We start from the raw sequence: 1,153,433 nt of genomic DNA, 5'->3' as shown, positions 1-1,153,433 counted from the left end.
GACACCAGAAGGAGAGCTGCCCTATCAGTAGAAAATAACGTGACAATCTCTGTGTGGAAGCTGGTGACTCCAGACTGCTAACAGTTGGTCACGAATCAATTTGGAGTGGGGAAATCGACTGTTGGTGCTGCATTAATTCAAGTGTGCAGGGCAATTAATCGCATCCTGTTACAGAGGACCGTGACTCTGAGAAATGTATGTGAAATAGTGGACAGCTTTGCAGAAATAGGTTTCCTTAACTGTGGAGGGGCGATAGATAGCACACACATTTCAATTTTGGCACCAGACCACCTTGCGATGGAGTACATCAGTAGGAAAGGTTATTTCTCCATGGTGTTGCAGGCTATTGTGGATCACCGTGGGGGGCATTTCACTGACATCAACGCGGTTGGTTCAGGAAGGTGTATGATGCATGCACCTTCAGGAACACCAGCCTGTATAGAAAGATACAAGTGGGGACTTTCTTTCCAGACCAGAAGATTACAGTGGGGGATTTTGAAATGCTGATAGTGATATTGGGAGACCCAGCGTACCCCTTACAGCCGTGGCTCATGAAAACTTACATGGGAAACCTGGATAGCAGTAAGGAGCAGTCAACAACAGGCTGAGTAGGTGCCGGACGACAGTGGAGTGTGCCTTTGGCAGATTAAAGGCACGCTGGCAATGCCTTTATGGCAGGTTAGACCTCAATAATATTCCCATGCTCATAGCTGCGTGTTGTGCATTGCATAATCTTTGTGAAGCTAAGGGGGAAAGGTTTGCTCAGGGGTAGAGTGTTCAGGCAGACCTCTTGGCTGCTGATTTTGAGCAGCCAGATACCAGGGATATTGGAGGGGCCCAGAGGGGGGCAATTCAAATCAGGGAGGCTTTGAGGCAACACTTTTGAAAATGAGAGCCAGTAATGTCTATCTCTGTGATTGGTGCTGCAATGTTACATTACATGTAGTTTTCCTAGGAAGCAATGGAGAAATTTGGGGCCTTACGTTCCAGTAAGTAAATGATTAAACTGCCTGTGTATGTCTTTGGTGGTGCCTGCTATCTCAATTTGTAGGAAACAAATAAAGATGAGTTACCATTCAAAAACTTTGCTTTTATTGCACAAGAAACACACACACACACACACACACACGAAAAGGAGGTCCCAGGGAAGGGCAGACTTTCAGAGCTGTGTGTAGGTCCAGCTATCATTATGAAAGTTGTCCAAGAGGGTGGAGTGAAGGGGAAACCGAGAAGTCCTGGAAGGGGGAAAGGAATATGTGGGTGGAGTTTGGGGGAAGGGGGCACAGAAAAGAGTTCTGAATGTGCTGACTTTCTTTTTTGTCCTGCCTTTCGACTTCCCTCCGTTCCTTGTGTTTCCTTTTCTCTGCATTGAAGAAGTGCAGTGTCTCCCGAAACATGTTGTCTTTGCTCCATCTTGGGCGCTTTCTTATCTGGCAGAGATGCTTGGCTGGTGTGTGTGGGTGTTCCTCAAAGGCCACAGCACAAGGAACAATGCACAGAAGCATAATTGTTAAGTTCACACACAGCATTGAAACATTTCAGTAAAATATACTCTGGTAACATAGCAATCACTTTCTCACTGACCCTTGGCAAGCACACATCTTGGCGAACACCCAAAGCATGGTGAATGTTGGCTGGGTGTGGGGGTAGGGCACTCTACATGGGGAAAAGAGAACTCTGAAAGGGTTGCAGTGCAGCTGACTAGGGAAAAAATTATAAAATTTTCCCACACTTTTCCACAGGCAGGGGTTATTGTAGCAGATATGTTTCAGAGTAACAGCCGTGTTAGTCTGTATTCGCAAAAAGAAAAGGAGTACTTGTGGCACCTTAGAGACTAACCAGTTTATTTGAGCATAAGCTTTCGTGAGCTACAGCTCACTTCATCGGTAGCAGATATCTCACTGTTGAGTGTAAGCAGGGAAGCGAGGGTACATCTACTACACATTTGTGGCTTCCTCCCTGGTCCCTATGCTGCTCGCCTATGTGCTGCTTTGGTCCCTGCACAAGTGATTGCCGAATGGCGCAGGAAAGTTTCGTACCATGGGGGAAAGAACAAAGGATCTCTGCCAAGGAACCTTCAGCAGAGGATTGCTGAAAACCTCCAGGAAACTTCCTAGAGATCTCTCTGGAGGATTCGCATGAGATCTCAGCATGCATCAACACCCTGTTCTGCCATACCGATTAGCGGCACAGGGAACTGTTCAGCTCACAGAAACACAGCCATCCTTGTACATTTCTATACCCTGAACCCACCTCTGCACTACACAAACCACAGCCACCTACCAGGCATCTCCTCTCTTGCTTCTTGCTTGCCGGAGAGTGACTGCTGAGACTGGCTAGACACCTCTGGAGTGGTGAACAGTTCCTGGCTGCTTGCCCCACCGGGCAAGCCCGCTGGGAGCACCACATCGTCATCTAACTCCACCTCTTCGTCAATAACTTTGTCCTTCAGGTTAAGTCCTCTTTCTGCCGCTTCCAGGCCTGCTGACGTATCCATGGGGCCCTTGGCGGTGGAGGTGGGGTCGCCACCGAGGATAGTGTCCAGCTCCTTATAGAAGTGGCAGGTCTTAGGTGCAGCACCAGAACGATGGTTTGCCTCCCTCGCTTTATGGTACGCCTGCCTCAGCTCCTTGTATCTTCGCTCTGCACTGCAGCGTGTCCCAATCATAGCCTTTTTCGCACAAGCCTCCAGAAATCTGTCTGTAGCCTTTCTATGGCTCAAGCGCAACTGAGACTCCACAGCCTCCTCTCCCAGTATACTGAGCAGATCCAGCAGCTCCGCACTGGTTCAAGTGGGAAAGCGTTTGCTGCAATAAGCCACCACGGTCACCTTGAAAGATGCAATGAGACCTCTCCACGCCGAGTCAACAGGAAATGGAATTTCAAAAATTCCTGGGGCTCTAAGGGGGAGGTGCGGATGGTTGTTTACCTGGCTGCAGGGCAGTGGTGTTCAAACCGCTGACTAGAGCGGTCAGGATGGGCATTGCGGAACACCTCCTGGAGGACAACTAAAGGGATAAAATCAATCGTGGTGTCTACATTGGCACTTTGTTGACAAATCTTTTGCACAAAAAGTCTTCTGTCTCTTGTTGGGGTGGTTTTATTTTGTTGCCAAAACAGGGCATTTTTGCTGCCAAAAGTTGCATTGCAGTGTGTAGGCGTTCACTGTTTTGTCGACAAAATCTGCCTTTTGTCGACAAAATCTTGTAGTGTAGACAAGGCCTTACTTTGTCCTCCTTCCCCCATTTCCCCAGATCGTTTGTTACACCTACTTTTTTCCTCTTGTCTTTAGGTCCTGTCCTTAAAAGAATTATGCACGTATGCAATTTTATATTCCATGGAACTATTTGCAGCGTGTAAAGTTAAAAGTGCATAAAACTTTGCAGGATTGGGGCATCAGACTGTAAATATTTTGGGGTGGAGACAATCCTTTAGTACATATTTGTGTAGCATCTAGCACAATGGTAACCCAATCCTGACTTGGGCCTATAGATGCTACCATAATTCTGACCTTTTGTGTCTTTATTCCACCAAATTCAATTTAAAAGACGTGCTTGTCTCCCCAGCCAATGCAAAACTTAATTCATCTCCTTTTTCTTTGATGTATAACAAAGTTCAGAGAGAGTGTGTATTCTACTTGGTTTCTACTCTAGAAATTCAGATTTTGTTTATCCTGGAATGCACTATGGATAGCTAGCACATTGGAAGGATAACATCAGATACCAAAGAAGTGAAGCCTGATTAACTGAAAAGGGTATAAATTTTTTCATTGAGAATGTTAAAAACCTATTTTTGTTAACACTTTGTTAACTTCACCCTTTGGCAGAAAATGCCCTTTCACCATCCGCACCCTTTTATCTGAGGTATGACAGAGTTTCCAGTGCACTTTTCTAGTCATCCAAGAAGTCTTCTAGCCAAAAAGATGAGGACCAGATTTACTATACCTATGTCAATGGAAAAATAAGCATGGGGAAATAAACCCTAAATCACGTGAAGTAAAAACAATAACCTCTTAAGCAGTCTTCATATCTCATAAAGAAGCAAAAAAAGGACAAACATCAATTATTTCTTCATTTTTCAGGTCACCTTTTAAAAACAAGTTTGTGGTTGTATGTCTCCTGGTTCCATTCCTTCATTTACTAATTTACAAATCTCTACAGTGTTACCCATCTTGACAACTAAACACTTTACTCCTTTCAGAGATTGAGCTAAGTGTTGTTTTGCAATAAGCCTTGTCTCTAAACAAGAGTTGTACTGATTTAATTAATTGATTCGGAAACTGATGTAGTTAAATTGGTACCACCCCCTCCACGGACACCCTTAAATCAGTTTGAGTAGCTTTTTATTAATTTAATTTAAATTGGGTTAGAATTAGAAATTGATATCAGATTAGAATTCCACTTTTTTTTTTCTTTGCTTGTGATTAATTTTCAGATTTTTGGTAAAATGGAGTGACTGCTCCTTGGCTGTACTAGATCAGAAATCATTCATTACTATCAGAAGACACCTTACTTTACAGCTATCATAGGAATTACCTAATGAGAACAAATCTGTGGTCTGTCTAGTCCTGTTTTCCACAGATGCCTAGCCTGGATCCAGAAGAACCATATAGAATGGAGATGGAAAAGAACTATTACATCATCTAATCTAGTTTCTTGCAAGTGCAGATTTTCTAACTCTTGATTCAGTCTGTTTCAGAAAAACACAAAACCAACCTCACCTGGCCAATTGAGCCACTAGGGCAGGGGTCAGCAACCTTTGGGAAGTGGCGTGCCGAGTCTTCATTTATTCACTCTAATTTAAGGTTTTGCGTGCCAGTAATACATTTTAATGTTTTTAGGAGGTCTCTTTCTATAAGTCTTTAATATATATAACTAAACTATTGTTGTATGTAAAGTAAATAAGGTTTTTAAAATGTTTAAGAAGCTTCATTTAAAATTAAATGAAAATGCAGAGCTCACCGGACCGGTAGCCAGGACCTGTGCAGTGTGAGTGCCACTGAAAATCAGCTCGTGTGCCGCCTTTGGTATGCTTGCCATAGGTTGCCTGCACTGCACTAGGGTGTGGAGTAAAGATTTATTCTTGATCGCTGCTGGTAATCATTTTATACTGTGATACATATTCTGTGTTCTTTTTAGCTTCACTAGTGTAAATATAGATGTGATTCTTATTCCTGTCAGTGTTTAATCTTACTAGATCTTCATTTCCATAATATTGTACAACTGTGTATGTATTTCCATGTCTGCATTTTAGCTCCCTAGATTGTTAAAATATCAGTAGAAAATTGTGGAGTGAGATCCACAAAGGGGATTTGTAAAATCCAGCTCTCGGAATTTTCTAGATAATTGGCATTGTGGCCCCAGACTTACTGTTCAGCCAGTGAAAGTTTATTTAGAATAATAATAATTATTATTCACACAGCAACTGCAACTTGCTTGGCCCATTATAAAACAAACAAACACACACTGTCCCAGCCCAAATTGCTTACAGTGCCATTGGATTTATCTACATTAGAAAAGTTAGTATCTGTACTACAGCAATGGACATCAGTAATACAGCTGAACTCGTGGTAACAATTGTCTAAGCACTATTATGGACAGGACTCAGGTATTTTTACCATTGTGTCATGAAACTGAATTCAGAACAGGCATTTCTGACATGTTAAAAATGCCTGAACCCTGTTTATCTGATCAGCCTAACACCAGTGCAGCTTTACTGGCTGATATTGTAATATGGCTTCTGGTTTTTCCAGTATAGATGCATCCGCTCCTCTACAAGCAAAGCAAAACAGAGCAGACGCATAGCATGCGGGCTGGTATGAGCTGGCAGTGGTCACTTCTGAAAGGTTTGCAGAAGAGTTGAGTTTGAAGGAGGAGAAAGCTGGCTTGGTATTCAAGAGGGTGGAGGATGTTTCCACACATGAATGTGGTAGAAGGAAACATAAGGGAAGATAGGAAGGAAAGACATTGATACCGTTTTATGACTATTTGTGTGGTTCGAGCTTGTAGTGCTTGACATGCAGAAAATACAACAGAAAATTGACTCTTGTGCCACAGCTCAAAAGAGCTGAATTAAACAGTAATTACTGTAATTACTGTATGGTGACTACCTCATCCAGGCCTATTCCGCGTTTTCCTGTATATTTGATGTTCTTCGTTTATCAGTTCTGAGCTCGTCAATTCTGGTGCATAAATACTAGGAACTCTCTTCTCTCTCATGTATTCCATTTCTAACCCCTAGTGTCATGGATGCAATGGTGAAATAAATTACACTGAGTAAATAAAGCCAAATTACAAGAAATTAACACCAAGGATAGGCTCACTGAATGTAAGAATGCAATGGGACATTATTATAATTCTCTAAACAGATACAATTCCTTTCTGCCTCTTTAATGCATTCTGACACTTACTACAGCACAATGTGATCTGGTTATTTTAAAGGTAAAATGTTAAATTTTCTGCCAGATGGCTTAGTGAATACATCAGTGTCATAGATTATATTTACCATTCATCCATTTTTTTGTGTCTCTTGCTTTGGACATGTATTTCATTAATGCTTTACTCTCCCATTTGTATTGTTTCACATGTCTTCATTATGCTTCAGTTAAGAAGCTATGAAATATGAGTGTCATTAATAAATGGCTGTATAGAAATTTGCTACGATGTTGACATAGGTCTTTGCAAAAGGTTTTTTGTTTTGTTTTGTTTTTAAACAAGTAACCTGAAATTAAATGCCAAGACATTTCATTTGTATTGTTGCGTTTCAGAATAAATGGGAGCAAAGAAATGTGGTGTTTGTGTAGTGCCAACCATGGGGTCTGGGTCAGGGATCTTTGTGTTCATATTTGCCATAAAGAGGGTAAATTCTAACTGAACAACAAAGAAGGGAAGACAATAAAGAAACAATAAAAGCAATGTGACTAAAGGTTTGTGGGGGGAGCACGTACATGCTCTTTTTGGCTTCATAAGCTTTGCTGAAGTGTGTTTACAGGATATACTGGAAGGAGAAGGTAGATGTTTGTTGAACCAGGTCAGGGAGTGAATTCCAGGGTCCTGCATGAATATAAACATGGGAGAAAGTCACAAAGGGAGATGTTAGTCCTGCAGCTTCAGCAGGCAAGTGAGAGGCACTGTAGAGAGTGCTGAAGCCAAGGACAAGGAGCTTAAATTTGAAGGACTAGCCATGGAGAAGCCAGTTAAGGGATTTGAAGAGGGTCCCAACAGCCTGAACAGACTGGAGGGGGACAACACAGAATAAAATGCAAAAACTTGGGTCTGATGATCAGTATACATCATTAACACGCAAAGAAGGGAACCAATGTGATTGTCAAACTTGCTTGGAATCAGAACAAGCAAGCCTCTTTGAGCATATCAGTCAAGAGAACTTCAGATTTAAAATTGGCAATTTTAAATATATTGTTGTTCGCCATGCAAGTTATTAATAGTCATTGTTGAATTTTTATTTTAAAAAAGCTATCGGGCCAGATTTTCAACCGGGAAGATCATGTATTGATTAGAGTTTCATTCTTGGAATGATCATTGAAAGGTGACAAACACTGATTTTATGAAAGCATGTCATGATTCATTTTGGAACATCTTTAGTGTTATGGTATGCCAACAAAAATATTTAACATAATCAAGTCTTTATATCAACGTGCTGTTTGCCTACATAAAGTAAACACAGATTTGAGTGGATGGTTTAATGTAGGCACTGGTGTCAAATAAAGTGTAGTCTCTCTCCTCTCCTTTGGCCTGGCCACTGATTTTATGATGAGAAGAAAGTGTAAATGGATATAATGCAGGCATCACATGGTTTATCAACTGTGAACTAGAAGACTTAGATTTTGCTGACAACATAGCTCTTCTAAAGCGACAGCTCACCCAACATGCAAGCAACGACTGAAAGACTGTTCACCACAGCAAAAAAAGACTGAGTTAATAATCAATTATTAAAAAATATATATATATATATATATATATATATATATATATATATATATATAATGAGAACCCCCCAAATCCCAAATCAAGTGTTACATTAGAAGACAAACGAATACAAGAAGTGAGTCAAGTCACATACCTTACAGCAACAAGCAGACAAATGGGGACATCCAGAAGGAAATTTATGTCACAAATTGGCAAGGTGGCAGCTGCATTTGCCAGATTAAACTCTGAAAATCTACAACCTAAAGACCAAACTACAAACCTTCAACTCTTATGTTTTATTTCCGCTTTAACACTGTGATGCTGGCAGGCCAGGTGCCAGCTCATGCCTAGGCCTAATTGAACACTGACAAATGCATAGCTGGAAACCAGTCTGGCTCACTCATGTGTTAGTACTGTTAAAATAGATATTAGAGTTATTAGACTGTTTAGACTTTATGAAATGCTTGTAGGATGCTGCATGTGTTAATCTTACATGTAATATCTCTATGCCATGTTATTAGATAATATTTAAGTGTTTGCTCTGTAACTATAAACATATTTTCTAAGACTGTAAACCCCACAGTCAGGAGAGAGGCATTACCAATTGTGAAATACTAGTTTACCACAAGAGATGTCATCTTCTGCCCAACAAAAGGTCTGTAGACGTCAGACAAGCCATTGTGGAACATCAGTGGACAAAAGAAAGACTTTGTTGATTGCTCCCCAGATGCCCATGAAGTGGAGACATGCACAGACCCTCGTCCCATCGGTTGAGCTCTGGAGGGAAGGAGATAAAAATCCTTGTCAAGAAAAATTATCACTATGCTGCTTGGAATTCTGCGAGGGCAATATTCTAAGCATAAGCAGGGGATCCCCAACCTTTTCATTTTGGGTTAGCCCTAAAGGACATCTAGAACTTGCACGTATAGCAGTTACTGTCACCCTTTGGAACCCAAGACTGTAACTCATTTATGTAGGTACGTGTACCTGCTTTAACCTTGTAAATAACTTTCATTTCTTAGTTAATCTTTAGTTAATTATAGGATTGGCTACAAGCATCTTTGGTGAGAGATCTGGGGTGCAATTTACCTGGCATAAGTGAGTGGCCCTTTGGGACTGGGAGTAACCTAAGTATTGTTGTGATTTTTTTGGTGAAAGGGATCATCTATCACAAAGGCAAGCTTGCCTGGGTGGCAAGATAGACTGGAGTACCCAAGGGAACTGTCTATGACTCCATGTTAAGGCTGTTTATAGTGTTCTAAGAGTTCACACTTGTTTGGTGAAATCTAATTATAGAACATAGAGTCAGTTTGGAGTTTGTGCCCTGTTCCTTGACAGTCTGCCCTGAGGTTGGCATTCATGGCTGTGAACCACTCCAGACAGCTTGACAAACATATAGCTGTGAAAGCTGACAATTCACTAAAGGTATAGATAGATGTCTAAATGTCTTTGAAAGCAAATGCCTCAGGAAAATACTAGGTATTAAATGGAATGAATTTATAACAAATATTGAAATTCATCAGAGTTCAAAAACTTATAGATATTATCCAAAAAGAAAGATGGAAATATCTGACATGCGTTAAGAACAAAGCCAAAGTGTCTGCCATGACAGGTATGCTACTGGGAAGCTGAAAGAATGCACAAAAAGGACTAACCAAAAGAATACATGCCCTAATAGCAACTATGTGGGAGAAACCAGACAGTAACTGCACTCTTGAATGTATTTACACAGGAAATTAATAAGATGGAGAACACCCTATCACCCGTAGATGAGCACTTTTCGCAAAGTGATCACTCTATACCTGACCTATCAGTCCTCATCCTCAAAGGAAACCTGCACAACACTTTCAAAAGATAAACCTAAGAGCTTAAATTCTTTGCAAGACACTAAAAATCATGGACTGAATAGAGACACTGGATTTATGGCTTATTACAACAATCTATAACCCACTAACATCTTCTCCCTCCCCGACCCCAGCTGTTCCCCAGACCTTCCTTTACTCCTTGTGACTTGAGGGGCTACTTCATCTTGAATGGTACCCAAAAATACATGTTAACTACTTATGCTAACAATCAGTTCCACCTTGTGCTCTGTGCTCCACAGCTAAATACATTTCCTAGACCTGAAGAAAAGCTCTGTGTAAGCTGGAAAGCTTCTCTCTCTCACACACACACACGCACATCAACAGAAGTTGGTCCTCACCTACCTTGTCTCGCTAATATCCTGGGACTGATATGGCTACAATAACACTACATATTTCTATTTCAGCAGACTGGGAGATAGTTTAGTCCCTCAGTGTGTCCATTACTACATTTATATGTAAAGTGTGTTCCAGATTTGAGTATCATGTTTATATAAAAAAATATTGGCATCCTCTGGATTTCAGTATGCTTTGAATATGTTACCTGTGTGGCTTTTGGCAATATTTGGGATGACAAGAGGTCACTACTGTGCAGTGGAAACTTTACACCCATGATGTTGCTGTTCAGAAGTAGACAGTGGATACAGTGTGTAAATTATTTTGAGGATATTGTAGAGGGTTACAAAAACAGTCTATGAGATTATGTGGCCATTTCAGATGGTCTGAATTATGGTAGGCTATGTGGTGTCCAATGCTTGAGAGATCTTGGACAAGGTCTGGTTCCAACTGCTGTGCATAACAACAAGAACTTTATAGTGCTCTGGCCAGAATCTGTCTGGGCATCTCAGCCCTTAAAGGTACAGTCCCCAATACCACAGGCTTTACATTAGAAGCACTGCAGCACCATAGCTTCAGTGCTGCAGCATGATAGTATGGACATGTAAGCAGAGTCTGAACGAGCTCTCCCCTGACATCTAGTGGTGAGCTATGGAAAAGGACTTCAGGAACTGATCTCGTTTGCATGGACCCACCCACCCTGCCTAGGTGCTCAGCATGTGAGATTGCTTGCCCAAATGATCACTTGTGGCTGGTGTTGGATCCCCAGTCTCTTTGTTATTGGGGCAGGAGTAATAAAGGATTGTTATCCTTGTTGTGTGAACCAAGGGCAACAGAACTGTACCTGGCATACCCCAATGGAGGGATTCACCCGCAACTGAACAGCACTCACTAGGCAGGGGACATGGGTTCCAAAGCCCAATGAGTTGAGAGAGGGTGGGGACAGGTACTTGTACTTGGTTGTGTGGGTCCTAGACACCACTTGACCCTTCCTCTCTCCACGATATAATAAAAGAGCTAATTTTTAGTAACAAGACTTTTGAGTGAATTGAGAGTCTTGTTACATGCTGCCGAGCTAAAATCACTGATATCTAGGTCTAAGTGTATTGATTGCAAGAGACTGCCCAGTGTGCACCAGCAGTGAGGCTCCCCCACTAACAATCACTGAGACCTGTGTTAAGTGGGGGGCCCTGAAGACATCTTGGCGAGTGGTCAGCTGGGCGGAGAGGTGCAGCTAGCGGGGCAGCTGGTGGAGAGGCACAGCAAGCAGCTGTCAGGGCAGTGGGGTGTGTAAGGTGCCTCCTCACCCTCTCTTCCACCCAGGGTGGGAGGTGAGCTCTGCAGATGAAATTCTAAATTCTGGGGCTGCACGTGCCAAGGACAGCAACTGTGAGTGGAGTGCAGAGAAGGGCTGGCCATGTTAAAGGGAGTCTTGAGTTGCTGGACTTAAGAACCTGAGGGGAAAAGGACACTGCCCAACTTACTTAGGGGTGGGTCTTTTGCTTCTGGTTTATGTTTATGAACCCGAGTTGGCATGTTTTCCCAAATTAATGCTGAGTTACTTCCCTCCTTTTATTAAAAGTTTTTGCTACACTCAAACTCTGTGCTTGAGAGAGGTGAAGTTTTGCCTCTTGGAGGTGCCCAGGATGTTGTGTGTAATTGTCCCAGGTCACGGTGGGGGAATCAAGCTGGTTTTGTGTTGTATTGTTGAAAAGGAACCCCTAGATACTGAACCCAGCCCTTGGTGCTGCTGGCTCCACCTCGCAGAAGGGTTACAGACACTTACTGCAGCGATGGAAGGGTTTTTTCTATCGCTGTAATAAATCCACTTCCTTGACAGGGAGTTGCAGGATTGACAGGAAAATTCTTCCATCGACTAAGGCCATGTCTACACTATTACTTATGTCAGCAAAATTAATGTCGCTCAGGGATGTGAAAAAACTTCCCCCTCAGTGACATACGTTTCGCCAGCATAAGTGGTAGTGTGCAGAACACTATGTTGGCGGGAGAGCTTCTCTCGCCAACATAGCTACCGCCGCTTGTTGAGATGGTTTAATTACGTTAATGGGAGAGCTCTCTCCCGTCAGCATAGAGTGACTTCACGAGCAATCTTACAGTGGCGCAGCTGCATCGGTACAGCTGTGCCGCTGTAAGGTCACTAGTGTAGCCATGGCCTTAGTGGTGTCCAGGTTGGACATTGATTAGCGTTCATGTTGCGCTCCCCGACAATACCCAGCCGAACCCGGGGAACTTAATGATCCAACCAGTGGACCAAATTCGGTGATGAATCCTGGTCACGTACCACCTGAGGCATGTTGTGCATATACTAAGTCAGGGGTCTCAAACACGTGGCCCGCAGGGGTATTTCCTGCGGCCCGCCAAGCTCCCCGTGCCCCTCCCCACCTACCTCCAGGCCAGGGGTGGGCAAACTACAGCCCACGGGCCGGATCCGGCCCATGGGATTACCCCCCGTGGTGCCATGAGCCCTGCACCACTCCCCGAAGCAGCCGGCAGCACATCCCTGCGGCTGGGGGAGAGGGCTCCGTGCATTGCTTTTGCCTCCAGGCACTGCCCCCCACAGCTCCCATTGGCCAGGAATGGGGAAGTGTGGCCAATGGGAGCTTCAGGGGAGGTACCTGGAGGAGCAGCAAGAGCAGCGCACGGAGCTCTCTGCCCCCCCACCCCCCACCCACCAGGGGCCGCAGGGACATGGTTCCGGCCGCTTCCTGGAGTGGAGCGGGGCCAGGGCAGGCAGGCAGGGAGCCTGCCCTGGCCCCGGTGCGTGCCACTGCCACCCCGGAGCCGCTTTAGGTAAGTGGCGCCGGGCTGGAGCCCGCATCCCGAACCCCTCCTGCACCCCGCACCCCAACCCCCTGCCCTGAGCCCCCTGCCGCACCCTGAACCCCAACCCCCCTGCCACACCCTGCACCCCTCCTGCACCTCAACTCCCTGCCCTGAGCCCCTGCTGCACCCCTCCTGCACCCCCTGGGGGCAGGGAGGGGGGAGAGTTGGGGTGGGGACTTCAGGGAAGGGGTTGGAATGGGGGCAGGGAAGGGGTGGGAAGAGGCAGGGCAGGGGCCGGGCCTCATGGAAGGGGTGGAGTGGGGGCGGGGCCAGGGGCAGCGGGGGTGTGTGTCAGTTATGTGGCGCTCAGGCCAATGCACTAGGCCTCATGTGGCCTTCATGGTCATTTGAGTTTGAGACCCCTGTACTAAGTGGTGCCTATACTAGAGCTTAGGTTGGCTTAACTATGTCTCCCATGGGTGTGCTTGAATAATTAACTGCAAATAATATTTATTGCTAATGTAGGCCTCTTTTTTTGACTAATTTTTCACAATCAAATGTTTCCATATTTTATCAGGTCAATGCAAGGATTTTGTAGCTTTTGTAGCTTTTTATACGTGGAATGTATAAAGTTTTTTATTTATAGATTGCTTCTATCATATTATAGACACAAATTTGTGTACCATGTATAGTTGTATTCCAGGATCACTTTTATTATAAGACATGTAAGAACACCCTTTTCTTAAAATTCGAAAAGAACAAGAGTCTGCAAAATAACTGGCAAATACTGACTGCAAATTATTGGCTAATTTGCTCCCTGGATGTACCCATCCCAGGTAACAATACTTTTGGTGAAAACAGTTCCTGACAACAATGGCCTGTGAAGAATTTGCTTTTTGAATGCCAAATAGTTCTCTTAGTCATGTAAAAAGAGCTGGATGGCAGCAGAAAGGCCTGAGGCTGATCCATATCTCCCCGTGACAAGGTATCTATAAAAGATTAATCCTTAAGGAAAAGTATGTTCTTTCATCTTAGAAGGGCTTCTCTTTCATCTTAAAAGCTGCCTACTCCTCCAACAGATAGATTCTGATCTTGACCCTCTGTTTGGTCACTTTTATCACCCTGCTTTCAAAACCTGACAGCTTCTAAAGTGTTTTATTTCAGAAGGAGGGACAAATCAACAACCTTTCTGCTGAGTTCATGCAGATAAACAGCAGTTTCCATCAGATCTTGCTCATGTAAAACCCTTGAGATGTGGAGCCCTTCACCCAGGGAACCCACTATCATTATTGTCTGCATGAAAAATGAGACTCGTTTTCCAGACCTCTTGTGCATCAAACTATGCAGTATGTAGCCTTACCTGTGGAATCCTGGATAGGTTCTAGATAAAACATTTCTCTTGGATAAGCCATTGTTAGATGAATTCATGAACATAGCAGATACAGGTTTCAGAGTAGCAGCCGTGTTAGTCTGTATCCGCAAAAAGAAAAGGAGGACTTGTGGCACCTTAGAGACTAACAAATTTATTTGAGCATAAGCTTTCGTGAGCTACAAAGTGAGCTGTAGCTCATGAAAGCTTATGCTCAAATAAATTTTAGTCTCTAAGGTGCCACAAGTCCTCCTTTTCTTATAGCAGATAGTCTTTCATTCCTAGTACTTTTCCATGGCATCCATATTGTTATTGGTTATACCAATATTTAGGGCCAGATTCTGCCACCCTTACTCATGATGAGTAGCACCTTCTTTTGAGTTATAAGGCACTAATTAATGTGGAATAAGACTAGCAGAATCTGACTCTTGTGAATTATGTTTTAAATAGCTTTCACTTTCTTTATTACTTAATCCTCCACGGTAGATTTTTATTCAAGTCAGTGGGAGTTTTGTCTTCATAGAGACAACGGTGTCAAGACTTCAGATTCTGACTGCTTTTGTGCAGTTCTTAATCTTTAACTATTTTGACAGGTTTCAGAGTAACAGCCGTGTTAGTCTGTATTCGCAAAAAGAAAAGGAGTACTTGTGGCACCTTAGAGACTAACCAATTTATTTGAGCATAAGCTCACGAAAGCTTATGCTCATATAAATTGGTGAGTCTCTAAGGTGCCACAAGTACTCCTTTTCTTTTAACTATTTTGAATGCACCAGGAAAAAAATGTACACAAAATGCACGGACTATAAATTTTTTGCCTTACAGTGCTTTTCCTAAATTCATATTGTAGGCCAACAGGGTGTCAAAGATACAGCCCTTAGGCCTGTTATGGGTCCCAAGATGTGTTTATGGGCCTGCATGACCTATTGAGATTCTCTAGAATCTTAACTTCATTTTTAAATGAGGAAGTTTCTAGCCCTCATGATTGTAGAGATTATTAGTTTTAGTTTAGTTTTGTGATAGCTCCTAGGAACCCCAGTCATGGACCAGGATCCATCACTGTAAAAACACAGAACAGAACATGGTCCCAGCTCCAAAAACCTTACAGTCAAATGTGAAGTGAGTGTAACTGTTTGAGTCTGCAGACTGCCTGAAACAGTGACTCACAGGCATACACTCCCCTGTTCGCTATTAATCTGACTGGAGTATCAACTTTATAACCCAATGATGTCAAATGTTTCAGTGTCAAAACCAACTGTTTTAATCACTAATCATTATAGTGAATGGAAGGAGGAAGGAGGTTGGAGAGGAAGTCAATGGGTGGGGAATTGCTACATCGAAGGAAGCGCAGATTAAAGAACAGAAGATACTCTCAAAGACAGGGAAGGGGACAGAAGAGAAAGAAGGGTGGGGAAAGGTTAGAAACAAAGGGCAGAAATAGCAGTGGGCCCAAAGGGGAGCAGGTTTTCTCCTGGATGATAAATACAACAATAAGACTGAACAAATAATAACGAAGTGTTTAGTTACTACATCACAGCCACATTCTTCTCTTGATTTTTATGCAAACCTCCTACTAACAGCTGTGGACATTCCCCTGTGCATTGCGGAGAGAAGATAGCCTAGAATTTATATGTCAGCCCACAGGTCATGATTGTACATAGAATTTGACCCTCTCCTCTGAATGAATTTGACATCCCTGTTATGTTGTAGGCCCTTTGATGCATGCGCCTAATAGAGGTGAGGGGATGGGGTAGAAAGAAACGAGCAACAGTTAACTTACATTTAATTTCTGTAGCAATGAAGAAAATAAATTTTCTGCACACTGTCAACTCTTCAGCTCTCAGACTCTCATATAAGGGCAATGCCTCGTAAACGGAGAGATTTATAGCACTATGCTTCTTAAAGTTACATCAGCTCTACAGGATAGTGAAAAGAACTATTCAGGAGACAGAGGAAACAACAGTGAGGGCCAGTAATTTATCAACACAGAGGGAGACAAAACCAGTCCAAGGTGTTCTTTCTCAGATGACCCGAACAAACCCATTAAATTGGATATTAAAAACAGCACTAATCTGATGTCTCTAATCATCTGGTCACGAAACATGAATGTTCAGCATGGTCAGGAAATCATACACTTTTGGAGAGCCCATACTTTCTGTAGGCATTGCAAAACTTGGCTCATTTATTAGGCAAATTTAGTCATTGCAAGAAAGAGACAAAGGATTTGTGTAACACTTTTGCCACAAAACGAATGAAAACGCCCATTAAATTACATCTGAGTCACCATTTATTGTAACTATTATATGAGTTTTTACCACCTCAGGATCTTGAATTTAGAACCCAATGGGAGAAGGTGAAAATGTAAGCAGTAATAAGGGCTGGTTATTTGAGGATTTAACTTAATTCTGCTGTCATCATTCATGATCATACGGTTCAAATCTATCCAATTTCTAATTGGACTGTATGTATTTTCTTCTTTGCAAAAGTAAGTCTATGTGACTAAAAGTGCTAATGGTCCCGGTAGGGTTGCCAACTCTGACTGAAGCTATTCTGGGATATTCCCCCTCCCCCAACATGACATAATGTGATTTTTCTTAAAATAGCCTATTAACGTCTCCTGGATGGCTTTCAATAGTCACTGGGAGAGTGATGCCAATTCCAGGAGACTCCAGGCCAATCCTGGAGGGTTGGCAACCCACCCAGTGTTAATGTAAAAAACTACAGAGATTGCTGCAGCAGTACACGTACCATAGAGTCCCCTCTTCAGGAAGATACTTACAGAATGGGACTACTCACCTGTTTAAAGCTATGCACAGGCTTACGTACCTTCCTGAGCTAAAGCCAGTTTGCTAGCACTTAGGGGTATAGCAAGCTGTAGATATGTGCAGTATTATTAAGTCTATTCGCCAGGCAGCAGCTTCATATCCTTGGCATCCTACTTGTTTTCCCCCACCACAGGAGCTCCCAGGCCTCATAGCCTCTCATGGTTTCACCCTACCAGTTGCTACAGCATCATGTGATCCCTTCAGCACTACCACAAAATGTCTCACCATTCTCCAGCACTGCCTTCCTAACACCCAGCCCCAATGGCCAGGCAGTTGTGATACATCTATTTATTAAAATGCTTGGATTCTTTTGTTGTTTACTTTGTCCTCCCTCACTTCTTTGTTTTATCCTCTTCTTGACTTGTTACATGTATAGAATGTAATGACTTTGGGGGAGGGATTTTCTTTATCTGTATCTCTACAGTATCTAGTACAGTTGGTGCCTCTAAGAACTATTGCGATAGAAATACATACTTAGAAGAATGAGAATGTAAATCCTATTGACAACTAGCAAGACTCCTGTTTCCTAATTATGGGTCCCATCCTGTAATCTGACCTAAAAAATCCTTACCGAGGGCTCTTTTTCACAGTGCTGACAATATAGTCTGGATTTATTAAAATTGGTGAAAAAAATGCTAAACAACTGAAGAACTTGAAAGCTTGTCATTTCACGAACAATAGTAGTATCAAATCAATTTGTCAAAAATACCCTGCTCAGTACAGTCCTCTTTGATGTCATAACTCTAATCATCCAGTTGGATAGCTGTCCTATCACTTGCCTGAAAATCAAATGTAAGGGTAAAGTATCTTTGGTTCCTCTTATAACTGCAAATCTACATCAACAGTGTCTCAGACAACAAAATTTTAAACATTAAAATTGTACATGAAGTTCCTTGTTAAATAATTAAGTGCTGCCAGTTGGCTTGGCATTGTGGAAACATAAAGATGCAATCCAGGCCCCACAGAGCTTCACTCTACATTGGATACATAAATACAATTCTCACACAGACCATGAAAATGTAAAAACACATTCTCAATAAGACTGTTCTGTGATACCATCAGAACCCTAAGCTGCCTATGGCCTTATGGGGGATGGTGACCTGTGTTGTTTTCCCATCTCTGGAACTCTCAGGAGGATCATTTTAACTCCCTCCTCTATGACTTCAAAATCTGATTTCTCCAGAATCCTGCTCATCTCCAGGTTGCCTCCCCTCTCCTCTGTGTCTGCTGTAAAGTCCTTGGTTTGTGGCGCTCTCTCTCACCGTCCCTTCCCTGCCCCAGCAGGGACTTCTGCCATCCTCCTTCACTGACTTTCAGTGTATTTTAAGTTCCTGTTCTAATTTGACCTCTATTATAAAAGCTCTCCCATGACTTGTTCATGGATCTTTGCTCTCTCACATGCACTCTCTCTCCTCCCAACTCCACTCACCTTTCCTTTGTGTCTCTGTATAATCTGGCCCCTGTATCCCAAAATGATTTACAGTGTTAAATATTAAATAAGAGAGGGCAAGCCTTCTCCTCTGTGTCTCCTGTCATCTGGAACAGCCTTCATGCCCTTGCCATATCTCTGCTGAAGACGATACTTTTTCCTTGCCTTTTTCTTTCCCTCTTCCTCTATTGCTTATATCTGACTTTGATTTATTTAATGCTGTAAATCCATTTTGGATAAAACTCCACTTTGTTTTGTGTCGTTATCTACATTATGCAAAAAACAAACCAAAAATCCTGTTAATAATGCTGGTGGAAATTAAAAGTTTGTCATTAGCTCAAATATTTACTGTATTGAAAACCTATCTTTACAAGTGAAAATGGAGCTCCGTTTCCACACATGAATCACCCCACCCAGTAAGCACTGTTCTGCTTTCTTGCCATAGAGAAGAGCCAGGACTCTCTTGTAATGTGTGTAAATGGAACTTTTCACTGTGGCTGCTGGACACACACTTTACAGTTCTTTATGGCTTTCTTGCTCCAAGGCTATGGTACCTAGAGTCACTGCATAGGGTTGTCTTACATTCTTGCCTGGATGGTGCAGTTCTTATATAGAAACATTAAATAAGACTAGGGCTAGTAGACCTCATAAGCCTGAACCCGGCAAAACTATTAAAACACCTTTGGGGGCTTGGTATTGCCTCCTGGGCTCTATATAGCCATTTTAGAGACTCTTGTTTTCCTGGGTGGGCTACCTGTGGTAGGTGATAGCTGGTTGAATTACTACTTCTGCTATTCATCATATTTAAAGAAGATCTGTCTGTCTCTCTCTCTCTGTCCCTCACACGTCAAAAAATTATTTTGGTGGGGTTACTGTGAGAAGGCTAGGCTGAAGCGTTGTTTGCAAAGGAGGTCTATGAATTCCCTTGAGCGGTATTGTCTTGCTTTCAAGCTCAATGGTGAGCTGGGGATTTGAAGATACACAATTTTGCTAAGTAGTAGATTCTCTTTTCCTCCCCCAGGAGGTATGGGGCTCCATGTGGTGGCCCTAGAGGGCCAGTGGGCTGCTGGAATCATTTGCTTGACTCATCCCTGGAAGCACTCCTGCCCCATATGGTGCCATTGGAAAATGCGGGATGGGAGGCTGGGTCCCATGTGCTAGGTCTGGGGCCAGGGAGGGGAAACGTGGAGGGCAGGCAATGTCAGAAGAACTCTTTCTCCCCCACCAAATCCCTGCTTCATTTGCTCTGGCAAATCCCAGTCACTCCCAGCACAGTAGCTGTTGCTTTGGTGGCTGCAGGGCTGGGTTTGGGCTCCTTAGAATAGCCAGTGATTTTTAGTGACAGAAAGAAAATGCTTTGTGTGTATATAATAAGATCTTCTAAACTTTCCACAGTATGCATCCGATAAAGTGAGCTGTAGCTCACAAAAGCTTATGCTCAAATAAATTGGTTAGTCTCTAAGGTGCCACAAGTACTCCTTTTCTTTTTGTGAATACAGACTAACACGGCTGTTACTCTGAAACCAGAAAGAAAATGGTGACTTTACTACTGTACAGCTCAGCTAAATCTGAATGGAATTTCACAGGACCAAAATAGAGGCACTTCTATATAGACTAAGGGTTCTCCTTGCTGAATATCAAAGGCCTGATGCAAACAATGGAGTTGTTTAAGGCTTTTCTGAGAACAGGTGATAAGAATCTTTTATAATGGAAAGAGTTAGGCAACCTGCTACCAGCTTACCCTATCATTTCATAACAAACACTGTGTTTTTGTTGTAAAGTCATTGCTGGTGTCATAAAAATAAAGGGAAGGGTAACCACCTTTCTGTATACAGTGCTATAAAATCCCTCCTGGCCAGAGGCAGACCCTTTCACCTGTAAAAGGTTAAGAAGCTAAAGATAACCTCGCTGGCACCTGATCCAAAATGACCAATGAGGAGACAAGATACTTTCAAAGCTGGAGGACGGGGGGGAGACAAAGGGTCTGTCTGTGTGATGCTTTTGCTGGGAACAGATCAGGAATGCAGACTCAGAACTTCTGTAAAGTTAGTAAGTAATCTAGCTAGAAATGCATTCGATTTCCTTTTGTTTAATGGCTGGTAAAATACGCTGTGCTGAATGGAATGTATATTCCTGTTTTTGTGTCTTTTTGTAACTTAAGGTTTTGCCTAGAGGGATTCTCTATGCTTTGAATCTGATTACCCTGTAAGGTATTTACCATCCTGATTTTACAGAGGTGATTCTTTGACCTTTTCTTTAATTAAAATTCTTCTTTTAGGAACCTGATTGGTTTTTCATTGTTCTTAAGATCCAAGGGTTTGGGTCTGTGGGCGCCTGTACCAATTGGTGAGGATTTTTATCAAGCCTTTCCCAGGAAAGGGGGTGTAGGACTTGGAGGGATATTTTGGGGGAAGACTTCTCCAAGTGGGCTCTCTCCCTGTTCTTTGTTTAACATGCTTGGTGGTGGCAGCATAGGGTTCAAGGACAAGGCAAAGTTTGTACCTTGGGGAAGTTTTTAACCTAAGCTGGTAAGAATAAGCTTAGGGGGTCTTTCATGCAGGTCCCCACATCTGTACCCTAGAGTTCAGAGTTGGGAAGGAATCTTGACAGCTGGTGAGTAAATATATGCTTATAGAATTGAAGAAATCATATGATTGGCTACCTACTTCCCTTCTTCTGCACAGCTGAACTGTGTGAGCATAAGGGTCTGAATACAGGGATGAGTTTGCAGGATCAGGGCCAAGTTTCTAACTTGTGCCATGTTGAGATGGTTACTATGCAGGTAAGAACAAGTTAGTCACGTTGTCCTTTCTGAGATCAATAAAGACAAATAAAGCAAAACTTTTTTAAAGAATTATTTTTTTCTCCCTGATTTTTAACTTGTTTCACAGGAGACCCTAAGATTCTAAGACTCCTTAGTCTCTCTGTTATTTTATTTAATAATTTACATTGAGTCTGACACCCTTTGCATCTGGGAGTTGATATTTTAAAAATAATCAAGGTTAGATTTATCAGAGTCAGGGCTGGCCCTAGACCAAATGGTGGCCCAGGTGAGGAGTGTCTTCAGCACCCCCTCCTTCCATTTGTTAAACTTTTGAATACCTTATTTTTTATTGCATTTGTAGCCCATTTCATGACTTTGATGCATGATTTGCATGCATAATTTATCCCTGTCATATAAGATGATAAATGTGCACCCTAGGATCTGTACAACAAAAACAGCACCCCAGACCCAAGCCTTGCACCCCAGGCAGTGGTCACCTTTCCCCCTAAATCCAGCCCTGATCAGGCTGAAGCCACTTTGAACTGGATGGTTGTCATTGGAGATATTTAAAAACAAACAACCTTTTATTCTACTTACAGCCACTGCAAATCAGAACTTAGCTCAAGATAGAACAGATTGTTGAACATGCTGCATGTGTTCAATTACTTAAGCAAAATGATGCAAAAAACCCCTTCTTTTCACTGCAGGCAGTTTGATGGCATTAATTTTTGTAAGCTGTTATATCACTGCAGCTTTTTATACATTTACATTTTTTCTCTTATGTAACTCAGTGAAGTGTCGTTTCTTCAGCCTCAATCCAGGCTACTAGTCTGGAACAAAGGACAGTTGCAGTTGAAGGATGTTTTTTTTTTAAAGGGGTTGGAGGTGCAGAGAGAAAGTCAACAAAGAAAGAAAAGGAGTACTTGTGGCACCTTAGAGACTAACCAATTTATTTGAGCATAAGCTTTCGTGAGCTACAGCTCACTTCATCGGATGCTCACGAAAGCTTATGCTCAAATAAATTGGTTAGTCTCTAAGGTGTCACAAGTACTCCTTTTCTTTTTGTGAATACAGACTAACACGGCTGTTACTCTGAAACCTGTCAACAAAGAAAGTAAATGGGTCCTAATCTGAAACTGTAGAATGTTACCCAAATGTCAAGGAGAGAAATGCAATATTATTACTACATCCTTCCTTGCTGCCATTGTCACTGAGGAACTGTGAAGTAAAAGAACAGTTGTGACTGACTGACAATATTCTGAATAAACTTGAGTTTAATTAAACCTAACTGAATTAGGGTTAACACCTTTGTGGGACAGTGTAAAAATGCAGTTGTGTGTGTGTGTGTATTGTTGTCATTTTATGTACCTTCTCTTGTAGAAAGGGGGGGATGCTATCTCGGTAGATATGCATGTACTAGTTCAAATTGGATTCTCCAGAGACCAACAGATAAAGAAAAGACTTTTGGATAAATGTCTTAAATGTTTTAAACTGACTCAGGGCCATCTTCCATATCCAGCAAATGGACCAGATCCTCAATCCTTAGGGGAGGAGTGGAAGAACTTGGTCTACTGAGGCCTTATAAGACTGGGTGCTGGTTCTGAGCTGAAGCTGTGAACTTATAAACACAAAGAAACTTGTAGTGTGGGGTGATGACTGGTAAACTTACTAGCATGTGTGTAGGTTCTTTTATTGTTTTTAATATGTTTTCTCTATCATACTTCTTACCTTAAGAACAAAGGAGTCTTGCATTGGAAGTGCTGCATGGTAACTTACATCTGTAGCGATTAGCAATCACTCTGTTATCAGTCTCTGAAGAGAAGGCAAGCAGGCCTGGTTAGACAGACGGTCTTTGTTGGGAAATACACAGTGAAGGCAGGAAACTGTTCAGCATGGACATACCCTGGAAGGGAGTGAGATGTGGGTCTTCACCAAAGAGAGGCAACAGCAAGGGAGCTGGAAGCCAGGGAATGGGGGACTTTGCTGGGTCATTAAGGGGAAATGCAGGTGCAGTTGCCCTGAACTGTGGCACCTAGGCCCCAGTTCTGCAGTCCATCCCTATTCAGCAAAGCACTTAAGCATGTGCCTAAATTCCATTTACTTCAATGGAACTTATATATAAGCTCAAAATGAAGCACGTGCTGAAGTTCTTTGTTGAATAGGAACCAACTGAAACATGCTTAAATGCTTTGCTGAATTGGGGCCTTATGGTCTGAGCCTGTGAGGCTGATTGAACTTCTCATGAAAGTTGCTGAGTGCTCTTAACTTCCATTGGTGACAGGTTTGGTCCCTTTCACTCAGGGAGACAAAGGGGTGGTACATAACTTCTTGGAATGTGCTAACAGGTTGTCAGGGAAGACCTGTTTGAAGTCCATCTTCTTCCTGGTGATTGAGTTGCTGGCCAGTAATATTATGAGGAGAAGGAGTGGGATTAATCGTAGGAAGCCTAAAATGAAGGCATGGGTGTATTTTTACTGGTCAGCTCTTCCTCTTTTCTTAACTGCTTCTTGAGGTTGGGGAGGTCAGTTCCATATACAAGCTTCTCCAGGCTAACAAAGCAAATGCATACCCACACTTAGATATCCAGGGCCATCTGTGACCACAACTTCAAAAACTATCTTAATAAAATGATAATGCTGCTTATAATCCCATAGTATCTGGACATATTCATTTAAGCTGCCTACAATAGCCTGCACAAACAGGATATCAACAGAAATACAAGATAAGAAAACAGTGCAACTGAATAATGCCATAAACTCATTGGGGCTTTCCCTTTCCCATCCACTAAACAAATAGGGGAGAACACAAGAGATGTCATGGAGGTAAAAACTAAAGACATTGCAGCGGTGGTTACATGGGGAAACAATGGGCATTATGATGCTCCTCTACACATGTATACCTAAAGCTTTAGCCCAAACAATCTTCTTTACAAAAGGTAGAGAATCTAATAAGGACCAAAGGTTGAAGGGAGAATAGTATACTTGGCTCAAGCACTAAGCCCACTGTGGAGGTGGATGAGTGGAAGTGGCACCCTTCTTTCTCTGCCGCATCTACAGATCATACCTTCCTCAGGCATGCAGAATGCCACATGCAATTTGCTTTACTTGGGATGACTTGAGGGGCTTCATTAGAAATTAAATCCACCGTACCAGTGACCCCTTCTCTCTGCTCAACTTTTTCTTTCTCCTTTCTGTTTTTTTTCCTCTTCTCTAGTTTCTTATCGTCAGTGTTTCTGTTGATTTTAATGATGCTCTGCTTAGGCACATGACTATGCTGAACTTGTTTTTATTAACTTTAAAAAAGGAAAGCAAGTTTGCTTTCCAGTTGTTTTTCCTCAGTGCTGACAGCTCCCGATAACATGGCACCAACTGTCAGGGAAGTGTTATGCCTGGCTGGAATTAGTGAAAAGCCGAGCATGTTGCATTTGTTTAGTGAGCAGAGAAGCCCTTGCTTTAGAAATCCAAGAAACGGGGGAGGAAAGCATAAGAATTGAGACAAATTGGAAAAAAAAAACGGAGTAAATTTGGGAGATTAATTAAATGATACAATGCAGCACTAATTCTTGTTTAAAATAGTTGAGAAACTCCTCCTCTCCCCCTCCCATCACCAACTCTTTCTGCGGAGACCACAGTTAACTAGAAAGCAGCCTGGGCCCAAATTCTCTCCTCTTTTCTATCTGGCCTTTTTCTTTGCCCATTTTTCCATCTCTCCATATCCCCCACTCTCTTTATTCTCTCCATTCCCTCCATCCATCATTCCCTTTCTATCTTTATTTCCTCTTCCTAGTTTTCTCCTTCCCCTCATTCTCCCACATTTCACCTCTCTTACTATTCTTCTACATTATTTCTATTCCTTCCCTTCATTCCCTATCACCAGGGCTCTGTGTGTTTGGTTGGGCCAGGAGCAACAGCAGGAAAGGGAGGCTACTCAGGACCTAGCGCTGGCTCCATTAGCTGGAGCATCAAGATGGCGAAGGAAGAAGTAGGAAGCCAATCCAGGCCATATGCCCATTTTAGCTGTGCTGGAAGCAGCATTTGGTCATGGTATCTACTCACTGGACACTAACCCCAGGGTCTGACTCAGGTTTGAGCCCAAGTCCCCCATTCATTCACACACAAATCAGTCTGGTTCTTGTCAGCAAGCACTTAGGACCCAGGTCCTAGGAGGATGGGTCATTGTAAGGGACCAGTCAAGGTAGAGTAGCCCATTAACACCTCTGCTCTCATAGGACAAAGAGAAGGGTTAGTGGGTTACAGATGGTTGTAATGAACCATAAATCCAGTTTTCAGAGTAGCAGCCATGTTAGTCTGTATCCGCAAAAAGAAAAGGAGTACTTGTGGCACCTTGGAGACTAACACATTTATTTGAGCATAAGCTTTCGTGAGCTACAGCTCACTTCATCAGATGTATTCCGTGGAAAATACAGTGGGGAGATTTATATACACAGAGAACATGAAACAATGGGTCTTCTGACAGAGCCAGAAGAGTACCCAGAAGTTACCTACTACAGGACAGGACCAACAAAGAAAATAACAGAACACCACTAGCCATAACCTTCAGCCCCCAACTAAAACCTCTCCAACCCATCATCAAGGATCTACAACCTATCCTGAAGGACGACCCATCACTCTTTCAGATCCTGGGAGACAGGCCAGTCCTTGTTTACAAAAAGAAAAGGAGTACTTGTGGCACCTTAGAGACTAACCAGTTTATTTGAGCATAAGCTTCTTCAAAAGCTTATGCTCAAATAAATTGGTTAGTCTCTAAGGTGCCACAAGTACTCCTTTTCTTTTTGCGAATACAGACTAACACGGCTGCTACTCTGATCCTGGCTTACAGACAGCCCCCCAACCTGAAGCAAATACTCACCAGCAACCACACAACAGAACCACTAACCCAGGAACCTATCCTTGCAAGAAAGCCCATTGCCAACTGTGTCTACATATCTATTCAGGGGACACCATCATAGGGCCTAATTTCATCAGCCACACTATCAGAGGCTTGTTCACTTGTACATCTACCAATGTGATATATGCCATCATGTGCCAGCAATGCCCCTCTGCCATGTACATTGGCCAAACTGGGCAGTCTCTATGTAAAAGAATAAATGGACACAAATCAGATGTCAAGAATTATAATATTCAAAAACCAGTTGGAGAACACTTCTATCTCTTTGGTCACTCGATTACAGACCTAAAAGTGGCAATTCCTCAACAAAAAACTTCAAAAACAGACTCCAATGAGAGACTGCTGAATTGGAATTAATTTGCAAACTGGATACAATTAACTTAGGCTTGAATAAAGACTGGGAGTGGATGGGTCATTACACAAAGTAAAACTATTTCCCCAGTTTATTCCCCCTCCCCCCAGCTGTTCCTCAGACGTTCTTGTCAACTGCTGGAAATGGCCCACCTTGATTATCACTACAAAAGGTCCCGTGTCCCTCCCCCCCCCCCCCCCCCGCTCTCCTGCTGGTAATAGCTCACCTTACCTGATCACTCTCGTTACAGTGTGTATGGTAACACCCATTGTTTCATGTTCTCTGTGTATATAAATCTCCCCACTGTATTTTCCACTGAATGCATCCGATGAAGTGAGCTGTAGCTCACAAAAGCTTCTGCTCAAATAAATTTGTTAACTCTAAGGTGCCACAAGTACTCCTTTTCTTTTTTCATAAATCCAGTGTCTCTGTTCAGTCCATGATTTTTAGTGTCAAGGAGAGTAATGAATTTAAGCTCTCAGACTCGTCTTCTGAAAGTGTTTGTGCAGATTTCCTTTGAAGACGAGGATTGATAGGTCAGTTATAAAGAGATCACTTTGTGAAAAGTGTTCACCCATAGGTGATAGGGGTTTTGTCTTTTGTCATTTTCATCTGTGAGCTCCTCTGAGAGTGTAGTGACTGTCAATGATTGCCCCTTGCAATGTGTGCTAACTACTTATCCCAAACAATCTGTTCCACTTTGCATTTTGCTGTGACACTGGGAATAACTTTCCCAGACCTGAAGAAGAGCTGGTGTAGCTCGAAAGCTTGTCTCTCACCAATAGAAGTTGGTCCAATAATAGATATTACCTCACACACCTTGTCTCTCTTTTTACTTTTATGTCTGTAAGCCAGAAAGTGACATGTTTATTGGATAAGCTCTATGGCACAGACTATAACAATTCCCAAATAACTAACACTCAATGAATATATAACAAGCTGAAGCCTTTAATAAACAAACAATTTATGAGGTATGTAAAAACTACACTGCCACAGGATTTGAACTCCTAAGGTGTAGGACAAACAATGTATATTACATTCTTTTATTATCAGGTTGTTAGGTGCTAGTGTCCTGCAGAGAGATGAAGATCTACTTTGCTGATTCATCTTAGTATCCAGACTGCGTAGATACTGTTGGCTCCAACTCAGAGATACAAAAGGGTTTGAGTGTTTCACTGAGGCATAGGGAACTAGGGGCAGGGACATAGAACTTCAAGTAAATTTAGGAAATATTTTCTTTAGTATATAGGCAACCTGTGGAATTCATTGCTGCAGGAGGTTAATGAATCACAGATATTGTGACTAGGTTGAAAAGATCTTTAGATTAGATTACTTTTATAGATTTAGTTTGCATAACTAATCATAATGCAGAGTGCAGGTCAATCATCCACAGGTTCAGAAAGGAATTTCTCCCATACTTGCATGCATAATTGTCTCAGTGCATTATGAGGTTAATTGCCTCCTTCAAGTTATTGTCTCTGCGGGTGCGCCATTTCAGGTACATGCATGTGCTCATGCGCTGTTAAGTGGAGATTTTTGTCATCCGTGTCCCTGAGTCTGTGCCTCAGCCCTACATCTCCTTGTGCTCAGTCTAGACAGAAAGTGTACATAGGAAGGGGTGGCCCAACCACCACTCCAGTTCCTTTTCAGCCACCTGCGGCTAGAGCCAGAACACCACGGTTTCCACTAATTAGCTTTTGTAGCTCACCTGTTTTTATCCTTTTTATTTTATTAGCTTTATCCTTTGTTTTCCAGCGCACTTATCTTAACCCTCAGGAAAAGTCTTTTGGCTTCAATTTCTTCTTGCCATAAGTAAGGAAAGAAATTTACTCTTTTCCTATCCACCCTTTTAAAGTTCAGACTTCTCAGATGATGCACTTCTAGCTAAAGAGGTCATAGTGAAATCGGTGTCCTAATTAAAATTCATGTAACAAATATGCAGAGCATGATGTGTGAGTCACAACAGGCTGGAAGATTAGGGTCAGATAAGCATCCAAACATCAGAGTCTTCAGTAATGGCCTGGAAGTATCATGCGAACAGCCCTTTTGGTACTTCAGCATATCTGCTTCTAGCTGAAATCACCTAGTGTAAAGTTGTGGAAATAGAATGAAATATCCATTAAAACATTATCATATTTTTTTTTCAAACCTCAAAAAAGGTTCATGTAGAATTTGGTTTGACTTCTGGGAAAAGTCTTGGGCCAGTTCTTATTTCATACCCATATGGTACATTATGGGATTGTTTCTGAAAATCCTTATTCTTTTGAGCAGTTCCACTGAATTTAGATGAGTGTAAGTAGCATTTTGGTACTACACAAACAAACAAACAAAAAGCCCATTAAAGAAAACAAAGGGAAATGAATCGTCATTCATCTCCACCTCCAATATCAACTAGTTACACGTAAACGTAGCGCAAACAAGAAGATCGTAGTCATTTGGTTGACTTTTTTATACTTTGGGGTTCAATCCTGCAAAGTGCTGAGAACTATGAGCCCAGTTCAGCACAGAACTTGAGCATATGCTTAACTTTAAGGATATACGTGGTACCGTGGAAGTTAATGTGACTACATACATGCTTAAAGTTAAGCATGTGCATAAGCGCTTTGAGGCCAGAGTGCTCAGCACCTTGCAAGATCATGTCCTATTCAAGTCTAAGAATGATTGATTGCCAAATGGAGTCATAGTCATCCATTGTATCCTTTCCCACAAACAAAGCCTCCTAGTAATTGCCCCTATTCAATAATGCACTAATCTGCAATTCTGGGGTTGATTGGCTTTCTCCGGTCACGAGGGTGTCTTTTTTCCTGTCGTAGTTCTCAGGAACTCTCTCTTTTTAATTATGTATCCAAGAATACAGCTGGCTACATTCCTTTATGGAAGGTTAACTCTCAGGGAAATTTAGAAAATGACAAAATACATCCTCACAATAGAAGGAGACAAAGTCCAGCGGAGGTGACTTTTTTCTTTATCAAATATAAGTATCCACGTGTTTATATATCCTAAGGGGAGATGTGGATGGGCAGGTAGTGCCCTCAGAATCTGAGGATCTGAGGTGTTTGGAATGTGGATAACTTTTGTAGAAGCTGATCTGGAAAGCTCTTGGTACAGACTGTATTGAATCTATCAAGCGCCAACTGGGAAAGCTCTGTGTAGTGCTTGAAATTTTTAAAGATAGTCTGGTACTGGTTAAGGTTCAGCTGGTGTAAAATGTCATAGTTCTATTGACTTTAATGGAGCTATGTAATTTACACAAGCTGGGGATCTGCCCCATTGCATTTAAACACCTTCTGGATGCTCCAACTTATCAAAATACTCAGCTTGCAAACACACACTATTCATTTGTTCACTCTTTAGCACAAGGCCATATGAGACTAGCTGGAGTAATGAAAACACTCAGGCTTTGCCTGAACACTAACCAGTTGAACTAAAGCTGTATATTTAAACTCATTTATGTAAACCAAGTAAATTTATGTATAGATAGGTTTATTTTACTTCTTTTTCTTAAGAGGCAGGATGGACCAGGGGTTAGGGCACTAGTTTAGGCGTTGGAAGACCTGGGTGCTAATCTCTGCTCTGCTACAGACCTTGTGTGACTTCAGGCAAGTTGCTTAGTTTCTCTGGGTCTCTCTTCCCCCATCTATAATATTGGGTTAATACTATTTCCCTTCCTCACAGGAGTGTTGTGAAGATAGATATATTATTTATTAATTAAACCAGTGTAAATTTGTGTATAGACAAGACTTCAGTGTGGGTTTGATCCTAAATTGCTGAAAGCCAGGGGATTTATAACATTGGATTCTTCAGGAGAAGACCCAGATATTCAAAGGTATTGAGCTGTTTGATTTCAATGGGAGTTAGATGTCTAGATGCCTTTGAGGGTGTGGGCGTAAATCCTTTTCTTATGGAGACAGTGTGGACTTTTTAAATAGCACTTTTCTTTGGCTGGTTGAAATAGATATTCCCATGAATTTACCTGAGTCAGTTACATCTTAATAAATAAGTTAAAAGTTACATCTTCATAAATAAGTTAAAATAAGGCAAAAGTTAAATTACGGAGCAGACAAAAATATAAATGAAGGTTTTAAATGGACACATTATATATAAAATAGTCTCGAGAACATAGACTAAAAACTTCCTGGAATGGAACCATTGCAAGGAATATTATAAATAAAAGAAACAGGTAGCATATTCAGGATATACAGAGAGAGTCTACTTAGAAAGCATCAGTCAAAACTGTCTCTACATTTCATTTGGCACCTCTTTCTGGTGAGCATGAACTCCAGCTCAGGCTCTGTGTTACATTGTAAAATCACCTTTGAAGATGCTATTGATGGAATTTAATCAATTCTCTATATACCAGTACTTTGACATCCTGAATTTGTTACATCAAAGGGTCTCACTTGAGAAGACAAATAATTAAATGACCTGTAATACACATAAATGGTACTTGTGGGGTCAAAGGAGTTCCCTATGAATACTCTGGGTGTTCTGTTTACCAGACATAAAGATGGTCTGTTATCTGCAATAGGTATAGTATAGCACTTGTCAGTTAATCAAGGAAAGGTTCCCCAAACAGGATCTCCCTGTTTGTGTTCCTAGTCTGAGACAATATAAATCTATTACTAACTATATAGGCAAAAGAAAAGGAGTACTAGTGGCACCTTAGAGACTAACAAATTTATCTGAGCATGAGCTTTCGTGAGCTACAGCTCTAAGGTGCCACAAGTACTTATTTTCTTTTGTGAATACAGACTAACACGGCTGCTACTCTGAAACCTAACTATATAGGGAAAGTATGAAGATAGGTACAGTACTCTGTCATGTCCATTCATTTTGCTTGGTCACATTGGCAGTTTCATGCTAGGGTTATGAACCACTTTGGAATTAAGTGGGAACCAACCACCAGTAGACTATTTTCAGTACTGGCAGAAGTGGATTATGGAAGGGTGCTACTATAACCATGTTTGTAAGCAATGGATGTGTCTGTCATTGCATAACATCAGACTTCTGCTGTATTCATTCCACTTTAATTCACTGTCACTGTGAACACTTTCCTTTTGGAAAGTAAGGGGTACTTAATTCAGTTGTACACAATAATACCCCAAATACCAAAAGCAAATGAACTTTGTGTGATGCATTTTATTGATGCATCAAATTAGTTGGGATCTAGGAAGCCAAGAGAGAAAGAGCAAACTAGGAACCGTATCAGTGTTATGAAGTAGTTCTGCCTCGTGATTATTGGCTTTATTGAGACTGACAGCTATGAGAGTCATTCTCCTAATTTGTTTCAGAGTGGTAGCCGTGTTAGTCTGTATCAGCAAAAAAGAACGAGGAGTACTTGTGGCACCTTAGAGACTAACAAATTTATTTGGGCATAAGTTTTCGTGGGCTAAAACCCACTTCATCAGATGCATGGAGTGGAAAATACATTAGGAAGATATATATATATTCAGAGAACATGAAAAGATGGGGGTTGCCAACCAACTCTAACGAGACAAATCAATTAAGGTGGGCTATTATCAGCAAGAGAAAAAAAACTGTTGTAGTGATAATCTGGATGGCCCATTTCAAACAGTTGACAAGAAGGTGTGAGTAACAGTAGGGGGGAAAATTAGCATGGGGAAATAGTTTTTAGTTTGTGTAATGACCCATCCACTCCCATCTTTATGCAAGACTAATTTAATGGTGTCCAATTTCAAATTAATTCCAGTTCTGCAATTTCTTGTTGGACTCTGTTTTTGAAGTTTTTTTGTTGAGTAATTGCGTCTTTTAAGTCTGTAACTGAGTGTCCAGGGAGGTTGAAGTGTTCTCCGACTGGTTTTTGAATCTTATAATTCTTGACGTCAGATTTGTGTCCATTTATTCTTTTGCATAGAGACTGTCCGGTTTGGCCAATGTACATGGCAGAGGGGCATGGCATATATCACATTGGTAGATGTGCAGGTGAATGAGCCCCTGATGGTGTGGCTGATGTGATTAGGTCCTATGATCGTGTCCCCTGAATAGATATGTGGACACAGTTGGCAACGGGCTAGTGTTTTTGTTGTATGGTGCGTGGTTGCTGGTGAATATTTGCCTTAGGTTGGGGGGCTGTCTGTAAGCAAGGACTGGCCTGTCTCCCAAGGTCTGTGAGAGTGATGGGTCATCCTTCAGGATAGGTTGTAGATCCTTGATGATGCAGCTGGAGAGGTTTTAGTTGGTTTTAGTTGGGGGCTCAAGGTGATGGCTAGTGGCATGTAGGAAAGATATCAGGAGGGCCAAATCGCACCTGGAGCTGCAGCTAGCAAGAGATGTCAAGAGTAACAAAAAGGGTTTCTTCAGGTATGTTGGCAACAAGAAGAAAGCCAAGGAAAGTGTGGGCCCCTTACTGAATGAGGGAGGCAACCTAGTGACAGAGGATGTGGAAAAAGCTAATGTACTCAATGTTTTTTTTGCCTCTGTTTTCACTAACAAGGTCAGCTCCCAGACTGCTGCGCTGGGCATCACAAAATGGGGAAGAGATGGCCAGCCCTCTGTGGAGATAGAGGTGGTTAGGGACTATTTAGAAAAGCTGGACGTGCACAAGTCCATGGGGCTGGACGAGTTGCATCCGAGAGTGCTGAAGGAATTGGCGGCTGTGATTGCAGAGCCCTTGGCCATTATCTTTGAAAACTCGTGGCGAACGGGGGAAGTCCCGGATGACTGGAAAAAGGCTAATGTAGTGCCAATCTTTAAAAAAGGGAAGAAGGAGGATCCTGGGAACTACAGGCCAGTCAGCCTCACCTCAGTCCCTGGAAAAATCATGGAGCAGGTCCTCAAAGAATCAATCCTGAAGCACTTACATGAGAGGAAAGTGATCAGGAACAGTCAGCATGGATTCACCAAGGGAAGGTCATGCCTGACTAATCTAATCGCCTTTTATGATGAGATTACTGGTTCTGTGGATGAAGGGAAAGCAGTGGATGTATTGTTTCTTGACTTTAGCAAAGCTTTTGACACGGTCTCCCACAGTATTCTTGTCAGCAAGTTAAGGAAGTATGGGCTGGATGAATGCACTATAAGGTGGGTAGAAAGCTGGCTAGATTGTCGGGCTCAACGGGTAGTGATCAATGTCTCCATGTCTAGTTGGCAGCCGGTGTCAAGTGGAGTGCCCCAGGGGTCGGTCCTGGGGCCGGTTTTGTTCAATATCTTCATAAATGATCTGGAGGATGGTGTGGATTGCACTCTCAGCAAATTTGCGGATGATACTAAACTGGGAGGAGTGGTAGATACGCTGGAGGGGAGGGATAGGATACAGAAGGACCTAGACAGATTGGAGGATTGGGCCAAAATAAATCTGATGAGGTTCAATAAGGATAAGTGCAGGGTCCTGCACTTAGGATGGAAGAATCCAATGCACCGCTACAGACTAGGGACCGAATGGCTAGGCAGCAGTTCTGCAGAAAAGGACCTAGGGGTGACAGTGGACGAGAAGCTGGATATGAGTCAACAGTGTGCCCTTGTTGCCAAGAAGGCCAATGGCATTTTGGGATGTATAAGTAGGGGCATAGCGAGCAGATCGAGGGACGTGATCGTTCCCCTCTATTCGACACTGGTGAGGCCTCATCTGGAGTACTGTGTCCAGTTTTGGGCCCCACACTACAAGAAGGATGTGGATAAATTGGAGAGAGTCCAGCGAAGGGCAACAAAAATGATTAGGGGTCTAGAGCACATGACTTATGAGGAGAGGCTGAGGGAGCTGGGATTGTTTAGTCTGCAGAAGAGAAGAATGAGGGGGGATTTGATAGCTGCTTTCAACTACCTGAAAGGGGGTTCCAAAGAGGATGGCTCTAGACTGTTCTCAATGGTAGCAGATGACAGAACGAGGAGTAATGGTCTCAAGTTGCAGTGGGGGAGGTTTAGATTGGATATTAGGAAAAACTTTTTCACTAAGAGGGTGGTGAAACACTGGAATGCGTTACCTAGGGAGGTGGTAGAATCTCCTTCCTTAGAGGTTTTTAAGGTCAGGCTTGACAAAGCCCTGGCTGGGATGATTTAACTGGGAATTGGTCCTGCTTCGAGCAGGGGGTTGGACTAGATGACCTTCTGGGGTCCCTTCCAACCCTGAGATTCTATGATTCTGTTACTTTCTTTGTTGGGCCTGTCCTGTAGTAGGTGACTTCTGGGTACTCTTCTGGCTCTGTCAATCTGTTTCTTCACTTCAGCAGGTGGGTATTGTAGTGTTAAGAATGCTTGATAGAGGTCCTGTAGGTGTTTGTCTCTGTCTGAGGGATTGGAGCAAATGTGGTTGTATCTTAGAGCTTGGCTGTAGACAATGGATCATGTGATATGGTCTGGATGAAAGCTGGAGGCATGTAGGTAAGTATAGCGGTCAGTAGGTTTCCGGTGTAGGATGGTGTTTATGTGACCATCACTTATTAGCACTGTAGTATATTTACCCATGCTAATTTTCCCCCTACTGTTATTCACACCTTCTTGTCAACTGTTTGAAATGGGCCATCCAGATTATCACTGCAAAAGTTTTTTTCCTCCTGCTGATAATAGCCCACCTTAATTGATTTGTCTCGTTAGAGTTAGTATGGCAACCCCCATCTTTTCATGTTCTCTGTGTGTGTGTGTGTGTGTGTGTGTGTGTATATATATATATATATATATATATATATATATATCTTCCTACTGTATTTTCCACTCCATGCATCTGATGAAGTGGGTTTTAGCCCACAGAAGCTTATGCCCAAATAAATTTGTTAGTCTCTAAGGTGTGACAAGTACTCCTCGTTCTTTCTCCTAATTTGAAATCTTTCAGAGGCACCAGAAAAGGATCAAAAGGGCAGCTACCTAGTCAATTGTTCTGGTTGAGAGAAATAATATTACTACCCCTTTTGAAAGTTGGGGTCTAGTAGGTTGTTCCAGTTAGGAAAAGAAATTGGTGATAGGTATTTTCTTTGATGCAGTTTTATTTTATTTACACAGAATGTACATACAGAGGGAATCCAATAGAAGGAAAGAGCTTCTTTTTCTAACATTACAAAGAACACTCTTTTCAGTTTGCACTCCTGACCCAAAAACCTCTCCCCAGGATTCTGGCAGGGTCAGACACTGGGCTTTGGCTGCTCCTTCAGGCTGTCACCCTGTCTCTCAGTCTTTCCCATTTCTTTGTCTGTTCAGCCCTCTCTCTCTCTCTCTCTCTCTCTCTCTCACACTCATACACACCCACTACCCAAAACAATACTCGCTCAAAGCTCCTGAGTGGGTTCACATACTCCTTTTGCCTTGGGAGGGGGATTAGCCTTACAGTTATGTTAATTCAAGAGTGAGTTCACACCTATCAATCCCATTAAGGTTTTGACTCAACTCATAACAAGGTTTCATTTAGCTCATGACAACATAAAGGATTATCAGAGATGAGCAAACTCTCTTGCTGCAAGATCATAAATGCCTGATGTAGAAAAAGGCAACTAGGCAGATTGAAAGAAAATCAGTATCAATGTAAAAAGAAAGCACAAAGGTGAAAGATAAGAAAGAAACTGTAAAGTATAATAGTGTAAAATAAATGATAAGGATGTTACTTAGAAATTCAGAGCTAAATCCCCAGTGGGGCAAATTAATGTACTGCTATTGAAAATCATGGTTCTACATCAATTTACATCAGCTAAGAAACAAATGCTGAATATATATATTATATGTTGTTATCATATATTAAAAAAATCCACAATCTGGAGGAAATTTTGGACAATTTATTAAATACCTTCTGTAGTATTCAAACACATATTCAGTTATACGAATGGATAATAATACAGAGTATGCCATACACACATTCCATATTGCTGCGAAATAAACCTGTTATGTTTTGTTCTTAAGTAGTTTATATTTATTGTGCATATACATTATTTAATTTCTTGCCAGTTTGTTTAATATTGTTATCACAGTTGGTGGTTTAATTCCATATTTTCTTTGTCAGACTGTCCTCACTACAATTTATAGTCTCAGTTAATTAATGATATTCATTCTTTCCTCTCATTTTCAATTAATAAACTATTTAAACTTAAGAAAGGGATCAGCAAGAGCTGCAAAATTAATGTATGCAGAAACTGTGTATTTTATTAGTATACTAGGTGGTACTGAAAAGCAACAGTCACTGAATTTTGGAAAAACAGTATTTATTTTACCTGGACAACATTTGTGTTTTGAATGCATTAATCCTTCTCTGTAGCCACTTTTATGGGAATTTTAATTTTAAAACAGGTGTAATTCACCCCAGAGTAGAACACTCATACAAGTGCCTTACAAGCCACTCCCAAAAGTAGAGTTCTCCTCCCCTATCATGAGCAACAGGACTGCAGATATGGGCCCATAGGTGCAAGTCTTATTTTGACTGAACTCAGTGGGAGAGCTCCTCCTGACTTCAGTAGGATTAAGAGGGATTTGAGGGCTGTGGAGGTCTTTGTTTGGGCTCTCTGCATCAGGAAGAACTTGGACATGTGTGATATACAATAACCATAGTGTTAATGGCAAGAGGAAAATAAATATGGAGCAACAGCACAAGATAGATTCAGAACCCTTCAGGGTTAAAAATGACTATATTGTCTCATTACGGAACACTGGCATCATAATTTAAACCTGTGGTTAATAATAGAACAGAGCATAGAATTTTAATCTTGTAAGGTAATATTCCATGTCATTAATAAAATATGCTTCCTCTATGCTATAATATATGGTTGGTTGCTTCCCGTGTCTCTTAATGGTTAGGTGATTAATTACTTGATGATTGCATGGCTCTTTTAATCTTCGAGGTACTTTATAATGGCAAAGCACTAAAATGCATATATGTGGGAGCAGGCTAATAATATGGGTCACAGTTGTGCCCCTCTGCAGTAATACCTGGCAGTATTTGCCTGAAACACTCAGGCCTTGACTGCACAGGATAGTCAGACCGATTGAACTTAAGTCAGGTTTTAAACCAATGCAAAGCCCTGTGTGGACACTCTTATATGAGTGTAAGAGTGGATGTTTCCATTTTTGCTTAATTCTGGTCTCAACCAATTTAGGGTAGAACAAAAAAGCCACTTTTGTACCAAAATAAGAGTGTACATAACAGGGGTTTTGCACTGGTTTAGCGTTAGTGGTTTAAATTCACACCTTCGAACAGAGGTTCCCAAACTTGGTTCACAACTTGTTCAGGTTAAGCCCCTGGCCGCAAGACACTTTGTTTACCTGAGCGTCCGCAGGTACAGCTGCTCGCAGCTCCCAGTGGCTGCGGTTCGCCATTCCCAGCCAATGGGAGCTGCGGGAAGTGGTGGTCCAGAACGGGGTGGGATAACTTATTTTGCTTAAATTTAGAATCCGTGCAGAAACTTTGGGCTGCAAATTTAGAACAAAATTTGAAGCTTTTGAGATACAGTTTCCACTTGGGATCTGACCAAATGTGGGCTGCTGCATGTTCTCTTGTCTTTATGCCCCTGCTGTGTGCTTTTCTCTTGTTTATCCCTAGCTAGAAGCATTGCAAGAACTGATTTCAAACAAGAATGTTTGTGGTTTCATAACACTGTTTTCCCTTTTGTTTAAAATAAGTGCTTTGTAGATTACATTTTCTCAAAGCATCATTTAAAAATTTTTTAATAAAAGATCAAGCCCTAATAACATTTTTAAAAAGTGCTAGAGGGTTTGTGACTCCCCAAGTCCCATCAGGTTTACCCACTCCAGGGCTCCTTGGTCTCTGAAAACACAAACATTTAGTAGAACACTTTTCTCAAGAATACCTCTACTATTCTGGAGACTTCAGATGTTCTTGGAGGAACTGTCAGAGGCGCTAGCTAGACTCTGTCTCCAATTTAAATCTCTGCAGAGTGATTTTAAGTGCAGCCATTTATTTCTTGGCTCTAGCCCCTCCCCACCACACCCTCCAATAGTTAAGGAATAATGCTAACAGACTTTGAATGGAGGTCTGTTCAGTACCCCTTTAGCTAGAAAGAGATGGTGAAGAGGGAGTATGGATATAAGATGGGGAATTTGGGACAGCCTCAGCTGCCTCATGGGAGTAGGCCACTCATAGACTTTAAGGTCAGAAGGAACCATTGTGATCATCTAGTCTGACCTCCTGCACAACGCAGGCCACAGAGTCTCACCCACCCACTCCTGTAATAAACCCCTAACCTATGCCTGAGTTACTGAAGTCCTCAAATCATGGTTTAAAGACTTCAATTTCAGAGAATTTACACTAGTTTAAACCTGCAATTGACCCGTGCCCCATACTGCAGACGAAGGCAAAAAAAATCCAGGGTCTCTGCCAATCTGACCCGGGGGGAAATTCCTTCCCAACCCCGATCAGTTATACCCTAAGCATTTGAGCATTCCCCCTATTCCCCTGAAATACACTGACAGTTTCAAGGTTTGGATGCTGTTTAGGCCAATTTATTATTTTAAACTCTGGGGTGTAACTAGGCCAGTTCATTTGTATCTGTGTTGGATGCCATGTTAATGCTATGGTATCTGAAAGATGGTCCATGGGGTGAAATGTTCTGATTTCATCTTGGTATATTTAAGTAAAGATTATATTAGAACTGCCTTTCATTGAATCTGAATTCAGTGTAAAATATAAACTTTAGTGCTGTGTGGTTCAGGGAACTGCTAATATAATACGGAACCTTTTACCTGTAAGTGCTGATCTCATCCAGGTTGGTACTGAGAAAAAGTTTTTAACATCTATAAACTCTTTAGTGGCCTGTGTGCACGTTGCTATGATCAGTCCAGTTTCCACCATTACAGTTGACATTATCTGGCAACCAAATTGGCACTCTCAGCAAAAGGACTCAGACTGAATTGCCCTACCAGAACTGTTCCTCCCACGTCAGGGTTGAGGTACAGTCATGTGTCACGCCCAGTTTGGGGAAGGTTGTATTGTTGCATTAGCTATACCTGTTCTATGGATAAACAGAAGACATCGCTCTCCAGGCTTGTTAGTCAGGCATCTTTCACAAGCAAAAATCAGCTTCATATTTTTTTCAATGTAAGATGTAAACTTACAAGTTATCTGAAATCAAAAGCAGTACCTTCTGTTAAGACCAGACATTTCACTGAAGAGATGGGTTTTTTTGTTGTTTTTTTTTTAAAAAAATGATTTGTTTATTACTCTTCAGTCAGGTTCAGCTGCTACTTAAAATAAATATAAATTAAATATTTAATTTCTGCAATAATGCTATACAAAATCCATTAGAGATATGGAATCCTGCTCTTTTACGTGCATATTAGAGATATAAAAGTGAACACATTACAACGAAATATACTCTAAACATAATAGGCACAAAGAGTGAAAAACTGGGAAAGAATCAAATGTACCTCCTGCAGTTAAAGTTTTCTCCCTTCAGAAGCTGGAGCAGATGTGGTCTGTAAAAAGCCCTGATGGTTTTATTATTATTAAGGCCATGAAGTGGGGTTATAAAAAGGTGCTGAAGCCGCTTCGCAGGTCACGGTTCATTAACTATTATTATTGTCATGTCTGGATTCCATTTGATCAATGAACAGCTCCTTCCTCTCTCACTCACATCCTTCATTTCACTGTGTCCAGGTACCCAGCTTCCACATCTCCCTTTATCAGGAGTATTTCCAGCAATGGGTCTGAGAAGTACTTATCCTAAATCACTTCAACCACACTTGCACGTGTTGTCTTTTTCTTGTTGGACTTTCTCCTTTTCCTTTTCTCTTCCTGTTGGCAGCATTCCATGTCTGGAAAGCATGGGAACAACATTAACAGGAAAAGCATTCATCTGTATATTTTTAGAGGTTAGATTACATCAAAGGTTTTCCTGTAAAGAAGCTTGTTTGTTTGTTTATTTTGGCTAATTAAATTATCACACGTGAGGGGAAAAAAGGTGTAAAAGTCTGATCAAGCGCTTGATATGTTGTGGGTTCAGGCTTGACATGAGGGACTGAAGAATTACTGTGTTAAAGGCCACCCTCATAATTTATAATACATTGGCCATCTCTGAATTTTCCAAATTCTGGCTTATTTAGTTAACGGTGTGTCAGAAGCAGAGTGTTTTCTTGTACAGAGATAGACGATAATGGTAGAGGACTAGATGGGGAAATGAGATAAAGAGCTGGCTGGACTTTAATGCAGGTTGTCTGGGACTGAAAGTTGTCTCATGGCAGTTTGGTGTCCTATGAAAATGAGTTAGTGCTCTCAAACCAATGTCTGGGGATACCATTGCTTGAGTGATAAACGACTGAATTGGCATGAATACTGAATTACTTTCCTATTAGTGGTCCCCAACCCTCACACTCAAATTCTAAAGATTTTCAGAGTCACCCTTAACCTTCTCTTTGTTAAGTTAAATAGATTGAGCTCTTTATATCATTATATAATGTCATTATAATTAGTGATATAATCACTATTAGATCTTTTCTAATCTTTTCTAATCCTTTAATCATTCTCGTGTCTCTTCTATGAAACCTGTCTAGTTTATCAGCATCCTTGAATTGTGGGCACCAGAACTGGATAGAGTATTCTAGCAGCAGTCATGCCAGTGCCAAATATACAGGTAATATTATGTCTGTGCTCTGCCTCAAGATTCCCCTGTTTCTGCTTCCCAGGATCACATTAGCTCTTTTGGCCACAGTGGCTCACTGGAAGCTCATGTTCACCTGATTATCCACCATGGCTCCCAAATTCTTTCCAGAGTCCCTGCTTCCCAAGATAAAGCCTCCCATCCTGTAAGTGTGGCCTACATTCTTTTTTCCTAGATGTGTACATTTGCATTCAGCCATATAAAAACGTATTTTTTGCTTGTGCCCAGTTTACCAAGAGATCCAGATTGTTCTGAATCAGTGACCTGCCCTCTTCATTATTTACCACTCCCCTAATTTTTGTATCATCTGCAAACTTTATTTTGCAAAACCCAGAACTCTTTTGGAGTCTCTGATCCATAATTTTAACCAATAAACCGTATCAACATAATTTAAGGAATAATCATTCATTACCTGCAATTATGTATGCGTGTTTTCTGGTGTGAATAAAGTGCCATAACATCTGACAGCATGGAGCAGGTGGTAGTGGTTTGCTAGTTGGGTGGCAAAAATCTACTACACAGCTAATTGGGTCTATGTTTCAAGTCTTCCATATTATATGATGGACCATATTTCCTGCTGACAAGAATTTCTACCCTCTTCCTCTTCCCCAGAAATGTTACTAAAAAGTTTCTCTCTTTTTTTGAAATAATAATAAAAATACTATGTTTAAACATTAATTTGATTAGCTCAGTGAGTGGCTGGAAGATGGAATCAACTACTGAAGTCAGCAATAGCAGTAAGAAGCATAAATCACTGCAAGAAGAAGCTGGACACATTTATGGAATTAGGATGATGAAATACAGGTTTAATGGTATTTGAGTTTATAAGGGCAAGCCTTTATATACCATATGGTCACCTTCCATTGACTCTTAATGTTGTTATGAGAGTTGTCAAGAATCTTTCATTTTAACTCCCAGATGTCTGATAGATTAAATTATACCAGAGTAAAAAAAATAAGTTAATAACAAATTGAAAAGTAAAACAATCAAAATAGCCTATCATTACAAGTTTTAAAACCTACTCAATTTTTTAGTTTTTAGATCCAAAAGTTTTGTATTAAACCCTTTATTTTTTTAATTTATTTTGTCATTATTAAAATACGTGAAGTTTCCTTCAAATATTAATCTTATTCATAACCTGCATTTGCTAACTTCAACAGACCCATTTGTGTTTGGTAATGCCATATCATTGTCAGTGTATTTATTTTGTTCAGATTCCAAAAAAGGTATCCTTTCAGACCTTAATCAGATCATAATTACTCCAGGTCTTCTTCACTACCACTGTGTCCAGCAGACCACAACCTGTAATATTATTTACGTATAGAAACAGGTCACAGCCAGCTTCCCACTTGCTTCTAGAGCAGGGAACAGTAATAGCAGCATCTAGTCCTGCCAACTTCAGCCTTCTTTCAAGCTCCCAACTCTTCTCCACCATTCCCTTCCTGTCTTTTTATATAATCCCAGTTGCTGAGGTTACTCCCATCAATTAGCCCTTCAGTTGTAGTGCTACTCAGTTAGTAGACATCCTCTGTCAACTACCTGTCTTCCAAACATATCCCAATTAATATATACCGGTGGGTAATAGAGCGACAGGTTCTAAGTTAGCTCCAGACTCAGCACACCTAGTTCCACATACAATATAAAATATACTTGATGTTGAGATATATGCTATATAAACCCCTTCGTTTTCAGTTTAAACTGATTTTTACCAAAAAATTCTTGGGTTTTACAAAAAGTATTATTTATTTTTTTCTGATTTTCACCCTACTTTTGTATCATTCAAATATATAAAAAATAACTTGTTTTATTAGGAAAATACATTGCATGAGATATATGTTTTATGATAATACATTGGTTTGTGTATATATGCAAAGCTGCCTGTTGAGGTAAGGCTATGTATTAGTCTAGAAGATGCACACAAGAAACAAACAGGGTACGCATGCAAGCTCTGAAGTGCGTATGCATCTGAATGTACTGATGAATCTTACCGCCCACCATGTCCACATTTCAAGCTGTTAGCAGATAATGGTTTAAAGATTTGACACAGTAAAATGGGAAGAAAACAAAAATCTGTATCAGAATACATTTCAGAACACAAGGAAGTATTTGAAAATTAAAAAAAAAAAAAAGAAAAACGGGAGAAAAGGATGAAGTTGAGCATATGTGCTGCAAGTGGTGTGGCCCACTTATTAAATGTAAATATAGGTTAATAGTTCTAGGTCTACAACAGTAAACTGTTTATTCAAATGAAAGTTTTATTTGGGGATTAGAGATATATTGTTTCCTTAAATTCCAAAACCCTCCTCCAAAAGCAGTGTTTTTAGGAAGGGCCACTTTACTTTAGCAAAGACCTTCTCGGAGTCTAAAGATAATGGTAGATCTCTATTTCTTTTTATTCTGAATATTACGAATTAGTACTATGATTCATCCAATGTTATCACTGAGTTATTTGTTATGTAGGAAACTTGTTTGATCAAATGTGTATTAACTGAAAAATAACAGTTTCTGATCTTCTGGAAAGAGTCTCTGAAAGTATTTTCATGTCTACATTAAGTGAGAGTGGCCCACATGAGCCAGATAGCACCTTGTCTTTTTGTAACTTTGGTATTTCTACTGTATCTGCTTCTTTAATTGTATTGGGAATCTCATTGCTCTTTTAAAAAACAAACAATTCAATAGAGTAATTAGTTTACCAGCAATTATATCTGATGTCCTCTTATAAAATTCTGAGAATCCATCTGGTCCTGGAGATTGTTGTGCCGGTGCAGATTTATTCACCTTTATGAACACCTCTTCCACTCTTGGTCTTTCTAAGTATTCCTGTTTGTGTGTTAACATTGGCATGAATATATTCTATAATTTTATCCCATTGGTTCTTTTGAGGCATAAAGATTTGTTTGAAGCTTCCTGAATTCTTCAACAATCTCCCTGGTCTTAAATTTTACTTCTGATTTTGAATTTTTATTACCTGAATTTGACTCTTTTCATTCCTTTTTTCTTAATCTGCAGGCAAGGAGTTTACTAGCCTTATTGCCCTCTCCTAAAATATCTGTGTCAGCTAGCTGAGGGCCTTTTTAGAGTTCTCTAGAAATATGGCATTTAGTTGCCTACTGAGGAAGGCATCTCATTATTTTATGCAAAGCTTGCAGTTTTTAATCTCCATTAGTAATTTGCTTCTGCTTCCCTTTCTTTTTTTCCTTTGGGAAATTTTTTTCCTGCTATTACTGCTTTCATATGCATTCTAGGCAATGGTTATAGAGGTTTGACCTTTATCATTAGTATAAAACCCCCTTAGTTTCAGTTTTGATAGCATCAACCAAAACCCAAACCCAACAAAACAAAAAATACCCCAAATGCTTTATTAGGGAATCATTCAATTTCCAAGTCTTTTCTATAGGATCACCACTATTAATGTTAAATTGGGTCACAGCCATTGTGTCCACACTTGGGATATGATATCTGAGGTATGATATTTCAGTCTGTTATCTTCTACCAATTTATGATGAGGACCAGATGCAGCAGATCCCGGTGTATAAATTTGCATGATTAGAAAAAAAGCTATACTCTTACTGTGGAGGTGTTGATGCCTCTATGTGTCATGAAGCCCAGTTTTATTTATATTTTTCCTTCACTTCTGGCTTTCTCTTCCCATTCCCACTTCTCTCTTTCTTCCCCTATTATTGGCTGGTCCTCACTGTCCATGGGAACCTGAGCTCTCTTCTCTTCCTATAGGAGTGTGCTGGATCCCTGCTGAAGGGATCTATATACTTAACAAAAACCATGCCTTGTCAAATGTTCTTTTAACGCACACCATTATAAGATTGTGGTATAACTTGAGTTCATGTATTCTTAAAATTTTCACGGTAAATGACCCTTTTTCAATGAATATCACAAACATTCTCATGTTGATAACTCAAACATCAAATATACTTCATTAGGGGAAGAGAGCTAGGTCCCCAGCTAAATCACTGTTTACGTTGTCTATTAAATCCTATGAACCACAGCATTAATTTAGCGATAAATTTGTATCTATTAAGTACACTGCTTCCTGGGTGCTGGACAGCCCATTATCCACATTGCTATAAAAATATAATATCTATTACTTAGAATAATGACTTAACCCATATTCTAATCTTGTTCTTCTATGTCTGGGCTACTACTGATCTCAGGTCTGTCCTGTTGTCTTGTTGCATCTTTTTATATTGTTTTCTTTCTCTTTGGTCTCACTGATTCCCAGTTGTTTCGTGGTGACATGTAGGTCCAACTGCTTTTTTCCCATTGTGTCTGTTGTTCCCTACTTGAGTTGCCTCTTCCCATTTCCATTAGTATCTCTTTCCCTTCCTTTGGCTCTGAAAAAAGACACACATCTCTTCATTTAAAGGACAATTTAATGCAGTGAGGGGCAACCTGCGTCCAGCAAGACGTTTTGCTGATGTTGGCTGTCCACAGGTGCGACCGTCCACAGCTCCCAGTGGCTGCGGTTCACCATTCCCGGCCAATGGGAGCTGCGGGGGGCCGTGCCTGTGGACAGTCAACATCAGCAAAATGTCTCGCAGCCCGCAATCAGATCAGCACAATCAGATTACAGTACGGGTAGTGATCAATGGCTCAATGTCTAGTTGGCAGCCGGTATCAAGCAGAGTGCCCCAAGGGTTGGTCCTGTCTCTGGTTTTGTTCAATATCTTCATTAATGATCTGGAGGATGGTGTGGATTGCACCCTCAGCAAGTTTGCAAATGACACTAAACTGGGAGGAGTTGACAAGGACAAGTGCAGAGTCCTGCACTTAGGACGGAAGAATCCCATGGACTGCTACAGACTAGGGACCAAGTGGCTAGGCAGCAGTTTTGCAGAAAAGGACCTAGGGGTTACAGTGGACGAGAAGCTGGATGTGAGTCAACGGTGTGCCCTTGTTGCCAAGAAGGTGTTAGCCGATGGCCAAGGATGTTTGGTGAGGTGCCAGCTATGCCCGTTTTATACCATCCGTGACTTTAACCGCTAGGACGCACTGTCCCTTCGCGGCGGGCAGCCCGGGCTAGGCTGACGGATGCCCCAAGGTCCTAAACACCCGTGACTTTAACTGCTAGAGCTCAGAGCTCCTTCGCAGTGGGCAGCCAACACTGACTGACAGGTGCCCCAATGGCAGCACTAAGAGCCTCTCCACACCCGTGACTTTAACTGCTAGAGCTCAGAGCTCCTTCGCAGTGGGCAGTCAGGATTGACTGACAGGCGCCCCAAGAGTTTGCCCTGTGGAGGCGGCACAACTCAATGCTAGGCTCTTAGTACTCTCACCTAATGGCCAGGCTTTATAGCCAAAATGGCTGAGGTTCTTTAATTGTGTTGTCTGCTTTACAGTAAACCAGAGAAACAAGTCAGGCTTATGCACAAATGGTTACCAAAATTTATTAAACTAGATTCTAATCATGTGGTTACAAAATTGCTAGTGCCTACTTATTTAAATGTAGAGATGTTACACACACAAACAAGTTACAAAACTGAAGCCACAATCCCAAAGAAAGAAAACAAAGTATAGAGCTCTATTTCAAAATATGTGTACACTAAAGATAGGAGATCAGGTCTGGGTGCTTCTTACCCTCCTTGCATCTCTCGATTCCAGCGGTGCCAAGCCAGGATCGGTCACTCAATTCCGCGGAAAGACAAATAAGGAACAAGGCTTAGGGACCCTCTTAGCTGCAGAAGCCTTGGGAGGCTGTCACTTATCTGACCAGCAGATAGATAGTGAAAAGCACTCAAAAATCATGGTGCTGTAGGTCCCATACTTATACCTCTGTACTCCTTTATTCTCTTTCTCCTTTCTTATGCCAAATTGGGGCTGGTCTGTCTGGGTGACGCCAGCTCTCGCAAGAGTAGTTTACACTTGCAAGGGAGAGAAACAATAAGTTTCGACTACTGGACATTCCTTTTATTAGGGTAAATATTTTCCCACCTAGGATGTTGGGGTGTGTGCATCACGCTATTTAGTAGGGGCTAAGAACCATGTCTGTCACAGCTTCTCTGTCTGCTGTGAGCCTAATCGTTGTATATGTTCCCAGAGGCACATTGTAGCAGCACACCTGTGCTTCTCACAGCTTCAAAGGCTGTGCTGGAATTTATGTTAAGTGCCCTGTTGTTTTGACTCCCTTGTGTTCCCAGCAATGCTGGTCTGAGAGGGGGGGGCTGGCTGTCTGGCTACAGAAGGCTAATGGCATTTGGGGCTGTATAAGTAGGAGCATTGCCAGCAGATCGAGGGATGTGATCGTTCCCCTCTATTTGGCATTGGTGAGGCCTCATCTGGAGTACTGTGTCCAGTTTTGGGACCCACACTACAAGATGGATGTGGAAAAATTGGAAAGAGTCCAGCGGAGGGTAACAAAAATGATTAGGGGGCTGGAGCACATGATTTATGAGGAGAGGCTGAGGGAACTGGGATTATTTAGTCTGCAGAAGAGAAGAATGAGTGGAGATTTGATAGCTGCTTTCAACTACCTGAAAGGGGGTTCCAAAGAGGATGGATCTAGACTGTTCTCAGTGGTAGCAGTTGACAGAACAAGGAGTAATGGTCTCAAGTTGCAGTGGGTGAGGTTTAGGTTGGATATTAGGAAAATCTTTTTCACTAGGAGGGTAGTGAAGCAGTGGAATGAGTTACCTAGGGAGGTGGTGGAATCTCCTTCCTTAGAGGTTTTTAAGGTCAGGCTTGACAAAGCCCTGGCTGGGATGATTTAGTTGGGGATTGGTCCTGCTTTGAGCAGGAGGTTGGACTAGATGACCTCCTGAGGTCCCTTCCAACCCTGATATTCTATGATTCTACCCTGATGGGCTGCATGCAGCCCGTGGGCTACAGGTTGCCCACCACTGGTCTAATGGGAACCCCCATTTTCTAAGGATTGTGGTTACCTGGTGCAGTTCCTTTTATTTTCTAAAGGCTGAGGTTACCAGATCTGGAAAGATTTTTATGAGTTGGTGAAAGTATGATTTGTGTTTCACATCTCTCCCTCATAGCTCTTAGTATGTTTTCCCTACCTTAGCAGTAATGTAAACAGACAATCACACATCTGTCTTGATCCTACTGGAGACTTGGGAAAAGGGACCTGTGTACCCCTTCACTATAAATGCATACCTGGCTGCCCAATTTTAATATACCTTGAAAAATCTCATTTGGCATTTCCAGAGGATTTCTTCCTCAAGAATACTTTTAATCCTCACATTGTTTCTGTGATCCCTATTCTACATGTCCTGTAATTTTAATTCTCTCTTTAAAAAAAATATTATTTACAGTCTTTGACCTAGATTGGTGGTAGTTTTCAACTACTGTTTTATCCTATTTCAATCTCTTTTTTTTTTTAAATTAACCTCACTGATTTCACTTTTGATGTCCATAATATTGGCCTGCAGTTCTTCTTTCATCTCCTTATTCAGCTTCTTATTTTCTGCTCCAGGTCCTTCAGGCTAGCCTTAGTGTCTGGTGCTTCTCTTTCTACCTCTAAGATTAAACCATTGAGCAACCACCTTGTTTGCTGGTTTAGCCACCAAATCCTTTATTTTAACTCCTAGATATATGATTTAAACTATGCCACATGACTGACTGTGCTAATTGTGATAAACTATGTGGTGCTGACTGAGCTAAGAATGCATGGAAGGTGACAAATCTGCTAAGGGTATTTAGGCTGGGGACTTGATCCCTTATAGGTGGAGTAATATTTACAGATTAATAGCATTAGAAAGCACTTGACTCAGACTCAGGAGACCTGGGTTCTTTTTCTGGCTCTCCCACTGGCCAAGTTATTTCACCTCTCTGAGGAAAATATCTTACAGTGAGAGGCTGTTTGAGAAAAGTTTGAGGTGACTTGATAACTTGATAAGGTAGAAGTGCCTTCATGGGGAGAAATTACTAAAAGACTATTTCACCTGTTGTAGAAAGGCATAACAAGAATCAGTGTCTGGAAGCTGAAACTAGGCAATTTCAAACCGGAAGTGAGCACAAGTTTTTAACTGTAGAGCTGATTAAACATTGAAACAAATAACCAAGGGAAGAGGTGGATTCTCTATCTCGTGATGCCTTCATATTAACACTGGATGCCTTTCTGGAAGATATGTTTTCATCAAAAACAAGTTATTGGGCTCAATACAGGTTAAATTTAATAGCTTGTGATATACAGGAAGTCAGATCTAATATTCCCTTCTGGCTTTAAAATCTGCTACTCTAAGATTTCCAGCTGAGTAAAGCTTAGCATAGTTCTGACTGGTTTTGACTGCTGAAGTCTTCCTTTGTTTAGCTCGTCTAGTAAACTTGCTGTTGTAGCTGATGGTCTTGTTTGAGTGTCAGCTGCATCGGTAAATATGTGGCATATTCCATACACAGGCAGATATCCATGGGCTTTACCAATTGGCTTCAAATTCTCCAATGTGCCTATGGATGTAACTCTTATTTCTCCATCCCATTTCACGTGTGGCTGCTTTTTTGCATATGAAGTATTTATTTCTGCATTTGAGTATTTGTGTGAGCAACTGCCTTTCTCAATCTGCTCTAAAACCAAGGCTCACATGCTGTGCAGAGTTTAATACTATCTCCAGTCTCCCGCCCTCATTTCCCTTCCCCCAGTTTGGTATTTAAAGAGAAACTCTCTACAGGGTTGGCTGCTTCCTTCCTCAGAACTGCTCAGCCATCACCCTAAGTTCTTTCTCTGTAGACAGTCTCTGCCACCTCTTTATATCTGGGTGGGGGTAGTGAACCATCTGCCTCAGTGGGTCAGCAGAAACCATTTAACTCTTTCCAAGCCGGGTCACCACCTGAGGACAGTGACACGTTAAGACAAACCTTGCCAGTCCATTATAGTTTGTAATACTAATTTCTATACCTAGACTCTCAGACGACTGAGAGATCCCTTAATCTTGGAATGTGAAAATGGTCTAAAAATAAAGATATAACTGGTGACATGTTGAATAAAAAAGTCCTTTTAAGTCTGGGCTAACGTGCTAGCTCCTTTCATGAAAAATAATAGTTTCTGAGCAGGATAAATAATAAAACTGTATGAAATTCAAGACTTAATTTCCAAGGGAATCCTGGTGTTTTTAAAATTATGTTTAAAGTGTACTGGATGGCCACAAAAATGTTTCTTTACCGATTATTGTTCAGACAGTATTGCAATTTCCTTGTCATTATTCATTTCCCATTCCAAGCCCTCATGAGCATGTAGGACATTACCAGTGTCTCTTGGAGAAGACAAAGCCATTTATACACCTTTTATGTTGATCCCATTTGAAATATTCTTTGTACGTACTTACCTGATAATGGTGTTTTAAGGCCTGCTTAATTAGTGTTTCAGAGCACACTGAGAAGCTCTGATGAAGGGAGCTGTGTAAGTGCAGCAAATTATTATTTTATTTCCTGAGAGACTTAGGTAAACTAGGTCACTGGTAAAGAAATAAGAATAACAGGCAAAGCTGTAAACTTGCTTTGAGCAGAGGTAATCAGTCATCTATATGAAGAACGCAGCATAAGAGCCAGGCTTGCTTTGTACTCAGCATATCCTGAAAGGAGAGATGAGAGCTCTTATTTTTTTTTATAAAACCAACAGTTTTTTCCAAATCTCAACCTTGCAGATCAGGTACTAATGTAGTTGGTACAGAAATCTGGGGCATAATTTGTAATGCCCTTACAGCTCCCCATCCAACCAACCAAAAGCAAACCAAAGTATACAGGGAAGTAAAAAGAAACACTTTATTCTGAGCCATATTTCTACAGTTCCAGCCAGGTCACAAAAGGAATGTTGCTGATGTGCCATTTTAATAGTCACCAGCCAAGCACTTCAAGGCAGAGGCAGACAGTTGGAACAGTGACAGTAGTGATATTACTGGAAATCTAAATAAGTGTTTTTTAAAAACCCCGAACAAACCTTGTATTAGCATATGTTCTGTGGTAGTTTCACTGAAATTTTTTGAAGTGCGCTACCACAGAATGTCTTGACTGTATCTAAGAAGAGCAAGCATATAGCTCTGTTACAGTTCGTACTCACTTCTTTAAAAGACAAACTACTTAACAACCAGCACAGTTCCACAGTAGAAATAGGCTGCGAAAGCTAATACAAGGGATGACTCACAACAGAGTTGCTGCCTTTCATAGCAGGCTATACGTGCCTATAATTTGGCTGTGGAATATTTTATTAAACATGATCACATGTAGTAGTAGCAATACCAGATCAGAACTGATATCATGCTCGGCACATGTGATTTCTAACAAATGATTCTAGATATTATTGTCAAAGAGAAAATAGTATATAGAATCTTAAAAAGTATAAAGTGATCTGACCTCATCCATCAATTGCAGTGGGAACAAAACCACGGAGCTGATTTTATTCTTATAGACACAAAAGGGAGCTCAGCTACAGGGTAGTAAAATATTCATGCTGTTCTCTAAAATGCATGTCACTATTTGATAGGATTTTTAGGAGCAGAGGAAACTGTGACATAGCATACACACAGCATCTAACAAACTGGTATATATCCAGGCAAAGGGGGGAAAAACTGGTTTTCATTAATGTTAATTTACCATTATTGATTTGCAAATATCTATTCTAAAATTTGTTGCTACTGCTTTTGTGTCATAATGATTACCAGTCAAATTATCTCAGATTATACATTTACTGTTTTCAGTTTCTAGTGGTTCACCTTATCTAAACATGCAAAATATCTGTGCTAGGATATTTATTTATACTCATTATCATTACAGTCAGTAACAGTAGAAATGTAGGAACTGGTTTGTAATAAGGATATGAGATAGTAGGGCTGGTAAAATACTCCTCTTCACTTCTAGGCTGTAGATTAATGTAAGGCTTATGCTACTATTAACATTTATTACTGTTAATTTTTGATTTATTAACACTGCATTGAGGGTACTAATGTTGAATTGAAAGTGAGCACGAGAGAAGAAATTAGATGCTAATGGGCTAACACTTGGAGCTTGATGTGTGTTGCCTGAATTTATTTCATTAATTTTTAGTGTTGGGGTGGAATTCCTAAAAAATCGCATTCACTTTAATTCTAAATTAACCTCAGTGAGGGATCTTGTTTCTTTCTACAGTAATACATTCTAGCTCAGTACAGACCACAAAAGCTAAGTACTGCTCTCTTCCTTTAGTTTTAATTCTTCTTTGGCCTCTTCTGTGTTCACAGTTGCACCAGTTTCACTTTGTTGGTTAACAATCTGATTTAGTTAAATGGATGCGGAACCTTGTCTGAATACTCTTAGTTTGATTTAAATCTGGTTTATATTAATTTCACTTCACAAGAAATCAAGTTAGACTGCACAGATATAAGGCAGGTTTAAATCAAATTAAAAGTATCCATCAAAGGTTTTTCACAGGTTCAATTAAATCAGTTTAAAATCACATTGTTAGTTAAACTAATGCCTTTTTGAATATAAATAAGGCATCAGATGCTGATTAAAGAGTTTTGTCTAATTCTGAATCTAAATAGATTCTTCCTTTTCATAAATACAATTATTTAGTAACATTTATACTCAATGTTAATTTCATTTTATAAAACATAATGCCTTTTAACAGTCTGTGTATATTTATAATATACATTCACATAGCATAGAAAGGCAGTCACTAGAATTTTGAGCTGACCTATATATTTTGGGATACATAGATCATAATAAAATCTTTCATTTTTCCCCTTTCAAAAATGCAATTTCCAATTGTGCATAATTGAATTCCAGTTGAATTTGGGTTTAACCTAACTGTTATTCCCTCACGATTAGTAAAAATGAAAACTATTTCTCAGTTGTACTGTATTGTTTTCTAAGACTTTTGATTTATTGTTCACACGTATACATTCCACTAATATGGGATCTGTTCCACATGGGAGAATAAATGATGGAGAGTCATATCAACATAAAGCGATTAGGCTCCCAAACATTAAAAAACCCAAACCTTAAGATCAAATGCAAGATTACAGAATTAATGCAGTTTTATAATCTAACCCACGATAATGGAACTAGGGTTGCCATCTTTCCACTCGCACAAAACCAAACACCCTTGCCCCTCCCCTGCCCCTTCTCTGAGGCCCCGCTCTTCTCCGAGGCCCTGCCCCGGTCACTCCATTCCCACCCCACTCTGTCGCTCACTTTCCCCACCCTCACTCACTCACTCACTCATTTTCACCTGGCTGGCTCAGGGGTGGAGTGCGGGAGGGGGTGCAGGCTCCAGCTGCGGGTGCAGGCTCCGGGATGGAGCCAGAAATGAGGAGTTCAGTGTGCCAGAGGCGGCTCCAGGCTGAGGCAGTGGGTTGGGATGCAGGAGGGGGTGAGGGCTCCAGCTGGGGATGTGGGCTCTGGGGTGGAGCTGAGGAAGAAGGGTTTGGGGTGCAGGAAGTGGCTCTGGACTGGGGGGTTGAAATGAGGGGTTTGGCGTATGGGAGCTAGCTCTGGGCTGATGCAGGGGGTTGGGATGTGAGATGGGGTATGGGCTCTGGGATGGAGGTGCGGGTTCTGGGGTGAGGCCAGAAATGAGGGGTTCAGAGTGCAGGAGGGAGCTCTGGGCTGGGGCAGGGGGTTGGGCAGTGAGGGCTCCAGCTGCAGGGTGCAGGCTCTGGGGTGGGGCTGGGGATGAGGGGTTTGGGGTGTAGGAGGGTGCTCCGGGCTGGGACTGAGGGGTTTGGAGGGTGGGAGGGGGATCACGGCTGGGGGAGGGGGTTGGGCCGCGGAGGGTGGGAGTGAGGGCTCCAGCTGAGGGTGTAGGCTCTGGGATGGGGCTGGGGATGAGGGATTTGGAGTGTAGGAGAGTGCTCTGGGCTGGGATTGAGGGGTTCGGAGTGTGGGAGGGGGCTCCAGGCTGGCTCAAGGGGTTGGAGTGCGGTGCGGGGGGTGAGGGCTCCGGCCACGGGTGCAGGCTCTGGGGTGGGGCTGGGAATAAGGGGTTTGGGGTGTAGGAGGGTGCTTCGGGCTGGGATCAAGGGGTTTGGAGGGCAGGAGGAGGATCAGGGCGGGGTGGGGGGTTGTGGGAGAGAGTCCGGGTGGCACTTACCTCAGGCAGCTCCTGGAAGCAACAGCATGTCCCCACTCTGGCTCCTAAGCAGAGACGTGGCCAGGCGGTTCTGTGCCCTGCCCTGTGCACAGGCCCCCTCCGCAGTTCCCATTGGCTGCGGTTCATGGCCAATGGGAGCTGTGGAGCTGGTGCTTGGGGTGGGGGCAGCGTGCAGACCCCTGGCTGCCCCTGAGCTTAGGAGCCGGGAGAGGGGACATGCTGTTGCTTCCGGGAGCCACACGGAGCCATGGCATGCAGGGAGCCTGCCTTAGTCCCACTGCGCCGCCAACCAGACTTTTAACGGCCCGGTCAGCAGTGCTGACCGGAGCTGCCAGGATCCCTTTTCAACCAGGCGTTCTGGCTGAAAACTGGACACCTGGCAACCTTAAATGGAACTTTCTACCATAAGGGGTAAAAGAGACAGAGCTTTCTCAAAGGCCAAATTGAGATGGTGGAACAAATTCCCACAGGAACTAAGGACCATAACAAACCTCACCACCTTCTGCTCCAAAAAAGGAGGTGCTTTTCTTCAAGTTTGCCTTCTCTAATATAAATACATAGCAGCATGTACCACTAAAAAAACGAACACGCCACTGTACACACAATTGCATAGATGAAAGAATGAACCATACATGACAGATGTTAGTCATGTCTCTTAATGCACTACTGGAAGGTGCTCACATACTATTTGGTGATCAGGGTGGAGTGAGATCCTATATAGATTTATAGACTTTAAGGTCAGAAGAGGCCATCATGATAATCTAGTCTGACCTCCTGCACATTGCAAGCCACAGAACCTTACTCTCCCACTCCTGTAATAGGCTCCCATAGTAGTTACCAAAGTCCTCAAATCATGGTTTAAAGACTTCAAGTTACACAGAACCCACCATTTGCATTAGTGTAGCTTATCCTTCCATACCCTCCATAAATTTATCAAGTTCAATCTTGAAGACAGTCAGGTTTTTTGCCCCCACTACTCCCCTTGAAAGGCTGTTCCAGAACTTTGAATAGAATAGAATGACATGACAAAGTGAGTGCAGTGGACTGGTTCTGGGCACCTAACTTTCAAAGGTTCCAAATGCTCCCCTCAAGGATGATCAGTGTGAATCTAAGCATACATTCAGACAGGTGGGCATGCAAAGTTTTAATCTTGCTGCTAGAATTAGGATGCAAAAAATAGAATTAGGAGACAGAGGGAGAAGGAGCTAATTGATCATTGTCCTTATTTGCTGCCTCCTCCCAAGCCTAAGATGTTAGCTTTTTAATTCATTCCCGAATTTCTCTGTCACCTATTGTAATATGTATTTAACTTACAGCAGTTACCTCTCAGAGAGAGCAAAGCAGCAGAATACTTCTGAGTTCAATGAGGGAGTCATCCACTCTAGGGTTATTATCCTATAATTCAGAAGCACTCCTATGAGTCCAATATGGAATGACTTTAGTCCTATAATCATATTTTACACCTCTCTGGGGGTTCCTGGGAAAGACTTGATGTTCAGCTCCAGCTCCCACGTTGTTAGTCTGACAACCTATGGCTGTTAGTCTCTCTCTCCCCTGCTCTTGTAGTCATTTTCAAAGGCCACTTATCTTCCCTGTTTCTGACACAAAAGGGAGGTAGCAGACTTTAAAAATTACCTGTTGAGGAGGAGAAGGAGAGATATGAGAGTTTCTTAGTGACTTTCAGTTCTCTTCTCTTAGGAAAAAAGCTCTGATTGATCAGATCTCCCCAGAAGGTTTCTCAGAAAAGTGACAAGATTTATCTTGCTACTAGTGACTAAGGTCTGGATGCATAAAAGACGTTAGGCACCTAAGTTCCTGTTTTAGGCCTCCAAGTCCCAGTTTAGGGACCACTGCAATGCACAAAACTCCTGCTGATCCCTGTGGGCACCCAAACTCACTTGGTGCCTAAGGTTTTGGAGTAAAAGTTCCCTAAGGACAATGTTTCTGCCTCTTGGCATGTGCACTGCTGCCGCACTCTAGAAGTCCAGACACCTGTCTCCTGCCTAAGCCCCAAAGTGATTCACAAACCAGGGGAAAATAGGTGTTTGCCTGCTTCAGTCGCATGCAGATCCCGATCCTGTAGATGCCCTCTGAGCATGGCTACTGGATTGGGCACCCAGGTGAGTTCACACAAAACATACGGGAGGGGGAAGAGGCTCCCTCATAACTTTAGGGTGGCTATGGTTACTCACCTGGAATGTGAGAGACGCCCCAGATCAAGTCCCCCCACTCCACATGAGGAGACAAAGGTTTTGAAGAGGGATTTGTTTCCTGTTAGCTCAGTGGCTAGAGCACTTTTCTATGGGATGTTTGGATATGGGGCTCCCTCAGTCTCTCCTGTTGAAGTTATTCCACCATGGATAAATAATGAAAGAATGGTTGGAGCAGGGGGACTGGATCCTGGGTTTTCAGCTTCCTGGGTGCGTACTCTAACCACCAGGCAATAGAGTCTTTCCCATGCTTAAATAAATTTGTTAGTTTCTAAGGTGCCACAAGTACTCCTTTGCTTTTTGCGGATACAGACTAACATGGCTGCTACTCTGAAACCTGAAATTTCTCATGCTTGTGCTCTTGCTCAAAGGATTTTCCAGCATCAACAGCAGAGACTAAGAAAGCCCACATCAGAATATCCCATAGACCAGTGGTTAGGGCCCTCACCTAAGAAGTGGCAGTGCCCTGTTCAAATTCCATTTTCCCCTCAATCAGAGGGGGGACTTGAACTGGGTGTCTCTTGCTCCCAGGTGAGCACTTTAATGGGTTGAAAGTTCTGAGGGAGCTGCTGCTTTGCACACCCACCCCAGCTTCTTGTTAAAATGGCATAGGGGCCTAACTCCAGGAGAAGATTCACAGCTGAGAGTTGCTACCAGAGATAGGCACCTCTCTGCAGCCTGGACTTAGATGCCTATCTCTGTGAGAGGGGTGAGGTTTGCCAAGCACCTCTCTGCTCAGTGTCCTCATCCGGTATCCTTATTTTGAACCTTTGACCCTCACTCCCGTCCCTGTTTTTCATTAGTTGTCCCCCGTAATCAGTTGGTCCCTGGGTCCAGTGGTCCCTCCCGCTAGGCTGGGGGAGGGGCCTTTAGCAGTGGGTGGGCTTGCGCCCACCCATTTCCCGGGATTTTCCAATACGACCTTTCTGGTCAGCATCTCCCATTGCCTAATTTAGGCAGCTCCCTAGAATATGGCTTTTGTGAATATGGCATCTATCTGTCCCCATTCATTATGCAGGAGCCAAGGCACGTCACTCAGGCTTTGTGAATCATAGTGATTTTTCTAAGTGCCGTGACATTCAGTGTCACAAAGTCTAACTGCTTTTGTGCCTCTATGCCTAAGCTTTTTATGAAGCTTGTAATTTGACATTATGACTTTATTTTAATAAAATCATTTGCAGTGCATTCCTTTTAATGGTCTAATGATTATGCAACATTACAGCTGAAATCCAAGCCTTCAGTGATGTAGTTATTCCTGGCAGAACAGTGTTGGCAGCATGTTTGACAATAGAACCATCGTGCTGGTGCAGGGAAGCATAGGTCAGAGTGAGTTGGAGGGTGAGGCAAAAAGCGCTGATGAATGCTGTTTGGTGCTGTGCCAAAGTGAAATAGCATGCTGGCTGGGTTCCACATGGCCTGCCAGAAGTGTGCTAGCCAGCTTGAGGCTTGGCCGCACCTCCAGCAATGATCTTATTAAAGCCCAGGCGTGCAACAGACAGGCCTCCATCCTGCTGCTCTTGAATGCTATTTTAGGAATCCTGTCTTGATGCCTCATTACTGCATTAGGGCATGGGTATGTGTCTCTATCCCTACCATCCCCCCCAAAGCCCTGTAGCACTTCTGTGCAACAGAGGGCAGAATATGGCTCTATGTAAATAGATTACATTATATCCATTCTATATTTCTGCCTGGAAGAGTTGATGGATAATCCAAATCTGGATGCTAATTTTGGCAAGTAATAGGCAAATACAAAGACTCAAATGATTTATAACCTTCCTTCCTTATCCTCTGTCATCTTCTCTCTCTTGCTCTCTCTTCCTGTTTACCTCCATTTCTTTCACTAATTCAGACAGCAGCGGCATCAGAGTCTGTAAAGTCAAGACTAAATTGCATATATATTCGAACCAAGCAGTGGCATTATTGAAACAGTTTCAGGTAGAATAAATTGCCTTCGGTCATTTACCTATTCTTGCAGCTACTGCATGTATGTGCATCTGTGTCACTGTTCCCATTATGCAGCCTGATTTTTTCAGGGATTTCTATTTCACCTGCGAAATCCACTGCAAACTGTAATATCCCAAATAAGCTGACCAGGAAGGAGGAATTTCTTACAAACAAATTTGAAAGGCCATTCTGTTTGGTCATTTATATAAGTACTACAAATCCCCCCAACTTGGAAGTGTTAGTCATGTACAATTATTAAAATGCTTCATTTTTAAATATGAATTTAGGGAAGTGATTGGATTACAATATGGACTAGTTCCTTTAGATGCCTGTTAGAATGCAAATGCTCGAGATATTTACATTTTAACAGTGGCTACTGCAAATGTTGGAGATGGACTTTCAGTTTTACTATGTGTAATTTTAATCTTAAATATGTCTTTGCCTGAGCTAGTCATAATGGCCTTTGCAGTAAAAGTGGTCCTTCTAAACAAGTATCACACAACCCTTGATATTTATACTGGAGTCAATGGAATTTTGATGCTTGTATACAATGGTGATGGTTGCCATAGCAATGCCTAAAAATAAATATATTACGTTTACTATTGCCATTCACTTTAATAGGGCTAGGGTTTAGTCCATGAGCAGAAAGAGAAAATCATGAAATGATTCTGTGGAATATTGCAGTCTGACAGAGTGACTTATGCCCTTCAAGAAGGCAAACAAGTACTATTTTAACCTGAATAAAACTGGCTGTAATGTTGCTTTAAAATTTGAAATGCAGTTGTTTTCTAAACCTATATAGAACATTGCATTATTCATAGAAATTCTGATATTGTCCCTCCTGAGGGAGACAGAGAGATATTAAACTTTCAGATGAAACTAGGTCACTCTAAATGTTATTACAAAGGCAGTGAAAGGGGGTCTCTTGTGGGTTAAGGAAGGTTAAGCATTCATTCCCTCGGGGTTTCCTTTTGCAGATCTCTCCTAGCTATATGCTTTGATTTTCTACAGTACGTGTATGGCCAAGTCTTTGTTCCTAAAAACATACTGAGGTTGTTTGTAGGTAACACAGGATTTAGCATAAAACAGTGTGGTTGTAGGTATGCTTTCAGCTGGGAAGGTTCATATTACGATAGTTAACTCTTTCTTTCATTTTCCTCCGTGTGATTGGATTTAATCAGTGATGAAAAACAGATTAAATCCCTCTAAATGCTGTTTCATTTTTCTTTCATGCTAGGTTCAGGACCTTGTCCTTATCACATTCTTCCTATAAAGCAGTAATTGCTATGCTGCCTTTCTTGTCTCTTTTGGGTTGGATTTTGGAGGAGTTGCTTTATACCACTTTTCTAGATATAAGGCATGCTCTGTAAGTCTAGGGCCATTTAACTAGTGTGAACATTTCCTTATAATAAACATAAATTGGTCAGGGACTTGCCTGCTTGCCAGGATATTTAATACCCAGATATTTTGTGACCTCTCAAGGTTTTGTAGAAGCTCTAATTGATGATCTATATGACCCTAGCAATAATTTTGCAACTCTTCAGACACTGTGTTAGCTTTCAGAAGTTACACTTTGGATTCATTTAAGTGCAAATGATTCTCAGCTTTATGCACCCCTTTCACCAAGGTTAAACCACAACACCTATGGTTTCCAGTTTGCCCTCTGCAGCAAACTGTGCTGCTAACATGTCTTTTTTTATTGTGTAGAGATTATGGGACTGATTTACCACTGTATTATTCTAGCTGTATTCCAGTGTAACTCCACTGATTTCATGCAGCTTCAGATCATTGATCAGAGCTTCTACAAAACCTTGTAAGGTCACAGAATATTTGAATATTGGGCATCCCAAAGGGCAAATGAGACTCTGATCCATTTTGCTTTAGTGCATAAAATGATCATTCTGACACTTATTCTGTGGCTAAAATTGGGGCTCCTTGCGCTGTTCATTTAGCCCCTTTAACTCTCAATTGGGAAAAATGAGGGACCTGATTTATCACAGTGTTACTTCAGGAATTTCTATGATGTCACATTGTGACGCAGAGGCTTGTTCGTATTTCACTATTCTGTGTCAGCAACTCTTGTCAGGCCTCACATACTCACTACTGCTAATACGCTGTTGCCATGCTATGTACCTGAAAGGTGGCATGTAATATATCATTGGAATACTTAATAACTCGCTCATCATTACTATTCTTGCATGGCAAGCAATGCATAAGCACATTCTACTCTGGACAAAGGAATGTGGATTTGCTTGTCTGACCCACCTGGTTATCAGGAGGGGACAATGAAGGTACATTTACATATAAGGTAAATAAAGCACTCAAGCTAACAAGCAGTTGAGAAGACAGCATGTCATCTATACCCCAGCAGGAGAGAGAAACACTTTAGAAGAACACATTTCAAAGGTTTACAGGACTATAAAGACAGGGATTCTGGACTTCAAATGATCAGCAATTGAATCAACTAATTGTGTACAATAGTACTGTATTATAAAAGTGTATTGAGTAAGGTCCCTTATGAAAGCCTGTGACTCAATGGTGATTAAGATCACTGTGAAATGTTTGCTATATAAGGAATTGTGGATACTGATATTATGATTTAAAGGCTGTGACCAAACACAGGGAGAGACAGGTTTTATCCCCTAGAGGAGGAAAGGCAGCTATTTATCTGTCTCCAATGTAAATTAAGCATTATGGAATCAAAACAATGGAAGCCCCATTTACATACGAATCAGCTGGGGGATGGGAAGTCCAATAGGAAGCCATCCTGACTCTTGTAACTGGATCAAAGAACTTTGGGAGATATAAGCAGAAACAGGAAACCATTTTGGTATCCATCATTTTGGGAATTAAAGAGGCTACAACTCTTGAAATCACAGAACTTTGGATCCTTCAGCCAAGGAGGTGAAAGTCTCTGGGAACTGAATATAGGTAAGAAATCTGCTTAGGCAAAGATTGTAACTTGCTGAAGTTAAGTTTTAGGCTATGTCTACACTACAGATCTTACAGCTGCACAGATGTACCACTACTGTACGTGTAGCCTTTTTTTTTTTTTTTTTTTTTTGCTGGTGAGAGAGAGATCTCCTGCTGGCATAATTAAACCACCCCCAACAAGCAGTGTTAGCTATGTCAGCGGGAGAGCATCTCCTGCTGACACAGCACTGTCCACACCAGCACTTTTGTTGGTGAAACTTATGTCTGTCAGGGGGGTGTTAGCCCACATGGTCTTCCCTGCAGCTCCCATTGGCCGCAGTTCCACCTGCTGTGCCTCCACCTAGGAAGAACCAGGACAGGCCGCTGCTTGCCAGGAGCCGCCCGAGGTGAGTAGCCCCCAGCCCTGGCACCCCGAGCCCCCCCCGCACACAGACTCCCTCCCTTTTAGTTAACTGGCATTTTTCACTTACCAGCACCCCCCATTTCCCCAATATGACGGATAAAACAGTTTTTACTGTACTTGATGTCCGTTAAACCTATGCCCTTTTATTTAATAAGCTTGTTTTACTTTTACTTATAAACTAGTTCAGTGCTGTGAGTGAAATAAGAGTGTTTGTCAAGCCCCAGTTAAACTAATGAGCTTCAAGTGTTTTCTCTCTTAAAAAGAGCAATGAACTTAATAAGTTCTGTAAGTGTTCAATAAGGGAGCTAGACACCACACCACAGGGCAGATGGTTTTTGGGAAATTCAGGACTGTGCGGGGTGTTGAGGCTGGAAAAAGGATGTGACCTGCATGCTTGATGCTGGCAATTGGTGTCAGGACTGTGAGCCACAGTAGCATAGCATTTAAGGCACCAAGAGTTGCAGGGCAGGTGGTGATATGCACCCTTACCTATGTGAGTGGAACCCCAAAGCATCACACACACTGATAGAAAAATGGAATAACAGAATGGTAAATCAGACTCTATTTATTTTTGAATTTGGCGTTTGAACAAAGGCTAACAGCAGCCTGGAGCTCCTTTGTTAGCCTCAGAAAATGCAACATGGATAGGGCAAGCCTTCCACACGCTGCCCCCAGGGCCGGATTAACCTTTTGTGGGCTCGATGCCAAACATATTTGGGGCAATGGAGCATGGTGCAGGGGGGTCGGTCCCCAGAGTGAGGGGCCGGCCAGGGGCATCGTATGGCAGGGGTGGCCCATCTCCGCCCAGCCCATTGCAAGGACACTATTTACAAACTGGCAGTTGCCAGATGCACAGTGGCCCACCCGGCCCTGTGCTGCCAGCATGGCCCTTCCCCTCGGGGGCAGGCCATGCTGAGCCACACATCCCCCTCTGCCCAACACCGGAACACTCCCCCTGATTCCCTATAGCTAGAGCCCCCTCAGACCTGCTTTGCCCAGGGCTCCCCTCAAGACCCTGCCACAAATGCACAGCGCCCTGCACAACACCACCCCTGCCCAGTGCACCCCTGGCCACAGCCCCACCACAACTGCCCAGCACTCCAAACAGAACCCCCACTCCCTAGTGCCCCAACACACACAGTTCTTCCCTGCCCCCTCACAGCCAGCACACCCCCACTCCCCACAGGCAGGGCTGGCTCCAGGCACCAGCTTTCCAATCAGGTGCTTGGGGCGGCATTCAGAACGGGGCGGCAGTCCATGTTCTGCAGTGGCAATTTGGCAGCAGCTCTGCTGCTCTTCCTGCCATGGCGGCTTTTGGGTGGCAGCTCTGCCGCTCTTCCGGGCGTGGCTGCAATTTGGCAGCAGCTCCGCCGCTGTTGCGGCGGTGGCAATTCGGTGGCGACTGCTTGGGTCAGCAAAATTGGTAGAGCCGCCCTTGCCCCCAGGTTCCCCAGAGACCCACTCCCCTGAGTCCTGCCTCTCAGCCGCACTCACCAGCCCTACTGGGAGGCGACTATGTCTGCCAGTCTGAGCTGCCAGTGCAGCCAGGGCTGGTACTGGGGCGGGGAATCGCTCCGGCCCCTCGGGAGTGGTGCTATCAGCCAGGCCAGGGCCTGTCCCGGCTGGGCTCCCTCAGGACCCACTTGCCTGGAGGGGCCCAGTCAAGCCCTTCACTCCCCCTCACCCCACTCTTCCACCCCTCCCACAACCGGCCAAGACTGGCCAGGCTTCTGCACCAGTTCCAGGCGGCTCAGCTCCAGGGAGACAGGCAGGGCCTCACAGGCAGTGGGAAGCAGAGACTGCCCGGAGCCGGAGGTGCACTGGCATCTGGCCAGAGGGCAGAGAGGAGCCAGCACCTGAGGCCAGGGAGTGGAGAGGAGCCGTTGATCGGTTGGCAGGCCGAGAGGAACAAGTGGTGGGCAGGGGGTCTCAAGGCACAGTGCAAGCAGAGCAGGCCGGGGCCCCTTCTGAGCATGAGCCCAGCTTCATGGCGCCACTGGCGCCATTGTAAACCCGGCACTGGTTGCCCCACTAATGTCTTCTAGAGTTCTGGAGGGAGTATCTCTACTCTGAGAAGATGGTACAGTCTACATTCTTATTGAATAAGAACAAGGATGCCAATTAACGCCCATGATGGCAATGTTTTTTGTGATGCAGAAAACTGTCCATTTTCCATGTATGAAAAAAGAAGAAAAACATACTTTGAAAACCTCTGTAGGGTTCTGCAATCAGCAAATATTTCTCCTCTGTAGCCTTCTTGAGGAGGCATTAGGTAAGGTAGGAGGTGTGAGGTTGCCAACCACAGGGAGCCCAAGGATCATGGAGGGAACGCTAACAACATGAATCATAGAACATCTACTGGTAGCAGTTGTCCCTGAAATCATCCTCCAGTCCCTGGCGGTATGTCTGATTTAAGTGCCATGCTAATATTGACTTCCCAGCTGCTCCTGTGCACTGCCTTTCCCACCAGCAGGAACTGAAACATGGAAAGGGAGTGAATGCTGAATGACAGAACATTTCCTAATGTGGCAATTTGCCACATCAAGTATGTTTAATTTGGAAAGGGAGCATGGCGCACAAAGCGGCTACTCCCTAATTATCTTCTGGTCTGTCATAGCCCACCAAAGTCAGGTATTCCTAATCAAGAAGAGAGGCTTCAGGTAGCTGGAGTGTGGGGAAGTTTTCCTTTTTTTTTGAAGTCTAATGTCTGAGTTTCATACAATCAATACATGTTTGTTCCCTTCCATGCTTTCAGCAGAAGGTGACTTCTGGCCCCAGAAGAACACAGATGTAAAGTGGCAATGCCCTTAAAAACTGAACAGGGGAAACAACAAATTAGTTTTATGCAAAACTTTTTACACTCCAGGCAGCCTCTTTAAAAGGGAGTCTGCCTTTGTCTGAAAGCAGGTTTTCCAGAGTCCTTCCAGTTTGGCAATTTATTAGTGTTTTATCTGTGACCCAGAATTCTACAATCATAGGAAAGTGCCATTAGTTTTGGCTCACTTTTTAATAACAATAATTAATTCATATTTTATTATTCGACATGTACAAGAATACTTGCCACTTGAACCTCTTAAACTGGCTCGAGAATGGTGATAAATTTAGAACAGGTGTGTGTATCTTGGAATTAGCAGAATGTTAAGCTCTTCCATTGCTTTTGGTTAAAACAAAAGAATAGAAGATTGTGTGACATCTATGTGGTCTTTAAAGAAAATTTGATGAAAAGCTTAAGTCAAGATGCCAAATGAATCAGTCTACAATCTAGTCTTTAAACACTTTGGCCTTAATTCTCCCTTTTGTTCAAGCTCAGTCCAGGTGGAGTAGGGAAGGGGGCAAGAGTGGAATGCCACAAGGAGCTGGCTGTGGTTCCCTGATTCAGAACTACTGGGCCCCGTCTCAGGTTGTGGGTGCTCTTTCCATTAATGCCTGAAGCTTTCAAAGTTATAGTCCAGGGTCCACAAGAGCATGACCCTTAGCGGATTAAATTGAAAATACTAGTGCCCTTACAAACTTGTATTTACCTCATTTAATGGTTTAAATACTTACTGTGATATTTGCTACAATTCCTCATTCTAAGTATAGAGAATATCTCAAATACTGTAAGTATCCTAAAGAATGCAGCAAATAGCAAGTTGTAAGGGAGCTAGTGTTTATTCTTAGATCACTTGTATCACATTGTGCCAGTGTTTGGGATTTATAGGGGCATCTTTTTAAAGAGGCATATATGAAAATCTGAATTTTTAATGACAGGTTTCAGAGTAACAGCCATGTTAGTCTGTATTCGCAAAAAGAAAAGGAGTACTTGTGGCACCTTAGAGACTAACCAATTTATTTGAGCATGAGCTTTCGTGAGCTACAGCTCATGCTCAAATAAATTGGTTAGTCTCTAAGATGCCACAAGGACTCCTTTTCTTTTTGTGAATTTTTAATGCCATTTTTAGTTTTTGTTAAATGTCAAGTATCGAAGATGTATTAGAAGTAAATGTTATATTCTCTTGTTTTCAAACAATGGTTTATATAAGCAGTTCTTTCTTTCCTTGTCCCAATGTATCTAGTTGTTTTTTTCTCTCTGAAGATAAAGAAAAACACGTTTGTAGATGGAGGGGAATGGAGGTCACAGAACAAACTGAGTTTCATGTTGCTTGTTTCTTTACTATCTTGCCTCTTGGATTTTGCTGTGGAAGTGGAGCAAGATGGTAACCTTATTCCACTGAAATTCAACCCATGCATGAGAAATCAAGTTTCCCTGAAGCAAAAATCTACAACTGAATAAAAGTGCACCCTTGCCTTTGTCTGAATTCAGTGCGGCTTGTCACGCATATGGAGATGTGGGTTGCAAGAAAGACATTTTAATTTTCAAACTTATCATTTCAATTCAGAGTGAGACTGCTGGAAACAAGCCTGCCAGTGAAATCACAGATTGCTTCTGGAGTCTGCAAAAGAATTTTTCTATAAATAGAGCAGATAATGGGGTCATGATGACTGGAGAACTCCCTCCAGTGGGAGATTTATTGCATGAACTCTACTTGAAACTCTGCTCTTCTCACAAGTGTGTCTCCTTGGCAGCAAATGAAGTCATAAGCTATGAATGTGTTCTGCTCCCTAGCAGACACCTTTTGCCCTTTTACAATAAATTCACAAGCATTTTTCACTTAAAATAAAACTCTCTAAAGCACACTGTGTTTTGCCTCTAGGAGCTGACCTCTGTAAAAGGAGGTAGAAGAGACATTAACTAGGAACAAAGGGCTGGATTCAGGAAAGGGATAAAGGGCAAATATTTAGAACTGGGCTGTGTCTGGCCCTATCTAGTGTGTATGAGGGAAGAGTGATAAAAAGAGCACAGGACGCCTCTCTCTCACAGGACAGCTGTGATGTGGCTAGCAAGTGGAGACACTGTTCCATGTTAGTTTTGACAGTGGTACTACTAGCCTCCCCAAAAAGAGTGTCTGGGTGGCTAGGGAGGGGAGAGCATGCTTCACCCTCTCCCAGAGTGGCAGAGCTACCATCGCAGTACATACTCCCTGGGAGCAGTCTGTATTTTTGGCAACTCTAGCTATAATGGGCCCCCCACACCTCCTGCAGTGTAGGTAATGCTGTCTGCTAGCATGCTAGATTTGTGATCCAACATGATCGGAGTGTCAGGACATACCTAGAACAGTGTATTTGACAGTAAAGAAGGGTGTATCCTGTAAAATGTGTTAGGTATATTCTAGCTTTTATAGCTCTTCTTTCATCTGCAACACTCAAGTAGCTACCATACAACACAGTTCCAGTGATAATTTCCTTTTTATTTTAAATGTATGTTGTTCATTCAATGTTGTGCCCATTAAGAGTGATGGCTTGACAGCTCTGAGGACTGAAATTCTCTCTTTAGGTGCAGAACAGCTATATCACAGGCAGCGGCAGTAGCAGTTTACCCACAATGCTCCAACTGTGGGTTGGACTGACACCATCAACCCATTCTGTGGTTTGAGCATTGGCCTGCTAAACCCAGGGTTGTGAGTTCAATCCTTAAGGGGGCCATTTGGGATCTGGGGCAAAAATTGGGGATTGGTCCTGCTTTGAGCAGGGGGTTGGACTAGATGACCTTCTGAGGTCCCTGCCAACCCTGATATTCTATGATTTCCCCCATCTCATTTCACTCTACTCAGGCTGTGCTAAACAGTTTTCTCAGGGTCAATTTGCATCACAAGTGATGAGGCCTGTATTTTGAGTAGTGACATATCTCATTCCTCTTTGCCATCTGTGGTGTATTTAGGTACATAATTGAATGGAAATTTAATTCTGTTTTCTGTTCATTGCACCTTTAAATACAGATGATCCTTGCTTCTTGTTGCAAGACAGCAGCCATTTTGTTTCAGTTCAGAGGTAATTATTAAAAGGGGTTGTTGTGTTTTGTGCTCTCATGGAGAATTATACTTCTATTTGTTGTCTTTTCTTAATCTGAAATAAATCACCTAGCCTGAAAAATGTGTTTTGCTATATGTGTATGGGAAAAACATAGCCACATCCAGACCATCTTGTCCAGTGTCCTTTGTGCAAAAACCAGACTCCTTCCCCCGAATGACTACCTGCTGAATTGGAATATACATGATGATTCCATCTATACCTGTCATATATGTATGAAAAATAACTTAACCTGGAGATGAAAGGAGATTCTGATGCTTTTTAGTGTTTAGTGGAGGATACCTCCTTACAGCGGTATAAGATAGAAGAGAGACTAAAATGCCCCACGGGGACTGTAGAGTTCTTGAACCCACATTTTATGGTATGTGTCAGCAAGCTGGCTCTGAAGCAAAACATTTATTTCTCTTCTTCCTTGCATTAATCCCATAAAATGGAGTCCATGCTACGAGTACTCTCACTCCAAATTACTTTGTTCAATGCCCTATCCTTTATCTATTTATTTATTTCCAATGTTATAACAATAATAAAATTAGTAGAGGGAAGGCACGAGGCTCACATTCTTTGATTGAGTGTCACTGTCGCTTAGATAGCTGGCCTTTCTTTTAAGTCCCTGGCGTCTGAAGGGTTGTGTGTGTATGTGTGAGAATTCAATCAAAGTATTGTGCTTCTGTATAGATTGAGCACATTATAAATTACTCAACACTCAGCTAATGGAAAGATAATTGCCTGACTCTGTTGGCAGTTCCTGGCCTTCCTTTGAATTTAGAGTTATGCAGGGAAACAAGAGTTAGTGGCTGAATGAGGCAGGAGACATTGCTGGAATATTCAGTGAATATTACATTGGCATAGTAAATTGGATTTACTTCCATGGGGGTTAAGTCAAGATAAAGTGAGATATGAGCTCTAGTCCTGTGGTGTATGCCAGGAGTAACAGTACTTTTGGCACCTGGGAAACCCTATGGAAGTGAGATTGTTCTAATTCAGAATTTTATTAACAAAAAAGTCAGTTTCTCATTCCAGGCTGATGATATTGTTTTGAGGTTGATGAATTCCTGGCAAACAAACAATTTGCATGCAGTTTCTAAACTGACAACACAGTGGCAGCAAATCAGCACTGATAAATGCTACATCATAGTAAACAGATTCTTTGGGGAGCAGTGGAGCTCATCTTTTCATCTTACCACTGCAGAGCCCACATACTCACCACCTCAGAATCCGAAAGGTTCAACAACCTTCTCTTTTTAAGCTTTTAAGGCACACGCAAGACTTAAAAGCATTAGCACATGTCCATGCATGCACTTCTGCACGTACAACAGAGATGCTAAATTTCCTATACCTGTAGCCCTCTCAAACTTTCCTCTTGTACCTTCATCTGTGGGAGGGACAATGTCTTTGTCCATGGAGTGTTGCTGTACTCTTAGATCATTACATGCTCCTCCCAGGAAACGTTGTTTATGTCCATGCTCTCTAATTGAAGTCATTTCTCATGGCAACGACATTTTCCCTACAGAAATGTCTATTGTTTTTCCACACTTTCCACAATTATATAAAACCCAATGGAGCAGAATGGATTTTTTAAAAAAAAACAGTTGGAATGCAAATAGCAAATCCGTGAACACTTATTTACTTTTCATGCTGATTAATATTGTTACACAAACACCGTGAGACCTGTGCAAGAGATCACTCTTATTAAGCTGCTTGCTGTAATATGAGACCACCCTACACCAAATCCTTGTTGCTAAACAACACATTAAAATGATAAAAGATTATTTTTTACACAATTCAAAGTTAACCTGTAGAACTCATTGCCATAAGATATTGTAGAGACCAAGGATTAGATCACCTGGTGCATCAGAGCACTATGGGTAACTTTGTAATATCTTTGAAATCATCTCTCGATCACAAGAGGCTGTCGAGGGCCAAACTGGCTCCTAGCACAATTTAAAGTATTTAAAGGAGCTGCTTTGGTGATCAGGATTGCTAGAACTGTGCTCTCAGTACAACCCACAATACTTCTTATAGTAGTGAGTGGGGAAATGAATGACAGAGGGCTAACTATGCCTGCTCTGCACTATAAAAAGGGTGTCATCAGCTGCTTTCATCCCTTCATAGAGCTGGGAGAAATCTTTGCATTTAAAATTTTTCAGCCAAAAAAAAGGACAACATTTTCATAAACATTTTCACAACATTTGCACACCATCCTACAATTTTCAATCAGATCCACCTCTTTGGGCTGCTACAGCAGTACAATCGAGATCTGGCTTGAAGAGCTTGGCAGGTTCAAAAGGGGAATTTTACACTTACGTGTGTAATAACATCATTTCTGTCAGGCTAAACATTTATAAGTGATATAAACCCTCCTACTTGAGCATGAGCCAGCTGCCTGGACCTAGGAAGAATCTTCCCCTGTGGCTCAATTATTCATTATGGGATTACTTGCATTTTGCTCTGAACCGTTCGGTATTGCTCATTCTTAGAATCAGGAGATGAGACTAGAAGGGCTTTTGATCCGATCCAGTAAGACAGTTTCTGTGCTCCTGATTTTTGTTTGTCCCTTGACTGGTTGCTGTAATCTCTATTTTGTAGGAAATTTAACAATGTTGCAGGCCCATTTGCTACAATGGTCTAATGACAAGATTCAGAAAATAACATATAGCAAGAACATCAGGCACTAGATTTCTAAGAATTGTAGAACACTATGTCTACATTGGATTATTTTATTTACCTGCATTATCTTCATCAGGGTCACTGTAGATGGAAGCCAGGATAAACAAGGAGAAAATGACAAAAGCCAACAAGATGAAAGCTGTTTCAAGGTTTGTGAATGGTAACTCCATGAACTGTTAATGCCTCTTCACCTACAATAAAATGGAAACGTTTACTTGACATACTTTAGAAAAAGCATGGTCTGATCAGTATAGTAGCCTAGTTTTTAGTCAAGAGGATATAGATCCTGGTCAAACTGGTTGAGTGACTTTAGCTGGCAAGGAAATAATACTGTTTACTCTCAAGAAGGCAGCAAATCCTATCCCGCTCCACATAATATGCAGTAAATTGTGTCATTCTTCCTCTTGCTATGGCACATCTAAAGCCTGGCTCATGCTATTCTGAGAGCAGCACTTAAAACTCCCCATAACTGAGAATAAATATAATGTAGACTCCAGCGAGAAACTGCTGAATTGGAATTCATTTGCAAATTGGATACTATTAATTTGGGCTTGAATAGAGACTGGGAGTGGCTAAGTCATTATGCAAGGTAGCCTATCTCCCCTTGTTTTTTTCCTACAAACCCCCCCCCCCCCCAAGACGTTCTGGTTAAACTTGGATTATTGCTGTGCACATTGTAAGATGAGCTATTGCCAGCAGGAGAGTGAGTTTGTGTGTGTGGTTTTTGGAGGGGGTGTGTGTGTGGGGGGGGGGGTGAGAAAACCTGGATTAGTGCTGGAAATGACCCACCTTGATTATCATGCGCATTATAAAGAGAGGTTTCAAAGAGGGATGGGCTATTACCAGCAGGAGAGTGAGTTTGTATGTGTGTCTGTGTGTGTGTGTGTGGGGGGGAAGAGTGAGAAAACCTTGATTTGTGCTGGAAATGGCCTTCCTTGATGATCACTTGATGATCACTTTAGATAAGCTGTTAGCAGCAGGACAGTGGGGTGGGAGGAAGTTTTGTTTCATGGTCTCTGTGTGTATATAATGTCTTCTGCAGTTTCCACGATATGCTATGCATCCGATGAAGTGAGCTGTAGCTCACGAAAGCTCATGCTCAAATAAACTGGTTAGTCTCTAAGGTGCCACAAGTACTCCTTTTCTTTTTTCTTATTACAGGAAGGTAATTCAGGGTCCCATACACTAATAAGTAAAACCCAGCTAAGAGAGAAAAATATCTTGGTAGAGATCTACAGAAAAGCATTTCCTAATAGTAGGGCAGAAAGTTTAATATGTAAGAGGAAAAACCTCTAGCCCCGTGAACAGAGGAATCAAATCCAAACCAATGGCCCACTCCTGAAGTCAATGGGAATTTAGGATGCTTAGCACCTCACTGGATTTAGTCTTAAAAGGCAATCCCGCCATCAAAAGCCAAAGACTCCAATTAATTGGTATTATACATGCTCAAAAACTCTGAGGCATATTTTTAAGAAAGCCAAGGGAGAAGCAGAATAAAGAAAAGGAAACACTTACTGACTCTGGGGATTTGGTGTGTATATTCCAGTGGGATCTCTTTTTCTGTGGTTTCAAAATCACCACATTTTTATAAATGACTCCACAGCATTGTCTTGAGCCAATCACTCAGATTTGGGAGTGTTTAGTGTAATGTGGTTTCCTGGTGCCTTTCAGTTGCTGCCTTCCTCATGCAAGGTACAATATACACATCATAATAAAGGCTCCTGGAATCAAGCAGTGAAAATGCTAGAAAGTTTTCACATCTCAAGTGTTTTTTGTTTACCTACTTACAGGATGTCAGTAATGCTAATGAAAATAGCAGCAACAGACGGTGCAAAAATGCAGTCTGGGCAGTCAAGACTGAGTACTGTACATTGTAAAATACTTTGAATGGTAACCTTTAGTGAAATATTAACATGGTAAGAAAACAGGATGCAGTTTTATTGCTAAGCAATAAAAGGATGAGAGAGAACATTAAAGCTGTACTCTAAATACAAAATAGAGTATTAAAACACAGACCTATGCTGATACAAATAACAATGATGCTTTGTATGGATATAGTTCTTTGATGGTCTTCAACATTAACGGAATTTAAAAAACCTGGGGGTTGGGGCGGCGGCGGCTGGGGGGCAGCTGGAGCGAGTGAGCTGGGGCTCCTGTGGGCAGGAGGGGAGGGCTCGGTTCTCTGGCGGGTGAGTGGGGTCTCAAGTCGAGGGGCAGGGCCGGAGGCTAGCCTCCGCAAAGGGGGAGGGTTTACGTGGCGCCCATGTGCAAACATTTATTTTCCTTTGTAGTTCATCTTAATAAGACTGATCATATTTTATTTAATTACGTTTCCCTCTTAATTCTTCATTAATCAAGTCCCATTGATTTATACCAGCTGAGGCTCTGGCCCAATATTTTTAGGTTAAAACTGATAAAATAATTCAAATGCTGAATTTGAACATTTTACCTAAGTAAAATGTATCATGTTTTTAATGAGATTTCAAGTTTGGTTGATAAAGATAATAGTGTTGGTGTAATATACTCATACTTCTGTAAGGTGTTTGACTTTGTACCACAAAACATTTTGATTAAGAAACTAGAACAATACATAATCAGTATGGTACATATTAAATGGATTAAAAACTGACTAACTGACAGGTCTCAAAATGTAATTGTAATAATGGAATCCTCATCAAGCTGGTGTGTTTCTAGTAGGATACTACAGGAATTTGGTCCTGGCCCTACACTACTTAACATTTTCATCAAGGACCTTGGAGAAAACATGAAATCATTACTAATAAAGTTTGCAGATGACACAAAGATTGGGGAGAGGGTGGCAAATAAAAAAGGAGAGGTACCTGATACGGCGTGATCTGGAATGCTTGGTAATCTGGGCTCAAGCAAACACTGCACGCTAAGGCAACTAAATTCATTATGAACATGTTGATTGGCATTCTTAGGCTAATAGTTTGCCTACAGTATATTCATCCATGATTATGTAATCAGAGCTGAGAATATTGCATAATTAATGTTTGGTTATTGAGAAAGATGTTTGTTCTGTGATGCTATCAGTCCCTGAACTTTGATTGGCTGTGTGATATTTTAGCCTATAGGAGTACAGGGAATTGCTTATCGTAAGGTTATTGAGGGGGTGGGGAATAGTCACTGTGCATTTCAGACCCTCTTTACTAAGCAGGGGCCAGGGAATTATATAATTGAAAAATATGTATTATTAACTGTGAAGCATGTCTATGCTGCTGATTGTTTAAGACAACCCTATCATTGCAAAAGAAACAATATAGAGATAAGGGGTATCATGTGATTGAGAATATGGGTCATTTTCTCCTGTATAGGTTCCCAATGTTGGGGATCCCCAACATGAGGCAACCCCAAAACATATATTTATAATCTTGATTTGAATAAGAGCATCAGTAACATAGTTTAGAATCACACGGCAAGCATGTACATTTTAGATGGAGTACAGAATATTCTACATAATATCTGGTTTGTTGAAAATAGAGGTATATTACCCATACAGATGAAGGAAAAGCATGGAGGAGTCATCCTCTCATGCAGACTTCTACCCTTCAGTGGATACCCTGAAATTTGTGGGTGTGACAGAGTATACCAGACCTTCTGAGGCCCCCCTGCAGGCCCTGCCACACCCCACCCCAAAAAAGGGCAGTGGTGAGGGTCCTCCAAGCTGCCTAGAGTGGCTGTGTGGAATGAAGCCAATCGGGGCCCAGCAGCCTAGTATAAGAAGACCTGCAGGGACAGAGGGGGAGTTCAGTTCCTTGCTGGAAATATAGGAGTGTGGATGGCTGGCTGGTGGAGCTAGAGCTCTAGACAGAGCAGTGCTGCCGGAAGCCAGGGAGAGTGAGAAGGAGCCCTGAACTGCTTTCTGGGTCTCCATTAGTACAAGGCCCTGAGGTAAGGATGAAGATGGCATGGGGAAATGGGCCAGGGAATTAGAGAAGCCATGTGACATAGTTAAAGGGACACAGCAGATGGCTGCTATCTACAGGGTCCCTGGGCTGGGACCCAGAGTAGTGGGTGGGCCTGCCCTTCCCCCTCTCCTGCCACCTCCATTAGCCACTGGGGGGAAGTGGCCTGGACAGTAAAGAACACCAGAGGGGGAACTGAACTATAGTGGCCCCACTAGAGAGCTGCAGCCAGAAAGCCAAAGAGGGCGAAGACATTGTCTCCAGGGAGGAAGCCCTGGGGCACTGCTCTATCCTGGACCAGGGACAAACTGAGAGAGAGAGAGTGTGCAGGCACATGTACTTGGCCAAGAGAGCGCTCATGAGAGGTGAGTGTGCCCCGTTACAGTAGGCTTTTCAGGTGATCTTGAAATATTCCTGGGATTGATGGAACATTTCTCCTATCACTCCATGGGGAAGCAAATCTGAGTCTTTGAATAGAAATCAGGGGGTCTCAAACTTCATTGTTCTGTGACCCCCTTCTGACAACAGAAATTACTACACAACCCCATGAGGGGGATCGAAGCCCAAGCCAGCCTGAGCCCTGCCATCCCTGGTGGGGCCAAAGCCCAAGCCCCACTGCCCTGGGCGGGGGGGTTGGGGGGGTGAAGCCTGAGCCCAGCTGCCCCAGGCTGAAGCCCTTGGGCTTTGGTCCTAGGTGGTGGGACTCAGGCTTTGGCTTCAGGCCCGGGCGGTAGGGTTCGAATCTTCAGCTTCAGCCCCGGGCCCCCGCAAATCCAACACCAGCCCTGGTGACCCCATTAAAACAGGGTCATAACCCACTTTTGGGTCCCAACCCAAAGTCTGAGAACTGTTGGATTAGATGATTCCTTGGAAATTCTGGTAGGAGATCATGACCTGCTGCTGAAGTCCAAAAAGCTCCAAGACAGTCTCTTACCTGTAATCATCTTCAAAATTTAGTCCTATCTAAACTTGCAGTTACCCATACCAAAAGTTAAGAAGTGTGCCTAAGCAAACAAGTTGAGTCTGATCCTTTTGTTCACTGCGAATGATTCCAAATTTGCAGCAAGATCCCTGTGTATTTGTTTAACTCGAGAATTTAACAATCTGAAACAAGTTCAAATTCTTCTTGATTTTGTTTTAAAGATGGAATTCATTCATTTTGGCATATTTGTCTGAAATAAATAAATATCTGCTTTTTAGATGGGTATATTTAAGCTCACCTATCAATCCTCTTTGATTTTGATATCTGAATTGGATTTATCAATTTTTTATGACTCTATAAAGTAAATGGGGGGGCTGAAGGGGAGGAGGGCAGATGGAGATGATGCCACTTTCAAAATTATCTTGGGTTTAGTACAATACAACACTTCAAGTTTTTTTTATTCTAATCACTGATTATTATCTCATTGCTCAAAGTGAATCATAACTCATTCCTCACCATCACCTAAACATATTTAATAACGTTTGTTTACAAGGTAAGAGACAGCTAATAGGTATCGGAGTAGCAGCCATGTTAGTCTGTATCCGCAAAAAGAAAAGGAGAACTTGTGGCACCTTAGAGATGAAGTGAGCTGTAGCTCACGAAAGCTTATGCTCAAATAAATTTGTTAGTCTCTAAGGTGCCACAATTCTTCCTTTTCTTTTAGGTAATAGGTAGTTTATGAAAGACTTTGGAGGAGACTGAATAAGAAACTGGATTATTTAAAAAAATTCCATAAAACAGTTTATTTCTAATAAATGGTGATTCCACCAGTAGCATTCCATTCATTATTAAATATCTCATCATTTGAAATATGAGTGGTACCCATAGTTTGTACAGGTTTCAGCCCAGACAAGAAACCCCACACAAGAAAAATACAAAGAAAATATGTTTTAGGTAAAGCTGATCAAAATTTTCCAATTTTTAATATTTCAACAAATTTCCATAAGTTTTGATTTTTTATGAAGAAATATTTTAAAATCCCCTAATTTTTTTATAATTTTGGAGGGTGTTTTTGGCCTGCTGTAATGTTGGGAATAATTCCCTTATATTCCCACACCTTTCAGAAAGCCAAAGAAAATTATTGGTGTGTGTCCAGCCCTTGCAGATCACAGGTACCAAACCAGATTCCTCTCCCTAAAACCAGACTAAATTTGCAGGTGTCTGCTCATATGTTGAAATCAGATGAACATTATAATAGGGTTTGACTGACATTTTTATTAGAACTCATGGGCCATTGCAACACATTTTAATTTTAAAATAGTTCAACAGGAACACATTTCTCAGAGGGAAGAGTGAGTTTAAAATACAGACATTCATGATGAGACTGTAATCTCATCCACAATTTAAGAAAATGACTGAGCTAAAAGCAATTGCAGCGACTGCACTTAAAAGGCCTAGGATGGGAGTTTACAGCTCTAGGAGAAAGTGATTTGCAGAATAGCTTCCTGACAATGAATGACATTCCAAGAAAAGAGGAGAGAATAATGCAAAGTGCAGAAGTGAAATAGATTCAGAGTGTTTTGTTGTGATCTGACTTCCATTGGTTTAAATCAAGAGTAATTTAATTGAAGTCAAAGGAGTTATACTGGTGAAACCAATGTGAGTGAAGTCTGAATCAGGCCCTTACTTTTTTCAAAGCTGTGTGCGCACAGGTAGAATCAGCAGTTTGACATTGGGTCCTAGACACCTTTTTGTGGGTCATTTTTGCAATGTACAAGTGCAAAAATACTCATTGCCCATATCTTTGACAGCTCAAAAAGATAGTACTTCTGTTTATTGGAGACTCTCTTGACTCGGATTAATAAAGAAAGAGAATAAATAATGAAATATGGTGTCTGTATTGTTTCAAATTGTATTTGAATTTAGATTGTAAGGTGACAAGTACAATAGAAGTTATGTCAGCTTAAGTGGATTTGACTTCTCATCGCAGATATCAATGAGTTATCCTTAATATAGTCAACCTGCCAAAACCTCTGATTGCTGCTCATAGATGCTCTGTACATATTTAATGCATGTGGTGCAGGACAAAGGAAAGGTTGAATGTTAATTAGTCCAAAACCTGAACAGAGTGAGAGAGAGAGAATGGAAGGTTAGTGTGTTTAGATTCTTTAGAAGAACATTAGTGGTAGACGTTAAGTGTTTTGCCAGATGTTGGTAGTAGATGCCAATCTATTTCCTAGAGCCTGGAAAGCTATGAAGTTTAATATCTGTGTCACATTCACACAACATAAGCTGCAAGCCCACAATCCGATGCGGTATGATAAATCACGCTGGCACGAATAGCATGGGATGGTTGGTTTTTAAATATCACTAATATCTTGAGCTGGCTGGCATATAAAATCACCATGACACTCATAGCCTGAATTTAGCACATTTTTCAAATGTATGTGAACTCTGATACACGCAGAAAAATCCATCAACATTTTTTTTCTTCTATGTCAATCTGACCCTATTGTTCAAATGACTTCGTATATTTACACTTTTTAAAAAGTGTATTTTGTAGTGACTGGCCTTCAGCATCTCATATCACTTTTGCAACTTGTTATATGTTGTTTCTTTTGGGGAAGGATTCAACAACCTGTGCCTGCCTGTTAACTGTCTTTTTAACCTGTCTTCCTTCCTGTCTTTCTAATCACAAATTCAAGACTTCTACTCTGCCAGATCCCTTCCTTAGTAGTAAGGCCAAATCAATATTTTATTAATGATGATAGCTCTTAATTTGCATGGTTTGTACAAAACAAAACAAAACCCAAACAAAACCCAAACAAACCTGGGAAAACTAAATTTTGTTTTTCTAAAATGGTAAAAAGATCATTGGATGAAATTAAACAAAGGAAAATTTAGGCTGTGTTGGAGTCCTGTCAGATGGTGGAATAGCTCCCAAGACTAGTGGTGGAACTCCTATTGCTCACGTCATTTAAAATTGAACTAGACAAAGCATTGGAAAACAGCAACATTGATTGGTATCAATCCTTTTTTTGGTAGCGGGATGGACAATGGAATCTAATAAGTGGAGTGAATCTTGGAAGTAGATAACCACCCATCTGGGGAGTCAGGAAGGATTTTTTCCACTGATCATGCCTTTTCCCACATCCCCGAGTATTGTTTTACTTTTGTTTACATTGTTAAGACTGTGTTTGGCCTCCCATAGCACAACAAGTTTATAAAAGTTACCTTACTGCTACCACTTAAGTCTATGGTAAATCTGTCCTAATAGGGTAAAGATGGCAAAATGTTGTCAAAGAACTCTAGGCACAAAGTCCCCATGATTTGCTTTTAAACACCAGTATTGTTTAAACCTCATGTCCAACCTTTCCCTTTGTTTTCTTCTCCCTCTCTTCTCATTTTGTGCCATTTTTTGGTGCCATTCTGCATGTATGGAATAGTATCTGTGATCGGATGTGTGAAATGACCATCCCTTTCTATTCAAATTCCTCCTCAAAACACACTTCTTCTGGCCTATCAGCTCTAGTCCTCTGTTATAAAACTCAGTGCCTCACAAGTTGGATGTTTTGTTTTGTTTTTGTTTTAAAGAGCATCTAATGTTAAATTGCAGCCAACTTCTTTCTGTTGGTTGCTGCAGGTAATTACGGCCTGAATGCACAAAAGGAGCTAAGCGTTGTGAATATTTGTTAATGCTCTGTGGAGGCTTTTTAGATGACAATAGGCACAGATTTTGGTCTGAGGCCTACATTGTTGTCAAAGCAGATAGGTGGCTAATGAAGTACAGTAACTCCTCACTTAAAGTCATCCCAGTTAACATTGTTTTGTTATTAGGTTGCTGATCTATTAGAGAACATATTTGTTTAAAGTCATGCAACGTTCTGGTACAAGGTGTTTGGCTCACCCCGTTCCGCCCACCCAGTGCTCCTGCTAGGGAGTGGGGTTGGGGCACGGGGCCTTGCCCCATTCTGCCCGCCCAAATCCCCTCCATTGCTAAATGGAAACTGTGAGCAGCACCTCCAGGAATTTCCAAGGCTCTCTTCCCCCTTACCCCAGTATGATGTGCATATAGAATCATAGAACTGGAAGGGACCTCGCAAAGTCATCTAGTTCAGTCCCCTGCACTCAAGGCAGGACTAAGTATTACCTAGAGCATTCCTGACAGGTGTTTGTCCAACCTGCTCTTAAAAATCCACAATGATGGAGATTCCACAACCTCCCTAGGCAATTTATTCCAGTGCTTAACCATTCTGACAGTTAGGAAGTTTTTCCTAATGTCCAACCTAAACTGCCCTTGCTGCAATTTAAGCCCTATTGCTTCTTGTCCTATTCTCAGAGGTTAAGAAGAACAATTTTTCTCCCTCCTTATAACAACTTTTTATGTACTTGAAAACTGTTATCAAGTCCCCTCTCAATCTTCTCTTTTCCAGACTAAACAAACCCAGTTTTTTCAATCTTCCCTCATAGGTCATGTTTTCTAGACCTTTAATCATTTTTGTTGATCTTCTCTGGACTTTCTCCGATTTGTCCACATCCTTCCTGAAATGTGGCACCCAGAACTGGACACAATACTCCAGTTGAGGCCTAATAGTGCAGAGTGGAGTGGAGGAATTACTTCTCGTGTCTTGCTTACAATACTCCTGCTAATACATCCCATGTTTGCTTTTTTTTGCAACAGCATTACACTGTTTACTCATATTTAGCTTGTGATCCACGATGACCCCCAGATCCCTTTCCGCAGTACTCCTTCCTAGGCAGTCATTTCTCATTTTATATGTGTGCAACTGATTGTTCCTTCCTAAGTGGAGTCCTTTGCATTTGTCCTTACTGAATTTCATCCTATTTACTTCAGACCAAATGATCTGGACCAGTTTGTCCAGGTCATTTTGAATTTTAATCGTATCCTCCAAAGCACTTGCAACCCCTCCCAGCTTGGTATTGTCCGCAAACTTTATAAGTGTACTATATGCCATTATCTAAATCATTGATGAAGATATTGAACAGAACCGGACCCAGAACCAATCCCTATGGCACCCCACTCGTTATGCTACTTTCTGGGTAGTCTCTCAACGATAACTACTCTCCCATATGTCACTGTGGCTGGGGAAGAAATGTAAATCAGGTTTCAATTATTGAAAAATCACTTCTGAGCAAGCTCAGTGTTTGTCTGCTAACGTTTTATCAGATCCCACTGAAGCCCCACTCTTTCTTATAACAGCATACAGGTAGCCTCTCTCTGACAGGCACAGGGAAGTGCAGAGGTAATTGCAGAAGGTTAATTTATAACCGTCTTATTGAAGCACACTCTGCAAAACCCTCCAAAAAACAGCCTAAACATTATGGACAGGAAGAAATCATAGCTGAGAACAAATTGTGGATCTCATGATTCCAGGGTCTCAGCAGTCTTTTCTTCTGTATTCGTCATATTTGCAAATTCTAAGCTTTCACTTTCACTTTTTTCCCTCTCTGCTGTAAATATGTAGTCATAACAATGTTTGACTTTAGTATGGCATAGATTTCACCCTCAGAATATGATTACTCTACCATTTCCAGTAACTTACATGGGACTACTCACAAAGTAAAGTATTATTTAACATGAGTAGAGGTGTTGGAATCTGGCCAGGAGGAAGGAAAGAAGAGAGAAAAGAGGAGAGAAAGAGAAGAAAAAGAATGAAATATGTATTTCTCCAAGTTGGACATACAACTCAAAAAGTTAGAAAAATCTGAACTTGATTTAGAAAGAGAACTCCTCCTTCTTGGGAGTTGGACAGGACTACATCTATTATTTCATCGTTATGATTTTTTTTTTCAGTTTGATATACTTTCTTTCCAAAAGTCTAGCTCATTACTTGGCTAAAGAAAAAAAAAAAAAGAGTTCAGTGTTTTTTATCAGCGTGACATGAGAATGATAACAATACAGAGTTAAAAATTAAAAAACCTAAACACTAATATGGAACAGACAGAAAAAAAGCACAAATTACTATACTAAAATGTATATTTCTACATACCAACATACGGTATTCCTGTCATTGGAAAGAAATGCTGGTAATTAGTGGAAATCTCATCCATGATAGCATCTTCTGTACTTGATGTGAAGTTCTGAAGTAATTAGCATACAGACATTTCCCAACACACAAAATCGTGTGTCATTGGTCTTTTCCCAAATTGAAACTGTATCATGTAGATAATGCCCCCAGTTCAATAGAAACACTAGAAAAGTAATGGTACCGGTGGCACCAAAACTTCTTTTATATCCTACTTAAATCATGCACCTCTGGATAACTTCCAGTGACCGCTAGATATCATGCAGCCCATTCTGACCAAATCGAGTGAAGTACAAGGTTCAATAGGTAACGTATGAAAGCATGACGTACGCAGCTTCAACCCAATTATTGCTAGTTAAAACTGATAACATACAGTAACTACTCTACGCAATCCTGGCTGAATAAATATGATCTTTGTAAGCAATTAACTTGTTAAGCTGCTGTTTATCTTAAATGCCATGGGAATATAGAGCATTTGGTTGAATTCTACTTTGCATTGCTCTCTAGTCTTTTAATCTATCACATTGTCAGAAGGTGACTGGTCCTGGAAAAAAGGAAGCAGGGTCTAGTGTACCCAGACTTATTACTTGCTGTCCAATTGGGTTTAAAGGAAGGCACCTGGGTCTTATAAAGCAGCTGGGTTAGTTAGATGCCTTGCAACATTACAGGATCTAAGAAGACTCCTGCGGGGTCCTCAGTCAGTAGGGGGAAGATACCAGTGGGGGAGGCTTGTGGAGAAGGTCGAACTCCAGGCAAGAGGTGCTAGAGAGCAGGAAGGGATGTGCCTAGCTTGGGTTTAGGGCAAAAGAAAAGAACATCCTTCCAGAGGGTAAACCCTCAGGAAGGAGAGATTGGGCCCAGCTGAAACTGGGAAGAAGACTTGTAGGTTTGAATTCTAGTTTAAAAGACAATGTAGGATTTAATAAATTGGACCCCAGAGGGGAAATGATTTGAATATTTGGACTATGTGACTTTTTAAAGGGCCCATGAGTGAAGGGGAAACTGAGGCAGGCCTCAGCAGAGCCGTGCTTGGCTAGCAGGGGTGCTACAGGATGGGTGTACCCTTTCACATTCTCCCTTATTTTTTCTGTCTTTTCAGGAGTGAGATGACTAAAAATTCAACTCTTAGACATTTTATAGCTAGTAACCAACAACAGCAAAAAAATAGCATGAACCAGACCAAAGCAGGGCTCTGTAGCTCTTCATTTTCAAGTGTAAAATATAGGAATAGAGATAGTAACATGGCTGTAAAGATTCTTATTAGAGCTGTCAAGTGATTAAAAATATTAGTCGCCATTAATCGCACTGTTAAACAATAGAATACGGTTTATTTAAATATTTTTGGATGTTTTCTACATTTTCAAATATATTGATTTCAATTACAACACAGAATACAAAATGTACAGTGCTCACCTTATATTTATTTTTGATTACAAATATTTGCACTGTAAAAAACAAAAGAAATAGTATTTTTCAGTTAACCTAACACAAGTACTGTAGTGCAATCTCTTTATCATGAAAGTTGACCTTACAAATGTAGAATTATGTACAAAAAAATAACTGCATTCAAAAAGAAAACGTTGCAAAACTTTAGAGCCTACAAGTCCACTCAGTCCTACTTCAGCCAATCACTCAGACAAACAAGTTTGGTTACAATTTGCAGGAGATAATGCTGCCTGCTTCTTGTTTACAATGTCACCTGAAAGGGAGATCAGGCGTTCTCACAGCACTGTTGTAGCCATCGTTGCAAGATATTTATGTGCCAGATGTGCTAAAGATTCATATGCCCCTTCATGCTTCAACCACCATTCCAGAGGACATGCGTCCATGCTGATGACAGGTTCTGCTCGATAACGATCCAAAGCAGAGTGGACCGACGCATGTTCATTTTCATCATCTGAGTCAGATGCCATCAGCGGAAGGTTGGTTTTCTTTTATGGTGGTTTGGGTTCTGTAGTTTCCGCATCGAAGTGTTGCTTTTTTAAGACTTCTGAAAGCATGCTTCACACCTCTTCCCTCTCAGATTTTGGAAGGCACTTCAGATTCTTAAACCTTGGGTTGAGTGCCGTAGCTATTTTTAGAAATCTCACATTGGTACCTTCTTTGCGTTTCGTGAAATCTGCAGTGAAAATGTTCTTAAAATGAATGTGTTGGGTCGTCATCTGATACTGCTATAACATGAAATATATGGCAGAATGAGGGTAAAACAGATCAGGGGACATACAATTCTCCCCCAAGGAGTTCAGTCACAAATTTAATTAACAAGTTATTTTTTTTAACAATTGTCATCAGCATGGAATCATGTCCTATAGAATGGTGGCTGAAGAATGAAGGGGCATATGAATGTTTAGCATATCTGGCATGTAAATACCTTTTTGCTTGCATTCTTTTATACCTTTTGCTAACATGCTTTTAATCACAATTAATTTTTTGAGTTAATCGCGTGAGTTAACGGCGATTAATTGACAGTCTTAATAATTAGGTCTTAAAAGCCTTTTTGAAGAGCATATAAAGTATACCTTTGTAAGCAGATGCCTTTCCCAGAGTGATGTAAAAACAGTCTATACTACATGTAATCAAAAATTCTCCACCTTCCTAGGGGTTTGGCTTTATTAACAAATAAATCAACACTAAGGTATCTCAAAAATCAACTCAAGCCTTCTTCCCAGGTTTGGCTGCTCCAAGAGTTCCTGCCTAAAGACTTTCTCAGCCTATACCCTGTGTTCAACTTTGTTATCTCAGCAGAGAAATGAGACATTTTGCTATAGTGAGTCAGCAGCACGCACACAACATTTCCTGCAGGATCATCACCTACTTGTAGTTGGGGTTTTCAGACAAACACTGCTGGCCTGTTACAGCATTATTATGGGGCTTTTCTATGCTAGCAGTTGCTGAACATGACATCCTTACTTCTATTTGCAGCTAAACCTAATTCAGCTGTACCTTTTGTTGACAGTAGTCGTCGATGACAAGTAGTTTTTCTAGCCCATTGTGTCCAGCTGAACCTGCTTCTTTGCATTCTAGATGTTACTATATTTTTTGGTTGCATGCCAGGTATATAGCTTATATCAAGCATCTTTAGCTTTGCCATCCAGTTTTTGTTTTGTGGGTTTTCTTACCTGCTGTTGTGTATGGTTTCTTAAGTTAACTAACAAATGAGCAATGTGGGTGTACTTTATGTCTGAGTTATCAATGACCTTATAACGCATCAGCAGTGGAGCAGAAAGTTGTCAATTATGAAAGGTCATGAGTAACAGCAAAAATAAATATTGTATTCACAGTCACTGAATATTTTTTATCTTGCCGGCCAGCAGCTTCTGCTCTTAAATCAGTGCTTATTATATTTGAATGGCATAGGTCTGGAATGCTGATACGTGTGTTCTGGGACGTTGGATGAGCATTGACTGAGCAGAAAGCAAATGCAGAAATGCTGCAAGTGTCTGAATAACACATTGATGAAGTATATGTATTTATTTGTATTTATCTATTTATTTGATAGATAAATGTATCCAAATTTGTTGTCATGATAGCATTTTATTGGTGAGTGATGGAAGATGGTAAAAATAAGGGAATATTTTCAAGACACATGTCTGCACTCAGTGTTTTGTGTGTGTGATTATATTAAATATAGAGAAAAGGTTTGGTATACAGGTTTCATCAGCATGTGTTGGGATGGATACAATAACTGCTGAAGCCACAAATGAGTTTTGTAAGTCATCCTTAAATGAGTGTTGACAAATCCCTTTTACCACACCAAAGTCATCATTTGTTCTGTGTATGGGCGCACATGTTAGAGAAAAACTATTTTTATGAATGGTTTAAAGAGTGCAGTATTTATTTTATTGGAACTCATTTTTGTATCCCTTGGCCTATGAAGGCAAGAGCTCTAGTGGTCATAGGCCTAATTTTCCTATAAATTATACCAGTGTAAGTGAGAAGAGACTCTGGATCCATGAGTTTAGCTGTACTCAGAGGACAATAAAAAAAACTCTAAATAAGATCCAAAGATGTTGGTGTTCTATAATCTTGGATCCCTTGAGCACTAGAATTTAATACTAGATCCCATTGTATAACACTCCTGTTTCTCGTCCTGCATGATGTGAGGTATGGATTTTAAAGCTGTGACATGTTTATATACAGAAAAGCTACCACTGACCCAGAACTAAATATTGTCTATACTGAGCTTCAGACAGGTGTAATTTTAGGTAGAGGGGGGAAGAGGAAACACTTTAATGACAAGTTGACTTTTTAAAAAAACAATGGCACTCTTTTAAGCTGCTCCAGGGTTTGGAGTGTTAGAATGGAACCTAAGGAGATGGATCAGTGTGTTGTGGGGAGTGTCATGATTAATGTAGCTGGAGTCAGAGGGCCAATATTCCCAGGAGGAACTGTTATCGAGGGGACACCAAGGAAACAGGGAATGTCAGAAATTGGGCTGGAAGCAACACAGCCACATGCACAGAGAAGTGCACAGGGTTTAATAAAGTTCAGCTTAACCTGCATTCAGCTTCACTCAGTGCTAATGAAAAAGGGAGGGGAGACAATCAAAGCTGCATGATAAATTCATTTAACATGGAGTCGTGCATTTTATCACACTAACTCTGAACTTGTACGTTAAGCCATGCAGTCAGCTCCCTGTGTCCATGCAGAACCCCAGTGAGAGCACCTCTACACATACAGGATATTTCATATATTATATACGATTATTGGAAGTAAAAGAGTTGATTGAAAGGCTGACCATATTAACAAGAACAATCTATCTGGGGTTATCGTAGGCTGAATACATCTGCTTGCATAAACAAAACCAGGAACAACGAGTGTTTGAGAATGTATGTATATAATGTATTCACAATAAGAGATTAAGGACCTTACACCTGTTTTAAGGCCGAGCAGTATAAAATGGCCTTAGTGTAAATGAGAATCAGGCCCTACTTTCAGCAAGCTGTTCCTGAGGAAATAACATGGGATATTTTTGTGAATGTAAGGTGCAGGCATATATTTTATGTGCTAATAAGACTTCAGATCTTCTAATTTTTACTTGTTTAATTGTACCTAACTGAAAATACTATTTTAATAAGTATATAGTTGTCACTGTGAATAAGAGGGGTTGAATAAAATATAAAGAAAATTGCTCTATGTAATGTTGGGATAAATTCTGTGTTTAAAGTCTCCACAGCCCCCTTTCACTCATCTTGTCCATTGCATTGTAAATCTGCTTTTAAAGGAACTGCTCTTTATTTGTGACTCAGATGCTCTACTGTATTGGTGGGTCTTTGATAGATTTCTTTCAATGAGTTAGAGCAGGGGTGATCCTCTGAGCCGTATACGATTAATCTTTAGAAGTTCGAGAGCCAGGCAGGCCTGCCAGGGCTCAGGGCTTCAGCTCTGTGGGGCAACCTTCTGGGGCTCAGGGTTTCTGCCCTGTGGCGGGGCTATGGACTTCTGCCCTGCAGGAAGGGGAGCCTCAAGGCTTCAGCTCCGCAGGAGGCACCTGCTGGGGCTCGGGGCTTCTGCCCCACTCCGGCTGAAGGAAAAACCCCAAGTGCCCCCCCCATCTGGTAGGCAGAGAATGGGGAGATGGGGCGGGGAGTGGGGGCTCCATGAGCCGCACTTTAAGTGTAAAAGAGCCGCTCGCAGTTTGGCCACCCCTGAGTTAGAGGATATTGACTTATTATTTGCTCCTCTGAGTGAGGAGAAAGTAATTAGGTGGTGCTGTTTCCAGATTTCTAGGCATGGCTGCATGTCACCTTGTTTTTCCTTTTCATCTGTACCTGGTAAAAGGTCCTGCCCCTTTGTCTTTTCATTTATTCTGTGTGAATTCTGTCTTCCTGGGCTAATTGGCCCTTTAAGGCAAGCTGGGCTCAGTCTGGCTCATGGTCTAGCAGCTACCTTGTCCTTGTCTTTGCTCTGCCCTTGATCTAGCAACTCAGGGGGCAATTAGTGATCTCAGCTGTATATAATCGAGTTACAGAGTAACAGCCGTGTTAGTCTGTATTCGCAAAAAGAAAAGGAGGACTTGTGGCACCTTAGAGACTAACCAATTTATTTGAGCATGAGCTTTCGTGAGCTACAGCTCACTTCATCGGATGAAGTGAGCTGTAGCTCACGAAAGCTCATGCTCAAATAAATTGGTTAGTTTCTAAGGTGCCACAAGTCCTCCTTATAATCGAGTTAGTGACTGACCCCAGCTGCAGAGCTCTACTTAAGTAGAGCTGGGAACTTAGTCTAGGGGCGAGACTGTAGAGAAGACAGGACTCTGAAGGAGGAAGCAGGGTAGGCTCTTAAGTGGGGAGCCCTGAGACAGGGTCTACAAAGATCAAGGAGACCCCTATGGGAAGCTGCCAGAGTCCCTGGGGAAGGAAGACAATAAGGGAATCCTGCTGGGGAAGAAGCAAAATAAGAGAAGCTCTGCAGGGGCCAGGAGAAGGGGCCAAGAAGCAGAGGACTTTAGCGGAGCCCAAGAAGAGCAAAAGAACTATTAGTTTAGGTGTTTGATCTGGACTTTCAGTTCGACCTTTTGTTACCGCAGAATTGCACGGAACTTTGTGTCTTGGCTGGAGGTCCGAGCCACAGAAGACCTGGTGAGAGGCAGATGACCCGTACAAGGCACTGGAGATGAGGGCCCCTTGCAGCATCACATCCTGACACAAAGGGGCACTATAAATGGTGAGTTCCCTACCTTATGCCATCACTGTGTAAATTTTCTTGAATGTTTTAAAAACTCAAGTCAAACTCTTGACTAAACAGAGGTTTTCCCCATAGGCCATAGAATCATTTCACAATCTGCCAAGCCTAGAGCCAAATAAAACAAGAAATTGGAAAGACAAATAAAAGAAGCCCTACATATGACAAATAAAGTCTCCACTGAACAACCCCCCCGCCATCACAAACTAAACTCTTCCACTTGCAACCACAAAGTGGCTGACCACAATGAGAATTTTTTAAAAATAAAGTCTATAAAGATGAAAAGGAACTCAAAATAGTGCCAAAAACCAGCTTGCTCATCTACCTGATAACAATGCCTATTTACAAGTAGAAATACATTATACTATACTACATAGCGTCTCAAACTGCCCTTATCAAAATAGTACCTGAATGCCTTCCGGTAGTGCATTAGGCCATGTGCCTAACAACTTTCATGTGTGGTTCATTCTCAATCTCTTCGTCTTCCTTGGAAAAAATTGTGCGTGCAGTAGAGTGTTTTGTTTTTAAAATATAGCACGCTGCTATGTGTTTATATTAGAGAAGTGTAGCGAGTGGGTGTGGCCTCCCTCCATGACAGACTGGGAGAGACCCGTGACTGCCCTGCCGGAAGCAGAGGGGCAGGACAGGAACCAGAAATATAAAAAGCAGGCCTTCCAGCTCCGTTGGAGGAGAGCTGCCAGAGGAACAGGACATCTTCCACCCGCTGCTGGAGCTCAGACCCAATGGAAGCTGCTACAGCACCAGAGACTGCAGGGCTTCCAGGCATCGAGAACACCGAGGAGCTGTTGGGGCTACCACTAGTGGTTTACCTCGGTGTGACGAACACGACCCTGGAACCCCAGGTACCCCCTGAATGGGAGAGTAGGAAGGAGCCCAGGGAAGTCGAACAGGGTTTGGCTGCATTGACTGCAAGACGGCCAGCATGTTGCAGTCAGATTCCTTGCTGACCCAGTGGCAGACCCTGGCCTGGGACACAGTGGAGTCAGGTGGGCCTGCGTCCCCCTTGCCCTGCCACCACGCCCCACGGGGTAGCAGCCTCCCCACCTTTAGACCAAGAAGCTACATTGGTCAGTCATCCATACGAGCTGGGATGCCAGACGGGTTTGCTGTCTTCCCTGCCAGAGAACTGATTCCCCTAGACTGCTGTGTTGCTCTGCCCTGACTAAAGGCCAGAGCCCCTTATCTGTTGGTGTCCCACCCTGCTCAAGGGCCTGGGTCCCCCTAGACTCACTGCTGCTCTCCCTGACTGCTGGCCAGAGCCATTAACTGTTTGCTGCACTGCCCTGACTGAGGGCCTTGGGCGCTTAGACCCATTATTGCTCTGCCTGACTGCAGACCAGAGCCATTAACTGTTTGCTGCTCCACCCTGGCTGAGGGCTAGGGCTCACAGACTCAATTGCTGCCCGGCCTGGACTGCAGGCGTGGCCTACTGATTGTCGGCTAATTCCCCTCCAGAACTGAGTCCCTCCAGAGGCATTGTAGCAAGGGGATGTGGCCTCCCTCCCTGACGGACAGGAAGAGAGCCGCGGCCGCCTTACAGATAAGACGAAAAAAGTGTGCCTAGGTCTTGGAATAGAAGGTGGTGAGGTTTGTGGTGGTCCTTCGATCCTGTTGGACTGCATTCACTGAAGAGAGGTCTAAACCAGAACTTTGGAATTGCTCAAAAGAAACATCACGCTGACCTTTCCCAAAGTCCTCGTGCTGGTTTTGTATATCATGGTAGGGTCACAGAACATGCCTCGCAACATCCTTGTGAGTAGGTCAGCCCCCAAATGCTAAGGCTGGATCTAATCAGAGAGATATTGCAAGGCTTAATGAGAGCAGACCCATTCATAGAATCATAGAAGATTAGGCTTGGAAGAGACCCTAGGAGGTCGTCTAGTCCAACCCCCTGCTCAAAGCAGGACTAATCCCAACTAAATCATCCCAACCAGGCCTTAAAAACCTCTAAGGAAGGAGATTCCACCACCTCCCTAGGTAACCCATTCCAGTGCTTCACCACCCTCCTAGTGAAAAAGTTTTTCCTAATATCCAACCTAAACCTCCCCCACTGCAACTTGAGACCATTACTCCTTGTTCTGTCATCTGGTACCACTGAGAACAGCCTAGATCCATCCTTTTTGGAGCCCCCTTTCAGGTAGTTGAAAGCAGCAATCAAATCCCCCCTCATTCATCTCTTCTGCAGACTAAATAACCCCAGTTCCCTCAGCCTCTCCTCATAAGTCATGTGCCCCAGCCCCCTAACCATTTCATTGCCCTCCGCTGGACTCTCTTCAAGCTGGACTCTCTCCAATTTGTCCACATCCTTTCTGTAGTGGGGGGCCCCAAAACTGGATGCAATACTCCAGATGTGGCCTCACCAGTGCTGAATAGAGGGGAATAATCACTTCCCTCAATCTGCTGGCAATGCTCCTACTAATGCAGCCCAATTGCCATTAGCCTTGGCAACAAGGGCACACTGTCACATTCCTGTCAATCAATGACAAGTGTTGTTTGACTTAAATATGAACAGGCCAGAGCCCAAGATTATGGCTGAAACCAACAATGTACTAAGCACTCTCCACTTTAATTACTTCAATGGAAGATGAAAGCACTCAGCACCTCAGAGAAGGCTTTCATCACTTTGCTGGATTGAGCGTAAAGTATCTGTGCAGTGCTTGGAACAAAAAAGGGGCCATATAAATGCAAAGCTGAAATTCTTATCAGCCTGGCTATTTATTGAAGAGCTTTTTAAAAAAAATTGAACTGCTCTGGACATGCCAATCAAATGTTCATAGATCTGTAGATAATAGAATGGATTCTAACTTTTCCAGTTCAGCTTACTAGTTTCTAACTGGCATCGTTGGTAGGCCATTTGTATTTCTTCATGGTAAAACAATGTGTTTACTTTGAGCAACTTGCCTGAGCACAAGTTTCCTCTACAAAGCTACAGCTGGGATGACAAGTGGGATTTAGCAAATGAAGTTTTCTGTTGGGTCCTTGTTCTATTTCTGTGGTTTTTGTACAGATGTTTGGAATTTGATTTTCTCACAAATGCTGTGAACTGAGAACAACACTTTTCATCTAGGAAAAATCCACAAATACTCTACTAGTCTGAACACTGAAGTGTATAAATATAATCTAACGTGCAGAGAAAACACAATTGGCAAATGATGCGTCCTTAGAAAGCAGGCAAATAAAATAAGTAAATGCATAGAATATTAAAGTTAGGAATATTCATATATAAAACATTTTATTATGTTTATTGTATTACAACAATGCTTTGGCAGTAAAAAGGGAGCTGAAGGACAAATTTGGTTTTGAACTGGTGGTTAGTGGAAAATAGATTTTACTTCAGCTCACATTCAGGGCTGGATACTCTGGCCTGCTAAGCAGGGTGGGACAAGGCAAATCAGAATTCCTCAGACAGACCTTTTCTCAATGGTGTGAGCTAGAGCTCCTCGTCCACAGTTCTACCTTTATGCTGGGACTGGGCAGTATGTCATCCACTATCTGCCTACCAGTCCCCTCCACTGTGTCCGATCTTGCCTGTCCGATATCCTCGTGCACTCTTATTGATGCTGATGCATAAAGGAATAGAATTCAGTTCTCAGTCTGTTAACTGAATTATAATTCAACAGCAAATGAAGTTTGGTATATGTAATTTGACTGTGACAGTATCTGCTGTAGACATTATCTGACCTGAATTTTTGCTGGAGAGTTTGGAATCTGATAACAGCAATAAATGGAAGATGCTGAACAATATGCAAAATTATTTGGTCCTTCAATACCACACTTATTTCCTCATCTAAACACCTCTCTTTATAAACACTGTCCTATCTGTCAACACTTACGTATCTTATTTACAACCAACCTAAGTCCTGTCAAGGCTTAAGGAGATATTTTAGGAGCTTACTTTGCATCGAGCACCATCAGTACTGCGTAGATGCAATTCTTTTGGACATTTTAATGGGAAATAAAACTGATAAAGAACAGAAACCCCCTTCTTAGCTTCATTTATCTAAGCAAAGTGCAGTTTCTCTGATGCTCTGGGGCCCTAAAGGCACTTAAGAAATAAATGTACTGTATCATTTGAGAAGCAGGATTATCCACCATCCTGCATTTCATACAATTATCCTAAGAGTATTATGTGGAATAGCAGTCCTGTCATAAACACATACTTTACAATTCTCCTCAGCACTCCAGGAAATCTGTAACTTACCAGTATAACTCAATCCCATGCTTTGTTAGGCTGATATCCCAAGTAAAAGTAGCTCTCTTTCCCAGCTCCCTTAATTAGGGGTTTTAAAAGTTTCTTCTTGCATGTAAAATGCTATCTATTGATTTTTATATTCGTAACATCTAGTCTGAGTTGTTTGTAGTAGCCCTATTAACTTTGGCTTACTCCCCACTTAAATTACTGAAAATAATGTGTACATCAGAAACCAACCAAACAAAAAAACCCATATAAAAGTCTTGGAAGCAATGCAATGTGTGTTCAGCTTCACCATCCAATTGCTTTGCTTTTTTGTTGTTTCCTTTTTTTACCCTCCTTCATTTTGTGGGTTGTCTATTTTTGGCACTGATCCTGGTCTGAGGATCACATGGGTAGAACCCTATACCCATACAGAGCCTCACTGGAATCCTTGGTGCTCTGGATGGGCTGAGGGTTTCACCAACATAGTTGTCAGTCCAGGATTGGGGCCTTAGATCAGAGATGGGCAAACTACAGCCTGCAGGCCACATCTGGCCCGCGGGACCCTCCTGCCCGACCCCTGAACTCCTGGCCCAGGAGGCTCGCCCCGGCCCCTCCCCCACTATCCCCCTTCCCCGCAGCCTCAGCTCACTGCGCTGCCGGCGCAATGCTCTGGGTGGTGGGGCTGTGAGCTCCTGGGGCAGCGCAGCTGTAGAGCCTGGCCTGACCCGGTGCACTGAGCTGTGCAGTGCCGTGGCTGGCTCCAGCTGGGCGGTGTGGCTGCCTGTCCTAGTGCAACAGCGCTGCCAGCCACCGGTGCTCCAGGCAGCGCGGTAAAGGAGTGTGTGGGGGGGTGTGGATAGAGGGCAGGGGAGTTCAGAGGGTGGTCAGGGGCTGGGGGTGTGGATGGGGGGGCAGTCAGGAAGGAGAGGAGGGGTGGCAGGGAGCAGTCGGGTGGGGATTCTGGGGTGGTCAGGGGACAGGGAGAAGGGGTGGTTGAATGGGGGCAGGGGTGCCAGGGGGGCAGTCAGGAAGGAGAAGGGTTGGATGGGGCGGCGGGGGGTAGTTGGGGTGGGAGGTCCGGGGGAAGGGGTTGGATGGGGTAGGGGTCCCAGATGGGCAATCAGGAATGAGAGGAGGGGTTGAATGGGGCAACGGGGGGCAGTCAGGGGACAGAGAGCAGGGGGAGTGTGTGGATGGAGCAGGGCCCTGGGGGGCTGTCGGGGAACGGGGGGGAGGTTGGATGGGGCAGGAGTCCTGGGGGGGTCATTAGGGGGCGAGAAACAGGGGGGGTCGGATCGGGGGCGAGGGCTGTGCTACGCCTGGCTGTTTGGGGAGACATCACCTGGTCTTTTAGATGAACTAGCTGCATGCTGCCTTTTTTATATTAGCTTTTGTTTTCCTAAGGTTCTGCACTGTAGTTTTAGAGAGGCCAGCACCATATACTTCCTCATCCAGAATCTCCATCTTCAGAGTCAGATTCAGGTTCAAGAAGGTATTTGGGGCTGAATTGTCACCAAGTTTTTTGTTGTTGTACTGGTAACCCCAGTGCTCCGCGACCTACATCACAACATCAGAGATTTCTTGGCCTTTTAAAAGAATCATGCCATTTTAAGTCATGCATAAAAATGAAAATCCAGTTAAAGAACCTGCTGATTTAATACGGCCAACTCTCGGTCTACTCTGACTTGTAGCGTGCTTTGGGATATCTGCCTAAGGTACACTAACATTACACAAATGATTACTTCATTCAAGGTCAGTCAGTTTAAATTTCATATAACGGATGACATTGGCTTGGAAGTAACATTTGGATGAGACCTTTAACTAGAATGAGACCTTTTGGGAAGAGAGGATAAGGAACGCAGGAAAATGTTTAGACTGTTGTTTAGATCTGGTACGCAGGTAGGGTGACCAGATGTCCTGATTTTATAGGGACAGTCGTGATTTTTGGGTCTTTTTCTTATATATGCTCCAATTACCCCCCCCACCTCCTGTCCCGAGTTTTCACATTTGTCTGGTCACCCTATATGCAGGTTGCTGAGATAAGCAAGTGATGCCCACTGCCTGCACCCTTTGTTGCACCTATTTTCCCAGACCACACATATGGGGATATGAAAATGAAAGTATTGATGCACCCACTGATCTTTACATGGACAAAAGTGTTTTCTTCTGCCTTACTGACACAGATAGATGAAAACCAATAAAGTCTCTCCCCCCCTCACTTTTTTTTTTTAAAGGAATTACTTGAGAGCGTAATTATCAAAGAATCACCAGCTGTCTTTCTGTTTGGATGCTAAATGACCTACTGGGCTGGAGCAGCAGTGATGGTTGAAGTGGTTAGTGTGTGTGTGTGTGTATGAATATGTGTTTTAAAATTAAAGTGCTTTGAAATTTTTCTGGACAAAAGTCATTATTGTGAGTAAATCCTAATTTTTTTTTCTGAAGCTTTAGTCTCCATGTTTTCAAAACCCATATCTCACCTGATATTTTTATATTCGATTCTTTCAGTTTTATGACTCCTTGATTTTTGTGAATGTCCCTGGTGTCCCTAGAACATTTGTAAAAATTGAGGTAAACATGGAATTTCCATCTTAGTTTTTCAGGCCCAAAAGTTTTGAATAGTTAAGACAAACATACAGATTTTAAAGTTATCTGAACAGAACCAAGACACTAATGCTTGATAGATGGCCAGTCACTTATTGAAGTAGGTATAAAGTCAACTCATATACTGTAGGTTTCAGAGTAACAGCCGTGTTAGTCTGTATTCGCAAAAAAAAAGGAGTACTTATGGCACCTTAGAGACTAACCCATTTATTTGAGCATAAGCTTTCGTGAGCTACAGCTCACTTCATCGGATGCATACTGTGGAAAATACAGAAGATGTTTTTATACACACAGACCATGAAAAAAATGCTGGTAAGGAGAGTGGGGTGGGGGGAGAGAAAACCTTTTGTAATGATAAACACCCATTTTTTTTCATGGTCTGTGTGTATAAAAACATCTTCTGTATTTTCCACAGTATGCATCCGATGAAGTGAGCTGTAGCTCACGAAAGCTTATGCTCAAATAAATTGGTTAGTCTCTAAGGTGCCACAAGTACTCCTTTTCTTTTTTCATATACTGTAGTTTCCAGTCTCCAAATCAATGCGATTTCAATATAGTGTCACAAGGGGGAGCCATTGTCAATGCTATTACTCTAAGTTCATTAAATGTAATTCTGTTTACAGAGTGACACTATTCACTTTGTGAGAAGAGCGCAAGCTCTTATCTACCTGTGCTGATAGAGATTAGGGAGAGGTTTTTCTAGAAAATTTTACAAGACTAGCTAGTGCTGGAGTCAGGACTTAGCCTCTGTAGAGTGAAATAAAAGAGAATTCAGCAAAGGTTGGAGAATGTGCCCAGTAGCACCAGAAATTTGTATCTAAAGCAGAGAGTAAAGATTCAGTGACAAAAGACTTTAACCCTTAAATTCCTCTAACTCACTTTCCCCCCATTGCCTAATGCTGATGAAGAGCCTTACTTAACTCCCCTTTGACACAGAATGTAGCTGTGGAAGTGAGGTTTTTGGTTGTCAAATCTAGACCGGGAGTTGCATTGCCAGTTAGTGTGCCTGACTGCTCCTTTACACAGTTCCACCAAATCCTGTAGTATTGAATGCTCCTTCTCAGCACTCAAGTAGTGAGAGACTTTTGAAGCGATAGTCAATCTTCATAGGAAATTATCTGCTCTTTGTAATGTGTCTAAATGTATGCAGAGAGGTCACAAACACACTGTGTTAACACACAGACAGAGACAAACTCTCCCCTGGTTAAATCTATTGCCTTCAGTAGTATTGCATCAGCATTCGATTTGGCCCAATGTCTCTATCTTGATTGAATTTCATGAACATTTATTATAACTGACCAGGCATGAATGATACATAGTACAGAAATTCATCCTTCTCTATAAGGCTGTTTAATCTGTATCCTCAGGCAATATGTCTTCCCCTTTCTCAGTAAGAATGCTAAAATGAGAACAAATATCCCATCATATGGGCACCATCTCTCCATCAGTCAGAGAAAAGAGTTCCTACTTCCTTGCCTAGTGCAAACAGCCTGATTCTTTAAATATCCAGGATCCAGAATGATGTGGCTAGAGTTAGACCAATGTCACTCCAAGGAAGCAAAACCATCTTTTGTAATCTGCACTGGCTTTCAGTCCCAGTCAGAACTGGCTTTACTATTTTCAAAACTTTCTATTAGCTTCTTCTGCCCAGCTTCTGTCTGTCTCAGGTCCATCTGCTCCCCACCCCATTCACTTTGCTTTTCTGTGCCCCTTTCTCATGACTCCTCAGAGATACAGGTGGCTGGGCTGGGGGTCATACTTTCACTTCTGTTTCTGTATTCTTTGGAACTGTTTCACTTTCTTCTAGCATCCCAGTGAGTCACTTCCTCCTTCTAAAACTCTCCTTAGAAGCCTCTTCTTTCGTTTTATTTGGTTTGAGACTAAATCTTATAGTAAACCACTTTGTGTTTTATGAAGGAAATTCAAAATCAATGGCATTGTATCATGCTCTTACAGAGCACAGTGTTCAAGTTCTCTGTCTAGCACTTCTGATACTGTAATGATGTAGAGAACAATCTAATTGTTGTCTCTCCTTCTGCATATTAATTTTTTGTTTGACATAATTCTTGGCCACCGTTATATAACACTTTTCTGTCTGCCTCTCTTCCTTCTTACAATGGGATGGTGTTTTGGATTTGGCCCTGGAAGTGAACCTGAATTAGGAAATGAATCAACAGGCTATATGAGCTATTGCAGTATACATCGTGTTGTGCTGCTAAGTAAGATGGTTGTGGTCCAGCATATGCACGCCCTTAAAAAGGCCACAGTTTAAGGAAAACTCCCCGTCAGTCTTTCAGAGTATGGGTGTGAGCAGGTACCTTTCCCAACTTTCTCTGAAACAAAGTCAGCGTTAGCCTTTTTTTCTTGAAAAATTCCCATTGTTGGTAGCCAATGGTGGGAACACTTATTAGGAGAGCCAGAAGCATCTGAAGCTCTGTGTTGTCCTATCCTGCAAGCCTAGACCACATAGGAATTTGAGTGCTGGGGCTGCTAGCATGTTGTCTACAGTAGCACTTCCCCCATTGGTACCAAAATGGAGCTGCACCAACGGTAGCATCAGGTAAATGGTAAGGGGGAAAGGGTCATGTAGACAAAGCCAGCATGTAAGGTCAAACCTCATCCCCTTCCTGAGATTTGCCTTTATTAGCAAAGTGATTGATAACAACAAAATTCAGTTCAAGTCTTCTCCTCAGGCTTTGCTCCTCTTAGCGTTCCTACTTCAGGTCTACTCAGCCCACACCCTACATCCTTTATCTCTAGAAAACCACTTCCACCTCCATTTGTCTGGGTGAGGTATTACCCACAGCCTCTGGTACAAAACTCTGTGATGACTGTGTGTTGCCTTCCTGCTTATTGCTTCCTGTTCCTGCTTGTTTCCTGGCTCCTGCTGCCTGAACTCGGTGTTCCTGTGTGTGTGTGCGTGTGTGTGTGCATGTGTAGTGTTGGGTACGTGCAGTTACTCAGGGCCTGCTGCTACATCCCTGCCATTTGGACTGTTATATTTTGTTCAGACTGTTGCTGACTTAACTGGTTCATGGTTATTACATGTGTTGATTGACCATCCACTTACATGCCCTGCTTTGATTTCCTTGTGTTTTGGAATTGCTGTTCTGGAGTGCATCAGAGCATAACACATGCACATTCCAGCATGAGTGTCTTTTTTCTGGTTAAGCTTAAATTTCTTCCCAAGTGAGATAAGATAAACCAAAAAAAGGCCCTCTTTCCCTGGAATTAGGATATCCACATGGGGGATTATAGCAGTATAGGTATCTCTGTTAAACGGAAAGAACTTTCTGTTATAGACAGGCCAAAGGATTAAGGAAGACAATTTGATTGGGGATAGACAGTGATTTCAAATTCCTCTTCATTTATTCTGGTTGCTGTAATACTCTAGTTGTTGTGATTAGGTTGATGAGATTTTAGAAATGCATACAATTATAAAAACATATTGATTGGAGCCTGAGTGTTGGAACTTGTTACTAATTGTATTTTTTTTTTTAAATTAAATAGGCTCAGAGGCTTGTATATTATGCCCATATCTTCTAAATGAAGATAGAATAATAATAATAATAGTAATGTAGGGCCTGATTCTCAGCTGGTGTAGATTAGTATCACTTCATTCACAAGAACTGTACTGATTTACACCCAATGAGATTTATAAAATGCAAACATAATTTTTAAAATAACTTCTGGCTTCCATTTAGGAACCCAGATGAAGACAGAGAATGTTGGAATGGTGTGGGAGTAGCAATGAGACACCATATGGCCCCTCATTAGCATGGTGTCCTGGATTTTGAATGACTTTCTTACATTTTTGTCATGTGCTACTTGATATAGCTGTTGAGAGGTGTGAGCCCTAGACGCTTTCAAATTACATCAGCAAGCCATTTCCATAATTCCACAACTTCTTTTCATCTCTTTCTGCTCTGGAAGGAATTGCATTTGTGTATAATATATTCTGGGTTTAGCACCAAACTGAGACCTCAGATTGTGATTCATCATAATGACTTTTAGCTTTATAAAAGAGGGCTGTCCACCAGGGTCCATGATACATAAATAGCACTGGAAGCTTACTGGGTTTCTAGTAATGATACATCAAAGAGAGGAGGTGAATGATGCTTTACATATTAAGTTAGTTCCAAGCAGCATGTACTTCACCCAAGTCCCAATCAAAATTCTTTAGAATCAATTGTTGTAGAATGACTACCAGGAAGTAATAGATCTCTGACACTTGGGAACTGTTCATAAATCAGATGCTCCCCAAGTTGGTGACTCTTTCAAGTAGATGATTAACCCTTTATGAGATGATAAATCTGAGGGCTGAGAACACAGTCTTGAGTGATTTTTAATTTTGATTGGTTAGCAATCGAATTAAATGAGGTATAATCTGCTACTAAGAAGTAGAATCTATATCCGGCTTATTATTCTAACCTGACTGAACTCCAAATCAAATGTATACTCTTCTTGAATTTTGCTAACACAACTGGTAGGGAATTATTGTTGTTTAAGGGCATAAAAAGGAAATAAGTTTAGTGGCCGGGGGGGGGGGGGGGGAAGAACCCCTCCACACTAATACAGCATTCAAGCTAAGATCTTGCATTCACACATATCAGGGAATTCATTATCACAGTTGCTACAGCAACTGTAACTTGGGCACATAGCATATATAGTAAGGTATGTACAATAGCACAGAGTACTGCAATGTGGGCTAGAAATTTGGAGTTAGGAGCTCCTGAAGACATTCATTTTCTATGTATTAATTACTATGGACTTAATCCTTCACCATTGAAGGCAATGGGATTTTTGCCATTGGATTGTATGGGAGCAGGATCAGACCCTTTATGACTTTGAGCAAATCACTTATGACCTAATTCTGCAAAGATTTATGCCTATGTTTATCTTTAAGCATATGAGTTGTCCCATTGGCTCCAATGGGACTGGTCAGGTGTTTAAAGCTAAGCACATGCAGAAGTCTTTGTAGGTTCAAGACCATAACCTGTATGTAGCTCAGTTTTCTTATCTGTATAATGGAAACAATTATACTTGCTTACCTCAGGAAAATTGTGAGGCTTAAAGGGTTTAGAGGAGGCAAAGTGCTAAGTATTCTTACTCTTACATATGTAAATGGGAGCTGAACTATGGTTGTATGAGATCGATAACGTTGAATTTCTTCACATTTTGTGCATATAAAATTTTAGCCATAATATGACTTTTTCCATGTAAATATAGATAAATATTCCTTGAGGCTGAACCTGTCTGACAAAAGGAGTTACAAAGTCCGTTAAAATAACTAGACAGAGCATTAAGTGACAGTGTTTTACAGCTAATTCTAGGAAGAACTCTTAGGGATGTAAAATATCCAGGCTGGTTTTGCTTTAAACAGAAATACCTCAAAACTCAGGTGCTACATTTGATTTCTTATCAATTTAGCCCTTATTTTACTTACTAGTTTGCATTTTGGTTTAAAATTAAAAATCACAAGCTGTCTATGGAAACCTAAATGATACCAGTGTGAATATTTAAATTGTACATGCTAAGAGGTTTAGTTCTGGACTGATAAAGTGACAGAACCTAGGAACTGGCGTGGAGGGTGGACTGGGGTTGGGGGGGAAGGTTCGCTTAGGCCTTAGTCTGGTTTCATTTCTCTGACAATGTGAACGGTTAAACACTCCAGTAATCCAGCTGGGCAGCTATGAAATACTTTACTGTGTTGATTGGACAATATCCCAGATAGAACAGACAGTTTGTAGTGAGTCTGCAGATTCACCACTTACTGCATTCCTTAATCTAACCACTTTCTTGAGTGGGCATAGGCGCCGACTTCTGCTGGCCCTGGTGGGTGCTCGACTCCCCCTCTGCCCCCGGCCCCACCCCCTCCTACCCCTGCCCCACACCCATTTCAACTCCTTCCCCAAAGTCTCCGCCCCCTCCCTGCCCCTATTCCAACCCCTTCCCGAAATCTCCGCCTCCTCCCCTGAGCGCAAGCTCCTCACTCCCTCCCGGAGCCTCTTACACCGCAAAATAGCTGTTTTGCGACGGCAAGTGCTGGGAGGAGAAGCGGGAATGTGGCACGCTCGGGGGAGGAGGTGGAGGTGAGGCGGGGGGGGGTGGGGAAGGGAGCTTGGCTGCTAGTGGATGCAGAGCACCCACCAATTTTTCCCCTTGGGTGCTCCAGTCCAGGAGCACCCATGGAATCGGTGCCAATGTAAGCGAGGTCCCATCCCTTAGAGTATCAGAGATTCTGGTAGGTTTCAAGTTTTATAGCACATACAGGGGTCTCTCCTGTGTGTGTGTGTTTGTGCATGCAGTTCTTGCTTCTTCCCTATCTGGTGGTTTTACAGGAGAAGCCCAACTTTCTCTTTCAAAGAGGGTATGCTACGTCCTGCAAGCATTTTCTACATCTGCAGAAAAGGACCTAGGAGTTACAGTGGACGAGAAGCTGGATATGAGTCAACAGTGTGCCCTTGTTGCCAAGAAGGCCAATGGCATTTTGGGATGCACACGTAGGGGCATTGCCAGCAGATCGAGGGACGTAATCGTTCCCCTCTATTCGACATTGGTGAGGCCTCATCTTCAGTACTGTGTCCAGTTTTGGGCCCCACACTACAAGAAGGATGTGGAAAAACTGGAAAACGTCCAGTGGAGGACAACAAAAATGATTAGGGGACTGGAACACATGAGTTATGAGGAGAGGCTGAGCGAACTGGGATTGTTTAGTCTGCGGAAGAGAAGAATGAGGGGGGGATTTGATAGCTGCTTTCAGGTACGTGAAAGGTGGTTCCAAAGAGGATGGCTCTAGACTGTTCTCAGTGGTAGATGATGACAGAACAAGGAGTAATGGTCTCAAGTTGCAGTGGGGGAGGTTTAGGTTGGATATTAGGAAAAACTTTTTCACTAGGAGGGTGGTGAAACACTGGAATGCGTTACCTAGGGAGGTGGTGGAATCTCCTTCCTTAGAAGTTTTTAAGGTCAGGCTTGACAAAGGCCTGGCTGGGATGATTTAGTTGGGGATTGGTCCTGCTTTGAGCAGGGGGTTGGACTAGATGACGTCCTGAGGTCCCTTCCAACCCTGATATTCTATGATAATACCATGGATGGTGGGGGAGGGTTTCTCCCTACCTCTCTTATGCTCTGACCTATGAGAACCACTAGTTTACTCCTAATTTATAGTCATCATCTGTCTAGGTCCTCCAGTGACTTGTTGACAGAGCTGACTCCAAAATTGATTTTTTTTTGATTGGGAGAAATTAAGCTCAATATGAGCCTTTTTTAGATAACCAGGATGTCGTAGTTTGAGGACATTCAAAGGATACAATTTTTTTTCTGACTTCACAAGAGATAGCATGAAAGCAGTAGCCACACATAGCACTTACATGGGGAATTCTTCATACTGATATTCATAACAGATTTTATCACTAATAGGGGATAATAGAACATCTCTTAAAATGTGAGATTATCTGTTTCATTGATTCCATTGCTCTCTGTTACTGTTTAATTCACAGGCTGAAAATCAGTTGTCCATGACCAGTAACCTTGGACACTCTGCAGTGGCTTTAATGGTTCATGCTAAATCACAGAAATGTAAATACCCTGAACTTTATGCTCAAAACACTGTAGACATATGTGAAATGTTTGCAGTGAAATCCTAAACCACAAGAAAATCCCCTGGTTCCAGGTTTGGTTCCAAACTCTAATCTTGGTCCAGGTCTGTCAAAAGGTTTGCTCATGAACTTTTTGAGAAAACCAGAGCCCAGTTTCAAATGAATTATCCCCATCTTACAGATAGGAACAGTGAGTGACTTGAAGTCATGCAGGAAATCTGCAACAAAGCAAGGAATTGAATCCAAATTTCCTGAGTCCTAGTCCTGTGCCTTAACCACAACCACCTAGTGGTTGCAATATACTAGTGCCTGGAGACCTCAGACAAACTTGAGAATCCTTTGTGCTAGGCACTGTAAGGATCCATGGGTCTAGAACCAAGCATTCCAGAACCTCAGGTGACTGACATCTTCACATTGCCACTGGGGAGCCAGGTGAAGCAGCATCCAACAATTACTGGAGGGTTAGCCACCACAGGAAGCACCATCCAAAGAGCCCAGAGCGACAGAATACTGCAGCCGCTTGACTGGTCCACACCAACTATTTAAACCAGGCAGTTGCACCAGGGCGCTGTCTGTAGTAGCAAGCCAGTGTCTGCAGGGATGCTGAAACAATTTGTGTAGTTGGGGTGCTCAGAGCCTTTGAACCATACTATGAACCCTGTATATGATGGAAACAACTTCAAGCCAGGGGGTGCTGCAACACCCCTAGTTCCAACACCTATGGCTGTCTGAGTAATAAGGCAGACACTGGCTTGCTACAGCTACAGATTCCGTCTTGCTCTTAACTCCTGCCTTTGACCATGGCCCAGCTTGACCTTGTTTGCTGACTCAGCCTGGTAACTAGGGGCCTTTGACCCTAGACCAATAGACATTACTGGCCCAGCCACCTAAACCCTAGCCATTACAGGCACTGTACAAACATCTAGTAAGAGATGATTCACTTATCCAAAGAGATTGCAAAATAACTTTAGATAAGATGTAACAAATGGGTGTGACACACGAAAAAATGAAGGAATGGGTGAGGGGGAGAAGAAGTGATAAGAAACATGGCTATATAGGTGTTAGACTCATAGACTTTAAGGCCAGAAGTGACCATCAAAATCATCTAGTCTCATCTTTTGCACATTGCAGGCCATAGAATCTCACCCACGCACTCCTGAAATAGACCCATAAGCTCTGGCTGAGTTACTGAAGTCCTCAAATCATGATTTAAAGATGTCAAATTATAGAGAATCCACCATTTACTCTAGTTCAAACCAGCAAGTGACGTGTGCCCACTCTGCAGAGGAAGGTGGAAAACCCTAGGGTCTCTGTCAATCTGACATGGAAGAAAATTACTTTCTAGTCCTATATATGGCGATCAGTTAAACCTTGAACATGTGGGCAAGACCCACCAGCCAGACATCTGGGAAAGAATTCACTGTAGTAACTCAGCCTTCCCCATCTAGTGTCCGATCTCCAGCTGTTGGAGGTATTTGCTACTAGCAGTTGCAGATGGGCCACATGCCATTGTAGGCAACCTCATCATACTATCGCCTCCATAAACTTATCAAGTTCAGTCTTGAAACCAGTTAGTTTTTTTTGCCTCCATTACTCCCTTTGGAAGGCTGTTCCAGAATTTCACTCCTCTGATGGTTAGAAACCTTTGCCTAATTTCAATGTTGCATTAATAGCGGGCTTTCAGTCCAAATTATTTTTAAAAAGATATTAATATTTATTTATTTATGATATAAGTAATCACTATTAGCCATCTGCCTAGCCTTTATCATATGGCCGTTTTCCATAGGTGTCATGGTAGAAGTTGATCTTGAAGGGATTTGAATGTCAGGAGAATGATTATATGGAGAAGGGCATTCCTTGCATCAGGGGTGGCATGAAAAAAGGCATGTGTAAGGGAAGTGGCGAAACAGGTGACAGAGACTGGTATTATTGGCAAAGCAGAGGAGACTGGAAGGGCAAAGATATGATAAGATACAAAAGTGAATAGGAAGGGAGCAATGATGAGCGGCCTTAAAGCTGCAACAATTTTCTGTAGCATCAGATGTTCCTTGCATATGTTAACACATCCGAGTGTTGCTGAAACTAAGAAAGTTGTTGATTAATATCCAAAACGACAAGGGATGTGACAGGCTCCTAGGAAAACAAATTAATATACATGAAAGGCAGAAAGAAAGAACCAGTTACTTACACTTGATTAGTCAAAAAGCAGATATTTTTACATCCTATTGGATTTTTAATTCGTGCCCTCCCACTCCTTTAACTCAGACAAGAATGCCATAAAATGAATATAAAAATTGCACATAGTCAAGATAAATGAACGTCTGCTCAATTAGAGGGAGGAAGAGAAATAGGGTTGCATAGGGGAACCAGTTGAAGACTGAACCATCTTTTTAAAGCACCTTATTTTTTACCTACTTTTTTATGGAAACATCTTAACATTTCAGAACTTCCCCCATAAAATACAAAACTACAACACCTGTACAATTTTCTTCAGTACTCCTCCCACCCCCTCAAGAAATGGGCCAACTGACACAATAAGCAGAGGAAGTAATGATGAAGTGGTGAGGTTGCTGAATTTTCCACACTATTTCTTTATAATATGTATGCACAAACATGCGTAGACCAAGTCCGGAGCCACTTCCTGTGGTTGTCTGTTGGGCTGACTGCTTTTCTTTCTTTCTTTTTTTTTAAATGCATGTCCGGGAAATGAGACTGTAGTTCTGGAAAATAAACCACACACATGGCAAGAAAAAATAGTGGTGAAGTTTACACTCAGCTGCATATACTTTTAGTTGGCTTTCATGAAAGCCACAAATGTATGCCTGAGGGCAGAATTTAATAGTGTTTGTCAGTGGCTGTTGCCACAACTGATTTGGCCAAAGATATCACAGAGATAGAGTATGCGTCCGATGAAGTGAGCTGTAGCTCCCGAAAGCTTATGCTCAAATAAATTGGTTAGTCTCTAAGGTGCCACGAGTACTCCTTTTCTTTTTGCGAATATAGACTAACACGGCTGCTACGCTGAAACCTGTCACAGAGATATGAAAATTCTACACATTGTCTTTATTTCTGTAGGCCAGATTCTGCCACCCCTACTGATGTTGAAATGTATGTTATTCCAAGGATGACACAATCTAACTGTATGTTTCTTCACCTCTTCATGATAGAGAGGAATGATTTAGGTCAAGCAGCTGCAGAACTTAACTAAGCACTGAAATTGTCCAGCAATTTTGTTTGCCAGAACCCCTTATTATTCTGGGATATTTAACTTGATTAGCACTACAGTATTTAATTCAGCTCTAATTAAAACTGCAACTTGTTCACCCTGTCACAGTTTACAAGGCAAATTGCTATATGCATCCTAGTCATTTAGATAATGTCTTTCTGCATTTCTTGTAATCGTTTTATGTTTACTGTAAAATCTCTGTCATGGTGCAAGCAATGAAGATTTTTAGGTGGTTTAATATTTCTTCTGTACAATGTTATCTTTTCATAAAGGAATCAATTAGTTATGGTCAATCAATGGCAAATCTATTTCTTTTGAAACTAAAACCAGCATATAAACCTTATCTAGGAGAATTCAGAAACGAAATCATCCCATGCTATGAAACCCATGCTAAGAATATCAACATATTCTTGATATGTTATTTGCAGGAGCCATTCCACTGTAACTCATAGTTTTCACCCCTTCTAACTTTTACAGCAACAAAACCACCAATTTGGTCAGAAATGGTGCTTAAATGCTACTATGATAGATGCGTTAGAAATATCTTACATAGAAATGACTCATGCTTAACCTTAGCCTAAAGGTGATACTTGTTTAAGGGAAAGTGTGAACTAAATCAAGCAGATTATGTTTTTTGGTTTTTGGGGGGGGTGGGTTTAAGTGTTTTGTGGTGGGATCGGCTGGTTTGGGGATTGGCAAGGGCCTATAGTTTTTTACAGCTACACTGGCTTTTTTGCCTCCGTATTCACAGACAAGGTCAGCTCCCAGACTGCTGCACTGGGCAACACAGTATGGGGAGGAGGTGAACAGCCCTCAGTGGTGAAAGAACTCTTTAGAAAAGCTGGCCCTGCACAAGCCCATGGGTCCAGATCTAATGCATCTAAGGGTGCTGAGGGAGTTGGTTGATGCGATTGCAGAGCCATTGGCCATTATCTTTGAAAATTGGTGGCGATCAGGGTCGGTCCTGGACAATTGAAAAAAGACGAATATAGTGCCCATATTTTAAAAAGGGAAGAAAGAGAACCCGGGGAACAACAGACCGGTCATCCTCAATTCAGTCCCTGGCAAAATCATGGAGCAGGTCCTCAAGGAATACATTTTGAAGCACTTGGAGGAGAGGAAGGTGATCAGGAACAGTCAACATGGATTCACCAAGGGCAAGTCATGCCTGACCAACTTGATTGCCTTCTATGATGAGATAACTGGCTTTGTGGATATGGGGAAAGCGGTGGATGTGATATATCTTGACTTTAGCAAAGTTTTTGATACGGTCTCCCACAATATTCTTGCCAGCAAGTTAAAGAAGTATGGATTAGATAAATGGACTGTAAGGTGGATAGAAAGCTGGTTAGATTGTCGGGCTAACCGGGTAGTGATCAATGGCTTGATGTCGAGTTGGCAACCGGTATCAAGTGGAGTGCCCCCGAGGCAGCCCTTTAATGTGGCTGTGTAGTCGTGGCACCAGTGCTGGGAGAGAGGTTTCCCAGCACTGTAAAAAACCCATCCCCACGAGGGGAGTAGCTCCCAGCGCTGGTGCACTGTCTACACTGCCACTTCACAGCACTGAAACTTGCTGCGCTCAGGGGAGGTGTTTTTTTCACACCCCTGAGCCAGAAAGTTGAAGCGCTGTAAATTGCCAGTGTAGACAAGCCCTCAGAAGGCAATAGGCTGGTAGTGCAGATCATGAAGTACTGGTGTTATGTGCTTGTGGAGAAAGATACCCTCCTCAGTAAGTGGGCAGTTTGTTGAATAGAATTGAGGTGTAGTCCTTGTACACTACAAAAATTACTCATTTGCTCAGGGGGGTGTTTTTTCACACCCCTGAGCAAGAAAGTTTCAGCTCTGTAAAGTGGCAGTGTAGAGCTGGCCTCAGAGTGTCACAGCTAAATACAGAATGGAACAGAATCTTTAGCACAAACAGTTTACACATTTCAAGGGAACAATGCACTTTGACTGGTCCCTAGAAATATGTGTTAACTACTTATGCTAAACGAGACCATCCAAGGTGCAGTGTTCATTTGAAATATATGTTAACTACTTGTGCTAAACATTCTATTCCATCTTGTATTTCTCTGTTACACTCTGAGGCCAGGTCTACACTACAGATCTATATTGCTATAACTGTGTCGATCAGTGGTGTGAAAAATCCACACCCTGGAGCGACGTAGTTATACCAGCCTAACCACCCATGTAGACAGAACTTATGTGAGGCAAGGGGATTTAGCTAAATGATTTGTATTTCTATTAATGGGAATTGATGTGGTTAACCGCCATTCAGGCATCATGCCTATTTACTCATGTGCTTTTGTAAAATGTCTCTACTTTTTATGTATTAAAGAGCTAAGGAGTAAAGCTGGTTGAGAGGGAAATAATCATCCCAAAATATCTTTACTTAGAAAGGAAAATTTTTGCAGATTGTTTTTTTTAAATGAGAAACTGAAATGGGATTTTTTTTTTCATTTTTCCATAGAAAAGCTAGAAATTTAATTTGTTTTGACAATTTTCACAGAAAATACCATGTGTTTGCCCAGCTCTACTAATGACCACACCAAAGTATTTACATCTAGCATCTGATCTGTTTTAGGCTAGTGTTCAAGGTTGAATGAGGGCTAAGGGTCACATTCAATAACTTCACATTTTTTTAAGCTGTTGTTATACAATTTTGACCCCAACATAGCAGAAATCTTGCAAGATCAGTGATGATCTAGGGGACAGCAAGTTATTGCACCTGTTTGTAACATGCATTTTACTTCCCCTTCAGGCCTGCTCAGCTCTGCTGGCCAGTGTGATGCTGACAGGCTTCAGGCTTTGCCCTCTCCCAACCCAGATGCTAGGCAGACCCTGCTCTGTTTCCCTCTCCCCACAACCAGGCAAATCCTGGGAAGCTGCACATGAGGGTGGCGATTGCCTTGAGTCCCCTTATTTCCCTGTGCAGCCATGTGAGACTACATGTGAGTTACAGTCTGGCTCACTGGGGTAGGCAATGTTACAAAAGTAAATAATTTCAGTAGTGGAACTTGGTGTTAATACTTTTGTCACATAGCTTCATCCTAATTATACATTTGATTAAGTTGCTATTTGTTAACTGTTGTGATATAGACTTCAAAATTATGATAACTTGGGTAATTAATGCAGCCCCGAGGTAGCATAACTTAAATAAAGATGATGGTTTTATGACAATGTGAGTGGTTTGTAGTAAAATCCTGGGAACTTTGTGGGCGGATGTGAATGAGTGAATCTTTCCATTTCCTTTGTAGTGGTGATCTCCATTGTTTTTCACCCTACAGCAGTGGTTCCCAAACTGGGGTTCATGAAATATTACAGGGGGTTCTCAGGAAAAAATTCCCTAATGGTGGACAGAACTGTCCCTAAGTACCCCAGGCAGCACGGGCCAGCAGCCCGAAGCCCCTGGACTTCCAAGAGCTATTCAGATCAAAGCAAGCATATCTATCACACTGAGGAAGTTTAAACTTCAAGACTCCTTATAAGAAGTGGAAAGGAAGGTGGATATTTTCTGCTGTTTTTAAAATTAAATAGGCAGCTAGTATTGTTTTTAAAATTATTATGAAGAACAAGTTTAAGCTTTGTTGTAACGTGCGTTGTTTGCCTGGACTGCTCAAGACCTGAATGCTTGTGTAGGAGGAACTCTTTGAGTTGGCTTCTTAAATACCTTCATGCTGTTTTACATCTGATACTCCTTGATGAACCGTAGGAGTCTTGTCTTATAACAGGCTTATTCAAAGTGATACAAGCTACAAAAGTGAGATCTTGGAAGAGTGTTGCCATTTTCATAATGTAATAAAAATACTGTAATGATAAATAATAATTAATAATAGTGTGTAATAAGCACATAATAAAAACAAATTTTATATTTCCAAGATCACTGCATTTATAATTTATACTCAGGTAAAGGAGAAAATCCCGGGAAATGTTCATTTTTATGAGGAGGTTTGCGAGACGTGACATTTTAGTGAAAGGGGTTCACGGGTTATTAAATTTTGGGAACCACTGCCCTCCAGAATGCAGTGACATTCTCATGATCCCATGGAAGGTGTTTATTATTTGTATTGCAGTAACACCTACTGGCTACTGTTGCTTCTGATGGACTTTGATTTCTGCACAAGTTTTCAAGCCAGCCTTCCCCTGCACATGCAGTTGAACATCATCTTTTCATCTTCAGGTAATCTAATAATAGCATTATTGGAAGAAAAAATATGGTTTGCTCTTTCTCCTTTAATCTTCTATACAAGTCAACATTTTTAATCTGTGACCTGATGGGTGGCCCTCAAAAATATTTGTGAACTAATAAAGGACTGGATTTTGATCTCGATTATGCTGTTGTAAATGTGGAGTAATTTCTTTTAAATCAATGGATTAGTGTATGAGATCAGAATCCAGCCCCTAAACATACAAATGCAGGAAGCTTATCAGTGTCACATATGTTGTCATAAATATAAAGGGAAGGGTAAACACCTTTAAAATCCCTCCTGGCCAGAGGAAAAACTTTCACCTGTAAAGGGTTAAGAAGCTAGGATAACCTCCCTGGCACCTGACCACAATGACCAATGAGGAGACAAGATACTTTCAAAGCTGGAGGGGGGAGCAACAAAGGGTCTGGGTCTGTCTGTGTGATGCTTTTGCTGGGGACAGAACAGGAATGGAGTCTTAGAATTTAGTAAGTAATCTAGCTAGATATGCATTAGATTATGATTTCTTTAAATGGCTGAGGAAATAAGCTGTGCTGAATGGAATGGATATTCCTGTTTTTGTGTCTTTTTGTAACTTAAGGTTTTGCCTAGAGGGATTCTCTATGTTTTGAATCTAATTACCCTGTAAGGTATTTACCATCCTGATTTTACAGAGGTGATTCTTTTTACTTTTTCTTCAATTAAAATTCTTCTTTTAGGAACCTGATTGCTTTTTCATTGTTCTTAAGATCCACGAGTTTGGGTCTGTGGTCACCTATGCAAATTGGTGAGGATTTTTATTAAACCTTCCCCAGGAAGGGGGGTGCAAGGTTTTGGTGAGGATTTTGGGGGGAAAGACGTTTCCAAACAACTCTTTCCCAGTAACTGGTTAAACGTTTGGTGGTGGCAGCGAAAGTCCAAGGGCAAAGGGTAAAATAGTTAATACCTTGGGGAAGTTTTAACCTAAGCTGGTAAAAGTAAGCTTCAGAGGTTTTCATGCAGGTCCCCACATCTGTACCCTAGAGTTCAGAGTGGGGAAGGAACCTTGACATGGTGGCAGAGTGGTGGGATTAACTTGAAATCATTTTGAGATCAATTTGAGATTTTTTGAACCAGAAACACAGATTTTAAAAGGGATTTTATTTTTCCTTTGGGTTGCTGGAAAGCAAGTTTTAAGCTGAAAGCAGTTAGAGTTTTTTTGTCTCTGCGTGGGGGCCAGAGCAGAGACAGAAAGGAATTATCTTTTGTGAGCTGGAGTTTTCTCTACCTAAAGGCAGGGTAGTTAACCTCCTGCAGAGAAATTCACAAGTCTTCACAGACCTGAAGTTTTTTGTTTTTTGTTTTTTTCTTCACCTAAGAGCAAGTAGAGGGGTTTTCTGCCTATTTGCCTGGAGACAAAGGTGTTAGGTTTTTTTGGTTTTTTTAGGATTTCTCTGTAGGCTGACAATCACTATCAGAGAACATAGGTATCCGGACAGCACAGCAAAATTTTACAAGCCAAATTTTTTTTGTTTTGGTTTTCTTTCTAACTCTCAGGTGTAAAGTTAGTTAAAAACAGAGAGGTTAGGATGACAGACTGCACGGTTCAATAAAAGCTGGAATTAGCCAGATTTGAGGCTGAGGAAAAACAAAAGGAATATGAAAGACAGACAGAACTCATACGGAAAGAAATGGAGGCAAGGGAGAAAGAAAGGGAGGCTGCCCACAGGAGGGAAATGGAGGCAAGGGACAAAGAAATGGAGGCAAGGGACAAAGAGCTGGAGGAGAAAGAAAAAGAGAGGAAGCATGTGGAGGAGGAGAAGAAAAAAGAGAGGAAGCATGCACTGGAGATGGAGAAGGCAAAGGCTCAGCAGAATATATCAACAAACCCTAGCAATCCTTCTCCAGGTACCACTTCCCATTCTAGAAAGTTCCCTACCTACAAGGCAGGCGATGATACCGAGGCCTTCTTAGAAAACTTTGAAAGGGCCTGCCTTGGGTACAGCATCTTTACAGACCAATACATGGTAGAGCTGAGGCTGCAGCTCAGTGGACCCTTAGCTGAGGTGGCGGCTGAAATGCCTAAGGAACACATGAACCAGTATGAACTGTTTAAAACCAAGGCGAGAGTCAGAATGGGGCTAACCCCCGAGCATTCCCGTCGGCGATTCAGAGCCCTAAGGTGGAAACCAGAGGTGTCATTTACCCGACATGCCTACCACATTGTGAAACATTGGGATGCCTGGATATCAGGAGCAAGTGTTAAATCTCCAGACGATTTGCCCTTCCTAATGCAAATGGAGAAGTTCTTAGAGGGTGTTCCTGAGGAAATAGAAAGATATATCCTAGATGGGAAGCCCAAAACGGTAATCGAGGCGGGGGAGATTGGAGCCAAATGGGTGGAGGTGGCAGAAAAGAAAAAAACTGGTCACAGTTGGAGCGGATACCAGAAGGGACAACCTCAGATCACCCCCTACTACTGGGGGCAGCCCAAGGCCCCAACTAACCCCCAAGGACCCCTCCAGACACCTTATCGTCCCGCCACACCGTTCTCCAGCAACCCACCTCGCCCCAGTGACCCGTCAGCTGGACAATGTTTTAAATGCAATGAGCCGGGGCATGTAAAGGCCAACTGCCCCAGGAACCCCAACAGATTACAGTTCATTGCACCAGAATCACCCCAGAGGTCCGCAGGCCCAGATGCCTCCCAGATACCCTTGGAGTGGAGGGAAACTGTGAGTGTGGGCGGGAAGAAGGTCACCGCTTGGAGGGACACTGGAGCACAAGTGTCGGCTATCCATGCTTCCTTAGTGGACCCCAATTTAATCGACCCAGAGATCCAAGTCACGATTCAACCCTTCAAGTCCTACTCTTTCAATTTGCCTACAGCCAAGTTGCCTGTCCAGTACAAGGGCTGGTCAGGAACGTGGACTTTTTCAGTCTGTGATGATTATCCCATCCCCATGCTGTTGGGGGAAGACTTGGCCAATCACGTGAAGCGAGCCAAGAGGGAGGGAATGGTCACCCGCAGCCAGGCTAAACAAGCCATGATGCCTAGCTCTGTTCCAGAAACTTCTACCAGGACCCGGTCAGAGGTGATGGACCTGGATCCCAGGCCAAGGTCTGCAACAGCAGTAGTGGATCCAGTCCCAGAGACCCAGACAGAACCAATCCCAGAACCGGAACCAGTGGAACAACCAGCACCAGACCCATTGCCAGCACTGAACCCAGTACTTGCAACCCCAACACCAGAGGGCCCCACCGAACCTGAACTGGCAGCAGCCGATAACCCTACACAAGAGGCTCAGCCGGAGCCCGAACCCCACCATAGTGCACCAGTGGAGAGCCATTCACAGTCAACGGAAACAGCCCCATCCCCTACATCACTTCCAGAGGGACCAAGCATAGGTCCACAATCCAATGAGCAACTGATGTCTCCAGCATCTAGGGAACAGTTCCAGACCGAACAGGAAGCAGATGAAAGCCTCCAGAGAGCTTGGACGGCGGCACGGAGCAACCCACCGCCTCTCAGCTCTTCTAATCAATCCAAGTTTGTTGTAGAAAGAGGACTTTTATACAAGGAAACTCTTTCTGGTGGACACCAGGAAGACTGGCATCCTCAGAGACAGTTGCTAGTTCCAGCTAAGTACCGGGTCAAGCTCTTGAGCTTAGCCCACGATCATCCTAGTGGCCATGCTGGGGTGAACAGGACCAAAGACCGTTTGGGGAGGTCATGCCACTGGGAGGGAATGGGCAAGGATGTTTCTACCTATGTCCAGTCTTGTGAGGTATGCCAAAGAGTGGGAAAACCCCAAGACCAGGTCAAAGCCCCTCTCCAGCCACTCCCCATCATTGAAGTTCCATTTCAGCGAGTAGCTGTGGATATTCTGGGTCCTTTTCCGAAGAAGACACCCAGAGGAAAGCAGTACATACTGACTTTCATGGATTTTGCTACCCGATGGCCGGAAGCAGTATCTCTAAGCAACACCAGGGCTAAAAGTGTGTGCCAGGCACTAGCAGACATTTTTGCCAGGGTAGGTTGGCCCTCCGACATCCTTACGGATGCAGGAACTAATTTCCTGGCAGGAACTATGGAAAGCCTTTGGGAAGCTCAGGGGGTAAATCATTTGGTTGCCACTCCTTACCACCATCAAACAAATGGCCTGGTGGAGAAGTTTAATGGAACTTTGGGGGCCATGATACGTAAATTCGTAAATGAACACTCCAATGATTGGGACCTAGTGTTGCAGCAGTTGCTCTTTGCCTACAGAGCTGTACCACATCCCAGTTTAGGGTTTTCACCATTTGAACTTGTATATGGCCACGAGGTTAAGGGGCCATTACAGTTGGTGAAGCAGCAATGGGAGGGATTTACACCCTCTCCAGGAACTAACATTCTGGACTTTGTAACCAACCTACAAAACACCCTCCAAACCTCTCTAGCCCTTGCTAAAGAAAACCTACAGGATGCTCAAAAAGAGCAAAAAGCCTGGTATGATAAACATGCCAGAGAGTGTTCCTTCAAAGCAGGGGACCAGGTCATGGTCTTAAAGGCGCTCCAGGCCCATAAAATGGAAGCGTCATGGGACGGGTCATTCACGGTCCAGGAGCGCCTGGAAGTTGTTAATTATCTCATAGCATTCCCCACCTCCAACCGAAAGCTTAAGGTGTACCATATTAATTCTCTAAAGCCCTTTTATTCCAGAGAATTAAGAGTTTGTCAGTTTACAGCCCAGGGAGGAGATGATGCTGAGTGGCCTGAAGGTGTCTACTACGAAGGGAAAAGTGCTGGTGGCGTGGAAGAGGTGAACCTCTCCATGACCCTTGGGCGTATGCAGCGACAGCAGATCAAGGAGCTGTGCACTAGCTACGCGCCGACGTTCTCAGCCACCCCAGGACTTACTGAACGGACATACCACTCCATTGACACAGGTAATGCTCACCCAATTAAAGTCCAACCTTACCGGGTGTCTCCTCAAGCTAAAACTGCTATAGAATGGGAGGTCCAGGATATGTTACAGATGGGTGTAATCTGCCCCTCTGGAAGTGCATGGGCATCTCCAGTGGTTCTAGTTCCCAAACCAGATGGAGAGATACGTTTTTGTGTGGACTACCGTAAGCTAAATGCTGTAACTTGCCCAGACAACTATCCAATGCCACGCACAGATGAACTATTAAAGAAACTGGGATGGGCCCAGTTCATATCTACCTTGGACTTAACCAAGGGGTACTGGCAGGTACCACTAGATGAATCCGCCAAGGAAAGGTCAGCCTTCACCACACATGTCGGGCTGTATGAATTTAATGTACTCCTTTTCAGGCTGTGGAATGCACCCGCCACCTTCCAAAGACTTGTAGATGGTCTCCTAGCGGGATTAGGAGAATATGCAGTTGCCTACCTTGACGACGTGGCCATATTTTTGGATTCCTGGGCAGAACACCTGGAACATCTACAAAAAGTCTTCGAGCGCATAAGGGAGGCAGAACTAACTGTTAAGGCTAAGAAGTGTCAAGGTTCCTTCCCCACTCTGAACTCTAGGGTACAGATGTGGGGACCTGCATGAAAAACCCCTAAGCTTATTTTTACCAGTTTAGGTTAAAACTTCCCCAAGGTACAAACTATTTTACCTTTTGCCCTTGGACTTTATTGCTGCCATCACCAAGCGTCTAACAAATATATAACAGGGAAAGAGCCCGCTTGGAAATGTCTTTCCCCCCACAAAAATCCTCCCAAACCCTACATCCCCTTTCCTGGGGAAGGCTTGATAAAAATCCTCACTAATTTGCATAGGTGAACACAGACCCAAACCCTTGGATCTTAAGAACAATGAAAAAGCAATCAGGTTCTTAGAAGAAGAATTTTAATAGAAGAAAAAGTAAAAGAATCACCTCTGTAAAATAAGGATGGTAAATACCTTACAGGGTAATCAGATTCAAAACATAGAGAATCCCTGTAGGCAAAACCTGAAGTTACAAAAAAGACAAAACAGGAATATACATTCCATTCAGCACAACTTATTTTATCAGCCATTTAAACAAAACAGAATCTAACGCATATCTCACTAGATTGCTTATTAGCCCTTTACAGGAGTTCTGACCCGCATTCCTGCTCTGGTCCCGGCAAAAGCAACACACAGACAGAGAGAACGTTTGTTTCTCCCCCCTCCAGCTTTGAAAGTATTTTGTCTCCTCATTGGTCATTTTGGTCAGGTGCCAGGGAGGTTATCCTAGCTTCTTAACCCTTTACAGGTGAAAGGGTTTTTCCTCTGGCCAGGAGGGATTTTAAAGGTGTTTACCCTTCCCTTTATATTTATGACAATGGTTTATTGGGAAATTGCACCTCCAAAGATTACATCATTTAATAGAGGGAAAGGGAAGGAAGGAGGATACTTTTATCTATAGCACCCATGTAATAAAACACTAAATGTTGCTGAAGTTTAATTTTTCTTTAAAAATGTTTCAGATACATTTTACAATCAAAACGCTAATGCAAAATTATAATGGTAAAGGGCTGAAGATTTCTGGCCATGTTGCAGTAAGTGCCCAGTCTTGCAAAGTGCTAAACAATGGAAGTGGAGGGAACTCAGATGTGCTCAAGAGTGTGCATTCTTCTTACAACAAGAATATTTCAGAAATGCTAAAACTCTCGTATTTCAGCCTAATGTTAAAATTAAAATAGCCACAGATCAAAATGTTATGAAAGCTGCTCCTGTCAGTTTCTGGAAATCGTAATTTGATTTTGCAATAGTGTTTTAGCAAGTCAAGAGAAATTTAATCCACAAAAAATTAAAGGATGTATTTTCAACTGTGCTTCAGCTTGGCTTCACTAATATGCACCTTCAAAATTTTTGGGTTTGTTCGAAAGCTGTTGACTGAAGGCCTTTGTGTAGCTGTGGAACAGGTATGACATGGGCAACGGCTGCACGTGCGCACCTGTGCCTCTGCCCTGACTCTTCTCAGCTGAGAGGATAGTTCCTTCTCCATGCCCATTCAGTCCCTAGCTTTTCTGTTGAGACTAATGCTGTAGGGTGCCCATTAGTGCCGTAATAAACTTGTAAAGGCTTTCTTCTTTTTGGTGTCCGTGATCTGACATGAAGGTTGTTGGTGAATGTCAGTGTGGTTATTTTCTGTTTTGTTGCAATGCCAGGAATAATGGAGTAGAGCTATATTACAGAGGAAAATAAGGCAACATACAAAAAAAGTGAGTGATTTTTTCCAGTCATAGATGGGGAAAAATCAGGATTTTTAATGAAGAAACTCACTTTATATCTATAACCATATTGAGGAAGATTTTTTGGGTGTGGTATAACTAAAGAATATAATATAGATGTGTGACGGGATCCCTGGGGTACAACCTGGAACTGGGGTACCACGGTGCCCCCTTAACTCTCCAGCCTGGGCTGTCTCTCATGATGCTTTGCTAGTGACAAGCAGCAAACCCCTCCAGATGCTGTTATCATTGAGTACAACAATATGTGCAGCCCCACACCCAGTTAGATTACATGAATGCTCCCAGAGCCACTCTTGAATCTCACAGAGAAAGGCACCAGCAAATCTCCGAAGCCCCCAGCCTTGCACCCCAGAGCTGTACCATCTTGTCCTGATCAGAAGCCTGACCAGTGTAAGTTCATTACCAGACTGCCCCTCCCTCGATGTGGAGAGGACACACGCTAGCCTTTGTAAGCTGAGCTGAGATTTCCCAAGCACTTCAACCAAAACACACTGTTTTAGGTAAAATACAAAATAGATTTATTAACTACAGAAAGATAGATTTTAAGTGATTATAAGTGGTAGGCATAAAAGGTCAGAGATAGTTACCACAGAATAAAAAGTAAGCATGCAGTCTAAATCCTGAACCTTATTAGACTGAGCACTATTTGGATCAAGTAGTTTTTTTCTCACCCCTCTGGATGTTACAGGTAGATTATGGTCCTTAATAAACAGGCTTTCCCTTTCAGCCTGGGACCAGTCTCCTCAGTTCTAGTCTTTGTCTTCCCAGCATTCTTGTTGCTTCCAGAGCAGGTGTGGGGAGGAGAAAGATGCCCTCATGATGCCACTGTCCCTTTTTTTTAGTCTGTTTGTCCCTGGAAAGGAACTATCCCAGGCATGCAATCCCTATTGTGTGGTACTTCTCTTACAGAATTGTAAATCCCTTGCTTACAACTCCTCTGCTGATTGATGGTTATTTAATGCCCACCTTGGTGTGGATCACCTCCTTTGTTATCACTGGAGAACTAGCAATGGATGACTCCCAAACTTATTTCAATAACAGCCATACAGCAAAATCTCATAACTTCATACACCATGACAATATATGGAATTTGACAGAATGGTGGGTTTCAGCAGATCATGACCTTTCCTATGATATCTTACATGACATGCTTCATATGAAATATCACAACCACATATAAATGATGAATATGGGGGTTACAGGGTGCTACTTTAAGGTATGGTGTGTCACAAGATGTTAAAGTAGAAGTCCAGAACCAGAGGAATCGAGAGCAGAGGAAATGAAAAGCAGAGATGAGGTTGGCTGAACACACAATTTAAAAAAAAAAAAAAAAAGCAGAAGAGCTGAAATGAGCTAACTATTATGAAATTTGGTTGCATGTTTAATAGTTAAATTTCCTGTTTTCCAAAAGCAGGGGCAAGCCAATCATTCCTTAGCCTCTGCCACACATGATGCAAAGTCTGCTTTGTAATCTTTACATCCAACGGATCTGCCTTTTTGGCAATCTTAGTTCTTGTTTGTACAGTGAGCAGATGCTGAACAAGTGAGTAAGAATATCCTGAGACTAGTGACCAATTGGAAGATACCATCTGTTCAGTTAGTTTCTCATACTCTGTATTCTTTTGCTAGTATATATTTCCCAGTAGTGAAAGAAAATGCAGATCATATTATAACCGATTCTTCTGTGGAGAAACTTAACTTTTGTCCAGTATCTGTAATGAAGAGAGAATTTTGGTTATCAGTCTTGAACCAGGCTATGTCACCAGGTAAATTTTTAACATGCAAAAACATTTGGCATGAAGAGTATAGAGTTAAAGAGACTATGGGCCAAAACCTTAGCTTGACTTCAGTGGAGCTACATAAATTTACATCAGCTAAGGATCTGGCTCAATCTTTTGAGGTTAAAACTGACAAAAATAATCCAAATGCTGAATTTGAACATTTTAGCCAGGAAACTGTCAGGTTTTTCGTCAACCAAACTTGTAGAGTTGATGAAATGTATTTAGACTTCTGTGAGAGAGACAAGGTGGGTGCGGTAATATCTTTTATTGGACCAACTTCTGTTGATGAAAGAGACAAGGTTTCGAAGACACAGAGCTGTCTCTCTCTCACCAACAGGAGTTGGTCCAATAAAAGATATTACCTCACCCACCTTATTGCTCTGATATCCTGTTATTGACATGGCTACAACAAAACTGCATTAGACTTTTGTAATGCATTTGACTTGGTACCACACAACATTTTTTATTAAGAAGCTAGAACAATACAAAATCAATGTGATACCTGTTAAATAGAATAAAAACTGCCTAATAGGTGTAGTAATGTAATTTTAAATGGGAAATTACCATTAAGTGGATGTGTTCTAGTGGTTCAGAGAGAGGTCATTGGTCCTATGCTATTTAACAAGTTTATGAATGACTGGTCAATGGCAAATGGTAAATGACTGGACATTTGACTGGTAAAAAATGACTAGTAAATAATGTTGAGGACAGGACACTGATACAGCATAATTTAGATCACTCTGAAAGCTGGGCACAGTCAAACAATGCACATTTCAATACAGAGAAATGTCAGGTCATGCACCTAGGAACAAAAAATTTAGGCCATACTTACAGGATGGGGAGACTCTATCCTGGAAAGTAATGACTCTGAAAAAGATCTGGGGAGTCATGGTGGATAATCAGCTGAACATGAGCTCCCGGTATGATGATGTGGCTAAAAGGGTAATATGATCCTTGGATGTATGAACAGGGGAATCTCAAGTAGAAACAATGAGAGGTTATATTACCTCTGTTTTTGGCATCGGTTTGACTGCTACTGGAATACTGTGTCCAGTTCTAGCACCCACAATTCAATAAGAATGTTGAAAGACTGGAGGGGGTAACTAAAGGACTGGAAAATATGCCTTGTAGTGAGAGACTCATGGAAATCAAACTATTTCGCTTAACAAAGAGAAGATTAAAGGGTGACTTGATTACAGTCTATGAGTATCTACACGGGGAACAGAAATTTGGTAAGAGGGATCTTCAGACTAGCAGACAAAAGGATTACATGATCCAGTGGCTGGAAGCTGAAGCTAGACAAATTCAGATTAGAAATAAGGCATAGATTTTTAACAATGAGGGTAATTAATCATAACCCAGGCTTACTCTGATATAACTCCATTGATTTCAGAGTTACACCACTGGAAGATAAACAGAAGTGAACTAGGCCACAAATCATTTTTAAAAAGAAAACTAAATTTTCTGCTTACCATGGTGGTGACCTGTATTTTCACTGTAGATTCCAAACACAGCAAAGAGGACAAATACTAGCATGGAAAAGAGAATGACTGCCATTTCCAGCCCAGCATATGTATAGCCCATAGGATAGGCTTCCCAATGCTCTGTGTTGAAAAAGGAAAGGGGAAAAATGTTCTTTGTAGTATTGTACTTTTATTATATTATATTTTTATATATACCGAACTCCCTATTTAAAAATGAGGTTATCAGGCAATGGTATCCAAATTCCCTTACTTATTTCCTATTCTAAATGAAAGAAATATTGCCATATCTTAGATACAATTCTGCACACCAGCTGGGTGGATGCTATAGCCTATGTTTTGCAGGAGGTCAGACCAGATGATCATAATAGTCCCTTCTGGTCTCAGACTCTATAACTCTCTAATTTACAATCTCACTCACAAAAAGATTAGCAGCTAACTGGCTAAGAGTATTAATACACCAGCAGAGTTTGAGGCTAACCTGATGTGATGATGATGAATTTCACCCAAAAATAAATCCCAGTCCCCTCCTCTCTCACCCCATTGGTTCTACTGTGACAAATTTCTGTTACCAATCTGCCTGAGGTGTCAGGTGATCAGGCTGAGGCCACAGGATCGTTAGGGAGGAGATGGTGGAGCACACCACGTAACTGAGTTTTAAAGCTTTATTGATAAAATAATAAAATAACAGTGGAGAGTGATGGTGCTCCCCACGTCACTCAGAGGAAGGAAGAAAGCATTAGTGCCCCAAGCCCTAACCCACTTTCACACTCACACCTGCACTACCCGAGGCTGGCCAGTAAGAAGTAACATAAGAAGAGGGGAAGGGGTGGACAGGAGTTCTGTCCTGTGCACACAGGCCATCCAGGGTCCGCTGCCAATCTCCAATTTGCTTCAGCTCTCAGGAAGGTTTAAAATCTTAGGGTCCTTTTGGGGGAGTCTCAGTCCGGGACTTCTGCCCCCCTTCTCTTGCCCCCCGTGCTCTTTGTACCGGTCTGAGCCGGCCTTTCGTGGCTTTTTCAGTTTTCCCAAAACATCCTGGCTTTAGGGATGCTACATCAGTTGTTTTCCCCCCTCATCGGCCTTCACTGTCTCGCTTGGTTTTGCAGCTGGAATCCAGGCCCCCCCGTCTTTCTTGGCAGGCTGCCGAGTGTCGGTTGTGTGCTGTGGCCTTGAGCTGGAGCCAGTATCTTATCGTCGGACTGAGCTTGCTAGCTGCAGTGTTGAGTTAATCCATTCTCTTTCTCCTTCCCCCTTTGGCCTCTTGCAGCCTGTAAAAGACTCTTCCACTCACAACTTTGACCCTTCCCAAATTGTCCTGCGATGCTTGCAACAGCGTTAGCAATATACAATGCAATATACAATGCTGATCTGCCTCCCCCGGGGACCCCCTGAGGAGAGGGGGCCCTTGGGGTGTGACACTACTACAGCCATGGTTGGTAGCAAACCATATGGAGTAGTGGAAGCAGTAGGACAGGTAGCTGAGTTTTGCCATTTCCCTGCGCCTCTTCCAAGCAGTATTCTTCAGTGTTAGTTGTAAGAAAGTGTCAGTGGAGAAAGGGCAAGGAAAAAAACCCTGGACTTTAGCTTCAGATGGCAAGTTCGCACAGGCGCCAACGTTTTTCTGCGCCGGTGGGTGCTCGCGCCCCCCCCCCCACCGCCGCCAGCCCTGCCCCTACTCCACCTCTGCCCCAAAGTCCCCGCCCTAACTCTGCCTCTCCCTGCCCCTATTGGACCCCTCCCCAAATCCCCACCCCAGCCCTGCCTCCTCCCTCAAGTGTGCCGTGTTCCCCCTCCTCGGCTTGCTGTGCAAAACAGCTGAGGGGGGAGAAGCAGGATGCGGTGGCGTGTTCAGGGGCGGAGGCGGAGCGGAGGTGGGCTGGGGCAGGGGGGCGGGGAGCGGCCAGTGGGTGCAGAGCACCCACCAATTTTTCCCCGTGGGTGCTCCAGCCCCGGAGCATCCGCGGAGTCGGCGCCTATGCAAGTTCGTACCAGTTTTAAACTCTAAGTCTTTCATATCTGTCTGTCTTCTTATATGGTTCCCACAATATATATAAGCAGTGCACTCCATACTGGATCAAAACTATAAACAGATTTTCTTGTTGCCAAGAACCTCTGTCCTGATAAATGGAGCACCACACAGAAGTAAACAGGTTTACTGGCTGACTAGGATTTGTCACGGAGATTGTGTTGAGAATTAAGGCATTTAGAATACCCTATGTCACTTTAATTACCCTATGTGATGGAGTGTGTGTACTGCATCCTCAGCTGACCCATGAAAAGTCCATCCGCTCTCTTAAGCATCTAGTCTTGAGAGAGGCTAACAGCTGTGGCCCATTAGGCAGCTGAAAGGTGGATCAGACAACTATGCCTTGTTAACAGGGAAGCCATAGAAAGCTACATTTTTTCAATGGGTTAATAAAGTGGTTCTGTCACAACCTCAGGGATTCCCTTGGGAAGGCAGATCAGCACTGAATGCGGCTAACACTGCTGCAAGCATCGCAAAGCAGTTTGGGGAGAGTCAAAGGTGCATGTGTATTGCAGAATACAAGAGGCCACGGGGGAAAGAAAGAAGAAGAGCAGGGAACAGGTTAACTCAACACTTCAGCTAGCTCGGTGTGAAGATAAGACGCTGGCCCAGGCCCAAGGTCATGGTCTCGATGAGAAATCAGCAGCTGCCCAGCCATAAGAAGAGAAGAACTAAGTTGAGCAAAGCTGCAGAAATAACAGCAAAAACAGTGAGAGCAAATAAGACGGCGACAGCAAAGGCCAATAGAAGGGAAAACAAAGTCTCCAGTGCCGGGATGTTTTGGGAAACCGAGGAGGCCACAGCAAGCTGGTTTGGACTGGCACAAAGAGCACCAGAAGCAGAGTGGAATACCCCCCAAGGAGCCCAGGACTTAAAACCCTCCTGAGAGCTGGAGCAATTTGGAGATCAATAGCAAATCCTTGGACAACCAAGTGGGTTAGGGCTTGGGGCGTTAACACTTTCTTTCTTCCCCTGAGTGATGTGAGAGCGTTCCCAGCACTCTCTGCTGTTATTTTATTATTTTATCAATAAAGCTTTAAAATGTAGGCACTTGGTGTGTTTCGTCATTTCCCTCCACCCCTGCCCTCTCCCTCAATGATCCTGCGGTGGCAGCCTGATTGCCTAACATGGCGGCAGATTGGTAACTGAAATCCGTCACAGTTCTAGGAAAGAGGAGCAGAACTTAGCTTCCTTCCATCCATACAGGACAGCATGAAAGCCTGGGAAAGGGACCAATACTCACTACTTTATTCACCATCTACCTGACATAGGGAGGACTGGAACTATATGGTCATCCTACTGAAAGGATGTTTCCTATCATTTTAGTTAAGCCTCCCCAGTAAAATGGGAACAGTGAGAGAATAAATGTCTCCCAACCCAAAAAGGCTCTTAAAGTGTGTTTATTTCCCCTTGATTTACTTTCCTAACCTGGCATAAAAGAGTGATCCCATTAGAACTAGTGTCAAGCAGTGGGATGCATCTAACCCTACTGAATGTGGGATGCCCATTGTTACCAAGCTGAGGCTTGTATTGTATTGTGTTTCTCAGTAACCCATAAAAGCAAATCCCAGGAAGGTGGTGCATTTGGACAGTAACTCAGGGCCTGCATGCTCTTGTAAAGATGGTAGAGACTCCTGTTCATTCCTTTCAGTGCACTATTCCACAGCAGATTATGGTTAATTCTCAGGCATATCATGGTCTATAGGGATGCCGTCGTAGATTCAGGTGACATATCTACATCCTCTTGAAATTTGATCAGCAGTCTAGTGGTCAGCTTCTGAGACCTGATGTTCAGAACTCAAGCAGAGTGCTTGTGTGTGATTAAGTGGAAAGGAGATAGTTGATTCAGAAGTTCCAATTATTCATAAGAAAATAAGTTTTTAAAAGCCTCTCGAGGCTGGTGGGGAGAAAAAGGGAATGAAGAAGAAAAAAGAGAGTTAAGGGAGAACAACATCAGGTCATTGCTCATGCTACCCTTTTCCCTCCCACTCCAGTATCATTGTTTCCTTGCTTGTACGAAAAAGGATCAGAACTCCTTCTCAGAGCCCACTCAACATCATGTTTGTTTTTCCTACAAGACTTAAACATAGCAAGAAAAAGAAGGTAAAAGTAGCAGAAACCATGAAGCACAACAGGGGAGGGAGTTCAAGGTGCTCAGCTCTTCAGAGGATTGGGCCTTTACTATATATCAGAATTCTATTGACAAATATACTTCAAACTACATACACTGTTAGAAATTCTCTGTATCTGTCAATAGCCATTCTTAATATAATATGTGGTGCAGTTGCTCCAACCTGTTGTATTGTGCCTGGTTTTCTCTATGTTGACCCATCTGAAGATAGGAGTTCCTAAACATTTATATTTTTACAATATTAACAAAAATACAACCCAGGAACACTGAGGACTGAGACCTATTTGGTATCAGTGGTATTTTAGTATATTTGGAACAATTATTCCTCTGCATCCTAGGGTCTGATAATCATTTAGCAATTCTTTAATTGCTACTTTTCACCATCCCTTCAAATAAAATGATGGTATACCTCAACTCTTTCTCAACAAGGTTTTCTTATATGCAGCTTTTACCAACTGGCAGCATTTAAAGTGGGGGGTTAGTATAACTATCTTTGTCCCCACCCTCAATTTGAGAACTGTTATGTACCAAATCACTATGAGAGACTGAAATGTCTTTTCCCTTTCAGACTGTAGCATACGTATGTTAGACACAGTGATATAGTACCAATTTATAGATAGAACCATTAATCCCTTAGAAATAAATACCATTGAACTATCCAGTTTGTACACCTTGATGTTTTAACCTTTCTGTCACATCTATTTCTTTTATAATTTCACATTACGTGTGTGGGGGGTGCAGGAAAGGGTCTTCTTTTCAATGATCACATTTAATTCCCATTTAATTACAGTATGTATGTTATACAAGCAAAGCATCAGTGACATCCAGTGGCAGCATGTATTAATGTCAGGCATATCATCTTCTATAGAAGTGGTTTTTAACCTTTACTGCAGCCTGCACCCCTTTGGTTCTCAAAATATGTTCTTGCACCCCTTATCAAAAATCGTTGAAGTAGGTCAGTGTTTTAAACCTAGATATATTTTTTGTTTGTATATTACAGTAATCATTTAAAAATGTATAATGTTAATAAATACATAGGTTTGATGAAACAAAGTAGTTGTACTTGTGTGCCTGTGCTTAATTTGTGTTTTCGATGATTTACCTTCTAAAAAAATCTGGCATGTCTCGCACCCCAAGAAAAGGCATCTCGCACCCCCAGGGGGTGCGTGCACCCCAGGTTAAGAACCACTGTTCTATAGGGATAGCTTCATAGATTCAGCTCACAAATATATCTACATCCTCTTGCAATTTGATCAGCAGTCTAGCGGTCAGCTTCTAAGAGCTGATGTTCAGCACTCAAGATGACTGCTTGCATGTGATTAAGTAGAAAGGAGATTCTCATGTTGCTCAGTAAGCAAACTCTGGTGGAAGCAGCAGCAGTCCTTAATCTGGACAGTCTCCATACAGTGAGCCTGAGAGTTCAGGAGGAATAATGTCAATGGATGCAGATTGAATGACATTTTAAAACATGGAGATTGTAGCTTTTTAGGGCAGAGACTGTGTTTATCTGTGTCATGAACACTGCTAAGCACATTGTCCATGCCCAGTAAATAGCCTTTAGTAGTATCTGGGTAACGTCAATCTGTTGCTCAAAACAATGTACTGTGCCATCGAAACCCCTTGCCAAAAGTTAAAAATACACTCAAATGAACATTAAAGCTAGGAGCTTTAGTCTCAAGGAGATCAATCTGTTCATCTTAACAAAGAGAAGGTTAAGGAGTGAGTTGATCATAGTCTAAAAACATCTACATAGGAAACAAAAACTTGATATTTGACTCTTTAGTCTAGCAGACAAAGGTATAACAAGATCCAACGGTTGGAAGTTGAAGCTAAACAAATTCAGACCAGAAATAAGGTTCATATTTTTTACAGTGAGGGCAATTAACCATTGGAACGGGTTTATGGTAGATTCTCTGTCACTGGCCATTTTAAAATCAAGATTGGATTTTTTTTTTGAGATATGCTCTAGTTCAAATAGGAATTAATTCAAAGAAGTTTTATGACTGCTTTGTATAGGAGGTCAGGCAAGATGATCACAGTGGTCACTTCTGGCCTTAAACCAAAATATGACTAATCATCACAAAGTTAAATACAAACAGTTCCCACTTCCCCACCAATATAAGTCTTTTTTATGTTCCTCCAACCCCAAAGCCTTATTAAAGAGGTAAATATAGTCATGTACCCCAAAGCTCAGCCAGTTCAGGCTATTTTAGAGAATGTGGGGAGCAGGTTCCAAAAATGAGGTCCTCTCATCTCCTTTCCTTTTTATAAAAAAGGGGCTCCAGCTCAACAGTCTCTTTTTGATCATAGCTGCAGTTGTATGATATGGGAAAACTCTGACAGGGTAAGCGTAGAGCTGAAAATTCCATTCCATGAAAGATTTTGGATCTTTTTTTTTTTGTTTTGACTCAACATGAAACCTGAAAACATTGAGGTTCTTCATGAAAGAAATTTAAAAATAAATTTCAGATTGATCAAAGCATTTTGTTTTGACTTTTTTATTTTTTATTATAAAATAAAGATTGAAATATCATTTAAAGTGTTTTGTTCTGAAAATGTTAAAACAGGATATTTCGACAATGTTGGAATCTTCCTCTTTTTAACTCCAAAACAAAATTTTGGTGAAATTGATATGTTTTCTTGCAGCATTTTGATTTAGACGGAACTGTGTTTCCTCACAGAATATGGTTCTGTTGGCTTTTCTGATCAGCTCTGTTAAGGAGGACTAAATAAAAAACCCTTCTATATCTGGCCTTATGTTTCTTATTCTGAAAAATTAAAGTTCAGCAAATTATGACAAACTGTAAGTGAGATATTAAATGAGATATCTTCAGCCATGCTGAGGTCCATCCTTCCTGCTTGTGATGAAAATCTGAGTGGTTGCACCTCTAAATTCCTGATTAACATTTACAATCAGGTAGTTAAATGTGCATCTTCTCAGATTTATACATACAAATAAACTACAGTCACAAATGCAGGTCAAAAGTTTGCAGTTGGAAATGCCACCTTCAAACAGAGGCTATATGTATATGTATATATATATATATATATGCCCCTAATTTGATTTTAAAATGATACTTTAGTTAGACTTTGGGAACACTTATTTTTGAAAAACTGTAGACCTCTAATATGAAAGATACACACCATTGGTTTGTTGATGTATGAATCTGTTGTACTCAACCCTTTTTCTCTTGTATCCCTTGTACTTACTCCTAATGTATTTGCATAGCACAATCGTCTGTCAAAGGACTGTCAAAAGACACTCATTCATTTATTAAATAATAACTAAATACAAAAGGCTACAGAAAAACCATGAGAAATATAATAGTAAAGTATTTAAGATATTATCCTTTATGTACCTCTTCAGAGGTTCAGAACCACCACAGCAGTCAATAAGTGTTGTAGGTTTTCAACCTCTTTTTGGACCAAGACCTACCAGCAGTGGCTCAAAGTAACTTAAACTTTAGTCCTGCCTTAGGATCAAGTTGTATGAACCTTTTGTGGAGTTCCAGGGGCCTCCATAACAGCACCTCTGCTAGTAGATCCTAATCCAGCATTAGAGCATCAAACATTACTCAACCCTCATTGGAAATTTCTTTAGAATTTAACAGAAAAAGTTTCTGTAGAAAATGTAAACCTGCATAAAGATTTCTATAGCAGGTATTTTCTATTACATTCACTTAACTCCTATTATGTTCAATAGGCTGGCCTAAAAAATTTATAGAGCTCAATAGAAATTTTATCCCTTCTACTAGCTTTCAGTGTAATTTCTTGAGAATCTTGTTGGTTTCATCTCTGTTAGAAAGGCTGTCAAATAATAAATATTTTATACTCATGATTTTATGAATATATATATATGAATATATATATTTATTTATTTCTGAGCAGACAAAAATGTGTTTGTTGAGTCTCGCAGAAGATTTTAGTTTTTTTACAACTTTGTATTGTGTATCACTTTACCGCTATTGTATTGGCAGAAAGGGACATTAATGTCCGTAACTCCTTTAACATATTTTATTTAAAAGACTGACAATTTACTCAAAAGAAATTTTAAAATCCTATACTTCAACCTCTTATATCAAATTCTATATAAACTACACTGTATCGTCCTTGGTCAATAAAACAGATGGGATTTTAAAGTAGCTTCCAGCGGCAGCAGGTCTTAGCAATATTTTTCAAAGCTGTTGAAAGGTACTGGAATAAATGAAAATCTTAAATGGTATATAACGACTCTAGAGTTCAAACAGAGAAGGTTCCCTCGTGCAGGCGCCTTGGCATATATGCCTATTGAATCAAATTTGCAATATATTTTGTTTCAACAAGGAGAACAAGAAAAAAAAGGTTTCAGAGTAACAGCCGTGTTAGTCTGTATTCGCAAAAAGAAAAGGAGTCCTTGTGGCACCTTAGAGACTAACCAATTTATTTGAGCATGAGCTTTCGTGAGCTACAGCTCACTTCATCGGATGCATTCTGTGGAAATTGCAGAAGACATTATATACACAGACACCATGAAACAATAGAAAAAAAAAGATTCTGCCATATTTGACAGATTTTTTCCAACTATTAAAATATTTTTTCCAGGTGATGCTACCAAAACATGTAAAGATTAAGGTTGGAGATGGGGAGTTCCCTAACTGGTACTAGCATGAGAGTCCCTTTGCTATTAAGAACAGGAAATTTTGCAGTTGATTTTAATGCCTGAGTAGCTACAGCAAGTCAAGCTCACATTCTTCCCAACTGTTCCTGCAGTATGTACACACTAACCTTATAAATGAACCTTTCTTGAAACAGCAGAGGTTGGATTAAATGCTCTTAATAGCAGTCACCAACAAAGTGTCTCCAATAAAAATCGGTGTGCTCTTTTGACTGTTAGTGGCAAAAGCTGGAAAAGACTTGGTCTCTGACGTGATCAGTTATCTCTACTTGCATCTGTTGATTTAAAGAACTAGTTACCAAATTGCATACTAGAATTCTGAGTCATCCTGTGTTGTTTTGTGGTGACAAATGCATAGGCATAGGAAGAAATGAAACTTTGCCAGAGCTAGTATGTGAGAGTGCAACATAAATTGTATGGTTGTTTGCAAAATAAGCCCAAAATGTCAAGGCTAATGAACCATTTAACTACACCTGTGAAAGAATGAAATATGTTGCTAGGTCCAAATATGATATTTCCAGAATTTTTGTTCCATTGGAAACTTTGAAATTTTATCCTTTCATTCTAATTCAGAAAGAAAACTGAATTTTAAAATGTTAAAATTTCCAGCAGAAAGGAAATTCCATTTTCTGACCAACTCTACTGGAAAGGCTTAGTTTCCATAAACAAGTCACAAGTTTGTAACCCATTTACAAGGGAGATACTACAACTTTTAACTGTGTTGTAACTAGGTTCCCTGACTCCTTGTTAGTCAGTTTTCCTGGTCTCTTAAAATAAAAAACACTCCTCAGCATTATAGTACCTATGCAGACATTTTGTCTCTGCTGGCCTTCTTTAGGGAATAATTAATTATCCCACCATGTGGCCTACAATCTAGATGTGTTGCCTCATTTCCTTTAGCAGTGTGTTCTAAGAAATTGTAGTTGTAATGCCCCCAGCCTATGTCCAAGTGCCTCTGCTCTTGGCAGTAAAAAGAAAAGTGTTTATTCCATAGTCTTTCTGCCTAATACCAGTCCTTAATCTTTTAGAAACCAGGAATTGTTGCCTATTGTTCCTGTCCCGGTGTTGAGGATGACCATCCCTGGCACTGACACAGAGATGTTACATCTCTTCTGTACTTCCTCAGCATAACTTTGTCTGAGGAAGACTGAATTTCTCAGGTTAGGGAAAACTGAATGCATGTGTGGCTAATTCAGCTACTTAGGGAACCTGTATATCGTGTTAGGTATTGAATAAGCAGTGATATGGAAGAGTCAGTATTAGCTTGTCCAACACCTCTTACTCCTTCAGTGTTCTGGTCACCTATCCCATTTTTTACACTTTTGAAAACTGTGTCTCCATTATCTACACAAGGAGGAAAAAGATTTCAATATTTAAAAAAACAAAAAACGAACAAAACTAGAAATATCCATCTTGTCCTCTGCTGCTGCTTCTTGACCAAAAATAATCAGTAGTTCTTACAATTATCAACCACAAATCTCCTTCTTTGCAAAAGAAATTTGGGTATTTCCTACAGAGTATGGTAACATTTTCTTATACAATGGGTAAAGAGGTGATCTTGAGTATCTAATTAACTCCCAGTTAATATGGGGTAGAGACATTCTTAGCAATTTTTTATTCCCTACTAGCAAAACACCATCTGGCATATTTTTCTAAGAACTTGAGACACTGCCTTTAGAATTCTCACACACACACACAAAACCACTTTTAGTAATAGAATTTGAATGTCAATCATCATGGAAAAAGAACTCCTTTGGTTTATCCAAGTTCCCCCATTTGAAAGAATGTCTGTCAATCAGCATTGTTGGATATGGTTAGTATTGTAGTGTGACAGCATTGGCTGGTGGGACTAGGTAACCTTTCGGTGGGACTAGGTAACCTTTCAGTGGTCCTTTTTTGTAGTCCTTTTCCTTTTCCACAGGGGTTTTAAAAGAGACAAACTATTTGTATTCTGAGGATAATTTAAAAGTTCATATTCACATAGAATGTCACTGTTTGTTCAATGTATAAACACTTAGGTAAATCAGATTCCCAAAGGGTTTGGGAATCCAAACAACCCTTCTGCTAATAACACAAATACTGAGTAATTCATCATACCTCTCAAGGTTTGTTATAGGCATTTTAGCCACAAAGGGGCATTGTTAGTTGGAATGGCGGCCTTGCCAGAGGCCGTGCATATTTGCTAACATCTGACAGAAGATGCTGGCAGAAGTATTTCCCTCACCTTTCGCTAGCAGGTATGAACAGTATGAGTATGTGTAATGACAGTCCCCTGGGTCTTTGCTGGGGATTAAACAAGAACCTCCAGAGCCAAATCCTCATATTATATGAGAATATTGATACAATAGACATCATAGAAACTTGGTGGAAAGAGGATAATCGATGGGATACAGTAATACCAGGGTACAAAATATATCAGAAGGACAGAATAAGTCATACTGGTGGGGAAGTGGCACTATATGTGAAAGAAAGCATAGAGTCAAATGAAGTAAAAATCTTAAATGAACCAAACTGTACCATAGAATCTCTATGGATGGAAATTCCATGCTCTAATAATAAGAATATAGCAGTAGGGATATATTACTGACCACTTGACCAGGAAGGGGATAGTGATTATGAAATGCTCAGGGAGATTAGAGAGGCTACAAAAATAAAAAAACTCATCAATAATGGGAGATTTCAACTATCCCCATATTGACTGGGTACATGCCACCATAGGATGGAATGCCAAGGTAAAGTTTCTTGATTCCTTTAATGACTGCTTCTTGGAGCAGCTAGTCCTGGAACCCACAAGAGGAGAGGCAATTCTTGATTTAGTCCTAAGTGGAGCACAGGATCTGGTCCAAGAGGTGAAGATAGTTGAACCACTTGGTAATAGTGACCATAACATAATAAAATTTAACATCCCTGTGGGGGGAAAACACCAGAGCAGGCCACCGTGGTAGCATTTAATTTCAGAAAGGGGAACTACACAAAAAATGAGGATGTTTGTTAAACAGAAATTAAAAGGTAAAGTTCAAAAGTGAAATTGCTGCAAGCTGCATGGAAACTTCTTAAAGACAATATAATAGAGGCTCAATTTAAATGTATACCCCACATTAAAAAACATAGTAAGAGAACCAAAAAAGTGTCACCATGGCTAAACAACTATGTAAAAAAAAGCAATTGGAGGCTGTCAAGGTTCCTTCCCCACTCTGAACTCTAGGGTACAGATGTGGGGACCTGCATGAAAACCTCCTAAGCTTACTTTTACCAGCTTAGGTTAAAACTTCCCCAAGGTACAAACTATTTTACCCTTTGCCCTTGGACTTCCACTGCCACCACCAAACTTTATCTGGGTTCCTGAGAAAACATAGTTTGGAAACGTCTTTCCCCCCAAAATCCTCCCAACCCTTGCACCCCACTTCCTGGGGAAGGTTTGGTAAAAATCCTCACCAATTTGCATAGGTGACCACAGACCCAAACCCTTGGATCTTAGAACAATGAAAAAGCATTCAGTTTCCTTACAAGAAGACTTTTAATAGAAGTAAAAAAAAGAATCACCTCTGTAAAATCAGGATGGTGAATACCTTACAGGGTAATTAGATTCAAAACATAGAGAAGCCCTCTAGGCAAAACCTTAAGTTACAAAAAAGACACATAGACAGGAATATTCATTCTATTCAGCACAGCTATTTTCTCAGCCATTTAAAGAAATCATAATCTAACATATACCTAGCTAGATTACTTACTAAGTTCTAAGACTCCATTCCTGTTCTGTCCCCGGCAAAAGCATCACGCAGACAGACCCAGACCCTTTGTTTTTTTCCCTCCTCCCAGCTTTTGAAAGTATCTTGTCTCCTCATTGGTCATTTTGGTCAGGTGCCAGCGAGGTTACCTTTAGCTTCTTAACCCTTTACAGGTGAGAGGATTTTTCCTCTGGCCAGGAGGGATTTTAAAGGGGTTTACCCTTCCCTTTATATTTATGACAGAGGCAAAAAGGCATTCTTTAAAAAGTTAAATCCTATTGACGAAAATAGAAAGGAGCATAAAATCTGGTAAGTGAAGTGTTAAAATGTAATTAGGAAGGCCTAAAAAGAATTTGAAGAACAGTTAGCCAAAGACTCAAAAAGTAACAGCAACATTTTTTAAGTACATCAGAAGCAGGAAGCCTGCTAAAAAACCAGTGGGGCCACTGGACGATCGAGATGCTAAAGGAGCACTCAAGATAAGGCCATTGCAGAGAAACTAAATGAATTATTTGCATCAGTCTTCATGGCTGAGGATGTGAGGGAGATTCCGAAATCTGAGCCATTCTTTTTAGGTGACAAATGTGAGGAACTGTCCCAGAGGGCTGGACAGTGCAGAATACACATTTCGGGGGAAAATTTGGGATTGGGGTCACCCTGCAAGTGGTAACCAAGAATGGTGGAAGCCAGAGTGTGACTGGAGTGTGCTGGCAGGCTGCAACTATAAACAGACACTCAGGGTCTGACCTACATGCTGTTTGTGAGGAGCCCTGGTTGGGAGCTACAGCAGCAAAGCATTTTGAGGCAGTTCAGGTGTGTGTGTGTGTGTGTGTGTGTGTGGTTCAACTCCTCACTGGTCTGGATTGCACCCCAGAATGTCATGGAGGGTATAAGTGACCATTTGAAAGTCACATAAGTGCTCTGGAGAAGAACTAGGAACCTAGATTTCTTTACTCCCAGGTCTGTTCTTTAAACAAATGATTGTCCTCCTTCCTCTAATTTATCTTACATTTTGAAGGATAGTCTTACCAAAGACATTAGTTTTGAGAGTTCAGCATGCTAGCCCTTCATTTGCTGAATTTATGGAGACTTGATTAAAATGTTGGGGTTTTTTGCTACAAGATCTCAGAGTTTGAATTTAAAGTAACTTTTCAACCTCTGATAGCATAATCTACTTGCTATGGGCATCATTCCAGTCCCACTGAAGTCTGGCAAAAATCCCATTGACTTCAGTGAGATCAGAAGTAAGCCCTGCATGTGGTTTTAAAAAATATTAATAATATCTTCCCTTGTATCATGTCTTCTATCCCCAAAAGTCCCACAGTGCTTTTTTCAATAAAACTGCACTTTAAAGAAGCACAGACAGAGCAATGTGATGATACACAACCAGCAGAGCTGAAAAGGATTAAATTGTTACATGGTCATTCCAGTGTAATAGCGTTCACAGCTCGTAATTTGCAATGGCTTCTGCTATCACTGCCCCTAATAAAAAAAATGATTATCTTCTCTTTTGAGCACACAATAACAGTGTAGATCAGGATGTAGTGTTGCAGTCCTTCTGTGAAATGGTGGGAAACCCCCTCTTGTTCCCATTGAATTAAATGAGCAGCCCAGGGTGTCTTGCTGTTCATGCTGTGGATAGTGGTATGGTCTCTCAGTCAGTATTATGTATCTCTGTGAGTCTGACTTCCATAAGCTGCTTAGAAACTGTAGTGTATTTGAAAGCTTATGTTTATAGGAGATCAATGCATTCTCCTAATGCATTACAAAACCTGAAGGTAGATTTAGTTGGTGCAATGACTTTTATTGAGGAATCAGTGTAAAAATCTAAGGAAGAGTAAAAGAGACATGAAAGTTAATGAAATAAGAATCTTTAAAGGTTTGGCTTAAAGAATAAGATCCCCAAGTTTTGGTCATTTATCCCGAAAATCTGAACTTCTTGAGGTTGCAGAACTGAGCTGTGAATCTTGTGAGTCTTTCTCATGGCATTTGTGGCATTTCCAATTCTGGTTCTATACAAAACCAGAAAGTGCAGAGGTGGAGTGCAATATGGAAAAATGGTCACATTTTATTCAGGGTACATTTGAAATCCTTATAAAGGATCAATAAATGATGAATAGATTTCTTAAATGGTTAAAATAGAAATTATAGAAATATAGGACTGGAAGGGGCCTTGATAGGTCATCTAATCCAGTCCCCTGCACTGAGGCAGGACTAGTATTATCTATAATCATAATCCAACTGGTCACGAGGTTGTTTATAACAATGGCTTATAACATCTATAATCTCTTCCACTGATATGCTTATAATCATCTCTAACATATATTCCTCAGGCCTGTAACGTAACACTGATTAGTCATTTATTATCCCTTTATAAACTATTTATCAGTGTACCCTTAGAATATAGTGTGACTGGAAGCATAATTATCATGGAAGCATTTTTGAAGCACAGGCTTCAATCATTTGTCAAATCAATTTGCCTGTCCCCAGAAATAATGTGCACTGAAAATACTCAGCTAATAAGGATTAGAGCCAGTCAAAATATGGGATTTTTTTTTGAGGAAAACATTTGTGAGAAAACAATTTCCCTGTTTTTGTCAAAGAATTTCAAAATTAATATTTTTTTTAACCTGGTCTAGCAAGACCAGGTAAAAAAACTGTCTCTTGTGCATAGCAACAAAGGGTCGAATTTAACCTTGACTTAAATGGATGTGCACTAGAGATGAATTTGGCCCAACATTTTTAGAAATCATGACAATTATTCCATTAGAATAGTTACAAGGAAGTGGTTACAGTCATAGCCAAGTTCCCCATTTGGTTAAGTGCTATGTGGTGAGATTGTCTCACACTGCAAACCATTTCACAATATTTTCCATTTTAAGTAACAGCAGAAATTGCAAGATGCATTTGTAGTGGATCTCCTCCCAGAGATGTGGCTCACCTCCTTACATTGTCCTTATTCAATCTTGAATATTTCTGTGCAACCTCCAGTGTAAATGTGATTTCCACCTGGCCACACTCCAAGACTGACTGTCCGTACTCACCAAGACAAATCTTTTCCCACTGTGATCGCTATTGGACAACATAATATCAGAGTACAATCTTCTGTTATTCTTGAACATTACAAGCTGGCAATCATAGCCATTATCCTATTCTAGACTACCTGTTGTGAGGAATATAGATGACTACCAGTACATTGGAAACACTAACTGTGAACTACTTTCCAAGCATGTAATCAATTTTAAAGGAGGATTTAGCAGTGATTGAATTTTCATTTTTTTCATATTAAAACTTCTGCAGCTTTAAAGTTGAACGATACCTAGATCTGTCACTCCCAGGAAGGGACATCCTAGTGTTACTGTAGTTGTGGATACGTTGGAGTCTTCTGATATCAGCCATCCTGTTTTCTATGGCAGCTATCCCATTTAATTATAGCCAGCAATTTATGTCTTGCCTCATTTAGTGCTCCCTTTCCTGTGGTAAGCTGGTGACAATGTATTTGTGTCTGCAAAAGAAAGACGGAGATTTATCAGCCCTAAACTAAATAATATTCTAGACACATACAGTGTAAGGACATTTATTGCTCCTCATATTTTACTTTTGTTAGAATTTTAAATCTGAATGATGGAATAATAAAAAAAAATTACGACACATAGATTATTTACTTTCTAATGGCAGCCTCAGGACAAAGTGATTTTTTCCCCTCTTGTTCCTTGCCAGATAACTTGCACAGTCCAGAAGCACACACTAAGACTGCTGTAATGAAGCATCTGTCAAAGTTTTCCTTACAAACAGCTTTCAGAGGTTTATAACTTGGCAATTAAATATTGGCCCTGTCTCAAACCTGGCATAGAGGTGCTCACTTCAAAATCAGGATTTTAAATATCATTCTAAACATTGATTTCACTTATACCCACCCTCATACCCTGAGTTTTGTGAATGAATATCTTGATGATCTTCCCACCATGATAAAGTTGAATTCTAAGACATCAGTTTTTAGTTGCATATACATTTTCAGTCTTTTAGCTTTCTCGATGGAATTTGACAAGTTTTGTCCTCAGTCTGAATTTTCTTTTAAGTTTGAACCAAAACAGTTCAATCATTTTAAAGAATGAAAACAGTGGGGAAAAATAACACAAATAAAACCCTTTTCCTCTTGTGTAAACATATTGAACAGCTCTGGCATATCAGTGGTAAACAATAGGAGCTTAGTATGTGGTAGAGATATGATCCATAAATTGAGAAGATAGGCTTCAGAAATATTTATAGGTTAACATGATCATTGTTTCTCTTTTCACTCTCTTTGGATTATTTAAAACTTGAACCCAAAATAGGGTTCAGCATAACAACTCTAAGAGGCCAGGCTGAGTTTCCAGGATGCCAGTTCAGGAAAAAAAATGTTTTACTTAAAGGTGATAAACATGGAAATGCATGCTTCAAGTCACTTTTCAGACTAGGCTCATGTTCACTGACCAAAGCTGAATTTTGTATGTCTTTAACATCTATTGTAACCATGGTATGATTAAGCATGTTGCCTCGTGTGGTGTAGATAAGAGGAAAGGAAAAGAAAGCTTTTTACTCCAGACCACAAATGTCACACATTTCATTTACGATACAAATTCTCTTTCTCTCTCATATGTCTTTTCTGTTTTGAGAGAGAACACCTTTGTTCTAAGGAAATGTTCAGCAGGAAGAAAACAAAACTGCACACCCTTCACCTAGGATTTCTCACAGTTCTCAGAGTTGCATTTATGACACCCTGGGAAGGGAAAAATGTGAGGAAGTGTGATCTAAAGGCTAGTGAATGGGGACCATAAATTGCAAACTCCTGGGTTATAATAACCTCAGCTCTTTCACTGACTCACAGTTTAGCCATAGGCATATTCTTCAGCTCTTCCTGCCTCAGTTTACCAAATTGAAAGTGAATGTGGTAGCATTTACCTGCCATATCATACAGGTTTGTCATAAGACTTAAATAAGTTCTTTCCTGTTTGCTTCCGTCCATTGTACTGATCGAAGGAGAGCAAAACCTCAGAAAACACTTCAGCAGTGCAATGCAATGTGGAAAAGAAAGTACATGAAAGGCTTCCTCACAAAATATTATTTATTATTTATAATTTAATTTGTTGGTAGCTGAATGGGTATGGTAATCGGGCCAAGTCTCTGTGCAGTCTCCCTCAGTGAAATTGTTGTATGCAAATAAGCTGTGGAGTAAGGATAGTGACTGGTTGTGTTACCTTTGAAATTACAATGATTTAGGATTCTTGGCATGGCGTACATATCTTACCACAGCTGAAAGGCCATGCTGTCATATGGGTGTAATTCATGATGTCAAAATGTCTGAGAACTCAAAAAAAAAAAAAAAAAAAAAAAAAAAAGAAAAGGGATAGTAACAGATCACAAATGCCAGTGATGATTGAAACTGGTGATATTCAAAATACAATAAGCTTCCAGCCATGCTTGTAGCTGTTTCTATTTTTTTACACCAACCCAGCAGACACTGTAGGCTTCAGAGTGGCACACAGACAATAACAACCCTGGAATGTTCTTATACAGATTACTTATTTGTAAAATCAGTGCATCAAAATTGGGATGATTCAGGGAGGCTGAGTGGCTGATTGGGATGCAACATTTGTATGATATAGTTGAAGTATGACATAGGGAACTCCCTTGTTTTTTAAGCTTCAGCATGGAAAAACCTTTCTTTTCAAGTATTTGCCATCTGTATTCAGAGACTATTTCTGTGGAATTGGCTTTAATATTATGCCAAACAAGTTGTTGTGAATTTTGCATTATTGTGATGATTCTTGAGCATTTTCACATACCTTTCTGCTACAAGACAGAATTATTTACATATTTATGCCATCTATCATAACAAAATAAACACACTGCTGTACCACAGCTCATTTATGGTAGTCTTCATAGGAAAACACAACACAGTATATGAGATGTAGTTTGCATATTGATGCACATATTCTTTGAACATGGAAAGAGCTATATAATACTAAATATTTTGAAAAACCCTATATAATACTATGTACTCTGAAAACTCTGGTCTCAGGTGTCTCAAATTAGGCACCCAAAATTAGTGGATTCTTCTGACATTAATTTCTCTGTGCCTCAATTCCCTGACTGTAAAATGTGGATAACAACATCCCCATACCTAATAAAGATGTTGCAAAAATAAATTCAGTGTTTGTGAAGCACTCAGATACTATAGTGATGAATGCCATAGAAAATCCCATGTGGAAACAAATAATTCTGCCTTGAGAACAGGGTTTGAATAGCATGCAGTAAATAAGACCTGGGACTAACTTTGAATGGCAAAGTGAAAACAAAATATTGAATAGCTGCTCACTTAATTGAACACCATTCATCCTTTTTACTGAATGAGGCAGAGAACCTTTGGAAGAATAAAGAAAAGGAGTACTTGTGGCACCTTAGAGACTAACAAATTTATTTGAGCATAAGCTTTCGTGAGCTACAGCTCACTTCATCGGATGCATTCTGATGAAGTGAGCTGTAGCTCACGAAAGCTTATGCTCAAATAAATTTGTTAGTCTAAGGTGCCACAAGTACTCCTTTTCTTTGTGCGAATACAGACTAACATGGCTGCTACTCTGAAACCTTGGAAGAATAGTATGTGATCATGGAAATAAAGACTTTGTCATAATGCATGTACATAAGGGGGCAGGGGGTGAATTAAGGTTGCACAGGTGATCTTAATTCTGGCATTTCCTAACTTTTGAGTGCTTGACTTTGCAACCATAACATTGTGTGTGCGTAATAAATATACGAACTAAAGCAGCTGAAGTGTGACTCTCCAGTGTTTTTATTGCAGTCCACAAAAGTATGCAGTAGTACAATCAAAATAGCCACGTGCACATCCTTCAGCATATTAATAACTATAAGAAAGTGTAGGAGCTCTGAAATCCATTAGTACTCATGTGCTTCTTACAATGAAGCAGTTAATTTGTGATATGTGAACCAACAGACATGCAAAGTTGTTTCATGTATTAGGTGTGCCACACAGGATGATGCCATGATAGTATAAAAATGTGCACTTCAAATAGGAGAGAGGCTCTCATTCAGCAAAATACTTATCTTTAAGTACATGTTTAAATCCATTCTTATATAGCAAAGCTTTTTAGTATGTGCTTAAGGCTCATTGAAACAGTGGGACATAAGTACATACTTAAAATTAAGCACACATGTCAGTACTCTGCAAGTCAGAAACAAGTGAGTGTTTCATCCAATAAAGAGATTTGCAGAAGTAAATTTACCGACAAGCGGGCAAGTAAAGTGTCAGTGTCTGAGGCTAAGCAATGTGTTGGCAAGAGGCAGGAATATTCAAAGGGCAGCTAGAGTCCTGAGAGTCTGACTCTATAATCAGTGTGCTGTTCCTGTGTAAAAAGGTTTAACTACTCTTGGTATCGTCTCTTTCACACCAAGCTTCTGAATGAATGGAAAATGAGATCATTTTTAAAATTGTCTATCCAGTTATGCCATGCTGAAGAGCATAACATCTTTTAGTCACACATTTTTGGGGCTCTGAATGCTCACAGTGAATGGGAAAATCACAGAGAACAAATTAGGTAATGTGAATACATTAGATACCTTTTAAGGCCCAAATTGCCTATTTCATGTAATTGTTCAGCATAAAAGGTGAATTATTACATGGTCTCTCAATAATGCCACTCTGATTAAATGTTTTCGAATGAGGCAAATTTTAATTAATAGGGAAAGGAACACATTTCACATACTGAGAAATGAATAAACATGTGGTTTGACCTACCTATCCTTAACTAAGTAAATAGTTTTACAATCAATTAATGCTACAGTAGAGCATGTCTAATGTTTAAATAAAATATTTCCTTCTCATGTTTGGTGAAAGAACAAGTGGGCATTAATGTAGAGATTTAGAGTCCAATTTCCCAAAGTAACCTCTAAACTTGATACCTTCAGTTTTAAGCATACATGTTTTGGGTACACAGCTTTGTCATTGCAAATTCCAGGTACCCAAAATTCCCAAACTATGACTTTTGGTACAATTCTCAGATCACGGATACTGAGGCCCAGATCCACAAAGGGACTTAGATGCTGTGACTGTGAGCATTGCAATGAATAACTTCTACAAGCCTGGAAAATCACAGAAACAACGCTGTGATCCACAAAACCTGTATTAGGTGCCTGAGCTCCCTCTACAATGAATGGGAAGAGATAGGCACCTTAGAATGAGACCCACAAAAGCCAGCATGCCAGGTGGACAGCCACCTAAGGTAGCCAGAGGGAAATGCTGATGAGGCGTGTGTTCTAAGCCCTTTCCCTCTGATGAAGCTAGATGCCTATCTCTGCTAGTGATCCACAAACAGGTACCCCTCTCCTGGAGTCAGACAGCTGAGGCACCTAACCTAAGTTGTTTCTTGTGAGAAGGAGTGATATAACTGCCTCACTCTACACAGGAGGAGGTAGTGGTGCTGCCAGTGCTTCCTACATTATAACTTTTAGCCCAGTGGTTAGAACACTCACCTGGGGTATGGAAGACCCAGGTTCAATTCCCCGCAGCGCCTAAAGGGGAGAAATGGTTTGAACAGAGGTCTCCCGTCTTTGTACACACACACACACAGAGAACCATACTGTAGCCTGGTGATGGGAGACCCAGGGTTCGCTCGCCCTGCTCCATCACTCTTTAATTATTTATCCTAAGTGCAGCAGCTTCAACAGGAGAGACTGAATACTGGAATATCCCATCGCTCAGTAGTTAGAGCATGCTCATTAGAAGTGGGAGACCCCTGTTCAAATCCTTTCTCCCTCTCAGGCAGAGGGGGTGGGGGGCTTGAACCAGAGTCTCTTATAGCCCAGGTGAGTGCTCTATCCACTGAACTGAAAGTTATGAAGTCGGTGCTGCCGACTGGAACTGTATTCAGTAAATGGTTTCTGAGCACACCTGCTGTCGTGGGCCCTGCACATAAGACAGGCAGATGAACACCCAACTACCCTGGTTCATGGGTTGCTCCTGGGCTTAGGTGGGAGATAGGTGCCTGGACACCTAGACTGAGGTGGAAGTGTACATGTCCAGAGACAGAAACTTAGGCACCAAGAAAGTTTCGGTGCTTACAAGGTTTGACGGGAGCTTTGTGGATTGCAGTGGAACCTAAAACTGGTATGTAGGCACCTAAACCCCCGATTTAGGGGCCGAAGTACCTTTGTGGGGTGGGACCTGATGTTACAGACATTTGACCCTGCAGTGGGTATTAACAAAGCAGCTGGAGGGGATTGGCCAGTAAGTATGAGGGATTTTGGCTTGAGGCTGCTGCTGCTGCTTCTTTTTTTTTTTTTTGCAAGCATGTTCCTGCTAGATCTGAAGTCAGGAAGATTGCACAGATGAATGCTTCTGAATGAATAAGCTTGTTAGAAAGCCAATGGATTGGTGTTGCCTGGTACTCTACTCATTCTGGATTATGGGGTCTTTAATTGGTATTTTCTTATGAATCCCATCATCATGGACTTCACAGTCAACAGAATTAACCAAGTAATTCTGTTTGAAGGCTGTGACACTGGGTTACTACGGTGCTATAATAACTTTGGGGCAATAATATTTGTGTTCTTATTTTTTCTATCACAGATTGTAAGTGTGCGTTTTGTTCAACTCAATCTCTTAAAGTGATTCAGACTAAAATTATCCAAATAGTGTAAGATGAATAGCTTATATGGGAATACAGCCACTATATATAATTTCAAATGTTACATTTCAAGAGGGTTTCATTTTAATAGGTTTTATAGTAAGGTCTTCTTATCAAGATGAAGATTTCAGAAGATAATTTTTTGACCTATAGTCTAGTTCTAAAATAGGAAGATAGAAGAAAGAAGGAAGAAGAAAGTGGAGAGATGAAACTCATAATAAGTTTGAATTGATTTTTAATTGTGCTGATGATAGAAGATTGAGTGACTGGGTTTTTTGCTAGAGGTTTTTACCAATTAGCTATTTTATAGGATTTTTATATTAACTTTGCATTTACAGAAAGTTATAGAACTTCCACTAAGATAAGACAGTGCCAGTTTCATCAAATGTGGTCTTATGTATCCAGACTTTTTATGGGGGGGGGGAAGTTGTCACAGATTTACAGCCTCTGTGGTAAACAAAACATAAAATATCTTTAAATTTGCTAATTTAATTCCAAACTGATGCTAGCCATGATGACTTAATTCGAACCTGATTGAACCAAGTTGAATGGCTCCAATTTAGGACATGAACGTGATTTGTCAAAAGACTTTGGAGGAAAGGTCTGTAAGGTTAAATAAGCAAAGGTCACAAAGTATAAAAATCAAGGATAAGACTGAGAAGCCTTTCCCTTCATCAGGCTACCTGTGGCAAGACTCACATTCCAGAATCTCCAAGAATGATCACATTGGGGAGAGGAAATTATGACATCAACAACCAGGTAACTCCAGCCTGTGACCGGTCATTCCCTGAACACAAAGAAGACCCACTAACAAGAAGCACTATGCCAGCAGAACATCACCCTTTTGCTCCTTGTCGACAGTTCCAGCTCCTACAGTATGAGAGTCCAGAATACTGTGAGAGCTGAAGATTTTTCAGACCTCTGTTATCTTAAGTATCTTAATTTTCCATTTTTCTATTTTTGTCTTTGTTTTTTATTGACTGGGAGACATCCCAGACATCTGAAGTGAAAATGTGGTTGTGTGCATGAATGTGTGTGAGTGCTCATCAAGAGCACATGGAGAGGGTGGCTGAAAAAAATGTTCCTTAGGTTTAAACAGCCCTAAATATCGTCTCATAAAGATGCTCAACAAGGTGTGCTCTGTGTTTAAAAGTCCTACGAAGCCTGGGATTGTCATTTGCAATTTCTGGTAACTAAGAATTGTCAAACTTCTGCTAATCCAGAGTGATCTGTTAAGGTCCATATTACAATATTTCTGCTGGAGAGATGAGGGGAGGAAGATGAAGGTTAGCAATCACATAAAAACTGAATTCTAAGACGGAAGCTTTATATTTAGGTTGTGGTCCAGATAGTTGGTGTTAGTCTAGTTTCAGTATTAAGCTATTTAACAATTCAAATTATAGAGTTTAATGTCATGAACCTGAGGGTGCAGAGTTCCTGGTGTGTCATCATGCTCCAACCCCCCGCCTGATAACTTGCTGGCATCAGCTGGAACTGGGACTCTCTGAAGCCCAACTCAAATAAGAGACTCCACCCCTAGTCCCCACTTGGTGGCATACCGGAACTCTTGATTGACCCATTCTCCCTACTTAAGCCTCAAGGACGAACAGAAAGTCGTCTGTACAACTGGGCTCCACCCTGCTTTGGACTGCTCACCCAGTGCTACCTGCTCTTGTCTCCTGGTCCTGATGATCCAGTTTCCTGAACTGACCTGGTTCCTGGTATTTGACTCACAGTTCCTGACCTCTGGCTCATCATCTAATACCAACCTCCTGGTCTGTTGACTCGGCCTGATTCCTGGTATCTGACTCTTGTCTTCTGATTTTCTGGTTCTGAACCCTCCCTGGCAGGGGGACCTGGATCTCTACCCTGTACTAACCACTAGGCCGGCTGCCTATGTCCTGGCCCTGACATTTGATTCACTTTTTGTTCTTTGTTGGGATTTATAATCAAGAAGACAGCCACCTTCTTAGAATTTGTGTAAAGATTGGTTATTTTCATTATTAATTTGATGATTTAACTCCAATATGATTGGATCTCAGTTTGATTTTTTTGATTGTTGTCATGATTTATTGTTCAATTTAATATTATTAATAGTAGCTTAGCTTTGGTGATATACTGATTTTTGTTTAAACGCTTGAATAAAATTTATAGAATGTTCTGAGTCACATTTCTTTAAATCAGTAACATGGCAATCTTTCCCAGCATTGTATACTTCTTTAATCTCCCTTCCTCTATTATGATTCTCTCTATCCTTCTCCATATAGCTTGTCTCTCCATTCTGCAGCAGAAAATGTCATGAAATATCGGCATGCTGATGTTGCAGATTTGATACAGCCATTTGAATAGTCATTTCTATTTCAGTGTTTGCAGATTTTTGGCTGCTAATTCCTTTGAAGTGTGAAATCCATTGTTCTGCTAGTATACCTAGAACAATGCAGGGGGGAAAATATAATTGTAATGGAATTTTAGCTTGCTGATTCAAAATTGTAGCAATGGACAGATATGTAAATAATGGAGTTATTTATACCCTCTGTCACTCCACCTTATCCAAGAAATAATTCAGTAGTTCTTACACACAGTTGTGCCTGGTACCTATTTTGATGGGTGATAACTGTAAAACATTGCCAGTGTCAAGAACTGTACATATTGATGTCATTTCTTATTTTAATGGATCGGAAAGTGCTGAGAACAAAGGTTCATACATGATGCAAATCTTGGACTTGATTAGCATCCATTCTGGAAGTATGTAGCACAAGAGAGGAACTGCACAGCTTTGTTTCTAAGAGTCCATAATCATATGCACAAGCAATTTGTAACTGAAGATGAAAAGGAAAAAATATCTTTAATGTTTTGGAACTGATCAGGCCTGCATCCAACTGGTTGCAGGCATTCTTTGTGAGCATTAAAACTGAACATTCAGAGAATTTTAAATAAGTATGCGGCAGATTTGCCAAGTATCTGTTTTAACAACATTTTATTTTTCCTCACATTTAAAAATAAATCATCTTTTGTAAACAATGTGATTCATTCCAAAAGGTGTTTTTTAAGTAAAATGTTTCCAGAGAGCTAAAGGTTGCTGTATTTTTGGAACATGTGCTCCCACTGCTTTATCATCCGCTTCTTGTTTTGTTTTCCTAGGGCCATTTACAAGAGTCTGTTTTTATTTCCTTTCTTCTGTTAAACTGGGGAGAGCCTGCGTCTGTCAGACACTATAGAAAATTATTAGTTTTCGAATTGTGATCACTGTCATATACATACCTTGGACTAAACCCTTAAATCTGGCTGTGCCAAGGGTCAGGAGTACTCCCATATATAGCAGCTCCACACCAACACTGTTGATCCTGAGAACAGTCTGCTGGTGGGATGTGGGATTGTATGGACTCCATATGCGCTCCTCTGGAGTAGAGGGCAGAGATTGGAGACGAGTGAGAATGAGAACTTCATGTGAATTTGATCTCAATCATCCCAAGCAGCTCTCTCACAGATACAAACAGCCTGTGGTCATTATTGCCTGTCTGATCTCCGTAGAAAATTGGACAAAATTGACATGTTCCTGATGGAAACTCACTGGTCAAGTTTTGTCCAGTTCTACTTTTAAACTCTTTTATTTAACCATACTCACATTTTATAATCCAGACCATGTCTACACCACCAAACTCCTGTCAATTTACTTTTGGTATTCCAGGCCTCCCTATGGCTTTCAGTACCTTGGAGAGTTCACATTTATTCAGATTCCCTTTGCAATGTCTTGTTTCTTAGGCCAAAGTCCAACAAAGCACTTAAGTGTGGGCAAAACTTTTACCATGTGAATAGTCCCATTGATTAAGTTTGTAACTGTATCCTTGATTGGGTTTATACAGATGGAGGAGTTTTATGAAAACAGGTCTGAACTGGCTCTTTCCATCTTAGAGTGTTTGCCAGCACTCCTGCTCATGTGATAGAAATGAACTATCATAAAAAACCAGTTAACTTTATTTTCCTTGTTTTATCAGCTGCCATTTTTTGGTCTGGATTGGAAATTTTTGTCTCCTTACCCCTATGGAGCACCCTACTGCAAAGACCCAAATCTTCAGGCTTTTATTGAGGCTTTGCATAGGCATGAGGATTTGGGCCTGTAAGCAAAGTTTCATCTGAGTTCACTCAAAAACTGTAAGTGTGTGTGTGTATTCTGTAATTGTCAATCAACTTAAAATAGATTTGATGTTAATGTGAAGAAAGGCAAAATTGATTCTGTTAATATATTATATCTATGTTATTCACACACACTGAACAATGTGATGCACAATTTCTTGTTTTCCTGTGCATTTTACACAGGTAATATGGTTGCAAGCTTTCCTTTGGACTCCTAAAAAGTAAGGTTATGATTTCAATTTCTTCCTTTTTTCATTAAGGCCTCAGTACCTCATGGGCTTGATTTCACCTTTCTACCCTCTTCTAAAATCCTATCCCTTTGGTATTTTTAAAGTGCCCCCTGTGATGGGTTCGGTCACAGAGACTCCCTTGGGACTGTTACCTGATGTGCCGAAACTACCTCTGAGCCTGTTTTCCCTGCCACCTTGGGACTCCAGAACCCTGCCTTGTTGAGCCAGACATGCTAGCCTGCTGCAACACAGACCCAGGTCTGGTCCATGCCCCCAGAGCTGCAGACTTTAACCAAAAACTGCTCAGCAAGTCACCTATCTCCAGCACCCAGACACCCAGATCCCAATGGGACCCAAACAAATCCATTTTACTCTGTATAAAGCTTATACAGGGTAAACTCATAAATTGTCTGCCCTCTATAACACTGATAGAGAGAGATGCAGAGCTGTTTGCTCCCCCAGGTATTAATCACTTACTCTGGGTTAATTAATAAACAAAAGTGATTTTATTAAGTATAAAAAGTAGAATTTAAGTGGTTTCAAGTAATAACAGACAGAACAAAGTAAGTTAGCAAGCAAAATAAAACAAAACACACAAGTCTAAGCCTAATACATTTAGAAAACTGAATACAGGTAAATCTCACCCTCAGAGATGTTCCAATAAGCTTCTTTTACAGACTAGACTCCTTCTTAGTCTGAGCCCAATCCTTTCCTCTGGTACAGTTCTTGTTAGTTTCAGCTCAGGTGGTAACTAGGGGATTTCTATGACTGCAGCGCCCTTTGTTTTGTTCCACCCCCTTTTATATCTTTGGCGCAAGGCGGGAATCCTTTGTCTCTCTCTGAGTTTCCACCCTTCCTTCTAAATGAAAAAGCACCAGGTTTAAGATGGATTCCAATATCATGTGACATATTCACATGTCCTGTGAGACTTCATTACTCACTGGCTGGCACCCACGTATACAGGAAGGCTTACAAGTAAACAGCCATTTACAACCAATTGTCCTGGTTAATGGGAACCATCGAGATTCCAAGCCACCATTAATGGCCCACACTTTGCATAATCACAGTAGGACTTCAGAGTAATACTTCATATTTCTAGCTTCAGATACAAGAATGATACATTCATACAAATAGGATGAACACACTCAGTAGATTATAAGATTTGTAGTAATACCTTACAAGAGACCTTTTGCATAAAGCATATTCCAGTGACATTATATTCACATTCCAAGCATATTTTCATAAAGCATATGGAGTGCAACGTCACACCCCCTCCTATGTCAGATAATACAAACATTTAAAGGTGATCATTGTGGACTTAACAACTTTCTCCTACCCATTGGCTTTAAGTGGGGAAGGACTACCAGTACTGTTTTCAACTTTTACTTTTGATGTATTGTCTGCTGAACATATCAGGAGAGTCCCTGGTTATCTGTAAAAATGTCAGTATCATCCTCTCAATGAATTAATCAAGTTCCAAATGCAAGCTCTCCTGAGACCATTATTCTAGATCGCTTGTTTGTTTAATTTTAGGGGGGAGGAGGAGTGGACTGTTTTAAGATATCATTATAGGAAGATTTCAGTGTGTGCGTGATACAATAGTTGAAAGCCAAGGAGACTTCAATTAGGTTTTTTCATACATACAGAATGAACTCTACTGCTTTCAATAATGAATCATTACACTGCTATGCAGGTTTCCCCATATCCTCATAAAGATGCTATACATAGCTTTCCATTAATAAATCTTTGACAAAGTCACTGGGAGGGAAAATGTATTTAAATAATGGGCCTCTGTCCTACTGCTCTATCTGTTATGAGTCCCAGCAAGGCATTTTGCCTTCTATATTTTATGCTAAATAACTTCTAAACAAGAGAAGCCAAAGCCTGGAAGGACTGAGAACCAGCAACTCCCAGAAGGAAATGAGCTGCAGGTGCTCAGCCTTTCCCAGATTTGGCAGAACTAGCCTTTTGGAACCTCCCAACAGGCTTTTCTTAAACTACTAGGCAGCAGGTCATCAAGTAAGGAATGCATAGTTTTTCAGTTATCACCCCATTTTTATGTCTTGCTGAATAACTCTATCCATTATGTCTGATTGCTAACTGGCAAGATTTATTAAAGTGAGGAACACTACATCTTTATTAAAAGAGAAGCAGAGTGTGCTTGCTTTATATCAGGTCTATCTTTTAGCAGTTTATGTTTGTGCAGGTGTATATAGGGTTTTTTTTTTCTGACTTGAGTGATACATTTTTTTTAAATCCTCAAGAGTAATGGACTGAAGAATACAAACCACTGTAGGAGTCGCATGCTAGAGACAGCCCATTTGGGGACAGCTGGAAGCAGTCTGGAAGCAGACTACGATAATACCCTGGAAGTGGAGAGGACTTTAATGTGACTTGGCCAGAGGGTGAAGCCATGAAGAGGAAAGGTCTGCAGCTCTGGCAGTGTGAGAGGCCATGGAGTGAGCGAGTGAGATGATGGTCTGAGTAATTGCAGGATGAGGCATCAGACCAGGCGGTGAGCTAATTCCCCAGATGAGCCATGAGGAGGCTCTGCTGAATGGTAGGTAGAACAGACTTTGTGACACCCTCTAAATACACAACTCTTGCAGGTTTAGAGCATTTCTGGTACTTTTTCTATTTGACTGACTGCTAATGGGAAGGTAGCCCATGATTAAACTGAGAGACAAAAGTCCCATCTGGTTTTCTGAGCTCTCAAGGCTAGATTGTGATGTTTTGTTGTAAGGCCTGAATAGGGAGCAGAGCAGAGCTTCAATGCTGCAGGAAAGGCACTGGGGAGATGGTGCATCAGGTAGCCACAATCTCCATAGTGCTGTTCTCCACAAATAAAGGTCAGCCTTTAGGTAGGCATAAATTATTCTTTCTGGTGCACTGGCTGTACTGGGATGGTGCAGAATGAATGTGGTGCCAGAATCTTACACTTCCGGGTCCCCTTTCAGTATTGCTATTTTGTCCTGCTTTTGAGTCATGCCATGTAAATGCAGGGGGAAGGACAGCTGGGGTTTCCCTTGGAGTTGTTCAAAGCGTACAATAATCTATAGCTTACACTAGTGTTAATACCTGGGATGGCTGGGAAATCATAACAAATCCTGAATGTTTTCATGATTTTTTATTTTTGCTTTCAGTCAGCACTTCAGAGAGTTTTTGAAAATTTCACATTAGCTAGAAAGCTGGTTAGTAACTAGAAAAAAGAATGAATGAAACATTTTATGGAACACTTTTTGGCCACTTTTATCCAAATTTGGTTTCACATATTTAGGAGTTGGCTCCCCCTTGTTTAGAGGTTATTTACCATAAACTAAAGAAAACAAAATGCACGTAAAAATCTTGTTTGGGGCATTTAACAAAATTTGATTAGCTGTAACTAATGCAGTATTTTGAGCTACTAATGTAGAATATGGTAGTGTTTATTTCATGAAGGAAATTTTCTGTCTTCTGAACCCATAAACATCACTCACTTGTTGTGAAGTGTTTCCATTTTTGTGCCTACTTCAGTGCCTGCTTGTTCTCATTATTATAGTACATACTATGTCATATCAAGCACAACTGTACTGAAAACTCCAACAAGGAAAAACCAAAAGGACTTCAAGGAGAGATTTCTTTGCTTCAAGACAAATTTACTTTCTGTATTTTTCCCTTACATCTCAGTTATGAATAATAAGAATGTTAAAGCAGCAGCCACAAAAAAGGCCTTATGGGCTAGCTGTCTCCAGAATGTTGTCTGAATAGTTTTGCACCGGTGAAGTTTTGCTATAATATATCATCAAAATGCAGTTTCTCTGATGTAGCTGCTCACCAAATACTCTCATCCTAGGAAATGATCTCTGGTTGTTTTCATCTGAGTGCGTATTTGGGAGTGAATGTTAGCAACTGGACCATAAGCCTCTCAGAAAGTTTGAACTCTGTAATAGAGCGGGGTGAATAGTATGTAATAATCAAAAACAAACAATCCATTCAGTTTTTCTCGTTTTCTTGAATTGCTCAGAGTGCACTTTTCTTGAATTTAGTTGTTGTTTGAAATGGCTTACCATCAGTGAAATTGATCTCAGTGCAGGGGGCCAGCTCAGTGCCTATGTACTACGTAAAGCTCATTTAAGTATGGGGTTAGTGTTTGGTGTGGCTGTTTTGCTTTGAAACCTAGGTCACATTATGCATCTGTTTCTCTAACTGGGTGAGTGCAACTCTTAGCATCAGATTTCCATGATGAATTTGCAAATAAGAGATTGCAGAATTTTTGAATATTCATCTAAAACTCACTATTCTGGTGAACTTTTCTGCTTTTAAAATTATTTTGTAACATTTTTGTAGAAAGGGAACACAAAAGGGGTCACCAACACAATCCAAGTCAATGCACACAGAAATTTGAATGAGCATCTGTGAACACCTTTTTTTAGTCTTCAACCAGCTTCCCTCTATGCACATTTCCCCAGCATATGCTGTGGTGAAAGCAAAGTCAAAGGAAGATCTCTCCAATTCCTGCTTATGGGCTGCTCTGGTGTAAGGGTGACTCCTGCAGGAAATGATCATATGTGATCGTTTTAATATGACATCATTTTAAATTTAAGACATGTCTTGTTTTCTCATACTGCATCTGTGTATAATTCAGGCTGTGTTTCAAACCCAGGGTTGCAAGTGCTTTGGAGGACAGGATTAAAATTCAGAATGATCTGGCCAAACTGGAGAAATGGTCTGAAGTAAATAGGATGAAATTCAATCAGGACAAATGCAAAGTATTCCATTTAGAAAGGAACAATCAGTTGCACACATACAAAATGGGAAATGACTACCTAGGAAGGAGTATTGCGGATCTGCGGGTCATAGTGAACCATATGCTAAATATGAGTCAACCGTGTAATGCTGTTGCAAAAAAAGTGAACATCATTTTGGGATGTATTAGTAGGAGTGTTGTAAGTGAGACACGAGAAGTAATTCTTTCGCTCTACTTGGCGCTGATTAGGCCTCAACTGGAGTATTGTGTCCAGTTCTGGGCGCCACATTTCAGGAAGGATGTGGACAAATTGGAGAAAGTCCAGAGAAGATGAACAAAAATGATTAAAGGTCTAGAAAACATGACCTATGATGGAAGATTGAAAAAATTGGGTTTGTTTAGTCTGGCAAAGAGAAGACTGAAGGGGACGTGATAACAGTTTTCAAGTACATAAAAGGTTGTTACAAGGAGGAGGGAGAAAAATTGTTCATAACCTTTGAGGATAGAACAAGAAGCAATGGGCTTAAATTGCAGCAAGGGAGATTTTTGTTGGATGTTAGGAAAAACTTCCTATCAGGGTGGTTAAGCACTGGAATAAATTGCCAGGGAGGTTGTGGAATCTCCATCATTGGAGAATTTTAAGAGCAGGTTAGACAAAGACCTGTGAGGAATGGTCTAGATAATACTTAGTCCTGCCATGAGTACAGAAAACTGGACTAGATGACCTCTCGAGGTCCCTTCCCTTCCCTTCCTATGATTCTATGATTCTCCTAGTAGTCTATTCTGCAGACTCAACCAGAGAGAGCCCAAGATCAATTCAGCTGGTTCCAGTCAAGGCCCCACTTCCAAATCCTTTGTTTTATCAGCAAAATGCTCACTCAATCATTTTCATATCTCTTAGGCTATTCCTTCTGTATTTGCATAAGGAATAAAATTGGCATTAACTTGAAATTTTCATGCTTTTCACAGAGGTTTTTTTTTTCATGACTGATGGTCAATTTAATGTTTCAACTGAACAGTGGAAAATATTTCACCCTTGCCAATATTAAACAGTTTGGTGCTCTGATTTCAGTTTTTTGTGTACAGTTGAACACAGCACATCACCTACCATCTCAAGGATTAGTACCTGAATACAGGGACTTTCACTGCTAAGTCATCAGAAATTCAGAGTCTACCAGTATCTGTAATGACCAAAATTCACCTATGAAATGTAGCTATCCCAGATAATCATGGCATGATCTTTTATGGAACATGAATATATTAATTATTATTTGGGGGCTGCTAGAGGCTTTGGACCATAGTCCAAATAACATGACCCTGGAAAGATAGAATAAACTGAACAATAACTAATTAAACTCTTATAACGGGTTTTTGGTGACTATATATACACCAAGAGCAAAACTTAATTTACTAGAACTCTGAGATAAAAGTACAATTCTAAATTGTATGTACAATTTGTGTTGTTTTTTTTAATAGTATTTATATACCAGCTTCTTTTCTGCCTTCTCCAGAAATGCTGTATTTAAAGTTCAATATTTGGATCAACAAATTCTATCTTTTGTTTTCTCTAATGTATCTGTTTGATCTCCTATATATCTTTTTTTTCTGTCATAAAATATTAACGGTGGGTACCTTTTGAAGATGTTTTGATGCAGCATAAAAACAAAAGCACGTCTCAAATATTTAGTGTTTTAAATTTAACGTTATTCCTGTAACATTATGGTTCATGTCATCATCTTTTGTGATACATTGAATTTGGGTGAGTATTATGTCAGCTTCTGTTGTTGTAGACTCGGGTGTAGAGGTCTAGTAAAAGAAAATCTACTGGTGTGTTTTCTCAAACTTTCTCTGTCAGAAGTCAGTGAATCACACAAAATCAGAATTGCTGACTAGGGAGGGGCATGGCCAAGACAGTTAGAGGATGCACTGACTTCTATATGCTCTTATTCAACATTATGTCCCACTGATGAAGAGCTCTGCGTAAACTCAAAAGCTTGTGTCTCTCACCAACAGAAGTTGGTCAGTAAAAGACATTACCTCACCCACCTTGTAGCACTTACTACTCACATGCTTATATATGTGCTCAAATACCTTATGAAATTGGGCAGAGAGCTCAGGCCATAATTTAATGCTCTTTCTCTTTGGTAGACACCCAGTGGAGAGCGGCCAGACTTGCCTTTCCTCAGGCTCAAACCCTGCTGGGGTATGGGAAGAAAGGGCGCCAGCTAGTGTAAGGAAGGGTAATTTAACCCATCTTCTCTTCCCCCCTGGCACCACCTTAGCTGAATTCAACCTTTTATATCATTACAATATGTTACCAAACAGTCTGTCTGTTCTCTCATATACTGTATATCTGTTAATTTGAACAGTTAAACATAAATCCATGAATTTGCCCAGGATTTGTTCTCTCCTCCTGGGAAGCCCAGGAAGACTCGGTGAGAAAGGAGGGCATATAAGAGGAGGGGAATGAGAATCTTGGCCTCGAACCGGAAGTCTACACTTGTAGGGGAAAGGGTTGGCCCAACTGACAAGGGGACTATGCAGGCGGTCGACGAACCCGCAGCCGGATCCAGTTCCCTGGGGACTCCCCCCGAGAGGGAGACAGAAATAGATCCCCCTGAGTTTGGGCAAATTGGACCTTCACTGGAGAATTTTGGGCAGGATCAGGCCAATGATCTGATATATAACAATATTCTCAAGAAAGTAGTTGAGGTGAATGGGGTCCCTGTGGAAGGGAGAGCCACGGGCCTAGGGCCATGTTATATGATAAAGAGGGATCTGCTACACAGACTTGTCCGGGTCCAAGAGCAAGTCGTGGAACAGCTCTTAGTACTGCAGAAGCATCAGAGGGGCATGGTGGATCTAGCTCACAGCCATCTGTTGGGGGTGCATCTGGGGTAGATAAAACCCTTGATCTAATTCTGCAGAGGTTTTTTGGCCCGGAATTTATGCAGCGGTCCAATGATATTGTGCCTCCTGTCCTGAATGCCAATTATATGGCCCCTGACCACACTTAAGGGCCCCTTTGGTACCTCTGCCGATTATTGAAGTCCCATTAGAGCGAATAGCTATGGACCTAGTAAGGCCACTGGCGAAATCAGCTTGGGGCCATCAGCACATACTGGTTGTGCTAGATTATGCCACCTGATACCCCAAGGCTGTACTGCTACGGAACACTATGTCCAAGGCCATAGCTAAGGAATTAATCCAAATTTTTTCTAGAGTAGGGGTACCCATAGAGATCCTGATGGATCAAGGAACCCCCTTTGTGTCTGAACGAATGAAGGATTTATGTGCAATGCTCCACATATGGACCATAAGGACGTCAGTCTATCATCTGCAGACTGATGAACACTTTAATAGAACATTAAAGAACATGATACAAAAGGTGATGAGCCAGTACAGGAAGAACTGGGACGCCCTTCTGCCATACCTAATGTTTGCTATAAGGGAGGTTCCTCAGACTTCAACTTGGTTTTCCCCATTCGAGCTGTTATATGGTCGCCACCCCTTGGCATACTGGACATTGCCAAAGAGGGTTGGGAAGAACAGCCAAACCCAAGAAGAAACATCATTGAGCATGTGTTGCAGATGAAAGACAGAAGAGCCCAAGTCGCCCCCATAGTGTGGGAACACATGGAGAGGGCCCAAGGGGCCCAACAGACATGCTATAATCGCCAGCGATGATCCGAAAATTCCAGGTGGGAGGTTGGGTAATGGTGCTCATACCCACAGCAGAGAGCAAGCTCCTGGCCAGGTGGCAGGGGCCATATGAGATAATAGAAGCCATTGGAGAGGTTGACTATAGGGCAGCTGACAGCCTGGTCGCCGGAAGCTGGAACAGATCTATCATATAAACCTGTTGAAACCTTGGCAAGACAGAGAACTCATGTGGTCACTCTAGGGTTGCCACACCCTGAAAGCAACCAGCCCGGCCAAGTGGGAATATCCCTGGAATTGACCTCTGACCAACGAACTGAAGTGATCAACATGATCAAACACAACCAGGACGTATTCTCAGAAAAGCCATGCAGGACTACTGAGGTTCACCATCACATCGTCACAGAGCCTGGAGTAAGGTGAATGTCAAGCCATACCGGATCTCAGAGGCGAAAAGAGAAGAGATCACGACAGAAGTCAGGAAAATGCTGAAGTTAGGAGTCATTGAAGAGTCTCATAGTCAATGGTCAAGTCCAGTTGTCCTAGTACCTAAGCCTGATGGCAGTATGAGGTTCTGCAACGACTTCCAGAAACTGAATTAAGTGTCCCAATTTGATGCATACCCTATACCCCGGATAGATGAGTTAATTGACCGATTTGGAAAAGCATGATTTTTGTCCACCCTTGACCTGACCAAGGGTTATTGGCAAATCCCCCTGCCAAGGCTGACAAAGAGAAGATGGCCTTTTCAATACCAGAGGGACTGTATCAGTACACTGTCCTTCCTTTTGGTTTACATGGGGCTCCCGCAACCTTCCAACGACTCATGGACAAACTGTTGCATACACATGGGAAGTATGCGGCCACCTATCTTGATGACGTAATTATACATAGCCCAGACTGGGAGACGCACTTGGAGAAGGGGGAAGCAGTCCTGGACACCCTGAGGAAGGCAGGGCTTACTGCAAATCCGTCCAAATGCGCGATTGGGCTAGCAGAAGCCAAATACCTCGGGTAGATAGTGGGGAGAGATGTGGTGAAGCCCCAACTCAACAAGTTAGAGGCAATACAGAATTGGCCCTGCCCAGTCCGGAAGAAACAGGTCAGAGCATTCCTGGGACGAGCTGGATACTATAGGCATACTACCAGGGCATGCCCATTAACAGACGTAACAAAAGCCCGTAGCCCAGACATAGTAAGATGGACCAGCATGGCCGAGGAGGCTTTTGTAGATCTGCAGACTGCTCTCTGCACCGACCCAGTGCTGGTAGCTCCAGACTGGGAGAAAGAGTTTATCTTGCAAACCGATGCCTCTGAGGTTGGGTTGGGAGCGGTTCTTTCGCAAATGGTGGGAGAAGAAGAGCACCCAGTCCTGTTCCTCAGTAGGAAACTCCTGCCCAGGGAACGTAAATATGCTGTAGTAGAGAAGGAATGCCTGGCGGTAAAGTGGGCTGTAGAAAGCCTATGCTACTACCTACTTGGACGGAGGTTTACCCTTGTCATGGACCATGCACCTCTGAAGTGGATGCACCAAAACAAAGAAAGAAATGCAAGAGTAACAAGGTGGTTCCTGTTGCTACAACCCTTCCACTTCAGAGTGCAACATAGGTCTGGAATCAAACATGGCAACGCTGATGGCCTGTCAAAGGTGCACTGTTTATCAACCCAAGTAGCCCAACCCCATAGTATTGAGCAGGGGGTGGGAGGGTTGCGATAAACTCAGGACAGACAACTGCAAGGGTGGGGTAGAAAACAGCCCCAGAAGGGTAAAAGGCCATCCTCCCTATCAACTGAGGAGGGGTGACTACAGGTCAATCAGGTTCAGCTAAGAAGGGGTTACCAGAGATCAATTAGGATCAGCTGAGAGGGAGTTACCTGAGGGCAATTAGGATCAGCTGATTCCAACCAAGGGCTGCATGAGACCTTTTTAAACCCTCCCCTGTGGGGGAGGGAGGGGGAGTCAAGCTGCCAGTAGGCGAGGAGCATCAAGACAGCAAACCTCACCAGGAAGGGAGTCTGCGTTCCCTCCCATAAGGGAGAAAAACCAACCTAAAAGACTGGCTGAGAGAAGGAGCGGACTGCCTCTGTGCAGCCAAGAGGGACTGTTTTACCCTAAGCCCATCTCACCATGGCTAAAAACAGCTCAGGCTGGTGAGACCGAGAAGGTGCCTTGCCACAGATGCTAAAAGTAAAATAGGACCTATCCTGCTTTAGCTCAAGTTAATGCCAAAATTTCCACTGAATACAATGGGATCAGGATATTCAGTCCATTCTAATAGTATTAATAAAACCTGCAGCTGTACTTCAGTCTCCTGTGTTCTGCAGCAGTACATGCGTCATACTTCACTGGCTGAAGTTTCTGGTGTCAGCACAGAACAGTGTGAATGAATTAATCTCTTTGTACTGATGGAGAAAATGGGAGAGGCCTTGGGTTTTGTATATTTTTCATCAACAGTAGCAACTTGAAAAAAAACCACCCTCTACTCATGAACCTGCATTTCTCAGGTGCAAAAATAGCTCAGCATCATAAGAAAAATAACAAAAGACCAGATTTTAAAAAACAGATTTCATCCATATGGGTTAGATCAAATAATTATTACTAAACTTCTTATGGAAATGGTAGATGGATGGCATTGGACAGAGCAGAAAAAATTCAGGCTTCTTTGATAGTCCCGCAAGTCTATGAAATCCATTATATTCAACAGGCAGATGCACTGGACAACAATAATATTCTTCCATATATGCACTCCATCAGACAGTATATGCACACCTGGGGTATTTTATTCCATTTAGAACATGGTCACTTAGGCTGGGATTTTGAAAGGCGCCTGAGGGAATTAGGCACTAACCTCCCATTGAAATTCAAGGTGCACCTTTGGCGCCTTTCAAAATCCCAGTCTTAATTTTTGCCCTGAAATATGAGGAAGAAAGCATGTTATGAAATGATGTATCCTGTTACGAAAAGTTGATCTTTTTTAAGACCCCATTTGGAACAGTGTACATCCAGAATTGCTTATGAACCAGGATCCTAATTTCTGTGATAAAAAAAAAATTCTCTGATAAAACATAAAAATCTGCATTTTTTCCCATGATAAAAATGAAACACTGAACTTTAGTTTCCCTAGCCACAATATATTTAGGTATCAGTTGAACACAATATTTTGTTGATATATTTACAGTTGTAAAACATCACAGTATATTGTTGTTGATGGCCCCACTGTTCCAGTCTCTTGTTTTTGTTTCTTTTCATTCAGTTTATGTTTATTGCTTTCCATGTGTTCTTCAATTGTCTGTCTATGGCCTTGCTGTGTATAAGGTACAGAGCACCACACTACCATCCACATGAAATTTGTCCTGGCCAAACTCAGTGACACGTTTTTTAGGGGTGATTTTTAAAGTTTTCAGCATCTTTTCATAACTCTAATTACTCACATCTGGAGGCTGAAGTGAAATTTGAGATGCATTAAAACACAAACCCCTATATGCCCTTGAGTAACCTATGTATGCTGGAAGCAGTTTATTGGAATATGATTAGCTATGTAAATTTAAAGCGCATTCAAAAATCAACCACAAGAGGGAGAGGTTGTGCACATTGAATAAGTCACATTGGTACTTTCAGTAAAATGTAGTTAATAGTTAATATGTTTTTATTTTTTCCACAAAAACTAAAGATTCTCTGTAAAAATGAAAATTCTGCATTTTTTCTGTGGCAAATGGATTTCCAGCATCCCTGCTAATGAAGCTGGCAGAATGCAGGATTGAGTCCTAAACAATACAGGAGGAGTTTTGCCATTCATTTCAGTGGGGTCAGGATTTCACTCTACATTTTTAAAATAAAAATGCTGCTTTCTCAGCATAAGCAGGAGATAAAATAAGGTAAGTGGGAGTTTGAGAAGGGAAGCTCTGGAGAGGAAACAGGAGAACAGCAGAGGGGTATTTTGGGGTTAAGGCAAGACCCTGATTCTAATTAACTGGATTTGTCAAACCATTGTGATGGGTTAACAATGGCAGCATCACAGGGACCTGTGAAAAGAAAGGCAGCTGTGAGTCAGACATTATACACTTGATGAAACTATTACAATTTTAATAGAAGTTTTTCACACCTTTTTTAGTTTACTAATATTACTTTCTCCAAGAGTGGTGAGTGGGGCAATGAACTGGCTGCTCAGATTTTCATAGCACTGGTGTTTGCATTAGCTGGGAGATAATTAAACCAGTAATTTTTGGGACTGTCTTCATCCTGTCAGAATTCATCATCTATTCAAACCATTTTAGAAGCAGATCATACCATCTGATATCCATGAGTGGAGAGGTGCTTTCAGCCCCTCTCAGTGGAAGGGGAACTCATGTGCCTTTCTGAGAGTGTTCACCCTCCTTCACCACCCAGACCCCGTGAAGGTCTGGGATCTATATGGGAAGAGGAGTAGGCTGACCAAGGGCAGGACTAGGGTGGGAGCACAGTATTCTCCCCTGTAGCCTGGCAGAAGTTATTCAAAATTTAGTACAGTCCCAGGGTCCATGGGAGCCTCCTCTCCCTTGGAATGGGAGGAATTGGGACGGAAGGGAAGAAATTGCCACTTCTGGGGAGTGTGTGATGGTACTGTGTGAGTACAGGGCCTCCCACACACAAATGTCTCTGGCCTCTCAAAAGTCCACTGGGATCTGATGGGTTTGCGGGAGGCTTTTCTGGAGGTGGGGGCAAAACTCACTCCTGTGATGGGAAAGGGAGAGGGAATCTCTGCAGGGAAGTCCTTAAGGAGATTTCCCACTAAAATGTTGCATCCCCGTGTCCCTCCCCACCCCTAACTCCCCTGCAATGGATTTTGCTGTGAGAAGGGATGATCTGACCCAAGGACTATTTTGATGAATTCCAATGACGCCTAACTGGGAGATGCTTATAAAATGTAGATAAATGTCTGCTATACATCTTGAGACCAAGACATTCATTTCACTTGTGATTTAAGTCAAACCTGAATCCAGGGGTGAAATCAATGGGAGTTCTGAAGTGGACTCCAGGATTTCATCCCAGGTCTCCTGAACTGAAAAGCGACTGCATTAGCCACCTTGCTTCCCCTGCTCTTTCTTTAACTTACATGAAATACAAGCTCACACCTGCATTATTTATAACTTTAGTATTTAAATCACCTACAGAGTTCATTTAGTCTGAATGTATTTTTAAAAGCCCTCAGCTGGGCTTTCTTGGGTAACCATCATACCCAGTGAAAGTACCCATCCATCATTGCCCTATTTACACCACTTGTCATTATTGCTCATTGAAACCATTTCTTTAAACCACAAAACCAGATGTTCTCTTTTATAGATGTATTTTAATTGGGTGAAAGAATGAGGTGTAGGTTCCCCTGGAGAGTCATGATTAATACAGCTAATTTGTTATGTGCCCAAAGCAACAAAAATGTCAAAGCGCTAGGGAATAGCATGTATGCTTTTCAGTCTTAGAAAAATAGGCTGCACTTTTAAATATTCTACCTGCAAATTACATTTTTTATTTTTATACTTTCTGCATTATTGGAAACAAAGAAAAAATGTTGAGTTTTGCATTCCTATATAAAGAACCGGAATGCCTTCTAATCAGCTATCCTCTGCCTTTGGGTGTAAATTTTGAATAAACAAAACCCAGACAAGATGGGTGAGGTAATGTTTTATTGGACCAATTTCCATTCGTGATTGAGACAAGCTTTTGAGCTTAAACAGAGCTCTTCTTTAAGTCTGGGGAACTTAATCAAAGTGTCTGTTCCCCAGACCTGAAGAAGAACTCTGTGTAAGTTTGAAAGTTTCTCTCTAACACCAATGGAAGTTGGTCAAATAAAAGATGATATATTACCTTGTCCACTATCACTCTAATATTCTGTGACTAACACAGCTACACCAACATTGCATACAAAGCCCAATTACTTTTACAGAGCCAGATCATGGACCAGCTCTTGTGGTGGTGCAAGAATGTAAAGACACTTAAGGTGTAGGGTTCTCTCTCCTACCGTTTTCCCACCCCACATCAGGGAGAATTCAGAGGCTTATTGTAACCCCAGAGTCTGCCTCATGGTCTTCTCCAGCACACTATCTCATGCTTAGGGCTTATGACAAAGTCATGATCAAGCCAACAATGGCCGTGTCCCATTTATTTCCTTTAATTTTTACAGAATATCAGTTGAAATATGCCCAGGGCTCGGGCAGCAGGGCTCAAGCGGGGATTTAAAGGGCTCGGGGCTCCAGCAGCTGCTACCACAGCAGAACCCCAGGCCCTTTAAAGCTCTGCCAGAGCCCCGGGGTAGCGGTGGCAGCCGGGAGTCCCCAGGGCTCCTGAGTGATTTAAAGGGCACAGGGCTCCACTGCGGTAGCGGCAGAGGGAGCCCTGGGCCCTTTAAATCGCCCCCGGGGCTCCCAGCCGCCTCTGCAGCTGGTAGCTCGGGGGTGATTTAAAGGGCCCCGGGCTCCCAGCCACCACTACCGCAGCTGGAGCCCTGGCCCTTTAAATCAAGATTTAAAGGGCCCGGGGATTTAAGGCAATGCCTCTTCTGGTTGAGGCCACGCCCACTGCTCAGGACTCCGGCGTACCAGTAAGTCCTCTAACTTACTTTCATCCCTGGTGGTCACCATCTTTCATGATCAACTCTCACCCTGGTTTATATTCATATTTCTGCACATCTGTAAATGACAGTGTTTTGTTATGCAATCTCAGTTGTTCAAGGAGACATGTTAAAGTTGGTGTGTCTGTCATTTGTGGTTTGCTCTCGTCAAAATGCTAGATCCTGTTGAAAAACCATCCAAGGGAAGCCAGACAACCTGATGCCATTTATCATTGAAGCAGGAACTAGAGGATAGAAGGAACAAAAAAAGTCTCCAAACTTATTTCTCAGCTGCAATTCCCCTGGCAAGTTTTTATTTTTTATTTTTAGATACTGAACATGTGAACCAAAATTTGTGAACATAAGACTCTCTTTGTTTAATGGCTGGGGATGTGAAGAACCCTATATATTGCAAAGAAGTAAAAAATGCTGTGAAACTCCTCAGGATTGAGGTGATCCGCCCTGCCAAGTTGCATTAGCTTCATTTGTCATCTGCTGTCATGTCACAATGAGCCATAACATGATGTGACTAAAGCAATCCAATGTGGCACCTCAACTTCACCTCTCAATGTGACACATTAGGTGAAAAGTGTGAAATCTGACTGGTTTTCTGAAAAGTGAGAGGCCTTTATTTAAAAAAAATACATGTATCCCAAAGCCTTTTAAAATGTATTTATTGCTAACACAAAGAAAGCGACCACCCGTCCAAGCCTTTGTGTTTTCAACTGAACTAATGTTGCAAAAATAACAAGCTAACAGGTTTTCTCTCCAGGTTCAGATACTGGGGATCTTCTGTCATTAAAATTTCTGCTAAGCTGTTAAGAAGGTTTTTTGTTTGAACAGTTTGTTCTGGCAGGAAGAATGAAATGCTTTGCACAAAATAAGATTTCCTTAACTCCTTGAGCAAAGTGTTGAATAGGTTTTAGCATTTGGACTGTTGTAGAGCAAAGTATAACCAGTTTAATTGGTTTCACAGAAATATAGATTGCCCTTAGTGCTGCTTCTGCTAACTCAGCATTGCTCCATTGCCAGCAAAGGTGCAACCCAGCACAGTTTCTGAAAATGAACCATAAAAGTACAGTGTAGAATCATGTTTTATACACTTCATGGAAATGCCCAGGAAGCCAGAGTTAAAGATCCCGCAGCAACCTCAAATCTGCCCTTTTTCTAGAAGGTATTCTGGGCCAAATCCTGAGCAACACAAAAGACGGTGTAAAATTGTTTAGCTTTCGGTGAATAGGTTGTGGGGCAGAGGGATGGAATCCTGATCTCCAGCTGGCTCAGGTATTTCTCATAAGAAAGATAGGGTGTGACCGCGGTGGCTATACTGAGAATGCTCAAATCGGGGCAAACTGAAAAGAACAGGGCTGACAATCCCGAAAACAGGTGGTTTATTTTATAATTAGATTTCATCAAGCCAATAACAAAACAGCTTCTCTAATGCCTTACTGGTTACCAAGAAGCCAAAATACAGTTCCCTTTAAGCAATCCAGCCTTTGGCTCCCATCCAGACAGCCAACTCTAATATAGTGAGTCTAATATTATTCACCATATATAAAATTCTATCAGTACCAAGAGATTGGACGTTACCCACCAGGTCAATGAATATTTTAGATCTTACCCACATACACACTTACAGCCAATCCTTATTAACTGAAATCTAAAATGTATTAAAAAAGAAAAGAAAGTGAGTTATTGTGGTTAAAAGACCATTATACATACAGATAGGAATAACGTTCTTAGGTCAGTTTCATAGCAGAGATGGTGAGGTTGCTGATTTGTAAAAATCCTCTTGAAATCAGTTTAAAAGGTTGTTGTCCAATAGGCGGTCCATACACAGAGTTTGTGCAAATTCTTCCATGAGAAACTGCAGGGATAATCCAGAGTAGACATGGATCCCTCAGTCTTGTGACTTAGACTTTCCCTGACAAAGTTTAAGCAGATCTGAAATAGCAGGATCAGTCTTTTATGGCCGATTTTCAGTGGATAAGCCTCCTGTCAGCAAATGATCACAGCAGGCATTTGTTGGATGAAGAAAAGGTAATGTACATTGTTGCTTTGAAGTTAATCTCTGTTTCCTAGGCATACACCAGTAACTAGTTGCATTTATTAGCATAAGGCAATTAACTATTCAGACAGTTCACAGGTAGTTTTTACAATGTGGAGTCACAAATTTCAAAGAGAAATGAAGACAATAATATTTTTATACCACCAGTTCCACCTAAATGTTAATATCCCCTTTTGATCTCTGAATCAATAGAATATGTAATGAAACATTACAGACAGGAACAAACGTTTAACAATGTGATCTAATTAGCTTGTAGATGCTAAGCTTTTAACAACATATAGGTAAACACAGACAAATACAGTTAGTATGTACTCCTTGATTCTCTGATAATATAGGCCTACATTTCAAGGACTGTACTCTATTTAACGTGGCTTTGCTAATATCTATAAGGAATGGCCCTATTTACCATTTCAGTACTCTTCTAATGTGTCTTTAAGGGTTGTTTTCAGGTCACACAGCCTGCTGGTTACTTAACCTTCACTGGCTCAGTGTCACATAGGGTATAAAATAAGCCTTTGTTAAGCAACTGCTTAATTGATTACCCATACCACCTTTCTTAGTGTTCTTTTAATTTTATTTGCTTAACTAAAGAAAAAGGACTCAAGAGTTGAAATTAGTTTTACACAGTTTCAAACAAACTTATAAAAACAAAAAATTAAAGGATGGGACAGGCTGGTGGATGCATCAGGGTTATGACTAGCAACTAATAGTATAGGATATAACAAGGTAAAAATGATATTGGACTCTGATTTGGCAACAAATTAGAAAATTGACAGATATAATTATTTAGGTTTTCAGAATAACATTACACAACCACAATAGAAAATAACTGTCGTAATAGAAAAACACAAGACAAGTACTGTCTTGTTTATACTTTGTTTAGATTTTTGACTCAGAACTGAGACCTTCACAGTAGGGCCTCACTTATGCAAATTAGTTATCAACTCCAGTTTTGCTAACCCAACAGAAGAAAAACAATCCAAAGCTGGGTCACAGAAAAATTTGGTTAATTACTTACATGCCAGTTCACCAAGGTCTCCTTCCCAATTGACCTATAGTTACCAACTCTTTTAATCTATTTCCCAATGAATGATATTAGTCCCAGGATCTGACTAAAACTCCTAAAAACCTAAAATAAATTCCTGCATTTGTGATAGACTGAGTGCAATACAAGAAACTTGCACACTTGATCTCAATTTATGTCTGTATACATCTAGAACTTGAAAGACAGCATGATACCATTAACTATGGTAAATATATGTACAGTTCCACCGCTGTAGTCAACAGTAACTTGTTCAGTTTTAAAGATGCTTTACAACAATCTTGATTGTCACAGAGTTGCTGTATGTCTTCATTTTGGTACAGGTTCCAATCTTTAGAGCACATCCACAAGTGTGTACATTTCCTTACTAAGTAGGTACTCCATTTCAGGAAAGGGGACCCAAGAGAAAGTCTGTGTTCCTTATCACCAGATCTTTGCCTAGCCATCAGCTTTCATCTCAGTTATTGTTCACAGCAGCAGTTGACCCTGGAAATACAGGTGGAATGAAGGATGTACACAATTATAGTCTTTTCCCAGTGTGCTAGCGATGTCATGTCCGACTTGTACATGGTAGGTTGCAAAGCTGCTACTGCTAGGTCAGGCTTCTGTACCAGGTATGGACTGGCTCCACAGCTTCCTTCCCAGAGAAATGCACAAGAGCTGTGATCACCTTAAGACACTTTAAGGTACTGCCAGGAATGGCTGGTGTGAGCTTAAGTTAAGGCATGGTGCACCTGATACCACCTAGTCGCTAAATAACATAATACAGTTGAGCATTCTATTATGTCCCCCTTTAAGTTTTACATTCATAGAATCATAGAATCATAGAATATCAGGGTTGGAAGGGACCCCAGAAGGTCATCTAGTCCAACCCCCTGCTCGAAGCAGGACCAATTCCCAGTTAAATCATCCCAGCCAGGGCTTTGTCAAGCCTGACCTTAAAAACCTCTAAGGAAGGAGATTCTACCACCTCCCTAGGTAACGCATTCCAGTGTTTCACCACCCTCTTAGTGAAAAAGTTTTTCCTAATATCCAATCTAAACCTCCCCCATTGCAACTTGAGACCATTACTCCTTGTTCTGTCATCTGCTACCATTGAGAACAGTCTAGAGCCATCCTCTTTGGAACCCCCTTTCAGGTAGTTGAAAGCAGCTATCAAATCCCCCCTCATTCTTCTCTTCTGCAGACTAAACAATCCCAGCTCCCTCAGCCTCTCCTCATAAGTCATGTGCTCTAGACCCCTAATCATTTTTGTTGCCCTTCGCTGGACTCTCTCCAATTTATCCACATCCTTCTTGTAGTGTGGGGCCCAAAACTGGACACAGTACTCCAGATGAGGCCTCACCAGTGTCGAATAGAGGGGAACGATCACATCCCTCGATCTGCTCGCTATGCCCCTACTTATACATCCCAAAATGCCATTGGCCTTCTTGGCAACAAGGGCACACTGTTGACTCATATCCAGCTTCTCGTCCACTGTCACCCCTAGGTCCTTTTCCGCAGAACTGCTGCCTAGCCATTCGGTCCCTAGTCTGTAGCGGTGCATTGGATTCTTCCATCCTAAGTGCAGGACCCTGCACTTATCCTTATTGAACCTCATCAGATTTCTTTTGGCCCAATCCTCCAATTTGTCTAGGTCCTTCTCTATCCTATCCCTCCCCTCCAGCGTATCTACCACTCCTCCCAGTTTAGTATCATCTGCAAATTTGCTGAGAGTGCAATCCACACCATCCTCCAGATCATTTATGAAGATATTGAACAAAACCGGCCCCAGGACCGACCCCTGGGGCACTCCACTTGACACCGGCTGCCAACTAGACATGGAGCCATTCCTACCACTTAAAAATATTACGGTATTATGCTATCTTTAAAGTTCAGTATGGATCAGTCTGTTAAGTTTGAATCATAGTGGTTTTCTAATTACATTAGAACATGTAAAAATTTGGTTATCTGGCTTTCCATTAGTTGCAGCAACTGTCTATGGTTGCTGTGGAATCTGAGTCATCTTCTTCTGCATCCACCATCTGCAGAGTTTTCTCTGTTGATTGTTCTTTCTGAGGAACAACCTGTAGATATTGATGGTTTCTGCTGAACTCTGCACTGTTGATCACGTATGATCTGGGCAATTAATTTTTTTCCCTTACAACAGCTGCAGGTCTCCACCCCTTTTCTCCACCTATTTTGACACAAACATAGTCATCAGGTCCTAGACCCGGCAGTTCTCAGAGTACCATCTGTTATAAAAGTGTTTGTGAGCCCTTTTTTGCCTTTTTATCTGATTTGGCTACTCTCCATGTCTGGCCACTTTGGACACAGGTTTTTTCCCAAAATCAGAACAGTAGTTCTGAGCTGTCTTTCCATGAGAAGTAGTGCTGGACTATATACAGGAGCTGCTATTGGTATTGATCTGTAGCTCAGAAAAACAAGGAATGAAACTTCCTGCTGTAGGATTTACTTGGCTGTCTGTACAGCTCTCAGCCTTTCCATTTGCTTGTGGGTAATGCAGGCTACTTGTAATATGATCAAAATCAGATTTTGTTTGGAATGAATGACATCACTCTCCTGAGGATAACACAGAGATATAAAGAACGGATGTTGTTTGAATGCCAGCAAACATACACTGCAATGCTTTGTTCTACAGTGATTCCCGAGTACGTGCTACTTGCCTGGAGTGGTAAAGTGTCCTACCATGGTGGACGGAATAAGGCTGCCCTCCCCAGAAACCTTTTGCAAAGGCTTTGGGAGTACATCCAGGAGAGCCGCAAATGCCAGGGCAAATTAATCATTAAACGTGCTTGCTTTTAAACCATGTATAGTATTTTAAAAGGTACACTCACCAGAGGTCCCTTCTCCACCTGGTGGGTCCGGGAGGCAGCCTTGGGTGGGTTTGGGGGGTACTGGCTCCAGGTCCAGGGTGAGAAACAGTTCCTGGCTGTTGGGAAAACCGGTTTCTCCGCTTGCTTGCTGTGAGCTATCTACAACCTCATCATCATCATCTTCCTCGTCCCCAAAACCTGCTTCCGTGTTGCCTCCATCTCCATTGAAGGAGTCAAACAACACGGCTGGGGTAGTGGTGGCTGAACCCCCTAAAATGGCATGCAGCTCATCATAGAAGTGGCATGTTTGGGGCTCTGACCCAGAGCGGCCATTTGCCTCTCTGGTATTCTGGTAGGCTTGCCTCAGCTCCTTAAGTTTCACACGGCACTGCTTCAGGTCCCTGTTATGGCCTCTATCCTTCATGCCCTGGGAGATTTTGACAAATGTTTTGGTATTTCGAAAACTGGAACGGAGTTCTGATAGCACGGATTCCTCTCCCCATACAGAGATCAGATCCCGTACCTCCCATTCGGTCCATGCTGGAGCTCTTTTGCGATTCTGGGACGCCATCATGGTCAGCTCTGCTGATGAGCTCTGCACTCACCTGCAGCTTGCCACGCTGGCCAAACAGGAAATTGAAATGCAAAAGTTCGCGGGCCTTTTCCTGTCTACCTGGCCAGTGCATCTGAGTTGACAGTGCTGTCCAGAGCGGTCACAATGGAGCACTCTGGGATAGCTCCCGGAGGCCAATACCGTCAAATTGCGTCCACAGTACCCCAAATTCAACCCAACAAGGCTGATTCCAGTGCTAATCCCCTTGTCGGGGGTGGAGTAAGGAAATCAATTTTAAGAGCCCTTTAAGTCGGAAAATAGGGCTTCGTTGTGTGGACGGGTGCAGGGTTAAATCGATTTAACGCTGCTAAATTCGACCTCAACTCCTAGTGTAGACCAGGGCTTAGTTATACCAGTCTGCTCCATTCTCTTTAATTCCATTTCTACTTCATGAAGTAATGGGATAAGAATCCTGTGAGGTGAATATACATTATGTAGTTCAGCATTGTCTCTTAAGGTTATTTGTACTAGACGTCCTTGCAAAAGTCCAATATCATCAAATAGTTCACTGAGTTTTTTCACCTTTCTCACTAGGCCAGTGGTCCCCAAACTGTGGGACACCCCTCGTGGGGGGTACAAAACAAGATTAGTAATTTGTTATTCAGTGTTTCTGCCAGAAACACCAAAGGCTAGGCTTTTTTCTAGAAGATTCTAATATACTGAGCTTGAAGTGGAGTGGGGTCTGGCCATTATTAACATGTCTTGACTGATTAAGCTGAGTGAAGCATTAATAAAATAAGGTGACTAATGGCTCTGCTTATATGTTTCTTATTCTCTAGGACATCCATTCATTTTCAAAATAAGAGCAGTTAAGGATAAATGCTGTTAAAAATCAATAACACACCCCTTTTATTTTTCATACCCATGTGTTTGAAGTGACAGGTTCACTTTATAATATTAAGAGAAATAGAGCCTCAGACATTTGTTTTACATAAAATTGAATTCATAAGTCAGTTACAGAACTACTTAAATCTTTTCCCTAGTCCCTACAGCGACTTAAAATAGCTAGGAACAGATGGTTCTCCTAGGCAGGTGATTCCAACAGAGGCAGGAAACCACTAGGAGTTTTGATTTGCATTTTTCCCCTGGAATAATGCTGAGTTGGCTCCTGACCCCATGGAACTGACCAGTTATTCCCTCTCCTAAAATCATGGATCATCTGTGCTCCATGCTGACATCATGGGTGAACTGCAAAAACACCTCATTCATGTGGAAAAAAGTCCTGTGTCTGTTCACTGGAGCCATGCCCCTTTCAGCTCATTCTGTCTGCTGTCAATATGACTCCTGAAGTATTTCTGTTGCCTGGAAGCTACAGAGGCCACGAAAGCTTATGCAATCTGATGAAGTGGGTTCTAGCCCACGAAAGCTAATGCCCAAATAAATTTTTTAATCTCTAAGGTGCCACAAGGACTCCTCATTGTTTTTGCTGACACAGACTAACACGGCTACCACTCTGAAACAAGAATAAGTGGAGAGGCAAGAATAAGAGCAGGACAGACAGATGGGCAGGAAAGGGTCCCTTTGGTTTAAAGCTGGCTGGTCAGGTCAGTCCAAGTGTGATGGTGTGTTCCTATTTGTTCCTGATCATCAGATCTGGTCATCCCCTGTCATTGATTCATGTGGTCCTGGAAAACTCAAACCTGAGAAGAAAATGTCTTTCTGATCCAGAGTGTCTGGTCTAAGGTGCACCCCTGCAAGCATCACTGGAGTTGAGTCGATCTCTTCAGAACGTCACAATAGGCTCAAACTGACTTGGGCATTAGATAGCACTCAGTGAGATATTTGAGGAAAGAGGAATCTTGAACTAAAAATAATAACCTTTAAAATAATAGCCTGTACATACAGAGATTTTTTTTATCTAGAGAGTGCTATTTAGTTAAGTACACTTAGTAATCAGTTACTGTGTGTGTATTCAAATTGAAGAATATATACAATAAGAACATATATTTAATGTTGTAGGTGGAATCCAGTTCCTTTGTTCTAGTTTACATCCCATTTTTTGACAACCAGTTGTATTATTTTGTGTACCATTAAATAACCTATTATCACAGTGTAACACAGCCACCCTCTTCCCTGGGATCTCATCGCTAAATAAATTATATCACCTCTGCTATAGACCATTACTAAATCTCGGTCAGTGGTATAGGGACAGGGTGACTCTCAGATGTATTTCAAATTATAACACAATAGCCCTACTCTGAGGGGTCAGTTTACATTGGCTCCACAGCTTGCTTCCCAGAGAGATACACCAGACGTGTTCACCTTAAAACTCTTTCTTGTACTGCCAGGAATGGCGGGTGTGAACTTAAGGTCTGTTACACATGGGCTACCTATTGGCTGAACAGCATAATACAGTTTAACATTCTATTACATCTCCTCTTTTAAGCTTACATTCCTACCATTTAAAAATTAGCATGATTTTTGTGTAAGATAATGTATCTACAAAGTTCAGTATGGATCAGCCAGTGAAGTGTCTCTGAATCATATAGGTTTTCTAATTACATGACCTGAATGTGTAACAACTTGGTCATCTGGCTGTCCATTAGTTGCAACAACTGGCTGTGATCAGTCCAGAATCCTTGTGTTGTTGTCTTGTTCTGCATCTGCCATCTGTAGAGTTTCCTCTGCTTTTTTCTGAGGAACAAACTGTAGATGTGGATGGTTTCTGTTGAACTCTCCACTGTTGGTCTCAATCATCAGGCAGTTCTTTGAGTGATGTCTGTTATGAAAGTGATTGTAAGTTCTTTTTGCCTTTTTATCTGATTTGGCTACTCTCTTCATGTCTGGCTACTTTGAAGATAGATTCTTTTCCAAAGTTGGAACAGTAATTCTGAGTTGTCTTCCCATCAGAAGTTGTGCTGGACTATATCCAGTAACTGCTATTGGTGTTGCTATGTGAGTCAGAACAGCAAAGAATCATCTGTACTCCTCTCTCAGACTCTCCATGCACTTGTAGGTAATGTGTTTTTTGTTTGACAGACAATTTTGTTTGGAATTACTTAAATTATGCTTGATGAATTGTGGTGCATTGTCTATCACTAGTTGTTCTGGAATACCAAAATGAGCAATAATGCACTTTAGTTTCTCAATGCGGTGACACGCTGTCTTTCAAGTACATGACTATATATCTGGAAAAATAGTCCACTATGACCAGGTTATGATATACTTTGAATTAACTTAAATTGGAAGCTAGTCTCTTCCAAGGCCTGTCTGGCAGAGATGTGCTAGGTCCTTGGGCCAGGACAAGATTCTGTTCTGGGTACTGGCCTTCTTTTATTGGCACAGCTTCCACCCAAAAGTTCATAATTACTGTGTCTCAGTCCCAGAGTAGCAGTTGGTTGCCCCACATGGGGTCCCAAAAGCACCCCTGAGTCCTTTTCCATAGATAGAAACTCTCTTTGACTGGACAAGGATTGATAAACCCCCTGGAGAGGAGTTCTTCAGGGCACCAGTACATTCTTGTGATCACAGATTGTGCTACACAATATTTGAAGGCAGTATTTCTGCATTCCCCAGCAGCAGCAACGGTTGCCTCTTGGCTCATGAAACTTTTTGCCCAGATAGGGAACATTTTCAGACCAAGGGACCAATTTTTTCACATCTGGTTAATGCAAGAACTATGCATCCTCCTGAAAATTAAGTCCTTCAAGATGTCTGTGTACCGCACACAAACGCCATGACTGAGAGAGTCAGCCAAACACTTAAGAGAGTGTTGAAGTGTCATGGGCAAGTTCCCTTTGGGGCAGTGGAAGAGGTGTTGCAGCTTCGTGGCTGAGTCTACCTGATTCCCCTTAGCCTCAGGGTGGTATGCCTTAGGAGCCAGAGTAAATACAGCTACCCTACCTTGCAGGGCTGTGGGGCCTAATGGCCAGAGTCAATATGGCTGCCCTCTCCCATTGGGCTGCATCGCCTAACAGCCAGTGCGGGGTGGGCCACCACCAAAGGGGGACATGACCAGGTAGGGGACCCGGACCCTCCCTACTGCACCAGGTCCCAACTCAGGGCCGTGTCAGAGGTGGGTGTACTCACCACTGTGTCAGCAGGGATCCGACTGAAACACGCTGGCTTAATTCCTGGTCCTACAACCTGATGAATGGCTAGTCCCCCAGGGTTACTTTCTACCCTGTCTTCCAATGGTGTGGTCCACGTGTCTCTGAGATTTCTGGCCTGTGGAGCTTCCGACGGTTATGACACCTGCTGGGTGTCCGCGGGTAGCTGGGTATCCGCCCGGGTCTTGGCAGGCTTCACCTCTGTGGTATGGGGCTCCGGCAGCTCCTGGGTGGGAGCCTGCAACATGTGTCCTCTGTCCTCAGCACTCTGGCCATGATTTTGAGAGCTACTGAGCACATTCAAATTATTGGCTTTTGTGGCTGCTTAGGAAGTGTTCAGTACTTTTCAGAATCAGTGCAGTGAAAACAAATCATCATACGTTGCAGTTAAACAGCACCACTTTTTTCATAATGGCAAAATTGTATCTCTTCTGCTGGTTTGTGTAGCAAAAATGGCAGTGTTATGCTTGCAGTCCTGTTCTGTTTACTAAAAAGACGATCTTAATGTAAAGACTTGACTGGACAGATTTTTAGGCCTCCAAATCTGATTTCCCTCTAATAATGGATGGTGCCATTCTGCTACACTCAGGTCCCATGTTTTGCTTCTGGAGGCCCTGAATCCTTGAATTACCTTGCAGAATCTCCCAGACTATCATAACTCCCAATGTAATTCACTGAGTAAAGGACAGTGACTATTCAAAGAAGAACATTATGTGATCATTCAGAAGTCCAGCTATATCACAGTGCTAATGTGATGGGTATATATCCCACACTGGCACTAAAAGGGTTAACTGGAGCTAGAGAGTTCAGTTAAGGCACTTGGTTGCACCAGGAAGCTGGGGGGGGACAAGGTGGGGACGGCAGACTCAGCTAAAATTAAGCCCAGTTGGGGAAGGAGCTGGATGGTGACAATAAATGGAGGAAGCCTTGATGCAAAGGGGGTTGTTGGAGAGAGAACTCTGTAGTCCCTTTCTGGCTGCTAGAGAGTGAAGAAAGGGCTGAGAGAGGTGTAGATATACAGTAAGCCCAGGGAGGAGCTGTGGAAAAGGACCTGCAGGAAGGCCAAAGCAGGAAGAAGTCTAGAGATGCAGCAAGGAGTCTGAGGGAGCAGACCCTAGCTGCATTCCATGGGCTCATTCGACTGGAACCCAGCGGAGACAGAGGGCCTGCATTCCCCTATCAGCCACCAGGAAAGGTAGTGCAGAAATGCTATGACACAAGTGGGAGAAGGACTCTTGAATTTGGAGCCAAGCCTCTAAGGAGAAAACCCCTGTGAGGTATCACACTGAATATGAGGGGGAGGACAACTCTGTAGAGCCTGGCAAGTGATGAAGAGTCTAAGTGGATCTGGATGAAGAGTTATGTATGTTTGAGTTTAGTTTATTGGACTCTTTGTTTACTCCAGAAGGGGTGGGACTAAACAGGACATGGCTCGGGGCTAAGTTACAAGAAGAGGCAGACAACCCCGGAGCCAGAGCAGCTGTCAGCAGGGGTACTAAGTGAGGAGGGCCTGCTATGTTACACCCAACCACAAGGAAGTGAGCTAGCAGTGAGTCTATTCTTCTATAGGTAACATCAAAGAAGTTGTTTTATTTTTCTCATGAGGAGTTTTATGGACACCTTCTGCGTCTGTTTGATTCCAAAGGGGGTTAAATTGGGCCTTTAAAGATAGAGGTTCCTGTCTTTTTGATGGTGTATGATAGATAATCTTAATCAGTGATACCCAGACCTCAGTGGCTTAGAAGCTAAATCCATAATCAACATTACCCAAAAGACCCTCAGCAGTGTGAATTCATTGTTTGATTTACTTTGTGTGTGTGTGTGTGTGTGTATATATATATAATATTCTTGTTATTCTAAGCATTATTATTTTATCAGCTACAACTGGTTAATAACTAGAATATGCATCCTGATTGGTTAATAACTTAGATTAGTTAATAATTAAATCACGCAATGTTTTAATATTGTGTGCTGCAAAGAGCTGCAGGAGACACATTAAAGAACCACTTGTGTCTCCCAAGCCTCAGGCCTTGTCTGCACTGCCACTTTACAGGGCGGCAACTTGCTTGCTCAGAGGTGTGAAAAAACACCCCCCCCCCCCCGAGTGCTGCAAGTTTCAGCGTTGTAAAGTGGCAGTGTAGACAGTGCACCAGCGCTGGGAGCTACTCCCCTCATAGGGGTGGTTTTTTTTACAGCGCTGGGAGAGCTCTCTCCCAGGCTGGTGCTGGGACTACACAGCCATGTTAAAGCGCTGCCGCAGCAGCGCTTTAACGTTGCTAGTGAAGACATGCCCACAGTCTGAGTATCACTGATCTTAATCTTTCTTCAGTGTGGCCTACATCTTAATGGAGAAATTGCCCTATAGGCCACCACCCTTTCCTTTCATGATTGTGACGATCATCTCATTACATTTTTGATTGCATAACATTCCGGTGGCAACGACAATAACTGCTAACGTGGATAAATAACTTTAGGGAAAAAAGTAGTGTTTCGCCTTGAATATTTTGAGTGTAAATTGTGCTGCTTCACTAAATAAAGGTTCTTTTATTTAGACAGCTACTTAAGAAATTTTACTGATTTTTGAGATTGGTGAAGCACATGCAGACTGAGCTTTAGTTAGTTCAGATACATAAAACTGAAATCATAGGAAAATAAGAGTATGAAAAACATAGCAAAACGATCACCTAGATTGGGCATACTTACAGCCTTAGTTTAGTACAAAACAAAGCAAATCCCCAATATTGACATTCTCAGAACCTAGTGCATACTTACAACCTTATGGAGGTCCTTAGAAAGAAAGATAGAAGCAACTGTCTGTGGAGCACACTACAAGGAGATGACTTTTTGGGCTGAAACCCACTTGTGATCATTCATGCATTGGGTTTTATATTCCCTCTTTCATACATTTATTTATCATGACTATATTTACTTAGGTCTCAGCTTATCCATATGTGGCTTTCCACGTATCCATAACTGGGGTTCCAATTGCTGATATAAGCTTTTTGTGTCAATACTGCATGAATACATTTCCCAATGTTTTGTTAGCCAAAGGGGTACATTTTACTCAACAACTCCCCTCCCTCCCCCATGCCATTAGGATTTCATTACTTCGTTCTCTTGTGGTTAACTTGTTATAAGAACCGTGATTGCTAAACCTTATAACCCTAGGTCACTTAGTTATGCTAAGACCTGTTGTTTATTATGTTAACAAACCTATGACTACTAGGCCTCATGTAGGCTTCACCCTATTGCCAAGCCTACCTTAATGTTAATACTGGGTTGTATGTCTCAGCTAAATGTGCTTCACTCTTAAATATTAAAAAGCAATCACATGTACACTATATGGATTAAACTCAAGCAATCAAATTAAATTTAAGCAATCCAGAATCAGGTCATGGATCAACAAGTAGAACTTTCAGAAGTGCATAAGTGACTTAAAAAGAAAAAAGAAAAGGAGTACTTGTGGCACCTTAGAGACTAACCAGTTTATTTGAGCATGAGCTTTCGTGAGCTACAGCTCACTTCATCGGATGCATAGCCCGATGAAGTGAGCTGTAGCTCACGAAAGCTCATGCTCAAATAAACTGGTTAGTCTCTAAGGTGCCACAAGTACTCCTTTTCTTTTTTCTTTTTACGAATACAGACTAACACGGCTGTTACTCTGAAATAAGTGACTTAGGAGCACAAGTCCTATTGAAAGTCAAAGAGTCTTCTGCTCCTAAGTAGCGTAGGCTCTTTTGAATATCCGACCCATAATATATTTTTTGCTGTTTTAAAATGAGATTTTGGCAACTGGAAACAAACCAACCAGCTCTATATAGACACCAGAAGAGCTTCCGGAATCACAGTTTGAGAGTCTATAACGCAGGAGTTTTCTTTTATGATATCATTGCTCGTAATTCTATTTATGAAGAAATCTAACATGGAAACATAGGCAAATTTATGCTTAATCTTTTTTCATTTTAATATTAAAGATGAAAAGCACAGAAACTAAATTTGATTTTTCATGAAACTGTGCACTATGAACTAGGGACCAGGAATTATTTGAACTCTGTACATCTAATATTCAGTTTCTTTTATTAATGTTTTCTTTGTAATTCCCAATATGTTTTTGTTGTATGCAGGGAGCAATAGGGGAGCCCTCCTGTAGTTAATTTAACACACGTAAATTCCCATAGATGGTAATAAAAGATTGCAATCTGCTGAACAGTGTCCACTTTTCACTGCAAAGATAGTGAGTTAGATCCTTGCAGGAGGACTGCATTTTTATGAGGCATTCTTCATCTGTTTTATTCTCTTAAGGTCAAAATATCATTAAAGCTTTAACACTTAATTATCTTTATCATCCAAAAGTAATCTCCATTAACAAAAACATTTAATCAGTTCATTTCTTGAAGAAGCAAACAGAATGCACGGTAATATACCTACTCTTCATGAAATTGTGTATGCAGTTAGGTCCTCTTATGAACTAGAGTACAGGCACTGTTTGAACTCTAGAGCTCTCTTTTTATTAATATTTTCTTTGTAATTTTCAATATAGTCTGTTCAGGGAACAATAGAGACAATTTCAACATCTGAAAGGTCTGATAAGTTATTGCGAAAATATAAACTTTTCAAAGGGCCATCACCTCAAGTCTAATATGAATGCAATGCAAGATTTTTGGCTCAACGTCCACACAGCTATACCTTCACTTCAGTGGAAGTTTTGCCTAAGTAAAGATTGGATCCTCAAGCCTTTAAGTAGGAGCTGTGTGGAGTTGTTGCTATTGTTATGTAAGGATGTGAGTGTGGTTCCAGAGACCAAAGGGTATCCTCCAGTTTGGAAGGTGGGTCCTCAGGACAGCAGTGAGCTGCAGCCAACACTAGGCTCTGCTGCTGTTGTTAGTCATGTAATGTTTCAATAAAAATAAATACAGGCTCTCCATACCTTAAGAACACCACAGTGGCATACTCTCAGCAGTGGTGCCAATTCAAATATTTCTTTGGAGGGAGTTGCAAACCCTGCTCTCCTCCCTCTCTACCCCACAGCCAGCCTTGCTGCCCCATCCTCCGTGGGAGGGAGTTGCCATCACAGCTCAGAATGGGCAGGAGGATCATGAGGATCAGGCATCCCGGCCCCAGCAGTGCTAGCAGCACAGGTTACCCCTTTATCCCTGCCTCAGCTCTCTGCTGGACTGGGCTGCTAAGGGCTCATTTCAACACCACCAGCTCTTGGGTGCTGCTGCTGGGGGAAGGGACGAAGCTTGTTGTGCGCACTGGGATGGGACCACAAACAGCTTCTCTGTGCCCTAGTAAATGCCTCCCCCTTCCCTCTCCTTACCCCTCCCTGCTGGTTCGAGGCTTCCTGTGGCACTGAGAGGAGCTGCCATGGATTGCAGCAGGAGGGCCCAGCAGACAGAGTGGGACTCAATTGCTGGTTGTGCTCCCTCCTAGGAGCCCCTGCCTCCCCCACCTTGCTCCCTACCCCTCCTCCCTAAGGGCTCGAGGCTTCTTGTCAGGCCCTGGTGCCCAGAGGAACTGCAGTGAGTTCCGGCAGATTGAGGGCCTAGGTGCCAGCCATGCAAGATGTACAATAAATATCCTGTTTATCAAATGCAAAAACCGGGGGGGGGGGTCCCCAGCCCTCCTCTAATTGGCACCTATGCAAATGCTGTCTGTGCGTAATCAAATTGATGTTAAAAATCCAGCCAGCCTATGTTGGAGGGAATATGGACAGAGGCATGCAAGAGCGCCTCCTGATTATACCTCCTCATAGCTAGCATCTGTTAAAACTATCCCAACCAACTAAAGAGGAAAGTCTATCCAAATTATAATGGAGGGAATTCCATTTGACAGTTCCATTGGATAATATACACTGATCCTGCAGAACGGGTTTGAAAGGGTAAAAGTCCCCTTAGCCTTTCAATTGAAGAAAGTCGGACACAAATTTGGTGCATGGTGGAAATTGACGAATAATGTATAACTAATATTTAAAGTACAGTAACACCCAGAAACCCCAATCATAGAGCCTCATTGTGCTAGTGTATTCAAACACATGTGAAGACACACCCCTATCCCAAATATTTTACAACCTAAGTCCCTAATTGTGCAGTTGGAGCCATTCTGTCAGACCCGCAGTAGAACTCAGTGTAGGGGCAAAGATCTGCCTACACAGATCCAGTTGTGGGGACTGGAGTTTAAGAATGTACTCTAAAATGTGCTAAGAGACAAATCCACTCTTCCTGTGTGAAGCCTAAGTGTGCATGGCTTAACGTGAGGATGACATAAGGGTTTTACTTTGGGGCTGAAAGGGGAAAGGAATACACCACTCAGACTGAGAGGTACCTCTCCAGTCTTACCACAATCCTGAGACTGCAGTACTGCCACATGATCTTCTAGTGAGTTGTAATTATGGGTTGATATCATGATCATTTTAATCAGTAACCCTATTCTAAATTAGCCTGTGTTCATACAAATCACATCTTCATATATTTGAAATATTCTTTTTTTAACCAGGCTTGGGTTTTTTTGTTCTATTTTATTTATTTATTTATTTTATTTTTGTGAAATGCTTTGGATCAGGCATTAAACACTGCAACACATTGAGACTACTGTGCACGTAACCTTTTATATCAAGTTAAATCCCAGTAGGTTCAGAACTTTTGTCACTCCAGTTTGATAAGAGCTAACTACATACATCTTCCTTGATCTTTCTATCATAGTGAAGAACTTAGATCCGAAATTTGCCAGCCGGACCTCTCTCCTCTTTCACTCAGACTCGCTCTCTTCACTCCCCTCTCCTCCTTCACTCAGACTGTCAAGGACTTTATTTACCACTGTGATTGAAAGCACCTTCTTTTCTGCTGTAGGGCTTCTATGCATAATTTTGACAAGTTGCTCTTCATCATAGAAATTGTGTCAGTCTTTAAACCTGCAGTCTTCCTTATTTGGTTACAGCATCTGAATACCAAACGGCCCAGGGAGCAAGAAAAGCCACAAAATCTAAACAGAATGTAAAAACGAAAGAAGGGAGGAGGTATGTGCTTTGACATAGGTGTGCTCTATGTTGCTGCTTTGCCTTTCAATTATAGCTTCCATTGGGCACCACCTCTGTACTGTTCTCACAGCTCTTCTTGCTGCTCTAGTTGCCTTGCTGCCATCAAAGCAAATGAGTAATTTTTGTAATGTACAAGGACTACACCTGAATTCTATTCAACGAACAGCCCACTTATTGAGTAGGGTATCTCTCTTCACAAGCACATGACACCAGTACTCCATGATCTGCACTACCTGCCTATTGCCTTCTGAGGGCTTGTCCACACTGGCAATTTACAGCGCTGCAACTTTCTGGCTCAGGGGTGTAAAAACACCCAAACCCCTGAGTGCAGCAAGTTTCAGCTCTGTAAAACACCAGTTTAGACAGTGCACCAGCACTGGGAGTTGCGCCCCTGGTGGAGGTGGGTTTTTTTTTTTAAAGGGCTCTGTGACCACACAAGGCCTGTTAAAGCACTGCTGCGGCAGTGATTTAGCATTGCCAGCGTAGACTAGCCCTAAGACAAGGTGGGTGAGGTAATGTCTTTTATTGGGCAACTTCTGTTGGTGAGAGAGACAAGCTTTCGAGCCACACAGAGCTCTTCTTCAAGTCTAGGGGTTTGGCTACACTGGCAGATGTAGAGTGCTGGGAGTTAAACCAGCCTTCGGAGACCGCAGCAGGGAAAACGCTGCCGTGTGTTTACACTGTCAGCTGCAAGCGCACTGGCGTGGCCACATTAGCAGTTCTTGCAACGCCACAGAGAGCAGTGCATTGTGGTAGCTATCCCAGCGTGCAGGTGGCTGCAACATGCTTTTCAAATGTGTGGGGCGGGGTGGAGTGTGAGAGGGAGTGTGTTGTGTGTATGTGGGGGAGAGACAGTGTGTTTTGGGAGAGTGTGTCAGCATGCTGTCTTGTAAGTTCAAACAGCAGCAGACCCCTCTCCCTCCCACCTCTCTCTCTCACACGCACACTCACAGCAGCAGCATTCCACAGTAATGGTTGCTTTGTCCTGGAGCAGATAAGCATGCCAGCTGTCAGAAACAGAGCTTTGAAAGGGGATATTCACATGTCTGCAGCCAATTTCAAAACAATGACGAGAGTGGCCAATTGACTTCAGGGGATTATGGGACATTTCCGGAGGCCAATCAGAGCGCAGTAATGCAACACATTGTCCACACTGACGCCGTGGCGTTTCAGCCGGGGCGCAGCAAGCTTTATGCTTCTCGTGGAGGTGATTACCAGGAGTGCTCCAGCTGCAGAGTCCAGGCGCTCTACGTGCCTTGCCAGTGTGGACACCTCAGGAGTTAGGGCACCCGGGGCTGATTTAATGCGCTCTAACTTGCAAGTGTAGCCAAGCCCTGGGAAAAGTACTCAAGCATCACAGCTAAATGCAAGGAGGAACAGATTGTAGTTAGCACATATTTTAAGGGACCATTCCCTTTATATCTGACCTATCAGTCCTCATCCTCAAAGGAAGCCTGCACAACACTTTCAAAAGATGAGCCTGGAAGCTTAAATTCATTAGTCTGGTAGGCACTAAAATCATGGACTGAACAGACACACTGGATTTATGGCTTATGCATCCGATGAAGTGAGCTGTAGCTCACGAAAGCTTATGCTCAAATCAATTGGTTAGTCTCTAAGGTGCCACAAGTACTCCTTTTCTTTTTGCAGATACAGACTAACAGGCTGCTACTCTACAACCGTCTGTAACCCACTAACTCCCTCTTTTTGTCCTATGACTGCAGAGGTGTTAATGGGCCACTCTACTTTAATGGGCCCTTACAATATGTGTTAATGACTTATGATAAGCTGTTCCACCTTACATTTAGCTGTGACACTGGGAGTACCTTTCCCAGAACTGAAGAAGAACAGTGTGGCTCAAAACCTTGTCTCTCTCACCAGCAGAAGTTGGTCCAATAAAAGATATCACCTCACCTGCCTGGTCTCGCTATTATCCTGGGACTGACCCAGCTACAACTACATTGCATATTGCCTTCTGGTGGAGTTTAAGGTGGTGTTTTTGGCCTATAAATCCCTATGTGGTCTGAGACCTGTTCTGCCTCTTTCTTCTGACGTTTTACAGCCACAGGTGAGTTCAGTGGAGATGCTCAGAGTGAACCCCTTAATATACAAGGGAAGGAGCTGATGGAAGGATATTCTGTGGCTCCATTTTCAAGAAAACATATAAGTACTGAAGGAGGTGCTATTCAGGAAAGCACTTGAACACTTAGCATGGGCTGAATTTCCATCGATTTAAGCATGTACTCTAGTGTTCTCTGAATGAGGGATGCTTTCCTGAATCAGGGCCTCTGAGGGGTGTTCTCCTTTGCCCTGAAATAGCCTGAGTCTGACCTCTGCAAAGCCTGTTTAATGGAGTGGGCATTTGGAGACGGCTGAGATGGGTGTGGAGTGGTATTGTTTGGGAAAATGGGGATGTTTTGTTATATTTTCCTACTTAGCTGTCTTGTGATGGATGGGAACTAACATTGCTCTGTTATTTTTATAGATATGAATTGTGTTTTTAACAGTTGTCAGATCACCTCAGGCCTTGAATAAGTATATTTATTAAGGTTAAATTAAAATAAGTAAGTAAAATTGAAATCTGTCAATTTCAAGGGCAGACAGCTACACAGTAGTAGCAAGTTTCTTTTTTTGATTTTAGTGTGGCAACTCCAAAAGCTAAACTGTGACTTTGATCCACATAGAACTCCTGTTGACGTCAGGAGATATTATGAGCATGACTCAGGAGCATAATATAGCTCTTGGAGTGAAAAAAATTGAACAAGGTGAGCAGGACAGCTGATGGAGTGGTGCTGTCATTCTGCCCATTGCTAACTGAACAAGGACATATAAAAAGTTAAAAGAAAAATATTGCCACAAAAATCACTGAAAACAGAGGTTGCAAAATATTCTAGAAGTATAAAGTTCCCTTTTAAACTCACCTCCCTCCTTCTCTCCACCCCGCCCCCGAAATCCCCAACCTTCTTGGCAAATATTATATTCAGTTGCAGATCATTTTGATTGTTTGCTTCTACGCGGGTTTTTGCTGAGGGAGGGTGGGAGGGAGAGGGTGGCAGTCCTATCACATATACGTATTTTCTACCTTTAAAGTAATTTGTATATTTTTTACATGTTAAGTGTCATTTCTTAATATTTTCAGTTATCTCTCAGATACACATTACACTTAGTTTTGTGGGAAACGCTGATTAACATTACTCCTGTCAAATTTCATTTCGCAATGACACCAATACAGCGCCATTAAAACCAGCTTGTAGATATAGAAGTGTGTGCAAAGTGTGCAGTGTGTGTGCTCTCTCTCGTTTTGTAAGCTCTTCCAGTAAAATAAAGTCAGAGCAACATTAAAAGCCATTTTGAAACTTTTTTTAAAAAAATTATAATTTCAGTATATTATTGTTGTCCTGGATTGGTAACCCTCTGCATTTCCATCCCCAGGGCACTGAAACCTCTCTCTTTGGTGCTATATATTATTTATTTGTTTGTGTCTTCAAAAGCAATTCAGGCTCAGTCACAAGGAAATTCTAGCAGTTCCTTTTGCTGATATGAAATTTACCTTTTAGTATTGGGAGGGAAATCCCTTGATGAGATTTTCTGATCTTCAGCATTGTAGGGCAGGAAGGGCAAGAGGGAGAGAGAACTTCTTTGCACAAATGAAGTAAATCTTCTCTGGCAGCTTCCAAGGCAGTTGCAGAGACCATACCACATCGAAGTCGGGGATGTTCTCCTGAGTCAGCATCACTCTCTCTGATTCTGGGATGTCTGGTCACTCCTACAGAAAATAGGAAAAATACTTGAGCTGTCCTTTTCCCTTTTAAGATTCACAACTTGTGCTAACTTTGGCATACACGACTGGTAGCTCTGTCTGTCTGCAGCCTTAGCTCCCATACTTAAGTGGGTGATGTAGTAAAATGACAGTGCTAACTAATGTTATAGATCATCTCAAGGTTGGCAAGTAAACAACAGGTCCAGGATGTAAACTTTAGTAATGGGAAACATTTTAAACTGACCGTTGGACTCACCAAAAATCTACATCAAGCCTACTGGAGTGTTATCACCAAATCCAGTACAGTGCTTCAGTTGTGGTCCCAGACATGTGTGTACATGTGAGGATATCCTTGTGTTCTTCACATCTTCTCCATTCTAGTCAATAGCGAAGGTAAAATAATAATAATAATAAAAAGGTTATTTATCAGTAACTTTGAGCGTATTGCCTAGTCAGGGTCATACTTGTGGGATTAAGGCATCTGTGCTATGAACCTCCATTATCTCCTGGTGTGCATTGTCCATTAGGGCCTCTCCACCCCAGCCTTCTCCTCCCCTTGAGGAGGGTCCTGGGGTATAAAAGAAGAAGTGAGCAATTTTCCATTGGAACTGCTGAAAATGTAGCAAGCTCATGCCACCTGCACTATGAATACCTGCAGTATGAACACCTGCACAATTTTCAGGGCCTTCTACTTGGTCCTTGGAAGGAAGCAGAAATGAGTCTGGAAGAAACAGCTCGGCATGTACACTGCTTTAATGTCCAGGAGTGTGTCCATCATAACAAACCCAGTTCTTTGACTGCTGCTTTGTGTATACTTTGCGTAGATGAACTCAAAGAAATTCAGAGTTTGGCTGCATCCCAGCCACCTGTGTGGTCAAGCATGACCCTCAAGTGTCAGGATATAATTCATAAAAGCAATATTTCAGTATTACAATGCAGTTGTGAGTGGACCTTACAAAGGCAAGCAAAGTAGGCAGAAACAGGGATTAAGAGAGGAGAAATGAGGGGACGCTTCTGACTCAGAATCTGGGGCCATAGTTCAGATTTCTAAAATGCTTAACTCTGATCATATTTAGGTCAGGAGGCAGACACCTTATTTCAGTTCATAACAATATCTGGGAAAAGCACATGTGCTTATCTTATCTTATCAGTACGATATATAATTAACAAAATGATGTTTTAGCACCCCCCCCCCCACCCACCAGTGCAACATGAAGTAGATGTAAAACTACACAATATGGGCATCCTTTTGTTGCAGATACATACTGTACTGACTATCAGATATCATCAGTATCACCCCTTCTTGTCCACTGTTAGGAATAGGCCACTTCTACCTTCATTGAATTGGCCTCGTTAGCACTGACCCCCCACTTGGTAAGGCAACTCCCATCTTTTCATGTGCGGTAATATATATACCTGCCTACTGTATTTTTCACTCCATGCATCCGATTAAATGGATTTTAGCCCATGAAAGTTTATGCCCAAATAAATGTGTTAGTCGAAGGCAAGGATTCCTCGTTGTTTTTGCTGATACAGACTAACATGGCTACCCTTCTCAGACTTATTTAGCATCTTTGTTCCTTCCCTTGCTCCTTCAGTGATCACTAGAGCTGAAATCAGAGATGGGTTGGTCTGCGGGCTGAGTTTTAGTTCTGGTGTGGGGACAGTGATGTGGTGAAAGGCAATGCAGAGGATGCATCCGCAATGAGGTTCTACGCTAGTTAATTAAATCACTAAGAGCTGAAATCATTAAGAACTGGGCTAAGTGGTGAAATATCAGACCATAGGGCTGCAGCTTAAGGCAGCAATAGAGGTAGAGGTGACAGCAATGGTGACAGTGGAAAGCAGCAACAGAGGGAGCAGCGGCAGCAGCAAAGGCATTGTTCAACAACCCCTCATGAAGGGTGGGAGAGGAATGCACCTGAATGCACCCTGGATCTTGGGCTTTGCTAGCCTACGACAACCAATTGTGGGTGCAGGTCAGCAGAGGGAAAAGGGAAGTGGTATAGTGAAGGGAAATTCATCTATCACAAGGCAAAGGCCTACTGCCTAAGATACTGTGGAGCAGGTTTTTACTGATTGTTTGCATACTTTTTGTTGGACCCAGTAGTAAAGGAGATCACTGTGTTTAAATTAGTACCTCTTTTATCTATCTGCTATTGTTACCCAGGGTTCTTTCAACCCAAAGCTCTTGGTAACTTTTACTCTGTGCGAGGTGGTGTCAGGAAATAAATCAGGGGAGACACGGCTGTCTGACCAATAGATGGCTGGCACAAACAGGACAACACACGAGTGCTTTCACTTAAAGCTAAACTTTACTTAGTCTCAAGCACTTATACACATGTCTGCAAAAGGTTAGTAAAACATCCCCAACCCTTGATAATTACCAAAGCTGAGTGTGGCTCTTGAGTGGCACAGCGGCCGCTGGGAAACACAAGATGCATCCAGAGAGAGAGAGAGAGTCAAGTCCTGAAGAGTCCCCCCTACCTCAAACTTTCCCCCCTTATTTATACATTAGTAATAGAATGACATGTCCCTTAAAGAAAACTTGTTAAGCAAGCAGTTCCAATGGGCAAGTAAGAGGTTCCTTCTGATTATCGATTAACCAGGTGTGGGTTTTTCCAGAGTTTGCAGCCTTGAGGCCCCAATAGACATTCCTGGGGCACATCCTGCTCTTCTATGATGCATGTATCAGCAACTTCAACACAATTCTTATCAGGAAGGATGCGGGGGTCAAGCTGCCCTCTCTGTGGCACCCAAAAAACCCCCTCCCCTCCTGCCTTGGTTAAGCTAAGCCTGCTGAATTGGTTAATTTACAGCCTGCTGACTTGGCTGCTTTTAGCAATAAGCCATAGTGGTTTCAGGCACTTTACTCGTTTGTCAAAGTCTCCCCATACACAATGGTGACTTTATTTTTCTGGCAACAAACAGGAACCAATGGAAGTGAGGCTCTACTTTGAGGTAGGACCATTTAAAGGGGCAGGATATCACATTCCTCCACCCTTCTTTAAAAGACTTCCCAAAATACACACATTATCGTTTATGTGGTGAACATAAAACATAACTAAATGCTGCTGGTGGCAGGCCCACTCAAAGGGCCAGAGAGGCCCAGGCCACTTCCAGGTTTTGAGGCCCCTAACCATAATAAAAATAAAAAATGACAACACATGAAAACAAAATAAGGCACCAAAAAAAGTGAGACATATAATTTGAATATTTTTTTATTTAACAAATGCTTTTCTAGCCTTTCTGTGCAAATGCACTAATTATTGAGTAAAAATCTAGCTTTTGTGCAATGTCACAGCTGCTATTAAGCATGGCGAGCCCATTCAAATGTTCTTGTCCCATAGGTGAACAGTGATAGTTCTTCACCTGCTTCAACCCTTTGAAGGTGAGTTCACCTGAAGCCACTGGTGCGAGCAAACTGACAAAAATACGCAATGCAATTGTGATATTAGGAAACACCCCAGAGAGTCCAAGTTTGAGTATTTCTTGAAGCAATTCCTTTGGCTTGCAATCCAGTTTAAAGTTCTTGGAATATATTCGTTTGAGAATCTTTTGAGATTTCTTTGTTGTACTGTTGCTGAAATTGTTCAGCTGCAGAAAGTAGATCTTCATTACTCAGTCTGTTGAACTGCTAAAGAAACCCAAAAAGGGTACAAATTAGTTGCAGTGACTCAAATCGATGTGTAAGACCTGATTGACCCTATAATGCTGCCCAGCATCGGATTCAGTAGGGAAGTTGCGAGTGATGGAGAACTCAGATGAAATGCCAATATTCTGTGTTACTAATTTGGACTCAGTCAGGATTGCATCCCATTGTTCATGAATCTGTTGAATGTCATTGATAAGACTTTCAGTGTTATCCCTCTCAACATCAAGTGTAGTATTGCATGCTTCCATTACCAGATTAGTTTGGTGGATCATTGTAAGTAGCTTCATCCATAAAGATGACATCAGAATGCATTCAAATTTGGACATATGTTTCTGAATAGACTGAAGTTCAGTTTGAGTCTGTGCAGTGAGATTGAGAGATTCAAGCTCATTTAAAGCCTCTCACTGAATTCAAATGCTGTACAACTGGTTGAACACCATCAATCCGTGCAGACCATTTAGATTTGGACGTCCCATGCAGTGAAACAGGAAGATATTGCTTCAGAATTTCCCACCTTTGTGGACTGCTACTGAAGAGATTGTACATTTGCTGAACAGTTCCAAAGTAAATCTTTGCCTCCTTGCATGATTCAGCACAGTCAACATCTCCAAGGTTTAGTGTGTGGTTTCCACAGCTGGAGAAAATACAGTTTGAATGATGCTCAAGCAGAACTGTTTACACACCTTTGTACTTCCCAGCCATATTAGATCCATTGTCATAGGCTTGACCAATGCAGACTTGAAAATCTAACTTAAAACCTTCTAGAATTGCTAGTACTCGAGCAGCAATTTCTTTTCCAGCTTTTCTCTTGAAATTATCAATCAAAATAAACCTTTCTTCAATTGAAAATTTTGAGCTGTCTGCAATCTTAACATATTGAATAACCATAGTAGTCTGTTCCTTGTGAGAACAATCTGGAGTGGTATCAACAATGATTGAAAAATACTTGGCATTTCGAATCTCATCAAGAATTGTTGTTTGTACGAATGACCCACATAGCTCAATAAACTCATTTTGTGTGCATGTGGAGAGATAATGGACTTGCCTGCGCTTTTGACTCTCTTGCAATTATCATACATGCTTAACATGCTTTGACAAAAGTGGGTCATATTTGCTGAGGAGCTCAACTATGCCTAGAAAGTTTCCATTTCCATGATCACCAATATTTGACTGGAACCAAAGAAAGCCAATCCCCGCTCAGATGGAAAAAGTATGACATTCAGGATGTGCTCAAGAAGTTTTTTCCAGTATTAGTTATTAGTTTTTTTTATTAGTTATTAGTTTCTGTAGAGAGTTCAGTCAAGAGTAAATTCTCAACTCAACTTTCAGCTGATACTTCCCTTCTGGCTGATTTCCATGCAATATAGTTTTCTTTGTGTGACATTGAACTCTCATGTGATGGTATTTGGTCTTTCAACTTCCTCCAAACTCTGTTGATGCTCCATCCTGATTGATCAGAGAGAACTGATGCATTTGCATCACTTTTGTTCAAAATGAGGGAGGGTGCACAGTACAGAGATTGGTTAGGCTGGAGTACAGAAGAATAGTCTTTTGTGCAGGTCTCACCATTTGGAAGAGTTTTTGTCAGGAGACGAGTAAGGAAAGCATGATTATCAGCATTTTGTGGAATCTTACTTGGCATTTCAAAACAACTAATTTGAAGAAAAGATTGCATTTGGGCAACATTGCTCTTGTCAATAATTCCAACGTCAGTCACAGTGAAACCTGTAGTACTCATGAATTGCTCTTGCTGCATAAGATCTACATCGTGATATTCCTGTTGCTGTTAACTTTCTTGATCGTACACAGGATCTTCTGCTGCATCTGTTACTGTTGGCACATCTCCTTCTTGACTACTGACCTCATGTTCAGGTATTGGTATTGAAATATCACAGACATGGATACAGGGAGGGATAATGTTCAAAAATTTCAAACTTGTGTCCTCTTGAAACTCACTGTACAAGGTTGTCCTCACAAATTTTCACCTTGAATCTGGGCCTATAGACTATGATGAGGGCCAAGCTACCAAGTTAGGGCTCAACCAACCAGTCACCTCTTATAGCTACCATATGAAGATAATAATGAGGAATTCTCACACATAAATAATTCCTTAGTCAACTAGACGTAAAGACACTAAAATGTAACAATTCTCTACCTTTCAACACGCACTTGATCCAGCACCAGCCACTAGAAGTGGTTTGTTTATATAATCAGCTGATCTGAAAGGACACTTTCATCACGGTCTAATCTTGTGCCATCAGAACAGATATATTTTTGTTATTATTTATGAACATTTTTAACACTTTAATATGACAATCAGTTAAAAAAATTATGTCTTTTACCAAATCACATCTCTAATTTGCAGCTGTAAACTGAGAATGTGTGTCACATTTTGCTCCAATAGGGTTGTGCATAAAAAGAAGTTGTGAAACTTATCAAATGCCAAAAAATTAACAAGTGTCTAAATTTGAGGCCCCCTTTGAGCTTGAGGCCCAGGCCAAATGGCCCTCCTGCCCCCCCACCTTCTCCGATCGGCACTGGCTGGTGGATTACCACAGACTTTCAAGTTGCCCAGGATTATTCTGCCCTGGAATAGCAACTTGCTAGCTAAACATCATAAGGTTCAGAAGCACCTCTAGTTTTCGCACTCTCTTGGGATAACGTGATGATGGTGATGCAGCATTGTTCTGTACAACAGGAACAGTCGGTGTCAAGGAATCAGCTGGAACTGGTTCCAAAGTCTCTTCCAACAAATAATTGAAATTAGGATTTGTAGTGGAAAAGGATGTTGGAACAGACAAACAGAAAGTCCTGCTGGAACATCCATGGACTAGTCCATAGATCACTTCCATAAAGTATTGTCAGATACTTTTACCCCAAACACAGGTCTGATGCATTTAATAGGTTCTCCAAATAGCCATTTCCCTCCACAACCATAGTTGCAAGTCTACATTGTCTCCTACTAGAAAAGAACTGCACCCATGTCATATGGTGAAGAATCACAAGCCAATTACAGTGGCAGCAAGGCAAGAAAGTGTGTAAGAACTTGGGCTGATGTCAGTAGTTTTTGCTTCCTTAAATGAACACACACATTTAGTCCATTTCCATTTTTTCCCCCTGAAGCTGCTCCTGGAGCTGTTGCCAGATTAACCTGAAATTTACCATAGTAGTTAAGCAGCCCTAAGAATGAACATAACCATTACACATTCTCTGGTGATTTCCTTAAGCTTGTGGCATCAATTACACATCCAAGGTATTCAGCTGAAGGTTCGAAAAATTCAAATTTGTCTCAATGTATTCTCAGTCCACAGTCTTCCAAATGTTACAAGACAGCGATCCTCTTGATCCTTTCCTGTAACAAGGTCATCCAGCTAGTGCTGAACTCTGTTCAGTTCCTTCAGGATTCCATCCTTGTGGCCAATGTTATATTTGGACATAGCAGTGAAAGAGAGAGACATGGGGGAGCTGATTTAAACATAGCAATCTGCTGTGGTGACTTCAGTGTTCTAGCAAGAAACAAGAACAAGTGGAAGTTAAGCTCTGCTCTGAGTACAGCATACCGAACCATTTAAAGCGGTAGGAGACATCACACTTTTGAATCCTTATTCAGGTGTTTCCCCAAATTAATGCTGTCAAGGCTGATTCCCCACTCTGGCACTTTGAATGCAGAAGGTGGGGGCCTGCAACAATTCTGAAAATTAATACTGGCCACTCCAGGCTTGTATTAAACTTCCAAGGTTACATCTTTTCCTCTGACCTTGGATGGGTAGATGCTGCCACCACCCAAGTGCAAAATCCCCTTTGAGAACCCAGGAAGGTGCACATGTGAATTCCTTCCTATGGGGTACCCTCAAGCCCTTTCACCCCCACCTCCGGGGAAGAGCTGAGAAAGAAAACAAAGGAAATCTGCTGTTTCCACCAGCTAATTAAACATGTGCATAAACCTCTTAAGACACAAAACTCCAATCCTGTTCTTAAAAAAGGTCAACTTTATTTTAAAAAAAGGAAAAAAATACATCTAAAAACTCATGCTATTGCTAGATTTAAAAAGAGCAAATACAAAATTAAGAAGCAAGAATAGCTTTCTTAATGTCCAGCTTAAAGGTTACAAGCAAAACAAAAGCATCTGGGGTTAGCATAGAGGAGTCCACAAGCCATAAAGAAATAAAAGAGATAAACCTAATCGCGTCTTCCTAGACATTTCCTGATCTACTTATGTATCTGGGGTTCCAAATGAGTAGTTTCTAGGTATGATCTGATGATTTTTCATACCTGGCCCAAGCTCTTACAGCATAGTTCCAGCCCTGTCTCTGCTCTCCGGGAGAACAACACAGACAGACAAATAGGGTGACCAGACAGCAAATATGAAAAATCAGGATGGGGATGGGGGGTAATAGGAACCTATATAAGAAAAAGACCCCAAAATTGGGACTGTCTCTATAAAATCGGGACATCTGGTCAACCTACAGACAAAGGAGAAGTTTTCCTCCCAATTTTAAAAAGTTCTAGCCTTCCCATTGGCTCTTTTGGTCAGGTGCCCACTCCGTTCCTTTTACCTATGGACTTTTTAACCCTTCACATGTAAAGCAAGTAGAGAACAGCTACTCAGAGGGAGTTTATAACTAACTGGCTGGCTAGGTATCCGTAAAAGAGAGCTACCCACCACTTAATTTATCACAAATGCTGTGTGCCCTTTCCTTTTATTATTATTTTTTTGGTTGTACACAGACTCAGAGCTTGTGAGCGGGAAAGCATTGCCTCTTAAAAGCACCCTGGGTAGTGGTTAGTTAACTCAGATTTCTGGGTGGGTGCTCAAGCCAATTCTGTTTTGTAATGTTGAAAGGAACCCTTACATATTGAACTTGGCTCTTGTTGCTGCTGATAACACCTGGCAGAAGGGTAACACATACATGACATGTAATGTAGTAGTATTTAATCATCTGTTCAAACATTAATTAAATAGTGAAGTGTAGGTATTTCCAGTATTTACCCCACTTTATTAAACCCAAAATTTTAGGAGTGCATTTAGTACTGTAGATTAATAATTGGCAGTAAAAGTCATTGCCCTTTTCTAACTTCCTGGCCTTGTTATGGTATATCGTATAGTTGCTCTTGCTGTCTTTTCGCCAATCAGCATTGTTCAACTGAGCAAGAAAGCTGCTCTGAGAAATAATTCACTAGGGAGAATTTTCAGGTACAAAAATAAGGCTCTTGATGATCTAAAGTGTATACTAAAGCAAAGTGAAGAAAAATAAAAGTCACTATTGGAAAATTGCTGAAAAATAAAGTTACTGAACCAGTATTAATGTAGTATTCAGAAGCAGTTTTGTTGAAATCTTTCTTCGGTGATTACTTTCCCATGGGTCAATGACCCAGTGTCTTCATGATATACTGCACTAGAATTTTTCCCACTGCTGCTTGATAAAGATATGTATTTCACAACAGAGGGATAAGCAAAGACATAATTATGGTCAGGTTAATTTGATTGTTACTTAAGACAATTGAGGTTCTACAGTAATTTCTGAATTGGTTTATCTAATTGCACAAGATTGGGTTAGTGAAAGCAGTGAAACTGATAAACAAAGATGCTGAAACCTGCCTAACTTGCATATACAAAATTTACTATTAATAGTTATAACTAATACAGATGTATGTGTAGTGTGCCTATTCCATGTGCTGTGTATGTGTCCAACAATTTGGAGAAAATTCCACAGGAGAGTCTTAGGAATTTTCCTCTCCTAAGATCTCAACGTAGGGTAAGGCAGGCCTAAGAAGACAATTTTTACCTGGATCCTGAAATGAATGGGGACCAGACAGGTTTTCAGGAGTGAGATGGCTAAAAATCCATCTCTTAGACATTTTATAGCTAGTAAAAAAAAAAAATAATAGCACGAACCTGACCAAAGCAGGGCTCTGGAGCTCTTTATTTTCAAGTGTAAAATATAGGAATAGAGATAGTAACATGGCTGTAAAGATTCTTATTAGAGCTGTCAAGTGATTAAAAATATTAATCGCCATTAATCACACAATTAATCGCACTGTTAAACAATAGAATATGGTTTATTTAAATATTTTTGGATGTTTTCTACATTTTCAAATATATTGATTTCAATTACAACACAGAATACAAAATGTACTGTGCTCACCTTATATTTATTTTTGATTACAAATATTTGCACTGTAAAAAACAAAAGAAATAGTATTTTTCAATTAACCTAACACAAATACTGCAGTGCAATCTCTTTATCATGAAAGTTGACCTTACAAATGTAGAATTATGTTTAAAAAAATAACTGCATTCAAAAAGAAAACATTGTAAAACTTTAGAGCCTACAAGTCCACTCAGTCCTACTTCAGCCAATCGCGCAGACAAACAAGTTTGGTTACAATTTGCAGGAGATAATGCTGCCTGCTTCTTGTTTACAATGTCACCTGAAAGTGAGAACAGGCGTTCTCACAGCACTGTTGTAGCCATCGTTGCAAGATATTTACGTGCCAGATGTGCTAAAGATTCATATGCCCCTTTATGCTTCAATCACCATTCCAGAGGACATGCGTCCATGCTGATGACAGGTTCTGCTCGATAACGATTCAAAGCAGAGTGGACCAACGCATGTTCATTTTCATCATCTGAATGAGATGCCACCAGCAGAAGGTTGATTTTATTTTTTGGCGATTCGGGTTCTGTCGTTTCCGCATCTGAGTGTTGCTCTTTTAAGACTTCTGAAAGCTTGCTCCACACCTCATCCCTCTCAGATTTTGGACAGCACTTCAGAGTCTTAAACCTTGGGTCGAGTGCTGTAGCTATTTTTGGGTCTAGTGCTGTAGCTCACGTTGGTACCTTCTTTGCATTTTGTCAAATCTGCTGTGAAAGTGTTCTTAAAACGAACATGTGCTGGGTCATCATCTGAGACTGCTATAAGATTAAATATATGCAGAATGTGGGTAAAACAGAACAGGAGACATACAATTCTCTCCCAAGGAGATCAGACACAAATTTAATTATCGCATTATTTTTTTAACAAGTGTCATCAGCATGGAAGCATGTCCTCTGGAATGGTGGCCGAAACAGGAAGGAGCATACGAATGTTCAGCATATCTGGCGGGTAAATACCTTGCAACACTGGGTACAACAGTGCTGTGAGAACGCCTGTTCTCACTTTCAGGTGACATTGTAAGTAAGTAAGTAGGCAGCATTATCTCCCATAAATATAAACAAACTTGTTTGTCTTTGCAATTGGCTGAACAAGAAGTAGAACTGAGTGGACTTGTAGGCTCTAAAGTTTTACATTGTTTTGTTTTTTGATGCAGTTATGTAACAAAAAAAATCTACATTTGTAAGTTATACTTTCAGTAAAGAGATTGCACTACAGTACTTGTATGACGTGAATTGAAAAATGCATAGACTATCGGTTCTTCATCAGTTGAGACTGAGCCAATCAGAACACGTCTTCCAATCTTCTCTCGCTCTGGCCATCCTTCGCAATGCTTGTCCATATCTCTTTGTTAGGAAATCATCCCACCTCTTTGGAGGCCGACCACGTGGCCATTTCTGTTCTTGCAGATACCACTTGGATATAGCTGCAGTCCATCTGTTGTCGCTGAGTCGGGCCACATGTCCTGCCCACCGCATTTTGCTGAGTCTGCTTTCAACAACAGCATCTCGCACTCCAGACTGCTGCCTAATTATTTCGTTGGGGATGAGATCGCTAAGCGAAATGCCCAAAAATGTTCGTTCCATCACCCTCTGTGTGTCAGACAGGTGATGTTCTTCAATCTTTGTCAGCGACCATGTTTCGCTGCCATATAACATCCCTGGAAGCACGGTCGAGTTAAAAAGATTCGCATGAGTTGTTTTGCTGATCTTTCCTTGGAGGATCTCTTTGATGTCATTGATGTCTCCTTGATGCGCACCATCCAGCTTTTTTTCTGCGTGACAGTTTGTCTTTCTGATTGTGGCACATGTTGACTTCCTGGCCCAAATAAATGTATTTATCAACCTCTTGGATCTGCTCTCCTTCAAGAGTTATTTGGGTTCTTGGCAGAATATCTGATCTCATATATTTTGTTTTCGACCAGTTCATTTTTAATCCGACTTAACTACTTTTCGCGTTCAGTACTTTAAGCATTCTCTCAAGCTGGGCTGTATTTTTGGCTATCAGTACTATATCATCTGTGAACCTGAGATGGTTTAGCCGCTCGCCGTTGATATTAATCCCGCCTTTCAAGTCTGCTCATCAAAAAACCAATTCAAGACAGGCAGTGAATAATTTTGGTGAAACTGTATCTCCTTGTTTCACACCTTTCTCGATGGATATTCGGAGGGGAGTATCGAACAGCGATATGTCTATTCTGCATCCAGAGTTCACTTCCTTTAGTAATGTGATATATTTCGCGCTGATGCCCTGTTTTGAAAGAGCTTCAAGAATGGCGTTAGTCTCTATGCTGTTGAATGCCCTCTCGTAGTCCATGAAGGTAATGCACAAAGGGAACTTGTATTCCCTTGAACGCTCTAGTAGTTGGTTTAGAGTGAAGATGTGATCTATCGTGGTGTAATTCCTTTGAAAGTCGGCCTGCTCTCTAGGTTGCTGTTCATTCAGGTTTTGCAACAGTCAATTTGTTATTATTTTAGTGAACAACTCAGATATGCGAAAGCAGGCAGATGGGGCGATAGTTCTTTAGATTTCTCGATCACCTTTCTTGTGCAGCAAGATGGTATTGGACTCTTTCCAACTGGACGGTATCTTCTGGATTTCCAGGTCGTGGCTGAACCTTTGGGTGAGAGCTTTCCAAATTTCCTGACCTCCCGCCTTAAGCACTTCTTCTGTCAGACCGTCCTTGCCTGGAGCCTTCCCCTCTTTCATTTGATGGACTGCGTGATGGACTTTGCTGATGAGAACTGGGAGTATGTGTTCATCAGTTTGTTGAAGTGATGGCACTGGGACGTCTATACGGGATGCAAACAGCTGGATGTAAAAATCCCTGCAGATTGCCTCCATCTCTGTTTGATCAGTTACTGATTCTCCGTCCCTGTTCTTCAAAGCTGATAATGATGACCTGTACAACGCCAGTTCCCGTTTGCATTTTTTGAGACTTTTATGATCTTCAGCAGCCTTTAGGAGCTTTTCAGTTCGAAATTTCTCAAAATCTTCCTTCAACTTCATTCGTATGAGCTTGCAGAGAAGGGAGTACTCAAGCCTGTCGCTGCCATTTCTTTTCATTTTCCTCCTCTTCTCCAATAAAGTCTTTGTATTCTCAGAGATTCTTCCACTAGCTCTTCTTGGTCTTTCACGCTCAGCTGATTTCACACACCGTTTCAGTCTCTTACTGAGGTTCTCATAATCATCGTCGCAATTGTCCAGGAGGCTCCAATCTTCCCTAGAAATGTTTTCCTTCAGGATTGTCTCATTGAAAGCTACCAGTTGGTGCCTTCTGTTCACCATACTATTTCTTTATCATTTTTACAGTGCAAATATTTGTAATAAAAAATAATATAGAATGAGCACTGTACACTTTGTATTCTGTGTTGTAATAGAAATCAATATATTTGAAAATGTAAAAAAATCTAAAAATATTTAATAAATTTCAACTGGTATTCTATTGTTTAACAGTGTGATTAATCATGATTTAATTTTTTAATCACGTTATTATTTTTTGAGTTAATCGCGTGAGTTAACTGCGATTAATCGACAGCCCTAATTCCTATAAAACAAAAGCTAAACAGGTGTCAAGAATACAGATGAGGATGTAACCTTGTGTATTCATGAATGACTTTTTAAAATCAGGTCAAAATCAGGAACCACAGTTCTTTCATAACTTTGCAGGTTATGACTAACTTCTCCATTTGGACTAAGCATGAATAATGTAACACTGTTCCTAAACAGCTAAGAGATAATTCCTTACTGACATGTCAGCGTTTGGGTCCAAAAAGAGAATTTTCTGCACTGAAATGATATTGTAAAAACACTATGAGAGATAACATGACAGAGTCCAGGTTCTAATGAAGTGCCCGTCAAATGATCATGTGCTATGTGTTTATATGGACAATTAGATTTCAGTATATTAGTGTAATAGGTTAACTGCAACCTAATCTGTTCCAAAGAGATCGCAGCAGAATCAAGAGAATACCCATAAAAACACAAATAAGCCAATACAGCTGGCAAGACAGAATGTATAATATATTCAACATTTTACCCCAAGAGTACCAAAATATGGAACTTTACTCTGTTTGTTAGTTGCACAGAGATCTAATTGTTCTCAGTCAGATTGTTCCAGGGGATTAATAGATGGAAGCCTGCTTTAGCCGCACTGTTCTCAGGTCACACAGAAAAGCTTCCTTATTGTCAGGAGTCCATTAGAGTTACATTCCCAGGGAGCCGAAGGGAGTGGGGGATGACCGGTGTAAAGACAAGGGTTTTGTGCTAATGGCTTGGCCTTCCAAGGCAGGTGGTGATCCCTGAGTTCTGGAAATAGCACCTTCTTGCTCCATAGGGGCAAAACTTTCCCTGAATATCTGAGAATCTAGCAGTTCCACCTCCCATAGGTTTTTCCTATGGTGCTGTGATCTGGCCATAGAGTGACTATACAAAATAAATAAATACCATATTTTTAGGAAGAGAGCAGAAAATGATGAGAAACCTACAGTAAGCAGGGAATGAAAGAATAAAAAAAATAGAAGAAATGGGGAAAGACTATAGAACAGTGAGAAGTCAATAATGTTTGAAGTATACATTTGGTTAGAAACAGCAGTTTGAAATATATTGTGTTGAAAATTGAATAGAACCATAAGATGCAATTGATATTGTTCACATTAGAGAGAAAAGAGGAGCTGAAAAAGTACCTACAGTGCAAGTGCTGGGCCACTGCTTAAAGTGAAACATCTTTGTCTTTGTAAAAAGCATAAATCGATATCCATGCGATATGTGAGTGTCAGAGTGGCTGACACCTTTAAATGAAGTAGGTCCAGCTCCCCTGTGCCAGGACAAGTACTCCTATTTGGCCAGTTAAGAGGACAGAGCAGCACCTGGGAGTTATAAAGGATCAAGGAGAGACTTAGTGAGAGGGAGCCCCAGTGAGTCAGAGTAGACTGGTTCAGTCAAGAAGGGAAGATAAGAGCTTCCAGAGACCAGAGAACTGGATGAGTCACAGAAGGAAGCAGAAAGTGGTTCCTGGAAGAAGGCTGAAGGCAGGAAAGAAAGCAGCAAGAAGGGTTTGCTGCTTGGTGTTCCCAAGCCAGAGAACCTGGGTTGGAGGGCTGAAGAGGGCACAGGGATTTGTATGATAACTCTAAACTGGACAGCTGGAGCCAAGAGCTGGAGAGGATTGAAGGCAGGGGAGCAGTAGAGGAGCTTACTTACTGGTATCTCCAGGGCCAAAGAGCTGAACCCAGAGGAACCATGAGAGGACCAGGGAGATTGGGGGATAACCCTAGCAGAGAGGCTGTGGGGGTTCCTGCTGGGAAGAGTGGGGTTGCACTCCAGTTGGAAGGGCTGGGGTGGCTGAGGACTGACTGAGATTATTGGTATGTTGGAGAGCATCAGTGTGTGGTACATGGGGCATCAAGGGATGAGATGTCTTGAGTTTTAATGACTGCTTGTGCTGGGGTGATAAATGGACTATATAGCTGGGACTTTGGTATGGACTGTTTGGACTAACAAGTTGTAATACACCAGCCCTAAGGAGAGATAGTATTGTACCAAAGGCCGTTTTGTAGTTGGTCTGTTAAAGAAAGCCCTTTTAAAATGTATTCCAGATGTTTTGTCTTTGTTTATATCCACAGACCAGCACCATAGTCTGGGTTATGACATCCCAATCATTTTCACAGAATCCAGCTGTAATATTGCAATACTGTCTACTGAGTTCATCATAAGCAGTGTCGAGAAAGAATGCAGTACACTTACATACATGCTCAACTTCACGCACATTGGCCATCCCACTGAAGTCACTTACGGACTCTTGGAACATTCCATTGGTGTCACTGGGACTACTGATGTTGTTATTAAGCACATGTGTACATATATGCAGAAGCAGGGCCATTATGGTAACATTTCCAGAGTAGACAGCCAAGCCACAGAAAGGACTCAAAGTTTCAAACGAAAGCAAAATGTTGTATGATAATGTAATAATCCAGCAAGCATAGTTCAGTAGTTTAAGCATAGCCTTAGAATACAAAAGTTGCATTGAAACCCATGATAAAAATCTGAACAGGTCAACTCAATCCTTAAGCCTGCCAAAAGGTAAGTTTAGTCATCAAGAGGGTCTTTCAAAGGAGATTTTCAAAACCATGGTCTTACCTTTTACAACGGACACTGCATATCCTAGGCTTTTATATTGTGCACAAATTTGCATAGGTGGTTGCATTTCAGTGGTGGCAGTATATATATAGAATTTGTGGAGTGCTCTAAAAGAGTATTTCATCTGGAAACATAAAGTATCTATTATCATTCTAATAAATTTTACCTTTCATTGGCTCTTGTGTAGTATTATCCCTTGGAACAACCACTGTTAGAGGATCGTTGGCACCTTTGTTAGAGGAACCCATGCAGCACAGATTCACAATTTCCCGTTGTTGATCCAGTAATGATTTTTTACATGCTAAGTAGTGCCACATCGCTCTTAGTTAGCATTTGGCAGACAAGGATGGTGGATTCAGCTTTCAAACTTCCCACTGTCCCTTCTGCCAATAACAGAAAACTCTTTGGTGCTTTGATACCAGTGATTCCTATAGATTAGCAATTACTGGATGGCAGCTGTCCTACAGGATGTTCCAGGAGCCCACAAATGAGAATAAATCCAAATAGCTCACTGTCTTGGCCAAGAGTACGGAGGAGGATGCTTACTGTGTTTGAACTGGCAGATGTGTACTAGATAGCAGCACAAAGCTTGCCAAACAGTTCAGAGCTCTCTGAAATGTAGAGAAGTAGTGTTTTCATTTTTTGTCAGTGAGATCAGAAGCTAGGGAGTTCATGGCCACCATTGCCAATAATGTATGTGATAAATGTTTTGATTCAAGTTGTCCTCTTCTTCTCGCCCCAGACAGCTGTATTGCATTTGGAACATTTTTTTACATTAGTATGCAGAGTGAACCACTGTTAGAGAGCTTATTCCTTCACTCTCCCACCTTCCCTGGTCCTTCTCGCATGAACAGAGAGCAACAATACCCGAAGTCCAAAGGTGCAAACAATTTGATGTTTATTGGGGTGAACTTCCAGCAAGCTTAAATCCAAGTTCCTTTTTCCTTATTTTCGAATCCCAACTTACTTCCTGTTTGCCCCAATTTATATAGTAATATTCTTAGCTATACCTTAACCAATCATTCTACTGAAATTTACCTAACCAATCCTAACATATTGTAACATGATTAGCTAACCAATTATATCCCACCACCTTAATTAGTTTACACCCAGCAAAATTAATTATACAGCAGACAGAAACAATCACAGAACCAGACAGAGACCATGCAAATAAACAATAGCAGAGTGGGAACTATAATGACAAAACAATACAGAAGTGAGGATTTCACAACTACATCTATAAAGACATAAGGGTTTCCCAGCTGTGTCTATTAATAAGTGAGTTCTTACCAGACAGAAAATTATCAAACTAAATTTCTTTTTACATCTTCTAGGCTCTTCCCTTTCTCTGGAGGTGATAGATCGGATCACCTTCAAAACAGCCCCATATTGACTAGTTTGGAATGTGAGGATGTGACCGTACGCTTCCCAGCTTATGGCTGCCTCTGCGGCTTAACCAAAGGCATTGGCCTAAGAACAGGGTCTCAGACTGTCACAGTGAGAGAAGGCCCTTACAGAGATTCTTTCTTGTATACCTCTATTACCAGCTAAATGATAAACATATACCTACATTCTTAAAGTATAGGCCTTTTTACAGGCAGGCCTGAATATCTATATCCTAACAACCCCCAGTTACATTCCTTGTATAAGAGTACTCTAGCAATCAAATAGTCAGAATTTGTCTGTGCGGCAAAAATTGAAGATGGACTTACTATAAATGTGTAAGAGAAAGAGGAATTTTCCACCTCAAATGTGGTAAAAAAGAATTCAAGGTCTTTAAGAAAATGTAAAACATTAGTTTCCATGTTATCCATTATTGTAGAAACTGTCTAGACTCCTCAGCAAATTCACACTAAATCCAGGTCACTGGTATACTGGGGCTTGATCCTATCAGCTGCTGAGCACATTGACCTAATCCAGAAAAGCACTTACAGGCATTTTAAAGTTAAGCACATGCTTAAATTGCTTTGCTGGAAGTGGGGCAGAGTGCTTAGCATCTTGCAGGGTCAAGCCCCTGCTGAGAAGGGAATCTAGAGAGCCTCTTCCCTTTGTGCAAACAGGCTCTCCAGAATGCTCAAGAGAGTGTCAGAGAGATCTGGCTAACAAGAACCACATCCCCAAAGGCATGTTCTCTGGGTTATGGTGCATGTCTAGCCTTCCACACTGGCTGGCACCCATGCCACTATCAAATGGAGGGTAGTTGTGCACACTGCTCCTGCTTAGAAGATCAGCAAAATGCACCCCTAGTGCTGTGTCTTGGATCACTAGGCAGCGTCTCTGCTCCCACTCACTGGAATGAGCAGGGTAGTACTTAGCCTTTGGTCCTGGATAGGTGATAAGAGATATTTTATAGGTTGGTTAGAGTAAGTACAGTGATCCAAATGATATGAAAGTTGAAAATCCTTACGAGGCACTGGCCCAGAGGCTTAGCAACAATATAACATGCTGCCATATGGGGTTTCAAATTCAAGTCCTTAGCTCCATCCTATTCCTTGTGCCAAAGAGGTCTGGAAAGGTCCTGAATTGCTCTGTACACTCGTCTCCAGCAGACACCGACTGAGGGGACTTCATCCAGCTTTTCTTGGCCTGAGTGCAGGTGGCAACAACAGAGACTTTGAAGGCAGAGGAAGCAGAGATGGGGAGCTATGAGACTCCTACAGCCACAGTAGCACCTGTGAACATTTTTTGGGCAGAGGGGGGGTTCTTTGCATATGGACTAAACACTTCTTTAATCACAGATGAGTAAAAGCTGTGAAATTCATTTCCAAATCCAGATTTGAGCTTCCCCAAGGTTCAGGAGTGCTTGGGTCAGAAATTTTTGGCTTAGGCATCTTTCTTTATAACTTGAATGTATTGCCAGATTTGAATTTCCTTTTGTTTTTCAAAATACCAAAACCCTTGGGCCATTTACATGTGCTAATAAATTGCCAACTGTCATTTCTATAAACTGAAATTTGGCCTTTGTATATTTTTTGTGTGGCTCGCAGCTAAATCAACATTGTCAGGGATGATTAAGCAGTGAACAGAGATGAGCTGAACACCATCTTCATTCTCCTTTCAATTTAGAGACAGAATTTTAACAAAATGTGTTCTATAGCTCCTACCATTACATGATTTAAGTTGGTCTCAATGTTTCCAACAAGAAGTAAATGCTTTTGAGTGCTACACAGGGTCATGCAAAGGAAGTCTATCATACTAATTTATTTTCTAGCACATTTTTGAAAGTGAGCATATTCTACCAACGTTGTCTGGCTTGTGGAAGTTTCTGTAGTACTGGCAGAGTAAAAACAAAACAACTCCCCGTCACAGGGTTGATATACCCCATCACCCCACGGGGGCAGGAGAGAGGTGCGCCACAGCCCTGCGATCGAGTTTGAAAGGGTGGCATGGCTCAGGGGCCTCCGTCCTTAGTGCGGCCCTTGATAGCAGGGCAGTGCGGCCTATTGGCCCAATGGCCAGAGTCAATACTATAGCCCCCACTGTTAGGGCAGTGTGGCCCAATGGCCAGAGTCAGTACTACTGGTGAGCTGGGCCACCACCCTGGTGTGGGTGGTGGCCAGGATAGGGGGACCCAGGCCCGCCCTCTCCACCAGGTCCCGACCCAGGGCCCTGTAGGTGGCAGGTTTACCCCCTATCAGCTCAGTGAGGGTCCGACCAAAAGACACCAAACTTTGGTCAGGTTCTGTCACTGTTTCCCTACAAAACCTCCCTGGGTCACTTCCTACCTGAGTCTCTGGAGTCCTCCATCTCTGGGATTCTCCAGGCTCTCCTCTCTCCACGACATCCTGTGCCAGTGTGTTGGGGTCCATCTCTGACAGGCTGGCCTCCGTGTCTTGGGGTAAAGGCAGACTGAGCCACTCTGCTGGCTTTTAAATCCTGCTTCCAGCTGGAGCATGCCCAGCAGAGCAGAGGGAGGGGGCTTGTGGCCTCCTCGGCTAAGAGAGAAGGTTAACCTCTGCTATGCCAGTGTGGGGTTGATACACCCTGTCACACTCCCCCCAAACCTCTGAGCTTTTATGTAACAAATGGCTGGCAGAAACAAACAGGAGTAAGTGGTATCAGCTTGCTAATGTAAGTACTTAAACTTAGATAAAACTCAGGTTGATGTCTTAAAATTAGCCAATGAATTAATTGATCACTATTAAATTTACTGTTAAATTCAGAGACATACAGATTCAATGATCCCCAGTCTGAAGCAAAAGCATGCCAATAAAAATCAACAATCTTTTCAAGATCAGATACAAAATCCACTTCAAAGACTGAAGTTGCTTTTGAGCAGAAAATTGGCTGGTTTGCAGAACTTGAAGGTAGTTTTTAAAGTTCTTGGAAATCAGTCATCACTGAGCCAGCTGCCAACAGACTGGTGTCAAAGCAATGTATTTCCATTTGAAGATACTTTGCCATGTTTGGGGATTAAGCTAAAGAGCTGGGTTTACTGTCTAGCCCAAAGTGGCTCACAAGGCATACAATAAAGCACATGGGGCAAATCCTCTTCTCTGTACACGTACTGAGTAAGCAGATTATGTGTTGGGGAGGTCTGCAGGTGTTAGAGCAAGGAGGTAATCTTCCTCCTCACACCGCAAAGTCATAGTGGTGCTGCCCCTCCTGAAAATGGATAATTTTGGATCCCACTCAGTGTTTTGCCAAGGGTGTTCAAGTCTTGGTTCAAAGACTCAAATCCAGCTCTCTTGGCTGTATAAAACCCTGCACTCACCACTAAGTACTTTTAAAAAGGGACTTTCCTAGGCTTCATTAATTAGCGCATCTTAGTCTATCAGCACGGCTTCTGAGTTCTCTATAGAAATAACTGCCAGATTGCTTAACACTTCTTGTCCCCTGGTTGTTCTTAGGTAGGTCTTGATTAATTTTAGCTTGCTGAAATGCCGTTTGTTAGCAGTCATAGTTACTGGAAGACATCAAAAATACACAGTCCCATTTTTGTGTTAGAGAATCTCTCATCTAAAAACCTTGTGTGGATGTAGCTAAGGAGATCAATGGGTCCCTTTGTTTCTAAGTCATCCTTAAAGACTTGTTTGCAAAAATTGGTGAAGAGCTCAGTCTTGTACTCGGTTCCAGAGTAACAGCCGTGTTAGTCTGTATTCGCAAAAAGAAAAGGAGTACTTGTGGCACCTTAGAGACTAACCAATTTATTTGAGCATAAGCTTTCGTGAGCTACAGCTCACTTCATCGGATGCATACTCAATACTCTGAGTTAAAAACCTCAGAGTAGCTGCACGGTAAATTTTGAGCACGCCTCTAGGTTTTTGCTGCTTTTCAGTTTTGCCTGTCAAAACCCCCAAACTTTTCTATGAGTTCATTGTACTTATGCATCCTATTGCCCAGTTATCTTAGTGTTGTCTAAAATGGGGCTGGAAATCTCACATTCAAAAACTTAGAGGATCTGATGACCTTTGACCTTTGCAAGTTCACCGGCATTGCTTCTCTCCTGTGGGATGGAAATATCGATGAAGTTCAAAGGGACACTAATGTTTCGGCCTGTGAAACAGTAGCTTTCTTACATGGAATAAACCCAGAAGATTGTAATTCCAAGAAAGTGTCTCAAAGGCCAAGTAAATCGCGAGCTGTTTGAATGTCAAGATCTGGACTCTGCAGACTTTTGCTCATGACATCAATTTTTGATAAGATAGTATGCCACATCTGGGTTAAAACAAGAAATGAAAATTCTCAAACGTTATTTTGCAAGGTATCAGCTTCTGACTTACATTTTGGTGTAAGATTGTGTGAAGCTTTGATCTCATCTTAAAACATCTAAAAACACCTTCAACCTGATTTCATAGTAAATGGATGGCCTCTATCCTTGCTGACCATCTTGTTGTTCTTTTTCAACACACTCAACAACTAGTAGAAGTGGAAAACAGGCAATACAATCTTTGAACAATTCCAAAAAATGGGAACAACTTGAGGGACAGACATTGCAGCAGCTTTTCAAACAAGATTCAGTGAATGGGCAGCAGTTGGGATGAAAGTAACATACTGATTTACTTGCTGAATTCAATTTTGAATGCTTTTGTTTGCCATGTTAGCTCCATAGTCATAGCTTTGTCCTCTGAAGTCAGCCATATCTAAACCATCTTTTTTCAGCTTCTCTAAAATAACTGCCATAATATTATTCTCTGGTTTGGTGTAGGGATCAGTGAAATGTATAAAGCTGTCAACTACCTTCACTCCTGTTATGCTATACAAAGCACACGGGATCCTTTATAAGAGAAGGCAAATACGCTGTTGTCAAGGTTCCTTCCCCACTCTGAACTGCAGGGTACAGATGTGGGGACCTGCATGAAAACCTCCTAAGTTTACTTTTTCCAGCTTAGGTTAAAACTTCCCCAAGGTACAAACTATTTTACCCTTTTGCCCTTGGACTTCCACTGCCACCACCAAACGTTTATCTGGGTTTAGTTTATTAGGAAAGCGTTGTTTGGAAACATCTTTCCCCACAAAATCTTCCCAACCATTGCACCCCACTTCCTGGGGAAGGTTTGGTAAAAATCCTCACCAATTTTCATAGGTGACCGCAGACCCAAACCCTTGGATCTTAAGAACAATGAAAAAAAACATTCAGGTCTTACAAGCAGAATTTTAATCGAAGAAACAGTAAAAAAGAAGTAACAATAAAAAGAATCACCTCTGTAAAATCAGGATGGTAAATACCTTACAGGGTAATTAGATTCAAAACATAGAGAATCCCTCTAGGCAAAACCTTAAGTTACAAAAAGACACACAGACGGGAATATCCATTCTATTCAGCACAGCTTAATTTCTCAGCCATTTAAAGAAATCATAATCTAACGCATATCTAGCTAGATTACTTACTAAATTCTAAGACTCCATTCCTGTTCTGTACCCGGCAAAAGCATCACACAGACAGACCCTTTGTCTCTCCCTCCCTCCAGCTTTTTAAAGTATCTTGTCTCCTCATTGGTCATTTTGGTCAGGTGCCAGTGAGGTTATCCTAGCTTCTTAACCTTTTACAGGTGAAAGGATTTTTCCTCTGGCCAGGAGGGATTTTAAAGGTGTTCACCCTTCCCTTTATATTTATGATAGCTGTATTTATTGAAAATACAACAGTTACCATATGCTTTTCAGTCATACACATCATATGCACAGTCCTGCCAGTTGGTGTTTTTATAGTTACCCGTCTGGAGTCTGGATGAATCTAGTGGCCAGTCAGATTGGTCGTAGAGGGGAGCTGGGCTTTGTTGGTCATGATCAGATGCTCCTGGAGTAGTGGCAAGATGAACCCAAAATCCCATGGCAAAGCACCCTAGTCTTATAGTTCCTTTTCTCTGTTGAAGTCTATGGATTTTGCTGTGTCAGTTTGTGACAGGTTACTTCTTAATTGGTGTTATCTTCTGATGTAAACATTCCAATACACCTCCGAGAGGGTTATCCTGTCCTGGTTCCAATTTAATCAATTGTCCTGTCTTTAGGAGTGCCAGCCTTCACCTCATGGTCGTCAGTTTGCCCTTCCTTCATTATGGATCCGCGTTGATGATTTTCTGGTGTCGTCAAGTCTCTTTACTCCTTTTTTCTTGACCATCTGGCTATAACAATGGCCTTCACACGTTATCTTTTCCTGATGCATACATTCCTCATTCACATAAACAGTCTTTTTTACAGAGACCTTTGAGAATACAAACAGTGTCAGTTTATTTTGAATCTCTTTCACATAGACACAATACAAGATCCTGTCTTTTACTTACTAAACCTTAAAAACAATGTAATGTATATTTAACTAGAGTGCCTAATTTGTACTACATATAGGAAACCATAGTAGACATTATAACTTATCCTAAAACAAAAGGGTGATCATAATCAGTCATAAGGATTGTTCTGCTCTGTCCCTGCCTTAACATCAGTACAGACACTGGCAGTCTGTCAGATGCATTCCTACCAATGTCCCAGAGCGTCATTCCTTTCTGCTATTCAAAAAGGGTGGCTGGTAAAATGAAATCAAGACATACATTAGTACCTCTATTCTTATAGTACAATTATAAAATCCTGCTCATACACTCCATCTTTCAAAACCTCAACATAGTTTAATACCCGAGACAATTGTTCCATTCAAGAGAGGCCTGCAGTGCAATCAAACATAATACAGAAGTATTTAGCTTTCCTAACCTTGTCGAAAATAGTCTACGATATTTTTCTTGTGATTCTACTGATAAATTCATTTTGTATTTGGTTTGATAAGTATGTCACCTTTGCAGTACTGGCCTTAAGAGCTTTCTCATGCTCTCCCAACATACTATATACCTTGCCAGAGACTTAAGTAAACCCAAAAACTAATCATGATGAAAACTGTCTGATGTTTAGTTTGAACCTCTCAAATCTGCAGGGGGAACAGACCCTCCCCTGCTGGCTGCCCAGCACCTTGTAAAGATAGGCTCTGAGTTGGGCCAGTGTGGGTGATAGGAGAACAGAGGCAACAGCCCTGGCAAAGGACTCAGACCCACCACCCCCACTGTCACTGCACCTCCCCAGCCACAGAGAGACTCCAAGATCACTGAATCTCACTGGACCCCCAGGCTTGTATCCCCAGAGAGATCTCCAAACCCAGTGAATCACAGTGCATCCCCTAGCAGCCCCAGGGAAACCTTACAGTCCACTGAATGTCACTGCACCAAAAACCCCTTATCCACAGAGAACCCCAAATTTGAGAGCTCCCCAATACCAGTGACATTCACTGCACCCTTGTCCCCAGAAAGGGCCTACCCTGCTTTAGTGTTGATATCAATGGCATCTACAAAGCACTAAGAGGGGGCCCCCCGAACACACCATTCAAAACCCTAAATGGAGGATGCTAGGCCTCATGATGGAAGAAAAGAGTGAGATGTAAAAGAGTAAAAACACCAAAAAAACAAAGAACGGGGCCTTTTATGGTTCCACTGGAACCATTTGAACCCCTTTGCATGACCCTGATCCAATTTGCTTCATACTAAATAAGCTCCTGTGTGCAGCAGCTACAGGGCCCCATGGACTACAGCTCTCTGATGCACAGGAGGTAGACAACTTCTGTCTTACACAAGCAGTCATGGGTAGTAGAATCTGGCTTTATTGCGCAATGATTTGGTGCAATTGAATCTATGAAATGGAAAGGGAGTGATTTGGTCTATTCACACGTAGTTAATGCTTGTGCCATCACAGTTCAGTTAGTTGCTGCTCTTTGTGTTTGACTTTGTAATGGAAGCCTAGCTTCCAACAGCTGTGTTTTCTACTAACAGTAGCTCTGTGTAGCTTCATCATGTGGAGAGGGCAAGAGCTGTCTAGCATCATTAAATAGCATCAAATCACAACTTTGTTTGCCTTGTAACAGTTGGTCTGACAAAATGGCAAAAGGATGATATGCACTTAGAGAAAAAGTATACTTCTCCAAAGCCCCGCCCATCCCAGATATTTGCTGGGAGGTGCTGATGTTAACGTATCTGGGATCCACGAAGGGGCGAAGGTATTGTGACTCTGAGGGTCACAATGCTGAACACGGCAATCCACAAAGCTCAGTTAGGCATCTGGGTTCCCTAATCCAATGAATGGGGAGAGATAGGTGCCTACGGATGCAGTCCACAAAAGTCAGTGTGCTAGGTGGGGAGCCACCCACGCAAGCCAAAGGGAGATGCAGAGGAGAGGTGGATGTGTTAAGTCCCATCCCCTCTTGGAGACTAGCACCTATCTCTGCTTAGCAAATAATAGAGCTGCACTAAAGGGATGCCTGCAGTCAGACAGCTTAGGCATCTAAAGCATTTTTTGAAGGACTGAGTTGGGTGTTGTGCACAAAACAGCTGGAGGAGGTGGTGCTGCCCACCTTATAACTTTTAACATGGTAGCTAGAGCTAGATGCAGCTTCAGTTCCCACCTCCTCTCTGCCAAAGGGGAAGAAAGAATTTGCAGTGGGTCTCCCACCTCTCAGGAGAGTGCTCTAACTACTGAGTCATGGGATAGTCTGATGTGGAGCTCCCTCCGTCTCTCCTGATGAAGTTGTTGCACATTGGATAAATAACGAAAGCGTGATTGGAGCAGGGGGACTGGACCCAGGGTCTTTCACCTCCCAGGTAGTGCCATAACCACTGGACTTGTCTCTCTCTCTCTCCCCCACTCCCTCCCCCCCACCCCACCCCATCCCACTCCTTCCTTCCTTCCTCCCTGCCCAGTCACTGTTCCACTGTGGATAAATACTTACCCAGTTGTTCTAAATGGGACATGATCCACTAGGAGCTTAGGAGCAGTATACCACAGTGGGCACAAATGTGACATAGGCCTTTGAACGCCTGTCTTTCTCTGCATCATAAATCACCCTGGGGCTTGGGTGGGAAACAGGCAACCAAATACCTAGAAGGAGGCAGCAGTGTGCATGCCCAGAGGCAGGAACATAGGCACCTAGGAAACTTTTACTTTGAAAATGTAGGTGCTGAGTGAGTTTAGGTGCCAACCGGCTTTGGTGAGTTTTGTGGATCGCAGTGGAGCCAAAATTAGGACATATGCACCTAAACCTAAGACTTAGGTGCCTAAGTCTGGGATTTAAGTGCCTAACTACCTTTGTGGATCCCACTCTAAGTATTTCCAATAAACATTGTCTTACACTTATTACAGAGGAGTCTAATGTAAGTGGTACAAAGGTTACAAAACAAATCTAACTTATTTAGCAATGCCAGAGGCCCTGGTTTGCTCTACAGTAGCAAATTTTTATTTTATTTTATTTTTTTTTAAATAAAAGATAGTGGAAGCTTGCTGCATAGTGATACGTATGGTGTGCCAAGGGTTGGTGCTGGCATGGAAGAAGGCACACATATATGAGTTGGAAAGAAGGGGGTGGGAGGGGCAATCATGATATGTTGGCAGACCAGAGCACTTCAATTTCAATCCACAGGTAAATAATGAATGAGTTGATTTTCAATTTTCTAGCCACCATGACAACCATAGGCCTATCTCTGGCGGTTATTGGCTCAACTCATACACTTGGCCATGCTTTGGACCTGCTTTTTGAATTCAGGTTGAAGGTTAAGCAACTGGACCTTAAACCTGTGTTATGGACTGGCCATTTTCTCCTGTATTTAGGGATTGAGGCTCATCTCTCCTGTGGCAAGGAACCCATTTTGAAAGGTTCCAACGAGAGACTGCTGAATTGGAATTAATTTGCAAACTGGATACAATTAACTTAGGCTTGAACAAAGACTGGGAGTGGATGTGTCATTACACAAAGTAAAACTATTTCCCCATGTTTATTTCCCCCCACCCCCCACTGCTCCTCACACGTTCTTGTCAACTGCTGGAAATGGCCCACCTTGATTATCACTACAAAAGGTTTCCCCCGCCCCCTGCTGGAAATAGCTCACCTTACCTGATCACTCTTGTTACAGTCTGTATGATAACACCCATTGTTTTATGTTCTCTGTATATATAAAATCTCCCCACTGTATTTTCCACTACATGCATCCGATGAAGTGAGCTGTAGCTCACGAAAGCTTATACTCAAATAAATTTGTTAGTGTCTAAGGTGCCACAAGTACTCCTTTTCTTTTTAAAGAGATCTAAGAGAGTCTCATTCCCCTAACAGAACATTAACTGCCTTGATTGTTTGGTAAGACTTTGTAATTCCCATAGAACAACCCTGGTTTACAAATATTGAGAGAGGGAATGTGGCATTGGAGCATTGGAGGCAGAAGTCTCATGCCAAGGCTGATCGGTTGCAGCATAAAGATTTTTTAAAACTCTCATACTGTGGCTGAGCAAGAGGCAAATAAACATTCCTCCTGCTGTGAGGAAATTTCTTGTTATTTTTGCAGATGCAATTGATTAGATTAGGAATGAGCTGTCTGCTCCCATGATGGCAGTGTGTTCTTGGGGGGAAAAAAAGCCATTGAGGTATTGAGATAATTTTGTCCAAGAACCCATTCTTTGGATCTGTGTGCTTGGCTGCTGAAGGCCAGTGGGGAGGTATTGGGTCTTTTTCTTGTGGACACTATCCACACCTCTTTCAGGGTATGTTTACACTGCAGGTTGGAATGTGACTCCAAGCCCAGGTAGAAATACACATGCTAACTCTGTTCAAACTAGCATGCTAAAAATAGCAGTGTGGCTGTGGTAGCATGGGCTAACCACCCAACCCGACCCGACCACCTGTGCCTGTGATGCAATGTTCACACTGCTATTTCAGTGTGCTAACTCAAGCAGAACCAGCAAGTGTCTGTCTATCTGGGCTTGGAGTCACACTCCCAGCTGCATTGTAGACATATCCTTAAGAGGATGGTGGTCTATTGCTTTAGCGTGGCCTTTGTTCAAGAAGTCATGGCTTGACACTGACAGTGTAGCTAATTCTCAACCAGTACCACATCTTCCCTTCTTGGGTAAGATTGTGGAGTAGGTTGTGGTGTGGCAACTTTCAGTGTCTAGATGCTTCTGATATCCCTGATGCTCGTCAGTCTGGGTCCATAGGCCTGGCTTTGGCACTGAGATTGCATTTATGAGGTTGGTCAACGATCTCTTCCTGGTGATAAAGATCAAATGTCCAAGCTGATGTTCATAGATTAATCAGCTGCCTTCAATACAGTCGATCATGAGGTGGTGTTGGCTTACCTGTGAGCAGTGGGATAGGACAAGCCTGGTCTTAAGTGGCTTTGTTCTTTTCTGTTGGAGGGATCTTAACAGGTAGTTGTGGACAATCACACCTCTTCCCAAAGAGCTCTCAAGTGTGGGGTGCCTCTGGGAGCCATTTTGTTACCCCTTCTGTTCAAAGTGTATATGAAGCCATTGGGAGGGTTGGTAAGGAGGCACGGGTGTGGCGCTTCCCATAGGTGGATGACAGCCGACTGTATGTCTCTATCTTGTCTGACTTGGACAATACAGTTTTGTACCTCAGCCAGCGTCTAGCTGAAACTAGAGAATAGTTGAGAACAAGCTGGTTGAAACTCAACACAGACAAGACCGGTAGGTGAATGGTGATGGAAGGTTGTGGGGAAGCAGCTGGAGGTGATGGTAGAGATAATATGAGTCTTATTATTTAAAAGACTGAAGTGTGTTCTACTTGGGGCCACACTTTAAAACCATTCAGAGACTGAAGCTGATGCAGAATATAGTGGCTCACTTACTGAGTGAGTCATCTTGCTTGGAACATGTGACACCAGCACTCCAGGATCTCCACTGGCTGCCGATTGGTCTCTGGATGAGTTTAAAGTGTTGGTCATTATCCATAAAGTCCTAACTGCCCTGGGAACAGCCTACCTGAGGAATTGCCTCTCTCCCACTGCCACAGGTATGGTCAGCAGGGGCACTTGACTTGGATCCCTGTCATTATAAAAGAGGGGGCAGATGGTAGGGCATGAGGGCTCAGGGTTTCTGGAACTTGCTCCTCCACTGGTATGGAATAGCATGAATTTGGTGACCTTCCAGGCATGCTGCCAAAAACATCTGTTTCACAGGGTTTTGGAGAGGGCTGAGTGTATGCCCCTGGAATGATGGAGTGGGAAAGAGCTATTTTGTAGGTGGCTGACTAGCCAAATTTCTGTCTAATTGATTGTTTAAAGCTGCTGGTGGTATGTTGTAATATTAAGTGAGTGCTAGGGTGCCCAGAGTCTTTTACAGGCTTTTTAAAAACTATTTAAATCATAATAAATGAATAAAGGCAGGAGTGGTAAGAAATGCGATCATAAATGCAGCTTGAGGTCAAATTGTGCAGAGCTTAGAATGTGATGGCAAGGAGATTAAATTTTATACAGAAGGTGAGGGTACACCAGTGAAAGGATTTAAGAGGTGAGTGACATGATCAGTGTATTGGGCAGGTGTGATTATTCTTATAGTGGCATTTAGGACAGATCATTGATAACAGGAGCAGCTCTGGGGAAATCATTGTTACTGTCTGCTGATAGCAAATTTTTGTTGTTGTTTTTTGCGAGTACTACATATGCAGTCAGTATCTTTAAAAAGATCTCAGGCTAATTTAAAGTAATATTGAGTTTCTTGAAGAACATCTCATTCAGGTAATAATAACAATTTAAAATAAATAAAATTTAGTCCTGTGTTACTTGATAGTGTCATTTTTAATTTAATCATCCTTTGGTGAGCTGAGGTCTCATGCTGTGGTTTTTGTTTTTTTGTTTTTTAGTTTTGGTCAGGATATATGTCTATCTCAGATTCCCTGTTCTCTTGTAGTAAAAGGGAATGATTTACTCTTTAACTAAGCACTGTTTAGCTGAAAAATAAAACATAAGAACACATAAGAACATAAGAACGGCAATAGTGGGTCAGACCAAATGTCCATCTAGCCCAGTATTCTGTCTTTCGACAGTGGCCAATGCCAGGTGCCCCAGAGGGAATGAACAGAACAGGTAACCATCAAGTGATCCATCCCTTGTTGCCCATTCCCAGCTTCTGGCAAATGGGCTAGGGACACCATCCCTGCCCATCCTGGCTAATAGCCATTGATGGACCTATCCTCCATGAACTTACTGAGTTCTTTTTTGAACCCTGTTCTAGTCTTGGCCTTCACAACATCCTCTGGCAAGGAGAGCCACAGGTTGTGCATTGTGTAAAGAAATACTTCTTTTGGTTTGTTTTAAACCTGCTGCCTATTCATTTAATTTGGTGACCCTAGTTTTTGTGTTATAAGAAGGAGTAAATAACACTTCCTTATTTACTTTCTCCACAGCAGTCATGATTTTATAGACCTCTATCATATTCCCCCTTAGTTGTCTCTTTTCCAAGCTGAAAAGTCCCAGTCTTATTAATCTCTCCTCATATGGCAGTTGTTCCATACCCCTACTTATGTTTGTTGCCCTTTTCTGAACCTTTTCCAATTCCAATATATCTTTTTTGAGATGGGGCGACCACATCTGCATTCAGTATTCAAGATGTGGGCATACCATGGATTTATATAGTGGCAATATGATAGTTTCTCTCTTATTATCTATCCCTTTCTTAATGATTCCCAACATTCTGTTCGCTTTTTAGACTGCTGCTGCACATTGATTGGATGTTTTCAGAGAACAATCCACAATGACTCCAAGATCTCTTTCTTGAGTGGTAACACGTAATTTAGATTCCATCATTTTATATGTATAGGTGGGATTATGTTTTCCAATGTGCACTACTTCGCATTTATCAACACTGAATTTCATCTGCCATTTTGTTGTCCAGTCACCCAGGCACATGATGGTATACCCTAATATGCAGCTCTAAAAAATCCAACACAGTATAGTGCATGTGTTCTTGGCATCTTGAAATTGTTTTAAAATACTGTCTGCTATTGCTTTGGGTGAACTCCTTGGATAAAACCTGACAGAGATATACATTTTCCATATATTCCACCAGATTATATATTTTTGTTAGTAGGGTTGTCCTGAGGAAATAAACTTTAAAGAGACACTCACATGAAAAAACACAGGCTTTTTTCCTGTCCTTGGTCCTGAAGGGTCTAGGAGACATACAGAAAAAAGAGTATTGTGGTAGAGAAGAATTGAAATGCCAAAGTTGAATCTAGACTTCAACCCTTTCAAAGTTTGGGAAGTATGGATCTATTTTTATCAATATAAACACATAGGTTTAATCAGCACAGTATCTAGGTGCCACTGAGGTTCTAGATCAGCCCATTATAAAATTAAGGAGCAGTCACAAATTTTGCATCAAGATATTGCTTCTGATTCCTAACTCTACGAAGTTGGAGGATGTTTTGATCCAAAGTATGGGTTCAGGGTTATATGTAATTATAATTAAGGATAGGTAAACTATCAAGTTGTGCACTCTGGCCGTGGAAATCTGACATGAAAGAAAAAAATAATAGTTCAAATAAATAAGTAAAATACTCTGGAGCATGTGTGAAATATTGTACATATTATGGGATTTATTTTATGACCGAGAGAGTTACAAATTTCATGGCAATTGATAAACTGTTTTGCATATGAACAGGAGGGATCTCATTCATTGGGGTCTCTGAAATGTAGACCTTATGAATATGAGAAACCTTACAACCACATTCCATGTCTAGAAAACTTAAAAAATAGCTAAGATATTTTTATTAGAATAAGCATCTTAACTAAGAATGTGGTAATTACCAAACGCGTGCTGCGTAAAAAAAGATAAAAGTGACTTTTTGCCTAGAAAGATAACACTAGTTGTAGTTTCAGGTAAGCACCTGCAGAGTACTTAGTGAATTTAACAGCTGGAGATCTAGCGCACATTTCTCTTCTTTGAGTCTTTAATCCTTTCTTCCTGATCACCGACTATGGCATAATGTAGTATAGTCTTGCTCCAACAACTTATTCTCAGGCCTTCAGATTCAATTTAAACTTTAGGGTCAACATTTATAAAAAGAAACAAGAGAACCACTCAGTTCAACATGTCTGAGCTGGGGCAACTGATCTTCTTTTCTCCCCTTCTCCCTTCCACAAAAGCTGTAAGTATAATACCAGTTCCTTTAACTTCCTAAGTAAGTCCATCTTTTTGCAGCATATCACTACAGACCATTAACAATGGGATAGTCTCAAGTAATTAGCTAATATGAAATAATTCCATGTCCTTGAAGATTAACTCCTATGAGATCATCCTAGACAACTAAACTATCACCTATACAAGATCCCAGATATTCCATGGTATGCCAGACCTACATTCTGGCCAAAGTTCCTTAAAACCTTAGCAGTCACTTCAGCAGTGTAAAGGTAGAATATCTTCCCAAATGCATGGAATGTGTGAAAGTCATATATGCTGATTTGTTGATCTAATTGATATAAAAGTACATGATGTTACTATTATAGTTTTGCAAATGTATATAATTAACAATGTTAGACACACTGTGTTCAAGTAATAAACATGAAAATATTAGCCTATATAATAAATCTACAGAACACTTTTAACTAAAATATTAAATTACAGTCAGGCTACTGAGTGCAATTCAAGAGAAAATATATAATTGAAAACATCTTTTAAAAATAAAACAGAACACCCATCTAGAAAAACTTCAAGCTGTGGAAAATAAGACAAGGTCACATAAACAGTTTTGACACCAACATTACCACTCAGCTTATACTTATGCTCATGCATGTGAATAGTTTTAATCATTAGTAAGTGAAAACTATGTATCCTAGAGTTAGGAAAAAATTTACAAAAACCTTCTAACTTACTTTACTGGCATTTCCAAACAAATCCATTACTCAGAAAAAGAATTATGGGTGAAGGAGAAGGACCTAAAAAGAAGTTTCAATGGAACTCTTACTGCCACCTTAGCTGCGGTAGAGTCACCCCTTGGGTGCAATATAGGAGTGTATGTATTTATTCGTCAAAATGGCTGTAAATTCTCCAGGCTCCTGTCACACAATTTCAGTATGCAGTGGGCTCCCATCAGAGTGAAAAAACAACATGGTGTTATACACTAAACACATAGAGAGAAGAACCTGAAGAACACATAAATATATTGCTAGCACAATTTTTCACCCCTGTTCAGAAAGTGACTTGCCAGATTGACAGGCAACATGGTTACAGCAGATGGCTGAATACTTCCTCGAAAGAAGCCAAGGAGAAGGCCTGAAAGATAATCCTAAAAAAACCCCAAACAAACAAATAAAAAAGCCTCGTAGTGCATCTCTCTACAGTCGCCCAAGAACAGATCTCTGTATTTAGCAAAAACTTATTATACCTCACAGCCCAACATCCTGATCTGCAATGAATGAGGAAGTTATTTCACGTACAATGCCAATATACAAGGAAGATGGATGTGTCACTTAAAAATCCTATCAAATAAACTACCAAGAACAACATTATCTGACCCTGAGGGTGCTGTTGATTCTGCTACACAGAACAGCAAGTATGATCTCAACTCCAAATCAATCAGTGAGATTTATGATAGGCATAAGAGGTAGTCATCAAAAAAATGCGCTAAGCACCTGTGGCATCAACAATGAAGACCTTATATAAAAAGAACCCCAGAAATGAGAGAGATTTATTTTAGTTCAGTGCTATAATAGAGGAAAGTATCTGAAAATGAGTAATGCTAAAGCTTCCTGACAATCTAGAATAGCAACGAAAACTGGCAAGAATGTATCATCATGCTGTTCCCACCCGTTATGTTCGCCATAATGATCATGAACAGCTCTTTTAACATTCCTTAGTCCAGAAGAAGGCCTGAGTAGGCTGGATTTCTACATTATCATTTTACGGATGACTAGATTTTTATGTGCTGTAACAGCCAATGGAGAAGCACTGGGAACTCTTCCAGGAACTATTCCCATGCTTCATTAGTTTTAATGCTACCTTCAACTACATAGACAGACAATGCTTGCTTGTGAAAAATTCTTATTCTCTATGCTCAAATGAAGAAACTCTTAGATCTTTGAGCATTTGTATTCTGTTCCAACAGTACATCCTGTTTCTCAGTTGAAACATAGACATTTGTGACGGCCTCTGGAGTCCAACAAGGCTGGTTGTAGCATTCAAATGTTTAATATATGTCATTTATATAATTGGAAAGTGGCAATGAAACTACCAGATGTAAAGACAGATTTACAGCCAGTAATATCAGTGATTAAATAGACAGCATTATCATTGTCACTTTAATTGGAAGCACAGTTGTGATAACAAAATTAGTCAGACTTTCATGAAGAAACATCCAAGTTTGGGTTTTGATTGTCTAGTGGGAGTATAAGCACATTAGGAGGATAACCAAAGAAGCCTCAACAACAACAAAATACCCACCTAGGATTTTTGCATTTTAGTAGAGCTGTTAATTAATAAAAACAGTCTTGAAACTAAGGTGGACAACAAAACGTAAAAGCCATCTGTAGTGGCTGATCATCAAATTTCCCACATGACCTGTAAGGACCAATTTAAAACTGAGAATGCAATTCAATCCAATGTGCATTCAAACACTGGCCTCTCTGCTAAACTTGTCAACAAAGACATCAGTTACTTTAAGTTGTCATGATATTTTTGTGTTGTGGACATTGATCTGCTAGCAGCTAGAGTGAGACCACAAATTCATTTCACATAGGCCATCAGAAGGTCACCAGTATTCCTGGACTGTATCTGAATCTGTTATCTGGCAGTGAAGAGCTCTATAATCTCAATACCAATCCTTTGGAGTCTTCTAGTCTCCCCTAAACAATTTTCTGAGGAATTTTATTTTTTAAGCTAACCTATGACATATTGCTTTAATGACACCAAAAGACACAGCTCTTATTTTACCACAATCTGTTTTATTTATTTTGGTTTTCACTACTATATACCAAGAGCCTACCCACCTACACAATATTCACAGTGAAAAGCTGAGTTCTGCAAGCCTTTTATCCTGATGAAAATGCCTGGCGCCATCATTTACCTTAGTTACCAATGTGTTCGTGATGATTTGTTTAACCACTATGGTTGCTATTTTAGGCTTGGGGAACTGTAGGAGGAATGGATAGCAAAACCTATATTTAGGTTATAGGAGTTTCTTTGAGAAGATCGTGCCCTTCTGCTCTTTGCAGCAGGCCTTTGATATATGGCAAGGGGAATCCTCTTAGGAGACAGAATTGACTTTTCTTTATCCAATGATTTGTCCAAGATATAAAGTGTTAAAAATTGCCACTTGGCTTCTTTTGTATGGGTTAGTTAGGGAGATGTTGGCAGGATGCCAAAATCACGGACCATTCTCAGGTTTGTGCCGCCCCCCAGAGCAGCAGCAGAAGCAGCCTACACTGGCCTGGGAACACCAGCAAGTGGCCAGAGCATAGGTGAGGGGGAAGGAAGGGGTCAAAGAGTCAGAACGGGCTGCCCACCACTGTAAAACTCTGGACCCTACATGTGGCCTAGGGGTCCATTTATCACCCCCTTACACAGGGTCCCCAGAAGAGGCAGGAGCTCCCAACTCTTGTGTGGGAGGGTCAGAGAGAGAGAGAGATGGGGGCTGGGTTTTCCCAGCCACATCCTGGACTCAGCAATCCATCCCCTCTCCGGGAAAACAAGACTTTTCCCGCAACTGTCCAATGTTGATATTTCTTACAGGGGGCTATTACATTTGCATATGATAAAAAAAAAATAAAAACAATCTTCAAAGGAGTTGCACATACAGAGAGAGAAAGTTAGGTTAAAAGAATGATATTCAGGTTGCCATGAGTATTTGTCATGGGTTGCCATAATGTGGCATTTCCTAACTTTCAAGGTCTTGACTTTGCAAATGAAATAACATTCTTTTAACGGTGTGTGTTAGGATTGCCAACTTTGTGATATTTAAAACCAGACACTCCAGCAGGAGTGCCGGAACCTCCCCTGCCCTCCTCTTCCCCACAAGGCCCCGTATGTTCTCCCCAAGGCCCCATCCCTTGCTCTCTCCCCTTCTGCCCCTTCCCCCATTGCTGGTTTTCCTCCCTCCTCCACCGGGTGCCTGGGTCGGGAGGGACTCGCCTCCGGAACTGGGGCTGGGAGCGGCAGCTACCAGATGCAGGTAGAAGGCGGCCCTGGCTGAGTAGGGGCTGGTGCAGGTCCTCCTCCACCCACAGTAACCAGATGTTGGGTGTCCGGTAGTAGCACTGTCAAGTCCCCTTTTGACCAGACTTTCCAGTTGAAAACTGGACACCTGGTCACCCGTGTGTCTGTGTGTGTGCATGCGTGCAAGTATGTGTGTGCAGGGCTGGATTAATCTTTTGTGGGCCCTGGTGCCCGGACTGTGGCTTCGCTCCCTGCTCCACCCACGCTCTGCCCCAAGGCCCTCTCCGCTCGGTCTCTTCTCCTATGTCTCTTTTAACTCCATGATTTTTAGTGTCTAGCAGAGTAAAGAACTTAAGCTCCCAGGTTCATCTTTTGAAAGTGTTGAGAGGGTTTCCTTTGAGGATGAGGAATGGTAGGTCAGATGTGGAGTCATCACTTTGTGAAAGGTGTTCACCCACAGATGTTGGGGTATTTTTGTCTTTTATCATTTTCCTAGGTGCATTCATTTGAGAGCATAGTGATTCATTACGCTTCTAGACACTAGAATCATGGACTGACCAGAGACACTGGATTTATGGTTTATTATAACAACCTGTAGCCCACTAACCCCCTCTTTTTGTTCTGTGACTGCAGAGATGTTAACCGGCCACTCTACTGGCCACTCTACACTTCCACCTTGCATTGTGCTGTGATGCTGGGAGTATCTTTCCCAGACTTGAAGAAGAGCTCTGGGTAAGCTTGTCTCTCTCACCAGCAGATGGTCCAATAAAAGATATTACCTCACCCACTTGTCTCTCTAAGGCCTTGTCTACACTGCCACTTTACAGCGCTGAAATGTTCTTGCTCAGGGGTGTGAAAAAACACCCCCCTGAGTGATGCAAGTTTCAGTGCTGTAAAGTGGCAGTGTAGACAGTGCACCAGTGCTGGGAGCTACTTCCCTTGTGGGGGTGTTTGTTTTACAGCTCGCTCTCTCCAAGCGCTGGTGCCGCGACTACACAGCCGCGGCAGTGATTTAACATTGTTAATGAAGACATGCCCTAATGATCGAATATGAAGTAACTGATATGAAGGGCTAGATTCTTTTATTTTTGATGGGGTTTTTTTACACGATTTCTTTAGGAAGTGTTAACAGGTTTACAAATCCTTGCCATGTAAATGCCAGAAATAAAACAGTAATAAAAACAATAGTTTTTGAGCTTTTGTTTAAAAAGACATTATACAGTAATCTAGTCTTCTAGCTGTTTGTTTTAAGCACATCTCCTTAAAAGGGCATCACCCATGAGTAGGCTTAGGAGGCATTGGGCCTCAGAGACTTCTCTCTGAATCACATTTTCCTCTCTTGTTTCCTCTGTGCTCCCAGGGGTTAGTAATTTCTTGCTAGCATATGCCAGCTATAATATGTCAATATATATAATATAGCCAATGAATGTCTAATCCCCGCACTGACTCAGCTCCTTTAGGGCAGGTCTACACTACAATCTTAAATTGACCTATTTTAAGTTGACTTACAGCTACTGCAGTAATTACTGTAGTGGCTGATGCCCACACTACCCTCCTTTTTGTTGGTGGTGTGCATCCTCATGAGCAGCGCTTTCACTGACTGAAGAGGGGCAGTGAGGGGTGGGTTGGGGTGGGGGTGGGGGTGGGAAATGGGGGAAAGCACTGGCTCTCAGCTCTGTGTAGCTTGCCACTGGGAGCCCAGCTGCTCCCGGAGCTTTTTGCCTCCCCACTCTCAGGTGGGAGCGGGGGGGAAGCTGACCAGGTCTTCTCGCCCCCGGTGGGAAGATCTGCACCCCGAGTCCAGTCAGCTGCTGTGCTCCTGGCAGAAAGTGGGGAGCCAGGATGCTGGGGGCCAGTCTAGCTTGGAGAAGAGATTCAGCAGCAGCCCAGCTGGGGAGCTGGAGCTGGCTTTCTTGTCAATTTTGCAGCTTCACCAGAGCCATGAAATTGACAACACAGTCAACAGCCGATGTAAGGAACACAGTGTCTACACAAACGCTACATCACCCCAAACACACCGATATAAGTCCTACGCCTCTTGTGGAGCTGCCTTATGTTGACCTAACTCTGCAGTATAGACCAAGCCTTAGTCAACGAATGGAGGAATACAGCAATGCTTGGCCCATTCCCTGCCTCTTACCATGCATTCCCTGCCCAGTCATTCCTTGGAGAAAGTGGGTGAGTAGCCCCACTTACTTCTATGCAAAGAGATATCCGTGCTTCCAGTTCCCCCCTGTGCATGTGTGTAGACTGATTCATAGTCTGGCATTAAGTTAGCAGTGTTTCTATTTTATTCATCATTATTCAGTGGGAAAATTTAGGACCAGTGCTAATTTTTCCCCATTTCAATGTGGCCATTTTTGTGTACACATTCCATTGTAATTGTACAAACTGGGTACATAATTAAGCACCTAGCCTGTTTGAACGTCTTCCTCTTGAAGTGCCATCATTAGGCTTAAGAGTAATAGCCCCTTAAGAATAGGACAGCATGAACTTCTCAAAGCTGTGCTTTCAGGCTGCCTGCAGACTCTAGAAGACAGCTACCTCAGTTTGGCATTAACTACACTTGATTCATATCTGGAAGATTTCTTCAGAACTAAAAGGGCTAAAAACTTTTTAAAATTATGATGATGTTGATACCTACCTCTGCATCTGTAGCTCTCAGGAAGACAGATTGCATTCTGAAGGATCTAAATCTGTCACGGGGTTGAATAAGTACCACAGATTTACAGCCTGCAAGGCAAGAGTTTCACACCACTCTGTTAAAATCTATTAACAACAAGCATGAGAGTAGGAAAATGATAATCTTTAAGGCTATCTTTCCCTACTCTCTTTTGTGTACCCAGTACAAGCAAGAAGTAGCATAATGTGGCCTACCATTTCAGTTGATCTTAGAGAAAGTTTAAAAAACCCAGACAGCATGTTTCATGAATATGAAGGCACTTACAGTCGAGTGCTCCATTATAATTCTGGGTGTCACAGTATAAAGAGAAAAGTATAGCAATTATATCAGCTGCATGTCTAGCATTCTGTTGACTCTAAGGTTTAGCCTTCTTATTTTTGCATGTTTAATTGTTTTAAGTGGTTCTACCTCTATGAAAAAGCCTCTGTTTTTATTTTTGCTGATGCTTCCTAGAGTTAAAATGGCACGATATGCTGAAATATTTTAACCAGGGGAATAAATGCTTTGACACCTGCCTCACCGAACATTCTGCCAAATCATAAACCATAATCACAATGATTAGACTGAATTTTTCCTGTCTGGGTTGTACAGATTTCCTTTTGCTAATTGTGTCAGAAGTATTATCTGATGACACTAAGCATAACTGAAACTGCTATTTCCATTTTGTTTAATGTATCAGGCTATAAAACAAGATTTTAGAAATCCCAATATACTCTAGCCCAGAAATCTAATTACATTTACACATAGGATCCCTTATGGATAGCAAGAGGTTTTAAATCACCAATTACTATAATTTGATCTTTGCATCCACACACTACTAAGGAACTCTGACAGATCAGAGTGAGAGTGACTTCATTCTGATATGTTTTGGTTCCCAAAGTCCCTGTCAGTACATCTTTGGCTGCACTGAATTTGTTCACTTGACTGAAATGGAGTGTGGCTCCGATAGCAAAAAAGTATCAAGTATGAAATGCTAGTGACCATGTCAACACAATGGATACCAGTTGCTTTTGATTCAACTTTGGTCTCTTTCTGCCAGTATGTACCGTGATGTAGTCTGCCTCATCGTTGTTGGGTATTTTAGCCATTCCAGTATGGATTTCTTCCCCCACCCCAATACTATTTTACTTATCAGGTGGGGCCCCATTCCATTCCTATTGATGCTGGTGACAAAAATCCCACTGGCTCCACTAATGCAGTATCAAGTTTCTACTGGTCTGTACATTCATATCGGTGTATAGCAGGGGTGGCCAAACCTACTGGACCTCCAAGCCACATATGACATCCTACAGAAGTTTGAGAGTCGGGGCAAGCCTGCCGGGACTCAGGGCTCCAGCCCGCAGGAAATGCCTCTGGGGCTTGGGGCTTCAGCTCCGCTACTACTGAAGCCCTGAGCTCCGCCAGGCACGCCCTGCAGGGCTGAAGCCCCAAGACACACACCCCTCTAGGTAGAAGTCAGAGGTTACACATGGGGAAGGGCATGGAGGGGTCATGTGCCCCCTCAATTTTTGCCAGGATTTGCTGGCCCTGCTAGTCACATAGTGCCACCAAGCCCCCTCCATGCATGGTAGATGCTGGAGTCAGCAAGCTAGGAGCTGCAGTCCTGAGGAGGGGCAGTGGCAAACAGCAGGGTGAGACACTGCTTTTGCTGCTGTCTCTCCCTGTGGAGCTAAAGCAGCGGTCCCTCCCTGCAGTTCCCTGCAGTTTCTTGCTGCCTCTCCACACGGAGCTAACACCTGGGAGATGCAGGGAGGGCCCGCTGAGGGTAAGAGGTGGGGTATGACTCAAGCTGTTGCTAGGGAAGGGGGGGTAGGGTGGCGGGCAAACCTTTAAATTGTGCCCCCCACTGTCAGCAGGCACCAGTCGTCTCTGGCAAAAGCCCCTACCCCCACCACCCCGCTGCAGGGCAGAAGCACCAAGCTTCCCCCTCCCAGTTTGTGTGCTGCACTTTAACTGACCACCTCTGGTGTATAGTCTGATTCTCCACTTGCTTGCACTGTGTAGTCATTCCCACCTGTGCAAATCGAGTGTACTACTGTTCTGATCAGTCTCACACTGGACCACAAGCTAAATATGAGTCAACAGTGTAACACTGTTGCAAAAAAAATGAACATAATTCTGGGATATACTAGCAGAAGTGTTGTAAGCAAGACACAACAAGTAATTCTTCTGCTCTACTCCGTGCTGATTAGGCCTCAGCAGGAGTATTGGGTCCAGTTCTGGGTGCCACATTTCAGGAAAGATGTGGACAAATTAGAGAAAGTCTAGAGAAGAGCAACAAAAATGATGAAAGGTCTAGAAAACATGACCTATGAGGGAAGATTGAAAACCTTGGGTTTGTTTAGTCTGGAAAAGAGAAGACGGAGAGGGGACATGATAACCATTTTCAAGAACAAGCTTTCGTGAGCTACAGCTCACTTCATCGGATGCATACAGTATGCATGAAAGCTTATGCTCAAATAAATTGGTTAGACTCTAAGGTGCCACAAGTACTCCTTTTCTTTTTGCGAATACAGACTAACACGGCTGTTACTCTGAAACATTTTCAAGTACATGAAAGGTTGTTAAAAGGAGGAGGGAGAAAAACTGTTCTTAACATCTGGGGATAGGACAAGAAGCAACGGGCTTAAATTGCAGCAATGGAGGTTTAGGTTGAACTTTAGGAAAAACGTCCTAACTGTCAGGGTGTTTAAGCACTGGTATAAATTGCCTAAGGAGGTTGTGGAATCTCCATCACTGGAGATTTTAAAGAGCAGATTAGACAAACACCTGTCAGGAATGGTCTCGGTAATACTGAGTCCTACCATGAGTGCAGGGGACTGGACTAGACGACCTCTCGAGGTCCTTTCCAGTTCTATGATTCTACTTCAAGCAATTAAACATCCACATAATGTCCACGGCAGTTGATAATGCCTTCAGCCAGTAGTAGTCCTGCATCTCAGACAGCAGATCATGGATTTCCAAGTTAGGATTTGGGTTTGTGTCCAGTGATGGCACTGCAGTGTTCCAGAAAGCTATTGCATCATGACAAGTGTCAGCCTTCAAATGAGTCCTTAAACTGAGGACCTCTCTGCCCATCTGTTTTGGCTCTTGATGTGGAAGATAAACATTCCATGGCATTGTTTGAAAGAGTAGATGTTCTGGTCAATATTCCCTTTCTCAATAAAACAGGTTCTATTTTTCCTATGGCTGTGTGCTCCATTGAGTGCATAATGATATGAATGCTCCTGCCTACATAATCTTTACTTTGCCAACAGCCAAGTATTTTATAAAGTGCTTTAAGAAGCTATCATAATTATGAAAGGTGCTATATAAAACAAAATCTGTTCTGATGTATACTACACTCCTAGATTCAGTCCCATACAGTTTAAAAGTCCCCATTAACATCATGCAAAATGGCTTTATAGTAAACCAAAATCCAACTAAATTGGGGACTAGTCACACAACCTAGCTTCTTTCCTGACCCAGCACACACCTTCTTCCATTCCTCAATCTCCAAGATTCCATCCTTATCATTAAACTTCTTAAGTGGGACCCCAGCCTGCCTTTGGGTCCTCCTAGCAATTGTACACTAGAAACTGTGGGCCTGTAATGGGTTAAACATGGTCCGGTTTCAGACCCAACTGCTGCCTCAGTTTCCCATGTCAGCAAGGAGCCATCAGCTCCCATGCTGGTTAAGTCACTCTCTAGCTATATCACAAAAGTTCACTCCTTCCCAAGTTAATCAAAGCCCCAAAAGTAAACACAACCCAGTCTTCCACCCCAGGTTCTTGCCAGGAAGAGCCCTTTGTCTGAGGGTGTGTCCTCTTCCACCACAGCCTTTAGCCCTTCTTTTAGGTTCATGTCACAGCCTTTTTGGGCTCCAGTCAATCCCTTCATCTTCTCCCTTATTGGCAGGATTAGCTCGACCACCTCACAAGGTGGCAGCATAGGGGGAACCTATCTCCACCGTTGGTTATCGTCCCTTGGATCCTCAATTATTGGGTTAGCTGCTCAATAACTCAAACTGACCTGCTTTTCCTTCCCAAAGCTTCTTCTCTTCTTTTTTACTCAGCAGAGGCTGTCCTGATATCTCCCAACAGGCCTGGCACATGCTCCCCCTTGTCACGTGACTCCTACACTTCTTCCCCTCATGTAAGGAGGATGCTAAACCTGGCACAGATGGAGCTATGTCTAACGTTCTTCACTGGCCAGCTCACTGTGTGACAGGGCTCCTTCTCCAAAAATGTTCTGCACATACTACCTAGCTGTATTTAAATGAGACGGTATCTATATTTTAACAAATACACAGCTTTTCCCCCTACTTTGGCCATCCAGAAACCCCACTTAGTCCAATGCATTTTAATGTTGATACAAGGCATGTCTCTATTTGTTTCCATAAATGCTCCCACTTTATGGGTTTTCAGTGATGATGGTTATGCTTTTTATATTTAAACAAAGAAATTAGTGCTGTAAATTGCAGCACGTGCCTTGTGTAGAGTAGCACAGAGGTACGGTGGCTAATTTCACACCCTTCATGAAATCTTGTATAATTTGTCACCAGCTCTCATGCAGCAAGTCATCATTTGCATTGGAAATAAAGGGTTGAAGCCACAGTAACCAATGGTAACTCACAATATAAGCAGTGCAAAATCTCATGGCAGGAGTGAAATTAATAAGCTCCTGTCACTGCTGTGTGCTATCAAGACATAGCAGACAGCATCAGCTTTACAGGGGGGAAAAACCTTTCACAGCAATACCATCATGTCCATTTAATCAAACAAAAATGCAATAACAAGGGGTATGGGAACAAAGATGATGCTTTTTACATCCAGAATATTTAATTCAGATCTTTAGGATGTTAAGAGTTGATTTTTAATTAAATATGGGACAGTTTAAATCCCTTCTCAGAAAACAGACATGCTATGGTGATTATTAAGATGAGCAAGAAGGAGGTCTGTTTCTTCTATAATGGAATAAATATAACTTTTATTAATTATCATACTTCTTATCTGTCCTCTTTTAAAAAGTTTTCAAGTAATTAAAAACCAAGGGGCAGATTTTCAAAACATTACCTCTATTTATGCATATTCTAATTTGTGTGTGCTCTCAGTTAAGTAAGCCATTTTATGCGCTGTCAGTTGTCTGTGCAAAAGATGGTTTCCGTATACATACAAAGCAATATGAGGTTTGCACATACACATTTTATCATACATGCTCACTAGATAGTTTGCAAAAAAAAAAAAAGTATGTGCAAACAATTGAAGGAAGAAAGGCGCGCACACGCACACGCACACACACACACACACACACACACACACACACACACACACACACACACACACACTTTGAAAAGTTGCCCCTAATAAGGTGAACTGATCAATTGTTATTATGCAGTCAGTGTTCAGCACTCGTAGATTTTCAGCTCATATAACTGATGGCATTGGTGATGTTTACGAAGTATAGGAATGTGGCTGATACAAAGATATGATTTTATTTCTGAGGATTCTCAAATGTTCTTATTTGGAAAGTTTTTCACAAGGAGAGAAATATATTTCTACATATACTGAATTTATATTAAAGAGAAATTAACTTGTTTAGCATCATACCTTTTTAATATGCATATATGTATTATGTTTTTCTCATTGCAGAAAATTCATTAGTATATTTATTAAATAATACAAAGCTTCCCTGAATATCTGTTACAGCATAAGGAACTACTATTTGGAATCCCAATTCATTAGTCTCTAGACTCATTCCTCAGCTGGGAGTGCCCATGGAGAGGAAGAGTGAGCTTTATGTCCGGAGCCAGTGACATTTGTAGCTGATCCAGAGGTAGTGTTGATGGGACCCAGAGGGTGTTTTCTTCCAGTCTTCATTGATGAGGAGTCTCCACCATGTAGGACCATAAGGAGGGGTTCTTGGGATTCTTTAAAAGGATCCCTTCTTGTAAACGAATCAAACTGGTCCATAAATATTGAATAGATCTCAAAACAGTTCAGAAGTTCAATCTGGTTAACGTTCAGATGACTAGCTCAACAATCTGAGCATCAGCTTTAGCATGACCAGATGTCCCGATATTATTGGGACTGTCTCGATATTAGGGGCTTCTTCTTTTATAGGAAACTATACCTGCCACTCCCTGGAAAAAAAAAGTGTCCCAAATTTTCACACTTGCTATCTGGTCACCCTAATCAGCCTTCAAAAGAGGGCTGGAAATATGATAAGGTAAGGTTTACTCATGAGATATCTGGCACTTCCTGATTTTGCTGGAAATACCATGAGAACAACCTTTGTTATGGTCTCTTGGCAGCTCTGTTCTGGTTTTGGAAGGAACTAGGCATTGCAGACATACATGAAAATGAACAATAATTATAATAGTGGTAGCACCAACAATAGCATTAACCATTCTTGTTTAAACTTAAATAATATGCAGGTAAGGTTCGGTATTAGTTTTGGGTGGAGACTGGAGTACTTATGTTTTCTGAACAACTTTTCCCATCCCCTCTATTGCCCCCCTCTGTCCTCTCTTCATGGGCAACTACAACCCCCACCTTACCATTAATGGAGTTTGGAACACATTAAGGGGCGAATACTCCAGTAAAAATCATCCACTCATTTTCAAACCAACATTCAGAATGATGGCATAAATGGATAGTAATAAACAGAGAGAGTGTCTCATCTTACCCACTGAAGTATTAATTCATCTCAGTTGTTAGGCATATCAAGGGCAGCGGTAGTTTGTATATTTAAGACAGATTTAATTAAATATAAAAATACTTTTATCTTCCTCTAACTAATTTATTTTAACTGATTTTTCTCCCTCCCTACTGTTTATCTCCTTCACGCATCCTTCAATAAGTACAGTGAATATAGGCATAGCTTTATTTATTTTGGTGAGCAGAGTTGGGAGATAGTATATGGATGTGACTGCAAAATGCCCAACTACCCAGGTGCAATATCCAAAGCCATACTCTAGTTCAGGATAAAAAGAGACACAAAGCATTCACAATCTCTGAGAAACCAGGAGAATGTTCACAGGATTTACATCAGGTGAGGATCTGGCCCTAGATGTGTTGCTCAGAACTTTTTTGGAGAGATCTTATCAGCAAGATTATGATTAAAACTCAGATCCATGGTGATCTAGTTGGCTAGATTGTCGGGCTCAACGAGTAGTGATCAATGGCTCCATGTCTAGTTGGCAGCCGGTGTCAAGTGGAGTGCCCCAGGGGTCGGTCCTGGGGCCGGTTTTGTTCAATATCTTCATAAATGATCTGGAGGATGGTGTGGATTGCACTCTCAGCAAATTTGCGGATGATACTAAACTGGGAGGAGTGGTAGATACGCTGGAGGGCAGGGATAGGATACAGAGGGACCTAGACAAATTGGAGGATTGGGCCAAAAGAAACCTGATGAGGTTCAACAAGGATAAGTGCAGGGTCCTGCACTTAGGACGGAAGAACCCAATGCACAGCTACAGACTAGGGACCGAATGGCTAGGCAGCAGTTCTGCGGAAAAGGACTTAGGGGTTACAGTGGACGAGAAGCTGGATATGAGTCAGCAGTGTGCCCTTGTTGCCAAGAAGGCCAATGGCAATTTGGGATGTATAAGTAGGGGCATAGCGAGCAGATCGAGGGACGTGATCGTTCCCCTCTATTCGACATTGGTGAGGCCTCATCTGGAGTACTGTGTCCAGTTTTGGGCCCCACACTACAAGAAGGACGTGGATAAATTGGAGAGAGTCCAGCGAAGGGCAACAAAAATGATTAGGGGTCTGGAACACATGACTTATTGGGAGAGGCTGAGGGAACTGGGATTGTTTAGTCTGCAGAAGAGAAGAATGAGGGGGGATTTGATAGCTGCTTTCAACTACCTAGAGGTGGTTCCAGAGAGGATGGTTCTAGACTATTCTCAGTGGTAGAAGAGGACAGGACAAGGAGTAATGGTCTCAAGTTGCAGTGGGGGAGGTTTAGGTTGGATATTAGGAAAAACTTTTTCACTAGGAGGGTGGTGAAACACTGGAATGCGTTACCTAGGGAGGTGGTAGAATCTCCTTCCTTGGAAGTTTTTAAGGTCAGGCTTGACAAAGCCCTGGCTGGGATGATTTGATTGGGGATTGGTCCTGCTTTGAGCAGGGGGTTGGACTAGATGACCTCCTGAGGTCCCTTCCAACCCTGATATTCTATGATTCTATGATCAACTTGTGGAACTCACAGCCACGAGATATCATTGAGATCCAGGGCTAGAGCCAGAAAGGGATTTAGGCACCTACCTGCCACTTTAAGAGCCTAAGTTCAAAATTTAGATCCACAAACCCTCCTGCTCAGCTGACACATAGATTAGAAGGACCATTGGTTTGATTCAATAAGGCAGTTGCTATGTTCTGAAATTTAGTTAAAAGCTAGTGCCCACAAACATTTCTTAATGTTTAGACTTAAATAAATGCAAAAGTCAATAGGAAATGTATTCCACAAACAAGAGGTCAAGAGAAAAATGCTCAGATGTATTCTGGTGCTGAGTATGCAAGGAAACTTTGAAGGGGGAGCTAATATAAAGGACTGTATAACGCTACTCCAAAAAGTCAAGTCCTAGGCTTCTCAGAGTGAGCACCCAAAATTAGAAGGATACTTTTGGCAGTTCGACTCTAATCTCTGTGCCTCACTTTCCCATGTGTAAAATGGGATAACATCCCCTCATCTCAGAAGGATGTACTGAATATTAATTTATTAATGTTTGTAAAGAACTAAGGTACTGTGATGAGAGCACCACAGCAAACTCCAGGAGGAAATTAATAATTCTGTATTCAGTGCAGGGTCTGGATGGTATGCAGTAAATAATGCATCCAACCACTCTGATTGAGGATGGAAAGAAAGATTTAATAGGTACCCATTCAGAGGACACCATCCGTTCAGTGGGCTGAATGAAGCAGTGGCCTTTTGGCAAAAGTTAATATGTGATCATGTAACTAAAAATTGTATCAAAATGCATACACACAGGAGGGGAAAACTAAGGTTTCATGATTAAACTTAATTTTGGTATTCCTTAATGTTGAGTACTTGACCTTTAATAGTTTTCTAACACAGCTTTTTAGGATGTAATATACATTAAACTAAACTTGTGGTGACTGAAGAAAAGGAGAGAGTTAACAGCTGCAGTGTAGTGGGCTAAAGACACTACAAGTGTGTTGGCTTAAGTGGCAAACAAGTGTGCATAACTAAAGCAGAGAGGGAGCAGAGCAGGATCTCATAAAGGAACAAAGGATTCAGGCACAGAACTTAAAGTGAATAGAGAGGTAAATAAAATAATTTACCCTTTTTACAGCTAGTGTTGTAGTTGGTGGGAGTGGATGGTTGTGGCTTATACTACTTGAAGAAATCTCAGGGAAAATCCAGTAAATTGTAAGACTATTTTTAGCAGTTTATTTAACAGCAAATGGTTTTTCTTGTAGTGCTGTATTGATAAATAGTTAGAACTGCAACTGGTTGTCTTTAGTGTGGAGAAAAATCTGAGGAGACTGTGGGGTAGTTGCTATGTCAAGTTTGGGGGGCTTTTGGATTCAAGTAAAGGGGAGTAGATAGGGATGCAAGTTAGTGCTGGTTTAGCAGAACTGTATTACAATGATGTTAGCAGTGGAAAACAAGGGTTTCTGTGAGAAGCTTTTCCATGGCACCACTCTGCACAGAAAACAATGATGGCAATTCAACCACTATTCTCAGTTTGTGCTAGAATAAGGGCTTTTAAACATTGAACTGATTCCTGCTGTTCATGAGGCTGTGTATCTGTTATTGTGGTAAGCAGAAGCTGTTTGAAGAAGTGGAATATTTCTTGGCTGTATTCTGTCCTGTGCTGAAGCTGGGATTAAAGTGCCTTGCTCTGCGCTGCCATTTCTGGGAAGAGAGACTGTGTTTTAGCTAATAATGATGACACTTATCTAGGGCTTTTTCTCCACACTAGCAAGAGGGACATACTATGAGAAACTAGTGGCAAAAAATACAGAAAACTTCTTATGTTACAAAGCAAGGCAGAGCCTTTCTGGACACAAGAACAGTCCATTCAGGCACTTCTGCCTAATATTACCTTTTAATCAGATATTGATTTTGGGTGGATGGCATCACATCAGTGATTTAGCACTTTTATTTTTTAAGATAACTCTTTAGCCCTTCTAGTTAGTATCAATCAGTTTTCTCCCTTAATATAATGGCGGCTGCTGCTCCTCCCTCTGTTAGAGGCTGTTTGCAGACTGACAGATGTGACCATGCTGAAAGGTGACCTGGGTATAATCAAACTGTTTTCCTTTGTAACCATGATGGGTAGAAACATGTGTATAGCTATATAACTCTTTTTAAATGAAAACTTTGATTCTGGGACCTCACGTACTTTGCATATCTGGACAATGTTGTGAGTAGCATCTTAGCCCTGTCTACACTATGGGTTTAGGTTGAATTTAGCAGCGTTAGATCGATTTAACCCTGCACCTGTCCACATGACTAAGCCATTTTTGTCAACTTAAAGGGCTCTTAAAATCGATTTCTGTACTCCTCCCCGATGAGGGGATTAGTGCTGAAATGGACATCACCGGATCGAATTTGGGGTAGTGTGGACGCAATTCAACATTATTGGCCTCTGGGAGCTATCCCAGGGTGCTCCATTGTGACTGCTCTGGATAGCACTTTCAACTCAGATGCACTAGCCAGGTACACAGAAAAGCACTGGGAACTTTTGCATTTCGTTTCCTGTTTGGCCAGCATGGCGAGCTCATCAGCACAGGTGACCATGCGGTCCCAGAATTGCAAAAGAGCTCCAGCATGGACCGAACAAGAGGTACTGGATCTGATCGCTGTATGGGAAGACGAATCCGTGCTATCAGACCTCCGTTCCAAAAGATGAAATGCCAATATATTTGAAAAAATCTCCAAGGGCATGATGGACAGAGGCTATAACAGGGACCCGCAGCAGTGCCACATGAAAATTAAGGAGCTCAGGCAAGCCTACCCAAAAACCAAAGAGGCAAACAGCTGCTCTGGGTCAGAGCCCCAGACATGCAGCTTCTATGATGAGCTGCATGCCATTCTAGGGGGTGCCCCTACCACTACCCCACCCCTGTCCGTGGACACCTGCAAGGGGGGGGAGCCTCACGCAACAGGGATGAGGATTTTGGGGATGAGGAAGATGATGATGAGGATAGCGCACAACTGGCAAGTGGAGAAACTGTTCTCCCCGACAGCCAGGAACTGTTTATCACCCTGAAGCCAATACCCTCCCAAGGCAGGCTCCCGGACTACGAAGCCAGAGAAGGCACCTCTGGTGAGTGTACCTTTGTAAATATAATACATGGTTTAAAAGCAAGTGTGTTTAATGATTGATTTGCCCGGAAGACTTGGGATGCATTCGCGGCCAGTACAGCTACTGGAAAAGTCTGTTAATGTGTCTGGGGATGGAGCAGAAATCCTCCAGGGACGTTATTAAGGGGACATTCAGAGTTGGCCGTTCCTGCTGGGCTGTTCGCCTGTGTCTGAAAAGAAATCATCCCCACTTTTAGCCACACGGTGGGGCCGGGGGGGCGGGCATTCACGCTGAGCTGTTTGCATTTGGCTGGCAGGGATCTTCCCTGATACTAGTCGCATGGTGGGAGGAGGGGTGAAGCAATCATCCCAGAGAATATATATGTGTGTGTGTGTGTGTGTGTGTGTGTGCTGCATGTTAACCCAAAACCGCAGCCCCTCCTTTTAAATGGCCAACCCAATTGGTGCATGGTATGGGAAAGGAAGGCACTGCTGTTTGAAACTATTCCCACATGTTATGAAGGTTGAAAAAGCCAAAAGACTGTGGCTAACCATGGCTGCCTGCAAGCAGAATCCTCTTGGCCGGCCCTGCGTGTGTGATCTCTCACACCAAACCAGCAGGCCCTCAATATAAGAGGCAAAATGTGACCTTGTACCAAAAGCACATGAGCTATGTAATGTTAACAGCTTGGTTCACTGTGAAAGAGTCTACCCATTGTTCTCTAAAATGTATCTTTTAAATACTACTCTCCCTTTTTTTTCCTCCCACAGCTGCAAATGTTTCAATGCTCCCCCTATCATCTCTGTCCCAGAGGCTAGCGCAGATAAGAAGGGGGAAAAAAAAACACTCGCGATGAAATGTTCTCTGAGCTCATGCAGTCTTCCTGCACTGAAAGAGCTTAGCAGAATGCATGGAGGCAAACAATGGCAGAGTCCAGGAAAGCAGAAAATGAACGTGAGGACAGGAGGGACGAGCAAGAGGAGAGGTGGTGGCAGCGTGATGAGAGGAGGCAGGATGCAATGATGAGGCTACTGGGGGATCAAACTGATATGCTCCGGTGTCTGGTGGAGCTGCAGGAAAGGCAGCAGGAGCACAGACCTCCTCTGCAGCCCCTGTGTAACCACCCGCCCTCCTCCCCAAGTTCCATAGCCACCTCACCCAGATGCCCAAGAACGTGGCGGGGAGGGCGGCTCCAAGCACCCAACCACTCCACCCCAGAGGACTGCCCAAGCAATAGAAGGCTGGCATTCAATAAATTTTGAAGTGCAGTGTGGCCTTGTGCTTTCCTCATCCACCACCCCACCTGGTGCTTCCCCCCGCAGGCTACCTTGGCAGTTAACCCCCTATTTGTGTGATTTAAAATCACGCATTCTTTATTAATTCAAACAACAATGACTTTATTGCCTCTGCAAGTGGTGATCAAAGGGGGGAAGGCAGTTGGCTTATAGGGGAGTAGAATGAACCAAGGGGTGGGTTTTCATCAAGGAGAAACAAACAGAACTGTCACACCGTAGCCTGGCCAGTCATGAAACTGGCTTTCAAAGCTTCTCTGATGTGCAGCATGCCCTGCTGTGCTCTTCTAGTCACCCTGGTGTCTGGCTGCATGTAATCAGCAGCCAGATAATGTGTCTCAACCTCCCACCCCACCATAAATGTCTCCCCCTTACTCTCACAGATATTGTGGCGCACACAGCAAGCAGTAATAACAATGGGAATATTGGTTTTGCTGAGGTCTAACTGAGTCAGTAAACTGCACCAGCGTGCTTTTTAAATGTCCAAATGCACATTCTACCTCCATTCTGCACTTGCTCAGTCTATAGTTGAACAGCTCCTTACTAGTGTCCAGGGTGCCTGTGTTTGGCTTCATGAGCCATGGCATTAAGGGGTAGGCTGGGTACCCAAGGATAACTATAGGCATTTCAAAATCCCCAACAGTTATTTTCAGGTCAGGGACGTAAGTCCCTTCCTGCAGCTGTTCAAACAGACCAGAGTTCTTGAAGATGCGAGCGTCATGTACCTTTCCTGGCCATCCCACGTTGATGTCAGTGAAACATCCCTTGTGATCCACCGATGCTTGCAGCACCATTGAAAAGTACCCCTTGCGGTTTACATACTGGCTGCCAAGGTGGTCCGGTCCCAAGATAGGGATCTGTGTTCTGTCTATTGCCCCACCACAGTTAAGGAATCCCATTGCAGCAAAGCCATCCACTGTGACCTGCACATTTCCCAGAGTCACTATCCTTGATAGCAGCAGCTCGGTGATTGCATTGGCTCCAAATTGATTCCTGACTGACTGGTAGCTGTCTGGCTTTGCAAGCTTCCAGAGGGCTATCGCCACTCGCTTGTGAGCTGTGAGGGCTGCTCTCATCTTGGTTTTCTTGCGCTTCAGGGCAGGGGAAAGCAAGTCACAAAGTTCCATGAAAGTGCCCTTACACATGTGAAAGTTTTGCAGGCACTGGGAATCATCTCAGACCCACAACACTATGCAGTCCCACCAGTCTGTGCTTTTTTTCCCGGGCCCAGAGTCGGCGTTCCACAGCATTAGCATGCCCTGATGCCACCAGGATGTCCAAATGGCCGGGGCCCATACTTTGAGAGAAGTCTGTGTCCATGTCCTCATCACTCTCGTCACCACGCTGCCATCTCCTCCTCACTTGCTTTTGCATGTTCTGGTTCTGCACATACCGCAGGATAATGCATGAGGTGTTTACAATGCTCATAACTACCGCAGTGATCTGAGTGGGCTCCATGCTTGCCCCAGTATGGTGTCTGCAGGAAGTGGTGGCTGATGACAGATGCCATGAGAATAGATATTTATAGAGAACGACGAGAGGACCTGCGAGGTGGATTCAAGAGAGCAGAGTTGCAGTGGAGGATGATGGTTAGCACTACGCACATTTCCCAAGGAAGAACACATGTACCCAGGAGCCCATGACAGACAACATGGAGAAATTAGCTATTGAGACAATAGCAGCAGAGCAGAGTTGCAGCGGAAGCGGTGGATGATGACAGTTAGCAGTCCTACTGCACCGTCTGCTGAAAGCAGTATGGCGTCTGCACAGAAAAAAGGTGCAAAACGATTGTTTGCCATTGGGGCAACTGACAACATGTACCCAAAACCACCCGCGACAATGTTTTTGCCCCATCAGGCATTGGGAGCTTAACCCAGAATTCCAATGGGTAGCGAAGACTGCAGGAACTGTGGGATAGCTACCCACAGTGCACTGCTCTGTAAGTCGATGCTAGCCACAGGAGTGAGGATACACTCCGCTGACTTAATGTACTTAGTGTGGACATATGCAATCGACTGTATAAAATCGATTTCTAAAAATCTATTTCTATAATATCGACCTAATTTCATAGTAGACATAGCCTTATTTAGCATCACAACTGGGAGCTTGGCTTTGTGGGAGGGGCTGGGAGAGAATACCACTCTATTGTGTGGCCTACCTACATACTAGTTTGAGACGTGCTTTCCATTGTACTGATCACACTTCTGACTCCTGAATCTCTGATACTTCAATAGATGACCTGAGAAGCTTTGTTTAGTGTTACAAATACAAACCAACTTGGTTTTGGTGACTGCACTGTTTCCACTATGAAGTGAACTAAGTCAGTAAATGTATCTAAAGGAGGAAAACTTGCTGATGGCCCTTTTTAAGAGTCACAAAAATAGTGACTGGGCAATAAAACAATGGCTTCTTTCTGTTAAAACTGAGCACTTGTCATGTAGCACTTTGAAAAACATGGCACTACTAGCAACAGGCAAAAGTGAGTGTCTGAGCAAAGCTGTCCAATTGTGCAGCAATGAACCAGGGTGAATTATTATGAGGTGTGAGTCATTCAATGTAGCAAATGCTGCAGTAGAATGCCAAAATTCTCCTTGAGCAAGTAGAAAAGATAGGAAAATATTTGTTTTTATAAAACACTATTTTAGTCTTAATACATAGTCTATAAAATACATAGTCTATAAAATATAATGTGGGTACTCTACCCCAGCATAAGCACCTTAGTTAAATATACACTTTTCTACTGACCTGCCTGTGGGTTGCCTCTCAGTGCCCCATAAATAATACTTGTGAAATCTGACCTATTAGTTTCCTTTTTTCTGTGTGTGTGCACAGAATGAGTTAAACACTTATGTAGACTTTGTATTTAGTTTAAAAAAAAAAAACTGATCTGGTCACTCTGTTTCACAAATAATATTTGTGCAAAGATGGGGGTCACAGGGATGAGTTCCAGTACAATAAGGAAAAGGGATGGAGAAAATCTATTAGTTCCTCTCCCTGACTTTTTTTAGTCACTTTACATTTCCTAGTGTTTTGTCTCTTTCAAATGAGACAATGGAAGGAGTACTCTTCATTTCTCCTGAGAGACTCTTACCCCTGCCTCCCGCTAAGTCACTTTTTTTAATACAATAACAAGACTGTTTTTTGATACTATGCAACTACCTACCTTTCTGGTGGGACTCTAAACTCCTACTTTGAGTTTATTCTGGTCTTTTTGTTTTTTGATATCCTTTTGATAATGCCACCAGTCGGAAACCCAATGTCAGGTCCTGCTGTGTCACTATTCTAGATTTGTCTATTGCTAACCTCTGAGCTGGCTGGAGCAGTCATGCATCAGTCATGGCTAGGTAAGCGTAGATTATTTCACCGATATCCACTTTATTTCTAAGTCTCTGTTCCTCTAATCATAGAAAACAATAGTACTGGAAATGTGACCTTTTTTAAAACCAGCTGTCCAAGACCTAAAGTTCAGCTATAAACTAATGAAATTATTGTTGGGCATGATTGGCCCAGGATTTCCTTCAGCAGGGCTTGTGTAAATGGCCAAAGTCAGCGCTCTACAATAATCTGTATTGCTGGGTAGCTGTAGTCAGTGTAGCTCTGTCTCTGTGGTTTCTGAACAGAACAGCAATCATACTCTCCAAATGGTATGTGTTTAAAATAAAGATCAAGGGCCAAATTTATCCTGGTGTAAATCATGTCACTAATAGAGTTATATGGGAGACTAATTTATTTCCATGTGTGTACCTTAGACCTTGTCAGAGAATGTATATATGCTGAAGTTTCCCAGTTGGCTCCTCTATACAGTTCTATCTGTCTCAGACTGCATTGTCACCTTAGTTCTCAGTAATAATTACTCTGCTTCAGTCTACACAGTGCAAAAGGAAAAAACAAACGTCCCATGGCAGCAAGTCTCAGTGTCTGGGTCAACTGACTCAGGCTCACGCCATGTGGCTGAAAATAGCAGTGTAGAATGTTCCTGGCATGAGCTGAAGCCTGGGCTCTGAAACCCCATCAGGGTCTCGTAGACCAGGTGCTAGTCTGTGAAAGAACGTCTATGCTGCCATGTTTAGCTCTGTAGCCCAAGTTAGTTGACCCAGGCTTTGAGCCTGCGAGCAACAATAAGTTCATCTTGCACTGTGCTAATATGAACACCATCTTGGATGAGAGAAGAATGCAAAGTGCCTAATTGCTAGGTTGAATAGAATGTTGATTATTAAAATAACTGGTAATATGTCATCTCTAGTGACAACAGTAGATTGTCACACACTAACATTAGCCTGGAGTCCTTAGAGAATATCCGCTATAGTGTAAGTAAAAAATGTTAATTGTAAAGTTTAACTTTTTTCTTCGGGACTTTTCTATCACAGGCAAAAGGAAAAGACTGCACTGTGGGCCAAACGGGCTTGCTTATTCCCTACTGTGGGTTGCTCCCTCAAACAATATGAAATGAATTGCATTTATGCTTGTTGAGGATTTTTTTAAGAATGGCAAGGTTATGAATCATGGTGATAGACTTCAAAAATGATTTTTTTGATCTTAAGACATCTTGAAGAAACTCGGCAACAGCCTTCTGAAAATCAGTCCCTTTTATTTCATCTCAAGACTTGGGCGCACACAAACTCGTACTCAAAATCACTTGTCACTTCTGAAATACAGGATAGTAAGATTCTATCCTAGATTAGTTGCTAACCCCCCTGAAAACTGCAGAAAAGCAAGGCTAAGAGTTTGAGATGTCTAAATATGGAATTAAAAGCTTAACTTTAGGTGGCAATTTTTGAAAATATTGCCATATGTGTGCAGTGTGTGCTATTTAGGTGTTGCTGCATCATGTGGGATGCAGTGTTGGGGTTGGGATGTTTCTAAGGGGTTGGGTTGACCCGTGTTTTTGTTTAGCATGATGCTCACTCCCTGGTGACCAACCCTTACTAGTGGAAGACTCTCCTCTCTCACTGGGTTTTAGTTAACAATCAAGGGTCTTGTTCTCCCTTGTCTTGCATCTTGTGTAGTCATTTACCCATGCAAAGAAGGTGAAACCGCACTAACATTCTGATTCCCTCCCCTCCCCGCAGCACTGAAGTCAGTTCTTCAGGTTAACAAAATGTTAGACCACCTGATGCCTAAAAACATTCTATTTAGAGAAAAGTCTGTTTTCGTAGCATATTTTATTCATTTGTTTTTATGTGATTTTTATTCAGGACGTTTTCAAGAAAACAATGTCTTTATTTCAAAGGCAGTTATCTGTTCCTCCTACTTATTTCTGACAGAGAATTATGGCTTCAGATGATGAATAAGCAGCAGAAACAGATGAACTCCTCAGAGAAAATGCTTCTGTTTTTATGCAAATATTTTCTGTATTTCTCTTGTGCATTTTTAAAAATATTGTGAGGATATCTGCTATTATAAAGAGCATTGTTTTTCAGTAGACTTTGTTTCAAAGTTTCTCATGAGGTATCAGTGGATCGTTTAAGTTTTTGCTCCTTCATCTTTAGAACCGGAATCTTAGATGTGACGTCAAACCTGTCTTTCAAAACTACCCCCCAAAAATAAAATAGCATGTGGAGTTTTACCATGTTCCCGAGACTGTTTTGGGTGGGTGCCTATTTTGATTGAAAACTCATGAAAATAGTACTCGTGAATTGGGTGTGTCTGTCTTGGTCTCTGTTTTTTAAAGGAAATCTGAAGACTGAACTAGTGATCACTGAAATAGTTGATGGCCCAATGGCCTGAGTATTTCACAGATGTAAACACCCAAGAAGAGAAGTATAGTTCAATGAATTGCTTATATCCAGCTATGCAACTGAAAACCTTGCCCTTGTTGATGCAGCAGAAAGTCTTCACCAATGATATTGCACAAATGAGAGCGCTTAGTACATGCCAGGAAAATACAATAGTGCCCCACTCCCAAGTCCCAAAATCTATTTTGGGTAAAGTGGTATGGTATAGGCAAACAAACATAGCGAGTGCATCATGACCCTGGGACTAAAATTCTATACAGTCTCTGAAGATGATTTGCCTCTGAGACTGAATCGGTTATACTTGCTGGTCTACCTCTTTGCTATGTATGGCTGATAAGCTATTATTATCCCCTTCTGACCTGAGCAGCTAGCCAAAAATTTGGTGGTTCCAGTTAAGAGGAGAAATTGGTGACAGTTGGGTATTTCTTTGTGCATCTCTTGTAAATAAACAAGATTACACCAAAGTCCTGTGTCTCAACATAGAAGGAACCAAATAGCAGAAAACCACTTATTCTGCTCATAGCACCAAGAAGGTGTGATGTGTGGGTTTGGTTTGTTTTTAAAGCCTGCATCCCTGACCCAAAAACCTCTCTCCAGGGTTATGCACCATGCTTTCAGCTGCTCTTTCAGGCTGTCTTTGTTTTTTCTGGTCCTCCAGTTCTGCCTTTCTTCATACACACCGTACCCAAAACAATGCTCAGCAAAGTTGGTAAGTAGGTTCACATATTCCTGTTATCTTAGGTGGGGTGCTTATGCTTAAAGTTGTTAGGTGAAAACATACCCTTCAATTATCAGCCTCAATGAGGGTCAACTCCTTTTGATAACAAGGTTTCATCCACCTCATAACACTATCTGTGGAGCTACGCTTCTTACCAGCTTTTATGAGACACACAGGACCAAATTCTACTCTTACAACCCTGCAGCCCCTGCTAAAATCCCATAGAAGTTAGGGAGATTGCTTGTGTGCAACTGAGAGTACAATATAATAGTACATGTATGGTTCTAAGCTTCACTAACAGCCCCTGTTCATACTCTGCACCTTCTTTTTGAACATACATTTTCACAATGGGAAGCCAGAATTTGTCTTAACTCCATCTCTAGAATTTTCCACAGATGAAGTCCACTATATATCAGATGCTTCTGAAAGTTTTTGGTGATTACTACCTAGCTTAGCATGAGAGAGTATTTGTTTGTTAATAGCAAGTAACTAGATGGGAAAGTTGGGATATAAAAGCTATAGATGGAACCTATAGATTGAGGGCAGAATTTGGCCAGCTCTTGCTATGCATGCTCGACTCCTATTGAACTCAAGTCCTGCAAATGGGTACATCTCTGCACCCATATTTGTGCACCCCTTACTGAATACCTGGTGCTTAAATAAAGTGTGATTGTTTTATGTGTGCCCATTCTTCTTTCCTCCAAGATGTGGGTATACACAAAGCATGATCGGGCCAGATCTTCAGCTGGTGTAAACTGGTGTAGCTCTATTGACTTGTGCCTGCTGTTGGATAAAGGTTTCATTGGTATGCGCCATGTGGCTATGTATTGTGCCATATTTCTAAAATTTGTTTTTAACAAAACTTCAGAGTGAAAATGTTCTGTACTGTTTTTGGTATTTGTCCTCACATGAAGTCTGTCTGTGTTGGTTTACTAGAAAACTGGTTTATTTTGGGTTCTGAGATTTTGGGATCCCTACAAGTGTGTGGTGGTGGTGGGGAGTGTACTTCTGGGTGAAGGAAGTGACTTTGAGCAAGGAAGTAGTGCATACAAGAAGCCAAAGTTAAATATCTGCTTTGTTTTAAGGGCCCAAAACTGTAGCTTCTGCCCACCTTCTAGTAGAGGTTTCCTGTAACTGAGTAGCTTGCCTCTAAACTGCCAGCCTGCCCTATTTCATTATCAGGCTTTCTGCTGGGAAGAGGTCAGGTGGTTCATATGAAGGGCTGAGAGTGCTCACCTGAAGAGGAAACTGTTGGAAAGTAGGTGGCCTCTGGGGCCTGCAATCTGCTTTGGTCAGGGGAATAGTTTTGTGTGTTCATGCTTAAAGAATAAGCTCTGCCCTGAAGGAAGAGCCTGACCAGACTTTGGGGGGAAAGGGTGGTGTTTAGTCCTTCCTGGGCAGGGAAGAGAGGGCAGTGGCCTACAACTCCCTTTCCTTCATGGCAGCAGGATGAGAGCTAATTGTACACCTCATTTGGAGAGTCTTTGATCTGTATAGTTGAAGACTGGACCAGGTATTTATTTGGAGACTCTCTTGAACTCATATTGTGCTTGGAGAAGGTGGAAGGGTTTTTTCAGCTTAACTGGAAAATTAAACTAAATTACCAGGAGAAAACTGAGGCAGGGCAAAGCCTAGCACTTGGGAGGCAAGCAAACCATTACAGTCCAACATCTGGTAACTTACCTGGATTAAAAATTCTGCTGTACCATTTGGAGAAAGATATTCTGAGCTTCCTAATGGTATATAGCGGGGTAGAAACAGGAGCTGGGCTGTGTCTGTCTTTAAACCTGTCACTGGTTGAGGACTTAATAGTGTTGCTTGTTATGGGCCTGTAGCCAGTGTAACTTTAGGGAGAAACTTTGCCTTTTGGAAGGGTTAAGGAGGGCAAGGAAGGAAACCTTTTATCTGAAGCAATTTACCCCCCCCCCCCCCCCAAAAAAAAAAAAAAAAAAGCCAGTGTGAATCTAAGAAGCTTTGAATGTTAAGAGCAATCCCTGGAAGATGAATTGGTGGACAAGTCAACCCTTAGTATTTTGGTAATGAGAGACAGGTGGGAATATTTGCTGCTTATCAGAGATCTTAGGACTTAGAGTAAGCAGCATCTTTAATAAAACCTGCTACTTCTCTCACTATCATGTGAGCAACAGCTGGGGACAACTGACTGACTTCTCCTATAAAATCATCAGCTTTTCTGTTTGTCTTACTCTGCCCTGGCCAGATCTGCTCCTCTAGTTGCTTTTCCTAACTGTTGGGTAATCCATGCATTATGTGAAAGATGGGTGCTTGTTAGCTACTGAAGCACTTGATTTTTATATAACCATCACCCCAGCTGTATGTCTATATAAACAATACACATCCTTACAGGTAAGGCTACTGTTTCTTTTACATACTTCTATATGATCAGGATGTCCCCAGTAAAAGTTCCAGTTTACATGTGCTACAACAGATGTGCTTTAAGGATGTGTTCTTAATTCTGCACTGTAATTACAGTAATTTCACATAATAGATGGTACATTGAGTACAAAACAGAATAAGACTTCTTGGTGGCATGAAGATCTGGAGTTACCTGCTGCTTCACAAATGCCTGGGATGGAGCTCCCATTTTACTAAACAAGGCTTTAAATGCGATGATCTAGTCAGACGGCTCCTCCACTTAAAAACAAATACAGCATTTTCGAAGTGTCTAAAACACTACAGCTTACAATACTGTTCCAATCGCTGTCTGGACTGTTACTATAGTTACCCTCTGCTTTCCTTAGGACTTCACAAGATTAGTAGGTCTTATTCATTCTGTGGCCATGAGCACTTCCTATGGAGGGCAGCATGGGGGAACAAAGTCCTCAAAGAAAACCTTTTCTTTCTTCTTTGGGGTTTGTTTTTGGGGTGGGGAGCAAAACATCTGCTACCTGTTTATAAGGTTGAAAACAATTTTCTTTACACTTAAATCAAGATGATGCAGTTTTTGGTTTATCCATTCAAATGTCCTGGGATGTGTGGCATAGTCCAGTGGCTTTCAGCCTGTGATTTGTGGACTTCTGGGGGTCTGCAGCCTAAGATTTCCATAGGGGTCTGCACCTCCATTTGAAATGTTTTAAAGGTTTGAAAATAAAAAAAAGATTGAAAACCCCCGGCACAGTGTGATGTTCCCCTCTGGTGCAATCTGCTAGGCCTCTCCAATCCTTGGCTCCGGGAGCCAGCCTTACCCTGCTCTGCTGTGAGGACCCCGACTCCTGGGCTGTTCACGCACAGCTTCTGGCATGTAAGTTGCTCGCAAGTGAATGACACTAGCCAATATCTCCAGTCCCAGACACAACCCTAGGAACCTCCGTCTTGCAGTGTCCAGTTATGCACACTGCAAGCTTATATGAGTTAGTCAATTTAACAAAGAAATCGATATGTACCAGGCTTGTTCTCCCAAGGAGAGCCTCTGACACACTTCAAACGAAACGCACTGCTTCAGGTAGAACAAACAGATTTATTAACCATAAAGATTATAAGTCAAAGCACAAGAATTCAGCGTGGTTACCAAAAGAAAAGAAAATATAAGCACACAGTCTAAACTCTCAACCCTATTAGACTGGACAGCAACTGATCAAGCAGTTTTTCTCACCCTACTGGATACTACAGTCCTTTGGCCCAGGTTTAAGGAATAAACCTGAATAATCTCCTGTGTTGGAGTCTTGTTGTCTTCTCAGTGTCTTGGTTGCTTGCAGCATAGGTCAAGGCAGGAGAAGGGCATAGTATGTGTCCACTCTGTCTATTTTATACTCTCAGTCCATGTGCTTGCAGAACACAAGTCCAGGCATGTCTGTGAGGCATTGCTGAGTCTCTCCCAGCAAGGTTGAGCAATTTCCCTGGTGTGGCATCATGCAGGTGAGTCATAGCATTGTAGCTCCCTTGCTGGACAATTGCTGTTGATGGGTTGATTGACACCCTGACTGGGCGTTGGTTACTTTCCTTGCTGTTGCCTCTGGGGAGCCAATATCTGGCTGATTGCCCAACTTACAGCATGCTTCAGTGACTACCATACAACACAATTCTCATAACTTCATATGCATTAATGAAGCGCACATATGGATAGAGAAATGACTTTCAGCAGATCATAACCGTTTCCCTGATACCTTACAAGGCATGGTTTATATGTGAGATCACATTTATATGAAAATGAAGAATATGGGGGTTACAATATGCTCCCCCAAAGTATAGAATGTCACACATAGTCTGTCAGCAAAATCATGCATCAGCCCCAGGAATTGTAAATGCAAGCTGTTTCCTCTAAACACAGTGGTTTTCAGCAGTTGTGGAAAAGATTTACTTCTCTAGAAGTAAAAATTGTAGCTTAACTATGTAGTTCAATCACTATCCAATGCTCCCTGTGGTTTGTTAGAATAATAAGGGTTGTCTTAGGGACAAACTGAAAGAGAAAACAAGATCTGTACACTCTGTGAAATTTGATCCATCACTTGATCCAACTGATTCAGTTGCCTTTTTCAGGTAAAATCTATAAATACATAAAATGAAAGCTTTTACAACAAGGTATGGGCCTTCCTCTGTAACACGCTTACTCCTAATGAGTATGCAATAGGACTTCCCCCAAAAGGACTGTCGTGGCATAAAGTATTACTCAAGGAGTATGGGTGGCATAAACAAGCCCTTAATCACTTCTATCTGTTCTTCCTCTGCTATATCCCAGAAGTCTTTGCACTGGTGACTTCAGTGTTTCAAAGGATGTAGAAATCCCCCACTGTTGCCAAATATTTGGTGCAGTAGTTATGGGGAACGTGTGCTGGTGATGGTCTGCCCCTTCCTCCCTGGAAACTGCTGGGAATCACTTTAGGATACAGAGGCCATAATGGCCAGTAGCTGAGAACTGATGTAGATAAACTTGGCTTATATTGTGAGGGAGCACACAGAGACCAATTAAGAGGGGTTTGTTTGCTTGCCTTTTTTAAGTAGACCGTAAAGCTCACTTTTTGGAGGCATATATACCCAATAATATCTATGATTCAGAAGGAAGTACAAAGCCTTTATGTTGCAATAGAAACTAGAGACAGTCATCAAATCAGTTATTGAAAGTATTGCATTAAGTTTTTAACAAATAATGAGAACTGCTTTTAAGGAATATGACAATTTCCAGAGTCAGTGTCTAAGTACATCGGGTACTATCTGAAGTAGTAAAACACTACTTGCAAAAAGTGATGTTAGCTTTCTATCACATGTATGAAAACTACCACTAAGCCAGACTCTGTACATAATGACAGAGTTTGTCTCAGATGTGGGAGTGGGGAGGAGTTGTACTGAATTATCATGTAAATATCAAGAGAACTCCCTGTGTATGCCGACAGCCGCAGTGTCATTCTCTCAGTAGATTTGAGGAAAGAGGTGATATTTGACATTGTTTCCTTTAGCTGCACTGTTTAAATCTAGCAAAATGGGTTTAATAATATTTAAAATAAATATTGTTGCACATGGCTCACAGAAGCTTTGATTTCTACACTGGTATGCTATAAGCCGGAGGAATGCTAACAGCTCTGTGACAGAGTGCAGAGAGGGAGCATTGGATCCTGTATTCTGATTACTGAGAAGCTAATTAGTGCCCCAGCAGAAGCTGATTGGGGGCAATGATCTAATCAGATTGGTGAGCTGAGTGGGGTAAGAACTTAATTGGCCCCAATAGCCCAATGCTGATAAGAAGCATAGGAAGGAAGTGCAAGGGGGGGGGGGGGAGAGAGGGAGGGGAATGGGCTAGCGTCACAGAGGGGTCAGAGTGGGGAGACTTCTTTTCCCTTTTGGATCCTGGTAAGAGAGCCAAAAGCTTGGCTAACATTGTTAATAGGCTGTTGCATGGAGACTGTAATGATGCTAGTGGAGGGAACTAGAAATAAAAGGTCAGTGAGTGCACATCTGGTGGAGCTTGTGTAGTTTCTGCAGGGAGGAAGATGGGGGCGTTACTTGCTCCAAGGTAGTGACTTAAAGACCCTGAAAATTTAACCTGATTCAAAAACTTGAAACTAATTATGGCTCTTTCACCCATTCCTTTATTTGGAGCTATTGTTGCCCCTTCTGAAGTGGTAGCAAACTTGGGGCCTTGCAAGTCAGTTTTCCATTTGGAGGAGAAATTAGTGATGTAGAGTTGAGCATCACAGTGTAATTTATTTAAATAGAACACACACATCCTTTTTCCTTGAATACATAACTCTTTCAAAAAAGATCTCTGGCATTGCTGCATTGTCCCATGAAGCAGCTGCTTGGCGGGAGGTACGTGCAAAAAACCTCAAAACAAATCCAACTGTTTGTTTAAACTGTCATATGCCCCTCTTTGTCCCTAACTTTAGACCTGTGAAAACCAAGTCCAGGGCTATTTTCAGACTGCAAGACCTGGAAAAGGTGATCTACCCATTAACCCTCCTTTTTGCAGATACTCCTTTGTGTCACAGAGTATCTCACAGGTCTAATGGCCCAGTGAAGAATTGTGCTGTAACCCACTCAATACCCTTAACAATAGTGATTACTGGGAGTCTGACAAAACACTCTTGTCAGACAATGTGTATTAATCAAAACCAAAACTTTTCAGGGAAGCAGATGCCTCATCTGAGGGAAACCCCATTGTGTATTAGGACACTTTGTGAGATATGAAATCCCCAGATTCAAGTCCCAGCTTTGCTGATTTATAACAGTGACTTCAACCTGACTCTCCCACATCCCAAGTGCCTGTACCATTGGGGTATACAGTCAGTCTCTTTGGCTGAATGAATATTTAGTTATTTAGGCTATGTGTACATTACCACTTACGTCAGTTAAACTTATCTCCCAGGGGTGTGAATAAGCCACCCCCCGAGCGACATAAGTTACAGTTGTGGACAGTGCTGTTGGGAGAGTTTCTCCTGCTGACATAGCTACTGCCACTCATTGCGGGGGGATTAATTAAGCTGACAGAAGAGCTCTCTCCCGTTGGCTTAGAGTCAGGAGTGATGGAAGCTCTCAAAGTGGGAGCGAGGGGCCAATGGCACCAAACTGTGGCCACTTCTCCCTAAGCCCCCTGCCCTCATGCCACCCCTGACTCACTCCACTCTGCCCCTCCCCCTGTTGCTTGCCCTTATGGTCAGTAAAAAGTGATGGGGCCATGCCCCCCCGCCCCATTCTGGTGCTCCTGATTAGAGTGGCTACACTAGAGAGCTTGCAGCGGCACAGCTGCATTGGTACAGCAGCACCACTGTAAGGTTTCTGGTGTAGCCATAGCCGTATACAAAGTGGAGCAACCTCAACATGGGAGAGACCCACCCCAGAGTACCCCATAGCATGGCAGTCAGGTTTCTAAAAATGTGGGAGACCCAGGTTCAGGTTGTTGCTCCAAATTAGGCAGTGTAGGGACTTAAACTTAAGTCTCCCAGTGAATGCCCCAGGCACTCTGTTGACATGAGACAGTCACCCCAGAATAGCCATGTCAAGAAAAACTTCAAGAGGTCATTTTGTTCCAATGCAGAACAAACACAAATTTTGACACCAATTTTTTTTCACAAAATAGTAATCTTGTTTTCCTGGCAGCCCTACTTAGCAGCTCTTTAAAAGCAATTTATTGCATGGCCTCTAATTCCTTTTTTTTTTCTTTTCTTTTGAGGAGAGTATCCTCTGTGGTGCTTGTATGTCAATTGCTCCTAATATGCAAACAGTTAGCAGCTTTCTCTGTAACACTGTTGATGAGTTCTGCCCTGTCTCCACCATAGAGTTGTTTGCAGTGTTGTAGCCATGTTTGGCTCAGGATGTTAAAGACACAAGGTGGGTGAAGTAATATCTTTTCGTGGATCAACTTGTGTTGGTGAGAGAGAGACAAGCTTTCAAACTACACCAACCTCTTCTTCAGAAGAAGCTTGAAAGTTTCTTTCTCACCAACAGAAGTTGGTCCAAGAAAAGATATTACTTCACCCCCTGGTTTCTCCACCACACAGTTCATTTCACTCTCCACTTTTAAACTGCCAAGAGGAAACTTTGCTTTGGTCAGGAAGCCATCTGACTAAAGTTCAGAAGAAGTGGCTTCGAGTCAAATGGTATCCTGAGAGAATCCGATTACTTTACTTTATTTCCTCCATGTGTAATTACAAGGTAATTCTGGAGTCTTCCGGTTCCACCTGTTCTTCAGGAAAACAGTGGTGCTCATAGGACAGAGGCCCCGGCAGGACAATTGACTTCTAAGGCTCTAGGACTGTGGTGGTAACAAGCCTCATGCAACTAAGCAGCATGGTTGCTGTTAGCCCACTGAGCTGAAATTTTGAAATGAATGGGGTTATTAACTATACAGCTTTATGGATTTATACATGCTAAACTCACTTTATGGAAACTGAAACAACAGTTTATCATAGATCCCTAACAGTAAGAGGGTACTGTAGACTGCCTCCACTTTACCTAGTAGATAAACCTCTCAGGTAGTTAAATATTCTCTAAAACTGATACAAAGACCACTGCTACCATTTTTGTACATGTGGGAGGAAGTTCTCTTGAAGGTTGGATGTTGCCTTCAGAGCAGGAACTCGCAAAAACTTGCACCATTTTATTTCACCAGCTGAGCCAGAGGGCAGGAAAATCAATCACTGGCATTACTTAAAAAAACAATAGCTATATTACAATATGAAACTGATCCTTCTGCAGACATTGTTTTTTGTAGTGAAAAGTAGAGTATATATGCCAAATATAAGACTTGCATACACCACTTTGAATCAAGGGAAATGAGTCCAGATTTATATTTCAGTAACTGCATTCATAATTTGGCTCCATTTCAGTGCAATCCCTGCCTGGAACACATACAGGTGGCCACAATGGAGATCTGACTAACTGAAATTGAGGCCTGGTCTACACTACGTAGTTAAGTCGGCAGAAGGCAGCTTACGTCGACCTAACTATGTAAGTGTCTATACAAAAATTTCGCCCCTGCTGATGTAAGAGCCTGCTGCACTGACTTAATTATTCCACCTCGGCAAGAGGCGTAAATTTAATGTCAATGCAGTGTCATTGTAGATGCCGCATTGCTTACATCAACTGTTAACTGGCTTTCAGAAGCCATCTCCAGGGGCGCCATTTCAGATTTTGGTGTGTGTGTGTGGTGGGGGGGGCTTTAACCACAGACGCTACTTGGGCACCTGAAAATTCTTGGTTTTTTGCAGATAATTTAGATACAGTGCTCATGTCAGATGATACTGTCTGATTTCTAATTCCTATATAAAGAAAGAAAATTAGTATTAGAGCTGAGTGGATCTAATAGTTAACGTTCTGACGTCTTGTGTCAATTCACTTAAGGGACACTGGTTAGGTTTAAAAATTTAATGTATATTCTTACTTTGTTACTAACTCTTGAATACTACAAGTGTTTCAATTGTAGAAAAATCTAGATTACTTTCTATCACTTTTTCGCAGTTCATTTAACTTTTGGCAAGGCTCCATGAGTTTATACTGCACCTGCCTGGGGCTCTAGGGGTGTTACCTCACTATAAATAACAGACTAGAAACTGACTTTAAACAGGAGTGAAGCTGACACTTTCAAGTCACTTTCATAGTATTGCCACCCCCCAAATGTTCAAAAATCATTAATCAGGCTCACCAAAAATCATGAGATGGGTTTTGAAATAATGATCAAGTAAAAAATAATAGATTTAGTGTTCATTTTATTTACATTCTGCTTTTTTGATCCTTTAGGGTGCACTGGGTTCACATTTTGAAGCTTTCTCCACCACCACAAGGGATAGAAACTTCATTTTTCTTTAAGAATTAAGATTGAAATAATCACACTTCACTTGACTCCAGGAACTGGGGCTTTAAAGAAAACAATAATTAGCATGAGACTCATGACAAAATCATGAGAGTTGGCAACACTGCTTTCACTTCTGTTGAAAGGCTAGTTACTTTCCAGAAAGGTCTTAAATGCAACACTACAGTGATTGAGTTGCAGTTTTCACAGGAGAATATTTTAAACCAAACCCCAACAAAATTTCACATTTTCAAGGTGAGAAAAAAATCCAGATTTCTGAGCAATATCGGGGCCACTGCAGGCAGGAAAGAAAAAAAACAAACTGGCAAAGGAGCTCTGGGCAGCTCTTCCTCTTGAAAGAAAGTTGGAGAGTCAAATCTTCTAGTCCTTAATCAAGTAAAGCTTCTATTGCCACAGTGCCTCACTCATAGATATTCACATCACAGTGAACATGTGATAACATATGTGGTCAATAACTATACACTTCATACTTAAATATCTGAGCCATTGTCTCCAGAATTACACATCTTGTGTCCATTGGCTCAGGGACTACATTTTCTGGCATATTCTGAACAGTGCTGAGCTCACAGCTAGTGCCCAGTGAATAATACAAATCATAACAATAATCATTGACTTTATGGACTGTGCAGATGCAATTTCTGTTCTTTGTTCTGGAATTGGCCTGAATACAGCTGAAACCCTAAGAATGTGAGGTATAATAACTTCTGATACTCGTACGACACTGTTTCATTCCTTCCTTTCTCAAACTCAGAACAAAAAATGATGACAAGATTAAATGATTTTCACTTAAAATCTAAAATTTCACAGTAGGCATTGCTGTACAACCTTGCCTGGGGCAGAACCTGCCACCCATTGACAGTTTAAGTGCTCTTCTCTCATCTGACTTTTTCTTGTTTCCCCCCTCCCCCCCCCGCCCACCCTTCTTTTTGTCTTCCTCCTTCCCTTCCTTTCTCCCCCCATTTCCTTCCCAGTCACCTGGGACCAATTGCTGGAGTCTCAGAGAAGGGCCTTCTTGGCTGAGAGAGAGAGAGAGACAGATACATGTGCGCGCACTCACACACCTGGGTTCTAATCTCCCCACCACCCATGGACTTCCTTTGACACCTTCCTGTATGACCTCCCGTTTTGTCCCCTTTTTTTCACCGTTACCCCAATAGGCGCCAGCTTCCTCCAGGCCCAGGGGATTTCTCAACCTCCTGGTTCCACCCCAAGCCTCTGCCCAGTTCTGCCCCTGAGCATGCCGCCACCTCCTCCCTCCCTGAGCCTCCTCCATGCTGCAAAACAGCTGATTGCAGTGGGTGGGAGGCACTGGAAGGGAGGGGGAGGAGTTGATCAGTAAGGTGCGGGGGGCAGGCGGAAGCAGGGGGAGCTGGCTACCAGTGGGTGCTACGTACCCACAGAGTCGATGCCTATGACTACCGCCCACCCCACATCTCCCTCTTTTCTGAATGTAACCTTGGCTCAGAGGGCTAAACTGTATTTCTTCTGAGTCCCCTGCATTCTCTCTTCAACACTCCCCCTTCCCCCACAGAGGGATTCCTGTTTTACAGGTTTCAGAGGGGTAGCCGTGTTAGTCTGTATCAACAAAAACAACGAGGAGTCCTTGTGGCACCTTAGAGACTAACAAATTTATTTGGGCATAAGCTATAACCCACTTTTTTTTCCACTTTTTTCCACTGAATGCATCCGATGAAGAGAGCTGTAGTTCACGAAAGCTTAGAGACTAACAAATTTATTTGAGCATAAGGTGCCACAAGTACTCCTGTTCTTTTTGCAAATACAGACTAACATGGCTTCTACTTTGAAACCACTTCATCAGATGAGTGGAGTGGAAAATACGGTAAGCAGGTATAAATATACAGCCCATGAAAAGATGGGAGTTGCCTATATTCACCCCTTCCTGACAACTGTTGGGAATGGTCCACATCCACCCAAATTGAATTGGCCTCGTTAGCACTGACCCCCCCGCCCCCCGACTTGATTAGGCAACTCCCATCTTTTCATGTGCTGTATAGTTATACCTTCTTACTGTATTTTTCACTTCATGCATCTGATGAAGTGGGTTCCAGCCCACAAAAGCTTATGCCCAAATAAACTTGTTAGTCTCTAAGGTGCCACAAGGACTCCTTGTTGCTGTTTTACAGGTTCAGGCCCTCCCTAATTGGCGCCCTTGGTCATTCCACAATGCCCTGCACTGACAGTACAGTTGGTACAAGCACTCCTGGTGAGGATGCACACCACTGACACAAGAAGCGTAGTGTGAACACGCGCACGTGACTTAATTACTATAGTGGCTGTGTGCTGACTTAACTCGAAGTCAACATAATTTTGTAGTGTAGACATGCCCCGAGAGAGTTACTGAAAGTCTGTTTACAAGTAATATTCTTAGGGAAAAAAGATTGGATACACTAGAGACTTGAAATGTTTTAAGTGCTCTACCTTCTCCAAAGGACTTATCTGGATGGGTAAAAGGCTTCACTCAAAAGCCTTTACAATTAACGTTGTCTACAAAATCAATTCTACATTGAAGTTAGGTATAGGGCATTGTTTGCAGGATCAGGGCAAGTAACTGTAAACTCTCTTGTACAGAGGCTAGTACACTAGGACCCCAATCTTGAATGGATCCTTCAGGTGCTGTCACAATACAGTAGTAAAATACTTACAGCCAAGCTTAGTTGTGGTGACTCTTCTTCCAGATGGGAGAGCTGAATGCTGCTGCTGCTGCTACTTTTTAAATTTTTTTTTTTGAGTTTGTCCTTTATCAAAGAGACCCAATTTTGGAAAAAAAAAACAGACAAAACCTCAGGAAACCCTTCCTTGTTTTTCCCACTTCATGCAATACCATATGGCGTTAGCAATGTTCCTAGTCACCACTAGCTTTGGGGCTTGACTTTGATCCCTCCCAGTCCCCTAGCTTATATCCCATGCATGAAATCCTGTTGTGGTATCATAAAATCAAATCTGGGTATTGCTTTAAATATTTACAATTGGGAAACTTTTAGAAGGCATTAAAAATGTAACACATCTTCCTGGCTAGGCTTGAAGTTCTAGAAAACGTAAGGGGCTAGCAGGGTTCTTTTGTGTGAACTTGCACGATGTGAAATAGATTGATTTGCACAGACTTGCTGTTAAATCACCCATTCGACCACCTACTGTGCATCAGACCTTGCCACGTCATTAATCTCAACTACTGTACGGAAACTGGAGTCTGTAAAAAGACTGCTTACCAAAGGAGCTGTCCCTAGGCAAATGCATAGGAGAAAAGCTCTCATGTATTCAACCAGCCTATTTACAAGGGGAATTTTTTTTCTCCAAAGCAGCAAAAATATATATTATGGGGGGAACACCCAGTGGCCATGGGTATATAAATGAAAAAACCCAGTACCACTGGGTATATGCCATCAAAGTCGTGACAGATAACTGCATACACCAAGCTCGGGCTAGGTGCTTGGTATTACAGAAACCATTACTGCCTGTGCTTAAACCTCTTCACCTTGAATAGTCCCTTAGAATATGTTGTCACTATTTATGCTCTTATCTGTTTGAGCTTGTATTTAGCTGTGACATAGAGTACCCTTCCCAGACCTGGAAAGAGCTCTGTGCTGCTTGAAAGCTTGTCTCCCTTACCAACAGAAGTTGGTCCGATAAAAGTTATACCTCATCTCTGGACTGAAACCAGGCATTCAGTACCACTGCACTAGCATGAGTTAGAACAGTTTAGTATCTGCAAATTAAGACCAATGAGAAGTTCAAAACCTGCCTTATTCAAGGCTAGTGCAATCTTTCTTGCAGTCTGTTGCAACACGTTAGTCTTTCCTAAGTGAGACACTTGATATGTGGCAAATTCTGCAGATGGATAAGCACTGGTGCACGTGTGACATGCAGTGTCCTGATCAGAGAGATTTCCAGATGGTATTTCTTTGCTGGTGAGTAGAGTTTTTTTTTTTTTTTCGTTTGGAATACAATATCTTGTCTAATCTATTTTAGTTTTTATACACTCCCTATTGTTATCATATCTCTAGGGCTAGCTCAGTCAGCTATTATGCCTAATGTAAAGAATGGGGCACCAGTACTAATAGTTCTGATCAGCAAACATGAGCCCAAACAGTGTCATAACTTGATAAAGTTTTCATTGCAACACTTCATACTGTGATACCAGCCTTTAAGTTCTGTGTTTTGCAAAGCCCATTTCCCTAGCTCAGATGTTAATAAGGGACTATATGAGGGAGAGAATGGCCACCCTTTCCTGCCCATCCTGCTTTGGGGTTGAACTCTACAAGCAAAAATCTTAGGATTTTACCAGAATCTTGAGCTTGTCTTTCAGACTTGTAGTGGATCAATTTGGATAGTTCCAGAGTTGTTTTTTCTTAGAGTTAATCTACAATTTCACAGGCAATTTAATTATAGCAATCATCTATCACAGTTCAGTACTCTAGCCAAGCTTGTCACTTAACTTGAATACCATGCTGATGAGTTGTATAAATGCTTAGATAGCTAGAATGACTATTTGCTCTCATAGCAACTGGGCAAAGGTAGAAGATTTTCTACCTTGCTCTATAGCTTGGTGATTTGGAGTATTTTGGAGGAAGCACAGTCTGGGAAAGTACATCTTTAAGATGATGTGCTGGGTAAGAAGGCAGCTGGGTAAAAGAGAGGAAGAAGGGTCATAAAGCAGTTGATGATTGGGTCATGGAAGTAATGGAAAGGACAGCTGGGAGAAGCAAGAAAGTGGGGCCCTGCTGGGACCCAGTTGTTGAGAAGGTGCGTGTGAGGATACATAAGACATGATGGGATAGGATTGTTCCTTGAGTATTGTTGTTGAGAGGTGTTTGGGGCGGGGGGGGGGAGGTTAAGGAGCAGGATGTGGCTTGGATAGGTGCCTATTCAATCCTTCCTGAGCTATCGCCAGTTTAGGCGGAGATTGGAAGTTATGTATGTGTGGTGTTACAATGAAAGCGGTATCTGAAAATGGTGTTGCTGCTGTCCCTCTGGTTTCAATATGGGGAGCTGTAAATGACGTATGTACAGGGAATGAACCCCTGTCCAGTTGGTGCATGCTCACGCCAGTGCAGAGGCCCTTTATAAGGTGGCCTGAAGCATCAATGAAACCCTTAATATGGGACTTAAAAGGGGTAAAGTGGTGTGTGTGCCCTTGTGAAGATTCTCTGCACTGGAGTAAATTTTGTGGGTAGCAAGTACAGCATTTTATTTCAATAAAAAAGTACAAAACTGACCTGTTCCTACTACATGTTAAACAATGTGGTTTGTGGCTGTCATATTGCCATAAGTGAAGAGGGAGGGAAGCTTCAATTAGACTGAGAGACTCCGAAGTCTGTAATAACTGCTTTGGAATAAAGACCTGTGAAGAGTTAATCCTTTGCTAATGGTAGCTTTTTTGTGAAATCACTTGGTTGGACACCACCGTATACTTGTCTTTGATACTCACTAGTACTATTTCCCCTGTTGGGCTGCCTTCCCCTCCTCCTGCTGGGTAAACTGTAGAATTTGGGGGCAGGCTCCTTCATCCTCTGTGCAATCCCCTCACTCAAACTTACCTGGGGGAAAAACTTTCCTCCCTCCAAATCCCAAGACAAAACTTGCTTAAAGTAGCCAACGCAGAGACATGAAGTCAAGTAGTCTTGCCCTTTTGGGGAAGTGAGGAGTTAAAAAAAAAATCTTAAAGCTTTCTGTTTCCTACCACAATACACAATGGCTTTCCCACCTCAAAATGAGAGACAAACTGAAATTGCTGCCCAGAGAGCTATACACTAGTTTTGAAAACAAAACAAAAGATCTACAACCTAGGACTTCCCTATAACATTACTGACTTTTTTGTGGAACTATGAGATTTTTTTTGAGCAAAGGGCACAGTGAGTACAAAGTATTACTATCTTTTATATAATATGTGGCTTATGTAAGACTCCCTCCACGGCAAATTCCTCCTAGCCCAAACAAGTATTAGCAAAAATCACCTAATGTTGCATGGAGGGCAAGATACTTACTTTGCCTACAGGTGGGGAAAGGCTGGTAACTTCATTATTTCAAAGTGGTAGAAACTTGTGGATTTGAGAGCATGAGACTAGCTGTGCCTCAGAATAGAAACTTCATCTAGGAGCAGGCTGCTATAGAACCTACAACAAAAGGAATTCCATGAGTATACACACTGAATATACTTAATTGACTTATAGAGGAAGGAAGGAAGTTAGTATCTTGCATACACTGACTAATATATCTCCTGTGTATTACTGCATTGTCTGCTTTGACTATTACATCTTTCGTGTGCAAACATAAGTCTTCATAACTTGAGAACGATGCCATGTACTGAACTTAGCATTGACTTGCAGAAGGGGAGACCTTTTGTCCCAGGCCGGAAGGTGCATTGAGAGAAAACCAGGATGGGAGCTGTGCACCTCTTTAAATAGCCCTTCCACTTCTGTGCATTGGTGTATTACCAGAATTAAGCTAAATATGCAATACTGGGGTTTAAAATTTGAAGAAAGAACAAAACACTTAGTACAGCAGTCTGAAGGTGGATTACACTGAGTGCAGACAGTAAATAAAGAGAAAAATGAGAGATACATAGGTAATATATGCAGAGTATAATCAGTTGAGTGGGCAGGTGTATTCCATGAATTGCCTCTAATGTGAATAATACCTTAAAACACTTATTACTGGAAGCCCGTGTCATGTCCTCGGAACAGGTGCTGAACAGGAAGCCGTGTAAGTCTGAGTTAAAATCCTAGCAGACATGTAATATGAAGTACCTAAAACTGAATTAAGATTCCCTGTTGTAAAACTTGGAGAGAGAGAGTCATTCTATGGCTTTATGGGTTTTTAATAGTGCGTTCATCCCCAAGCTATTTTTATGCATTTATTTCTGATTTAGGAGCTCTTTGAAGCACCATTAGGGACACTTCCAGAAGAGGATCTCTTCACCTAAGCAACTAAATATGAAAAAGAGAGACTCTGTTTTAATGCGACAAAGGCGACTTGGTCTTCTTCAAAACAAAACTTATAGCAAATATTTCCTTAAAGCCAGATACTTGCAGTCCCTTAGGCTTTTGTAGCTTTATTTCATATCAGATCAAAGTTCCAATGTTTTGGTCCTGGGTCTTTTAATGAGGTAGTTTACAGAAACAGAAAAATGACCCTTGGCCCGCGCCACTTCCCGCAGCCCCCATTGGCCTGGAGCGGCAAACTGCGGCCAGTGGGAGCCGCTATCGGCCGAACCTGCGGACGCGGCAGGTAAACAAACCGGTCTGGCCTGCCAGGGGCTTTCCCTGAACAAGCGGCGGACTGGTTTTGAGAACCACTGTTCTAGACCAGTCCCCTACACTCAGGGCTGGACTAAGTATTATCTAGAGCAGGGATGGGCAAACATTTTGGTCTGAGGGCTGCCTCAGGTTTTGGAAATTGTATGGAGGGCCGGTTAGGGGAGACTTTGCCTCCCCAAACAGCCAGGCGTGGCCTGGCCCCCACCCCCTATCCCCCGCTTCTTGCCGCCTTACGGCCCCCACGGGATTCCTGCCCCATCCAACCCTGATTGTTCCTTGATGGCCCCCTGGAGCCCCTGCCCCCTGCTGCCCTATCCAACCCCTCCTTTCATTTCTGACTTCCCCTCCAGGACCCCGTCCTATCCAACCACCCCTTCTCCCTGTCCCCTGACTGCCCCCATTCAACCTCCCTGTTCCCCACCCTTTGACCGCCCCGACCCTATCCACACCCCTGACCACCACCCTGAACTCCCCTGCCCTCTATTCAACACCCCCTGCTCCCTACCCCCTTACCGCGCTGCTTGAAGCACTGGTGGCTGACAGCACTGCTGCACCAGGACAGGCAGCTGTGCCACCCAGCTGGAGCCAGCCACGCACTGTGCAGCTCAGCGCACCGGGTCAGGCCGGGCTCGCAGCTGTGCTGCCCCAGGAGCTCATTGCGCTGGCAGCGCAGTGAGCTGAGGCTGCGGGGCAGGGGGAGACACCAGGGACTAGCCTCCCGGGCCAGGAGCTCAGAGGCCGGGCAGGAGGGTCCCACTGGCCAGATGTGGCCCGCGGGCCATAGTTTGCCCACCTCTGATCTAAACCATCCCTGACAGATATTTGTCTAACCTGCACTTAAACCTCCAATGATAGATTCAACAACCCCCCTAGGCAATTTATTCTAGTGTTTAACTACTGGAATTAGGAAGTTTTTCCTAATGTCCAGCCTAAATATCCCTTGCTGCAATTTAAGCCCATTGCTTCTTGTCCTATCCTTAGAGGTTAATGAGAACAATTTTTCTCCCTCCTCCTTGTAACAACCTTTTATGTTCATGAAACACTTTCAGTTTTTCAATAAAAATGAAACTGAAACCTTCCAAAAAGTGTTTTTTCCAAAACCGTTTTCAGTTAAAGTATTTTTGGATTTTGAGAATCCATGTAGTTTTTACCAAAAAGAGAACTGAAAACTTAGTTGGAAAAAATGGTTGTAAAAGGAAAATTTTAATGGAAAAATTCTCTCCTCTTGGCCAAGAGGCCATTTTTCATTCAAAAATTGTTCTGAAGAAAACAATTTTTTTTTGAGCAACGTGGGTTGCGTCACAAAAGTGCCCAGAGGAAGGGAGAGGGTGTAGGTAATACACAATGGCTGAGATTCTACTATGATTAAGTCGGGAGGAAAGGCTCAGTATGTAGGATGGCTTGATCTGTCCTGCTGTGGAAAAATGACCTCTATGTGCAATAATGCTCCATTTTTATTCTCTCCTGTTCTCCATGCCAGTTCTGTTTGTTTCAATGAGCATTTTTCCAAACTCAGTTTCAACCTGTAAGTATTGAAAACTTTGCTACTGGTAATAGTGTGGGGTTATGAAGCTATTTTTTTGTTTGTTTACAACATCTTTCTGGGATGTGCCAGGCACCAGCTCAGTGACTGCAGCCCCCTTGCAGGAGTGCTGTCTTGTGGCTTACAGAAAGGTGATTTAAGTCCTAGGGTTTTTTTGCAGCCCACATCTACCCCCTGCTGCTGTCTCGGCAACCTTGGTTGCCTCCAGGTGTACTGCCTGTGTGTGACATTTACAGCAGGAGGCTACCGCTCTCTCTGCTTCTGCTCTGGATTATTCCAGCCTTTGAGCATGGCAGATTGCTACTGGATGACATCATGGGAGCAGTGTGAGAGCCGGCACAGAGAGGGGGACGCGACGAGGGGAGGGAGAGAGGCAGAGCCGGGCTGCCTGGCACTCGGCTGCTCATCGGCGAGGTCTGGAAGAGTGCCTGGCAAGCAGCTGGCAAAAAGATGGGGAGAAGATGCCAGCGCCCCGGTATACAGTGAGCAGCGCCGCTTAAGCAGGCTGCTCACTGAGAAACTTAACCCTGCGCTGGTGAGTGATTTCCACACGCGTGCAATTAACACAGGAGGCGAAAGCGAATACACATACCCCTGCACGATGCAAGTAACCAGCGCTCAGGTGCAGTGTCAGGGAAAGATCTCGGATGCTTAGTGCTGGATCCCGAATGCCCGATCCGATCCCCCTTGTGCGTGGGGAATCCCCAGGAAGCGTGCGAGTGAGAGATGACAAACCCAGCTATGCCCCAGCGTGGAGGGAGGTGTGTCCTGTGCGGGCTAGCTCTGGATAGCTGGTCTTTCATTGTGCGACGTGGACTCTCCACTGCTTGTTGGTTGGTTTTAGTTACTGATCGCTTATCTTGGGTCCATGCTGGTCAGTTAATGTGACTGGTAGAGACTCGGGGCACCTGGCTAACCACGGGTACAGCACCTGGCTCAGCTGCCTGGTTGTCCCTGGGAAGCTTCCAAGCTGATAGGACGTGGGGTGGCTTAAACAGTCCCAGCCCCTGCGAACTCCGCAGCTGCACCGAAAGTCGCAGCCGCCGGTGGGGAGATCAGATTTAACCAGCCTCTCGCCTCCCCTCTAATTCTTACTGCTCATTTTCTTGATCTTGCAGAGCCCCTCAAAGCGCGCGCACACAGACCCAAGCTTCTAGGTGCTTTAGTGAATGGTAAGGGAGGGTGGGGTGCAAATAATTCCCTGACTGTAACATTTGACTATTACAGGTTTGCACTGTACTTAGTTAATTGCCACCACACATGTGACTGGTTTGTTTTGACTAGTCTTGTCTCCTTACTCCTGAAGTTTGTTGGGGTTTGCACTTTTGATAAAAATTCTTGTTTCTGATTTTTGTTTTACAAGCCCATTGACTTCCCATTTGAAAATGTGTATTTTGCTCCCACACGAATTCGGTTTCCAAAAATTGAAGAAACCGGTTACGAGGGAAGAGATTCTATTTGGCTAAGTTGTATGTAGGTATTCAGATATGCTTTTTTGGTAAGGCTTTTCCCCACTGTCATTTTAAACACTTTTTATATAACTATATTAAGGGGCAATTTCACATGCCTCTGTTTACAATGTGATAGATGGTTTTTGAATGTTATGGAGTTTCTGAATAAGTGTAGTATTCTGGCAACAAAAATGAGCCTGGTAATTTGGGAGAAACAACAATCATAAGTCTCCAGTATTCATACTAACTTGTGTGTGTGTGTGAGTGAGAGAGAGAGTTTGATTAGTTGGTGCTTACAAAAGTGAGAGACTGAAAGCTATAGCAGCTGTCGGTAGTGAAGACAGGTATTCATATTTGCCCACTCAGATCTGCCAATGCACCTTTCCAAAATCATCATCATTTGGACTATTTTAGTTCTGGATCTCTCTTGAGCAAGATGGTAGATTCCTCATCGTATATGAATTGAAACCTGTGTTATCCCAATGAATTTTCTCCTTCTCCCTTATTGTATGCCCCCTTATTCTTATATTGACATTTGTGCTTTCAGAGAACACAAGCTATACATTTGGTCACTTTTTCCCATTTGTTCTCTGTTACCTTACAACCATTGGTGAGCTGAAAAGAGGAGAAACAACTGAATAATAAATCCAAACAATCTTAAGAGCAATTTAGAGCATCAAAGAGGAAGGTGAAGTTTCTCCTACAAATGGGAGAGAGGGCAATAAGCTACTGTGAAGACCAACTTTTAGGTCTAAAGACTGTTCTCTGGAAACCTGATAATTATTTCAGCTTTCTTTCTTAATTCCTGTGATAATTACATGAATCTAAGTGCAGCATCTCCAGTGTAGTTGAACAAGATAATGAGCTTATCTTGCAGAAAACTTCACTTTTAGTACTGAACAGCTAAAGTTAACCATGGAATAGTACTCATTAAATAGTGGAGAACTAATTAGCTGTTGCTTAGAGTTCAGGTTATAATTAGGGTTTCCAGATTAAAGCTGCACCAAAACTATGTCTCATTTCAGATAACTAAAATAAGAGAGGAAAATTTTCTTCTAAAATTCTGACTGGCCTATGTACCTAGATCTATGGCTGCGAAGCTTCTTGTTTTTTATCTACAAATAGGAGGGAGCTGAATAGTGTTGAAGCTTATAGCTCTTCCTGTGTTAAGCTATTCTGGCTTTCTGTAGCATGACAATTACAGGTCACTCCTAACTGGTATGTTCTGCAAGATTAGTTCGCAGGATGCTATGAAAGTACCAAATATACTTGAGACAAAAGGAGCCTGACATAAGGATATGAGGAAGTTTGAATCATGAGGTCATGCTGTGTATTTTATCTTACAATGTGTGTCCAAAGCTAGCAATCTCAGCCATGCTCAACCGTGGAAGAGGAGGAAAGACCAGATGATGTCCATTCAGGGGGGAAAAAATGCCCCTTGATTTCTTCTTCAATAAAGGCCATAAATACACTGTAGGTTGATCCTTGAACATTCACTGTTTAAGTAGGTTGTTTTAGGAACTGGGTGTACTCCAAGAATGGGAGGAAGCTTCTGGTAGTTGGCATGTGGGCAGGTTGGAATTCTTTCTGGATCTTGTCCTGTTGATATCTCCCCAATTCATGGGCATGCATTCCACATACAACCCATCTTTCTGCTGATGCTACTTGACTGTTGTGAGGTTTATTGTTTGCATGTATGTACATGGACAAGAAAGGCGGTGGCAGAGAGATGGAGTGGACAGTAGTGAAAAGGCAGATGGGGAAGGGAGAACATTGGTTGGGAGAAGTGCCTGGTTGTGATGATTTTTGAGGGATGGGATTACGGGACAGTGGTGAAGATCTGTGGGGATCTGGTCTCCTAAGGAATGAGATGGAGAGATCAATAACTACAGGGAGGGTTAGAAGTGGAACAGGTCAACAATTTTTTTTTTTAAGTTTCTTCATTTAAAAACTGGGGGTTGGTTGAAAATGAAACTTTTCACCAAAAAAGCTCACATTTCATTAACTATAGTTGGGGCTTCATTTAAAAAAACAACTTTTTTTTTTTGCAACCCAGAAATGAAAACAAAAATTAAGCTAAAAACATACCTCCCCCCAGTTTTCACAGGAAAAATTCCCACTTCAAATTTTCATTGGAGGGAGCAGGATTCTTGACTAGCTTTAGGTGGAATGGTGGGGGAGAGTGGTGAACTGCCAGAGTGAATCTTCCCTTCACTTTACAGTAATTTACAGAGGATCTGTGGAGCTCTTAGGGCTCATGCTCTGATATGGAGGAGGGTGGTGACTGCCCCAGCAAGTCTTTGATTTGTGGGCAATTGCAGACCTCGCTGAAGCTGATCAGTATGCTACCCACCTTTAATTCAGGCTAAATGAGAGCAATTAAATGCCCTTTGTTTCCACTACCATTAAACAATAGAAGCTACCATCCCGCGCATGGACCAGCATGGCATGGCCTGAGTAGCTGACCCATGCGGCCTGAGTGGATTTCCTGGAGGCTGATAGCAAATGCAGGGACTGGGGCATTGATTTAGTTGCATCTGAGTGATTGTGGAAGGAACCAGGGAGCCAGGAGAAAGCTGGAGAGGTACTGGTAGAATGATTGTGGGAGGGAGCAGAGACAGAGCTCCTTTGGGCACAGGACTGGTTGGAAAGCGGGCTTCAATTTCTGAACAAGGAAACTGCGTCGTGTTTGATCCTCCTGTTTTCAGGGAAGCAGAACTTTGTGTACACCTGTGTAAATCAACAGTGTTGCATCAGAAATGTCTGACTCATATAATTTTTTTTTCGACTCATGGAAACAATCTGGAAGAGTCACAAATATTGTCTAACTGGTCAGGCCAACGAACAACAGCTCATTGTGAATCCGTGAAGATATTCATAAAGGGTGTGTGCACATGCATCCAGGTGCATGTGTGCAATGGAAATAAGGAGCATAAAGAGAGGCTTCATTGATCCAAAGGTCTCTTCCTATGTACATGATTATGTCCTTAGAACACAAGAAATCACCTGGTAGTCCCAGTTGTTTCTAGAGGTAGTTAAATCTGAGGTGAAAGGGCTTTTTGTTCAATGTTACTCTTTGAAATGGAGTAGCTAGCATACACAACCGAAGTGAAACTTTTTAATTCATTCTTTTAGTTGTTGTTTCCTAGTGTGGGAGGAAACCTCGAACATTACTGCATATTCGCTCCATGGAATCAGATGTAGCTTGAAATTTCTATCTGATTTGTAGCATCCCATGTTAAAGAATGGCTGTAGTCAATTTAACTAAACAATAGTGTCTCAAGAAAGAATTGAGTTATAATTCATATTAGGGGTAATCAACCTAATTATTGCTTGGCTCTGCAGAAAACATGCACACACTTCCCTAAATCCCAGCCATACCACTGTAGCTCTGTTACTAAAATGCAATTTTGGAGCTACAAATTTACTGCAAGTATAAAGAAGATGGCTAAAGCAGTGGTGCCAATTGCATGAAGCAAACAGGTTTCCCTCCCCCTCCCCCTCCCCCTCAAAGTTTTTTTGCATTTGCTCAAAGTTCCACAGGCCTCAGAGCTGAGGGAAGGGTGTGATTAGACTGCTTTACCCAGTGGTCTTATGCTAAATCTGTCGGAGTGCTGCTGGAGCAGTTTGGAGCGTTGCCCTAGCTGCGTGGTCTCAATGCCATTGAAATTTGCCAGAAGAAGGGGCTGCCAGGCCAAATTTTAAGTGAGTGGCTTGTGATCTGGTGCATAGGGTTGCAATGTCACTCAAATTTGGCCCGGTCGTGCCTCTGTCCTGATTGAGGGATGTTTGAGCCCAATGGTGGTGTGACCTGGAGTATGGGGGAGTCTGTTCCCGTACAGCGAAGTGAGGGGGAGTCCATCAGAAACATGACTCTACAGTGCACTGCCACCTGTGGTAAGAGAGGGGAGACTACTCAGCTGAGGGAGACCCGGCATCCTGGCAGGGAGGGGCAGGAGCTGAAAGTTGCCCCCTCCTCTTACTTCCTCCACCCCAGAAATATGTGAATTGATGCCATTGGCTGGCTGCGTGTGGAGGTCAGAGTGGGAATATTTTAGATTCTCTGCTGAAGTTAGGTTAAAAGGCTGTTGTCACACTGTCCGTGCCCTCAAGTTGACTTCATTTAACCACAAATGCCAAGGAGGATTCCTGTAAATTGATGTGTAATATTTATTTGCAAAAAGAAAAGGAGTACTTGTGGCACCTTAGAGACTAACCAATTTATTTGAGCATGAGCTTTCGTGAGCTACAGCTCACTTCATCGGATGCATGAACGAAAGCTTATGCTCAGATAAATTGGTTAGTCTCTAAGGTGCCACAAGTACTCCTTTTCTTTTTGCGAATACAGACTAACACAGCTGTTACTCTGAAACCATTTATTTGCAGTAACATGCTGTATTCCTGGGGACCCAAACAATGAGAATTGTGGGTGCTCAGCACCTCTGAAAAACAAAAGCTTTTATTTAGGGCCCTAAAGATGAATTTACAAGTCTAACTGTAGGTGCTGGAGTTTGGAAATCTTGGCCTTTTACTGTTTAATACTTTGAGTATACCTATCAATCAAGGAGCATATATGGATAATATCCTAGCAACTGGATGTATTTCTTTAAATCAGAAAAGGACTAATGTCCTCAAACTGCAGCTACATGACATTTAACTTCCATATTAAGGAAGGTATATTTTGAAGCCCAAGCATATTCATTGTCTCTGTGCAAATTAAATACTCCCTTTGCCTGGGTGGTGTAATGGGGCACAAAGCAGTACTGAATGAGTGGAAAAGACAAAGTCAGAGGAAGAATGCTGGCAGGGAGCAGTGGCTCTACAGCACACACCTTCCTTCCTCCAGTATATTGTGGGAGACATCTGTGTTGATGCCATGTGACGGGGGAACATATCGGGGAAGTAGTTGCTGCATGTGACATAATCCCTTTTGGGATATGTTGGATTCCTGATAGGAAATCGGTGTTGAAATTATTGGGGCATTAACTCCTGTTTCTGGTTTGTGTTCTTCATGGGGTGTGGAGAATGGAAGAGAAAACAGGGGCAAAAGGTCAGGGATTCAGGGCAAGAGAGTAATGAAAGGAAAGCAGGCTATTTCTAGGTAGAGATGATCTATAACCCGTGGTGGTGGTGGGGGGCACAATTTAAAGGTGGGGGGGGGCATGTGACCACCCCATGTCTGATAAGGCTGCACATGTAACTGAAAGTAGACCAAAAAAGCTGACATTCTAATAGTAACATGAACTGTGTGAAATCAGATTTTCTGCAACAGCACTCATGAAAGTCTCCTGCAGTTGAATACTGAAATTTTTAGTAGCATTCCTCTCTAGTGGTTCTCTATTACTCAGCCACTTCTGAACACAGTTTATTGGGAAAAGTAGTCGTCTGAGCTCATACTCTTCCCCTTTGCCTCTCCCCCAAACACTCCCTTCTGAATTGCTGGTATAGTGGTGGTCTGCAGTTTTTTTTTCTGTCACTTCACCAGGAGAAGGTAACAAGCTGTTTCTCTCCATGAAAGTTGAAAACAGGATAATCTAAAACTGGTGTTTATTTTAGAATGGGGAGGGGAAATTAACTTTTTAAAAGAAGCAAAGAGTGAATGGAGTTGAGCACAGGAAGAAAGATGAAGAGAAATAGCAGTGAAGAATAAGGGGATCAAGACTGTTCAAATGAGAGAGTGGGTGAAGAATTTTGAGAGAAAACATAAAGGAATCTCTTGAAGAGGAGGAAGCATGAAAGATTTAGAAAATGGAAAAAGGCCTCAGGAGATTAAAGGGAACAAGAACCAATAGACTAGAGGGAGAAAAGTCTCAGTGAAAGCTGTTGAGATGAAAATTGGAACAAAGAGTAGATTTAAGGGTGAAAAGGAGCAGTAGAAATGGAGCATATATCAAAATCAAGACCCAAGATACGTAACAGAGACAACTGCGTGGATGTAGGATGAAAGAAAGGTACAGAAAACTCAGTGTAAGTTGTTGAGTGAGTACCTGAACAATTATTCGTGAGAATTTGTTCAACTTTTAAAGGAATTTGCAACCCCTTTATGTTCATTTTCCAAGACCAGTCTAAAGAACAAATTTACTGGCAGGAACATTTTGCTGAAACACAAATTTTAAGTACACAATATACAGGAACTGTGAATTTCAGTTTAGTAACTTCAAATATTTATACAGAACCTTATTTTATGGCCATCCTACCATGGAACACAAAATGTTGACTTCTGTGTCCAAACAAGAGTCTGAATTTTGATTACAACGTTGGAAGAGAGAATTCCAATAAAAAGAGTAGTAAATAATGTTCAAACACTTGTTAAATATTTTTGAAAAAGGATAATTAGTGGTAATTTTAACTCTGGGGGGGGGAATTGGGATAAATTTGATTCATTGATTATTCCTCCGCTCATAGAACCGAGTTCCAGAATTTGTTTGAGGAAAAAGACTAAGTTTGTTTTTTGTAATTTCTTTTTGCTTCTTTAATAGTCATGTTTCATAATTCTTACAATCTATGTACTCTGACAAGCCCTCATACAGGCAAGCTTGAATCAAAGGGAAAGGATGTGATCTTATCCATCAGCACAAAAATACTGTCTTTCCGATGTTGTGAGGGCAGCAAAGATAGAGACCAGTGGCAACAAAATATGGCTTCTAGGGCTCCACTGGTTCCTGAGCTGATTGATGTAGTGTTGGACCAGAAGCAACCTTTAAAATAACGTTTTATTTATTTTATTTTTAGACAGGACCACACACAGAAAAACCTGAATAAGTCAAGCAAATGTGAAGCTACCAAAAAATGAATCTTGAGAGAAATCTGGTGTGGTACAGAGCCAAAAGTAAAATAAGCTTCATGTGACACTGAGTCAATAGTGCAATGCTCTGAGGAAAAGGCGGCAGCAGCACCACCCAAGTTAATTTTCCCCCACAAGATAAAAGTGCTATGATAGGGTGCACTTACAACTTTCTGCATAAGATATGGGGAACGGATTTAAAAAGTTTTAAAATAGTGGTAACGGTGTGAGGAGTTGAAAACAAAACAGTCAATTTTAAGGAGACTGAAACTTGAAGAAAACATGAAAAGTCTAGATTTAAAAAAGAAATTATGGGCGGGGGAGAGAGGGAGAAGAGGCTTTGTTGGTATGATTATATAAAGGACTAAAATGAAAAGATTGAGATACCTTGGAGAAACAAGTGCAATCAAGAAGATGGAATAATTAAAAAAAAAAAAATCTAGTAGTAAGCTGAAATAAGAAAGTGAGTGAAATTTGTCCCTGGGCAGAGGACTAATGCAAGGCCTTTATGCCGCTTAAGCCATACTTCAGCCTTGTTTTGATGGCCTAAATATGTTTGGTCCTCTGCTCATGAGTGAATTGCACCAAAAATGAATGAGCTGCCTAGCATTGTATTATAATAATCAAGCAGAAGATTTCCAATTCCAGATCGGATGAGGAGCTCAGGGAAGATTGGGAAGAGGAGTCTCTGCCCAGTACAAGTCACTGTCTACCATAGGTTGGAATGGGAACCCAAGCACCTTGGGTCTCGCCATTGCTCTCCTGGCAGTAAATATCTGTGTCCCACCCCACTCAGTGCTGGTCCAAATATGTCCCACCCCACCCAGTGCTGGTCCAAAATAGATGGCCACCTACTGCTGTTATCTATTACGCTGTTAGCTCAAGTGGCAGAAATCATCTGTGTGATGGATCTAAAGGCCATGTTGTGTGTATGAATTATGATAGTCTTTAATTATGTGATCACACACACTTTTTCCTCCTCCCTACAGGAACTCTGCCTAATTCAGTGGAAATAGATTTTGTTTGTGAAGCACTTGGTTAGTATAGTGATGAGTGCCACAGAAAAAGCCATGAGGAAATTAATAATTCTGTTTTCAGAACAGAATTTGAATATTGTGCAGTAGATAGTGCCTGGCATCTCACACTGACGAACCAGAAGAAAACAAAATATTGAACTGAGAACCATCCAATGAGAATGCTGAATGATGCAGGGATTCTGGGGAGAAAATAGGTAGGTGATCATATGCATATAGGGCTGAAAAAGGTTGCACAGACATTAATTATAGCACTTTATATAATTTTTGTGTTTATGCAACCTTAATATTTTAAACAATTTTTTTGCGTGTAATATCACTAATATGATGTAGCTCCTGCCCCCAAATAATACACAGTGTATGGCTTTTGCAGTACTGATATATATCAATATGTATTTCTGCACCTGTGCTCCTCCACACTTGATACTTGTATGTCATCTAGAGGACCCATCCAAAAAAATGCAGATTGTCTAAGAACAGAATACCAAGAAATCTCAGAATGGGGTGAAAGATCTTGAAAACAGTTCTTACTCAGATCTGTTGGTAAGGTGCTGGAACTGGAGTGACACAGGGAATCAGTTTTGTTTTCTTAACTCGTTTTCTTTTTGTTCTAAAGACAGCTAAGCAAATTCATTCTGTGACTGACTATTATGGTGAGCATCTTTTGGTGAAATCCTGCCCTGTTTGTGCAGTTGCACCTCTTCCCCATATAAAGCCTGTTGCTTCCTTCTTTGAAATTAGTGACATCATCCCATTGACTTCAGTGGTATAGAATCAAGCCCATAGTGAACCTAAAACAGGTTAGGAATATTCTTCAGATGTATATAGTTGGATCCTTTAGTGGTACATCTTGTTCTTTCAGTGTTTTCTGTTGTGAAAATATGGATTTTAGAGCTCTTATCTCTTGATTCCACTCACTACATGTCACCTCGTGTATTAAACTAGCAGCTTCTGGTATAGAATACATTCCATACTGCACAGAATAAATTCCTACAATTAAACCTAGCTTGAGATGGATAAACACCTCTATTTGTGTTCAAGGATGTTTTCATTTCCTCAGTCATTTTTAACATTTTTCAATTTAAAATACTCTGCCCCAGAATGGGTCCTACATGTTTCTAATGGCTTCCTAGCATAAAGAAACTAAATGTGTTCTCCAGCTTAATGAGTTCAGTAATGAAATCACCTTGTTTGATTTTACAGAAATCAGATTCTTTCCTAGTGAGGTGAAATGTTATTTCTTTTTTTAATTTTTTTTTTTTTTGCGGGGTGGGGGGTGTAATTAGGGAAACAAATCTAACAAGTAACTGGTTGCAGGTAGGTTATATCTTAAATATGCCTGACAGAAGGAATTTTGGGAAAAGAAGCGTTTTATGCTTCAGCCCAGAAGCACTAACTTTCATGGGAGTCTTGCCTTAGTAATGTCTTCATAGGAACTACAGGATTGCATCATATATGCATGTCTTCTGGAATTCTTAATTTTGACTTTCCCATTTACCCTTACATACCATTGCTGAAAGATGGGGTGCTTCAACTGCAGAGCACAGAATACTCAAATTCCAGTTTGCCACTTTTTTGTAGCATTAAATAGCCATTGCTGTGTGCACGAGTCACATACATTGAGACTCTTTCTTGGTTTGTTTAGAGAGGTTCTTCCATATCTTGTGGGAAGACACTTCCGTCACACAAGCTAAGTATTCTGGTAATTAATTATTTTTCCCTGGTGCTGGTGATTTGGACCAGCTGATAATTAACTAGTGTTAAATTATTCCCAGTATCCTTAAATAAGAAAAGGAGAATATAGACCATGACCTGCTCTCCCCACTAATATAGTCAAAAGCTTATGGAAAATCTTTAATAAGAGGGGCTTTCGTAATAAGAATACTGTAATATAAAAATGTACTGTAACCACAATATAGCTGCAAATTATGGGGGAGTAGGCTGTTTTTAGCTCAAGCTGCAAAGATTCATGCTTTCACCAAGGGAAGTGTAGCTTCTCCATCACTTGAAGTCCTTGTCAAATAAAGACCGCTTTTAGAAAGTTATCCAGTGTTCCAGCTCTACCAGATGCTATGGGATCATGCATCAATTCTTGGGTAAAATTCTGTGATTTCATTTTATGCAGGAAGTCAGACTAGATAAGAATGGTTCCTCCTGGCCTTAAAAATTGATGAATATGTAAAAGTCAAGAATGATACTGAGAATTCTACTCATTCTAACTTTTCATTTAGTCCCAAACTCTGTTCTCGTTTATATCCTTGTCACACCGTTCAAGGTCATATGGATGTTACTCAAGGTACTTTGACTTTTAGGTTGAAACCCCATCCCATTGCAAAGGACCTGTAGAAGTGCCCTTGCACCACTTCAGTCCTCAGTGCCGTGCAAGTCCTGTGTGGGACATCTGCAGTGGGGTAAATTTCACCCTTACTGCTTTGAAATAGGGATGGTATGGTTTGGAAAGTGCAATATACATGAATGCCATGCCTCACTGTTTTAAGTTAAAGGTGATTTGGGCGGGATGTTCTGGTTTGGCAAAAAAAAACCCCACCCGTTTTTGTAATTTCACAGAGCATCTTTTGGCTTTCTGAATTATTCTAATGCCTCTCACCCTCTCTGTGGTAATGTTTGTGAAGTGTAGAAAACTCTTCCTTGTGACTGCAGGACCAATAAATTATATTCTTCCCTTGTACTATAGTTGGCTAACAAGCTATTAAGGATTTCAGCAGAAAGTTTTGCCTTTGGGGCTAATAATTGGAAAGTTTGGTGGAAACAAGAAAGAGCAAATGGGAACACAGCAGAAATCTAAGAATAAAATAATTAGACTCTTCTGAAAATAGAAAAACTCTCTGCTCAGTGGTAAACAAAAAGAAAATTAGTAATAAAAAGGATCAGTGCTGTTAAAATGAAATGCACTTGCTATCATGTATTTACCCGGGGGGAAAAATGACTTGCATCACTCAACTCCTATGTGGGGAAGTGTGTATGTGACAAGAAGTAAAAGCATATAATGATTTGCATAGAGGTTGAGGGAGTAACTGGCTAATTTCTGGCAATTGTAACTGAAATTGAAGAACAGCCAATTGGAATGACCCCCTCAACTCTCCAGAAATGGCAAATGTACAACTGTTAACCATGACCAGTCTTTAGAATGTCGAGCCATTTTAAATTCTATCACTTTCAGCAGAACAGATAAAACAGGCCTCTTTTTGACAACAGAATCCTATGTACTGCTGAGAGTAAACTTATTTAAGGAAGGATGGCATGGAAGAGCTTGGTTGCATTCTTCTTCAAACTCCTCAAAAAAAAAAAAAAAGCTTCGAGAAACCTCTCATTCTCTTCTAAGCCTTGTGTATTTTACGCTGTAATCTTATTCAGCTTGCCTGAAGATGGTGCTCAAATGTGTACACTTATGTGATTGGCGCGTGGGGAAGTGAGATTAAATAGCATGCAATTAAAAGAAACAGTGCCAAATTCTGCCTCTGAAATCAAGGCATTTGTATTAGATGAAAGTCTCCATGAAACAGTTTTCCATTTTGGAGAAACAAGTTGTGGCCCATGGAAAATAAATGCTGTAGCCACTCCTCTGAATAAGCTAAAAAGTTTAAAAGCTAACCACAGCAATAAGTGTCTTACTGAGCAAATGCCTTTGTGTAATTATTTAAATTGTACACTTCGAAATTTGTCATCTTTGCCATATGTAACCTTAAAGTGAACAGACAGCCAATTAGCAACTAAAACAGAGTAGTGTTTTCAAAATCAGAGCAGTTATTTGAAAGAGTATCCCAAGACACAGTTTGGTACAGGTACTGCGATCTTCAGAGACAAAATTCCAATTTAAATCCATTGGCATTTTTCCTGAGTGTAAGACTGGACCATTACTTCGTCATAGACCTGAGTAAGTATGGACAGTACATAATTTAAAGGTGAATTGTAAAAAGGGGAAAATCTTGGTGTTGCAACCCTTAATTTTTCTGTACAATGTACAAAGATTCAGTTCATTTTTTCTTTTCAAAATATTTTTTATATTTTTGTTGGGAAACTAGCATGTGGTGATGAGATAATCAAACTGAAACCTGAGATACAGCTTTCCTTGCCCTTAATAAATAGGTTAAATAATTATTGCAAAAGTAAGGCATGTTATTACTCTGTTCTAGTAAGTATTCAGTATTGTCAACCCCAGATGTTCAAAAATCATGAGTCAAACTCACCAAAAATCATGGGATTATGTAAAAATAATATATGGTGTTCTTCCTATTTGCTTTCTGAGTCTTTAGGGTGCACTGGGCTCATATTTTGAAGCCTTCTGCACAGCCCCAAGGGCTGGAAACTTCTTATTCTTTAAGCATGAAGGCTGAAATCATTGCATATTCACTTGACTCCAAGAGCTGGGACTTTAAGGAAAACAATAATTCTCATGAGACTCATGACACAATCATGAGAGTTGGCAACACTCAGTATTTGATGTGAAGGTTTTCATAGAAACAGTTAAACAGACAGTATCCTCCACAAACTTTGCTTCAGTAAGTGTACATGGATTGTTGTCATGTGAGTTTTGCAGAATGAGCATTCTTTATTTCACTGGAGGTTTGCAGATAAGCTAGCTTTGAAGGACAACAGGTGTGGTCAGATCTTGCAGAGAGTTTGTGTTGCAAAGCAACTCAGCAAAAGTGGGGGCTTTTTCTGTTTTTCTGCCCTGGCCCATCCGACCTAGCCCAAGTTTTTCACAGAGAACAATGAGGGCAATATGACTTTTGGCTGAGGATTTCCATGTGAGAGTCTACAAGACTGCCATGTGGTTATAGATGTTAGGATATAGATATTCAGGCCTGTCTGTAAAGGCCTATACTCTAAGAATTTAGGTGTATTCTTATCACTTAGCTAGTTATAGAGGTACAAAAGAGAGAATCAAAATCACTGTCTGCCAGTGTAAGGGCCTTCCCTGACTGTGACAGTCTGAGGCCCTGTTCTTAGGCTAAGGCCTTTGCCTAAGCAGCAGAGGCAGCCATAAGCTGGGAAGCGACCGGTCACCTCCTCACATTCCAAACTAGTCACATTGAAAGATGATGCTATTGGGCTGCTAGGAATACAATCCTGTCCTGATAATGCCCATCACCTCCAGAGAAAGGGAAGTGCCAAGAAAATGTAAAAGGAAACTTAGTTTGATAGCATCCTGTCTGGCAAGAACTCACTTATCAATAGCTGGGATGTGAAATCTTCATTTCTGTGTTGTTCTATCATTGTAGTCCCCATTTCCCTATTGTTTGTCTGTATAATCTCTGTCTATGATTCTGTCTGCTGTATAATTAATTTTGCTGGGTGTAAACTAATTAAGGTGGTGGGATATAATTAGTTAAATCATGTTACAATATGTTAGGCTTGGTTAGTTAAATTTCAGTAAAATGATTGGTTAAGGTATAGCTAAGCAGAACTTAAGTTTTACTATATAGTCTGCAGTCAATCAGGAAGTGAGGGAGGGGAATGGGAACAGGGAATGGAGGTGGGGAAATTGGAATCATGTTTTGCTAAGGGGGGGGAATGGGAACCAGGACACAGAGAAGGCTCTGTGGTGTCAGAGCTGGGAAGGGGGACACTAAGGAAGGAAACTGGAATCATGCTTGCTGGAAGTTCACCCCAGTAAACATCGAATTGTTTGCACCATTGGACTTCGGGTATTGTTGCTGTCTGTTCATGCGAGAAGGACCAGGGAAGTAAGCAGGTGAAGGAATAAGCCCCTAACATCTGGCTTGCTGCTTTTTGGACTAAGGGGCTGGACCCAACTGGTAGCTTCGCTGGGGCTACATATGTATAGCCTTGCTCATTTTGCCATTAAAGGTTAACAAGACACATCTTGTGAACATTCATCTGTTGAGATGAATGGGGCACTTCAAACCTCTCAGAGCTATTGTTCCAGGCTCTCTGGCATCTCTGTACACTTCTCTGCTCTATTAGTCTCAAAATTTTGAAGTTACCTGTGCAACTGTAATGGCTAGAAACTTTTTTTAAACATAAGATTTTGGAGAACAAGGCAGCAGCTTGAGAGAGGTGCCAATACACAGTACCAGATAACTTGGAGCCATGATGAATGTAGTGTTGCAAAGATATGAAAGTTTGGGATGCAGACCCAAACTACTTCCTTGAATTCCAAGACAAGAACTTCAAAGTGAGTTAGTTTCCCTTTATTGCCTCATTACAAAGAAACTTTAGGGAGGCTACCACTTGATTACCCCTTCATTTGAAGACTGGAAATGCACCAGCTTAGGTTTTTATAAAGTCACTATCCTGTTCCAGTCCACCGGGTGTGTGGGTGAGGATAAAGGGACAGACAGGGTTGGACTCTATTCTAAAAGTGTGTTGTATTACGTATTGTAAAGGAGCAATAAAGGGTACAAACTACAGTCGGTCAAAAATTTTCCAACGAGACAGTTTTCCATTGGAAAGTGCTGGTTTGTCAGAATCTCAACATTCCATGGGAATTGTTGATTCTGTCAAAGCTTTATTTGGAAATCTGGAAAGTAGGCTGGCTGGTCAGTCAGCCTGCTTGCTTGCTTTCTTATCAGCTAGCTAAGCCAGCCTGGCTCCCCCTCTGCCTGCCTAATGGGCTGGCTGGCAGGCTGCTGTGCTCTCCTCTGTCTGCCGGGTGGGAAGCAAGGCAGCTCACCTGGTGAACAGAGCCTCAGGCAGGGAACCTGAGGAGTAGGCTAGTGTGGCAACCCAGGCAATTGGGGAGTGCATCAGCCTGCTAAGTGGGCAAAAGGGGAGGTGTAGGGAGCTGGATGGCAGGGGCTGCCAAGGAATATATTTCATTTAGGTTGCATTGAAATATTTGGTGTCTGATTTGAAATATTTTGGCATTTCTGTCACATGAAAAATTGTGGAAACTCCATCTTTCATGGGACAGAAATTAGTTTCCTGCCCAGTTTTAGTACAAACATGGCTGTTTCACTTTGTAACTTGTCTTCTAGACAAAAGCAGTTTTGAAAACTGGCTTTTTTCCAAGTAGTCTTGATAGCAAAACAAATGTGATGAGACAACTGATTTGCATGATAAACGTTGGTGGGGAGCAGTGCATCCTTCGAGGCTTTGCTGTTTTCTTAGAGTAGCTACTGAAATTTTCCCTCCAAATCAATATAATGTACTGGCATCAATTCACTCACTACTTGTTTTGATCCACAGGCACTAAAAAATGACCTTTCTGCACGTGTATCACCAAAAGAGTGAGACACAATTTAATGTTTTAGCCTTTGTCCACACACCTCTGGTACTTCTTATTTTTGGACGTGGTTAGTGTATTCTGCTTCCTTTTTCTATCTTAGATTTGGAAGCGTTAGTCTTCTGGTTACATGACTGATTTCAATTACAGTTCTGGACCATAACTCTGATAACTGATATTATTGCTGCATGTAATGAACTACGATCCTTTAGTTCCAGTTAATTCTGTAGTAGCTAATTTTCTTTTTACAGCCCATTCTGTACTGGAGGAAAAAGGGGGAGACTGGCATTAATTGTCAGTAATTTCACTGGCTTCACTGCTCGTTGAAACATATACCCGTATTAAATGTTACCTGGGTATTAATATGCCAGTAGGGCTTCTGTGGCATGCCACAATAGTTTCACATTTGTATATACTTGACAGACATACGATATCCAACAGTGTTAAAGGTAACACATTACCTTGTAAGTTCTGGGGGCTTTTCTCGCTGTCTTTTAGGATGTCTACTCAGGAAAACCTGTACATGGGCTAGCTTACCTGAGCTAGTTTGAATGTAAGAGTAGCGAAACCAGTGTAGTGCGGGCTGGTGAGCAAGTAGGTACCCAGGGACCATACCAGGTTTTAGCTTAGTAAAGAAATGGTTGCAATTACAATTACAGCATCCTTGCTAGGTCACCACAGAACTAGGAGCCAGGCTTTCTTGAATTCTAATCCTGACGAATATTACTGGCTACTCCCTCTATGGCCATAGATAAGTCATCTGGCCTGTTTGTCTCAATTACCCCATTTGTAAAAGGGATGCTGAAAGGTTCGCTTAGGGTGACCAGACAACAATTGTGAAAAATTGGGACGGGGGACAGGGGGGTAATAGGCACCTATATAAGACAAAGCCCCAAATATCGGGACTGTCCCTATAAAATTGGGACATCTGGCCACCCTAGGTTAGGGTAATGGTTTTTAAGGCCCTCTGCAGATGAGAAATGTTAACTTATCTTCCCCATTAGATCAATCAAAACAGCAAAGCAGGCATTTTCACCCACTATTTCTTATGTTGTGCTTATCCTAGTTGGCCATTGTTGTGAATAGATTTAACCCACTTCGGTATGAATATGCCTGCCTTTGTTTTTAAGCTGCAACTTCCCCTTAGGTTTCAGAGTAGCAGCCGTGTTAGTCTGTATTCGCAAAAAGAAAAGGAGGACTTGTGGCACCTTAGAGACTAACCAATTTATTTGAGCATAAGCTTTCGTGAGCTACAGCTCACTTCATCGGATGCAGTCTCTAAGGTGCCACAAGTACTCCTTTTCTTTTTCCCTTAGGGCAATTACAGCATCCATGCTAGGTCACCCCACAATGTCTTATTTAAGCATGAGAAGAGAGACACACAGGCTATAAAAACACACACAGTTTAGGAGCCATGTTGTGTCAAGAGCTCACTGCCCTATAACTTTTCAAGGGCTTTTGCAAGTAAAGTGATTTCCTTGCCGCAGCTCTTGTTACTTCAATGTCAATCACTATCCTTGTTTGATGCACTGAAATCAGAAAACTTCTTACTACTGCAACTCTTAACTCAGAATGCTAGGAATCGTACCACAGTTTGTCTCAAATTTTTAAGCTCTGGTTTCATGTTTTTTCCTGTAATACTATGAAGACTTCAGAAATGGCAGGCACTGTGTGCTGTGAAATCCATGCCACCTTAGCTCGTGAAACAGTTGACAACCATTAGAGGTTCTGCCAGGAGGAATCCTTCATTGGAAGTTGTTCTGTGTCACGAAACCTGTGAATAGTGTTTTGTACCAGTGAGGGAAATGATTGTGATTCTGATACCAAACTTCACAAATAATGTGAAAGTGAACAAATTATGGTAACTTACATTAATGAAAAGGGTCCAGCTGGAATCACAGGGCTGGTTGCTGCTCTGGACACCAGTGTTGCTGTGTATTCAAGTTGAGTTGAGGAACAGATTGGTGGTCAGTATGAGATAGCTCAGGCCTTCCTGGTCTGAAGAGGTGGTGTGGTTTTTTTTGTTTTAAAAATAGATCACCTCTAACAACTGTATCAGAATGCTGAAATACAGGTTAGTGGAAGAGAGAACAGAAAAGAATCTGCAAAAAGAAAAGGAGTACTTGTGGCACCTTAGAGACTAACAAATTTATTTGAGCATAAGCTTTCGTGAGCTACAGCTCACTTCATCGGATGCATGCAGTGGAAAATACAGTGGGGAGATTTTATATACACGGAGAATATGAAACAATGTTGTTCTCCGTGTATATAAAATCTCCCCACTGTATTTTCCACTGAATGCATCCGATGAAGTGAGCTGTAGCTCACGAAAGCTTATGCTCAAATAAATTTGTTAGTCTCTAAGGTGCCACAAGTCCTCCTGTTCTTTTTGCAGATACAGATTAACACGGCTGCTACTCTGAAAAAAGCATCTGTTTTTTTGAGCAGCATTAATGCAGGTTGGAGGACTGGGCCTTATTACTCTCAGACTCTTCTCTTGAGGTGAGGGTTACATGTGAGTAAAGTTTGTATGGTTACGTCCTCGGACTACCCCTTTGTGGGGGTTGGTAACATAGGACCAACTCTGTGAGTGTTCCAGGGCTGGAGCACCCAGGGGGAAAAATAGTGGGTGCTCGGTGCCTGCCAGCTGCCCCACCAATCAGCTCCTTCCCCTCCCTCATTACGCTTCTCGCGCACTGTGGATGAGGAGTTCAGCGGCATGTAGGAGGCACTGGGGGTGGAATAGGGAGGGAGGAGGCGGGGGTGGGGTGGGGTGGAGTTTGGGGCAAGTCGGGGTTTAAGCACCCCCAGGGAAATGAGGAAACTCAATATAAAACAAACTGGATTTAGCTACCCATTGCTCCCACTGTTTGGCAGTAATACTTAATAGAGCAACCATAGTACCAGAGCCCAGTTAGCTGCGAAATACCCACAATTCTGCTTAAAACCATCTGACCCATCTTTGCTATCTGTCCTGGACAGTAATGGAGAGCACAGTAGTCTGCATTTATGATACCTGTATGTTTACTGAAACATAGCGTACTTGTACTGTTTGAATTTTCATAATGTTGAAGTAAAAAAATGAGCAAATGTTCCATTCATATGAAGATGAGTCAGCTAGAAGTCAACAGGTACGCTAAGCTTGTCTATTTTGCTCAGATAAACATGCACCTTACCTTACTTCCTCACTCTATGCCTCCCTCTAACAAATTCTTTACAGTACATGTGCATGGTAACACTTGTACTTGTATAATCTGTGCATTGGCTATAATGCTTTTAGGAAGTTCTTAAAAACATAGATGCATAGAAAGGTAATTGCACCTCATCTGTATGTATTAGGGTTGTGCCTAGAGGCACCAACCAGTTCTTGGGGCCTGGCCATTTGTAGGCATACATAAATGAGCAACAGTCACCCTCCTGAGGAGCTTACAGTCTCACTCCTTGTTCCTGTAAAACAGCTGCCTAGCCAGATACCCACACCTCTGAGCAGTGCTATTTACTTCAGTGGGGCTGTGCAGGGATGCTCTAATGCAGTTGCCTTTGCAGGATCAGGGCCTAAATAAAGACAGAAGAAACATGTAAGCATCAGGATGGGGTGGGGGGAGAGGGGAGAAACCCTCATTCTGACATAAGTGGCGGTTGTCTGTCCAAAAAAATCAGCCATTATCATGACCAGTACTGTGCTTTGGCATTTAGTTAGTTGGTGGAAGCATGTCTTATGATCATCTCAAGCTATTTTGACGAATCGTTGATCATTTGTTGAATATCCAAGAACTATATCTGCTGCCTGACCGCATGAGAGCTGCTATTGGAGTACAAAGGGGCAAAATACAGCAGAATAAACCCCCCAGGATATAGTAAGAGAAATCCAGGTCTCCATTCTACAGGGTGGCTATAGATCAATGTTTGTTGAATCTTGATTATCAGGCACTGATGCGGGGGTGGTGGGGGGTGGGGATGGATTTCAGGGGCTGCAGATCCACTTTATAGATAGCCCCCATCTTCCTGCTCATTTGGGAAACCAGCTCTCTCCTCCTACTTGATAAGTGCTCCCCCTACGATTTCAATCCACTCTAAATTGATTACTGATTACCACGTGAAAAGAATGTTTTACAAAGCCCTGTATGCTTTGTCATTCTGTCACAAACTGGTGTACTGTGTCAGTGAAGTCCTTCTCCTTATTAAGTCAAAATGTGCTAGAGAGGCTCTTCTGTGCTACTTGTACATTTTCCACAAGATGGCATTGTTATTGAAAGGTAGAGACACATGGAAATACTACTTATTTTTGTTCAATGACTCCAATCCAGTGAAAAGCTGTCGTTTTGGCTTCAGATACTTATTGGCATTGTTTGCCCTGTTTTAATGAGATTTGAAGTGTTTTTATGGAGCTGTTACAAGCCTAGAGCTCAGTGCGTAAAAGTCCTTTGGCCAATTTTCAGAGGAACCTGGTGTGCTTAAGTAAATTGTAGAATAATTTTTTTCCCTTTGTTTGCTTTATCTTCATTTAATATTTTTAAACTGAATTTCAGTCTTTGTGAAAGGGACCAGATTGGCAGAACTAGACAGCTCAGATTTTCTATATATCCATAGAAAAAGTACAGTATGGGCAGTATCTGTGCGAACTGCCCCCACCAGGGACCTCAGTCATGAAGAACCATCTGTAGAGGTGAAAGGCTAACTTGCTCTCTCTGGCCATCAGTCCTTGACTTTTCTGCTGAGACTCTTAGGAGTGCCAGTGGACTGGAGTGAGGTCACTGAATAGCCTGCAGATAGGGACTGATCAACTTGTTTCATATTCATACAAAGCATTTCACCTCATTGTTTCTGGTATGTGGATTATTTCTTTAAAATGCCGTAATTGGAGCCCATCCATGCTTTGCCCAAACAAAATGACACCCTCTCCCATATATGTAGAGTGCCCGTCTTTACAAATGAGAGAGAAGGGATTCAGATGAAAAAAATGTGCCCCCTGACTATCTGATGTAGATTGTGTATTAAAACAAGCCTAGAATGTTACCAGAATAAACACTATGTGGGAGATGGTGTTACGTTTGGAGGGCAATTATTCCTACAATGGGGACTGTCTTAACTCATATGGTCTGAAGCTTTGAATTTTTTCCCCTGATACTTGAAACACTGTCACATTGCATGGAAGCTTTACATAAGTAATGAACTAGTACAAACCTCTTACATGTGCTACCATATATTGGCAATAAAATGTATAGAGCTCTGTCATGGTGACACAGCAAGCTGCACTTTACACCCATTTCAGTCCCTCTCAAGTGCATCCCTAAGGTGATAAGCCTGGGTTCCTGCACCTCTCTAGGATGGAACCATGTGGTCCTACCACTTTTACACTGGATATCTGGATGACAGGGCCCACATGGAAGGCTCAGCTGGTTTGAAACCTAGAAATCTGTTCCCCCCCCCCCCCCCCCGAGGAGCAGCAGATTAAAGTCACTCAAATAGCTGTTTTAAAAACAAAATATTGTTTGTTCATTTCCCAAAAGCACACCACACATATGATATAGGCCTTTCTTTATTTCACCCTTTGTTCTATTTCCCTGACCCCTTACCTAAACATTTAGTCTTTCCTTGAAAGCTTTAGTAAGTTTCATTTAGCTCAGTTACCTCCATCTCTGCGTTCAGGGAGAGAGCCTGCTTGCTGTAGTTTCTTTCTCTTCAGATCCTATCCAGTGGCTGCTTGCTATCCACTCAACCCTCCTTCTCTAGGCCAGTATCTTTAAGATATTAGTATCCCCTTTTTATCCTAGGCTCAGGCCAGGGATGAAAAGACCATGCCAGTTTAGTTAAGCGAGGCAGGGGTATTCCCCAATTCATACTTCCCCCATTGTTTCCTCAAGGACCCCAGTATTTTCCAGATTATACCTTATTTTTACCATTATTTCATTTCCTGCTTGTTTTTTCCCCTGAAACAACATCCTTTGATTTAACACCTAGCAGTCGGGCAGGATAATATCAAATAGGTGAATGGTGGTGCATGTCATTTTATGTGGGGAGTTTTTATAACTCCCTAATTTCTCCATAAACTCTTTCCCTTTGGTGATTGTAAGCACAGTACAAAGAAAAATATCTACATTTTCAGAGGGGCGAAGTGAGGCACAAAACTTAAGTCACTTATCAAAATCTCACAACAGGTCAGTGATGGACCTCATGGTAGAATCCAGGTATTTTGATTTCCTGTCCCACATATTAGCTTCAACGCAGCTTTACTTTTTTGTCAGAATGCCTTCTTGAAAAATATAGTATACAGTAATCTGATCTATTTTCAGGTTTTGAGACTAGCCCTAGAATTGTGTTCTAATTATTCTTGTATTATGGTGGTATTTATTCAACTTCATTGAAAAATAAGGAGAGAGAGAAGCCATCTTTTAGCATTATTTAATGAGGTCTTTCATGCCTTATTAGGGGACTCCTTGTATATAGGATGGAATGGCCAAAGGTACAATTTCTGTGTGCGTGCGTGCGTGCTACACCTACAAATCTAAAAAAACCCCAACCTTCCAGTATTCATTTAAAGATAGGGGCAGAAGAATATTTTAACTGGCATGGGGTGGAGTAAAATAAATTAGGACTGTAATGAAGTTGACAGTCACTCCATATTTAAGAGATTCATAGAATTTAAGGCCAGATCACCTAGTCTGACCTCCTGTAATATGACAGATCACTTAATATCACCCAAATATCCTTATGTTGAGCCCAATAACTTGTAATTGGCTAAAACATATGTTCCAGAAGACATCAAGATATGTTGGATCATCCTCTAGCTAGGTAGAGGGGCAGAAGGAAGGGGTCTGCTGAGTGCATCTCCCCATATTTGGACTGAGTTTAATTTGTGTTCCATCTAAGTTCCCCAGCTCCACTCTGAAGAAGTTGAGGAGGTATGCATTAATAAGGCTCTCTTCTTCACACCTTCGGAGGAAAGAGTGGGAAAGGAGTTGGGGGAATCCGCCCCCCCCCAACTCCTTGAATCTCACTTGGCCCCATTCTGATTGCAGGGCTTTCTTTAAAATTCCCAGACAGAGATTTGTTAAGGTGAATCTTGGGTTGCAAACACTGTGATTTGAGTATAGTACTGTCAAGAACTAAATTGTCTTAACTGAGGCACTCACTGTAGAATATTTTGCTCAGACTTTGGCTCTAAATTTAATTTGAAAACTTAAAAGAAATAAGTTCAGAATGGTGCTTTTCTCAGAAAAAAGCATAACTTCCTTTTATCTATCCTGTTATCTAGAAGGTTTCTGTAAATAAAATGAATGGAAGAAGGTTGTAAAATGTATGCAATCCACTCCATGATTTAGGGAAAAATAAGTGCTTGCGTGGCAGGCTCTTGGCATGTTCTGGGACTATGCACTCTTAGATGAAGGCCCATAAACTTGGAGTGCAACACCACAGTTCCACTGTATTAGTGCTCCTTTGCTGAATTTTTACTGTTTAATGTGTAGAGGCACTCCAGATTTTGCTCAGTGCTCATCAGCATGCTGAAAGACAGTGAAATGTGAACCAGTTATGCTGGAAATAACAAGAAAATTAATGCCATCTTTCATGTCTGTGAAAGTGATGCCCCCTGAGAAACTGTCTTTTTAACTCGCTTGCTGAGCAAAGTGATGTGATACACATGCCAACCTTAGAATTAAACTTGAGATCAAAGGTTAGTGGATGGACAATACTTCAGAAATGAAGGGTGGTAGGATAGTGACCAGTGGTTCAAAATGTTAACAAGAGTCTGTTAACCCATTTGGGAAGAGGTTCCCTATGCTTGATTTCCTGTTGACGTGTCTAATCAGGGCATCCAAGATTCTCATCTTTTTCCTCACTCTGTGCTGTACGTATGATTAGGCTGTTCCGAATATCCTTGCAATACCATGAGCCTAAGGTAGAGCACATAAAATAAGCAAACAAAACTTGTACAAATGGGATTTTGGATTCCTTATGACATATGTCTAATCAGGTAAAAAATTATAATCTCCCTGAATCAATTCAGTTCCATTTGATCTTAGATTATTATTAGCAACCGGAAACTTTTCTGCAAGATCAGTGTTTAATGGCATTTATTCCATCTAGAAGCTCCAATACTTAATGACGAACAGGTGGTCAGAGGAAATGTTTCTGTAGTGATATATAAGGAATGTCTAAATTTTTCCATTCTGTACTGTAATGCTCTGTGGCAGCAGTCGACAATATGCATAAAGAATAGAACTTGTAATCATCTTCTCCCAAAACACTGGCTTCTGTACTTTTTGGGCTACAGGTAAATTTAGAAAGGCTATGTCTACGCTACAGTTTGTCGCTCAGGGGTGTGACAAAACCATGCCCCTGAGTGACATAAATTATGCTGACATAAGCACTAGTGTGGATAGTGCAGTGTTGGTGGGAGAACTTCTCCTGCTGACATAGCTACTGGTGCTTGTGGCTGTGATTTTATTATACATCTTCTGCTGCAGGACATCTGATGCACAGCTGCAGCACTATATATGTAGACAAACCCTAAGATATGCATCTTCTTTCTAGACTAGAGTCTAAATGGCAAGATCATCATGACCTAGCATATGGTAGAAACTTTCTAAGCCCTGGTCTACACTAGGACTTTAGGTCGAATTTAGCAGCATTAAATCGATGTAAACCTGCACCTGTCCACACGATGAAGCCCTTTATTTCGACTTAAAGGGCTCTTAAAATCGATTTCCTTACTCCACCCCTGACAAGTGGATTAGCGCTTAAATCGGCCTTGCCAGCTCGAATTTGGGGTACTGTGGACACAATTCGACGGTATTGGCCTCCGGGAGCTATCCCAGAGTGCTCCATTGTGACCGCTCTGGACAGCACTCTCAACTCAGATGCACTGGCCAGGTAGACAGGAAAAGAACCGCGAACTTTTGAATCTCATTTCCTGTTTGGCCAGCGTGGCAAGCTGCAGGTGACCATGCAGAGCTCATCAGCAGAGGTGACCATGATGGAGTCCCAGAATCGCAAAAGAGCTCCAGCATGGACCGAATGGGAGGCACGGGATCTGATCGCTGTATGGGGAGAGGAATCCGTGCTATCAGAACTCCGTTCCAGTTTTCGAAATGCCAAAACCTTTGTCAAAATCTCCCAGGGCATGAAGGACAGAGGCCATAACAGGGACCTGAAGCAGTGCCGCGTGAAACTGAAGGAGCTGAGGCAAGCCTACTAGAAAACCAGAGAGGCGAACAGCCGCTCCGGGTCAGAGCCCCAAACATGCCGCTTCTATGATGAGCTGCATGCCATTTTAGGGGGTTCAGCCACCACTACCCCAGCTGTGTTGTTTGACTCCTTCAATGGAGATGGAGGCAATACGGAAGCAGGTTTTGGGGACGAAGAAGATGATAGCTCACAGCAAGCAAGCGGAGAAACCGGTTTTCCCGACAGCCAGGAACTGTTTCTCACCCTGGACCTGGAGCCAGTACCCCCCGAACCCACCCAAGGCTGCCTCCTGGACCCAGCAGGCGGAGAAGGGACCTCTGGTGAGTGTACCTTTTAAAATACTATACATGGTTTAAAAGCAAGCATGTAAAAGGATTACTTTGCCCTGGCATTCGCGGCTCTCCTGGATATACTCCCAAAGCCTTTGCAAAAGGTTTCTGGGGAGGGCAGCCTTATTGCGTCCTTCATGGTAGGACACTTTACCACTCCAGGCCAGTAACACGTACTTGGGAATCATTGTACAACAAAGCATTGCAGCGTATGTTTGCTGGCGTTCAAACAACATCCGTTCTTTATCTCTCTGTGTTATCCTCAGGAGAGTGAGATATAATTCATGGTCACCTGGTTGAAATAGAGTGCTTTTCTTCAGGGGACACTCAGAGGAGCCCATTCCTGCTGGGCTGTTTGCCCGTGGCTAAACAGAAATGTTCCCTGCTGTTAGCCACAGGAGGGGGGGAGGGTTGAGGGGGTAGCCACGCGGTGGGGGGAGGCAAAATGCGACCTTGTAACGAAAGCACATGTGCTATGTATGTAATGTTAACAGCAAGGTTTACCCTGAAAGAGTGTAGCCACTGTTTTATAAAATGTGTCTTTTTAAATAGCGCTGTCCCTTTTTTTTTTTTTTTTTCTCCACCAGCTGCATGTGTTTCAATGATCACAGGATCTTCTCCTTCCCAGAGGCTAGTGAAGATTAGAAAGAAAAAAAAACGCACTCGAGATGAAATGTTCTCCGAGCTCATGCTGTCCTCCCACACTGACAGAGCACAGACGAATGCGTGGAGGCAAATAATGTCAGAGTGCAGGAAAGCACAAAATGACCGGGAGGAGAGGTGGCGGGCTGAAGAGAGTAAGTGGCGGGCTGAAGACAGGGCTGAAGCTCGAATGTGGCGGCAGCGTGATGAGAGGAGGCAGGATTCAATGCTGAGGCTGCTGGAGGACCAAACCAGTATGCTCCAGTGTATGGTTGAGCTGCAGCAAAGGCAGCTGGAGCACAGACTGCCACTACAGCCCCTGTGTAACCAACCGCCCTCCTCCCCAAGTTCCATAGCCTCCACACCCAGACGCCCAAGAACGCGGTGGGGGGGCCACCGGCCAACCAGCCACTCCGCCACAGAGGATTGCCCAAAAAAAAAGAAGGCTGTCATTCAATAAATTTTGAAGTTGTAAACTTTTAAAGCGCTGTGTGGCATCTTCCTTCCCTCTTCCACCACCCTTCCTGGGCTACCTTGGTAGTCATCCCCCTATTTGTGTGATGAATGAACAAAGAATGCATGAATGTAAAGCAACAATGACTTTATTGCCTCTGCAAGCAGTGATCGAAGGGAGGAGGGGAGGGTGGTTAGCTTACAGGGAAGTAGAGTGAACCAAGGGGCGGGGGGTTTCATCAAGGAGAAACAAACAGAACTTTCACACCGTAGCCTGGCCAGTCATGAAACTGGTTTTCAAAGCTTCTCTGATGCGTACCGCGTCCTCCTGTGCTCTTCTAACCACCCTGGTGTCTGGCTGTGCGTAACCAGCAGCCAGGCGATTTGCCTCAACCGCCCACCCCGCCATAAACGTCTCCCCCTTACTCTCATAGATATTGTGGAGCACACAGCAAGCAGTAATAATAGTGGGAATATTGGTTTCGCTGAGGTCTAAGCGAGTCAGTAAACTGCGCCAGCGCGCCTTTAAACGTCCAAATGCACATTCTACCACCATTCTGCACTTGCTCAGCCTATAGTTGAACAGCTCCTGACTACTGTCCAGCCTGCCTGTGTACGGCTTCATGAGCCATGGCATTAAGGGGTAGGCTGGGTCCCCAAGGATAACTAGAGGCATTTCAACATCCCCAACAGTTATTTTCTGGTCTGGGAATAAAGTCCCTTCCTGCAGCTTTTGAAACAGACCAGAGTTCCTGAAGATGCGAGCGTCATGTACCTTTCCCGGCCATCCCACGTTGATGTTGGTGAAACGTCCCTTGTGATCCACCAGAGCTTGCAGCACTATTGAAAAGTACCCCTTGCGGTTTATGTACTCGCAGGCTTGGTGCTCCGGTGCCAAGATAGGGATATGGGTTCCGTCTATGGCCCCACCACAGTTAGGGAATCCCATTGCAGCAAAGCCATCCACTATGACCTGCACATTTCCCAGGGTCACTACCCTTGATATCAGCAGATCTTTGATTGCGTGGGCTACTTGAATCACAGCAGCCCCCCCAGTAGATTTGCCCACTCCAAATTGATTCCCAACTGACCGGTAGCTGTCTGGCGTTGCAAGCTTCCACAGGGCTATCGCCACTCGCTTCTCAACTGTGAGGGCTGCTCTCATCTTGGTATTCATGCGCTTCAGGGCAGGGGAAAGCAAGTCACAAAGTTCCATGAAAGTGCCCTTATGCATGTGAAAGTTTCGCAGCCACTGGGAATCGTCCCAGACCCGCAACACTATGCGGTCCCACCAGTCTGTGCTTGTTTCCCGAGCCCAGAATCGGCGTTCCACAGCATGAACCTGCCCCATTAGCACCATGATGCATGCATTGGCAGGGCCCATGCTTTCAGAGAAATCTGTGTCCATGTCCTGATCACTCACGTGACCGCGCTGACGTCGCCTCCTCGCCCGGTATCGCTTTGCCAGGTTCTGGTGCTGCATATACTGCTGGATAATGCGTGTGGTGTTTAATGTGCTCCTAATTGCCAAAGTGAGCTGAGCGGCCTCCATGCTTGCCTTGGTATGGCGTCCGCACAGAAAAAAGGCGCGGAACGATTGTCTGCCATTGCTCTGATAGAGGGAGGGGTGACTGACGACACGGCTTACAGGGTTGGCTTCAGGGAGCTAAAATCAACAAAGGGGGTGGCTTTACATCAAGGAGTATTTCAGGCAGGACTTCACGGAGGGTTCCAATAAGAAATGGTGCACCTAAGTTATTGTTCTTATTGGAACAAGGAGGTTAGCCTGGCCTCTGATTGATACATGGCTAGATTTACCTCGCTGCACCTTCTCTGTGAGTGACTGCAGTGTGACCTAGAGGAATGAGTCCCCTAAACAGGGGAGGGGGGGAAGCAAATGAGTACAAAACAAATCTGGTCTATTTCTTGTTTTGATCCACTCCATCTATCTTTTACATCTTTGGCTGGCAGCAGATGGTGCAGAAGGACTGCATGCCATCCACATCTCTTGCCTGCCTGGCAGAAGATGGTACAGTATGACTGCTAGCAATCTGTATTGCCTGCCTGCTCACCATAAGACGGTTCAATAGGACTGACTGCAGGACTAAAGAGAATGACCTGGTCAAGTCACTCCAAATTTAGTCCCTGCGCCCATGTCTGCCCAGGCGCTCCCGGCCGACGTGGCCAGGAGCACCTCGGACATGACGATGACGGCTAACAGTCGTATTGTACCGTCTGCTGCCAGAAGGCAATGGGTTGCTGCTACTGTGTAGCAATGCCGTACCGCGTCTGCCAGCACCCAGGAGACACACGGTGACGGTTACCTGAGCGGGCTCCATGCTTGCTGTGGTATGGCGTCTGCACAAGTAACTCAGGAAAAAAGGTGTGAAACGATTGTCTGCCCTTGCTTTCACGGAGGGAGGGAGGGAAGGGGGGCCTGACGATATGTACCCAGAACCACCCGCGACAATGTTTTAGCCCCATCAGGCATTGGGATCTCAACCCAGAATTCCAATGGGCAGCGGAGACTGCGGGAACTGTGGGATAGCTATCCACAGTGCAACGCTCCGGAAGTCGACTCGGTACTGTGGAAGCACTCCGCCGAGTTAATGCACTTAATGCACTTAGAGCATTTTCTGTGGGGACACACACACTCGAATATATAAAACCGATTTCTAAAAAACCGACTTCTATAAATTCGACCTTATTCCGTAGTGTAGACATACCCTAATTCTCACCTTCCCAATAAGAAAAGCATTCCCCCTCTCTCCAAAATATCATCTGACTGCTCAGGAAAGATATCTAGTGAGAGAAAATATTCAAATATGGACTCCTAGTACTCATTACTTTTTACACAGTATTCCAGAATACATTTACTAGTATGCTATGACGTATTAAACTACACTTATCAAAATAAATGAAGAAAATATATTCTCCGATATAGTACAGGATTATTTAGTTGATCAGGTGCTTGCTTGGATTTTTTGTTTACTGACTAATTCCCAGTCTACACTGGATCATCTGATATGAATGTTGGGCCTGCTGAAGTATAGAGAAACCTAATCTTTTAATGTAAATTTAGTGCTTGTGAAAAGTGCTGGATGCAGAGCTGAGGATACTGAGATCTATTAAACGTTTGTCATAGGTGATGGCAGTTCAAGTCTCTCCTCTAGTCTGCTCCCAAGACTGGGGCTGATTTAGCTGCCTGGATGGAAAGACCTGCAGGATGAAGTAGCAGGATTTATACATGATCCTGGATTTGAGCATCTGGAGAGAATACAGAGTCAAAGATGCCACCCAGGGTGTGGGCCTGAGTGACCAGAAAGATGGTTATCTGCAGTGACTGAGGAAGAAGGAGGGGGAGAACTGAACGGGAAAAATTAAAAGCTGTGTCTTGGCCACATTAAGCTTAAGCTCATTGCTGGACAGCCCCAAGGAGCTGTTAGACGGAGATCTCAGTTTGGACAAAAGAAGGTGATGGTACCCAGGATTATCTGAACCCATAGCTATGGTAACTAATCTGTTTTCCAGTCGGTCAGGAAATAAATCAGCTGGGAACACAGCACTTCCATCTAATAAATGATTGACACACACAAGAGTCGTCATCATCATCATCATGTTCCTAATTCGCCTCTGGCGTTTAGGGCAGTGACAAAGCTGCTCCACTCCTTTCTGTTTCTGGCAAGTCTTTCAATGGTTCCCCAGCTGTGCCCCAGGTTTTTCAGCTTGGCTTCCACAGCTCTTCGCCATGTTGGTTTTTGGGCGGCCTTGTTTTCGCTTGCCTTCAGGTGTTCATCTTATTTCTACTCTGGTGATGGAATCAGTTTCCATCCGAAGCACATTACCGTTCCGTCCCCAACGCCTCCTGGCAATGATGGTGCTCAGATCCTCTTGGCTGCACTGTTAATAGATCTTGGTTTGAGATTGTTCTGGGCCAAAAGATACAGAGGATTTTTCTGAGGCAGGTTGTATGGAATGAAGACCATTTGGACATGTCATGCTTTCTCATTCCCCAGCATTCTTCACTATAAAATAGTGTTGAAAGTACACAGCTCTGATAAATCTTGAGTTTGGTTTTGGTGTTGTATTTTGATGATTTCCAGACTGTATTTAAGCTCCTGAAAGTGTTCCTGGCTTTATTGATTTTGTTCTGGATGTCCTGGCTTGTTCCACCATCCTGGCTGATTGTGCTACCCAAGTATGTGAATGTTTCTACATTGGTGAGAACGTAATCCTCTATCTGTACTGGTGATGATGAGGCAATATTAAAGGTCATGATATCATCTGTCTTATTGCAGTTGATTTTTCAGTACAATTTGCTGGCTGAATGTGTTGAATCAAGCTGTTTTTTCTTGTATATGGTGTTGGGTATGTGATAGGAGAGCGACCTCATCTGTGAAGTCCAGGTCTTCAAGGGATGAGAAAAGTGTCCATTTAATGCCTGTTGGCATGTCTTCTGTTGTACGCCACATTACCCAGTTGATGGCAATGTTGAAGAGGATTGCAGACATGACACACCTCTGACGTACTCCTGTTTTGAAGTCAAAACTGAGCTCACTGTGATCAACACTGCATGTAAAGTTGAAATAGTAGCTTCTGATGATGTTTATTATATGGAAAGGAATTCCATATGCCCGCAGAATGCGCCATAGGCTGGTCCTGTGAATGCTATCAAAAGCCTTCTCAAAGTCTATGAAATTTATGTAGAGTTGCTGTTGCTATTATAAGCACTGTTCTATATGTTTCATAGAGTGAAGATCTGGTCTGTGCATCCACGTCGTTTCCGAAAACCCAGCTTGCTCTTTTCTGAGAACGCTATCAACTGCCTCTGATATTCGCTGCACTATGATCTTACACAATACTTTGTTTGGCACAGATAAAAGTGTGATACTATGCCAGTTATTACAATTACTGAGAGTTCCTTTCTTTGGTGTCTTCACCATAACCCCATTGGTCCACTCATCTGGCACTTTTTTTCCCTTTCCCAGACTGATGTAAATAGAGGGGCCAGGATAGATGCTGCTGATTTAGGATTTACCTTGAACAATTCTGCATTCAAGTTATCCTTGCCAGGAGCTTTACCATTTTTTAAGGATTTAATGGCTTGGATGATCTCTTCCTTAGTTGGGATGTCTGCGTTGGTATCAAGATCTTCTTCTGCCTCCTGGATGTTTGCTTCCTCTTTAGGTGGCTCCCTGTTCAGCAATTCTTTGAAATGCTCTGTCCAGCACATTTCTTGTTCTTTTTCGGTTGTTAGTAGGTGTCCTTGTTTGTTCCTGATGAGTGTGTGTTGGTGTCTGCTGTTTACCAATGATAAGCTGTGTCATTTTGTAGACCAGTTCCTTGTTCACCACGAGCAGCTGCATCCTCTGCTTGTGTTGCCAGATTATCAATATAATGCCATTTGTCCGCTCTCACAAGGTGTTTGACCTCCTGGTGTGCCTTGCTGTACTGCTCGTGGTATTTGTCATTTAGCTTCTAGGATTTTGTGTCTAAAACTTTTTTCTTCAGGGCTCATCTCATTTCTATGGCATTCCGTGTGCTGGGTGTAATCCACTTCTTCCTTCCTTTTCTGCCTGTAGCCTAGACAGGCTTCACTGCTCTGTCTATAAATTGCTGTTGTTCTCCTCATCTGCATTCCCCTCCTCTTCATCAAGGTCTGCAGTGAAACCTGTTCTTTAGCTGCAGAATGAAGGCTTTTTGTATTTCAAGGGACTTTAGCTTGTTAATATCATAACATCTGTTCCTTTTTTGGTGGACCCACACATCTCAGTTTTAGCTTGATGGAAGCTGTCACAAGGTGGTGGTTGCTGCCAACATCTGCAGCCCTTCTCACTTTCACATCTGTCAGTGAGCGTCACCCTTTGCCATTGATCATGATATGGTCAATCTGGTTCTTATTTCTGCTATTTGGAGAACACCATGTCAGCTTGTGAATTTAACTGTGTTCAAATAGGGTTCCACCAATGACTAGGTCGTTCATATTACAGAAAGTAATATTACAAGAGTGCTTCCCCCCTGCCGCCCCAAATCCTTGTTTTTATTGAATAAAAAGTACACATCTAAAATAGCAGTAGTCTAGAGCAGTGCTACTCAAAGTGGTGGTCTGCGGACCGGTGCCGATCCGTGAGCCATTGGCTGCCGGTCTGCGCACACATTGGAAAAAAAATTGCCGGTCCCTCATATCAGATAGCTTGAGAAGCACTGGTCTAGAGCACCCTAGAATATAGTTTCCCAAAGTCTGAGGTGGTGTTGAGTGGCAGCAGCAGATTTCAGGTGGCCAGCCTTCTTCCTAGCTGGGGAGATTAATATCCATGTCATCTTGCTCATATACTTTGGAGAAGTTTGGATTTTCTACACTCACTAAACTCTCATAAAAAGAATTTTTCCAAATCAAGCACACAACTCAAGATAACATCTAATAAGCTGACCATTTCCCTAGCAACAGCAAATAACTCATAATTTCTACTTATCAGTAAAGCAAATCCTAGCAAGAAACTTACAGGCACCCAGACCAAGGTCAGCTATCCATCCTCCCTTTTTCATTCTCATGAATCTATAACACAGCAGCTGTGCAGTTGTTTTTATCTGCCTTAGCAAGGCCAAATTCTTCCTCGCTATGTGGTGTCCTTGCTTCCAGCTTATGGTGGTGAAGTGCGCAAGATAGCTGCGGGTTCTGTCAAATCCAGTTTTCTTGTAACAGTGGCTCCAGGGTGGAGGAGTCTTCCCAGAGAAATTCAAGATTCCTGAAAAGAACTTAGATAACTGAGTAAAAATACTTATACATGCTCCTGGCATACATAAGTTCCCTGAGAAGTGACATCACTAGAAATGTGGAAGCCAGTTGTTTTGTTGTGGTCAAAGCAAAATGACAAATCTCTTATGTGACTATCCTATCATAAAAGAATAAATACATTTTTTTAGTATGTGACACTTACTTCCACGTAATGGCATTTGGGTGCATTTAAATCCTATTTCTCATCTATGTCTCATTATGAAGTAAATGACTCATTTCAGACAGCTTTGTCTAACAAAACCAGTAAAATAGCATCATGTTGAATACAGGAATAGTGGGCCAAATTCTCTGTGTGTAACTTAACTAAGTTACATCCAGAATGACTTTAGTCAGTTGAATCTTAGAGGAAGGAGTTCAGAGCTTTTATTTTTAACTCCTTCAGTTAGGACTTTGTACAATTTTAAATGTTAACTTCACCCGTTTTGGGTTTCTGTAACTTGAGAGCGTGGGTTATGCATGTTTCAACTTAGCATCATAGTTTACACCATTCTACAATAGCGGTGCACATAATTTTGTAAAGAGTTCTTTCATGAAGAATCATTTGAAGCAGTGATGATTATACTGTGCAAACAACGTCCATAACCTTAACTCAGTTCATAGATCCTAATAATTAAAACTGCTTTATTCAGTACATCTTCACTGGGCTGAGTCCAGAACAGTCCCCATAACTGACTGTTTTTCCAACAGGATAGTAAATTTTTTAGAGGTTGTGTGCAAATGGATGAATAAACCTCCAATAATTGAGATCTGAAGTTGTCAGCCAGGAAAGTATTAGTACATATGCTACCCTATTGTGGAATTACTTGAGAATTAATTCACAGGTTGAAATAAGATAAGGAAACCTGTGGATAAATTAAATTAAATTTTTTTGTCCCTAATAAAATGCAGGTCCTTTTGGAGAGTATTTGTGCAGTATGCAAGAAAGAAAGGAGGAGGGTTGGAACACTAGCTTGATTTTTTTATCTATTGTACTGTGCACCCAATGACAACTTGTAATGTATTGGCTTATTGTTATGGTCATGTGAAATCACCAGTTTTTGTTTGAATGGGTGTTGAAACCAGGACATACACCCCCGAGAATCACTTGGAGTTGCCCTATCAGGTTTGTGATTAAGGACCAAACCAGTGCATTTTAGCATCCCTTCTCACTTTGCCAACAGCACTGGTCCCACCCAGAAACCTGTGGAAAAACTAAATACCCTTTCCTGGGTGTTCTTAACAGGCAATATTTTCCTTGTTCACTAATGCTGAGTCAGCATATAAAACAAGGAAAGACTTTATTGGGGATAAGAAGACACAGTGTCAACTTGGCAAAAACACAACAACTAACTAACTCTATAATCAATCTCTCTCTCTCTAGATATATAGAATTGATATTAAAATGCCCACTCCCTGGGTATCTTTAGCAGTAGTCTTTTAGCTCAGTTCTCCACCCACTGGTGTGAAATGTCTGATTAACAAATGTTTCTTTAACACATTTCTTCCTCCTGCCCTATATGCCACTCATATTTTGGTGTCAATGGGTTGTGTAGTCTCAAAGTCTGGGAGTGCACTTGAACAATCCCATCTTCAGCCCCTGGGGGAAGTGCTGCCGTGCCCACCTGAGGCTCCTCCACTTCATCCAGATATAGGAGTTCAGCTTTATTGGTGCTGGGTAGGGGTGCCCTGACCTGAGTTTACTTAACTCCATTGCTACCCTCTGGGGCTTCAGAGGGTGCTTCCTCTTGCGGAGTTGCCTTTGATGGGCTGTCATTAGTTGCTTCTGCATAGCCTTTTTGTAAAGTGGAATGGATGGAAAACAATCGCATGTAGGGCTGTCAAAAGGTGGGGGGAAGTTTGTCCGAGGCCTCCTATTCGAGAGAGCTCCCCAAACAGAGTGGTGTTGCAACCTAGAACATGGGGTTGAAGCACCAATCATGTTTGGCCTGTCCACACCTAGGGATGGATGGGCCAAATTTTGAATGGCGTTGAGACTCCATGCAGTAGTCACAATGTCTGAATAGGAGCCACAGGGCTGCGCTCTCCCTCCAACCTGCCTCCCTGGGACTCCTCAGTGTTTTTGCCCCTGTGGTTTTTAGGTGTGGTGGGGCCTCAGTTTCAGATTTTGCCCCAGGCTCCCAAAAACCTCTGTGCAGCCCTGCCATTGAGCAGTCTTTGCTGAAAGGTACGAATCTCCTTCCCGCTCCCCAGTCTCTCAGTTCATTCCCGCTCCCCAGTCTCTCAGTTCATTCCCGCTCCCCAATCAATTCTGAGCTCATGTAGAATTCCGGTGAGTCCCAAAGTGTCACTTGGAGGATTTCTGGCTACAAAGCTTGTGAAAATAAACTCTGTAGTTGTACTTTCCTCTCACCACCAGTGAATGGTTGTTGAGAGCTCCTTCCTTACAGAGCTTCTGTCCATCTGGAGTTCTGGGTGAATAGTAAAGCTGAGCAAAATTCAGAATTTCCTGCAGGACAGTCCCTGGCCAGACTACATCTCCCATGATGCACCACACATAACTTGGTCAGAGGGAAATCCACATTGTATTATGGGAGATGTTGTCTTCCAGGGAGCTCAGCTCATAGCAGAGAAATGGGCCCAAACTACAACTACCATAAGACAACACACTAATAGGGAAATGATGTTTAGTATATTTTTGAAGTGATTCAAAACAAAAAATGTTTCAGGTCAGTTCCACAAAAGGATATTTTCTGTTTTCGGTTGAACACAAAATGCTAAAGAAATTTGGGAAAATCGAAATGAAATTTCAAACAGATTTTTCACATAGAACACCTTGACTTTGCAGAAACTGCATTTTTTTTTCTTTTTGGTTGGAAAATCATTCCAGTAAAAATTCCAAAGCTGTAGTTAGGAACTTTTTTGAAGAAATTGTTGGCAACTCCCTCCCCTGTTCACCAGTGGATGGGGCAGAGAACTCTGTTCCTGCCCCTCTGTCTCTTCTCTCTCTTCCCCCGCCCAGTAAACAACAGATGGTGATAGTGAGCTTCCTATCTTCTGTAACTTCAGGCCACAGGACTTACACTTAGATTGTGAGCTCCTTGGTCAGGGACCTTTGTTACATCTTTTTTACTGTGCTAACACAATGCAGCCTTGATCTATGGCTGGGGACACAGTAGGAGCTACTGCAACACAATAGGTAAACCTTGGGCCCATGTCTGACTGTTGCATATGGCTCTTCTTGTGGCCAGCTTTGGTTCAGACAGTCCAGGTTCTCTTGAACATCCAAAATGTTTCAGACCTTTAAAGTTTCTCATAGAGAAACTCCTCATGCCTGCCAGTGATTATTAGGGAACCTCTGAGTGACGCCAGGTTTGAACATACTGTACTGTATATAGAAACGTAATGGTACCTATACTGCAGGTATACCTCTTCTAAAACTGTATGATTGCTCTTGAGAGGCCTCTCCTTGGTTGGCACTGAGAACAGATTACAGCCATCCACGTCTTCCTATCCTATCCTAATATGGTACTTTTTGGTGTTGGTATCACATCTTCCCTTTCCCCGCCACGCTCCCGAGAATGTTATTAGGTATAGTAATGAACGTACTAATTTAAGTGCTGTCTATCAGATACTGTTTTCTAATATAGACCCCATCCAAATTACTACTAATATAGACACTATCCAAATCAGGAGTTGCATCTAGTGAGGTCAGTGGAGTTTAATCTGTTTTTAAAATCAGTCTAAGGGCTGGTCTACATGAGAAAATTAAATGGACCCAACTATGTGACTCCACAATGTGAAAAATCCACACCCCTGAGTGAAGTAGTTAAGTCGACCTAAGTTTTCCTTCAACCTAGCTTACCACCTCTCAGGGAAGAGGATTATGTACACTGATGGAAGAATCCATCCCATCAGCATAGGTAGCATCTGCACTGAAGCTCTACAGAGGTGCAGCTGCAGCCATGTCGCAGTAGCATTTCAAGTGTGGACAAGCCTAAGTAATCCATCGCACTGTTTTTGTGAAGAACAAATGGTCAGATGTTGCTATGTAGGGAGGAAATCTTGTTCTTGGTACTGAATGTTACATTTTTGTGAATTGAGAGATTCTCAGCCTCCTGTTATGCTCTACACAAGAACATGCTGCTTAAGACTGTTTTTTTCACTCTGGCAGACAGACAGTGCACTTAATTAGCAGTGTTTTGACCTAGTAAAGAAGCAAATGGAAAACGCACACAGAGGTAGTCGGCCTCCCATTTAATGATGGCAGAAAAATGAGTCAACTTGGCAGAAGCTACTCTGGGGTTGGACAACACTGAATTTTTGCAAAATTAATATTTTTAATATAGTACCTAAAGCATTGAAAAATAAAGCATGGTTCCTTCCTCAAGCAGTTTATAATCAGGGTATAGATATAACATAACAGATGAAGATAACAAAAATAGGTAACACTAAAGAAAAGGAAACAGTGGTGCAAGTGGAATCCATTTCTTACTGGTACATGTGTCCCCCCCCCTATTTTATTCTATTGCCTGCAGGTATTTTATGAGATTTATAATTTGACTATTTTTGTATAGGCAGAAAGGCCATGATAATCCAGCCTTAGGCACGTGTGTTTGGTATTATTCAGTTTTAAAAATCGGGTCACAGTATGTAGACTGTTTTAGTCAGAAACTACAATCAGCACAATATCTCTATATTGCATCCTCAGACCAGTTCAGTTACATATTTCAGCAGACTGTCACTGTGATCCACACACTTTTACTGGAACATCTAAATATTTTGGTTTGATTATCTCAAAACATGCCCAATGGAGCATGAATCTCCATTATAAACTTAGAACATTCCCTACAGTTCTCATAAATAAGACTATGATACATTTGAGATAGTGAGAAAAGTACATATGGGATGGGATTTTCAAAAGCATTCAGCATTGACCTCACCCAGCTACCACTGAGGTCAGTGGAATTGACTCCAGTAGAAAGAGAGTTAAAACAATGCTGAATGCTTTTGAAAATACTGCCCCTTGTGTCATCCAGTTTCTCTTCTGGAGCTGATTCAAAAATTGGCCATTTTCTGGATTGCATGATTGGGGCCTGTCTACACAAGAAAGGTAATCCAGAATAAAGTGGGGGCAAGGATTTAACATGGATTAACTATTCATGATTGATTAACTCCATGAGCGGATACTCTTGTTCCAGAACGAGAGAGCCAGTGAATTAAGCTAATTCAGAATACAGCACTCTAACTCCATGAGTGGATGCTCTTACTGCAGAATGAGTGTTTTATTCTGAATTAGCTTAATTCACTAGCGTGCTCATTCTGGAACAAGAGTATCCGCTCAGGGAGTTAATCAGGAACAGCTATTCTGCAGTAACTCTCTATGTTGACAAGTCCTTAGACAGTCAAAGTTGTTCTCTCAGTCATGCAGATCATAAGCTTATCTGTACTGAAAGAGACACTTTCATTTAGTTAGAGGCCTTTTTATGGTACTCATGATAGTAATATTTAGCTCAATTTCTGACTGATGATTTGGAGTTAGTTCTATAATATTTGAACACCTCACAATCATTAATGAATAAAGAAATCTCAGAAGAAAAATAGAGAACTGGAATGGTTATTATCCATTTTACACATAGGAAACGGGAAACTGAGTGAGAAATTAAGTTACTTTTCCAAGGACACCCAGAAAGATGGTGACAGAGCTGGGAATAGAACCCAGATATCCTGATTTATAGTCCTATGCATTAACAAGGGTATCCTTGGCCTGGTAAGCGTTTCTTGTGAAGTTGCTTGACTGAGTTTTGCTCTTAGATGGTCGGCTGACGTTACCTCAATACAGACACTAGTGAATTGCAATTGATTGATAGCAGACACTGGAGAATCACCGCCCTGATCTTCAAGCATTTAACTTTCTGGCTTGGGGGAGGAGGGGAGATGTAAAACTGCTGGAAGAGCAGTCAGCATGGTGGATGACTCACCACCTAAGAATGAGGGTTTAAAAAGGTCAGCCTGGGCCTGGCCACTCCCTTCATTTACTCAGAACAGGCTTGTCAGCACCCACCCTCCCTGCCTGTGTAGGTCACAAATATGGCGGGTGTTTAGCTATATCTGCTGTGGGCATTACGCTAGCCGCCCTGCTAAGGGGGGCTGGGAAGGAATTTTTCCCTTACCACCATGTTGACCAGGTGCGGGGGAGGGGTGTGTGCGTTACCTTCCTCGCAGCAGGTTCAGGTGGGCTCTGTTCATGATAGCATGACAGGTGGTAGGCCATACCTGGCAACTCTTTATTTAAGTGTATAGCAGATGTTCAGTGCAGGTACTCCATAAATTAAGGCACAAAAGAACTGAAAAATGGCTTGGAAAAGAATTAAGGAGAGGTGTTTGGTAATTGAGCAAGCCTGGGGCAGCTGGGGACTCCTCTGATTGGTACAGCAGAGAGCCAACCTCCCCATCATTATAGTCCACCTTAACCCCTCCTATAAGTGGGGGTGGTCAGTAAAGTCCTGGCAAGGGAATGGCTGGAGGGACCTGATAAATAGTGGGGGAGCTGTGGAAGCCCCCTCCCACAAAAAATTGGCTGGAATTGGAGGGTCCCAGCAGTGGATCTGCTGGAGGGACATAAAATGTGCAGTGCAGGTGCAAAATGTATCTGCCAGGTTAGTCCCAGACATCTAATAATAAAGTTGCAACCTGATTAATCTCATATCTAATGCCTCCTATCATTCTTTCGACATAGCCGGACAATAAAGCTGAGCTTCCTTAGCTTGTACTTTAAGATAGATCTAGCTGCTGATTTTGTTAACAGCCTTGGGTCATTTGGAATTACAGACTTGTTATCTGAACATATGACTACCCTCTTAAACTCAGTTGTCTCCATTTGAAAAAAATACAGTGAGGATAACTCGTACACATTCTGTGCTGACAGTGTTCAAGATTTTATTCTATGTAGATTTGATTAGTGCACTTCTTTCTGCTGTTATACAGACATTCTCTGTTTCTGTTATACATCAGCAAAGCTTTCCACATAAGTTGAATTTTCTGATCATATTACTCCTGTGTTTGGGTCACTTTAGGTCTTTTCATGTCAGCACATTAATCTTTAAATTTCATCTGTCAAGTACTGAATATTGTTCTACATGGTCTAGCACCATCCTTGCTGAACTGTGTACCCTGTTCAAATCTTTACATTCTTCTGGTTGGGACTTTCCTTTAGCGACCAAACTTTTCTCTTTGAGTGAGCTTTATTCACACAATGTTCCTGCACTAATCTGGTAGTGCCTTTCATGGAAGGACCCACTCTAAGTGATTTTAAGAGTAAGGGCAAAGGTTCCCCTTTCAATTTAGCTTACAGCTGAGCCGTGTCAGCAACTCCTCCAGTGCGGTTGCTGTACCACCCGCAGCCCTGTCCTCTGGCGCATCTGCTGCTGGGAGCCGGAGGAGGCACAGCTCCATGGAAGGGAAGGGGGTGGGGCTGGGGCTGGGGTTCTGCTACTTTCCCCACTGCAGTTCCTGGGAGATCCCTGTGGTTCAGGGCTGTTCCGGGAACAGCAGCAGGAAAAGGAGCAGAACATGGGGCCACCAGATGGCCCCAGGCCCACAGCTTCTCCGGGGCCACTGTACCACTCCAGTGGGGCTGGCTGCTGTGCAGAACAGAGGCGACCCTGTGTGGAAGGGCTGGGGGAGGTACAGTGGTGCCGGAGGAGCTGCGGGCATGGGGCCTCCCAGTGGCCCCATCTTCTGCTGCTCCTCTTTCCGGTACGCCATATCATCTATAAATATCTTGCTGATATGGCATACCATACCACCCTACTTGGACTGCTGAAAAGAATTGACAATGGCTTCAGTTATGGACACTTTCTTTTTGATATGTAGTTTGTAAACTAAAGTGATCTGATAAAATAACCCTTTTTTAAAATGACATCTGTATGAAATTTGCTCAGTTTATATGTTTAAAGATGACTTCTGTCACTGAACCTGGGATCTGAGAGTCAAGCTGGTATCTTTCCTTCTAAATGCAACCTCACCAGCTAGTGGAGGCTCAACATTCCAAATTGTGACCCTTGTTACATCTGTGTGACCCCATTGCCTTCAGGAGACTGTTTGCCTGACAAAGATTATTGGAGTATTTTTTGAGAAAGCAGCGGGATGGTTAAACCAAGCATGTCACTGCAGTAGGAACTGGGAGATGCTCTTAACAATTGTGCAGGTGGCTTGCAATGGGCTGAGGGAAGATAAGTGGGCTAGAGCTGATCAGGTTTTTTTTTTTTTAATCTCCAAATGTTTTTGCGGGATAGGAAATGTGTTTCCCACCTCTCTCTAAATGGAACTGATGTAGAAAGAGGAATGGATGGCAAGTGTCACACAGCATCTCTCTCGCTACCAAATGTACTCCACTACCTGGCCAGTGTGGTCTAGCAGTCAAACATACACCAGGTTGTTTTCACCAAGGTGTGTTTAAATATTGTTAACTAAACTATTCACAATACTGGATTAGTTTTGAACAAGGAATGAAACAAGTTTATTTAACCGTAAAGAGAGGTTTTGAATACAAGTATAAGGCATTAAAGTCAGAAATGGTTACAAGAGAAATAAAGATAAAACACTGCCTAGTACTAGAACTTAGCAAACTAGATTTGGTTCAAGGTGAAATCCCTTACCATATGTTCTCAGTAACATTGCTGACTGAATTCTCAGACCAGGATTTGCTCCCAAAGGCTGTTTCTTTTGTTTTCTGAGCTGAAAGCGAGGTGGATAGGGAGGGATCCTTTGGGTGTTTTTGTCCCTCACTTTATAGACCAGTCCCCCTTCAAAATGCATTTTTTCCTGAGGGTTACCCCTAGATAAAGCTAATTCCTGCTGTGAGGATGGAGATGAGTCCCATGGTGAAAGAGGATCCATGATGTTTGCTAAAATGTAGATACATTTTGTTCCTGCTCTCCCCCTCTGCCTTTTTTGCCAAAGAATTGTCACTTGACAGGTGATTGCCTGTCAACTTTGATACCTAGTTAGAGGTATCAGCTTGCTGGTTTACCTAAAGTTGTCTGGTTAAATCAAATTCAGACCTAATTTCAGCTTGTTTATTACTTTACATATAAAATTGCTACATATATTTCACCATGATATTACTGGCCAGTTTTTGTTTTTGAGTTTTCAAATGCTACCTACAAGGCATATTTTGTACAAAGATGATTACAATTGTGTGTAGGGTGTGAATTCGGTTAGTAATGCAATGCTCAGCTTTGCAATTCTTAACTTTTAGGTGCCTAGAAAATCATTGGGATTCACAGACCAAGTAAGTTTCTAGGGTACTTATACAGCACAATGCCTGGGGGGAGAGAGGCACCCGAGAATGTAATCCACAAAGTCAGCATGCTAGGCAGGGAGCTGCTCAAATTAGCCAATGGGAGATGTTGATGAGAGAGGCACCTGTCTCTGCTTGTTATAAATATCTGGGAGCCCCTCTCCTGGAGTGAGGTGGCTTAGGCACGTGTGGTGTTTCTTGGGAGAATGAGTCAGGTGCTAGCTTAACTCCATACAAGTGGGGAGGGGCGGGAGGGGGATGATGGTGGTGCTTGTGCTTCTGTTGCCCACCTTCAACTTTTAGCCCACTGGTTAGAGCACTCATGTAGGAGACTGGGGTTCTCTTTATCCTCTGCTTAAAGAGGAGAAGGAATTTGAAACTGAGTGCCCTAACCACCAGTCTACAGGATATTTGGATGGGGGGCTCCATCAGTCTTTATACACAGTGGAAGAACTGTGGAGGAAAGACCTATGCAGTTATTGGGCCAGAGGGGGTGAGGTGAGAATGACTTTCTAACCCAGTGGGTTTGGGTACTTGCCTGAAAGGTGGGAGACCCAGAGTCCAGTCCCCCTGCTCTAGTGATTTCATTTATCCAAAGTGGGACAGCTTCAACATAGCTCAGTAGTAGAGAGCACTTTTCTGAGATGCCTGTTCAAATACTTTCTTCCCATCAGGCAGAGGGGGGAATTGAACTTGGGCTTCCCACATCCAGGGTGAGCGTTCTAACCACTGGCTAAAAGTTATAAGGTGGGCACTGCCACCCTCCCGATTTCAAAGGGGGCCTCATCTGAGCACCCTACTGGATGTGGCCCTGCAGGTAAGATAGGCTCTCCTCTAATTATCTTCCCCCAGGTTGTGGATTGTGCTGGGTCTTAGATGGGAGATAAACATCTAGATGCCTAGAACGAAGCAGCAGTGCATATGCTCAGAAGCAGAAACTGAAGTGCCCAGAGAAGTTTTACCCTGAAAATTTAGCTATTGAGTGAATTTTGCTGCCTACAGGTTTAGCAGCAGTCAAGCAGGGATTCTGTGAAAGGTAATGGAGTCTAAAATTGAGATTTAGTTACCTATATCTAGGTTTTAAGAACCTACATACTTCTGTGGATCTGAACCTCAGTTATTAGCAGGTAGTGGTGGTCACTTATTGACAGATAACAGAACATTATCACTTGTTGAGAATCATGTGTGAGGTTATTAATATGCAGGTATTGTCTAGACCATCCCTGACAAGTGTTTGTCTAACCTGCTCTTAAAAATATCCAATGATGGAGATTCCACAACCTTCCTAGGCAATTTATTCCAGTGCTTAATCATCCTGACAGTTAGGAAGCTTTTCCTCATGTCCAGCCTAAACTTCCCTTGCTGCAATTTTAAGCCCATTGCTTCTGGTCCTGTCTTCAGCGATTAAGAAGAACAATTTTTCTCCCTCCTTCTTGTAACAACCTTTTACGTTCTTGAAAACTGTTATGTCCCCTCTCAGTCTTCTCTTTTCCAGACTAAACAAACCTAATTTTTTCCAGTCTTCCCTCATAGGTCATTTTCGTTGCTCTACTCTGGACTTTCTCCAATTTGTCCAAATCTTCCCTGAAATGTGGTGCCCAGAACTAGACACAATACTCCAGTTGAGACTTAATCAGCGCAGAGTAGAGTGGAAGAATTACTTCTCATGTCTTGTTTACAACACTCCTGTTAATACATCCCAGAATGATGGTTGCTTTTTTTGCAACAGTGATACACTGTTGATTCATATTTAGTTTGTGCTTCACAATGACCCCCAGATCCTTCTCTGCAGTACTCTTTCCTATGCAGTCATTTCCCATTTTGTCAGTGTGCAACTGATTTGTTCCTTCCTAATTGGAGTACTTTTCATTTGTCCTTATTGAATTTCATCCTATTTACTTTTAGACCATTTCTCCAGTTTGTCTGGGTCATTCTGAATGTTAATCCTATCCTCCAAAAGCACTCGCAAGCGCTCGCAGCTTGATATTGTCCACAAACTTTAAGTATACTCTCTCTGCTATTATCTAAATCATTGATGAAGCTATTGAACAGAATCAGACCCAGAATTGATCCCTGAAGGATTCCACTTCCCGCTTGAGTGTGAGTGACATTCCCCTGGTGTTATCTGGACCAGTGATCTGCTAGATCACTCCAGTCCTTGACTTTGGGAGCCAGCCTTACCCTGCTTTGCTGTAAGAACCCGCACTCCTGGGCTGTTCGCGCACAGCTTCTGGCATGTAAGCTGCTCCTTGGATTGTGCAACCGAATGACGCTTGCCAATATCTCCAGTCCCAGACACAACCCTAGGAACCTCCATCTTCCAGTGTCCAGTTATGCTCACTGGATGCTGCAAGCTTATATGAGTTTGTCAATTTAACAAAGAAATTGGTATGTATCAGGCTTCTTATCCCAAGGGGAGTTTCTGACATGCTTCAAACCAAACATACTGCTTCAGGTAGAATAAACAAACAAATTTATTAACTTCAAAGATAGATTTTTAAGTGATTATAAGTCAAAGCACAAGTCAGATTTGGTCAAATGAAATAAAAGCAAAACGCATTCTAAGCTGATCTTAACACTTTCATTGCCTTTACAAACTTAGATGCTTCTCACCACAGGCTGGCTTCTCTCTTGACTTTGCCCCCGCCTTCATTATCACATCGCAGTCCCAAACTAACCAAAGGAAGGTGGGTGATTCACTCGAAAGTCCAGCAGATCCTTTGTTGCTCCCTAGGCCAGTGTCCTTTGTTTCTGTGAGGCTGGGCTGGGTTTGTTCAATACATGCCCTGATGAGGTGTGAACTGTCCCTCTGCCCTTGGAGAGTTTCGCCTGGGCTTGTTTTAAGCCACGAGGACACATTTTTTAGCCTCATAACTATATACATGAAATTACCTTTCACAGAATCCCTGCTTGGCTGCTGCTAAACCTGTAGGCAGCAAAATAATGTTACTATAACAACAATGCTCAGTGCATCATGAAACTCTCTGGCTTCAAGATTAAACTCAATAAGTTTATGGAGGAGATGGTATGATGGGATAACATGATTCTGGCAATTAATTGATCTTTAAATATTCCTGGTAAATAGGCCCAATGGCCTCTGATGGGATGTTAGATGGGGTGGGATCTGAGTTACTACAGAGAATTCTTTCCTGGGTATCTGACTGGTGAATCTTGCTCATATGCTCAGAGTTCAGCTGATCGCCATATCTGGGGTCGGGAAGGAATCTTCCTCCAGGGCAGATTGGAAGAGGCCCTGGGGGTTTTTCACCTTCCTCTGTAGCATGGGGCACGGGTCACTTGCTGGAGGAGTCTCTGCACCTTGAAGTCTTTAAACCATGATTTGAGGATTTCAGTAAGTCAGGCATAGATTAGGGGTCTATTACAGGAGTGAGTGGGTGAGATAGCCTGCAATGTGCAGGCTGTCAGACTAGATGATCATAATGGTCCCTCCTGGCCCTAGTCTCTATGAATCTATGAACCTTCCAAAGACACCCGACATGGCAAACTTTGGATTGGATACCATTTTATACGGATGAACATGGGGGCGTAGGGTGTTCCCCTGAGGTACAGAGCATCACGGTGTGAACCACTGATAACTACACTTTGGGAATAGTTTTCCAACCACTTATGCACCCACCTTTATAGTAGCTCCATCTAGGTTGTATTTCCTTAGTTTTATGTATGAGAAGGTCATGAGAGACAGTATTAAAAGCCTTACTAAAGTCAAGATAAACCACATCTACCGCTTATCTCCCCTCTCCTCGCCCATCCACAAGGCTTGTTACTCTGTCAAAGAATGCTGTTAGGTTGGTTTGATGCTATTTGACAAATCCATGCTGACTGTTACTTATCACCTTATTATCTTCTAGGTGTTTGCAAATTGATTGCTTAATTATTTGCTCCATTATCTTTCTGGATACTGAAGTTACGCTGACTGGTCTGTAGTTCACTGGGTTGTCTTTATTTCCCTTTTTATAGTTTGGCACTATATTTGCCCTTTTCCAGTCCTCTGGAATCTCTCCTGTATTCTAATGGCTCAAATATCTCCTCAGTCAGCTCCTTGAGTATTCTAGGATCCATTTCATCAGGCCGTGGTGACTAGAAGACATGTAACTTGTCTAAGTAATTTTAACTTGTTCTTTCCCTGTTTTAGCTTCTGATCCTACTTACATTTTCACTGACATGTTAGATATCTGATCGCTAATAAGCTTTTTGGTGAAAACTGAAATAGTCATTTAGCACTTCTGCCATTTTCACATTTTCTGTTATTGGTTTCCCCCCCCGAGTAATGGGCCTACTCTGTCCTTGGTTGTCCTTTTGCTTCTAAAGAAATTGTAGAATGTTTTCTTGTTACACTTTTATGTCTCTAGCTAGTTTAATCTCATTTTGTGCCTTGGCCTTTCTAATTTTATCCCAACATAATTCTGAATGAGTTTAAATACATGGCTTTATAATGTTATTTAAACTCCTTCTGTCACCTATGCATTGTGCTAGAGCTGTATTATAAGTTGGTTTAGGTTGAATTATTTCAAAGATTAGTCTTTTAGAAAGAGAAACTGCACTGATAGCAATATAGCATCTCTTACTTTAGTAGCTTTTCTTTTTTTCCTGATGTTTCTTTTCATGAAGAAGCTGCATAAATTAAGATGACGCCTTTTATTTTAACAAAGCTTTGCTTTGGTGTTAATTTTTTTTTTACATGTCTTAATTGGTCTTAATTAACTTTAGGTTAACTGAACTATTTTATATGGTGGTTCAACCTATCTCTTGTGTTAGAAAACCAAATAGTTTATAATTCTGCTACATGTGTTTTTTGTTGAGTATATTAGCAAAAGTGAACCTGGATTCCATTTATTTGGATGTTGTGATACTTTTACTCTCTGAACTCAACTTTAAATTATGTGCAAGTTCATGAAATGTTACTAACATATAATGTTGATTGGAAGAGGTATGAAAAAGACAGAAAAACTGAATTAGTCTAAATACAAGGACCTCCTGATATAACATGAGGACTCAGTTAAACTCATGCTTGATGGACAAGAAAATAGATGCAAAAATTAGGAAACCAAAACAGGTGTGTTTTAAAAATAGGCCTCGCTGGTGAACAAAATAAGCAGATGGGTTATTCCCTCCATCACTCATTTTTTAGGTCCTTTTAAAAAAAACAAAAAAAACCCCACAAAACTTCTGAGGGAAAGTATGGAAGAACAGATGGAGGCTACTGGAGCAAGCTTCCCTGTCAGGGGTGCCACCATCGAAGACAGTGATCTCAAACTGAGAGGTGTGCCCCCAAAGGGGGACATGGAGGAACATTTGGGGGGGGCACATGGTGGGTCTCAGGCCAGCTTCCGTGGGGAGGGAGTCAACTGTGCTGTAATGGAGCATGGGCAGTACAGATCGATTTCATTACTGTTAAGTGGGGGGCATGTCAGGAAAAGTTTTGGCACCACTGATGTAAGAGACTGTCACGCAGGGGACTTTTCCTTCTGAAATTCTTCAGCTAAAGGGAACAAGGGATGCTTTTAAAATAAAGACCTTATCTAATATTATATTTCAAATGCTTCAACTGTTTTTCCTTCTTTTCTTTATCTTTTAATAAAAAGTTAAAAGGATTTTTAGTGGCACGTTTATTATGGTACTAAGCAGGCTGAGATCTCTGTGTACCAAACCCTGGACCTTGTTAACCCTGTTTACGTTGGGCAATGACTGGGTTAACACCTTTTGTCCCATTTATTCCATCTAAATTAATTCAACAGTATCAATAGATGAGGGGTACCCACCGATGCTACAGAATCAGAAATTGTGGGAATTCTGTAAAATGTAGTCCAGCCTTTTGAATCAAGCAGGAAAGATTTCACTTTCCACTTTCTACATGCAGTACTTATAGGGTTACCATATTTGAACATTCAAAAAAGAGGACACTCCACTGGGGAGTATTTGCTCATGCTCCCCCGGCCCTGCCCCTTCCCCAAATTCCCGCCCCAACTCCACCTCCTCCCCTGAGTGCGCCACATTCCCCTTCTTCCTCCTCCCTCCCTCCCAGCTGCGCAAAACAGCTGTTTCGCGGTGCAAGCGCTGGGAGCTAGGGGAAGAAGCAGGCACTCTCTCAAATGATCAACATTCACTCTCTTTCTTGAATGATTAACTCTTCTTTGGGGAAAAATAATAATGGCAAAATCCCGGACGTTTTTAGATATTTAAAAATTCCTCCCAGACGGCAGTTTAAGAACCAAAAAGCTGGGCGTGTCTGGGGAAAATACGGACGTATCATAACCCTAGTACTTAACAAGGCAAAATTTTCAAATGCATGTGCCAACCCATTGCACAGGTTTGCATTCTGGCAGAGGATAACTTGGTGCCTGTATTTGAATATGTGGTACATGCTATCTGATTTCAATTGAGTAATTCTACTGTCTGCCAAAACTGTTATGCAAGTTGTTCTGCCATCTTACACCAAATGTCCTCAGAAAACATTCCCCAATTTTTTCTACATTAGATATTTGTAGAAAAACAAGACAGTAACGTTAGCTAGCCTTTTTCCTTCTGAACGTGATGATCCTTATTATTCAGACCAAAATTTGGCAAACTATGAACTTTGGATATCACTCCTATTTGCACTTGGGTCATTTGATTTTGTGTAGTGTAGCAGGTAATGTAGCAATTAAAAAAGAGACCCTCCATGGAAAAACAAGGATGTTTGCACTATGTATAAAGGGCCATTTATGTAGTAACCTATGCAGATATAGTTAACAGGCATAGGATGCCACAGTGGTTAAATAACTAAAACCTATAGCATACAAGTGCACATACACATAATTGTACAGTCCATACTTGCTGGCAGGATCTTAATGTATGTGCATGTATCTGCAAATATGTAATCAGATATGAGAAAGCAGATGATCCATTTTTTTCTGCCATGAAATTATGTCACAGTGTTCATGCCAGAATTTGTCTGTCCTTCCAGGAATAGAAATACACATTCCTAGTCCTGTAGCACAGAGATAAGTGTTGAAGAATAGAACTGCCTCATCTGAGATGCTCTCCAATTTGTCTATTGTACCCTGTACTTTCCAACTCCCCCAAGTGGTAATTCTGCAGCATGTGTATCAATTTTATAAAGTATATGTGGTGCTCCCCAGGGATATCCAGAGTTGGAAGGCTCCTCACCACCACTTCTCCTTAGCATGAGGAGGTCTCATCTGTGCCTGCTGTGGATAAGCTCCCTGAAACCAACAGCCTCTGGCAGCACAAGCAATTTCTTCTAGACCTCACTCTTTCTGTACAGATAGTAATAGGCACACTCTAAACCCCAACCACTCAGCCTTCCCTGCAGTGTCCACACTAACTTGTAAGATTCAACTCAGGGCCAGCACTTTGCTTAACACCACAGTACTCAGTTATAGTTATGGTGAAAATGAGTCCCCATTCTTTGATAAACTTATTCTTAAGTGATTGTTTCCCATATTCTTACTCACTAAGGGTTACATATAAAACAAAACTATAACATGCTTTCTAGAGACTAAACGTAACTAACAGATTACTCTCTTGTCTAAAGAAGCTTATTTCATCCAAAATTCTCTCCAGTGTTTTCAATCAAGCCTGGGTGAGACTCCTTTTTATTTCCTCAGTAAATGGTACATGGGTTTCCCCTTTGTCGTTCTCCCTTCCTCACCTCCCCCCCCAAGTATACTCAAACCTTTGATATGCACCTCAATATAAGGTTCTTCCGCCACTGTTCTTCTCTTCTTGTTAGCTTCTTTCTGAAGTTTCTACAATTTTTCATTTGCCTCCAGTTCAGATTGGTGATAGGGGATTGTCGTAAACATACAGCTAAGGGTAGCATAAAATCCCTCCTTTACCTGTAAAGGGTTAAGAAGCTCAGATAACCTGGTTGGCACCTGACCAAAAGGACCAATAAGGGGAGAAGATACTTTCAAATCTGTGGGGGAAGGTTTTTGTTTTGTGTTTCTTTGTGTTCTCTCGGGAGGCAGAGAGGCACCAGATCAGGGAAATCAATCTCCTCCAAACAATCCTGAAACGAGTCTCTGATATTACAAAAAGTGTAAGTAAACAAGGCAAGGTGCGTTAGGTTAATAATCTGATTGGTTTTTAGTGTCCTAAAAACCCAAGGGTCTGGTCTGTGCTCACCGGGTTTACCTATTTGGTTTGTAGATTATTCTCAAGCCTCCCCAGGAAAGGGGGTGAAGGGGCTTGGGGGGTTATTTTAGGGAAACAGGAACTCCAAGTGGTCCTTTTCCTGAATCTTTGTCTAACTCACTTGGTGGTGACAGCAGTACCCATCCAAGGACAAGGAAGGATTTCTGCCTTGGAAGTTTTTAATCTAAGCTGGTAGAAATAAGTTTAGGGGGTCTTTCATGCGGGTCCCCACATCTGTACCCCAGAGTGCAGATGAGGAGGGAACCCTGACAGGGATCCATTGTGAACAAGCCAATACTCAATTTACATGTAGAAGAACAGACATCTCCTCTTTGACAGAGAACCGGATTTTTAATCTATTGCTGGTGACTAATACCTTGGTATAGAATTTAAGAACATAATTTCAGTATATATACACAACTCCTTCAATAATATCTGTACATATATTTCACCATGATATTGATGATCAGTGTGTGACTGGCTTTTGAAACCTCCGATGTCATTAGCTGGTGAACTAAAATGTACATATCAGACTCCGAAGATAGACTACTGTAACCCCTTTTCACTACCTTGCTGACTTCCCTGTTGGCATTTAGGGGTCCTTGGGTCACAACACATTTACCTTTTCACTACTTATCCCTATTTTTCTCATATTCCACTACTGACTTGGCTGTGCAGTTCTGTGTACTTGTGGCAGTTCACTCTGCTTCTTAGCTCAAACCTCAAACTTTCTGGTCTTTGTTTGAATAAAAAAACTGTCACCTCAACATAAGGTTGGTTGGTTGGTTGGTTTTTACCTTGTCATTTTTCTTTTTGACCCAATTATTTGGTGCTGGTTTTTTTTTTTTTTTTTTTTAGTTCAAATGTGGTGCTGCAGATAATTGACTTGTTTGGCTGCTGTCATACCATGGCCATTTCTTGGCTCACCTTCTGCGAACACCCACAATCATCAACTTGTGCTTGATTTTTCCCCCCCTCTCCCCCAAGAATGGAAAAGGTTTGAGTTAGATTGTAATTTTTGGACATGACAGAATTCCCACATGCTCTCACACAGACTTAAAAATATGTGGTGTCCACTAATCCGTATGCTCAGGTTTTACTTCCATCTACTTCAGGCTTTCAGTTGTTTTTCTGTTTCTCACTCTAATATTCTAGTGAATATTGATAGAAGGGGACTTAAGATGAATTTATTGCATCCAGCCTACTTCTCTTATAACAGACACTGGGACTCCTGAGTCCTTGGTCTGCAACTAACTTTTGTGGGGTCTTTAGATAAGTCTCTGCTATAATCTCTCTCTGGTTTTAGTTTTATCCATTTTCAAAATAGGCATTTGCAAGAAAGATATTCCTATTTCTATGTCAAACGTAAGTATTATTTAATGATCTCTGAGGTGCCCGGATGAAAAGTGCCAACAGAGACAAGTTGACAAAACCTGAATGTGCGACTCAAAATAATATAGCTACTAAATGTTTCCAAAGGAAGAATGGAGGTTCAGAATTGCCTGGTCAGAGTGTAGAGAATCCCAGGATAGATCCTAAATTCTAGCTTTTCATGACAGCATTCATTTCTCAATATTTGGCCACTTTTAACGGGGGAGGGGGAGGGAGAGAAGGGGCAGGAGGTTGGCAGGGAAATCAAGCGCCTTTTAAAGTGTTTCTGGTTGAGCATCAAAAATCACTAGTCACTTTTTTGAAACTGTTCAATTAAGCACCTAGTCACTTATTGCTTCTATTTCAGACAGTAACCATGTAAATAATCAGTGACTTGCTGCCTTTTACAAGCACTACATAAAAATACTGAAATTCACATGCACAAGTGAATTAGGTATAATCTTTCTAAAAAGGCACTGGTTATATTAAAGGTGCAATACTCTATGCCTCCTGACTGCAGCATTGTAAATACTGAGAATTCGTGCACAGCCCACCTAGTGGGCCGTAGGTTAGTGATCTCTGTTAGGGTTATGGGAGTAGGAAGAAGTGGGAAGTGGTCGCAGAGTTGCTCCAAGGTTGCTCTTGGAGTTTTGAGGCTGCAGTAACTTTGATGCCTGCAGCCCTGGTTGGCTGGAGGACTGAATTAACCTTGTCATGCCCTAAAGCAATGGATCTCAAACTTATTTGATTGTGCCTCCTTTTTCGTGTCTGTTTACACTGCCATCCCCACCAGACAAGTATATATACCAATTAAAACCAAAAATCAACACACAACTCTCACTAAATATTAAAAACAGTAAGGCATTGATTAAACAGAGCCAACGATCCATTTTAACGAGCAAAAACAAAACTGCAATTGTGGTCGATGCTTACAATTAAATGTGCACCTAGTGTTGTAGCAAACTGATTAAGGTACAGATGGCAACTTTGTAAATCCATCAAAATGCACAGCACCATCTGAGGAGCTGGTATGTCTGTCTGGAGGAATTCGCTTTGCTAGTTATTCATTGCTGTGGGTAAAATGTGCACAATGTGGTTTTTTTTTTTTTTTCCCTCTAAAGCTTCTCACACTCCCCTAGGGAGCTCTCCCTCCTCCCACCCCATTTGAAAACCTCTACTCCAAAGTTCACTTGCTCATGGCCATGCAGGTGTGTCTAAAGAGTTGAGATTGATTGTGTAGTGGGGTACCTGGACTGTGAAACCAAGCTGCACCTGTTGCTTACTGGGATTGCTGTAGTACTAAGGGGGGAGTCAGATTTGCTCTTTATTGATTTAATACATTTGGACGAGTATGCTGACAAGATGAGTAATGGGCATGGCACTTGATTTTTGCTTACTATGTTATATTGCACATGTTATATTTTCTATCCTACCATGTGCCGTGGTCTCTTTTTTTTTTGGTGGGCCCCCAAACCTATGCGTGCATTTATTTATATAATACATACAATTTAAATTTCTTGTTGTAGTGACAATTGCTTCTAAACCCATTTTTGTAAATTATGTCTGCTGTAATCTGGTATGAGTCCTCTGATCTAACCCCCGTCAAAATAAATTAGGCCAAACAATCTTTGACAAGGCCCTTCTAGTCGATGCATTAAACGGTTGCATTTTTATGCATTTTATGCACCACAACTTCCTGGTTTTTGCATATACTAATTAAAATGTTGATGCAGTAGGTACTCTTTAGTATTAAGTGAAATGAATATGTATCATTTATGCAATCACACTTTCTATAATGAACCAATATTTGGCCTTGTGGCAGATTTGAACTCTATACCAACTTAACATTTTCCCTGAGCTATAAATATTTTTCATCATTACCTGTCAATCTCTGTAAGTTGTAGTAATGTGGGTTTGATAAGTCTCTCCTCTTACCAGATCTCTACTTTAAAAATGGAATTTAAAATGAGAATAATTGACTATAGCTTGAGACATTTTTTTACAGAGACTCTAGTACTCTATCTTCTGATATATATCCTATCATTATTGTGTTCTCAGTAGTGCTTCCTAATGTGGAATTCTCTTTGAACTACTAAATATATAATATTTCCATGTCTCTGCTTTGCCTTCAGGTACTCAGAGCTACTTAAATCAAGGCACCAAGGGTGGGATTTTCCAAAGCACCCAATTACTTAAAAGCATGCATCCCTTTGAAAGTATCCTGGGATTTCTCTTCCTAAATAAGTCGTATTGATTTTCCATTTGACTTAGGTACGTAAGTCACTTAAGTATTTTTGAAAATCCTACACTGAAACTCAGTAGGTATGTAATTACAGTATAAGCTATATATATTTTTAAAAAAAATCACATGTGAACTGTGTCAATGTCTATAGAGTATCCATTAAACTCAGTCCTGTCCCACGATAGAGTAGGCTAAGTTTTAAAGCCTTGGAAGGATTTCCTGGGGACTTTCCATTCGTTGTTTCAAAATCCTGGTAAGGAATCTGCTGGGGATGTTCTTAAAACATTGGTTACCATTACTGAGGCACTCTAATAAGAATCTGAAAATTGTTAATTTTTTGGGGGCTAATTGTAATATCAATTTGCTGAAAGACCAATAGGAAGATTTCAATTTTGGACATGGTAATACCATACACTGTTTGTGTTCTCAGATAATAGAATGGTATCCAATCTTGTTTTTCCTCAAATCTGTTTTATTTCATTACAAATGGCTTCTGCTCCTAAACAGTGTTCAGCCCTAAAGATGGGGCACCCAAGCCAGTGGCTGTGGCATTCTCACGGTGAGAGGAACAGCAGATGCCAAATCTTAGCCTCTCTCTAGTGACATCTGCTGGTTTGAAAGCTGATGGGATACTGTGGAGCATTCACTTAGAATGTCATCTGGGGACAGGGCTGGAAAACAATGGTGGTAGTAGTAGTTTCTTGTAGGCTAACTGGTTTTTTTTTTAATAGTTGGTCCCACTCCAGTTGAAGTGATGCCAATATGGGGGACCAGACTAGATGCAAGCAAGCTACATTTGTATCACTTTATGGAATGATGGTGAGGGTCAGGAAACTTTTTTTCTTTTTGCAGCTGCATTTGAAACTGCACAATAAATATCTTCTCACTGGTCCATCTACCTGCTGAGAGAGTGCTGAATCCGGGTGTCTGGATTAGTAATTTAATTAGCAGAAACCCAGTTAACAGATAAGGATATAGTATCATTTTTGTGTTCATCTGTCTCCTGGACTTAGACTCAAAATACTGGCAACTTTTCTAAAATCTCTAGCTGTCTTTTCTTAACATATTGATTTCTAGAAACCTGTCACATGCATTTTAATGAGCAGTTTCCCTGCATGTGTCTTTTTGTATACCAGCATCCAAAAAAATAGATATTTTGTCAAGTCCGCTTTGACAGTTTTGTGTTGATTTTCCTTTCCTCCTTTCCTGTGCTTATTTTTCATTCTAGGCTTTCAAGAGTTTTCGCTATCACACTTCCTTGCCCCCCACTACTTTTTCTTCTTGGCAGTCTGCACAATGACATGGTACAAACTCCATCTTTATTTCCCCACCCTCTCTTCTCTGCAGTCTGCATAATTAACACAACCTAAGTCTGTTTTCCCAGATTGCTAAAGTCCTTTCCCTGTTGTTTTTTTTATATGGCTGTTACTAATATTATTGGACAGATTTCTACTTTCTTCTGTTTTCATTCCTCAGAATTAATTCCTTGAGTGGTTATTTTTGAGATGTTAGCTTCTGAAATGGAGTCTAAACATGTTTAGACACATGGTGGTGGTGGTGTATGAGGGGTATTTTTGTTTTTTTTTAACAAAAATGTTTTTATCTGTGGAGATGCGTACTAATCTGATTTCTTTGCTAAGAAATTGTTCCCTGTTTGTTTTCCCCATGTCTTTTGTGCAGCAATATAGCTATTCCTACTGTACCTATAGCTTTCCAGACCCTTGGGCAAAAACCTACAGTCCCTTATTGCAAGTACTGCAATTTGGCTGTGAAGGGTTGTCGAACATACGGCGCATGGATTTAATCTTTCTTTGTGACATTTTCTGTTCTGTTCCTCCACCCACGTAGCACTCCTTTTTTTAGACACTCTTAAACCTTCTATAATGCAGCTAACTTAAGTTGCAACTTTGTTTCTGGACCAGTTTGAATTTGTCAATTATATAATTCATGTCACATTTCTCTAATTTTCTGATTATGGATAGGCAGGGTATTACTGCTGTACTAGCTAACTTAATTATATTAAATCCCAGGCTTCTATTAAATTGTATCGGATAATCCACAGAGATAGGCTTTAATTCTGTGTGTTTTCAAATGGCTTCAAAATCAGTCACAGGAACAATGGTATGAATCATGACTGCTCACAGAGTATCTGCTATAATGATTTCAGTGGAAAGAGGTTGTATAGGGAGTTGTTTGTCTCTTGAGATGCCAAATGTAAGGACATATGCAAGTCCAAAGTTCAGACAAAGGATGTAATGTATTTTCAAATGAAAATTTTTGGCTTTTACTGTTCTTCAGTATATTCACAGTCTGTCGGAAAATGCATATTAATGCAATACCAGAAGGAATCATACATGTTCTGCTGGCCTTCTGACCTGATAGCAAATGGAAGAGATTTCTCTTCTTGTCTTTTGGCTACTTCTTAATTCAGTACCCATCACCCCCTATGCAATTAATCCTTGATCATCGTTCCTTTTGTATCTGTACTCTTCCTCCAGCTGGAAGCCACTTCCTTGGAGGACTTCAAAGGTTCAGCTTCTTGGATTATCTGCAGGACAAGACATTCTATTAACAGGGGAATCAGGTCCTTTTAGTGTAATTCCTACTAAAATTACACCTAGGACAATTTTATGCCTTTGGTGCATGTGTGTTTCCTCTTGAGCTCAATGGGAGTCATATGCATCCAAGCTAAATTTAGCTCCTGCTTGTTACCAGGCACAAGAATCCTGAATATGGCTCACAGCCCAGTTCTCTCGTGCTCATTTCTTAGGCTGTTAGTTTAGTTTGCTGCGCTTTCCTATCCCTGCTTTGGTGTGCTTCTTATTTCATAATAATGAGAAATTAAACCCAATTCACTTTCTGGCTTATGATCCTAGACGTAGTGAGATTTATTTGAAAGATTTTAATATCTTAAGGACAGATTATTTTAAAGAAGCAATTTGTTATTCATTAAAATAAAATGCTGACAGAACTGTAGGCAACGATGCATCCATCCTCACCACAATTGACTGCTGGAATTCAATCACTTGTTTACAAATGTAATAAATCATCTATAGCATCAACAATAATCATAACCTAGAGTGACACTTTTTGACATTTAAGGTTAAACTTGAAGGATAAAGGAGGTTTCTTCACTTAGTGTGTGCACCTTTGAACAGCATTCTACATACCATTTCCAAATATATATATTTTTTAACCTTCTAGTGTTACATGAGCAGCATCTCCACTGAACAGATTCTGTGGCGTTACCATTTTAACCCGTGTTAAAAATGCTAAGTAGTCACTTCCTTGTAATTTTCATTTTAAATAATATTGTGGTTAGCTGATATGACTTGGGTATTAGAATCTATGTGGCAGACAATTAGCTTACCATTAGGGCAAGATGGTAACTTGTCCTGTGTGCCTGCATGGGGAAGAAAGGAGGTTGTGTACAATACCACCTACTGCCTGTCTGTGGGCTATCTAGACTTCCTGTGTATGGATAGTCAGTTCCATGGGGCTGCTATTTTATTTCTAACCATGTCAGGGGGTAAGAAGTGGGAGGAGTCTTAGTTTTGCACCCCCTTCTCCCCCAAGTGTTCTGGCCAATGCAGATGAGCTGGCACAGGTAGGAGAAATATTCTGTGTTTGATAAAAGGATGGTATAGATGACTTCTCACTTGGAACAAGGGGGTTGGGATGTATAACCAGGGAAAACTTGTTGTGATCTATGGGTCTCCAACCCGTCCAGATCCACAGGTTCCTAGGTCATCATGGTCCAGTCCTCCACCCCATCGCTTATTGGGATCAGCTAGAACCGGGACTTTTTGAAGTCCAGCTCAGATGGAAAGCTCCATCCCTGGGCTCCAATTGGTGGAACACCAGAGGTCCTGACTGGCCTGCTTCCCCTACTTAAACCAGAAGAGGAACAGGAAAGTCATCCATTCAACTGGACTCCGCACTGTTTCAGACTACTCACCCAGTGCTACTTGCTCCTGTCTCCTGATCCTGACGTCCTAGTTCCTTGACTCAGCCTGATTTCTGGTATTTGACTCTTGGTTGCTTACCTCCTGGTTCTGAACCCTGGCTGATGTGGGGACCCAGACCACTACCCTATGCTAACTACTAGGCCTGGCCTCCTATGTCCCAGCCCTGACAGAACTGAGATTCTCTTATAGACTTTAAGGCTGGAAGAGACAGTTATGATAATCTAGCCTGACCTCCTGTACATCAGAGGCCACAGTGGACCTCACCCACTCTCTCCTGTAATGGACCCATAACCTCTGGCTGAGTTATTGAAGTCCTCTAATCTTGATTTAAAGGCTTCAAGTTACAGAGAATTCACATTTACTCTAGTTCTCACCAGCAAGTGACCAGTGCCTCCATCACTGCAGAGGAAGGCCGAAAACCCCAGGCTCTCTGCCAAATTGACCTGGGGAGTAATTCCTTCCTGACCCTAAATATGGCAATAGGATCCTGAGCATGTGGGAGAGACCCACCAGCCAGACACCTGGGAAAGAATTCTCTGTAGTAAAATCAGTGCTCTCCCCATCTAGTGTTCCATCTCTGTCTATTGGAGATATTTGCTAAAAGCAATCATGGATGGGCCATATGCCATTGGAAGCTCTTTGATCAAACCATCCCCTCCATAAACTTATCAAGCTCAGTTTTGAAACAAGTTAGGTTCTCCTCCCCCCACCCCCCGCACCCTCACCACACACACACACTGCTCCCTTTGGGAGGCTGTTCCAGAACTTTACTCCTCTGATGGTTAGAAATCTTTGTCTAATTTCTAGCCTAAACTTGTTGATGGGCCAGTTTATATCCATTTTTCTTGTGCCAGCACTGGGCCTTAACTTAAATAACTCCTCTCTTTCCCTGCTGTTTTATCCCTCTGATGTATTTATAGTGAGCAAGACCAGTCCTTAAGGAATTCTACCAGTGACCTCCCTCCAGCCTGACAGTTCACCTTTGAGTATGACCTGTTGTTGTCTCCCCTTTTATCAATTCATTACCCACCTTTTGATTGCTGTATTAAACCCCATCCTCTCCAATTTAACTAGTGTCAGCCCCAATGCTCCCCCCCCCCGCGTAGCTAAAGCCTTGAGCCCTGGTGAATGTGCCCCCCCGCTGAAGCTGGGAGACGAGCCATGGGGAGTCTTGAGCCCCGGCACCCCCTGTGAGGCTGAAACTGGGAGCACAGCTGAAGCCCTGAGCCCCAGTGCTCCCTCCAGGTCTAAAGCTCTGAGCTCTGGTACTCCCGCAGGGCAGAAGTCCTGAGCCCCCAGCCCGGAGCCCTAGCACCCTGAGGGTCAGAAGCCCCAACTCTCTCCCCCACCTGGAGCCCAGATGTCTTTCCCCCTCTCCCCCCCTCTCCCATGCAGTCCTAACTGCCCGGTGTGGCTGAAGTCCATAACCTCTTCTTCAGAGTTACGGAACACTTCAGAGTTAGTTAGACAACCTTCATTCCTGAGGTGTCAGTAACTCTGAGGTTCTACTGTACTTTCTCTTTCAGAATTGCTCTTCCTGTACGAATGTCCAAAGACAGTCTCTCTTTCTACCCCATACTTAAGAGAACAAAACCAAACAAATTTTCTATTATGACCCTTTCAGTTGGTTAAGGTAGTCTCTGACATCACATGCTAAACCTGTAATGTAGGCATTGTGGTACAGCCAGTAGATTTTAGGATTTGATGTTTTGTCCTCGATAGACATTCCACTCTGTACTCAGACATGCCAGACTTGGTCCCATGGTTCAATTTCCAGGACATATAATAAAGGTTCAACATCATAGCCACTCACAACTTGGAATGTATGAAATGCTAAATTGATACCCTAAACTGGTGTATTTGTGTCATAGGCCTTATAGAAGTAGGAGTAACTGATCATTGTAATAGAAAATTTTAAATCCTAGTTCTAGAGTTGTTGTTTTGTTGAAAATTAGATAATACTGACGTTTTTGAAGTATAAGGTACTGGATTAGCTTTCAAGTGTTGCAAGTATAGACTTCAGTTGGCTGTTCAAGTACCCTAAGCCTTCAATTTTTGCTTAAAAGGAATTTTAGGATGGGGGGGGGAGGCGTTTAGAATATGCACTTACAAATGTTTCTGGATGAAGAAGTTGTACCATAAAGAGAGGAGATTTGGGTTTGGCCACAGTCTGCAAGTTTATTTGAATAAATTCATCCATAGTTGGTGATCTAGTGACCATGTCTAGGAAGTGCTTAACTTTTAGATTCATTTTGAAAAAAAAGCCAACAGTTAAAGTGGCTTAAATGTTAATCTAAGCTGCTCAAAATTTGTAAGTGGTTATACTTTGGAGATTTACCAATGGTAGACAGTCCTTTCAGCATCCCATCTTTGAAAGCTGCCATCCTCCTGTGCTGCAGAGGAACTGAGTAGCTCACTTATTCAAAAACTCCATTTGAATTTTGGCACTATACCAAGCTACCTGATTGCCTTTTCCCATTTTTGTACACTTTTCCCTAAGATAGGATGTTGTCTGATCTCCTTTGGGAGCTGTAATGATGCTGGTTCTGGTGGGACCCAACTGAGAGTGCCAATTCAGGACAAATTGCTTAAAGCAGGGCAGTTACAGCCCAAGGCTGGGGTTTCTATGCACACCAAGGCAAACCAAACCAGCCAAACAGAGAAGACTTTGGTTTCACCCCACTGGCTAACCACAAGTCACACAAGCAATTCCCTTAGACACTCCAGTTTCCCAGTATCACCACCAGTGCCACTCGTTATGGGGACAAATGGTTATGGAAACCAGTACCCCAGTAAAAGAAAAAAAGGTTCTCTCCATCCCAAAGGACCAAGTCCGAGACCCAGGTCAACATACAAATCAGATCTTGCCCACAAATCACGCCAATCCTTTAGAATCTAAAGTTTTATTCATAAAAGGAAAGAAATATATATGAGAGCTAGAACTGGTTAAATGGAATCAATTACATACAATAATAGCAAAGTTCTTGGTTCAGGCTTGCAGCAGTGATAGAATAAACTGCAGGTTCAAATCAAGTCTCTGGAGTACATCCACAGCTGGGATGGGTCATCAGTCCTTTGTTCAAAGCTTCAGTGAGGCAAAGTTCCTCCAGAGGTAGGAAGCAGGAATGAAGACAAGATGGAGGAGCTGCAGCAGCTTTTTATAGTCTCTTGCCATGTGGTCTTTCTTTCTTTGTTCCAAAGATAAGCTGTCCATCACATGGCCTGGAAAAACCTCAGAGTTCTGTCCATAGGCAGGTCCCTGCATGCCTTGCTGAGTCGCAAGGCGTGTCTGCCTTCTCTCAATGGGTCAATTGTATAGCTGATGGTCCTTTAATGGGCCATCAAGCAGGCTAGGCAGGGCTGACACCAACTTGTCTGGGGTGTTACCCAGAAGCATAGCATAAGTTTGAAATACAGACAGTATAGAGTGAATACTTATATCTTTAAATACAAAAATGATACATGCAAACAGATAGCATAATCATAACCAGCAAACCATAACCTCATTTTAGACACCTTATTTGACCCCTTTATACAAGATTTGGTGCCACTACAGGACCTTGGTTGCAACAATGTTGTATACTGTCCCAGTTCAAGTCAATAACTTCACAGGAGCGAAGTGTCTTTGCTATAAATCAGGTTAGAATGGACAAAAAGAGCAATAAGATGCTTCAGTGCTCTGCCATGTGGGGGTGTTTTGGCGCTTCTGTAAAATGTAACCAGTTCCAAAAATGTCAAATTACAGCTGTTCATTTATAAAACTTCCAGGAAGAGAGGTGAACACCTTAACAAGCGGATCATTGGTTTCTTTCCATGCCATGTAAAACTCAAGCATTTTCTATCTAGGTCCCTTGCCCTCCACCTTTAATGCTAAATAGGTATAAATAGTAGAAGTTGAAGAAAGTACAGTGTTTGGGGAAGGATTATTAATGTTTTTCAAATAAACTCAGTTAAGTGTTGACAATGGTAAGTTGTCGCCTTTTGAAAGTCATGATCTAAAGTGTGCAGATGAGGTTGCATATTTAGTGTTGGTTTAGCTCAATTGAGTGAGAATTGTACCCCTATATTCTCAAATCCTCCGGGCCATTGGCATGGAAAATCTAATTAGAGATTCTCACTGGAACCATGCTTAAGAGCATTACCTCTGACTTGGTCATATTTACAGAAAAAACAGACATAGTGCTTTGAGCCCCCAAGAGTTCTTTAAGATATTGAAAGAAGGCTTCTATTTCACTGAGATAAAGCAACTGTCATCTGCAAAAAGAGCAGGGTTTGTTTGTTTTTTTGTCATAGACTGTGATTCTCCAGTCTCTGCTCCATCTCTGATTGCTGTTGCAAGCAGTTCAGTGGATTCATAGAGCAAATAGAAAAGGTGATAAAAGAATACTTTTACCCCATGCCTCAATTTAGGAAGAAATTCTGATCACAAACCATTTTAAAAGAAGTAATGGATATGTGGAGTAGTTGGATGGAGTTTGTGACTGAAGGTCTGAAATTTTAATTTCCTCAGCACCCTCTCTGCAGCTAATGCTAGAAGAAAGCCTCTTGTATTCGTTTATTTAATGTGAAACTGATGATGATCACTGAATATCATAATTTTGGCTTTCCCTTGAATACAACCAGACTGGTCAGTGTTGGAAAGAACTTATCAGGCTGAAGAGGAGCCAGTTTGCCAAGGTTTTTTAGGCAGTATTTTATTGTGCAGACTGATGATACTGGTCAGCAGATCTACATTCTCTAGGACTTTTATCTTTTTGTTGGAGTATGGCTATGCTGGTGTCCAAACAGGAATTCAGCAGTTAGCCCCATTCAAAGGAGTGACAAAATTATAGCAAGTATTTGATGGGCTAGAAGCTGCTGGGAGGAAAAAAAAAACTTACAGAACTTGCTGCCAAATCCACATAACCCTGAAGATTTGCCATTTGGAAAGTTCTTTGTAGCATTTTGTATTTTCAGTTCATTTCTGTTTCAAATTACTCTTTCTTTAGTAAGATGGGGGGTTTAGGCTTCAAAAAACTATTGTGGTTACGGGCGCTCCTGAGGCCAGGTCTACACCACACATTTATATCCGTATATCTATATTGCTCAAGGGTGTGAAATATCCACACCCTTGAGCGATGTGGTTCCACCAGCCTAACCCCTGCCGTAGACAGGCTATGTCAGTGGGGGAGCTTTGCCCATCGGCACAGCTACTGCCTCTCGCAGAGGTGGATTAAGTGTGCCAACGGGAAAGGCTGCACCGATACAGCATTTTAAGTGTAGACCTGCCCTGAGTCTGCAAGTTTTGGTTTTGGCCGATCTTTTGTCAGAGCTTAAAACAAAGAAGTGTTGGTTTGTTTTACTTTCTATGGTTTCTTTTTAATGATTTTTTTTTAAATTTCTTCCATAACAGTTAAGGATGTATTGAGTGGGGCATTGGTTTGAAAGCATTCAGCTTCCTTTATTTCCAAATTAAAGTGGGGGAGGAAAGTGTGTAGGGTGCATATGAGAGCACTGTTTGTGGCATAGAAGCAATGCTGGCAAATTGCCCCATAATTTCTTATAAATCAGCTTTTGTTTCTCAGGCAGCACCAGTACGTAGTTGTTTGAAGACATTTTAGGGGTTCCCCCCCTGAACAACAATTGCTCTTGGTATTTATCATATATTTAGATAATGGTCTCCATTTTATGTATGTCTAAGAGGCCTGACCAGTACTTAATGAAGTTGAAATTTAATGAGTGCTGGCTCAGGCAAAGCCTGTGCAAATACTGCTCTATTGCTATTTATTTCAGGTACGCTATGTTCACTGATTGAACAAAATATTTCTTTAGTGTATTATAGAAGAATCTTCTTCTGCGTTTCTGGTCTCTGATTCTAAGCAGATATACACTGATGTGTGATTTTGAAATAGATATCACCTGATACCTGTCAAAGACGTGAAGACACTACGGCAAAGATCTTTAGCCAAAATCCAATTAATCTAATGGAGGGATCATGAAGTTTGGAATGGGAAGTGAGGAGTGATGATTTTTAAAATAAATCTTTCATCAAAAGCACTTCAAGCTTGTTGATCTTTTTTGCTAGATCTACTTTGATTGGAAGTTTTAAGCACACTTGAAAAAAAAACCCAAAGAAGCTTTAAATTAAAGATATGCCTACCTACAGACATCTTTCAGCAGTAAAAGCCAAATTCTGACTTTTTTTTTGGTGCCAAAAGTCTATGCTTCTCAAATAATAGTGGAATTCAGTGCACATTTATGTCTTTTCTCTGAGTTGTAGGTACTATAAACTATAACATATGTGGAACCCACTGAATATGGGGCCTACCAATATAGTTTCTTCCTCCAGGAATGATTGTTATAACCCTCTGAATCTTTGAGACCTGTTGACTGACAGCTTCTTTTCCAGTTCATGACCTCTTTCCCAAGACTCCTGCTTTTCATCTCTGCTTTGATTTATTCGCTTATGCCAGCTCTAAGCTCAAAAAAATATTCTCATATAATGTCAAACTCTCTGGCTCAAGTAATACCAGAACAAGTTCTGGACACTGAACTTGGGATAGGTTTGCTTTGTGGGGAGGAGTAGGTTGTGGGGTGTGTTAGATACCATAGTGATGAATGTGGTGTAAGTGCCAAGACAGAAAAGTAGGTAGAGTTTTTTCTTTTGGAGGGGGCCCTCTAAACCGAAGTCCATTTTGTCCTCCCCAACAGGCCCATATAGGGGTGAGGAACAGAAGCATGACTGCAAATACATGGATCAACAAAACAAAACTGTTCTCTGAGTGGGAACGGCACTGGCTGCAATAAGACTGCTGTTGTCATGGGCTGTCTGGCAGGGAGTACTTTGTCCCATTGAACCTACAGAATATCTTTTTACATCTATTTGGGTTTTGTGCAGGAAGCAGGATTTGGCCTATGGTGAGTCTGTACATATTTTGTTGCCACCCAATATGGCTAGGGGTATTACGCTCTTTTTATCCTGCCTCATCAGATGTAAAAGGAGTTGGCATTTTGCTTGTTTTACTGCTTACTAAGATTCAGGAATAACTGCATGTCGAAGACTGTACCCAAGTATAATCATAATAGGTCACAGTGTGGGTTTTGGTCATCTGCTTTGTCATAAGGTAACTTGAAATTGGGCCTTATATATTCAATTGAATTCAAAATGAAAATTTGATTTGATACAAACTGAGGACCTATGGTACCCAAACAAAAAAAATTGACTTTCAGATGCTAGGTATCAATATATGAATGCACAAATATCACCTTCCCCTTTTTATGCTGTGATTGTATATACAAAACATGACTTAGTCCCATAGACTCAGAATGTACTGTGAGGCTGTGAGACTGAGCACTAAGCTTTGTGATGTTAATTTATACCACTAATTAATAATGTTCATGTATAACTAATATATACCAACTGCATGTCTCTTTTGATTATTTATTCTTCAAGCTATTTGATTCCTAGCCAGGGATCAGATCCCATGGGTACCATTAAGCATATGTTAAAACAAAATGCTATCATGGTGGGGTTGGGGGGTGAGAGAAATTTCCCAGACATGGTAGGGTAGACTTTAAAAAATGTTTTAATTTCATGCACAAAACCTGAATTTGCTTGTTGGCATGGATTAATTCTGCATGAGTGTTCATTTGAGGTAAAGTTCTACTCTTAAAACATGCACATTTTTGATGCCCCTTCCACAAAAGAAGGAAGATGGGAACAGTGTATCTGCGGGCAATCTTAACTGCATTTCCATGTCTTCAGAGATTAGGATTTCTTATAAGTTTAACCATAATTGTGAATTTCCTGGATTGCCAACTTTTTTTAATACTTCCACTCTTTTTGAAAGAGTCTCCTATGGCACAAAACCTTAACTCACCTTCACAGAGACTTTGTCTGGAAATTACAATAGAGCTGGCCAAAATTTTTTGTCTGTACAATTTTTTTCACTGAAAAATGTTAATTCAGGTCAACCAAAACTTTTCATGAATTTGTGTCGATTGTGGAAAATTGTTTTGATGGGGAACAAAAAAATCAGAAATGACTGATTTGTTTTGGCACTGAGAACAAAACATTTCTGATTTTTGGTCAGGATATATTCACAGTGGGATTTAGCTGACATTAACAAAATCGAAGAAGAGGCGCTGATAGTGGTTACAGTACCACCAACCCCCCCCCCCCCCCCTTGAACCATTAGCCCAGTGTTTGGAGCACTCACCAGGGATGTGAGGAAACCAAAGACCAAATCTTGAAGACCAAATCTTGATCTTCCCACTCCCAGGCAAGTATACCCAAAACCACCAAGCTACAGGCTATTCTGAAGTGGGGGTCTCTGTCATGTTGATGCTGTTCTACTCTGTATAAATACTTAAATATTCATTGGAGTAGGAGCTTGGGTCTCCCACATCCTAGCTGAGTACTCTAACCACCAGAGTCTGTAGTAATTCTCTCTTTTTCTGGTCCAGTGACTATTCAAGTATTTTATACGAGGTAGATCAGTTTCAACAACCTTTAACGTCCTTAGCTTTGATTTAAAAGGTTGAAAATGCCTCCAGGAAATGTGTAGTTCAACCTCCAAAATTGTCTTTTGGGAATTTTTTTCAATTTCACCAAAATATTGTTTTAGTTTGACCTGAACAGAATTATTTTCCTACTTTGAACTGCCAGCAAAATAAGGTATCCAATGTAGTTGTAACCTTGTTGGTCCCAGGACATTAGAGAGACAAAGTGGGTGAGGTAATATCTTTTATTGGCCCAACTTCTCTTTGCTGAGAGTCTTGTCTCAAAAACTTCTCTCTCACCAACAGAAGCTGGCCCAATAAAAGTTATTACCTCACCAATCTTGTCACAGCAAACCAAAATTCACACAGCTCTATAGAGGATCAATATATGATAACATTAACTGTGCAAAATGTAATACATGAAGGCTGAAGACAATCTCAATCTCCCTGCCCCACCCACCATTGCCTTCAAGTTATTTGCCTGCACATTTAGGAGTCAAGAATAATGCAGCATGGAAAGCGAGGAGCTCATTTGCACGTGCTAGTTATGCTGCGAATATTTTCCAGCCTTGCAGAGTTCTACTTGTCCACTTTGCTGGGGTGAGTTATGTTTATATTAAAAAGTATGTTGTGTCTATAAATTGTTGAGATGACTAAAACTGTTTTTTTTTTCCACATGTTAAATGATGGGCTGACATTCTCAGGACAATTTTGCAAGGGTGACTTTACTTATGTGTGTATATACCAGGGGTGGGCAAACTTTTTGGCCCAAGGGCCACATCGGGGTTACGCAACTGTATGGAGGGCCGCGTAGAGAAGGCTGTGCCTCCCCAAACTGCCTGGCCCCACCCCCTACACACCCCCTCCCACTTCCTGCCCCCCTCGGAACTCCTGACCCATCCAACCCCCCCTGCTCTTTGACCCCTGACCGCCCCCTCCCAGGACCCCGCACCCCTAACCGTCCCCTGGGATCCCACCCCCTAGCCAACCCCCCTCCCTCCCAGCTCCCTGTCCCCTGACTGCCACGACCCCTATCCACACAACCACCCCCCGGGACCCTACCACCTATCCAACTCCCCCGGCTCCCAGTTCCCTGACTGCCTCCACCCCATCCAACCGCCCCCTGCTCCCTGACTGCCCCTCGGGACCCCCTGCCCCTTATCCAACCTCCCGACCCCTTACCATGCTGGAGCCAGCCATGCCGCCACACTGCCTGACAAGAGCAGTGGGCCAGAGCGCTGCCCACACGGCAGCGTGACTGCGTGGGAAGGGGGGACAGCGGGGGAGGGGCCGGGGGCTAGCCTCCACAGCCGGGAGCTCAGGGGCCGGGCAGGATGGTCCCGCAGGCCATAGTTTGTCCACCTCTGGTATATACACATACTCTTTTTTCCCCCCTTTATCACACCTGTTTTTTACTGTTGCAAATCCATTCATTTCTATTATTTTATATATTATTTGGATTACATTATTACTTAGTCCTCAGCTGCCACTGGAGTGCCATTGTGTTATGCTCTGTATAAACAAATACAGTACAAAAATGGATCAGTTGTGTTCTGATCATATGTCAAGGTTCCTCCCCCACTCTGAACTCTAGGGTACAGATGTGGGGACCTGCATGAAAAACCTCCTAAGCTTATCTTTACCAGCTTAGGTCAAAACTTCCCCAAGGTACAAAATATTCCACCCTTTGTCCTTGGATTGGCCGCTACCACCACCAAACAAATACTGGTTACTGGGGAAGAGCTGTTTCGACACGTCTTTCCCCCCAAAATACTTCCCAAAACCTTGCACCCCACTTTCTGGACAAGGTTTGGTAAAAAGCCTCACCAATTTGCCTAGGTGACTACAGACCCAGACCCTTGGATCCTATGAACAATCCTCCCAACACTTGCACCCCCCCTTTCCTGGGAAATGTTGGATAAAAAGCCTCACCAATTTGCATAGGTGACCACAGACCCAAACCCTTGGATCTGAGAACAATGAAAAAGCATTCAGTTTTCTTACAAGAAGACTTTTAATAAAAATAGAAGTAATTAGAAATAAGAAATCCCCCCTGTAAAATCAGGATGGTAGATACCTTACAGGGTAATTAGATTCAAAACATAGAGAACCCCTCTAGGCAAAACCTTAAGTTACAAAAAAGATACACAGACAGAAATAGTTATTCTATTCAGCACAATTCTTTTCTCAGCCATTTAAAGAAATCATAATCTAACACGTACCTAGCTAGATTACTTACTAAAAGTTCTAAGACTCCATTCCTGGTCTATCCCCGGCAAAGACAGAATATAGACAGATACACAGACCCTTTGTTTCTCTCCCTCCTCCCAACTTTTGAAAGTGTCTTGTCTCCTCATTGGTCATTTTGGTCAGGTGCCAGCGAGGTTACCTTTAGCTTCTTAACCCTTTACAGGTGAGAGGAGATTTCCTCTGGCCAGGAGGGATTTTAAAGGGGTTTACCCTTCCCTTTATATTTATGACGACATATTTATCCAGATAGCCTGGGGGACATCTGAAAGTTTCAGAGAGCTGGGCACTGGCTAAATGGAAGTGCTATTAACTAACATAGGGGAGAGACTAGGGGTGGCAGAATGAAAGTAGTCCTATTCCCATTTTATAGATAGAGGACTCAAGAAGCAAGAGATGACATACATTTCCTGCATGACCTTGGGAAAGTTATGGCAGTCAAGATTTTAACCCAGATCTCCTCAATCCCAGTTCAGTGCCTTAATCCTAATACCATGCTTAGTCTCTGACCACAGATTTACATCAGTGTAAGCAGAAAGGAAATCAGGTCCAAAATGTCTTACATTCTGATATTGGATAACTAAATATGTTGCCCCGACTTTAAAAGATAAGGGCATCTGGGGCACCCTGAATGTTAGGAGGGGAAATATGAAATGCAGGGAATTGAGTGCTTGTAATATACTCATCCCATCAATTAAATATATTTTTAAAGGAATTGTTGCACAAAATGTGGGAGAAACCATTAATAACAGCTAGTCTAATTTAAAACAATGTTTTATTTTCAGCCTTGAGTGGTTTTTCAGAAGGAGTTGCTCTTTGCTTCACTGCATTCCTTTACATATCATGTAAATGCCCAAATTCAGATTCTCTGCCAGGGTTTGTTCTGAGAAAATAAGAATGAGGACATGTAGGTAGTGCTGGAAACACTGAACTAGGTGCTTCAGTTTGCTGTATGTTTTCCTGTTCAGGAACAGAATGAACGTTTTGCACCCCAAGGGTATGCTTACACTGTAGTTGGAGAATAACAGTGAACACTGGGCAGCACAGACTATGGTATGGGTTGAGTACACAAGTTCATGCCTTGAGTTCCAGGCAGCCTGATAGAGCCTGCACTGAAACTCATGCCGTATGTGTCTTCACTGCTATTTTTAGCCATGCTAGTTAGATTAAAACGAGCAGTAGAGTGCAACTAAATCTCATTACCTTGTAGTCTTACCCAAAGTTGATGACTGGTTGTCTATTCCTAATTATTTAGAATAGTGAAAATGCTGACTGGAAGGATTCCTGTCTCCATACAGCTGCCTTATGCTGCCCTAATCATACACTTAATATTCTTAAGCATGTGTAGTATTGGCTAGATGGCTGATGACTCTTAATTTCTTGTTTATGGTAAATGCAACTGTACAGAAGTTGCTGGGAGGAAGCTTTTTTGTGTGACTAGTTATGTGAATTTAAATGCTCAGTAACTGTATTTAACAGCTGTGGGTGTGGAAGTTTGGGGGGGGGGTGTGTGTGCGCGTGCGCCAGGTGTTTGTGGAGATAAAACTTCATTTAACAACCTGTCAGCTGACGATGGAACACTTCAAATGCTCTGCAGCTCTAAATTGATTACTCTTCTAATAAACAGGGGTGATATTTATTTCAATTCAGGTATATTCCCCTTTTATTAACTCTAGTTTACATAGAAAACTTAGCATTTCTATCCATTTACTAAGACATCCATGTCATTTTCTGTGAAGCTCTGTTCAAAAAGTGATAACTTTTCAAGGCAGTATGTGCTCTCCAGCAAATTGCTTGCAAGTGTATATTTAAAATCTAAATGTATTTTTAAGCCACCATATAACAGTGACCGTTGAGGAAAAACGGGCTCTTTTCTGTTTACAGCTCTCCATGAATAATATTCATTGATTCATTTTTGCTTTGTAAAAGCTATTATTTCCCATTTCTCTGATATTTAATAATACTCATAGTTGTGTAAGGCTGAAGGTCTGGCTTGTCTATATACAAACCGTTGACTCTTTGGAAGCTCTTTGAAAGAAGCGCTGCCGGGAAACTTCATTAAATTTTAATTGCCAGGAGTACTGAAATATTACCTTGATTACTGAGAAGTTTGTTTTTTACCACTCAATGAGAAACTCTGGACCAATTTTCCAGATCAATGTGGTACTTCATGTGGTTGGAGTTATTCAGTTATTTGCAGGTCCACATCTCATTTAAATCTTAGGATGTTTCTAAATTTGGTGTACCAGAGGGTTGTATAATCTACTTACAGGTGCAACTGCAAAACAAATTGCTAAAGCATTCTCATTAGAATGATTTACCATTACTTTTACACTCTTTCATAGGAAAGACATTTTCATTAATGTTGTTTTGTTGGTGTTGTCAAATTGAAAATCCAATTATTTAAAAGAAATGGCCAAACTAAAAAATCATAGTTCTGTTTATGTCCAGCTGGTTCTAGTGCCAGTGCACAGAGAAGGCAGAGCCATGTTTCCTTTTCTTTCTTGCTTCTCTGTTTATCAGAATAACAATAAGGTCTGAAACTTGATCTTGGAGGGGAAAACCTGCTGTGATGATTTTATTCAGCCACCCAGGTGGGCTAAAGGGGCCTTATTCTCTTCTAACCTTACCAATGGCATGAAAATGCCCAATTAAAAAGATGAATACGTTATTGTATCTGAAAGCATGCTTGTACCATAAAGGTTTCAATACTAACTAAGCTATCTTAAACAGTGAATCTTAGATGAGGGGAAAGCAAGTAAACTATGCTCTTATTCTTTGAATAAGCATCTTTTTTTTTTTTTTTTTTTTTTTTTGGATAAACGACGCTTCACTTCCTTTCAACTAGAAAATGAAGCATCAATACTGTATTTTTTTTACATTTGAGTAGTTTAAATTTTGAAAAGGTAGATGAAAAGCTTTTTCTCCCTCTTTCAAGAGGCCCTATGAGGTCTGTAAGTGTGTAATTATTCACTTTTGCCATCTATAAAAAGAGGCCTGAGAGTCTCTCTCACTTGTTCACAAGCCATATAAGTAGTCAATAATAACACCGACCTTAGAGTTTGAAAGTTCTGGCTCCCACTGTTCGGTGGTCTTGTGATAAGGCTATTGGATCATAGCCTGTCTTTCCTGTGGAAACCAAGGGCTACCTTGAATGCAATATTGAATATGGAAAATGCCATTAGTAAAGTGATATTTCTCTATATGACGCCTTGAGAAGGTATAGCTGGCTGTAGGTAATAGTTGATGCAGCTTAGAAAGGTTACTTAAATATGGTGAGATACAGTCTTGCCACTTTTTGGTTAAGTTCAATTAAGCAAACCTTAAATTGCCTAAATATATTGTATCGGAATGTCATTCTGTTTGGCTTGGCAAAAGGCAGTTATGCCATGTTGGTCCTCTCGCTCCTAGTATCTACAGAGAGAATACTAGGGGGACTGATCCAAAGCCCATTGTAGAGTCTTTCCACAGACTTCAATGAGCTTTGGAATAGTCCCCAAATGAAACTGTGAAAATAAACCAAAAAATACCTACTGCAAAATCTTTTCAGCATATGTCTAAGCCATGAATGAATTGTCCTTTTTGAAATAATCCAAACATTCTGCAAATAACTTTTTGATAAAAAGTTTAAAATATAATTGGCATTTATGGTTTGAAATAAAACTGGATCCAAATCAAACGTTTTACTGGATTTCTCACTCCTAAAGTATTGTCTGGCTATGCCGAAAGAATGACAGTAGACATTAGATATGGATTTAAACAGGTTGCAACTTTATTATTAGATGTCTGGGATAAAATGTGCAGTGCAGCTGAAAACCCCTACAATCTACCATGGGGGAGGAGTGAGTACTTTTTTTAACCTTCCCCCCAACTTTTCGTTCATGTCCCTCCAGCAGATCCACTTCCGGGACCCTCCAATTCCAGCCATTTCTGGGTGTGGGGGGGGGAGAGAAAGGGCTTCCACCAGCTCCCCGCCCCCCCTTTTCATCCAGGTCCCTCCAGCAATTCTCTTGCTGGGACCTTAATGACCACCCCCGCTCATAGGAGGGTTTAAGGTGGACTATAATGATGGGGGATTGGCTCCCTGCTGTACCAATCAGAGGAGTCCCCATCTGCTCCCAGCTTCCTCTGCTACCAAGCACCTCTCCTTAAGTCCTTTTCCAAGCCTTTTATCTGTTGTTTCATGCCTTAATTTATGGAGTACCTGCACTGAACATCCGTCACAAGGAGGCACCAGCCATTAGCTTGGCTACCACCTCCTCCCCACCCACAGCCGGGTTCCCAGACATCTTGCAAGGCCTTTTTTGAGAGCCAAAAATATGGCAGCACCTGAGTCTGACAGGTTCACCCCATCCTCCTGAAATAACTGTGGTGCCCCATGGAATATGCCAGGATGTGAAATTACTGTGTCCCCCCGCCCCCCAAGGGCAACAAGAATTTGGCCACTTCCCTGTTCACATACTTCCTGGTTCTGTCCACCCTGGCAGGGTTCATGGCTCCCCGCTAGACCCTGCACTGAAGCATATTCGACCAGACAATGATAATGTCCGGAAAAATTGCCAGGAGCTGGATCAGGTCCCTCCTAGTTCAAAGCATTAACTCCACCCCTTTAAGTGTTTTCAGATCATTTTCTCCGAGGTGTATCACCAATATATCCGGTGGCTGCTGACGTGCCCGCACAGCATACAACAGCAGTATCAGCTGATTCCATAACATGCCCCTCTGTGCGTGCCAACCGAGTAATGCTTCGCCACCAAATACCAGCTAGGAGCCCTCAGGCAATGTGGATGGGTGCCTATGCACCCACAACACAATACTGTGCCCACAGATCCACACCCTCACATGCATAGCCAGCTGTCCCATAACTGAAATGAGAACACAACCGATTAATGTTGATTTTCCACCTGTGATCTTACATAAGTTCGGTATGTATTAGACCGCCAGTGCCCGATTGCCTGAATAGCCTCTGCTTGCATACCTATCTGTGCTGCTGCCATAGCCACCCCTATTCTGAATGAGTGGTAACCAAATTCATGGGCGAGCAGCCCCAACCTTGTTAGCCCCCATCTCAATGTGGTAATCAACTGATTTGCCGTAAGGGGACTCCCATCTCCGTGTGCAAAAGGAGGGCTTTCTGCCTTCCACCATATTGCCATGAAGGTCCTCAATGCCCGAATGGTGCAGACCCCGGGCTCGCCACCCTCCCATAGGGTGACGAATGCACCCCGGCCAACTTGATCAGTCTTTGACCTTCGCAGGTGTAATATCACTGCATGCTTGTGCCAGCTTATGTCACAAAATTCCAAAGCCTTTGCCATAGAATCCCTCATGGACCCAGGCACTAGATCACTGATCCTGAAAGCACCAAAAAATGCTGTCCAGAATGCTGCCTTGAATAGGGACACCTCCTGTGCATGATTACAGATGACACCGAGGATGTGAAAGAGGTCCCTGAGCATGGAAACCCTGATGGGACGACGGGAATCCTCCCTGAGTCCACTGGTACGTGACCATCCCACCAAAAACCTTCGTACTGAGAAACCCCCGCAAGAATCTGGGTAGCCATTTAGCCAGGGCTGGCTCCAGCTTTTTTGCCACCCCAAGCCACGAAAAAAACCCCAAAAACGAAAAAAACCAAAATGGTTGAGCTGCTGCCGAAGTGCCGCCGAAGTGGAACGGAGGGAATGAAGGACCCGCCGCCGAATTGCCACCGAAGACCCGGATGTGCCGCTTCAATAACTGACGGAGTGCCGCCCCTTTCTATTGGCTGCCCCAATCACCTGCTTCCTTCGCTGCATTTAGCTTACTGACAAATGTAATAGCTGAAAGGTGATTAGAAATTGTGGAGGACTCCAGTTGACGAATTGGCAATGACAGCATGTACTGCAGCACCTGTTCCTCTGTAATGGGCCACATTGCTGACTGGCCTTCCTGCTCCTGAAATTGTATGAATTCATTAAAACTTTTCTCATAGCTGTGCCATGTACGTGGTGCCACTGATGTCTGGACCACACTGACAACTGTCCTATTCCAAGGTTCCCTACTGTGAACAGCATTTGTCTGGGCTCGTGGATGGCGCTTCCTGCCCTGTGCGTCTAACGTTGCTCCTGAAATCACCTGAGCAGGATGTCCTGGATTTTTGTTCTGCTTTGTACAGCCTGTAGTGCTGTGGAAACAACCTCATACACAATACATTTAATTAATCGTATCAGCTCCAGGCTAACTGGCCCCAGCATCAGACGCTGCTAGCTCAGCTGGGTGAGCGAGAGCTGCACCTGGAGCCTCCACTTCTCCAAGCCTGATAGGCCGTCTGTGACAATCCAATGCACTCGGGTGAGCAAATGCTGCGCCTGGTGCCCCCATTTCCCCAAGCCTGATAGGCTGACTTTGATACTCAGGTGCACTACCCCAAGGTCCCCCAGCCACTTGCCCTTGCTGTATGGACTCTGCCTCTGGCTTGCCCTGGGGCCAACCAACTGCACTGGGTCCACCCTGTGTGTGACTTGATTGCTTTCTGGGTTCCTGTGGTAACAAAACTAACTGGCGGGGTGGGGTGATGCAAATTCCCCCCCATCCTGTTGTGTTCTGGCTACAGCAGGGAAAAACTGCACCATGATTCCCTAAACATTCATATATACTGCAACCACTATGGGAGCGGCCCACTGCCCCCCTCCTTTTCCTTCTTGTACCTATACCCCCTCTAATGAACTCTACCTCCCTTTGTGAATCTGTTCTCCTATTGCTTCCCTGTTCCACTGGTGCCACAGGAAAAGGAGAATTAAGCCTTCCCTTTTGTGCACCCCTTGCTCTCCCCTTTTGTGTCCCCCTGGAGCCATGCTGAGACTGTTTACCAGCTCCTGCCCCTTATGCCTCCTTGACTGACACTGGGAATGGCTTTTAGCCCCCTATCCACTTCCTATTCCCCAGTCCAGCCCAACCACTGCTTTCCGAGAGAGTGGGAGGTTCCTTCCCCCCCCACCAACCCCTGCACTGTATGGGCTATATGCAAAATTGCGTTGGTTTTAGTGCCCTCTTTCCCCTCCTGTAGCGATTTGTGGGGGGAGGGTTCCTGCCTTTCCCTACCTGACACAGTCTGGCTCTATGTGAGAATGGATTGAGCAATTTTCCCCCCATCCCTGCTGCCTTGCAGTTGTGGCTAGGGAACACAAGGGGTTTCTGCTGCCCCTAGCCACTATGTCCCAACTCCACCCTGTTTTTATGGCCTGAATTGGGGAAGGGGCTGTTCCTGTTCGTCCTCCGGACTGATTCCACATGGGGAGTTCTATGCAGCAGGGAACAAGTGCCTGCTCCCCCCTGCTGCTGTGTCCCAAACTGCTGCCTGATTTTATGCCTTGCAATAAGGGAAGGTGGTGGTCTCCTCCCTCCCGATCCCCCGCTGATCATCCAGACTGCTTCCACATGGGGGTTCTGTGGAGCAGGGAACCTGTGCCCACTCCCTGCTGTCACTGTGTGCAATTCCTGCCTGTTTTTTATGTCCTGAAATGGGGAAGGAGTTCCCCCCTTACAATGCCTGCTCACTGTTTGACTGCACATGGTCCGGCAGCAAGTCATGCATCGGAGCCAACCTGTTCCGAGAGAATGAGGGGAGGGGCCAGGCCCAGGCTGACCTTTTTAAACCCCTCATTCCTAGGTGGTGAGTTATGCACCATGCTGACTGCTCTTCCAGCAGTTTTACATCTCCCCTCCTCCCCCAAGCCAGAAAGCATTGCCCTCTTCTTCCAGCCAGCCAAACAACACCCCTCTTTATCCCCCCGCTTAAAGTGCAGGACGGTGACTCTTGGGCTTGGCTACACTTGCGAGTTACAGCGCAATAAAGGTGCCCCGAGTGCACTAGCTCACTACCCGTCCACACTGGCAAGGCATGTGGAGTGCTCTGACTCTGTGGCCGCGGCGCCAGCGTGGACGAGGTGTTGCATTACTACACTCTGATCAGCCTCCAGAAACGTCCCATAATCCCCTTAAGTCAAGTGGCCACTCTTCTCATTGTTTTTGAATCACTGAAGGAATGCGGATATGCCCTTTGAAAGCTCCATTTCTGACAGCCGGCTGCTTATCTGCTCCGAGACAAAGCAACCATTAGTGTGGAATGCTCTGTGTGTGTGTGTGTGTGAGTGAGAGAGAGAGAGGGGCGGGGGGGGTCTGCTGCTGTCTGAACTTACAAGACAGCATGCTGACATGCTCTCAGCCTCCCAAAAACCCATTCTCTCTCCCCCCACGTACACACAACACACTCCCTGTCGCACTCCACCCCAGCCCCCATTTGAAAAGCACGTTGCAGTCATTTGCATGCTGGGATAGCTGCCTATAATGCACCGCTCCCAATGCCGCTGCAAGTGCCACAAATGTGGCCACGCCAGTGCACTTGAAGCTGTCAGTGTGGACACACGGCAGCGCTTTCCCTACTGCGCTCTATGAAGGCTGGTTTAACTCAAAGCGCTCTATATCTGCAAGTTTAGTCATGCCCTTAGGGTATGTCTACACTGGAAACTTCAAAGAGCTGCCGTGGGAACGCTCCCACAGCAGTGCTTTGAAGTACGAGTGTGGTCATGCGTGAGCGCTGGGAGAGAGCTCTCCCAGCGCTCCTGGTAATCCGCCTCCACGAGGGGATTAGTTCCGAGCACTGGGAGCGCAGCTCCGAGAGCTCGGATCCTCTCTACACTAGCGCTTTAAAGCAGGCTTGCTGCATTCAGGGGGGTGATTTTTCACACCCCTGAGCCAGCAAGTTAGAGTGCTATAAAATGTAAGTGTATACAAGCCCTTATTGCACACACCCATACTTTTAGAAAGTCTCTCTAAATGTTAAATCATACCCATCTTACACAAGTGGTTATAATAGTAGTAGTAATTTACCCGTTGTACAGGGCTGTGTACATCTGTCATTGTGTACATAATTAAAGACCCTAAGTAAATAAGGATCCTTGACCTGAAAAGGCACAATAGAACAAGCACATAGCTCCAAGTTTTATTTTTAGCAAGAATCCACCATGAAAGAGAAGACGGAAGGAAATTAGTGAACAGTCTGTTTTTTCAAATGTAAGTGGCAGAATGAGAGAGGCATGAAGTTAGGCATGGTGAAGGAGATAAAGGAAGCAATTGAGAGAAGCTTGGAAAGCGCAAAGAGAACAGGAGATGATATGGAGGAAATGACTTAGAATACTTACATACAGAGCCTTGACAGAGAGGAATACCAGCTTGAATTTGATATGGAAAGTTAATGAAAACCAGGGAAAGAACATGTAAAGGTGTGAGATATGGACACACCAGTGGTGAGTGGAGAGAGAGAATCTTTTTGAGGCAGTGTTTTGGATAGACTGGAGGAGAAAGAAGAGCAGAAAGATGTTAGTGGTTATGACAGCAGGTGGCAAAAGGATAGATGGACCAGAATTTTAGCAGCAGGAATGGAGTGAGAGGATGAGAAAAGAAGTGACAGGAGTGGGACTTAATGGAAGCATTCATCTAGGGATAAAAAGAGAAGCATAATCAAAGATGACCCACAGATTGTGAGTTTGGGTGACACTGACAGGAAGGATGGTGAAGTTGTCCACAGTGATAGAGGGGAAGGAAGAACTTTGATGGAAATATTTAAGATCCCAAATGAATATTTCATGGTTACACAGTGAAGATAATTCTCTGGATTTTATTTTTGGCATTATTGCCTGTGAGGAAAACTGTGCTGAAAAAGTTCATACTACTCTGTTGTCTATCTTTCTGCACCACAATTTGTCTAGACAAGTAACCATTGTGAAGGCTTGTGATTCACTACAGTATAATTGAATGGATTTGCTCTTCTAAACTTATTTTCAGACCACTCTGTGACGGGTTACACCCCCCACTCCAAGGTGCCACCTCGTACTGGGGTACGACTGGACCCACCCGTTCCACCAACCTGGGCTCTCTTACACTGTCTTGCTGAGCCAGGCCCTCATGCCTCCTCCAGCACACGCACACAGGTAGAGACACACCCAACTGCAGAAAGACACTGAAATCAGTACTGCATGAGAAGGCTAAGAAAGTTGGCATTCAAGTGCACACCCCCTCTGGAGTGTAAATCCCAAATTATATCATCTTGCGCTGGACAGAGAACTATACAGCGTAAGCTCATGAAATCCACCCTCTCCCTCAGTGTAGAGGAAGATATGCACAGCTTAACACACTTGATAAGTAGGATATAAATTAGCAAATTCTCACCCCGAGTGATAAACAGGCTGACAGACTCATAAGGCACAAGTTGCCTTGGGTTTCCCAGGTTTTCATATGCAGTCCTTCTAGTCTGGGACCATCAATTCCCACAGTTCAGTCCTTGCCCCTCAGGTGTCGCAGGTGTTGTTGCAGGGACAGCGAGGTCCTTTCATGATGTCATTGTCTCCCTTTTAACCCTTCTTCCCACTTGCTGGAAAGTTCTTTTGCTGTGACCTGGGTCAAACAGTTCCCATTGTGTAGAGCTATCTTGGAGAGGTTTCTATTGTACACAATTCCTGGGATAATCCTTGTGCTTGTGTGCATTTCGTCAGTAATCCATTAACATTGTTTGGCCTTTTTACAGTTGTACCTGACAGGCTGCTTGGGGGTGTTTTCAACCTCACAACAGGTTTCAGTAACACATACATAGCCTAACTTCACATATGACAATAACACATACAATCCAATGAGATATTAATGTCTAGCAGATCAAGACTTTTAGAATGATACCTCACAAGACCTACTTTGTACAAAACACATCCTAATTGCATGTTAGTGGTGAATATTGGGGTGCCAGGGTATCACACACTCAATAACTGGGCATCCTGGGTTGACTATCAATTTAAGTTTTGTTTCTCTTGAAATAACTATATTGGCCTATTAGAGGTAAATGTATGTGTCTACATAATAATGAGCTCAGACCTAAATCTGAGAGAATAGTGGTTTATGTACAATACAGTGAGAACTATGTACAGCTGGCCCATTAGTGCTCTGCAGATCACTTTTCTGTGCAGCCAGAAATGGTTTTCATTCTATCAGTGACTCTTCTCTGTACCAGGTTTCATTTGGCTCCTGCACACTAGCCCTCAAGCTGTATGCAAATGTATATAGAAATCATTGCAGGTTCACATTGTGGAGGTGCTTCTTTCATATTTGTTTTAGTTACATCACTGTCAACACTGGCACATCAATCACACATAGATATGTCACAAACTATTGTTAATGTAAGGGACAGGGTTATCAATCAGAATGCAGTCTTGGATCAAAACTTTTTAAATACAGCTCCCTCCAGTGGCTGAAGCTTGGACACTTTGAAGAGAGCCAGGTCATGACCAAAAAGAGCATGAGAAGAATAATTGTTTTTAATTAAGTGAAAAGTGTCCTGAAAAGTGTCCTGTAATGCATCCAACCGTAATGCATCCAACCATCAGCCTGGTTGGATGCATTATATTTTTCTACATTAATCACTTAAATCAAAGCATGAGGATACTGTATCTTGTGTTTTGAAGCCAAAGAGTGCAATGTCATGTCTTACTCCCCAAGGTTGGGATTGTTACTTTATGTAAACTATGTGCTTCGTTTGTTTTATGCCCAATTAAGAAGTGGCAACCCTGCTAGTATTGAATTAAAATATCTGGATTACAAATTTTAAAACATATGAAGATAAGCTTGGTGCCCTCTGTGAGATGAATGCTGGAAGCTGCAAGGTCTATAAATATCTGCCAGAATATGCTGGAAACTGTAAAACAAGACAATGAAACCTTAACAATGAAAATGGAAAACATCTGAGAAGGTTTAGAGGTTACAACTAGAGAAAATCTCAGCTTTGAGAGAAAGCTTTACATGGTAGAATATAACATCAGAGCTAAGAACTTGAAGGTATAGGGTTTGCAGTCCTCATCTTGGCGTATGCACAATTTGCCTCAGGTGGTATATGACCGGGATTCATCACTGAATTTGGTCCGCTGGTTGGATCATTAGCTTCCCCGGCCTGGGTCGGGTACTGATGGGAAGTGCAACGTGAATGTTGATCCGTCCCCCCTGGGTTTGCAGTGAAGAAATGGACCGCTCAGATGCAATTAATTAGGGTTAAATTCTGTAACCCTTACTCATGCTAAATAACACCACACTCACATGCTAGTTGACTGGGGGGGGGGAGGGGGTAGTATTGTGGTGTCAGTTTTCTAATGTTCTGCTCTGCTTTAGGCTATGAGAACTTTTTAGCAATATAAATGGCATAATAGGGATAGTCCTACATTTTCCTTTCAGAAGTCCCTAGTAATAGCTTACGAATGTTTATAAGATGGACAATTTATAATACCTATAAGCAACAATTTAAACTAAAAACAAGGGAAGGAGACAAGTGTTAAAAGGCTTCAAGCCAGAGTTGGGGACAATAAGCTTGATATTACCTCACCCACTTTGTCTCTGTCAGTTAACACACCGAAGGAATAAAAAACAAAAGAAAGCATAAGCAAAGTCATGCAATCCAGCAATTCCAAAGCTAAAGGAGTGTTTGTGAAACCCCCTACTATACTACTGGCTTCTGAAATATAGTGTATGCATAGCAATAGGAAACTGTATTTATTGGGATTAAGCAACTGAAGTGACAGCTGGAGTAAGGCAAAAGTGTATTATGTCCCCACTATAGTCATTGGTCCAAGACTATAACAGGTTTCAAAAAAGAACTAAAGTTCATGGGTGACAGGGGATGGATCACTTGATGGTTATCTGTTCTGTTCGTTCCCTCTGAAGCACCTGGCATTGGTCACTGTCAGAAGACAGGATACTGGGCTAGATGAACCTTTGGTCTCACCCAGTATGGCTGTTCTTACTCATGACATGGTCATAAAGTAATCTCAGCAGACAACCTAGGTATTGTGTGGACAAATGATAAAGCAGAATTGAATGACCTTGTTTTTGCTTATGAGCTGTTCCTGCTTAGTTCAACACCTCACTTAATGGAAGAAAAGACCCAGCTTTTGGCAGACACAGCAAAACCAATTCAGTTGTTCATCAACAAGAGGAAGACAAATATGGTTATCAGTGCCCCAAAAGCAACCATTAGAATAGAGGAAGAAACACTAAAGGAAGTAAGTTATTTTTCCTATCTAGGGAGTGAGATGTGCAATGACAGCAAAACCATGTTAGATGTCAAGCAAACAACTTTCATAAGCTTGAAAAGATTTGGAAAAGTAACATGATTGGCATGGACACAATTTTGATTTTTTTTTTTTTAACATTGGTATCATGTCTATCCTCTTTTGTTGAACAGAGCTATGGAAATCTGGAACAGAAATTGATAGATAGCCAACTCATTCCAAAGCAAATGCCTCTGAAAGATATTCAGAGTGGAAAGAGTTTTCTTGCAACATCAGAAATTCAAAGTAGACCAAACCAACCTAAAGCATCAAATGTGGTAAGGCTTTAAGGATGCCACCCACAAGATTTCCACATCAGGTGATGATAAGGATACTAGCTGGGTGACCTAGAGAAGCATTATACAGAATAATAGAAGAAGCAGCCAGATTCATTGTGACACACAAAAATGTGAACAGACCTTCACAGGACTGAAATAAATCACAGAAACTGGTGGATGCTTTACTCACCCGCAGGTGCAAGAGGATAAAGGAAGAATAAGCAACTAGAACCAAGGTATCTGATCAATAAAAGTGAGTTTTATGATGGAGTACCTCTCAGCAAATTATGAATTAATCATCCTTGTGTAACCTAGACCAACTAATTAGTTTTCAAGCAACTCCTAATTCAAAATGTCATATCATTATTGTAATGAATGTTGTGTTAGTTATTAATTAGGAAATATTTGAAATGAAAAACTAGAAGTGCATACGTTTTTTTTTATCCACATTATGCAGTTAAATAAAAAAAGACATTGAAGATGATATATCATACCTGGAAAGCAAGTTTACAGACCAAGTCAAACAAAAAGCAGCATTTATTGTAAAGTCATCTTAGATTTGACTGTAGTATAACTTTTTTCAAAAGACACCATCAATATGATTAGATTTTAATTACATTTTTTTGTTTCTTCTTGAAGGCCAACGTTATTGCTTCTGAAAATATGTTAAGAAAATACTTTTTTGGTTTCTCCTAACAAATGAAACTCTTGAATGAAAAAATATTGAATGAACTGGAGTATCACTTGGACAGTTACTGGCCATTTACAGAACATTTTTTTTTTTTTTTGGCAAAAATGATTTGGTCAGTGTTGGTGTTTGAAATAAATGTCTTGTTTTAGCAACAAATAATGCCAAAATCAGCAAACCTAAGCAAATCTTAAGAGCCAAAACAGTTCCATCCAAAATGCCTACATTATTTCTTCTAGCCTATCAGTAAAAGGGTACAACACATAAAATGGCCATACTGGGTCAGAAAAAAGGTCCATCTATCCCAGTATCTTGTCTTCCAAAAGTGGCCAATGCCAGGTGCTCCAGATGGAGTGAACAGAACAGGTAAACACCAAGTGATCCATCCCCTGTTGCCCATTCCCAGCTTCTGGCAAACAGAGGCTAGGGACACTATCCCTGCCAATCCTGGCTAATAGCCATTGATGGACCTATCCCCCATGAACTTATCTAGTTCTTTTTTGTACCCTGTTATAGTCTTGGCCTTCACAACATCCTCTGGCAAGGAGTTCCACAGGTTGACTGTGTGTTGTGTGAAGAAACACTTTTGTTTGTTTTAAACCTGCTGCCTATGAATTTCATTTGTTTTTTGTGTTATGAGAAGGAGTAAACAACACTTCCTTATTTACTTTCTCCACACCAGTCATGATTTTATAGACCTCTATCGTATCCCCACTTAGTCGTCTTTCTTCCAAGCTGAAAAGTCCCAGTTTTATTAATCGCTCCTCATAAGGAGAAAGTTCCATGCCCCTAATAATTTTTGTTGCCCTTTTCTGAACCTTTTCCAATTCCAACATATCTTTTTTTTTTTTTGAGATGGGCCAACCACTTCTGCACACAGTATTCAAGATGTGGGTGTACCATGGATTTATGTAAAGGCAATATGATATTTTCTGTCTTTTATTATCTATCCCTTTCTTAATGATTCCCAACATTCTGTTTGCTATTCTTACTGTTGCTGCACTCTGAGTGAATGTTTTCAGAGACCTATCTACAATCACTCCAAAATCTCTCTTGAGTGACAACAGCCAATTTAGACCCCATCATTTTATATGTACAGTTCGGATTATGTTTTCCAATATGCATTACTTTGCATTTATCAGCATTGAATTTCATCTGCCATTTTGTTGTCCAGTCACCAGTTTTGAGAGATCCAGTCTGCCTGGGACTTAACCATCTTGAGTAGTTTTGTATCATGTGCAAATTTTGCCACCTCACTGTTTACCCCTTTTTTCAGATCATATTAACACAAATTGCGTAATTCATATTGTACACTTGTATAGTCTCACTTCCTGATGTCTGTCTCTTATTATCACTGTTAGGCTTATGCTTCAGTTTCACCTTTTAAGTAAAGCTCATGTAGGTAATCTTTCCACTGACTGACTAAAATGTCTCTTCAGAACTCACCAAGTTGATAGTTAAATGGAAGATTTGATTTAGTTTAATGCTGGTACAGTAGATATTTCATTCCTGAAAGCAGAGTATGTCCCTGTGTTAAGTAAGTTCCAGAAAGGGTATAAAATATTGTGCTAAGGACTTCTCTCTCTCTCTCTCTGCTTATTTAGTCTAGCCTGCACTTGTTTGAGCACCCTAAATGTAATACAAGAAAGAATTATTTTTGACTGAACCTCTATTTCAAATCTGCATTAAATACTGGTCACCTTGAAACCTGGTCCTTCCTTCCCCATTCAAATTGTTTTACCCTGTGTGACATGGTGCAAATCGCTTAATCTCTCTGGATCAGCTTTTCACTTGTAAAATAGTGCCACACAAGGGTGGCATGAGGATAAATTAATATTTGTGATGTCCTCTGACACTGCAGTGATGGGGTCCATGTAATGATTTGGATGACACAGTTCAAACTTAACAACACAGGGAAAAATACTGGAAAAAATAATTTCACTGTTTCTACCAATCTGGATACATATTATTAGGTACTTTTTTTTTTTTTTAAAGGATATTTTTTGGTGGTCTGGTGGAAGAGAAGGATGTGGGTAGTGGGCTAGGAACCCTCCTTTTGAAAGCAGGAACCCTTGAGTATATGAGTTTTTTAGTTCAGTGTTAACTTCTACAGTCAATCTCACAGATGTCAGAGTAGCAGCCATGTTAGTCTGTATTCGCAAAAAGAAAAGGAGGACTTGTGGCACCTTAGAGACTAACCAATTTATTTGAGCATAAGCTTTCGTGAGCTACAGCTCACTTCATCAGATGCATGCAGTGGAAAATACAGTTTTTCCACTGCATGCATCTGATGAAGTGAGCTGTAGCTCAGAAAGCTTATGCTCAAATAAATTGGTTAGTCTCTAAGGTGCCACGAGTACTCCTTTTCTTCTCACAGTGTTTTTCTGAGTATATGGACAGATGGTGATATAATATCCAAGCAAAAATTCCAGATATAGACTGTAAACTCTCTAGAATCCATGAAACAGGCATACCACCACACTAACAGTTTGACTGCTCAGGATCATACATTGCTCTTAAATAAAGGATAAATACAAGTGAAGATAAATGGCTAGCAGTGCAACAAGATCCTTTTCCCCCCCAATAATATTCAATACTGAAAAGATTTATTTTAACATACCTGAAGATGTATGAAATAAACTCTACTAGCTTTTTCTTTAATAATATTACATAATTTGAGTATGGCCTGTTGAGAAACTTTCATGAAAGTCTTTTGAATGATGGAAATGTATTCTTACTGGTAGGGATATTGCTCATGAAGGATCAAGTCTGGTCCTCCTGAAATCAACGGGAATCTTGATGTTGGTGTGTCAAGGTTCCTCCCCCACTCTGAACTCTAGGGTACAGATGTGGGGACCTGCATGAAAAACCTCCTAAGCTTATCTTTACCAGCTTAGGTCAAAACTTCCCCAAGGTACAAAATATTCCACCCTTTTGTCCTTGGATTGGCCGCTACCACCACCAAACAAATACTGGTTACTGGGGAAGAGCTGTTTGGACACGTCTTTCCCCCCAAAATACTTCCCAAAAACCTTGCACCCTACTTCCTGGACAAGGTTTGGTAAAAAGCCCCACCAATTTGCCTAGGTGACTACAGACCCAGACCCTTGGATCTTAAGAACAATGAACAATCCTCCCAACACTTGCACCCTCCCTTTCCTGGGAAATGTTGGATAAAAAGCCTCACCAATTTGCATAGGTGACCACAGACCCAAACCCTTGGATCTGAGAACAATGAAAAAGCATTCAGTTTTCTTACAAGAAGACTTTTAATAAAAATAGAATTAGAAATAAGAAATCCCCCCTGTAAAATCAGGATGGTAGATACCTTACAGGGTAATTAGATTCAAAACATAGAGAACCCCTCTAGGCAAAAACCTTAAGTTACAAAAAAGATACACAGACAGAAATAGTTATTCTATTCAGCACAATTCTTTTCTCAGCCATTTAAAGAAATCATAATCTAACACATACCTAGCTAGATTACTTACTAAAAGTTCTAAGGCTTCATTCCTGGTCTATCCCCGGCAAAGACAAAATGTAGACAGACACACAAACCCTTTGTTTCTCTCCCTCCTACCAGCTTTTGAAAGTATCTTGTCTCCTCATTGGTCATTTTGGTCAGGTGCCAGCGAGGTTACCTTTAGCTTCTTAACCCTTTACAGGTGAGAGGAGATTTCCTCTGGCCAGGAGGGATTTTAAAGGGGTTTACCCTTCCCTTTCTATTTATGACATGGTGTCTGTAGGTTAATGATTTCACTCTAGGTAGACACATTCATCATTCTCCATTCGTGTTACTGCTTTTTGATTTTGTTTTGTTTTGAACATGCTTCTTTTCTTTTTCTTTAAGTAACTGCTACTTGCAATTGAATTAAAACAATAAACATTCAAAGCACCTGTAGAGCCCGGGTCAGCTGTCACTTACACAGGTGTTTGAAGCTAAATAAGTTGCTCTAGATTTACACCACTGTAACTGAAAGCACATGTAATTTAAGAAAATTACTATAAAAAGAAGCTATATAGAATTGTTTAGGTTTTTTTTTTAAAAAAACTTGACTAATTACATGACGTTTGTATAAATTGCTCTGTAACTGTTTTCACATTCTGGGCAAGATCTTCAGCTGAGTAATCTGGCATTTTTCCATTCAAGTAAATGGAGCTATGCTATTTGACATGAGTTGAGAATCTGACCCTATATCTTTGGTATTTAATATTATAGGTCATATAGGGTTACTAGAATTTCACCTTGGAGTTTGAGGCCACATTTTAATAGTACTAAGTGTCATAACGTAGTGTAATCAGTTTTAAACAGTTTTTGAGGGAAAAGCTGTGTTATATGAAATGAAACACGTTGTGCTCTGATCGATGGTTTCATGAGAATAATTTTACCCTTTTTAGGAATCATTTCGGAGCAAGTTGGCTCCATTTTGTGCGTAACTTTCTTCACTCAAAGTCCCTGTGCAGCACTTGAATTGTCAACTACCCTCAACACAGGGTCTTGTGCTCATCTTTTGCACAGGGGTGAATGTCTCCCAATGGGAATAGTGGAGAGATCTCAGATTGGACATATCTTACACCATATTGTCCAAATAGAAACTGCTTCTCTTCTACAAAATAACCAAGAAAAATTTGTTTAGCATTGTGAAAGCTTAGAAGAATAAGTACCTACTTCTGCTGTAATAGTAATATTTTCTCCTTTCTGGTGCTTATACAATATTTGTTGTTAAGGTCAAAAGACTGTGAAGAGCATCCTATCCTGAAAAATGAGAGCTTAACATTCAATGCACCAGAGGCAACAGTAGTGACTCAATAAGGGCCTGACCCAAAGCCTATTAAAGCAAACAGGTGGCAGGCCCTAGGTTAGCCATGGTTGCTTTGTGGCACAAAGTCTTGGAAGACAAATCCTAAAACATCAATAGAACGTAGGAGGGCCTGTATTGTGACAGTAGCTGGGATGCCATAAGTGAGTCACTGAGGAACTCAAATACAAGTAGGGAGTGAAATATTGTTGTTCATGAATATACTTCTTTTGGGAAACTAAGGAAAAAACACGGTATTTTTCCTGATGTTAGAGGAATGCCTATAAGTGCACTGTAAGACATTCTATAAAGTACATAAGATGATAGCTGGGGAAAGGAACACCAAATGCATACCACTTTAAGAATCTTAATTTTTCCCTGTTTTTTGTGTCTTACAAGTAGAACCTGTATTTCAGTGTGGCTTAACTGTACATTGGATAAGTTTGCTGTTATACCGTAAATCAGTACAAACATATTGGCTAATATCAGTTTTATGTAACTTAAGCTGGAAAGGTGTTTTAAAAACCATAAATGAACTATTTTTTTTACTCGGCTCCTGAAAACATGAGGTGATGGCTCTGAAATTAATATTCCACAACCCTGATACTTTAGGATCATCTCTCATTTCAAGGGACATGTCTCAGTTTAGTTTCAAATTTAGTCATGATACCACACATCTATTGTAAATTATTTTACCTCAGAAGTCCTGAACGTGGAAAGAGTGATTGGTAGGAAGTATTTAAGAAAGATTTGAATCCCGTATGACTTGACATTTTTTTTTTACTTTCTTTTATTCTTGTGCTTCCAGTTCCATTTTACTCCCATGTAGCAGTCCACATTCGTTCCCAGATATATTGAGAATTTCCATGCAATTAGGAACACTAATACCTTAATAAAATAGAATATCCACGTCAGTAAATTGATCTGTATTTTGAACATCCTGGCTGTTAAAAGCCTGATAAAATTCATTGTCGCTGCTTTCAAATAGCACCCTAATGCCATTTGTCTTCAGAGTCATGTTAGTGCCAGAAAAATGAACCAAGAGAGCAGCCCCCTTTATTATTGGAAAACTGTATTAAGTGGCTTTTGAGATAAATTGGAACAGATTTAAAAAACAAATGATACACTGTATTGAAAGGGCATCTAAATATAAAGCGTTGATCAAATTAAGATTTCTACCATTACTTTAGAACATTTTGCTAATGCATCATCATTTAAATGCCACTAAGATTTTTTTAAAAAAATATGTATCTTTAGCGCTCTCAAGTTCTGACACCGCAGACAGTAGGATAAATTAAAAAGGAGACAGAAAGAACAGAAAGCTAATTCTTCACAATCTAGTAATATATTTTTAAATGCCAAGTGTTTTATCTAGTTGTCAAAAAGACTTTCGTCAGTGTAAAGTCAATATTAGATCATGACAAATTGTTAGAGATTGGAGAATTGGAAAGAAGACAAAGCATGGATCACAAAAATTTTAAACCGTTAAGTTTAAGAGACTTTCTCTCTTAGCATCAGCGATGGCCTACTTAAGATGTCACTGACTCGCCCCCCACCCCCAAATCTTAGAGTGTATGAAATCAGTGGGTTTAAGTCAATGGCCTATATATAATATATATATAGGCCATTGACTTAAATATATATATATATAATATATCCTATACTTTGAAACTTTGTCAAAACACATATTTTAATTCTGCAAAGGAGCATAGTATGATCAAAGCGTGCATAGCATATTGCTGTGTAACGAAGAATTGTTACTCATGAATAGAAAGATGCAGAAATGTCAGGAAGAGCACTACTATGGTAACACACTTCTCCGTAATTATTAAGATCTTTACTGCAGTATGTTTTTTTTCCTGACCGGTATAGTTACTGAATTTGGCTTTAAATATATTCAGTCTCCTAATAACTACTGGTGTTGAACATAGCCCAGTAAGCATTTGCCTCATTTACCTAATGGATATAGACATTTTTGTTACAAAAACACCTCCTTACAACATGTAGAATGTTTTTTTTCCTCAAAGGATAGTGTTGCAAAGAAGAAGGATAAGATTTAAAGTGACTGACAAATTTGAAAATAAAGCCCCTTTTGAGGTGTTTCATATTTGAAATACAAAGGTTGAGTACTCAGCCTGTTGTGAAAATCAAGCTCCAGAAAAAGGCATGTCCTGTTTAGCATCCAGTTATCAGTAGTCTTTGTAGGCATATTTATGATTATTGAAAGGGGGGAGGAGTGGGTAGCGTAATCTAAGCACAGGATTAGGAAATAAATTCCTGAGTTGTCATTTTGCTGTGAGTCTTGGACAGCTAATTTGGGGCTTGATTTGGCACTCACATAAGTCTGACATCAGATTAACAGTTTTATTCACAAAGAGTAAAACTGAATGCAGGTTAAGTTGAGCAAATGAGTGTATCCATGTTCAGTGTTACATGGCACTGCTGGCATAAGCGACCAGCCCCTCCTGCAAAAGTGCTACACCCAATTCTTTCCCCAATGCATTACACTGGAGTGTCAGTGGCTCTCCTGTCTTGTAGTACTTCAGGACAGAGGCATCCATTATCATTTGTTTCAGCATGTCAGATGCTTGCTGTTGGGAACCTGCCCAGTCCCACTATTCCTTGTGAGCTGATGTATGGGTTCTGCTTCCCCAGCCAGCTCCAGACGAATTTTCTGTTGAAGGTCTCTCATTCCCATGAAGTGCTATACCCCTTTCACATCAACTGGCATGTCTGTGACTGCCTTGATCCTGTTGTGATCTACTTTCAGTCCCTCTGCTGGGAGCTGTTGTCCAATGTAGGTCACCTCATGCTGTCTGAGTTGCATTTTTTTCTGGGCTGAGTTGTTCTTGTCCCTGCATTGCTGTAGAAAAGCTTGGAGCTTTCTTTCATGGTCTCCTTCAGATTTTACATCATTGCTCCTTTCACTTACAATGAGGATAATACTTGCAATTATTTTCACCCCATGCAGTCCTTCCAGCACTTTGGTGAGTCTCCTCTGGAACACCTCTGTGTTATACCCATCAGCCTGCACATCTATCTATAGCAACCAAATGGAGTTGCGAAGATTGTCAACATGCCATACTCTTTATCCAGGCTTATGTGCCAAAGCCCATTCCTTACCTAGCAGACTGTAAAGATTCTAGCTTGGTAAAGTTCTGGCAAGATGTCATCAATTGTGAGCATCTTTTCAATGCTTGCTTCAGAAACTTTGAGTCTATGTAGATGCATCACACGTCTAATGGCTTTTTTTACCAACCACCATGCTGCTTACCCAGGCTGTACTGGTCTCTGTAGCTGGCATGATACCCCTACTCTGCAGACTTTTGAGCTTCTTGTGTACTGGGTTACACAGTGAAACTGGAATTTTACTTTGTAGCAAGCACACAGGTTCCACTGTGGGGTCTACTTCAAGTCACAGCTTTCCTTTGAGGCACCTGTTGTCCATGAAAACAACATCCCCATATGCTTTTAAAATGGTCTCCGTTGTCCATGGGACTCCCTCTTTTTTTGCACTGTACCCTAATCAGATCCCTGGCTTGTATGGCTGTATTCCCCAAGAGGGGTCTGTGGTGCTTATCCACCACCACAAACTTCAGTTGGTAAAGTCTGTTATTTTTTCAGTTTAGTTACTATGACGTCACATTTTACTCTGGGCTGGATTATGCTCTCATTGTACAATATTGGCACGTGCCTGCTTTTTGTCATGTGGCTGAGTCCAATTCAGCCCAAGCAATCTCACTGCAGGAGGCCTAGCTAGCCAGCTGAAATTGCACATTTCCCTATTAACTTTATTGCATGCATGGAAGTTGGTATTGTCCTGGGTTGCTTTCCTGTCCCAACAATCTGAAACTGATATGCTCTAGGACTGAAGGAGCATCATGAAGTCATTACTGCTCTCTAACAGGCCATTCCCCTCTTGTACATGACTGACAGGTCCCAGAAAGATTCATTCTCTGCTCTTGCACACTCTGCTAAAGTGGTTTAACTTGCCACATTCCTTGCAGTGCTGTCCTAGTGTGGGGCACTTCTCCTTTACCTGGTCATTCTGTCTCCCACTGTAAATACATCTCGCTGTGGGTGTGGAAGCCCAGGGTTCCTAGGATTGCTGTGAGGCTTGAGGCAGTGGTGAGCTTGAGTGCTGCGGCCCTTTCTGCTTTGTTCCCCAGTAACGCAAAGTAACAGTTACACTTTCTTGCTGCTCTTGTCCTACTGCATAGCCAGCTCTGTGTGCTGGAGCTCCTCTTTCCCACTGGGTCTGTTGCTTGGCTACATTTGTATCCACAAAATCCAGGGCAGCTTCAGATGGTTCCATGTCTCACGCTGCCAGCTGCTGTAGTGCAGAGAATTTACAGCTTAGACCGCCACCATTCACAGAGTGAAGCAGAATGCAGTTTAAGTTGAACAAGTGAAACTTTAACTAATCTTTGGCACTGCTCTGTCCATGTGGCTGGGTTGCTTCCAGCTTTTCTCCCAGCATTCCCTGTTTCACTGGTGTGCTGTCAAATGTAATCCTTTCGGGGTTGGAACCTTTACATACACTGAACACACCTCTATCACTTCAGCTAATGGAGTAACTGGTAGCAGTGGTACGTTATCCTCTTTCTGTGGACCAGTGTTAGAGGGGGGTGCAGTGGTGCTGGAACATTTTTAATTGTGGGGGTGCTGAAAGCCAGTCCCCTTACCCCTGTCCACCCCCCACAGCTGAGGCTGGCAGCCAGGTGTGTGGGGGGCTGGTGGACAGGACCCCGCACCCCTAGTTCCCGCCCCTATGGGGGGTGGAAGTCTTTGCCAGTGGTGTTCATTTGCTGACAGCAGAGGAATGGGAAGATGCAAGAAACTTGGGTTCCATTCTAAGCTCTAGAGGGGAGGCTGCTCTAGTGGGCATAGATTCTTCTGACTGCTCCTCTCCCAAACTGGATTCCCTCCAACCTGTGCTAGTCCTGTCTCTCTTCCCAGCCCTAGCTCCTTATCCTGTCCCGGTCTCCAGGTTTCAAATCCCAGTCTTTCTCCTTGCTGTGTAAGTGCTCGTTTCACCCCTGCCCCAGACTCCTTATACCAGTCCCAGTCTTCCTCCCCATCAACCCCCATTCCTTGTCTGCCCTCATGTGCTTGCAATCTGTCTCCCACCCCCTGCAATATTCCCTGTCCCAGTCTTCCTCCATGAACTCCTTGTCCAACGTGTGTCACGCTTAACCCCCTGCTTCCTTGTCCTGGTCTCTTTGATCAGCCAGTCTCAGTTCTCCCTCCTATATCACAGCCCCATGTCAGATCACTCTCCTTTCCCTCCTACTCCACGGATTCAGTCTCTCACTCTCCATTGCTCCTTACCAAATCTCAGTCTCCTAACTACCACTAGCCCCTACTTCCTCTCTTACCTTGCAGTTCCAGTTCTCTCCCTAGGCTTCTTGCCCCAGTCTAGTCCTCTTGCTCTTCCCTGAGGTCCAGGTCTTGTCCCTTCTGCATCTGAATCAGGCAGTTTCTTTCTCTGTGCTATCTGGGCCAAGCAAAAGACAGTGACTTGAGAGCACAGGAGAGACAGTCTCTTTGGTCATGCATTGGCATGATCATGGTCTCAACCCAGACCTTAATAGCCTAGAGCAGCAATTTCAAGGAAAATTCTCATCAACCCACAGCTGGAGAATGCCCAGTGTACATGGAATCTTCATAGAATTTAACTTTGATGCTGTAGCAGGTCTCTGAGTATGAGTCATATGTGATCTTTAAAAAAAAGACTTGGATAAATGTCACTGGATTTTCACAGGGATGGCAAAAGGCACATCACTGACAAATGCCAGTGCCCTGCCAAATTACAAGTCTCTGCTCCAAAGCATTAGGGTGCTTGAAAAGGTTACTGGAATGTTTTCACATGGGCAAAACAATGTGTTTTCCCCTAACCATTTTGTCTAAATTCACAGAATCATTTTGGCTGAAATTTAAAAAAAAAAAAAATCCTTTTGGAGTCTGACATCCAGCTCACACAATTTCAGCCCAGCCAGTTTAATTTGGCAAAGTTGTAACCAACTGAAAACAGGGTCTTATAGGAAGTGTCAGGCAACCTTAATAATAGCAGTGCTACCAACCTGCCTAGAATATCTTGTTACTTTCTCCCTCCTTCTTTGACAGGGAGCCAGCATTGAAGTTGGACCATAGGGATACATTTTGATACTGATGAAACACACATATGCGTCTAAATTCTCACAGCTCACTGAAAAAGTATTGTGAAGTATAGCATATTAACTGGACCAAACTCTGAATAAGTCAGGACACAGTTTGGCCGCTAGAGGTGAGTTGAATGTTTATGTATTATACTACATTGAAAACATTACAAAGTATACATTTTGTGGGATTTTAAAACATCTTTTATTACATAGTCTTATTAGGAGTTGTATTTTGACTATGAGAAGCTTTTTAATTTGTGCAGTACTGACAATAGTGACGTATATAATCCAATTGAGAAATAATGATATTTATAATCTATTTTAAGGTTAGTTAATGTTTTGTTGGCAAAACTAGATAGTGTTCCAGAATGGAACACAAAGTGACATGGATTCCTTTGAGTGAAAGCATGACTTAATTGTGTAAATACTTAATTGTGCAAAATTTGTAAGAAAGGAAGACAATGTTAAACTTATGCGGTACATAAGTAAATACTTGCCTGTAGTGGTGGTCAGCTCAATATCCATAAAACCCAAGCCTGGATCCACAAAGGGGGACATAGGTGTTTGACATTCTCGGGTACAATTCAGACCAGTGAAGGGTTGTCACCCTTGTCCTGCAACCTGGGGTGCTTCGCTATCCTTTGCTGCTGTAGCTCCCAACCTGGGCCCCTCACAAACAGCCAAACCGCATGCACATCACACCCTGAGTGTCTGTGCATAGCTGCAGCCGGCCAGCACACTCAAGTCTCACTCTGGCTTCCAACAGCCTTGGTTACCACTTGCAGGGTGATCCCAACGCAATCCCAGTTCCGAATTTTCCCCCAAATGTGTATTCTGCACTGTCCAGCCCTCTCCTGGGCATTTCAGATATTTTTAGGTCCATTGGCCCTGTGAGGGAACAATATCCAACGGTTTGTGACTTTAAATGTTGTTAACCAAATAATTCATAATACTGGATTAGTTTTGATTAAAGAATAAAACAAGTTTATTTAACTGTAAAGAGAGGTTTTGAGTACAAGTATAATGCATTAAAGTCAGAGCTGATTAGAAGAGAAATAAAGATAAAACATTGCCTAGTACTAGAACTTGGTTCAAAGTGAAATTCCTTACCATATGTTCCCAGTAACATTGCTGACCAAATTCTCAGGCCAAGATTTGCTTCCAGCTTCCAAAGCTATTTCTTTTGTCATCTGAGCTGAAAGAGAGGTGGATAGGGAGAGGTACCTTGGGGTGCTTTTGCCCCCCACTTTATAGAGTGCTGGGGTTGCTGCAGCACCCCCTGGCTTGAAGTGGTTTCCATTATAGACCGTCTTTACAGTTTGATTCAATAGCTCTCAGCACCCCCACTGTAAAAATTGTTCCAGCACCCCTGGTGCACTTTATGAACTAATAATTACATACATAGACAGGAATTCTCTTCCAGCCCGAGACCATTACCTCCTTGGGGTTTGTACAGCATCTAGTATATTGTAGACACTGTTGGCAGCATTTCATAATCTGTCCCTGAAATACAACAGCCTTTGCAATGTCGATTAACTGTGCAGCCAGGTAACAGATACATGATAAGGGAGAGAAGGATTGTGTAGCTTCCTATATGTTACTTCTGAAATTTTACATCAAACCCTGGGCCTGCTCTGTCCAACTATGGCAGCTACCAAACTCTGCCCTCCTTGCCCATAGGACAGACTCTGTGACTCCATTTTCTGGGTCTTCAGGGATGAAATTAATGGACAATTCCTAGCTAACTCTTCATCAGCAGGATTCAGGAAGCTGTGCTTTATGGCTAATGATCAGTAAAGCATTAACTGCATCCTCAGTAACCTTCATTCTTGGTTGATCATTCTGAAGTCGACCTGGCAGCTGAGCAAGGGATGGGGGCCATTGAGTCAGCATTCCTGCTTCTAGGAGAAATGCCTTATTGGTGGGGGTGGAAAACTGATTTCATCTCACTCCAATCCAGCAGCTGCCCTAGCCTAGATCTTTTTTGCTGGGAAAAGAAGCATTGCTACAGCCTCTTTTCCTGTCTCTTCCCCCTCCCCTGTCCTCTGAACCTAGAATCATAGGATTGGAAGGGATCTCGAGAGATCATCTAGTCCAGTCCTCTGCACTCATTGCAGGACTAGGTATTGTCTAGACCATCCCTGGCAAGTGTTTTGTCTTACTTGCTTTTAAAAATATCCAATGATGGAGATTCCACAACCTCCCTAGGCAATTTATTCCAGTGCTTAACCAGTCTGACAGTTAGGAGCTTTTCCCTCCATGTCTAACCCTCCCTTTCTGCAATTTAAGCCCATTGCTTCTTTTTCTATCCTCAGAAGTTAGACATTTTTTCTCCCTCCTTCTTGTAACAATCTTTTATGTACTCAAAAGCAGTTATCATGTGCCTTCTCAGTCTTTTATTTTCCAGAGTAAACAAATGCAATTTTTTCAATCTTCCCTCGTAGGTCATGTTTTCTAGACCTTTAATTATTTTTGTTGATCTTTTCTGGACTTTCTTCAATTCGTCCACATCTTTCCTGAAATGTGGCACCTAGAACTGGACACGATACTCCAGTTGAGGCCTAATCAGCAAGGAGTAGAGCAGAAGAATTACTTCTTGTGTCTTGCTTACAACACTCCTGCTAATACATCCCAGAATGATGTTAGCTTTTTTTGCTGAAGTGTTATACTGTTGATTCCTATTTAGCTTATGGTCCACTATAACTCCCGGATCTCTTTCCTCAGTCCTCCTTCCTAGCCAGTCATTTCCCATTTTGTATGTACTGTATCAACATATTTTATTGTGCTGGAGATGGTTTTCTTTGTACTGTTGCTGATGAAACAGTGGGCTCCCTTTTCTATGCTACCAGCAGGTGGCGGAACTGTCTTCTTGTAGTTGGGAAGTAGAAGGTCCCAAAATACATTGAGCATTTTTAGAGGTAATTAAAGAAAAGGAAGTCCAAACATATCTAATACTTCCCTTGACCTTCATTAATATCAGCCATATTGCATTCAAGTACAGTCATGCTTTCAAACACTTAAAAGAAATGCTCAGTTAATCAGGGACATATATAGACAATGAGTGTTAAAATGGGTGATACAGTAGATATTTTGTATCTGTTTAGGAGTGGGAAGACTTGGGCTGAAATGTGTTTGACGTAAAAGAAATATACTAAAAGATCAAGAAATTACTCAGATTGCACTTCAGAGCATCCAAAGCCCTGAATTTGTGGAGGTCTAGGCAGTGCTAATGCTTCTAATGCTTTCTGTGGAAGCTAATGATTTTGTATTATATATTCAGAAAGGTGGCAACCCTACCTAGCAGCACATTCTTATCTGTTTTCTTCACAAGAATAGAGAGCATGATTAATGTAGCTTGATTCAGATGCACAAGCTGTTTATTATGTTTCAAACATGCAAACTATTTGTGGGTGGCATACTTTCTCTTATTGTGCTTTTGTATCTGGAATCATTTGCCATTTGATTTGAACTTCAATTTAGTCAGCGCAGCATTTCAATTTAGAGGAAAATTGGACACTCTTATAAAATAACTTTGCAGCAGGATTATAGATATATGGAAATGTATATAATTTATATTCTTCTTGTTATGCAACAAATTGTAGAGTAACGTTTTGACTTTGTCCCTCAGAATTGTTCAGCATCACTTTAAAAAAAAAAGACTCAATTTTTTTCAAAAATATTAAGGAAGGTATTCCGTGGATAATGTGTGGCTTACAGGGATGGCATTTTGAAAGAGGCTTTTGTATATTTGCTCTCATGAAAGCAAATATACAAGTGACATGAAATTCTAAGTAAAGAGAGAAATTTCCCCTTAACTAGTAGATGGAAAGTGACCTCAGGTGAGTTAAAAATGGAGTGTCAGCTGTAATTTTGAATTTCTTGGCTTTGAATTTTATCGTAACACCTTTCCTGAATTCAGGTATAAGGTATGGAGACAGCTGCATGAGGTGCTACACGCATGTGGTACCAAAACCACCTTGGGACTGCTGTGATTCCTCTCCTGAGCCTTTTTTCTCCTTCTGTGGACAATATATCCACCAGGCTAATTGACTTCAGAAGCATTTATTTGTCCCTTTTGTGTAACTGTTAATTTCTTCTCAAACATGCTCCACGTGAATCTTCTGTGTAGTGCCCTTTACGTGATAAGGGTGTGTGTGAGATGAGTGCAGTGGTTTGCCTGCTAAGCTGAGGGTGTAAAAATGTGAGGGGGGAGGGCAGAATGATGATGATTTATAATCTCTTTTAGATGCTACTACAAATATTCAAATCAAAGCAGAAAGGAAAAATCACTCACCTGAAACAATGCTTATGTAAGGTGTGGTTCTACTTCTATCAGGATGCAGCTTTTGTAGCAGAGGGGCTTATATTTAAACCTTGAATCCAAATTCACCTAACTGTGCTTGGTGGTTTGGAATCCAAACCAACTTTTGGATCTACAATTCACTTTTGGGACCCCTACATCTACAAAGGGCCAAACCATCCCATCTTCTAGTAGGACACCCTGAACTTTTTAATTGGTGGGGAGGGGGCCAGACACTCATTTGAAGGGCATATGTACACTTCAAACTTAAGTCCACATCCAGCCGCCATAGTAATCAAGTCGATAGTGCATGTCCACACCACACTCCTTGTATCAGTGGATTGTGTTCTCACTAGCAACACTTGGTTTTTGCTAGGTTTTGGGAAGGGCTTGCAATGCCTCATGGGACCAAAACATTTTCTCAGGGGAGGCTTAGAATGTGGCTTCAACGTCCCATGATGCAGTTTTCACCCCCCTCCCTTGATCTCAACTGCAAACCATAATATTTCGTGCCTTTTTTTCCAAAAGGCTGGCATAGCCACATGTACGCCATCTCCTGAGAAGCATGGATCCCACTCTTGTTGTGAGCTTTACAAACACCATTTGCCTTATCTGCAGTATTTCCAGAGGCAGCAGAGGAGCCGCCACATGGCAATGTCCTTCAAGCAGCCCTGCTGGAATTCATAGAATGAAACAATTCCCGGTTGCTGCTGGCAGTCATGCAGCAACTGGACATGGTGGAGCTCCATTTCTGGTCCGCAGAAACAAATACTGACTGGTGAGATTGCACTGTTCTGAAGTTATGGGATGACTATCAGTGGTTGCAGAACTTCTGCATTCACAAGGCCACTTTCCAGGAACTATGTGCAGAGTTTTCCCCAGCCCTGCAGTGCAGTGACCATAAAATGAGACCTGTTCTGACCGTGGAGAAGCGAATGGCGATTGCTGTGTGGATGCTGGCAACGCCAGACTGCTACCAGTCAGTGGGGAATCAATTTGGGGTTGGTAAGCCCACTGTGGAGCTGTTGTGATCCAAGTCCACAGGGCCATTAATTGTCTTTTGGTAAGAAGGGTAGTGACTCTTGGCAATGTGCAGGATATATTGGATGGTTTTTCTCTAACTGCAGGGGGGTGATAGATGACATGTATATCCCTATCTTGGCACCAGACCACCTTGGCAAAGCATACATAAGCAGAAAGGGATACTTTTTTTACTGGTGTTGCAAGCATGGCGGATTACCGGTGGGGCGTTTTACTGACATGAATGTGGGATGATCAAGGAAGGTGCGTGATGCCTGCATCTTTAAGAACACAGGTCTGTTCAGAAAGCTGCAAGCGGGGAATTTTTTCTGGAACACAAAAAAATCATTGGTGATGTTGAAATGCCAGTAGTAATCCTGGGAGACCCAGCATACGCCTTGCTCCCATGGCTCATGAAGCCGGAAACCTGGACAGCAGCAAGGAACGGTTCAACAATAGGCTGAGAATGGTGATTGAATGTGCCTTTGGCTGTTTAAAGGGTCGCTGGTGCAGTGTACGGTTAGACCGCAGTGAAAGCAATATCCCCATGTCTGCTGTGCTCCATGTGTGCTCCATAATATCTCAGAGACAAAGGGTGAGAAGTTTCCATAGGGGTGGGGTGTAGAGGCAGATAAGCTGGCTGCTAATTTAGAACAGCCAGGTATCCGGACAATGAGAAGAGCACAGCATGGAGCATCGTATGCGCACCTTTCATTGCTAGTACCCTCCCCTGACATGGAGTGGAAGGGATATAGCTCTCCCCCGCCCCCCACCTCCTGGAACATTTGGGAGAGGGGGAATACAATGATGCAGGAATGCTGTTCTGCAGGAACTGCTGAGGAAGTCTAGCTTCAAGGTGTTTCTCCTGAATGTCTACCAGTTGCCCCAACGTGTCTGTCTCTTCTTTTAGAATCCCCAACATCTCCTGCTGCGTGCCACACTCATGCTCCTGGTCTTCTCTCTTGCTTGCAATGTCCATGTCCAATTTTTCAGAGAGAGAAATCCTCCACGCCCTCTGCTTGGTGTCCACTGTCCCAGAGGCATTCATAAACATGTTATCAAATGTTCTTTTTTGCATTCTTCTAATGTGGGACAGACTTTCCTCTGGTGTGGAGGATGAGCTGAAGGCCATACTTTCAGTTGTAAGATATGGAAAACACAAAGCAATCATTGTCCGTGCATAACCAGGGTCTAGTGCACAGCTGATGTATAAAAATCACTCCCCTTATTCCACTGAAGTAAAAGGTAGAACATTTTCATTTACACAAGGCAGTCATTGACCTGGCTTGCTCTACCAGGCATGGTGAATGTGGTCTGGGGACAGAGGTGCTGGATTTTCTCTGCAGCTTTAGGTGGGCAACCCGTGATAGGAGCACAAGTTTAATGGCCCCCGGCCCTTTGTTACATGGATGTTGTGTGGCAATCAGGAACCACTGTTGACTCTCCCAAACTGCAAGCCTTGGCAGAGGCAGTGCAGGAGGTCGGTTTATGGTGGCGAGAGTGCACAAGCAAATTTCCCTTCCGCCAGAACCCCTTCCCCCATTTCTCTGTTGCTAGCTTTGGGCCAAGGCTTGCAGCTTCTAAGCTCGATGACGATCCCTGCCACCCCCATTACCGACATGTCTGGGAAACCCGTGAAGGAGCAGAAAAGCACAGTGGAGGTGGAATCACATGCACTACTGTTTGCAGTCCAAGAAATTGAAATGAAAATGGCTGCCGTATCCCCTGGGTTGACCCTATGTGATATCAGCCTTCTGAGGGTAACAGAGGTGGGAAGAGAACTGATGCTGCAAACATCCAGGTAAGAACTCGATCCTTATGCTATGTATTGCAGTGATGCCAGCAGAACTAGAGTCATAGAGTGGCTGGCTCCCTTTATAGGAGATGATATGATGGGATAGCCTAATTTTGGCAATTAATTGATCTTCAACTACTAGCAGTAGATATGCCCAATGGCTTGTGATGGGATGTTAGATGGGGTGGGATGTGAGTTACTATAGAGAATTCTTTCCTGGGTGTCTGGCTGGTGAGTCTTGCCCACATGCTTAGGGTTTAGCTGATCGCCATATTTGGGGTTGGGAAGGAATTTTCCGCCAGGGCAGATTGGCAGAGGCCCTGGCGGGGGAGGGGGGGTTCGCCTTCCTCTGCAGCGTGGGGCCATGGGTCACTTGCTGGAGGAGTCTCTGCACCTTGAAGTCTTTAAACCACGATTTGAGGACTTCAGTAGCTCAGACATAAGTTAGGGATTTGTTACAGGATTTGGTGGGTGAGATTCCTTGGCCTGTGTTGTGCAGGAGGTCAGGCTAGACAATCATAATGGTCCCTTCTGACTTTAAAGTCGATTCTGTGACCCCTAATCAGAGAAGCCCCATCCCCTAATCAGGGCTAAGCTTCTCTCAGCACACTGCCCCTACCAGCCTCTACAAATGCCTTCTCCTCCAACAGAACTCCCACTCAAACTCCCCTGTTTAAAGCTCTGTTTGCTGGCTCCTGTGCAACTGCAGCAATCTGTCTAATACTGGAGTGGCAAGGGAAAATGTCCTGCTGTGGAAGAAATAAGGCAGTCCTCCCTGGAAACCTTCTGCACTGGATTGTGAAACTTTCCTGGAGATATCCCCCACAATATTTTGGAATTGAATACTCACCAGAGGTGCCTTCCCTGGTATCATGCTCAGCCATATGCTGTTCTGTGACTGGCTAGACTTGGACTGCTCCGGGGCTTCAGACAGCTCCTGGCTCTCCAGGAGAATGGATCCCCTACACACCTGTATCCCATTCTCCTCTTCCTCATTCAAGACCACCACATCAGTGTTGCCTGCAGTGGGTCAGGACTCTGACTTCTCAGAGGTATCTATGCTGGTCTTGGGGGTCATTGTGGTGTCTCCGCTGAGAACTGTATGCAGCTCATTGTACAAGTGGCATGTCAGTGGTGCAGAACCAGAGTGACTGTTCGCATTTCTTGTCTTCTGGTACACCTGCCGAAGCTCTTTCATTTTCATGTGGCACTGCTGTGTGTGTCCCTGGTGTAGCCCTTGTCACCCGTGCCCTGTGCAATCTTTTAGTAGATGTCTACATTTCTATGGCTGTACTGGAGCTGTGCCTGCACAGACTTTCCTTCCCACAGACCAATAAGATCTAGCACTCCCTGTGTACTCTAGACTGGAGCGTGTTTGGGATGTTGGTTGCCATGATCAGCTGTGCTGGCAAGCTCTCCACGCTGATGAAACAGAAAATTGGGAATTCAAAAGTTCCTGGTGCTTTAACAGGGGAGGGTTTGTTTCCTGTGTACCTGGCCACTGAGCAGAGACGATGAAAACATTCACCCAGAGTGGTCACAGTGGAGTATTGTGGGATACCACCTGGAGGCCATTAAAGTTGACCTAAGCAATGCACTGTCTTCGCTGCTTTGTCGTTGACCTAATAATGTGGATTTAAGTGCTATGGCTCTCATGCAGGTGGAGTAATTAAGCCAAAGTGGCAGGAAAGTTACGTCTGTAGAATGGTCCTGGTAATGGAGACACAGACATTTATAAGGCAGCCTATGTCAACCTAACTCTGCAGTGTAGACCAGGCTTAAGTGACTCAAGCCCATTTTGAACTTGCATGCTGGTATATATGGATTATAGCATTCTATGCCTTGAGCTTTGTAAGTATTGCTGGTTTGTGAAACATCTAGGTGAAGACATTGATTAGAACCAAAGGATGTTGAACTGAAATGCTAATGATGCTGAATGATTAAAATTAGGTTATATTAAAATTTGTTTTGACTTTGCTCTTTCTGAATTAATCAAGCTTGTCATGCTGCTGGTTGTGTACTTTTTCATTAGCAGGATGTCTGTATGAATCTGATAGGAATGAATATATTTTCCAGAGTTTACTACTGGTCAATCCATGATATTCTCACTATAATAACTAAATTATTGTCACAGTACATAAAGAAGGAAGTGAGTGATGAAAAATGTCACTTTCTTTATGCCATGCAAAACTTGTATTTAATTTATATACATGAAAACTAATTACAATTAGCAAATTTAAAGTAATATAGGTTTGCTTCCTAATTAGCCAAAAGGATTGTGAAATGTATTCTGCCACATAGCAACTTAGAAGCCTGCGAAATATATTGCAGGAATCTGTGGAAGGCAGCAAGATATACTGGACTGATGACTAATAGACTCCAGGCTGTCATATATCCCTGAAGAATATTTTAAATCATTTCCCCACATCCCTTCAACAAGGAGAATGTTGACAGCCTCTCTGTAAACCTGGGCTCATGAGCTCCCTGCACATGAAAGGCTAAAAGGGCAGTGTCGTAAATGAGCTGCATCAACACAGTGTGTGTGTTGAAGTGTTTAAGTGTGCAGTTAGAACGAAGATCTGGCTGTGGTTTCACTACCTAGATAATTCATGTCTATGAAAAACAAATCCTTTCATTAGTGGTGTTAGTTGTACAGATGTGGCTTCTATGATCCTTTTTAGATGAGCTTTAAATAAGTCAACGGGATCACTTAGAAGGCCTAAAAAGAGAGATTCAAGGCTTCTAAATAAGTGTCTTTAGGAGAACTTCTTACTAGTCTGTAGCAGGGCATTTATGCATAGTTAATATAGTAAGACTTTATATAATACATTAGGGCTTGCTTCAGCTCTTGGAAGTGGAGTGCTCAGAGTCTGGATCCAGATGAAGAGTTGAATGTTCTTAATGTTCAGGGGATGATTGGATTAAAGATTTTCATTTAGGGCCATTAAATAGTACAAGTAGTAACTAGCATTCCTATTTTACAGCTGCAAAAACTGACCTGCAGGGCCAAATTCTGCTCTGTTGCTCTGGAATTATACGGGTGTAATTGTGCAAAATCTGTCTTATAGAATTACTGATGCAAGGCCACGTAGCAAGGCAGTGCCAGATCTAAAAGTGAAATATTTGGAGTACCTGAATTCTAATCCCATGCTATTTCTCTAGTACAATATATTGAGTCCTAACCTTGCAAATACTTGCAGCTGAACATAGTGCTTATGCAACTCACACCCCTTTTGTGTATGGTGTTCTGACCCATCTAGTGGCACCGAGACCACTTCAAGTTAAAATGAGTCTGCTCTATAGCCTTAGCTAAGACAAAGTTGGCTTTTAGCTCATGCTGTAGAGGCTCATGGACTAAGCTCCAGAGGTCCCGTTGTTTGATCCCGCCCACTGACGACCGCGGTCTGTCAGTGTTACATGGGGGTGAAAGTAAATGGAGCGACTTACCGGTACGCTGGGGCCGGGTCTGGCCCCCGGAAGGGGCGGGGCCTAGGGCAGAAGGGGCGGGGCTGTGGGGGATTAGAGCCAGCCCACCCTGTAAGGTAAGTGCCCCACCCCTCCTTCTCCTCCGCCTCCTGCCCCCCTCCCCCACCGGGGTAGCAGCAGCAGCCCGGGGCTCCGGGGCCTATTTAAAGGGCCCGGGACTCCCTTGCTTCTACTGCCCCGGTCCTTTAATTAGCTGCCAGAGCCCTGGGAAAGCAGCGGGGCTCCAGCAGCTATTTAAAGGACCGGGGCGGTAGAAGCAGGGAAGCCGCAGATCCTTTAAATTGCCCCCTGGGGAAGCCGGGCTGCCCCAGTACAGTGCACCGGCTCTTGCTGGTACGCTGTACCGGCTTATTTTCACCTCTGGTGTTACAGTTAGTGCTGAAAGTAATCTCACTAAAATGAAATCCCAGATGTGGCTGCAAGGTAAAGTACTTGACAAGATGGGTGGAAGCTGGATTTTAGTGTCTGGAGGGAAGAGGGACTAGGCTGGGTCAATTTTGATATGAAGAGGAATGACTGTAAATTAGAAAAAAGGTTAAGATACATTTTCTTGGGCTTACATTAGTTACTACTATCCAACATGCGTGATACCTGTTTATTGCTCTTCCTATCCAAATAGTAGATTCAGAGCAAATGAAGACCCATGCAACTGGAAAAAGTAGCATTGTATTCCTGTACATTGCAGGTCTTTTCCCTTGTATACAGTATCCTTTTTCAAAATGTATTATAAACAGTAACACATCATATGAACACACTTGCTTTTCATTCCCTCTTCTCCATCACGCAATATGCAGAGATCTAACCATCCTGCTGAGAGTTATTTCCTCCCCAAAAGCATATGATTGATTTAAAAATAAAAGGGGGAAAAAACTTTGTGTGGTGGTTTAACCTCAATGCCTATGAAAAATGGAAACCTCCTAGTTAGAACTTTTGGGTGGATACATTTCCATCACAGTGGGATAAAGCACTGTACTGGGACTCAGGAGAACTATTTTGTATTCTCAGCTGTGCCAGTGGCCTGCTGGTGAACTTGAGCAAATCACTTCACCTTGCTGTGTCTCCTTTATCCCCATTTTACAGAAGGGAGAAAAGATACTGACCTCCTTTATAAAGTACATGTTTTTGTAATAATTATTATTACATTATATAATGACTGCTTCATATAAGGTGAATTGAGGTTTTTGTTGCACCTAAGAGTTTGTTTCTTCAAATACAAGGGTCAGGGGAATTCTCTTCTAGTAACCGAGGGCAGAATTTGGCTGTAAAAGCTAAAAGGATCTTCCATATGCAAATACCCAACTACCTCCAATTGCAGATTTCTTGTAGTGAGGTTTTTTTTATATGCAGATCTTGTGTAAGTATTAAATGTTCATTATGAGTCAGCTGTTTTTTGTAGTGGCCATATGTCAAGGTTCCTTCCCCACTCTGAACTCTAGGGTACAGATGTGGGGACCTGCATGAAAATGCCCCTAAGCTTATTTTTACCAGCTTAGGTTAAAACTTCCCCAAGGTACAAACTATTTTTTTCTTTTGTCCCTGGACTTTATTGCTGCCACCACCAAGTGTCTAACAAATATAACCAGGAAAGAGCCCACTTGGAAATGTCTTTCCCTCCAAAATCTTCCCAAGCCCTACACCCCCTTTCCTGGGGAAGGCTTGATAAAAATCCTCACCAATTTGCATAGGTGAACACAGACCCAAACCCTTGGATCTTAAGAACAATGAAAAAGCAATCAGGTTCTTAAAAGAAGAATTTTAATTGAAGAAAAAGTAAAAAAAAATTACCTCTGTAAAATCAGGATGGTAAATACCTTACAGGGTAATCGGATTCAAAACATAGAGAATCCCTCTAGGCAAAACCTTAAGTTACAAAAAGACACAAAAACAGGAATATACATTCCATCCAGCACACTTATTTTATCAGCCATTTAAACAAAACAGAATCTAACGCATATCTCACTAGATTGCTTATTAACCCTTTACAGGAGTTCTGACCTGCATTCCTGCTCTGGTCCCGGCAAAAGCAACATACACACACACGCACCCCTTTGTTTTTTCCCCTGCTCCAGCTTTGAAAGTATCTTGTCTCCTCATTGGTCATTTTGGTCAGGTGCCAGCGAGGTTATCTTTAGCTTCTTAACCATTTACAGGTGAAAGGGTTTTTCCTCTGGCCAGGAGGGATTTAAAGGTGGTTAGCCTTCCCTTTATATTTGACACCATATAATAGCACAGGTAACCATATTGCATTACAGTAACTGTGAATACTCATCTCCTTGAAGTTACACACTGCTTTAGGGTTTTACTAGATCAGGACTCTAAACATGTTTACATGTTGGACCTACTAGTTTACATACATAAGCACCTGCCTGAATGGGTGTGCAAGTGCAGTGAATGGCTGATCTTATGAGATCTTTGTTCCCTCCCAGTGGAGGATGGTTAACACTTTCTAGGAGGCATTCTGCACTTTTGCAGTAATGGAACCTAATTGCACACATGATACATAGGTGCTATGATGGTAGGGGCCATCGAAGAATGGCAGAAGTTAGTTAATATTGTGATCTCTGAAAACTTTTGCCTCTGCCCTATGTAAAATCGGGGGGGAAGGGAGGATGGACCTTTTTACTGGACAACTAATAGCAGGTAAAGGGAATTTAGAATATTTTAAAAAAGATTTAACTCTAGTTTCACCTTTTTAAACACCTCAGTCCATGTGAGGAGTTGCCATTGATACTTGCGGAGTTCTGCACATTTGGTCAAAAGTAGTACGTGACCCTTAATGAATAAATTATAACAAATGCATCTTTAATCAAAATACAGGTGGTGACAAAGTATCAATTTGTTTGAGAGGAAGAGTAATTTCAATCTTACAAAATAGTGCTAGCAAGACTTCCACAGACAAGTCTTGTTTGTCAGAAAAGTGACCTCTGGCATGGCAGTTTTCTTGTGAAGGATGGGGAGCTCAGACAGCAGGTTACTTACTTGAGGGAATTGTAGCTTGATGGTAACATTGTAGATTAGGACAGTAACGTCCAAAGAGAATTGGTTGTCAAGGCATTTTGTATGCTGACATATTGCGTAACACTTGACAGTGAAAAGAGAAGGCTTTTGCTAAATTGATTCTTAGAAAGGCTTTTATTTTCTTCATCTGGAAGATTAAACTTTGAATTCAGGCTTAATCTATTTCTTGACTCTTCTTACCGTTCATATTTCAGAAGGCAAATTCCTCTATAACACTTGTATTTTGGACATGAGATACATATTTTAAAGATTTCCACCCCCACCCCTAATACTTATGACCCTCAAATGCTCCTGTTTACATTGCAGCTTATCTTTCAGTTAATCATGCCAATCCCATCCTGATTTAAGAATATTATCCTCTGTAATGCTTCACATTAAATTATGTTCTCATACAAAATGCTGCTTCTGCCTGGCTGTAAAATAAATGGACATCAGGACTAAGATGCTTGGCCAGATAGCTACAGTTAATTTTCTAATGGCAGAAGAGAACCACAGAATGCATGTTTATGTACAATCATGAAACATTTGGGTAATGAAAGTTACAGCCATTTCTTGATCAGTAATTAACCTAATCCCAGACTCTGTTTCCTCAAATGAAAGGCTGACAGAGAATTTCAGTCTTCTTTTGTTTGGTTTCGCTTTCCAATCAACTAAATTTGTACGGTTTGTTTTGTTCAGATCTTTTTTTTGTGTGTGATGCAAATAATTGTCCCCTCGCTGCTTTGCATATTTCTTTTTTCCCCTTTTTTCTGTGGTAGATACTCTTTTCATTCCAAACCAGAGGATCTAACCAAAGTGCTAATAGCATCTTTACATGTAATGGATTTTTTAAAAATAGTATTCTGCGGAAATGGGTATAAGCAAGGTTATAATTCTATGTGTCATTTTTCTTTGCTTATCTAATGACTGCTTCTTCTGCAGAATAGACAAGTCAATCTTTTATGTGTCTCTGCAGCTGTATCATGTGACTGTTTTGATACTTTGAGCCTATTTCTTAATACAAACTCTATACTAGGCACAAATACCAAATGACTTATGGAAAATTTGCCTCAATTTAAATAAATGACCCTCTTGTCTGACTTAAGATGTTCTCTATATATCATCAACATCCACCCCCTCTCCACTTGAGCTTATTGCTTACCATATTCTTGGTGTGATTTCACCAGGTCTGACAGTCTGTTCAGTACTGTCTGTAATCTTAAAATCATGCATGATACATAGGTCTTCCAAAGCTGGAAGCACATAATTCAGTCTGTGCCACTAACATGGAGAAGTGAAGCCACAAACTGGGGGGAAAGGTGCCAGCCTAAAAGAGGGCTCTTGAACTGTGGTAACTCAGGTGGGCCATAAACAAGAATTCCATTTTGTGAAATATTTTGAGGTTTTGAAATTTTGTTTTCCTTCAGCTTTAGAACAAAAGGACTCCTCTTTTTAATACTTTCACCAAAAATATGGTCCCACCACAGAATAATCAATGACCTGATGATTAGGACACTCACCTGGTATCTAGGAGCTACTTGATTTAGAGCAGGGGCTTGAACCTGGGTCTCCCATGTAGCTGGTGAGTGCCTGAATCACTGGGCTATTGGGTATTCTGGCACAGGGATCTTTCACTCTGACCAGAAATTCCATTTTGCACCTGAGAAACCTTACCAACAGAATTTAAATGAAACCAATATATTTCCAGTAAAAGTTTCAGCTTTGACAAATCAGCATTTTCCAATAAATGTTTTGTCAAAAATTTCCACTCAGCTCTACTGGTGACTAGAATGGTTTCTGCATATCTGCAAAAGGAAGGAAATCTAGGAGTGGAATTAGATATAGGGAGCAGTCTCAGGGGAAAGAGAATGATGGGGAGCTAAGAAATGAGAAGTGGAGTCGCTCAGAGCTGATCTCACTCAATAGCGGAATGAAGAGAATGAGGCTGGAGAAAGGGATAGAAAGGAAGGGCAGAAATGGAAGGAAAGAGGGAGAAGATTAAAATACCCCTCAGTTATACTTTCTGGCCAGTTCTGCCCTTTGTATGTGGGTAACTCAGACGGAAAAGAAAGGGAGCTGTGAGCACGTATGAGAGCAGAACTTGGCACCTGACATAAAGGAGACTTATCCAGTCTGAGACTTGAAACATTTTGAGACTTGCTGATCACTAATTATTCTGAAGGGTTTTTTAAATAAATTGAGACACCAACAAATGATTGTTCACTTGCCTTCTTAATTTTGTGAAGTCCAGTCAATTAATGGTAAACAGCCAAATTCTACTGTTTACCCTGCACTAAATTTAAATAACACCAGTGGAGCCAAGATTTCATCCAATGAATTCAATGGCAAAATAACTAACTAAATACAATGGAATCAGGATTTCACCTACTGACTCTGTTACACCAATGTAAATCTGGAGTGGCTTAATTGAAGCCAATGGACTTAATCCAGTTTTACACCAATGTAATGGAGAGAATTTATCACTGAAATTGGTGATGATGTATCCAAATTCTTCACTGATTTTCTTGAGTCAGTTACCTTAATTATACCAAAGTTTCATCATTTCCAGCAAAAGTTGTGAATTCCAGTCATTACCGTTTCAACGTATCTAGCAATAAATTCAATCATTTGGAATAGTGTACTATCATGGGGTCAAAGAAGTACCTAGATAGGACCAAATAGTTTTAAAACTGTTTATGTAATGTTGTGGATAGAATTCAATTTACTCCTGGGGGAATTTGGTGCAAGAAAATTAAATTCTACATACAAGCACAAATTCTGCGCACAATATTTTAAAATTCTGCAAAAGTCTGCAAATTTTATTTGTCAAAAATAACACTACATAATCCTGCCAGTTTCAATTATTTTGGTAATTTATTTCAAAATACTTGTCAGCAAGTATGTCTGTAACAGTACAGACACACACACACATTCCCTTAGGACTAGACTTAAAGAAACCCTTATGACAACCCAGTTCCTGTTTTTCCGCCGCCATCCTGCCCTCCAGAGCCCAGTTGAGGAGCCAGACACCCACAACTCCTCCCCGCCTAGAGCCCAGACACCGAGCCCACCCAGCCAATACACCCAAATCTCCTACCCCCGAGAGCTTAGCTGTGAGACTCCCCAGCCCAGACACCAGCTCCTCTCCCCCCTGAGCCCTGCTGTGGTGTGCCCCCCACACTTGCCCAGATACCAGTCCCCCTACCCTCCCAGAGCCCAGGGATCTGGAGGAAGAAACAGCCTGATGCTCAGTCCCAGGTCTTTGTGGAATTTCCTGCATGCTGCCGCCTCCTTACCTCAGGGCGTGCTGGGGGGGGGGGGAAGGGCCAGAAGCTGCCACAACAGAATAAACTGAAAAATTGAATTGTGAAGTGAATTACACTGTTACACAACCTTACCAAAAAATCTGTTTGGTCAGCATTTTTCAAGGTACATTCTCCCCGCCACATCTCACATCAAAACTATATTTTCCACTCATCCGTCTCATGAGACGGATCAGTAGCAAGGTATTGGTTCTGGTGTCAGTTGCCTTGCACTGGAATTTAAAAAATGGTGGCTTCAAGCTTGCTTTTTAAAGAAAAAACCTATGATTTTTTTTTTTAACTTCATAGGTATTGATGCTGAATGAATTGATGCTACTTTGTGTGGTTGAAGGGGAGAGGTAGTCACATCGAAGTGTATCTTAGGTATTGTAGCACATATTTCAGAAATGTGGCAACTTTAGTCAGTCTCCCAATATCTGTTTAACTATGAGACCATGCTTACCCTTCCTGAAGTTCCCAGCTTCATTCACTACACACCTTCCAGCGTCTGCCACAAATGAGGATGGGATCCTACAGACAAAAACTTCCTTTGATTCATTCCTAGAGCAAAGCCCATCCTGGGCACTGAATGAGGCAGGAGTCGTGTGGGGAAAAAATAGCATGTGATCATTTAACTGAAGACTGTTATCACGGCATGGGCAACCTTAATTGAGGCATTTTCTAATATGAGTTCTTGACTTTGCATCCTTTGTTCTTTAACAGTTTTTAATGTAATTTTCTACTTTTAAAAAATGTAATAATTGTAAATGCAAATTCCATCATGTGGAACCACATCAACTTCCCACACAGTTTAGCAGCAGAGTTTGGATCTTCAGATCTAGAGCATAGTCTTCTCCCACTTGAGCTAAGGGAGTAACAGGTAGCAAAGAAGGCAATTCTCCTCTATGTGGATATGCCATTAGATGAGGATGAAGGCACATGCTTTGCTGGTGGATTTCACAGCTATTTGCTAGACAGCAAAAGAATGCTAAAACTCAGGAATAATGGGCTCAATTCCAGGTTCTTGAGGGCAGTGTGTTCTGGTGGGTACAGACCTTTCTGCCCTATTCTCCCCACACTTTTTTCACCTCTCTTATTCTGCTCCCATGGTCCCACCAGGCAGGTTTCAAATAAGGCATCTCTAGATTAGGGGAATGGAGGGAAATGGTCAGAGCAGTTGATAAAGTAGCATATCCCCATTGTAAAAAGCTTATTCAAATATTGAAGGCCTTTCTTTTTTGATAGAAATGCAGCAAAATGTTAAGTCTGCAAATCATGACTTCCGCCACATAACCCTGAAACACGTGTAGTATTTAAATACAATGAATACTAGTCTGTGGGTGTATATATGTGTGTATATATTCAATATTTTGGTATTTGAATTAAGAACTTTCAGCTAGAATGAGACCATGTGAAACTGGTACCTTATCTACCATTCATAAACACAGCAGTTAGAGGTAATAGTGTTGATTTCAATTATGTGAATCAGACTGGTGTCTTGTAGTAGAGATGATTCCAAGATGTGGAATTAGAATCCAGATTCATTTCTAAATCTGAACTTTCCAAAGCTAGGATGAGTTTCAGTATGATTTCATTCTCATCTTTATATAGCCTAAACATAATCTTTGACTAGTTAGTAGTAATGGTACAGAATCTGACCTGTTAATGACCCACTTATCACATTTCAGGTTTTCAACTTTTATTTAAAAAGTAAAGATCTTAAAAGTAAAACAACCCGTTTACTGCTTTTCCTGGATTTTAAAAAAGGTATTTTAGAGAAAAATAACATTAAAGTTCAGGTGTGCCTTGCCCAGCCCCAGTGCTGGGAGGATGCCTGAGGCAAGGGGGGCTCTCATGGGGTATACAGCTGCTATGCTGTCCCAGCTGCTAAAGGGGCCACAGAGAAATGAGTTGTCTCCTGAACTGAGGCTGATTGGTGGTCCAGCAACAGTGAGGAAGTTTTAAAAGGTTGCAGGTCAGAAGAGATGGGTGGCTGCCAGAGATTCTAAGGAACCAATGGGAGTGGCAGATTTCAATAACAGACTGATGGGAAGCTTCCCAGGAAGCATGGACCCCCAGAGGAGGAGGATCATAGAGCATGAGTCTGGGAAATAGTGTACAAGAGAGGTGGAGTAGGGAGCAGTCATGGAAAGCAGTAAGGGATTGGGAGAAACTGATCCTAACTGCTTGATACAGGGTCCCTGGATGGGAACCTTGAGCTGTGGGCAGGCCTGGGTTTCTCTACCAACCCCAGAAGAGGGCTGGAAACTGTTGACCCTTCACTGAGGTTACTGGCCCTCTGACTCAAGAAACTCTGAACCACCCTGAGAAAAGAGAGACTACTAACAGCTTTACCAGCAGGCTAGAATCATAGCAAGAAACTACCAAACAAGAGACTGAACAGTGATTGATTGGCCAAAACAAAGGAAAAATTAAGGCAAATTTTCCCTAACTGTGCCTACTCAACTCTAGGGCGGCACCGTTAGCTGAAAGCAGCTCCAGACAGAGGCCTATCTGAACTTGCAAGGAACAGCTAATCTTTAGTTAAGACAATGTGCATAGATCTCCTTGCAATAACACTAAATGAACGATCCTACAGCTTTGATTTAACTGCTTTGTTGAGCAAAATGTCTTTACTTAAAACAAACAAACCAAAAACATACAACCAAAGAACTCCTTGTAGGGCCCTTGAGAGCATTTCCTCTTGTGACAGACAGAGACTGTAGTGTAAACTACTTTGCAGATAGGTGAGGTAGTTAATCATTTTATTACCCCTCAGAAGTTTGAAATCACATAATTCATTTTCTGTTTTCTTTGGACTTATTAACTGGTCAGAAATTATTTAGGAACCATTTACATTTTATCTCCCATTATAATATATTGAAAATGTCATATGGAACACGTGAATTATTTGATAGGCTGGTGATTCAATTGCATTCTAGTAGAATTTATTGTAGGGTGACAGCAAATAATTAAAAGGTGAAGGCCATGGGTGTGTGTAGTTAATTCAATGAAATATAGTTTGACAGACACTACGTATTAAAATTTTTAAAATGAATCTTTTTTTGCATTTTAATTATGTTTTATTTAATTGTCTTTGCTATCAGCTAATAAAGAGCTTCTTGGCATATAGGAATCTTAGTTCCTGAATTCTATTCAGAGATGTACATTGAAACTCACTATGTACCTCCAACTGTGGTGCCCTTAATATGTTTCTAACGTGATCTCAGAGATTAGGATGCTACTGCTGTATTAAAATATAATAAGTCTTTGCATGAGTCAGTATAGACAACAAAGGAAAAGAAGCCCAGATTACAGATACAGTTATCATACTGCTCTATTCTTGTTGCTTCTTGTGTGGGTTGCGAATGTGCATGGTGTATAAAATAGTGAAATGTAGCTATTGTAGCTCTGGCTTCTTTATCTGTGCCTTCAGGTAGGTCCACCTCTCTGGACTGAAGGGTAATATTCATCTCCAGTGCCTTTATTTGGATGGATAGCAATAACAGTAAGGGGAAGAAAAACAGAGCACCTGTCTCCCTTAATCTTTTATTTTTCCTTTCCCCTACTACATGCCCATTGTAACTATCTGTTGTGCTTGAAGCTTTTCTGTTACGTCAATTACATATTTTCATCGATATTATCAACGTGCAGAAATATTTAACTTAAAAGAAAATGAACATCCTGTTTGGGACTCAGCTGCTCTGTCTGTAGCCCTACAAATGTATGAGCATCAGACTTACAGTGCTGAAGGAGTTGGTGGATTGGAAGGCTAATAAATGAGGTTATCTTTCTTAAAGAGATTGTTGCAAGGTGAGTAACACTGAGAAATAATTGTATCTGAAGACATTATAGAGGGGATTAAAGATCCTCATTCAGTGGTCTTCCCCCCCCCCCCCCCACTGTCTGATTCACTTCTGTGTAGAAGTTGCCGTTGGCGATGGCTGGCAAAATTGGTTACATGAGAATAGTAAAACTATAAGGGATGGAGGGGAATGATATAGTAAGAGGAGGTGGGTGGGCAAAGGGGTCTGTTAAAGATCAGGAGGATGAATGGGTGGCATGCTGAGATGGGGAAATAGTTTTTATTAATACTGTCACTATGTTCAATGAAGCAGGTGGCAGTCAAGTCAATTGATGATGGACTCTGGAATCCTGCCATTGCTAGAAGGAGACTGGGCTGGAGCAGGGGGCTTCTGAGACCACCTTGCAGGTCAGATGGTGTTTTTTGTGGTGAGGAAGAGCTGGACAGTTGACTAAATGTCTTGGGAGTGCTGGTATAAGGGAGGCTTGAGATGTGAGCCATTGTTTAGGGGTGTGTGGGGAAGGGAAGGCATCTCAGCTCTCTGAGCAGCACTTGAAAAAATGGATCTGGAAACTTGTAGCCTTTGCACTGGGCACGTGCTGTGACTGAGGGTGATGAGAGGGGGAGCAAAACTAGAAGAGGAGACTATCCTGGAGGCTCTGAAAGTACATTTCCCTTTTCCTTGCAGGGCTGGTGCCACAGGAAGATATTCTCCAGGGAAACAGGCTTTACAAAAAACTGCTGTTGGAAAAGCCAGCCCTATCGGTGCTAGAGGGACCCCAGGTGGAGTTTGTAGGGGGAACAGGTTTCCTGAACCTTGTGTTCCTGGAGGACTCCTCTGATAGATAACAGGGAAAAATTAGCACACTCCTGACTTTTCCTGGTGTCTCGATTAGTGGTTCCACATACCTAGTACTCCTCTTGTAGCAAAGAAAAAGGTTTCTGATGGGACTCAAAACAACCTCAGTGCTCATCTTTGTATTCCTGTCTGAATTGTGAAGTTGTTTGGAGTTACAACTACCCTCTATCTATCCCAGCACAAAAGCAACATAGTACTGAGATATCGTGATCTGTGATTTAGGAATGCATAGCTTCAACCTAAAGTATTGATCCATCATCTTTCTCCAGTATAGATGAATTGCTAGAAAAAAATTAACTGCTTCCTTATGTCCAGCATAGACTTATCTGATCATGTGCTCAGAAATCCATGGCACCTTACTGCTGTTGAAAACTATAGGGTTTGCAGAAAACAACAAAATACAGACTACCAAAGGTAGTGTACCTCAAAGAAAATCTATGTATAGGGCAGTGGTTCCCAAACTTGTTCCGCCACTTGTACAGGGAAAGCCCCTGGTGGCTGCGGTTCGCTTCCAGCAGCTCCCATTGGCCTGGAGCAGCAAACTGCAGCCACTGGGAGCCGCGATTGGCCAAACCTGCGGACATGGCAGGTAAACAAATCAGCCCGGCCCACCAGGGGCTTTCCCCGCACAAGCGGAGGAACAAGTTTGGGAACCACTGGTATAGGGGAATGAAAGTGATTAGCGTCCAAACAGAAAATTCTTCTACACAGAACGTTGCAATTACTGTCAGCAATGAGGGGATTCGTTTCTCTTATGTATGTATGTTTGTGGTGAAGCAAACTCTATGGCCCAAAAGAGTGTGGGTGTGTGTGTGTCTGCTGGCTAAGGGGAAAATGTGATACTACTGTTTGCTTGCTTGCTTTATTTGCTCTGAGGTTTCTAACGGAGCGATCTCTCTGCAAGTAGGTAGAAGAAGCTCTGACGTACAGAATATAACTTTAAAAAGAAATTCAAACAAACAAAAACAGGGCCTTACAAGGAAGTGTTCCCCTATTTATTTTTACAATATATACCAGGGGTGGCCAACCTGAGCCTGAGAAGGAGCCAGAATTTACCAGTGTACATTGCCGAAGAGCCACAGTAATATGTCAGCAGCCCCCCAGCAGCTCGCCCCCCCCTCCTGTCCCCCACGCCTCCTCCTCCCCTGCCATGCATCCCGCCTGCCGTGATCAGCTGTTTTGCATGCGCAGGAAGCTCGGAGGGTTAGAGGGGAGGAGGGAGCGCACAGCACATTTGGGGGAAGGGGCGGGAGCTTTGCTGGAAGGGGTGGAGTGGGGGAAGAGCATGGGGCAGAGCAGGGGGTTGAGCAGTGAGCACTTCCCGGCACATTGGGAAGTTGGTGTCTGTAGCTCCAGCCCCTGAGTCAGCACCTATACGAGGAACCGCATATTAACCTCTGAAGAGCCACAGGTTGGCCGCCCTGATATATACTTTTCTAGTAGTTGAGCTGCTTTTGCCAACTTAGTAGTAACAGGTCAACTGTGACCTGAATAGAGATGCATACAGACCTACAGTCTCCATTCTCAGCACCTTCTATAGTTATTAAAATCTAATAGGCTGAATTCTGCCATGACTTCATATTGTACTATTGACATTTATGGGGTCAAGGTAAGTTTGATGGAGCTACATTGAATGTAAGGTTATGGCAAAACAGTTTAGTGACACAGCAACTTGGGTGAGAAAATGTGGTCACGTGGCTACAGAGATAGAAATACAGCTGCAATTAAGAACTTCTCCAAAACAATGTTTTAATCTCCAAACAGAGGGATTGAACAGTTTAATGTAGGGAGGCTTTTGTTTATAATATTCAGGACCTGAAATTCTGTATGCTATATCAGGCTGTAATGTACAGACTTCGTGTGTATGAGTGAATATGACATTGCCTTAAAAGTTGGTCCACAGAGAGGTTATGAGAACTATTCTTAGGTAATGGCTTTCTTCTTAAGCTCAAGAAGTAGAAGACTATATGGCTGAAGTGAAAGGATGATGGTTCTAATCTCAGATCTCTTTGTGTATATGAGAGAGAGATTTATTTAGTAATTCAGTTATTTGACCTGTATTTGATACAGGGACATTATATTCTTATTGAAATATATCACCTAGTATTAGTAACAGAAACAATGATTACAATGGAGCTGCTAAAAGCAAAGAGATTGTTGCTCATGAGACCTCCAGTACATCTTCCGATTGTGATTCAGAGAATGTTAGCGTAGATGAACACTGGCATTTGGGAACTGTGAAAATGAAGATTTCAATATAGCTGGCTTTTAGAGGAGGACACTAAATCCAACACCTGGGCATATATAGTTACTAGAATACTTGTGTTTTTCCCCTTATCCTAAAAGTACAATTAAGAAAAATGTAGTGTATGTTAGAATGTCAACTAGGATCTCATCTGTAGGGGAAATGGTAAGTTCTACCAGAAAATAACTGTTTTGCATGTGGATGGATGGATGGGATACTAACTTAATTTTTGCCTCCATATCTTATCGTTTTGCATTTTTCATGCAACTGACTTCTGTATTTAGAATGACACAGTTCTAGAGATCAGAGCTGCTGTCACCCATCTGCTTTCCAGAATTTACCTATATGAAACTACTTGCGTAAAACAATATTTCACTCAATATTTGATACATAAATTTACCTTTTTAACACTCAAGCTTTGTAAGGCTATGCAGTTCCAATAAGGGTATCAGTGATGGGAGTGCTAGCTTAGTTCAGTCTAACCACAGTGTCATTGCATCCTGCTTTGAGCAGGAACATGGTGAGATGACAAGGTGGCTACAATGCTGGCAACCACTGGTGACCTATCTACATTAGCATTGCCACTAGCACTTGTGGAGGTGCAACTGTGGGAAATTTAAAGGAAAATGCTGGTGCAGGCAATATTACATCACTTCTTTCCTTAAAACAAGCTTATTTTTGCACAGCAATCTGGGCAATTTCTCACTTTAATACTCCTAAACCCAGCCATGCTTTTTCATTAAATGTTAAAACCCAGATCTTTGCCAGCTATTCTTTCCTCAGTTGACAGGTTTCAGAGTAACAGCCGTGTTAGTCTGCATTCGCAAAAAAAAAAGGAGTACTTGTGGCACCTTAGAGACTAACCAATTTATTTGAGCATGAGCTTTCGTGAGCTACAGCTCACTTCATCGGATGCATACTGTGGAAAGTACAGAAGATGTTCTTATACATACAAACCATGAAAAAATGGGTGTTTACCACTACAAAAGGTTTTCTTTCCCCCCACCCCACTCTCCTGCTGGTAATAGCTTATCTAAAGTGATCACTCTCCTTACAATGTGTATGATAATCAAGGTGGGCCATTTCCAGCACAAATCCAGGGTTTAACAAGAACCTCTGAGGGGTGGGGGGGGTAGGAAAAAACAAGGGGAAATAGGTTACCTTGCATAATGACTTAGCCACTCCCAGTCTCTATTCAAGCCTAAGTTAATTGTATCCAATTTGCAAATGAATTCCAATTCAACAGTCTCTCGCTGGAATCTGGTTTTGAAGTTTTTCTGTTGTAAGATAGCGACCTTCATGTCTGTAATCGCGTGACCAGATTACAGAGATTGAAGTGTTCTCCGACTGGTTTATGAATGTTATAATTCTTGACATCTGATTTGTGTCCATTTATTCTTTTACGTAGAGACTGTCCAGTTTGACCAATGTACATGGCAGAGGGGCATTGCTGGCACATGATGGCGTATATCACATTGGTGGATGTGCAGGTGAACGAGCCTCTGATAGTGTGGCTGATGTTATTAGGCCCTGTGATGGTGTCCCCTGAATAGATATGTGGGCACAGTTGGCAACGGGCTTTGTTGCAAGGATAGGTTCCTGGGTTAGTGGTTCTGTTGTGTGGTATGTGGTTGCTGGTGAAATTAGCCTTAGTGCCTAGCATCTGCATGGCAAGAAAAACCTTAGGATCAGCGGAGTGGCAGATTTATTTCGCTCTGCCCTACCCCTTTCCACTTCACCTGTCTTGGCTCCGGAATGAGTCTGAGCACAGAATTTCTAGGATTACTCTTGGAGTTGTATGCTGCAATGCAGATTCCCTGCACAGAATTCTGTTATCCTGCCCTCTTCTCCACCCCCTGCCGTACATCCACCTGCCCCCCAGCAGCCTGCTACGTCTGAGTCTTCCACATGTGTGGAATTGGGGTGGGATAAAATCCATAATGTGATAATGAGTTATTTGTACAGTCTGCATGGAAAGGGTTAGTCAAGGGCATTTTTCATTTGAAATACAGCATACATGGAAATAAAACACGAATATTGGGTAATCTAGTACTGACCATAACCAGAAGTGTTGTACACAATCTTTGGACAAAGACTGAATCATCCTCTTAGCTGTGAAGGTAGATCTCAAATCAGCACTGCCAATAGACACCCACACCCCTTAGAAGTATCTCCAAGAATTTCTGCCTCAAACTCAAGTTGTAAATCCTGATGTAATATTAAACTGATTCTAGTAAAAAAGCCCCCCTCCAGAAGATGAACATTCTTGTGTACTTCCTTTTTATGTGAATACTGTTTATTTTTTGTTCTTGGCATCTCCAGCAAGAGGCAGATGTTCTGGGATGCATCTTTGTGAGTATGGGTGGAACGGGACTTGCAGCTGTCAAGCTTCTCCTCCTAGTACGGTTGAAAAAGATGCTATCTCAATCCCTAACACTAATCTCACTGTATCTCCCTATTTTATCTGGCCCAATAGCTATTCCTGAATTTTTGAAACACTGTGCATGATTTCATCCTAGCTTAATCAATATAGGGATGAATGGAAAAAACTACTGGACCAAATTTATCCATGCTGTACTGCCGTTTCTATCATTGGAGGTACAGTCTGGATTTATTTGGCTCTATCTAATACTTACAGGCTTCTCAATCAAAATCAGAACCTTATGGGATGTTCATACAAGAAAGAGTTTTACAACATTGTGGTATAATTAGTCCTGACAATTTTTTTTAAAATTGATGGATAATATCAATGTTTATTTTTAACCATTTTAAATTTTCATAGTTGGGGGAATGAGTCCAGACAATTATTTAATGACAGTAGCTGTTGAGATTCAAAAAGTTAAAGCTTGATAAACTACTAAAACACAAGCTGTCAACATCACCTGTCAAAATATATGAAGTAAATATGCTTAAATTAATGAAGTATACCTGTTGTTACTGTTCATTTGCTAGTCCATTTGTAACCAGCCTAATTCAAAAGTTTAAATCACTGGGTTTTGACTCTTAAGTTCTCAAGCAGCGTTTTTTTTCCTTTTGCCTATCTGTAAATTTGAACTATATCTACAATATTTACTGACACGTACTGATCTAATCCTTCCAAGCCTAGGTGTAATCTTAAACAATAACAACAGAATCAAGTCTACCGGCATACAAACAAAATTCAACCTGATGTACTATACCTGCTGACAGTAGGTTTGCACTTGTCCTTAAAATTTTACCATGTGTATTTGACTTTACAACCAAAGAGAATTTGAATAGGGAGCAATGTACTAAACCAACAATAAGTTCTGGTATAATACAATCTCTTTGCATGTTTATATTCATGTTTAAGTTACTGAAAGGTTGAGAAATGCCAATGAAATTTTTAAAATAATTTCAAGTTGGGACTGAGTTTATTTGAAGTTGATGAACCTTTGAGTTGGCTAAGGGAGAAAACCTGAGCAGGGTGAACTTGAACTTCCAACAGAATGATGAGTGACTAGTTTTGCTTGTTATAATTGCTTGGGGTGGTGTGTGAGTGTGTCTGTCTCTCTCTCTCTCTCTCTCTCTCTCTCTCTCTCTCTCTCTCTCTCCCATTGGTTATCTGAGTGAAGTACCAATTCCAGGTGCAAATTCCAAGACAAGTTTATATTCCATGTAGAAGGGACTTTTCTCATTCAATTTTTAATTGTCGCAACAAATGTCATTGGAAGTTGTTGCACACAGCCTTTGTTGTAGGAGTCAGAGTGAATGCATCCGATGAAGTGAGCTGTAGCTCATGAAAGCTTATGCTCAAATAAATTGGTTAGTCTCTAAGGTGCCAAGAGTGAAAGCAAAATGCCACATAACTTACGAACATACATACAAGCCTCTTTCCCCAGCTATATGTACAAACATCCAAGGAATTCTTTTCCCCCTGTGGCACAAAGATAGTAACCTACTATCCTTCTCCTATATGTTTAAAAAAACAACCACCACCAAATAGGAATAATATTTAACAATATACTTCACATGCATGAACACACAAAGCCTGATATTGTCCACTTATCCACAGAGAATAGTACCTTACTGCATTAGTAGCTCCACTGACCTGGGATTTCTTGCAGAAAATGCGTAGCTGAATTGGGTTCACTGAGAACAATTACAAAGTAAACACTTATCCCGAGTTACCATACAATAGTATTGGAGATGATTTTATCATCAGAAATATATTTATGGTGTCTTGAATAGAACTGTGTGAGTAAATTTTAACTGTATAATGGCAACCACTGTGTAAGGCCTGTTTTTTATGACTTTGTTAATTTATATTAACAAAGCAGGCTTTTTAGTCACAATCTTAAACAATGAAGCAATCTCCTATGGTGTAAATAAATGACCATACTTTCTGAAAATATTACCTCTCATTTAATCAAAACGTATTTTCTGCACAAAATCATTAGTTTGATAATGTGAATAATTTGAACCTTGTGCAGATTTAAAATTCTATGTGTATATATAATATCATGCATGCTTTTATCCTTGGGTATGTGCACAGGCCTCAACTTAAAGTCACTGGTAATCATGCGTGTTCATCTAAGGGAGAATTTGGCAGTTCCGAGAATTTGAAGTCCAGGGATGTGCAGACTAAAGTTAAGAGGGGTTGGACACTTTCTGGAGACGGTTTTATAGTAAAATTCATCTTATTGTCAGGGAGCTCTTTCTAATATTGAACCTACATTTCCCTCCCTCACCCTTAATTTTCCCCTGTCACTCCTGGTTATACTTGTACATATCTATATTGTTTGTCTTTCTCTTTCAGGTGAAATCCTGACCTGGCTGAAGTCAACGGTAAAAGCCCATTGACTTCATTGAAACCAGGATTCACCGTAGCTGTCATCCCCTTCAAATATCTGTAAATTAGCATGTCCTCCCTTAGTTGTCACTTAGCCTAGTCATGCACATTCAGTGCTTTCATTACTCACCCTGCACTATTTTAAAATGTATATAACATATTCAAGAACAGCCTATTTTACAGTAACCCCATGTTTTTTTTTTCCCTTTTCTGTGCTTATTCATAATGCATCACATGAACCATATATCAAAAGATCCAGCCTTTAAAAAGAAACGCTGTGGCTTCCATTTTTTTAAATGTTTAAAATCTTGTCTTTGCAAATTGCAGTTGCTTATATTTTAAGTAAGTTAGCAGCAAAGAATTTGAAAGCTTAGGAGTAAAGAATGAGAATCATTATATCATGGGGTGAGGAAAATTAAATCTTGTTGTTTGTTTCTCTATGAGACTATTCATTATAACAGAAAATGTTGGGTGAATCATGGGAAATTAGAGCTGGAAAAACCCTCTATTAAAAGATATATTCCAATTTCCCTCACAGGATACAATTATTTTGTGTGCTTTCTTTGCTCTTACATTTAATGTCTCCGCTATTTCAGTTTACACCACTTTCCTTGAGACTGTTGTACAGTCTCATCTCACTATTAGAAAGTTTTCACTGACATTTAGACTATTTGTTTCTTAATTTCAGCCCATTATTCCTAGTTATGCAATCTTGAAACATCCTAAATAATGACTCTCCCTGCTTGCTGTGTACTCTTGAAGCACATGTAGAAGGCTATCATATCCTTTAATCATTCTATTTCCTGAGAGTCTCCTGGTATGTCACTCCTTCAGGCTTCCTCCTCATTTTTTGTTGCTCTCCTAACTGAACAGAGTACTGAGCTATCATTGAAGTATTTTACCAAGATGCAACATTTCTTAGTTTCATGTACTAAGTTAAAGTATAGGCAATAGTTCTGTTCAGCAGCCACGATGTTGCTAACAACAGAGGGTTGTCCTTTTGAAACAAGAAATGATCATTTTGAGTGTGATAGTATTGCACCTTTGGAATGTAGGTGACAGTGTTTAGAGCTTGGAGGATGCATATTGAAACTGTGATGCCTGCAGAAAATGGTATATTTTCTTGAAAGCCCAGAATTTCGATTAAAGCAGTTTTTGGATGATTGGATTATAGAACTGAAAAATAAAGCTTTTAGCTGAGCTTTACGCTTGATTTGGGCTTTGGCAAAAATTTTGTTAGACTGAGAGAGCTCCCTCAACATGGGAATACATTGTTATAATTTTCTGTATGAAATAAAGATACCAATAGAAAAAATATGAAAGACAAACACAAAAAACACTTCAAAGGGTAGAACTGTGACTGTTATGACAGAGGTCTTTCTGTTTAGTGATTTTTTTTACAAAAAATTATGCATAATGTAGAATTTCTTTATTCTAAACCACTGATGATTTTATATGTGAGGGTAATTAACAATTGGAACAATTTATTAAGGGTTGCAGTAATTCTTAAATTAAGATTGGATGTTTTCCTAAAAGATGTGCTCCAGGAATATATCTTGGAGGAGTGCTATAGCTTGTGTTATAAAGGATGTTGGACTAGGCACTAGGGGATCACAATGGTCCCTCCTGGTCTTGAAATCTATGATTTACTCAACAGTGACCTAGTCAACTAAGCTGTGTTTCTTTGTAGAATTCAGATTGCTTAATACTATGCAGAACAGATGATGTATGATCCAGCAAATATATTCTGTTTAAAGTGTTCATGTTTGGAAAATATATGTTAGGGGAAATAGAATAATTTTATGCCATTCAGTATGATTCTGATAAGTTGGACATGGTTCCATATAGACAGTAACTATCATGAATGTATATTTCATTCTGGTTAGGCACTAGGAGCCTGAATCCAGAGTCCACTGAAGTCAATTAAAAGACTCCTATTATTTTCAGTGGGCTTTGGATCTGGCCCACATTAGCTTGGAAAGAGTTATGATGGGCAAGATCTTAAAAAATGAGTGATTTTTTTTTTTGGTTGCCTTTTTCTTTGGGTGCTCAGCACTTTCTGAAAATCAGGCCCCTTGCAATGTATCTCAAAAATTGGGACCCAATAATTGCGGTACCCAAAGTCACTATTCTTTTCTGAAAATCTTGTCAATGGACTATTGACAAAAAACAAAGCTGTCAATCATTTAGAGGATCCTGAAGAAATGAAATGACCTGAAAATGTCTGACCTAACCATTAAGGTGAGGCTTGCTATGGAAAACAGCCTAAACCTGTTTAATATATGCCCAACCAAAATAAAATATCTTCTTAATAACTGCATCTCTCTTGGCCTCTTGAAGAAGTTGGTTCCTCTGTGTATTCACTACCAAGCATAGCTTGGCATATGAGGTTTGTGTGTAGTTTGGTCAATTATTTTTTGCAGTTTTGGTTTGCAAGCCTCCTTGAATTTTGCTTTATACTTTTAAGAAACCCCAAAATAAAACTGATATGAAAACATATTTTTCATTTTCTTCACCATAAAAGAAACCAAAAAGGATATTAAAACAGAAGAAATATTGCAACAAAATACCAAATAATCATTCCACTGCAAGTGGTAGAAAGTGTTAAATTTCAAAGAGCTGGTGCAGGGCAACCTGCTGAGGTAACAGCTATACCATGTACAAAAAGGGTTGCATATCTTCACCACCTATGAAGATCAAACCTACAGGCAGGAGAGAAGACATTCGAATGAAACCAAGGATGATACTGAATCTGTTTCCTGAGAACACGTGTGATGCTCCTGGTACAGTGCTCCTGTGTTGAAGGAGTCATATGCCCACCCATTCATGAGGAGAAGTAAACCTACCCTCCAGATAGTGGGTCCACCTGAACAGCTGAACAGAACACTGCAGAAGAAACTGTTTTGAGAATAAGAAGACATTATGATCAGAAAATCATTGAGATTTTGAGAGAGGTTATTGACAAATGATCAAAAAAAGGGAGAATAATCCCCTTGTATTTGAAGTGGGATCGGGTCATCTTATGCCAACTAGCCAGTGGAGTTGGTGTGTGTGTATATATACAATGTGTATATATATATATATGTATACAATCTTCAGTGTGGTGGGAGTATTAAGCTTTTGTAAACTTGACCCATGTTATGTGCTCAGGGCCAGAAAATAAAAATCAGTCACTTATTGACACTCTTATGTGTCACACCTTCATTTAATGCACCTCTGCATAAAATGCACTGCTATTGCAGGCAGCAAAAATATGATAAAAGAAGAGCTTTTTACTCTGCTTAATGCCAACTAGCATTAGTTCTCTGATCCATGCTTGGCTTCCTGCTCTGGCCTTGGTTTTTCAGGCAATGTAAAGAGCTGATGATTACAAGAGTGACTGAGACCGAAGAGCATGCATGCTGCTGACACAGTTGAGATAAGGGCAATCAAGAGAGAATTGGAACAAAAGACAAAAACACAGGATGAAGTAATGGGGGAGTGTGACCTAGTGCTGGAAGCTAACAGGTGAGCTAGCATCTCATGACTTAGGAACAATGAGTTCCCATAGAGAAGGCTGACGGGTAAGATACAGCTAATTAGCTCATCAGGCTGGGGTGTAGGGGAGCTGATGAACCAATTAACCATCAGCTAAGGGGTATAAAAGACACAGGAAAGAAGTGAGGAGGGAGGACCTGGGCTAGCTGAGCACAGTATGTGCTGAGATCTCAAGGAAGGGAGAGCTCTGTTCCTCCCTGTTCCTGTATGAAAGGGCTAAAGGGCAAGAAACACTGTAAATACTTGGCTGCATGAGACTGTAATGAGGACAATGAGGTGCCACTTGCTGGAGTCTGAGAGATTTCTGGAGCATCAAAGGATAGGGATGGAGCCTGCCCTCTTACAGGGAGAAATAGGGATAAAGGAAGTGGAAAATTCTAATCTCCATCTTGCCTTTGGGTTCAGCTTTGCAGCTAGCGCTGGTTGGAACTTGGGATTGTTGTTCCTTGGGAAATTCCCAACTTCCATTATTTTTTTTCCTGTTCTGAACTGGGACCAAAAATAGAAATTTCTCAGGGAATGAAATACCAGCTTTTCATTTTGAAAAACTTGATGACCTTTTCTTTTGATAAGGTCAAAATTGTTTCACTTTGAATTTATAGCCTTGGCTAAATTTATAGTATTAAGTTGAAATGTTTTTTGGCTATTGTATGGTCATGCCATTTACCAATTAGAATACCAGTTGAACAAACCATGTACCAATTGCCAATTTCCTCCCAGTATTATAATGAGGTGTTTGATTTAGTGTACTATGATGCTTTGGGGTTCAACTCAGACAAGTAACAGGTTTTGTCACCCTCTGCCTGTTAACCCTGGTTGCCTCTGTGCTGTACAACTTGAGTTCAGAGTACTGACACCAACAGCATTATCGGAGCAAACTAGCCTCATCCTGGCTTTCACCAGCCTGGTTACTCCTTGCAGGATGACACCAACAGCCCTTTGAGTCCCGAGGTCTCCCCAAAAAGTCTTTCTCTGCAGTGCTTATCCCCTCTGACTATAGCACTCGCAAAACTTTATCAAGTTTGTTGCTCCTTTAAGATACTGTATACAGCACCAGCCTGTTAAGCTGAGGTTTTTGCACTTCAGTTTGAAATACTGCACTGAAACATGTAATAAAAGAATATAAGTTTATTAACAAAAACTGATATTTAAGGGATACCAAGTACAAGGGATAGGGCTAGAAATGATTACAAACAATCAAAAGTAAAAATATGTTTCTAAGACTAAAGTCTAACTTAACAAAGTAGAGTCTTTTGTTCAAGCAGGTTTCTCACCTATATTCAGTTTCCAACAACGTTCAACCCCCTTGGTTGAAAGGTTCCACTTTTCTCAGATATGCAAGAGCTCTGGCCTCTTGTATCTGCCCAGTAATGGATGCCAGAATGGCTTTGTGTTCTTGCTTAAGTCTTCCAAAGTTCAATGACCTCACTGCTGGAGGCAGGAAGATTTCCTGGAGCTGCAGCTTCCATCCCTTGCTTAGAGTGTTAATGGCCGTCCTCTGTTCTTGTTTGGCTGATGGCTTTGTCTACCTTGCATGTAAATGTAATTTCATTATCTTTCTCCTTGATCGATTTACATTGGAGACACATTCAAGCAAGCAGAACCACATTCCTTTGTCTAGATGGGGGTGACTTTTTAGCCCCATCTGCAAAACATCTTTTAGGAATATATTTCGGGCACCTATTTAAAATTCTTCATTGAACACCCATATGCATGCTGCACAATAATATTGACGAGTGTGTTACCAGTTTGCATATGATATCTTACATAATACCTTTTTTGATACAGATTATGACAACAGTTGAGTTTGGTGTACAACTGAGCTGGTCAGTCCAGCTGCGACTCATTGTTAAATACAAGGGAGTCTCTTCCCCTCTGGTGCTGGGGTGCTCTTATGGATACACATGCCTGCTGAATTTCCAACAACTGCAGCACCTAGTTTTTCCTAATGGAGTCTTATCTAAAGAATGAGTTGGCCTGATTCTGCTAGGCTTGTGAGATCTGATGGGATCAAGCATGAGGTGGTATGGCTGCAGGTCTCAAATTGACCAAACCAGGGAAATCAAATACAAGCCTCCAAAACTGTCCTTAACTCACTGATATGATACAAACAGCACAGAACACAATGATGTGAATTAAGTTTGAAAAGTTCTCCTTTGTTTTATTATGCTCTGACATTTTAGAAGTTCTCTGTTCGTTCTTGCCAAAATAAGCCTGTTTTTCTAATTTGGTCAAGCTTTGGTTTGTGAAAGGAAAGCCATTTGAAATAAATTGGGGGGGGTTCTTTTGGATGGTTTGGGGTTTTTTCAGTTTACAACGTTAGTGAGATTGCACAGACAATCCAGGAAGTTTTTGGAAAGGGTAGGGGACAATTTCCTGGTGCAAGTGCTGGAGGAACCAACTAGGGGCAGAGCTCTTCTTGACCCGCTGCTCACAAACCGCGAAGAATTAGTAGGGGAAGCAAAAGTGGATGGGAACCCGGGCGGCAGTGACCATGAGATGGTCGAGTTCAGGATCCTGACACAGGGAAGAAAGGAGAGCAACAGAATATGGACCCTGGACTTCAGAAAAGCAGACTTTGACAACCTCAGGGAACTGATGGTCAGGATCCCCTGGGAGAATAACATGAGCAGGAAAGGAGTCCAGGAGAGCTGGCTGTATTTTAAAGAATCCTTATTGAGGTTACAGGGACAAACCATCCTGATGTGTAGAAAGAATAGTAAATATGTCAGGCGACCAGCTTGGCTTAACAGTGAAATCCTTGCTGATCTTAAACACAAAAAAGAAGCTTACAAGATGTGGAAGATTGGACAAATGACCAGGGAAGAGTATAAAAATATTGCTCGGGCATGCAGGAGTGAAATCAGGAAGGCCAAATCACACCTGGAGTTGCAGCTAGCAAGAGATGTTAAGAGTAACAAGAAGGGTTTCTTCAGGTATGTTAGCAACAAGAAGAAAGTCAAGGAAAGTGTTGGCCCCTTACTGAATGAGGGAGGCAACCTAGTGACAGAGGATGTGGAAAAAGCTAATGTACTCAATGCTTTTTTTGCCTCTGTCTTCACGAACAAGGTCAGCTCCCAGACTACTGCACTGGGCAGCACAGCATGGGTCAGAGGTGACCAGCCCTCTGTGGAGAAAGAAGTGGTTCGGGACTGTTTAGAAAAGCTGGACGAGCACAAGTCCATGGGGCCGGATGCGCTGCATCCGAGAGTGCTAAAGGAGTTGGCGGATGTGATTGCAGAGCCATTGTCCCTTATCTTTGAAAACTCATGGCGATCGGGGGAGGTCCCGGACGACTGGAAAAAGGCTAATGTAGTGCCCATCTTTAAAAAAGGGAAGAAAGACAATCCTGGGAACTACAGGCCAGTCAGCCTCACCTCAGTTCCTGGAAAAATCATGAAGCAGGTCCTCAAGGAATCAATTCTGAAGCACTTAGATGAGAGGAAAGTGAACAGGAACAGTCAGCATGGATTTACCAAGGGCAAGTCATGTCTGACTAATCTAATTGCCTTCTATGACGAGATAACTGGCTCTGTGGATGAGGGGAAAGCGGTGGACGTGTTGTTCCTTGACTTTAGCAAAGTTTTTGACATGGTCTCCCACAGTATTCTTGCCAGCAAGTTAAAGAAGTATGGGCTGGATGAATGGACGATAAGGTGGATAGAAAGCTGGCTAGATTGTCAGGCTCATCAGGTAGTGATCAATGGCTCCATGTCTAGCTGGCAGCCGGTATCAAGTGGAGTGCCCCAAGGGTCGGTCCTGGGGCCGGTTTTGTTCAATATCTTCATAAATGATCTGGAGGATGGTGTGGATTGCACCCTCAGCAAGTCTGCAGATGACACTAAACTGGGAGGAGAGGTAGATACGCTGGAGGGTAGGGATAGGATACAGAGGGCCCTAGACAAGTTAGAGGATTGGGCCAAAAGAAATCTGATGAGGTTCAACAGGGACAAGTGCAGAGTCCTGCACTTAGGACTGAAGAATCCCATGCACTGCTACAGATTAGGGACCGAATGGCTAGGAAGCAGTTCTGCAGAAAAGGACTTAGGAGTTACACTGGACGAGAAGCTGGATATGAGTCAACAGTGTGCCCTTGTTGCCAAGAAGGCCAATGGCATTTTGGGCTATATAAGTAGGGGCATTGCCAGCAGATCGAGGGACGTGATCGTTCCCCTCTATTCGACATTGGTGAGGCCTCACCTGGAGTACTGTGTCCAGTTTTGGGCCCCATGCTACAAGAAGGACGTGAAAAAAATTGGAAAGAGTCCAGCGGAGGGCAACAAAAATGATTGGGGGACTGGAACACATGACATATGAGGAGAGGCTGAGGGAACTGGGATTGTTTAGTCTGCGGAAGAGAAGAATGAGGAGGGGATTTGATAGCTGCTTTCAACTACCTGAAAGGGGGTTCCAAAGAGGATGGATCTAGACTGTTCTCCGTGGTAGCAGATGACCGAATGAGGAGTAATGGTCTCAAGTTGCAGTGGGGAAGATTTAGGTTGGATATTAGGAAAAAAATTTTCACTAGAAGGGTGGTGAAACACTGGAATGTGTTACCTAGGGAGGTGGTGGAATCTCCTTCCTTAGAAGTTTTTAAGGTCAGGCTTGACAAACCCCTGGCTGGGATGATTTAGTTGAGGATTGGTCCTGCTTTGAGCAGGGGGTTGGACTAAATGACCTCCTGAGGTCCCTTCCAACCCTGATATTCTATGATTCTAAGTGGACTGTAGAGTTCTGTGAAATGTTTTGTATCTGAATGTGAAGTTGTTGATAAAGGGTTGCATCCAACCCCAGCTTCCACTGATGTGTAAGCCAAAGCTCTGGTTCCTCTGAAGTGGAAAGCCCCGGTAACATGATGAGCTGCAGTGTCAAAGATTCCTGTAACCCCTAAGCCCAAAAGCAAGCATAATGGGTTTGGGCGGGGGTGTGACCCAGGTTCCAGGAAGATGTGCTAATTCACCATTGTCCTGAATTTAAAGCTATCTTTTCCAAAGTGGGACCCTTTGGGAGAGTCAACCCCTGTTGGAATCTATGAGCAGCTTACACCCATCTGTGCACTGCAGGAAGGCCAAATTCATCTGTCATTCTATTGCAGTTCTCAAAACTGAAATAAATGGAGTGACAACAGGGATGAACTTGGTCCTGAATCATTGTGCTTAATCAGCTGCCTGCAGTGGTTTGGATTATTAACACAATAGCGTGTACTAAAGAGTTAGAATTAAAGGTGACAGGTTTTCTTTACCTTATGTGGAAATACTTCAAAAATAAGCTAGGGACTTTCTGTATTTGACATGCTCCTTTTCACAGATGTTTTCTGAAAAAGGTTTAGAGGTTCGGGAGAGGGCAAGCGAACAAAAAGAAACATGTATTTCCAAATTGCTGAAACAAGAAACTTAACATGGCACCTTTTGTGGCACTGCTTTCTGTGCCCATTTTGGAAGCAACAGTTGGATTGAATCAAGCTACTATTTTACTCTACATAAGTGGTTCTCAACCGTCTGCCCAATTAGCACACAGCTGCAGCCCAGCTCTGTGCTTAAAAAAATTCAAAATTTGCTGCTCTGTCCTGGCAGGAGGCAGGGCTGGCTGAGGAGGGGAGAGAGAGTGTAAGGCAGCCTGCAGGAGTGCTCCTGCCAGCAGGGTGCTAGTGAGTGCTGCAGGGGACAGGACATGGGAGAGTGGGTCTCTGGGCTGGTTTGGGGGGAAGGGGAGACTCTGGGCAGTGACAGGATGGGGCACTGGGAACTAGGGGTTTGTGGGGGGTGCTGCAGCACCCCCAGGTTTTAGATAGGGCTCTGCTCCAAGCCCAGTGCTGGGGGCCCTAGCTGCGCAGTGGGCCTCGGGTCCCAGCTGCTGGGCCCCGTGCCCAGGGCTACCTCCTGGCCCCACTCTGTGGAAGGATCATAGAATCATAGATTCATAGAATCATAGAATATCAGAGTTGGAAGGGACCTCAGGAGGTCATCTAGTCCAACCCCTGCTCAGAGCAAGACCAGTCCCCAATGTTTGCCCCAGATCCCTAAATGGGCCCCCTCAAGGGTTGAACTCACAACCCTGGGTTTAGCAGGCCAATGCTCAAACCACTGAGCTATCCCTCCCCCCAGAAGTGAAAAGTGATCTCAGGGCAGAGGGCGGGGGGTATAGGGAACTGTGGAGGGTTTTTGGGGAGTGCTGTGGTTCTCAACCTGCGTCCCATGTAACACATTGTGGGCCACATAGGCAACCCACAATGATGAGCAGTGGTTCTCAACCTGTTTTACGTAATACTATGACAATACTGTGAACAATGTGAGCTTAAAAATAAACATTGGGTCACCTTGGGCCAGCTCTCAGCAAGGAAGCAGGATTTTTCTATACATTAGGCCCTCAATTGTTTTATTTTCAATCCTTTTAGTGATGATCCTCCAATGACTTGCCTAAGCAGATCATTCCATTGTCTTTTCTGTTAAGAAGTTTTCCGTAACTCTAACTTCATTTCTTTTTTTAAACTTCAAGTCAGAACCTATGTTACCAAATTTTAAGAACTTTTCACTGTGTAGACCTGTAGCCAGACAGCCAGCCCCCCCCTCTCAGACCAGCATTGCTGGAAACACACGGGAGCCAAAAACCACAGGGCACTTAACATGAATTCCAGCACAGCCTTTGAAGCTGAGAGAAGCACAGGTGTGCTGCTACAATGTGCCACTGGGAACATATACAACAATTGGGCTCACAGCAGGCAGAGGCGCTGTGACAGACATGGCTCTTAGCCCCTACTAAAACAGCATGATGCACACACACCAACATCCTAGGTGGGAAAATATTTACCCTAATAAAAGGAATGTCCGGTAGTCGACACTTATTGTTTCTCTCCCTTGCAAGCGTGAACTACTCTTGCGAGAGCTGGCGTCACCCCGACAGACCAGCCCCAATTTGGCATAGAAAGGAGAAAGAGAATAAAGGAGTACAGAGGTATAAGTAGGGGACCTACAGCACCATGATTCTTGAGTGCTTTTCACTATCTATCTGCTGGTCAGATAAGTGACAGCCTCCCAAGGCTTCTGCAGCTAAGAGGGTCCCTAAGCCTTGTCCCTTATTCGTCTTTCCGCGGAATTGAGTGACCGATCCTGGCTTGGCACCGCTGGAATCGAGAGATGCAAGGAGGGTAAGAAGCACCCACACCTGATCTCCTATCTTTAGTGTACACATATTTTGAAATAGAGCTCTATACTTTGTTTTCTTTCTTTGGGATTGTAGCTTCAGTTTTGTAACTTGTTTGTGTGTGTAACATCTCTACATTTAAATAAGTAGGCACTAGCAATTTTGTAACCACATGATTAGAATCTAGTTTAATAAATTTTGGTAACCATTTATGCATAAGCCTGACTTGTTTCTCTGGTTTACTGTAAAGCAGCCAACACAATTAAAGAACCTCAGCCGTTTTGGCTATAAAGCCTGGCCATTAGGTGAGAGTACTAAGAGCCTAGCGTTGAGTTGTGCCGCCTCCACGGGGCAAACTCTTGGGGCACCTGTCAGTCAATCCTGACTGCCCACTGCGAAGGAGCTCTGAGCTCTAGCAGTTAAAGTCACGGGTGGTTAGGACCTTGGGGCATCCGTCAGCCTAGCCCGGGCTGCCCGCCGCGAAGGGACAGTGCGTCCTAGCGGTTAAAGTCACGGATGGTATAAACGGGCATAGCTGGCACCTCACCAAACATCCCTGGCCATCGGCTAACAAGACCCCAAGATTTTTATTTTTATAGCTACTAAATGAGATTTTCCTTTATGACATTTTAAAGCATCAAAATGAGTGCAAGGGTGTGTGTTTGTGGGTTGTTTGTGGGGTTTTTTTGTTGTGTTTGCTGTGCTGAAAAATTAAGGAATTATTAGTATAATTTTAATGCCAAAGAAAACTTAAAGATGTTTCTATTTAAATACTGTACAAAAGAAAAGCATAATTATTTTCATAAAACCACATAAGATTTCAGATTATTCTGGGTATTATTGATTCTAAGGTTCATGAGAATGTTTTTTAATCAGCGTAGTAATTTGACTTCTTAATGAGACTAGTCCTGTGAGAATTTGGCTCATATATAGTATGTTTATGAATCTAATCAACCAGATGTTATCAAAAACAATTAAAGATACTATTTTTTTTAAACCCACATGAGAGCAAGAACTGAAATATTGGAGTTTTGCTTATCTGATAATTAAAACTTGGATTTGACTGAACTGAAATAAAGATGTATAATGACAAAATTCAAAACCCACAAAATGAGCTGCTTAAACAAATATCTGAGCAAAAATTATTGGTATGGCAAAAGCTCTGGAGCTGTGCTTAAAGCCAAGTGACAGTCATACTCCATATGTGTTTTTTAATAGGGATTTATTAAGCCACAACAGGATTTTCATTAATTGCATCAGTTGCATTATGAGAGATGACAATGAAGGTGGAGTACCTTCAAAACCCAAGAAGTATCTCGGTACTCTACTAATGTACTCCCTTTCATGGCTTATTACCATTGTGGTGTGGCTCACTAACTTTAATTTTTTATAAAATCATTAGTTTTCCACCATGAATAATAGTTTCTGGTGAAAATGTATGAGGAAATTGGTATGGAAAAAATTACCCTGTTTTTGAACGTTAAGAAAATATAAATAAATACATTTTTGGAAAAAAAAAATCCTGGACCAAATAGAGCCATCCTTACTCCTCCTAGTCTTCAATAGCCCAGTTGCTCCTTTTTAGCAGGAGTTTGTGGCCTGGAGGCCATTAACAGCTCACTTTATACTATTAAAAACCAAGGCCCCAGTCTTGCAATAGTTCTATTCTAGGAGTTCTCATATAACCCTCCTTACCATAGTATCCAAGGGATTTCAAGTAGTGTGTTAAGCAATGTGGCCAACATCTGTCTTGTCATTCGTTCTTCCTCTCATCCTCTCTGCAGGGGGAGAATTGTGTGTACAGTGGAATGTTTTGCTTTGATAGGATGTCTTTTGTTTGCTTGTTTTTTAAATGCTGCTGTATGTTTATTTTAGAGAAGGCAGGTCAAAGAAGTGTGCCTTATACTAGGGGTTGGAACTGGTGAGGTTTGTGATGGTCTTTAAATCCTGAGAGTTCATTCCAGGGTTTTGGACTAGCCCATGAGAAAGCTCTGCCTCCTGCACAGATGAGCTGCATGCGCCCTTGTGGTAGAAAATTCTATTGTGCCTGTGGAGTAGGATTGCTGACCCCATCCCTTATTCTGGAGTTTTAGGCAGTCTTTTAGACATGCTAGGCCCAGATTTTGTGCCTTGATGATATGGGCTGAAAACTTGAACTTGATTTGATATTCTATGGGAGGTCATTGTGGGGAGTGAAGGACAGGTTTGATGTACTTGCAGTAGTCAGTGACTTCCGTGGAGCTGTCAAGGCTGATTCCCCACTCTGGCACTTTGAGTGCAGAAGGTGGGGGTCCGCAAGGTTTCCAAAAGTTAATACTGGCTACTCCAGTCTTGTATTAAACTCCCAAGGTTACAGCTTCTCTCTGATCTTGGATGGGTAGATGCTGCCACCACCCAAGTGCAAAAAAACCCTTTGGACCCAGGAAGGCGCACTTCGGTATTCCTCCCTGTGGGGTACCTCAAGCCCTTTCACCCTCCCTCCGGGGAAGAGCAGAGGAAGAAAACAAAGGAAATCAGCTGTTGCCACCAGCTAATTAAATATGTGCACAAACCTCTTAGGACACACAAATCCAATCCTGTTCTTTAAAAAGGTAAATTTTATTAAAAACAAAAGAAAGAAAATACATTTGGAATGTAGGCTTTTTGCTAGACTTAAAAAAAAAACAATTACAAGAATTAAGCATCAAGATAGCTGCCTTGAGGTCCAGCTTAAAGGTTACAAGCATAACAAAAGCACCTGGGGTTAGCACAGAGGAGTCCACAAGCCATAAAGAAATAAGAGATAAACCTAATCACATCTTCCTAGACATTTCCTGATTTACTTACATACCTGGGGTTTCAAATAAGTAGTTTTTAGGTGTGATCTGGTGATTTTCATACCTGGCTTAAAGCTTTTTACAGCATAGTTCCAGCCCTGTCTTTGCTCTCTCCTCTCTCTCCAGAGAACAACAGACAGATAAACGGAAAGTTTTTTCCCAATTTTAAGAAGTTCTAGCCCTCCCATTGGCTCGTTTGGTCAGGTGCCCACTCCCTTCCTTTTACCTATGGGCTTTTTTAACCCTTTACAGGTAAAGCAAGTAGAGAACAACTACTACCTGGGATTTTACAGCTAACTGGCTGGCTGGGTGTCCATAGAAGGGAGCTATCGCCCCCGCCCTTTTTTTTATCAACTTACACCAGCCCATGAACATTTCCCAACTTATGCTGGAAGTTGGTTGAGAATGGCTAGATCTCCATGTGCTCTGCTGCTAAAAGGGCAGTGTGGTACACTGAAAGGAGAGAAGACTTTAAAACTGTCACTCTTTCCTTCCAGCTCCTCCCTAACCTTTTATGCCCTCAGGCTGTCTCTGTTATCTTTGTTCCCCCCATTAACTCCTCCTTCCTATTTAATATAATGTGTATGGCAGGGACCTCACAAAATACATGTGCTCAACTGTGCCCCATCAAAAAAAATAAAACAAAACCCAACTCGCCAGTCATACTATGCCTTTTTGGATAAGGTGTGTCCTCTGCTGTGTCTAAGCAGTTTCATTGCACAGTGTACCATTAAATCAGCCATGAGAGTCATGAAAGTTATGAAAATTTGCCAGCCAAAGCAAAACCCCCAAAACTCTTGTCCTGCCCCTTACTATCATGATACTGATGGTGCTGAAAAAACGAATAATATTTGATATGCGGGGGTGGGGGAATGAAGTTACTTGCATTGGGCATATAGATAGATAAAATTTTGCAAGTCTGCATTGAACAACAAATTCTACTTCATGTAAACAGGATACTTTTTAAAAACTCTACAGTCCTTTTATTTAAAACAGACATTTACTGCTCATGACAGGTGCCAGGCCGACAGCACTAGAGACTGAAATCTTCTATTCTATTAATATTATAGAACTGAAGGAATGCACTGATTTAGAGGGAGGAGATGTTCAGTCCTTATGCCCATTTAGCCCTTGGCCTCTCTACTAAGAGAGCTGATAGGTTGCCTGTCAGTGGCAATTACAGTGGTGGTTTTTGTGATGTGTCAAATAGGAACTGGAATGAAATAATCAGCTCCCTTTTAAAATAGTTCAGATTTAATTCATGTGAGCCAAAATAGGAAGACAACTTGCAGCCTTTATAAATGGCATAGAAAGAGTTTATTCAAACATTTCCACGCCACATGATCAAAGTGCTACACAGTGTTTGAGTTGTTATGTGCAGGGATTGATGCTGAAATAATTACTAATGTAGTAATCTCAAACCTGTCAAGACTCAGCATGACATTCTTAAGAACGTAGCTAGATAGCATGCAGTGCTGCAATTCTGGAAAGAGAATACCAGAACCTATTTGGAGGATATAAGCAGGGAGTGGAGAGCAGGCCCTATTAGAGGGTTATGAGTCGGGTGCTAGGATGGAAGCTCAAAACATTTATATAAGCTTCTCGCAAAATCCAAACCTTAGGACCTTTTAAAAGTTACCTATCTGTAGTGATGACATCCTCCTTGTGTTAGTGTGCAATAATGCATTTATACAGGTGCCAAATCACTATTTTAGTTCAACTGAGGAGCTCATTTGCATTGATCTTGGTTAACACAGTAAAGTTACTTCAGCTGAAATCCTTGATTGCTTTAACAAATCAGTTCCAGAAAACTTTGAAAAAAGAAACCAGATGATAGCATCATATGTCTTCTGTAGCTGAACAATAACTTTAGTTTAGAAACTTCTGAATATATATATAGCACTGGCTTGTAATGATAGTTTGAGGTGTTTGCTTCACTAGCAAAATCTGTGTTCTTTGAAAGGATGAACAGTATCTCTAGATGAGTAATGTACATCTGTGCTGTACTATATCAATATGCCCTTTATATAAGTACAGTGTTGCAAGAACTTGTGTGAAATAGAAGCAGGTGCTAAATACTGTCTTTTGGATGGTGATGTTCTTCAATTTTTTTTCTGAATTCTCTGTGGATGACATTTCATGTTTAAGATAGGCACATTAGTTAGCTAATTTACTACAGAAACTGATACATTAAATCTCTGCTATGTTGATTATATTAGTTAGAGGTGAGCTTGTAAGAGGCTGGCAGAGTTTACCTGAAACACCCTGTGCTGATAACCCTTTCCCAACAGGATCAATACTTGTTAAGTTGGTTCTACTGACTAAGGGAGGCAGGTGCCTTAGGATCTCACCTCGGTTTATCGGAAGCGTGAGTGGCTTTATGGAGGAGAGAGGATGAGGATGGGCTAAGCAGTTAAGAGAGCAAACCCTAGGTGCAGCCAAGCCTGGAGAGAAGGTTTGAGTGGATCCTTATATTCTTACTGTTGCTTTAAAAAAAATAAAATAAACCCAAACCCCAGGAAAGGGCTGAATTTAGACTTTTTCAACTGTGTGGTCTAGGTGTGTAGAATACATTGGAAAAGACGTCTGGTGAACCAAACCTTCAGTTTACCAGGCATCTATGGCAATTTAGATTCTGATCTGAATTCTGCAGCTTGGGCCCATCTGTACTATAATTGAATCCCTTTTCCTTTATCATTAAAACAAGACACTGATTAACTGAGCTGGGCTATCAATCAGTGGTTTATGTCCATATTATTTAAAAAATTGTCACAACTGATCCACACCACAGCAATAGCAGAAACTTGAGGCAAGTTCACTTCAGCACTGAAACATATTACAGTACGTACTGGGGGATCAAATGAAACACATGTTGAGTAAAACATGATTCTCAGAATATGCAGTAAAAAGACAGCGAACATTTAACACAACATGTTTGTAAAATATATAAGCTTCGTTCCTATTTTGTATATTTTTTTAAAAGAGAAGATGGTCATCAAAGACCTGAACTCTCGTGAAAACCTATTACGTATTTGATGTAAATGTGAGCGTATGAGGTGTTCTCTTACACTAACATTTAATTTAATCTTAAAATAAAACCTTAAAGATATGAACAAGACAGCTGAGCTGCTGTTCAATACATCCTCATTTTGAAATACAGGTAAGTGTAGCTTAAATATGGTGAAATCCTAGTCCCATTGAAATCAATAATAAACTCCCCTTGACTTCCTTTGGAGACAGGACTACATCCAAAGCTTCTAAATATCCAGAGATGACTTTGGGGAGAGAAGTTCACTGATTTGGGTTTAAAGATGTAGTTCTTCCTCATTCTGTTCTCTGTCATCTGCTGTGGTTTGGAAAGTTTTCTGAGTCAGGAGAGCGCAGTTCATTTCCATTCTTGAAGGTCACTGACTTGCTGTGTGACCTTGAAAATCAGTTACTTAACATCTCTGTACCCATCTGCAAAGCTATGTTGCTTTCACAGTAACAGATTTCATGCATCACAATTGACCATTTGTGATAAAACAAACCATAAAATCTAAGGGCTAGATTCTGAATTTAGGCATGTTCTGAGCAAGGCTTTGTAAAAAGCATAGCTCCCAATCATAATTCCTTACCTATGTCATCCTTGCTCTTGTCAGTGGTGGTAATTTACTGCTTGTCTACACGAACCTTTTGTTACTATTCAGCAAACACTGGCTCAGCTAGTCTGGCCACTTAGTGGGGGAAGAGGCTGTGGAACTAAGACTTTGTCCCTCTTCATCCACAGCATGCCCACCTGCTCTGAGGAGGGAGTACCTGGATTAGTAACCCCACTGACTTTAGGTAGTTCATTTACGAGTGAAAGAGGTTCTTCCTCTCTTTTCTTTCATGTGGTGGTACAGAGTCCAAACCACACTCGAGCTCTAAGTGGGGGAAGGTAAAACTGAAACCTTGTGCTAGTATTCTTATTTGATTAGTCTAGGTAGAAGTATAAAAGACATGGATGTTGTCAAGTGAACAACCTCACTGATGGTAAGGTTGAGAATGCTTGAGGTGGTGAGGCAGGCTCTGGAACCAGCTAGCCTGGTCATGAAAATCAAGGAGTTTAAAATAAAGGGAACCCAGATTTTTCCTCAAGAAACCATCACTATGCTCAAGCTGCATAGAGCAACTGAGAGGGAAACATATCTTTTTGTTCCATGATTTTATGCTGTTTAATTTTGTTCAGTGCTTAGATATTGCATTCATAGGGGCTCAAAACAAAAAGCTAAGGTAAGAGAAAGGGAGCTCAGCCCTGTCTAAATTCTTGTGTGTCTTTTTTTTTCCCTCCTCCCTCTGATGATCTCACTGACCATGACTTCAGGGGAAATTAAATCATTGGGAAGTGGGAGAGAGGAACAAACGTTGAGAATTTAAGAGAACAGTGACCCTCCTCTCTCAATCAACTTGAGAAAATGTTTGTTAGCAATGAAAGCTCCTCAAACTAGAAGGCATGGCAATGCATCCATACTGCGAGAGAAGTTGTAGGTAGATAAAGGTTAGTTAACGTACTTAGATGTACATACTTTTTGCCTTGAGTAGGACCTTATCCTCAAATAGCCCCACTGTGTTCAGTGTGGGTAAGGGTATCAGAATCTGGGTCTATGTGACTAGACCAAGATCACACAGCCAGTCCACTGAAGAGAGAGAAACAGAACCCAGATCTCAGCCTACTCCTATATCTTAGCCACTGAACCATGGGCTGGCTATGTTAAATAATACTTTGTACCAGTTTCTTACAATGTTACATGTTTAAGTTAGTAGGAGATAGTCTCTGTTGCACCTCTTTTGACCTCTAGATATTTCTTGTCATGTCTCAAATTCAAGAACTGTACAGCTCTGACTTTCTTTCGGTTGATTATTTATTTAAATGCTAGTCAAATGTATTCAGAGTTCATGGAACTAAAACATCAAAGGAGGTTAATGATGAGTAATTTATCACCTAAATTGCAAAATAATCTTCATGTAACTGTGAAATACAAAAACAAGAGGTACAGCTTGCTTAACAGAGAATTGCAAATACTGACAAAACTGTTTTCAGATAGAGGAGTAAAATGCTAGGTTTTTGAGTTTAGTCTGGAGTATCAAGTGTGACTGGGATTTAGTGATTTCTTTTGTCCAATTACGTTTTGCTAGATCAGTGGTTCCCAAACTTGTTCAGCCGCTTGTGCAGGGAAAGCCCCTGGCGGGCCGGGCTGGTTTGTTTACCTGCCGCGTCCGCAGGTTCGGCTGATCGTGGCTCCCAGTGGCTGCGGTTCAGTGCTCCAGGCCACTGGGGGTTGCGGGAAGCCGCGATTGGCCGAACCTGTGGACGTGGCAGGTAAGCAAACCGGCCAAGCCAGCCGGGGCTTTCTCTGCACAAACGGTGGAACAAGTTTGGGAGCCACTGTGCTAGATAATGAGGGGCAAATATTGTTGCTTTCACCAAGACTGAATAAACAGATACAACTAGTCCAGTCTGCCCATTGAAACCTGAGTAAATTTGAAATCACTTTACTGAGGACCTAAATGAAGGCCAAATAAAACACAAAAACAGTGTGACTATTCCAATAACTAAAGCACAGCATGATTGGCCCCAAGGGGCCTAAATTGTCCTTTATATATATGCCAACCTAATGGACTTTTATTGGCTATTGCAAACGTAGCATGTATTGGAGGTCAATACTTAACCTGAAGAAGTGGTTGAAGGCCAATAGTATCAATCACATGAGAATCCAAAAAGATGACACAGATGTCAACCATCACACAGTAAGTAATATAACATGAACAAAAATGTTGAGCCTTTAGCGTATTCCTTTCACCAATGTGCAACTTCAAACCAAATAACAGCAAAACACCTGGCATTTCATTTTGCTATGTATGAGAGAAGCCCCACAATTTTTGTTTTGTTTTAATTTTGAAGGCACTTAATATAACTCATCTTAAGTGAGTCAAAGATGGGTTCCCCTGAAATAGGGCTGATAATGGCCCCTACACACAAACCAACAGCGATGGAAGCATATATCTCTGCCAGAATAAAGCTTTCTAATGATTAGTAAGATGCTGGAAAGATAGGACAAGGCATGTGTCCAGGAGGGAGCAAATTTCATACTGTGGGGAATACAAGAGCAAAAGCTCTCACCCATCATCTTAAAATGAGTTCTGCCAAGAAGGTAGGTGAGGTCAGAGTGCAGACACCCACCTCAATAAGATATATGAAGAAAGTTTTCAAATACTGCCATCCTAAAATCATCCTCTACATTACAGGCGGGCTGTGCAATGGTTGCAAGGTGAGCGTAATATTGTCACTGCTGCTCAAGCCAGTAAATGTGCAGGCTGCTATATTCTCTAGAAGTTACAAGCAGCAGAGGAACCCTGCTGAGGCCTTGCGAAGATTAAATTACAGTAGTCAAACTTGTGGTTATAAGTGTGTTGTGAGAGAAGTGCACAAAGTGTGCAAACTGCTCAGCTGCAAGAAACCTTTTCATAGTATTTCTGACACAAGACTGGCATTGGAATTGCATGGTCAAAAACCCACAAAGGTGCTTAACTAAAGAGTAAAAACCAAACAGTTTCCCACTGCTCATGAAATTCCTTTTCCTACCATCTGCAAATTCAGTTTGGTTAATACAAGCCTGATCCTGCAAACCTTAAACCCTGAAGCATTCTCATTGATTTTAGTAGGAGTACTTGCTTGATTAATGGCTGCCAGCATGAATAATGGTTTCAGGAGTGAACCCTGAATTTGTAATGGCCTTAGTATCCTAGAGAGTAGCAATATACTCCATATGGCCAGACTAAGAGGCAGAATTGCTGAACCCATACACAATGTTATTTGTACATACAAGCCTGAGTTTACATCAGTCTCCTGCAGTGATGCACATTCTCCATCCTCATTTGTGCGTTCTTAATACAATACAGTGAAAAGTTTTGGGTTTTTTTAGTTCAGAACAGTATAGTGTTTTCATCTGCCTCTGGGTACCCATTGGTCTTCTACCGATACACTCTCTTGTTTCTGTTTCCACTTGAAATAAAGAACAGTTTTTCTTGTGTGACAAATATTGTTTTTCTGGGGTATTTCATTTAATCATTCTTTTTTTCATGTGATGATCAGACACAACTGAGAGGATTCAGAGTAACAGCTGTGTTTAGTCTCTATCCGCAAAAAAACCCAACAACAGGTGTCCTTGTGGCACCTTAGAGACTAACAAATTTGCTTTTAGCCTCTATTCCAGAGTTTAGGAGCCTTTTATATTAATTAAAAATACAGCCACGTAAGAGAAAATTGGAAGCTTTTCTCTACAGAACCAGATAATTGTCAACCAAGGATGAAATCGTACTCAAATTATATCTCAACTAGCCCATAAATATCAGCCCTTAGTGCACCCACCCTTCAGAGGATTTCAACTCAAGACCTGTGCTGACCATACCTGTCACAGTATCACATAAGGAGAAGGTTGCTATCTAAACTAAATCATTCCCAATGCAAATCACAAAGGACTGGTGTCTTGTGCTGCCTGTGAGATATGCCATTTCATGGGCTGCCACACTCTACTCCAGATTGTTTCCAGGTTGATTAAAAGTGTAGCTTTATGCGCAATACACTGTAGTAATCCAGTCTTGAAGTGATTAAGCAATGGATTATGGTAACAAGATCTGAACAGGAAAGAAATTGTCATAATCTGCTGTTCAGGCAAAGGTGAAAAAGTCTTCCTAAACTCTGTTCTGTGATCATGCATCTGGAGACCTAGCAATACCCTCGGATTGTGAAGTTGAGTTGAAAATGGCATGCACAAACCCACAACAAATGGGCCGGATATAATCCACTCACTAACTTCTAGTTGCTTCCCCTAACCTGCCAGTATCACTTCAGTCTTATCTAGATTAGATGAATTTTTTGCCAGCTAGATCTCATCTATGTCTACGTCTCCAATTCCCTTTTCTAATCTATTGTGATGTACAGACTGGGTGGTGTAAAATAGAGATACAAAGCTGGCTCGGTGTCCCAGGCTCAGTTTGTCCTCAGTCAAACACACTAGTTTCTCAGATTGCATATATTTTCCCGTTTAAGATTCTACAGTACTTTATTGGAAGATTTCTCTCTGAAGGATTCACTGTTTGTTTGTCTAGTGTCTATGACCATCAGATGCCTTGAGAGTGGGGCAGTTTCTATAACCAGAAGCATATGTTCATTTGGCAGAGAATGTGCTTGGAAAAAAAAGCGTTCCTCTGCATATATAAATGGGCCTGTCTTGGTCCTGAGGAATCCCTGCTTCATGCTAAGAAAACAATTTGATTTCAGTAGAAACGCTGTTCCTTGGGAAAAGATGTTGGGCCTTATTTGCATACCAGTAACTGGAAATAAATCTTTTATTTTACAAACTAAGCATGATTAATAAATATTGGCCATAGCAATGGTTGATAGACTAGGTGGTGATAGAAAGGGTAGGGAATAGAGAATGCAGATACAAGTCTGATGCTTTACGAGTAGCAACATGAAATAAATACTCTCGCCTAGATATAGGCCTCATCCTTCAGACTGGTGAATGCCCTAAACTTCCATTGACTTTGAGAGTTGAGGGTAGTCGACGCTTTGCAAGACTGGGCCCTAGTCTGGCAGTAGATTACGTAAGTGTTGTAGTTTAAATTTGTCATAGTTCTGCTTTCTATTTATTACTAAATGGCACGCTTCATGCTTTTCATTACTCTTGTTCCTGTGTGTCTGCAGGCTCAGGAGAACAACACTGTGTGTAGTTCATAATCTGGTTCTATTAGAGGCTTTCTTCATAAGCTTAGGGTCTAGGGATATTTTTTAACTAACCATTTCAATTTAAGAATAAATTGATAGGGTTGTGGTGAGGTTCGGAAGAGGAGGATGGTATTTCATAAAAAGTCTCACCAAGCAGCCAGAAATTCTGAGCCTTTTTACATAGGCATTACTGAGGAACACTTTGTTTTCTTATATTTTTGTTTGAGAGGTGAAAAAAGACATGGTTACAAATGCACCATTCTTATGTAATCTATCATTAAAGGTCACTTGACCAAAACTAATGGTCCATGACTGGTTATTAATCATAACTTTGAAAAGTCAGAGTGTTTTCAGTGTTCACCTATATTCGCTGTGGCCAAAATACAATATGCATTGTTACAGAGACAAGAGTACATTTTCCAAATGTTCCTGGATTTGCCACTTACATTGATTTTAATGAAGTAGGTGGCTATGTTCTTGCACAACTTTTCAAACGTTTTGGGAAGACAGGGGAACCTTTTGGGATTGATTGACTGACACTAGGCTGTGGCTATGAGATGATACTCATGATTGACTATGACCCTCCAAGGCAGTAGTAACAAAACATGGGAAACTGGTGTTGCAAAAAAATCCAATTTTATTGGAGCCTATTGGAAATGCTGATCTCAATCATAGATAAATTTCAATGAAGTTCAAATGAGACCTATCCACAAATTCCCATTAATGTCTCTACATCTCACCCTGTCTCATCCTGGCAGAGATCAAGGTTCCATTGTATATTCTCTACTCCCTCAGCTGGTGAGTGCAGAGAATCAGAATTTTTTAAAGGAAAAAATGAACCAGATAGAGAAATCCTTATGTTAAATACCAGCTGGGGGTAATGGAGGGGCCTCATTCAGGTTCTAACTGACTCAATGTAATAGGTACCAAAAGAGAGAGGAGAACCCCATTCACCAGCTTGACCACAGTGATTCACTGAGGTCTTGGGTAAATGTTCCTTCCATGGATAAGGGATGAGTTCCAGTCATGACAGTCAATGTGTCTGTTAAAAGAAAAGGAGTACTTGTGGCACCTTAGAGACTAACCAATTTATTTGAGCATGAGCTTTCGTGAGCTACAGCTCACTTCATCGGATGCATACTGTGGAAACTGTATGCATCCGATGAAGTGAGCTGTAGCTCACGAAAGCTCATGCTCAAATAAATTGGTTAGTCACTAAGGTGCCACAAGTACTCCTTTTCTTTTTGCGAATACAGACTAACACGGCTGTTACTCTGAAATGTGTCTGTTGTTGTTTTCATAAATAAACTAGGAAGAACATGATTAGCCTTGCCCCAGTGTGAAAATCAACTTCTGTTCTGGGTGAAGCAAAGTTTCCTATCGCTGATTTGCACTGCCCATCAAGGGGGAGGTGAACACCAAGATTTACGTGGCAAAGTTGGGTTAGACAGAGAGGAGCCTACACCCAGAAATACCCTTACTGAGAAGTCAGTTTGGTGGGCTGGTGATTGACCTCTTTGCACTTGTAAACAGCAAAAAGTGCACCGTGGGCTCTTCTTATGTCAGGACCCAAGATGGGAGATAGTGAATGACATCTTGCTCGTCTGGGCAATGTCCTCCTACATGCTGGCCACATTTTCCACTGCTCCCCAGAGCCATACAAAAGATAGGAAGAAGAGAACAGCAGTGATACTGTTTGCATTTCTGGCTGAAGAGCCTCTCAGGCTTCATTAACCTAGCACTGGATCTTCAGATGTATCTATTTCATAGAGGACCCTGGTGTTGCTTTTTAACTCTTCTAGTTTGTTTTAAAATGAAATAACGTAGCTGTCTCTTCCTTTTTATCCTCTGAAAAGCTGTTCTTGAAAGTCAGGATTTTGTTTGTTTTTAAAAGGACTTAGTAGAGTAAGGAGCCAGAATGAAGTAGTTGGATATCAGGATTAGTGTTTCACAACCTCATATTTTACAAAAAAATCTATCTTGGTGGCTGTGGAGATATTATATTGAACATCTTTTATGAATCGCCTTTCATGTTTTTTTCCCTAGAATGACAGCTTTAAAATTGAAACTATCTCTAAGTTTAAAAAAAGACATGCAAATGTCTCAAAAGAATGTGTACATTTGACACCTGAAAATATTTGTTTATATAAATTTTTTACATATTTTCTTTCATATTAAACATACATCTAATTTATCAAGTTGTTTTGTAGGGGCACCATATGTGGACTTAGTCACATATGACTTAACATCATAATGCTGCCTGAGGGTTACAAGCCTTTTGTTGCTGTTTCATGTTCTAGAATCATGCTCTCAGTGGAACAAATTTAATGGAAGATATAATTGCAAAAAATGCAATCTTACGATGATGGATCGCTTTTTTCCCCCGTCTAAAATCATGATTTACATTACTTGAGAAGGGAAAAAATTCAAGTGTTAAATCAAATTAGCAGGAGCCAGGCTAATGTGAAAATGACTTTGACTGCTCGGAAGTCAGTGAAAGTTTTTTACCTGACTGAGGAATATGGCATTAGACCAAAGGAGCGTAAGTATTTCTGTATTTTTGTGTTGATGGTAGCTCAAAATCCTATTCCCTGATTATAGACTCATCTGGAAATCACTGGGTGTTCAGAGTTGGAAATAACAATCAACCCAACTGACCTATTATCTATATCAAGACACTTGGTCCAATCTTGCATTAAAGTCAATGAGAGTTGAAGGTGCTCAGCAAACGAAGGAGACACTCAGAACCTCCTAGTATTGTCCTGGATTCTTTCAACGACAAGTCTTCCACAGTGAATTTCAACTTTGTGGGCACTGTGGGAAAGACACAGGCCAATATAGTTGTCCTGTATCAAATTTTCTCAGCAGTCTCTGTGGAATATATATATTTTCACCTAAGATCAATATAATGACTTGATATTGTAATGCCAAAATAAAGGTCACTGTAGTCAGCATCTGCAGGGATGTACAAAAGAGACTATATAGCCCAAGGAGTTTTCCTCTGCCTTTTGTTACCCCTGTGCAGAGGCTGGTCAAAATCCCACAGTCTTGACTCCTTTCTCTCTACTCACATCTTTACTAGCTGTCTGAAAGGGAATGGGATCAGTTGGGGTCAGGGTCTGGGTATAGTCCCATTCCCATCCACAGCAGCTAGTGGACCTGGCCTGGCTCAGAGAGGAGAGCATGCTGCGTCTCTCCAAGGTTGTTGAAGATACCGCTCTGGCATAGGCACCACAGGAGGAATTTTGGCTAAAATTCCTTCTGGGTGGGGTGGGGGTTCCAGCCACAATTCATGTCCTTTGCACCATCCTTTAGCACAGGTTCAGCTTCCAGGGCAGAATATTACGATAACTAAATTAAAAAATAAAGTAATGCATGTAGGTTACTGGAGATTTTCTCCCCCCTTCTCCCCCTCCCCTCCATTTTCAATATACTATACTCTGTATACTTAAGGTGATTTGCGTGTGCACATGTACAAATTATATATGACAGTGAGGATTTTTTTCACATTTCTGGAGGTGATTAGTTTTTTTAAAAAAATCAGTTCCATTTTGTTTCCAATACATAGTCAATAAAGAGTCATTCTTACTGCAAAGCTACAGACCTGGCTATGCATACAGTAAAGAACTGTTCAAAATGAATATTCATATTATTTAGTATAGTAAACTAGAATAAGAACACCCTTAAATTAGTGTTTAGAGTGTGGAAATAACATCATAATCCCATCTCCACAAACAAAGATGATGATAATAAGCTTTGTCATCCTTCCCCTCAACATTATATAAAACGTCGACATTTTTAGTATTAATCTTAAAAATTGCAAACCAAACAAAAATATGGCAGAAACTGTTTAAAATTTGTCAATATGAAACTCTATTATACTGAACTAAAGATTTCTGAAACTTAAATTATTTTTTCATTGTACAGGTTACATTTTCAAAAATTTGTACCTACAGTGTTTTAGTCCCAATTTTTGCACTGATAGAATGCAGAATTTGGGTGAGCAGATGGCATTTGTGCATGTAAATGTGGCAGTTAGATGCTCTGATTCTGTCTAATGTAAGTGTAAATGATTTTGCATGCAAAATTGTGGCAGAAGCTTTGGGAGGCAGTTGGAACCTTCTTTTAGTTTGTCCTGATATGTGCAGTTGGTATGGCAAAGAAATATCTTGTGATGAATAGGTAACTGTAAATTACTCTATGGGAACTGAGAGAATGATATCCTTTTTCTAAAACAAGTTTGAAGGCAGCATGGAATTTCAACCCTGCTCTGAACACCACAAATACACAGTATATAAGGTCCAAACTTATCCCTGCCCTGGGATCTGGCTTTATTGGCAATTGAAATAACACAATATAAACTTCAGTCTAAACTTTCTCCCCAAGCTTGGCTATTGCAGAGGTCATCTCCATCTCAGACCCAGTTACCTGTTCTCCAGACAGATGTTCAACTTCTCTATTACCTTATTGGAGAACTATATGTTTGCCAGTTAGTATAATTCAGAAATAATTGCAGCACGCATTCATGTAGGGCTCATGTATTTGACAACACAAACACTCAAATAAGTCCCTTGCATAAGGATGCAGGATACTAGTGCCTCCCTTCTTGCTTTCTTCTAATAAGACTCAAACCAGCAGTCCTTCCATATGTAGAATTCCTGTCAATTAACGTTGGAATTACACACTGATCAGGGCTGAGCTCAGATCTGTACCATATTCAAGTACAGGATAGCTTTATGAAAAGTGCTACCCACTGGTTTGTATTACCTTGATTTGTAGTATAGACTAGATTTTCAAAACTGTGTTCTACCTTGCCTAGTGAAAACCATGTTTTTAAATTTAGTCTTGATTTGCCTTTTTGTGCCCTTTTGGTTGCTGTTGCTTACAGAAGAAGCAGTAAGAAGATAGATAAAGAGAGATTCTCCAGGAATCTTTACCATTTTAAAAAACTTTTTTTAATCTCTGGCTTTGATTTTTATGGTAGTATTGAAACCAGCTAATGGATTTCAGAGCGAAAAGACTGAGTTACTATGGCTACACAGCAGCCTGAAAGCTTAAAAGGACAAAAGGATAAATGAATACGGTACTGGCTGCTTAGCCATTCCCTGAATGGCTTATAATAACTTGAGAATTTTAGACTTTGACTGAGACAAAGTAAGAAAAAAAGGTTTTAGTTCTTTAAGAACTTATTTTCCATTTTCAGTTCAAACCCTAAGCTTTTGGAATTTTATTCAGTGCAATATTTCAATTTGAATATATTTCAGCATTAAAGTGAAGTCACGCGTTACTGTTAAAATAAGCACAATGCTAAAATTAAAACTTGACGATATCTAGAAAATGGGTAATAATGTAATGAATTTGCAATTGAAAATGGAATACCCCTCCTCAAGTTATTTAGGGCAGTGATTTCAAAATTTTTGTATTGGTGACCACTTTCACACAGCAAGCCTCTGAGTGTGATCCCCCTGCCCTCATACATTAAAAATGGGGGGGGGTTAAGAGGGGGCAGTGTTAATTTAATTTAATGGGGCTCAGGGCTGTCAGCCCCATGGAGCTGACAGCTTGTGACCCCCATGTAACCACATTGTGACCCTCTGAGGGGTCACAACCCCCAGTTTGAGAACCTCTGACTTAGGGAGTAGTTACAGATTATTAGAGATACTTAATTACAGGTTTCAATACATTTTCATAACCCTTTGTATATTTTTTGGTTGAAACATTTGACTAAAATACGCATGTAAATATGTGGTTATTAAACCATTTTACAAATCAAGTACTAAAATTTATAGTACCTATTCTAAAGGTAACAGACAAATATCCTTATCAACTCAAGAGCATATTTTGAAAGTATGTATATAGAAACTAGGTCAATTCTAAAATATTAAGGATATGGAATACTATGAATATAAATCTTTATCGCATATGTATTTTATACCTTATATTTACTCTGAGTTTCAGGATCAGATTTCTTACTTTAATCCAGCACCCCTTTGCCACTCTGGTGGCACAAAGGTGCCAGGAAGCCTGTGGATCTCTTCCACTGGTGATTGCCATACATGGGGGTGGGGGGAAGAGGAAGAGGTTAAGTTGGAGAATGGTCTGGGGAGGAGAAGGACTGGGTAGAGTACTATTATGTTCCAGCTATTCTCAGCTCGTGTATCAGCCATGAAAAACCATAACAGCTGTTGTATTTTAAAGTAGCCCTCAGGCTGCTCCAAACTGTTTTGGGGCTGGTATAGAACGGGGCTCAAAGTAGAGGAACTTACAACCAGCTCCTTCTCAATCACTCACGTCACCTGTTCCCAACAGATATTGGGTGCATCTGAGAATCTTGCCCATATTCTCATTATTCATTAGTTTGAGTTTATCAGGGCAGTTCTTCTCTGACTCATAGTGTGTGCAACACCTTGAAGGTGGTCTGATATCATGGTGATGAATGTCATATTAAACACTTAGGTCAATATGTTCAAAACTAATCAGTGATGTTCAGGTGTTTCAATTTTGGGTGCTCACCTTAAGACACCTTTTGAATGATTTTTTTTTCTTGAAGTACTCAGCACTTTCCATTGACTTAAGAAGACATTGAACATGGCCAGTGCTTCTGAAAGTCAGGCCAAGGTTTCTAAAGTTAGGCTCCCAAAAATTCGGGGCATCAGAATTGCTGGCTGGTGCTGGAAATTTTGGCTGACAAAAACAGAACAAAGTCAGTGGGGTTGTATGGAGTATACATCCGTGCACAACTTTGGCTCAGTATTTTCAAAAATAAAATCTTGCCAATATATTGTGTATGTATATTGTGAATTTCCCTCTAGAACAATAATGGGCAGGAATGTGAATATGAAGGCAGAGAACTGGGACGGTCTGTACGCAGTTTAAATAGTGCTATATTAGGAAGTAATTAAAGGTTTTAATTCTGGACCTTGTAATTTACAGCTTAATGGACTTTTTATTCTATATAACTCTTTGTTTTGCCAAATGTATGTTACTACATGTATAGTTAATATTTTGAATGGTTTAATGAACTGAAATTTGCCAACAGAACTGCAGCTGTTTATAAAATAACCCAGCTAATCCTGCTTTACAGGATTTACATATGATTCTCTCATAATGCTCTTCTAAAATGAAACCATTTAATTAAAAAGAAATAACAGCTAAATCTTAACAACTAGGACTTCCATTTTCCATACTGTTATTGAGGCTTTATGGAATGCAATGTCGCACACTAGACTTTGTTTAAAACAACAACAACAAAAAACTACTATAGAAACGAGACTACTTGAAATTCTGAAGTGGATCAGTCAGGAGGAAAGTGCTTCAACAGAAGACAGGGAACTGCATGATATTTAGTGTTGCCATGGGAGACAGCTTTACAAGAACATTTGCAGAGCAGATGGACCGAGGCTAAATAAAACAGATAGATACAGGTATTGAACAAGAGTTATGTAATTTTCTATGGAAGAACAGGAAAACATGATTGCTAAGCAATGCAACAAAATTCAATGGATAGTACTGTGCACATTTTGGATGGAGATGTCAGTAGATTAATTTTGAATGGTGACACTTAGCTATAAAGTTCTTTATCTGCTTTTCATTTCAGTAATTTTCATAATTTTAATTTAATAATTTGAGGTAAAACTACTGTATGTTGATGGCCAGGAAGAGGAAATAGCCAACTAATTCTTTTGATTCTCAAAAAGTCAGTGATCTTCAGGGTTCATCCTATTTGTTTTTTCAATTTACATCGGAAAATAAGTGTCCCTGATTACTCTATCTGTAAACTACCTTTCCTGTAGCTCTGAAGGCTGCAGATTTATACATCTATTGAAAGGAATGGAAAATCCTTTTAATTTCAGGTTTTCTGGTCCTGTTAGTTTAACTCCTTCTCTGTTGCCAAAAGCTCTTTTGTGGCATTACAAATAGATTTTATTGAGCAAAAAACCCAATCGTTTTGAAAATTAATTATCCCCTAAGACTACTTCAGTGGAAACTTAACCAACACATTTTCTGCATAAAGTCTAGCAATATGAAAGTGAAGATAATACATATGCAACCCACACTTCAGTAGTGAGTATTTCTAGGTAAAATACACACAGAATATCTATCTAATGGTATATCTATAATGAGATATAATTGTGTGTGTATTTCTTTGTTGAATACACTATGTTCAGTGGTTGGGATCTCTGGTGGTAGTGGCTGCAGAAGCTTTTAATGTTCTACTTTCTCCTTTGGGAAATAAATAGTTGGCACATTTACATTGTGTTTTTGTAGTCATGTGTTTGTGAAAAATTTGAATACTTAAGTGTAAACTTGTCTATTCTTTTCAGAAATTCTGCTCCCTTTTTGAAGATGTGTAAATTCTACTGGTGAAAGAATATTTTTTAATCTAAAAGATTTCTTTATATTGTGTCTTTTGTTGGGTCTGTCTCCATGCCTCTCTTCTCATTAAGATATTCAAAAATTACTATATAAACATTTTCCATGGGCCTATTCCAAGGAATGTCTTCTGTACGGTAGCCCAGTTCTTCAGTTAATTTAAACTGACATATCTCCACTGATGTCCATGGAGCGATGCCAATTTACACCAGCTGGGGATCTGGCCTGATTCTTTCTAATAACAGCATACTGAAGATTGATTGATTGATATATGGGACCTTGAGCAACATGTTTATTACCAGAGTGAAGGATAGTTTTCAAGAAAATTTAACATATTTAAGCAAACGCAAACATTTGAAATTTTATAAATTTCTACAATGAAGGAATATGTATTTATAGAAACATTATTTATGGGCCTAAAAAAAGGGCCAAAAATTTATAGAACTCTTTTTTCTACCTTTTTAATGTAAGTACCAAGAATAGGATCATCTAAAGGTAAGCTTGATGTAAGAATTACTGGGTGATAGTCCGGTTAGATAGTCAAAATGGTCTCTTCTGGCCTTTAAACCTACAGGTGAAGCTGTGGCCTCATTGAAGTTCTTGGCAAAACCTATTTGACATGATTGGGATTTCATCCTGTGAATCTATAAATTTATCTTTCATACCTGAACTCCTATATGTCTTATATAGTACTTAGACTATCCAAAGCACAATGAGATGGATTGATATAATTTTCTAAACGCACACAAAAAGGGTGGTTAATTTAACCTCCTTTCACTTTTATCTTCTCTTGAGCATGGACTAATTTCACAGAACACTTAGAAAATTCACAGATTTTCCTCAATTTAAAAATGGACTTTTCTACATTATCACATTATATATATAGGGTGTGGGTGTGTGTTTAGTCATTAATTGATTTCTGTTGTTTTCAGGAAATGTACCCAGGAAGAATCTTGAAGGGACACACACAGTTCTGCCATAGCAGCAATTTGCTAAGAGATTGCTTTATTCACAAGTTCCTCTTTGTCATAATTTAATGGGAAAATGTATTATCACAAGTAGAGGATTTATTTACCTTAGGAACATCTGCATTTTTACTGTATGTAAAGGAAATACCAATAAGTCATTTTCTCCACACTTTTTTACTATTCCTATATTGCTGAATTATAGTGGGTGGTGACCAGTTTCGTTCTTCTCTATTAAGGCTCTATGCTGACAGTGCATTTTATCCACCAGTTTTGTATATTTCATGATGTGCTAAACTGTAGTTACTCATTATACAGTGAAATACTCCTATTTTTAAAAAATGAATTTAGTGCTTGCAAAAGGTGATAAACACCAGACTTCACTTTCTAAAGTTATTAATGCACCAAAAGGTTTTGTAATAGAGACTAGCAATGCCGCTTCCAGTGTGCCTTAGTTCTCTTTTGGAGTGACTGCCTCTCTCCTGTGGCAGCCTATAAAAATATTGTCAGTGGTACAACTGGCTGAATCTGGCCTGCAGGATGATTCAATCTGGCCCTTGAGTCCTCCGCTCCCCCAGCAGCAGTTGCCTGGAACAGAGCATTGCAGTGCGTGAAATGCTGCCCAATCCACATGTGGAGACAAAATGATGTCCTGCGCCTAACATGACCTCGTCCGTATGGTGTGTGTGTGAGGACACCATTTGTAGAGTCCTCCATGCATGCACCATGGAAGATGCCATGTTGTAGAGATGGTCTTCCTCCGGCATATACGGCACAACATTTTGCTACAGCAACAGAGAGCGAGGGTAGCATTGTCAATCTGTAGAACCATCTCTCAGCTATCAGGGTAGGGCAATCCTTATTAACAGGGAACAGCCCTAACCAGCCCTGCACTCCGTTCTTCCTTCAATCCCCACACGCAGATCCCAGTCTCCTGTAGCACTCAGTCTGAGAGAGAGGACGGAGTAGTTTCTCTCAAGTGCAAGGGAGCAAGTAACTATAATAGCTTATAGTAAGAAGAGAGGTTGATGCAGAGAAGAATTGAGCATTTCAAAGTAAGTTGGAAGATGATGACTTGTTCACTGAAAGTAGTGGACAAGCATAATGCCTTGTGTACTTTTAATGTTGTTTTTTTTTTAATATGGCTGAATCCTAACTTTAATAAAAATCTGATCCTAGAATTTGGAAGTGTACTTTTGTATGTGACCCTGAGGTGCTCCAAAACTAGCATCCAGCCCACAGAACTGAAGAGGTTGGACTACCAGTAATGATTGTGGTGACTTTCTTTGAACTGGAGTGAAACCAATTGATTTCATATAGACCACAAAACAAACATTGGTAGGAAATTTATTTGGACTTCAATATTCAGCCAAAATCTTTCTGTGTATGTATTTGTTTCCCCCATAACTGAAGTATGTAAGGCGATGCAAATTTTGTCCTGATAACACTTCCGTGAAGGAAGGATTCGTAGCCCTATTTTATAGATAGATTGGTTTGCCCATGGTCACATGGTCTGTGGCACAGCTGGCAATTGAACCCCGATTGTCTTAGCCTCAGTTCAGTGCTTTAACTACAAAGCAAACCTGAAGTGTAGAGATGAAAGGCTTTATATCCTGTTACCAATCTCTTGATTTGCCCAGATCTTATATAATCAAATATGCATAAAATCATATCTTTGGGGAAAATAATAAACTCTCTCTATTATTTATACATTCTCAAAAGCTAGTTGTCCAGTAAACATTATCTACTTAATAGCCTACAACAATCATGTAAATCTTTAATATATTGAGACTTTTCTGGTATCTCCATTTATATCGTACTTCCCCTTCAATGTAGCATTAAGTTGTAAATTGCTGACTTACTCGCTAGACAAATTTGATTTCTTTACAGTGGTTTCCATGACAATGTTAGCATTTAACATTTTAAAATTAGGGTTACTGCAGGATCTGAGGTATTCCCAATACTAAATACTTTCAAATGGAAAGTACCACTGTACCTGGTATCTGTAATTTATTGGACAAACTGATGACTTAGATAAAAATAAAACCTCTATCCTAAACTTGCAAAGGCTGGTCAGTCCCCCAAATCAAACCTTTATGGAGGTTCAAAGAAATTTATTTATGCTTTGTTGTGTTTTTATATTTGTTCTGGTAGCACTTCTTGGTTTTATCTAGGCAGTGCTGAAATGATCCCAGAGACAGTTTTCATGGTATTTCCAAACTCCTGGCACAGAAACACAAATTGATAGAAATTTCATTATCAACTTTTTTAATATTTTGAAACCTCAGTTCTGTATGCAGTGTTGTCCCAAGGCAGTGAAACTTCATAGTAAGCCACACAACCTGTTTGTCATGTCTGCACTGTATTAATAGTCACATAGCACTGACTAACTGCCCAAAGACTTGTTCCTTGTCACCCAAGATTAAGTGTAAATCTTTGCCTCCATCTAATGCCATCTCCTTTTCAGTTGTGCCAAAATTGTGGTTAGGAACTTGCAGGATGTTCCAGGACACTTCATGCAGGCTTTCACATCTAGCTGGGAAAAGGAGAAGGGGAGGGCATTTCCTTTATGAGCACTGCTTGATATTTAAATATGTCAAGTTTTTAATATTGCTTGGTGAGTTTGTTTACTTAATGCAAATGGGATAGGTAGAGCTCCAACAACATACTACTAGGCTAAAAAAGAAATGGGGTTGAAGTTAGAATCAGCTTGCCTATTCCAACTCACTTACCATCTGTTATAATTGCAGTTTTCTGAGGGCAACAAATTAAGGAAAAATATTGTTGGAAATAATAAAAATGCAAAGTTGACTAGAACAGACCAAGGGATGTCATCAGAAAAATCTATATGACATGAGGCAAAACATGTGGAACCCATATTGTGCAAAATGGCATATTTATGGCATATTAGACAATAAATACCCAGCAGTTGCAATGTCTGGAGTACTGGAAATTGGTCTCTGTCTAATATTTAAATAGTGTGACCATGTTTGAGGGTGAGCAGAAAGAGTTGGAAGAAAAAGTCAGATATTGTCAAGTCCTTTATTGCTAGATAGGGTTTTAGTTAGGGCTGTCAAGCAACTAAAAATTAATTGTGATTAATTGTGCGATTAATTGCGGTTAAACAATAGTATATGATTTATTTAAATATTTTTGGGTGTTTTCTACATTTTCAAGTATATTGATCTCAATTACAGCGGAGAATACAAAGTGTACATTGTTTTGGTTCTGAGTGCAGTTATGTAACAAAAGAATCTACATTTGTAAGTTGCACTTTCACAACAAAGAGGTTGCACTACAGTACTTGTATAAGGTGAATTGAAAATACTATTTCTCATTTTTCATTTTTACAGTGCAAATATTTGTAATAAAAAAATAATATACATTTTGATTTCAATTACAACACAGAATACAATATATATGAAAATATAGAAAAACATCCAAATATTTAATAAATTAAAATTGGTATTCTATTGTTTAACAGTGCAATTAAAACTGTGATTAATAGCAATTAATTTTTTAATCGCAATTAAATTTTTTAAATTAATCGCGTGAGTTAACTGCTATTAATCGACAGCCCTAGTTTTAGTTTTAAGGGTTTGTTTTTTTCCTTAGGCCATGTCTACACGAGTGATCTTACAGCAGCACAGCTGTACCACTGTAAGATCACTCGTGTAGCCACTCTGTGACGACAGGAGAGAGCTCTCCCATCAACATAATAAAATTACTACCAGGAATGATGGTAGTTATGTCAGTGGAGAAGCTCTCCCGCCAACATAGGGCTATCCATACCAGCACTTCAGCCGGTGTACCTTATGTTGTTTGGGTGTGTTTTTTTTCACACCCCTGAGTGATGTAAGTTTTACTGATAAAAGTGGGAGTGTACACAAGCCCTTAGAAGTATTAGGTATGTCACTTGTGGTCTTCATTGGTTTGGAGCATGTGTACTGTGAGATTTCTTTCCTTGTTTGAAGACTCAGAAGATGTTTAAATGTCATGATGGAGAAAGAATATAGTTAAATAGATGTTCACAACTCTGATTTTCCTTTGCGTCTGTTAACAGTTTGATTAAAAGCCCTTCCCTTGTTAGTTACTCAGTTTTTGTTCTCTTGATTGGATGTCATAGTTTCACTAATTCTCCATTCACCGTTGTCTTATAGCATACGTTCCTGATTCCATAATTATTCAGGAGCATTCAACTGCCAGATCCTCGTCCATATGGACGGTGCCACCTGGAGTGATTGCAGATGTGTTCCAGTTGTTAGCACTGTCTTTAGCACTGCCTAAATCAGAGTGGACATTTGAGGTCTGCCTTCTGATTGGTACCATCAGCAGAGCTGCTATCTTCAGTACTGACCAGGACTGCAGTACAGACCACAACTTGTATTGCAGCAGGTGATTCCAGTGGTTTCACTTCAGTGGTCGTTTGCCTCACTAGATGACTCCATGATACTGGAGTCTTCCTCCTCAAGTGCCTCAAGATTTTAAGGAGCATCAGGAGCTTCTAAGATAAATGGCTTCAGCCTTGGGTCTTCATGTTGAACAAGAAAATATGCACGAACTGGTAGATATTCTTCAGTCCTCAGCCCTGGGGAGGGTGGCTCTCCCTATCCATAAAGCACTGTTAGAACCTGCTAAGTCTTTGTGGAGTACCTCAGTTTCACTGATGCCTACAGCAAAAAAAAAAAAAAAAGACAAGCATTACTCCGTTCCTATTCAGGGGTTTGAGTGCCTTTACTCACATCCTGCCCCAACTCTGTTGTAAAAGCAGCTAATGAGAGGTCATGACAAGGGAGATACAAATCCATGCACCAGGACAAAGAGTCTGGATCTCATGGGGAGAAAAGTCAACCTCCTCCTTGCAAATATTGCAACTCAGGAGGCGCTGCTGTTCAAATATGATTTTGTGAATTGGGAGTGGATAGCAAAATTCATAGACAATCTACCTGGATCCTCTAGGGAGGAGTTCAAAGTATTCATTGCAGAAGGTAGTGTGCTTGCCAAGGCAGCTTTGCAATCTGCATTAGACATAGTGGATGCAGCTACTAGAGTTATGGCATCTGCCTGTACAATGAGAGGCTTTGTGGTGGCAGAACTCTGGCATAGCTCCAGAGATCCAGTATAAGAAGACTTACCCAGTGATGATCAGTGTTTGTTCTCTGACAAAGAGATGGCTTAATTTGTTTAAGGCAAGGGTTCTCAAACTGGGGGTTGTGACCCCTCAGGGGTTTGTGAGGTTATTACTTGGGGGTCACGAGCTGCCAGCCTCCACCCCCAACATTCACAGAATCATAGAATATCAGGGTTGGAAGGGACCTCAGGAGGTCATCTAGTCCAACCCCCTGCTCAAAGCAGGACCAATCCCCAACTAAATCATCCCAGCCAGGGCTTTGTCAAGCCTGACCTTAAAAACCTCTAAGGAAGGAGATTCCACCACCTCCCTAGGTAACGCATTCCAGTGTTTCACCACACTCCTAGTGAAAAAGTTTTTCCTAATATCCAACCTAAACCTCCTGCACTGCAACTTGAGACCATTACTCCTCATTCTGTCATCTGCTACCACTGAGAACAGTCTAGATCCATCCTCTTTGGAACCCCCTTTCAGGTAGTTGAAAGCAGCTATCAAATCCCCCTTCATTCTTCTCTTCCGCAGACTAAACAATCCCAGTTCCCTCAGCCTCTCCTCATAAGTCTTGTGTTCCAGTCCCCTAATCATTTTTGTTGCCCTCCGCTGGACATTTTCCAATTTTTTCACATCCTTCTTGTAGTGTGGGGCCCAAAACTGGACATAGTACTCCACATGAGGCCTCACCAATGTCGAATACAGGGGAACGATCACATCCCTCAATCAGCAGGCAATGCTCCTACTTATACATCCCAAAATGCCATTGGCCTTCTTGGCAACAAGGGCACACTGTTGACTCACATCCAGCTTCTCGTCCACTGTAACCCCTAAGTCCTTTTCTGCAGAACTGCTGCCTAGCCATTCAGTCCCTAGTCTGTAGCGGTGCATGGAATTCTTCCATCCTAAGTGCAGGACTCTGCACTTGTCCTTGTTGAACCTCATCAGATTTCTTTTGGCCCAATCCTCTAACTTGTCTAGGGCCCTCTGTATCCTATCCCTACCCTCCAGCATATCTACCTCTCCTCCCAGTTTAGTGTCATCTGCAAACTCGCTGAGGGTGCAATCCACACCATCCTCCAGATCATTTATGAAAATATTGAATAAAACTGGCTCCAGGACCGACCCTTGGGGCACTCCGCTTGATACCGGCTGCCAACTAGACATGGAGCCATTGATCACTAGCCTGACAATCTAGCCAGCTTTCTATCCACCTTATCGTCCATTCATCCAGCTCAGACTTCTTTAACTTGCTGGCAAGAATACTGTGGGAGACCACGTCAAAAGTTTTGCTAAAGTCAAGAAACAACACGTCCACTACTTTCCCCTCATCCACAGAGCCAGTTCTCGTCATAGAAGGCAATTAGATTGGCCAGACATGACTTGCCCTTGGTGAATCCATGCTGATTGTTCTGATCACTTTCCTCTCCTCTAAGTGCTTCAGAATTGATTCCTTGAGGACCTGCTCCTTGATTTTTCCAGGGACTGAGGTGAGGCTGACTGGCTTGTAGTTCCCAGGATCATCCTCCTTCTCTTTTTTAAAGATGGGCACTACATTAGCCTTTTTCCAGTCGTCCGGGACTTCCCCCGATCGCCATGAGTTTTCAAAGATAATGGCCAATGGCTCTGCAATCATATCTGCCAACTCCTTTAGCACTCTCGGATGCAGCGCATCCGGCCCCATGGACTTGTGCTTGTCCAGCTTTTCCAAAATGGTCCCGAACCACTTCTTTCTCCACAGAGGGCTGGTCACCTCCTCCCCATGCTGTGCTGCCCTGTGCAGTAGTCTGGGAGCTGACCTTGTTCGTGAAGACAGAGGCAAAAAAAGCATTGAGTACATTAGCTTTTTCCACATCCTCTGTCACTAGGTTGCCTCCCTCATTCAGTAAGGGGCCCACACTTTCCTTGACTTTCTTCTTGTTGCTAAACATACCTGAAGAAACCCTTCTTGTTACTCTTAACATCTCTTGCTAGCTGCAACTCCAGGTGTGATTTGGCCTTCCTGATTTCCTGCATGCCTGAGCAATATTTTTATCCTCTTCCCTGGTCATTTGTCCAATCTTCCACTTCTTGTAAGCTTCTTTTTTGTGTTTAAGATCAGCAAGGATTTCACTGTTAAGCCAAGCTGGTCACCTGCCATATTTACTATTCTTTCTACACATTGGGGTGGTTTGTCCCTGTAACCTCAATAAGGATTCTTTAAAATACAGCCAGCTCTCCTGGACTCCTTTCCCGCTCATGTTATTCTCCCAGGGGATCCTGACCATCAGTTTCCTGAGGTTGTCAAAGTCTGCTTTTCTGAAGTCCAGGGTCCGTATTCTGCTGCTCTCCTTTCTTCCTTGTGATCCTGAACTCGACCATCTCATGGTCACTGCCTCCCAGTTTCCCATCCAACATTTATAATAGTGTTAACATTTTTTAAAGTTTTTTTTGTTTATAATGGGGGGTCGCACTTAGAGGCTTGCTGTGTGAAAGGGGTCACCAATACAAAATTTTGAGAACCACTGGTTTAAGGGCTCATGGACAACTCTGTGTTCTTTGGGGATTTATAACCCTGCCACAAAGAGGTTTTTTTTCAGATCAGCAGCAGCAACAGTGCCCTCAGTGGTATTTCACACAGGCACATTACCAGTCAAGGCACCAAGGCTACTCTGGAAAGGGGAAAGGAGTTGAACAAAAGACCATATCAATCTGCCTTTACCCAAAGTGAAATGTCATCAATTTTGTTCCCAAGTGGGACTCAGCCCTGGGTGCCTTCCATCTGAACTGGGGAGAAGACCTAATGTGTGCCTTTGCCTCCCCCTCATTCCCAAGGTATCCTCAAACTCAAGTTAGACCATGCGAGACTGACACTTATTGTGCTGGCCTGGCTGAGGCAATGTTGGTTCGCCAATTTCTCAGTCTGTCAGACTGATTTACCAGATCTTTTCCTCTTCTTCCCAACCTGCTGATTCAGGTTCATCCAGTGTTGTTCATCCAGCGTTGAGCAGTCTACGTCTCATGGCGTGAATGGTACTTGGCTAGATGAGAACAATGGGCAGTGCTTGGAAGCAGTTGAGAACATCCTGCTTAATAGTAGAAAACCATCTCCTAGGTGTATTTATTTGGCTAAGTTGAAGTGGTTTTAGATTTGGTCAACATAGAAGGGAATGCAACCCATGTCTGCTTGTGTTTCAGTACATTTTGGGTTACCTGCTACATTTCAAGTCTAGCTTTTATCTCACTGGAGCGTTTACTTAACTGCAATTTTCGCATTCCATTTTCCCATCCAAGGAAAGTCAGTTTCCTTAAACTCAATGGTAGTTAAAATTTTGAAGGGTATTGTTTGCCTGTTTCCTCCTGTAAAGGAAGTGGTTCTACTGTGAGACTTTAATAATGTCCTGGCCACACTCATCATATGCCCTTAGTTTGAACTGAAAGCAACCTTGTTGTGGTCTTTCCTTTCCCAGAAGATAGCCTTACTTGTGGCTATAACATTCAGAGAAAGAGTCAGCAAATTACAAATCTTAATGACTTGTAGCAAATTACAAGCCTCCATATATCCAGGTCTTCAAAGATGAAGTGTCCTTAAGATCACATCCAAAGTTTTTGTCCAAATTTTTTGCCTATATTCTTCCCTAAGACACACCCAGATGTGCATGAGCAGCATCTTCATACTTTAGATGTCAGGTCCTATCTGGCATTTTATTTATTTAGCATTCATCTCTTCAACTTTTTGTCTCCTATGTGGATTGGATGAAAGGTCAGACAGTCTCCGCATAGATGATTTCCAGGTGGATAATTTCTTGTATTACCATGCTTATGGAGTAACTCACGCTACACCCCCACCAACATTATGGACTCATTCGACAAGAGCACAGATGAGATTAATCATGGTTCTCAGCCTTGGCATCTAGATCAGATGCAAACTTTGGGCAGACTATTCTGCTATCATTATTTAAGTAAACTCCATGCCGCACCACCTATCAGAACTGCTTGTGCGTCACATGAATGGAATACACACTTACAACCTCTTGAAGAAGAAAAGGTAGTTAATTATCTGTTCTGAAAAGTGTTGTTCTTCAAGATGTGGGTGCTGAAGATGCCATTCCCACTGCATCAGTCTCCAGCCTTGCATTTTGATGTGAAGGAACAGAGGGGAGTCAGGGAGGTGCTGCCTTTATATTGCCATAGGAGGGCCTATGAGGGCCAGAGGGCACGAGCGCCTCCCTGATGGCTACTGCTAAACCAAGTTCTCCAGTTTCAGTGAGCTGGGCATGTGCACACCTGAATGGAATACACGAAGAACCCACATCTCAAAGAACAATAGTTACAATACAGGGAAGTAACCCTCTTATACACACAATAATGACAACTCTCTGGGTTTTCATGAGACCAGTGATAAATATTGTGAAGCTGTGATTTTACTCAGAATACAATCTGGACTGCTGAAGGGCTCTATCTCCTCAACTCTTCAACCTGAAGTGTACTGTACTGCTGTTTCTTTCTTCAGGTTTTAATTTTGTGAACAGCGCGAAGGAAGGAGAGTGATGTGTGTTTTCTGTTCTCATTTCTTATAGCCATTTTCCTCTTTGAAGATCATCTTCAGCTGAGGTTCAGAAGACAGGAGGTCTGGGGAATGGGAACCTCCAACTGTTTCTTTGCCGATATGTACATTTCTTGTTCACTCCCTTCTTCCTGCCAAAGGATGGATGCTTAACCAGGTGATAGTCCTTTTGATTCTGTTGACACTTGGCTGAGACATCAGTTTGCCTTTTGTTTCTGAGGAACTGGTTTGTGTGTGCTTTTCTAACCTTATGAATGCCGTCCAGTATAATCTTATAACTTCACATACGATGTTGCCACACACAGTTTACAAGGACAATAGTGTTCAGCAGATTGAGTTTTCAAATGATACTTTACAAGGCATACCTTATATAAAATTTATCATAGTCTTGTAAAATGGTACAGACTATCACAGAAGCCCAGTCACCACATCTTTATTCTGTATTCATTTCACAGAATAAAGCCAAAAGGTTCTTACAGATTATAGGAGTGACATTTGCTTCTGCTTCTCTTGTCATAATTCCTGTCATTTTGTCCACAAGTTTAAAACTACCCTAAAGCATGTGAATTAGTGATTTTTGTAAACCGCCTACATTTTAAGCTTTTTACTTGATAAGGTGCATTTCATTCTCATGTACTCTAAATCTAAAATTAAATGTGGATTTTCAATAATGTAGGAGATGTTTTTACTCCTTTTTCTGATACAAAGTAACCTGGAGTTTTTGAAAACCTCAAAGTACAAAAACTTTTAATTTGCTATCTCAGCAGTAACCTTCACTTCCTGTACATTTGTTTTAAGACTGTCAGATTCTGCTAACCTTGCACTGAGTAGCAGCTTACTTCAGTCTCTGAATTCAGTGGGACTGTGTACTACAGTATGAGCAAGGGTGGCAGAATTTGGGCCATAATCATTTACGATATGTACAGTGAGAGGGAAGTGTGGGGTTGTATTGAGCCAGGAGTAATGCTGGTAAGGAATAGTTTCTCCCCACCCCGATTCTTCAAAGAGGTAATAATCTGTCACTGTATTTTACCAATAGCAGATTACTATTCTCTTCTCATCAATATACACACTACACCTACTCAGTTGTACTCTCTCATGCTTTGTTGGGGTTGAGCCTTCTCTGAGAAGGATACAAGAAGTTCTTTGATTTTATTTTGAGACATTTGGGATTTTGGATATATTTCTGAATTTGCTCAACTGCTTGTCTATTGGAATTTCATCCACTTCTGACAACTACCTTTTGTAAAGTATTTTGCATAGCTGTTTTTACTTCAGGTATATTTTGTGAAAAGTCACTCAGTGCTTCTTGGGAACTATCCAACTGCTGCAATAATATATCCCAATAGAATGCTCATCCTAACATTCTTATGCTCTGTAGAGTACCAACCAGTAACCTGAACCCCATTCCTGAGAGAGAGAAAATGGATATCTATGCTACTGCCACTGTCCTTTTCAACTATCCTGAGATTTGTAGGATTTCCCCTTGTATCTCAGGCTATGGAAGTCGTCTGATATGCCGTTCTGGTAGCAGAAAACAGCTGGGGAATCCTCCGAGGAGAGTCACAGTATTGACTCCTACACCATCATCCTCCTTGCCCTTAGGTTGGGAATGAGAAGACATGGCCAGGAAGTCACACCAACCAACCTCACCAGGTAGAGGAATGGCTCTTGGGGGACATTGCCACAAGCTGTAAGAAAGATAAGCCTTGAGGCTTCTTTCTTTTAGACCAGGAAATGGCCTCACAAACACCTGGCTAAAGGATAGGTTGGGGAATGCAAAGGGGTTTCTTAAATCCACCTTTGCCTCTTTCCCCACACACACTTCACAGAGCACAGGTCAGATGTGGTCTAAAATCTGGACCATTATTTTTTTTTTATAACAACGGCCCCCCACCCCCCATATTTAATCATCACACCTGAACAGTAATATTGCAAGGAAAATGGTAAGATTCTATAGATGCATCCCTGACCCAACAAGTGTCCAACACACAGAGAAGAAACAGTTCAGCCTCCTTTAGGACTAGGTTCTGGTTAGGACTGTGTGCCTGCATAAAGGAGTAAAAACCCTTCCAAGTATTATGGCCCTGTGTGAGCCACCTAGTTCTTGCATCATGGCACTTAAGTGAGTAACTTTGCTTATATGCAGTTTGATCTTTCCCTGGAGTAGATGGGCAATGAATGAACAGAGGTTTGTCTCCACCCCATGTTCTTATGGGCTAGAGTATCTGAGCCACATCAGGATGGTAATAATTTACTGCTGGACTATATTAGATCCTCCCAGCTTTCTCTTCACTCTTGCTGGTAGCCTATACTACCAGTAACTTAGTATCTGCTAAGGAGGGAAGCAGGGGACATATTGTGAATTGGAGGTACTTCTCTGCCTCTTGATGCTCCTGGAAGGCAGGTTCAGTGTGTGCACCATCTCTTGCTGAGGACTGTGCCTAACTTCACAATCTAGAACTTTGAAAGATAGCAAAATGATTTGTCAGGTGAAATGGCGGAAGTAAACTCCTCTGTGTTCAAAAAGTTGCATGGAGATAATTTGTTTAATCTTCGTTTAAGATGAGGTTAGATTTCCACTTTGTGTGTGAACTTTTTTTTTAGACTGGAATAGTTCAGTGATAGTATTCATGAAGCAGTGCATATATTTTCTGAGGTTCAGCACTTAGTTGTGTTGTTACAGCACATATCTTATTTGATAGTTTCCTAAATGCTCTAATCAATATTAACCAAACTGCTTGTCATTGGCTTTATTATCCAAACTGAATAATTTTACCAAGCAGTTGTGAATTTTAGAGCAAGCTGATGACTGGTTCATTATGCTATTTTGGGGTTTATTATACTTTTCATGCATGGGGGATTTATGCACATAACTTCCATTAGCGTTAATGGGAGAATTAACAAGAGAACAGAATTCTTTGCTGGATTTTTCATACAGTTGGATTGTCCCGCTTTTAGCTAATGTCTGTTGTCTTCAATTTCTGTCATGTGCCTTTTACTAGTTACCTTTTAACAGCTTCGCTTAAGGACTATTAACAAATAATATGCAGTATGTTGGGAACATGCATACAAAACTATTTTGTCATGCAACACATGTTTAACAGAGAATGAACTCTCTCCTTTAAAAAATAAAGGAAAAGGTCTGATTCATTTAAAAGTCTTTCAGAGGTAAAGTTTTACCTATCATTACACCGGTCCAGGTGTCCAGTTAGATTTTCCAGGGTCCCTTTGATATTTTTGGTACAGATATTTTAGAATTTAACAAAAGAGTTGTGGTTCAAGGGTGTTTGCTTTGTATAGACCACAGATATATTGTCAAGTTCCATATTCAGGGTATGGAATTCTTAGAAGACACATCGAGCTATTGTTTGATGGGAATGGCAGTACAGCCTATTATTAAGATCCTGAATTCAGTTGGTTAAAGTTAGGCAAAGTTAAAAGCATTTGGGTTCAAATTTTACATGCTGGGTGTTTCCCTCAGGCTGAAGTTTCTTGAAATCTTCACCCAAAACAGTTAAGCTGTTTGAGAATAAGGTTAAGGAAAAATCTTTTTTGTCATTTAAAAAAAACCAACCAAACAAAAAAAACCCCCCAAAACCTGGAGACCTTTTCTTTTGAGAAGCTCCAGCTTCAAGCAGGGAGTTAAATTTTTTCATAAATGTGCCTTTTGCTGTTCCTATGAAAACCTGTCCAATAGGGCTGCCAAGCAATTAAAAAAATCAATCACAATTAATCGTGCAATTAAAAATATTAATCGTGATTCATCGTGCAATTAAAAAAATTAGTCACGCAATTAAATAATAATAGAATATCATTTATATAAATATTTTTGGATGTTTCCCACATTTTCAAATATATTGATTTCAATTACAACACAGAATACAAGTGCACAGCGCTCACTTTATATTTATTTTTATTATAAATATTTGCACTGTAAAAATAAAAGAAATAGTATTTTTCAATTCGCTTAATACAAGTACTGTAATGCAATCTCTTTATCATGAAAGTTGAACTTACAAATGTAGAGTTATGTAAAAAAAACTGCATTCAAAAATAAAACAATGTAAAACTTTAGAGCCTAAAAGTCCACTCAGTCCTATTTCTTGTTCAGCCAATCGCTCAGACAAGCAAATTTGTTTTCATTTGCAAGAGATAATGCTGCCTGCTTCTTGTTCGCAATGTCACCTGAAAGTGAGAACAGGTGTTCTCATGGCACTGTTGTAGCTGGCGTCGCAAGATATTTACGTGCCAGATGCGCTAAAGATTCGTATGTCCATTTATGCTTCAACCACCATTTCAGAGGACATGCATCCATGCTGATGATAGGTTCTGCTCAATAACTGTCCAAAACAGTGCAGACCAATGCATGTTTATTTTCATCATCTGAGTCAGATGCCACCAGCAGAAGGTTGGTTTTCTTTTTTTGGTGGTTCAGATTCTGTAGTTTCCGCATCAGTGTTGCTCTTTTAAGACTTCTGAAAGCATGCTCCACACCCCATCTCTCTGATTTTGGAAGGCACTTTAGATTCTTAAATCTTGCGTTGAGTGCGATAGCTATCTTTAGAAATCTCACATTGGTACCTTCTTTGCGTTTTGTCAAATCTGCAGTGAAAGTGTTCTTAAAACGAAGAATGTGCTGGGTCATCATCCGAGACTGTTTATAACATGAAATATATGGCAGAATCTGGGTAAAACACAGAGCAGGAGACATACAATTCTCCCCCAAGGAATTCAGTCACAAATTTAATTAACGCATGATTTTTTTTAACTAGCGTCATCAGCCTGTAATTATGTCCTCTGGAATGGTGGCCAAAGCATGAAGGGGTATATGAATGTTTAGCATATCTGGCATGTAAATATCTTGTAATGCCAGCTACAAAAGTGCCATGTGAACGTCTGTTCTCACTTTCAGGTGACATTGTAAATAAGAAGTGGGCAGCATTATCTCCCGTAAATGTAAACAAGCTTGTTTCTCTTAGCGTTTGGCAGCACAAGAAGTAGGACTGAGTGGCCTTGTAGGCTCTAAAGTTTTACATTATTTTGTTTTTGAGCGCAGTTATGTAACAAAAAAAAAAGTACATTTGTAAGTTGCGCTTTCATGATCAAGAGATTGCCCAACAGTACTTGGAAAAAATACTATTTCTTTGATCATTTTTACATTTGTAATGAAAATAATATAAAATGAGCACTGTACGTGTTGTATTCTGTGTTGTAATTGAAATCAATATATTTGAAAATGTAGAAAAACATCCAAAATATGTAATAAATTTCAATTGGTATTCTATTGTTTAACAGTGCGATTAATCGTGATTAATGTTTTTAATCACGATTAAGTTTTTTGAGTTCGTCGTATGAGATAACTGTGATTAATCGACAGCCCTGCTGTCCAAAAGTGTCCAAGTTTTAAGCCTTTGCAAAATTGTAGTTCGCAGAAAGTCAGTAGAGACTTCCTGGTATTCAGCAGGTAAAATCTGAGGATTCCTTCCTCACTAAGCATGCTCCAGCCCGTCATGTGTGACCAAATGGCATAGGTGCAATCCCTACAGAGCCCCTGGTAACAAGAATGAACCAGGACTTTCCATTCAGTTGCATCTCCTGGCTGCTTTCGGTTGGGGTGGCGGTGAGACCCAGAACTGCAAGCAGAAACCTGTCTTTCCCGTGCTTTCATTAATCCCCTGCTGGTGCCCAGACTTGAATCCAGAGTGGATAAGAGCCAGATTGCAGTGGGAGGGGGAGAAGAATAAAGGAGTAGATTGGAATTGGTAGCTGAGGGAGGGAGGGGAGGCTATGACTCCTTTATAAAGGAGATTGGGGCTGGGACTTGGGAGTGAGTGAGAAGAGATAGGGAGCTGGTGGAAATGGCTGAACAAGGAAACTGGCACTGGGAACTAGTAGCTGTGTAGAGAAGGGAGTGAGAAGGTGGAAGGAGATCTAGGGTTGGCTGGATAAAGGGACTAGGACAAGGAGCTAGGGATAGGGTGGAGATGGAGATTGAGGTTGGATGAGGAACCCAAAGAGTGAGAGGTTTGGAAGACTTGGGGGTGGAGTGTGGGGAGAAAACAGGAATGAGAAGGGGACAACTGGATGATGGGGAGAGTGACTGGACAAGGAGACAAGAGTGGGGAGCTGGGACTGGCAGTTAAGGAGACCAGGGTCAAGGAGTCAGGGCAGGGGGACTGGGAAACTAAGTGGCCAGGGTGGGGGAGGGGGAAGAGCCTGGAAGTGTGGGGGGGCTGATCTTGAAATTTGGAGAGGGAGCCAGCAGGGGAGACCAAGACTGGGATGAGAAGATTGAGGATTGGAGACTGGGAGTGGAGAGAGACAGGTGGAGAAGAGACAGAACTGGGACAGATTGGAAGAGGTGGGGCAGAAGGAGTTAATGGGGGCTGGGGAACAGACATGGGATCTGTGATTACTAGGAACATTCCCCTCCAGGTCATGAAAATGGAACCCAAGATTCCTGAGCCTCACTCTTCCTCTCCTGTCAGTAAATATCTGTTAAACCCACTGGGAAAGGGTGTTTCATACTTCTCTGTTGGCTGGTCCAATGAAAGAAATATAAGAATGGCAACATACTATTGTTCTCAGTTATTCCATTTCTCAAAAGACAGAGATCTGTACAGTGGATTTAAAGGTTCCAACCCTGCTGATGTCCTGTGTCTGTGTCAATATGATGTAAAGGTGATGAAATGTTTGTTTGCTTTTTTAAAAAAATTAGGAAATTATGGAGACAGAAAACTACATTAAAATAACATTATTAAGGTTGCACTTTCAAGTACTCAAAACTTAAAATATGACCAAATTGAGGTTCCCTGTGCATTCTTCCCCCTTGTATGTATACAATCTTTAAGTACATGAGCTCACAGTGGTTCTTTTTTTTTTTTTTGGTCAGCTCCGTCTCATTCAGTGCAAAGAATGGATTTGTTCCAGGGAATGAGCAGGATTGTGTCACAAAGGAGGCTGTTGTTGTCTGTAGGACCCTTGCTTCATTTGTTGCAGGAGCTAGAAGGTGTGTAGTGAATGAGGCACTAGGCTGTGGGATAATCTGGTGTGGGTCATGCTCAATCTGAAGCTGTTTCACTCTTATAGTGAATAAATAGTAATTGGAGAAGGGATTTGAATTTAGGTCTCCCACCTACTGGGTGAAAGCCCAAACCACCAGGCTATAGAGTCATTCTTGCTCTTTCTGTGGCCCAGTGATTATTCATTGCCATTCAGAGTCCGTCATAAACCACTCACCAAAAATTTGAATTCAGCATTGAATGAAAACTAATCAACCCAGCCAAAAATTCACAAATGTACTCTAAGAAACAGAACTGAAATTTTAACTGATAGAGAGAGATTGGGGGAAAATGATTGTTTTTGCATTTATGCAGATGTTCTGCAAACTCAAAAAGCACAGATTTATACTGTTTAAAATTATGACAAATATTTTGCACAGCTCTAGATGGAAGGTTTTGTTGGTTCAGTAGAGATGAGGTTGGCATCTTGCATCCAATTTCTATGTCTTCATGTCTTGTTAAAATTAGATATAGAATTAAACTTTAAGATGACACAATATTTAGCCCAGGGATCTTATGTTAGATTTTGTAAATGTATTCAAGGGGAGACTAGTTTTAATTTTTCCCTTTTTTGCATACGGTAAGCATCTTCCAGATCATAAGCTAGTACAAAGCTGTCTTGCAAACCAAGAAAAAAATGAATGATTGCAAAGGTCTTTCATCTATTGCTTCATTACTTATTATGTAGATTTTTTTTAAATAAAGGATATAATGGGGAATATAAATTGATATATCTAAACTGATGACACTAAGAAATGCAACATCTGTCGCTGGTGTTCCTGAGGATAATTTACTTCTCAGGCATAATTTCATGCCTTGTTAAAATGAGAGAACGCTATGACTCGCTGAAGGTGAAATAAGGGGACAAGCTCCACTAAAGAAAGATAAACTTCTGTGGTGTTTAGAGGATTTGATTATAACAAAATGTCTCCATAAGTGGTGGGGGGAGAGGAAATAGCTCTTGCATGTTAAAGCTTGTTTAGTTATTTTTTTGGAAGGGGGGAAAGTATTGACATCTCATTCCCTTGTCAATATGCTGACCTACTTTGCTGTTAACCTAATACTAATGAACTCATGTGCACTGATAAACCACCTTCTGTGTCTCCATTAGCCTTATACATATGGGAATTTCAGAGACTGCCCCAGGAATTAGTGCTGAGGCATCCGCAATCTCTTACACATGTTCAACTGCAGAAAGTGTGAAGAGGTACCAGTGGAAAGGTAGCAGCAGTAGGTGGGAAAGGATGGTTACAAATAAACTGTACAGCAAGTGGTGAGTGGGCAGTTGTTTTGATGAATCAGCTAATGTTTTGAGCTCCTCTAAGGAGAGAGGAAGGATATGGTGTAAGTGATGAGTATTAATGGTGTTTACTCCTAATTTATAGATTTTACAGTTTCTTAGCCTCAGTAAAATGGAAGAGGATTTCTTGATTTGTATTTTCAATATTTTATCATTTGTTTTTAAAAGGTCAGTAGTAGATTGCTGGATGCCCCCTCTGCACATGTCCTTGCTGGGCTTGGTGAATAACACTTGGCAGTTGATCTGGATGGCAGGGAAGGCCAGTTAGGAATAAGAGCCAGCAACAAGATGTGATCCACTGTTCGTGGAAGTGAAAAGCTTGGCTGATGTTGCATACTCTTAATTGTAGTCTGGCCTGCAAAGCTTTGGGAGCTGGGCACACTTTAATAACATTAGCCGTAATGGAGCTAGAGAATATTAAAGAGGGAATTTGTTTAAACTAGACCATATAACTTTAAGGTGTAATGCTTTTGTTCAGTACTTAGTTCTAAATGTATGCATCATTTGAAGATTTGAGAGATAGGAGAACATAGAAATGGGGATGATGCTGTATAACGTTGTAACAGACACACAAATATTGCTCAGGTCTTTGTAGAGCAAGGATTCAAATATTCCACGCAGGAGAAAGGGAAAGAAAAGTTCCTTAAACCAGATTTATCTCTTCTGCCAAGAATGCAGCTAAATTCTTCCAGACAAGGAGATAAATGGGCTGAGCCCAGTGTTGAGTGAAGCAGCAGAGAGAAATTAAAAACACTTGACTCATTAAGATGAGCAAGGAGAGAATAATGTTTCCACAGATTGCCTTTTAAGAAGTCGGCAACACTCTGCTTTACTTCAAAGAAACAAAAGCCTCAACTGCCCTGTAAAGATTAATGTAGATCTTCTTTGGATCAACTTCTGCCTGCATCAGGTAGTAGTTGTATACAGTAAAACTCTGAAAAGTCATTAGGAGATGAAATAATGCAATTTGTTATGGAGATGATATTAACTTACACTATGTAAATATTAGATGGGATGATGCAATACAGTCCATCAATGGAAAGTTCTTGCAGCTTTGGCCTAGATCTTGGCCCACACTTCATCTCCTTTTAAGCTGCTTCGGAGGAGCAGTTGGGACAGAATGATGGCAGCAGGGAGGTCAAAGAGTAAAAGCTGGCCTTTTCTGTGTCAGGTGCAATGAATGTAACTCAGGCACTCTGGAAAATCTGGCCTTTTGAGTTGAAATATGGCTACTTTTGCCACATTAATATGCACCTATTTTGGGGCCATTTCCAGAATATTTCAGGATTTGGTTCTTAGTTTGATTACACCACATTTGTTTGTGTTTCTAAACATCAAGTTATTTATTGATAGAGCCAGAAATGAAACGACTGTCTGTCTGTAAGAGAACTTTGAAGTCCTCACTCAGTTTTAGTCAAGCAAAACTCCTACAGAATCGTCAATAATGACCTCTGGATGTGGCCCTATTATTTTACAGCAAAAAGTTTGCTGGGATTTAGTCCTTTATTTTTGTGAAGTGCTTCTCCTTTTTAACTTAAGATAGGCTGGAGTATTTTACACTGTATTTCAATTACTTTATTACAGACAAGTTCAGACTCATGTCTCCGCTCCTATTGGAGTTGCAGATTCCATGAATCTAATGGTTTTACAAAAATATATTTGACTTTTGACATTTCTCGCACTATTCTGTGTGAGCAGATGTGATAGGAAACAATTGATGAAGCAACACTGAAAACTTGGAGAACAGCAAAGTTAAGTCCTGGCTGCCTGTTAAGCTAGTAAAGAAAAGGAGCTTAACAAAACTAAGGATACATTTTTCAAAGCACCTAAATCCCATTTTCAAAAGTGATTGAGGCTTTTAAGAGTCTAAGGTCTGGTCTGCACTAGGAACTTACATTAGTCTAGCTACGTCTGTCCAGGGTATGAAAAATCCACATCCCTGAGAGACGTAGTTATACAGACCTAATGCCCGGTGTAGACAGCATAGGTTGATGGAAGAATTCTTCCATCAACCTAGCTACTGCCTCTCAGGGAAATGGATTATCTACACCGATGGGGGAACCCCTCCAATCAGCATATCTAGTGACTACACTGAAGTGCTGCAGTGGCACCACTGTAGCATTTTAAGTGTAGACATACCCTAAATCCCATTGACTCTCAGTTAGACTTAAGCTTTTAAATGTCTGTCTCTTTTGAAAATGGCCCTTGAGCTCCAGTCCTAAATCACTTAGTCACTTTTGAAAATTTTACTCCACGGACCCAGAAAATGGATTCTCAAGCAGAGTTTGAAATCCCCAAGGATTAAAGAGAATTTTTCCTTCCTTCAAATATTTTGGGATAAAAAAATGATACTTTGTAGTGCTTGGTTGGGTTAACAAAATTTTGACTCCAGTATGGCAACTCCTTTATTACTTGTTCTCACGACATATGTACTGTTTTTATTTGCATTACAGGTTTTGTTTACCTAGATATTTCTTTGTTAAAAAAATAGTAGATTAAGAAATGTTGTTAGAGTGTTAGTGGCATGTTGTGTGACATGCTAAAATAATTTTTTTTATTTCAGTAACCATCAGAGTAAATGGCTTCACACAACTCCTACATAGAACAATTTCTCTGACACATTGTTTCTCTTTCTGGATGTGAATTGTCTACAAACAGACTTCAATCTTCTTGAATGTTTTTATTATTTAGAAGTACTCACTAAAATGTTTTCTGCTATGAATTCTTGGATTGTAGTTTGTTCACTAGTAATTTGCTGCGAAGTTTTGATATTCAAAAATTGAGCTGTTTTGATTGGCACACAGGTTTTTGTCCCCAATTGGATGAACATACTCCTAAAATCAGGTATATGATGCAAAAATTCATAATTATGAATTTGAAATGTGTTCCTCCTAGAATATTCTAAATATTCACTTAAAATTGCAGTTTAAATGAAAATCTCCACTGGTAAAATCACTCCCTGTAAAATTCACACAAACTGAATACAAAGTGTATACATTTGAAACAGATTATTTTTTAAAGTGAACAAATATTTGTGGCTTAAAAAATGCCAAACAAAACCCCCAGTATTCACCCAGCTTTATCTTTGCTGAGATCAAGCTGGCTTCCTTTTGCCAATGGTCCACATTTCCCTGGAAAAGGTGTAGTTAGTGTGCATACTGGAGGAGTTTGATCTTCATTTCCTGATCCTTTCCTGTTTTCTGCCTGCAGATCAAATATAACAGAGAATGTGACACTTGCTTACTAGACAAAAATAAATTAATTAATTACAATAGCTCATATTGTGTTACATGTTCATTACACTGTAAACTATTTTTTAAAACAACAACAATGATGTTTTGAACCAAACATAACTGACATTTGCTGCTGGAATAGTTTTGGCTTATTTCTCCTGTTATATTACAGTCTCTTTCACTTTTTTTTCTTTATGTAAGATCATTTCATGTTGACTGTTTTCTCTTTAAGTAGGATTGCTTCATGTTGAAGAATAGCTGAATTCTTAAAATAGAGAAAGGAAAGACTTGTAAAGAAGTACCAATTGAGGGGTAGAAGATGGGTGGGAGGAGGAGAGATCTGCCGTCCTTTCTGGTGCTATCCCTGCCTATTCTGCACACCTGGGGGTTTCACAGACTGGAGGGGAAAATGATCAGATTTCTCAGCTCCACTGTAGCCTAGGGAGTAAATACTAATTTATTCCTCTCTGCATGAGTTATTGTGCAGACAAGAAACATGTGGGCCTTACTCAATAATTCACAATGGGCCCTCCAATCAGGGGATGAATTCCTAGGATTGTCTGTAAGTCATGTTTTGGTCTAACCTTTAGACCTGTTTAGGGATATGGGGGAAGGAAAGAGGGGGCGCTTGTGCTGAGGAGCCAGAGAAAGGTGCAACATTGGTTTAAAGTAGCTGATGGGCTATTTTAACCTATGCATTTGTGCACTCTACTATTAGCTGCATTTCTTGCTAGACATCTCTCTTCTGGCTCCTTTACATACGAGTTACATTAACTTAGACTGCTTTAGACTAAATGGATCAAATATAGAATTGCTCTTCAGGGGGATGATGGTAGTTTCAGATTGGCAAGTGGGTGTAGTCTAATACAGTCTAAGGGAGAGTTGTTGGAGTTTAAGCTTGTGGCTCTACAGAGCCTAGTACAATGAGGCACAGGTTCTGAACTGAGTGTCTGAATGCTACCACAATAGAAATAATAATAAATACTAGTAGCAAATGCATATGACAGATGGAGAAGTCTGGGATTAGAAGAAATTTTTAACACCAATTTAGATTCATCTGTGAAATTTACCTACTCAAGAAGAATGGATCTTAATACCAGCTATAATTTTTTGACAACATAGTAATTTAGGAATTGCCATATGGATCTGACCCATGGTCCATCTAATCCAGTATCCTGTTTCTGAAAGTGACCAGCACCAGATGCTTCAGAGGAAAATACCTTGGAAGATGTGGGATAATCTAAGGAAGTCTCTTAGACCGTGGCTACTCTGTAGACACTGCAGTCAGCTCACGTAGGTATGACTAACAGTATAGATGGGGAAACTTGGCTTAGGCAAGTAGTGTGTCTGACATGACTAAACAGAGCCGTCCCGTCCATAGGATGGACTAGTGCAACCGCCCCAGGCACTGTGCTTTGGGGTGGCCCTGCGCTTGGGGACGCAGGGCCAAGGATGCCCTGGCAGGGGGGTTGCAGGGGGGCCTGGTGCCAGCAGCAGTGAGCGACCCAGACCCAGCCTGCTCTGCTCCACCCCACCAGCTCCCAGTGTTGCTTGGGGGAGGGGGCAGAAGCCGGGTGGGGGCTTGGGGGAATGGGAGTGGGGAGGGGGCGGAGCAGGGGCAGGAAGAGGCAGGCTGGAGCAGGGGCGGGAAGAGGTGGGGCAGGGGCTTGGGAGAAGGGGTGGAGTGGGGGCAAGGCTTGACCCGGGCCCCACACCCCTCTAGGAATGGCCCTGTGCCTGAATTCCCAGGTTACGTACCCTGCGTGTCTCTGTACATCCCCAAGCAGTGCTTCCCACAACAACACAGCTATTTTTAGCAATGTAGTGTCGCGCTGTCTCCTGCTGCAAGGAAAGGCTCTGGCAGCAGGGAGGCAATGGGAAAAGCTCCGGCAGTCTGCCGGAGGTGAGCCTTTCCTGCTGTCTTCCCACTGCCAGAGACTTTCCTCACTGCAGTGAAAGGCTCCACCAACAGGGAACTGCCAGAATCTTTCCCCACTGCCTTGCTGCTTATAACCCAAGAACCCCGCTATGCTATCTGGCAAGGGCATTACAGGAAGTTCCTGATTCTGGTATGTATGTGGTGGGTCACCAAGAACATTATGTGAGTTCTTCAGTGAAAGCTGGGGTCACGCTGCTCATTAATATCATTGTGAAAAGTATGTACAGATACTATGTAAGGAGTTTGTTTATATAACTCAATTATATAATTATATAAACAAACTCCTTACATAGTATCTGTACATACTTTTCACAATGATATTAATGAGCAGCGTGACCCCAGCTTTAAATATATATATATTTTCTTAGAGGCTGTATCAAGGTACAAGTCACCATCAGAAGTGGAAAAAACAGGTTTTCTGTAACACAAGAGATGTCTATTCACCTGTCTCTGTCGGATGTAATTTAAGGAGTGCAAGCTAACAGAATGGATAGCCATTTCACTGTGAAGTTTATTGAAGAGATGAGTACAGCCTTCCTTTCACTGTGACATGTAGCTACACGTGTAGTGCCTGTACTCTACATGGCGCTATAAGTGTAGATATAGTCTTCCTAACTATTAATAGTGAGACATAAACTTAAGCCCTGAAGAATCCCATCGAAGTGCACTCCAAACTCTATTTTTAGACATTGCATCTATAACATAGATATGCTTGTTATCAATGTAAAAGTCCAATTCCTCTCTGAATCTTGCTAAATTCTTGGTCTCAGGCACATCCTGTGCAATGCGTCACACAGTCTACTTGTATGTTATGGGGGAAAGAACTTCGTTTTATCAGTTTTGAATTTGCCACCTTTGAGTTATACTGGATGTCCCCTTGTTCTTCTATTCTCCCTCAACGTAAGTCCCCTGTCTACCTTCTGCATACCATCAATTATTATATATCCTTTTATTCTTATTCATCTCCTCTCTAAGGTAAACAATCCTGATCTTTTAAATCTCTCTTGGTATAAAAGACTGTCATAAATATAAAGGGAAGGGTAACCACCTTTCTGTCCACAGTGATATAAAATCCCTCCTGGCCAGAGGCAAAACTCTTTCACGTGTAAAGGGTTAAGAAGCTAAGATAACCTCGCTGGCACCTGACCAAAATGACCAATGAGGAGACAAGATACTTTCAAAGCTGGAGCGGGGGGAACAAAGGGTTGGTCTGTCTGTGTGATGCTTTTGCCAGGAACAGATCAAGAACGCAGCTCAGAACTCCTGTAAAAAGTTAGTAGGTAATCTAGCTAGAAATGCATTAGATTTCTTTTGTTTAATGGCTGGTAAAATAGCTGTGGTGAATGGAATGTATATTCCTGTTTTTGTGTCTTTTTGTAACTTAAGGTTTTGCCTAGAGGGATTCTCTATGTTTTGAATCTGATTACCCTGTAAGGTATTTACCATCCTGATTTTTATAGAGGTGATTCTTTTATTTTTTCTTTAATTAAAAGTCTTCTTTTAAGAACCTGATCGCTTTTTCATTGTTCTTAAGATCCAAGGGTTTGCGTCTGTGTTCACCTGTACAAATTGGTGAGGATTTTTATCAAGCCTTCCTCAGGAAAGGGGATAGGGCTTGGGGGGATATTTTGGGGGGAAGAAGTCTCCAAATGGGCTCTTTCCCTGTTCTTTGTTTAACACGCTTGGTGGTGGCAGCATAGGGTTTAAGGACAAGGCAAAGTTTGTACCTTGAGGAAGTTTTTAACCTAAGCTGGTAAGAATAAGCTTAGGGGGTTTTCCATGCAGGTCCACACATCTGTACCCTAGAGTTCAGAGTGGGGAAGGAACCTTGACAAAGACATTGTAAAGATTTCAAACTGGTCTATGAGAGAAAAAGGGTTGGAGCATTCCCCATGAGAATCACAATCCCATGTCAACCATCTGTACTATAATTCATTGTGCAAGATTCAAAAAAAAAAAAAAAAAGAGAAATTATGACTCCCCCCCCCCAAAAATTTTTCAATTTTTGTAATCAAAATTTTGGGTTTTCCAGGACTTTCTAATGAGCTCATCATATTTAGCCTGCTAGATTGTGCATGTAATATGCTTCCTTGATTTGTGTTTAAATGATCCATGGGAACAGTCTGATAGGATTGTTATAATAAATATACCCCAAGACCTGCCTGTTTAATGTAGTTTCATACTTAGTTGTGTTCTCATTGGAAAAAAGAACATAACTGTACTTTCAGATTGTGTTTTCAACATTATTCTTATGCAGAGAGTGGGAAGTAGGAATGGCATGAGGCACTGATTTTCTAGTTCTATCCTTTGAAATCAGTGTATTTACTTTCCTACTTTGTAACACTTAGAGTGTGGTTTTATTGTATTATGGTACTACCTAAAGGTTCCAATCGAGAATGGGATCCCACTGTGCTAGTTGTAGCACATATGCCTCACAGTCTACAAGACACACAACGGGTGGGAACAAACAGAATGCCATGCATGTAAAACCCTAAATTTGAATAGGTCACTTTCAAACGGATTTCTTTTCACTTTTGTGCCCAGGCCAGGTTAAATTGGTGTAAGTATGAGTCAGGGTCTGGTATAATCTGGTATAATCTTTATAATATCTGCAGACTCCAGCTTGTTTTGGGAAAGCAGCTATGTTGTATCTTGATGTCTTTTCCTGCAGGCACTTATTACAGCAAAATAAGTAACCTAATACAATAGTAAGTACAGTTCATTTTGTAAAAGCATGACAAGTCTGGCCACTTGATACAAGAGAAAGGAAGCAGAAAGGAAACTGGAGACCAGGGTAACAGATGTTGCCAACAGTTTGTGCTACATGCATCTAGATCAGTGCTTCTCAAACTATCTGTTGTGGTGGACCGGCAGTTTATTTTCCCCAATGTGCCAGGGACCGGTACCATATTTGCCAGGAATCGGTACCATATTTGTGCCATATCATTATCGTTTTCGCATAGGCACATAGCACATCAGATCAGAAAAACTAACATTCTTCACTGTATTAATTGGAACGGGAGTGTGGCGTACATGCGGAGATGTTCCCATTTAAATACATTGAAGACTGACTGAAAGGCTGTGCATCTGTGCGGATAGTATAAAATTACTATTATTTGTTTACGATCCAAGAAAATATTATTTGAACATTCGTAGTAATATTAATTTATATCAGAAACAATATAATGAATACAATAAAAGTTGGCAGACATTTTTATTTTGTTTATTTTGTAAACAAATAATACAATATTACAATACAAATAAAAATATTAAAAAATCAAACTAGCAAAGTCTCCTCACAAAGATATTATAAAAAAATTTATTAACACAATAATAGGCATGTTAAAACCTTAACATTTACTAATGTGAAAGGTGAGCCTGCTTCTTTGTCAGTTTATCCAGTCATGGTTCAATTGAGGACAGTGCCACATGCAATGGAGAATGACTATCCATACTGTTCCTGTACTTTGTCTTAATGACACTCATGGTTGAGAAGCCAGTCTCGCAGAGGTATGTTGAAGGAAATGGGAGAAGAGTTTTCAGAGCAATTTCAGTAAGCTCAGGATATTCTGCTTTCACTTTTATCCAAAAGGAAGCAAGTGATGTTGTAGTTTCGAAACTCATCTTCAATCTTTCGTCAGCAGCCAGCTCCAACAATTTATCCTCCATAGTGACAGTTAAGTCATCTTTCAGTGGAATAAACGGATTTCGGATCCATCCAGTCCCTTTCCATGGATCATCTTCTGCTGGAAAGTAAAACTCAAAATGTTCTGCCAAATTCATCAAGTGTTCACTGATGACATTTCATAGAGATGTAACATCAAGGTCACCTGCATCGGCGATGATTGTTGCTAAGTTGTGAAACATGTCATAACGATCTCTTGACACTCGACTCTTCCATGCTTTTAGCTTTTGTTTCTGTCCATCGATCTTGTCTGCCATTGTAAGACACGAAGCCATCCTTCCCTGCATGGAGGTATTGAGATCATTAAAGATGGCAAAGATATCAGCCAAATAAGCCAGCTTGACTATCCAATCCACATCTCGGAACAATTGTGACCAATTTGGTTTTTTATCATGAAGAAACTCTGCAAGCTCATTTCGGAGCTCAAATACTTTTGACAGGACTTTTCCCCTTGCTAACGAACGTACATCGGCATGCAATAGGAGCTGTTTATGATCAGCTCCCATATCATCATATAATGCAGCGAATAGTCTCAAATTTAAAGCATTCGCCTTTACCTGGTTCACAATTTTTATGACATCGCTGAGCACACTGTTTAGTTCTGTTGACATTTTTTTTGTTGCAAGACAACTTAAGAAGAAGTTACGCTTCACTTCAGCTACGTGAATAGACTAGACACGATAAATTGACCCCCGCTGGATTGATCAGTGCCCGCCAATACAGCGGGTAGTACAGACATAACCTTAGTGTTGAGCCAGACTCGGGAAGTTCAGGAATTTAGTTCATGTAAGCATCCAAAGTCCAAAAAAGTGGACTTAAAATGTCATGGGAACAGACTTTTTGTTTGTGATATTTTGGTACTTCCTGCTTCTGGTCAGGACGGAAATGCAATGTATCTATCCTTTCTCTGCATTTCCACTTTTCAGTTCTTTCAAGAACCAGAAAGTGAAGAGGTATGCATGGATATGAAAGTGAGTGGGGGGGTGAGAGGCGGTGCTAACTAAGATTTTGAAAATCTCAGAAAAGGTTTAATTTGAGTTTTGAAAAAGATTTTGCTCACTTATTTTATTTGAACTGGTTCTTACCATCACTAACATGAAAGAAATTTTCAAACCAGGTAAGCTGTATCTAGTCTGTGTTTCAGTATTGTTACCTACCTTTAGAGAAAACAAGCTGGCAAAGGAGCTATTAAGGATAGCACTTTAACCATATGCAATCTATATGTAATCCTGCAGTAAGTAAATGTAAGGGTCAACACTTTCCAATTTTGGTGCAATTAGGCATAGTGGATTTTCAAAGGGGCTTAAAGTAGGCACCTGTGACACTCATCAAAGGTAGCCAGCTTTGGGGAGTTTAGAGTGAGCCAGCCTTGTCTGTGCCTGCTGTGGATCAGCTCCCTGAAACCACCAGTCTCTGGCCACACAGCTACTACCTTCCCAGTCTCTGCAGACTTCAACCTCTCTGTGCAGACTCGCACTAGTCACACATCAACCCTGAATCCTCTAAGCACTCCCTGCGGTATCCAGCTCTGTCAAAGGACGCTCACAGAAATTACTAGGTAAGATATCCCCAAAGGAACAGTGTTCACATCAGTTTGTTTGATATAACTGAGGATCAGCTCCAGTGTAATATCACAGCACTGATATATATTTATAGTGCAGACATTCATACAATCAAAGGCTCAGATTTAAGAGATAGGGAATAAGGATAATAATGTAACCATTTCTGTTTCCATATAAAATAAAAAGTATAACACACTTAGAATCTAAACTCAACTTAAACAGGCTAAAAACCTTTGTCTAACGGAGCTTATCTCACCTAAAGCAACCTCTGAGCGATTCCAACCCTCATGGCTGAAATCCCCTTTTCATGAATGCAAAAAGCATTGTTCTTTTTGCTTCCTCAGTGAAGCATGAAGAGGATTTTGCCATCCTCTTATTCCCCCAAAATTCATTGTTTTGCCCCAGAGTCAGGATGATACCCCCACCTTAGGTTTATTCTCCATTGTCTTCCCGTTCCCCTGTTGACTCACATGTAAATTGGGCTTCTATTGTTATTGGCCTACAATGTTTAATCTCTATGGCCAACAAAGAGACAGGTGAATCAGCAGCCTTTGTCTGACCCAAAACTGTTTGTCAGCTCTGCCTTGGGTGCAGATTTTATATGTACAGAAAATGTGATTTACACACAACTTAAATGTCATCCGTGCATGTCTCTCTCAACAGTTATGGGAATCAGTATGACATGTGCTTTTATTAGATACCTCATTTGACCCTCTCTGGATAATTACTGTGAAAGCAATGTGTTTGGTGCAGTGAGTTTGTCAGGCCTGCCAGGAGTTACTGGTATGGAACAGTAAAACCTTTACCAATTAGCTTTAAGGGGTTCTTAGGGTCACTACTATTTAGTGAGACATGGGCATCTAACTCCCTTAGTTCCATTTTGAAAATCCAATATCTAATTCCAGACCCAGGCACTTAATAAGTGACCTGATTTTCCGAGGTATTGAGCAACCCCAACTACTGAATTGAAAGGGACTACTCACATGAACAAGGGCTACAGAATCAGACCTTGATAAGTTAGACCCACATGGACATTTTTTTGATATTGCAAAGAGCTCTTTATTTGGCAGTTTCTGTTTAGTTACTAAACTTATTTTTCCCGCTTTTACATAATGTGTTAGCATTGGTGGTGGTGTCCTAAGGCATTATTTTCCCTTTGAACCATTTTCATTTCAGTTCGTGTTCAACTTTCCTTGTCTGGAAAAATAGCTGTCATTTTGTTTAGTAAGTTGGTTTGCCCTTTTATTTTAAAGCAGATTATGCCATAGATAGGTTTTTAGAAGTCTGCACATCAAAGTGCCTGCTAGTTTCTCCAGGCAGTTTGAAATGATTTTCAGCTGGTATATTTCACATTGCTTAAGAGTGTGTTGAGAAAAAATATAAACAAACCTCCTCTTCTACAGATGAGCTCCGTCAGTACAGAGTTCTTGAAATTTGGTCTCTTAGATGATCTATTTAAGGTAAATGTCACTGGTATTCTGTTTCATGTTGTACATCTTGGTGATTACTAAGGGCCCCTGGATGAAATGTTTATTACTGCTACTAGGAATTCTCTTAAATTGAAGGCAGGATATGGTCCTGAAGTGGTTAGGATGCGTGTCCAAATTAGGTAATTGCAGTTTTCACTTGACCCCACATTAACCATGTAGCTTGTACAAAACCAACGGCACATTTTTAGCCCTGAATGAAGGAAACTCACTATCTGTATGCTGCGGTGACATGATTTTGACATGACATTTTTTTTCTTTAGTTGTACCTTTTAAAAAATAACTGAGAACTAAATAGATTGTAATTACTTGGAATCTGAGAAAGAAAGTGAGAGTCCTAACTTCCTAAGAGAGGAATTAGTTTGGCATAGCTCATGTGGACAAAGGAGGAGGTTAAAACTAAAAACTCAATGCCTTTCACTCAGAATGTAAAATCAAAGTCTTCCTTTGCAAACAAACAAAAATGCTCTGATTGGAAGGTGAAGGTACAAAATGCATTAACGTTGTCCAGTTACCATGTTACTTAGCTACTTACCAGCTATTTAGCCCAGATACCATGGTGATACATACGGTCTAAATGACTAGATGGAAAAGAAAATATTTTATCCTTTTTTTGGTAAAGTTGAGTTGAAAGCTTCATGTCAAAGACAGAATGTGAACTTGTGTGTGTAAATAAAGTCATTCTGATACCGTATATGTAAACCAGTCTTGAAATTCAGCCCTATGGGAAAAGGCCAGTACAAGGCCTACTCACCACTTAAGTCCCACTCAAACTGTGTATTGAGGAATCAGGGGTTCATAGGCTTTGTGCAGGCTTTTGCACAGAGGTAATATTTTTCTCTCTTCATTTTAGTATGACTAGTATGAAGTAAATAACTCCAAGATCTACAAGTAAGTCTAGGACCTACTTCTCTTCTGGTGATCTGCTGTAGTCATTTATTGTTGATAATTTTTAATGTTATTAAGTGATATCCCATATATGCTGGCCATAAATACACGGCAGTAAAATTTTTCATGATAGCTAAACACTTGGTGAGATATTCAGCAATAAAAATGAACCTTAACTAGTACACATCATGGAGCGAGAGACTGGTTTCATGGGATAGTATGAGGTAACAGTCTTAACGTATTCTGCTTCTACTAGTGATCCTGGTTTATCACTTCTAACTATCTAAAAGACCAGGCTTTCATTTTGTGTGTTGTGCTGATTTTGTCCATGAATACTCTCAGGAAAAATGGAATGAGACATATTAATGATAGAATGTCCTTTAAAGGTCAACTTTGATCTTTTCTAGATCATTTTGGATTGACCTGAAAAATTGATTGAAAGTTCTACTCAACAAAGGTGATGCTTCTATTCTGAGAGTCAGCAGAAGCCTCTTTAGATGGGTTTTAAGTGAGACTTAAGGGATACTTAGAACTTGGTGTGGATGCTCTGCTTAAGAATACGGAGTAAAATCCACCCTAAGTTTTTATGTTGGCCATATACCAAGATGTCTTATATTGTCTTTTAAGCAAAAAAAAATTCCAATAGACAAAAATTGTTTTGAGTAGCATTTGAAATCCTAAGAGAGCAAATTAATGTCATGGGACACTGAGATTCATCTTGTATCCCTGAAGAGTTAAGAGAGAGAGAGACAAGATGAGCGTAAACACCCTCTGGCCCTCATACTTACTCTAGTAACTTTTTGGAACCTGGCAATGGATGACATACAGAAAACTAGGACTTAAGAACTTTGGGCCAAATTGTACTTTGTAGAGATTGTACAGAAATATATGAGGTATACACGCCACATATAGATCTACAAAGATTTGTCAGATTTGAACACACATAATTCATTCAGCCAAATAAAGCAATGTTCTTGTACATCATTTCTAAAAAGGTATTGCTCCAGTTTATTGTGTTTAGATAGGTTCCAATATTCCAGGCACTCTTTATTTTTTGAGCACAAAGAGTGGCTGGTGGGAGCCATAATTTTATGCAAAATCAGATTTGAGAGTCACTTACTTGTCAGCCCAGTGTCTGTTGTAAGATTGGGTTTATCCTGGTCTTAAATACAGACATTTTTGAGAGCATCTTGGGGCATTATGACAGGAGATATGCTGGAAATATCATTCCTAGCATATGTAACTGAACTGGAGTCCAGTATGCTTGATGTACATATTTGAACTATATAGGTCTAGATTTCAGAATCAGAGGTCCCTTTTGGATAGCTTTGAGGTTTATATTCTAACATAGCTCAAAAAATCCCATGTGACATAATGCTCCCAGTTCTCAGTTCAAAATTTAGGAAGGGACAGAGGAGGTTTCTGTAAACAACCTTTTTATATATGCTAGAAACTGGCTGACTATTAACATGAATCATTGTCCTTGACAAATACATAGTACACTAGATTCTAATTGGTTAGGGATGTTTAGGTAAATATGTCATTAAACTGGGGATGTAAAATCCTATAAGTAACTGAGTAAATTCAGATTCTTACACTTTGTTCTCAAACAAAAATTGTAGATATGAAACTGGTTTTCAAAGTCTTATTCTGAAAAGTTTGAAAGGTTTGTTTCCTAATCCAAACTGTTTCCACTACATTTTTAAATTATATGATTCTGTGATAGAACTACTGAAATGTAACTTGGCAACATCCTGTAGAGGCAGTGTTTGCATAAGAATGTGGAGCATTAACAATAGGAGGTGTGGTGGTGATGGGAAGAAACTCAACAAATACAACAGTGTTGGGGCTGGTAGCCCAGGAGCTGGGGAAAAAATGGAGGGAAATAAGGAAGAGATCTGAGATAGTGGGATGAGATAATTGAAGTAGGGAGATAATGAGAGAGAGATCATGTGGGAAAAAGAGAGACCAGAAGCAGATTAGATTAATTACCTCCTTCCTTTCCTCTATCTGAGTGTCTTATAAATATTTGTCACCTGGAAATTCTGCTATACAGGCTTTTGTTCAGGTGATATCAGAAGTCAAGCATGGGTTTAAACCTATTTCTTACTGTTCAATTTAGCCTTAGCTCAGCAAAGTAATCGATCATGTGCTTAACTTTAAGCATGTGAGTAGTCTCCTAATGTCAATAGGGCTATTCACATGCTTAAAGTTAAGCATGTGCTTATGTGCTTGCTGGATCGGGGCCTTTGATAGCCATGTAAAACAAGACATCACAATACTGTAGTGAAGAGTTATAAAATGCAATAAGAATCATAGCTATGAGACAGTAAGCTAGATAAGAATATTTATTTTTCCTAGTGGCTACGTAGGCTTGAATGTGATGGGAAGTAACACAGCAGTCATTGAAGTGGTGTTACCATTATTGGATTAAATATCAAACCAAAAAAGATTTGCTAGTTCTTCTAGTCATGGAGAAGTATGTAGCCAAAAGTAGGAACATTCCCCTCCCCAACGTTGTTTTTTCTTTTCAATTTGGTTATCAGACAAACAAAAGATGCAGTGCAAATCTTAATTTGGAATATAGATATAACCAGGTTTTATCCTCTAATTCTTGAACAGAATTTTAAAATGGGGGTGGGGAGAGCTTGTTTTTGTATTTATCAACATGCTTCTATCAAATTCATGGTTTTTTGGTGAGCTTCTAGTGGTAGCTTATTAAAAAACCTATTCACTTTTATTGGAGAGACAAGGTGGATGAGGTAGTATCTTTTAATGGACCAACTTCTGTTGGTGAGAGAGACAAGCTTTAGAGACAGAGCTTGTCTTCAGGTTTGGGAAAGGTACTCCCTGCATCCCAGCAAAATGTAAGGTGCAATAAGTAGTTTAGAATAGTTAGCACATATTCTAAGGGACCATTCAAGGTAGAGGTGGTCTGTTATCAACTCTACAGTCATAGGACAAAAAGAAGAGTTAGGGAGTTACAGACGGTTGTAATAAGCCATAAATCCAGTGTCTCTGTTCAGTCCATGATTTTTGGTGTCGAGCAGAGTTACAAATTTTAGCTCCCAGGCTTGTCTTTTGAAAGTGTTGTCCAGGTTTCCTTTGAGGATGAAGCCTGATAGATCAGATACAGTGTGATCGCTTTGTGAAGTGTTCACCCACAGGTGATAGGGTGTTTTTGTCTGATCATTTCCTTGTGTGAGCTCATTTGAGAGTGTAGTGGTTGTCTGACTTCACCCACATAAAATTGTTGTTGGGGAATTTAGTGCCCTGGATAGGGTACACCACATGTGTGGGGTCCATGGCTCTCGAAAGGTGTGTTGTAGGAGGTGTTGATCATTGTAGCAGTGGAGATAAGTCTGCAGGTTTCGCATCCATTGTTCTGGCAGGGCTGGGCACTGCTTTAATTGGTGTGTCCTGATCTGTGGGGAGCTTGCTTCTGATCAGGAGCCTGGGGAGGTGGGGAGTTGTTTGAAGGCCAGAAGTGGGGGTATCGTGGGAACAGCATGGCTACAACTACACTGCATTGAAACTTCTATAGCTGTTAGGCAAAACTATATAAACTTCAAAAATATTTAGATATTTAGTAATTCGGAATTTTTTAGGAACTACAAAAAGAAAAGGAGTACTAGCTGTAGCTCACGAAAACTTATGCTCAAATAAATTGGTTAGTCTCTAAGGTGCCACAAGTACTCCTTTTCTTTTTGCGAATACAGACTAACATGGCTGCTACTCTGAAACCTTTAGGAACTACGTTTATTTTAAAAAAGTATGTGTCATGTTTTTCTGTGTGGTATGGATCACACACTTCCCAACTCAATTATTACCCCCAAAATATGTTTCATTTGACAAAACCAATTTTCAACGGTTCCTTTGGTTAAAGAAACAAAACATAATCAATTGAATCTGTATGTAGAGTTTGCTATGGGCTAGGCAATGTGCTTTGTTTGAATTCAGTCAGTAGCCCTTACAAAAAAAATGTTGAAACAACTTTTTGCTAGTCTCAGTGTTTCTACTACACTCATATGGCTATATGAGCTCCCTCTGGTGGCTCATTTACGTTAAAGTGCTTAGTTTTCCTTTATAAGTATCTGCATAACAGTGTGAATTAAGTTGCTGACCCTCATGTAGAAGACCATGGTCAATTTCTTGTGAACTTGTGTTTTTCATTGAAAAACATCATTAGTTCTCTTGAATGAGATAGATGCATTTAAATTTTCAGCTCCTTATTTTCTTAGAGGAAAAAAGATAAGGGAATTGACAAAAATCTGACCAACTTCTGATTTTTTACAAACAGACCCTGATCTGTTGCAATCACTGGAGAGCATTCATTTCCTCTATGTCATAATTTGGCCTGGCACAATGGTGTCCTAGTCAGTAATGCGCAATAATAGTATGTGGGGAGTTTGAATAACTTAACTGCATATTTGCTTGCTTGCTTGTGGCTTGAGTTGGTATGACATGTTTACCAACCTTCACTCAAAGTTTTTGGGGGTTTTTTGTGAGGATATATGTGTATATACCTCTGGGTCACAAACTGCAATGCCTCTTATAAAATATTATGAGTAGAAAAAATACAATTTCCACCAAATAGTTCTCATTTATGAATAGCATTAGAACGCTCAACCTTCATTCGCTCACCCATTTTGGGGGACTATGGTACAATAGATGATAAAGACATGCTTGTTGTTTAGTTGGTATTTACGTCAACAACCTAAAAAATGTGTGAGTTAGGAGTGAATTTCAAATGAGAGCAAATTTGGTGCTATTACTGGATTGTATGTGTCCATCATCATTTACATTATCATCATCTACAAAAGTGAACTCCCAACAGTGGATTTGAAAGGTACTGTTAACATAAGCAATTTTGCTAAATGTTTTGATCTTGGTGCTTTTAAACTCTGGTGGGCAGACAACAGATTTAATACCCACTGCTTACATTTTATACAATTTTAGCACTGTTTTGTCATTAACATAACTATCACATAAAGTCCAAGCTGCAGGTAGGTAAACGTTTGTTAGATTTTTTTATTATTATTATTATTATTGTTCTTTCATTGTTTTTACAGAGAGTTAAACTTTTGTGTAGATTAACTTATAATGCATACAGTTGCTGGGCACAAATGTCTTTCAAGGAGTCTAATTTTACATTTTTAATTATGTGATATATTTTAATTATCTATTGGTGTTAACTGCAAATATTTCTGGCTTGGTTCCTTTGGAAAGATAACAGTGATTTCCCAGGAGGCCCCTGGATTTACAGGTGTTCCAAGATCCCTCCAATCAATTTCAGGTTAAACACAGATTTGATTTGTGGATCTACTTCCTGGTGGATGGGGGCTCAGTGGAACTTAGATCCATTTGCGGTGAGGCCCCCCACTGTGGCATTACACCCCATATTCCTCCTGGTTATGATGATGGTTTTGATATAAATATGGTTATGATATAAATATGACCTAACAAAGATATATTTTATGCAAGATGGGTCTTGTAAGGTATCATTGGAAAAGTTATGATTTACTGAATGTGATTATCCAATTTGTATCCATGTATAATTTCTGTATCTAAAGTTAGGGATATTGACTATATAACAGTTACAACTGGGTGTGTATTTGGGAGACATCCACCAGAGAACAGGCCATCACAGCCTTGATGGGCCATTAGGAAGAAACCATAAGACTGTGAAGATACTAATCTCTCTCCTTCCTGAGAAGCATCCTGAGACATAGCTGTGACACTACCAGGTCAGGTGGTCCTGTCACCTGATACAAAATACCACCTTGGACACTGCTGGTACTTTTCCTATGTAGGGGGATGGGGATCAAACAAAAGTTTTCCTGCTTTAAGTAAATCCTTTTTAAGGCTGAGGAGGGGGTTAATTTGCATGCTCCTCCATTGCCTACCCAAGAAGAAAGACTGCTGAAAGTACCTGGAGGGACCTGTGGGGAAAGGCAGGGGTGAGTCCAGACTGAGACAGGGGTCCAGTCTGTAAGAAGAAATAACTGGAACTCTAAGCTGCAGAAACTCTGCAACTTGCATAAAATAACATTTGCAGTGAGAAATTACTTCTTGAAACCAGTCTCTTTAAGAACTTAAGTTTAGTATGTGTGTTTTGTTTTATTTGCTCAGTAATCTGCTTTTTTCTACTTGCTATCCCTTATAATTACTTAAAATCTGTCTTTTGTAGTTAATAAACTTTTCTTGTTTATAACATAACCCAGTTTGTTCAATCCATATCTGGGAGAGCAAGAAGCTGTACATATCTCTTCACATTGAGGGAGAGGGAGAATTTTCATAAGCTTGCACTGTGCAGATCTTTCTATACCACACAAGACAATATACCTTTGGGTCTGCACTCCAAGGGAGGTGGGCACCTGAGTGCTGGGGTAAGTCCCATAAGCTGGGTCTTCACAGAGCTGATCTCAGTCCCTGTGTCTTTCTGTAGCTGGGTGTGGCCCTGCCTGTGTGTGTGCTAGAGGAGGCTTAAGAGCCTGGCTCAGCAAGACAGGGTAAAGGGGACCCAGGCTGGCAGAAAAGATGGGGCCCAGTGGTATCCCAGTACGTCAGGTGGCACATTAAAGGGGGGAACCCGTCAGATCCACCACTAGAAAAGGCACAGGAGTTGAGGCAATCTCAGGATGTCCTCTATTGGCTCTGGTGTTTGAATTTAGACTCCTGTGATATTCATTATGACCTGAAAGAGAGCATTTGGGAGGAGGGCAGTGCATGTGGCAGGCCAAAGCACTGAGGCAGCTGGGTCTGCCAGAACATAACAAGTTTAAATGCAGCAGTGCCATTTCCAACCCCACCCTTTCTGAAGCATGCAAGGAAAATCCGCATCCACCCAGGACACAGCAAATGATGGTGGAGAAACACAACCACTACTGCCTGACTTGGAGGCCCTTCTTTGCTCCTTTCTGTACCACTCTTTGCCACTCCAGTCTGCCATTGTTTAGAATAAACTATGGCTGCCAGTTTCACTTTTCTTTGTATATAAAACACCAGACAAGTGTATAGTTTGTTCAAAATACTTCTTTTCACAATGGCTGAAATACAGAAAAAGGGAGTCAGCCTAGACATTGTGAGGTACAGTTTAAACCATCATCCTGCACTTGCAGAGCTGCATTAAACTATATATAGTATAGGGAAGTTCTAATGTACGTTGTGCCAGTGACTTCATAGTGTGATACCCAAGCTGACTGAAGGACATGATGTGCCATGGAAGTTTTATTGTTTCATTGCTGAAAATTACACGAGGGAACTTTTTGTCCTGCATCAATCCACTCTTTTTCTTGCTGTGACACTTCCTGTTGAGATACAGCTTTGCACTGTATGGTACTTAATGTAATGTCATGGGCCATCATATCATGCAACACGTCTTTGGGTTTTACTTGCACACCTTGTGTTTCCATATTTTCAGACTTGCTTTTTTGACTTACCACTTCCATGTCACAGTGGAGATGGAGAGATGTTGCAGGTATGCAATATGTAGGCACAGACCTCACAAGTGGCAAGTGCATTATTCTTCTCTGTAACTGCATTGATTTCCTTTTTAGTCTCTGTTGAGGAAGAAGAATTGTAAATAAACTAGTAATGCTGATGCTGAGTTGGTGTGTAGTAATGTACAATACATTATGCACAACAGAGGGGAAAAAACTTTCCAAAGACATTCATCTCAGTTGATTCCCGCATTTGTGTCCACACTTTCAGCAAAAGACCAGGCAGCAAATCCACATACCTTCCAAGAGCTGAGTCTCTGTGCCACAGGTGGCACTTCAGTTGACTTACTCGGCACTTCACCACCTTTTGGAGTTTAAGGCAGCAGGTTTAAAAGGAAGTATTTCTTCACACAATGCACAATCATTGCCAGGGACGGTGTGAAGGCCAGAAGTATAACTGGGTCAAAAAAAGAATTAGATCAGTTCATATAGGATAGGCCCATCAATGACTCTTAGCCAAGATGGTCAGGGATGCAACCGCATGCTCTAGAGTCCCTAAGCCTCTGATTGCCAGAAGCTGGGACTGGACAAGAGGGGATGGATCACTCAATAATTGTCCCGTTCTGTTCATTCCCTCTGAAGTGGCCAGTGCCAGATGCTGTCGGAAGACTGGGCTAGATGGACTATTGGTCTGATACACTATGGCCATTTTTATGTTCTTAAGGAGGGGGAAAGCTGCAAAAAAAAGCAGGAGCTGGTGATGTCATTGAATTCCATCCTGCCCATAATGTGAACAATAATATATAGTAACACAACATTTTTACATGCACTGCACTCAGACCCAGTGAGATCAGCCTGCCTGGAGCCTATGATATAGCATGTACATGTCATCCTAAAGCCCTTTGATGTTGTAAAGCTGATGAACAATAATGTTGTGAAGTGATATTGGTCATTTCTCTGCTGGAGAAAGATCTTTCCTCCATTAATGTCTAGTACAAGAAGGCTGATGATGAGGGGGCACTGTCATCTGCACACAGCAAGCACTGGACATTTCAGAGTAACCTGTGCATCAGTGACATCAGGCAGGAACATCACTATCCTGTCCTTGTTCCCGGATTTACAATTTTAAAACCTCCAACACTGTTCTCATGCTTGGTGGAAGTGAATAACCTTATTCAACACAATTAAAGTGTGGTATGGTCCAAGCATATCATGAATGTTCCCAACATCAGGTCAACCGATCTCTGATGGCATTTGGTGGCAGCAGTGACAGTGTGTAAGAGAATTATGTGGATAGTAGCCGTGAAGATGTTCAAAAAACCCAAACTGAACACAAAAAGAAAAGGAGTACTTTTGGCACCTTAGAGACTAACAAATTTATTATAAACACAATGTATCCTGGACACACAATTCTCCCCCTAAGGAGAATATGAGAGAGAGAATAAACCACCTATGACAGATGATAGTCATGATGCTTAATGCCTTACTGGATGGCACTAAAATACCATGTTGATGAGAGTGGTACAAGAACCTGTACAGCATAGTCTCTTCGGGCCAGTTTAGAAGAGTGGGACTTGTGTATATTGTCAGGGGCTTGAGAATTCCACAAAGGAGAGGGCCGCAAAGACTGTTGACCAGACCCTTCAGACCCTTCCGTTGTCTGCCAATAAATAACTGCTAATGGTATGTTCAGCTTGAGGGATTTGAAGCCTCAGCTACTTTAAGTAGCTATGTTTTATGAAGTTGACCATAATCTAGTACAAGTGTTCAGTTCAACAGCTCCTGCAGTGACCAACACGCAGACTTGCTTCTCCACCCAAGCTGTGCAAATGTGAGAGAAGCTACAGTTCACAGCAGATAACTTGTGCTCTGGAGTATAAACCCACTAAGATGCCAAGCCCCCTGTATGTTTCTCACTTGTTCTCCCTCTTTCTCCTTTTTGTTTTATGTAGCTGAATAAGAGTTATCTTTTGATACAAAAATCATCTGTTGGTGGGAATAATTCTATTTTTGCTTTGATTCTCATTACTTTAACTTCTATATCTGACATAATAAGTTGTGGTCTCCATCAGGCAAGTTTTATTATTTAGAACCAAGCAATATTAACTGTGGATAGCATCCTTTTTTTGAGAACCTGTCTGGGAATTCTTTCTAAATCTGCTGCCACTTCTATTGACCGAGCTTATTTTCTTATACAGTACTATTATTGGTTTATATGTGATCCTGGGAGCAGTGTCCTAGCCTTACTTACAAGTGGTTTAGTGCACACATTATTTTTTATTAAAATGGATATGTAGCAAGCTGGGAAACCTGTAACTCTTCTGCTGTAGCTGGCATTATTTCTAGTTATACTATGATTTACTCCTATGTAATTTTGTAACTGCTGTTTGTGCAGATCAGTATTGCCTTGATACACTCACGAATAACAGGGGAGAGGTACAGTGATTGCCTTTACACAAATTGCTATTTTACATACCGTCACCATGCCTCAGGGGTCACAGCTGAGAATACCAGGACAAACTGGTGGCAGACCCACCCCAAACTGGTGGTTATTCTTCCATAAGAAATACCAAGCCAGTAACAAAAGTAAACACACTGGTTAATAAGTCAGAAATGAAGTCTCCTTAGGTATCCCAGCCCTTGTTTCACCACGCAGACACTAGACTTTATGATGAATGGTTATTTAAAACAAATTTCATCAAACAAAGGGCTCTTTTAATCTCAAGAGATCATCCACATAGCCAGGTTAATATAGAACTCAGACCTTACCCAATAATCCTGCTGTTGCCAATCTTTTGGTATCTAATATCTAGAAGTTTATTTATAAGACAAAAGAAGGAGGAGAAAGTTAAAATGAACAAGGAAAACAAATAACTCAGTGCAAAGTTCTTGTATCAGGTTTGAGGCAGTGATGGAATAAATTGCTGGCTTGTAAAGGCTCTGGTAACTTCCAAAAGGTTGGAAAGTCCTCAGTCCTTTGGTTGGAATGCTCCTTTTAGTGTAAATCCATAGTCCAGCAATTAGAGCAGGAAAAAGGTAAAATGGAGATACTTCCAGGATTTTTTATGCCTTTTTCCATGTGCAGGGGATGCTCTCAGTCTTAGTTTGTGGAAAATTACAGGCACAAGATGGAGTCCAGGGTCACATGAGCAGGTCACATGTCTTTGCGTGCTTTGATGAGTCATAGGAGCAGCCATTACCCATATTCTGGCTAAAACATTCCCCAGAGAGGGTTACCGGGTGGGCGGGGGGAGACCAGCTTCTTCTATATCCATTGTGAGAGCTAAGTGTCCTTTAATGGGCCATTAACTTGAATAGTCTGTTCACAATGTGCTGGCTAGACTGGATGCAACTACCTTGAGGGTGTTACCCCAGGAGCAAATGTAACCCACACACCTTCTGGGTGTGGTGGTGTGTCCCATCTAGTAGCACCAAGACCACTTAGAGAGAAAGAAAATGAGTCTGCTCTACAGCCTAAGCTAACAGCCAGTTGGCATTTAGCTTATGTGGTAGAGGCTCATGCATTAAGCTCCAGAGGTCCCTGGTTCAATCCTTCCCACCGACGACTGGGGTCTGTCAGCGTTACAAGGCAGGGCTCTTCTGGGATTTCAGCTGGGAATATTCTGAAGCTCAGGACCCGCTTTCTCAGCTAGGGAAGTATGTAACCCACACACACATCCTGGGTGCAGTGTTTTGTTGTGTCCTATCTAGTGGCACCAAGACCACTTAGAGAGAGAGAGATAAAATGAGTCTGCTTTACAGCCTTAGCTAACAGCCAGTTGGCTTTTAGCTCATGTACTAAGCTCCAGTGGTCCCTGGTTCTATGCTGCCCACCGATGACCGGGGTCTGTCGGCGTTACACAGACACATTTGAAATAAAGGTATATAGTCTTTGTTCATAACTTCAGATAAAAAATTATACTTGCATATAAACAGGATAATCATACTTAGCAAATCATAACTTTTCCAATGACACCTTATATGACCTAATTTATACAAGATTTGTTGCTATTGTATAACAGTGGTGCCAACAATGATATACATGGTAATATTTTAATTATACAACATCACACATACTTATTACCTTAAATATAGTAGTTCTTTAAAAAATTTCAATTGCCTTTGATAACCAAATATTACCTGGGGATTTGTATCATCACCTGGATATTCCTTATACTATTGGGGAAGCAAGCTTTGAGGTCTGTAGAAATAGACTGCTGCTGTTTGATAGATGTGACAGTTTGTGCAAGACACCCAGAACTGTGAGCCACTGTGTTGCCACTTCGCCTCAACAGGAGTGAACTTTGCTACTTCTTGTCCGGTTTGCCAGGACACTGCCAGTCCAAAACCTTGCTTTGCAGGGAACAATTAGATATCTTTGTGGAGCAGAGGTCATCAGTGGCTATTAGGCAAGATGGTCAGGGAACCCCAAATCCCAAGTTTCCCAGACAGGTTTTCCTGCAGTGTGTAGTCCCTCTCACTGCACATTCACAGAAGTTAAGTTTGCTACTTCCAAAGAGACCATGTATACACCAACCTGTTAGGTTACCTGAGAACTCACTCTCCACTGTTAATACATAGTACTGAGATGGTTGTGTAATAAAAAAGAATGAGTTGATTAATAAAGAACAGATATGTAAGTGATAGGAAGCAAGAATCAATTAGACAGATAAGTTTACAAACAAAACAAATCAAAACATGCTTTCTAGTGACTAAAACTTAATTTCAACTAGTTTTGTCTTAACAGATTTCTCATTTACATCATGTTTCCAGAAACTCTTGCCTTCGGGTCAAGAGATCCAGCTTTCATAGGCTCAAAGGATGTTGTCCATTTATGTCCCCCTAAGTGATGGGTAACTAAAACGCTATTTTGCTAACCCCATTTTACTCAAAGTCCATTGTCTCTGCCTCAAGAGCCAGGAAGGCTTCCTGTGGAGCAGATTCTGTCCCCCAGTGTGATTGTTAAATGGTCTCTCCCACTTGTTTAGCTTGATGGCTTTGTTTACCTTATATGTAAATGTCTTTTCACTGTCCTCTGCTTGTTACCGAGCCAGTGAGACAGGTAAATACAAGTTCCTTTGTCTAGGACAGACCTCTCAAACACATTTTATGAACATATTAACAGCACACATCTATAACTCACTATGCACAACTACTACATACCTCACACCATGATTTTTAAGACGAGTGTGTCATCAGTTTAGATATGATCACTTACGTGATGCCTTTGGATATATATCTTATGACAACAGTGTGCTGGGGAAGTGAATGTGTCAGGCCTGATGTGAGTTACAGTAGGCAGGGGGCCCTCTGCCATTTGTCATTGAGGGTCTCCCAGGGTCACAGCAGAATTTACTAATTTCCTGTACTATAATTTGCTTGTATGGAATCCTGTCAGTTTATATGTGAAGTATTCAAATTTGCATCAGGGGAAAAATGGCAAAATAAAACTCTTATTTTTGGAACTTCTACTGTTGAAAAGAAGAAGTTTTAATAATAAGATCACTAGTAAATTAAATAACTCAAGTTTTCACAGTTCTTATAATTAAGCAAGCAAACAAAAACCCTTTAGAGATGGACTCTCCAAAATTCTTGGGGAAAAAATTCCATGCATTTGCCTTCCCTTCTTCCCCACCAGAGAGAGGTGAAAGTTATATTGTATTATATTTTATATTAAAGGAAAAATTAGTCAGTTCCTTCACCTTCTAAAAATATGGCTTTAAAATTTAATAAGTGTTCCCTCACCCTTCAAAGAGAATGTTCTGATTTGGAAAATAAAACATTCCACCGACAAAATTCTGAGGATACTGCTTTTCTCCTGCTGTCCAGTCACAGTAATGACCTATTTTCTCTGCCCAGGGCTGCACTCTGCCTCTGTTGATAGGATAGGTTAGCCCTCTGGTGAAACTAAATCCTCTCCTTCAGATTAAATGAATGCCCAAATGTGGGGGTGGGGGAAGGAAATCTTTCTCATGGCAGGGATTCTGTAAGAACCTTTACCCTGCTTGAGCCACAATCCTTTCCCTGGAGTTGGTATGTCCTAGTCCTTGCAGGGAAGCAGTCATTTCTTCCAGCCTCTGCATTCCATTTCACAATTTCCCTGGGCTGTTTCCAACCCTGGCTTACCGGCCTTTCTTTTAGGTCACTCTCCCTCACATCTACTATACATCAGACACGCTCCTAGCTCCTCTCCCCAGATCCCTTACAGACTGGAACCATGCTGATCTGTAGCCCAGATCACTAAGCAAACTGCTGCTCTTTCCAGGTTCCTTTACTGAGGAATAGGGTCTACCTTTGATTTTCTGTTTTCCTCATCCCAGCAGGCCTTGTTGTAGCCCATAATCTTCTGATTTGGGATACAACCAGACAGAGGTGAGCTCTTCTTGAAGGCCCAGCTCATTCTTAGCTAAAACATTATTTTTCTTGTTGATATTATTCAATAATGTTATGAAGATAAAAGTTACAGTCACGAGAGATCTTGAGTTATGCTGTTTTTTCATACATTTCTTGTTAAATACATGTTAATTTGTTTGCTTTAAATGATTTTTTTTTAGGTCAGTGTTCAAGGCTCGGTGGAAGAAGTGTCTCTTGAGAAAACTTGAGGGTAAAGAGTAGAAGTCAAGAAGGATAGGGGGAGCTCAGCGTAATAAAAGATCTGGAGTCACTTATGAGATGACAAGATCAGGGGAGCACCAGTTCACAGTAAGCTGGCAGAATGAAGAGTACGAGCAGCAAAGAAGAAATTATTGAGATTTAGGGAAGGGCAGATTGCTGTGCATAGCCTGGAAGATGAGGATAAAGAGTTTGAATCTGATGCTTATAGAAAATGGAAACCAGTTCAGAAATTCAAGTATGGAGAGAAGGGGGAATTAAGGGGTCCTAGACAGTCAGAGCAGTGAGAAAAGAAGATTACTTTAGCTGCAGCACACTGAATAGATTTGAAGGAAACAATGTCTGAATCCAGTAGGCCAGCGAAGGAGATACTGCAGTAGCTGAAGGAAGCGGTGACTAGGGCATGGATCCAGGGTTTTAGTGGCAGAGATGAAGAGGAAGGAATGGATTTGGAGATGTTATAAAAGAAATACTGCTGTGATTTAATCAATACCTTAGTTGCAGGGAGTAGGGAAAAAGGAAGAAGGAGCAATGTTTTTAATAAAATTTCAAAGTCTCTCTCTACTTAACTAACTAACCTCCTTCCCCCTCTCTATGCACAAAAAGCCCAAACTAGTCGGTATAGCACTTTCATGTGAAATTTTGGACTTCACTACTTTTTTCCATGTGAAAAAAGGCTATGTTGCCAAATTCTCATAGAAAAACAGCATTTAAGGGAGATAAAATAGTAGAGAGTAAAATGAGAGAGTTTTGCTACTTGTGCATAGCTCTTCTATTTTGCAAGTAGACCCTGGATATTTATGGAGCAACCACAGATTCCCTGGAACAAAATGCATAAAATTTTGGCAGCAGGTTTTCCCGTCAAACCCTGGAAACATCATCTGGGCTGCATTTATCTAATTCTTGTAGAGATGTGTTACTAAGTTTATTGCAGAAGTTTTAGGTAGTTAATAAAGAGAAGTGCTGACACAGAGTCTAAACCGACTTCTTCAGCATCTGTGAAGTTTGCCTTTTTTAAAAAAAAAATCCAGAATTTTTTCAGCCCTGCTGTGCAGTTTTTGGGGAGATGAAACTCATTCCTCCCAACTTAGGAATTCAGGCCATAAGGCTACATACACTACAACCTTTTCATGTCACACTCTTGCCTCCTCAGCAGTGTTCTCTTCCTGCAAAAATTTTCAGATACAGTGCAGAGTCCATGTCCTTGGGACACAGTAATTGTCTAGGTCCCCATATGTGGCAGCTTTACCTGTATGCTACTTTCAGCACAAATACTATATGGTTTCTGTGTTAGGTAAGCCATTCTGATGGGGTTCAACAAGGACAAGTGCAGAGTCCTGCACTTAGGACGGAAGAATCCCATGCACCGCTACAGACTAGGGACCGAATGGCTCGGCAGCAGTTCTGCAGAAAAGGACCTAGGGGTTACAATGGACGAGACGCTGGATATGAGTCAACAGTGTGCCCTTGTTGCCAAGAAGGCCAATGGCATTTTGGGATGTATAAGTAGGGGCATTGCCAGCAGATCGAGGGACGTGATCGTTCCCCTCTATCTGACATTTGTGAGGCCTCATCTGGAGTACTGTGTCCAGTTTTGGGCCCCACGCTACAAGAAGGATGTGAAAAAATTGGAAAGCGTCCAGTGGAGGGCAACAAAAATGATTAGGGGACTGGAACACATGAGTTATGAGGAGAGGCTGAGGGACTGGGATTGTTTAGTCTGCGGAAGAGAAGAATGAGGGGGGATTTGATAGCTGCTTTCAACTACCTGAAAGGGGGTTCCAAAGAGGATGGATCTAGACTGTTCTCAGTGGTAGCAGATGACAGAAGGAGGAGTAATGGTCTCAAGTTGCAGTGCAGGAGGTTTAGGTTGGATATTAGGAAAAACTTTTTCACTAGGAGGGCAGTGAAGCACTGGAATGTGTTACCTAGAGAGGTGGTGGAATCTGCTTCCTTAGAAGTTTTTAAGGTCAGGCTTGACAAAGCCCTGGCTGGAATGATTTAGTTGGGGATTGGTCCTGCTTTGAGCAGGGGGTTGGACTAGATGGCCTCCTGAGGTCCCTTCCAACCCTGATATTCTATGATTCTGCAGTCCCCTCTGCCCAAAGATAATTTCACTGAGTATAATTTAATTTAACTACTGTTAAAAGAAAGGGCCAGATCCTTATGTGATGTAAATCAGTGTAGCAACAGTGACTTCAACAGAGCTGTGCAGATTTTCACCACCTGAGCATCTAGCCCCAAATCTGTAAATCTACTACATCATCCCTAGCTTTTACTGCCCAAAAATGAAAGGAAGCCAAGAAAAATCAAATTGTTTTACTTACCACTACTATAATTTGCTTTGTTCTGAAATCTTTCTATCACATGCAAACGCATGTAATTTTTATAAATAATAGCAATAAGATAGAACATGCAAATAACCTTCCAGGAAAGCAATAGTTGTAAGGTTTCCTTGCAAATTGTGTTTTTAACTAATTTTAAAAGGGTATTAGTTTCAATTTTCTAACTTCTCATTGATATTATTTAGTATCATGATGTCACCCTGCAAGATAATAGGCCTAATTCTCCTCTTATTTCACCAAAGTTATTCTTGATGTAAAGGGGTATGAGAGGAAAATCATGTTTTTACAGTATAACGTAGAAACAGCGAGAGAACATAATTAGAATTCCAGCTCCCTCTTTTGTGCTCTCCAACCAGGTGTAAATTAGCATTGAAAAACATTCAGGCCACGCAAGTGTTCCTGTAAATCTGATTACTTGTACTAAGAGTGTGGTTGATCCAAGCCTGGGAGTGTAAGTAGTGGCCAAAGGAGCATTCATCACATCCAACCTCAATCATATGAATCACACTCCTTCTCCATAAGCCCTGACTTGGCATTCACCATCCAAGGCTCAGTATGTGGAAGAACGAAGCAGACCCTCTGAACAGTGAACAGTTCTGGTTTCTGTGGAGCCAGGATTGAGGCCTGACTTCTTGTGATTTATGGTTTCCTTTGTGTTCAAGGTTTTGGTCCCATGATGACTGGTCAGTTTAACAAGCACATACCCCAGCATACTGTTGAGAGCACTGGACAACTGGAAGTTCTAAAGCAGATACTTTGGTCCATCTGAACTGGGCAAAGAACAAGTTGAGGGAGGGATTGCAAAAAGTGGCTTAAACTTCCCCTTTCTATTTATCTTCTCCTGGAACTATTGAGTGCAAGGCTGGTCAAAGCAGCTACTAAAGATTTCAAGAAGCTGCAACCACAGCAGGAGGCTGAGGCAGTGTAAGAGCATCCTAGTCAGGCCCCTCTCCTATAACCACACCTTGTTTGGAAGCTACATTCCTCTTGCACTAGCATGGCCCTTTGAGCCTGGTTATGGTGACTACACAGCCAGAATCTGCTGGACATATGGCACAAAGCGGTGTTTTGATTTTTTTTTTTTTTTTTTTTTTTTTGTAAAAGCAGTGTTGTTAATTCCAATCTTCTAGCCTAGTTCAATGTGGGAAACTCAAGAACAGGTGCTGATGATCCTACTAACAACATCTTTTTCTATAAGTAGTCTCCATAAGGTTGCCAACTTTGTAATATTTAAGAACCGGACACTCCAGCAGGAGTGCTGGAAGCTCCCCTTCCCCTGAGGACCCGCCCCTACGCCGCCCCTTTCCCCAGGCCTCACCCCTGCTCCACCTCTTCCCCGAAGGCCCCGCTCCTGCCTTGCCGCTTCCCACCGTGAGGCCCCACCTCCTGTTTGCTCCTCTTTTACCCCTTCCCTCTGTCGCTCACTGCTTTTCCCCCTTTCCCTGCGTGGGTCAGGAGGGACTTGCCTGCAGAGCTGGGGCTGGAAGTTGCAGCTGCCTGATGCAAGTGGGAGGTGGCCCTGCCTGAGTAGGGGCTGGCCCGGTTGATGACCGTGTGCCTCCCCCACCCACAGTAACCAGACTTGGGGTGTCAGGTCAGTAGATCTGACGAGACACCCTCAAATCCCCTTTCAACCGGACTTTCCGGTAGAAAACCGGACATCTGGCCACCTTAAGTCTCAATGATTTCAGTGGGCCTGTTCATGGCATAAGGGTCTATTCAGGTTGGGGAAGGGTTTCCAAATCTCGCACACAGTTTACATGCCATCTACCTAATATTTCCCTTGTAGTTGCATTTCCTATCCTGCACTTCTCTTGTGCAGTGTTTAACCCCAGATGAAATTACATTTCAGTGAGATGTGAAGTGATTCTTGGGTGTATCTGTAAGTCTGTAAATCACTTCAGAAAGCCAAGAGTCACTCTGGCTAAAATACACTATAAATTCAAATCAATATTATCATTCCAAGAAGTTTTTACATAGGATATTGCTGTTCAGAGATCATGGGGTGTTCTTAGAAATAAATATTTAATATATTTTAAAATATTACATTTTCAAATTTGTGAACAAATACTTTACATAGTGCGAACATCAGCTCTAGACCCCACAACAGTACACATGGCAAAGAAGTCACAATAGGCTTCCTCTTATTAATGGGACAGCCACTGAAAGGGTAACATATTCCATCCTAAAATCTGTCATTGGCATTTCAGGAAAAAGAGGAGGATGGGGTGTATTTTAGTTGCAGTACAGCAACTAACCTGTGCCTATAAAAGGCATCTGCCTCAATTTTAGATCTGACTTTCTGTTTTAGAATAAACTGGGGGTTCATAAACTAAATAGGTTGCGGGGAGGGGAAAAAGTCAAGCTTACCAAGAACTGCTTGTCATACCCTATAAGCTCTTTTTCTGGCTAACTAAGAGAGATCTGCATGGGCTTTAATGGATTACTGGTTAACCTAGACATGTCTGATTTGAATCTCGATACAGATTCTTTAAAATGAAGAATTAGAGTGGTACTGCATCCAAAGCGAAGTTAGCATTTCTTTTTTTTACTTAAAGAAGCATATCTGGACTCTGCTCTTTACTAGAAAATTCACTTTCAAGTCCCTCACACAAATAATACAGTTCTGCTGTTGCTTTAAGAAGGAGGTGGATGACTTTCATGATAAAGCAGACCTAGATTCACGGCTTCTCTTAATCCTATAGATTTTAAGAGCAGGAAGATAGTTTGTCTAGAGGCTTAAAACTTTTGACAGGCTAATAAGGATTTGTTAACCTTAGACAACAGTATTACTTAATATGAATACACTAAGCTCAACAATATGGTATACACAGTATTACTTAAAGAAAAGGAGTACTTGTGGCACCTTAGAGACTAACCAATTTATTTGAGCATAAGCTTTCGTGAGCTACAGCTCACTTCATCCGATGCATTCAGTTTTTTTCCACTGAATGCATCCGATGAAGTGAGCTGTAGCTCACGAAAGCTTATGCTCAAATAAATTGGTTAGTCTCTAAGGTGCCACAAGTACTCCTTTTCTTTTTGCAAATACAGACTAACATGGCTGCTACTCTGAAAACAGTATTACTTGTCTCGAAATGCCATTAAAGTACTTGATCCATGTATAGAACTGTTTTCGTAAACTGTTTCTAGTTGTGCTTTGCTTAAAAGCCAATATTTTTCTAGTTTATATTCCAAGTTCAGGAAAGATCCCCCTCTGATGCTGTATGTGTTTCGAGGTCTGAGTTTTTCAAACTAATTTTAAAATGTAAAATATGTGGATTGAATGTAAATAGGTGGAAATCCAATAAAGGAATCAAAAGTTTAAAGGAAATTTGGGAGTGCAAATAGATTTCATTTGTATTTAGTGTAAATATGTCTCCACTGCATATTGGTATATTTTGTGCAGCTCCCACAGAAAGGGTGTAACACATATGTATGCCTTCCAAAAGGACTGCTAAGAGACTCATTCACCTTCACGTTATTCCAGTTTTATGCAAGTGTAACTCCACTGGAATCATTGGTGCACAACTGGAGTAATGCAATGGTAAACCAGGCCTTAACTTTTATTTTTGGGTTCTTTCAAGTAGGCTATTTTAATCCAGTAAAGTGAGAGATAGTAGTTGACACAGTAAAGAAAAAGGTGTTAAGAGAATCTCTTCAGAAAATAATAAATAATGTGATCCAATATATGTACATAAGCTGCCTTATTGATATAAGTAAAAACTCAACTACCTGTTTGAGGATATCTTGAAACACGTGTGGTACAGCCTGTTCACATATTACTTAATGTGTAAGTTGCCCATAAAAGATCGTGGTGCTTGCTCTGTCTAGATTTTTCTTTATTGCATCCATAACTATGTTATCAAAACACTGCTTAGAATATGATTTGCTCTGTTCTGGGCTAGTTGTTTCTTATACCTTCAGAAGTTTAAAAAATGTTTTTAGAAATAGATATATCAAACAAAGCACTCTTAGGAGGGAGAAATTTCTAAAACAGCTTTAATTTCCATACCCTTTTGTGCAATATGACACTTGGGGACTGCTTCTATTGTTTTGTAGTTTAAAGTGGGGAGAAGAAACCGTTCCCTTGGTTTTGTTTCTGGAACCTGAGAGGAGCAGCAGCTATTGGGTGTAATACATTCATGCAAATGATCTTTCAGAATGCATGTGTAAGTGTAAAACTGCCATGTGTGCTCTGCTCTGTGCCTGTGACTTATCCTGCTGAGCTTGCTTCTGGTGCTGTCTCAGAGAAAGAAAGGTATGGGAAAGGGTTAACTTCTTACTACCAACCACTGAAAGGCACATTTGCAAATGCTCCCGGTCTGGTCTTCCTTTGGCACCTCATTCGCTCACTGCTGCGCTTCACTTCGAGGCAGATCCTTTGACCTAAACAGATTATTGTGGATGCACGAAGGACACAGCAAGCTGTCCGTGCTTTTCAAGGAGGAGATTTGGCTCCAAAATAGGACACTAAGCCTTTCAGACTTATGCCTATTTACCTAGTCAGCTCGATGCAGTGTCTCTGGGTGCTTAGTGGACTCCTGTGGAATCAGCCAGGAAACAAAAGCAGAAGTGGCAGCCGCTGCAAATGTGGGAGTCTGTGCCATTAAAGGGAAGCAGTTGCTAATAAGGGCCTGTGAGACCTAGGTTTCCTTGGTTTCCATGACAGTTATTAGGAAGCATAGAAATTGAATGGTCTCCTACAATGCTCTAGGGGGGAGAAAGGGGTGCTCCAGTGGCAAGGCAGAGTAGTTATTACTCGCAGTAACTCGTCTGTCTGAGAATGCAAAACTCTCTGGATTATTATGTTGTGCAGTTTTTTTTTCTTTCCCAAATGTGGTTTGCTTTACTTTTTTGATGGAAGACTGGCTTGTGCTACAGTGTCTCAAATACTGTTTTCCCCTTTTTATTTAGAGACTGAGCTTGGCAAAACCAGGATATGAACAATTATACAGGTGGGCTACTCAGGGGGAGTGAAGATATAAGGCATCCAATCAGGTATTGGCAACCTGCAGCACTGTCAAAATGCCCCTCCAACAGATTTCTGTAGTCCCAGCGCGGGAGACCGCCAGCAATGGGAGAAGTTCAATGGGCAGAAACAAAGAGAAGAGCAAGGAAGTCGAGGTAAGAGGAAGGTTTTGATTTGATACAATAGGAAAAGCCAATCCACTGTAGCTCGCATTTCTGTCTGCTCAACAGGATGTACTGTGCTGTAGCTTTGGACCAGCACTACACATGATCACAGCATGCTTTAGTAGACCGAAATTGAATTCCTATAAAACTAATAACAATATACTAAAATGCATCTCTGAATTGGGGGGGGAGGGCGGATTATAAATATTTAGGGATTATTGCTGAAAGAGGAGGTTGCAAATTGCAGTGCCAGTAGCATGGTTTTTATTACGTTTCATTTAAATATTTAAATGTTTAACTCTTTTGTGAGGTATGTAGCCCACTAGCATTGAAAGACAATGGATATTATTCCGTATACATGTGCAGATTTTCAGATGTCAAGGCAGTTTGAACATTTTAGTTTCTTGTTCCTAGTTCTTGGGGGGGGGGGGGGGGAGGAATAGCCTAGAAAGAGTCCTCTTTAAGGGAAAACATATTTATTATGTTAACGTTAACGTCTGTTTCACTAATATGCATGTACTCCTTGTGTTAAATATAGGCACAAATTCTATAGCCTACAAATTAGTCTACATTTTCATTTAAAATGCATCCGTTTGTTTTGTTTTTCATCCATTGTCCCCTGCCTTTCATGAAAAAGATGATTAAAAAGCAACAAATATTATTCCACCAGTATTAATAATCAGGTTTCGCCTATTTAAGAGAATATTCTTGGATCATAATATAATGAAAAAGTAAAAATGTAAATGTAAATAAAATGTAAAAATCTCCACAATTGTTTCTAAGTTTTGAAAAGTGTTTTGTGCGTGGGCGGCAGAGATTCTAGCTTAAAATACCTATCAGGAGTAGGTGACACCTTACAAAACAGCGAGGCTGAGACGATATGAAAAATAAATACTGTAGCAGCTAAAGCTGCCCTGCCCCCTTAAACAATTTTTGCTTGGTATATATTCCCAATTAATCTTTAACAAACATTTTTTCTGTTCTGGATGTTAATCTTTCTATCTGGAAAACAAGTGTGGGTGTGGAGAAAACAAATGAGAATATTTTAATGATGAACTGGGAGAAAGGTAATAAAGTTCACTGAATTTCCAAAGAGAAGTGGTATTTACAACCTCCCTTTTTTAATCATTTATATGACTTTGTTCTCAATAAATAATTTTAGAGACTAACAGATGACTGATGTTTCCAGTGTTGTGTGTGATGGTGGAAAATACTGGTTAATTTATTGACTGATTTTAGACTGAGAAACTCTTTTGGTCTGGTAATTGGCTTAAGACAAATGTAGCAGTCGTTGTTTTCTGATTTTAAATTTCAGTGAAGAATATCCTTGACAATGTCTTTCCCCTAGAAGTGAAAAAAGTATCTTTTTCCAAATGCACTGTGCTAATCAGTGTTTATCAAACTTCATAATGCCTAGAGTTTTGTGTGCTTGGAACACATTTTAATTTTTTCCATAATAGTGATAAAGATTGAAGTGGAAGGTGTTCAAAATAAGATTTCATATATGAAAATCTAACATGTAAAATGATATGTAGAATAAATTGGCTTTCTTTAATTTTTGATTTAAATTATGATTTTGACAGAGTAACACATTTGTTTAACGTCCACACAGAGTTAATTAGAATCAGTAGAATTGTCTTGTGCTCCACTGTGGGTGATTTTTGTCCGGTGAAGGGCTGAATCAAATCATTTTGGAAAGAATCAGATACCTCTGAGTACAAATGTTTGCAGGTTTTTCATACAGATGTGTAGTTGGGAAGAGCACACTAGTTTGCAGAATTTATTAGGTTCATGAAAGTTTAATTAGTTTTTACTTTTTTTTTTTTACAAAAAATTGTGCCTGTTGCAGAGTATTGGTTAAAATGCATATTCAAAACTGCCCTCTGCTGGACAGCATGTCTGATCTGCTCAACTATATCGTCCTCCCTCTGTCCCGTGGCCACAATTTATGCAGGATAAAAGACCTAACACTACTAACTGCTAGTGGAGATTCTCCTTTAGATCATGTGGTAGGGATGTCTTTCCAGAGCTGAAGGCTGTTGAACAGGGCAATTGAAACTGTTCAGATAAAACCCTAAGCATATCTGAAATGTATGCTTGGTTTTGATTCTTCTGTGTTTGTGGGTATCTGATGAGGTTCACCAGCATTGTGCTAAAGTGGGCTAATATTTGGGTTCACAGAAAAGGTCCTTTGTCCTGCCAGCTGTTCTCTCTCTCTATCCTCTGTTCTCTCCCACTCTCACCTAGAAACCTTCCTCAATCCCATCCCAATCCACATCTTATTTTTGTCTCCAGTAGCAGCCTTCCCCTCCTGCTAGGCTCAAGAGGTATATTGATACCCTCTATCCTTCCTCTGGGTTTTTAGGAGCCTCTGAGTAGCTGCTTCCCCTCCTTTTCCACCAGCAGGTTGTGTTTTTTATTTGATGGGAAAGTGTCTTTGAAAGCCACTGTCCTCTAGCCATTAGAAAGATCTTCTTGGGTGGTAGAACCAGAAGGCTAGTTTAGTAGAACAGGGAAACGCGCCCTCTTATTCCCTGAGTAGAGTCCGAAAGATGCTCTATAATCCCTGGCTACTATGTGTGCATAAAAGGTGTATGTCCTCTAACAAGTGGTTGGTAGGGAATTCCCTTGGGTTCCCCAATTGCTGCATTAGAGATGATGCAGGAACCTTTCAGTTCCTGTCTATTCACGTGGCTGGCTGCAGTGAGAGAAGCCTCACAGTGTGTAGTAGTGTGAAGGGCAGCTGTATACTGGTTAAGCCAACAGAGGGACCTCAGAACTATACAAAGTTCAAGACTCACTGCTGCATGTTTCTAGTCTCTCCTGGGAGCACTTCCCCCAAATGTTTTATTTCAGTAAAGGATTTTTCACTTTTAAGACAGGTGATTGGCTGATACTGAGACATTCTCAATAATATCATTAAGTGCAGGGTTACTTAGAGCCCTCAACCACATGAATATTCTCGCAATATTGGGAGCACCAACACAGCATGCACATATGAGGACATGTTTGCAAAGTGGCCTGCCTCTTGAGAGCATGATGTGCAATTTCTTTGTGGTAAAAGTGTGGGTGCAATTCAAAGATGCTCAACTTTTTTTTAGCAACATAACACATTTTCTGGTCAGCTTGTCTCACTGTGTATTGTTGAAGTCATGGTTAGCAGTAGGGTTCTACGTAAAATGTAAATAATAAAGAGCCAGGTCCATTCTTTGTGCACACTGTGCAGTTCAGGAGAAAAGTGGAGGACAAAAGTGGCTTTGGGTCACTTTTGCACTATCATCCCAATCCTGAGGCCACGGGGCACTGATATTGTTCCGAGAAGCAATTTATCGTAGCCTGAAGGCTCCCCAAGGGCGGACAGCCAGGGATTTTCAGGGAATAGGGGGGACACAATCACACCCTCTTTTCCACAGCCAATCCCATGCACTTGTGGCATGGAGAGGTGGGTTTTACCGGAGCTACTACAATAGCTGTGTACTACATCTCCTCAAGGCAAGGAGAATCTTCCACTAGCTTTAGGGAGCTTTGCATTCAGGAATGCAGGACAGGCTCTGGCCCAAAAGGTTTAGTTGAGCAAGTTTTACATGTCCTCCTTCTCAATCTATTCCTCCACCAACACTGTGTAAAAAAGGGTACTTGCAAATAATGAGGAACGAATTGGTGGTTGTAGACAGCCATTGTAAAACTTGTAAGTGTGTTTTTTATATTCCGTGGTTACACTGATTTTTTGCAATGTACATTTTTCTGAAAAGCTGGAGTGCAAATAAATACTTTGCCTTTACGCCTGTGTGTGAGAACAAGCCAAATTCTTTCTGGATGTAATTCCATTGGCTTCAGGGAAATTGCAAGACAGATGAATTTGCTACTATATATTTTAGGCCCTGAGAGACCTATAGTTATATTAGAATTCTGATTTATATACAGAATATAAAATTTCTGTGCACCCATTTCAACCCCCCCCCCCAAACTCTAAGTAAACAAAAACCCCTAGGTATGCCTAACTTGTATGTGCAGCATCCCACATGTGAATGGGAAAACACTAAAGCCTACGTTTTCAGAGGAGTCCAGTTATGTTTTAGGCGTCAGTGTGTGTTTGTCCCAACTGAACTGTTAAAATCAATTGAAGCTGTGACTCCACAACACTCCTAAAAATCAGGGCCCCGCTATCTGATGTTGAGCACCGTAAACTTGTCAAAACTTTTGAAAATCTAGGCATCAATGAGTTGAGATGGGCAGAATAGACCTCCTAATGATAGTACTTGTGTAGCTGTGCTGGAGAGCTGTTGGGCTTCCTTTTCTGTGATGATAGGTTAAAGAAGTGCTATGGATGTGTCTCCAAAAACCCAGGGTAGATGAGCAAGAGATGCTTACATTCCCTTATGATAAATTCTTTTGACTAACCGGGGGCCGACGCTTAGGGTTACCCATAAGGAGTCTCCATCTGTGCCTGACTTTGCACAGGCATGGATTGCCCCCAGGGAGGAAAAAAGAGCTTGAAAATGTAATTTGTATGTGTTAGAGTAGTTTAGCCAAAGCAAGTAAATGAAGCTTATCTGACACAATATGTAACACCAATATAGAGCTTACAGAGAATAGCAAGCTACTGCTGCTACTGTGGGAAACAGACTCTCCCTCTTTTTGTTTACTGGGTGAATGTATGAATTGTGATTATAAAGGATAACGATAAGTAACATGATATGACCAGAAAAAATGGTAAACACAACCAAACCAAATTTTTTCCCTGGCATTGATACATTTTGTACCTATCTACTACATTTGTGACTCAGCTAATATTTTCTGGAAATAGAATATTGCAGAACATATAACATTAAAATGATTAACATAATGACTGCCCATCAGCATACATCAAAAATAACATGAGCTTATTTCTGAGTAACCGCATATGAAAAGATAACTTGATACATACAGTAAGAAAATGATAGACATCAGTCAGTCAATCTTGTGATCTACCGCAAAGTAACTTGCAAGTTAAATTATGCCATTGCTGTAAAATGTTTGCAATAAATTACTTTAAAAGTGAAGCATTGTTTTAAAATATATTGTTTAGCATGATGGATTAATAAACAAAAGATCCTGAAGAATGGTATAGTAGCTATCATTAAACAGTTAACATTTACAAGCAATTGCTATACCACATCATTAGAGCTTCCATGGTTATTTTCCATTCTTTGCAAAGAAGAAATACCATTGGTAGCTTACTGGTAAATGTTAACTTTATACTTAAGACTGCTACAAATTAATATTCCTGTAGACTATGCTACCCAGGCAGAGCTACAGGACAAAAACTAGTCCCCTGGACAAAGCTTTTCATGGAATTCCTGTAGAGCAGGGGTTCTCAAACTGGGGGTCAGGACCCGTCAGGGGGTCGCAAGGTCATTACATGAGGGGTCGTGAGCTGTCAGCCTCCACCCCAAACCCCGCTTGCCTCCAGCATTTATAATGGTGTTAAATATATCTAAAAGTGTGTTTAATTTATTAGGGGGATCGCCCTTGGAGGCTTGCTATGTGAAAGGGGTCACCAGTAAAAAAAGTTTGAGACCCACTGCTATAAAGAGGTTAGTGGTGGGGGAAGAAGAAACTTCCCTTCCTTTGCACCAATTTGACAACAGGGTATGGAACACCAGTATAGCTGCTCTGCATCTGTGATGACAACCCATGGTCTGTAGGAACATGTGCATCCATCTGTATAAGTGCCATCTCTCTTCCATGATTTATCATGGAATATACCAGCACGTTATTCTGTGGTGCAAAGGGGATGCTGAGTCCCCATTTGTGTCCCATCCATGCTTCTCTCCCTCTCTCATGCCATATAATCTCATATACATCAGAATGGTGACAGATCTGCAGCTTTTTAGCTCTGGCATGTTAGCAGGGGCAGAATTTGGCCAACAGGGAGCCTGAGACAGTATGATATTTGAATTTGAACATGTTATGTTTTTTATAAAGTCTGTATCTGTATTTTAAAAGAGAATTGCATTCTAATAAGTCTGTCACTGAAATGTTTTGCATCAATTTAGTGTAAAGAGCATATACTATTTTTCTAAACAGATCTCTTCTGTTCAAGTGAGAAATCAAGCTGACATCGAATGGTGATTGCAAATGCCAACCTAGAGTAATTGCTAACACTTATTTGAAATGCCAGGCTAAAGTAACTGCTAACATTTACCTTAAAGCTCACAAATAGCTTAGAAGTTATTGACAAGCTTTGTGAAGAGGATGCTGGTAGCTGAATGTTCTTTCTGCACATAAAGTGGATTCCCTTTACATAAGCTACAATTACTTAAATAAAAAGGAAGATTCCTTTTAAAAAATACAATGATAATATTTGGTAAGTAGCATATATTTAGCTACATTCTGAAGAAAATGATGTGTTCATGTGCATCAGTACCGTATTCTCACTGTTAATTGGGAACTACATACAGAACTATTTGGTACTCGAATCCTGTCACATTTTCAGCATTAATGAAAACAAGTACAGTAGTAAAAATCACAAATATATATGTTGTTTGTCAGTTGCAAAATTAGAATAAATTATATTTAAATGTAATTTTTAAGATGAAGAGGTACATGGTTTTACTTATGTAATTAAGTGTAACAACTATTTTAATGATTACTAAAGGGGAAAAATCAGAGCAGCTTCTGATATGCCTAAATTAGGTTATTGAAAATTGCGGATGCAATTAATCAGGTACTAATAAAAATGAGGTAATATCAGAGTACCATGGTCGTCCTCTCTGCTGGATGGAATCAGGCCTGCTAAATTGTTGATGCTTGTCACCTTTTAGCATGTGGGCAAGGATACCAAAGCCCTAAATACTACTGACAATTAATGAAATTATTCTTCAGCTTAGGTGGCAGATACTTGTGTTGCTGAAGTTCTTAAATTCTGTTCCCAGTGTTGGCATCTGTGTAATTTAACAGGCAGCCTTGTTGCCTTCCTACATTTATTGCCTGCTAACTCATACAAATTAGTTACCAGAAGTGTTGGAGTTTTTATTATCCTTGTAGACCAGCTGGTCGAGGGTTACAAAATCACAAACGCTCGAAGATGATTATTTTTATCTGAGAGGATAGAGCAAAGTACTCAGACATACTAACTAGGGTTGCAGAAAATGGTGTTGGCAACTCTAGGCAACACTATTTCTTTTTAGTCTATGGTGAGCAAATGCTCCAGCCTGGTATAGAGCATACTGTACTGCTGGAGGTGCCATCTTTTGGATAAGACATAAAACCAAATCTCTGACGTCTATTGTTGTCCTATGGCACTTCTCACAAGAGTTGGGAAGTTAGCCCAATTTTCTTGGACACATTCCAATTTCAACAATTACCTTGTTACATTGAATTCCATCTGTAGCTGCAATTATAAGCTATTCTCCATTTTCTGACCAAATTTGTATGTAGTTTTATGTAGCTAAGTTACAGTCACTTCTTGTAATTAAGGTGTAATTAAAGTAAGTATATTTTGTAAATTAGTTTGTGAAGTACTTAGGATTCTTCTAGATGTAAGGTGCTTTGTAAAGGTAAATCCTTCTTTAAACCTTCTGATTCGTGTCCTGCAGTTTTGGTATTAATATTGTATTGGTCAGTTATGGTGGGCCTGGATGTCAGCAAATTTCATGAAACTGAAAAAAGAAAACTTAGTTCTTTTGTTCTAACCATTTTTGACTCCTTGTTGCTGCTCGATACTCCTTTGAATGGCAAATAGTTCTTTGGTTAGCAGTAAGGAAATAGGAGATTGCTTGCTGTGCCTTTATTAGCTTCCTGTAGAACTATCACCATTCCTCACTTTGCCTGATAAGACTACATAAGTGCCAGTGGCTACCGAGTATGACAGTCAGGCTCCTTAGGAAAAGGAGGGGATAGCAGCACTTTTCACCTATTCGAGTCATCTTGTATTGGGGGTGTGCCAAATAAGAGTATCGATTTTTAAACTTGCGTTTCTCACTGATAAACAGTTGAAACTTTAGAGCCCATATCTCACTAGCTGCCTTCTTTCTCTACATTCATAGTCAGTGCTTAAAATCTGATGAGGCGTATTTCTTGCTGCTTCTAAAGTTTGCCTGCAAGCCTTGTGGAGAAAGTCTGTAGTTACAATTCCTGATGGCTCTGGAACTCCCAGTAGCATTCACTTGAAGTGGGTTGTTCAGTCTAAGTTTAAAAATGTATGAAGAACGCCTTACTTTGGATTTACTTTCATTTAGATTTCACTTCAACATTTGTCTGAGATTTTAAATAGTTTTAAGATCAAATGGTATTTTCCTGCTTAGTTTGAGATATAGTGTATTTTGGTGCTTTGCTGGAATAACAGTATAAATTGGTCAATGGTAAGAAGAACAATAAAAGGAAAAGTTTGCTTGTCCAAATATGCACAACAAATATTTGCTTTGCTGATAAATGGTGGAAGCTTTTCCCCCTCATTAGCTAATACATTTGTTTTTGTTTATATTGGATGGTGCTCTTTCATTCACTTGCGTTTCAGAGAGGTGCCTGATTATGGCCTGAAGTTCTAGGCAAGGGCATAGTTGAGGTCTACCCCAAACACTGTTCTGGTGCGTAAATCTGGCTCTTCAGTGGAGCTGTTTTGATTGTTTTGATCTGGAAATTGGAAGGCTGGTAATGTGCTCTCCATACTACCCACAATTCTTTCCCCATTATAAACAGCTTTGTTATGGAAACAATAACTCCAGCTTTGGGAACAAACTGGGAGGTTTGAATCCATGTGTTTGTGCTTTGCACCTTTGCTACAGAAATGGTGAGGTGTTTTTCATGACTTTAGCAAGATTATTACTTTTAAGGCTTTTCTATTATTTAATTGCACACATTGAAACTTCCCCACTAGAAGTGGGAAATTATATATAGCAATTACGTATATGTTTTTAAAAATCTCTTCAGTGTTGAATGATGTACCAACTATATAGGGGATTCCTGAAGTGCAGTTTCAAACCTAGTACACCTCATATTTTTGGAGGGTGGAAAAGTGCAGCTAGAACGCAAGAATATTCCAGAGAAACGAGAGTAAAAGGGGCCCTTTAAGGTTTCCCAGGTAAGGTTATTTCTGGGGGCTTCTACTCTGGTCAATCCGTCCTTCCTTTTCCTCTATCCCCATTCCCTGTGCTTGTGTTTTGTTTTGTTTCTAGAACAAGTTAGGCATAGCCTTCTCTTTGTTGCATTGGCCACTGAGCACAGCATTTAGTCAGCATCAGACCCTGCATTCTAAGATTCACTTTGAGATTGGTCTCTGATCTGGAGCTCTTACCAGGAAGCAACTGCCTCCGTCAGCTGAAAGTTTAGTAAGTCCAAAAATCCAGTTATGGTTAAAGGCAACTGTTTCAGCACTGACCAAGTGGCTAATTTCAACCATACAATTAATTAAATATCCGCTTCTGAGAGTCCCCAGAGGTTTACATTTATAAATATTTATTAAATACCCACAACCCCATAAAACATACTATGCGATCCTCACTTGTGCATCTTCCACAGTGTCCCTTCTTCTTCCTGTGTGTCTATCTCCTAGACTGTAAGATATTTCAGGCAAGCGCTGACTTTATTTTGTGTATTATATAGCAATGAGCACATTGTCAGCACTAAAAAAATTAATAATTATAATGTAATAAAAAAGTAGGGCTGTCAAGCGCTTTAAAAAAATTAATTGCGATTAATCGCACTGTTAAACAATCGGAGAATACCATTTATTTAAATATTTTTGGATGTTTTCCACATTTTCAAAGATATTGATTTCAATTACAACACAGAATACAAAGAGCACAGTGCTCACTTTATATTTATTTTTTATTATAAATATTTGCACTGTAAAAAAACAAAAGAAATAGTATTTTTCTATTCACCTAATACAAGTACTGTAGTGCAATCTCTTTATCATGAAAGTTGAACTTACAAACTTAGAATTATGTACCAAAAAACTGCATTCAGAAACAAAACAATGTAAAACTTCAGAGCCTACAAGTCACTCAGTCCTCCTACCTGTTCAGCCAATCGTTTAGACAAACAAGTTTGTTTACATTTGCAGGAGATAATGCTGCCCTCTTCTTGTTTACAATGTCACCTGAAAGTGAAAACAGGTGTTTGCATGGCACTGTTGTAGCTGGCGTCGCAAGATATTTATGTGCCAGATGCACTAAAGATTCGTATGTCCCTTCATGCTTCAACCACCATTCCAGAGGACATGCATCCATGCTGACGATGGGTTCTGGTTGATAACTATCCAAAGCAGTGCAGACAGCGGTATGTTCATTTTCATCATCTGAGTCAGATGCCACCAGCAGAAGGTTGATTCTCTTTTTTGGTAGTTCGGGTTCTGTAGTTTCTGCATCAGAGTGTTGCTCTTTTAAGACTTTTGAAAGCACCTTGTCCCTCTCAGATTTTGGAAGGCACTTCAGATTCATAAAGCTTGGGTCAGGGGCTGTTGCCATCTTTAGAAATCTCACATTGGTATCTTCTTTGTGTTTTGTCAAATTTGCAGTGAAAGCGTTCTTAAAATGAACAATATGTGCTGGGTCATCATCCGAGACTACTATAACATGAAATATACGGCAGAACGTGGATCAAACAGAGTAGGAGACATATAATTCTCCCCCAAGTAATTAATGAATTATTTTTTTAACAAGCGTCATCCGCATGAAAGCATGTCCTCTGGAATGGTGTCCAAAGCATGAAGGGGCATACAAATATTCAGCATATCTGGCATGTAAATACCTTGCAGTGCCAGCTACAAAAGTGCCATACGAATGCCCCACTTTCAGGTAAACATTGTAAATAAGAAGTGGGAAGCATTATTTCCTACAAATGTAAACAAATTTGTTTCTCTTAGCGATTGACTGAACAAGAAGTAGGACCAAGTGGACTTGTAGGCTCTCAACTTTTACGTTGTTTTTGTGTCTGAGTTCAGTTATGTAACAAAAAAATCTACATTTGTAAGTTGCACTCTCACGATAGAGATCACACTACAGTATTTGCAGTTGTGAATTGAAAAAAAACCTGTTTTTTGTTTACTTGTGGCACCTTAGAGACTAACCAATTTATTTGAGCATAAGCTTTCGATGCATCCGATGAAGTGAGCTGTAGCTCACGAAAGCTTATGCTCAAATAAATTGGTTAGTCTCTAAGGTGCCACAAGTACTCCTTTTTCTTTTTGCAAATACAGACTAACACGGCTGTTACTCTGAAACCTATTTTTTGTTTATCATTTTTATAGTGCAAATATTTGTAATAAAAGATAATAAAGTCAGCAATGTGCACTTTGTATTCTGTGTTGTAACTGAAATCAATATATTTTAAAATATAGAAAAATATCCAAAAATATTAAATAAATTTGAATTGATATTCTACTGTTTAACAGGTTGATTAAAACTGTGATTAATTGGAATTAATTTTGAGTTATCACATGAGTTAACTGCGATTAATTGAAAGTCCTAAAGAGTAACATTTTACGAATTATAGAAAAATATATGTAACCAAAAAATTTGAAAGGCAAACTATTAATTGATTGCATTTCATTACTCACCTTACTGTATGTAAATGGAAGGAAAAGTTTTTTTTTTTGTTTTGTTGTTTTGGGTTTTACCCTCTCCACTGTAGAAATCAGGTCTGAATCAGTGCTGAATCAGGCTCTAAACCTTTTGCCTAAGGGCAGTTTAGTGTTTTTTACAGGTAATTTACAATTCCTCCTTGAGTGGAGTTCATCTGGGATACTTATTCTTAGAGCAGAAGAAATCTCTGGAGTAAACTTTCACTTCCGTATACTGCAGCTTAGAACTGCAACATCTGTTAGTAATAATGGGTGGGAATAATCCACTGAGCCTGGCACTGAAAAATTTGTCTCTATATCTAATGCATTATCTTTTTCCGATGCAATGGTTTAAGCACAGAAGTGTGGTATATTCACCTTTTTCTCAGTGGAAGCTACCAATATGACATACAGCTTCCTATCACTTAGAGGTGGTTTGGGGTTTTTTCCTGCTCTTTTATGAGGCTCCATTTATTGTAAACCTGACAAATTCTACACACAAACATTTACTACTGTATGAATAATTTCAGCACGTTGGACAGCAATCAAGGTTTATCAGTCAGCCTCTGCTTCCCCTATCCCTAGTCTATTCTTATCTGTACAATTTGAAAAATGGTATTTGAAAAATATCTGTTGGCACATTTCATACTTTCTACTTAACATTTCAAGTATTTTTGCAATTTTTGTCAAAAGCTAAATATTTTGTGCTTTCATCTCAAAGATATCATAGTTTCTTTGTTTCTCATGGAAGACAGTGTAAGGAGCTAGAGGGGCAGTGGGGGATGAGGTGGGGAGGAAAAGGAAAGAGAGCGAGAGAGACAAACTGCTATTTTTCAATGATAATAGCAACGTTTTGCCTGAGACTACTGCATGAAAACCTGACTCCCTGCCAGAACAGAATTTTGTCCCTTTTGCTATTGTGACAAAGTTCCTCCTCTGCCTTGGTGGGTCCTGCGCTTATTGGCGGATTTGCTTGCCTCAGAGGTTCACGGCAGTCCTCAGTTTGGCCACTTTCGTGGCTCAAATCTGCCATTCACTCAGTTAGCTTCATCACTGGCCAACCTGGGGAAAAGGAAGAACAATAATATCCACAGTCTCTGCTGATCCACCTAGCGGATCGGGGAACAGGTCAGAGACCTTCCCCTCTGGTGGAACCCACAGTCCAGTTCAACTCCTCCAGTATCAAGTAGGGAGTTGGGGGGATGGGGGGAACCTGGGCCCGCCCTCTACTCCGGGTTCCAGCCCAGGGCCCTGTGGATTGCAGCTGTCTACAGTGGCTCCTGTAACAGCTGCATGACAGCTACAACTCCCTGGGCTACTTCCCCATGGCCTCTGCCCAACACCTTCTTTATTCTCACCACAGGACCTTTCTCCTGATGTCTGATAATGCTTGTACTTCTCAGTCTTCCAGTAGTACGCCTTCTCACTCTCAGCTTCTTGCACCTCTTGCTCCCAGCTCCTTGCACGCACGCCACAAACTGCAGTGAGCTCCTTTTTAAACCCAGGTGCCCTGATTAGCCTGTCTTAATTGATTCTAGCAGCTTCTTGATTGGCTGCAGGTGTTCCAATCATCCTGTCTGCCTTAATTGTTTCCAGAAAGTTCCTGATTGTTCTGGAACCTTCCCTGTTACCTTATCCATGGAAAAGGGACCTGCTTAACCTGGGGCTAATATATCTGCCTTCTATCACTCTCCTGTAGCCATCTGGCCCAACCCTATCACACTATGAATACAATATACTAGAGGAAATGGTGACCTTTCACCCTTGACCAAATTAGTGAATTCTCACAAACTGGCAGAAACTTTCATTTTTACATTAACAAAGTGGAAAATTGGTAGTTTTGCGCAGTATTCTCTGATATTTTTCCTTTTAAAAATCATTTATTTTCCCATTGTAATAGTGGGAATGTTCCTTGAACTGACTGGGTCATTTGTTCTGATGAGCGGGCCAAGTTTTTCCTACTAAATTTGTGTACATACTCATTTTGCACACAAACATGCTTGTGCTTACAAAGTAAGCAGTGTGGGCCTCAGTTTCTATTTTCTTACAGAAAAGTTGTATTTATGTCTAAATACAGTGGTCACACTTAAAAAAATTCTGTTTTGAAAGACAGTACGGGTTCCAATGTTACTTCTCATTTAAGGAATAGGGAATATCTCTTAAACCATTAGAAATTTTTAAAATGGAAGAAACATTTGAGGGAGCCCACTGTACCTGGGCATTCAAAATCTGTTGTAACAGAGTAAGTGACCACATTTGAAAACATGGCCTAAAAGGTTTAGACTTCAGTTTTTATTGCAGATGCTCATAGAACAGTAATGCAAACCGGTTGGAGTCGTTAGAATAGTAGTAAGTAAAAGCCTACTCCACTCACTAAGATGGTGCTTTTGACCTGAGCTGGCAGGACACCTTCTTGAAGCTTTGAAGGGGGTGAGGAGACCTTCATCCTCTTTTTTTGGTGTTAGGTGCTCCACATGGAGTTGGGTTAGAGGATGGGACGAACACTTGACCATCACACCCATGTTGAGTTGTGGTTGGCCATTTGCAATAGCAAGGGAGTTCATTATTTTGTGACTACCCAGAGGCTTATTTTAAATCCTTCTCCTGGGTATATCCAGTCATTGTTTGGTGCCTCTTGATCTATTGTGCTCACTGTGATTGGGTTGGTAGTTGCATGTTGATTATGTTTGTTTTGTCAATTTTTTTTAGTGTGCTTTGTGCTCAGTTATTTGCTGTTTGAGATCAGGCAGGATTCCCAACACCATCCCAAAGTGAATTTCACATTGTGCTTTGGTTGGTTTTTGCTCTTCAATCAGACTAGCTTGTTATGCTTTAATTGTTGCTGCTTTTGCATATGTCCAGTAGGGATTGTCATGTTAACAAAGCCAATTTTGGAGTTCGTAAACTTGTGCAGAGATTGCAAAGCATTTGGCCTGGGCAGATTGGGAGTCTAGAATCCATTTTAGCCCAAGATATTAAATTCCTCCACAACTTTTCATTCTTAGCATTCACACAATGAAAGAGTTGTGGGGGATTTTAGCAGTTGGGGCCATGTCTCTACATTTTGAATGAGGGAACCAGAGTTTGTCTCTCCTTACATATTTAAGTTCTGTCCGTTTAGCCAGTTTGAGAACTGAACTGAGCTAATGTTTGACAACTATGTTAGGAAGGTACCATTTAAACTCCTGTTTTGTTTATTTTGTTAAAAGTAGGACTGTTGATTAATCACAGTTAACTCACATGATTAACTCAAAAAAATTAATTGCGATTAATTCCACTGTTAAACAATACAATACCAATTGGAAATTTATTAAATATTTTGGATGTTTTTCTACGTATCTATTTCAATTACAACACAGAATACAAAGTGTACAGTGCTCACTTTATATTATTTTTTATTATAAATGTGTGTCCCACATTCTGCCATATATTTCATGTTATAGCAGTCTCAGACGATGACCAAGCACATGTTGTTCGTTTTAAGAACACTTTCACTGCAAATTTGACTAAAATGCAAAGAAGATACCAATGTGAAATTTCTAAAGATAGCTACAGCACTCATCCCAAGATTTAAGAATCTGAAGTGCCTTCCAAAATCTGAGAGGGATGAGGTATGGAGCATTCTTTTAAGAAGTCTTAAAAGAGCAGCACTTTGATGCAGAAACTACAGAGCCCAAACCACCAAAAAAGAAAATCAGCCTTCTGCTGGTGGCATCTGACTCAGATGATGAAAATGAACATGTGTAGGTCCGCACTGCTTTGGATTGTTATCGAGCAGAGCCTATCATCAACATGGAACGGTGGTTGAAGCATTAAGGGACATATGAATCTTTTCCACATTTGGCACATAAATATCTTTATGTAAACACCGGTTACAATAGTGCCATGCGAATGCTTATTCTCACTTTCAGGTGACATTATAAACAACAAGCAGACAGCATTATCTTCTGCAAATGTAAACAAATTTTTTTTGTCTGGATTGTCTGGACAAGAAGTAGGAACTGGAATGCAGTTGGTCTGGTCTAAGGGTTGGAGCAGTGTCTGTCAGGTCTAGTGATCAGGGCAGCACTGAAGGCCAGAGGCCGGGTCAGGAGTTGAACTTCAGGTGAGAGCTGGAGCCAAGAGTCAGAGCCAAAATTGGAGCTGACGTTTAGGATCAAGGTGTAGAGTATGAACCAGAGTTAAGGCAAGGCTCAGGCTCTGAGCCAGCAGCAAGGCAGGAACTGGATGGGAGTGGAGCAGGAACCAGAAATAGGGTTGGATGTGATCACAGCAGATAAGCGAAGAATGGGATCTGAAGCAGCAGAAACAGGGAGTCTGCACAGTTGCTCAAACCAGCCAACTGGGTCACATACTGGCTCAAATGGTGGGTGTGAGACAAACCAGCAACCCCAACTGAGAGCACTTCCTGTGGGGCCTCACCTTCCAGGAGTAGTAAGGTGCTGCTTCATTTGTCTCCCTTGCTGGCGGCGTGGGAGTGTCGGAGACCAGCATCTTCCAGAGCACTGGGTTCTGGACCTGCACCCTCAGATCCTTATATTGACACAGGGATTTAAGGAATGTCCAGGTTGCCTCTTACATTACAACTATGTCATGTATTGGACAAAGGAACTATATTTGATACTCCAACCAAGGCAGGATATCTTTAGGATATCTGTAACATCAGTGTAATTTAGAGGTTTCATTGCTTAGTGTGTTATGTGAAGAAAGATTTTGCCTCTAGCATAGCCCCAACCAACAGGTAATGCATAATCTGCACTCCCCCTGCCCCAGCAGTACCTCCAGGAAGCGTTCTGGCTTAGATACACCTCTCAGAGATCCAAATCTCCTTGCTCTGGGAGTAGTAATTTGCTGCTGGCCCATACCATATCCATTGTGCTAGCTCACCTGTGTTGGCCAGTGCATTGTGTGTCTGTAGAAGTGCTCTGGGGGTTGAGGAGTTTGCAAAACATTTTTTTTCTGGTTACTTCAGTTTGCTAAATCAATGGTGCAGAGAGTGGATTTTTGTAAGACTGATTGCCATATATTGTACATATTCAGGTACAGTAACCTAATGTGCAGATAAATCAAATACGAATGAATCAGGACTGATTATAACATAATTGATACTTATATCCTCTGTAGGACACTCTACATTTCCATGGACAGCATTATATGGAACCTAATCCTACAAGGTGCTGAACACATGCAAATCTCATTTGGCATTCTCCATCTGGCACAGGAGCACTCAGCCCCTTACAGGATCAGAGTAGCAGAGTGTGCAAGAAAAAAAACTTCATGCGCAGTAATATTGCATAATAATGTATTCTGAAAAAATAATTCTGCTAAATGCTTCAGTTTTTCCAAGTACAGCTAATCAGATGTATAATATTTAAACTAAAATTTGTAATATTTCTACAAAAGGCAATCATATATCTTAATATAGTAGGAGGGAATTTTTTTTAGATAAAATTACTGAAAAGTTGGTGATATAATCTTCTGGGAGAACAAAAGGTATTATGCAGGCATTACAGGCAGCTCAAATCCCTGCAGTTAAACACTTCCTAGTCCACCGAGCTGAGTTGACCTGGAAGCAAAGTTCTAGATTTACAGTCACGGAGAGGTGGAATTACTGACCTCTAGCGCTTTTACTCGTTTAACCCCCTGCCCCTCAAAACAGGCTGCCTTACAGTGAAAGACTGTTGGACCCTACAGCATCACTTTAAAGATTACAATTGTCATAATTTATAATTGCCATATTTCACGATTTTATATAGAGTTGATATATTTTGTGCTTTTCTTAAAGCTTCAGTTCCTGGAGTCAGTTGATCACATAACAATCTCGATTTCATTATTTTATTTAAATAAGTAACTTTCTAGCCCTAGCACTTATGGAGAAAAAATTAGAAAACATGAACCCTAATAGCTCAAAAAACAGCAAATAAAAAGAATCCAAAATGGCTTAAAATATTTTTTTTTAAAATACAATCTCATGATTTTTGGAATATGACTCATGGTTTTTGAACACTTTGGGTTCAACACTGCAGTTAAGGAAGAATTTGGCACTTTGGAAAAAACAGGAAAAGAAAAATGACAATTTTTTACATTTTTTTTTAAACAGACGGGTAAATATTTTTGGCATAAACTAGAGAACTGAGTTGTTGGTATTTAGATGTTGCAGAAATCTCCCACTGATTAATTATAGTTTTCCAAGGATAACAGGCAGCACATGACTATGCCTTGCTCACTAAGGCCTCAATCCTACAGTGGTATCTCCACAAGCGACTCACTGCATGGAGCTCACCCACATATGTGTTGCAGAAATTTGTGAACAGTGACCAAATGCCAGCTGTGAACTCTCAGTGAAGCTGAAGAGGGATAGACCGAAGGATTCAGAGGTTGGGCCAAGAATCCAAAAGTGAGGTGCAGAGCACCCTCAATGCCCACTGAATTCAACAGGAGTTTAGGGGACCAAATATGTTAATAATGTAAATGATGGTTTATCTTTCACTTGGTAAGGCCCCTCATCAGTCCACCCTTCTTCCAGTTGAGGGGTGCTCAATTTGGATTCCCCCTTGAGGCTGTCAGTGCTACTGTTTAACAATCAGGTTTTTAAAAGTACAGTTTTGTGCCTGTGTAAATGGTGCGTGTGTACCCTGTTATATATGTGCATACATCAGATGCTGCGTGGGCATAAATATGTTCATTTGAAAATCTGGCTCCAAGATTTTGAGATTGTAAGCACTTCGAGCAGGGGCTGTCATTTACTATATATTTATACAATGCCTAATATAATGGGACCCTGCTAGTTGGTCTTTCGTCGGCTATACAAGTATGATGTCTGCTAGGGGGAAAGTCATTAATGAGACTTAAGATGGCTGAGGAGTCCAATTTGTGCTTTACAGGTTTTTCCACATATGTGACAGGTGGTTGCTTGGAGAAAGCACAACTGCTGGCCGGGATGCTGTACCCTTTCCTTCTTCCTCTGCCATTTCTCAGCCTCTTGAGCAAGGCGATTATCTTCAAAACGGACTGAGGCTTGATGCGACACCATTGCAGTCTATTGCCAGCCAACTCTTCCCAATTCCTGGGGGAATTGCCTCCCTTCTTAAGACAGACTTTCAGGTTGTCCTTGTAGTGTTCCCTCTGTTCCCCGTGGGTTCTCTTACCATGACTAAGTTGAGAAAAGAGGACTTGCTATGGAAGATGAGTATCAGTCATCCGCACCCAATGACCAGCCCAGCAAAGTTGATGTTTCATAATCTTTGCCTCAACACTGGTGATGTTAGCTGCAGAGAGAACACTGGCATTGCTGTGACAGTCTTCCCATCTGATACAATATTCCTATGGCAGTGCTGCTGGTACCACTCCAGATGCTTAAGGTGGTTTCAGAATGTCACACATGTCTTGCACCCATAAAGAAGAGTGGGGATGACTACTGCATAGTTGACCAGGATCTTAGTTTCCATCCGCAGATCTCTATCAATAAAGATACAATGGAGCAACTTTCTGAAGGATACACTGGCGCAACGGATCCTATGTTCAATCTCCATATCAAGATTGGCTGTCTGGGAGAGGTGGATACCAAGGTAAGGGAAATGTTCAACGTTTTACAGGGGTTCACCGCTGATGACAATTTGTGGGAGAATAGGGACAATGTCTGCTGGGGCAGGCTGGTGGAGCACCTTAGTCTTCTCTACGTTGAGGGAAAGTCCCAGGCTATGATATGCACCTGAGAAGAGATCTAGGGTGGATTACAAATCAGCCTCAGTGTGTGCAAGGATAGCACAGTCATCAGCATACTGAAGGTCGGTAAGAACAGCCTTGGTGACTTTAGTTTTAGAATGAAGATGTTGCAGATTGAAGAGCTGGTCATCCATACAATACTCAATCCCAATTCCAGAAGAAGGGCAGTCATGAATAAGAATCAAGATTATGGCAAGATAGATGGAAAAAAGGGTTGGAGGAATAACACAGCTCGGCTTCATACCAGTACGGATGGTGAATGGTTCCATCTTCAACCCATCACTGAGGATGGTGACGGTCATCCCATCATGAAGTAACCATGAATGAACTTCAATGGACAACTGAACCTAGACAGCACCTTCCATAATGCTTCACGATTGATGGAATCAAAGGCCTTGTTAGGTCAGTAAATGCCATAAGCAATGGCTGGTTTAATTGTGAATCTGAAGTCTCAGCTGCCGCCATTGAGTCCATTCCTCGGCATTCAGTAATAGAACCTGGTGAGCCATCATTCAGACTAGAAACAACAAGGCGCCAGGCCCAGATGGCATCCCCAAGGAGGTCTTCAAAACTGGTGGGATAGTACTCGTGCAAAAATGTCATCAACTTCTTGTTAGAATTTGGGTTAATGAGGAAATTCCACCTGACCTAAAGAATGCCAATATTGTGACAATTTTTAAGAAAGGGGACGAGTCAATGTGCGGGAATTATTGAGGTATTGCTGCCCCTCCACTGCCGGGAAGATCCTTGCTCGTATCCTTTTGAACAGTCTCCTCCCTCTTGCTGAAGATGTCCTTCCAGAATCCCAATGTGGTTTCAGATCATCTTGGGGCACCAACATGATTTTTGTTGCATGGCAGATCCAAGAGAAGAGTAGTTGGTCTTTAAGCGGTATAGCAATATAAATGTTAAATAATAAACATCTAGAAGTGCTGCTGCTCCTTAAATAGCCAAAGGGCTAGCCCACATTGTTTTCACCTCTATTAAGTCATGGGATGGGAGCTACTACTGGGCCAAGAGCTAAACACATTAAGTACCATTTTGTGTACTGTGCGTTAGGACAACTTTACCAGTTGGCCACTTAGTGCACTATTAAGAACACAAAGGGCATACAGATTAAGCACAGGCCCTCACTTTTGCACCTCAAAATCAGGTATATAGAAACTTAAAATTCAGTCACATCTATAAATTACAAACAAAGGCAAAAGTGTGGGTGCAAAAACAGAAGCCTGATTAAAGTCAGGCTGAAATTCCAAAATCTTTATTGAGCCTTTTAGTTAAGCAGTTAACTCTGTCAAGCATGAAAACTATTCTATAAAGCTGTGCAGAAACTGGAACTTACATTCCATGGAAAATGTTGCATTTCTGAAATTTTTTACATTCTGAATTGGAATGAAAGTTCAGAAATGCAACTTTTTCCGTGGAATGGAAACTTTTGAAAAATTCCATTTCAGGAGAACTGGGGAGCCAGGCAGAAAATAATGCTCTTGGGACCCATTCCTCCTTGACATCAATGGACATTCTGGCAATGCTCTGAGTCATAGTATTACTTTTTATTAGTATTTTTCTAATAAATAGTATTTTTCTCGTCTGATCATTGGAGGGTGGAAGTAGGTGTGACTTCAAGATGCACGGTGAGCACAAAGAGGAGTGAATGCAACTAGACCCTGGTGTCGGGGTGCTACTCAGCCAGCATGTTGGACATGCACGTTTCAGAATCATTATTAGCTTCTATAAGTGCCAAAGGAATGATGTCTATAGTGTTGTTTTGACTGGCACTTTAAGGGGACCATTTCTGGAGGATGGATTCTTTCCATTATCTATTGTCATGAAAAGTTTGAGCATGTGAAGCTAATCTCTGAAACCGAATTCAGTTGTTCAGATTTTCATCTTTTAATGTGTAGCTTGTAAGCATGGACTCAAACTCTGAAAACAATTAAAAATAGAACAATGTCAAATAAAATAAAGCTGATAAAATTCTATGGAACAGGAAAGAATGAAGCTCATTATCAAGTATTTAAAAGGTTCACTTTTATTTTCATCTAGGTACATGGAATAAATAAATGGGAAACTTGTTGATAAGCATTTCTAAATGTCACCTCATTAGATTTCACTCATTCTGATTATGTATTTTTAATGATTTGCATAGAATCTGTATTCTACTTCCCATTAGTCCTTTTAGAAGTGGAACTTCAAAATACTGACTAAATTCTAGATATAGGTTGCAGACTTCGAATCAAGTGATTCAGGAAAAATAAGTAATGTATATTTATTTCACATTACTACTATCATAATACCTGCTATTATATCACAATATGGTAATTGTAAATATGTCCATCATATTAATTAGCTGCTGACCTTGAGTTTTGGATGCTGTGGTAATTTGATTTATGTATTTCACTGTACAATTTACAGTGCAAAATCTTTAGAGGATATAATGTATAGGGAGACAAATAAGGTTAAAGAACAAGATTGGGGGTTGAGATCTGGGTTCAGTTATTCTCAAGTTTGCCATGGGATTTCAGTGTAGACTTGGGCAAGTCTCTTAACATCCCTGCCTCAGTTTTATCATCTATAGAAGGGGAACAATAACCTCTTTCTATCTCAGAGGACCTTTAAAAACTAAATTCACTGGTGTTTTTGAAGTATACTGATGTCCTCAGATGAAAGGGCAAAGTTTTATTATTGCGTGTAAAAGATTATTGCTGTTATAGTAAGGTCAGAATGTTTCTTCACATAAGTGAATAGTGCCTCTAAAAGAGAAAATGCTATTTTTTAAAGAAGCCAGAAAATATACACACAGGTGCAGTTAGCAATGTCTATTGTTAAGGCTACCTAACATGTTCCATTAATAAAGACCTAGTTTTTAGTTGATGATAATGTTGCTAACTTTGTCTGGTCTGAAATTTTCCATGCTAGGTGTCTGCCGCAGGCTGAGCTTTTTTTTTTTTTCCTTTGCGTGGGGGTGGTGGTGGGGGGGGGAAGTCAGCTAAAATGGTTTGTCTGTTTCTCAAATTAAGGGTAAGCAGAAATATGTTTTGTCCACGTGTAAAAAACAAAATAAAACAGAAACGTACAACTGGTTTTTTTTTTGAGAAGCTCTAGTGGCATAGCTCTATGCTTTTGAGTAGGGACTTGAAATTTGGCAGCAGGTTGCCTTTAGGTCAGGGGCTTTTGCCATCCTCATGAAAATATATCCAAATTTGGGCAACTTGGAAGCCTGTGGAAAAATGGCAATTTATACATGCTCATTAGAGACTTGTTAGTTTGGCAGCTAAATTCTCTAACTGTCCTGTCTGCACTGGGCATGCTCTCGACTCCTATGTGTTGACTGGACTGCGTGTAAACCATCCCCCTGGACCGACTAAGATGTTTTAACTAAGAGGAGCAGGGTGTAAGCAGGCTTTTCCATGCAATTGTTGCTCCTGCTGCTATGGCACTAAACTGTGGAACTGAGAGCAGAGAGACTGTCTTTCTTGTGCTCTCACTCCCCCGTCTGCTGGTGCTCAGGTAGCAAGATGGAGGAAGCAAATTTACCTGAATGCGGAAGGGTGAGAAATGAAGTGCAGGGTGACAGGGACAGAAGCTTGAGGGGAGGGGAAGTAGGATTCTGGAGGTGATGGGAATTAGGAACTGGAGCTGGGAGAGAAGGCAGAAGATGAGGGACTAGGAAGAGAGGAGGGAGAAGGACAAGCTGTGGATGAGGGAGTGTGAGCAGGGTGAAAGGGGCAGAGCTGTTATGGGGAAGGGCAGAGATCGGTGGGTGGGGAAACATGGGCAGGAGCAAATGTGGAGGGAGGAGCAGAAGTCGAGCAGAATGGTGGATGGTCAGAAGCTTGGGAAGGGGATAGCGGTGGTGTTGACTCATTTTTAATTTTTAAAAAATCTTAGAAAATTACATTAAAAAATACTTGAAGGACATTAAGGTTGCCAGAGTCAAGCATTCAAATGTCTGAATAAGGATTACCTGTGCAACCTTAATTTGGTCCCTTTGTGAGTGTGCATTATGATAGTCTTAATTACATGATCACATGCAATTTTTTTTCACAGGACCCCTGACTCATTGAGTGCAAAAAATGGACTGGCCTCTGGGTGATTCAGATTAGTGTAGTGAAGGAGGCTGTTTTCTATAGGACCCAATCTCATCTGTTGCAGAGGTTGGAAGGTGTGTAGTGAATGAATCTGGGAACTACAGGAAGAGGAAAGATGGTCTCATGGTTAAGGCAGTTGAATGCTGCCCTGGAGAATTGGATTCTCGCCAAGCCTCTGCTACAGAGTTCCTATGTGATGCTGGGGAAGTCACTTAAGCCAAAATTTTCACAGGTGACCATGGTATGTTCCTCCTTTTCTGGGCACCCTGTTTGAGACACCTGGGGTTTGATTTGCAGAAGTGTTGAGCTCTCGCAACTGCAAGTGAGATCAGTGGGAGCTCAGCTCTGATAAAATGCTAAGTATTCAGAAAAGTGAGGCCCTAGATGTCTCAAAGTGGGCACCGAAAATTAGTTGACACTTTTGGCATTAATCTGAGCCTCAGTTTCCCACATGTAAAATGGGGGTAACACCACTTTGCCTCAAACAGATGTTGTGAAGTTAAATTAGTTGTTTGTAAAGAACTCAGATATGAGTAATATGGAAAAATTCATGAGGAAATTAATAATTCTGTATGCAGTACAGTGTTTGGGTGGCATGCAGTAAATAATGCAGGGGGCCATACATTGATTGAGGTTAGAAAGATCTATTGAATAGGAACCCATTCAATGAGTGCTGTCCATCCTGTGCACTGAATGAGGCTGAGATCCTGTGGAAAAATGATTATTATATAATTAGACAGTCTCATAATACATATGCACAAAGGAGCCAAATTAAAGTTGCATAGACCACCTTAATTCTGGCATTTTGTGACTTTTGAGTGCTGCACTTTGCAACCATGATGATGATGATGATAGTGTGTGTGTGTGTGTGTGTATAATATGCTATAGAATAGACTAGCTATCAGAGACTTACAGCTGAGTTGACATAGACTGTGACTCTTTTTCATCCTAGCCTTTTCTGAGTTTGTGAATGTATCATATATAAGTTAAGCATGGCTGTTCAGCATTCCATTGTAATATTAGTTGGATAACACAGCAGCTGAACAGCAAGAGGCAAAAGCCCTGCAAGATTTGTTAGATTTCCATATATAAGAAGCTTTCCTAAAATTTCGTATAGAAGAAAAACTGGTGGACTGCTGCATCCCTGGGGCAAAATTTGGCTTTGTTCCTAACTTTTTGCTCCCAAAACGAAATGCTCATTCTTCCGCAGATTTGCATTCTGACTTTTCACATGTTGATATTTTTAAAGTGGATTTTCTTAACCTTAACAACGGATGGGAGTTGCATGCTGATTGTAGGCAGTTTTGACTCATTTAAACAAAGTATTGCTTCCACCATTTTGAATAATGGGCGTATTTAGGAGCATAATCTTTACCAGATATGGTTTAAACCATATGAAACAAAATGCCTTAAATTATGGATTGTAAACCTTCAGTAACTTGTAATGTTTTATGTGGTTCTCAGGAGGAAAAAAACCAAAACACATCCTACAGTTAATCTGTTGTGAAGTGCGGAGTTATTTGTCTAATGTTAATTATATGGACACTTCTAGAGCATATGGTCTGGTACCGAACAAGCTCTGGACTGCTTGAACTGGCTTCAGATGTCCTGGAAGTGTATACTGCTGTCTCATCCATCAGTGCTAGAAAAAGATATTAATTGGGCTTTAACTTATTCCTGCAGCAGACCCTCATTCTGTATATTTTGTAATGTGATTTCTGCAGCTTGAGCTGATGCTTCTCCAGTATCATGTATAATTACTAAGTCTGAAGCCTAAGGGCATTTATTTGGTTGAGGGAAAAAAAAAGAATTATCTAATGGGACCAGTCTTAATGGATTTGGAATTCTGTGCTTTGTGTGAACGTAAAAGATAAACACAGGATCTGTTGCTGCACAATGTTTTTTCCTCCTAGATTATCAGGCATGTTGCTGATGTGTTTTGTTTTGTTTTTTTTACTTTGGCATTAAAACATAGAGACACTGTGCTGCCTCAAAACTAGGAATAGGCATAATGGACACTGAAAGTATAAACTGAAGGGAAAAATAATCAGGCTCAGCTCCATCAGCCAGATGCATAACAATAACTTCTTACACATCCAGCTGCAAAACCTAATTTTGAGATGGACTCTTGGATGAGGATATTGTTATGTCACAACTTCTAGGCCCTAGGGAAAGGATCCTTTGCATAGAATAACATGTGTGATTCGTATATTATTTTACTTCATTCCTCAAGTTTAAGGAAGTCAACTGAGACTTTTCATCATTGCAGCATAAAAGAGTGTTTTGTGTTGTCAGCATTTTTAATCCAATCTGTTTCTTGCTTTTGAATAACCTTCTGATTCCTTTTGGATCACAATGCTTTGAAGTCATTTGGGCAGAGGGGGAGCTGAGGATGGATGGTGTTGACTGGTAACCTTCTCTTCAACCCAGGATAGGCCCAAGGGGAAGGTGGGACAGATTTTATGCACCCTCAGGTGTAGCTGAGGCATGGCCTGACATGAGTGACTAACACATAGACTGAGGCCCCATTTCCTGAAAGATAGAATTTGAGAGGTAAACAGATCATCTGTTTAAAAAGACAGAATGTCTGGACCAGCTAAAATAAGAGGGAGGATACCCAGAGAACCATTTACTGCAAACAAGATAACAATGAACAAGATAAGATAGGAATGTAGAGAGGTGGTAAAGAGGAGGTCAAGTATGGACAGCACGTTGTTTTTTGTAAAGTAACTAAACCATCCAAAAATGTCTTTTGCAATTTATAGTAAATGCAATGAGATACGTAATCTATGTAACGGGGTAGAGTTTCTTTGTAATTTTGGAGCTGTGATGTACCCTGCATCCACCTCCCTGGTGTTTGAGCCTGATGAACTCAGCGAAGCGTTGCTATATGCCAAATAAAAATACCTGAGTGACAAAGTCTGGAGTCAAACTGAGTTTTTGGGAAATAAAGTGGGAAAAGGTCCCGGAGGGAATCCTGACATGAGGAAATCAATGGGAACTGGAGTATGGTAGCATGAGCTGGGAATACAGAGGTTGGAGAGAGGTTGGTTGCATGGGTTTGGGATACTTGATCGCTTGTGGTGGTAGGAGGAAACAGGTCTGGAACACATTATTGATGGGGTGGAGACCAGCTTATGGCATTTCCAACTTGTCCCTTCGTTTCTGGTTCTTAGGGTGTGGATCAATAGAGAGTCACCCCTTCTATGCTTATTATGTTATGCAAGTTTGCTGACCAAAAAATATTACTTGACTTGTTCATGGATCATGCCTTAGGTTTTGGTTATATAATCAAAATCATTCTGAATGATACTACAGAACTGTAATAGGCTGTCACTTTTTGCTTGAAATACCTAGCCCGTTTGCAGGTGTTGATACATTAAAATATTCAGCCAAACAAGATGTTTGGTAATTATAGCTATAGAATTACAGTATATAACATTTATCTACAGTCTAGAGCATATAACTAAAAGAAGTGTACAGTTTTACAACTCATCTTTTATAATAGTTGGAAGGAGAATATTTTCTAAATTAATACACATGTGACTTTCTCCATCCACACAAAATAATTTTGTTTTTTCAGTTTCAGATAAAACTTTTAAATAACCTATGCAACATTAATAACTTTTCAGTATACTGCTGTTTTTACTTAACCTTTTTTTTTCTGTGATCTAGATTCTATGGAGGTATTTATTTTCCCTAAACATCCTCGAAGTCCTAGGATTCACTTACTATTTATCCTTGGGATTCACCAATGCATCCTACTGTAAAAAAAAAATTGTTTAGTCTTAGCTGTTAATTGCTTTTCACTCTTATAGTATGTATATAAACAAGCATTGCAATGGATAATGTACACTGACTAGGGGATAATGGTCCTTTGGCTTCACCGTATAGTGGCAAATGTTAATTCCATAATGGATTATACTCTTGTGATTTGCTCCAGTGGTTTTTAGTTTGTTAAATGCCTAAATCCTCAAGGAGATTAATTTAGATAGTAAACATAGTTTAAGAAAAGTAGAGAGAATACCAAGGGAGTCATCTCCATTACTACTGAGAATAGTTGGCTTTCTGTTTCTCCTAATAAACATTTAAACTTTGTTGTCCCTCAATAACTAAAAACTAATTTAACACTGAAATAATCTTAAATCATGTTTGATGCCTCCATGACTGACTGCTGTTGAGACTAAACAGTTCTTTTAAAAAAAATTCAGTAATTTTTATAATTCTCATCAATTTAAAGATTAAAAAAATCCAGAGACAGTGTAGTATTCATTAAAATCCAGATAGTCTCCTGAATTTCTGGCTTTATTCAGCAAAATTCCACAGTGTGAAATGTACATTCTTTGCTGAATAGGGCAGTGTTGATATATCTATATTCAACAGAATGCTAGTTATACTTTGCATATTTTTCTAGTGAGTAGTAGCAATTAGTTTAATTTTGTTCTCACTCCCAAATTTGAAATGCCATTTTCTAAGTCTAAGCAAATTTCCATAATCTTCCAGTCTTGGTTACTTCCACAGTGGTGTCTCGCATCACGTGTCGAATGCTATCTTTTAAAGATAAATTATTGAATGGTGGCAAGAGTTAGAGATTATCCTGAATGAAGTTACAAACTAACCCCCCTTGGACTCAGGGAAAATTGGGAGATCCAGATCTGGATCTGAACTTTATATCTTAGACCTATTTGTAATGCAAATACATTTTAAATGACTAAATTGTAGGGCTTCCATTCTTGAGAAACTATTGCAATTCAAAGAATTCACGTTTAAGTTTAATAGCTACTTAATGTTCATAGAATTTCACATTTCCATTATGAACAGCTTCCTTGAAGGACAGCCTGTGATTCTAACAGCAGTTGGCCGCCTTGAACTATGGACTGTGGGATGAAAAAAGTTGGAAGCAGTTTCCAACTGATGTTCTGCTGCTGTTGTCTCTCTTGGCTGTTGATCTGGTGCAGCAGGAGTTTCCAGATGGCGAACTGTTTTCTGTGAGTGACTGTGCCAGTTTAAGCTGGCATTCCCTTTAGGAAGTAGAAGCCATTCTTAACAACCAGTGAGCTCCTTGTGGATTCTGCTGGTGATAGATTTTAGATGGCTATGATCCTTCTAGGTTCTTTTTTCTTTTTAAAAAGCTAATATTCCTGACAGAGGAGCTAGTTGGACAAGTATTTTGTATCTGGCTATCCTACAAGGGTGGGGGTGGATGGTAAGGTCCTAGCAATGGATTTGCCAGAGGGACATGGATGGAAAAAGAGGGGGAGCTGGTAAAAGCCCCCTGGGTAATTATGGAACAAACATGGGGTTACCTGCACTGTACACTGTTATCTGCCGGGTAGTCCCAGACCTCTAATAAAGTTGCGGCCTGATTAAACCCATGTCACATGTCTCCTGACTTCTTTCGGCATAACCAGACAATGGTCAGACAAGTTCCGCATGTGGAAATGTAAAGACAAACTCTCTCCAACGCCTACAGCCAGATACAATATACTTGTCCAACTAGCTGTAGGCGTTGGAGAGAGTTTGTCTTTACATTTCCACATGCGGAACTTGTCTGACTATTGTCTGGTTATGCCGAAAGAAGTCAGGAGACATGTGACATGGGTTTAATCTGGCCGCAACTTTATTAGATGTCTGGGACTACCCGGCAGATAACAGTGTACAGTGCAGGTAACCCCATGTTTGTTCCATAATTACCCAGGGGCCTTTTACCAGCTCCCCCTCTTTTTCCATCCATATCCCTCTGGCAAATCCATTGTTAGGACCTTACCATCCACTCCCACCCTCGTAGGAGGGTTAAGAATGTGGGGTTGGCTCCCTGCCATATCAATCATAGGAGTCCCAACCACCCCGCGTTCGTTCCTTTAATGCACACGTCTTTTTAAGTCCTTTTCCAAGCCATGATAGGAGTTTTCACATCCCATTCAGTAAACTTAACTGCTTCTGCCGTTATTTTATGAAGATTGATATTCTCTCTGTTCGTTTAAAATTTAAATGCTCTCAAGCATCAAGACCCAAGTCATGAATACAGTTTCTACTGTCATATTATTTCAAGACATCTAAAACATGAAATCTCACTGACAGTGGAGACTGGCACTGTTTAAGCTGAGAAAACTAATGGTGTCAAGTTTAAGAATGCCAGCTTACTTCACAAAAGATTGAAGCATTGTCAAAAAATCTGCTTAAAAAGGTGAACCGTATTTTGTTTATTTAGAAGAAAATTAATGCTAATGATTACTTCCTTGAACTGTTATTCAAATGCCTCCTTTCCTTTCCACCACCATTTAAAGGTGTACACAGGTGCCAATCAACGTTTCCAGGAGAAAACAATAGCAGTATAACTTTCTCAGCCCACTTATGAACATCAATATGAATTTACTGAGGATGTCTTCCTCTAAGTGAGAGAAACCACTGAAGCAAAAGAGCAGGGAATATACAGTATTTGGAATAGATAATTTAACAAAAAGTCATATTCATGTTGTGGCAGAGCTGAAACGCTGGAAATCATTCCCTTTATTTTGTATTAGCAATTGTACTCTGCAATATTTTCCCCTCCAAATCACCCTCTGGCTTCTCTAAAATATAACTTACATTATTTATTCCCATTGTCATCATCTTTGGCAAATACTATAGACTACAAATAGTGGTTACATTTGCTTTACTATTAACAGCTTATATACTATGCCATGGGCTTGCATAGCACATACAAAATACAGTCTGAGGCAAGATCCATGCTTTGTGGTAAGGTACCCCAAACTTCCCTGCAAGGGTTAGTTATATTACAGTGTACCACAAGGAGAAGCAGCCACTATTGCACATTATCTGCAGATGGGTCAGGAAGGGTTGGAGAGTGTCTGTCTGAAGCCTTGACTCTGCACATGTGCACATAGATGTAAGGTACTAGCCAGTGTAGTTGAACTGGCATGGAATAGAGAAAGGGGGTATAAGACAGAAACAGATTACTACCCCTGACCTTCCCTTGGGGCAGGGGTAGTACCAATGTCCAGATTGTGAACCAGATGCTTGGAGTCTACAGTCTGGGCCTTGGGCTCTTCCTGAAGCAGCACAACTATACACTGCCCCTTACTCTGTGTGGGTGTGGTGGAGCCGCAATCTATCCCTAAATTGGATGGGTACAATACAAACCAGTTAAAGGAAGAGATGTAAGGGTGAGTGTATGCAGAGTCTTAATCACCAAGTAAGAAAGGTGAGTTTTCATGAGTGGGGTTCCATTGTGTTAGGCACTGTACAGAACAAGAAACGATTCCTGACTCAAAGAGTTTACAGGGTAAATTTTTTTAATGTTCCTAAATCCCATTAACTTTCAGTGAGATTTAGGCTCCTAAGGGCCATATTTTTAAAAGTTATTAGGTACCTGAAGATGCAGATAGGTGCCTAAATGCTTTTGAAAATCACAGTAGGCAGCTTTCTGCATCTTTAGGTGTGTAGATACCCTTAGGCACTTAAGGCCAGGTTTTTAAAGATATATCTAGAATGCAGCTGGGAAGTGTGATTCCCAGTGGAGGGAGACAGATTCACACTAGCTCTGCTCAAGCTAGCACACTAAAAATAGCAGTGTGGATGTTGGTGCTTGGGTAGAGGCTCAGGCTAGCCACCCAAGCTGGGACCCAGAAGGTCATGGGGACTTAGACTTGGGTGGCTAGTCTGAGCCACTGCTAATGTAAAAGCATCTACACTTCTATTTTTAGAGCACTGGCTTGAGCAGAGCTAGCATGAGTCTGTCTACCTGGACTGGGAATCACACCTCCCAGCTTCAGTGTAGCTATATCCCAAGTCACTTTTACATCATAGTTGTGTGGTAGAGCCATAAAGATTTGGGGGAGAGTCAATACTCCGGGGTAGTGAATGTTTAGATTTCAGTTCTGCTTTGATAGTACCAGAGAAACAAAGAATTTTAATAAAGAACAGTCCTACTGAATGAATTTATTCATGAACAGTACACTAGATGTTATTATTGTTCCTATTTTCAAAAGTTTTTAAACAAATAAAAATGTATAGCACAGTAATCACGGTAAAGGAGGGGCTAACTATGGGCAAGACTTTTATGTCTTAGCTTGCTCCCTTGAAATGATATGTTGGAATGCATTCTGCAGGATCGCAAGATAGTTAAGTCCCAGGCAGACTGTGAAGAGCTACAAAGGGATCTCTCAAAACTGGGTGACTGGGCAACAAAATGGCAGATGAAATTCATTGTTGATAAATGCAAAGTAATGCACATTGGAAAACATAATCCCAAATATACATATAAAATGATGGGGTCTAAATTAGCTGTTACCACTCAAGAAAGAGTTCTTGGAGTCATTATGGATAGTTCTATATTGCCTCTATATAAATCCATGGTACGCCCACATCTGATGAGGTTCAACAAGGACAAGTGCAGAGTCCTGCACTTAGGACGGAAGAATCCCATGCACCGCTACAGACTAGGGACCGAATGGCTCGGCAGCAGTTCAGCAGAAAAGGACCTAGGGGTTACAGTGGACGAGAAGCTGGATATGAGTCAACAGTATGCCCTTGTTGCCAAGAAGGCCAATGGCATTTTGGGATGTATAAGTAGGAGCATTGCCCACTGATCGAGGGACGTGATCGTTCCCCTGTATTTGACATTGGTGAGGCCTCATCTGGAGTACTGTGTCCAGTTTTGGGCCCCATACTACAAGAAGGATGTGGAAAAATTGGAAAGAGTCCAGCGGAGGGCAAGAAAAATGATTAGGGGACTGGAACAGATGACTTATGAGGAGAGGCTGAGGGAACTGTGATTGTTTAGTCTGCGGAAGAGAAGAATGAGGGGGGATTTGATAGCTGCTTTCAACTACCTGAAAGGGGGGTCCCAAAGAGGATGGATCTAGACTGTTCTCAGTGGTAGCAGATGACAGAACGAGGAGTAATGGTCTCAAGTTGCAGTGGGGGAGATTTAGGTTGGATATTAGGAAAAAAATTTTCACTAGGAATGTGGTGAAACACTGGAATGCGTTACCTAGGGAGGTGGTGGAATCTCCTTCCTTAGATATTTTTAAGGTCAGGCTTGACAAAGGCCTGGCTGGGATGATTTAGTTGGGGATTGGTCCTGCTTTGAGCAGGGGGTTGGACTAGATGACCTCCTGAGGTCCCTTCCAACCCTGATATTCTATGATTCTATGATCTTGAATACTGTGTGCAGATGTGGTCACCCCATCTCAAAAAAGATATATTGGAATTGGACAAGGTTCAGAAAAGGGCAACAAAATGAGTAGGGGTATGGAATGGCTTCCATCTGAGGAGAGATTAATAAAACTGGGACTTTTCTGCTTGGAAAAGAGACGACTAAGGGGGGATATGATAGAGGTCTATAAAAACATTTCTGGTGTGGAGAAAGTAAATAAGAAAGTGTTGTTTACTCCTTCTCATAACACAAGAACTAGGGGTCACCAAATGAAATTCATAGGCAGTGGGTTTAAAACAAATAAAAGGAAGTATTTCTTCACACAACGCACAGTCAACCTGTGCAACTACTTGCCAGAGAATGTTGTAAAGGCCAAGACTGTAACAGGGTTCAAACAAGAACTAGATACGTTCATGGAGGATAGGTCCATCAATGGCTATTAACCAGAATGGGTAGGGATGGTATCCCTAGCCTCTGTTTGCCAGAAGCTGGGAAAGGGAGGCAGGGAATGGATCACTTGATGATTACTTATTCTGTTCGTTCCCTCTGGGGCACCTGGCATTGGCCACAGTCAGAAGACAGGATACTGGGCTCGATGGACCTTGGTCTGACCCAGTATGGCTGTTCTTATGTTATGTTTTATGTTGGGGAAGAAATTAAAATGAACAAGAGTGAGACTCTATGATCTGAAAAAACAAAATGAAACGAACAATAATAAAACACCCAACCAAATTATAGTCTATTCTCATTGGTCCACAATAGCATATTTCCAAAAGATTAGAGTAGGTGTAATTATTCTGAGAGGTTAAGCAACTCTATATCCCCATGAGTATACTCATATAACACACATTTTAATACCATCTCACACTAGGACTAACTTTAAGGCCCTTGAGATATGCAGACACCAGACATCACCTTTGCCTACATAATACCCTGAGGAGATATTACTTGCCGTAGCAGCAAGTATAGTTATCCTTCCATTTCCTCTTTTTTTCTGCATAGCTTTTTATGAGCAGTTATATTTTCCCATTGGTTTAGTTTTATTTTGCATCTGATCTACAGATGAGTTGTTGGTCTAAAACAATCCTGAAGGAAGGAGAGAGACAGGTTCTTATTTCGGGGGGGAGTGGGATGAGGAGGAAGGTGCAGTTTGGTGGTAGCTAGAAAATGTACTAATGTATCCTGAGCAGTGAAGGAAGGCTGCTGGAGATTTCAGTGGGCTAAAGGCTGTATGAACAAGTGACTATTGTGGGTGCATTCCCTTGCTGGTTCTCAAGAATCTTTGTATGACGTCGTCATGTAAATATTAGTAGTGAAATGCATACACTGGAATTCACGCTGATGTTAAACAACCTCCTGTAATTCCACAGCTCAGCTATCAGTCATTCACTGAAGTATAGATTTTAATAGCTGCATATGTAAAGAATGAAAGAAGGCTGATTAGTATTCTCTCAGCACAGTACTCAGTAGACTATACTCAGTGGCATGTTGTCAAAAACATGTGAGTGATGTGAAACACACTTTACAAAAGCTTAGTGGAAATATTTTCCTTTTCTTTCAACTGAATAAAAACCCCAAGGTTTAGTTCAGGCAGTTTGCTCTAATCTGACACACCCAGGATGTTTCAGGCATCTTATTTTTCATAGCACTTTGTCAGTCACGGACCCGAGCTGTCTGAGTTGTGGGGTATTTTTCTTTCCATTTATTTCTCATCCTAATGATAAAAAGGGATGGGTGATCCCTTTTGGATAAAATAAGAGTTGACCATAACCACTGTCCAAAACTCAGATGTTTTGTTGAGATTTGGAAAGGTTTGGTTAACTTTTTGTTGTTATTATTTTCCATTGCTATGCTGCCTTGTGGTTCCTGGTTATGGCTGAGGGCCAAAATACGCAAAAGAAGGCTATTCAGATGGTATTTGCAGCCTAACCAGGAAGTACTGAAAATTTTGAAGAAAAGCCTGTTCTCATGAGATTTCCAGCTCCATCTTATTGACTCTCAAGTAGGCACAGATAGGTGGATAACTTACAGAAAACTTCTAAAAAATCTTTGGCTGCTTGTCCAAACCTAGGACAGAAAAGCAGCTGTTCAGCATGTGGACCTCCAAGATAGATGTTTCCCATGTGAATTCAAATTTTGAGAACACTCTCATGTCCTGCTCTATTTCTTAGGGTCCTATTGTGTGGCAGAAGGTAAATAGTTAAGTGTCCAAGCAGTTGTTCTGATTCAACTTTCACCATTCTAAGATTCCAAAACACCTTCAACTTCACAAATACTCAATAAGGAGGTACTATGATTATGCATAGATAACACATGAGTGGATGACTGATAAATATCTAGAATGATGAAGACTATGACCTTTGCAACCACCTCTGAAATATTATGCTTATTTAGGGTCCAGTCCAGCTCCCATTAACTTCACTGGTCCCTTAGAACACAGTTCTTTCTCAACACCTATGATGTATTGTACATAGTGTAGAAACTCTCTTTTAATAATATCTCAGCTGCCTGCTACTGGAGAATTATTTCATGGTTCCTACTTTGCTAATACATCCATCAAGTTGTTTTGCACAGATAAATACAAGTCTATGTCATTTAACCTGGAGATAATGTGATTTTCATCACAAATACATTAGTTTGAATGACACTGGTAGAGATTGCTTGTTTTTTTTCAATCTGTCTCTCTGTCTAATTTTATCATAAAGTGCCTGGGACTATCTGTATGACAAAACATCATATTTCATATTGAATTGTAACTAGTGAGGCATGAGGGAAAATAATATTCTATTGTTTGCCACTGGGGAGGATATTAGTTGGTCTTTGGGTACCCTCACTCTTCGAGCTATAAAGCTTCACAGAGGAATACTTTTGCCATCACTAATTTTAGTGTACACTCTTCCACTGATGAATGAGTGTAACTCTCATTAAAATTTGAGAGTTAAGCATCATGCACTCGCAGTTACTCTAAGTATTATCTTACTCTAGTTTATGAATCTATAGTTCTGATGTGTCATGCCCCACACCCTGCAAATTCTTTCAGCTGTTTTGGTCCCGAAAAGTAAGTGACACATACTTTTGGTGTATTTTATCTGCTCAATTTCTTATTTTGAATTCAGCAGATTCCCACAGTGCTGCTGATAATGAACAACAGAGCTTTGATACAGAAGCTGCTGCAGATAAACACCTTGCAACACTCATATAGCAATTTTATATGAAACATTATGTTGCTGCGTTTTTCTCCTTTGATAAATTGGGTTTGCACATATTATGCAAGTTTCTTAAAAAAAAACCCCATAATGCTCTAAACCAAAATGTATGTTGTTTTAGTGAATAATCCCCCTGCTTCTTAAAGGGAGAAAATGTTCACTGTGATTATATTTATAGGGAGAAAATAGTATTCTCAAAATCATGTCTTGCTAACATATTTACTAATTTTTCTTTGAAAAGATGAAAAATAGTTGCTTTGAGAAATCAACAATTTAGGTTATGTTTGAGGTGCCTTTAACAGTCATTTTAAAATAAATTCTTTAAGTTTTAAGATCAACATTTTTTAAAGGGAAAAATATCCAAAAAGCTGCCACAGCAGGTCTAACTTACAAGAGACCTTTAGAATAATGACTCCAGGGAGGAAAAAAAATAATTTATTTCTAGCAATACATTTTTACAAATAAGAGTGTGGCAATCATCACTATGGTGACATTTTACTTTACTATGGTGACATCACTAAACTTTTTCTCCTTTTATAATAGTCATGACTAATAATGACAGGCTATCTCAAAATGACATTCTCACAGCTCTGAAATAGAAAACTATGTTGGATGATGCACAGAAATATTTGAGGCTGACATCTTGTGTTGTTAAATGTTTACCATAGGAGTCCCTGCTTAGCATTTCATTTTATCATTTACCCATCACCATCATATCTGGGTGCTGTCTGATACTACCTTCCGTGTACATATGCAGATGTGTGCATATACACAATAGAAGTACAAACTCAATGATTACCTAAAGTTGTTCATTATGCATATATAAAGATGCAATAATTTACAGTTCATACTGAAAGCTGAAAATGTTAATGTTACGCAAGTAAGCACTGAAGAAAAATGAAATGCCAAAATCAAGTTTACAAATTCAACCTTAACTCTACCCCCATGAACATATAAAGTTTAGAAATTTATTAACATAGTGTATTAGCCATAGGTCATTGAGTATAATACAATAAATCTTTTAAATTGACACAACTCCAAAAAAAAAATCCAAATTTTAACAACACAGATTAAAAACAAGATTAACACTTCCCTAAAATCAATTATTCCAGTAAAATCATCCCATCTACACCAATATGTGAAAATAAGATTTACAAAAATATTAGGAGTACACTATTCCAGTCAGGTCAAAAGTAGCCTCTCTTTTATGGCAAACCAGGTAAATAAGGTGACAGCCTGCACATCTGAAACATTTTTCAGTGTGTAGCAAATATTCTGATTTCTGAAGTGATATGGTTAAAGGTATCTGGGCCAGGAAGGGAGATAACCATTTATTTCTTGGGTGGCAGTACAGGTTACAAGGAAATAAATAGTGTGTTAAGTCTTCAAACTGACCAGACACACAGGGGCAAAGACAATTGCATTTCTCCATACCAGTACATCTCCCTTTCCACATAGGCTGTCTGCAGAGTTTGGAAATGGAGATCTGTAAAGGCCCTCCTTAACATACTGCTGTTCAAAATATTCAAATATTTCTCATAACATTCTTTAACTGAGAAAGCCAAAGAGATATTTGTTATCTGAACAGTTGTCATATCCAGTTTTTTTGCACACATCTTCTGCAACGAGCTTAATTCAGGTTTTCATACTTTTGTCTACTGTCCTAAGTCAAATTCCAAAAAGCGCAAAAGAATGGAGGGAATACTGAACTTGCAAAAGCCAAGGGAACTTTAGGGTATGGATATCGTTGAGCTCTTCTTCCAGACATAACCTTGGAATGTGCTGTTGATTCATATGTGGAATATGGAGCCAATGATTAATATAAAGGCATCGGGCTTTGGTCAAAATAGCGCATTCCCCTACCTCTGCCCCGATCTGGGATGTAATTTGGGAGGCCAAGTATTTTCTTCCAAAATTTGTTTGTCACAATCTTTACTTACTAAGATTCTTCCAGCCCCAGATTTCCACACCATAAAGTATTTGGGTACAGACATTAGCTTTGAAAACTCTAGGAGTTGGAGTGATTAAATTGCGCTCATCGACCCAAATAAAATGCAGAACTGCTTGCATAGAATGTAAAGCTTTTTCTTTGCTACCTCAATATGTTTATTGGCCGTTGGCCATTATATGCAAAACAAATACCTGAATAGTGGAAAATCTAACCTGCTCAATATAATGGCCATCAATCATCCATTTTAGGAAGCCTTGGCGTGCGACCAAGAACAATTACTTTAGTTTTCTGATAGTTTATGCTCAGGCACTCCTTCTGGCAATAAGAGATAAAGTCCTTTAACATTTGCTTCAAGCCTAGGGTAATTTGGGATAGCAAAGCCATGTTGTCTGCAAAAAGTAGGACTGATACAAATTGGTTCAGAATTTTGGGAGGGAAATATTACATCCCTTCTGAAGCCCTCACCTCATTAATATAAAAATTGAAAAGGAAAGGGGCCAATAACCAATACTGATGGACATCTTTTTGCAATGGATATAGGGTTAGCTAATCTTGCTGTCCTGACCTTGGCCACTATTTGGCTATAAAGAGCACTCAGGAGATAAAGTAGCCTAGAGTTGCTAGCCCCCCTCAAGTTTCTCTCAGAGATGACCTCTGTCAACAGAATCAAAGCTGATTTCAGATCGACAAAGTTTGCATAACATTTTTCCCATGGGGGGAACAGCATTTATTAAGCAAGTGAGTGGACAAAGCAGTTATCAATGGTAAAGCAGTCATTCTGGAAACTGGCTTGTTCCTTGGAAAATACATTACAATCTTCTGCCTGATCATCCCCAAGAGATATCCGGTGTAAATTTTAAAATCTACACCGGATAACAGGCTCCTTTGAGCATATGAAGTATGACACAGACTTTTGTCATATGATCATTGAATAGTATTACCTCACTTAGGTCCTGATTCTTCAAAGTGCATAACTTTAAGCACGTGTAGTACTTCAATGGAGTTACTTTGAATTTACATTTATGTAATTACACAGAACATTTTGCAGAATCATCAGGACCCTTTATCTGTTGCCTTATGTACTTTCAAATCTGTTAATTGAATGATGCATGTTTCTTTCACTCTAATAGTATGTGATCATGTAATTAAAAATTGTATCATAATTGGCATGTACAAGAGAGAAGAGTGATTCTACTCTGAAAAGGGAGTTAAAATGGGATCTTTTCACTCCACAGATGTGCTCTCTGCATGCATTCAGAATTGCATCCATTGTCTTTAGCGACAAAAATACATTTTACTCCCGTTTAAAATTGGCAGGAGCTAAAAACACAAGAGGGAGGGAGCTGGATTCTATTCCTTATTGTACATCATTAACTTTTTTTAACTAGCTCCAAATAGTAACACCTGTCAAAAACCATCAAAGACCTTAGAGTTGCAAGGATTTAACAGAGAGCATAATTTGGCTTACAATCTTTATTGCTGGTGTTGATGCATGAAAAAAAAGGACTTCTCTTCAGAGCTGAGGTTGAATTTGCGGGGTTGGCAGTTAGAAAAACCATCTTTTCACATACAAACTGAACACATTTCATGGCAAGTCATTCTGAAACAATCGGCATAGAATCCCACAATGGAACTTCAGAGTCACAGTTCAGAAGAAAACCACAGGCTAACTTTTTAGCATTTTTTAACTTTTGGTCACTTAATCTTTCAGCTTTCATGGTCATTTAATATATTTTCAGTATGGAATATCATAGGCTTTTTCTTTTAAGGAAAGAGAAAATCAAAAAGATGACAGATTGTGCTTTTTGTCTACACATTTTGACTTGACACACCCCCATGCCAGAAATGAAACCAGGATGGCATGTCACAGTGACAGATGTGTGCCTTGCACCATTTTCAGTAGTGCTAGGCACCCGTGTGAAATAGCTCAGTGAAAGTCTGACCCTGCGCCTTTGAAATCAATGGACCATTGACTTCAAGGGGTGCAGGATTAGATCCTGAATGAAAGAGTGCGTGCTAAACTGTGTATTAAATTAGCCTATTTTTCTGTCTCTTTCAAAGAAGGCCATGTAACTGTACCTTGAATGAAACAGAACTTACCACAATTTTTACTATGATTTAAAAGTATCTGTGCTTGAATGCCGTGAAAGCTCTTCTATTTATAATGTTGAGTAGCTATTGATCAAGTGTACTATTGTTAGAACTGGCTGGAAAACAAACAAATATAGTGAAATTACATTTTAATTCTGCTCAAAATTTAATTATTGTCAACATTTTCCTCTCCCCTTTGCTCTAGCTGTCATAGTAAAAATTAACGAAGTAAACCCTCCTGTGAAATCACCGTGTAACAATAAATCAGCCATTTCAAGACTAATACCTCCTCAAGAAAGGAGCATTCTCCTGACAAACTTCAGCATTCTATCTCAATTTGTTTTGTTACTGTTCAAAAATACATCATAAGCAAGTATAATTCTTTGTGTTCTAAAAAATGCCATTTTCCCCAGATTAAAAAAAAAAATCTGTCAGAAACTCTGAATATCACCTCAGAAGGTGAATATTTCAGATAGTTATGCGCAACTGAAAACAGGTGGTTATAATTACTTAGGGAATCACAATTAGAGCGTTAGCTAAAAAATCAGCTAAAAGAATATGAATGTAAAGAGCAGGTGTGTGTGAGAGTGTGAGAGAGAGAGAGAGAGAATGAGTGTGAGTGTGAGAGAGAGAGAGAGAGAATGTAAATGCCTGTTTAAATCAGGAGGACTATGGGGTGTGTTGAGCATTGACCTCTGAGCTTTTATGCTTCTCAGAGGCTATCACAGAAACAATGTTTTTAAACTTACATTACCAGAGCTACATCAGCGTATCTTCTCTTAGTGTATATTTTATTTTATTTTATTTTTTAAGGACTGGGAGTGTGAAAGTAATTTTATAAGCAGACTCTTATCATGCTCTATGTAAAAATAGAGGCTGGCTTTATCCTGTAGCTGTAGCAGAGAGATTCAGAAGATGATGCCCAGAAATATATTCATGCCACCGGTTTAATCTTGTTCACTGTGGCACAAGCTCCTTTGAAGTGATTTAATCTGAATTACACAAACACAACTTTATACTTTGTTAGAAGTCCTTAATTCTTCAAATGCTGTTCAGTGAGTTAATGATCTAATGAATTACATTACAGGAGAGAGTCCAGCATAACTCTTTTTATCTATGGAATCTGATTTCAACATCTGATGAAATATATAAACGTGGAAAAGCTGAGACTGGGGAGGTGTGCTAAATTAGACTCGGGCCCAATTCACTTCTAGTTAATACAAGAAAAAATGCTGATTTATATCAGAACTATTATATCAGAACTAAATGTAACTGTTTTCCCCTTAGAAAACATTTTATTGTTTGAAGATACGCTTTCTTAGTCATGTACAAAGTCCAATAGCAAAGGAAGTGTCGTTTGTATTGATCACAGTGGGACGAAGCTCATGGGTGTGTCATAACAAAAATACTTATTGTCCACATGAAATATGTATTAAAGTTAAAACTCTAACCATGATTGTGTGGAGATAAAGGTTGTATTATTTCCTCAAGGTTAAATACTTACAGTGGAGTCGCATCTTACGCGGGGGTTAGGTTCTAAAGGTAGCGCGTAAGATGAAAATCACGTATAGTCAAAATTACCCTTGAAAATCCCTTAAATCGCCCATAAAGTAAGTATACTTTACATGGTTTTGTGTATACAACCCTGTACACTATTGTGTATAAATGTATAATGTATACAGTAATGTACAGTATATAATAAAGTACATATGCAGAATATAATTTTACAGTACTGTATTTTTAATTACAGGGGGTTGTCAGGGCTTGATGTCGATCCAGGAGATGGAGGTGACGGAGAGCTTGGGTGATGGAGAGCGAGTCATAGATGAAGTGGTTGGCTCTGGTTCAGCTTGAGAAGTAGACTCATCTGCTGCTGGTTGTTTTTCCTTGAAAAACATGGTGATCGGCAACTGTCGCTGTTGTCTCTTGAGCTGCTCAAACATTTCTTGATACGGTCTCAAATCGTCCGTAATACTACATGTGATTTTGAGGCTTTGTTCCATAGAGGGATCGTATTCAGAAATTAAATCATTAAAGTGTTTCGCTGCTTGGAACACTTCAGCAAATTTATGAAGATTCCAACTTGCTGGCTCTTCCTGTTTGTCGTCATCATCTTCGTCTTCTGTAGACAATTTTATCAGTTCCTCTAACTCTTCATTAGTCAGTGTTTCTCTATGGCTCTCAATTCTTCAATTTCTTCCTCAAGGATGTCGACGAAGCCATCACCACCCACTTGCCTGGCCACCTGAACAATGCGTTTCACTTTTTTGTCAATAGTCGGGAAACCTTTGAAATCATTCACCCATTCTTTCCATAGATTTTGCCAACATGCATTGACTGTTTCAGGCTTGATTGCATCCATTGCCTGTTTAATGTAAGTGATGCAATCGGCAATGTTGAAGGACTTCCAACACTCCATCACATTAAGATTGGGATCAGTATCCATAGCGCTACGTATCCGTGAGAATGTAAGCCTCGTGTACGTGGCCTTGAAACAGCGTATCACACCTTGGTTGAGAGGTTGGAGGACAGAGGTGGTATTGCGGGGAGAAAGAAGACTTCAACGTCGTTATATGCAAACCGGAGTGCCACACGGTGGCCAGGAGCATTGTCTACAATCAGCAACACTTTAAAGTCAAGTCCTTTCTCTTCGAGGTACCGCTTGACCTCTGGAATGAAACACTTGTGGAACCAATCCAGAAATAATGCTGCCATCATCCAAGTCTTTTTATTTGATTGCCAGAACACAGGCAGGAGATTTTTGTTCTTGCCTTTTAGGGCACGGGGATTTGCCGTCCTGTAGAGCAAGCCCAGCTTTAATAAATGCCCAGCCGCATTGCCACAAAATAACACAGTCACACAGTCTTTAGCTGCTTTGAAGCCAGGGGCTTGTCTTTCTGATTTCAAAAATGTAAGTGCAGTTGGGCATATTTTTTCCAGAAGAGCCCAGTCTCGTCAGCATTAAAAACTTGTTTCAGAAGATAAGGAGTACTTGTGGCACCTTAAAGACTAACCAATTAGTCCTTTTCTTCTATGATTTTCTTTAATTGTTCGGGGTAGGCTTTTGCTGCCTCTTCATTGGCAGATGCAGCTTCACCAGTAGTCTGTACGTTTTTGCGGTTGAAGTGGTTCCTAAAGCTGTTAAGCCAACCTTGACTGGCTTTGAATTTCTTCTCATCAGAAGGCTGTCCCTCTTCTGTGGGAGGTTTGAACAGCGCGTAGAGGCTAAGAGCCTTTTCTTGCAACGTGTTGCCATAGATAGGCACACGTTTACAGTTCATGTCTTCCAGCCATAAGTTTAATGCCTTTTCAGTCTTCACTAAAGTCTTATCACGCACCTGGCTCGTCACCTTAGCGGTTATTGGAGCACTTGATGCCATGGCTTGACGAATTTCTCTCTCTCTAATCTTGATGGCACGGATGCTAGATTCGTTGTGGCCATATTTACACGCCACTTTGGAGACTGACATACCATCTCTCAACAAGTCCAACACAGCCAGTTTTTCCTCCAGCTTTGGAACAGATCGCTGTTTCTTCGGTTGAGCACCAGATGAAGTAGTTGGCTTGCGTTTAGGGGCCATGTTATACGAAATATATGTATCTTTAAATACTAGAATCACACTCAGCGTGGCCAGATGCTCACACAATGAGAGGCATGCGGGAACTGAGACCGACTGAGGGAACAGCAGATTCATGTCTCCCATCTCATGCTCACTCCGGGGCATACGCTTATTGAGTGGAGTGGTGGGCGGAATCGCCCGCACTATTTACAGGTATCTTTTGTTGTTCTTTTTTTTGCTGAGCGCGTATATTTGAATTTGCATAAGTTAAATGCGCGTATGATGCGACTCACCTGTACATTGTTCTTAGGACCACAGTGTCTTTAAATGTAGCAATTACCAAAAAAGATACAATACAGTGCAGTAAATTAAATAAATCCATGTTGTGTTTTTTAGAGACAGGTTATGTGGTCAATTAGGGTTTTTCCCCTTGCATTACAGAACTTGAAGCTCTATCTGAAATTATCCATGATGCTTTTATCCTTAACAGAAAGTTGTTGAAGTTAGAGAGAAAATAATGAAATGGCTTATAGACTTTATTGTCCCCCCCATATATACTGAGAACGTTCTTGATAAACTCCATTGGACCATTTCTTAATTCTAGAAGTTGATGATCTTGTCTTCTGGGGGGGGGGGGGAGTTTGGCATAATTTATAGGATGTGCTGGAAGTGGTGAAGTCTACATTTTGTTAAAGCTTGTAAAAACTGTCATAAAATCACCAGCTGTATTCCCAATAGTGTACAAGTGAAATGTCCTGCTCGCTGTGTTGGAATGACCAATTTCATCAAGTCATTTCTTAGGTTAGATAACAGAGTCTCGTAATTAGGCCTAACGTGATAGTGAAATCTGACATTAAATAACTTTTTGCTGTTCAAACTCTTAGAAACTTTTATTTGTTCTCTCCTCTTCTGCGCAAAAATGCAGGGAGGGGAACAAGCTAATTAAAAATCCAGAGATGGGTTGGAGCCACAGAAATACTGCTTCCTTCCCCGGTGTCTCTGTGACTAGTGAGAATGCAGAATAGTCAGGGGCAGGACCAGGGACTTCTGTACAGGGCCAAGGATCCAGGGGTATTCAAGCTACACATTTGTAGTTTCTAGACAGCCTTAAGAAAGGGTACACACATTACTGAGCATGACAGCACCGGCAGAAGAGCAGTCATTCTTAATGAGAGCTGCTGGTCCATAATCTATCATTGTGGTTTATAAGCATTGCTAGTCCTCTTGGAGTCTAGAGATATTTATATTTGAAAATACCTTTAATACCATATGGGGATTCACTCCATTCTGGCCTTAGACTGCTGCAGCAGCAAAAAGGGACCAGGAAAGCCCTTTTGCTGTCCTGGGGTATAATTCCCCAAACCAGGCATTGGCAGCCTTACAAAGGTCATCCCATAGTGTATGTCTACACTGGAGCTGGAAATTCCAGTTTGGGGAGGCGTATCTGTGCTAGTTTTGATGGAGCTAGTACACTAAAAATAGAACTGTAGAACTCTTTAGAGCATCACAGCTACCATCTCTGAAGAGTCCATCCATACTGAGCATGCTCCAGCTGAGGGTTGAAATAGACTTTCCCTGCAATTTCAGTTCCCTGCTGTTGTGTGCTGGGCTGTGCAACTGAGACCAGGGAGCTTGTCTCTCTTGTGCTCTCAGTGTGCTCCCTTCTGGGCCCAGGCAGTGTAAAGGAGGAACCTGCCTGATTTAAATGCAGAGGGGACAAGAGCTGGACCAGTGGGGTGAGGAAAAAGGGGATGACTGGAACTAGAGGCTAGTGGCAAGGAGAGAAGAGGGGAACTGGGAGTTGGAGTAAAAGGGGAGACTGGAACTGATTGGGCAAGGTTACTGGGACTAGAAGCCAGTAAAGTAGGTGGAAGGAGGTTGAAGGGAGACAAATCTGACATGGAGCAAAGGTGCAGAGGGAGAACAGAAATAGCTGGGAATAGAGATTGCATGTGGGGAACAGTTAGGTTGAATGAGGAATCTGGGAAGGGAGCACATCGGAACTGGGAACCAGTGGAGAGGGGAATGTGGGCCAGCGAGTGACTGGAGGATGGGTATCTGTGTAGAGAGTCAGCTCATATGCAGAGCCAGGGGGAGGAAAGGGGCTGCCTGAGTAATGAGACGAGGAGCTGGAGGTGGAAAATGAGTATCAGGGTAAGAAAAGTGAGATTGTAAAGTCAAGCACTCAAAAGTTAGGAATTGATAGAATTAGGATTACTTGTATGTATGCATTATGATACATGTTCACATACTGTTTTTTTCAATGGCATCCCTGCTTCTTTCAGTGCACATAATGGACCTGCTCAGGGGATCAGTCGGGATTCTGTAGTAATAGAGACTGGTCTGTAGGACCCTACTTCATTTGTTGCCAAAATTGGAAGATGTGTAATGAAAGAGACGGGTTGAATGAAGAAAAAGGATGATCTCATGGCTAAGGCAGTTGAATGCTGCATTAGGGAATTGGATTCTATCCCTGCTTCTGCCACAGAGCTCCTGTAGAATGCTGGGCAGGTCACTTAAACTTAACTTTTCACAAGTGGTAACTAATTCTATGTTTCTTATTTTCTCGGTGACTGACGTGAAACCCTGGGATCTGATTTACAGAAGTGCTGAGAATTCACAACTACAACTGAAGTCAATGGGAGTTGTATTTTGGGCACATTAAGTACTGTGTAATGCTACATGCTCTGAAAAATCAGATCCTAGGCATCTCAAATTGGGCACACAAAATTAGTGGACATTTGTTGCCTTCATCTCTCTGTGCCTCAGATCTCTATCTGTAAAATGGGGATAATCTCTCTCTCTCCTTCTCCAAGAGTATTGTGAAGATAAACAAATTCGTGTTTGTGAAACATTCAGTTACTTTATGATGAATGCCATGGAAAAGCCTATGAGAAAATCAATAATTCTGTCTTCAGAGCAGGGTTTCTCTTCAGAGCAGTAAATAAGGTGTGGGGCCACACATCAAACAACACAGAGAAAACAAAATATTGAGACTCTGCTCATTCAGTGGGTCTTGTGGAAAAAATGTGTATGATTATGTAATTAAAGATTGTATTATAATGCAATACAACAAGGAAGTTGAATTAAGATTGCACGTTAATGTTCTGTTAACGTAGCTCCCTCCCCTCCCCCGTGTAACATACTAAATAACAAATATACAAATAAAGGTGTCCTAGTATAAATTCTTTATGCATCTGTGAGTTAATCCTATTTCATACTGAAAATTGACCATCTATTCCTACTTACTGTTGCCTGTCTCTTAAAATTTCCTGTCCATTACAGAACAACTTCTATCACCCATTACTTGTTGCTTCAAAAGTCTTTTGAGAAGGATTTAATCAAAGGCTTTATGAAAGCACAAATATAGCCCCTTCTTTATCCATTATTTTCTTGATTTCCTCCAAGAATGCTAATATGTATAGCTTTCTTTAATTATTTTTTTTAGATAATTTACCTCCTAGTGAAGAAGGTTCGTTGATTTGTAATTCCAAAGATCACCATTAGCGTCTTTTCTTAAGGATAGGTACAAAAATAGCTGTCCTCTAAGATATAGTAGATTGTTTTAATGATAGATTACTATTTCTGTGTAATGAAATTCCTACCTGTGTGAAAATTTTCAAACACTGAAGTGAAAGTTAACCATGGGCTTAAATTCTTTGCTGGACTGAGGCCTAAGGCACCTAAATAAGTGGCTTGATTTTCAGGGGCCAACTACACTACTCACTGGCAACATGTAGGTGCTTGGCACTTCTGAAAAATGGGCCATTAGCTCTCTAACTTTCATCTTCCGAGAGTTGGACACAGTACCTGTAACCTCAGCTGCCTCTTATGAAGCAGGCTGATTTTTGTTTGTTTAACTAAATACTGTTCTTGAAATCAGAACGTAAAATCTTTCTCATCGTGCAGTGTAATAGAAATAACCAGCATCTGCTTTTGTGGCAACACCACTTCTTTATTTAATCTCTATTTAACCAACAATACAAAGGAAAATATCACATACAATTAGACATGTGGAGAAAATATGCCCCATAAGACCTACACAATGTACTCAGACAGGCATCCAAAGGTGGAGGAATAAGCAACAGTCTATATAAAATCTACACTTAAAAAATTATAAAAAAGGAGGCAAGACAGCTTAGTAGGGTATAAAAATCAACACTGAACACCATGTTCATTCTTATGCACAGTGAGCAGAAAAGTGGATAAAAGAATGAAGAGTATGTTTTGCTCACTTAGCTTGCTCTGTAGCAGAGCAATTGTTCTGTTGGTCCCACATCTGCTGAGTCCACAGCATCTCGGTTTTTGATGAAAAATTTATGGCAAAATCTATAGTATTAACTTTATATGATGATTATTTCTATAGCAGGCACATACATGTAATTAATTCTGAACCATGCTTACTTAGAGTTATGTCTCGGAGGCATTTGGCCAGTTACCTCAGCAAAACTGAAAAATTTAATGGCTTGTACCATATTTTCTTTTTAAATCTTTAAATGAATTTAGTTCTTATTAAAGAGGCTAGATTGGCAGCCTTTGGAAAATAAAGTTCTCTCTCAATCTACAGAACAGATACAGCAGAGGCGCTGGTACAGCAATCTTCCTCCACAGCTGGAGAGCCTCAGCCCTACCTGCAAAGACACCACCTAGTGTCATTCTCCAGTAACTGAGCTTTTTACTGAAACTAGTTCCCTTTGTGGGGCTGATTTTTATTAGCTGCTCCTGACAAGAGACACCATAACTGTTCCTTGGTGCTTGGATACCAGGATGATGGACATAGTATAGAAAACCAGGTAGATGGAGACTATTATGTATCTCCAAAGTCACTGAAAGCCTTTAAAAACAGCAAGAAGTCCGGTGGCAACTTAAAGACTAACAGATTTATTTGAGCATAAGCTTTCGTGGGCAAAAATCCCACTTCAGATGCATGGAGTGAAAATTACAGATGCAGACATAAATATACTGGCACATGAAGAGAAGGGAGTTACCTCACAAGGGGAGAACTAGTGTTGACAGGGCCAATTCGATCAGGGTGGATGTAGTCCACTCCCAATAATAGATGAGGAGTTGTCAATTCCAGGAGAGGCAAAGCTGCTTTTGTAATGAGCCAGCCACTCTCTGTCCCTATTCAAGCCCAAATTAACAGTGTTAAATTTGCAAATGAATTTTAGTTCTTCTTCAGCTCTCGCCCCCTAGTGCCCCTCCTCTACTTATGCTACACTGATGACATCATCATCATATGGACCCACAGGAAGGAGGCCCTTGAAGAATTCCACCTGGATTTCAACAATTTCCACCCCACCATCAGTAATGAGCTGCCAAAATCTGAAGAACTGGTCCTTTCGCTCGCTCCGGGTCTTCGGCGGCACTGAAGGGCATGCCACCGAAGACCCGGAGCGAGTGAAGGGCCCGCTGCCAAAGTGCTGCCGAAGACCCGGAGCGCCGCCGGGTGAGTAAAAATTAAAAAGGGGAGCTTCCCCATCCGGGAGTTCAGGCGGGCCGGACAAGATCATCCTGCGGGCCATGTGTGGGCCGCGGGCTGGAGTTTGCCCACCCCTTTAACAACCAGTTGTAAACCAGCTTCAAAATTTAACAACCAGTTCGCGTGAACCGGTGCGAACCGGCTCCAGCTCACCACTGCCCACCATCAACCTCAGCCTGGCCAGTCCACACAAGAGATCTACTGCCTGGACACTACAGTGCAAATAAGCGATGGTCACATAAACACCACCCTATACCAGAAACCTGGTTTTTGTGGATACAGACTAACACTGCTACCCCCTGATAATTGAAAGCCTTTAAGTAATAATGACTTTTAGTTACTACAATCCTGGGACAGAGTTTAACTTAGAAGTAAAAAGCTCTGAATACTATTACCAGGTTTTTGAGCTATTCCATTTCCCTCTTAAGAGGCATTAAGCCATATACTTCAGTTAATTTGCAGTTATTAAATCAAATATAGATTATTCAAATTAGCTTTGTACTGAGAACTGGAATTTGTCTCTATCCCCTTGTATCTAGGATCTCTTGCACAGAATGATGAGGAAACAGTAGACTAGCAGTGATGCCTTGTGATCAGTTAGAACGGCTGTTGGGGAATCAACCTACCCAAAGCTATCAAATCCCATGTTGTTTCTATCTGGTTAGTTAAGACCAATCAGAAACTAGACAGACTGCTTCATTTTCAGAAGTCTATTTCAGAAGCACAACCTGGTGTTTCACTGATGACTGAGGAAACAAGTTAATTAATCCTTACAAATAAAAAGACTCAGTAGTCAGTCTGAACCATCAGCAGGGGGTTTAAAGCCAGCTGCAAGTTGTGAGAATGGCGCTGTGGGTCTGTTACCTGCTAGTTGTTTATCTCGTAAGAAAGAGATTAGTAATTCAAGAGGTGCTTTTACAAATGCATGCAAATTGCTTTATGATGGAAATTGTTTTTCAGAGATTTTCTTATTGAGGAGGGCCAACAATTAGTAAATATAAATCACTTTAAGTCCTGGCTGATAAATTTACCACTGCTAATGCCATGTTCAGTATTTTGAGAGCCCATGATATCATTTTGATAGCTTGTTAAGTGGACTTCCTCAATAATGGTTGTCAATAAAGTGGCTATACGCTACTGTCTTAATATTTAATTTTATTTATATAATTAGCATCCTCTGGCTTTAATGTAGTCACTGGTATAGTATAGCTGTGGAGTATAGTATAGTATAGCTGTGGAGCCTAAGTGTTGAACCTCCACAGTGACTGAAGGTGTGCTTGACCTTAATCTCACCTACATGTTTTGATGTTTGTTTCACTAATCTCTGAACATTTCAAGCACACACGGTAATACTTCTGAGAACGTCTCCATTCATTTGAATGGACTCTGTTGTCTCCTTTTTTTTAAGCTGACGGTTGTTATTGGTAATAGCAATGAGAATTGCATGTTATTTTATCGCTTGTGATACCGTGCCTCTTTGTGCTTGCATTCTCTTTACAGAACAAGTTTCCACTCTGCTTAAGTGAAGCAGAACATATTCCATTATGCAGCGTGGCTAGTACTTGAAGCACTTATTTTTAATAATTTTAAAGTCCTTTTTTACTGTAAAGAACATCTGCTGCCTCATGGAAAATTCTGAAAAAGCATCCTTCTTTTAACAGAGCAGTAGCTTCATTGTAGTTAAGGTTGAGGTGGCACGTCGGTCTAAGACACTTCCATTCTAAGCCCCTTTTTTCTCGGGCTTATAACTTAGTGAGAGAAACTTCCTCTGCTGAAGTTTGGCATATGTATGTGGCTTCAATTTAGAGCTAGTTCTCTGCCTCCTCTGTAGTCACACAAATTTAACGGGATGAAAAGGTTGGTTGTTGAGTTATAAGAACTGTGAATTATGATGAAACAACCTGTTGATGAAACAGGGAACATCTGTGTAAGCTTAACTATATTCTGACAACTTACTCAAAACCTATTAATCACTACAAAATATCAATATAAGAAATGTTCTATAATTTTTAATCTTAGTTAATCATATATTTAAGGTTACATATTTTCCCATTAATCTGACTTATTGCCCAATGTAGTCAAGTAATTACATCCCCAATCATAATATGCATGTGCAAAGAAGGTAGAAGAAAGGTGCAAAGATATGGTTGATTTGACATGAGAGGTGGAAATGGGACATAAAATGAGGGATGTAAACATGTTGCTCACATGTTACCGAATTGCTGCTTGGATAAAGAAGAAACTAAGAAAAAGCAGCTATTCAAGAAGGCAGTGTTGTTTACTTTCTACAGTTTATAATTTGGATGGATAATCTAAAGCAGAAAATTTAGAGCCTCTGCTATTACAGGTCCCAATCAAATCCCCCTCAAGGCAGTATTTCCATTGGTTAAATTTGGAAATGTATTTACCTATTTCCATATGACTATCAGGATCTTGATCTGGATTTGTTGTCCTTTAGGCAATGAGACACACAGAAAAGGGAATAGAGGCTAAAAATCTTTTTTTCCATCTCTAAGATTTTTTAAAAGTAAATACTTTAGCAGCCAAGAACTATATACATTTTTTTAACCCATGCATCCCCTCTCCCCCTCGCTCCTCCTGAAATGTTGTGTTTTCTAGTTGGCTGGGCTGCAGTTAAATTTAGCTTTTAAAATAGATGTTAAAATTGAATACAGTCCAGCCACCTACAGATATGGTGTTTTTAAATCCAGGATTTTGCTTCAGGCTCATTTTGCAGTTGTTCATGTTCCCAAATGTAAATTTGATTTCAGTGGGACTACTCACCGAGTAAGGGCCTTTTTCTGCAAGTTATAACTGTTGATTTTTTTTACCTTTCAGACAAATATTTAACAAATTTGTTTTGAGCCCATTTGTTCAGCCATTTAAAAAAAAATGAAAGCAGTGAGGAAAAATATTATTTTGATTTTCTCATTTTGTGTGTGTGTGAGGTTTTTCCCCCCTTGAATAGCTCCAGTGCCTAAATGGTAGCAACTTGAAATGTGTCAGATATTCCTAGGTTGCTGATCTGACTTTTGGTGGTCTGGTAAAAGTTGGTTGAGATTTGTCCTAATTATAAGGGTTTAAAAATGTTCTTTGTGTGTGCTTACTTGGATATTGCAGTGTGGACACAACAGTCTGATAGTACGTTCACATGTATCTGTCTTAGGAAAGTTTGTTGGAAGTACTGGGTATTTCTCTGCATACACTGAAAGAAGCAGGGCTTGAAAGGAAATGTCCGTTCTTACCTTAGATGAGAGAAGTTTTCAGATAAAATACTACTTTAAGATTGAGTCAGTGTATTGTTAACCTTAATGGTAAATGACTGATTTAAAAAAATAGAAAAATCAAAGCACAGCAAACCTAGAGAATTTAGAGTTAAGATTAAACATTAAAGAGATTGAAAATGATCATTATATAAATTAAAAAACAATCTTCACTAGCTACATGTAGGTGGCCCAGTAGATTTGGGTTTTCAGGAAGGCTTTGAATGAGGAAAGGATAATGGTCCTGTGGACCATCTCAGAGAGAGTATCCGATATAGGAGTAACATTGAAGAACGTCTGATGTATTTGTCAGAGCAGCACTAGAGGGAATTGAAAGGACAAAACAAAAAGTGTCAGAGTGGTAAGTAGAAGGATGGAATTATGCAGGGTCTTGAAGGCAATGGCAAAATACTTGAAGTTGCTGCAGTGGAGAAGGTGCAGCTAATTAGGCCTTGATTCAGCAAGGTACTTAAGCACAGGGCTAATTTCAAGCATGTGAGTAATCCTACTTCAGTCTCTTTGCTGAATTGTAGCTTTAAACAGGGAGGTGACTTGTTCAGAATGACAGGCAAGGAAGCTGAGCTTAGTACAGACCAATGAATGGCATGGAGGCCAGAAAACAGAAGATTGTAATGGTAATGCAACATCTCTGGGTGGATTCTGAGCAGTAGGGTTGGAAACCAGGGTCTCTGGATCTAAAAGCATGAGCTTCCACTGCCTGATGTATTAGATCAAGGCTGTAGTATACTCATAAACCTTTCTGTGTAGCCAGCCACTAATGGGAAACATAGTTCCACACTGTGTAAGTGTGTCTTACATAATAATCAAGCCTTAAAGTTGTTCCTTCAGTGTTAAACCAGGGTCTAAACGTTATGGTTTCTGTTATTGCTAGTATGACTAATATTGTTGCTTTCACTGAAATGGTCATTGTGAGCTGTTGCAGGTTTAGAATTAGTAGTTGTAATTTAAAACTTCATGATCAAATGTGTTGATATCAGACATACGGGAAATGCTTAGAAGTTCATCTTACTAGTGCATAATTTAGATTTCAGGTAAACTGTCAAATATTAATGGATAAAAGACCATTTTATACCCTATTTAGGGGCTTCAGTTGGCAATAGCAAGTTGTCATCTTTCTGTGTGTTTTTTTTCCAAAGAGTGTAAATATTTTACAAAAATATTGCTTTTTTGGTTGATATCGTAAAATGGTTTATGCTAGGAATGGCACATGCTAGGGTATTCCGGTAAATGTGAGACCCACCCACGTGCCTCAATAGTTTATGACTAAGGAGTATGCTGCTTTTACAACAACTGTGTGCCCTGGCTTGTTTTTATCTGTCAAAACAAAAATGTAAAATTGACATTTAAAGTGGAAAATATTTAGTAAAGAATAATAGGTTGGAGCTATGCTGTTTTTGTTGCTTAATTGCATGGGTTGGAACATTAGATATTCAGACTGCTCCCTCATTCCTTCAGTCTATTTTATAAACCATTACAACAGCAATAAACTCTGGCTGCTTAATGATTATTTTATCCATAATAAATAGTACCTGCAATGAACTTGCCCCTAATAGTGCGCAGTACTACCATATGTTGTGCCTGAGGTGAAGTTCAAGGCATTTGGTGGGGCATATATGCTAGTGAAATACTTTATTTGAACGTTCATAGACAAAAAATTCAAAGAGATGGGTGTAGGACTCAGGAGATAGACACCTTTGAAGTGAGTGAGAAGAAAGCAATGCTGTTTGCAATCCTACTGAGCCCTGAGGTCTGGTATTATCACATTTACCGTCTTTACACAACATATTAAATATCCAGAAACAGCTGCTAAGGAATTTTAGAAAAAGGTCCTGTCTTATGGTATCATCAAGGATTAATTGGATATGTCAATCAGCTGCTAATAAATAAACTGAGTGTTGAGCCAAGTTGAGCTGGTGTAAGTTGACACAGATCCACTGAAGTCATCAGAGACTTTGGCTCTACATGTCTAAACTTATGTATTAATTCAGACCAAATAACAGAGATGTTAAATAATGTTACCATTTACAGTAAGATGGCAAGATGATTTCCAGTTAATGCAGCAGGGGTCGATTTAGCGGGTCTTGTGAAGACCCGCTGAATCGATGGCAGAGCACTCTCTGGTCGACCCCGCTGTTTCACCTCTCTGAGAAGAGTAAGGGAAGTTGCCCAGAGAGCGTTTCCCACTGATGCAGCTCAGTGAAGACACCAGGGTAAGTCGACCTAAGCTATGTCGACTCCAGCTATGTTATTCATGTAGCTAGAGTCGTGTAACTTAGGTCGACTTACCCTGGTAGTGAAGACAAGCCCTGGTCTCACAAACTTACTGAACCACTGGCAGTTATTTCTGAATAGTCTTGGAGAACCAAGGAGTTACTGGAGGATTAGGAAAATGCAAATATGAAACTAAGATTTAGTCTCATCCAAAATCCACTGAGACAATAGGAGTCTTTTGAATGACTTCAGAAAACTATGGCTCAGTCTTTAAACCTTTCATTATGGTACTGATCTTCTAAAAACAAGCAAAACGTTCAAAAACAAAGCCCATGCCAGCCAGCCAACCAACCAATGAAAAAAACCCGTAAAAGAATTGGCCTGAGGGGTACATAGATACCTATATATTGTAAATAATTTCAGGTGAAATAATGGAACAAATATTGGGAACCTATAAGCACCTAACAGAAAGTAGAACTATCTACAGTAAACAGCATAGTCATTTTTCTCTTAGAACAAATGACTAGAGAAATGCAAAGACGGAATATGGTGGATTTAAAGTAATCTACAGTGTCCTGGTTAAAGGAAAAAGTGAGTGTCATTTAAAAAAGACTGTCATTCTAGAATCCTAGCCCTTTGAAAATAAATCTTTTTTTTTTATTTCAGTTATCCTAGACAGAAAAAAAAAAGTGAATACAGGAATGATGGACCTTCCATCTCCTTGGGTGTTGGCATCTCAGCTTCATAACTTACTCCAGCTACCAGCTGAAATTAGCCAATGTAGCAGCAGAGCTAGTGTGACAGCCTCCAACCTTTGCACATCTTGGCTTGCCGGGATGGGAAATGGCATGTGAAGAGATCCTTCACCAGATTTAGCCAGGGAGCTAGAGAGCGGCCCTTAAAGGAGGAGAATAATGAGATTGAGAAATGGTACGTTCTGGTGCACAGTTTATAGACCCACCATTGTATGTTTTCTTCATCCACAGCTTCACTAAATCCCAATATCTCTTGTCAATGATCCATAATATGGACTCTTTTGCATGCTCTTTGTTTTGGAGAATTCCATCTCTACTAAATCTAATTTTACAAGCACCTTGAAATTTGGCCCATACTATTAATGCATTTCACACTGTGCTTCACAAAATCTTAATTCCAATTATTGACACTGTCAAATGAATTGAAACTGGCTGAAGGACACTAAAGAAAGAGTAGTGATAAATGACAATGTACCAAATTGTAGCAGGTGTCTAGTACCACATCTTTATTAATGATCTGCAAAAAAGATAATCACTCAATCTGTGAAAATAAGAATTTGAGTAAATCCCTTTCTACTTTCTTCTCCAAAATGCAATCAAAATTGCATTTAACAACATAAATTTTTTGATACTTCAGGGTTATTTGCAACTGTGTATGTCTCGGAGGGTGGGAGGGGCGGGGAGGGTGGAACAAAAGAGAGAGGCAGTTACTAAGCAATTCTTTACTGTGAGATGTTTGACTTATTACATGCAGTTCCCAAACAGATAATCTGGTCTAAACTAAAAAGTTCATATTCTCAACAGTTTAGTATCTTCAGCTTTCAAAATTCACACTATACAATTCAAAATAACAGATTGTGTCATTTAGAAACAACTTGAGGAGGGGACACTGGTTTACTCCCTGTCCTTTTTTCAGACAGGATGTGGGAAAACATGACTGGCTGTTGACATGATTGTGTCGGTGTTGATAGGTAATTCTCATCTGGTGTGAAATTGTTTGGCAGTAGCCAAGCCTCTCCAAAGGAGCTTAGTGCTTCTGCGGCTTGGCCTCAAACTCAAAATAAACACCTTCTGAGTGTGCGGGAGCACAAAGGTCATTGACAGGTCTTTCTTCTGAGTCATAACTAGGGCTATACCGCTAATGAGGTTAGGTATTGAGTCAGAAGTATGATGAGAGCTAGTAGGAAAACCGTCAAACACTCATCTCCACGTGAGGGAAATACTTAGAAAACAGTAATGCCAAAAAAGACAGAATTGGCAGTGGACATCAAAGCAGATATGAGGTTACAAGGCAGTATCACAACTGGGAATAGCAGTACTGTTTTTGGCTACATGCATGTGGTGTTTAGATGCTGCTTGTAATTATTTGAACTGGGAGCACTGGCTGTTGGGAGTCTGAAAGGACGGGAAACAGGAAGGAGGCGGGGGAAGTTGAGGAGGCGGAGTAAGAGCTACCGAGGATGCAGCAGCAGCTTGGTAAAGAGGTTTCTACTTTAAAAATAAAGCCCTGTTGAAGTTTGTTAGTACCTTGCCTGGTTGTTACAACAATGCACAAATGTATCATGTCACAGGCCCCATTAGTGTCCTTCCCAGTACATCACTGGTGAAACCAAACCTAGACTATTGCATGTAGTTCTAGGTATTTCAGTGTACCAGAAAAATGTTGGTAAACTAGAAACAATTTAGAGGAGAGGAAAAACAATGAATATAGGGCAAGGATAATTGATTTATGCAGTGAGAGTAAAAGAAATAAATATTTACATTAGTAATTATTTGTTTAGTTTTTGACATTGTACAAAGAAAAATAGACTAACTTTGTCTAAAATCCCATCTAGTTAACTTGCCTGAGTGTATATTAAGGTGGGTAGGATAAGTCTGTAAGTATTTTTAATTTCCATGGTCTTTCAGAATTCAGTGGTTTACAGTGATTGACCAAGATTCATGTCCTGAGAAAATCCACATATGGACTTTGTACAGTCAGTGAGTTTCTTCACAGGCTGAGCCCTGCACCTGCATTGTGCCCCAGTGATTTCAAGGAGTCCATCCACGCAGAACTATCTGCAGAAGCAGGGCCTAAGTATTGATTTTTGAACAATGCACCACTTCCCCACCTCTTCTGTGGGGAAAAATACTAGAATATGTAACAGCAAGATCTCATCCAGTATAACCAAGTTTTGATCTCACCTGAAATGTCTGAAAATGCAATGCTCTCAGAAGGAAAATTTAAGTTCATTCTCTATGGGTTTTTCAGGATGACAAATACATTTTCTTAACATCCATTCATTGGACCTGAGAGGTGCAGAGCAGCTACGTCTTCCCATTAGCTTCAGGAGAATGGGCTCAACATCTACTAGGTCAGGCACATTATGAATAAACATAATATTACTTCCAAAGAATGGGCATTAAGGCGAAAAGTTCTGTCTGAGGGCTTATTCCGGAATAGTTATTCCTGATTAATTCCATGTCTGGACAGTTGTATTCTGGAATAAGTGTGTCCTCAAATGGAGTTAATCAGGAATAGTTATCAATTTTAAATGTACACCTACCTTATATTGGATTAATTTTCATGTGTAGACAAGCCCTGAGAAATTTAATCTTCTGTATTTAGTTTGAGTTTTAATTAGGTAAACAGAAAAGAAAAATTGAATCTGTTAATGTTAGATAACTTCAGGGAAGTAGAAACAGTGGCTGTGAGAATGTTTTGTAACATTCTTAATTTTATTTTACTTTTTTAAGCCATTTGCTAAGTGTTTCGCCCACATCATTTCCCAAGTTCATCCACATTTGGGTTGCAGCTGTCACAGTTGTTTGTACTAATTGGATAAATGTGCACCCATACAGCTAATAGGAGCCCAACTAAAAATGCATGACAATTGTGATAATTTTATGCATAATTACAGGTGAACTTTGCATACATATTTGTACGCATAGGCGCCGACTCTGTGGGTGCTCTGGGTCTGGAGCACTCATGGGGAAAAATTATTGGCAGCCAAGCTCCCCTCACCCCCCGCCCCCTCCTCCCCTGAGCGCGCCACCACTGTCCACTATATAGGTTTCTATTTAGCCTATAAAAAAGGCACATCAGTTGAAGAAGTTTGAGTAGTTTATTGCATATAACATAATGGGCTAAAATCAGCTCTGCCATAATCAGATACATCTCTCATTGATATCAGAAGGTGCAGCATCCACATATATTAGGGAAGAATTTGGTCTGAAATATGTAGCCATTAGGTTGTTAATATCGATATTATCTCCCTTTAGCTAGGCGTTGTTTCCTTCTGGGGATTGCACTAAAGTTAAGAGTGCAATAATGATGCTAGAGGTTTTACTGGGAAAGGGAAAAGACCTGAATAGTTTCTATTAAGTGTCACATGAGATGAGACCAAACCTAGACTATTGCATGTAGTTCTAGGTACTTCAGCGTACCAGACACTGCATTCTAATTTATAATTGATTTGTTATACAAAAAAATATGTGCTCAAGAAATGTGAGGACAGATCTGCCCACATTTTAATGTTCTCATGCCTTCATTGTAACTGGGTTACATAAACTCTGAGGTAAAGGCTATTCCTCTCTGAGTAAGATTGTAAGAAAACCTGTAAGAATCTCTTCTCTTTTCTGATAGACTGGCTTTAAAGTATTTTAGAATGTAGGTAGGTAAAGAAAAAAATGAGAATTAGCTCTGTATGTTAAAAAAAATTCTGACTTACACTAGACCGTCTGTGCATATCACTGCTGTTTCTGCTATGTGTGTTTTTTCATGCAGTATTCCTCCTATAAAGACCACTTTTAACTATCTACTTTAGTATGTGTTTCAATGTGTGTACACACTTTTTGGCATGTTTGATATGAATCAGAGTGTCACTGATTGTGTCCTTAGCATGAGGGAACCACTCATCTTCACTTCAAGGTGAAACTTGTGAACAGGGAGAAAGACACTGAAACAGAGCAGATAGAGTCAAAGAAAATCAGAAGAATACTGAGACCATTTTTAACCACAAGAAATAAAATGATTGTTTCCCCAAACTTCTTATTTTGATTTTTGATTTCACCAACTGAACTGTGTCAAGTAATTAGTAGATTTGATCCAGTCCTTAGCCAGATCTCCCAACAATTTTTTCTTTCTTCCGACCTTCTTTTGAAGAAACTTCTTTTAAGTTAATCATACTTTTCAAAGTATGGTTTTGTTTGTTTAAATTGATTAATGGCAAGTTCCAGTATCAAAAGTTCTACTAGTGATCAAATATTACTAATGAATCCCAATTATTTTGGACTCCTACAAATGAGGGAATTAGGTGTTTTATCAGCTATCCAAAATAAAAGCTGAACTGGTATTTAATTCCATATAACTCATTTCTTAATTCTCTGAACTCATAAGTCAATGAATACAGATGTGCTATTTAGTATTAGTTGAACAGCTATAGAAAGCAGGGATCAAAAGAGTGACTTTCACTGAAAGTAAACACAGGAATTAAAAAGAAAATCTAGAAACAGCAGCATTGTGGGGTGTCAGCTTAGAATATCTTGAAATGAAGTTTGATTTCTGTATTAATTACATGATTGGTGCTGGTACACTTTGGACCATGTTCCATTGCTTTTTGTTTCCCTCACATTATCACATATTTTCCATGAGTAAGGTTTGCCATTTTGTTCTATTGTGTAAATTAAAGGGGGTGGAAATGTTAGGCTGCTATTTAATAAAGTGGCAGCAGGAATTAGAAATAAAAAAGCAATATATAACAAAAGTGGGGAAAAAAGGAAATATATAGTAGTCCGTATAAATTGGATGTTTTTAAATGCAGGACATTGATAAGGAAAGCTAAAGATGTCAGGGGAAATAATCATGGCTGGCAGGGCTACAGACAATAAGAGGGAGGTTTTTTTAAAGTATATTAGGAGCAAAAGAAATCCTAGCAAATGGTATAGGCCCTGGAGATGGACAAAATCGTAATGGTGATGCTGAAAATAGAGTGTTCACTAAATATTTGTGTTCTATATTTGGAAAGAAGCAGGATGTAGTGTGTGTATCACATGAGGATGATGAACTACTTTATAGTCCATTAGCAACTAAGGAGGATGTTAAACAATATCTACAAGGCATAAATGTTTTTAAATCATCCAGCCCAGATAACTTGAATTGGCTGAAAAGATGTCTGGCTCGCTGATGTTAATTTTTAATAAATCTTGGAATACCAAGGAGATTCCAGAAGAATGGAAGAGTGATCGTATGACTGCACTGCAATGTAAGACCAGGGTTAATAGAACTTGAGTTAGCAGACTCTGGATTTGTTAATTAAGGCCTGAGCATCTACATTCATTTGTAACCCCTGGTTAGGAATTGTTGACCCCTGGGTTCCAACCCTGGGCTCCAGCAAATACACTGCATTATGCAGGTCTGAGACTAATGACCCATATCCCAGACTTCCTAGTGCCCCTCCCTCAAAATTTGGCCACTCTAGCCCTTTGTTTGTGGAGTAGTGTGGGAAAACTTGACTGTCCACCAAACTTTGACTGTCCAGAGGACAAAGAAAGTTGGCTCGTAGGATTGTGGGATACTTCTGGTGGACTCCAGAGCACGAGTCCAGTGGGGCTACTTCTACACCTCAAAGCACTAGGGCTTGAACCTGGGGTCCCAGCTCGACTCAGGCTCAGACCCTCCATGTCTGTGGGATCCTGGATCCAAGCCCTGGGTTAGCATGATTTGCGTGTAGAGAGAGGGTGGGGTGTAGGCTTAAGCTTGAGTTTGAATTGTGGGCTTACATTGCAGTGTAGAGAGATTCTTAGCATCGTACCAATATTCAAAAAATTCAGTGGAATTTTTCAGGTAACCATAGGCCCATTAGACTGGGCAAAATAATGGAAATGCTGATATGGGATTCAATTGAAAAAGAATTAAAGGATAGGAATATAATTAATGCCAGTCAACATGATTTATGGAAAATAGGTCTTGTCAAACAAACCTAATTTTACTCTGTGATGAGATTACAAATTTGGTTGAAAAAGGCAATTGTGTCAATGTAATATACTTAGACTTTTGTAAGTCATTTGACTTCGTGCAACTTGAAATTCTGATTAAAAACTTAGCAGTACACAATATCAGTAGAGCACATGCTAAATGGCTTAAGAACTGGATAACTGACAGATCTTAATGGGGAATCGTCATTGAATGGGTTTGTTTCTAATGTAGTTCTGCAGGGGAGAGTACTAAGCCAACATGTCAACATTTTCATCAGTGATCTGGAAGTAAATATAAAATCACTGCTGATTTTTAATAAATTGTGGATGACACAAAGATTGGCAGAGTAGTAAATAATTGTGGGGATAGGGCAGTCATACAGAGCCACCTGGATTGCTTGGTAAGATAGGTCAATTCAGGTAAAATGTGTTTTTAATAAAGAAAAATTCAAACTTATACAGTGAGAAACAAGGAATGCAGGCCATACCTATAGGATATGTGTGAGTGCGGGGGCGGGGGACCTAGCCTAGAAAGCAGTGACTCTGAGAAGGGTTATGGGATTATAGTGGATAAATTCAAAATGAGTTCCCAGTGCAATGCTGTGGTAAAAGGGGCTAATGAAATCCTTGGATGTATAAACAGGGAAGTACTGAGGAGGAGTAGGGAGGTGATTTTTGTCTCTGTATTTGGCATAGGTGAGACTATACTGGAATACTGCCTACAGTTCTGGTGTCTACATTTTAAAATAGATGTTGCAAAATTGGAGAGGGTGCAGTAAAGAGCCACAAAAATTATTCCAGAACTGAAGAAAATGCCTTGCAGTGAGGAACACAAAGAGCTTGATCTGTTTAGCTTATGAAAAAGAAGACTGAGGGGTGACTTGATTACAGTGTACAAGTACCTTCACTGGGATAAAATACCAGATAGTAGAGGGCTCTTTAATCTATCAGAAAAAGGCGTAAAAAGAATCTCTGGTTGGAAGATGAACCCAGAGAAAATCAAATTGGGAATAAGCACACATTTTTGACAGGGAGGGTGATTAACCACTGAAACAAACTAGTAGGGGAAGTGGTAGATTCTCTGTCTTTAAATCAAGACTGGATGCCTTTCTGGAAGATATGCTTTAGCCAAACATATGTTGTTGGGCTCAATACAGAGGTCACTGAGTAAAATTTAATGACCTGTGACTTACAGGAGGTCACTAGATGATCTAATGATCGCTTCTTAAACTTTGGTTTCAGAGTAACAGCCGTGTTAGTCTGTATTCGCAAAAAGAAAAGGAGTACTTGTGGCACCTTAGAGACTAACCAATTTATTTGAGCATAAGCTTTCGTGAGCTACAGCTCAAACTCTGTGAATCTATTAAATATTCAAGCATGCATCTTTTGGAGGCATTTTTGATTACAAAAGGAGATGGCTTACCTTATGTTTTCAATGAGACTGATCACATGCTTAAAGTTAGACACGTGCTAAAGTAGCTTGCAGAATTGGGGTCTAAGGTGGTATCACTACTGACTAAGTAAAGGGATTGGAATCTGGCCTACGTAGTTTTTTGTTTTTGTTTTTTGTTTTATGTAGGATACAATTCCTATTAAGATGCAACATAACGGAAAAGGGGATATCTAGAAATCTGTTGATGTAAAGCCAGGTTTTTATTTGCAAGAATGTCTCATCAGTATGTACTACCTGCTTCATATTTAAAGTGATGTTATGGAGCAAATGAGGAAGAAGAGGGTATACATAGGTTTCAAGCTCATTGCACAAAGTAAGTCTGCTCTTTATGCAATTGGAAATGTCCCCAAAGACCCATGCTACAGTATTTTTTTTTAAATAACATACCATTTCCATCCATTATAAATTACATGACAGAGCCAATGGGTTAAGTAGATGTTTGAAGTTAGGTATGTGCTTAAGTACCTTGCTGAATCAGGGCTTTACTCCCCAAGTAGCCCCAATGGTATTCGCCCAGAGCCAGGTACTAATGATTGTGATTGAATGTATCACAATCAGATCCTTAGTTCTTAAAGAAATCAATTCATACTTAACAGTGCAAAGCAGTTTGACATACAGTATTCTGTGTAAGGAAAACTAGTTTGGCTTGACCAAACTATTTTGATAGATCATATCTCTGTGGGTATTTGATATTTTATAGCTGTTCTGACCATTCTCAGTGTGATTTATTTTTGTTGCTGGCAACCTGTGGTAATTTATTTGCTTATTCTTTATCTAAACATAGAAAGTAGCCATGAAGAAGGTAACCAAGGGTAATTCAAATTTTCTGGGGCAGTCATCCATTGAGGCCACTAAAAACCATATTAAGGAAGAAAGGAAGGAATTCTGATCTTATCTACATCTCAAAAAAGTATCCTTCATTTGGAGGATCAGTTGTTGTACTGGGGCTGTCATTAGGAGCTTAATGTTTATCAACGGTTACCACTGAGGGTATCTGGGTTTACTACAACTAATTCTTCTAATTATAAGAAAATTCACTACAAAACTGTACTATGGGATTTAAGGTATTACAAAACTATTGCTGCGTGTTGCATGAATTCACAATAGTGACTGTTGTCACTGACACACTGCATTAGTGAGATTAAAACTAGAAATGATCTTCAAACCTGAAAAATATGATTTCTTTTCAGAAATACAGGGCTGGGATTCACTGTTATGCTCTGGCTGCTTTGCACTAACTCCAGCAATGCAAGGCAGTCTAAACCAAGATTAGCTAGCTAGTTAAGTAAAATGTATGGCTGCTGTATGTCACCAGAAAGGCGCAATGCAGCTGGAGCATTTTAGTGAATCTGGCGAATTTTATTTGAGTCAATTAGAATAATGTGTGCATGAAAGTCAAGGAATGGTAAGGTGCAGGCTATAGACAGGCATAACCAACAGGTACTGTATTGTTCGCATATGGTAGCACAGCCAGTTCATCTCAGTATAGATTTAAGACACAATGTTGCAGCCCTGGGTCTCTCTGGCAGTCTTTTTTAAGTGTGCCAAGTCATGCAGTATGTTTGTGTGCTGGGCAAATGCCTTCACACTGATTGCCAGAGGGAACGTTACAATGCAAAGAAGGGAGCCATTTAGCTTATGCATGGAATAACACTGTGTGTGTGTTTCATTTCCTAATGTTTTAAGCCATTCATAACATCTCACCAAGGACTGAAATAGCAGCAGCCTCTGATATATTTTGTCTTAATTCAGCCTTTGTTAAAATGCCTACATCTAATTGTAATCCTGAAAGAGGTGTGTAGTTTTTTTTCCAGATTAGACAAACATTGATTTTGGCATGTTAGGCCTTGTTTCATATACATGCTAATTAGTCTGAAATACTACTTTCTCCTTAAGATATTTAAATCACACTCGTAGTATACTCCTGGGGGAATTCTGAGCCAAAAAGTTAAAAATTCTGTCAAAAAAATAAAAATTCTATGCACAATATTTTAAAATTCTGCAAAATTCTGCATATTTTATTTGTCAGAATAACAATATAATCATGCCAGTTTCAATTATTTTGGTAACTTATTTCAAAATACCTGCCAGCAAGTATGTCTGGAAGAATACAGACAAAAATAGTCAAGAATTTTTTTTTGACACATAAATTCCTTACGAGGCATATTAATACAGAACTGTGAGTTATAATTTATTGAAACTATAGTACAGAAACTTATTTCTCTTTAGCCGCAGTGCAGAGACTTGGGGGAGTCAGAGGTAACAGAGGAGCTGAGGGGGAGGGAAGTAATTGCTGAGAAGAAGCCTGGGAGTGAACCTGGAGGATTGTTGGGTGTGGCTGGGAGAAGTATGGAACAGGTTTTTTGCGGGCGGGGGGATTGTTAGGGATTTGGGGAGCCTCCCCAATCAGACCACAAGCCTCGCCCATTCACTCAGGCACATCTGACCTTGTCCCCGTGTGGCGGCCCTGCAGCCCCCTCTCATTCAGCTCCTGGCTCAATTCTGTCAACCCACTAGCTCCTGAGCCCATGCCCCAGTCTGTCCCCCCCACTAGCCCTTCTGAGCCCTAGTCTGTGACCTCCCCCAGCAGTCCCAGTTGCTCCGCTCTGTCCGTTCCATGTCTCCTCAGCTTGCCCTGCTGTGAGGAACGCAGCCTCTCCGCCAGCTGGCTGCGTAGAAGCCCCCAGTGGGTGAAAGGTATAAATGCAGCCCCGTCTCCAGCAGAATCTATATTCTGCCAAGAAAAAAAATCTGTGAGGGATATAAAATCTGTGCATATGCAGTGGTGCAGAATTCCCTCAGGAGTCACAGTGTAGTGATTTTAAGAGAGATACATTGTACACTGAACCACATCTGTGGCCTGTGTTTTATGGTCTTCTGTCAGTTCCGTCAAGGTCCAAATTCCAAGAGTATATAGTTGTGCACTGTAACTTTGTTTCAGTATTTCCCAGACTATATTATCTTTGAAGTTTATCTGTGATCATATACAAACTGTGTATTGTGATAGATAGCTTGTGTGTACCTGTGTTGTGTAGATTTGTATTTTCAGGCTGAATTGGCATCCTAAGCATGATGAGTACATGACTCCCTAGAGCTGTTGGATTTTTCCTTAATCCCATACACTTAGGAATCCCTGGAAAAATTCACTCTGGTAGCACTTCCACTAGGTATTCTTACAGAGTTGGCAGATGATATCAGTATAAAATGACCCTATGAAGTGTAATGTGGGCAGGGAATTAATGCCAAGGTAACTATCTTAAAACCAAGCAATATAAAAGCTTGATGAGATATTATTGTAACCTTAGCCAAAGTCAGACTAAAATAATTGTTTATTAACAAAAATAACTGAATTTTAGCCAGTTACATTTCACAGAATACAGAAGTTCATTAGTCAAGTGCTGCTTGATTTGAAATGAGCTTTCTTACCTAAATAAATGACCCTCCTTGATGTTGTTTACAACATAAGGTGTTTAAAAAGGCTTTGATCTCATACATAATTGTCATCCTTTTTGAGTATGCAGAGACAGATAAACTAGCATAATTTTTGTTTTTTAATAAATATTTTATTTTTCATTCTTGTGTGAATTCGGCACTGACAAAAGTGATTAACTCCTTCAGTCAAATTCCTTCTTAAGGCCCATGTTTCCATAGAACCTCACTAGATTTGTCTACTAATCACTGATGTCTTTGTATATCACCACATGTGAACTTTGCTCTCGTATTATTGTAAGATCTATAGAGTAAGGGCCATGTCTTAGTCTTGTAAAACTGTGTGTACATTGACAGTGCTTTATAAATAAGGATATGGTATAGTCTGGGTTCTTATACCTCTAGCAAAACAACTATGTCCAAGGCCAAGTCCTCTCAAGAAAATTTGAGAGGACAATTGAACAAATTTGACAGTTAATTGATACAAATAATTGTTCACTATTAAATAAAGTCCATCAAAAACACTTACTGTGACATAAGTATTCATGGTGAAATCCTGGCCCCACTGAAGTTAATGGGAGTTTTGCCATTAACGTCAATGGAACTAGGATTTCATCCCAGATCTCCAGGGTTGAAAAGACTGCATTAAACCACTGAGCCACGACACACATGCAATTTTCTTATGAGCTATCTGTATTTTGTATTTGATAAAGCCATACTTAAAGTGCATTTGTTTGCCAAAGCACTAACATTAGACTGTTAAAATGATGGATTAAAACTATTTTGACTAGGCTATTATTTTTCCCAGTATGGCACTGTATAGTGTGCATATGCTTTGTGTGAAAAGACAAATATAGGGCACGATTATGTCTCATTTACACCTATTTTGAAGCTACAGTAATTCCGTAGATTTCAGTGTAATGTAACTGGAATCAAAATGTATCTAATAGTTTGATTAATCAGGCACAATCTTTATTATTTTAAGATGTGAGATAATGCTGACATAGAGTCTTGTGAATTTGAGCCTTTAGATAATGAAACTTCCAACCTAGTTCTGTGATCTGACCCTAAGAGAACCCCTGCCGATTTTCATCTTGTCTTAGTAATAAAGAAATGTATTATATGCATTTGTACTTTTGCTCTCTTTGGTTTGAAAAATAGTATCAGACTGACATCCTGAAACAGGACAGGATAAGTTTAACATTAAGTTTCTTAGGGCATGGCTACACTTGCAGATGTAGAGCGCCTTGAGTTAAGCTAGCCTTCGTAGAGTGCAGTAGGGAAAGCTCTGCCATGTGTCCACACTGACAGCTTCCAGCGCACTGGCGTGGCCACATTTGTGGCATTTGCAGTGGCATTGGGCGTGGTGCATTTTGGGCAGCTATCCCAGCATTCAAGTGACTGCAACGTGCTTTTCAAATGGGGGTAGGGGTGGGGTGAAGTGTGACAGGGAGTGTGTTGTGTGTATGTGGGGGGAGAGAGTGGGTTTGTGAGGAGCTGAGAGCATGTCAACATGCTGTCTTGTAAGTTCAGACAGCAGCAGACCCCTCCTCCCCCTCCCCCTCTCTCTCTCACACAGCATTCCACACTAATGGTTGCTTTGTCTCAGAGCAGATAAGCAGCTGGCTGTCAGAAACGGAGCTTTCAAAGGGCATATCCGGATTCCTACAGTGATTTAAAAACAATGAGAAGAGTGACCACTTGACTTAAGGGGATTATGGGACGTTTCCGGAGGCTGATCAGAGCATAGTAATGCAACACCTCGTCCACACTGGCGCTGCGGCGCTCCAGCGGGGGCACAGCAAACATTATTCCACTCGCCGAGGTGGAGTACCAGCAGCTCTGTAGCTGCGGAGTCAGAGTGCTCTACGCGTGCCTTGCCAGTGTGGATGGGTAGTGAGCTAGTGTGCCCGGGGCTCCTTTATTGCGCTGAAACTCACAAGTGTAGCCAAGCCCTTAGTGTAGTAAGTAAATAAATAAATAGTGTAATAAGCTTAGTGTAGCTTATTAAAAACAAGTTAAAACTTAGTTTCTGTGATCACTAGTTGTGTCTCAGTGCTGCTTTCTTAACACACGTTTATTGACATTGTGGCTAGACTGTAATTAACGTCAATGTTTAAATACTAGCCTTGTAATCTACCTTTGAGATGGTGACTAATGTATTTAAACTGCCTGCTTTCCTGGCTTTTGTAAGTTTTTGTAGCCAAGGCTGCAACCGTGTAATGTGTCAAGCACATAGGGTAAGATTGTGAACCCTGTCAAGCATCTACTCATATAGGTAGTTCCATTAGTTTCAGTAGGACTACTCATATGAGTCACTGTTCTCCACTGGGAATTAGGGGTTCATGATCTGGCCTAGAGTGAGGGAAGGCTAGTGCCTCAGGGACCCAGCCACCAGTCATTTTATTGCTCTTAAGTTTTTTCAACTTATTCAAGCTGATCAGATAAGATCTACGTGCTTAGCTCTCTCTCACCACTATATAAATATGTTCATGCTCAAGGGCTCACTTTTTTGTTTCAGCTTTTTATATCACTCAGTACGCTTGGCCATTTATTCAGTGTTTAATTTGTAATGAAAGAAGTGCTGGGGCTCAAGCAATTAGGTACCAGGGCTCAAGCAATTTTTTTTAAACTTTAATAACTGACATGGCAAGTCCAGAGAGGCTGGGGCTATGAATTGCCAAGCCTAGAGGTGCCGGGGCTCAGGCCTGGTAAGCCCTGGCACAAGTTAAGCACTGCATTTATTAGTTGAAATCATGATAACTTTAAAATAAGATCTTGATGGAATGGCTGTGGGAATGAACAGCTTTGCCATTTACTTTTCTCCTAATCTGATCATTGAATTGCTCAAGTTGTATATGAATAGCCAGTGGAGTAAAGCTTTTTTTCTTTTTAAGTGACCATTTAAACTTCAGCAAAGGGTCAAATGTTATTTAGACACTTGGTAAACAGGGCTTCATGGATACAAATCTTGCTTCATGTTTACAATGACACACAATAAGTGGAACAGTGAACATTTTGGAACTGTTGAAAAGATTAAAAAAGTTGGCCTAGCTGGGACTTAAAAATGTCTGTGTACAAGCATTTAGGAGACCATAGATCTTGGGTCTAATGGACAATGAAGATTTCTGCCTCTACATCACTCTCTCAAATCCAATACAAGTCCACAGTGACTAGTTCTGATTAAAGAGGAATATCAGCTGAATCAAAAAAATTCAGAATTTTGAAATTTTTGTCATGAAATGAAATGTTAAAATTTAAACATCTTATATAAAAGGAAAAATTTCACCAATTTCAAATTGAAAACTGTCAAAAGGAAAAACATGAAACAATGAAGCAATTTGGTGATCGATTCCTACATTTCAGCCCAGAGGATAAATTGTAAGATAGGCCATTTGAGTTTATTTATTCAGTGCATCTGTGGGTAGGGGATGGAGAAAAGCCGGGTTGTTCCGAGGCTCCAAGGATGCATGTACGTATGTGGACACAGACACAAAATGGTTAATCAGCCAAAGAAACAAAATCCATATTCGTGGTTAGAGGGGCATGGCCGAGAAGTCCTAGATGGGAACCCCACTAGCAAATGATTCAACCCACATTGTGTAAGGCTTGCCCAGAATCCCCGAGAGACTAGCCAAGGGACAACCAATTTTAATGATCAGAGGAATTAAAAACAGCCCTGAATCCATTCCCTCTCTCCAGAGATTGGTGTAGAAGGGAATTACAGCTAAGCATCCTTATTGGAAACCGCACAGGCAAATGATCAGTCACACAGTGCACCCCAGACCAACCTCAAGTACCATTAAAAGGAGAGCAACAGTTCACCCTCTGGCACATGTAGGTCAACAGAACTAATTGCATTGTCACCCAGTAATTATAGGTACCCACGTCCAATCACAAAACAACACATGGCGCCATGTGACAAAACTCGGTCATTAATCGGGGTACGGCGTGGCAAAACATTTTTAATTGTTTTTTAAAAACAATCTTAAAAACTATACTGAAAATACAAGAAATTTCAAAGCAATCAAGATGTTTTCACAAAACAATTTTACTTTCCCTCAAAACAGCATTTTTTGACTAAATTATTGTTCTTTTTGTCAAAATTTTTGACCAGCTGTAGTAGGAATCAAGATTTGCTGCCGTTCCAAAATTGCTTGGTGAGCAGTGTGACCGGTATCTAGAACACCAGAAAATGGCATCATACATAACAACAATTATTAGCCTTACTGCATTGTCGATGAAGGCTTTAGAATGAACATGAACACTATGGATGGTCTTTTCATACCAAGAGGTAGTTTTCCCAGACTAGAGTTTGGGGAATGTTGACAGGATAGTATGGGGATGATTGCATTATTGCTGCTCATCCTGAACCTATTCTGTGTATGAATCCTTCAATCTGGTGTTTGGATAGGCACTAAAAATAATTTTTGGAAACTTGGAACTCAAATTGTCATTTTTAATTATCTAATATTTTAAGGACAGCAGCTGTTTATGCACCTGTAGACTGTTTTGATTGTTACATATTTTACCCTTTGGATTTAATAATAATTTGTGCACAGGACTGTATGGTTGCATGTTACTTTAAAGACACAAAACTGTGCCAATTTCATGTTACTTTTGACATTATTCAAGAAACATGATTTAAAATGGATAGCTTGTTATAAGACTTAATCCTGCAAGATGCTGAGCACTCTGATCCAACACAGCTCTTAAATAATACATATCTGTAAGCATGTAAGATTAACCAGTGCTTAAATGTAAGCAAATGGGTAAATCCTTTGCTGGATCAGACTGCTCATACTTTGAAGGACTGATCGCTAAAAGAGTTTACAAGAAAGATTTTTCTCTCACTAAAGTGAAAATGGATTCGACTAAATACATGTTACATTGATTAGATGAATATTTTATATTAATACTTTGCATTTCATGTGATGATCTCAACACACTTAACAAAGATTGGTAAGTATTATCATGCTCAAAGAGATTGTGATTTACCCCATCACAAGTAGGACAGAACTACAGCTATTACCCAAGTGTCTTGACTTAATTCCATGCTCTAACCAATAGAAAAATGCTGCCTCATTCATTTAATTCTTTTAATTAAGCATTAAATAAGGCAGAAGGTTTGGGAATGGTAATACCAGGATATGTGAATGCCAGCAAAATATTATGTCTTGAGATCTATTCTTGGACAACTGGTAGGTCAATAATTAGAACCCGAGAAGTGTGAAGATATAATCGTCGGCAGGTAAATCTGATTTACCTATTCATCACTTAGATACTACAGTGATTAACATTATAGGGAAATCTAAAATGGATAGAATTACACCCACACAGAGTTTTCTTTGTTGTTAAGAATGCAATTCTTTTAAACATTTTGGTCTTTATTTTCATGAAAGGTCTTTATCATTTCCCCATTTACATTGTTCAGATCCATTTAATTCAAATCATTTCTCATTAAGGGTAGTAATAACTCATCAATCTGTTAGCAAAAGCTTTTTTTGTTACTTTTCATAATGCTATAGAATGGCCTATTTTAAATCCTGAAATGTTATAAACCACCAGATTGTTAATTGCTTCAGATGCTGTGAAAAATAATTACTCCAAATTATTTTTGATATTTAATTGGCAGTGTAGTGATTTAACTAAAGACCTAACTATACCATTTCAAATTGGGCAATGTGGTGGAAAAGTAGATTGTAAAATTTTACAAGTGAAAATATTACATTTCCTGTAGACTTTTCACATTTAATAGAAAACTACCACTGATGGATCTCCAGTTATCTCCAAGATAAAAATACAATGTTCAGTCAAACAGCGCCAATATAGCTAAAAAAATGTGAGGTACAATTTCTGCTCCATACAGGTTATGTATTATATATAGCTAATGTATCTAAAAGAGCATGTGTGTTGATATTTTTGCTATTTGTAGTGAAAATTTCCCTTCCTGTCTGATGCAAGTTGTTCAGGCTGAGAAAGTGTGTGTGTGTATGTTCACCCAGTTGATTTATACTCACTTTGCTGCACACCTTTAAGGCTCCTGGATGAAATTTGATATCTGTTGATTGTTTCAGGCAATGTGGGAGCCATACGGGTAATACCATTCTCACAGCTTGGCTATAATATAATTCCTGAAAACAACCTCCCCTAGAAGGTGGCATGTTTCAGCAAGAGATATTTTTAATTTTAGATAAGGGAATTTTCTGGTACTGAAATAGTATTAGTGCATGTAATACATATCATAAGTATAAAGTTCTCTTTCGTCTGCATGGTTTATTTCAACTACACTTTTTTCTGTAAAAAATGTTTATTACCTTGTTTAGACACAGTCTAAAGCGCTGTGTAAAGGCATGCACGCAACAAACTTAAAGTGTCAATGTTTCAGGGAATGTAAATTATTTTCAGAATTTCAGAAATTGAGAAGGGATAAGTGGAAGGAGAAAATGTTGGGCTGGTGTCAAGCGATAGCTCGTAACCCTCACAGACTCCCAAACATCACAAGAACACCCGAGGTCTCAGGTGATGCTTCACATACCTCTACCTTGGTGAGTGAAAAGTTATGTTTCATGATGGTATGCAGATGAACCTCAAAACTGCTAAAATAAATTTTAAGAAAAGTAGTGTTTGTCATTCATCTTTTTATATTTGAATCAGTTTGGCATCATTTGCTATTTTTGGTTTTTCACTTGCCAGTTTTCCCTCTTTTCTGTCATGCATCGTCCATTCCATTTTTCATGCCACAATCTTCATCTTGTCTTAGTAATAAGAAAATGTCTGAGATAAACCTGTACTTTTACTCTCTTTGGTTTGAAAAATGGTATCAGACTGACAAATCTGCCCCACTGTGACTTGATTAAGGTCTGCACCTGCAGGTATTACTCATACAAGTAGACCCATTTAGGTCAGTGGACTATTCATACAGTAAAGACAATATAGGTTGCAGAGTCTGGCCCCTAGCCAAATGGCTCTAGCACCAATAAAAATAGTTTGGGTATTCAGTTCTTTTAAAACTGTACTGAACACTACCTGTCTATTAGAAGAGTATTGAGTTGAATATTTGATACACTGTGGATGAAATTTTAGAAATGCTTACAATTTCTCTTTGCTAAAATGGAAAGAGGACACTAGCTGGAAGCCCAGTTCCTGATGCAAAACAAGACCTGGCTCCTGCTGGATATGAATAGTGTTCTTTGCTGGCAATGAATCCTCTTAAATCAACTTATTTTTTCCCCCTTTTTATTTAATGCACTGTGGTTGTAGGTTTATTATTCAAAAACTTTGTAACAGTTAATTAAGTTTAAAATGAACATGTTAAGACTTACATTTGTGACACTCTCTCTCCAAGATGTTACAGTATGGTATATGCATTAGTTACGTGAAATTGAGTGTTAAATTGGCCTCCTTTGAAGTTTCATTCAGTCTTTGTCACTTGTTTTGACTTGGGCATTTATTCTATGAAGACACTTCTCTTTTTATTGAAATTCCTATTGTAACTTTTGCGTTAATGTGATGGAGAATTGCTCCTTAAGGGAAAACAAATGATTTGTTAGTTTTCCCACTTCAGGAATATTTAACATTTTCAGTGTTTTACATGAGGCAGGCATTTCAAGTCAAGCATTACTAAAGAGTTGTCAAGAAGAAACATTAGAACAGGGAACCAGAAAGAAGAGAACAGTTGTCGAAACATGGAGCTGACATCAAAACAGAAAAGCAAATAATTGTTTAAAACCAAAGGAGTACTTGTGGCACCTTAGAGACTAACCAATTTATTTGAGCATAAGCTTTCGTGAAGTGAGCTGTAGCTCACGAAAGCTTATGCTCAAATAAATTGGTTAGTCTCTAAGGTGCCACAAGTACTCCTTTTCTTTTTGCGAATACAGACTAACACGGCTGTTGCTCTGAAACATGTTTAAAACCAGGTTTCTTTACAGAGGCATGTGGGAGGTGCTGGAGGAGGAGAGGGAACATACAGAGCTGCAGCAAGCTACATAGCAGAGGTTCAAATTCTGGTGAAAAAGCCCCTTTAGGGTTATTTAACCTGGCAAAGTTCACTAGTTTCTTGGCATTCATGTACTATATTATGTTGGGATGAAAAGCAAGCCAGATAATTCCAGATTGTTATACTTAATGTTTATATAATTCCAAAGAATTTAAGATAGTTATATTTGGAGATGAAAGGAGAGAGGAAGAGAGAGTGAGAGAAAAACAAAACTTGTGAGCCCTGAATCCTATTCAAGTGTGTTTCCCCTTCACTTTGATGGCGGTAATATTTGGTGAACTCCAGGTGCTAAAGAGAATTTACCCCACCACATAACTTAAATGCATGAAAATCTGTATTTAGAGCCCAATTGTGTCCTTAATTCCTGTTACAGTTGTTATCAATTTGAATATCTCAGAGCAAAGCACTACGGTCAAGCAGGCAGCAGTTGGAACTTGTAATTGGGAGGTCTGGATTATATTTCCAGCTCAACTGATTAATGATAGCTTGAGGGGCCAATGAGGTTAGCTGGCACTTATTTATTGTATGTATCTATTTATAATTATTAAAAAATTACAGTGGTATATATCTATATGAGAAATGTATATGTCTGTAGATCTAATTGTATCGTACCCTCCCCCAATCCTTTTGTGGCCCTAAGCACCCGGTATTCACACCTACTGCAATGATTTTTGTACAAAAGATGCCTTGTGCAGTGTCATTTGAAAACCAATAACACACTTGTAAATAATATAATTGTAAAGTATGTGTAAGAATACTCTGTGTGAAATTATGGATGACTCACTAATAGGTAACTAAAAGGTGTTTAGACGAGACATGTCAGGTGGAGTTGGTAAACAGGTTTCTCTTAATAATTAAAAAAAAAAAAAAAAGGAAAGAGGCAGATGCCTGAAATCAAGCGGGGCCCAAATTCAGTGGGTTATTCACTTGTGTGGGGGATTGCAGCAGGCAGAGATAATTTGCATAGTAGTAACTACCAGCGAGGAAGGAACCAGCATGGAGACTTATCTTCCAGATCTCATGGCTCTTCTACTCACTATGAACTAATCAACTTTATCTGCAAGTACCTTTTAGAAGAACACATTTTAAAGATTCACTGAACTAAAAAGAGGGGGGGAGCAAACCCCTAAGTTATCCTTCTTTCACTTTAAAAAGATAAAGAAACCCAGCAATTTGATCTCTGTGATGGATCCTGGCTACGCCAGCCAATAAAAAGCTGGAGGGAAGACTGTGGGTGAGAGAAAACATTTTGAACAAAGATTGTATCTTGCTAGATTAATTGTTGGACTTTTAGATGCATGTTTTCTCTTTTATTTGCTTGTAACTATTCCTACCTTTATTTCTTTTCTTGGTATAGACTCATAGATTTTAAGGCCAGAGGGGACCATCATAATCTAGTCTGACCTCCTGCACATTGCAGGCCACAGACCCTCACTCAACTGACCCTGTAATAGACCCCTAACCTCTGGCTGAGTTACTGAAGTCCTCAAATCATGGTTTAAAGACTTCAAGTTACAGAGAATCTATCATTTAAACCTGCAAATGACAAATGTCCCATGCTTCAGTGTCTCTGCCAATCTGACCCAAAGGAAAATTCCTTCCTGACACCACATATGGTGATCAGTTAGATCCTGAACATTAGGACAAGGCCCACCAGCCAGACAGCTAGGAAAGAATTCTCTGTAATAACTTGGAGTCCTCCCTGTCTAGTTTCCCATCACTGGCTGTTGGAGATATTTGCTGCCACTAGTCGCAGATCAGCTGAGAGTCAGGGAAGGGAGAAGGAAGCAGCTGCACATCAACAAGCCTTGGAGCAGAAAGAAAACCCAAGAAAAAGAGAAGGAAAGGCTGTCTGCCCAGAGCATAATGGATAAATAGGGTCAGATCCCACTATCCCCAGGTACTCCCACCATCCAAGGAATGCTCAGCTGGGATAAGCTGTGCTGTCATAAATAAAAAGGGAAGGGTAACCACCTTTCCGTATACAGTGCTATAAAATCCCTCCTGGCCAGAGGCAACGTCCTGTTACCTGTAAAGGGTTAAGAAGCTCAGCTAACCTGGCTGGGACCTGACCCAAAGGACCAATAAGGGGACAAGATACTTTCAAATCTTGGGGGCAGGGGGTGGGGAGGGAGGCTTTTATTTGTGCTCTTTGTTTATGTGGTTGTTCTCTCTTGGGACTGAGAGAGGCCAGGCAGAAATCCGTCTTCTCCAACCCATCCTAATCCAAGTCTCCAATATTGCAACCAGTATAGGTAAGCCTGGCAAGGCGGATTAGTTTATCTTTTGTTTTATGTGAATTTTCCCTGTGTAAAGAGGGAGGTTTATTCCTGTTTTCTGTAACTTTAAGGTTTTTCCCAGAGGGGGATCCTCTGTGTTTTGAATCTGCATACCCTGTAAAGTATTTTCCATCCTGATTTTACAGAGATGATTTTTACCTTTTTTTTTTTTTTCAAATAAAATCCTTCTTTTAAGAACCTGACTGATTTTTCCATTGTTCCAAGATCCAGGGGTTTGGGTCTTTGATGATTTTGTAACCAATTAGTTAAGATATTATTCTCAAGCCTCCCCAGGAAAGGGGGTGTGTAGGACTTGGGGGGATATTTTGGGGGGAAGACGTCTCCAAGTGGGCTCTTTCCCTGTTCTTTGTTTAAAACGGTTGGTGGTGGCAGCATACTGTTCAAGGACAAGGCAAAGTTTGTACCTTGGGGAAGTTTTTAACCTAAGCTGGTAAGAATAAGCGTAGGGGGCCTTTCATGCAGGTCCCCACATCTGTACCCTAGAGTTCAGAGTGGGGAAGGAACCCTGACATGGTGGCAGAGTGGTGGGATCATTTTGAACCAGAGATCATTTTGAATCAAAAGCACAGACCTGAAGAGGTCTTTTTTTAAGCTGAGAGCAGCTAGAGGGTTTTCTGTCTATTTGGAGACAGAAGTGTTAGTTTTTTTTACAAAGGGATTTTTCTTTTTTGAGCTGGAGTTTTCTCTACCTAAAGGCAGGGTAGCTAACCTCCTGCAGAGAAATTCACAAGTTTTTTTTTTCCCCCTAACTCTCGGGTATAGCTAGAGTTAAGCACAAGAAAGCAGGAAAATGACTACCAGTGAAGCAGCTAATAAACTAGAGCTAGCCAGATTCGAAGCTGAAGAGAAACAAAAAGAGCATGATAGACAGAGGGCCTTAAGGTGCTTGGAGATGGAGGCAGAGGAAGCTGCCCACAAAAGAGCTATGGAGGAGAAAGAAAAAGAGAGGAAGCATGCAGTGGAGATGGAGCAGGCAAGGGCTCAGCAGAATGTAGCAACCAACCCTAGCAATCCTTCTCCAGGTACCGCTTCCCATCCCAGAAAGTTCCCCACCTACAAGGCAGGCGATGATACTGAGGCCTTCTTAGAAACCTTCGAAAAGGCCTGCCTTGGGTACAGCATCTCCACAGACCAGTACATGGTAGAGCTGAGGCCGCAGCTCAGTGGACCGTTAGCAGAGGTGGCGGCTGAAATGCTAAGGAACACATGAACAGTTATGAACTTTTTAAAACCCAGGCGAGAGTCAGAATGGGGCTAACACCTGAGCATTTCGTCGGCGGTTCAGAGCCCTAAGGTGGAAACCAGACGTTTCATTTACCCGACATGCCTACCACATTGTGAAAAATTGGGATGCCTGGATATTGGGAGCAAGTGTTAAATCTCCAGAAGCTATGCCCTTCCTAATGCAAATGGAGCAGTTCTTAGAGGGTGTTCCTGAGGAAATAGAAAGGTACATCCTAGATGGGAAGCCCAAAACTGTAATCGAGGTGGGGGAGATTGGAGCCAAATGGGGGGAGGTGGCAGAAAAGAAAAAAAACTAGTAGCAGTTGGAGCGGCTATCAGAAGGGGCAACCCAAAACAAAACTCTATCACCGGGGGCAACCCAAGGCCCCACCTACATCCCAAGGAAAACCCCAGGCACCTTATCGTCCCACCACACCACTCTCCAGCAACCCACCTTGCCCCAGTGACCAGTCAACTGGGCGATGTTTTAAATGTAATGAGCCGGGGCATGTGAAGGCCAACTGCCCCAAGAACCCCAATAGATTACAGTTCATTGCACCGGGGTCACACCAAAGGTCCTCAGGCCCAGATGCCTCCCAGATACCCTTAGAGCGAAGGGAAACTGTGAGTGTGGGCGGCAAGAAGGTTACAGTGTGGAGGGACACTGAAGCGCAGGTGTCAGCTATCCATCAATCCTTAGTGGACCCCAACTTAATCAACCCAGAGGCCCAAGTGATGATTCAACCCTTCAAGTCCAACTCTTTTGATTTGCCTACAGCCAAGTTGCCTGTCCAGTACAAGGGCTGGTCAGGAATGTGGACTTTTGCAGTCTGTGATGATTATCCCATTCTCATGCTGCTAGGGAAGACTTGGCCAACAAGGTAAAGCTGTCCAAGAGCGTGGGAATGGTCACCCGCAACCAGACTAAGCAAGCTTCCACACCTATCCCTGTTCCTGAGCCTTCCACCAGGGCCCTGTCTGTGTTACCAGAGACCCAGATGGAGGTGGTGGAATCGGATCCCCTGCCAACGACTGTAACGGCCGTAGTGGATCCAGTCCCAGAGACCCAGCCAAAGCCAGTCCCCGAACCAAAACTGGTGAAGCAACCAGCACCAGAACCATTGCCAGCACTGAGTCCAGTGCTTGCAACCCCATCTACAGCTCCAAAACCAGAGGGCACTACTGAGCCTGCACTGGCAGCAGCAGCAGATGACCCTACAAAAGAGGCTCAGCCAGAGCCTGAAATACCCGTAGTGCACCAGCAGAGAGCGGTTCATCATCAATGGAAACAGCCCCATCACCTGCATCGCTTCCAGAGGGACCAAGCCCAGGTCCACAATCCAGTGAGGAACTGATGTCTCCAGCATCAAGGGAACAGTTCCAGGCTGAACAGGAAGCAGATGAAAGCCTCCAGAGAGCTTGGACGGAGGCACAGAACAGCCCACCGCCTCTCAACTCTTCTAATAGATCCCAGTTTGTTGTAGAAAGAAGACTTTTATACAAGGAAACTCTTTCTGGTGGGCACCAGGAAGACTGGCATTCTCAGAGACAGTCGGTAGTTCCAACTAAGTACCGGGAAAAGCTCTTGAGCTTAGCCCACGATCATCCTAGTGGCTATGCTGGGGTGAACAGCACCAAAGACCGTTTGGGGAGGTCATTCCACTGGGAGGGAATGGGCAAGGATGTTTCTGCCTATGTCCGATCTTGTGAGGTATGCCAAAGAGTGGGAAAACCCCAAGACCAGGTCAAAGCCCCTCTCCAGCCACTCCCCATCATTGAAGTTCCATTTCAGCGAGTAGCTGTAGATATTCTGGGTCCTTTTCCGAAAAAGACACCCAGAGGAAAGCAGCACATACTGACTTTCATGGATTTTGCCACCTGATGGCCGGAAGCAGTAGCTTTAAGCAACACCAAGGCTAAAAGTTTGTGCCAGGCACTAACAGACATTTTTGCCAGGGTAGGTTGGCCCTCCGACATCCTTACAGATGCAGGAACTAATTTCCTGGCAGGAACTACAGAAAGCCTTTGGGAAGCTCATGGGGTAAATCACTTGGTTGCCATCCCTTACCACCATCAAACAAATGGCCTGGTGGTGAAGTTTAATGGAACTTTGGGTGCCATGATACGTAAATTCGTAAATGAACACTCCAATGATTGGGACCTAGTGTTGCAGCAGTTGCTCTTTGCCTACAGAGCTGTACCATGTCCCAGTTTAGGGTTTTCACCATTTGAACTTGTATATGGCTGTGAGGTTAAGGGGCCATTGCAGTTGGTGAAGCAGCAATGGGAGGGGTTTACACCTTCTCCAGGAACTAACATTCTGGACTTTGTAACCAACCTACAAAACACGCTCCGAACCTCTTTAGCCATTGCTAAAGAAACCCTACAGGATGCTCAAAAAGAGCAAAAAGCCTGGTATGATAAACATGCCAGAAAGTGTTCCTTCAAGGTAGGAGAGCAGGTCGTGGTCTTAAAGGCGCTCCAGGCTCATAAAATGGAAGCGTCGTGGGAAGGGCCATTCATTTTCCAGGAGCGCCTGGGAGCTGTTAATTATCTCATAGCATTCCCCACCTCCAACCGAAAGCCTAAGGTGTACCATATTAATTCTCTAAAGCCCTTTTATTCCAGAGAATTAAAGGTTTGTCAGTTTACAGCCCAGGGAGGAGATGATGCTGAGTGGCCTGAAGGTGTCTACTACGAAGGGAAAAGTGCTAGTGGAGTGGACAAGGTGAACCTCTCCATGACCCTTGGGCGTATGCAGCGACAGCAGATCCTGGAGCTGTGCACTAGCTACGTGCCGACGTTCTCAGCCACCCCAGGACTGACTGAACGGGCATACCACTCCATTGACACAGGTAATGCTCACCCAATTAGAGCCCAACCTTATCGGGTGTCTCCTCAAGCTAAAACTGCTATAGAACGGGAAATCCAGGATGTGGTACAGATGGGTGTTATCTGCCCCTCTGGCAGTGCATGGCCATCTTCAGTGGTTCTAGCTCCCAAACCAGATGGGGAGATATGTTTTTGCGTGGACTACCGTAAGCTAAATGCTGTAACTCTCCCAGACAACTATCCAAAGCCATTCACAGATGAACTATTGGAGAAACTGGGACAGGCCCAGTTCATCTCTACCTTGGACTTAACCAAGGGGTACTGGCAGGTACCGCTAGATGAATCCGCCAAGGAAAGTTCAGCCTTCATCACACATGTCGGGCTGTATGAATTTAATGTGCTCCCTTTCAGGCTGCGGAATGCACCCGCCACCTTCCAAAAACTTGTAGATGGTCTCCTAGCGGGATTGGGAGAATATGCAGTTGCCTACCTTGATGATGTGGCCGTATTTTCGGATTCCTGGGCAGAACACCTGGAACATCTACAAAAAGTCCTTGAGCGCATAGGGAAGGCAGGACTAACTGTTAAGGCTAAGAAGTGTCAAATAGGCCTAAACAGAGTGACTTACCTTGGACACCAGGTGGGTCAAGGAACTATCAACCCCCTACAGGCCAAAGTCAATGCTATCCAAAAGTGGCCTGTCCCAAACTCAAAGAAACAGGTCCAATCCTTCTTAGGCTTGGCTGGATATTATAGGCGATTTGTACCGCAATACAGCCAAATCGCCACCCCACTGACAGACCTAACCAGAAAGAAACAGCCAAATGCAGTTCAGTGGACCGAAGAGTGTCAGAAGGCCTTTAACCAGCTTAAAGCGACACTTATGTCTGACCCTGTGCTAAGGGCCCCAGACTTTGACAAACTGTTCCTAATAACCACAGATGCGTCCGAGCGTCGTGTGGGAGCAGTTTTAATGCAGGAAGGACCAGATCAAGAGTTCCATCCTGTAGTGCTTCTCAGCAAGAAGCTATCTGAGAGGGAAAGTTACTGGTCAATCAGAGAAAAGGAATGTTACACCATTGTCTACGCTCTGGAAAAGCTACACCCATACGTTTGGCGACGGTGTTTCCACCTGCAAATCGACCATGCTGCACTACAGTGGCTTCATACCGCCAAGGGAAATAACAAAAAACTTATTTGGTGGAGTTTAGCTCTCCAAGATTTTGATTTTGACGTACAACACATTTCAGGAGCTTCTAACGAAGTGGCTGATGCACTCTCCCTTGAAAGTTTCCCAGAATCAACTGGTCCAAATCGTCCTTAAGAAGTGGGAAATATTGTTAGTCTTTATACAGTTAGTATATGTATAGTACATTTAGACATGCATGTGTCTTATTAACTCTGTTTTCTCCTAGAGCTCCAGGAAGAAATCACAACCAGTGTTTCACCCTATCTGTGATTTGAGGGGCATGTCATAAATATAAAGGGAAGGGTAACCACCTTTCTGTATACAGTGCTATAAAATTCCTCCTGGCCAGAGGCAACACCCTGTTACCTGTAAAGGGTTAAGAAGCTCAGCTAACCTGGCTGGCATCTGACCCAAAGGACTAATAAGGGGACAAGATACTTTCAAATCTTGGGGGCGGGAGGGTGGGGAGGGAGGCTTTTGTGTGTGCTCTTTGTTTACGTGGTTGTTCTCTCTTGGGACTGAGAGAGGCCAGGCAGAAATCCGTCTTCTCCAACCCATCCTAATCCAAGTCTCCAATATTGCAACCAGTATAGGTAAGCCTGGCAAGGCGGATTAGTTTCTTTTGTTTTATGTGAATCTTCCCTGTGTAAAGAGGGAGGTTTATTCCTGTTTTCTGTAACTTTAAGGTTTTTCCCAGAGGGGGATCCTCTGTGTTTTGAATCTGCATACCCTGTAAAGTATTTTCCATCCTGATTTTACAGAGATGATTTTTACCTTTTTTTTTTTTTTCAAATAAAATCCTTCTTTTAAGAACCTGACTGATTTTTCCATTGTTCCAAGATCCAGGGGTTTGGGTCTTTTGATGATTTTGTAACCAATTGGTTAGGATAATATTCTCGAGCCTCCCCAGGAAAGGGGGGATATTTTGGGGGAAGACGTCTCCAAGTGGTCTCTTTCCCTGTTCTTTGTTTAAAACGGTTGGTGGTGGCAGCATACTGTTCAAGGACAAGGCAAAGTTTGTACCTTGGGGAAGTTTTTAACCTAAGCTGGTAAGAATAAGCAGAGGGGGCCTTTCATGCAGGTCCCCACATCTGTACCCTAGAGTTCAGAGTGGGGAAGGAACCCTGACATGTGCCCTGCGTACAAAGAAGCAGACTGTATTGAAGAATACCTTGCCATTTTTTATGTGACGTTCATAAAGTTCCAGAGGACAAGAAAGTTCCAACATTGATTAGTAAGCTCTTGGGTAAAGCATTACATGTGTTTAATGAAAAGCCAGTTGGTAAGGCTTTGCAATAAGATGACTTTTAAAAGACTGCATTCAAAGGTCTCAAATTACTCCTGAAGTGTATAGATTGAAATTTAGAGCCCTCAAAATGCAAGACAAGAGGAGTCAGAGAGAATAAGCATGTAAATTGTGTGATTTGGACAAAAAGTGAGCCAAGGGGAAGGAAGCAGGGAATTATGGACAGTTGCTTGATCGTTTTGCAGAGGAGCAGTTCCTGAGCATATGTTCTGAAGAAGTCAGATACACTGTTTGGGATAAATCCCTGGACTCTGTCCAAAACACAGTACATCTGGCTAATTCCTCTGAACAAGCCAAAATGTCAGACCTTTGTAAATTACTTGTTTTGTTAGACTGTAGAATTCTCGGGTTAGAGACTGTGTATTTTCTTGTATATAGCAGTTAGCATGCTGGGGTTTCACTCTGGATTGGGGCCCTGGAGTGTTATTGCAAAATAACTATTAAATAATTATAATCAGTCTTGGATTTCCCTTAACCTCTCTGCACCTCTGTTTCCCAGTCTGTAAAATGAGGCTATGGATCTTAAATACTTTTTAAAGCATAAAAAGTGATGAGAAGTGCTAGTTATTGTTATTACTTATTTAATTCTACTAGTAGGGTACAATTTGAGTCTTGGGGTGATATCCTACCTCCCCTGAAGTCAATGTAAGCTTTGCTATCAACTTCAGTGGTGCCATAATTTTATCCTTGTTTGGTTTAAGTATACTCATGGTATAACTGTTCCTTTGTGAGCTCTTTCTCTACCTTTTGTTAGAGAATGTTTAATTTTTCTACTTTTGTGGCAAAACTGTATAATGCAGAGGAGGTAGTGGACTCTGGGTAAGGGATGGGTTCCTCCCTAGCATATTGACAACTATAGAGACTGCCTGGGCCATATTGCTCAGATACAACAGCAAAATGGATCAGGAACCTGGGAATGGATAACCCATCAGGAAGAGGATAATTCTCAGTAGCCAGGGGAGGTAGATGGGTCTTTGGGACTAACCCTTTGGGACCCAACTCCAGTTACACTCCTCAGCTGCCTTTGCAAGGTATTTTGCAGGTGTTCATGGAACTCTAAGGCTGCAATGTCCTTGGGATCCCAGTGGAATAGATAGAACAAGGACTATTGGACAGTTCTTGATGAGTCATGAGCCTCATATCTGAATGAGCTCTACCTACTCAGCAGGGTTAAATCACGTGCATGGGCTCAATCCCTGCTCTATTGCTATTTTTAGGGTGGGGGGGGAGCTGGTGTGGGGGCAGGTTTTGTGGCAGTAAGAGCCATTGTTCCCCTGCATGTACTGTAGGGAATGACTTTGTTTTTGAAGAGGGAGTGGATTGGGTGATCCAGTAGGTCTTTTCTATCTTTTTATATGATTTTGTAATTCTGATGTGCATTTATGGTCCTTTATATTTAAATCCAATGCACCTAAAACCTCCTCACATTTTCTCTTTTAGAATTTCCTAGCATTGTGACCATGCTGAGAACCAGTACTCTGGTCACTGTAAATCCAATTAGCTCCCCCAGAGAGGGCCTGATTGAGGGAAGGAGTAGTTAATTACTAGATCAGCCAGGGCTGGGGAATGCTAAGGAGATAATTAGTCCATTAACTGCAAAAGTAGAAAAGGAGCACAGGAATGAAGTGCATAGGAAAGAGAGAAAAAGAAAGGCCAGCAGCATCCAGGTAAGGGAGATCTCTGCATGGAAAGATCTCTTCCTTCTCCTGTTTCTGGCAAGAAAGGGATGATGAATGTATGTCACTGTAAATAGAATTGCTGCATGGAAATGTAAAGGGTTAGTAGTTGATATAATATAAATAAATTACATGGCAGCAGTTACAAACCGGAGGTGTTAGAGCCATTTGTGCAGGAACTCAGGAGCAGAGGACACACCCTGTCACAATGATCATGATAAACGTTCATTCATATGCCTTGTTTGAGTAGTTATTATAGAGTGGGAAGGTCTGATTAAGAGTGTTACATCTTTACAAAAATGAATTGTTCCAGTCTAACTTTTCTTCTCCACTGTTTCACTTCCAACATTACCCAGCTAAGTGCTTCTTCGGTCAGGAGCCGAACTGCTGGTGGTTTACTGAATTTCCATCCAGTTTAACAAATCCTGTAAATCCATTCATCTCTCTGTACTCACTTCTATGAGTGTTGTGGATTTTCTTGCAGAAGATCGAGTATGCTTTAAATTGCTGATAGCAGCTGTAAGTATTCTCCCCAAAGACAACTATGGTACCATGCTTTGTGTGTGTGTGTATGTGTATGTGTATGTATATATGTGTGTGTGTGTGTGTGTGTTTGTATCCACATATGTATGTGTGTTACGGAGTGGCAGTGGCAGTTTCATTAGAAACTGCATTTAGCTTCCATTTTTAGCCCTATTTTAAATTCCCAGAAGATTAATGTTTCCACTGAAATTCTGCAGGCTGCATTTCATCACTGGAACTTGCTAGAATTCACAAAATTACTGTATTTTGAAATAATATACTAGCCCTTCCCTTTTTAAAAAATATTGCATTTTTTTGTCTATTTTCGCAAAAAGGATTGGCTTAGAAATTCCAAATATGTTCTGTTGGCTTTTCTAGGTAGAAATAGCTTTTAGTGTTTTGGAGGAAAGAGAAACAGGTTTATGTGGAAATTACAAATATATAATAAACATAAAAGCACATATGATACTTCTGTGACAGTCCAGTCAGGTTCAAGGTGCAACCTATATCAGTGAGGAGTTGTATCATCACTTGTCCTGCAACCCCAGGCACCTTACAATGCCTTGTTACTCGAGCTCCCAACCTGGGACTTTCACAAGCAGGTCACACCCTGAGTGTCTGTGTGCTTACACAGCTCTGGTTCAGCTGCTTTGATCCTAGCAGCCTCTTTTCAGCCCCATTCTGGCTTCCATCAGCCTTATTACAACAAACAAGATGACCCCAATGCACCTTCAGTCCCAAATTTTCATTGTTTCTGATTCTACCATGTTTATTTACAAAGAAAACAGGTAAATAGTCACCCTCCTGCCCCCGCCCCCCCACCCCGGTCTGCGTGGGAACTGTTCCTTCCTTTATTTGGCCACACACTTGAAAACATATCAATGAGTATCCATAATTCCTCCTGTAGTATTAATACATACATTTTATAATGATATTCATCACCAGTGTGTTATAGGCATTTGTAAAGGACCTTACTGTGACTGGGTGTCTGGAATGGACCACATTGAGAATGCCACACTCAGGGCAGATTGCAAGAAACAGGGCAGACAATCTCTCAAAACTGGTGGTGTATTCTGTAATTAGATTCACTAAACCAGTAACAAAAGAGCTTCTATAGCACCACACTGGTTAACAAGAAGCCAAACACAGTCCCCTTCAGGCATTCCAGCGCTTGGCTCCCATCCAAACAAATAGGTCTAATATAGTGAGAGATTACTGAAAACCCAAGTCACCATATATAAGGTTCTACCCAAGGGATCAGACATTTACCCCAAGGTCAACATATATTTCAGATCTTACCCAAATATCACACAGTCAGCCAATCCTTAGTAAACTAACTAAAGATTTTATTAGTAAAAGAAAAGAAGAGAGTTATTGAATGGTTAAAGGATCATATACATATAACATGCAACTGACGAAGAGGGTATTCACCCACGAAAGCTTATGCTCCAGTACGTTTGTTAGTCTATAAGGTGCCATAGGACTCTCTGCCGCATATACATACAAGTGATTTTTGGTGTTCATAGATCAGGATCATAGCAGTGATGGAATAGACTGCTGGTTTGCAAACGTCTGGTAACTTCCAAAAGACTGGAAGGTCCTCAGTCCATAGTTCAAAATACTTCTTTTAGTTATAAATCCGCAGTTTAGAGAATTGGAGGAGGAAAGAGGCAAAATGGAGATGTCTCAGGTGTCTTTTATCCTCTGCCATATGCATGGAAATTTACAGTCCCAAACAAAGCCCACAGCCCCTGTGTATGGAAAGTTACTGACAAAGATGGAGTCTGAGGTCACATGTCCATATCACATGCCCTTACATGTTTTGCTGAATCACAGGGGTCGCCATTGGTTTCACGCTGTCTGACTTATCCTCAGGAACAGCTATTTGGAGAGTTGATTTTTCTTAATGACCCACCAAGCTTGAATAGTCTATTCACAAAGGGCTGGAGAGACTGTATGTAAATTACCTTGTGGGTGTCACCCTAAGAACAGCCACATTTGAGATACAAACACATAGCTAATATTCATAACTTTAAATACAAAGATGATACATGGATTTAACCAGGATAATCATACTTGACAGACTAACTTTTCCATTGATACATTACATGATACACTTTGTACAAGATTTCTTGCAATTATAATGGTATCAATAATAATAATTTAAATGATCACCCATCTTTTATACAGTGTCACACTTACATGATGCATTAATATTGTATTCAATCAGTTGATTCAGTTGGTTATTATTTGAGGTTTAGATTCTCCTGTCTTTGTAGCTCAGATAAAGTTTCTCTTCCCTGCTGGGATGTAACCAGCCTGTCTCTTCCCCCTTCTTGATAGCTTTGTTTATCTGATACATAAATGTATTCTCATTGTCTTTCAACGTACTTTGGAAGTAACTGTCCAGTGGCAAAACTGCATTCCTTTGTCTGTGGCGGGGTAGCTCCTGTGTGAGTGGCAAACATCTTAAGAATTATAATTTATGTCCATAACTTTGAATCAGTTGCAACTACATCACACAATGATATAAATAAGTGGTGAGTTATAAGCTTTCCAGTGACATATTACAGGATACCTCTTAGATGCAAATGATAACAGTAGTGAGTTGGGGTACAGTGGGCTGGTCAGGCCAGTTGAAACACACTGCTAGACATCAGAGTGCCCCTTGCCTTCTACCCTTGGGCTGTTCTTAATGTCACAACTTCACACTAAATTAGTCAGGAAAGAGAATTACTAGCTCATTCAAACATGTCTAGGAAAGGAGGAGCTTAGAGGGGAAAAGGCAGAGGAAGGGCTTACCCAGCCTACGGGTCAGGAAGTATGGGGGAAGTATGAAACTCAAGGACTGCATTACTGCTTAGAAAAGATTTTTCATTAAATGAAGTTGAAGTAAGGTTAAGCTCTGTTTTGGTTGCTTGGTTTGTTTGGCTGAAGAAAGCTCTAATTCCATGTAGATTTTACCAAAGTAGACAAGTGCTACTTAAGAGACTTCAGTCAAAGAGATTGTTCTTATTATTTAAAGGAAGACTGTGTAGCTATATAGCAGCATCTGTTTAAAAAAAATTAAAACTACATATTTTAAAAGAATTCAGCAACATTTCGTCTTTGCAAGGGACCCTGGGTTCTCCTCCCTGCTCCTGTATATGATCTTCCCAGGCAGGATTAGCAGAACAGTTAGTAAAGAACAGTGAGATCCTTACACAATGAAGCATGCCATGATTATCATGTGTTGTGAGAATTACACTAGAATGGGGAAGAAGCTGAGAGAGAACCAGAGTGGGGATGGGGTACTATGAGGAAGAAAACCTTTCAGATTAAATATTTGCACAGCAGTTCAATTGGCTTTTTGCCAAACCTGTAAATAGGGCTATCTGTGAGGAGGATATTAATGTAGAGATAACTCTTCAGCAAATGTGGCATGCAGGTTGTGCACTGCATTGTGACATGGGAGACTGATGAAGGACAGGTGCAATGTTCAACTACTCCAAAAACCCGACAAAGACAAGGGATAGATGATATGGAATAAGATGCTGAGTTATTCCAAACGCGCTAAAGAGCGTTGTTCAGAGTAAATGGATGATATAAAATCTTACGGTTGGTGTAAAAACTAAAACTAAGTCTAAACAACATAGCGAGAAATAGAGATCATTAAGTATAAATCACTGGAGTTAGTAGTAGCTGCCCAAAGTAATCCATCAGCTGTCCATTTGGCAGTTCCTAGTTGGTCACAGAAAGCATCACCGTAGTTGTAACTCTTAAGGGAGTCACTTGGCAGAGATTGCAAGAGCTCAGTGACTCTGGACCCCAGTGAGGACCCTTTATGTTGGGATAGAGGCAGCCTGAGGGGGCCGTTTGTGCAAAAATTCACAAAGTAGCTGCCTACCCTGGAATTATTATGAAAGTATGGGGAGGAGCTTAGAGAGAGTTAATATTTCAAATAATGAAAAAGTAGTATTAAGGTAGTGACAAAAAAGAACTGATGGGAAATTCAAATGAAGGTTGAAATTTCTTTTAACTAGTACTCTTATAAAAATACTAGGTAGAATAGTGAACATTAAAAATAATGCCTCAGCCTTATCATCAAATTCACTAAATTGTGTTACAATTGTAATGTTATTTTAAAAACCACTTTGAGAACATTGTTTACATGGCCAAGCACTCAAATGCCAGGAAATCCTTATTCACATACATTATGATGCATTTTATAATTATAGGATTGCATACAGTTTCTCAAAAATACATTTATAATAGCTTGTAATTAATTTGTATATACTTGAGAAACATACAGTCTTAAAGTGGGGGAGAGGATGGTGCAAATGATTGCAGAAGGTCAGAATTTAAGCACTCTTTTGCCAACCAGCTGCTCTCAGATTATGAGAAATTGTAGTTTTTCACACCACTTTAAGCACTGGATACATATCTGGTATATCTTTTACTTACATTAATTTCATTGTTAGAATGATCCATTAATTGTGTTGATTTAGCATAAAATTTTCTGAAATGCCCAAATGACTTAGAACCTTAAGCCCATTTCAGAAGGGGCTTAGGCCATCGGTGCTCGAAAAAGGGGTACTGGGCGTGCTGCTGCACCCCCTGGCTTGAAGTGGTTTCTATCATATACAGGGTTTACAGTTTGGTTCAATGACTCTTAGCACCCACACTATAAAAATGGTTCCCGCACCCCTGAGTTAGGCCATCGGGAGTCTAACTCTCTTTGAAAGCCTGTGGGACCTAAGCTCCTAAGTTACCTAAGTGCTTTTGAATATTTTACCCTTACACAGCAAGTAGTGCGGAGTGGCAAAGGAAGCCATGAGGCTTTCAGATTCTTTCAGTAGCTTTAATAGAAACAGTATTTGATTAGCCACTTCACTATCCATTCTTCACCCCTCACCCCTTCACGTGCTGAGCCTGAGTCTATTTTTGTGAGGTGGGAAGGTGGAAGAAAAGCAGATTGTGTCTGCATTGATGGAGCATGTTGTCTGAGACACCTGAACAGAAATGTAGGGTGTGGAGTAGAAATGGTCAGAAAAAAATTGACCAAAAAAAAATGTTGCTTTAATTTGCCAATTAATCAAAATCAAAATGTTCTATGGGACCAAGTCAGTTTTAACAAAACTCCTTCAGAAATGAGCCCAACTGCCTAGCTTCATGGCAACCTGCCTGGCAGGCTGTTGGGAAGTTGGATCCTTGTGAGTCCTGGTTCCCAGGCTTGCATCTCATTTGCAGCTCAGCTCCCAGGGATTAAGGCCTCTCCCAGGCGCCCAAGGTTTCCAGCATCCCTGGTTCCAGTGCTTCTTCCCGGAGCAGGGTCTCCCAGCAAAGCTATGTGAAGAACAATAATTCTGTTCTGCAGATTATTTTGAAATCTCAAAAACCTGCTTGAAATAAATGCTCTCTGCTAATGTCTTGTCTGGAGGATGGTTTGGGAATAAACTTTAAAAATATAACTGACAAGATATAAACCATTGAAATTTTGCTTATATGCAACTGTATTGTCTATTTAGGCCCTGATTCTGCAAACACTCGTGTGTGTGAGTGGTCCAATTGATTTAAATGGGAATGTTCAGATTTGTAAAGGTTTCAGAGTAGCAGCCGTGTTAGTCTGTATTCGCAAAAAGAAAAGGAGTACTTGTGGCTCAAATAAATTTGTTAGTCTCTAAGGTGCCACAAGTAGTCCTTTTCTTTTTGCAGATTTGTAAAGTTACTTGTGTGTGTGTGTTTGCAGTAAGTGCTAGGGGGCAAAAGAGCTGGCACCATGTCTTCATGTGAATTTGCAATGCACCTAGCACACTTGGGAGCCTGATCCCAACTCAGGCCTTTGAGCATTTTCACAATAAAAACACTAAATAGTAATATATGATAAGTTCTCTTCTCTCTAAGGTATGTGTTCTAATAGTTCGGGCCTTGATTCATTAAAGCAATTATACATGTGCTTCCATCCCATTGACTTCAATGGGACATAAACCTTAATTGCTTTGATGAGCTGAGGCCTTGGATCCGTGTCCTGAACATTTTGTTTTCTTTCAACCAGCAGCACAGTCTTTCACATACATAAGTCAGAGGATGAGCCAGTTGATATCTAACTTATCTGTGCAGGCCAGCCTTCCTCTGATGCAACTGGGGATATGCTGTACTATCCACCTCTATCAGGCTGCTTAGCGTACAAGCAACAACACCAACAAAAAGATGCATATGTGTGAACTGAAAGGTCAGATGAGGGTAGTTTAATGCAGAAATGCAGGTCACAGATCAACATGGAAGCTGCAGAGCTTTTTCAGTTTATTAGGTATGATATAATAAATAGTAATGCAAAAAATACTGAGGGAAACAACATAGAACAGTTTCTTTCAGAAGGATTAGACTAGCAAGCATGCTGTAAACATATTATTTTAATATGTTAATTTGCTCAGCCTAGTTATTTGAAAGTACTGAATACTGTAACAGTGATTTAGTTTTAGATAAAGTATAAAATTTAATTTCAAAATAAAAATAAAATCTCTTGATCTGAACATGAAATAATTGGCTTACTGATTTCCATCAGGGATATTGTAATTACTTACCGACTTTCTTGTAGAATGGGCTCAAGTTAAGAGAATATAGCAGTCCAAGACTTTAGGTTTGTTTTTACTCTTTTTAGCATAACACCATCAATACTGAGTGTGCTTTGCCATAAGGAAATTCATAGAATCATAGAATCATAGAATATCAGGGTTGGAAGGGACCCCAGAAGGTCATCTAGTCCAACCCCCTGCTCGAAGCAGGACCAATTCCCAGTTAAATCATCCCAGCCAGGGCTTTGTCAAGCCTGACCTTAAAAACCTCTAAGGAAGGAGATTCTACCACCTCCCTAGGTAACGCATTCCAGTGTTTCACCACCCTCTTAGTGAAAAAGTTTTTCCTAATATCCAATCTAAACCTCCCCCATTGCAACTTGAGACCATTACTCCTCGTTCTGTCATCTGCTACCATTGAGAACAGTCTAGAGCCATCCTCTTTGGAACCCCCTTTCAGGTAGTTGAAAGCAGCTATCAAATCCCCCCTCATTCTTCTCTTCTGCAGACTAAACAATCCCAGCTCCCTCAGCCTCTCCTCATAAGTCATGTGCTCTAGACCCCTAATCATTTTTGTTGCCCTTCGCTGGACTCTCTCCAATTTATCCACATCCTTCTTGTAGTGTGGGGCCCAAAACTGGACACAGTACTCCAGATGAGGCCTCACCAGTGTCGAATAGAGGGGAACGATCACATCCCTCGATCTGCTGGCTATGCCCCTACTTATACATCCCAAAATGCCATTGGCCTTCTTGGCAACAAGGGCACACTGTTGACTCATATCCAGCTTCTCGTCCACTGTCACCCCTAGGTCCTTTTCCGCAGAACTGCTGCCTAGCCATTCGGTCCCTAAATTGTAAATTCTGTAGTTAAAGCCAAAAGCTAGTGCTTAGATGCTACTGTGATTAAGGCCAGATAGATAGGTGTTGTGTTAATTATTTTCTCATTTACATAATTAATTGGTGAAAGTAATTAGGTTAACAAGGCTGCAAAACAAGCTGCTGATTTTGCTGTATTAGGAGATCCACAAAAATTCCATGCAGAGACTGCTGTTTGAAATCCACTACAGGTAGTGCACTGATGGTGTGTAGGAACTTTCTTGCATATACAGTACATGCTGAATTCATCCTCGGGAAATAACATCATATTTAACAATTCAGTAATTCTCTAAGGATAAGAAAACAAATACCTTTCATACCCCATACTTCCCAGCTTGTCAGTTTCCACATACAGCTTGCCATTCACTCTGATTTACATTTCCCTATTGCAGTGTACAAAGAAATAAGACATCTTATTTCCAAGGTCAGAATGATTCCACCTATGGAAATCAAACAAAACGGCATTATTCAACAGACATAATAAATTGGACACTGTTTATCACCTTTCACCATCCGTATGTCTGAAAAATGCAAAATTCAGTTGAGTATGTCATGCTGTATTCATAATTGTGTAGTTTGGAAACCTAGGAGCCACCCTATTTAATATAGTTACTGCATGTTCCTATAGTTCAGCACCATTACTGCTGACTTATGTTAGGTAGCTTTTAGAATAATATGTGGAGCATACATAAATTCATAGGAATAAGAAAGGAGATAGTTTAACTTACTCTGAATCCCTCATGGTCCTTGGAACTACAGGTTCACACCCCAGCAGGGTTGATTCACCCTTCATTTTTCTGAGGCTGGTAAACTGGGTTTCATGCAGTTTACTGTATATGAGTTTTTCAGAGAGGACCTTAAAATTGAGGTTCTCTCTGCTTACAGGGACATTAGATCAGGCAACAATTTTTATCAGTTAGGTATTAGTTAAAGTTTCCAATTAACATGGTGTGGTTTGGCAGGGCTCAGCTGCCTTTAGATCAGCCACAATATTAGTTAGGTTGGAAGTGAGGACCCTGGTGTATGCAGGAGAGACACTCACACTTAGGGAAGACCTTCTGCATTTGTAACAGTTTTAAACACAATCAGCGATATCACAAACACTACAATGTAGCAAAGTAGACAGAGTGACTAGAGGAGTCAGAACTTGCATACTCATGCCATCCTTTGCAGGGAGCCTCATACTAGAGAAGATGACCTAGCAGTGGTCCTTGGCTTGACAGTTTCCGGGAAATCTCTTGGGAATTCATGGGTCAAGTGCCATCTTTTTAGCAGAGGTTATGCTAATACTTATGCCTAATGCAGATTCAGTAGCAGTTTCAGCCCCTTTCCTTATGTGTATTTTCTCACCCTATTAATGTTGGTCTGCTATGCTGCAGTTGGTGACTAGGACTTTTACTTCAGGCTTATTAGCATGTATGTCAGTCATTACCATGGGATTCTTGTGGTCAACATATGCTGATATTCTTAACTTAAAATATCTAAAGCTGGTGTAAACTGACATCTTGTAGTTATCTGTCAGCAGTTTAGCAACACTTGCTTATAACACCACTCTGTCTTGTTACACCTTGTCATATAAGGTCACTTACTGGGTAGCTGCTTATGTCAAGTCTTTAGGCTGTAAGTTATGGTTGATTTGGCTAAGCTATTATTTTATAGGCTTGAGACCTGTAGGCTTTTGCATTATTACCTTAATCAAGACCTGTACCCCATTTAGCATAACAACTGAGTATAAAATCCACACCATGTCTCAGTGAAAGTAAGAGTTTGTCCTGGTGTCCTTGCCCCAAAATTTCCCTTTTTCACTGTTATACACTTTGATTCCCATTGCTGCCATGTCCATCCCTAGGTGATTTTTGTCAGAATATAGGACCCAGTTTTGCAAACCTTACTCAAATGAATCATCCCATTGAAATGCATGGAATTGCTAACCAAGTAAAGATTTACAGGCTTCAGCTTGCGAAGAGCTTGGGATATTTTGGGATGAAAAGCTATGTAAATTAAGATAATTATTTACTAATTTATAACTGTTTATAAAAGTTTCAGTTCCTCACGTCTTTATTTGTAAGTCCTTTACCGCATCTCAGTGATATATGACAGAAACTTTGGGTTTGGGGAATGTGGGTAGAGTCAAATAAGAATCCAGCCCTATGGTGCAGTGTAGCTCTCTTCAGAAGATGCATTTTTATGTGACCATGTACAGGAGCTTTGTATTAAGTAATATCTAAATTTATATACAATAAAATCCATAAGGCTTCAGCCAGTTTTACTTCACTCATGAAAAGGAACACATCTCTGCTGTCTGAAAACAATTGTATGGTGCAGAAAAGAATGCTGTTACTTTATCTTAATGCAGGTAACCAAAAGGATGTTACAGGTGTTGACTTTGCTAGACGGTTGAAGAAGTAAGACAGGGCATTCCCAAGTGGTTATTCCACGTGGTCCAGCTTACAAAGAACTGATGGTTACTATGGGGCATTGTGAACTTTTGCTAATCCATTCATATTACTGCAGTGAGCTCACATTAAACAAAGATTTCTCTTCCATGTTAGATACTATGTTTTACTCAAGAGGCAATGAAGTTTTGTTCAGCTCCACAGCCTTCCATGGTACTTGTGTGCATTTGACTTAATTACTTATATATTTCCTTAAACAGGCTTTTACAGACTGCAGAATTCTTCAGGGAATATATTTAATACAGCGGCTGAATGCAGTTAGTTACAGTTACAGGAAAAGTGTCGACAAATGTTTTTTTAAGTGCTATAGGGCTGTCTGGTTAGACCATGTCTGACTTCTTTTCATTTCCTGTTCACAAATGTTGACATGAATATTTTGCACAGAATGTTTGGGTCATGGCTGTTCCTCACATGAGTGCTTGTAGTCACATGCAAACAAGGGTATTTGAGTGCAAACCAAAATATTTCTTATGTATTCTTTTCTATTTATCTCCTTTTCATTTGTTTCCCTTATTCCCTTGTGTAGCAGGGGCTATTCCACTGAAAAAGAGACAACTGGCATCTTTGTGTGTAAATGGTTTTAAATGTGTTGTTACACTTTTTGTCAAAGAGAAAAAGGCTGGACCATCTCAGCAGAGTTTAAACATTCTCACATTGAACCTTCAGGGCTTAGATTAATTTTTAACATATCCATAAAAATCCTGGATTCCTTTGAAAGCTGGGTAATTGAAAGCACACATAGCTCTAGGCTATACATGATAGGTTTATAGATGATAAAACAAAGAGGGGGTTACCAGGTCGCAATCTACCTGCTATCTGTGAAAATGAATTCGAGAAAATTAGTAAATCAGGCAGCGGCAAGCAATTAACTTGCCTGTTTGAAACGGTGAACCAGGTTATTCTCATTTTAGCTCCGTGAAGTCTTTTGTCCCATTGTACACAATTAATTTGAACACATGCATTGTCTTCCAAGCTTCCTCCTTACAAAGAGCAATAAAGAAGCAATTTGCATTCACATTTTACATTTACACTGCCAGAAGTAATACTAGCAAGAAAATCTGCTAAGCTACAGCATTCAAGCAGAGTGCAGGGTGCTAAATCTGTGAAATCTTGTAAAAAAATCTCAGATTATCCTGAATGCTTCCAAGTCACTCTCTTCTTAACTCATTCTATTGTGCCTAGGTGTGACAGAACATTATTACTGTTGTATTATATTTTGTGATTCAGCACTATTTCTACTGCAGTCGCATCTAGAGGCTGCAATCAGGATCAGATCCCCATCATGGTAGGTGCTGTAGAAAAACACACAAGATATGGTCCTCATCACAATCCATGACCCCAACAGTCCCAAAAGCAGTTGACTACTGTGATACATAAAGGTCTTTATTGATACGGTCGCCTACCCTTCAGAATAACGTCTGCTCCCGCCTTGTCCCAGAGGGCTATGGACCAGATCTTGTGTGGCTTGCCAGGAGTCCAGTGCTATCTGGACGACTTCCTGGTCACTGGAAGGAATGAGGAGGATCACCTAAAGAATTTAGAGGCTACCCTACAAAGACTGGAAGAGTAGAGGCTACCCTACAAAGACTGGAAGAGTATGGCCTATGAGTCCGTAAAGACAAGTGTGAATTCTTCCAGCCCTCTGTTGACATGTAGATCAGCTGTTGCCAGGTCATACCAGTCCTCAGGACACATCTGCAGTTGAGTTGCCTGACTTCACCACTTCCAGCAAAACGTCGAATCAAGAGTTACCTGTTCCCGACTTCCCCCTCCATTCCTGCCGGCAGGAGAGAGACCCCCCTGCCCAGAATGGGCTGATACGACATCCTCACCCATTAGCCCTATGAACCCTGAGTCCATTGTCAGGCTGGTGCCCAAGACACTTTTGGGTGCAACAACACCAGAAGTCCGCCGTAATACATCTAGAGACAGAAGGTCTCCATGGCTGGATCTTTAGCTCGGGCGAACCCACGGTTATGGGGCAAAATTATCCCCGGGGTTTAGCCGGGAACAGCAGCAGTCTACCCTCCTTCTTTAGTTTAGTGTTTGTTTTATTTAGGGGATGTTCTTATTAACCGGGGAGGAATATGTTGTGTATTTGGTTGTCGTGGTAATAGAATCTTGTTGCTATGGCAACTGAGTTAGATTATTAGGGATAACCCAGCCACTTTTGGCTGGTTTGGTTAGTTCAGTGTGTGGCAATAAATGGCTGTTTTTAAGGTTTACAGCTCTCTGTGTCTCAAGTGATTTCTTCCTAAAACTGCTGCCCCCAAGGCTACAGCAGACTGCACTTTGAGATGCATAGCCAGTCTGCATAAATAAGAACAGCACCAAGGATGCTTTAAACTAGGCCACAGTTACTGTAGAAACAGCCTCTGGATCATGGAACTGCAATCAGCTTCTTTGTAGCCCCTCCCTGTGTGCAGCAGAGACTGGAAGAAGCAGAGAATATAGCCTAATGTTTGCAGATGTTGGCAGTTTGGCTGGACCACATTCTATGGAAGAGTCTGGTGGAATCCACAGCAAAAATGGTGGGAGTTTAGGGGCAATAGAAGGTTTTGGAGCAAAGGGGAGAGAACAGGCCACCACAGTCCTTCCTTTTTCAGAACTACTGCCACAAGAAACCTTGAAAGGCAGTCAAAAGCTAATGGTTAGCGGCTGACTCTTCTGAAATCACTGGTTGCTATCAGTAGGGGATTCTACAACCTGGCTAGTAATCCTGTTTTCACATCTACAGAATCACACAGTCCTATAACCCCCTATAGTTGGGGCCCTGGTCCTGACTGAGCTTTTAAATAGTACCACAATAGAAATAATTTTTTTAATTAGACATGAGTTTACAATGTAAAGTGGCTGCAAAAAAAGCCCAGTATAACTTTGGATTGTATGTGCAAAATTACTCTGCCCCAGTGAGGAAGGTGATAGCCTTAGATGTATGTAGCTGTGGTGCAAATGCAGTTCTGGATACTCATTTCCAGAAAGACTGAGTAAAAACTGCAGGCAGTTGAGAGAAGAGCAACAGAAGGTATAAAACATGAGAGATTACCCTAAGAGGAAGAAGGATGATCTTGTATTTAAGGCCCTGGACTGGGATTTGGTAGAACTCTGTCCAATTCCCAGCTTTGCCATAGGCTTCTGTCCTGTGCAACCTTGGACAGCTTCTTGATCTACCTTGTGCCTCAGTTTCCCATCTATAACATAGAGAGCACCCAGTTGTGAGCATAAAATCCATTCATGACTGTGGCGTGCTCAAATACTACACAGGTGAGGACCATAACATTACCTGGATAGATGGTGGACAGGTTAAAAGAACTAATATATAGCTTGAGTAAGTGACTAAGGAGATAAGAAAAGAAACAGTTAAAAGTCTAATGCTTCAAAGATATAGACAGTAGAGATGGAATAGAATTCTGTAGTGTTTTGCATGAAGTGAGGAAGCAGTAATGGGGTAAAAGAAAAATCAGGCTGACTATCAAGAAAATGTATTTGGCTGTGGCAAATGTGGAGGCTCCATTACTTGGGAGTCTGAAAACTAAACTGGACAAAATACCAGGAAAGCAGTGAAGGGAATGGTGATGCAATAGGTTTTCTAATAGGTCTCTAACTTGTATGTTTCTGTTTTTCCTCATTTGTTCTTCCCTTAGAAAGGAATAAAATGGGTATATGGCATTGTATAATACTTGAATGGACTTATTAGGATTTAGCCAAGTGCTTAATTATTGGTTGATAGGATGATGGGTGACCAGATAGCAAGTGTGAAAAATTGGGATGAGGGCGGGTGGTGATGGTAATAGGTTCCTATATAAGACAAAGCCCGGAATAGCTGGACTAACCCTATACAATTGGGACATCTGGTCAGCCTAATAGGGTGTTTCCTTCTTTAAATCTAACTTCATTGTTCTTCTGTGAAGGGGTTTGTGTGTGCGCATGTGTGTGTGTGCATCTTCCATCCTTGCTCCATTTTTGAAATTCCTCCCCCATGGTCGCCCAAACTCTCCTCAGCAATATGCAATTCAATGTGGTTTTGAATGTGGAATAGAATCTGAAGGATGTAATGCAAATTTTTCATGGGATACTTTAAACGAGAGTTGTGTTTTGAGCTCTATTACTTCAAGTAGGGATAAACCCAACCATAATCGTTACTTCACATTTGTACATCTAAAAATTAACTGCGGAAGCTTTCCCATTATGCTGTCTGAGAGAATAGTTGGGATGTATGTTTAGCAAGGCTCTGCTGAATGTGAACAGTTGTTTTTTAAAATGTATTTTTGATTTAATAAACAATAACTAACATGAATTTTTAGAAATTAAGAAAATATTTTACCTATTAATTTATTCTTTCCTTTAGATGGTGTCATGAACATAGAGTAGGACTGTATTTGTAATCACAGTAAGACATCCTAAGATGTATGTGATGTGCATATTGCTAGCACAGTAGATTGCCACTTGTCAGTTGTGCCTTGTTCTAACAATACGTAAGGGTATTGTGAGATCCCAGACTGATGCAGAACCTCTGTTAAGGATTATTGCTAAATTAGAATATCTAACCTATTTCTTCTTTATCTCATTGTTGCCTTTTGTTAGGAGACCATAGAAGGTCCCCACCACAAACATAGTGCAACTTTGTTCTAGTCTCATTATTTATGTTTGTCTAGCAGTAGTGTGTCATGCCCCTCTTGTGCTGGATGCTGTACAAACAAGCAAGACAGTCTCTACCCCTTAGAGCTCATAGTCAGGTTTGATAAGGTGCAGGCTGGGAACATACAAATAGGAAAGGGGATTGGTGAGAGAAGAGGTAACAGTGGACTAAGCACATTTTACATATTAGGTGTTAGTCTCAGCTTGCCACCTACATAGACAATAAGGACTGAAGTGGTTGCAGATTCCGTGCCCTGAGTAGGTAGTAAAGCTGGGCTGACCATCACCTTTGCATACATCTCTGTAACAGAGGTTTGCATATAAGCTGGGGAGGGGAGCTGAGTAGAGACGCAGTGATGTGGCCAGTGAGTCTGTGGTCACACAGACCCAATGGCTCTCAAAACCACTGTGCATAAAGGCCACAGTCTCTAGTAGAGGCAACAGAGCAGTCTAGAGATGCCTTTTCCGTAAGCTGAGGCTGCATAAACTCAACCCAATGTAGTTCCAACAGACCAAGAGCATATACACAAATTGTGCGTTGGGTGGGAGGCAAGATTCAATCCACTAACATTTAAGAGTATACTCGTCTTGGCAAACTTCTCTAATTTAGAGCATAATATTTTGCTAAACTGAAATAATAGGGTTTATTTTTTATTATGAAAAGCTGAGTTTACTTAATCATGTTTGACATTTTGTTTGGGTAATATTTCAAAATGTGATAATTGCTCCTAGTAATTTCTATAATCTATAAATATTAATGATTATGCTGTTTTAATAGCAGCTGATAAAACAAAATGCAGAAGAACAAGCAATTCAATTAATCAATTTAAATTGATTTCATGACTGTATAGATAATTACCAAATTGTCAAAACACCAGTAATGGTTCCTGTTGAAATTAGTAGAGTAGATTGAATATTTTGTGTAATATAAATAAGATCTTCATGTGGGTTTTTTTTATGAAATAGTTTAAGGCCATTTGATTTCTCAGAGATAATAAAAGTAAAGAGACATATTAATTAAAAGCAAAATTAAAGGGCCAAGATGATTGGTAGATCACAAATATAACTTTTTACTGGTCTTTCTTTATAAATCACGTGCAATTATTCATATACATTTGCTTTTTTTTTTAAACAAATGCTTATTTGTTTTTATGATAAACATTAAAAATCAATGCCTGCATCCCAGTACTTTTGAGTAACCCTATAATCATGGAAATGTAGGGCTGGAAGGGACCTTAAGAAGTTATCTAGTCCAGCCCCAGGTAACCCTAGGCCATCCCTGACAGGTGTTTGTCTAATTTGGTGTTAAAAACCTTCAGTGATAGGGATTCCACAACTTCCCTTGGAAGCCTATTCAAGAATTTAACTACCATTATAGTTAGAAAGTTTTTCTTAATATCTACCCTATATCTCCCTGGCTGCAAATTAAGTCCATTACTTCTTGTCCTGTCTCCATGTGCATGGAGAACAATTGATCACAACCCTCTTCATACCAGACCTTCACATATTTGAAGACTGTTATCAGGTCCCCTGCTCAATCTTTTTTTTTTTTCATCAAGATTAAACATGCCCAATGTTTTCAGTCTTTCCGTATAGCTCAGGTTTCCTAAATCATGTTTGTCGCTCTTCCCAGACTCTCCCTAATTTGTCCACATCTTTCCTAAAGTATGACACCCAGAACTGGACACAATACCCTAGCTGAGGCCTCACCAGTAACAAGTAGAGTGGGAAAATTTCCTCCTGTCTCTTACATATAACCTTCCTGATAGTGCACCGCAGAATATTAGCTTTTTTTTTTTTTTTTTTTTTGCAGCTGCATCACATTGTGGACTCATTCAATTTGTGATCCACTATAACCTGCATAGCCTTTTGAGCAGTACTACCATCCAGCCACTTATTTCCTATTTTGTAGTTAAGGATTTGATTTTTCCTTCCTACGTGTAATACTTTCTACTTATCTATATTGAATTTCATCCTCTTGATTTCAGAGCAATTCTCTAATTTGTCCAGGTTCTGAGTACTAGTCCTGTCCTTGCAACTCCTCCAATGTTGGTGTCACCTGTAAATTTTATAAGCATACTCTCCACTCCATTATCCAAGTCATTAATGAGAATATGGAATAATAGCAGATGCAAGACTTACCACCTCCCAGTTTGAAAGCAAACCATTGAGTACGGTCTTTAAACCAGTTTTGCACCCACTTTATAGTAATTTAATCTAGACCATATGAGAATGTCATGTGTGACTGCATTAAAAGCCTTACTGAAATGAAGATAGATCACGTCAACTGCATTTCCTCTATCCACTGAGCCAGTAACCTTGGCAAAGAGGGAAATTAGGTTTGTTTGGCATGATTTGTTCTTGAGAAATCCATGCTGGTTATTCTTTATAACCCTATTACCCTCTGGGTGCTTACAAATTGATTGTTAAATAATTTGTTCCAGTATCTTTCCAGGTATCAAAATTAGGCAGACTGATCTATAATTCCCCGGGTTCTGTTTGTTCCTCTTTCTAAAGATAGGTACTATGTTTGCCCTTCTCTAGTCCTCTGGAATCTCAGCTGAACTCCATGAGTTCTCAAAGATAATTGCTATCAGTTTTGAGGCTGCTTCACCTAGTTCCTTAAGTACTCTAGGATGTATTTTGTCAGGTCCTTCAACCTGATCTAATTTTATCTATAAATATTCTTTAACCTGGTCTTTCCCTATTTTGGCTTGTGTTCCTTCCTTGTGAAGATTGAAGCAAAGTAGCATTAAACACCTCAGCTTTTGTGATGTCATCAGTTATTAGCTCTCCTTCCTCTCTAAGTAGAGGACCTACACTTTTCTTCATCTTTCTCTTGCTCCTAATGTATTAAAATAACCTCTTCTTATTGCCTTTTATGTCTCTCACTAGGTGTAACTCATACCTTGCTTTATCCTTTCCAAGTTTGTCCCTATGTGCTTGTAATATAACTATGTACATACACATTTAAAAAATGAGTCAATTTCATTTTCAAGCTTCCAAGAGTTACATTATAATCTAAAGGATATCTGAAAATTGTTGAAAATATCTCAGCAATGTCTTTTTAAGAACAAAGAACATTGTATTTAATTTATCAGCTGGACATTATATAGTATGCAGGTCCTCCTTCTTGCAGATCAATATAATTTATAATCATGATCCCACAGAACTTCACTGGTGACCACAGGGAAGTAATCTTGTGCCTATTGATCACCTTCAGATTTTATTCTCTCCTCTAAGGTGATTTTTTTTAGTGCCTTTCTAACAGTTTAGATGTAACTATGAACATCTGGTCCCACTGATTTTTACATCTCTTTTCCTTGTTTTTACTGTGGTATCATTGAAGTTCCAGGCATTCTTTTTAAAACTTGACTTTTATTGCTCACTTAGCAGAAATGAGACGAACCTGAATGCAATCTGGCTACCTGACAACAAAAGGAATCTGCCAGCTGCCTAAAGATAGAATGGGCATGGTGATGATATCCACACAATTTTATACTTGTAATGGGGGTCAGGTGGGGAACAACTTGCAGATAGACTTTTGGGGTGCAGAGGAAGTGGAAGGAAGCTTTCAGGTTTACAGGGTTATTGCTAAGTACAGATGTTCTTTTTTTTAATATTCTTGTGTCTAAGTTTGTCCCTGGATTAATTATTAAGAAACAGAATTCCGAGTGCTTTTCTGTGAGTCATGTCCCCTCATAGTTGAGTTAATGAAGTTGTAATGTGCAGGTGCTTTTCTAGTATACCATATACAGATATCACCATTGTGATTCTAGTTAATAGTATGTGTTACAAATCATGGAGAAAAGAACTCTCTGGACAAACTAGCACAACTAACCCTTTCCATATCTCCTTAGAGATGCCCCAGATGCTGTGAATTAGTAGACAGCTGGAAGAGCATTCTGGGTATTTAAATGTAAATTGGTATGCAAAGCATCCAACTGCTTCTTCAGAGTAGCTCCTAAGATTCAGTAGCATGATGCATTCTGAAAAGCAGTTAGACCTGTTAAAATAGTGCCTTCAGATCTCAAATACTTCACAAAATATGAATGCATTGAGCCTTTCAATACCTTGTGAGGTAGGTGAGTTTTATGCTCCCCATGTTACAGACGAACATTGTCATAGAAAGATTAAGGCCCACATTCTCCAATATGACCACCTACTTTGGGTGCTCAATTTTACATATCTTTACAGACCTGATTTTTCAGAGATGCTGAGCGCCTCCACCTCCCTATGACTTCAAATGACTGTTGATGCTCAATATCTGAACATCAGGCTCTGGGGGCCTACATTTTCAAACTAGGATGCCTAAAGATAGGCACCTAAGTTCACACTTAGTCTGTTTTTATGTAGGTGCTAGATTTTCTAAGGAATCTGGAAACGAGCATCTCCAAAAATCATATGTCTTTGATGTAGGTGCCCATATCTGGTTCAGAAAAGGACACCAAATCCATGGCTGCTGGAAACCTGTAGGTCATTAGCATTCAACCCCACCAGGGACAGGCTGACATAACAGTGGGATATTTGATCATTCATGATCTAGTGTTGCCCAATCTGGGTTAAAAACTATTTTGTGCTCACTGAGATTGCTGTGGAGTGCTTGAGCCTCTGGGGAAAAAGAATACACACAAGCTTAGGCGCATTCTTTATGGAATTATTTGTTAGTCTCTAAGGTGCCACAAGTACTCCTTTTCTTTTGTGAATACAGACTAACACGGCTGCTACTCTAAAACCTTCTACCTAGAGCTCATTACAAAAAATTTCAGCAACATTTTTCACAAAAAAATTATCATTAGAAATTTTTTACTTTTTTTTCATTATGGTGAAAATTTTCTTATAATTCAAATGAAAAAAAATTGTTCCAATTCAATTTGGTTCAAATTGAAACAATTTTTTGTTTTTCTTTTTCCCACCTAGAGGAGAAAAAGGAAGGCAGGAAAGGAAGAGAAGAGAAGGAGGAAAAAAACAAATAAGTGAAATTAATTTTTAATCTAATCAAACCAAATGTTTTTGATGACAATTCAAAAAATTGTTTAATTTTATTCAAAGTTTTTCCACATAAAATAATAGCCTATTTTTTTTCACTTCCACCATCTAGCTTGGCATAATTGTGTAAGGAATTCTGTGTGGGAGAAGACAATACAGTGAACCTCTTAGGCCATGCAAATGGCGGTGCTCACCTGACTGGATTTTTTTGAAATGGCCCTTGTGGGGGCATAACTCTAGGCATGCAAACTTTAGAATTTTGGTCTGTGTGACTAAAGCTGAGCATTGAAAATTACTGGCCCGTTTTGAAAATATGTGCCGAAGTTTCCACAGGAAGTCTATAGCAGAGCCAAAATTAGCACTGGGGTCTTCTGATTCCTGGGTTCTGTGTTTTAATGAAAATCATCCCTTTTCTCAGCTTGACCTGCACTCTGATCTACTTTATTTCTGAACATGAATATTTATCTGTTTGTTAGAAATCTGTCTTTCTCATGGATTGTAATAAATTATTTAACCCCAATGGATTCTATGAAATGCGATAGCAAAGCTTTCCTTTAGCAATGGATGTTGTCAACAGGAAGTTTTGTGCATATCTACAAAAAGCCGTCATATAACACTTGACTCTGGGCAGGAATAGAACAGGAGGTGCAAATTAAAACAACCCAACCTCTATTTTTAAATAATAATCTGTTATATCACAAGTAGTCTGGTTATCAGGGGATGTGACCTAATGCAGTGTTTGAAAGAGTCCCTGGCAAAGTTGTAAAAAGTAAAGGAAGATTACTTTAACATCCATGTCTTCCCCTGTCCCTCTGCATTCTTCTGACAGCTTCCCTCCCTCCCCCATACACTATGCTCCAAAGATGTATGAACACATACTAGATAATTCTTCCCTCAGATACACATGTTTCACTGTCCTAGCTTTCAGTGGGATTTGGGAGATTGCATCCCTCATCCAGGACAGAGTTAGGACCAAAACTCCTATTTTCAAATAATCGTATAAAATACTGTTGTCAGTATTTCCTGTAAAAATACTCATCTCTGGGGCAAAAGTAGTATTTTGAGGGTGTGGCAGAAACGCACACAGTGGGACATTACACTTGTCCTTCATACTCCAGAGCCCAACTCTGTGTTGACTCTGCATAGGAATGATGAACAGGGACGTGGTAGGGTTGGACTGTGGCCATTCTGTCACTGAATAGTGCAGAGGTTATGGTCCAAAACTGTATATTGAAGTAAGGGGAGAGATAGATATTGGGCTGCTGCTATTCTGTGTGAGCTGTAATTGCAGCCACTGTATAGTATCCGGAGTGCTTTGTGCCCCAGTTTTGGATTGGTGGCAAAGACTCTGATCACTTCAACACCTGCGCATCTGCCCATCCTCCCACCCTGCCGTTCCTATGGATGTTGCTCATAAGATGAGGATTTTGCTTCTTTGAATGCAATGACTTTTAAATAGTGTCATTCTATAAATGCTTGATACTGAACCCAAATTAATCTTTTGCAAAGAGATACTTTTTAAAATAATGCAGCAGGCAGTGATATCTGAGCTAGCGCTGTGTTCAGCCTCTGGCTGTCACTGGAAATATGTTACGTATTGGCTCCTATGATGTAGGAGGTTTGCAATGAGTTTAGTCATTTTGCGTGTTTATTTTCAATTCAAACTGTGTAGTAGATTAAAGAAATTAGGTGACTGGAAGCAACTTATGATTTTGTATATGAGAAAATTCAAGACAATTTGGTTTTCTGTTCTCAGTTTATTTTGGGACTGTAAGTGACTGCATCAGGGCCAGTGAGAGATGTACACATATTGGTTCATCAGCATTCAGAGGCGATTAATAAGTGTGGCTATATTTAAACGTGATGTTTGGTGTCTAGAATGTATTGTGAATTTTTAAAAAAAGCGTGTTGCTATTCAAAAACTCTACACTCTTTTATAACATCCCTGAGGTTTTTCAAAAAGAAAAGGAGTACTTGTGGCACCTTAGAGACTAACCAATTTATTTGAGCATAAGCTTTCGTGAGCTACAGCTCACTTCATCGGATGCATACTGTGGAAAGTACAGAAGATCTTTTTATACACACAAACCATGAAAAAATGGGTGTTTACCACTACAAAAGGTTTTCTCTCCCCCCACCCCACTCTCCTGCTGGTAATAGCTTATCTAAAGTGATCACTCTCCTTACAATGTGTATGATAATCACGGTGGGCCATTTCTAGCACAAATCCAGGGTTTAACAAGAACGTCTGGGGGGTGGGGGGGGAGAAAACCTGGATTTGTGCTGGAAATGGCCCAAGTTGATTATCATACACATTGTAAGGAGAGTGATCACTTTAGCTAAGCTATTGCCAGCAGGAGAGTGGGGTGGGGGGAGCGAAAACCTTTTGTAGTGGTAAACACCCATTTTTTCATGGTTTGTGTGTATAAAAAGATCTTCTGTACTTTCCACAGTATGCATCCGGTGAAGTGAGCTGTAGCTCACGAAAGCTTATGCTCAAATAAATTGGTTAGTCTCTAAGGTGCCACAAGTACTCCTTTTCTTTTTGCGAATACAGACTAACACGGCTGTTACTCTGAAACCTTAGGTTTTTGTTTGTTTTAGGGTCCAACTGTCCAACATTTTTTTATGATGTATGATATGTTACTATTCCACAAATTCAGATGAACTGCTCCCAGAGCAAAATCAGTGTAACGATGGAATAACAAAGTTCCAAATTCTACTCTCTCTTACACCAATTGTAGACCTGTTTGTTTAATACCACTAACTTCAGTGCAAAAAGAAAAGGAGTTCTTGTGGCACCTTAGAGACTAACCAATTTATTTGAGCATAAGCTTTCGTGAGCTACAGCTCACTTCATCAGATGCATACTGTATGTCTCTAAGGTGCCACAAGTAGTCGTTTTCTTTTTGTGAATACAGACTAACACGGCTGTTATTCTGAAACATAACTTCAGTGCAGTTACTTTGTATTCGCAGCAGTGTAATGGGAAGAAGAATACAGCCCCCTGTGCAGGTTTTTTTTATTCTGCAGTGAAGAATCATGAACTTACCACTTGCATTTTCTTAGCAATTTACTTACATTTTATTAGAATACAGATTTTTTTTCTCCCAGAATAAGAGCACTCAAACCATCTTGCAGACAGTTCTATCCCTATCAGCTCTCAGCACAGCTTTCTCTTTGTGTAAATTAGAAATAATTTCCAACTTGAACTCTATTTTAGAGCTGCTTGAAAAAAGGAGAAAACAGGTGAAAAAATCACTAACTTGTCCTCATTTGATTAAAATTTCAATTTTTTGAAAATTTTCAGTCTGCTCTAATTTTTGTAAGAATGTTGTAATTGGTATTACTAATTGATTAGAACATCAGACACATGAAACAAACTCAGTTAATTAGTCTGTTGTTGGTTTAAAGTAATATATGAAGAATAGAATTTTATTGCTCCTCTTTCCACATAATGGCATTTTTTTTTAATATGTGAAGACCGTCAAATCTAAAAGCTACTTGTATTTTCCGTATTTTTTCCCTAAAACAATTCCGTGCTAAGTTTGAGTGTACAGTATTTCATTTTCTTCTAAATACCTACAACTCACTTGCAAAATAACAACTTAGTTAAACATAATGGCATTGAGAGCACATACAACTAAGGTCATTGAGACCCCTCTTCGTTCCTCCAAATGTCTTTGCTAGTCTTTCGGTGTTGCAGCTCCAGAAGTCAACATCTTCACCATCACAGTATATATTTGAGTGCTTTAAATTTCTTCTCCTTTAAAACTGTCTACATTAGAACTGTGCCAGACTTTTGTAATGAGAGCTGAAAATTGGTGAAACTCCCCATGTCATTCTGCAGTATGAGTTTGGCAGACACTTCACTAATAATCAGCTCTGTGGGTCACTTGGAACTGCTCCAGAGACCACAGTTTGCTTGACATGAACACAAGGGATTACACAGTTCCCATTTTTATCTGCTTGTTTGTAGAAGTAATCTAAAAAAGAACAATATCTGTGTGTCACATATAAAAGTTCAGCTGTTTTTGAGGTGCTTGTGTTGCAATAAAAATATGGTATGTGGAGAGAAGATGGGGGGAGGGCTGTTTGTTTTTTACCAATAGGGAAAATATATTATTTTTCAGCTTCACATAACTGAAAAATAGAATAGATTTTTCTTCACAAGCTGTACTCCCCTTTCACTGCCAAAATTAAGGCCATGATTGGAACATTTCAGATCCCCAAAGGAATTAAGAACATTGTGTGTGTGGAAACATGGAGGTATAATTAAAACTTCTTTGCAGCCCTTCATTAAAACTTTTGTTGCCCAGAGATTGCTATAATTAGAGCATCAGACTCATGAAGCTGCATTTAAGGTTGATATAACTTTTCTATTGGAAACGGTTGATTTCTCTCACAGGATCACTTTTGTTGATGAAATCTCTCATGCACTGTTTTGGAAGAGATTTTATTATTTTTAATTAAAAGAAAATCATTTAATATTGTCTGTGTTCTTTAAGCTTGGAAAATATATTTTTACATATACTTAAGAATGTTTCAGGTGGTCTTTTAACACATGGATACACAAACTGGCTTTATTTTAAGAAAAGAACTGACATATTTGAATACATTTGTTACTTGAAAACCATGAACATCACAGTATCTTTACTGGGTTTTTTTCCATGTACCAAAGTGGAATTATTCACATGTTCATAGATGTAGATATCCCCAGTCACCACTAATTCTAAAAGGCTTTTCACTGGGGTCAGATGTAGTATGGATCTCTCTCTCTCTCTCTCTCTCTCTCTCTCTCTCTCTCTCTCTCAAATCTAGAGGTCTTAGTTGGTAACATTTAGCAAAATATCTCTGTGCTTGTACCACTTTATTCAGTGTTAGCACTGCTCAACATCACTTTCTGCTACATTCTGAACATGTCACCTACATGTTAATTTGCAATGTAACTGTAGCACCAACTCAAATAATGGTATTGTGGGTATATAGTTGTTGTCTGGAGTGAATACATTATTGGAATCAGGATCAATTGCAATTGAAAGCACAGCAGCTACAGATTTGAAAAATATGTGCTTTCTGGTCTGAATAGTCCTAATCTTGACTAATTCCTGAAGCACAGTAGGTTTGGGTGTAATGAATACTCATGTTAGTAAACTCTGTGCTTAGTGTTCTAGATTTGTGGTGAATCTTTATTATGGACCAGATTCTACCACCCTCCTTCACCTTCACTAATCTTATTCCTTTCAGGGGTATTTAATATATATAATATAATGTGCATACATTAAGGTATAGGAAAGGTTTAATATCTTTGTCTTGTTCATATTCTTTATCATTTGTTGATGTGTTTTCCTTTTATCTCATTCCTTGAAGTGTCAATGAACACAGCAGCAACAGCAACAACAAAATCTATTCTCTACAGCTATACTGCCGTGAGCTGTGATCTTGTCAGATCTCATAAGCTAAGCAAGGCTGGGTCTGGTCAGTACATGAAGATTGCCAAAGGAAAAAATAAATCTGCAGAACAGATAGATATTTTGTGCTAAGACTGCATTTATTTTATCTGCAGAAGCTATTCCTGGAGTTTTGGCTTCACTTTACCTACCATATTTTCAGTTATTTTTTTTCAGGTATGTTTCTTTAAAAATACAAATCAAAGGAAGTTGTGTTCATCTTCTATACCCCTGCATCTTTAGGGCTCATCTTTAGGGTTCAGAAAAATCAAGAAATTCTAAGATAATGCCAACACAGTAACTTCAACATTAGCTCATTTCTCTAAGGGTATGTCTACACTACGAAATTAGGTCGAACTTATAGAAGTCGATTTTTTAGAAATTGGTTTTATATATTCGAGTGTGTGTGTCCCCACAGAAAATGCTCTAAGTGCATTAGGTGTATTAACTCGGCGGAGTGCTTCCACAGTACCGAGGCTAGAGTCGACTTCTGGAGCGTTGCACTGAGCGTAGCTATCCCACAGTTCCCTCAGTCTCCGCTGTCCATTGGAATTCTGGGTTGAGATCCCAATGCCTGATGGGGCTAAAACATTGTCGTGGGTGGTTCTGGGTACATATAGTCAGGCCCCCGTTCCCTCCCTCCCTCCGTGAAAGCAAGGGCAGACAATCATTTCGCGCCTTTTTTCCTGAGTTACCTGTGCAGACGCCATACCACGGCAAGCATGGAGCCCGCTCAGGTAACCGTCACCGTATGTCTCCTGGGTGCTGGCAGACGCGGTACTGCATTGCTACACAATAGCAGCAACCCACTGCCTTGTGGCAGCAGACGGTACAATACGACTGGTAGCCGTCATCGTCATGTCCGAGGTGCTCCTGGCCACGTCGGCTGGGAGCGCCTGGGCAGACATGGGCGCAGGGACTAAATTTGGAGTGACTTGACCAGGTCATTCTCTTTAGTCCTGCAGTCAGTCCTATTGAACCATCTTATGGTGAGCAGGCAGGCGATACGGATTGGTAGCAGTCCTATTGCATCATCTTCTGCCGGGCAGCCATGAGATGTGGATGGCATGCAGTCCTTCTGTACCGTCTGCTGCCAGCCAAAGATGTAAAAGATAGATGGAGTGGATCAAAACAAGAAATAGACCAGATTTGTTTTGTACTCATTTGCTTCCCCCCTCCCCCGTCTAGGGGACTCATTCCTCTAGGTCACACTGCAGTCACTCACAGAGAAGGTGCAGCGAGGTAAATCTAGCCATGTATCAATCAGAGGCCAGACTAACCTCCTTGTTCCAATAAGAACAATAACTTAGGTGCACCATTTCTTATTGGAACCCTCCGTGAAGTCCTGCCTGAAATAGTCCTTGATGTAAAGCCACCCCCTTGGTTGATTTTAGCTCCCTGAAGCCAACCCTGTAAGCCGTGTCGTCAGTCGCCCCTCCCTCCGTCAGAGCAATGGCAGACAATCGTTCCGCGCCTTTTTTCTGTGCGGACGCCATACCAAGGCAAGCATGGAGGCTGCTCAGCTCACTTTGGCAATTAGGAGCACGTTAAACACCACATGCATTATCCAGCAGTATATGCAGCACCAAAACCTGGCAGAGCGATACCGGGCGAGTAGGCGATGTCAGCACAGTCACGTGAGTGATCAGGACATGGACACAGATTTCTCTGAAAGCATGGGCCCTGGCAATGCATGCATCACGGTGCTAATGGGGCAGGTTCATGCTGTGGAATGCCGATTCTGGGCTCGGGAAACAAGCACAGACTGGTGGGACCGCATAGTGTTGCAGGTCTGGGACGATTCCCAGTGGCTGCGAAACTTTCGCATGCGTAAGGGCACTTTCATGGAACTTTGTGACTTGCTTTCCCCTGCCCTGAAGCGCATGAATACCAAGATGAGAGCAACCCTCACAGTTGAGAAGCGAGTGGCGATAGCCCTGTGGAAGCTTGCAACGCCAGACAGCTACCAGTCAGTTGGGAATCAATTTGGAGTGGGCAAATCTACTGTTGGGGCTGCTGTGATGCAAGTAGCCCACGCAATCAAAGATCTGCTGATATCAAGGGTAGTGACCCTGGGAAATGTGCAGGTCATAGTGGATGGCTTTGCTGCAATGGGATTCTCTAACTGTGGTGGGGCCATAGACGGAACCCATATCCCTATCTTGGCACCGGAGCACCAAGCCGCCGAGTACATAAACCGCAAGGGGTACTTTTCAATAGTGCTGCAAGCTCTGGTGGATCACAAGGGACGTTTCACCAACATCAACGTGGGATGGCCGGGAAAGGTACATGACGCTCGCATCTTCAGGAACTCTGGTCTGTTTCAAAAGCTGCAGGAAGGGACTTTATTCCCAGACCAGAAAATAACTGTTGGGGATGTTGAAATGCCTATATGTATCCTTGGGGACCCAGCCTACCCCTTAATGCCATGGCTCATGAAGCCGTACACAGGCAGCCTGGACAGTAGTCAGGATCTGTTCAACTACAGGCTGAGCAAGTGCAGAATGGTGGTAGAATGTGCATTTGGACGTTTAAAGGCGCGCTGGCGCAGTTTACTGACTCGCTTAGACCTCAGCGAAACCAATATTCCCACTGTTATTACTGCTTGCTGTGTGCTCCACAATATCTGTGAGAGTAAGGGGGAGAGGTTTATGGCGGGGTGGAAGGTTGAGGCAAATCGCCTGGCTGCTGGTTACGCGCAGCCAGACACCAGGGCGGTTAGAAGAGCACAAGAGGGCGTGGTACGCATCAGAGAAGCTTTGAAAACCAGTTTCATGACTGGCCAGGCTACGGTGTGAAAGTTCTGTTTGTTTCTCCTTGATGAAACCCCCCGCCCCTTGGTTCACTCTACTTCCCTGTAAGCTAACCACCCTCCCCTCCTCCGTTCGATCACCGCTTGCAGAGGCAATAAAGTCATTGTTGCTTCACATTCATGCATTCTTTATTCATTCATCACACAAATAGGGGGATGACTACCAAGGTAGCCCAGGAAGGGTGGTGGAGGAGGGAAGGAAGATGCCACACAGCACTTTAAAAGTTTACAACTTTAAAATTTATTGAATGCCAGCCTTCTTTTTTTTGGGCAATCCTCAGTGGCGGAGTGGCTGGTTGGCCGGAGGCCCCCCCACCACATCCTTGGGCGTCTGGGTGTGGAGGCTATGGAACCTGGGGAGGAGGGCGGTTGGTTACACAGGGGCTGTAGTGGCAGTCTGTGCTCCAGCTGCCTTTGCTGCAGCTCAACCATACACTGGACCATACTGGTTTGATCCTCCAGCAGCCTCAGCATTGAATCCTGCCTCCTCTCATCACGCTGCCACCACATTTGAGCTTCAGCCTGTCTTCAGCCCGCCACTTACTCTCTTCAGCCCACCACCTCTCCTCCCGGTCATTTTGTGCTTTCCTGCACTCTGACATTATTTGCCTCCACGCATTCGTCTGTGCTCTGTCAGTGTGGGAGGACAGCATGAGCTCAGAGAACATTTCATCACGAGTGCGTTTTTTTTTCTTTCTAATCTTCGCTAGCCTCTGGGAAGGAGAAGATCCTGTGATCATTGAAACACATGCAGCTGGTGGAGAAAAAAAAAGGGACAGCGCTATTTAAAAAGACACATTTTATAAAACAGTAGCTACACTCTTTCAGGGTAAACCTTGCTGTTAACATTACATACGTAGCACATGTGCTTTCATTACAAGGTCGCATTTTGCCTCCCCCCACCGCGTGGCTACCCCCTCAACCCTCCCGCCTCTCCGGGGCTAACAGCGGGGAACATTTCTGTTCAGCCACAGGCAAACAGCCCAGCAGGAATGGGCTCCTCTGAGTGTCCCCTGAAGAAAAGCAACCTATTTCAACCAGGTGACCATGAATGATATCTCACTCTCCTGAGGATAACACAGAGAGATAAAGAACTGATGTTGTTTGAACGCCAGCAAACATACACTGCAATGCTTTAGTGTACAGTGATTCCCGAGTACGTGTTACTGGCCTGGAGTGGTAAAGTGTCCTACCATGAAGGACGCAATAAGGCTGCCCTCCCCAGAAACCTTTTGCAAAGGCTTTGGGAGTACATCCAGGAGAGCCGCGAATGCCAGGGCAAAGTAATCCTTTCACATGCTTGCTTTTAAACCATGTATAGTATTTTAAAAGGTACACTCACCGGAGGTCCCTTCTCCACGTGCCGGGTCCAGGAGGCAGCCTTGGGTGGGTTCGGGGGGTACTGGCTCCAGGTCCAGGGTGAGAAACAGTTCCTGGCTGTCGGGAAAACCGGTTTCTCCACTTGCTTGCTGTGAGCTATCTACAACCTCATCATCATCTTCTTCGTCCCCAAAACCTGCTTCCGTGTTGCCTCCATCTCCATTGAAGGAGTCAAACAACACGGCTGGGGTAGTGGTGGCTGAACCCCCTAAAATGGCATGCAGCTCATCATAGAAGCGGCATGTTTGGGGCTGTGACCCGGAGCGGCCGTTCGCCTCTCTGGTTTTCTGGTAGGCTTGCCTCAGCTCCTTAAGTTTCACGCGGCACTGCTTCGGGTCCCTGTTATAGCCTCTGTCCTTCATGCCCTGGGAGATTTTGGCAAAGGTTTTGGCATTTCGAAAACTGGAACGGAGTTCTGATAGCACGGATTCCTCTCCCCATACAGCGATCAGATCCCGTACCTCCCGTTCGGTCCATGCTGGAGCTCTTTTGCGATTCTGGGACTCCATCATGGTCACCTCTGCTGATGAGCTCTGCCTGGTCACCTGCAGCTTGCCACGCTGGCCAAACAGGAAATGAGATTCAAAAGTTCGCGGTTCTTTTCCTGTCTACCTGGCCAGTGCATCTGAGTTGAGAGTGCTGTCCAGAGCGGTCACAATGGAGCACTGTGGGATAGCTCCCGGAGGCCAATACAGTCTAATTTTGTCCACAGTACCCCAAATTCGAGCCGGCAAGGCCGATTTAAGCGCTAATCCACTTGTCAGGGGTGGAGTAAGGGAATCGATTTTAAGAGCCCTTTAAGTCGAAATAAAGGGCTTCATCGTGTGGATGGTGCCGGTTTACATTGATTTAACGCTGCTAAATTCGACCTAAAGTCCTAGTGTACACCAGGGCTCAGTCTTATGCTTTACCATAGAGCCGTGCTTTACATAACCATGTAAAGCAATATGGTACATGGTACTATCTGACATACAGAAATGGCCAAGCAATACAAAGGAATTTTTTACTTTTTCCTGTAATTATAGCAGGTACCAGTACCATGTAGTGTAGAGCACAAACTGATTTTATTTTTGTTCTTGCAGATAAAAGATGCCAGAATATGGACAGTGATAGTACTAATCCTGGTTAATTAGGTGTGGGAGGAACACCCAACTGTTACGCTATCCCAGGTCACTGGGAAGCTCCTTAAATCAAGAAAAAGAGAACTGATATGGAGGCACATAATTGAGCTTTACATGTCTGCATGCTCTGAGTATTAAGGCAGCACAGACTAACTCCCCAAAGTCCTGTTTGAACATGCACTGAAGGCACCTTCAGAGGTTCTGTAGATACCAACAACTATATCAAAGAATAGGAGGTAGAATTAACTGTCCCATTTTGGCAAATACGGTTTTCTAGAACCTATGTACAGTGCCTAGAAACTACTGTGGTAGGCAAATGAGAAATGCTGATAAAACTTTAACTGCAGAATGCTAATCTACTCTGCTGGAATTTAGCCATTCAAGAGTGTAATAGAAGGATACAATATTATAGAAGTACATAGTGTGCCAGTAGTGATAGATTGCCAGTAATTCTAGGGATGTGACAACAAATAGTCATAGAGACTGATAAGATAGTCCAGCTTCTTTAGTAATAGACTGTGGGAAGTTTAGAATATGTTGATAGCAAAATATGTTATTTGCTGAGGACATCAGGAAGCTGTGTTGTGAAAGAATGGAAGTTTGTTTTTAACTGTCAGAGTGCTTGCTGAATGTAACACAGTGTCTCAAGGCTGAAGACTAAAGTTCTATCTATGAATTTACTCCTGAGGGCATTCTGCGCCAAAAAATTAAAAATTCTGTACCAAAAAATTAAAAATCTGCTTGCAATATTTTAACATTCTGCAAATTTTATTTGTCAAATAAATGTGGAGGCTCCAGCATGGCATTGGGAGGCACAGGCCACTGCCTGCACAGAAGTGAGAGATCACTGTGCAGCTCCCTGCCAGGACACGGATTCAGTGGTGAGGCTGCACCCAACCCTGACACAGCGCAAGGGCCCTGCCCCTCTGAGTTAGGTGCACCAGGTGTGGGCAGACAGGCTCAGCAAGGCAGGATCCAAATGTGGAGGGGCCTAGTATAGGGGGATCTAGGTGTGGGTTGAGAGGGTTCTGTGTCAGGTAGTCTGGGTGCAGGCAGCTTAATAGGGGATCCAGGTGCGGGGGGATCTGGATGCACAGGGCTTGTTGGGGGGTCTGGGTGCAACGGTAATGGGACTCCACAGGAGGGTCCAGGTGAAGGTGTTTGGGGCTCAGCAGGGAGAGGTCAGGGTGTGGGGGGATAGAGCTCTGCAGAGGGGTCTGGGTGTGGGGAGCTCAGTGGGTGGTCCAGATGCTGGGGGAGTGGGGCTCAGAGGGGTGGGGATACAAGTGCAGCTGGTTGGGGCTCAGAGTGTGGATGGCTTGTTGGGGTGGTCCAGGTGTAGGGGGAGTGGGGCTCGTCAGGAGGGGTTCTGGGTGTGGGGGCAGGTGAGGCTCCATGGGAGGGTCTGGGTGTGAGGAGGTCTGGATGCATGGGGTTGGGTGGATGGGGGAGCAGCTCCCCATACAGTGATCCCTCCCCCTGAAGCTGAGGAGCGATGGGCGCAGGAAGCGGAGTGTGGGGGAGTTTTCAGAGTTTCTTACAGCCAGGGAGAAATCTGGCAGTGGGTCTGATACAGCCCCAGATGCCGTGCAGCAGAAGAGTAAGTCCTGTCCTCCCCAACCCAGCTGGGACTAGCAGGTGAGCCTGGTGCGGGGTAGGAGTTACAATCCCCATCCGGGTCTTTCCCAGTCCTGCCCCATTCCCCACATTGATTTATCTCTCTGCTGGCTGCCCTGGGCATCCAAAACTGCCAGAGAAGGTTGCATGACTGCTGTTGTGGCTTCCCTTTGCTTCCCCATCAGAAAGTCATTTTTCTGTGGGGAGGCAAAGAAATCTGCGGGGGACATAAATTCTGTGTATGCGCAGTAGTGCAGAATTTCCCCCCAGGAGTAATTAATGTATGACTAATATCTCTCATATGCACAGATGCTAAAATATTAAGTCTAAAAGCAACTCAAAGTCCATCCTAAGCCAATCTGTTTTGTCGAAGTGTTAGTGTCCATAGTGTACTGTAAAATTACCTAGAATAAAATTCAGCTTTCATTTACACTAGTGAAATCTCTGACTCAGCAGGACTTCACAGGTGTAACTGAGAATCAAATTTGGCCCATAATGCATGCAGACCTGGTTGCAGTATCTAAAGACCTTATGCTAAGGGCTGATTTGGGGAAGATGAGAGGGAAGGGGAGACACTTGTACCAGGGTCTCAAACTCACCCTCCACCCCCCCAAAAAACTCTGTGGCTGAGATAAAATGGGCGGTAGTGGGGTCCCAGGGAATATGATGTAGTGGGCCCCCAAATTTCTCTAACTATTGCTAAGTAAGGACCAGTTTTAAGTTTTAGCTTTGAATTTTTTTGTTGGTTGGTTAAATCGGACCCTCGATATTACTTCAAAGTAGTTATTTGTCTGTGTGGTATATTTACAGGGGAAGCAGACGTTCATCTGCTTTCATGAATTATTCAGACACTTGCTGAGTTACCATACAAAGATGGAAAAGGCTTTATGTTCAAAGGCTTAACTAGAGTCACTTAACATCGTTAGAAGCAGTCTCATTGGAAAATAATTAAAATTTCCGATGTGATTTTAATGTGATGAAAGGCCAAGAGGGAAAAGAGCGAGACATGCAGCTGTAAAGGAGGACAGGACTGGATGCAGGCTAAAAGTGAAGGCAGCAGAGAAGTACTGTCAGGTGGAAATGAAGCCCTGGAGCTAGGTCTGCAGGTGACCTATTTATTTTTACACTTTAGTTTCTTTATCAATCAACTTGTAGGCATGGTATTCCTTATTTCTTGACTAAAAGTATGTGAGCACCATGATTGTCTTCACCTGGCATATTACTTTGTAATTAATAATATGACCACTTCTTAATTTTGGTTCTATGCTCTTTTAACTATACAGTACAATATATTAGTTCCTGCATTATGTTTTCATTAGTATAGTTGAGATAATGGTTTTGCACAGTGATGTAAATATTTAACTGTTTCTTTTTATCTTCTTGTGCTATTGACCTTGGTGTACTTTCGAAGACAGATTTCGCTAGAGGATTTTTGTACTTCAGAAGATGCACATATATGTGTTTCTTCCAAGAAACATGTATTGAGAGGACAGTATTAAATTTGCTTTTCTTGGTTAGTGCTTTGTTCTCCTACCACTAAAAAGCACTCGGGTATACAAATGCAGCACATAACTGGTTAATAATAATTACATGTAGTTATTTGTCTGGATTATTCTGCTATACATTTTAATTTTTATTAGACAAATAGGTAGTATGAATTAGGATTTGTCAGAGTTTTCTTTTCCTGTAACCATAATTTGATTAGGTGGTACAACTCAACAAAATATGGAATTACATTTTTTTAAAAAAGGTTGACAGATGAAGCATAATTTAATTAATTATGATGATCATTTCCAATTAAGAGCAATAATGGACATCAGGCAGGAAATTAGTAGTTGTATATCATAATTTGATTAGTTGTATCTTGATACGAGTTAAATATGATTATTCACATGAGTAAAGTTAGCTGTCTGTTTACAGGATCAAACTGCTCATGTTTAAGGTCAAGAAAAACGATAACCCTTGTCAATAATTCAACCACCCCTCAAAAAAAGAATAAACCAACTAGCCACCTTTTAAGATTGCAAAGTAACAACTGTTTACTACCTACTGCATGATTTATAAAACTCCAGAATTTGAAAATCAAGAAATGAATAGTTAGAGTAATCATTCATTTTACATTGCCCACATAATAAATAAAAGCACAATGTCTCTCTCAAATAAAGTGGCATATGTATAAGGAGTGGTTAACAACGCTCAGTAATAAACCACACAACTCCAAAGGCAGGACAGTATATTAGCTCCAAGCCCACAGTTGAGCTTACTTTCTTTCTGCAAGCCAACAAAGAGCATCATGCTTGCACAAATATATTGGCACCTCATCTTGCTCTCATGATAATCCATGAATAATGCTCCTATTGACATCAGTGAGAGCCATAACACGATCCACGACAAAAGCCGTAACTTTGCATGATTGAATGCAGTTTTCTCAGACAGCCAATGCAGGAGTTTGCAAAGAGATTCAAGGATATGAAAAGTTTGGCAGGGTAGTAACAAGCCATTTTTGAACAACTATGAGACAAATTTTAACCAAAGGTTAAAATTTTAAATCGAGATACATTTTTAATTACCTGTTTATTTCAAATTCTGCCTACACAGTAAAACTGGCAATTTTCAGCCCAAATTGGTTTTCCAAGCTCAAGTTACTGTGGGCTTAACACTTAATACTTAAGTTATTAACGCTTATAATAAAAACTGGTTGCAACCTTGACAGTGAAGGCTGTCGTCTCTCCATAATGTGAGTGTATTTTCTTGATGAAAACAGACACTTGCTGTTAACTCATATGTTTCCACTAGTATTATGCTGTAGTTTCAAATGCTTAAATCAAGTCTAGATTGTTGCCCTTTACTTACAAATGGAAGAAATGGAACACAAATAATAAACCATTCAGATGGTTCAAGCTGAGCCTTTGCATTCCAAGCATAGACTTATCAACATGCAAACTGTTCTTCACAGCTTTTCTTTGTGTTGCTACAAAATGGGCTGAGATTTCTAACTTTATTTTCTAATCCGCACATCAGAAGTGAATGATGTGGCCAACAGCACCACACGACTGATGTTAACATCAAGTAAATAATGCAGCTATACGAGGGGGGCAAGATACAAAAAATAATGTAGTCCTGTAATCAAGCAGGATAAGTCAGTAATAAAACATGGAAGTGGGTACATTTATAATGTTACATGTATGTGAACAAGTCTCGCAGAAAAGAAGGAATTACCCACTAAACTTCTTTCCCTTTTCCCTCCTCCAAAGGAAAATTATTACTGTCGGTGTATGGATGACCTAAAGAAGAAACGTGGTCAAAATAAAATAGGACACTGTTTGTTTAAGGGACTGGCTGGCCTTTAATCTAACAACTTTCCTGCTTTGGCCGGTTTATAGAAGCATAAATCATTGTCTTCAGCTCTGTTCTTCAGAGTCTAATGCAAAACCCTAGAAAGTTCACTTCAGCTGTGGGAAGTCAAATAAAGGAAAAATAACAACACTTAAATGAGAGTTTCTGACAGATAGCCCTATAGCAGCTTAAATCAGGCTGTGTCCCAGGTTTTACAGGTCACTTGTCTGGAGCTTTGTTTTGAAATTTCTTTTGATTTAGAATTCTGCTCTTCTGTTTCAGTTGGAGCCAGGGACAAGAGGTGGATTTAGTCACACTGGCAGGGGATAGAAAACCCCTTGGGTCCTGCTGGGAGAATGGGGAGAGAGATACTTGTGTTTTTGTCTCTAGCCAACCAGAAGTGGATGGGAGTAGCTCATCCCACCTAATGAGACTGCCTGAGTACGTGCAAGGGAGAGCGGATTGGCTATTCCTCTTTGAGAAGTGTTCTGATTAGTTAATTTGAGGGGAGTCACTAAAGCTAATTGGCTTGTCTCCAGCATTATCCTCCTCTGGGCATACAGTATCTCTCCCAGGAGTGGGTGGCCATTCGGACCGCACATAGTTGCACCTACCCTTTCCACTCCTACTGTGTGTAGTGCCCTGGCTGGATCTCCAGGGATGCTATGGGCCTTGTTACATCACCTTGTCAGAGGTTAGGAAGAGATTTTTCCACTGGAGGAGAATGTCTCTTGTTGGATTGGGTTTTTTTACCTTCCTCACAGCATCCCAGAGGTCTAACCAGTTAGTTAAGGTAGCTAAAAGAAATTTAAAAAAAACAAAACAAAACAAAAAAAACCCTTTGTTGCAACCTGCAGCTAATGTCCAGTATCATAGATGAAGTTAAGTGCGTGACAGATCTGGGGGTAAACCTGAACATGGCACCAGCCTGGATTGTTTGGGGATGGAGAGTGGTTTTAAGTCTCATGCAGATTGTATCATTCTTGTGGGCACCCTCATCCCTTTGAGAGGACTGTGTAATGGATCCCAGCATGAGCTGAATCCCAGATATTGGGGGTAAGGCTGAGTTTTGTCACTCGTCTCTCTTGGTTAGATTGGATTGTCTAGCCATTATGGACCCACATAATACCTTAAGAGTTAAAGGGATGGTGGGGAATGGGGAGTTTGCACACATTCCCTCTGCCCTCCCCCGTTAGTTTGGGATTAGTTTAATAACATTGCAGCATGCTGCATGTGACCCATACCTGTTCTGTATAGTATTTCCTTCATATAAAGATCAATGAATCAAACCGCAATACAACTTTCTGTGCCGATTACCATGTTCCCGAAAATTGAGTTCTCTACCCAACGTCAAATGCAATATTTCCTGATAATCACCTATTTTGCTTCTTCACTTAAAATTAAATAAATAAATAGTCAAGTATAATAAGTCCTCTTCTCAAATTGTTTTAGAATACTGAGTTCAAATGGAACTCTCTGGCTAGCTACACGTGCAACTGAATATTCATTTCTTTTACTGAAGTAAGCAATTGAGTCTGAGAAATGCTAAAATATAGTGGGGTCCCATCAGTGCCTGACTTTAACTTTTGAAGTGAATGCTTATTGTATTTTAAAATTTCTCCTGGCATTTTGGACTACATTTAACAACTTGTAGATTTCATTTTGGGTGAAATGCTTATTTATGGATTACATAATGACAGGATAATTCTTCTAAAAATAAGTGCAGTAGAAAACATACTCAAAGCTTATTCTTGCATGTTCTGCAGTGTTAATTAGTACATAGAAGATGTTTACAGGGACAGAAATAACTTCTTGGGTTCCTATACAAATTTTGCTAACAGAATTTTTAAACTGATGACTGTTGTGCATAGCATAACTCTCAATTTAGCACCACTCTGCCTTCCATATTGCCTTTTGAAATATGTGTTGAAGACTAAATTGAAGGGTCACAGAAACTGCAAATAGCAGAAGGTAACATTTAAATTAATATGGAACTCTTTTATTTGATACATACAAAATGTTTTATATTCTCAATTATCACGTTAGGCATTTCTGATGTCGGTTACAAAAAGGCGGGTATCCGTTTTTTCTCCTCACCATGCAAATCATGAGCATTACAGGTGTAAAAGTTCTAATTGTATTAGGCTATTTAATATCTACCCTATCCCCATGACAGGGCAAGATGGCTTTTTACAGCACATTTTCTAATGCTTGGTCCAGTCTATTTTTAAAAGTCCCAAGCTTTTGCCACTCCTTTTGGGAAACTACTCTATCATCTAATGAATCTCATTTATTGAGTGTCTCCTGATATTTAACCTAATACTTTTCCTTTCTTAATTTTTAACACATGCTATGGTCCTTCATACTATCTTAAATAATCCTTTGCCCTCCTTGGAGTTTATGCCTTTGATTGTAATCTGAAAAATGACTCAGTAGAAATGGCTTCCTGGGGTTCCGTTCGTATTGTGTCTACATGACTCCAGATAAAATGTGCTCAGTTTTACTCATTGCAAGTAAAAATATGTTTCAGTAACTGCCAGCCCTGCAAACTCAAAGTGTGATTTGAAAGTCAAAATGGATTCTTTGTAGCTTGTGTTATCACCCTCAGTTACAGATGTGCAGCCTCATTATCTTCAAATTATCCAAGGTGGTTGCACAAGTGTAACTGAAGAAAAAATTTAACTGTAATTGAAACTTAACTAACAATTCTGTTGATAATACAGGAAAAGAAATAAAATCCAGTTAATTCCCTTTTAGTTTTATGTTGACAACACGTGGGCTTACTGGAGCAAACTTACTCCCCACATCCCCAAAAAACAAATTGTTGATGAAGTTAATGGATCTGATTCTTAATACAAACAGATAGCGGGCATCCTCCATAAATAATAAACTGCAGTTTAAAGTATCTGCAGAGTAGGTCAAAGAACGTTATTTCGCTCTTCTCGTTTGGAAAGTCATTAGCAGATGTGCACTGTAATTAATTTTACAACATTCTTTTTATGCATCTTATTAATTATACAGTGTTGTTATTCAGAGCGAGGGGGTTATTTCCTGACTCAAGTGACAATCCCATAATGCCCTGATATGATATTTCATTCACAATAACTGAATAAGTTGTTATTGACCATAAATTTATTTCTTAAAAAAAAAAAGTCCTGTCAAGATTAACCTGCCCCTGAAAAATCAAGTTGAATTTAAAATTAACAAAATATTTTGTAATAAAGGACAGGTTCATAGATAGATAAAATCCAAGGCCAAAAAGGACCATTGTGATCATCTAGTCTGACCACCTGTATATCAGAGGCCACAGATCTTACCCAAAATAATTCCATGACACTAACTTTTAGAAAACATCCAGTCTTGATTTAAAAATTGCCAATGATGGAGAATCTACCACAACCCTTGGTAAATTGTTCCAATGGTTAATTACCCTCACTGTTCAAAATTTATGCCTCTTTTCTAGTCTGAATTCATATAGCTTTAACTTCCAACTATTTGACTGTTATGATCTTTCTGTGCTAGATTGAAGAACCCATTATCAAATATTTGTTCCCCATGTAAGTACTTATGGACTGTATTCAAGTCACCTCTTAACCTACTCTTTAAGATAATAGATTGCACTCCCTGAGTCTACGAGGCATGTTTTCTAATCCTTCAATCATTCTCTGCACCCTCTTCAATTTATCAAAATTCTTCTTGAATTGCGGACACCAGAACTGGATACAATATCCCAGCAACCCTATACGGGGTAACATTACCTCTACTATTTAGAAAAGATGGATGAGCACAAGTCCATGGGGCTGGATGTACTGCATCCGAGGGTGCTAAAGGAGTTGGCTGATGTGATTGCAGAGCCATTGGCCATTATCTTTGAAAACTCATGGCAATAAAGGGAGATCCTGGATGACTGGCAAAAGGCTAATGTAGTGCCCATCTTTAAAAAAAGGGAAGAAAGACGATCTGGGAAACTACAGGCCAGTCAGCCTCACCTCATTCCCTGGAAAAATCATGGAGCAGATCCTCAGGGAAACAATTTTGAAACACTTAGAGGAGAGGAAAGTGATCAGGAACAGTCACTATGGATGCATCAAGAGCAAGTCATGCCTGACTAACCTAATTGCCTTCTATGACGAGATAACGGGCTCTGTGGATGAGGGGAAAGCAGTGGACGTGTTATTCCTTGACTTTAGCAAAGCTTTTGATACCATCTCCCACAGTATTCTTGCCAGCAAGTTAAAGAAGTCTGGGCTGGATGAATGGACGATAAGGTGGATAGAAAGCTGGCTAGATCATCCGGCTCAATGGGTGGTGATCAATGGCTCCATCTCTAGTTGGCAGCTAGTATCAAGTGGAGTGCCCCAAGGGTTAGTCCTGTGGCTGGTTTTGTTCAATATCTTCATTAATGATCTGGAGGATGGTGTGGATTGCACCCTCAGCAAGTTTGCAAATGACACTAAACTGGGAGGAGTGATAGTTACGCAAGGACAAGTGCAGAGTCCTGCACTTAGGATGGAAGAATCCCATGCACCGCTACAGACTAGGGACCGAGTGGTTAGGCAGCAGTTCTGCAGAAAAGGACCTAGGGGTTACAGTGGACAAGAAGCTGGATATAAGTCAACAGTATGCCCTTGTTGCCAATAAGGCTAATGGTATTTTGGGGCATATTTTGGGTAAGTGGGGGCATTGCCAGCAGATCGAGGGACATGATCGTTCCCCTCTATTCGGCATTGGTGAGGCCTCATCTGGAGTACTGTGTCCAATTTTGGGACCCACGCTACAGGAAGGATGTGGAAAAGTTGGAAAGAGTCCTGCAGAGGGCAACAAAAATTATTAGGGGACTGGAACACATGATTTATGAGGAGAGGCTGAGGGGACTGGGATTATTTAGTCTGCGGAAGAGAAGAATGAGGGGGGATTTGATAGCTGCTTTCAACTACCTGAAAGGGGTTTCCAGAAAGGAAGGATCTAGACTGTTCTCAGGGGTAGCAGATGACAGAACAAGGAGTAATGGTCTCAAGTTGCAGTGGGGGAGATTTAGGTTGGACATTAGGAAAAACTTTTTCACTAGGAGGGTGGTGAAGCACTGGAATGGGTTACCTAGGTGGGTGGTGAAATCTCTTCTTCCTCAGAGGTTTTTAAAGTCACGCTTGACAAAGCCCTGGCTGGGATGATTTAGTTGGGGATTGGTCCTGTTTTGAGCAGGTGGTTGGACTAGATGACGACCTGAGGTCCCTTCCAACTTGGATATTCTATGATTCTATGATACTCCTACTCAAGATTCCCCTGATTATGCATCCTAATGATATTAGCCCTTTTCCCCATAGTGTCATAATGGCAGCTTGGGTTCAGCTGATTATCCGTCTTGACCCCCAAATCTTTTTGCAGAGTCACTGCTTCCCAGAATAGAGTTCCCCATCCTGCAAGCATTGCCTATATTCTTTGTTCCTAGATGTATTTAGCCATATTAAAACACACATTGTTTGCTTGTGCCCAGCTAACCAAGCGATCCAGATAACTCTGAATCAGTGAGCTGTCCTCTTTGTTATTTACCACTCCCCCAATTTTTGTGTCTTCTGGAAACTTTCAGTGATGATTTTCTGTTTTCTTCCAGATCATTGATTAAAATGTTAAATAGCTTAGGGCCAAGAACAAGTCCCTGCAGGACCCCACTAGAAACACACCTGTTTGGTGATACCATGTTTACAATTATGTTTTGAGACATATCAGTTAGCCGGCTTTTAATCCATTTAATGTTGGCCTTAATTTTATATTGTTTGTTTTTTAATCAAAATGTCACATTTTACCAATTCAAATGCCTTACAAAAGTCTACGTATATTATGTCAACACTAGAACCTTTATCAACCAAACTTGAAATCTCATTAAAAACATATCAAGCTAGTTTAACAGGATTTATTTTCCCTAAACCTATGCTGATTGGTATTAATTGCATTGCCCTCCTTTTAATTCTTTATTAATAAAGTCCAGTGTCAGCCACTCCATTATCTTGCCCAGGATTGATGTCAGACTCAAAGGCCTATAATTAATTGGGTCATCCTGTTTACCTTTTACAATATTGGCACAGCATTAGCTTTCTTCCAGCCTTCTGGAACTTCCCCGGTATTCCAAGACTTTGAAAATAAAACATGAATAGTACAGTGAACTCTTCAACCAGTTTTTTGAAAACTCTTATATAAGCTATCCAGACCTGCTAATTTTAAAATGTTTATCTGCTGTTTAACATCTTCCTGAGATACTAGTGGAATGAAAAGTGTGTTGTTATACAATGAGACTATGTCATCTGTTTTTCTCCATATGCAGAACAGAAATGATTATTGAACACTTTACCTTTTTTGCATTATGATTGCTAATTCTACCATTTCCATGTAGCAATGGACCAATATCATTGTTGGGATTCTTTTGTTCTTAATGTACTGTTAAAAAAATCCTTATTATCCTTAACTTTACTGGCATAGGTTTCTTCTTGTGTCCCCTTGCTTCCCTCATCAATTTTGTACAGTTCTTAGCTTCTGATTTATATTCATTACTAGATGAGATGTATGGTGTCACAGGAGCAAAGCAAAAGAGTAATTGATAATACTTTTGTGTCTGTGTTGCATTACCTTTAAGTATTTGAATATAAACTTCTCTTGGACTATTAGAAGGTGGATGTTGTGCAGTATATTGTTGGAAACTTGTCTTCTCAGTAGTTCCACAGCAATTTAATTGCCGTCTGGTTGTTGAATCCTCAATGCACTTTTAAAAGAAGGTGTGTGTGTGTGTGTGTGTCTGGTCAAAATAAATCTTCTGTTTTCTTACAAAGTAAAACCATCATTTTCCATATCGGATGGACAGTCTCTAGTCAAGTCCACTGTCAAAACCTTATTACTAATTTGTGCCTTACAAGGAGGCATTGATGAAACAGGGCACAATAGTGCCCCTTTAAGAGTTTTTCAGAGTTATTTTTTTCCCTTTATACAATAATCCACTATACAATATGGTATCAGTTATCACCTAGTCAGATCGGCTGGAAGAATGATCTTTAAAGTTATTTAAATAAACAAGCTCTGGCCAATCATAAAAAAATCCAATTCATAAAAAGTCATGAATATTAACATTGTACAATACAATTTGGATGGCAAAATAAGCTGAGAAAGAGACACGTGTTATTGATTTTTGTTTATATTTTTAATTACTTACAAGACAGTTAGGTATTAGAATGATGGGGGCCATAGATATAACCAGATAAGTGTTAGAGGAAATTTTGCGGTACATTGATGTCATGTCATAATTAGGAATAACACACTTTCCTGACACTGAATATATTTTGCATGGATATGATGTCGCTTTCTTGCATGAAAACAGTTACACTGACAGATTATCCAGAAAGAAAACTTGTATATGCAAATGAATCAAGAATTTGAAGAACAAATAAAAATCCATTTACAAATAAATGAATTAATCTCATTTATTATTTTGAACAACAGATATGCCCAAAATACAATACAAACAGGTTACATTTTAGATTAGTAATAAGCCACCTGCACTACACTCCAGTGACATGATTTTTGCCAAAACCAATAAAAGCAACATGTAAGTAGAAGTACTGTAATAAATTATTAGATTTCTGTGTGCAGCGGGTGTGCTCAAAGTAGAGTGTAGCTGCAGCAGTGTCTTCGGTGGGAGGAGCTATCTGCCCTGAGTACGTATCTGTCCGAGCCCATGGGCATATACTTGAGGCAGCTAACCACTCCCGCCACTCGCTCAGCTGTGGCTATGCTCTATTTTTAGCATGCTAATTGGGTCTGAGTTAGTGTGGGTATGTCTCCTAGGGCGAGGAATCACCCCCACCCTGCTCAAAATATAGACATACCCTATGTAATAGTCACTATATTGCTAAAAGCCAGTGGAGATACTGTAGCTCAATTAGTAGGAGCCAACATTACTTAGCAGTGAGTATTGACATGTTGGGCCAGATGGACAGAGGTGTACATTTCTATAGCTCCACTGACTTAAAGAAATTTATACCCTCAAAGCATCTGACCCATAAGGATACTAATATGCCTTGGATGTGTTGTAAGGGTGCATTTTATGAGAAATGCAGGCTGTTCCATTTTAACTGAGTTACTGATATGTGTTCCTGTTTTTACAGTATAACACATGGCTTTGTTTTGTAATATTTGGGCCAAATGCCTCTTTCAATCAGTTGATGCATTAATATAAGTCACTGTATTAGTTTGCTTCAGATTCAACATCTCCCAATTTGAAATAACCTCAGTCCCAGGTTCACGCTGGCTTTTTCCCCACAGAAGGAGACCATTATTCTGTGACAAAGTATGTGTCATTTTTTTAGGTTTTCTTTAGTCAGTGTAACCAGCATGAATGATATATGGGGATCCTCTGATGGATTCTGTAATGTTGCTTCCAATGCACTGAACGCTGGTGCATAAGGCTATTGGGAGAGAATTCATTTTCCAGGTCCAGTCCTGGTTGTATATACCTGTTGGCATGCTTTTAACTACAACAGCATGCTGCAGGATCAAACATCCAGAATCTGTGAACTTGCCATTTCTAGCAATAATTTGCACTCTATTATTTACCCACATTTAAATGCATTTAATGGGTTAATAACTTCAGCTCAGAGTCCTAACCCAGCCACAGAATTCAAGAAAACAGCATATTCCTGAATGTTGTTGACCTCCAGAGCTATTAGAAGAGAAATATTGATTAAGAACAGGAAATTATTTCACAGATAAGACCATGATCTCAGGTTTAAGATTGAAGTCTGATCACTAAGGACTTGAATTACTAGATAACTGTAATAAACATATACAGGAGCACTCTGAGATGCTGGTAAGAACTTTTTTTTCTGGCCCCAGTCGCTTAACTGAGGTCAGAGTTACAAAGGTTAATTCCCCTGTCATCAGACAAGGGTCAGTACCCAGTGACTCCAGCGATTGCAGTTACAATAATGAAAGAGGCGGAAACTGAGATGGCCAATATTTTGTGAGGGAGCAGTGAAGGATTTTGTTTCTAATCATTTGGAGCCTAATCCTGGTCCCACTGAATTTAATGGGAATCTTGCCATTCACTTCAAAGAGAGTAGAATTGACCTTTAGTTAAGATATATGTAGAAAAGTTGAGTGAATAATTCACAGTAAATACTTTATTTGACAAGTTAGCCTTTTTTCTGTTCATGAGTTGTCTGTAAAGACTGATTCTTTTCCAATTCTTTCATAATTAAAAATTATTTTCCAAATAATGTTGGTGAATAATCCTTGGTCCATCTATGGTTCATGAGGAGTTCAGTATGAATATTCAAAATTCAAGCTGTGTTGATTAGTTTTGACTGGACACAGAGCTGACATGATGGTTCTGTTCCCTGATGTTGACATAAGTCTTTGGATCAAATTGTTTATGCAAATACCAGATTTCAAGTTAGAAATTCACTCTCTAAAAATTTCTTGCAATTCCCTGTCTACATACGTGTTGAACATATTTGTTAGACTATTTAACGAAAGTGGACACCAATAAGCACAGCTGAAGTGACTGAAATTTTTTTGTTGGAGTGAAAATGAACACTTTTTCAAGGCATTTACACAGCTCTCCTATACCATTACAGGCTTATTAAGAAATGAGTTTTGATGAGCAAACTTCTAAGATTTTATTGTCTGCTTATTCAGAAATTCCAGTGCTTATCTGAAGCTCATCTTGACTACTCAAATTGCTTTGAAGTCTCCTATAGACAGGTGATCTCGCAACATTTACCGGATCTTGCTTCTAATCCTGACTGAAAATACTGTAAAAACAGCATTTTTCTGAGTATTTCATCAATCTTAGATCCTGTCCTAGCCCTAGCATGGAGGTGAAAAGGCAAACAAAAATGAAATAAAAAGCCTGTTCAGACACTGCGGAAACTCAAGACCTTTGGTTTTAAAATGAATGAAGATTGGTTTGTGAGGGAGATTAGAATTCCTGCTATTTCTGATGAACCAGTTTGATTGTATCTAGAAATCAATCCATGTAAGTATAGATGTGATATATGATGATGATGATAATGATGTTAATACTTAGCACATGTGAATTACTACCTAGAAAGATAATTGTATTTGGGGAAATATGAGACCTAGTAGTAACACCAAAGATAAGTTTACAGGTCATACGGGAAATTTAAAATACTTAGTAATATGAAGGTACCCATCTGCGTGAGCATTTCAGTAACCCTAAATAGCTGTAGCATAGCAACATTTTCAGTACCATCATTAGTGAAACCTCAAATATGGTACTTCCAGAACTGATTTTGTACCTCTGTGAATGTTTGGTGAATATTATCGCTCCCAGAATTCTATAGGTTATCTCTTTCTAGAAGTGATATCATAGAATAGAGAAGCCTGAGGGTATTTTCACACAACAGCAGGTGAACTGGCCATCCATGACTTGGTTATATTCCACATCTGGCTCATCTCTCAATAACAACGTAATTAGATTTGAGAGATTCACAAGAAGCAGCAAGAGAAACACTTGTGACCTTATGAGAGTTCACATTGAGGAAATAAGACATGGCTTAATGCATTTTATTTAGAAATTTTTGTTTGGGGGAACTCTGGCAGTAAAGTTAAACATGCCTAAAAAGAGTTGGAGAGATTCCAAATGCAAATTGTTCCAGTTACGTTTTCAGTGCAGAAAGCAATGCAGTTAAATAGGCTGTAAAGAGTAGTACAAATAAAAGGTAAAAGCATGTTGAAAATATAAATGAGGTAGGATGGAATTTTAGCAGAGAGAGAGATTTAAGTATAATTGAGTAAAATGATAATTAGATGAGCAAAGAGAAATACTCAGTATGAAATAGCACAAATATTTCAACTAGCAGTAATAGGGTCTTTAATTATGTTTTAATAAATTGGTTACTAAAAACAATATAGTGGTTTGTGGAGTTGGAAAATGAAGAAGGGGCACAGCAGGTGGTCACTGAAGGTGAGAGGGCAAGGAAGAAGAGAAGAGCAGCTAGTCCTATAGGAAGAGGGAAAGAGTCAATGGAGATAACACCAAATATGTGCCCCAGGAGGATACGGGATGGGTTGCAGAGGATTGCAAGGAACAATAGGAATCGAGAGGACTTGTAGCCAGAGGGAACAGGGGACAGACTGGAGAATCGCACCATCACCAGGAAAAGGCAGGTCTACGTGGCTGGGGACTCCTTACTGAGAAGAATAGACAGGCCTGTAACAAGAGCTGATCCAGAGAACAGAAGGGTGTGCTGTCTGCCAGGTCCTAAGGTACGGGATGTGGACCTAAGGCTGAAGAGGATCCTAACAGGAGCGGGAAAGAATCCACTGATTGTCCTTCGTGTAGGAACAAATGATACGGCTAGATTCTTGCTGGAACATATCAAGGGAGACTATGCCAGACTGGGGAAGATGCTTAAGGAAATTGAGGCTCAGGTGATCTTCAGTGAGATTCTGCCTGTTCCTAGAGAAGGGCAACAAAGGTGTGACAAGATTATGATGCTCAACAGATGGCTCAGGCACTGGTGCTATAAGGAGGGCTTTGGGATGTATGGCCACTGGGAAGCATTCATGGACAGAGGACTGTTCTCTCGGGATGGACTTCACCTGAATGAGGAGGGAAATAGACTTCTAGGATGGAGGATGGCACAACTGATCAAGAGAGCTTTAAACTAGGAATCTGGGGGAAATGGTTCGGAGATGTCCAGGTAGTCTCCATGCTAGATTTTAACATTGAGAGGGAAGAAAATGAAGTAAGAAAGGATACAGCCATGGGTAGGAGAATGGACATAAGGAGGAACGGTAGTGTACATATCAGTCTAATAGGTGATACTGGCAGTAGAATGTCTGTGCCTAATCAGGTAAAGAATGTGAGCGAGGACAAACAGCAAAAATTAAGATATTTGAACACCAATGCGAGGAGCCTAGGTAACAAAATGGAGGAACTAGAGCTACTGGTGCAGGAAGTGAAATCAGATATTATAGGGATAACAGAAACATGGTGGAATAGCAGTCATGACTGGACTACAGGTATTGAAGGGTATGTGCTGTTTAGGAAAGACAGAAATAAAGGCAAAGGTGGTGGAGTAGCATGGTATATCAATGATGAGGTAGACTGTAAAGAAATAAGAAGTGATGGAATGGATAAGACAGAGTCTGTCTGGGCAAAAATCACATTGGGGAAGAAAGCTACTAGAGCCTCCCCTGGGATAGTGCTTGGGGTGTGCTGTAGACTGCTGGGATCTGATCTGGATATGGATAGAGACCTCTTTAATGTTTTTAATGAAGTAAATACCAATGTGAGTTGTGTGATCATGGGAGATGTTAACTTCCCAGATATAGACTGGAGGACAAGTGCTAGTAATAATAATAGGGCTCAGATTTTCCTGGATGCGTTAGCTGATGGATTCCTTCACCAAGTAGTTGCTGAACCAACAAGAGGGGATGCCATTTTAGATTTGGCTTTGGTGAGTAGTGAGGACCTCATAGAAGAAATGATTGTAGGGGACAACCTTGGTTCGAGCAATCATAAGCTAATTCAGTTCAAACTAAATGGAAGGATAAACAAAAATAGATCTGTGACTAGGGTTTTTGATTTCAAAAGAGCTAACTTTAAAAGATTAAGGAAATGAGTTAGTGAAGTGGATTGGACTGAAGAACTTGTGGATCGAAAGGCGGAGGAGGACTGGAATTACTTCAAAGTTGCAGAAACTATCAGAAGCCTGCATTCCAAGAAAGGGGAAAAAATTCATAGGCAGGAGTTGTAGACCAAGCTGGATGAGCAAGCATCTCAGAGAGGTGATTAAGAAAAAGCAAAAAGCCTACAAGGAGTGGAAGATGGGAGGAATTAGCAAGGAAAGCTACCTTATTGAGGTCAGAACATGTAGGGATAAAGTGAGAAAGTCCAAAAGCCATGTAAAGTTGGACCTTGCAAAGGGAATTAAAACCAATAGTAAAAGGTTCTATAGCCATATAAATAAGAAGAAAACAAAGAAAGAAGAAGTGGGACCGCTAAACATTAAGGATGGAGTGAAGGTTAAGGATAATCTAGGCGTGGCCCAATATCTAAACAAATACTTTGCCTCAGTCTTTAATGAGGCTAATGAGGAGCTTAGGGATAATGGTAGGACGACAAATAGGAAGGAGGATAGGGAGGTAGATATTACCACATCCAAGGTAGAAGCCAAACTCGAACAGTTTAATGGGACTAAATCTGGGGACCCAGATAATCTTCATCCAAGAATATTATAGAAACTGGCACATGAAATTGCAAGCCCATTAGCAAAAATTTTAATGAATCTGTAAACTCAGCGGTTGTACCATATGACTGGAGAATTACTAACATAGTTGCTATTTTTAAGAAAGGGGAAAAACGTGATCCAGGTAACTACAGGCCTCTTAGTTTGACATCTGCAGTATGTAAGGTCTTGGAAAAAATTTTGAAGGAGAAAGTAGTTAAGGACATTGAGGTCAATGGTAATTGGGACAAAATACAACATGATTTTACAAAAGGTAGATCGTGTCAAACCAACCTGATCTCCTTCTTTGAGACGGTAACAGATTTTTTAGACAAAGGAAACACAGTGGATCTAATTTACTTTGATTTCAGTAAGGCATTTGATACGGTTCCACATGGGGAATTATTAGCTAAATTGGAAAAGATGGGGATCAATATGAAAATTGAAAGGTAGATAAGGAACTGGTTAAAGGGGAGACTACAACAGGTCTCACTGAAAGGTGAACTGTCAGACTGGAATGGTTACTAGTGGAGTTCCTCAGAGATCGGTTTTGGGACCAATCTTATTTAATCTTTTTATTACTGACCTTGGCACAAAAAGTGGGAATGTGCTAATAAAGTTTGCGGATGACACAAAGCTGGGAGGTATTGCCAATACAGAGAAGGACCGGGATATCATACAGGAAGATCTAGATGACCTTGTAAACTGGAGTAATATTAATAGGATGAAATTTAATAGTGGAAAGTGCAAGGTCATGCATTTAGGGATTAATAACAAGAATTTTTGTTATAAACTGGGGACGCATCACTTGGAAGTAACAGAGGAGGAGGAGGACCTCAGAATATGCGTTGATCACAGGATGACTATGAGCCGCCAATGTGTTATGGCTGTGAAAAAAGCTAATGCGGTCTTGGGATGCATCAGGCAAGGTATTTCCAGTAGAGATAAGGAGGTGTTAGTACCATTATACAAGGCACTGGTGAGACCTCATCTGGAATATTGTGTGCAGTTCTCATCTCCCATGTTTAGGAAAGATGAATTCAAACTGGAACAGGTACAGAGAAGGGCTACTAGGATGATCCGAGGAATGGAAAACCTGTCTTATGAAAGGAGACTCAAAGAGCTTGGCTTGTTTAGCCTAACCAAAAGAAGGCTGGGGGAGATATGATTGCTGTCAATAAATATATCAGAGGGATAAATACCACGGAGGGAGAAGAATTATTTAAGCGTAGTACCAATGTGGACACAAGAACAAATGGATATAAACTGGCCATCAGAAAGTTTAGACTTGAAATTAAACTAAGGTTTCTAACCATCAGAGGAGTGAAGTTCTGGAACAGCCTTCTAAGGGAAGCAGTGGGGGCAAAAAACATATCTGGCTTCAAGACTAAGCTTGCTAAGTTTATGGAAGGAATTATATGATCGGATAACCTAATTTTGGCAATTAATTGATCTTTAACTATTAGCAGTAGATATGCCCGATGGGATGTTAGATGGGGTAGGATCTGAGTTACTACAGAGAATCCTTTCCTGGGTATCTGGCTGGTGAGTCCTGCCCACATGCTTAGGGTTTAGCTAATCTCCATATTTGGGGTTGGGAAGGAATTTTCCTCCAGGGCAGATTGGCAGAGGCCCTGGGTTTTTTTTGCCTTCCTCTGCAGTGTGGGGCACGGCTCACTTGCTGGAGGATTCTCTGTACCTCAGAGTCTTTAAACCACGATTTGAGGACTTCAGTCGCTTTTGTTTCAGGAGCGGGTGGGTGAGATTCTGTGGCCTGCGTTGTGCAGCAGGTAGGACTAGACGATCATAATGGTCCCTTCTGATCTTAAAGTCTATGATTCTATGATTATAGTGAGAACACTAGAGATGGGGGTTATTCAAACAGTATGTTTAATTGTTTTGCTTCCATCTGAATAGAGGAGGAAAGGAAAACTGCCTAAAATAATGACAACTTTTCCAGATACCATGGTATTTGTGTATAGAAAAAAACATTGGTTATGGAAAGTCTTGATCCTAGTCTGAAGTTGAGACACAGTACCAAGGCCAGACCCAGAAAGTCCATTTTTATGAGTTACAACACAATCTGTATAGTTTCTTTCATGAAAATTACAGCTGATTGAGAGGGAAAGGTGGAGGAGAGTGCAGGGGAAGGGAAGGTGAGGAATTCCTCATGGGGAAAAAAAGTTGATTTTTTTTGGTGAAAAATTGAAAACTGAAAATTATTTCCCCAAAACTGAACAATTTTGGCCAAAAAGTTTCAGTTGAAAAAAGAACATTTAGATTTGGAAATGCCATCATGGTACCTAATAAGAGTTGTCGTTCAGGTGTCTCGTGACCTGATTCTCCTGTATGGGCTGGACACAGAGTAAAATTCAGTGGTCAAGTGTCTTCATCATGGCAAAAGCTTACCAAGGATCAGTTTTTAAAATATTCATTAATGATCTACAAAAGGAGAGAAACAGTAGGCTAGTGAAATTTTCAGACGATACAAATGTTTTAGGTTAGTAAAGATTACGCTAAAAGTAGTGAGGGAATATCCAAGTGATTTAACAAATAAAGATAAATGGGCAACACAAAGGCAATTGAAATTCATTGTTGACAAATGCAAGGTAATGCAAATTGGAAACAATTATATAAACATCTCATATTCTTTGCTGCGTTCTAAATTAGCACTCAGGAAAATGACCAAAGTGTAATTGCAGACAGCTCAATGGAAACCTTTGATCAATGCATAATTGTGGCCAATAAAGCTAAGAAAATGTGAGTAAGTATAATGAATGGGATTGAAAGTAATACTGAAAGTGTTATGATGACACTATATATATCAATTGTAATTATCTTCATAAAGAATATTATGTTCATTTTTGGCACACTGTCTCAAAAATTATATACTAGAATGTGTATAGAAATGGTAAATTGGGAACTCATATTTACCCTTTTTCATTATGCAAGAATAAGATGACATTCAATGAAACTGAACTGCAACAAATTAAAGAACTGATAAAAGTAGATACTTTCTTCACACAATGCAAAATTAACAGGTAGTACTCACTGCTATAAAATATCATTGAGGCCAAGAGATTAGGAAGACTGGTAATGGAATTGACATTTGTATGGATAACAAAATAATCTACATCCTTTGCATAGGATTAAAAATAAAATACACATATGGATATAAACCATGATGCTTCAGGCATATGCCAGTTTTTGAAGAATGGGTTATGGAAGAACTTCCTCACTTGGAGGTAATCTCATAATTGCCCACTACTAGATTAACTGCACTTTATCCCGAAACACCTATTAGTAGCCCTGATGGAACACTGGTCTGATCCAGTACGGTATTTCTTCTGTTACTATTTTTCTAGCAAAGACAAATTTTCAAGTGAGATATGACATGAGATGGGGTGTCCATTAGGCAGAGAAATAGAATAGGTTGTCCTAGACCAAAAAACCAACAGAGGAGCCTGTTGTTACTGTAGTGTGATTGTGTGTGAGAACAGAAAGAAAACTAATAGAGCTGGTCAAAAAACTTCTTTTGAAACATTTTTTTTCAATAGAAAATGACTTTAGAAAAAAAATGTTGTAAAAAAAGCAAATCTGTTTTCTCTAAAACAAAGCAAAACACATGCATACACCACCCAGCAAATTAAAAATAGAAAATTTTCTTGGTGACCAAAACAACAAATTATTTAGGTTTTTGATATTTTTTTCAATTAAAATCAAAATTTTCTGCAGGGAAAATAATCATTTCCTGACCATCTATAGAAACCAATAAGCAAAAAGAGTGGACAGACAAGTTTTGTGAGAGCAGTATTCTGGAGCAAGCCCGTGGAGGATTTTAATATCAAGGAGAGCAACTTTCAACTGGACCTGACATAGCCATTTTTCATGTACCCACTGAGTTGATTTACAGTTTTTCATCCACATTATCTCTGTCCTGCCTCTTGTCATACATTTACTCCCCAGCTTACTTAGTCCACTTTGCAGGCTTTACATTATCTCATCAGCTCTCCACATATTGAAGTCTGTCTTCCACTTGTTCTGCCTATATATTCATACATTTTCCCTTCTTTCCTCTACCTTTTCCCAAAGCAATTTTTTTTCCTATTGTGTCTCTTTAAATGTTTCCTAAAACCCTTCTTTAAGCTTATAATTGGCTCTGGGTCTTCTGGCATTTCAAGTTAAGAATGCTATACAGTTAATACAAAAATGTACTGTTTTCTATTTCACCTAGTTCCATTTCCTTGCCTGTTCATTTAGTTCTGTTATCAAAGCACCATTCCCTCATCATGTATGGTGTCTGGTGACCTTTTATACAAGTAACCAGCATGTAAAATTGTATTCCCACACTACCATGCAACAGCTGGTACCCCAAAGGGTATTTAGAAATCTCCCATTCAAGGCTTCTGTTCAGCTACATGATAACCCTTCATCAAAGGTCAGTATTAAGTTGAAGTGTTGAATAAACGTTACTGAAACTTGTGATGGATGAGATCAACAGGACTGGAAAAGGGCCTCATAAAGAATAAGGGATTGTTAACATAATATACCAATTTGTGGGTATGCATGCTATGACTCTTAAGTAGAATCAGAACTGCTCAGGTGTTTTTTATTTTCTTGTCCGCTAGCAACTAGCGTATAGAGAAGATTTAAATCTTAAGGGTAATTCTCCTTTTGGTCAAATGGTAGACCGCAGTGTTTACTGTACTAGAAGTTTTGAGCTCTATTCATGATTTTGGGTGTTTGCTGCTTAGATGATAATCATAATTTATGTGTACCTAGTTTGTGCTTCTAATAAACACTAAATGCACATGGATAAGCTCTGAACTGGGGGAAGTATGGAAAGTTCTGACTGTGTTTTATGTGTACCATTGTCTTCCAATAGCTGTGATCTCAAACCTGCTTAAATGTTTGGGTTTCCCTTGTTTTCCACTGACTGGTCCATGAAGAAGGCTGTGTTACTATAATGATCTCAGGTGACGTGCCATTGCTGCATGAATAGGATGATGTCTGAGGACTTAGTCACTGGCTAGGCTGCGATATCACATGCTTGCACCATTAGAGCTCCAAAGTAAATTAGAACATTTATGTCCTACTATTTTTTTTGTATCTACCGGATTATTCTCATACTGCAATGTGACAATCCAGAATATGTCCATTTGCTTTATCAACTGAGATTCTACAGTGGTACTTACAGCAGATTTGCAGAGGCCTTGTAGCTTTTACAGGTTTCAGAGTAGCAGCCGTGTTAGTCTGTATTCACAAAAAGAAAAGGAGTACTAGTGGCACCTTAGAGACTAACCAATTTATTTGAGCATGAGCTTTTGTGAGCTACCGCTCACTTCATCGGATGCAACAGTTAGAGCACTTAGAACTTTAATAAAATCAGGGGATGGTTCTAAACCCAGATTCCCTATGATTCTGTCAAACCATTCCTGCATTACATATTCACTGATAACTACCTGTTCTTTGTTAAATTCCTTATATTTACAGTTTTGGCTTTAAAATATTCACAATCTTTTAAAATTAATGGAAAAAAAGGATTCCTGTGCCAAGATATAAAATGATATCACCAAGCTGTGTCCGTCCAAACACTCTCCTCTTCTTCATGACCCTGAATTTTTATTTTCCAAGTGCTGAACAGATGAAGTAGACACATTCTCACCTACAAAATATCCTTGCTATCAAAAAGTCTCAATTAGAAACCTCTAAACCTGAAGCATCTGTTCACAAACAAGACTGGTTCTTTGTAGTTTGTTAAATTTTGTGTAGTTTACTGTGAATTCTGCTGTGCCAGCCCAATAATTGAAACAGAACTTATCAGGCACTTAGTAATGGATCACATTGTCAGAGATGAAGATCTCCCATGCAAATCCATGTAATGTATGTTTGATGGCAGAGCAAGAAAGATAATAGTCTACTGAGAGCTATACTCGTTAGGTTTGAGTAAATGGAAGACTGTAATCTAAATTACAGTTGATCAACTAGACTAGTATTAAATCTGATCTCATTTCACTTTTTATTTAACAAAGTGCTCTACTTCACGTTTAAAGTATAATATATCAGCAATGAAAATTTATTAATCATTCTGTGGTATTCAGTGCCCTACTACGTAGGGTTTTTCTGTTTGTTTTTTGCACAACAATTTTAATTAGAGGGTTTAGTTTCAGTAGAAATGGTAGCATGGGTTGCAACACTTTATTCAGCATAAAGTAAAGTCTAGCTGTGTCATTAACTATGTATTTTTCATTGGGAGTAAAAGATGAATTGCAAAAGCCATGTTTCTGAAGAGATTGTTTCTGATTGCTTCTTATTTAGAGAGTAAACTGGATTAAGGACCAAATCCTGAAGTCCTTACTCAGTTTTTATTCAGGCAAAACTGCTATGTACTCAGTCTGAATAATAACTGAGTTAAGACTTCAGGATTTGGCCCTGAATTTACAACACATTAGTGGAAATCAATCTGAATATTTTACATCAAGGAGATCAAACTTCCAGTCACCTAAATCCCTGACAGACTCAAATTCTGCAGAATACTAGCTTTAACGTTTTTTTTTAAAAGATAGGGTTTTATACTTTTCAGAAGAGATGAGTTCCTAAAATTTCCCTTGAAGACAGTGGGAGCTGTGGGTGCTGAGTTCTTCTAAAAATCAGACTCTGAAGAAAATCTTCCAAAAGTGAACTAATGTGATGCTGTTTTAAATAGCCCTGAAACCATAGTGTTAAGGTAGATGTGGACTGTCTCCATTCACCCTAATGTGGAGCTAACTCAACTCTGAAACCCAGTATCTTTAAAAAGATAATTTTTCAGAATGCAATTGTTTTCCTACTTTGCATGTATGATTGTGCATGCAAAGTGGAAAGTTACACATGCCAGTAAATGGGTAGAAATTTTAAAGTCTCTTGCATCATTTTTCACCACTGAGTGATGCTGAATGAAACAAAAATATTATCTAAAAAATTGGCCCAAGAGTATGAAATATGGGAGCTTAAAGTCAGGTTCCTAAGGCCAAGTTCATATGTCTTCAGGCCAGAAGGGACTGTTGTGATAATCTAGTTTGAGCTCCTGGGTAACAAGCTACAGAACCTCACCCAGTAGTTACGGATATTAAACCTTGGGAACTAAGGGGGCCAAAGTAGCAAAGAAACCTAGTGATGGCTCTTTGCACCAGAGTGAATTTTATTTTTCATGCATAAGGCTTTGAATATGCAAAGCACTACATACATCCAGAGTAGCAGTAGTATCTGAGAATGTCAGTGCCAGGGTTGGTGCGCTAATATTTTTTATTTGACCAACTTCTGTTGGGAAGAGAGACAGATTTTTGAGCTTATTCAGAGCTCTTCAGGTCAACCCCAGGGACAGAAAGAGCATGGAAAGGCATAGAGGCATCACACTTATCTCTAGCCAGGAGAGGGTGCTTTGTGTTGCTCAGTAAACACCCCTCCAGCAAAATAAAGAGTGTGTCTACGCTGCAATGAAAGGTGTAATGTGCAGCCCAGATAGCCATACCTGCAGCTAGCTTTACTCTAGCTAGTGAAGCTAAAAACAACAGTAAAGAGACAGCAATGCAGGCTGTTATAAGCCTGCCTGAAACCCGGACACATACTCATGGTGCTAGCTTGTGCTAGGATCTGTGCCACTGTGTCTTTGCAGTTTTATTTTTAGCTGTGCTACTTAGACTGAAGCTGACATGGATATGCCTACTCAAGCTGCAATCACACCTTTGATGACAGTGTAGGTATATCCTTAGAAAACATTGACAGGCCACAAAAGATTCTAATTTTGTTCAATACCCCTGGGAAGATGGTGGTCATAGTATGATATAGAGAAAGAGGACAGATGTGCAGTGGTCATTAGGGAAACAAGTTTCTGGGGAAAATGAATTTGCTAAAGCATGGCTTGATCCTCTACAGAGACAAGTGTTCCTACTTTCAGTGGGCAACCTTAGCTGCCCGGCGGGAATAATTTACTCTTCACTGGGTGGCACTGCTGTATCATAGAGTAGGTTTTCTATATCATCCTAACGGGGATGGTTGTTAATGCTAAATTGCAGAAGGATTCCAGTGGCACTCCTGCTTATGATCATATGAATAGCAAGAATCCCTTACTAATTAATGTAATTGCAATGACTATATCATAGGAATGAATAATAAGCACCTTAATACTATTTTTGTTGATGTTGGTTTGTATCCATCTCATGATTAAAGCTGATCATAAATCAAAACTAATAGTCCATTAGTTTTTTCTGTCCCTTTTTGTATTGTTCCAGCTACCTGAGAACAGGAGAGAGAAAAGAAGGAATAACCTTGAATTACCAGTTTTATTTGCAGAGTGTATAACCCAGTTGCTATGGAGATCAGCATTTAACTTGCAGACGTGACTCATTCCTGTCAAAGCGTCTGTAAAGGCAGCACCTTAATGGAGAGTCAGGCAGATGTTTGATTATAATAAATAGCTTAATAAACTATGGGGGGGGAAATCTTTATTTGCATTTACCATTAGAATGTTCGCTTTGAGAGTAGGGGAGAGAAGATGGCAGAAAATGGAGAAGTTAAATATATCCTGTCTCAAATTCCAGGATAAACCTTACAAAGAGTTGCACCTTTCAAAGACACTCTTTGCTTCTGTTTTACCACAGGTTTTTTTAGAGGATTTTTTTTGGAGAAGAAATTTAATGCAAGTTGTCTGATCTTAGTTAGGCTGAGGAACATAAAACAATTTTACCCATTGGAGAAGTGCGTTAGAAGTCTGATCAGAAAAAGCTAATGTGCTATAAACTATAAGAACAGGAATTTAGTTCTGAGTAACCCAGTAGAAATGAGTCACTCTGTGTCCTGGATTTGGAATGATGGAATTTAAATGCTTGTGCTTATATTCACCTGCCTAAAGAAGAGGGATAGATTTTCTGCTGGGCACCTGGGGTGGAACAGGAGGAACTGGTTGAAGTTTCCTGATCTGTTGGCAGGTCTCACACCAGCCCTGGAGTAGTTTAGTGCAACATTGCAGCCCCAGTGCTGAGCTTTTCTGGTGCAGAAGTGAGGGTTTGACTCTAAAGGCTTGCTTTTGTTTTGAGTTTTTCAAGAGCAATTTTCCATGACCACCTAAGCAACTTACAAGGGGCTCATCTGGCTTTTATGCACATACACACACACATTCTTTCACCTAACCCTGGAGTCCCACCAAGCAACAACCACTCTGCGAACCTGAGCAGGGGAAGAAGGTTCCAGCTGCTCCACTTCTTTTTTCCAATTATCTGGAGGAGTCAAACATTTGGACTTTGTAGGAAAATTAAGGCAATGGGGCTTGGCCCCTGGATATAGAGTTCTAATGTACAAGAGCTCTCCTTCCCACAAGCACAGCTGCTATTATTCAGGTTATATTTAGCCTTCTGGATAATGTATGGACTAGAATATTGATTATATTTTTACTGGCTAATACCCCAACCCCTTGTCTTTGTCTAGTCTTTCTAGGCATAATTTAACCTGAGTTCACTGGCATGTATGGGGTGGAGAGGAGAGGAAGTGCACTCTGTGCCACTCATGGAGGGTGCAGACTGGGTCAGCTCCAGAGTGGGGTTCACCTCCTCTCAGCCCTTTGGGGCAGTTTGCTCACTGAGGAAAGAAAGGGCAAGCAGTTCATGTTCATAGGGATTTTAATTGTTGTTAGACCTTTTATAGGCCAGGCAAGGGAATAAACTTCTTGCACTGTTACAAACCTTCTGTCCTCAAAAGTGCCAGGTTCAATCTGGTACTTAAGTGACCTTGTTGCAAGCCAACAAAACCAGCACTAGAATGTTGGAAAATATTATCATATTCCTGCTTGTAGAAAGGACAACAGTAGCTCAATCAGTAAGCATGTGTACATTTCAAAAGAGAAAATATGTCAGTCCTGCAATTATTGGGGATTATTTTTTTCTTCTTTCATTGTGCATAGGGCGTATTCATCAAACCACAGGGCAAGAGTACCTTTCTCATTTGATTAATTTGTCATAAGCATAAGATTTGTGGAAGTTTCTATCCTCATCTCTCCTCCCCTCTAATGCTGGTAGTCTCTCTTCCATGGGTGAGCAAGCTGATGGGAATTATATACAGCACTGCGTGCCTGCATTGCAGTTCCTCCGCTCCATTTCATTGTCATCTTTGATTGTAAAAGGTTCATTTCAATGTAGATTAAATCAGAACAGCAACCTTTCCAACTAGACCCACCAGATGGAACCACACTTCAGTAAACTTCCCAACCAGTGTACAAATATTTTACCTTTGAATGTTACCAAGAAACTATTTGTTGTAAATATAAGAAGGAACCATAGTTGCAGATTCTAACACAGGGAGAATTATTGGATCACATATATCAGTTGTCATATATTGTAATAGCATAAGATTAGATTAAAGGGAAAGTGAATGTTGAAATGATTGAGCATAAAGTTAAACTTTTTAAAGACTGATAAACTTCATGGAGTATTGAAATTAAGTTTTCATGCATCTTCTTAATTGTAAAATTGGAAGAGCAAAGAAAGGGCACACTGGAGTCACCAACCTCTCTTGTGAGATATAACTCTTTCCTCTGTGTCTTCTGTATTCCTGACATTTTCTGTAATGTGTTTAACATGGCCCTTCTTAATAAATAATAAATTCCAATTGTTTTGCTGGAATATCTGCAAATTCTAAAAGAAATTAAATGAGGGAAGCAAGTGTCTGTGATGTCTGCATTACAAAGAAATGATAGATATAATCCACTGCCAGATGTCTTTGTCTGACTAACTCACACGGTAGTCAGTGAGACGCCTCATGTAAATACCTGAAGACTGGACCCATAATTCCATATCTTTGTAGCCCACTTCTGAATTATGTTTCTCTCTGTTACCTCACTATTCCTCTGAAAGTCCAATGAAGTTATCTCCATGTCACAAACATAGTAAAACAGTGAATTTAGGGACATGGCTGTTCTTGCGTAAGGGAGAGAAAACCCTTTTGCGTACAAATTATAGACAAAAGTAAAAGGTAGAGCTGTGCAGAGGACAGAAGTTCTATTTAGTGAAGCATTTTGAAGCTTTGAAATTTGATTTCATTCCAAAGCAGAACAAAAACTGCTTCATTTCAATTTTAACTTTTTAATTTTGTATTATTATTAATTTATAATCTATAATACCGTACAAAATAAAATATATTGAAGTAACATGTTTTTTAAAAAAAATGAAAATGTTCCATTCCAAAAATGTCAAAACAGGATGTTTCGGCAGCACTTTACAATGTCAGAACTTTTTGTTTCTGGTTTTCTATTTTGATGAATAGGATATTCTGACAGAATATGGTTCCATCAAAGTTTCTCCATTAAGCTCTAGATTTTTTTTAAAAAAAAAGATTGGGTTGATTTTTCCATGTAACACAGAACTGGTTAGTAATTGTGAGAGTCTACATTTGGTCAATAATGTATATCAATAAAAATAACATTGAGCAAAAAACAATTGACTGAACTAATGATGACAGGAAGTAGGGTTTTATGCTAAGGTTTAGGGAATCCTCTTAGGGTTGCATACAAAAAATGAGAACCTCTATCCCAGGATGTAGGCACCCTTAAGAATATTTTTAAAATATCATTTTTATGATTTTCAAGTTTATCAATTAATCTAGCCAGCAATGGCCAGAAAAAAAAATCCCAAATCCTCTCACCACTCTCATACCTCCTTTCCCCAATCATTCCCCAAGAGCCAGGAAAAATTACATGGGTTTAGCAGCATGCTCTGATGGTCAACGTTTTGGGGCTGTTTCAGACCAAGGGGAGGAGTGAGTTCCAAGGCTGAGGGAAACTGACAGAAAGCTGTGTAGGCAGCTGCCTTTTCTAGAGGGCTCTAGCATGAGCACCTCTGCTGACCTGAACTGTGAGTATCTTGCAAGCAGGCAGGCCCTAGAGCATTTAAGGCTGTATAGGTTAAGACAGGGGTCGGCAACCTTTCAGAAGTGGTGTGCCGAGTCTTCATTTATTCACTCTAAGGTTTCGCGTGCCATTAATACATTTTAGCATTTTTAGAAGGTCTCTTTCTAAGTCTATAATATGTAACTAAACTATTGTTGTATGTAAAGTAAATAAGGTTTTTAAAATGTTTAAGAAGCTTCATTTGAAATTAAATGAAAATGCAGAGCCCCCGGACCGGTGGCCAGGACCCGGGCAATGTGAGTGCCACTGAAAATCAGCTCGCGTGCCGCCTTTGGCACGCGTGCCATAGGTTGCCTACCCCTGGGTTAAGACTAGCATTTAAAACTCAGCCTGGAAACTGGTAGACAAACAGTGCTGATCATAGACCACGAGTGTAATATGCTCATGGGGAGATGCCCTGCTTAACAAATGAGCTACTGTGTTCTTCACTAGTTCTGTTAACACCATCAGTTTATTCTGTTGCTCTAACCTAATCTAAAGGTGGCAAAGGCATGGATGGCATCATACTCAATAAAGGACCAGGAAATTTTGATTGTAAGTAAATAGAAAATATCTGCCTTGGCAATTGCTGCTAACTGGTTACCTAACAATAGCGGGGAAACCAGCCTTAGATTATGAACTCAAACAACAATAAAATGCAGCTACACCTTTAATCAGAGATGGGTATTATCTTCACCCCATCTTCCAGTTGTTTCCCCTAGTCGAACAACATCACTTCAGTTTTATCCTCATTGAGCCTCAGCTAACTATCTTTCATGCTCCAGTTTTGGACAGACACTAGTGAGAAGAGGTGAATGATGTAATGTCGTCTGTTGAACCAACTTCTGTAGGTGAGAGACACAAGGTTTTGAGCTTACACAGAGCTCTCCTCTATAACAACACTGCAGCCACTAGGTAAGGCATTCAACAGCTCTGACTGAATCAAATGAGATGGAAATATACAATTAGGTATCCATACCATACTGAATACACTACAATGCAGGGGTCATCCCTAACTCTCCACGAGGCCCATATACTTCTTAAACAAGAGGGGAGATGAGACTGAACCCTGCAGAACATAAGAACTCCCTCTTAAAGGAAAGAGCAATTTTCCATCACCTCTCTTTGGGAATATGCAGCAAGAAAGAAATGCAGCCAACCAAAAGCAAGCCCTGCTCACCCCTCCTGTGACCTGCAAGTCCATCACAACCTTTCAACTAGTTTTAACTGAGAATAAAATATTATTAGATAAAGGGCAGCACTTGGCCAGACTGTAAATACCAGGGAATGATTGCTTGAGCAACAGCTACATATATGGTTCTTTAAGAAGCTGGCCACCAGTCTTCCACCAAAGAGGCATTGCTAATCTCAGTAATGAGTCCAGTTCTTTCCACTGGCCTTCAAAAAATGGTGGAAAATGTTGAAGTTATTTCACAGGGATCCAAGTACGCCCTTTTTAATTTTTTTTTATTTTAGTGGCATTTTTATTAAAAACATTATTAAAAGTCTTATCAAAATGGTTATAAAATGTTTCATTTATCAAAAAGCCAGGTTTTGGTAAAGAGAAAAGTTGGTAACTATTTTGATTTGGAAAAAAAATGTTAAAATTTGTGACTAAGCTTTTTTGGGGGAAAAAAGACAAAACCCAACAGTGGACAAAGTAATTTTTTTCTGCAAAAGGTCACTTGTTTATTAAAAATTTTCTCTGAAATTTTCTCTGAAAATTTTTTCCCAGCTCTAGTTATTGCACAAAGTGTTCACAGCATATTCACTATTTTAGAGTAACAGTGATTGATGCTCTAAGGAGAGAAAACTTGTTCCTTCATTATACTGCTCTGCCATATGGAGGCAGAGAGTTCTTCCCAACTAGGCACAATTTTATCTACAAAGTAAGAAGAAATTTCCATACAATGGTAGGCATTTAATTTGGTAACCCAGTGTAGATGGCTCAGATTAGTCAAGTGGAGTCCACCATCTCCTGTGTATTTGTGCTATGTTATTAGGCTAAGGGCAATGCATTGGTTTACTGATATGTTATATACCATGAATCATTACTTTGAACATCCTCTCCATTTTGATTACAACTTGAGTCACATTTTTGTGCAGTTTATATAGGCATTGAGGCCAGGCTTCCACAAATCCACCTTACTGAAGATATGCTCCAAGCCACATATTGCAAAGTGTAAATTATCTCAAACCATGTGGATGAGGCAGATCCTCCGCTCATGTAAACTGCTCCATTGATATCAGCTGAGGATTTGGCCCAGGCACTGCTGGAGGAGCATTGCCCGATGGTCTTACATTCTTTCTGGAAGCTACAAAGCATACATGAAGAAAGCTGGAGATAAACTGCAGACTAAAAACCTGGAGAAACTATCCCCTTAAGGATGCCATCTAATAAAAAAAAGAAAAATGTGATATGTATTCAGAATGGGAATGGTGATTAGGATATAATTTTATTGCTGATTTGAGGGATGCAGGTTTCCTAAGTGAGACAGCAGAGAAAGAGATAAAATGGAGCCAGCCAGACTACATGGTTTTCTACAGCAACAGAAAGAGGCAAAACTTAACCTATTAACTGCAATTTAAACCATTAATTAAAATGGCCATGAATGAGTAAATAACTAATTTCAATGGTAATTTTTAACAACTAGTGTCCATAAAGACAAACAAAACCAAATACATTGTTCATCTATGACAGTGGTCCCCAAACTATGGGGTGCGCCCTCCTAGGCAGTGTGGAGGAATGAAGTGTGCGGCAGAAGAGGGCAGGAAGGAAGTGCCACTCAGCTCCACTCTAGCCTGCCCCTGGCCCCAGCCCTTGGTTGCCGCTATGGCCCCCGCTCGCAGCCCCCGCTCTCTGCTTCTGGCCGCGGCTCCGCTCCTGGTCACAGCTTCGGCACAGCTCCGCTCCCGGGGAGGTGGGCACAGCCACATTCTACTACTGCAAGGCAGCTGGGATAGAGGGTTGTTAGTGGGTATAAATCCAGTGTCTCTTATTCAGTCCATGATTTTCAGTGTCTTGCAGCATTACGAATTTCAGCTCCCAGGCTCAACTTTTGAAAATGTTGTGCGCTTTCCTTTGAAGATGAGGACTGAGAGGTCAGATGCAGAGTGATCGCTTTGTCAGAAGTGTTCACCCACAGGTGATGTGGTGTTTGTCTTTTATCATTTTCCTGTGTGAGTTCATTTGAGTACCTAGTGATTGTCTGGTTTCACCCACATAGTTGCTATTGGGGCATTTAGTGCACTGAGTGAGGTACACCACAGTTGTGATAGACATGTGTAGGACCCACGGATCTTGAAAGGTGTGTCCGGGGGGGGGGCGGGTTTGATCATTGTAGCAGTGGAGATATGTCTGTGGGTTTTGCATCTGTTGTTCTAATAGGGTTTGGTGCCGCTTTGAGTTGGTTTGTCCTGGTCTGTGGGGAGCTTGCTTCTGATGATGAGTTGAAGAGGTTGGGGTTATTTTAAGGCCAGAAGAGGAGGTTCAAAAAAGTTTTCTTTCAGGATGAGTTCCCTATCGAGTATGGGCTTCAGTGTGGGCTAGCAGTGTGAGTAATTATGCAGCATTCTGGACAGGCTGCTGAAGTGCATGCTGACATGGCTTCACTCTTCTGGTACTCAAGCAGTCACACCCTCTGACTGCAGCGCAGACCTACCCCCTTCTCTACTCCACGTCAGCATTGGTACTGCACCCACCTGCTTGACTATATCTGGCTTCCTCATAAACCCAAACACTTTGCTTACAAACACGGTTATTAGGTTTCTTTCATGTAAGCAGCACTTCTGGAGAGAAATGAGTGCTGCACACACGACACTTTGCCTGCCTAGGTCTTGGTCAGACAATTAAGAACCTGGTTCTGTCCCCAATACACAATGCATAGTACCTAACTCCGTGAATAGTCCCAGTGAAACCAATGGAATACACAAGATACCGAAAGCGTCTCCTAACTGGGAACTTCAGTCCTGCTAAGCTCACCCTGAGAACAGCTTAGGTATGCTTCAGGGCTGAAACTCCACTCCTGCAACTTAATTAGATGTAAGTAAACTTCAGTTACTTGGTGTTTGCTACATTAGGGTTTACCTGTGCTCCAAATTCACCTTGCTGAGAGCAGAATTTGGCCCATCAGCAATAGCAATTTACATTTCTAGAACACTCTTCCCAAAGAAGCCACAGAGTGCTGTACACATTATTAAATTTTCAGCGGTTAAGAAGAGTTAAAAGCAACAACAATCCAATTTTGAACAGCCGCACAGATTGGGCATTACAAATGGCATGAGGAAGTATATTTCTTAGTCAAAGGGCACGACTGCTAAAAGGCTTTGGTTTCTATTGTTGTAGGACTATAAATAGGACAGATTTAAGAGACCAACTGATTCAATAATTAATGAATAGTGAGGGGTATAATGAATCAATTAGGTCAATAAGGGTTACACCATACAGTATGAGGGAGGGAAAAAACAGCTTAGTGAAAGTAAAGAAATTTAAATACAAGTTGTGGTTTGGATTTCAGTCAGGGTACTTTATTTTATTTTTATCATGGAAAGAGGCTAGTGAATGCGACTAAATTTGCAGGTTCTTCAGGGAATGCTGTACTCTGTGTAATACAAAGATAGACACTGAAGTCAATAGAGGTCCACTGATTTACACCACCTGAGGGCCATTAGGCTGCAGTCTGGGAAGCCTGTATAACAATGTACTTTTCTCTGGAACTATAATCTTACTACACTTTATGCCTTGTGTGTGTGTTTATTCCCTCTCCCATTTTCCCTCTCTCTCTTCTCAGGCAAAAAAGGAAGGATTTCAGTCCTATAAAAAAATGACAACCCTCCCACTAAAATCCACTAATGTTGGAGGAGTAAAAGGTATTATGGGATAATTCCCGGGATAACTCATTTAGTCCAGATCAGCTATTTTTAAAGTCCTCTGAGGTTGTGCATTTGGAAATAAGTCTCCAAACCTCATAAGAACTGTCAGATTCATTTTGCATTCTTGCATGGGTTTTTTTTTATGCATGAACAGGATTTGTAAAAGTGGTGATCTCCAGTGTGATAATGATGATGGGGAAATCTTTTATCTTGCTCAACAGCATCACCTTCCATGCTACAAAAAGTGACAGTCTCAGGGAGGCCTTGGTTGAAGAAGCAAACACTCTTAGCAGTTATTAATTATGGGAAGCAGTGCACCCAGTAGATAAAGCAGTGGGTTAGGTAATAGGAGACTTGGGTTCTATAACTAGCTGCCACAGAACTGGTGTGTAACCTTAAACAAGTCACTTAATCACTCTTGCCTCCCTATGAGTAAAACAGAGGTAATGATACTAACCAACTTTAGTAAAGTGCTTTGAGATATACAGATGAAAAGTACCCGCATAGGTTATCAATGGTGGTATTATTTTAATTGTTACAGTATTTTAATCAAGACAAAGGTTGCACTAAGAATTGTTTGAATCCTGTTTTGGGTGTATTGTGTATTTGAGATGGGGATGCCTAATTAAAATAAATCCTTATAATTATAGTAACATGTTTTATGGGTGCACATTTCTTCATTTTAATTTATACTGAAAGGAATAGTGTTAAAGATAGAAAAGATTAAGGAAAAATAAGACAGTAAAAGTTTCACCCTAATGAGTAATCCCTTGGAAACAGCATATGCCACATTGGACAATTCAAGGCAGGTAGGAGGTGCAGCCCTCCATCAGGTCTCTTTCCTTAAAAATAGGGAGTTTTATGTAATAAGGCCATGTTTCTCTCACTTCCCCTTTACTTACGAGAAACTTGATTTCATCATTTGGTTCATGTCTTCATTGTCCTTTTAAAGAAAACTCTAATCAGTAAATATGGTATGAAGAGTGGATGCTACAGTACATAAAATAATCAAGTAAGTGTTTTATAGCTCTATTGTAATTGAGCCACCTAGACCTTGTGTATTTAATTAATGTTCTTTCCTTTGAAATGTATTTTGGCTGTTAGACAAGTACTTGGCCACCTAGAGTCTTTCATCTCTGATGTTAATTGACTATTGTCTGCCAATTACTATGACATTCTGGAATCCAAAGTGAATTTTTCTGGCTTCCAAAACAAATTAATTTGTCTTCCAAATTAAAGAATGCAAATATACTGATAATTCATAGAGAAAAGATGAATGTGTGTCACACTCAGAATTCAAAGTTGGAAGCAGGAGTTTATGTAAAGACAATGACAAAGATAACCTCTTTTCCTATGATTCCCTCTACTCTTGATCATGGCAATTTGCTGCAATTTATGTGTGGACCATCAGGAACATTCATGCAGGGGAAGTATAATACAGGGAGGTGATTATGAGGGTAGAATGTTCAGGGGAGAAAAATCCATCAACTGCTAGTGTGAGGTGTAAAATACACTAAACAGTGGAAGGGCACACCTCAAATAAGAGAAAACTAAGGAGAAAATACACTCCAGTGTGCAAAATAAGTTAATTTCATGTCTGCATCCTAGAATATCCAGAGAACAAAGAGTTTAGCAGGACCTAAAGACAACTAGCTCAAGATTCTGCATGGTGGTTCAAATTTATTCTGATCAGAGTTCAGGATGCTAATGAAAAGGAGACTGACAGCCACGTCTGAGTCCTGTAGGACACTTGTGTGTGAGAGTTCTATGGAAGGGCAGAGCAGCTGTCGATCATGACACTCTGGGACTGCCGAGAAAGAAATGAGCATAACCATTTTATTGAGGTTCCATCAGTTCATGACAGGATGAATAAGTGGGTCTCTATTCAACAGGGACAAAAGCAGGTGTGTGGCAGAATTAGCATTGTTGTTTCATCTCTGTGAATTGCTGTGGGGTCATCCTTCACCTCCAGCAACATTTCTAGTACTCTGACCTTGCCTGAAGCCATAATGTGAGGGGGCAGGTTATAGGTGAAGGTGAGATGTTGCTAGAACTGATTTGCTCAATAATCTTGCCTAGGAATGAGGAGTTCCTCTCTTGCCTCTAGGGTGTGTATTCTTCACAATGCAATAGTCCTTGTATTTTTCCCACTGAAGACTTTGTTGCACAACCTCTAGAATATTTGACTTTGCAAAGTTACTACCTAAATCTTTGAATAGTTCTTTATGATAACTAAAGAGCCGCCTTAGATCTGCCATAAAATGTATTTTTGAGATATTCTGTCTATATGGAATCTCTTAGTTTACATAATGTTTTGGCACCATGTCATGGTTTTATTTGCGTGTGTGGTATATCCTGTAAGCAGCAGCTGCACATAATAAAAATAATAATTCAGACAGAAACTAAAGTCCACTGGAGTAAATGGAAAGATTAATTGATTGACTTTGATGGCCTCTGGATCAGATCCTAAGGTAACAGACAGAATTTAGTGATGGTGAGTATAGCTACTGAATACAGAATTATAACAAACTAACAATAAACATTTCTTCAATATTTCACTATACAGCCAGTAAAAGACCTCTGTAATACTATCTGTAATAGCTCCATTTGGTGATTCTGAACAATATAACAGTGTGCTGTATTACATTTCTGTTCAGCAGAGCAAGGAGAAAAGTGGAACCTGAAATTTGATATCAGAGTTAAAAAGATTTTCAATTTGTCATGCCATATATCTAGGGTTGCCAACTTTCTAATCACACAAAACTGAACACGGCAGCCCTGCCCCAGCCCTGCCCCTTTCCTGAGGCCCCACCCCTGCTTACTACATTCCCCCTCCCTTGGTGGCTTGCTCTCCCCACCCTCCCTCACTTTCACTGGGCTGGGCCAGGGGGTTGGGGTGCGGGAGGGGGTGAGGGCTCTAACTGGGGGTGCGGGCTCCGAGGTGGAGCCAGAAATGAGGGGTTCAGGGTGAGGGAGGGGGCTCCGGGCTGGGGCACAGGAGGGGGTGAGGGTTCCGGCTGGAGGTGAGGCTGAGGATGAGAGGTTTGGAGTGCAGGAGGGGGCTCCAGGCTGAGGGGTAGGGTTAAGAGATTTGGTGTATTGGAGAGGGCTGCAGGTTGAGGTAGGAGGTTGGGGTGCAGGAAGGGGTGAGGGCTCTGGGGTGGGGCCAGGGATGAGGGGTTCAGGGTATGGGAGGGGGCTTTGGGCTGAGGCAGGGGGTTGGAATGCAGGTGGGTGAGGGCTCTGGGCTGGGGTACGGGCTCTGGGGTGGGGCTGGAGATGAGGGGTTTGGTGTGCTGCAGGGGTGGGGCCAAGGAATTTGGAGTGTGGGAGGGGGCTGAGGGTTGGGGTACAGGAGGGGGTGAGGGCTCTGGGGTGGAGCCATGGATGAGGGGTTCAGGGTGTGGGAGGGGGCTCTGGGCTGGGGCCAGGGCAGGGTGGGGTGAGGGCCCTGGGTTGGGACCGGGAATGAGGGGTTTGGAGTGCAGGAGGGGGCTCCAGGTTTGTGGCGGGGGGCGCTCAGGGCTGGGGCAGGGTGTGGGGTGCGGGCTTACCGGACTTTTAACAGCCCGGTTGGCAGTGCTGATCAGAGCCGCCATGGTCCCTTTTCAACTGGGTGTTCTCAGGGCCAATGCAACCACTAGGCGAACTAGGCGGTCGCCTCGGGTGCCAAGTGATTGGGGGCACCAAAAAGCGTTGCCCTGGCTCGGCAGGGAGAAGCCGCCCTCCGGAGGCACCAGAGAGCCAGAGCGTCGGCTTGCGGGGGCAGCGAGCCCCAGCCATGGAGGAGCCGGCGCAGCACAGGGGGGAGCAGCCCTGCAAAGGCGGCGGCACTGCTAGAGGGGAGCCCCCTGCCCCTCCTGCCCAGGCTGTGGCCCGGCGCCCCCTCCGGGGGGGGGGCTCCTGCAGGCTGCAGCAGATGCATGCGGTCGGTGGCCCCCGTGCACCACCCGGCTTGGGCTCTGTGGCTCCCAGGAGTGTGAGCCGCCGCCAGGGCACGGGGCCCTGAGCCTGCTCCAGGAGGGGCAGCGGCGGCTCACGCTCCCGGGAGCTGCAGAGCCCGAGCGCAATGAGGGGGGAGCCGGGGGAGTGCACGGGGGCCGCCGCCCACATGCATCTGCTGCAGGAGCCCCCGGGGGTGGGAAACCAGGGGGTGCACGGGGGCCAGCGCATAAATGCATATTTAGGGTTCTTCAATAACTTGATATCCCATCACATTGCATTTTTGGCCTTTTGTGTTTTGTGTTTGAAAAGCAGATTCTGTGTTCACCATTGAAAATCTTGGTTACATTCCAGAACAATGGTACAGAATTCAGAAGAAGCCCTGCCTAGATTATAGTTCATCATGCAAGATGGGAATAGTCTTCAGATTTCAGATAAAAAAAGACCAATTACATGGTTGAGGAGTAAATATAAAGTATTTTAATGTGTTTATACAAAGTGAGTTTGTTTATACTTGGACCATCACATCTTTAAAAAAGTCTTGTTTTACTAACTTTAATATTGTTAAAAATTCACAAAGAAAGAAAATGAGTTTGAAAGTTGAGTATGGAAAAACAACCTTTTTTTTGGCCCTTTTCTACCTTTTGAGGTACTGTTACTCAAATATTTGCACAGCATATTTTGAAAGTCAAATGAAAAACAATGAACTCATATCAACTAAGCCACCAAGTAGTTAGGTTTCCAGAGGATGGGGAGAGAGAAATACATTTTTTTATCTAAGAAAGAGCCTAGATTTTCATGAAAGTTGCTGAAAGTTAGATGAGCAATTAACTGAGTGGGATTTGTCAACTGCAAAGTTGATTCTTGGTAGGCTATGCCAAGTGACTTTATTTATTAATTTGGATTTCATTCTAAAAGAAACATCCCACAGTCATACGCACCACTGACAACCTGCCCAGTTGTTTGCCTATGCACCTGTTATATCATGTCTTTAGACTGTAAACACCTGGGGACTATCATTTACTGTGTATCAATTTAGTTCCTAGCACAATGGGGGCCCAACTTGGTTGACGCCTCTGGCAATATAAATCTTTAATATTAATATTTTTGAAACACAGTGCCATAGGAATTGTAATACATAACTCCATCCAGAGTAGCAGCATTTTTCCAGCCCCCATGCTACAGGCACTGAAGCATGTGAGTAACTTTAAACGTAGCAGGATTACTCACATGGTTGAAGTTATGCAAGTGCTACAGTGCTGTATTGTCTAATCATCAGTTAGTAGATGCAATGGCATTTGAAGTGCTCTTGAACCATAAACTGACAGATTAGTGTTGTCCTGCACCCTAGGACACATAGAACATGGTTGCAAGTAGTCCTGCTTAAGGGACTCACTCTGGGGACCCTTGGTGCAAAAATTCCTTCAAAAGGTGCTGGGCTGCAGACTTGGTCATGTTCCCCTTACACCTTTCTCCACATTGGTTGCAAATATGGAAGCATGTCCTCTAGTGATGGTGTGCCATGCACATGCCCTATCCCTGCTCTCTGGAGTTCTTGGGAGGTAATGTGCCTATTCAATTCAAAATGAAGCATATGGGTGTCATGTTGGCCCAAGGATATGTCTATTTAAGAGCTAGCTCTTCTAGATGTTCCTCTGAGGTGCCTTGCGAGGGAGAAGAATTTGTGCGTTGCAGGAATTCTGAGGAAAAGCTGGGAATAGAACATGGATCTGCTCACTCCCAGGCATGTGACTCACACACAAGACCTTCCTTCTTAGCAGCATGTATGATTTATATTATAAGAAAAAAAGATTTATAACCCAATAATAAAATATCCCCTCTGCCCTTGTATTGTATGATTGTATTCATTACTGATCATTAAGAAATATCTTTTTAATAATCAAGAGGTAACAGGTGCAGTTAGAGCTATAATGACTCGTTGGGATTTGCCCTTCAATGAACCGATGTGCGGGGGCGGGGAGGGGGGGCGCGCAAGGTGGAAGTTTCGCCTAGGGCGCAAAATATCCTTGCACCAGCGTTGGGTGTTCTGGTCGAAAACTGGATACCTGGCAACCCTACATATATCAGGCCTAATTAGAAGGGGAAGTACTGTAGGCACAGCGAACTCCTTCATACATAAAAATAAGAGGTAACTAGTTGCTTTACTTTACTGGATCAGCCGACTAATATTTGATGCAGAATGAGGATGTGTGATGACACAAAGGCATGCCTTTTATGCTGCAGTGGACAAAATGAGGTTGAAGTAATGTTAATAAATTAGGAAAATAGATTTAAGCTCACAAGCTATTTGTTACATTTGCTACATTTTACTGAGCAATTTGAATGTTTTGTGCCTACCAAGGTGTTTGTCTTGATTTTCGGTAGATGAACAATGCTAAGAAAAAAGCGAGTGATGAATTGAGCTGTAGCTCACGAAAGCTTATGCTCAAATAAATTGGTTAGTCTCTAAGGTGCCACAAGTACTCCTTTTCTTTTTGCGGATACAGACTAAGACGGCTGCTACTCTGAAACCAATGCTAAGAAAGAAAGCTACAGTTGCAGTTTTACAACATAAGCTATCTTTATCAACAGCCACCAAATATTGAAGCTCCCCAAGCAGGTCTCCAATAATAAATTAGTGTAAATCAAGTATTCGTGCAATCATGCAGGTCATTTATAATTGCCAGGTAATTTAGACATTAGCAAGCAAGTAACAGAAGGTGGTTTTGACATGCAGAAATCTATCACAAATTATATTGCTACCTTTTATAACTACAGTGCTATGATTAATGTGGTGGGGATGCCATAGAGAAATAAAACAGAGTGTATTTAGATGGATGAATAATGAAGAAAGCTTATTCTTGCTGCAGAGAAATATATTGGCAAATAGTGCTATATAGGAAAACCAGAACATTGCTGCAGTATTATGAAAACCATGCGTATGCCAAAATTAGTTGTTATATGTGATATGAAAGTTAATAAATAAGAAAAGGATGATCTATGTATTTAAATATCAATATGATCTTTTCTTGTGTGCAGTTTGCTCCTGTTATCCACTTTGAAAGCTAAAATTAATGCATTTATATGACTACCCTTTACTTCCCTGAAGTTCACTCCTTGTCTTAAAGAACTGTGTATAGGACAAACTTTTAAAAATAGGTTTATGCTCAAGAATGATCTGTGACTTCATGTATGGTTCTGCCTTTTGAGACAGTATGTCCTGAAGGTAGTAGGGACAATTGTGATATTTAGTAAGTTTGCTTTCACTTTCTCTCCTTCTCTCTTCATTTCCTTCTTTCATTATTCTTTGTCTATCTAATCAAGTCTATTAATCTAATCTTCTGTATTGTATTTCTCCATCTAATCAGCATTTGTGAAGTACCTGCCATTTATCTTCATCCTCTTTTGTGTATGTCACTTACATTCAATCTGATAATTTCTTTTTGTTTACTCTTATCTATAGTCTTCCTCTGATTTTTTTTTTCTCCTTTTGAAATTTGTATAGAAAAATACTGGCAGAGCACGCTCTCTATCTCTGCTCTCCACTTACAATTGACAACTACCCACAGTTCACATATCCAGTTCCTCAACATCACACTCCAATGCATAACCTTAACTCTGACCTATAATATGTTGTTACTTTCTTGAAAAAGGCTGAGGTTAGAGTAGAAATGGAGTTTTCATGTGACTATGAGGAATTAGCTATATGGTGGAAGTGACAGGAAGTTTCCTCTGGTGGTGGCTTGTCTGAATGTGTTTGGGTTTATCATGTGTAGGTGTTAAGGAATAGTGATAATAGTGCCCTACTTAGTGATTTCCTGGATTTTTCAGTCATAGTGCTGGTAGGAAATGCACTTGAGAAACTACCTCTAAGTTAACTATGTTTTGTGTCCAACATGTTTACTAACAGTATTGAGATATTGCAGTCCATTTGTTTCGTGCAATACAGTGATGGCAAATGGCATCTAAGGATAAATGTACCATTACACAATAACATGCTTTCCATCACATCTTAGCCTTTAAATCAGGGCATAGGAGAGCTAGATAAATGTGGTTAGGAATCCTTTCTGCTGTCAGTGAACATACACTGGACCTGTGACTCAACATTTATCTGTGCCACAACTGTCAAAGCTGTCTAAAGCTCAGAATGCAGATAACATTCCACATAGTGTGGAACAAAGATTGTCATCACTAGGTGAAAAAATGTTCTGTTATATTAGTTTAATCCTGAGATTGAAGGGTGTGTTGGTTTTCACAGGCTGTGATAGATGGTGACATTTGGGAAAGAGATGGAAGAAAGGAAGCTGCTTTACTTTTGGAAAAGGACAACAGCACTAGTTAATCCCCATCTGTAGCTGCAATTCACAGTGCTGGTCTATATCAAAGAAGGCAGTAGATAAACGGCCATGCAGCAGTGTGTTGATTATTGTTTAGATCTATCCTGAAATCTTTACATCCGAGGGATAAAAGTGGGGAAATTTGTTAGAGATGCAGAAAATTGCATTTGAGTAATACCGAATATGAGTAATGCTGTAATGTTTACTTTCTGTGCATATTACATGTCCCCTTAATTCCCTTCTCTGGTGTTAGCAATCTCAATCATTTGAGGGTGAGACTAGACTGTAGCACGTTCACTGCTGTCCTGAGTAGAGGAGGCTGCAGAGCTGCACTGGCCCAGGAGGAGGACCAGAGAGATCATTCTTCAGGTTTTTTTCCTTGTGCACAGGTTGATGCAGAGGGGGATCACGGCCATGTCTCCAATCCTCCCCCACCCCTTCTTGGCATCCTGACCCTGGCAGGGAGCAGGAGCAAACAGTCCCTACACTCCCCAAAATGCAAGAGACTTTTTTTTAGAGGCGCCCATGCACAGCTGTGCAAGATGTGTGTGTGTGTGGAGAGATTGTTGTTCGCTCTTCTACCCCCATACATGGGTCTCTTGCAATCCTAGCCTTTGGTATCTTTCCTTGGTTTTATTCCTATAGTGTCATACCTATAAGCATTGTGTAGTGCTAGTAATTGTTTTCCAATAAAAGTTTCTCACAGGCTTTTTATCCTGGGATCAGTCAAAAATACTTAGTTACATGACACGTAATTAGTATCACGTCTATGTATCAAACTATATTTGACTTAGTAAGTAATTCTCCTTGAAACTTTATATTTATTTTGTTTGGAGTTTTGATAACGACTGCTACAAAATTCCCACATGGATAAAATACAACAAAGCCAAAAAAAAGCTCTTGGTGTGAATCTGTTCAGAGGTAACACATCTGATTTTTTTTTTTTGGACAGTCATGTCTATTTCACTTTAAAGCATAACTGAAACCTCCCCATTATGTGCTCTATGTGATTATTTTTTACCTGATTATATTGTGGAAAAGCATCCACTAATGTTTCAACATTCACTAGTGGATAATTCTTTTGTTTTTAAGTGAAGGATATATTTATTCTGTTTTGAATGCAGTTTCTGACCTTGTGCTTCAGAGTAATGCAGGGATAGTAACCAAATATGATAGCATGAAAATTGTACTTGTAATTGCAGGCAAAAGCATTACTGTGAAACCCTCACACTGTAACAGTACGTATACTATTGACTCAGTTTGGCCTGTGAGGTAAATTGCTCCAAGTCTCATTACATTGTAATTAGCAGTTTCAAATCAGAAAGATATTGGGTCACATTCTGATCATCTTTGTTGATTGGCACCCTACTTTACAAAGGTGTCCATTGACTTCAATAGAACTGTTTGTGAAGTAAGGTACTATTCAATGGAAGATTATCAGGCTCCGGCCCACTATTTGGGTTGGTGTAATGATAAATAGCATCAAGAAGTGTTCTATTAATTTGGCACTAGTTTTCCCTTCAGTAGTGGCAGTGTAGATTTACTTGTTGAGTAAATGCTGAAGAAGAAATAATTTCCCTGAAATGGCTATCTGCAGAATACAACACTGGTAGGTGTGGAATGAGATCTGTCTGTTTACCTGCTGCAAATATTGCCATAAAATTGTCTTCCTTGCACTGTGACAAATCCTGTAGATCCATGGACCTCAAGAGAGGAATGGTCAGGGACTGGGGAATCTCTTCATGAGTCGCACAACCATAAACAAGCCCATATTTACTGCATTTGTTGGAAATGTTTATGCTTTGTTTCATAACTATGTACTAAGCATATTGATACTATGCAGTAGCGTTCAGCTTGTGTAATGAGGAAGATGGGGAAGATCTTGCAGGGAGTCCAAAGAATCCTGCTCTGGAATTTTTTGAAAAATATGTGCCATTTGGTGCAGCTTGGTTCATACCAAAAGGAAAAATATTTACTCTTCAATCTCTTGATGAGTACCAAGTGATAAGACTAGATGAGAGGTAAGCAAGGAAACCACCCCATTTGCTCCTTTGATTTTATTAAACTTTTAACACATTGGGTTCCTGAGATTCCTCCTTCAGCTCATCCCAGAATCTACCAACTTTATTAAATTCAAAGGAATGCATGGTATGCAAACCATGTACAGTGGGCCATCTGATGGATGCTAGTCACACACTGCAAGAGTACACCAGAAAAGTGTTGACGGTGTATTATTCTCACGCACGAAAGGAGCTGGCAGGGTAAAGTGAAGGGTCTAAACTGTACCATGTAAGCCTGTGAGCTAAAGTAAAGCAATCCTGATGTTTCATTTTTTGGTTGTTGAGGCAGACAGATTCCGAGCTGTAATTTTATCTGCATTGCAGCTTTCATTTTGGATGGCTAATAGTTCTTCTACATAAATGGGACCTTAAAAAGTTATTTTAGGCAGTCACTATCATTATTTATTATGTTTTGGTGCTGACAATTTGCCGAGTCCTGTACAGAGGGGGAAAAAAAAAAAAGAAGCAGCATATAGCTTTATACAGAATGACAGTATTTTATAGTTGTAGCCCAATGCACTTTAATGTTACTGTTGCAAGCTGTAGTATTTTGAGATACTATTTTAAAATATTTTACTTTTTTTTATAAGACACTTCAGATAAAATGACTAACCTAATCTTAACCCACAAATTGAACTACCCTATGAGGTTTAAAAAAAGCTTAGTTTTTTTAAAAAATCACTGTTTTTACTGTTGTTTTTATTGGGTTTGAAAGTGAAAATACCAACAATCTTTTGTGAAAGGTTATCCTTAGACAAATCCTGTTGTTGCTTTAAATTTCCCATGAAGGCCTGTTCTTTTGAGATTTCCAACATCAGTTCTGGATCAGTTTCAAATAAGTTCAGGCTTCATATAAACATCAAATAGTTAGACGTTTATATCCAAACTGAACTTCTAAAATTGTAAGGAATAATTAGTGGTGAGTGAACCTCTAAAATTTTGAAGTCAGAAAATTGTGTGTTTGTGTCATTTATGAAAAAGTGAAAGAGAACTTTTTCTGCTTCTACTGTTAAGATTCATTGAGGTGTACATGATTTTGAAATGATGCATGGTGATTTAGGGTCATGGTGCATGTGAACAATAGATAATTATAGGACTTATATTGCTTAGTATGGTGCAACTCTCTTAGTAGAGAGTTGTAAGCAAAATACTGAATAGACTCAGAAAACGCTTCCTTGAAGAACTAACAGACTGAACGTACAACATTTTTGATGGTCATGATTCTTTCTACTCTTTACCTTCTTGGTCTCTCAGTACTCTGGTGCACTCCTGGGCCAAAGTTGCCCACATCAGAGCTTTTTAGAAACCTCTGTTCACTCTGACATCCTTCAATATGGCTCCTGCAACTACTGGACCATTTCCTCCCCTACCCCCCCAGTGGATGGAAAAGTTCCCTAGTTTTCTTGCACATTTTGGACATGTGAGACAGTCCATGGTGCTCCTGCTGGCAGGTCTGCCATCATCTGCTCAGTTTCTTCTTTAGCACAGATGCATTTGACACTCACTTCTTTTCCTACACCAATAGCTAGAAAGGAGCTAAGGTCCTGACAGACATAAGCCAGCTAGTTCACCCTCAGATGAGGCCTTGAAATGGCTTATGAACCTAGAACTGCATCTATAGAATATTGCTGTGCAGGTGCCATGCGTGCGTGTGTGGGAGAGACTTTTTCAAACTGCAGACCCAGTGCTGTCTGTAACTACACTGTTTAAGGTTATCTTTATCTCTAAGCAGAACTTTCATTGCAAGTCATTTTAAAAGTATATTTAACATAATTCTAGGGCATGTGTATCAATTTCTTCCTCTTAACAAGTACAAGTGCTGAGAATTTGTTCTCACTCTACCAGTACTTCACACAGCTTTGAAAATGTACTCTACTTTACTATTTTTATCTACTGAGGTGAAGTCCTCAAACTTTCCACTTGAGAAGTTATATCTATCTGTGGGGGTAACAAAATCCTGGACACTGCCACTATCAAGAGAAGATGGATGACCCCATTCAGTATTTTCATGAATATTGCTGCATGAATTTCCTAGCAGAAATACTGAAGTATTGTTCCAACTTGATCAGCTCAGAGAGCAATCTTTTTAGAGTATTTTTCAATGAAGTTCTCTGCAGCTCAGCCTGTTGCCACTAGAATGATCTCACTAGGGGTTCCTTAAGCTAATATTTGCTTTAATAACTCAGGTTTGTACATGTTAGAAATTAAAACAGTTCTTTGAGTTATTGTATTTTAATGTCTCAATTTTTATTTTTAATTGGAGCAAATGTTGCCAAATATTCATGAAGTATATGTGATCTTACCTGGTGGTCAAAGATCTGTCCATTCTTTTGAATTCAAGATATTGAAAGAGAGGATATTCAGAAGATATGCTCAGCGTTATTTTATTAATTGTAGGTTATTTCAAATGTAAGAATAATTCAAAAGAGTTTAAAGAATACTCATTAATTCCTGTTCCTTGTGTTAAGACCTTTGTGTTTCTCAGGTCTAAGTAATTTCCACTATGAATAAATTTCAGTATGTTCAAATTTCTGCAACTGAAATGTTAGAAAATAACATTAACTTTCCAAAGCCTTGGGACTCACTATACTTTTCTCTACTGCAAAATCTTATCCTTCCTTTTTTGAGATGGCATCAACCTTCCTGTCTGTCCTCTTCTTTGGAGAAGGATAATAGTAAGGTAAAACAAAAAACAGTCATGCTAAAAAGCATTTTTCATTCATGTTTGTAGGTGTGTGTGTGTGGTTTCCCCAGTAATATAATAATTACATTTAACATAAAATAATTTAAACAATGCTTAATGAGAAATGGTGTCCTTGAGAGACACCAAAACCATATATTCAGAGTAGTTTTTACACCTTCATCATCATCAAACATGAATAGTCTACTAAGGATTGTTGCAGCAGCCAGAATAACTACAGTTGATGGCATTGCACCAGGCATCATGTAGTGAAATTCCAAGATCTGGTCCAATCCTACAAATCCTCAAATCTCTGGGGTGCCCCAGTAGGTGGCACCAGGTAGGGTCTGGGTGTGCACCCATTCACGTGTTGATGGAGAATTTGAGGGCACGTTGTGCTGGGGTGCTTTAGTTCATCTGGCAACATGGCTGAAGAGCATGCAATGCCCCAGTTGAAGCAAGGCCAGATCTTTGTGAGATTGTGTTACATTGCACAAGTTAAACCACTTTATGCCCGGGATTTGGCTCTGACAGCATATATGGAATACCTCTAGCCACTCTCAAGTCTGCCTGTAAGAGGGTCTGGGTCCATACAAGTAGTACCAGGGGTGCCGGAATGGCCCCATCACTTTTTACTGACCATAAGGGCAAGTGACGGGGGAAGGGACCAGAGAGGACGGTGGGCCTTGCGGGAAGAGATGGCACAGGAATGGGGCCTTAGGGGAAGGGGTGTGACAAGGGTGGAGACTCAGGGGGGAAGGGGCCATGGTTCAGGAGCCAGTAGTCCCCCTAAATTTAGGGAGCTTCCCCCACTCCTGGGTAGTACGCAGGTTTAATAGCTCCCAAACTTTTATCTCACTGCAAAAATGTTTTTGCATCCATAAGCAGACTGGACTTCATGCGGGGGGCAGCAAGACCTATTCATGAAAGAACATACTGTTTGCTGCAACTGTTTGACCTATTTGCAGCCTACAGTGCACTGCAGATGTACAGTACAGAGCATTAACAAGTTTTTTACCCCACCTGCACCAGGGATTCTGGTGGCCCAGCTCAGAGGTTCTGGATCTTGGTCTTCTGTCATGAAGTGTTCAGTCCCATAGTGCGAGTCTTATCTTATAGACCTTGGAGAGCAGGGCTGAAATTCTCTGACTTCTCCACAAGCAAGGCAACATTGTCTGTCAGTATAGTCTTGGTCAGTAGACGCTTCTTGAGCACCTGGTTTCAACCATGTGGAATGGTAAGTCCTAATATTCAGTTGAATGCATCTCTGCCACATACCTGAGGTTGTGTACAAACATGGCAAACACTGTGAACCAACATGCACTCTTGCACCGATACCAGTGACTATCACTCCAGATTTAGCTGAACATCAGGAACACCAACTCTTTTCAGTGCTAGACAAAGTGCTGACCTGTTGACCAAATCAGAAGTCAATTTGATGCTGATATATGCCACAGGAGGCAAGGAGTTAAATTCTTGGTGCAATTCCACCAGGAGCCAGAGGGTAAGGATGGCATCCATTGTTGACTGCCCAACGGTAATACCCTACAAGAAGTAATAATTGGATATAATCCAGTACAAGTAACCAGATACATGGCTTTAAAATTGAATTTATTATTTAGAAGTTACCAAGACTAATGCCAGGGACTGCAGAGAGATGTAGTTCAGCTAAATCATGGGTTGGCTTCTGGCTATTCAGGGATGCTGTGGATACCCTAATACCTACCAAAGAATGAAAGAGCCCCCGGGCAGCAAGATAAGAGCAACAGAGCAAAAGCATCATAGAAAGTTGTATTCAGTTTTATGTTCTTCAGACATGGGCCTCACATAATGTTAACTAGCTGAGATGGAAAGCTCATGTGGGGCAGACAGGCATGTAAAGTTGAACTTTTTCTGGCCAAATTTCACACTGAACCAAATCTTAAACATTTAATTAAAATCTCTGATTTTTGTAGAGAAAAAGCACAAAGTGAGTTTTTGGATTCTTTGCATTACTTCTTGACAGCACTAGATTTGTTCTTTTCTATCGCTTCCAGTGGGAGCTGGACATTAATGAAATTCCTCATGTTCATCTCATCACATGGTATTTCATCAAGGACACGTTGTCTCCAGAAATACTTACAGGCCTTGATAAGTAACAAATGCCCCCGTATATGTGAATATCATACTATTACTTAGCTTTTATGAGTTGGACTTAATATATTCAGAGTGATTTCACCAAGACTAATTAATTGTCGCAATGCCCCTGTGAAATAACAATAATAGGTAAGTATGTGTTTGCATCACCTTAAAAATGGGGATGATACTAATTAATAAGTTAAGTGACTTGCACTATGTTGCAAATAAATAGCCTGGCTGGGAAATTCATGGATCCTAGCCCGACAGTAAGCCCAGTAGACCATTATGTGAGATGGAAAAGGCTGAGAACACTGACATCTCAGTGTATGGAAGAGAGGAGCTTTTACAGTCCTGTATCATCCTTTGGATTGTGCTGTACAGTATGGCATGACTAGAGCTGGTTGAAAATTTTCCAGTACAGTATTGTTCTGTCGGAAAATGCCATTTCCTTACTGAAACATGGGAATGTATCAATTTAAACTTATTTCATTTAGAAAAAACGGGCATTAGGGTAGGGGAAAGAAGTATTTTGATAAGGCTGAAACAATCCTCCTCAACATTTTTGCAATGGCACATTTTGATTTTTTGTTTCAAAACAACTTTTGCTTTTGAAAGTTTTTATTTTATACAATAAAAAAGTAAAATATGTCTAAATCAAAACAAAACATTTTAATTTTATCGAGATGAAATATTCTGATTGACCCAAACCAATTTTTTCCAAAATTTTGTTTTTCAGGAAATTTCTAAATTCTTTCTTCTAATTCAGAATTAAAACAAATGTCAAAACAATTGAATTTGCCACAAAATGGAAATTTCAGGTCCCTCACAGCTCTAGTGTTGACTCTAGTGTTGATCATTCATTTAAATAATCATATCTTTGAAGATTGTGGCTATTCAGCTACAAAATTATTTGTTTATTTGTACTGCTATGCTGGGGATTAGGAGAAGCTGGTAACCATAGTAGCTGCCCTTCATTAAGGATAAATGTAAGAAGCAATTAAACTGCTTTTGGCGTAAGATAGTTGAAACAATAGGAGCCATGGCCCAAAACACAGGCCACCTGCAAGGCCAGTCAAGTGCGGCAGAGGGGATTCACTAAGGACTGAATGCAAATGCAGAAGGCTGAATATTTTTTTTGGTGACGTTCTGTGTGTAAGAGAACAGATGTAGCCAGAAACACCACAAAAGTAGACAGAGAAGGCAGCAGAAAGCCAAGGACAGCCAGAGAAGCACTTGTAGAGTGACCCGGAGAGAAAGCTCAGAGAGAGAGGCTTCCTGGGTAGAGTGCTGGCTAGAAAAAGAGGCTTGGAATGTTGAGCAAGGAAATTGTCTCCTGTTGAAAGAAAAGGAGTAATTGGGGCATCTTAGAGACTGACAAATTTATTTGAGCATAAGCTTTCGTGAGCTACAGCTCACTTCGCTGTAGCTCATGAAAGCTTATGCTCAAATAAATTTGTTAGTCATGGCTGATTGGAGGTAAACAGTGGCCGTTCGATAGTGAATGAGAAATGATAGCTAGGGAAGGGATAGACTTTGAAGGGCCTTAAAAAGTGAAGACAAGTAGCTTAAGTTTGATGTGATAGAGAAGGGGAAGCCAGTAGAGGGATGCAAACAGAGGGATGACATGGTCAAATCAATGGCCTAGGAAAATGATCTTTGCAGGACCATTCTGTATAGATCTGAGTGGTGCAATATTGTGTTTGTTTAAGGACAGAGAGAAAGATGTTGCATTAATCAAGATGAAAAATTATGAGAGCCTGACAAGAGTTTTAGCCTTGTGGCTGGATAAGAAAGGCCGCACCTTAGAGATTATGCAAAAAGAATCTGCATGATTTAAGTATAGCCTGGACGTGAGGATCCAGAGAGAGTTCAAAGTCAAAGATAATACCCAAGGTATGGGCCTGAGTGACAGGTAGAATGGTGGTGTTGTCCTAAGTGGTAGAGAAAAGAGGTAGGTTTGTGGGGAAAGATTAGGAGATCTATATTAGCTATGCTGAACTTGAGCTGATGGCTAGACTTCTATAAGAAGATGTCAGAGAGACAGGCTGAGATTCAATTTGGACAGAAGGAGACAAGTCTAGAGTAGAGAGGTAGATCTGTGATTCGTGTGCACAGAAATGGTAGTTGAATTTGTATTTGTGGATGAGATTACCTGGTGATAATATGTAAAGAAAAAAGAGAGACACCAAGGACAGAGCGCTGTGGAGCCCCAACAGAAAGCTGAAGGGGGCATAAGAAGTATCCTCTGAAGGAGGAAGAAGCAATTAGAGAAGTAGGAGGAAAATCTGGAGAGGACTGAAGCCTCGGAAGGACAAGAATTTCAAGAAGAGGAGCATGGTCGGTGTCAAAGGTGGTTGACAGCTCAAGGAGGATGAGGATGGTGTACTGGTTCTCAGCTATAGCTAGGAAGAAGTCATTAGAGACTTTGGTGAGAGCAGTTTCACTGGAGTACAAAGTGGAAGAAGCCAGATTGGAGAGGGTCTGGAATGGAATTGGAGGAGTGGAACTCCAGGCAACTCCAGGCAGAAACATAGGATCACAGTTTCCTTAAAACCTGTTGACTGCCTTACTGTATAAAATAACACTGTAAATGCTTAATATTAAATTACCACTACAGGGAATTCAGTATAATTTACCATTGGTGTTATGGAATAATAAAATATCTTAAATGCTGCTGCATGGAACTTTTTATTGTAGGTCTCTCCAGACATAGTGTAGCAGTTTGTAATTGATATAATATGCTTTAAAAGCCTTTTGTTTTGAATTTTTTTTAAAAGAGAGCGAACAAGTTTATATCCTTTAAAGCACTTTACAGACATTGACTAATTCATGGTATGAAATCTTATAAAATTGTCAAGTATTAATGCTGTTTTTATTGCAAGAGACATATTAGGAAGAACATGTTAATACACTTTCCTGATATATGAAAATAAGAATAAAAATTGATGCTTGAACATATGGTTGTTTCTTTTACAATAACTTATAAATATAAAATGATATCAAGTGTGCAGAAAACACAGCCTGTTTTTCAGCAAAAATGACTGTTCCATGAAAGGGAATAAGTTCTTCAACAAGAAAACCTATTTCAAGAAACTAAACCATTGATTTTGAAATTCAGCTTCAAAATTACACATGGTGTTACACCAGGAGTCATTTAAGGTCAAATTTCTATAGTCATAACTTCATTGCAGCTCTGTTGTTATGCTCTCCATATAAGCACATACCACCTAGTTTAAAGTGGACTTGAGTTAAGAACTCTGCCTTTAATCTACATAATGTCAACAATTTTAACTTTTATTCTATTTAATTTTATTTTGGTGTTCTTCTGGATAACTGGATGTTTCTTTGAAATAACTGATTTGCTCATGTTACCACAAAGTCTCCCTTCTCTTCTCTTTTCTCTTCAGGCATGCAGCAGTAAGGTAGACCTGGAGTTTTCAAGTACGGATGATTTAGTGGTTGAGTTGGTGGTTTTCAAGGAGTGGATGACAGGAGATTTCAGGCGTAGGAATCCTTTCTCCTTGGGGGAAATGAAGGAGTGGTACTCACTTTTGTAAGATTTGCAAAAGGGAGCCTTGCTGTGATACACCTTAGAAGCGACTAACATGAAAGAAGTACAAAGTTCTAGTCAAGAGCCAGATCTTTAAACAGAGTCTGTAATTTGCTCCTCCATTTTTTATAGGTCATCAGCTTTTGCACAACCCCGGAATGCTAGTTGTGCTCGCAGACCTGGTAGTTCAAAATATAAATACTCAGCTTGAATGTGGATATGCTGTGTGAGTGCATAAATCTGAATTTTAGGGCTTACAGAACTTGTGAACGTAACCCATTATTTCAGTGTGTCTTGTGTCCCCATCTCGTGGCTGGTCCACATGAAAAAAACAGAGCCTACTACTGCTACCAGATAATACAATGTTCACCAAACGATGGGTCCTGATGAACCAGTGGACTGCCGGAAGATTCTAGATGGGTCGCCATATTTCAGTATTTATTTAAATAGGTGCTGGGAGGTGACAGCAGTTCTCAATACAACACAGACTGCTTTTCCTTCAACAGCACAGTGATTTGCTTCCTGGTTCTAAATTTACGTATTTCCATTTTAATTGGTTTTTAAGAATTTGTAAGCAAACCAAAGTGTTCAAGTGTTATTCAATCATCAGAATAGAGCTCAATACTTTTTGGATGTAGGGTGTCAGTTTCCAACTCTCACTTCAGAGTAATTGCATAAGTTTGGCATCAGAAATTAAATTATGAGCATTAATAATATGGCTGCTTATCTGCGGTTATCTCCTATGAAACTTTTCAAAGCTGTTGAAAAATCAAAGTAGCTCTTGTATACTATCATTAACAACTGTCTCATATCATCATAACACTTGTGACATTGTAGATTATGCCTGATATTTACAGTAGAAACAGAATATGGCCATAGTTATAGACAAGCATCAATGTATATGATTTCAAAAGCTTCCATGTTGTGTAAAAAGGAAAAATATAAAATGTGATACAAATGACTGTCGAGGTGAAGTGTTTATGCTGAACATAAACATGGGTGTGCAAAACCAGAAAAGTCTGGGGCTGCTACGCCTTTTAGGATTGTGTGCACTACTGTTCTTACTCATTACCATATCTCAGAACTGTTTATCTACTGTGCCTAGTCATGCTAGGAGCTGTCATACAGTCCTGAGGCAAGCAATGTATCTGCTTTAAAAGTTCTCTCCCAGTGTAAAGAATCAACAGTGATGAGTGCATTTAAAAATAGATCCCTTTCTTAAGATGTATACATGCTTCAAGTAAAGAATCCAGTGGAACAAACAGTGAACATGCCAGCGGAGAACCAAGTGTGAAAGTGCCAAAATCTGTGATCAAGAGGTATGATGAAAATTCTTGAAAATTTGATTTTGGATTTGTAGGTTCCAGAGAAAATCAAAAACCACAGTGCCTGGCTTGGTCTGAGGTATTAACAAAAGAATCCATGAAGTCATCGATATTGCTGTAGCATCTGAACACCAGATATCCTAATTTAGTTGATAAACTGGTAAATTGCTTTTTAAGAATAAGTCAAAGGCACCATTGCGGGCATCCTGTCTCAGATCATCGAGGATAATGAAAAACAAAATACCTTGCATGACTAGAGAACAACTTCTGCTTCCAGCAGCTTTTGACCTGTGAAGTCATGATTGGTACTGAAGCTGCCCGAAAACTGGAAACTATCCCGCTGCCTGACAACACTGTACACAGAAGAATTTAAGATATGGCTTCTGATATCAAAACACAGGTCTTTGAGAAATTAAGGCTAGGGATATATGCACACTACAACTGGATGAGTCAACTAACGTGGCTCAAAAAGCCAAGCAGTAGCATTTGTATGGTTTGTGTGAGAGAGGGACTTTAATGAAAAAAAATGGTTTTATTCAGAAAAATTCCAAGTTATGCAATAATGGAGGAAATGTTTTAACTACTAAATGAATTTATAATCACCAGCAATATAAATAGGAAAAACTGTTTGGGCATTTGTACAGATGGAGCTGCTGTCATGACAGGGAAATACAGTGCCACTATGAAACACACTAGAGAAGTTGTACTGAATGCTAACACAGTGTACTGCATTGTCCACTGAGAAACTCTGGCAACAAAACAAATAGATGCAGAACAGCATGAAGTTTTTAATAGTGCCATTACAATAGTAAACTTTGTTAAAGCAAGACACTGGAATTCATGTTTATTTGCTATTTGTGTTCTGAGATGATACTGACCTGCTTCATTCACAAATGTGTTGGTTGTCTCACGGAAAAGTTTTGGAATGTGTTATAAAACTTAGAAACAAACTGCTGTAGTTTCTGTCAGGAGTGAACTCTGATTTGGAACATTGCTTCAGAAATGGTGTTTGAATGGCCAGATCTTGCAGATATCTTTAATGCAGTGAATGCCCTTAATTTATCTTTATAAGGTAATAATACCAATATTCTGTTTTTGCAAGACAAATTGAAAGTTTTCCAGAGGAAACTTCGCACTTGTTAAATTCTAATTGAGAATGAAGTAACCAACGTTTCCACTTCTTTCAGAATACTTCAATAGCACTGACAACATGTTTGACAGCATCAGATAAAGAACACTTATCAGTACTTCACCAGAAATGTTCATTTTACTTCCCCAAATTGGAATCTGACTGGATTTGGGGCCCAATTTACAGTAAACTCAGAAAATCAGCATTCTCTGGAGAGCAAAGTAAAGAATGAGTTCATTTAATTGTCATGCATTAGTTTTCTGAAGATGAGATTTCCTTCCCAGTCATTGGAAACTTTGTTTGGGGATTAAATGTGAGTACCCTGCTTTGTCAGAAAAAGCTTTTTCCATTTTGTACCACCTAGCTGTGTGAAAAACAGGTTTTCCATGCTGACAGCAATTAAAACCAAACAATACAACAGATTTCTTGTTGAAAATTATTTTAGACTTTGCCTCTCCAAACTTGCTCCAAGAATTGGAAGGTTTTGCAAAGCCACTCCAGGTCATCATCTTCTGAATTATGTTCAGTGCTAGCAGTATGAAGCACATAAATTTGGCAGAGTCTTTTCATATGTGTTTTTAATTCGTGGCTGATTTTGGTTTCACTGCACCTACTATTTCACTGTTGTATGTTGGAGACAGTAATGTTTTTGTGAAGTTAATACAAAATCAATATTGCTGTTGCAGTTACAGTTCGTGGGTCCAAATACAGTTGGTGGGTCACCTTAATAAAAAAGTTTGGGAACCGCTGAGAGAACAGATGCTCCTTTCGCTCAAGTGATTTAGTTTCATGTTTTTAGCACTTAAGGTCCCGGTTTCAAACCCCACTACACTGACAATTCCCCACTGTTGGGTAAGAAGGTCTCTGTACAGGCCCATAATTTCCTGCATGCCATTTAGAGGTTGAATTGGGGTACCTTGAATGTAGGCCCAGAGAGTCCACAATACATTTGGCATGGATATAAAACTGATGTTTGAGACTGTATATTTTTAAAATAGGGTAGAAAATATAACCTGATTTTAATGACATATTACAACTATATTTAATTAAGTTACAGTGAAGAATATGTTACTGAAATAGTAATTGGACAAGGCACACAATTAGTAATAAATTGGACAGATTGCTTTGGAAATTCTCTAGAGAAAGAAAAGGCTCTGGCACCCAAACCTTAAGGCATACAAAGATTGGAGAACAGGCCAGCCTCCTCTTCTCTCCCTGGGAAAAAATCAACGGCAAAATGATAAATATAAGTGACCACAAAGTGCAGTAGGTTTTGTTGGAATGCATGAATGTGTTGTGCCACTCAATACTGGTTGAGATAAAACAAAGAAGTATTTAGTGCAGTGAAAAGATATTTGCAGTGTAGACAATTCATGGTGCTGAAAAGAAAAATAGCTCAGTTACCCACAGTCTGGAGTGGGATAAGGTAGATGTCAAATGACAAATAAAATGGGGAGGTTCCTGCTGAGTTGAACAGGTTGACATGTGACAGCCAGGACCGGCTCTACGCATCGGCAAAGCAAGCATGTGCTTGGGGCGGCACATTTCCAGGGGCGGCATTCCGGCCATGCTTTTTTTTCGGAAAAATCCACCAATGTACGGAAAAAAAATAATACATGAAGATCAAACAAATTTCCAGTAGTGCGATAGGAGCGTGACGTGAAAACTATCGTGTCACGTCATGACACGGTCACTCATAATGTGAACATGCGTAAATGTGTAAACGTTAATGGTTATTGATTAATTAAATCAGGAATCACGATTACTGTGTACTGTGCCGCCCTATTGGCGCCATTCACGCCAATTTCTGTGTCACGTCGGTGCCAGTGGTTATACGGCTAAAATGCCAGGACAAAAACAAAAATGACTTTCTGGTGCTGCCTTCCGGGCAACAAATAGAGAAACATCAAAAAGAATTAGAAAAACTATCTCGTACTTCAAATAAGTATTTTTAAAAAGTCGACAATCAAGGAGAAAGCTCTAAGCAATGCACTGAAAGTGATTATTCATCAACTGATGAAGACCAATCGAACCAAAGATTATCTTTATCAACTGATAAAGATGAACAACAATCCGACCAAAGATTATCTTTGCTATCTGATAAAGACAAACAATCACAATCCATCCAAAGATTTACTTCTTCAGCTGAAAAAGTCCAGAAACGAAGAACTGTTATCCAAATCTAAAACTGAAGAACAATTAATGGAAGGTGGAGAGACTGACATGGGATCGGATCCAAGTATGTGGCCAACAATAATTACTGATACAATGCTAATGATTATTGTGAAAAAAGGTCCTTCAAAACTAGATCCTACATTTGAATATCCATTTAATGAGTTGACTCATCAATTTATGCCATCCAGTGTGAAGAAAAAAATGAAAAATGGGGAAGAAATTAATAGATCACGGTTAGTGTATTCATAGACCAAAGATGTAGTTTTTTTGTTTTTGCTGCAAACTGTTCTGTAACTCGGACATTCTTCTGGCAACTGCACGTTTTAGTGACTGGTGAAATGTGCATCAGCATTTGAAAGAACATGAAACATCAAAAAATCATTTACGCTCGTTGACAAATTGGATTGATCTGTCAAACAGATTATGTTCCGGTACAACAATCGATGTGGTAGAGCAACGTATACTAAATTCAGAAATTCTACATTGGCAAGCTGTGTTGGAATGTTTACTGGCAATCATTAATTTCGTAGCCGAACAGTGCCTCGCATTCCGTGGATCCTCGGATATTTTATATGAGAATAACAATGGAAATTTTTTGAAATTGGTTGAGTTATTGGCAAAATTGGATAGTGTTATGGCTGAGCATATACAAAGAGTGAAAGATGGAGAGATTCACTCCCATTATTTGGGTAAAAATAAACAAAATGAGATAATACAATTAATTTCTAATGGAGTGCGTAATGAAATTTTATCGGATTTGAAACATGCCAAATATTACTCAGTTATAGTTTTTTTAATTTATGAGAAACTGGGCGCACCAGAAGACACTAACGTTTTTCATTACAGTGTATAATTGAACCCAAATTGTTTGTAATTGTGATTTTGTTAAAATTAAATGAGTACACTAGTAGGAAATTGTTTTATTTCACTAACCACAAATTCAATGTTTTCATTTTTTTTTTAAATTTTAAACAGTCAAAAAAAAAAAAGCCATTGCAAAGTGCAAACATGTAAAAGCAAAAAAAAAGCAGGGTGGCAGCCAAAATTGTTTTGCTTGGGGCAGCAAAAAACCTAGAGCTGGACCTGGTGACAGCTAGGGCATATTTTTAATCATTTCTCTTTATTCAAGTAGGACTAGGTCTGAAATTGAAGAACACATCTTAGTGAACTGGTCAAGTCCCCATATTTGTTTGAAAATTGAAAAAAACTTTTTTCTAGAGTAAACACTATGAAAACCTACATTAGTAGACCCTGGTTCAAATCCAGCTCTTCTGGGAAGTAATAGCTACCAGAATCAATCCTGTTTATTAGCAGTATATCACACCAGCATTTCAATCCACCATCTGGGGTGATAAGAAAAGCATAGATTATGACCTCCATAAAATATGTATTTTTTTCACCTGGATGAGCTCTATGCTTCAGAATAAAATTCTTAGAAAAGGGAAATCCAGATTTGAGAAGGCATCTTTTATCAGACTAAGTTAAGCTGATACAAAAGTCGCAGAAGTATTATTGCTGAACAGTTAATTGAACCAATGTAGTCCCTTTTCTGTGAATTGTCTGCAAACACAATTTGAATGATTAGTAATCATTCAACAAACACTTTATGCTAGTATATTTAAGCATATGTAGTATTTGTGAGCTATTTACTGTGACTGTCTCTGACAAGTCACAATTTGTTGTTCACAGTGTGTGGTTGGTTACTTAAGCTACATGTTGTTGCCATTTCTTCTCTGTAAATGGATGATTGAAATTTCATAAACAGAGATCAGGGGGAATATTGAATGCCTATATTTGTGCTCAATGTACCTTTGTTTACATGCAGATAGGGGTGTTCACATCAAGCACTCCTCAACACTAATGCATATTCAAACCTTTTCGCTCAAGTGTTCGTGGAAAAACAAACAAAAAGAGGCCACATTGAACAGCAATTCAGAATTCAAGTTAATTTCTCCCCTCAATTTTTTTGTAGCATGATCAGTTTTTATTAACGTGCACAGTATGAACAGTTTTGGCAGCCAGTTGCTGAGCTGCTGGATAGTATACTATGTATGCTGGATAGTATACTATGCTGGATAGTATACTATGTATGCTGGATAGTATACTATGCTGGATAGTATACTATGTATGCTGGATAGTATACTATGCTGGATAGTATACTATGTATGCTGGATAGTATACTATGCTGGATAGTATGCTATGTATGCTGGATAGTATACTATGCTGGATAGTATGCTATGTATGCTGGATAGTATACTATGTATGCTGGATAGTATACTATGCTGGATAGTATACTATGTATGCTGGATAGTATAGTATGTATGCTGGATAGTATACTATGCTGGATAGTATACTATGTATGCTGGATAGTATACTATGCTGGATAGTATACTATGTATGCTGGATAGTATACTATGTATTGTTTCTTGACTTTAGCAAAGCTTTTGACACGGTCTCCCACAGTATTCTTGTCAGCAAGTTAAAGAAGTATGGGCTGGATGAATGCACTATAAGGTGGGTAGAAAGCTGGCTAGATTGTCGGGCTCAACGGGTAGTGATAAATGTCTCCATGTCTAGTTGGCAGCCGGTGTCAAGTGGAGTGCCCCAGGGGTCGGTCCTGGGGCCGGTTTTGTTCAATATCTTCATAAATGATCTGGAGGATGGTGTGGATTGCACTCTCAGCAAATTTGCAGATGATACTAAACTGGGAGGAGTGGTAGATACGCTGGAGGGGAGGGATAGGATACAGAAGGACCTAGACAAATTGGAGGATTGGGCCAAAAGAAATCTGATGAGGTTCAATAAGGATAAGTGCAGGGTCCTGCACTTAGGATGGAAGAATCCAATGCACCGCTACAGACTAGGGACCGAATGGCTAGGCAGCAGTTCTGCGGAAAAGGACCTAGGGGTGACAGTGGACGAGAAGCTGGATATGAGTCAACAGTGTGCCCTTGTTGCCAAGAAGGCCAATGGCATTTTGGGATGTATAAGTAGGGGCATAGCCAGCAGATCGAGGGATGTGATCGTTCCCCTCTATTCGACACTGGTGAGGCCTCATCTGGAGTACTGTGTCCAGTTTTGGGCCCCACACTACAAGAAGGATGTGGATAAATTGGAGAGAGTCCAGCGAAGGGCAACAAAAATGATTAGGGGTCTAGAGCACATGACTTATGAGGAGAGGCTGAGGGAGCTGGGATTGTTTAGTCTGCAGAAGAGAAGAATGAGGGGGGATTTGATAGCTGCTTTCAACTACCTGAAAGGGGGTTCCAAAGAGGATGGCTCTAGACTGTTCTCAATGGTAGCAGATGACAGAACGAGGAGTAATGGTCTCAAGTTGCAATGGGGGAGGTTTAGATTGGATATTAGGAAAAACTTTTTCACTAAGAGGGTGGTGAAACACTGGAATGCGTTACCTAGGGAGGTGGTAGAATCTCCTTCCTTAGAGGTTTTTAAGGTCAGGCTTGACAAAGCCCTGGCTGGGATGATTTAACTGGGAATTGGTCCTGCTTCGAGCAGGGGGTTGGACTAGATGACCTTCTGGGGTCCCTTCCAACCCTGATATTCTATGATTCTATGTGGACTAACACAGAAGTGTATGCACAGAGCTCATTATGGTCACAGTCAAGATTAAAGAGTTCAGTTTCTTCTCAGTCTGAGCTCATAGAGTTTGGGTTTCACCTAATTCAGTAATTCGTCCAATTTTGTTTTCCAGAATGACAAATCACCAGGGCGCTCTGCAAGTCGATCAAGTAACATTTCAAAGGTAAGTGGAATATGTTAACTTATTTACTTTTATATAGAATTCCAAGTCACAGCAATTTATTAAATGTAGTGCAGTACTTTATTCCACTACCCAGATATCCATATTCTGACGTTTCCTTTGTGTTCACCAGTTTGTAGTTTTAGGCTGCCATGCTTTCATTGCAATGTAAAACATGTTAAAATACATAAGTCTTTTTTTTCCCACTCAGTATAATACCTTTGGGAAATATGCTGTCATCTTTGGTCTAAGGCAGAATTATTTCTTGCTCAGTTCTAGAATGCTGGCACCAAAGTTTACAATATGTCGCAGTTATGATTGTATCAGCATTTGCTATATGAGTCCCATCTACAGGGATTTTCAACTCGCCAGAAATGTGCCAGTGGTAGAATCTCAGATCCCTTTCAGTTTCTTGGGGGCAGTAAGAGAGTGTCTGTTTCAGACTTGGATCCATGGATTTTAACCAACTCTTACGGTTTTGGTTCAAACGTGGCTGAAATCTCAAGTCCAAAATGACAGAAAACGGAGCTAAAAACTGAAATCTCACAAGAGCAGTTCCAAAGGTTTTGGCACCATAAAAGCCAAATCCAAACACTAGCCATAATCTAATTTCAAACCCCATCCTATACCTGATTCAGAGTAACACGGTCTTCAGTCCTTCTCTAACAAAAATGTACGGTGCCCTGGACCCTGCAATAAAAGGTTTTATCCCCATAGCCACATTTGATTTGAAAATGCTTACTCTAGTAATTTTTAAGTTACATGATGGCAGTTCCAAGAAATGCAGGTTAAACAGTTTTTAGAAAAGTATTAGTTTTATTATTAATAATAATAATAAGAGCGAGCTTGGGTACCTCTCATAATAGGAGACTGAACTAAATGACAGACACTATTAGTTCTAGCAGTGAAATTACAATTATGTATGTGTTGGTCCTAACTCTGAATTCCTCACTTTTTAATTTTTGACAAATTCTAAATATTATGTAAACGTAGTGTTACGTGTGTGAATATTAATAGTGTCATTACAGATGGGCCCCAACTGATACCCCAGATGCAAAGACTTTTGAACTTTTGGGAAAGTTTGGAGTCAAACTTCACTCTACTACATGCTGAACTGAACTCAAAACCCTAATACCCCCAGACTTCGGGAGGATCCAGAGATTGTGGCTCGGTGCCTCCTTAATTTTGAACCTGTTTAGTTATAATAACTAAATCTATTACAATTTGCAATACATAGTTGTCTATTTTTCTATCAATGTCAAGGTACATGAATTACTTTTAAGTTATGACAAAGCCACAGCATCAGCAGTTCATAAATAATCTGTAAGGGATTGTAGAGATATATTCAGTGTGTGTCAAGGCAGAACATATCAGCTACTAACATTTCTCTTAAAGTGACCTCTGTGGAGACCAGTTTTTCTGGATGATGATCTTTAAATATGATGTGCACAGCTTACCAATGCAACATTATCCAGACTTGCCCTTTCTTAAGCTGTCTCCTGCTCATCTGTAGCATGATGTCATTCCATTTGACCAGCTACATTATATATTCCACTAATAGGGAATATGATGAAGTATACTTGACAGGGGATGCAATGTTTCCAATTAATTTTCTGCTCCTGAAAACATTTTTTAAAAAGAAAATACATGGCTTTAGAGTGTGGTACAAAACCCAATCTAATTGAAATGATTTCCAAAACAGCATAGTTGTACAGGATATTTTTTCCTAGAGCAACATTAAAAAACCAAGACTATTTTCATTAAAGGTGATCCTGCACCAACCAAAGTCAATTGCAAAGTTCCCATTGACTTCAGTGGTGCAGGACCATACTTTAAGTGAGCTGAACCTCTGACTCTCCATCATAGAGGTAGTATATTCAGTTGAATTAAAGGCAACATCTTGGTAGTACAATAGTTTCATTTTATTGATTATGTATTCGGCAAAATATGTACATGTTCCGCTCATTTTGGATTATATGCTCTAAAAATAGCTGTGTAGACACATTGCAGCTTGGGCTGGCACTTGGGCTCTGGTTTGGGTGGTGGGGTTTGGGCTTCAGTGCCTGAGCTCCAGCCCAAGCTGTAATGTCTAAGCACTATCTTACACAGCTGTTTTTAGAGTGCTAGCATGAGCCTGCTAGCCTGTAGACCCAGGCTGGGAGGCTTGCTCCCAGATGCAGTACAGATATACACCCAGAGGCTTGTAGCTATGTGGAACATGTGTAATTGGTTTAGCTCATCTTGTACTTAACAGTAACAATTCCATATTTTTTTTTAATTCACCAAATTCTAATTGAAAAGAATACGGGAGAGAAGCAGAGAGAGTTATGGGAATTTGAAATATATATATTTCCTGTTAAAATATTTTCTGCTTATAATCCAAAATGAGCTGAGTATATAAATATTTTGCTTATTTTATATATGAATCCCCAGTAAGAATTTGCTCACTGAAGTATTTTAACCAAGCTATAGGAAAAAGTTATATTCATTAGAAGTTGATTTTTGTACTTGTGATAATCCATACATAAATTAAAACAACAGAGGTGTCAATTTATGAGTGGTTGATAATAAAATAGTTATTGGGAGTAGTGTCAATAAATGTAATGTGCACTTGACTCTAAAGGTTTCCTTAGAAAATGATGTAGGTTTATTGCTGGTGAAAGGTGCCAATTTATAGACCTAGTGAATGAAGTAATTTATCTAGAGGGCAGCAGCAGGGCAAACTTCACACAAATGCTTGCCCAACAACATGCTCAGTGCTGTACTAGGTGTGACTTTTACTAAGGGCCAGAAATAGAAGCGGACCCTGAGGCTTGTTGAGTGCAAGAGGGGACTGAGGTAGTCTCACCCACCTTTCCCACTTTCCATTAGAGCCTGACACCTTTTAAGACTTTACATCGGGGTGGTAAAACTTTTTGGCCTGAGGGCCACATCGGTGTGCAAAACTGTATGGAGGGCCAGGTGGGGAAAGCTGTGCCTCCGCAAATAGCTTGGCCTCCACCCCCTATCTGCCCCCTCCCACTTCCCGCCCCCTGACTGCCCCCCTCAGAACCCACACCCATCCAACCCCCTTTGCTCCTTGTCCCTTGACCGCCCCCTCCCGGAACCCTGCCTCTAACCGTCCCCTGGGACACCACGCTTTATCCAACCGCCCCCTGTTCCCCGTCCCCTGACTCCCCCCACCCCCCTTGAACCTCTGCCCCATCCAACCACCCCCTGCTACCTGTCCCCGACTGCCCCCCGGGATCCCCTGCCCCTTATCCAACCCCCCAGCCCTGGTACCCTTACCATGCTGCTCAGAGCAGCATGTCTGGAGCTGTGATGCCCGGCTGGAGCCAGACACGCTGCCACACTGCCCTGCATGAGCGTGCAGCTCTGCCGTCCAGAGCACTGACTGCTTGGCTGCGGCGATGGGGAACAGCAGGGGTGGGGCCGGGGCGAGCCTCCCTGGCCAGGAGCTCAGGGGCAGGACAGTCCCGTGGGCCGTAGTTTGCCCACCTCTTCTCTACATCCTTCCACTCAGTTCTCCACTCCAGCTCCACCTTGATCCTGTGGCCTCCCCCTCCATACTAGCAGCTGCTGCTGCTGCATCGCCTCCACCATTTCCCCACCCTGGAGCTCTGTGCTAATCTGGCATTCACAGAAGGATAGTTAATGAGGATTGCCTGAAATGCAGGCACCACAGTAGTCTGTGGTGGCCAAAAACAGAGTTACTACAGCTCCTGCATGAGCCCAGCCAGATGTGTGAGCTTCCAGCTGGCTGAGGGGATGCATAAAGGGCTCCCAAATGCCTGAGTGTCCTAAACAATGAGTGACATTTAGCAGCTCTGAAACGGTTCAATTTAATGAGTGTTACATGGGAAGTAAGGAGATTTATTTTGTTTAATGAAAGGATACCAAATAGCAAAATGCTGTTCACTTTCCTCCTTTGCTCATATTAGTAAGTTTTCCATGTCATGAATATCCCACAATCGGAAATGGGGAACAAAAGCCCACTGTATGCATGAAATGAAGGGCCAGATCCTCAGCCAGTATAAACTGGGATAGCTCCACTGAGTTCAATAAAGCTACAGCTACACTGATTTATACCTGCTGTAGATCTGCCCAAACTGTTTAACTTTCTGCTTCTTTATAACTTCAGTGAGAGGTCTGGTGAAAATTACAAGCTCTGTTCTACTTATTCTGAACATTAATTCTGAAACAAGAAAAAGTCTCTAGTCTTTCAGTGTAGAGCATAACCCTCAAAATTTAAGCCAGTCACTACAGGTCATGTCCAGCAGTCCTTACTCAGGTGAAACTCCATTAATAATAGAATGTGGGATCTTTAAACTTGTGGCTGTCTGTTCAAATCTCATGTTGGTGACAGCTTTTGGTTTCTTCCATTGATTCATTGTTCTCCATACTATATGAAGGTCCAGTTCCAAGTAGACATATCACAAAACTACTTACCACAATAGGCACTCTTGTGAAAGGCTTACTAGAAAGTCCAAGGAGTTTTTTTTTCCTATAGTCTCCCCAAAGTAAACCACAGCCACCGAGATGTAAACAAAGAAACTGTTGAGGCAGGGACAGAAAGATGTAGAAGACCTTTTTGTGTTCAGTTGAGGAATGATGATGTGTGCGATGCTGGCTAGACTTCAGGAGAGAAACACTGGTGGAATGCTATCTGAGGTCACTGAGAAGAGACACTGGTCTTTTGTCCATTTAGGATCCAAGCCCCGGCATTTTATTTTGGCACTTCCCACCCCAGGCTAGTAAGTATTATCATTAGATAGAGACAGAGATGTAATTTTTTTATTACAATATTTTTAATCAAACCTATGGAAATATCTCATTGTGTTTCAAAGATGAAAATTGTATTTTGGCTTTTGGGGGAGGGAATTGGAGAGGAAAAGCCATTCTTATTTTATCCCAACCATTTTGCTCATCCATCTGTTTTCTTTCCATGCTGCTTATTGTAAATCTGCCAAGGAGCGCTCTGGATGTAGCCACGGAGCTTATTTTAAACTTGTGAAGTAATCTTCACGTCACTTGGTGCACTTAGTTCGGAGAGGAAGAAATACTATCCTAGGCTTAGAAGGCAGTTAATTGTTAATTTTTCCATTTCATATGCTCACCCACATTTCATACTCTTCTTGATTGCTGTTTGTTGTCCTTTCTGACAGAAATGGATCACTAATGTGTAACAGTTGTCACTAACATTTTGAAAGATACTTCTATGACCCCAAACACTTAAGCATTTGGGCAAACAATGGGGGAAGGTCTGATTTTTGCAAAAGAGTTATTAAAAATCAAGTAGAGGATAATCTACACATGGAACTAATGCTGTCTATCTGCTGTAATCCTCCAGTTTCAATCTGTAGGTTTGCACAGTATTGATGCCTGTGGTCAACTGTGGTTGGTTTCAGGGAAAATCCATCAGGCAGTTTAGTTCACTTGTTGCACTTGTAATAGATTTGGCCTATCTTCTAGTGCCCTTCTCCTTTCAGACCAAGTTTTATCCTGCCACATCAGCTCACTCCCTATGTTTCTCAAGGAATCCTGGGAAACTATCTTCAGCTAGGGTAGTTCCTGTAATTGAGTCGTCTTATTAAACACACTCCCACCCATTAATGTCTCTTATTGCAAACTCTGTGCAAGAATAGTAGTCCCTTCCTGAGATCAGTCTCACACACCATAACAAGGTTTCCTGGTTCTTTTCTTAGAGCCTTAGCCCTCAAGGGCTCCCCAAACAGTCTGCCTTCTTGTCTGTTTGGGTTTCTGGAGAAGTTCCTTTTAGCAGTAGCTCCAGGGGCAGTCCATTCCCAAGCGCTTCCTCTACCAAGTGTAATCCATTCTGGTCAATTTCATGTCCATAGGATTTGAAAATTAGTCAAGTTCACGTTTTCAGATGTTTACCTCTGAAATTTCAGGGTGTTGTAACCGTGCGGAGTCTTGACTAGGGATGTAAATATCTGTTAAAAAGGTTAACCATTTAAACAATTAAAATTGTGTTGTTTAATTGGTTAACCAATTAAAGGGAGAGGGGCTGGGGCTGCTCTGGCCAGCTGGCCCACGTGGCTGGGGATTAATGGTTAGGGTCAGTTAACCGGTAAGACTAAAGTTTACCAGTTAACCGTTAAACTGTTTAGTATTTTACATCCCTAGTCCTGACCCCTAAGGGGGCTATAGCGGGCTCACAAAGCTGTTGTTGGGAGGTCGTGAGATTGCCACACTCACTTATGTGCTGCCTTCAGAGCTGGGCTCTGAAGGCAGCTCCCCTGGAGCTTCCTGCAGCTGCAGACGGTTTCTGGAGGTGGTGGTGGGTCTGTGCTGCTGAGAGCGCCCCAGCCCAGAGGCTCCTAACTGCTAGTCCTGGCCGGGCTGGGGAGGGACAGGACTTGCTTTCCCCCTGCACAGCCGTTCTCAGGGGGAAATTAGACCACCTCTATACTCGGTACTTCCCCCATGGGGCTGGGAGCAAGCACCCTGCTTCCAGAGCCTTTCCCTGCTGCCTCTCTCCCTGCCAGGGCCTTTCAGTGCTATGTGTAGCTACGCACTGCAGTGTTGTTGCAGCCTGCTTTTCACTGAGGTGTACATGTACCCTACATTCTGCCGCAAATGTAGATGAGGACTATTCCAGTTGGTTGATGGTCTTTTTAACCATGGCCAAATAGTGAAATAACTGTGTTTAATTTCTGTAGCACTTCTGAAGGAGGCTTAGTAGTACTCTAGATTTTTCTGTGTACTGCTAGAGTTGCCAGATATTCACTACCACGGGTCATCTGCATGAATAAAGGACAGGCTAACATGAAAGTTGTTTTTTTTTATTTTTCCATTACCTGTCATCTCAGGGAAGGGAACTCCTTGAAAATCAGTCATGCATAAAGATGCTCGACGCCTTTTGTCTCACTGAAATGAGTTTCAGTGCACTACTATTTCTGTCTGAAGAACTGAGTCTCATTACAGCTTGCAGACATTTAATGATTGAATAGAGAAGAATTATTAGGTCATTCACAGCAGGCACCAGCTGTAGCTACCTGAGTTCCTTTGCAAGTAATTATCAAGTTCAAGCAAAGGATTGCACATAATCTAACAGATTATTGGAATATTGCCTGTTTTTCATTTTAAGCACATCTATTGCTATCACAGGATCTATAGCATGTGAGTACAACTAGATTACTCAGGTTAAAGTCAAGTCTACCGGTAAATGAAATATTTGAGGGGAGGGAAAAAGGGGAAATATTCTTAAGTGAGTTTATCAATGTTTTATTTTGAATATGAAACTTTTTATAATTTCACTAAGTATTTGCCCAGTTATGTGAATTGTTTAACATGGTACCATTATGAATGAAAATGGACTCATTTTCAGGATTAAAGGATACTTTTCAAAGAAAAATGGCCAACTTTGAGTGTCGGAGACTTTGCCTTGAAGACATTTCAAAATTCATATTTTTGCATGTTTTTATGTTAAAACACTCATTTCACCAGGTTTCATAGGAAAGTAGAATTTCAGGGATGTAAAATAATGAGAACTATATTGAAAATTTTAGTGTGAAAATGTGCAAAAGAATTTTCACCACTTTAACAAAGCATTAGTCAAGTATTTTTAGGCTCTAGTCAAATTTCATTGTTACCCTTTGCTCTGTGGTGTCTTTCACTGCAACACATTTGATAAGGTCTTTTCTGAGTAGCTTTTCTGTCCATGTTACTTACACAAAAGGTCAACTTATTTTTTTTTAAATATGGCAGTAGCTAGTTTCATTTTAAACAACAGTACATTTTTCCCTTCTTTATCTCACTCTCATCTCTATATCTCACACAATCACATATATTTATATCTTTGTTTCGGTCTATTGCTTACTCTGTTAGTTCATTTTGCAGACTCTTGATGAGAGACTGCTGCATTGTCAAGAACACTGTAGATATGCTCCATCACAGAGGTAATTAATCAGGTTATTATGTGGTGTAAGGATCCAGAAAATTAGAGGGGAGAAGATTAGCATTGGTTGTAGTAATAGTCACTAGGACTCTGGAGGTGAGTTTAAAAACATAACAACTTCGTTTATGCAGAGATAGAAATTCATTTCCTGAGTTTAACTGAAAATATAGAAGCAAACTGGTGAGGAAGAATTTCACATTAGTCTAGTTCCACAGAACTTCAGACACCAAGCACTTGAGCAGGATATCAAGACACTGAAGCAAAGAAACAAACTCAGAAGCTAATTATACCCAGAGGCCACAACAGTTTCTAACTGCTACTGGAAATATAGCCTTATAGGGCCTAACGGTTGAGGGCAACTACATCTGTGTTTCCCCTCAGTGGTCCAGCCTTTCTCAGGCTTCTGGCAACCCTGGCTGTTGCCTCTCTTGGATGGAGACATGTCTCTCTCCTGCCTGTAGTTCCAGGCTGAACAGTTCCCTGCTTTCACTGTGTTATTCCCAGTAAAATACAGACTGTCTAAACAGGCTTCTTTTGCCTTCTCTTCAGAGACTAAAAACAGTGTAATTGCTCACAGATATAAGTTACCATACAACTCTTTCTAAGCAAGCATATTTTATTCTTAAGGTAAAAGCAATACAAAGAAAATATTTTCAAACAATTAAAGAACCTATTCATGTGATAGTAAGCTTACCAGAGATCACCCCCCAACTCCAGCAGGAATAGTCGTTAAGCCCCCAACCAGGGGTTTTCCTGTGGTTTAAAGTTCATCACACCCCTTTGCTCTGAACAAAAACCCAGTCCTATGGGGCTGCAGTAGACCAAAGTCCTTCCAATACTTCCTTAAACATTGGGGCCCTCTGTAGACTGGAGGTCCTGTCTGTTTGCTCGATCCAGGGAGAAGGTCGTGAATCAGTGTAAACTCGGGTTGTTTATCCCAATGTCCTTTCTTTGTCTGCTGGTCTTTAGATAATCCCTCTTGGATCTTTGAAGAGACCATAAATAGGTAATCAGCCACACAGTGGGTCCCCTCCCCAGAATGAAGCTTGAAAGAGTTGATAACCAAAGGAATTACATTAGCACACACACCCCCTCCAATAAAATTTACATCCAATAATACATAAACAATTGCATATTTAATACAATAGACCCCAAAGGGATTAAACTTAATTCAATAAGATTTGTCCAGGATTTTGCAGAAAATTGCTATCTGTCACATAGGGTAAGTTTTCACTAGTACAAATAGTGTGTCCTTTTCTGTGAGAGAGCTAACATGAGATAACGGGCTCATTGTGAAATCCAAGTGCACACAAGGCAAAGCAGTAGCTTTACTTCAGTGTAGATGATTGAGTAAACCCTAATATTTTGCAGCTTGATCTCTGTTAGCTTTCTCTTTGTAAAAAGCACATGGGGAGAATTCTTGGCCCCATGAAAGACAGTGGGAGTTTTGCTAATGACTTCAGTGGGCCCAGGATTTCATCAGTCTTTTGTTAATTAATGAAGACACAGCATTCCTAATAAGCCTTTTGCAGATGCCACAGTTAAGAAGCGTGCACAGCTACTCTAACTCTGCCCTCCTTACACTGCATTAATTGTCTGTCAAGATACATTCCTTGGTTTCTGTAGTAAGAGGCACACTTTAAAGGGGGGCAGGATGTGAAATCTGTTTTACTGCATTGTCTTTTGAATTCCCTTTGTAAGGCAAGCCAAAAGAGTGCTTGCTTTTACGACATGTGGATGCGTGGTGCTTGTGGGGTTAGAATGAGGAGGAAGGAAGGGTTAGACCTGCTTTGCTGGCAATGAGTGTACTTTCCCCACAGCTTTGCAATAATAGACTGTAAACTGTTAGGGACAGGGACTTTTTATGTTATGTGTACAGTGCCAAGCACAAGGGAGTCTCGATTATGGCCCCCAGGCGCTACCATATTACCAATACATAAGAAAACACAAAATAATTGGGAATGTGAGGGGTGGAGATATCCAGATTTGGTTTGTATTTTTTTTTCCTGCCTGGTGCTTGTATGTGTGTAGGCGAATGTGCTACTCTTTTAATTATGCGGGGGGCGGGGGGGAGTTGGGACAGTATTTTTAACTCTTGGAAAGGGCGGATAGTTCCTGGGATTGACATTCTTTTAAGTGCCTTTATTTAAATCTAAATAAATAAAGTATCTAGCCTCTTACCACTGGAGAGTATATTTCTCTTCACTGCCTGTGTTGTTTCTCTGTTGTCTATTCTTTGTCTTCCTAAATGTCTGAATTATTTAACGGGTATGATGATGTGAGAAAGATCTGATGGATTCATTTCTTTCCATTGTGGCTATCTGGAACAAATCTTGTCTTAGAAATATAACCCTCTGAGGATATGTTTATGTATGTGTTTGTGAGACTGACTGGTTGTACTAAAATGCTTCTTGGGAGAAATACTTCTAACACATTGTAATTATCTTTCTGCATGTTCACTATAATTCAAGTGCCCCTTAGTTAGTGACGGAAGCAATATACTCTCCATGCAGAAAGTCTTAAAAATTCCCTGGTGGGAGGTTTGTGCTTATTTTCCAATTAAAAGAAATTCAGACTCAAAGTAAATTGTCTGATTTTGCTCAGCTCAGTTACTTTTCAAAAGCCCAACACAGGCAGTAGAATGCTCTTTCTTTGGGAGCCTACTATAGGGTCTGTCATATAAAACTCAGTTGAGTTATAGTTGGAGGGAGGGAGAAAGATGAAGCATGGTAATACTCATTGCCTGCTTTAGAATGTGGAGAACAGTAACACTCAATGCACAGAGACTGAAAGAGGGAATTGATTTTTGGTGTATCTTTAACCTCACCTTGTCTAATATTTTTGTCACCAGATATCTGTCAATTTTGTCTCTTCTTGTGATATTATAAACAACAACAAAAGGGGCACTAGCATGTCAAAGACATATCTGCTAAATGTTTGGATTAATGATTAAATTAAAAATGCCAAATTACTGATCTCACATGATTTGGTATTTTGAAGCATCTGTCCTAGATTCTTGTTTTAGAGGAATATTTGTAAAGATTCACTATATACCCGGTTACACACTGCTTTCTGTCTAAGGGGTTAAAAAAATGGTACAAGTAGAATTCACTGATGGAAGTTTTGTGGGTTTTTTTTTTTTAATAGTTTACAGTCTATTCTACCCATCCTAAGTTAGAAGTATGGAGAGCCATTTCATTCCTTCAATCAAAGCTGAAGAGTCTTCCGCCTGGGTTTTCAAATTCTTAGTTTACTCTCTATATAGCACTCTGAGGTGCAAGTGTGAAGCATACCATAGCACAATATAAGTGGTTGATTTACACAATAGAAGCAAAACTCAAGATGCCATGCATAATGTAGTTTTTCTCTAGCTGCAAACAGCACATTTCCTTAACAGTGCAGCTATCCGAGAATGCGCAGTACACGCTATCAGAATGTATAATTGTAGCAAAGTGGTCGTGATAGTGTTAACTGGGTTACCTAGTGTATTATGGGATGGAGCTATGCTCTTCCCCTCCTTTACTTCGCCTTTTAGTCGGGGCATTTTCCCAGCACTGTGGTGTGATACAGTTAAATAAGGCAGCAAGTTTCCACCCTGCAATTCTGTGAATAGACTTATTTTGGTTGCTCTGAGCAGTCTCTTTATGAAAATAACCACTGCTGACTTAGATTTTAGAAAACAATATGTATTTTTCACAGAACTGGGAGTGTTCTTTAAAAAAAAAAAAGTATCTATAGTCACATCGGGCAGTTGATAGGCTGGCCTGCTGCATCTGCTCACTATCAATTGTAGGATTGGGGTTTATGATTAGAAATATTTAATCCCCCATACCTTAGTACAGTGGCAGCATGTAGCTGGTAATTGGCCCTTGTCTGTGATTCTTAATAGGCCTTTCCAAATTTTGCTCTAATCCTTTGAATGGCTAATCTATTCTGTGACTTTTCAAAGGACTATGTTCCATCTTTTTTTAAACATAACTTGCAGTTGAGTCCAATGGGGATAATGCATAAATCTGAGGTATAATAAGGCCCTTATTTAATCAAATGTGTAAGAGAGGGAGCATATCCTATACCTATGTAATAACGGTTTATGGCTTCTTAAAAAAACAAAAATGTATAAATCTTAAAATGTCATTATGCTTCAAAAGCTGTCTTCAGTTATTATTATGTTTACAAAACCAGCATTAAAATACGTTAGAGTACATATTAGCTTAATCACCTAAATGATAACTCCTGCTGATAAACAGAACAGTTAATATCAAAAAGTATGGAGTAGACCTAGAGTGTAGCTCGTATTAAACCATTAAAACTCTAAAACTCCTATGCTGACAAACACATTCTTAGAAAAATAGCCTGTTCTTGCAAACATTAATAAAGCATATGTAGTTAAAATTAGATGCAGCAACATTCAAAACTATTGCTGTTTGTTTTCCTGTTAGATGTAAATATTAGAATTTGTTCAGAAAACACACAGTGGCTGTTTGTAGAATGTACTATTTACAGTAAGTTCACAACGTGTATGACAACAGCGTTTGTTTTCCTAAGTCTCTGCCTGACGGTTGAACTTCTCAATAAAATTGCGTTGAATATGTTTCAACTTCAAGGGCCTACCAGTATAGAATAATGAATTTTTCAATTTATTTTTGGTTACACTTGACCTGTTTTAAACTGCTAATCTAATGAAATGGTGTGTGTGTGTGTTTGAAAAAATACTACGCATTCTGCTGTACAGATTGTTTTATGTAATCAAAATGCCTAGTTTATCTTGAACATACAAACAATAGTTTATCACTCAATTGAAGTTCATGCAAGTTGGCGACATGTACTCACACATCTAAACCAAACTCTGTGTGTGTGTGTGTGAGAGAGAGAGATTTTACACACACACACACATACACACACATTTTAAAATAATATGCTTCTTGTCTAGATACTTTTAGAGAAAAAGATGATACCCTGAGCTATAAGACTATATACATAGCCCTATATATCAAGCAGTTCCGATAGCATCAGAGTAACCATGATGCATAGGTTGTTTGAGTTATGTAAAATGTCCCGTTTTCAAGCAGGCTTTTGAATGATAATCCATTGAATTGAGGGTTTGATCTGCCTATCCCTAACATACTTTATTGTATGCACTTTTATCAGATTTGATGTGCCTATTTCATTGTTGAGCAATATGGAAAATATAAGGTCCCAGTCCTGCTAAGTGGTGGTTTTCCCTGTACTGAGTCCCATTGACCCTCTGATGATCCCAACAGTGACTCAAGAGCATGAGTACAACCTCAGGACACACTGTTAAAAATCAGGGCACAAACCCCAGATTGGTTGAGTTCTAAACTTAGATTTCACCAACCAATTGCACCAAGTGCAAACTCCTCAGACACTTTAATAGCCTTAAGGTGGAGTCACAGATAGTCCCCTGGGTACTCTGGTCTGTCCTGCCTCCACCCAGGTGAGTGAATCTCAGTGATGCATGGTCCCTTACTTGAACAATCACAGCAATATTCTGGCTACTCCTAATCTCAAAGGACCAGTCACTTGCTCCAGGTCAGTTGCATGTTAGATCTCTCATCAAAGACAACACTTGTAACCAGTCCTATCGTAACCTATATGAAGATATATTAAATAGGAAAAGGAAACTAGAGAGTTATTTACAAGGTTAAAGCAAGAAACATAAATACGCAAATGAGTTATAGCCGTACATCTCAAAGGGTAATATAGGCTTTGGTAATCAACAAGCTCTATTTGTCCTTTAGGGCTAACCCAGGATAAACAGCTGGGGATCTCTTGCTTATGTCTAGAAACACTTCGCACACCCAGAGTCCAAGAAGCAGAGAGATCCTTAGTTCCTTTGGCTTAGAGTTTTTATCCCCCTTGTGCCATGTGTGCTGAGGTGCAAACTCAGCTGATGGAAGGAGTCCACTCGCATGACTCACCTTCACGGGGATGAGGGGAGAAAAGCAATAAGTGTCTTCAGTCCTTTTGCAGACCGTATCTCAGTCCATATGTAGGCAGTTTCCAGTTGTAAGATCCAACCCAGCCCAGCTGGTATTGCTGGGTCTCCTCTTTTGGAAGGAGCAGCTCTTCATGCTAGAAGAGCAGCTCTTCACACTAATTAATGTCCCTCTCCTGTATGGCAATTCACAATACAACCACTCAAATATTACATTATAATATTACAAAGGAAATTAATGCATGCAGCAACTCACAAGCATTCAATAGTCTAAACTCTTTCTTGTCATTCTAATACCTACTTTACCAAATGTGAACCCACAAGTGAGCCAAACTGATTCTAGCTATGTAGCTGTCAGTGTCCAGCTGAGACATGGGGACCACTGCATAAGCTGGCATCTGGCTAGCCGGCATCACAGACCCCAAAATGTTTTGCTGCATTCTGTGATACTGTGCTGTCTCTTTAAAAATGTAGCAGCCCCATAATTCTTACGACATTTTGCCTTATTGGAGCATTGAGATCCTTTCACATAGTTATTTTCAAGATTTGGTAGCCCCTTTGCCCTCTCTTCTTTTAAATAAAAGAATAAAGTATTCTTGAACAGAGAACATAGCACTGTTCAGATATGTTCTTTCCTTTTTATAATCCCAGATAAGGGAACTTCCTCAATCTGCATCCTCAGAAGTACAAAAGATCAAAAAAGAAGTAGATGAAATACAGCTTTCTGTTGTGGGAGACAATGTGCCTGCAAGAAGCTCAGCTTATAAAAGTATTTTGAGACTTTAAGAAAAGTCTTGCAAACAGAACTGTTTGTCAGAATAATATTTGCCCTCCATGGAAGGGAAAATCCTCTTGATGACTTTTGAAGAACGGCTACTCTCCACATTAAACTAAACTGCACACAGAATCAGATAAAAAGAAAGACAGAATACTGTTCACTTAATATGCATTATGAACAACTTGATAGTACACATTCAGCAGTTATGCTCTAGCTTGGGCAGGCTTGGGTAGTTACAATTTAACACAACTAAGACAAATTATACCCAACCAACGCAGGTTAGAAAATAGAAAATATTTTCTGTGAAATACCATTTTTTGTCACCATTTTAACTCTACTGGAGTAGCCAAGCCTGATTTTGCTCTCATTTACATGGATGTGGTTCACAAAACTCCACTGTTTTCTTTGGTATTACTCCTGATTTACATAAATGTACCTGTCAACAGAATCATGCTCTGGGCACCCTTATTAGTCACACTGGTCCCACAGGCCACCTGCTTAGAGAAATCACACTGAAGACAATGGCAGTGTTGTGGAAGGAGAGCTTGCAGGACAGGGCCTTTGTTTCTATATGTACAATTATGATATTGTTATGGCTTTCAGAGAAGCAAATGCTGTCGTTAAGATACAAAATGGTTTCTTCATAACCCCATAATGTCTCTCTCCCCCCGACCCCAGATTTCCCAGAAATGTTTTTGTTGGGCTGAGCCTTCCCATGCGTGGTCTCTGTCCTAAGGTGAATATGTGTTTTCAAAAGTGTAAGTGAAATCCTTATAGCTGTTTCTGAGGAAGTGAGAGTCAGAGGGATGTGTCTGAGGCACATTGCTAATCGAAGACCTGGGGTGGTGCAGCTTATGCCTGACCCTTTGTCTCCGGGCAGTGCCCAAAGGCAGTCTAGCCCTGTGGGAGTATCTGTAGATCGAGGCACATTCCAACTCGAGTAAGGATATCAAATCTGATTCCACTCTCAACCTCAGGAGAAGCCATGGGAGTTGTGGTGCCTCAGATCCTTCCCTCTGGGGAATTCTTTCCTGCTCTCCTCTTTCTCTGAGGGCAAATAAATTGCCGCAGTCCTTGAAAGGCTGCAGTTTACTTCCCACCTCTCACACAAACAGCCAGCAGTAGGAAGGGAGAAGCCAAGGTTTTGCCCCTCCCTTCTACTCACAGAAGAGTATCCAGAGAGCAGATTTGCACTCCTCACCAGACCTAGATCCAAGAGCCATGTGGGACTTATTAGGCCAAGTAGGAGACTATAAGACTATCACAGGGTTCAAAAAGAGCTAGATAAATTCATGGAGGATAGATCCATCAATGGCTATTAGCCAGGGTGGGCAGGGATGGTGTCCCTAGCCTCTGTTTGTCAGAAGCTGGGAATGAGCAACAGGGGATGGATCACTTGATTATTACCTGTTCTGTTCCTTCCCTCTGGGGCTCCTGGCATGAGTCGCTGTCAGAAGACAGGATATTCGGCTAGATGGATCTTTGGTCTGACCCAATATGGCTGTTCTTATGAGGGTGGGGAAAGGGCTTTAGTCCCCCTTACTGCCTTACATGGCTTAGGCCTGGTCTACACTGGGGGCGGGGGAGGGAGGATTGACCTAAGATACGCAACTTCAGCTACGAGAATAGTGTAGCTGAAGTCGATGTATCTTAGGTCAACTTACCTCGCGTCCTCAAGGTACAGGGTCGGCTGCCACCATTCCCCCATCAACTCCGCTTCTGCCTCTCACCGTGGTGGAGTACAGGAGTCGACGGCAGAGCGGTTGGGGATCGATTTATCACATCTACACTAGACGCGATAAATCAATCCCCGATAGATCGATCACTACCTGCTGATCCGGGAGGTAGTGTAAACATACCCTTAGTAAAACAAGGGTATAATCTAGCCCACAAAGAGTGGAATCACAACCTAGTTTTATTCGCAGAGCTCTCCCAAGCAGCTTTCAAGGAGAATACTCAAAATCTTGCAACATCAAATATGGCTATGAGCTTGAGCGGAATAAATAACAAGGCAATGAGGCTGTTCTTTTCATTTATTTTTCAGCATCGAAGCCAAGATAAAGTAATTCAAACCATTGTATCTTGTGATTGTGTTTGTTAGCACTTTGCCCTTTTCTTGCTTTCCTATTTTGGCAAGCACACTGGAGTTATCACCTAGATGGGTTAATAGTCATAGATACTGGTGAGCCATCTAGCACTTGTAAGCTAATATAAGAGATAGGATGGTTCAGATGGGAAGAAATGCAAGTGGGAGGAATCAGTGCTCTTTATTTTAGATCAGAAAACATTACATGGTTTCCAGATAATTTTTGCAGGATTAATTTACATATGTTGCTGCTGAGCCAGGCCTCAATTCTGCAGGCTGTTCTACGTGGGCCCATGGGTGCACTGTCATGGATCAACCTGCAGGACTGGGGCCCAGGTTTGTAGCCAGCACAATGAGCACTAGTGGAGCTTTGCTAAGTCCCAGTATAAGTTCTGCCTAAGGATGCATTTTTTCTATTTTTTTTTCCACCAGCAAGGGGATGTTCTCCAAATGCCTTTTATTTGCTTTTATATCAATTGAGAAATAAAAGTCTCAGGCATGGGAAAGTAAGAGCTCAGTGTTGTATTAATTAACCATTTGTTTACAGAAGTCTGTGGAGAGCCCTACATCTTAGCTTGAGCCCAGTGGTTGTATGCTCCAGCCCATTCTGTCTCAGTTCTAAGTGGCCAGTTGATTGAATACTCATCCCTCTAAATCCCATTGTCAGCACAAAGTCTGCTCAGCTTCCCCGCTCCACCCCCAACTGTGGATTAGGAGACATAAAAGTTGTATATACAGGTATGAAAGAGCAAATAAACCTAGTCCATAAATTCTTGATATCTGCATGTTTTACAGTATGTGTTTGTTTAGTACCCAGCACAATTGGCTCCCCGATATGACTGAGTCTTCTGGGGTTCTGCTGTAATACAAATATTCATAATAATATTGATTTACCCCATTCCCTCCCCCTCCCCCCCCCAAAAAAAAAGGCATTTAGCTTTACTTCTTAAACAAACTTTCAGCTCTTTGTGAGAATTCTGCTTGGAACAAAATGACTTGTCACAAGCTGGTTCGTTAATTATGCAGCTGAAAGGGGAGAAGGAGATGGTTAGACAAAAAGGTTGCTTGAGATGGAAGTTCAGGAATTAACTTCATATAACCCTTGGTTTAGTTGGAAACCTAAATTTGTGCTCACTTTTTCTTTTACTCAAGTCCAGTTGCTTAGGCTGCTGATTCAAGAAATAGTTAATTTTTCAGACAGCTAGGCAACATTTTTACTAACAAAATGATAATACTGAGAAATAGGGCCTAAAGAGTTAAGAAGGAATCACAGTTTAGAATAATTGCATTGCTGTAATACAAACACACAATGGAAACTATAGACCTGGTAATTCCAAGTTTAGCTAGTAATTTTCATGATTTTATACAATGAACAGAATTTTGACTTGAACCCCTGAGGAAATAGACTTTCCCCAGTAAGAGAAAAGTTGATAAGAAATCCATTAAATACCAATGCCAAAATTGGACATACTGTTTGATTTGTTTTTAATTTTTTTTTAACAGCTGGATAATGATACCACTTAGAATTTGTGTTTGAATGCTGATTTGTTGGAAATAAACTTGGTGCACTCATTTGAGTGAAAAATGACACAATAAGGCCTTGATTTGCACAGGTGCTAAGCACCTGCAACTGCCATTGACTTCAGCTGGAGCTCTTGGTACTCAGTGCCTTTTGAAAATCAAATTCTGGTTTCTCAATCTTGCCTTCAAGCTCCTGTCTATATTTCTGCTCTCATTCCTTCCAACTCTCCCTCCCAAAACTGAGACTCTTCCCAAGCATCGCCACCCCCACAAGCACCTCATTTTTATTATTTGCCCACTCTTGTCTTTTAGCCTTCTTCCATATTTCCCCTTATCCTTGAAAGGCCTTCCTTCTCCTTGTACACCAAGCAGTATCCCTGGATACACTCAAAATTCTCTTTAAAGTGCATTTATTCAACCATAGAGACAAGGCAGGTGAGGCAATATCTTTTATTGGACAAGAAGCTGGTAAGAGACAAGCTTTCGAGCTCATACAGAGCTTTTCTTCAGGTCCTTTGATGATGACATGTTGAAGTCCTGCATACATATGGTACCAGGATTGTCGTCTTGTTTGTACAGCACCTAGCACAATGGATCCTTGTCCTTGATGTTGGTCCTTGATTATAGTACAAACAATATGGTGGTGTTTTATATTGAATGAATTAATTTAATGAATAAATAATGGTTAATACATTGTGCTAGGTCTGTGTAAACAAAGAAGAAAATCCTCTGCTCCAAGGCATTCACAAGCCAGGTGGATAAACACACACAGATCAGAGAGTAGCAAGACAATGTAACAGTGTCACCATTAGGAATGTTAGAAAATTTTCTAGGAACATCTTTTTTGGTCAGAAAATGCAGTTTTGTCAAAAACAGTTTTTTTTTTACAGGAAAATTTTGTTTCCAACATTTTTCTACTTTTTGATAACAAACATACAAAACAAAAATTTCATTTTGTTTTTGGTTAAAATTTTGTTTTATTACTTTGAAACCTGAAAAACTTTGATTTTCAATTTTCAGTTTAGGGTTTTGGGGGGAATTTATTTCCCTCTTTCTCTCCCTTTGATCCACTGGAAAATATTTAAAAAAAGAAAAAGAAAAGAAAGAGGAGGGTAAGGGGGAAAACCATTTTCACTGGGAAAAAAAGTAGAAAGGGGAGAGAAGGAGCAGCGGGAGAATTAAAAAAGCAACTGTTTTCTCCTTATTCCTACTTTTTCTATTCTTTATTAGTGGAAAAGGGGGGATAAAAGTGAAAGAACTAGGGATTTTTCCCACTTTCTCACACTTACATTAAAACATCTTTGCACTTGAAAAGTGTGAAAAAAGTTAAATAAAATTAAAAAGTGATAGAATGTATTACTTTTCTAACTTGATAATCTTTTAACAAATTTTTTTCACTTAGCTTCACACTTTTTCAGTTGAATAAAGGGGGTTGGGAGGGATTGAGGGTCGTCTTTTTACCTTTTTCAGTCATCGAAAAAAGGAAGAAAAATGAAACTGTTATTCCCCAGTTTCTCTGGTTTTTTCCTCTTTTTCCTCTTTTTCACTGAAAAGAAGGGGAAAGTATAAAGGGAAAGATAGTGAAGGAAAAAATCCAAAATGTAACAGAAATTAAAAGAAAATGTTGTTTAAAAAATTTCCATAGAAAAATCAGATTTTTTATCAGAATTTTTTTTAATAGGCTAATATATATTTTTTTCAACCATCTTTTATAATTATGCAAAATAAAACCTAAACAGGACTTACATGAAGTTCTACTCTTCAGGCTTTGAGCCATGCATGTTTTCTGTATGTATAATAATATGGACTTTTGCTGTCCATGTCCAGTTTAGATTGTAAATTCCCTTTACACCTATGCAGCACCAAGCATGCCCTAAGTCTCAAACAATGATAATGGATTGTGTAGTATAGATACGTGTCCACCAGGATTTTGACTGACACCACAAACTCATTTCAAGGTCTCTGAACAGTCATCAAACGATAATGACTTTGTGTGACTACTGACCTTAACAGCATTCAAATCAAGATGTGTAAAGCTCCATAAACCATTGCTGATCCTCTACGGCATCCATTCCCCAAAGTATCATTATTTTAATAGGACTTGAAGTTTCAGTTATTTGAATATGTCAGGTGTTAGGAATCTGGAGGATTTTATGATGAATCACTGCTATAAAGTATACTTTGTATCTGAATAAGAGTGTGTGTCATTTTAGGGACTGGACAAAGCCATCTAGGACAACACACTTGCTGCTGGTTCTGTCTTAGCACCTTCCTTGTTATCATAGCCCCAAATACCACCATGAACCAAGCATCCCATACAAATGCTTTTGGTATTACTTAAGAGGGAGGTTTAGGAAAATTTATTCACCTATTCTGCCATATCTTTACCCTTTATGTGAAATTATTCTGCATGGGTTATCCATTTATGCCTGGCTAAATTCAAAGCTTAAACCTAGAGCTGGATGAATGATTTTTGGTTTGGCCAGGAAACCAAAGAATCGGGGAGAATAATGCATTTGGTTCTGAAAATACTTGAGAGCAGCCCACTGCAGTATAGCTTATAGCTCGCTGGTTAGTCAGTCACCTGGCAGAGGAAATCTGAGTTTAACTCTCTGCTCTAGAATGGGGATTCAAACTACACATACACAAATCTTTTCCCAGCTGAAACTTTTGGGTCAAATTCGCAAATAGTTTTGAGTCAATTGACACTGCATCTTTTTGACAAATGAACCATTTATCTGAATCATGTTGCCCATTCAGTTCTGAATGCTTTGCAAGTGTGAAACCATGTATCTTTATTGAACATTTCCATAAGGTCACCTCAAAGCTCCTTTTTTTCCAATTCAGAAGGAAGCTTGTTGCTTCATGCTTGTGACTTAAATTCTTGGGAACTTAAATGTGCAATATTTCAGAAATAGTTTGTCAAGAGTACAGCTGAGTTACAGAAGACACACGTTTTCTGGGAAGTTTTACGAGTCTGTGGCATACAAACCAAAGACCTAGAAACAATTTGAAAGCTAATGGGGAGGTTCTTCAGGTTCCAGCAATAACAATACATTAATTCCACTACTATCTGTGCTACCGTGAATATTTTGTCTTTACTGGAAGATAGTAGTTTACTGGATGCCTTTTAAAGCAGAGAGAGATGCTTGATATTAGAGGGTTTTCTGCAGTCAGATGATAGGCCAGCCTGCTTTTTTGTTGTCCTGAATGTGTACTACTTACAATTATTCTGTTTGTAAAGTACATCATCAGCTCTTGTTCAAAATAATTATGACTAAAACATCCTGTCATCTCTGTTAATTGAATTGCATCCTTTTGAAGAAGAATTAATCTAAACTGGTTAAGACATGAGAAGGTGATGACTAGAGAATGATTTCTAACAGTAATTTTTGAAATGCCAAACCTAATCAGCTGGAGTTGGCACTGTCCCTTCAGCACATTCGTAGCCTTCATGTCATAGAGAAATGAGCTGCTTTACTTATAAATGGGTTGTCAGACAACTTAATTTTGAATTACCGCCTTTAATTATGCTATTCGATATAATATGCTATGATAAAATTATGCAGCTGGCCTCCGGTTTAGTTTCCACATTTGAATGCACCATACAATGAAGCTGTCTGAAATAAACATCTATTGAAGGAATACACTCTTTACAAGAATTCATTATTCTACATGCCAAATGAAATAGAGACCTTAGTATCAATCTTGTACCCATTCAATGAATACAGTAACTTCAACATAATCATAATGTGCCAAATGGAAAATTATAGCAATGAGATGTGGTATGCAGAGTTTATGTATTTGCAAGATATCTGTTGTGTACATTTTCCCTTAAGGATTCATTATCTTGATTGAGATTGTATTAGAAAAATCCACGCAAGTTATCATGCTTTCAGTGTAGAGGGGGGTACATAAGTAATCAACTTCATGGTGTTCTGCATGATTCTGTCACTGTAACTGTATGGATGAATTCATTAAAATTTAGCTTCTTGATAAAAACTTAAAATCTGATTCTACCATCCTGACAAGGAGTAGCACTTTACTCTGTACGATCGCAGTGGAATTACGTGTGAGCTAAGGCTTTTATCCCGCAAGCCCCTTTGCACAGATGGACTCCTACACCTATGCAGAACCCCATTGACTTAAGTAAGGTACAGCTTGCAGGCACCAGGGCCCAAGGCACAACTCAACCTGAGTAAGGGCTGCAAGATCTGACCTTTAATGAATAATGTTACGAGCTGGGTGAAACCTTTCTATGTTGAGTTAAAAGCACATTAAGATTGGTAGCTGTGAACTCAGAGTTCAATTAACATAGTTAAAGCATAAGCCAAACCTAACACAAAAGGTGTGTGTGAACCTGCCCAGGAAAATTTGGCTGAGTGTTATTTGGAGTAGGGGTGGGAAAGAGATCACACAGAAATTGAGGTCAGCCAGAGAGAGGCTGAAAGAGCAGCTGACTCTGGAAGAAAGCTACAGAGAGGAAGGGCAGAGGGATGCAGGCTGAAAAGAGTGCTCTTGGTGCTATGAGCAAAAGAAGTTGTTTTCTGCTTTGATTACTTCTGTATTCAGAGACACCAGATTTTGTATATTATTATTTGTAAACAAACAAAACTGCATCAAAGAAATACCTGACTCTCCTCAATTTCTACTCCCAACTGGAACACCTACAGGACCCCAGATTTTGACTAGCTATTCAGGTTGAAAAGGGGCAATAATAAGTAAATCAAAACAAATGTTAAGAACACTATCTCTAAGTTTTAGAGCCTCACACACCATTTAAGTTTGATATTCATATATTAAAGAAACACTGTTCAGTTTAAACCTGAAATTTGGGTTTCTGTTAAAAATTGTGGGGAACTTACTGAATTAAATTTACTACTGAGGGGAAGATCTGTATAAGGCATGTGCACCACTTAAATCCTACTTAAGCTCTATTTTGAGGGCTTAGATGATGCATTGCCCTTATGCCTGCATATGGGTCATGTTTCACCATAATTGGCATAAAAATGTTTCCGGGTTTGGTTTGGGTTTTTAATTCAATGGAGACAGTTTTGGCAGGGTTTGAACATTCCCCTTTAATGCTGGAAACCAAACAAACACCATTTTGCTAATGTATGAGAAATAGAAAGTGAACCTCACTATGAACCAGTCTAAAAATCGTCTTTAACCATCTGAGTGAATGGGAAACAACATTGTCCCTTTTTGACCTGAATGGCTAGTCAAAATTCAGAGTCCTGAAGATGTTCCAGTTGGGAGTAGAAATTGATTATGGAATCTAGGATGTTCTTTGATGCAATCTTGTTTATTTACGAAGAATTTACAAAATCCTGCTTCTGCAAACTCAGGAGGAACCAAAGGTAAAAGGAGCACTTTCTTACCTGACAGCCCCAAGCCTCTTTCGCCAGCACCAGACCCAAAAGCTGTCTCTTTAGCTTCTCCTAGGGTCACACTCATGGTGTGCTTACAGGCTTCTGCTTGGATTTCTTCAGGTGTACATCAATCAACACCTCCTCCTCCCTCCCAGTGCCTACCGCCGATCAGCTGTTTTGCGGCATCTGGAGGTGCTGGGGGGGAAGGGGAGAGGAGCAAGGGTGCAGCGTGCTTGGGGGAGGGGTGGGACTGGGTGGGGAAGAGGCAGGGCAGGGGCCTTGGGGGAAGGGGTTGAGTGGGGGCAGGGCCTCGGCAGAGCAAAACATTTAGGTGTAGATGAATCAGTATTTTCTGATGACAATGCCATTTCCTCAGAAATCTCATGACCAGCTCTAATAGGGAAGTATTATTATCTCCATTTTATGTATAGGAACATGAGGCACAAAGTGACTTGTCTGTGGACAAAGGAAGCCTGTAGTAGAGAAAGTAATTGAACTAGTGTCTCTGAAGTAGCAGGCTAGTGCTCTAAACATGTGGGCTATCCTTCCTCTCCATCAGCGGGAGCTGCTCTCAGTATACCTTGTACTAATCCAGGATTAGGCCAATTCTTGACAAACATTTTGCTCATTTCTAAATATAATTTTGCTTCAGCCACATTGAGAGTCACCCATTTTTATTCACGTTTTACAAACATTTCTGTAAATGAAGTTCCTCTTACAAATGTTTGCAGAGAGCAATTAGAGGCTGGGATTTGTTCAATCAGCACATACAGTTGGCTTTGTTTTTAAATGAAATTTATTTTGGATAAAAGCAGAATTAATTTATAAAGGTTAGGTCATTCAAACAGGTAACAGAAACAGTGGCACATGATGCCAGGTCATCAGTCATACCACTCAGCTAGTGAATCATGAAGAATTTGTTTGTGACTGATCCACCAGCTGAAATTTGTTAGGAAAAAACATCCAAACAGTTGCCAATATAGAATAAAATAATATAATTCACAGTCTCACTGTGAATTTCAACTGATATACAGAGAAAGAGCTAAATTAGCTCAAAGCCAAATTCTCCCTTGTGTAGAAGGCCTGCACAAGGTCTGTGCATTATTTAAGTCCCACTTAAACCTTCTGCATATTGGGTGAATTTCACTCTAAAGTTAACTTAGGATGTTGTGCTAGCTGACCTGTGATCTGATTCCGTTTGGTACATCTTGTGGTCATACTTCCAGTGTTTCACCAAAGGGCACAGCTCTTTACGGCTAAACACATATGTAAAGGTAATTGTTCAAGTGTAAGAACTGTCCTTAATGTTTTTCTGACAATTCTCCACCACTTTCCACTACCCATCCACCCACCCCAAAAAAGAAAAGGCCAGAGGGACAGGCAAGGTGTGTCCATGCCATAGAGCTTAGCGGGTATAGACTATGGGTGGATCCGGTAGTACCAAGGGCAGAGGATCCACTGCTATGTGGAATCTCTTTTCTGTCCTACCTGCAGGGAGCCTGTGTAAGGGCCCATGGGCTGGGCTGGAGCAATTGCCAGATGGCAATTCCTTGGCTGCTCTGTGACCTGGACGGATTGTTTTCATGCCCTTATCCACTGTGCATCTGCTGGGTCTGGACTGACCCCTGCATTTTGTTCCTCAGTGACAATGCTGTAGTAAGTAGTCACACAAACTGCATGAGACATGAGTTATCTATCACTTAACAAGGCTTATCACAGATGTTGAGATGAGGAAGAATATATTCCACAGCACACAGCCGCCAGCTGTTTCTAACATCCTCTCTCCCCAGATGTAATTGACTCTGCCTTTTCTCCTTCAAAACTGTTGACGTAAGATGTTTGTTTATCTAGAGAGACAAGGAACATAAAGTGTTTTCTCCATTGATGACTGATCTTTTTCATTCAGTGGCAGACACTTTAATGTGCCACATCTGCCTGATGACACATCACACCTGAGTTTTGTAACAGGCGGAAGGGACTTATCCATACAAGAGCAGTTTTAACATACCTGCTTTCTCACATGGACCATTATCAAGTTCACTTTTTTATTCCTAAGGTTTTATTTTTTTTAACAACTGAATCCCTCACCCAGTGGATGTATTGTTTCTTGACTTTAGCAAAGCTTTTGACACGGTCTCCCACAGTATTCTTGTCTTGTCCCACAGTATTCTTGTTAAAGAAGTATGGGCTGGATGAATGTACTATAAGGTGGGTAGAAAGTTGGCTAGATTGTCGGGCTCAACGGGTAGTGATCAATGGCTCCATGTCTAGTTGGCAGCCGGTGTCAAGTGGAGTGCCCCAGGGGTCGGTCCTGGGGCCGGTTTTATTCAATATCTTCATAAATGATCTGGAGGATGGTGTGGATTGCACTCTCAGCAAATTTGCGGATGATACTAAACTGGGAGGAGTGGTAGATACGTTGGAGGGCAGAGATAGGATACAGAGGGACCTAGACAAATTGGAGGATTGGGCCAAAAGAAACCTGATGAGGTTCAATAAGGATAAGTGCAGGGTCCTGCACTTAGGACGGAAGAACCCAATGCACAGCTACAGACTAGGGACCGAATGGCTAGGCAGCAGTTCTGCGGAAAAGGACCTAGGGATTACAGTGGACAAGAAGCTGGATATGAGTCAGCAGTGTGCCCTTGTTGCCAAGAAGGCCAATGGCATTTTGGGATGTATAAGTAGGGGCATAGCGAGCAGATCGAGGGACGTGATCGTTCCCCTCTATTCAACATTTGTGAGGCCTCATCTGGAGTACTGTGTCCAGTTTTTGGCCCCACACTACAAGAAGGATGTGGATAAATTGGAGAGAGTCCATCGAAGGGCAACAAAAATGATTAGGGGTCTGGAACACATGACTTATGAGGAGAGGCTGAGGGAACTGGGATTGTTTAGTCTGCAGAAGAGAAGAATGAGGGGGGATTTGATAGCTGCTTTCAACTACCTGAGAGGTAGTTCCAAAGAGGATGGTTCTAGACTATTCTCAGTGGTAGAAGATGACAGGACAAGGAGTAATGGTCTCAAGTTGCAGTGGGGGAGGTTTAGGTTGGATATTAGGAAAAACTTTTTCACTAGGAGGGTGGTGAAACACTGGAATGCGTTACCTAGGGAGGTGGTAGAATCTCCTTCCTTAGAAGTTTTTAAGGTCAGGCTTGACAAAGCCCTGGCTGGGATGATTTAATTGGGGATTGGTCCTGCTTTGAGCAGGGGGTTGGACTAGATGGCCTCCTGAGGTCCCTTCCAACCCTGATATTCTATGATTCTATGATTCTATGAAGACTTTACTTCAAATCCTACCTCGGCTCCCAACTTTCAATTGAGTCCATATTAAAAACCATCATAACACAGTGGTGGTCCTGCTCGAGACAGACCCAGACATTAAACGTTACGGATGTTATGGGTCAGGATTATGCTGCAGTGGCAGGAAGCTCTTGATGCATCTATCAACAATTTTTAGCTTGGGCTATTAATTCCTTATTTTCATTAGTACAAAATTCACACCTGATCGAAATAAAAATTGACATCCTGCCCTGTGCAAAGTAATGCAGGAGTCAGTTTGATTGCATGGTCTATATAATATTTGCCTTATCTAGGTCCTATGACAGGGATTGGCAACTTTTGGCATGCAGCCCATCAGGGAAATCCGCTGGCAATCAGACCACATACAGGAGAAGAAAGAATATTAAATAGGAGCTGAGAATGTAAAGGATCAGACACCAAAGCTTAATGCTGATAAATCATAGGACAGAGATCGTCAACCTTTGGCATGTGGCCCATCAGGGAAATCCGCTGGAGGGCTGGGACAGTTTGTTTACCTGCAGCGTCCACAGATTTGGCCGATTGCAGCTCCCACGGGCCGCAGTTCGCCATTCCAGGCCAAGGGATGGTCTGGCAGCCACTTCCCACAGCCCCCATTGGCCTGAAATGGTGAACCACGGCCCGTGGGAGCTGCGATCGGCCAAACCTGCGGACGCTGCAGGTAAATCCCGGCCCTCCAGTGGATTTCCCTGATGGGCCACATGCCAAAGGTTGCCGATCCCTGTCCTATCATTTATCAGCATTACGTTTTGGTGTCTGATCCTTCGCATTCTCAGCTCCTATTTAATATTCATTCTTCTCCTGAATGTGGTCTGATTGCCTTGGATACTTTTCCTTCATGTTTAGCATTCATGATACTCTGTCTCCCACTGTATTAAAGGTTCTCAGCACCTCACAGGATTGCATCCCATATCATAGTGCCCCATATCAGCCAGGGGGAGGGTTCAGATACTTCAGCTACTTTGTTGCTCCCTCTCCCTATAGAATCTCCACAATCTAGTCCAGGGGTCGGCAGCCTGTCAGAAGTGGGGTGCCGAGTCTTCATTTATTCACTCTAATTTAAGGTTTCGCGTGCCAGTAATACATTTTAACATTTTTAGAAGGTCTCTTTCTATAAGTCTATAATATATAACTGAACTATTGTTGTATGTAAAGTAAATAAGGTTCTTAAAATGTTTAAGAAGCTTCATTTAAAATTAAATGAAAATGCAGAGCCCCCTTCCCCCCCCGGACCGGTGGCCAGGACCCAGGCAGTGTGAGTGCCACTGAAAATTAGCTCGCGTGCCTCCTTTGGCATGCGTGCCATAGGTTGCCTATCCCTGATCTAGTCCCTGGTAAACCAGGAATCTCTCAGGACCTAAATTTGGATCCCCCATAGCTACCCTACCAATAAACTATCAGGCAGACCAAAATTGTTTCTTGTCAGCACCATCAAAACATGTTTCTTACTGGATGCGCTTTGCAAATTGCAGTGACAACCTTAGGAAGGGAATTGTGTACAGTAGATTTGTATGTGTATTGAATTTCTCTCTCCTGCTGTTTGGAGAATGTGATAGGCTCTGTTGAGTTGCAGCCTGAACTTTGGACTTTCTCAGGCTCATCAATTTCACATTCATTCAACTCCGGTAGATGATTTGATTGCCTTGGAAACCTTTTTAAAAAATGTTTTAATATTCATGATGCTTGGTCACTCCATGCCATGCAGGTTTGCAAGCTGAGCCTCTGCGCTCATCCTGATTCACAATAATGTCAATGTGTCTTATTTCATTCTGACAAGGATCGTCATACTTATTTGCCTGCTTGAAATAGAAACCCACCTTCTTTTCCATCAAACACTTACAGGAGATCAGAACTAAAATGAAATCTCAGCTGATGAAAGCCTCTTCCTGAAACAAAAAAATACCCAAGGGCAAATGAGAGCTGTGGCCCTTTAGTCATATTTAGTTCCTCAAAAAGGTTTTACTTCCGTTCACTCTTCCTGTATTTTGCGAACTTGTGTGCTTGCAACAGAAGACCATGCACAACTGCAACAGTTGTTTAAACTTTTTAATCATGTGGCAAAGCAGTAAAATATCTGCAATGTATTTTATGAGCAAAGATTCCAAATTGTCTAACTTTTTTCAACAGGCAAGCAGTCCTACAACAGGAACAGCTCCTAGGAGTCAGTCACGGTTGTCTGTATGTCCTTCCACTCAGGACATCTGTAGGTAGGTGCTGAATCAGTCATTTTAATCTGTCTGTCAAACATTAGTTTTTTTCTTTGTCTAATAAGCTGAACATAAGCTATTGCTTCTGCCTAGCATTATTCATGAATTCTATATATCTGGGTTTTCTTTTGAGCTCTTGTTTTTGTCATGTTTCCTTTTCAATCTCATATTTTCTATTAAATCAACTCGTTTCTATTTTCATCTCTCTCTTTTTTTGTTCTCTCTTTACCATTTTCCATCTCTCTCCTTTGCTGCTGCTTTGTTTAGATCTACCACCTTGCATGATGTGTCAGAAGATGAGTCTGAACATGCAACACCTGTCATGGTGCTGACCCCTGCTAGTAGGGAGTCTGGTAAGAAACAAGTGAAACGAAGGTTTAGGCGGAGAAAAGCGATTGGGGACAATATTGAGCATACAGAAAAGCAAAGAAAAGGGAAGGACTGCAAATTGTACCCGATGGTTGCAAGCTCCAGATGCAATGCATTGCACAAGGAAACGTATGATTCATCATCCTCAGATGAGAATCAGTGGGCTCAGGCTAGAAGGAGAGCCAGAGAAAAGGTCAAAATGCCCAGGAGAGGGAGAAGGAGCAATAGATCTTGCAGTAACCCAGATGGATCTCCAAATAACAATGCCATTGAACTTGTCACCCTGGGGACAACGGGGGAAAAGAAACAAGAGGTGTCTGATTCTGATAACCACACTTTAAATCACAGGAGGAGAAGGGTTTCAAGATGTAAAGAATCTTGCCTTTCGCTGTCTTCAGTGTCCTCTCCGGAGGCGAGGAGTTTCTCAAGAAAATGTGGAAAAAACAGGGGCAGAAGCTACCCCCGAGGGCTGCAGTCTTCATCTCACCTTAGACAAAATAAAGTGGTCGAGGAAGGCTTTACAGAGAGAGGCTCTGGCAGTGATACTCTGACAGTTCCAGAAAATGGAGAACCTGTTGGGGCAGGGCCCAATGTGACAGATGCAGTTCAGAAAATTCCTGTTTTATATGATGACTGGTCTGATGATTTAGAAGTATGCAGGTTAGTCTCTAATAAGAAAGATTGGATATTACCAAAAGGAATTGGTTGGTTATTGCCATGATTTATACGTCTGCCTTTTACCTGATTCTTGCTGTCATTTGGATATTTTTTTTATAACTACTGCTCGGTAGCTATCTGTTAGGGGCAGCGATACATAGCACAAAATAGTTGATAAAGGAAGATTTCTAAAGATATGACACCTAATTCATTTAAATACACTAGTAGCACAGAATTAGATTCCCACCTCCTGCATGGTGACTTGTCCTACCAAGTTTGAGACACTGTGCACTCTGGCATGAGAACCAGAGATTGAATGGGAAGATCAGATAGCTCAATACTAATGGGACACGGAGGCTTTCATTCTTAGATGACCAGTTCAAATCCAGCTCTGGTCTGAAGCGATTGAAATGTGTTACTCTCTGGGACTGTTCACTGACCTGCATGAAGTGAGTTGTTGGTCTCAAGTCAGTGCATATTACACATGACAGCCTTATAGCTGGCGTTACTTTGGCAGTCTTGGCACATATGTTAAGAACTGTAACAGCACAAATACTGAACTACCTTCCAGGTTAGAACAGAGGTATGCTGACAGGTAGTGTGTGGGAGTTTGTGCTGCTGCTATCCATGATGTGTTATGTGAATGAATAGAGGTCTTTGGTTTCCAAGGCTGTCAGTCTGGCACCATTCACAGTGACAGACCCTGGGAAGTGCATGGAATAATAATAAATTCAATATTTGAAGGAAAAATATATTAAAAGTATTAGAATTAGGATAAAGTAACATCAAGAAGAGGTCCAGGTAAGCAGAGAAGTTCACCTGAGGGAGCTATCAAAGGGTAGGATTTCAGACCAACATCACAACATTAAATCAGTACATGGCAGGGTGTCAGTGGATCTGAAAGCTGACAGGATTGTGTTCTGAGTAAAAACACTCTTCAGCTTACTGACACCTTTAAACCCAGTATATGAGTTTGGGGTAAAAAACTGAGTGAACTTGAGTAAATCAATTCATCAGTAAATTGAAAAGGAAGTTATAGGGGACAATCAGGCATTAAAGTTAATATTTCTTTTAAAAAAATATGCTGGACCTGTTTCTCATTTACAGTGCGTCCCCTGGCAGTGGGCCTTAATGTAAATGAGAATCAGACCTAATATATTGGTACAGTAACTGAAAACCTTGCAATCTTCTTTCTTTTCTGGGAAGAATTGGTATTAAAATATAAACAGAAGTGGAATGAGGAAATGAATATGTGCTGTGAAACTACATGGCATGATACAGTGTACTTTGTGTCTGGCAGTAAGCTCCAATGGTCCTGGTTAAGAAAATTGTCAGTAGAAGTATAGACAGTGTGTTCCTTCAGATTACTGTATGTAAGATATAATTGTGAGTTGATCATGTGCTGTACACCCTTCAATATGTTAGGCAAGCCACAACATAGTTCCCTTTTCATTATTCGTTTGTTGTATCCGCCTGTTGTGTCTTATCCTGTACTTACATTGTGAGATCTTGGGAACAGGGCCCATCATTTTGTTTTGTGTTTGGACCTCGATCCATACTTGGGGCCCTGCCTACTACTGCAATAAATAATAATTTTTATTATTTATATTACAGTAGCACTTTGAGACCCGAACATATATTGAGGCTCCGTGTGCTAGGTACTGTACACATATATAGTAAGAAAATTCAGTTATGAACTGAATATAAGTGAAAAATGATTTTAAAAAATGATTTAAATTAAACAAGTGTAACTTTTTCAGGTAGACCAGGCCAAGTTGCTGCCCCAACATAAACTCAAACTGTGTTTTCAGATGCAAGCATGGACTCTATTTTTCTCTTTATTGACAGAACAAGGAGTAATGGTCTCAAGTTACAGTGGGGGAGGTTTAGGTTGGATATTAGGAAAAACTATTTCACTAGGAGGGTGGTGAAGCACTGGAATGAGTTACCTAGGGAAGTGGTGGAATCTCCTTCCTTAGAGGTTTTTAAGGTCAGGCTTGACAAAGCCCTGGCTGGGATGATTTAGTTGGGGATTGGTCCTGCTTTGAGCAGGGGGTTGGACTAGATGACCTCCTGAGATCCCTTCCAACCCTGATATTCTATGATTCTTTTTGGCCACCCACCCAGCTTTACTATGACTGTCCACATTTTGCTCACCCTGGGGCACACAGGAAAGGAAGAGAAAGAAGGTCATGTAGGGGGAGAAGGATGCCTAAGAACTGTTAGATTAAATTTCCTTTATCATACTATGTGTTTCTCAAGTGTACTTTCACTACAGTGTTTATGCACCAAAATAAATGTGTGGTACATTAGGTGGGGTCAGAAACTAGGAACTAGGAGGAGATTACAGAGAGGAAAGTTACAGGAGGTTATAGGAAGAGATTACAGGAGGACCTTTTAAGGTTCCACCATCATAGTTGCTTTTACAGCGGTGTAAAATTTGCCTGGCTTAAGGCTGAAAATGAAACTTTTGAAGGTTCACATAAAACTCTGGCCCAGGCTCAAGTGTAGTACAAAAGAGCGGCCCATCTTAGAGAGGGGTGTGCCCTACTTGATCCCATGGTAAACATTAACATTGAGGAGGTATAGGAAAGAATCAGGAACTTTATGAGAAGTTGGCAAATCTCTCTACCTGGCTCTTTGCCCCATTTTGTTGACTCTTCATTGTAGTGGCACTATAGCTGTGCTAGTATTAGATATGGATGGGATAGAAACTGGTAGCTTCCTGTGTTTCCACTCCATCCTGATTCTGTTAGATATGTCCAAACTTGGAATGCGTAACTGCCTGAGTTGAATCCAAGTGTTTTGTCCTGGTTTGATTATAAAAATAAGGGAAGCACATTTTCTTCTTGTACAACAAATTAGTAAGAAGTCTCCACTATTGTAATTTTGCTGCATACACAATTCTTTTCTCGTTTATTAAAAAACTCCCTGTTAATATTCAGCAACATCTAATACCTGCCTGACCCATGTACCTATATTCAGTATTCACCTTGAAAATACACACAGACACATGCAGCCCAAAATAAGACTCAAAGAGTGATTAAAATCACAAAAGAAAGCATCACAGGCATGTTTAAAATTAGATAATTGCTTGAACAGAGTCTCAGCCCTGACTTTGCCAGCTTGGAATTGTTGAGGGAGCACACAAATGCTGGTGGAAAGCGACCCTAAAGGAGTAGCCGAAGATTCCCCTGACATCAGGAGGAACAAGGAAGGGGTGGGGCAGAGTACATGGCATTCCACGTGAGGCCTGGGCAGCTCTGCAGTGTCTGTGTGTGACTGCTACAGCCAGCATAATTTAAAGGATCAGAGGAGCCGCCTTTCCCTGCCACTCTGCTCAGCTCTATGGAGTGTAAACTTGGCACAGCTGAGAATCTGTCCTCTTCTTTTAAAATGCTGCCATGTTAACAGAACCATAAGGCCACCCCTTCCTCACTCTCGGGGAAGTGCTGTATTTCTTGCAGTCATTCTAGATGTATCAGCTCTAGAAGATTGCACATCTAGGAAGGATGCTACAAAATGAAAAGCATGCTAATTTTTCATGGCTACTAAGTTATTTTACTTGTTAAATTTGCATACAGCTACACAGAAGGGAGAAGATTTATTATGCGATAATACTGCTTCAGCTGAAAGAATCTTACTAATTACTGTGGCACCAACTACTTAGCTATTTAGTCAAGAGCTGATTTGTAGTTTCTTTCTGTAGATTCAAATGTATCTTTCAGGAATAAAAAAAGGAATTAAATATTCACTTTGGGGTAGGTGTATGTGCTCAGGTAGTCACACCTCTTCTGCACTGCATATCCTGGCATGTAGGGCATACCACACATACGTAAGTAGAGTGTATTCAGAGTGAGTAAAGTGCTGCCAACATATTAATAAGGAGCCCCCTCCAAATTTTCCACATAAGTCAGTGATGCATGTTTACTACAGTATAAGACTGGATGGCTGGTTGGGGAATGGACACCTTAGCGTCTTGAGGTCGAACAAGCTTCCCCTCATGAGAGGTGGTCTCCTTTAGGTGGGGCAAGAAGTTAGGTCAGGGAAGTGGATGTCTGCATTGTATGGGGGTGTCACTATGCCTTAGTGGGTCACAGCTGAGGACACCAAATTAAGGACAAACTGCTGAGGCTCACCCCAAACTGGTGGTTATTCTTTGTTAGATATACCAAGCCAGAAACAAAAGCAAACTTCTGTCTCACCACACTGGTTAACAAGAAGTCCAAACTGCAGTCTCCTTAGGTATACCAGCCTTGTTTCATCACCCAGATACTAGACTTTATAATGTGTGGTTATTTAAAACCAATGTATTAAACAAAGGGTCCTTCTAATCTCAAAAGATCAGCCACATAGCCAAGTCAATATATAACTCAGATCTTACCCAATAATCACGCTGTTGCCAATCCTTTATTATCTAATATCTAAAAGTTTATTTATAAGAGAAAAGAAGGAGGAGAGAATTAAAATTGATCAAAGAAATCATATACATACACTCATTGCAAAGATCTTGGATCAGGTTTATAGCAATGCTGGAATAAACTACTGGCTTGTAAAGTCTCAACTTCCAAGAGATTGGAAGGTCCTCAGTCCATTGGTTGGAATGCTCCTTTTAGTGCAAGTCCATAGTCCAGAGAGAAGAGCAGGAAAGAGGCAAAATGGAGATGCTTCCAGGGTCTTTTATACCATCATCCATGTGGGGAGGATGCTCTTATTCTTGGTCTGTGGAAAATTACAGGCACAAGATGAAGTCCAGGGTCACATGAGAAAGTCACATGCCCTTGCATGCTTTGATGACTCATAGGAGTAGCCATTACTCATATTCTGGCTAATGGGGTGGAGACAAGCATCTTCTATATCCATTGTGAGAGCTAAGTGTCCTTTAATGGAACATCAAGTTGAACGGTCCATTCACAATGTGCTGGCTGGACTGGATGTAAACTACCTAGTGGGTGTTACCTGAGGGGCAAATGTATTTGAAATACAGGTATGTAGTCAATATTCACAACTTCAGATACAAAAATGATACATGCTATAAACACGATAATTGTACTCAGCAAATCCTAACTTTTCCATTGACACTTTACACGATATACTTTGCACAAGATGTGTTGCAATTGTCCAAGAGAGGCAATATTAATGAGATAAATACTCATGTTTAAATCATACCACATCACAGGTGGGCTCCCTCCCTGTTCAGATTCCAAGATGGCTGGGCAGGCAGGTAGTGGCAAGGAGAAATGCAGGATGCAGGACTTGCTCATTGCAGCAGCTTACCTCTCTTCCTCATGCAGTATTGAAGCTGCTGGTGGCAGGATGTATGTATGTATGGTATTAGGTCTACAAGTTTTGTCTCGCATGTGCTCCTAGCAAAATGGGTGGGGATACAAGAAGAGTCATCCCTTTGCAGTATATGAAGTGGCTGTGGGAGTGGTTGATCTACCTGTGATGTGATGGCTACCTGAGCAAGTACTGTAAAATTCCAAGCCTTAGAATTCTCAGTGACTTCAGTGGGCTTTGTCTTGGCTTCTATATTATTCCTAAAGGGGAGAGGATGAAATCATGGGCGGGATAGTTTAAAACTCAGTTTAAGCCACTGTCGAGGGTAGCTGCATGGGCTGGATAAGTCCCTAGTGTTACTCAAACAACCCTGGGGCAAGCCCTCCCTGGGGTGCCTTATGGGCCACAGCAATCTGGAATATCCCCCCAACACACCCTTATACTAGGGCTTGCCCTTTGCAAGATCATTGGAGGGCAGCCCTACAGCTCAGTGCCTGTGCCAAGGGACTCCGCCCCCTGGCAGAAATGGGGCTATTAGGGCTCCTTTACATCACTACCAGCCCTTGTGCCTGGTGTAAAGGAGCTGGGACCAGGGTGAATATCTCATCCCTGGAATTTCAACACTGGAGTTATGAAGAAGTGCTAGTTAGAAATGGTATTAATTCAGAATCAATAGATGAGACACTCCTGGAAGATTGTTAGTTGTGATATTACTGATGAAAGGAGCACTGAGGGATTTTTGATTTACACTGTGGTTCTAATTGTTATCCCAAAGGTTTTTGCAGTTGAAAGGACTGGGTCAATTTTACAGTTTCTATAATACTAAACTGTAATTGGTTGAAAATATGCATTTCTTTTAAAAACACATTTAAATAAGACAGGATGCATCACCATAACAAAAATTAATTACATGCACAGAAGAATCCTGATTTTTCTGAACTTCTTGAATGGAAACAAATATGTTCAGATAATTGAGAGTTAATAGTCAGGGAGCGAATGGAACAGAGAGAGATGCTTAGCGATCATTGGGGGGGGGGATTGGTAATGAAATCTGCATAATCCACTTCAAACATCACTTTAATAAAATCATCTTTTTAGTAGAAAAGTTTTGGTGAATGTATTAAGTAGATTTGATTTCTTTTTCTTTTTTTTTGAATCACTCTTTCTGGACTATATTATAAACACTTCAAAAGAAGTGAGATGAAGCATTGTAATCAACCGCAGACATAAGTAATTTAAACATCATGTAAATTATATTACATAGGGTACATGAAAATGTAATTATGAAATAATAAAACTGAAATCATAAAATTTCTGAATCATGATTTCATTACGTGAAATCAAGTGTTATAATCATGTACCAGTTATGTATAAAATTAACATATGTCTTATTGGTTCTGAACTTTAATCACTTAATACACATCAGGTTGGGATCTAAAGGGAAAACAGTCTAAAAGTTGAGAAGAAGCTTGGGAAGAAACAGTCTTTCTAAGATTAGTCTTGAGACGAACTGTAGAACTAGAGATATATTTATTTCTGCAGCTGTTAACTCTCACATGAGGATATTAACATTAAAACCTAGACGCTTAGTGTAAATCAACATAGAGCCCTTTATTTCAATGGAGCTAGGCTAATTTACACTATCTGAGATTTTGGCCCTAACTTCTGAAACTTTAACATCAGTGATGTACCTGCATTGGGTAAGAAAATATAGTTTCCTTCGATCTCAGGAGTATTCAAGATACAGATATCTAAGTGTATTTTGTCAAGTCTGCTGGCAAACCTTGCAAGTTTGTCAGCTGATAACAAAATGATGATCCCAGTATAAAGGAGGCAGAATCTAAGGGCTGTTTCCACCCACATTAAGACCGCTATATGCTGCCTGATCAGTATAATGGGTCTTTACCGTAACAAAGAATCACTATGAAAAAGAAAGCCCTTACTTCCTTTGTAATAAAAGCTTGGGTCAGCAATCATTTGACACACTATACTAAGTTCACTGAAGCGAGCATCCATAGCAACATTCCAAAGTAAAAAAGTTAATAACTTCTAAAATTAGACTTTAAGCAACTAAGTTTTAGTAATGGGCACAGATCTCAGCTAAGAGATTCCAGTAAACTAGGTAGTCCTCTTTTTCTTTCCAATTTTACTGGGAAATAGGAAAAAAGTTAGAAGGCTGTTAGAACTATGTTTAACAGAGTTTTTGGGGGGGAGGTGGTGCTTATAATCAATTAATTGCTTAACCAAATTACTTCGAATTTTCTAGAAAGAAAGCTACCCAAACTTGAGGTTGATAGGACTTCTTTGGATGGATTTTATGGCAGCAGGGGGCAACATCAGGCTTAAAATGGAAACTTGTCACAATCTTAACTGTGAATAGACTTCTGTTGCTCCATATTTTTTTTTTCATTTAGAGCTTCTTGCAGGGCTCACCTGTTTGTAACAGCTCTCTAAAAAATTATGGTCTTTACTGGAAGAGTGATCACAGCTCAGGCTAGTACCTAGAGTAGCAAAAGTGTGGTGCAATGAAGAAGCAGTGTTTTTTATAAGACATGTAGATGCTGCTGGGTACGTTGCAGCTTGTTAGATAAATGTCCTGCATGGTGGAATTATGGTTGTTGGAGGCCTGGTCTATGCTAGGAATTTACATAGGTGTAGATATGAAAATCCGCAACCTAACACCAGTGTAGACAGCTTTAGGCTGACGGAAGAATTCTTCTGTCAACCTAGCTACCGCCTCTCAGGGAGGTGGATTACCTACACTGATGGGAGAAGCCCTCCCATCTGTGTAGGTAGTGTCTACACTACAGTACTACAGTTGCAGCGGTACAGCTGCGCCGCTGTAACATTTTAAGTGTAGACAAGCTCTGAGCCTCCTTTCCCAAAATTCTGGCACAGGTTTTGCCAGGGACATGAACGATGTGAGAATATAGTAGGAAAAGCCTTATTACGCACTGGTATAGGGAACTCCACCAGTGACCTGATATAAAACTATAATTGAGGAATCAAGGGTTGCATCTCTTGAATAGGTCATCAAGTTGTTGCTTTCAGTATTTATCTCTGATTAACAGAGCCATAGAGGCTATTGGCTGATGTGTATATTGCAATCTATATTATTAAAGTTGTGGGCTTGGTTCCTTAATCCTAAATATTGCTGTGTTATGAGGTCTTGTTTTGCACCAATTTTGAGTGGCACTGGTAGAGCATTGGGGTAGGAATGAGTTGTAACTATTTACATAATTAAACTGCCTGTTCATCAGTTATAATGAAAGAAGATTAATACAAGTATTGTAAACAAAATAAATCGTTCATAGCCTGCATTCCCTAGTACATTTTGCTCTTGACTCTCTTCTTTATTCTGATCACGTTTTGAGAAATCAAGAGAGCACCTTACCAAAACCATTATGAAATTATGTTAGTGTGGTACAACATTTTCAAAAGGTGTTTTTCTGTATTCAGATAGAGACAGCTGACTATATAGCATAATGGAAGGGCAGGAATGACAGAGGAGAGGTATACAAATTGATTACATTCAGTATGCAGAATTAATGTGCTTCATTCAGACTAGGTTTAGAGGGAGAGGAAGACCAATTTGTCATTTAGATTATTTTATACTGAAAAACTGGAATAGAAAGAAAAAGAGCGTGCGTGATCAGAAGGCAAGTCTGCCAAATGAAGGAGAGAGAAACTCAACATGCTGTTGCCTACTGCTGGATGAACTATCCAGAGAGAATAATTTATTGAGCAAATTTAACTCTTTTTCCTGTTGACAAATTATCTGAGCTGGGTTTGATTCTTACAGATGTGTTAATTATTTGCCATGGGTTGTTCACAGACTAAATTTTCAGTCATTTGCTATTTGTGGTGTGTAATTGGTTACCTAAGATGCATGGTATTGACACATCCAACTGGATGACTGAAATTTTTATAATGGATTTTTCAAGACTGCCAAACTGTACATAGAGCAATGCGTGGATCCTGTTACAGCTGTGAATGGAGCTGGTCCCTCTCTGCCCAGTTACTGAGTGTTGCTCAGTAAATTATGCTGGATGCTAATGGCTCCAGGAGTCCCAAACCACAGCCATGGATTAGTGTGGAACAGTGCCTTTCCTCTGGTCATGCACTCTTCCAGCAGCAGAAGGGATGGCACAGGAGTATGTTCCACTGGAGGTTCATCCTCGCACTGGGTTAATCCCTGCTGAGGTGGGATACACCTTGCACTTTAGGACATATTGTGCCTGCCTATTTAAGTCTCTCCTCATAAAAAAAAGAAATCTGGGACAAATGTAATCTTCTTCTCAGTAGGTGCATGGCTTTACGTCCACTAAGCATGGGAACATGGATAGGTTCTTTTCTTGTAGTCTATGAAAAGTTTGGAAAAGGAATTTAGGGCACAATTCTCTTGGGTTACTTCTAGAGCAGGGGTGGGCAAACAATGGCCCAGGGGCCGCATCCGGCCCTCCAGATGTTTTTATCTGTCCCTCAAGCTTCCGCTGGGTAGCAGGGTCCGGGGCTTGCCCCATTCTGGTGCTCCAGCCAGGGAGCAGGGTCAGGGGCTTGCCCCACTCTGAGCTGCTCCTGGAAGCAGCAGCATGTCCCCCCTCTGTCTCCTATGTGTAGGGGCAGCCAGGAGGCTCTGCACACTTCCCCGCCCCAAGTGCTGCCTCTGCAGCTCCCATTGGCCAGTAACCATGGCCAATGTGAGCTGTGGGGCAGCGCCTGCGGACAGGGCAGCGCGCAGAGCCGCCTGGTCACGCCTCCACGTAGGAGCCAGAGGGGGGACATGCTGCTGCTTCTGGGAGCTGCTTGAGGTAAGCGCTGCCTGGAGCCTGCACTTTTCCCATGCCCCAGCCCTGATCCTGCTCCCGCCCTCCAAACCCATCAGTCCCTGCCCGGAGCACCCTCTTGCACCCCAACTTCTTATCCCCAACCCCACCCCAGAGCACCCCCAGCTGGAGCCCTCACCCCCTCCCATACCCCAACCCCCAATTTCGTGAGCATTCATGGTTCACCATACAATTTCCATACCCAGATGTGGCCCGAGGGCCAAAAAGTTTGCCCACCCCTGTTCTAGAGGAAGTACCTGAAAGTTTGGATAGTGTGTATCCCCCTTCAGGACTCTGTTGTGAGTCCCCAAGGGCAGAAGCATCCTTCCATCGGATGCCTTTGTGCCTGTTTCAGAACAAAAGCAAGTACAGCCTGATGCAAGTAGTCGGGGTGGCCAGCAAGACAGAGAAAAAGAGTGTGCAAGGAGCTGCTTTCTGTGGCATGCTGACAAGGTAACGGGTCCTAATGTATTCAGTGAATTCCTTACATATCTAAGAAATAACAGGGATTTCAAATGACAACATACTGCCCATATTTAGCCTCATTTACAGCCATCTAGCCCCATGAAGTCAGCTCCATATACCTCTTCAGCTGCTCCATATAGTTGGCAGGATGGCTGGTTTATGTACCATGCTGTCACAGAATGTATCTGCCCTCTCTTCTGTCTTTGAAGGTACATCTACACTGCAGCCAGAGGTGTGATTTGCAGCTCGTATAGACATACCCATGTAGGGTGACCAGATATCCCGATTTTATAGGGATAGTCCCAATTTTCGGGGCTTTTTCTTATATAAATGGCTATTATCCCCCACCCCCAATCTGATTTTTCATATTTGCTTTGGTCACCCTATACCCATGCTAGTTTTAATCTAGGTAGTTCACTAAAATTGAAGTGAGGACACATTGGCATGTGCTTCAGCATGGGCTACAAATGTAAGTTGTGTACCCACCAGGGTCCGGCAGGCTTGTGCAGTCCATGCTGAAGCCCACACTTGCTATGTCCTCACTTCTGTTTTTAGCAAGCTGGCTAGATTAAAGCTAGGAGGGTACATCTACACGAGCTGCAATTCACATCCCTGGCTGTGGTGAGATATATCCTGAGAACTTCAGAAAGGCTTTGTTAATGTCCCATGGGCCTGCAGAGATGTAAATGAGGGAAGAATTTGGCCCTATGTAGTTAAATGAAATACAGTGAAGCAAAATATCCTCTGAAATACCTTGATTTATTATTTCCCAGACTGAGATATAGGAATGAATGTGTGAAAGATCAAATAAATACAAATGTAAGGGCCACATTCTTGCAAAGATGCATTTAATTGGTGTATCCACACTCTCACATGAGTGCAGAAAATGGATTACTGCATGGCATTTTGCTCTTGTTTATTTTACAAATGCATCCACAGTTAGATATTTCATGTGACCTTAGCTGCAACTTTTAAAAAACGTAGCCATGAGTAATGCAATTTATAGGATATTATGAGTGTGGATATCTTGTGGATAAGGGATCCTTTTAAGACAAACCTATTTTAAATCTATATTGTCTTTGGATTCTGGTGTCACCAACGTTAGAGTTTACATTGTCACCAGAAATCCCTGATGAGAAAATTATGCATGTGGATATGGCTTTATACATAAATGTACCAAATGTATCCAGAATCTTTTGTGATGTAAAGTCCATTCAGGGGTTCTGGTGATGCAAAGTGCTTGCAGTCTCCGTTGTGGGGGTCGTTCATGTGGCCAATGCTACCCTGCAAATGCTGGGTTGAAGATAATGTAGGTAGAGATGTACTGATTCAGTCATAATCCTAGTCTGGCTCAGATGAGAAAGCTCCTTCAGAATACTTTGCACAAATCAGCTGATGAGAGTGGACTGTTCACCAAAGGTAGTACAATCCCTCGGATGAAGCAGGCAAGACTGATGCAGGATAATGGAATATGTTGTTTGCTGCACAAGCAGGAATGAAATTGGCCTATTTTCCTAACTACTGAAGTGTAAAGATAATTAGTGAAAGACAGGTTAGGATAACCGCTGTTCTCGCTAATGAGGGCAGAGATTAACAACTATTCTTCCTAATGAGGGTAAAATTATTACCCTGCACGTGAAGGGAAAAATACAAACCTATTGCAACCTATCTATATCTCTAAATTATAGGCAGTGAAGGTGGTGACACTTATTATTAAGGTTGCCTGACAGTTTCTATTAAAAGACCCTATTTTCAGTTGCTAATAATTTTGTCAGATTTTAACCATAGGGGCTGAAATGTTCCATGCCAGTACTCCCTTTCTTTTTGCAGATACAGACTAACACGGCTGCTACTCTGAAATCCATGCCAGCTGTTTGTCCAGTGGTGATTTTTTTTTTGTTTAGCTGTTTCTGAAAGTAATTGGAGATTTTATCATAATGCCTTAGCACAAGGGGGATGAATTAAGATTGCATGGGAAATTTTAATTTGGGCGTATCCTAATTTTTGAGTGCTTGACCGTGTAACAGTAATATTCTTTTAACAATAATTTTGGATGTAATATATATAGGATAAAACTAAAGTAGCACGTTACGTCCTCAAAAATCAGAAGATGATACAGTTAAGGTTGCAGGTACAACTTTATCTGTGTGTCCTCTTCTGTGTATTCATTTAATTACATGATGCACTCAATTTGTCACATAATGCAATATGTTAACATTCTGTTTTTGTGCAATCTTTCTATGTACATTTTAGAGCTGGTCAAAATTTTTCACACAAAAAAAGTTGTCAAAAATAGCTTTTTAAAAAAATATGAAACCATGAAAAATTGTCAATATTACTGAAACTTTCAATTCTTCTCTAAATTTGTATTTAAATTATTTTCAAAATTTTCTTTTTTATTTTGTTTACTGAAAGATGTTTTCTTACTTAAAACCTTGTTTTCAGTAAATGAAAAGCTTTGAAAACAGTTTTTGCAAAAAGCTTTGTATAAAATATTGCAGAAAATTTCACAAAATATGGAAAATAAGAAATGGAAACAATACTGAAATTGTTCATAATTGTTTTCCTGGTGCATAACAAATAAATCTGGGCTCTGCAGGAGCACATTTTGTAAATAAATAATTTTCATGGATTCTGTCTTGCATACACACAAGGTAGCATATCATTCCACCAGATACTGTGTGTGTGTGTGTGTGTGTGTGTCTAAAGGTAGAAACAATTCTATGCTTGTGAAATATTTTATGATTATGTAATTATCAGGCAGTAATTTGATGTAATGTACTTAAATATATGTACAGCATTTGATTTGGTTCTCCATAACACTTTGAGTAAGAAACTAGAACAATGCAAAATCAACACTGCACATGTTAAATGGACTAAAAACTGCCTCATAGGACTCAAAATGTAAGTGTAAATGGAAATCCAATTTGAGTGGGTGTGTTTCCTGGTGAGGTCTTACCAGGATCAGCTCTTGGCCCTATTCTATTGAGCATTTTTATCAATGATCTGGAGGAAAACATGAGATAATCATTGGTGAAGTTTGCAGATGAGACAAAGATTGAAGGAGTGGTACGTAATGAATACGACAGGCCGCTGGTACAGAGCAATCTGGTTCTTTTGGTAAGTTGGGTGAAAGCAAACAGTGTGCATTTCAGTAAAGCCAAATGTAAGGTCAGATAACTAGGAACAAAGAATATAGGCCATACTTATGAGATGGGGGATTGTGATGGGGGTAGCAACCCCACAGTGAGCCATCAAAGGTTAACGAGCTGTTGTGGACCCACTCAGCCACATGTGCACTCGCTGTCAGATAATGAAGGGGCAGGTAAAAAAGGAAGAGGAGAGCTCAGTAATGAGCTGATGAGGGAGAAGAACAGACCTCCTACCCTTTGCTCCCTGAGGAAAGGGCCAGCCCAGAACCACTGCAGAGACTGCAGGAGCCTTCAAGAGGGAGTGAGGGAGGCAAGCAGGCCAACACAGGACTATTGAGTTTGGTTTTGGGACTATTTCTTTGCTTTGCTACATAAAGACTGTTGGGCTGTCTGTGCTGGCCCATGGGCTTAACAAGACTGTTGCAAGAAATCCCGGGGGGGAAGAGGGGACTAGATTTCTGCATTCTAATCGAGCCTGCCCTGTCATTTGTCGTGGATTCTGAAGACCACACAATCACAGGGGCTCTCACCAGTGATTCTGAAAAAGCTCGGAAGCGGGGGGTAGTCATAGCAGATAATCAGCTGAACCTAAGCTCACAATGTGGTGCTGTGACCAAAGGATTAATGCCATCTTTGGATGTATAAACTGGAGAATATCAAGTAGGAGTAGGAAAGTTATGTTACCCCTGTATTTGGCACTAGTGTGACCAGTTCTGGTGCCCACAATTCAAGAAGGATATTGATAAATTGGAGAGGATTCAAAGAGCTATAGTACTGATTAAAGGACTAGAAAACATGCCTTATACACTTAAAGAGCTCAATTTAACAAAGGAAAGGTTAATGGGTGACATGAATACAGTCTATAAGTACTTACATGGGGAACAAATATTTGATAATGGGCTCTTCAGTCTAGCAGACAGTTATAACAAGATCCAATGGCTGGAAGTTGAAGATGAACAATTCAGATTAGAAATAAAGGATAACTTATTAAAAGTAAGGGTATTTAACTAGTGGAACAACTTACTAAGGTTGTGGTGGGTTCTCTGTCACTGAAATTAAGTCGAGATTGGATGTTTTTCTAAAAAATATGGTCTAGTTCAACCACAGCTATTGGGCTCGAAGCCGTAATTAATTCGAGGAAGTCATATGGTCTGTGTTGTGCATAAGGCCATACCAGACTATCACAATGGACCCTTCTGGTCTTAAAATCTATGAATTTATGAATATGTGACTCATATAATGCACAGGCACAAGGAGTAAGGTTAACTATGCAACTGTAAATACTCTTAATATAGTATTTTATATGGAATTTCCTCTGTGTGTGTGTGTGTATTTTCTAATTTTGTTTTTCTAAGAAAAAGGATAAATTCTATAATTTGGAAATAATTGTAAATACATAATTAAAAGTTGCTGTCCTGTGGATCTTACAAGATATTTATAAAACCACTTGCTATCAGAGTGCAATTGAATCATTGAGGCATATCTCCTGAGGAGCCCTGCCTCGATCACTGTGTATATTTTTACACTGTAGCCAACTTAGTTCTCTGTCCATGTATTTTTAAAACATTGAACTGTCATTGTTTAAAAAAATTCTTTGCACTTTCAAATTGTGATTTTTAAATGGACTCTAACACAGCCAAGTAACTAATTTTCCCCAGTATAGTCAAAATAATTTCTCCAACGTGAAGACTGTCTGCCAAATTTAAAGCTTGGGAAGTCACTGGGAACTGGGACTCCCCCTTTAGGACCCTTCCAAGAGCTCAGCCTGTTTTTTTTGGCACAGTCAATTCAGTATCAGGACTGTTCAAAAATTAGCAAAACTTTTTTGGGGGGGAGGGGGAGGGGGGGGAGTATTTTTTCCCCATTTAATTCATCTCAACAGTGCCCAAACAATTTGTATTCAAATTTTTCAAGGGTGGCGATGGGGTATTTATATTTATAGAATCAAATGCTATATTTATATATTAAATTATATAATTGTGTGTATAACATATATGTAAAATTTGAATTATAGCTGAAGAGCTAGCTACAGTTGTATTTAAAAAAAGGATATATAGAAGAAAAATAAAACCCTCAGGCAGAGACCAGGCCTGCAAAATGCCAACCTGATATTTCAGCAAGTTATGAGCATCAGAAAATGGGGGGCTACAATGGAAAAACTTTGGCAGCTTTAAATATAGCTATTGCGAGCCCTCCAGCTATAATTATTTTATGCAATATTTTTTCAACATCCTTGAAGAAAATCTTTCATGAGGTGAAATTTATGACCAGGGTAGGTGGGCAGTGGTAGGCCTGGTCAATTGCTGTGCTGGTTCAAATCCTCCTAAGCCAAACATTCACACTTACTTACTCTGTCTTTAGGCAAGACATGCTGTGCTTCATTCCAAGCCAATCTTTTATGGGTCAATAAATTACAAACAGAACAAAAATATACAGGAGAGAAGAGCATTTAATATAGTGAAAATTGTTTCTAGAGTCATCATTTCTATTGCTAGAATGTTTGTTTTCTCATTGCATGTTTTTAATTTATATTTCAGATAGTGTTTTGTATTGAGTGTTTCTACTGAAGAATAGCTTTGTTCCTTTCAAAGTAGTACTGTCATTTTATTTGCGGATCCCAATGGAATTTTAGCTTTATATTTTAGCTTTTATAATAACGTAAAACGATTTCAACAATGGTTGAAAAAGACTCTTGGGTACCCAATTTAGTTGTCTAATTTCTAAATGGCTTAAATGCTGTAAAATAAATTATATGTAACTGGAATTAAAATGAGCAAAGCCTTGTATTTTCCCTTTGAGAAATGGTTTTAATTTAAAAAGAAAGTGATGTTGCTTTTTTATGTAACATTTTAGACAGAGAAAACTTTTATCTAAACTGGCAAAGAGTAGGACTTACAAATTATCATTAGCAAAGAGGTAAGATCATAACTGCATTCACAAAACTTTAATCAACTCTTGGGAATGTGTGTGCTGTATCAAAATAGCTGTTTATTCATTTTAAAAAATTAATCCTATTTACGGGAGGGTTTGAGTAAAAAGTCAGTGTACAGTGAGGACACATAATAGCTGAGGCTTCAATTTGTCAAGTTTGGCTGGGCTAGCACAGGTTAGAACACGGATGGATTTTTTTTTGTGTAGAATGTGAACTTGCCTGAACATGTACAAAAACCTAAAGTGGTGTGCATGAGTGAAGATTTGTATCTTTGAGTAGTGCATTGGCACCATTATCAGATCACTGACTGAACCAACTGCGGAGACAGCTCTCAATTTCATGTACTGTTTTCTTTTTAAGTTGCGTTTTCATTTCTGGCTGTACATCTGGAAGACTCACTCTGTTCTGCTTTTTCATTTTGTAGACTAATTTTCTCATGGGTGTGGGCCAGGCTGTTGAAAGATACGGAAGGGAGTTGAGTTTTTTCAATGGCACTTCTGGCATAAATCAACTCTTACTTGTCTTTCAGATTTCCTCTTTCTTCTGCCAATAGACTAGGTAGCGTATTTGCTACTGTTGTAGTCAATAGTTATACCAACATATTTGCAAGACTTTGCTAGCCCTTCTCACAATTCATGTCAGGTGCTCATGTATCCTGATGGATATGATGCTCCTTCCCAGCTTCCCCAGTGTAAAACATATACAGCATGACAGCCCCCGTAGGGAACAGACTGGATACAGTTGTCTGTATATTGCGGCAAGAGTTTTTCTTTAGGTTTTTTCATACAAGCGACAGAATTTGCCGAAGAGTTACAAAGTGTTCCTTTTCTACATTTTAATTGCCTGTTGCAAGCTTTACATGTCTCTGAAGGACTAAGTGCGTGGTTACCACTTCTCTATTTTGAGGTTGATGTGGTTTGGGTTTTGATGCATTGCTTGTGGCTTCTTATTTTTTTCAGTTTGCCATTTAGGACATCCATTTAGCTTTTGTGAGTGTTTGTTGAAATTAAACTTCTTTTTAATGAACAGCCCTACAGCAAAGTCCTCTGTTCACCTGCAGAACAATTCTTAGCCTTTCTAGGGACACTGTCATCAAAGGTGTCAGTAAGTACCACTTCTGATTATTGTGGTTTTTGGTTCGGTTTTTAATGTGGACAGATGTTTACTAAGAACTGACTGAGATCACCAAGTCATTTGACGTAGGCCACAGAAAAGACATCAAATAATAGTACCTTTAGGACACTACTGACTCCAAAACATTTGAAACAGAGATCCAAATGTAAAAAAAGCTCTTTATCCCATTACCAGCTAGAAATCAGTCTGTGGCCAGTCCCCACAGGGTGCACACACAACACCCTCAAGGGGTACATCTACAGTGCAGCTGGGAAGGAGCCTCCCAGTGTGAGTAGACAGATTCAAGCTAGTGGTGCTTGAGGTAGTGTGCTAAAAATAGCAGCTTGGACTCTCAAGCTCACTCAGTGCTCTGAGTGTGAGCTCAGGTAGCTATCCAAGTCTCTGCTGGAGCTGCAGTTTCTATCCTTCTATTTTTAGCATGCTAGCTTAAGCCCCACTAGCATGAATTCGTCTGTCTTGGCTAGGAAGCTCGCTCCCAGCAGCAGTGTAGACATAGCCAGGCTGGCTGCTGTTGTATTCTTTGTGCTTCCAGATAGTGCAGCTACCTACCTCAAAAGGGGCAGAGACGAAAGGAGAACAGACAGGGCTGTGACTCTTCCAATCCCCTCTCAACCTCTCCCAAGGGGAGTGTATGAACGCTAAAGATATCCACAAGTCTGTCTCCCTTATCCCTTGGGCCATTTTCAGGGTAGGCTTTCTATACCTTTCATACTTTGCTTGTTTAACTTGGGGTCTGATTCTGTCACTCTTGCAGAGTATATCACTGGAACTACTCACAGAGTGAGGTACTGCTCAGCATGAGTTTGGGTGACAGAACTAGGCCCTAAAGGTTTTGTCATACAAAGGGAGGGGGGATGAGTATAATTTCTACTGATTCATCTCTAGATCACACAGCAAATTCGAAGTGTCAGAAGGGAATGAGGAATGCATTTCTGGGTTCTAATCTAGAAGGTCATATACCTTGAGTCTTATGAATGTCAAGTCTGAGAATGAAAAGCAGTGAAAATAAACCAGTGTTTTTGCTTTGCTCCTTGGAAAGCTCCCTTACTATCTGTTGCTGTCCTCCCTGTCAGGATCTGTCACTGTGAGGGAGATGATGAAAGCCCTCTCATCACACCATGTCGCTGTACAGGGACCCTGCGCTTTGTTCATCAGGCCTGCCTGCACCAGTGGATTAAAAGCTCAGACACGCGCTGTTGTGAACTCTGCAAATATGACTTTATAATGGAGACCAAGCTCAAACCTCTCCGGAAGGTATGATATTAGTAATTTAATTACATTCAAGTGTTGAAAGGATGAGATGGCTGCACAACCTGCTGACATATTTAAGATACGTTTACATTTCCCAAATGTCATTTGATTTACTGTTGCAATAAACACAATGGGGTGATGCTCTACTCCACAGAAGTTGATCAATTTACAGCAGCTGTGGTTCTGGGTCAATGAGTTTCATGCCCTTAGAACACACACACAGTAATATTGTCTCTTATGATATATTCTGCTGTTTAGATTTTTCTTCCTTAGCTTTGGTGTTATATTGGTGTGTACATATTACAAAACCAGAAGGGACTCAACGATAATCTAATCTGATCTCTCGCATAATATAGGCCTTAGAATATCACCCAGCAATTCCTCCATCAAGCCCATAATTTTTGATTGAGATTTATGCAGATGCTTGTGCAGAGATGGAAACTGGAGGTATCCCAAATAATGCTTCTAGATGCATAAATGTATATTAGGTATATTAGGTTACATTAACTAATTTGGCATCTAGGAAGTCAAGTGTATGCAGTTTGAGGATAAATATTCTTGGATGAATCTTTTAAAAGTCTGTTTAAGGTCAGTATACAGAAGGTGAAGAGGTTAATTTTTTTGCAAAAGGGAAATATCCTTTTTTTCTCTTGTGATTCTCTTCCCTCCTCCCCCAATACATCATTGTGTCCTACTGAAGTTTTATCTTTGTGGTTGGAGTTTCACTAGAGCCAGCATCTAATTTAAAGCTAAACTTTAATTTTCATGTGAGGTTTTCTGAAAAGTGATTATGTAAAAATAACATCTTACTCAACCGACCTGTTTCGTGTGTTCCCTGTATTCAGAGCCACTTCGGTGAAAAAAGATACTGCTTTTTACTGCTTTACTGCTTTTTACTCTTGTTAACACAGCCTGGAGAGAGTAAGCCGGATGCTATGCCTTCCTGTGTCTCATTCACAGAAATTGTTTAGCAAGTTCCAATCAATTATACCAGCTAATAAAAAGCACTGGGGCTGTGCAGGTGTCATGGAAGGCTTAATTTGATCTGCAAATGCTTTGTCACAGGTGGTGATGTTACAGAGAAGGAATACTTTATTTTAAACTGCCAGCCCTGCAAACTCAACCTGGGATCTGAGAACTGAGCACATCTAAATAAGTTATTACTGATTATTTATAATTTTATTAATATACAAAGGCAAATTTTATCTGATGGAGTACTTAAATCTCTTTAGTCACACCCTCAGGCATGATTTATACAAATTGCTCACTCCCTTTTCAACATAGGTTTCAATACTTCAATCGCCAAAGTAACTGCCAAAATTACAAGTAAAAATTGCCATGTTTCCCAGGTGAATACCCTGAGAGCATGTTATTTAAACAAATAAGCTGCCTAATTCCACTTTACATTTAAACGGGGTGTGTGGAAAGCCCAAGAAATACAAGTTACAGCTTCCATGATGAAAAGAAATGAAAAACTAACATTACTATTGACATCTGAGCAGGTAACTCACTCAGAATTCTTCTTTCATTCTGAAAATCATATGGAATACTGGCAGATTTAGAGTGGTTACACAAAACCGCATTCGTGTAAGTCTGTAACTTTCTTCATTGAATGGCAAACACTTTATTCGTCTTTAGTCATGTTCCCCTGACTCTCAGTCATCACCAGTTCTTGGGAATATCTCTGATTTTGTACATGCCAAGGATTGTCCCTGTTTTTTAGAAAGTAGTTATTTTCCACTCGAAGAAGCATTCCAAGCCCAAGTTATTTCAGCAATATTAAAAGATGCCAACCAGCCTTTCCCCCAAAATTCATAACTTACCAATATTGTATGTACAGTATGGACCCAGTGTATAACTGTATGGACCCAGTTCTCCCACTGAAATCAGTGACAAAAGTTTGAGTTTTATATCGTAATTTGGGCTTGGAAATATCCCTTTTCTCCTGTTTCTTGCTGGTCTTCTCTGGTTAATTCTTCTCTCTGCTAAATACTTCAACATACCAAAATTACAGGGAATTTCTTTGAAACAATCCTGAGAAGTTCTTTAAATTATCTATATTACTTGCATTAATGGAATCCTGAGTATTATGTCCTTTTGATATAATATCACTGATATACCATCCCTAACTGTTTACATTTGTCACTATGTTAAGATACATCATATAGTCATGAAGAAGCTGTTTTGTATGTTGTTGCAAAAGCAAAACTAGAATGGGAAGAGAGATCACAAAGAGATCAGCCATATGAATGTTCATGTGCATTAGTAGTTGTGGCAGTAACACGATCTACATGAACTTGGTGGATTCAGATGTCCTAACCTGTCCCAGTAATGTTCTAAATTGTTCAGTAATCCCACTCAGCCCTTCAAAGGCATCAGATGGAGGCCTCCCTTTCTATGCCAGAGCATTGCCTACCCACGTACTGCAATCCTGATCCCATTCCCATTCAAATGGATGGGAGTTCTGCAACTGATCTCAATGATAGCAGGATTAGTCACTTCATTGGGAATCCCCAAAACAATTATTTCCTGTCTACAACTGGTCAGAGAGTGACTTTTATAGCAAGGGTAGCCAAGGAGAGGCATCTTCAGGTTAAATATGATCTGTAGCATTCTAGAACGTGTAGCCACAGCTACCTTCATATTTAATGGAGGAGAGGGCCGCAGAGACTACCTATCTTTATCCATGCAGTCTAGCTGAGCCTGCTCTTATGGCTGAGTCCTATCGAAAATGGTAATCTTTCTCTAGGCTTTTTCAACCATCTTATAGAATTGAATAGAAAATTATAGCCTTGCTATACAATTTATAGGATGGTTCATTCACTTATCATTCTCTATTAATTAAATTCTGTAATCTTTTACATTTACATTTCTATACCATTGACATTATCTCTATTAAATTCTATAGGGCTATCCCATAACTCTGGATCTGTCCATGTGTAGAAATGTATATATTTTAAAAACGGGTGACAGGGGAGAGAAAGCAAGTATGTGTTCCAGGGTAGTTCAGAGTAAGGCTGCGGCTGGCTATAGTAAAGAGCTTACAATGGTGCAGCTGCGCCGCTGTGACACTGGTGGTGCAGATGCTCTAAGCCGACGGGAGAGAGCTCTCCCGTTGACTTAAGTATTCCAGCCCCTGTGAGTGGCGGTAGCCATGTTGGTGGGAGAACCCTCTGACATAGCGCTGTCCATACCAGCGCTTAGGTCAGTGTAACTTCCGTCGCTCAGGGGGTGGTTTATCCACACCTCTGAGCAACACAACTTATACCGACTTAAGCTGGAGTGTGTACATAGCCTAAAAGTGCGTTACCATGAAGTACAGTAGCCTGTGGCTCAATGGTACATTTGTAGTGCAGTTTCATTTTGGAGTAAAATAGCAAACTAAACAACATTTTTAAAAAATGAGAATACTCATCACTAGTGAATGAGGGTAGAAAATAGGAAATAGTTACTTCCAGGCTTGAGAAAATGTGGATTAAGAAATGTTGAGAAATGTTGGTGTATAACAGACAGTTTCTGGAAACTTTGATTCCTTCACTAACTGGTTCGGTAGTGCCTGAATCGACTGTAAATGCATCGAGACATAAAGGAATTAGTTAAAAATACAATGATGACAATGCAAAATGTATAGAAAAGCAATTTACATATTCCTGTCTAATTCATCATAGAAGTTTTATTAATATTGAAAAAGCCATGGTATTCGCAAATAACCTATTAAAGCTTTCCTTTTAAAGAGGAAAACAATATGGCTTTGATTGTAAAACCACTCATAATATGAAAGATTTCCCGCCCCCAACCCCTCACTGGTCTCCAGAGCTTCCTTGATGACCGTCCCTTTCCAAGCCGGCTATAGACCCATCTTTTCCAGACCATCCTTCTCCATGTAGACTACTGCCCTCTGCTTAGTGGATCTTGGCTCTCAGCTATTCAGGTACCTTCTATTGCAAACCTCCATGTGATTTTAACAGATTCCACAGCCTGTTAGGCCACTGTCAGCTCCCCCAGATCCCCACACAACCTCTTGCTCTACGGAGCTGTTGAACTTCGCTAAGGAAGACAAATTATAAAGCACAGCAGTGCCAGCAAAATGGTAGATTTCTGAGGTGCACACAAGGAAATTTTCAGCAACTGAGAAGAGAAGGCAATTATTTGACAGGTTTTGTGGTGACCTAGGACACTGAGCCATGATTGTAACCTGATCTTGGGTTGAGTTCCCTTTGGAAACTGAGGCGCTTAGCAACTTTTAGGATCAGATCCTTATGACTCTGTCTTGCAGCCGTGCAAATGAGGGTTTGATCATCTCTTGCAAAGTGTTGCTGAGTGCCATCAGCTTCCAGTAGATCACACTTACATCCAATCCCTACTGTATGTTATGTCCACTGGTGACTTAGTCATTGATTTCATGGGACCTGAGAATACTTGAAAGACAGTACAGTGGTAGGCGCAGATGAGAGAAGTGCTCAAAGCCAGGCAAAATCAGGCCCACTGGTAGGGTAGGGGTTTGATATACACAGTCCAATAAGGTAAAATAAAAGTGAGCTCTACTGATGAATGGACCAGCAAGAACACAGTAGATGGCATATGAGGCACTGAACAGTTAGCTGAGAGAGATGCTGTTTCATGGATACAGTTAGCTGACTCCCATGACTAACTGTGGTATGTAACCTATCTCTTAAATCAGCCATCGTACCAGATCACTGGAGGATAGGTAGTGTAATGCCAATTTTAAATAAGGCTCCAAAGGCAATTCTGGCAATTACAGGCTGGTAAACCTAACTTCAGTACCAAGGAAATTGATTGAAACTATAGTAAGGAACAGAATTATCAGACACATAGCTAAACACGATATGTTGGGGTAGAGTCAACATGGCTTTTGTAAAGGGAAATGATACCTCACCAATCTATTAGAATTCTGTCACGGTATCAACAAGCATGTGGACAAGGACAATCCAGCAGGTATGATGTACTTGTACTTTCAGAAAGCCTTTGACGAGGTCTAATTGGCCACAGAAGACCCAGAGAAAGCAGGCCTAGTATGGCTGAGAAAGTGGCCACCAAGGGCACTAGAAGCAAAATCCCCTGCAATGCCATATCCAGGCGCAAGAGAGTGCCACAGAGGTGAAGACATGCTATAACACCCTCCTTTCTTGTTTTTGAAAAACATTTTGTTCTGCTCATCCCTAATAAGGGCTCTGCAAACCCTGGGAACTCCATGGACTACAATCTGAGAACTAATTATTAGAGCTGGACTGTTCAGTATCTATAATAGTCTTAAGAATTTAGCCTTTTTTTGACTAAGAAGCAATTCATGACTCCATCTTCATTTTTCTTGGAATGTATTTGTTCTTTGTAAGTATTTGCTGAATAGTTTTGATGAATAATGTTCAGCATATGGATTATTTGACAGCTGTTCTCTTTGGCTCTTTACTATACACATTGTGTGGTCAGTCACCTAAATATTGTTTCTGCTCCCTGTTGGATGACTAACGCTTGTTGAATAGGGGAATAGTGAATAATGAAGAACCAGCTTCTCGTATGAATAAACATTATGTGCTAAAATGCATGAAACTGGATTCACAAACAATGAATAATGTGAGTCTATGAGTCATAGTAAACTGAACTACACGAGTTTAATAAAACATTATTAATGAATCCGCTTTTTTAAAGTATTCCACCAGCTCTACTAAACCCACCAAACACCTGTCAGCTTAAAACAATTATTTTCACTACTTCCATTAGGGCTAGATTTGAAGCGGCAATCTAAAGGTGAAAGGCTCAATATTCTATTACCAGTCTTGCCACTAATTCTCACAAACCCCTGGTTGATACCAGACTATGGAGGTTTGGCTCTTGATTGCAGTATGTTCCATTACAATTGTTTTCATAATAGCATCTTTGGAACATTTCAAATGCCAGGCTTGTAAGGATCGGAACTGAACCTATTTACAGTTTATCTACATTTCTATTCCTACGATACCATGAAACAGGATTGGCATTAAAAGAACATTGCTTTAACTCGACTGGTGAAGTACCGTATTTATTCAGAGGGTTTATGCCTCAGACGTCCATGTGCCTTAATGTTGTTTACAACACAGTCTAAGGTTGTGTGATAAACTCACATTTAAGTACTTGAACTTCAGTAAAGCATTTGACATGGTACCATGTGGGAAATTATTAGTTCAATTAGGAAAGAAGGGGATCAGTACAAGCATTATAAGGTGGATAAGGAACTGGCTCAAGGGGAGGAAGCAATAGGTTGTGCTAAAAAGTGAATTATTGACTAGAGGGAGATTGCTAGTGGAGCTCCTCCTCCTCCTCCTCCTTGGGACCAATCTTATTCAATATAATTGTTCATTACCTTGCCACAAACAGGAGTGTGCTAATAAAATTTGCTGCTGATACAAAGTTGGGACGCGTTGTCAGTACAGAGGAAGATCAGAATATTATGCAGGAAGAGCTGGATGACCTTGAAGACTCCCATGACAGAAATGGGATGAAATTCAATAGTACAAAGTTCAAGGTCAAACACTTGTGAAAAAGGCAAATGCGATCCTAGGATGTATCAGGTGAGTCATTTCCAGTAGAGAGCAGTATTAATCCCATTGAACAAGGCACTGGTAAGACTTAATTTGGAATACTGTGTACAGTTTCATCACCTGTGTTCAAGAAAGGTGAATTCAAAATGAAAGAGGTACAGAGAACAGCTTATTGGATGATAAGGAAGGTCTGTGTTAGGAGAGGAGGCTGGAAGAGCTTGGCTTGTTTAGTCTAGCAAAAAGGCATCTGAGAGGGGATATGATTGCTCTTTATAAATGCATCAGTTGGGTAAATAGCAGGGAGGGTGAAGAGCTATTAAAGTTCACGGAGAATGCTGGCACAAGCAAAACTAGATATAAACTAGCCACGAACAAATTCAGGCTGACAATTAGAAGAAGGTTTCTAACCATCAGAAGGATGAGATTCTGGAACAGTCTCCCTATAGGAGTTGTGAGGGAAAACAATTTATTTAGTTTTAAGAGAGCTGGACAAATTTATGAGTGTGATTGTATGATGGGCTTGCTTGTGGTGGTAAGGGGGGACAAGGCTCAACAGTGTTGGAGATCACTTTTGGTTTATGTCATATGTCCTAAAAGCTCATACTTTGGTATTTCATCTAGCCATCTCCAGGGGTCAGGAATGGATTTTCTCTCCCCGTTCTCTCCCCCAGTGTATTCTGTTAGGTTTCTTTTAATCTCCTTCCTCTGAAGAATGAGGGATGGTCACAGCTAGAGATGGCACATAGGATGGGGAGGGTCAGGGCTCTGAGGTGGCACTGAAAATTCTCTCTCTCAGGTGCTTGGCTGGCTGGTTCTTGGTCACATGCTCAGGGGCTAACTGATCATTATATGTGTGGTCAGGAATTAATTTCCCCCTAGGTCAGATAGGCACTTACCTTGGGGGATTTTCAGTAGAGTTATGTCTGAGTCAGACGGGACCCTGGGCCAGATTCTCAGTTGATGCAAACTTGATAGTCCCATTGAAATCAAAGGCCATATGCCAATTCATACCAGTTTGCCTTTCCCAGTCTCTTCTAGGCCTCATACACTATAAAATAAAACTTAGATTTGTCATTTTGGTCATTTATATTGAAGTAACCTATAGAATCCTAAAGGTGGTTAAGTTTGAAATACTAGTCAGGTTTATTTCTTTCTAGTCAGGTTTATTTCCACTGATGTGCATTATATCTGCTTAAATTTATAAGGCAATTTTTGTTTCACTTGATGATTTTCCATTCAGCATCTCCACTTTATATCCCTCAGTTTCCCATTTAGGAACTCACCTTGTTTATCATGTTGAGGATTAAAGAGAGAGAATTAACCTGTTTTAGTGTTCCTTACTGAAGTCTATCAGGTTACAGCTCCACCCTTGAGAAACTCAATTCTCCTTTAAAAAGGATGGAATCTTGGTAAAGTAGCAGCTACAGTTCAGATATACTCAATCCAATATTTGAAGCGTGAAGCATAGTAAAAAACATAAACTGAATCAACATATTACAATAATCCATATGGAATGGATGAAAGCATCAAATTAAAATGTGCATAACACAGAGATATATCTTCAAATGGAGATTTTCCCCAAAGCCTCTCACTGTGATTATATTTCAAATTACTTCTCATATTTAAATCTTGCTGTCTAGTTAAAGTTTTTTGCTCTCTGATGAGATATTTTCCCTTAATGTATTATCCAAACTGATTATTCTGTAGCATCAAATATGACTTTCTTTCTCTCCTGGTTTTGATTTAGCTTTGGAAACTTTTTAAATAATCATTTACAGTAAAATCTGTGTTATCCAGTACTTTACCAACCGGAAAACTCTATAAACTGGCATTTCTGATCTTCATTGAAAGCCCAGTTTATAGTCCAGTTGGTGCGGGCCTGGCAGGCTCCCTACCTGGCTCTGCATGGCACCCCAGAAGCGGCAACATGTCCCTACTGCTCTTAGGCGGAGGGAAGGACACAAGGGGTTGAGAGTGTGGGAAGGGGTGTGGGGCACAGGCTCTGGGAGAGAATTTGGGTGTGGGAGGGGGCTCAGGGTGGGGGTTCGGGTACGGGAGGGGGTTCAGGGTGCCGGATCTGGGCAACGCTCATCTGGAGCAGCTCCCCACAAGTGGTGACATGTCCCTGCTGCTCCTAGGTGGAGGTGCGGCTAGGCGGCTCTTCCTGCTGCCTCCACCCACAGGCGCTGCCCCTGCAGCTGCTATTGGCTGCAGTTCTCAGTTCTCAGCCAATGAGAGCTGCAGAGCCAGTGCTCAGAGCGGGGCAGGAGCAGCATACAGAGCTGCCTGCTGTGCCTCTGCCTAGGAGCAGCAGGGACAGGTCGCCGCCGAGATCCGGCACCCTGCACCCCCTCCCTCTCCCCAACTCCCTGCCCCAAGCCCCCTCCTGCACCCAAACTCCATCCCTCTTAGTTAACTGGAGATTTTTACTTACTGGCACCCCCCGATTCCCTGAACATGCCAGATAACAAAGCTTTTACTGTATTTAGGAAGTATGAGCAATTACCATTAACCATTAAAAATGAATTTATCAACTTTGTTTATGCAATAATTCAGGCAGCATTTTATTTCTATTTGGAAGGGTAATAGAAGTTACAGGATGATCCTCCTTACAAAACATAAGGCATGTTTCTGGGTTTTCTTAAATTGAATGACAATTCTGTCATTACTCATATTAACAAATTAAATGCAAGTCTAGAACTATTAATATTCAAACAAATGTGATCGTTTTTGTTTATCCATTAGAGATTGTGGATGTAGCTCTTCCAAGCATTCACTAGTTTTGCAGCCTGTGTTTGTTTATAGACTGATATTGTATACCAAATCCAGCATTACTATTAGACAGTTCTCCTTGGGCTACTGATTTTCATATATCAGTGGACTCCATGGGATTACCTTAGGTAGCCCACTGATACCCGTACTGGGACAGAGGAAGATAAGGTCTCTCCCCAGATGATAACTTCAACCCATAATAAGAATAATAAAATATATAGAAGAAATCAACTCATTTAAATGGGTTAGATCACATTCAAGACTCTCCAAAAGAAGAATTTAAAGTCACTGCTGTCATCCCAGTGAACCAATGGGGTAGATTAGTGAGTGACTCAGTGATTGAGGCAGGTTAGTGGAGAATTAAGTTATTCAACACAGAGATTCACTATTGGGTCAAAACACAGATATTCCATTTTAATGCAATAGGTAACAAATTATTACCCTTTGTCTGCAGCAGGGCTTGTTGGGTCCTAGAGAAGGGGTTGGTGACTGTTTAAGATCTGCTTAGTATTGTTCTCTATAAGAGGCAAGAATAAAAAGCCATAATTCCGGTGACAAATGAGCTCCCTCAAAATATCTTAAGCCAAAACTCTGTTACAGATTTTGTATACAGTATGTTGTGTTTGCTAATAATAATAATCCAGTCTCTCTCACTGAGTCCATTCCACGAACACTTAGGGAAAGATTCTCACACTACTCCTTGTGTTGTTTCACCTTCATGGGTACAACAATTTTGCTCCAGGTGTTTGGCAAAATTTGCAGTCTCATCTTACCCATAGGTTTCAGAGTAGCAGCCGTGTTAGTCTGTATTCGCAAAAAGAAAAGGAGTACTTGTGGAACCTTAGAGACTAACCAATTTATTTGAGCATAAGCTTTCGTGAGCTACAGCATCCGATGAAGTGAGCTGTAGCTCACGAAAGCTTATGCTCAAATAAATTGGTTAGTCTCTAAGGTGCCACAAGTCTTCCTTTTCATCTTACTCATAAACGCTATAGAGGCAGGAAACAGTGCAGAATCTAGCATATCAAAGTGACATTATGACCGTCCTCCAAATCTTTGTATTCTATATAATACATTCTTCTCATATGGTTTCAAGCCAGCCCTTTACATGGGGCACAGAGTTAGAAGAGAATGATTTAGGTTTCATTAGCAAAAATGTTTTCTCTGTGATGGAGCCTTGAAATTGTGTGGTCAGTAGAAAGCCAGAGAAGGAATAACCTTTAGGAAGTACATCTGTCTGAGAACAGAAATAGTATTTTACTGGAGGGATTCATTCAAGATGTGATGATCTGAGAATAAATCTTTATTGGGTGATATAATAATTGAAATAAAGGCAAAATATGCTGAAAGATGTTGATTTCTTTTTGTTTAAAAGATAGCTTCACTTTGATCATTCCTATTTACGCTCATTATTTAAGAACATGCCATGTGTTATTCACTGCTGAAAGTGATATTCCCTGCAGAGAGAGCTGTGTGAGCTCCTGCTGTGAAATCAAGCTAGTCCATTACAAAACACTCCTCCCACTAGAAGAGATTCTCTCAGAACCTGAATTGACTTGCAGTATCTCCTAGGAAAAAAGGAAACTTTTGAGCAGTCACTACTGTATCCCTTGCTGTTTTCTTCCTATTACTCTGAGCTGTAATGTAGAAACCACCTGGCCTTTTCATTATCTTTATAACAAGGTCCATGATCAGAAGTGATAGCTAATATTGTGTAGGTCTGGTAACACTGACTTGCTGTGGGATTCATTTTGTTTTAACCTAATTTGGTGGATACGTTTCAATCCTTGACATAGCAGAAGGTCCTGCATTTTCCTTTGATTTCTGGTGCAGCTACCCAGTGTTGTCAAGGCAACCAGCATCAGTGTTTTCTTTTCTACAGTAAACTGAGGCTCAAACATTGTAAGCCTTAAATCTCACTCATTTCTTGTAATATGTGAGGTCAAATACTTCACCAGTATGCACAAAGGCACAAAGCTATTACTTTTTTATTGGCTATCATGTCATTATAAGGAACAACTCTGTGCGCAAGGGAGAATGTGTATAGTAAAGCTTTTAAAGTTAAAATAATTCTATAGCATTTATGTCCGGTTGTGATGCCTCAAGGTTACAAGGGACTGTTTTGTACAGACAGTTGTTGTACTTCTAGTGTTTTAGCAATTACGGTTGTGCTCTACTGCTAATTTGTATGTAAACAGTTCACACATATGCTTGTTCTTGTGCTGCAACCTTCTCATGACTTGTGCCACAACAAAAACAATAGGTCATCAATATTTCACAGTGGGAAGTCTGCTCTAGCGACCTATCCCAATATTTCTTTTTGTTCTATTCAGTGGCAGTTCTGCTGCTCCTGTCCCAATTTACAGTGCCTTACACCAGCTGAGAATCTGACCCCTCAACCTTTCATGGCCTAGAAACGTCCCCAAGATATCTTCATGCTAGCAAAATGTCATCACATCATAACATTGTGCTGTGACACCCCAGTGCAGCAGCCTTCCTGAAGAGAAGACAAGATGGCTTTTATTGTTTCTAATATCATTTTGTTGTTCATGGTGATTTGGGCTCTATTTTAAGATAAACAACCAAAGCTTTGGTTATCATAATATAAAGCTTCTTAAAAATCAGCTACTAAAAGTCATTTCCTCTTTTACTCATCAGTCATTCCCAAGTTCTGTATTTCTCCTGCTACAGTGGCTGATCTCAGTAATGCTCATGGAAGTGTAAGGAATTCAGGACATTGCTCAGCTTTAGATGTTTGTGATGTCAGCCACTGCTGCACAGAAACCTGAACCTGAATCTGGCTAGGTAAAATGCCTTTTGTACAGTCCAAACTCTCATTGTGTGACACAGTTAACAAACACTTGGGGGCTGTGAGTAAGCCCAGAGTCCCAAGTGTGCTCCCCACAGAAATGCTGCATTTCAGCAGGAGCTGAGATTATTACAATTCTGCTCTACTCAGTTGTGTGGCCTGTGGAACTCAGAATGAGTCTAGACCTTTTATCCCCATCCTTTTTGGTGGAGAGTCCAGTCAAGCATTTCCTAATTGCCATATATTAAACATGGGTCTTTAGAATTTACTGAGCCATACTAGAAAATGTAAAAAAATAAGAAGCAGAAAATATCAATTTTTCAATTCTCAGCCCCAATCTTGACCTAAAACAAATCTGAAGCTGTTAGTTATTTGTTGACTCTTACATAGTTCCAAAAATACTTGAAACATTCAGTTTTTAGAGCTTGATTTTGAAGCTGATGGCAATTTTGCCATTGGCTTTAATGGGAGAGGGCTGTTCGCCACCCTAATATTGATTAATAATGTAATAAATGACAAATTAATCAAATGAAAATATCCAAACTTTACTGAGATTATTTAAACTAAACTTCCAAATTATGTGAGTAGTTCTGAATGGAGGGCTTCCTTAGCTAAGAAGCAGATTATATATAGAGTCTGCCTGTATCTGCTTTGCTTGTTATTGGTGGAATAAATGTAACTATTTCATTTACAATATATATCATGGCTCTTCTCTTGTAATCAACTGCTATTTTCGCAGCACTGGGTCTAAATTATGTTAAATTAGGGAAAATAATATATTTAATTTCCTATATTTTACAACTTTCAGTATTGAACTCATTTTTCTTTTAAGTTTAAAAATATAGTCTTTCACTACAAGGACGTAAAATTTTCTACATGTACCTCACTCTCCTGCCACATGATGTTCCGAAGTTGGCTGTGTGAAAAGTAAAAGCACAATATTAGATCTTTGCTAGAGGACTTCGGGAATGTAAAGCTTACCTCAACTCTTCATCTGTGTGTTATGGCTGTACTTTTGTGAAGGACTCAACTGTGTACTTTTGTGAGGGACTCCCCTGGATTATTCAGAACAGATTGGTCCCACTTAGCTGTTTTTGTTTCATTGTATCAGATAATCATTTCCATGGAGAAAAGTATAAAAGACAATGAGTTAGGAGTAGCTATTTATTGACAAATTGGCACATTTTTTGCAAAGGTCAAATTTAAAGAAAATAAAGCACCTCCCCTCTTTCAGTCACTGGGATGTGGCAAGTCATGCATTTGAATCTGACATATATATTACACTTGCGCTCGAACAGTCAAGTGTACTGACCTGATCATGCTGAAATGCATGAGAAAATGTCAGACTGACAGACCTTTGGCCTATACAGTCACCCAGACCAAACAACACCTTTCTTGTGAATCAGACTGATTTGAATAAGTGAATATCAAATACTGGGTTCTATTTCCCCACCCAAGTAAGGTTAGCTTATTCTTCAGGAAGAAAATAATGCCCACATGAAAAATGGCTATTTTCAGGATCACTTGTACTATTTACTGGATGAGTAGGAAGGAGCAGAATTGGCTGGGGGCAATTTTGTTTGCATCTAACAGAACAGAAAATGAAAATAAAAACAGGAACGCAGATGGGGGTTTGGGTGACAACTTTTAGAGGTTCATCCAACTCCTATCAAATTATGCCTGAACTAAAGGTTCCCAAGTGCACGTTAATGTAGTCCCATTTCATTCAGAACTACGTTAATGTGCACTAGGGAATTTTTAGTGCATGCCAGCAAGATTCACATGGGCCATTTAGCGTGCAACGCGTTGGTGCACATTAGAATTTACATCCTTTCTGGTGCATCCTAAGGCACCATGTAGACATGCCCAAAAAAGATTTGTACTTGGTTTCCTAATATGCAGTCATGAAATTATGGACAGTGACACTTCAGCGTATTTAGAAAGAGGCCTGAAGAATGTATTTCAGCAAAATGTAAGGCTTATACTGAGGGGAAGAATGATTGGCTTCAGCTAAATATATTTTTCAGAAATATTTGAGGGTTTTAACTCTGTCTTCTTCCTGAATGAGTACTAAAGTTTCTAATGAAGTTACTTCCCTTTTGTGTCAGGATTCTCTAGGAGCTTTCTTTGAGATATAGTCTTTCGTTGTTGTGTGTGTATTTATCTGTGTATTGTTGCTTCCAACATACAAAGGAATACTTTTCTCAATCCACATTATGGAACATACATTGATGTGAAGGGGAGTTATGCGCATGGATTATATTGATGATAGAAAATATAATACCTTCAGGTCAAATTACACCATAAGATCTCCAGCAAATCTCAGATAAGTTACTTATAGTTTTGTCTGTAACAAATAAGCGAGCATAGGGGATTCTCTCTCTCTCTCAAGAGTGGTTTTACTCTGATGGTAGGGCAAATGGAACAAAGGAGGGGGGAAGTGTATGATTTGAAGAGAACAGGACATTTTCAGCATAATACAGTACTAAGTGCAATCCTTTTCCCTTATATTGGCTTAACACAAAGCAAATGCAAGTGAAAATATTTTCCAGACTTTAGGGGGAATTACTAATATTACACAGTAGCCACAGGAGATCTGGAGCCACCAGGATGATGGCTGGATGCATGAATTTTGACTGGGACTTAGTAAATAATAGAAAAATATAATTTTTTTAGTATTTTATTTTAAATGTCAGCAATTTTGAATAAATTATCTAATTAATATGATTTGATCAGTTCTCATTTTGACACATGTATCTCAAGGTGGTTCCAGGTCTCATAATTAAATATTTTGGGAACCAAGTTGTGTCGTGAATAGAGAGGGGAAGGTGATCCATGAGAGGTCTCTTGCTAACAAAACTATGATAATTTGTTAATAAGCACCCAAAAGTGCTGTAAGCACTGTATAAAACATAATAAAGATATAGTCTTTGCCTCAGGGAGCTTTCAATCTAATTAGACAAGACAGAGGAAGAGAGAGACACATATAGATGGGTATAAAAGGTATCAATGTAAGAAAAAGCCTGTTAGAAGAGCCTGATCTAAATCTGGGGAAAAAAGGAGAATTTGCCAAACTGCTGAACTTAATCAACAATAATTGCACATTTCAGAAAGAAAACAAATAGATGTGAATACAGACTTAATAAGAAAAAGTAAAGAACAAGTCTAGGGAGGAAAACAGAGTGAAAGTATTATAGTTAAAATGTATGAGCATATGAAAGAATGTTCTAGTTATGGAAAGAGGCACAAACCTAGACAATGTCCAACGTATGGTCAAACCTGCCATATCTGCAAGAAATAGAATCGTGTTGCAAAAGTTTGCAGACAGAGAAGTCTGGAAACACTTAGAAATATACATTTAGTTCAAAATTCAAAAGTCTCAAAGAGGATACCGAATAAGTAATACAGAGCTTCAGTTGTATTTATATGATTTAAAATTAGAATATCAACTTTCTAGAGTTTATGAAGTAACCAGTGTAATTGAAGATGATATATTTTAAATAAATTTTTCCTGTAACAGAAAGCTTAGCAACAGATTACCTAGTTTTTTTCAAGATTATAAGGAAAGGATTAACTGTAAATATCGGTCAAGTTTGTATCAAATGAATTATTGTGATAGAGGATCACATCAACTACCTTGTTTGAAATCAGATGTACACTAATGTAGAAATTGGGCTTAGAAATTGTAATCTTACGATGCCATGACTAATAATGGTCAAGTATGTGGATTAAATTGGAGATATTTGAAATAGTTACCTGCAAGACCAGACTCAATTTAAAGAAGAAATTATATAGTACAGCAATCTGTCTTGAGGCACATCACTGCTAGGTGACTTGTCTTTATCTTCAAGGCTTTAAAGGAATATAATTTCCTACACACACACACCTCCTTACATATTATTTGCACATACACTTCACAAAGACTATGATGACCAGTGTGACACAGGCTTTCAGTAGAGATCTTACATAACACTCTTTGAGGGAACTAGTATGTAAATACCAGACCCAGGGGATCCCTGTAACCCTAATGCACCCTTCTGCCAGCTAGCATCAAGAGGTCCTTGGGTCACAATGTTAAACATTCATCTTGTTAGTTCCATCCCCCTTTTCCCCTCATTCCTCTTGTCTGTGCAAGTGGCTCATCCTCCCTCTTTCCCATTGCCCCTCCATGCTAACTATGCCTTTGTTCCATGCTCTCTGCACCATTATAGATTTAAGACCAATGCCAACATAAAAATAATCAACCATGCAGATGGTGCCCGTATTACTTGGTGTTGAGAGGCAGATAGATGTATTGCCATAGAGTAGAAAGACATGCTCTGGCATGGTTCTGGAGGAGGTGAAGGAAGGGGGCCTCATGGCTGGTCCTATCTCTGAAAGTGGTTTTCACAACATGTTCAGCCTTAATGGCGTATCACAGCCAAAAAACTGGATATGTCCTATACCAAGACATAATACATGCCATTAGATATACCACTAACATTCTACTAACATACAGTACGTGCCATAAAATGCAGCAGTCCCTATTTGCTTTGATTGGGACGCTAAAATCTTGGATTAACTGTTGTGAGCCTGGCTTTCCAGCACAAATGTAACTGTGACTTATGTAGTTTTAGCCCCAGTTAGTTTGACCTACTATACAAATTTAGGTTATTCCATTTGATAGCTGGAGCAAGACATCTTACCTAAAGATATATGCTGTAGAGACATCTGATGGGGGATCTTGCCACAAAGATGTGCTGTAATTTCTTTATGGCAGAGTGGACAGGGAAAGGAATTGGCTGGCTGGGGAAGAGCCAGGGATGTGAGCAACAAATCAATGGAATATAAAAAAGGATTGCCCAAGAGTCTGGTTTAGCAAGAGCGGGTGGTAGCAGCAGCTCTTGAGTGAAGGTTCTTGGCGGAGGGTCAGGGCTAGATTTCATTTCCCTTCACTCCTGTGTGGTTTATCCACATATAGCCTGTCCTCTCTGACTTTGCGTGAATGATGGATTTCTCTGCAGCCAGAGTACATCCTTTCTGGATATCGTAATGAGATAGATGTGGCCATCTTCTAGTTGTTTGTCAGAAAAGATCACTCCCTACTGATTTGGAGGAAAGCCTTATCCATCTTGGATTTCATCCAAGCTATTCTCTGTGGTGGCACTGAGCTCCACGTGATAGTGGTAGCTTCAGTACTGGCCTGTAGTGCAGCACAGTCCCTATTATGACCGTCTTTTGGATTGCATTAGCACTAATCGGCCACAACTGGAGACTCATTGTGCTAGGCATGTACAAACACATAGTGAGAGACTGTATTCCCCAGATTTCTTGCAGGCTAAATGGACAAGACAAATAAAGATTCAGAAGGGAAACTGATTCACAAAAACGTGAAGTGACTTGCACAAGGTCACATGGGGCTAGATTCACCAAGGAACTTGGGCATGGCAATGCTGAGTGTCACCCTGCTTAACTTTTACATGCCTAGAAAAAACACCTGGTTAGCACCTAGCTTCTTATAATGCATGGGAGACATAGGACCCTTACTGTGGGATTCACAAAAGCCAGCATGCTAGGCAGCTCCTCCCCTCAGGTAGTCAATGGGAGACATTAAGCCAAGCGCTGTGTGCTCAGAACTACCCCTCTCTTGGAGTTAGATGCCTATAAAATTATTTGGAAAAGAGGGACTGTAGGTCTTCGACTTTCTAAGCTAGTGCTGCGACCATCAGCTATAGTCTTTTGTTCTTTCCTTCCTCACCTCTCCTGTGATTTTCTCATAATTTATCCAAAGTGGAACAGCTTCAACGGGAGAATCTGAGGGAGCCCCACATCAGAATACTGAATGAGCCAGTGGTTAGGGCCCTCACATGAGAAGTGGCAGATCCCACTTCAAATCTCTTCTCCCTTTCAGGTGGAGTGAGACTTGACCTGGAGGTCTTCCTACATTCCAGGTGAGTATCGTAACCACTGGGCTATTTTTTGGTAAACTCACTTATCAGGGGCTGATCCAGTAGGCAAGGACTGAGTTAGGTGGCCAAATACCTCTCTTCCCCCCAGTCATGAATCACACAGGGGCTTAGGCAGCTGGACCCTTGGTGTAAGGTTGCAGTGCACACGCTCAGAGGCAGAAACATAGGCACCTAAGGGAAATTTTACTGCAATACATGTAGGCTCTGCGTGATTTTATGTACCTAAAGGATTCAAGGACAAGGACTGATCAGGAGTTTTGTGAATCCCAGTGGGGCCTGATTCTGGGATTTTAGGCACCTAAAGTGGCAGCTAAATGCCTCAGGCCTTATGTGAATCTAGCCCTTAGGAGCTCAGTGGCAGAGCTAAAACTAGTGCCCTGTCCACTAGATCATGCAATGTCACACTGAACAAAGACTGTATTAACTGCTGTTTCAACATGTGAAGAGAATCCTTAAAGGCTTTTTAGGGAGAAGGGTTTATGCATTGTAGAAAGCTGTTAATGTTGCTTTTTAAATAAACAACCATAATGTGACATGAGCATATCCCTAATAGATGAGGCGGTGATGACGATGTTGGTTCGGAAGAAGGCCCTGCTATGGGCAGAGGATGTTATAATTATCCACCGTGGCGTTTCTTGCACTTTCCTCTGAAGCATCTGTTGCTGGCCACTCTGAAACAGGATACTGGGCTGAATGGACCACTGGTCTGACCTAGTATGGCCATTCTTATATTAATGTTCCACATTCCTGCTTTTAGGTCTGTGCTGGAATATAGGTACTGGGGTGAGGATAGTTACTGAATTATGATTATTCTTGATGATACAGATTACAGAAACAGCTACTTCATTTTGCATTTTAGAGAGGATCTGTTCCAATTACTTAATATCCCTACTTTGCACATTTTAAGGGCCTGCTAACTGATGACATACAAAGTTACAAATTCATAAGCTTAATAAGTGGTGTGCACTGATTGTACCAACCGAGTACAACTCTTTCAGTTCACTGTCATTTTTAAAGAGAAATGTACTGCTCTTTATTTTGAAAAGGCTGCATTATGAATTCTGTGAAGATAAAAATCTCATTACTAAGGTGTTTAGCGAAGTGAGGTATTTTAATAACATAGTTCTTCAATAATCTATGTGAACATTACTGCAGAAGCTGTAGAATCTTAGGGCTTTTCTACAAGCAGAGCTGCACCAATTTAATATGTGTGATTTTAACATTTCTTTAGTTAAACAGATGCAAGTCTGTGTAGACACTGATTTCAGTTTAAACCAGTATATTTTAGGTTATGTTGATGAGGAACAGTGAAAGAAGTCACTCTTTAACTGAAATGAGTGCCTACAAAGGGGTTTGTACCAGTTTTAACTAAATCAGCTTAGCTAAGGGTATGTCTACACTGCCCACGTTACAGCGCGGCCGCAGCAGCTCTGTGACATGGGCAGTGTACACACGCTTTATCACCAGGAGAGAGCTCTCCCAGTGATTTAAAAAAAAAAAAAAAAAAAAACCACCCCGAACGAGCAGTGGTAGCTTTATCGCCAGGAGCACAGCTTTTCTATACTGGCGCTTTTCAGCACTCAAACTTTTGTTGCTCAGAGGAGTGTTTTTTCACACACCTGAACGACTAAAGTTTTAGAGCTGAAAGTGGCAGTGTAGACACAGCCTAACTGGTGCAAATCTGTGTGTAGACCAGGCCTTAGATTATATATTCTATGGACCATGTCTTTCTGTATGTGTCTACAGTGCCTAGCACAATAGAGACCTGATTCTGGATGCACAGTTAAGAGAAGGGGGTATGATGAGCCTAACACACATCTTACAGCAGGGGGTGGGCAAAATTTTTGGCTTGAGGGCCACATCAGTGTTGCAAAACTGTATGGAGGGCCGGGTAGAGAAGGCTGTGCCTCCCCAAACTGCCTGGCCCCCATCCCCTCCCACTTCCCACCCTCTGACTGCCCCCCTCAGAACCTCCGACCGTCCAACCCCCCTGCTCCCTGACGGCTCCCTCCCAGAACCCCCCGCCCCTAACCACCCCGCCCCTGGGACCCCACCCCTTATTCAACCCTCCCTGCTCCCTGTCCCCGGGTGGTCCTGACCCCTATCCACCCCTCCGGAACCCCACCCCCTATTCAACCGTCCCTGCTCCCTGTCCTTACTGCCCTGACCCCGATCCACACCCCTGCCCCCTGACAGGCCCCCCAGGACTCCCACGCCTATCCAACCACTCCTGTTCCCTGTCTCCTGACTGCCCCCCAGGAGTCCCTGCCCCTTATCTAACCCCCCCCGCTCCCCACACCTTTACCATGCTGCTCAGAGCAGCAGGACTGGCAGCCGCGCCACCTGGCCGCAGCCAGCTACGCCACCGCGCTGCCCAGAGCACTGGCGGCATGGCGAGCTGAGGCTGCGGGGGTGGGGGGATGGCAGGGGAGGGGCCGGGGGCTAGCCTCCCTGGCTGGGAGCTCAGGGGCCAGGCAGGACAGTCCTGCAGGCTGGATGTGGCCCGCAGGCCGTAGTTTGCCCACCTCTGTCTTATAGCAACCAGGCACAAATATACTCCCTACACTTTACTGAGCACTGGTGCCTCTTGGGTGCTGTTTATCTCAAAGGGAAGGCCATGGACCTATCCCTTGTTCTTCCCACCCACTAGACCTGGCAAATGCTGCATTATCCTAAGGGGAGGTGCCAGAGACACACTCAGTATTCTGTGATGTACAGCAGGGTATTTTGTGCTGCATTAGAGTATAAGGTAGTCTTTGCTACAGATCTAACCTCTAGTTCCTCTTTGGTTTTGCTTCACATATTACAAAGGCTAAACTCTCCTCTCTCAGCCACACTTCTGATTTCTTCAGAGCTCTTCTGCTCTCCCTGTGTGGAACCCCTATTGTCTTTTATTAGTATTAGTTTGTCTTTCTTCTTCCTCCCCACACGGATTGCCTAGAGAACCCATTCCATTCCTGAAAACAGTCTGATTCTTTCCTCCAGCTGGTAGTTTGATATTAGTGAGTGGTTTACTGTGGAGTCAGAAACAATTAGCACTTTGACAACTGACCAAAAAAATAGAAAATAAATGCCCCCAAGTTATGTACTCAGATCACACTGAAATATCTTGAGTGCTCAGTTCACTGCATCATATACTCGCTAAAGTCCTTATGGTCTTTTGCCCTGTCTTTTCCAAAAGATCATCCATGATCTGCTATCATATTAGGCTTCTTTTGGGAAAGGGGCCACGCTTCTCTTTGTTTGTAGAGCATTTGAAATAGCACATTTTAGGTGCCATCATAAAATCATCATTTCAGACTCCCTTTTGCAGAGATTATTGGGTGGGAGCAGGGAGAAGGACACATACTCTCTCCCTCCCACCCCCCAATTATTTACCTTCTTGAAAAAAGAACAGAAACTATGTAATAAAATAGCCTTGTCTCTAGATGTGAACAGAAGCAGCTCCATGCAGGTGTGTGCTGCTTCTTGTATTCTGCTATTATGTTTATTTGCAGAATTATATATAGCAAGAAGGATTGATGCAACAGGAAAACACATCAAACACAAAAGATTTAATGCTCGATCACTATAGAATTTCCCTTTCCAGGGCTGCTCTAACCAATCCTAGAAAACAAAGATCCAGAAAAAGATACAGGAGTTACAATTAATTAATTCTACAGAAGCCCTTTCTCAGCAGCATCAGCCATCTTTCTCTACTTCAGACAGTCTCTGAGCTGCCTCTTTGAAGTGGCACAGCCCTCTGAGTGGCTGCTATGACATACTCAGGACACTGACTGACCTGGTCTTTGAGCCACTATCACTTCTTTGCTGGCGATACCTGAATTTCTTGTGTTCTGAGCTCTTTTTTATCTTCTTTTCTTTTGAAGTTTGTTATACAGTACAGAAGGTTAGTTTCCTCCTGCTCCAAGCATTCAAAGGAGAGACACCTTTCCCCAAACTTGTAACTTCAATTTTGTATGTACAGCCATTTGCCCCTTGCAAGAGAAACATTTGTGTATGTAAATAGCACATTAATTTACAAATGTGGGTAGCTAAATACAAAATTGTGGGAATAAATTATTGTGGGCCAAGCCTTTTGGCCCAAGTGAAGATTGTGGGAAACCCTGAATGCAGTGAGGGGGTGGAAGGATGCAGAGAACTGCACCTTTAGCATGCTGCAGAAATATGCCCTTTCAGGGCTCTATCTGCCATACTATGGCTAATGCTTGAGGTACAGGACAGGCTAGATGAGGACTGTGTGGCTTTCTGAACAGTGAATCTGTGTCTCTGTTGCAGGGGAATGGGGAAATGTGAGCCAATGGTAACTATAATCCTAAGGGTGCAGCCCTTTTGGAGAGACTTTTGTCTCGATCATGGAACTGTTTTGCATAAAGTCTGTTTACCTACATGTTGTCTGCAGGGGAGGGAATTTGAATTGCCGCCATATTTTTATAGACTGAGTTAAGGCCCCTTTGAAAATTTGATCCAAAATGTCTATAGTAAGCAGTCTCTAGAACAGGGGAGGGCAAACTTTTTGGCCTGAGGGCCGCATTGGGTTTCTGAAATTGTATGGAGGGCCAGTTAGGGGAGGCTGTGCCTCCCCAAACTGCTAGGCATGGCCTGTCCCCTGCCCCCTATCTGAACCCCCCTGCTTCTCGCCCCCTGACAGCGCCCCGGCAACCCCTGCCCCATCCACCCACCCCTTCTCCCTGACTGCCCCCGGACCCACCACCCCTAACTGCCCCCCGCCACCCTATCCAACCCCACTCTCCTTCCTGACTGCCCCCCGGGACCCCTGCTCCCATTCAAGCCCCCTGTTCCCTGCCCTCTGACCGCCCCAACCTCTATCCACACGCCCAGCCCCTGACCACCCCCCGAACTCCCCTGCCCTCTATTCAACACCCCCCGCTCCCTTACCGTGCTGTCAGGAGCACCGTTGACTGGCAGCGTGGCTGCACAAGGACAGGCAGCCACGCCACGCAGCTCAGTGCACCGGGTCAGGCCGGGCTCACAGCTGCACTTCCCCCAGGAGCTCATCGCCCAGAGCATTGCACCAGCAGCACAGTCAGCTGAGGCTGAGGGGAGAACAGCAGGGGAGGGGCCGGGAGCTAGCTTCCCGGGCCAGGAGCTCAGGGGCCTGGCAGAACGGTCCCGTGGGCCAGATGCGGCCTGTGGGCCGTAGTTTGCCCACCTCTGCTCTAGAAAATGGGACTGCATCCCTAGATACTTCAGAAAACCTGTCTTTGAGCAATTGCTTGAATAAAACTAGCATAGTGATTTTGATTAACCAGTATCACCTCAAAAAGACATAAAAAGAGGCAGTTTTGATCCTGCTGCCTTTTGACCTATAGCCAGCTCCCACAAGTACTATGGATTCCTGTAGATTAGCCAGCAGGGATAAGGAACTTGTTAACTACATTGGCTATCATAGTCTTATTTAGATACCTTTTCCTCACTGAGTGTAGGCAGACTGTTTAGATTCCTATTTCTGTGATGACTCATGATGATTTAGTTTGCAATTACAAAAAAAATGATTATGAACTTCGGTAACAGCTTTTAGTTTTCGGAGGAAGATCATGTCTTTATAACACAGAGGAAGCAAAAAGCTTGAACAAGGAGCTATGTGTACTGTTAACTAAGATTATTACAACCTTTCTATGGCATGAGCTAATAACAAAATGTTCTCTCTCTTTTTCAAAGGTTTTGGGATGTGTGCATAAAATCTACAGTGCACATTGTTTCTAGTTCTATATTTAGTCCAATACACTTTTTAATGGTTGATTTTATTTTTGTGCAAAGTTACAAAATCTTGCTTTCATTTCTTTGTGCCTTTGAACGCTCTTCACAATATATTGTGTTATGAACTTTATGAACTCAGTACAGTCTTATTGCACCCTCTAGTGGCTAGCAGGCCTCATTCTTGAAGGAAACCAGCACACCACTTTCAAAAGACAAGTGTTGGAGCTTGAATTCATAACCTAGCTAGTCACTAAAAATCATGGTCTTAATCAGTGCTTAATTTGTAATGAAGGAGGCGCAAGGGCTCGAGCAATTTTTTAACTGTCATAACTGATGTGGCAAGCCCAGAGGTGCCCGGGGCTCAGCCCTGGCACAAATTAAGCACTGGTCTTAATAAAGACACTGGATTTATGGCTTATTACAACTCTCTATAACCCACTAACACCCCCCCTCCCACCACCACCACCACCACTTTGTCCTATGAATGGTCCCTTAGAGTGTGTGCTAACTACTTATGCTAAACTATCTGTTTGATCTTGTATTTAGCTGTGACATTCTGAGTACCTTTCCCAGACCTGAAGAAGAGCTCTGTGTAGCTCGAAAGCTTGTCTCTCACCAGCAGAAGCTGGTCCAATAAAAGTTATTACCACACCCATCTTGTCTTTCACAGTAAAAATGTAATATTCTAGTTGATTTGTTAAAATGAAAGATGCTGTACCCTATCAGTCTAACAATACAAGGAGATAAATATCCTGAGTGGTTCTAAATCCCTCATCATAGCACTCCTCTATTGGTTAGCCTTCTGTCACTCACCTCCGCTTGACCCTCTGCCCAAAATGAAAAGGAGAGAGAGAATTGAGAGATGCTTATGAAGCTTGTAACACAAAATTCCACAAGACACAAAGCATCCTTGGTATAAACAAGTACGTCCCCAGTGAGTTTATAGGAGTTGTGGCATAGAACCATAATATTTATTTGTTGTACCCCTCGTTCTTTCCCCACATTCTTCCGTTGTCCATTTGTCTTCACTCACTCTGTAGTCTTTTAGATCTCTGCCCTGAAGAGCTTACTGTCTTCTTATACAGCACTGTGAAATCACAGTATAAACATCTCTCCAAGAGTGAAACTGGAGCACATACCATCACCAACCATATTGACACTCAGGGGTGCAATTATTATTTTTGTTTGTTTGTTTTACATAATATGCCTTTCCCAACCCCTCCCTCTCTCCCCCCCTCCTTAGACTTCTCTTGCTGTTTCTCTGGCCTCTCCTGCTTCCTGCTGCTGTCTCTTTTTCTCCACCAGCCTCAGTACAGCACCCCCTCTTAGGCCAAATTCTGTTCCTAGTTGTAGATTGACTTTGAAGGGAGCCCCTCACTTTTATCCCTTTTAGTCTCTTCGGCTGACTGCTTCCTCATTCCCTTCCCCAAGGTCTCACTGCTCGCCCTCTTCCTGTCCCCTTATGCCTCCCTAGTTAGATTCAAAAGTCTTTTGTGCTTCAGGCATCAACAACATTACATACCCAGTTTAACTTTGAGAAAAGACTAATTGGAGTGTTTGTTTCTCCTGAGTGTTATCAATGAAAGCCCAGTGTTAAAGGAAGTTCTGTTTGTTGGTAAGTGTTATATTGTAAGCTCTTTGGGACAGGGATGATCATTTATTGTTTTTACACAGTGCCTAGCACAATGGGGCCATGACCTGATGGAGGCTACTAGATGCTAGCAATAAATTAAATGAAATCTGTGGAGTTTTCTTCACCATTAAAAGTTCTATTCCATACAGGTTTTCATACCTTGCTCATCACAGTAGTATCTGAGTGCTTGCCAGTAGTGCGTGAAGCAACATGACTACACATCTGTCACTTGTTTGTTCTCTCACCCTCTCCCCACAGGGAGAAGCGTGTGCAGTGGAGTGTCTTGTTTTGGTAGGGGGTGGTGGGGGTTTTTTTTTGACTAAAAATAAAGTTATATATTGGCAAAACTGTTCACGTGTTTTCTTCAACCAGCTCTAGTTGAACTAGATATCTGATATGGGATTATGTAGTAGTGGTTATCAGCTACTTCACTTAGCATGGAATCAGGTTAATGGGGGAGGACACCCAATGCCTTTGAACTTGATGGCTGTTAACAACAGACACTATTAGCCTAGATTAGTTGTTAGTTTAAATAACTCTAGAACGAATAACTTAGGAAACCTAATGCAGACAGAAAATAGGGAAAAGAAACTATTTTCTATGTTAAATCGATTCTTGAAGGTTGGCACTAGCGGTTTTAACACCTGTTATTTTTAACCAATATAAGCCATGGCTATTTAGTTTTCTTCTGTGATGCAAGAGTCTGGGTTCCTTCTCTTGCCTGTATCTCACACTATCCTGACTTTTCCTCCACCTCCTTGTCTCGGGAGTATTCTGCTTTTATTTGTTTTTAATGGTTGTAACTGTTGTTTTGTTACATCAATCCGCTGAGATCACTGACTTGTAAAACTGTGGTATGAAGCCTTAAGAGTGAGGAACGCTTTTGTATCATCCTTTGACCTACCCACTAACACCCTAAGCTTCAGCCCCAAAGGTCTGGCCTTACACTGTACCTATATAGAGCACCGTCCCCAGAACCATAACTGTTTCCACATTCAGAATTGCTTCACTTGGAAAGTGGTGCTTTTGGCACTTTTACTGAAGTTGTAGCATCATATAGGAATTACTGTCCTGCAAAGGACACCAACATGACCATTTGTGTGCCAGTCCCGACGTGGGCTTAAATAGGAACTATTACTGATATAGCAATTGCTTTCTTGCATGAGCTGGAGAGAGAGAGCATGTATGTCTGTCAGAGAAAAATTCTGAGTCTTTAAATTTCCTTTCCCGCTCATCTTACTCTATATTTATTTTTCACTTCAGTTCTACCCCGTGCCTCCCAATTTGTGCAGTTGAACTTACCCTCTGGTTTGTGCCATTGCTTAGATACTTTATGTGAAAGAGCTACAACTAGAAAAGTCTCATTATCTCTACAGTTCAGTCATGTTCATACAGTTCAGTCGGATGGTAATATGACCATCCGAAAGGTGGCACTGTTGTACTATGTTTTCCACCTACTTTACTAATATTCATGAGGGTGGTGTCTGTGGATTTCAGAAGTATTCATCAAAGTTAGAGGCAATCTGTTTTTAAATACATGCTTTTTAGACAAAAGGGTAGGGTGTTTTTTTTAGTAGAATTTGTTATGATTGAGAGGAGGAACTGTGGCAAAAAACAAAAAATTTATACAATATCAACAAAAGGAAAAGTCAGAGTTTGAAGTCAGCTGAGTTGCATGGGTGCAACTGAAAAGAGACTTTGGCCTGTTGTATGAAATCTATCCAGAGTCTTACCCAAGATTACGTGACAGGTTTTTAAGCAACCAAGCACATTTGGAGTTCTGGAAGATGTGAATTTTTCTTCATAGCTCCAGATTTGGGGTGCTTGCTGCAGTTAAAACTAATATTTGCTTTTTGACTTCCCTCTCACTGTTAATCTGCCATTGCTGCAGAGACACACGATTAGGTGTAACTCATAGGAAGGCGGTAAGAGATCAGAGGTGAGACTCCTTCCACAGGATCCTACATTCTTATGAATTGATGTAGATTTGTATATAATGCATCAGGTAAGTTTGTGAAGCTTACAATGCTATCTTAGGGACATAAGTTATAAGAAAAATATTTTGTAATTAACCCGTCTTTCTTCTCGTTTCAAACAGGAACAACTAGAATGACAAGGAGGCTTTCTTTACAAGCCCACTTAATTGCTAATTCTTTTCTGATTACAGTGGGAGAAACTACAGATGACAACAAGTGAAAGGAGGAAGATAGTCTGTTCAGTTACATTCCATATTATTGCTATTACCTGCGTTGTTTGGTCATTGTATGTTTTAATAGATCGAACTGCTGAGGAAATTAAGCAAGGCAATGACAATGGTAAGTGACTTTATCTCCTTCATTGCTAACAGGGAAACATTAGAAATGCAGATAGATAGCAAGGCACTTTTTATTTGTAAATATATAACAGGATTATAGGGAATTTGTTTGATGACAAAGCAAAGGACACACAATTCAGTTTACAAACCTGTTTTTTGCTGAATATATTTTCTTTCCTGCAGTGCAAAGAGATCACAGTTCAATGCACCCATCACAACAACTAAACCATTCAGTTCATTCTTTTCATTTTACTTCAATAGCTGGACTTTTTTAAAGCTACTATTTAAAAATTGATGAGTGAAACTTAAAAAGTTCAGTGCAAGTTCAGTTCAGAGCATCCAAAAGATTTAAGTGCCCATCTGACCTATTGAAACCTCTCGTCTACAAAACTGGGGTAGAAATCTTGCAAAAGGCTTTCTTAGGTTTCAAGCAAGTTAAAACTTCCAGACCCAGCAAGAAACGCTGCATGAAATTCACCCTAGTGTAGAAAGTCCTGTGCAGCCCTTAATGTGGGAATTAAATGTCACAGAGGTCCTTTCCTGCATTCTCTGCACACAGCTGGATTTCATCCTCTAACAGCAGCCTTTATTGTGATATTTCAGCACTTTCAGTTCTAGTGGGAATCCAGGCAAGCAAAGACTGGGAAAAATGAGGGAGAGGGAGGAGTTACTGGAACAGTTTAGAACAGGGGTAGTCTATTTTTGTCAAGGTCCACATTTTTTCATCAAGGTATAGTCAAGCTCCAGGATCCAGAGAAAATAATAAGTAAATAAAAAGATTTGGGGGTCTGTTCAAAAGCATATGGCAGTCCAGATTTGCCCCGTGCTCCACCTATTGACTACCCCTGATTTAGAACCTTAACAAAAGTTTTGGTTATTATTTCAGTACTAGTAGCATGCCAGTCAGGATTGTGGCCTCGTTGTGCTAGAGGGCATTTAAATGCAGGACTGGATTTACATAGCTGATTTGTTTTACAACAGACTACAGTGGATTACTGAACTAAGCAGATATTGCCAACATGCGTATAGTATACTACTTTAGCAGAGATGCAAATGCTATGCTGCCTTTAATTACAAGAATTCATTAAGGAAAAATTAACACATGGGAGCAAATCCTGGCTATGGACACACCCCTTGGTGCTCAGTGAAGTCAATGAGGAAATAGATTAGCACATTCAAAAACAAAATTTGATCCACACACAGTAGCATTTATTTGATTACTACAGACAACTGCAAAGCTCCCATCCCCTACAGTGATGCAACAGCAGGCCCACTCTTTTTCATATTGAAATTCAGAACTCTGATTTACTACCCAAAAAGTTACACGCTAGCCCAATAAAGTGGGAAGATGGGGGAAATCATTAAAAGTATTTTTCCCTATTTCTTCTTGGCGTACTTACTCCAGGGTCTGGTGAGATGACAGAAATATCTAATCAAACTAGCTCGTGTAAATCAGCATAGCTCCACTGCCTTCAGCAGAGTTACAGTGATTTACTGCAGCTGAGGCTATGGCCTGGTGTGTAATTTTTCAAAACTAACACCACATCTCAACAGTGATCACTGGTAGGTAGGATTTTCAGAAGCTCCTAAGTCAGTGTGTGGAATAGCTGTCATTTCCTTAATAAGGAGACCATCCCTCTCACTTAAGAGTAGGAGTCCAACTGACTTTCACTGGAATATGTGCTAAAGTCACTTTGACTTTCAAAAGCGCCACCCTGAAAAAGTCAGCACTTACTAGCAGTTTCCATGACAGGGAAATCTGTGGTAATTAAACACCATTCCGTAGTGATTATATCAATGATTTCTCACTTACAAAGACTTTTCTAAGGCAAGCCAGTTGCATAAGCAGCAAAAACAGATGGTTAAACTAGGGCTGTTGATTAATTGCAGTTAACTTATGCAATTAACTCAAAAATTAATCGCACTGTTAAACAATAGAATACCAATTGAAATGTATTAAATATTTTGACAGGTTTCAGAGTAGACTGGATACAATTAACTTAGGCTTGAATAGAGACTGGGAGTGGATGGGTCATTACACAAAGTAAAACTATTTCCCCATGTTTATTTCCCCACCCCCACCCCCACCGTTCCTCAGACGTTCTTGTCAACTGCTGGAAATGGCCCACCTTGATTATCACTACAAAAGGTTTCCTCCCCCCTCACCCCCCCCCACCCCCTGCTGGTAATAGCTCACCTTAAGTGATCACTCTCATTACAGTGTGTATGGTAACACCCATTGTTTCATGTTCTCTGTGTATATAAATCGCCCCACTGTATTTTCCACTGAATGCATCCGATGAAGTGAGCTGTAGCTCACGAAAGCTTATGCTCAAATAAATTTGTTCGTCTCTAAGGTGCCACAAGTACTCCTTTTCTTGTTTTTAAAATATTTTGGATGGTTTTCTACATTTTCAACTATTTCTATTACAACACAGAATACAAAGTGTATAGTGCTCCACTTTATATTATTTTTATTACAAATATTTGCACTGTAAAAATGATAAACAAAACAAATAGTATTTTTCAATTCACCTCATTCAAGTACTGTAGTGAAATCTCTTTAGCGTGAAAGTGTAACTTACAAATGTAGGGTTTGGGGGTTTTTTTGTTACATAAGTGCACTCAGTGTAAAATTTTAGAGCCTACAAGTCCACTCAGTCCTACTCCTTGTTCAGCCAATCATTAAGACAAACAAGTTTGTTTACATTTATGGGAGATACTGCTGCCTGCTTCTTATTTACAATGTCACCTGAAAGTGAGAAAAGGCATTCGCTGGGCACTGTGGCATTGCAATTTGGCAAAGAAGGTACCAATGTGAGATATCTAAAAATAGCTACAGCACTCGACCCAAGGTTTAAGAATCTGAAGTGCCTTCCAAAATCTAAGAGAGACGAGGTGTGGAGCATGCTTTCGGAAGTCTTAAAAGAGCAACACTCTGATGTGGAAACTACAGAATCCAAACCACCAAAAAAGAAAATCAGCCTTCTGCTGGTGGTATCTGACTCAGATGATGAAAATGAACAGGTGTCGGTCTGTACTGCTTTTGATGGTTATCGCGCAGAACACGTCATCAGCATGGACAGATGTCCTCTGGAATGGTGGTTGAAGCATGAATGGACATATGCATCTTTAGCGCATCTGGCACGTAAATATCTTGCAACACCGGCTACAACAGTGCATGAGAACATCTGTTCTCACTTTTAGGTGACATTGTAAACAAGAAGCAGGCAGCATTATCTCCTGCAAATTGTAACCAAATTTGTTTGTCTGAGCGATTGGCTGAAGTAGGACGGTGTGGACTTGTAGGATCTAAAGTTTTTTACAATGTTTTATTTTTGAATGCAGTTGGTTTTTTGTACATAATTCTACATTTGTAAGTTCAACTTTCATGATAAAGAGATTGCACTACAGTACTTGTAAACTGAAAAAATACTATTTCTTTTGTTTTTTACAGTGCAAATATTTATAATTAAATATAAAGTGAGCACTGTACACTTAGAATTCTGTGTCGTAACTGAAATCAATATATTTGAAAATGTAGAAAATACCCAAAAATATTTAAATAAATGGTATTCTATTATTGTTTAACAACGCAATTAATTTTTTTAATCACTTGACAGCCCTAGGTTAAACTCAAATTACTGCTCTTCTGGTTGCAACTAAGCCTGGCAGATGACCACCAGTGGATTCTAATCCTCCAGCTGACAGCATATCCATCTTGGAGTGCCTCTCTCTAATGACTCCCAAGCATTGCTTTGAAGTTTAATTATCCTGTTTCTAAAGCACCTTGATCGTGATTTGCACTCTATATGTTCTAAGGATTTTTAAAGATCTTCCATATGTGACTAATAAATTTATTTTAAGTAAAATATCAAGAAAGCAGCATTGACACAGAGGCATATGACATGCAATCTCAAAACCACACACTTGCATATTATGTATTAATGCCAACACTGTCATCATTAGATCTGATGCAGTAATGCACAACTGAGGGTTTTTCCCCCATTTTAGTCATACTGCTAAACATATGAAGAAGCAGCTGCAGTGTTGTTAATTATCCTGTGATTATAAAGCTGTTCCCAGTATAGCAATAATTGATTTTGTAAAGTTCTAAGACAAGTTCTAGGCTAAAGTGAATCATCTTAGCATTACTCATATCATTACGGAGTTCAAATTCTCTGTTCTTAGTGTCATCACCCATGGAGACTTTTTTCTACAATTACAGTAAGACCTTTCAAGAGTTTTTCCTGGTTTTTAAACTGAGAGCAAAGGGTGCAATGAGCAAAAACAGTATCAGGAACTGTAAAGTTCTTATATAACTAAGTAGGAAAATAGCAATGTGTTGATTTAGCAGAAGGAAAAAGCACACGAGAGAGGCATAAAGAACAAAAAAAGCTGTGGTGCTCTTTAATTCACAAGGTGGATTTCTTCCCACTAATTTGCTACTGAACCAATGCTACAGCCCCATACCAGGGGAACATATTGGTATTGTAGGTGCCACTGTTCAATGAGGTATAAAATAGGGTGTGCCAGGTATATTTACAGACCCGTAGCGTGCAGCAAACTAGGGTGTAAACTACAGTGCACCAAGTAGCCATGTGGCCCTTGCTACTGCTCATTACGAAACTTTGTGCACGGTAGCAGGGTCCATGCAGCACCTTACTGTGTAGCAGACCAGTACACTGTACATACCCTAGCTTGTGGCACACTTGAGTCGCCTTGTAGACCAGCCATCAAACTTTAAAAAAAAAAAAAAAAATGAAAAGCTTCTTTTATTTATTTATTTCAGTAGTAGGGCCCAAAGCCCAGTGATCTGGCCATTCCAGTCTAGATAACTACATTCTGCCTACTTAAAATAGGTACTATAGGCATGGGTACAATCAAGGGACATAAAAATGTCATCTGTTTCTAGTAAGGACGGTTATCTTTCTGTCCTAAGATCTGATCCTGCATTCCTTGTTAAACCAAAAATCCCCTATTGTACTAGATGTTTAGGGATCTGATCTTGTTTCTGTGATCTAGGGAACAGCTGCACTTCATGTGTGTGACTGTGTACAAACAGCATTAGGGATCCTTTGAAAAGAATAATGTTTTGTCAGCTTTATGTAATACTGGAATATACAGGCTACAGAAAAGACAAGCAATCAGCAAGACATTATGAAATGATGATGACACTAATTGTAACTTGTTTGTTTGAAAGGTGTCCTTGAATGGCCATTTTGGACAAAGCTGGTTGTGGTAGCAATTGGGTTCACTGGAGGCCTAGTCTTCATGTACGTACAGTGCAAAGTCTACATTCAGTTGTGGCGCAGACTGAAGGCTTACAATCGAGTGATCTTTGTTCAAAACTGCCCGGACACTGCCAAAAAAATGGAGAAGAACCCTTCATGCATTCAGAACGCTGAAATCAAGGATGCTGTGGTAGTGCCAGTATCACAGACAGGTACAAACTCCCAGCAAGCGGCTGAAGAAATGACCTCTGAGGTCATGCCAGTTTGACAGAGGTGGCATTGTTTCTTCATTGAAGAAGGTGTGTGTGCATTTTACACCACAGCCCCTACAGAAAGAATTGTGCATTTTAAATAAAAACAAAAAACCCTGACCAGGGAAATGGATATAGTGAAGCAACATGCATTACTTATGGAATGTGACCGTTTGTGAAATAGTTTCTCAATTAGTCAGCCAGGTGTAATGGAAGTGTAGAGTGTCACAGTGTCAAACAGACATGACAAAATGACCTTTTTAAACTGGATGACCAGGAGGAATTGGAAATAGACCTGCTATAACTGTTCTGTTACAGAAAACATCAACAACTTTCCATCTATTTGTTACTACTAGGCATCCTATTTGCTCATCATCTTAAAGTGACACCACTAAAAAGTCATTTGCATTAAACTTAGATCAACAAAGTAAACAGACCTGCACCATGTCACTCACTTTCTAAATCTCGTAAAGTAATCATTACATAGTTGTATGGCTACATTGGAGCCTGAATGTTTTGGGAGCCATGTCAGCTGAGGATACGTGAAGCACATATTTAATGCTTTTGGATATGTGTTTATTTTTTTTTTTTTTTTGCAAAATAAGCAATTTCAACAAGTAATCTTCAAGTCCTCTAATTGCCTCAAATGCTTCCTTGATCCCATGAAATACAAGTATTGTTTAGCCACAAAGCTCAAATTATTAGCTCTACATCTGGAACAACACTTTTATCTTAAAGTAAAATAAATGACACTTGTTAAGTGGTGAATTAACATGAACTCTCTGTCAATATATGTAGAAAGGATATATAGAAAGTTTTTCTCCAAGATGGAAAAAGACAAAGTATAATCAGAGGCATTACAGGTTGAAGCATGCAGTCCAGTACAAAAGAATATAAAATGAATTTAGACCCTCACACCCCCTGGGAATGACAGCTAAAGTGGAAGGTGGAATTTTTTAAAAGTTCATGCTTCAGCAATTCAGGTAATCACAAAAGAGCATACGTGGACCTATTAAAAGATGCCAGTATTGCCCTGTTCTGATTTGACTGGATAGTTATCCTCTGTTCAGGATAAGACTGAGCAATTAGGGATTCAACAGTTCAGTTGTTAATTTTGTGTTTTGAGCATTTTCATGTAAAACTGAAGTGTGAATAACATTAAAGAGTGCAATAGATAAATGAATGTAGATAAAATGATGTCCAACAGAAGTGAGTTACATAAAGAATTTTTGGCACCTTAGAGACTAACAAATTTATTTGAACATAAGCTTTCATGAGCTACAGCTCTAAGGTGCCACAAGTCCTCCTTTTCTTTTTGTGGATACAGACTAACACAGCTGCTACTCTGAAACCTGTCATAAAGAATTTTGTGATTTACTTCCACTTGCTGTGGTGTTTATTATTGGGACAGGAGAGCCAAAGTGGCCAGACGTACCTGTGCATTGGTTTGGGTAAGTCTGGGGACCACAGTAAACTAGGGCCCTCTTTGATCTCATGTTTAGGAAACTGGCATGTGCATGTGGGGGGAAGGACAGGAAATCAAACAAACCCTTTTGTGGATATAATGACCGAGCAGAACCTACCCTGCAGAATGTAATTATCCTGAGTTTTCTAACCTTAAAGCACCATTAAATGGCAGTTGTCTTGCAAGTACTCTGTAATTGAGGCTTAGTCTCAGTTCAGAATGAGATATTAGGAGATATAGTTCAACAGAACTTGTCCCCTGAAGAGAATTTGAGATAGGGAAGTAGTTAATGTCTACTCCAAAGCCTATTGAAACAACTGTAATTCTCCCACTGACTAAGGAGGCTTGGACTAGGCCTTTAATCCCTTACAGCATTATTGAGGCCCTTCCCTTTCAGTTTTTATTTAGTTTAATGTTTGTTGGGAATTTATCAGTTTGGTACAAAAATTTTAAAAGGATGAAAATCTGCAGAAAAAAATTAACTGCACTTTTCTGAGTAAATATCACTGTTCCTGTTTTGTTTAACTTTCAGAAAGCTCCTAGTGGTCCGAAAGATAGTCAGATACAGTTTTTTATTTTCAACCCATTTAGTGTGAAAAGTAATTCCTTAACTTTTATCCATGTTCTCTGTAAAGCTGGAAATGTGTATTTAATGAGAGATTTAGGTAATTCCCATACTTCTGCCCTGGCTCACCGCTCTGGAAGCAGAGATGGTGGCTTCACAAACTGGGCTACCCAGACACCATCTCTCCTTCTGGGCAGGACCCAGAAGTGGAAGAGACGGAGGCAGCAGCATAAGGAGAAGATGCCCTTGTCTCTTCCACTTCTTACAAAAAATTTTTTTTGTAAAACTCAGGAATTTATCAGTTAAACTGGTAAAAACTGAAGGGCCTTAAGCACTGTTAAAGTCCTTTCTCCCCCTTCATCCCCTCTGTCAGTTGACTTGATGGTTTTTAGAGAGACAAGGTCGGTGAAGTAATATCTTATATTTGACCAACTTCTGTTGATATGAGAAACTTTTGAGGTTACACAAAGCTTTCTCTTCTGGTCTGGGGTAGAAATTTAGCTATATACTCAAAGCCACATTTACCTAGTAGTGTAAGACTTGTCTCCAGCAAAAAAGATTATTTACACGGAGGTGTTAGGGATACAGGCTTGTATGAATAACTTCACATGAAAATGGGTCAAGAGTGTAAGTACTGGACATCTGCTATCCTTGTCTATCAGAGAGTATAATGTTCTGTATGAACCCAATCAATCAGTGTAGTCCACTTGAGGATTCTGTGCCACAAAACCCACTCTTTTTAATTGGCAAGTAGTAATTTAATGCTTTTCTTTTAATGTTATTTTGAGAAGAAGTTAAAGATCAGTAAAAACCTACATATACATAAGTAGCTAAACCACAGTGGCCTAGGCCCAGTAATCAAATGCAGTCCTTATTCAGGCAAAACACCTCTCACCTCAGTGGAATTTGGACTGGCTAAGAACTGCAGGATCATCTCTGGGACGAACACTCATTATGAGCTGCCCTTTTGTAGATGTGGTCAGTCCCAGGTAGACTGCATGGATATGAAGCCAAATTCTGCCTTCTTGCTTGAGCAACACTCCCTTTAACGTCAGTGGCAGTTTTGCTTGGATAAGGATTGCAGCATTACTAGATATTAGTGAGAAATTGTGGAACATAAACAAAATGCTTCTGTCCCCTATGTGGACATAGATTTTAAGAAACCAGGAAAGAAGAGATCCGTTTCCATTTCCAGAACTAACGTTTTCAATTACTCATTTTAAAACAGTGACAATGCACCACATACCTTTGTGTTAGTATGATGAGGATTTTTACCCAGTCTAATGGTACTATTTCACATAGCACTATAGCTGAAAGCAAGTGGTTATTTTCCTGGCCTGTCCATAACTATACATTCCCCATCATCAGATCAAGCCCTTTTTTATAATTGACACTTAATCTATGAAGAAAATATTTTACACTGTGTAATACCTGGAACTAAGAGTTGTTACTTCTTTAACCCCATTCTCTTTTCCAAAAAGGGTTGGTTTTTGTGAGTGAATATGTACTGAAAGGGGGGGGGGGGAAAGGGGGTTTAAAGGGAAACAAAATTAATATAACTTTAATTGTTGTAGAACAAATTTGTATTTGTATTAAACAAATGACCCAAACCACTGCAGTTTTCTGTATTTTAAGTGGTAGAAATGATGTTACCACCATATACTATATTTGAGTTTCCAAAAGAAAAAACATTTTAGTTTGTTAAAGCAAAAATGCAAAATTTATGTTTGCTTTAAGTGTGACATTCCTTCACCAGGACAAAACAGTTTCACATCCCATTTCTCCCCAGAGGCAGACCTCCGAGCATAATTATAACTGAATTTGTTGGGAGGATTCCATCTTTCTGACCCCTCCCTATTGTCTCAAGCTATGCACCCAGGAAAAGATTTTGGTTAAGTTTTAAAAGCCCCTTTGCACAGAATTCCAGCAAGTATGGGCCCCACCATTTTTATATGATAGTCTGCTTTGTTTTAAATAGATTATCCAGAGCATAGTTGTAGCAGTCTGACATTATCAAATGGTATCCATTGCCTCCAAGACCAATGGATCACAGTGCTCCTTGAGAGAACATGTTTTAAGAGTTGCAGTAGAAATCATCTAAGTCAGCCTTGCCAAACTGTAAAGAAAATTTCATAGTTTAAACAGATCTACATGCCCAACTTTGCCAGTAAAAACAAAGTGCATTAAAATAAAAATGACTGAACTGCTTTTATTAGACATGTTCATTTCTATCCATTGTATACAAATACAGAGCTACATTTATTTTAAAAGTAGGGAATTGGGGGTAACCTGAAGTAATGTTTGACTAGTGTCCATGAAGGGTAACCTTATGGCCAATTTTTTTCCTACCTTTTCTGGGAAAAAAAAATTGTCCTTTGCTAAAGTTTGGGCAGCTAAAATAAAGCTTATGTTGGAACTTGGTTGCAACCTTAGAAATGACCGGGACTCCACCCTACCCTCCACAGCAGTAGGTACTTCTTGATGCACCGTTCAACTTGATCTTAGGAGTGTGCGGTTGATCACTTTGCCTGAGAATTCACATATCTTTTGGTAAGATGTATGCAGGACAGCATGGAGTATCCTCTTTTCTAGTTACACTGAGGAAACGGGAATTAAAACAGCACTTTTTTGTTTATTCCAATTGGTGCTTTGCGTGCAGTTTGAAGCTCTTGGAGAAAGCAAAAACTAGCTTATTACTCCTTCAAACTTGCCATATAGTTAAAATTCCTTAAGAGCTAGTACACACAGTCTATAATTTGAAGAAATTAGGTTGTTCTTAAGCAAATTTACACAGGAATTGTTGTAGCAAAGTAAGAGGTTCCTAAAGCTAGACATGTTGTCTGTAAATCTCTCTTTGAAGAAAGACCACCTGTAGTAACAAAGTTAGGTGCGTTTCACTTGAACCAGTTCAGCAACCAATAAAAGCTCAGTGGCTCTCAGAGGTAAAACAGCTAGGTACAGGAAGCCCTGCAGAGAGCAGCTCTGGGCATAAACCAGTCTGAGGGGAAGCTCAGGCAAGGTTTTATTGAGAATTGTTAGCAATCTCACCTTGAGATTTGCTGCTTATCTTTCTAAAGCTGCAAAATAAATAAGAATTTTGGACAAGATCACATTCAATGTGTAGTAGGCTAGGGAATAGCATGGTGACCCAGTCATTCTCAATGAGCATGCTGCCCTTCTTGATTGGATGTAGCTTCAAGAATATAAATCAGGACTGACAGCATGACAGAGAGCTTCTTTTACCTCAACTGGAACAAGCCTGTGTTTTTAGAGCAGTGAATGAGAGACCAGTATTTTAGTCCAGGCTCTCTATGTAAATGTTGGTTTAGTAATTCTATTTGTTCATTTCTAATAATGAACTAGTTACAGACTGACACAGCTGTTCCATTTATGTCAAAAATTGGTCAGAGTATTTGAATTATGGTAATTAAGAGTTACCCTGATTACAAAACTACTCCATAGCAAATCCATAGTTTTATTATATGCCTCATGACACTTTGCACAGGGTATTTTCATGCCACTATACACACATTTTTAAGGTAACAGTTTAAGTGTAGGCGCTTAAAGAACGGTTCTACTCTGTAGAATAGCTTACTAAAATGGTATTGTGAGGCTCCCTATTAGGAACCTTTTTTTTAAAAAAAAACCTACCTGAACATTTTCTTTACAGTGACAGTCTGCAGCTCCATTATAATGGATCTTACTCATAGTTGCAGCTCCTTGGAGGCAGACACCAGATCAGTCAGTCAAAGCAGGCTGGGAGAGGCCACACTCTTGAAGATGCATCTAGTAAGCCAGTTCAAGATCCTTCTAGACCTGCTTTGTAGAGCTAATTCCTTTAAACCTTAATTCACAGGTTATTAGGTAGAACAACAAATTTATATAAACCCTTCCTAGACGAGAGTAACTTCAAATTCCACCCCAATTAACAGCGGATATATACAATATGTACATATGTGCCCAAAAAAGAAAATGGAGGAGAGGGCAACAGTTGAAGTCTTGCTCAGAACTATAACCTTGTGGTGGATGGGTTGGATCTGCTGACTTCCATGCAAGAAGAAAGGTGATTCTCAGCTAAGGCAAATGTTCCTGTTCTTCACAGCGAAAAATCTGCAGATCCATTACAATGGGATGTCCAAAAAGAGTATGTCACCAGCAAGGGAAACAAAGGACAAATGATGAGATAGTGTCTTTTTTTTTTTTTTTTTTTAAATACATCAGTTACAGGGTGAATACTAGCAGACAGGTCTCTTCCTCCAATGGCAGAGGAGGCCTTCACATTTAATTGGTAAAATTTAGTGAAGATGTGAAAACACATGACCAGGTGGCCCCTCCTCCATCTCCTGTTTGTATATTAGATATGATCCCTCAGGAAGCTTCCATGCCTCTGAATGAATGAGCAGGAATGGGGGGAAGAAAGGCCCCTATCTTCGAAAGCTTCTGAAATATACCAATTTAGTCATCTACTAACTGATGCAATAGCAGCAGTTTCTTTTCCCCTGATTAACCCCATGGGTGGACGCTCTTATTCCAGAATTAGCTTAATCCTCTTTGATTAAATTAATTCTGAATAAGGCACTCTTCTTTGGAAATAAAAGTGTCTACATGTGGAATTAATGAGGCATCATTCATTTGCTTTAAGTTCACATCCTATCTTATTTGAGCTATATTAATTTGCAGACCAGCCCTTCGCTAATTTGAAGTTTTGTACATAACTTGTTTTGAGTCCCTCTAGCTAAAACAAAGACTGCTTCTAGCACTTAAAACTTTGCAGTTAAACACCATTAAAATCAATTACCTAAAGCTAACTAAAAAAAACCGTAGACGTTTGGGCGGGGGGAAAATTAGCCCACAGCATTCTGAAACAAAGAACTTCTTTTGAATTTTCTAATTAAAAGAGCATGATAAAGTTTAGTTATAAACACAGAGCACCTCCCATCTACAGTGGTTAACATTACAATGTTTATAACCACTTTCTGCAAGTAACATTTCCACGGTATTTCCTATATTAAAGCAATCTAAGTCTAAACATAGAAAAACACTGGAGTAATTAGACAGAAGGCAAAATTTCATGTTAATGGCAGTCACATTTAAAAGAGAATGTAGGTGCAACAGATCATCAAAGCATCCTTATAGCATTCGGAGAAGGAATAGGCTCTTCAATCCAGTAAACACACCAGCTGGCAGTAAAGCACAGTAATTGTCAAAAAGATTACTATAAAAATGACATCATGGGATTCCATATTCATTTTCTCTCTCAATAACATTCTCAACCTGGAAATTTAAAGTTAACATGAGTTTCTCTCTTCTATCATTACCATATAAAGATTCTGCAGTCAAAACTTACTCGACAAATTGATGATGTGCAAGACAGAATAAAATCCAGCTCATTTTTCTATACTGACACTTGATACCAATTTGCATTTGTCAGCATGAGTCAGATAGTCATCCTATCTGTTCCCTATGTAAGATCTTGCCATTTTTATAGTAATTTTTCTGGCTACAATCAATATAAAAAACATTTTTCTCTTCATTAGCTGGAGACATTTCCGTTTCCCTGTGTAACCTACATAATAGTCTAAAAAGCTGAAGTCCACACGATAGCAAAAAGGAACACAGGATACATGAGATTACAATTAAAATTGTTATTTCTCTATCTAGTTTCGCTTTTATTTGAAAATGCATAACGTGAGCAGCAAGTATTACAAATTATTTCAAGACTGCTCGATTTTTGTCAAGTTAGTTAACTTTACAGATTATACATTTGCTTTATATATTGCCTTTTGTTTTAATGGAACTGTTCATGGAAAAACTTAGCTAATCTAATATTCTCCATGACTCTAAATAGCATACATTTTTTAAAAAATGTTTACACAAATGTCAGTTTAACACAGTGCTATTAAGGACATCACATCTTTTACAATGACAAACTAGCCTTTCGAGTCCTTCCAGGAAGAATAAGGCTTATTGCCCCTTTTATTCATCCCATTAAAAGAAAATGCAGAAAAAAAAGAACTTCTTGCAGTGATTCTATCACCAAAGTGAAACACAGAACTTGTCTATATATGGAAGTTACACCAATTCAACTAAAATTGGGTTTAAAAAAACAAACCAAAAAACCTCCACACCTGCTCTGTGGACACAGGTCAATTGGTGATTCAGATCAATGATATCAGTTCACGTTTTGTTTGGACGTTTACCAAGGCAAGCTAAGCAGATGAGACAGATTTAAATAGAGTTAAGAGCAATTATACATCACATTGCACCAGTTTAACTAAATCAGTTATCATCACATCTCTAGTTAAACCAATGCAGGGTGTGTAGAGCAGGTAATAAAACCTTTAGCAGGGACAAATGAGAATGCTCAGATGCTCAGCCTTAGGGAATGATGGGTTAACTGAGCAAAGATGTGAAAGACAGTCCTTGAGGGGACACCCCACCCCAGACTGTTCCTTCCCAGGTGCACCTTGCCTCCCCTTATCCCTCCCTGCTAGCTCAAGACTTCCTTGGGGAAAGGATTTCAGGGTCTCCCCAACCCTGCCTCAAAGCCAGCCCTACTCCCAACCCCTACCCGAAGTCCCTGGGAGGGAGTTGCAATTAGAGCCCGGAGTGGGGAGGAACTCACAGACCGGGCACCTATGTCCCAGCCACAACGGCAGTATAGGCTCTGCCCCCACCACTGCTCTCTACTAGATGGGATGCTGGGGGCTCATTTTAGCACTGCCAGCCTTCGATGCTGCTGCCAGCCTCAGGGTCTAGCCTCTCCACAGCTGGCTCCACATGCCCTGGGATGGCACCACGAACAGCTCCCTCTCTTTGCTGGCTCACAGCTTCCTGTGGCACTGAGAGGAGCTTCCATGGGTTCCGCCAGGAGGGCCTGACAGGCAGAGTGGGACATGGGTGCCAGCCGTGCTCCCTCCAGAGCCCCTGCCTCCCTCACCTCACTACTCACCCCTCCTCCTTGCTGATTCTAGGGTTCCTCCTGGTCCCCAGCACTAAGAGGAGCTGCCACAGATTCCGGCTGATTAAGAGCCCAGGTGCCAGCTGCTCTCCCAGCCACATGAGATGCGCACTAGCTACCAGACTGCTGGATGGCCATGGATGCAGCTTACAAGTGAAAGGTCACTCAAACATCTTCCACGCCTCTAATTTCTCCAGCTCACTTCCTTGTAGCATTGTTTCATTTGAGTTTAAGAAACAGAGTGGTTCATTCTGTATTACTGGCTAATCCAGTTTAGTTCAAACCATAACACTGCATGTTCCTTCCGTCTGGCAAGAAGGGAGTTTTTTTGGTTTTGGTTAATAATAGAAACTTACTGTTATGCAATGTAGTTCACTGTCCAGGGCAGGAAATCCCCTATCCAGACTACATACCAAAAAAAAGCTGGTAAGTAACTGACTGAAATTTGCTAAGAATAGGCTAGGAGGGGCCTAACAGAACTAACACAGAATTGCAGGATGTATCCATCACTGGGAGAGAGAGGCACAACAGTTTCAAACTATGCCAGTTGTGCCCTCCACTTACTAACTTCTAGCGTGGTATCCAACATTGCCTCCCATTTCAGTCATAAGGAAAGGAGTAATACCTGTAATTAGGGAATCCTGACAGCAAGAGGTTTAGTTTTGAATTACATCTAACAGCAGTAACAGAGGAGTCTGGTGAAGGCTGGTCCTCTCGCTGAGTCTCACACAGAGGGCAAATCAAACCCCACATCCTAGAGGCATGCTTAACACTACAGATCCTTAAAACTTAGCCTTGAGCACAACAAGGAGGTTTTGGTCATAGAATCACAGAATATCAGGGTTGGAAGGGACCTCAGGAGGTCATCTAGTCCAACCCCCTGCTCAAAGCAGGATCAATCCCCAACTAAATCATCCCAGCCAGGGCTTTGTCAAGCCTGACCTTAAAAACCTCTAAGGAAGGAGATTCCACCACCTCCCTAGGTAACCCATTCCAGTGCTTCACCACCCTCCTAGTGAAAAAGTTTTTCCTAATGTCCAACCTAAACCTCCCACACTGCAACTTAAGACCATTACTCCTTGTTCTGTCATCTGCTACCACTGAGAACAGTCTAGATCCATCCTCTTTGGAATCCCCCTTTCAGGTAATTGAAAGCAGCTATCAAATCCCCCTCATTCTTCTCTTCTGCAGCCTAATGGTCATACCATTGAACCCAAGAAAGCCTTTTTTATATATTAAATCAAGAACCCACTCAGCCCCAAATCACACATGATATCCACTAAGCCCAAGAGAAAAATGAATTCTGGATTCCGTAAAGTAATCTTACCTTGAGTTTCTGCACCAACAAATCTATGCCCCTGAAAACATCCCACACAACTGTGACAGCGTGGCAGGTTTTTTTCTACAGATATTAGAATTGGCAATTTGGCTCAGTAGAACGCAAAGCATTTACCATCGCTACACTTCATATCAGTCAGGTCCATGTACTTTATCCACTGTCTGAGCTTACTCACTAAAAAAAGAGACATGCTTGGGCCTCACAGCAGGTTCCATGAAAGTATCCAGAGTCCCCAGTCCCTTCCACAGGGATGGGAGGATGCAGCAAAATGAGATTGTCAGGTCTTTTCCAATAGCCTTGAGCTCAACTGTTATGTATTTCCCTATGAGTGAGGGATGGGCTGAATACCTGATCCATATAAATTCCCTTAACCTGAAGATGTTAAACTGCCCACCTGCAAAGTATTGCCTGTTTGGCAAGTCTCTGCCAGACCCAGCAGCATCCCTTAAGACTAAACCCTGGGGAAGCCCACCCACTTTATGAATCATTTGACAATGCCACAAGAGCATCCCCGTGTAAATGTGCTAGCAATGGTACAAATACTATCACTTACCTCGTACGCACCACTTTTCATCTGTCAATCTCAAAGTGCTTTACAAAGGAAATAAGCATCATCTTCATTTTACAAATAGGCAAACACAGGAAAGTGACTTACTAGGGTCACCCAGTAGGCCAGTGGTAGAGCTGGGAAGAGAACCCAGGTGTCCTGAACCTCAGTCCAGTATTCTATCCACTAAGCCACACCAAATAACCAACAGTGTCTCAGTTTAGCGATCAACTCAGTCTTTGTAATGAAGGCAATAAAATCTCTTCCATAAAAGGGTTAACTGCTACCACTGGCATCAGAAAACAGTCAGTCAATCTGTGCACATAGCTTTTAGTAGCAGAAATACATTCTGCCTCTACAGCCCTAGAGTAAAAGGCTTTTCTTGAGTTCATGCAGTTGTAGACCTAGGAACCCTTTTGATAATCAAGTTATGGATATCCCCTATCACTAAATGGGACACTATGCTGCTATTTTGGCATACATTTCTTAGTTACACGCCAGGGCCTGTGCTCTTAAAGGAAGTGGGTAGAGAAGGAAATTCTTCCTACTGTTCTCTCCTTGGCTTTTTCTAAAGTCTGACAAGGGCTCTTCTGAAAGATGGGTCCAAATTAGGCACAAAGGGAGGTAAAGGGATGCTTTACAGGAGGCTCCAAAAGCCTTCCTCCAATTTTTGACACTCTTTTCAAGTGTGCTAACATGAGGCTGTATGAAAGCCTGCTTCTCTAAGCCATTACCCAAGCTTCAGCCAGCATCTGCAAATGCACAATTTGCTGAGGGCTGGTTGCTGGCTCAGTAAAGAAAATCTGGAGATGGTGGCTATGGGGATAGATTTAAGTCACCTATTTAGTACCATTTTATCTTAACTTAAAGGCCTCAGGTAATGGACCAAGTTATGGGTAAAGGCAGTCTGCTGTATAACAGTATCTTACCTACTTATCAAAATTAAATTACATTTATGTTCTCATTATCATCCAATGAATGGGCACTACCAAGAAAATCCCCCTCACCCCCCCATCACATTTGCCAAAACAGGTGAGTCACAGATAGTGCACTGTCCCACAGCCATTAGGCTAGAGATAACTATTCCCCATCAACCCATATCCAGGGGCTTGCACCCTGAAGAGAAGCTAGGGTGGAAGAGGTAGGGGGGAAATGGAGATTTTCTGAAAGTTTTAGATTTTAAAGCCTTCATTTTTCTTTAAGTAAGCACCACACTGAATCTAACATGCTGCTTGCTGAAATCTCACTCCACAAATTAAGGCCAGGGTGAAGCACAACCAACTAATCAAATATTCAAGCCATGTCTTCTCAAATATAATTGAAAATACCAGCTTTATTTCTGCTTCCAGTGATAGTTCAAATAGGTTCCTGGCAGTCCCTTTCAGCTGTTTCATCTTTCGTATCAGCTGGTGCTCATTAGTCTGTGTCTTTTGCTGCATCTAATTCCTCTTCAGCTTCCCCATTTGCCACCTCCGTCCTACTGCAAACAGCATTTTTAGTAGACACTTTTCTCATTTTAATGTTTGGCAGTTTCTTCAGATCGCCATCCCATTCTCTTAAAGAAAAAAGATATAATGAAAAATAATTAATGTTTAAAATTCAGAACCCAGAAAAATTAACTAATGTTGGTTACTGAAAAGGGTTTTCAGTCAGGTCAGGTAGAAGTATAAGTCTGGAACCAGAAAGGATTTGCTGCATTAGCCTTAGCCTCACATCAGTCCCAATGTGCTCTGTCCTCTGCAAACCTTTACTGGTTCATGTGTGCGCAAATGATACATCTTTCTTCCACTTGTTCCACACTCATGCTGAAATCTGTGGGGGGGGGGGTAGGGGGCACTTGTCGCTGGGATAGTATATCAGCAGGGGAATCTAAAAAAGAACCCCACGCCAGCAACTATCCAACTGGGAGACAAGAAAGCAGCAGGGAAAAGGTGTATATGATTAGCAGGAGTGGGGTGCTGGGTTAAGATAAGCAGATGGGGATGCTCAGGAGAAGTCAGTGCTTAAAGTGTTAACAAACCTAGTACTGACTGTATAGATTAAAGTTTGTTAAAATGCATGCTGCTGTATACCACACTAATTGCAGTGTTTACACATCTATACAGCATGGGGCTGCAACATGATAAGATCTCAGCCAAGAAAGGTCTGGTCTGTATTTTGATAGGTTATCACGAAGGGTTCTGCAGGAAGTGATACTGGCCATTTATAGCAGCGACTATCTTCCCTGACAGTCAGTACTTGCCCAGTGCCCCAGCATGGCATATGGGGGGACGGTGATGCTGTCTTTTTGATGAGGCATAAATCAAGAAACTTTTTAAAAGAATAGCAGCGTTAACATTTTTACAGGGGAACTGGATTAAGTCAAGCAAACCTGTCCTACTAATTTACACTATCAATTTAAATCCCCCCTGCAGTTTCAATTTTACACTATCAATTTAAATCCCCCCTGCAGTTTCAATTTGATAAAATGTTCTTCATTTCCTGTCCTGAACTTGTATACTGCTGCTGAGCACAACTAAAACCATTATGACTTTTCAACCCACATCTGGCTGCTTCCAGTGATGAATTAAGTGATTCATGTATCTATCTAGTTTGTAAAGTGCTTTAGAATTCTGTGGGATAAGAGACCCTGAAAAAATGTAAGTTAAATATTACTCATTCTACTCCTACTGTCAATTTCTATTCTGTACCCTTCTGACTATGAACCAGTTGGTTTTAGATTTGACAGACTTAACTCCTTTTGTGCAAAGTAATAACTGCAGTTGGATCAACTTCCCCATTTGGGTGCTCAATGTGCAGAGCTAATATTCCACCTACTGGAAAACAGTAGTTCATTATGATCTATGAGAAATGTTAAAATGTTGTATGAGTGATTCCAAGGAGATACAATGCATGTGTAATTTAAATTCACATACTGAATCTATTACTTTCTAAAGGCTAGAGGCTGCATAAAGGAGGTAGGATTCATTTAATAATCACATCAGGCCCAGTGTCAAAATTATAGATGTTTGACTATACTAAAGGCACTTGGTGGATGATTTTTCTCAAGGGCAATAGCCATTTTTTTTTTTTCATTTTTTTTACATGGACAAATCTACTGTGGTTCTAACAAGGTAATAAAACACAAACCTTCTATCAGAATGTTCATGGTACGATAAGTCACTCTATGCATTCCTGAACTCATGGCAGTTGGAGGTTTAGTCCCTTTAAATTTAACTCCTACCACATAGATGAAATCCTCCAAAGCCTTCTTCCTAATGGACAGAGCAGATTGAGCTGTGGTAATTAATCCACTGCACTGCCCAATTCTTAAGATTTCTTATAGTTATTCCTAGATAAATGTAGCTCGACTGTATAGTTTGCCTTCAGTCTGACTGGATTATTGTTGCGGTTTTGCATTGCCATGGGGAAATGCTAGTTTATTATGCTGAATTTTAAACAAACATTTAAAATGCTGAGCACCTGTAACTTGCTCTGAGTAAAAAGGACTTGAAGGTGCTTAGCAGCTCTGAAAATCCATCCTTAAGGATTTCATTTTACAAATGGACACAGGAATTACCATATCAAATTGGACCACTGGTCCATCTAATCCACCATCCTGTACTCAGTATCAGGTCCGAGAAACTCCGATTATAGAATAGCCTGCTGTGGAGAAAGAGGGATTTATGTGTGGTATTTTTTTTTTTTTTTATAAATATCATATACCCATCAGACTGTCTGTAATATTCTCCTGCCTCAATGCACAGAGTTAAATAATTAGGATTGTTAAAGGAATCAAGCAGGAGAGGCAAAACAATGACACAGATAAGAATCCTCAAGGAAACAACAGGAAAATTGTTTACTGGCTCCATCTAGGCTACGAAGAGTTTACTCTCCCCCAGACTAGGCCTAGTTTGAAAGGGGATCCTAAAAATCTTTAAAATGCTAGCTTTGGTAGGAAGGAGAGGCTGCCCAGGGAGTGTCAGTGAGAGCTAAGAGAGACACCAAAAGAGAGCATGCTACGAGCAGGACAGTCTGCTTCTCCCCAGAAATAGGGGTTAACTAGACTGAATGGAACTTGCAAATACTTGCAAAGGACTAAGGTGTAGGTATAGGAAAATAGGTATATAGGACTCTGTTGTTCTAACCCTTTGCTCAGCAAGCTCTGTACCTTAGGATGAAAGAATAAATAATGTTTTGTTTTGAAGATGTTGTTTCTGTCACTGCAAACTTATATTGTCACAAGCTCCAGAAGGGAAACTCTTACAGATGCCAAACCCAGTAGAGCCTGTCACATTAACACAGTTAGGAAACAGGCTAAGGGGCTGCAGCACAGACATCCAGTCCCAGAACGGTTGAACTGTGTGCTTCCACCCAGAGTATGCTGTAGAAGCCAGGCCTGTCACCTAAGGGGTGCTCTGAAGAGGGACAAAACCAGTTTCACCTGTACCCATGACACCTGTCCATACAGAAAGTTTCCTCCCAGTCTCCATGACTTAGTGGCTGGCTCATGCTTTGAAATGTTATATCCCTCAAAAAATAAAAAATACACCTTTTTTTAAAAAAAGTTGTATCTCCTTTAATGTAACTATCTGAGCCAGTTCTCATCCATATAAATGTCTAATCCCTTTACAATGTCTTCTCAGTTGTTGGCAGGAATTATATTTTATGGCAGAGCATTCCGGGGCTATGCAAATCTTTGAAATCACATTGAAATCTTAGAGGGAAAAATCAACAACTGCATCTGGTGTACACATGTACTACTGCTGATTTTACTATATCTAGTTTGTATGATGCACCCATATATCAGAAGATAAAACTGTGCCCTAACTCATATTAGTTACTTAAGGGATATCTAAACAATACAATACTGAAACTACTGCATGATAGGATACATGAGATGCAGATAACTACTATTTATCCTTTTTGGGGGGAAGGGAGAAGAGTGTATGTGGCAGGTAGAAGTGGTGCTCGGATACCTTCCCATTTACCATTAAACTTTGTGCCTTGAGCCTATATATTGGCCTGCCCTCCTGGTTAAGAACTGGATGTTGGTCTCTCTGCAGCCAGAAGAGTCTCCCAAAGTGACATTCAAGGTATGTTTTCTTCTTCAGGAAAGGAAGAATGCTAACTCTATAGTGCACCCTACTGAGCCGTTGCTGATGCATGGAGAAAAGAATCAAGCTCAGCACCGTAACTCTGATCCCCTGAATCTCTCAACAGAGCATGGTCGAAGTTATTTGCTATATGAATTGCTAAAATATAGGCAGAGAATTTCCCATCTTAAAAGTCTGTTTGAAAATATCCAAAAAAAGTAGTCACTGAAGTTATATGAACTCAATCCTAACAGTCTCAGCATTTTAAACCTTACAATATTTCAATAATTGATTGTTACTAGCTAGTAAGTTACAATTTTTAGACTGCAGTAGCTAAGAAAAAAACTAGAACAGCAAAATATTGAGTACACTAATAATATGCCATCAGTTTCCCTTCAAACAAGAGAACACTGTCCTCCACCAACCGCTTTTTGTAGAATGCTGGGGTGGTTTGCTTTTTTATCCAAAAACAAAAAAAAATTGAGGAGACATGCCGTGCCATTTCTAGAGATGTCCAGTCGGGCACATACAGACCACAAATAATTAAATACAACAAAAAGAAACTCACCTGAAAATTTTAAGATGTTTGCCATTCACAATGTCAGGAATGTCTAAAGGGAACAAAATTAAATACAGTTAGATTACCAGCTATAAAATATCCATAGCAATTCTCATTTCAGAGCAAACATTAAACTAGGACTTCAAAGACATATCAGGTATATGGTAGGTGAAGGACTGAACCCACAAGGTGGATACAGATCATACTGAGAATAGCGAGGTCCAATGGTAATAATCTAGCAGGAACTCTACCTTTTCTCCCACAACTGCCAGGAAGGAGGAGGGTGCTGGGATTTCTGAAAGGTGCTGTTCCTGAGCCCATTTTACCAGGGTAGGGGGAGACTCTCCCAAGGTACTTTATCAACTTTTTAGCTGCCTCTAGTTGCTGAAAAGAAGCTACATTTTGTCTAAATGTTTGTGTTAAAACCGGCAAAAGATTTAGGCCCTTAAAAGGAAGCTGCAAATGCCAACAGTGAGATTAGCAACATAATTACGTTGTTTGTATTACAATTATACCCTAGAGTCCCCATTGTGCTATACATACATACATACATACACACACACACACACACACGAGTAAGAGACAAGCCCTACGCCCGAGAACTTACAGTTTAAACAGACAAACCGGTTAAACTATGGGAGAAGAGTCCCATTTCAAAACTGATTTAGGCACTTAAGCTCCTAAATTTCTGAATTTGGTCTGAAGATAGGACTTGGACACTTTTGAAATTTTACTTGAAGTGACTTTGAATCATAGAAGTGTAGAACTGGAAGGGACCTCAAGAGGTCATCTAGTCCAGCCCCTGCACTCATGGCAGGACTAAATATTACCTAGCCCATCCCTGATAGTGTTTGTCAAACCTGCTCTTAAAACTCCACAATGATGGAGATTCCACAATTTCCCTAGGCAATTTATTCCAGTGTTTAACCACCCTGATAGTTAGGAAGTTTTCCAAATGTCCAATCTACACCACCCTTGCTGAAATTTAAACCCACTGCTTCTTAACCTCTGAGGATAGGACAAGGAGAACAATTTTTCTCCCTCCTCCTTACAACAACCTTTTATGTACTTGAAAACTATTATGTCCCCTCTCAGTCTTCTCTTCTCCAGACTAAACAAACCCATTTTTTTTTCCAATCTTCCCTCATAGATCATGTTTTCTAGACTTTTAATAATTTTTGTTGCTTTTCTCTGGACTTCCTCTAATTTGTCCACATCTTTCCTAAAATGTGGCGCCCAGAACTAGACACAATACTACAGCAGAGGCCTAATCAGCACGGAGTAGAGCGGAAGAATTACTTCTCGTGTCTTATTTACAACATTCCTGCTAATACAGCCCAGAATGATGTTTGCTTTTCTTGCAACAGTGTTACACTCTTCACTCATATTTAGCTTGTGATTCACTATGACCCCCAGATCCCTTTCCGCAGTACTCCTTCCTAGAGAGTCATTTTCCATTTTGTATGTGTACAGCTGATTGTTCCTTCCTAATTGGAGTAATTTGTCCTTACTGAATTTCATCCTATTTACTTCAGACCATTTCTCCAGTTTGTCCAAATCATTCTAAATTTTAATCCTCCCCTCTTAGCTAGGTATCATCCACAAACTGTAAGTGTACGCCCTATGCCATTATCTAAATCACTGATGAAGATATTGAACGGAACCGGACCTAGAACTGATCCCTGCAGGACCCCAGTTGATTATTCCCTTCCAGCTTGACTGTGAACAACTGATAACTACTGTGACAGGGTCAGCCAGATGGCTACAGGAGCGTGACAGAAGGCAGATATATTAGCCCCAGGTTAAGCAGGTCCCTTTCCCTGGGTAAGGTAACAGGGTAGTTCCAGAACAATCAGGAACTTGCTGGAACCAATTAAGGCAGACAGGGTAATTAGGACAACTGGAGCCAATTAAGAAGCTGCTAGAATCAATTAAGACAGGCAGGCTAATCAGGGCACCTGGTTTAAAAAGGACCTCACTTCAGTCAGTAGGGAGTGTGCATGGAGCTGAGAATGAGAGGGTGTGCTGCTGGAGGACCGAGGAGTACGAACGCTATCTAGCATCAGGAGGAAAGTCCTGTGGTGAGGATACAGACGGTGTTGGGAGGAGGCCATGGGGAAGTAGCCCAGGGAGTTGTAGCTATCACACAGGGGTTACATGAAACACTGTAGACAGCTGTGATCCACAGGTCCCTGGGCTAGAACCCGGAGTAGAGGGTGGGCCCAGGTTCCCCCCAATGTCCTATTGGATACAGGAGGAGTAGACCTGAACTGTGGGTCCCATCAGAGAAGAAGGTCCCTGGCCTGTTCTCCAACCCACTAGGTGGACCAGCAGAGACTGCGGGGTTTGTTCTCCTTCTTTTTCCCCATGCTGGCCAGTGATGAGGTTAGCTGAGTGAACGGCAGGTTTGAGCCACTAGCAAAAGTGACCAAACTGAGGGCTGCCGTGAATCTCTGAAGCGAGCAAATCCGCCAATAAGCGCAAGACCCACCAAGGCAGGGGAGGAACTTTGTCACACTACTTTCTGGGAATGGTTTTCCAAACAGTTATGCAACCACCTTATAGTAGCTCCATCTAAATTGTATTTCCCTAGTTTGTTTATGAGAAGATGATGCATGTCAGTGTCAAAAGCTTTACTAAAGTCAAGATATACCATGTCTACCACTTTCCCCCTATCCACAAGGCTTGGTTCTCTGTCAAAGAAAGCTATTAGGTTGGTTTGACATGATTTATTCTTTAAATCCATGCTGACTGTTACTTATCTCCTTATTATCTTCTAGGTGTCTGCAAACTGATTGCTTCATTATCATTCTTGGTAATGAAGTTAAGCTGACTGGTCTGTAATTCCCCAGGGTGTTCTTATTCCCCTTTCTATAGACGGGCAAACACAGTGACCTTTTTCAGTCCTCTGGAATCTCTCCGATCTTCCATGACTTTTTGAAGATAATCGCTAATGGTTCAGATCTCCTCAGTCAGCTACTTGAGTATTCTACGATGTATTTCATCAGACCCTGGTGAATTGAAGACATCTAACTTGTTTAAAGAAAAGGAGGACTTGTGGCACCTTAGAGACTAACAGTCTCTAAGATGCCACAAGTCCTCCTTTCTTTTGGCGGATACAGACTAACATGGCTGCTACTCTGTAACTTGTTTAAGGAATTTTTAACTTTTTCTTTCCCTATTTTAGCCTCTGATCCTACCTCATTTTTACTGGCATTCATTGAGTTGGATGTCCAGTTGCTACCAACCTTTTTGGTGAAAACTGAAAGAAAAAGTCATTTAGCAGTTTTTCTGTTATTGCCCCCCCCCCCCCCCATTGAGGAACAGGCCTCCCTTGTCTTTGGTCTTCCTCTTGCTTCTTATTTATTTATAGCATATTATCTTGTTACCCTTTATGTCTCTAGCTAGTTTAATCTCGTTTTGTGCCTTGCCTTTTCTAATTTTGTCCCTACATACTTGCGTTATTTGTTTATATTCATCCTTTGCAATTTGACCTAGTTTCCACTTTTTGTAGGACTTATTGAAGATTTCCTGGTTAAGCCAGGGTGGTCTCTTGCCATACTTCCTATCTTTCCTACGTAGTGGGCTAGATACTTGTGCAAGGTCAAATGGATCAGTTCCTGAACTGGGAATCAAACCTGGCTTTCCAGTTCAAATCAATTTTAAACACAGTTCTAAGAATGTAAAGATCAATAAAACATTAAGAAAAAATGGACATGTATAAGATTGTATCTTCATGGAGGGGTATAATCATATCTTGCTGTTTGTCATTTGGATATCCGGGGGTTTAATCTCTCTGGCTATGGAACACACCATTTCTGCCACTCAAGCCATTCAACAGTCTTGGCCCCTATCAACATCTGAATTGCCTGGAAAACTTGAGGTAATGCCTGCTTGAGTGACAGGGCACCTCCACATCACTATCAATGTATCGGTTTACAAAGTAGTTGAAGTTTACACTGTTAATTATATATCATTATTATAAACAGAACTTTTGGTACTAAAACTGTCATTTTGCAATTATTGAAATTTCTGTTTTTAAAAAATGCAGTTGTGTAATTTGTAATTTCAATGTTATGCTTACACAGTACGTTGATATTTGTCCTCTTTCTACTTAAGTGATTTTACCTCTTGCTTAATCATAATAAATAGCAATAGCTTTTAACAACAAAACCCCTTCATAAATAGGAAATAAATGAGATGTAGTAATACATTCATTATCCAACCTTTACTGGTTTAACAGGATATAGAATACAAGCTTCTTGTATGTAGATGTATAGGAGAGATGCTTTTTCTAGTTTCCAGTTGAAATTACATGACCAAATTCTGAACTTTCTTGTATCCCTATGCATTCCTACTGGCATCAAGGTAGTTGCCCACGGTACAAATCAGTGCACAATTTGGCCAAGAACCTTTAGGCTGCTTTATGTGACACACAGCCATTCCCTGTTTCTCGGCCATTTCTAAAATCTTACAGGTGACCTATTTCTCAAGCCATCAGTAATTGTGAACACTTTAAAGAGATTCTAATGCTTTGAAGTTTTAGCACAGCTTGAAATGCCTTATTACTATCTAGAAACAACTATATAGATTTAAGGAGCAGAAAAGTGTCTCAACAAGGAATAATGCTATCTCTGTAGCATTAAATCTAAATTACTGCCTCATGTCATATAAATGTCACATTTCAGATGGCTCCCATGCAGTCTCTGATTGACCCTGAACACATAGTGAAAGTTAGACGGACAAAGAATAGCTTCTATCAATTTTCTTCAGTCTCAAGGTAATAAGCCAGATAATACTATCAATGCAGAATTACGTATCACATTTCTCCATGATAAAGTATAGCATGTTACTTGCCTTGAGAAGTACTAGGCATTATCTCAACTGCTCTACCTAGCTTGACTACTGTAACAGGGATGTCTACACTACTCTACACAATCCCAAACCCTTGATTTTGGGTCCTGTATCCTAGGGAATAGCTTCAATGAGAGAGGAGTCCCTAAGGGAGTACTGACCCAAGACTTGTAAATCTGACAAATACCCTTGGCTTGTAAGAGAGTCATGAACAAACTGGTGCTACTCTCGACTGAAAAGACAACATCTCATTCAGAGGAGGACTCTTCCTTTCCTTCTTCAAATATACAATAGTTTGACCAACACTGAAGAAACCCACCCTGGACACATCAGTTCTACCCAACTACTGCCCAATGTCAAACTTCCCATTCCTGAACAAGATCAAAGAGAAGCTAGCCAAAGGCCAACTACAAGATCATCTAATTGAAGCTAAAATTCTAGATATGTCAATCTGGATTTAGGCCAGAATATGGAACTGAAACCACTTTAGTTGCACTCAGGAATGATCTCCTCCTGTCAATGGATAAAGGACAGACCCATTCTGATCCTGCTGGAGCTCGCTACAGCATTCAACATTGCTGACCATGAGATAGTGTTGTCTCACCAGGAAGAGGAAGTAGGGGTCCAGGGTAACGCACTAAAATGGTCTGAGTCCTTCCTGGAGGGACACAACCAAGGAGTAGTGGTAGAGGAGCAATTTCCCATCACTAGACCCCTCACTTGTGGAGTCCCACAAGGATCAATTTTCTTCCCAGTATTTTCAACATCTACATTTTCACCCTGCCATCTCTAACATAATACATAAAAACACGTATATTTAAAAAAAACAAATCTAAAACCTTACCAAAACAAGGCACTGCACCTTATTCTGAGGAGAGGATGAGAGAACACACACTACATGACAGATGAGTAGTCACTTCATTTAATGTATTACTGGAAGGGGCTCACATAAGCACAGTATAAAAGAATGTTTATAGAACAGAATGATTAACTGGACAGTAGCAAAGTGAAACTTACTCAACTCTAGTCCGTTTTTCTGCTGCTCACAGGCTTCTGAATAGCACCAGTGAAGACTCAAGATTCTGGTTAGTTTTCACTCTTTAGCTACTTGGCAGAACTCTGAGCAGCAGAAGAGGCACAACTGTCTGAAGACTTAAGGTGACATCTCTGCATCAGTTTACATTTGGTTCATATTTAGAAGATTTTCTTCACGTAAGTGCTAAATTGGTTCTGGAGGGGGCTTTTGGTTTTGTTTTTTAAATGAGAATTTAGCTTCTTTAGAAGTAGACTGCACTGACATGGGAAAGCTTCCAACTTGTCACAGGAGAGTATATAATCCAAGCTTTTCTGGCTTATACAACATCAGTTGAAGATAAGTTTTGCCTTTTCCTGTATGTTTCATGGCTAACTCAAGTGCTTTACTCACACGTTGTGCAACAACTGTTGTAATAATTGTCCCTGCAGATTTATCCTAATTGTGAACTCAACTGTAAAAAGTGAGTGGAAGTGTATATAGTGTCATAACCTATAATAAAAAGGTGCAAAAGGGAAACAAAAAGATTAAACTAGTCCAAATAAAAACCCCTGCTGATATCACTCAAGGACTGTAATTAAGATCATGCTGCTAAAGAAGTGTGAGTCCCAAAATCAACAGACCAAAATTGTTGTGAGAGTCCCAAAATCAACAGACCAAAATTGTTGTGAGAGTCCCAAAATCAACAGACCAAAATGGGTGTGTCAAAAATTAGGCCCAATATTGCTGGACCAAATAATTAGAGGACTGGCTATTCCACTCATCACTCCCTAACAGAGATTAGAGATGGGGAAGGGGAAGTGTGGAGTTTCACCATCATGGCTGCTACCCCTACCATCTTCTGGGACCTCAGGAGCCACTGTGACATTGTTGGGCTTTTGTCCGCCTAATCCTGAGAGATGTCCTGACCAGTCAGGGCCAAGAGAGGGACCCAGATGACATCAACACCTTCACTGGCTCCAGCTACATCCCGAACACCATCTAGGATGTGAGACTTTGTCACACACACACCCTGTGTATCCTTTTCCTGCCCCACCTTATTCCTTCTCTTTCCTATCCCTCTCTTTTTTCCTTCTGTTTAATAAAAGTCAGGCTTAGCCAGCCAGGACTATATATTTTGCAACACTGCTGTAAGCCTGTGACCAGAGAGAATGATGAAAGCAATTTCCTAAACTGCCTGAAGCTGGTACAAGTTTACCAGGTCTCAGAGTGACTAATCAGACCACGTGCCATGCTGTTGTTTCTCCAGCAGTGAAGATGCTAGTGGAGACAACACATAGACAGGCACCATTTTCTATTTTTCTTTTCCTGTTCTTTTTCATCCCTTCTTGTGTGCAATTGTCTTGTTTTGTCTTCTAGGAAACAGGATTAATCTTTAACAACAGCTTCAGCTCATCTCAGCTAACTTTTTCTCTTCTCAAAAAAGGAGAGTTACCATCTAAAAGACTGTCAAAATAGGCAAGGTTTCCTTCTAAAAACTCTCTCCAGGGAAAGGGAACAAGAAATGTTGTTAAAATGAAAGCCTTACTTAATGCTTCATTTTTCAAATGCTTTAACTGTTTTTCCTTCATTTTCTGCATCTTTAATAAAAGATTTAAAAGATTTTTAATGGTGTTTGCCATGAGACTAAGCAGGCTAAGGTACCTGTGTACCAAACACTTAAACCTTGTTAAACTCTGTTTAATGTTTGAGGGTCATGTTAACACTTTTGACTCTCTGGGCCCAAATTTTTCATCCATCTCACAGAAGATACTTTGTGCTATGTATTTATAACAATGGGGGGGGGGGGGGGGAGAATAGAGAAATGAATCATTTTCTTTTCTGGAAGAAATTCATAGCTAAAAAAAATCCCACATGTAGGAACCTACCTACTGTAGTACTGAGCATAGCTTCTGAGTAGCAAAATAGCACTAACAATGCAGTGAGTGGCTATAACCCTACAAAATTAATAGTGTAAAGTAATTAAATTATATTTGTACAGTTCTTCAAAGATCTAAAACAATAAAATTATTTTTGTACTATGTCAGATTAGTAGTTCAGGTAAATTGTGCAGCTATGCCATGATAATTTAGAGGGTCCCAATTCAGTAGTTTCCACACAAAATGTGTCTTAAATTTAAAGTATCATAATGTGACAGTGTAAGTATTCTCTGGAACCTAGAATTTTATTTATTCTATTACTCTGTCATTGAGAAGTGAAAACAGCCACTGCTGCTTTATTCTTGGGGCTGTGATTTTACCACCAGTCCGCACAGAGTCTTTGAGGAATTAAAATTCACCTACCAGCCGCTGGTCTGGGGTGCCTTTTTCACTCCTTTTAAAATTATCACAGAATTGTCTCCAAGTTCCTACTCTCCGTTAGCTTCCCTGACAAATCGGGATTTAGTACCACAGCTCATAAGGCTCTCACTGGTTTGTTCAACTGCTTTCCGAACACTGCCATCCCCACATACCCTTTGACATGCTTAGATCTGGGCTGTTGGGTTTCGGTTGTTTGGCTTTAAAAACCTGAAGACTGCAACAGCTATGACAAAAGTCCATGATTCAAAACACTGAACCTTTAGTATTTGCAGCCATCTGTAAAGAGGCAAAATTCAATAAACAAAACCCATTCCAAGAGCTTGCTCTATCAATTATGTTTAAAGACAACATAACAAACCAGACTGAAGTGGACTCAAGTGCTATAATACACAGAGGTGGCTAGGGGATGAGGAACCCCAATACTGGCCAAATAAAGAAATAGACAGGGAAAGAAATTTGACTCTAAGATAGAAACACGAACAACAAAAGGCAATATGCCTTAGCATTTGTAATGAGAAAAAAAGGGCAGTGAACAGCACCAATAATTTCTTCTCCGGTGCAGGGATTTTTATATTCTAAGCACCAAACATGACAAATTGGGGCTTTTTCCACTTCATTCTATCAGTTTTATTCCCATTCTTTATGGAAACAGAATTTGAGAGAGATGAAATAAATATGTCTCTACAGAAGTTGTTCTAAAATCTATAGGAGATTTAATAGAAAGTGAGAAACTTTCTAAAGGCTCTTTGAATCATCTATAACAGGGTATAATTTTCTTTTATTCTAATGGAATGGTTCAAAAACCTTTGGAAGTTTATTTTCTATTAAACTCTACAGGACTGTTCCATAAGGGACATAAGAAATTTCTGCTTCGGTGAAGTCAATGAAAGCCATGAGTATGCACTTAAGGGCAAGATTTGGCCCTGAATTGCTAGTTATGGAAACATGAGCAGCAGTTTTAATAAATTAAAACATGTATCATGTTCAATTAATACCCTCCATCGAGTGATGTCTCAGCAGCAGTAGCAGAGTTTTCAAAGTGTGTATAACCAGGTCAACCATACAATACAACCAACTGAACAAGCCCACACACAAATATTTCATGAGGCAAATTTTCAAAAGTGACTAGTTCACATTTAGGTACCTACAATAAGTACTATGGGAGCTGCTAAACACTGAGTACTTTGAAAATCTGTTCCTTACCCCTAACCCCAATTGAGGGTGCTCAGCACTTTTCATATACTGGTACGTTGTGTAAGAAACCACCACAATGAACAGCTCAGAATTAGGATTGTCTACTTCACTGTGATTTTCAGGTTTTATGTAGGAAACAAGGGTAATAGTATGTTGAATTGAAAGTGATTTGTATCAGAGTATTAGCATGTCAGTGGGGTAGAGTGTTGCAGTGGTACTAAATTAATGCTTGCAGATTGGCATTTTGTTATGTGTGTTGGCTTAATTTATTATTTCCTTGCCTTGTAGAGACCCAAGAAAATTAAATCTGTATGTTACGGAATCTGTGAATTTCCTGTGGTTTTTTTTTTTTAAATTTTAATGTAAAGAAACGTGTGGTCACAGCACACACAGCTGGAGACAAACTGATAACCTAAAGATGGGCTACGAAAGGATGTGTTGCAGAGCCATTAAAATAATCAGATTTCATTTGAAACTCTGCTTGACCAGTGGAAAAACCTTTAACATTCTAGCTTGTTTCTGGATAGAACTCAAAGCTTTTCATAAGACGACTGAAGACCCTGGCAGCCTGAAAAACTCTGAGTACCAGTCAGAGAAAGCTTAAGAAAAATTTTGCTTACCTTTTGATAAAAATGTTTCATTCCAGAAAAAAAAATGCCTTCTAAAATTTTACAATTCTAGAAGGTGGAGTGTCTCATTCTGTGTGGCAAAAGAAATGCTCTGCTTCACTTCAGAGTCCTCTAGCCATAGGAACAGAGAATTCATAAGCACCTTACAATTAAATTACTACCCCATAATTACTTGGTCAGACTAATCACAGAATCTATTACAACATACAGTTGGATAAAATAATATTTTAATCAGAAAGTTAACCAAATACAGTTGTCGAATACATCCAAATAAAGTTGAATTTACAATTGTAAACACAGACTACAAATCTTCCGTGTTTCTTTGTCCATTATTTGCAATCTTGACCAATTCAATTACTGCCCTGTCCAGTATGTAAATACAAGATAATCCCATGTTTATTTGTGTTAAATAAAATCATTTCCTGAAAGACTGTGATAAAAGTCTGATTCATCTTGAATTGGAGAGAGGAGATTTGGTCAAAGATGAGATTTAAAAAAAAAAATCTCAATCATTCCATACTCCCAATTAAAATGCTATTAAAATGTGTTGGTATCTACCACAGCAACAGACATTTTACTTTTGTAAAATATAGGAAGCAAAAATCATTTGAGATCTAGATTAACCTTATTCTACTACTGCAATATAATCAAAAGATTTAGGGGCACCTATACACCTGGAAAGTGAGTTAAGGTTTCCCAGGTTTAAAAAATGAACATCTACAGATCATCTACTGGAAGTGAAAGCACAAGGATTTATTGTTCAAAAAGAAAAGTTTTATTAATTAATAGCTATGCATCGTTAATAAGCCCATCAAAATAGTCCCTAGGCATGATACCAACTCTACAGTAGTACTGTATTTTCTCACAAAAAGGATATACACTTGAGACAGACAGATGTGAGACCCAGGAACCATGAGGTGAAGTGTGCCAGACAGACATGGATTTTTGTGACAGTACATTTTAAAAATGTTTTGAGGTTCATGGCTTACTGAGATGTTTTCCTGGGGAATTCCTGAAGAGTGGTTAATGCAAGTTCTCCAACACAAGTTATACAAAAACTCAGCTTCTGAAGCTTCACCTCTTGAGGAGAGGGCCACTCACTAGTGTCACCTATTAAAGGCCCAAACTTCATAAAGAAACCCTTGAACTGTCCCAAGGTTGTTCTTGATCTGAAACCTGATATGAACTTTTGACCAAGAGAGCAAACCGGGCTGAGGGGTTTGAAAGACTAGCACCTTCCAGAGCCCTATTTGGAGTTGGGGGACACCTCTATTAAGCTTTTAGCATGCAGGTAGTTCCTTTTATTGTGTTTTATATGTTTTCTCTATAATACTTTTGCCCTAAGAATAAATGTACTTTGCTCTGTGAAGGCTGACTGGTAACTTGTGTACCCTGCTGTAGCTCCTGAAAAAAGAGCAACCTAGAGATGCTGGATCTCAGTCAGACCTGATCCCTCCACAGTCTCTCTCTCTCTCTCTCTCCCCCCCAAGTCTGGAGGGAGACACATGGGTCTCCATCCAAAAGAAGTGATGGCTAAGCCTGAAACCTTAAGAGAGTTACAACTGAAACTGTGACAACAGGCCTTATGCTGTACCTTGGGGTTTACAGAGTAGTGCACCGGGGAAGGGTGGTATGTATAGTCAAGAGCCCTCCATCAGAAATGCCATGCCTTTAGCTCTCAGCTGTTCAAATATAGGGTGTGTTAGCAAAAAACAAACACAGAACACTATATGTACTCTTGATGGTAATATTAACCAAGATGTCTAATATTCTGTCTTACTAATGGATATTAACAACAAGATTTTTGAAAATGGATGCCTTAAGTTTGGCTCCTAAATCCATATTTAGGCAACTTAATAAATGGCCTATTTTTAAAAAAATGCTCGGCATCCAGCAGCTCCAACTGAATTCAATGGTTGCTTAGCATTTTTGAAAAGATCAGTTATTTTGATGTCTAATATGGATCTAAGAATAAAATTTTAGGCACCTTATTTTGAAAATCATGATATTAAGCTTCTGTTATAAATAAAGAGAACATATTTGGGGTTACGTTCAACCTAGCATCTTCCCAATCAGAATTTTTGATCCCATTGGAATCACAGATTATAACTTATATTATCTCCATCTATGCACCAACAAGATACTCAGTTCTGTACAGGACTATTAATACAGTCCCTTCCCAGAGAATTTATATATTGGAAGACAAAGTGCACTGTGATATCTAGAAAAAAGAGCTACCTCAGGAATAAAAAACTGAAAACATCCAGGGAAGGTAAAAATACAACAGTAGTATTTTAACATAAGTATTAATAATGTATAGGTATTAATAAGGCCAATAAATTTTTTACACACAAAAACTTATACACAAATATACACAAATACACTCGTGAATGTGTCATCTCTTGGATCGCTGATTTAAATTTTCAAGATGAGCTCTGTGACAGGTATCCATCACATAGTGAAGATTTCTCACTGGAAATCATACTTAAGTTTTTCTGTGGAGTAACCTTAATTCTGTAATCTTACGAGTGTGTATTGTAAACAAAATACGTTTATAACAAGAATCTAACACTCTCACCTCTTTTTGGCCTGGTTTAGATGCAATACAACTGATTAATTAATACCAGTTAATGTGATCTCTGAAAGGCTTTTTTCAAGATATCGGTTATACAAAAACAGACAAGGGCATATAACCTACAGTCCAATCAATTTTACACAAAAGCTATTTAAGTACAATTTTAACAGCAGCAGAATCACCACAAAGGGCAACGTTCTGCCCTCAGATATGTACAGCTCCCAACAAACTCTTCAAGGAATATCTTTTGAGCCACTGCTTTAGAATAATAAAGTGCCTACCCTTTGTAAATTAATCCACATGCCTTTACTTCATTTCCTTCAAATAATTTTTCAAAAACTGCTTAAATGAGTTCTCAAATTCTCCTTTCCCAGATTCATAGATTTTTAAGGCCAAAAAGGGCAATTATGAACATCTGGTCTGACCTCCTTCATAACACAGGCCATAGAACCTCACTCAAATTCTGCATCAAGCCCATAGTTTCTGTTTCAGCTAGCAGGGGTCCTCAAACTTCATTGCACTGTGACCCCCTTCTGACAATAAAAATTACTACCATTACTACCATGAGGGGGACCGAAGCCTGAGCCCGCCTGAGCCCTGCTGCCCAAGGCAGGCGGGGGCCAAACCCCAAGCCCCACCACCCCAGGCGGGGGAGCCAAAGCCGAAGCCTGTGCCCCACTGCCCAGGCAAGGGGCCAAAGCCCAAGGCTTCAGCCCCGGACAGGAGATCTATAATGTGAGCCCGCTGCAGAGGGCTGAAGCTGAAGCCTGAGCCCGGCCTCGCAGACTTTGGCTACAGCCCTGGGCAGCGGGGCTCAGGGTTCAGCTTCAGTCCTGGTCAAGTGGGGCTCGGGCTTCGGATTTGGATCCAAGCTTCAGTAAGTCTAATGCTAATCTTGGTGACACCATTAAAATGAGGTTGCGACTCACTTTGGGGTCCCAACCCACAGTTTGAGAACCGCTGAACAGCATATCTTTTAGACTGCAAGTGATGGAAAATCTACCACATCTCTAGGTAAGATACTCCCATTATCAGTTATCCTCAGTGCTAAAATGTGTAGCTTATTTCTAGTCTGGATTTGTCTAGCTTAACCTTCCAAACTTCTCAATATGCCTTTTCTGCTAGATTAGAGACCCTACTATCAGAATCTCTCTTCCACATAGGTACTAGTTGAGAATGATTAAGTTACCTCTTAACCTTCTCTTGGATAAAAACTCAACAGAACTGAGCTTCTTATGTCTTTTACTATAAGGCATGTTTTCCGATCCTCAAATTATTCTTCTAGCTCTTTTCTAAACCCTTTCAATTTTTCAAACTCCTTTTTGATGCATGGAAAGCAGAACCAGATACAGTTTTCTCACAAAGCTGGCTGGAAAATGGATATCCCCTTCCTGCAAAAAAATTCCCAAGTTTGAAAATAAAATGCCCCAAACCTGGACAAAATGTCAAAAATGTGAAATTTTTAAAAGGAAAGGCTTTCAAGAAAAAAAATCTGTTTTGGGAGAACTGAAGTCCAGCACTTGTAAAATTGACAAGAGCCTTCCAGCCTGGCTGCCAGAGAGGCACAGAGACAGGGCTCTAAGCCACCCACTCAGCTTCAGGGCTGGAGAGGCCATTCAACTTGCACACCTTCCTCCCAGCTTCAGGAGCATGAGAAGCAGAGATTCCAAGTGCTCATTTGGGGCGGGGGAATAAGGAAGGAAGAGAAGGGAAGGAGACAAAGTCATGGAAGCTCAGACATGGCAGCCAGCTGAGAAAGCTTTTGTCAATTTCACTGGCAAAAAGTGAAACTGACGAGGCCAGGGGGTGGGGGACGGATGGCAGATGGGTATCTTTCTATTTTCCCAACCAAAAAATTATGATTTTTTTTTTCTGAAAAACTGAAAATTTTCAGTAGAATATTTCAGTTTTGCATAAAGGGAATTTTTCATCAAAAAAAAAAAAAATCATTCTAATGGAAAATTTTCAACCAGTTCTACTCACCAAAGCTCTATAAAGTAGTAATACCCCCTTCTCAGCTGTTTCTTGGTATTTCCCTGCTTATGCATCCAAGACTTACATTAGTCCTCTTAGCTCAGGGGTGGGCAAACTACAGCCCGCAGGCTGCTTCCAGCTCATGAGACGTTTTTATCTGGCCCCTGAGCTCCCGCCAGGGAGCAGAGTCGGGGGCTTGCCTCACTCCAGCACTCCCACTGGGGAGTGGGGTCAGGGGGTTGCCCCGCTCTGCCAGGCTCTCCCCAGCCCCCGACTCACTGAGGAGCACCATCTTCCTGGAAGATTCCTTCCGGCATGCAGAAGAGCCACACTGCGCAGGCGCGACTTAACCGCACTGTTTCCGGGATCAGAACCCCACCCCTACGCGGCAGCCTCACACACACACAACAAAGACGTCCTGGTCTCCTATGGCCCCACCCTCGAGAGCCTCGAAACTGTCCAGGGGCTGCAGCCTCCACCCGTGGCAGTGCCTGGTACGGCCGCCTTGGTGTCACTGCCAGCAGGGCCCCTAGGTGTCCCAGGTACCGCCCCCGTGCCACACCCCATGACCCTTTCACCTTGGTAACATCCCTTACAGAGCCCCGCCACACCACATCCCATGAGTCCTCCCACTCCACCTTGGTAACGTCCCTTACTATGTAAACTTTTAATAAATACAACAGTGCAAACAGAACTCAAAGTACAACAGTAAGAACATTTCAAATACACCATTTTGGGTGGGAGGGTGGGACACAAAGTTACAAGTGAGTTGACACCTGCCTCTGCCTCTTCTTGTCCACACAAGTTCTGGGATAGAGTGCCATGGATCAAAATTATCGGGGGCACTGATGCCCAACAAATCCAGGCTAGAGAGCAGGCCCAGTTTTTTCACAGTGCGTGAAACCTTCTAAAACAGCAGTTTGAAATAAGGGCAGCAGTTAAGATTTTCTTTTCCCTTTCAAAAATGAGCGCTGCAAAAAAAAAGAAAAGTGGACAAAGAATGTTGGGTTTTTAACAAAGACTGGAATGCAAAATATTTTTTCACAAACGTGAACTCAAAGGCTGTATGCCTGATTTGTCAGGAGAGGATCGCAGTGTTCAGGGAGTACAATTTGAATTGCCATTTTTCAACGAAATATCCTAATTATGGCAGCAATTTAACAACTGAAGAAAGGGCAAGAAAAGCTGAGAAACTCGCCACGTACTTAAAAGCTCAGCAAAATATATATGTGAGACAAGCTACAGTTCAGGAAGCCACTACAAAGGCAAGTTATATTCTGGAGTTTAAATTCGCTAAACAAAATAAGCCTTTTATTAAAGGGGAGTTTTTGAAAGAATGCATGGTTCATGTTGCTGGCATGCTGTGCCTGGAATACCAAAACAAATTTGAGACCATTAGTTTGTCACAAAGAACTGTTACTCGCCGCGTAGAAGTGATTGTGAACGTTTGGCTTCTGAGCTGAACAAGAAAGCACAGGGCTTTACATTGTTTTTGTTAGCTCTCAATGACAAGTGGGCTATTACCAAGAGGAGGAAAAATCACTTTTGTAGTGGTAATCAGGGTGGCCCATTTCAAACAGTTGACAAGAAGGTGTGAGTAACAGTAGGGGGAAATTAGCAAGGGGGAAATCAGTTTTTAGTTTTTGTAGTGACCCATCCATTCCCAGTCTTTATTCAGGCCTAATTTGATGGTGTCCAGTTTGCAAATTAATTCCAGTTCTGCAGTCTCTCATTGGAGTCTGTTTTTGAAGTTTTTTTGTTGAAGAATTGCCACTTTTAATTGCTCATTGATCTACAGTGCAATTCCACCTTGAAGAAAAAGTACAATTCAGAAAAAATTGATGAGTTTTATGCCTCCTTGAGTGAAACAAAGTTAATAAATAGCCGCAAGGTGGCACAGAAAATCCTTGTTTTGTTCGGCTCCACCTGTGTGTGTGTGTGAACAAACATTTTCCCTGCTGAATTACAACAAATCTCACTACCAACCAGCATCTCAACTCAGTATTACGGATTTCCATAACAAGACTGACACCGGACTTTGATGCCGTTGTAAAGAAGGGTGACCAGCTGTATTGTTCACATTAATCAAAGAGGGCATGGAAAGGGGTTAAGTTTAGTTTAATTATTGTAATATGTTGTTATGATGGTATATTTATAACAGTAAGTAAGGTTTTATGTTTATTTCCACTAAAATGTATCTTTATTAAATAAGAGTCTATTTGAATAACTCTGAATTGTTAATTTTGGGAGCCTTCATGGCCCGCCATACAATTTCCATATCCAGATGCGGCCCTCAGGCCAAAATGATTGCCCACCCCTGTCTTAGCTACAGCACAGCACTGGGAACTCACATTAGTTGATTTACCATCACCCTTAAGTCCTGTTCAATATCACCGCATTCCAGGATACTGCTACCCATTTTGTATGTGACCTACATTTTTTTCCTATATGCACAACCTTGCATTTGGCTGTATTAAAAGACATGTTGCTTAAATGAGGCCACTTCACTAAGCAATCCAGATCAGCCTTTCCATTGCTGTACATGAGTCTGAGTAGCAAGTCAAACAAAGGTGACTACATAATGTTTCTGGCAAACACTCTAGTCTGTTAATATTTACTTGTATTGTAGTAGCACCAAAGGGTCCCAGCTGGGGAGCTACACTTTGCTAGGCACTGTACAGACATCATAAAATGACTATCCCTGCCCGGAAGAGCTTACAATCCAAGTTTAGAGACACCTACATAATTTTAATAGTATCAGGTTCTGTAGAGGTCAGAATAGAGATTCATATAAATGAAATGTTTCTGAAAAATAAAAATCAGCTGTCTCTAACACAACTTTTTCCTCATTCTCTCAGACACACACAGATTTGCACTAAAGGTTTCTGTTAAGTCTTACGAGAATTGGAATACATTGTTCTTGAACCCATGTTCAAATCATGTGTACATTTCCTCATTAAGGAGTGGAGGCAAAACTCAAGACAACAAGAGGCAGTGTTAAAAATCAAGGAGCCACAAAGTAAAAAGTTGAGAAATGACTGGTCATTAAAAGAGGAGTGATCTCTTTAGACATGGACCAATTCAGCTGTACAATGGACTCTACCACAATCAGCAGCAAAAACTTCAAATGTATTGAACAAACAGTACAGACACTAGCTATGCTATAATATTCTACCCTTATGTCTTCCATCCCAAATATTAAAAAAAAATTAACTCTTCATATCTGGATATGTTTAACTTTGAGAGCTCATTGGACCAATTTATTTTTCTAGGACACTTGGCTTCCATGTTCTGACAGAATCCATAATTAAAAGTTAGTCAGTTAACTAAACAACACGAAGTTCAGAAGAAATAACTACTGCTTGCCATTTTTAGCTGGAAACATGCACTCTCAATTCATCAGGGGGTTCCTGTCAACATCTGGGATGCCCCTTCAACAAGCTTTGGACATTAGCTATGAACACTTGAAAAATAAGTACTTTTCAGAAACACACAATGATGAAAATGACAATATGCCAGAAAAGCCAAACCTGTAGGAACCTGTTTAGTTGTACAGTTAAGCATAGAGGGAAAGACAGGAACCAATGAGACACTACTAAAGAAACACAACTTCCTTAACAACCTCACTGATTATAAGACTGAAGCTTCCTTTATTATTACTGTTCCTAGAAGAATCTGTACAACATTTACTAATTTATCTGAATACTCAGTTGCCAGTGTAGCTATTTAAGAACTTCTGCATGAAATTCAGCCTGTTATTAATCAACTAGTGAGGAAATGTATAATCTTGAATTTCTATTCCTAAGAACATGACTTTTTATACAAAAATGGCATACCTTGGGTGACTTTTAGAACTCCAGACACTTTTATATTCCAAGGCTGCTTCAAGACAAAACATACAACACACAAGGGAAAATTCTGACCTCAGTAACAGAGAGAGACATTCAAATATAAAGTCAGTTTGAAGATATTCCCTTTTATTAGAGAAGCCTCTAGTGATAATGATGAGATAGAGCCATTAAAGCACAATCTCCAGCTGACTTCACATTTTTTTCCTCCCAATTCCAATTATAGTATTTAGCAGCAACAATTTTCTCTGAGTTCTAGACAGACAGAACCTTCAACAGCTGCGATAACAAACGATAAATGATTTGAGGATGCATTTAACATGTAAAGGGGCACCATCAACTTAAAAATGTCACATTTTTGCAATTTTTAAACTTACAGCAATAGTAAGTAAAACTTGAGATTTCTATATATGAAAACACCTTGTTTTTTTATTTTTTACAGTTTGTTTACCTTGTGCATGATAGAGTTGTTTGCTAGCCTATTTCACTGATTTTTCTGTTTGCCTGGAACTTTCACACAGCAACAGGAGAGAAAAACATTTTTAAAAATAAGAAAACTAATTTTTAAAACCACAGAAATTGGAAGGAGGACTTCGTATTGGTGCACAACAATTGGAAAACAAGAACAGATTTTTAAAAGAGTCATATAGATTGCTTCCCTATTTCTGCCCTAGAAGAAATGCAAAAGAGGAAGTGAGGAGAAAGAACACTGGATTCCTACTGTGCACTAAGTCACATAGCAAACAATTCAGGGGTTCATGGCGTTAAGCTATCTCATGCAGAACAGGATATGAGAAGCTCTGGAGGATTAAGTACAGCTGACAAATATTCTGAAAACCTTTCATTACTCCCCTTCCCTCACCCCCACCCCATGAACATAGGAAACACTTGTTGCAAAGAAGCTAATTGGCCAAGATTTTACATTCCAAGCAGGAAACATTTTCCATTCTGTTAATGAACTTTCATATCACTATGAAAGTAGCACTGACTTTGAACTACTACTACTTCTAGACATTAAAGTTAAACTGCTAATTTGGCTCTGTCATAAATAGAAAGAGAAGGGTAAACCCCTTTAAAATCCCTCCTGGCCAGGGGAAAAATCCTCTCACCTGTAAAGGGTTAAGAAGCTAAAGGTAACCTCGCTGGCACCTGACCAAAATGACCAATGAGGAGACAAGATACTTTCAAAAGCTGGGAGGAGGGAGAGAAACAAAGGGTCTGTGTCTGTCTATATGCTTTTTTTTTTTGCCAGGGATAGACCAGGAATGGAGTCTTAGAACTTTAGTAAGTAAGTAATCTAGCTAGGTATGTGTTAGATTATGATTTCTTTAAATGGCTGAGAAAAGAACTGTGCTGAATAGAATGACTATTTCTGTCTGTGTGTCTTTTTTGTAACTTAAGGTTTTGCCTAGAGGGATTCTCTATGTTTTGAATCTAATTACTCTGTAAGGTATCTACCATCCTGATTTTACAGGGGTGATTCCCTTACTTCTATTTCTATTAAAAGTCTTCTTGAAAGAAAACTGAATGCTTTTTCATTGTTCTCAGATCCAAAGGTTTGGGTCTGTGGTCACCTATGCAAATTGGTGAGGATTTTTACCAAACCTTTCCCAGGAAGTGGGGTGCAAGGGTTGGGAGGATTTTGGGGGGAAAGACGTGTCCAAACTATGTTTCCCAGTAAACCCAGTTAGAGTTTGGTGGTGGCAGTGGATATTCCAAGGACAAAGGATAAAATTAATTTGTACCTTGGGGAAGTTTTAACCTAAGCTGGTAAAAGTAAGCTTAGGAGGTTTTCATGCATGTCCCCACATCTGTACCCTAGAGTTCAGAGTGGGGGAGGAACCTTGACAGGCTCCAAAAAGGCTGTCTATTTTTAAGAAGTAATGTGTCAGGTCATTAAATTTGGTATTACTTTCTACCCCATCCTCCTCAACACAGCCTGGATCTCAGTCTCCACAATTCCTTTCCCCGTCCCAATTAGCCTTGCCCCACTTGATTCCTGCTCTTGCCCATCAGCCTAGTTCCATGTACATGATTTTCAGTCATTCCAGGCCCTCTCTCAAGCATAGCTGGCATTTGCATACGACCTTTAAAGAGAATACACCGGACCCTCGCTAGAACGCGGGATTTGGGATCCATGCGCAGTACCGTGTTAACGCGGGGACTGCATTAAAATGAATTGCAATTAAAGTAATTAAATTTGGGATCCATGGCCGCGACCGCATAATATGTGAATTCACGCTATATAGACGCACGTTCTAGTGAGGGTCCAGTGTATGTATTTCTAAAGGGATGCTATCAGTTCACTTAGGCTCAAAAATTTCCATTCTTTAATGTTAATCCCATGCAGCATCCCTGACCGATACCTTTCATTGGTAATAATCATGCTGAGGTTCTCAAGACACACACGGCTCTCCTCTGAGCTCTTTTTAAGGCATCGTGAGACACTGTGATGACAAAGGGGCAACTGCTATTTTTTCCCTGGGGAAATTTAAAAGTAAAGACCAATAATCATGTCTGGCAGTCTGACTTTATATGTATTTGTGATAGCAGCCAGTGAAAACCCTGAAACATCAGATTAGAAGTTAAGATGTTGTTCTGAGCTAACTGTCTATTGGACTATTATTATTTTTGTTATAAATTACAGCATTATTGTATTCTAAATGTTAGAGTTTTGTTTCAGGGGACTTTCGTTGTTAAAGGTTAAATGTTAGGGCATTTTTATAAACAAACTCTCAACCCTACTCCAAACATCCATGGGGTCAAAGATTCATCACCAGCTACACATTTGAAGGGGTCCTTCTGTGTACGTATCTCCTCAGCCTGATCAGAGTTTCTGTCTGTTGGGGCTGCACAAAGTTTTAGGTGGGGCCAGAGTGGAGCAAGAGACCTGTCAAAATGAAGCACCATACCTTGATGAGCCCCTACGTTTTAATGAAGAAATCCAGGAAAACCCAAGAAATTTAATTAAGTCTGGAGCTGTATTAATGCCCTTTGGCTCCACTGCATCTACTGCAGGAGCTCTGCTCCACTGCAAATAAGGAGAAAGTGTAAATCCTGGTGCAGGCAGGTCCAATTGATACAGGACTATTCCTACCTCCTTAGATCAAGGGTTCTTTTTTTCCTCTAAAGATCCCTGAGATTCATGGAGTGGGAAGCCTTGGGCCCTCTAAGTTTAGTAGGCTCCGAAGTCCTCCCTCTTAAGTGGGGAACATACAGTAAGCTTATGCAACGTGAACCTTGTAGAACTTTTCCCACTGGCCCATTCCTGTGAGAGGGAACAATACATGGGGTCCTCAGTGATGTTAGGTTTCTGTGATGTTTCATGGTACAAAGGTTTCATGGCATGAGTTTGGGATGGTCACCAGTCATGAATAATGAAGCCATGAGCAAGTAATGCTGGTCATTTCAAATGAGAGCTAGTAAAACCTTTATACCAACAAACATCATCATACGTACGTCTCTAAAAATGTAATTATGCACTCTTTTAAAGAGGGGGCAACCTTTTGTTCAGGCTAAAAAAAAAACCCTACCTTTTTTAAAAAGAAACTGCACAGACAGGTACGGGATGCAATTCATGCTCTTTTGGGGTGGCTACATTAATATGCTTTAAAAACAGAAGTCAGACTTCATAGGAATATCACCCTCCTGTCAACTTTAGTAATCAAAATCTACATACACATATGCCTTAAAGCAACATAAAACATAAAGCAAAGTCTTTGCTCAAAGGCGATCACTGCATTCAAGGAAGTAAAATGAATTTCTAACTAGGATCTTTCTGTTTGTTTTTACATCCACCTTAAAAGAACCTGGAAATCAAGAGACGTAAAGGAAGATTTATTTCTCTAAAACAAGAAACCGAAGTATCACCTAAAGCTTTCCCTTACAATTCAGGCCTTGTGAACGGGCGGGGGGGGGCAATTGCACAACAACGAAATAATAAGGCAGCCATACCTATCCCATATCCTTCATAGAGTTGTCTTTCATGCTCTATGGTCTGTGTGATTATTATCTCCCGGGAACTGTGTTGCCTTCCTTGTCTGCCTTTAATGCTGTTATGTAACTTAATTTGCTCCAGCTCATCACTGAATCGATGTAAATATCTGAAAGACAACAAGTTTAAGCTATGAGATGTCTCGTAATATTTTAATAAAACTATACTGGTTTGGTCATTTGACAGGGAAATATTTCTTTGCCATCTGCACAACATCTAAATATGCCACCGATGCAAATCTTGAATTTCGTGTGAAAAACTGTAATATTCTTCCAAAAGAGAAAATCTGTTTAGGCTGTGACCTCTAGACTCTTACCCCTCAGACTTAGCAGAGTATATAGCATGTCACCTATTGTAGCCAAGAACCTCTGGGAGAAGGAAGACTAGCGCTGTACTGGGAGAACTTCCAAACGACTACAGGATAATGATGAGAGAGCAGATTTTGCTCCTACCTGTTTGTTATTATAGGCAGCATTACCTGTTCCACCTATAGCAAAGGTCCAAGGCCAAAATGCCCTCTGTGATTTAGTCTGACCTCCTGCATAACACAGGGCATAGAACTTGCCCAAAATAATTCCTAGAGCATATCTTTTGAAAGAATATGCAACCAATTTAAAATTTGTCAGTGATGGAGAATCCACCACGACTCTTGGTAAACTGTTCTCACCATTACAAATTCATGCCTTATTTCCAGTCTGATTTTTGCCTATGTTCAATTTCCACTCATTGAATCATGTTATACTTTTTTTATTGATTAAAGAACCTATTAAATATTTGTTCCCTATGTAGATACTTACAGACTATATTCAAGTCACCCCTTAACTTTCGTTAAGCTACACAGATTGAGCTCTTTGAGTCTATCACTGTAAGGCATGTTTTCTAAACCCTTTCTTTTTTCTCATGGCTCTTTGCTGAACCCTCTCCAATTTATCAACATCTTTCTTGAATTGTGGGCACCACAACTGGACACAGTATTGCAGCAGCAGTTGCACCAGTGGCAAAACAACCTCTACCTCTACTTGAGAATCCCCTGTTATTCATCCCAGAATTGCATTAGCACTTTTAGCCACCGCCTCACACATGTTCAGCTGATTATCCTGGGAAGCAGTGACTTTCAAAAAGATTTGTGGGCTGTAGTGGATAGAGTCCCCATCCTTTAAGTGTGGCCTACATTCTTTGTTCCTAGATGTATACATTTAGCCATACAAAAAACATGTTTGCTTGTGCCCAGGTCACCATGCGATCTACATCGTTCTGAGTCAGTGACCTGTCCTCTTCATTATTTATCACTCCCCCAGTTTGTGTGTCATCCGCAAATGTTAAGTGATTTTATGTTTTCTTCCAGGTTACTGATAAAAATATTAAATAGCATAGGGCCAAGAATTGATCCCTGCAGGACCCCACTAGAAATACACTGGCTTGATGATGATTGCCCATTTATAGTTACATTTTGAAACCCATCAGTTAGCCAGTTTTAAATCCATTTAATTGGCACCATGTTCATTTTATATTGTTCTAGTTTTTTAGTCAAAATGGCATGTGGTACCAGGTCAAATGCCTTAGAAAAATCTAAGTATATTATGTCAACCCTATTACTTTTATCAACCAAACTTGTATCCTCATAAAAAAAATTACAAAAATCTAGTTAGTTTGACAGGATCTATTTTCCATAAACCCATGTTGATTTCCATTAATTACATTACACTCCTTTAATTCTTTATTAGTTGAGTCCTGTACCAGCCACTCCATTGTCTTGCCAAGGATCGATGTCAGGCTGACAGGCCAATAATTAGCCGGGTCATGCTGTTTACCCTTTCTAAATATTGGCACAACATTAGCTTTCTTCCAGTCTTCTGGAACTTCCTCATTGCTCTAAGACTTACTGAAAATCAACATTAATGGTCCAGCAATCTTCTCAGCCACCTCTTTTAAAGCTCTAGGAAGCAAATTATTTGGACACGCTAATTTAAAAATGTCTGACTTTAGGAGCTTCTGTTTAACATCCTCCAGAGATATTAGTGGAATTAAAAGAGCATTATCACCAGCATTTGATCAGACTATATCATCTGCTTTTTTCCCCAACTACAGAACAAACATATTTATTGAACAATTCTGCCTATTCTGCATTATTATTCATAATTCTACCATTTCCATCTAGTAATGGAACAATACCATTGTCAGAATTTTTTGTTCCTAATATATTTAAAAAACTCCCTAGAAGATTTCTCCTTGTGTCCTTTTGCTTCCCTCATCAATTTTCTATAATTCCTAACTTCTGCTTTATATTCATTACTATAAACTTTCCCTTTCTTCCATTTGCTATATTTTATTTTTTATAGCTGCCTTCACTTCCCCTCTGAACCAGATTGGAAGAAGTACAGCCTTCTTCCTTGATTGCCCGACACTTCCCATTATAAGACCCCATTTTCAGTTGCTTATAACTTTGCCAAACTTTAATCACTTGAGCAGAAATTTCTCAGGTCAGGTGTCTGCCTCAGGCAGAACTTTTCTGAATGTTTCAGCTAAAATGGTTTTGCCACTTCAAAGAATGAGATTAGAGAAAAGTGTTATTTTGCCTATGTTAAACATTTGTACTATAATTTCTCTGAGAAGCTCTAGTGCCTCCACGCTTTGGAGCAAGAACTTGAAATTTGGTGAGGGTAGAGGGGTTGCCCTATTTTTGCCATTCGTGTGAAACAAACAGCCAAATCTGTCTAAGATACGAGCCTATGAACAGTGCCATCCAGAGGATTCAGGGGGCCTGGGGCAAAGCAATCTCAAGGGCCCCTTCCATAAAAAATAGTTCGTTTTGCCACCCCAAGCGTCGAAGGAAAAAAAAAAAAAAAAAAAAAGAAAAGAAAACCCAAGTCATGCTGCCGAAGAAAGAAGAGGACAGGACGACCCGCTGCCAAATTGCCACAGAAGACTGAAGCGGAGCGATTGAGCTGCCTCCGAAGTGCCGCCGCCGAGGAAGAGAGGGACTGAAAGACCCACTGCCGAATTGCCACCCCTGCCCTGACTGTGGGGCCCAGGGCCTGAGGCAAATTGCCCCACTTGTTCCCCCCACCCTCAGGGCGGCCTTGCCTATGAGAAAAATCACTGTTTTTTGATGTTCAGTAAAGACTTGTTAAGAGTTTGGAAGCTAAATTCTCCAAAGACTCTGTCAGTACTCCAGCATGCTTGAGCCAGGGCTGTACTTAAGGACTATCATAATGGTTATACACAAGGGAGCCAAATTAAAGTTGCACAAGCAATCATAATTCTAGCATTTCCTAATTTCTGGGTACTTGACTTCACAACCACAACATTGTTGTTTTAATGCAGTGTTTTCAGTGTGAATGTTTTTTTTTTTTAAAATTAGTGTAACCTGTCTTAAAGTAACCGCTCTGCAACACAGAAAAAAAAAAAAAAAATCATACGTTGCCTGCTATAAGTGGTCTTTCACTAAAATGTCAAACTAAAGTACTCTGGATACATTGAGGATATTTTAAAGTCTCATGCCATCGTTATACTGTGAACACTTTAAAACATAAGATGGCAGTAGATCCTATAGCATATACCAGTGATGGATCTGCCCCAGAGTAGCACTGGAGATGCTCCTCAATAATGCAGGTTTCATTGAACTGCATACGAAATATGCCATAAATATTGAGGGTAAAAGGAATTTACCATCATGAGATAGGCATAACCTAGCAAGAGATGTAGCTGACAAATTGGCAATGGGGGCAGCCTTTGGTACATGTAGCCTTATGTATAGTAATGATATAGTCCCCATACAGGCCCCCACTTTTGAAACAGCTGGCCTTCCTAAAACAGAATGTGACAAAGCTAAGAAGTGGGGCTAAGTGAAGTAGAACCTGTAGATTGCACTTTCACCAAGAAATGCGACTAACACTTCATGCACTGGGGACATAAACATTTAGATTGCTGATCATGCGGTTACTGGAAAAGATATAGGTGTATCCATTTTAATTTGAGTTTGCCTTCACTACATATGCAGAAATATAATACTTGAGTGGGTAAGTCTCTCTGGATATAATCTGACCTCATCCAGTAGTTCCAGAATAATTATGATCTACTTATGCTAATGCATAATATCTTCACTATTAATAAATCAATGAGATTTCTAATAATAAATACGAAAGGGAAATATTTAGTTTATTAAAGATTCATCTTAATTTTACCAGTCAGTAAGTCAATCTTATTTCCATCAAAAAAGAGCCTTTTATATTATTGTATACCCCATTCTTACTTTTCAATTAGTTCACAGGCTTCTTTCTTTGTGTAGTCTGCTTTGCTGGGATCAAGGTGACTTTGAAACCATTGCAATTTTTCTCCTACAGGAACAAAGTGTGTGTTAATTATTATAGTAGCACTAGCACAGAACAAAGCCTATCAATGTTCCTGCAATAAATCCCATTTTTTAGGGGGTTAAAATTCAGTCATAAAAATTTGCCTCACTATGGTACAAGTACAAGGTCTCAGTCTAGATATGAAATTAATACAAAGAACAGGTTTCATCCAGTTATTTTTAATTTGGAGGAGAAGGTAGAAGTTGTTTACAGATGTTTTCCATCCTCCTTTACTAAAAGAATAAATAATACATACATACATACATAAATTGTTTTAAAGTACTAGAAATCAGGAAGAAAATGTTCAATTTATTTTTCTTAAAACACAACCCAATTTTTCAGCAATCAATATACACAGTATATTTTTTTCAGATAGTACAGTGCAGAGGAATTAGATGAACATCTTAAAAATTGTTAAAAAACTTTCTGTAAGTACTGCTTGTGAAATGTTTAAAAGTACCAAAAATCACTTTCAGATCATGTTATATTAAGACATGATTGGGGGGGGGGGGGGGGGGACAGAATCACCATATTGGATCAATATCAAGATAATCAAATATGTAATGGAGAAACTGTCAAAATTAGCAACTTGGAGTTGCAGTATGAGAAACTGGCCTGAAGCCTTTTCATTCCCTGATCAACAGATCTGCATAATTTAAGAGTAAAGTAAATTAACAAGGTAAAACATCAAACTCTTTAAAACACTGTATCAAATTGTGGTCTGAAATTTACCAGCCTTCCCAGTTGCTGCCTGGCATCTCTGCCAGTTCACAAACATCTACATGAGATGATGCAAGTATAAACTTCGGAGAAGGCTACATCTAATCATATGGATTGACAAGGCTTGGTGGTATTAATGAAATAAAGGTTTGTTCTGTAGTATGCCAAGTTGCCTACTGCTACAGTCAGCCACGTGATGAAGTCCACGTGTGTTGCAAAGAAGTGAAGTCAAGAAATCCCATACTCCTCTTGGCTCCGATTTCATTTGCAGTTGCCAGGTTGAAGTGAGAACATCCATGATATTCTTACAATTATACAGTTTATTAATAGATTATAAAGACAGTCCTTACCCCAAACAGAGAACAATTGGATAGAATTCCTTTTCCCACAAAAGTCTGTAAGACCTAAGTTATAGGACAAACCTTAATTTTGATTTCAACCAAATAGCTTATAATACTCACCTACAATACTCAGACGCAAGGCTTTTTCGTTCTTCAACCTAAAAGACAGAAAGAGCACACTCCAGTCAACCATTTCCCAAGAGAAAAATCTATAGAAAAGCTGGGTGAAAACATGTTGTAGCACAATTCCACTTCTAAAACCTGCCAATGTCACAACTTCGGATTTCCCTTTTTATGTGAGAGCTCCAGGGCAACCAGTTAATTCAGATTTTAGTAAACTATTTCCATCATTTCACTACTGCGTTGTTTAAAGAAATGGTGGAAGGGAGGTGAAGGCAGAGTAAAAAGACCTCTTGATATTTATTGGACCCTACAATATAAACATTTTATTGTGACAAGTAGATATAAATAAGTGTTTTGATATCTTCACAAAGCCAGCCAATGGCTTTTACACTAAGATTTTCTTCATCTGTTCCCAAAGAGTTTTTCTCTTTCTCACTCTCTTTGAATTATGGGTTATATACTGAAACCTCATCAATGCTGAAGGATGCATATATAACCTGTTGTTCAGTATTTGTTAAATGCCCCACTCTAGTGGCTGGTTTACAAAACATTCAAGTCGCCTAGAGCTACTACCTGAAGGAGCTGCTCAAGTACAGTAGTAGAGATTCATGATTTTACCCCTGGAGAGCTCAGTCCAATCCCCAGCAATGACCCACATCAGTCCTAATTTTGTTTCCAGCAAGACAGGGTAAAATATACAGAAGTGTTCTAATTATTTGTTACTTCGGCACAGAAAAAAACATTATAATAATGGCAGATTAACACAGCAATGTTAAAGCTTTATTAGGTCTTTTAAAAACAGTATTACTCCGTGTGATGGAGACTCTCCAAAAGTTATACATGGGAGAAAGAGTTTGATTAAAATATACAAAATAAAGGAGCAGATCCTCAGCTGGTATAAACTTATAGTGACACTGACTTCAGTAGTGCGAATGACAATTAACACGAGCTGAGGATCTGCCCCAAAATGCCTAGGGCATCCTCTACCTGGGATGGACACTCTTTTTGTGTAGTAGAGTCTAAATCTAAATAAATTAGTTTAGCAGGGGGTAGGAGAAGTTGATTTTTATTTCTTTAAATATTTCACAAGTAAGAGCAATTTTATAAATGCCAGCTAAAAGATGAAAATGCTTAAAGAAAAATGAGTCAATGGAATTCATCTGAGCGTAGGATTTGCAGGATGAGCAGACTTTAAATTAGACAAATCTGGAATGTGAGAGCACAGCAAATGTAAAGGAAGGGAAGGAAGGATTTAATATTAAAACAAATTAAAATGTGAGTTGTACCTAATGTTTGAAATAGAGACTGCTGTAGGAAAAGAGGGAAGGAGTGCAGTGCACAGAATTGGAAGCACATGGTGAGAAGCAAAGCAAAGGGGGAGGATTTTGAAGGAGGAGAGCACAGAAAAAACAATCTCATTCCATATGTAGGTAACAGCATGAAAAAAAGACACCTATGAAAGGAGAGGACAAAGGAAATAGCATGGGCAGATGATACAGTTTTTACAAAACAAAATTGTGTGCTTCAAATATTTTTAATAATACAAGTCAGCCCATTATTTTACATATTAGTTATCACAGAAGCTTTGCATTTTTATTTAGTCATCTTCAGTGTTTGCCATACCTTACATGACAACACATACAGACGATAGTGCATGTCTACAAAGTGTTGCCATGGAGAAAACTGGGACGTCAGACAGACAAGCAGCCTAACTAAAAGTGTAAGCTATATAGTTTCACCCTGCCTGTAAATGCTGCATATGAGGTACATGTTAGTTTGTAGTAGGTTACTATACAAAAATCACTAAACATTTTTGTTGTTTCTTTTTTTCAGGGGTGGGCAGGTGAGTGCTTGAATGCACACAGGCATTATTTATGTGTGTGCATTTATAGAAACACTTCACATTAACAGATTTTCATGAAAAAAGTTAGCATAGAACACGTTATTTACATGATTGGCACTGTACTCTGCAAGAGGAGATTGGAGTGGGTGGAGGTTAAAGCCATGTAGATCCCAAATGAGAAAATAAACTCCTGGAAGGATATCACTGTCATTTTGTGAAATCACTAACGGGGGAGGGATGAGGGGACTCCTAGAAATTAAAGTAGTATGTTCAAGTCAATAGCTTAACACAAGGAATTCTTCCAGTGAACATTAGGGCTTGTGGAAGTTATTGCAGTGACAACAAAGGAGCAAACAGTTGCCCATCACAACAGGCTGCAGTCTGATAAAAATGCACACAAGTTAGCCACTCCAACAGTCCCCTCCTCGTGTCTTAAGGTATGTCTACACTGCCGTTAAACATCTGCAGCTGCATGTGTCAGCTGACTTGGGTTCACAGGGCTTGGGCTATTTGGGGTTGTTTAACTGCAGTGTAGACATTCGGGCTCGGGTTGCAGCCTGGGCTTTGGGACCCTGCGAGGGGGGAGATTGAAAAGCAGCGGCAAAGGTGATGGCTTTTTTTTGTTTGCAATATGGGTATTACCCGATATTATTATTAATTTGTACTATTGTCATACCTACGAGCCCTAGACATGGACCAGGACCCCACTGAGCTAAGCGCTGTACAAACTCAGAACAAAAAGACAGACAGCATATGGTGGATGGCGAAGAGATGAAACTGAGATTCTACTCTGAAAATTGAGACTAAACTTTGGTTCTACTCTGCAAGTTCCATGTTTGTGTCTCAGATTCCATGTCAAGAGGTTTTTTCTCCCCTATAAATTCCATCCCTGGCTCCAAAGGTTAAGCTGGGTTCTTTGATCCTACCTTAAAAATTACAGTTGAGTGGATAAATTTTCCTTCGCTTCCTGTTTCAGGCTGTTAAACAGCTGCTGTTCCCCCCCCACCCATACCCAACTACGTTTGCAAAGCTCTGGGTTGGGGCGAGGGATGAGGGCTATGGGGTGCAGGAAGGGGCTTGGGATTTGGGGGGGGCTCAGTGCTGAGGCTGGGGATTGGGGCACGGGCTTACCTCAAGTGGCTCCCGGTCAGCGGGGGTGCTAAAGCAGGCTTCCTGCCTGTCCTGGCACCGCGGACCGAGCTGCGCCCTGGAAGCAACCAGCAGCAGGTCCGGCTTCTAGGCAGAGGTGCGCAAGCAGCTCCGCGCGGCTCTCGACTGCAGGCACCACCGCCCCCAGCTCCTGTTGGCCAGTTCCCGGCCAATGGGAGTGCAGAGCCGGTGCTCGGGGCAGGGGCAGCATGAGGAGCCTCAGTCGGTCACCACCACCACCCCCCGCCTAGGAGCCGGACCTGATGCTGGCCGCTTCAGGGCACAGTGCAGTGTCAGAACAGGTAGGGACTAGCCTGCCTTAGCTGGCCAGCACCATCGACAGGACTTTTAATGGCCCGGTCAGCAGTGCTGACCAGAGCCGCCGCGACCCAGTGCTGGGTCACAACCCGCAGTTTGAAAACCACTGACCTAGGGCCACAGGGAGGGCAGTTCAGGGGTCTGGGGAGGGAGTGCAGAGGGCTGGGTTGCAGCCAGTGCATGGGGGACAGACTCTATGTGGGGAGGACTGGTGGCAGTCCCTGAATGGGGGATAGAGACCAAGGTACAGTCCCGAGATGAATGGGTTGAGTGCTGGGGGACTGGGTGCTGAAGGCAGTTGCTGGGAGGTAGTCCCTAGGTGGGGGAATGACTGCATGGGCGGCCATTCCTGGGTGGGGGACTGGATTCTGGAGGTGGCAGTCCCTGGGGAAGAAGGGGGCCAGTTCTGCCCTGGACAGGGCACCCTGTCTCTGCATGGCAGGCACGTGTCCCAGCCCAGTATTGAGGGGGAGGGTCTTGATGCTGGGGGGATAGTCCCAGGGGATTGGGTGATAGAGGAGCATTCTCTGGCTGGGAGGGGTGGGGGTCAGTCTGGGAAGGGGTGGGGAGCAGTCCCTGGATGGAGGGTCTGGGTGCATGAGGAGCAGTCCCTGTCTTGGGGGGCACTCCACACCAGGCAGGGCTCCCGAGCTTTGCAGGCACGCTCCGGGTGCTCAGCCCAGCCGTGCCGCCAGCGGCAGTTTAGAATCGAGGGTGGCAATACACCATGCCATGACACCCAAATTAATTAATTTTAAGAGTTAATGTTTTCACTTATTTTGCTCATTTAAAATGCTCTTGGTAGACATTTGCCAGTGTTGAAATGAAAGGTATTATATTGGGCTGAATAGTATTGCTAAATACTAAGCCTTTTTTTGGTAGATAGTGTGTGGATGTGGCCCATGTAACACACAGAGAGCTGCATATGCAGCCCACAATGGTAAATAGGTTGAGAACCGCGTGTGGCTCACGAGCCGCAATTTGGCCACCCCTGCTCTACAGTGCAGACAAATGCAATAATTCCCTGGCAACATTGACATGAATAGTTGCTATCAAGCTAAAATATCTTTAGAATTATTCAGTAGAACTGCAAAGCTGCCCAAGACCATAAAGGTCTATATAGAGAGTAAGAAAAGTATTTTTGGCAGTACATACAGGAGGCATGTTATTTTTAATAAAACATAGGGGAAAGAAGAGGGTGCATGTCATAGGTGCCAATTCTGTGGGTGCTCCAGATCTGACAAATCAGACTCCTGAAAAGGGTACAGTGATCTGTAGAGGTTGAGAACCACTGACTTCTAGCATTATTCTGGTTCCATGTCTCACTGCCTGGAAGACCCACTCACAATAGAAGGGTCCATCACTACAGAACTGGGATTCAAAGGCATTCTGCCTGCACTATAATACAGAGAGGCTCAAAGAAGACACTTTATGCAGTTCGGGAGAATCTGCACTCACTAGTGTCAGGAGACAGAAGCACTTCATAAAACTTCTCTAAGACATTTTTGTGCACTGTAGTCACTTCAGCACATCAGCCAGATAATACTTACCAGTGTTTGTTGCCTTGGGAACAAGCGTCGGCAAGTACTGTTGTCTGGTTTGTTGAATTATATTATAGTCTAATTAGGTCAGTCTATTGCTACATCTTCCTCTGCTAGCTGTAGAAGGTGTTCCTGTGCTTGGAGGGCTACAATGACCTCTCATTATTGCAATATTAAAGGTGTCAGGCAGATAAATTACTGGTTTACAGAAGCTGGCTTGTCTCCTGCATTCTGACACATGTGGCAGGGTTTCCTATATCAGATGCAGCACAGATATGCACATGTAACCTTTAACAGGTGCCTAAGGCTTTGTTGACAGGATAAAGGTTTACTGGTAATACTATACAACCCTCCCTATTTATTCCCAATATAAAAGTGTCTTTTCTTGGCTTAGTTTAAACCTGTTCCCAAACAACAACAGCTAAACTGAAAGAAGGAGCACACATACCAAATCAGAGTGTCTATACCAGATTATACTGGTATAATCATATCAGTTTAAATTCACACCTTAATTTATACCAGGATAATTTTCCTCTGTAGATAAGCCTCAGACTGGGCAAAGTAGGTCTAAGATCATAATGCAGTCTCAATCTGATACTGATGGCAATGGCAGTCTTGTGCATTACTTACAGTTCACTCGCTGTCATTCTACAGCATTTTTACTTTTCTAGTATTTGTTACTTTCTCCACTGCATACTTAATTGATGTTTGCAAAGCACAGTGAAATCCTTGGTTGGCAGGCATAAGAGACAAGTATAATTTTAGTTGCATCTATATACACTGCACCAGCACCTCTATTTGAAGATTTCCATTTCCAAACCGATATTATTAGTTGGGCCTTTGGTTTTACATAAACATTAATTAAGCCCTAGACCGAAGATACTTGACAATTTTTTAAAAGCATGGAACATATATTTTATCTATTTAAAAATGCTAAGACGGCTATGAAGATCCATGTGTTCCAGTCTCTAGGATTTCAGCCACTTCTCATTTCACATCTGTTCTCTCTACATAGAGCTTGTACACACTACCACTTATGTCAGCATAACTTCTGTCAGTCAGAAGGGTGTGAATAAGCCACACGCACACCCCACCCTCCGAGCAATGCAAGTTACACTGACCTAAGTGCCAGTGTGGATAGTGCAATGTCGGTGGGAGAGCTTCTCCCGCTGACATAGCTACCGCCGCTTGTGCAGGTGCAGTGATTATACTGACAGGAGAGCTCTCTCCCAACGGCATAGAGCGCCCTCACCAGATGCACTGCAGCTGCGCTGAGGTAGTGCTTCTAGTGTAGACTAGCCCATACCGTATGCGGGCTTATGGCACTCACTGCTACAGGGGGAAAAAACGAGAAGTACTAGGCTGAGGAGAGCTGACTGACATGAGCAAGAAAGGAAGAAGCAGACACAATAAAGAAGCACAGGCAGAAGACAGCAGCACAAATTCAGGAGACTCAGTTAAATAAACCGCAATAAGCTATTTTTAAAAAGTGGCATTTTATTGAAGTGGGAGTTTCACTTAAACCTGCACAATAGAATACTAGTTTTCAAATATTTTACAATTATGTATTTCAATTATCTTGCTCCTAAATTAGTTTTTAAAAAACCCTAACCTACACATATACCCATTAATTCAAATCATGGTTAGAACACCATAATTCTTAAACACAAATATTGGAAAGAAAGGAAATTCATAGTCAGAATTCCACAAATATCCTTAACTCAGCCATAAAACCCTACTTCTGCGCGTGCTTCCACAAGAAGCGTGGTTTCCGTAACACTTAAAGCACATACTCTGGAAACAAAACCAAATTAAACCCAAGGGTAGTATGTAGTCATATTCTGGTTATTGTTACTCTAGTTATTACCATCACTTACAGCCTGTGATGGGGCAGACAGGCCCCACACTGGCAAGGAGGGGATTGATGAGGGTCTGTAGTCCCAATTGGCCCTGCACCTCTATACCTGTAGCAGATGTCAGGAGAGGGGAGGGGAAGTAAAAGGAGGTGGCCCAGCTCAGTTTGGGGTTGACAAGAAAGAGAGCGGAGCTCTACTCCTCTTGGTAAGGGAAGCCTTGTTTCAAGCAAGAGTCTGAGAGAGCTTACTGCATGGATGAACCTCCAAGCAGATGAGACAACCAGCCCAGAAAGACTAATTAAAAGGACTGGTTGCATGAAGAGAAATCCGGGCAGGGTGGGGTGTGGCTCTGTCAAAGACTCAGAATCATAGAATATTAGGGTTAGAAGCAATGTTCCCTCTAATTTTTGACAGGCCGTGCGTGCAAAAAATTTCTTCTGTGCAAATTTTTGACAGGCCGTGCCTGCAAAAAATTTCTTCTGTGCACATTTTTGTGCGTGCGGTGTTTTTCCATTTGCAAGGGGTTTATGCGCACACGTGCACAGCTTAGAGGGAACAGTGGTTGGAAGAGACCTCAGGAGGTGATCTAGTCAAATCCCCTGCTCAAAGCAGGACCAACACCAACTAAATCATCCCAGCCAAGGCTCTGTCAAGCCGGGCCTTAAAAGCCTCTAAGGATGGAGATTCCACCACCTCCCTAGGTAACCCATTCCATTGCATTGGAACTTCTCAGATTACCCTGGATTTGAGTTTGTAATGTTCATTTGTCTTTTGGACTCTAATACCCTGGAAGAGATAGAGTTAAACTGTGACCTGCCTGAAGGGCAGAGTCATGGGAAGACGTGGACCACTGGAGGACTAGTGTGGCTGCTGGGGTGCCAGATGGGGAGAGAGCTGCCAGAAGGCGCTGCAGCGGTGAGTCCACTCTTTTTTACATTGAAGTTTAATTTTCCTGGTTGGTTACTATTGTCTCATAACCCTAATAACATTTAAATATAGTAGTTCGTGAAAAGCCAGATTAACTGTCCTGGTCATCTCTAACCATACATTTAATAGATAAAACGTGCAGTAGCAGAGAATCTCCCAGAGCTGTTCTAATAATATATATTGACATTTAAAATGCCAACAAGCAGACCTCTAAAGCACTAAGCAACCCTAAAAAAAAGTTCCCAGCTTGAGGAAAAGATTTGTTCCCAGAAGAGAGAGGCTGTTATGCCAGGAGATCAGACTACCATGGCACAAAGGAGTTTCAGCAGTAGGGACAATCAGAATTCTTCACCAAATGTTCTACCCTGCCTGCACTAGGCAAACTCTATCCCTCTCACCACAGTGCCCTTCGCTAGCCCCACAGAAGGGGGGTGGGGGAAGATCCCATAAAACAGCAGGATAAAAGATGCAGGGACCACCTCTAGAGATGAATTATTCAGGCTCTATTCTCATTCAGTCTTTCCCTCCTTTTGCAAGGCTACAAAATATGCCAGCTATCTTGGTGTTTTCTGTCATCTGGACACTTGCAGCAAGAAACAGAATCTGGACCAAACTTATTGTCAATGTCAACTTGTAGTAGATTCAAACCAGGTGAAAAGCTCCATGTCAATTACCAGTCATGTGTTAATCAGACTCATTTTAAAAAGTACTTTGGTAAATAGATTGATAGTGTAAGTAAACGTTCTGAAAATAATCTGGCAGAATTTGGCATTACGTTCAAGTTTTATGCAATGATCTTACATTTTAGTTAATCCTGTCTCTGTACAAGGGCATTGACTAGATGATCTCTTCAGGTCCCCTCCAATCCTACATTCCTATGATTCGGTACCTTGACTTTCTAATAAATCAGGTTGTCTAATTTAATTTTACATTATTCCTGTGCTGAAGCTTCTATCAGCTTCCAAGCAATGTTATTCTACACACTAACAATCTCACTATTAGGAAATAATGCCTAATATTCAGCCTAATTATCTTTGTTTTAAATTCATCTTATTAATTACTCCTAGTTTTAACCACTTACCAAAAAAAGGTTCCAAATTTCATGTTCCCCACTTTCCTGAAATTCAGACTCAAAATAATACTTTTAAAAAACACAAAATTAGTCTCCCTTTCCCCCACATTGGATAACATCAGTAAAAATTAACTCACTTTTCCTTTTTTTCCTGTTTGTGTGCTTCTCTCGTAAGCTGAGCAGCCTTTCTGCTGTAAGGATGGATGACTTTTTTCTCTTGCCCTCCTCCTCTGCCCTTTGGTACTTTTGGCTGAAATGAAACACAACAAGGAATAAAATGAGACACTTCAGTTTCCTTCACAAAGTGTCTCATAAGCTACTGCAACCAGAGTAAAAGACTGCTCAAAGGGAAGCCAGCAGCACCTTATCTTGAGTGAATCTCTTTGAAAGAGCATGCATTAACACCTCAGAAGGTCCAAAATTCATACAGTGGGTTTAGGTGGGCTTGTATAAGTTATATTCTTGTCACTCCTTGTGTTACTGACAATAATAAAATGCAGACTCCCAAGTTCAGATTCCAACACAGCACATGCAATATGAAAATCAGGCATACAAACTGATGGCTGAAGCAAGCATGCAGTTATAACACACATCAACTCTAAACTGAAAAAAGATATAAAATTTGTTACAGGCTGCTACTCTTCTACAAACAGAAATTACCTTCCTTCTTACAGAGCTCAGTGGTGAGGAAACTTTAAATTACCTCTCCTAACAAGGATGCAATTTCCAGTATACCCTAATTTAAACTTTGTCCAACTGACGGCTCCATTTAAACCCTTATCAGGAACCCATTTAACTTGCACAGAAGGAACCAGATTGCAGCTGCCACCCACAGAGACTACGTCATTTTTTTTTTTTCTTTTTGCGAATACAGACTAACATGGCTGTTACTCTGAAACCTGTCAAAATACAATGCTCCATCTTGGTCACTTCTGTACTAAAGGACTTTTACAAATAGAGATAAAGTTATAGCTTTCTGCAGTGTCAGTGACTCAAGTGCATTTGTATATGTTCTAAAGAAAAACATCTTAAGCAAACGTTCGGGTTACAGGAAGGGGCTCTTTTTAAAAAGGAATACATCGCAAGCCTCATCCCCACACCACTCCATTTCTCAGTTCTCAATTTTTTGTTGTTGGTTTTTTTGTTTTGAAGGTTGCCCCAAAAAATTAATGGAAAGACTGCTAAGGAGTGTGATATTGAGGAATATATAGGGAAGAAAGAAAACAAGAGTAAGCTTGGTCATAAAGTAGTGATCCTGCACTAGTGTTCACAAGTTTATTACTGTGATGATTTAAATTTGCATACACTGCTTCCTCTAGCACTTCTTGAGAAGACACTCTGAAGCTCCACTAATTTAAAGAAGGTATCAATAGCCAACTATTGTTGCTCATGTGACTTCAGCCCAATTTCATGCCAAACTGGAAGCAACAGCAACATAAACAAGGCAGGTTTTTTTGTTTTTTTTTTAAATCATGCCATAAGCAGCAAGGAATTTTCCTCTTAAATCTTACGCACACCACTGGGCCAAAATAACTTACTCCTTCTGGCCAAAGAGCAAGTTATATTGTATTTTATTTGGTTACATATATACAGGGCACTTAAAAACATACTGCAACATGAACTTGTTTTGTAACATCACAGAAAAATAAACATAAATAGGAAGCTCTGTAGTTTCCATTGTTGGGGGCATCACAATGTGGATCAGGCAGAATCTGTACTAATGAACTGCTGTATATGCATTCCAAATCTAGCTTGAGGGCTTCAACACCCTCTGCTACCACACAAGTGACATTAGCATCAGGTGATCAACTACACACTTGCATGCTTCTGTCCTAAGTCACCGTGCTGCATAAGGGCCAGAAGATAAAACATAGGAGAAATGAAATGTTTAAAACCAAGAGTTGACCAGAACTCATGGTGCTGAACTCATTTTTAATATCTATTTTCAAAATCTGGTTGAACAAAGAAAGTTTTTCTGGCTTTGAAATGGAATTGCAGTTTGATGGCCTTATTCTAGTCCACATCACAAAAATGTGATGTAATTTGGCACAGCCTTCTACCCACAAGACTGGAACAGAAATTTTTCAGTTTAGGATTGCAGTTTCTAAACAGAATAGTGGTGGGAAGTCTAGAAAAACATAGATAATTGCTCTCAAGTCACTGCTAACAGTTCTAGACTCATTTGCCCATCCAGTTCAGAAACACACTGAAATACAACTGTGAAACAGCAATACACATACAAGCCAACTACTTGCTCAAAACTTGAGCCAAAAGTGTCCAGAAAGACAGATACATTTCAGTTGCTGTACCTTGATCAACAATGCAGAAAGTACAAATTAAAACTTTCACCAAACGCTTTCATATCTATTTATCTTAACTAATTCATCCAGAGAACTCCCTGCAGATACTGCTTGAAATGGACTGATTCAGAAGCAGTTAACATTATATTTACTACCACTTGTTAGTTTTTCATTCTCCCTGTTTGGTATGCGTCTTCTACAGATAGAGAAGACCTCTAGCTGCAATCCTGTTTGTTATGTTCATTTAACTTTTGTTTGTTTATAGTCTCTAAAACAGAATGATTTTCTGTCCTGTTGACTTAACATAGAAAAGGAAAGAACCAATTAACTACCTGAGCATTTAACAGAACACTGATCCTATTCCAACTTCTGCAACATGTTTTAAATTGCCTTTTCTGATGATAGAACACCTTAAAAAATGGCCTGGTTAAAGAACCTGCAATTAATGGAAAAGTTTTTAAAGTACGCTCTGCTGTACAACAACAGATTTTATTCACGGCTAGAATCAAAAATTACTAATTTTTTTTTTTAAGTGGAGAAAGAAAAGTTTGCAAATTGGAATGTGTATCAGTGGACACCATTAAATATGACAATGTATAATTTTATTACACTAGTTTCCCCTAGTCCCCACACTTACAGTAGGAAAATCAAATACACCTGCTGAATTTGCACATGCCAAACTGCAGGTACAACTCTGGGGGCGGGCTATAAGGCTATTTTGAATATTTGGCCTTGAAAGCTAAAACACCTATTTTAGAGGAATTCCCCATAAGCATATAAACAAAATAGATTATTATCTTGATTTTAGTAAAGCTTCTGATACTGTCTCACATGAACTTCTCATAAACAAACTAGGGAAATGCAACCTAGATGGAGTTACTATAAGGTGGGTGCAAAACTGATTGGAAACCCATTCCCAGAGTGTAGTTATCAGTGGTTCACAGTCACGCTGTAAGGGCGTAACGAGTGGGGTCCCGCAGGGATCAGTTCTGGGTCCAGTTCTGCTCTATATCTTCATCAGTGGTTTAGATAATGACATACAGACTACACATACAAAGGGTGAAGACGATACCAAGCTGGGAGGGGTTGCAAGTGCTTTGGAGGATAGGATTAAAATTCAAAATGATCTGAACAAACTGGAGAAATGGTCTGAAGTCAACAGGATGAAATTCAATAAGGACAAATGCAAAGTACTCCATTTAAGGAACAACCAGTTGCACACATACAAAATGGGAAATGGCTGCCTAGGAAAGAGTACTGTGAAAAAGTATCTGGGGGTCAGAGTGGACCACAAGCTAACACTGTTGCAAAAAAAAAAAAAAGCGAACATCATTCTGGGATGTACTAACAGGAGTCAGAGTAACAGCCGTGTTAGACTGTATTCGCAAAAAGAAAAGGAGTACTTGTGGCACCTTAGAGACTAACCAATTTATTTGAGCATAAGGTGCCACAAGTACTCTTTTTCTATTAACAGGAGTGTTATAAGCAAGACAAGAAGTAATTCTTCCGCTCGACTCCCTGCTGATTAGGACTCAGCCTGAGTATTGTGTCCAGTTCTGGGCGCCACATTTTAGGAAAGATGTGAGAGAGTCCAGAGAAGAACGACAAAAATTATTAAAGACCTAGAAAACATGACCTATGAGGGAAGACTGAAAAAATAGGGTTTGTTTAGTCTGGAAAATAGAAGATTGAGAAGGGAGATGATAACAGTTTTCAAGTATGTAAAAGATTGTTACAAGGAGAAGGAAGAAAAATTGTTTTTCTTAACCTCTGAGGATAGGGCTTAAAGAAGCAATGGGTTTAAATTGCAGCAAGGAAGGTTTAAGTTGGACATTAGGAAAAACTTCCTGTCAGGGTGGTTAAGCACTGGAATATATTGCCTAGGGAGGTTGTGGAATCTCCATTATTGGGGATTTTTAAGCACAGGTTGGACAAACACCTCTCAGGAATGGTCAAGATAATACTTTGTCCTGCCTTGAGTGTAGGGGACTGGACTAGATGACTTCTCGAGGTCTCTTCCAATCCTATGATTCTATGACTTAAACCATTTGGACTGCTTACATTAGGCATGTAGAAAAACTCAGCAGAATAGGAAGTAAGACTTACACCTAAACCTTACTCCTTTTTCTGTAATAAAAATATATATGCAACAGTATTTCTAATTGTTATTAAAGGAGTAAAGATTTTGAAAAGAATATAGTCCCAGGGTATACCAAGTTATGCTATAGATTTATTAGTTCTCTTATACTGTAGTATGTTGAGGTAAAATAATATTTTTATGAATACAGCTGAAATGAATTATCTATTACAAAATGTGTGGATTGCACAGCTTTGTATATTAAACACAAACTTTGCAAGTTTGTACTTTTAATAATATTGTGTAGCAACAGACTCCCAACTCTATCTAAGCAACTTGGATATTTAATTTCTATTATAAATCAATAAGGATTATATGTCCAACACCCCCATCTCATTTTGAAAAATCTCATCTATAGTCTTCATATTGAGCTAAACAAGTCTATATTTTGGTATTTTAATATGCTGGAAATGAATCCTTGAAAAGAGGCATAGGAAGGGCAGCACGTTAGGATCTCCTGATTACTTGTTATTTTGGTCTTTGTTTGTATATATATTTTCAAATTGCAGTGGGCAAGGTTAAGAGTGGGTGTGCCGGGTAAGGCAGGTGGAGCGAACAGCGAGTAATGAAGGACTGTCTGGCCGCAGGGGAGCGGCGGGATCCCTTAAGTGAATTCTTTGCGGCGTTCCCAGGCTTGAATGATTTCAAAGCGCAGAGTAACCGTAAGGGAAAGTAGATTGTTGTAGGGCACCAGGTGGAGGACCCTGAAACACAGAGGCAACGAACGACCTTTCCAGACACCCCAACGCCCCCGTTCCAATGTAACCTGCCAGCAGCCCCACGGCTCCTCCCTGCCTCCAGCACTGGCTTGAGCCCGCTTTAGAGGTAGGCAGAGGGGCCCGTGACGCGGGCGCTGGGGAAGGCACCTGCCCCCGGGGAAGCGCCTCGCTCGCTCCCCGGACAGGCGGCGAGGCACCGCGGTTCTGCGGCGAGCGCGGACGTGTTGGGCTTCGATGTTTGTGCACGTGGCTCCGCACGTGCTGGTTCCCCCGCAGGGGCCGAGCGCCACGGACCCTGGTGTCCCCCCGGGGCGGGTGCTGGTGTCTCGCACAGACCCCGCTGCTCACCCCGGCCGCTCTGCGCGCCCCCCGCTGAGCTGGGGCCCGGCAGCGCAACGGGCGACACCCCCGCACTCACCATGGCGCGTCCGCCGAGCGAGCGGCGCAGGCAGGCAACGGCGACCCGTGCGTGGCGCGGGGGAGGAGGGGCACCTCTGCAAAAACCGGAACTGGGCGTCCGGTCCGCCGGGAAAAGAGCCCGGCTCGGTGCCCCGCTCCCGAGCGTCCCGTTCCGCCCGCTCTCGGTGATTCCGTCACTGGCCCGGCGCCGCGTCCCCAGGGGCTGCGGCCTGGGCGTTCCGGGCGCGTCTCCCCAGCGGGTGGTGGGCCCGCCCTTCGTGCTCACCCCCAGCCGCGCGCTACCCCGAACAGGGCTGGAGGAAAAAGCAAGTCACAACCACGTGCGCGGGTGTGGGCCAGCTCCGGCCCGCAGAGCACCGTTTTCCTCGAAAAATCTCAAAAGGAAACCAAGATTTATTAAGGACGTTGTGGGAAACTGTTGCCACTTGACTGATCCCCCATCAGGAGCAGCAGTTGATAATACAATAATAATGGTCGAAAGCAAATGTGTCCTTAACACTAGCAAACAGACCGAGGAAGTCAGCAGTTCTCAGTGCTTTACTTCTGCACTAAAAAATTAAAAATTCTGTGCACGATATTTTAAAATTCTGCAAAAATTTTATTTATCAAATAAATGTGGAAGCTCCAGCATGGCATTGGGGCGCATAGGCCACTGTGTTACGAATTATACCTGATACGACACACACATACAACTGCTGCGAATTATACCTGATAGGATGCACAGACAACTGCTGCGAATTACATCTGGTGGGACACGCACACAAATGCTACAAATTATACCTGATAGGTCACGCACAGTTCGAATCTAGGCTGAGGCACATAAACAAAGTCCACAACTGCAGAGTTCCCAAAAACACCAAGTTTATTACTCTCGAGCGTGGTGCCCCCCTGCTAGCCAGGAGGGGACCCCGAATACAGATTATGCAAAGGTTATATACCTCTTAGCAAAGCATGTTGCCCTCGTGCATTGGAAACCTTAGCCAATAAACAAACCCTTTTCTTATCTACCACCTATCCCTGCTTGGTGCATTCCTCGTGCTAAACTAATATGTTAATTGCACAGCATGGTCCTAAAGCAATGCATCAGTAACTTTTATTATCAGGCTGGGAGGCCTCAGGTCAAAGGCCAGGAGATAGGGAGTTAGGGACAGACAAAGAACAGATACCGGGACACAAGGCAGGCTGGAGACAAGGAGGAGGATTTTCACAGGAATGCAGTATCTAAGGAACACTCCTCCTGGTGCATGATGTGCTTGCTTTTAGACAATGGTGGGCCCCAAACCAAAATGGAGTCACATATGCTAACTTTTCCTTAACAACTGGCTGCACAGAGATGGGTGATCACTGTGCAGCCTCCCCCCCCCCCCAGTGGTGAGGCTCAGTGGTGAGGCTGAACCCAACCCTGACACAGCGCAAGGACCAGGCCTGCCCCAGAAACACCCCAGGGCGCTGCCCCTCTGTGCCAGGTGCGGGCAGGCAGCCTCAGCAAAGCAGGATGCAAGTGTGGAGGGGCTTAGTGTGTGGGGATCCAGGTGTAGGTTGTGGGTTCTGTGTGGGGCAAACTGGGTGCAGGTGACTCAGTGGAGGATCTGGGTGCACGGGCTTGTTGGGATGATCTGGGTGCAACGGTAATTGGACTGGCTGGGATGATTTATTTGGGGATTGGTCCTGCTTTGAGCAGGGGGTTGGACTGGATGACCTCCTGAGGTCCCTTCCAACCCTGAGATTCTATGATTCTATGCAGGGGAGTCCAGATGAAGGTGGTTGTGGCTCAGCAGGGGGGTCTGTGGGGGATAGAGCTTGGCAGTGGGGTCTGGTTGGGGTGGGGCTCAGCAGGGAATAAAGATGCGGGGGAGTAGGGCTCTGTGGAATGGGAATCCAGGTGCAGCTGGTTGAGGCTCGGTGGGGTGCAGATCCTGGTGTGGGTGGCTCATCGGGGTGGTCCAGGTGCAGGGGGAGTGGGGCTCATTGGGGTGGGGGAGGGTTCTGAGTTTCTTCAGGAGGGTCTGGGTATGAGGGGGTCTGGATCCATGGAGCTTAGGCGGATGGGGGAGCATTTCCCTATACAAGAATCCTTCCCCCCTGCAGCTGAGGAGCAATGGGTGCAGGAAGTTGGGGGAGGGAAGTTTGCAGAGCTTCCTGCGGCTGGGGGAGAAATCTGGGGGTGGGTCTGACCCAGCCCTGGATGCGGTGCAGGGGAAGACAAAGTCCTGTCTTCCCCAGCCCAGCTGGAACGAGCAGTTGAGCCCAGCACAGGGTAGGAGCCACCAACCAGGTTTTCCCCAGTCCCACCCTCTGCCTCACAGTAATTTACCTCTTTGCGTCTGCCCTAAGCACCCAAAACATATTGCTGGGGAGGAATGCATGACTGCTCTTGTGACTTCCCTTTACTTCCCTGTCAGAAAGTCATTTTTTCTGCAGGGAAGCAAAGAAATCTGCAGGGGACATAAATTGTCAACATGTGTAGTGGCACAGAATTCCTCCAGGAATAGTGCTTCCACACAGCAACACAGTTCAGTGCCCCGGACCCGCATGCAGGCAGCCAGGTCAGCCAGATTTTAGCCTCTTCTCACACCTGTCCCCAGGTCATTTAATGAGGTGACTATTCTTTCTGAATGTTTGGGATTGAGGGACTACTATAATGCCGCTTCTAAGTCCCAAAATAGCTCACTGGGTTATAGGTCCTATCACAAAACATAAATGCCAACAACCATGACCGGCTCTCTCCACCAACCAGTGGATAGAGTCCAGAAGTAAAAGTTTTAAAATATTTAATTTCTTACAGTCTTAGTTTACCCATTTGTGATATGGGGATGATAATAATACCCATCTGTGTAAAGTGCTTCAAACATATAGCATTTAAATAGCATTTTCAAACTAAGTACTACCAGGGGTGCTGGAGCAATTTTTATAGTGGGGGTGCTGAGAGCCATTGAATCGTAAATCCCTATATATGACGGAAACCACTTCAAGCCAGGGATGCAGCAGCACCCCCAGCACCCTTAGTTCCGGCATCTATGAGTACTACCATAACATTCATCAGGTATGCCAGAAGAGCATCCTGATAGAGTAGCTTGGCAACTGCATCCTGGTAGATTACTTTGGCAACATTATGTCAAGACACCATTCATTTAGTCTGGCATGGCAGCATTTATCTAACGAAGATATTATAGCTTCAGTGTTTGTGTGACATATCTGCTTACACAGCTTCTCTCAAGGAAATTATAGTAAAATATCTTGAGCTAGTTCAGTGTCTGATATAGAGTGAGAATATTAAGAGCATTCTCCATAGAATAAATGTCCTAAAGATACTGTTCTTTCAATTACTAAAAAAGTTCACTTTAAAAAAAGATTCTTGGGCCACCTCCTCAGCTGGGGTAAACTAGCATACTACCATTTAAGTCAATGGAGCTCTGATAGTTTATTACATTAGCTGGGGATCTGGCTCCCTTGTCTCCTATTGTGAACATCTATTATCTACCTATATGCCCTACTCAGCCATTCTTTTCCTATTTTGTGTTATTTTTTCTCCCCTTTACTCCCATAAACTTCTACCTTCCAAGACCAACTCAGGACATCTGAATACCTGGTCCTGCAACCCTTATGAGAAAAGTCCTTAATCACATTAGTAGCCCAGTTGAAATCAGTGGAACTACGCGGGCATGAGGACTACTCCTACTTTTTTGCATAAGAGCTGAAAGGTATGGCCCATAGCACCTACAACAGTATGTGGATTTGAAATAATACAGAATGTGGGGTAGTATGTGACTTCAATATGTAATGACTATACTGAGGAATGTAGTCTTTTTATTTGCACTTATTTCCCATTTATGATACATGAGAAAGAATGAGGTTATATTGGAAAGATGCTTCCACAAATTATTTATATATATCCTAAATTATTTATATATATTCTGAATTATTAGGATTTTACTGGATGTAAGAATTTCACTGGAAATTCTTACTTTCACCTGTGTGGCAATGAGGATCAAACACCAAACAAGGCTAATAATATAATTTAGCCAATATGACAATTATATTAGAAATAAAATAGAAATACTATCTGGTTACAAGTAACTTCTCCCAGACACAACCTGCAAAGTCTGTTTTTCTGTCTGAGACAAAGGAAATGTATAAAGATGTAGGAAAAAGATAAAAGTGTATTATCATAATATTTTTGTGTTTAGTTTTTTTTTAAAGAAAACAGAATAAGTATGGAAAGGGACTAATTTTCCTCCTTATACACATTGTTTCCAGAAACTGCAGAAAAGCATTGAGTCACCTTTGGACTTCAACTTGGCAAGGTGCATTTATTTCAATGACAACTAAATGTGGTTATTCTGAAGAAAGGCAGAAATGAATGTATTAATAACTTGTTTCTTATTAAACAAATTTTGCATTCATATTAATATTCTGAACATTTAATTCTTATGTTAATTTTTCAAATTATTATTTTTAACATATCGAGGAATTAAGTCTTCTCTCAATTAACATTTAATGATTAGCTACATGGGGCCATTTACACTACAGACAAGCAGTTTAGGAAATCCAGTTGCCACAGAATTGTCTCCCAACATAATTAAACACAATACCATTTTGTAGTGTACATTGATCCTAACCAGGCCTGATTCTCAGCTCGGTCACGTTACCTTATGCTAGCATAACTCCCTCGACTTAAATGGATTTTTACCATATTACACCAATGTAGCTGAGTTGAAAATCAGGCCCAGCTGCATTTTAACTCGGTTTCAAATTGTGCTACAGCCTTGGACAGAACAGGCTATAGCAACAGTTCTCAAACTGTGGATTGGCAACCCAAAGTGGATCGTGAACCCATTTTAATGGGGTCACCAGGGCTGGCTTAGATTTGCTGGGGCGCAAAGCCCAAATCCCACCACCTGGGGCCAAAGGCGAAGCCTGAGCCCCACTACCTAGGGTCGAAGCTAGAGCCTGAGGGCTTCAGCTCTGGGTGGTGGGGCTCCGGCTATAGGCCCCCTGCCTGGGGCTGAAGCCTTTAGGCTTCAGCTTTGGCTCCCCAGCTGAGGGAAGTGTGGATCAGGCTTTGGCTTCCCCGCCACACCCAGGGCTGCAGGGCTTAGGTGGGTTCAGGCTTTGGACCCTTCTCCTGGGGTCATATAGTAATTTTTGTTGTCAGAAGGGGGTCGCAGTGCAATGAAGTTTGAGAACCTCTGGGCTATAGCATTTCAAGGACAGTTGTGACCTAGGAACCCTTGGTGCCAGTTGGCAGAGGTCATGGGGGTAATAGGGTTTTACAGGGATCCCCTGGTTGGATATCTGCATGGTAGTTCACCGAAGGATGGAATGTGAGGTCTCTACCAAGAGCCAGTAGCCTACTGGTCATCATAATCATTGCAAAATGTATGTGTGGGTAATATTTAAGGAGTTATATCTATACTGAAAATTATGTGCTTAAGGTCTTGGAGTTAAGGTTGGTCACCAGAAAGGTACATACTTTGAAGGAGTTTCTCTCAGGTAGGAGGTAACTGACACATATCTCTCTGGCTGACCACCTCTATATCACATGCTTCACGCTGTATGCCTATTTTCACTGAGCCGGGTGCGAATTGACAGATTGTGAAATCTACAAAAGAGGAAATCTGTAAGAAGAAACAAACAGCAGTGGGGAACGGTCCTGTTTATGAATCGGGACAAAGGATTTGTCTGATATATCTTGGAATGCAAAGAGACACACTGACTCCTGCACCTAGGAGTCAAATTGACAGCGTGCATGTCTCATGAAAGAAGAGTCACAGCCTGCCTTGCTGTAAAGCGCTGCAAGGATTTCAAGTGAGGATTAGATATGAGAGTATCTTGTTAATGAAGTCTAGGCTCTAGAATGGAGTGTTTATTATTTTATTTTATATGTAACCATTTGTTTCCAATACTGCTACTTGTTACCAGTTGAATCTCTATACTTTGTTTAAAAAATGTGATTTCACTATAAGCAAATCTAAGTGCTGTGAGTTAAGTGTAGCAGTAATCTGAGGTGGAACTGGTAAACTGGGGTATACTGTTTCTTTGGAAGCAGTGAATCGGTGGATATGGTGAATATCCAGTGGAGCAGAGGCTGGTCCAGGGAGATACTCTGAGGACTGAACTGTGCCTGTTGTTAACCAGCAGAGTGACAGCAGGATCTGTGAGGTATAGAGAGGAGTGTGGATGGGGAGCTGACTCAGAGCCAGCCACAGACAAGGCCTCACATTAAGGGCAGGTGGTAGTGAGGTGCTTCACAACCCTGGGTACCCCAAGGAAGCATCACCACAGTTATACAGCTGGATGCCTCCCATGCTGTAACACAGTACTATGCTTTAACCATATGAAGAGACAACTGTAACCCAATATGTTATTTGTACAGTGTGAATGAACCCAAAGGGAACATAAGCCTCTCTGTCAGGATGGGGAGAAAAGAAGAGAGTGGATAACTTTGAAGAAAGGAGGCAACTTTCTATCACATCCACTATGCAAGAGATAACAAACTCACAATCCTTCCTTCCTATTTTCCCTGTTCTTCCACCGCCCATACTTTATTCTGCAAAGGTAGACCGGTGAACCCCCTCAGTCACTGAGTCATTTAGCACACTTTGGGAATTTCCTTAGTCATAAGAGGCCTCTCTTGCCTTTCAGCACTTTATCCATCCCACACATTGCTTGTAGAAAAGCTACTTTTCACAAGAAATGCACATCATTGTCATGCATCAGAGACTAAAACCTAACACAACATCATTTCTGCTCTTCCAGAAGAAGACTGCTACAGTGATGGGAGGTGCAGTCTTTTAGGCTGTTCTAAAACTAACTAAACAGAGATTTTTGCAGTAAATACTGGAGGAAGGATGGTCTTGTGATTAAGGCTCAGGGAAGTTTGAATAGAATGGAAATAGAACTAAAATGAGTCAGGGTACCATTATGTTATCACTTTTGCTCCTTCATCTATATTTTTTGGATAATTTACACAGGGTTGCTTATCCTCGTGTTTTAATAACATGCATCTTAGGCCACATTGATGTTAGATGAAGATAGTTACTGATCCACTGAAGTCCCAATTCCTTGTACACCCAAAACTGCCATTGATCATTCTCAGTTGGAGTTTAGGTCTGCAACGAATGCCAAAGGGCTCCCAGAGATGAAATTGCACAGATTCCCCTCTTGAACTCAGAACACTTGTAAAAGTTGCAGTACAATGTAATAGGGAAGGGATTTTTTTTAACCAAATCACTCAAAAGAACTCTAATGTAACAAAAGTTTTGTCACTGAAACAGTAGAATAATCTAATAGTTTGAAATGTTCTCTAAAGGCTATTCAAGTGCTATCATGTATTGAGGATCAAAATAGTGAGTTAATTATCTTGTCAGCTACTGAACTAAAATAGAAAATTGTGCACAGCACATATCTTACAGGTGCTAAGGGAAAGATACTAGTTTCACAGATGGATTAAAAAGTATATTGTAACTGAGGTGTTAGGGCAGTGGTTGAGATGCAGCACGTGGTAGTTTCTTAGTTTGTAGTGCAAATAATCTCTGTAAATATGAAAACTTCCATCTTGAACAGTTGTTCATGCTGATTGTAGGGTGTGTTTTGTTTATTTGTTTTTAAACTCCACTATCTAACTGATACTCAGATCTGAGCCATACACAAAATTTGTATAGAACTGTAACAGGGTTGCTTGCTCCTTTGTGGTCCAGAGGCCTGGACCCAGCCAACCTTGATTACTGAAGAGGCACAACTGAAGAGAGCAGCTGGTCCCCTACAAAGGAACAGCAAGCTGTATTCAGGGAGCTGAGCAGGTGAGACAGGGAAGACTCTAAAACCAGGGGGAGTTGCTAGGAAGGGCTGGGATTAGCCTAAGCCAAGGCAGGAAGGGACATGAGACACCAAGGGAGCTTGGGCCTTTGCGGAGCCTTAGGCTGTGGGGAAGGCCTTTGTGTTACATTTTAGTTTAAGTGAATAAACCAGACCCAAAGGAGGGCTGTTGTTGCACTTGTAAAATCCTCATTTGGAGATAATTTGAGGAAAGTGGAAAGTGAGGTGAAGGACTGTTCACAGGGTTGCCTGAGGCCACAAAAGGGTACCTGAGACAAGACCACCTGTTGACAGAACCAAATTTTATTTGTATAATGTTCTGATTTATTTACTCACCTGAGACCCTTATCAAGTTAACGTTTACTTGCAATTTTTATAGCCATTGGAATATTTGTATAACTCACTTAAAAATTAACATAGTATGTAATCATTCTGAAGTGTGCTCGCAGAAATGAAACAAACACTCGAAATAGTGTCAGTCACATCTGGTATGTGTCAAAATCTGTCCAGTGTGGGTTGATAGACTAGCCCAGCATTAGAGAGCTAAGACATCATGTACTATATAAGCAATAATTACAAATTATAATGGGTAAGAGAATTTGGGTTTAATAGTAATGCAATGTAAAAACAATGTCATTAATTATATGACTGCATGCCAGCTGAATTGAATCTAAAATTGCAATTATTTTGTGATTCAGAAAAAAGTACATCTGTTCTACTCTATGTGGGAGAAGGATAGACTTGGGAGATAAATATGAGTTTAGGCTGTTTCTTTTACTGTTGGAGTTGAATGTAAATTTTTTAAAACATCCTGGAAGAGCCCTGATTTTTTTCCCCCACTGCCTACCTCCTTATGCAGTTATTTACACCTGTGCAGTATTGGTGTGAAATACTACCAGAGCAGAATTGTTGCATTTCATATGCACTGTGCACTTGCTGTACTTAGGTATAAATGACTACAAATACATCTAGATAGAAATAGGCCCACAGATGTATGTTCATATCTGTCACTATCATTAACATGAAATACTAAGCACTTATACACTATGGTGATGAGGGACATATAAATGTCTAGTTAGAAAGAATGTGGAAGAGCTACTAGTTATTGGGGAGAAGGAACATATATTTTACTGCAGAAACTAGCTGATCAAACTGTTCTACATCTCTACTGAACTGAGTGGAGAGACCTTTTGTGTCGAGTTCTATAACCTTTATCGCTTTATAATTGTTTCACATCTTGTTTTCATATCTAAGGACCATTTATTGACTGAAAATGTATGAGCCACTTTAGAATATTTCCTGTTCCTTTACAAGATCAAGTATGGGATAAAAATCCACTTTGCAGCATGTAGCTTTCAAACCCTGACATTTCTTCCTAAGATATCACCTTCAATAGACATAAATTCATAATTTCCCTATCTCAAGGGCACTTGCCAAAGACACTCAGGATAGGGTCATTGATAATACATTACAATATTTTCTCTCTTTGAATAGATTAGTGGGCTCTCAAACCTAGCAATGTTTCAGTACACTGTGTGATTACCATACTATCTAATCTACATAAGATCAAGGTCCTGAGTATTATTGGATAATATGTCACAGCTGGACATTTGCCATTCTTAAGGTTATGGACAGCAAATGGAAGCATCTTAGTTTGTAATATGATTATGTGTAACCTCACAACATTTCCATGTATCAGAAATCTACAAGGCTGAAAGATGAGGTTTCTTTTAACTGTATCAAATCAGTTATTTATTCATTTGCATTGTAGTAGTTGCTAAAAGCTCCAATCCGAGTCCCTACACTCAAGGGGTTTTTAAATGTACATGGGTTTTAATTTCCCTTTCTATATAGTTAGCAATGACATCCCTTTCCTCACAAAATTGCATGGGAGAAGGAAGTTATTCAAAAATCTCCATGCATTAAAGTGTTCTGAGCTGGGTAAAATTTTTGAACAAATATTTTATTCTTAAAAAAAACTGCTGTTTAGTGTCAAATTCAGTACACAGTTTCAGCCCCCCAAAATTTAAAAAAAAAGTTAAAATGTTTTGTTTTGACCATTTAGAAACAAAATATTTCAATTTTTCCTTTCAAAATGATGTTTTGTTTTGAAATTTGCCTAAATAATTTTTTTTTAAGTTAAAATATCTGAAAGCAAAACATTTCATTTTGGGTTAACAGAACATCTCTGTCAATGTAAAACCACTTTTTTTGTTTTTTTATTTTGCTGAGAAAACTGAAAAGTTTTCATTTTGGATTGACTCAGAGACCTAAAACATCTGTTACGTGCACAGCTGAACAAGGGTTTCCAAGGCATTGCCTTCTCAAGGAGAAAGGTTTGAGGTGCCACACAGACAGAGGGCATTTGTCCAAATGCATTTGTTTTTTAAAACAGGAAAATCCTCTGATTTTCAGGAAAAAATGTCACCTAGTGTGGCTGGTCCCCAGTTATTCCATCCCTCCAAAACACAATGGCAGCCCACATTTGACTTGACTAGACTGAGAAGCCATCTCAGTTTGTTGGAGTGGTGGGGGAAGGGTGATGTTTAGGCTTTTCTCTGCCCACACTCTCTTCTGTGCTTGCTTGTCATTTGGTTACTCTCTTTTGGTTTCCTGTGCACCATACATTGGAAGGGATGCTCAATATCAGTAGCTATTAAACTGGCTTTTTCCCTTCCTTTCTGCACAAATCTAAGGATGATTCTTCTCTCACATTACTTTTATAGCACCATTACACCAATAACATAATGCAGTTACTCATGATTTACCCAAGTGTGAAAGGTGAATCAGGCCCAAGATATATACAGTATAGGCTCTGATCTTGCAAAGATGAAGTTAATGGGACTGTGCGCAGCGTGTAAAGTTAAGTACATGAGTTGGGCTACCTTTCTCCTCGTTGCTTGAACTACCATTTAACTGACAGTGGAAGAAAAGGATGTGGCAGGAACATATGATTTTTCTCCAATGCTGTTGGAACAGATGGGTTGTGAAGCACATTGTGGAATCTATCAAGAACCCTTAGAACTTCAGGGAAGCTACCTGAACTCTGAGGATGTTTCAAACCAAGTCAGACCATCACGTAAAAGAATCACTGAGTATACAGCAGGCATATTTGAGAAAGAAATTTGAAATGCCCCAGGAATTGATCAGCATGAAACTGATGAAGTTGAGTCACCTGGACCATGAGCAAAGATAAGATGCTGAGGGCAACAATCCATGGAGAAGAGAAGCTGCAGGCAACAGTGGGAACAACTGCTGGAATTGTGTTAGGCCTAGTTCTCCAAAACACATACAGCCATTCTGCTGTTTTTATTAATGTTTCAAAAAGGAATACAAATAAGAACCTAATTGAATAGGGGGGAAATGATTGGGTTATTGTGTGAGAATGATAACTCTGATGTAAATACTGTAGAGATGAAGACCACTTTCCATTTATGTTGTCTTTAAAAAATTATCAATACCTTACACAGCCATCTATACTTCAACCACTCTCTTTACCTCTACCAAATTCCCCTCTCCCAGTTACTCCATTACTCTTAGCCCATATTCTTTCATTCACTCATTTAGTCTTCTCAAGTTGGGTCTCAGGATTCAATCTCTATTGCTTTGCAATTTAGACACAGTACCACTTGACTCATGCTTTGGAAGTCTGCCAAAAGTATCCCACAGGCCACCTTTTAGTCCTCTGAACAGTCAAGTTTTCCTGTACTGCACCAGGAACAAAGGACTGGCGCACCACATTGTGAGAGGGCACAGGAAGTCTGGGATATGAGTGCTTGGACTTGGGCCTGCATAATGAAGTATAAATGCTGGAGCCCCAGGTTGGGACCCTAGGATCAACAATTTGTAACCTGGGGTAGATGATCAAGCCTAAGATTAACAAATCCAGGGTTTGGTTTCAGAGTGGTAGCCATGTTAATCTGTAACAGCAAAAAAAATGAGGAGTACTTGTGGCACCTAAATTTGTTAGTCTCTAAGGTGCCACAAGTACTCCTTAGTTTTTTTTGCAAATCCAGTATTTGTTCACTTTAGTTCTACTAACCCTGATCTTACACTGCAGTGTAGACATATACTATGTGATCCAAGACATAAATGGAACAATTCATGAGCATAAAGTCAATAAAGCTTCTCACAGGTCTAAAGTTAAGCACGTACACAATTGTTTTCATGATTAAGGCTTTAATTTGTAAACTAGCACACAAGAAGCAAAATGAATGGAGAATCAGACACAGTGACTATAGTCAAACTATAAAATCTAAAACATGGAACCCTACTTCTAAATAATTACACCTTTGCAGCATCCTACTTTCCCTTCGTTTCTAAACAAATAACCCTAACGTACTACTTACACTCTTAACTTTACACTACCTATCTCTTTCTTACTCTAGGTTTTTGGACCTCCATATCTTTCTTTCCTTTCCAGTCACATTACAGCCCTGATCAATTGCCTCTCACTAACAAAAGAAGTAAAAGACCATTTATCCTTCCTGTCAGAGGTTTTTAGGCTATTGCAATTAACTGGCATATCCAGCCACTCTAACAGTACCATTAACTGTATACAATTAAGGAACTATCCCTTAACTTATTTAGATTATATTTTAAGTGGCTCTCATCTTCTAGCTGCTGATAAATATGTTTTAAAATGTTTAAAAAATAGAATAGCAAAAAATCAATACCAATGCACACAAACTTATCCATTCAACTCAAAACCATCTGCTTTTTTCCCAAAACCAGCTAAGCAATCCCCTCACCATAATGTAGTAACCTCCCACAGCAAACTGTCCAAATCATTCTATTCATGCCATCTGTTTGAGAAAACAGGTGAGCCTTTCAGCAACCCTAAAGATTGCCCAGTCTTGGGCTGTTGGACTCAGGGGACCTGAGAACCCTCTCACTAAGAAGGCCCTGCAACCAAACTATGGGATACTGGTGTAACATTGTTGTCACGCTGCTTAATAAACTCAGGGGATCTCTAGCAGAGGAAACCTAGGGACTGATTCTCCTCTCACATACACTAATTTTCCTTCCATGTAACACCATTGACTTTAATTGCACTATTCCTCATTCACATTCATGTAAGTCAGAGAAGAATCAGGCCTATAGTTTCTTGTATTGTGTCGTTGTGCTAGACTCTGTACAGACACAGAATAAAAAGTGCTTAAAGGTAATAATTTGTCTAAATGTATAATATAACATTTGTGTATGTTTATTATTTGTTTAACTCCTCAAGGGCTCCCTGTGAGGCAGAATGAAGGCAGTGGGTTGCGTAGGAGCAAAGGCCGGTCCAAAGGATCTGCTCACTCTTTCTCCTCCCAAACCACTGCCTCTGAGTTGCTTTCGGCTGTGCAAGATCAACCGGGAAGCCGCAGGCAGTCTCCAGGGGGAGTATCGCCTCCTTCTGCCTGTACAGCTACCCAGCCCCGGGTGCAGATTTTTTTCTAAGGCTATTTCTACACTTAAAACTCTACCTGTGCTGCTGTGGCACTTCTACAGCAATGGGATGGGTTCTCCTGGCCTTGCAGCTAATCCACCACCCCAAGTTGCAGGAGCTGGGTCAATGGAAGAATCCTTCTGCCGACCTAGCACTGTCTGTATTGGTGATTAGGTCAGCGTAGCTACATCTCTCAGGGGGTGTGGATTTTTCAAACCCCTGTATACATTGGGGTTGCGTTCTTGAAAAGGGCGCTGGGGAATTTTTCCCCAAAAGAAATAATGGAATAAGGGAGGTGGGAGGGATGCATTCACAACTTCACCACACTCGCCTGTGACAATGCTCTTTTCTCCTAAACCACGGGTGGGCAAACTTTTTGGGCCGAGGGTCACATCTGGGTGGGGAAATTGTATGCTGGGCAGGGGGTTGGGGTGCAGGAGGGAGTGTGAGGTGTGGGAGGGGGTGCGGGCTGCAGGAATGGGCTCAGGGCAAGGGATTGGGGCAGAGGAGGGGTGTATGAGGGGGCTCAGGGAAGGGGGTTGGGGTGCACGAGGGGTGCGCGATGCAGGCAGGGAGTTGGAGGGCAGGGTGCAGGAGAGGTTCAGGCTCCGGCCCGGCGCCGCTTACCTAAAGCAGTTCTGGGGTGGCAGTGGCATGCACCAGGGCAAGGGCAGGCTCCCTGCACGCCTGCCCTGGCCCCACACCGCGCTGTTCTGGCAAGCGGCCTGAACCACGTCCCTGCGCGGCCCCTGGGGTGCGGGGGGGCACAGAGCTCCACGTGCTGCCCTTGCCACGCCTCCAGGTACCTCCCTTGAAACTCCCATTGGCCACAGTTCCCCGTTCCTGGCCAATGGGAGCTGGGGGGGGCGGTGCCTGGAGGCAAGGGCAACGCACGAAGCCCTCTTCTCCCCCGCCCCCAGGGACCCAGGGATGTGGTGCCAGCCGCTTCTGAGAGCGGTGCGGGGCGTGCAGCACCATGGGGGGCAATCCCGTGGGCCGAATCCAAAGCCCTGAGGGGCTGGATCCGGCCCGCGGGCCATAGTTTGCCCACCCATGTTCTAAACAGTGTGCCTAAACAGTGTACCTTTTTACAATGACAGGCTATACAGTACACATTTTACACATAAAACGTTGAATAAAATAATTTAGAATCCTACTAACACCATTCAAACACATAGAACATTTTAATACAGTAAATACAGTACAGTAGTACAGTATAAAACAGTGTCAATTACGCTAAACGTAGGTAGGGGTGGTGGCTGGGTTTTCTTGGTCTGGCTTTTCCATGACTGGCTTTTTGGTTGCAGAAGTCTTTAAAAAGGATTTCACCGATGTCTGCTCTCCTGCATGAATCTTTGAATGATAGATCTCCTTGTAGCAAGCCATTGCATCATGGAGAGCCCTGGAGACTTTGGCAGACTGTTAATGAAAAGAATCACCGCTCTATATGATTTCCGTCATCTCATCCAGGAATCCAAAGAAACAGGAGAGATTCTTTGTCATCAGACTCCTGGCTTCCTGTCCTCTGTCACTGGCATCATCGTCCTTGCTTTCCTCGGATATCCATTGTTGGTCCAGCTCAGTCAGTTCCTCATTTGTCATTTGCTCAATGTGAGACTCCAACAACTCCTGTACATCCTCCTCCTCCACCTCCTCAAAGCCAACATCCTTTGCCAACTTGACAATTTCCTGCTTGAGAGCAGGAACGGCATCAAATCCCATGAAGCTGTGGACAGCATTTTGCCATGCCAAACGCCATTCATACATTGCGAAGTGACCTCTTCCCATGATGCATCAATGTTTTTTATGCTGTTCAAGGTATTATAGGACTTCCAAGACTCCTTTACACTGGGCTTTCCTTCACCTGCCGTCTCCTTAATCAGCATGGAGAACGTTCTCCGTAGGTAATAAGCCTTGAATGTGGCCGGCGGTCGTAAGTACAGTACTGTACCGTACAGTAGGGGGACGTGTTCCAAGTCACGTCGGTCCCGATCCATGCAAACAACGGACATGTGGATCAGGACCAATGTAAATCAGAACACATTCCTCTATTGATGAGCAACAGGTATCCGAAACAATGGCTAAGGGGGACATGTATACCGGGGACCCCTGTAGACCAGCCCTAAACCACAGTGAAGACTCCCCTCCCTTATGAGAATGCTTGCTGTACTGGCACACCACACTTTGGGAATGAAGGACCTGACAGTGTCCCTTCAATTTAGGGTTCAGAGTAAGGTGCAGCACAGTTTTCTTCATTTTAGAGTCAATTGAATCGTGTGCCTGATAAATAATTCATTGACATATTCCTAGATACACTGAGACATTTTCACCAGTAAACAGTAATAAGAATGCAAGATGAAGGAACATTTTCCTGACAAATTAACTGCCTAATTTAAGAGTCAGTTTTTATACTAAGACAATTTCAGTTTTCTCCATAGAACATGGGAAGAATCTGCAATGGATCAGCTTTGCATCACAACACATTTTCTTTCATTTAAATGTGATTCATACAGTAGATAATTCTTTAGTCCTTTCTGTTCTTGGTGTCTGTTTTGGATATTCGCTTGGTGGTTTGTTCATTTCCCCCTCCCCCCCCGCCATCCATCCATTCATGTCTCTATGGACCAGATAACTGATCTGCAGCAGTTACATCTCTGTTATATGAATGTACTACATAACTTTCTCATTTTAAATGATCAGTCTGGGAACTATATTTGCTAGAGATTCCTGGATACAAGCTTCCTCATCTGATCCCAGAATGGCTTCATCAGTTGCTCCCATGTGATCATTCTGAAAGCAGCTAAAAGTAATGCCACTGATTACTTCTGTTTTTGATTATTCTCAGTCAGGATAGACAGGCAGATTGAGACATTTTTGACTGCAGCAATAACTGTGTACAAGATCACAAGAAATGACAACCTAAAAAGTTTAAGGATCAGCTCTTCAGGTGGCTTAAATCAGTGTAGCACTCTAACTTCAACATAGCTACATCAAGTTATACCAGCTGAGTGTCTGGCCCATAATACTTTTCAATATTAATCTTTAGAGCTTAGGTCACTTTTACTTACTTGGTCTTTTGTCTGAATTTGACCCACAGACTCAAAATTAGATTTTTAAAAGAACTGGAGATGTTTGACTTCTAATGCTTGCAGTTATGTATGCTAAGATAAGGGCAATCAAACTTCATGAGTCAGGCCTTAAACTGCTTGCTGTAGGGGTCAGGAAGGAATGTATTGCCTATCGTATAACCTGTTAGTGGCAATATTTTCTTTAGCCTTTTTCTTTTTTTTTCAAGTCATGCCGAAGGCAGGATAGCAGGATAGTGAACATGAACACACCCGTGGTCCAATCTTGTATGGCAAATCGTATATCCTATTTGTACATTCCATTTATTTCTTGATTTTTCTCAGACTTTCCTCCTCACAACCTCTCCAGAGGTGTCAGATGTTACCTGCTTCAAAGAGCTGACAACATATAAAAAATAGGTCAGTGTATATATATATATATATATATATATATATATATAAGGAATTGCCTTTTGAAAAGAAGATAAATAGGATGAAAACATCTGAGCTTTTCAGTTTCCAGAAACTGTAACTTCCAGTGTCTGAACTGTTTCACCCCCTGAAGTGCGTCACAAACCAAAGCCTCCTGAGTTTAGCCAAAGGGAGGGGAGGATCAGGGGTCTTTACATCCTCATGTAGAAAGCAGAAATGAAGAGTAGTGGAGCTGTTTATCCACTTGCAGGGATCAGGGCAGTGGCAGAAAGACAGATCTCAGAAAACAAAACAAACAACATAAAACCCGCTAGGAAGTCTCAGACTCTGCAACCCCATGACAAAAACCAAAGAACAACATTAGTAATATGACTATTAACATTTGCTTGTATTTGCACATCTCACTTCAGGTGGCTCTTTTCTTCCTAAAGGATGCCAAAGAACTTTACTAATTTAAAATCATAAATATCTAAAAGATTGATTTGAAGAGGGAGAGCCTGCTTCATATGTAATTATTCTACATGCAGACAGTCTCCTGGGTGCACAGTATAATCTTGTTTCCATTTATATACTGTAAAAAAAAAGTTGCACCAAATCTTCCTGGCTGCATCACCCATGTTTAAAATGTAATGGAGAAAAATAGCAACAGGATTTTCTCTTGGCTGGGTTCTGGAGACCACTTGCATTTGACCAACTATTTTAAAGGCTTTAATATTTTTTTATACCAGCCTCTGGTAGACTAAAGCCAAATGACTAAAACAACTGGCTACAGAAAACAGTAGTAGAGGCTGAGGAGATCTTCACAATGCAAATGTAAATCTGAATTATAGACTATGAGAATGAACAGACCTAATAGATCATGCAAACCAGGGCAGGACCTGGTCCAACAGTGTTTTGACGAGCTTTGTCAATTCTTATTTAAATTGCTCAGCTGACAGTCTTCCACCACTTTTCTCTGGCAACCTTCCACAGTCTAAAATGTCACTGATTTCATAGCCTCTGACTCAATGTGAAAGAGAGGGTGAGCAGACTGCAACAAGATTTAGTAAACATAATTTTAGTGTCCTTGTCTTTAGTGTTGACAGCATGCTCAGGTCTAAACAAAACAGAGGAAGACCTGGTACCAGCCTCATAGAGTTTACAGTGTAAATGGACACAACAGCCACAAACTGCTCTGGATGATGCAAGGAAGGTAGTTATGATTTTTTTTAAATCTATGCATAATAGCACTTCTAACTTAGTTGCATTAAATTAGGAACTTTAATGGAAGATGTGTATTTTCAGGCTGAATTTCAAGGAAAAGAGTGGTTGCCTTGTTAACTGAAGGTGGGAGGGAGAGCGATGTCTGAGGGGAGAATGGAAGAAAGCTTAAGAAAGCTCTGTGAAGGAAGTTTAGTAGCATTGCTTTTTACTTTAGGCTGTAGATTTTCTTATTACAGAGTCTGCAAACCCTGATTTACACAAACTCCTTAAAGCTGCAATGAGTTTTTTGTAATGCCACAAAAAAGGCAATAGTCTTTTTTTATAGCTATAAAGACATTTTATGAATTACACTTTGGTGGGAATGAATTAGATTTTGCAGCATTAGAGCACTACTCCCCGTTCAAAGAGGATTATGGTAACTACAAGGGTTGTCATGAAAATCTTGTCATGTTTGCCTTAGATTAATTGATAAGCGTACATCAGCATCTGTAGTATTAAATAAACCTTCATGTATCTACTGTAGGGAATACCTGGAACACTGCAGATACTGTGTTAAAGTTACTAAGGCCAGGTCTACACTACACATTTACATCGGTAACTCGGGTGTGAAAAATCCACACCCCTGTGTGATATAGTTATACTGACCTAACCCCCGGTGTAGACAGTGCTACATCAGTGGGAGAGCGTCTCCCATTGACATAGCTACCCCCTCTCATGGATGTGGATTAACTACACCCACGGTAGAAAGCTCTCATCAGCACAGGAGCATCTTCACTTAAGTGCTACAGTGATGCAGCTGCACTGGTGCAGCATTTTTAAGTCGAGACCTGCCCTAAGATCTAAAAGCTTACAGAAGCAGCAATCAGAGTTGTAGTTGCTGGTGCTTCAGAGTAGAAAGAATGGAAAGTGGTGTTTTTAAATAGCAAAAACACAGCCCGAAGGTTACGCAATAGTTGTAACGGCTCATACACAGCATGCCTGATGCCCATATCACATGGTCCATCATGAGATTCATCACCATAACAGCTCTACCTACCACGGCATCAACAAAATCCTAGAGTTGGACTGCTTCAGTTATTGGCCTGATATTTTCAGCCTTGTGAATAGGAAAACCCCCAACATAAACACAAATTGATTCTTCTTTGTGCTCCAGTCTGTTTTCATGTGACTAAGCACAAAAAGGAGGAATCGTACAGGGGATCCTCTCTTTATAAGAACAAGGATATATTATGTGTGTAGTGGCTACAGTGTCCCCTGAAGTTGCAGTCTAAGGCCAAAGCCTTCAGTTCTTTATTTACTCATGCAATATGCCCACTGAAATCTGCAGGATTCTGCCCCAAGTTGATCTTTTATATTCTTTGTGCTAGAGTGGCAACATAGAGAGAAACAATGGCAACAAAGAGCCTCTAAGCAGCCTTAAAAGTTTAGGGGCCAAATCCTCAGCTGGTGTAAATGGCATAGATCTACTGACGTTGTAGTACAGTATCAACTTCAGGAAAATGCTGTCCTTGAAATCAATGGGGCTATTCTGGCCCTTTTTTTTCTTGTACTACAACATCCATTGGAGACATAATTCTAGTTTTCAGCTTCAGCTAAAGCCCTATTATTTTGTTAATTAAATACTTCCACCTAGAACTGTATGTAAATAACTGTTTGCATTTTTCCAGTAGTACAAGTTGACTTGTTTGCTACAAAAAGTAGACAAATAATGACAAAACTTCCTAAGGGAAAGTAACTACAGTACAATACTACTATCTCTTCTACCTCCTCTCTTATTCCCAATATAGAGAGAGGAAAAAAATTGAAACTAAGGAGGAGAAACAAGTAAAACTACAGAGATTGTAGCACAAAAAGTATTTGCATATCTGGAAAAGTATTTAATTGAGGAATCATATTGCACTTTATTTTCTGCTGTATAAGTAAGTGCATTGCCTTAAATGGTATCATCTGGGATTTCTAAAACACATTCACTTACCACATAGAATGTTACTGCTAATTGCCCCATCTTTAGTAGCTAGTATTCTGTATGTGAAACATTTACCACATACAGTCCATTGTAAAACACCACAACTCAATCCACTATTCGTTTGTCATTCTAGAGAAACTTTGTATTTCTTCATTTACTAGCAGCATTAGACGCCTGTTCAAGGACAGCCCTTTCTTAGTGAACCCGTTGCAGGGGGATGTGAACTTTTTTAAAAATGGCTGTTGCTAGTCAGTTGAGACAGGCAAACTTTTTGGCCTGAGGGCCACATTGGGTTTCCAAAATTGTATGGAGGGCCTGTTAGGGGAGATTGTGCCTCCCCAAACAGCGAGGTGTGGCCTGGCCCCCGACCCCTATCCAACCCCTCCTGCTTCTTGCCCCTGATGGCCCCCCCTGGGACTCCTACCCCATCCAACCCCCCCTGTCCCCTGATGCCTCCCCCCCAGAACGCCTGTCCCATCCACCACTCCCTGTCCCCTGACCGCCCCCAGACCCCCCTCCTTACTGTGCCCTGTTGCCCCATCCAACCCCTCCTCTCATTCCTGACTGCCCCCCCGGGACCCCTGCCCCCGTTCAACCCAGAGCACTGAGTCAGGCCGGGCTCTGCAGCTGCGCTACCCCAAGAGCTCGCAGCCCCGCAACCCAGAGCATTGCGCCGGCAGCGCAGTGAGCTGAGACTGCGGGGGGAGGGGGAACAGCAGAGGAGGGGCCGGGGGCTAGTCTCCCCGGCCAGGAGCTCAGGGACCGGGCAGGAGGGTCCCCCGGGCCAGATGTGGCCCATGGGCCATAGTTTGCCCAACTCTGGACTAGCAACAGCACCTTGTTTAAAAAAAAAAAAGTTGCATAAGGGGAAGAAATAAAAGGCCAAGTTTATTCTTGGATGTAAACTGTCACAATGCCCCTTAGGTCAATGCACATGTTTACAGCAGGCTTGAATTTGCCCCTGTCTTTCAGGCCATATTTATCCCAAACTACCTCATTCCCAGACTCTGTTCCATGACCCACACAGCTTCCTTCCACCTGAAAACTGAGAGGTGGCACCATTTCTATGGTACCAGGAAGCATTTGCATGGGGTTTCAAAGATCTAGCCAGAAGAGACGGTGGCCAAAAACAGAGATACAAATACTAGAGATACTTCTATACTAGAGCTGTATGAAATATTTGCAATGAAACCTGTAGTGTATGAAAATAGTATGAAAATATCTCTCAAAAGTCTGTGAACCCCTTAGCGTGTAGCCTATAGGATGGTTTGGGGCTTAAGAAATAAGTAGAAATTAGGTTTGGGACTTAAGTTAGCCTAACTGTAGAAGAGTATGGGAAACTGAAGTTGCTACTGTGAGAAAGTTAGAGAGAGGTTGGAAAGAGTGTGTAATGAGAAAGTAAGAGTTAGCAAGGACATGACTCAGAGTTACGTTACCATTTATGTATAAATAGCTTACGCAAGATTGTTAATGCGTGTTTTTGAGAATTGTGAATGTTATTTAAACGCTGTCTATTGATAGTATGAGAAGAACATTGGTGCAGACATTAATTTAAATAATGGGCAATGTCAAGAAAGTGGAAATAAGAAAGTGGAAGAAACAGAATTATGGTAAAGGACAGTTTTATGTTAATTTAATATTAAAGGAGTAGTTTTGCTAAATTGTGGGGAAGCTCCAGTTAACATCAAACATTAGGTTCCAGGATTATAAGGCAGTACTTCACTTTGTTAGTGGATGATAACCCATTGATATGCTATTTCATCTTTGAATGTAAGCATGATTGTAGTTTTTGTTTGCTTAATATTTCTTTTTAAATAAAGTTTGGTGCATTATTCAAAGTGTTGCCTATTGGACCTCTACTAAATAAATGTTCTGTAACGGACCGAGAGGCTCAAACCTGAAAACTAAATTGGGTTTTATTGCACCCTTATCTTGAAAAACATAATACTAATTGGAAACATTTCAACATAAGTTGGCCCTTTCCATATTGTGTGTTTGGGAAGCTGCCAGGATGCAACAAGAGTAGCAGTGTATGTTTAGCTAAATCTTGCAGTTGTATATATTCAGTAAATATAACAATCTAAATCCCATTGTGGCGCCTTCATATTATCTTTGTGTAAAGAGGAAAAGACACAATCAAACCAAAGAAAACTTGATTTTTTCCTTCTTTATGCCAATCCTAATTTTCAATTAGGCCCATGTTTGAAAGGCTTGCTAAATTTTGTAATCCTGGACCCAGTTTTAGGCACTCATTGAAGTGTGTTACATCAAAAACATGTGAAATTCATTATATTACATGTATTTCACTTGAAACTTGGCTATAACGTTCAGATCCCAAAATTGGAGTGATAGTAGGTTTGAACTCACATGAACAGGTATGAAGACAACATTCAGACATCTGTGAAGCAAAAAGGGATTAGCTGTATAATAATCACTCATCCTCCAGAAAACTCAAAGAACTTCACAAAGATGAGTATCAGAACTCCTCTGCCTCAGTTTCCCTGAGGAAGAAAGTGAAGTACCCAAGACCACAAAGCAATCCATGCCATAGCTGGAAATAGAGCCCAGAGCTTCTGAGGCTCAGTCTCATGCTCTAGCCACTGGATCACACTGCTTCCCTGCACACTGCCCAGTATGCCCAGCTGTAATCTATGGCTATTCTGAGCCCCATTCTCTTGTTTCCGGGGCCAGAAGTGTGGACGCCTTTGCAGAAGAGGGGAAGGAATATTTCGTATCACTCATTAGTAACCTGTGCCCAATAGCCAACCAGTGTTGGTTAAAGGATTATGGCTGTGAGGCAAGGTCCTGTAAGAATGAAGTGTAAAAGCATAGGGGAATCTGGAAGTGACACAGTGGCACTCCCATCACAGGATAGCATAGCAACATCTGGATAAAGCATGGCAAGCATCTTACTTTCTCTCACATGGCCAAGTCATAGCATTTTGTTTGTTGTGCAACCACCTGTTGACCTGATAGTGTGTGAATGATAGGTGTCTGATATCACCACTGCAGCACACAAGATGCTAATTCTGCATCGTGGCAGGGAGTTAGACTAGATGACCTTTGTGGTCCCTTCTAACCCTATGGTTCTAAGATGAATTTAACATTTAATTGCTTAGGGAAATCTACTTACCCTTGAAATAACCAGTCTGCTTTTCTAGACTAGTAACATGACCACTTTTACCAAGAAATCTTCCTGAACCAAATGCCTACATTTGAATACCGCTGAACTTGGAGGACGTGTTTACCCTGTGCATAATAATTAGGCAATACTCTTTATGTCTCTTCAGCATAACTCTTCTAGCAGTTTGAGAGTCCTGGTAAATAAATCAGACTTATATGATCAAAGTTCCATTATTCCTGAGAAGCCCAATATCTGTTCACATCCACTTTTTCAATTTGTTTTATTAAATATTGAATTTGGTCTGTGCTGGTGTGGTTGCATGTACATGAGTTTGAATCTTTCCTATTTAGCTCTGATAGCTGAGGTCAGGTGCTTTGACTCATTTAGCCCTTCAGTAGACTGTCATATAGCTGCTTCTGCCTAACAGGCATCTGAAAATGAGATTTACACAATATTTTACTTGTGTAAGTGGATAAACAAGAACAGATCAATTCATCACTTTCTAAGATCAGTAGAAATGAGAGGAAACAGATCACCCATTCCTGATTTTAATTTTTGCCTTAATTTCCCAAAGGAAACTGGAAGGAGCTCAAAAAGGCCTGTGACATACTGTACTCTCAATTAGTTTCTATTGAATCAGTACCAGACCAAAAAGAAACATCCTTCTAATAGGATGTAGCGAAATAATCTGGAACCAAAATTAATTTGACATACTTTAGCCTAACATCTTTCTTTACTAATGCTTGAATGTTATTTCATTATGTTCCACTGAATAATTTTCAGCTTTAATCACCTTTTCTTTTTCTTCCTTAGTTTTTAGTTGCTAATGTCACAGATACAGTACCTACTATATAGTAAATGGAAACAAGCAGACTGTTAGAGCATTTATTGTGTAATAAATTGATATGCATGCTTACCATGTTTCTCTTAGAGTCAGAAGTGTTGAACTGAATTACCATATCAACACAACTGCTCTCAACTACTGGGGATTTTCCTTAAGTGTGTGGTGGGGTGTACAAATCCTGGCAAGGAGGAATTAGAGTAACTGTGTGCTCAGGCAGCCCTGCCACACCCGTGAGGCATGCTAATCTTGGAGAAGGAGTCTTAAAAGGGAGAAGCTTTGTTCAGAAGTGGACAGAACTTATCTTCAGCTCCCTGAAAGGAACACAGAAATGAGCCAAGCTACTTTAGGTGGTCTGTAAGCACAGAACTAGGACAGATAGCTGGAGGATCCTGGTAGGATAGAGGGATGGTGACACTCCTTATTTCTGTTAATTTAGCTTCCTTTCCTTTGTTACCTTTAGAATTGAGACTAGTAGCTTGATCCTAGGGCAGACCCTCACTGAGAATGAGCCTCCTGAGACAAAGGTTATCAAACACAGGAAGTCACCCTGGGAAGAAGCAAGAGGTCTGACAAGTTAGCTCTTAACCACTTACTACAAGGATCCCTGGGCCAGAGAACCCACAGTAAAGGGAGGTACTGGCTTCTCCTGCAAGCTCAATGGGAAGATAAGCAGACTACCTCCTGGGCAGAAGGACTACTGGGCCTGGACCAGGGCTGTCGATCTGCTGTGAGGTCCTGGGAATATTGGGTGAAAACCCCTGGCTTACCCTGAAAGTGGTGAGATCAAAAGTGACCTGGCTGGAGGGCTGAATCACAGGGCAAAGGGGGACCACCAGCAGACCTGGTTGGCAAGACTACAGAGGAAAAAATGCTGCACGTAGCCACACGGCTGCACATTGCCACAATAAAGGTATATCTACATTTCAGTCACGATTCCCAGCTGAATGGGACATACCTACGCCAGCTCCAACTGAGCTAACACACAAGGTAGTGTAGCCATGGCAGCCTGAGTGGTGGGATGGGCTAGCCACCTTGATATTCGTCTTGGATGGGTCTGTACTTGGAGCAGCTAGCCCTTCCCATCACTTGTGCTGCCATGGCTACACTGTATCTGGAGTGTGCTAGCTCGATTAGAACTATGGTGCGGGTGTCCCCTCCAGCTGGGAATTACACCCCCAGCTCACAGTGTAGACATAATCTAAGTCCTAGGTACCTATGATTTGTCTAAGAAAAGGGGATTTGAGTCCTAGCCCACTGCTGCCATGAATTTCCAAAAGCCCACGAAGTGTAGCATAGTAAAAACCATTAAACCCTAGGTGGCCACAGACTTGTCTCCATTTTTTAATTAGCCAACTTTATTCTAAAATCAATCACATGGCACCATTACAAATGTTCACTTGTGTACCATTATTCTCTAGTCAGGTATTCCAAAAATGCTGCCTACTAAATAAAAATTATGGTGACCATTGTGGGTTTGCAGTAATTGAGTTTTATCACATAATTAAACAATGAGCAGTATACATGCAAATGCAATGGGGTAGCTAATTATTTATGTATAAAATACAAGCATTATCTAGTCTCTACTGGTCTAGGTTCAAATTTCAATTAATGTTCTAGTAATCATTGTCCATTTTGAATATAGGGAAATATTATTTAATGTTGTGTGATCTTGTCTACTAGTACTCTTTATTTATGAACTCAATTTGTATTTTAAAAGGAATCTGTAAATAGATCTAAAGAAACTGCTAATTCACAGCACAAAGGCAGATATTACATACCAGGAAAAGTTATAAATTATATAGCATTATTATAGTACAGCATTTATATACATTAGTATACTGATGCAGAAAGATGTTTGTTTTAGTGATCTCTCTATTATAATATCCACAAATGGCTACACAAACAGGTATACCAATTATGTAGCCAGGCATATGACAGGTCAAGAGATTCATTCTAAGTGTGAAGAATCAGAAATTTATTTTTAGATTATTTAAAAAGTAGGCACTGGATAAATAAAGAAAAATTCCATTTATTGTATTCTATTTACAAAAGGAAAACTACCTAACAATACTTCTCAGTTGTATCCAGCCAAAAGTCATGAGGCAGAGGGGTACTTTATAATCAACTTTTCTGTGAGGTAAGCTATTGCAGTTTTTGTATTTTCTCCCTATTTAGAATAAAACATGATCAAACTATGTGGCTGACTCCTGCACGTTTTCTTTACTGAATAAACTTTTTTCAGAGGGTTGCATGCTTTGAAATTTGTTCCATATTTGTTACTTTGAACTTTGCCCCATAAAACCTGCAAAAATATATGCAATGACAAGGATATTTTTGAAAAACACAACTATTGAGACACCTTTTTCCTCCCCCTCAAAAAAAAAAAAAAAAAAAGCTACCCATGCATGAGTGATGATGACATGGGGAACTGGTTCCTTTGTGTTTTTTCTTGATGAAATGAATGAATTGAAAATTAGTTTTATAATGGGAAGCTAAAGCTGTTCCATAGATAATTAATATTATTACTATTCAATCACTTTAAATAATCCAGCTCATTAGCAACTAATACCACCAGCTCTTTCAACACATGAGTTAAGTAGTGGTCCCCTAAGGGAGAAACATGATAAGCTAGTGTAAGAAAGACTAATTGATTCTACTAACACTACCTTGCCATAAGAAGATTATATAATCATTCTGAATTAAAGACTGATAACTGCACAATTAGCAAATACCTTTCCCTTTCCATCTGCAGTGTTGTGAGGGACCAAGGCTTTACAGAAGATAGACGGCATGATTCTGACCAGAGACCACTCGTGACAATCTGCGGCCCCAGTGGGTTGCCTCCCTCCTACACTGATGGCTCTAGCCCTGAAGCTTGGCCCCTGCCATTTCCCTGGCTACTGCAGATTAACTAATCTTAATGCAGCACACTGTCATGGAAAAGAGAGGTGTGCAGTGGAATCCCCTCCCTCAGCAGCCCACTGAAATCCAGGGCAGTTTGTTCCCAATCCCACCTGCATGTCCCCAGCTGGGAAGGGCCTACCTTCTCTCTGAGTCATTCCTCTCCCATGCTCTGGAATGTACAGCCTAACCAATCAGCACAAGTGTACTTAATTACAAGAGTAAGTGTTTATAGACCTTATCAGTAGGGATGTATGCTGGGGGTTGCTCACTGTTAGAAAATTTGCTCCTGTGTAGGAGCCAAGCTGACCCCTTAATGGCCTGCCCTCAGGAACAGTTCATCTACAAGGGATCACACTCAAGCCCTCTAGCAGCTCTGATTGCAGTGGTGTAGAATTTGCACAGAGTTTCACAGACCCTCCACTCAATCTCATACCCCTTTCCTACTAACTCCCACTATTTGACTGGTAGCCCTTGGTCTTTCCCTCCCAACCCTGCCAGAGGCTGCTAGGTCCACGGGAGTTTTACTCTGCCCTTCATTGCTGGCTGCTGTAAACACTCCCGTACCAGAGTGAGGTTGAGGAGACCCCCTATACCTACCCCAGTCAGCTCAGCTGGGCACCAACTCAGCATGAGGCTCAGGGCAGGGGCAAACTGGTGCTTGGTATGATCGTGGCCACTACCCATGCTCACAGACTATAGTGACCTTTGGCCTTAAATTTCAGTTTGTTCTACAGTGGGCCCTCTGGCAGGGTGTGTGCTGGGAACATTTGTCTGCCTGGCTTGTAGCATGTCCATTGCCAGTGTGTGTGATGTACTGGGGTGCACCTGGACTGAGTGGGAAAGTGAGGAGTGCAGGTGACAGGAGAAATGGCCCTGCTGAAGAGGAGCCAGGGTGGGTAGTAGAGGAGCCATGGTCTGGGCTTTCCTCTCTCAGAAAGCATTGATCTGTGGCAGCATGGAGTGGACGAGCATGAGCCCCAGTTCAGACACAGTCCGCATGGAGTGGACAAGCATGAGCCCCAGTTCAGACACAGTCCACATGGCGGGGCCAGAGCCCACCAGCGGCATTTTTCTTTGGATGAATGTAGTGCTATTGTTGACTTTTACACACAGATTTTTCCCTGTACTACCACATACAGTTCATTCCAATGAGGCTCTACTGGCATGACAAGGTAGATTGGTGTGGTGTTTGGATGCTGCTTGTAATTATTAGAACTGGGAGCACTGGCTGTTGGGAGTCTGAAAGGACAGGAAACAGGAAGGAGGCGGGGGAAGTTGAGGAGGTGGAGTGAGAGCTACCGAGGGTGCAGCAGCAGCTTGGTAAAGAGGTTTCCACTTTAAAAATAAAGTCCTGTTGAAGTTTGTTAGTACCTTGCCTGGTTGGTACATCAATTAGTTTGTGGCAGCTCATAAAGGTCTTCCTTCCTCACCTGTGTCCCATACACGTACAACATATATGCACCAGAGCATGCACAGAGGCCCACTTTTAAACACATACACAATCTCTATACCCCCAACAAGTATACACATGCATGACACCTACATACATTCATACACCTCACACATGCACACACTTATACATGCCTCTCAAATGTACACAACCCTTCTCCATGTGCACATACTTGCAAGTTCTGACACACTCCCTCTATGCACCCCTTCTCATAAAGACAACTACCTCTCCCTCATGCACCCTCGTACACAATGGCACACAGACTCATACACCCCCTTTCTCACACATACTCCTTCATGCAGTGAATCTCTTCTGAGAAATAGGTGTCCCCTGAAGTCTCTTGCAGGCTGCAGTTCCTGGTGGGAGTCCTGCCCCACATCCCCTCGGACCCAACGTTCCTCCTGCCTGGTGAAATTTGGAGCTTGACACTTTGAGCCTAAATTGAGCTGAGCAGGGTTAAGCAGTGACTCTATATCCTTCAAATTTCAGAGTGGTAGCCGTGTTAGTCTGTATCAGCAAAAAGAACGAGGAGTACTTGTGGCACCTTAGTGACTAACAAATTTATTTGAGCATAAGCTTTCGTGGGCTAAAACCCACTTCATCGGATGCATGCAGTGGAAAATACAGTAGGAAGTTATTACATGGGGGGTTGCAAGCTGTAAGCCTCCACCCCAAACCCCACTTTGCAGCCAGCATTTATACATATATTTATATATATACACAGAGAACGTGAAAAAATGGGTGTTGCCATACACACTATAACGAGAGTGATCAATTAAGGTGAGCTATTATCAGCAGGAGAAAAAAACCTTTTGTAGTGATAATCAGGATGGCCCATTTCCAACAGTTGACAAGAAGGTGTGAGGAACGGGGAGGGGGGAGGAGGAGGGCGGGAATAAGCATGGGGAAATAGTTTTACTTTGTGTAATGACCCATCCTCAGAGGTCCCTTTGGGGACCTAAGCCAGATTACCACAGGACTCCCTCCCATTTTCCACTGCGGGTTTCCCTAGGTCTAGGGCTTGCTTTGTTATCTGAGCCCACCATATAAAGGTCCAGTCCCAGCCTTCTCCCCTCCCGCCCCCCCATTCAGTAGAGCAGAGGTGGGCAAACTAGGGCCCTCAGGCCACATCTGGCCCGTGGGACCCTCCTGCCCAGCCCCTGAGCTCCCGGCCTGGCAGGCTCGCCCCAGCCCCTCCCCTGCTGTTCCCCCTCCCCCACAGCCTCAGCTCAATGTGCTGCCAGCGCCATGCTCTGGGCGGTGGGGCTGTGAGCTCCTGGGGCAGTGCAGCTGCAGAGCCTGGCCTGACCCGTGCTCTGAGCTGCACGGTGGCGTGGCTGGCTTCAGCCGGGCGGCTCGGCTGTAGTGCCGCCAGCCACCTGTGCTCCAGGCAGCGCGGTAAGGGGACAGGGAGCAGGGGGTTGGATAGAGGGCAGGGGAGTTCAGGGTGGTGGTCAGGGAGCGGGGGTGTGGATAGGGGGCGGGGCGGTCAGAGGGCAGGGAACAGGGGGGTTGAATGGGGGCAGGGGTCCCAGGAGGGCAGTCAGGAATGAGAGGAGGGGTTGGATGGGGCGGCGGGGGGTTGAATGGGGGCAGGGGTCCCAGGAGGGAAGTCAGGAATGAGAGGAGGGGTTGGATGGGGCGGCGGGGGCTTGAATGGGGGCAGGGGTCCCAGGAGGGAAGTCAGGAATGAGAGGAGGGGTTGGATGGGACAGCGGGGGGTTGGATGGGGTAGGGGTCCTGGGAGGGTAGTCAGGAATGAGAGGAGGGGTTGGATGGGGCGGCAGGGGGCAGTCAGGGGCGGGGGTTTCGGGGGCGGTCAGGGGACAGGGAGTGGTGTATGGGGCAGGAGTCCCGGGGGGGGGCCATCAAGGGACAGGGTACGGGGGGGTTGGATGGGGTAGGAGTTATGGGGGGGGCCCAGGGGGCAAGAAGCAGGGGGTGGGGTTGGATAGGGGTCGGGGGCCAGGCCACACCTGGCTGTTTGGGGAGGCACAGTCTCCCCTAACTGGCCCTCCATACAATTTTGGAAACCTGATGTGGCCCTCAGGCCAAAAAGTTTGCCTGCCCCTGAGCTAGAGCAAGCCAGAGCCTGCCTGCCTTCCCAACTGGATGTTAATTTACAGTTTCAGAGAGCTGCCTGCCTTTCTCAGATCAATACTTGGGTTTGAGCCAGGGGTGAGGAGGGTGGGACGAGGAAGAGGGGGCTCTGGCTCGCCTCCCCCACATTCTAACCCAGGGGCTGCTACAGTTATTGGCAAACTAGGCAGCTCCTTTGCGTTGGCAGATTTCTGAGAGAAGTGTTGCCACAGAGGGTGGTCTATGGTGATGTGAATTGCAAATCACTCAAACTGCCCCATGTGGAACCTGCAGGCTTCAGCTAAAAAGGCAACGACTATGCCTTGAGGGGGTTCTGTTTGGAAACCTAGTGCACTTTAACTTTCAAACAAGACTGCATCAAGATGTATGAGCTACCTTGTTCGCTCACACTAGCAGGGTCTACACAGTTGAAGACTCTGCAATTCATGCTGCTGTAGCCCATCAGCTGTGGCAGCGCTTCCACTCAACTATCTGGTTTGCCTACAGCAGTCTCTGAGTCTGATATACACTTAAGACCCCTTTACCCCCACTCTGGTGACCATGGTATTGATCTCTTGTAGAAAATGTGCATCCATGTATGGAGATCTAGAGATTGGTTCGATGACTGGCCAAAGTAATCTTTTCCCCTTACCAAGAAAAGGGCTATAACAGGTGCAGCAACTATTGTATCATCTTCATGATATTGCACATGAGTAAAGTACTGCTCTTCATAATTCAGGAATTGCATGAAGCAAATAATAGAAGCAGAACTACAACAAGCTGGTTTCAGAGTGGGACAAGGCACTGATGACCAAATCACGAATATCTGTCATATCCTTAAAACTGTAGGTAGTATAGTCACCCATTGATTGTGTTTCACTGACTACTCCAAAGCATTTAATACCATGCAACATAGTCATTGGTGGATGATATTGACAGATATTGGGATTCTACAGTATCTCATTGAGAGTCCGTACTGTTAACAGCCCACAATGTGAACAGCAGGCAACAGCCAGTGGTTTTCCACTGGGCAGGGTGTGAGACAAGAGTGCATTCTATCTCCAAATCTTTTCAACAGGTACACACAATGTAAAAACCTTCCAGGGCCTGTCGAAGTGGAAGGAGCTGCGATTTCCACTGATGGATGCCTCTTTACTGACCTCAGTCATATGATACTCTTTGCTGCAACCACCAATGCAATGCAACAAACGTTAGTCTATAAAAGCAGTTAGTGAGGAATATGGACTATCCCGGAATGTGGCAAAAACCAAATGTATGTACACAATCAAGAACAGGGGTTCTCAAATGCGGGGGTCAGGACCTCTCAGGGGGTCATGAAGTTATTACATGGGGGGTTGTGAGCTATAAGCCTCTACCCCACTTTGCAGCCAGCATTTATAATGGTGTTAAATATATTAAAAAGTGTTTTTAATTTATAAGGGGGGGTCGCACTTAGATGCTTGTTATGAGAAAGGGGTCACCAGTAAAAAAGTTTGAGAACCACTGATCAAGAACAACAGGATGCAAGTGGACATCACAATTAACGGCCAAGGTGTAGAGGCCGTAGATAAATGTAATCATCTGGAATCATACACCTCTGACCAAAGAGGCTGTGCCAAAGAAATCTGAAGACTATGAGGGGTCGCTCACTCAGCCATGGTCTCCCTTACTAAAGTGTGGAAAAATCATGGTAAGTTCCACCTAACCTCCCCCAGTCTCATAGCAACTTATGAATGTGAATCCTGGGAAACAAATGCTGCTGAGAAGAAGAAAATTGCAGCCTTTAAGTGCTGGTGAAGACCCTTGCATGTTTCCTTGATGGAAAAGATGAATGCTGATATTTGAAATATTATTGAAAGAAGCAGAGTCTGCTCTTTGAAATCAACAGGTACAAACTTATGTACTTTGGTCACACTGGGAGAGATGGAAATATACTCAAGAAAGTTAACATGGAAGGAACGTGACAGGTCATTGTAGTAGGGGACAACCAATGAGGAGATGGATAGATAGTGTGCATCAGATCATTGAGAAGTCAGCTGCTGAGTGTGTGAAGTTAGTGATGGATCAAGAATGCTGATGAAGATTCTGCTATGATGTCACCAGTATTCAGACATGAATAAATTGGACTTGACTTACCTCACTCTGCAAGTGTAAGGGGCCTTAAAGTTGATGTGAAGAGCGCTTAGTGTAAATGATGATCATGCCCAAAGTCTTGATTATCATCAAAAAGATAACACTGAGGTAATTTTGTAATTCTAAGTGCATCATAGAGTGTTTCACTTGCTTCAGCTTGGTTCTACATGCTTGTAGTGGTATCATGGTCATCCCTCTCCCTCTGCGTCGGAGGGAGGCCTCACTTCATCACCAGGATCACGGTCTAATGTCAGGAATTAGCAGGGTAGATGTTATTGCCCCGGCCTTTGTAACAGGGTGGAACCCCAAACAGTCAAAAGGCCCTAGGCCCTCAGGCAGGGCTGGGCTAACAAGTAGGTTATCTGCTCTAGCCCTCAGGCAGGGCTGAGCTAATGAGCAGTCCACAGACTCAGGCCAGTAATCAGGCAGCACAATAAAGCAGTCTATGAGCTCTAAGCTTTAGGCAGGGGAGAGCTAGCAAGCACTCTACGGTGGGGAGGCTGCCACCCCAGGGGTGGGGTGGCAGAGGTCGGGGGACGCAGGCCTGCCCAACTCCACTGCATCACAGCCCAGGGCACTAACAGTGGCTGGGTGTCCTGCCACTGGGCCAGTGGGGATCCTCCTACAACACGCTGACCGGCTGTTAAGCCACAACACCACCACCGCCTCACTACATTCCCCCCCTCAAGTCCCATTCCCAGTCCTTGGGGCTGGCATCTTCACTTTCCCCAAACAGGACAGAAAGTCCGCGTTGGCATTGCCCTTCCCTGCCCGGTGGTAGACAGTGAAGGCATAAGGCTGTAGGGCAAGATACCAATGCATTAGCCTGGCGTTGGAGTTCTTCGTTGTGTTGAGCCATTTCAGGGGTGCGTGGTCAGTAACCAGCACAAAAGGAGCCCCAAGAAGGTGGTACCTGAGAGCTTTGACTGCCTATTTGACAGCGAGGGCCTCTTTCTCAGTGACGGAGTGGTTCTTTTCTCTTGGGAACAGCTTCCGACTGAGATAGCCGATGGGGTGTTCCCTGCCTTCTACCTCCTGAGAAAGGACTGTCCCAAGTCCCATTCCTGAAACATCAGTCTGGACAATTAATTCTTGTTTGAAGTCGGGACTGAACAACACTGGCTTGCTACACAGACTCTCCTTGAGGATCCAGAAGGCTTCCTCACACTTGTCTGACCAGCGGACTTGGCGGAGGCTGTCTTTAGTTAGTAGCCCCATTAGTGGGGTGGCAATGGACGCGAAGTGAGGTATAAACCACCAGTAATACCTGGCCAAGAACTGACACACCTATCTCTTTGTAGTTGGGGTTGCGTAGTCCTGGAGTGCTTGGACTTTTCCAACGAGGGGCCGTACCTGTGCTTTGCCCAGGGTGTACCCCAAGTATGTAGTCTCTTGCCACCCAATCTGGCATTTCTTGGGATTTGTGGTAAGTCCGGTGGCACGCAGAGCTCGGAGGACAGCCACCACCTGGTTTAGGTGATCTTCCCAATGGCAGCCATAGATCACAACATCATCCAACTAGGCCAAGGCATATGTGGTGTGTGGTTGTATGATGTGGTCCATCAAGTGCTGAAAGGTCGCTGGAGCCCCGGGGAGGCCAAACGGCATCCAGGTGAAGTGACATAGTCTGGAAGGGGTATCAAAAACTGTTTTCTCTCTTGAGCTTGAGTCCAAGGGGATCTGCCAGTATCCCTTTGTGAGATCCAGGGTCATAATGTAGCGGGCTTCTCCAAGGCAGTCAAGGAGCTCATCGATGTGGGGCATCAGGTACGTATTGAACTTCAAAATGGCATTCACCCTCCTGAAGTTGATGCAAAACTGGTGGGTCCCACTGGGCTTCAGGACAAGGACGATGGGGCTCCACCACTCACTCTGGGAACATTCTATGATGCTGAGTTCCAACATCATCTGGACCCCCTCCTTTACGATCTCCCACATTTGCCGGGGAAGGGGCCGGGTAGTCTCCCTGGCCATCTCGCCATGTTTGGTCAGGATGACATGGTGGGCAAGGGTGGTCTGGTCGGGCATCACAGTGAAGGTCTTGGGGAACGCTCTTAACAGGCAGCAGGCCTGCTTCTGTTGCTCAGCGGTGAGGATATCACCTAACTGGGGCCATTGCTATGGGTCTCCAATGCCTGAGGACCCTGTGCTAGTTCAGGGGAGTACAGGGCAATTAGTAGCCCCTCACGCTCCTGCCATGGCTTTAGGAAATGTACATGGTACATTTATTTTTTCTTCTGGTGATCCAGTTGTCTAATCTCATAAGTGACTGGGCCCATCTGGCGAATGACCTTGTAGGGGCCCTGCCAGTGAGCCAAAAGCTTTGATTCCTCAGAGGGAAGCAGAAGGAGCACTTGGTCACTAGGCACAAAGGAGTGGGCCATCGACCTGGGTCAACTGTTCTTAGGCATGGCGGAGGGTAGGAGCTTCCCTCTGGTCCCAATTAAAGTCTGCAAAGCCAGGTTGCGTTGCTGCAACTTCCAGGTGGTTCTGGTCAGATGCTGGGGCCGGTTGGTCATCGGAGTCGGTCCCCTTTTCCTGGATCACACTGTTCTCGGGTGGGTTCCCCTTGAGGGCCTCCTGTGCAGGCATCACTTCAAGCAGTAGGGCCCAGAGCACTCCAACAAAATCCAGCCAGTCATGACCCAGGATGACAGGGTAGGCATGTGTGGGTGCCAGTTCCACCATCATTACCTGGGTAACCCCGTTTATGGTAAGGGGGACCCAGGCCCTGGGGTACAGCTTTATGTCCGAATGGATGCATTGGATCCGTATCTCCCTAAGAGTCCGCTCAGAGTCCGGGCAAGTTCCTGGCGGACAAGGGTTTGTCCACACCCTGAGTTGATGAGGGTGTGACGGGGGTCCCCCCGACTTCCACATGGGGGTCATAAGTTTAGTGGCAGATGGTTGACATGCCTGCGACTCACCTATGTAGACCCAACCAAAGCTTCAGTTCATCTCGGTGCATTCCCGTTGCAGGTGTCCGAACTTGCCGCATGAGAAGCAGGGCCCCACTTTATGGCATCCTGGCCACATAGGGGTTTTGCCCATATCCTAGGGTGGAGTAGGGATTGGCGCCTGGGCCTTCTGGTGCAGGGTCAGGTTGTCGCAGGGTGTCATCCGCCCAGCCATCCTGCCTTCAGGGTTTGGATTGCCAATCAGCCCTGGGCCTGGGACCACTTTTCAGGTCTCAGGATGTTCGGTCCCGAGGGCGGGACACATGCTGCCAGCAAAACTGGAGTCTCAGTGCTAGGAATTCCTCCATCAGAGTTATGGCCATGCTCAGGGTCACTGGCCAGTGCCACAGGACCCAGGTCCTCCCTCAGATCGAGAGTATATGCACGAACAGTTCAAGTACAATTCGCTCAGCGACTTCGTTCGCAGTCCATCGTTCAGGCTGCAGCTACCACCAGCAAGCATCCTTAAATTCCTAGGCCACAACCCAGGGTCAAATGCTTGGTGGGTAGACTCTCCCCTGGAACTGTCGCCAAAAGGTCTCCAGGATGATGTCCAGCGCATCGAGAATAGCGGCTTTCACTCACCCATAGTCCTGGGCCTCATTATTTGGGAGCCCCTGTTAGGCCATTTGAGATACCTCTATCAGGTACAGGGTAAGGAGGGTGGCCCTTTGGTCGGGAGGCCACCCTGCCACTGTGCTGACCTGCTCAAAGGTCATAAGATAGGCCTCTGGGTAGTCTTTGGGCCCCATCTTGGCCAGGCGGACCAGTACGGTGGGAACAGGTGGGTTGTTCGCTCCTATGGGCCGGGCCCTGCAAGGGCGAGGCAACAGGACCACAAGTCGCTGAAGACACTGCTGCTGTTGCTCGCAGTGCTGGGCTCCTAACTTCTGGAGTAGCTGCTGCTATTGGGCCCCCAGCTGCTGCACTAGTTGCTGCTGTTGCTGGAGCTGGGCCATCTGTTGCTGTTGCTGTCTCTCCGCCAGCAACTTAATGAGCTTGTCCATCTCCATCATCGTGTCAGGGATGCTTTGTGGTGTGACTCACTCTAAACCCCTTAGCGCAGAGGTGGGGTCGCCGCCCACATTCTCCACCAAGTGTAGTGGTGTCACGGTCGTCACTTCCCCTTTGGGTCAGAGGGAGGCCACACCATCTCACTACATCACTGGGATCACGGTCTAGTGTCAGGGGTATTAGCATAGTAGGCATTATTGCCCTGACCTTCATAACAGGGTGGAACCCCAAACAGTCAGTACGCCCTAGGCCCTCAAGCAGGGCTGGGCTAACAAGCCTTCTATAGGCTCAGGCCCATAATCAGGAAGCACAACAAAGCAATCTATGGGTTCTCACCCTTAGGCAGGGGAGAACTAGCAAGCAGTCTATAAACTCTAACCGCCAGGCAGGAGAGAGCTAGCAAGCGGTCTATTGTGGGATGGCTGGGGTAGGGGGACACAGGCCCGCCTGACTCCACTGCGTCCCAGCCCAGGGCCCTAACAGTGGCAGGGTGTCCCGAAGTCTGGTTTCCCTGGGCTACTTCCTAACCACAGTTCTGGATCAGGCTCCATGGTCTCAGGATACTCTGCTTCGTCAGGGTACTCAGCTGCTGGCAGTCTCACCAGCTCCTCCCCGGCCTCGGTCTTCTCCAGGTCTAGGATGCCACCTGGCTCGGCTGCAGGGTCGGCGGGCTGCAGCCAGCGAGGCACGTCTGTCTCCTTCCCTGGCTTGGCTCCAACTGAGCTAGGGGCTCCACCTGAGCTAGTGGCTCCACCTTTTGTACTTCCTGTCCCACCTCTCAACTTCCTGTGGGAGGTTTGAGCCCAGCCTGACTCCATCCACCCGGGCAGAAAGAGGGTTGGAGGCAGGCCACACCACCTCACCACAGTGCTATTTGCTGTCAAATTCAGTTACCCAGTTAACACGACTGCAACATGGCTAACTTTACTATAGCAGGTGCAATGATGTCTCATCTGTGGAGGAGTAGAAAGGCATATTAAAATGTCATTGGGATGCCAGAATTGAAAGAGCCAATTACAAACATCTATTGACTCACAATTGGAAATCTTAATATGGACAAGAAATGATGTAATGAAGAACATTCCTTTTCTTATAAACAATGATCAATCCTTTGGAAAAGTCAGATCTTGTTTGAGCTTTTTTTTTTTTTAACAGAGCCTTTTTTTGGGAAATTGAGCTGTCTTTTCTCATTCACACTTGTTCCTGAAAGAATTGTGTGAATTTTCACAAACACTCTACCTAGGTCTTTGATTAAGGAATGTGTCTTAGAACATTGTTTTAGGAAATCTCAGATTTCTAGTAATATAGAGAGATATAGGTTGGAATTTTCAAAGGCACCCATCTCTTGTTGAAAGTCAATGGGATTTGAATACCTAACTTCCTTACAGACCTTTGAAAATTCAAGTCACAGTTAAGCTCCTAAATCCATGTTTAGGCACCAACATAAAAAGCCAGATTTTCACAGGTCCTGAGCACACAACATTTAAGGAGAGCCTGGTGGGACACCAAGCACCTTTGAAAAATCAGGCTACTTATGCAGGACTGAGATTTTCAAAGCTTCATAAGAGATTTGGGTGTCAATTCCAGTGGAATTAAGTATCCAAAGCCTTTAAACAGTTTGAAAATGTCACCATAGGTGCCTAAATAGAGACTTAGGAGCTTTCTATTAGGCTCCCACTTCTGAAAACTTCCCCCAATTATCTCGTGACTCCAACGTCAAGACTTGAATAACAGTGTTACTCCTATTTGTTTTCTTTTTTTAATATTTTAAGTATACTTGTAGCTGGTGAGAGAAATAACATTCCAACTTGAGAAGCAGTTCTAAGAAATGGTATAATGTATAATACAGCTAGCACTAGAGCTGTTATGCTATTGCATAGTAAAACCAATGAATTTTCAATGCCTGATATTAGCAGGGCAATACCCCAACATAAGTTCAGTCCTACCTAGACAAAAAGTGTCATACTTTTCTTTACATAAGAATGGCCATTCTGGGTCAGACCAGTGGTCCATCTAGCCCAGTATCCTGTCTCTGACAGTGGCCAGTGCCAGATGCTTCAAAGAGAATGAACAGAACAGGGTAATTTTGAGTGATCCTTCCCTCATTGTCCAGTCCCAGCTTCTGGCAGTCAGAGGTTAAGGGATACTCAAAGCATGGGGTTGGGTCCCTGACCATCTTTGCTAACAGCCATTGATGGACGTATCCTCCATGAACTTATCTAATTCCCTTTTTAAATCAGTTATACTTTTGGCGGTCACAATATACCATGGTATAGAGTTCCATGGGATGACTGTGCATTGTGTGAAGGAATACTTCCTTTTGTTTGTTTTAAACCTGTTTATTAATTTCATTGAGAGTTCCCTAGAATCATTCAATATGTTGACAAAGTGTACTAGTTATATAAATTGAAGGGACATGTTAATATTGTGCCTTTGTAAACACATGGCATTCTCCTTGAAATGTAGTGCACTTGTTATGGAAGGCTTTAGTCTAAAAATATTACTTAAGACTTAGTGTATTAAAATTGTTTTTTGGATACTATGCCAGTGAGTATTGCAACACAGAACAGCTGTGTTTTTTTCCTGACAGCATCTATATTATTCACTGTAAACTAAATCTGTTCATAAAACAGTATCTGCCTAGCAGCACAAGGGGAAATAATTTTATACTAATTGTACTATAGTTGCAAATGTCAAATAGCTTTCTGGCTTAGCTACAGTGCTGTTTGCTACTATTTTTATTATAGTTTCATGTAAGCAGCCCTGCAGTTAAAATTTAAAAGGCTTTTGCTCACTCTTTCCTTTGTGGCTGTAGGAGTCTGTGGCCGTCCCTCTCCATTAGTCTCGGAGGGAGGCCATACCCCCTCGCAACTGCGTATCTATAATGGCAAGGCTCAAAGCGGAATTAGCAGTCTCAGGAGCTCAGGCCCTCTGGACAGAGCAGAGCAAGAAGCCATCAAAGGGACTCTAGCCCTCTGGGCAGGGCCAAGCAGTAGGCAGTTTAAGGCGCTCTGGCCCTCTGGCAGAGTAGAGCAATAAGCAGTCTGTAGGGCTTTGGCCCTCTGGCAGGACAGAGCAATAAGTAGTCTACAGGGCTCTGGTCTTCTGGGCAGGGCAGAGCAATAAGCAGTCTTCCACCTGGCCTTCTGGCTCAGGCAGACAGTGGACAAATGCAGACCTCTTTGCCAAAGGTGGGTAGGTGGCCATCCCAGGGGCCCAAGCCCACCCTACTCCACTGGGTCCCAGCCCGGGGCCCTAACAGTGGTGGATGGTTCCACCACTGTGTCAGCGGGGATGCCACCAAAACATGCTGACCAGAATTCTGGCAACACAACTGGACTATCGTCTGGTGTCCAGGGGCTACTTCCTACTACCCCTGTGGCATGTGCCTCTATCTCCTGGGTTTCCTCCGTCTCCCTGGCATATATGGCCAGCAGCAATCTCAGTAACTCCTCTGTGACCTCGCCAGTCGGCAGACCCAGCAACTCTTCCAAGTCCTTGGCTCTGCGGAGCTCAGTCTCAGGCGCAGAGCTCAGCAGTGGGTGAGAGGCATCTATCTCCTTTTCCAGCTCTCGCACAACTGAGCTGTGGGGCCTGCCCTTTGAACTTCCTGTCCCGCCCCTCTGCTTCCAGTGGAGTGGGCGTGGCTTGCCTGGCTCCGCCCACCAGGGGTGGGGCATGGTTCCTCCCATTCCATCTCGGAGGGAGGCCACACCCTCACACTACAATGGTTTCATCAACTGGATAAAACTCGTGACATGTGTCATCCAAATTCGTGCCTGTGACACTGGCCAGAACCAAAAGCTTCAGAGAAAGATGGAAATACCCTTGTAACTGATAATTAAATGTAACCCTTCTGCCCGTCAGAGTTGGCAGCAACAAGGGCTGGGTTCAATATCTAGGGGATCCATTCCAATAACACAATGCAAACCGGCTCGAGCCCCCACCCAGTGACCTGGGACAAATATATACCACCCCCGCTGGGCGCCTCCAAGAGGCAATACTGCCCCTCTCGCAAGCACCTAGTCTGAGTGTAGCAAAAAGCCTTTTAATAACAGAGAGAAACAATGTGGCATTATGTTGGGGAAACACCACCAACAGGATTCATAACACAACCCATGAGCAAAAAATCCACCCCAAGCAAATTGGGGCGTGTCCTTTCCCTTTGGTTCTTGAGTCCAGCAACCCCAAATCACCCAAAGTCCCAAAAGTCCAATGACCCAAAAGTCTCTGTCCCTGGTCAGGGCAGTCCCAGAGTTCAAAAGTTTATCTACAGAGCTTTACCTCCCAACCTGGGTGGAGATGGGAATGGAGGTAAGAGGCACCTTACATGATCTGAAGCTGACCACCCCACAGCTCCATAGGCCTTCGCTCCGCTCTGCTCTGCTCCGCTCTGCCGGCCGCCCCACAAACTGCTTCGCTCAGCTCTGCTCTGCGGCCCACACGCAGCTCCCGCCGTCCTATGAACTGCTCCACCAGCCTGTCCACAAGGCACTCCAGCCGTCCCGCAAACTGCTCCACAATATATCTTCAGGCTCCCCCACTACTTAACACAACGCTCAGTGATTTCAGCTTTTAGTCAGTTCAGCTCTTTGGTGAATTCAGCTTGTAGTAGGGGAGCCTCAGTGCTGGTGCACCATTAGCCCAAAGAGAGCTCAGCAGCCTGTAACTAGACTTCTAATGAAATCAAAATTAGCTCTGACATTCCACAGTGGAGAGAGAAGGAAGTGCAATTAGCATGTAAGGCCCTCACCAAGGGGCCCATGCCACCAAGTATTAATACTTGTCCCCAGCTTCTCTCCATTCACAGAGTTTTGGAACCCATGACCCTTGCCTAGCGAGTGCTACTCAGTTGATGGTGAGTCCCTCCATCATAACAAAAGGCCAAGTACAGTTCCAAGCACAGTTCCCATAATCAGGGTAATAACAATTTATTCTTCCTGCCCCAATAACAGAGACACTGGGGATCCCACAGCAGCCAAAGTGACCATTTGGGCAGCTATACCACTTGTGTATAGTTCCCTCCACTACCCACATCTTCTAATGTAATTGGTCATCCATATAGATATGCTGAATCTTACTGAGATCTTGACATCAGTGATATTTTGGCAAGGAGTTCCACAGATTAATTATGCATGGGGCGGGGAAGAAGGAGAAACAACTCTTTTTCATTTATAAACTTCTTGCTTTCTAGCTGAATTGAAAATCCATTTATCCTTGCATTATGAGAAAGGTTAGTTAGGAGCTCCCATTTTACCTTCTCTATACATTCATTGTTTTGTATTTTTGGACCATGTCCTCTTTTTACTCATTTCCTTTCTAAACTCACTGGTCCCAATCTTTTCAACCTCTCTTCATACAGAAGTCTTTCAGTGTTTTTGATCATTTTGGTGCCCATCATCTTTGCGGTTGGATTATCAAAATGGAATACAATATTTTAGGTAAGGGCACACCATCAATTTAAATAAGGGTATATCATATTTTCAGTGTTTCTACCTATTTCTGTATACATCCTTACATTTTGGGTCAAATAAACAGCTGATGTAAACTGGTGTAGCTCTAAAGTCAGTGGAGCTATGCTGATTTACAGCAGCTGAGGATCTGACTGTTTGCTTTTTTGACCACCACTTTAGATTAAGCAGATACTTTCCTTGAATTGTCCAACAATAGCAAGTCTACCTCCAGAGCAGCTACAGATAATACAAGGCTAGATATTTACTAGCCTTAATGTGACTATAGAGTGGAATCATGAAGAACATTTTCCTCTTGCACAGCTCTATGTGGCTAGGGTGGAGCAGAGCAGAGCAGGTACTATGCACCCAATACTACCTTCCCTTGGAGTGGGTGGGGCTCAGATTCTATGCAGCAGCCAGGAACGCTGCACCACAAAAAGGTGTGCAAGTAACGTTCTCCCCAACACCCAAGCAGACCAAGAGATGAGCTGGAAAGAATTACAACTCTGACCACTGATGTAGCCTTTCTCTCACTGCCCTTTTTGCCATTGGATACATTGGGATTTGCTGAACGTTCACTGCTTCTGAAAAAATCAAGCCACTTACTTAAGTGCCTAAATATGGACTCAGAGCCTAATTTTAGGCACCCATTTTATCTCAGCTCTGTATGTACTCCCCAGCAGCACCACACCCGAAAGACTGTATGGAATGGTGGCTTAAAAGGTGATAAGACAAAGCATAGATTTTTGTGTGTGAACATGGGACAGAACATGGATTTTTGTGTATGTGGAAGGGACAATGGCATTTTAGTTAATACCACCAACAGTAAAACAAGCTACCACATATACATAACATAATCAGGGCAAGTAATGTTTTCGTATTTCCAATCTAAGCCATTATGCTGCATTAACATGGTCTGTGCAATTAATATGGTGAAGTTATGACCAAGAAGAGCTGCAGAGAGCTGTTTGCCAGAGAATCAAACATTGGCAGACTAACTGAGCCCCTGTAGATTTCTATTAAAGCTACATATTTACCACCCCCATTTGCTTGTCAGGCTGTGCCCAGCTTTGCACCTCAATGGTGAGTGTATCTGTTTAATTCATGAGTGATATTCCCACTAATGGCTCTTGTTTTATCCTGAACTGAGGCAGAGACTATTAAAAATCAGTGAGAAGGAGCAGCAATATGTTTGGAAGAAACCCTGGGAGAGAGTGAACACTTTTTATTAACTATTTTGGCATAAATGAGATGCCTTCATATATATACTGGGAGAGGGAAGGGGGGGCTGGAGAGAGAGAGGCAATTTGTATTATAAACAATATATTAAGTATAATGGAAATCTGGCATTACTGATAGCATTCAGCAGCTGAGAGAGGGTGGATGAAGGGAAACAGTACTATAGTATATTGAGTTCTTTACTGCAGTGTGAACATATTTAGAGAGTATGGCAATAGATATAGGAAATATGGGACAAAACATGATTTTTCTATTTGTCTGTCCAATACGTCTTCTGTTATTTCCCTCTGCAACCAACAACATACTCCTGCTGAGAGTCTTTTACTGCAGTTCAATTCTCAGGCTCTCCCATGGTACCATCTAGAATGTGATAGGATTTTCAAGCTGTGCTCACTCATTCAGTTTCTGCCTGATAAATTTCAGTGTGTACACACTCTTTGTCAAAACACTTTTATAAATGAATAATTCATCATAAGGGCTCCATTTTGGAATAGCATGCAGCATTCTGTAAGTGTATCAGGTCAATCTCTGTAAAGTGTCTGAGTCCTGCTATTGGGTATTGAGAGATTCAGAAACTCATGCTACTTGTACTCTTCGCCACTTCTTGCTCAGGTATTTATTGTTTGATAGATGAGTACTCTTTGTGACTTAACTATTCATTTTGTAAGGTGGTCTTGGAAACACGAATCCCCATTCCACTTAAGGGTAACCTGAACTTGTTTCTTTTCCTTAGGTGGATGAGTAACTCATCCAGTATCTTTGAGCATTTGCAGCAGAAAACCAATTTTTAAAACTTCCTTTCATAAATATTTAAGCAAATGAGCTTAAATAACACTTTCTATGAGCATGTGGTGCTACTAAAACTCCTCCAGTACTATGGGGGTTGCTGACCCCTACTGCCCTCACAGGGGAAAGACCATCTCTGTTATGGGGCTCAAATAGAGTTGAAGTGTATTCACTTAAGAATTCAAATGAATATTCTCAGGAAACATGTTGTAACATTTTGCCAGCTCTACATGGGACCAAAACATTTATGCCTGATTTTCCAGAACAGCAGAACACCTATACTCCATCTGATGTCAGTAGGTACCTGTGAGTAAAACCAGTCACTTAGTGACTCCTTGAATTCTGCAATGCAAGTGCAAAGTCAGTGGTTTGAAGAAACAATAATCCCAAATCAAGAAAAAAAGAGAAGTGGCTGAATATGCCAAGCTTTTGGCAAAAGTGACTCAGGGAAGACTCTAAGGACAGATTTTCAAGGTACACATGTTGTTCTCATTCATTAGGTTGCTTTTTATTTCACAAGAGTGTTAAGAAATAACAAATTTCTAATTACACTATGGGGAGTAATAAAAATACTAACTTCACAGGCTTTAAACACCACCCAATTTCCAATACAGAGCAGGACTTTGTAATAAAGTTTCTAGTCAGCAGGCAATAGCTGAAGATGGAGGTATTGTATCCACCAGCAGAGGGTGCCTTCTTCTACTAATTCTGTAGAAATATGGAGTCTGAAGACTAAAATCTCCCCATCGGTACCCGGCCCAAGCTGGGGAAGCTAATGATCCAACCAGCAGACCAAATCTGGCGATGAATCCTGGTCACATGCCACTTGAGGCACATTGTGCATATGCTAAGAAAGACCAAAATTAATATAAAAAATTGAAAAGAACTTCAAAGTTCAAACAGCATTTCCAAATTCATGCCAAGATCTCCATAAATGTAAAATCTGAGACTGATATACTTTGAATGCTTCAACAAAAGTGTGAGAAGAATAAGAATGTTCCTATTCATTTCTCCACATATAAAACTTTTGTCTTTGTGATGTTAGAGCAGTCAGCTCTGTGCAAAACCACACCACACAAAGAATAACACTCCAGTGATTTGTATTGCCAGGGGAATACCCCATATTCATCATATTCATTATACAGCTAGTTGCACTAGTCCTCTTTTCCTCATTTGGCTTTCAATCACTTATTCCCTAAGGAAAACGCTAAATGGGATCATGAACTTTATGTATGTTCTAAACATTGTTATAGAGTTGATTCCCAATATCTGGAAAAATGGGATAATCCATTATGATATGAACAAATGTATAATCAGAATACAAATACAGAGGGGGCCTATCCATGCCATAAGCACCCTGCCTGGTAACTTTCCCGCAAAACCTCCTAATGGTACATGCAATAAAATCTTTGCCTAATTACTGTAGAAAACAGTTTGCTGGTTTTGCAGTTAGATTTAAATAACAGTTAATCAAATTCACACAGTAAAATGTATACGTCTATGTTTGTGATGGAATTTTATATCTCTGCTTGTTACTTCTTCCTTAGTGCAGTAACACTGCAGATACAGTTCTGTTGTAGGGAATAAGCTATTAAGTTTTTGCATGGGAAAAAAAAGGCAGCAACTTACTGACTTCTTTTGCTGTAGTAATAGTGATATGGGCAAGGAAGAGAGATTTTTAATGTATAAAGTATTCCTTAGACTTAAGCCTTTGTCTAGTTTTTTCTTCTATTTCACTATTGTGGAATTCGAAGTATAGCTGTGTCCTCTGTATACACTTATCTAAAGGGACAATAAAAATAACATTTGACCTAAGCAGACTTATTGAACTACTGCTAAAAAGTTCCCTCATTTTCATTTAATAGGACAAGTGGTATTTAACTATCATAGCATTCCCATCACTATTCTTTGGGTAGATTCATTTATTTAATCATTCACTTTCTTTTCTTGTGTTACAGCGGTATAAATGATTAATAATAGTAACATCTAAAGGCCCTTATCAGAATCAACGGGCATAGTGTCATGTACTATACGTACACCAAAGAGACTGACTTTGTTTCTGTCCTGTGAACTTTATGTAGCTAGTTGTTTTCTTCTCTGTACATTAATGTCATGACTTTCATAAGTGAGGGTTAAAGCCTTGCATTGCCTCCTATACTCTTAGATTATCTATTTATTATTTCAATTTAAAATAATGAACAAAGGTGCCTCACCAGGGCTCTAGAGGCCCTAACACACCAATTCAATAAAATCTCAACATAAAAGTAACCATTCCAACTGGCACTCAGCCAGGCAGACACACACTCCTTTCTACCCCTTCATTTTTGTGGGAGGTAGATGCCCAGCCTTCTCAACAATACCTCTCAAATGGACATCTTCTGCAGTGTGCCAAGAAGGACACCATTTCAGACCAAGGGATGGGGAAGGGGAGAGCAAGCTCCACAGTCTTGGAGCCCTCACAGAGAACACCCTCCCAGCTACTTCCTCTTTTTTATAGTGAGGAGGATCCAGCTCCAGTGTCCCTGATGTCTGCAGCTTTGGCATTATGGCACCGGGAGAGAGGCAATTCCTCAGCCTTGGAGGCTACTTTCAGCATAGTTAGGGTTTTATTGGTCATGACCAACACCTTAACTCCACCCAGGGTATGTCTACACTACGGAATAAGGTCGAATTTATAGAAGTCGTTTTTTTAGAAATCGGTTTTATATATTCGAGTGTGTGTGTCCCCACAGAAAATGCTCTAAGTGCATTAAGTGCATTAACTCGGCAGAGTGCTTCCACAGTACCGAGGCTAGATTCGACTTCCGGAGAGTTGCACTGTGGGTAGCTATCCCACAGTTCCCGCAGTCTCCACTGCCCATTGGAATTCTGGGTTGAGATCCCAATGCCTGATGGGGCTAAAACATTGTCGCAGGTGGTTCTGGGTACATATCATCAGGCCCCCCTTCCCTCCCTCCCTCCGTGAAAACAAGGGCCTTTTTTCCTGAGTTACTTGTGCAGACGCCACACCACGGCAAGCATGGAGCCCGCTCAGGTAACCATCACCGTATGTCTCCTGGGTGCTGGCAGACACGGTACGGCATTGCTACACAGTAGCAGCAACCCATTGCCTTCTGGCAGCAGACGGTGCAATACGACTGGTAGCCGTCATCGTCGTGTCCAAGGTGCTCCTGGCCACGTCAGCTGGGAGCGCCTGGGCAGACATGGGCGCAGGGACTAAATTTGGAGTGACTTGACCAGGTCATTCTCTTTAGTCCTGCAGTCAGTCCTATTGAACCGTCTTATGGTGAGCAGGCAGGCGATACGGATTGCTAGCAGTCGTACTGTACCATCTTCTGCCGGGCAGGCAAGAGATGAGGATGGCTAGCAGTCGTATTGTACCATCTTCTGCCGGGCAGGCAAGAGATGACGATGGCTAGCAGTCATACTGTACCATCTTCTGCCGAGCAGCCATGAGATGTGGATGGCATGCAGTCCTTCTGCACCGTCTGCTGCCAGCCAAAGATGTAAAAGATAGATGGAATGGATCAAAACAAGAAATAGACCAGATTTGTTTTGTACTCATTTGCTTCCCCCCCTCCCCTGTCTAGGGGACTCAGTCCTCTAGGTCACACTGTAGTCACTCACAGAGAAGGTGCAGCGAGGTAAATCTAGCCATGTATCAATCAGAGGCCAGGCTAACCTCCTTGTTCCAATAAGAACAATAACTTAGGTGCACCATTTCCTATTGGAACCCTCCGTGAAGTCCTGCCTGAAATACTCCTTTATGTAAAGCCACCCCCTTTGTTGATTTTAGCTCCCTGAAGCCAACCCTGTAAGCTGTGTCGTCAGTCGCCCCTCCCTCCGTCAGAGCAACGGCAGACAATCGTTCCGCGCCTTTTCTCTGTGCGGACGCCATACCAAGGCAAGCATGGAGGTCGCTCAGCTCACTTTGTCAATTAGGAGCACATTCAACACCACACGCATTATCCAGCAGTATATGCAGCACCAGAACCTGGCAAAGCGATACCGGGCGAGGAGGCGACGTCAGCGCGGTCACGTGAGTGATCAGGACGTGGACACAGATTTCTCTGAAAGCATGGGCCCAGCCAATGCATGCATCATGGTGCTAATGGGGCAGGTTCATGCTGTGGAACGCCGATTCTGGGCTCGGGAAACAAACACAGACTGGTGGGACCGCATAGTGTTGCAGGTCTGGGACGATTCCCAGTGGCTGCGAAACTTTCGCATGCGTAAGGGCACTTTCATGGAACTTTGTGACTTGCTTTCCCCTGCCCTGAAGCGCATGAATACCAAGATGAGAGCAGCCCTCACAGTTGAGAAGCGAGTGGCGATAGTCCTGTGGAAGCTTGCAACGCCAGACAGCTACCGGTCAGTTGGGAATCAATTTGGAGTGGGCAAATCTACTGTTGGGGCTGCTGTGATGCAAGTAGCCCACGCAATCAAAGATCTGCTGATATCAAGGGTAGTGACCCTGGGAAATGTGCAGGTCATAGTGGATGGCTTTGCTGCAATGGGATTCCCTAACTGTGGTGGGGCCATAGATGGAACCCATATCCCTATCTTGGCACCGGAGCACCAAGCCGCCGAGTACATAAACCGCAAGGGGTACTTTTCAATAGTGCTGCAAGCTCTGGTGGATCACAAGGGACATTTCACCAACATCAACGTGGGATGGCCGGGAAAGGTACATGACGCTCGCATCTTCAGGAACTCTGGTCTGTTTCAAAAGCTGCAGGAAGGGACTTTATTCCCAGACCAGAAAATAACTGTTGGGGATGTTGAAATGCCTATATGTATCCTTGGGGACCCAGCCTACCCCTTAATGCCATGGCTCATGAAGCCGTACACAGGCAGCCTGGACAGTAGTCAGGAGCTGTTCAACTACAGGCTGAGCAAGTGCAGAATGGTGGTAGAATGTGCATTTGGACGTTTAAAGGCGCGCTGGCGCAGTTTACTGACTCGCTTAGACCTCAGCGAAACCAATATTCCCACTGTTATTACTGCTTGCTGTGTGCTCCACAATATCTGTGAGAGTAAGGGGGAGACGTTTATGGCGGGGTGGGAGGTTGAGGCAAATCGCCTGGCTGCTGGTTACGCGCAGCCAGACACCAGGGCGGTTAGAAGAGCACAGGAGAGCGCGGTACACATCAGAGAAACTTTGAAAACCAGCTTCATGACTGGCCAGGCTACGGTGTGAAAGTTCTGTTTGTTTCTCCTTGATGAAACCCCCCGCCCCTTGGTTCACTCTACTTCCCTGTAAGCTAACCACCCTCCCCTCCTCCCTTTGATCACCGCTTGCAGAGGCACTAAAGTCATTGTTGCTTCACATTCATGCATTCTTTATTCATTCATCACACAAATAGGGGGATGACTACCAAGGTAGCCCAGGAGGGGTGGTGGAGGAGGGAAGGAAAATGCCACACAGCACTTTAAAAGTTTACAACTTTAAAATTTATTGAATGCCAGCCTTCTTTTTTTGGGGCATTCCTCTGTGGTGGAGTGGCTGGTTGGCCGGTGGCCCCCTCACCGCGTTCTTGGGCGTCTGGGTGTGGAGGTTATGGAACTTGGGGAGGAGGGCGGTTGGTTACACAGGGGCTGTAGTGGCAGTCTGTGCTCCAGCTGCCTTTGCTGCAGCTCAACCATACACTGGAGCATACTGGTTTGGTCCTCCAGCAGCCTCAGCATTGAATCCTGCCTCCTCTCATCACGCTGCCGCCACATTTGAGCTTCAGCCCTGTCTTCAGCCCACCACTTACTCTCTTCAGCCTGCCACTTACTCTCTTCAGCCCGCCACCTCTCCTCCCGGTCATTTTGTGCTTTCCTGCACTCTGACGTTATTTGCCTCCACGCATTCATCTGTGCTCTGTCAGTGTGGGAGGACAGCATGAGCTCGGAGAACATTTCATCTTGAGTGCGTTTTTTTTTCTTTCTAATCTTCACTAGCCTCTGGGAAGGAGAAGATCCTGTGATCATTGAAACACATGCAGCTGGTGGAGAAAAAAAAAGGGACAGCGGTATTTAAAAAGACACATTTTATAAAACAGTGGCTACACTCTTTCAGGGTAAACCTTGCTGTTAACATTACATACATAGCACATGTGCTTTCGTTACAAGGTCGCATTTTGCCTCCCCCCACCGCGTGGCTACCCCCTCAACCCTCCCCCCTCCCCGTGGCTAACAGCGGGGAACATTTCTGTTTAGCCACAGGCAAACAGCCCAGCAGGAACGGGCTCCTCTGAGTGTCCCCTGAAGAAAAGCAACCTATTTCAACCAGGTGACCATGACCATTGTGACCATTATCTCACTCTCCTGAGGATAACACAGAGAGATAAAGAACGGATGTTGTTTGAACGCCAGCAAACATACACTGCAATGCTTTGTTGTACAATGATTCCCGAGTACGTGTTACTGGCCTGGAGTGGTAAAGTGTCCTACCATGAAGGACGCAATAAGGCTGCCCTCCCCAGAAACCTTTTGCAAAGGCTTTGGGAGTACATCCAGGAGAGCTGCGAATGCCAGGGCAAAGTAATCCTTTCACATGCTTGCTTTTAAACCATGTATAGTATTTTAAAAGGTACACTCACCGGAGGTCCCTTCTCCGCCTGCCGGGTCCAGGAGGCAGCCTTGGGTGGGTTCAGGGGGTACTGGCTCCAGGTCCAGGGTGAGAAACAGTTCCTGGCTGTCAGGAAAACCGGTTTCTCCGCTTGCTTTCTGTGAGCTATCTACAACCTCATCATCATCTTCTTCGTCCCCAAAACCTGCTTCCGTGTTGCCTCCATCTCCATTGAAGGAGTCAAACAACACGGCTGGGGTAGTGGTGGCTGAACCCCCTAAAATGGCATGCAGCTCATCATAGAAGCGGCATGTTTGGGGCTGTGACCCGGAGCGGCCGTTCGCCTCTCTGGTTTTCTGGTAGGCTTGCCTCAGCTCCTTAAGTTTCACGCGGCACTGCTTCGGGTCCCTGTTATGGCCTCTGTCCTTCATGCCCTGGGAGATTTTGACAAAGGTTTTGGCATTTCGAAAACTGGAACGGAGTTCTGATAGCACAGATTCCTCTCCCCATACAGCGATCAGATCCCATACCTCCCGTTCGGTCCATGCTGGAGCTCTTTTGCGATTCTGGGACTCCATCATGGTCACCTCTGCTGATGAGCTCTGCATGGTCACCTGCAGCTTGCCACGCTGGCCAAACAGGAAATGAGATTCAAAAGTTCACGGTTGTTTTCCTGTCTACCTGGCCAGTGCATCTGAGTTGAGAGTGCTGTCCAGAGCGGTCACAATGGAGCACTCTGGGATAGCTCCCGGAGGCCAATACCGTCGAATTGTGTCCACAGTACCCCAAATTCGAGCCGGCAAGGCCAATTTAAGCTATAATCCACTTGTCAGGGGTGGAGTAAGGAAATCGATTTTAAGAGCCCTTTAAGTCGAAATAAAGGGTTTCATTGTGTGGACGGGTGCAGGTTTACATCGATTTAACGCTGCTAAATTCGACCTAAAGTCCTAGTGTAGACCACGGCCCAGAGACCATGCGTACCTAGTACAGATCCTGGTGCACTGGCTTCATGTGTTCCCAGCAAGACGCCCTAGCTTAGTGAACAATCCATTGCATTCTGCATCAACTTCAGTCTCTGGTCTCCTGGGGTAGCCCCATGTAGAGCACATTGCAATACAATCTGAGTAGCTCTGATCTGTTGAAAACAGAGTTCTTTTCAGCAATGCAACCATGCCTCTCAATAAGGATCCTGAGGTCTGTGTTTTCTCAAATGCTCTAAGACTCCACTGTCTTAATTCAGATGAACAAGGCTTGAGACAGCTATCCCACAGAGATGTATATTGCTGATGATCACATATTCGAGTGCATAAATGTTCTGCCTGTATTAAGTAATGAGTCCCAGTGGTTACATAAAATAAACAAGATGAGTTTCACTGGAACAACTTGCACTTCTTCAAATTTATTGAAGATAAGTTGTATTTACAGGATATTATATCACAACAAAAATGTGGCTATCAGTATAAATTCACACAAAAAAATTCAGAGTTAAGACTGAGCTTATATCCTGACTTCCACACTCTGCTCCCAGAGGCCAGATTCCCAAACCCTTATTGATGCTGAATAGTACCCTACTCCACCAGTAGTCCACTTGGAGCCAATGGAACTGCTCATGGAGTTAGGGGATACTAACTAAAGTAAGGTTATCAGAATCTTGTCCCCACTGTATTGGTATACATGGCACATAATCACTCAGGTTGCTTACTACCCGTCTGTTTTATTAAGCACAGATTTGATCTCCCTTTTTAAAACAGATGCTGACTTATAATTGAAACCAAGAATTGTAATTTATTGTTGGACATTTGTGTGTATGTTCTGGTCAGAATAAGGCTTGCAATTCCCCTCTCTTCAGAAATCTCTAGTTCTTGCTGATTCTGCAGAAAGGGAGAACCGATAAACTGCTGTATTTGCCAATCCTTTGAACCAGGTCATTCCACTGGTGAAGCTGAAGTAAACTGGGTTAGAAACAGCTGCCATAGGTTCTGCTGCTCATGAAAATAGTAGTAAACCTAAGACTGATTTTTCACACTGAAAAATGTGTCTGAACTAATATGTCCCTGATCCTACTCCCACTGAAGTCAATGACAAAACTCCCATTAAATCCAGTGGATTCAGAACTGGGCCCCATATGAGTCCTGAATGCCAAAGTGCTATATTAGAGAGACCAGGTGGTAAGATAATATATTTTATTGGACCAACTTCTGTTGGCACGAGAGACAAGCTTTCAAGCAATACAGAGCTCTTCCTGAGGTCTGGAAAAGGTACCCTGTGTGTCACAGTTAAATACAAGATTGAACAGATATTTTAGCATAAGTTGTTATCACATATTCTAAAGGACCATTCAGGTGAATTACTCATATCAACCTCAAGGAGGATTTCTAACCCCAGTCACCAAGAGAGACCTTTCAAGAATGTAAATGAAAGTGGATGTGAGGTAAGTTATTCATTTTTCATCCATCTTTGCTCAGAACATATTAACTGAATTTGATTTCAATAGCTATATTCCAATATTTTGTCTTTAAGAGCAAGCATGAACAAATCTAATTGGTCTAGTCTATATACATACGCTGTGTTCATAACCATAATATATTTAAGTGTTCTACCCTTAAAAAGGTCAATCCAACTGTCAGGGTTCCTTCCCCACTCTGAACTCTAGGGTACAGATGTGGGGACCCGCATGAAAGACCCCCTAAGCTTATTCTTACCAGCTTAGGTTAAAAACTTCCCCAAGGTACAAACTTTGCCTTGTCCTTGAACAGTATGCTGCCACCACGAAGCGTTTTAAACAAAGAACAGGGAAAGAGACCACTTGGAGATGTCTTCCCTCAAAATATCCCCCCTCAAGCACTACACTCCCTTTCCTGGGGAAGGCTTGATAATAATCCTCACCAATTGGTACAGGTGAACACAGACCCAAACCCTTGGATCTTAAGAACAATGAAAAAGCGATCAGGTTCTTAAAAGAATTTTATTTAAAGAAAAGGTAAAAGAATCACCTCTGTAAAATCAGGATGGTACATACTTTACAGGGTAATCAGATTCAAACATAGAGAATCCCTCTAGGCAAAACCTTAAGTTACAAAAAGACACAAAAACAGGAATACACATTCCCTCCAGCACAGCTTATTTTACAAGCCATTAAACAAAAGAAAATCTAACACATTTTCTAGCTAGATTACTTACTAACTTTACAGGAGTTGGAAGGCTTGCATTCCTGATCTGTTCCTGGCAAAAGCATCACACAGACAGACAAAATCCTCTGTTACCCTGCCCCTCCAGATTTGAAAGTATCTTGTCCCCTCATTGGTCATTTTGGGTCTGGTGCCAGCGAGGTTACCTTAGCTTCTTAACCCTTTACAGGTGAAAGGGTTTTGCCTCTGGCCAGGAGGGATTTCATAGCACTGTATACAGAAAAGTGGTTACCCTTCCCTTTATATTTATGACAGCAATTTTCTAATAAGAGCTCTGGCCAATTACTGCTTTCTGTGCCAATATTCCCTGTTTGCCAAGATTAACGGTATGACAAAAGATACCTATATAACAGCCTTACTGAACCCTTAGAAGACATTCTATGTGAGGCTATTTTAATGGGACTAGTGAGAGAGTCCTGAGGATGGAATCTGGCTAAATTCCAATTTAGATTTAAAACAAAAACAAACTCTGAACCTTTAGGAGAGATTTAATAGCAGCTGCTGTGATCAGACTATTTTTACAAAACATACTTTAATGTATCAGTAAATTTAATGTATTGTAAATAGCTTGAAAACAAACTACTTGTAAAGTATGTGGTCATAGAACAGTGTTATATGCAGTAGCCTGGACTTTTTTATAGTGCTTCTTTACTTCAGCCTACATGGGCACCTCAAGGAAAATTAATCCAAATTATCTAGGTCCTGGTCTACACCTAAAATTTGAGACACGAAGTATATGAGGCAATATCTTTTATTGGACTACGTTCTGTTGGTGAAAGATACAAACTTTTGAGGCACTCTGTAGCTTGAAAGCTTATACCTTCCACCTACCTCACCTACCTCGTCTCTCTCATAACCTGAAACCAACACAGGCTACAACAACACAGCAAACATCTAACATCTGAGGCTGACCTAGCTACATCACTCAGGGATGTAAAAAATATTCACACCCTGTGTGATGTAGTTAGGTCAACCTAGCCCTCAATATAGATGAAGCTAGGCTGATAGAAGAATTTCTCCATCAACCTAGCTACCACTTCTTGAGGGGGTACACCCCTTCCGTCACTGTAGTATCTACATTACAGTGGCAAAGCTGCAGCTGTGCTGCTGTAGTGATCATAGAGTAGATGTACCTTAACCATGTGAATTTGAACCAGATTACTTAAACTGTGATAAGTTTTTGTGTGGATACCCTCATTCAGAGCTAGTGGCCTTAATTTGGTTTAGTTTAATTCACTTTGGCCAAATTAAGGTCACTTTAATTCTGCATTAGTATGTCCACACAGGAATTTAATGCAGGTTAACTAATCCACTTCAAGTTCACAATTCTAATCAATTTGGATTAACTTTCCTGGGTGTCCCCATTTAGACAAGTCCTTAGCTGTCATTTTCTAACATATAGTAGTTTGTAATAGACTGTCCAGCCAGTGTGATGAACAAGATTCCACTTTATAGTGAAATTATTTGGCAATGGTGGTACATTGCCAAAGTATATTTCAAAAAGAGTCCATAGTCACTAGTATAGTAGATCTGGAAACCCTATGTTAAGTGCTAAAGGAAAGCACATTATCAATAAACTATTTTCCTCAATGTTAAAAGTAATGTATTTTTAGTATCACAGCATGATCAAAAAGATCTTTATTTATTCTCTCAGACCTCCTAGTTTAGCTTTGAGAAAACATCTTTATACAAATTCAAGGTGGCAATATTCACCCAAATTAGATGGTTCCCTTTCAGGAAAGGAAGAGAGTAATACATGTGTTTGAGACACTAGGGAAAAAGTATAGAAGACTTGTGGTCACCAGGTAAGATGAACATCAGGAAGCAGGGTTTAAGGAGGTTACTTAGAGCTGTGCAAATGTAAGAATATTGAAATTTAAGTAAAGTGATAACATAGAAGCTTACATTTTAAGATGCTGATAATTTAAGAGCCTGATCCTGCAGCCATTTCATTCATACAACTCCCAGTGACTTCAGTAGGAGTTCCACAAACTAAGTGGTTATAGGATCAGGTCCTAAAAAGGTATAATGTAACTATCTAAATTGGAAATTGGTCAAAATACCAGAGTGAACATCCCTAAACTTGTTCTTAAAGACACCATGACAATTTTAACAAGTGAGCAGAACTTTTATTATATGTCCTCTTCAGAGGTAGAATTAAGATTTAGGAATCTACTTTCCTACTGATTCTCACTTATACTAATGGGGATTTACTTGATTATTAATCTGGGAGACGTTTACTCCAGTGCTGAATAGCCAACACAAAACCTGTATCCCACTGAAGCTCTATTTTGAAGGAATAAGTGGCACTTAAGCCTTTTTCTGGCCCTCCCCACACTTGTTAATTTCACCCATAATGCACTGGAGAGACAATAAACCCCTTCTGATCAAACTTCATGCACAAACAAGGTTCAATATATATTGATTTAGTAGACTCAGTCATCTCTAAAATTACACTGAGAACTATTCATATAGAGACCAAAACTGCAACATGCAGAGGTCCATTTGTGGGCTGCTAAGCCCCAGCAAGTTCCATTAAAGCTAATGAGTCTTGAGGACATTTAACACCTTTCAGGAGAGTGGACTGAAGCCATCGTTCAATAGATGACTCACCCACGCACATCTGAGGCCCTGGAAAGAGCCAGCACCACAGATGGTTCTGGTGCATAGAGGAGATTGCTTGAAGAGAATAATGCAAGAGAACTAAACATTTCTTACTTGCCACAGAGCTGAGCTCCCTGTGAGCTCCACATAGACAGGTATGCCTGTGGAGAGAAAGTAGCATGGCTATCAGCTCCATGGTTACACTAATCCAGAGGCTGCACATGCTAACAAGGGCATACAAGGATCTGTGCTGCTATTCCTGCATAGTTCCTCACTCAACACTTATTTATTGAATTAGGGGAGTCTCTGCATAAGTGAACAATTCAAATGCTTTGAATTGGGTTTTTGAAAGCACTTTTGTATGCTTCCAAATGAAGATGATATATGCTTATGAAGATGTTCCTAGACTCAACACCTTTCTATATCAAGTTTTGTGTTTTCACCCTTAAATAGTGCACATAGAAATAATATTTGCTCCTACTGAATGTCAACAAACCTTGACAGCTCCAGCTAACCTCAGTGGTAAGGCAGCTTCAAGCCGATTAAAAATATTCATGCTAAAGATATCACGCTGTTGGATCACAGTGGTTAACATTTTAAACCGCCTTAAGAGTTTTCAAATGATTGTGCAGTGCATGCTTTGACATGCCCTGCCTTTTAGATTCTGCAATAGATTGGAAGCGTGGAATGGACAAAGACTGATTTTCAAATAACATGTCATGTTCAACATGCTTTATAAACACTATCTAAATTCTTACAATACCCCTGTGAGGTAATGGAGAATGAATTCTTGCTTTACAGATGTGGGGAAATGAGTCGAAGGGTAAGAGGCTTGTCCAAGTCTACAAAGGGAATCAGCCTCTAAAATAGGATTAGAATTTGGGAATTCCTAACTTCCAGCATAAACTCAAACCACCAGAACATTTTGTACATTATGGGCGGGGTTTTTAAGAGTGCTTAGTGTTGGTTTAACTGTGTTCTCACTGAAGTCAACTCAGAAATCTTGGTCCCATCAGAGTCAACTGCAAGACTCCTCTTGACTTAAATCAATATGGGGCCATATTCCATATGCTGTGCCTATATATTCATAGGTGTATTCATAATGTAATGGAAAAATAGTGGGTGGGATTTTTAGAAGTGCATAGGCTTAATTCAGCTCCCATTCAAGTCAATGGACAGTGAGGTTGCAGGTGGACATAGATGTCCCCTCCAGTGGGTGCCAGAGAACTGTACACATTATCACATGCACCTGGATAAGAGCTGAGGGAGGGCTCTTCCTACTGACCCCTCCACATTGCTGAAGGGATAGTTTGGTGCTGTTTATCTCAAGTTGGTAATATAGCGTGCCTCACTCTTCTGTTGCTTTTATGATGGGGTTGCTGCTTCTCCTTCCCTACTGCTGGCCCCACCAGTTGCTATGTGAACCAAATAGCATCTTCAGTCTGATTGGCTCTGTTTTCCCTCCCTTAGCTGTTACAGAGCTGGCAGCCAAGCTGTCAAGGTTCCTTCCCCACTCTGAACTCTAGGGTACAGATGTGGGGACCTACATGAAAACCTCCTAAGCTTACTTTTACCAGCTTAGGTTAAAACTTCCCCAAGGTACAAACTATTTTACCTTTTGCCCTTGGACTTTCGCTGCCACCACCAAACGTCTAACCGGGATATTTTATTGGGAAAGAGTTCATTTGGAAATGTCTTTCCCCCCAAAATCCTCACCAAAACCTTGTACCCCCCCTTCCTGGGGAAGGTTTGATAAAAATCCTCACCAATTTGCATAGGTGACCACAGACAAAACCCTTGGATCTTAAGAACAATGAAAAAACAATCAGGTTCTTAAAAGAAGAATTTTAATTGAAGAAAAAGTAAAAAGAATCACCTCTGTAAAATCAGGATGGTAAATACCTTACAGGGTAATTAGATTCAAAACATAGAGAATCCCTCTAGACAAAACCTTAAGTTACAAAAAGACACAAAAACAGGAATATCCATTCCATTCAGCACAGCTTATTTTCTCAGCCATTTAAACAAAACAGAATCTAACGCATATCTAGCTAGATTACTTACTAAGTTCTAAGACTCCATTCCTGTTCTGTCCCCGGCCAAAAGCATCATACAGACAGACACAGACCCTTTGTTTCTCCCCCCCTCCAGCTTTGAAAGTATCTTGTCTCCTCATTGGTCATTGTGGTCAGGTGCCAGCAAGGTTATCCTAGCTTCTTAACCCTTTACAGGTGAAAGGGTTTTTCCTCTGGCCAGGAGGGATTTTGGAGGAATCACAGATAGGGTGAAACGCTGGCTGGAATTTCTTCCTGGAGCTCTAGGAAAAAACAGAGTTAATAAGACACATGCACCTCTAAATATACTACCAAGTATATAAAGACTAACAATATTTTCCACATCTCAAGGACGATTTTAACCAGTTGATTCTGGGAAACTTTCACGGGAGAGTGCATCAGCCACTTTGTTAGAAGCTCCTGAGATGTGTTGGATGTCGAAATCAAAATCTTGGAGAGCTAAACTCCACCAAATAAGTTTTTTGTTATTTCCCTAGGCGGTATGAAGCCACTATAGCGCAGCATGGTCGGTTTGCAGGTGGAAACACCGTCGCCAAACGTATGAGTATAGATTTTCCAGAGTGTAGACAATGGCGTAACATTCTTTTTCACTGACTGACCAGTTGCTTTCCCTCTCAGACAGCTTCTTGCTGAGAAACACTACAGGGTGGAATTCTTGCTCCAGTCCTTCCTGCATTAAAACTGCTCCCACACCATGCTCGGACGCATCGGTGGTTACTAGGAACGGTTTGTCAAAGTCTGGGGCCCTTAGTACAGGGTCAGACATGAGTGTCACTTTAAGCTGGTTAAAGGCCTTCTGACACTCTTCGGTCCACTGAACGGCATTTGGCTGTTTCTTTTTGGATAGGTCTGTCAGTGGGGCGGCGATTTGGCTGTATTGCGCTACAAATCACCTGTAATAACCGGCCAAGCCTAAGAAGGATTGAACCTGTTTCTCTGACTTTGGGACAGGCCACTTTTGGATAGCATCCACTTTGGCCTGTAGGGGGTTGATAGTTCCTTGACCCACCTGGTGTCCAAGGTAAGTCACTCAGTTTAGGCCTATTTGACACTTCTTAGCCTTAACAGTTAGTACTGCCTCCCTTATGCGCTCGAAGACTTTTTGTAGATGTTCCAGGTGTTCTGCCCAGAAATCCAAAAATATGGCCACATCGTCAAGGTAGGCGACTGCATGTTCCCCTAATCCTGCTAGGAGACCATTGACAAGTCTTTGGAAGGTGGCGGGTGCATTCCGCAGCCCGAAAGGGAGTACATTAAATTCATACAGCCCAACATGTGTGGTGAAGGCTGACCTTTCCTTGGTGGATTCATCTAGCGGTACCCGCCAGTACCCCTTGGTTAAGTCCAAGGTAGAGATGAACTGGGCCTGTCCCAGTTTCTCTAATAGTTCATCTGTGCGCGGCATTGGATAGTTGTCGGGGTGAGTTACAGCATTTAGGTTACGGTAGTCCACGCAAAAACATATCTCCCCATCTGATTTGGGAACTAGAACCACTGGAGATGCCCATGCACTGCCAGAGGGGCGGATTACCCCCATCTGTAGCATATCCTGGATCTCCCGTTCTATAGCAGTTTTAGCTTGGGGAGACACCCAGTAAGGTTGGACTTTAATTGGGTGAGCATTACCTGTGTCATTGGAGTGTATGCCCATTCAGTCAGTCCTGGGGTGGCTGAGAACGTCGGCGCGTAGCTAGTGCACAGCTCCTGGTTCTGCTGTCGCTGCATACGCCCAAGGGTCATGGAGAGGTTCACCTCTTCCACGCCACCAGTACTTTTTCCTTCGTAGTAGACACCTTCAGGTCACTCAGCGTCATCTCCACCCTGGGCTGTAAATTGACAAACCTTTAATTCTCTGGAATAAAAGGGCTTTAGAGAATTAATATGGTATACCTTAGGCTTTCGGTTGGAGGTGGGGAATGCTATGATATAATTAACAGCTCCCAGGCTCTCCTGGAAAGTGAATGGCCCTTCCCACGATGCTTCCATTTTATGGGCCTGGAGCGCCTTTAAGACCATGACCTGGTCTCCTACTTTGAAGGAACGCTCTCTGGCATGTTTATCATACCAGGCTTTTTGCTCTTTTTGAGCATCCTGTAGGTTTTCTTTAGCACGGGCTAGAGAGGTTCAGAGGGTGTTTTGTAGGTTGGTTACAAAGTCCAGAATGTTAGTTCCTGGAGAAGGTGTAAATCCCTCCCATTGCTGCTTCACCAACTGTAATGGCCCCTTTACCTCGAGGCCATATACAAGTTCAAATGGGGAAAACCCTAAACTGGGATGTGGTACAGCTCTGTAGGCAAAGAGCAACTGCTGCAACACTAGGTCCCAATCATTGGAGTGCTCATTTATGAATTTATGTATCATGGCCCCCAAAGTCCCATTAAACTTCTCCACCAGGCCATTTGTTTGATGGTGGTAAGGAGTGGCAATCAAGTGATTTACCCCCTGAGCTTCCCAAAGGCTTTCCATAGTTCCTGCCAGGAAATTAGTTCCTGCATCCGTAAGGATGTCGGAGGGCCAACCTACCCTGGCAAAAATGTCTGCTAGTGCCTGGCACACACTTTTAGCCAGGGGTTGCTTAGAGCTACTGCTTCCAGCCATCGGGTGGCAAAATCCATGAAAGTCAGTATGTAGTGCTTTCCTCTGGGTGTCTTTTTCAGAAAAGGACCCACAATATTCACAGCTACTCGCTGAAATGGAACTTCAATGATGGGGAGTGGCTGGAGAGGGGCTTTGACCTGGTGTTGGGGTGTTCCCACTTTTTGGCATACCTCACAAGACCGGACATAGGTAGAAACATCCTTGCCCATTCCCCCCTAATGGAATGACCTCCCCAAATGGTCTTTAGTCCTGTTCACCCCAGCATGGCCACTAGGATGATCGTGGGCTAAGCTCAAGAGCTTGACTCGGTACTTAGTTGGAACTACCAACTGTCTCTGAGGATGCCAGTCTTCCTGGTGTCCACCAGAAAGAGTTTCCTTGTATAAAAGTCCTCTTTCTACAACAAACCTGGATTGATTAGAAGAGCTGAGAGGCGGTGGGTTGCTCCGTGCTGCCATCCAAGCTTTCTGGAGGCTTTCATCTGCTTCCTGTTCGGTCTGGAACTGTTCCCCTGATGCTGGAGACATCAGTTCCTCATTGGATTGTGGACCTATACTTGGTTCATCTGGAAGCGATGTAGGGGATGGGGCTGTTTCCATTGACTGTGAACCGCTCTCCGCTGGTGCACTATGTTGGGGTTCAGGCTCCGGCTGAGCCTCTTGTGTAGGGTTATCGGTTGCTGCCAGGTCAGGTTTGGTGGGGCCCTTTGGTGTTCGGGTTGCAAGTACTGGATTCAGTGCTGGCAATGGGTCTGGTGCTAGTTGTTCCACCGGTTCCGGTTCTGGGACTGGCTCTGTCTGGGTCTCTGGGACTGGATCCACTACTGCTGTTGCAGACATTGGCCTGGTGTCCGGGTCCACCACCTCTGACCGGGTCCTGGTAGAAGTTTCCGGAACAGAGCTAGGTGTGATGGCTTGTTTAGCCTGCTGTGGGTGACCATTCCCACCCTCTTGGGAGTGGTCGCTTCACATGATTGGCCAAGTCTTCCCCCAACAGCATGGGGATGGGATAATCATCATAGACTGCAAAAGTCCATGTTCCTGACCAGCCCTTGTACTGGACAGGCAACTTGGCAGTAGGCAAATTGAAAGAGTTTGACTTGAAGGGTTGAATCGTCACTTGGATCTGTGGGTCGATTAAATTGGGGTCCACTAAGGAAGCATGGATAGCCGACACTTGTGCTCCAGTGTCCCTCCAAGCGGTGACCTTCTTCCCACCCACACTCACAGTTTCCCTCTGCTCCAAGGGTATCTGGGAGGTATCTGGGCCTGAGGACCTCTGGGGTGATTCCGGTGCAATGAACTGTAATCTGTTGGGGGTTCTTGGGGCAGTTGGCCTTTACATGCCCCAGCTCGTTACATTTAAAACATTGTCCAGCTGATGGGTCACTGGGGCGAGGTGGGTTGCTGGAGAACGGTGTGGCAGGACGATAAGGTGTCTGGAGGGTTCCTTTGGGGTAGGTGGGGCCTTGGGCGGCCCCCGGTAATAGGGTGTGGTCTGAGGTTGTCCCTTCTGGTATCCGCTCCAACTGCTACCAGTTTTTTTCTTTTCTGCCACCTTCACCCGTTTGGCTCCAATCTCCCCTGCCTCGATTTCAGTTTTGGGCTTCCCATCTAGGATGTATCTTTCTATTTCTTCAGGAACACCCGCTAAGAACTGCTCCATTTGCATCAGGAAGGGCAAATCTTCTGGAGATTATTACTTACTTCTGATATCCAATGTTTCACCATGTGGTAGGCATGTTGGGTAAATGACACGTCTGGTTTCCACCTTAGGGCTCTGAACCGCCGACAGGAATGCTCGGGGGTTAGCCCCATTCTGACTCTCGCCTTGGTTTTAAACAGTTCATACTGGTTCATGTGTTCCTTAGGCATTTCAGCCGCCACCTCAGCTAAGTGTCTACTGAGCTGCGGCCTCAGCTCTACCATGTATTGGTCTGTAGAGATGCTGTACCCAAGGCAGGCCCTTTCGAAGTTTTCTAAGAAGGCCTCGGTATCATTGCCTGCCTTGTAGGTGGGGAACTTTCTGGGATGGGAAGAGGTACCTGGAGAAGGATTGCTAGGGTTTATTGGTATATTCTGCTGAGCCTTTGCCTTCTCCATCTCCAGTGCATGCTTCCTCTCTTTTTCCTTCTCCTCCTCCACATGCTTCCTCTTTTTTTCCTTCTCCTCCAGCTCTTTGTCCCTTGCCTCCATTTCTTTTTCCCTTGCCTCCATTTCCCTCCTGTGGGCAGCCTCCATTTCTTTTTCCCTGGCCGCGTGTGCATCCATCTCTATCCATATGAGTTCTATCCTTCTTTCATGTTCCTTTTGTTTTTCCTCAGCCTCAAACCTGGCTAATTCCAGCTTTTGTTGAACCGTGCAGTCTGTCATCCTAACCTCTCTGTTTAGTTTGTACCTTGGGGAAGTTTTAACCTAAGCTGGTAAAAGTAAGCTTAGGAGGTTTTCATGCAGGTCCCCACATCTGTACCCTAGAGTTCAGAGTAGGGAAGGAACCTTGACATGGTGGCAGCGGTGGGATTTTAAAGGTGTTTACCCTTCCCTTTATATTTATGACACAAGCTTTATCAGAACTTCTCATATGTGGGAATAAAGCCACATGCCCTGAAAAAGATCAAACTGTTTTGTTTGTCAAATCAACAGCCCATCTGCTTAGCAACACAAGTTTTCCACAGTATTGGGTTCCTGATGAATACAGAATCCAGGTTTAGGTCTCTGTTCTAACATTCAGAGCCTTCCATAGGACTGACCCTAGCTGACTGCCTCTCACTCCAGGACCACAGCCTCTTGTGATAGCTGTGTTCTGCAAAAAGGCTTGCACTTCATCCACGCTCCCAACTGGGCTGGAGACAAGTGGTGTGCAACACTTCTATTTGACAGCTGCAAGCAAGCAACCTTTAGCCAGTCTGTCAGAAAATGTTATTCAGCTGAGCTGAGAAAGCCACTGGCTAACCTTTCCAGCCACAAACCATCTTCCTGAAGCCAAGTGAAGCCATAAGAGTCATGACAACCACCTGCATAAGTAATATTATTTTCAGTTTTATGTTTTCAGTTTTGTTTTTCCAGTTTTTATTAGTAGATGGATGCCTCTACCTGAACATTCTTACACTTGCTTTTATTTTAACTCCAGCAGATGGCTGGTGGTGAGCATGTGAGTGTAGGAGTTTGTGGATAGAACCCACAGAAATTATTTGAGAACACTGCTTGTTGGATAGTTCCTCAAATAGCCAAAACTGTCCTAGAATAAAAAACCTCTCTGTCCAAAAGATCACACATGAATATATCTTGTATTAAGTGTGTTTAATCATGAGAAACTGTTTTCATCGAAAATTTTCATTTGAAATTTAAATGCAACAAGCTGTGTCATCTTGACTTGAACTGGAATTGTAGAATAGTACAACTGGTAGGGACCTCAAGAGGTCTTCTAGTCCAGTCCTCTGCACTCAAGGCAGGACTAAGGGAAGGGGAAGAGACTGGCTATCATCTAAGCACCTATGGGCAGGTCTACACTAGAAGCCCTACATGGGTACAGCTGCACCGCTGTAGCATGTGTGGTGAAGATGCTCTATGCCGATGGGATAGCAGTCTCCCATCTGCATAATTACTCCATCTCCGCAAGAGGCGGAAACTATGTCAGTGGGACAGTGTCTCCCCCAGACAGAGCACTGGTATGAACAGCTCCCTCGAAAGAGCTTCCCGTTAGCTTCAGGGGTCTGAACAAGCCGCTCTCTTGGGGCTAGGGCTGTTTTGATCATGGCCTTCCCAGCCCGTATACTCTCCCATCAGGTTCAGACATCTTCCCCACCCTCCTTATTGGGTCTGAGGGGATTTTAGTCAAGCTTTTCCTCCCTTGTAGGGCTGTGCTACTTACCTCAGGTCAGCTGTGGGTTTCAGCTAGCTTCTCCCTCAGATGGTTTTCTCCAGTTGCTCCCAGGCTCAGCAGACCTCCTTCTCCTGAAGGTGTCCCTCTCTGAGGGATGAGCCAGAATATATACAGCTGTCTTCTCCAAGATCATTCCCAGCTGGTTGGCTGAAAAGGAAATCATGCCTCACTCACTCTGTAAGGTTCCTGGTCCTGGGCCCTTAAAAAACAGTAACTAATGTTCTCCCAAATACTGTTTAGGCCTGCTTCCTCTCCACCAATACCTCTTATTTCTGAAGTATTTTGCATACATCAAAACCTCCCAAAATCATAAAGGACCATGCCACATGACCAGAGTGATCTGACTGCGAGGTACTACTACCTTCAAGGGGGAAGACTGCCCTATCACATCCTCACACAGAACGTTCAGAGAAGCTGGACCTAGACTATGGAGCTCAGTTCTACATGAAATAAGCCTGACCACAGATCTCACCACTTTCAGAGCTAAATGCATCTAACTTTCCCTCAGTAAGTTATCCACATGTGGATGCACAGCACACCCAGTCTCTCTCTTTCTCTCTCTCTCACACACACATACACACAAACTAATACTAAACAACCCCTATAAATGAATCAAGTCTTTAAGAGAAAGACTGGGAAAAAAGAAAGGGAATGAGGTTTAAAATATTTTGGAGATGCTCAGATACTATGTGATGGGTACCATATAGGTACCATAGATAGATAGAAAAAAGAACAGTTGCCCTAAATATGAACTGCCCTAATATGCTAGATGATGCAGCACTGACTACGTTCAGTGAATCCCCTGATTTCATCATTACAATATACAGCAGTCGAAATGGGGTGTAGGATGGGGAACAGATGAATTGACTCCATCCATGGAAAGATGCAGGGGACTGGATAGACACGTAAAGCCAAAATCAGCTTTATGCAGCTGAATCTGAAGGGAATCATCTCACCTCAGAATATGGAAGAAGCTCTTTACATTTTGAATCTGGAAGGCTTCCAGGGCTTGTGTATGTCTTATACAATAGCTGTGCTTCCTCTAAGGGCAGGAGTTGGAAATGGATTTAATTATGAAAATAGCTGTTTTCCTCAAAAAAACAACACAAACCAAACCAAACCAAACTACCAGAAAGACTGAAAGGAAATATTCAGCATGGAGAAAGGGATAGGAAATGCTCCAAGTTCCAACCATGTATCTGCTTTTTTGTTCTAAAATTCATCCTGTTAGATGGCTCTAGATTCAGAGATACAATTAATAAGATAAGTATTACATTTTTAATTAGATTACAAAATAGGCCAGATCCTCAGCTGGTATAAACTGATATATAACTTCAATGGAGCTATACCAGTTTGTACTGGCTGGGGATTTATCTCTGTGTTTTTCACAGTTTTTTTCACATGAAAGTTGGTTGATATATTTTTTAACATATTGTTCCAGCATCACCAACAGAGATGCCTATACAATAAACAGTGATAGCACAATAACAGAGACTTGGTGGGATAACTCACATGACTGGAGTAGTGTCATGGATGGATATAAACTGTTCAGGAAGGACAGACAGGGCAGAAAAGGTGGGGGAGTTGCACTGTATGTAAGGGAGCAGTACGACTGCTCAGAGCTCCAGTATGAAACTGCAGAAAAACCTGAGTGTCTCTGGATTAAGTTTAGAAGTGTGAGTAACAAGTGTGATGTCGTGGTGGGAGTCTGCTATAGACCACCGGATGTGGTGGATGAGGCTTTCTTCTGGAAACTCACAGAAGTTACTAGATCGCAGTTCCCGGTTCTCATGGGAGACTTCAATCACCCCAATATCTGCTGGGAGAGCAGTACAGCGGTACACAGACTATCCAGGAAGCTTTTGGAAAGTGTAGGGGACAATTTCCTGGTGCAAGTGCTGGAGGAACCAACTAGGGGCAGAGCTCTTCTTGACCTGCTGCTCACAAAACAGGAAGAATTAGTAGGGGAAGCTAAAGTGGATGGGAACCTGGGAGGCAGTGACCATGAGATGGTCAAGTTCAGGATCCTGACACAGGGAAGAAAGGAGAGCAGCAGAATACGGACCCTGGACTTCAGAAAAGCAGACTTTGACTCCCTCAGGGGACTGATGGGCAGGATCCCCTGGGAGAATAACATGAGCGGGAAAGGAGTCCAGAAGAGCTGGCTGTATTTTAAAGAATCCTTATTGAGGTTACAGGGACAAACCATCCCAATGTGTAGAAAGAATAGTAAATATGTCAGGCGACCAGCTTGGCTTAACAGTGAAATCCTTGCTGATCTTAAACACAAAAAAGAAGCTTACAAGAAGTGGAAGATTGGACAAATGACCAGGGAAGAGTATAAAAATATTGCTCGGGCATGCAGGAGTGAAATCAGGAAGGCCAAATCACACCTGGAGTTGCAGCTAGCAAGAGATGTTAAGAGTAACAAGAAGGGTTTCTTCAGGTATGTTAGCAACAAGAAGAAAGTCAAGGAAAGTGTTGGCCCCTTACTGAATGAGGGAGGCAACCTCGTGAGAGAGGATGTGGAAAAAGCTAATGTACTCAATGCTTTTTTTGCCTCTGTCTACAAGAACAAGGTCAGCTCCCAGACTACTGCACTGGGCAGCACAGCATGGGGAGGAGGTGACCAGCCCTCTGTGGAGAAAGAAGTGGTTCAGGACTATTTAGAAAAGCTAAAGTCCATGGGGCCGGATGCGCTGCATCCGAGAGTTCTAAAGGAGTTGGCGGATGTGATTGCAGAGCCATTGTCCATTATCTTTGAAAACTCATGGCGATTGGGGGAAGTCCCGGACGACTGGAAAAAGGCTAATGTAGTGCCCATCTTTAAAAAAGGGAAGAAGGAGGATCCTGGGAACTACAGGCCAGTCAGCATCACCTCAGTCCCTGGAAAAATCATGGAGCAGGTCCTCAAGGAATCAATTCTGAAGCACTTAGATGAGAGGAAAGTGATCAGGAACAGTCAGCATGGATTCACCAAGGGCAAGTCATGCCTGACTAATCTAATTGCCTTCTCTGATGAGATAACTGGCTCTGTGGATGAGGGGAAAGCGGTGGACGTGTTGTTCCTTGACTTTAGCAAAGTTTTTGACATGATCTCCCACAGTATTCTTGCCAGCAAGTTAAAGAAGTATGGGCTGGATGAATGGACGATAAGGTGGATAGAAAGCTGGCTAGATTGTCAGGCTCATCAGGTAGTGATCAATGGCTCCATGTCTAGCTGGCAGCCGGTATCAAGTGGAGTGCCCCAAGGGTCGGTCCTGGGGCCGGTTTTGTTCAATATCTTCATAAATGATCTGGAGGATGGTGTAGATTGCACCCTCAGCAAGTTTGCAGATGACACTAAACTGGGAGGAGAGGTAGATACGTTGGAGGGTAGGGATAGGATACAGAGGGCTCTAGACAAATTAGAGGATTGGGCCAAAAGAAATCTGATGAGGTTCAACAAGGACAAGTGCAGACTCCTGCACTTAGGACGGAAGAATTCCATGCACCGCTACAGAATAGGGACCGAATGGCTCGGCAGCAGTTCTGCAGAAAAGGACCTAGGGGTTACAGTGGACGAGAAGCTGGATGTGAGTCAACAGTGTGCCCTTGTTGCCAAGAGGCCAATGGCATTTTGGGATGTATATGTAGGGGCATTGCCAGCAGATCAAGGGACGTGATCGTTCCCCTCTATTCGACATTGATGAGGCCTCATCTGGAGTGCTGTGTCCAGTTTTGGGCCCCACACTACAAGAAGGATGTGGCAAATTGGAAAGAGTCCAGCAGAGGGCAACAAAAATGATTGGGGGACTGGAACACATGAGTTATGAGGAGAGGCTGAGGGAACTGGGATTGTTTAGTCTGCGGAAAAGAAGAATGAGGGGGGATTTGATAGCTGCTTTCAACTACCTGAAAGGGGGTTCCAAAGAGGATGGATCTAGACTGTTCTCAGTGGTAGCTGATGACAGAAGAAGAAGTAATGGTCTCAAGTTGCAGTGGGGAGGTTTAGGTTGGATATTAGGAAAAACTTTTTCACTAGGAGGGTGGTGAAACACTGGAATGTGTTACCTAGGGAGGTGGTGGAATCTCCTTTCTTAGATATTTTTAAGGTCAGGCTTAACAAAGCCCTGGCTGGGATGATTTAGTTGGGGTTTGAGCAGGGGATTGGACTAGATGACCTCCTGAGGTCCCTTCCAATCCTGATATTCTATGATTCTATGATAAAGGGCTTTTTAGAAAAAAGATAAAATCTACAAAAGGTAATAATTACCTGCCACAATAAACTAATAAATATCACCATCAGAAATGAAAAAAAATGTGCTATTGTGTAACCCAACTTTGGGGAAATTGTTGAATATTGAAGGAAAGACACTACTACCTGCTATGCAATAGACTTCTTATCAAAAGATAGCCTGGGGAGAGAAGATGTCAGAAATATTGCAATAACAGTAGGCTGACAATTGTTTGAAGTATTATAAAGAAGGACTGCTTTTGCCTGGAAATACCTCCAGCCAAGAAACACAATAAAAAGAAAGATTTTGTCTCTTAGTTTGAAAAGTTTATGAGTGAGACTACTGGAAAAATACACAGATAATGGAAGGAGATGCTGTATATGGGAAATAGTTTCCTGAAACATGTTAAAATTAATAAGAGGACCCTTTACAAATAGAAAATTGAAACCAGGAGACAGGATAAAGCTCTTTGTTAAGTAAAGACACAGGTTTACTGAAAAGTGTAAGGGCTTTTGACGAAGATTTTCCAGGACAAAGTTTTTTTTTCTTGTGCATTTAATATTATATAAATTGTAACCTACCATGAAAATGGAATGCATGCTGGGGGGGGAAGGATAGTATTGTGTTCTGTTCCTGGGAAGACAGACACTTGAGTTCTATACCTAGATCTGCCGCAGATGCTCCATATGACCTTGAGTTAGTCACTTATGCCAACTTTTCAAAGGTGGGTGCCTCAAGGGCTTTTCAAACGAGTTGAACACTGCCAGCTCCCACTCAACTAAAGGTTGCTCAACACATCTGAAAAGTGGGCCGCTTATTTAGGTGACTAAATATGGATTTATGGATTTATATGGATTTAAGTGCTTCAGTTTCAGCATCCAAATTTGAAATTTTGGCCTCAGTCTCTTGGGGACAAACTGGTCCTTCCTCAACAGCTGTGGAGCTCCCCTGACAGTGGAACCAATGTGGTTTCCTTGTTTAGGGGAGGCTGTGGGAGTGGGATTTGGGAGAATCAGAGTGGGGGATTCATCCCCCATAGACTGTATCCCCACCCACCTGCATATCAGTACACAGGAAATGTGGGGGTGCAAAGGACTAGAGAAGTTGCTGCTACATAGATACTGCCATAAACCTCTTTTTTCCCTCAACGTGCACATGCTAAGGCTGCAGGGCTCACTGTAGTCTCAGAGTTGCAGTAGTGACAGCAGAGAAACTGTACAACTGCTCCATGTTCTGTGAGGGAGGAGTCTGTCCCCTGGTTGCCCCACAGAGATACTCAATATATTGCCTGTAATTTGAGCTATGGATTGTACAGATGGGACTTTGGCCCTGATGCATATGAGCTGGTGGCTTTCCTACACAAGACAGTCCACGCAGAATATATAGGTTCAAAACTCACCCCCTTTCTTAGGGTTTTGCTTGATGACTCATCTATAAGATGAGAATAATACTTAATCGCAATACCCCTGTGAAGAACTTAATTCATCAACGTTAAATGCTTAGCGATGGGGGGAAGGGAGAGCTCGGTGGTGTGAGCATTAGCCTACTAAACCCAGGGTTGTGAGTTCAATCCTTGAGGTGGCCATTTAGGGATCTGGGGTAAAAATTGGGGATTGGTCCTGCTTTGAGCAGGGGGTTGGACTAGATGACCTCCTGAGATTCTATGATCCTAAGATGGAAGGTGCTAAAGAAATGTGAAGTATTATTACATATTAATTATTATTATTTATTTTGCTATTAGAGAGGTCAATGTTACTTTTGAGTAGGGCTGACAAATTATTAAAAGTTAATCAGAATTAATAGTGAGATTAAAAAAAATAGTTGTGATTAATTGCTAATGATGGATTCTGCTAGATACCAATCCAAAGCAGTGCAGACCACCACACGTTCATTTCCATCATCTGAGTCAGATGCCATCAACAGAAAGTTGATTTTCTTTTTTGGTGGTTTGGGTTCTGTAGTTTCCACTTCAGACAGTTGCTGTTTTAAGACTTCTGATAGCATATTCCACACCTTGTTGCTCTCAGATTTTGGAAGGCACTTCAGGTTCTTAAACCTTGCGTCAAATGTTGTAGCTATCTTTAGAAATCTCACATTGGTACCTTCTTTGCATTTTGTCAAATCTGCAGTGAAAGTGTTCTTAAATCGAACAACATATACTGTCATCTGAGACTACCATAACACAAAATATGTGGCAGAATGTGGGTAAAATCACAGAGCAGAAGACATACAATTCTCCCCCAAGGAGTTGTCACAAATTTAATTAACGCATTTTTTAAATGAGCATCATCAGCATGGAAGCATGTCCTCTGGAATGGTGGTTGAAGTATGAAGGGGCACACAAATGTTTAGCATATCTGGCAGGTAAATACCTTGCAACTCCGATAACAACAGTGCCATGCAAACGCCTGTTCTCGCTATCAGGTGATGTAAATAAGAAATGGGAAGCATTATCTCCCGTAAATGTAAACTAACTTATATGTCTTAGCAATTAGTTGAACAAGAAGTAGGACTGAGTGGGTTTGTAGGCTCTATAGTTTTACATTGTTTTGTTTTTGAGTGCAGTTATGTAAAAAAAAATAATTCTACATTTGTAAGTTGCACTTTTACAATAAAGAGATTGCACTACAGTACTTGTATGAGATGAACTGAAAAATACTAATTCTTTTGTTTATCTTTTTAGTGCAAATATTTGTAATATAAATAATATGAAGTAAGCACTGTATACTTTGTATTCTGTTTTAATTGTAATCAATATATTTGAAAATGTAGAAAAACATCCAAAAATATATATAATAGATTTAAATTGGTATTCTGTTAGTTTAACAGTGTGATTAAAACTGCAATTAATCATGACTAATTTTTTTAATCTAGTTCATTTGTTTTGCATTAATCGCTTGAGTTAACTGTGATTAATTGACAGCCCTACTTTTGAGTATTAAACATGTATTCAGGACTGTATCAAAATTGCAAGCTAGCACTTTAACAGAGTGTGTGTGTGTGTGTGCGTGCGTGCACCAAGGGGGTTCCAGGTCCCATAAGCAGACTAGGGGCTCTGTAGCAAAGCATGCAAGCAGAGTCAGTTCTGGAAAGAGCCAGCTTAAAGCAAGGTGGGGTGAGTTCTGTCTCTCTGCTTTAGGTCTGTCTACACTGCAATGGGGAGGTATGATTGCAGCATGTAATAGACGTTCCCAAGCTAGCTTTGATCAAAGCGAGCTCGACTAAGAATAGCACAGATACCATGATCATGAAGGTGGTTTTCCCAGGGTGAGGCTCATCCTTTGCACTGCGGGTGTGCGGACTCCTGTGATTTCCCCAAATGCAGGAAACTCGACTGCATAATTTGTGGTAGTGGGGAACTGTGTTTGCACTTTCCCTTGGAAAAAAACAAAACAAAAAAACAATAGCACTGAAGGCATGCCAGCATGGGTAGCAGCCGCTTGATCTGGATGAGTGCAGTTAGCTTGTGCAGCTGTCCATGCTGCTGCAGCTTCACCGGTAGTGTTACTCAAGATAGCTTTGATATATCCAGAGTAAAGCTAGTTTGAGTATCTCTACACATGCTGTAATCCCATCTCGCAGCTGCAGTGCAGACACATCTTTAGGGAGCAGCCTGATTTTTCTCTCTCTGTTTTTGGGTTCTTGTGCGTTATCATTCGGAATTCTAAGAAATAAAGTAGTGTTATGTTGCACTCTTCCAGCAAGATTATTTATATTATCTGATTTTTCTGTATGCTTCAAACTTAACAAAACACATCAATGATGATACAGTGCCAAAGTATACTTCTAATAATATACCAACCATTATATGTAAAATTGTCTGTGTTTAGTTTTAGTATCTTGCTTTGTTCTTCCTGTTCACCAAAGAATGCCCTTTAAATGCCACCAGATTGAAAATGTGAACTGGAGGAGAAAGTGGGCTAAAGGGAAAAGAATTAATGGGCAATTCCAAGGGGGAAGCTGACCTGGATGGAACTCAGGTTAAGGTTATGTGTACAAAAGTGGCTTGAAGCTCACCTTTGTACCACCATCTGTTGCTGCAGCCTCTGTGCAAAGCCAGTTCCCCTGTGCTGAGTTAAAGCAGCCAAAAGCAAGGAACGATATATATTTAATTTATTTATATTATAAAAATATAGCATGGGAGGGGGCCAGATTTCTTTGGGGGAAGACACTTGCAGTTTAAATGGGAAGATAAAGCACCTGTTAGAGTAAGGGAGACTTATGGACAATTGGGTGTTGGACCTTTTCAGACACCAGAAGATTTGGTACATACATCAATAAGGATGGACAGACATTTGCCATGTATTTTCTTTGAGCCTCTGACAGTTTCTAATGCCGTAGTTTTATAGTACCTTGACAGAGCCCTTTTGCAGGCACAGAATGACTTGACTGATACTTTAGTTCACCACTGTTTGTGCAGTCATTCAATTGTGAGCAATAGCCTAGGAGAAAACAGATAAGTTCCGCAAAATGGCAATTATCATTGGATGGGGGTAGCCTATGAGATCAAAGTGACATTTTAGTTCTTAGGACAAAGAGTCTGGAGTGAGGAAGTTTATTTTTGTGTCTGTGATTTGTCCCAACTGTGAGTGTAATTTTTGGTTTGTTCTGAAGTTTTATTTAATAAACATGAAGAGAGAGAGAAGGGTAAAGAGAGAGGGAAAATGGGGTGAGGGGGGGAAGAAGTAAAAAGCAATAAAGTAGATAGGGGAGTGGGGAGCGTAGTGTACTTTTTAGTAAAGGAAAGACATTGAGCCAGATTCTGCCACCCTTGCTCACTTTGAGTCATACCTTACTCCACATGTAGTTTTATTCATTCCAATGAAGTTAATTGTGGAGTAGTGTATTTCTCAGTGTAAGGGGTAGCAGAACCTGGGCATTTGTACTTAAAACAGATGCAGGCACTGACTTGTTCACAGAGATACTGGGGATAGCAAAAAGCCACAGTAGGCTCTTAAAATCTACCTCTAGAGCGGGGTGGGCAAACTTTTTGGCCTGAGGGCCGCATCAGGTTTTGGAAATTGTATGGAGGGCTGGTTAGGGGAAGCTGTGCCTCCCCAAACAGCCAGGCGTGTGCTGGTCCCCACCCCCTATCCCCTGCTTCTCGGCCCCTGATACACCCCCCCGCCCAGGACTCCTTCCCCATCCAACCCCCCTGTTCCCTGATGCCCCCCCCAGAACCCCTGCCCCATTCCCCCCCCGCCACTCCCTGTCCCCTGACTGCCCCCGGAACCCGTACCCCTGACTGCCCCCTGCCACCCCATCCAATCCCTCTTCTCATTCCTGACTGCCCCCCCCGGAATCCCTGCCCCATCCAACCACCCCTTCTCCCTGTCCCCTGACTGCCCCCATTCAACCCCCCTGTTCCCCGCCCTCTGACCGCCCTGACCACATCCACACCCCCGCTCCCTTACCACCCTCCTGAACTCCCCTGCCCTCTATTCAACCCCCGCCCCCGCTCCCTGCCCCCTTACCATGCTGCTTGAAGCACTGGTGGCTGGCGGCCCTGCTGCACCAGGACAGGTAGTTGCACCGCCCAGCTGGAGCCAGCCACGCACCGCGCAGCTCAGTGCACCGGGTCAGGCCGGGCTCGCAGCTGTGCTGCCCCAGGAGCTCGCTGCCCAGAGCATGGCGCCGGCGGCTCAGTGAGCTGAGGCTGTGGGGGAGGGGGAACAGCAGAGGAGGGGCCTGGGGCTAGTCTCCTGGGCCACAAGCTCAGGGGCCGGGCAGGAGGGTCCCGCAGGCCACATAGTTTGCCCACCTCTGATCTAAAGTCAGCAAGATACTTAAGTACTTTCTTCACTTTAAGCACTTGAGTAGTCCCACTGACTCCACCATCTGGCTGAACCAGGGCCCTAGTGTCTGCTGCTTGGATGCAGAGTCAACCAATATTTGTATCTGGAAGATACCACAGTTCTCCAAAACAACAGACTATCTGTAAAGAAAAAGGGATCATCATTTGCTTTCATGAGAAAAAAACTGTTTATCTTTCTATTTCTTCTTATTTCTGTTGTCACTTGCTCTCCCAGGGATCAGTAGAGTTCATTCTGAATCAAAACATACTGTTCTTGGAGGAAAGTCATGAAAATAAGGACAGAGGCATTCTATCTATGTTCAGGTCAAGTTGAAAATCATATGAAATGATCGGACACAGTAAATTACCAGAAAAAAGGGGTAGATGAGGCTAATTAAATCCAGGAGTATGAGAACAATCTGGAATATAGTGATTATCCATGTAGTCATCCAAGTGAAGAAGACAGTCTTTAAAGAAGCAGCAAAAGATCTGTTGATGTCTGGCAAATTTGATAGAGAGGTATTGGCTGCACTGGACATGTCGAGATCAAAGAAAAATATAAATTTGTCCTAATCACATCAAGCAACAAAAAATTTTATTTTAAGAAGTGGTCAAAATAGTCTGATTCATTTTAAACATTATTTAGCAGTAATAATAATAATTTGCTGATTATAGCCTCATGATAATTGATATGAGATGATTTGACTCATTTCTTACATGAATTGTGAATTCAGAGTTCAGATATTTGCAAGGTACAGTTAAAACATTTAACTGAACTATTAAAATGATAATATGGTTTTGTACACTAGACATAATTTCCTCCATACAATACGTAAACAAAAGACTAATATTACAATGTATTTGTATTTTCTGCTGTACATAAGAGGCATGTACAAACCATTCAGACCTAGAACTAACCATTCACAACTAAAACTGCTAATCATTGCTAACCACAATTGATTCACACCTAAAACTAAATAAAAGATATTTTATACTTCAGTATGCTTATAGACATAACATTGTTTGTTTTATATTTTATTGTCGAGCTTTTAAAATCATGATATTTGGTAGCATGGAATAAGAGACATCAAATCAGCTTTTATGCCATTGTTAAGGAACCCATATAAGATGGGATTCAAGCAGCAGGACATCATACCCAGTAAGTGACATATGCAGTATACTAATTTAAAATGCCTATTAGAAATCAGATTGGCATTAAAATCAGTGACAACATGGAAAAGGTGAAGAGGCATCCAACTGACAGCAAAAACTAAGATCAGTACTGTCAGTCTGCAGAACACCCTCCGAGATCTTGTCTTAATTCGAGTGATGGATCGGGATACTGTAATCATGTCTTGCATCTCTGAATTTTCTTCTGGTTTCATCTCAAAGCAGATTGGTACCCCTGGTATGAACTTACTGGATGAAGACAGCTGGCTTCTTTCTGTACCAGAGGTTTCTGGGAGTTCTCCAGAATTATTATCCTGATGACTCCATAAAATAGCTGGCATCACACTGGCAGTCTTTTTACTATACCTTTTTCTGTGTTGTCTGACAAACGTATAGCTCCATCTAGAACTGCTGGAGAGTTGCACCTGAGATCTGCAACTCTTGGGTGGATGAAGTGTTAGGTTTATCATCTCATTTTCTTCAAATTTGTTTTCCTTGTTTGACAATCTGGAATTTACACTCCTGCAGACGCTGGTATGACTTACAGTTAAACAAACCAAGGGCAATATATACTGCATGAGTAATAAGGAAATAGTAAAGGCAATTCTATATGAATCAGATGGCCATGATTCAATACACAAATGCCTGCTGTTCAGTGTCTCTAAATTAAGGGTTTCACGGAGATCTACAATTTTGTGGAAAACTGGCAGAGGGGAGCAAATTGTACAACCAAGAGCCCAGATAGTTGCTATTAAGAAATAGCCATGTTTTGCTGTTAAATTACTAGAAAGGGGATTTTTTATCATGCGGTATCTGACAACAGCAATACAGATTAACATTAAAGTTGAAACCAGAACTGACACGCATTGGAGGAAGGGCATAACATGGCACATGATTGCTCCAAACATCCACTGATCGAGCAGGACAGATGTTAATGTAAAAGGTGAACAAAACAGCACAACTAAAATGTCAGAAAAGGCTAGGTTTCCAATGAGAATGTTTATTATTGTGTTCTGCTTGCGTTTTATTAGAGCCATCAGTATAAGTAGATTTCCCATGAAGCCACTAAGACTTATAAATGTGTACAGGCCAATCAGAAAGTACTGTAAGTCATCTACGCTGCTCTTATAGTCTTCCCAGTCTTCTGAAAAATCAGAACTCTTGATAGTCGCAGAGCTGTTCTCCTTAGTGAGTGTTGTGTTATAGTCTTCGAGTTCTAAATCCATATTACAGTCCTGCTTAGAATCAGAAAGATTTTAATTAGCAACTGCAGAAAAGATGACATTGGTGTTAATCAGAATTTAGAGAAACAACCATTTTCTTTATTGCTTCATTAAATTTAAAAGAGCAGTAATATCATTATACTTTGCCCTAAATCCTGCATAATTATAAACCCTCACCAATTAATTGCCACAGTTCTTAGCATGTGTTATGCAGCCTACCTATGCCCCAACCCTTGGATTCTAATATTTTGCACTTACAACTTAAAGCGTGGTGCAGATGAAGTAAGCAATTAACAATGGTTTGCTGTTGGCCAGATTGTGGACCCTTTACTCATGAGTGACCAACTATTTATCAAAGTAGTCCTTTTAGAGTCAATGGGACAAGTCATTTGAATAACTGCTCACCACTGTGAATAAGGAGTTCATAATCCGGCTCTGTGCAATAATTGCACCCATCCATATATTATATTATTAGGGTACCTATTTCTGTTACATGAAGACAAACTACACTGGAGTGCTTAAAAATGCATACTGTTTTGTTCCAGCAATATTCCTTATTTTCATAATAGAGAGTTTCACCAGAAAAAAGAATCTTTCAGAAAGTGTCACATTATTATGGCCGCTCACTGTTCCACAGAATTCAGGTCCCAGTGTGGCAATTTTTGAATTGTATAACTGCCATACTCAATTTAATCTGGAAAATAGTATTTAATATATGTTAACGTAAGATAGGGCCAAGTCCTACAGATTCCACTGATTCAAAACTTCCACCAAAGTTACACAGAGTTTTGTCAGTAGAGGTGAAATAGAGAATTCTGGGTTAATACTAGCAGTCAGACAAATCCTAGCAAATCTCTCTTTTACCATAATGGGACCAGTGAAATTCCAGCACCATTGCAACAATGCAGTTTGTTCTGTTATAGATTATTGTACACAGTTTTCAGGTTTGTCCTCAAGGCACTGACAGGGACAGCATCATCACCAGAAACCTCCTCTGGATCCTTCCTTGCCTGCTCTAGCAAATAAGAGATTGAAGTCTAGTGTATATGAGCCACGCAATGATGCTTGCTGTCATTAAGATCAAGTGTGCTGTGTTTAAAGGGTTCTTTTACGATGACTAGTGACTTCCAGAAGAACCACTTATGGTGGCCTAGTGCTTCCCCTTGTGTCCTGCCCCATGAACATGAAGTGTAGAGCCTGCTTTTGTCCAGTCAATCAGTGTAATCTGCACAATATGCCATTCCAGTGTGTGCTCATAGCCTGTATCAAGATACGTTGCAGTAAATGTTCAAGATCTACTCCAAGTACCCATAGATGATTGGTTGTTGCACAGAGCAGTGGGAATGTCCACTGATGCTTTTTGCTGTGGCTACAGTAGTGGGCTGTCAAAGGCAGCTAGCTGTGCACTGAAATTGTACTGGTCCAGGTATCAAACTGCCTTAGAAGTCTGGAATCTTCCCTTCAGGCCCTTTGATAAATACAAGGCAGCACTCTTATAGAAAAGGTGGACCACAAGGAAATCTCATGCATTTGGGGTGGGGGTGGGGGACCTAGCTATCTCCAAAATAGATAGAGTATGGAGCCAACCCCAGTATATCCTTCATTTGAGCTAAGTACTGTTGTGTCAGAGGAAATATATTTAGTTTTGCCCCAAAAGGTCTGCATATTTGGATTAGTTATAAACACTAATATGGGTTGACTTTGCCTTTTTTCTTTCTGAGAGAGGTCATGAACAGAACTGAAGTGATGTGATTGTGACATTACACCCTGTATTCTTCATAGAAACATGGTTATGATATGACTATGGCATAACTAAGATATACTTTAAGCAAGATGGCTCATGTAAGATATCATTGGAAAGGTTATGATTTACTGAATGTGATTATCCAATTTGTATGCATGTATCATTTCTGTATCTAAAGTTAGGAATATTGACTATATAACAATTAAAACTGTGTGTACTTGGGGGGAATGCCCACCAGACAGTAGGCAATCCTCCTGAATGACCCATTTAAGAAGGACAATAGAACTTTGAAGATGCTGCATTAACACTACAAGGTCAGGTGATAATGTCACCTCATGAAAAATACCCCTTTCGACACTGCTGGTACTTTTCCACTGTAGAGGGATAGGGATCAAACAAAGGATTCCAGCCTTCCGTAAATCCTTGTTAACGTCTGGAGAGGGAGTTGATCTGGACTCTCCTCCCTTGCTCAAGAAGAAGGACTGCTGAAAGAACCTGAAGGGACAAAGGAACTAACCTGAAGGGAAAGGCAAGGGTGAGTCCAGACTGAGACAGGGGTCCAGTCTGCAAGAAGAAATAACTGGGACTCTAAGATACAGAAACTCTGCATCCTGCTAATTCAACATTTAGGGTGAGAAATTACATTTTGTAACCTGTTTCTTTAGTGAATCAAGCTTAGTTTGCATGTTTTGTTTTATTTGCTTAGTAATCTGCTTTGTTCTGTTTGCTATCCCTTATAATCACTTAAAATCTGTCGTTTGTAGTCAATAAACTTATTTCTTGTTTATAACATAACCCAGTTTGTGCAATTCATATCTGGGGTGGGGGGCAAGCAACTGTGCATATCTCTCTTCACATTGATGGAGAGAGCAAATTTTTATGAGCTTGCGCTGTGTAGACTTTTTCATACAGTGCAAGACAATATACCTTTGGGTCTGCACTCCAAGGGAGATGGACACCTGAATGCTGGGGCAAGTCCCTTAAGCCAGTGGTTCCCAAACTGGGGTTCGCGAACCCCTGGGGTTTGCAGAACATTACAGGGGGATCGCCAGAAAAATTTCACTAATGGCGGCCAGAGGACCATGGGCATTGGAGGAAGCAGGTGGGACCCGGTTGCAGGGCAGACAGCCAGAGCCCCAGGGAGAGCGGGGCAGGGCAGTTGGGGCTGGCAGCCCGAGCCCTGCCTCTGTGAGTGGGGGAGCCGGCAGCCCGAACCCCAGCGCGCCGCGTGGGGCTGGCAGCCCAAGCCCCAGGGAGGGCGGGGTCGGGCAGTTGGGGCTGGTAGTCTGAGCCCCGGCGGTCAGTGGGACCTGCAGCCCGAGCTCAGTGGAGCTCAGTAGACCGGGGCGGTCAACGGGGTCCAGCAGCAGGAGCCCCACGGAGTGCAGAGTGCGAGTGCGGAGTGCAGAGGAAATTTAAACTTAAATCCCTTGAAATATTCATTTTTAGGAGGGGGTTCACGAGATTTCACAATTTAGTGAAAGGGGTTCGCGGGCTGTTAAAGTTTGGGAAACTCTGCCTTAAGCTGATCTCAGTGTCTGTGTTTTTCTGCAGCTGGGTGTGACCCTGCCTGTGTGTGTGCTAGAGGAGGTTTAAGAGCCTGGCTCAGCAAGACAGGGTAAAGGGGGCCCAGGATGGCAGAACAGGTGGGCTCAGTGGTATCCCAGTACATCAGGTGGCACCTTAAAGGGGGGCAGCCCATCACAGTGGTACTCCTACTTAAGGATGAAGACAGAGAAATATCACTACCAGCTGTGGGAGAGTAGGATAACAGAAAGAGGGAGACATTAGAGCTGATCTATACCTTAAAATTAGATCAACCTAGCTATATCACTCAGGGCTGTGAAAAATTTCACAACCTGTGTGATGTAGTTAAGTCAGCCTAACCCCCACTGTACATGCAGCTAGGTCAACAGAAGAATTCTTCCATCGACCTATCACCTGTTGAGGGGGTGGTTTTATGACAGGAACAGAAAAACTCTTCTGCCACTGTAGTAAGTTTCTATGCTTCAGCTTTGACACTGTAGCGCTTGTAGTGAATATTTACCCAGAGTCAACTTGAATGCACCAGCACTGCTTGCCTCTCCCAGAGATGGTGATTCAGTACATATACTGGAACTGGTGGGTATTTTACTAAGCTTGGGCTGCAAAAGCCGTTTGTTTTGTTGCACTGGGGCATGCTGGTCATGCAAGAAATGCGGGGGGCTGGAGGGTTGTTACAGAGATGATTCAGTAAAAAGGCAGTTTTCAGTTTCTGTGGGTTTCTACCCGGACTCACAACACTTGCATAGTGTGTCTTCAGCTTGAGTGCTATTAGCTGAATGAAGCTAAAATGCTTCCCCACCATACTGCTGGTTTTCAGCCCACAATCACACAATAACATGTCACTGATATTATTTGGACTTTTGCACTTATTGAGGCGTCTCTCTTGCTGCTTGGTATTAGCAGCAACTTCTACTGCTAGGATTTGTTTACCCTCTCTGGTCCTATTCTTGTCAATGACATCCAGTGTGAGACTTTCAGTAAGACTTAGGTTCGTGAGTGCCAGTCACTTTTTAAAATGGGACTTAGGCTCCTAAGTCACTAATGTGCTTTTGAAAATGTTTCCCTTCGTCATATTTAAAGTGTGGTCCTAACCTGAACAGTGACTGTAAAGACAGTATCTTGGGGTTCCATATTCCTTGTGTCTCACTGGTTTCCTATCAACTTTGCTTTATAGTCACTATTCAGCATGTAAATGTACTTTAAAGTAGGAATATGCATCATGAACTAGGAAGATCTTCATTATATCTTCCTGAACCATGTTCACCTATGTCCATCTGATGTATCTTAATATTCATCTTCCTTTGATAAGCACTTTAATCAAATTGTTTCTCCCCCCAGTTATGTTTTTAGGAAGATTTTTGCGGGGGGTGGAGGGGTTGGTTTTTTAAAATCATTTAAACTAATCTAAAGTCTTAAAATGGCACAAGAAGCTTAAACCACTGTCCAGTCTCAGCTCAGTTTAAGATATAAGGTGATCTAACCTTATGTCAGTTTAACATGTCTGAAGTGGATTATGTTCATTATTCCACTTTAAGGCCTGTGACTGGTTTAAAATGCAAAAAGCAAAAAATCCATAAATCTTACTTTTGGAGGATGGAAGAACTCTGTGTAAGCTTGCAAGCTTGTCTCTTTCACCAACAGAAATTGGTCTAGTAAAAGACATTACCTCACCCACCTTGTCTCTCTAATATCCTGGGACCAACACTGCAAACACAACGTTAACCCTGTATAGTTAAGCACCCAGAAGCTAGGAAATACAAAAGTTGAACACTTAACTTTAATGCTGCCCTGTTGCATATAGGTATTATAATAATCCATAATTACTTAATCATTGGTTATCTAAGCTCCTAGAAAACACTGAAATATGTTATATTGGATAAAAAATGTCATGTAATTACAGACTGTGTCATAATGCCTAAATACAACAAAGGAGAGTTAGGGCTGTGCATTTACAAAAGACAGATTAAAGAGGTAGAGCTACCACTGCAACTGTTCCAATTCTTTTATAGTGAGTACATTCAACAGTAAACTTCAGTTTAAGAACTTCTGAGCTCTGAAAAAAAGAGTAAGAGCACTTCAAAACTCCAGACAAGTGCTTTATCATATGTTAATGATGAAAGTTTACTTCTCTCTCTTAAAGTGGCCATTATTGATAAAAGAAAATAAATATTACAAAATTCTTCTGGAAAAACAACAATATGGCTTCCCACAGTAGGCAAATCATCAATTCATTAAAATAGGATTACACCTCCCAATTCGAAGGAGTGTGATGTAATGACCTCGCTGATCAGTAAAGCAAGCCTAACATATTATTAAAGTATATGCTACTGAGCACATAGAGTAACTGTAACAAACGTCTAGCTAAACAACCAAACAAACACTGGAGACCTTATAACTTTAGATATGTAACATGCTTTTCTTTATTTTTCTAGAGGGAGGCATTTTGGATTATGTCAACTAATACAATATATTATATTTGTGCTCCAGCGATCAACTGAAGTATATTATTAGTTACTTAGACAAAATCCTAATTTTATTAAGCATAGATTCCAAAGGATCACCAGTGGAGTATTGCCAAAGTATCACTGGTTAAAAATAAAAGGATTAATTTCAAAGAATCAGAGAAGTTAGTGACGGCAAACACGTGCTCATTCCAGTGGACATTTCTCATATTCTGTAAGCAAGTCAAAGGTAAATTATTCATCAGAATGTAAAACATGAATGCCAGAATATTTATGTTTCAAGGGCATTGCATTAAGTATAATTCAACAACGTGGGAGGTGTTTGATAATATTTACTTCCATTTCAAGGGATATTGAATCACTACCTAGCCACACTTTGGGAAAGTCCTTAATTGGATACTCTCTGCTCTAAAAAGCATTTGCACTGTATTCCATGAAAGCGATTATAAATAAGGAACAGAGATTTCCGTCTAGCAGCCTGACTCCTAAACTGCACATGGGTTCATTCGCTGTGGAGCTAGCCCCGCCTGGCTGCCTTTGGAGCAGCCCAGGTCGGGCAGTGCCCGGCGGCAGAGGCGCTGTCTCGCACAGGTGCTCCGAGCAGCCATCGGGGCGCTGACACCGGCTTGGTTAGCGCCAACCTGCGGCTAAAAAGCAAGCGCTCCCCCTGCAGCCTCTTCCCCAGGGCACTTCCCTGGTGCAGATGCTGGGCCAGATCCGCCTCCCATCGCACCCAATGGGACCGTCAGGGGGATCGGGGCCCTGACCCTGCACCTCCTGCAGCCGCTGCCCAGCCGGCGCGCTTGGCGGCTTCTCCGCCGGCTCCCTGACCGCGCCCCGCTCAGCCGCTGCGGGGCCAGGGCCTCGTACTGTACCTGCCGCGGGGACCGGCCGCCGGAGCCTCTGCCTGCGGCGCCCGCGGCGAGCGCCAGCGTCTTTCCCGGCGCCTGGCAGCAGGGGGCGGTCGCTGCGGGGGAGCCTGCTCCGGGGCGCTAGTGGCCCGCGCTGCCGGGGGGAAGGGAGGCTCCTGCCCCAGGGCTGCCTAGGGCACGGAGAAGGGGCGGGCCGGGGAGACTGGAGCGGCCCTGGCCCGGGTCCTCCCCTGCACGCTGCTGGCGGGCGGCGACCCCGAGCCGAGGCTGGTGGGGACAGAGCGCTGCCGCCTCCCCGGCGCGCTGCCCAGCGCCAGCCACGCACCGCGCCAACTTCAGCCCCCTCGCGCTCTCGCCTGCCCCGGCCCCCTCCCCAGTGATTTCCTCTTAAGATGGCCGGGGGGCCTTGCTGCCCCGCCTGGCTCGTCGCTTTAAGAAGCCAAACCCAGCAGAGAGACCAGCAGTATCTTGTCTGAGTCCGGAGTAACTCCGCTGAGCTCGGTGGAGTCACTCCGCATTCACTTACACCTGCATACTTGAGATCACAACCTACCGGAGGTCGAGTCATTCTGGGACCATTCGGTATCCCTTTAATCCCGACAAACGGTCCTAAATACAATGCAGCGTATGCATCCTCCCCGAGCCCCTTCACTCCCAGCCGTTTACTCTCGATGCCCCTCAGCAAACCCAGCCAGTTCCTTTAACTTTCCCCCCACCACCAGTAATGTTCATGTAGCCTCACATTTCTGATCGACGCGTCCTACAGGAGCCAATGACTTATCGATGTTTTTAACGGAGAATAATTCATATCCATGAGCCAGACTATCCCAAAGTCGTCAGAGCCGCTTTCCTAGCGCGCAGTTTATCGCTGCTGGAATCCTGGAGAACGAGCAAAGAGCAACGAAGCGTTTTACATGTACCAAACACTGCCTCGAGGAGGGTTTCTGCGCTGTGTCTTTGTCTGACAGAAGCGTGGGCGCTGGGGGTAAGAATGGGTGCTGGGAGGATTAGGATGGAGAGGAAAGAAGCAGTGCTACTAGCCCCCCTGAATCCATCTCCAGGTGAACCACCAGGGACTGAGAGGGGCGGCGAAGCATTCTTGAAACATTGGCTATCCTGCCCGTTTTTACGTTCCTCTGTGTGTGAGAGTGTGGGAGGGGGCAGAGGCTTTGACCCGCATTGCAGAGGGCTTAAAATGTGGCACAATATTTTTAAAGGTAACAAGTTATTTAATTTCGGTCGGATTTCGTAGGTATTAGTAATCATGCAAACTCCCTTTTAATTCGGACGGGCAAAAATCAAAATGACAAATCAATCCCATGAGGTTAAACTGGACATCTGCCTTTTCAATGTTTCAGATAACTCAGGTTTTGTATGCAATTGTGCACGTACTAACCAGCTCCAGCTCTGCTCCTTATGGAAAGTGCTTGAACTTTGTATTACCTGAGGGTGCTTCCCAGGGAGTGATCAGGGCTGTTTGCCTTCTTCCTATAATTGCCAGAGTGATATTTGTAACGTCTTCCTATTTTACTCATCTTTATGTACTCCGCAATTTGGCATTCCAGTTTACACACAGATCACAACTACTGGAGGTGTATTTCAGCAGGAGCTCTATAATCATGAGAGAGACTAAGCGAATCTGAAATAGGTCAGATGCCAACAAAACATTTTGAGCCGCCCTCTTAGGTATTATCGTCACATTTGCATTCATAGCCGAGAGAGGGAATGGATGCATGCAGCTATTTAAAAACATGATATAATAGGAGGTATACAAATGGAAAATCTGTGCTGTACACTAATTAGTAAATAGGTCCGAAGTTGAAATATTGTGACTTGGAGAATACCACAATAAAAGGGAGAGGATTGCATAAATATTTTCCAAATAAGAACATCCTTGCCTAAAAATAATAAAAAGGCTGGATCTAGTTCCTATGGAGTTTTTGCCATCCCCCCTTGTCGGAACAGGATCAGGCCTAATTCAGTTTATTAGGGAATCTTGACAAACTATTTCATGCAATATTTGTATCCTGTAAGTTTCAAGATCACCCCGATGGCAAAACTTCATACAGTGGTTCTGATGGAAAGCTACTGAAACTGTAAACAACTCATACATCAACTAATATTTAAGAGTAGATTCAGTAGGTCATTCTCAACTCCGACCATAGTTCACTTATTTTGCTAAAATAGAATGTACTGTATGTTGTAGGAGATAAGCAATCTGGAAACTCACCGGTAACAAGGTAATCACAGCAGGATGATTGGTACAGTTTCAGCCTGCATTTTCTTGGTTTGGACAGTTCAGAATTTTAATACTAATTTGAAGATACTTTTAATCATTTTATTTTCATGGTTTTCAATCCTTCTAGAAGAGTATGGGAGTTGGTGGACTCTGCATAACAACATTGGCTTATTATAGAAATAAATAATGCGGTCCTTGAGAAGGTAAGACTGTATTCCCCTCAAAGGGAGAGTTCTGGCTGACCAAGGACCTAGTCCAAGATATGTACACAGGGCATGTTTAAGTGACTATATTTTTAAAATTGTAACATTTCCTTTTGAAGTGTAGGGTCTGTCATGGGATGAGACATTAAGAGGCCAAATTCTACTAGTCATATGGAGTATTTCAAGTACTCTACAAGAAGTCTCACTGATCCCAATGGAACAATAATGGGAGGTGTAAGTGAGGTACAACTAGCTTCAGTAAGAGTGGTAGAATCTGGCCCTACAGTGAGGCCCCTTTTATTGGCAGTCCAGGTGAAAATTAAAGATCCAATAGCACCTTTTGGAAAGAACAGGGAATATCCCCACTGTCCTAATTCCTTCCTTCTCTCAATAGATCAGTTTCTCATGTTGAAGTCTGTATGTCATAAGAACATAAGAACGGCCATACTGGGTCAGACCAAAGGTCCATCCAGCCCAGTATCCTGTCTGCCGACAGTGGCCAATACCAGGTGCCCCAGCGGGAGTGAACCTAACATGTAGTGATCTAGTGATCTCTCTCCTGCCATCCGTCTCCACCCTCTGACAAACAGAGCCTAGGGACACCATTCCTTGCCCATCCTGGCTAATAGCCATTAATGTACTTAACCTCCATGAATTTATCCAGTTCTCTTTTAAACCCTGTTATAGTCCTAGCCTTCACAACAGCTATTTCTACAAATATAATGTAATACAATGTCAGCTATTTCTACAAATATAATACTGGCTTCTCCATTCTCATACCATCACTACACTATCAATATTTAATACTGTGCTGAACACAACCCTTCGGTATAACTACAGTTTGAAAAGCTTTACCATATAAAAACACAATGATCATATACATTTTAAAATCTCATACCATAATGAAACTTAAAATGCCAATACAGGGCCAAATCCTGCTCATCTGATTCATTTGAGTAGTCTCTTCAGGATAATATTCAAGTGAGCAGGATTTGTTCCATATTCTTCTGTTTTCCTCCAGATTATTCATACAGAGCAAAATCAATTCTACATGCAAAAAGCCTGAGTAATCAGTCTCTGTGCAGATGGAGTGGAGTGGAATCCCAGAAGTGAAATCCAATCCCACAACCAATGGCATGTGATTGGGGATGCCCCAAACCACCCCCTTTCACTTCACACATTGCTCTGAGGCTGTTATTTTAGTACAAGTTTCTCATCAGACTCTGAAATGTCTACTTCACTCTGGGAGTATAGTAAGATTTTAGGGCCTAACTTTCAGAGGCGCTGAATACTCAAAGCTCCAGCTCAAGTCAATGAGATCTGCAAGTGCTCAGTGTCTGTGACAAACAGGCCTTAACTTAGTAATTGTCAGAATTCTCTGGCATACAATCACTCTGAGTCAGATCCTAATGTCATTACAAAGTCTGCTACCAGTGTAGCAGTGATCCATCAGCATGACATTTTGAAAATTTGGAATGAATTAAAAAACAATGACAACTTTATGATTTGATATGCTATATAAGGAAGTTGTATACAGTATCTCTGTTGTTTGAAAATACCGCTTTTCACAGAGCAATTCAACTGTCCATCCCATCTCCTCCCTTCTTCTCTCTCCTCTCCTTCTCTCCAAAATGCATGTATTAAAAAAATCCTACAGGTTATTTGTGCCTCCATTTCTGTTCTCTTACCTTTCCAAAAAGACAGCGTAAGCCAAATTCCTTCCTTATATAAAACAATTAGGGATGAGCCTGGACAGCACTGGGAAGGTGGCTTTGTGATCTACAGTTGTGACATCTGTGCAGTGTCAGGATGTGTCACCGTGAACTGGCATAACACATGGCAGAGACCACTTGAGTACCTTCTGTTTACCATCCTCCAAAGATACTAGTGGAATGGAAAGATGAGATCATAGGATGAAACTGCATCATCTGTTTTCCCCTCAAATACAGAACAGAAATATGTCTGAACACCTCTGCCTTTTCTGCATTATTATTGACCATTCTATCATATCCATCTGGCAATGGACCAACACCATTGTCAGGATTCATTTTGTTACCATTAATTTTTAAAAACTCCTTATTGTCCTTAACTCTGCTGGCCACAGAGTTCTCCTTGTGTTCCTTGGCTTCTCTTAGGAATTTGCTATAGTTCCCAACTTCTGCTTTATATTCATGACTATCAACTTACCCTTTATTCCATTTGTTACTTATTTTTATTATTTTGTTTTTGACAGGTGCCTTCACTTCCCCTTTAAACCAGGTGGTTGTTTTTTAGCAGCACAGTCTTCTTCCTCAAATGTGGGATCTTGTAAGGATGAGTCTAAATGAGTCTGCATCATCATAAAGCATAAGAAGGTATTTCTGGCTGCTCAATGCTTATTCCTGCAGCTGTGATCCCCCTTGTGTCTACCTTGTCCCCAGCCTTATTTCTGTCTCATTCCAGCTTGCTACAGCCCTGCTCTGACCCTTGGCTTGTCTCCTGGCTCCAGCTCTGACTCTTGGCACTGACTCCTGGTTCCTATTTCTGGCTCTACTCAGTAGGCTGGGCAACAGTTTTAACCACTGGGCTGGCATCCAGTTCTAACCACTAGATCCTGGTCATAGAATCACAGAATCATAGAATCTCAGAGTTGGAAGGGACCTCAGGAGGTCATCTAGTCCAACCCCCTGCTCAAAGCAGGACCCATCCCCAACTAAATCATCCCGTCACTTGTGGGGGGAGAATAGGGCTCCAGGACAGCAGAGGGTAGTATTTAGTCCTATAACAGAGTGCATATAATTTAGTCATTCAAGCAGAGAGTTTACTGCTGCTGCCAGTGAAACCTGCGGCAAAGCCCTGATTCACTCTAATGGTAACAGGAGCAGGTTCAATAGTACAGGTGATTCTTTACATGTGAACAATGTACAGTTGTGCAACAAAAACCTTGCAAAGGTGTGAAAGTAGAAGTGTATGCTCATTATTGCAAAATGAAAACAATAAACTTAAACTTTAAAAAATCCTTACAAAGAGTCACATTTCTATTCAGAACAATTGCAACCTCAAAGACAGTTTTTTTGCACATAGAAAGGGATCACACAAAACTCTCCAGGAGTCCCTTTACTCACCCTATTGAATTTGAATATTGCACTAAAAGATGATTTGTGTAACATTTGTGCTGCACTATCTGAGCACAACAAAATAAATGTCAGAGGGTGTCACCACCTTAATTTTGATGTTTTTTTTCTTTAATATAGACTTTACAATATTTTGAGATTTACAAATAGATTATAATTTATGGATTGGTCAACAGGCAAGCTCGTAATATTGCTTTCCTAATGGCTCTATAACAGATGTTGCTCCTCCCTCAATGTTCAATTATTATTTTATGAAAGGTTGTTACATTTTATCTGTACAGTACTGTTTTTCTAGGTAGGGTGTTTGCATACTGTGTGTTTTGTTGCAAAAAGTCAATTACTACAAAATAAACAATAATATGTTTGCAGCTCATGGTGCCTTTGGTGTACGGAGATAATGTTCTCCCCAGAGAAGTCTGAAATATTATTTTACTGAACTATTGCTTGGTTATTTTGTTTTTTCAGTATTCTTGTGTCCTTCCAATGGCTAGCAATAAGAAAGAGTTATTGGGGAAATATTTGACCTCTTTGTGAACCAGGGAGTTTGAGCTGGAAAGAGCTATTAGTGCTGACACTATAGAAATGTAGTTAGAATGGATAAGAGGACTTTTAAAGTCTGAGTTCATTTCATAAGGAAAGTATACTATGTCTATATATTATGGAACATTTACTTTACAACACATAGTATGAGTTTGAAAAGAAAACATCTCTGCTTTATAAGGTGAGTCCTGATTATTACTGTTTTTGGGTATTTTAGTGCCCCAGATGTGTAATAGGTGTTTCAACGAGGAAAGCAATAGTCCCTGTCCAGTAGAGTTTACAGTCTAAATTTAATTAATAAAATAGCATGTGGAGATGACAAAAGAGTAAGCTTGGGGGCGGGGTGTGTGAAGTGAGATAGGACAAGAGTTCTAGCAATACAAGCTGCCTTTGAAAGATATCGTAGGGCACAAAAGTTAAGAACTACAACTCTAACTCAATGGTTCTTAACACATGGGAAGCAGTAACACCAGTTTTGGTACTATAGGCCTTTGGGATTGTACTCCAATGAATGATAATTTGGGACTTCCAAAGTACTGAACAAATCTTATTTAATTAAACCTGGACATGCCATGGTTTGGTAGATATGGGAATGGGATGAAGGATGGCCTTGTAGTTAAAACTCAGGACTGGGACTCAAGGATTCTGAGTTCTGTTGCCAATTCTGTTGTAAACTTGCTATGTGATAGTGGGCAACCCTTTAAGGGCCTTGTAAACTTGCACCCACTAGCACGGTGGTGGGATCAGGAACTGCCATTGCATTGACTTAATTGTGAGTTCACAGCACTCAGTCATTGCAGGAGCCAATCTTTAATCTCTGTCGGCTTCAGTTTTCTCATGTATAAAATAAAGACACTAATAGTCACCAACTACAAAAAAGATGGTGTGAGGATTGGTTCATCCACGTTTATAAAGTACACTGAGATCCTTGGATGGAAGGTTCAATAGAAACAAAGTATTATGGTTTACTTCCTGTACCACTGAAATGCAGCTACCTCGGAGGTGAAACATTGCAGCTGACAGTACCAATATACAGTATAAGATTGGAAAACAAGAAGCAAAGAGTCTCTCATACAATTGAAACTGCTGGGATTTCTTTTAGATAAGACAAATATAATTTCTGTAACACCACTACTCAGAACTAGGAATGTGTAAATAGGCTCATCCCATGTGTCTGGCACCTGTTGGTAGTCAAAGTGCTGGGGTTGTGCAGGACACAATAAAGCTTACATTTATTTTTTAAAATAAGCATAAGGTGGGGGAGGATGGGCATGAGCCTTGCAGGGAAGCAGTTAAGCCGTGGGAGCCTTCTGGTGCAGCAGGAACAAGGGGAAGATAGAAGAAACTGGTCCCTTCCATTTCAGGCTGGCAACTCTCTCACTCCTTTTAAAAAAATCTGTAAAATTGGCACTGACCATTCTTATGAATATTGTCACAGGCTCTTCAATGACCAGGTGAGCAGTCAGACCCTCAGTTTACAGATCCTGAAGGGGCCATTGTCTCAGAGAGAAAAACACTATCTAGGGAATGCCAGCACTAGTGTCCCCTTCAACAGCTGGGCTTCCCAGTCTAAATACTGGCTCAGCCCTACTCTGCTCAGTTGAGACACATGGGGGCTCCTGGCAGTTATAGCTGTAGGTGAAGCTTAGCCACAAGCCTCAGTCCCAGTCCCAGATTTCTTCTTGCACTAAGCCAGGCCTCCCATTTACTGGTAATATTGTATTAATTAATGTAATGAAATTACTACTGTAATGATGATAACATAATAATAATCATTACTCGACATTTTTCGACAAGGCAAGTCACACAAAAATTACAGAGTGCCATCCTAATGCAGCTACATCTGCAATGACTTATGTTTTGAAAATAAATTTAAATCACTGGAAAACCCTGGATCTCAGCTTTCTAGTCATTCTAGACTTCAGTGAAACTCACCAGTGTTTGCAAGTTACATGGTAGTTGCAGTGATTTTTTTTTTATTAAATACAAGTTTAATTGTATGACTTTTCTGAGACTCTCCACTGGGTCCTAAAACTTTCCAGGTTCTGAGGCTTGCACCCTACTACTACAACCCTTAAGCAGCATTGCTTTGTTGTTGAGTTCATGGGGTGAGAAGTTGGAAAGGTGAGCAGAACTAGCCATGTGCATCCTGTATTCAAATATCTGGTCAAACCTGGAGTTTTTACAATACTTGCAGGAGCTGCCTAGAGCAATGGTTCTCCAACTTTCCCTTCTGCATATCATATTATGAGGATAGCTCTACCCTTTCATGGCGTATTTCTCTTCCCAATTCCCCAGCCATCCCACTGATGAGTTCTCACAATGTTTCAGCATGCAGGAAGGTCCAACAGACCAAAATCTGAGAAATGCTAAGTTAGGGCAAAGCAGGACTACATACAGCTGTGAAATGGACCTGCAGGAAATCATACATTCACTGAATCTAAGGAGTACTCGTTATAGTTCCTTGAGGTTTGGTGGTTGGTTAGTTGACTTGTTTCTACTTTAAAGAAAACATTTAGCTTTCTTAGTATTTCAAAATGTAAAGAAACTGGTCATGTTTACATTTGGGACTCCTTATCAGTTCAATCACTTTTCAAGAGCAAAACAAAGTGGAGACCAGTTGTGCTGCTTTAAAGCAACAACAGAACACTTTATAACTGACACAATCCATGTTACCAGCCGCATCTCCAGCCAGCTATTATATAATATCATTTTAACTTTGGCCACAAGGTGGCACTGGCTTGCAAACAAAATGTTGCAATGTTCAATCTGTAAGAGCAATTTCAAACTGCTTCCCCTCCCAAGTTCTTCTCAGTGCAACCTCCCCTCCCCTTTTGTTTCAATACTTAATTGCATTTATTTCAGAATTACTAGGCAACCCACCCCCAGATGTATAATTTAAAGGTGATGTGCTTGCACTGGGATCTTCAGGATCTGCTCAATACAGCAACACCATGTGATAACTGGGATAAGGTGGAGTTCAGCTTTAAGGGGGTGTCTCCAGCTCTCCTCACCCATCTTTAGGATCAGAGCTGGAGGAATACCAGCGGATGTTTTCCACATCGCCTGGCTCCTTGTTCTCCATCCACTCGTCTGCTCAAACCCTGACCAAATAAAGGAACGGCGGGAGATAAGATCAGTTACAAGGTGGGTTCCTTTTGTGGTTTCCTCGGTTTTTATTTTATTTTTATTTGTGGTGTGCGCGCGTGCTTTTTAGGCGGATGTTTGTGTGGCTCAGCAGGGTGACAGAACAGGTGTAGCTGAGAGGGATGTATTGAGAGGTGTATTCCTGACCGTCCGGAGTCTCTCTTGGGTATGTTACCTGTCGGTTCGGGCTCACAGTATGGTATGCTTCCCTGTGAGCGGCTGGAATAGTTTTTACAGGGTATTTCCCGTCACCTTGCCTTGCATTGTGACAGCTTTTTATCCCTTAGCATCAAACTTCGGATCAAATCCTTGGAGAGAGCAGGAGAGGTCTGTGTGATCCCGAGGAGGGGGAGGGTTGGGTTGGGTTGCGTTGCAGGGCTGTGTGCTTTTTCTGCCTGCCTTTAATTTCTCCATCCCCACCCCTAGAAGCACAGGTTAGCCTCTCCGGGGATCCTTTTGTTTTAAAGGCGGGGGGAGCCTGAGCACAGAGAGGGCAAACCGGTGTCTTCTCCAGCTGATGAGCTGTCAGGGAAAGACAAGCGCGGTCACTGTCAACTTCATCGGCTACCCCTCCCCGCCTATCTTCATGCAATCCCTGCGGGAGAGATGAGGAGGGAGGGAGTCACAATCGCACAGCAAACACAGCTTCCTTTAATCCGATCCCAGGGGGCGATCTGGGGGCTGGAGACTCTGGTGGCTTCTCTATCGAGAATAAGGAGCATCGGCATTTTCCCTTTCGAGCCGTTGTAGCTCCACAAAAAGAAAAGTGACACCGAACAAGGCGCTGCGGCGAGGTCTGAGTCTGTGGCTGAGTTTATTATCCCAGTCCCTTTCTTGATTGGAGAACGGGGAGGAGAGAACACATTCCTCCAGCCTGTACCTCCACCCGAGGAAACCTACTGAAGTCCCAGCGTGCTTGGAGTTGTATGACCTCTGCTGTTGACATGAAAATGTAGTTAATGTTTACAGCAAAACCAGTCCTGTCTTTCAGCAGGTCACGGCAAAGTCATACTACTGGGAGTAGATAATTCATGAAGTCCTCATTGCCGGCACTAAATACTTCTAAATACAGCTTCTGGTTCTTGGGAGTGCTACTGTCTTTCAGCACGGACAGTTTTCTGTTAAAACACAAAATACAACAAAAGCAGTTTGGCGAGGGGCCTTACATATCACGATGACAGGAGGCATTTCAAATCCTAAAATAGACCGGGGAGATTAGACAGACTGGGTGAAGCTATGTGGTAAAGATATTATTAAGCGATAACACTGAGGTGGATGGACGTCTGCTATTAAGCTCTCTGGAAAAAATCAAAGTAGTCAAACTTTGGCTAGTGGATGTAAATCACCAAAGCCTGGCTACATTAATTAGCGATTTAAAATGTGAATGTGTTGCTAATAACGCTTGTAGAGAATCCGTTGCAGAAATGGAACACAAAGCCAGCTGAGCTGAGCGTGCGATTTAATTTATGCGTGAGCCTCGTTCACTTTTGTCATCTTCCTGTTGACTATCTGGGGCCCAATCCTGCAGTCCTCACTCTGGCAACGCGTTCAGGTCTGTCGGAGTGAAGAGTACGGGATCTGAACCCTAGCATATATCAAACAGACGTAAGGCCAGTTCCCTGGTGGGAGGAAAACCTCCCTCCTCTGAAGACTTATCTAAATCTCTGTGTTTGCGGTTACTAGTGTGTTTGCAGTTACTATTTATGCCGACTGTCATTTAAGGTAACTTCACCCCCTGGAGGTATCTTAAAATAAAGTGGATTTCAGCAATATATGCTCCGGCGGCTTTCATACTCATTGAAGATCACATTTGTGACAACGACATTATGGAGCTGTGATTCAGGAACCATTAACATGGCGTAAACTGGCAATACTCCCTCCTACAGCTCCGAGGTTAAGCATACAACATTGTAAATAGAGCGCCTGAGATTTGGCAAAGGGAAAATTCCAGATTGGACAAGACCGTTGCTAACTGCAGGTTGTAGCAGAGGTGTGCCAGTTTCTTGTTGACTTCTTTCCCCTCCCCCCAACACACATGCCTGAGTTTCTGTGATTTAATAGCCTGCAGCTTTTGCGAAGGAGGGGCTTATTTAAACACATCTATTTGTGTTGCATAGGTAAATATTGATCGCTCCCCCCCCCTTTTTTGGCAAACTGTTTAATTTTTGCTTTTTTATTTTCTTTCCTTCCCCCGCCCTTTGTTCTTCTCTGCTAGATAGCACTTCTGTCTGAGATTAAAGTGATCAGAGTTGCTGATTTGCCTTTGACCCAATGTCAGCGGCACTTTAGTGACCAGCCGGTCAACAGTAGAAAATCGATTAGGTAAGGAACTATGTTTTGCAGTAACTTTTTCATCACTGTTTACTCATGTCAGACTGGGCTTGTCCTTTGTATTTTATAGCTGAATAGCTTTGTTAAAATAAAAGAGATGCCATTAAACGCACGCCAATTTGAGAAAACAACAGAATAGATCATAAGAAACATATTAAAAAGAATCTAAGGGTTAAAGGTTCAATCGGTCGTAAACTGAGCTCACTTTGTCAACGACATGATTGTCGTGTGTTAGATGTCACTTGTTTTGATAGTGAACTATCGGCAACTGTTCTCTCTCTCACTTGTAAATATTTTGTAACATAATGGAGCTTTTCTTTCTTTCTTTCTTTCTTTCTTTCTTTCTTTCTTTCTTTCTTTCTTTCTTTCTTTCTTTCTTTCTACTGAGGCAAAACTTCTCATCGTCTCCAATAAAGAATTTCTTCTGAGTAAGGGGCGCGGGATCTAGATCTTAATTTTGGTAATTCGCCTTCCAGTCTCTATTTACATTCTCGGTATGGTGGACTTCCACAATCTGGAGAGCGATTATAAACATTGTGCGCACATGTACTCTCCTAGCATAGATTAGGATTCATTAACCCCCCTTTCTTCCTCCCTCAGTTTTAGTGATACAGCTTCCTTTTGCACGTGAAGAAGTGTAGGACTAAGATCACAGTAATGGCAGAGCACGCAGGCTAAGGGGCCAGGCATTTCGCAGAACTGCTTGCGCTGCTGTTTAGCAGTGAATCAATCTCCTCCTAAACCCCACAGCCCTGTGGCGAAGATAGTTAACCACGGAGACCGTTTCACGACAAACACTCTATTTGAAAAAAGCTTTGGGGGAATAATTCGACTGAAAAGGGTTGATGCTTGGGAAGGGTGAGAGGTGGGTATGGCTGAGGGCTGTAAGTTTGGGAGCGATCCCTTTTTCTCCTCCGAAGCCCCAGAATGGAGAGGACGTAGAATCCATTAAAATTGTCGTCTTCTCCGTCTAGCCTTGTCTTATAGCCAGAGTCGCTTATACAAACAGAAATTCCGCCTTGCCTCCATTACGACCCTGACACTCTACCTACATCCTCACTTTCTAGTTTGTCAGCAGCACGCGCTCATTCTCATCTGTGCAGTTCTTCAGCTCGGCACAAAGCAGTCTCACGCTGGCGCACTCAGAGAAAGAACTCATGTCACCAGGTCTGGAGAGGCAACTACATTCAAGGGAAAGATTGTGAAACTCCTGATTTGCGTTGGCCCACCCACATTGTTCCAGTCCCCCTTTCGACAGTTCTTCATCCTGGCTGGCAAACGTGTGACATGAAACTAGAAGGACAATGTACGTCTGCTTCTGTTCCGCCTCTGAAACGATCGTCCCTGTTATACTTTCGGTTATATTTAGCATAAGTTAAGACCATACGTGTCCTTCCCCCGTGATCAAGCGCCCTCCTCCTAATGCATTCTCATGCGTATGTCTAAAGGACTCGTCTGCTTCCTAGCGTTGGGTGCAGCCCACCAGCTGGGAAACTCTTCCAGCTCCATGTGCTGTCAAGTGATATAAGAGAGAAATCAGCCTATATTCTTCATTGAGAATTTAAGGCTCGGTATGCAGGGCGCAGGGAAGTGACTTCTCCGTTGGAGTCTATTCGCAGCAGACAGCTCTGCTCCGGATTACAGATACTCATCGTCCTGCTCTTCCGCGTGCTGAATCTCGGCTTGCTTTTTGGTCTGTCCGTGGTGCTGATGAAAATTCTTCTCGGGTCGTCCGTACGGGCAAGTCTTCTTCTCACCTTCCTTGGTGCTTTCTGCTCCAGAGTGAGTGGCACTGCTGTCTGTATTTCTAAGTCAGTTGGGTGGATGCTGCCCCGAGGTGGATAAGCATTTGAAAAGGTGGAGAATACTCCATTGGCATTGCTTGTACGGGGTCCTCACGGCGAGCGTTTGATGTAGGGTAGTCTGTAAAACCAGTTCTGTTGTGAGGAGCTTGCTTACTGTCTGAGACCACTTGGTCTGTTTCGAGGGTTATGAACAAGGAATCACATACCCTGTCCTGCCGAAAGAAGGGCCAATCTCTCTCCATGCTCATGTCCGCTTCCTTAGCACCATAAAGTTATGGCGCGATTAAAATGATCAAAAATAAACACATGTGCTCTTTTCCCTTCGCAGATTGTACAAGGTTATCAAGGAAACGAAGTGACAGCTTTTGGTGGGATCGCGCTGCTTGAGTGATGAGAACATTTTGAGCTTCTGAAACCATTCGGAAGAAACTCAGTGCAGTCGAAACCAATGCAGGGCATGGACGCAAGTTTCAACAATATGAACACATCATTTCTTTCCTCTGCTGGGAATCAGTCCATCCATCTGAACTTTTCAGAGAAGAATTCCAGAATCATACACTTCCAAGATGAAGATTGCCACATGCCATTGGCCCTGGTCTTCACCTTGGCTCTTGTTTATGGGGCTGTGATCATTCTTGGCGTCTCTGGAAATCTGGCCTTAATTATCATCATCTTAAAACAGAAGGAGATGCGCAATGTTACCAACATCCTTATTGTCAACCTTTCCTTCTCAGACCTTCTAATGACCATCATGTGTCTCCCCTTCACCTTTGTATACACTTTAATGGACCACTGGATTTTCGGGGAGGCCATGTGCAAGCTGAATCCTTTTGTGCAGTGTGTCTCAATCACAGTCTCGGTTTTCTCTTTGGTCCTCATCGCGATTGAACGCCATCAGCTGATCATCAACCCTAGAGGATGGAGGCCGAATAACAGACATGCCTACGTAGGGGTTGCTGCCATCTGGATTCTAGCCGTGGCTTCCTCCTTGCCTTTCCTGGTTTATCATGTATTAACTGATGAACCCTTCAAAAATATAACAATTGATGAATATAAGGACAAATATGTGTGCTTGGACTTGTTCCCTTTGGACACTATCAGGCTTTCTTATACCACAGCTCTGTTGGTGATACAGTACTTTGGACCACTTTGTTTTATATTTATTTGCTACTTAAAGGTAAGAGAGAATCTATTTTATGATCTCTCCTTATTTCTGTCTGATTTCTGTTTGTCCTTGTAAAGAATTGCCTCTGGGCTAAATGATTCTATATTTTTCTTTGTTGTTGAATTTTGTTTTCTGCAGATATACATACGCTTAAAACGAAGGAACAACATGATGGACAAGATGCGAGATAATAAATACAGATCCACTGAAACCAAAAGGATCAACATCATGCTGATCTCTATTGTGGTTGCATTTGCAGTCTGCTGGCTACCTCTTACCATTTTTAATATTGTGTTTGACTGGAATCATGAAATTCTGCCTGCTGCCACCTGCAGCCACAATGTATTGTTCTTGATTTGTCACCTCACAGCCATGATCTCTACCTGTGTGAACCCTATCTTTTATGGATTCCTCAACAAGAACTTCCAGAGGGACTTGCAGTTTTTCTTTCATTTTTGTGATATTCGCTCCAGGGATGATGATTATGAGACTATAGCCATGTCCACCATGCAAACAGATATTTCAAAGACCTCTTTGAAGCAAGCAAGCCCAGTAGCATTTAAAAAAATAAATAATGATTATGATGAAAAAATATAACCCCCCCCCCCACATCCAACCCAAAGTGTTGTCAGTGTGGTCACAGGTGATATGGGCCCAAGGAAAAGCACAAATTTGTAACAAAATGGGTAATGATTTTTCTTTTTGAAGGAACTCTTGTGTCACTTTGAAATTATATGCTGTGCATTTCCCCCGATTGCTGATTTAATATTCACAGTAGTTATATTTGAATCACACTATAAGACATTGTTGGACCTGCTTCTATTTAGGGTTTTCATCAGAGTTGCACAGTTATGCATGTCTGTACTAAGATTTATCTATTGTATTTATCAAAAAGGAATATTTTTTCAGCAGTGTGAATATATACAAATCCATTGGAAACAACAGTGGTTTGAATGAGACTATCACTAAAGAAGACATCTAGTCTGGCATAAAATTAGATCACTCTGATTTGAAGAGTTTTATTTTTTTAAATCCAGTTTTAGAGCAGTATTAAATAAAACCCCATTTGCTGGAATAACCAGACAAGAATGACTCCCTCACAAAGCCACAGATTAAATTAAATGGTGACATGCATATGCATTGCTGATAGAGATAATTTGTGCTTTAATCAATTAGGATCAAAGAAAGAATTAAGGGCCAATTTCTGTTCTTATTTACACTAGTGAAAATCCAGAGTAATTCCACTGAGTGCAATGGAGTTACTCCAGCTTTTCACCAGTGTAACTTTTAGCAGAATTTGGCTCTTAATCTTGTCTTTGAATTTGATCCTAACATATTACAGCTAGATTTAATAATGTGAACAATTTTTTCATTGAAAAACCAAAATTTAACATTTTCATTTGCTAACATCTGAGGGAATCAGACTGTTAGCATGAAGTTTGCCTCTAAACCAAGACATACACACCATTTAAATCCTACTTACACCCTTTTTTGAGGACCTAAGTGGTGTTTAAGAGCCAGCCCTTTGCACAGGGTGGAATTTCACTCTCAAAGAATACTTTGAAAATCAGATCCCCTAGTAAAAATATATGGTGGTCCTGGCTATCTGAAATTTTAATAGTAATTACTTTACTAGGTCTATATTAATAATGTAGAGCTGTATTCTTCCATCAGATACAATGATGTATTTCTGGACTTTCTCCAACACAATGAAGGAGTTGATCCAGATTTCCACCATTGTAAAGGAGGGCATAATTTGGCTTGAAATTTTTGTTGGCACATTTGGCTGCCATACACCCATTCCATCTGTTGATCAATGGTGTTTTCACCCGTGGAGGCCACTCATTATTTGCCCAAATGTCCACAATACAGTTCTCTGAATTATTACATTTGTTAAAAGGTTTCTCAACTATAAATCTCCAGAATATAGGCATACAGGGCTAGATCCTCTGCTGATGAAAATCTACATAGCTCCACTGAAGTAAATGGAACTACAACAATATCTAGCTGAGAATCTATGCCATAAAGTACCTTTCTGTCTAAGTCAGTTCCTATACAAGTAATCAGCTTGTTTAATACAAAGAATAGACCTGATTCTTGTTTACACTAAGATCCCTTGAAACTATTTTGGCAGTATAAAAGGGCCTAAAAGTAGGTGTAATGTAAGTATAGCACACATGGAAATTAGGCCCGGCATCTCTAAACATAAAGGATCTCTAAGTATGATGTTGAATTTAATATACTCAAAATTTGATAGGAATAGATGATTAAGATATGAAAATATTTTATTTTGCCAGTGTTCAAAAGTCAAAAAATAATGTTGTGCCTTGTGCAATCTTATAAATAATGTATTATATAGAATGTTAAGGTAACAGTGTGTCCTTGTGCTATTATAATTTCATGTATCTCTTTATTTTAGGATCATTTCTTAAAATTTGGGAATGTTATTATGAGGGCGATGAGAGTAATGAGACAACTACTGTACATATATATTGTATCCAGAAGAGAAAATTTTGTTTCAGGAGTTTGGCCACTTTTGTGTTTTGCATGTTTTTCCTTTTCTCTGTGGTCATCTCTGGTGAGACATTGCTAATAGTTTAACAATGGGCTTCTATTAATATTTCCCCTTTCTTCTGTGATAAATGCCATGAATCGGGGTAAACATTCTCACAGGGAGAAACAGAGCATGACTGGCAAATCCATCCTTGTTTTTCCCATTTAAAGAAAAACACTTTCTTGTAACCATACAGAAGGCAGGAGACAAAAGTATTTGGCAAACTAACATTCATGTACCTGCAGGAGATGTTTATACAGTTTCCTCTGTGTTTGGCTCCACTTGCGCAAAGCAACTCTAAAGCTTTTATTGCCTGTGATGCAAATAGAAAAGTGGGGTAACCCAGGGTGCTGGAACAATTTGTATAGTGGGGGTGCTGAGAGCCACTGAACCAAACTGCAAACCTTGTATATGATGGAAACCACTTCAAGCCAGGGGGTGCAGCAGCACCCCCAGCACACCTAGTTCCAGCACCTATGGAGGTAACAGCTCCTATGCCAACCCTTCCTTGTGGTTGGTGTAGGACTTATGAACAAAGCAAAGCAATCCCTGATGACTGTAACAGCCTCTTGAGACTGTTGTCAGTGTGTATAAATGACAGCTGCCTTATAACTGTTCTAGCAATCTACTAGAATTCTTTGAGGGGATAAAAAAGCATGTGGGCAAGGGGGATCCAGTGGATATAGTCTGTTTAAATTTCCAGAAAGCCTTTGACAGGATACCTCACCAAAGGCTCTTAAGCAAAGAAAGCTATCATGGGATAAGAAGGAAAGTCCTCTCATTGGTCAGTAACTGGTTAAAAGATAGGAAACAAAGGGTAGGAATAAATGGTAAGTTTTCAGAATGGTGCAAGATAAATAGTGGTGTCCCCTAGGGATCTGTACTGGGACTAGTACTGTCCAACATATTCATAAATGATCTGAAAAAAAAGGGGGTAAACAGTGAGGTGGCAAAATTTGCAGATGATACAAAACTACTCAAGATAGTTAAGTTCCAGGCAGACTGTGAAGACCTACAAAAGGATCTCTCAAAACTGGGTGTTCTGGGCAACAAAATAGCAGATGAAATTCAGTGCTGACAAATGCAAAGTAATGCACATTGGAAAATATAATCCCAACGATACGTATAAAATGATGAAGTCTATATTATTAGCTGTTACCATTCAAGAAAGAAATCTTGGAGTCATTGTGGATAGTTCTCTGAAAACATCCACTCAATGTGCAGCAGCAATCAAAAAATCTAACAGAATGTTCGGAATCACTAGGAAAGGGATATTTAATAAGACAAAAAATATCATATTGCCTCTATATAAATCCATGGTACAACCACATCTTGAATATTGCATGCAGATCTGGTCACCCCATCTGGAAAAAAAGATATCTCAGAATTGGAAAAAGGTACAGAAAAGAGCAACAAAACGATTGGGGGATGGAAAGCTGCCATATGAGGAGAGAATAGTATGACCGAGACTTCTCAGCTTGAAAAAGAGATGACTAAGGGGGGATATGATAGAGGTCTATAAAATCATGACTGGTGTGGAGAAAATAAATAAGGAAGTGTCATTTACTCCTTCTCATAACATAAGAAGTTTGGGTCACCAAATGAAATTAATAGGCAGCAGGTTTAAAACAAACAAAAGGAAGTATTTCTTCACACAACACACAGTAAATCTGTGGAACTCTTTGCCAGAGGATGTTGTGAAGGCCAAGACTTTAACAGCATTCAAAAAGAATTAGATAAGTTCATGGAGGAGAGGTCCATCAATGGCTATTAGATAGGATGGGCACGGATGCAAAGCCATGCGCTGAAGTGTCCCTAGCCTCTGTTTGCCGGAAGCTGGGAATGGATGGCAGGGGATGGATCACTTTATGATTGCCTGTTCTGTTCATTCCTCCTGAAGCACGTGGCATTGGCCAATGTCAGAAGCTAGGACACTGGACTAGATGGACCATTGGTCTGAGCCAGTATGGTGGTCTTATGTCTTATACCTGGGAGCCAGCCTGGTGAACATCCAGCCCAGCATCAGGTCACCTTTGAACTCTTCCCCCTTCCTTCCCCAAGAAGCGCTGTGTACTCTTCAGCCGAGGATATAGCCCAGTATATTTTTCAGGAACAACATATATTAACAGTACAGTTTGTTATTTGGAATGGTGGTGGGAAGTGAAGACATTGCAGAGAGAATTATGGGCATGAGAAGGTTCCTCATTTAGGACAATGTGTTTGCTAATGCCTGACACCTGCTAGGGCATTTCAAAGGCAAAATCTTTACTCTTCAGAGTATTTTTATGTAGGGCTGGAAGAGATCTTAGGAGGTCATCTAGTACATCCTCCTCATGCTGAGTCAGACCAAGAAAACATAGAACATCCCTGACAGGTGTTTATTTAAGCTGTTCTTAAAAACCTCCCATCACAGTGATTCCACAACCTTCCTTGGAAGCTTGTTCCAGAGCTTAAATACCCTTATAGTTAAAACATTTTTCCTAATATATAACTTAAATCTCTCTTGCAGCAGATTAAGCCAATCTCTTCTTGTCTCACCTTCAGTGGACATGGAGAACAGTTGACCACTGTCCATGTTATAACAGCCCTTAACATATGTGGAGACTATTTGCCCCCGCCCCTCAGTCTTATTTTCTCAAGACAAACCACACCAAGGTTTTTAAACATTTCCTCATAGATTATCCTAACATTCACCTTCACTTTAGTGTCAATATTCTGACAACAGGGTCCCCCAATGCTAGCAAGAGACGACCCCTCCCCGCCACCTGGCAAATCACTGATCCTGTTCTTCATTTTCAGATTTCCTTCCCTGTACTGCTACTTCCCTCATCCTGTACCAGCCAAGTTCCCTTGTATGAGAGCCATTCATCCAAGGTAATGTTGTTCACATGAATTCCACAGTTTCACATTTAGTTTCACATTTACCAAAGCAACAATCACACAATTTTGAGATTAGTTTTTTTACTGTGTGGTGCTGTCCACTTGTAACCCACAACCTATCCTGACTTCTAGACAAAACTCTGTGAAAATTGCTTTTGTTCTGACTTCCAGCCAGGTAGAATGTTTTAGAGAGAGAGAGAGAGGAATCAATATGGCATTCTTATTACTTATTCATTTATGTACGGTACATACAAATCCAAACTACAGCCTTAAATGATACATTGAATTATTTAATAAAAATCTAATAGCCTCCCTTTGTTTGGTCATTTACATTATCTTAGATTCCTGTCCCCACAGCAACAAACATTTTGCTTTTGTTTTTTAACATTCAGTATTTTTATGATTGATAGCAGATAAAATATTACCCTATGTGGTTACCATGTTAATAATTATCTGTGTTCAGATTAATAGTCCCATATTCCTCATTTTCAAAATACTTGTTATTGTGCATTCTGATCTACAGACTTTGTGTCTTCATAAAGAAGGACTACATGAAGATATAAAAGGAATAATTGATTTATTTGTTTCTAGGCTAACACCTACTGTTGGTGTGATGGAAAGTAATCTTGTATGAGGCCTTTAACTAAGGACTGTATTTTATGGTTACAATTAGAAAAACTAAAACAATTCCCCTGATTTTTAATCCCTTTGAATCCATCTCTGAACATTATGTTTAAACCTGGGGAAAAAAAATTCCTACATAACTAGACCCATCTGACCTGGTATATGTGCTAATTATGTTCAGGACTGACCATTCAGAAGGCCAGTGGCTTGAGTGTCCAGTGCTGATCCTGCCATCTTACGATAATGGCCCAATTCAGCGAGACACTTACACGTCATTGAAGTCAATGGAACTCCTGAGCATAAGGTTCAACATGTGTTTAAATGCCTTGCTGAATGATGTTCAAAAGCTTTTCAGCTGGCCATTAGGATCAACCACCAATACAAAGAAGCTGCTTGAGATCCTACTACTACTATTGTTAGTGAGGAGGAACCAGAGCCCTTCCACCTTGATCCTGTATATAAATATTTTTACTTAAAAATTATTACAGAACTTCCATGAAGTGACATGGTGGGACATATGCTGAAGATGCCATGGAAGATGAATATCAGCTAATTCCAGTTCAGGATGTATGATCAGCTTCTAGTAGAAATGATCAACTTCTATATAAAATGTCAACATTTTAAGTAAAATAAATTACCCACCCACAACTAACTTGCCATTGCACCTCTTGTTCTAACATCAGTCTTTTTGAAAAGAAGAAAATTCTTGATAAATATTGACCCTGTTTATAACCAGGGTTTTTAGTAGGAATGAATTCTACCAGCAAAGTCTGGATCTTGACCTATATCTAGACCCCAATTCAGCAAAACGTTTGGGCACATGCTTTAATCCAGCCCTGTTCAGTAAGGCCCTGATTCAGCAAATCGCTCTAACTGAGGTCAATGGGACTTAAGCACATGCTTAAAGTTAAAGATTTTCTTAACTGCTTTGCTGAATAGGAATGGACTACTGAATCAGGGCCCCAGATCTGTCCCAAATATCATAAGGATTTGCTTCTTGGGTTTAGTTTCAGCCTTTTATACAGGTAAGTTCAAGTCATAAACTTTGGATCTAGAGTTGGATCTGGAGTCCAAAGCCTGAGGATGTTTTGATCCATGGCTTTTCTTCAGGTCCTTTTCTAGTTTTTAGCAGTAGAGACTCTAACCAACTGGTTTGCGGTGAATGGAAGAAATAAGAAATATGGATTTTACCTTTCTCATTTTTACAGCATATATTACAGTACAGAACGTGCTCTCAGATAACACCTCTGATTTATGCAGTTGAAAGGAATTTGACTGGATGGAGGGGGTGTAGAGGGAGGAGATGCTAAATTATACTCAAATGATAAGTTGCATTGACAGTCTTTTTCTCGGCTAAAGGATATAGATCAAAATCATGACTGATCTACCATGTTCTTTTCATGTCTAAATTATTTGATATTCAGTATTTGCCTCTCTAAGGTGAAAAGACACGTACCTGAGTCATTACCAGTGTGTGTTTGAAAGGAAGATATGTTCTTTTTTGCATCAGTTTTACTGAAGTCCAAATGTTTTGGGATGTCATGTAATTTAAGAAAGGAAAAAACTATAACCAACTCACATCTTTTATGCTCTAATTTGCCTGTTGCTGATGCTGATACATATTAAATGACATTTTTGTTTAAAAATAGCACTAGTGGTCTTATGTAAGCTAAAAAATTAAAGAAGGTACAGGGTTAAGGCTGTCAATATGTTGCACTTAAGTTCTGTTCTGGGAAGGGATGCTTTCCTGAATAGGCCTTATACTGTGTCATGTGTTTGTAAAACCCAGGCATGGCAGGATCAGTTCAGCACAGAGAATTCCTGTTTATCACAACAAATTGTACTCCACAGTTCACCCTTTATTTTCCATGTGCATATCAGGCTATGGGCAGATTTCACAGATCCACACTGCCCTCAGAAATGTATGCCAGATATGTCTGTTTCAGATTGTTGCATGCGTGTAATTTACGCTGAAATCTCCAATGTCCAATCAGTCTACTACTAATTTTGGAGATCTTCAAACAAGAACAGGTATATCTGACATAACATACATTTTGAAAGACAGAAAGAAGAAAAACAGCAGAACAACAGTTAATCATTAATTATTGCATTTTTTGAAATATGTATATGAAGATTTGAGGGCAGAATCAAGCACTAATTGAGGCCAGCAAGCTGTCATATAAATGGTTGGTGGGGCATTGGAAAGCATGCCCAAGCAGTGACCTCTAACAATTACATTTCTCTGTTACACCATTTAAAAAAAGAGAGAGATCCTCACAACTGCCAGGCAAGACAACTGATAATCTGTTACGACTTTCCATCTCAGGTTTACCTGGATCTCATTACTAAGGCCAAAGAAAAAAACCATTTTGGCATTAGCAGAAAAGTATATTCTACAGTGCAGCCCTTGACACTGGCAAAACATTGAGTTCAGTTTCTTTCACTTCTACAGGGTGAGGGCAAACTATTTTATGGCAGGAGCAGAGCCCTGGCCACCTTAAATCTCCCTTGTTCTTATTCTCACTGATGCGGTGTAGCTCTTTTTTACTTTTATTGCTGATGTCTGTGAAATGGTGTTTCTTGGAGGAGCCTCAGGTTTCTGTGTTGAGTATTCCTTATGCCACAAGTGTTTCAATATATTGACCGTGAGGTTGGTTGTTTCTGTGGAAATGCTATTGGGGGTTTGATGGCTGAATCTCATTTTGGAGACAAAATGTATCTACTAACATGTTCCATTCTCTTCCTCATTTTATTTTAAGATTCTTTACATGTGGTCCTTTTGCTTTATAAATCTTTCACCTAATGGAGAAGCTTGTATACTTATGGGGGTAGAAAGGGGTAATTTTAAATTGTTGCAAGCCAAGTAGTTTTACTTTAAAAAATACTAAAACTATTTAGTCCAGAGAAACAAGAAATGGTGGGCCAGCTCTTAGTACGTGTTTCTCTTACTGCCAAACCAGGAAAACCAAAATAAAAATATGAAATAATTAATAAAGGTTATTTATAAAACTATCTCAGAGATGTGAGTCCCACTACTTTAGTCACAGAAATTCTTTTGCATACCTTAGGGGACACCATGATATGCAACATAACCACACTTATTAACCATGCTATTTATTATTAAAGAAAAGAAAAGAAACCATTAAACAATACAAAACAAATTACAGAACACAACTGATAAACTGGTTACTTCTGTTACAATCTCTATATGCCTCTTTGTAGAGAACTTTTAGAAGAGATTTCACAGTTAAAAGTGAAATCAGGATGTACTTCATTTGGTAAATTAAGACCAAAGTATATTGTGTCCCAAAGTTATTGTCAATTTAGTCTTAGTTTCTTACTAGATACTTAAAATTGTTTATGTATGGACAAAATAATGTGTTTAAGGGCAGGTGATACCTGTCTTCTTGTTATTAGCAACCAGCCAGTTTATAATTGGGCAAAATAAATAATCTTATGAAATCTAAGAAAATATTTAAATCAGTTACTTAGAGGAAGCCATTTAAGGATCTTCAAGACAAGCCAATTATGAGTATTAAGAAACTTAAATCTGCAATTTCTCGGTTTGCCAATGGTTAGCCCCTGTCTCCTCTCCAGGAATACATAGTGTAACCATGTGTTGATTAACAGGAGAAACTGTTAGTATTTTAAGTTACAACAGAATTTCCATAGCTAAACAAAATGATTACAAGAGCTTTAAAATCTAATCCAGTGTTTTAGTTAATTTTCTTTCACCAATCCATTTTGGGGCGCTTTTTCTAGAATTGGTTTCTTCTTTAGTCCTCTCTGTTCTTGTTAGGTCTCTGTAGTAGCTTGCTTGTAGAGATGGACAGGATGACTTGTGGCATTCTTGCTGTTAAGCAGGGTAGCAGAGGGTGTGTGTGTGTGGAGGTACCCACTTCAGAGTTTTATACCATTCTACTTCCTATTCGCTTGAAATTATAGAAAAGCCACTTTCAGGTTTGTTTAGAATCCAAGCTGATTTCTGTTCATTGGCTCAGTACTTTCATAGGTTATCCTTAAAAGCCTCTTTTTCTTATGAATATATAATTTATTAATGCATGTATGCATTGGGATTGTAATTCTTTCTTGGCAGTTATAGTTCCTTTGTCTTTGTGGTGGGAGATTCTCAGACATCTTTAAGTTTAGAGTTTTAACTCTTTTTTTATGCAGTCCATTTTCTGAGATATTCCTTCTAAATTTAAACTTAAAACTTATGGTTCTTAAAACTGTTTTTTCAAAAATGCAATGATTTTTAGAGTGTGTTTATCTTAAATAGCTTTTAAAGAAGTTGTTGAGTCTTCATAACAATTTTTGAGAGATTATTCTTCTTGTTTTCCTAATATGGCTTGAGCACTGCCAATAATTAAATCCCCATTAAAATAAATATTCAATACCTGAATGGCTTCTTACATTACTAATTGGTTTAGCAAGATCGTTAGATTACATGCTGGTCCTGTGATACTGAGGCCTATTGGTGGTTCACTACTCTGTGTCAGCAACTTCTATCAGGCCTGACAAACTCACTGGACCTAACATGTTGCTGTCATAGTATTTATCTATAAAGACTGTCTTGTAAGGTATTTAATGAAAGCTGGTAATATCCTGGTCACTCATATCATTGTGAAATGTGTGTATTAACATTATATGAGAAATTTAGGATACTCACTGATATTATGCTTTAAAATCTGTAACCAAACAAAGAGAGAATAGGTTTTCTTCCAGACAGGAGGAAAGATAATTATCTCTCTGCCACTAATATAAATGAAGCATTGTGAAAACAATACCAAAAGAAGCCCCATTTGCAAGTAAGTCATCAGGAAAAGCCAGGTTGACTGGGGATGTGAAACCATCATGAGAAACCAAGGCCACAAGGGGGTGTCTTGTCTCTGGGGTCAAAACAATGATTTTTGGGGAACTATAAGCACAAAAGATATTTTGTTATCCATCTTTGAGGGAACAAAGAGATCAGTAGTCTTTGCATCCATGAAAGCTGGATCCTGGCCCAGGGAGGCCTTGTGATTCTGAGAGGAGGCTTTAGGTGAGAAAACCACCCTAGACAAAGATTGTAGCCTGTAAAGTTGTAGCCTCTAGAAATCATATTATACTTTTATTTTATTTATGACAATTTTCTGATTTTTTTAACTTTGCTTAGTATCACTTGAATCTCTATTCTTTATTAATACATTTAGTCCTGGTTTTATTTTAAGTTCATCTCAGTGCAATATATAATAGTAAAGTGTGCTGAGCTAACAGGCTGGTGTCTAAACTGCCTCTCTGGAGACAGCAGTCTTTGTAATTTCTGTGAGTGTCCAGTGAGAGGGGCTGGATACTGCAGCGGAATGCTCCTCCAGGGAGTCTGGGAACTGAAGAGCAACAAGTGAGGGTTTACAAAGCAAAGTGTGGGCTGGCAGAATACTAAGCAGTTTGTTTGGCTGGTTAACTAACTGGGATGGCAGGGAGCTGACACTTAGTTTAGCACCAGCAAATCTCTCTTTTGCTGAGGCAGATAGGTAACAATGTGACTTACAGTTCTGGACACCCCAGGAAAGCATCACTGGTACATAAAGCATTTTACCATTTACATAGGAATGATGTTAGGAAATTATGTTAGGTGCTTTGCCTTTAGGTAAAATACTTGCATATATGCCATTCAAAATGATTTTCCATTTCAACATTAGAAATAAACAAAAGTTTAAAACATTTGCAACTACATATGTTTTTCCTAGAGGCTTTTCTGAATGCTGTTTTTAGAATTATTATAAAATTCATTTTCAGTAAGATATTTCTAGAATTCTCAGTGAATGTTTACGTAGAAGTTGTTCTCGGGAGGGTGAAAAAGCCAACTTTACATGAAGATTTACTGCTTTGTTAACCCAACCTTATGTTCTTTTTCATGTCAGATCTTTTTGTAAAGCATGAATGTTTTACATGGTTTGTATTCTTGAGATAAGGACTACATTTGTACCAAACTGGTATTTATACAAGAGTGAGGTATCTTAGTCTAGATAAGACACTCTAAGGGTAATAAACATGGTTTTATGGCTAATGAGGGATATCTGCTTGACATTTGACTTGTCTTTGGGTGATAGTAGGACAGATTTCTGTTACCAATCTGCCTGATGCGTCAGGTGATCAGGCTGAGGCCACAGGATTGTTAATGGAGGAGATGACGGAACACATCAAGTGTCTAAGTTTTAAAGCTTTATTGATAAAAAAATAAAATAACAGCGGAGAGTGATGGGTGCTCCCCACATCACTCAGAGGAAGGAAGAAAGCATTAGTGCCCCAAGCCCTAACCCACTTTCATACTCACACCTGCACTACATGAGGCTGGCCAGACCTGGGTGTAACATAAGAAGAAGAGGGAGAAGGGTGGACGGGAGTTCTGTCATGTGTGCACAGGTCGTCCAGGGTCCGCTGTGATCTCCAAATTGCTTCAGCTCTCAGGAGGGTTTTAAGTCCTGGGCTCCTTTGGGGCTGTTCCATTCCATGACTTCTGTTCCTGGTGCTTTTTGTGCCAGTCCAAACCGGCTTTCTGTGGTCTTCTCCGCTTTCCCAAAACACAACGGCTCCAGGGACGCGAAGCTCTGCTACCCCCCTCGTTGTTTCGCCGGTGTTTTCCATCTCTGCAGCCCTGGTTCAGTGTATTTTTTCTTTTCTCATGGCTGGCTGTGGCTGGGTGAGATAATTTTTCATCTAGCGCTGTGACCTTGGACTGGGGCCAGTGTCTTATTGTTGGACTGAGCTTGCTAGCTGCAGTGTTGAGTTAACCTGTTCTCTGCTCTCTTTCTCCTTCCCCCTTTGGCCTTTTGCAGCCTGCAAAAGTATCTTCCACTCCCCACTTACACCTTTGACCCTTCCCAAATTGCCCTGCGATGCTTGCAACAGCGTTAGCAATATACAACGCATATACAATGCTGATCTGCCTCCCCCAGGGGACTCCTTGGTGGTGGTGGTGGTGGTGGGGGCTTGGGTGTGACAATAGAAGCAGAGAGCACCTGGAATTTCTTTGATTAGCTTGAACATTTTGTAATATAACTAGCTAAACATAACATGCATTGTTATATTTCAAACATCCTGGCTCTAACGTACTTGTAGCTATATCTTAATATTTGGTGAAGACACAGACAAATTTGTGATGAGATAACATCAAAAACAAAAGTAAGGTAATAGTTTTATTAATATCATTTTCCCATCAGTATTGAAGTCTCTCCCTCATACTCACCTATAGTTGTATGTATATATTATATTTTGTTGTTTGTAGTATCCTCAGATATTTGACGATAAAAGTTCTTTCCTATATTTTTTCTAGATTTAGCAAATGCTATATTTCAATAATGCCATTGCTGGAAAAGTCCAGGCTGCCTTTTGTTTACCCCGTTGGGTATGTCTACACTGCAATGTAAGCCCAGAGTTAGTGGGACACAAGTGAACTGAACCATGTTAGGGAACCTTGAGCTTAAGTGTCTACATTGTATTTTAACCCTAGATTAAGAATTTTCTGACCCATGATTGAACCTAGGGCTCTGGCCTCCACACTGCAGAGCACAAACCTGACTCAAAGTAACCATATCACAGAGACCCTAGCACACACCCCCAAAATGTGGCCGCTCTAGCTCTAGGAGCATGGTACAATGTGGGAAAACTTCATTGCTCACCCTGCACATTACCAGGAAGCAACTCACTTTGCAAAAGGCTTGATCAGTTCACTCTCCATTGCAAACCCAGGAGGCTTTCTAACACTTTGATTGCAGATCGGTGATCAAAACAGAATGGGTTAATGCTGAACTGATCTGCTGCCTTTTGCCCAGGGGGTGAGGGGACTTCTGTTTTCAGGAGAGTGGATTGCAGACTGTCGTGATAAAGAGGACTAAGGAAGTTCTCCCATGGAATTGTGGGATAGTCCTGGATGACTCTTGGGATCTGAGTCAAGTGGGGTTGTAGCAAAACTGCAAAGAAATAGGACTTGGACGCTGGGTCCTGGTTTGATTTAAGGTCAGACCCTCCAGCCCTCTAGGGCTGTGGGACCCTGGGTCCGAGCCCTGGGTTAGTGCATGGGCTCAAGCATGGGCTTACATTGCAGTGTAGACAGTTTCTGCATTAGCATTGTCATTGCAGTCTGCAGGAGTGCATATTGAGACCCTAATCCAGCAAGATACTTCAGTATCTACCTAACTTTCAGCATGAGTGGTCCCATTGACTTCAGTTTACTCTATTCATCTGCGTACAGTTAGGCAGAAGCAAAAGTACCTTGCTGAACCGGGGCCTTAGAGCCTGATCAAAAGCCCAGTGAGGTCAATAGAAAGAGTCCTATTGACTTAAATGGGCTTTAGATCAGGACCTTATTTCAAGCTTTCTCTTTCCTCACCCCCACTCCAAATTAGATATGTTTATTACTGCTGTCCTTCACTCATGGAAGCAGAAAATATAATGGATTCCCCAGTGTCCCTTAGTACTGTGCATTTTTCTTAATGCAACTTTAAGCCAAATGCATCTGCCAAAACTGTCTGGCTTGCTGATTTTAACTAGGTTACTGCAGTGAAAAATTGGAAGAAATGAACTGGCTTTGCTGAGTGTATTTTTGGTTCCTGACAGGTCTATACATTTACAATTTTTTCATTACCAAGAGTGTGTGTTTATTAATTATTATTATTGCTATTATTGCTGCTATTTTGTTATAATCATTATTATTATTATTATCTTCCAGAGCTGAATGATTTGCATTTCAAATTCACCCTGCACTGTAAGAAATATCAGTTTGTGGCAGGAATTGTAGATTTCTCCAATAACAATGCTTCCTATAAAGCAATCTTCAGCAGTCAAAGAATAGCAACAATGTGATGACAAATGTTGGCCTCCAAAGTAATATCTTTAAAATTAAGTATGGAAAATATTAGATTAAACATATGATAATTCAGTTTGAAGGGTGACATTTTTATTTGGAAAATTACAGTTTCAAATAGCTCCTTGACTGTGTGAAATTACAGAGCCTGAATCTAGCCTCACCCATATTGGTTTTACACAAGGACTTCATTGGAGTTATTCTTGATTTATATCAGGAACATAAATGACATCAGACTGTAAATGACATCAGAATCAGGCCTGCACTATTTATTTTACACTTATAGGGCTGAAGGCTGGGACTGTTTAATGTTTTGTCCTTACAGTGTCGGTCATAATGTGACTCAGATCTGGTTAAGGTCTATAAGTGCTACTGCAACATAAATCAATAAAAATAATACTAATTATTAATAATGATAATAAGGATTCACCACAGGGGTGAATGCCTGCAGCCTCTTCCTCTTATTTGTCTTTTTTATCAGTTCTACTATGAAAACTGGGCTTATGCTCCCTACTCTTTCACAGATCTTTATTCTACACCTTTTTGCCAGTGTGACTCTTACTCCCTATTTTTTTCCAGGAACAAATTTCAAGCCTACCACGGCACCACTCCTGGAATCCATTTGATTGGGGCTAATTCCACATAAGATTTTTACTTTTACAGTAATATACACTATGTATCATAGATTTCAGATTCTTTCAGAAGGTTCCAAAAAGACATTCTAAAGGCCAGATTCTAATTTTATTTAACTTGATGAAAATCCAGAATAACTTTACTGAAGTCCATAGTGCTACTCCAGATTTACACTGGCTTAACTAGGAAAGGAGTCTGGTCTCCAATGTCATTCGACCAGTTTCGCTTCCCCACTCCACACTCATCCCTATGAAAATTACATCTATCTATTTTTTAACAAATGTGCTTTTATGCATTGCTGACTATGGCAGAGTGTTACATTTCTTATAGCAATTCAGCCCCAATAAAATATAATCTTCATAAATAGATAATGCAGTTCATGATCAGGAGTAATGCACATTTTGTTGATGATCAGCCTCATATGGTAATTTTTAGATTAACTTGCATTTGTTCCAAGGGGCAAAAAATGCACGTGATCGTGGTGTTTGCTATACTCCAGTATGTTAAATCTCAGCTTTATCTACCTCCTGGATTGCAACTTTCCCTCAATCTCATTTCTGAGGCTACTTTCACACAGCCCACCATCTCTGGATCCCCACCCCTGAGCTAGCTTGCTATGATGCCATCTTCTCATCTTTTAAATCCCATTTTAAAACTTCTTGCAACCAGGCCGATTAACTCTTACACCAAAAAGAAAAAAACTATGACATGGATCGTCCTCTCTGGCAATAAACAAAAAAACTTGCAGTGTGGAAGGAAGTGCCTGGGAGGATTTACTTGCAGAGTGTCTCCTGTATTATTGTGTCAGAGGGCTAGATTTTCTGCACAGAAAAATCGGGTGTATCGTTCTGGATCTAGGCCAATGCCATCCCTGCAGAAGTCCTATGTCTCTCACCCCCATGGCTCCATCAAAGATGTACTACTGGGAACTTTCCCAGGCTGTGGTGGCCCCTGAGGCACCTGATGGGGATAATACAGTAGTTGTAGTTTTTATTATCTTTTCCAGAGAATTTCTATGAGATCAAAAGGAGGACACTGTGTTTTCCCCGATCCACCTACTTCTCCCTCTGGCTCACTCAGTCCTCTTCCCCTACCCTAGGCTGACCAGACAGAGCACTCTTTGGAGTGGGAGTGTGTTGGCAGAAAGGAGGTGGCTGATCTCTTGAATCTGCTTTGGTGGGAGATATCTATGTGCAGAGTTTCCCATATGTTAATGGATGGGAATGCTGAGAGCAGCAATATGACTCAATAATAGTTAAAAAGGTGAAACCAAGGTACACACCACACATCACTTCTTGTTTCAGTTATTTGCTTTTTCACATCCCATTCCTCTCCTACTTACTGACTACTTAGTCTGAAAGTTTCTCCGGGAAGGGATCTTGCCTCCTTATACGGTTGTGTACTTATCCAGTTGTGTATTAACAGTAACATATTATAGTGCCTGAAAGTGGGCTTGAAGCACATGCCTTTCAACGAGTGGTGTACAATGGAGACATTACACTTGGTCTTTGGGTGTGAAAAACTATAGGTGTATAGTGTGATGTTGTCCCCATAATGCTTTATACAAATATGCTTATGAGTGTAAATACGACATAACTGGAATATGTTTTATATTAGATATGCAATGTAACAGATCTTTGCAAAGGTTATGTTCTACTGAATTCATCCTATTTGTATGCATATATCATTTTTATATCTGGAGTTACAGGCGTTGACTCTATGCTTGTATTTAAAGTGTTTGCTTTAGGAACACCTAAGGCAAATCTGGTCAACATAGTGTGAAGGGGTTATTTAAGTAATTGGGAGTACTTGGCTAACAAAGGACCTTGACAGATGCCAATCCACATCTGAGCTTTCCTGGGAACATTCAAACTAGCATGTGGACAATGGCATCGGCTTGTAAAGAACTGAGTCATGCATGGACATGTGACTTGCCCATGTGACTCCAAAACTTCATTTTGTAGCTGTAATTCTACACAGGGAGAAAGAGGAGTTTTCACCCAAGAGAGAAACTATATAAGCCCCTGGGAAACCCCTCCATTTTGTCTTCAGCTGGCTCAAGAGATACCCTCTCCACCCCAAAGAAATGCCTGAAAGAAACTGGAACAAAGGACAGTAACTACAGGGGTGTGTGTGATTGCTGGACCCAGACTAGGAGGAAGTCTAGTCTGTCAAAGAAGCTTATTGGAACATCTCTGAGGGTGAGATTTACCTGCATTTAGTTTCTCACTGTATTAGGCTGAGACTTGCATGTTTTATTTTATTTTGTTTGGTAATTTACTTTGTTCTGTCTGTTATTACTTGGAACCACTTAAATCCTACTTTTTATATTTAATAAAATCACTTTTTACTTATTAATTAACCCAGAGTAAGTATTAATACCTGGGACAGGGAGGGGTGGGGGTGTAAACAGCTGTGCATATTTCTCTATCAGTGTTATAGAGGGCAAACAATTTATGAGTTTACCCAATTTAAGCTTTATACAAAGTAAAACGGATTTATTTGGGGTTTGGACCCTATTGGGAGCTGGGTATCTGAGTGCTGGAGACAGGAGCACTACTTAAGCTGTTTTCAGTTAAGCCTGCAGCTTGTGGGGGATGTGGTTTAGACTTGGATCTGTGTTTGCAGCAGGCAAGCATGTCTGGCTCAAACAAGGCAAGGGACTGAAGTCCCATGCTGGCAGGGAAAACGGGCCCAGAGGTAGTCTAGGCACATCAGGTGGCAGTCCCAAAGGGGTTTCTGTGATCCAACACGTCACAAATAGCAACCTGAGGAACATTATAAAAAGATGGCTTTTTTGATAAGGGCTCATAAATTCTCTCTGCTTACTTTTTAAAGACAGTTTTTTCACCAGTAAGCAAGCTGATTATCTGACAGTTTTCACTTGGTATAATGAAGCCCCTCATCTTCAAGTGTATTTTTGCTTTTATAGCTTAGTTTTAGGAGACTTATGGTGCTTCTTAACTTTGAGGGATTATTCTATGTCAAAACTATTGGGTACACAAGTCTCTGATAGAATTTTTTTTGTAACGCCCATGATTGTTGCAACAGTAAATTCTAGTTTTCCATGATCCTTATATTAGATGTTGAAATATCCTGAGAGTGAGAATGCTGACAGAACAAAATATTCTTTTGTAGCTTCAAAACCTACTGCATTTAAAGCAGTGTTGATTGCACTAATATCAATTTCTTATTGGCTAAGGTATCCAAAAAGGTTACAGATACCCCCTCCCCAGTTTTTCTGATGAATAAATGTAGTATTACTGGCCCCATAGTAAAATCACAAATATAATTCATATGTTCTTACTAGAGATTGGCACTAGCCATGTCCACATTAATTGTTCCCATTCACTTTCTCTAGATCAGGGGTTGGCAACCTCTGGCATGTAGCTCATCAGGGTAATCTGCTGGCAGGCCACGAGACATTTTGTTTACGTTGACCGTCCACAGGCACGGACCCCTGCAGCTCCCAGTGGCCACAGTTCACCGTTCCCAGCCAATGGGAGCTGCAGGAAGCAGCAGTCAGCACATCCCAGTGGATTACCCTGATGGACTGCATGCGGAAGATTGACGATCCCTGCTCTAGATGTTTTACCCAGAAATGGGGCAAGGCTGCATTGAATATGACTATTCTTCAAAGGAAAGCTGTGACTAGAAGTAGACCCCAGAGTGGAACCTGCTTACCACAAAGAAAAATTCCTCTGGCACTATATAATTCATTTTTGAAGGAGTTTGGGTACACAGCATGGTGATGATAAAGAAGCCATCAGGCAAATTATGCGTCTTCATAGACCCACAGTCACTGAACTGAGAATAAAAAAGAAGCCCTTATCCACTGCCCACAACTGATAACAAACTGCCAATACTCTCCAAAGGCAGAATCTCTGTGGTCTGTGAAGCGAGGAATGGTGTGGCACAGGCAGACCCCTAGGCCTCACTGAATACTAACAAAAGCATAGCTGGAAACCAGTCTGGCCTACCCATGTGTTAGCATTGTTAAAATAGATGTTAAGTTGATATGGACTGGCTACAGAGCTTTCATCATGGAGAGAGGTACAAAAGATGTGTTCTCTATGAGATACTTTAATGCACACTGGTGGCTATAACTGGCTATAACAGCTCAGGTAAAGTATGCTACAAGTGGTGCCACCTAGTGGCTGAACATTACAATACAGCTTTAGCATGCCATCACACACACTGTTAATAGATTAGTTACTTAATCATGGAGCTGGCTGAGAATTTTCAAACAAAACAGGTTTTTATTGGAAATGTAACAGTTTTAAGAAACTTCCAGAAAGAAAATGGGATTCCATCAGAAATCTGCCTGATTTCCTACTGAGTTGTCTGGTGGACTGTTGGGAAGCTCAGGACTCAGGGTCCATGGGTCTGGAGCAGCCCCACTACGTGGACTGTCCCAGGGACAGGGACCCCAAGGGTTACATGTTCCCAGGTATGGAGCCCTGGAAGAACTGGGAGACCCAGCTTGAATTTTAAGCAGTCACCCACATTTTCTGCAGGTGTTCTTACGAAATAAAGGAACTGGATTATTCCTTCTTTGGAGCCAGAAAGAGTGCTTGGGACACTGACTGGCTTCAATAAGGTCTGTGATTGTCTTTGGATCCAAGATTCATCTGCTGGCAGTCATTAGCACCTTTTAGAATAGCAACCTCATTTCATGTGCTCCGCATCATAGAGTCTGCTACTCAGTTGCGTTCCAAGTGCTGATTTCCAAGAAATATAATGATCATGCAAGTACCAATTTTCTACTCTTGAAAACAGAGAAGCCCTAGTGAACTTAAACTATATCTGCATTACAAGCGCTACAGCAGCACAGCTGCAGTGTTTCAGTTACTCAGTAACTCCTCACTTAACAATGTTAGGCAAATCCAATTTCCCCATAAGAATTAATATAAATGCGGGGGCTGGGGGGGGAGTCAGGTATAAGTTTTAAACAAACAATTTAATACTGTACACAGCAATGATGATTGTGCAGCTTGGTTGAGGTGGTGGAGTCAGAGGGTGACATATTTCCGAGGGAATGTCTTACTGCTAAATGATGAACTAGCACTCGGCTGAGCCCTCAAGGATTAACACATTGCTGTTAATGTAGCCTTACACTCTACAAGGCAGCACAAATGGAGGGAGGAGACACAGCATGGCAGTGGCTGCAAACATTCCTTGTGGAAACTGAACATGATGATGAACCCATGCTATCCCACTGGATATCCCAAAGTGCTCTCTGTGTGTGTGCGTGTGTGTGAGACAGACACACACACATGGTGTGTGTGTAGGGGGAGAGACAGAGACACACACTATATCTGTGTGTGAGAGAGAGAGAGATGCGCATTGCCCCTTTAAGTACGCTGACCCTATTCTAAGTACACGGCTTTTTTAAGAAGATCAGCAAGTTGAGACAGCAGTTGCTGCCAGCAAGCTCCCTCCATCCTGAGCCCTGTCATGTCCCCGCACCTCCTCTGTGGAGATGAGGTATAGGAGCAGGGGGAAGGAGCGGGGGGAGGGAGACACCCTGACATTAGCACTTCTCTACCCTGCCCCCTGAACAGCAAGCAGGAGGCTCGGAGCAGCTCCAAGGCAGAGGGCAGGAGTGGCACACAGCAGTGGGGGAGAGGGACATCTGAACTGCCCAGCAATTGATAACCTGCTGGGCGGCTGATGCACAGGGAATTTAGGGGAGCTGATGGGGGGCTGCTGGTCCACCCTGGTTCCAAGCCTCCACCAGCTAGCTCCAACGGGCTGCTCTTCTTGCAAGCAGTGGACAAAGCAGGCAGCTGCCAAATAACGTTATAAGGGAGCATTGCGCAACTTTAAACGAGCATGTTCTCTAATTGATCAGCAACGTAACAACGAAACAACGTTAACAGAGATGACTTTAAGTGAGGAGTTACTGTATACTGCTAGTGCCAGAGGGGGTTTTTCTATCGCTGTAGTAAATCCCCCCGACACACACACACACACACACTTGAGAGGAAGTAACTAGGTTGACAGAAGAATTCTTCCACTGACTTAGCAGTGTCTATATCAGCCTTTGGTTGGCTTAACTGTGTCTCTCAGGAGAGTGAATCTTTCACACCCCTGAACGAGTTAGCTAGGTCAACCTAAATTATAACCAGCAACCAAGAAAAATTGCATGGGCTGAATTCAAAGATGGTTGTTTCTATGAATTCATTGTGGATATATCATCTGGAGAATAGTTATCTATGCAATACGTGGACTGCTGCTGAGTTGGATCTAATCTCTACAGGGAAAATTCTGCCCTCAACTCTACACATGTATATTCAGAAAACTGCAGCAGTCAGTGTTCTGTTTTGAGGATTAAACTAAGCAAAATGTATCTGCCAATGTTCTCCAAGCCCTCAAAAGAACAGGTCTCCCCATCTATACCTCCTGTGGGTTTGTGAATGCAGATCACCCAAAAGAGTGAAAACAATTCTGCTGAACAGTGTAGCTGGAGTATGAGCTGGGCTTTCCAGGGTTTACAGATGAACTGCGGGACAAATTCAGCTCTTAGTTTCATGGATATTTATGTTCATTTAATACACATAGAAAAGTTAGATAAGATACCTTAAGATACTGTTGCTGGAAGTTGCCAGTATCACTACTTTATTTCTTAGATATGGAAGTAAACATGGAGGTTGGGCCACCTCACACATTTAAATTAACATGCTGGCATTTTTCTGAATATGTTATACCCCAAATATACCTGGGTTTATTTGAACTGAATGTGTAAATAGATAAATATCCTTGTGTATATTTAATCTGAATGCATAGTGCTCTTACTACATGTACCTGCAGTTTTTTAAATGAATGTGCTGTCATTCAAAGAGTTGCAGTTGCATATATCTGGAGTATCACACATTCTTTCTGATATATTCTCTTGCATATTTTGACACAACAAATATTTGCACCTCTGTATATGTAAACTATCAATTCCAATGAATACATACAGTGTAGATTGAAGGAACTATTCTGCGTGGAAAGAAGAAAGCATTTTTACCAACATTTTTATGATTTTTCTTTCCTCTTTTTCATTTTCCTATTGGCTGGAATGGAGGAGCAGAGTTTACACCCCACTGAGGAGAGAGGATATAGGAATTCAATTTAGTTTTTTAGAGGGGAATCTTTTGTGTCTTTTATGTCACAGTGATAAACAATTTCTCCACTAGCATTGGGGCCGACAACGCTATCCATATACCTAGGTGTTTATACCATGCCTATTACTATGTTAGCCGAACAAAACCCTGTTTTTGCACTGCCACAAAATGGTATATCACATCACTGTTATTGGAGCATTGTGTTTTGGGAAACTCTGCCTCCCTGTTTCTTAATGATTAGGAAACTCTTTATTGCCTCTATCATCTCCCCAATCTTTAGATATCTTTACTCTTTCTTGCAAGAAGTTAGAACCCTCTAGTCTGAATGTTTTCAATTCATTCAGCATATATTTCAGAACTATTGGGATGCAGCCATCCATTCCTAGAGATTTCTCTCATTTTAATTCCCTGATTTATTTTTCATTTATTCTGAAGTTGTGTTTTTTATTTTTTTCATTTAATACTTTCTATTAATAGGAAAATATGTTCATTTTCCCAGCCATATACATCTCATTTGTCAACAAATTAATCTCATTATCTGTTAAAGCTCTTGCAGTCTCTCAGTCTTCTCACTTCTTATATATTTTTAGTTTTGTGGTGTTTGCTTTTCAAGTCTTTTGTATTTCATTTTCCAATTACATCCTTGGGTGTCTTGAATATTTTCTCACATTTCTTTACTGTACACACCATAGGCACCGACTCTGTGGGTGCTCCGGGGCTGGAGCACCCACAGGGAAACAATGATGGGTGCTGAGCACCCACTGGCAGACCCCTATCAGCTTCCCCCCCACCAGTGCCTCCCACCTGCTTGCGAGCCTCACGGATCAGCACCTCCCCCTCCCTACCAGCGCCTCCTGCCCACCACGAACAGCTGTTTCGTGGTGCGTAGGAGGCTGGGAGGGAGGGGAGAGGAGCGAGGATGCAGCGCGCTCTTGGGAGGGGGTGGAATTGGGTGGGAAGAGGCGGGGTGGGGGTGAAGCGGGAGTGGGAAGAGGCAGGGTAGTGGTGAGGCCTGGGGCAGAGCCAGGGGTCGAGCACTTCCCGGAACTTTGGAAAGTCAGTGCCTCTGATACACACTATTTTTATAGTAATTATCCTATTGACTTATAGGTCTCATGCACTCCCATTTTTTTCCATTGATCCCTCCATATCTCAGGCGTGCTACATTTTGCTTTCTAAGATATTTATTTCTCCACGATATAAGTATCTGTTGGGCTGCCTATCATTTGCTTTAGTGTACTTCCCAGTATCCCTTCTGTGTCTTTCTCCTGCACATATCAGATTCCCCAGTGTGTGTTTTAAGCAATATATTTTTCTATAATTGCTTTCAAGACATGTTGTAATAAGCTGTATTGCATAGAAGAGGAAAGGGAAGTATGGCTTTTCCCATTTAAAGGGAAGTAGAAAAAAACTGCTTGATGGGGCAGAGAGGCTGCACATCACTAGAAAAGGCGTTAAGGCCCAGCTAGCCCCATCCCACTATATCTGCAGTCAATGGAGGGGGAATTAGGAGCAGAGAAGAGGAGAGAGCCTGAGTCAATTCAGGATTGACTGGCCAGGAAGGATGGAGCTCTGCCTCAAGAGAGCTTTGCCTGCAGAGTTGTGGAGAAATGGGCCTGCTAGCTGGAGCAGCCACTGGGGAGGAGCAGTTAGATCCCTAGAAGCAGGCAACACATAAGTAAGAGACATTTTGGGAACCACACCTGAAGGAAAGGGCAGGGATGCCACCCAAGAAGATTGGTGGATGGCCCAGTATTGAGTTGGGTTTGTTTGAAATGATTTGGGGCTAAGCTGTTCCAAATTGCACAAAAAGGGATAGGACTGAAGAGGCAATTAGCTGGTGGGCTGGAGCCCTACTCTAAGGACATCAGAGACAAAGACTTCTTTCCCCCAGGGAGACCCAGGGTCCTGTAGAGGCACCTGGAAGGTCCACAAACAGGCACTGTTCCAGCCAAGCCACTTCACTGCTGTTGCTTTTCTAAGAGATGAGAGAGTAGAAAAGGATGGGGGCAATGGGGAACTGCAGACAAACAGAACCAGATTCTGGCCATTATGCTGGTTGCTTTTCACCACTCTAGTTTAACTGGATTTCTGGGAATTCCCTCATCATCCACCAACTGGCTCTGGTATAGGGGGTGTTGCTGGAGTGCTTTTGTGTTCTGGCTATTCAGAGTTCTTACAATGGCTTCTTGAGTCTGTGGCAGCCAGGGGTAAATTAGGGAATCCCCCAGGCTGCTTTAATTTATTTAAAATCCAGGGCTACAAAGGCAGCATGGGACCACTTTTGCTCCTATACCCCTCTTCCTGAGCTACACTGAGCAGCGCTATGAACTGGGACCACAGTTTCTAGGAGCAGATCTGTACTGTAGCTGGTTGAGGAAAGAGTAGGTGCTGAGGAGAAAGTTGTGCCAACACGGAAGGCGAGCTTTACTATGTGTCTGAGCAACAGAGCTGCTGAAGGAAATTCTGGCAGTGACATAGACATCTTGAATAGTAACTGTCAGTTTTCAGTGATATGTTCCAGGTGATGTCAAAAACAATTGTGACATGTATCCAACCCAGAGAGCCCTGAGCAAACCAGATGCAAGCCATGTGGGAGGTACAAAGGATGTATGAGGCATTCTGAGAGTGGAGGTTCCTTCTCGTGTTTCACCTTCCATCGCAGGTGCCTAAATATTATTGTTGCCGTATACCTGGTATAGTAACATAAATCTGTCACACCAGTGTAAAGTGTGTGTAAAATGTCACCAACTCAGAATGGTAGCATTTCATATCCACACTGCATGTTGTAAATGGCTACACAAGGTGCAGAGAAACAGTGAATCAACTCATATGAAGGCAGGTACATTAGAAATGACAAGGTAGCTGCTGAGATGAGTATGATGAAAATGGGGCATGTTTCATATATGACTGGTGAAGAGGGTGTGAGAGGTAAATTTAGTGGATGGAGTACTAGGAAGTGCAACCTAGATTCTCTAATGAAGACTTGATGGTTGTGAGGACAAGGGGAAGACCAGGATGAAGCAGCCATTGTCAGAGGTCACTCAAATGGGACCATGAGTATTGCTACCTACAATTACTTTGTAAATTGTAGATGAAAGATAGAGATTTGGTGTGAGAAGCTAAGGGTGAAACAGCTGAGACTGTACAGAACTGATTTTTAATTTTGTGTACCTAACATACATATTTGGCTATACTTGTTTACTTATCATTCATTGCCTTCAAAACAAAAGAGGCTACAACTGTAATCCTCCATTCAATTTTAGTATGGCATGTGATAAATATTTTAAAGGCATTAACAACTATAAATATTTTCAAGATGTGGTGTATGAAAGATTTAGGAAAAGCTTTTGGAAAAGCCTTAAAGTAAGTTGTCTGACTAGAAATAACCACCATTAAAGTGAGCACAGTTTATATTTGCCAGGACATTGTCTGAAGAATGGATTTGCAGAGGGATTTTTGCCATTAAATGTGGGAGTTCTTAATGCTAACAACTTAAGAATTACAGGGGTATCAACAATAGAGGGATAGAACATTTGAGAATTTGCAGAAATCAGAGTTTATGGGGAGTTACTAACACCAGTGACTTAAGCGCTAAAACCATGTTTACTGAGAATAAATAGAGTTAGTTTAAAACCAGCCAAGTGCTAGGGGCAGCATAGTCTTAAATGTAATTGTTAGTCATGGGAATATCTCCAAATGCTTTTCTATGTATCTGGAGAAGGAAAGTAGTGTGTTTAGCCTGAGGAAAAACAAAGAGCCAGGTTGGCTCCACCTTGTTTCCGACTGCTTTCACTGTCCTTCAGACCCTTCTCTCCAGTGAAGAGCATCTAGACAGTTAGAGAAGCAATGGTAAACAAGGAGAGGCCAGCATTCACCATCTAGCTGTCCATGGACCACCAGCTGTCCACAGCCCACAGATTGCGTCTATAGTATCTCATATTAATGCCTGTTCTTCCACTTATTTTCAGTCAGGGGAAAATTTACAGTGGAATACTATTAAAATCAATGGACTTAAAGAAAGGAGGAATTTGGCTCAGTTAGGTCTCTCACAATTTTTAGAATGTTGATCTGTTTTACCTCTAATCTTCCGTTGACATATTGGCTTCTATTACATTCTCCTTTGATTCCTTTGTTTTTAAATTGCATTCTCCAACGTTCACCTCCCTGTCATTAGCTACCCTTGAAATTAATAATATTTATCACATGTATGTTGCTTTTCAATTTCAAAGTGCTGTACAAACATGAACTAATGAAGACCGGCACAACAACGACTGTGAAGCAAGAGTGAGTATATAATCCCATTACATCATCTTGGGAAACATAGAAATGGAGAGATGAATGATCATTTTTTAAACTCTCCACTAATTCTAGATGCCTCCTTTTAAGTGGCCAAATTGGGACAAATAGTGCCTGACTTTTAATGATGCTGAGCACCCATAACTCATATGGAGGACAACTAGAATTGTAAGTACTCAGCACCTCTAAGAATCTAAGGGCATCCAGTATTAGTGGACAGTTTTGATGGCATGTGCCTAGATTACTTGAATAAGTGATAGATCTCGAATTAGTACTCAGGAGTTTCTGGTTTCCTGTCCTATGTTAAGTCCACTCACTGTTACTTTAATTACTTACTAGTAGACCATCAAAATATGACAACAGAGAGGCAGTGGGGTGAAGAGGGCACTCTTCCCTTACGTGACATGTGCTAACTTGATCTTATTGAAAGAATGGCTTCCTAAAGATCACATTATTTAAATAGGCCACATACACTTGGAACATTATTTAAGTTATTCTGAAGACAAGTCTTCTTCATGGAGCTACAATGCCATAGTCAATTGATGTAATTTTACCTCCAACTGAAGTAAACATGATTACCAAGGCCTTGTCAACCGGAAGCATTGGATTAAGGTCTCCAAGCAGATCTGTTTCAGTTATAGTTGCTAGTTAATTTATCACAGTATTTATAAAAGTTTTGTTTTTATTTGTTTCTACACCAGGATATATATTTAAAATAAATTTTATTTACAAGGTAGCACCCTAGTAACACTGGCACGCTACAATTGTGTGTTATCTAAAGCAAACAAGTAGACTAGCCATAAACCATAGAGTCCCAACAACAGAACATGATTGATGCTGTTAGCTTGTGATACCATGTACCTGAAGTGTTTTATGAGATTAAAACCACAATCTTATTTTGTATTTTATAGTGGGAAGGTATGAAGCTCCCTCCCACTGGTAAGACCTAGCATATCTAAGGATCCAATAGAATCAAAGGTTAAACACTTTTGGAAAAGCAAAACAGAAGCCTAGGAGAATTTTTTAAAAGTTGTTGCTGCTACGACTGCAGCATGACATTAGATTTATGTAACTGGTGTACTACTGCATGCTGCACCTTCCCACAAGGGTGAAATCCTAGCTCTGTTGAATTCAATGTGGCGCAGAATTTCCTGGTGGAGAATCCAGAGCAATACAATCCTAGGACAGATTTCCTGCTCTCTAGAACAGAGCCTTCTAACCTCATTTGTTAAGCTTAAATTCCTTTTCCAAATCAGAGTCCACTGCTTGTAAGCTCAGAATGACTCACTCACTTCAGGGCATACCTGCACAATTCCTATGCCCTTTCATGAGTACAGTCACAGTACCTATCATTTATACAATCAAAACAGAGAAATTCCAATTAAAGGAACAAAACACAGTATGTGGAGCATTGGGTAAGCAACATTATAATTTGTGTGAATGGGGCTGACCAAAGCTGGCTTTTCCATTATAGAGGCAGCCAAGAGTTCCATTCTTCTAAGCTTGTTAGTACTGAGACTTACAGAGCAGGTGTCTGTGGACACAAAACAGAGAGATCAGGTCTTATATCTTACATGTCCACTATTCATATTAATTCACTTGTGTGACCTAATGAAGTCCAGGAACAGTGGTCACTATTTTTTTTTAAAAATAAATATTTATCTATAGCTACCATCCTTTAGTATTTACTTAAAACAAGGAGACACCAGATACCACTGTGTGGTCCATCTTGGATAAATGTTGACTTTTTAGGACCTGATATAAAGCCAATAAAAGTTAAAGGGAATTTTCCCATTGACTTCTATGGACTTTGGTTCAGGCCCTTTGGGCTTGATCCTGCTGCCACATAGATCTTAGGTTGCTGTTGAGCATGAGGAGCCATGAAGGAGTGTACAGAGCAATAACATCTTGGTTTAGTGGCAGTATCCTGTAAAACTGATACACTTTCAGGGATTGAGACTGTTCCTGCCCTTCCCATCACTTGCCAACTTGGTCTGATAAACAGGGTCCAATTTGTTGAAGGTAGGAGAAAGTGATGAATTTCATGGGACATTGTAATAATATCACAGTTGTTGTCCTAATTTCTCTCATACAAAAACACACCCTCTACTGACCTTTGAATGGTGAACATGGTCTCTGTAATTTTTCACATACTACTCCATGAGGCAAAAGCTGTCTGCATCTGATTGATCTGAATGATAACTTTTGTTATATCTATGTGGCTGCTGAAGACTGGTTAGAGATATCATTTTTCAGGTCTACAAACCCTGAGTAACCAAGTATCCTATTCTCATTTGGATTGTCCATAACAGCATAGAGCCATAAGCTCCTCTTCACTGTGTGAATCATGAAAATTCTGTACAAAATGGGGCAGGAGGGCCATGAGGAGTATAGTGACTACACAGAATGTTCCCTCCCACATTGTAGCTATTACAATCTCCTCCCTTCAGGGGGCGGACCTGGATAAAAATGGCAGAACCAGAAAAAAGACAGAGCTAAGAGTTAGGGAACATGCCTTTCAACATAGCGGTGTCTCTTTTCAACCCAGGCAGCTAGTCAAACTTTGGGGCCCTGTAGGTATTCCAGTTGGGAATAAAAATTTGTGATAGTCAGGTATTTCTCTGATGTAGTTTTATTTACAAAGAATGTACAAGGTCCTGGGTCTCTGAAATCAGAAGAAATCAAATAGCAGGAAATAGCTTCTTTTGCACATGGTTCCAAGAACACTCTAGTAACCCTGCACTCCTGACCCAAAAAACTTCTCCCCAGGCTTCATCCAGGTCAGGCATTTGCTTTCAGCTGCTCCTTCACCCTGTCTCTCCCACTCATACTGTTCTCAGTTTGTGTGTGTTTTCCCCCTCCTTGTAGGGTGACCAGGTGTCCTGATTTTACAGGGACAGTCCTGATATTTGGGGCTTCTTCTTATATAGGCTCCTATTACCCCCCACCTTCTGTCCCGATTTTTCATACTTGCTGTCTGGTCACCCTACCTCCTTCCCAAAACCCACCTGCTCACAATGCCCAGTTGAACCCTCTGCTCACCTGGTGCTAATTTTGGGGTGGACTCTACTAGGTATTGTTTTAGGTATTACCCTGACTGGCTCTTTACAACTGACTTAATTGGGGGATTCATTCACTCATTAGTTTAAAAAGGTTTTAACTCAACTCAGAACAAGGTTTGACCCAGCTCAAAACATCCCTCCACTGTGACCCACCTCAGTTTTGTCCAGCATCCTGAGGAGGCCTGAAATGGTAACATTCAATAACCCATCTCAAACAGAAAGAAAGCAATAATTTAACAAGTTATTTAACCATGTTAAACCATATTATGTATGTCTGTCAGGATAGTTTCATAATATCATCATAAGAATTTTATTGCCACCCAAAGCTTTGGGGCTTTTTTCTTCCTTGATTTCTGTTCAGTGTGCTCCTGAGGCATGTTTATTGTATCTGTGGGAATTGCTGTCTGTGACAGTTTCTACCCATTCTATTTAAGTAGGGGACTTATAACTGTCACAATTTTCTCAGCCTCAGTGTCTGCAGTAACATTCTCAGATTCAGGAGGAGTCCTGCTGAAAGCCTATCCCCTGATACTGCCTTAGATAAATCCTTATGGATAACTTTAGGTTTTAGCCCTGGGACCCAATTTATCCTGTACACCACTTTGATTATTTGACTCATTACTGTATAGGATCCCTCCCAAAGCTTATCCCTTAGGGCTCCTACCCTTCTTTGTCCTAGGATTGTGGAACCAGGCCAACTCCCCTCTTAAAAGTTTCCCCATGTGACCTTACATCATACAGCCTTTTCATTTTATCAGAGGCTGTCCCCAAATTTTCCCTAGTAAAGATGTGAATTTTTTGAGTTGTGGATTGTAGGGTTTCTATGTAATCCAAATGGTTCAAATCCCTTTATTTCTCTTCAGGAACTCCAAACAAGATGTTTGCTGGGGTCCTTAGCTCATGCCCAAACATGAGAAGAGCTGGGGTATACTTTGTACTCTCAGTGACTGCTGTTCTATAAGCCATCAAAAGGAATTGGATATGCTGGTCCCAGGCCCCTTGGTGCTGTACTACAAAGATAACCAGCTGAACCTTCAAAGTCCACAAAGTGTGCTGCGGAGTTTTGTGGACCCCTAACAGGACTCACAAACCTGTTGAAATGCTTTGGATTCGAAGTTTCTCTCTTGATCTATGTATAACTCACCCGGGACCCCAAATCTGATGAAGAATTCATTCACTAGGACCCAGAGCATCTTGATTTCATATTAGATATGCCTCAAGCCATTTTGTGAAGTACTCCAGAGCTACCAGCAAGTATTGATTATTCAGTCTCTGTCAAGAGACTGTCAAGAACACCAATGGCAATGGGCTCCACTGGTGCCCTCACAGGATACTGTTGCCAAGAGACTCTGACAATTTTAGGGGGACCTTTCTTTGCAAGGGAAGCATCACCTTTCCTTCACCAGCTTTCTACATCCAGATTGCATTTCACCCAGTAAAAATTCTCCCTTTGCTTGGCTACGGTTTTGCAACCCCAAAATGTCCAGCAGTTTTATGATCATAACATTGTCTCAGAGCCTCCATTTTTAATATATCTGGCACAACCAGCTGGTACCTGTATCCATCACCCAATGATTTATCTCATCTCATATACAATATTTCATCTTTAGACTCCAAGCTGTCCCACTGACCAAATAGCGTCGACTGTTGTATTGTGAAGGGATACTACATTCCAGGGTGGCTACATTTGCCAATTGATTTTCCACTCAGACACTATCCTGATATCAGGATCTTCTCTTTAGGAAATTTTTAGTTGCTCCGGGGTCCTTTTCTGCAACCCCCCCAAGTGGACGAACCAGGAACAGGGGCACTTCTGCAGATTAGCGAAAGAGGCACACCCATCCCCTTTAGCAACTAATTCGTTGGGCTCCTGCTTGGGGCAGTGTTTGTAAATAGCCTCCCAACAAAGCCATCTGGAAAAAGCATCAGCATTACCATGACAGGCCTGTGAAATCATAGTACTGTGGTTTCTCAAACCATTTGGCAAGCTGTTCCTCTGGATTCCTGACTCTAAAGAGCCATTGCAGGGAAGCTTGGTTAGTCCTGATCATAAACGTCCTCCCATACCGATAGTGATGAAAGTGTTTTCTAGATTTAAACACTGCTAGGATAGGATAAACATTTTGGGTAGGGCAATAATCTCCCTCAGGAGAACTTAGACTTTGACTCTAATAAGCTACCACCCTCTCAAGTACTTTGTGTTCTTGTGTCAATACTGCCCCCAAACCATAAACACAAGCCTGTGTGTCCAATGTGAAAGGGGTTTTGAAACATGGATAGGCCAAGACAGGAGCAGTCTGAGCCTTTTTCAACTCTGAAGATGCTACATCACACTCTGCAGATAGCTAAAATGGTTTCCCTTTCTCACCCAACCTACACAGTGGTTTTGCAATATTGACAACCTACAAATGATCCTTCTGTAATAGTAGCAGAGCCCTATAAAATGCTGCACATCTGTTGGCATCAGGGGAGTTGGCCAGCTCTATACAGCCTCAATTTTCTTTTGTCCATGAAAATTCCCTCCTCATTAATTGTGTGCTCAAGCTAGACTACCTCTTTTTGGAACAACTCACATGATTTTTGATTCAGTTTCAAATTGGCCACCTTCAGTTTATCACAGTTCATTTGTACATGTTTTAGTTCCTGTTTAAATGTTTTAGCATGCACCACGATATCCTCTAGGTATAACACGTAGGCTGAGAATGGCTTTCCTTGTAATAACCTCTCCATTAGCTTCAAGTGTGGCTGGTGAATTGCACAAGCCAAAAGCCATCACTTTAAATTGCCACAAGCATCGTCCTGCTGTGAAAGCAGTTTTTCCCCCCTTGTCTTTTGGATCCATTTCCATTTGTCAATGCTCACTTTTAAGATACAGTGTGGAAAAACCAAACTGAATCTGCTACAGCATCCAAGGTATCTATCTAGGTACCATCTGTCATAAATATAAAGGGAAGGGTAACAACCTTCCTGTATACAGTACTATAAAATCCCTCCTGGCCAGAGGCACAAAATCCTTTTACCTGTAAAGGGTTAAGAAGCTCGGGTAGCCTGGCTGGCACCTGACCAAAAGGACCAATAAGGGGACAAGATACTTTCAGATGGGGAGGTGGGGGAGAGGTTTTGGTCTGTCTGTTCTGTGTGCTTGCCAGACACAGATCCAGGAAGCAAGCAATCCAACTCCATTAGAATCAGTAAGTACTAGCAAGGGAATGCGTTAGCTTATTTTTGTTTTCGCTTGTGATTTTCTCTGTGCTGAGAGGAAGGTGTATTCCTGGTTTTCTTTTTGTAACTTTAAAGTTTGGCCCAGAGGGAAATCCTCTGTGTTTTTGAATCTGAATGCCCTGTAAGATTATTTTCCATTCTAATTTTACAGAGGTGCTTCTTTTACCGTTTTTCCTTCTAATAAAGTTCTGTTTCTTTTAGAATCTGATTGGGTTTTTTTTGTGTCCTAAAAAAACCCAAGGTTGGTCTGTGCTCAGCTTGTTTATTCTCAAGCCTCCCCAGGAAAGGGGGTACGGGGACTTGGGGGGATATTAGGGGGGAGTAGGAACTCCAAGTGGTCCTTTCCCTGAGTTTGTCTAAATCACTTGGACGTGGCAGCTTTACCTAATCCAAGGTACAAGGGAGAATTTGTGCCTTGGGGAGTTTTTAACCTAAGCTGGTAGAAATAAGCTTAGGAGGTCTTTCATGCGGGTCCCCATGTCTGTACCCTAGAGTTCAGAGTGGGGAGGGAACCCTGACACCATCTATTCATGATAATGGATAAGAAGCCTTTAAAATGACTTCCTGTAACTTTCTATAGTCTATACGTACCTGGTGCTGCCACCCTTCTTTTTTTTTTAACCAGAACTATGGGTGAGGCCCCCAGAACTGGCTGAAGCCTCAGCAATGCTGTCCTGATATATTTCCTTCATGGCCTGTAGTGCCTCTTCCCTTTCTGCTGCTGGTAACTGGTGAGGTGCCTGTTTAATGGGTCAGTTTCCCCCAGAACCAATCTTGTGCTGGACCAGAGTAGTACAACCTATATCTTTGTTGGATCAAGAGAACAACTCCTGATTCATAACCAGAAAGTCTCTTATACTGTTCTGCTGTTCCCCATTTAAGTGTGCAGCACTCCACTGTTCCAAGTCCAGTAGAAACTCTGGGACCTCATCTTCACCCTCTTTTCCCTAGTAGTTTTCTTCTACACCAGATCTGCCAGTTCACATTTTGCCACTGCAGTCCCCTTTTTACTGTTTGCTTCTTGCCCTAATCATTCAGCAAATGAACTGGGATCAGTTCTTGGTTCTGATCCACAAGAGCTTTAGAAGCCAAGATTCCCCCAATACCTTGGGTCTAAAAACAGGTTTCAACCACTCCTCATCTTTGCCTTGCTGGAAAGCTAACACATCATATAGCTGTTACAATACTTTCTGCCCTCAGTGGTAGGACAATTCATTCACTGCAAACCAACTGCCTACACCCCATTTATCTTACCTGGGCCATATCTTTAAAGGGATTTCCACAGACTGAATTTGCAAGACACCTTTCCTTGTATTGTTTTCAGTTATTAGCCTTAATGAAATCCAAATATTAGTTCATTCACTATTACAGTCACCCAGATTTCTTGCTCGAATTTCAAAGATCCAGTCTTCAAACAGGTTTAGTTACCCCAGTCACTGTCTCTATTTGAGACCAATTAAGGCATTTTGGATCCCTCTATTCCCTAGCTTTTTTAGCACATCTGGTCTTATAACTTATCTTTGAACATGTGCCAGTTATTCCTATACACATCACAGATCATATTACACACTCAATAGCCAAACTCAAATCTAAGAGAAACCTGTGGGGCTGACCCTTGTACCTCCAAGCTTTGCCTCTTCAGCCTGGTGTCCCCTTGTTTCCCAAACTGGGAGAGATGCGTTCAGTAGACACGTGTGACATTCTGCCTTGGCCCACCTTAAATTTATAACAATCCTCTTTGTGGCCAATTTCATGATAGTACCAGCACTTAACTGAACTTTAGTTCTTACATTATTGCCAATTTCCCTTGTTTTACAAGCTAAGTTTATCATTTGTTCCAACCATTCAGTGCAGCCAAGAACCAGATTAGAATCCCCTCTTTCATCAGACATATTGAACATGGAGCTGTACTTACAAGGCTAATGGAAGTCAGCTTCATCTTCCTCACTTACAGTTGCTTCCTCTTCTGGTGAGCTACTGCAAGAAAAGATTCAAGTTCTGTGGCAAATCCTGCAATCTCTCTGTCTTTGGCCTCATTTCGCTGACCTTAATCTGTAAATCGAAGTCCTGCTGAACACCTATAAATTGGTCCATTGCAAATCTATCCTGGAAGGCTTTGGTGGAATCCAGATATGCCAGGAACACAAATCACTGCAAGTGCTCTGCCAGCCCTTAGCTGTGCCCTGGCCAACTCAGACTGATGTCTAGATTCAAACCATATGTCAAGGACTTGTAGCAGGTCTGGATCATTCCATCTCTTTTCTGGGGGTAAATTCTGCACCATCAGAGCTGGGCCACCGAAGTTGGCTGCTAGTATATCCCCCTTTCTGTCCCGCCTTCCAGCCATTCATTTAAGCTATAACGTTGAATTGAGCCAAATAAGCCTCCCAAGGAGTTTCCCTCTCAAAGATAGTGAGCTTTTGCATTATTTGTGCTGAGACAACCTGACCTCTCCCCTCTGGGCCTCTGTAGGTTACAAAGGGGGCAGAAAACTATTGTAAATGTCTGGTTTTACCCAAATCCTCTGGCTGGCTTAATTCCTCCCCAGATGGCTGCCTTCCATTGTGGGCAGTGACCCTTTGATTTCCTCCTATAGCTGAGTTTTTAGCTCCAAAAGTCCTTGTTGCAGTTCATCTCAGTTGGCAAATTCCGTATTGGCTAAAACTTGCTTGGTCTTTACTGCTTTGTGGAAAATCCTCTGGTCTATGGCATTCACCTTATCTCCACTTTACCATTCCAGCCTGGTGTGTTTTAGCTGGGTTTCCCAATATGTCCAGGCACTTTGTAGTTGCTACTCCAATAGGAATGTCATCTCAGCCTGCAAGTCATCTGGGAAACCTCCAGCACTTGTTTTAAATCTGGTCTTAATTTCTTGTGAAATCTCCAACTCTTGTTCTAAAATCCTGCTGGCCATTTTTGATTTCTGAAAGCACCTTCGTTATTTGTTCCATCTTAGTGCCGCAGGAATAACAGCTCTCAATATCCCTTCCTGGAAGCTGGATCCTGCTCCTGACACCACTGTTGTCCCTTTTCGACCTGAGTGGCTAGTCAAAGTTTGTGGTCCTGAGGGTATTGCAGTTGGGAGTAGAAATTGGTGATAGTTACATATTTCTTTGATATTATTTTGTTTATTTACAAATAATGTACAAAGTCCTGTATATCTGAACTCAGAGGGAATCAAATAGCAGGAAACAGCTTGTTCTGCAGGAATGCTTTTCAGCCTAAACCCCTGACTCAAAAATCTCTTCAGGTTTCTTACAAGGTCCGCCACATGCTTTCAGCTGCTACTTCAGCCTCCCCTCTCACTCAATCTGTTGGGTGTTATCTTCCTCCATTTACCCTTCTCTCCCCTGATCCCCCCATCACCGCACTTGGTGACCATACCCAGTCAAACCCTCCACTCACCTGATACTAGTTTCTGGGCAGACTCTTAGGCTTTGTTTTAGGTGAGGCCCCCCCAACTGTCTTACAACTGATTTAAATGGGGGACTCATTCACACATCAGTTTAAAGAGGGTTTAACTCAACCCACAACATTTCACCCAGCTCATAACACTGTGAGCCTGGCATGAAGTCTGCTGATGAAAGGGCTTGTACTTAGTGGCATGTGAACCCCATAAAGCTTGACAGATGACAGGATAGGTTTGAGTATATCCACATCTTTCAAACATGCTTCCATGAAAAGAGGAGGATATGGTCCAGATAATTTAAAACGAGGTGAATTGGCAGTGGAGAAACACTGTCATTACAAATGACAAAGAGTTCAAGGCATTTCTCCTGTTCCCTGAGAAGACTCATCACATTTTCCTATATCTTCCATAAAAATTCTGACTACACTTTGTGTTCATGCCATCGCCTTTTATTTTTCACAAAAATCAAAATACTGCACCTACTGTACTTATTCTGTGGTGTTATGTATTAAAGTGTTTACGCTAAGAAGAATCACACTAGCGATGTGTGGGTGATAGCTTTGTTATTTTAGAAATGCTAAAACTGAGACGTTCACAAGTCACTATGGAAATGAACTGGCTCTTGCCATGTTCTGTAGTAAAGGTTTCAAAAATGCAGCAATATAATATATATATTATTGCTGCATTTTTGAAACCTTTACTACAGAACATGGCAAGAGCCAGTTCATTTCCATAGTGACTTGTGAATGTCTCAGTTTTAGCATTTCTAATATATATATAACATAAAAACAATGAGCGTACAAGTGATAATTTATAGCCCAGTTGTGCAAACACTTACTATCCTGTATAGTACTTAGAGTCTATGTGATAGACAATAAAAAAAGAACAGAGAGGAAGGGAGGGAGAGAGAGCTTATTCCTGATCCTCCCCCACTAGTATAAGTGGGAGTTTTGCCATTGACTTCCACTGGAGCAGGATTGGTTTTATAGCGTATGTCTATGCTGCAAAGACAAACCTGTGGCGTAAAGTCTCAGAGCCTGGGTCAGTTTGACTTGGTTTTGCGGAGCTTTGCTGTAGGGCTAAAGAGTAGCAGTGTTGATGTTTGGGCTCAGGCTGGAGGCCAGGCACTGAATCCAGAGAGGGGGAGAGTCTGAATCCAGGCTTCAGCCCAAGCCCAAACATCTAGACTGCTTTTTTCCCACCAGGAACAAAAAAAAAAAAAAAACATTTCCAAAACAGCTGTCAGAGTGTCTTCCTTTCATTTTTCATCAAATTTGTTACTATCACTTTGATCTATATAACCAGCTGACTAAATTATCTGTATTGATCACCAGGGGGCACATCATAGTTTGTAGAACACATATATAGTATGGTGTAACTATAATGTAAAAATGCTTATGAAATGTTTCAAGTTGTAGTAGTCCCTAGTCATAAATGCAGAAGTTTCTCATCTGCACTCCTCCTCTAACCTCTACACTTGCCCCAGTGACCCCTTCCCAGCCCATCTCCTGATCTCTCTCCATAACCACCTCTCATCCCCTGCTTACTCTTAACCTTTCAACCTCTGGATCTTTCCTCTCGCAATACAAGCATGTTTTAGGTTAGTTTCTCCCATTTTTAAAAAGAAACAAAACAGAAAAATACCCCTTGATCCCACTTGCCTCCCAATTACCACCCCATTTCTCCTTCCTTTCATATCTAAGCTAATTGAATGCACCATTTACAGTTGCTGTCAGAAGCTCCTCTCCTCTTAGGCCATCTCCAGTCTGGCTTCCACCCCTTTGCCCTCCATGGAAACTGCTCTTAATAAAGTCTCTAATGACTTCTTCCTAGCTAAAGCTCACAGCCAGTACTCCATCCTCATCCTCCCTGGCTTTCACACCTTCCACACAGCTGAAATCATGTCCTTCCTTGCCTTCTGTGCCTCTGTCCTCTCCTGGTCCTCCTCCTGCCTCTCTAACCACTCTTTCAACATATCTATCAGAGGATTTTCCTCATCAACTCTATAGCTTTCTGCGGGCATTCTTCAGGATCTCTCCTTAGTCCCTTTCTCTTCTCCCTCTACACCTTGTCTCTAGGTATTCTCATCTATAAACAAAAACTCAAATGCCATGTCTGTGTGGCTGATTCACAGATCTACCTCTCCATTCCAGACCTGTCTCTTTCTGTCCAAACTAAAATCTCAGCCCGTCTATCTGACATCACCTTATGAATGTCTAGCCATCAATTCAAGCTCAACATGGGTAATAATCAATGGTGCAAGTAAGCCTGTACAGTCAGGTACGCTGTACCATTAAGACATTTATTGCTGGTACACCATACCAGAAAGACACATTTGGTATCTGCTGAACACCACAGGGCTCTCCCAGGAACCACAGCAGCGAAAGGAGCAGATTGTGGGGCGGAGACCCCACACCAGCAGCTCCTCTGGTGTGGCTCTACCACCCTCAGTTCCGTCCCCAGCCCTTCCATGCAGCTGTGTCTCCTGTTTGGGGTCTGTACAGCCCCGCTAGAGGGCCAGGCTTGGGGAAGGCCTGGGGGCGATAGAGTCGCACTAGAGGAGCTGCCAGCAGCCCCAAGTTCTACTTCTTTTTCTGCTGAGGTTCCCAGAAGAGCCCTGCGATTCAGTGGATACCGATTTCTATTCATGGATATCTGCATCTGCGGGTGTAAATTTGTATCCGCGCAAGGCTCTAGTCAGGAAACATTTTTTGCAGCGGGTGGGGGGTGGGGTCAGGGGATCACCATGTAAAGGCGTCTGGTGGGAGAGGCACAAAGGATCAAGTGACCCTCCCCAGGCTCAAGAGCCCTGCTGGCCCGAACAGGGAGAGGAAGGGGCGGGACCAGAGCCAGAAGGCCAGAGCTGACAGGAGAGAGCCAGGCACCCGCCCAGGCAGCTGCTATGCTGCACCGGGCAGCATCCAGGAGTGGCTCCGGGGCCTCTCTGCCACGAAGAACAGCTGAATGCCAGGGGGAGCTGGTGCAGCTGGAGGACAGACACCCCCCCCCAGGTAATATGGGATGGGGAGAGCGCAGGGGCCCCATTACCTTGGTGCCATCTTCATCTCTGACTTCTCTCTCTAGCTTCTCACATCCAGGATACGTCTAAGTCTTGAAGAGTCTTTCTCCATCACATCTCTAAGATATGGCCCCTAGTGAGGCTTATTGGAAAGCCTGGGAGGTGAGCGGGCACAAGCCCACCCACTTATAAAGGCCTCTCCCCCAGCCTAGCAGGAGGGACCACTGGACCTGGCTTCCAACTGATTCCTTGGGACAACTCATGAGAAAACAGGGTCAGGAGTGATGGTCAGAGGTTCAAAGCAAGGGTATCGGATGGGGACACTGAGCAGAGGACCTCGGACAGGGCCCACTGCTCCTCAAAGGTGTCTAGAGAGCTAGCGGATGCTGCCCAGTGGAACTCTGCCTGGAGGCGTGAGACCAGGGAGGAACGGAAATAGGCCCCACAGTCGCAGAGCACCCCCTTGTCTAGCATCCTCCTCCTGGAATGATAGATGGTGACTTTGGCCAGGGCCAGGAGGAGGTTGACGAGGAGATCTCGTGACTTCGTGGGGCCATGGATAGGGTGTGTGAAAATGAACAAGTGTGGGGAAAAATGCAGCCAGAACCTCAACAAGAGGTTCTGGAGGAGCCAGATTCTGGAGGAGCCAGAGCTGAAGGTAGGCGTGCACCAGGTTCTCCCTCACACCACAGAAGGTGCAGGCCTCAGGAATGGGGGTGAACCATGCCAGGTACACGCCCATGCTCATGGCTCCGTGAAGAAGCCACCAACCAATGTCCCTGGCGGGCCGTGGGAAGAGGGTGGAATAGGGCAGAGTGGCCTCCCTCTGAGTCTGAGCCTGAGGGATCACTAAACTCCCCGTGGAGGGCAGAGCCAGGCCAGGTCTGCCCCCTGCACTGGAAGCAAAGGGGTGTGGCAGGAAGTAGAAAAGGCAGGCCCTGCAGCTCAGTTGAACAGGAGTCAGATGTCTCCAGACTGCTGCTGGACTCCAGAGCTGTACAGCAGCCTGCCCCCAGAGGAGTCCAACCCAGGAGAGGAATTGCCATGACTGCTGTCTGCAGTGTAGCCCAAGAAGATGGAGGACCCTTGGACTACGGAACCCTCTGCCTGGACTGTGGTTGGAAATAACCCAGGGAAACCAGACTTTATTCTGGTTTTGTTGCAGGAGCATGAGTCAGTGTATTTCGGTGGGATCTCTGCTGACCCAGTGGAGGAGCCATTCACCACTGTTAGTCCCTGAGCTGGGACCCAGTGGAGAACGTGTGCCCGAGTTCCCCTGCAGCCAATTCCAACCTCTGGAGTGGCGGCCTGTTCACCCCTAGGCCAAAAGTCCTGTGCTTTGTTTGTGGTTTGACCCGTCCAGAGGGCCAGAGTCCCAGACTGTGTGGTTGCTGGCTGCCTTAGCCAGGAGGTGTAGGCAAGAGCCTGCTTATTGCTCTGCCTGCCAGAGGGCCAGAGCTATAGACTACTAATTGACTGTTGCCTGACAGCAACAAAGAGTGGCCCCTCTCTGAGCTTGAGGAACCACTACCTGGCCTTTCCTATGCATCCACACAGCTAAAACTTTTGTCTAGGCTTTCAGCATCTTGTGTCTCAAATACTTCAGTGTAGCGGGGTGGTTACCTGCTCCTGTCCTGTGGGGCTTAAAAGCCAGCTCTGGGAGAGAGCCAGGGCTGAGGGCAAGAAAGGCTAGGCTGATTGGGGAAATGGCCGCAACTGGGCCATGCCCCAGTCAGGCGCAGCTGGGCCCTATAAAGGGGCTGCTAGGCTAAAGCTTAACCAGAGAGTCTCTCTCTGTTTTCGGAAAGAGAAGGGCCTGGCTGCAGGGACCTGAGGAAGTACCTAGATTGGAGCAGAGCTGAGGGTGAAAGGCCAGGGGAGAAGGGGAGCTCTGGCCTGGAAACCCCCAGGCTGTGAGGCCTAGATTAAGGCTTATTAGGTACTGGAGTACAAGGGGGCAGCTCGTGCATAGACAGAGGCAGCAGGTCCCACCCCCCTTGTTGGTGATGAGTAGCTGATACGCTGCAGTCTGCCCCGGGGAGTGGGGCTAAGCGATGACTGGCAGTAGCCAAGACTGAGGTGAGGTGGGGGTAGTGGGTGGGGGTTTCCAGGGGAGAAGAGACCCTCAGGGATTGCTGGAGGTTTACTGTCGGGGGCAGCACCCTAGTGGGAGGAGGCACCGGGTCCTGGGAGGGACCGAGCCCAGCGGTAAGGCGGATCACCGGACGACAGAGGGCACTCCGGAGGCTGACACGCTAATTCCCGCAGATGAGCAGTAGGAGGCGCCACCGAGTGAGTCCGTGCCCCTTAACATGTAACATCCTTTTTTCTAGCTTTGGCAAATGCAATCTTACCCTGCTGATATCCATTCAGAATACTGCTGCAAAGATCATTTCCCTAGCCCATTGCTTTGACTCCTCTCTGCATCCCTCCATTGGCTCCTTCTTATTTATTATATCAAACATAGGCTACTTGTCTTAACTTTCAAGTCCCATCATGGTCTATATACACCCTACCTATCATATCTCATTCACTATGGAAAGTTTGATCCCCACCCCTGCTCCAGTGATGCCAGTCTCTATTGCACTGGTTAAATGTTCAAAAAAACCCAAACTTTTCACTTTCTTCCATGCTTCTGTTCTTTCTTCATGCTTGGGCAGTGCTCTTTGTAAACATCTCCAACACTAACTCATCCTCCAGACACCTCTGTAAAACTTGCCTAGTCTGTAATGCCGACAAAAAATTGACATTGGTTAGGCTGCTGTGCACTGATACCACAGCTTATAATGCTGACTAATATGGTTTAAGTGTTTCTTTGTACTCCCTCATCTATCAGTCTCTTGTTTAATACATAGGGCTTGTCTGTACAGGAATATTCAGGAAAATTAATCTGAATTAACAAAAGATGTGAATTTAAAGTAGATTAGTTAAACTGCATTACCCCGCTCATTCAGAATTAAAGTGACTATTTCAGTCAGTTAAACTAAACAAATGAAGGTCACGTTAATTCAGAATGAGCCTTTAGCTTGTAAACTCCTTGGGGGCAGGGACTGTCTGTTTTGTTCTGTGTCTGTACAGAACCTAGCACAATGGGGTCCTGATCCATGACTAGGGCTCCTGGGTGCTACAATAATATATAATATAATACTAGAAGGAGTTCAAAGACCACAGTAACGGGTATGCCATAAGACCCTATGGAGAATAGAAAGTAAATGTGTAATATAAATTTAATTCAATAAAGTAAAATTCTCAAAAGCCATCTAATACATTCAGTCTATACTGTCGGTATGTATTATTATATTCAGAACTATGATGGACCAGTTATAAGAATGGATAGCTTTTAACTGGTTCTTCACTTCCTGCTTCCTTTATTATTGTGGCTATAATGTTTCACTCAGGAAGAAACTGGTTAGTATCTATTTTAATGTCCCCCTTCTCCATTTTTTTATCTTTTTCTTTGTCTCCTTAACTCTAATTTCTCCCATTGATTACACTAATATATAACACCAAGCATCAAGGAAGCTGATTGCTCGGCTTTCAGTGAAGATAGTTGCCTGTGACTCCATTGGACCCAGTAAAAGAGCATAATTATGTTTTCTGTTTTCATGAGTGCAGGATTCACGTAGCCAAATCCAGACATAATTTGTTTTAGAAAGATTCTCATGATCTGATTATCAACATCAGGATTTTTTATTCTTCAAAATCAATATTAGCCTGTTATTATTAGCCAGCATTATATACTATCTTTTAAAGTCTCAGTGTTATAACTATTGCCTTTCCTTCAGCTTACAATTCCTGCTTATTATTTATTTTATTTGGAACATTCCCCAAAAACGTTTCTTTCTTTAAAGAGAAAAAAATAAAGAGCCCATAGGTAACCTGAAATCTTTGCGATGCTGTTTTTGGGACAATAGTATTTGATTAATAGGTGGAAAGAATTTTGGTAAACCTACATTCATCCAGAGCAGGATCCATCAGCAAATCAGTGTCACTTAGCAGGATTAAAAGAGAAATGAAGCCGCTGATCTACCTTGCCTCTGCTTTCCTTAATTAACTTTACTTTGTGATTTAAGTTCCAGTTGGTTAGTGCAGCAATAAACTAAACATTTTACATTTTAAAATACAAAAAAGGGTATTAACACTGTGATAGGAAATTGTTTCCAGCAACTTAGTGCTTATGTTTATATGCTTCTTTGGGGATTTCCTTATAATTTTGGTTATTAATTCTTTAGCAAGGTCTGAAAGATCACAGCAAAAACAAAGCTAAATTTAGGAAGATGAGATGGTATAAACATATTACTAGCCCTTCCCCATAACTATATTGGATTGACCATCGTTGATTGTGTTTAATTCCTGAGATGATGATTATCCTAAATTATATCCTGTTTGAAGTATAAATGTTTCTTCATGAATCTGACGAAGTGGGTATTCACCCACGAAAGCTTATGATTCAATACGTCTGTTAGTCTATAAGGTGCCACAGGACTCTTTGCCGCTTTTACAGATCCAGACTAACATGGCTACCCCTCTGTTTCTTCACAGTGTGCCAGAGTAGCATGTATGCTTCTTACTAAGACTTCTAATTATCTTTATTCTTCAGAATGTTGCCTGAAAAGCATGTGCCTGCCTACATCCAGATTGATTCATCCAGAGGGAAGCATCTTGAGAAGACTAAACTTCAATGTGCAGTTCAAGGTCAGAACCTTCAAAAGTTAGAGCAGTGAATGCTTTCAGACCTCTCTTAATTGGAACTAAATCTTGGTGTTTTTGCTCAGACCAACAACGATTTAATGAGCACAGAGACTGCACTCCTCTCTGTCCCCCTAAAGATGGATTCCAGGTCACACTGAGGTACACTGAGGAGGGATTGTGTGGGAAGTATGCACTACCATTCCCTCGACTGTATCTATTCTGTGAATAAACAGCAGACTTCAGGCTCCAGGAATGCCAGATCAACTTGTTTCACAAGTGCTAGACAAACTCTAACCTTTCCCAGGACTTGTCCTATCAAAACTGTTGTATCAACCAGGCAAGGTACTAACAACAGGGACTTTATTTTCAAAGTGGAAATCTCTTTACCAAGCTGCTGCTGCACCTTTGGTAGCTTTCTCCCAGCCTCTCAACTCCTCCCCCCTCCTTGCTGTTTCCTGTCCTTTCAGACTCCCAACAGCCAGTGCTCCCAATTCTAATAACTACAAGCAACATCTAAATACCACATTCCCTCCTCTCTTAAGAAACTCTCCCAATTAAAATAAACATTATTGTTCTAACCACAGGAACAAATATGAAACAAGACACTATACTGTTGGCAGAAATATTATGCTGAAAACACTGTAGATACTACAGAACAGTCTCTAGTCCAGACAGGTGGTCGTCTGGGTCTGACAGGCTGTCTCTCAAGCCCCAGTTCCAGTGTAATGTCTTGTTGTGTTGGTACTATGGTGAAGTCATCCAGTGCAGACTGGGTGTTGGCATAATCTCCTCTTGGTGCATAGGCAGGTGCAAGATAAGAAGCATTCCATACCCACCCATCAGAAAGTCGATAGGTGTAAGATCCCTTCTTCTCTATGATTTTAAGAGGAGCTGTGAATTTATGGTTCCCTTTGTGTAAAATTCTAGGTTTTCATATTCTAACGAAGGAACCACGCTCAAACTTTGCTTCCTTGGCACCCCACCACTTATCTGTGAAAGCCTTAGACTTTGCTTGATTCTGTTCAACTGTTTTTCTCACATCATCCTCTGTTGGGGCATCAGGTCGTGTCTTTAACAATCCAGCAATGTTCAGTTTAGTATTCATCTGTTTCCCATGCAGTAACTCTGTGGGTGATCTTTGCGTTGTGGCATGTCATGTAGCTCGGTATGCTTGCAAGAAATCAGTAGTGAAGGGTATCCACAATCGCCCTTCCAGTTTAGCTGTTTGCAAACTCTCTTTCAATATTCTGTTAAACCGTTCGATTTCCCCATTGGCTTGAGGGTAATATAGGGATGACCTTCAGTGTAAAATGTTTCTCTGTGCTAGAAAAGTTTCAAACTCCCAGGGAAGTAAATTGACTACCATTATCTGAAACCAGTTCTTTGGGGTTACCTTCCCTGCTAAAACTGAAGAGCGAAACTTAATTACTGTAGCAGAAGAGATTTGCAATATAAACACTACCTCAGGCCATTTACTGAAATAGTCAATTAAAGTGATGGCATAACGGCAGTCAATTGGAGCAGTATCAAAGGGTCCTACAATGTCAATTGCCACTTTTTCCCGTGCAGATTCAGGAAGAGGAACAGGCTGTAATGGAGGGGTACATGTCACTGCTGTCTTATCATGCATTTGGAAAGTGACACAGGATTTTATGAGTGCTTCAGTTTGAGAGTCTATCCCTGGCCACCAATACAGATTCCGTTGTCGTTGTTTGATTTGGACAATTCCTTGATGAGTATCATGTGCCAGGTGTATGAGTTTTGACTGTAATTATTCTGGCACAAGGAGCCGGTGTGTACCTCGTAGCACATAGCCATCAAACAAAGAAAGTTCATCCTGAACTCTAAAATAAGGCAGAAAAACTGGGTCAAGGTTTTTAGGGTGACTGGGCCATCTCTTTGTCAGAAATTCCCATAGTTTTTTGTTGAATTGGACACGCTGAACAAGCAGCTTGAAATCGTTCTTTTTTAACTGCAGTGAGAGTGCTTGTAATAAGCGCAACTACCACATCCTCATCCTCCGGTGGACCATCTGGTGAAGGCAAAGGCAGGCGAGAAAGGCAATCAGCGACCACATTTTGGTTTCCAGGCTTATATTCCAGTTCATAATTGAAAGAGAGAGACCATCGAGCAATACAGTATCCTGCTCTTCCCAGTCCTTTTGTGGTGAGCAAAGTCGTCAAAGGGCTGTGGTCTGTGCGCAACTTGAACATGCGGCCCCACAGGTAAGCTCTCAATTTTTCAGTAGCCCAGACACAAGCAAGTGCTTCTTTTTTGACTGTAGAATATTTTCTCTCAGCATTACTTAATGTCCTTGAAGCAAATGCAACAGTCCTCTCTGTGTTGTCCTCATGCAGTTGTGTGAGAACAGCCCCAAGTCCATAATCAGAAGCATCAGTAGTTACAGTTGTGGGCAATGCAGGACTGAATAGTGCAAGTACTGGACTAAGTACAATCAAGTCTTTCACCGTTTCAAAACTAGCTTGTGCATCCGTTGTCCACACTAAGGTTGAACTTCTCCATAGTAATTCCCATAACGGTTCAATGACAGAAGCATAATTGGGAACGAATTTTGCATACCAGGAGATAAGACCCAAAAAGGAACGTAAGGTTTGCAAATCTGTTGGAGGAGGAGCATTTGAAATTGCCAGGATATGATCTGGATCAGGTTTTAGTCCAGCCTGTAAAATTGTATGCCCCAGAAAGGAGAGTTTAGTTTGTCTAAATTTGCATTTGGACCTATTGAGCTGGAGGCCTGCTGTGCTGATGCAGTTTAGTACAGACTGCAGGTTATTGTCTTGCTCCTCAGAAGTATTTCCAAACACGATAATATCATCCAGATAGCACTGAATTCCATGTTGATTCTTCAGAATCAATTACATCATTTTTTGAAAGGCACTTGGGGCAGATGCGAGACCGTATGGAACACGTTTAAAATGAAATAGTCCTTCATGTGTAATAAATACCGTGAGGTCTCTGCTGTCTTCATGCAATATAACCTGGTGGTATGCACTCTGCATATCAAGAGTAGAAAACATCTTTGCTCCACGGAGTTCTGCAAATACTACTTCTTTGTGAGGAAGAGGATGGCTGTCAATCACAATAGCTTTATTTGGTTCCCTTAAGTCCACACAAAGGCAAATGCCTCCACACTTCTTCTGCATCACTGCTATAGGTGAACCCCATTCCGAGGAGTCGATCTCTTCAATAATGTCCTTTTGAACAAGTTTTCTAAGTTCTTCTGAAACAGCTTCCCTGACTGAAAATGGTAAGTGCCGTAACTTCTGTCATACAGCCATCACATTATTCTGCATTTTAACTTTATGCAGAAACCCATAAGCACAGCCGAGTTTCTCCTCAAGTTGGTGTTGGGTCTCAGCTGAAACTGGTGTGTGTACCGCAAGAGTGCTTTGCTGAGGAAGATCAATTCATCCATTAACTACCCTGAGATTTAAAGCAGCCAATAAATCTCTGCCAAGGATAGGAGTGCCTTTGTGGACAATGTAGAACTCTGCAGTTACACAGCAATCACCAAAAGTAACTATTACTGGCAGGCAGCCATGTACTGGAGTATGATTTTTCAAATAGCACACCAAGTGAAGTTTGGGTTCAGTAAGAGGCACATCTTTAAAGTAAGGCAGATAGATGGAATCAGGTAGTATAGATACTGTTGAGCCAGTGTCCAACGTTAGCTGAATAGAGTGTGGTTTGCCTGAGGGTATGGCAAAAATGTATACAGTGCACTTTATCTGTTCTGGAATATGTGCAGTAGTGATTTTGTCCATGCTCAGCACAGTAACATCTGGTATTGTAACTGCATGCACCTGTTGATTGAACTGGCTACTGCTACATACTTTAGCAAAATGCCCAATCTTTTTGCAATGATTGCACTGAGCTACTTTTGCTGGACATCCTGTGTAGCTTGCAAGGTGTTGTGGGGATCCACAGTGAAAACATACTTTTACTGTATTTTGAATTTGCTGATTTGGTGGTTTTTTCATTAGTTTTCCTCTTGCAACTGTGTGTCTGCAGTGGTAGTGAACTTTTCTACAAAGGAGTCACAGCCTGGATTGTGCCTCCTGTATCCATGCTTATTATTTTGGCTTCAGCTGTAGCTGACTCAATCTGAGTAGTAATGGTTATTGCTTTTTCTAGTGTAAGTTGTGGTTCTAGAAGTAAGCGTTCTCTTACATGAAGCATGGTTGTTTTCTCAATGAGCTGGTCTCTAATCATCTCATCTGCCATATTCCCAAAGTCACCAATTACAATCAGACTCCTCAGGGAAGCAATATACTGCATTATAGTTTCTCCTGGTTTCTGCTCATGCTGGTGAAATCTGTAGCGATTAGCTACTACATTCACTTTTGGCACAAAAAAATTCTTTAATGCAGTGAGTGCAGTCTCATATTTATCATCTGCAAGGGGAAAAGTGTAAAATATATGCTGCCCTTCTGCTCCAAGGCAGTGGATTAGCAGAGCATGCTTTCTTACTTCAGAAATCTCTGTAGCACTGCTTGCAAGCAGATAAGTCTCAAACATATGGATCCAGGTAGTAAAAGCAATTGGAAGCTCACCTGGGCTTTTCAGAAAGGGTGCAGGTGGGTTCAGAGGCAGAAGATCCATCCTCGTCACCAAAATGTTGTATCAACCAGGCAAGGTACTAACAAGCTTCAACAGGACTTTATTTTCAAAGTGGAAACCTCTTTACCAAGCTGCTGCTGCTGCATCCTCGGTAGCTTTCTCCCAGCCTCTCAACTCCTCCCCCCTCCTTGCTGTTTCCTATCCTTTCAGACTCCCAACAGCCAGTGCTCCCAATTCTAATAATTACAAGCAACATCTAAACACCACAAAAACCAAATTTGCTCCCAATTACAATAAAAGCTGTCAGAGGAAACCTCAGTAAAATCCACTTCCTTGTACTATCACTTCTCTTAGCATTCTGAAGGGGTGGCTACACCATTATAGCAAAAATGAAATGCAAAGCTTAACAACCTTTCCTACTTGTAGATTAGATTATGCCTTTAGACACAACCGCGAGCAAAGGCTGGTGTGTAGGCTGCACCAACTCAAGAGTAGGCATTCTGACTCAAGGTACCCTTTCTGAGGCACAATTCCCTCCCTGCTTTCTCCTTGCTCAGGGCAGGAGAGTATTTTGCTGTTGGCCTCTATGAACACTTGCTGCACCAGCCAACAAGGGAGTGGATCCAAAGTGCTGACTATTTCCTATATATTTCCACCCACTTGCTCAAGGAAGGGAGAAAATGTACATGATGGACCCCTTGATGGCCTGGACCCAAGGTTCTCAGACTGCATGCCCAAGCAGTGGAGTGTAAGTTCCAATTTAGCCCAATAATAAGGAAAAACCCACCCTTCATTAGTAAGAATAACAATGACAGGAGTACTGCAGACCGTGACCCCCTCAGTGCAACTCAGGTATCATTTGTGAAATTATTTAAAACTTCTGTAGGTTTAATAAAAATGAGGTTAGCAATTGGTTCCCAAAATCAGTTACCTTGGTTGCTGTCCCATCAACAGACATCTTGTATGTTCAGTTTTTCATTAGAGTTTTTAATATCCTAGGGAAATAAAATTTATAAGATACTTATTACAAGCTAAGTTAATATGCAGTTCTTGCAGACTGCAGGATATGTGTAGTACATCTGTCAGCAGGGAAATAATAATTTTAAAAAACCCCAACTGGCTTTTTTAAATGTCTAAATTTTATAACACACCTAGGACTCAAAGCCTGACCATCCACAGCATGACTTATCCTAAATTTCACCAACAATTCTGCCAGTAAACATGTATTAGCAGTAATCCCCCGGTGATCATAGAAGGCATAAACTAGAGTGCTTAACAGTCAATGTGTTGAATTAAGCCCTGTTGGCTAATGTTCCTTGCCTGTACACTGTCCAGTACAAAGTCATGTCAACTCCAAGAATTTTACATTGTAAGGAGCACTACCTTAGCTATTTCCGTAGATTACACCAAGTCAGCCAATCATTCTCTTGGCTGTGCAGCATTACTGGTGAAATGAGGGTCCATCCAATTTTGTAGAATTCACGAAGCTACAAGACTCTACCTGAATAGAATGCAAATACTTTCAAAATAAACCCTCCATGTCTTTGAAATTAGTCTATGCACTTGTTCCACTTCAGGTTCCACATTCAATAGATTTTTCTCTAAAAACTATTTATGGTCAGAGCCATCTTATCCTAACAGATAACAGGGGAAGCAGTTGCATTCACCACTGAGTTTGAATTGTCCAGTTAATCCCTCTTTAATGAGACTCTATCTTTGTGTCACAAGCAGTGCACTATGAGACCAATTAATTACAAAGTAGAGATGGAAAAAAAACCACCTCACTTTAGCTTTCTGCATTCAGAAAAATCAACACATGATAAAGAAAAGGGGATTGTGACAAGGTGCCTCTGTCTTCTGCTGTGTCTACACCAACTGTCTGGAGACCTTCAGTTGTTAAATGCCACTGTGTAGTTTATTTACATTCTTCCACCATCTTTACTGATCCATATACAACATTATTTACAGCATTAGTTTCTTCTCAGCTGTCTGCCAAGGTGAGGAGAGGAAAGAGGTCTCTCCACTTGGAGATCCTCCCTAGTTCTGGCTCTGCTCTGCTCTGCTGCCGCCAGCCTCCCCTTTCCTTCCTGTGCATTCTTCTACTCCCTGTGTGAATGGACTAATTAGCTCTTTAGTCTTCCCCCAGCCCATTCTAATCTATTAATTAGGCAAAGTCAGGTCCACTCTAGATCAGAATTCTAGCTATGCTATTTGTTTCCAACACTCTGTCACAGGGATTTTCAAGGATCTCTCTCCAGTCTTGACAAACACAAATAGTCTGTGAGCTCAGGGAAGACACTACTTATGCCGACAGGAGGAGTTCTCCTATTGGGGTGGGTAATCTACTTTCCCGAGACATGGTAGTTAGGTTAATGGAAGAATTCCTCAGATCTAGCACTGTCTACACTGGGGGTTGTATCGGCTTAGCTACATCACTCAGGGTCATGGATTTTTCACACCCCTAAGTGCCATAGCTGGTTTGACCTAACCTTTTAGTATAGACCAGACCTGGAATACGACACTGGGCAGTTCCTTCTAATTTTTAAAACTAAATGCTTGGCCTAGATATAATGGTTGGGAGAAAGGCAAAGGATGTGAATTGATAAAGGGTCAGAATTATTTGTGGAAACTTAAATTAAGAGTTTATCACCTGCAAGTGCTTTTTATAACTACACCACTCTGACAATATTTTAAATAATATGTATTTAAAATCTTAGCTTTATCTTAGCATTTTTTGCTGAGGATTTTTTCCCTAATAAGTATTTAATATATATTATTGTTTTTCACTTTTCTTGAATCTAATCAGTTCAGCTGATGTGAACTAGGGTGGCCAGACAGCACGTGTGAAAAATCGGGATGGGGGTGGGGGGTAATAGGAGCCTATATAGGAAAGACCCAAAAATCAGGACTGTCTCTATAAAATCGGGACATCTGGTCACCCTAATGTCAACCTGTTTCTGTAAAGTTGATAAACCTCTTGTTCAACTGGTCCAGCTGGAGGAATATATAAACTCTGCAATCTGTGAATTAATGGGAAGAATCATGAAAATTTTTGATTCCACCATGGTCAAAACATTGTCACATCTACAGTGGGGTTTGCCATAATTTGTCCCTTGGAGTAAGGAAAATTTGAAGAATTTGTTATCTTAGTGCTCCTTGCATGCAGTTTGAAAAAGAACACCAGCCCTAATATAGATTCTTGGAGCAGATCGCCCCCACCATTAACCGTTCGTTATGTTGAAAAGTGATAATTTATTCCTATACCTTCTTTCCCCTGTATATTACCCAGTTTCTACTTTGAAACAGATATTTATCTTATTACTAGTTGGTTTTCCTTAATAGCTTTTTCTGAGGGACTGCGGCAAAGACTGTTTGAAAATCCAAATACATTATATCAATTGGTTCCCCTTTAGCCATTTTGTTGACCTTCTCAAACCATTCTAGTAGATTAGAGAGGCATAGTTTTCCTTTGCCGAGCAGTTCTAGTTTAGCCCATCATATCATGTCATCCAAGTGTTTTATAATTCTGTTTTAAATGATTGTTTCTACCAATTTTCATGGGGAAGTGATGGACAATAACAAAAAACTTCTTAAAAAAACAAAATAAAACAAACAAATCCCAAGATCATGCTTAGCACTTTTTTTTAAAATGAAGGTACAACATTTACAGCTCTCCACTTATTCTAAGTGCCAAATGCAGTCTGGAGTGATTTCTCTACAAAAAGAAGATTTGTTTTCTCAACATAATATGCCCATTTCTCTAGAGTGTTTCAACAGTGTTACAACTTTACTTTTTCAATTGAAAGTAAAAAGTAATGCTGAGGTTGAGGTGAATTTATTGGCATGGACCAAGATTGAAGAAGGAAATCATTTAACACAAACAATGTGTGCGTGTACTGCCTGTTTTAAATACTAGATCGTCTCACAAGTGGAACTTGCAACAACTAATTCATTTCCTTTTTCATAATGGCAACTTGATATCAAGCACAAACACAGTTAAGAGTATCTTTCATTGTTCCATGTTCACTACTTCACATGCTTTATTGCTGCATCCAATACTTAAATGGCAAGAATATAAATACAGTCATTTTTCTCTTGCTTTGTCTACAGGGCATTTTTCTGATACAGAGACCTTGCCTATAGAATTTGTTCCTTCTGGAATTTTGTTGAGTGCGATCATCTACAGGGCAGAATGCAGCTTGCTAATCAGGTTTTTCACACATTACCATTCAAAAATGCATTGCTGTACAAAACAGTGGAAGGTACTAGTTATTTTACACATTATGATGCTGCATACATAATAGTATGTATGGGCTACAGTAACATTGACTAATATTGTTTATTATAACTGTATCTTTTCAAATAGCATGACATAGAATCATAGAATATCAGGGTTGGAAGGGACCTCAGGAGGTCATCTAGTCCAATCCCCTGCTCAAAGCAGGACCAATCCCCAATCAAATCATCCCAGCCAGGGGTTTGTCAAGCCTGACCTTAAAAACCTCTAAGGAAGGAGATTCTACCACCTCCCTAGGTAACGCATTCCAGTGTTTCACCACCCTCCTAGTGAAAGTTTTTCCTAATATCCAACCTAAACCTCCCCCACTGCAACTTGAGACCATTACTCCTTGTCCTGTCCTCTTCTACCACTGAGAATAGTCTAGAACCATCCTCTCTGGAACCTCCTCTCAGGTAGTTGAAAGCAGCTATCAAATCCCCCCTCATTCTTTTCTTCTGCAGACTAAACAATCCCAGTTCCCTCAGCCTCTCCTCATAAGTCATGTGTTCCAGACCCCTAATCATTTTTGTTGCCCTTCGCTGGACTCTCTCCAATTTATCCACATCCTTCTTGTAGTGTGGGGCCCAAAACTGGACACAGTACTCCAGATGAGGCCTCACCAATGTCGAATAGAGGGGAACGATCACGTCCCTAGATCCCTAGATGCTATGAAAATGAGTGCCATACACACATACTTCAAACACAAACGTCCAAGTTATGACTTATTTCAACCTTTGATGCCTCCATGGTGATGTTTCTGGAGCAGAGTTTAAGTGCACTTTCTGTGGGACATCCCCAACACTTCTTGCTTTACAGCCTGCCTGGTTCAAGGCTCCCAGCACAATTGGAAACTGATGTTATTTATTGAAGCTGACATCTCTCTCTTAGTCACTTTTTCTCTGCCCTTGGGAAAAACAAAACAGAGAATAATAATGTAGAAAATTGTTATAAAATCTTCATTACAACTGTACCACAAAATAATTTGTAGAGAGCTAGTTGTGGGAGGCAACATAACTGATTACTGCAATATTCAGTATAGTTCTGTCCTCTGCTGTTTACCCAACATATTGATTTCAAAAAATTCTCTCTCTATGCAACTTGAGAAGGTATTGTGAGTGTTAATGTCTCTCTCTGTCAGAATGATAGGCTTTTTGTTACTTTTTTACCTTTGTATTATGACTCTTCAAACTGAGTGAGCTGCCCTTTCCTTTCAGAGTCAACATTATGGTGCTTCTACAGGGACTGATAGGGTTTCCTCAGGTTTGTGATTATATTAGTCAAGGATGTCAAACAATGTGATACTTCTCCACTAAACAAAAGAGAAATGTTGCATACACTGTAGTTTTCCAAAAACACCCTGTGGGAAAACACTTCCAGTTTTTGAGAGCTTATGCAAGTACATCTGAGTAACATTGTAGCTTGTCAAAGAGATCTGTTGGGAAATCTAGCATTTCAAATTGCAGACAGACTTTCATATTGGTCCTTGTGTGCTACGTTTAAGAGCTGTAACAATTATAATTTTTTGGGACTCTGGAGGTAGATGAAAAACAATTTTAAATAGTTGTTTGGGGATTTGTCACAGAGTGCTTAGAACCAGCAGCTGAATCAGCACTCTGGTCACTGTAAATCCAGTTAGTGCCTGAGAGAGGGCCTAATTGAGTGTAGGAATGACTAGTTACTATATCAGCCTGGGCTAGGGAGAGTGAAGGACCTAATTAGTCCCTAAACTGCAAGAGTAGAAAAGGAGCACAGGAAGGAAGTCCAAGGGAGAGGACTGTCTTGGCATGGAGTGAGGTCCATTATGATTGTATAACACTATAAATAAGAATTGCTGCACGGGAGTGTAAGAGCATGGTGGCTTATAAAACACAAATCTAATACCCAGTGGTGGTTGCAGACTGGATGTGTCAGAGTCATTTATGTGAGACGACAGGAGTGGAGGAACTGTGCCTTGTCACACGGTTAAATGATGTTCCCTCAAATTTAGAAGAAAAATATTCCAATCTTTTTTGTGAAATGCCTTGAGCTAAACTATTTTGATCTTAGGTATATAACACTCTCAAAATTCAGTTTAGTAAGAGTTCATACACTATTTGGTAGCACACAGAATAAAGAAAGACCTGTTCAGAAAAAAATGATGGTGGTTAAGCCCTTAGCAGAAGGGGAGGATGGTGTTTCTGTTAGTCCACCAAAACTTTCCTCTCTGACAAGCATCACTCTGGCCTTGCTTGGGTTTAGTTTGAGGCAGCTGCTTTTCATCCATGTATGATCTCCCCTAGGCATTGTGGTATCTGTGCCAGCACTAGTTGCATCTGTGAAAAATGAGATATACAGCTGAGAGTCATTAGTGTACTGATCACAAAATCTGAGGTATCTCATCTCATTAATTCTCCAAATGGTCTTACATAGACATTGAAAGAGTAGGAGAACTTTTAAGATTTCACACATCTGGACTTTTGGGGAAGACGAGAAGTTGCCTATCACCATTCTCTATTGAAGAGAAATGACTGGCAATATTGTAGCCAGGTAAATAATGTGCACAAGTTTTAGTATTCACTTAAATCTTAAAATGAATTTCCTTCAGTTGTGCTTAGCCCCCACTTTCATCAGTCATCAAGAGAGAATCCAGAGCTAGAACCATGTCACTGAATCAGAGACCTCCAAAGCTTGAACTAAAAGAGTAAGGGCCAGATTTTTAAAGGTATTTAGGCACCTAACTTCCATTGAAGTTAAAAATTAGGTATCTAAATACCTTTAAAATTCAGATCTAAGTCCTTTACTGGTGGGACAGACCCTAGAGGGAAGAATGATCCAACACTCTTAGACAGTGTAGCTACCTCTTTTGTGATAGTTTTCAATGAACATTCAGTGAATGTATTTTATTTGCACAAGTGTTCATGGGAAAACAACATTTAAATTTGCACCTGCACATAAACTGAATTTTCAGTGGATTTTCAATAAGTCTTGGCACAATGGAGAAGTCCTAGATTATCTATTTTAGGAACATGACTTCAGAGTGAAAATTCACTTTTCAAAGACTGTCTAAATGAGTCAAGCCTTGTTGTGACCTTGTGGGTCTCAGTATCTAAGTCTTGTAACATGTTCATGTAGGTCTATAGCAACCTTTGAAGGATGTCTCAGAAATTAAAAGACCTGTAAGGCTGCTGCTTGGAGTTATATTCATCCTCTGCACAGAATCATTCCTTTGACTTGGCAAGTAGATCAGATACCCATTTGGGTGAGCATTTCTGAAGTCTTCATTTAACATTACTCAAACCCACCTCTTTCTTGAGAATTGGTGCTGCCTGTTAATCTCTCACAAGTGGGGAATCTATACTGAATTTACTCAATATCTTATATGAGATTATGAGTGAATGGAGGGACTGATGGGATCACAAATGTGACTACTTACATAACCTCAGACTAACCTTTGGTTCCTTGAGAGATCATGCTCACAATCTGACTTCAACATAAAAGTGCATATTATCCATGCAGAGAATTAGGGTTATAAACTATTGTTCAGAATACTAAGTCTCAGTTCCAGTATTTCATTTTACCAATCCTCAGTTCAAATTTGAAGTCAGTAGACAATTAAGATTGAAGTGTTTTAACGCCTCTGAATTTAAAACTAGAAGGTGCTAAAGCGCCTGGATGTGCCATTGGCAGTATTGGAGTATCCTACTCCTTGCCTCTCTGAAGTCACAAAGATGATAATCCTAGACAGATGACAAGTAAGCAGTTGCATGGCTCACAACCCCAATACTGCATTCATTGCCTTAAAGTAATGTTGAGTAGGAAACATGCACTACACCATGCCAAGGCACCAGTGAAGACTAAACTGAAACAAATGTTTATTGGTCAGGGTCCTGGTCAAGGATTTGATTGGCACTGGGAGGCAGAGGCCGTGCAGAAAGTAAGTTTGAGGAGAAAGTTTGAGGATTTTTGGTGGATCTGGGTCCCATTCAGTCTTTATTCTCCTCTTCATTTAGCAAATTCTTATTTGATTGAACTGATCAGTTGAGAATGTAATTTTAAATGTGTAAATCAGAAATTGTACTTCAATTTTTTTAACATTGCCTTTCAATGGACTCTACGTTTATTTTGCAAGCTCTCCTTCTCTCCTTCTGCAATTTGGTTAGATAGTAAAATCAAATTTCAATTTCTAGTTTATATAATTGATTGTAGAGAAATCTTGCAGAGAGCTGGTTAATTTATGCAACTTGTAATTAAGAATGTAACTTCTTTTAACTAAGATTATACTTATTATGAACTCTAAGACTCCAGTGTATGTCTCTCAGTCACTGTGAGCCAGACATACAACAACCTTTTCTTAATTAGAGTAGGTGCTTGTGCATTAGAACCTGTCGTTCACGCAAAGTTTGCAAGAATGATAGCATTACTGCGGGCTTTGTCAACAAATATTAAGTGAACAAATGAGTTGATCTATATTTTAAATTTCCTCATCTCTGCTGTTATTGAGTTTTCATTAGATTTATTTATTTGTTTTACACCAGAAAAAGGTCATTGATCAGAAAGCGGGACCATCAGTGAAGCATGATGTAATTAATGGCAGTAGAATTCATTTTCTTTATTATTATTGAATAAGATAAATCGACCACTTTTTGCAGAGTTTTTTCTTTTAAGATTTTTGTGGAAAACATGCTTATTAAAATATGCCAGTGAAGAATTAATGGGTTTAACTTGGCCAGGTTGGAGAAAGCAATCATTTAAAATTGTCTGACAGGAGAACATTTCAGTGATGCTGCCTAGAAAAAAACAAAGTCCTCCTCGCACAAAGGATACTGAAATGCTTTCTGACACTGTGTGCCAGCATCTCTCCACCCAGAGACGGCCCATTCCCTGAGAATTATTCACTTGTTTATGTTGTGCCCACACAATTATTCGTCTAAGAGTCCCACCCTCAAAGTGACATCAGCAGAGGAGAAGGATAGTCTTGTGGCATGACTCAGGAGACCCAAGTACAGACATTGCCACAGATTTCTTGTGCAACTATCGGCAAGTTACTTTGGGTACATATACACTGCAGCTAGAAGAGTCATAGATTCCAAGGCTAGAAGGAACCATTTTGTGATCATCTAGTCAGTCCTATATAACACAGGTGACTGAACTTCCCCAAAATAATTCTAGAGCATATATTTTAGAAAAAACATCCAACTTTGATTTTAAAATGGTCAGTGATGTAGAATCCACTACAACCCTTGGTAAATTGTTTCTATGGTTAATTACTCTCACTATCAAAAATTATACCTTATTTCCAGTCTGAATTTGTCTACCTTCATTTTTCAACCATTGGATTGTGTTATACCTTTCTCTGCAAGATCGAAGAGCCCATTACTATTTGTTCCTTATGTAGATACTTATAGGCTAATCAAATCACCATTTAACCTTTTTGTTAAAATGAATAGATTGAGCTCCTTGAGTCTATCATTATATTTTCTAACCCTTTAACCATTCTGAAGACTCTTCTCTGAACCCTCTCCAATTTATCAACATCCTTCTTGAATTGTGAGCACCAGGACTGGACACAGTATTCCATCAGCAGTCTCACTAGTGCCAAATATAGAGCTAAAGTAATCTTTCTAATCTCACTCAAGATTCCTCCGTTCATGCATCCCAGGATCGCATTAGGTTTTTTGTTCACAGCGTCACACTGGGAACTCATGTTTAGCTGAGTATCCACCATAATCCCCTAATCTTTTTCAGAGTCACTGCTTCCCAAGATGCAGTCCCCCATCCTGTTAAGTATAGCCTATGTTCTTTGTTCCTAGATGTATACTCTTATATTTAGCTATATTAAACATTGAGCCATTTGCTTGAGCCCAGTTTCCCAAGCGATCCAGATTGCTCTGACCTGTTCTCTTTGTTGTTATTTACCATACCCGCAATTTTTGTATCATCTGCAAACTTTTTCAGTGATTTTTTTTCCAGGTCACTGATAAAAATGTTACATAGCATAGAGCCAAGAACTGATCTCTGTGGGATCCAATTGATGACAATTCCCTGTTTACAATTGCTAACTGATAGGTCTCAAAATGTGAGGTTTTTAATCCATTTAATGTGTATGTTCATTTTATATTCTAGTTTTTCAGTCAAAATGTCATGTGGTACCAAGTCAAATGCCTAGAGAATTCTCAGTGTATTACATCAACATTAATATCTTTATCAACCAAACATGTAATCTCATCATAAAAAGATATCAAGTTAGTTTGACAGGATCTATTTTACGATGTTGATTTGCATTGATTACATTACCCTCCTTTAATTCTTTATTGAGTCCTGTATCAGCCATTCCATTATCTTGCCTGGGATCAGTATCATGCTGACGGGTATAATTACCCAGGTCATTCCATTTACCCTTTTTAAAACTATGCACAACATTAGCTTTTTTCCAGTCTTCTGGAACTTCCCCATTGCTCCAAGACTTATTGAAAATCCACATTAATGGTCCAATGAAGCTCTCAGTCAGCCTTTTAAAACTCTTGGATGCCAGTTATTTGGACCTGCTGATTAAAAAATGTCCAACTTTAGTAGCTTCCATCTAATATCCTCCAGAGATACTAGTGGAATGGAAAGAACATCATCATCAGTATTTGATGAAACTATATTTATTTTTTACCCAAATACAAACCAAAAATATGTACTGATACTACTTCTACCTTTTCTGAATGATTATTAGTATTGATAATTCTACCATTTCCCTCTAGTAATGGACCAATTGTCCTTAACTCTTCTTTATTTCCCAGCTCAGGTAGACATATAGAGACCAACTTTGATCAATCTAGCATGCTAAAAATGGCAGCATGGACAGTGGCTTGGGCCCAGCATGTACCTAGGATCTCAGATTGGATTACACTCAGGCAGCTAGCTTAAGTCGCTGCCCGTGCCACTGTGGCCACACAATTATTTTTAGCATACTAGTTCAATGAAAGCTAGCATGTGTACATCTACCTGAACTTGAAATTACACCTTCCAGCTACAGTTTAGACATATTCTTAGAGCAGTGGTTCTTAACCTTTACTGCAGCCTGCGCTCCTTTCGTTCTCAAAATATGTTCTTGCACCCCTTATCAAAAATCATTGAAGTAGGTCAGTTCTTTAAGCCTAGATATATTTTTGTTTATATACTACAGTAATCGTTAAATGTATAATGTTAATAAATACATAGGTTTGATGAAACAAAGTAGTTGTACTTGTTATACCAATAAAATAAAAACCAGCAGGATCTTAAAGGGGAAAAGGCAAAATGCCACATTTATTGTGAATACGGAAAGAATCATAATAAGCAGTTAGTTATAGCTATAACATTCCCTTCAATTTCGTATTTATACACACACAGGTTCTGCAAGGTTGTTATCATAGTTACCAGCCTTAGAGTTGCTCATGCCAAGCCACTGGCCAGGTGGCCTGGACATGAGGAGGGAGCAGGGCCTTGTCAGATGCTCATCTGATGCTCCTGGAAGTTGGTTTGCAGAATCAGACCCCAAAATTCTCCCTTTCTAGAGTCCATTTTTAATAGGAATTTCTTCCTATTCCAGTCTATGGGAATTGCTTCATCATGCTGTTGCTGAATCAATCAGCAGATGGCACATTCCTGATGGCTCCGTGCTCCCAGATGTTATCTTGTTCTTTGGTTCTCCCATCCTTGAGGCCGTTGGGTGGATTCCAGGCTTCCCTCCGGGGGTCCTCTGGTTATTTCCACTTGACGCCTTCTTCAGTCGATGGACACTGGATTCTTAGGCTGGCACCTCCCTGATCATTCAGTTATTATCCACACCAAGCATCCATCCACATACATCCTCTATCTCTATTTTAATCACAATTGTTAAAGCGAGATGAATACAACAAAAGGGCGGGGAGTCTCTGGGTGCTGTTTGTGTTGTTACAGAGTATTGCTTTGAGTCTCTCTGTGTGAGTAGTAGTTGTTACAAAGGATTCCTTTGAGAACAGACTGTGTTAAGTGAGCTGTAGCTCACGAAAGCTTATGCTCAAATAAATTGGTTAGTCTCTAAGGTGCCACTAGTACTCCTTTTCTTTTTGCGAAAACAGACTAACACGGCTGCTACTCTGAAACCTGACTGTCTTAGAATGTACTAACTCAATTAGCAGCTTGCAAGTTTCACACAGAGAGGGAGAGAAACAGTACCAAAAACCAAGAGACCTCTTAATTAGTAATACCCTGGAATTTAAACTATGGGGAATCAAACTCATTTGTGATTTTAATACAGAACTTCTTTAATATGATCCAACATACTTACGTGCCTGTCCTTAATTTGTGTTTTCAATGATTTACCTTCTAAAAAAATCTGGGATGTCTCGCACCCCTGGAAAGGGCATCTCGCATCCCCAGGGGGTGCATGCACCCCAGGTTAAGAACCACTGCCTTAGAGGCTAATCTACAGTATGAGCAAGGGATGTGATTCCCTTGCTCATGTACACATCCCTGCATTAGTTCTCATCGAGCTGGTGTGCGAATAAATAGCAGGATAGTCATGGTAGCGCAGCTGCAACGGTAGTACAGCTGAGCAGTGCTACAAACCCACCTGAAACGGGTGGGTATGTACTTGGCATGGCTCAGCTGTGCCTTCGCTGCCACTACCTGTGCTACCGGGGCTACACTACTATTTGTACTCACACTAGTTCTATGAGAGCTAGTCTAAGTATGTGTTCATGAGCAGGGGAATCGCGCTCCAAGCTTGTACTCTTGACATAGCCTTAGTCTTTGTGTGCCTCAGTTCCCCATCTGTAAAATGAGGCTAATAGTACTTCCCTTCCTCATAGGGGTGTTTTGAAGATAACTATGCTAATGACTCTGAGGGGCTCTGCCACTATTCCAAAGGGGAATAAATAGCTAGATAAGCAAGTCCAAGAATATGGTAGCGGAGAAAAGTCCAACGACAGCAGGCAGAAAAAGTAACTTTTTTAAAGAGTTGGTGGTTGCTGTTTTTTCCTGTTTGTGTAAGACGAATAATGTTCCTAGCAAGTGGAAGGGTATAATTAACTCTTTCCCCCCACTCTGAAATGAACCCTGTGGCTTTACCCTCAGCATTTAATTGTCTGAAAAAAAAAATACTGCCTAACATAACCTGCTGCTATGAATATAATCCCTTAAAGACAACAATTGAAATCCATTCTATCTGTTTTAGGCAATTAAAGAGTGTTTCTCTCTGTGGTAATTAGTGTCCTTTTCCTCAACAGTAACAGTCCCATGGAGCTTTCTGGTCTTTCGTCTCAGCTTAATTATTATAAGCAATGAAAGCTGATTATTTTGTAGATTTGAATGGGGAAATATAGCTGAATACCAACTACCTCCAAACATTCCCAAAAATACAGAAGCAGGAAAGGACAAAGGTCTATTTAATCCATTGATTTGCTACCAAAATTTTAACAAGGGAATCAGAAATGTTCCACCTGAGTTGAGGCTACATTCAACATTGCCTAGATAAAATACCCCCACACCAAAATCATCAACCCACACAGCTGTCTCAATCCACCATTGCCACTTCTCCTTGCAGCTCATTGAGGCTTCTCTGTCTGACTCCATGACCTGGCAGCAGTTCCTCAAAGCGGAGATGGGTGATCTGTAGCCTTTGCTAGTAGCAGTGGAGGCAGGCATTTCATTCAGAGGCCTCATGCTATGGTTGGTTGGTGAGGAATGGGTCCCCCCTTTTGGCTGGTTGGGAATAGATCCCCTTTGGCTCTTGCAGGGATGAGTCTCCCTTAACAGCTGGCAGTCTCCCTTTGCTGGTATAGAAGGATGAAATGAGAGAGCAAGTCTCTCCCAGATGGCATGATCGGTTTGTTGGGAAAATAGATTTACCCTGACTGGTGGAGTGTCTGGAGGGACCAGCTCTCCAGGCTATTTCGCAGTCCAGGCTCTCAAAGCTTCATGCTTGATTAAATGTTGGGGAGAGAAGTCAGTTTCAGGATTCCCACTCAGTGCAGAAGTAACTTGGCCAAGTTTTCTTCCTATTCGTTGCTGGAGCAACCTGCAGGGGTGCATCGTTCAGAGACTATGTGATATATCCACCTCTCATGCTCTTAATGGTGCTGTTAGGGGATGCAGGAGGGGAGTTCCCCTTGCAGTAATTGCATGACAAAGGCGGGCACCCACACAGTACAGCAGCTACCTGAGTTAATAGCCAGCTCAATGCCAGCTTGAAAGAGGGCTAGAAAATTTAACAAGTTACATTTTACAATTTAACAGCATTCTGAGGATGGCCTCTCAAACAAGATTCCCAGTTACTATGATCAGGGTTGGCCTGAGAATTTGGGGTGTGTTACTCTTTTTTATAAACACCCCAGATTTAACTTAATTATTTTACATAAGAAGTGTGTGCATGGGGGTGGTGTGGATATTTTAGTAACCTGCTTACCAGACATTTGGCTGAAATTGAGCCAAGATACTGGTTTGTTTAAATCATAGAGATCAATTTATATAATTTTATATTTTCAAGGCTATCTTCTCTAGAAAAGAGACTAGACATTTTTTAATGAAAGCTGAGATTCTTCTTTTTGGGGCCAAAGTTCTGTTCTGTTAACTAGAGGTTTGCACAAGCCCCCCTCCAACTCATCAGTAATTTCTGTGACTTGTGTAGTGCCATCAGTTTCTTCCTTTCCTCTAACCTGATTACAAGAAAGTGCCTCTTCTAAAGAGTCCCCAGTAGCATGATGTGTTAATAATTAAACAAAGCTTCTTTCTTCTTCTGAAGAGAAAGCTGAATCTCAAAGGACTATGGTTTGGATCAATTCAATGAACAAAACTTGTTTTATACTGTAACTATTTACCTTCCATATTTTGGAGGTGTTTGTAGTTAATAGGTTGAAAAAAAGATCTTTGCTTAAACACCTCAAACTGATTTTATTAAGTGTTTTGGAACTAGGATGTGCCTAAGAAGCTGGGTTTCGTTTTCTTCTTTCAAACTGTACATTTAGCTCTAGTTTGGAAACCTTACCAGCTTTCCCCCCCATTATGCATTCTCAAGAGCCCAGTAGAGTATATTACACATGTGAGAGTGTCTGATGTAACTGCATAGAGTGACCTCTGCATCGTTAAGGTAGCTACCAGCTTCCATGATGAACCCCAGTTTTCTCTGTCTTTAATTTGGAAAACTGGTTTGGCCCAGATATCTCCAGATTTACTCTATAGACATAGCAGAGCATCTTGGTGACGCTGAAAAAAAATTGTCAATATATAATTAAGCAAAATCATTAACAATTTCTGGGCACAATCATGGTTCCCACAAAAAACTCTTATTGATGTAAATGGGAACAGGATCAGGATTGTTATTTAAAATGCAGTTACAATCATATTTCAGTCACCATAATGACTTTCCTTTGATTCCAAAGTAAGTAGATCATTGAAATGTGACATCATTCCTAAATCAGAACAGTCTTCAATAATTTGAAATGGCCAGGATCAGTTTCAAGTATCTCTTCAAAGTTTTCTACTTGTAACTTTCTTTCATATAGGCCTAAATACATGCATTAAAAATTATATTTAATAGTATTAAGCATTTCAGGATCTCAGAGCTTTTCCATAAAGCCTGACAGGATTGTATACACAAGAGTTTTCCCCACATGCACATTTTAAGGTTGGTTGTTTTTGTTTTTTAAGTTGTTGCAAGGGATGACTGTTTTGACTTTGTAGGAGAAGCCATTTCACTGTTTATAGTCACTGTCTTTGTCTAGTTCCACAGTCTTGAAGTCTGCATCATAAAGATCTGCAGTTGAGCTCTGTTAGCACGGATTAAAGTGACTCAGTTCATATACATCCAGGCACTTTCTTTGTGATGTCTCTAAAGGCATTATCTTTGTATATAAGTGCACTGGCTTTTCACTTATGGAGACTTGGGTCCCAGTCTTGCAGAGACTTCAGCATGTGTGCTTAAGACTTCGCAGGATTGAGGCCTTGGATTCAGGCACAAAGCTTTGATAACTTCAACCTTTTCTCTAGTAACTTTTTGTTTATCATAGAAAACCACCACCACCAAATGGCCAGCCTCTTTTCATTCAAGTCCCTCCTTCAGATATATTCTTTGTGAAGCCTTATCAGAAATATCCACTAAAGAAAGAAAGAAAAAAAAAAATAAACCAGACCACTTCCACTGCTTTGGGACTGAACCCCCATTTTGTCATCTGGTATATTTTGTGTCTGACCCTTATTGTATGTCTAATTTAGACTGTAAATTCCACTGGGTATGTACCATCTGTGTTCCATACCACACAATATGTATTGTGGTATTCAAAAATAGCACAGTTCAGTACAATTGCCAGAAAATGCCCAGGAAATAGCAATAGTGTGGCAGATCTCAAATGAAGTACCTTGGAAGAGCATGTAAGGCAACAAAGACCCTCATTCTGTAACTGATTACATGCAGATCCCCACTGGGGCTCTGTGTAGGTACACTGGCATACCCACATGCAACTGATTGCAGGATTAGGGCCTTACACGCATCTGCTCACACCTTACTATGCTATGTATGAGTAAGGTATTGTGTTATCAGTTGTTTCGTTTCATGATCTGTAAATATTTCTCAGAGATCCTCACATACTAGATGTACAACTAGAGCACAACTGACTGTTGTCATGGGTTACACTGAAATTATGGCAGTTTTCACTGTCTTACATATAAAAGATGTTGTGTTTTTATATATATATACACACACACACACTACTTCTTGAAGGCTTTGTGGTGGCAATTTGCATATCATCCAATGTAAATAGCATACATCTTCCACATGTTCTCTCATTTCCAGTTAGTACAAAGAAGCTGATTTACACAAATCAGAATCCACAGTCCTTTTGCAAGAAAAATATTGATGCTCCTAAGGAAAGCCTTTATACTTTTAAACAAAAGCTATTATAAATATTATTTAAAGAACTTGTTACATATGTATTTATTGGTGTATTGAAGTTGTGTGCGTGTGTAGAATTGTTACTGTATTACTTCTATAGTTACTTCTGATCAAAGACATAGATTAATAGATTCCAAGGCCAGAAGGGACCAGTGGGATAAACTAGTCTGAGCTCCTGTATAACACAGGCCATAGAACTTCTCTCAAATAATTCCTGTTTGAACTAGAGCATCTCTTTTTAGAAACATAGCACTGTGCAGTGTGTGCAAATGAGAAAATGGTCAAAATCCACTGAGATTGCCCCCTCCGATCTCCTCTTTCCATGGAATCATCCTATTGTTAGAAATGGAGAGGGACACTGTTTGCTCTACCTTGGAGCAGGCTGTGTCATGCCATTCCAAATTTGGGAGTGCCCTGTGATTGTTCCAGGATCTATAAGATTTACTGACCAATCTCTGAGAGTTGGAACATTCATGCAGAGGTTAAATGCTTCCCTAACACTCCCCTTCCCCAATGACAGCTCATGTCCCTGCAGGTTTAAAGAGAAATGATGTTGTGGAGAATAACTATCCTCCACCCCCCAACTCATCTTTCACTGCCCTGAAAACTAAGCCATAGCCACCTCACCTGAAGAGCCGGTGGAACAGTGGGAACTGGTACATGTTAGGGGGCTTATTCCTTCACCCACTTACTTCCATGGTCCTTCTCGCATGAACAGAGAGCAACAATACCCGAAGTCCAATGGTGCAAACAATTCAATGTTTATTGGGGTGAACTTCCAGCAAGCATGATTCCAGTTTCCTTCTTTAGTGTCCCCCTTCCCAGCTCTGACACCACAGAGCCTTACACCTGTGTCCCTGTTCCCATTCCTGCCCTTAGCCAAACATGATTCCAATTTCCCCACCCCCATTCCCTGTTCCCATTTCCCCCTCCCACTTCCTGGTTGACTGCAGACTATATAGTAAAACTTGAGTTCTTCTAATCTATACCTTAACCAATCATTTTACTGAAATTTAACTAACCAATCCTAACATATTGTAACATGATTATTTAACCAATTATATCCCACCACCTTAATTAGTTTACACCCAGCAAAATTAATTATACAGCAGACAGGAACAATCACAGAACCAGACAGAGATTATACAGACAAACAATAGCAAAATGGGAACTATAATGACAAAACAATACAGAAGTGAGGATTTCACATCGCAGCTATTGATAAGTGAGATCTTGCCAGACAGGATGCTATCAAACTAAGTTTCCTTTTACATCGTCTAGGCACTTCCCTTTCTCTGGAGGTGATAGGCATTATCAGGACAGGATTGTATTCCTAACAGCCCAATAGCACCTTCTTTCAGTGTGACTAGTTTGGAATGTGAGGATGTGACCGGCCGCTTCCCAGCTTATGTCTGCCTCTGTTGCTTAGCTAAAGGCCTTAGCCTAAGCACAGGGCCTCAGACTTTCACAGTAAGAGAAGGACCTTACACTGGCAGACAGTGATTTTGATTCTTTCTTTTATACCTCTATAACTAGCTAAGTGATAAGAATACACCTAAATTCTTAGAGTATAGGCCTTTACAGACAAGCCTGAATATCTATATCCTAACAGTCCAGCCCACCTGTGCCTCATTAACAACCTCTAGCTGGAGCTTGTGAGAAGACATGTGGACTGTGTAAGAAGCTAGAGGGCCACAGGAAACAGGAAGAAGTAGTGGTGGTAGAATGAAGCTGTAAGGAGCTAGAAGTCTCTGCAAGCTTCTTGAGAGTAGAAGATTGCAAGAGAGTCTGAGACTTCAGGGGCCAAGGATCCAGTCAGTTAGGGGTAGGAGAGGCCTGCCAAAAGCAGGGAATAACCACAGTGAATCGAGAAGGCTTGGATACTCTCCGGTGAAAAGGGGAGAAGCCCAAGACTGAGTTTGGGATATGAGGGGAAAAAGACTCTAGCTAGATAGGGGTGGCTGTGGCCCAGGATTCTCCTCTGGAAAAAGAGGAAAAGCCCTAGGACTGAGTGCTCTTTTAAATTCTATGAAGTAAATTAAATTTATAAGGGGAATGTTTTACATATTCTGGATGGGTGGAGTTTATTTAAGGAGCCCACAAGAGGGAAAAGGTGAAGTAGGGTGCTGCAGAACCACCCCAGAGCAGTGAATGGGTGGCGGCTACCCTTGATTTTACCCTAAATACATGAAAGGGGTATCTGTGGAGATGAAGGTGCTACTGGATAGCTCAGCTCCCATTCCGCTGGCCATAATTTCTTTATTTTTGAGGAAATTCTGGAACATTCCCAGCCACCACAGGATTCTCATGCAAGGAGCATTATTTAGTCCTAAGTCAGGAAACAATTATCCTTATAAACTAATAATTGAAAACATTTGAAGAGAAAATGGAAGAGAGTTACCTACTCAAAATAAACACAGTCAGTGTTGCTGAAACAAACAAGACCCTCTTCCCTTGTGTGTTCCTGCCCTAGGTGCCCCTGTTTATGAAGTATGAAACTGGAGGGTGGAAGTAATTTTTCTCTCTATTTAGCTTTGCTTTTTGAATAGCTAACACTTGTCTCCAATTCTAAGCTTTCTGTGTAATTTTTTTCATTGGATAGTCTTCTTCTGTAGACATTTGAATTAAGTGGTGAGAATTTATTCTTCCACAGTACATTAACCTCATCCATTTTCCACTAATCCAACAGCAGTAAAGCACCCCATCAGTATTTGAACTCAGTTATTTCTATACCCAAACTGGCTGTGTTACACAGCAGGGTAGGCAGTCTTTACTCAATTACTGTAAATACTCTTGTGATGTTTAATTTCCACCAGTAACTAGCTGACCTCATCAGTAATGGCATTGCTCAAACATATTTTAACTGAGTAAGCAACTAGGTGAAGCTGTTAAATTTAGGTTTTGTCTACACCGCCAATTGAATGACAAAACTTTTGTCGTTCACAGGTGCTTAAAAAGCCCCTCTCTCCGAAAGAAAAGTTTTGCTGTGGCAAGTGGTAGGGTAAATGGCTCGTTGTCGGCAGGAGTGCTGTCCTGTCAACTACGCAAAACCCGCTCGTAGGGGGTGGAAGTATTTTGTTGGCAAAAGTGCCGAGAAACAGCGTTTACACTGCCCGACTTTTAGCCACACGGCCATGTTGACACGGCCATGTCACTAAAAGCTGTGTAGTGTAGACAAAGCCCAAAGCAGTCACATTCATTTTATTTTAGGGCCCTTTAAAATGAAGGTGGGGGGAATCCATGTTTCATATACGGGAAATGTTAAAATACTGTGAAAGCTCCTAAGAACACATTAAAACAATGAGGAGATAAAAAGAAGGGTGAAAATATTGCCTGACTCACTTAAAAAAATAAACAAGCCTGAAATAGGTTTTAAGATGTGTGATTAATTTGTTTACAGCTAATTTAGACATTGCATTGTTTCTGCCATTTTGATGTCCTCTCATAATTTGGATGAAAGATTTTCTGTAAGTTGATTTTGGACATCCAGGAAAAAAACATAACAAAAGTAACACTAGCTAGGATATTTCCGAGAAACAAACATCTAAACGTTCATCCAGGGAAACAAGACTTCAATATCTTCAAATGCAACACAAGTGTTTTATACAAAATAAGCTGTGCTGTTGTGCAGTTTGCCTTCTGGACTATGAAGGAAATTTTGATGGCTCTGACAACAGGCTACATCTTTTTTCAGAAACGAAAGCTGGTGGTGTAAATGGTTGATTTACACCAGATGAGGATCAGGCCCTAAATACCTAGACATTTTAGGGGAACCACCACTGGTGACACTTCACAAGTTCAAAGACACACAAATTCAAATCCCCAAAGGAAATGGCTTTCAGCAACATTGTTGTGCGCTATTATATTAAGAGTCTGGAATTCCAGAGACCTTACAAATATCAAAGATAAATTTACATAATAGGCCAAAGGTGTGACTCAAAAGGGATAATATGTGGTTTATAGTTACAAAGAAATAATGGCATAAATAATGCATTTGGTCATACTGTTATCATGTATCCTCTCTTTACTCAGGATAGATTAATATGGCCAATACATGTACTGTATCTGTTCATGCTTTAAATTCACTGCTCCTGTATTCTTGTTTCTCTCTCCTTCCACTCACGTTTTAAAAATCACTGTTCTCCCTTTCTTTAAATAACTATCAGTTCAGATGTTTTAGTGTATCTTCCTGTTACCATAAACTTCAACAAGAAACAATCCTTCCATCAATATAAGATTGGCATTAAAATGGAATAAAATGAGATTTTCCTGGTATACAAATACACAGGAAATTATATACAATTATATATGATTCAGTATTCTGGAATATAACAGAAAAATAGATTCAATAATTCAAAATATTGGCTGCAGTGATTTCTTGTCAACAAAAAAATAGTACATTTTAACCATATTAAATAGGTTTTTTTTTTTTAAATTTGTGGAAGATTTGACACTTCTGCCCCATCTATTAAGGGATGAGAAAGATCCCAATCTGCTTTTCTGGGTCCTTTAGAGAGGCTTATGCATAAACCATCAGCATAATTGTGGTAGTTAAAATCATAAAATCACTCCAGTATAGTATGTAGAAAGATAAGAGGAATGGACTGAGTGCAACTCATGTTAGCACAAATGTGGCTCTTCATTGCCCTCTAGGGGCTACACTGAATATAAAATTTTGTGAGGCCGCAACTATCTAGAGCAGGGATTCTCAAACTTCATTGCACCGTGACCCCCTTCTGACAACAAAAATTACTACATGACCCCAGGAAGGGGGGACCAAAGCCTGAGCCCACCTAAGCAGTGCTGCCCAGGGTGGCTGGGACAAAGCCCCACTGCCCTGGGCAGGGGACCAAAGCCCAAGGGATTCATCCCCAGGTGGGGGGACATGTAACCTGAGCCCCTCAACCCAGGACTGAAGCCCTTGGGCTTTGGCTTCGGCCCCGGGTGGTGGAGTTTGGGCTTCGGTTTTGGCCCTGGGACCCAGCAAGTCTAAGCCAGCCCTGGCGACCCCATTAAAATGTGGTCATGACCCACTTTGGGGTCCCGACCCACAGTTTGAGAACCACTGATCTAGAGAACCGTATGCTTTAGCTCAAGCAGTAGAGGCTCATGATTTTAAAACCATAGGTCCCAGGCAAGGGACTTCATTATAAAGTATGGATCCCCATAGAGAAACCAACCCAGATCTCCTCTGTGACAGGCAGGGATATTTACCAATGTATTTACTATACATTCACAGAGGTACAGGTGACCAATTATGGATGTGAGCTATTGCTGGGGTTTGGTGGGGTCAGAGAGTGCAGCTGGAGAGAGGGACATAGGAGTCAAATGTGGAGAGAGAATAAAGTGGAAGGAGTTGACCATAGAGTAAACTCTGGTGAGGGAGGGCAGAAGAGAACTCAGGATGCTAATGATTGAAAGTCATTGAAAGAGTGGGAAAGAGGTCAGGAGGGAGTGCAAAGTGCTAAGACAGAGGTCAGAGAGGGAACTGAGCTATAGAGCAGTCAGAGTGGCAGCAGTACTGAATAAAGACAAGGGTCCAGATTCTGAGCTGTACCTCTCAAGGGGAGTAGCTTGGGAGCTGGACTGAAGGTTTGGGACCAAGGTAGCTTTACTCTATCTTTTGTGCCTTCTGAATTCTGGACTGGTCTCTGGCCTCAGAGCCTCTCTAAAATCACTGCGGCTTCAAAAATCTTCCCAAGGGTTGCTCCACAAAGAGCTCTAATCACACTTTTTCCTGCCTCTGGGCTCACCTCTGCCCTGCCATGGAGCCAGGAACCACACTGGTTATCCAGCTTGGTAGTGGTAATGGAATCCAGCTGCTTTCTAGCCCCTTTGCTCAGAAGCGGTGCAAAGGCACCAGAATGTAACTGAGAATGGGGATCACAAGCTAGAGCATGGCTAAGGGTGAAGGAGAAAGTAGGGAATGATGGCAGAAGGTGGAGACTAAATGATCAGAGGGCTTTCCAGTGTAAAAATTGAGATTTCTGTGGTTAATGGCTCAATTGTCCACCATTGCAACAACCCAGAAAAGTCAGTGGAAGACAATTAAAGACAAGCTGTAAACATCAAAGCTGCTTGGACTTGAAAAGGAATGATACAAGAGCCAGGGGATCAGCTTGTCTGTGAACAAAGACAAAAAAAACCTGATTCAGTATATCACAGGGTGGAGAAAGACAGTTTGGATCCATTCACTGAGAAGGTACCTTGAAACAGAGAGGGTGCTTCATGAAAAACTGAGTCCTGGCTCCTGGGGGGCCAGCAATTGCTGCAAAAGACTGAAGTTTGGGGTAAGAATCAACTCTATTAGATACGAAAGGTAACGATTAATTAGGTATAGACCCTAGTTTGCCTTTTATGATGTTGTTTGGTATGTAACCATTTGTTTCCATCACTCACACTTGTTTATCTTTGAAGCTCTATTTCTTACAATACATTTGTGACAGAAGGCAGAGAGTTAACAGGTGAGCCTGCACTCTGATCACTCTGACACCCATTAGTTCTCCTGGAGACATCTGATTAGCTAGTTACCTTTAATTACTCCAATCAGGCTGGTGAGCTAATGAGCCAATTAGCTCATCAGCTCAAGACTGATAAAGAGGCATAGGGAGGAAGTACCAGGGGAAGAGAGGAACAGGGCAAGCTGATCTCAGTCGCACAGATGCCTCAAGGCAGGGAGACCACTGCTCCTCTTGGGCCCCGAGGAAAGGGCCGAAAGCACAGAGGTGATATAAATAGTAGTGTTGCATGGGATGGTAAAATAAATGGCATTGTGGACACAAGCAGTAGAGTCCAAATCAGTTTCTGTGGCATGAAAAGACAGGAGTGGAGTAAGCCTGCAACAGTTTCCTTTTGCTTTACTATAATCTAACTCCTGTGCGCTATATGATACAGTCATGGTAGTCTAGAGATTCACTGTTCTTTTGGGAGCAGGGTATCTGGGATTTCTGTGGGTATCCAGTGATCAGGGGTTGGATATCACAGGAGGACACTTTGAATGGACTTGGGGGTGGGGATGCATCTACTCTCAACCATCAGAGGTGGTATAGCACCATGAAGAGTGCTTGAGTGTCTGACAGGCTGGCTGAATTAGGGAGCTAACACCCAGCTTGCCCAGGCAAGACTCTGTCACGCTGGAGGCAGGTGGCAACAAGGAGACTCTCAGCCATGGGTGCCCTGAGAATCAACACAGAACTGCCCCCTTTTTCCTCCCCACAAAAGACCCAACTATAACAACAAATCACCCTACCAAAAGAAGACACTCTGCTGCACACGCTTCTCCCCCTTGGCAGGGGATGAGAGAACAAACTCATCACTTCAGTTTTGCCAACCTCAAGAGATCAAAAGTCTTGAGACTGGTCCAAACTAGTGAGACTTTTCTTAAAGTCTCATTTATGTTTTTTGGAACTAAATGGTTACTATTCCTTTTTTGCTATAAAAGTTCGTTTCTCCCATCTCTAAATCATTACCCTCTAGGACTCATCCTCACCTGACTATTTTAACAGTGTAATAATGAAGGGCACTTGAGAGAGCAGTCCCCGAACGAGAGTGACATCCTTCAGTGTGACTTCAAGCTGTAGTGTCATTATCTCAGGAAAGTGAGGAGACTGAAATTTTCCCTAAAAGAACAAAAGAGTCCCCAGAGAAAAACTTCACAGAATTCCATTTTCACCTATGTCACTTGTATACAGACTCCATCAATGTGCTCAAAGGCATCACAGCTTTTCGTGTCCAACAGGATGTTGAAGTAATGAAAGCAAAGGAAAAAATTCACCTCCTTCAGAGGTTTTTCCTCTCAGAAGGTATCAACTGGAACAATACCTCCAGATTAGAAATATGTTCCTGCTTGCAGATCCCCTAGCAAATGAAGAGGATAAACAATGCCACCTAATTTTTGCAAAAAGAAAAGGAGTACTTGTGGCACCTTAGAGACTAACCAATTTATTTGAGCATAAGCTTTCGTGAGCTACAGCTCACTTCATCGGATGCATACCTAATTTTTGGAGCATTTAAAGATGTGTTAAGTGTTGTAAGATTGTGGTTTAACCTCTGTATGGTATATACTGTGAAAGTCCTGACAAAGGCAAATTCCAGACTATTGCAGAATCCATTAGTGGGCTACAAAGAAATTCATAGCTGATAACACCCTGAAAAGAAGGGTCTTCATGTGGATAAGACAATGAGTCAGTGCTAGCCTGAATATCTTGGGTCAAGAAGTACTTGATTTCCTCAATTCGGGCAAAAAAAGAATGAAAATGCCACAGAGAAGATATATGCAGAAAAAGGGGAATCTGTAGGCAATCTGAGACCCAATGCCCTGCTCTCACAGAGAGAAGGAATTGAACTGATACAACTGAACACCCTTCACCAACCTTACAGAGCTAAGTGGCATTGTAAAGATATACAATTTTTCCTGTTATTTCTTAGAGGACTGGATTCACAATGGGACTTTTCATTGTGACACTGAGCATCAGAACACTTACCTTGCAGATGCCTAGAAAAATCTCTGGAACAGTATTGGGATTAACAAAGCCTGAGTTAGGTATCTAGGCTCCCAAGAAAATGAAGGGGAAAAGGCAGGCACGTAAAAATGTGATCCCCAGAGCACTCACCTGACAGATTGCTATTCAAATCCTCTCTCCTCATCAGGCAGAGGGGGGAATTGAACTAGGGTTCTGTCACCTCCTGAGTGAGTACTCTAATCACTTGGCTAAAGGTTAGAAGGGAACTCATCCTCCTCTGGCTGTCTTGGGGGGAGTTAAGTGGCCTCTGAGCACACCTAACAGCTCAGGTCCCACATCTGAGATAGGTGGAGGAGTGCTTATTTTCCCTCTGTTCCTGAATTGTGCTGGGGCTTTAGGCTCCCGGATGCCTAGTCAGGCAACAGTGTACATGCCCACAGGCAGAAACATAGGTGCCAGGGGAACTTTTCCAGTGAAAGAAGTTGAGTAAGTTCAGGTGCCTACAAGGTTAGGTGGCAGCCAAACAAGTGTTTTGTGGATTGTAGTGGTTCCTACATCTGGGGTTTAGGCACCTAAGTACCTAGGTGGATCCAGGTCAATGTCCCAAGACCCTTGAATGAGTTATGAGTCCAAAATCAGAAATGGAATTGGAGAACAAAACAAGAGGAGAGGCTCAACAATGTCCCCTCATTTTGCATACCCATACGGCGCACACTTTTTTCCTTGAAATTGGGTAATCTAACTGAAGAATTAGTGTGGGGCTATACTAAAGAATCATACAAGTGTGTGATTGGTTGTTCTATCAAAAGCCTCAGTGATGTTGTGATAAAGCATTATACCATATTCTCCGGGTGCTTCAATTCTGCTGAACATTTATTGGAGACAGGAAACCATAATTGACTCCTTCCACAGCCCATGTGTTATTTAATGAGCCAAGAAATCAAACATGACAGATGTCAAGTAACCAAATTACAGCATCGACCTTTGCAATACAAAGAGTTCCTGTCAAAGTTTAATAGGCTATTTATCCGAGAAAATTCATCCTTCAGGAAATGACTGCCTTGACCCCCAGTTAATAAAATATTGTGCAGAGCCTAAGTCCACAGAGACAGCAACTAGGGATATCATACACATTGCAGAAGTCAACAGACATCAGTTTGACGAGGAAAACTTTCAGTCACTGTCATAGTTATTTGCTGCTGATTCCAGTCATAAAATGGATTCTTTCAGCCTCTGATTTTTCAAAATGGGGATGGGGAGAAAGTATGGAAATACCTCTTGGCCTCAGGGAGTGAATAATACCTGAAATTTTCTTTGATGCTGAATGGTTATTAGAGCTATAAGTCCTCAATTAGCAGGAGTCATACTGCTTGAGATCATTATATATAGATATAGATATATATATATAGATATATATATATATATAGATATATATATATAGATATAGAGAGAGAGAGAAATGAAAGTGTCATTTAACCTTTTCTTAGATAGCTAGAGAGTCATGTATGGATATCACTTTTACTTATCTGCTGTGTAGTCATGACTGATCTGAAGAGGAACATATTGTGGCAAATTGCCGGTAGATTATGATGGTTCCCACACTTCTTCTTCTTGGGGGCAAGGGGGGGTTTCAGGGCACAGTTTCCTGCCACTGAACTAGGGTATTTACTGTCCTACTAGAAACCCAGAGAAGGACCCTGGCCCTCCCTTTACTCTGGGTCCCAGCACAGAGGCCCTAGGGATAGTGGTAAACCACTTGAACTAGTGCTTCCTTCCCCTGTGCTACTTCCCTCTCCTGCTCTTCAGCTTGTGGGGCTTCCTGCCCCCCCTCTCCACAAGCTGGGTGTCTCTTTACCTAGGGTCTTGGTCTTCTAGCCAGCCACAGCACCTCTCCAAACTGCATTCTGCTCCAACTCCTTCCCCTGGGCTGATTGAAGCAGGGGTTTTTTATCAGGTGACTAGCTTCAGGTGTCTAATTGGCTTCAGGTGCTTTTAATTAATCTATAGAAACTTTTCTTCCCTCTACAGGGAATAAGGCTTCTCCTCATCCTGGGACTTACATATCTCTCCTATATCACTCTCCTGCTGCCTTCTGGCCATGCTGTATCACAATATCTAGAGGACCATTACACCAGCTGTCAAGCATTTGAAAAAAAGTGTTCCAGCAAAGGAAATATATAATGACCAGAAATTTACTCCGCAAGAAAGTAAGACTGGAGATAGCTTTTCATTACAAAACCAGCAAACTTTCCGAAAGATCCAAAAGCAAGTGTTGGATTGAGCTATTACTTTCTGGGATACTATACCTGCATTTCTCTGATGGCCCAGAATATTTTCTGCAAAATACAAACTTATTTACCTGCTTTGAGATCTAGAAATGAAAAAGGGCTATATAAGCTAAATATTAATAAATAGATACATTAAGTTTCTAACTCTTAAGATTTCAGACAAAGTACTCTGAATACAAACCACTATGGTGTTTTTACAGGCCAGTCCAACACCCCCTGAGATCAATGATATACCAACTCTGCATAGCCAGATAGAAACACTGAGTGAAATCCCAATCCCGTTGAAATCAATGGAAAAACTCGCATTCACTTCAATGGGGCGAGCATTTCACTTAATAGCTGTATATGTGGAAAGTCCCGTTACTGACAGTAAGCCTAAGAACACAGGCTTTATGGAAGGGACTGAATCAGTGTTTTGTGAACACTGACTCCTCCCACACCAACCTGGAGCCACTTGCAGGCACCTGAAGCACCTGCTCAGGCAGTCCACAGCTATAAGCTACATATTATGGAGCAGCTCCATACTGGTCTACCAGCATGAAGGTGGCTGCCAAGTCCTCTTGCCTAGTCTCTCCATAAATTGGCCCATTTGTGCAGCAGAACTATGATGATATCAATAAATTATAGGCCTGGATGAAACACACGCTTTGATTTGCATACACTGAGAAACAGTACAAATATCAATAAGTAGCATTGCCTATTTTCTGTCTTCCTTGAACAGAAATGTTCAAGAAGCACAGTATTTGAAAACATTCAAATATATAAATACTGTCTTTCTCCAAAATTGAGATAAAGTGGTGTAAATTCATCTAGTTTCTAAATTAACTAACGTGAGATCAGAAAACTGAGCATTTTAACCGTGAAGACAAGAAACAGTAGTAGTAATTGGTGAAATTATATTATCAACATGCTTCAGATATGACTTCACCATCTGGATTATTAGTTTGAAGAAATGCCAGATGTTCACTGTTGAATCTACTGACATTTCTGGAATGGAAAACTGAATCTACCCTCTATGTTTATTCTTTCCACATTTCTGAGTACCGTGTTAGTGTATTTTAATGTACAAAAAGAAAAGGGTGTCTGAAAAAAAATCCAGTTCTTACTAACGGTGAGTTGTAAATAAAAGATATTGTAGTGTAAAATTAAAAATCACCTAGGAGTACCTGGGTAAGGAATTGTTGCATTGGCTAACCCACTGTTTGCAAAACAGCAAAAGGTTTTGGTAATACTGCCAAATTATTTGACACTAGTCAGCGTCATCAAAGAAATAAAACACACACACACACACACAACTTTGTATTAATCTTTTTAAAGTATAAATTGAAAAGTACATTTATTATTCCATGTAATACCAGATGATAAAAAGAAATTTAATACCGCAGTGATTAAACAGGGAAGTGGCAATAAAGCGATAAATCAAACAAATTATTTGCCTTTTCTTATTGGTTACCGTGATTATCTTTCAGCAGTCTTTTTGTTATTTGATTTCTATGCTCTGTGCATGAAGGTTACAAAAATTAAGCAGCACATAAATTAAAAAACAGATAGGTATGCAAATAATATGGTTGCAGATAGAGGTAACAGCATGAGAAAATATCTGCTTTGTCGTCATATTCCAAATTTTCTCAACCTTTTTGTCACCTTAGTTAAACTACCTTTTTTGTTTTATATTTCAGTGGCTATCATACACTGTAAAGACAATTCTATTGCTTGATGATATTTCCATTTTGTACAACATCTGTGGGGCCCTGTCCTGCTTCCCTTGATTTTAGTGGTACAGGATCAAGGCGTAGAATAATTGAGTAATAGTAACACTCAATCTACTACAGTAATAAGGGATATTGGACTGATTTTCCTCTCTCGCAAGAGTAAGTGGAATTTCCAGGATGCTAAATTTTTATTTGAGTCACTTTTCAAATAGAACCACATTTTAATGAAAATGTCTTTAATTTAAATGTAACTGTATTAGAAATACAATTATTTCATCTAAACTATTTTAAAGGACTCTTCTGATAGGCCCATATGTAACTCTTTGGCCTAAGTATCTGAGGCTTGCTTTCTTTTTCTTTTTTGCATGTGATACCAGATGGAATTAAGATGCGGCATTTTGATCATCTGTTAGTGATCTGAATCAACGTTCTCTCTAACTTTTCATGGAGCTGATCAAGCCTTCATGCCCTAGGAGACATAATTTTACTGAACAACCATGAAAACAAATCATGAAAAATGAATCGGCAAAGTTTGTAAATATTACTATTACTTTCCTGAGCTATACATTTTTATTAATCAGTTAGGATTTGGCTTTACTGTGACCGCAGGGAATGGTTTCATATGTCAACGTCCCTATTAAACTAACATTTAAATTACCTACATTGCCCAAAGCTTTAATGTCACTGCTTCTCCTTCGTCAATCTCCTCTTCATAACCACAATCCAGTAATTTACTATTACTTCCTCCAGGTACTACCAGTCTCTGCTGTTGGGTCACCCTCAAAGTTATATAAGTATGATAGAATTATACTTATGTAGTTGTAGAAATAAAGACAGACAAAAGAGTATATAGGTATTGTAAAAAGGTATGAACATCAGTTCCATGCTGTTGAATTTCACTCTGTAACAAATGCAAGGCCAAAGTGCTAATTATTTCAGGCCAGTACAGGACAAAGTCTGTGCTCGAAAGTGATAAGAACTTTGAGGAAACAATGCTGTTCTTTAAAAAACACCCTGATGCTCTTCCCCGCGGGGGCCCCTTGTCATGCCTATGTAAATCTTGGTATCCAAAGAGGGAAAAATAGATAGTGGGATTGTGACAGGTGGCGGTCAGTCCTCCGAGCCCCTAGGGGCGATGGAGAGCAATGGTCTCCGTGGCAGGCCTCGGCCCCACCTCCCGGGCGTTGGGGAATTAGCGGGGAGGTGCGCCGGCCGGAGGCAGTAGCGCGCCCCTCAGGCAGGGGAGCGCCGGCAAGAGTCCGTAGGGCGCCCCTCAGGCAGGGGGGCGCCGGCAAGGGTCAGTAGCGCGCCCCTCAGGCAGGGGGGCGCCGGCAAGGGTCAGTAGCGCACCCCTCAGGCAGGGGGGCACCGGGGTAGGGGAACGCAGGCCCTCCCAACTCCACTGCGTTCCAGCCCAGGGCCCTGACAGTAGCGGGAGGCGAAGGTCCCGCCGCTGGGTCAGCGGGGCAATCCGCACCCGCTGACCAAACACACCCACCCCACAGTGTATTTGGGCCCCTGGGCTACTTCCTACCCGGTTTCTCTCAGGCGGGTCGCTCCGGTCCCTCCATCTCCTCCGGGTATTCCGCTGCGGGCAGCTCCGGAACCTCCATCTCCTCCGGGTAATCCACTGCGGGCAGCTCCGGTTCCTCCGGGTATTCCGCTGCGGGCCACCCCCGCTCCCCCTCGGTCTCGGACTCACGCTGGCCCGGGCTACAGTCAGGCCCCTCCAGGTCCTCTGGGTATTCAGCGGCCGGCAGCCCTGGTTGCCACAGGCCTTCCCCCCGGTCAGGCTCCTCCTTGCCCAGGGCTTCGCCTGGGTCAGCAGCAGGATCGCGAGAGAGCAGCCAGCCTGTGTCTGTCTCCCTCCCTGGTGCTCTCCTCACTGGGCAGAGGGCCCCGCCCTTTGTACTTCCTGTCCCACCCTTCTCCTTCCGGGGATTGGCGGAAGCTTGGCCTGGCCCCGCCCACTCAGGCCCAGAGGGTGGCTCTTTACCCTCTGATTCGGAGGGGAGCCACCCTGGCTCCCTACAGGGATAAAACTTGTTAAATGAATCAAGAGTCGTAGATTGTGTTGTTAAGTAAAAGAATGAATGATGAGTGCATGACTGAAAACCTGAAGCAGGGATATAATTGGTTAGTAAATGGTGCCAGCCTAATCCTAAGAATTTCAACCTTGATATCGATGGGCCGAAGAATATGCAAAGTGGAGATAACCGGATGACCCCCGGAGGGCGAACCGGAATCCACACAAAACGCATCAAGGAAGAACAAGAAGATATCATCTAGCCATCATGGAGCGTTCATGGATGTACCACCTGCTGATTGAGCTGATTGATGGTCATCTCAATTGTAAATTCAGCATGATGAAGCAACTTCCATAGACTTGTATTGAATGAGAGACCTATAAAAATTGGGTCCAGGGACTGTGTTCTTTGAGTCTGGTTCTACGACCACCCTCCAGGAGCATCAGATGCGCATCTGACAACGACTCGGCTCCACTCTCGTGTCCAGGCCACCTGGCCAGTGACTTGGCACGAGCAACATCTAGGCGGGTAACTATAACAACCTTTATGTAGAACCTGTGTCTGAATGTCTCTGTGTGTGAATGGATCTATATAGAAATTGCATATAGGAATATTTTGTTGTATTTACAATAAATGTGGCAGTTTGCCTTGTCCCTCTTACAAGATCCTGTTCGTATCATTTTTATTAGTGTAATACTGCCTCATGTCATATTTTGTTGTCACTTCTCTTTGTCTGCTCCGACCCATTTCCCTTTCACTGCTGGTTCATTTTCTCTCCATCTGCTCCAAGCAATGCCTCTCCCATTCTTGTCAGTCACTTATGCCTCATTGTCCTGTGTCAGTTCCCCCAATTCCAGCCTGTATTGACAAAATTGATTCTCTATAAGAGAATGGGATTTCCAATCTTTCATCCTGCATCCTTCCAGCCCTTGCTGAGAGCTCTTCTAAGCGATGCTCCCTGTCTACTTGCCATAGAGAAAAGAAGTAACTAATAGAAGGGGCTAGATGTGGTCTATATATACAGTTTGGTAGGACAGAGGGCTGGGAAGTCGGATCAAGGGTACCACTTGCTTACAAAACAAGGTCAGTGAAGGCTGAAGATACAAGAAAGGGGAGTTTCAGACAGTGGCTATCCTTGGAGCGGCAGACAACATCCCAGGCTTCTTGTTCTTCAAGAATTCTTCCATCGCTAAAGCTCTTCTTCTGCCCCAGAGCTGCAGAAATAGTGCTGATATGCATGCTGCCTTTGTGTGTGGGTAAGTAACCATTCTGAGAAAGAAAAGGAGGACTTGGGGCACCTTAGAGACTAACAAATTTATTTGAGTATAAGCTTTCGTGAGCTACAGCTAACTTCATTGGGTGCATGCAGTGGAAAATACAGTGGGGAGAGTTATATATACAGAGAACATGAAATGATGGGTGTTACCATACACACTGTAACAAGAGTAATCAGGTAAGGTGAGCTATACAGACTAACACGGCTACTACTCTGAAACTAACCATTCTGAGTATACCCTGTTTCCACCCCATAAACATTTGTGGAAATGAGGAGCTGAAACTCTCCCAATGAACAAAAATTCCCAAGTGGACTGAAAATGAATGAGCTACTCTGGATTATGTTTCCTTTTAATATATTGAGTTACTTCAGTAAGTAAACCAAATTAAGAAAATTATAGGCATCGTTCAGTTTTTCCAGTGACATTAATGAGTTTTAAAGTTCAGGGTATCTTTGTCTTGCATTAAAATAAATCATGCATTTTTCCTTGATGAAATTAAATTCAACTTGATTACCAAAGGGCTCAGCAGTGGTGGCAAAATCCATTGCCTCCATTATATTTTTGTTTTCTATTTGCAGCTTCTGATTCCTTAAAGTGTCTTGCTTTTCAGACACTTCCCCGCTCCTTCCACAAAACAAAAGAAATTAAGTGTTCTGGTGCCACTGGGTATCAGAGGATTTATTATTGTTCTAACTGGAATCTAACCTGTTTTGCAGAGCAAATGGCATGCTGTATTCTGAGCCAGTTGTAGATTCTGTAAGGTTGGCAGTTGCATTCTTAGGTACGGAAAACTCCAGTAATCAAACCTGGAGGTCAACGGGGCATGGATCTCTGAGGTTAAGTCTGAAAACAGAAGGGGCACAATCTTCTTGTCAGATATAGATTGGAAAAGGCAGGGTGTTTTTTGTGACCATGGCTGTTTGGGTTTTCAGAAACATTGCAGAGGACAAGTGAAGGTATGTAAAACTCATGAGACCATGATGAAGTTATGATGGACCTAGATGACAATCAATAAAATTTTTTTGCAGTGTTGTCAATTGTCTGATCAATTACAGGTCCCAACATGACACCTAATGATCATGTTCAAATACTACCATACGCCTTTGCATTTAGTGGGTGCTAACTCCAGCATTTAATCTGATGTGTGAGAGTGAGATCATGTGTCTCCTATGTTACAGAGCTAGCTGTACTTCTGTTCCCTTCTAGTTTCTCTGTGTGACCCCCTCAGGTGTCAGGCCTCAGCTTTTTACCTATGTTGGGTGTAATTACACAATTCTCCCACTCTCAGAGTGGGCAACTGGGCTAAAGTACCCTGTGTATCAACTGTGCTTACCCAGATGGTCCAACTGGATTTGATACCAACCGTTCTTCCCTACAGGAGTATACAGTGGTTAAATAGCCTTCTTAAAACAAAGTATTGTTTATTTTAACAGTAGGAACAAAGTATTTTAGACAGAAAAGATCTTAAAACAACAGTCTATATGCATGACTATCTTACCTAATGGCTTATCATGCTCTAATGATAACCTAGGCAGGCCTCGCTTCTTTAGATACCATAATGGGTGCATGCACCTCAGTCTAATTTCCCTGAACAACTCTTCCCAACTTTTGGGGGAGAGAGACCCTTTTTAAACTGTTGTAGTCCTTTTGTTCTACTGTGTTCCCAGGCAGTGGCCCTTCTGTACAAAATTAGTTTAGCAAGTGGGCTGAGGAGGGGGTAAAATTGTTACAGCCCCCAGCTACAGATTTCTGACTCTTTAGCCCAAGCTGTGGGAATTAACACTTATAGCGCTAGAGGTCCCCATTCAATTCCTGATGTGTTGGCCAAGAGGGCAGCAGTCACACTAGCAATCTAGGCATTGTCCCTTAACAGCCCTCAAGTGTTTTTGGAGAAGTGGCTTATCTCAAACCATTATGTTTTATTTCTGTTGTTTTTCCTTACAGCTCCCTATTAAATTAAACCAATATGCTCATACAATAAACATCGACAAAAAGAAAAGGAGTACTTGTGGCACCTTAGAGACTAACCAATTTATTTGAGCATAAGCTTTCGTAGCTCACGAAAGCTTATGCTCAAATAAATTGGTTAGTCTCTAAGGTGCCACAAGTACTCCTTTTCTTTTTGCAAATAAAGACTAACACGGCTGCTACTCTGAAATAAACATCCAGTTATTCATATTCAGACATTATCACAGAGCATCTCTGATGCTAGCACACCCTATGTTACTGAGCCAGATCCATCCCAGTGAGTGCAGTAAGATGCAAACTGCAACTCCCTATGCTAGCAAGACACAATGCTCTCCATTGGAAATTTGCTCATAGAGGGCAGAAGGTATTTCCAACCTCAGGAGTTACATTGGAGAAGCAGTATTAATTTGGGCCAAAGCTCCATAGGATCCCATCAGTAAAGGCTGCCGAAGAGGTTCACTAAATCACGGCATCTCCCCAACTGCCGTGTCCAGCTGTCCTCGCCTAACACAGCGCAGTTTTGAGCTGTGCTTGAACCCTTTCATGCCCTGACAGAGGGTAGGTTATGGCTGCCTTATGTGGATGCAAAGTGCTTTGAACAACTTTCCAGCGATGGGGCCCTGCATCCTGATTTATATCAGCAGAAGTGAGCATAAGCTGGGGTGAATCCAATCTGCTGCAGAAAGATGTGTGATATGGTGCTGAATCAGAACCAGTCTCCTGTTGATATTGTGAAGAACCTCCTTCATTAGTAGTAAAAGATCCTTGCCACTCTCTCAGTGGATCAGTTTTTACCAATGACAGATCATTTTGTCAATTTCATCAAAGATCTCTGAAGCAGTTCTTAATTATTCATCATTTATGTAGAGCAGATGTGAGAGGCCTTGGGACCTGGAATACAATTTTATATTTTGTATTGCATGATGTAAGTGTGAACAAACAAGAAATGAGCTCATTGGTATAGGCATTCTGCTATTGAAGAAGAATGCTGTGTTTAGATCAGTTATCTGTGTTCAAAGTAAATGGCCGTCCCTATGAACAAATCTAATCTCCAAAAGTACACTGACAGTTTCTTGTTCAACCTGTGCATGGGTTTTGTCAGTTGCATTCAGTGTTGTCGATGGAAAAGGAACTTGGTTTCTTGTCTCCATTTGGAAGTACAAAAGGATTGCTTGCTTCAAAACTTGCATCTGATGAAGTGAGCTGTAGCTCACGAAAGCTTATGCTCAAATAAATTGGTTAGTCTCTAAGGTGCCACAAGTACTCCTTTTCTTTTTGCGAATACAGACTAACACGGCTGTTACTCTGAAACCTGCTTCAAAACTATAAGCAGAGTATCACAGGATAAATGTATTGGAAATCCTAGATCAAAACAAATCAGTTCACTTTAACAACAGCCCTTCTTGTTTAAACATACCATACTGTTTTATACTCTTGTCCACTTCCACTATGATGATGGCATACATGGTAGGCAGGTTTTTCAAGTATTGCCATGTTGAAGAATATCCAGAAATAATCTTAGTTACAGTCTTGTGCTGAGGATTTCAAAATTGCATCTACCATAATTGGCGAGGAATGAGGGAAGTAATGCTTTTGTGGTTAATGTACTGGCCAAGGAGTTAGGAAGCTTGATTTCTACTACCATTCTTCCAGGGATATCTTGTGTGACCTAGTGTGAGTCATTTAGCTTTTCTGTGCCAAAGTTTCCTAATTTGTATGGGGATAATACTCAATTATCTCCTTGGATAAAAGAATTGTATATCCATATTATCTATCCATGTGGATACACAAGGAGTCTATGGACTCCTATCCATATCAATGAAATCTGTTTTGTTTCCAGAGTCAGTCTCAGCTTGGTTTGTCTCTTTTATTTGTTGTGGCAGCTCTTTTCAGTGTAAGATTGCCATTCTGCTCTTAACAATACTGACTTTTTCATATTAGCTAAAGATTTTTCAAATGGCAGCCTCCATTTGTGCATGCACAACTTTGAAAGAGGAAATCCAAGGTTAAATTTGACATTCTGGGTCTTATTTTCAATGGGACAGGGCTGACATTTGTGGTTTCATGATTTTGAAGACTCTCACACTTACATGTTCACTTTCTGTGCACAGTCCTTGCATACACACACAATGAGATTTGTGTACATACAGGTGTAAACCTCAATTACTTGTGTGGGCAAGTGATGGAATTTGTCATCTGAAAGTGAAAGGGAGTATACAAAAACATGCATACTGGAATATGTATATGCAAACCCAGGGTAGAGAACGGGGTGAAACACAGTCCCCTCCCTTTGAAAAGTAGAGCTTGGGAATGTCTGGTTTAACCTTGGTTTCCTATTTTGTTGTTTTTTATGTTCCAGAATCTTAATATTAAAAAAGAGGGTTTTAAATATATAAATGTTGTACTACAAGTACAAGATGAAGGGAATGGGCTGGCAAGAACACATCACACTTGCATAGGGAGGCAGAAAGGTTTTGTAGTTAAGATACTAAAATGGGACTCTGTAATCTGTGTTCAATTCCCAGCTCTTTCAGAGACTTTGGACCACGTCCAGCCTCTGTTCTGCCTACCTCCATTCTCCTATAACCCTTCTCCTGGCCAGGACAAACCCACTAACCACAGCCACTTCCCTCTATCTCTCCTATGCTATCTTGTCTGTAGAGTGGTCTTTCTGTCATTGTGTGATGGGGTCTGCAGGTGTGTGGCATGTATCTGAGCTAATGAGTGTCATTGAGGTAAATCTATTAATTTGTCTCTATTGAGTTAGACATGCCTGAGGCACGACTAAGGGTATTTCTTCATTGCAGAGTTAGCGCAAGTTATTCACACTTGCGTTTTCATCTCTTGAGTTAGCCTAGCCCCAGCGAGAGCAGTCACATTGCAAACTAACACTTGAGCTGCACAGATTGTTGGGATTAGCAACACACAGCAGCTGCAGCCCCACTCTATTACTAGCTCAAGAATCAGCAGCATTGCACATCAACCCATGTTCCCTAACAGGCCAGCTAGTGCAAGTTTAAAGCATCAATTAATATGAGCTAGAGACTCTTGTGTCTGGACAGGAGTCAGGTAAGGGGCAACACTGTGGTGAAGAAAGCTCTTAAGCAGCAGCACCTACTGAGAACATGGTACCTTCATTAGGATGTTTGAAAGTGCCAGGTCAGCAGCCATGCCCTTAAACATGCTCTTGTTCTGGCCCTTTCCTCCAGGCTGTGCACTTAGGACCTTCTGTGGCAACTCTCAGATACCATGAGTGATACCATTAGTGGCCAGAAAAAAAACTTCTAGTTACCCAAAATACCAATTTCACTTGTGAAGACTCTTGAAATTTCTGGCCAAAATATATATAGAATTAAGGAATTAAACCACTTTTGTAGATGCAGTTTACAAGCTTGGCAACTGACAAAACAGTACTTAATTTGGCATAAGTAAAAAGACTGGATCCAAATCAATAGTGATACAAATCATAACCGGGAAAAGTCTAATAGAACCTACTAGAAGAGATGATAAATGAACTGCACATTCTCTGAGAATAGCTGGAGATGAACCATTAATATGCCAGTGAATGGATGGAAAATTGTTATAAAAGAAATTGTCTGTAGGGAGCTCAATCATCAAGAAATTACTGGTTGTGTTTGGAAGGATAAAGAAAATGATGAACATTTCAAAAATAAATCCTAGAGGAACTTCCTTTATTTCTTCCAAATCTGAAAGCAGATGTTTTGAAAAATGTCTTCTGTAGCTAGAAGGTCAAGCTCTCTGTTTATGTTTTCTTTTATCTAGTTATCAGAAAAGGATTTATATCTAGAAACAACAAACAAACTTGAAGTTTTAGAACAGGTGACAAAGTGCTGCACAGTAACTTTTAAACTTGTTTCAGAACAAGACATTTTAACTGTGCAAGCCATAGTATTGATATAGCGGCAAAGATGAAATGTTGGAACCAAAAACAATTTATGCAAGTAAAAATTGACTTCTTAATATCATGGCAAAACATAAAGATTGTGGATTACTGATACAAATCTGACTGCAAGAGAAATATTAATTGGAATGCAAGACAATGACAAAATAAAGTTATCAATAACAATACAGAATGTGTCTTTCTTTTTCATTAGTGCTTTTTTCTACTTTTTCTCCTCACACTGGTCATATAGGTTTCAGAGTAACAGCCGTGTTAGTCTGTATTCGCAAAAAGAAAAGGAATACTTGTGGCACCTTAGAGACTAACCAATTTAACCTTAGAGACTAACTAACTAACAGAGCTGTAGCTCACGAAAGCTTATGCTCAAATAAATTGGTTAGTCTCTAAGGTGCCACTAGTACTCCTTTTCTTTTTACTTTTAACTTTAAAAGTATTATGGGGTCAAGGAGGCAGAACTCCTTCAGCAGCTTTTGGCAGGAACTGATAAAATAAGTGTCAAAAATGTCTTCCTGGAGCTTCAACAGAAGGAATTGCATATGGCAGAGAACAGGCCTGAAATAATTTCTAGTCCTATCTTAACAGATGGTATTGGATCACAGTCCCAGGAAGAACATGCATCAAATGTTAAAAGTGTGAAAACTAGTATTGTAATTAATGGCAACATTTTACTGAATATATGCAACAATTTGAAAATGTGTTTGATGGACATGATGATCTATGCTAGTGACACAGAAGACAGGTGTCTTCCCTGCTGTCCGAGAAGGGAGATAGAAAGAAGAGAAGTGAGAGCACCATGAGCAGGCACAAAATCTAGGGGCAGGACCAGCCATAAGGACTCCCGTTCTCACTCTTGCTCCACCAAAGCAGATTCCACTCACTCTCCTCTGGGCTGGAGGGAGGTGGCAAGAGCTGGCAGGGATTTCATGGACAGGAAGAGTCATGAAGGTGCCATGCCCAGAAGTTTCAGCTCCACCTTAGAACACGTTGACTAGACTAGGCATCTTCTGATTAGCAGATTTTTCTTATGGTGTCACACACACAGTGTAATGCTGATTGTACTTACCTTATCTGGCAAGGGAGAGAATGGGTAAAATGAGGCACCAAAATACATCGGAAGAGAGAGGAAAATGGGGTTCATACTAGGGCTGTCAATTAAACGCAATCAATGCATACGATTAACGCAAAACAAATTAGATTAAAAAATAGTCAAGATTAATCCATTTTAATTGCACTGTTAAACAATAACAGAATACCAATTTTAATGTATTATAAATATTTTTGGATATTTTTCTACATTTTCAAATATACTGATTTCAGTTACAACACAGAATACAAAGAGTACAGTGCTTACTTTATATTAATATTTTTATTACAAATATTTGTAATAAAAAATACAAGCCCACTCAGTTCTACTTCTTGTTCAGCCAATGGCTAAGACAAACAGTTTGTTTAAATTTATGGGAGATAATACTGTCACTTCTTATTTACAATGTCTCCTGAAAGTGAGAACAGGCGTTAGGATGGCACTCTTGTAACCAGTGTTGCAAGATGTTTATGTGCCAGATATGCTAAGAATTTGTGTGCCTCTCCATGCTTCGACTTATAGGCTCTAAAGTTTTACATTGTTTTGTTTCTGAGTGCAGTTATGTTAAAAAAAAAATCTACATTTGTAAATTGCACTTGCATGATAAAGAGATTCCACTACAGTAATTGTATGTGGTGAACTAAAAAATATTATTTCTTTTGTTTATCTTTTTTACAAAGCAAATATTTGTAATTAAAAATAATATGAAGTAAGCACTTTGTATTCTGTGTTGTAATTGAAATCAATATATTTTAAAATGCAGAAAAACATCCAAAAACATTTATAATAAATTTAAATTGGTATTCTATTATTAACAGTGTGATTAAAACTGCGATTAATCGTGACTTTTTTTTAATCTTGCCATTAATTATGATTGTTTTTTTTTAAATCATTTGGCAGCCCATTTAAAATATCATGGCATTAGGCAACACAAATGCCTTCCTATTGCATATGCCTATCCCTTTCTCATGCACACTGTTTCTCTTGCTACTTTCAGTCCTGACTTCTGACTCTGCACATATATACTTATATGCATAACTTTACTCACATGAGCAGCCCATTGAATACTTTCCTACACATAGAGAGATTATCAACTGCTGACATTTTCTTTTGATTCTATTCACTGTGAAGTGTTTGTGGCTGAGGCCATTTATGTTTCATGACTCAGCTAGAACTCTTTGGGCTGCTATATTAATAAAAAATGCAGAAAGCTAAGCACTGCAGGTACAAACATCTGTTGTACTTAACTATAGCTAGCACAGCATTCAAATGTGCCATTACAGACCAGATTTTGAAACCCTTATGTTAAATAATACTTTACTCATCAAATAGTCCCACTGAATACTATGGAACTGCTTTCAGAGTAAGATGCTACTCACCTTGAATAAGGGTGGAAGAATCCAGCCCAGCATGAATATGAAACTTGTCCTCCTTGGAGCTATGATAAAGTTAATTCAGCAGAAAATATTCTATTCTGATTAGACTCTGGCTGCTATGATGAAAGTGTGCAAAAACAGAACTGGTAAGTGTTGGGTCTGAAGAAAGGAAAAGGGACATTAGTGTCCTCATACTGCCCTGTGCAATGTCAGAATGGTAGATCACAATCCTGTCCTTAAAAAATAAAAATGAATATCCAGTGTTTGAAATTAAACATGTTGAATAATAAATGGATATACAGCTGATTTTGTAAACCCTGTATGGACATCAACAACTTCGGTTGTTAATATTTAAAATAAAAATAAAATAAAATATTTTTTCTGCCTGTTTCACAAGTTAATGAAAATATCATCTGATACATTCTTATTGCAAAACAAGGTTCACCAATATTCCCCTAACATAAGAAATCAGTATGCTCCATGTAATTTTGAAAACATATTTTTTCCAGTTGATAAAATGTCTGCTCTCATATTTTCTGCCATTCCCCCAAAACAAAAGCAAAAAAGAGCAGTAGAGGAAAAACTCAGTAAAATAAAAGCAAAGAATTGTTTTTGTAAACATATTTATGCAAAATTTACCTAATCCATCTAAAAGAAACTGAAATTGCATTATCTTTCCATTGCAATAGAGGATGCAGAATAAAATAGGCATGTGAGCTATACAGTCTCAGCTGTTCATATATTAAATATTTCTCTTTTTATCCTAGAACATGTTAGTGCTTGCATTGCGGCTTTGCAGATTGTTTCAATTTCTACTCTTGTTGAATGGACGCTGATGTTTATTATGTATAATGCCTTTCATAACCATTATTCTAAGAGAAGCCCTGTGTTCACACTAAATAGTCTTCTGATTTGAAAGATTCTCCAATTTGAGAGAGATTCCATTTACTCAAAATGAAGAATTCTGCTGGAAATGATAATTTTCTCAAAATGGAGGAAACTTGTAAAGTACAACAAATGTGGTTGCTACAGGATGATCTCAAAATACTAAAATACTTTTACAAGGCATATATAGGGAAGGTATGTGTGATGGGTTGGACCCCTTAGGAAGTCACCTGATGTGCTGAGATACCACTGAGTCTACCTGTTCTGCCAGCATGGGCTCCCTTTTACCTGTCTTGCTGAGCCAGGCTATTAAAGCCTCCTCTAACACACACACAGGCAGGGCCACACCCAGCTGCAGATAAACTCTGGAAAGACTCAGTTTAAGGGACTTGCTTCAGCACGCAGGTGTCCACCTCCCTTGGAATGCAGACCCAAGGTATATTATGAAATCCACCTCCTCCCTCAATGTGGAGGAAGGTATACACAACTTCTCACCCCACCCTCACCAGTTAGAAATTGCACAAACTGGGTTATATTGTAAACAAAACAAATTTTATTAACTAAAAAGGCAGATTTTTAAGTGGTAAAAGGGGTAGCAAACAGAACAAAGCAGATTACTAAGCTAATGAAACCAAACATGCAAACTAAGCTAGTTTCACTAAAGAAATTGGTTACAAATAGTATTTCTCACCCTAGATATTGTTGCAGGCAGATTACAGAAAGTCTTGAAAGGCTGCTGCACTGGTCTCCCTCTTGGGACCTCAGGTATTATTACTCAAAAGCTAGATGCCCTTCAAGCTTGGGTTCAACCCTTCTCCCCCCAGTTCAGTTTTTGCTTCCAGGTGTTTTTCAGTGTCTCTTTGGGTGGGGATGCAGAGGAGACCGATGATAACGTCACTTCTCTGCCATATATAGCTCTTGTGTAAGGCAGGAACCCTTTGTCTTCTGGTGGAAAACCACTGGAATTCCAAAAGGGGAAGAGGGGTATCCAGCACCAGGTGACTCGGATCCATGTCTCTGCAGGGCTGTGGCAGTCATTGCTCGTAGGCTGTCTCCAGCATCCACAGGAAGACTAAGCTCTTTTACAATCCATTGTCTCTACTAATGGCCCATTAGCCTTGCCTGGCTTTTCCACTGTTGTACCTGAAGGGCTGGTTGGGGTTAACACCCAAAGTAACACATTTGAAATACAGATACATAGTTAATATTCCTAACTTCAGGTACAGAAACGATACAGGCATATAAATTGGATAATCACATTCAGTAAATCATAATCTTTCCAATGATATCTTACATGAGCCATCTTGAATAAAGTACATCTCAGTTATGTCATAAGCATATCATAAGTATATTTTCATAAGGAATATGGACATATAAAATATTTTCATAAGGAATATGGAATGGAATGTCACAGTATAATTCATGAGAGTCTTAAAAATCACTTAGTGCTTTGCTCGAACATGAACTGCATGACAGGAATCAGTGTTTTATTATTATTACGATGTTTACATTTAGCAGGGAACTCGTTTGCACCTAATTAGCTCCTAGCTTGGAATGCCTTCCTGCACCATCTCTGAATTATGGCTGGAGAATTAAACGATGTTCCAGGGTGTTGTCTAGCATGGCTCCTCTTAGGGTAACAACTGGGTGCAGTACTGCAACGCGTTGGTGTCCCTTTCATGAATTCACCAAAAAACCTGTCACAATGACATTTCAAATCAGTCATTTGACAAATTTGAAGCCACTGATATTATTAATTTTAATATTGTTTTTATGTCCAGATATTTATATGGCTCATTTAGTCTATTCCCTGCCCTTTGCATGTTGATCTGCTGTCTTCAGTACTTGAAAGTTATGTCACAAAGTTAGCTTCCATACATGAGCCTTCTACTGATCTGAATGTCTCTGATTTGAATCAATTCTAAAGTGTTGAGTCAGAGCAGGTCCATCTTGTGCACTGAATAAGGCAGGGATCCTGTGGAAAAAAGAACATCTGATCATATAATTAAAGATTGTATCATAAGCACATACATGAGGGGGTTGAATTAAGGTTGCACACACAACCTTAATATATTGGCATTTCCAAACTTTTGAGTCCATGACTTTGCAATCTTAATGTTCTTAACATTTTTTAGCATAAATTTTCCTACGTCTTTTTAAAAAAGCAAACTGAAATAACAGAAATTCCATCATGTGGCATAATACTGACACTTCAATGGGTCATCAGCAGGGCTGTAACATTTAGATCCATCTCACAGACTACTGCCACTTGAACCAATGGATAGGACTGATGGGCGTGGTAGATTGTCAATCTCTATGGTCCAGCGGCAGTGGGGGATGGGACGCTTTGCCAGCAGGTTTCCCAGCTATTTGCTGTCAGCAGAGGAATAATGTAACTTGGAAATCTTGGGTTTCATTACAGGATCTAGAGGCAAGTGTGATCCAGGAGGCACTGTCTCTTCTGCTCCAAGCTTGTCCCTCCTCTGCCCTGTCCCATCTAGCCTGGCCTTTTCCGGGTCCCGTCTCTTTTCCACCCAAGCTCTTTGTCCCGGTCACATTCTCTTTACTTAACCTAGTCTATCTTCATTCTCCAGGTTTTCCATCCAAATTCTAATCTCCTTGATTAGCAAATCCCAATTTCAGGCCCAAGCTTCACCTCCTTGTTTCCTTGCCAGGCAGTCTCGGTTCACACCCTCCCAGCTCTTCATTAGCTCTCTCTCACCTATCCTAGACTCAAGTCACCTGTTCCACACCCACATTTCCTGTCATCTCTGGCTCCCAATCCCAATCTTCCTCTCCAGGCTCCTTACCCAATTTCACTGTCTCCCTCCCACTCCTTTCCCCCTGGTTCCTTTCCCATTCTCTTTGCCCCCTCAGTCCCATTCTTCCCACCAGTTCCCAGTCCCAGTTTCTATCTCAGGCTCCCAGTCCTAGTTCATTTAATCACCCACCCAGTCTCAGTATCCCCCTCTCAAGTTCCTTCTCCCACTTCCAGGTTTCCCTGGGTCTTATTTTTGTATCCTCAGCATTAAATCAGGCAGTTACTTCCTCCAGACTGCCTGGGACAAGCAGAGGAGCACTGAGAGCACAGGACAGACAGTCTCCCTGGTCTCAGTTCAGGTGCCTGCATAGGTGCTAGAACTAGTGATACTGGGGGTGCTGCCACATCCCCTGGCTTCAAGTGGTTTCTATCATATACAGGGTTTACTGTTTGGTTCAATGTCTCTCAGAACCCCCACTATAAAATTTGTTCCAGCACTCGTGGGTGCTTGGATCGAGACCTGGACCCAGCACAGCCCATGGCAGCACAGAGAATTGTAGGAAAAAAGCCCACGCAGTTCCAGGTTTGAATATGCCCACTGCAGATGAAATCTTAGTGGAATTTAGCTGCTAAAATGACAGAAGCCCCTACTGAGCATGTGCAATTTTTCAAAGGTTTGTAACCTGGCCAAATTTTGATGGCTTTTCAGAGATGGTGAAAGGCACATCACTGACATAAAGGCCATCTCCCTACCTTGTACCAAATTTCATTTTCCTATTTCAAAGCATGGGGTTGCTAGAGCTTTTCAAATAAGAGTTACGAGAATTATTTCACATGGGCAAAGCAATGGATTTTCCCTCGTCTCTTCCCTGAAGACAGCTGACTCTTTGGCTGACATTTTCCAAAAAGATTCTGCTTGAGGCTGACACGGTAGAAAATTTCAGCTCAAACAGTAAAGTCTAGCAAAGTTATATGCAACTGAAAACATGGTTTCATAAAGGGAATTGTCAGGCAAACATAATTGTCAGTACTACCAGTCCCACTGATAAGAAAGGGATTGTTCTCAGGAAACATAGTGACTACCTTGTATGCTTTATGCTTTCCATTATATTTTTGAGTTTGGGGTGTATAAAATTGCATGGAAGGATTGCAGCTAGAGACTTCTATCAAGCTGATGTCAGTTTGGGTTGAATCAGAATCCCTGCAATAGCTCTTACCCAGAGGCCAGAGATGTTGACTTGTGTTCCAACCTGAACCTCTGAACATTCTCTCTTGATGATTTGCCGTAGCCTGCTACAGTCACCTTATTTGGTCTTAGGATCCAATCCTCGAAAGGCTTGCTTAACTCTTAAATTAAGTATGTGCATAAGTCTTTGCAGGGCTGGGGCCTTAGCAGGATCCTGCCTTTCATCAATCTTCTGTGCTACATGTACCCAGGGGCAGCGAGTAATATAGGCCTGGGATGCCTGTGCTTCAGCAAATTCAGGGTCCGGGGGCCTGGCTCCACCAATATTTGGGGCCGGGTCTCTCCTGCAGCTCCACCTGCTGCCCTGCGCGCCTCTCACAGAGTGTGTCCTGGCCCCACCTGCTGCCACCGTGTGCCTCCCCCAGAGCATCTCTACTTGGGTCCTGGGCAGCAGGCACTCCCTCGCTGGCTGCTGCCACGGCCAGCTACAAAATGAAGCAGCGCCAGTGGCAGGCTGAGGGAGGAGGCGCACACGTGGTGGCAGCCCTCCCCCACAGCATTCACCACAGGGGAGACAAGGGGGCTTCCTGTACCTGAGAGGGGCTTGGCCCCTAGGAGCATGTGCAGTGCCAGTGCCAGGTGAATGTGCTGCCGGCGGGGAGAGGGCTGGGGGGACTGTGGAGTCCTCCTCTCTGGCTCCAGCCTTGGGACAGCCTGCCTGCACCCCAAACTCCTCACCTCCAGCCTCACCCCACCCCAGAGCCCATACCCCCAGCCAGAGCCCTCACCCCCGCACCCAAAATCTCTGCCCCAGCCCTGAGCCCCCTCCCACACCCCCAACCCCTCATCCCCAGCCCCACTCCAGAGGCCCCCAGCCAGAGCCCTCACCCCCCTGCACCCCAACCCTCTACCCCAGCCCTGAGCCCTCTCCTGCACCATGAACCCCTCATCCCTGGCCCCACCTACAACCCTCACCCCCGCACCCCAACCCTCTGCCCTAGCCCTGAGCCCCTCCCACACCCCAAACCCCTCACCTCCAGTCCCACCCCAGAGCCCTCACCCCCAGCCAGAGCCTTCATCCCTCCCCCGCACATTGTGCAATATAGGGAAACTGTTAAACACTTACTGTTTCCAGTCCATTTTTACATTATTTAAAAAAAAATATATCGGCTTACAAGGCACATTGAGGGGGAAGGGGTGGGATTTGGACCCATTCTGGGCTACCAAAAATTATACAAACCTGCCACCTCTGCATGTACCTCCCTATTTCTGTCATTCTTTCTTAGTTTCATGTAATCAAAATGAGACAAAACCATATCACTAGTGAGATTTAAAATATATTCTTTTTGATGACAGCTCACCATTTATTTTTGAGTTGACTGTGCAACTATGAAGAGCTGTTAACATTTAATATTGTTGTTAATGTGTAATATTTATATTTTACAAGTGCCCAGGGACTCTGATGAGGGTTGAAATGAAGCCTTATTGTGATTGATGCAATACAAACAGAGAGGCAGATACAGTTCCTGTTCCAAAGAGTTTACAAAATAATATTAAATCTGCAGAAATATTTAACAGTGGCCCTATTCTAGTTAAATTGTACATACAAATTTCAGGTAAACCTACCACAGTAAAATAATGCTGCATTATCCTACAAACATTTACTCAGGGGCTTAACTTCACATGGTGAATTAGTCCTACTATTTCCATGGGACTACTCACTTGAGTAAAATTAAGTGCAGAAGTGTTTGATAGCTCAGGGCCAAAATTCTGACTTAATCTACAAGAGAATAAAAATGCATCTATAATGGCAAACCCTCCTGCATACGGTGGTTATAGGTCATAATTTGGCATTGTTAAAGATGGTGTGGTATTGATTAGACTTTAGTGAGTAATCCTATATATTTTAAATGAATTTTAATCACAGAAAATGTTTATGGTGCTGTTCTGTCAGCCCCTTACCTGAGCCATATGAAATATTAACATGAATGGTGAATTCCTCATATCTCCAGCATCACTCAAGATTTGATTAAAAAAAAAATCACCATAATGGCATGTTCATGCTTACCCAAAACTGTAGCAACGGTCCCTATCTTTGTTCTGTCATGTAAGTAAATAGATGCCTAATGAAAATAAAACTTACAATTTACTACTTTAAATAAATTATGAAATACAGTAAACATTGAAATTAGGAATCAATTAAGCAAACAGCATTTTTAAAATGATAAACTGAAAACTATTATTCATATTGCTAGAGCAAATTAGAGATGGTAATAACTAATTGAATATAAACATTGACTGTACCTTTGCCCAATAGATTAACAATAGTTGCAGTGTTTTTCTTAATTCCATAATGATCTATTTTAATATAGGGCCTAATCCGATAAAGTACTAGATCAGGCCAATAACAAATTACAATCTTTAATAAAATAGCACAAGACTTTCTTAATTTTCTACCTACACTGTCTTCTTGTCCAATACTTCTCCTTTTCAGAGGCTATAACTGGCTCTGTACCCTACCCAAGCAGTTGGACAATCACGGCTGCTACTCTGAAAGATGCTCTGTGCTTTGTGAGACTGGGCCCTACCCTTTGGGATAGAGACTGTTTGTTCTGTGTATGTACAGCACCTAGCACAATGGGGCCCAGATCCATGACTGGGGTATCTAGGTGTATGACAGTAATACAAATTAATAATAAATCCCAAACATATTCCTACCAATTATAGTGGGCACAGTTTGACGGGATGGTGGAACAGGGATGGGGTGGGCGGTGAGGGCTAGCACCTATTCAATGGAAATACTGTGGGGGCTGATCTATGTTGCCACTCCTGTGCATCATTCCCCGTAAACTGCACATACATGTTGGGGGTGGAAGTGAGAGCAGAAAGCTGGAGAGGTTGGAGTGGCCACCAGGGTGCCTGGGGTCAGACTGGGAAGCAGGTAGAAACTCTTCTTACTGAGTCTCAGGAGCTTACCTCACTCCTCCAAAAAGCACCCACCCCACTCCCACTCCTGTCCCTGACTCCACTGTTCCCCATGCAGAGGCCTCTGCCCTCCATTCATAGCCAGCTTCTGCTGCCTCTGTGGCTTTAGCCCATAGTTAGGTCCCTGTCTGCAAACTAACTCTACTTCCATGTAATCATTTAGGGCAACAAAAATGATTAGGGGTATGGAACGCCTTCCATATGAGGAGAGATTAATAAGACTGGGACTTTTCAGCTTGGAAAAGAGACGACTAAGAGGGGATATGATAGAGGTCTATAAAATCATGACTGATGTGGAGAAAGTAAATAAGGACGTGTTATTTACTCCTTCTCATAACACAAGAACTAGGGATCACCAAATGAAATTAATAGGCAGCAGGTTTAAAACAAACAAAAGGAAGTATTTTTTCACACTACACACAGTCAACCTGTGGAACTCCTTGCCAGAGGGCTCAAAAACTATAACAGGGTTCAAAAAAGAACTAGATAAGTTCACGGAGGATAGGTCCATCAATGGCTATTAGCCAGGATGGGCAGGGATGGTGTCCATAGCCTCTGTTTGCAGAAGCTGGAAATGGGTGACAGCAGTTGGATCACTCGATTACCTGTTCTGTTAATTCCCTCTGGAGCACCTGGCATTGGCCACTGTCGGAAGAGAGGATACTGGGATAGATTGACCTTTGATTTGACCCAGTATTGCCATTCTTATGTTCTTAAACAAATCACAAATCATGTGGCTTCTAAGGGTACATCTATACTTGCAAGTGGACACAGGAACATGTACGTATACTGCTAGAGGGGCACTCCATACTTATTCAGATATGCCGTTCCAGGCAAGGGTATATGCTGTGCATGGGCATGTTCCCACATCCAAACTGACCCTTTTCAGCACGCAACAGTAGAACCATGAATTCAGGGGTGGTATCCCAGAATCCTTTGCATCATAGGCGCACTCTGGGAACAGCCTTGCCGCATGTTGCAGGTAACATAAGATGTTTTCACACATTTTGGTGACAGCAGCTTCTGCTTATCTCACCCTTCTTCCAAACTACTTTGGAGACATGGAGTGTGAGGATTTGTTTCTGCTACTTCTTGTGAGACAAATGTTCCAGAGGTCCAGTACCGGACGCTGGAAGCATTCGCTCTGGAGAATTTTGAGTCGCTGAAGACAGCTGGCCCAGTGGAAGAATGAAAGTCCAATGGCATCCTATGAAAAAGCTAGCTTGAATGTTGGGATTGGAATCCATGGGTGGACTGTCTCTTTGGGTCCCGGAGACCCAGAATGGTGTGGTGGGACTACATTGTCTTGGAAACCTGGGATGCCGACCAGTGGCTGTAGACCATCAGGATGAAGGAGCATACCTTTCTCGGGTTGGGCGAGGAGCTTGCATCAAACTCCAGTGCCAGAAGTGGGTGGTCATCACTGTTTGGAAGCTTGCAGCACTTGACAGTTACCAGTCAGTTGCAAAACTGTTCGGGGTTGGGGAAGTCAACTGTAGGGACAGTGGCTATAGAGGTGTACAAGGCTATCATAGAATCACAGGACTGGAAGGGACCTTGAGAGGTCATCTGTCCAGTCCCCTGCACTCATGGCAGGACTAAGTATTATCTGGATCAGTGGTTCTTAACCTTTACTGCAGCCTGCACCCCTTTGGTTCTCAAAATATGTTCTCGAACCCCTTATCAAAAATCATTGAAGAAGGTCAGTTCTTTAAACCTGTTTGTATATTACAGTAATTGTTAAAAAATGTATAATGTTAATAAATACATAGGTTTGATGAAACAAAGTAGTTATACTTATGTGCCTGCGCTTAATTTGTGTTTTCGATTATTTACCTTCTAAAAAAATCCAGCAAGTCTCGCATCCCCAGAAAGAGCATCTTGCACCCCCAGGGTTAAGAACCACTGATCTAGACCATCCCTGACAGGTGTTTGTCTAATCTGTTCTTAAAAATCTCCAGTGATGGAGATTCCACAACCTCCCTAGGCAATTTATTCCAGTGCTTAACCATGCTGACAGTTAGGAAGTTTTTCCTAATGTCCAACCTAAACCTCCCTTGATGCAAGTTAAGCCCATTGCTTCTTGTCCTATCCTCAGAGGTTAAGGAGAATTTTTTTTCTCCCTCCTCCTTGTAACGACCCTTTATGTACTTGAAAACTGTTATGTCCCCTCTCAGTCTACTGTACTGATTAAACAACCCAATTTTTTCAATCTTCCCTCATAGGTCATGTTTTCTAGACCTTTAATCATTTTTGTCGCTCTTCTCTGGACTTTCTCCAATTTGTCCACATCTTTCCTGCCTAGAACTGGATCCAATACTCCAGTTGAGGCCTCATCAGTGCAGAGTAAAGCAGAAGAATTACTTCTCGTGTCTTGCTTAAAAACTCCTGCTAATACATCCCAGAATGATGTCAGCTTTTTTTGCAAGAATGTTAGACTGTTGACTCATCACTACTGTGATCTACCAATAGGTAGCTGCCATCATCAGCATCCCTGAAATAATAGCACAATTTCAGAGGACGGGAAAAGTCCGTGATGCCAGGGTGCTCAGGAAGTTGGGACTGTACCACAGTGGCAAGAAGGGACTTATATCCCCTGAAACAATGTCATTGTGTATGGTGCTTCTGTGCTGACCTTTATTTTGGGCAACCCTGCTCCTACCATGGCTAATGAAGCTGTACTCCAACACTGATGACCCACAGAAAAGGGAATTCAACAGAAAGTAGCTGCAGAAGTGTCGTGCAGTATACCTTTAGACATCCAAAAGCCCATTGGCAATGCCTCCGGAACCAGCTGGATGCCAATGTGGCCATGATGTTTGGATTATAGCAGTGTGCTTATGCTTTCCACATCTGTGAATGCAAAGGAGAAGACTTTCATAGCAAGTGGTCACAGGACAGAACTGCTTTCCAAAACTGTATAGACAGCTGACCCAACCTATGTGCACCTCCTGGTTCTGTTGTGTGTTCCTGCATAGGATCATAGAATATCAGCATTGGAAGGGACCTCAGTACGTCATCTAGTCCAACCCCCTGCTCAAAGCAGGACCAATCCCCAGTTTTTGCCCTAGATCCCTAAGTGGCCCCCTCAGGGATTGAACTCCCAACCCTGGGTTTAACAGACCAATGCTCAAATCACTGAGCTATTCCTCCACCCTTACATGAAGGACGAGGAACCAGAATGTGTCTTGGAAATGGTGCTACTGCAAAAGCTCAATAGAGCATTGCAATGACACTAACTACTAAAGTATACAATTATGGCAAGGGCCCTTTGCTTGTTCTTAGGCCACTGTTAATGCACTACAGTGCCATCATTCATCAGTGTTTCTGTTACATGCTAAATGCTTTGATTTCATAGAATATCAGGGTTGAAACGGACCTCAGGAGGTCATCTAGTCCAACCCCCTGCTCAAAGCAGGACCAATCCCTAATTTTTGCCCCAGATCCCTAAATGGTCCCCTCAAGGATTGAGCTCACAACCCTGGTTTTGCAGGTCAATGCTCAAACCACTGAACTATCGCTGGGGAGCACTTAAGCACCATTAAGAAATAATCCGTTTTTTAGTTTTTTGTTCCTTCCTCACAATAGTTTTTGACAATCTGAAACAGGGATTTTTTGGTGAAATTTCTATTAGCTGAAAATTTTCACCCATCGCTAGGGCTGAACGTAACCCGGTAAGTGTTTTGAGGGTGCTCATACCATTGGGCCCAAGGGAAGCAAAGTACTTTTGTAAAGGTGCATGAATAACTAAGCCAAAATTTGAAACTTTTTTCTTGCACAGTATGAGGGAGTAGAAACAGAAAAATGAAGTCTTATTAGTGGATTAAGAATGACCAGGTAAACTGTCCGAGGGGACTTTAATGCCTGCACAAGTTTGTTGTCTTTTTACTGTGAGCCTCTAAGTATATTTAAAAATAAATTTTAAAATTTTCACATTTTTGTAACTGTTTTTAACTTATTTAATAAAATTGTAATGTGGCTTTATTTTTAAATCACAAAAAAGCCACTGTTGCTCATAGGGTTTATCAAGTGCTATGTGTATGAGTGTATGAGTACTCTCATGGTTGATAGTTGTGACTGCTTAGGGGAAATAGGGAAGGAGGGATCATCAAAGCAGTGTCAGATTTCTTCCATGTCACTTTACTTTTGTTTCCTTTGTATTATGAGTTAAATCGTTAACTGAAAAAACCTTTATAGGTTTTTTAACGTCATTGTTTTTCATGTTGGGGCTTCTGTGTTATTTCAAAACTTAATTGTCCATAAACCCTTTATTTTTTTTAAACACAAAAAAATTACTGGGGGGAGGAGGGAACGGAAAGTATAGTTTGAGGGATATTATTACTTGCATTTCAATGACTCCAGACTTATACAGAAAACACAACGTGCTGTGTGTGATTCCTGGTACCCTATTCTAAACCACTGTGAACTATCATCTTGATCATGAGTGGCCAATAATTTTCGCAGGGGGGCCACTCCACGAATTTTGGTGCGCCGTCATGGGCCGCACATTTCTACTATATTAATGGAGAGGGTGCACGGTGTGGGAGGGAGTCTGGGGGCAGGAGGGAGCTCCAGACTGATGTAGAGTGTTGGGGTGCAGGAGAGGGTGAGGGATGTGGGGTCCAGGAGTTTGATGCAGGCTCTGAGGGGGCTCTGAGCTGGGGCAGGGGATTGGGGTGCAGGAGCGGGTGCAGCGTCTGGGAGGGAGTTTGGGTGCAGTAAGGGGTTCTGACCTGGGGCAGGGCGTTGGGATGCACCCACCCCCCTCATGCTGTGCCTTGGCCCTGTACCCCCCCGACAGTGCAGTGCTGAAGGGGTCGAGTGTGCTCGTTTTACGCACTTTACTCTCCTGCCCTATACTTTGGGGGCTTGGGAGGGACGTAAAATGTAACCGTGCGCGGCTGGGGACTTTGAAGCTGCTGCGGAGTCACACAGCAACACCGCCGCCCCTCAGAGCGGGACCCTCGCAAACTCTCACAGTCAGGGACGGGGGGAGACTATGTGGGGCCCCTTCAAAGCCCTCTCTCTGCTTGGGCCCGCCCCTGCCTGCGGCTGTCACGAACGCCCGGGGGAGAGGAAGGCAGAACTAGCGCTCCTCAGGGAGCAGCTTCCCATGGACTCGCGGGCTTTTTTTTTTTTTTTAATTATTATTATTTTTTGCACATGCGCACACAGCGGGAAAAAAAGAAAAGGCTGGGCGAATGGGGACGTGAGCCCGCCCGCGGATGCAATACGCATGCGCGCGGGTGCTGCGGCTGATGCCCGGAGAGTCGTTCCAGACCCCTACGCACGTGTGGAGAAAGCCGGAAGTTGGGGTGGCGGGGGCGAGAGTGAGCCGCGTGGCCGTTAGCCGCGTGCTGTTGCAGTGGGGGAAGGGCGGGGGTAGATGGAGGTGGTCGAGCAGCTGGAGACGCTGAAGTTTGATAACGTGGGGGCTCCGGGGAGCCCCAGCACTGGGGGGCCGCAGCCGGGGCAGGAGGACCCTGGGGGCGGCGAGGAGCTTGGCCAGGCCTCGGCGCCTGCGGCTGGAGGAGGCCCCGGCCCCGAGGGCCTGCAGGAGGAGCAGCCCGGCGAAAGCAGTGCCGACTCGGACAGGTGCGTAGCCCATTCTCGCCCCTGCGCCCCCGCCCCTCGTCCCCTGTGCCGGCCGTTGGCCCTCACAGCTCCGGTCAGTTTCGGGGTTGGCAGGAGCAGCCGCGAAACTGAGGGGAGGGTTTGTCAGTTTCACGCTTGTGCGGCTTGGGGAAGCGCTGACCGGCGGAGCCCTGGGCCTGCCAGTCTCCACCATCAGAAAAGTATCATTGCCCCATTCGTGTGTGTTTCCGTGATTATGGTTCTCCTGGCTTTGTCCCCCAGCAGCCCTCTGGATGTGCTCTTGTGCCTTGTCCTCCTCACAGGTGTTGTCTGCCCTGCGGAAAGGGAGGAGAACTAAGCATTACTTGCTGAAAATGTGAAAATTCAATAAATATAAAATTCAAGGCAGGTTGTTAACTGTCGAGGTTATTGGTATCAACTGGTGTTTTAAGCCAAACCCTAATCTCTACTTTTTGTTGGGTGAGTGTGTGGATGGGGAGTCATAATTTTAACAATGGGCCCTCAACCACTGTTCTAGTTTATTTTGCACTAGTACTGGTGGGATATGGTGAACAGATTTGAAAGAGTTGATTTAGGGGACTTCCAACTTACATAGCTATGCTGAAGCTATAGTGAAGGGTAAAAAATGTATCTAGTCCAGGCTTGCAGAACTGTTCCTTGGGGTATGAAAGGTAAGTGAGAACAGACTTGCTTTGTAAGTACAGATGTGAGCAGAAGTGTAATACAGTTGGTGAGAGGAATTTTCCATCTACTTTGTGGCTAAGTCAAGACTGACTTGAATCCTTCTATAGATTTGCTATCAGGAGATAAACATGCTGTCCTGTTGGTTTTGTATGCTGGGGTCCTGAGCATGCTTAGGGAGCTGCAATTTACTAACTACAAGATGCACACTTGGATACAATCATAAGTAATGTTTCTATCCTCTCCATTTGGCTAGGAGTCTCCATCACATCCTGGTGTACAAAGACTTGGTCTCAGTTGTTCATGCCTTTATCACCTCTTGGCTGGACTGCAGCAATGCAATATACCTGGGCATGAAGCCTTTGGCACTTAAGAAACACTATCTAGAACGAAACACTGCAGTGCATTTCCTCTGCATCATAGCAGACCTGTTCTCTGCTCTCTTCACTGATTTCCCGTATAATTTTGAGTCAAGGTCTCAGTCCTTATCTGTAAAGCACTTTATGGGTCCAAGAGATCTAAAACACCACCTAAAATCCCGAGACACAGACTGTGGTTAACAGTTCCCTTCTCCTCTTGCATAATGGAACTCTCAACAACGAGAGTAAAAGTTCTGTCTCCCTCACAGAAATGATTCTCGGTGGATGGTACAAGACACTGGAATGAGCTCCCCCCATGAAAGACCATCACAAAGCTCATCACTTTCCATTTGAAGTGCAAGCCCATTTCTTTGACTTGCAGGGAGGGGTGACACACACACTTTGGTACAGCTCTCTTACATAGGTGTTGGGGGTGTGTGATTGACCTGACTGTCCCTGCCTGGCACTCTCCACCCTCTATGCCTGGCTGGGCCTTTGGGACAGACCCTCCTCTCCTGGTACCTGGCACCACATCTTTCTGTGGCAATGTACGAGGGGGGGTGGGGCACACAAGGTTACATGTCCGTGTCCTCGCCCCCTCCCCTCCCCCCGATTTCTGCCAGGGTTCACACCAGAATGTGGCCAGCAGCAGCCTTTCCGCATGGTGTGGGAGGGAAGGGATGGGAGCTGCTTCCAGCCGCAGGGCAGGAGGAGGGGAAGGGATGACCTAGCCCCTGTCTTTGCAGAGCTCATCTCTTCCACTTCCACCCCCACCCCTGTGGCTGGAAGCAGCTCCTGTCCGTTCCTGCCCGCACAGTGTTGAAAGGCAGCTAACACCTCCAGGCTGCTGCTGGCCACCAACATAACCCAGCTGCCTCCTGTCCCATGGCTACAGCGCAGGCAGGAAGGGGTTAAACCCTAAGGGTGCATTGGGCACCAGGGCCCAAGGAATCTGACTGCAGGGGCTTCAGCAAACCCAGCCAGAGAGGTGGCTCAGCCGGAGAGGGTGCCTAGGGGATGGAGCAGCCCCACGTTTCCTGGAGGTAGGACCTGGGGAGGGGGACAGGTGAAGAGGTGCTGTGGAGCCTGCAGGGTTGGGGTGCAAACAGGCTGGAAATCGCTTCCCCCCTGCCCCCATCCCCCCACCACTCCAGAGCTTAGCTGAGGCGCGGAGAGTCTAACCGGTGCCAGTGCTGTGCGGGGCTTTAGCACATGCAGGGCTTGGCACCTCCTGGTCAGTGCCCTGGGCCGGAGGTCTTGGGCTTTCCCTGGGTGCCTGCCCAGCCAGACACAGAGGAGGAAGGAAGGAGCCTGCTGGCAAGGCTGTTGGTGAGTTGAGTGCTCCGATCAGGGGCTGGTTCTCTGCACAGCTCTTGAAACAGGACGCACCCTGCTGGGGAGGATATGGATGAGCAGCGGGGCTGGGAGGGGTGTGTGAAGGGGTAAAGCAGGGAGAGGACAGCAAGAGGGGCAGCATGTAAAGGGCCGATGGGTGGGCAGCAGAGGCAACGTGTAACTCCGCTGCCTGGTGCCTGCCTGCACTCACCAGCCACTGTAGCGCGCAGCCAGTGCTGGCTGGAAACAGGACAGGGGCCAAGAGCTGGCACGCAGCGGGGGCTGCACTGATGGACGAGCAGGGGGAGCGTCCGCCCCCGCGTGCTGCAGCTTTGCCCTGCCACCAACCTTGCACACCCATCAGCTGCTACTGGAAACCTGCCCCCCTCCCCCCCACACACACTTATCGCTGGTCCGGGCAGCTGGCAAGCAGGGTTCTGGCCAGCAGCACGACCCTCCTTTATTGATTGGGGGGTGGGGGCAGGCGCAGAAGGGGGAGAAACAGAAAATATGGGACAGTTTGCCTGTTTTTAAGAAAAAGTCCAGACACCTGCAGGAGGGCTTAAATGTCCCTTAAAAATTTAAAAATGGGAAGTCTGGTCACCCTATACATGTGCTACAGCAGCAATGATGCAGCTATGGTGCTGAAGTGTAGACACTTACTCAGTGATGGAAGGGATTTTTCCATCGCTATAGTAAATTGACTCCTCGAAGAGGCAGTAGTTAGGTCAATGGAAGAATTCTTTTGTTGACCTAGCTGTGTCTATAGTGGGGGATAGGTGAACCTAACTACATTGTGCAGGCTGTGAATTTTTTCATTACCTTCACTGATGTAGGTATGTTGATCTATTTATTAGATGTAGACCGGGCCTTAGTTGATTAGACTTTCTGCACAACCAGATAGGAGCTCTATCAAAACCTTTTGTTACTCTTGACTGAGGTGTTGCTGATATGTCTGAATTAGGTTGTTTCTGCAGTGGCTTTTTTCTTTCCTTTCTGAAGAAACTTGGAAGATTGATATTGCTAATTCTCCTTTAAGGCTTTATAATAGCTTCCTAGAGATTCCATTTTGTTACTCTCCTTTTAGTATGTGTCTGGGAAATTGCAAAGAGTCCTAAGCTGTAGTACCGTAGTTTGCTGCTGCTACTTTTCTCTCTCTCTTCTATCAGATATAGAAGATAGATTTTGAGAATGCAATGAAACTGGCTTTGAGAGAGTTGGCTGAAGCTGAAGTTGGAAAAGGTAGTTTCGGGGGAATGAAGGAACAAAATATGGACACCGTGTAGAATCAAGCACGTGGGTTTATTACGTACAGCGCTGACGGAGTGTCACCTTGTTGTACCAATAAATTAAAAACCAGCAGGATCTTATTAAAGGGAAAAAGGCAAAATACCACATTTATTGTGAATACAGAAAGAATCATAGTAAGCAGTTAGTTACAGCTGTAACATTCCATTCAATCTCATCTTTATTCACTCATTCATTCATACAAACACACACACACACACACAGGTTCTGCAAGGTTGTTATCATAGTAAGCAGTTAGTTATAGCTATAACATTCCATTCAATCTCATATTTATTCACACATTCACACACACACACACACACACACAGAGGTTCTGCAAGGTTGTCATCATAGTTACCAGCCTTAGAGTTGCTCATGCCAAGCCACTGGCCAGGTGGCCTGGACATGAGGAGGGAGCAGGGCCTTGTCAGATGCTCATCTGATGCTCCTGGAAGTTGGTTTGCAGAATCAGACCCCAAAGTTCTCACTTTTTAGAGTCTATTTTTATAGGAATTTCTTCCTATGCCAGTCTATGGGAATTGCTTCATCATGCTGTTGCTGAATCAATCAGCAGATAGCACATTCCTGACGGCTCCAAGAAGTTATCTTGTTCTTTGGTTCTCCCATTCTTGAGGCTGTTGGGTGGATTCCAGTCTGCCCTCCGGGGGTCCTCTGGTTATTTCCACTTGACGCCTTCTTCAGCCGATGGACACTGGATTCTTAGGCTGGCACCTCCCTGATCATTCAGTTATTATCCACACCAAGCATCCATCCACATACATCCTCTATCTCTATTTTAATCACAATTGTTAATACAACAAAAGGGCGAGGAGTCTCTGGGTGCTGTTTCTGTTGTTAGAGTATTGCTTTGAGTCTCTGTGAATTGCTTTGAGAACAGACTCTGTCTTAGAATGTACTAACGCAATTAGCAGCTTGCAAGTTTCACACATAGAGGGAGAGAAACAGTACCAAAACCCAAGAGACCTCTTAATTAGTAATACCCTGGAATTTAAACTATGGGGAATCAAACTCATTTGTGATTTTAATACAGAACTTCTTTAATATGATCCAACAACCTCGCTTATTAAGCTCAGAGACACTGCCAAACAATTGATTACAATGGATTATATGGATTTTCCATGGGTGGCGGGAAGTGATGAGGTAGGCAGTCCCAAACCCCTGGATAGGTCTAGCAGCAAGACAAGATAAGCCCAGTAGCCAATGGTCAAAAGGTTACATAATGTCTCTGCCCATAGTTTCAGGTTAACACATGACACTTAATTAGTACACAGGTGTTTTCCTTTAAACAATATATAGTGTGTTAGTATAAAATATATATGTTGAATTCTGATTTGGGATCCATAGGAATGAAGTAGCTCCCCTGGTTGTCCGACAGGTACACACCTAGGAGTTAAAGCAAAAGGACAAATGAAAAGTATATATCATTAAAGATAGTCTTTTAGTTCATTTGTGTTTCTAAGGCAGGCACTGGCAATGGCTTGGAGGAGAGGTGCATATCTGTGAGAGGGAGGATATCATATCTCATACGGACATGTTTGAACTTCTTCCATAAACTCAAGGCTGGTATATAGGAAGGCGCCTCTTCTACAGAAGAAACAGGGCCCCTTTCATTCCTTAGGTCTGTTTGCAACTTTGAGATAAAGCCCCCAATTATAATTTCCGCCTGGCTTCTTGCTGACCAAGCTTATCTTAGCAAAAAGCAAGGTTGTCCTTTGTTTGTTCTGCTTCTTAGCTAATATTTTTCACTATTTGCTAGGCCTCTGTCTTCTTGACCAAACTCTGGATTTTGGGCCTGTAAAAAGAGCTGACACAGTCTGTATATCAGGTTGTAACATAAACAGCTTATGGATTTTAGCCCTTCAGGGGAGAAGTAATTTGGACAATTGCTGATGACAGTTGATTGCGCTCCCTAGTTGCAGACCTTGCCATGTTCAGGCAGACCTTTCCAACCTCCAGGCCAGAGTGCTGCAGTGAATTCAGGGTTATCTTTGAAGATGGCTCAGAAACTTTAACTAATACAGAACCGGGGAGCCCCTCTGCTCAGTGGAACAAGAACATAAGAACTTGCATACTAGCCCAGTATCCTGTCTTCTGACAGTGGCCAATGCCAAGTTCTTCAGGGGAAATAAACAGAACAGGCAGTCATCAAGTGCTCTATCCCCTGTCGTCCACTCCCAGCTTCTGGCAAACAGGCTAGGGACCATCAGAGCATGGTGTTGCATCCCTGGCCATCCTGGCAAGTAGCCATTGATGGACCTATCCTCCATGAACTGATTTAGTTCTTTTCTGAACCCTGTTATAGTTTTGGCCTTCACATCATCCCCTGGCAATGAATTCCACAGGTTGACTGTGTTGTGTGAAGTACCTCCTTTTGACTGCTTGTGTGTGCAAATCAAGGTGTTGCTTCTTACCTATAAAGCCTAATGGTTTAGGACTTGGCTACCTTAAAGATGTCTTGTGCCCTGTGTACCTTTGTGACAGATGAAATTGTTAAATCTCTAAATGCATAATTGCAGGGTAAAAAGAGGCCATTTTCAGGGGGTTGTCATTGGCTGTGCAACTTGTTCCTTATCTGTAAGGGCTAGGAATTATTTACCTTCAGAGCATGTTGCAAAATGTATCTTTTGCAGCAAGCATTTGCTTGACTGGGCTAGACTCCATGTTAATGTTTTTGTTGGTTGTACAGGAACGGTGGCTGTGTACTCTGTAGCAGACAGTTTAAACCAATAAGTTTAATTTTGTCATATGCTTAGGTGACATAGCAATGGACCCACAAAACACCTCCACATAAACTTAAATTTGTTTTGTAACCACAATATCTTTGCATAAATTGAAAGTGTGTTTGTGTGTGTGATATATTTGCAATTATTTTTATTACAGTGGTGTTCAGGAAGCCTAGTAAAATGGGACCTCAGTCAGGACTATGTAAACACTCATAGACCCAGTAAGCTTGCAATCTAAGAAAGATGGTGGTTTTGTTCCATGGCCTAATCTTGTGTTGTGCCCTTATTTGAGTTATCCAAGGATAACAGATGAAAGTATAATCCTTATGTCTTTTATTTTACTGTACAATAGGAGTTTTCTTACAAAAAGACATAGATGTTTATAACTCCTGTTTTTTGTCTTATGCAGTGATACGGATTCTGATAGTTCATCTTCTGCCTCCTCTTCTTCATGTTCTCTTTCAATTGGATCTGCTGAAAGTGATGGTCAGCAAAATGGAAAGGATAACACATCTTCCCATGTTAAAACAAAAGATGAATTGCCTCTTGAAGTAAGTATATTATGAAAGCTACCTTTCCAACGTTTTTCAGTTATAGTGTTAAATATATTTAACTTAATTTTACAGAAGCTGTAAATATATTCCTTTTTAAAATAAAATAATCAATGGGTTTATGGCTCTCACTTGCTGAGAAGTACTAGAGTTGATTATTTAAGATTTAGTCCTAAGTGGTGTATGGGATCTGGTCCAACAGGTGAATATAATGAACCACTCGGTAATAGCAACCATCAGGTAATTAAATGCAAGCCCCTTGTAGGGGGGAAAACCCAAAGAAACCCACCACAATAGCATTCATCTTCAAAAAGGGGATCTACACAAAAATGAGGAGGCTAGTTAATGGAAATTAAAAGGAATAGTCACAAGTGAAATGCCTGCAAACTGCATGGAAACTTTAAAAAAACCATAATAGAGACTTAAACTATATGTATATCCCAAATAGTTAAAAAAGAAAAACAGAGTGCCAAAAGAATGCTACCATGGTGAAATAGAGTACAAGAGGTGGTTAGAGTAAAAAGACATCTTTTAAAAATTGGAAGTGAAATCCTACAGAGGAAAAGAGAAACGAACATAAATGCTGGCAAGTCGAGAGTAGAAGTGTAATTAGGCAGGTTAGAAGAGAATTCAAAGAGCAACTAGCAAAAGAAATAAACCAACAACATTACTTTTTTAAGTACATAAAAATCAGGAAGCCTGCTAAACAATCAGTGGGGCCACTGGACGATCAAAGTGGTAAATGAGCACTCATGAAAGGCAAGGCTGTTGTAGAGATGTTAAATGAATTCTTTGCATCAGTATTCACTATAGAGGATGTGAGGGAGATTCCCATACCTGAGCCATTCTCTTTTGGTGACAAATCTGAGGAACTGTCAGATTGTGATGTCAGGAGAGGAGGTTTTGGAACAAATTGATGAACAGTAACAATTCACCAGGACCAGATGGTATTCACACAAGCGTTCTGAAGGAACTCATATGAAAATGCAGAACTACTTATTGTAGTAACCTATCACTTAAATCAGCCTCTGTACCAGATGACTGGAGGATAGCTAATGTAATGCTGACTTTATAAAAAAAAAAAAAAAAAAAAAAGCTCCAGAGGTGATCCTGGCAATTACAGGCTGGCAAGACTAACTTCAGTACTGGTCAGATTGTTTGAAACTATAGTAAAAAAACAAAATTATCAGACACATAGATGAATACAATATGTTGGGGAAATGTAAAGCGAAGTTATGCTTCACCAATCTATTAGAATTATTTGAGGGGATCAACAAACGTGGACAAGGGTGATCCAGTGGACTTGGACTTTCAAAAGGCCTCTGACAAGGTCCTTTACCAAAGGCTCTTAAGCAATGTAAGCAGTCATAGGATAAGAGGGAAGGTCATCTCGTGGATCAATAACTGGTTAAAGGATAGGAATAAATGATCAGTTTCAGAATGGAGAGAGGTAAATAGTGTGGTCCACCAAGGATCCGTACTGGGACCTGTGCTATTCAACATACTGATAAGTGGTCTGGAAAATGGGGTAAACAGTGAGGTTGCAAAGTTTGCAGACCATACCAATTTATTTAAGATAGTTAAGTCCAAAGCTGACTCTGAAGAGTTACAGAGAGATCTCACTAAAGTGGGTGACTAGGTAAGAAAATGGCAGATAAAATTCAGTGTTGACAAGTGCAAAGTAATGCACACTGGAAAAACATACAACTGTACATACAAAAGGATGTGGCTTAAATTAGCTGTTAGCACTCAAGAAACAGATCTTGGAGTCATTTTGGATATTTCTCTGAAAACATCCACTTAATGTACAAAGACAGTTAAAAAGTTAACATAACCATATAAATATAAAGAACTATTAGGAAAAGGATCGATAGTCAGAAAATATAATGCCACTGTATAAATCCATGGTACACCCACAGCTTGAATACTGCATGTGGTTCTGGTCACCCCATCTCAGAAAAGATATATTAGAATTGGAGAAAGTACAGAGAATGGCAAGAAAAATAATTAGGGTATGGAGCAGCTTCTTTATGAGGAGAGATTTAAAAGACTCTGACAGTTCATCTTGGAAAAGATGACTATGGGTGATATAATAGAGGTCTACAAAATCCTGAATGATATGGAGAAAGCGAATAGGGAAATGTTGTTGTTTACTCCTTCATGTAACACAAGAACCAGGGCTTACCCAACAAAATAGGCTTAAAACAAACCTAAGGAAGTACTTTTTCAGACAACGTACGATCAACCTGTGGAACTCATTGCTAGGAGATGTTGTGAAGGCTAAAAGTATAACTGGGTTTTAAAAAGAATTAGATATGCTCATAGACGATACGTCCATCAAGATGGTCAGGGATGCAACCCCATGCTCTGGGTGTCCATAAGCCTCTGTCTTCCACAAGGTGGGACTAGATACATCGTGCAATAATTGCCCTGTTTTGTTCGTTCCCTCTGAAGCATCCGGCACCTGCCAATATCAGAAGACACAAAAGTGGGCTAGATAGACCCTTGGTCCGACCTAGTATGGCTGTACTTATTTATTGATTTTTCACTTCACAATGAATCAGTCATAGACAGACTTGTTAGAGGACATATAGACTACTTATAATTAACATTCATTATAAATTACAAGCTTGTATACTATTTCAGAATTTTCAGAGACATTTCAGTGTATTAAATAAGACCAATTTAAGAGAAGTGAGGAGAAGTTCACACAACTCAAAATATGAGTATATATATCTTCTGTTCATAGTTGCATTAGGTCCATTAGAAGGCTCTCTCAAGCAATTTGTCACTAATCTGGAAGTATTTGTTAGTGTTTTCCTTCATCATTTGTGTCAGGAAGATTTCCCTGGCTTTTTTTTTTTGTTTTAAAATTTAAATCTTTCTTTCAAATGTGGGACTTGTAAAACTTGCAGAATACATTCAAGTTTCACAAATTATTTTAAAATGTTTGTAGAGTTATCAAACCTTGGAAAAGTAAGTTTTGGACCTCCCAAATGTCTTGGCTCTTCTTAAACTCCTGAAGGATTCAAAGATTATGCTGACCATCCCTCGTCTCCATTCATATTAATGAGAATTGTCTGGTGGGTAACAGAACTTGTTATAGATTTTTATATTTTGTTGTGTGCTTGCAATTAATTCTGTTCTAAGTACTGCAGATGAAACATCTTGATGTGAATCTAATTGTTCTTTTCTTTGCTCATGAGTTTCATAAATGGTACAAACTTATTAAATATTTCTGTAATTATTACTCCCTATTTCAAGATAAGAACTAAATTCTAATTAAGATATTTAAAACTGGCTTCTTTCTGATAACATGAGGATGGGTAATTAGCCATAATCTACTTTAGATGAAGTAAGAATAAAAGGATTATAAAATAGCTCAATGCCATTATATAAATTGATTGTATACCCTCATCTATAATACTGTGTGCAGTAATAGTGATCTTCTCACTTAAAGAATACTACTGAGTTAGAGGGTGTTCAGAAAAGGGCACTGGAAATGATTGAACTCTTCAGGATTGTTTATTTTAGAAAAGAGGCAAATAAGAAGGGACATGATAGAAATATGTAAAAGAATGAAGCATATAGAGATGATAGACCAGGAGCTTCTGTTCTCCCTGTCTCAACACAAGAACAAGGGAATGGGTGGTGAAATTGAAAGGTGGCAAATTGAATACTGAAAAAGGGAAATGCTTTTTCACTTGATGCGTATTTAGACTGTGGAACTCAGTACTGCTGTGTGTCGCTGAGGGCAAGAATTTATACGGTTTGGAGGGATTGGATGACAATATGACTATTGAATACTCAGAGTTGTAATATTTAATGCAAACAAAGTAACTTGGAAGGAATAAATATCTCATGGTTTAGAGCTTAAGCAAACTTCAAACTATTAAGGACTAGGAGGAGATCTTCATTGGGGCAGATGGTCCATACCTTCCTACTGTGAATGGCTTTTGCATCTTCCTTTGAAACAGCTATGCTGGCCATTGTCAGACGGGATACTGGGCTAGATGGGGTTGGAATAGAATCCTACAACACTATGGGTTTTATTGATGTTCTTCTGTGTATTGTGTGGGACTCCCCTAAATTCATGCCAATTAAATATATATACATTTTGAACAAACTTAAACATAGAAAAAGCAAAGAAATTCAGAATTTTTAAGCCTGTTGCCGTGTCCTTGTCCTATTGTTACCAGCTCATCTTGAGTGTATATAAGATAGCGTGCTTGCCTAGAGCACACTGAAGTATAATGAGATTTATCAAGACTGAGGACTAGCATTAGTGTTCTCTACTTTTGTAGGTTTTTTTGTGTTTAGGACTTCACCCCATAAAAGCAAGGAAATTGAGTGATTGAGTCAAACAATGACAGGCTCTGTAGCTACAGCAGTGGTCTCTCTGGTTCTGTAATATTACTGATTTACCTTCTGAGTGTTGTTTTGTTAGCTGGTACTTGTCTGTGGTTAAATTTACTACACTATTTAGCATTGAAGACCCATGAGCACCTTTGAAATGTTAAGGATGTGTTGCTCACTATAATATAGTCAACCACAAGCTTGGCAAGGCTGTGAAACCAAATGAGTACCTTATATGAGAGCAGAGCCATATTAGTATCTCTATACAAACAGGGTTTTCATCCCACAAGCTGTTTTGCTTTAGGGAGGGATAAAGCATCAGAATAATATCTACATTGTGGTCACCAACCGGTCAATCACGATTGACTGGTTGATCCTAGAGGATCTCCCAGTTGATCGCGATCTCCGGTGGTGCAGTGGGGTTGTCGCTAAGGCATGCTGCCTGCCTGCCCTGGCCCCATGCCGCTCCTGGAAGCGGCCAGCATGGTCTTGGGGGGGGGGAGGGGGGGCGGTAGGGGTCTCTCTTCACGCACTGCTCCTGCCTGCAAGCACCGCCCCCGGAGCTCCCATTGGCTGGGAGCGGGGAGCTGTGGCAAATGGGAGCTGCAAGGGCAGTGCTTGCAGAGAGGGTCAGTTCGCAGAGCCACGCTCCCCCCCCCCCCCATCTCCTCCCGCAGGCTTTATGCCGGTGGGAGAGAGCTCTCTCGTTAACATAATAAAAGCACTTCAACAAGGGGTGGTAGTTATGTCGGTGGAAGCAGCTTTCCCACCGACATTGTGTTGTGCACACTACCACTTATGCAGGTGAAATTTATCGTATGTCCCTCAGGGGTGAGTTATTTTTTTCACATCCCTGAGCACCATAAATTTTGCTGACATAGTGGTAGTGTAGACGTGGCCTTAGAAAGTCACAGAAACTGCAGTAGTCAGGCTGTCTCCCCCAACTCAGAGTTGGAGGTAACTGGCTGAAAGGGTGTGTCTAAAAGCTTGCAAGGAAACATGACAATGTAGGTAAAACCTATGTCTATAGGACTTTTTGTTTCAATCTTTTGCTTTAGGTGTTATGTACCTCTGGGTGAATGAATAATAATTTTGTTTTGAGGATTGTTTTTGAGTCACTTTAATCAGCTGATGTCACAGGCTCCCAGAGGAAAAGGGCTTACAGGTGCCAAAGATAGTTGATCCTGTTGGGTTAACATGATTGTTAAAGGGGGACACCCAGTCTGAGTGAGTGAACTGCATGGGTTTTTCCCATGAGAGGGTAAAGAAAGCCAGGCCTCCCACCTGCAGTGTGCACTCAAGAGGGATTAAAAGGGGTCTAAAGTTCAGCTTGCCCTGTAACTGTGACACCCTGTATACCCCGATTTAGAAATCTGTCCAGGAATATGTCTCTCACATGCTACCGTTTTGAGAAACTGACTCAGAATAAATTGGGGGGAAAAAGCACTTCCTACACAGAAATTCCCCTTCATTACGTGATTCTGGATTTTCAAGCAGGAGGAGCCTTTCTTACAGAGGAACCCTTCCTGAAAATTCAGTCAGCAATAATTAGATGTCAAGAGAACTTCAACTAGACAGCAGTGTTCTTCCTCAGACCTACTAGCCTCAGCTACATACGTAACCCCAATGCACAGCTCAAGATGAGAGCTCTGCAATATTGGCTAGCAAAACATCTGCCAAGCTGAAATTGACTCTCCCAAGAGAAGCTCTCCTATCTTTCATGGTAGACAGAGTGTTGGCCAAACTGGACAGTCTCTACGCAAAAGAATAAATAGACACAAATCAGACATCAAGAATTGTAACATTCAAAAACCAGTAGGAGAGCACTTCATTCTCCCTAGACACTCAATAACAGACTTAAAAGTCACCATTCTTCAACCAAAAAAAAACTTCAATGAGAAACTGCAGAACTGGAAGTAATTTACAAACTTGACACCAACAAATTAGGTCTAAATAAAGACTGGGAGTGGCTGGGTCACTACAAAAAATAATTTTCCCTCTGATACTCAGACCTTCTTGTCAGCTGCTGGGAATGGGCCACATCCACCTTGAATGAATTGGCCTTGTTAGCACTGACCCCCACCTTGGTAAGGCAACTCCCATCTTTTCATCTGCTGTATATTGATACCTGCTTTCTGTATTTTCCAATCCATGCATCTGATGAAGTGGGTGTTATCCCATGAAAGCTTATGCCCAAATATATTTGTTAGTCTCTAAGGTGCCATAAGGACTCCTCATTGTTTTTATTGATACAGACTAACACGGCCACCCCTCTGAATCCTGAAAGGAGTAACTTTAAACTCCATAGCTTCATCAGCAACCCAATTTGGGACGGAGAATCCCACTTCAGCAGCCTAACAATTCATGATAATTGGAACCACTTGGAAAAGCTACATATCAGTGTTCTAGAATTGAAACCAATTAGCTGGATGCTAAAGTTTTTCCTCCTCACTTGCAAGACAAGCTGGTCTCTAAAGACATCGGTGATGCCCGAGAGCTTTGCCTCGGGAAATCTGTTCACAACCAGGAACAACACCAAATGTCTGAGGTTCTGCTTGAGAGTAGAAGCAGACTACTAGTCTATTTTAGAAGTTTCCTGTCTACCCAAAGAAAACATATATTGAAGGTAGCTAGCTTCTACTCTCCCATTAGGAGATAACATTAGATGACATTCCATAGTGCCAAAGATGGCCTTGTGCCTTAGATATATTCCCCCTGTAGAAATGTATAGAGCTGCTCTGTGGAACTCTGCACTTTTACTAAATGCTATACAATAGTCCTAGCATGCAGGTCAGATTCTCAGTTTGGTAAAGTGGTACTTCAGTAACTGTTTAATTAGGACTCTCTATGTCCCACCTTTCTCAGATGACAGTACTTCTTCCCAAACTATCCCCTGTGTTGGGAATGTGAAGAGGGTACTACTAAAAAGTAAAAATGATGGTTACCTGTACCTGAAATTCTTTGCACATTCACATTCCCTGCCCACCTTCCTCTTCCCTGGAGTCCTAACTTAGGTCTTGGACCTGAGGAGGCAAAGGAAGGAACTCGGGCAACTGGAGCACCATTCTCCTTAATTCTTAGAAAATGTGAGGAAAAGAGTAGAAGAAGACACAAGAGCACTGCAATGGGCACTGCTGTGAAAAGTTCCATTGTCCCATGAGTAGGAATGTGGAGGATCCATTGTGAAGAATTCTGGGTGCAGCAGAGTAACCTTCAGATGGTCCCTTCCCAAGGACTTTTGGAACCAACTAAAAAGTCTATCAATGTTTGAGCGTGGTAGGAAGGAGAATTGAGGCCTAGAAGTCCTCAGCCTGAAACTGTAGAACATACTTTGTCAATGGCAATTCGTTGGGGTTTGAATCCTGAAGAGCTGAACTTCTGCCAAGATTGAGAGCTTGTCTGCCAAGACTGAGAAGAGCTTGTCTACATGATGCCTCCAAGAAGCTATTGAAGAATCTATTAAGCTAATGTGTTTTTTAGTTATTTAGGGATATGAGAGCCCAATACAAAGGATTGTCTCTATTTTCAATATGTAACTATCTGGCTAATTTTCTATCCCTATCCTGTCTAAGGCCAATCCTGAATCATTTCTTTTTCCAAATTAATTTGGCCAATTCAGAGTTTCATGTATGGAACGAGGCTGGTATTAAATGTCAGGCTGATCTGGTTCCAAACCTTTGTACGTTTTTGTATAACGTTGCAAAAGTGTAAGGGTAAAGCTTTCCAGATGCCTCCTTTTTTTTTTTTTTTTTTGTTGTAGTAGTAGTAGTGTATGCTCAGCCAGGACCCTGCATATTTTATGTGAGTCTATAAAGTAATCATTGGCTCTAGTCTATTATCCCTGAAATACATTTTATATACCCGAAGCCCTCCTAAAAGTATGGTCTCTGCTAATATAGAAATTCAGTGAAAATTTGTTAATCTAAGTTTAGAATGGTATGAAACGATATCCCAGGATAGGGGAGCGAATAGTGTTGGATGAAGTACTATATACAACTGCCAAAGCCTATAATGATGTTGTTGCAAGGGAAGCACTGTAGCTATACAAAACCCCTCAAACCATTCCTCCACTGTTCAGATCCAAATTTATTCCAATAATTAAAATGTCTGAAATGTGGCACAAACATTGTAGATTTAGGCCCATTGCTGGTTGGGTTGGGGAGGTATGATATCAAAATTGTTTATCTTAGTATACAAGTCCATCCTAGGAAACTGGATAAAAGGAGTCTTCACTATTATCTGGTTTTTAATACTGTGGGGTTTCCTGATTGTGGAGGGCAAAAATAACAAAAATGAAGCTAGGAGTTTGAGGTCTGATGAGTATTTGTGAACTCTACCCAAGAGAATCCAGAAGTCATTGGATTCAAGGATGAGTGAACTAACGTGTAAATTATCTTAAAACCATAAGATAAGAAGTCTGTAGCAAATTTACAGGAATATAGGGAAAAGTTATACATGGTGTCCTCTTAACAATGTCAGTGCAATACAATAAAATGGGATGATGAGGATAATTAATACAATTTTGAGTATTTAAGTTTTGTATGCTAATAGTTTAGAGAAAAATGTTAAGTGTTAATGTTAAGTTAAGGTGATTGCTGTACTATGATGGGTCTTTCAACCTTGTGTTACATGGAGTGAATCTTAGGGTATGCTTATGCTGCATTCAGGAGGTGTGATCGCAGACTGGTGGCCGGATAGGGTAGCTCTGCCCACCCAGGACCCATGGGTATGTAATTCAGTGGTTGCTGCCTGTGCCGCTATAGCTTCATGGCTATTGTTACTCAAGCTAGCTTTAATCTAGCTAGATCAAGACTGTGCTGGGTATGTCTACATTTGCTGCAGTCACATCTGCAGACTGCAGACATAACTTCAGATAAGTATATTACATGTAGTGGTTTGTACCTATGTATCTTTTTGGGGGGGGTGGCGTAAAACAACCCTAAACATATTTTTAAAATGTTCTCATAGGCTGTTTTATTGTGTGCCGGACAACAGCTCAGACATCTTCTTACTAAAGGCTTAATAATTTATTGCAGTACTAGTATCCTATATAATTCAATAATTTTTAGGTTTAATACACTCTTCTTCATGCTGTTATATCAGATTTTTAATCTCTGCTGTGCTGCATTTAATACCATTTTTGTCTGCTGCTACAGAAATATTTTCCAGTGTTTAACATGGATGTGATTATGTAATCATCTAAAAGTTCATGTCAGAAAGTAAAGTTTAATAACAAATTTCTCTTAACTGTTCAAGTTAATCTTCTCTGGTTGAGTAAAACTGTCTTAGATGCCATGCAGCAGTGCCGTGGCATGGAAGTATTTAAAAAATACGTAAAATAACATTTCCCCAGATGTAATTTCAGCTCTCTTTAATTTGAACAATTTTGTTGGAATGCCATTTGTTAGAATGAATTATTACTAGAAATTAGCCATAACCTTTTTTCTTGAACTACAAAAGTGAAATGTTTAAAATCATTCCTCGGTGGTTGGCAGGGTATGTCTAAACAGAAAATATTATATTTTGAAAATTAATTTCTTCTATATTAGCAGGGACCACCTCCTGTTGAAGATTTGACAATAATTCTGCCTGAGGATGTTGAGCTGAAGCCCTTTGGGACAGTTTCAAGCATTATTGAGCAGTTGGGTAAGCAACATATAGTTCTTATTTTGTTTAAATGAAAATACATTTATATATGTATTCATGAGAATTGGAACCACTTGGAAAAGAAGCTGCATATCAGTGTACTAGAATTGAAGGATATGTATAGGGGTGTGTGTGTGTATGTATTTTCATTTAAAATATGTATGTTATGTATTATCAGTATTTTTGGGAACAGTGTTTATTACCACTATCACATTTTTTAAGGCAGTCCTCCATTTCCTTTGACTTCATGCTCTTGCAGAATGTAAGGGAAAAAAAGGTAGGGCATTGAATGCAAACTGTTCTACTGAACAGAAACATTTTATTAAAGCTAATGTTAAAAAAAAATATGTAATACATAGGTTGAGAAAAGAGTGTTTGTCCATCTGGGTATAGTGCTTAGATTATCCACAAATAGAGTGTTTTGTTTTTAAAAGTCATAATCAGCAATAACCCAAATTTAGGTGAATACATTAAGACTACAGTTTTGATATTAGTATCCAAGTATTCGGGTACATCGCGTATGAGAAGTTGTACAGAGATTTGGTTGAGGAAAGCAAAATATATCAATGAGTGGCGATTGTCCCTCAGTAACTGAGAATTAGGGTAAGTTGTCCATTACTTCTGCTGAATGCCCCTCTGTGGCTATTGCATTGTTAAGTCACTGTCTGATTTACTGTGAAAGTGCCATCAAGAGCTGAACAGAATCAGCATATATGAATGGAGAATCTGGAAGAGACAATTTTGAAACTCAGGGTATGTCTACGCAGCAAAAGAAAAGTCCTGCAGGGTGGGAGGGTCCCAAAACCTGCACTCCAGCTTGAGCCTGGATGTCTACACAGCAACGAAACAGCAGGTTTTTCTTTGCTGTGTAGACATACCCTCAGTGACCAAACATTAACACGTAATTGGGAAACCAAAGGAGGTTGACCAAGTGAACACAGCACGATTACAGCAATAGACAAAGGACCAAGGTGTCAAGTTGGCTGTGGTTTTTTTTGAAAGTTTTAGGTGACAAGCTCAGGAAAATCAAACCAAAACTCATTTTAAAGTGAGAACTTTTGCTCCATGATTTAGTCCCACGTGTTATATTTAAATGGTCTTAGGTCTTGTCTACACTTCCACTTTACAGCGCTGAAACTTTCTTGCTTCAGGGGTATGAAAAAACACTCCCCTGAGCGATGGAAGTTTCAGCGTTGTAAAGTGGCAGTGTGGACAGTGCACTGGTGCTGGGAGCTACTCCCCTCATGGGGTGGGTTTTTTTACAGTGCTGGGAGAGCTCTCTCCCAGCGCTGGTGCTGCGACTATGCTTTAACGTTGGTAGTGAAGACATACCCTTAGAAGGTATATAGGATGGTGAATCATAGAATATCAGGGTTGGAAGGGACCTCAGGAGGTCATCTAGTCCAACCCCCTGCTCAAAGCAGGAACAAACCCCAACTAAATCATCCCAGCCAGGGCTTTGTCAAGCCTGACCTTAAAAATATCTAAGGAAGGAGATTCCACCACCTCCCTAGGTAACGCATTCCAGTGTTTCACCACCCTCCTAGTGAAAAAGTTTTTCCAGATACCAACCTAAATCTCCCCCACTGCAACTTGAGACCATTACTCCTTGTCCTGTCATCCACTACCACTGAGAACAGTCTAGATCCATCCTCTTTGGAACCCCCTTTCAGGTAGTTGAAAGCAGCTATCAAATCCCCCCTCATTGTTTAGTCTACAGAAGAGAAGAATCTGTTCCCTCAGCCTCTCCTCGTAAGTCATGTGTTCCAGTCCCCTAATCATTTTTGTTGCCCTCCGCTGGACTCTCTCCAATTTTTCCACGTCCTTCTTGTAGTGTGGGTCCCAAAACTGGACACAGTACTGCAGATGAGGCCTCACCAATGTCTAATAGAGGGGAACGATCACATCCCTCGATCTGCTGGCAATACCCCTACTTATACATCCCAAAATGCCATTGGCCTTCTTGGCAACAAGCGCACACTGTTGACTCATATCTAGCTTCTCGTCCACTGTAACACCTAAGTCCTTTTCTGCAGAACTGCTGCCGAGCCATTCGGTCCCTAGTCTGTAGCGGTGCATGGGATTCTTCCGTCCTAAGTGCAGGACTCTGCACTTGTCCTTGTTGAACCTCATCAGATTTCTTTTGGCCCAATCCTCCAATTTGTCTAGGTCCCTCTGTATCTACCAAAGTATCTACCACTCCTCCCAGTTCAGTGTCGTCTGCAAACTTGCTGAGGGTGCAATCCACACCATCCTCCAGATCATTTATGAAGATATTGAACAAAACCGGCCCCAGGACCGACCCTTGGGGCACTCAGTTTGATACTGGCTGCCAACTAGACATGGAGCCATTGATCACTACCCATTGAGCCCGACAATCTAGCCAACTTTCTACCCACCTTATAGTGCATTCATCCAGCCCATACTTCTTTAACTTGCTGACAAGAATACTGTGGGAGACAGTGTCAAAAGCTTTGCTAAAGTTAAGGAACAACACTTCCACTGCTTTCCCTTCATCCACAGAAACAGTTATCTTGTCATAGAAGGCAGTTAGATTAGTCAGGCATGACTTGCCCTTGGTGAATCCATGCTGACTGTTCCTGATCACTTTCCTCTCCTCTAAGTGCTTCAGAATTGATTCCTTGAGGACCTGCTCCATGATTTTTCCGGGGACTGAGGTGAGGCTGACTGGCCTGTAGTTCCCAGGATCATCCTCCTTCCCTTTTTAAAAGATGAGCACTACATTAACCTTTTTCCAGTCGTCTGGGACTTCCCCGGATCACCATGAGTTTTCAAAGATAGTGGACAATGGCTCCGCAATCACATCCGCCAACTCCTTTAGCACTCTCAATGAAGGAAAGCCTTCAACGTTCTGTAGCAAAGCAGGCCGGAATGCTTTCTCCTCTCTCCTTCAGTATATGGTGATAGAGAAACAACCTTGTGTTTCTCCCACAGTGCTTGCACTGTGCATTTTTTTTCATCCTTTTCACATTTTTTATTACTTTGCTCCTGGCACCTTGACCCAGGTATTGGTTGCCAGTACCAGCAGTCATAAGATAGAGCATGACTAAAGTGCAGAAGTTTCATGTATTGTGCTGGTTGCAGGGTGAGCCCACGTGGGATTGTGAAGTATAGTGGATGAAAGCATAGATACAGGCAGTTTATATTAAAGGGATATTTCATGTCCACATAGGTCCCAAACGTAGATCTTGTGAAATCATACTTCTAGGCACATGACATTAAATAAATGTTTCTATGAAATCTTGTTTTAAAAAAAATAACTTAAAGCTTATTTGTGGGAGCACATTATTCATTTAAAAATATTTCAAACCTAATTGTTGCAGAAGCCTATCACCTTTGAAAACCAGGAATTGAAACTCATTTTAAACAAACCTGAAATTGACTAATAGTTTCTTTTTGTTCCTTTGAGTGAAATCCAAAAAATAAATTAGATCACTTAAAATTTATTTAAATCTAAATTTTTGTTGGTAATATAGATAAGGAAACCTACTATGTTTTTTCTTTTTAAATGAATTTGAACCTGACAACCTCTTTTATTTGGAACCAAATTTAAACTGTGAGAGAAGTTACTGGGAGAAAGGAAGGAGCTGTTCACGCAGTCCCCTTGCATTTTCTAGCTGTTCAAAGGAGTCAGAATGAATCTTGGGAGGAAGCTGAGTTCAGTTGTCCTCGCTTGGAAGGATAGTCACCGTGATACAGATCTTCTGGAAGGAAGTAAAAGGAATAAAATAGGGCCTAATCTCTTTTCCTCAGTTGCTTATTTTCTGAGAATCACTTATATTTAGTTGTCTACATGAAATTTTAAGAGACTGAGGTTATGTCTACACTCGCGCTTTTGTCAGTATGACTTACGTCAGGGGTGTGAAAAACAAACCCCTGAGCGACATAAGTTACACCGACAGACGTGCTGGTGTGGACAGCGCTATGTCAGCGGGAGACTCTCCTGCCAACGTAGCTGCCACCGCCGCAGCTCATTGGCGATGGTTTAATTATATGGATGGAAGTGCTCTCTCCTGTTGGCATAGAGTGGCTACGTGGGAGATCTTACAGTGGTGAAGCTGCATCGGTACAGCTTGCCCCTGTAAACTCTCTAGTCTAGACGTGGCCTGACTTTACAGGCTTTTAAAATTTTGGCCTAAGTTTATAGTCCTTATGGCTTCAAAGGAACCTTCCAAATGTAAACCAGTGCAGGGGTGGGTGGTGTATTCCTGAGGCCCTGTCTACATTGGCAAGTTCTGAGCAGTAAATCAGTTTTCTGCTGAGGTGTACACACTGCCATGCCACTTAGTTTGCAGAAACTGCGCAGTTGTAGCACTCTAAAAAAACCACCCCAACGAGAGGTGTACAGCTTTCTGCGGCAGGGCTACAGTGCTGCGATTGGCCTCCAGGAGGTATCCCACAATGCCTGTTCTCACCTCTCTGGTCATCAGTTTGAACTCTCTGGCCGTGCCCTCGGGTGACCAACAATCATTCCCACCCCGTAAATTCCTTTGGAATTTTGAAAGTCCCCTTCCTGTTTGCTCGGTGATGTGTGCAGTGGTCTCAGTGCATCTTTCCAGGTGGCCATGCCTACTCCACGAACCAGGCGATCCCCAGCTTGGAGTAATGTCGAGCTGCTGGACCTCATCATTGTTTGGGGAGAGGAGGCTGTGCAGTCCCAGCTGCATTCCAGCTGTAGGAATTATGATACCTATGGACAGATTTCACAATGCATGATAGAAAGGGGCCAGGACCAGGACACATTGCAGTGCAGGGTCAAAGTGAAGGAGCTGCGGAACGCATACCACAAGGCGCGTGGGAGGCAAACTGCTGCTCTGGTACTGTGCCCACTAACTGCCGGTTCTACAAAGAGCTGGGCACAATACTCTGTGGCGACCCCCACCTCCACTGTGAAGACCACCGTGGATACTTCGGTGGCTTGCATTCCAGTTGAGAGTGGACAGAGCCAGGAGGAGGAAATCTTGCACGAGGATGTGGAGGGGGACCCAGAGGCAGAGGATGACTCGGAGGTCAGAGAGGCATGCAGCCAGAAGCTGTTTTCTACCCCGGAGGCAGCTAGCCAGTCACAGCTGTCGGATGTTGGCGAAGCGCAAACAGGAGAGGAGGCCCCTAGTAAGTGGATTTGATTTTGGGAATTGCTGAAGTGAGTTGTTGGGGGCAGGAGAGTTGCAGAAAGCAGGCTTGTCTCCCGCTGCATGCCTAGTCTGAGCGGTGAAACAGGCTATTGATTGAATCCCTCACTTCATGGGAATCTCCCTCAGAGATCTCCAGGAAACTCTTGTGGAGATACTGGGTAATCTGCTGCTGCAGGTTCTTCAGCAGAGCTGCTTTGTTTTTTGCCCCATTAACGGTCGCTTTCCTGCGCCACTGTGCTGTCGGGAGGCGGGGGGGATCATTGCCACACACAGGCGAGCTGCACAGGGGCCAGGGCGGAAACTGCAGTCTTGGAGAAGACCCTCTCTCGATTTCCTGCTCACCCTCAGCAGTGAGATATCTTCCATAATGATCACATCCTGTGGAAAGTGTGGGGACAGGAATGATTATCAGGCCTCCCCCCTGCAGTGCTGACTCTCTCCAAGAGCCACATGCCCAGTGTACAGCAGGGTTGGGAAAGAGTGATTTACCCTGCCCCTGCAGCTGCTCACCATTTTGGGGGTCTTGTGGCATGTGTGATTGCCTGGGGTCAGCCAGTAAGTGACAGGTGTATGAGTATTGGCTGTGTTTTAAATCACTGAATCAATGTTCTCTGTGTTGCAAACAATATTGCTTCTGTAAAATGTTGCGTTTAAACTTCACAGAGATGACCTTGGGAGCCCAGCCTCCCTCTTTGTTAGCAGCAGCTGAACGGCTCTGCAGAATTAGAAAGTGGTCAAGAAGAACTAAGGAGGACTTTCTGTGTGATGTTATGATGCACTCTGCTGCCAAGAAAAAGGAATTGAAGGAGTGGCGGGACAGTGAGAAGAGGGACTGAAAGGAGAACTCAGCGTGACAGAATGAAGCCACAGAGTGACTCTTAAAGGTTTTGAAACACCAAGCAGTCACGCTCCAGGCAATACTAGCTCTTCAAACCGAGCAGCTCCATGCATGCCTGCCCTCCTCTGCAGCTGCTGTCGCAAATCTTTCCCATGCTTCCCCCCAAAACCTCCAACACACTGTTATCAACCTCCTGGCTCCAGTCTATACCCGCTATATTCCACTCTTCTCCACTCACAGTTCAGCACTGCGGACTCCCACTACCCACTGCGCTCAACACCCGGCCCTCTGCAGTTTGGCCCTGCTGAAGTACAGTACCTGCTGCGTTGTACTCCAAAGGAGAGGGTTGGATATGATCCCTGGACATACACATGTCTGTAGCCATCCTGGGACCCCTCCTATCTTGGGACCTTCCCTTCCCCCATCCCCCTCACTGCTGCTGATTTTTTTTGTTTGTTTGTTTGTTTGACTCTCTCCTCTGGTTGTTGTTTTTTAATAAAAGAATTGTTGGTTTGAAAGCAATCTTTATTCTATTAATCGAAAGCAAAAAGAGCCTTGCAAAGCAACATAGAATTATGTTAAACCCACATATTTCATCGTCTGCACCAGTCACTTCGTAGCATTACAAGCACTACACTCCTGAGCATAGCAACAAATATTAGTGGCTTTCAGCTTCAAATTGCTGCCTCAAGGCATCCCTGATCCTTATGGCCCTTTGCTGTGCCCCTCTAATAGCCCTGGTCTCAGGCTGTTCAGAGCTCGGGGTTCTGTTGACCAGTATGCTGCTCGCTCTCACTAACATGTCACGAATGTCAGTGGAATTATTTCTTACAAAGGCAAGAGGAGTGCGACATTGATCTTGCCACGCGTACTAGCTATGGCACAAGATTGCTTGTGGCATTCACAGAGGCACTGACCACAGGGGAATGCTACTTTTGGGCTCAGGAAACAAACACTGAGTGATCGGATCACATCGTGATGCACATCTGGGATGATGAGCAGTGGCTGCAGAACTTTTGAATGAGGAAAGCCACATTCATAAGACTGTGATGAGCTTGCCCCATGCCCTGAGTCTGCAGACTGCCTTATGTAATAGTTGAGATGTGTGAACTGGCCCAGTAACCTCAACTGGTTGTCAGTTCTGAAATGTTATAATGGCAATGTGAGTCAACTGTTTCAATTATCACTTTAGCCATTAACATTTCACATAATTTAGGCAAGGTATCATTGTATAAAGAATTTAAATCAGGAGTCCTAGGTTCTCATCTCTGCTACTGACCTGCTGTGAGGCATGGGCAGGTCACTACCTCTCTGCACCTGTTTTCCTTTCCTTTTAATTCTTCTGGGAATGGGCTTTCTCCCTATGGCCTCGTCTTCAGGTAGTTTGTTTATCCCACAATCTCAAACTGTGTCCTCCTTCCTTTTGGATACTAAAGTCTACATTGTCCCTGCTGCACTGGCAAAACATCCAGCTTCATACTGTTTACAATGTAACGATGCATCGTAAATACAAAAGTCTGTGGTGCACTGAAAAGTAAAATATATATCACAGATTTAAAGGGATTGGAGCAATCCTTTCAGTGTGTGAGGCCCCAACCATACGTTTTTCAGTATGGGTCATGCAACCCCCGATTCTGAGTCTGAACTTTTGGGCTGTAGCACACCCGCTTCTTACTGTGGCTTTCAACAGAAAGTCCAACTGAAATCAGACTCCTGAGAGAGGCTCTACCTTCTGAAGGAGCAATGCAACCAGGAAAGTATTTGCAGTGAAGCAAGCAGCCTTTTCAAAACAAGATGGCATTTGTTAGTCAACTGGAATAGAACATATGGCAGACCTTAGGTGAGCAAGTCTAAGGTTAAAACCAAGTCTAAGTCAGAATCCATATTGGTAGGAGCAATGGTCCCAAGATTCCATTCTCTTCTGAGATCTATGTCTCCCAATATCTGTTTCTGGATATGTCTACATTGCAATGTAAGCCCATTCTTGACCCTGGGCTCCAGCCTAACTCCTCTTGCATCTGCACTGCAGTTGTGCTAACCTAGGGTTTGGATCCAGGGTCGCAGGACTATGCAGGGCTGGAGGGTCTGAACTGGAGTTAAGCCAGGATACAGGGTCCAAGTCCTAATGCTTTGCAGTGTAAACGCAACCCTGCTTGACTCAGGTCCCAGGAGTTAGCCAGAATCCCACAATTCCATGGGGTAACTTCCTTCGTCCTTTCTATCCCAAGAATCTACAATCCACTCTATTGAAAACAAGAAGCCACCCCCACTTTACAAGCAGCAACAGCTCAGGTCAGCGTTACCCATTCTTTTCTGATCATCAGTCTGTAAGCACACTGCCAGAGAGCCTCCTGGGTTTGCAATGGAGAGCTAACTGATCGAACCTTTTGCAAAGCGAGCTGCTACATGGTCACGAGAGCACAACCAGATTTGGTGGCCAGTAAAATTGTGGACTTCAGCAAAAGCACCAGGTCTGACTATGTGTACCAGGAGATAGCTTAAACTGGCAGCTCTACAGATTTTTTTTTTTTTTTGGACAAGTGATCAGTGCAGGGAGAGTATTAAGAGGCTGAAGAGTGAGTACTGGAAGACCAGGGACAAGAGCCACACCTCAGGCAACTCATCAACAACATGCCCATTTTATGATGTCTTTGGGTTTTGGACACTGCACCCAGCACAGAGTCAACTCTGCTTCATGATGACCTAGTCAGCAGGGGTATCTCCTGCTGGCCCCTGAATGGAGCATGGGAACTGATGGGAGCCAGCAACAGGCATTACCAGTGAGGAGCTTGAATTGACTCTCCTTTTAATGAAAAAAGTCCCAGAGCAGGCTGTGGATCAGGATCAACAGCAAATTCTCCAACACTACTTGGAAGAACTGTTTGCTTTCCACCATTCCCCACCCCTGACAAGGAACAGCCCACTGACAAACCTGCAGAGAACCTGATGGAGACAGACACTACCCCAGAGCCTGGTAAGTGTGACTCAGATGTAAAGTTTATTATTACAGTAGTGGGAGAGTTCTGCTGTAAGAAGCAATGCAAAAACGATAAGGCCTGGCTACCAGCGTTCGGTTACTAATGGGTGACTCTATAACAGCACGTAGATGTCTTCCCCCCAAATGGAGTTCAAAATGGTGACTTGGAATTTGAAATGTTCGTAGACAGCTGAAAAAGTTATTTTAACTATGTCACAGATGTTTGCTAGGGTCATTCTTCTTTTCCTTTCAGTAATAAGAAGTTTGCCGCTCTGTAATCAGTCCTCCTGCGTCTACTGAGCCACTTGTGAACAGTGAACTGGGTGTGTTTTTGGGAAACAGTATTCTATTTCCAAATCTAGTCTATTCAATTAAAGGTAATCCATGCAGTCTGTGGGTCACAAAATCATGTCTCCAAAGTATGAGTGTAGTGTCATGTTTTTTCCCCCCCAGAACTGTGCTGGATGTGGGATGGAGAAAAGCTGCAGATTTCAGTGTGTTTGCAGGCAACAGTAACAGTGCAAGCTGTTAAATGAGCAAACACAGCATGGTGTTAATTCCCTCATGGATTCTGACCCAAACCTGGTTGCTAATAGCAGCAAACTTTTTTTTCCTGAAGCAGAAACTCCAGATAGTTACCTACATTGTGGGGAAAGGCATATTTTCCAGGCCCCCCCATATAGCTGACCAATCCACTCCACTCACAAATGTGCTGCTCAGTCACTATATGTTTGAATGCATGAGCTGTATATATTGCAGGTCTCCATCCACCAGCTTGGAATAACATCTCCCTCTGCCAATAGATCACCAGAAAAACAGTTGTCTTCCAAAATATGAAAGGCCTGAAATGTCAGAAAAAGCCTTTTGCAGCAAAGGCACTATATCCCTTTCTGCCCACCCAAATATGGCACTTGGTTATTATAATTTTTTTTTTTGAAACAGAAAAAGATTAGTGTTTTAAACTTACCACTGTTTCTGCACTTCTCACTGCAATTAAGTTGGCTATGTCTGAAGACAGTATGAGGACTGAAGTATCCCCCTCACAATATGTGTTGGTTCACTTTAGAAATGTTACATTTTATGTCCTTCAGATTCCACAATAATTAATTCTGTGCTCTTGCACAGAGCTAGTTTAGCCAGTAACCCTCTGTTTCTTTTTCCTATTTCAGGACCTTCAATCTATGTTGCCTGCTGTTCTTCAGGAACTTGATCCGCAGCCCAACGTATCCTCATGGATGATTCTGAAAGGAAGTGTTTCCATGATGACATTATGGTTGATGTTCTTGAGAGGATAGACCAGAAGGTCCAGTACCAGAAGAAAAGGGCTGAAAGACTTCCTTTCTTTGGAACAATGGCATGCTGACAATGGCAGCAGGAAAGGCTAATGTTTTGCTGCCCAAGTGGAAGACAGGGTTTCAGTGAGGGAGCAGGCACTTGCAAAACTGTTCTTGGAACAGGAATGGTAGCTAAGGGAAGAGGACAGAGCTCAACAGAGAGAACTGTTCCAGCAACTCCTGTCCATAATGACTGCAAGAGCACCAGCTCCTGCTGCCTCCCCCACACCATGGCATGATCACCCTGCAACATACCAGCACTAGCTTGAATATCACCATGTTGGGGCAGCTTGTGCATTCAGGAGTCATGAGGTGCGGGGCAGGACAACTACACACCATGCAGCCTTTCTTCTTCAACCCCTTTCCAGTGGAAACCTCCACCCATCTCCCTGCTGTCAAGTGAGGGGAAAATATGTGTAGAAGGGAAATGAGAATGTGGGGCATGGGGACATGTAGAAGTAGATTGTGTTGGGTCCTTTTTTGTGTGTGTTGTTTTATAATGGCAGCTGGTCTGCCCAAGACTGAGTGTTTTAATATTTTAAGACATTTTTACAAATAAAGCATGCTATGTTTTCAAGAAAGTTTATTGTTATCACTGCATCACATGTTGCAATCATGATTTGAGTTAATACAGCTTAAAATATGTTCAGGAGCAATTAAGCATTAGTGAGCAAGCAGTATTCGTCTATTTAGCTAGGTATAGCGATTCATATTTCAATAAATATGGTCTGTACAGCCATTCTGCTACCCCTTCCACCTCACCAAATTCATTATTTGTGTCATTGACTTATATTGCATGGTAATGAAGCCCACTCCCCTCCAAGCACATTTGTACAGGTACTATTCCCCCTCTTCCATTGGGACATTAAAGTCCATAATGTGAAAACACAAAGCACCCCTGACCTCTGCTGCCTAGGTGCAACCAGTTCCCGCAGTGGTGGCTGTACTTTCTGGTTGAGGGTACTCTTCCAGTGTCCCCTTTCTGTCATAGGTCTGTTAAGGAGGAAATGGCTCTCCTCTGGCTTCACAAAGGTTGTGAAGAGCACAGCAAATGACAATAATGTGGACAACATTGATGACACTGGCATCCAGATGGGTTTGTAGACACCTCCAATGTGATTTTAATCTGCCAAAAGCACATTCAACAGCCATTCTACAGCTGCTACTTAAACCTTTTTTTGCCAGGGCCTCTGAAATAAGGGTACAGTTTGGCATCGTGAACTTTTCCTGTATAGCCCATGTTGACATTCATAAAAATGCCTTTATGGTCCACTAGTGCCTGCATAACAATGCGATTTATGTACTCGTGGTTCTTGAGGAGGGCAAACTGTGGACACATGAGTCCCCTCAATAAGCCTGGCATAGTTAGGAAACCCCGTTCCCTCAAAAATTAGTAATTTCCTCAGGAATATCTTTAATGTCTGCCTCCTTGGGGTAAACCAGACTCCTGATTGCCTCAGAAACCTCCGCCTCTACCTTACCCACCATCTACTTTCCAGCCCCAAACTGGTTGGCAATGGACCTGTAGCAGTTGGATAATCGGCTTCCGGACAGTTATAGCAACCCACTTTTGGACTGGCAAAGGTGACCTCAGAGGTGTGTCTTTTACGTTGGAGGATGGGGACAAGCTGCTCACAAAGCTCCAGAATTCTGGCTTTCTTCATGCAAAAGTTCTGGACCCACTGCTGGTCATCCCATGATGATGTGGTCCCACCAATCTGTGCTTGTGGTCCTGTGCCAGAAGCAGTGGTCTGTGTAAGATGGTATCAGCGGCTATGCCAATTATAGCATCTGCCAGTATGAGTCTATGGTGGGGGGTGGTAGTCTGCTGCCGCCTCTGTCAGGTACCTTTTGGTGGGACATAAAATGCCACTTAAAGGGCTACCAGTGCCTCACGAATGCTCTGCCAGTTTCCTGACACACAAGTGAAAGCACAAGCAAGAGAAGTTCATCAAAAAGCACCTCCTCCGTGTTGCTGGTTTCAGTAGCTGAAAGTGCATGGACCAAAGTGACTGCTCAGCAGGCTCTGTTGGTGAGCAGATCAAACTTCCTGTAACTTGCACTTTGAGCAGTAAAGTTTTGCTCACCGTACATCACGGTCCTAGAGCTAGAGCAGCCACATTTCATTGGGAGGTGGGTGCTAGGGACTCTGGGATGTGGTTACTAGACTTGGGTCTGCTGATTCAAGTCCCACTAATCCTATGCTTATATTGCTGTGTAGACATACCCTCTGTGTCCCAAACTCCCAAGCCCAGTTCTTAACAGCCACCTGACACTTCATTCCTTTATTGCTTGCTTGTAACCACACTGTTCACACACTGAGCCTGCTTTGGCTTCCCAGATGTTAATCATTAACGTTCAGTCATTGAGAGTCTTGTTGTCTCTTCCAGATTCTCCATTCCTATGTTCTGATTCCGTTCAGTTCTTGATGGCTCCTTCTTACCAACTCAAAATATGTGACATGACCATCCCCATCCTTTATTGCCCCCCGCCTCCTCCGTGACAGTCGGTGTATAGCAGGACAACGTGGGTGGGTAGATTGAGGCACACATATGGATATAAAAATATTACCAAAAATGTCCACATTTATCACAGTAGTGAACTAATTTTTAATGTTAGAATAAATAACACAACTACTGTGAAAACAAATAGTACAATAAAACCTCCATTTTAAAATATACCTAAAGCTGCTGTAGAACTTCTGGCCTGCTGTGTTCCGAGTGCCACAGAACTTGGGTTTGTTTTGCTGCAGAATACATAGAGGGGTGGGGAAGGTTTACATTGGTGCAAAAAGGCATATGTGAATTTTTTTTTAAGGTGTCTTCGCTTGTGTGAGTTTGAACTAAGCACAAATTTCCAATATGTTAATTTACTGTTCACTTTGGCTTCTTATGAGAGAACTGAAGGTAGTTCAGTTTTCCTACACCCCCAGAGACTGAGTAAGTCGGGTAGTCTTATGATAGCATGCTTGCAGACTTGGTTGATAAGTCCGACATCTAACAGTCGGAAACACACTGTACTTATAGCAGTTTTACTAAATTAGCCTACTGGGGCACTTTATTGTTTAAAGTCCCATTGCAAAAAGATTACCAACAATGCTGCTGCTTAGATATGTTTAGTGAAGTTTTGCAGTGACATTAAGGGTATGTCTACGCTGACAGTTACATCGCTGGCAGTTACATCACTGCTCAGAAAGCACTGAAGGGAAAGCGCTGTTGTGTGTTCACATTGGCAGCTGCCTGCGCAAGAGCATGTTCACACTTGTGGCCCTTGCAGCGGTATTTGGAGCGGTGCACTCTGGGCAGCTATCTGACAGAGCATCTCTTCCTTTTCTGCCGCTGAGGGGGTCGCGGGGCATCCTGGGTGCTGTCCCAATGCCCTGTGATGCATTTCTTCGCTTCCCAGCAATCCCTGTGCTTCTGCCCACATTTGGCACCATCTTTCAATGGTTTGTGTACTGCGCGCCCTGCCTCTTCGAACTGCAGGAATGGCTTCCGAACTGCTGACCAGTATGCTGCTTGCTCTTACTAACACGTCACAAGTGGCAGTGGAGGTATTCCTTCAACTACAAAGGCAAGAGGAGTTTGACATTGAACTCGCCACGCGTAGTAGCTACGATACAAGATTGCTTGTGGCATTCACGGAGGTGCTGACTACAGTGGAACGCTGCTTCTGGGCTCGGGAAACAAGCACTGAGTGGTGGGATCACACTGTCATGCACGTCTGGGATGATGAGCAGTGGCTGCAAAACTTTTGGATGAGGGAAGCCACATTCATAGGACTATGTGATGAGCTTGCCCCAGCCCTGCGGCAGAAGGACATGAGAATAAGAGCTGCCTTATCGTTGCAGAAGGGCGTGGCAATTGCACTGTGGAAGCTGGGTACTCCAGACTGCTATCAATCGGTCACTAACCAGTTTGGAGTGGGAAAGTCTACTTTTGGACTCGTGTTGATGGAGGTGTGCAGGGCCATTAATCGCATCCTGCTCCGAAAGACTGTGGCTCTGGGAAAAGTGTGTGACATTGTGGATGGCTATGCACAAATGGGCTTCCCTAACTGTGTGTGAGGGGTGGGGGGGTGGCGCGTAAGCAATAGCTGGCACGCATATTCCAATTCTGGCACCAGATCATCTAGCTACCAAGTACATTAATCGGAAGGGGTATTTCTCTCTGGTTCTCCGGGCGCTTGTGGATCACCGTAGGCATTTCACGGACATTAACACTGGCTGGTCCGAAAAAGTGCATGACGCATGCATCTTTCAGAACACTGGCCTATTCAGGAAGCTGCAAGCAGGGACTTTCTTCCCGAAGATCACCATAGGGGAAGTCGAAATGCCCATTGTGATCCTGGGAGACCTTGCCTATCCCTTAATGCCATAGCTTATGAAGCCATACACGGGGCACCTTGACAGCAGCAAAGAGCGGTTCGACAACAGGCTGAGCAAGTGCAGAATGACTGAATATGTTTTTGGCTGTTTAAAGGCCCGCTGGCGCTGCCTATATGGGAAGCTGGACTTGGCCGATGACAATATTCCTATGCTTATAGCAGTGTGTTGTACTCTCCATAATATCTGTGAACGGACGGGTGAAAGCTTCACTCAGGGCTGGACTGCTGAGGCTCAGCACCTGGAGGCTGAATTTGAACAGCCAGAGACCAGGGCTATTAGAGGGGCGCAGCGTGAGGTCATAAGGATCCAGGGATGCAATTTGAAACTGAAAGCCACTAATAATTGTTGCTATGCTCGGGAGTTAAGTGCTTGTAATGCTAGGAGGTGATTGTGATTGATGGGGACAATGCACTGTGAAGGTTTAAGAAAATTGCCTGTTGCTTTGCAGGGCTCTGTTTGCTTTCAGTTAATGGAGTAAAGATTGCTTTCAAACTAAAACAATTCCTTTATTAAAAAACAACCAGAGGGGGGGGAGAAACAAAATAACACATCAGCACTGAAGGGTATGGGGGAGGAGAAGGTCCCAGGAGGAGGTGGGGTCCCGGGACGGTTAAAGATTTGTGAATGTCCAGGTATCATATGCAACCTTGTCCTTTGGAGTACAGTGCAGTGGGTACTGCACTTCAGCAGGACTAAACTGCAGAGGGATGGGTGTTGAATGTGGTGGGTACTGGGAGTCTGCAAGGCTGGGCTGTGATGGGGCAGGAGAAGAATGCATCGGGTACAGACTGGAGCCCCGAGATTGATAAGAGTGAGTTCACTGTGTCTGGGGGGGCGCATGGGAAAGAGTTTTGCAACAATGGCTGCAGGGGAGGGCGGGAGTGGAGCTGCTCGGTTTGCAGTGCTAGTAGCACCTGGAGCGTGTCCGTTTGGCCTTCCATAATGTTTGAGCCGCTCCGTGGCTTTGTTCTGGCGTGCCGCTTTCTCCTTTTGGTCCCTCTTCTCACTGTCGCGCCACTCCTTCAATTCTTGTTTTTCAGCGGCGGAGTGCATCATGACATCACGCAGAAATTCCTCTTCAGTTTTTCATGGCTGCTTTCTAATTCTGCACAGCCATTCAGCCAGCGATAACAAAGAGGAAGGCTGATCTCACAAGATCATCTCTGTGAAGCCAAAATGCAACATTTTACACAAGCAGTATTGTTTAGAACACACAGACCACTGATGTAAAACACAGCCACTATTCACATTCCTGTCACTAACTGGCTGACCCCAGGCAATCACACATGAGCCACAAGACCCCCAAAATGGTGAGTAACCACAGGGTAAATCAGTGTTCCAGGACTGTACTGTACACTGAGCATGTGGTTCTTGGGGAGAGCTAGCACTGTAGAGGGGGGCCTGATAATCATTCCTGTCCCCACATTTTCCACAGGCTGTGTTCATTATGGAAGATATCTCGCTGCTGAAGGTGAGCAGGAAATCAAGGGAGGGTCTTCTCCAAGATTGCGGCTTCCGCCCTGGCCCTTATGCGGCTCGCCTGTGTACAGCAATGGTGTCGTACCCCACCCCCCTGCCCAGTGACGGCAGAGTGGTGAAGGAAAGTTACTGTTAATGGGGCAAGAAACAAAGCAGCTCTGCCAAACAACCTGTGGCAATGGATTTCCCAGTCTCTCCATGAGAGTTTCTTGGAGATTTCTGAAGCAGATTCCTGTGAAGTGAGGGGGTCAATCAACATCCTGTTCCACCGCTCAGACTAGGCATGTAGTGGTATGTGCATCGTACAGACTCTACCCTGCTTTCTGCAACCCTCCCGCCCCCAACAACTCGCTTTTCCCAAAATCAAAGCCATTTACCAGGGGCCTCCTCTTCTGTTTGCACTTTGCCAAGCTCCGACAGCTGTGACTGGCTAGCCTCTTCCGGGGTAGAAAAGAACTGGCTGCATGCATCTCTGACCTTCGAGTCATCCTCTGCCTCTGGGTCCCGCTCCACATCCTTGTCCAAGATTTGCTCCTCCTGGCTTGGTCCACTCTTGACTGGCATGCGAGCCACCGAAGTATCCACAATGGCCTTTGCAATGGAGGTGGGGTCGCCACCGAGCATCGCGGTCCGGCTTTTTGTGGAACTGGCAGTTTGTGGGTGGAGCGGCAGTTTGCCTCCCGCACCTTGTGGCAGGTGTTCCGCAGCTCCTTCACTTTGACCCTGCACTGCAGTGTGTCCCGGTCATGGCCCCTTTCTATCATGCATCGTGAAATCTGTCCATAGGTATCATAATTCCTATGGCTGGAGCGCAGCTGGGACTGGACAGCCTCCTCTCCCCAAATGCTGATGAGGTCCAGCAACTCGATATTGCCCCAAGGAGTGGATTGCCTGGTGCGTGGAGCAGGCATGGCCACCTGGAAAGGTGCGCTGAGACCACTACATGCATCACCGAGCAAACAGGAAGGGGACTTTCAAATTTGCAAAGGAATGTATGGGGTGGGGCTCACAGTTTGTCACCTGAGGGCAGGGCAGTAGAGTTCAAACCGATGACCAGAGAGGTGAGAACAGGCATTGTGGCGCAGCGCTGTAATTGACCAGGGTGTCTACACTGGCACCACAGCGCTGTATGCCTCTCGTCGGGGTGGTTTTTTATACAGCGCTGCAACTGTACAGTTTCTGCGCACTAAGTGGCGTGGCAGTGTGTACACCTCGGGAGTTACAACACAGAAAGCTGCTTTACTACGCAGAAACTTGACAGTGTGGACAAGGCCTAAGTGATTAAGAGTCTACATTAATGGTGAGACAATGAGAATGTTTAATTGAGCATTTTGTTGCCTTGAGGGGACAATTTACCATTGAGTCTGGATTTAGTATTCCTGAATGTTGTGCCCAGGAGGCCCATTGAGTTTCTGTGGGCCAGCAACTATCAACACTAATTTCTTCTAGAATAAAGGAACAGATCTTAAATTATGTGCAGTAAAGCAGCAACAATAAATAAAACCTGTGAATACAGTCAACTCTTTTTAAAAGAGACTACAAAAGGAATAAACTTCCATTTCCTCAAAGATGAAAATACATAAAAAAAAATCTAATTAAAAGAATCCAGTAGGCTTATTTCCTATCTACCAAACTGTGTTTAAAACAACAGAATTTTTTGCATATGTGTTTAAAGGAATAGGTCGTTAGAACAATAACTTTGTAGTAGTTTTTATAATGTATTAATATTTGAGAGAGCCTGTCCTGTCTGCATGGTCCTCCCCTTAGAGGTGCGAGTGTCCCACCATCCTAAATAGCTCTTTAAAGGAAATGCTATAAGTCCAATTCCAGGGAACTTTTTTTCCTCATTTATTCTATTTCTTATACTGGTGTCTTAATTGTAGCCTTTAGGCTATCTGATACCAATTCTTAGAAACAAATAATCCCTGATGCCTTTTGAGGTGGTTATATCTTTAAGAATGCTTGTTTCTGGTACTGCTCTAAACATATGCTAAACACCTCAGTACAAGGTAATGGCTTTCAGGTACATGAAGAGTACCTTATGATATGGTATGTTCATTAAATATTCCAAGGTAGCAGTATCATAAATGTTCTATAATAGATTGCCATAATCAGTTTTTTTTTTTAAAGGTACTGCTCAGTGCCTGTTCAATTATACCACTCTAGTAAGCTTCCACCAATTATGGAGTATTATAGCTCTCTCTGTCAGGAATCTAATCACTTTACAATTAGCTTTAACAGCAGCACTGTGTGGAAGCAATAAAGCTTCCATATTTATAGCGACAACATAACGTGAAGTTATAATCTCTGTGCCATAGTGTTTTGGCACATCTGAGCTTCCCTTCTGACAAGTCTAGTCCTTTGCTGGAAGGGAGGATTACCACAATGCAGGATATTGGGATGACCTTTTTAAAAGGCAGGAAAAAGATGGTAGCATTATTTTAAAAAATATACCATTAACTGAGATGTACTGACTCAGTAGAAACAAAATACAGATGTATCCACAGTTCCGTCTTCAAAGGATAATGCTTATAACCAAAAATTAAGTTAACACAGGCACCAGAGAGAGAATTTGGCCAAGACCTACAACCATGTCTGCAGAACACTACTTTTCCTACAGGCAGCCTCCCCTCTTTTTTTCCCATGCAGCAAATTTCTAGCACTTAATTGCTGCACACCTTTTCTTCTGCAAATGCTCTGGCAACCGTTCACTTCACTGGGGACAAGGCATCCTTTGTCATCTTTGCCTTTCGCATCTTTTCAGACTGAGTCATTTAACTGTTTTGTTCAGTCTTATAATGAGAAGTGACTATCCTGAAGCCCATGGCACTTGTACGTAATTTAAAACATACAAAGTTAATAATTCTTCAAGTAGATGCAGCTGTGTATTCTACATTGATGTGTGTGTGCTCAGTGGACTGAAGCTGGAGAATTTTGCCTAGCAGTATCTAGGAAGCAGCTCTCAAGCCTCATGGAGACTAACATGGTATTTTAACAGCTATGTTCAAATTTTATAACTTTTATAAAATTCAGGCCCTACCAAATTCACGGTCCATTTTGGTCAATTTCACGGTCCTAGGGTTTTAAAAATTGTAGATTTCACGATTTCAGCTGTTTAAATCTGGAATTTCACAGTGTTGTGATTGTAGGGATCCTGACCCAAAAAGGAGCTGTGAGGTGGTCGCACGGTTATTATAGCGGGGGTTGCAGCATTGCTACCCTTAGTTCTGTGGTGCTGCTGGCAGTGGCCCTGTCTTCAGAGCTGGGCAGCTGGAGAGTAGCAGCTGCTGGCCGGGAGCCCAGCTCTGAAGGCAGAGCTGCTGCCAGTAGCAGCGCAGAAGTAAGGATGGCAGGGTATGGTATTGCTATCCTTACTTCTGTGCTGCTGCCTGCGGAGCTGGGCCTTCTGTCAACAGCTGCCATTCTGCAGCAGCCCATCTTTTAAGGCAGCAGTGCTGAAGTAAGGGTGGCATGGTATGGTATTGCCACCCTTACTTCTGTGCTGCTGCTGGCAGGGCGCTGCCTTCAGAGCTGGGCACCTGGCAGCGCAGAAGTAAGGGTGGCAATACCGCGACCCCCCCATGTAAATCCCTTTTGGATCAGGACCCCCAATTTTATATCTTTATAGTAGAGGGTAAAAGCACACAAAAGACCAGATTTTATGGTCCGTGAATTTGGTAGGGCCCTACTTATAATAAACCATAGTGGCAGCTGGTGGTGACCCCTATACTTAGATTGAAGAGCACTTAATTATAAAGATTCTTGTGACTCTTTTTTTTTTTTTTTTTTTTAGAGAAGCTGTTAACACATCCTCTACCAGGTGATGCAGCTGGGCCTGTAATTCAAACTGAGTGTAATAGGTTTGGGGAAGGTTCTAAAAATTGTAAATAATGGTTTTTAAATAGTTATAAATATCTCTATAATACATACAGTAGCCATTCTTTGAAGTTGTTAGCTGTGCAGGTGTGCTCAAATATTTTCACTGCAGCTAAGCTTCAAAGGCCCAGTATCTTTGAAGCAAGAACAAACTAACTTTATAGAGAAGCTAACAACTTCTGCTGTGTTCATGGGACTGGTATGTCAATTTTGGCTGGGGGAAGATGGTGGAGATTGAGTGCAACTCAGATAGTGCACCATGCAATTGTTGTGCATTTAATCTGCATTATTTGGTCATTCTGATCTAGGATTTATCACTATAGTTAGCCAAACTGTTTTTTCTTTAAAACAAACAAACCAAAAATTACCCAAAACAAACCCGCCTCCACCCATCCAACAAACCAACACACTTTGAACAGTCTTTGAAACATGCTAAAGACCCGTAGTCTAGGACATAACTTCAGTCTTCAGAATGATTGCATCCAAAAGTAAATCTACACCAGCAAACCACTTTCTCCACAAACTTGTCAGGGTCAAATTATACTTAGTGATAACTAGTGACTTGCTACTTTATCATATGATCCCGCTGCCCTCACTTGAAAGACGAGAAGCTATCAGGGAATCCACATTATGTTTTGGGCCAGAAGGCAAGTTTTGCGTACCTATGATGGCTCCTAGTATGTGAAACTATTCTATCGTTCCCCCTTCTTTTGTTCCTTTTTTAAAATTTCTATCTGAATTAATTTCTTCTCACTCTTCTCCCTCCCCCATGAAGGTCTAATATAAATATTGGTCCTGTACATAACTTTTCCTTTTCTCTTCTTCCTACCTAGAATCTCCATCAATGTGTCATTCTTGCAGTATTGCAAGAGTATTGTAAGAGAGGTTTTATTATATAACCTTGGAGTTATTGTTCTTTCTTGGGTGGGTGCTTCTATAACTCCTCATCTTGCTAATAAAATCTGATACTGCAAACAAACAATGCATGTATATCTCATGACAAATATGCATCGGTGTCTCATCCACAAATTTTATTTCTTAAAGTTGTTTCATAATTAAACATGCTCTTTATTATTTGCAATTACTGCTTCTTGTTAAAATAATTTGGTAAATACATTTTTAAAGGTTAATATATTTTAAATCTTCTTGTATTTTAGTAATAATTGAATCTCTGAAAGGCCTACCTCCAGTAAATGAGGAAAGCATCATTTTTAAAGGAGATCGGCATGCAGCAGGAAAGGTGTGTGAAACACAAAAGCTATTATATTGTATTGCAGTTTGTTCTGTAAAATAATATTTGCTAGGTTACTTTGCTAGCTCTTTTTAGTTTAGAGTGTGACTCTTTTTGCATATGTGTTTGAACACCTAACCTACGTAACTTGCATTTAACAGACTGTATATGTAATACAAGAATAATTAACCATGCTTCTAATACTTTCAAGGAAAAAAGTCTTAGTGTTTTTATAAAACTGAGTTTTCAATAAGACACTTCAGAGGTATTCTTGTAAATGAAAATATTTCTTAACGGGACACAAACTTCAAATCATGCATATATGAATATTTTACCTTCTCTTACAAGTTACATTCAACATAACTATAAATGAAACATCCGTTTTTTTGTTTTATTTTGTGCATTTGACAGCATTTTTCTATAGCAGGGTTTTTCAAACTGGGGTCCACGGATCCCTGGAGGTCCGTGAGAGTACTCCCGGGGGGTCAGTGAATCATGTCTGGGGCCACCGGTCCTGCTGATCAACTCCTCCTCCTTCCCCTCCCTCACAGCACCTCCTGCATGCTGCGGAACAGCTGTTCAGCGGGGTGAAGGAGGCACTGGGAGGGAGGGGAAGGAGCAGGGATGGGGCGTGCTTGGGGGAGGAGGCCGAAAGAGGTGGGGTGTGGTCTTGGGGAAGGTGTGGAGTTGGGGTGGGGGCGGGGGTTTGGGGGGGTCCTCAAATTTTTAAATCAAAATTGGGGTACTCGGGTTCCTAAAGTTCGAGAACTGTTGCTCTATAGTCATTTCACTGTAGTCCATTTCCCCCTCTTGTTTATGTGGGAATTGGACAGCAGTGGGGGAGAAGCACTCTTTTTTCCACCCCAAAAAGAAAGGGTTTGAAAATTACAAACATTGACTTTTGTATTGTGGGGTTGCACCAGTGAAAAACTTTCCCATTTTATTTTAAACTGACTAGATTTCAAGATCTTTATCCTTTAAAGAATTACAGGACAAGATAAGAGTTTCTGCTGTTGTTTGATTTCAGGCATGTAAAAATGATCTAAAAGTGAGCTCTTCTGGCAGTAAATGGGCACTGTGCAGGGAACTAGAAAAAGTTGGAGAGGGTAGGATCTACTCCTAAACTGTAGGAAAGGTATGGGGTGTTTTTAGATCTTTGCTGCTGTTTTAACCTTGGGCTAATGTTGTGTTGTTCAGATATAATCAGATATATTCTCTGAGAAAATTGACTAATAAACATTAGTTGCTTATGAAAGTTGATTTACAGGGCTCTCTCTCTCTGGAAAATTTCAAAGTTCTGATGCAAACAATGAAGGTGGGTGTTCGGGATTTTTTTTTTAAATAAACTCTTTTTTGTAATGGAAAGAGTTAGGTTGCTTCTGGCTCCTGCTATAATAGTCTGTATAAATTAAGACGGAATGCACATTTCCTATTTAAAAAAATCGTGAAACCTCTTTATCAACACTTAGCATTGATATCTAACTACTAGCAAGCTTACTGTATAATTTTAGGAATGGGAGTCTTTGTGTAGTCAGGAACTATCTGCAGCTCTCTTCAGAGTAGGTATCCCGACATTGATCAACAACTTTTCAGAAGTTAAGTTCCTGGTCATAGGAAAGATAATAGGGTTTTGTTTCCACCAGTCTGTTGAGTCAGCTGCTTGTGGAATAATGGACTCTGACGCATGCAAAGGAGAAGGAGTTTTTCCGCGTTTTCTTAAATAGAAAACAGACCTATACTTGGTGCAGGAGAGGGAGGAGAGGGGTGTCAGGGTACCAATTCCAGGTGCTTGAATTTAAGGGTCTGCTTTGGCTTTAGAATTTAGAACTTCCTGACAGCTACTGTAAAACTTATACCAATGATGTAGGGGCTTTGATGGATGTCACATGATTAGCAGAGTTACAGCTTTTCAGAGAGATGGAGATGGATGCCTAGAGCTGGATGGGAAATGGTTTTCCCATGAGAGTTCAGAACTTTTCTACTCTGCAACAGGACAAAATCAAGACATTTCAAAATGTTTAATAAAAAGTGAGAGGTCTCTTCTCTCCCCCAGTTTCTCCCCCAGTCCCATGTGAGTGCCATAAGAACTATAGTCAGCCTGTCTGGCCCAGTGAATACAGAATTATTTATATGACATGAGATAAATTGAGGACTTGAATCTGGGCCTCTCAAATCACAGGTGAGAGTCCTAACCACCAGACTATTGGCTTTTCTGAGGTGGGATTTTTTCTGTGGTTAAAACCAGAAAATCCATCCTAGATCTGAGAAATATTCCCAACAAAAATTTCCTTAAAACAGATATGTTTCATTTTCCAATGGAAAAACTGTGGTGATGAAAAAAAAATTCCTGACCAGCTGGTGTAATAGTGCCTTCCATCTTAGAGTGTGTGCTATGCACTCCCCTTCTCTGGCTAGCATGGAGAGTATAGGGCTCTGGTACCTTCTGTCTCCTCTCCAAACCTTTGCAGAAACTATCACTGTTAGGGGCACTGGTTCTTCAGAGTTCTTCTGTTTGGTAAGTCAAAGGATTTCTGTCATGCCTGACCCCTGCATGGTTCCTTTTAATCTCACTTCCTTACTATATGTTTGTTTCTAGACACATGTGGCCAGGTCTTTCTCCACTAAATTTCAGTATGATCCACCTGCTTATCAAGACTTCATTCAGACTTCAGTTTTTCCTCAGAACTCAGTGAAAACTTCGAAGCCATCTAATTGCAGAACGAATTTAAGTGGGTTTTTTAGATTAAATTGTACTTTTCCCCTATATTTTATACCTACTTGAAAAGAAAATTATATCCATTTTGTTTTAAACAGGGAAAGAAATTGTTCTTGAAATATACTTTCTTTAAAAATTGCTACCTTCCAATTGAATAGCAACAATTTGTGGCTGTATTGGTATCAGAAGCCAGAAATGAAAAGCCCAAGAGTCTGTAAAATAAGTTTCCATTCTGCTTTTATACTTTAAGTATTAAAATGTTTCTGCACATTGTGTACTAGCTGTACAGTGAAGGCTTTCTCTGGATTGAACAAGCAATAAAGTGTAAAGGAAGGAGATTTTTACAATCTGTTACTTCTCATCAAGATAGTGGTTGCCAACAGTCTTAAAGCTGATTATCTTAATTTAACTGCAGATTTTGAAAAATCAGTTGACCCATTATGAGAAGTGTTTCAGATTACATACAAGCTGTTTGAATTATATCAAAAGAAAATGGATTACTTATCTAAATTATATATTTTAGATAAGTAAAATTATAATTTAGATTAAAAAAGAATATGAGCATGATACTTGGGATTATTACAAATCATTTAGTGCTGTAAAGCTGTGTGGTAACTTGCAAATGTGGGCAATTACACAATACATAGTGAACCTATAGGGACACATTCCCTGGTCCAAAGAGTTTCCAGTCTAAATAAGACAAGTTGCACAAACACAGCAGTACAAGTGAGGGATGCAGTGTGGATGTTAAAAAGGGAGGAAGGGTTGTGTGAAGAGGTGAATTTGAAGCAGGGGTAGAAAGTTCTTGGTAGACAAAGACATGGAGACTATTCCAGGTGTAGGCCCTACCAAATTCACGGCCAAGAAAAATGTGTCACGGAGTGTGAAATCTGGTCTTTTGTATACGTTTACCCTATACTATAAAAGTACCCTATACTATATGGGTACACAGTGGTGCCTTCAGAGCTGGGCAATCAACCAGCAGCCACTGCTCTCTGGCTGCCCAACTCTGAAGGCAGCACAGAAATAAGGGTGACAATACTGTGACCCCCTTACAATAGCCTTGCAACCCCTTTTTGGGTCGGGACCCCCAGTTTGAGAAATGCAGAGTCTTAAGGGCTTTACATGTTTATATTTTGCTGTTTTTAAATACGTATTCATGTTTTATTACAACACCGTGAAATTTAAGATTTAAATATTTGAAACTGTGAAATTCAAGATTTTTAAAGTGCTATGACTGAAATTTACAAAAATGGACCATGAATTTGGTAGGGCCCTGGGTATAGAGGACAGTGTGGTAGGGCAATTTCCTGTCATATCCCGGGGAGACCTTATAGAATTAAGTTTCATTATCTTTGGGGTCCATTGTATTAAATCAGTGGTCCCCAATGCGGTGCCCGTGGGCGCCGCGGTGCCTGCTGGGGCATTTATGTGCGCCCGCCTACTGAGAGGGGAGCACTTCCTCCGGAAAACCCGCCGCCGAGGAGTGTGGCTGCCGGACAACCAGCCGCCGAAATGCTGCCGCTTCTTGGTGGCATTTCGACGGCGATGCTTCTTGATGACGCCGCTTCTCGGCAGCATTTCGGCGGCTGGTCCTCTGGCACTTGCCACACTCTTCTGGGAACATGAATATGCTATAGCAACAGAAAGGTTGGGGACCACTGTATTAAATACATGGTTTATATCAGTGGTTCTCAACCAGGGTTCCGGGGCCCACTGGGGTGCCCTGGGCAGGATTCAGGGGGTCCCCAAGCAGGACCAGCATTAGACTTGCTGTGGCCCCAAGCAGAAAGCTGAAGCCCCACCACATGAGGCTGAAGCCTGGGATTCCAAGCCCCGCCACCCAGGGCTGAAGCCAAAGCCTGAGCAACTTAGCTTCACAGGCCCTCCCGTGGTGTGGGGTCCTGGGCAATTGCCCTGCTTGCTACGCCCTAATGCTGGTCCTGCTTTTTCTATGCAGAAAACAGTTGTTGTGGCACAGGTGAGCCTTGGAGTTTTTATAGCATGTTGGGAGGGCCTCAGAAAGAAAAAGTTTGAGAACCCCTGGTTTATATATTATTGTGAACTGGGATTGCGTGTAACGTTTTGAAGGGGGAGATGTGAGAGCTGGGGGTTCAAAGGACTATACTGAACAACGTGCTAGACAAGAATGGGCTTTTGGAACAAAAAGTGTTAAGTGGTTTTCCTGGGGAATGTCGAGGGGTGGGGTTGAATGCAAATTCCCCACCTCTGATTATGCAAAAAACTCCATACTTTTGAAGCTATGCCATGAGGAGTGGGTCATTGTTTGCTGATCACCTGTTAGGTGAGATAAGATTAAAGTCAAGAGCAGTATAAAGGAAAGATGGAACTGTGTGTGGTGATTGTGGTTCTGAGTCTAAGATACTTATGAACTGGTAACCCATGCGGAAACCCAGTTGTGGGCTTTGAAGGACTGATACATACAGAGATTGGAGTTGGGGTGATCTCTGGTAAGATTTTTAGCATGCTTATAGATTCTTTTATTGTTTTCAGTGTATTCTCTGTAATGCTTTTACCTTAAGAGTAAATGTGGTTTCTTAGAAAGCTGTGTTGTCACTTGCAACTGTGGCAATTACACTGTTCATAACCTCTGGGAGAAAGCAAAGTGCAGATGCTGGCCCTTTGGGCAGTCCAGCTTGCTGAAAATATCACAGTGTAGGTAAGGAACTGTGCAGCCTGGGTGGGGGAAAAAAAACATTCAGGAATGATAGTGATGTGGTTCTCTGTCCAAGAAAGGTGACGGATGAGGAGCCAGTAATGTAGAGTGATTGCCCTTGGTAGACCATGGAGGGGAAATACAAGTGCCTTGCCCTGAACTTTGACAAGCAACATGACAAAAGAGAGGAGACCAAGATTTAGAAAGGAAAGCAAAGAGGTTACAATGCAAAAGGACAGGGAGGAGCAGAGGGAGTCAAAGCAGTAGAAGAGGATAATGAGAGAAGGGTGGAGGTAAGACTGTTAGCAAGGGTGAGGAGTTCGCATTTGGTGAGAAACCGCTACTGGTGTGGTGGTGACAAGGTTAGATATGAAAAGGAAGAAAATTAGTTTTTAGCAGTGATATTTGCAGAAAACAGACATAAGTCTCTGTCAAACAACTCATTAAAAAAAAATCCGATCACAAAATCTCAACATGCAAAAAATTAATTTGATGTGTTTATTTTTTAAAGTGCACTAGTTCAGTGGTTCCCAAACTTGTTCCCCTGCTTGTGCAGGAAAAGCCCTGGTGGGCCGGGCCCTTTTGTTTACCTGCCATGTCCACGGGTTCGGCCAATCGCGGCTCCTAGTGGCCGCGGTTCGCTGCTCCAGGCCAATGGGAGCTGCTGGAAGCTCCCATTGGCCTGGAGCTCCCATTGGCCTGGAGCAGCGAACCGCAGCCACTGGGAGCTGCGATTGGCCAAATCTGCGGACACATCAGGTAAACAAACCGGCCCGGCCTGGCAGGGGCTTTCCCTACACAAGCGGCGGAACAAGTTTGGGAACCACTGCACTAGTTAATGTTGTCTTGATAATAACCAATAATGTTTACATTTAAAATTTCACAGTTGTCTTTCTCCTTGGAAGTTGTTTGTTCAGGTAAATTGTAATTCTTTTTTTTTTCCTTTCAGATATATGAGGTATTTGGTCCTGTTTTGCATCCCTTCTATGTGTTACTATTTAACAGCCCTGAGCATATTGAAGCAAAAGGTATTAATATCCAAGATACCGTGTATTTTGCACCATCAGTGGAGGACTTTACCCAGTATATATTCACAGAGAAACTAAAACAGTGAGTCTCTAACTTATTAAAATATTAATATAACGTATATTTTAATGTAGCTAAACAAAGCACAGTATCTTAAACTGGCCAGAATAGGAACGAAAAGAAAATAGGTAAAGATTTGGTACTACCAACTTCGACAAAGATAATCTAATTTTCTCTGCATGTACTTTTCTTTAAAAACAACTACAAAAAACACCCTCACAAAACTGTTCCAGAAATTCACAGCCATGCTGTAATAACGAAGTTGTACATATTGTAGTGTATAAAGATAGTTATTAAAGGAACATATGTAATCTTCAAGCTTCTAAGTGTTTGAGCAATTACTGAAACTTATTGTTAAAACAACGTAAAATACATAACCAGACTTCCAATTTTCCTATGTCACTATTTTGTCTGAAATAATTTAATTTTATTGTAATTGGCACAATTTCTGCAAACCCCCCCCACCTCTTTTCTTTGTAATGTATTGCATTTTCTTTCTTCCACAAATGAAAGCTGTCTTCTGTCCGAAGAGACTCTACCACCATTATAATAATCCCTCTGACACTGATTTTTTTTGTTCCAAATTTGATGTTATAACATAAAATTCGTTGTCTAGCATTATGACAAAATAGCACTTCTGCAACTGTAGTTAATATTACACAACTCAGATTGCATCTATGTGCTGCAAGTGGAGGGTGGGGTGGTCATATTGAGTAGCAGTACATTGTCTGATGTAGCCCATAGTTACCTGCAAGGCTGCCACAAAGCATTTAGGACTGGCTTTGCATTCTTCTCATCCTGCATCAGCAGATTCCCTCAGTGTAGTTGGGTATGCTGAGACTTATGATTATTACCTGAGAATCAGAGCTCCAAGTACATCTAGCTTGGGTCTCTTATAAATTGAACTCCAGTGCCGCCAGCATTGATGATTGACAGCAATTGTAATGCTCCAGGTCCTGCTCCTGACTAGATGATTGTAGCTTCTCGAAAAGGAACAGCTCAAAGATCAGGATCATAAGGGAAGCTATGATCTCCTTTGAAAACGTAGCCTGTGTTCAGCCCATATTGAACAAAGTAAAGTTTCAGTGTTTTATGCATAAACCTCACTTAGTTTTGTTAACCAGTACACCAGAGGAAAGTAGATGTTCAGTTAATAATGTAATGCTTTTAATGAAGAATAATCACCTGCTAAAAAGGAAAATACACTTGTCTGAAACATGAAGTCCAATCTAAAGAGTTTAATTTTAAGGTTTATTTTACATAATATTTCTGATAAGTCAGCCTTTTGATGGACTTGTAAATCTTAAGAATAAATGCCAAAATTCAAAAATAAAAGAATTATTACCCCTTCTTGCAGAAGGTTATTTAGTATCTCTGTTCTTGTGAATTGTGTTGTGGTATGCTGAGGAAGAAAACCCTGGCTCAGAAGTAGGATGATAAGTTTGTCATTGTTTCCCTGTCTGGCTTATAGCAAGGTTTGAGTTTTATGGGCAATCAGTATGGTTGCAAAGTGTCATGTAATGACCTACCAGAGCTACAGGTTCCCTTTGATACTTCGCTCTGGTATTTCTGCCAGATATTTGTTTTCTTACAGAAATTCTGGGGGTGGAGGGTGAAGAAGAGATGTTTTTGTTCCTCTGACATCAAAGGCAAGAGTTACATTCCATCCTTAAAGCAACTTGGCAGTCTTCTGCTGCTCAGGAATAATCAACTGTGTGCACGCAACAAAAAGCAGGTTTCCCCTCCTAAGTATTTGTGCTTCATCATTGTTGGTTCTGAGTGCTTCACAATTATTAATAGATTTTATCTTCCCAATTCCTGTGTGAAGCAGGGAAGTGCTATGTATGGTTTTACAGAGGGGGGATTGAGACACATGCCCAAGCTCATATGGGTAGTCTGTTGCTGGAGCAGGAATTGAATCAAGCTCTCATGAGTCCCAGTGCAGTGCTATAACCTGTGGATCATATTGTAGGCACTTGAGGATCAGAGTATGAAATGTGTGCTGCTATGAGAATATTAACTGCCCTTAATTCTTACTGCATGTTGTAGCTGCTTAATATGTGTATCTCAGCAGAAATGTACTTAGCAATAACTGTCTGTTACCTTCTTCTTCCCTCCATTGTCTTCCTTCTCTCTAGGGGAATGCTTGTTAGGTGGTGAGTCTCTTAAAAGAATTTTTCTTGCTGTAAAGTTTCTTGACTGAGGTAGAAATGGGAGGGGTTACTGTGTCTGACTTCAAACCACTTGGAATTGTAGATTCTTGTTCCCTGGCTTTCTGGTTGGTGGAGCTATAATACCTTAATATAGGTGATGCTACGATGAGGGAAGAACAGTGCAAGTAGAATTGTTAGTAATTTTTCCCTGGCAATCCATTATGCAGCTGCTATTAGATACTTTTGGGGTAATATACATGTGCACTTCAGTTATTTCTATTTACAAGTTTTATATAACACAATTGTGGTCAGAAAAGCTTATTATATTACTTTTGGACAGGTTGCTACACCAGATTTTTAGTATTATGATAGCTAAAAAAAATTTTCTGAAAACTGTCATTTTCAGTTAAAACCCAGTTGCTGTCTTGAATATAATTGACATTTGATTAGCATGGGCTCATTAGTGCTCCTTTGACAGCCTCAGGAGCCTTTGAGAAAGCTGACAGATGCTTGGATTTGTCTGAATAAGTTTCAAATTAAATCTTCAGAAAGTCCAGTTTATTTACTTGTTTTCAAGACAAACCCTATAGAAGCATTCACTGATAAGAGCTGTGTAGAACTATCTACTGTTGCTTTTTGGTGACCTCCACCATTTACATATGTATTGTTTGTTTAGATTGCTATAGGACCTCTCTTCCGTTTGTCCTTGGGACCAAAATTTCACCAGTCTCTTCAGCAATACCCAACAATAACAGTATTTTTCCAAACTTATTTTGTTTTTTATTCCCTATAGAATCTGGATGCATTCATTTAATACACAAGAAAATAAATTTGGGCTCAGCTCTTCCCTTTTTCTGAACAGACCCATGGGAGGAAACCTCATAGGGATCCTTCATGTAGCTCCCACATATATGATTTCAGGGTTGGGGTAGGAGCTGGAAAAGGGTACAGAGCCTCTGCTTAAATCTGTTGGATTCCCACAGAGGCACTGGCTCTAGGCCTCCAGTGGGAAATCCCACTCCCTGGCCTCATGGCCTCCTTAGCTGCACTGCAAGGGACTTCGGCTGGCAACAGCTGCCTCTAGGAACACTGAGGAGGATACAGAGAAGTTGTATTATCTTTTATCCAATTCCTGTGGAGTTGGCGAAGAATAATGTGCATGTCTTCCACCCCTTCCCAGCACAGATCCCAGATATAGGGAGGAGATGGTATCACAGAGGAGCCTGAGTCACCCTTCCTTGTGGGAGATCTGTCCACAGAGGATCTCCCTCCATGTATGCATTGAAGGGGAATATTATGGTCCACAGAATTTACATAAGTCAATTAAAACCCATTTCAGAGAACTCAGTTGCCACTGATGCATTAAATAGATTGATACTTTATAATAAAAACTAAAAGTGGGTTTTAATATCTAGAATAAGTAGGTTGCTCAATCGGAAGTGGTAAGAACTATCAATATTAGTACATATTTTTTGTGTATCTTATCAATCAACTTGAGTACCTTGGTGCTCTTCCTTAATCTGTCCATCAGATATACTTACTGTGAGGATTACAACAGGCTTCACGGCAATCCTAGATTTAGTAATTCTCTAGAACACATTTTGTTTGGTGAGTTTTTTGTTCCAGGCTTAATTTTGTGACTCTAGCCCTTAACAATTTAAGTTAGATATATTAACAAAACATAAATTAAAAAGTAGATAAAATAAAATACCCTTCTACTTTCTGACTGTGTTCCAAAATACAACTTTTTATGCTCCTTGTAAGGTGACACTTGTTTTCCTCACTCTCATCTACTTTTCCCCTAAAAAAAAGTTACCAGATTTTTCTTGTTTTATGTGCTTTGAATATAGATGTTGTTAGTTTCAGGATAACTGCACCTTTGACCCCCTCCGTGATTTGCTCAAGCTATACTTTCTTAGGTCTCAGGTCTCAAGCAGTAACCTCTCTCTTGGCAGAAGCATGCGCTCCTCTTTCTCTAGACTGGAGTTCAAGGCTTGTAGGCCTCCTGCACTTCAATGTGTTTGTTCCAGTAGGCCTGACCAGAATCCAGCACTTGCACTTTGTGTTCTCTAAGGTCTATGAATAGTGTAGGCAAGTAGTTACAAGTAACAAAACAGCTCTTTCAAAGTAGAGTACATTTATTTTGGGATAAAAGCCTTACAGAGAATATATATATAAAACAATAAAATGGTCTAAACACTATATTAAACTTACTAGTGTCTCCCTGTCAGTCCTGTGGAGACGTTGGCAGGTTCCAGTCCTTTCAACCCTTTTACAGGGTTTGGCTCCCACTCGGACAAAAGTCATGTTAATTTGTTGAATCAAAATAAAGGGTCCCCTTCTCTCAGTTCAAGCTGGCTCTTTATACCCCCCACAAGCCTTTGTACCCAAGCTTTCTGAAACAATTAGTAAAATTAGGTAAAACGAATCATTGTCCCTTCCCTCAAGGGAAGCTTCAGTCACTGGGTATGTGCATAATTAGTTTTGGTATTTTACAGTAATCACCCCCTAGAGATTCCAGATTCCACAGTGAGCCAGGAACACAAGTATATTTAACACTTTCTGGTACAAAGATCTATGAATATTCCATGGGTCCATATCATCTGGCCCATCTCAGGGTAATAGTCTTCGACGTTTTCATGCTGTTAAGGCCTGGCACACACCATTCAGATAACATTCATAATGTTAAATGTAATAGTCTCAAGATATGCCTGTGTTAATCGTATCTGTCACAGACGCTATAAGAAATTGCAAACTTTTCAGCAGTGTCTTGCTGGAGGGCAACCTGCTGTTTCCCTGAACCATTGGGTAGTATAGTTAATGTATTTTAATCTACACATTTGAAAATTGGATAAAAATTCCTCATAATTTGTTCTTATAGTGCTGCAAACTTATGGAAGCCCCTCTAGTGGCTCCATAGTTGGGGCTGAATTTTTTACACTTAAAGAATTTTATGTATGAAGAATTCAGCGTATCCTCTCCAAAATTATAGCACTTAGTCTTCGGGTACAGAATACATTTTTTGATAATTGACAAATAAATCCAAGTTAAAGTTTAACTTAAAAATGGGTCCACTAAGGGACTTAGCACCCTGTGTCAGACAGCTGTTGTGTCCTGAGAGATCTTAATAATGGAACTGTTCAAACTCTTCAGGCTTCCCATATAGTTATAACTTACAGTTCATTGGCTACCTTTAAAGCAGCTTTACAGGAATAAAAGTAATTTTTTCCCTTATTCTTCATAACAGAAAGTTTCTCCTTCAGCAGGCCCTGATAAATTGTGTTATTACAGAAAATTATTAAACATCACCCTCTTTCAAAATGATTGCCATCATATAGCTCACAAGAACAATGAAGTTAGAGTTGCCATTAGAAAAAAGTCCTTTTTGAAAATGGCCACTGTCTCCTATTGTTCCCAAAGGGAATGAAGCCTCGATGCTTGAGGAGAGATTGACTCCTGAGATATTCCACCATCCCTCAGGTGTCTTGGCTTTTCCATGAGGAAAAAATTGGAAGTCAAATGTTTTCAGAAACAAATATCTTCTAATTTGAGACTACAAACACTATTGTGTATGAATCTTAATTGTATGGTTACTGCATAATTGTAGGATGAGGTTAAGGTGCCTTAATTGTGTTTTTTCATATCTTACCATGTTTGGATATTTCTTAAATGTAACATTGAATTTCCTGGGTTTGTAATGCTTGTTGTTGAGATAATTACATCTTTTTTACCCTTTGTTTACCTGTGTACTTAACCCTAAGGAGTTCAATATTTTATCTAGGAATATAATAATACAATTTTTCTTTTTAAAGACGTTGATGTGTGACCACATTTGCTATGAGAAGTTATAATGGCAGATGCAATTTCAAATGAGTTCCTAACAAAGCAAGTACTAGCGATTCAATACACAAAGTGCAATTTGGTTAAAATTAGATTTTTAGATGGTAGGAATCAAGCTTACCTAGTGTTCTGAATCCCTAATGTGAAGTGGTAGTACATTTCAAGTAAAATAATGCATGAAATTCAGATTCTTGAGGCAGTTTTGTTTTGGTTTTAAATCTTTGAAGTAATTCATTATCTGCTCCATCTTGATAGAAGACCTCTCTCTCTCTCTCTTTAATGTTAGTTTTGTAGAGTTTAAGGCCAGAGGGAACCATTAGATCCCCTAGATTGACCTCCTGCATATCACAGGCCATTAAATTTAACCCAGGTACACCTATATCTTTTACATCTGTTTCTTCCTTATCAGGAATTTGAATTAATCCTCTCAGTTAAAACTCAATTTTGAAACTAGCTTTTATTTACTACTTAGATAATAAATAATACTTAACATTTACATATTTGTTTACATTTACAAAGTGCTATAAAATATAACTAGTTTATCTTTCACAATATCTTTGTGAAGTAGGTAATTAAGCATTAAGTTTACAGATAGAGAAACTGAGACAGAGTGGTTCAGTGACTTCACCATGCAATACAGTGAGGCAGTGGCAGAGCTGGGTTCAAAACGCTAAAGTATTTGATTAGGTAAAATCTACTGAGTAATATTGCATTAGGAATTTACGGGTCTGTCCGGGGTGAAAGTAAGTCTAGGGACTTACTGGTACAGGGCGGGGCTGGGGCCGGCTCTGGCCCCTGGGAGGGGAGGGGCCTCGGGCGGAAGGGGCGGGGCTGGGGGAGGTCAGAGCCAGCCCCGGCCCACCCTGTACCGGCAAGTGCCTCCTTCCCCCTCCCCGGGGTAACAGCGGCAGCTGTGGGCTCTAGCAGCGGTTTAAAGGGCCCTGGGCAGTAGCAGCGGCCGGAGTCCTGGGCCCTTTAAATCGTCCCTGGAGCCTGCCAGAGCCCTGGGGAAGCGGCGGCGGGGCTCCAGGGACGATTTAAAGGGCCCAGGGCTCGGCCGCTGTTACCGCTCCGGGCCCTTTAAATCGCCATCCCAGCCCCGCCGCCGCTACCCTAGGGCTCCAGTAGCGGGGCTCTGGCAGCAATTTAAAGGGCCGGGGGCTCCAGCTGCTGCTGGGAGCCGCAGGCCCTTTAAATTGTACCTGGGGAAGTCGATCCACCCTGGTACGGCGCACTGGCTTACTTTCATCTCTGGGTCTATCTTAATTCTCCTGTGGGAATTTCAGTTTTAAGATTGCTTGCAGCCACTAATACAGCTTTAACTGTATCCATATGCTGTGATCCCAGGCTAGGTTAGGCTATGCTAAATGTGAGGGGAGGCAGAGGCAAGCCACGACCAAAGGGATCATTTTAAATTTTCAGTTATTTAAAAGGGAAAACCCAAAACTGTAGCAGGAAAATAAATAATATACGATATTACCAACTACCTACTAATTATCATAATAAACCGTAAGTTAACAATGCAGTAACTTTTGTGAGCTTGTACACACTTCCTTACTTTGTACAGTTACACCAAATGCATCATTATTAATAAGAACAAAAGAAATTACTCTCAGCAGTATACTATGTCACTTCAGAGAGGAATCCACTTTTCCTCTCCTTCGTTGTAAGTCCGGCTCTACTCTTGCTGTCCTACCTTTTGCTTCTCTTCAGCTTGTAGTGCTTGTTAGATTCGTTGTTCCTGTGGCTGTATTTCTTTTCACTGAGTTTATCCACAGGTGTGGGTTTCTTCACCTAGTGGCCCTTCACTTCTCCATTATGTGCCTTTGAACTGTATACTTTCAACAGATTTTCAGACAAGTCATTCTCTGTTCATTTACTTTAGATCGGTGATGGGCAGCCTGCGGGCCGCACGCGGCCTGTCAAGGTAATCCGCTGGTGGGCCGCAAGACGGTTAGTTTACATTGACCGTCTGCAGGCACGGCCGTCCGCAGCTCCCAGTGGCCGCAGTTCGCTGCTCGCAGCCACAGGGAGCCGCAGGAAGCGGCGCAGGCTGTTTTTTGGAAAAGAACCTGAAATGTGTATCCCAGGAAATATTCTTAAGAACATTTAGAAGAAGAAGAAGAGAAGTCCTACAACTCTGTATTTGCACTCAAAATGTATAAATTCTGCAGTATATGCATTCCTATGGTAACAGAATTATCAGTCTTTGAAGAAAAGACCAAGGACTCAGTAAGAGACAAACAAGTGGCCACTATGGCCCTCATTACATATTATAATTATCACCAGGCCGTACCCTACTTAACTTCCTCCTCCCACGTACCTTTGCTTTCCACAGAGTGCAGAGACTGCTCATTCTGTGTGCCACCTGTGGGCCAAACACACCAAGAATGGCAGGGAAGGTTTGGAGGAGATGGGACACAATGGTATATTGGAGAGTTTGAAGGGGTGTGAAATTTAACTCAGGACTGGTAATTGTTCATCTTCTGTGTTAAACAAGAAGTGTTTACCTTTGTTTCCTTAAGCCATCTTTCTATTGTGCCAGGAAGTAAACTGCAGAGAAACCTGTGAGAATAGTTGAATGCATTCTCCAGCTGGTGGTGGATGTGTGTGTGAGGGGTTTCTGATCACAGAAAGGGGAATGAGATGAAAGTGATAGCAAGAGGTAGTGTGTGATCATTGTGGTTTGGGGACAAAGGGGAGTGCATATGTAACCCACATACTTTCTGGGTGTGGTGTTATGTCCCATCAAGTGGCACCGAGACCACTGAGAGAGAGAGATTGAGTCTGCTCTGCAGCCTTAGCTAACAGTGAGTTGGCTTTTAGCTCATGCAGTAGAGGCTCGTGGACTAAGCTCTCAGGTTTGATCCCACCTGCTGACAACCGGGGTCTGTTGGCGTTACACAATGGTAAGCACAAACCTGAAGTGGCAATATGGAGGAGGATGAGTTGGTTGGACACAGGGCCATAAGTAAGAAGAACCTCCTTTTAACATTATCTATTCCTCCAAACTATGCTGTGCCATTGTCAAAACAGACACTTAGGAAAGAGAATGGCCATACAACAGGTACCCCAGTTTACTGTAACAATTTGGCTTTAAAAAAAAATTTGAAAAAGTACTCAGCCAAAGCTTAATATTAACTATATGAAGCCTTCACTCAAAGTAGGAGCATTGTAGAAATGGTGTGTAGTAACTGCATGATCTACCAGGCTGTGAAATAGATTTCTAACTAGTTAGAAACTGTTTTAAAAACAAGCTTAAAATCCACTTATGTTTTATTTAAGGTGCCATAGCTGCCTATCTGTTATCTTAGTGTTGTTTTTTTGTAAAGTAATTACTTTAGATAAAGTCACAGAATTAGGAATCTCTTGTTAACCAATGAATTAGATTGCTATTAAAAGCTTCTCAACATCTTTGTGTCCAATCTTTTAGGGAGAAAGGGTCTGATGCATCATGGCAGAATGACCAAGAGCCACCACCTGAGGTAAGTTTTAGTGGATCACCTGGTGTCCACTTTGAATTTGCCTTCAGTGCCTATGGAGAAGATATCTCATCCGGTGTTCATTGGGCTACTTCCCCATGTCTACCAATCCTTGTTGGTGTGCTCCAGCCTGGTAAGACAGCTTGGACCACTCTTGCTTTTTGTCTATAGCCAAGAAAGCAGACAAATTATATCAGATATCTTTGGAGGGGTTTTTATATTTCCATACACACCCTGCATCTAATTCATTAATAGTGACTGCTGCTAGTAGCAGGTTGAAGTCTGAACAGGCACACTTCACCTCAGCTGATAGAGAGAGAAAGAAGATTGATTCTCTAGGAATAAAAATGTTCTTTTCTTGGTATTAGGGTGGCAAATTACCAAGCTGCTATGGCCTGTTATGAATTCCAAAGATGGCACTGTGTGTGCAGGATTTGCTGGATGACGAAAGGCAACTGGCAAATGCAATTCTAACAGAGATTCAAATTATCCAGCCTAGACCTCCCCCACTGCAACTTGAGACCATTGCCTCTTGTTCTGTCATCTGTCACCACTGAGAACAGCCTAGCTACATCCTCTTTGGAATAGCCCTTCAGGTAGTTAAAGGCTGCTATCAAATTCCCCCTCACTCTTCTCTTCTGCAGACTAAATAAGCCCAGTTCCCTCAGCCTCTCCTCATAAGTCATGTGCCCCAGCCCCCTAATCATTTTTGTTGCCCTCTGTTGGACTCTCTACAATTTGTCCACATCCTTTCTTTAGTGGGGGTTCCAAAACTGGATGCAATATTCCAGATGTGGCCTCACCAATGCCAAATAGAGGGGAATAATCACTTTTCTCGATCTGCTGGCAATGCTCCTACTAATGCAGCCCAATATGCCATTAGCCTCCTTGTCAAGAAGGGCACACTGTTGACTCATATCCAGCTTCTCGTCCACATAATCCCCAGGTCCTTTTCTGCAGAACTGCCACTTAGCCAGTCGGTCCCCAGCCTGTAGCAGTGCATGCGATTCTTCCATCCTAAGTGCAGGACTCTGCACTTGTCCTTGTTGAACCTCATCAGATTTCTTTTGGTCCAATCCTCCAATTTGTCTACTCTGGATCCTTTCCCTACCCTCCAGTGTATCTGCCTCTCCCCCCAGCTTAGTGTCATCTGAAAACTTGCTGAGGGTGCAATCCATCCCATCATCCAGATCATTAATGAAGATGCACAAAACTGGCCCCAGGACCGATCCCTATGCACTCTGCTTGACGCTGGCTGCCAACTAGACATCGAGCAGTTGATCGCTATCTGTTGATCCCAACGATCTAGCCATCTTTCTATCCACCTTATAGTCCATCATCCAATCTGTACTTTTTTAATTTGCTGGCAAGAATACTGTGGGAGACCGTATCAAAAGCTTTGCTAAAGTCAAGGTATATCACATCCACCGCTTTCCCCATACCCACAGAGCCAGTTTGACAATCATTTGACAATCGTTGAAAGTACCTTCATTTTGTGGCAGCAGAACACCATTTCCATGACAAGGTGCTGCCATTTGGCCTGCCTCCAACACCAAGAGTTTTGACTAATTGCCTCTCTGTCGTAGCGGCTCAATTGAGAATGCAGGGTATTTCTTTTTACTCTTATTTGGATGATTGGTTATTGAAGGGTGCCATTTGCAAGGATCTATTAAGCCTCATTGCTTCTACAACCACCCTTTCCTCAAACATGGGACAACTTCTGAATGTCAAAAAATCAAATCTCTGTCCAACTCGGAATTTTTATTCATAGGCTTCATATTGGACTCAGGAGCATGGAAAGCCTTTCTGTCACAGGACAGAATTTTTAAAAGATATTGCAATATATTTTAAACATTCAGATATGCAAGTTCACAGATGACACTAAGATACTAATCTTATCTCTGGGTCTCATGGCAGCTACTACTTACAGGATTCCATTTACATGTTTCAGAATGAGACCAGTGTAGCATTGGATGTCTTGAGTATATAAACAAATCTGTACAATCCTCAAATGTTAGTCATCATGCCTTGAGACATTCTGGACACACATGATGTGGTAGTCAGCAAACATTTTCAGAGGTGTCCAATTCAGTCTCCTGTTGTTGGTAACAGTAACCATATGTGTCAACAGATGTTGGGAGAGATGAAGGGTGCATCTGAACCAACTTAAAGTTTGAGGTCACTGGTCTTTTCAAGAGAGTGGCTTGCACATTGTGTCAGACTTGAGCCATTTGTCTGTCCCTCAGATCATTCCTCCCTCACATGGAAGGTGTCTGCAAGTAGTTCTGCTATGTGTTATGCCAACAAATGTGGGTGGTCACCCTGCTAAGCTATGTGCGGAGGTGATTAGGTTATGGGACTGGTGCATTCTTGGTGACATTTATCCAGTGGTCCTACATTTAGCAGGTCAGAACACAATTGCAGATTGTCTCAATAGACACAGTTCTCAAATATATGAATGGTCGCTGAAGGATCAGTTGATTCAGAGCATATTTTCCAGTTGGGGTCAGCAAGATATGGACCTGTTCGCTATGAGTTTCAACAAAAAGCGTTGCCCTTTCTATTCAAGTGCAGACAGGAACAGTCAATCCATATCGGATGCTTTCATTCTACACTACAGAAAGGGGCCATCTGTATGCTCCCCTCCCCCTGCTTCCTTTGATTCAGAAGGTAGTGAGAAAGATAAGTCAGGCTAGGATTAAGATGCTTCTGGTTGCTCCTGCTTGGTGGTATCCACAGTGGCTTATGGATCCCCTTCAGCTGTTCAGTGGGGTCTTTGTATGTCTTCTTCTGTCTCAGCAAGGGGACAGGATTCTTCATCTAGATCAGCAATGCTTTTGCCTGATGGCCTGGGTGATCAGACTCTGGCTCTTGAACAGACATGTTCCTCGTTGGTTCAGGATATACTGCTTAATTCTAGAGAGGTAGAATGTGTTACCATTTGAAATGGACCAGATTTGTGGCTTGCATGAAGTGAAAGTCTGATTTTCTGGTCTCGGCTTCCATACCTTGTGTTTTAGAACATTTAATGCACCTTAAAAACTAAGGGGTTATCTCATTCGGCTGCCAACTGAACTTTCAAATAGATCTCTGCTTACCATTTTTAGTAGATGGTAGATGGCTGCTTGTGCATAATATGGTTAAGAAGTTTATGAAGGGGCAATGTATTATGCATTCCCCCTTTGAGAAATCTTGTCCCTCCTTGAGAGCTTAATTTGGTTTTAGTTACACTCGAGAAGCCACCTTTTTGAATCCTTGGATGAATGTTCCTTATCATTTGTCAGTTAAAATGGAATTCATTATTGTCATAACAGCCGAAAGGGTGTGAGTGAATTGAATGTCTTGATGGCTGGTCCACCTTTTATGTCCTTTCATAAACATAAGGTGGTTCTTAGGACTGATCCCAGTTTTTGCCAAAAGTGGCTTCTGATTTTCACATCAGACAATTAATTTGATGGTATTTATTTTCCAAAGTTGCACATTAATAAGAGTGATCTGTTTTACATACTTTGGAAGTAAGAGCTCTTGCATATTTAGATAGAACTAAAAGCTTTTGACAATCATCTAGATTATTCATGTCTTATGCTAACAATCACATTGGTTATACAGTTATTCCCAGACTATTTCTAGATGGATTAAAATGTATTATTGAATGTTACACGTGAGCAGACATTCCTGTGCCTGCAACAGTACAATCTCATTCCACTAGAGCTGCAGCGGCTTCTATTCTTTACCTTAAGCGAGTGTCTGTTACTGAAATTTGCAGAGCTGTGACTTCTGTTCTGTACACACTTTTGCTAAGTATTATACTCTCGATTTGGCCTCAAGGTCTGAAGCTAGATTGGTAGAATGGTGTTTCAGTTTCTGTTCAGTTAGGACTGTGTGCCATCCTCCAGGTTATTTTCAGCACTCCTTATCAAACTGCCTATAAATGGAGACTGCGAGGTGGCGGGTTGGGGCATGGCCGTGACTATGAACCCTGCGTTCGAGACCCATGTGTCATGATAAGAGTTAAGCATGTGCTTAAATGCTTTCTTGAATTGGGGACTGGCTTACAACATCGGTAATATGTGATGGATGGCTCTGTCACAGTTGTCAATTAGTGAGGTTGTGCTATATATTTAATAGGCAGTAGGTTTACAACAAACAAAAGGAAGTATTTCTTCACATAACGCCCAGTCAACCTGTGGAACTCATTGCCAGAGGACATTATGAAGGCCAAGACTATAACAGGGTTCAAAAAAGAACTAGATAAGTTCATGGAGGATAGGTCCATCAATGGCTATTAGCCAGGATGGGCAGGGATGGTGTCCCTACCCTCTGTTTGCCAGAAGCTGGGAATGGGTGACAGGATGGATGATTGCCTGTTCTGTTCATTTCCTCTGAGGCTTCTGGCTTTGGCCACTGTCAGAAGACAGGATACTGGGCTAGATGGACCTTTGGTCTGACCCAGGAGGCTGTTCTTATGTAATATGCAGACCCACTGAAAGAAGAAATGAAGGTTATTTACTTCCCACCTGCCTTCCCCTCTTTCTCAGCCCTTTTGTTCTGTGTCTCTGTGTTGGTGGTGGAAGAAACACAGGTGGTAGAGGGCACTGCATCCCCTTATATAGCCTTGCCCTCAGAACGTTTGGAGATGCTGAAGGAAGATGTGGCAGGGGGCGTGAGAGCGCTCTTAATGGATGCTGCTTGGAGAAGGTTCTATCATTAGGCACCACTAGGCAGTGCAAAACCCATATGTGTGAATATGCAGAGCCATCTCGAAGAACTCCAGTTTACAAGTAAGAAACCTTTCTTTCTGGAGACTGTTTCCAGAAACAAGTTGTGGAGCTGTCCAGCAGTAGTTCTTCTCTGAGGGCATTGCCCTTACATTCCTATTTGTGGAATGGGGCTCATTCCAGTTTTCTCAGTATCACTTGAGCTTTGGAACAGCCTTCAAAAACCAGGGTTTACTGGTACTGTACAAGAGCTCTCTCCAGTACAGGCTACAAAAGGGTCCCTAGCAATCTTACGTGGAGGAAGGACCTTCTTTTTTGCCCAGTCACTTTTCTGTAATTATGATCCAGTACTCCTTTAATTTCTAGTATTAAACCATATTCTAGTTAGCTAGGGTCTGATTTCTTCAGGTATTTAGGTGCCTAAATATTCAGAGGTGTGCCTAGTAGGATTTTCAAAAGCACTGAAGCACCTAACTCATATTCTCTCACAATTAGGTCAACCCATTTCAGGCCTCTTTTCCTTGTTCTCTCTTTAACATATGGGCTTAACACCATGGCGCCAGGTTTATATAACTTTTGGTGGGTCTGTGGTGTCCATGCTCCACCAATATTTAAAGAACGTGGACCCGGCTCCACCAGTGTTTGGGCTTACCAAACTTTGGGGGGGCCCGTGCTTCAGGGTGATACGGGGTCCAGGGTGGTCTGGGAAGCTAGTGGGGGGCCTGATGCAGGCAGCAGCAAGTGACCCGGCCCCAGCCCGCCCCACTCTGCCCCACCCCGCAGGCTCCCGGCATTGCTTGGGGGATGGGGCAGAAGCCTGAAGGAGGCAGGATGTGGGCTTGGGGGAAGGGGTGGAATGGGGGTGGAACAGGGGCAAGCTGGGGCCAGGTCGCTCACTGCTGCCAGCGCCAGGCCCCCCACTAGCCCCCCAGGTCACCCTGGACCCCTCATCCCCCTGAAGTGTGGGGCCCCCCAAAGTGCAGTAAACCCAAACATTGGTGGAGCTAGGCCCACATTCTTAAATATTGGTGGAGCACGGGCACCAGGGACCCATATAACTCTCCGCCTTAACACTTCTTTACTGGCAAGTTTGTAATTTTCAAGTAGGTCTGGATTAACCATGAACTCAGTTGTCCCATGCCTTGGGCCCCCATCTTTGGGGTCACCTGATGATATCTGGGCAGTTAAGCCACACAGCTTTTTCTAGCAAACTCTGAGATTGGTCCATTTGCTGCAATGCTAAGGGGAAGTTATTGCAGCTCTTCCATAAGGTGATTCTTACAGCGCATTAAGTGAAACAAAAAAGTTAGCTGCAGGAGGTACCTTGGTTGTTCTAGGGCGGGAGCAAAGATTATGCAAGGTCTTTTAAGAATCATGACTGGAAAAAGTTGCTGAAAGGCTTTTTCAATAATAAACATTATATTGGCATATACTTCATGACTTTTATGGTTCGCTTATGAATGTAATACAAGAAGTCTGAATATAGCAATTTGCTGGTCTGCGTTACCTTTTTAATGATCTTTGTTTAAATCCAAGCATTTCAGCAGTGTGTTAGCTCACTGCCTTTAATAGAAACAGGTGCCCATTTTGTTTTTCTGCACTTACTAATATGGGTTCTTAGTATAGTAGCAAAATAATTTTGGCTTTAGTTATGGTTTTGTTTTGTTTAGTTTTTTAAGTCCAGAACAAAGGAGCAAGTTCTCAAAGAACTACTCACACCACAAGACTTCTTCATAGTGTGTGGGTGGATGCTGTGACGTTTTAATGAGTAATATTAATCTTAAATGAATTGTGTTAGCCAGAATTCCAAATGCTGCATAGCCAAGCTAAATCAGAATACAAATGTTGCAGAAGTATTGAATGCATTATAATAGTGGCAAATGGTCTTTAAAGATCAATATTCTTTAAAATAAAGAAGTAGTTTCCTCCTGTTACTCCAGCTTTCAGCAAGCAGTGTTCTTACCACCACCATGCAGGTTTAAAATTCACTTTTGTTGTGAAACTTCTATTGTATAAAATGTGTATATTTTATATTCTGTACTTGTGGATAATGAATTAAAGTAAGAGGCACTAAGTTAAAATGTATTGGTGTTTTCTTCTTCGAGTGATTATTCATGTCCATTCCAGGCAGGTGTGCATGCCAGCCGGAAGATTTTTCTCCTAGCAGCGTTCATAGGGTTGGCCTGGGCGCCCCTTGGAGTGGCGCCTTCATGGCACCCAATATCAGGCCCTGCCGACCCCCCACCCCCTCAGTTCCTTCTTACCGCCCGTGACGGCTAGCTGGAACTTTTCTCACTCTTAGAGCAAGCGCCTTAGCAGTGTCTTTGTTCTGAGTGTAAACAGTTATTCTCTATAGTTATACTTTTCATATAGTTAGCAGTGGTTTGTTAGATAGTTCGTTTCCCCTTTGGGGGTATGCCCGGGTCTCTGGGGTTTAAACTCTGTGAGTCCTGTGGAAAGTTTATGCCCAAGAGTGATCCTCACTCGTCTTGCCTGCAGTGCCTTGGTGAGACTCATCAAAAGGACAAGTGCCGCATTTGCAAGGGTTTCCGCCCAAGAACCCATAAGGACAGAGAGCAGAGACTAAAACGCCTGCTCATGGAAGTGGCTCTGAGACCGCAATCCGACCCGAGACCCAACGACCCGGCACTGAGCATGTCCTCTTCGCTGTGCAGTGCTCCGGCGCCAACGGCATGCGAAATGGGCTGGGCTAAGGATTCTAAAGCCCACTGGCACTGCCACTACTCGGGCCATAGGGCGTCAGCCTCAGTTCGGCACCGTTCTCCATCTCCGGTGCCAGTAAAGAAGAGGCTGGTGAGGGACCGATCACCCCCCTTGAAGCCTAAGGGACCAGCGCTGTCCACGAGTGGCTTGGGACAGACCTCCTCTGCCTTGCTTCCGCCCAGGGTTTCGTCAACTCCTGCCCGGCCGGGGTCCAATCGAGTCCGAACCCTCCTCGATCCCTGGACCATCTGATAGACATACAACCACCATTGACGCCGGAAGCGTTTGAGGTGGCAACGGACCTGATGCGCCTTCCGGTGCCGTCCTCCCCCAAAGGAGGGAGAAATCTCTGGTGACCGCATGCCCCCTGTTCCACTCCAGGGGTAAGCCAACCATAAGAGACTTCACAGCTTGAAGGACTTGAGGGCTACCCTTCGCTCACTGGGGCTTCACATGCCTGCTCTCCAGCGCAAACATTTTAGGCCTCAACCTGCCGCTCGTCCTTACCAACCCCAAAACCTCCAGGACGCTCCGCGTAGACGGAACAGGAGTACTTGGAGGAGGCAAAGCTCCCTCTGGACAAAGCTTGGGCCAGCCCAGGGCCCCACTGGGCTCTAGACCACCCTTTTGAGGGTACGGTCGAGGACGGCTTGCCAGTACGATCATTGGATCCTTCCCATCTTACTTTCTCGTCCTGTCTATCCCCTTTCTACTGTGCCTGGCCTCGAATTACTTCAGACCGATGGGTGCTCCACATGGTAGAGAGGGGATATTCCATCTAATTCTGTACCCTCCCGCCCCGCGCTCCCCCCCCCAACCGCTGCCCCGTCCCTCTTGAGGGACTCCTCTCACGAGCAACTTCTAATTCAAGAGGTGCAGTCCCTCTTCTCGGTAGGGGCAGTGGAGGAGGTTCCTCAGTAGCTAAGGGGCAAGGGTTTCTGCTCCCGGTATTTCGTCAGACCCATACTAGACCTGTGACAGCTGAACAAGTACGTAAAGAAACTCAAGTTCCGCATGGTCTCACTAACCTCCATTATCCCCTCACTGGATCCAGGAGACTGGTACGCCACCCTCGACTTGAAGGACATGTATTTTCATATCGCAGTAGTCCCATATCACAAATGCTATCTCAGATTCGTGGTGAACGGAGGCCACTACCAGTTTACCATCCTCCCGTCTGGACTGTCGACTGCCCCCCAAGTATTCACAAAATGCATGACAGTTGTCACGGCGTTCCTGCGCAAGTGCCAGATACAGGTTTTTCCATACCTCGACGACTGGGCTGATCAAAGGTCTCTCGAGAGCCCAGGTGGAGGCTCAGGTCGAGTTTTGAAGGAGGACCTTCCTCGACTTAGGTCTCCTCCTGAATGAGGAGAAATCTAACCTGTCCCCGGTGCAGAGGATGGAATTCACAGGCGCGGTCCTGGACACTACCCAAGCCAGGGCGAACCTCCTGGAGGCCAGGTTTCGCTCACTTCAGGACATCATACAGAGCCTCAGATGGTTCCCCACAACGTTGGCAAGAAACTGTCTAAAGCTACTGGGACACATGGCCTCCTGCACATACGTGGTGCAGCATGCCAGGCTCAGGCTGCGCCCACTTCAGTCTTGGCTAGCGGTGTACAGACCAGCCCGATGCGTTGGACAGGGTCGTAACTGTGCCCCGCCTGGTACTGGACTCCCTCCTATGGTGGCTCGACCCTCGAATGGTTTGTGCAGAGGTGCCTTTTTCCCAGCCCTCAGCCCTTGCTCACTTGGTGTCAGACACCTCGGATCTAGGTTGGGGGGCTCACCTAGGGGACCTCAAGACCCAAGGCCTCTGGTCTCCGGTGGACCTCGCTCTTCACATCAGTGTCAAAGAGCTGAGTGCAGTGCGTCTGGCATGCTATGCTTTCAAAACGCACATAATGGGCAGATGTGTTTCAATCCTCATGGACAACACCTCGGCGATGTTTTATATCAACAGATGGGGGGGCATGCACTTCTCCCCTGTGCCGAGAAGCCCTTGCGCTGTGGGATTTCTGCACAGAGCACTCGATCCACCTGCAGGCTTCATACCTCCCAGGGGTGTGAAACACACTGGCGGACAGTCTCAGCTGGATCTTCAATGGCCATGAGTGGTCCCTTCGGCCAGATGTGAGCTCAGTCTTCCGGTTCTGGGGCTCTCCCCAGATAGACCTGTTCGCCACTCCGGGCAACAGGAAATGTCAGACATTTTGTTCCCTCGGGAGCCATGGCCCGGGGTCCATCAGGGACGCCTTCCTTCTCTCATGGGAGGGCTGCCTGCTATATGCTTTCCCACCTATCCCCCTAGTCCACAGGGTGCTCCTCAAGATCCGCAGGGACCGGGGCCGAGTCATACTAATAGCGCCGGCGTGGCCGCGTCAGCACTGGTTCATCTCACTTTTGGAAATGTCCATAGTGGTCCCACTCACCTTACTGCTGGTCCCTCACCTGATCACGCTGGACCAGGGCTGGCACCTGAATCTGGAGTCGCTCCACCTTACAGCCTGGATGCTCCATGGCTAAGTGCCGCAGAGCTGTCTTATTCGGACCAGGTCAGACAAGTCCTCCTGGGTAGTAGAAAGCCCTCCACCAAGGCTACTTACCTGGCCGAGTGGAAAAGGTTTTTCATCTGGGCAGAGCAACGTAGTCAGTCGCCGCTCCTTGCCTCCATATCACTTATACTGGACTACCTCCTTCACCTAAAGCATCAAGACTTGTCCCGGTCATCAATAAGGGTCCACTTGGCCGCTATCTCCGCCTTCCATCCAGGCTCAGATGGTCTCTCGGTCTTTGCAAACCCTATGGTCAGTCATTTTCTCAAGGGTTTGGACAGGCTTTTCCCACAGGCGCATCGGCCGGTCCCTGTCTGGGACCTCAATTTAGTCCTCTTCAGGCTTACAGGCTCACCATTTGAAACTCTGGCCACCTGTTATATCTCTCATTCAAGGTCGCGTTCCTTGTGGCAATTACCTTGGCTCGACGGGTTTCGGAGCTCAGAGCCCTCACGTCTGAGCCCCCTTACACAGTTTTTCATAAGGATAAGGTCCAGCTCAGGCCTCAGCCGGCTTTTCTCCTGAAGGTCGTCTCCCATTTTCACAAGACCCAGGACATCTTCCTTCCAGTGTTTTATCCCAAGCCACACTCCTCTGATAGGGAGCGTAGGCTGCACTCACTGGACATGCGTAGGGCCTTAGCCTTCTATATAGAGAGAACTAAGTCATTCCGGAAGTCCGTCCAACTCTTTGTAACCGTGGCAGACAGAATGAAGGGCCTCCCAGGATCTTCTCAACGCATATCATCATGGATAACGTCCTGCATTAGGGAGTGCTATACCCTGGCAAAGGAACCCGCTCCGCAGATAACCTCTCATTCTACCAGGGCCCAGGCCTTCTCTGCGGCATTCCTGGCACAAGTCCCTATTCAGGAAATTTGCAGGGCAGCTACGTGGTCCTCGATACATACATTTACGTTGCACTATGCAATTACACAGTTCAGACGATGCGGCTTTTGGGCGACCTGTGCTCTTTTCTGTGGATAACTCCGACCCCACCTCCTGAGCTCTAGCTTGTGAATCACCTGCCTGGAATGGACATGAACAGTCACTCGAAGAAGAAAAAATGTTTACTCACTTCCTCATAATTGTTCTTCGAGATGTGTTGTTCATGTCCATTCCAATACCCACCCTCCTACCCCTCTGTTGGAATAGTCGGCAAGAAGGAACTGAGGAGGTGGGGGCTGGCGGGGCCCGATATTGGGCGCCATGAAGGTGCCACTCCAGGGGGCGCCCAGGCCGACCCTACGGATGCTGCTAGGGGAAAAATCTTCCAGCTGCCGTGCATGCGGCGCGCACACACCTGCCTGGAATGGACATGAACAACACATCTCGAAGAACAACTGTTACGAGAAAGTGAGTTACTTTTTTTTTTTTTTTTTTTTGCTGTTGATTAGCACTATTCACAAAAAATACTTTATGTATTGGATTATTTTTCAAGCTTGACTTGTCATAATGAGTGCTTAACAAGCACCCTGTCCTCTGTGTAAATGGTTAATTTTTCACTGCAGCCTCTAGGCAATTGAATAATTAGAAGGATAAGCTATTACCAGCAGGAGAGTGAGTTTGTGTGTGTGGTTTTTAGAGGGGGGTGAGGGGGTGAGAGAACCTGGATTTGTGCTGGAAATTGCCCACCTTGATTATCATACACATTGTAAAGAGAGTGGTCACTTTGGATGGGCTACTACCAGCAGGAGAGTGAGTTTGTGTGTAGGGGGGTGGAGGGTGAGAAAACCTGGATTTGTGCTGGAAATGGCCCAACTTGATGATCACTTTAGATAAGCTATTGCCAGCAGGAGAGTGGGGTGGGAGGAGGTATTGTTTCATGGTCTCTGTGTATATAATGTCTTCTGCAGTTTCCACAGTATGCATCCGATGAAGTGAGCTGTAGCTCACGAAAGCTCATGCTCAAATAAATTGGTTGGTCTCTAAGGTGCCACAAGTACTCCTTTTTTTTTTTTTTTTTTTTTTTTAGAAGGATCACATTTTTAAAGGCATTTAGGCACCCATTGATTTCCATAAGTTAGTTGCCTAAATACCTTTAAAATTTGGGCCAAAGTGCCTTCATAAATATTTTTGTTTAGTAGCTGGGAATTTGTTGGACTGGGGGAAGAAAAGAAGAAAAATTAATGTTATTTCTCCATCCCCTCATATGAGGATTTATGGTATGTGCTGTGTTGGATTGAGATTCACTTAATCTGTACATGTGTCTAAGAAATCTTTATTACGGCAAAGTGCTTAGCAAGTGGTGATCAGTTACTTACAAGTAGGAAGCTCATCAGAATGATCCCATCATAATCGCCTCCAACACTGGACAATACAACGTCAACCTCCCTTTGTTACACAAACTTACTTATTTATAACTTTCTTTTCTTATATGCATTTGTCTCTCATTTCTATGTTAACTTTCATTCTCCATCATTACAAGTTTTGTGTTGGTTCAAGTGGATCTTTTCTAGCTTTTTTTAGTTACTTTATCTGGTCTTTTACTCATAAACATGATTAACATGCAATTTCTTACACATGCACAGTTCTGCTTATGCTTATGCTGTTAAATGTTATCAGACAAACTCTTAAAATTCACAACACACTTCTATCAGGCCTAAATATGCCTTTGCTGCCAACATACTGCAGAGGGTTTTTCCGGCCAGTTCAGATTTTTGAATGAGGAATTATTAGCTGTGTAATAACTGGTTGACCCTGTTTTTTGATAACTTCTAATGAGTAAAAAATACATTGTAGGCAGCATCCAGTAACTATTAACAATACTGCATGTATGTTTATATACACATATATAGTTAGTTATTACATCCAAAAAACTAAATTAAGCATTCAGAAGTTAGGAAATGATAGAATTAAAGTTGTCTGTGAAATCTTAATTTAAATCCCTTGTGCATATGCATGGTGATACAGTCTGTAATTACTTGATCAGCCTATTTTCCAAAGGACCTCTGTAAGGTATTCTAAAAGTTAAAATGTTGACTTTTAAATGTATAACAATTTTTTGACAATTTTTCTAAATATCATCTTTTTGTACTTCCCTAAGGCCTTAGATTTCAGTGATGATGAAATGGAGAGGCAGGGAATAACAAAGAAAAAGAAATCTCGGAATCAAGAAAGAAAGAAAGCCAAATCAGAAGTGAATGACTCAAGTGAGTAAATACCATAGAGAAAATAAATGGTTTAACCTCAGTCCCTCAAACCAAGTCTGAAAAGCATAGTGATAGATGTTTCTTTAAATTTCATACTGGTTTAATATTGGAGCTTTGGTACATTTCATCATGAAATCTTTCAATTCTTTTAAAAATTGTAATTCAAAGCACATGAGGGCATATCCCTTAAACTTGCACTATTTGATACAGATAAACACACTAATAAGTTTTTTATGAGGAGATTATTGTTTTACTAAATGATCACTTTTTTATGTAAATATACATAATTTATTAAGTATCTGTGGTACATATAATGAATATTCTAAATTGTGAATTTACGTACTATCCAAAAATGAAAAGTAAATCTGCTGATCTAGTGTGATTGTTGAAACATGGTTAGGAATGGAATTCAGTTCTTTACTCTGTAGCTGACAGCAGCTGAGAACACAGTGGGGGCAGCTGTCACAAACTCTCACAAAAGGAGAAATGACTCATTAGTGTCCCTCTCTAGACAACATATATCAAAACTGACAGACTTCATGGGAGCTGCATCACAGTCACCTTGGCTGGAAGGACATAGTTACCTCCGTGCAGAGGCATTGAATAGAGAGAGAAGACGCTACCCACTAAATGAAAACATTTAATCTTGATGAAGCACTCAGTTCATCATTTACAGTAACCCCTCACTTAATGTTGTTTTGTTTTGTTGTTAGGTCGCTGACCTATTAGAGAACATACTTCTTTAAAGTCCTGCAATGTTCCCTTATTACGTTGTGTGTCTCCTCCCATTCTGCCCGCCCAGCGCTCCTGCCGGATAGCGGGGTGGGGGCGCAGGGGTTTGCCCCGTTCCTCCCGCTTGGCATTCCAGCCAGGGAGTGGGCAAGCCCCTGCGTCCCCACCCTGCTCCCCGGCAGGAGAGCTGGGCAGGTGGACTGGGGCAAGACCCCATGCCTTGACCCCGCTCCCCAGCAGCATCACTGGGCAGGCACAACGGGATAAGCCCCCATCCCGCTCCCCGACAAGAGCCCCAGGTGGGTGGAATGGGGCAAGCCCCAATCCTGCTACACCCCTGCCTCAACCAAGCTTCACAATCACCATTGGTGAGTACAGTATTAAAATGTTAGTATAGAATTATTTAAAACTTATACTGTATATGTATATAATGTCTTTTATCTGGTGAAAAAAATTTCCCTGGAACCTAACCACACCCCCCCGCATTTACATTAACCAGTTAAAGAGTACATAGTCTGGCAAGGATTCTGGTGTACCTGACATTTAAATAATCTCATTTCTTTACTGGGAAAATGGAGTATCTGTTATATGTTGATGTATCTATAGAAATTTCACAAACGCACCAAAGTTTTTTAGAATAGTCTAACCCTTAAACCACTGGCAAGAGTTGTCCTTGATACACTAGTTTAGTGGTACCTGGAATTTGCAAGAGTTCACCATTGTTTTTCTCTTTTGGTTTTGAGTCTGAAAGCCAAATACAAACATAACTCACTAAATTGGAACAAAGAATTGCTATCAGATGAGCTTAAATATTTACAGATTAAATGAGAACTTTATTGTGAACTAAAAATATTACTTTGCTTAATTATTATGTTGTATGGAAGATTATATATATACTTAATATTAAATTTGCATGTGTGTGCAAACACAATATAATGGTATGCTAGTTTAGATTGAATAAATGGGCCCAACGAATCAAAGGTGTTAATTTAACCCAGTTAGTGTTCAACATTAAACATTTTAAACTGGGTTCAGTGTTTGGTATACAAAAACCTCAGCCTGCTTAGTGCTATGGTAAATGCCATTAAAAATCCTACTAACCTTTTATTAAAGGTACAGAAAAGAAGGAAAAACAGTTAAGCATTTAAAATGTAAAGTATTAAGTTAAAATGAAAGCCTTACAACATCCCTTGTTCCCTTTCCCCTGAGCTGAAGAGAATTTTTAGGACAAATACCCTTGTTTGACAGTCTTTTTGATGATATCAAAGATAATATCAGTCCTTTTTGGGAAAAAGAGAGGTAATTAGTTGTGATAGGCTAGAGCTGTTGCTGCTGCTGCTGTTAAAGTCTGATTTTGTTTCCTAAGAAGATATAAGACAAAAACACAAAAGGGGAGAGAAGAATAAGAGAGAGAGAAAATGCAGCTTCTATACCTGGGGTTGTCTTTCCCTTGCATCCTCACCCCTGGAAATACACAGTCTTATCAGCCATTCCAAGACTTGGCAACAGCCTTCGGCTGTTCAGGGCACTGCTGTAAGGTGCCTCTTTCTGGCCACAGGCTTATAGCAGTGTTACAAAATATGCAGCCTTGTCTTTTATTAGACAGAAGGGAAAAGGAAAGGGAAGAAGTAAGATGGGGAAAGGAAAGGACACACAGAGCGTCAAGTAGTTGGCAAAGTCTAACATCCCTGAAAGTATGCAGGATTCAACTTGAGCTGGTGATGTCATCTAGCGTGCTCGCTCTCTCACTCACCCAGTTTGCTTAAGACATCTTTCAAGTTCAGGATAAAGAAGTTCTGGGGTCCCAGGAGACCTTGGGGATGGCAGCCATGATGGGAAGCTTGTTTCAGTAGCTGCTGGCAAACAGCTGCTGCTTTTGCTAATTTTTTTTTTAAAGTCTTGTTTTTTAAGGACCCCGAAAGGGAGGTTTGGATGGAATAGTCCATTCTTTCATTATTTTTGTTCACCAATTGTTAGGCCTAGTTTTTGAAACACCAATTTTGGCCTATTGGTTTTCAGTTCCACACTTTTCTTGTTTACCAAGCATGATTTTAACATAGTCCTTCAGTTATATCACTAGGCCTTTTTATTGGGACTAATTGAGTTTTTCTGTTTTGCTTCTTTTCCCATTGACATTTGTTGTTATAGATTGTGAACTCTTATAAACTTGCTTACTTTTTTTTTTTTTTTTTTTTTTTACAGATGAGCTCATAATTAACCTGTTGGCTCAGTGCTTACAACAGTAGGGATGTCAATAAAAATGTAAATTCCCTAGATGACTAATGCTGAACCTTGTGAATATTTTATGACCAAAGATATCCTGATAATTTTCCTTTCAGTGGAATAATAAGCTCAGTTTTTTAAATGTACATGCTTTTAAAATGATCTTCCCAAGTGAGTCAAAATACCTTTTAATTAAGGGCTCCATGACTTGCTTTTTGTTATCATAAAAATCAAAATCCTGATTAAGCCTGTTATGTGCTTACTCTGATAAATTAAATAATTAGAGTTAATATAGGGGATGTCCTTTGACACTACCTTGCATGACACGTGTAAAATTTAAATGGTGAAATCAAGATTCTGCATACTGATAAATTGTATAGCCAATTGCTTGACCACACTTTGATTTGGTATGAAATGTATTCAAGAGACCAAATAACCATTGTCAGTCAGGTTTATTGCTAAAGGATATTAGTTTCAAGGAATCTGTCTTGTGCAGGTGGTGGTAAATTCAACATACACACAAGGGATGCTCCCAAAGTCACACATTTTAACTAGGCGTGTTTATCATCCTATAAATGATATTGCAAGTTACAAAACTTTGTACATATCACTAAAATCCACCAGTTTGACCCAGTTCTTTAACTTGTTGTTCTGTTCCGTCCTTATTCTTATTTTGGATACTAGTATTCGAGATACTAGTTCATGAAGGTACCTCCTTAGCTTGTACTAGGTCAGAACATTAATGTATTTTGCCTTTGGTACATTTCTTGTGTTCTAATGTCAAAGTTGACTTCAGCTTTGTAAAGTGATACTTAGCATAAGTGAACAGGCTTGTAAAAAGACATAGGTCAAAACAGGCCCTGTAACTGCTAGAAATAGATATACAGTATAAAGTTATATTGATACTGTATGCTTAAGGCATATTAATATATGTGGAATCAATAATTCACGTTGATAATGTGATATAATTATAATTAGCCTTGCATATATTGGTCAACTCTGTGCATAAATATGATCTCTTGGCTTCTTATCGGACCAAAATGTGGTGGGTTTTTTTGATGGCTACAGGCAACGTATTGGGTTTATTGGATTTACCCAATAAACATTTGGTTGGTTGTTAGGTAGATCCAGTACCAGTAATCTTAGCATGTTCACTGGAGTTAAAATCTGAAAACTCCTGCACCGAATCAGAACACAAATGTTACATCTTCAGCTTTATATTTTTTCTATTCAAAACAAACTCTTTAAATTTTATTGTAAAGAAAACTTTAGAGTGTGCTATTCATAATTTGAGTATCTCTATGGTAAATAAACCATGTATGCTGGAGGAGGGAAAAAGCTGATGTTTCTTCTTTTTACTACTAATTTTCAAGCATTCAAATCTTACAAGAAAAACCCACTAAATATCACTGTTGTTTCAACATTGTTTTAAACCCTCCCACCCTAATGGAGTTCATTTAACATTTTGTTTACAAATGGTAATTTATTGACCACACTGACCACACTAATCACACAGCATTTACTAATTTCAGATGTTTAAAAGATACCTTACAGTTCATATGTTTGTTTTTTTTCATCATTTTTAAAACACAAATAGGTCAGCTGATAAACACTAAGCATAATCTAGTCCTTGTTTTGAGTTTGTTTAAACGCGAGTTGCATATTTTTATTCGTATACTGTTTAAGTATTAGATTTTAAAGAGAAAGAGAAGACCATCTGTTTTGTCAGACTTTTAGACTAAGCTGTTTTAAATATAGTCCAAGTTCCAAAATTTGAATATAAATACTAAAAAAATGTAATTCTGTGGCTATTTTTTAAGGTGAGAAAAAAGAAGTTCAGCATCAGTCTGTACAACAGCCTACTTCAAATTATTCAAGAGGCTATCGTGGCAGAGAATTTAATCCTGGCTTCTCAAGGGAGAGGTTTCCTCATCCATCTGTTAATCCAAGCTTCTCAAGACCACAACTAAGACCTCCGCACTTGTACTCTTCAGATCACAGGCTACATCAAGAATCTGCAATGTTTCCACAGCCTCACAGACAAAAAAATCCCATGATGCTGCAGTATCCTTTTCCTCCTCCAGGATTTGGACCTGTTGGTAATGAGATGCATCACTTTCCACCCCCAAATCCAAACATGATGTGGACAGGGCCCAACATGTACTCTAACATTTATAGTCCACCATTCCCATTCCCCCCACCCCCACCTCCACCCCCACCGCCTGCTTCTCCAAATGGTCATCCATCTCAGTTTGGACCTCCCAGTTAGACGAGTATTTTCATGACTGAGTGTACAATGAGCGGCAGATATTGGAAAACTATGGCTTTCCCACTCACAAACCCTCTTATGTTTTGTGATTGCTGTTTACATTTTATATGAGGGAGCTTAAATTATGTGTAAGAACAGAACAAATCCAAAGTTCTAATGCTAAATAGATACAGCCTTATGCAGCGATATCAGACATGCAAAGACTGGTGTTTCTTTTGATAGCCTATCTTTTAAAAAAATGAAATATATTGAATAATGAGTTAACTTTGATAATATGTGGTAAGTTTGAAGTATTCCAAGAATGAATAAACATTATTTTTACATTGTAACTGTCTAGATGTGTTTTTGTAGCAACTTTTGAACTAGCATTTATATAAAGCAGGGGTCGGCAACCTTTCAGAAGTGGTGTGCCTAGTCTTCATTTATTCACTCTAATTTAAGGTTTTGCGTGCCAGTAATACATTTTAATATTTTTAGACCCTCTCTTTCTATAAGTCTATAATATATAACTAAACTATTGTTGTATGTAAAGTAAATAAGGTTTTTAAAATGTTTAAGAAGCTTCATTTAAAATTAAATGAAAATGCAGAGCCCCCCGGACCGGTGGCCAGGACCCGGGCAGTGTGAGTGCCACTAAAAATCAGCTCGTGTGCCGCCTTTGGCATTCATGCCATAGGTTGCCCTACCCCTGATATAAAGTATCAATCTGATAGAGGTACGAGAGAAAATATTTGCTCTTGAGATGAAAATAAGGTTATATTGACAAAGATAGCATGATGATTAGTCCAGAAAAATATTTTAGGTAAAAAGTAAATATTGTAGTTTGTCGTATCTTAACTGAAAATGTTGCTTCTGTACAACTTGTTGAAAAAAATGACATAATTCAGTCTACTTTCATCACATTCTAAAGACCAATATTATATACCCTTTCTAAGAGGGTACTGTGACAGATATTGCAACTCCATGCAGTATCTCGGGGGACCACATTGTTAAGTTTCATGAATGGTTTATGTATCACAGTGGACCAGGGATTGTATGTAGCTCCACTGCGGGAGTGTTACCACAGCTCCTCCAGGAAATAAAAAAGAGTAGGGAGGTGATTAAGGCAAATCACTCAGGCTGTAACCACTTCTAGAGAATTATCAGCCCCTGAGGAGGTTTGTGTATGCTGGTTCAGACTGGTTTTTACCAGAGAGCAAAAAGGGCTTTTAGTATAAAATTGAGTTTATAATGACAATGGGCCCTCTTTCTGATCCAGCAAATGGACAGGACGTCTGTGCAAATGGGACCCCAACTCTTGTGGAAGGGTTGGAGAGACTTACTTACTAGGGACCAATAAGACGAATGACTTCTGATAAGCTTCTAGCATGTGTGTAGGAATTTTTATTGTTTTTACATGTTTTCTCTGTAATGCTTTTATCCTGAGAATAAATGTACTTGGCTTTGTGAAAGCTGGTTGGTAACTGGTATACACTATTGTAGCCCCTGGAGAAAGGTTAACCACCGGTGATAGACCACAATCAGACTTACCAGAGAAATCAGTGAGGTGCAGAGGGACTGCAAGCCTAAATCCCTGGTCTAGAGGGAGCGGTGTGGGTCTCTGCCCAAGAGCCTGAAATCTTAAGTGGGTGTCCTCCAGGAAGATCAGGGTGGGTAGGGGGCAAAGATTCAGTTAACCGTGAAACTGTGACACGCGCAGGTTAATCACTGCTAAAACAAGGTTTTTTGTATTCTCTTTTTGAACCGACTTGCAAGTGAACCGTCTTGTAAACATATTGAGCCAAATTTTTCTCCTCGTGTCTGAAATAACTGTAAATCTTGAGTAACTTGCTGAGTGAGCCACTCTGGATAATCAGGAAACTAGCTACTCTGGGGACTGAGTTGAACTCACTAGGTTATGAAATGGAATTATGAAATTAATATAAAAAAGAAATGTACAAGAACAAAGGTGTAATTTAGGAATTTAAAATAAATTTTACTCAGGTATGTTAGGAAGTAAATCTGTTAGGCTAGAAACTTGAGGGAACCATATTATCAGGAAACAGGGCCTGCATCAGAGCCAGTCTCAGGGCAAACTAAAGAGTGCATCCGGCCTGTAGTGGACTGCCTAAGTGGCTACACTGCCTGATTGGTTCGAAGGGTCAGCAGATGAGCTTTTAAGCCCAGCAGCAGTTTAGCTGCTGCTCAACGCAGTCACCCACGGCTGTGATAGCTCTTGCTCCTGCCTTGTTTTCTTATTGAATTAGCTTTAATACCTTTGGAGTCCATTGTATTAAAATGCAATTGTGTATGAGTTATTGTGGAATGGCATGTAACTTCTGTAAGAGATTGACTAATTCAATCACTGGAAGATATTAGGAACTTCAAAGGGCCTTTTGGAACAATACATGTAAAGTGGCTTTACTAGGATTTCCTGGGTGGTGTAAGGGGAATGCAAATGATCCACTTTGAATTCACCCTTTTCCCAGTGAGGAAAATCCATTGTCTACTAATTGATTCTGAGTTTCCAGGAGCTCGTGAAGACCTCTGAACAGTATAAAGGGTGGACTAAATATGTTCCGAATGCGCTTCTTTTGAACGGAAGCCTGAGAGTGGGTGACCTTGCTGGACCACTAAGGGAAATACAGCTGCTGTTGCCCTGAGACCGACAAATTGATTAACCTATTCCCACAAATAAGGAAACCCATGTGACTGGTTACCCCCCATTCCGGGGTGCCACCTGATGTACTGGGGTACCTCTGAGCCCACCTGTTCCACCACCCTGGGCTCCCTTACACTGTCCTGCTGAGCCAGGCCTTCAAGCCTCCTCCAGCGCGCGCACACAAGTAGGGGCACACCCAGCTGCAGAAAGATGCAGACACTGAAATCAGCTCTTCGTGGGAAGACTCAGTTAGGGAATTGCCCAGAACTCCAGTGCACTCCCCCTCTGGAGTGTAAACACAAAAATGTATTGTCTTGTGCTGCACAGAAAACACTACACCTAAGCTTATTAAATTCGCACTCTCCCTCAATGTGGAGGAAGATATGCACAGCTTTTTGCGCCCCTCAGTTATGAATGCCACAAACTGATTTAGAGAAAACAAAAACAAGTTTATTAACTACAAAAGATAGATCTTAAGTGATTATAAGAGATAGCAAACAGATCAAAGCAGATTACGGAACAAATAAAATAAACATGCAAACTAAGCTTAATACATTAAAGAAACTTGTTACAAGTAGTAATTTCTCCCCTTAAAAGTTTTCAGCATTTCTTTCACAGGCCAGACACCTTTTCCAGCCTGGGCTCAGCTCTTCCCTCTTCCCGCCCCCTTTTGTCTTTGTTTCATCCTGGGTGGGGATTCAGTGAAGAATGAACCCCGATTAACTCACTTCTCTGTCTTAAATAGGGTTTGCCTATGGCAGAAATTTTTTGTTTCCCAGTTTGATCCCCACTCCCTATTAGTGGAAAAATACTAGTAGTCCAAGATGGAGTCGAGTACCAGATGACATGATCCTGCAATGTCAAAGCAGTCATGAGTCAAAGGTTGTTCACAGCATCCCAGGAAGCTTCTCATGAAGGTGAGAGATTAGCATCTTCAAAGTCCTATTGTGCTCCCTAATGGCCTATCCAGGCTGATTGCATTCTGTCTAGTGTGTGTTCCCCAGGTGTAAACCCGCTTGTAATTGTTATATAGTAAATATTCCTAACTTCAGATACAGAAATGATACATGCGTACAAACAGGATAATCACATTCAGTAAATCATAACCTTTCCAATGATACCTCACATGACCCATCTTGCATGAAACACAGTTATGCCATATTCATATCATTATAATATCTCTATGAAGAATAGGGGGTGTAGTGTCACAACCCACTCCTGCATTGGATTTGAACTTAGTCCTTAATTGCCTCATGAACTCTCCATTTGAGCCACTAGCTAATTGCTCTGTGCTACACTTATTTAAGAAAACAAATTTTTTGGCTACCGTAACTTCCACAGAGTGGGAGAACTGGGGGCATGAATGGCAGATACACTTTTACAGTTTTCTTTTAGAAAAAGGTTTCCTTATGGCCACATCTTAAATTTTTAACTCAAAATATCCTCTAATTTCCACATCAATTATGTTCTTGTGTTTTTTTCCAAAGCCTCAACACTCTAGGCTGGAATCTACCCTCTATACTCTGGATGCTAGAAGGGAGTTAGCCTTCTATTTGAACAGAACCATATGGCTTAGAGTGTCTGAGACTGTTTAGTTTCATTTGCAGTGAGATCAAAAGCTTACAATTTCCATCTAAAGACTTTCAAAATGGATTTCTGGCTATATCCTCACTTGTTAAGAGGCTACTAACATTAAGCGTCCTTTAAGAATGTGACAGCTCATTTCACTAGATACCAATCCACCTCCATGGCATGGGTGAAAGATATGCCAGATATGCAAAGCTGGGCATCTGTTCACACTTGCTCAAAGCACTATGCCCATGTACAGGCTATAGGCCAGATCATCAGTCTTACATCTGGTTCCAAAGCTGTCTCCTACAGATACTGCTTGGGAGCCAACTGAACTGGAGCTCATAGGGACACAACTTGAAGGAGAGGTTACTTGCCTTGTTCTTCCAGATGTCTTCCTATGGGTGCTCCACTAGTTGCCCTCCACTTCAGTCTCTCATCTGTATTATTTCACAGTGCAGAAAGAACCAAGGATAGTTCATCAAAGCAACTGTATATATCCTAGGTACCATGCGCAAGGAGGTGTAGAGCTTGAGTGTAGGCCAAATGGGCACTGCTACGGAAAATCTGACTAAAGGTATGTGGTGCACCCAGAGGGGCACACACCATGAAGAACTCTAGTTACTTCAGAAGGTAACAGCTCCTCAGCCTTTTGGTCTCCCCATTTTCTTCCCTTTCTCCTGCTCCACAAAGAAAACAAAATCTGTACCTGAAAGGCAAATACCTTCTTACAACTCTTTGCAAAATATCCCCTGGCTTGCTGATCTGGTCGAATCGGTTGTAGGAAGGACTCTTCAGCCCCAGGTTTCCATTTTTCTCTCCTCAGAAACAATACTTCCTCTAGCCTTATGTTGTTGTGGTTTCAGTTACTAATGAACTTACACTGCACAGTAACAGGTAAGATCATCAAGTATTTGGAGGCCCTTCCATAATATTTAGGCACTACAGAATGAGTAGCTATATAGAAGTCTTGAATGTCTTTGGTTTTGGAAGTTTAAAGCACACCCTCAGGGTTAGTTTGACATTTTCAAGTTTGTTAATTAACATTCATGATTACTGTAAAAAAGACATTGCAGTAACTGAACTACAGAACATGATCGAACTAGAGTTACATGTTTTATCTTCTGTCACTAATGTGCCAGAAGATTTGAATAAATAGGTTTTAAAACAGTAGCATGACAAAATATTGCTAATTTCTTTTTTTGGGGTGGGGTGGGTTAATTCCCTATCTGGTTATAGACCTAGACTTTCAAGCAAAAATAAGTTTGTGGCACTGTTTCATCTTTGTTTCATAATATTTTTGGTTATGCCTTTCTTAAGACATTCTGTCCCACCTTTAATGACACCTACTGGAGGAGCAGAACTTACCAATTTTTCATATCTGGGATGCTGAATTCATTTGTGATAGGTCAGTGCCATGACCTATGGCAAATTAGATGCTTAAGATCTACTTATTTTCCTTTCCTCCTCTCTTCTGTGAGCAGTTGGTAGAAACTGAACATTTACAGCTGCTCCGACTAGCTGGTTCCTTCCTGCAGATTTTTCCCTCAAGACTGCATATTACGGGGGGAGGGAAGGCAACACCTGGGTCCTAGTAACCCCAGAGTGTTCAGGGGAGTTCCTCTACACAGTTCTAGGGTTTGGGATACTGGGGAAGTGGCACCAGCAAGGCCACAGGGCAGCAGTACCTGCTTTGGGTGCTTCTACTAGTTGGAGTCTCTGGCTGATTCCTCTCTCCTGATTTTTCGAACTATTATTATTACCTTAGAACTGTCTTTGTACTGTGCAGGCATGCCAGAGTACACAAAAAGGTACTTATGTTCTTGTAATCACATTTTTTGTTAAACCAAGATGCCAACTATAAATGAACATGCAGCCACACCCTCCTTTCAAGGCAAAGGGCAAGTAGACCAAATGCACCTAAAACCAGTGATTTCCAGGAGGGGCAGAATTAGAGTAACTATTGCCCCTGGACAGAAGGAGAAGCAAGAAGTTTTTGATTACTTCAGTGCTGTCCACCATATAATGTATGAGCACACCATGGCACTTGTAAAGTAGAGCCTAAGGCTAGTGGAAAGCTTAAAGAATGAGGAGACACTTCTGTATCAAAAACCTACAGATAAAGCTAATAACATACACTAATTAAAGGAATAGAGTGCCTATATGACCTCTAACTCTAATTCGTACTGACCATGAAACTCCGCCTCTGCCTGTCAGCACTAACTTGAGTGAAGGTCAGCATTTCTAACAGTATTAAAGGTCTAGAAAATATGACTTATGAGAGAAGATTGAAAAAACTGGGTTTGTTTAGCCTGGAGAAGAGAAGACTGAGAGGGAACATAACAGTTTTCAAGTACATAAAAGGTTGTTACAAGGAGGAGGGAGGAAAAAAAAAATCTCAACCTCTGAGGATAGGGACAAGAAGCAATGGGCTTAAATTGCAGCAAGGGCGGCTTAGGTTGGACATTAGGAAAAACTTCCTGTCAGGGTGGCTAAGCACCGGAATAAATTGCCTAGAGTGCAGGGACTGGACTAGATGACCTCTCGAGGTTCCTTCCAGTCCTATGATTTGAGTATGTTTGCTGTGCTCACATAGTTCGCTCTGCTTGTGCATTCCATCCTTTCCCCTACCCTGCCCTCTCTATTTAGCACGCTCTACCTTTTTTGCCGCCCCAAGCAGCGAAGCGCAAAAAAAAAAAAAAGTGGCAGCCAAAGAAGAAAAAATAAAAAAGCTGCCGCCGAAGAAGAAAAAATAAACCGAAGTGCCGCCGCCGAGGAAGGGAAAATGAAAAAGCTGCCGTCGAAGTGCTGCCGAGGGATGAGTGCTGCCGCAAAAACGGCCGGCCCCTTCGGCTTTGCTGCCCCGGGCACCAGCTTCCTTAGCTGGAGCCTCAAGCCGGCCCCGCTACACTACAGTTTATGCTGGCATAATTTGTCATTCAGGAGTGTCAATAAACCACCATGACATAAGTTACGCCGGCATAAGCGCTAAGGAGCACAGTGCTATGTCTCCCGTTGGCATAGAGTGTCTTCAACACATGCGCTTCAGCGCTGCAGCTCTGTAGGTACAACTGCAGTGCTAGACAGGCCTCGGTTGTAAGCTCTTTGGGGCAGGAACGATCTGTAGAGTACCTAGCATAAGAGAGTCCCATTCTTTGCTGGTCCATGAGGTATTGCCCTAATAAACACAATGAATAATAACTTAAGACACTCAGAAATACGGTGCCTCATTTCCTGTGTCTTTTTCAGAAAGGTTCATAAGCTTTCTGACTTCTTCAGTACTAGGTTTCAGAAAAAGGGTTTTAGATGCTAACACCATCAGGCATTTATTTGTTGTGAATAGGAGCTACCACTGATCTGTGTCATTATCCTAGGACGTGGCTTGATCAGTACTGCTACATCAAAAGAAGAAAGACGTGGTGAAAATGCATTGTTATGTATAAAGCCATTGGGGAAACCATGATGTGTCATGAAAAGAACATAAACCATGGGTTAAGTCTTTTAGGAAGTAAAGAGGCAGATCTTCAGAGAAAGATGAAGTGTTTTTCACATCTTAGAAAAGAATCTTAAAAATGTTTTTTTGATGTTTATACATGTGAAAAATTAGCATCAGGTTAGAAGGAAAAAAAAACAGATTTGTGTAGCAGCTCAGACAGAACAACTCTTCCGTGTGAAGGCAATCGTTTTCTAAAATAGCCTAAACATTCCTTTTTTAGGTGATGAAGTGTAAGTAGTAGTTACAGTATGCTCCCAGGTCCATTCTTCACACCATTTTGAAAGGCTACTTCTGAGTAGAGCTGAGTGAATCATGGATTTTTCAGTTTTCTGGCAATACCAAAATTATAATAATAATAATAATAATAAATTCAGATTGAACCAAAAACAATTTTCCTCAGCAAATCAAAGTCAGAAAAATCTTCAGTTTGGTAGAAATTAAACATTGCATTTTGTCCTGACATAAAAAATGTGTTTCCAGTGCAGGCATTTTTACAAAAGCAAAGGACTAGATTCATAAAGTGTTGTGGGGGAAGAAGAGGCCCTCCCTTATAACCAACAGCCTAGTGGTTAGGTTACTTTCCTGGGATGTAGGGAAATCCAGTTTCAGTTCCCCCCTCTGCCTGATCTGAAAAGAGATACAAACCTGGGGCTTTCACATTGCACAAGCTGTTCCAGCCACTAGGCTATGGGATGTTCTGGTGTGGGGGATCCCTCTCAATCTCTCCCGCACCACTCCCAGAAGGGGCCGGCACCATGTCCCTGTGGCCCCTGGAGGTGGGGGAGAGGGCTCTGTGTGCTGCCCTCGCCTGCGGGTACCTCCCCCGCAGCTCCCATTCGCCAGGATATCGGAATTTTCAGAGCCCGCCTGAGCCCCACTGTGCGCCGCTGCCACCCTGGAGCTGCTCAAGGTAAGCTGTGCTGGGCCACAGCCAGCACCCCTTCTCCACTCCAACCCCCTGCTCTGAGCCCCCTCCTGCACCCCCGCTCCAACACCCTGCCACACCCTCCTGCATCCCAACCCCTTGCCCCGAGCCCCCTCATACACCTCACACCGCTCCTCTGCCTGAGCCCCTTCCTGCACACTCTCTCCTGCACCCCAACCCCCTGCCCCAGCCCTAAATTCATGGCCCTGCATGCAATTTCCCCACCCAGATGTGGCCCTCGGGTCAAAAAGTTTGCCCACCCCTGCTTTAGTACCCAGTATTTCCTCTCTGTGTAGATGCTTACACGCTGTAATCAAGTTACATCTCAATCTTCATTTTGATAAACTAAACAGGTTGAGTCCTTTAAGTCTTTCACTGTAAGGCCTTGTCTTTAGTCCTTGAATAATTTTTATGGCTCTTTTTTCACCCTCTCCAGTTTTCAATGTCCCTTTTAAAATAGAGACACCAGAACTAGATGCAGTGTTCCAATGTCAGTCTCATGAGAGATAAAATGGTCATCCTACTTGTCAGGCTCATAGTAGAGGCCTCTCTATGGGATGGGGGAGCAGACAGATACCTATATATACCACAGTGTTGGTATTTAATACTCTAAATGCTCTTTATTAATCACGATATAGGTCTCACTCACTCCACATTCATATCCCAATCATACTGCACCAGAGTCCGAAGATCAGAACAAAGTCCCAACGACCAGTTGAGATTTAGTCTGATCACAAGGTGTGGAGAGCTGGCGTTGCACACCTTTTCACAAACAGGGCCCTGGATCGATGGATGACTCCAAATTTCAGATATGTCAGGAAACCATTTATAGACCAGTCCATTGCTTCATCAGCTCTCTGTCTCTGTTCACTGGACCTTTCACCCACAACTCCAAGAAAACAGTCCCAGGCAGGCTGCCATAATCCGAGGCATTCCATTTCCCGCAATTTTTGTCCACAGCTGTAACAGATACATTATCATAACAACACAGCTGGTGTTATTCCCTTTTCTGCTGATTTGTCCCATGGACATAAAAAAGTTGTTTTGCATGAACAGTTCTTGAATGCTCAAAACCTTAAATCCTCACTTCAGTTGCCAGCATGCAACTCATGTACTCATGTCAAGCATACTCCATTCACACTAGGCCTCAATGGCCTATAGTGTGTGTCAAGGTTCTTTCCCCACTCTGAACTCTAGGGTACAGATGTGGGGACCTGCATGAAAGACCCCGTAAACTTATTCTTACCAGCTTAGGTTAAAAACTTCCCCAAGGTACAAACTTTGCCTTGTCCTTGAACAGTATGCTGCCACCACCAAGCATTTTAAACAAAGAACAGGGAAAGAGACCACTTGGAGACATCTTCCCCCAAAATATCGCCCCCTCCCCCAAGCCCTACACCCCCTTTCCTGGGGAAGGCTTGATAAAAATCCTCACCAATTGGTACAGGTGAACACAGACCCAAACCCTTGGATCTTAAGAACAATGAAAAATCAATCAGGTTCTTAAAAGAAGAATTTTATTTAAAGAAAAGGTAAAAGAATCCCCTCTGTAATATCAGGATGGTAAATACTTTACAGGGTAATCAGATTCAAAACATAGAGAATCCCTCTAGGCAAAACCTTAAGTTACAAAAAGACACAAAAACAGAAATATACATTCCCTCCAGCACAGCTTATTTTACCAGCCATTAAACAAAAGGAAGTCTAAAGCATTTTCTAGCTAGATTACTTACTAACTTTACAGGAGTCGTAAGGCTTGCATTCGTGATCTGTTCCCAGCAAAAGCATCACACAGACAGACAAAACCCTTGTCCCCCCCTCCAGATTTCAAAGTATCTTGTCCCCTCATTGGTCATTTTGGGTCAGGTGCCAGCGAGGTTACCTTAGCTGCTTAACCCTTTACAGGTGAAAGGATTTTGCTTCTGGCCAGGAGGGATATTATAGCACTATATACAGAAAGGTGGTTACCTTTCCCTTTATATTTATGACAGCATGTTATCATGTATACTGCTACATGTCCCAGTATACTCACTTCTCCCCTGTTTATACAACCAAGGATTGCATTAACCTTTTTTGGCCACAGTATTTTAGTAGGAGCTTATGTTGAATTGCTTGTCCACTGTGATCCCTAAATCTTATTTTCCGACTCACTGCTTTCCAGGATACAATTTCCCATTGTGTAAATATGGCCTATGTTCCTTTGTTTCTATATGTAAACTTTACCTTTGGTTGTATTAAAATGCATTTTGTTTGAATGGGCCCAGTTTACCAAGTCATCCAGATCATTCTACGTCTGCTGTGTCATCTGTAAGTTTTATCTCCAGTGATTGTATAACTATTTCCAGCCCACTGATGAAAATGTTGAATAGAATCCGTTCTGCCCCCGATCCCTGCAGAACCTCCATAGAAACACCCCCATTCAATGATTCTCCTTTCACAACTACTATTTGAGATCTGTCAGTCACTTTTTAATCCATTTAACATGTGCTTTACTGATATTACATGGTGCTAACTTTTCATCATAATGTTGTGTGGTACTGAATCAAATGCCTTACAAAAGTCTAAGTATATTACATCTATCCTGTTACGATTATCAACCAACATTATTTCATCAAAGAATTAAATCAGGTTTGTTTGAGAAACCCTATTTTCCATAAAACCATGTTGATTGGCATCATTTATGTTCCTATCCTTTAATTTTTTATAAACTGAGTCAGTACCAATAATGAAATTATTTTGCCTAGGATTGATGGCAGGCTAACTGGCCTATTGTTACCTCATCCCATTTGGCTTTTTTGAATATTGGCACACTCTTCCAGTCTTCTGCTATTCAAACTAGAGAGGCTTCTGTTTCTACATTATAGAAGGTGGGAATAGCCTAGTCTGAATTACTGAATTAAGCCTAGTTCTAAAGGCTTAAATAAACATAGCTTTTAATTTGCTACTATTGTGAAGTTTCATAAGTCTAGTGGTATGGATAGCTGAAATCTCCATACTGTGTTAAAAGTTGGGTTTGCTTTGGAAGCTAATGACTAATTCTATTTTCATTCAATTTCTGATTCATTCACTGATTTAAAGGCTTGTTCTTCTATTACTTATTTGAGAATTAAGGCTAATTGAAGTCTCAGTTGCTGTAATTTTCTTCCATGGGGGTAAAACATTTTGTGTTGTACAACTTTACTTTGAAAATAATTTAAAGAATAGTAAGAGAGCACCCAAAAAATCAATAAGATTAAATACAAGCTAAAAATGTAACTTTGAGATTTACTTTCAACATCTGTAATTTAGCTCCCCATGGAGATTTTTTTTCCTAAAGGGGAACCTTTTGGATCAAGCTGTGCATGCATGCTAATAGAAATGTTGGTGTCACACAGCTGGAAATAACAAGTCTGGCAGTTTTCTGAAGTCTAGCTATAATTAGTGATTTACAGGTTCTCTCCCAGCTCTGAGTGTGCATCAAGGATGTTGTTTGTTGTTGTCTGTTAACTTTAATACTTAATACTACCTGACTTAAGTAACAAAGAAACTACATCTCTGCAAAGAGCAGTTAGTAAAGGTGTTCACTGTTGCACTAAGTGAAGACTCAGTGGAAAATGTTGTATGGACATACTGCAAGACACTAAAACTTCAGGTGATAATCTTTCATAGTAAATATACATTTCAGATAGCAGAATTAATGTTTTCTCCTATGCCAGAGTTATTTGAAATTTCTGGAGGTTTATGCTCATCTACAGATCAATGCAGCATAGCTTTGGCTTGATGAACATCTAATCTTTGGCAACCATGGAAGGTTATTTATGATTTTATTAAAAAAAGGAGGACTTGTGGCACCTTAGAGACTAACAAATTTATTTGAGCATAAGCTTTCGTGAGCTACAGCTCACTTCATCAGATGCATTCAGTGGAAAATACAGTGGGGAGATTTATATACACAGAGAACACGAAACAATGGTGTTACCATACACACTGTAACGAGAGTGATCAGGTAAGGTGAGCTATTACCAGCAGGAGAGCGGGGGGTCGGGGGGTACCTTTTGTAGTGATAATCAAGGTGGGCCATTTCCAGCAGTTGACAAGAACGTCTGAGGAACAGTGTGTGTGTGTGTGTGTGTGTGGGGGGGAATAAACTGGGGAAATAGTTTTACTTTGTGTAATGACCCATCCACTCCCAGTCTTCATTCAAACCTAAGTTAATTGCATCCAGTTTGCAAATTAATTCCAATTCAGCAGTCTCTCGTTGCAGTCTGGTTTTGAAGTTTTTTTGCTGAAGAATTGCCACTTTTAGGTCTGTAATCGAGTGACCAAAGAGATTGAAGTGTTCTCCAACTGTTTTTTGAAAGTTATAATTCTTGACATCTGATTTGTGTCCATTTATTCGTTTACGTAGATACTGTCCAGTTTGGCCAACATACATGGTAGAGGGGCATTGCTGGCACATGATGCATATATCACATTGATAGATGTGCAGGTGAACGAGCCTCTGATAGTGTGGCTGATGTGATTAGGCCCTATGATGGTGTCCCCTGAATAGATATGTGGACACAGTTGGCAACAGGCTTTGTTGCAAGGATAGGTTCCTGGGTTAGTGGTTCTGTTGTGTGGTGTGTGGTTGCTGGTGAGTATTTGCTTCAGGTTGGGGGGCTGTCTGTAAGCAAGGACTGGCCTGTCTCCCAAGAGCTGTGAGAGTGATGGGTCATCCTTCAGGATAGGTTGTAGATCCTTGATGATGCGTTGGAGAGGTTTTAGTTGGGGGCTGAAGGTGATGGCTAGTGGCGTTCTGTTTTCTTTGTTGTGCCTGTCCTTCTGGGTACTCTTCTAGGTAACTTCTGGGTACTCTTCTGGCTCTGTCAATCTGTTTCTTCGCTTCAGCCCGTGGGTATTGTAGTTGTAAGAATGCTTGATAGAGATCTTGTAGGTGTTTGTCTCTGTCTGAGGGGTTGGAGCAAATGCGGTTGTATCGTAGAGCTTGGCTATAGACAATGGATCGTGTGGTGTGGTCTGGATGAAAGCTGGAGGCATGTAGGTAGGCATAGCGGTCAGTAGGTTTCCGGTATAGGGTGGTGTTTTTGTGACCATCGCTTATTAGCACTGGAGTGTCAGGAAGTGGATCTCTTGTGTGGACTGGTCCAGGCTGAGGTTGATGGTGGGATGGAAATTGTTGAAATCATGGTGGAATTCCTCAAGGGCTTCTTTTCCGTGGGTCCGATGATGAAGATGTCATCAATATAGCGCAAGTAGAGTAGGGACATTAGGAGACGAGAGCTGAGGAAACGTTGTTCTAAATCAGCCATAAAAATGTTGACATAGTAAAACTATTTCCCCATGTTTATTCCGCCCCCCCCCCCCCCCCCCCCGTTCCTCAGACGTTCTTGTCAACTGCTGGAAATGGCCCACCTTGATTATCACTACAAAAAGGTACCCCCCCGACTCTCCTGCTGGTAATAGCTCACCTTACCTGATCACTCTCGTTACAGTGTGTATGGTAACACCCATCGTTTCATTTTCTCTGTGTATATAAATCTCCCCACTGTATTTTCCACTGAATGCATCCGATGAAGTGAGCTGTAGCTCACGAAGGCTTATGCTCAAATAAATTTGTTAGTCTCTAAGGTGCCACAAGTACTCCTGTTCTTTTTGCGGATACAGACTACCACGACTGCTACTCTGAAACCTATGATTTTATTGTTAATCTAAAATTGTTCCAGTTCTTTATTTCGAATATGTGTACACAGATGTAGAACTGTGCATTAGCACTTTCTGTGCAATTGCGGGTGTGTAAAACAGGTGACAATTCATCAGAGTGGCTGAAGATTCACATTCACACAAAACCAGAGGCCCCGCTATCCCACATGGGTGGTGATGGGGCACTGCACAGCAGAGCCTCCCCCTGCTTCTGAGTTGGAGAGATGGAATTAATCTTCCCAATTGTTTCATACTCCAGCTACATAGAGTGCAAATAGTCAGGCTCCTATGCAGTTGCAGTGAATATCCATCCTTAATGAACAACAGATAATTTGTTCCACTAGATGCTGAATCCTAAATCTAGCAGTGAGATTATGCTGGCTGAAGGAGCATAGCTGAAAAAGCTCAAATATTAAGTATCCACATTTGCTTATAGTAAGTCTCTGCAAAGCCTGTTTGGTTTGTGTTCTCTGAATGTGCATATGTAGTCAGCCTATGGGTCCCATTACAAAGCTAAAGCAAATCTAGGAACTTCTCAAACTTTAAAAATAAAATGCCAATTAAACACAGACTAGGTTCCTCAGAGATTTGTGTGTGCAAGACTGATTCAGGAGATGTATATTTTCTCTAAAAAGGAGAAAAATGTCATGAGCATATAAAGGTTAGGAAGATTATCATCTGTTGAAACTGTGAGAACTGGGTAGAATTTCATCTCTCTCTTGTGAGGAATTATGTGGAGATGGAAACTATGAAGTGGAAAAGAGGAAAATGACCAATTTTATTTTAACTGCGATTAAAAACAGTATACCAGTGTAAGAAACTTAAAGGCAGAAAGACATGAATTGGAATGCTTGGCCCTAGTTGAGGATATTGACAAGTTTTTTGTTTGTTTGTTTTTAAAAAAGAGCAGAATGATAAATCAAAGCAATATTGTATTATCTAGATGTAAACTATACTGGAAGGACAAATTAGGTCAAAGATGTGTGGGAAGTAGAGATTACATTTGAATAGAGAGGACCATATGGTAGAATTTGAAGGGATACAAGTCCCAAGTCAGAAAGACACAAATATATTAGTAGGGTTATTTTATTGGCCACCAGATCAGGCATATGATAAGGCTACAAGTCTAATGAAACTGGATTACCTGGTTATTTCACCTACTGTTAAACTGCCCAAATGTTGGGATAAACTTTAAAGAAATTTTACTTGGATCAGTTAGCGGTAAAATACAAAAGAGAAACACCTGCTCTTTAATTAGCTTTCTCATTAAAAAGACAAACAAACAACAAAAACCCACCTTTCTGAACTAAAAAAAAGTTAGGTAATTAAAATCCTTAGACAGTCTTGAGAGTACCTAAATTTACCATAATATTCACAGGAAATATGCATATCCCTTTAAAAAAATCCCAGAAAAGAAAGAAATAATACGGTTATATAGCAAAGGCACAAGAGGCTATGGAAGCTAAATAAATGTCTGTCAAAAAGTGAAAATTAAGCTCAAATGAAGTCATTAGAAAGATAAAATGTAAGATATTGCTTCTTAGCTACCTAATGCCTATTAAAGAGCAAAAAGGAACTCATTGGATTCATTTGATTACCAATAAATAAAGGAAGTAATTAGAGTGAGGATAAAATGTTATGGAGACATTAAGGGCCAGACTTTTCAAGGCATTTAGGCACCTAAAGATGCAGGTTAGATGCCTAGTGGAATTCTCAAAAGCACCTAAGCACCTCTCATTAGGTACCTAAGTGCTTTAGAAAAATCACACTAGGTGCCTACCTGGGCCTTAAGGTGCTTAAATCACTGGCCCTCAGTGATTTATTTGCATCTGTCTTAACTGCAGAAAATATTGGGGAGACACCAATTATCTTCATGTAATAAAGAGGGCCAGACCCACTCCTTTCATGTGATTAAAATTGAGATGATGCCAGAATTAAAGATGCTGGAGAAAACTGGTAAACTGAAGAGCAACAAGTCCCTAGGACCAGAAGGTATATATCCAGGAATTGTGAAGGAACTTAAGAATGAAGTGGCTGATCTGGAGTCTCATTAGAATCATCTGCAGTGCCCATCTTTAAAAGAGTGACTGGAGGTACCCGTAATTCTGATAATTACAAATACATAAAGTTTATTTTTGTACCATGGAAATGATAAACATCTAAATGAACATGAGATTTATACAGACAAACAGCACACTTTCCGTAAAGGAAACTTGTCCAATATTTTATGAAAACTTGTGGAAGCAAATACTTGCTCAGACTAACATTCAGAGAAAGCAAAAGGGACAATGGATACCAGCAATGTGAATTTTTGTTTCTATTTAAATGGGTTTTACTAATTTTTTTTAGTATGCACCTAGCTCTGCTTTTGACCTTAAAATTGCATGCATGTACAGATTGAATATTTTCACTTTTCCTTTTCATACTGTGGTATAGAGAAACCTACTGTACATTATATCTAACTGTACCTAGGATCAATGCTTCCCTGCATAAATGTAGCTACTGCTGTAAAGAGGGGTGTGGTATCTTATTGACCAGCAGACCAACTCCTTTATTAGGAAGAAAATTCTGTACAGAAGTAAGTTAACAAAATGTCCTACTACTCTCCTGTTGCAGCCTGCAACTGCGCTGTGCTCCTTTGTTTCTATTGCCCAGCATACAGCACCTCATAGGAAAACGAGGCAACTGCAGCGAGACAGGACGTGTGGCATCTCTAGGTTTCCTGGAGGACTTACTCTATTGTACTCTATTTATATGGGGCATGAAATAGTGTTCGCAACTCTTGTGACATTTTTACGAATGATGGGATTTCAGCTGAGACTGGGGTCCCTTTGGCTCTGCCAGGACAAGCTCCTTTTCTAGCAAATCTGAGCCCTGCCTGGGTGTAGGGACCCCCTTCTGATTGGCTGTCTGCCCTACTTGCCCACCTCCTGGGCCAGAGCAGTCAATCAGAGCTGTTATAGGTTGAATTCTCTCCCCTGCCCATCTGCGATCCAATACCATTCTCGAAGGAGGATGGAGCTAAATAGCCTAGGAGCTTAAGGCAGCTCTTTTCCCTCCTCCCCACAGCCCTCCCATGTGCAATGGGGAGAGAATGGTGCCTCTGCTCCTCCTCCATCTCCCTTGCAACAGCTGGCCTGGGAAGAGGCAGAGGGGGGTGAAGAAACTCAGAAGGAGCAGAGATGAGGCTGGGGGGTTGAACTGGTATGGGAACGGGGGGCAAGGATTGGTTTTGAGAATGAGAGCAGAATTAATAGCAGAGGCACGGGCAGAGGTATAAGTTAGAGCTCCTGCAGCATAGGTAAACTCCAGGGGGAGTTCACAAAGCAAGAGACAGGCCAAAAACACAGCGTAACTTTTTTTAGGGGGAAAAAAATCAAACTCATGATCTTAATTTTTGATCTCATGAGGCTGGTAATACTGAAAAGAAGCTCTGACTGCAGAGCGACCTATGTCAGGCTCCTCTTGCTCAGTTACTTCATTAATATAGTTCATATTTCCTGACCACCTGAATGATGATTTTCATTTGGAGAAGCCAGATGTAAAATCCATTCAGTACTTGGTTCATGATGATAAGCATTTGACTAAAAATCCAGGGATAATGTAAATGGTAGTGTGTGTTACCTAGATACTGATGTGGCAGAAGAGCAGGGTTTTAACAGAAAAAGGACATAGGAACGTCTATGAAAGGTTTAAGTTAAGGAGCCATTCCTGTTTCCTTTTCTTGATCAAAACCTCACATTTCTACCTGAGAGTCATACCAATGTCTAATTTATGCCATAGAATCATAGAATATCAGGGTTGGAAGGGACCACAGGAGGTCATCTAGTCCAACCCCCTGCTCAAAGCAGGACCATGATCTGTCACTGATGAATTTGGCTGTTTGTATTCCACAGGTTATGATCCAGAGTCAGGTCCTTAATGGGACTGAAAAATGTGGTCATTGTGAATCAGTACTTACCAAACAAAGTGTGTGGCTTTGGCTTAAATTAAATTATCTGACAGCATCTGCTACATAATGGAGGTGGATCTTACAGCTGGCACGTCTTACTGAAGCACTGGGCACTTGTAATGCTGACAAGCCAGCCTGCATCAGCCAGAGCAACCATGGAAATTCATAGCTTGCTCAAGGAATTATTGAAATATCAAGCCCTACAGCTAGCTGTATTTAGAATATACCTTACTGGGTTGTCAGTGTGAGTAGTGTCATATTCCTAGATCCACCCAGCAAATGCCATATAGATAAATAAAAGGAGGTTTTGGTATTTGTATTGAGTTGAAAAGGACCCAGATCGACCTCAGGTTGTGATTTAACACACACAACCACCCCTACCTCCCTTTGAATGTGCTTCCAATGGAGAAATGAGCAAGATAAATAGGATGATTTGAGTCCTTTCACTAGTACTTTATATGAGCTATTGAGGTGTATGACATATGGGACCACCTCTGATAAAGCACAGAAAACACGAGTGGGAGTAGAAGTAATAGGCTCTTTTATCACCAGTTGTCTCAGCATGGCTCACTCAGCATTCAGCTTTTGCATTACCAGTTAAACCTGAAGAGGATTTTTTTTTTAACTTTTCCCTTCTAATTTTGCTAATTTGATCAACTTTGCAGATGCATAGGCCAGACAGACATGCATCACACTAGTAGCAAAACAACCCTGCAGTCTGCCTCAAAGCTTTACTGTTCCAGCCAGTGCAGTATTTACAAACCCCACCAGTTTCACATTTGGCTCATCTGGTCATCTTTACTGAACATTCACCCAAGTAAACTGGCACACAGCACAGCCTCAAAATAATAGCCTATAGGGGCCAAGACCAAAGCCTTTTATCCAATCCCTGGAACTTTAGGATTTTGGATGAAAGTTATCCAGAGCAGCTGGAGTGTGTTATGCTCTCATGAGAAAAACAAAACTGTCACCCCAGATAGGGAGGATAGTTATAGTGGGAACGGTGGCTCATGACAGTTCTATAACATCGGTACATAAGAGGGTTGGAGACTGATTTTGTTCCTGGTGAATAGGCCCCCTCACACTTCATCCTTCCCCTTTAGACCTTCCCTCATGCTGCTGAAAGAGAGGGAGGGTGAAGAGGACTCCTTACTTCTTTCCCAGCAATCTCCAGGTGAAAGATGGAGAGAACCCTTTATCCAGGGAGTTCCACATCTAAGTGGTGAAGAGGGATGCCACACCGCACGCACACAATATTGGTAGGAATGGAGAGGACACATTCCCTACCTTGGGAGCCTAACCTCCAGGCATGGGAAAAGGATTGGAGATTTCCTGGGGAGAACAACTTTGGAGGGAGAAAGAGGGTTAATTCCCCCACTCCCAAGCCATGGCACTCAATACCACTTAATAGGCCTAATCTCTTTCCCATCACATCAGTTATCTGATTGTCCGTGTTGCCTTTACCCATTGCTCCCCAAAGTGTTACCTTGTGATGACCAGTTCCCTGCAACCCTCCCCCGCACTCCATCTTCACTTTGTGGGGGACTGGCATTGGTTGCAAGACGAAAACTTCTGCCTTTTTCTCCCACCCAGCACAAATGGATCACGATCTCCTATCAGTAATATATGTTCTTAGGCAACTTCTGGGCTTGTCAATCTTGTTATATTTCCTGGTTCAAAATGCTACTTACCTTCTGTCTCAGACACTGGAAATCTTGAGATAACTACTCTTTTACAAGATTTCTGATCCTGTATTGCGTGCAGTCTTGCCATTCCGGGGATGGGATACTCAGGCAGAACAGAGGAGGGACAAAGCAGACAAAAAGAGTAGCATATTTTTAAATCAGAACAAACATTAGAGACAGTATATGGGGGGAACAGTGACAGGAGATAAAATCCCTTTGCAAAACAGAGAGATAATATGTTAAATGCTACATAAAAGAAACAAAAGGAATACTTGTGGCACCTTAGAGACTAACAAATTTATTAGAGCATAAGCTTTCGTGAGCTACAGCTCACTTCATTGGATGCATACAGCGTATGCATCCACTGTATGCATCTGATGAAGTAAGCTGTAGCTCACAAAAGCTTATACTCTAATAAATTTGTTAGTCTCTAAGGTGCCACAAGTACTCCTTTTTTCTTTTTACGGATACAGACTAACATGGCTGCTACTCTGAAACATAAGAAACAGTAACTTTTTGCAAAAAAACCCCAAAGCAAAGCAGTTATATCTGAATGTTAAATACTATAAAATAGTGATGTTATATATTGCAATTGATGCCAAAAAAGACAGAACTTCACCACTTCTCTAACCACCTGGGAGGAGCAAAAGATGGATAATGTTCTGAAATCAATATCTCTCCATTTCTGCCTTGTTTTAATATGACCAGGCTAACTCATCATTCTGATCTGAGCTTTCCTTGTCTTTTATTTTTACTCTTTCATCTTGAGAAGGCTATGATGTATGGAAGAGAGATGTGGTTTGAGCATAGGACCAGCAGCTTGAAACCTGATTCCAATACTTTCACTAATACCAACTGTTTCTGCGGCCTGAGAAAAGTAATTTAGGCTGAGATTTCTAAAGCAGTCTAAGGAATTTAGATGCACATCTTCCTGGAAGGCTAATGAAAGATAAGTCAGTCTAGGGGATTTAGATATCTTCTATTAGCCTTCCAGGAACACTTGCATCTAAATCTGCTTTGAGGGATAATATTATTTACCTACAATGTCTCTGAGAAATGGTGTAAGGATTAAATATATGTAAATCATTCTGAAAATAAAAATGCAATGCAAGTGCTGAGTATTATTTTCTCGAATATTGGTTCAAATGAGAATACAGGACTTTATTAGCATCCATAACATTCTTTCAATATTTAGTTAAGTATTTTCTTTTTTAAATTCTATTGACCATTGGCAATTCTAGTTTACCTTTGGATGGTGCACATTATTGTTATATATACTGGTGCAGGCTTCTGACTGCTGGGTCTCACAGCCCAGTGCTTTAATCAGAAGGCCATTGTTTGCCTTTCTGAAACCCCAGCCTCATTCATTATATAACCCTATCTCATTTCTGTACATCCTGTAGGGGAAAAAAGTATGATATCCTATAGTTATAGACTATCTTAATGTATATGCACACAAGGGCAGAATCAAGGTTATGTGGCAATCTTAATCCTGACATTTCCTAACTTTTGAATTTCATATTACAATACACACAACAACAGGTAAAAGTGAAAGTAAGTTTGTTAGTGTTGAACATTCCACTCTCTTTTGTGCAGGTTTAGGTATGCTCTGCACATGCCTACTGGATTGGGCCCCACACTCAAGATAGGTGAGGGAATGCCTAGTTGGGAAGCCCTCTGGATCTTTGGCATTAGATGGCAAGCTGCTGAGGGATGTTATGAGATAAGTGGTTGTGCACATCCCCAGATGCTGAAACTTGGGCACCTCAGGGACTTTAACAGTGGAAATTTAGGCATCTAGTGACTTTAGGCACCTACAGGCTTAGGTGGCACTGAACAGGGGTTTTGTGAATGCCAGTATCACCTAAAATGACAAATAGTTAGGTATCTAAGTCCCCCTTGTGAATGTAACTCTGTGTCTTTCTTGCATTAAACCCTGGTCCTGCCAACAAGATCTTTACTCATGCAAATAGTCCCTCTAAAGTCAATGGATCTAACTAGGTGCATAAGTTACATGCATTTTTACCTGTTTGCTGGACTGGGGCCCTTCTCATTGAGAATCAGTTTGCATACCAATAAGAAAGAGGAATAAAGACCCAAAGAAATGTGTAAGGTGGGAAGAAATCAATCAGGACATAATCTTCACCTTTAGCTATGATGCTTACAATCTAGGTAGATGAAAAGCATTGTCTTTTTTCTGTGCCAGACTTCTAAGCACATCTCAGTTTTATCTCTCTGCCTCTTCCCTGTAAAGTTAAAATAAATAAATAGGGTAGGTATCTATAAGTGATTAATCATTTATCCAAGTAAACTATAATATTCTGTTTCAAACCACATAAAAAAGTAATCATAATTTCTTAATAATTGACTCTGAACCAGACATAATGAAATAAAAAGGGAGGTGTGTGGGTGGTAGAGGAGGGAAGGAACCAGTGCGGCTGATCTTTTAAGCCTTATCTAGTTTATCATTTTCAGAAGCAACCTAATGAGTGCAATCCCACCTTGCCATACAGAGTGAGACAAAAAATAGATTTTTTAATTCTATGTGTTGGGATGGGGGCAGGAAGGTAATATCAACTGGTGAGTAATCTCCATTCTGGGTAGACAGTAATCTTATGTCTCAATATGAATGTATGCATGATTTTAATAAATAGAATAATCAATTCTTTTTAGTTATTAATTCTGAACCAAGAATAGAATAATAAAGCAGACAACTAAGACTCATTGTTTTTTATTAGGCAATCTCCTCTTTCCAGTATTATCTTCAGCAGTAGCCTCGTAAAGATCACCGTTGCGTCTTTCAAGTGTGAGGGAATGGTTGTTCCCTCACTATTTTATTAATGACCTTGAACACTACTCTTTGTTCTCGTCTCTCTTCTATTTTTATTTCTTCTGTGTAGGTTTTTGCATTTCACCCATCTCTTTTATTCTCCCTTTCTTTTTCAGTCCTTAATTCAACCAAATTGCTGGGGGAATATACTTATTGGCTAATTTTATTAACATTTTGTTCTTCTCACTTAGCCAGCTCATTTATTTCAGTTCTGCACCAGGGATCTGTGTCCCTGAGACATTTTTGGGCTTCAGATTAGTAGTAACAGTACCTAGAAGAGTTACAATACCCTGTCAGTTCCTGGGCCTAAGCAGAAGTCTTTGTTGTAAAGAATCAGCTATGGTAATAAAGCAAACCATGAAACAGGACAACCAGATAAATAGCCAGAGACACTAGTAGTTAGCTAATGTAGGCTATTAATCTATGGATCCTTCAGGTAATTTTCTACCTTAGCCATTAAGGGAAAACTCTTAATGCTGGTCATCTTTTCCTGCTCAAAAAACAGTTAGCTAGAAATTAAAATGCAACAGGTAAAGACCTCCAGTTAATTCTTTAGCTGTTCAGAACATGGAGCCTTGTCCTATAGATTTTATATAGACGTTTAATATGACTTTTGCAGGGCATAAGATACCCTACTACAATTTTTGTAGCTCCTTGGCCTTCCCTCCAAAAAGAAGTTCCTAAGGGACTTGGTGTCATATACAGAATGTGCACATTGATTTGTAAATTAAGGTTATCAATGGGTTGTAATAAGTCTCATAAAAAGAAAAAAATCTGCCTAAGTTCTATGGGTTTACCTTTTATCACCTATTCTGGAAAGACAAACAGGCAGAACTTGGAGTGCCCAGATCGATTTTCCAAGTCTGAAATGTTATTCTGAAAAGAATTTAATATTTTGTTCTGTGTGAAATTAGCATTCTGGGTGTCTAGTCATATATTTCAAAGGAAGAGCTCTGTTCCTTTGCATTTTGAGAAGTTCATCTCTGCAAAGCACCTTGCAGTGACTCTGGTTTCAATTTTGATTGTGTCTGTAGACAGCCTCTTAGCAAGGTGTGGATTTTATCATAGTAATAGTGGTGCTGCCATTCCACATGTTGCATTAGAAGTATGCCTACGGACATAATAGAAATTAAAACCAGAGTACCATCTGCCAAATTTCCTGGGTAACTTTAGATAACTTTGTTTTTCTGGGTATTCTCTGTATCTTTGGTTAGCTGGCCTATGCTGTGGCCATTCCTCTAGGGTTACCTGCTAATAATTTTGTGTTGGCTAATGCTCTAAGCACCAGTTTAAATGCCATATGGAGCCACGGAAGGAATTTAAATTCAAGACACATTTATCTTCTGTCAGTATTAATGGAAGGTATCATTCCCTGCCCCCTGTCCATATATGTTAAACAGCTCATCTAAATAGATAAAGCTAACTCAGTTAAAAAAAGGTGGGGAGATCTCCACATTTATCCTGTTAGGTGTGTCTCATACAAACTGTTTCCCATCATTCTTTACATTATAATACAATAAGTGTATGGTACAAATGACAAAAGTCAATTGTGTAAATGTGCATGTTCCACTGCAAGTAATGTGCAGAGTGACACAGGCAGCTCAGGAAAAAGAGGGAGAGGGAAAGATACAGGAAGCCAGCTCCAGAGGGCAAGTATTGCAGAGGGAAAAGGCTGTTGCACAAACAATAGAACGGTGGTAGAGAGAGGAAGTAGACAAACAGATGAATCTGGGATGAGAGTAAAGAGAATCAGTGTGCATGAGATATGCGGGAACACACCCAAGGATGTCAGTTTTAGGAAGAACAGGAAGCTGCTGCAGGTGACTGATGATGGTGATGCAGTGATCATGCTTATGTAAGTGAGAAGGCAGTAAGGCAGGAACCCAGGCCCATCTTCCACGCTAGGTTTTAGCCTATGGATCCTACAAGAAAAAGTCAAGGTCTGCACAATCCTAAACCTTACTGCTGTATCTCTGGGGTGCTGCCTCCCATGCCTTCTCTCACCCCAACAGTGACTGCAGCCTGCCTCAATCTGGAGCCCCCTTCTACTCTTGGGTACTGGGCTTTATACTGTTCTTGTCCAGCTGAGCCTCATCGCTAATTAACACTCATTACTCTCCGGCTCCTCCTCCAGGTGCAGCATAGGCAGTTAATTGGCCCACTTAGCCACCTTAACCCCTTCAGGCCTTCTGTGGAGTGGATAGCCCATCACAGGGAGGGAAGGGAGCAGCATATGTGTAGTGTTATGGAATGATGGTAGGTAGGTCAGCATATGTAAAAGATCTGGGAGGAGGAGAACAACAACGTCAAGATACTTGTAAATATCCCGCTCGTTTATTATTAATTACATAACAGCACCCAAAACTGTTGGGTCCTTGTGGGGTGTGAGTCCAGGACACATAAAGTAAAACTGGACAAAGCTATTTAGGCAGTGATTGTTTATTACAAAATACCTAGTAATCCAGAAGAGGACCCTGCCCCTAATTGAAATAAGCCAAATACAGGAAGGGAGGAGGAGATTACCTCCTTGGCAGCATTAGGGCTTCCTCCATGTCAAGACTTCCAGCCCAGGAGCATCCTTCAAGTCCCACTTGATCCCATCTCTGGCTCCCCTTTGAAGGCAGATAACTTCACTTGTCCCTTGCAGATTCCTTCAACCAGGATAGGTAGCTGCTCTTCTTTTGTAGGAAAGCAGATCAAGTCTTACCTCAGTTTCCCAAGGATTCTTTGGATGAATACTCTCACAGTACACAGTATAACATCTCTATTGCAATCCACAAAACTCCCACTGACCCAGCAGGCACCTAAACTTGCTCAGAGCCTGAGTTTTCAAAGTTGAAGTTCCCTAGGTGCCTACATTTCAGTCTCTGAGCATGCCCACTGCTGCATGCACCACATGCCCACAGTACTTAATTTATGGGAAAAAAATAGGGGGCACCCTGAATGAATACAGCTGGTCCTGGAGACAGTGCAGAGAAAGGTGCTAGGGTATCCCTTGGCTGTCTCCTGTGCTGGCTCTTCTATGCTGTTGAACACAGTTGCTAACTTTCACGCAGTAAATAAGCACCCCGACTTTCAAAATAAGCCGAAAATCAAGCTAATCCCATTTCAAAACAAGGCCCAAACAAGCCAATCCCTAAGAACCCCAACACTCTCTGACTAGACCCTGCCGGCATGCAGTCTGGGACTGTGGTGGGCCCACTGTGCACCCCTGACTCTCTCCTCACTTGCCCCAGTTTGCTCCTTGAGCTGATAAAAAAAAAAAAAAAAGAAGCAACAAGCTACAAGCCAAAAACTAGCCAACAAGCAACTCACAAGCCAATTAAGCCAAAAACAAGCCCAATTTCTGCATTTTTTCATGGGTTTGGCATGTCTGCTGCTGAGCCAAGGCCAGCTGCTCTAAGACTGGCTGTTTTTCCCCTGTTACCCCACCTTCCCCACATGCCTACTCCCTCACTCATAACTCCCCATTCTGCCCCCACCACGGCATCCCTTCTGCCTGACTGCCTTAAATCCCTGTCTGCCTTTTGCCCCTGCGTCTAACCTGCCTTCCTACCACTGCCTCCTTCCAGCCTTCTGCACACACAACACCCCTTAGCTCTCCTGCTCCACTCCTGGACATTTTGAAACTGTTAGCCACACCAAAGGAATCAGGGAATTGACTCATAATACAGACAATCAAGAGCCATTGTTTCTGGGATCTGTCACTTGTGATGACACAGAGGTTGCTCGGAGAGGGAAACTGAATATCCATGGCAAGACTCAGAGGGCTAGCCACGTTAGTCTGTATCCACAAAAACAATGAGGGGTTTTTACCCAAACCCACTTCTTCAGATGCTGAAGAAGTGGGTTTTTACTCACAAAAGCTTATGCCTTAATAAATCTGTTAGTCTTTAAGGTGCCACAGGACTCGTTGTTGTTTTCATGGCAAGACTATTGACTTTAAAATGGACTCAGGAGCTGACATCACAGTCATTTCAGAAGGGATTTACAGTCTCCTTCAACCTCTCCCAGAGCTGAACTCACCTGCCACAGCTCTGAGTAGCTGGTACATGGGTCAGTTCACCACAAAAACAACTTACAAAGACAAAAGCTATGCATTCAGTGTGCATGTGATCAAAGGATCAAATAGCAACAATCGTCTCACAGTGTGGCAGCCATGATGGGCCTAGTCAGAAAGATGGAAGAACTCGATGGAGGATATGATGATATGATATGATGAAAGGAGATACAGTACAAATCAACTTAAGAGACAATGCTGAAGTATGCAGTGTACAAAAACCTTGACCAGAGAGACCTTAGAAACTACTAGCTGCAGAGTTATGAAAATTCAGAGGACATCATTACCTAGTTGTCATGGGCTATTTTTCCAGGTATATAGAACGAATGTCTTTGAAAGACATAACATGTGGCAGTGTTATTGAGAAACTGAAGTGTAGTTTTGCTCACTTCAATATTCCAGAACAACTAGTGATGGATAATGGGCCATAATTCACTGAAGCAGAATTTAAATCATTCTGAATGAAACATAATTGTGATCATATTAGTAGCAGTTCACATTACCCATAAGCAAATTGAGAGGCTGAAAGAGCTGCACAGACAGCCAAGAAAATCCTATCCAAGGAGATCCATTCCTTGCTCTTCCGAGTTACAGATCAATAGCAACCACTGGATATAGTCCAGCACAGCTCCTGATGGGAAGATAACTCAAAACTGGTGAAAAGAGCTGACAAACACTTTTACAGCAGATGTCATTCAGAGAACTGCCGGGTCTAGAACTGGATTACGGTGTTCATGTCAAAGTGGATGGAGAAAAAGGTCAATTTCAGCTGTGCTAAAGAAAAAAAAATCAGCACTCAGATCATATGTGATCAAGACCAACAATGGAAAGTTCAGCCTAAACTCTTGACATCTACAGTTTGTTTCTCAGAGAGAACAATCAACAGAGCAACCTCTACAGGTGGCAGATGCATAACAAGAAGATAACTCAAGGATTCTGGAGAGACTACAATCAGTCATTGTAACTAATGGACCACTAGATGACCAAATTGTTACATGTTTCGTTAGAAAACCAGTATGACTCAGACACACTTAACAAACTGATCTGTACTGAATTTCAAAGACAGTGTGATAATGTAAATATTGTAAATGGTAGGAATGTAGATCTTAAAAGGGGAGATGTAATAGAATGATAAACTGTATTATTCTGTTCAGCCACTAGGTGGCACTTTGTGTAAAAGACATTATTTAAGCTAACCTCAGCCATACCTGAAAGAGCAGTTGAGGATCTTATGGTGAACACAACTGGTGTCTATAAGCAAGACAGAAGTACATGACAAACACTCACTCTGCTTCCCCCCAGGCCTTCCCCGTCTCTGTCTCCCTTTTCACTCTGACTTTCCACCCGTCCCACAGATGCCCTCTCCCCATTGGGGAGCTCCTCATTCCCTGGGTCCCCTGTGGTGACAGCTCCTGTTCCCTTCCCTCTTTCCCCGCATAGGTCTCCTGTTCCTCTCTCTCACCCCTGGCTCACTAAAGCCTCTGACCACTGATTCCTGACCTCCCTCTCTTCCAGCTGCCTTGATCACTGATCCCTCAGCTCATCCGATCTCCAATTCCTCTCACATGGTTCCCCAGATCCCTGATCCCCTTTCCCATCTCTCTCCCCTGCCTATCACTGGATGAGTGTTTGGTACAAGAGGCAGCAGGCACGAAATGATTGCTGCTGAGGAGCTGGACTGGGCACCAGGTGTGCCTCTTTTTCCTTCTTGGATGAATGGGTTCTAGAGCAGGGCGTCAGAGCCTGGACTCCACCAGGGAAGTGCCAAGGCTGAGCAGTGGGTCCTACTATGGTCGGGGGACCCCTCCCCCGATGAAGTGGTGGTGCCAGGTCTCCTGATTGCTCTGGCAATCTCCCCTCTCTCAGCAGTCTATCCACTTGCTACACCCTGGCTTCCCCCAACCAGAGGGCAGCAGAACCTGCTGCTCTCCCTACAGCTCCTGTCCCTACTGCTGGCAATGCAGGGAGAAGTGGAGTGGGGGAGCAAATCACAGCCCCCCAGTGCTGCTGAGAATTGGGGTAGCCCCTAAAAGTAGACCTCGTGTCTAAGCCCCAGAGTGATTCACAAAACAGGGCATCTAGCCACCTAAATCACAGTGTGCCTGATTTGGTAAGCATGCTCAGAGGCCTGCCTCTGAACTGGGTTCCATTGAAAGTCTGGTTGGAGGAGGAAGAGGTGGGAGTGGTGCCCAATTTATAGCCTAGTGGTTAGATCACTTGTCTGGGCTGTGGACTATGCAGGCTCATGTCCCGCCTCTGCTGGGGGAGCTTGAACTGGGGCTTCCAATTTTTTAGGAGAGTTCTCTAAAGACTGAGGTATTGGATATTCTGTAGCACTCCCTCAGTCTCGCCCATTGAAGTTGTTCCACTGTAAATAATTAAATGGACATTGGGCCAGAGAGCAAGAGAGGGAATGACTCTGTAATCCCATGGTTATGTCTCCTACCTGGGAGATGGGAGACCCTGGGTCCACTCCCCTTTCTCCGATCACTCTTCCATTATTTATCCACATTGGAACAGCTTCAATGGGCCCCACATCAGAATATCCCATAGCTCAGTCCATTGGAATAAAAAAGAATTTTCAGCACAGTACAGAAATTTAAAGGTAGGTACCCTCCAACCATTCATGGATGGCTAGGCACCTCCATGCAGTCTTGGTGCCTATCTCTGCAAGAAGGGTGGGGATTAGCATACCCCTCTCCAGTTGACCTCTTTCACGGGCTGGTTTAGGTGACTCCCCACCTAGCATGCTAGTGTTTGTGGATCACATTCTTCGGGGTCTATCTTTCCCCATTCATTGTATGGAGAGACTAGGTACCTAACTCAGCTTTGTGCAATGCAATGTTGTTCCTGTGATTTTTCTAGCAACCTAAAAGTTAGACGCTGTGATGCTAAGCTTTGGAACACCTAAGTCCCTTTGCGGATCCCACCTGTAGTCTCTGCCCAAAGAGCATAAATGCTAATTAGAGAGAAAAGCATGGTGCAAAGAATTCTCCAGAATAAATAGTAAAGCCTACCATTTTATCTCACAAGTGGGGCAGAGCTTCTGGTATTATACACAGTAGTATTGTATGGGAGACCATGAAAATGCCTGGATGTCAAATGTGAAACTGCTTCTGATAAATGCAATCTTCCCAGATTATTAACACATGTCAAACTGTCAACAACAATCAAGAAATGATAAGATGATTAAGCTTCAGCCTTATTGCCACTGTTTCAGGAGGATTAATTGAATATTTATAGCACATCTTTGGATTCCTAGACTCATTCTGATGGAATATATTACTGCATTTTATTCCATTAGTGTTGTGATTATAAAAGAAGGCAGTTTTTCCACTCCAGAAGGAATTTTGGCATCCTCTAGATGTAATTATAGTGCATGATGATTCACAACACACTTGGCAGGTATTTTCTTGTTTCCACTCATAAAATCAAGCAGAGACCAAAGGCACTTCAAGGAAAATCAGCACATAATATTATGAAAGCACATATTCAGAAAGTTCAGCTTCAAAAGTGGGGTCTTTTTGTCCAACAAAATGAAGAAAATCCACATTTTGCTAAATTCAGTTGGCGACTTAGGTCACTGTCCTGCTTCCATTGACATTTATAAGAATTTTGCCATAGAACTCAGTGGGAGCAGGATCAAACTGTTAGCCTGTAATAAGTAAGACTTGGTTATGCTTAAGAAGAGCGTGATTACTTATATTATTTTAAAGTCTCTAAATATTTTTTCAGATTCTCCTTCCCTCACCTTTCATCCTCCCACTTGTGTCAAAAAACTCTTGGTCAAAACAAAAATAAAAGATCAGATAAAAACACAAGAAAGTCAAAGTTCTCCTTCTGCAACATTTACAAAAAACCTGGGATTTACACACATGCTTTTTGACCAGGTCTCGAAGCAGTTATTTCCAAATACACCTATTAGATACAGACAAAGCTGCCCTAGGACACAGGTATATCCAGCCGCCCTTCCCAATACATTCAAAGTGCATTTCTTACTCTTCTTGTTAATGTCACTTTGACACCTGTGAAATTTTTGCAACAATATGTAGATACCCAACAAAGTATAAATGAAAAAAAAAATTCAACAAATGAATATTTGCGTTGTTTTCTAGCTATGCAAGTTTGTTAAATTTTAAACAAGGATAGTATTTTGCCTGAATGAGAGGCCTAAAACTGCCTGAAGCATCCTATTTGCCTATACTTTGAATCTTTTTACACATCCCTTTTTCTGTATATAGTTCACATTGTGTTTTAGCTGAGAAAGGTCCTGCTCCAAAGCCCATTGAAGTTCATTTACTTTAATGAGCTTTGGATCAAGCTCAACATTTTTCTTTTATTTCTTTTTTGGAGAAGTTTAGGATTTTTTACCATGTTTCAGATTCAGGGGTGTGTCTAATTTCAAACTCTCCAAAGATGAGAATTTTCCAGTCTCTTGGCCCCCCTCCCCCAGCATTTAATAAATTCTGCCAATTAAATGCTCAATCCAAGGGCATATGTGTAGCGTATCGAAATTGAGCAGTATCCCTGAGCCCTTTACTGGCTCTCTCTTACTTCTGTGTTTCAGAAGTCACCAGAAACCTGTCAGAGCAGCAGAGAGAGAGAGTGAGTGTGTGTGTATAGTTAGTTAGTAAACACGGATATTTGGACTCCAGTGTGCCTGTGTTCCTTCATTTTATGTTTGTTGTGTAAAGAACAAGAGACACAGTAATGGTTTCTAAGGGACAACTCCTCAATGGCTGTAAATTGTCATCATGACATTGACTTCAACAGCACAATGGCAATTTCCTCCAGCTGAGGATCTGCCTGCTTATTTCCAGCCACACTAGACTGCTGTACAAATGTCTACTCTTTTCTTAGTAATGCTGCATGATTGAAAATATGGAAAGGTAGGAAAAATTCAATATTTCAAATTTATGTCTGGAAATAGAGAGGATAATAAAATATGGTAATAGACAAGGTGTTACTAGAATGAGAATAAAATGCTAAATCCAGTTAAAACATGTTTTTACTCTTCACATGTAATTACAGTTTTGAGGCGGTACTGTATGCAACTAGTCTATTACTGTAAATCAGAATGGACAGATCTTGTTTTCATTGCTGTTGTGCTGTGAAAGGTGTGGTAGTGGGTGGTTGTTTACTTTTTCTTTCTTTCTTTGTGTAACATTACAAAAAATAAACAGTGTTTGTAAATATTATAACTATTATGATGGTAGTCATAAAACTTAGTAATGGAGGCAAAAATGTGTGAAGTTTACAGACAGGACAAAAACAAACACATACTTGCCTACTTGATGCATGCCTTACATTTTATTCTGACTTAGGTTCCAAGCTCTAAAAGTCATATGAGTCATTATGATTTATTCAGAAGCAACACACAGGTTCATCAAGAGATTAAAATAAAAAAATCCCTTGCTTCACTTCGGTGCTTCATCCATTACCTGCAAAAAACCCCTCATATTTCTTGTTAGGAAAAACACAAAACCACATAATGGATTCCTCCAGGACATAAGTTATATCACACTTGATTAGTAAAGGCTGGTGGTTAATGGAGGTAGAAATTGTGATTTCTTACCCCCACCATTATTATTATAATACCTATGAAGCACTATAGTTGAATGAATCACTGAGTTTAATATGGGTTATGTATAATTTCAAGAAGAATCTGGTAATTGCAAAAGGAGACGGGAGAATTGCAGATGTGAATATGTTGACATTTACATCAGCTCTCGTGTACCTAGTGATGTTTCAGACATCCTCAATTATGGGTTAATCGGCAGTGCTGCACCATAAATGCCTTATATAGAGGAGACTAGAGTGCAAAAGATGTTGATTGACTTCATAGTGTATACAGTGTTGTTGTAGCCATGTCTGTCCCAGGATATTAGAGAGACAATGTGGGTGAGGCAATATCTTTTACTGGACCAACTTCTTTGATGAAAGAGACAAGCTTTCATACTTACACAGAGCTCTTCCTTGGGTTTGGGGAACGTACTCAGAGTGTCACAGCTAAATACAAGGTCCAACAAATAGCTTAGCATAAATAGTCAGCACATATTCTAAGGGACCATTCAAGGTGAAGTGGCCCATTAACACCCTTGTGGTCATAGGACAAAAATGGGGGTTAGTAGGTTACAGAGTTTTGTAATAAGCTATAAATCCAGTGTCTTTATCAAGACCATGATTTTTAGTGTCTAGCAAAGTTATGAATTTAATGTAACAATCACATAGTGGAGGTTGTTCGGGGGGGGGGGGGGGGGCGCTACGCATTTTGGATTATTCTGAGATTTTTAGTGAATACTTCCCAGTCTCCCCGAGGCTTCTCATTGAAGCACCACACGGATAGTCTGAAGCCAGAAGCAACCATGTAACAGGCTTCACTCACTGCTGGGGTACCCCCTTGTGGCTGGGACTGGAGATCAGCTCTTGTCCAGTCTAGCACTCCCTTCCATCACTGTTTCGCCACGGCAAGTGCTTGGAGGCAGTGGGGAGGAGGGGGAACACAGTGCGCTCAGGGAAGAGGTGGGGCTGGGCTGGGGATTTGGGGAAGGAGTCCAATAGGGGCAGGGAGAGGGTGGAGACTTTGGGGAAGGGGTTGGAATGGGGGTGGGGCAGGGCAGGGCGGGCAGGGCCGGGGCAAGCACCCACTGGCACCAGGAAAAGTTGGCGCCTATGCCGCCTCCAGGTGCAGCCAGGTACCATAACTGGTTAATGTGGGCCTATCTGGGGTACACCCCTCATCACAGACCATTAGATTATCGTGTTTGTCCTCCTGTATAACAGATTAAGTTAGTTCTCACACTGTCGCTTGGACAGCACAGAGGACACCAGTGCACTATGTGCCTTCATGATGTTCTGTCCCGAGCCATATCTGGCATAGTATGGGGTAGGATGCCTGTGAGGTACAGGTATCTGTTGACACCCTCTAGCCATCGAGGTTTAGGTTTTTGGGGGGGCCCTTTCTTACATGGTTTCATTGGGTCAAAGCCTAAGATGATTCTTACAGGGAAGATCGTAGACATTCAGAGCAGATGACCATACCACCTTAAAGAGTGGCGGGCTACTGTTTGTGAGAACAGGACTTGTTTAGTTAGAAAACTGAGCTTTTCATTCAACTTGAATTCTTACCATTTGATATTTTGCATCATTTGGAGATGCTTCATCTGAATGGTGTCCAACTTCTCAATCCTGAGAGCGAGGGGCAGTGTTTCAGTTACATAGGTCAGAATACAGTCCTCCAAAGAAATATATACCTCAGCGTTGTCTTTCTACTTATCAGCTATTCTTCTGTGGCTGCAGATGCTCTTAAATATCATCCGGAGAACAGAGTCAGTCCTGTCTGATGGGGGAAAAAGGCATTATTTTGCCATGTTGGAAATGAGACTCTGGTAACTATTGTGGCATTGCTCTTCTCTCCACCCCAGGAAAAGTTTTTCCTTCTGTTTTGTTGGCCCAAGCAACTGATATCTAAAGGAGTATGAGAAAACGACAACAAGCTGCCTTCACTCGTGGCTGCTCCATGTCAGAGAAAATCTTCACATTGTACCAGGTTATCAAGAAGGGATGAGAGTTCAGTTGTTCACATTTGTGTATGTCAAGGCCACACTTGTTTCTATTGACAGGGAATCACTATGCTGATCTTGAAACTCACAAGCCTTCCTGACAAGCTCTGTGGAATGTTCTGTCTCCTAGGTGATGACCGTCAAGTTATGTCCTTTGAAATAGGGAAAGAACCACCATCTTCTCAATTAGGTCAGGCACTTGACAAGGATGTGTTGCTGCCCCAGAACTCTTCAATGCCTTCATAGACTACGTGTTTGACCAGAAACTAAGTAAATGCATTTTAGTTGCTTTTTCTGATGACATTGCACTAGTTGTCAAATCATTGGACAAGCTAGTTGTGGCACTTAAAGCCCTGGAAAGCTAAACGGCTGAAAATTAATCGGGGTAAAATCAAAATTCTTCCAGTCAGTGATTTTGTACACTGACTAGCATCTTAGTGAGTGACCACCAAATCAAGATTGTTGGGGATTTTACCTCAGCTCCATTGTCAATAACATAGTTGGCACAGAGAAAGAACTTGAAGCCTGCACTGCAAGAAGCATCATCAGTAATGGCACATCTCCTCAAGACTGTCTCTTGCAAGCTGAACACTTTAGATAGACTAAAGCATATAATTCCTGGGGAGACTAAACTACTGTGTCCCACAGGCAAAGAACAGGAGAGATTGAGGTGCCACCAATGCCTGAGGCCCATTCAGTGGCAAAGAACTGATTAGGTGACCAATGATCTTAGCAAAAGATTCATGCCCCAGGCTACAGAGGAAGGCATGAAACCCCCTAGGTCCTTGCCAGTCTGATCTGGAGAAAACTGCTTCCAGACTCACTCATTTTTGTCTCCCCATTAATAACTACATTTTGAGACCTGTCAGTGAGCCAGTTTTGTGCCCTGTCTATGCCATATAATGCAAATTTTCAATCAAGATGTCACACAGTGCTAAATCAAATGACTTGGACAAATCCAAGTATGCTGTATCACCACAGTTGCCTTGTTCTTATCAAGAAGAAACACAGATTTGTTTGACAAGACCTACCTGCCATGAGATCATGCTGACTGGCAGTAATTATATATTTAGCCTTCAATTCTTTGTTGATGGTCTTGAATTAACTGTTCCATTATTTTACATGAGATTGATGTCATGCAGACTGATTTATTGTCCCCTGTGACATCCCTTTTTAAAATATTGGAACTACATTGACAGTCCTCCAATCCTTTGGAATTTTCGCAGTTTTCCAAAATATGTAAAAAATTGACATTTGTAGTTTGGAGAACTCATCTAGCTCCTTTAAGACTCTTGGGTGTCAGTTATCTAGGCCTGTAGTGAGGCGAGACACACTGGTACAGTGCCTCCTGCTGGTGATCCTGGGAATTAGCTTGATTTCAGTCCAGAGCACCTTCTGCAGGCCGGTGGCTCACCTGCCTCAGGCCCCCCACGTCCCTCCCAGACCCCGGTGCCCCTCTACCTCAGGGTTCTGCCCCCAGCAGTAATCCACAATCTGGGTCTCCCCATCCAGGGGAACCCCCGCCCTCTAAGCCCACCTTGCCTCAGTGGCTACTGCCAGTCATCATCCAGCCCCTGCTCACTGGGGTAGACTGCAGTCTGTAAACCACTCATCATTGGCAAGGGACCTTCTGCCTCTGCAACCCTAGTATCTGCTTTAGGCCTTTACCAAGGCCTGTAGCGTTGCCAGGCTAGAGCTCCCCAGCACTGCTCTGTCCCAAGTACCCTGCTTTCCCAGGCAGCCAGGTCCTTCTCTCTCAAGAGCTAGAGAGAGACTGACTTATCTCTTGGCTCACAGCCCTTTTATAGGGCCAGCTGTGGCCTGATTGGGGCATGGCCCTAGCTGTGGCCGCTTCCCCAATCAGCCTAGCCTTTTCTCTCAGGAGCGGGGTAACTGCCCCACTACAGGGCCGTATTGATTTGAAAATGTTTAATTTTAGCAAATGCTGCCTCACGTACTCTTTTGGTACAGATGATAAACTTTCTATTCCATTCACAACATCATATGAAATAGAAATTGAAATGCTTCATTTCAAATTCAGAATAGAATTATCTATTGACCAGTTCTGCCTTTTCTGCATCACTATTGAATATTTTGCCATCTGCATCTAGCAATGGCCATATACATGATCTAGTATTTTTTGTTTTGTTTTAAAAATGCCTTCTTATTGTCTTTAGCCCTGTTGACTATTGGTATTTCATTGATTCCTTTAGCTTCTCCTATCAGTCACTGACATTTTAAAACTTGTAACTTATATTCATTGCCTTTTGTGTCCCCTCTTTGTATTTTGACTTCCATCCTTTATATATCTACTTCCATATCTCTTTTTAACCAAGATGTCATCTTGCCATCAGGGGCAAGAACGGTAATCAATGTTTGCTTAAACTCATGGGATTAAAATTAATCGAACAAATACTAGGGAAGAATTATCTTTTTCCATAATTATTAGGTGAATTTAGTTCTTCTAAAAGCTGCTGCACTGATATCCCTGGAGATTGTCATCTTTCTATTCCTGATCCATGTACAGTTCATACACTGAAAGCTCCTCTCTCTCATAAACACTCAGGACTTCAAGAGCCGCTTTTATGGCTAAGGATTAGTTCAATCTCCAGGTCCATTCCGTACCTGGTATCTACTGAGACTGACAGCAAAGTTGTGATGATGGTTTTTGTAATGTGGATGCTAATACAATTTTAACTGAATTAAAATGCCATTTCACATTGGACAGTAAATTACTATTTAATGATAATAACTTTCAATCACTACCAAAGTGTGCTCAATTAAAATCAGTGACATAGACATGATAGGGCTGTGATCAGAAGATACGGGGTGAAATCCTGGCTCATTGAAGTCAGTGGAAGTTTTGCCATTGACTCCTATATTCTTTTTCTATGTTTCTTACTATTCCAAAACTGTAGCTTTTTCATCTCATACACTTAAAAAAGTCATTACTATTTTGACTTCATTCCATTCCATGCTGTTTTCTGACTGTTTCTACTTTACATTAAAGTAAAGTTTTCTGATTCAGGGATCTCATTGTAACAGCTTTTCAGTTAATAGTCTGAGTATTGAGCCTCATACTGAACTTGTCCTGCTTCACTGTACATTAGACCATTTCAACAGAGACTGAGTCTTTAGCTATTTGGATAATGATCTCTTGGATTCAATTATATGAAGAAAATGTTAGATCACCTCTTGCAGTTCACAAATTCTTATAACTTTAAGTTTATTTAGAAAGATGAATACAATGCCTTCTATCAAAGAATTATTCCTAAAATGCTCCCATTGATACGATTGGACAAGGTAGTTCTAGTTTTCACCAGCACAGGTACAATACGACAGTCCCTGCCCTCTTGTGTCTTTGTATCTCAAGTCTGATTTGGAGAGCTACCTCAAGGATTTGTAGTCTATGTTCATTCAATAGTTTCTGCTGGGGACTTTCTGCTGAGGCTCGAAGCAAAAGCGTCGGTTGTGCTGGTGCTGGGAATTTGCTGTGTGGTCAAACTGTTTTCTGGCATTTATTTTAATTTTTATCTTTTTTTTAATCTATTCCTCTTTTACTGTCTCATCATTTTCTATGCCTCCTTTCTCTCCCTATTAATAATGCAAAACAAACATGTTTGTGTTTCTTCTTGGCTCAAATGTTTGCAGAAGAAAATGAGAAATTTTTAAAATGTGATTCTAAACTCGTAAATCATAGAAACCAGTTTTAAGTGAAGTTTAGTCACTACTGTCTTCAACTCTTTTCCATGTGACTCTGCAAATATTCTGCAAACTCCCCCCATGGTTCTCAGTGAACACTAGTTTAATTTCAATAACTAGCAATGCAGAAAATAGCATATTAACTTTAATTTCCTACTTCCTGTAACAGGGGCTCGCCCTTAAGGGCTGGAGACCAATCAACCCTGATTACTGAAAAAGCCACACCTGGGAGGAATCAGGTGATTTCCCTATTATTAAAAAAAAAAAAAATTAAAAAAAGCAGTAGGAGCCTGTAAATGAGGGAAATGCTCAAGGACCTGAGACTGCTAGGAGTGAGCAGGCTCAAGCAGAGTGTCAGGACTGGGACTCTAGCCAGGTAGGCCCTGGGAGTGGCCCTCCAAATCAGGGAAGGCCCTAGGAAGGAAGGCCTGGGAGAAGGGAGAGAACCCTTTGTTTTGTGCAGATTTTTGGTAGGACTTTGTTTTGGGATTTTGAGTTTTGTTAGGAGGTTATTTATATTAATAAACCCAATCCTCAAGGAGGCTATTTTTGACCTTGTGATATATAAAGTGGTAGGGTAGCTCCCTTTGATGGACACCCAGCCAGCCAGTTAGCTGTAAAATCCCTCTTGGTAGCTGTTCTTTATTTGTATTACCTGTAAAGGGTTAAAAAGTCCATGTCTCCCCACCCCGAAGAAGAAGAAAAAAACAGTGGGCACCTGACCAAAGGAGCCAATGGGAAGGCTAGAACTTTTTAAAATGAGGAAAGAAACTTTCCCTAGGTCTGTTGTGTCCCTGCAGCCCAGAGAACAGAGCACCAATGCTATAAGCCGAAATGCTGTGTAAGGCTTGAACCAGGTATGAAAAAGTATCTTCCATACCTAGAAGAAATAATTTGGATACAGAATGTTTAGACAGATGCTATCAGGTTTATTTTGGCTTGTGGATCTCCTCTGTGCTAACCCCAGCTGCCTTTGTTTGCTTGTAACCTTTAAGCTGAACCCCCAAGAAAGCTAGTTTGGGTGCTAAATTTTTGGAATTGCTCTTTTAAAATCTAGGAAATGCCTAAGTTCCAGATGTATTTTCTTCCTTTTTGTTTTAATAAAATTTACTTTTTTAAAGAAGGATTTGGATTTTTGGTGTCCTAAGAGGTTTGTGCATGTTGTTTGATTAGCTGGTAGCCACAGCTAATTTCCTTTGTTTTCTTTTTCAGCCCTTCCCTGGAAGGGAGGTGAAAGGGCTTGAGGATACCCCACAGGGAGGAATTCCCAACTGCTCCTTCCTCGGTTCAAAGGGGGATTTTTCCAGTTGGGTGGTGGCAGCGTTTGCCAAGCCAAGGTCTGAGAGAAGCTGTAATCTTGGGAGTGTGACACTTGCCTGGAGTGGCAAGTATTAATTTTTAAAATCCTTGCGGGCCCCCACTTCCTGCACTTGAGGTGCGAGAGTGGAGATTCAGCCTTAACAGACCTCAAAAAGCCTGGATAAAATTTTACTTGAACAGTTCACAAGGGTACACTTGGGAGGTGGCTGGTCCTATCGTTCTTCCTTGTTCTACTGTGATATTTTTTGTTGCCCTAAACAAAAAAAAACCCCAAAACTCACTGTAATAAATGTTACTTAAGCTCATAGACTTTAAGGCTAGAAGGGACTGTCATGATCATCTAGTCTGACCTCTTGCCACAGAACCTCACCCACCCATCCACTCTTGTAATAGACCAGAGGTTCTCAAACTTCATTGAACTGCAACCCCCTTCTGACAACAAAAATTACTACACGAACCCAGGAGGGGGGACCGCAGCTTGAGCCCGCCCGAGCCCCGCTGCCCCAGGTGAGAGGGGGCAAACCCGAAGCCCCAGGGCTTCAACTTCAGGTGGGAGGCCTGTAATCTGACCCCGCCACCCAGGATTGAAGCCCTCAGACTTTGGCTTTGGCTCTGGGTGGTGGGGCTCAGGCTTCAGCCTTGGCCCTGGGCTGTGGGGCTCGGGCTTCAGCTTCGGCCCCAGGCCCCAGCAAGTCTAAGCCAGCCCTGGTGACCCTATTAAAAGTTTGAGAACCGCTGTAATAGACCCATAACTTCTCGCTGAGTTACTGAAGTTCTCAAATCATGATTTAAAGACCTCAAGTTACAGAGACTCCACCTTGGTTGAACATGAATCTTTTACCTCTTTTGACCACTCCAGAAAAGACTAAATTTGACACTTTTGCTTTATGAGCACATTGCTTCATGAAGCTCCATAAAGGGGCCGTGTTCAGAGCTTTGGCAGAGGACAGATATAATGGTGGCTTTTGTACATTCAGGTCTGCTGCAGGTTATGCAAAGAAGAGACATTCTTTATCCTCTACTTCATTCATCTGCAAGATGGGGAACATTCTAGCACCTTTTATTTCATTTACATGACTGACTGACTGAAAATAGAATTTGGCTGAAGGTAGTCAAATACAGGTACTGTTTACTGATCTGCTTGTTATACCGATCTAAAGGAAAGATGTCTAGTTTTCCACAGTGCACAATTTCTGGAACTTCACTTCACTGGATATTTTCAGCATCTGGCTCATGGTTAGGTATCATAATTTTAGATTACTTTATTGGCCTGATTAGTACTAAGTATAAGATTAGCTCTAAATATGCAGGTGTTGTAAAGTGTTACATGGTGGATGAGCCAGATATAAGTTGTTATGAAAATCAAAGCCCAATTGTTATTTAACAGTCTTGCTGCCTTGAAATTATGATATCGTTAACCTTTATTCTAAAGTAGTCAAGCTTACATTTGCATATTTTTACCTGTCATTAAGTAAAAATGGTCACGAAACAACATGCCAGATTTGAATATCCCTACAGTTTGGATTCACGCTTCATAAATGGCCTTTAAGATATAACAATTTTTTTGTTAGATTAGTGGGAAGCATGTGGTATGTGGTTATACCACAGAAATAGAATTTTGGGAAAAAGGGCTTTGTAAATTGAAGACACCCAAAGATAAATGCTTCAAAATTGTGCTTGAATCCAAAAACTATGCAGAAAATAAATGGTTTGTCACCCATGAAAAATAAGCACTTAATTCCTTCTGCTCTCCCAAGGTATGTATGGTTAACAAGCTCTCTTGGCATACCTCCATCATTTGCTATTTAATAGGCAGAATAATTAGTTTTAGATGTTCCGTTCACAGTAGAAAGGAATATTGATGGAATAGCTAACTCATAATAGCCCATCCAGCCTGATGTAATCCTGAGCCAAAAGGGCTGTAAGCAACTCAATTATAACAGAAGTTCAGTGAAATGTTACAACTGTTGCTTACTGCTCAGGAACATACTACTTTCCAGTAATCAACCATCTGTCAAGTAGAAACTACAGAGAAGTTCCATACCAAGATTTTTTTGAATAATCTACTCAGCCATAAGAGGCGGTAGGAACCCAGTCCTCCACCTATTGACATCAATGGGAATTAACATCAAAGATGCAGAACTGGGCACTAAGGCTTCAGCTCTGCAAAGACTTATGCATGTGTTTAACTTCACACTTATAAGTAGTCCTAATAAATTCAGTGGGACTACTCTTGAGCTTAATCAATAACATGTGCATAAAACTTTGCAGGAGTCTTCAGTTGAATCTGTGTTTGATATTTACATGGGGATTCAAGTTTTGACTCAGCAAGTGGCCAGGATAATGCCATCTTCATCCGGATAGCCTTCACTTGCATCAATATTATAACTGATGTTTGGTACAAATTGCCCTTCAAGGGGTGACCATTAGGCTTCTAGGTTACTTAGGCATGTTTTTCATTAGGCATGTCCCTAGGTAGCAGATAGGGGAACATCCTGCAGATGCCAGACATCTGCAAATACCCTATTGGACCAACTGGTGGCGGCATCTCTCAGCAGGGCATGCTGGGGCAGCTGGTGGCACAGCTACCCCTTTAAAGTGCCACATAGGGCCTATGACTAGGACGCCAAAGAGAATAAAGACCTCCTCCTTAAAATAAGTCTTGCCAGGGCATGTGGGATTTGGTAGTGTCGGTAGGCAGTTCACACAGGAAAAGAGAAACTCAAATTTCAAACCAAGGGTGTCAAGCTTGGACAACTAGACTATAAAGTTCATCCAATAGATATGCTCATGTGAACATGCCTACCTTGAATGGGGAAATGGCAAAGAAGCATTTGGTATAAATTAACACTTTTCTTTTTTCTTTTCTTGCCTCATTTTACCTTTGTTCCCTTTTTTACTCAAGACAGAAGTTACTTTTAATATTCAAAGACTGTGTCACCTCCTTAGTGAAAAAAAAATGGTCACTTATTAATACTAATGGACTGACTTTTGTCTGAAAACTTCAAGTTAGACTTTTATTAGTCATTTAACAAAGACACTTGTGATTGCAGGGATGTCTAAATGTGCATGTGAATATAAAAGAGGAAATGCTTGTTGGGTCTCTCTTAATTTGAAACAAAAATTGATGGTGTAGCATCACTTGCTTAAAAATAAGGGTTAACATGAATTTAGCTGTTAACTGAATTCAGTTTGTCCTTACCCTTAGTAGGGAAAGTGAGTCTATTCCTATAAGAACAAGGGTATATTGAACTGAATACTCCTAGAAATGACCATTTAATTCGTTAAACATCCCACAGAAGTGCCTGGGTGACAAAGGATTCTAAATCTTATTTTCAAAAGTGCTTTACGTATGTTAACACCGCAGAGAAAGATATGGGGCAGTGAACCTCAGAGCCTGGGTCAACTGATGAGGATTTACAGGGTTCATGGTACAGGGCTAAAAATAGAAATATAGACATTTAGGCTGGAGCCCAGACTCTGAAACCCAGCAAGTGGGGAGAGTCTGAGCCCTGGCTCCAACCAGAGCCCAAACATTTACACTGCTATTTTTAGCCCTTTCGTGAGAGCCCCATAAGCCCTAGTCAGTTGACATGGGCTCTGAGATTCACTGCAGTGGTGTGTGATTTTTGCTGTTTTATCTATCTAATCTATTTTTTCAGGGTAAATGTACTCCTGGACATTTAGTGACAAAGTCCTATTGATTTTTTTAAAAGACTTAGGCTCTTAAGTGCTTAAGACCCTTTTGAAAATAAATGGGATCTAGGTGTCTAGGTTATTCAGGGTATGTCTACACAGCAATAAAACACCTTTGGTACCTTCCCCATTTTCAGAGTCCCAGAACCCAGGCTCCAGCCTGAGCCTGAATGTCTGCACTGCAGTTTTGTAGCCCTTCAGCCAGAGCCCCATGAGCCCAAGTCAACTGACATGGGCCAGCTGCAGGTGTTTCACCGCAGTGTAGACACCTTTAGGTGTTTTTGAAGATTTTACTCTTATAGGTTTTGCCATTATAGATGGAACTGGTAGCTCCATCTATGGTGAAATTTTCCAGACATTTCCATAATACCCTATTTTCAGTTGTTTATAACGTTACCAAACTTTAACCATTTGGGCTGAAACTTTCCATACTGGGTGTCTGCCTCAGGCTGATTTTTTTCTTTTCTTTTGGAAACTTCAGCTAAAGTGGTTCAGCCATGTCCAATATTAGGGAAAATGTGTTGCTGTGTCCATGTTAAAAAAATGCATAATACCATTCACTGAAAAGCTCTAATCCCTCCAGGTTTTGGTGCAAGGCCTTCAGATTTGGCTGGGAGTCTCCCACGGTCAGTGATGTGACCTTTTCTCTTCCTGTAAAAGATGCCCAAATTTAGTCAAGTTATAAGCCTTTGCAAACTGTTTGAATGTGATCAGTAGAGACTTGTTAGAGTTGCACAGATAAATTCTCTGAAGATTTTGCCAGTATTTAGCTTACTCCAGCCCAGTGGTGCAGAGACTGAATAGGACTTTTCCTGCTATTGGGACAGAGATGAGGAGGCCTGAAGACTTGAATTGGCTAGGCAAGGAGACTGGGACTGGGACAAAGAAGCCCTAGTAACCTTAATTCTGGCATTTCCTAACTTCTAAGTGTTTGACTTTGCAACCTTAATTTTCTTTTAACAATTTTTTGGATGTAGTTAATGTATACATTGAATGAGATACTCCTTCCCATATTTGTGTCTCACAAATGTTCTAGTTGAGGAGAGGAGGAAAAAGAAGCCTGAGAAAGAAGCTCAGGAAAGGAAAGGAGAGCATATCATATTTAAGAATGAGAAAGAAGTTAGCCAGAAAAACTGTAGTACCCATCACTACAAAAAGTAGTTTTCCCTCTGCTGATACTTACACCTTCTTGTCAGCTGTTGGAAATGGGCCACCTTGATTGCATTGGCCTCATCAGCACTACAAAAGTAAAAACAAAAGGAGTACTTGTGGCACCTTAAAGATTAACAAATTTATTTGAGCATAAACTTTCATGAGCTACAGCTCACTTCATCACATTAGGGAATACAAGTTAAAGAATTAGGGGTCTAGAGCACATGACTTATGAAGAGAGGCTGAGGGAGCTGGGATTGTTTAGTCTGCAGAAGAGAAGAATGAGGGGGGATTTGATAGCTGCTTTCAACTACCTGAAAGGGGGTTCCAAAGAGGATGGCTCTAGACTGTTCTCAATGGTAGCAGATGACAGAACGAGGAGTAATGGTCTCAAGTTGCAATGGGGGAGGTTTAGATTGGATATTAGGAAAAACTTTTTCACTAAGAGGGTGGTGAAACACTGGAATGCGTTACCTAGGGAGGTGGTAGAATCTCCTTCCTTAGAGGTTTTTAAGGTCAGGCTTGACAAAGCCCTGGCTGGGATGATTTAACTGGGAATTGGTCCTGCTTCGAGCAGGGGGTTGGACTAGATGACCTTCTGGGGTCCCTTCCAACCCTGATATTCTATGATTCTAATTAGGATCTGAGAGAACTTTGTCAAGCAAGAGCTAAACTAGAGACAAAAAACTGTAAGATGGTATCTCATAAGCATAGAAACATATATAAAAGGCATGCATCGATGAAGTGAGCTGTAGCTCACGAAAGCTTATGCTCAAATAAATTTGTTAGTCTCTAAGATGCCACAAGTACTCCTTTTCTTTTTGTGGATACAGACTAACATGGCTGCTTCTACAAAAGTAATTTTCCCTCCCTTGGTATTCACCCCTTCTTGTCAACTGTTGAGAATAGGCTACTTCCACCTTAATTGAATTGGCTCGTTAGCACTGACCCCCATAACTGCCATCTTTTCATGTGCTATAATATATATTCTGCTTACTGTATTTTTCACTCCATGCATCTGATGAAGTGGGTGTTAGCCCATGAAAGCTTATGCCCAAATAAATTTGTTAGCCTCTAAGGTGCCACAAGGAGTCCTCATTGTTTTAGCATAGACAGAATATTTCCTGGGTAGAAGAGGTTTTGAAGCAGCAGATCATTCATTTAAAAATGTGGACTAAAGAATGGGAAGGAGATTTAACTACTGAAACTGATTTGACAAGTGAGCATTTGAAACAGATAGATATGTTAGACCACTGGAAAAGAAGGGAGGGAGTAAAAATAAAATCTTGCCAGATAAAAGTGAATCACTTTGGAAGTTGCTTTAGCACCAACTGGACAACATTAAGGAATACAAATTAAAGAATTAGGATCTGAGAGAACTTTGTCAAGCAAGAGCTAAACTAGAGACAAAAAACTGTAAAATAGTATCTCATAAGCATAGAAATGTATATAAAAAGGTATTGGCAGAAGCCATACAAGAAAAGAGAATAAAGATAAAGCTGACAGAAAGCTATTGAGCTTGAAGAAAAATTAGAGGTTCAAACTGAGGAAAATGAGGATACATCTGATTTACAGGAAAGTGTTGCAGATGTACAGAGATTTTAATCAACAGACTGGAAAAGAGTCTGAAGAATGTGCTACTAAGGTGCTACATTGAAAGAGATGCTGAGATTAAAATACTTAAAGAGGAGCATGCAGAGGGTAGATAAGCTGCTCCTGTGGTTTCTGTGAAAGAGAGACCAGAGAAACCCCACCTACGAAACTGTTCCAATCAACAGCTGAATTTACTCTTTGTATGATCGCAGCTATTGTGTAGAGGATCTTAATGAAACTCTGAGAAGGTATGAGACAGACTTTACAAAAGACTAGTTGCAAGGATAACCATAAAATGAGTCTCATAAACTGACAGCAGCTCCACAGGTAAAAAGCAGTGTTGAAACTTTGCCAGAAGTAGTCGCAGGACATTTAGAAAGGGTTTGCACTGAGCTGCTGAAAAAAAAGAAAACACTGGAAGACTTGGACTACAAAGGGCGTGAAAGATAAATCTCCTCCAAATCCTTTATATCTAGCCAAAATTGATACAGTATATTGCGAAAACCAGGTTTAATCCTGATAAATCAATCCCCTGTGCTCTGCCAATGATGCCAGCATTCACTATCCATTTCCACTTCTCACACCAGGCTGCCCTCTCTGCATGGAGCATCCTTGCTGAGCTCATTTCCTCGGCCCCCTACCCTCTCCACATTTAAATCCCTTTAGAGCACACTTTTCTGCCGTGCCCCCTACAAGGAATCTCGTTGTTTTACACAGACATGTTTTGCCAAGATGGGGCCAACCACCATCTCAACCATTCTATTTATATGTGGGAGACTGTTCCACTGACACTTGTCCGTCCTTGGATTGTGAGCTCCTCAGGCAAAGACTGTGCCCTCTTGTTTCTCTGGAAAGCACCTACCATAACCAATAAGAAGAATCATGAGTTATAATTAGTTTGTCTGAAGATTTAAGGATGATATGAAGCACTATTTGCTTATTTCAACACCACATTTTCCACTAGCAGAAATAGCCAAGAGGTTGTTGTCCAGCAAGTATTTCAGAAAAAATGTTTTATAAAAATACCCACTCTCCCAAAACAAAACAAATAAAAACACTAAATACAGGCAGCTTTAAGTAATAGGTGTTGCTGAAGTCCCTGGGGGACTGCCAATGGGGAGCAGTGGAGAGGGCAGAAACAACCACCCCATTACCCTAAATTCAAAGCAAGGAAGAGAAACTGAAATTTAAATTCAGAGCCTATTTGTAATATATGGACAATTGCAATGGCTCCCAAAAGGCTGTTGCAGCAGTGGGGAATCACTGGAAGACATAATGCGAATCATTAGCTGGCCAGCTATATGGTTGCTTCTGTGCCCTTTTTTTTTTCTGATTCTGCCCCCTAATGTTTTGTCTTTGTATTCCATCAGAATGTCTGTGAGTAGTGATATTTCTGCTGCTAATGCCATCCCATTCAGAAAACATTAAATTGGACAAGGGAAATAGTCAGTAGCGATTGTATGGGCAACAAAAAGACTTGATAAATGAAGGATCTGCTCTACATTTGTTGTACTGGTGAATTTACGTACCAACCTACTGAGAATTTACTCAAATTGTGATGAAAACCTTAGACACCTAAAGGACTGTTAATTCAGGGTTAGGGCCCAGTCCACTGTCAATTGAAATCAGTGGGATTGCTTCCATTGTCTACAAGTCCCTAATCAGGAAGACTGACAGAAGTACCAATGACTTGATTAAGTTCCTGATATCAGTCAATTTAATTTTAATTAGGATAGATCCAACTACTTTCTATGTACAGTCAAGAGAATTGAGTCAAACAAAAGGTGATACAACCATGTAAGCTGTAGCAAGACCATCAAAACCTAAAGCTATAGGAGATCTTACTATGCTACCTGTAAGTGCCATTGTTGGTATGTTCCAATAGATTTCCCCAAATAATTGGCAAGCGTGTTACTTAGCATCAGCTGAATAGCTTGAGATATTAGCAACACATTTGTTAGCATGTCATTGATTGGTTGCTGACATAAGTACTGTACTATTCTTGGAGAACCCAGACTGTGCTTTCAGAGCCGTGGGCTCAAATTGACAATATTTGATAATGAGAGTTTTTTAGAGGTCAATTTGTTACCTACTTGCAGACTGTGATAATTTAACAGCTTTTAGCAGCAAGCCTCAGATTTTTTTATTTTCTGCTTTTATCTTGCAATTCAGTATATTTTTTAATGAAATAATGCATATTTTACAGCAATGTCTTTCTGTAAGGGGTAAATTTGTGGGGCCTTTAGTTGCTTGTCTTCTGTTAGACAGCTTCATTTTTCACATCACTTGGAGAAGTAAGTGGGAGGTAAAACTAACATTTTACATATCTGCATCAAGAAAACAACTTCCCATAGATAAACAAATAGATACAACAAACTTACAATTATTGTTATATGTATTAAAGCAGCAAATATGGGTCCCAAGTGACATTGGGGTACCTTTTACCAACACACAGTAAGTGACAGCCAGTGTGCAAAGCACACATCATCTAAATAGAGAAGACTAAGGTTGGGAGTGGAAAGGGGGCAAAGTGACTTACCCAAGAATATGAAGTAGCTCAGTGGAAGAGTCAGGAATAGAATCATGCTCTCCTAAATCTCATCCCAGGGCCCTTTCCACTAGGGATAATTTTAAATTGAAAATCAGTTTGGGTGATTAGCACTCAGGTGTAAGTGCCCAGATTGTCATAGCTTAGGTGTGAGCAGCCACACTGCAAAGCCATACTTATATGGCCACTCAGCTGTACTCGCTCATGGAAGGTTCCTTCAGAAGTTATAGCACCTCACATTACTCTTAATACTACAGTTAGCTGAGCAGCTGTATGAGTCTTTTCCAGTCAACAGTGGGAGAAATTGTCTTGGGTACATACGGAGAATTGGGAGAAGAGAATGGAAGACTAAGGCCACTCTAGTGGTTAAACAGCATCCACAATAAAAGTGAGTGATTCTCTAGTCTGCGTTTAAGCAGTACTCAGATTTTAGTAGGGACTGGCCAGCTAGCCCAAGTATTAGAAATTGTGTGTGTAGATGGGAGTGGGGTTATGGACAACACGAGTGTAAGAGCCCGAGTTAATTCTGAGGTGAACATGAAAACAAGCTCTAGGATGCACTGCTTCCCAAGAGGCATATGCTATATTCTGTGTTTTGAGTGACTAGGTGAAATCCTGACCCTGTTGAAGTCAATGGCCTCCCATTAACTTCAGAAGGGCCAGAATTTCACCCATTATGCTTACAAAATACACTATATGCAGTAGTTGTAAAGTACTCATCACTGTAGTACGTAGATTTCTTGCACAGCTGATTCACTGGGATTTTAGCTTTATGTTGTCAGAAAGCTACACAGCCACTACTCATGCTCTATTTCTTTCTTGGCTAGCGAATTCAGTCTCCAGGGCTGACAAGTTGGAACCTTTCAGAAGCTATAAATAATTAAGGCATGGGTCTTAATTTGGATTTTTCTCCTCTCCTTCAAATGACCTAGGTATACAAAGTGTTACTATGAGCACTCCTTAGATTTCAAAGGCGTTATTATTGGAGTAGGTATAATGAAAGTGAGTACAAGTGATAGTTGTAATGCTAAAGCTAGAGTTGAGGTCTATTGCACATAACATCTTTCTGCATGTAATTGTATAACTATGTTTTGCAAGATAGTATTAGTATCAATCAAAATTCAGCATTTGGTAAAATCTCTACTTTGCAGTGCCATTATTTTTAACATTTTCTGGTTAGTGTGGCTGCCTTCAGAGTATCTGCATTCTCCTAACCATTTATAAAGCTCAAATGAGACCCGACAACGAATGTATAAGCAATTGTCTCTTTTATCATTGCATATTGTGCAAAATTGCTAGAGCCCATCTTTGCATTTACAGGCTGTGTTAGTTATTGTAGTTATCAGTCAGCATCATGATTCCCTTTAGCAGCCTGTTATGATGGGATATTGGATTTAAATGGGATATAAAATCCAATCTGAGTTTTCATGCAGTGTGTGTTGACAAAACATTGCATTTTTTTATTCCCATAAATCTACTGAGATTGCTCTGTTGCAAGGAAATAGGTAAAGAATAAGTAGCTGAGCTGAGGTATGATTATCCTTTGAGGACGCAATACTCTAGAAATTAATTGCTCCAGGGATGCTGCAAGATACTGGGGAACATAGCTAGTCACTCCTAAACTGCAAATCTAAGTAATCTAAAAAACTCTACATGGAAGTTTTCCAGAAATGAATGTACTAGTAATTCCATTTTCCACCATTGTAAATGTTTTATTTTATATCAAGTAGTGACTACAGATACTGGACTATCATTTCTCAAGCAACCTCAGCTCAGTATGACTCCTCCGCCCCCAGCATTGTTAAATTGATATAGTTTTTAAAGGCTACTTCCACTGTTGCCAGGCTACCTGATTCCACTTTGCTGATTGGAATCTCTGGAAACTGCATTCCCCCTTTTAGTGCCATGTCTGGACGTGTTGATTAAGCACAGTTAGGGATTAATGGCTCAGAGAAAATAGCATAAACCAGAAGTTCAGGCAGGACTGGGATTCTTCTGAACAGTTCACCTAACTTTCTACAAGCACTAAGAGAGAAGAGGGTACAGGGTTGAGTTCTTTACCTTTCCATATTAGACTCAAGCTTCTCTTTAATCAGCAATAATTGAGTTCCCTTGAGTTGTACATTTGTTACAATACGTTGCCCTGTTTTCTCTCATAAAGAACATGTGATCACTACTACTGACTGACTAAGAATTGGACACATCCCATTAGATTTATTTGTTACAATGCCTGTTCCAATGCTATCCTGACCTGCTGCTTTTTCTCATCCATTTCTTACATCCTGTCTTGTAGATTGTAAGCTCGTGGGGCAGGAACTGTCACTTATTACATACTTGTACAGTGCCTACAACTGTGGGCCCAACTTGGTCAAGGCCACTAAGTGCTTCCGTATTATAAATGTTGCATTACAATACAATTTATTATTATTATTATTTTTTTCCCCAGTAGAAAGCATTTGAGATTTGACTTGAGTCTAGTTTGAGTCACTTGTTTAAATTATCTGCACCGTGCATACAGGGTCAGATTTTACAACATCAGGTGCTCAGTAGAGCTGGTTGGGAATTTTCTGTTGGAATGATTTTCTAACAGATAATGCAGTTTCTCCAGAAATTAAATTTTCCACAGGAAAATCTTAATTTTTCGCTCAAACTTTTGATATTTTTTCCATTGGGAAAAGTTAAATGTAATTTTGGGTCAGTTTGATCTGAACTGGAATATTTAATTTAGATGAACTGACCTGAAACATTTCATTTTGAATCAGTTCATTAAACTGTATTTCTCTATTGGCATATTGCCTTATGGAAGTTTTAGTTAGGCATCCAGTTTCTCTTAGCTGAGCTCCCCGAAGGATTACATCTCCCATAATGCAAAGTGGATTGCCCTCCAACCAAGCTCTCTGATGCACCATGGGAGATGTAGTCTAGCCAGGGAGCTTAGTCCAGAGGGAAGAACAAAGGCACTATGACCCTACACTCCCATATGGCAATGCACCACTAAAGGAAAATGCAGTTTAATAATGAACTGAATCTAAAGAAAGCATTTTAGACCAACTCAATAAATTAAAATAAAACATTTTCATTCCAGGAATGTTGAAATCTTTATTTCCAAATTTAATTTTTTTCAGAATTTCCAATCTATAAAATTTGATTTACCCTAATTTGAAGGGAAAACAAATGTTGGAATTTCCCACAGGACAGAAATTCTGAATTTTGCTCTGCTGTAGTCCTCATTTCTTCAGTCAAAGGGAGTACTTCTATTTTTTTGAGAAGTAATAATTAAATTCTATACAATTTATGGAACAATCTGAGCAAGAATATAGATAGTAGAACAGTTTCCATGGTGAAAGTTCTGAGCAAGATTTTTGTCCTCATAAAACAAGCAGAGTATCCTCTTCTGAAAATTCATTTGTATTCTGAGTCATGGGCAACACTATAACATGTCAGGTGTCTGGTAGCAAAAATATGAGGATGAGCTGAAAGTATGAATAACGTGCACATATCGAAGAAAAGCTATCCTTCTAGAGAGAATTGGTGTAAAGTCCTCAATGCAGCCCATTTGTCTAAGTTAATGATTCTTAGTTTCCTCATTATATATCATTCCTCTTTGAAGATTTTGTCACAGTTGCAGGCTGCACAGCTGCTTTGCTGTCTCTTTTGTGGTTTCTCCGGATACATCTACACAGCAAGCATTATCCCATGGGTGCAAGTCTCAAACCCCAGGTCTGCAGACTCAAGTCACAGGGCTTGTGTTACAGCCCTAAAAATTTCTGTGTATATATTTCAGGTTTGCGCTGGAGTTCAGGCTCTGAAGCCCAACCCTGTCCCTCGGCTTCAAAGCCCAAGCTTGTACTGAGTCAAAATATTTAGAATGGAAAAGAATACTACGAAGAATTATGTCACACTTGCTGGTAAGTAGAGCTGGTTGAATCTGATTACTGGATAGTTTAGTGAATGAAAATGATGAGTCTTTTTGGAGATCATATTATATATTGATGAGTATTTTGAAAACTAACAGCTCTTTGTGAAAACATGCAGAATTCCTAAGAATCCTGTATTTTAGGGCAAATGATTATTTGTATGAAAATTCATTCCAGAAATGTAGTATTTGCTGCTCATTGTTTTCCTGCTCAAAAAGTTTGTCAACCAGTAAGGGATCAGAAACAACACCAAATGACTTCAGTGGCCAGCACACAGTGCTTAAGGTGGGCAGGGTCGTGAGGAGTTGCAGATGTAACAAAATGAGCTGGATCATTGAAGGGCACATTAGAAGCACCATAGGTAAGTCAAAAACATGGACACCTAGGAGAAGGGTCGGAATCAGGGGAGTGCATGGGCCGTTATAGCAGGATAAGGGAGAGATAAGAGAGAACCTGGGGGTGCGGAATTAAATCTGTATCTTAGATGTCTGTATACTAATGTGAGAAGTATGGGGAATAAACAGGAAGAACTTGAAATGCTAGTTAATAAACACAACTATGACATAGTTGGCCTCACAGAGACTTGGTGGGATAATACACATGACTGGAATATTGGTATAGAAGGGTACAGGTTATTCAGGAAGGACAGGAAGGGAAGAAATTAAAGTGTATATTAAAAATGTATCCACTTGGACTGAGGTTGAGATGGAAATAGGAGACAGACTTGTTGAAAGTCTCAGGGTAGGGATAAAAGGGGTAAAAAAAAAAAACCAAGGGTGGTGTCATGGTAGGAGTCTACTACAGACCACCTAGCCAGGAAGAAGAGGTGGATGAGGCTTTTTTTAAACAACTAACAACATCATTCAAAGCACGGGACTTGGTGGTGATAGGGAACTTCAACTACCCAAACATCTGTTGGGAAAATAACACAGCAGGGCTCAGATTATCCAACAAGTTCTTGCAATGTATTGGAGACAATGTTTTATTTCAGAAGGTGGAGAAAGCTACTAGGCGAGAGGCTGTTCTTGATTTGATTTTGACAAATAGGGAGGAACTGGTTGAGAATTTGAAAGTGGAAGGCAGGCATCCTAAGTAAAAGTGATCATGAAATGGTAGAGTTCATGATTCTAAGCAGTACAATAACGATGGTGGATTTCAAGAAGACAGATTTTAGAAAACTCAGGGAGTCAGTTGGTAAGATCTCATGGGAAGTAAGTCTAAGGGGAAAAACAGTTCCAACGAGACAGGCATTTTTTCAAAGAGACGTTATTAAGAGCACAAGAGCAAACTATCCCACTGCATAGGAAAGATAAGAAGTATAGCAAGAGCCCACCCTGGCTTAACCAGGAGATCTTCAATGATCTCTAACTCAAAAAAGAGTCCTATAAAAAGTGGAAACTAAGTCAAATTACCAAGGATGAATACAAAATAACACAAGTATGTAGCGACAAAATTAGAAAGGCCAAGGCACAAAATGAAATTAAACTAGCTAGAGACATAAAGGTAACGAAACATTCTACAAATACATTAGAAGCAAGAGGAAGACCAAGGACAGGGTTGTCCCATTACTCAATGAGGGGAGAAAACAATAATTTAAAATGTGGAAATGGCAGAAGTGCTCAATAACTTTTTGTTTCAGTTTTTGCCAAAAAGGTTAGTAATGTTTGGACAGCTAACATGGTGAATGACAGTGAAAATGAGGTCGCATCAGAGGCCAAAATAGGGAAAGAATAAATTAAAAATTACGTAGACAAGTTAGATGTCTTCAAGTCACCAGGGCCTGATGAAATACATCCTAGAATACTCAAGGAGCAGACTGAGGAGATATCTGAGCCATTAGTGATTATCTTTGAGAAGTCATGGAAGACAGGAGACATTCCAGAGGACTGGAAAAGGGCAAATATAGTGCCCATCTATAAAAATGGGAATAAGGACAATGTGGGGAATAAGGATAGACCAGTCAGCTTAACTTCAATACCTGGAAAGATAATGGAGCAACAAATTAATAAGCAATCAATTTGCAAACACCGAGAAGATAACAACATAAGTAACAGTAAGAATGGATTTGTCAAAAACAAATCATGTCAAAACTAATAGCTTTCTTTGACAGGGTAACAAGCCTTGTGGATAGGGGGGAAGCAATATCTGTGGTATATCTTGACTTTAGTAAGGCTTTTGATACTGTCTTGCATGACCTTCTCATAAACAAACTAGAGAAATACAAACTAGATGGAACTACTATAAGGTGGGTACATAACTGGTTGGAAAACCATTCCTAGAGAGTAGTTATCTGTGGTTCAAAGTTACGCTGGAAGGGCATATCGAGTGGGGTGTGGTAGGGATCCGTTCTGGGCCTGGTTCTGTTCAATATCTTTATCAATGATTTAGATAATGGCATAGAGAGTACACTTATAAAGTTTACGGATGATACCAAGCTGGGAGGAGTTGCAAGTGCTTTGGAAGATGGGATTAAAATTCAAAATGATCTGGACAAACTGGTGAAATGGTCTGAAGTAAATAGGATGTGTAGCGAGGAGGTGTGGCCTCCCTCAGACACAGAGGGAACACATCAAGCCACCTGGTAGGAAGGGCCACGAGGGCCACTCCCCGCATGCTGGAAGCAGAGGGGCGGGACAGGAAGGGGAAATATAAAAGGCCAGCTCAGCTGCTCAGTTGGGAGGAAGACGCCGGAAGAGAGAGATGCTTCTTCCCCACTGCTGGAGGTGCGCACCAAGGAGAACCGCTGCTGCCCCAGGGCCCAATGTGAGCTTCTGGGAAGCCCTGATGCTCTCGACATGGAGGAGCTGCTACTGCTACTTTTGGCAGTGTACCCAGAGGAAACTGAGGACAACCCCTGGATCCAGGTATGCCCGAGGGGGAAAGAAGGAAGCAACACAGGGGAACCAGGCAGTAATCTGGTGGCAAGCGAGCCTGAAACCAGGTCAGCGTGTTGCTGGCAGATCCCTGCTGACCCAGTGGTGGGCTACTCCGCCACTGTTAGGGCCCTGGCTTGGGATGCTGTGGAGTTGGGCAGGCCTGTGACACCTCCCCCTCCCCCGCCACGGCAGCCCTGGGGTGGCATTATTCCCCCATGGTAGGCCAGGAGGCCTGTGTTCTTCAACTCAACCCCAAACCTGATCCTCAGAGACACTGTGTGGCACTCAACCTCCAAACCTGTGCCCCAGAGACTGCATGTGGTACTCAACCCCCAAGCCTGAGCCCCTACACTGATATGGTACGACAGCTCTGCCTGACTGCAGGCCAGAGCCTTCAGTGTTGACTGCTCCACCCTGCTTAACAGCTCGGGGAGTAGACAGCTGCAGCTCGCCCAGCCAGACCCAGACAGTGTATAGCCCACCCCACTTGAAGGATGGGACCCCTTGGGAATCGCTCATTCCCCCACTCTTTTTCTGCTTAGAGAAGGCTTTAGCAGATCCAAATTGCAAAGAGGCATGGCCTCCCTCAGACGTAGAGGGATAATCAAAAAGGAAAAATGTAAAGAACTCAGCTTAGGAAAGAACAATCAGTTACACACAGACACAGACTTCCTAGGAAGCAGTACTGCAGAAAGGGATCTGGGAGTCCTAGTGGATCACAAGCTAAATACGAGTCAACAGTGTAACACTAGTGCAAAAAAGAAAAAAAGCAAACCTCATTCTTGGATGTATTACCAGAGTGTTGTAAGCAAGACATGAGAAATAATTTTTCAACTCTGCTCCACACTGACTAGGCCTCAACTGATGTATTGTGTCCAGTGATGGGCGCCACATTTCAGGAAATTGGACAAATTGGAGAAAGTCCTGAGAAGATCAACAAAAATTATTAGTGTTAGAAAACATGACCTAGGAGGGAAGACTGAAAAAAATTGGTCTTGTTTAGTTTGGAGAAGAGAAGACTGAGAAGGGACATAACAGTTTTCAAGTCCATAAAAGAAGGAAGGAGAAAAATTGTCTCCTTAACCTCTGAGGCTAGGACAAGAAGCAATGAGCTTAACTTGCAGCATGGGTAATTTAGGTTGGACATTAGGAAAATTTCCTAACTGTCATAGTGGTTAAGCACTGGAATAAATTGCCTAGAGAGGTTGTGGAATCGCCATCACTGGAGATTTTTAAGAGTAGGTTAGACAAACACCTGTCAGGGATGGTCTAGTTGAAACTTTGTCCTGCCATGAGCGTAGGGGACTAGACACTAGGCTTTGTATTAAGAGCTTAGAGCCCGATCCAAAGTTAATTAAAGTCAAAGGAAGTCTTTTTATTGACTTCAATGGGCTTTGGATCAGATTCTTACTGTGTTTGATATATAATCTGAAACAGGTCCATTTGCAGCTCCAAAAATAAATCAGGAGCCTTTGGCACACCAGTGCTTTAAGATTATGTAGATCTCATATCTACAATCTATCTTCTCCCCAAACACCAGAAACCTGAAATAATAAACTCATTTAAATGTTAAAGTAAAAAGTGAAGGTAAAAGTTACGTAATTTTTCCTCATTTATTATATGCAGTTGAACAATATTTATATGAAACCTTTTACCCAAAGGATCCCAAATGAAATCACAGGGCATTCCTTTAAAATTTGTCAATTGGCTTGGATAACTAAACAAGATTTGCAGACAGCTAACCTCAGTATTTCTAGTAACCAAAGTATTTACTATAATAAACAAAATGGGATTCTACAAATTCTGAGGTTAACATTTGTATTCAGCTTAGCTACACTGGACCCATTATTCTTTACCAGCCATGTATAAACATACTGAACAGAACCATAATACCCACATCTAGGGGGGTGCGGGAGAAAGCATGCAGCTTAGGTAGACAACCACACTATGTGGCAAGTGAGGCGAGGGTAAGTTTGCAATTCAAAGATAAAACGTCGTCTAAGTACATTTTATGTATTTTCACCTATCACATAATGTTACTGACACTTTAAATAAGGGATATAACAGTATACGGTTGGTGCCACTGGAAAATCAATATTCACTTGCAATCACCTCAGCACAACCTCTGGGATTCCACAGTTGTTCTCTATCCTAAGTCTTGGGTTCAAGGCTTTGCTCTGTCATAGACTTCCTGTGTCACACTGGACAAAAGCCGTGTGGGTAAAATGAGGATTCTAGCACTTCCATAGCTCAAAAGAGTGTTTGTTGTGAGGATAAACACATTAAAGATTGTGAGACACTCAGATAGATATTGCAGTACAGTAGAACCTTAGAGTTACGAATACCTTGGGAATGGAGGTTGTCCGTAACACTGAAATGTTCATAACTCTAAACAAAGTGCAGTTCGGGCTCCAGATCCATCAGCAGCTGAACTCCCTATACAAGCTTGTCCCCCTCCCTGCAGAGGGGTGTGTGTGTGTGTGTGTGTGTGTGTGAAAACAGGGTGTTCAGGGGAGGGGGTGGAAAAACAGCATGTCCCTCTCCTGGCGGAGGGAGGGATGAAAGTGGTGCAGACCCCAGCCCTGTTCCTGCTCTGCTGGCTGACTCCGGCTGCTTTGGGTTGGCAGCCCCAGTCTCTTGCTGTAAGTGGCTGCCCTGAGCGTGGGGGTGGGGACAGGCAGCCCAGATTTGCCTACCTTTAAGATGTAATACAGATACAGTACAGTATTTGCTTTTTTACTTTTTTGGTCTCTGCTGGTGCCTGATTGGTTACTTCTTGTTTCACTTGGTGTCTGGTTGACCAGTCAGTCCGTAACTCTGGTGTTCGTATCTTTGAGGTTCTACTGTATGTCTGATAACAGTTGGTAAATGTTGAATTTATAATGGTAGCTGAACATTGCAGGCAAAATCCTGGCCCCGTTGAAAATCAATGGAAGTTTTGCCATAAACTTCAATAGGGCCAGGATTTCACCTTTAGTAAAAATTTTTACTTTTTTGATGTCATGTTACTTGTTTTACATTAATTATAATACTTCTGTGCGCTACACAATTCTAAAACAGTGTTCTTCTGCAAATTCTTGATAGGCCTCTTTTTAAGTGCAAAGATTCTCTGTGCACAGAAGAAGCATGAGGACAAAAACTGTAGGATATTCTAGGTCCTGAAATTCCTTGAAAAATTGTCAGCTCTTCTTAACGATGATGCAATGTATAATATTTGTGATTGATATTATGAAGGTGGGAATATCCATCTAGTAAAAACGCATTAACTAAGCTCACTAACTATATTCATGGATTTTAAAGTCCGAAGGGACCTTTATGATCATCTACTTTGACTTGTATGCCACAGGCCATAGAATTTCACCAAGTGATTCCTATATCAAGTCCCTAATGTCTAGTTGCAGTATGATATATCTTTTCGAAAGCAATCCAGTATTGATTTAAAGACTTCAAGTGATGGAGAATCCACTACTTTCCTCAATAAATTGTTCAAGTACCTAATTACCTCATTTAAAATGTGCATCTTATTTTCAGTTTGCTTCTGTCTAGCTTCATTTTCCAGCCATTGGATTTTGTTGTGCTTTTGTCTGCTTCGTTAAAGAGCTCTATCTATCAGAAATCTTGTTTTCACATAGGTACTTATGGATCATGACCAAGTCACCTCTTTATCTTCTCTTTGATATACTAAATAAACTGAGCTTAAGTCTCTCCTTGTAACATGTTTTCCAGACCTTGAATAATTTTTGTAGCTCTTTTCTGAACCATTTCCAGTTTTTTAACATCCTTATTTAAATGTGGACACTAGACCTGGACACCGTATTTCAGTAATGATCTAACTAATGCTTAATCATACATGATACTCTGCTGTTTATACATCTAGCATTCACTCTCTTAACCATACATAATCTAGTTCTTTCAAACGGATTTTTTTATTACTTTGTAGCAGTCTGCATTTTAGCAAATGTAAATGATATTTGAATGTCTTTTGGCTCTGTCAGTGAGATTTATTACAGTTATATTTTAAAAGGTGCTGTACCTTTCCTTCTGGCAACTGATTTACCACACATTTTTAATATAATCAAATTGTGTTTCTTCTCCTTCAGGAAAATGTGAACTTCTGTAATTGTGTAGGTATATATTGGGAAACTGGTTGTTAAGTAAGAGCCAGAGTCAGCTTATTCATGTTGAGTAGTCCCTTATTCCTTCAGTAGTCCCATTGATTTCAGTTGTCCTAAGCTTTACTAATGGTGTGCAAATACATATTTGTGGGTTGGGATTTTAAGACAAATATCCAGGCAAAAATTTTGTAACAGAAGGGTTTGGAATGAAAAAGCGTCTCTTCAATGGAGGGAAAAGGAATAAAATGTAGTATTCTTTAAAAAACAAATGAAAATTAATCTGATCATTCAAAACCAAGGTGTCATGTAAAAATAAGATGAAAAAAGAACATATTCAAATACATTAAGATTTGCAAAGTAATATTAACATTGCTCAGATATGAATACCAATTTCCTCTCCCCCTAGATAACCTTTGTACCTAGTTTGTATTTAAAAATAGATGAAATAAACTACCCTTTAGTTTCCATGATTCTGTGTTCTGAATGAGTTTTAAGTCTTTAAGGCAACTGAAATTTGAAAAGCCTCTTTGACAGATTCTCTTCTTACTTACAAAAAGAAAAAGAGTACTTGTGGCACCTTAGAGACTAACCAATTTATTTGAGCATAAGCTTTCGTGAGCTATAGCTCACTTCATCGGATCTGAAAGCTTATGCTCAGATAAATTGGTTAGTCTCTAATGTGTCACAAGTACTCCTTTTCTTTTTGCGAATACAGACTAACACGGCTGTTACTCTGAAACCTCTTCTTACTTACATCAGTGTAAATTTGGAGCAACTCCATTGAAGCAAATGGAATTACGAGGGTGTTAAATCAGTGTAAGTGAGAGAAGAATCAGGACCCCTGTATTTGGATAGTTAGCATGTGGAGTGGAATGGAATGCAGTAACCACCCCACAGCACATTGACTGATGTCTTTGTAGGGTAACTGGCTGGCTCTCTTGTGAACTGCAAAGTATGATCCTCCGGTCCTGTTCCCCTTTCTTCGTGGGATGTAGAAGCTGGCAAGGAAGTTTCATATCCCTCTCCTCAAGCCTGACTTTTAGGAGCGTGGACAGCTTGCCCACTATCATCAAGTTAAACAGCAACAGAATGATTAGGTTTCACCTTTTGCCATTGCTATGTGTGGTCACCTCATACTGCACCATGCTATAAAGGACATGCTCTTGAAGAAGTGAAATGGTTGTTTATCTGCAGTGTTCTTGACGCTAGACGACAGATTTTAACAGAACCAAAGCTCTGTTAATATTGATTCAATAAAATAAAACTTGATTCCTAGTCATGTCCTGAGAATGCAGAATTACCTCTAACATGCTCCTCAAGTTGCTGCAAATGTAAATTGGTATCCACTATGAAAATAGAACTGGAAAAGATCAATTAAGTAATAAGGTCTTCTGCCATATGACATTTTCTCTCTACCCTTCCTCCCACACCACCCAAGAATTGAAGAACAATTGTTAAGGTTCTGGAAGAACTTCTTTTATGCTAGTCCTAAAATACAGAGAAGAGAAAACAAAATTAAGAGGAATGTTAGGTTATACAACAGCAGCATCTGCTAACCCTGCTAATTGGAGTCTGCTAAATCCCCATACTCCCACTTTAAATTGCACCCTTACATGTCTGTCAGAATTTCCATTATAAAGCCAGAGTATTCCTGGGAGGCTAAGTAGCTCAGTGGGTTATCATACTTACCTTTCACCTCCATGGTGCATTCAAATCCTGATTGGATGAGAAGTGAATTGAGTTTGGTGTTCTCATTCTGGTATTCTATGATATTTGTCTGCACCACATAATGATGCGTGACTGGCATGTCCTATTCAGGAAGTGGCTGCACATGAAATAAGAGTGGGTGTTGTAAAATTGATCAGAATGCAGTAGCAGAACTGCAGCATCTGAAAACTTGTACATCTCCTGGCTGTAGCCAGAAATATTAGTACCATTGACTTACACTTTCCCAGGGATTTGAGTTCTTTGCTATTTGCAGCAACTGGATAAGAAACCATGCTAGCTGGAATTGAATGAGTTCAGGCATTGTAATCCATAGAATTTGTATGCATAATACCAATATTTTCTTTGCTTTAGGATCTCTAGTTGAGAAAACAATGTCTTTCACTACTTTGTTTAGAAGTGAAGGAACACTAAGGAGAGTGGTGCTGGTGGTTAGCAGGCGGTTTAATTTAAAGCATAATAGCTATTCTAGACTAACGTCTTGTATCGATGATCCCTTAGGTTTGTTCAGTAGTATCAGCGTTCTGTCTTTCTAGTATGTCATGCCATTGGTTATCCAACTCTTTCATTGGTCAGATTGGTCATTTCTTGAATCAGCTCCCACCCCTAATATTTAATTCTCAAATAGTTCACTTCTGGACAACAACACTAAATTCTCTGTTGACCATGGTCCATAGTTTTAGATCCACTACCACATCAAGTGGTATGAACTATGGTTTCTAATCAATATGAGTCAGTGTGGTTGTGATACTGCTGTTGTAATTCTGGAGTATGTGTACCAACTGTTAGAGTGCTAATAAGAAGTATCTTCATATTTTGTGGTCCTCCAGAGACTGTTGAAGGTTATATATTAGTCTTCAGTACCTCTTGTAGTTTATAGGAATTGGATAGTACCCCTTTAAATAGTTTTGTGGGCGCTTTAGTGGCCTCTCAGTATTTGGTTTTCAAAGCCACCCAAACCCTCTTTGAACCAGCAGTGTGTATATGTAGCTTGTCCTTTCATGTGGTAAATAATGGTTATTTGGACTCTGCTGTGCTTATATTGTTTCTCATATTCCATTTGTTGTGTAAAGAGCAAAAGACAACACATCTCCTCTCACTTCCTTGACAACAGGAGGGCTGATCTTACCACAGACATCCCCTAACACAACACCCATTTTTTCCTAGTCCTTCCTTTGCCCCTCATTAACACATCATGCCATCCTACAATGGGCAAATGGCCTTACACTTCCTACTCATCTCCTCTCACTCCACACATCCCTTTTGTAACAGTTTTGGAACTGCAGAACCAGGATTTCTTATCCAGGCTAGGCAGGTGTGTGTATATTATAAGTAGCACCTGTCTCTTTTTTTCCCCTGAAGTACCTGGTTTCATAATTAGTCAACAAGGTGATCTAGTTCAGTGTTCTCAAACTTTTGTAGTGGTGATCCCTTTCACACAGCAAGCTTCTGAGTGCGACACCCTTCCCCCCCCTAAATTAAAAACACTTTTTTTATATTTAACACTATTATAAATGTTGGAGATGAAGCAGGGTTTGGGATGGAAGCTGACCACTCATGACCCCCCTATGTAATAACCTTGCTACCCCCGAGGGGTCACAACCTCCAGTTTGAGAACCCCTGATCTAGATGCAAAAAAGGCTAATATCATTCTGGGGTATATTAACAGGAATGTTTTATGTAAGACATGTCCCACATGAGTTAGCACTGGTGAGGTCTCAGCTGGAGTACTATGTCGAGTTCTGAGCATCACATTTAAAAAAAATATGGACACACTGGAGAGAATCCAGAGAATAACAAAAGTGATAAAAGGTTTAGAAAACCTGATCTGTGAAGAAAGGTTTTAAAAAAAACTGGGCATGCTTAATCTTGAGAAAAGATGACTGGGTGTGTGTGTGTGTGTGTGTGTGTGTAGGCAGATCTGATAGCAGCCTTCAAATATGTTAAGGGCTGTTATAAAGAAGACATTGATTGATCTCCAGTGAAGATAGGACAAGGAGAAATCAGTTTAATCTGCAGCAAGGGAGATTTAGGTTAGATATTAGGAAAAGCTTTCTAACTCTAAGGATAGTTAAGCATTGGAATAGGCTTTCAAGAGAGGTTCAGAAATTCCTTTTACTGGAGGTTTTTAAGAGCAAGGTAGATAAAAAACTTTTCAGGGATGGTCTAGGTCTACTTGGTCCTACCTCAGGGCAGACTCAGTGACCTCTCAAGGTCACTTCCAGCCCTACACTTCTATGATTCTGTGATTCTATTACATGGTCATCCATGCAGCTGGCTTCCATACAGTTCTGTCTGTCTTCAACCTAATAGTGTAAGGTGACCCACCTTCTTCCTCCTGGGGCAGGAGTGGGAGACTTTCACAGATTATGAAATCAGAAGGAGTCACTGATCATCCAGTCTGATCTCCTGTATAATACCAGCTATAGGACTTCCTTGCAGTAATGTATTAGGAAATAATTCAAGGGGGAGGTAGATCACTTTGGAAGGACAAGCTTTATGGGAGGATGCAGAGCTGACTTAAATCACTGTAGCTCTTATTTCTTAATCTGGCCCTTGGAGAAGAAAGTTCCTGGCAGTGGTTGGTTGGGTTAGGACTTTTTCTTTGCCATAGTCCCAACTTTCCCTGCTCCCCCTTGTTCTGATAGTTTTCTTTAAATGTAAGGAATCTTCTTGCCTTCCGGTAGGGGACAGTGGAATGTATCATCACAACGGAGGATTTTACAGAGTGAGGGATGTACATAGCGCAGCCTCTTTATACTTGGCAGTTTTTCTAATATCTAAAATAAGTTATTTAGAGTAGGAATATTTGCTGGCTCTTTGCATATAGAAAACATAACACAGAAAACAGGCCCCAAAATGGGTTATTATAGCCACAGGCCACTTAGTGAATGCAAAATTGTAGTGCACAAACGATAGACTCATAACATTTCCTTATAGTTAAATAACTGCATACAATACATTGAGTTGACATAAAGCTGGTTATTAGCTGATATACTAAAGGTTAAAGTTACCAATGAACAGCACAGTTTGCAATCTCGTACTTTATACCTTTACTGGAAAAATGTCATAAATCAGCCGTCCAATTGCAGAATAAGCACAAGTGTCCAAAATAACTCACAAATCTTTCAGTAAACATGGAAGTCTCTTGCTTTTGCTAGGTAATTTCTGTTTCACTTACCAGACTATCAGCATGGGATAGGGATTCTGTATTTCTCTTGCCTCTCTGTACTATATTGTCTAAGTAGAGAGTCAGTATAATAGCTCAGACATAGCTAACGTTCTCCTGAGGGAGTTTCTTATATTTTACTTACGTGACTGTTGGCACTTAATTAGGGCATCTGAAATTCAGAAGCACTTCAGGGCAATTTTCATTTGGTAAGAAGCATTGCATAGGACTATACTTCTTCTGCAGGGATGCCATGTGCTTGGCTATAATGGCATATCGGCAGAATTCCCTAATAGTGGATGTGTAATGCCTGGTGGCTGAGGCAGGCTCGAGGTCAGTCTAGAACACTATATGCAGGTAGTCAGGTAGCTGGCAGGTCAATCTGTATCAGAGGCAGTCCAGGGCAATAGTTGGAATTCTTGCAGGGGTCAGGAGCCTGGAGCTAATCCAAAGAGTCAGATCAGTAGGTCGGGGAGGCAAGGTTGGATGAGGCAGCAAGGTAGGGTCAGGTGAGGCAGCCAGTCAACAAGGCAGGGTGAGGCGAGGTAATAAGGTAGGGATGTAATGAGGCAATGAGATAGGGATGTAACCAGCAGGCACTAACTAGTCTGTTGCTCAGGCATTCCTTTTCCTGTTGGGGTCTTTATCAAGTCCAGGTACCCAAGGAAAGTGCTGCCTGTCCACTCAATCAGGGATGAGAGATGTGGCTGCTGTAGGCCTTTAGCACTACAGCTGTTGGTCGGGGTGCTAGCTAAGTACATTGCTTAGTGAGTTGCACAGCTGTTAAGGATGATGTCAGTGAGCCTGGGTTCAATACTAGTCTCCAGACAGGATGTAATATTCCAAAGCACCCTTTCAAAATTCCTTGCTCATATAATTGCTTTGTTAATGATAATGGATAGTAAAGCAGCAGTTTCACAAATTCTATTTGACATCTCTCCATGGCCCCCTCCTAAAACAGCTAGATGCTGCCTCTAGTTATATATGAAATAAAGCTGTTAGAAAGCCATAACAGAGCACTGCCTTCTATCAGATCTCTTGGCTATATAGCATTCTGTATGTCCACAGATATGAACACAAGTGGTAAGTCAGCACAATGACCTAAAATGAAGGGGAGGAGAATAGTAGGATAACATGGCCTAGAATAATTATGTGGGTTTTTTTCTGCATGGAAAACAGACAACAATTTAAACCTACGGTTGGGCTTCAAAGTCCCCTCAGGCTGATATGAGTTGCCCAGAAGTAATGCATAGTGACTCAATCATTTGTCTACCAGTACCACCCAAAAGCCAAGGCACTATTACTGGAGGTGAGGTGAAAGGGATTGGAAAATTCTCTTTAAAATTATATTTCCAGTGTTTAAAAGATGTTTGATTTCACAGACAAGACTGTCTCAGAGGGCCCTTGCTCAGTAATTACCTCCTATATTTAAATGACACCAAAAAAGCATTATATTATCATTACAATATCTTTTCAAAGTGAACTCCCTGCATTTTCTCCCTCTGGTGTACCATAGGAAGATACATAGATACAGGCAGAAATAAAATATCTATGTTTAAATTTTACTAATTTCATGGAACAAACTGATTTGGAAAACATAAGAACATCTCCACCAAATTTTCATTCATCATTAAACTTGATCTCAAACTGAACTCTTTTTGGTGAAAGTGTTGGAAATTCAGATAATGAAATTAGGAACGTCCAACCATCTCTACCTGGCTGGTAGGCCTTCTTGGGAGGAGTCCAGCGGCCACCTTATTCTCCCAGCTTTCAGGAGCTGAACAGAGGGCCTGCTTAGTGTTCACAGGGCATGGCTGGAAGTCACCGCCCATAAGCTTCTGTGTAGCAGCACACTTTCCCCCTATTTTTCAGCAGTGGGATCCAGAAATGCTCCACAAGGTTCAATTGCACAGCAATGGCATACTGACACATTAGAGGACGAATGGCTTTCGGGGACTCAGGAGAGGGGAGTTCTGTTCCTGGCTCAGTGTCAGACTACCTGTGTAACTTTGGCCAATCTATCTAATCCCTCGGTGCCTCAGTCCCTCAGCTGTAAAATGAGGATAATATTTCACAGAAATACAGTGAGGATAAATTAATGTTTGGAGCGGCCCAGATACAATACCGATAAATGGTAGAGAAAAGGCCATAAAGAAATATACTTTCCGTAAGACACTTTGATGTTCAGATGTAGTAGAATTTGCTGCAGTATTCTCAGATCCTTGTCTTTCCATGGGAGAACGGATTCCAGACTACCGCAGCGCACTCTGTAACGGCTGCAGCAGAACTTCAGCAAAACATTTCTGAGCCCTGACTGTGAAAAAGGGGGTGTGAAGCCAGAAGTCAGTGGTAGCTGAGGGTACTCGGCACCTTTCATGATTGAGGCTTTGATCGTCATTGCATGTTTTACACTTCTAAAACATGGGGGAAGGGAGATTGTGCTCTTCTGTGGAAAAAGACCTAAGGGAGGGCTCCAGAAAATTCTGCAAACTTCTTCCAAATTCTTCCAGTGGGCAAAGCAGGGTATGTCCCTTTTCCCCTCATGCTCACATGGAAGGAGCAGGGTCAAGCCTTAACCTCTGTGGGTTCCTCTGAGCCACTCTAGGCACAGGCCAATCACGGGGCAGCTCTGTACTCTTATGCTTACTCCAGAGCACTCTGCTTCCTTTCCAGCCTCCCTGGAGGCACACAGTGGCTCCCCATGAGTTTCCACCCCATGAGTTAACCCTGGGACCTTCCTGCAGGGGAGGACTCCATGATGCAGAACGGTAGGGACTTATCCCAATTATTCTGCACAGTGGTTGTAAGGGTACAATTCATATCCCCAGGCCTTGCCTTCGCCTTTTACCTCCCTACTTATGCATCCCCAGGAGAAACTGGGGTAGGCTGGAGAATTGTTCTGTGTAGGCGGCTGGTCTCCCTTCCTCATGGAAAAGGGATAATCTGTGTGGATCTCGGGCAGCTCAGTCCGATCCATATGGATCACTGTTGTAATTGTTTTTTAAAAGAATATGCATTTTGAAGGAATATTTTCAAAGCTAATAGGTGGGAAATCTCAGTTTTATCCTTCTGACACCAAAAACAATGTCCCCCCCCGATAAATTACCACGATGCACTCTATATAAACACAAAATAAATAAAAGCCACCACAACAACACTGGAACAGACTGTTTTCCTTCATGTCTCTGTATGCTCTGAACTTTTGATCAGGCAGGATATTTAAATGTATAAGAAATGCCTCTGTGAAGATTCTTAAACATTTCAATCGCTGCCTGATAACAAAAGAATGAAGTAGACCTGCACAACAGGGAGAAAAGCTCCTTCAGCATACACCTGCTTGCAACCTGAAACACAGCCAGTAGGTTATATCTTCAGTTTTCCAGGCTTGACTATCTCTTAACAAAGGATACAGCTTAAGAAAAACCAAAAAACACTAGGCAAAAATTTCTATTGCCATAATGCCATTGATTTCAGTAGAGAATTTGGCCCTCTGAACGAAGATAACACTCAAAAAAAAATAAAATCCCGTGCTTTATAAATTGTGAAAGATGAAATCTTAATTATGATTTCATCTTGTCATATGTAAAAATAGTTTAATATATCATCTGCCCTATTAAGAAAAAATATTCTAATATACTCATGAGTACTACAGATATCTATGCAAACAACAAATTTTCATGACTAACATTTTTATAATTAATCATCATATAAATATATTGCTTACAGAAATAAATTATTCAATGGCCATATGTTTAAAATGTACTGCATTTCAATATAGTTACAACACTTATTTTGTCCACAAGCAGAGTTTTAGACTCAACAGTTGAAGGATGAATTGGTTGGATGTCACTGAATGTCACACAAAGTACATTGCAGACAAAGTATATTGCAGACAGAATAAACAAAAATAAAATTAATCAGCAAAGGAAGAACAAACTGTTTACAAAATCCAGATAAGAGCAGAGCTGTCAAAAGCTGAGACAACGCAGAAAGCCATGTGATACCACCACTAAACACAGAGAATTAGGCTGAGAAAGAAAATAAATAGTAATAAATAATAAATGAGTCATCATTTTAAAATTAGCCTTAACTAAAATATATAGCTGAGGAAGTGTTTTGACTTAGTTATCTTTTGACGGACCTAAATCTTTCTTTTAATAATTGTCCCTGGACCTTATGCCAATGCTGAATGGTCTGACAATGGGTCATAAAGACTACCCAGGAAATTAGGTTGAAGAAGCTGACTTTTTCCCTATGTTTTAATTAATAATTTTAATTCATGAATTGCAAACAGCTCTAGGTCCGTATGTTATAGACCTGTGATTTGTAGTGAAGCAGCAGAAATAGGCAGCCTCATATTCTGTTCTTCAGTATGGATTTCTCTGTCTTTTAGGATCATTAAATTGGATTAAGTATCCTGGCTGCACAGAGCTCATTCTGCACACTTCCCGAAGAAAAGGGGCTTACTAGTGATTTTCTGTATTCATTTTTTATGTTGCCTTCCTATTATTATTACTCATTTATTGTAATTTATTAGGTACTTGAGTATTGATAATGTACTCTGCATTTCCCTGTGCTCACGTGAGGCTAGATTCTGATGTCTTTACATTGAGTCGCACGTTGCTCCCAAGAAGTCCCTTTGAAATCACAAGGAACCATGAAATTAATGAGACTACTCAAGGAGTCAGGGACTACTCAGAGTAAAAACATCACAATTTTGCCCTTAATAAACCGCTGATGTAGTTTTAAAAAAGGAATACGTTTCTTTAAAGAAAAACTTTTAAAGGGGCTTCATTAATAAAATATTTGGTTTAATTTTCATAGGGCTTAGAAGTCAACAACACTGGGCTGGATTGATCAAAGGAATAACAGGTTAATGTATTTCATTTCTGAATACTACCAAATAAATGTTATTACTATGTATATAATAAAATTCCAGGATTATTACTCTTTCTGTGTGTCACTTTGGAGCCTAGAATATCTGAGTCAATGTGAATGGATTGCAGCAGTTTACAAGCATGGCTGAGGGCTCTTTTTGTTTAGAATATTGCCAAGTTGAATCATCACTGGGATTCATGGTCTGGTACTGGCCAATTTTTACATTTTCAGCCTTTTTTTAAAAAAAACTTTACGAATTACCCCCATGACAGGTTTTCACCTAGGCCTGCAATAATCTATTTTCAGATTATCACTGAAACTTCTATACAAACAGTTCTGTATTTATAGGAACAGCTGCATATCTAGAGAACAGAATGTCTTTATAAAGAGTTGCTTATCCCTAAATAAGGAAATTAAGTAAACACCACTGGAATCATATGTTAACAAGAATTAAATAAATGCTGAATGCCATTTATTCCCTGAGGCTGAAATGCACATAGGGGTGGAACACACATGCAACATCCCCCACACTGGAGCTGAGGATGAGAGAGTACTAGCTAGAGGGAGGACTATCTGTGCACTGTGGAGGAGTTTCCATTCTAGCCCCTCATATGCTAGCACCTTGCTTTAGCTAAAGCACCATTTGGCTTAAGTAGACAGGACAGTTGTCAGGATCAGGGCATATGATTATTTTACCAAAGCAACAGGTAGGGAGTTAACCTCACAGATTAGTACTGGAATATCCCAAAGGAAGAGGACAGAATATGTTGTTCTACCCCAGTACAAAGCTGGGAGGTGCTTTCATGCCCCTTGGTAGTTGGAATGCATGTGTTCAGAGCAAAAAGAGAGAGAGTACACCATGGTACCAGAGAAACAAGGTAGAAAACTGATTGGTTAAATCTTTTTTCAGATTACATATACACCACCTTTTACTTGTAAACAGGAAGGGTATAAAAAGATGGCTTTAGGGGTGTAATTTTGGGAGCACACCTTTTGCATATGGTGAATGCAACAATTCTGCACCTGATGGCTTCCACCAGACACTGGTATCATATAGAACCTTTTTCTTGTACTATATTATTGGCTTATAGCAATAAACCCGACTGACATTGATTATTTGGTCTCTTGAGTATAAAGTGACTCAAGCAATTGTTTATACAATTTATCAACAGTAGGAACATTTGGGGTAAAATCTTGACTGATTAAACCAATGGGAGTTCTGCCATTAACTTCAATAGAGCCAGGATTTCACTCTTGTTCTTTAATTGGGTTATATGATTTTTTTTTTTTACCCTACAAGTCACATGGAATGATGACTCTAGATATGTCCGCTTGAAATAATTCTTGGGGTGGTGTTTATTTGCTTTGTTTTCTCCTCTTTGTATAGGTGTGATTAGGGCTTTGCAAAATACGCTGGTTTCAGCTCATAACGATTTTGAGAATCTATACCACTGAATTTGGTTCAAATGGATTCTCAGCCTTTTAGTTTTGAATTTTACTCATTGAATCCAGAAAACTTCACCACATTTTCTTTTCCAGTCTCTCCACCTAGCCACGTTTTTCAAGGTCTTCCACCTCTCATCCTTCTCCAGATGCCATCTCCTGAGGGTTTGAAGGAGGCTCACTCCAAATTCCCATGACAAACATAGTCAGTGGAGAGGGTACCCTGCTTACCTCTCATTCAGCAGCAACAGGGCAAAAATATCTCTGGCTTCTGTCAGGATCCTCCACTCTTGGAAAAAGACAGCTGATCCAGGGTCATATTTTCACCATAAACCTGTGAAGTAGTGTAAGAAGAACGGTCTTGGATTTTGGCATGAAAAAAAATACCCGCTAGGACAAGTAATAGGCTCTAATAGCTGCTATTACTCCTGGTTTGTCCTTGCATTTTCTTCTAACGGTGATTGCAGTAGAGACTGGAAAAGTGATGCCACTGCTGTCTCTAACTGCGAAGAGGAAAACAAAGGGTAGAGAGAGTGTGTCACACCACCTTCTTCAGTGAGGCATGATAATTCAGAATATACACAGGCAGTTGGTATAGAGAGTGGTCCCTGGCTTGTGTTGCACACAACACTTATTTTGCTTCATTAGGGCATGCTCAGCATACCATCAGTAGGTTTATTTGTTATGAAGACTAGTCAAGTAAGACATGGTCATTGGACGGGGATCCTTAGGTGAAAAGAGCTATATAAGTTCCAAGTACTGTACATAAGTACAAACTATTACCTTGACACACCTTCTAATGAGTGCACAGTTTTTGTTTATACAGAAAAGCCAAGAAAAAATGATTTTCCTCCGTGCAACTGGAGAAAGTATTATATGCTGCATCTCTATAACAACTTCCAGACTCTGAGAAATGAAAATATGCTATTCAATATTGGACTCATAGACTTTAAGGCCAGAAGAGACCATCATGATCATCTAGTCTCACCTCCTGCACATTGCAGATCGCAGAACCTCACCCACCCATTCCTGTAATAGACTTATAACCTCTGGCTAAGTTTCTGAAGTCCTCAAATCATGATTTAAGGACTTCAAGTTACAGAGAATCTGCCATTTACACTAATTTAAACATGCAAGTGACCTCTGCCCCATGCTCCAGAGGAAAACAAAAATCCCAAGGTCTCTGTGAATCTGATTTGGGGAAAATTCCTTCCCAGCCCCAAATATGACGATCAGTTAGATCCTGAGCATGTGGGAAAGATCCACCATTCAGATACCTGGGAAAGAATTCTCTGTAGTAACTCAGAACCCTCCCCATCTAAGTTCCATCATCAGCCTTTGGTGATATTTGCTGCTAGTCGTTGCAGATTGACTACATGCCTGTAGAAAAGAGGCGTGGCCTCCCACAGAGATTGGTATACTGATGTAATACCTGGTTAAGGGTAGGTATTTATAATCCTTCTTCTCTTTGGAAAAGTACTCTTCCTTTCCCTCACCTACACGCTGCTGCCTTCATAACACTGGGTAAAATGTTGTTGGCCAAAAGTCAAGTTATTTTTAATTAAGAATGTTCTAAACAGGTGCAAGAAAACCAGACAGAGATTAAATTAGTCCAAACAGAAAGGCCTACTGATAAAACTCAAGGACTCTGCTAAGATCGTGCCTGGTAAACAAGATATGGGTCTGGAATTTAATCAGCCAAGATTGGTGTGGTGGATATTGGACCTAATTGGTGAACAAAACAATGAGGCAATAAACTGTGCTGCCCACATGCCACCCTCCTTTGTGGGGAGTCCTTAAAATGAGACTTTAAAAAAAATCATCATGGCATCTCGGCTCAGGGCATCTCAGCTGGACTCTGTCTTGTCATCTCATCTTCCCTGACTCTAAGACAGAAGTGGCAGAACTGACTAAAGGACTTTCTTCCTGAGAGGAAGGCCATAAAGCCTTGCTCTTCTTTAAGGGATTTTGTTTTTCACCTGTGAGTCCTGAAAGTCATTAGATCATGACATCCAGTCCTCAGCCCATGAGTGGGGATACCTACTTGTCAGCAACGTAGAGCCTGCTGTCGGGCATATAAGATCCTGTTCTGTCTCCCTTCCCTTTTTGTGTTACTTTTTGCCTTACTAGTCTTCGTCCTATCCTATCTCTCTCTGCATGTCATTGGATCCTGAAATCAGTTGTACTGCTTTCTTCAACACAGCTATATGCGCCAGCCCATCCAGCCCTGCCCTATCTAAGGGGAAAGGGCCCAATCAGTCACTTCCCTAACCAAAATGTGAGTCAAGGTCCAACCAATAGGTATTCTGGCTGGCAAACCGGCCCAAAAACATCTGTTCATAACTGACCAGCCACCGAATGTTCCAAGAACATAAACAAAAGCCATATTTCCCCCACCTTTCCTATCCTGTCTCTCTGTCACCTTGAGTGTGTCTGCCTGCTCTTTAAAACAGGAGAAGTGAATACCCTTCACACAGCGGGACTGAAAGTAAAATTAACCCTTTCCTTTTCATCAAAGAAAGGTCGAAGGTGAAAATCAGAGATGGGATTCACAAGCTATGTTTTTCCCCCCACCCATCTCACTTTCAGGGGTTGGTCTGATATGTCTAAGGCTGTCTACACTACAGCCTGTGTCAGCAGAACATAAGTTGCTCAGGGGTTACCTCCATCTCATTCAGCTTCTACAGCAGTTTCCCATAATATTAAACTGGTGAAAAATGGCTAAAGACAGCACCCAAATAGAGCTGCTTCTTTCATTTTATAACCTTCCAAGTAACTCAATGGTCTGCTTCTGCAGGTGATCATAAACTCCTACCAGGCGACTTCATTGCTAGACAATCTCCCTTGCTAAACCAGTTCCTCTGGGCAGGGCCAGCCTTTTGTTTAGAAGAGCAACAAAATTTCAATGGTTGACCATGTAAATGAACAACCCTCTTTTGGTAGCCCTTTGCCACCAGCCTTTTGGAATTCCAGTCCAGCATAGAGGCAAATGGACAATGGAAAAGGCAGAGTGCTGCATATTCAAGATGGAGTTTGCAGCTTGGTAATGATACATACAGATTTCGTAATCTCACACAGAATTAATGAATTGTACAGATTTTTCCCCAATCACCACAGCCCCCTTTGAATCCTACCCATCAGTTCTAATATCCATGAAAAGCTGAAGAATATCCTAGTCAAATTTGAGTAATCAGGCCCATCTCGAATTTCCCACTTAATGTTCCCTATGTGTCATGTTCAGCTCAATAGAGAAAGAGACAGACATACTAATACTTGATGCAATACAGAAAGGTATTAATGAGCAATTAACAATGCATCTGAACAGAGTAATTTCTAAAGCCACAAGCTTATCTGCAGTATATTTTATAACAAAATATAACTCAGAAGAAAAGATCTTAAATGGTATCTTTCAAAATATTATACAAATTAATAACAGCACAGATGGTATGTGATCAAAATCAATATGAAATGTTAAGGTAAAATAGCTGTAAATATGCAAAACCACTGATTTGTTATTAACAAGATGTTCAAAATTGATAATAGCAATAGACTGTAATTAGCCTCAGAATTTGAGGCTTGCAGGTAAAAAGGTTAGTGAAACTAATATGAATAAAAGCATCGTAATTTAAATATATATACATGGTTTTAGGGAATCTAACTATAGCCCTGAAGTACTGGAATCCAAATATTAGAGCATTGTGCTATTTCATTAGAATCAGCAAATGTAATTAACCAGTTAAGTTTCATTATCCATTGTGATGAAACAAACCACACAAATGGCAAAAAGTAAGTTAGATTTTATAAATTTCTACAGTGTTAAAAGAAACATAGGAAGTTTATTTTATCTTGACAATGACCCCACAACCAAACCAAAATCAGTTCAAGAATTCCAGAATTTAAAATGAAATCAGGTGGAAATGGGTATGTACTTAATAAACCCTTCTTTCTTTGCAGATTTGGTACTGTTCTCTCTTTTTTTTTAAAATGTCCCTTTCCTTATTGTTGATTTAATTCTAAGTGTTGCAGGTAAATGGAAATCATCTCATTAATTTTTCTTTAAGAACTATATTTTGCATCCCACTCATCTCACCTTTTGCACTTAAATTAGGGACCAGATACACAATTGGGTAAAATTGGCATGCTGCAATTAATGCCAGTGTAGGACTTTACAATTTACACCAGCTCAGGATCTGGGCCTAAATATTTATTTTATATTGCTCCTTTTTAGTATTTGTTTAATTATGGATTTGAAGAATTATATTGCTCAGTTGGATAAGATTGTTGTATGTGCAAGATTCATTCAGATTTAATTTATTAGAATACCCATACTGTTGTGGATTTTGTATAGATATATATGACCAGACTTTGTACATTCTTTGTATGAGTAAGAATTAAGGTATCATTTTTATGCACAAATGAACAGTTTTGAAAGTTAAATGAAGGATCGATAAAAGTGGTTTGGATTTGTAGACTGAGTCATTTTATTTTAAGGGGTAGAGTTAAGGTTGTTTTGTATTTGTATTGTAAATGTGCTCACAGATGCTGATTCTATTAAAAATATTCATTCTATTCAGGACCATCCTATTTTTAGGATGGGTAGAGGGGATAGTCATTTGCATTTAAACATGCCAACATCCTGTTGGATACCAGCTGAAGACTGCTTCATATTTACCATGAATACATATGGCTCCAAATTCATGTTCACGTGTAGTATTGGAAAAATTCTGTAGAAGGTTTTAGAACAGTTAAAAAGTTTTTAAATGAGATTACTTGATTTTCAGCAATGGTAATTTTAGGTACCTTTTTAAAGTACAATTTAGCAAAGAATATAAAGATGTGCTTCTGTGTTTTATTGACTAGAGATGGACTGTTGAGTTGAGACCAAAATTTTGTTATACTTGAGGTTTTATTTTCTGAAACTAGTAACTTTCCATACTGAACATGTCTATTAATTCTGTGAAAGATGATCCAGTGAAGCTGATTGCTGCATAAAATATTGTGAAGCTGAAATGTTTGATCAGAATGCAAATATTCCAGGAGGGATACATAATTAATCAAAACCACTGACCCATCTGATAGATCCTACAGCACTCCACAACATCAGTGGATAGCACCAACTAACATTAATTAGATGTGTGGCTTATCCAGCTTCTTTATAAGGCTTTTCGTTTGTTTCAGGTAAAGTTTACCTGGAACCCCTTGACTGAGAGCATTTGCTACCACCTTGTGCTGCAACAATTATCTGGTTTGAGGATTATTGTATTCAGTCCCTAATAGCTATGCTCCTTTTCAATGTTAGTATTTGCTTACATACATTTCTATGTGGCATCAAAAATATTTGTGGTGCTGAAAATAGCATCTTTCCAAAGAAAAGAGAGTGAGCTGGATTTTTGAATATATTTTACACATCATATAAGCAGGAAAAATGGCATGAGATACATTTGCATTTCCTAGTTGATTGTAACCCCTGCCCACTTATTCCATCTGTAATGATGGTACGTATACTAAAACATAACCACCCCCATCCACCTCCCAAATAGTTACCTTGTGACATCTATACATTCTCCAAGAGTGCAAATAAAGATTTATAGCTTATTGCACCTAATCCCTAAACCTCAAATTATCCCACGTTTCGGACCAATAAAAATGAATGAGTCAGTCAGCTTTTTCTCAAACCACATTCATTGATGAGGTCAGGGATTCATTATAAGGTCAGTTGGCACTGGCAGCATAAATGTTTGTCTGCCAAGGTCCTACTTTCACATATAACTCCTGAAGGTGGAAGCTACATATTTTGTATACATCCTGTTTTGTCAGTGTGAAATTTGGATGGGCAAGGGATGCCAGATTGAACCCTTGTTATAAATCCAAAATCTCCGCATCTTTCCTTTGTAATAATAACACTTAAAATTTCTCCTAATATTATTTCCCCATTATATGCTCTGTAGGGTAAAAAAATTAATTATTTCCTGTGAAGATTTATTATTAATTACATCTATACATTGGCACAGAATGGAAGAAGTAGACAATTGGAGGAAAATGTCCATTAAGTTGGACAGGAAATAAGGATTTTTAAAGACATTTTCAATAGTCTAAAAAACCTGGAATACAAGAAATGAAACCATCATTTACTTCCAATTTAGTGCTTCTTAAACTTAACTTCAGGATACCCTTCAATGTGTAATTACATAGGAAACTAACACTAATTGCTTAATCCAAACCAGCATAAAAATTAAAAGCCTGCTCCTGTACCACTAAAAACAGTGGGAGTTTTGCCAATAGCTTCAAAGAGCTCACTATTAAATCCTAAATGAGCTGTTGCTTACTGATGATACCATCAGTATCATTCTTGTGAATTTTCCTACTTTTCTCAACCTATGTGCAGGGCCATCACAAGATCAGCAAGAGTGAAGGTTATTGTTCATGGGGAATTTTGGACAGTGGAGCCAAAGCACAGATTTACATTTACAATGAAAGTGTGTTTGTGCATGTGCTTATATCACATACACAAATGTTATTTATTTGCCTTTTATCACACACTGAAAACTTTCAATGGACAATCCAATCAATTTCCTTGGTATAATTTTGCTGTTCCCTTTTGAAAAAATATATTTTCCTCTAACTGTTCTTGTATCTTATCTCTTTTCTCTTCAAAACAATTTTCTGATTTTTTCACTTCAGCTTATTTTGCCCATCTAATGTTCCTCTCAGAAGAGTAGTCCTCAAACTGTGCGACGCACTCACCTGGGGGTGGGGGTGGAGGAATGTTCGGTGGTTCAGCAGGACCTAGCACAGCCCCCACAAGGGACAGGGACACCCAGCCCTGTTCTGCCTGCAACCCGGCTCTGGCCCCACCCACAACTCTGGCTCCAGCCCAGCCCTGCCCTGATTCCATTTCCGCCCCCACGCCAGCTCTGCCTCTAGCCACAACTCCTCCCCCATCCACAGTTCTGCCCCCAGCTCTGCCTTCAGCCCAAGCAGTAATGGGGATGGGGTGGGGAGGGGAGCATGGACACATTCATTACTGGTAAGGGGGGATGCAAGATAAAAAGTTTGGGCACCAATGTTTTAGAATTTTCTGTCTTGTCTTCTCTCTCTCTCTCATTTCCCCATATTCCCTCTTTCCTCTCACACTGTCTCTTCCCCCACCCCCAATTCTATAATTTTCTTCATCTAGCTTTCCACCATAACCTTCCCTATCCACCAAAATAACCAGCCTGTGGACAGATTCTTCTCAACCACAGGTTTCCTTCCATCCAGTTCATAGACTATCAGGGTTGGAAGGGACCTCAGGAGGTCATCTAGTCCAACCGCCTGCTCAAAGCAGGACTAATCCCCAATTTTTTTTGCCCCAGATCCCTAAATAACCCCCTCAAGGATTGAACTCACAATCCTGGGTTTAGCAGGCCAATGCTCAAACCACTGAGCTATCCCATCCCTCCTCAGCTCTTGCCAGTTCCTCTTTTTGTGAATGCTCACCCTTCTGTTGAGGTCTTTCCTCCTAGTCTCTCTCTTGAGTTCACCTTTTTCTAAATGTCAACATTCCCATTCTTACTATGAAGGGGGGCCACTAGCAATTGGGCCATTCAGACTTAAAATATTTTTCTTTACTTCCAATCGCATTTCTCACCACTGGCTTCTCTGCAGTATAGTAAATCTCCTTCTAGTGCTTCCTGTGGTAAACAGGAAGTGCTTGAGGGAACCACTTTGTGAAGTGAGGTGGCCAGCAGTAGTATGAAAGCTATTGTGGGCGCTGATAATGTGCAGCACCAACCAACTGCTCCAATATATAGGAATGGGGGAGCGATCAGGGTGTTGAAGAAGCTGTGGTCTCCCAACAGGGTACTTCAAATGATGAACCTTTTTGTGCATCATATTAGGACTCGGGAATCGTGCCTTCCTATTCTAGAGAAAACTATAATCTAACTTCACAAGAGGCAAAATTGACAGACACAAAACTTATGAGGAATATCTACTAATCACTGGTGGTAGCATGTTCATTGATGTATCTGGCATGTCCATCAGAAAACAATATTGAGTTTGGTACTAAAGTGAACGATTCATGTGGAACCTTCTCCTCCCAACTCTTATTTAGAAATACCTAAGTAAGTGTTTTCTATAGGAGACTAATTAAAATAATTATTTCTCAGTGATGAGAAGTTTCCAAACTGGTTCTATTGAAACTGCAGGAATAAATTGGTGTGTTGGCTAACGTGCTAATATTTCAAAGCTCCATCCGTTAAAAACAATTGAAAATAAAAAATTACTAGGAGATTTGTCATAAACATTTCCTTCTCAATTTTTCTTTGTCAGAATTCCTCAGACTTCAGGATATTTCATAATGTACTCCCTTTCCAACCACCAAACATGAGCATTATCTATTTCAAATGTATGCTTTCTGCCCATCGCTAGTATTGCCCTCACTTATGTACCTCAGATTCATAATCCGTTCAACTGCCTCACATTTTATTCTGATGTAATAGTTCAGTCTGTTATATTTTTTTGTTTTTCTCCTGTGACACGTGAATGTAGGTCACTGATATAGCCATACCTTTTCAAAGGCCAGTGGTAGTACAGATCTCAGATGTGGTTTGGATTTGATTCTCTATTTCATGGTAGAAAGTTTGCATGGCACAGCTGTAAGTCAGATGAAATGTACTGTAGTTTTAAACCGCCAAAATACATTTGATAAAGGCATTAGATCAAAACTGACAAGATAAAAATCTCATTTTTGTAGCTTTTTACTAATGTATGCTCCTCTCAATCAATAAGGGAATTTGCAGATCTGGTAAGAGCTTGAGAATAATTGAAAAGCTCTGCCACTGCTCTCCAAAATAATACTTCCTTTGCAGCTCTTCTCACCATCTAAGCTAACACTTAGTATTGGATCAGCATAGTGCAGTGATCCAAATATTGCTTTTGCTTATTTTTTATTTTTTTTATATCCTGCATGGACCTTGCCCTCAGCTCAGGTGAGCAAGGACCTTGTACTCTGGCTTTGTTTATTTGTATGATGATATTCATAGGGCCTGATCCAGCATGCACTGAAGTCAGTGGGAATCTTTCCATTAAACTTCAAAGGCACTAACCTTTAGCTTGGAAGATCAGAGACTGGCAAGTTACCCATTTTAACAAAAGTAGCTCTGGCAAAGTAAATGAAAGCTGTAGAAGCACCTTGAACACAAACCCTCATAATTCCTTCTCAGAGAGGACTCCATTCTCTTGTTAGTGAGTTCTTTGGAAGAAGGCATTACTGTGACTTTAATTAGTGATGCTTAGATAAGAATGATGAAGTCCTTTTGGATTAACAAAACTTTCGATTTTTGCCTGTTTAGATCCCTGGTTTTGTTGGGATATTCCTTCTCTGTTTTAAAATTTTCTGAATGCAGTGGAGCACAGACCTGATTAGCTGGGTCTGAAGGAATTGTTATTTATGGCTGGCTTTGTCATTTTTAATTCTCTTATCTGTCTTTTTTTTCTTCTTGCTTTCTTCCTCTTCAGGCTGAAAGTCAAAGAGCATTAATCAATGTCTTCAGCGCAGTTGCAATACACTCCATTAGGAATAATCTATCCTGGCCCTTTTCCTCTGACTTTTTTTGTTCAAAGTCTGAGTTGTCCCCACTCTGGGAAAGATGAACTGTCAGTGGAAGAACAGGTTTCAGAGTAACAGCTGTGTTAGTCTGTATTCGCAAAAAGAAAAGGAGTACTTGTGGCACCTTAGAGACTAACCAATTTATTTGAGCATAAGCTTTCGTGCGCTACAGCTCACTTCATCGGATGCATACTGTGGAAAGTACAGAAGACGTTTTTATACACACAAACCATGAAAAAAATGGGTGATTATCACTACAAACGATTCTGTCTCCCCCCACCACACTCTCCTGCTGCTAATAGCTTATGTAAAGTGATCACTCTCCTTACAATGTGTATGATAATCAAGGTGGGCCATTACCAGCATAAATCCAGGTTTTCCAGGTTTGCTGGAAATGGCCCACCTTGATTATCAGACACATTGTAAGGAGAGCGATCACTTTACATAAGCTATTACTAGCAGAAGAGTGGGGTGGGGGGAGAGAGAGAACCTTTTGTAGTGATAATCACCCATTTTTTTCATGGTTTGTGTGTATAAAAACGTCTTCTGTACTTTCCACAGTATGCATCCGATGAAGTGAGCTGTAGTTCACGAAAGCTTATGCTCAAATAAATTGGTTAGTCTCTAAGGTGCCACAAGTACTCCTTTTCTTTTAGTGGAAGAACAATCCTCTTTCTTTTTTGTCTTTGACCTTTCTTAAAATTTTTCCACTCAAATTCACATTTAATGGTACTCAGTAAGTCCCACTGAAATCAGTGGTATTACTTGAAGAGAAAGATATTACTCAGTTTGAATAAAAGTGGAAAATTCTCTAAAGGAATTTAGAATTTAAAGTTTGATTTGTGTTTTAATAGGAAACTCATCTTCTCTATTTACTTTGAAACTGAGTGGGCTCTGGGAAATATATTTGTCTTTTAATGTTAATAGGGACTAGATCAGAATCTTTAGCTTCCTCTATGGAATCAGTAAGGATAATCTTATTTTTTGATATTTCCCGTGTTTTTTTGGAACTATTTTTGTGGACCTTTACAATCAAAAGCTTACTAGAGGCAAAGAGTGAGTAACATATTGAAGTATCTATTCCTCTCTCCTTAATTGTCAGACAAAAACTATGTAAAGATGGAATTAAGGCTGAGAACACATATCAATAAGTTAAGATAAAATACATTATAATTGCAATTATACCAAAACTAAGCATGATTAAGCCAGGGCATTCCCAGTTAATATTAAACATAAAAGGAATCCAAACATGTTAACATATGGAAATGCACAGTTAGGGCCCTCAAACAGCCCTAACTCTGCCCTGTAGTGCCACCATGCAATATCCTTGTAATTTGATTAACACATTTTAGAGTTTATGGTCTTTGATAGGATGAAACTGAATTTTAAAGACATTTTTTGACATATTCTCCTCCTCATTGGGTCACTACAGGAGAGAGCTATGGTTCTTTGGGTTATGAGAACTACAAGGTTGATATAGAAATTTAAATTGCCCCCATTGACACTTTGTAATTGGCTATGGGTCCCTGGATTTGCAGAGTAGCCTTGCCTTTCATACACCACCTGCCTAAAACCAAAGGAGATTGCTCCCATCCTCTCCACATCCTGCAGCATCCTGGAGAAGTAATGGCTCCTGAATATCTCAGGTGGATTTGCCTTTCACACCTCATCTTTCCAGGATGAGGACCCCTGTCCCTTACACATACACTGGTCCCCGGGAGATGTGGAGGCTAGAACCAATTTCCTTTGGTCCTAAGCAAAGGGTTTGTGAAAGGATTCTGGGTGCCCAAAGAAGCCTTGCTTTTTCATGCACCATTTGCCTAGGACCAAAGGAAGTTTGGTCCTAGCCTCCACCTACCCTGCAGAGTCCTTGAGATTATATTGCCCCAAGATGTACAGAGCAGCCTTGTCATGCACCATCCTCCCAGTCCCAGATGAGATTGGTTCTGATCTCCACACACCCCACAGTCCCTTGGACAGAGACAGATTAAGGATTTGTGGGGCCCTGGGCTGGAGCAAGTGGGGGGCCCCTTCCCACCCCTTCCACCTGTATTCCTCTTGTCCCCCCTCCCCCGGCGCTTCTGCCAGGAAGGCGAGTCATGGTGCAGGGGCTTCCCCCACTCCCTGGCAGGAGCGCCAGGCAGGTCAAACCCCTGTGCCCTGATCTTGCTCCCCAGCAGGAGTGCCGGGCTGGTGGAACAGGTTGGAGCATTGGGGTTCCTTTTTCCAGGGGGCCCTGAATTGGCTGGGATCCCTGGGCACAGGCCCCATTGGCCCAGTGGCTAATCTGCCACTGATCTTGGATCTCTAATGTTCCCCAGCTGCCTGGCATTTCCAACTTTCTTCCTCCTGCCTGATGAGTCTGGCTGGGCCAATCCAGGGGGCCACGAGATCAGCATGGATCTTCAAATTGCCCTCTTCGGGACTTTGAAACTGTTAGTCCCCAGTTGCCTGGGATCTTAACCAGCACAGAACCCCCTCAAGAGCTCTACCAGCTGCTCAAATGAGAAAGCCAAAGACAGAAACGCACTCTCCTGACTCATCTGAAAAATTAAAAGGTAGATGAATAACAGTCTTTTTTTTTAATCTAAGGATTTCTAAACCAACCTCAAGATCTTTGGGGATGAGAAAGTTGATTCATAAATTTTGAAGACATGGAGTTGGCAATACTGCATACAGTGCATTTTCTATTCCATGCACAACACTAATATTAAAGTGAAGGTTGGAAAATCCATCAACGAGAAGCCTGCAGGTTAAAATTCAGATTGGAAGCTCAGCTTTAACTCTGACCCTTGCTTTATCTCATTTTAAAGTATTTGTCAAATTAATACAATTTATACTTTCATGCAATCAGGACTGGTTACATACACTAACCTTATACGGTAACACAGTATCACCTACATTCTTGGTACTGCCAAATCTGCATAACTTCAAGGTCTGACACACTGGTGTCATTTCCCATCTTTTTTTCTCCCCAAAAGAGAAACCAGGATGTCCTGCAAGATCAGGAAACTCTGTTTCTGTCCCAGAAAGCTACTGGGCAACTCTCACCCCTGCCCCCACTTTGGGACAACTGAGCATAGAAACCTTTATGAAAGTTTACCATTCATTTCCCTCTTGGAGATGGAATTTCTCTGGAATTGCTTCTTTGACTCTCTCTCCCAATTCATGCCTCTTCAAATCGGTGCATTAAGGTAATGCTCCTTTAGAGACTCAGAACTAACATTTGTTCCTCTTCTATGGCCTGGAAATCCCAGGGCTAGGTCCTGCATAATACACAGAGTGCCCTTTCTCTCTCCTCCACTGCTTGCTCTGAGTGACTGACTGGGCACTACTGTGTCTCCGCCCTAAGGGAGTATGCCTTCTTCCTCATCTTACAGTCAACCTGTTGGCACAGATTGAACAGTTGCCAGAAGTTGAACCCTGCTCTCAGGATTCAACATAGCAACTAGTCCCAGTGAGCTTCCATCTGTTACCTTCATGGAGAGTGTGAAGGAGTCTTATCCCACAGAAGTCAGCTCTTTAGTCACTATTCTTATTTGAAGTCTATTATGCATGGAGAGAATATGTAGTATGAGGGAATTCACTGAGGTTTGAAACACTCTGAAAAAGCCCTCTCATGTTATGTTTTTGACAAAGTCCGATTACTATCAAATAAATTAACACCTGTGACAAGTCAGCTATGTGATGCTCAGAAGAACTAGATAAAAATCAAAAGCTTAAAAGATGGAAAGAATATTTGCATCAGTTATTGAACATGAATACTCAAGTTCACCCAGTTGTCCTTAAGGCTAGCAACTGTGATGACAACAACAAAGAACACATATTGGAAGTAGAAATTGAAGCCTCAGTCAGGTCCCTGAAAAACAACAAGGCACCTGCTCCAGATGACATTGCCTGAAGTGTTGGTCTTTTAAAGTTATTTAACCTCATTTGGATGAAGGGTGAAGTCTCTGAACACTGGCAATGCTCAGTGCTATGGAGATGCATTTGAAATGTTTGCTACTGCAGCTGCTCCTCAGAAATCTGGCAACAAGGGACCAGGCCCATCACAGACATGTACTTTCTTCCTCAAGGAAGTGCTGGTGCAGAGCTTAGTCCCCCAGTGCCAGGCAGGGCACAGCCTGGAGAGTACAGGGGGAGGTACCATGCATCTCTGTCAGGCCACCAGCACCCCTGCTCCTTGTGGAAAGCCCTGGAATTTAAGGCTGCAGTCCCACTCCCTGCTGCTGCCCTGCCTGGGGCAGGGTGCTTGGGGAAGTGCTGAGGCCTCTCTTCCGAGCCTGGGACTCTGCATTGGGTGGGGATGCAGGTGCCCTATCCAGTTACCTCCTGTGTGATCAGAAGGTCCTCAGCCATGGGGTCATTCTGTACTACTTTCTTGCGCATGGGTGGGAGGGCAGGCAGCAGCGGTCTCTGCTCAGAGCTGGCCAGGGGTGTGGGCAGTCCTCCTTTCATTGCACCCCTGTCCCTGCCTTCCCTATGGTTAGTGCCACTAGCACCCAGTGGGGAGGGAGAGGAGTCCTTTACTGCCACATAGACCAAAGGTTCCTGTCAGGAGTATAGTGACCCCCACTGATTTTGCTGCCTGTAAGCAAGTCAACCCAGACTTGTGTCATCAGGGCTCTAATAGAGTACAGGTTTCAGAGTAACAGCAGTGTTAGTCTGTATTCGTAAAAAGAAAAAAGAAAAGGAGTACTTGTGGCACCTTAGAGACTAACCAGTTTATTTGAGCATGAGCTTTCGTGAGCTACAGCTCACTTCATCGGATGCATAGCATATCGTGGAAACTGCAGAAGACATTATATACACACAGAGACCATGAAACAAAACTTCCTCCCACCCCACGCTCCTGCTGGTAACAGCTTATCTAAAGTGATCATCAAGTAGGCCATTTCCAGCACAAATATCATTTCCAGCACTAATCCAGGTTTTCTCACCCCCCCCCACACACCCCCCTCCAAAAACCACACACACAAACTCACTCTCCTGCTGGCAATAGCTCATCTTACAATGTGCACAGCAATAATCCAAGTTTAACCAGAACGTCTTGGGGGGGGGGTTTGTAGGAAAAAAACAAGGGGAGATAGGCTACCTTGCATAATGACTTAGCCACTCCCAGTCTCTATTCAAGCCCAAATTAATAGTATCCAATTTGCAAATGAATTCCAATTCAGCAGTTTCTCGCTGGAGTCTGGATTTGAAGTTTTTTTGCTTTAAGATAGCGACCCTCATGTCTGTGATTGCGTGACCAGAGAGATTGAAGTGTTCTCCGACTGGTTTATGAATGTTATAATTCTTAACATCTGATTTGTGTCCATTTATTCTTTTACGTAGAGACTGTCCAGTTTGACCAATGTACATGGCAGAGGGGCATTGCTGGCACATGATGGCATATATCACATTGGTGGATGTGCAGGTGAACGAGCCTCTGATAGTGTGGCTGATGTTGTTAGGCCCTGTGATGGTGTCCCCTGAATAGATATGTGGGCACAGTTGGCAACGGGCTTTGTTGCAAGGATAGGTTCCTGGGTTAGTGGTTCTGTTGTGTGGTATGTGGTTGCTGGTGAGTATTCGCTTCAGGTTGGGCACTTTAGATAAGCTGTTACCAGCAGGAGCGTGGGGTGGGAGGAAGTTTTGTTTCATGGTCTCTGTGTGTATATAATGTCTTCTGCAGTTTCCACGATATGCTATGCATCCGATGAAGTGAGCTGTAGCTCACGAAAGCTTATGCTCAAATAAACTGGTTAGTCTCTAAGGTGCCACAAGTACTCCTTTTCTAATAGAGTAGTGAGTTCTGGCACTTCTCTTTTTAGGACTTCAAGCACTGCCAAGCTTGCAGGTTGTCATAAATATAAAGGGAAGGGTAACAACCTTCCTGTATACAGTACTATAAAATCCCTCCTGGCCAAAGACACAAAATCCTTAAGTTACAAAAAGACACAAAAACAGGAATATACATTCCATTCAGCACAGCTTATTTTCTCAGCCATTTAAACAAAACAGAATCTAACGCATATCTAACTAGATTGCTTATTAGCCCTTTACAGGAATTCTGAACTGCATTCCTGCTCTGGTCCCAGCAAAAAAGAACACACAGACAGAGAGACCCCTTTGTTTCCCCCCCCCCCCCAGCCCCCAGCTTTGAAAGTATCTTGTCTCCTCATTGGTCATTTTGGTCAGGTGCCAATGAGGTTATCTTAGCTTCTTAAGCCTTTACAGGTGAAAGAGTTTTTCCTCTAGCCAGGAGGGATTTAAAGGTGTTTACCCTTCCCTTTATATTTATGACAGCTGTACTAAACAAATCCATGCTGTATCCAATTGTTGTACCAGCACATCATGAGCATTTGGGAATAATGGGTCCTACAAAAGTCTAGGAAAAACCAGAAATGCAGCAGAGGTTCTATCCAATAGCCATGGCCAGTTCATTGTGGGCTCTAGCTATCATGAAATTGGAAATGTTGCAGTCATTTGTGCCCTTCTTTTTGTGTGGATCTGTGATAAATAAGATAACGTGGTATATTTTTAATTGCCCTCATATTTTAAAAACTAGTAATGCTAATGGTTCTTATAAAGATTACTGTACTATAGGATGACTAAACTATTAGAAACCAGCGATGGATGGGTAGACTTCAAAAGCATTGGTTCACATAGATTCATAGATATTAAGGTCAGAAGGGACCATTATGATCATCTAGTCCGACCTCCTGCACAACGCAGGCCACAGAATCTCACCCACCCACTCCTACAAAAAACCTCTCACCTATGTCTGAGCTATTGAAGTCCTCAAATCGTGGTTTAAAGACTTCAAGGAGCAGAGAATCCTCCAGCAAGTGACCCGTGCCCCATGATACAGAGGAAGGTGAAAAACCTCCAGGGCCTCTTCCAATCTGCCCTGGAGGAAAATTCCTTCCCAACCCCAAATATGGCGATCAGCTAAACCCTGAGCATATGGGCAAGATTCACCTGCCAGATACCCAGAAAAGAATTTTCTGTAGTAACTCAGATCCCACCCCATCTAACATCCCATCGCAGGCCATTGGGCCTATTTACCATGAATATTTAAAGATCAATTAATTACCAAAATCATGTTATCCCATCATACCATCTCCTCCATAAACTTATCGAGTTTAATCTTAAAGCCAGATAGGTCTTTTGCCCCCACTGCTTCCCTTGGAAGGCTATTCCAAAAGTTCACTCCTCTGATGGTTAGAAACCTTCATCTAATTTCAAGTCTAAACTTCCCAATGACCAGTTTATATCCATTTGTTCTTGTGTCCACATTGGTACTGAGCTTAAATAATTCCTCTCCCTCTCCGGTATTTATCCCTCTGATATATTTATAGAGAGCAATCATATCTCCCCTCAACCTTCTTTTGGTTAGGCTAAACAAGCCAAGCTCCTTGAGTCTCCTTTCATAAGACAGGTTTTCCATAGAATCATAGAATATCAGGATTGGAAGGGACCTCAGGAGGTCATCTAGTCCAACCCCCTGCTCAAAGCAGGACCAATCCCCAATCAAATCATCCCAGCCAAGGGTTTGTCAAGCCTGACCTTAAAAACTTCCAAGGAAGGAGATTCTACCACCTCCCTAGGTAACGCATTCCAGTGTTTCACCGCCCTCCTAGTGAAAAAGTTTTTCCTAATATCCAACCTAAACCTCCCCCACTGCAACTTGAGACCATTATTCCTTGTCCTGTCCTCTTCTACCACTGAGAATAGTCTAGAACCATCCTCTCTGGAACCACCTCTCAGGTAGTTGAAAGCAGCTATCAAATCCCCCCTCATTCTTCTCTTCTGCAGACTAAACAATCCCAGTTCCCTCAGCCTCTCCTCATAAGTCATGTGTTCCAGACCCCTAATCATTTTTGTTGCCCTTCGCTGGACTCTCTCCAATTTATCCACATCCTTCTTGTTGTGTGGGGCCCAAAACTGGACACAGTACTCCAGATGAGGCCTCACCAATGTCGAATAGAGGGGAACGATCACGTCCCTCGATCTGCTTGCTATGCCCCTACTTATACATCCCAAAATGCCATTGGCCTTCTTGGCAACAAGGGCACACTGCTGACTCATACAGCTTCTCATCCACTGTAACCCCTAGGTCCTTTTCCTCAGAACTGCTGCCTAGCCATTCGGTCCCTAGTCTGTAGCTGTGCATTGGGTTCTTCCGTCCTAAGTGCAGGACCCTGCACTTATCCTTATTGAACCTCATCAGGTTTCTTTTGGCCCAACCCTCCAATTTGTCTAGGTCCCTCTGTATCCTATCCCTCCCCTCCAGCGTATCTACCACTCCTCCCAGTTTAGTATCATCCGCAAATTTGCTGAGAGTGCAATCCACACCATCCTCCAGATCATTTATGAAGATATTGAACAAAACCGGCCCCAGGACCGACCCCTGGGGCACTCCACTTGACACCGGCTGCCAACTAGACATGGAGCCATTGATCACTACCCGTTGAGCCCGACAATCTAGCCAACTTTCTACCCACCTTATAGTGCATTCATCCAGCCCATACTTCTTTAACTTGCTGACAAGAATACTGTGGGAGACCGTGTCAAAAGCTTTGCTAAAGTCAAGAAACAATACATCCACTGCTTTCCCTTCATCCACAGAATCAGTAATCTCATCATAGAAGGCGATTAGATTAGTCAGGCATGACCTTCCCTTGGTGAATCCATGCTGACTGTTCCTGATCACTTTACTCTCGTGTAAGTGCTTCAGGATTGATTCCTTGAGGACCTGCTCCATGATTTTTCTGGGGACTGAGGTGAGGATGACTGGCCTGTAGTTCCCAGGATCCTCCTTCTTCCCTTTTTTAAAGATTGGCACTACATTAGCCTTTTTCCAGTTATCTGGGACTTCCCCCGTTCGCCACGAGTTTTCAAAGATAATGGCCAATGGCTCTGCAATCACATCCGCCAATTCCTTTAGCACTCTCGGATGCAACTCGTCTGGCCCCATGGACTTGTGCACATCCAGCTTTTCTAAATAGTCCCTAACCACCTCTTTCTCCACAGAGGGCTGGCCATCTACTCCCCATGTTGCGATGCCCAGCGCAGCAGTCTGGGAGCTGTCCTTGTTAGTGAAGACAGAGGCAAAAAAAGCATTGAGCACATTAGCTTTTTCCACATCCTCTGTCACTAGGTTGCCTCCCTCATTCAGTAAGGGGCCCACACTTTCCTTGGCTTTCTTCTTGTTGCCAACATACCTGAAGAAACCCTTCTTGTTACTCTGGACATCTCTTGCTAGCTGCAGCTCCAGGTGCGATTTGGCCCTCCTGATTTCATTCCTACATGCCTGAGCAATATTTTTATACTCTTCCCTGGTCATATGTCCAACCTTCCACTTCTTGTAAGCTTCTTTTTTATGTTTAAGATCCGCTAGGATTTCACCATTAAGCCAAGCTGGTCGCCTGCCATATTTACTATTCTTTCGACTCATCGGGATGGTTTGTCCCTGTAACCTCAACAGGGATTCCTTGAAATACAGCCAGCTCTCCTGGACTCCTTTCCCCTTCATGTTAGTCCCCCAGGGGATCCTACCCATCCGCTCCCTGAGGGAGTCGAAGTCTGCTTTCCTGAAGTCCAGGGTCCGTATCCTGCTGCTTACCTTTCTTCCCTGTGTCAGGATCCTGAACTTGACCATCTCATGGTCACTGCCTCCCAGATTCCCATCCACTTTTGCTTCCCCCACTTATTCTTCCCTGTTTGTGAGCAGCAGGTCAAGAAAAGCTCCCCCCCTAGTTGGCTCGTCTAGCACTTGCATCAGGAAATTGTCCCCTACGCTTTCCAAAAACTTCCTGGATTGTCTATGCACCGCTGTATTGCTCTCCCAGCAAATATCAGGAAAATTAAAGTCACCCATGAGAACCAGGGCGTGCAATCTAGTAGCTTCTGCGAGTTGCCGGAAGAAAGCCTCATCCACCTCATCCCCCTGGTCCGGTGGTCTATAGCAGTCTCCCACCACTACATCACTCTTGTTACTCACACTTCTAAACTTAATCCAGAGACACTCAGGTTTTTCTGCAGTTTCGTACCGGAGCTCTGAGCAGTCATACTGCTCCCTTACATACAGTGCTACTCCCCCACCTTTTCTGCCCTGCCTGTCCTTCCTGAACAGTTTATAACCATCCATGACAGTACTCCAGTCATGTGAGTTATCCCACCAAGTCTCTGTTATTCCAATCACGTCATAATTCCCTGACATCACCAGGACCTCCAGTTCTCCCTGCTTGTTTCCAAGGCTTTGTGCATTCGTATATAAGCACTTGAGATAACCTGCTGATCGCCCCTCATTCTCAGTATGAGGCAGGAGCCCTCCCCTCACAGACGTTCCTGCCTGTGCTTCCTCCCGGTATCCCGTTTTCCCACTTACCTCAGGGCTTTGGTCTCCTTCCCCCGGTGAACCTAGTTTAAAGCCCTCCTTACTAGGTTAGCCAGCCTGCTCGCAAAGATGCTCTTCCCTCTCTTCGTAAGATGGAGCCCGTCTCTGCCCAGCACTCCTCCTTCATGGAACACCATCCCATGGTCAAAGAATCCAAAGCCTTCTCTCCGACACCACCTGCGTAGCCATTCGTTGACTTCCACGATTTGACGGTCCCTGCCCTGGCCTTTTCCTTCCACGGGGAGGATGGACGAGAACACCACTTGCGCCTCAAACTCCTTTATCCTTCTTCCCAGAGCCACGTAGTCCGCAGTGATCCGCTCAAGGTCGTTCTTGGCAGTATCATTGGTGCCCACGTGGAGAAGCAGGAAGGGGTAGCGATCCGAGGGCTTGATGAGTCTCGGCAGTCTCTCCGTCACATCGCGAATCTTAGCCCCTGGCAAGCAGCAGACTTCTCGGTTTTCCCGGTCAGGGCGGCAGATAGATGACTCAGTCCCCCGGAGATGAGAGTCCCCGACCACCACCACCCGCCTCCTTCTCTTGGGAGTGGTGGTCGTGGAACCCCCCATCTCAGGATGGTGCATCTCATGCCTTCCAACCAGCGGAGTCTCCTTCTGCTCCCTTCCCTCAGACGTATCATCTGGTCCACTCTCCGCATTAGTACCTGTGGAGAGAACATGAAAGCGGTTAGTTACCTGTGTCCGTGTTGCTGAAGCCCGGACATTCCCCCTTCTTCTTCTGGAGGTCACATGTTGCCAAGCTTCTTCACGGGCCTCTTGGCTCCGCTGTGCAACCTGCTCTAAATCTTTAGAGCTTTGTGCCCGTAGAAGCATATCGTGACTTTTGTCCAGGAAATCCTCAGTTTCTCGTATGCAACGCAGGGTCGTTATCTGTTGCTCCAGACCTTCAATCTTCTCTTCCAATATGGAGACCAGCTTGCACTTTGTACAGACAAAGTCGCTTCTATCCTGTGGAAGAAAGACAAACATGGCACATCCAGTGCAGGTCACAACAGCTGAACCCCCCCCTTCCATATCACCTTCCTACTATGAGGTTCCTCAGAGGAGTTGGCAAGATGTAAGCCTCACTGGGCTCACTCCAGGCGAACTCCCAGGCAAACTCCTGCTGTGTGCTGCTCTGCTGTCCCCCCACTGCTCAGCTGGTTCGCCGCCACTCAGCTGGTTCGCGAAGCTCTGGCTATTTTTAGTCATATTTTAATTCTGGCCATTTCTCGGCTCACCCTAGTAGCCCTTCTCTGTACCTGTTCCAGTTTGAATTCATCCTTCTTAAACATGGGAGATCAGAACTGCACACCCTCTGTTCCAGGTGAGGTCTCACCAGTGCCTTGTATAAAACCTCCTTATCTCTACTGGAAATACCTCGCCTGATGCATCCCAAGACTGCATTAGCTTTTTTCACGGCCCTATCACATTAGCGGCTTATAGTCATCCTATGATCAACCAATACTCCAAGGTCCTTCTCCGTTACTTCTAATTGATGCAGCCCCAGCTTATAACTAAAATTCTTGTTATTAATCCCTAAATGCATAACCTTACACTTCTCACTATTAAATTTCATACTATTACTCCAGTTTACAAGGTCATCCAAATCTTCCTGTATGATATCCCGGTCTCTCTCTAAATTGGCAATACCTCCCAGCTTTGTATCATCCGCAAACTTTATTAGGACACTCCCACTTTTTGTGTGGATGCCAGTAATAAAAAGATTAAATAAAACTGATCCCTGAGGAACTCCACTGGTAACCTCCCTCCAGCCTGACAGTTCACCTTTCAGTAGGACCCGCTGTAGTCTCCCTGTTAACCAATTCCTTATCCACTTTTCAATTTTCATATTGATCCCCATCTTTTCCAATTTAACTAATAATTCCCCATGTGGCACGATATCAAACACCTTACTGAAATCTAGGTAAATTAGATCCACTGCGTTTCCTTTGTCTAAAAAATCTGTTACTTTCTCAAAGGAGGAGATCAGGTTAGTTTGGCACGATCTACCTTTTGTAAAACCATGTTGTATTTTGTCCCAATTACCATTGACCTCAATGTCCTTAACTACTTTCTCCTTCATATTTTTTCCCAAGACCTTGCATACTACAGATGTCAAACTAACAGGCCTGTAGTTACCCGGATCACTTTTTTTCCCTTTCTTAAAAATAGGAACTATGTTAGCAATTCTCCAATCATACGGTACAACCCCTGAGTTTACAGATTCATTTAAAAATTCTTGCTAATAGGCTTGCAATTTCATGTGCCGATTCCTTTAATATTCTTGGATGAAGATTATCTGGGTCCCCCGATTTAGTCCCATTAAGATGTTTGAGTTTGGCTTCTACCTCAGATATGGTAATATCTACCTCCATATCCTCATTCCCATTTGTCATGCTACCATTATCCCTAAGATCCTCATTAACCTTATTAAAGACTGAGACAAAGTATTTGTTTAGATATTGGGCCATGCCTAGATTATCCTTGACCTCCACTCCATCCTCAGTGTTTAGCAGTCCCACTTCTTCATTCTTTGTTTTCTTCTTATTTATATGGCTATAGAACCTTTTACTATTGGTTTTAATTCCCTTTGCAAGGTCCAACTCTACTTGACTTTTCGCCTGTCTTACTTTATCCCTACATGTTCTGACCTCAATAAGGTAGCTTTCCTTGCTGATCCCTCCCATTTTCCACTCCCTGTATGCTTTCTGCTTTTTCTTAATCACCTCTCTGAGATGCTTGCTCATCCAGCTTGGTCTACAACTCCTGCCTATAAATTTTTTCCCCTTTCTTGGGATGCAGGCTTCCGATAGCTTCTGCAGCTTTGATTTAAAGTAATCCCAGGACTCCTCTGCCTTTAGATCCATAAGTTCTTCAGTCCAATCCACTTCCCTAACTAATTTTCTTAATTTTTGAAAGTCAGCCCTTTTGAAATCAAAAACCCTAGTTGCAGATTTATTTTTGTTAATCCTTCCGTTCAGTTTGAACTGAATTAGCTCATGATCACTTGAACCAAGATTGTCCCCTACAACCATATCTTCTATGAGGTCCTCACTACTCACCAAAACCAAATCTAAAATGGCATCCCCTCTAGTTGATTCAGCAACT

The 1,153,433-nt window shown here is 41.5% G+C and overlaps 6 protein-coding genes and 1 pseudogene across 15 annotated transcripts; 5 read left to right on the top strand and 2 right to left on the bottom strand.

Annotated features, from left to right (window-relative positions):
• Positions 1–259,944: 259,944 nt before the first annotated feature.
• Positions 259,945–730,067, top strand: MARCHF1 (membrane associated ring-CH-type finger 1). Of its 6 annotated transcripts, XM_074951094.1 has the most exons (11): positions 259,945–260,135; positions 314,387–314,525; positions 354,205–354,364; positions 466,583–466,790; positions 539,106–539,245; positions 644,035–644,085; positions 673,165–673,244; positions 673,512–674,273; positions 693,133–693,313; positions 720,897–721,044; positions 726,247–727,129. In XM_074951094.1, the coding sequence occupies exons 5-11, from the start codon at positions 539,144–539,146 to the stop codon at positions 726,543–726,545; spliced, it is 1,623 nt and encodes a 540-aa protein (XP_074807195.1). In that variant the 5' UTR covers positions 259,945–260,135; positions 314,387–314,525; positions 354,205–354,364; positions 466,583–466,790; positions 539,106–539,143; the 3' UTR covers positions 726,546–727,129. The 6 variants fall into 6 exon arrangements, with proteins under 6 accessions (XP_074807195.1, XP_074807196.1, XP_074807197.1 ...); XM_074951095.1 differs by lacking the exons at positions 259,945–260,135; positions 314,387–314,525; positions 354,205–354,364 and adding an exon at positions 260,310–260,361 and having other exon boundaries at positions 466,581–466,790; XM_074951096.1 differs by lacking the exons at positions 259,945–260,135; positions 314,387–314,525; positions 354,205–354,364 and adding an exon at positions 727,856–730,067 and having other exon boundaries at positions 465,979–466,790; positions 726,247–726,576.
• A 2,060-nt stretch (positions 730,068–732,127) lies between these two features.
• TMA16 (translation machinery associated 16 homolog) lies at positions 732,128–785,537 on the bottom strand. The gene is made up of 7 exons (XM_074951099.1): positions 785,257–785,537; positions 779,820–779,932; positions 770,974–771,011; positions 769,693–769,777; positions 765,401–765,549; positions 743,049–743,091; positions 732,128–738,960 (listed from the first exon to the last, which is right to left on the bottom strand). Exons 1-7 carry the CDS (start codon positions 785,257–785,259, stop codon positions 738,822–738,824), a joined length of 570 nt encoding a protein of 189 aa, XP_074807200.1. The 5' UTR covers positions 785,260–785,537; the 3' UTR covers positions 732,128–738,821.
• Positions 785,538–857,503: 71,966 nt separating this feature from the next.
• LOC141987033 (U1 spliceosomal RNA) lies at positions 857,504–857,655 on the top strand (annotated as a pseudogene).
• Positions 857,656–860,671: 3,016 nt separating this feature from the next.
• On the bottom strand, positions 860,672–870,220 carry NPY5R (neuropeptide Y receptor Y5). 2 transcript variants are annotated; one of them, XM_074950056.1, is made up of 2 exons: positions 869,829–870,220; positions 860,672–862,475 (listed from the first exon to the last, which is right to left on the bottom strand). In XM_074950056.1, exon 2 carries the CDS (start codon positions 862,464–862,466, stop codon positions 861,126–861,128), a length of 1,341 nt encoding a protein of 446 aa, XP_074806157.1. In that variant the 5' UTR covers positions 862,467–862,475; positions 869,829–870,220; the 3' UTR covers positions 860,672–861,125. The 2 variants fall into 2 exon arrangements, with proteins under 2 accessions (XP_074806157.1, XP_074806156.1); XM_074950055.1 differs by lacking the exon at positions 869,829–870,220 and adding an exon at positions 869,640–869,791 and having other exon boundaries at positions 860,672–862,478.
• Positions 870,221–878,070: 7,850 nt separating this feature from the next.
• On the top strand, positions 878,071–890,169 carry NPY1R (neuropeptide Y receptor Y1). 3 transcript variants are annotated; one of them, XM_074951090.1, is made up of 4 exons: positions 878,071–878,328; positions 880,548–880,650; positions 882,793–883,641; positions 883,768–890,169. In XM_074951090.1, the coding sequence occupies exons 3-4, from the start codon at positions 882,913–882,915 to the stop codon at positions 884,224–884,226; spliced, it is 1,188 nt and encodes a 395-aa protein (XP_074807191.1). In that variant the 5' UTR covers positions 878,071–878,328; positions 880,548–880,650; positions 882,793–882,912; the 3' UTR covers positions 884,227–890,169. The 3 variants fall into 3 exon arrangements, with proteins under 3 accessions (XP_074807191.1, XP_074807190.1, XP_074807189.1); XM_074951089.1 differs by having other exon boundaries at positions 880,544–880,650; XM_074951088.1 differs by lacking the exon at positions 880,548–880,650.
• Positions 890,170–987,003: 96,834 nt separating this feature from the next.
• On the top strand, positions 987,004–1,061,136 carry NAF1 (nuclear assembly factor 1 ribonucleoprotein). Of its 2 annotated transcripts, none has more exons than XM_074951087.1 (8): positions 987,004–987,242; positions 994,058–994,199; positions 1,004,108–1,004,201; positions 1,025,406–1,025,488; positions 1,031,822–1,031,982; positions 1,041,385–1,041,436; positions 1,054,479–1,054,584; positions 1,059,360–1,061,136. In XM_074951087.1, the coding sequence occupies exons 1-8, from the start codon at positions 987,034–987,036 to the stop codon at positions 1,059,806–1,059,808; spliced, it is 1,296 nt and encodes a 431-aa protein (XP_074807188.1). In that variant the 5' UTR covers positions 987,004–987,033; the 3' UTR covers positions 1,059,809–1,061,136. The 2 variants fall into 2 exon arrangements, with proteins under 2 accessions (XP_074807188.1, XP_074807187.1); XM_074951086.1 differs by having other exon boundaries at positions 987,017–987,242; positions 1,004,105–1,004,201.
• Positions 1,008,641–1,010,631, top strand: LOC141985864 (uncharacterized). The gene is made up of 2 exons (XM_074950053.1): positions 1,008,641–1,009,334; positions 1,010,021–1,010,631. Exons 1-2 carry the CDS (start codon positions 1,008,788–1,008,790, stop codon positions 1,010,191–1,010,193), a joined length of 720 nt encoding a protein of 239 aa, XP_074806154.1. The 5' UTR covers positions 1,008,641–1,008,787; the 3' UTR covers positions 1,010,194–1,010,631.
• Positions 1,061,137–1,153,433: the final 92,297 nt, after the last annotated feature.

This window comes from Natator depressus, chromosome 4 (assembly GCF_965152275.1).
Source record: "Natator depressus isolate rNatDep1 chromosome 4, rNatDep2.hap1, whole genome shotgun sequence".
Lineage (NCBI taxonomy): Eukaryota > Metazoa > Chordata > Testudines > Cheloniidae > Natator > Natator depressus.
This window is presented reverse-complemented; position numbering and strand designations above follow the sequence as displayed.

What these genes read in the sequence shown, in the direction of transcription:
- MARCHF1 (XM_074951096.1), top strand. Translation starts at nt 539,144, where the DNA reads ATGTTGGGCTGGTGTCAAGCGATAGCTCGTAACCCTCACAGACTCCCA. An exon ending in CTTCACATACCTCTACCTTG is followed by an intron (nt 539,246 to 644,034) that starts GTGAGTGAAAAG and finishes TTTGTTTTCCAG; the next exon opens with AATGACAAATCACCAGGGCG. An exon ending in TCCACTCAGGACATCTGTAG is followed by an intron (nt 673,245 to 673,511) that starts GTAGGTGCTGAA and finishes TGCTTTGTTTAG; the next exon opens with ATCTACCACCTTGCATGATG.
- TMA16 (XM_074951099.1), bottom strand. An exon ending in AAACAGGAAAAAAAGGAAAA is followed by an intron (nt 771,012 to 779,819) that starts GTGAGTTAATTT and finishes TCTGTCTTTTAG; the next exon opens with GTTGAAGAACGAAAAAGCCT. An exon ending in GCCTGTGAACTAATTGAAAA is followed by an intron (nt 765,550 to 769,692) that starts GTAAGAATGGGG and finishes GTTGTCTTTCAG; the next exon opens with ATATTTACATCGATTCAGTG.
- NPY1R (XM_074951088.1), top strand. Translation starts at nt 882,913, where the DNA reads ATGCAGGGCATGGACGCAAGTTTCAACAATATGAACACATCATTTCTT. An exon ending in TATTTATTTGCTACTTAAAG is followed by an intron (nt 883,642 to 883,767) that starts GTAAGAGAGAAT and finishes TGTTTTCTGCAG; the next exon opens with ATATACATACGCTTAAAACG.
- NAF1 (XM_074951086.1), top strand. Translation starts at nt 987,034, where the DNA reads ATGGAGGTGGTCGAGCAGCTGGAGACGCTGAAGTTTGATAACGTGGGG. An exon ending in AAGATGAATTGCCTCTTGAA is followed by an intron (nt 994,200 to 1,004,104) that starts GTAAGTATATTA and finishes CTTCTATATTAG; the next exon opens with CAGGGACCACCTCCTGTTGA. An exon ending in ATCGGCATGCAGCAGGAAAG is followed by an intron (nt 1,025,489 to 1,031,821) that starts GTGTGTGAAACA and finishes TTTTCCTTTCAG; the next exon opens with ATATATGAGGTATTTGGTCC.
- LOC141985864 (XM_074950053.1), top strand. Translation starts at nt 1,008,788, where the DNA reads ATGCCTACTCCACGAACCAGGCGATCCCCAGCTTGGAGTAATGTCGAG. An exon ending in AACAGGAGAGGAGGCCCCTA is followed by an intron (nt 1,009,335 to 1,010,020) that starts GTAAGTGGATTT and finishes TAAACTTCACAG; the next exon opens with AGATGACCTTGGGAGCCCAG.